General features: G+C 44.4%; 18 protein-coding genes and 3 pseudogenes across 55 annotated transcripts; 10 read left to right on the top strand and 11 right to left on the bottom strand.

Annotated features, from left to right (window-relative positions):
• Positions 1–27,155: 27,155 nt before the first annotated feature.
• Positions 27,156–115,171, bottom strand: IFT43 (intraflagellar transport 43; the record flags this gene model as incomplete). The annotated part of the gene is made up of 9 exons (XM_079915062.1): positions 27,156–27,412; positions 27,544–27,606; positions 28,124–28,199; positions 28,450–28,522; positions 50,397–50,443; positions 51,094–51,126; positions 82,490–82,554; positions 112,324–112,416; positions 115,118–115,171. 9 exons carry the CDS (start codon positions 115,169–115,171, stop codon positions 27,290–27,292), a joined length of 627 nt encoding a protein of 208 aa, XP_079771188.1. The 3' UTR covers positions 27,156–27,289.
• A 4,164-nt stretch (positions 115,172–119,335) lies between these two features.
• On the top strand, positions 119,336–140,259 carry TGFB3 (transforming growth factor beta 3). The gene is made up of 7 exons (XM_079913803.1): positions 119,336–120,728; positions 128,116–128,279; positions 128,572–128,701; positions 133,799–133,906; positions 135,657–135,825; positions 138,018–138,171; positions 139,102–140,259. The coding sequence occupies exons 1-7, from the start codon at positions 120,242–120,244 to the stop codon at positions 139,258–139,260; spliced, it is 1,371 nt and encodes a 456-aa protein (XP_079769929.1). The 5' UTR covers positions 119,336–120,241; the 3' UTR covers positions 139,261–140,259.
• A 2,669-nt stretch (positions 140,260–142,928) lies between these two features.
• TTLL5 (tubulin tyrosine ligase like 5) lies at positions 142,929–448,862 on the bottom strand. 12 transcript variants are annotated; one of them, XM_079908860.1, is made up of 34 exons: positions 448,792–448,862; positions 447,001–447,169; positions 440,772–440,878; positions 428,747–428,829; positions 426,918–427,024; positions 415,419–415,549; positions 408,045–408,127; positions 401,194–401,263; positions 400,668–400,752; positions 391,313–391,414; positions 389,410–389,501; positions 388,532–388,639; positions 376,901–376,982; positions 375,236–375,297; positions 373,972–374,066; positions 371,157–371,198; positions 363,203–363,316; positions 362,836–362,927; positions 350,794–350,856; positions 345,591–345,629; positions 338,000–338,157; positions 336,765–337,071; positions 332,120–332,240; positions 329,307–329,453; positions 328,095–328,198; positions 326,445–326,572; positions 323,867–323,950; positions 322,900–323,298; positions 315,864–316,051; positions 288,470–288,624; positions 239,054–239,249; positions 221,218–221,435; positions 198,235–198,317; positions 142,929–143,791 (listed from the first exon to the last, which is right to left on the bottom strand). In XM_079908860.1, exons 2-34 carry the CDS (start codon positions 447,072–447,074, stop codon positions 143,769–143,771), a joined length of 3,942 nt encoding a protein of 1,313 aa, XP_079764986.1. In that variant the 5' UTR covers positions 447,075–447,169; positions 448,792–448,862; the 3' UTR covers positions 142,929–143,768. The 12 variants fall into 12 exon arrangements, with proteins under 12 accessions (XP_079764986.1, XP_079764987.1, XP_079764981.1 ...); XM_079908861.1 differs by having other exon boundaries at positions 315,864–316,048; positions 448,476–448,848; XM_079908855.1 differs by having other exon boundaries at positions 448,476–448,848.
• Positions 448,863–448,992: 130 nt separating this feature from the next.
• ERG28 (ergosterol biosynthesis 28 homolog) lies at positions 448,993–457,631 on the top strand. 4 transcript variants are annotated; one of them, XM_079913806.1, is made up of 5 exons: positions 448,993–449,090; positions 451,422–451,584; positions 453,874–453,964; positions 456,452–456,570; positions 456,694–457,631. In XM_079913806.1, exons 2-5 carry the CDS (start codon positions 451,452–451,454, stop codon positions 456,771–456,773), a joined length of 423 nt encoding a protein of 140 aa, XP_079769932.1. In that variant the 5' UTR covers positions 448,993–449,090; positions 451,422–451,451; the 3' UTR covers positions 456,774–457,631. The 4 variants fall into 4 exon arrangements, with proteins under 4 accessions (XP_079769932.1, XP_079769930.1, XP_079769933.1 ...); XM_079913804.1 differs by lacking the exon at positions 456,694–457,631 and adding an exon at positions 454,461–454,617 and having other exon boundaries at positions 456,452–456,584; XM_079913807.1 differs by lacking the exons at positions 456,452–456,570; positions 456,694–457,631 and adding exons at positions 454,461–454,617; positions 455,315–456,102.
• A 2,003-nt stretch (positions 457,632–459,634) lies between these two features.
• Positions 459,635–521,949, bottom strand: FLVCR2 (FLVCR choline and putative heme transporter 2). Of its 3 annotated transcripts, XM_079908960.1 has the most exons (11): positions 520,933–521,949; positions 491,264–491,405; positions 490,108–490,182; positions 488,625–488,765; positions 478,183–478,250; positions 476,881–476,984; positions 466,896–467,006; positions 465,991–466,096; positions 465,729–465,840; positions 465,090–465,145; positions 459,635–461,078 (listed from the first exon to the last, which is right to left on the bottom strand). In XM_079908960.1, the coding sequence occupies exons 1-11, from the start codon at positions 521,599–521,601 to the stop codon at positions 461,010–461,012; spliced, it is 1,653 nt and encodes a 550-aa protein (XP_079765086.1). In that variant the 5' UTR covers positions 521,602–521,949; the 3' UTR covers positions 459,635–461,009. The 3 variants fall into 3 exon arrangements, with proteins under 3 accessions (XP_079765086.1, XP_079765087.1, XP_079765088.1); XM_079908961.1 differs by lacking the exon at positions 490,108–490,182; XM_079908962.1 differs by lacking the exon at positions 466,896–467,006.
• LOC307179611 (ras-related protein Rab-15-like) lies at positions 468,499–469,764 on the top strand (annotated as a pseudogene). Its single transcript has one exon. The product of its transcript is annotated as a ras-related protein Rab-15-like (transcript).
• A 26,325-nt stretch (positions 521,950–548,274) lies between the features above and the next one.
• Positions 548,275–569,315, bottom strand: BATF (basic leucine zipper ATF-like transcription factor). The gene is made up of 3 exons (XM_079914195.1): positions 569,207–569,315; positions 566,799–566,903; positions 548,275–548,595 (listed from the first exon to the last, which is right to left on the bottom strand). The coding sequence occupies exons 1-3, from the start codon at positions 569,267–569,269 to the stop codon at positions 548,386–548,388; spliced, it is 378 nt and encodes a 125-aa protein (XP_079770321.1). The 5' UTR covers positions 569,270–569,315; the 3' UTR covers positions 548,275–548,385.
• A 49,959-nt stretch (positions 569,316–619,274) lies between these two features.
• On the bottom strand, positions 619,275–661,018 carry JDP2 (Jun dimerization protein 2). Of its 3 annotated transcripts, none has more exons than XM_079914015.1 (4): positions 660,889–661,018; positions 650,285–650,508; positions 628,672–628,776; positions 619,275–620,302 (listed from the first exon to the last, which is right to left on the bottom strand). In XM_079914015.1, the coding sequence occupies exons 1-4, from the start codon at positions 660,893–660,895 to the stop codon at positions 620,117–620,119; spliced, it is 522 nt and encodes a 173-aa protein (XP_079770141.1). In that variant the 5' UTR covers positions 660,896–661,018; the 3' UTR covers positions 619,275–620,116. The 3 variants fall into 3 exon arrangements, with proteins under 3 accessions (XP_079770141.1, XP_079770140.1, XP_079770142.1); XM_079914014.1 differs by lacking the exon at positions 660,889–661,018 and adding an exon at positions 660,100–660,375; XM_079914016.1 differs by lacking the exon at positions 660,889–661,018 and adding an exon at positions 659,695–659,831.
• A 41,437-nt stretch (positions 661,019–702,455) lies between these two features.
• On the top strand, positions 702,456–715,757 carry LOC307182303 (glutamine synthetase-like; annotated as a pseudogene). The gene is made up of 2 exons: positions 702,456–702,556; positions 714,687–715,757. The product of its transcript is annotated as a glutamine synthetase-like (transcript).
• A 55,005-nt stretch (positions 715,758–770,762) lies between these two features.
• Positions 770,763–774,244, bottom strand: FOS (Fos proto-oncogene, AP-1 transcription factor subunit). Its single transcript, XM_079912801.1, has 4 exons — positions 773,941–774,244; positions 772,910–773,161; positions 772,370–772,477; positions 770,763–772,246 (listed from the first exon to the last, which is right to left on the bottom strand). The coding sequence occupies exons 1-4, from the start codon at positions 774,079–774,081 to the stop codon at positions 771,605–771,607; spliced, it is 1,143 nt and encodes a 380-aa protein (XP_079768927.1). The 5' UTR covers positions 774,082–774,244; the 3' UTR covers positions 770,763–771,604.
• A 53,864-nt stretch (positions 774,245–828,108) lies between these two features.
• LOC307182201 (protein AMN1 homolog) lies at positions 828,109–829,163 on the bottom strand (annotated as a pseudogene). Its single transcript has 2 exons — positions 828,775–829,163; positions 828,109–828,451 (listed from the first exon to the last, which is right to left on the bottom strand). The product of its transcript is annotated as a protein AMN1 homolog (transcript).
• A 19,617-nt stretch (positions 829,164–848,780) lies between these two features.
• TMED10 (transmembrane p24 trafficking protein 10) lies at positions 848,781–894,428 on the top strand. Its single transcript, XM_079914656.1, has 5 exons — positions 848,781–849,924; positions 868,291–868,402; positions 873,691–873,764; positions 890,690–890,816; positions 891,253–894,428. The coding sequence occupies exons 1-5, from the start codon at positions 849,700–849,702 to the stop codon at positions 891,372–891,374; spliced, it is 660 nt and encodes a 219-aa protein (XP_079770782.1). The 5' UTR covers positions 848,781–849,699; the 3' UTR covers positions 891,375–894,428.
• LOC307182147 (aurora kinase B-like) lies at positions 856,877–858,426 on the bottom strand. The gene is given in 3 exon segments (XM_079913346.1): positions 856,877–857,520; positions 857,755–857,792; positions 857,795–858,426. Coding segments are annotated over 3 exon segments (963 nt in total). The 5' UTR covers positions 858,180–858,426; the 3' UTR covers positions 856,877–856,980.
• Positions 894,429–900,390: 5,962 nt separating the features above from the next.
• NEK9 (NIMA related kinase 9) lies at positions 900,391–940,745 on the top strand. Of its 4 annotated transcripts, none has more exons than XM_079914701.1 (22): positions 900,391–900,529; positions 904,137–904,314; positions 906,024–906,079; positions 906,629–906,699; positions 908,355–908,460; positions 910,403–910,534; positions 912,329–912,439; positions 913,489–913,553; positions 915,865–915,915; positions 916,371–916,563; positions 918,214–918,358; positions 918,985–919,185; positions 920,067–920,113; positions 921,294–921,449; positions 923,284–923,392; positions 923,900–924,061; positions 927,818–927,988; positions 928,704–928,763; positions 931,154–931,362; positions 932,268–932,429; positions 933,952–934,161; positions 936,406–940,745. In XM_079914701.1, exons 2-22 carry the CDS (start codon positions 904,272–904,274, stop codon positions 936,526–936,528), a joined length of 2,583 nt encoding a protein of 860 aa, XP_079770827.1. In that variant the 5' UTR covers positions 900,391–900,529; positions 904,137–904,271; the 3' UTR covers positions 936,529–940,745. The 4 variants fall into 4 exon arrangements, with proteins under 4 accessions (XP_079770827.1, XP_079770825.1, XP_079770826.1 ...); XM_079914699.1 differs by lacking the exon at positions 900,391–900,529 and adding an exon at positions 901,360–901,706 and having other exon boundaries at positions 932,268–932,381; positions 936,406–940,744; XM_079914702.1 differs by lacking the exon at positions 900,391–900,529 and adding an exon at positions 901,371–901,706 and having other exon boundaries at positions 936,406–940,744.
• A 976-nt stretch (positions 940,746–941,721) lies between these two features.
• On the bottom strand, positions 941,722–951,630 carry ZC2HC1C (zinc finger C2HC-type containing 1C). Of its 3 annotated transcripts, none has more exons than XM_079914703.1 (3): positions 951,483–951,630; positions 949,418–950,760; positions 941,722–942,633 (listed from the first exon to the last, which is right to left on the bottom strand). In XM_079914703.1, the coding sequence occupies exons 2-3, from the start codon at positions 950,738–950,740 to the stop codon at positions 942,370–942,372; spliced, it is 1,587 nt and encodes a 528-aa protein (XP_079770829.1). In that variant the 5' UTR covers positions 950,741–950,760; positions 951,483–951,630; the 3' UTR covers positions 941,722–942,369. The 3 variants fall into 3 exon arrangements, with proteins under 3 accessions (XP_079770829.1, XP_079770830.1, XP_079770831.1); XM_079914705.1 differs by having other exon boundaries at positions 942,540–942,633; positions 949,591–950,760; XM_079914704.1 differs by lacking the exon at positions 951,483–951,630 and having other exon boundaries at positions 949,418–950,949.
• A 96-nt stretch (positions 951,631–951,726) lies between these two features.
• On the top strand, positions 951,727–994,884 carry LOC307182940 (acylphosphatase-1). Of its 9 annotated transcripts, XM_079914697.1 has the most exons (14): positions 951,727–952,029; positions 956,609–956,706; positions 967,671–971,019; positions 973,429–973,527; positions 974,231–974,316; positions 975,055–975,159; positions 976,196–976,268; positions 981,127–981,198; positions 982,481–982,592; positions 983,617–983,776; positions 990,677–990,700; positions 990,806–990,884; positions 992,787–992,938; positions 993,900–994,884. In XM_079914697.1, the coding sequence occupies exons 1-14, from the start codon at positions 951,867–951,869 to the stop codon at positions 994,020–994,022; spliced, it is 4,695 nt and encodes a 1,564-aa protein (XP_079770823.1). In that variant the 5' UTR covers positions 951,727–951,866; the 3' UTR covers positions 994,023–994,884. The 9 variants fall into 9 exon arrangements, with proteins under 9 accessions (XP_079770823.1, XP_079770820.1, XP_079770821.1 ...); XM_079914689.1 differs by lacking the exons at positions 951,727–952,029; positions 956,609–956,706 and adding an exon at positions 966,246–966,286 and having other exon boundaries at positions 993,900–994,883; XM_079914692.1 differs by lacking the exons at positions 951,727–952,029; positions 956,609–956,706; positions 982,481–982,592 and adding an exon at positions 966,246–966,286 and having other exon boundaries at positions 983,694–983,776.
• A 5,587-nt stretch (positions 994,885–1,000,471) lies between these two features.
• Positions 1,000,472–1,011,685, bottom strand: EIF2B2 (eukaryotic translation initiation factor 2B subunit beta). Its single transcript, XM_079914657.1, has 8 exons — positions 1,011,471–1,011,685; positions 1,011,231–1,011,351; positions 1,010,942–1,011,090; positions 1,009,816–1,009,979; positions 1,008,724–1,008,819; positions 1,007,965–1,008,102; positions 1,006,821–1,006,887; positions 1,000,472–1,005,522 (listed from the first exon to the last, which is right to left on the bottom strand). The coding sequence occupies exons 1-8, from the start codon at positions 1,011,631–1,011,633 to the stop codon at positions 1,005,365–1,005,367; spliced, it is 1,056 nt and encodes a 351-aa protein (XP_079770783.1). The 5' UTR covers positions 1,011,634–1,011,685; the 3' UTR covers positions 1,000,472–1,005,364.
• Positions 1,011,686–1,046,423: 34,738 nt separating this feature from the next.
• On the top strand, positions 1,046,424–1,060,654 carry PGF (placental growth factor). Of its 3 annotated transcripts, XM_079911675.1 has the most exons (9): positions 1,046,424–1,046,833; positions 1,048,072–1,048,114; positions 1,052,453–1,052,649; positions 1,053,460–1,053,536; positions 1,055,554–1,055,583; positions 1,055,689–1,055,751; positions 1,058,422–1,058,445; positions 1,059,820–1,059,899; positions 1,060,152–1,060,654. In XM_079911675.1, exons 1-8 carry the CDS (start codon positions 1,046,759–1,046,761, stop codon positions 1,059,896–1,059,898), a joined length of 588 nt encoding a protein of 195 aa, XP_079767801.1. In that variant the 5' UTR covers positions 1,046,424–1,046,758; the 3' UTR covers position 1,059,899; positions 1,060,152–1,060,654. The 3 variants fall into 3 exon arrangements, with proteins under 3 accessions (XP_079767801.1, XP_079767802.1, XP_079767803.1); XM_079911676.1 differs by lacking the exons at positions 1,059,820–1,059,899; positions 1,060,152–1,060,654 and having other exon boundaries at positions 1,058,422–1,059,550; XM_079911677.1 differs by lacking the exons at positions 1,055,689–1,055,751; positions 1,059,820–1,059,899; positions 1,060,152–1,060,654 and having other exon boundaries at positions 1,058,422–1,059,550.
• A 13,693-nt stretch (positions 1,060,655–1,074,347) lies between these two features.
• RPS6KL1 (ribosomal protein S6 kinase like 1) lies at positions 1,074,348–1,090,368 on the top strand. Of its 2 annotated transcripts, XM_079913965.1 has the most exons (12): positions 1,074,348–1,074,477; positions 1,074,925–1,075,617; positions 1,075,876–1,076,160; positions 1,077,450–1,077,574; positions 1,078,535–1,078,627; positions 1,084,313–1,084,360; positions 1,084,756–1,084,888; positions 1,085,682–1,086,269; positions 1,086,719–1,086,808; positions 1,086,975–1,087,057; positions 1,088,451–1,088,546; positions 1,088,814–1,090,368. In XM_079913965.1, exons 3-12 carry the CDS (start codon positions 1,076,025–1,076,027, stop codon positions 1,088,922–1,088,924), a joined length of 1,503 nt encoding a protein of 500 aa, XP_079770091.1. In that variant the 5' UTR covers positions 1,074,348–1,074,477; positions 1,074,925–1,075,617; positions 1,075,876–1,076,024; the 3' UTR covers positions 1,088,925–1,090,368. The 2 variants fall into 2 exon arrangements, with proteins under 2 accessions (XP_079770091.1, XP_079770092.1); XM_079913966.1 differs by lacking the exon at positions 1,074,925–1,075,617 and having other exon boundaries at positions 1,074,410–1,074,477.
• A 1,310-nt stretch (positions 1,090,369–1,091,678) lies between these two features.
• Positions 1,091,679–1,111,570, bottom strand: DLST (dihydrolipoamide S-succinyltransferase). Its single transcript, XM_079913967.1, has 15 exons — positions 1,111,441–1,111,570; positions 1,110,825–1,110,858; positions 1,108,168–1,108,216; positions 1,105,335–1,105,390; positions 1,105,123–1,105,197; positions 1,104,848–1,104,903; positions 1,104,238–1,104,349; positions 1,102,573–1,102,728; positions 1,102,118–1,102,194; positions 1,100,212–1,100,309; positions 1,096,718–1,096,848; positions 1,095,246–1,095,319; positions 1,094,854–1,094,937; positions 1,094,284–1,094,451; positions 1,091,679–1,093,249 (listed from the first exon to the last, which is right to left on the bottom strand). The coding sequence occupies exons 1-15, from the start codon at positions 1,111,501–1,111,503 to the stop codon at positions 1,093,115–1,093,117; spliced, it is 1,368 nt and encodes a 455-aa protein (XP_079770093.1). The 5' UTR covers positions 1,111,504–1,111,570; the 3' UTR covers positions 1,091,679–1,093,114.
• A 16,080-nt stretch (positions 1,111,571–1,127,650) lies between these two features.
• Positions 1,127,651–1,136,155, top strand: PROX2 (prospero homeobox 2; the record flags this gene model as incomplete). Its single annotated transcript, XM_079913560.1, has 3 exons — positions 1,127,651–1,128,400; positions 1,134,206–1,134,400; positions 1,135,915–1,136,155. 3 exons carry the CDS (start codon positions 1,127,651–1,127,653, stop codon positions 1,136,098–1,136,100), a joined length of 1,131 nt encoding a protein of 376 aa, XP_079769686.1. The 3' UTR covers positions 1,136,101–1,136,155.
• Positions 1,136,156–1,153,433: the final 17,278 nt, after the last annotated feature.

Raw genomic sequence — 1,153,433 nt, forward strand, 5'->3', positions numbered from 1 at the left:
CAGTAGGCACAGCAGAAGATGGATAATGCGAGGTGAGGGCCTGGGCCCACCATCCATTTCTACAGCACTTTATCATCTCCTGAGCTTAATCACATGCGTTACTGCATTAATGATTCTTGCTGCAGCAGGATTATTTATAAATGCATATCATTTGTTATGTTATGTTTTATTATATTATTTCCCTTAGCTTTCAGAGCAGCTAAGTGCACAGCCCAAGGCTACAGTTAGTTAAAGGGAAGGACTGAAGTTAGTGCCCAGGTGTTTGGGTTCCTAGTCCAGGGCCCTTCCAATCAGGCTCAGGCCAAGGCAGAGCCAGGACAGGTTGGTTCCATGAACTTCATGTTTATTGGTTTGGGTTGGGCTTCCCCCCAGTGGGCTGGGTCCTGTGCCCTTGGAAGTCTCACGTTAGGTCTACATGGTTCCAACTCCGCTCTCCCACCCCTATGATGCTACTGGCAGCCCCAGAGCTAACCAACTTTCTCTCTCTTCCATCACCAGGAAAAGGGACACTCCATCAGCCCCCAACCTCCAGCAGTCCCTCCATTAGCATTTCGGCCCACTTCTCCAAGCCTGGCAGGCAGAACACGTGCCAGGATTCAATTTCAAGGGTAGTGGGGAACACAGGTGAAGCAAATGAGTGGTGAATCTGATGAGACTAAGTAGGGTTGCTGTGGGATGTTAGGGCAGGAGGCTGGGGGTGGGGAAGACATGTCCAATCTTTGGGAAATTAAGGAGATGAAAAAATTAGTCTAAGTTGAACTTTTCCTTTTACTGCCTAGCTGTGAAACCGTGGCTAGAAGGGGCCAGTGAAAACAGGACAATGTGCTTACACAACTGCAGGGGCCCTCAAAGGCCCTGAAGCCCATCCTCAGGCTGTGCTGAGCTGGACAGCTGCTCCAGGTGTGGGGCAAGTGGGGCTGCTTTACGATGAACTAGCTGGGGCACGTTACCACAGCCAGTGCAGCGAAGCGACTCGCGTAAACACAAGCACTGAAATGTGGTCACTTCTGCACTTTTCATCTTAAAAGCGGTTTGTGCCCCTCGTACATGTTTTTTCTTCTCCTGAAAAAAAAAATACAACATGGGGGCTCAGGGGTCCCCAGATCTCCTGAGACAGGCGTGTACTGTCACTGAGCCACACCATGACCTTCAACCCAAGACCTCATTTTCCCTTTTCTGTCTCTACTTTTCACCCCGCTCCTAGCCCAGATAGCCAAGGGTGGGGTGGAGAGGCGTGAGCCTGGGTCTGCTGACCCTCCACCAGGGTACACTCATGAGGCATCTGGCCTCAGGTCTTGAAACTTCAGAGGTTGATGGGGGTTGGGGGCGGGGAGAGAGAGTTTTCAAGTTCAAAGACCCGGGATGGAGTTCCTGGCTCAATGATTTCCGATCTATGTGGTCGTGATAAATCTCTTATTCTCACTAACTTCCTTATCTATAAAATAGGACAATAATAACAGTCTGCTTTCTAAGACCTTTCAGTTCATTCCTCCGACAAATATTTACGGAGCAGGTGCAATGGTCGGGGGTATGTGGGGGAGATAGACAATAACCAGCTCACTAAGGAGGTAATTACAGTTGTAGTACGTGCCACGGAGCAGGTAATCAGGATGGTGAGATAAAGAGTAACTGGGTGAAGCTGGGAGGCGGCTAATTTAGACTAGGAGGTCAGAGAATCTCTCTCTGAGGAGGTGGCATTTGATCTCAGACTAAAGTGCATATGAAGATCTGGGGCAGTGCATTCAGAATGAGGGAAGTGCAAAGGCCCTGTGGCAGGAAAGGGCTTAGCAGGCACAGGGGCGGCCAATGTTTCTGGAGAAGAGAAAGTGCTCAGCGAGGCCGCCCCTGGGAGAAAAGTGAGCTCCAATACAGGTCACAATGAGTAAGGCTTAGGGACTAGTAGGTGGAAATCCGGGCTTCCTGCTGTGTGATTTCTCCCCTCAGACTCGTTCCCCCGCATGCAGCTGCCACAGGGGGAACCAGAAGTGGTAAGCAGAACCTCAGGCCGGCTAGGCTGCCCTGGGATCACACAGGCCCTCCCAGCGCACCTAAGCTCAGGCACTCGGCTGGCCTGGCTCGCAGGAGGGGAACAGCTCACGCCCTCTCAGGCCCAGACGCTGGGAAGGGCTGGTACTCTCACTCCTGGCCAGGTAGGCCTGGATGAACCCTCCCAGGAGATGCCTGGGGTCCCAGCACTCACTCAGCAGCCTCATTTCTGCCCTCCAGTCTATACACACAGATGAAGAGTGACCTCTAGTGATGGATGCCTGGAAGAGAGCTCGGCCGCCCAGCCGGCTGCCATCAGGCCCTGCTTCAGAACCCCAAGTGGGCAAAGCGGGGGCAAGGCCACGTGGGAACCGAGGAGCCACACGGCAACCTGTGGGCCCGGAGCATGGGCTGTTCTCTGAGGGGTGGGAAACAGCCTGGTGCTCTGGCCGGGGAGCTCGGCTGGGTTCAGGAGCCCTGAGTAGTGTCCAGGGCTGGGTGACCTGGAGGGCTGAAAGTCCCCCAGCCTCAGTTTCCGGTTCTAGGCTTTCCGAGACCTCCATGAGTCTCACATCAAGACTCTAAGGTAGGTATTTGTCTCTCCGTTTTAGAAATGAAGACACGGAGGCACATACGGGGCTAGAAAGTGTGCCTCATGCTTCCTCTGCCTGGACCTCACCAGGGGACCCACACTTCTCAGGAAACTGGTGAGCTCTGGGGCATGGTCGGGTCAGCCCTCAGGGGACCCATTTGGGGCTGCATGGTATGGGGAGGAGGGTCAGCTCAGTACACGTGTGCAGGGCCCATGTATGTGCAGGGTCCATACGTGTGCAGGGTCTACGTGTGTGCAGGGTCCACGCGTGTGCAGGAGTTGGCTTGTCCAGCACAAGCCATGGGCCTTCCGAGGCCCACCAAGCCTCCTCCTTTTATTCTTACATAGGAACTTGCAGAAACCCTCACCTCAGGATCGGGGGAGGGGTGTGGGATGGGCTCTGATGCTCCCCTCTGGTGGGGCCTCATGTTCATTTCCATCTGCTCAACTTAAGAACTTTAAAGACAGACCCTCGAACGTCCCGACGTCTGAGTCTTCTCTACAACATCCAGCTTCAGGAGGGATGACTCCAATGGTGGGGACTCGATGCCTCCATCACCATATCCCATTCCAATTTGGAGTATCCATCCATTAATCACAGAAAGTTCCTCTTTATGCTAAGCTGTCATCTGCCTCCATTGAACTTTGAACTATCAAGTCTAGCTTTCTTCCTAAAGTCCATGGGCATTATTATGATACCTTTGGAAACACCTATTAAAAGGTCTTCTGCAGGGAAGACCTAAATAGACATTTCTTCAAAGAAGACATACAGATGGCCAACAGACACATGAAAAGATGTTCCAACTCCAATAAAGATGTAAAAAAAAAAAGATGCTCCACATCGCTAATTATTAGAGAAATGCAAATCAAAACTATAATGAGGTATCACCTCACACAGGTCAGAATGGCCATCATCAAAAAGTCTACAAATAACAAATGCTGGAGAGGGTGTGGAGAAAAGGGAACCCTCCTACACTCTTGGTGGGAATATAAGTTGGTGCAGCCACTGTGGAAAACAGTACGGAGGTTCCTCAAAAAACTAAAACTAGAGTTGCCATAGGATCCAGCAATCCCACTCCTGGGCATATACCCAGACAAAACTATAATTCAAAAAGTTACATGCACCCCTATGTTCCTAGCAGCACTATTTATAATAGCCAAGACATGGAAACAACCTAAGTGTCCATTGACAGATGAATAAAGAAGATGTGGTACATATATACAGTGGAATACTCAGCCATAAAAAAGAATGAAATAATGCTATTTGCAGCAACATGGATGCAACTAGAGATTATTATACTAAGTAAGTCAGAAAGAGAAGGACAAATACCATATGAATCACTTATATGTGGAATCTAAAATATGGCACAAATGAACTTATCTATCTATAAAACAGAAACAGACTCACTGACATAGAGACCATACTTGTGGTTGCCAAGGAGGAGCGGGGGAGGGAGAAGGATGAACTGGGAGTTTGGGGTTAGTAGATATAAACTATTACTAGAGAATGGATAAACAACAAGGTCCTACTGTATAGCACAAAGAACTATATTCACTTTCCTGGGATAAACCGTAATGGAAAAGAATATAAGAAAAGAATGTATATATATGTATAGCTGAGTCACTTTGCTGTACAGCACAAATTAGCACAACGTTGTAAATCAACTATACTTCAATTAAAAAATACAGAATAAAAAAGTCTACAAATAATAAATGCTGGAGAGGGTGTGGAGAAAAGGGAACCCTCCTACACTGTTGGTGGGAATGTAAATTGGTGCAAGCCACTATGGAGAACAGTATGGAGGTTCCTTAAAAAACTAAAAATAGAGATACCATATGATCCAGCAATCCCACTCCTGAGTATATATCCAGAAAAGACTTGAATACCAATTCGAAAAGATACATGGACCCCAATGTTCATAGCAGCGGTATTTACAATAGCCAAGACATGGAGACAAACTAAATGCCCACCAAGAGATGAATGGATAAAGAAGATGTGGTGTGTGTATATATATATTATATATATATATATAATGAAATATTACTCAGCCAGAAAAGGAAAGAAATAATACCATTTGCAGCAACCTGGATGGACATAGAGATCATCATACTAAGTGAAGTAAGAGAGAGAAAGACAAATATCACATGACATCACTTATATGTAGAATCTAAAAAAAAAAATGATACAAATGAACTTATTTACAAAACAGAAATAGACTCATAGACATAGAAGACAAACTAATGGTTACCAAAGGGGAAAGAGGGGAGATAAATTAGGAGTTTGGGATTAACAGATACACACTACTATATATAAAATAAACAAGGACCTACTGTATAGCACAGGGAACTATATTAAATATCTTTTAATAACCTATAATGGAAAAGAATCTGAAGCTATACACCTGAAACTAACACATACAAAAAATTTTGTATAACACATACAAAAATTTTAAATGGTTTAGGTGACAGTCACTGACTAGGGGACTACTTCAGCCTGGATGGTTGGGGAATCTGAATTAAAAGGAGTCAGCCTTAGGAAAATCAAGGGAAGAACATTCTGATAGAGGGATGGGCTAGTGTAAAGGCCCTGGAGTAGGAAGATGCTTGGCATATTGGAGGAACAGATGGCAAGTAACAATATCTTGCCTTTACTGAGCACCTACTATGTGCCAGGCAATGTTCTAAGCCATTTACGTTTCATTTAATTCTCTCAACTGCCCTATGGGGTAAGGGCTTTATCATTCCCCTTTCACAGATGGCAAGACTGAGACATAGAAAGGTTGCCCAAGGTCTCATAGCTAATAAGTGGCGAAGTTGAGATCCAAATCCAGGTGGTCTGACTTCAGAGTCTGTGCTCTTGACCACCATGTAAGGCAGCCTGAGGCAAGGGCAACGCTGCAGAAATAGATGTGAAAATCTTAAACACAGATGATATATGAAGTACCAGGGCCAGACTAGGTGGCTCAGCTTCATGCATAGAGAGAGAAAAGAAAGAGAAGAGGGCCGAGGTCCAAGCTAGGAGCACGCCAACATTTGAAGGTGGAACAGAGCTTGCAAAAGAACAGAGAAAGAGCAGCCAAGGAGGTGGGAGGGAAATGGGAGCTTCTACTGTCATGGCAACCAAGGAGGAGGCTGTCCCAGAAAGAAGGGTGAAGTCAGTGGTACCTCTGTCGGGTGCTGCAGAAAGGTCAAGACAGCTGAACACAGAGAAGTGACCATGAGTTGGCATCAAGAGGGGTCAATGTTGACCTAGAGAAGAACAGTCTTAATGGAGTGGAGGGGTCAGAAACCCCTCTGGAGAGGGTTGAGAGAAGAATGTAAGGTGAGCAAGTGGAGATGGCAAATTCAGTTAGCTCTGAGACGTAGTGAAAAGAGCACTATACCAGGAGTCCAGAGACTCTCCCACTCACTAGCCCTGTGATCTTGAATCAGGGGTCTAATTTTTCTGAGCCTCAGTTTCCTCATCTGTAAAATGGGGATGATATTAATACCTACTTTGCAGGACTGCAATGAGGAATCAAATGAAAGAGATGAAAATGCTTCAAAACCCACAAAGCCCTGTGAAGATATAAGATATTTCAGGGCTCTTGAATGCCTTTCTTCATGTATGAGTCGGGATTTGCTCCCTCCCTCTTTTTCTACTTTAACCATCTGTCTCTCCGATCCAAAATCTGTTCCGCCTGACCCCTAGCTGACCAGAGCCTTCCCTCTCCCTCTGTCCTGCCATAGCCTCCTCCTCACAATCCTGGCTTGGCTCTGGGGGGCTCAGTTGAATATGCAAATGTCTCCCCAGCCAGCTGGTGTCTGCCACCCCGAAACACATGTTCCAAAGCCCCTCTGCCTCAGCGGGGAGGGGGCCAGAGCCTCTGCCGGCTCTCCAGCCCGGAGAGGACACATGGCTGGGCAAGGAACAACACAGCCAGCAGATGGGGAAGGGCTGCTAGGCACAGGCGAAGAGGCTGGGAGAGGGGCCGGCGATGTGTGTGGGCGAGGGGACCGGTGGGCATGGACGAGGGGAACAGAGTGTCAGGGCCATGCCCGCACACCACGAGGGCACACTGTCCACCCGATGCGTTCGTCCCTACTGACCCAACCATGGGGCTTCTTGGTAAATTTTATGGCCTCCAAAATTCTACTGGGTTTTGCAAAATTAGCCTTGCCTACATTAAAAATATATGTATCATAAAATACTTAAGACCTACCAAAATGTATCAAGAATAATATGAGGGACTCTCATACACTCACCCTCCAGCTTAAAATATCACTTTTTTTTTTTTTCAAATTTAAGTGAAGGCCCTCGAGCACCACTCTCCACGTGGCCTCTCCTCCCTGCAGGGGAACCACTATCCTGAATGCAGTGTTTATCATCCCTGTACCTTTCCTTAGACTTGTATCATATATGAATGTATCCCTAACCAAAAATGCACACTTGTTTTGCATGTTTAAAATCTCTATATAAATGGCTCCTGCATGGTTCATCTTCTTTTGCAACTTGCTCTTTGGGCTCCATGTTATATTTATGGGGTTCAAGCATGTTGACAATTCACCCGCCTTCCCTGCCATCTTGCCCATATATTTCATAGCAACTCAGTCCCCAGACAGAGAGCTCAGTCTATGGCCTTGAACCTCTGGGTTCCCCATCCCCCTGAGCCCAGACACAGACTCCATGGGAAATTCGGCAGAAAATCTCAAGCTAAGACCTGCGGCCTGTTTCTCTTTGCAGCTGATGGTCTTGTGAAGGCCATGGGGAAGGAGGTCCCTGTAGGAGGAGACCCAGTAAAAATCTCTGCTTAAACCTAGTAGGGCTGGAATAATGAGCTGGCTAGAACAGGGCTGATGATCACCACCATCACCATCATCATCACCATCACCATCACCATCACCATCATCACCATCACCATCATCACCACCATCACCATCACCATCACCATCATCACCATCACCATCATCACCACCATCACCATCACCATCACCATCACCACCATCACCATCATCACCACCATCACCATCATCACCACCATCACCATCATCACCATCACCATCATCACCATCACCATCACCATCATCACCATCATCACATCACCATCACCATCACCATCATCATCACCATCATCATCACTGAACACAACACAATGTGCCAGGTGCCATTCCAAGCACTTGATATGCACTGACTCAGTTAATTCTCACACAGCCCCATGGGGTAAATGCTATTATTTCCCCCATTTTCCAAGTGAGGAAACTGAGGCATAGAATGTTGAAGTAATTCGCCCAAGGTCACAGTTGTAGAGCCAGGACTTGAACCTGCATGAACCACAGCATTACTGCTCCCAAGTGTACCCCAAGTTTCACCACGTGTGCCTCTCTCCCTGTTGGCCAGGTGATGGTCACCTCTGGGCCCTGAAGTTGTTGCCTCCCCCAGGCTGCAAGCTCCCGAGCCTGGGGATGCAGCTAACTTGGTGCCAAAGGAGGCCCAGGAAAGCATCAGGCACAACCATGGAGCAAAGAGTCCTACTTTCCAGCCCCAGCGTAGACAGCCGTGAGCCCAGCTTCCTGGGAGCAGGGGGACCTGGACCCAAGGGCAGCCTTGGAAAGCAGCTGTTCAGATGAGATGGGCGTCATGCTGCTTATGTGGAAAATGGGTTAAGAGAGAGGCAAGGTTTTGTTTACTACAGTTTCTAGAACCTCTTCCATCTCCCAAGTTATATGACTCTAAAGCAGAAGCTGGCAAGCACTTCTGTAAGGGCCCAGGAAGTAAATATCTGAGGCTTTGAAGACCATGCAGTCTGTGTCACAACCAACAAACTTTGCCAGCACAGCATGAAAGCAGCGGATGGTATGTACATGGATGGGTGTGGCTGTCTTCCAATAAAACTATAAATATTAGAATATCTATAGATATCTGTGAATATTAGATACTGAAAGTTGAATTTCGTATCATTTTCACTTGTCATTAAGTATTGTTTTTTCATCTTTTTCCCCAACCATTTATAAATGTAAAAACCTTTCTTAACTCACAGGCCACGTGAAAATGGGTGGCGGGTGGCAGTTTGCCAACTCCTGCTCTAGAAGGAAAAGCCTGGATCGGGAGACCAGAAGTCCTGGATTTGAATTACAGGTCTGCCATTTTTAGCTGCACAATCACAAGCAAGTCCCTAACCTCTCTGAACCTGTTATCTCCCAGGTGCAATGGAGATACCACCATCTACCCACCGCCCCCACCAGCACGGACTAAAATGGGAAGATTCAGGGGCACATAGTCAGGTCTTGGCAGCAGGTACAGTTCTCCGGAATGTCAGCAGGGCCATGATTCTTCCCCACAAAGCCCTTGCAAGCTGAAAAGTCCTGGACACTGTTTGTCCCTTTCCATCCTTTGCTGCCACATCTCCTCCATCTCCCAGCCCTGGGTCACCTCTGCTCCCCAGCGCCTGCTCGTCTGAAGGTCCAAGCCATGCACTGTGGAGAACCCAGGATCAGAGTGTGCTCCTCCGGCCACCCTGGGCCCCTAGGGCCACAGGCCTTCCCTCAGAGGGGTGTGTCCAGCGTGTCGGAGCCCTTGGGAGGAATTCACCACTGCTCACACCAGACATTCAGACCTTGGAAAGCTCTTCATTTACGCCTCCTTTTTTACAGCTCTTTGTTCAGGAATCTGACTGACTGGGTAGTTCCAGATGTATGAGGACTCTGGCTTCTGCAAAGGCCCTTGTGTCACCAACATGGGATACTTTTTGTGGCCAATGGCAAAAAGGGAAGAGGCTTAAGAGCAGAAGGAAGGCATGGAAGGAAGTTGGGCCTCACAGAGCTATGAGCATCCCATCCCCAGGGCCTGGTGGTGGGCAGCACTGAGTCTCGGAGGAAGAACCCTGGGCAAAGGCTGGCATGCACATTCTCCTCCTTGAGCCACATGTCATCTAGATTCTGGCCCCATCGGGAAAGGGAAGCAGCTAGAGTTCCTGTCTTTGGTACTTTCAAGCACACATTATGCATGTCTGGGCCAGGGAGGGAGGGGACCCAGGGCAAGGAGCATCACAGGCAAGGTCCCCCTGCCACTCACCATCTGTGTTAGTTTGCTAGGGCTGCCATACCAAAGTACCACTGACTGGCTGGCTTAAGTAACAGAAATTTGCTTTCTCACAGTTTTGGAGGCTGGAAGTCCAAGATCAAGGTGTGGGCAGGGCTGGTTTCTCCTAAGGCCTCCCTCCCTGCCTTGCAGATGGCTACTCTCGTGTCCTCACATGGCCTTTCCTCTGTGTGCAAGCATCCCTGGTGTCTCTCCCATTTCTTATAAGGACACCAGTCATACTGGATTAGGGTCCCCCCATATGACCTCCTTTTACCTTAACACCTCTTCAAAGGCCCTATCTCCAATGACAGTCAGAGTCTGAGGTACTGGGGGTTAGGACTCCAACACGTGAATTTTCGGAGGACACAGTTCAGCTCAGAGCACCGTCTCTCCACCTCCAAGCCTGAGCTCCTCATAGCCTCCCCTACCCCATGATGATGTGGGCACTGGGGGAGCCCTTGAGATCCTGAGCCCACAGGTTCTTGCAGACAGGAAAGGGCAGCCTCACAGGGAAGGGGGGACATGTTTTTGGAGGTGGAGGGGTGACTCTATGTACGGATAGCACATGAGGTTGGTAGGAGAGGGGGGGTTGTTTCAGTGTAACAGAGGCACATTTCTTGAGGACCAAACATGACTGTCTGTGAGTCTAGGGAATAATGGGTTGGAGGGCTCCCGGCGGACACTCTAGACTGCCCAGAGCCCCACAGCCTGGAGGCTGCATCTGCCCTCCAATGGGCAGCACCTTCTGCCCCAGCTCCACGTGTGGCTAGCAAAACTGAGTAGTGGCAGAGTCCCAAGATTTTGAGCCGAACAGAGTCCCACTGCAGCCTGTTCAAAATCACTCCAGCAGTCTCCTGGGCCCCGGTGACCTCACTGATAGTCAGCCTCCCCTCAAAGGGGGATGGGGGGGTGAGTGGAGGGTGTGCAGGAGGTGAGAGCGCCCAGCATGTTGACTCGCCTTCATCTCAGCCTCTCAGGCCCGCCCCAAGCCGTGCCCTCTCTCCTGCCACCGCCGCACGGAGAGAACTTTCTCCAACTTGTGTGTGTGTGTGCTTCCTTCCCGAGCTCTCCCTTCCCTGCCCGCCCCTCCCCCCTGAGCAGGGCCAGGGAGAGGGAGGGCGGCTGGTGGGCTGGGAGCTGCCTCACGTGCTGCCTCTCCTCCCTGAGCAGCTCCTGGTACAATTATTAAACGCAAATTACAAAAGATGTGACCCAAACGATCTTTATTTCTTCTTTCAACAAGTGCTGCCTGCAGGGCCCTGATTCCAAATTCCGTTTCAATTATCTCGGCCATTTTAGACACAAAGCCGGTGTTTGTGATCGCCAGCAAGGAAGGATGCAGAGAGGAAGGCCCAGTGGCTCAAACTCGGGATGCCTGCCTCTCCTGTCCGAACTTGCAATTGCAGCGATTAAAGGCACCCAAAGCAAAAGACAAGACCGGCTGGAACACGTCGCATCACCGCGCTACCTTATGCCCAGCGGACGAGGTTAGAGACCCACAGGCACCAGAGGCTCCCCTGGCAGCAGAACGTGCTAGAGCAGCCCTCCTCAGCTTCCCCCAGTGCTAAGGCCCCCTCCTGCTTCTCCCTGCTGGCGGCGCCCTCACTGCTCCAGGACGGACAAGAGCAGAAGCACGGGCTTCCCCAGCTCTGGTCACTCGTTCTGGGGAGAAGCAGCAACACACCTCCCCTGCCCACAGGTTGTGGAGCCGGCAGGAGGATCCTCACGAAGCAGAGAAGGAAACCCGTTGTGAATCCATGATCTTCCTCCAGGACCCCCAGTCCCCTCAGCACGAAACCATAAAGTCCCTGGAGGATGGAGATTACATCTTGCTCCCCAACGTGCCCAGCCCGATGCCATGCACATGGGATGGACGTGGTGGTGAGAAGCCCTGATTCTAGAGTCCGGGAAGTCTGCCCTCATCCTGACTTGCCATTTACTAGCCACATGACCTTGGGGCGAGTTCCGTGACCTTGCTAGGCCTCCATCAGGGTTTTCATCTGTGAAACAGGGACTGTCTTGGTAACTACACCTTGTAGGGTTTTTGTGAGGATTTTAGACAATTTGATGGCAAGCCTTAGCATGGTGCCTGGCACACGTAAGCATGCAGCGAGTGCCAGCTGCTGGAGTTCTGGCTCAATACGGGCGGAAGGCCAAGCTGCTTCAGCCAAAGCCACAGGTGTAAACATTTCAGGGGCCCCTTCCCTCCCACTCGCCACCCCTGCTCCCTCCTGGACGCCCATGATCCCAGGAAGGCCTGGGGGTGCTGGCCGAATGCTGGTCCCCTGGCTGCCCCATCCCCACTGCCGGGCTGCCGGGACCAGGCCCGCCCGGCCACGGGAGGGGCGATTTACAGCTGCGCTTAGAGGGCTGGCGAGCCATTTGTCACAGGGGCCCGGGCACCTTGTTCCACCCGTGTTGAGTGTGTTTTATTGGTGTTGAGCAGAGTGAGGCCAGAGTTGAGTCGGGGATAGGAAACCCACTCAAGTGAAAAATGAGGAAAGCCAAATGGGATTGAGAGAGCGATAGGGGGAGAGCCGGCGGGAAGGAGGTGAAGGGGTGGATTGTAAAACACAAGACAAATGTGTGCCGGAGCCCTGGGGTTACTGGAGAGGGGCTGGGGCCTTCTGTACCTTCCCCGCTGTCTCGCGACCCCACCAGGACCTCAGGAGGCGCCAGCAGCTGCAATGGCAGGCAGGTCAAAACCATCAAGAGACAGAGAGAGACAGAGACACAGAGACAGGAGTAGGGGCTGCAGGCTCTGGACCAGAGGATCCTCTGAGCCTGCAGGCCACGGGACCAAAAGAAAAAGGGTTTTAAAAAGAAAAGCAAACCCATCCCAGCCTGGGCTTCTGCTCCGAAGTCCTCTCCTCGCAGCATCCCTCTCCCCAGCCCACTCTGGGGAAAGGAGGCGGGCTGATCTGCTTAGAATTTCATCCCCTTCCCTCAGTGTCCCTCAGCGCACAAGTTTCAAGTCCAAACTCATGAAACGAGGCTGTGGCGAGGCAGAGTTAGAGATCTCTCTGTCAGGAACAAGAAAGGAAAGAGAGACGGAGAGAGAGGCAGAGGAAGAGAGAGGTGGGGGGAGGAGAGAGAGGGAGATGGAGAGATAGACTCTCGGCTTTGTGCCTGCAACAAGCCACTAAAGGTGCATTTTTAATTAAATTTATACAAAATGTGTCAGTTTTATCTCTAGGTTTCAAACCTGACTCTTTCCTATCAAAGAGGAGTATTGATCTCCATTGCCCCGGAGCTACCTGACTGAATTAAACAGAATAAATAGAAGGAGGAGGACTGAAAGGGCTCAGAAACAACTGCAGAGAGGCAAAAATCTAATGGCTCCACAGTCATTTTCTGCAATTAAAAAACAAAACCATTTAGAGAGTCTGTTAACACCTTGAAGTCAGAAAACTCTCGCTTCAAAAAAATCCCAAAAAGGCTCCAAACAGCTCCCAGGCAAAACATTTTAATTGCTCTAAATTCTTCCATCTTTGGCGGGCACTTGGGTGTCTATGCGTTTCCCTGTGACACCCAGGCACGTGCACGGCTCTGTCCCCTGGCGCCCCGCCCCCCCCCCCCCCCCCCCCCGCCACATCAGTCCCCCGGTTCTCTGGTTGTCTGCACTGTGCAACCCCCAGCCCCAGACGCACACTCAGGCTTCAGGAGCTGGCTCTCTCCCTCACTAGCAAGTGACTGTGCCTCTCTCCACCCGTTTCCTCATCTGTAAAAGAGGGACAGTAATATACATTTTATGGGGTAGTTGCAAGGATACTAAAGCAATACATTAAAGGACTTTGTGCAATGCCTGGAAAGGGGAGATGCACCATCAGTGGTGCCTTAAAAAACTAAAGGTCCAGCCGCAGACATTGTCCGGTTGTCCTGAACGTTGTGACTTCGTATAAATACTGGCCATGGTACCCTCCCCTGTGTCTTACCGGCAACTTCTCTGAGGTATTAACCCATTGTGTTTTCCTAGTTGGGCCTTTTCCCTCATAAGACTCTAACTGTGACTCAGGCCCTATGACCTCTCATTTAGTCTCAGTGGCGTCAGAAGTGGACGTTCCAGTCCCCTAAGAGACCCGTAGAGTGACCGGCAGGCCGCCAAGGTGATGGTCGTTCTGTCTGGCTATGGAGCTACCATGGGAATCTGGCCAGGGCAGGCTTTGTGGCATGTGGTCGTGTAGTTGCACAGAGCCCTGCACTTTAGAAAGGCCCCACGCTTGGGCTAATGCGCGGTTCTCCCCATCTTGAGATTCTTAATCATTTTTGAACAGTGGGCCTTGCATTTTCATTTTTCACTACGCCCTGCAAGCTCGGTAGCTTGTCTTGACCTCAGCGTATCCGTACTCCGCCCCCATGCGTTTCCTGTGTACTTATTTCTGTCAAGCACCACTGTGCTGCCAGTTACTCAAAACCACGGAGGTGTCTTCACTTTCTCTCCTTCACTCTCCTACTGTCACTGAGACCCGCTTGCCTCTCTAGAGCACGTACTGAATCCATATCCATCCCTTCCCTTTCAGCCCGAGCTTCCCTTGGCTCAGGCCCTCACCAACATCGGGGAATTGAAATAATTCCCCCCTGCTCAAGTCTCTTCCTCTTCAATCCGTTCCCATCGAGGCACACTTGGGCCTGGCCAGTGTGCGTCACTAAGCTGAGGTCGGCCTGCGGATGTGGGGCTACTCCAGGCGTGGTCCTCACACCAGCAGCATCAGCACCAGCTGGGAGCTTACTAGGATTCCACGTTCATGGCTGCCTCCGAATCAGAATCCCTGATGGGGCCCAGGGATCTGCGTTTCAACAGGCCCTCCCCGTGATTCTGAGGCTAAGGTTTGAGAAGCATTGCTTTTCGATGGGTACTGGTCATCAACCAGCCCTGCCTCCCCAGCCCTCCAGACCCGATGTGGCCCTGCCTGGGACTCATGTCCCTGCCCTCAGGCCCCTCTGGGGAGGTGGAATGTCCAGGCCACAGAGCCCATCACTCCTCTGCCTATCAGGAGAACCGCTCACGCCCGTCTCCACGTGGGCAGTAGTGGGCTGACCAATGTGGCTTAATTAAATGGGGGAAAAGATCAGGTTAATGCCAGATAAGCAGGCAGGATTAAAACAGACAGAAAGAATGGACAAGGGGGGAGCTGTCAGCACCCCGGCCTGTCTAGAATGATTATTAATAATGATAAGCAGGAGAACAAGAATAATAAAGGAATAATGAACTGGTTCTGAAAGTGACAGGAGATGGAATCTGATAGAGGGCCGAGCCCTGGGGGCCTGCTGCCCTGGGGGTGGGGTGCAGGCTGTGTTTGTGCTGGAGGCTCAGGGCTGAGGACAGGACTGTCTTCCTTCAAGGAGGCCAAAGACCCAAGAGGCCGATCTGACCCAGGGCCCAGTTAAACCTACCATCACTCTCCTCCCTCTAGATGACTACAGGTCTTAAAGCCTTAAGGGGCACCCAAGTCACCTGGGGCACCACATTTAAAATGCAGATTCTCAGGTCCCGCCCCAGAGATTCTGATTCCCCAGGTCCAGGGTGGTGGCCAGGCCTCCGCATTTTGTAAGCCTTCCCTGGAGGGTCCACACAGGTGGTCTGTGAACTACGCTTTTAGAAACACTGATTTCTACACCAGGTACAGTACTCAACCTGGCGCAGGGGGCACATTTCATGCTTGGATCATTTCCGAAAACACATCTGGCAGCAGCTGCCTAAGGACAGAGAGCAGAGGGCTGAGGAGGGGTGAACCGACGCCGTCCACATAAGCTCTGCAAAGCAGGGCGAAGGTGGGCCTACATAGAGGGAGGACGCTGCGCCAGAACTGGCCTTGCTTGTTAAGCCCTGGTACCTGGTGTTGGCACTGACAGACACAAGTACTGCCATCTCCTTTGCCCAGGGGTCACAAACTCAAAATGTCCATGGAAGCCAGAGGAAAGAAGCAGGGCCTGGGGGCCCCAAGCCCTGTCCTTCCCCTCCAGGTAGTGTGGTGAAGGAAAGCGGGCTTGGCACTGCCGGATCTTTCCAAGAAGCAGAGGTCTGTTCGTTTTTCCTGTGATACTCCAGATTTTTAAATATTGACCGTTAATGTAAAAATGTCAAGAAAACTGTTTTAGCCGGTATACTGTGAGTGCAGACTTCAGCCTGTGAGCCGGCAGTTTGCAAGGTTCTCGAATAGGGTTGGGGGTTTGGGAAGGTGCTTGTTTAAAATGCATGTACTCAGGTGTCTCCTGCCCGGACTCTAATCCAGCGGGTCGGGGCTCAGGAACCTGTGTGTTTGGTAAGCTCTGTAGGGCCCTCAGATGCAGGTGGTCCGTGTCAGGTGGCCACCTCTGAGAAACCCTGGCTTGCAAGTGTTGTCGTTGTGCCTCTAGACTCTAGGATAATACCTTAAACAGCCCACTGAAGAGAGGGCACAGGGCAAACCTGATGTCCTTGTCACCCTATGCCCAGTGCTCCTGTCATGCTGGGTGGATGGCAGAGCTTCAAGGGTCTGGCATCGCTGTGGCACATCTACTGCCCCTCACTGAGGGGACCCCGGTGTGGGTTCAGAACCTTGCTGTGGCCCCAGTCCAGAGGAGGAACCAACAGAACACTGAATATACGCAAAACAGGAATGAACACTGCCCACCTCATCTAGTGCTTCATGAGGATGAAAAGAGAAAGGCCTGGGTTTAAGCCTTACTTTCTCTTTCCTCTAAAATGCGCACGACTGCAGTACTCACCTCGTGGAGTTGAGAAGACTGAGTAAGATAATGTACGGAAAGCATTGCATATGTTGCCTGAAACCTGGTAAGGGCTTCACAAATGACAGCGACTACTATTACTATTACTGGAGATAAACAAGAACTAGGACACATGCTAACAGGGACACAGCAGGGACTTAGCTCTTAGTCTTAACCAGGCTATCTCAGGGAATAGCGCCTGACACCGTGCCTGGCCACAGAGAACTCACCAGTGTGTCAGACACGTGATCAAGAGGCCGGCAGCGGATTCCCACTCTGATTTTCCCTCTGGGACCAAACAGAACACGCCCAGCCCCACCTTCCCCCTCCACACAGACTGGCCTAGCTTTTCAAGCCAGGCCTCCCCTGTCTCCACCACGGGTACCCGGGTCTTCTCCCTGTGGCCTCACACCCGCTCTCCTCAGTCCCCTTTGCCCTGGACTAGCCACCCCAGGGGACTGGTGTTCCCTCTGCCATTTTTTACCCAATGGGTGGTTGGAACGAGTAGAAGAGCTGTCTGTCTTTCCAGGGGCTTGATGGGAGGCTGGCAGAAGGAATTGAGAGGTGAGCCAGCGCTGGGGAGCAGCAGGGTCCTTCAGAGCAGTCAGGGTGGAAGGAAGTGGGCTCAGTCTGCATGACCATCGCATGGAAGGGCTGATGAGGGGATGGAACTGTGGGGTAGCGAAACCTACAGAATAATGTCCACCATTGAAAAGAATGCGGAAGAGTGGTACCAAGAGGAAGGTTCCACAGGATGTGTTGTGAAGTGGATGAAGCAAAACGTGGGCCATGCCTGCAGAATGGTCACTACTACATAAATAAAACCAAGCTCTGGGTCTCTATTTGTACGTCCATGTGTATGCAGGTGCACAGAAACCTCTGGAAGGACATCATGGTCACCTCTGGGGAGGGTGGTGAAATGAGATGGGGCAGGGCAGGGTAATAGGGATATTCACTATATTTAGATATACAGTGTTTAGTTCAGTGATTATGTATATATGTAGATGCATAATTTGGTGAATATGTTAGTAAAGATCATATTTTTTTAATGGGATTTGTAAGCTTTTAAAGAGAGAAACTTTTTTTTTTAAAGATCGGGCATCTACGTCTCTGCTCATCCCCCAGGTCGAAAGATGTCTCGCAATGCATTACATGGCACAGCCTGCTCTCTCTAGGGTCACATCTAGTTTAAAAGGTCTTGGGTCTTTAAGGTTCCTTGTGTCCTTCCTTGCTCTGTGTTCAACGGACCTGCGTTCCCATTAGAAAGTCAAAAATGATTCCCAAATGCCTGTATTTTACTTCAAATTGGACTACAAATTGCCTACCTAGTCAAACTTGCTGTATTTCCCTTTCATAGAAAATCATGGAAAATTAAACTGCAGATAAAATTTTAAAGCTAGCTCCGGAGTCTCAGCAGACCCCTAGTCTGAGGGGCAGGGGCGGAGGTGGCACTGCAGGGCCTCTCTGCTTCCCGACCCAGTTCTCAGGGACGGCCAAGCTGCCGGGCACCATGGCACAGGGGATGTTGCAAAAATTGGTACGATGCTGTGGGACAAACAGAAACTCGGCCAGCTCGGCTACCTGAGGTGATGAGGGAGTGATGGGGAGAATCTTTTTAAAGTCATGCTTATTGAGGTACAAGTTACATACAATAAAAAAACACCCTTTTTTAAGTGGATAGTTTGATGAGTTTTATAAACAGACATGTAAACATCTCCACAATCAAATTATGGAACACTTCCATTACCCTAAAATGTTCCCTCCTGCCCCTACGTAGCATCCCCGCCCCGCTCTGCCCTGCCCTGCCTTATCCAGGTTTCGGTTTTATTCTTGTTTTTTCTGTTCTCTAGTTAAAGAGCTAAACTGACTTCTGCTCTTTGCTTAGCTTCCCCTACCAAGTGCTATCTCCTCCAGCTACACCCTGGGAGGTGGCTTCCTTGTTCAGTCTTGGTTGCAGTGTCTTTGTCCTTAAAACTGCACGAGCACCTTGGAGGGCGCTGTGCCTTAGGTACAGTGTGGTGCTGCCCACTGGGCTTCAGTCAGAATGAGCCTGGCCCTTCACAAAGCCCGAGGCAGCCTCCCCTCTGCCGGCGGACAGCATGCCGCCCCGACCGCTGTGTGGCATGGGGGGCTCGGCTACCAGGTCCCTGCTCCTGGAGAGATCTCGGCACAGTCGCCTAAACACCACCTCTTCTCCCACCTTCAGCAGTGACGCCTCCAGACCATGATGGGTAACATGTGGCCCTCTGGAGGGCACACCCTGTCTCCTGGTAGGCCTGGTAACCGTGACCCCCCCCTGTTCTCTGCCCATAAAGCCACCAACAGAGGCTCTTCGTGCCCGACCCCAGCAAAGAAAGGGAGCTATCTTCTTCTCCTGCTGAGAGGACACCAGATTCTTTTGCCACATGTCCACTGTGGGATTGCAGCTTCTCCTTCTCAGGCCTCCTCAGCTGGACTGGGTTCTAAGGCGGCACTTCCACGAGTGAGAGAGGGATCGAGCTCTGGTCAACCCCCGTCTATCCCTCTCCAAACCCAGCCCACACCCCAGCCATGCCACTGGGGTTTGGGAGGCATATGGATTTGGGGGAGAAGCCGCTACCCACACCCCTAACCAGCTGTCTCCTCTCAGCCCTGCCTGGGAATCTTTCCTCACCAAGTCTAGCTGGACCACCCCAGGCCCACTGTTTGGGTCCTGTGAGAAGGACACCAGGACAGAAAGATAAAGGGGAGAGGAAGCAGGAGGTAACAGGGAGAGGCTTCAGGTGGTGATGAAGGTCTGACAGCTGTGAAGAGAGAGGGGAGGAAGGAGGATTGGATAGCAAGGGTCTCAGACCGCTGTGCAGCTCTGAGAAAGCCCTGGTCAGACCCAGGGGAGCTCTGGTGCAAAGACTGTCGCAGAGGAGTCCTGTGCTGGCCAGGATCGGTGAGCCCTGCACCGCCGCCACGTTCAGCAACTGGCTGGCTGCTGCCTGGGAAGCTCATGGCCTCGGCCTGCAGGCTGACCCTGAAGGCACATCACTCCTTGTGCAAGTTCTCCTGAAGGGCGAGCTGAGTGGCGCAGCCAGGGCTGTCCCTCCTCCTGAGCTCGGCATGGGGACCCTGCTGGCCGGCGGATGGGGTGTGCTCTCCTGTCCCTGAAGCCTGAAAGCCAGACACATTCCCTGCAGCCTCAGCTGCTCCCTTCTCCGTCACACCTCAGTCGCACGACTGACGCACTGGTGGCAGCCACGGAAAGAAGGCAAACCTGCTAACGTTGACTGCTGAGCTGGACCCTCATCCCGAGCAAATGCCGTCAGCTCCAGGGCAGAGTTTAAACAATTCAGTGGAGGGCAAATGGCGGAGGGTCCAGTTATTGGCCCTGGAAATATCCCAGGACTCTGCTCAAACTCTTGTCAGACCCATGATGGAAACAGGGTTAAGCTTCCTGATCAGAGGGGGATGACTCCAGGGTAGGGAAACTGGATCTTCTCCAGAGCTCGTGTGGTTTTAGCTTATCCATCAGGCAGGGGGTCCTGGTTACTGACAAAGGACACTGGCCAGCCTGCAAGTCAGGACTCGAGTTCCAGTATCCATGACCTTGGGTGAGTGCCCCTGGCGAACAGGACCCTTACAGGCAAAATGAGGAGGTGGGGCAGGTGTCTCAAAGTCAGTGCCTGCAGTGTCCAGGCAGAAATGTAAGTGAGGGTGAGGGTGAGGGTGAGAGTGGGGTGGGGCGTGCTGACCTGCCCTTACCCAGGGGAGCTCTGGCCTCTCCGCTCATGTCAGTCACTGCCCTAGTGACTGTGGCCCCAAGGTGGACAGATCTCCCAATTTCCTAAGAGAGGCTGGAAATCTGGGTTTAATGTGAAACCTTTCCATTTTAAATGTTGGTAATTAACCAAATAATTAAAAAGTCGTGTGTTGGGATGCAACTAGAGATTATCATACTAAGTGAAGTAAGTCAGAAAGAGAAAAGACAAATACCATATGATGTCACTTATATGTGGAATCTAAACTATGACACAAATGAACGTATCTACAAAACAGAAACAGACTCATAGACACAGAACAGACTTGTGGTTGCCAAGGATGGGGAGCAGGGTGGGAAGGAGAGGAATGGACTGGGACTTTGGGGTTGGTACATGTAGACTATTACATTTAGAATGGATCAACAGCAAGGTCCTACTTTATTGCACAGAGAACTATATTCAATACCCTGTGATAAACCATAATGGAAAAGAATATTAAAAAAGAATGTATATGGGGCTTCCCTGGTGGCGCAGTGGTTGGGGGTCCGTCTGCCGATGAGGGGGATGCGGGTTCGTGCCCCAGTCCGGGAAGATCCCACATGCCGCGGAGCGGCTGGGCCCATGAGCCATGGCCGCTGAGCCTGCGCGTCTGGAGCCTGTGCTCCGCAACGGGAGAGGCCACAACAGTGAGAGGCCTGCGTACCGCAAAAAAAAAAAAAGAATGTATATATGTATAAAACTGAGTCACTTTGCTGTACAGTAGAGATTGGCACAACACTGTAAATCAACTATACTTCAATTAAAAAAAACAAACTTATGTGTTGGCCAAATCAATCATGTCCTGTGGGTCGAAGTCAGTCCGTGGGCCTCCAGCCCACGACCTTGGGTTAGATGCCCACATAGGTGCTGTCAGCGCCTAATGCCCGTGACTTGCCATCAGGGGGAATGTTGCCTGTCCACCCAGTGTGGTCAGAACTAATCACCATCGAGTGCTTCCTTCGTGCCGGACACTTGACGTATAGTATGTGGTTTAATCATCATAATTCTACAACAAAGACAGGAATTGTTTTCTACCTCACTCTATAGATGAGAAAACGGACGCACGAGGAAGTATGCAGCTGTGACCTGGAAGCACAGGGACTTGAACTTGGCATCGTCTGCATTCTTAGCCTCCGTGCCCTCTTACCTTGCCCCCTCCGGGTTGACCTCTGATTCCTGAGGGACACTTTAGCACCGAGCAGCCCAAATAGTATCCGGGGGGTTTCTGAGACTGGCACTTAGGAGGGCGTTCCAACCCTGCGCGTTCCTTCCATCCAGGGCTGTGGCTCCCCTGCCCCTGCCCCTCTCAGTGCCGTCCTGTGCATCACCTCCAGTCTGCTGGCAGGACGCGCGTCTGGCGGGTCGAATCCACTGCAGCCCGAGACCTGGAAGAGACGGCCTTTTGCAGGACTCTTTCTGGTCTTCGTCCAGCCCCTTCACAGCAGGTGTTCTCTTGTGGGGAGCACTCCCTCCCCCCCCCGCAGCACTGTTTGCTGCAGCTGCGGCAGATGCTGCTAGGAGAGCTGGACAGCCATCATTCTGTGGAAGCCAAAAGCCTCTGTGGCCCGGGAATTCTGGGCTAATGCTCGGCGCTGGCACGGTCCCCTCTCTCGCTGACCCCTCCGGTCCAGGTCACCACGACAGATGCTGGGAACATATGCCGGGAATTAATTCACTCCGCCTTGGCCACAAGAGGGGCAGCCTCTTTCTCTCGCAGCTCCCGACACCCTTACTTTCTGATTTCTACTTCACCAAAGGAGAAATCGGGCTTTTCTCCCTCCCTTGCTCCTAACCCCCTTCCACTGGGCTTCCTCATCATTGTTCTGAGCCTGCCGCCAAAGGTATTTGATTCCGAGAGACCCCCCTCACCCCACATCTCAAACAGGATCAAAGGCCAAGGAACCCAGTCACCCTTTCCAGCTTTTTGTCTCCAGATGGATTCTGTCCCAACTTTGCTGCAACTGATAAGTGGTGTTTGTTTGTTTTTTCCTTTTCTTAAGGGAAATTTGTGTCTCTCTTTTAGGAGCCAGAATCTTCCCACCCTTCCAGTCTTTCCTTACATCTAACTCCAATCACTCCTGCTGCGATTGCATTTCTGAACAGCAACAAGCAGCTGAACTTTGGGAGCCTGCGGCTGTTATTTCTCACCTTCATTCTTCCGTCTAAGGAGGAATTGGCAAACTTTTTCTGTAAAGGGCCAGAGAGTAAATAATTCAGGCTTTGCCGGCCACATGGTCTCTGTCACAACTCAGTTCTGCTACTGCAGCCCCAAAGCAGCCATAGACAGTATGTAAATTAAGGAGCATGGCCGTGTTCCAGTGAAAGTTAACAAGAACAGGTGGCGGGCTGGATTTGGTCCACAGGCTGGAGTACGCTGACCCCTGCTTTAAGCAAACCAACCCACCTCTGTATTTCTTAGTGGAAAAACCAAGCTCCCTTTCTCTCTCTTCACCTGCACTTTGCAGTGGATCATTTGGGTTCCTCCACTCATCCGGAAAGCCTCTGTTTTTCAAAACCAATGCTTTGAGAACACAGAGGAATCTTGTCTATTTCTCTACTAGCTTGTAAGCTCCTTGGGGTCAGGACCATGTCTTATGTGACTTTGAACTCCTGGAATATGCAAAGGCCTTGACAGAAACTCAAAGAACACGCGGTCTTACCCTGAAGAAGCTTACAGGCTGGTGGGGAGAGCAGACCGATGAGCTCTGTGCTCTCAACAGAGATAAGCTCAATGACAGAAAGAAGTCAGGGAGGGAGGAATCAGGAGGTGGTGCCTCCTATAAACTTAGCAGTGACCTTTGAAACACGTACGGAAAGGAGACAAGAAAAAGAATCTTAATTTTTACTGAATTAATCCTGATACTCTAAAACACTGAAAAACAAACAAACAAACAAAACCAATGCCCTGGAAAACAGTTTTGGCAGTTTCTTAAAAGTTAAACATAAATACACCATCCGACCCAGCAATTTCACTCTTAGGAATCTACCTTAGAGAAATGAAGACATCTGTCCACACAAAGACATGGCCATGAAGGTCCACAGGGGCTTTATTCTTAAGCCCAAACTAGAAACAACCCAAATGTCCATTAACTGAGGGATAAACAAAATGTGGTACGTGTCCATACAACAGAGTAACATTCAGCATTCCAAAGGATGAACCACTGGCACATGCTACGACATGGGTGGACCTTGAAAATACACTAAGTGCACGCAGCCAGACTCAAAACACCACATGTTATATGAGTGCATTTATATGAAATTTCCAGAAACAACCAATCAAGAGTCGGTAGGCAGATCAGTGGTTGCCCGGGGCTGGCAGTGGGAGTGGGGATTAACTGTCAACAGACACAAGGGAGCCTTATAGGATGATGAAAATGTTCCGGAAACAGAATTATGGTTCTGGTTGCACAGCTCCATAAATTTACTAAAATCACTGAATTGTATACTTTCAGGGGGTAAATTTTAAGGTATGCAAATTAAACGTCAATAAAGTTGTTATAAAAACAAAACAAAAAACCCTGGTACCAAACCATTCTCTATCCATGGCTGAAAGATGATGCAGGAGGGGAAACGGAGGTGGGAGCTCCTTGAGAGATGCAAATGTTTGTTGTTGCAATAAAATACCCAATGGGACTTTCCCTAGGTTCACTTTTCCACCCCATCAGTTCCAAAATCGAACAGCCGTCAGATTTTACCAGGCATTACAATCCTAAGATTATCCCCATTTTATAGATGAGAAAAAACAGGATCAGAAGGGGAAAGCAGGGGCTTCCCTGGTGGCACAGTGGTTAAGAATCCGCCTGCCAATGCAGGGGACATGGGTTCGAGCCCTGGTCCGGGAAGATCCCACATGCCGCGGAGCAACTAAGCCCGTGCGCCACAACTACTGAGCCTGCGCTCTAGAGCCCGCGAGCCACAACTACTGAAGCCTGCACGCCTAGAGCCCGTGCTCCACAACAGGAGAAACCACCGCAATGAGAAGCCCGCGCACCGCAACGAAGAGTAGCCCCCACTCACCACAACTAGAGAAAGCCCCCGCGCAGCAACAAAGACCCAATTCAGCCATAAATAAACAAACAAACAAATAAATAAATAAATTTATATATTAAAAAAAAGAAAAGAAGGGGAAAGCAGCTTGCTCAAGGACCCACAGCGACTAAGCGAAGAGATGCGACTGGACCCCAGGCCCGCCTGATTCCAGAATCTGTGTTCTTTGACACTGCTCCTTACCCCCTCCACTCACGCCCTTCCCCACTGACTCTTTGGCCTCTGGGAGAAAAGCATAGCACTGCTTGGGCAAGCAGAGCAAGGATGCTAAACTTTCTTATCTTGCTGTGACAAATCCTACCTTTCATTCCAGCACCAATGCTCCCAGGAGCCGCCCTCACCACTAAGCAAGAAAGGCCTTGGTCTCTGTGAGCAGTACTCTGGGGTCCAGCAACACTGGGCCAGCACTGGAGTCCACTTCCGTCTGGAGCATGTAGCTCCAGAAGCCTGTCTGGGGGTGTCCTGGGGTTTAGCAAAGACGAGCCAACCATCATGGGTGGAGATGGCCTCAGGTTCAGCCACAGGCCGGCCTGCCCACAAGAATTTCTTCCTTGAGCTTCTCATCAGAACTACAAGTTTCCAGGGAGCGTGGCACTCAGGGGCCTCACGGTACTGCCATCTGCCCCACACACGGCACGCCCCTGCCTGCGGGAGCTGGCAGCAGCCGCCTGGCCTCAGTTCTGTGGCAGAAGAACTCACGGTTCCCCTCTCCCTCGATGAGGCATCAACCCTTCTTCCCAGGCCGAGGCATGGAGGGGCCGTGCAGGCCTCTGAGGAAAGTTTTCCCAAGGCGGCCTGACGAGCCCACGGAGCCTGAGGGTGCGCGTGTCACTGGGGAGAGCGGACCCTACATGCACAGAGGCCTCTTCTGTGGTGGGCCCAGGGCTGGGCCCAGCAAGACACAGCGTCTCCTCTCCCCTGGTCCCCTCCCGCCAGTCAACCGCCTCCTGCCGCTACTCAAAGAAGCCGGGCCTATGCCCCCCTCTTGGCTTTTGCAAATACTCTTCTCTCTCCTTGGAATGCTCTTCCCCAGGGACCAGTCCCGCTCCTTCCTTCACCTTCTTCAGGTCTTTGCTCAAATGTCACCTTCTCAGTGAGACCTTCCCTAACCGCCCACCTAACACTGCATCCCGAGCCCAGCACTCCCTTCCCCGTCCTGCTGGATTTTTCTCCATAGCACCGATTACCATCTGACGCCCTATCTTACTTACTGCTCCATGTCCCCCACCAGAACGGAAGCGCTTTGAGAGAAGGGAGTTTTGCTTGGAGTGTTTGGAACAGCGCCTGGTGCGTCCTACGTGGTAGTCAGAATCTCATGAAGGAACCGACTTTCCCACCAGGGCCCGGCCTATGAACAGCAGCTCTGCAGCTACCACCCCATGCCAAAGACACCACTGGAGATTTTGCCAGAGACCAGCTGGGGCTTCTCAGACACGAGCCAGTCTGGGAGAAACTGGTAAGGACCCAGTCAATCCGCCACATGCAGGAGGCCCACTCCATACCTCCTCCCCGCCGCCCCCCCCCCCCCGCCGGTGTCTGTGGAAAACCACGTTGAGGTACCTGTCGAAGCTCAACCATTCTACCATCCCTCTTGGGTCATCTTCTTGGGAGGCCCTCTGAAGTCTCGGGTGGGCGACAACACTGGTTGGAACATAAAGGTGTCTGAGAAGTAAAGGGAGGAAGGAAGTCAACCCCCAGGCCCCGCTCGAGCTGGCTGAAGACCCTCAAGGTTATCAGGGTTGAACTTGCCGGTGATTAAGGTACTCGAAATACAGCAATTCCTCCTTTGGGTTTCAGAGTCTTGCAGGCTCAAGAAAAACCAGCCTGGACGGAAACTTCTCAGTGACCATGGGAATTATTCCAAAGAGGGGCTGTCTGGGCTAAAAGTGTGACTCTGGAAAAGGAGGAAACGAGACCCCAAAGCCACTAAATCCCTGAGTTTATAATTAACAGACAAGTATTCTCTTTGCCTGCCCCGGAGCCGAGCCGGTGGCTCACCAGGGAAGGGCACTGTAGTCAGAAAAAAATAACCCCCAGTGTGTTTCTGAAGTGTTGAGCCTCTTTGTTTTTCTGAATTTTAATGAAGGGCTTTCCAGGCAGGGTGAGAGCAGCATTCAGCACTCAGCACTCCCCACGGCCAGGAGTGGGGCTTGGTTAGTTGCCGCCAGACTGCGCGGGCCTGACCCAGAGTGGCATCTAGGAGAGGTGGGCGGGGAGACGTCCTGTCCTCAGATGAGATGTCTTGGGGAGTTAAGAGAAAAACAAAAACAAAAGATGTCTCTGTTTAGAAAAAGGACTGGGCTCTGCTCCAGATCTTGGCACATTTTGGAAACTGGCAGTGATGATGCTTGGGGGGAGCAACGGAGACAAACAGCTACACCTCTGAAAGGTCAGCGGAGACCCAGGCTCTCTCAGGGAGAGAGAGTGTTTCTGTGGACGTCTCAGGGCTGCTGAGCTGGCCCCTGCTAATAAGAACCAGAAACAAGGCCCTGGGAACCTGTGGCAGAAAGGAAACATGTGCTTTGGAAGCCCCAGGCATGGGTTGCAGGAAGAGGGGGGAAAGGGGCGTGCTGTTAGAAGAGCCACTCACTGACGTGGGCAGTGGGTCATCTGATCGCGCCCACCGAAAGCTCGAAGGAGACAGCGCAACTTCACCAACATAACTGACCGTCCAAAGTGAGAAAGGCATGTGGCCAGGCCCTCCCCAGGACCCCAGCAGGCAGCCGCATGCCACCTCCCGTATCCCTGCGTCCAGGTGCTCACAGGTAAATGCTCCGGGGAGCTGCTGTGGCTTCTGTGAACCGAACGGCTTCCAGGAGCACCACCGCTTCTCCCCCTGAATCTAGCTTTCCCTCCCAAGCTTCAACGATGGGGAGAGATGCCCTCCTTCACTCTTGACGAATCTTTCCAAGGGAGTGCTGGAAAGAAACGGAAGAGAGGGCTACAGAAAAAAGCAATTTCTTACAGTCGAACGATCCAATGCGGTCTACTGAAAATAGATATTTTTATTACAAAATAGTCCACATAAAAATTCTGAGCTGCTTGCAAGCTTCTTTAGTTTTAGGTTTATGGCCTGTGTCTCGAGTCCAAAGCAGAGGCGACCGCGTGCAGGGAGAGCGACCCCCGGGCTCAGGTGTGCGAGGGCTGCTGTCCCACGGGGTCCTCCTTGTCCGTCTGCAGCACGTCCCACTCGCTGAGGAGCTCTGAGGACACCTCAGTGTACAGACGGTCCCAGTCCCAGCTGACATCATCCTGCCGAGACAGGCATCGCGGGGTGAGCTGGGGGACGCCGTCCCCTCGGCCACAGCCAGCCTCCTGCCGAGGCCAGCCTCGGAGCCAGCTGTTCCCGGGAATGAGGGGCGGGCACTGCCGCCGCTACGTACCTCTCGAACCTCATGCTCCGGTGCCAGGACTTTGGTGAGGAGCTTCAGGTCGATCTCTCCATCCTGTGAATGGGCAGGGGAAAAAAAAGAAAGAAAAGGCAGGCTGTGCACCTCGGAGGCCTTCGGACAACGACCTCTGGCAAAGAGAGGGGGACCAGGTTGAGTGTGGTGGAACTTCCCAAATCCAGAATGCCTTGCGAAATTGCAAATGCCTTGTGAAAGAGCAAAACTGTGGGGGGACCCCAATGCCACTGAGAACTGAGGGAACACCATGATGTCCTACAGGTTGGGCACTCCTTGGGGGAAGGTCAATACCAGGATGGCAGGCATGACAGCAGCATATCTACTGATGCCCCGGGGGCAGCCAGGGAAGCAGGAAGGAGACTGGCCCTGGGAAGGCTGGAATATGTTGGGTCCAGGGATGCTGTAATACCCGAGGATGATGTCTCTGGCAAAGGGACTGTTGCCCGGCAGCCTCAGAGACCCACGGAGGAGAGGCTGTAAGGCTTTGGAGAAACTGAGAACTCCCTACGGATGCTGCCTGGAGCCTGCTCCTCTGCACAGAAGCTGCCTCACTCACCAAGGTCTGAAAGGCTGCGTACTTCATGAGGTCATTATCCAGGTCACGGTAGGTCATCACCCGGTTGACCTGGATGCTGCAGGAAAGACGGAATGTGAGGAGGAACCACAGGCAGAACCAGTGCCAGGAGTGCTGCCGGGCCACCAACCCAGAGCCTCGTAGGCAGCTGGGAAGGACCAAAATGGGGAGAAAACGTCTAATAAAATGGGAACCCTGGGATGGAACCCATCCGGAGACATCTGGATCTCCCCTGGGGGGCAGCACCACTGGAGATGGTGTGTGGCATGGTCCCTGCCTCCTGCCAACTTCATATTAATTTAACATACCTGGGAGGGGCCGCCACCTGCAAAACAAAGTCTTCCTCCTGTACTTCTTCCAGGTCCGGAATAACAGGAATATCTGCAATGAGAGGAGAAGCCAAAAATGTCAGCAGCACGAATGGGGGAGCTTGCCTGCTTCTCCACTGGCTACTTACCACCTTCAACGTGCCGACCACAGTTAGGGCTACAGGCTTTGGGTAGAATGGACACAATGGTCTCTGGCCTCTAGGACCCCAGTCTAGGGCTGTGGAACTGAAGTAGAGGTGTGCATGGGAATCAAAGGTAGAACTTCAACAATTCCCAAATCTCAGGCTTTACCCCAGAACTTGCTGGACTAGAATCTCCTAGTGGGGTGGGGCTCAGGCGTCTGTATTTTTTCCTAAGATTTCTTGGGTGATCCTGACATTTGCTCCAGGTTAGAAGCCACTGGCGTAGCTCTCTAAGGAGAAATGTAAAGAAATGAGAAGAAAGTCCCAGACAGCACTTGGGGAAGTGTTTTATTAGAGGAGAGAAAAGAAAAGAGGAGCTGAATGAACCTGGCGTGGTCAGAGACAGAGGAAGTGGGAAAGCGTAGTGTCACGAGGTGGATGTCACCATGAGTGCACCTCCTCATGACCAAGGTTCACACCTGCATCAGCTCGTCCTAGTCTTTGCAAGGCCTGAGCCTGTATCTGAAGGTCACTTTACGCCTAATGATGTGACCTGGCTTCCCAGCAGTGTGTCCAGGATCAGAGTCTCCACTTACCGGGTCTAATATAATAAACAACACTGACTCTAAAGATGACACTTCCCTTGCTGTCTCTTGGAGATTCTCCTCCTCTGAACTCTCCACATGAGACAGACATACAAACATAGGAAGAGACATGAGGCCATTCCCTTTGTCAATCTAACAAAGTCATGCAAGTGGAGAAACAGAGAGACAGCACATCACTTAATTGTGGAAACTTGCTTATTATAGCAGAAAAATCGTCCATCTTCTCCTGGGGACAACCTAACACCTTAAAGAAGTACTGCCTTCTCTCAGTGAGTATCACTGACTGGTAGAGGGGCTTTCTTTGTTTTAACCAGTCTGCATAGAGAAAAAAAGAGATGGGGCAGAAAAAAAGGCCAAGCAGGGAGAGACAGTCCTGGAATTCCCAAACCAACTGCAAATATTAAAAGGAGGAAAAATTCCAGAGAGGAGAGAGCAGTGAAGACACCCTTCGTTTTTTTTTGTTTGTTTGTTTTGTTTTTTTTGCAGTACGCGGGCCTCTCACTGTTGTGGCCTCTCCGGTTGCGGAGCACAGGCTCCGGACGCGTAGGTTCAGCGGCCACGGCTCACGGGCCCAGCCGCTCCGCGGCATGTGGGATCTTCCCGGACCGAGGCATGAACCCGTGTCCCCTGCATCGGCAGGCAGACTCTCAGCCACTGCACCACCAGGGAAGCTCCCACCCTTCGTTTTTGCTTCCACGGACTAAATTTAAAAAAAAAAAAATTTTTTTTTTTTTAAGAGACGCAGAATCATTCCAAGAACAGCTGGGAAGACCCTTGCCACTTTCAGGCTATTCATTATTTAGACTTTGCGATGGTTCCAGTCAAGCTAAGCCCGAGTACATAAATGTCAGTTCCCAGCCTGGCGTCTTTATTATTGCTTCCAATGGGGGGGTTACAGATGCCGTACCTGGAAAGAGAGACAGAAAGCATGCAAGGGAGAGACGGAGACAGAGAAAATAAGACAGAGAGAAAGAGACAGGCAGAGAAAGAGAGTGATTAAAGGGATGAAAATAAAAAGAAAATGCTGATAGGGAAATAAAGAAGACACATACACCAGCCCCGAAATAATGAATCACATTCAGCAAGTCCTCTATCTAGAAAGACGCAGTGCAGAGCTTAGATGAGAATTAGAGATGGAGTTCTCTAATTTTCTATTTCTTATGCTAACAGAAATTCAGCTTGCTCGTCCCTGTCCACTACGAGTGAAGAATACAGTCCATGTGAGGGCTGCCGATGGCACCGTCCCTGAGTCCAGGCCGAGAGGGCTCCTAGGCTGGCAGGACTGCACGGGCCCTGCAGTGGGGCAGGGCGGAAGCTGGCCGTGCCATGCGCCATCAGCAGTGTGACAGGTCCGGCGTGAGGCAGTTAGCTGCTCCTGGCTCTCCTCGGTGTGAGGCCCAGCCTGAGATGAATATTCAGAAGTTGGTAAGAAAATGCTCCCTGCTGTGCTCAGGGCTCAGGACGGGGTCTTCCCCAAGTCCCCTCTTGCTCTGCAATGTCAGCATTTGGGTCCTGTCAACTCTGCCCAGCTTCTCCCAGCTCTGAGGAGCTGCACTTCTGCCCACTATCCACTCTGAGTCCCCGTGGCTTCCCTGTTTGTCCCCACCCCCCTCCTCCAAATGCGCACGAAGGAGCGTGGGGCTGGCCCATCTGTGACAGAGCGGAGGTCAGCTCGGGCCTTGGCAAAGGGGCCGCTCAGAGCGGCACTGGCGGGGCTGGCCACACAGTGGGACTTCTCTCTAATTGGAAGCCTGGTGTCCAACAGAAACCGGCGAACTGCCTGAGCGGGACCAAGCCAGCGATGACAGCCAGGCCAAGGCAGGCTGGAGCGTTGCGGTGCAGTGACAGCTTGAGCCATCGCCGCAGAGCCTGGCCATCCAACTGCCGGCCCCAGTGGAACAGGTGGCCGTGGAGCAGGTTTCGGGCAAACTTCAAAGAACTTCCTAATTTTACAGTTTCTGATTTACAATCACAGACAAGTGCTTGCTTATGGATATATATAACATGTTCCCAGGAGTTTCTGTCCTCTTTCTCTCTTCCCTTCCGCCCACCCCTCTCTCTCATACACACACATGCAGGATGACCCAACCTAGAAAAAGAAAACGGGCTTGAGAAATCAATCCGCTTCTTCACAAAATTACCTGCGTGGAATGATCCGGCTCTGCCTGTAATCAGTGACGGCTACTTGACCTGCAAGCCTGAACCAGTGACCTAGTGTCTGATTCAGGGTGTCAAGCTTAACATTCAAAAGCAACAATTTTAATAGAGACAGTAAGAGGAACAAAGAAGTATGCTCTAGGACTATTGAAAAGCAGCCACTATTTAAAAAAATTCAATAATTATGTTAACTTTAGTTTCATTTTCTTCGATGCTGCTGATAATAAGAACATTAACAGAAACAATGGGTTACTTAAACATATGGGTAAGACTCCTGTCCAGTGGCTGAGACTGCAGGCACTGGAAGCATTCGAAGCCTGGCTCCCCCGTGTACTAGCTGTGAGGCTTCATCCTCTCTGTGCCTCAGTTTCTTCAGCTGTAAAACGGGGAACATAACTACACCCACCTCACAGGGTTGCTGTATTACATGCGATCATCTAAAATATCAAGCACTATGCTTAATAAGTAATAAATATTCTATATTATTCTTATTCGTTTAACAGATAAAACATTGAGCATGGAGAGAAACTATATGGCTCTACCCTCATTTTCTCATTTAATCCTGCCCAGTTGTCACCATCTTCCAGATGAGAACACTGAGGCTCAGCAAGATGAAGTAGCTTGCGTGAAGTGAGTCATTAAGAATGGACAGAGCAGGCTTCCAGCTCCAGTTCAACTGCACCCCTCCCAGAAAGGCTGTCCCCACCCCTGCCCAGAGGCTTTCTTTGCAAAGGTCCAGTGACTTCAAAGACGCCTCTACTAGTGGAGATGTGAGACAACCGCCTATAGTTGGGACAGCTTTCGTTTTGCCTGCGACCGAGTGTCCTCTGTTCTCGGTGTTTCTCTGTCTCCCAATAACCGTAACTAAGGGAAGTCTCTCCCTCACCGTATGGCCGACTGGCTACTTCCCTACAACAAGGCCAAATGGTGCAGAGAGAAAAATGGACCGACACTGGAGACCCGGTGGCTGCGTGGAGAAGGAGGGGAACGGACGCCTCGAACGGGCCCAGGAAAAGGGCCGGCGAGGCAAAAGGGCTGAGACGTCAGTGCCGCAGCAGCGGGTGCCCTCATCCTTCGTTTCAGCTTCCCCAGACAGCGCCCCCTGCTGACCAGTTACCCGCTGCTCTCTCCCAGCTCAGACTCCTTAACAAAACGGGCCTTCCCTGCTCTTTGCATTTGCTCCCAGCCTCTCATGTCAGCCATCTCACTTGCCTTTCACCTGCCTGTATCACACGTGTTGCCCAATTAGCCACACTGTGGGGAAACTGCATTTGTTCACTTGCTCATTCGTTTATCCATTCATCCTTGAAGGGATGAATGGAGCAGCCCCTCTGTGAAAGGCACCGTGCTAGAGGTGCCGGTAACAACAGCAGATAAACCCGACATGGGCCCTGTCTTCCTGCAGCACCAGTGTAGTGGGAGATAGCAATAAACACAAATAAATGTGCTGCCTGCAAATGAAGACACACACTGTGAAGGGAGCTAACTGGACTCTGAGACCAAAATAACAGGGAGACCTAATGTTTTATTTTTAATGGCAAAAGTAATATCATATGTGGTAATAAATTCAAATGCTGTAGACAAGTTTAAGATGAAAAATGTCCTTTCCTTATATGAATCCCAGCCATCTCCCTAGAGGCGATCGCTATTAACCATTTCTCATATATGTTTACTGAAAAGAATTTCTGCATACACAGCACATATGTCCTTTTAAAATGTTTGCAAATGGCATCATGTTACGTATCCATTGTTTTACAACTTTTTTTTTTTTTTTTTTTGCGGTACGTGGGTCTCTCACTGTTGTGGCCTCTCCCGTTGCGGAGCACAGGCTCTGGACGCGCAGGCTCAGCGGCCATGGCTCACGGGCCCAGCCGCTCCGCGGCATGTGGGATCCTCCTGAACTGGGTCACGAACCCGTGTCCCCTGCATTGGCAGGCGGACTCTCAACCACTGCGCCACCAGGGAAGCCCCAACTTTTCTTTTTTTTTTAATTATTTTTTGGCTGTGCCATGCGGCATGCGGGATTTTAGTTCCCCGACCAGGGATTGAACCCATGCCCCCTGCAGCGGAAGCATGGAGTCTTAACCACTGGACCTCCAGGGAAGTCCTGCGACTTACTTTTATCTGTCCTTTTCAATGTACATGTGCATCTTATTCTTTTAAATGACCATCTAGTTTTCTATCAAATGGATGCTGCATAATGCCCTTAATTCAGTCCAGAGAGGATCTAATTCAGGATTTTGGGGGGGTGGAGTGTCGAGTTAGGGAAGGTCTCTGAACTAGGACAGGGCCACTGAAGGATAAGCAGGACTAAGCCAGGCAGGGGACAACGTGCATAAAGGCGCTAGGAGGTGAGGAGGAACTCGCTAAAAGGGTGGCGTGGCTGGCGTGCAGGGCCCAGGAGAGAGCAGCTCGGGGCGAAGCAGGAGAGAGGGCGTCAGGTGCCAGGTGAGGAAGGACCTGCATCAACCGGCCAGGAGACGCCTGGGTGCCTACTATAGGCAAGACCTCTTTGGAGGCATATTAGGGGCAAACCAAGATGGACCCAGCATGGAAAAGTTGCAAAGGGAGGGTCTATACATTAAAAAAAATGATGATAAATGAGCAGAATAAGGAAAATGCACATCCCTTCCTTTGTGAATCATCTTGGAACCCAACAGGCAGAATTCAGAGCTTCCTACTCTACCTTTCCACAGTGCTGTATATTCAAGGACACAGGATGGACCTGATTACTTTGCTGTAGGTAGAGCAAGTGAAATTTGCCCTCGGCCTGCCTCCTAGATGCTGAACTAGTGGAGGGTGAAGACCACGTCCCAGTCACTTCTGCATTCCCAAAGATGGGCAAACTAAAGGACAACTGAACGGAACTGGATCAATAAATGCCCCTCAAATCTGCAAGTCACACACATGGATGGGCCATGTCCATCTTCTCTATATCATTCTAATTACAGTATAAGTGTTACTGAGTCCCAAAGTTGCCTAGGCAGGATTCATTTCGCAAGAACAACCAAGAGCAATCCTTAGATACATCCTGGATTTGACGACATCACAACAGAGGCTTTGCCTCACTTGAGAGCTGCAAGGCCTCCTGGGAAGGGCCTGTGCATATACAAGAAACAATGGAGGAGTGGGGACAAAGTTACAGAGGAAGAGTCATCCAAATTGGGTCCATATGGACTGCTGGGCTTCCATCCTGAGGCTGGGTCACACTGCTCTTCACCCTGGGCTTCCTCTTGATCTCTAGCGTGCCCCACTCCACATGCCACCTTCAGGGAGTCCCCAGTAAAGGCTTGTTAATGAACAGCAACAGCAGTAAGAGCTAATTCCAAAGAGAGAGGTTGCCAAATGGAAAACTCATCAAGATACCAGCATACTAGCCTGCCAGATCTACCAACAAACCAACTACCAGATGAAACCACAGAAATAAATGAGGGGTGCTTAAATAAGTAATAGAAATAAATAATAGAAACATGTGGGAACACCAGTAGGATCAATTACAACTGGTTTCAAAGATGCGAGAAGCTGCCACTTGCCCTGAAATGCACACGTTGCCCGTAATACCATCACACCCGCACACTAAAATGCTAAGTACCCAGGGAAGTCCCAGAGGGATCCTTTTCTGCCCCTGTGGCTCGACAGCAAGAAGCCTGCCTGCCTCCTGCAGAGACCCTGGCCCCAGATCTCTGCAACGTATTTCATGATAGCCTGCCTTCACATCTAGCTGTTGTTGGCTTGTTTTGGTACAAGAACAGAAAGTGATTTCTTAGATCAGGCTCCGCTTGTAATGAGTACACCCTGAGCATTACTCAGGCTCTTTCCTTGGCGCAGAGGAAGGAGAGAACGAAGGAGGCACCCTGATCCGGCCCTCGGTCCCACCCAGGCAAAGATGGCTCAGGCAGGGAACCCCTCCTCTCTGTGTCCCTTTTAGGTTCTACTCTTTGCTGATTTTCTTGGTTGGGGGTTTCTGAATGGAATTTTCTGGTCGTGGCCAGAAGGGTTTCTAGAGAGCTACATAAAGTCTCTTCTAACTCCAGCACTTTCTGACCTTGACGCCTTAGTAAACGATACCAGGGGCTGGCCTACCTTGTCAGGTTCCTCCGGGTGCTGAATGATGACATCTGCCCGTCTCGCTTCACCCACTAACTGTGCCCCCCACGGCAGAGGCCCCATGCGGTCCCACACCATCTCTTCCCAGAGCTGCTCCCCCGCCCAGTGCCCTGGCCACAGCAGAGCACTCGTGGGCTGCTGAGGGCTCACGTCCACCCTGCATAATTCACAGCCACATTCAGTAACCCACCCGAAAGGGGCCTGGACACACTGTGGAGGGACACCCCAAGAAGAGCAGTCCAGACAACCCCCAATGTTGCACTCAAAGTCAACAGACTCTCAGCAGAGCTCGTGAGCGAAAGGAAAGAATGTCCACGTTTCCAGGAGATTGCAACTTTACACCTGAGATCATTATAATTTTTCTCTGCAGCTGCAAAACTTTGTTTTACTGAATGCTGTTACCTTCTGCATCACGTATGGGGAATTTTAAACAGGCAAATGGAAGAAGGTCTGATTGAAGATGAAGTTAAATGAAAGAAATTGGTCTCATTTAGCACATGACAGGATTCATCTGTGTTCCCAAGTCCACTGAGGTGGCATCATGGGCGTTTCATATTCATGAGCTGCTGCGACACTGTGTCCCCTCATTTACAAAGAGCCGTGTTCAGCAAATTCTGTCCCTGTGGACACTCCATGCATTTCATGGTCTTGTCAGAGAGACATCAAACACTCCAGTAACCAAATACCAGAAAATGGCTTTAATTAGTGGATCTCAATCGTATAAATAATTTTTTTTTCTAAGTGAAAAAATGGGAGAATTTTTTTAAAGGGAGAAGAAAAGGGGAAAGTGGTAGGCAACAGGCTTCTAACACCCGAAGGAACAAGGGAAAGGGACGGTCTCAGAGGAGCTCCTGGGCCCCTGCACTCCCCGGACGCACTGGGGTTCCGGGGCAAAAATGCATCTGCAGGTCCCTGGCGGGTCTGCTTTATGAGGACCGATCCCCAGTGATTTCACCTGATCCGGCCAGGTCACTGGGAGGGGAGGAGTGAGGCAGCCACGGGAGAAGAGTCTGAAAACTGTGATGCTGCTGGCCAGAAGGTCCACTGCAGGGACCGAGAAACAGGACTGATCACGAGCAAAAGGTGCCCATGCAGGTCCCTGAGGAAGCGAATGACAGGGGCAGGAAGATGTCCGTCCTGAGGCGCTGGCTTGGGTGGGGGGCGGTTTATCTATGTCTCGTACGTTGAGATGTCTCCATGCTCCTGCCAAACCCACCCCCTCCTCCTGCTGCTGGGGAAAGAGATCCCCGACCTCAGGAAGAAAATCGAAAGAGCCGGTTGTTCCTCCCAGCCACCCACGCCGTGGCCACTCTCCTGGCTGACGACGGGCTGGACGGGAGGGCTTGGACTGAGTCCATTTCTGAGATGAGCCGGGCCTCAGGGGGTGTGGTGCCGGCTGGGTGGTGGGCAGACAGGAGGCTGTGCTGAGTGGTGACTTAGCTCGCGGTCTACTGTGGGTGTGCAGGCCGGGCCTCAGCATATTACCCACAGAGGGGTGGTGGCACTCTCCGGAAGGAGCATGAATGCAATCCCCTAGAATGCGATTTGCCCCATCACCCCACGCAGTCCACCAGGGGTTGTGGAAGAGTCAGTATTGACCGCACAAAGGGTCGTCAGCCAGGACTGACCCTTTGGAGCAATTCAAAGGCAGTGCTCATGGGAGGCAAGCACGGCCCAACAGGGGTTCTCCATAGGGAAGGATCCTGTTCAGCCCAGGAGCCTGACACTGGGAGGACCCTGGTGTCACGCACTGGAGTGGTCTCTAGGGAACAACCGCACAGTGGTTACCAACAGCTGAAGGAAAAGAAGAACAATGAACAGGGATGCTCCCTGCCACCCCAAGAGCTCTCTGGGAGCTTCGTGGCAGTTCCAGCTTTGATCCGTAGAGATGTGTTAAGGGCGAGGGGTGGTAAGCGACTTCAAAGGTGACGAGGAATGAAGTGGCTGGAAGGAATGGAAAGTGAGGAACTCTCCACTCTCTTCAATAAGGCCCAAGATCAGTGATATGGTATTAATGTGACAGAGAGCACCTTCTCAGAGCCGCCAGATATGCCTGGCTTCTGTGTTAGAAACCAGGCATATCTGATTCTATTTCATCCTCTCCGTGTTACGCTGAAAAAAACAAGACAAACTACCCTGCTTTTATTCTAAATCCTTAGGTTTTGTATTTTTTCCTTATATATATTTATTACAAAAATGCTCCTTTGATCAGTGCCAGCCGTGACTCCGCCACATACAGAATGCTTCTGAGCGGTTCCCTCCTCGCAAGGCCACTGCCGGTGACAGCCAGCTGGTTTTGATCACAGCCATTCCCAATCGGATTTTCATAAGATAGATGAGGAGTCTTACTGCTGCTCTCTCTCTCATCAGATGAGAAACAGAGGGGGAGGGGGGGACGGGTCCTGAGGGAACGGGGCAACAATCAAGGGCTGCCGGGTTCTTTCTCCGTCCCTCCGCTGCAGCAATTTTCAAAGGCATTTGCCTCGGGCACTTTTAAATGATGGTGTCTCAATTCTGTAATCATCTTTCAAGAGCTTCCTCTTAAAGGGTCTTTTAGGTAAACCCAGTCCGTCAACCACACTTATGCACTCAGGAATCACATTCCCAGTATGTGTCCCCATGCGTGTGTGTGTATATATAGGTGAGTACACACATGCACACACCAAACATCTGGGCATTTTTAGACAGCTGGGAGGACCTGAAGCTGGAAAGGAAGACCTACCAGTTGGCCATATCAAGTTCGTCTCTCGCTAGGGTAAAAGGGTCCCTATCACCGCTCCCCTGGATTTCTGCTATACCTAGGCTTTGTTATCTCAGGTTCTTCTTTAGAAACTAATCCCCATGTGTTGGAAGGAAAGACTTCAACTGAGGTCTAAGTGATGCACTGAGTCCAACTTCAGATGAACAATCACGCCTGTCCCTTCCTGTCTCACCTAAGCACTATCTGACCGTCAGACTTCAAGATGAGCGAGGCATCACGGCCGTTTGCTTGGAGAGCACAGTCCCCAGGCCACAGCTTGCTGTGGTTTGGGTTACAAAGACTATTTGCAGCAACCTACAAATCCACCTGTCTTTTTCTTGTGTGTGGCAGAGAACGCTATGCCTCTTCTCTATACAGTCCCCGTCACTTGAAACAGATATCCTAAAGCACTGAGCCTCTCCTTCTAGTCACATAAAAATCTGAGTCTAAGATGTCCCTGGGCAATGGTTCTCATCAATATGGCCTCATCTCCTCTCTGCCCTCATCCACCACTCCTTTCACAGCTGTGCGGAGAAGTACCCGTGCCTCTCCCCAAAGCTGGACCACGGCTCACCATCACATCTAGGACCATCTCACGAAACTAAACGGGATTGGCTTTGCCCTACCCTGATCCCGTCTTCCATATTCAACAGGGACAGAATCCAAGGAGTTACGGAATAAATACCCAGATCTCTACAACTATTTCAGGGAGATTTAACTCTCTTTACTTTTGTCAGTGCTTAATGTTGGATGATTTACTATTAACCACATTCCTCCAAACCGACTACAGCACGATGGAATGCTGACAGAGCTTTCTCTGTGTTCCTGGAGGAAGGTTAATACAACCTGCTTCCTTTACGATGCGCGTGCATGCGTGGTGCAGGACGTCTGTGTCATGCTCCCCACTCTCCCTCTTCAGACGGGGACATCCCAGTAAGCTGCTCACGTGAACAAAGAAAATGGAGTCCCAGAGAGGTCGCTGTCAACCACGTTTCGGGCAGAGCTGTTTGTGACGGAACGCTTGGAAGGCTGGTGTGACCCAGAGATGGTAGGGGCCCACTAGGGGCCTAGAGCACTCTGTTCCAGCTCTGCCAGCAGAGCAGGAGGTCTGGTCAACGCTCTGGGCTGTGCTTTGCAGCTGGACCAGGGCGAGGTACGGAACAACTGAGGTGACAAAGCAGAACCACCAAAATGTGCTCCAAGCTTAACTCCATTTGCAGAAGCTCCCCCGACTCTCTGCCTCTGCAAGAGGCAAGAAGAGCGCAGCCAAACCAGTCTCTACTATGTGTGCTGAGCTAAGCCATTCCATCCCATCAGCTCTTAGCTACCTACTCCACGATGGTGTATGCTTGTCCCACGGCAGGGGAATGGGACCCTGAATTACCTCCTGCAGAAAACAGCAGCAAGTCAAAACAACTTTTCTTGCTTCATTAAAGAAACTTCTGGCAAGTCCCCTGTAACTCCTCTGGCATCTCACTCACTCTGGGGCCAAACCCACACTGGGGAGTAAAGAAGTTGCCCTTGGGGCCCCAAGAGTCTACAACTACTAGAGTTCATTTTTCTTTTGCTGCCAGGAATGTGGCCTTAACTGTCTATCAAGGAAGAACTGAACCCAGATTCCTGGTCCACAGAGCTGTACTAGAGGGTCCACCTGATTAGGAGCAGGAAACCTGGGTCCCAGATCTGCCCCTGATTTGCTGACCATGTGCAGTTACTTGTCAACTTTTGTCCCAAGTTTCCTCATCACCAAAAGGAGGTGCCTTCTATCTCTACGACATCCTTATTTCTAGGCTGTCCATTCCCATATACCTAGTGATAAAAAAAACCCAAAAACACCTGACTGTCATATTTGCCTATGGAAGTCTTTCCAAATGTCCCAGCCACAGACATGGCCTACAGGTAAAGCGCACCAAGTCTTTTGTTTAGAGAATCACTTTACAGAAAGTTTATTTTCTATACTAAAATGAACCTGCACTGAGTCCACCTGTGGCCCATGATGATCTCAGCTCAGTATTGGCACCATGATCCAACACCCCTGGCTGGGGCTCTTTGACGTTCCATGCAGTCTTTTGAGTGTCCCAAGTCTCTGTGATGTCAGTTTGTTCCCTCAGCTGTGTCTCAGAGCACTGCGCTGGTGGGAGAGCTCCAGCCATAGCCCGCCACAGCCCAGGGAGTGCCCTGCGGGGTCTCTGTTCTTCCAAACTTCCCATACTCCCCACTACTCACCCTGACACCTGCACAAGCCCAGTGACACTCCTTCCTCTCCCCTTAAAATAGGCTCTCCTCTCCAAAGGACCCAGAAGAGAATTCATTATCTAAAAGCAATCCCAATGGATTTGATAGAAAAGAAAACATAACATGAAGGAGAGGCGTGGTCCAACCTGAAGATTCTGCTTCGTGTTGCAGAGCCCTAAAGACCTAGTCTCTCTGGCTTTTCTCTGCTCAGCCTGGATGTTGCTGCCAAGACTTCACGGGGAAAGGATCAGCAGAGCTGAGGACAGGGGCCAGCGGGTTAATCTGAGAATCAGGAAAGGATGACAAATCTTCAGCAGGGCAGTGGGAATATGAGTGGAGGCAAGCTTCCGGGATAAGCAGGCTTGAGAAACGAACCTAACACTTTGAGAGCAAAGACGAAGGTGGTGAGAACAGGTGATCATGGGTCACAAAGGCCATGTCCCAACTCCAGCTCCGTCACTTACTAGCAGTGATGTCCTGGAGCAGCTCATGCTGGCTAAAAATTTTAGGAATTTCGCATGCAGGTTGTTAAACATAAACATTATTAAACATTAAATTATACATCCTTATAATTAAATAAATTATATTAAAAACAAAGGTAATACTCAAAACTCACCACTTCCTAAATTTTACTACATTTTACTTTGCCTATGCTCTTGAAATTATTTACATCCAATGTACCTGTATGATGGAAACATACTGGTGTGCTACTGTCCATCTCTTCCCAGTTCTGTGGTCACTGATGTCATGCTGGGAGCTTGAAAACAGCCCTCATGGGAGCATTTACACCACAGAAATCGGCAAACTCTACCAATGAGGACTTTTTCTCCCCCAGAGAGCTGGTTGTTAAATATTTCCCAGCACATCATTGCTTACTAGCCATGTGACCTCTGTGAGCTACTAAACATCACAAAACTTCAATTTCTTCTTCTGTAAAAGGGCGATGATCACAGTGTCTCTTCATAGAAATGTTGTGAGGATTAACTGAAATATTGCAGGTAAAGCAGCACAGGGCCTGGCTCTTGGTAAACACTTACAAACATTGATTATCAATACCATTTCCTATAAGAAGGACTTCTTTTTCAAATTTCATACCCAGTATCCTATAAATAGAATGAAGCTTAACAAGGCACAGAGAGGGAGGCAAAGGAACTAGGTTTGGGTACTACCTAATAAGTCCAGTGTGCTGCAGTAAGCTTAAGGAAGGGAATGCCAACATAACGGAACATTCATACTAAGCAAGAGAAAAGAATTGAGATATCAGGGTTCCAATTTATCTGCACTTAAAGAATTCTTTCCACTTTCTCTTTCTCCACATTAAAACTGCTTGGGCCAATAGTGACTGCTGCTTGCAGGAGAACGGATGAAGGATAGGGTGGAAGGATTAAGCAGGCAATGAGGAAGAGCCCAAAAGAGAGTTAGAAAGCCCGGAGACAGAGATGAACGGGGAGAGGGGCGACAAAGCGATATCCCACTACATATAGCATTTTTCTAATTCCACTGACAGTCTAGCATCTCACATCTCATCCAGCCTCATTGCTTGGCTGTGTTCAGCCACTTTTACCTATTTTCCCTGTTGACATGGATAGAAAATTGAGCAATTACCCTTAAATTTGGAGCTCTCAGATCATCCAGATTGCTATACTTGCAGAATTAAGTTCCCAATTGCCCCTGGCTAGAAGTGGCTCAACTCAGCCTGTCCTTTAGGAATTTCACACTTTTGGGTTGGCCATAGGATTTATCACTCCTAAGGTTTTAAGGTATTCGATTCTGTCACACCTGGACCCCAGGATGCAAAGAGCACAGCCCTCTCCAGTGGGGAAGTGGCATGCCCCAGAGGCACTGGGAGATGCCAGGAAGAGGGAGTTATAATTCCACCCGCAGTCCTGGGTTACACCAAGATGCGATGGTTATAGGCAAGAAAGAGCTAATCCTTTTTTTTTAAGCTCCTGTTTTCAGAGGCTTTCCACTTTTTTAAAGCCATTATTTGGGGGGCTCACAAGTTCTTTCTTAACTTGACTTTACCTCAGAGATAAACTTTTTGAAAGTTGAGTCCACATCTAATTGTGTTTTAAGAGATGATCTCAATCTGAATACTGTTTACCTTTTTTAAAGACAAAGAATTTCTTTTCTCCCATTTGTGTGCCTCTCAGTGCCCCTTTTGAAGTTTCACTTTCCATCCAGGGTTCACTTTCTGAGAGCTGGATTTTAGAGCCGGAAGAGACCAAACAGGCCTGGAAACACTTCTGGCGTCAGAGAGATGACAGGACTTTGTGCCTCCTGTCTCCTCTACCAGGGTCTTCCCAACCCCCAGCCTCCACACTCCTTTCGCTGGCAAGCAATTTTTTATTTATTTTTGGCCATGCCACGTGGCACGCGGGATCTTAGTTCCCCGACCAGGGATCAAACCTGTTGCCCCCTGGATTGGGAGCATGAAGTCTTAACCACTGGACCGCCAGGGAAGTCCCTGCTGGCAACTTCTACTCTTCCTTCAAGTCGAAGTTTGAAAGTCACTTCTTCAGAGTGGCCCTCCCTCAGTTCCCAACCCCAAACAGGTCTCCACGTCATTCTCCCTCATGGCACTCCAGACTCTTCCCTCAGTGGACTCAACTGCAATTTGTCCTTACTTATTTAGTGTGTGACTATTTGATTAGTCCCCATATCCCCGACTAGACTGTAAGCTGTATGAGGGCAAGGACTAAGAATGGTTTGTACACCATCATGTTCCCAGTGCCCAGCTCCAAGCATCACACATAGCAGGTATTCAACAAATGGTGGTTAAAGGAATGAGTGAATGAATGACTTGCCCACTGTCGCCTGTAGAGACTGGGTTCACTCCTATTCCAGATCCAATGTTCTTTCTCTAACATACAACCTTCCATGACAGAAGTCTGAAGGCCTAGGGCAAACTAGAAACTTGATTCCAAGAATAGGAATGGATAATTAAGCCACTAAAGGAAAGATCTGTTTTGCCATCCTACAATTTTGGGACCCTGAGGTCATTCGGGGGCTCTGGCTGTCCATTATTCTTAGCTGTTCTCCAGAACCACGAATCCCAACTTCCCCGAAGCACGGTGTCAGCTCTAGCTGTGAGCAAATCTACCTAGAATCAGCAAATTAGATGACTGGCAATCTTTAACCTTCATGAAAGGCAGTTTATGTGGGGATGTTGACTATCTGTAGTTGAGAATGGACCAGAATCAGGGCTTAACTCTGCAGAAGCAGCTTCCCTCCTGGTTATGGTGAATGAACCCCTTATTCATCCTCAACGTGGAGTCGCTCCTCATGCCAGGCAACTTATCTTGGAAGGCTGTGCACGTGTTTCTCTGCCTAACCTAATCCTATCCAGCCTTTAGGACCCAGGCAAGTTCTTCCTTCTTCCTGAAGGGCCCTCAGCCTACAGGGATCACTTCCTCTTCTGACCTCACGAGAGCCCTTAATAACATAAATCACCAATATAGCAACAACTACTTGCTACCTTTGTCACTCAGTACACTGCTGTCTAAGCTATACCTTGTAATGCTTTCCATCTTTCATGTTTTGTCTCCCCAACAAAGTCCTGTGTTCCCCTAGAGGAGAGCCCTCCAATGTCTTAGGAAGGATTTGCAAATCCCTTCCCAAAGCCCTAATCCAACTTGCAGATGCATTTTGTCCTGTTCATAAAGTGATATTTTAAAATTCTGTCATTTTTTGAAATCTGAATTTGAAAACTTTCAGGTCATGCCATCTCCCCTCCAAGCTCACCACAGGCCCCACCATTCTTTACAGTTGAACACTTCTGCTGTTTCAAGTGTTTATATTACCTGCCTGGCCCCTAAAAACATTTGAGCTCAGCATGCCTTGGTCTTGCAAACAGTCCCGCTGCCAATACATTCCGGTTAACCAACAGATCCCCCAAACCACCCCTACACGGCACTCACTCTTTGCTTCTCGTTCAAAAAACACACCTGATCTCAACAGCTCCTTCCTTCTTCTGTTTTTCTGTTCTCTTCCCTCGGAAGCCTGAGGGGTCAATGGATGGGAGGAAGTGCTTCTCTTCTCTCCCTCGGCTTCTTCCCCAGGGAAGAAGAAGCACCATGTATCAAGAGTGATCCAGGGAGGCTGAATGCTGAGAAATGTATCTCGAGAGACATGGCTTCTCAAAGTCTTCTATAAAAGAAGAGGAGGAAAGATAGGCTTCCCTGGTGGCGCAGTGGTTGAGAGTTTGCCTGCCAATGCAGGGGACGCGGGTTCGTGTCCCGGTCTGGGAAGATTCCACGTGCCGCGGAGCGGCTGGGCCCGTGAGCCATGGCCGCTGAGCCTGCGCGTCCGGAGCCTGTGCTCTGCAACGGGAGAGGCCACAACAGTGAGAGGCCCACGTACCGCAAACAAAACAAAACGAAAACAGAAGAGGAGGAAAGAAGAGCGGGCATTTCTCACTAGGTCAGAGAATCCTGGAGGGCACGGGCTGTCTCACTCATCACCGTCGGCATGGGAGCAGCACGAGCCACAGGAGGCGCTGCATGAAGACCCCTTGGCTCTCCTCAGTGGAACTCACCTCCAAGGCGCTGGGAGGAGGCCCTGGACCGTGGCTTCTCATCTCTGTTCCTGGAGATTCATCTTCTCCTTTGAGACGACTCGTCAACTGCCCACCCCCACCAAGTACCAGAAGACGAGCAGTCCCTTCCCAGGTGAGAATACTCCTCACTGATGACCTCAAGGAACCTGGATGTGATTTTATTAAGGGAACCAGCAGGTTCCCTCACAGGTGCCCAGAGATCTGTTTAATGTCACTGCTGAATGAGCGTCCATGGATGGTTCAGGGCAATCATTTCGTGGAGTCTCCCCACCCACTGGTTATTCTAAGTTCAAAGGAGCAGCCTTAACTAGCCAACCAAGTAATTCCCTGAGCAAAGATAATTCTAGAAACTAGTTATATGTAACATATGATTCCTATTGCATAATGGATTCTAAACATTCACATACAGTGAAATGGACTAAGTCGAGTGTGAAGTGGAACATATGAACTGATTTTCCACTACAGGACTCAGGCATAACTGCATGGAAAACAGATTTATGCCAGGGAAGAGGCATACCTCCTAGAAGGTAACATCAAGTGCACTCTGACAAGAAAGGGTTTTATGCGTCAAACCTCTGGAGCCAAAATTAAGGCCAATTCACAAATTTCACATTCCAAGTTTGTGAAGGGGAAAAGAATAGTAGGGGTATTCTCTGAAAACAGTATCTTTCTTCTCCCCTTCCTTAATGAAATTGTATTAAGCCTCCCGTCAGTAATGCCAGCACTCTATCTTACACACCTGGGAACTGACATGGACACAACCAACCTGTGCAAGGAGATGCCAGCACAGCGGAGGGTCGCACCATTGTTACAGCTCAGAGGCCAAGAGCAAGGACGCTGGAGCCAAGACCTGCATTCAAAGCCCGGTGCTGAGCTATGCTGCGTTAGTAATGGAGTGGTGAGCACAGCTGCCTTCCAAATCCTGATGTTGTCATTTACTAGCTGTGTGACTTTTGGCAAGGTTACCTTTCTTTGCCTTAGTCTGCTCATCTTTAAAATGGGGATAACGAACAACTGAAATGTCCTTTAACAGGTGACTAGATAACCAAAATGTGCTATGTCCATATATTAGCAACAAAAATGAACAGGGTAATGATACATGCAACCAGCTGGATGCACCTCAAAACCATTCCAGTGAGCGGGAAAAGCCAAACACAGAGGCGTACATACATATGATTCAATGTGTATAAAATTCTAGAAACTACAAACCACTCTATCTTGACAAAAAAACAGATCATAGCTGCCTGGAGGGGCAGAGGAAGGGTGGACTGGCAAGTGGCATGAGAAGCTTCTGGGGGTGATGGAAATGTTTTGTATATTGATGGTGGTGGAGATTTAACTGGGTATATACATGTATAAAAATTCACACTGTGTACTTTGAATGGATGCAGTCTACTGTATGCAAATTAGAACTCAATAAAACTGATTTAAAGGAACTTTCCCATAGATTTGTTTTGTGAATTAAATGAGAAAAAAGAAGTACTACACAACGCGGTAAATGTTTGGTAATACTGGTGATGGCAGTGATGCTGGTGGACACCACAGTATGACAGCAGAGTGTTTGTTCCCTTGAGAGTCAGAAGATCAGAGCTTCCCTTTGAGTCCTGAGATTCTGTATAATAATCTGTAAAGCTCAATCTCTTAACACGTCAAATGGCAGGTTTGGACAAGGTGGCCTATAGAGTTGCTTAAAACTGCATCAATTTGGGACTTCCCTGGTGGCGCAGTGGTTAAGAATCCTCCTGCCAATGCAAGGGACACGGGTTTGATCCCTGGTCTGGGAAGATCCCACATGCCGCAGAGCAACTAAGCCCGTGTGCCACAACTACGGAGCCTGCGCTCTAGAGCCCGCAGGCCACAGCTACTGAGCACACGTGCTGCAACTACTGAAGTCCGCGCACCTAGAGCCTGTGCTCCGCAACAAGAGAAGCCACAGCGATGAGAAGCCCAAGCACCGCAACGAAGAGCAGTCGCTGCTCGCCACAACTAGAGAAAGTCCGTGCGTAGCAATGAAGACCCAACACAGCCAAAAATAAACAAATAAATAAATAAATTTACAAAAAAAACCCCTGCAACAATTTGATTCTAACGTGATGATGTCACAATGGCGGCCAGCACAACCTTCTAATAATGCATTTGTGATGTGTGTAAACTTCAGTATTCAGAGGGTTTTGCTGTAATATTTAACAGGTACTCCTTGAAATGGAGCATGTTCACACACTGAAAAAAAATGGAGAAGGTGGGATTTCAGAGGTCCTTGGAGGGGAGCTGGAAAGAGGTCCAAGGTGGGGTGGGGAGAGGTGTGGAGAAAAGTCCCAGTTGAACAGACCTTCTGTAGACCATGAATTGAACGAGCACCTCAGATTCATCAGCATCACAATTTCCAAGCACACTGCGCCTTAAGCACCAAACAGCTCTGTTCATGTCTGGCAGGGACCTGCCTCCTTGAGTCCAGGGAACATCCTCCTGGGTGGTTGCCCTGCTGCCCTATGCAACCAATGGCTGAAGCAACAGAGCGTTTGTGAGGACAGGCCAACCCAAAGGGTGGCAGTAGCCACCAATCACTGATCATCACAGCTGCCAGTGTAGCACTGGCAGAGGACATCCTAGGAACACATCTGGGAAAGCAGACTCTGGTAAAAGAAGTGCAGGATACCTTGTTGAACAGGGCCGCTGGGAATTATTAGTGGGTGGAGAAGTTTGGCAGCTGAGAGGAATTTAGTGAGCAGAGCTAAGGAGGAATATCTGGCAAAAAGAAATGAGCTTGTCAATAAGAGATAATGGAAAAGCGAAGTGCTGAAGAACGATGGGAGCAGCGGGCCCAGGAGCTCTTACTAACTCCTAGAGTGCAGGCTGAATTCCTGACCTCCAGAGACTCCCTTTCTACCTTCAAACCCCTTTGGAAGGAGATGAGGCAGAAGTACTCTTGCACACAACTCCCCCTCCAGTCTTCAATCCTGGCTTTGGAGGCACTACAGCAGGGTTGTCAAACTTCAATGTGCGAAATATTTATCCAGGGAGCTTACTTAAATTAATGCAGATCCCTGGGCCCCAAACTCCAGCTTCTGTTTTGTGGGTGGCCTGGGAATCTGTATTTTAACCACCATCCCAGAGTATTTCACGATTGTCCTATATGACCCTCGCCCTAATCCTGTGAGGCAGCTAAGGCAAGAGAACCATCCACGTTCCACAGATTTAATTCTCTCCTCCACTCTGTAGTTGCAAGCAAAGGTTATTTAATAGAAGGCTTTGGGACTCCACTTCTCGCCATGAGAGAATAACTGTTACCAGACTTGCCTTCCGGCTATAAACAATTAGAAAACTGGAAAAAATACAAGATACAACTGTTTTCACACAGTGGACAAGAGGTAGCACAGAACTGTGATCCCCAAGGGAAGGGAAACAAATGAAGTGGGCCCTGCAGTCACCCTGGCTTCTGCCTGAGATGCTTCCTGGACACTGGCACAGAGGTGGGGAACCCCAAGTGGAGCATGGGGAGGGAGGTCTGGCTGAGCTGAGGAGACAGAGGTCAAAGTTTAGGGGGCTAAGGCAGCTGGAATTTGAGAAGCCACCTAGGTGTTCATCAGTAGATGAATGGATAAGAAAGATACGGTATATATATATATATACAGTGGAATATTACTCAGCCATGAAAAAAGGAAATCTTGCCGTTTGTGAAAACATGGATGGACCCGGAGGGTATTATGCTAAGTGAAATAAGTCAGACAGAGGAAGACAAATACCATATGATCTCACTTATGTGCAGAATCTAAACACCAAAACAAACACAAAACAAAAACTGACTCACGGATACAGAGAATAAACAGGTGATTGCCAGAGCAGGGGTGGGTGAGGTGAAACAGGGAAAGAGGATTAAGAGGTACAAACTTCCAGTTATAAAATAAATAAGCCACAGGGAAGTAATATACAGACAGCATAAGGAATATGGTCAATAAAACTGTAATAACTTGTATGGGGACAGATAGATTTATCATGAAGATCATTTCATTAATGTATGCAAATGTCAAATCAGTACATAGTACACCTGATCCAGCATAATGTTGTACATCAACTATATTTCAATTTAAAAAAAAGAAAAGAAACAATGGCTACAATTATCTGTATCTGATGAAAACCATAAATGCACAGACTCAAGAAGTTCAAGTAGGATAAACACAGAGTAAAGCACAACAAGGCCCATCACAACCAAACTGCTGAGAATACAAATAAGGAGAAATAAGCCTTAAAAGCAGGAGAAAAAGATATACTGCATACAAGGGAACAAACGTAAGGAGGACCACTGAGCTCTCCTCAGACACAGTGCAAGCTAGCGGACAATGAACTAAGTATCTAAAATGCTCAAAGGAAAAACAGAGTTGCCAGCCCAGACTTCTGTATCTGGTGAAAAGTAAAGACATTTTCCGACAAACAAGGCTGAGACAATTTGTTGCCAGAGGACCCACTCTACAAAAAAGATGTTAAATGAAGCGCTTCAGGCACAAGGGAAATGATACAAGATGGAAACTGAATTCTGCACAAAGGAATAGTGTGGAAATGGTAAATATGTGGGTTCAAAAAGAGGCTTTGATCATTTAGGTCTTGAAGATAACCTCCACTCTAGTAGGTTTCTTGTAAAAGTACACACAAACTTTACCTTTTCTCTTGAGTTTCTGAACACAGGTTTCAGCTGTGACATGGCTGCTGGACATGTAAGTGCTGTTTCTCCCTCATTTACAATGTCAGCCTTTAACTGGCTACTGTGTGTCGTGCATGAGAGATGCAAAGATAACTAAGACACAGTGTCCACTATCAAGGAGCTTAGAGCCTGGTTGGAAGAACAATCAAGCCAATAAAGAATTGAAGTGTGATAATCACTTAGCTCTGTGACCATGGGCAACTTAACTTCTCTGTACTTTAGTCTCCTTAACTATAAAATGGGGATAATAATAGTACTGCCTCATAGGGTTGTTGTGAAATGAAACGCTTTAACATCTATAAAGTGGTGGGACAGTGCCTGAGATATAATAAACACCTGATAAGTATTAGCTATTGTTGCCATGGTGGTGTGTTACAATGGAAGTTTGCCCAGGAGGTTGCCGGTACAGAGAAAGAACATCAGACTCAGAGAAAGGCTGGGATGGAAAGGAAGACATTTCAGAGGAGGTGATGCTTCCAGCTGAGTTTTGAAGGACAAAGAGGATTAGTGGATAAAGAAGAAGGTGGGGTATTCTAGGCAGGGGCAGTAGCACTTAGCAAGGCACAGAGATGCAAAACAAAAGGCTAGCATGAGGCCACAGGGGATGTTTCCAGTAAGCCTGCAGCAAATGGCGCCTTAACTGTAGCTCAGGAAATGCTCTGGGACGTCTCTGGAAGCCCTTCTGACTTCCCCAAGGACATCTTACCTCCTCCATCATCTGATCCATCCAGGCTCTGCTGTCTGAGGCGGTGACTGCCCCCAAAAAGAAGGAAAGGAAAGCAGAAAGTGAAAACCCTATATTGTCATTGCTTCCATTCTTTCTCCCAGATGAAAATGCTTCTGGACCCACTCCCTCCACCAACTTGGTCAGACTTGATTTGGCAGCTGGTCTGCCACGTACGGCCACACGAGCCATGGGGTGCTACGTCCCACAGGCAGCGTCACCCCGACCAGGACGGGATGCTCCATCCACCCCGCAGCTATGAGATCCATGGCCCCACCTTCCCATTCCGTCTTTACCCAGAAACCTTCCTTCTTTCTTTTTGATATAAGTCTTAGGAGAAGGGGCTAGGTTTAGAAGGCTGGAGTTGTTTCTGCCCATCTGCATCAGTAAAGCAGAACCCATGGGTCAGTACTCTTGATACCTGAACATACAATTCTAAAAACCACGCAGCGGGAGATACGACATGAGCATCAATGCCAGAGTCCAGCCCTTCAGCTGAGGAAGCCGCATTAACCGAACCCTTGACTAGTGTTCCTAACTCCAGCCCCAGCCCGTGGCCAACTTCCTGCTGTCTGTCTTTGAATGCTGTGTTCAATAAAGGCTGAACAGATGAGGACCACCCAGACTGCACTGTTGACTATGGTCACCACAGGATGTTGTAAGAATACTGGAAACATACTCTTCTATCTCTTCAGAAGCCCTCCTTCCTGACCTGAAAAAAAGAGAGACAAGGTTTATGAGAACCCTCTAGTCTCCTGCGCTGACATGGCCTGCTGGAGGGGGTTTCAAAAGTGGGAGCAAATTAGCATAACCCAAGTACTTTATTTGTCTAGATTCCTCTTTATAGACCAAGGCCCACAACCAGCGTAAGAAAATTACAGTAATGCCTTCCTATGGCCTTATTTCAGCATGACTCCAAATTAAGTTGTTGAGCTTAAGTGCAAGTTGAGTGAGAAGCTCAAAACGCAAAAGGGTATAGATGACATGGTGCCTTCCTTTCAACAGTTAACTGACCAATTTACAGAGCACTTCCTCAGGACTGAGGCCTTGGGTCTTATCTGAAGCTGCTGTGCTAACATGTGTATCTTCCCGTGAGCAAAAGGGGACGAACTAGCCGCTCAGTTCAGGCCTGACTTTCTGTCTCCTCCACCTGAAGGACTGGAAGGCCCTGTGAGTGATGGTGGGCAAGTAAGACATTCCACGAGCAGGAAGTCTGTTTGCACAGTCGCTATGTGAGGTCCTGGTTCCCCAAGCTGAACGTGTGTTAAGAACCATCTGGGAAGCTTGTCAGACGTGGAGATTGCTGGACCCAGCAACGAGAGATTTCTGGATCAGTTGGTCTTGGGCGGGGGGGAGCCCAGGAATATGCATCTTAAACAAATTCCCAGTAATTCTAATCCAAGAGGGTCACTACTGATACTCTGAGAAACACTGATCTTAAGTCTTCTAAATGAGATCTGCTAAACGCTGAAGATTTTTAAAGTTGGGTGTGGGTTACACGGACATAACTTTCCCGTATGTGTGAAAATTTCTGTGATAACAGAGTATTCGTTTTCTATGAATTCTTTTAAGTCAGAAATCAATCACCATGACGATCGAGGGCAAAGGGTGGTGGCAGCGTCATAATGGCCAGCAGGAGGCCGAGAAGGCCTCCCAGTAAGAGCTGCATGGGGGCCAACCAGCACCTTCCTCAAAAGGCAAATAATCCCCAAAGAGTAGAATCATAAACCTAAGTCTAAACAGACTACTTCCCATGAAATAGACTATAACTGCGCTGTTAAGAAAGAGAGAGACAGAGTAAAAGAAGGGAAGGAGGGAGGGAGGGAAGGAAGGAAGGAGGGAAGGAAGGAAGGAGGGAGGGAAGGAAGGAAGGAGGGAGGGAAGGAAGGAAGGAGGGAGGGAAGGAGGGTAGGAAGGTGGGAAGGAGGGAAGGAAGGTGGGAAGGAAGGCTAGAAGGAGGGAAGGAAGGTGGGAAGGAGGGAAGGCAGGAAGGAAGGAAGGAGGGTAGAAAGGATTAATTTTGGCTGAAGTCAGGGAGGGGGAAGTGAGCAGGTAGGTAAAGTTGGAAGAACAGTATGGAACAACTCTGAGGGGACCTCCTAGGCTGCAGTTTTCAACTCTTAAAGGGCCAACTGAAGAGACGGAGCAACTAGGGGTAGGGGGGCGAGTGGGACCTTCAGGGCAGCAGGTGGGGCACAAAGGTAAACTGCATCAGGTACCCAGGGCATCCCCACCGTATGATGGCAGATGACCCAGGTTTATGACCTGTTCTAAGTCAAAGTCAAAGGAATCCTGAACACAGCCCCCGCCCTGGCCCCCGCCGCCAGCACGGCTGCCTTCTGTCTGTGTGGAGGGGAGGCTCTGCTCCTGGCTTGAGTTCCCAGGGACCACTGCCTCTAACTGTCCTGGTGAGGCTGAACTCCGAACCCACTGTCCGAATGAGCCAGTCCTATGTCACTAGCGGCAGAAGAGCTTGGATGGAAACGGGGGTCACAGAAGAATAACGGGATTCAAGAGGCTGGGCAGCCTAGGCCGGCGCCTTCCTGTTGCGCAGAAGGGGCAGCTCCCTCTCTGACCACCCTCGGCAGGTAGGACAGAATCCTTCCTTCCTAAGCCACGTGCCGGGGCAAAAGGAGCGGTGATTCTGTCTGAAGGAAACAATAATGACAACACTACTCTTCCGGGGGAAGGCTGATGAATTGCCATTTATCTACTCATCATCCGAACAGGGGCTGAGGTCCATCTTCAGCATAATTGCCGCTGAGCCCACAGCCTGCTCCCTGTCACCCCGGGGGGGCCCAGGGTCCTCCCGCAGCAGGGAAGGAGCAAGAACAAGAGACAGCCCTCAAGGATGGAGGGCACGGATGCCCCACGGGGCGTTCTGTCTGTCTGTCTGCCTGTCCGTCTGTCTCTCAATCTCTCTGCTAGAAAGAGCAGGTTCTGGGAGAGCCTTCTGCTCGGGAGATGGAAAGCCTAGTGGGAACTTGGGCGGGGCCCTGGAGAAACAGCAGGAAACACTGCCTTTGAAGCAGTTGGCCACTTCTGGGCTGTCCCTAGCTTGCAGATAAGTTTGGGCGGCACCACACCGCTGCTTATTTTGGTTTGGTTTAATTTTTTTTCTGTTTTAACATTAATGTGTTGTCCAGATTGGGAGATTTTGTACAAAAAAGTCCGGATTTCTGAATTCTTCAGATACAAACCCTGGCCACACTGGGCCTGCATTCCCACGAGGAAAAACTCAGGGAAGCTGGGCTGTGCCCCACCCCCTCCAAGCCTGAGCTCCCACCCTCCCTGGCACCTGGGGGTCCCTACTAGTTCTTTACCGCTGAACCTGCACTGCTGCTTTTCTTACAGAAGTTAAGAGGCTAGTGAAGTATTTCCTGTAGCTCTGCCGCTACCAAAAGTGAGAAAGCAAAAGGAAGTGGGAAGCATACTTTAGAAGAGGCAGAGTGTACATTTCTTTATAGAAGTGTGAATATGCAAATAACTTGTCTATGTATCTCAGTGATATAATTTAACGTGCTATTTGAAATAATCCCCCACTCCACAGATTTATACTTTACCTGTCTAGTCCCCAAACGCACCTCAGACCATGCAGTGACATGGAACCTAGCATAAGGATTTTCAAACCACAGGTCATGAACAATTAGTGAGCCATGAAATCAATTTAGAGGATCACCACCAGCCTTTATTTTTTGTCTTTTTTTTTTCCAATAGCAAAGAACAGTGAAGAGAGTGTACTGCAAATAGTAAGGATAAATGTTACATAAAATTTTTTTCAGTTTTATATACAGAAATACCCAGTCACGATGCAGAGCGCATTTTTAAATTGCTGGTGACAGGTTAAAAAATAATGAAAACCTGGTGGTCTATCATTGCCCAGCAGGGTAGGTAACCCAAGAAGGATGTGGGCTAAAGACCCGCCTCCCACAGACTGTGTAGGTCGGTGGAGGCTGAGGGAGAGGACTGCAGGTTCTGGGTCATCACACACTTCCAGGGAAACGGTGTGAGCTGGCCCAGACCTATGGCAGGAGGACTGCCAGCTCCACCCTGGGCTTCTGGTCTCTTACTGCCCGCCGTGGCCCACGTGACTGTTTCCCCAGAAGTGGCCGTTAGAGGGTTTGGGAACCTGACAATTCTAATACTGGCGAGACCAATGTACAGAGATAGAGCACTTTTGGGGAGCCTGGAGAGACTTTCATGTCTATCAACATTAGCTCTGGAAGAGAGGCAAAGCAGGCTTCAGGAGCACCGTTTTATATGCACCGATAGATTGGGACAGTGGGCACCAACCCACCAAAGCTCTGTGTGCTTTGTCCACAGAGCTGGTTAGTGACGATGCTGAAACGAGAATCCTTATCTCCCAAACCCACTGCCCCAAGCCCTTTCAAAAGCAGATACCCGCTGATTTTTAGATGTCCTCCGGGCACCCCGCCATCTGGTTGGATTTACTGTGCTCACAGGTCTTCCATACTTACAGGAGGCAACAGATAGCTAATTGAAAGCTGGAGAGAATCCTTTACACCAGGAGTTCTTAACCAGTGGTGCACAAGAGAATCACACCTGGGAAGCTTCTGCAGCACCCGTGTGCTAGGCTGCATCACAGGCCCCCTGAGGTAGTAATTTCTAGAAATGAAGCCCAGTCACGTATGTGAGAACCACTGCCCGAAACCTCATCTCAGAGAGTAGACTGAACTCTCTGTCGCTAAGCAGCAGAATGTAAGCCTTGCTGCCTTGTCCTTCCGAGTTGCCTACTTTCCTCTTGCAGAAGCGTTCACGAACTCTGACTTGACCTACAGGCTGAGGGGAGGAAGGAAACGGCCTCACAGACTGAAGGCTCCATTCCGAGTGACTCTGAGTTGGCCCTCCTGAAACTCAGGATCCTGTGTTGCTCGTAAAAGCTCAGCAGGTGCCGTCCACCGGGGGAGGCCCAGAAGCAATTCAGATCTGATTAGAGATGCCTGTTCAATATTCAAAATGTAAAACATAGAGGTTGCTGAACCAGCGCTTTGAAAAGTTAATTAAATGCCAGGTTTCTTTTCAAGAGCTACTCCATCACTTGCTGATTACTTTGGCCATTTTGAAGAACAAAGCTTTAACTTCGGACACTGAGAGTAAGCGTCCTCCCTCACCTCCCACCTTGTGGACACGGGGTGTCAGGAGTAAGGGCATCCTGGCCTCCTGCTTTGCAGCAAGGGATGTGCCGGACCTGGTCAGTGACTTGACAAGAGGGGAACCACGGCACTCTCTGTGTGGTGCTTTCCAAGTTTCTAAGATCTCTCAGCCTCACGTGAAGCCGTCTGTTCTTTAAACAGGTGGAGACTTCAAGGGTAAGGGCGTTGTCTCACTATCCTCACCTTCCTTTAAAGCCCAGTCCTTCAGTTCTGCACTCAACCAGTCCCCTCCTGGTGTTCACCCCGCTTCTCTACAATCCACACTAGGTGACTCGGCCTGGGCTCCACACATCCACCCTCGATTCTCAGGGGAGAGTCCATTCCCAGGCCCCCGCCCCCATGGCTTGTCACAGGAGGACTGATGACTGATGATAACAGTTAACACTTACTGAGTTTGTTGGGTGCCAAGCATTGTTATTATATTATCTTGTTTATATGTTACTATTATATAACACTATTATATATAGTATTATATGTTACCTTATTTAATTATCACATTATCTTGTTTAAACGTGCTCCCTTCTACAGATGAGGTGACTGGGGCTCAGAGAAGTAAAGTAACTTGCCCAAGGTCACCCACCTAGAAAGGGGTCGGGCCAGTATACAAGGCCCACTTCTTAAACCCTACATGATACAGGCATGCAGGCAGTTCTACACCAGGGGAAAGGCTCATTCTACAGACTCTGCTTCAAATTCAATTAACATTTTCCATGATGAGATGACATACTTTCAACTTACAGCAGCACTGTAGCTTTGTCAGCCTGACCATGTGGTAGTTAACGTTGGTTAATTTACAACACGACAGCTCGCGTCATGGGAGAAAGGAGAACCCACCTAGCCAGGTCACCGTTTCCTCCAGGCACTCGCTTTTTCTAACTTCTTTTGCTCAGATGCACTTCCCTTCCTTTGACATTTACAGACCACGCTGACGTGCACTGGGCATGATTTGGTCAGTGAAGGACAAGCTTGACGGCGCTGGCACATCCCGCGCCTGCAGCCACGCAGAACCACTGCCCAATCCCGGATCCTCGGTTTTACTCTGGGGCTCAGTGGCAGAGAAGGACCGTAATGTAAGGACCCTCCCCGCCTGCAGAGCCAGTCTCCTCTGCCCGCCCTGCTGCATCAGACAGAAGGCCTCAGCTGCTGCCTACACGGGTCACGTGCTGAAGGGTGAAAGGCGGCCCTAATGTAGACATCATCTTGGTTAAAATGTTGCTCTCGAGTTTAATGGAATACTGCAGAGATCTAAATGGAGATAAAGTACCATGGCTCAAAGAACAGCCAGGATGCTATCTTTATGCAGCATGACAATGTTCAGTGGTTAATTAGATACCGTTAACCTATTTTAGCAGGGGACATAACTGGGATAAATGGGGGGAAGTGTCCTTGAAGTCTCTTAATATCCACAGCACATATTGGGCCCTAGACTCACCTCCCTGCTGCAAGACAGCACAGGCTTAAAATAGAGCAAAGTGCCGGGCATCCAGAGCCCTGATGTCCTAGTGGAAGGCCCCCTGCTGGACCATCCTGCCTGGGCCACGGCCTCTAACCAGAGAGTGATGTGAAGGGTTCGGACCAATGGTTACTAGCGCAACTTGTTGCCCATGAGGGAAGAGCTAAAGCCACAGTAAGGAGCTTACAGGGCTCCCATGACAGAAAGAAGAAACTCTGCAGCCAGGGGCCAAATTCATAAACACTTAGCAAGGGGAAGTGCAGAAATGAGAGACCAGCTAAAGTGAAGCCAAAGCTACCTTATATTTTCAAAACATATCACTCCTCTGGAAGAAAAGCAGTCAAAATACCATTTTCTTGAGACGTTTTCTACCCTCATAATTCTTAAATGTCCAATAAAAATCTCACAAGTGCATCCAAACCTCATTGAGGTCAGTTTTACAAAGGCCTGGGAGAGGGGAGGTCATCTGTCCTAGATCATATAACACATCACTAGCACTGCATCGAACACCAAGGCTCTACTTTATAAGTTGTGTGACCCACCAAATTGTGTGGGTCACAATTGTGACCTTCACCTTTATAAATTGTATGACCTTCACAGCGGAAACCCAAATCTGAGCAGAGGAGAAGTCTGCCATTGTCATCATGGCTACAAGGTTCATTCAGCATCAGGCAGTGGACTGCTTAACTGGGGACCCCCTGCTCTAAGATGTTCCCCAACTATAATACTGATTAAAAACCAGATATTTTTCATAAACTGACGTTTTCTTTGGCCAATAGATTTCTCCTCATTGAAATCTCTCCTGAGAGCTGAAGTCCCCACTCTTTTCCCCCTCAGTTCCTAATTCTTGCCATTCATGTTTAGTGTCCAGATGTATTTGCAAGTATTGTACCTTCTCCCTTCTTTTAAAGACAAACAAGAACTCCCCAGCACCCCAATTTTGGCACTTTTGGGTTTTAGGTCATATTAGAGCACAGTTAGCTCCTGCTGGCATTATCAACAACAAGGTGTCTAGTAGAAAGATGAAAACCAACTTCCAAATCCTATCTGTAGACTCCCAAGCCCTATCAAACTGAAGCGATAGTGATTTACATGGCAATTCCTGGGTGAAGTTTGCCCCCTGCTGGTCAGATTCAAAATAACATCTCTATTCCAATTCAAACTCTAAAGAAGCATTTATCAGGAGGAAAAAGGGTCGAAATGTATAGAAACAGTTTTAGTGGCTAAAAATAATTATGGGAATATATAATAATGTATGTATATTTCTGCTATGAATAAACTAAAAAGTGGTAAAGTTTAGATCTCTAGATGTTAGGTATCTCAAATGAACATTATTTTATTCAGAAACCTTATTGGGTAACTAATTACCTATTAGGCACAAACGGGAGGTGTTGGGATTTGGGACCTTTTGCTCAGGATTTTACAATCTGGCTGGAGAAAGGAACACTGTAGAGATAACAGTAATGCCTCAAGAAGACTCACATACTGCAGTGACTGAAAGACTACTGCCACCATCCCCCCTGTTCATCTTCCAGGTGAGGAAACAGAGACGAAGAGGTGCCAAAGCGACCTCGCTACAGCCCCAAAGCTAGCTGGACACAGAGCTGGAACTAGAAACCAACAATCCCTCATCTATTGCTGGTTCTATTATGCCCTACTCTTAACAAGACAAGAGAGGTTATAGCAAAATATCATGGTAGCACTAAAGAGAGAACTGACCCGGACTTCCCTGGTGGCGCAGTGGTTGAGGATCTGCCTGCCAATGCAGGGGACATGGGTTCGAGTTCTGGTCTGGGAAGATCCCACATGCCGCAGAGCAATTAGGCCCGTGAGCCACAACTACTGAGCCTGTGCATCTGGAGCCTGGGCTCCGCAACAAGAGTGGCCGCGACAGTGAGAGGCCCGTGCACCACGATGAAGAGTGGCCCCCGCTTGAGGCCCGCACACCACGATGAAGACTGGCCCCCGCTCGCCGCAACTAGAGAAAGCCCTCGCACAGAAACGAAGACCCAACACAGCCAAAAATAAATAAATAAATTAATTAATTAATTTTAAAAAATTACAAAAAAAAAAGAGAGAGAACGGACCCTTCCGGTTGGGGGAATCTGGGGAGACCTCCTAGAAGACGTGCCAACTGAAAGACTGAGCAGGCTTGCAACTGGCAGAAAAGCTACAGGAAGGATGTCCAGCTAGAGAAAACAACCTGAATAAAGATGGGAGGCAAGAAAGGCCCAGGTGTGCTGTGTGTGGCTGAAATACAGATGAGGTGGTGGCTGAAAATGAGAAGGGAATCGGAGCTGGCTGGGTGCGCAGCCAGACTGGAACAAGATGCTCTTACACATTGGTATCAACTCCAAAAACACAGACGCTGACATTGGTCTGGGACCAGGAGGGAACTATGGGGCTAGAAATTTTCACTGGGTTCCTTTTTTTCCCTTCAAGTTACTACGGCAATTTAGAGAGGACGCAATGAACGATAGGTAACTCACCGCATATCCTGTGATATAAAAGCCAGCAGGGAGGGTTAAGTGGAAGAAGTTCTGTTATCCCTCCTGCTGGGGAAGGATGGGGAGGAAAAGCCTCTGGGAAGAAGTGCTATCAGACAGCGTTTCCCAAACGTCTGCGATTTTCAAACTCTACCTGCATGAATTTTGCTGTAGCTGTGTACTTTCTGCATCTACTTTATATTTTCTTTAAGTTGATTATATTTCTTTAAGGTGATTCCTTACTTTTACTGTAATAAATTTATTTAAAAGGAAACTTTATATTCTCAGTGGAAATTTAGCATCACCAGCCATATAGAAGGTAATTATAAAAAACAATAGAATTTAAATAAAACACAAATTTTATTTTATTATAGCCACATATTGCTATTTGCCAGAAGTCTGAGCATATTCTCTCTTGGTTAAAAAGGTAGATTAGCAAGGTTACAAAGGTGTTAAGGGAAGACTAGGTGCAAACTGAGACTTTCCCATTGACATGATCCGAGGGGCTGAAAGCTGATGGGAGAGACAGTAACTTTGTGACTCACGGCCGGTCTCTGGGAAATGTGGCCATAAGGATGGAGAGTGAAATGACGTAGGATGTGGTGACCAAAACAAGCGAAATCATGGCTCCAAAAGTCAGGGGGCAAATTTTTATCAGTGTTTCTGAAAACCTTTATTTCAGTCCATTTTTAAAAAACTGAAGTATAGTGGATTTACACTGAATGGGTTGGGTCTTTTACTTCTCCTGGAGAGAATTTTCTTCACTGTAATAAAGGAACCTGTAAAGATTTCTCTCCAGTCACTAACCCATTGTTTTCTCTGCCCTTTTACAGCCTGTGGTCCCCCAAAAGCCCACGATTACACTGAGATTGACCCAAGTAATAAGCTGCTCGAAGGGCAGGTGGTGCCTGCCGTTAGCGGGGCCCCCCTCCAGCTGCCGGAGAGCGAGGCCCCCAGGGCCGGGCAGGGCATCATGTGGGGCTGCCTCCTGGGGACTCCCCGGTATGGATGAACCAAGGACACCCTGGCACTGCTAAACACGGCCTCTTATGCAGTGACCACTGTGAAACCAGGAGAAACCTGCACAGCCCCCAGTAACCAGCCGTGGGGATGGTAGATGGGACAAAAAGTAAAGTCACCGGCAGCCCCACGAGACCAGAAAAAACCTCGATTTTATGAGTGGGGCTCTATCTCCTGCGCATATTTATACCCATGTCCGCCTGGGCTGCGGCCTCTACAATTAAAACTGCTTTCAGTTACTTCTCAGTAAAGGGCTAAAAAGAAAAGGGAAGAGGCAGGTATGATGTTCACAGATGCATTTTATTTTTGAGAGACTGAATCCATCAAAGGAAGAACAAGGAGATCGTTTATGTCGGGAGAATTTTCACCAATGGCTGGCTGGCGTCCCTAGTCACTCCCTGCTGGCTTTTAGCCGCTCACTCTGCGAAGCCGCGTGTCCCCCTCAGCAGACTGGCTGGCTCAGGGGACACAACTTTCCCTGAAAGTTTTTTTGTTCACTGAGATTGCTTCATATGATCAACATCTCATTTCTGCGAGAGTCCCAGAGGATTGCAGTAAAGAGAGTTTTATTCTCACAGACTCGCTGTTGCACAAATAGTGCAGTGCACGGCCTTTTCATGAACTTCAGATAAATGCATGCAGCTCTCAAGGTTTCAGGATGGCATGGCTGCAGAAAGAGAGGCACATTCTATTACACTAATTAGCTGTGTGACCTTGGGTGGGGGGGGGCAAGGTGACATCTGAGGGCTTTTCTAACTCTTACGATTCTATACCTGAGCCGCTCAAAGGCCCACCCCTCATCTTCTCCACCTCTAAACCGAAGGGGCCACGCTCCATGACCTCTCAGGTCCCTCCCCGGCTCTGGGAATGACACTGACCCTGCCTCTCCCGATCCTGGCCCCCATCCTCATCTGTTCCTATTAATACCATTTCCTATTCTGATACTTCCCAGCCACCCCTTTTCCCACAGCTGGTTTATCCAGCCCTAACATTTCAATCCCTGTAATGTGCTGGTATGGAGATCCCAAAGTCAGCATGGCTGGGGAGACACACCAAAGAGGAAAGGGGAGGAAGGAAGGAGGAGGGAAAGGAAGGGGGCAAAAACCCTTTTCCCTATTCAGTCATTTCTAGAGACAACAAAGTTAACGCAAACTCTCTTCCTACTAAAGAATTTAAGACATTTTCCTCCTTGGTCCTCTCTTCTCTTTTCTTAGGTGCTGTCAAAACGGGCCACCACTCTCCCAGCTTCATGGAGAACCTCTACCTCCCCTTCACTCTCCTCTCCTAGACAGTTCACCCACTCATAACCTCCCCAGCTGCTTCCTTCCTCCTTACTATGACTCCTTTCTACTTCCTTTCCCTCTAAGCAGTTGCAAAGAGGGTATCTGTTCAGACCTGCTGAGCCTGCAAACCTCCCAAGAGGGCACCCGAGAACTCAGCCCTCTCTTCTCCAGGTCCAGGAGGACTTAAGGTCCGGGCTCAGCTGGCTCTGACTACGGGCTCTGGAGTCAGAGGGCTCAGATCAGAGGGTCACCGTTGACTGGCTCTGTGCCCTGGGGCAAGTCACTTAAACTCCGCAAAACTGGCGATGACACCACATTTTGCTTCACAGGGTTGTTAGAATCAAATAAGTTATTTCACACAAGCACAGCACTTGGCACACAGGACGTGTGAACAGTCACTGCTGCTGCCATCATCATTATTATTCTCTCTCCAGTCTCTACTCCCTGTGCCGCTAATCCTTGCTCAAGATGCTGTCTTTCTCCTCTTCAGTCCTGTAACTGAACCCCTGCCCAGAGGTGGGTGCTGGCCAGGTGTGCCCAGCCAGTGCTTCCTACTTTTTGCCTCTAGACCCCTGACGTTCCCCTGCTTCCCACATTCTTGCTGCCTCTGGCTGAACCTGTCTGGACCCCTCAGCCAACATGCCCGGCAGCCTACCCTGGAGACGTATCCTCCCAACCTGGCCGCCCATCTACACACCCCTTCCCCAAATAAGAACTATTTGGGCCGGCTCACAGAGCCTCTGCGGCAGCTGTCCACAGCCTTCCACGACAACATTAACTTAGCCTCCAGGCTTACCTCCCAGCTCTCTCATTGTGCACCCCTCTTGTGCTATCCATCTCCTGCTTTTCCTTTTTCTGCCTCCTGGTTCCCTTCGTTCACTTCAGCCACTTTTGTTTATCCCTGTCTAAAAAGCAACTTTTTCTGGCTTTCAAGTCCTTTCCAAAGGATTCCTCACATCTGAGAAGCTTCCAGAATTAGGTGAGACTGTTTTTTATGCTCCTTAGCACACCTGACCCTCTACATCACACGACGGTCTCAGCAGGACAGTCTTGTCCAGTGATTTCTGCAGCTCAGCCTGATGGGGTCGACCACAGAAAAAGCAACGTGGTACCTACCCAGAAGTCATGTCCCCTTCCTCTCGATTCAAACCCTGATTTTGCTTGGGACGGCAATGAGCCCAGCTAAAAATATTCCATTCCCTAGCCTCTTGCGCACTGAGGGGTGAGCATACACCATATTTCTGATCAGTGAGAAAGATGCAGCAGTCCCTGGAAAGCATATCCTGGCCCCTCGCCTCCAAAAGACAAATTCTTGCTAAGAAAGAGCCCTTCACCTCCACCTCCATGTCCTCCTCCATTCTTCCTGCCTGGAAAACAGAAGTGAGGCCTGGAGGTACAGCAGCCATCATACAACCACGAGACATGAGCGTCATGACAAAGGCCCACATACAGTCTCATAAGAGAAAGCAATGATTTGAAATGGATACAAGAGGAGAACAATTCCCAGGCAACAACGGGTGAGTGACATCACCAAAATCTGCTAGAAGAAAAGGTGTCAAACTCAGGGGAAAAGCTGAGCAGGCCCCTCTACAACTCCATCCAGCCTAGAAAGACAAGAGCTCACTCACTATACAGAGTGGAGCTGAGACAACACTTAAGAGGAGGCCTCTACACTGAGAGAAGTGGATGTCGTTTTGTATCTGCAAATACCCCAAGATTGTGCCACATCAAAAAGGCGTGCAGAAGAGGTGTGATCATGTGTCCCTTGCACCACTGGTCACACACCTGTCAACATGTCAGTGGGTCCTCGTTCCCAACACTGTAAAGCACACGCCTGGAATTCAAGGCCCTGCATGCGGGCCCTTCTCTACCTTGTCCATCTACTTCCTTTACGTCTCCAGGCGAACCCCAGGACTCAGCCCCCCGCTCTGCGCACTCCAAACACACCAGGGCACATCCATGCCTCCTCCACTGGCCCCTGTGCCTGCGAGGTCTGCCTCGCCTCAGGGTTTGTCAACTGTTTCATTTCAAGGCCACGATTCATGGACCAAAATGAATCATTTCAAGCGGCCATCTAGAAAGCCCAGTTCAGAAGGGCAAACACTCTTTCTGAGTTGTGCGGGGCCTCTGAGACCACTCAGTTCTAACGCTGAAGAGACAGAGCCCAAGGCTGCTGAGCTGGCGGCCCCAGGTGACACTGGACCTCCCCTCCTCTCTCTCCCAGTCAGCGCTCAGTGGAAAGAAATCCTGGGTACACAGGGCTTGAACATCTGGGATTTACCAGAATCGTGACATCCTACGGCTGAAAGGGGAATTTTGAGATCATCTAGTTCAAACCCCTCGGGAACCTCAACCCAAAGAGTTCACATGACCTGTGCCAAGGTCATAGGGCGGGTGGGTGGCAGGGGGACTAGCACACAGGCAGATATCCCAACTCCTAACACGTGCATGGGGAAGGGGGGGCCCTAAAGAAGGAGGGTGAGTGGAGATGGGTTCAGGAATGGCCTCCAGGGCAGATGCCCGCCCGCATTCCACGCGCACTTGGAGCTCCCGGCTCTGGGCCGAGAGCCTCCCGGACAACTCTGCCCTCGGCCTTGGAAGGAATCATGGCCTAAACCCGTAACGAGAACTGGCCCCCGAGCTGGCTGCCTGGGAATGGGTCCAGTTCTTGGAGGGCACGGCAGGCTTAGAAGCAACAGTCATTTCCAATGCCTAATTGAACTTAATGATGAGCCTAATTAGGCCTTTTAACGGCGGGACTGGCATGGCTTTGGCTCGCGTCCCGACAGGCAGGCTGCGTCCTTTACGCTCACCTTCCCCTCTGGCCAGGAGGCTGGCTGCCCGGAGCCAGCTCTGCAGGCAGCTGGCTGGGGAGGCTGAGAGGCCGAGGTCAGGCATTAACCCCCTGCTGCGCTGCCCACAAGGGAACAAGACGGCCCTCGGGAACACCCGCCGAGGCTCCACCCAGTGCAAAGGCCCTCTGCCAGGGCTCCAGGGCACAAAACAGAAGGTGGCGAGGCACAAAGTACAGGAACGTGACCCTGCGGTCAGACTCACCTGGGTTCAAATTCTGCTTGCTACTTACTAGCTGTGTAAGCATGAGCAGGTGAGTTAGCCTTTCTGAACTTGCCTCCTCATCTGCTAGCGAGAATAATACCACCACCTACCTCATGGGGGTGTTCTGAGGATAAAGTAAGACAACTGTGCTTAGCACAGCACCCAGCACAAAAGCCACATTAAATGGTGTGGGGTGTGTGTGTGTGTGTGTGTGTGTGTGTGTGTGTGTGTGTGTTTTCCCATCCATACAACAAGAGGGCTGGGCAAGACATGTGGGCTGTCCATACGTGGTTCTGCAGTGTGGCCCCAGAAGATGGAATCTGGATCAGAGGATGGAGCTGCAAATTTCCTAAAGATGAACTGTTTAGGAAACATCGCAGAGCGGGGAGGTTGTGTGTATGTATATATGTATATATGGGTACACACATATAAATACACACACATATAATCCTCCCTCCATATCCATGGGTTCTGTATCTGTAGATTCAACCAACCACAGATTGAAAATATTTGAAAAAAAAAATCTCAAAAAGCTAACCTTTAATTTGCTACACTCCGGCAACTCTTTATATAGCACTTACAATGTATTTACAACTATTCACATTTAAGTTGTATTAAGTATCATAAGTAATCCAGAGATGATTTAAAGTATACGGGAGGATGTGTGTAGGTTATATGCAAATACCACACCATTTTGAGCATTGACGATTTTTGTATCCAGGGGTGTCCTGGAACCAATCCCCCTTGGATACTGAGGGACAACTACATATATATATTTCTGTAAGTATATCTATCGTGTAAAAATATGTTATATATCTACTGTTGGTAAAAGATACCAATGAGGGACTTCCCTGGTGGCGCAGTGGTTAAGAATCCGCCTGCCAATGCAGGGGACACGGGTTCGATCCCTGGTCTGGGAAGATCCCACATGCCGTGGAGCAACTAAGTCCGTGCGCCACAACTACTGAGCCTGCACTCTACAACCAGCGAGCCACAACTACTGAGCCCACGTGCCACAACCACTGAAGCCTATGCACCTAGAGCCCATGCTCCGCAACAAGAGAAGCCACCACAATAAGAAGCCTGTGCACCACAACGAAGAGTAGCCCCCGCTCACCGCAACTAGAGAAAGCCCGTGTGCAGCAACAAAGACCCAAAGCAGCCAAAAATAATAAGTAAATAAATTTATTAAAAAAAAGTACTAATGAACTGTTATGAGTAGTTACTTCTAGAGAGATGACTAGGATTGGAGGAGATGGTAGTTTCAGACAAATCTAGCCTCATATCTTGTTTGAATTTTTATATCATTAAAGTGTCTTTGGTTTGCTTGTACAACTAAAACAGACTTTATAAAAAATATAAATGTTTCCATTGAATTCCCCAGCAATAGAGGGGGTTCAGGCAGACCCCAGACCAGCACTTGTAGAGACACCAGAATTTGACAGGAGATTAGACAGAAACTTCTAGTTTCAAGACCTCTGCACTAAGTGATAATCCAGAGAGACAAAGGAATATTCCATAGGATGCTGTGCTTTTTGGCTGGTGACATTTAAAGGATACTTCTGTGGGCCTGTCAGTTCCTTCCTGACCCTCCTCCTTTACAATCCTACCCCTGGTTCCCAGAAAGAACCAGCTCCAGGCATAGGAAAATTTGCACCTCTGCCAAACTAGAAACTGGAAAGGGCTAAAAGTCAAAGCCTTCGCAGGACACACTAAGAACCCATTCTAGAACCACTCCTGGCTTTCAATCACAAAAATAAAACTCAAGCTAGTCAAGGAAAGCTGAAGGCCTGCAGGGGAGCTGGGAGCAGGCTCTGGATGGGGTGGGGATCGGAGCCCGTACTTTGCAGTCTTTGGCAGCCCTTGTGACAGGTCTCCCCTCAGGCACCTTGGGAGCAGTACTGCTGACTTCGGTCCTAAAAACACAGCTCCTGTGTGCCGTGTAGCCTTGGGCCTCAGCTGTCCTCTCCCTGGTGCACAAGCATAGGCAACAAGTTCATCTCAAGTCACTGCATGTGCCCCTCCCCATCTCCCTGGGCATCTGGTGCTCACCTCTGCTCCAGGGAGGGACTGACCAGGGCCACTTGTCAGGAAGACTGCTCCACTTTTCAGAGTGGGAAGGGAAGTATCCAAATGCTACCCCACATGGGGCTTACGGGAAAAGACTGCTATCGCCTTCAATTGGGAGGCACTTGACAGAATTGTAAGATTCCAATTATTTCATATTTAGTCATTTGCATAAGTAAATTGGTTCTGTGACACTAGACTAGCCATCCAGGGCCCTAAACTGCAATGAATATAATGTAGAACATCACTTTTATCAATCCAGATGTAAATGCATGAAAATGCCCCTCCCCCAATCCTCAGTGGGAAAAAGGTTGATGCATGCTTCCTATCTCTTCCCTAGCCTATGGAATCCATATGTACCATATCTGGAGCCTTTATGATACTTTCCAAAGAGTCATGTTATGGTTATTACATGAATAAATACTGCAAGTCTCCTTTTACAGCCTGGGAAAATATCAATATCATACCTTTCATCTGCTCATAATTACTTTCATTGAGATAGGAAATTCTGGAGTACTATGCAGCCCTTAAAAATGAGGCAGTTCTTACCATATGACCCAGCAATCCCACTACTGGGCAGAGAGAACCATAATTCAAAAAGACACATGCACCCCAATGTTCACTGCAGCACTATTTACAATAGCCAGGTCATGGAAGCAACTTAAATGCCCATCGACAGATGAATGGATAAAGAAGATGTGGTACATATATACAATGGAATATTACTCAGCCATAAAAAGGAACGAAATTGGGTCATTTGTAGAGACGTGGATGGACCTAGAGACTGTCATACAGAATGAAGTAAGTCACAAAGAGAAAAACAAATATCATATATTAATGCATATATGTGGAATCTAGAAAAATGGTACAGATGAACCAGTTTGCAAGGCAGAAATAGAGACACAGATGTAGAGAACAAACGTATGGACACCAAGGGGGGAAAGTGGTGGTGGTGGGATGAATTGGGAGATTGGGATTGACATATATACATTAATATGTATAAAATAGATAACTAATAAGAATCTGCTGTATAAAAAATAAATAAAATAAAATTCAAAAATAAATAAAGAAATGAGGCAGTTCTACTCTGTACTGAGATTCTGAAAGATCACCAAGAAATACTGTAATATGATAAAAGAAAAATGCAGAATAGATATGCTACCATTTATGCTGGGGTGGGTAGTAAAAGAATACATTAACTTATATTTTTTGTAAAGGCATAGAGTATCTTTGGGAGGAACTCAAAAAAACTGGTGAACAGTGGTTGCCTCCAAGAATCTGGGTGCCTGGGAGGAAGAAGAAAGGGAGAGAGAAACTTCCATTTTATATCCCAGCCTTTTTTGTGTTTTGAATTCTATACTATGATTTTTAAAAATTTGTTTAAAATAAATAAAAGTAAAAATTCACTAAGAGTTTTAATGTCTCAAAAGATGACATGAAGTCATACAATGTCTAAAATGTAAGGATTTGTATTGTCTCCGTATCCTCCTCTTTCTCACAATCCTCTTCAGGAAATGATTCACCTTTCTCAAACTTAGTTACGTTTGAGCTTTAAGGTCAAATAGACCTTACTCCATAAAAAGGCAGAATACCGTCATTCCAAAAAGGGCTTCTGTCTGCCAAAGATAGACCTGGGGGCACGTGCTAGTCAAGGGGCAGTGCTCTGTCCACATGTCCGCAGAATCAACAAATGCTCACCTTCACCTCTGCCCATGCAGGGTGACTTGCAGTAAATACCTTACGGCTGAGGACACTTTGGGGCTGAGTAGGAAAGGACAGCTCAGCTGAGTCCTGCCATCATCTGACCCTTATTCTCATTCCTCCCTACCTAATAGCTACCAACACAAGTGTCTGAAGACAGGAAGGGTGTAAGGATCAAATGAGCTCGACAAATCACACGCTTTCCCTGTTCTGTGGGGTCAATTATTTTTCACTAGTTATTTCAATTGTACACAGTTTTGGTATTATTTATTTTGTCCTCAGATCCTACTGAATGTAAATGACATACAGTGATAAACAACACAATTAAATTCCAATTTTCTAAAAAAGAAAACCCAAACAAACAAACCAAAAACAACCCTGTGAATTCTCTAAGTTCACTAAAGTAAAAACTTCTCTAGCTCTTCCTCTACCATCTTTCCATCCAGGCTCTGAACATAACTTGAGAGCAAAGCAAGAAATTCCTCTCTGGGGAGCCAACACAGAACAAACAAATGTAAGATGTACATTAAAAAGATATGCTGTTAGATGACATGATACTATACATAGAAAATCCTAAAGATACCACCAGAAAACTACTAGAGCTAATCAATGAATTTGGTAAAGTAGCAGGATACAAAATTAATGCACAGAAATCTCTTGCATTCCTATACACTAACAACGAAAAATCAGAAAGAGAAATTAAGGAAACATTCCCATTTACCACTGCAACAAAAAGAATAAAATGCCTAGGAATAAACCCACCTAAGGAGACAAAAGACCTGTATGCAGAAAACTATAAGACACTGATGAAAGAAATTAAAGATGATACAAACAGACTGAGAGATACACCATGTTCTTGGATTGGAAGAATCAACACTGTGAAAATGACTATACTACCCAAAGCAATCTACAGATTCAATGCAATCCTTATCAAATTACCAATGGCATTTTTCACAGAATTAGAACAAGAAATTTCAAAATTTGTATGGAAACACGAAAGATCTCAAATAGCCAAAGCAATCTTGAGAAAGAAAAATGGAGCTGGAGGAATCAGGCTCCCTGACTTCAGACTATACTACAAAGCTAGAGTAATCAAGGCAGTACGGTACTGGCACAAAAAGAGAAATACAGATCAATGGGACAGGATAGAAAGCCCAGAGATAAACCCACACACATATGGTCACCTTATCTTTGACAGAGGAGGCAAGAATATACAGTGGAGAAAAGACAGCCTCTTCAATAAATGGTGCTGGGAAAACTGGACAGCTACATGTAAAAGAATGAAATCAGAACAATTCCTAACACCATACACAAAAGTAAACTCAAAATGGATTAACGACCTAAATGTAGGGCCAGACTCTATAAAACTCTTGGAGGAAAACATAGGCAGAACACTATGACATAAATCACAGCAAGATCCTTCTTGACCCACCTCCTAGAGTAATGGAAATAAAAACAAAAATAAACAAATGGGACCTAATGAAACTTAGCCTTTGCACAGCAAAGGAACCCATAAACAAGACCAAAAGACAACCCTCAGAATGGGAGAAGATATTTGCAAATGAAGCAACTGACAAAGGATTAATCTCCAAAATATACAAGCAGCTCATGCAGTTCAATATCAAAAAACAAACAACCCAATCCAAAAATGGGCAGAAGACCTAAACAGATATTTCTCCAAAGAAGACATACAGATTGCCAACAAACACATGAAAAGATGTTCAACGTCGCTAATCATTAGAGAAATGCAAATCAAAACTACAATGAGGTATCACCTCACAACGGTCAGAATGGCCATCACCAAAAAATCTAGAAATGATAAATGCTGGAGAGGGTGTGGAGAAAAGGGAACCCCCCTGCACTGTTGGTGGGGATGTAAATTGATACAACCACTATAGAGAACAGTATGGAGGTTCCCTAAAAAACTAAAAATAGAACTACCATATGACCCAGCAATCCCACTACTGGGCATATACCCTGAAAAAACCATAATTCAAAAAGATACATGTACCACAATGTTCATTGAAGCACTATTTACAATAGCCAGGACATGGAAGCAACCTAAATGTCCATCGACAGATGAATGGATAAAGCAGATGTGGTACATATATATACAATGGAATATTACTCAGCCAAAAAAACCCCGAAATTGAGTTATTTGTAGTGAGGTGGATGGACCTAGAGTCTGTCATACACAGTGAAGTAAGTCAGAAAGAGAAAAACAAATACCACATGATGATGCACATATATAGAATCTAAAAAAATGGTACTGATGAACCTGGTGGCAGGGCAAAAATAAAGACGCAGACGTAGAGAACAGACTTGAGGACACGGGCGGGGGAAGGGGAAGCTGGGACGAAGTGAGAGAGTAGCACTGACATATGTACACTACCAAATGTAAAACAGCTAGCTAGTGGGAAGCTGCTGCATAGCACAGGGAAATCAGCTTGGTCCTTTGTGACCACCTAGAGGGGTGGGATAGGGAGGGTGGGAGGGAGGCTCAAGAAGGAGGGGATATATGGGGATATATGTATACATATAGCTGTTTCATTTTGTTGTACAGCAGAGACTAACACAACATTGTAAAGCAATTATACTCCAATAAAAAAGATATGTTGTTGCTTGGCCCTGAAGCCACCTTTTCTGAATCTGTTTGGTCTTGGAAGCCATGTGGAGGAAAAGCACATATGCAAGCAGGAGCAATGATGATAAAGTTGAGACAGAGATTCAAGCAGGGGGCTCTCATGGGCATCTCCAAAAGCCACAGAAACAGGGACATGGTGCCCAAGCCCTGGGCACATTTGTTGGAAATGGATGCACAATAAACTACCTAAGACCTTCCCTGCTCAACCATCTCACATGCAACCGCCTCATCTGATTTCATCCAATACTGGACACTCATCTCTGATACCTGACCAACCTCGCTGAGAACTAAATAACTGCTCACCCATGATGCCCAGGACCCCTGCCATGTCATACCAATTCTGGGATCTTTGTGGCTCAGGGCAGCATGTGGAAAATAAATTCTCAATACTTCAACAAAATCATACATACTGATGAAAATCTGAAGGTCAAGGACTCAGGGACACCTGGTCCCTTTTTAATTACTGGAGCTCTGTAAGAAATGTCCAAAAGTCACTCAATCATCAGATATGTACTGAACACCTATATGTGTCAAGTACTACAGACCGAGAAGCAAATGGTATAGACAAAAATCTCTTGCAAAGTAACTATTTGCTGTTAAGTAATGGAAATGCAAAGGTAGCTACAGCTCTCAAACAGTTCAGTAAAAAGTAAAAACAAAAAAATAGAGAATAAGCCACATGCAGTGAAACATTGTCAGAAGGATGTTTTGTTGTATTATTCTCAAACTTTTCCATAGGTTTGAAATTTTTCAAAATAAAAAGACTGGAGCGGGCAAAAGGCAGGATTATAGGTATAATAAGTTGTATTTCAGGCAACCAAATAGTTGATGAGAGAAAGTTCCTTATGAAAGAATTTCTGTTAATAAGTGAGAATTAGAAAATCACCACTTGGGCTTCCCTGGTGGCGCAGTGGTTGAGAATCCGCCTGCGGATGCAGAGGACACGGGTTCGAGCCCTGGTCCGGGAAGATCCCACATGCCTCAGAGCAACTAAGCCCGTGCGCCACAACTACTGAGCCTGTGCTTTAGAACCCACGAGCCACAACTACTGAGCCCGCGTGCCACAACTACTGAAGCCAGCGTGCCGAGAGCCCCTGCTCCACACCAAGAGAATCCACCGCAATGAGAAGCACGCGCACCGCAACGAAGAGTAGCCCCCACTTGCGGCAACTAGAGAAAGCCTTTGCGCAGCAACGAAGATCCTGCACGGCCCCAAAATAAATAAATTAAATAAATTAGTTTTTAAAAAAAATCTTTTTTTTTTAAAAAAGGAAAATCACCACTTGACACCCTTTAATGAAATCATGGCTCTAGGCAACAATCATCAATGGATGCTTCAACCAGCAGGCAGGAGTCTGGTGGGGAACTAACATGGAGGCCACACCCCTGACCCCCAGGATCAATCACAGCCTCACTTAAAGTGGAACCCCGGACACCTGTGCCTATGGATGCGCTACAGTGGGATGTACACAGCACTGCCTCCAAAGTACTCCTGCCAAGATTGCGAGTCTGCGTCTAACCCCCAGCTGATCTAGATGTAACCCCCAGCTTCACAGGGAACATGAGCGCCAAAGGAACAAGTTAGAAACCTTAACTAGGAAGCAATAGGCCAAATCCAGAATGTGGGACACTCTACAGGACAAGTTTCTCAAAAAAACCAATGACATGGGAGAAAAAAGAGGTGGGTGTGGGGTAGGGAAGGCTGCAGAATGAAAGAGACCAAAGATGACTAAATACAGGTGCAGACCTTGATTTGCTCTTTTTATAATCAACTATAAAAAGACATCTTTGAGACAATGGAAGTACTTGAATATGATCTGGCCATCAGATGACATTAAGGAATCATTATTAATTTTGATAGGCATGATAATGGAATGATGGTTAATAAACAAAAACAGTCCCTATCAGTTAACAAAAATTATCTTCAGCAGGAAAGGAAGGAGGGAGGAGGTCAATGACATTTTAATACGTTGTCAAGCTCCTCTACTCATCCTTGGCCTCATAAAGGATAAAGGATTTTACACACCCATAGGTACACCTTCTTAAGATGAAATAACTATATACCCTTATATATATCTAACCCAGCACTTCCCCATCTTTTTCAAGACTTGGGGCACTTAAAAATAACAGCTGTATGGAAAACTGGGGTGCACGGATGAGACTGCTGGTGGCTACTGGTGACAGCCTGGAGGCCTTGGCAGCTCTAAGCCTGGCCCAAAAGGTCCAAGGACAGAGCACCCACATCCTGGTACACCTGCACTCACAGTGCAGCACACAGCACATCAGTGGGCAAGCTCTGGTTAACCTACCCTCTGTGACATCTTTCTAAGAAACTGACTTCTAAGGAGATGGACAGCCTATAACAGAGCTGCTTTAAAGAGGACAAAACGTGTCTGCAACTGTGCTTACAGATCTAGGAGCCTGGCAGCTCTGAATTTTTGCCTTTTACACTTTTGCAGCCTAATAAGAATTAACTACTCGTGGCTAACAAGAAGGTAAAGAGACTCTGGTATGACAATGACACAGAGGGAGAGGGCAGAAGCCCTTTAGTATTCTTGGAACATCTATGCCATTAAAAAAAAAAAAAAAAAAAAGCAAGAGGGAAAGAGAGAAGGAGGAGGGAAGGGGGCAACCTCAGGACCAGCACACGGCTGTTCTACCGCCATCTTGATGCCCTTGACACGTGCAGATGGTGTGCAAGTGGCTGGCACCAGAACAGCCCATGAGAAGGAATGAGCGGCCTACGGAGATTTATGTGAGGAGAGTGAGATGGACAAGGTAAAATTGTCAGGAGGAGTTGTTAGAAAGTAAAATATATTGTGACAATTCCACTCCTGCCGTTCATCAATAAGCTGACAGATCATTTAGTGTCAATTAGGAGTGATAGATGGACAAGTCCCCATGATCCTGGGCCAAAATTAATGGCTGGGAGGGAGAGGGTGATTGAAAATGACGGCTGACATTGAGAGCAAAGTCCTGAAAGTCCCCGAGGGGCCATTACTTACCTCATTCCCTTGCAGATCAAGGCAGGGACAAACCCCAAAACAGACACTTTGAGACAAAACTTAATCAGACTACCTTTCCTTCCTCCCTTTCCCAAGTCTGGTTGACTCTCGTTCAGCTCTATTCCCCACCGACTACAAGTGCCCCACCTCAGACAACTTTGGAGCCAAGGCCAGCCTGGCTCCAAGATGGAATCTTTGGCATAGCTATGACTGTGGTGCCAAGAGAGGGGACAGGATCCCAGGTCCCAGGCCATTCCTGAATACAGCCGTTTCCTGTGGCTCGGGGTGAGTATTTGGGTTCCAGCAGTCAACGGCTCTAGCCAGTGAGGTGGGTGACACATGTCCTGCTCTCTATCTTGGGCAGTGTTATGCAAACAAAACAAAGGCATCCCAGAAACTCACATCCCTGGTTGAGGGCTCCTCAGGCAGATCTGTAAACAGCCCGCCTACTTCCCACTGGTGACAATGTAGACCTCGGTGAGCCTCACTTTCCTCCTCCCTCCCTTGTAGAGGGGTACCTACCTTAGAAACTAAAACCTACCCAATAGGGTTGGTGTATTGCGCATATAAGGTGTAGCTATGGACTGAATGTGTGTGGCTCCCCAAATTCCTATGCTGAAACCTTAACCTCCAATGCGATGGTGTTTGAAGGTGGGGACTTTGGGAACAAATTATGGTTAGATGAGGTCATGCGGGTGGAACCCCCATGATGGGATTAGTGCCCTCATAAAATGAGGAAGAGACAGAAGATCTCCCTGTGTGTGCACAGAAGGAAGGCCACATGAACCCAGCCTCTAGATTTCTAGCCTCCAGAACTGCGAGAAATAAATGCTTGTTGTTTAAACCATCTTTTCTATGATATTGTTATAACAGCCTGAACTGGCTGAGACAGGTATCTAGTACAGTACCACTATTATCATTCCAAAAGAATTTAAGGTGAGAACAATATTTTTAGTGTGAATTCTCTGCTCTAACCAGACTGACAGTGTGGTTACTGCTCCCCACCCCCCAACACTTATGCCTACACCAATCCTTGAACCAAAATGCTCTCCTCACAGTGCTCTTTGCCCATCAGAATTCCTCCAGCTTGACCCCCATCTCCTCCGCAAGGGGCTCCCTGACCACTGCGAATACTCTCCTCTGACGTCACAATACCAGGGTTGGCCACTCCGTTAGTTTCTCACTTATGATGTGCTCCTTCTGCCGATCCTGACTTTTGTGAATGAGAATGCCTCATCTCCCTAATTGGAATCAAAGCTCTTGCAGGGCAGGAAGCACAGAGCTCCCCTGGGGCACCTGCAAATAGCAGGAGCTCACGTTCTCCAGCCTTCACGGGGCAGACCCTCAATCCAGCCCAACAATCACCTCTCTGACCGCTAGTTGGCCCCCTTTCCTCTTTGTTTCAAATGTGTTCTACTTGCCTCCAGATGCCAGCTCTCCTTTGCTCCAATAAGCTCAACACTGTTTGCCTTCCCACTTTGAAAAAAGAAGAAGAAAAAAAAAAACGCAGGCCAATTCAAAATGGCCTCTTCCCCCAATTCCCTACTCCCCTCAGCCTTTTTAGATAACTTACCAGCCTTTCCAAGCTCCCTCCTGTCCTGGAGGAAAAATGTCCCTGCCTCTTCCTGTCCAAGGTTAATTAGTCTCTCTCGGAAGGTCTTATCCTATGTCTCCAGGATCCTACTCCTTCACACCCCCCTATTTCATCTGTAATCACTCTTTCCCCAGGTTTATCACAAACATGAATCTCAACACAGACTCCCCCTTCCAAATACCGCCCCACCTCTTTCCTTTCCCTCTCAGAGTAGGAGCCTGTACCACTGTCTCCATTTCCTCACTTCCACCTTCCTCTTCAACCCACTGTAATCGGCTTTTGTCCCAACACAAATCACTGTGATCACTTCCTCAAAGGCCCCTAGTAACCTCCAAACAGCCAAATCCAAGGTTCTGTCCTTGTCTTCTATTTGTACGTATGGCTCAAACTGTAACTGCTTTTTGACCTTTCTTCTGGACTCCCACACCATGGAGATGATCTGCATGGACCGCCACCGCCCCCAAGTCAGGTCTCTCCTCCTGCCTTCTCCATGTGATGGCACCACTACCCAACCAGTCACCGAAGCCAGGCACCTTGCAGTGGACCGTCAACTCCACCCTCTGCCCTGCATCCAACTAATGGCACTTCTCTTAAGTCTACCCCCAAGATGTCTCCAAATCTCTCCTGTCCATGCTCACACACATTGCCCCAGTTCAGGCTCTTATCACCCTTCACACAGAGCATCATCTCCCCAACAGGTCTCCCAGCCGTCTAGAGCGCCATGTGCCACACCGACACAGTAAGTGACCAACCAAACTACTGACCTCATCACTCATGTGTTCAATAAATAGTCACTGAGTGCTCATCATGGACTGGCACTGTTTGAGGCACTGGGGGTATGTGAACAAGGGTGTGTCTCCTCTCACGGAGCTTACAGGAGAGTAGAGAGAAAAAGACAATACGTGTATGTGCACGTGTGTGTGTATGGATATATGTAAGGTGGTGAAACCTACAGCAGGAGATGGGGAACACGGACTGATGAGGGGTGCTATTCTGTATAAAGTGAGGTCAGGTGGAGCCTGGGAAGCCATGGTAAAGACTGGGGGGTTTACTTTGGGGTGGGGGTGGGGGATGCCCCTGGAGGGTTCTGAGCAGACAAACGTGAAATGACCTCACCTATGTTATAAAGAGGTCACTCTGGCTCTTGCAGATAAGACTAAGGGAGGCGAGGGTGAAGGGGGAGGCCAGTCAGGAGAGCCTGGCCTGAGTCAGCACCAGGAACGACGCTGGCTGGAGCACTGGCCGCGCAGACGACAGGTGTGTTTCAACTGTGACTGAACAGGTTTGCTGACAGACTGAACCTGAGTGGACATGGAGGAGTCCAGGACGACCCCAAAGTTCAGCATCTGAGTGACAGGGAAGGTGGAGCCCATTTATGGAGACCTGAGGGGCCTTGGGGAGGTGCAGATTGGGAGACGGGGTGGAAGGGGTGGAAATGAAGAGGACCGATTTGGACGTGTTAGGATTGAGTTGCACATTCAGGTGGAAAGGTCATGTGGACAGCTAGATGCTCAGGGGAAGGACTGGGCTGGAGATACAAACTCTGGGGTTATCAGTATACAGGTGATAGGAAAACGCCCGAGAAGGGATGGAGAGCATGCCGAGAGCGAGCGTCGACAGAGGAGAGGTGGCTGGAGGACGAGCCCTGGGCATGCCGACAGACACTGAGGGGTCAGGACCAGGCGGCAGACCGAGGAGCCAAGCAAGGGGATCCCTTGAAAAGTAACACCGGAAATGGAAGAGCACTCCCTCCCAGGGAAAATGGATCTGATCTGGAAAAATCTTTAATATATTCATCGAGGAATTAACACTTGAGATTCTCTTTCTTTTTCTCTAAGAAGCAGATATAGGATTTGACTCATTTCCATATTTCAAAATAAATTCCAGATAATATAAACACTAGAATCCCCTAATAACTTAGAAAAGTAGGGCTCCTCAATTAGCCTCTCACTAGCATACTTCAAAGTCACCTTCTTCTTAGTTAACACGAAAAAGTGGTGTTATGTTCACCAAAGGAACAGTGTGGCGCTTAAACAGCATATGGCATATATGGCATATAAATAGAAAGACCACCAGAACAGAATAACGAGTCCAAAAGCAGACCCAAGTACATACAAAGATACAGACTATGGAAAAGGTGGCTTCTAAATTCACTGGAGAAAGATGCATTTTCAAATGAATGGTGCTGGGACAACAGTCATTTAGAAAAAAGATAAAACTAGATCTGCACCTCATACTGTACACTGGAATTAATTCCACATGGATCAGAGATCTAAATTTTAAAATGTACATTTATGTATCAATGTTTCCTTAGGTCTTTCTCCCAAGGCAATAGAATTAAAAACGAAAATAAACAAATGGGACCTAATCAAACTTACAAGCTTTTGCACAGCAGAGGAAACCATAAACAAAACGAAAAGACAACCTATAGAATGGGAGAAAATATTTGCAAACGACGCAACCAACAGGGCTTAATTTCCAAAACATACAAACAGCTCATACAACTTGACAACAAAAAAAACAAACAACCCAATCGAAAAATGGGCAGAAGACCTAAAGAGACATTTCTCCAAAGAAGAAATACAGATGGCCAATAGGTACATGAAAGATGCTCAACATTGCTAATTATTAGAGAAGTGCAAATCAGAACTACCATGAGGTATCACCTCACACTGGTCAGAATGACCATCATTAAAAAGTCTACAAATCACAAATGCTGGAGAGGGTGTGGAGAAAAGGGAACCCTCCTACACTGCTGGTGCGAATGTAAGTTGGTGCAGCTACTGTGTAAAACAGTGTGGAGGTTCCTCAGAAAACTAAAAATAGAACTACCATATGATCCAGCAATCCCACTCCTGGGTATATATCCAGACAAAACTCTAAATCAAAAAGATACAGGCACCCCTATGTTCCTAGCAGCACTATGCACAATAGCCATGACATGGAAACAATCTAAATGTCCATCAACAGATGAATGGATAAAGATAATGGATAAATGCCATTTGCAGCAACATGGATGTAACTAGAGATTATCATACTAAGCAAAGCCAGAAGGAGAAGGACAAACACCATATGATATCACTTATATGTGGAATCTAAAATACGACACAAATGAAGCTATCTAGGAAACAGAAACAGAATCAGAGCCATAGAGAACAGACTGGTGGTTGCCAATGGGGAAGGGGTTGGGAAGGGGAGGACTGTGAGTGTGGGATTAGCAGATGCCAGCTGGTATATATAGGATGGATAAACAACAAGGTCCTACTGCATAGCACAGGGAACTGTATTCAATATCCTGTGATAAAACCATAATGGAAAAGAATTTGAAAAAGAATGCATGTATGTATAACTGAGTCACTTTGCTGTACAGAAGTAATTAACACAACATTGTAAATCAACTCTACTTCAAAAACAACAACAAAAATAAATAAATAAAATGTAGACTTAGCGTGTGGTCGTGTTCCAATAAAACATGATATATAAAAACAGGTGGTTGTGCACTTACAGTCACCTGATCAATGACAAAGGAGGCAAGAGTATACAATGGAGAAAAGACAATCTCTTCAACAAGTGGTGCTGGGAGAGCTGGACAGCTACATGTAAAAGAATGAAATTACAACATTCTCTAATACCATACACAAAAATAAACTCAAAATGGATTAAAGACCTAAATGTGAGACCAGATACTATAAAACAACTTGAGGAAAACATAGGCAGAACACTCTTTGACATAAATTGCAGCAATATTTTTTTTTGATCCTCTCCTAAAGTAAAGGAAATAAAAGCAAAAATAAATAAATGGGACCTAATTAAATTTAAAAGCTTTTTCACAGCAAAGGAAACCATTGACAAAATGAAAAGACAACCTTCTGAATGGGAGAAAATATTTGCAAATGATATGACCAATAAGGGGTTAATATCCAACATATATAAACAGCTCACACAACTCAACATCAAAAAAAACCAAACAACTTGATTAAAAAATGGGCGGAAGAACTGAATAGACATTTTTCCAAAGAGGAAATGCAGAGAGCCACCAGGCACATGAAAAGATGCTCAGCATCGCTAACCATCAGGGAAATGCAAATCAAAACCACAAGGAGATATCACCTTACACCTGTCAGAATGGCTATCATCAAAAAGAATACAAATAACAACTGTTAGCAAGGATGTGGAGAAAGGGACCCCTTATACAGTGTTGGTGGGAATATAAATTGATGCAGCCACTGTGGAAAACAGTATGGAGGTTTCTCAAAAAACTAAAAATAGAACTACCATATGACCCAGCAATGACACTCCTGGGTATATATCCAAAACAAACAAAACAAACAAAACAAAACAAAAACACTAATTTGAAAAGATACAAGTACCCCAATTTTTTTAGCAGCATTATTTACAATTGCTAAGATATGGAAGCAACCTAAATGTCCATCAACAGGTGAATGGATTAAGAAGTGGTGTATAGAGATACAAGGGAATAGTACTCAGCCATTAAAAAAATGAGCAAAACTTTGCTGTTTGTAGCAACATAGATAGACTTGGAGGGCATTAGGCTAAGTGAAATAAGTCAGACAGAGAAAGACAAATACTGTATGATATCACTTCTATGTGGAATCTAAAAAATACAAGAAACTAGTAAATATAACAAAAAAGAAGCAGACTCACAGAGAACAAACTAGTGGTTACCAGTGGGAATGAGGGTGGGGAGGGGCAATATAGGGTGGGGGAGTGCGAGGTAAAACTGCTGGGTGTAAGACAGGCTCAAGGATGTACTGTACAACAAGAAGGGGAATATAGCCAATATTCTGTAATAACTATAAATGGAAAGTAACCTTTAAAAATTGTATAAAAGCAGGTGGCTGGCCCGTGGGCCACAGTTTGCTGAATCTTAACATATAGAAACAAATAGGGATCCATTTTAAATTTATATATACATGCTTATTTTTTGCAAAAAGAAGTACAGGAAGGATAAAACAGAAACTAATAAAGAAGTTACCCATGGGAGATGGATGGGAATGAGGTAGAAAGAATAAGGATGGGAGTGAGATATCTCTGAGTATATCTTTCTATACCATTCTGATACAATAAAAAGTACACAATATCACCTGTTCTTGCCAAAAACATTTAACTTGAATCTGATCATGAGGAATCAATCAGAGAAATCTAGAATGTGAGACGCTCTACAAGACAACTGACCTGGATTCTTCAAAAAAGTCAATATACTGGGTGGAGGTGTAGTAGGGCGAAGGGGAGCTGGAATTATTTTAGAGACTAAAAGAGCCTAAAAAGAGACAGAACTACCAACATAATGTGTGAATTCTCATTGGATCCTGGAACTACAGAAGAGATTTTGGGGAAAACTGGGGAAATTTAAATATAGACTATATTTTAAATATTATTAAATCTTTATGAAATTTCTTAGATGTGATCATTATATGTGATTATTTAGAGAATGTCCTTAATCTTCAGAGATGCATGTTGGAATATTAAGAGGTGAAATATCATGATGACTGCAGCTTATTTTCAGATGATTCAGGGGAGAAAAAAAGGGTGTATGCACGTGTGTGTGTGTGTGTGTGTGTGTGTGTGTGTGTGTGTGTGTGTGTGTGTTTAGAGCTGGGGAGTGGAAGGGAGGAGGAAGGGGGGAAAACTGGAAAAAAATATTTTCGATAGTGCTATTTTGAAGGTAACAACTGCTGAAGGAAATTCTGAACAAAAGTAATGACTCTTCTTTGAGAAAAAGAAATTCCTTCCCTGAGTTTATCGTTGGCCATCACACTGGTGTAGTAAACGTATATACATACATACATGTATATTGGTTTACCTTTCGTCTGAGACTTACTACAAGGGATTAAAGACCAAAATGATTTGTAATCCAGCAGTAACTAACAGGCAAGTCCATTCTGTTTAGAAAGTAACTTTAAGAGCTTCCCTGGTGGCACAGTGGTTGAGAGTCCGCCTGCTGATGCAGGGGACACAGGTTCGTGCCCCGGTCCGGGAAGATCCCACATGCCGCGGAGCGGCTGGGCCCGTGAGCCATGGCCGCTGAGCCTGCACGTCCGGAGCCTGTGCTCCGCAACGGGAGAGCCCACAACAGTGAGAAGCCCGCGTATCGGAAAAAAAAAAAAAAAAAAAAAAAGAAAGTAACTTTAAGAGAAACACAGAATGTTAGAATACGGAGGAACTTTGAAAACATGCCAAGTGAAAGAAGCCAGTCATAAAGGACCACGTAACATATGATTCCATTTACATGAAATGTCCAGAATAGGCAAATCAGAGAGACAGAAAACAGGTTGGTGGTTGCCTGGGGCTGGGGAGGTTGCAGGGGGACACAGGCAGTGACTACTAATGGGTATGGCGTTTCTTTAGGGGGTAATAAAAATGTTCTAAAAGTGATTGTGGTGATGACACTACAGCTCTGAAAATATACTAAGAACAGCTGAATTGTACCTTTCAAAGGGGTGAATTGTAAGGTATATGAATTACATCTCAGTAAAGCGGTTATAAAAAATAAAAGAACAACACAGGAGCACAGTGTCCCCTGCCCGCTCCCCGCCCCCGCCCCCCACCCCGTGACCTGCCAGCACTCACTTGGAAGCCTTCATGGAGTCATCTGCCCAGCCTCCTTGCCTGCGTGGTGGCTTGGGAGGGGGAGCCTGCAAGGGAAGAGACATCAACAAAACAGTCACCCAAGACCAGCGTTCAAGCACACAGGGCTGAGGTTAAGGTAACCTAAACCAACCTTCTGAAACCTTCAAATGCAAATACAATACTATGAAACCTGGGTGCTTTCGTACCCTTCTGGAGGACAATCTGGCAACGTCTACTGAAAGCCTTAGAAATGCTCACACTTTTTGAGCCAGCAATTCTAACCCCAGGAATTTATCCCAAGGAAATAATCAGAGAGAAACACAATGTCATTTTTGAATATAATGAATAACTGGATGTCAATAAGGAATTTAAGTAAATCACGGAATACACATGTGAAAATACTATGCAATAATAAAAAACTGTATTAAAAAGGAATTAATGATATGAGAAAGTTCAACATGTGCTAACTTTTTAAAACATGTTCAAAATAGTAGCTATATGCTTCTAATTTTGTGAAAAGATCACTAACACAGAACATGTAGCGTTAATCAGCTATCAGTGCATGAATGAGAGGATCCAGTGAAAGAATTATGGCGATTCCTTTTTCCTTCTTTATGCTGTTGTGCATTTTCCAATTCCTTTTTACCGTCAATTTATATCACTTTTATAAAAAGAAAAGTAATAAAATAAAAATATAAGAGAGAGGCTTGCTTCAAAGACACAAACTCAAGTGGTGGGTTAAAAAGCTACTCAAGTTATTTGGGCAGGAAGCATTCACCTGCAATAGATACATCCACAAACCCAAGTGCAGGAATTCTTGTAACTATTTTTGATTTTGTGGGCCGCACAGTCTCTGTTGCAGCTACTCAACTCTGAAGCTGCAGGGCAATCAAACCACAGACAAGAAGTAAACACCTGGGTGTAATGTGTTCCAATAAAACTTTACAGAGACAAGCAGTGGGCCAAATTTGGCGGGAAGTATTCTGCAGACTCCTGCGCTAAAATCACTGTAATGCCCTTTCAATCTGTTGCTTAAAACCTAGCTTGCAGCTTTTTAAGAAAACATTCCCTCAATATGGTGAAATACCTTTTAACTTTTGATATTTCTATTTTACACCAAGATGTGTTTCCTTTCCTGCTTCTCTGGTAGCACCCCAGCCTGCCAAGGACATGTTCCATCTAGAGACGGAGTCTTTCTGCGGGATGAAGCAGAAACTATTGGAAAGGCCTGATGGAGGAGAAGGCAAGTCCTGGAAAGCCTGCATCCAACTTAGCTCCTGGGAAACCTAAGTAGTACTTTAGAGAAAACAAACTTGAGTAATGAGGTTCTGTACTCTCAGAAACAACAAAAATGTAGAAGTAGAAAACACACTATTGCCTGTCTCTCTCGGGAGGAACCCAAAGAAGATGAACGAAGAGATCCCCACCATTAATTCCCAGTCCATGCATCCTTTTTTAGCATCCCTGCCACACACAATCACCGGTCCCCTGGCTGGACGGAGAAGCCTTCCATCCCAGGACCCCTCTTCCCTTAGACACAGGTGACTGAACCAGGGCTGCACCAGTCAGAGCCAGTCACAACCAATCAAGTTCTCTGTCCCAGGAATCTGGAACTGAAGCTCAGAGGTTAGGCTGCTCAGACAGCACTGAGTGTTGGAACTATAAGGACCAGCTGGAATCAGAATAAGCCCAAACTACCACAAGCCAAAGTTGTGTATAAGCAGAGACCAAGAACGTTGTCTTGTTCAGCTCTTACCATGTGGAAGGCATTGCAAATGTTAAAGAGATTGGAACTGAACCATATCGGGCCCCTACAGGAGGTTTTAAACGAATCTGGCCCACAGCTTTCTTCCCTATGCTTTTGCAGATAACATCCCACTTTCCTTTACCCAAGGGTAGGACCATCTTGTGACAATGTGCATTCCTGAATTTGGAGGTCACAACTGGGAACTGCATATTTGGTTTGGCCATACAGTAGTTTTTGTCTGTTTTTAAATTTAAACTACCATTCTAAAAATTGTAAGATTTCCACACAAAACAGGACTCTCCGGCTTCTCTCGGAAAACTGGAAACTCTAGCAATGCTGGGGCTGAGAAGCAGCCGCCCTCTGGTGACTGGACACGTGCATTCTAGCTCGCCACGGCCCCCACCCGCTCTGTCTCTCTCCTTCCTGCTGAAGTCAGGTGCCAGTTGACATCTATTACGATGGCGGTTGTGCTGTTGTTTCTCTTCCAGTACAGAATTCTCTCTCGCTTCCTAGGCCTACTGGAAGTGGGAAAATGAAAGCTATGTCAGATGTTTTGACAAAAATGGGAACAAGCATATTTCTTGGGTGGAAGTGAGATCTTTTCTTACCACGTCAGTGTGCACACTGCAGGTATGCCTGTGTCTAACCCCCAGTCCCACTTCACTCACCCAGGTGCCCTGCCTAGCCCCTGTGGCATCTGAGTGTGTGGCCCTGGAACTAGCTTCTCAGAGCTGGGATCCCCTGTTGTCTGCTCTTTGCTCTGGGTGTTGGACAGAATAAACCCACGTGAAATCCGTGTTGCCATGGTGTCAGGAGGCCCAGGCCTATTTGGCACTTTTCCACTGATAGTCTACAGGAAGAAGGGAAGGGGTCTGGTGGCCTTGGCAAGGTTCCTCAACCTGTGTGTCCTGACCCCACCTCTGCTTTCTGCCATGGGGTGTAGGTGACAAGGGGGACAGGAGGGGACTTCCCTGGTGGCGCGGTGGTTAAGAATCCGCCTGCCAATGCAGGGGACTTGGGTTCAATTCTTGGTCCAGGAAGATCCCACGTGATGTAGAGCAACTAAGCCCGTGCACCACAACTACTGAGCCTGCGCTCTAGAGCCCACGAGCCACAACTACTGAAGCCCGTGCGCCTAGAGCCCGTGCTCCGCAACAAGAGAAACCACTGCAATGAGAAGCCCGCGAACCATATCGAAGAGTAGCTCCTGCTTGCCGCAACCAGAGAAAGCCCGCACACAGCAACAAAGACCCAACGCAGCAAAAAAAAAAAAAAAAAAGGTGGTGGTGGACAAGAGGAGCAGGGATTGAACTGGGGAGGGATTGTGAAAGATTAGGCATCGTGGAAAAGGAGCATAAGTGACATAAATTTAGGTCAAAACTCACTCCTTTGAGTAACCACTGAGCTGTTGAGGGATTAAATTAGTGACTATATGGTAAATGCTTAGAGCAGTGCCTGGCACATAACAAGTACTATATCTTTACTGTTAGCAGCAGCAGCAGCATCACTAATGTCAATATTTGAAAGGTTAGGCCACGTGTAATAACATATACTGTACCATTTGGAAAAGAGGGGGAATAAAGACTCCTCTGAGCCTGGCCTGAGCTGTCATTTTGACTACTGATGCATCATATGGTTAATAAAGTTCCCTAAGATTCCAAACCCCCAAATGATCTGCTTTCTCTTCTTTAACCACAAACCCCAGAAAGTCACAGCTATTGGAAGGATGAGTGAGAATCCCTTCGGCCTAGACGTAACACAAAGACACTTCTTTTCTCATCTTCTTTCCACTCCGAAACAGTGCCAGCTGCTAAATTAGGACAGCAGCTTCGAAACAGAAAGACCACCACACAAGAGTCACTCCTCCGCAGCCGAAGAATTTAACAAGTAGTCCCCAAATCAAAGGGGCTTTTGCACTAATAACTGAAGACTTCCGGAGTTGACATAATGTTGTAAAAACCGTATAGGCTGCTTTTCCTTGAGATCACCTGGGAGAGGAAGAGTTACAAAGTACTTCTCTGCACCAAATGGGGCAGGGTTATAGTGGCCTTCCCTGCTCCCCCCTGGGAGTCCTGGCCAACCTCTGAGAGAGCACTGAGGTGGCCGGGAGATGGGGGGCGGGCAGAACTCAGCTCTCTGCAAGGTAGGGCTTGGGTGTTTGGCGGGAGATGTCTCTCCTGATGGGGAATCCTTATGGTCATGATTTAATACTCTGAGTCCTAGGATAAGAAATTCTTCGTTTTTTTTTTTTAATAAATACTCCCCACTATGAGTCTTGTTACGGGCACACACAAATACCCTGTCTCCGGGCTTCCCTGGTGGCGCAGTGGTTGAGAGTCTGCCTGCCGATGCAGGGGCCACGGGTTCGTGCCCTGGTCTGGGAAGATCCCACATGCCGTGGAGCGGCTGGGACCGTGAGCCGTGGCTGCTGAGCCTGCACGTCTGGAGCCTGTGCTCCGCAACGGGAGAGGCCACAGCGGTGAGAGGCCCACGTACCGCAAAAAAAAACCAAAACAAAAAACACAAATACCCTGTCTCCATGAGACAGATGTAATTAACCATTATTACCAAGTGACAAAGGCTTCTCCCCAGAATTCAACTTTGTTCCTATGTGGGGAGCTGAGCACTGTCCTACATGCATCAGGTGAGTTAGAAAAAGCAGAAGACGTCATCCCTGTCCTCAAATGATATCCCGGGTCCAATGAGGCTGGAAAGAGGCAGAATTCAGGGTGTATCAGGTCTGTATGAAATCTATGTGATGGACATTGGGCTTAATCTGAAAACGCCAAAGCCACACTGGAGTGGGGAGGTAGGTATCAGGGATGGAGGAACTGACAGTCCTTCCAGCGAGAGGCTGCATCAGGGTCCAAAGGTGAAGCTGAGGAGGAATCCCTCAGCCCTGGGGCAGTTCCACTAAACTCTGCAGTTTTCTCGTCACCTTTGGTGGTTTTTATTGGGCCACACTCTCCTGGGGCATCATTCAGACAGCGCTCTGACAAGCGTGCATACGTTTGCAAGGCCTGACTGAAGGCTACACAGAATCGTACCAGCGTGGGAAGTGCTGAGGACGAGGAGGTTGACGGAAGCTTTATGGAATAAGTGGGGCTGGCCCTGGATTGGAAAGATAAGCAGAAATGTAAAGGAAAAGCATTCCAGAAGCAACCAGATGCAAGGTGCAGTGACACCAGGATAGCACATAACACTCAGGCTGTAGCAAATGCTGTTCACTGATCACTGTACTGGTCAGGGTCCAAGGTCCTCAGCACCTATCACTGTACAACGCAGGCTGGAAGCGAAAGCTGATGCAACTTGATCACAATGGAGTAGTTTAAAATTAGGTGCAAATGATCTTTGAAACGTAAGCGGGTGACTGGTTTTTCACAATACAATTTCAAAGGTCTGGTGGGTTCTTTTGCATGGACAGTCCAGCCCCTGAATATCTGGCTGCTCTCCCTAAGAGATATGACGACGTCATCGAGACACCTGTTAGCACAGTTTCAGAAAGAGCGCCGCGGCCCTCCCCCCACAACGACGTGAAACACAGGACACACTCTAGACCAAGACCCTGCTGTTGCTCCTTTTAGAATCAGCTGCCAGAATTGCTGTGCTCTCCCTGCCTGTGGTGACAGATCAGATGCTGGGCAGCTCTGGGAGCATGAATGCCCTCCCCAGCTCACTGTCAGAGCCCAGTCCTCACAGAAAGTGCTGAGAAGTTGTCACCCTTCATTACGGACCCCACCATTTGGGCCAGGGGTCCTTCCCTCTCCTGCCCACCAGGTGTGGGTAGGACAAGAGGAGACATGAATGTGTGAGTTATTATTTCTCAAATCTTGTGCGTCTGGGTTCTCTGTGTAATGACCTGGGCATTTAAAGAAAAAGGAATTTACTCTTGCTCCATCCTTGAAACTAGAAACTTAGTCTAAGACAGCTGTGGCTTTTTTTTTCACCGAGCCCACCAACTCCACAATCCTCCTTGACCAAGCACCTGGGAAGACATTACCCATCTGTATGAGGTATGACTCTGGAAGAAATCTGTTTCCTATCCCTGTGTTAGGAAGGAGGGAAAAACAAACAAACAAACAAACAAACCCAGATGGGTGAGAGAGAGTAGAGCTCGAATGATCTTAAAAGCCAGAAAGAAGAGAGGACCTAGACCTAGAATTCAAAAGTCCTGGCTTATCCTTTAAATAAGGCATGGCCCCAAGACATCTGCTGGGAAAACGATTTCCAATTTTGGTAGATTTACCGCCAGGTAACATTACCCAAACTTGTTTTTAAAAAAGAAAGAGTCTTAAAATGTGCAACCCCAGGAGGGACAGAAATAGGAGCGGGTGACGGTAGCCCTTAAGTAGTGCATCCCTCGTGTTCTCTCTTAAAAGCTGGAGTCACGTCTCCGAGTGTGGGAAAGCAGCACAGCCTGCCGGGGCTGCCGCCTGATGGACGGAGGGGGCAGGACCCCGCATAGCTCCTGGAGAGAAGCAAAAATGTGCTCTCTCCAAAAATAAACAGGGGCAGAAATGACTGCGAGTAAAGGGGTGGAAGCACGTGACTGGTGGTTGCGGTCCTGAAATACCAGCTTTCTACAAAAAGGAGCCGATGAGAGGCAGAGAGCAGGAAATTCAGGAAACGGCCACTTTATATGGTCTCATCCGAATGGGCCAGGATTCAACTAACTGGAATTACCAAGTCACAGGGAGCCTTTAGGGCTAGACTTGTTTCTGATCTTTATATGGTTCCCCCAGATTCTTAAGATGCCGAAATAGAAAAGATACTGCAGTGCCAAAAAAGGAGCCTTTTGAGTTTAGAAACTTCTCACACACTCTCAGAAGTCCTGGAGAAACCCCACAATGTGAATCAGTCCAAAATCCAAACGGCAGCCTGTTTCAAAAAGCCAGTCCAAACACACGCATGAATTCCCCAAAGAAAAGGCATTCAGTTAAGCAAGAGCCACTGCACACCTCCCACCTCCCACCTCCCATGTCCAACCCTTGATTTCTGGCTAAAAACAAACTTCCTTTCCTTCCTCCAGCAACCTGACGGAAGACCCAGGAAAGCTGCTCTTATGTGCTTGAGGAGAGAGAAGACTAACATTTATTAATAGGTGCGCACACTGCAGGGGCTGCATTTATTCCTCAAATCTGTCCACCAGGCACAGTTCCATCTCTGCCAATTTCTTCCTCCAGCCTCAACCTGGGTCTGACAACTAATTCGTCACAGACCTGAGTCTTCCCCTCACGGGTTTAAGGTCATGGCAGGTAATGGAGCATGCAAGCTTATAACTGAACCCTTATGAATAAATGTAGCTCTTTCAAGCTGAAATGGACATAGCAAGATGCGAACTCTATTTTAGTATAAGACAGAAACCTGATCATCAATAGATGCTAAAGCCATTAGGTGAAAGACTGATTGACAGGGAACTGGACATTCTCTTGATGCCAAAGAATCGCCCCACACATTATGTGCCAGGTGCGAGGGAGAAAATGTTCCTTGACAACAGAGATATCTGTCAGCACCCTAACTCAGTGATCACACTTAGCACGTCAACAATGGGGACGTGATGTGCTACCACCTGAGGCATACAGTGCCACCCAGGAAAAGATACTGCCCCAAGCATTCAGCTGGAATGTAAGCAAGCCTTCCAATCTGACTTCCGGCTTACTGCAGATCAGGTGAAAGAGGAGGAAGTTCAGTGACACTAGGAAAAAAGAATCAGAAAAGCCAGCACAAGGGAAACTCTGAGAATAACTGGCCCAAACTCTTCAAAAGGTTAATACCATTAAAAAGGGGGCTGGGGTGGAGACTATTCCAAATTTTTTAAAAGAGACTTAAGAGAGAGAAACTTAGTAGAGTGGTTCTTGATTGGATCCTGGTTTGAAAACAGTTAGCTATAAAAGATATTCTGGAGACAACTGAGGGAAATGAATATGGCCTGGGTAATAGATGGTATTAGGGAATTGCTAATACTGTTAGGTGTGGAGTTGTGGATTTCTAGGAAAATGTCCCTATTTCTCAGAGATATATGCTGAAGAATTTAAGTGACATTTCATGATGTTTGCTTTGAAATAACTCAGCAAAAAGTTATATATAAAACATGTAAATACATATTTTAAAATATTTAAAAAATTATCATTCAAGCAAATACAGCAAAATGTTGAAAACAATTGAACCTAGGTGGTGGGTGTATGTTGTTCATTGTACTATTGTTTCTACTTTTCTGGATGTTTCAAATTTTAATGAAAAGCTAAAGGTAAAAAAGAAAAACTAGATGCATGAAGTTCAGATTAACAAAAGAGAAAAAAGACAGGGGTGGGGAAGAGGAGAGCACCAGTACGAGGGTTGTTCGTAGGTGTATCTGCTCAATGAAGACCTGTGCTGAACAGGAACAGAGACCTTCTCCACTCTGTGGCTGGGAACTCCGAACACCAGTACCCTGAGGGCCAGAAAACAACTCTACACCCAAAAGGTAAGGTCAGATCCCTGCCAGGACTAGACATGACGGGAGAATGAGTTTCTAAATAAAAGTGCCTCCCCGCACCTCTCACCCCACCCCCAATTTGCTGTGGATTGTGTTTTAATTGTGCATATATGCATATGTGAAATTTGGGTAAGGAAAAAAATGTGGTAGAAAGAACACTAGACCAGACTGCTTCTAGTCTGGGCTCTAGTCCTGACTCTGCCACTAACTAGTTTCATGATCCTAGATTTTAACTCATAGTAGAAGTGATTCCTCCCAATTCTACAATTCTGTGATTCTCTGAGTCTACGAATTGTATTTTTCAATTCAGGGAGAGGGTATCTAGGCAAAAAGATGTAAACGATGACATGAAATGTTTATATTCAATCTGAACTTGTATGAGCGGGTGGGGACAAAAAACAGAGAAGAAAAGGTTACAGGGAGAAATGAGAATACGTAAGCACACAGATTTGATCAGTGGTGAATAAGCCAACCTAGCCAATGAGAAAGAATACATTAACTAATTGATAGCTCATAATTATAATACCAGCCAACATCTACTGAGGGTTTACTCTATGCCAAAGCTTTAGAAGGATTACTTTGCAGAATCCCCGAGACCCTGTGAACTGTCCACTACTGTGCAACAAGTTTACCCACGAGGAAACTGAAGCTGAGAGATTAATTTAAAATCATCCTAGCAGTAAGAAATGAAGCAAGGATTCAAATCCAATTTGGTTTCTGACACCAAAGCTTGGCACTGAACCAGATGATACATGATTTCCCAGATGCTAGGTTCATGCCAGCTAGAACAGGAGTGAAAGGACACAGCGGCTACAGAAAAGAATCTGTCTGGACTGGAACAAAGTGCCCAAGAACAAGAGAGACTAGATCAATGACAAGGTTAAGACCTGGGAAGACCAAACCAAAAGGACCACCTCCTTCATGTATCTTCTGAGCACAAAGTACAGTTGACCGTTGAACTACACAGGTTTGAACTATGCGGGTCCACTGATACGCAGATTTTTTTCAGGAAATACAGTACAACACGATCCGTGGTTGGTGGAATCCATGAGGAACCATGGATACGGAGGGTGGACTGTGGGACTTGACATCCACCGATTTTGATATCCATGGCGGGGAGTCAGAGGAGGTGTCCTGGAACCAAATCTATATGTACTGATAATATAAATATGTTCAGTAAGACAGGAGGAACAGCAAGAGGCTTGGTCTAACCCTTACCTCTTTCGTGAGGCAAGATGAGGGAAGGGTTAAGGGTAAAGTCAGGATTAAAAAGTGATGCCAAAAATAAACCTTAACAGCTTGAGCACTATGCCAAACTGTGTTAGGCTGAATTTAATATAAATCTCTGTACTTAGAAAGTAGCTGTCTCTTTACTGCATGTCACAGATACTCTCCACATACCAACAGCGCAGTAGCTTTGAAGAATGAGTGACTGGGGGGCAGGGGGGAGGGAGTTTGCCAGAAAGAAGTAAAGAGGGAAAGTTATAGTTTTCAAGTTATAGTTTAAGGGGGAGGGGAGGGAGGAGAGGGACAGGAGGGAAAGGAGGGATGGTCCTGGGCTCAGATTCTAGAATCCTCACTTTCTAAGCTAGGTAGCCTTGGGCTAGTCACACTTTCACTAAGCCTCTTTTCCTCCTGCACAAAATAAGAGTGATCACGAGTCTCTTACAGACCCACTGTAAACACGGGAGACAATCTTGGGCACAGAGCAAACACTTAATAAGTGCTGGTGACAGTGGCTACTATATTATTTATAAGAAATGATAAAAGTAATGAAATGCAGCCTTTGGAGGAAAAAAATCCTTAAGGCCCAGGGTTGAGACAACGGGAAGATTGGGGGAGGTAAACATATTATTTGGGACTGCCTTGCACAAGTTTCATTCCAGGGGTCCAGCTCTTACCTAGTCCAGCTTCCCTGAACAGAGAGAAATTCTTTCAAGTTGCCTGAACCAAGAGGAGGAAGTCACAGTCCCTCTGCTCACTGAGAAATAAATGTGATGTTCAGGCAACCACAGTATCTGGCGATTACTCTCGTGGTGTCACACTTCTCCCAATATTCCCACGTACCCTATCATAAAAAGACCCAAATCCCATATCTCAACACAGTCATCAAACTGCCCACTTCAAATGACTCATGGGATAGGGCTGCCAGCCATTTGTTAAAGAGGCTGATCCAAAGAGAACAGATTTCAGCCCCAAAAATTATTCTTAAAATTCATCCTGGATGTTCTTACCTTGGGTGGCATCCTCTTAATCTCAATTACATCCCTCTGGGTCATCCGAAATCAGCTTTCTTGGGTCTATACCTTCCACACACTTATAAAGAAATACCCTGTTCCCCCAGACTTTCTTCGGTTCAGCCAAAATAAACATTCCTTTCAACTTGCATCATAAATCAAAACCTATAGTTTTTGTCATTCTCGTAACTCCTTTCAGTTTGTTAAAACTCATGTGCATGTGTGTAACCGGAAGGACGCACAGCGTGGAGGATGTGAGTTCCCAGCACTCCAGGAAGCGAGCCCTCCCGGCACCTGTGACTTCGGATAAGCAGAGCCTAGACTTGCTACCTCAACCCAATCCAGATTGGGATAACCTGGAACAGAAGGAGAGCACAGGAGCAAGCTGTAACCTCGCTGCTTTAGGAAACCTGATCTCTCACAATCCCTCAAGGGCATTGATGGAAAAGAAGTGGAGGGAGCGTGGAAGAATATTAACCCTTGCGTCATTTGAAGTGGGCAGTTTGAGGACTGTGTATTGAAATATGGGATTTGGGTCTCTTTATGATAGGGTACGTGGGAACATTTGGGAATATTCCCCATCCTGTGGGATGCAGAGAGGAATGCCCGTCCAAATCCCTACTCTGTTCACCGCTGTGAGACCACGGACAACACAGGCCTCGCACTGCAGTTCTTTACCCTGCGGTGGCCCTGGAGGCGAGGGAAGGTGCTCTGGGCGAGACCAAGTCATGGCTGGCAAATTAGCACACACCTCACTACCTCCCCTCACAAGATTTCAAGGGAGCCCAGCAACCCTCAAAAACTGTTTTAACCTTCTAGAACTGCGTTTCCTAGACTTCCAGATTTCATGGACAGCCAATATTTCGAAAAACAAACTTTGTTTGTGGGGGTGGGGGTGGGATGTGGTTGGCAGTATCGAGTTCACAGCTTTTAATTTTGTTAAGAATCTTTAAAAAAAAACAACACTATTTCCTCTCACCACTATTTCATTAAAGAAGGGATCTGTTCAAGCTCCCCAAATTAGGAAGGACACAAACCAGAATAAAGAATGGTCCTTGATGGTGAATAAATTTAGTTTATGAAAAACGTGCTACAGTGTTCTTGGTTCTCTCATTTTGGAAAAAAACATTCTCCTAGACCAGTGTTAAGACGTGCTATGCTCTCTTTCTTCTTCAGCTTTTCAGTCCAAGCCCAAGGTTGATTTCTCAGGCTCTCTTCCCACCCTTTCTCAAACAAGAAAGGCGTAAGGCCATCCGCTCAACTGCTCCCAGGTGACAATGGCCTGGTGCAAAAGGCATGGCCTGGGTACACGTAACCCGTAAATCTTCCTACTCAGCTGATGTACAGCACTGTATAAGTTGAAGGGGTACAGCATAATGATCTGATGTACACACATCATGAAGTTATTATTACAGTACGTTTAATGAATATCTATCATCTCATATAGATGCAGAATTAAAGAGATAGAAAAAAAATTTTTTCTTGTGATGAGACCTCTTAGGATTTACTTTCTTAACAACTTTCATATATATCATACAGCAGGGTTCATAGTATTTATCATGTTGTACATTAAACCCCTAGAACTTATTTATCTTATAACTGCAAGTTTATATCTTCTGACTGCCTTTGTCCAACTCCCCCTTCCCCCCACTCCCACGCCCACTCCCACCTCTGGTAATCACAAACCTCATCTCTTTTTCCATGAGTCTGCTTGTTTTTGAAGTATAACTGACCTATGTTAGTTCCTGTTACACAACACAGTGATTTGATATTTCTATACTTTTCCAAATGATCACCACGATGAGTCTTGTCACCATACAAAGATATTACATAGTTACTGACTATATCCCTCCACACTGTACATTTCATCCCCGTGACTCATTTATTCTGCAGCTGGAAGTTGGTACCTTTTAATCTCCCTCACCTATTTATTTCCTCCCCCGCCCCCTCCCCTCAGGCAAACACCTGTTTGTTCTCTGTATCTATAACTTCAGAGTTCTTTCTCGACTACCTTTACAGAGTGTTCAGCACAGCACCTGCAAGGATTAGCTCTTACATCATGGGGACTGAATCCCATGTCTCTGGGCCTCTTTCATACCCATGTTTCTGATCATTACTCCCAAATCACCAGGGATGTTAGAACACTTCCTGTCTCAATAGCTAAGGCACCTGAATGCCCGTCAGTTATTCCAAGAGAAAGTGTTTGTTGTTTCTGCCCCAACCACTCTCATTCGTTTCTTGCCAACAGTACCACTTGAAAAAAAACCACAGTGTAGTCTGAAACAATCCAAAAGCAACTGACAGCTTCTGGATCCAGTAATGGGGGAGCAGTTTGTATTCAACTCACCTTCACACAGATACCAAGTATAAACTCTGGACAAAATATAGAAAACAACTATCTGAAGGCACTAGTGGGCAAACAAAAGCAGTAGGGACACTGGAGGGGATCTGATCCTTGAAAGACAAGAACTGCACTGGGTAAAAATCCATGTTTAAATGGATTTTCCCTTTGAGTGCACTCTCCAGTCTGGGCAGCAACTGAGCAGCTAGAATTCAAGCAGGAAGCTGCAGTTTTATTGGTTTGAGGACAAATTTGGGGCTGCCAGAGTCACTAAAGATAGACAGGGAGAAATCCTGGGAAGGAGTGAGCCCCAAATCTGCATATAAACTCCCCTAAAATCCTTTGGTCATGGAGGAGACTCCAAGAAACTCAGTGAAAAGCAATTGCTGAAGGGCTAAAAATAAAAAAGAGTGGAGGTAAAATTTCAGCTGCTGCCCATTGCAGGCAAGACACAGATTGGAATATGAGTTCCAAGTTAAAGGTACTTGATACACACCTTGGATTTTCCACTGAAATCCCAGAAAAACCACACCTTAGGAGTAAAGACCACGTCCTGGGTCTATGGGATTTGCTCTGGGACTAAAGGCAAAACCAAAACAGACCTGACCTAGCAAAACCTAAAACCAAGTCTTCACAAATTCAAGGTGATCTGAAAATAATTCAACTGCCTGCTAAAACAAAAATCAACACTTTTCAAAGAAAGGTAACATAATCCAGAGTTTCTACAATGTATTATCCAAAATGTCCGGCATATCAACAAAAATTACCAGACATGTGAAGAAACATGAAAACATGACCTATAGTCAAAAGTAAAAACAATAAAAACTGACACCAACATGACCCAGATATTGGAATTAACAGACAAGGGTTTTAAAGCAGGTATTATAAATATATGTTCAAGGATTTCAAAGATGGTCATAATGAATGAACAAATGGGGAATCTAATAGAGAAATAGAAGCTATGTAAAAAAAAGAAATGGAACTTTAGAATTTAAATGTTCAGTATCTGAAATGAAAAGTTCAGTTTGAAGACAGCAGAGGAAATGATCAGTGAACCTGAAGACAGATCAACAGAAAATATCCAATCTGAAGAACAAAAAGATAAAGGAAAGGGGAAAATTAACAATGCTTCAGGGACAAAAAAAAAAAAAACACACAGGACAAACCGAAGGGACAATATCAAGCAGTTTAACATACAGGTAATTGGAGTCCCAGGAACAAGGAGAGACAAAACAGAGCAGAAAACATATTAGAAGTAATAATGGCCTAAAATTCTCCAATTTCGTGAGACATATTGACTTACTGACCTAGAATCTCGGCAAATCCCAAGCAGAACAAATACAAAGCAAATCAGCTAGGCACATCACAGTCAAACTGCTGAAATCCAAAGATAAAAAGGAAGCTTTAAAGCAATCAGAGGAAGGAGAAAAGACTTACATAACGGAGAACAATCGTCAGAAACAATGAAGGCCAGAAGACAAAGGAATGACAATCTTTAAAGTGCTGAAAGAAAAAAATGTTCAGTTCAGAATTCTATATAAATAAAAAAGATCCTTCAAAAATGAGGGTGAGGGCTTCCCTGGTGGTGCAGTGGTTGGGAGTCCGCCTGCCGAAGCAGGGGACATGGGTTCGTGCCCTGGTCCGGGGGGATCCCACGTGCCGCGGAGTGGCTGGGCCCGTGGGCCATGGCTGCTGCGCCCGCGCATCCGGAGCCTGTGCTCCGCAACGGAGAGGCCACAGCAGTGAGAGGCCCGCGTACCGCAAAAAAAAAAAAAAAAAAAAAAAAATGAGGGTGAGATAAAAATATTTTTAGATAGAGCAAATAGAGAAGTTGTTCTTGGCAAATCTGTACTGCAAGAAATGCTAAGGGAAGTTCTTCGGGATAAGGAGAAATGACACTAGATGGAAATTTGGATCTACAGAAGGAGATGAAGAACAATTATAATGGTAAGCATATGGGTGATAAAAGACTATCTTTGCCAAAGCAATCGTGAGAGAAAAAAACGGAGCTGGAGGAATCAGACTCCCTGACTTCAGACTATACTACAAAGCTACAGTAATCAAGACAATATGCTACTGGCACAAAAACAGAAATATAGATCAATGGAACAGGATAGAAAGCCCAGAGATAAACCCAAGCACCTATGGTCAACTAAGCTATGGCAAAGGAGGCAACAATATACAATGGAGAAAAGACAGTCTCTTCAATAAGTGATGCTGGGAAAACTGGACAGCTACATGTAGACAAATGAAATTAGAACATTCCCTAACACCATACACAAAAATAAACTCAAAATGGATTAAAGACCTAAATGTAAGACGGGACACTATAAAACTCTTAGAGGAAAACACAGGAAGAACACTCTTTGACATAAATCACAGCAAGATCTTTTTGGACCCACCTCCTAAAGTAATGGAAATAAAAACAAAAATAAACAAATAGGACCTAATGAAAATTAAAAGCTTTTGCTCAGCAATGGAAACTATAAACAAGACAAAAAGGCAACCCTCAGAATGGGAGAAAATATTTGCAAATGAGTCAACGGACAAAGGATTAATCTCCAAAATATAAACAGCTGATGCAGCTCAATATTTAAAAAAAAACAACCCAATTAAAAAAGGGGTGGAAGACCTAAATAGGCATTTCTCCAAAGAAGACACAGAGATGGCCAAGAGGCACATGAAAAGCTACTCAACATCACTAATTATCAGAGAAATGCAAATCAAAACTACAATGAGGTGTCACCTCACACTGGTTAGAATGGGCATCATCAGAAAATCTACAAACAGCAAATGCTGGAGAGGGTGCGGAGAAAAGGAAACCCTCTTGCACTGTTGGTGGGAATGTAAATTGATACAGCCACTATGGAGAACAGTATGGAGGTTCCTTAAAAAACTAAAAATAGAATTACCAGATGACCCAGCAATCCCACTACTGGGCACACACCCAGAGAAAACCATAATTCAAAAAGACACATGCACCCCAATGTTCACTGAAGCACTATTTACAATATCCAGGTCATGGAAGCAACCTAAATGCCCATTGACAGACGAATGGATAAAGAAGATGTGGTACATATATACAATGGAATATTACTCAGCCATAAAAAGGGACGAAACTGGGTCATTTGTAGAGACGTGGATGGACATAAAGTCTGTCATACAGAGTGAAGTAAGTCAGAAAGAGAAAGGGCAAATATTGTATATTAACGCATATATGTGGATGGAATCTAGAAAAATGGTACAGATGAACCGGTCTGCAAGGCAGAAATAGACACAGATGTAGAGAACAGACATATGGACACCAAGGGGGGAAAGCGGTGGTGGTGGGATGAATTGGGAGACTGGGGTTGACATATATACACTAATATGTATAAAATAGATAACTAATAAGAACCTGATGTATAAAAAATAAATAAATAACATTCAAAAAAAAGGCTATCTTTTTTCTTAATTTCTCCAAGTGACAACTGTTTAAAGTGAAATGACAATTGTATTGTGGGTTTTATAAAGTATGTAGTTTTAAAGTACATGACATTACTAGCACGAACGATAAAGGGGACAAATGGATTTATACTGTCACAAGGGTCTCACATTTTATGTGAAGTGATATAATACTAACACTAGCTAGCCAGTGGTAAGTTAAGGATGCATATTCTAATCCCTAGAGCAACCACTAAAAAAATAGTATAAAAAGCTATACCTAAAAAGCCAACAGAGGGATTAAAATGGAATATAAAAGCAATCGGCCAAACACGGTGACATAATCCTCTATCATGCTGGGTAAAGGCATGTGACCAGAAATGTTTCAGTCTATCACCAATCACACTCAACATTAGTCTGAACCCTTTTCCTGTAAAGTATCATTATTAAGAGAATATTTTACTATCATTCTGCTCCTTCTCAGTAATTACTGACATGCCACATAATGAGAAGAAATCTAGCCTAGCTAATGAGGTCAATGAGGCTTTCTGCCCACCACCCTATGGTTCCCAAGCAGATTAGACATTCTCTATTCACAGCCCACTCTTTCCATCTCCTTGCCTCTCTTAAATCCTGGCTTTCCCCCATGGACTTCATTTCTCCTGCAGCTCTTTCAAGTAGAGCCTGTTCATTCTTTGAAACCCCACGAACAAGGGTCCCAAGGTAACCCTCCTGTCTCGCTCCCCAAAGTTCCTCTAGACCATTACTCTTTCAAATTATTATGGAACATTTTTCTGAAACTCATATTGTTCAGCTACATTGCATCTCTTACCTTCTTCATCCCTGTCACAAATAATTGCCTGAGCACACATTGAGCAAAAACGTGGGCATTCCTCCCCCAACACTAGTGCCATCATTCTAAGTCAAGTCAAGGTTCACATGAACAGTTCATCTAATGCTTAGCCTCATAGTTCCCTGATCCTTTAAATGCCAATGACCTTGCTACTTTTTCGAACTCATACGCTGGAGCTGCTCCAATCTGAAATACCTAGTCCCTTCCTCCCCTCCTGATCTAAGAACTTCCTTCTTGGTTTCTCTTCCTTCCCTATCAACCCAGCTCACTTCCATGGTCCTGATGGCATTCATGTCCTACATTTCCCCTAGAGCTCCCCCCAACCTGGATCAAGCCAATCCTATGCCTTCACTGCGTCAATACCTAGCCTGCTGAGGGGTGTTGGAGAAAACTGCACAACCATGCAAATTAAGGCTTCACAAGCTCATGTTTTGCCTTCTCTCAGCTGGATCCTACCTGGGCTCCCTGCTTCCAGTCTCACCTTCCTCCAGTCTATACTCCACCCCTGCCTGCACGGGACCCTAGGAGTTACAGAGAGTTCTAGACAGGAGTTACAGAGTTCTAGATAGGGAGGAGAAGCTAGCTCTCAATCAGGAGGCGTGTCTATGCAAGCATTTCTAACAAGAACTCCAAGAAAGAAACCTGAATGTCCAAGGCCTAGTAACTTGGCTGTGATTTCTTTTCTCATTACAACTATTTACTTTCATATCCATTTTGAATTCATAATTTTGAATTCTTTTTCTTAAAGAAGGTCTCTAAATTGTATAAATTTCAGGACCCACGAAACCTGGATCCATCCCTGACCAATTACTGTCAACGTGCTCTTTCTAAAATGCAAATCTGTCTCTCTTCTCTGCTTAAAATCCTCATACATTTGCACCTGGAAATAATGAAGGGTCTATGTGCCACACAAAGGAATCAGAAGTTCTTCCTGTATGTTCCTCTTAGAGACCCCAGATTATATGATATATGCTGGTAACTCCCACATCTGTTAACACTCGTTTCCAACTTTCTCTCTTAAGCTCCAGACCAAATTTTCAACTGTTTACTCAACGGATCTCTTTGAAAATCCTGAAGGCAACTCTTCAACATGCCCAAAACTGAAACAACCATCTCTTCTTGGTCCCCGCACTGCTGAGACTCTTTAAGTTCTCAGTCTCAGAAATATCATTATCCATTCAGCCTTTTCGGCTACAAATGGAGTCAACTCCAGACATTCCTTCTCTCCTACTTCCAACAGTCCATCTGTTACTACCTCTTAACCATCTTCCCTGAAAAATGTCTCTGGGCACTGCCCTCTCCTCTTCACCTCTCTGCCAGGCTTTAGTTATCGTTTCCCAAAGTAAGGTACGCACGCCACTGGTGTAAGCAAGGTGACTGGAGGTGGCACATGGATGTGCCTCTTAAAAATAGCCATATGTGTATTTTAATGTGTCCTGGGAAAAACATAACTATCAAAAACTGTAGTTTCTTTTCAAAAATAAACGCATTTAAGTATAAAAAGGGAGGTGATTTAAAGAAAATTGTTAACACTAATGCGAGTGGTATGTGGATACCCGAAACTGTAAAAACGGTCTGGGAATGCCTGAAGTTTGGGAACACTGCCTGGTTCATGGCTCATCATCTCAGGAGGAGATGCTCCAACCGCCTCCCACTGGTCTCCCTGCCAACAAGTTCTCGCCCTCTAGACTATCCTCCACATAGCTGCCAGCTTCACTTTCCTAGAAAACAAAGTCAATAACATTTTCCCTGCTTTAAAATCTTTGTGGAATCCCTACAACATATAAAATAAATCCAAACTCCTCCACTTGGAATGCAAGGCCTTCATTCCTAAGACACTAAGTTGTTCACTGTGCCCTGGAAACACCAAGCCCCTTAACGACGCATGCCTTAGAACAGGCTTTTCCCGCTGCCCTTCCCTCTTACTGGCAAATCCCTCCTCGTTCACTGCAACCCACCTCAAGGGTCACCTCCTTTGGGATGCCATCCCTAAGTCCCAGGCAGGGTTGGTTGCTCCTTCTGTGCTCCCACTCTCTGATGCCACTTAAATATCATAATTTTTTGCTCTAAGTGTGTGGGTCGATATAACTAGAATACGAAGTTATCTTATTCATTTTTGCATTGGAAAGTGTATATTATATTAAATGTAGGATAAATAAGTGAATAAATAAATGAAGGAATAAAGTTCTACTTTTAAATACATCAATAAAAATATATAGGAATGGATGGGCAAAAAGGAGTATGGGGGATGGAGTCCTCTGTTATCGCTGGTGAATAAAAAACAGGAAGAGATACGGGAAAAAGAGAAAGAGGAGGGAAAAAAGGAGAAACAGAGGAAGGCTCAATAACAGAGGAAAAGGAAGAAAGAGACCTGGGAAGGAGACAGGGAGGCCCTTTACATTTGGTGGTGAGTACACGAGCATCGTAACCTATCCACTGAATTCCTTCAGCAAATATTTACTGACAGCCTGCCTGCTGTGTGGTCCTGTGCCAGGTGCACATGGCCCCTTCTCTGACTGCTCCCCTGTGAATACAGGGACCCCTAGTTGCTCAATCAGACAGACCCTGCTCCAGAGGGAAGGTGTCGCCTTCCTGGACCCTCCTGACCCCTGAGTCCCTGACACTGTCCCTTACCTGCGCTCTGGACAGCACAGGGGCCTGGTGACGCCCTCTCCCCTCCGGCCACTCCTCCTCCTTCCTTGGCCGTGTGTCCCTTAAACATAGGGGTTCCTCGGATTCTGGCTGAGAGCCTCTCCTCTTCTCTCTCTACAAACTCTCCCTTCCAGGGCTGGGCTCTCATTTACCACCTCGATACGAATGGCTCCCAAACCCTTAGCTCCAGCTCAGAGCCCAGTCCAAAGCATGAGTCCCACACATCAAAGTCTCCCGGACATCTCCAGATGGTGGTCCCACAGGCCCCTCAAGCTATCTGCCCCTGCGCTGAACACAGCATGCTCCACGCCTGGTTCTCATTCACTGAGGACCTACAAAGTGCCAGGCTCAGGGGAGCGAACAGGAGCTTCTGGAGTGTGCAATTAGTGAGGGAGAGGGACCCAAATAATTACACAGACATACAGTTACAAGCCGCGGTTGGGGTGACAGGAAAAAAAGTAAAAAAGAAAAAGAAAACACCACCACCAACAAAAAAACACTACCAGAGTACAATGCGGGGAGCTAAGTTAAATGAGAAGGTAATATTCTCATTAAATAGAAGAAGGGATATTCAAGCTGAACCCAAAGAAGAAGTTGGAGTCAGCCCAGCAAAGAGCATGGGTAAGTATTCCAGGGAATATTCTATTCTGTTCTATTCTATTCTATTCTATTCTATTCTGTGGAATTACAGTACTCTAAGGAACCAGAATAGGGAACTGTACAAGCAAAGTAACGACTCCCTGTGACTGCCACAAGGTAGCCGCTGTGAATGAGGCTGAAGACATACATAGGAAGACCCAAATCACAAAGGGGCAAAGTAAGCATTTGGGATTTTTTGTTTTAAGGGCAATGGGTGTCCTTTAAAGGGTTTTGAGTGTGAAATGAATGATGCGTATTTTATAAAACCACTAGAGCTGACTGCAGGAGGGCAATAATACAAAAGGAGAGACCAGTTATGAGGCAACTGACTCAGTCCAGGAGAGTTTATAGTGGTTTAAGCCATTTTTCTAATTCTCAATTTATTTTTTTCCTAACAGAATACTATTTACAGCCAAAGATTCTGAGAAGTCTTTGCTCTGGGAACCTTGCCTGAATATAAGTCAATTTTCATTGCAACAAAAGTATCATTACCATGAAAATTTTCACATGCCAAAAAAAAAATTTCTAAATATAAGCCAGTAGTCTACTTACCCCCAAAGAAGTCAAACCGAATTCCAATACTATGATTCCATATCTGACCCATACCAAATGGGTCAGGTATGACCTATGGCTGTTAATCATGTGTATGCAAATTAGGAACACTGAGAAGACTACAACAGGTATTCTCATCTTACTTGAGGCAACGCACTAGTAATAACTACTAACTGGGCTTGTATCATTGATCCATTTACACATACTTATATTAAGCATCTAGCATACACTTGTAATTACTAGAATCTGGGTGACAATCTCTTATTTTGTGAAATCAAAAGACATTTTCTAAATCCTATCAGATCACGACTAATTCAAAATTACTTCCATGATTTCTCTCCTAGAGTTACCAGGATCTAATACACACACACACACACACACACACACACACACACAATCTATCCTTAGAGGAACCGAGGAATTTTTAGGACATAAATTAAGTGTGAACACTGCAAACTACTGATCTACTAAGCCCCTCCTTAAAAAGGATGAGCCAGAAGAGTTCCAAGCCATCAATACTACACTCAAGCACTTCTCAGAGGTTTCCTGACCAGAAAACATAAACGCATAGAGAGAGAAGTGTAATGGTTGCACTGAAGATGCATCAATGAAAGACAATGCTAGAAAAATATTGAAAGGTCACAGTCTAAACTTCATAATATTACCAATTATTTCAGTGTCATATAAGAAATGTTGGTCTCACATGGTTCATTTGTCAAAAAAGGCAAGGGGGCTGGTTTTTGAATATTTGAAAAACATCACACTGCTTGCAAAAGTCACTGAGGATCACTATTCCATCGCCTGTATGGTCAACTGCTCCACTAACAACTCCCACATGCCATGCTCTCTCCTTGGCCTCCAAAACTTGGCATATGCTCATCCCTCTACTTGGAATATTCTCCCCTCCTTGGCCCATCCTGGCCCCTTCCCTTGGCTAACTTCTAGTCATCCTTCAAGTCTCAACTCAAACATGATTTTTTCCTAGAAAACCTTTCCAGATTTCCCCAAAAGTAAAAGGGCTCGATGAAGGCATTCGCATATCTTTCTGTGTTCACCCCCACCTGGCACTTAATTCTCTGCAGCCCCCAGATCGAGGTTCAGAGAGGACAGGGAGCATGTCTGGTTTGTCACTGTACTGCCAGTGCCAAGCACAATGCCTGGCACACAGAAAGCTCTCAATCAAGTTTCATAAGCAAATGAATGAAGAAATGAATGGATGTTACCTTCTACTCCAAGGTCACTGAGGTCACCAAGGTCACTCCTTGCCCTCCTCATTTTTCTACCCATATGCCCCAGAACAACAAAATGATGTTAAGTCAGCAATTAAGGATCACTCTTTGGAAAGACAGCCAATCTCTAGACAGAGGGTTAGATTTTGAAAAGAAGATGAAAAGGTATTAGCAAACAACTAGTCAAGGAGACATACAAAATGGGTCCTAAGCAGCACAAAGAATTCTCACCAAAAGGATTTTTCATCCAAATGTTTCCTTGCCCTAAGAGCCAGTTAGTTCAATGAAATAAGAATATCTCTGTATCTTGAACAGAACAGCAATTGAAGATAAACTGAAAATACCTTCTAATTCTCATGTGACACAGTTAATGACAATAATAGTTAGCACGCGGCGGGCGCTGTCCTAAGAGCTTTGTACATTCTCTTATTTAATCCTCCAGCAACACTAGGAGATAGCTACTACTATTATTCCATTCAGCAGATGAGCAACAGGCTCAGAGTGGTTAAGTAACTTGCCTAGAACATACACCGAGGAATTGGCAGAGCTGGGATTAAAGACAAAATGATCATCGTTTCTACTTCTTAGGTTGTGTAGATAATAACAGTGGCTAACTTAAGGGAGCACTGAGCTAAATAAACTCTTCCGTGTAGTTCTGACTTAACTCTCCCCACAGGTGAGGGAGAGAATTTTAAGTGATCTTCAAGCACCATATTTCTGGTAGGAAGCCAGCTTTACACGTAATACACAGTAGAAGGAGGCACGAGGCATCGTACTGGATGGAGCGCTGAAAGAGACCGAGTAAGCGCTGGAGGAGAATCTTGAGACGCTATTTCCAATCGCATGATCTACCCCGGGGATGACGTTCCCGCCCACATAGTGGCCAGCCCCAGGGATGGGTCGGGAATGCACATCTGCCCACCCCGAGGGAGAGTTCAAAAGTGAGGCATACGGAGCATGACCTAAAGATGAAGTGTGGAAAACGCATTCCTCGTCAACGGGTTCCACGTCGGATTCCCCGCATCCCTCTCCTACGACGTTATCAGAAGCATCATTCAATCAAGCCCATTGGAGAGGGACTACGAAAAAGGCTGAAAAATGTGACTAATCTAGGAAAGTTATTTTTGTGAGAAAGAAGAAAAATGTCACCAAAAAGGGTCAGCAGATAACCCTAGCTGGGCTGAAAATAACTGCCCGTTGGCAGACCAGTCAGGAACAGGCAGAGGGCAAGAGACGTAATGCAACGTGCCAGGGAAGCTCCAGCTGAGTAGAGCTGCTGGGGGATGAGGAAACTGGCCTAATTTGGGAACATGAGCCCAGCAGCATTTCTCAGATTCCTGCAAGAGAATCTGGCTGTGTGTCAGTTCTGCGTCCTAGGAGGAGCACCAAAGAGATGGGGGGCGGAGGAGGAAGAGAAAGAGAACAGCTGTGTCTCAAACACTTTTCCAGACAAGTGGACGAATAAGGATAATCAAGTGAGAACTTACTCCCTCACCAAAAGGATTCCAAGAGGAAAACCCAAAAGTCTCTCAGCTCCCGCCAAAAGCCTTTCTCTACTGGGAGGTCTGTGCATCTAACTACCCAGCAGGTAGGAAAAGTTAGGTGGTGTTTAAGAGTCTGTCTGGAGTCTCAGGGAGTACAGCCAGACGTCAGCTGAATGACTGTGGACAAGTCACTCGACTCCCTGAAGTCTCAGTGTCGTCACAGCTAAAATGAGACAATAAGTACAGTAACTACTTTAAGAGTTACCACGGGGCTTAAATAGGCTAGTGTGTGTAATTGACAGAGAGGTAGGAACTGTCCCAATGTCAGCTATAATTATTATTATTACAAGGACAATCTGCAAAATGGAAGTTAAGCTACAAACTGCTTTAGACCCAAGTGAGAAATGCTCATCCAAAAGACAGGCCAGGGGATTCCCTGGTGGTCCAGTGGTTAGGACTCTGCTCTCTCACTGCCGAGGACCTGGGTTCAATCCCTGGTCAGGGAACTAAAATCCCACAAGCCACGTGCGGCAGCCCCAAAAATAAAAACAAAAAACAGGCCAGTCCTGAGAGGTTTTGCCCTGAGATTCCTTTTTCCCAACTTCAGCGTATGGTAGTGTAACTTGATGGTAGAAAGCGTCCAGGTCTTTTCTTGAGGTTGTGTAGGAGAAGCATCATTTGAATTACAGAAGGTGAAAGCTCAGGCATAGAAATCCAGTTTAATTCTCAGAGCTGCTCTGCCCAGAAAAAGTTATTCACTGCAGATGTGAAGATGCTCATCACGGCACCAAAGTCTCCATAATTGTAATGCCAACCTGAACTGCTAACTGAACTATGCATCTAGGGATCCAAGCCTGATTTGTAACAGGTGGTAAAAAAAAAAAAAAAACACAAAAAAGCAGAGGGATGCAGTCATAAACTTTCTTAGTAGTTACCGTTTCTTGAGAGGTGCCTGTGTGCTGGCACCTTTAGGTGCATTACCTAATTTGACCTTCACAACAACCTGAAAGAAGCAGGCATGACGCTAATCAACTCTGAGCTAGTGAAACTACAGGAAGAGTTCATCTTTCTGGTTAATCAGTATGATTAGGCAGGTAAATTCTTTGAAATTATTTGAAAATTTACAGATTGACCAAGCAATAAAGAGACCTTTCCTCTTCTTTCAGAGAGGGAGGAAGAGTCTAATTACCTGGGCTGAGCCACAGGTATCCTCCAGGCAGAAAGCCCCGAGGGGTTACTGAGAAAACAGGAAGAAGGAAAAGATCGAGGCAAGATTTGACACAGGCAACTGCATCAGATGTCTTGGAACTTGAGGGCATACAAATTTTCACTGAACTCTACACAACCCCAAATTAGAAAACGGGAGAGGAATGTGGATTTTTTATTTTTATTTTTTTTGCTACTAAAAATAATTCTTTCCTTTTATACCCAAGCCTATAAGAAAAAAAACAACAAAAAACAAACTCTGTATAAATTCTATTTTTTTTTAAATTGATATGTCAGTCGCAAACTGCCTACTCAACAGTCATTCCTCTTCTCCTTAACCCCAAAACCCCAATGTGATGGGTGTGGCAACGTGCCCAGCTGAGAAAGCCCTTGAAATTTAGGTGGCTTTAAGACCCAGTTCTGACCAATGACATGTAACTAGAAGTCTACTTGGTGAGGTCTCTGGCTATCATTTTCCTGATAAGAAGGGACACACTTCGTTGGCATGAACCCTGAAGTCTTCCACTCTTCCCCATCTCCTCACCTAAAATACAGATTGGATCCCTGGGGAACAGCCAGCCATCATGTCAGCAACCATGAGAACAAGTTACAAGTTCCAGATGGCAGAGCAAGTGTCTAGACGGGGTGAGGGTAACGCAGGACCTTCTCCAGTGACCGCACCCACCCTGCCCTCCACTGGACTTCTTGCTGTGAGAAAAATCACTCCTGCCTGCTCCAAACCCTGGGGCTGAGTTTCTGATGCATATAGCCAAATTCAATGCCGATAAGGATACCTGAAAATCAATCCATCCTAAAAGAGCAGGAGTTTTAACTTGAATGGAAACAGGGGCCAGGTAGATCAGATGTGAGTAAATCTGACCAGGTGTATTCAAGTAAGAAATGGTGAGCTGGACAGGGCAGGCCAAGCGTACGCAAGCACCGTTCTCAGCTGCAGCCAACTGCTGCCATGTGGGATGCCAGCCCAGCATTCCTGCTGTGCCAGAACTTCTGGTTTCAAAGAGGGGCCCCAAATCTGGACTTTCACGTAAATTTTCCTAATTTAGAAATAATAACAACCAAGTTTTAAAAAATGTTTAATTTTGTACAGGTCAAAGAAGACACAGTTGTAGCAAAATTCAGCATGAAGGCCACCAGTTTTTAACCGTAGCAGGGTTAAGGCACAATAACAGAACACCCGAGCTCTGGAGAGACAATAATGGTGAGCAGTTATATACTGAGCACTTATGGGTCAGACTGGGTTAAGGGCTTTCTTTATACCTGTTACCTTGTTTTTTCTTTCTGGCCACCCTATCAAGTACGTAATACTAACCCTGTTTTATCAATGAGGAAACTGAGGCTTGAAGAGGTTAAGTAACTTGCTGAGCCATAGAGCTAACATGTGGCAGGGCCAGGATTTCAGCCCAGGGCTGTCTAACCGCAAGGCCTGTGCCCTTATCCACCCTTCAGGAGGAATGCCCGCTGCATCTGGAAGCACAAAACCTGCTTCAGATCACTACTAGTCAGCCTGTGGAGAAATGAGTAGCAACCCTTGGAGAGACTTCCAAATCGCTTCTAAAAGAGACTCAGGCTCACATCCTCCTTCTGTGCGGCCCTTTAATAACAAGAGCAAAGCTCCATCCAAATATTCTCTTGTTCACTACTTACTGAATGAATGAACATTTGTACATTGTACATGTAGCGCCTTTCCGTTTACTAAAGTGCTTTTAAATAGTATCTCACTTAATCTTCACATCAGCTTGGTAGTATTGTTACCACTGTTTGACAGATAATGAAATGGAGGATTAGAGAGATTAGTGGAGTTGTTCAAGACCCAGGCAATTAGCAGAGCCCACGCTCAAGCCCAGGTTTTCAGATGCCAAGCCCGCCTTCCCGCTATTCCAGCACACCTGGAAGTTGCTCCGCTTCCTCCACGGAGCTCCCCATCCCGCCAGCTCGCTTTAAAATCATCATTTGCTTGAACTAATTCCTATATAACTCTAAAGTAACTCCAATATGTCTGACAGCCCCCAGGTACCATATTTACGTTTTCATGAATAGCTTCATCCTAGAATATAGTCAGTGAAAGGACAAAAATAAATATATCAAGTAATACATTCAGAACTGGAATGTAAATGGGCACACACACATAAGTCTTAGAATCTAATCTTAGAAAGAAACAGCCAAAAAGGCCCACACAGCACAATGTGCATCTGGCCCCAGGGGAGGCTGCCCACGCTGCTTTAAACCTCAATTCAGGGAGAGAAGGAATCCTGGAATTCTGACTGGCATTTTGCTGTCAGAGGCACCAGCTGGGTGAAGAACAGAATGACTTTTCTTTTTTCTTTCTTTTTTTGAAAAAATAAATTTATTTATTTTTGGCTGCATTGAGTCTTCGCTGCTGCATGCGGGTTTTCTCTAGTTGCGAGAGCGGGGGCTATTCTTTGCTGCGGTACGTGGGCTTCTCACTGCGGTGGCTTCTCTTGTTGCAGAGCACGGGCTCTAGGCACGTGGGCTCAGTAGTTGTGGCTCGCGGGCTCTAGAGCGCAGGCTCAGTAGTTATGGCGCACGGGCTTAGTTGCTCCGTGGCATGTGGGATCTTCCCGGAGGGCTCGAACCTGTGTCCCCTGCACTGGCAGGTGGATTCTTAACCACTGTGCCACCAGGGTAGTCCCCAGAATGACTTTTCATCATCTTCCAGAAAAAATACTAAGGACCAGATGGGGCCAAAAAAAAAAAGGTACATGCCTCTGCAGAAATAAGTAGGTATTCTAGAAAGGCTGAAACCCTGACAGGTTCATCACAGTCTGCGACTTTGGAGTTAGGTGCTCACAGTACTGACTCTCCCTTGAGCCGAGGGGAATGGGACAGGTAGGTGAACCAGGCCTACTGACCCCAGCTTGGTAGCTGATTTGGTGTGGGTGCCACAGAGGCTTCAAGGCCATCAGGACATCCCGGCCCATCTCAGACTCACTCACCTCACCACTAAGGTGGCTATAACCTCCTTCACAATTGGGTAGGCTTGTAATTAGCCTCTGTGACTGCCAGTGATCACGAGAAAATAAGTTCCATTACGGCAGGGGATTTGGCTCTTGTTCACTGAAATATGCCAACCCCCTAAAATGGTGCCTGACACACAGTAAGCTTCGGTAAATACTTGTTAAATCAATGAACTAATGATCTGGTGTTGGGACGGATCCTCCAAAGGCCAAGAGTAGACTTCCACTGATCCAGTCATTGGCTTGCCCATCCATGCAGTTCAAGCTCCTTGAGATCCAGGGTTGGGTCTAGTATATCGTCTTTCACTATCTCACTCCATTATACCCCCTTAACTGTGTCTCCAGTGTGCCACAGTCTGCCACCCCTGACCCTGTGACGCTCTTATTTAGCTTCTAAGAGCCCCTCATCACACACTATGTACTTCACCCCCTCACCCTTTGCAGTGTCAATGGCATGCCTGCTCTGTGCCAGGCACTGCGATAAACAAAGGCGGACAAAGGTGAAACACAACCGTCGCCTTCCAAAAGCTCACATCTTCTGAGGGAGCCAGGCACATAAATAATTAGAATACAATGTAATAAGCTCTACAATGGAGGTGCTATGGTCAAAGTCACAAACTGACAACCCTCAGCCCTAATCTAGCCCATATGGTGATTTAACTTTTATAATTAGTCGCTAACCTCTAAAACCGTGCTGCTTTCACATAAAATTTTAGACTGCCATCTCTTGGAAAAATCAGAAGAGCTGGCAGTACTGGACCTATATTCCCCACAGCATCAGCTGGCTGCGGCTAGATAGTGGTTACCCTTTGGAGGGTACATGTGGCCTCTGGTTTTTCCACAATCCCCCCCCCAGTCTCTCCCTACCATCTTCAGGCAATGAGGCCAAGGTTCAGTCACCAGCTTTTCTGTGTTGGCATGGCTGTTATCTGAGAGGAGGAATGATTCTCTGTACCCATATTTCTAAAATCAGTGAGAAAATGAAAGATAAACTAAAGGTCCATGTGGAACACTTAAAGACATGGTAGATATCTTATTTCTGATGAAAGTGAAGGATATTCCTACCTATGTGATATGTAAGTCAAATGTGTCTGTATCTTGTCCCCAGCATGCTGTACTCGGGCACCTGCATGGCCCATAAGGCCTCCCAGCAGAGATGCCCTCATCTGTTATAAATCTACTGTAGGCCAATGAGCTGGGCAACTGAGAAGCCAGGTTGCCTGTTGCCCAGAAACTCACTGTCTAGTGGGCCAGGCACATAGAAAGAAAATTAGTGCATAATGTGAGATGTTCTATAACAGGTACTATGGGAACTGAGAAGTAGCAGCCCTAAGTCGGCCTGGAGAAGTTAGGAAGAGCTGACAGCGAGGATTACCCTGAAGCCAGCTCTTGAAAAGGGCAGAGTTTTTTCAAATGGGCAGAGGAGGGTGAAAAGAAGTTCTGAGTAAACCGCTGAAAATAGTGCCCTGGCATTAAAAGCAATGCTCATCAAGATTACCCACCCTCTGCAAAGAGGCTGGATAAATTCCCACGATTCCAGGCCACTTGGAAAAGTTTCCAGGAAAGTAAGGCCAGTACGGATCCCCTTCCTGCCTGAAAACTGTAGAAAGCGCAGGTCACCACCAAGAGCAAATGTCCAGTTGTGTAATCCAACTTTACGTCACCAGCATGCCTCCCTGGCGTTTATCTGGCAGGAATAAAAACCCGGATTTTGGCTGGATTTTGAAACCTCCCAGTCCCTTGCTTCAGTTAACGTACAAAACTTCTTCACTGGGAATATAAAGCAATGCACAGAAACTACTCTGGCATCAAAAGAAAAAAGTTCCTCTTTCACTTCTTGCTAACAGGACAAATGCCGAGGAAGGGAATTCCCAAATCAAGATAGGAGGAAGGCTGACATTAAAGAGAAGAAGGAGAAAAAATATGAAATACCAAATCCTTGCTCACTGAGTAATCGCTAACTCTTAGAGTGCATTTCTTCAGAATTTTTTAACACTCACCTCTGCAGTCAGAGTCGAAGAGGAATTCTTGCCAGTGAGATGATTCTCGGCTTGAGCTGACTCCTGTTGAGCTCGGCGCCCCATCTTGGCTCCCTGTAAGGAGAGATGAGGGGCATTGCTGACCCAAACGTCTTTGAGCCACTATGAGGAAGACAATCCTGCCAAGGTAAGCAAGGACTGGATTTATGATGACACGGTGGAGGATGGGATTTGAGCAACTTGAGTATATACTTAGAAAAGGCTCCAAACCCTTAAAACAAAGTGCCCATGGTCAGTTCTATACAGTAGAGCAGGAAATTCATGTACTGATCACAGTGTTTTCTTTTAATGGCCATAGACCTTTTCTACCCAAAGAAATGCAGCTAGAAATTCCTCTAGAGGGGGCAGGGACCTCATGCCATAGCCCAGGAAGAGTGTGGTCAAGGCTCCCATGTTCCTATGCGGGATTTTATGAAGGCCTAATTTCAAAGCTGTAGCTTGGCACGAAAATAGTTATCCAAAAGGCATTTGGGGGGGAAAGAAATTCCATGGTAACTGAAACCAGAGAAATACAGATAGCATTTGCTTTGACGTGTACACTACTTGGATTTGCACTTACAGTCATTAAAGGAAAGATGTTACAAGAATCTTGAGACATTAGCTTTGGACATCAGACCACTTCAAATTCTGAGTCATCAAATGAACCATCTGCACGTGTTTCCCAAAGCCCTGCTGGGGTGGAGGCTCTGTGTCTCAAATACCTCCCAGCACGTACACAAAACATTCTTTAGGCAGACTAGTGGGTGGTGAAATGTTTACATTTTTCTCAAAAAACAAAAAAAAAGCCAGCATTAATGTAAGCACTTTTCGATCTCATTTGATGTAGCTTCATTTGATTTCACAGTAACAGTGACTGGGATTCAGGCCATTTTACAAATAAGGAAACTGAGACCCAGGAAAGCAATTAAGTGGCAGATAAATCTAAGAGCTAAATCTTCTTCTACCTTCAAATCCTGAGTTCCTTCCACTATGCCCTGCTGGAATTTCTTTTAAGATGTTCTAAGACCTGACTGCATCAATAAACTGAGAGCGGTTACATGATACCTACATAAAAACCCTTACGTAGTATTTACATGTCAAATTCTAATCAATCATTTAGGTTTCAGGGATGACAGAAACAATCTTTCTGACAATAAGCACCTCGTTTTCTTCCCAAGACAGACAACTGCACTCCTTCACCTATGGCTGCCCTTTTCCATTTATCATAACGTTGGGTTTCTGAATACGGCATACTACATGCAGTGAGTTGTGCTCAAACAAAAATTCAAGGATCTTGTCTTTAAATGCTGTTTGTAGACGGTTTCTCTAATAATTGTCAAGTATTTTAAGGTTTTAAACTTTTTGAAGACCCTGTATAAATCCACAGGAATGACTGGCAGAAAACCTACTTTACTACCTGGTTTTATATGTTTTAAATCTATAGTCTGTTTATTGTTCATCTTCTGCCACTGAAATGTAAGCCCCATGAGGGGCAGGGACTTAGTTTTTTTCACTGGTATATCCCGAGCAACTAGGACAACCAATGACTGACAGACAGAAGGGGCTCAATAAATATTTGCTGAAAGAATGAATTTATAACTACATTCACAGCCCCTGGTACTAAAAAAGCTCACATATCAGAAAGGCTTGGTGACATAATATTCTCCTTGGTCAGTCAAGCAACCTGCTTCTTCGTAGAACAATTTGCTCCCAATGCTCATATCTCCTCTCCAATTACTTAGAGGATCTCCGATGTTACTAGGGCACTTCAAAACATGTAGAGATTCCACAGCAGAAACTAAAGACCTGCCCTGTGGGCCAATCTTTTAGTGACTGTCATCTTTGATAATTTTAAAGGTAAAAAGGCTTGATGAGGCTGTGTTGGAGTTAAAACACACACACACACACTGAACTTGGGTCTTGAATCTAGCTCAGCTTATTTATATATAAGCTTGGGTAAATCACAGCCTCAGAAGCAACAGTCGCTAACCTCTTCTAATAACTTAGCACATGCCAGCCACTGTGTTAAATGCTCTCCACGCACGCCTCATTTCATCTTCACTGCAACCCCTTTAAGTAGACATTAACATCTCCATTCTAGACATAAGGAAATCGAGGTTCCTGGAGGTTGACTTTTTTTAACCCATGCAACAGCTTTATACGCCCTCTGACCTCTGGGTCCCCCGAGCACCTAGCCACTCCCCTGCGTTATAAATCTTTATTTCCTTAACTATAAAACTGAGGTAACGCCCACCTCCCCATGAGGATTAGTGGCAAGAAAAGACCTCCCTGTCTAACGCCTTCCTTCCTTCCATGCATAAAACAGTACGGTTTTTACATCAACTTCTGCTATGAGATGTCCCAAGGGAAAAGCACTAGGATGAGTGCAAGCGTGACTCTGGCCAGGGCCCCTCCAGTCACCCTCAGATCTGTCCATTCTAGGGGAGTTGGCACTTGGAGCTCCAGAAAGCGGAGAGAAGCTGGGAAATTTCCCACCGGTCCCAGAGGCCGGCGGGGGCAGGATCTGTTTTCCACTCTTAAAGGATTTTAAAGAAAGCAAACCCTAGGCCAGCAGCCGAGGAGCTCACCGCTGCCTCAGGGGCGGGGCAAGGGAGGCCGCCTCCTCCCCGACCTCACCCCCGCAAGGCTCAGAGCCGGCCCGCTCAGGCCGCCACGGACAGGCCGGGCCGAGGGGACTCAGGGAAGCCGGGGCCGGCGGGGTCGCTCCTCCCCACCCGCTAATTCCTGGCCCCAAGCCCCCCGAGTCGGTCCTCACGGAGGTGGCCGAGCCGCGACGCCGCTCCTCGCCTAGGTCCAGCACGTCCTCCATCTCTGCGGCCGCCTGACGTCACTTCCTGGAAACCCAGCGGCCCAGTCGCGTCCCTGACGACGGCTCCGCCCTTCCATCCCAATACTTAAAGGGTCCGCCGAATCGTTCCTGGAGTCTACGTGCCAACCTCCAATTTAAACCAAACCTATCCTAAACCTGCCTTTTTTGACATCTGGAAAAAATCTCCAGATATTAAATCCTGATAAGGGTGCTCCTGTGGGACAGTGAACAGTTTTAGTCTTTAGAAACTGCCTACATCTGTAGCTCTGTTCAAACACATAAGTTGTCAAGTGCAAAGCACTGCTAGTAATAGTAGTAATTTTTCTGATGCCTTCCATTTGTAAAGCTCTTTGCAATGTACAGAGGACCTTCACAGTTATTAGCTCATGGGAAGGGTATAACAACCTTGTGTGGGAAGCAAGATAAGTTGTATTGTCTCCAATGGACAGATGAAAGAACAGGCACACAGAGGGTCAGGTGCCAATAGATGATTTATAATGAAAAGTGCAATATACATAAACTCTGCCTTCAAGAATACAGAGCCGCTGAAGCAACACATCAAAAACCTGTGTACTAATAACTTTCAAAAGTACAAATAATCCCTCCAAGACCCCATGAAGTGAGCAGGAGCAGTATCTCTATTCAACAACTGAAGACACTCAGGTGCAGAGCAATGCCTTGAGGAAAATCACCTGAGTGTTAAGCAGCAGAGCCAGGTGCTTTCTAACACCAGATCTTACTGAAGAATTTTTCTCTGGTGCATGTTACTGGGTGCCAGCCAGTCTCCTGGGCCAGCAGAGGAAGACGGCCCCCAAATTCCCAGTCTAATGGGACAAGCGAGTTGAGTCTTCATTGACTCTCCATGTAAGATCCCCACGTCAATGCCACTGACCAGTCCCTAGTACTGAGGACCCGCAGCCGGGACCCCAGAAGATGGGCTCATGACCCTGAAAGTGAACAATGTCCCCAACACCATGCCTGGGGTAAGGCTTAGATGGCTACCTCTTAAAAGCGAGGACTTGGAAGTGGGATTAATGACTCTAAAACAGGAATGCAGGATTTCTTAAATGCCTAGTAAATTATTCAGTTCAACCATTTATCAATACATGTTTACTGGGTAGGGCTATGCGTTAGCATGCCCGTGACAACAACGGTACTGCCTGGATGTCAGAAGAGTTGAAGCCTCATCCTAGCTCTGCTGCTAACTACCTGTGTAGCCAGGCAGAGCCCTCTCTGGACCTCAGCTTCCTCCCTTGTAGTGGCTCTTAGAGATTACCCCTAAAATCTTTCACTCACGAACTCTGATTCTCAGTGAGAAAAATACCCTGTTAGATTTTAACCTGAAGAAACATTCACTGCCAAAAACCCAGGATGGATGAAATATAGGCTCCAGTGAAGCCCTTGTTCCCTTCTTCCTTGGCACCAGATGAGGAAGAAGGGATTAATCTTTGGATTATTCCATTTCTTGTGATCTCTGTTGAACAATAATCAATATCGAGGCAGCAAAGAATAAAGAGCTTTATTGGGGGGGGGGGGGTCTTAAGAATTGCAATTCAGGAGACACAGATTCTGGTAAAGTCAAAAGAGTGTTCCAGGGAAGAGAAAGGGTCAGGGGCTTACAAAGGCAAAAGCCACAAGGCTGTACTCTGACACGAGAAAGGAAATATTTGTCATTAAGGAATCATGAGTTATTTTAGAGTAAGCGTCTGATCAGTAGATAGGCTGTCACGAGGTATTATAAGGTAGGGGTCTGATAACTATCTTGAGTTTCTGGCACATCTTCTGAATGCCTTCATTAGGACAGTAAGTGGTCAAAAGGTCAGATTTTATCCAGGCTGAGACTCACATACTTCACACTTCCTCAAAGGCCTCTGGTTCCATTTTAGAGCGCTCTTAGCAATACCGACTCCATTTCTATTTTCCTTCCACTGCTCATAGCCACACCACCACCACTTTAGAGCTAATTTCCAAGACTCCGCTCCCACTTCTTCCCCAAATTCCTGAAAGCAAAGGGTGCACGTTCTGGGCAGAAAGAAGCCCTGGAGTAGGGCTTTCCAAACCTTGCTGGGCACCTGAATCGCCAGATCTTACTGAAGTATTTTTCTCTGGTGCATGTTACTGGCACCCAGTAACATGAAGTTTGTTAAAAATACATGTGTCAGTGCCCCGTCCCTGTAGACTCTGATTTGGTACAGGTGGGGTGCAGAAGGACATCACTTTAATAATTTTCCCTCTCATTTTACAAGTATTTACTTGAAGGTCTCAGTAGGGCCTTCTCTGATTTTAAATTGCAGCGTCCCCCCAGCCTAGGCACTCTGTCTCCTCTTTCCCTGCTTCATTCTCCACCGTGGCACTCACCTTTGATCATACTACATTATTTACATATTTAGCTCATTTATTGCATTTCCCACGGCCCTACTGCCACTTCTAGATGTGAAGTCCATAAGAGAATGGTTTTGTTTGCTTTGTTCACTGTTGCATCTACAGAGCCTAGAACAGTGCCTGGCATATAAGTAGACGTCAAAAATATTTCTCAAATGATAGCTGAATTCCAGAGTCAGTAGAGCACAGTAGTTAAATGCATAGACTCTGGCAATAGATTTCCTGGGTCCAAATCTCAGTGTTGACACCCACTGACTCTATGACCTAAAAGTAATTCAAAAGCAAGTTACCTTAAGCTTTCTACACTTAGGATTCCTCATGTTTTATGCAAATAAATATAATGTCTTCCAAACCAGACAGCCCTTGTTAAATATCACCTCCACCACTCACAAGCAGTGTAGCCTCTTAAATGGGTCTATGCCTCACTGTCCTCAACTTAAACTGATCAACCAGGGCCCTGCGGATGCAGAGAATCTGCCTATGAGCCAGGGGCAGGAACCAGACCTCGCAGGAAGGGTCTGGAAGGCTAGGGCGAGGTGGGCTGGGGTGGCAGGGAGCAGCGCTGAGTCCCTGGAAAGTGATCAATTCAGAGACAATCCTGGGGACGGGCTCGGGCATGGTGGCTTGCCCTCCCTAAGCTTTTGATGGGAAAAGACCTAGAAGCTTAGGCTGAGAAAAGGAACGAAAGCGGAGAGAAAACCTCCCCTCACCCATCTGGGAAATGGGCTCGGGCCAACTGCTGACTCTGCGCTGGCTGGCGCAGCTCCCCGCGGAACTCTCGGCGGGGAGGAAGGCCGCGAACATCTGGAGGACATTTCTGTGAGAGGGGCTGCAGAGCGGGACCGGGAAGGGAGAAGTGCACTTGTACGCACGTCGGGCCGAGAGGGAAGCTGTTCCCCAGGGCACTCGGTCTTGTTTTCCTCGTCCTCTTTCGCGGCCCCTTCTCCCCAGGCCCCCAGCCTCACCCCCACCCCCACCCCCGGCCCTCCCGGCCTTCCCGGCTCCGACCCGCGGAACCTCCTTCACTGGCGGCCTCGCCTCGCCAGAGGGCACCCTTGATCTGCCGGAAAACGCCACCATTTTTCAATGCCCCTGGAGCATCTCCAAGCTTCCGCGAGCCACCCGACTCCAATCTTGTCAATGAAGAATCGGGGCCAGGATCGCCGCGGGGCCGAACCCAGTTCCAACCCCGCGCCCAGGCCGGGCGTCAGCCCCACCGAGGGTGGGCACGGCCGCCCCTGCCCAGGCCCCGCGCGCTCGCCGGCCCCTGCCCAGTGTCCCGCCAGGCCCGGGGGGCGGCCTGGACTGGGGGCCTGGGAGGGAGCAGAGACGCGCCGAGGAGAGGACGGACTGACAGCTGGCGAGAGGGCGAAGGAGTTGGGGTAGAAGGAGGGAGGGGATTCATCGGAGTAACTTTCCAGAAAAACAGTCAACGTGTAGCAGGAGTGACTCCAAGAGGGTAAAAAAAGTTCAGTTACCACGTCGATCGAGAGGACTCGCGAAGTATTTTTCAAATGGGCTCGGCTTTTCCTGTGCCTGTTTAAAACATTAAAATCGTGCCGCAAAAGAGGCTGCGTGCGCTGGTCCCTCCCCCCACCCCTCCCCCCACCTCACCCCCACCTCCCCTCGCCCCCTTCCCCCCCACCCCGCCCCGGGCCAGAAACGTCATGGGAGGGAGGTATAAAATTTCAGCGGAGAGAAATAGAGAAAGCAGTGTGTGTGCATGTGAGTGTGTGAGAGAGAGGGAGAGGAGCTTGAGGGAGAGGGAGAGGGAGAGAGAGGGAAGCTGGAGGGAGAGAAAGGGAGGGAACCAGAAAGCCAAGTCCAAGGGAATGAGCAAGAGAGGCGAGAGATAGGGGAAGAAGCATGAGAAAGAAGGAATAACAGCTTTCCGGAGGAGGCGTGCAGTGAACTGGCTTCTATTTTCTTTTTCTTTTCTTTTGTATCTTTTAAAAAGAAGCAGGGAACAGAAGCAATGGCCGAGGCAGAAGACAAGCCGAGGTGCTGGTGACCTGGGCGACCAAGTGGATTACTGGGGCTGCTCTCCAGGGGCTGTCCCCCCTGCCTTCCAATTGCACATAAGCCCACATCCCAGCCAATGAAGATGAGAGGCAGCGTGAACAGAGTCATTTAGAAAGCCCCCGGGGAAGTGTAAACAAAAGAGAAAGCATGAATGGTGTGCCCGAGAGACAAGTGTGTCCTGTGCTGTCCCCATCTTTAGCTGGGCCAGCAGCGGCCTAGCCCTGCCTCTCCCCACCAACTCACTGGTGATCTTTTTTTTTTTTTTTTAATTTTTTTTTCTTTTCTTTTCCATCCTCTTTTCTTATTCTCCTTCAGGGCAAGGCAAGGATTTTGATTTTGGGACCCAGCCATGGTCCTTCTGCTCCTTCTTTAAAATACCCACTTTCTCCCCATCGCCAAGCGGCCGTTTGGCAATATCAGATATCTGCTCTATTTATTTTTACCTAAGGAAAAACTCCAGCTCCCTTCCCACTCCCAGCTGCCTTGCCACCCCTCCCAGCCCTCTGCTTGCCCTCCACCTGGCCTGCTGGGAGTCAGAGCCCAGCAGAACCTGTTTAGACAAATGGAGAAGAAACCCAGAGCTTCAAGGCACACAGTCGGCGTCTTCGTGCTCAGGGTTGCCAGCGCTTCCTGGAAGTCCTGAAGCTCTCGCAGTGCAGTGAGTTCATGCACCTTCTTGCCAAGCCTCAGTCTTCGGGATCTAGGGAGGCCGCCTGGTTTTCCTCCCTCCTTCTGCACGTCTGCTGGGGTCTCCTCCTCACCAGGCCTCGCAGCCCCCGGGCCTCTCTCCCCTGCTCACGCATGAAGATGCACTTGCAAAGGGCTCTGGTGGTCCTGGCCCTGCTGAACTTTGCCACGGTCAGTCTCTCCATGTCCACTTGCACCACCTTGGACTTCGACCACATCAAGAGGAAGCGGGTGGAAGCCATTAGGGGACAGATCTTGAGCAAACTCAGGCTCACCAGTCCCCCCGATCCATCGGTGTTGGCCAACATCCCCACCCAGGTCCTGGACCTTTACAACAGCACCCGAGAGCTGCTGGAAGAGGTGCACGGGGAGAGGGGAGACGACTGCACTCAGGAAAACACCGAGTCGGAGTACTATGCCAAAGAAATCTATAAATTCGACATGATCCACGGGCTGGAGGAGCACAGTAAGTCCAAATTCCCGCTGGGGTGTCTGCTCTGGAGGGTCTGACCTGGAGTGGGGAGCTCCACAGAGGGGGGCCTAGCGGTAGCCACACAGCAGGGTGCCCCGGGCTCACCCGCACCGGCTGGGGAGGTGCGATGCGCAGCTGGGGCTGGGGAGGTGGGTGGGGAGGGAGACAGAGGCACTCTGGTGAGAGTCGAGTGCTGCCGGGAGGCCGGGGGCCCCGGAGCTGAGCAGCTTGCTGAACTCACATCACATGAATTTGGAGTGACATTGCGCTGTCCCGTTAGCACGCGTGCTGTGGCACGTGTGGTCAGATGGGTGCGTGTAGGTGCCATAAAGGGGCAGGGCTGGCTCTCTCATGAGCGAGGCCGTGCGGTTCCATGAGCTGGAGACCTCGGTCTTCTCCCTGCTTTTCACACCTCATTGTGACACGTCTCACGTTCTGTTTTTCCAGTTCTGGGGAAGAAGAGTATACCTGCCCCAAGTTATTGTCTGTCCAGCTTTTTGAGGCCCAGGCAAGGGACAGCTTCTCGCTGCCTAGGCCCTTCAGTCCACACCATGCCTGTGACCCATGTGAGCTGTGTGCGTGAGGGAAGGGGATGCGCCTGTGTTCACGTGGCTGTGTGCTTTAAAGCGATGTGTAGTCTGGTTTCGTACGGTACAAAGATTCATGGGTGCAAAATGGGCGTCTTCCGGGCCCGTGGACACGGGGAAAGCGGGGATGTGGCTCTGGATGTGTAGATGACGGCCGGCAGCCCTTTTGTGTCTGCGTGTCAGGGGAAGAGTGGGTGGGAGGTGTGGCTGTGGATACAGAGGGGACGTGTGTCTGGGAGTGTGTCTTCCCAGGAAGCTCCCGTCTGTGCCGAGAAGCTGGGAGGCTTCTGGGTGAGACGTCTGTGTGTGTTTGTACACGTGTGGAAGTCATGTGTATTTACTGAACGGGGATTTAAAAAACCTCAATACAACAGAGAGAGACTTGGCAGATGCGGGGAAACTGACAGCCCAGGAAGGAGGAATGTGAGCCACTCACAGGCCAGGGACTCTGGGAATAGCTCTGTTTGCTTTTCCTACCAGCAGGTGTCCTCGACGCCCAGGCTACCTCAACCTTGGCTCACCTGAGAGGTGGGCAGTGCCCAGAGTGGGGGGTGGGAGAATGGGATGGAACAGGCAAGGTGAGGGTGGTCAGCGGGGGTGCTGCAGGGGCTGAAAGGAACTTGGCTAGAGAGAAGGAGGAGTGGGCAGCCGATGGATGGACCGGCTCTGGCAGAAGGTGCCAGAGGCCTCACCGGGAGCTGGCCCGTGCCAGGCCCAGGAGCCTGCGGTTGCTGGCGAGGGGCTCCCGCTCCGGCTTCCTGTGGCTGCGTTAGGAGGTGGCTCCCGTGTGGGGTGGTGGCCGGAGAGTGAAGCACAGCTAGTGTTCCCTGGCCAGGGTTCTCTAGGTGAGGCTGACTCAGGGTCCTCAGGGGCCTGTGGTTCCCAGAGGCACCAGCAGCTGAATGGCTGAACCCCCAACCCCCTGGGCACCCACAAAGGCAGGACATAGTGGCCAAACATCGGAGAAGGGTGGAAAGCTGACGCCTGCGGGAGAGGTGTGAGGAGAGTCCAGGGCAAGAGGAACAGACTCCGGGCCTTAAGGATCCGGGCCAGGAGGAGGAGTCCCGGGAAGAGGGATCTACGTCACCGGGGCCCACGCCGCCTGGAATCCCAAGCTGAGAACAAATGAGCCAGAGACATGTAAGGGCACCCAGGTGCCAGTGGACATGTGTGCAGAGACTCAGAGTACAATTAGTGGACAGCCCTGGGGACAGCCAGGACAGGGCTGCACAGATGCTGGGCAGCCCTGGGCTGCAGCACCAGGACCTTCCTTGAAACTGCAGTAGGTGAGGGTGGCCCTGGGGCCACAGAGCCATGATCAGGCCAGGAAGAAACCTGGCACGGTGGGCAGGATGCGACTTGAGATATCATGAAGGGTCCGGGGCCCTGTGGGACACGGGTGATGCCAGTGAGCCTTGCAGGTGCAAACAGGAAGCAGGCCCAGACTCTGCAGCTGTTCGAGGTGACACAGAGGCTGAGCAGACGCAGGCTGGCCTGCCCTCGGGCTGGTCAGGTGTTGAGCCAGTCCCAGAGAGACAGATGCACGAGGCACACTAATTATAGAGAGGCAGTGGGCAGATGCAAACGTCTAACAGATGCTGAGAGCGAGCAGAGAGCCACCCTCCAAGGTCGGGGCGAGGGAAGCCTAGTGTCTAGAACTCCTGAGGGTGGGCCGGGGTCTATGGGTGGGGCACTGGTAGGATCTGAGTGCCAGAGCTCCTGCTGCCGAGGTGATGAGATCACATTCCCTTCCACATTTCATCACTCCCAGCCCCTTCTGGTACCCAGTGGACAGGCTCTCAGAGGGAAGTGACAGCAGGAGCTGGGGCAAGGAGACAAGGGTGCCTGGAGTGTGAAGTGCAAGAAGGACTAACTTCCAGTGGCGTAGGGGAAAGGGCATCAAGGTGAGAGCAAAGAGGATAAGACCGTTCTCTGGCTCTGCCCTGTCAGATGGGTACCCTGATTTCCCTACTTTCCAGATAAGGAGACTGCAACATGCATCAATTAAGTGATTTGCCCCAAAAGAACCAGGGCTGTAACCTAGACATTCTCCCTAGAGAATGCATGCTGTTAAACAATAATGCAAAACATAAAATATGCATCGTAAGTCCCACCTTTAACCTTTGGGCTCCAAGAGAACTTTGGTTTATGATATGAAGGAATCACATGCTGGACCAAGCAGGTGGGCATAGGAGCTATTACTGTATGTTAGTAACCCTGGTGGCAGATTGCTTAGGGATCCCTGGGTGTGCTCTTTCTTAGCTCTGCCTATTTTTATGGCCTGGAGATTCATACTGCCACAAATGTTCTCCCAAATTCAACAAAAGTGTTTTCATTATCTGCTTAAGACTCTCAAGCAGGTTAAGCAACTACACCATGTGGAATTGAGCTAGTCACACCTCTGACCCTCAGTTTCTTCATCTGTAAAGTCAGAGATAATCTCTAAGCTCCCTTCCAGCTGAGACAATTCTTTGTATACATCTGGGATGATTCAACAGGTCTCTGTTGGGGAGTGAAGGCAAGACTCATGTATATCTTATTCCTATATAATTCTCCAGGATTTTGCTATGGGAAGTGGGTAGAGGCTTTCTCTGACCCACGTGGTGGGGAAGCACACAGCTTTTTCAGTTCTTTTGTCATCCTTGTTATCAAGATATCACCAGTGTAGGTGCTGTTTTAACTTCTGGCTTGTAATTATCTGTGTCTGGCAGGAGACTCTTGTTTTCATCCGAGGTCTGACGCTAAGACAACCAGCGAACCCAGAGTTCATGAGCAAAGAGAAAACGATATTTTAGCGTTTCTTTTCTGGATGCTACTTTTAGATCTTGTTCATTCTGAAAATTAAAAGAGGTTTCTTATTGAAAGAACTCATTTGATCTAAGTGCCAATGCTCTCTGCCCGCTAGGTCAGTGTTTCTCCAAGTGTGGACTAGAGACTAGGTCAATGTGAAAAACATGAATTCCCAGGCCCTAGCCTACCCTTACAGAATCAGAATCTCTGGGGGTGTCGTCTTGAAGTATCTGTATTTTTAACAAGCTCCGTATTGATTTTTAAGTTCACTGACGCTTAAGACTCAGTGAACGAGGGCAAAACCTTTCCTTAGAAGGCCTGCAAACACAAGAGCCCACAGAACCCAGGCCGCTGATGCAAATGATCTAGAGGAAAGGCTGCAGCACAGGGACCATGACAAACTGCACAGGACACTTGGCTTCGGGGTCATGGAGAGAATAGGGTGTATGGGGAGACTGGTGGCGGGGGGACTTGGAACTGCCCATATCCCATTAAAAGAGGGCACCCACCACTCAGCTCCTGCCAATTTTTGCATTGGGGAATGTGGGTCCACCGTGACTAGATCTTAACTGCTTCCCAGAAGAGCAGAAAATCTTTCTGTGAAATTTCCCAACTTTTAACCTGGGCTTAAAATGTTTATGGGCTTCTAATTCAAAATTTTACAAAACAATGCATTGCCCAAACAATATTTTAACGGGTTAACATTTAAAGGTTAACCTATTTAAAGGTTGAATCCTTAAAGCTGTGGTTTATCAGAACATCTGGATGCCATGGTACCCTTTGCAGAGCACTATAAACTGTGGTTCTCAATCCTGGCTACACATTAGAATCATCTGGAGATCTTACAAAAAAAAAAAAAAAAAAAAGCTCTGGACCCACCCATACTCCAGTGAGGTAATCAGAATCTCTGGGGATTAGGTCCAGGCATCATCTGTTTTTAAAGCTCTCCAGGTGATTCTAAGGAACAGCTAGGGTAGAGGAGCACTGCCACACTGATATATGTAGTCCCATCATTGGAACCAGAAGTGATTTTACTAGCAGAAATGATGAGCACAAGCAGAAGTACATCTAGGAGCCCAGGTGTCTGAAAGCATTAAAAAATGCCCGGTCTAAACATGGTCAGCTGTTACCAGATTTTTCCATGAATACCCTGCATGAATATTCTTTGCTTAGTTTTCTCTCCCTATAGTAAAAAGGAGAAAATAGCACCCATTAATATATATACTTTGTGTGCAATAGAAAAAGTTGGTCATAATTTAATTTGTAAAGGTGGACCTCCTAGGCCAGCTCTCAGTAATACTAGTGTTCTGCAGAAGCATGGCTTAATCACAAAACTGGGAAGTGGTTTTTGTCTGAGGCATAAGTTGGCACTCTAGCCCCATTTCATGGAATCCTGCTACAGTTTGTTGGTGAAATCACCCCTCCACTAAATGATCTCTGAGGTCCCCTCCAACTTCCAGAGTCTTTGCTTCAGTAAATGAGGTCAGAAGACCTGGGTTCAAATCCCACCTCTGCCACCTACTATGTGAGTGATCTCGGAAGAGTGATTTAACTTTCCTGATACTTACTTTTCTCATTTGTAAAATGATAAATTTTACTTATTCTCATTCTCCTCAAGGATTGTTAGAGGGTCAGATGAGTTAATAGAAGTTCTGTGAAATGTAAGATAGTGTTATTACATTTTGTTTATTTATTTATACTCTGGCTCATTCCACAAATTATTTAAAGCGTGGATTTAATTGTCAGGAAGATTATGTTTACATTTTATTTCCTCTCCTATACAGTTCTTTTAAAATCACTAATGATTGTGTCTGAGCTTTGCTTGCTAGTGTCAGTTTGCTTGTGTCAACTAATTCATGTGTGACCCTGGCCAAGACCCCTCTGGGCACGAATTTATCTGAAGTGGGTTGCACTAGATGACCCCTAATGTCCCTTCTGAGTCTGTTAGAAATCTGTAGATCCCAGGGATAAAATATGACCTTTCCCATCCCCTTGAAATCTCCTTGAAATTCCCACCAAGAGGAGTCTAGCTTGGGGAACAGATACCTGATTGATGGGCTGGAAGAAACAAGGAGGAAGGGTGACGAGGGTGTCCTGAAGACCCTCTTGGCTCATCATCCCCCGTCCCCTGGCTCCCCACTGTCTTGCCCCCCAGTCTGACTCTCCTCACTGGCACGGGCCATTTTCTGTTCCCCTTTTCCTTTTTATAGCAACGCACACACTGTGCTGACGTATCTTTTATTCCCTCTTTCAACAGTTACTGGAGGTACTAGTCTAACTGAAGCCATATTGATGACAGCTCCTCTGAGACCCAAGTGTGTCAGTACTTGAGAAGGTTTCCCTTCCAAGGAGCTTACCCATGTCCAGAGGGTTACAGACTTGCAAACTCAAAAATTAAACGGCCATCATGATCCCTCTTTCTGGTTTTATCCGAAATGGTTTAAGGAATAGTTGGCAGTATTCGTTCTTTCAAAGCCAGTTATTAATCAGGGCTTCATTAGCTAGCATTCACACATTTGTTTTCCCAACATCTGTTCCATTAATTTTCTAAGAACCAGTGTCAGACCCACCAGATGGCAACTTCCAGAAACACTCACTCATCCTTTCCTACAGCTCAGTAGCGCATGTGCCTGTGTCCAGGCCTCTGATCTCCCGCCCTGTCCATGACTTCCTAAACCCCCCCTGGGGTGATTATGGGCTTGTTCCAGCCATGTTCATTATGTGTGGAATCTGGGTCTCTGGGCTTGAGTTTCAAGTTCTGGCTATTGTTACCATTTGTGTAGAAAGTTTTTCTCTGGGTGTTAATGCTGCTCAGACCTTGAGGTTGTAAAGAAATGACAGGATCTTCCTGTCTCCTTTATCTGGCTCTGAGGGGGTGGGAAAGAGCATGTGCGGCCTTCTGTCTTGTGGATGGAGGTTCAGAGGCCAGCAGGGTGACAGAGGCTGGCATAGCGTGTGCTGTCAGGGAAAGTAACCCTTAGAGAGACAGGAGCCAATGGTGATAGACCGGCTTAGTCTAAAGAAACATCTGGGGGGTCTGCCAGGCTCCAGATGTGTGGGCTCCTTGTCACACCAGTGCTGTCTCATTAGATCCAGAGTGTCACTTGCTATGACTGCCTACTGTTAATAATATAAAATCCAGCCCCTCGGTCTGACGTTTCAGCCTCCCCACAGGTGGACCCCAATCTACTGTCTTGACCTTGTCTCACGGGCTCCAGCCTGGCTGCTTCAGGTCCCTCTTACTCACGTGCGTTTGCTCCCCTCCCTGCCTGTGCTTCCAGCAGTCCTTTCATGTAAAATTCTTTCCTCTGCATCCTTAGACCCTTTCCTCCTGCAGGACCCAGATCAAATAATCACCCAGATTAAATAATCACCACTTCCACGAAGTGCTCTCAACCCTCTCCCTCCTCTGACCTGTTTGCAGCAACTCCTAGGCTTCTCCAAAGGCCCTTAGCACTTTCCCTCTGGTCCTGTTGTTTGGTCCATGTACTAACAGCCTCCCCTGGATATTAATCTCCCTGAAGGCAGGGGCCCTGCCTCTTCCTTTTTGCTTCCCAGTGTTAGCCTGTGCTCGGCACATTGCATTTGTTCACTGCATGTCTGATGAATGCCTGAATGAACAAACGCATGAATGAATCAACTAGCTAACAATGATTAAACTGCTAGAGGAAATTGCTGATATCACTGGAGAATCTGTATTTTCTAAAAGAGTAGGAAAGCAGGTTGGAGAGCCTGCCAGAGTGGGGATGGCGAGGTGAGGGGTTGGAGGGGCCAGTTGTTAGTGCCATGTCCTGGGGCACCATGTCCTGCTTCACCATGAGGCCTATGTGTGGCTCCAGGGCCACCCCGGATCTTCCTTGGGTTTTGCCACCTTTAGATCTGAGGACTCAAGCTTCTAGAGGTCACAGGTGGAACCCTGGCCCCTTGGTGAGTGTCTGCTGGCAGCACACTGTCCCTGTGGGTCTCGCTCATGCTGTGCCTCTCCCCACTGCTCTGCCTCCTAGATGACCTGGCCGTCTGTCCCAAAGGAATCACATCCAAGATTTTCCGCTTCAACGTGTCCTCAGTGGAGAAAAATGAAACCAACCTGTTCCGAGCGGAATTCCGGGTCTTGCGGATGCCCAACCCCAGCTCCAAGCGCAGTGAGCAGAGGATTGAGCTCTTCCAGGTGAGCCCCCTCCCAGGACAGACACCACTCAGGCGGGAAAGCTGGTTCCTTGGCCAGATTGGGCCTCCACGCTGCTCAGAGTTCAGCAGACCTGGGTGTGAATCCTACCTTCTCTGAGCCTTAGTTTCTGTATCTGTGTCTGTCGTTAAGAGGATTAAGACTTAACCGAGGAACTCAAAGGAACATTTAAGAAGTCTTAGTTTGCTGTTGCTGCCCCTCTCCATCCTCCTACATCATGACACGTGGGTGCCCCGTCCTGGCCTCGGGACTTATTCCTTCCTCTGCCCTGTAGATCCTCCAGCCGGATGAGCACATAGCCAAGCAGCGCTATCTTGATGGCAAGAATCTGCCCACGCGGGGCACTGCTGAGTGGCTGTCTTTCGACGTCACAGACACTGTGCGTGAATGGCTCTTACGAAGAGGTAGGTGGACTCAGGATGAGCATTTTGGAAGGAACCTCAGGTCTCTTGGTCCTTCATGACACAGAGGGAAGAGGCCAGAACTAGGGGAGACACAGATCTGGGTTCAAAGCCTAGCTTTGCCATTGACCTGTTGTGTGTCCTTTATTCGTTCACTCAACTGATATTGACTAAATGCTCACTCTGAGCCAGGCCCTGGGGATTCAGCAGTGAACCAGGCAGGTGAGGTCCCAGATCTCATGGGGCTTTCAGTGGGAGAGACACGTAGTAAACAAGTAAACATATTGATGAATAAGACTTTTATATATATTATAGTGATAAGTACCAGGAAAAACAGAAAGAGGGCAAAGCGATAATGACTGGGTCCAACATCAGATGTTCAAGGAGTCTCTATGAAGAAGGAATTTGTGCACTGAGATATGAGGGACAAGAAAGACCCAGTCTGTGAAGGTCAGGATAAAGGATGTGCTAAGCAAAACCAGTGAGAAGCAGCAGGAGCCTGACTGGTGTGGCTGCAGCAGGGTGAGCTGGGGGTCAGAGAGGAGCTGGAGCCATACGATGTAGGACTGTAAGGCCACGGTCAGGTGTCAGGACTTATTCCAAGTGTGATGAGACGTCCTGGGCAGGTTACAGCAGGGCTGGGGATGTGGGGGTGAGGTGATTTGGTTTACATCTTTCAAAGACTCTCTGGTTGTCATGAGGTCAAGGGAAGAAGTTAGGGGCCGTTGTAGCAGCTCACGTGAGAGCAACATGGGCTTCGTCCGGGGTGGTAGCCGTGTGTATGGAGATGATATGGATTTGTTCTGTATTTTGGAGGTGGAGCCAATAGGACTGACTGGTGATTAGATATGGGGTGAGAGGACACAAGAGGCGTCTAGATGACTGAAGATTTGGGGCTGAACACCCATGTGGTAACACATTGAAATAGGGAGGCTGGGAGAAGAGCAGGTTTGGGGGCAGGTTCCATTTTGGCCGATTAAGTTTGAAAGACCTGGCAGTCATCCTGGTAGAGCTGTCCAATAGGCATATCCAACTTCACACGTCCCAAATCTCTCACCCACTCGCTCTGCTTCCTCACCTGGAAAACAGGTAATGGTGTCTTCCCTTCATGCCTCACAGAGCTATTTTAAGGATCCATTGTAGTTAAGAGAACTTCCAAGTTTTCGGCCTGTTATGGGAGAGTAAGCTTTTATTAGGTCAGACGAGGAAATGGAGGCCCAGAGAAGTTAAGTGGCTTGACCAGAGTCATCCAGCCTGGATTAGAACTTGAGTCTCCTGATGGACAGTCATCGTGCCTCATGGCATCACGCTCTGCTATTTCTTCCCTTCTTTGCTTGGTGGTACTGCCTGGTCTGGTGCTCGGTGGGTTGAGGGTCTCTAAGGTGGTCCTGTCTGTTCCTTGAATCCCTCTTGTGAAGAATTCTCCATTCTCATCAGCTGCTGGGGAGCCACAGTCCATCCATCCACGTACTGATACCCAGAGTCCCTTGGGCAGGTGGGTCCTTCCTTGTCCTCAGTGTTTTAGGAAATTAGGGGTTGAAGCTCTAAGGCAGAGATCACAAACTGGTTGGCCTACCAATATTGTTTTAATCTACCTAGTGGTCAACAGTTTTTGTTTTAAAGTCAGGAGATTTCACATAAAACCTAGACTTGTGGCTTTTCTTGACACATGGGAAGATTTCCTGGTAACAATCCATCAGAGGTGAGTAGGGCCACCTCTTGAGGCAGGGCATGCATTCTTCATGTCACCACAGGCCCTGCCATTCCCCAGTGTTTCCCAAGAGTGCGGCTGGCAGTCCAATTCAGCATGATACGCTGGCTCGCTTTGCTCACTTACATAACCTGCTGGGCTCTGTAGGCATCCGAGTGTGCAGGTCCCCATCTGAGGGGCATAACCTGGTGGCTGAGTTGGCAGATAGGGGGCTGGAGGTCCTGCCTCAGCCCCAAGGGTACTGGGATTTCCCTCCTATCTCCCTGACTGAGCATGAAGGCAAAAACCTGGGAGAACCCATGTGCACCAGCTGACAGCAGCACTGTGGGAATTCTGACTCAACTCTGCCTAGAGCCCGACATGGCTACAGAGAGGAGCTGCTGGGGAAATGAATCTCTCAGCTTCCCTGTCTGATTTTGATCAGCTCCACCTGGATTTCTTTGAAGCCCTGGGCACTTGAAGGAGTTCTTATTTTCACAGCTGCAGAACTCAATGAGAAGTTTGCACTGAGAATGATTTCCATCCTCCTTGAGACATCAAAAAGATAATTTCGTAATAAAACCTATGGGTTCCCCACCCACCGTCCCCACCGCTGCCAATTCTGAGGTTAGTTCTTCACTGGAACCTTCAGTTCCCGCTCTGGCCGCTGCTGCCCACCCCTCGCACGGGGGAGTCATACACAGACCTTTACTTCTGCAGAGCTCCTGAGTCTCTTGAGGGTTCTTGGCCCCAAACAAGGCAGTAAATGGACTCCAAATGGAGCAGTTGGCGGTGTGGACTGTGAGGAAACTGAGTCACATATACAGTCTTGTATTAGTTCAGCAAACATCTAAGAGCCTACTGTGTACCGGTTCCCAGGCTGCTTTCTGGGCCCAGAGCCGGCTGGAGCCCTCTCCAGGGCTGTGGGCCCAGGTCTTCACACCCCTGTGCTATTGTTCCACACAATCTGTTGGCTCCCCTGTGTGCAGAGCCTGGCCTCCCCAAGCAGGCCGGGCAGGGAACACGCCCAGCACCATGGCTCAGGACAGGGGGCACACTGGGAATACACAGGCGTTTTGTATCTCAGTGACTGTGTGGGCGTCTACCTTGATGGTCCCGGCTGGGCTCTCTTTGGTCCCTCTTTGTCTCTAACAGTTAGGAACGTGGCTCTGATATCAGGCTGCCTGTGTTTGAATCTTGGTTCTACCACTTACTGGTTGGATACCTCGGTCAAGCCATTTAACTTCCCTAAGTCTCAGTGTCCTCATCTGTATAATGCGGGGAGGGGGTAATAACAGCTCCTGCTTTGTAGGATTAGTATGGGGATTACGTAAATGACTTAATGCACACATAGTCTTAGAGCGGTGCGTGACATGTAGCAACACTCAACAAATGTTGGTGATTATCGTCATCATTCTCTGAGCCCTCTACCTGGACAGAGCCTGCTAGCCAAGCCAGGCACCATCACACACGCACTGCCTGCACCCTAACCCTAACTCTCCCCAACACATCTGTCTGCGTCTTGACTTTCTAACTCACAGACTCATAGGACTTGTCCACTCTAGGTCTCTCCCGGACTACTTAAACCTTTCTGGGTAATAGGAAGTGTACTATGTTTTATGTAGCCTGTTTCAGCTACTCTAGCTCCTTCTTTCAGCCACCTTAAACCAGAAGGAGGACACTCCTTATACATCCCTCTCTATCCACTTCTTGTTCTCCATCTGGGGCTCAGCTTCCTTGTTATATTGGCCCCTCCCCAGCCCACCAAAGCCAACCTGGGACAGAAATCTTCAAGCTGAGCAGGTGTCAGTGTGTCCCAGAGGCTGCCCTGACTGGGGGAGAACAAACGAAGCGGGATCTAGAGTTTATGGGAGAAGGGATTGGGCTGGTTTTTAACTAGTAGAACTGGGACATCCAGGCCTGCCTTTTGCTGACTGGAATCTCTGGGCTTGGGCCATTCTGCGCATGAGAAGGGTGCTGAGGTGGCCTGGACTCTGGGGTTTTCCCTGCTGACATCAGATTTCTGGAAGACCCCAGGTTGGCCCCAAGGCTGGATGCTCACACAGAACTAGGGTGACCTCCAAGAGCAGGGCATCAATCAGATCCCTGAGGTGCTGACCCTGACTTCAGAGGTCATCCCCCCACAACCTCTCCCATACCTGACCATAGCTGGCTGCTGCCCCGGATCAAGAGAGCTTCCCTGATTGAGTCTTACCCACCAGGACTGACATGATACCTGACTACCTGGTTTCCCTGCACAAAACTACTGGATTCAGTTCAAATTTTTCATTCCTTATTCCTCCTTTTTTTTCCTTCCACTTTATGCAACCCCTTTTACTAGTTTCCTTGCTTTCCCAATTTTAGTTACCAAAATACCCAATCCCACAGCCAATAGGAGAAAGGGCCAGAGCTGGCCTTTTTGCCCCACAACATCAGCCACCAAACCCTGGTGCCTCCAGGCTTCCTCACACTTGTTTTCTCCGAGCTCATGCCATCTGGGCCCTCGGCCATGGCCCTCTGCCTTCTCTTCCGGCCTGTTCTCTAATTTCACAACCATCTTCCTGAGCCAGTGGCTGTCCTCAATGAGCCATCCACAGCCCCGCTGGATACATTTACAACTCCCCCGTTAAGGTGGACAAGGATTGCCAAAGAAGAAACTCTAAGTAATCTGGACCTCATCATGTCCTTGTTCCTTAAGGAAAATATAGCCAAGCATAACTGAGATTTGCATCTTATCTCCTCTGGAATCTACCTCTCTCTGTCTGTCTACAGTTGTAGCCCTGGTAGAAATGGTGGCCTCTTCCACCTTACTGATTCTGCTGCTTGCTTGCTGGAGACCTTGCTCTAGCCTTGCTTTCTGAATTTTAATCCTAGAGCTCAGCCTGTGCCCCTTCCTCCCATCTTGTGGCCTTTTGAATCACAGCCTCTCTACCCCACAGTTCTTTAGTTTTCCCCTTTCCCTGGTCTCTTCCAGGCACTCTGCCTCTCTCCTCCATCGTTTCACAGCTAGAATATCTCCTCTCTCAACCGACATGTATGGGGTGTGACTGGTTTTCTCCTTTCCTGTACCCTCATCCTTTTGCTCCCTAGTAGGCTGGTGCCATTTTTTTTTCCCTAAACCATTCTTTGAAAATAGATGACTATTAAAGTTCTCCTTCACGGTGCCCACTAGTTTATGCCTCCATTTGCTTGTCTGTAACACGACAGAAATTTGTGGAATGTGGCAGCGTGAGCGCGAAGGTCTGCTATCGCCCTGGTAGCACTTTCTGTCACCTGTGAGCCTCAGTCTAACTCAGTTCCTATGACTGCCTATGGCGGCAGAGGCCCTGGCTCTTCTGTGTGTGACTGGTGGGTACCCTTCTTCATCACACAAACTGCTTTTCTCACCATTGCTGTGTCTTATTTTGCAGAATCCAACTTAGGTCTGGAAATCAGCATTCATTGTCCATGTCACACCTTTCAGCCCAATGGGGATATCCTGGAAAACATTCAAGAGGTGATGGAAATCAAGTTCAAAGGTAACAAAATGGATGTGTATATGGTAGAATGGGTGGGGGAGTTCATGAAGCAGGACGGAACAGGAAACCCCTACCAGGCCCCAAGGAAGGGAACCAAGTGAGCTCCCTCACGGAGATGGCCAACTGTTTTGCACTTGAGGGATTCTGCTTTGTCCCAAAAGCAAGAACTCTCTATTCTATAGAGAAATACATTAGCATCTGGAAGACAGTGTTATGCTAGTAAGAGCCGTGAAATCATGTAGGCAAGCTGGTCCACTTCTCTGAGCTCAGACAGCAAACTGGGGATGACAGTACCTCTTTCACCAGGTTGTCATGAAATCCAATGCGATAACGAATGTAAAACAGAGTGCATGGATGCTCAGCAAGTGATAGTTGTCTTTGCTTCCCTAAAAGAAATGAACTTTGGTGGCTGTGAATATGAGCACTCTGACTATTGGGCTTTGCAGATGTCGCAGAGCCCACGCGATCCGACATCCGGGTTTGAACGACTGCTTTGGGCCTCAGGGTATTTGCATTGAGGGCAAAATAGTTGAGAGTCATTTCTGGTTTTCCAGTATGTTTCCAAGGCACTCAGCCTAGACAGTCTCTGGATTCCAGGGAAGTACTATTTTCCTTTCTAAGCTCTGTTGTGGGTGACTGAGGCACACCTGAGGCCAGGAGGTTTGTCAAGGTCAAACCAACCAATTCAAAGCCTGAGGTCAGAGGCGTGTCTGGAAAAAGGTACAGGTCTCTCTTGACTCCCAGCCCTGAGCAGTCCTTTGACCCTTCATGGGCCTTATTTCAGAGCCTGATTTTTTTAAAAGCACATCATTTGACATCCTAATCACGGAAACTCAGAGCTCAAAAGACCTTGGAGTCCCTACCTGCAGCCCGGGTTGGCTTGAAATCCTCCCACTTCACTAATCGTTATCTTGTTCATAAAGATTTTCAGAAAAAGAAGTTTGAGGTCCATCTTCCCATTTATCTTCCAGTCCCAGTGCCCCTGCGTGAGGTCCAAGTCCCTCCCGTCACCATGCAAATTCATCTCCTCACGTTCCTGTCCCTGGTGGAGATGGACCACAGCCAGCAGCTGGCCGTCACAAAATAGATCTTCTTTTACTTGAGACTCTTTCTAATTCAGGTTTCAGTCTTTGCAGATGAAATGGCAGGTTTCCTTTCCAGTTTGTCTGCTAAGCTGTTTACCGTACACTTCATGATCTTATCTGAGTTTTATAGAGAAAACACTTTCGAAACTATAAGTGCAATGCGAATGTTAACAATTATTCATTCTTGTTCTTCTGGCTCCCATTCAAACTGTCTTAAATTGTGACACCTGAAATCATAGGTAGGACTTCCGTGCTATTTTTGACCAATTCAGATTATAAGAGGAAACTCATATCCCAAGCTCTAAGTCTCAGAATCTAAACTGACAGTTCAAAAAAATGTGTTAGAGCTGCCTAGTGACAAGGATGCTTCATGAATCCCTGTGGATTCCCTAGGAAGCATCTCGGGAAGGGCTCTCTGCCCTCTGTATGCACAGGAGTCACGAGGGGGTCTGACCGGGGGCATCTTGCGCGTCCCTAGATACCGGTTCCTCCACCCAGTCTTCCCCTTCCTGCAGCTGGACGTTAGCATGAAGCTGCATCTCACCCACCCCTTCCTTGTAGACCCCACTGTCCCTCCCCCTGAACAGTGCGGGGATGGGATGAGAAAGCAGCAGCCACCCTGCCTTCCCTAGACAGGAGACCATCATCTTCCTTCCCTTCCACAGGTGTGGACAGTGAGGATGATCCAGGCAGAGGAGATCTGGGGCGACTGAAGAAGAAAAAGGAACACAGCCCTCATTTAATCCTCATGATGATTCCCCCAGACCGGCTGGACAACCCAGGCCAGGGAGGTCAGAGGAAGAAGCGGGCCCTGGACACCAATTACTGCTTCCGGTAAGCCTGGGCTCACGCAAGACCCACAGACTCCTGAGACCACATTGATTGCACGCCTTCTATGTGTCAGGCCCCAGGCCTAAGCCACCCCCAACTGAGGGTCCCTGATGCTCTTCACAAACATCTCCCAGGAATGGAGATTTAGAACCTCTTATAAATCTTTTTCTGGGAGCCCCACTGTTTTCCCACAGCCCAGCCCTGTAAGGGCCTGGACAAAGTAAAGGAGGAGGAGAGAGTTGCTCAAACGGTTTGGATTAGAGGCTTGGCCTCTCCATGGTTTTCATGCTTTAAAATACTTGTAGGGTATGTTTGTGTGGCAGGGAGATTAATGCAGAGATTTCCATTAAAGAAGGGCTCAGTTCCCTGTGAAGGGTCCAAGGATGCTACCGGATGAGGGAAAACAGGACAGTCTCCATTTGCAGTGGGGAATGGGAGCTAGGGAAATTATGAACTCATTTGGAAATAGTTGGGTAGCCATTGTAAAGAGATTCAAAAATAGCATCTTATTTAGGAATACTTCAGTCTCTCATTTATAAGGGAGGGGGATTAAGAGAGCACACAGAGCAATTACTGAAAGGTAGAAGATGGCCGCATCCATGAGAAGGTCTGAAAGATAAAGTACTTGAAGGAATTTGGAACAAGGAGCTCATCTATGGACGCAGGAAAGGCTTCTGAAGGGTGTGGAATTTGAGCCGAGTCTTCAGGGCTTTGTGAGGCTTGAGCACGTAGGGATATGGGAGGAGGAAGCACTTTGGGTAGAGGAAGGCGCACGAATGGGTCAGCTTGGCCGGAGAGGAGGATGCCCGAAGGGAGCTGGGGAGGATGAAGTGGGAAATCTTTAGATCTAAAGCCATGTCTTCTGAGGAACGATGGAATGAACCGGGGATGTTGAGCTTGCGGAACAGAAGGTATAGGAAAGGCAGCGTGGTTGCCTCCAACTGAGGGCTGGCATGTAGATTTGTTCTGTGTGGCTCTCAGTCAGTTAGGAATGGATGTTCTTGGCTGCAAGTGACAGTGGCTTAAACCACAGGGGATTTCCTGTTCATAAGAAGCGTGTAGCAGCAGGCCCAAGGTTGGTCTGGATGCTTACTTACGCCATTGAGGACACAGGCTTTCTCTCTCTCCAGTCTGCCACGCTCAGTATGTTGGCTTTTCATCCCCTTGCTTCTGGTCACATAGCAAGACTGCTAGAGCTCCAGGTATCCTGTCCATGCTCAAGACAAGAGGAGGGAAGGAGGTAACCAGCAGCCTTCCTCTTCCATCTGTGACTTATGAAGAATCAAATACCTTTGCCAGAATTTGCCCTCGCCCACTGCATACTTCTGCTTATGTCTGATCGGTCATTGCTGGGTTACATGACCATTCCTACCTGCAAGGGAGGCCAGGAGAACAAGTATCTGGTGTTCCAGACTGTAATGGGCGGTGGCAAGAGAGAAGGCAGGGTAAGAATGGCTCTTGAGTAGAAAAATGAGAATGTCTGCCACAGTTTACCCTCGGAACCCACAAGAAGCCAGATTTTGGCCAATAGTTGCCTTTGGAAGTAGCAAGTTCTAGGTCTCAGCAGGTACTGAAGGACAGGCCAGACGCCCACTTGGCAAGGGGTATTGCCAAACGGATTTCTGCAGGCAACGGAATTGAAGTGGCCTGATAATCACATTTGGGGTAATCTAGGAATCATGAATCTAATAGAAGGATATGTCTTGTTTGGATTCAATAGCCTCTAGACTTAGACTAAGCAGTCATTTACTATAGTACATAAGTGCCTAAGCTTAGAGTTTATTTCTGGTTGGGTGCACATTAGGCAGGTAACAATAAAACCGACCTCAACAAAGTTGAGTTTGCTAGTAACATTCAGTGCTTGGTTTTATGTGGAACACTTCAAGTCTTTGTTTTGATTCATGCTGTAAAAGGGGCATGGCCACTTCTGCCTTTTTTCTCTTCTTCATACATTATCTGTGTATGTATATATCCACGCCTACTGTGTCCTTGGGATTCTGGTCTTCAACAGAGGAAAATGCTTTTATAGTTAGTACAGCTCAATGCACTCGAACCTGGGAGTCCACTGATTAGAGCCACCTCTTATGATGACCAGGAAGGATTCCAAGTGCAAATATGAGGGCTATTTGTGAAGTTTTTTATGTTGGTGATTTCCTTTTAGGTTGATTTTTAAATCATTTTCGTTGTCATTGTAGCAATCTGGAGGAGAACTGCTGTGTGCGCCCTCTCTACATTGACTTCCGACAGGATCTGGGCTGGAAATGGGTCCATGAACCTAAGGGCTACTACGCCAACTTCTGCTCAGGCCCGTGCCCATACCTCCGCAGCGCAGACACTACCCACAGCTCAGTATGGAACAGGGTCATGCCGCGTGGGGGGTGGGGCTAAGCCAAGTACGCCACTTGTTAAAAAGGATGCATGAAGGGCTGCATGTTGAACGCGCGGAGGAGGACCTGGGGTGCAAAATCCCTTTGGTGACGGTTCCGATCTTGGCACCTGGCCCAACTCTAGTGGGCCACATTCTACCCTTTAAAATTCCTTCCCTAGTTTCACCCAGACTTTTAAGTTGCTTTGTCTATTTGCTTTTGTAATATGAAAATTAATTACTGTCACATGCCACCCCCTATGTCAGAGATGCACATGGCTGGCAAGGAATATTGGGGCCGAAAGGCCTCTACTGTTGGATAAAGAACTCTAATAATTCTGGCCTCTTGAATGTAGAAAAGTTATTTTAAAAGACAATGTAAAGCACACAGAAGAAGACTATACGAAACAAAGGGAAAGAGAGGGAAGACCGAACCTAGCTTGTCTTTCCCTCAAGAGGAATCCAAGATAGGGCAGTAACTTGCGAAGCGTATTTCCTCATAGCTCCTTGTTTCTGCATCCTGTCTGGGGCCCTATACTCTGGCACTGAGTAAATGGCTCAAGGCAATGTTTAGTGAGAATGGTTCTCAACGAAGTGACCAGTTACGGCTAGGATGAACCAATACAGGGGGGCTTCTTCACAGCCAAGAGACTTTCATGATCAATTCCAAGTCCCCCAGTTATGGGGGTTATGCTTAAACCGATAACGCTCAGACGCCACGTGCTGCATCCCGCGTGGATGAACAGTAACCCGCCACTCACCCGAACTGGGTTCCGCCAGTTCCTCTGAAGGAGCACCAGTGGCCCATTTACCATGTGCTCAGTCTCTGGAGCAGCCCCTAGACCTTGTAGAGTCCCTGGGCCCCTGGCCTGAGGTTCAGCTTTCCAACCTCTCAATGATGCCTCCCTCCCCAGGTGCTGGGACTGTACAACACCCTGAACCCTGAAGCCTCGGCCTCCCCTTGCTGCGTACCCCAGGACTTGGAGCCCCTGACCATCCTGTACTATGTCGGGAGGACCGCCAAGGTGGAGCAGCTCTCTAACATGGTGGTGAAGTCCTGCAAGTGCAGCTGAGGCCCGCCTGCTACAGAGAGAGAGGAGGGATTGCCACTGCCTGCCTGCCTGCTCCTCGGGAAACACAAGAGCGATGGACCTCACCTTGAGGCCTGGCCCACAACCTTCAGCTCCAGGCAGATGGCTGAGATGGGGGTTCCCTTTTGGAACATTTCTCTTTCTTGCTGGTTCTGAGAATCACTGTAGTAAAGAAAGTGTGGATTTGATTAGGGGAAGGTTGAACTCTACGGAACACATGGATTTTCTGTGTCACAGACAGAGGTGGTGGGGACAGAGGAAGAGGGATGGCAAGTCGACACGTCGCAGGGCCATGGGATTTGGGATACCCTAGGGAGGAGGAAGGGCAGAGAATGGCCGGGGGGCCAGACTGGAAGACACTTGGAGCTGAGGTCAGATTGGTCATCCATCGCTGCCCCACGTCTGCTCGAGGGGACCTGGATTACGTCATACAAGGCAAGTGTTTTTCTTCAGGCAGGTTCCCAAGACAAAGTCCCAGAATTGTATCTCATACTTACCTGGGATTATGGACAAATCTGTTAGTTTTGCAAATTGTCCCCTGGAGGTCAATCAGCATCAAGGGTCACTACGGGGTTGGCGGGGAGGGTGGAATCCAGGTAATGCAGTTCCTGGGCCCTATGGATATGCTGAACTCAGAAGCAGAGGGTGGGAATTAACCCTCTCTGGTCTGCCCCCTGGGTTCCTCCTCTCGCCTTCTTCCTAGATCGTATTTCTCCTTGGACATTTGGCTAGACACCTTCCAGGTCAGGGTGCACGTATCTGGATTTTGGGTCTCTGCAGCCTTTGGGCATTATGGGTTTCCCCTCCTGACCCCCCGAGACCTTGTGCTCATCTGGTGTTCCTGGAAGCAGGTGCTACAACGTGTGAGGCGTGCGGGGAAGTTGCACAAGTGCCACACAATGACTTGGCCCCAGACGCATAGACTGAGGTATAAAGACAAATACAAATATTACTCTCAAAATCTTTGTATAAATAAATATTTTTGGGGAATCTTGGATCATTTCATTTTCTGGAAGATTGTTTCTAAACAATAAAAGCCTTATTCTAAGGTGTAAGTCTGACTCAATGTGTCCTTAATTACCCTCTTCTTAATTCCACGTTCACATCTAATGATCAGAGGTAACTGGAATCGGGGGCTGAAAATCTCAAACATCGAAACATTGCTGACCGTGAATTCCCCTGACAGTGACACACTGCACTGCCTTCTGCCATCTGAGAGGGCTGCACTACTGTTTGTGTTCCCTTCTGTCTTGGATACATTATCCTCAGACACACAGAGGCAGTGGCTCAGATGTGCAGATAGCATATGAATTTGACCTCCATTTAGTTGTGGGCAAAGTCACTTGGGGTGATTTCACGTATGGAAATGTGTTGGTTTGTACATTCAGTATAAATTCAGTTGAGAATTAGAGAAACTGTCTGTGGCAGATGGCCTAAGAATATGAGGCTAATTCTGTTACCAGGTTGAGCCTAAAAGAGCTCACCAGGGACTCCTTTTCAGAGGATGGGCCTCTTGTCAGGGATTTGGGAACGGGAGAGGGCAAGAAAAGCGCAATCCCATAGTTCTCTTATGAGGTCATGGATGCCAGAGCAATGCAGAATTCTATTGCGGCTTCATGTCCACCTGAAGCAACCATCTGCAGTAAGTGAGGAACCATCGAGCAGCTCCTGAAAAACATGTTCCTCTAGAAATTACTTTACCACTGGTAAAAAAGAAGTCTATCTGAAGCTAACATTTTGAAGGTGGAAGGATGTGTACAATATGTCCGTGTCTGGAGTCGTCCCAAATTAAACTCCTGGATTTGGTCCCTGAGACTCTTTTCCTGCTTCCCCTATGCTCAGGCAGTTCTCAGGGCTCCTCTCTCGGACTTCAGCCTATGTGGCACCCATTTACTTCCACTCTATTTCAGGAACTATGTCCCTGCTGTAAAATCATATCTGGTGGCACTGTGCTCTATCTTACCCAAGGGAGCCAGTGGGTCTGAAGAGGGGATGCAGTATGCCTAGCTCTTCAGCCATGGCCATAGCCAGCCCAAATTTCAGTCTCTCCATTGATGGCAGTCCTTCTCAAATTTCAGTGGGCAGAAGAATCACTCAGGTGCTTATTTAAAATGTACGATTTCAGGCTGCAGCTTTAGAGATGACTTTAGGACTGGGGTAGGTCCAGCCTACCTAAGAACTGTATTTTGAGAAGCAGTGCCTTATACCTGACGTCGTTGGTCCTTGAGGCTTAAATGAGGAAGAGGGAAATAATCTTACAGGACCTAGAATAAACATTTTTTTTTCTTTTTGGCCGCACTGCGGCACATGGGATCTTAGTTCTCCGACCAAGGATCAAACCTGAGCCCCCGGCAGTGGAAGTGCAGCGTCTGAACCACTGCACCGCCAGGTAAGTCCCAAACCCTCCTTTTTATCCAACCCCATCAGACATCATTAGAACGTTGGCCTGAGGGTTCATCCTAATGAACCAAGGCAATGAGCAGTGTTTCCTGAAGGATCCCAGAGGAAACAGACCCACTGTGATCCCAGATCTTCCTTTTATGTTAGACTCTATTCTTATCTTAGCTGATACAAATATGGGCAGGGGTCTTCAGCCTTTTCTAGAAACTCAGAGTCAGCATTATTAGCATTCCCAGCCTCCCCATTCGACATGTCACTTACAGGCACTACAGAAACTTAAACCATTTGTCTGTCCATCTGTAAAAATACGTGCCTGTTTTGGGGAAGGGTAAGGAGGGACACTACTGTTGGAGGGAGGATCATATGATTTGCTTGGTTTGTTACCAAGAGAAGTCCAATACCAATAATAATGACACTAAAGTACTTGGGTAAATGAAGGAAGAGATCTGGAGTCTGGTCTTACACCTGATCAGCACATGGTGAATGCAGTAAGAAATTCAGCCTGAGGATTCAATTCTGATGGTTACCTAGGGCAATTCCAAACACTCTAGTTGGTCTAAAATTCTTTTACTGGACTCATACCCTCTTATGCTTTTTTACAAGAACCGTATGGTGAGTCTCCCCAAACACCTTATTTCCCAATTCTACACATCAGCAGGGGACTATGAAGGAATTCTAATTTGTCTACTAACCAATTCATAACCAAATTAGCAAAACAGTTAAGATGGTCCTCAAACTACTAACCAGAAGTCACAGGAACACCTGGAATGCTCTCTTTTCTCCCGCAACTGACAGATTTCATCCCTTACAAGCAAACAGAATGCTTCAATGGGCTCAAACCTGTTTTCATTCACCAGGAAGGCAATAGAGCCCTTCTTCTCTTTGCCTTTTTGGGGGTACTTTTTCTTTTAGGATTTCAATGCTGAATCTATAGGACTTTGTTGTGGAAACCCCAGATGCTGGATTCTCCCCCAATAACTCCTGTGGCAGCTAAGTCAACCTTCAATGGGCTCTGCAGTCACCTTTCAACCTTTTCTCCAGTGGAGGCCAGAGAGAGGACCTAGGACAGATGAGGAAGCAAGAAAGCAGAGGTAAAGCAGAGGTAAAGCAGAAAGCAACCAGGGGGCTGAGCTGCATCGTTCTGATGAGCTGTTTAGGTAAACACCGTGCAACTGGATACAGATTCACGTGCCACTGGAGGACCCGTCTGCTGCGGTCTGAAAATGGAGACATTTGCATGCCCCAGCCTCCCAGGTGCTGGAGCTGCCCCTGGGGAAGAGCCTGGGCCCACCATCTGTTGAAACCAAATATAAGAATAAAATATCTCTTTATAGCTCACATTTCTTACCTGAAGTTTAAAAAATTGCCCAGCAATGAAATAAAATGAGAAGTTGGGCCTATTTCAGTCTCGTTTGTAAATACTGATTGTTTGGAACTTAGTAAATGGAAAAAAAAGAAAATAAAAATAGACTTACTTTATTAATTTTAGAAATCAGTAATTCCAAAGGGTGCCTTTACCATGGCTCATGTGGTCAGCAGCACACGGACTTTTTTTCACTCTCCGGGAAACTTGTGATATAAACTCCCCCTTTCCCCCAAACCCTCTTGCAAGGGAAGAACAACTTTGGTACATAATGTTGTTGGGATTTTAGGCTTTTAGGAGGTAAAGCTTAATACTGCAATCTGGAAAAGAAGAGGAAGCAAAATGCAAATAGCCAAAGAGCCTCTTTTATATCATCTCTGTGTGGTAGCAGGAGAGGGACAGAGAAGACCTAAGCAGGTGGGAGAGGGGGTGAAAGGGGTAAAAGATACACGTGTGCTCTGATGGGGTATACATCGCTTCCGCTGAATGTCCCCACTGCCAAGTTCCAGTGAAACCGAGCTGACATGTTTTCCTGTCGTCTCAGGAAAAGTCTGGATTGGCTGATAGGCAACAATCTACTGCCACTTCTGCTGGTAGGCACTGGGGACTGAAACAGCAAAAAAAACAATACGCTGGACCCCTTGCAGCACTGGTGGATGCTTCACTGGAGTCACGCACCCAGGAGTAGTGGAGTAGTGGACAGGTTCCTCCTCCGCGTGTCTGTGCTTCATCTTTTAGTGTGAGCGTGATCTGAAAAAGAGGAAGTCAACCAACCACTGAGTGTCTGAAATGAGCACGTAGGGTTTTACTAATTTACAGGAATGTTTGGATTAGTTAGCATTACTGAAGAATAAGGTAGCTGTGGCCCAAATAAATGAAGATCACTTTGAAGTAAAAAACTATTAATTTTAACTACTTTTGTTGGAAACGGTTCTAAAACACTCCCATCCTGCTGCTGCTTCTTTGTTGTGTCGTTTTCTTAGTTTCTCCCGGCCCCCCATAAGAACATTTTATCCCTTCTGCTTCTTAAATAAAAGATGCTAAGTAAGTTAGCCTCTTCTAGAAACTCAGAATCAGCATTATTAGCATTCAATATTGAACCACATGGAAAAATTGCTCTATGCACGCTCTAGAGTTTGTCTAAATCTTCCCTCCGTGCTGGGTTATCAGATAACAGTCTGCCTTGTACCCCCTGCCTCCACCCCCAAAATACACATCTACATTTCTCCATCTAGTTTAAGAAAAGGAACATTACTATTACCCTAAATCCCCTGTGAGACCCTCCCAATTCTTTCTCATTTCCACTATCTTGAATTTTGGGTTTATCTTCCCCTTGTTTGCTTTTAAAAAACAGGTCTATTTACTACATATACTTATATCCCTACACATTTTATTTTAGTTTTCTGTGGTTTTGAATTTTATAGTGCTATTTTATTATGTGGCTATTCTTGTATGTGATCTCAGTACACAACTGGAAGAATTTCTTTAGATAGATACTTAGGAGTGGAATTGTTGGGTCATAAATACTTGCATCTTCAACCCTCTAAAAATAATGCCAGCTTATTTTCCAAAGCAATTGTACCAATTCATACCCCCTCTGCCAGTGGATGAGCTTCCCCCCCAACCTCAACCTCCTCTACATGTGGAGAAGCGGTATTGCCTGAATTTAAAATTTTTGCAAATCAAGTGAGGATATGATGGTATCCTACTGTGGTTTTAATTAGCATCTGACTGATTAGGAATGAGGCTGAGCATCTTCTCAAGTACCTAGTATCACACACACGTTTTGTCTTCTGCAAAATGCCTAGATATGCCTTTTGCTTATTTTCCTATTGAGTTGTTGCTTCTTGATGTTTTTGAACAGCTCGGTTGAGATATAATTCCATACCATTCAATTTACCCATTCAATGTGTAAAATTCAGTGACTTTTAGTATATTCAGGGTGCATCCATCACCACTATCAAGTCTAGAACATATTCATCGAAAGGAAATGGAAACCCACCTCTCAGCCATCACCCCCATACATCTCATCCCCCCAGACCTAGGCAACCATTCATCTACTTTCTGTCTCTATAGATTTGCCTATTCTGGACATTGCATATTAAGTGGAATCATATAATATGTGGTCTTTGTGTCTGGCTTCTTTCACTTACCATAATGTTTTCAAGGGTCACCCACATTGTAGCATGCATCAGCATGCTATTCCTTTTAATGGCTGAATAATACTCTATTGTGTATATATACTATATTTATTTATTCACTCATAAGTTGATGGGTATTTGGGCTGTTTCTACACCTTGGATGTTATTAATAATGCTGCTGAAAACATTCAAGTGCAAGTTTTTGTTTGGACATATGTCTTCATTTCTGTTGGGTTATATACATATTGCTGGGTTATAATGGTAACTCTATGTTTAATGGTTTGGGGACCTGCCAAACTGTTTCCCAAAGCATTTGCACCATTTTGCATTTCCACAAGCGGAGTATGAAGCTTCCAATTTCTCCACACCCTCAACACTTGTTATTGTCTTTTTTTGAATACTGCCATCCTGGTGGGTATGAAGTGGTATTCTGCTATGCTTTTGATTTGCATTTCCCTAGTAGCTAATGCCAATGAGAATGTTTTCATATGCTAATTGACACTGTATATCTTCTGTGCAGAAATGCCTTGTTGAGATCCGTTGCCCTTTTAAAAAATTGAGTTGTCTTTTTAATCATTGAGTTTTAAGACTTCTCTACATATTCTAGATACAAGTCCCTTATTACATACATAATTTGCAAATATTTTCTCCCATTCTGTGGGTTGTCATTTCGACGGTGTCCTCTGAAGCACAAAATTTAAAAATTTTGATGATGTCCAGTTTGTCTATTTTTTCTTTTGTTGCTTATGCTTTTGATGTCATAGCTAAGAAACTATTTATTGATTTTTAAAGTTCTTTGCTTAATACCTGGATACTAATTTTTTGAGGGTGTGTGGCAAACACCCTCACCAAGTTTGTGACTTGTTTCTTCAATCTCTTTAGGGTATCTTTTTTTTTTAAAGAGGTTGTTTCATGATTTATTAATTTATAAGAGAAGTCCTGTTCAGAGATAAAAATTAGATTGCATTTAGATATACACTTAACAAGTGACCTTTTCTGAAAACGATTTTGTTTTAAATGTTAAAACTTCCAGAAAATCCAGGGCAGTCACCATAAAAATGGATGGTTTCTTTAAAAAACTTTTTAAAATAAAAAATTTCAAACATACACACAAACTAGAATAGTATGACACCTTCCTGTTCTCATCCTCTAGCTTTGATAGTTATCAACGTCCTACCATTTTTGTTCCATCTCTCTCCCCATGTTTTTTCTCCTGGAATACTTCAAAGAAAACCCAAGATAACGCAGCATTTCACTCATAAATACTTTAGCATGTATTTCTAATAGAGAAGAACTTAAGGATAAAAGGAAAACAAAACAAAAACCCCACAACATCTTTATGGTGTCTTAGAACAGAAGTTCCTAATTTGAACAAAGTCAAATTGATCAGTTTTCACCTTTCTAGTCTGCACTTTCTGGGTCTAATTTAAGAAATCTTTCCCTTACATTATGGTCATAATGTATTGTCCTATAACGTCTTACAAAAATACTGACACTTTTGCCTTTTGTATTTAAGCTTTTAATTCAAACTAAAATTGTGCAGGGTATGAAGAACAGATCTACTTTCATTTTTTTCCCACACAAGGAAGTCTCCCTTGATAATAATCTTGATAATAATTTTTGGTATCTAGTAAGACAAGTCACACATGGCTCCCTATCTCTCATTCCCATTATTTAAGAGTTTAAGGGTTAGGCTTGACCCTTTTCTCTTTCATGTAAATTTCAGAACCAACTTAAGTTAAAAAAAAAAAAAAAGAACAACTAATATCCTGGCCAATCTATAGATAAATTTTGGAGTGAACTGACATCTTACCAAACTGACTTTTAATCTATGAACATGTTTCTCTCTCCATTAATTTTTTTTTAAGTGACTCTCCATAGGGTTTTATAATTTTTTAAAATTGGAATATAATTGCTTTACAATGTTGTGTTAGTTTCTGCTGTACAATGAAGTGAATCAGCTATATGTATACACATATCCCCTCCCTCTTAGACCGCCCTCCCACCCCCACCCCCCCCCCCATCCCACCCATCTAGGTGGTCACAGAGCACCAAGCTGAGCTTCCTGTGCTTTATAGCATGTTCCCACTAGCTATTTAACGCATGGTAGTGTATATATGTCAATCCTAATCTCCCAATTCTTCCCCCACCCTCCCCGTCTGCCCCAGGTCCACATGTCCGTTCTCTACATGTACGTCTCTATTCCTGCCCTGCAAATAGATTTATCTGTACCATTTTTCTAGATTCCACATGTATGTGTTAATATACGATATTTGTTTTCCTCTTTCTGGCTTACTTCACTCTGTATGACAGACTCTAGGTCCATCCACGTCTCTACAAGTGACCAAATTTCGTTCCTTTTTATGGCTAATATTCCATTTTATATATGTACCACATCTTCCTTAGCCATTCATCTGTCGCTGGACATTTAGGTTGTTTCCATGTCCTGGCTATTGTAAACAGTGCTGCAATGAACATTGGGGTCCATGCGTCCTTTTGAATTATGGTTTTCTCAGGGTATATGCCCGGTAGTGGGATTGCTGGGTCATATGGTAGTTCTACTTTTAGTTTTTTAAGGAACCTCCATACTGTTCTCCATAGTGGCTGTATCAGTTTACGTTCCCACCAACAGTGCAAGAGGGTTCCCTTTTCTTCACACCCTCTCCAGCATTTATTGTTTGTAGATTTTTTGATGACTACTATTCTGACTGGTGTGAGGTGATAACCTCATTGCAGTTTTGATTTGCATTTCTCCAATAATTAGTCATGTTGAGCATCTTTTCATGTGCCTCTTGGCCATCTGTATGTCTTCTTTGGTGAAATGTCTATTTAGGTCTTCTTCCCATTTTTTAATTGGGTTGTTTGTTTTTCTGATATTGAGATGCATTAGCTGTTTGTATATTTTGGAGATTACTCCTTTGTCAGTTGCTTCGTTTGCAAATATTTTCTCCCATTCTGAGGGCTGTCTTGTTTATGGTTTCCTTTGCTGTGCAAAAGCTTTTAAGTTTCATTAAGTCCCATTCGTTTATTTTTGTTTTTATTTTCATTACTCTAGGAGGTGGGTCAAAAAAGATCTTGCTGTGGTTTATGTCAGAGTGTTTTTCCTATGTTTTCCTTTAAGAGTTTTATACTGTCCGGTCTTACATTTAGGTCTTTAATCCATTTTGAGTTTATGTTTGTGTATGGTGTTAGGGAGTGTTCTAATTTCATTCTTTTACATGTAGCTACCCAGTTTTCCCAGCAGCACTTATTGAAGAGGCTGTCTTTTCTCCATTGTATATTCTTGCCTCATTTGTCATAAATTAGGTGACCATAGGTACGTGGGTTTATCTCTGGGCTTTCTATCCTGTTCCATTGATGTATATGTCTGTTTTTGTGCCAGTACCACACTGTCTTGATTACTGTACCTTTGTAGTATAGTTTGAAGTTGGGGAGCCTGATTCCTCCTGGTCTGTTTTTCTTTCTCAAGATTGCTTTCGCTATTCAGGGTCTTTTGTGTTTCCACACAAATTGTAAAATTTTTTGTTCCAAATCTGTGAAGAATGCCATTGGTAGTTTGATAGGGATTGCACTGAATCTGTAGATTGCTTTGGGTAGTATAGTCATTTTCACAATATTGATTCTTCCAATCCAAGAACATGGTATATTTCTCCATCTGTTTATGTCATCTTTGATTTCCTTCATCAGTGTTTTATAGTTTTCTGAGTACCAGTCTTTTGCCTCCTTAGGGAGGTTTATTCCTAGGTATTTTATTCTTTTTGTTGCAGTGGTAAGTGGGGTTATTTCCTTAATTTCTCGTTCTGATATTTTGTTGTTAGTGTATAGGAATGCAAAAGATTTCTGTGCATCAATTTTTTAAAAATTTATTTATTTTATTTTTGGCTGTGTTGGGTCTTTGTTGCTGCATGCAGGCTTTCTCTAGTTGTAGCGAGTGGGGGCTATTCTTCATTGCGGTGCATGGGCTTCTCATTGTGGTGGCTTCTCCTGTTGTGGAGCACAGGCTCTAGGCACATGGGCTTCAGTAGTTGTGGCACACGGGCTCAGTAGTTGTGGCTCGTAGCTCTAGAGTGCAGGCTTAGTAGTTGTGGTACATGGGCTTAGTTGCTCCGCAGCATGTGGGATCTTCCCAGACCAGGGCTCGAACCTGTGTCCCCTGCATTGGCAGGTGGATTCTTAACCACTGTGCCACCAAGGAAGCCCTGTGCATCAATTTTGTATCCTGCAACCTTACCAAATTCATTGATTAGTTCTAGTAGTTTTCTGGTGGCATCTTTAGGATTTTCTATGTATAGTATCATGCCATCTACAAACAGTGATAGTTTGACTTCTTCTTTTCCAATTTGTATTCCTTTTATTTATTTTTCTTTTCTGACTGCCGTGGCTAGGGCTTCCAAAACTATTGAAGAAGAGTGATGAGAGTGGACATCCTTGTCCTCTTCCTGTTCTTAGTGTGAATGCTTTCAGTTTCTCACCATTGAGAATGATATTTGCTGTGGTTTTGTCATATATGGCCTTTATTATACTGAGGTAGGTTCCCTCTATGCCCATTTTCTGGAGAGTTTTTATCATAAATGGGTGTTGAATTTTGTCAAAAGCTTTTTCTGCATCTATTGAGATGATCATATGGTTTTATTCCTTAATTTGTTAATATGGTGTATCACATTGACTGATTTGCATATACTGAACCGACATCTTACCAGACTGACTTTTAATCTATGTACATGTTTCTCCCTCCATTAATTTTTTTTAAGTGACTCTCCATAGGGTTTTGTAATTTTTTAAATACTAGGTCTTACATATCTTTTGTTAGATTTTTCCCTAGGTACATTATATGCTTTGATGATTATAACTTTGATACAAAGGGTATCTTTTGTATAATCACACGCTCTACCTGTTTGTTGCTGATGTACATAAATGTAATTGATTTTGGAAAATTCCTATAGAGCTAATAATTTTTTTAACATCTTTATTGGAGTATAATTGCTTTACAATGGTGTGTTAGTTTCTGCTTTATAACAAAGTGAATCAGCTACAGAGCTGATAATTTACTTGAACATTCGTTTTGCGTTTCCAATCAGACAAATACGTTATGTAAGAATAATGGCAGATTTGCTTCTTCCTTTATGATTCTTAGGTCATTTATTTTCCTTGTTCTACTTTACTGACTAGGACTTTCAGTACAACACTCGATAGAAGTGATGGGTTCCCTCGTCTTGCTCTGCATCTTAAAGGGAATATTTTCAAGGTTTCCCAACCAATAGCATGATAGTTACTGCTGCTTTTTTGTAGAGATACTCTATCATTAGGCTCCCTTCTATTCTTACTTAGGTAGGAATTTTTTTAAAGTCATGAGGGTATTGAATTTATCAAATGCTCATTCTGTATCCATTGAGAGGAGCATATGATTTTTTCCCCCTTTAATCTGTTACTGCAGAAAATTACATTAGTCGATTTTTAAATATTACACAATCTTGAATCTCTGGGATGGACCTAACTTGATCATGATGTCTTTTTTAAAATTGCTGGACTCAGTTTGCTAATGTTCTATTCAGACTTTTTCACATTTATACCCACAATTAAGATCTTATAATTTTAGAACTTTTGGGGGGTGGGGGACTGTCTTTGTTAGGGTTTGATATTAAGATGATAATAAAAGTTAGGAAGTGTTCCCTCTTTTCCGCTACTCTGGAACAATTTGTGGAAGATTGGTATATCTGATCCTTGGATGGCCAGTAAAACCATAAAAGCCTAGTGTTGAATTTGCGGTAAGACCTGTTCTTGATTCAATTTCCTAATAATTAAAAGAATATTTGGGCTTTATATTTCTTCTTGAGTAAATTTTTATAAGCTAAATACTAAAATTGTATCCATCTCACCAAAGTTTAAAAAATGTATCAAAGTAAGGTTATCCATAGTATCTTCCTACCATCTGTTTAATCTCTGAAGGATGTATAATAATGTCGCTATTTGTTCCTCACAACCGTGAGTTCATTTTCTATTTTATTAATTTCCTCTTTTATCTTTATTATCTTTGAATTTATGTTGTTGTTCTTTTTTTTAACTTCTTAAGTCAGATACTTAGCACATTAACTTTCAGCCTCTCCTCTTTCCCTAGTACTGTATAAATTTTCCTTTAATATTACTTTTTAATATCCCTCAGGTTTTGATAAATAGTATTTTCTAATTATGATTTTTCTGATGAGTTAACTCTTTCTTAATTTCTAAACACATGAGGATTTTCCAGTTACCTTTTTGTTATGGCATTGTGATCAGGGAATATGGTCTTTGAAATGTGATTTAAGGCCTACTACATAGTTTCCACAAATACTCCACAGACACTTGCAAAGAATGTGTATTACGCACTTACTTAGTGTGATGTTCTATACATATCTATTATATCAAGCCTGTTAACTGTGTGGTTCAAATTTCCTAAAATGTTTTCAAGATTTTAAGACTGCTTGATCTACCAATTACTGAGTTACATTAAAACATTCCATTATGAAGATGGATCTGTCTATCTCTCTTTGCAGTTCTGTTCATTTTTGCCCAATATATTTTTCATAAGTATGCATTGTATTTAATTTGAAAAGTCAGTAAATATACTAGTTAAAATAAGTCAACAAGAAAAAGTTAAATACTTTCCTGGTGAATCTTTAGAACTTTTAGCCATAATGTAGTGATCCTCTTTCTTTCTTTCTTTTTTTTTTTTTGCAGCACTCGGGCCTCTCACTGTTGTGGCCTCTCCCATTGCGGAGCACAGGCTCCGGACGCACAGGCTCAGCGGTCATGGCTCACGGGACCAGCCGCTGCGCGGCATGTGGGATCTTCCCGGACCAGGGCACGAACCCATGTCCCCTGCATCGGCAGGCGGACTCTCAACCACTGCGCCACCAGGGAAGCGCCCTCTTTATTTCTTGACATGCTTTTTGCCTTAAAATCGATTTGTTTAGTTTTTGATGATGGCCATTCTGACTGGTGTGAGGTGATACCTCATCGTAGTTTTGATTTGCATTTCTCTGATGATTAGTGATTAGTTGAGCACCCTTTCATGTGTTTGTTGGCTATCTGTATATCTTCTTTGGAGAAATGTCTATTTAGGTCTTCTACCCACTTTTGGATTGGGTTGTTTGTTTTTTTTTTGATGGTTCTGAAGAACCTAGGGGCAGGACAGGAATAAAGATGCAGATGTAGAGAATGGACTTGAGGACACAGGGAGAGGGAAGGGTAAGCTGGGACGAAGTGTGAGAGTGGCATGGACATATATACACTACCAAATGTAAAACAGATAGCTCGTGGGAAGCAGCCGCATAGCACAGGGAGATCAGCTTGGTGCTCTGTGACCACCTAGAGGGGTGGGATAGGGAGGGTGGGATGGAGATGCAAGAGGGAGGAGATATGTGGATATATATATGTGTATAGCTGATTCACTTTGTTATAAAGCAGAAACTAACACACCATTGTAAAGCAATTATACTCCAATAAAGATGTTCAAAAAATATTATATTAAAAAAATCTATTTGTCTGATGACTATAGCTACATTCCCCTGGTATATCGTTTTCCAGCCTTTTCCTTTCATCCTTTTTATATACTTATATTTGAGATGTGTCTCTTTTAACCAGCTTTGGTTCATGGGGTCCTTCATAGTCTGGCCCCTCGTCATCTCTTGAGGCCCATCTGTGCCCACTCTCTTCTTTGCTCCCCACACTGCAGCCCCACTGGTGTGCTTGTCTTTCCCAAACACAGCAGCCATGATCTCCTTCAAGGCATGTGCTCATGCTGTTCCCTCTGCCTGGAATTCCCTTCCCTTCATGACCACCAGCTCATTCCCTCACCTCCTTCAGGGCTTCACTCAAGTGACACTCTTCTTGACTACTCTGTTTAGAATAGTGCCTCTCCTATTCTCTATCTCCTTTCATGGCTTTTCTTTTTCTCTAAGAACACTCACCACTACCTAATGTACTATTTGTGTTATATTTGGTTTGTTGTCTATCTCTCCCATTAGGGATTTTTGGTTGTTTTGTTCACTGCTCTGTGCTGTGTGCCTAGTGCTGACAGTAGTGTGTAGCACATAGTAGATGCTCAGTAAATATCTGTCCAATGAATCAGTCTTTGACTTTCACTGGAACATTTAGTCCACTCAAATTATTGTAATTACTATTATTTTTATTTATTTCTACAATCTTAAGTGTGTTTTCTATTTGTTCTGCCTTTTCTGTGTTTTCTTTTCATCCTCATGGATTTATTATGTTTCTCATTTCATTTCCTCTTGACTATTTTGGAAGTTTCACATTTCGAATCTTTTAGTAGTTACTCTATTCATTTTTGCATTTGTATAAACTATGTAAAGCTGAAGTTAATCAATATCTTCACCTTTTTATTGTACAATGTCAGGTTAGACTACTTTAACTCTGATCATACCCTCTCTCTTGATTTGTATGATATTGATGTTGGATATTTTCATTCCCTCTCTCTCTTTTAACCACACAAGAACATAATTATCACTTCATTGGTTATTATGTTTACATTTGCCCATATTTTTACACATTCTTTGCTTATAATTCCTCCTTGCATCTCAGACCTTTTTCTGGTATCATCTTTCTCTATTTGAAATACATTCTTTAGATTCTTTCCTTTTGTGGAGGTTTGCTAGGGACAAATTCTTTGGGGCTTTATGCGTTGAAAAGTGTCTTTATTTCATCTTTATCCTTGAAAGGTATTTCTGCTTTAAGTACATTTCTGGTGCGGTAATTGTTTCTTGTCATCAATGGCAAGATTAAACTGCGTTTTGGGTTCCACTCTTGCTGTTGAGCAGTATGCTCTCAACCAAATTGGCATTCCTTTGGTAAGGCTTCTTTTCTCTCTAGCTGCTTTTAACATCTTTTCTTTGTCTTTGGTATTCTAAAGTTTTAGTATGGTGTGTCTAGGTGTGGATTTCTTGTGATTCACTGCAATTTGTGTATCTTTCATTAGCTTTGGAAAATTTCTAGCTGTGAGCTCTTCAAATATTGTCCCTGCCCCATTTTTCTTCCAGAACTCCAGTTAGATGTCTATTAGGGCTTCTCACTTGGGTTTTCCACCACTTTTTCTTTCTGTGCTACATTCCAGATAATTGCTTTAAATACATCTTCAGCTCATTAAATCTCCCATCAGCTGGATCTAATCTGCAGCTAAGCCCTATGCGTTGAATTTTAAACTTTACTATATTTTTTCAATTCTGAAAGTGCTACTTAGTTCTTTTTCAAATCTGCTTGGTCATAAGTTTAACCTCTTGGTTTTACTCATACTTTTATTCCCTCCTTTAATTTCTCTAAACATATGAGAATTTTTTGTTTTACATTGTATGTCTGGTGATTTCAATATCTTAGTCTTTGCAGGTCTGATATTGTTATCTGTTATTTTTGCTGACTTTTGCTTATGGCGCTGTGTTTCCTTTTCTGTTTTGTAATTTTAAACTGTGATACCACAGTTCTCAGAATGTTACCTGTGGGAATTATTTGAGATTTGAGTTGAAGGAGGATCTCTCCAGAAAAACTATGCATTTAATGCTACTGGATGCCTGGGGCCACCACTAGCTTAGGACCACCTTAAACAAGATTCTCAGTTTGAAGTTTTTTGGAGCACCTAGGGAATACGATTCATGCCCAAGCTTACATGAGAGCCAGTTTGTGGTTATAAATGGAAAAGGGAGAGTCCTCTACTCCATCTCACTCACCACCAAGGTTCAAGACAGGCAATTTCTTTCAGTGCCTAAGCGGGTGGAGCACAGGTGGGAGGGGAGGTTTATTTCTGGTTAACCTTCACATGGAGAATACAGCCCTTTGGGGTCCCATCTTTATGTGAAAGGTCTCCAGTTAGACTCTCACCTTGAGATTTGCCAGTTGTCCCTTACATCTGCCATAATTCTAGTCTAGAGCTGCTTTAATCCCTGCTCCTGCCTGGTGATCCAGTGCTGGGGTAATTAGGGCAGGAAGGATATATGGAATAATAATGTTATTGCATTTCCCCCCTCACTGCCTCTGTGGCCATGATCAGAAGCCAGCTCTTTTTTGTAGGACTTTAAAAAAACAGCCATTGAAGTTATCCCATCTCCTTTTTTGCTTTGATGTCCTAGTGTGGAACTTTTCTTGTTTTTTCGTCAAATGTCTATACATCATACTGCCTATTTACACACTCACTTGGCATTTACCAAATAAACAGTTACATCTTATTAGGTTAGTTCTAAAGTCAATAAGCAACATAAACATAAAATCAGAATTACTTTTGACAACCTTAAAGCACCTATAAAATACATTATACTGGTTTGGCAACTACCAGAGTCCAACAAACCCAATTTTTCTCCCAGCCTAGCACCAGAGTAAAGTAACTGCCTTGTGTTACACAGTGAATAAAAATATTTTTAAACATGGATTGACATTCTGCCAAGGTGAAATACACCATGAGAGGCACCTAGGAGTGGAGAAGGCACAGCAGGTTCACACTTTAAGGTATACGTTCCCCGAGCAGAATGGTGGACAGACTTTCCTAAATTACCTAAAACATTGTTTCTTAAACTTTTGGGGGTGGGGTGGGGGGAAGGGGACTTTGTCTTGCACGTGTCCCTCATTTCCCCTGCTCCCCTCTTTTCAGGGCAGAGACCGTGTCTTACAAACCTTTACAAGGCCCAAGCTCATAGCATTTTGCCATGTAAATATTTACAGGGGGACTGCTTGGTAAATATTCCATTGACTGCTGTGGAAATGAGCAGAAGCACAGCAGCGTTCCTGATGGGAAGTAAAAGACTTCCAACTAACAATACAAACTATGCTTCTGCAAACAGCAGAAGGCCCCGTGTGATCCGCAATCCACACCCCAGACCAGTGCTCTACCACCCATCAGCTGTCTGGAGGAAAGGGAGGCAAGTTTCCCATGAGGTCATCTGATCATGGCTTTTCTAGTCTAGAAAAGACAGAAATTCATCATGACTTCCATTCTAATAAAAAAGGCCCAGACCTCAAACAACGTGAACATAAAACTGGAGTTATTTTTCTCCTTCCGAGGTCTGAAATGATTAGGAGAAATAAAATTAAATTCATTTTTAAAATTACTTAAATGCAAAGACTTTTTAAATTGTGCCTTAGATTTGTCCCTAAGGCCTTTCCAATGGATCTGAGTGGCTCTGGTAGTACACTCTGGCAGCATTCTGGTTTGGTAAGAAAGACAGTGAATGAATCACTTTATTTATATCCTGAGTGACATTAGGAGAAAGGGACAGCTGGGGAGTGAGGGCCAACCTGCTGGCCCTTCACCTTCCTGGGCACAGCTCTAGTATGCAGGAATGAACAACACAGGCACAAGAGCATCAGATCCATTTCATGAAACCCTGCCTGGGTGACACAAAGGCACTGCGCACAGCTGCAAGGGGTTTGTGTAGAGCAAAGGCAGCCCCTGAGTGACGCTGAAATGCAGTCACGTGGGAGAGGGAGCTGCTGACCACAGCAGCACCGTCAAGCGCTCATGCCCTCCCAGAAATGCTTCTGAATTCTCATGAAGAATACAAGCACCTGGTGTAACTCTTTGATGCCAAAACCAACATGGGCTCAAGTGTCCATCCATGGGGGAGATTTACTTCCTACTTGCAAATGAGTATTGAATAGTTTTAATAAAATGCCGTTTTAAGGAATTCTACTATAAAGAACTAAAGTCATGTAGACAATAAGCCTAATTCTTCTAAGAAAATTATACGCAACTGATTTCTGAAAGTATATTTAATTCTTACAAATCTGTAAAAACCATATTACCCTTATTCTGGTTCACTTTCTTATTACAGCAAACCCTAAGATGAGCATGATAAAGTTACAGCACGGAATAGAAAGATACACATCTATTTGGATGACTTCCAGACATCACTCAGTGAAAAGTGTTTCTTTTTTTTTACCTACATTCAGATAACGTATCTTAAGGGCAGACCATTTAACACATTTACATAGAGCTTTTTTTGGCATAAGAGTATTTAATAACTTCCCTTTTTTGAAAATTTAAGAATTGCAAGGCTGATCTAAATCAAAGTCCTTGGGATCTAATTCTATGATCTATCTACATCTATTTAGTTTTGAAGCGTAATCCACTTAAGCATATCTGAGATATATATTTATATATATGTTTACATATTTTTATATGTTTATATATAATGTCTATATATAAAATGTTTATATGTAATATACCTGTAAATAATCTGGATTTATAAGATAAATCACTAAGTCATTAAAAGGGAAATGATTTATTTCACCAAAAGTTTCTTTACTTTCTTAAAAAGAATTAATTTCTTATGCAAATCAAAACTACAACGAGGTACCATCTAATGTTGCTCAGAATGGCTATCATTTAAAAAAACCTACAAATAATAAATGCTGGAGAGGGTGTGGAGAAAAGGGAACTCTCTTGCACTGTTGGCAGGAATGTAAATTGGTGCAGCCACTATGGAGAACAGTATGGAGGTTCCTCAGAAAACTAAAAATAGAATTGCCATATGATCCAACAATCCCACTCCTGGGCACATACCGAGACAAAACTATAATTCGAAAAGATACATGCACCCCTATGTTCATAGCAGCACTATTTATAAAGAAGATGTGAGATATATATATATATATATATATATATATATATATATATAATGGAATACTACTCAGCCATAAAAAGAATGAAATAATGCCATCTGCAACAACATGGATGGACCTAGAGATTATCAGACTAAGCGAAGTAAATCAGAAAGAGAAAGACAAATACCATATGATATCACTTATATGTGGAATCTAAAATATGACACAAATGAACACATCTACAAAATAGAAATAGACTCACAGACATAAGAGAACAGATTTGTGGTTGCCAAGGAGGAGGGGGGAGTGTGGGGGAAAGGATTGGGATTTTGGGATTAGTAGATGCCAACTAGTATATATAAGATGGACAAACAACAAGGTTCTACTGTAGAGCACAGGGAACTATATTCAATATCCTGTGATAAACCATAACAGAAAAGAATATGAAAAGGAATATATATAACTGAATCACTTTGTTGTACAGCAGAAATTAACATTGTACATCACTATACTTCAGTAAAATTAATAAAAATACAGTAACAATATAAAATTTAAAAAAGATTTTATTTCTTTATACAGAGTTCTAGAAATGAAGAGGGATAGAGTAACACAATACTATGAACTTTAACCTGATTTCTTCTATTCACCAGCCTTCTAATCTTTGGAATTTAATAATGATTACTGTTTTCTGACTATAGGATAAATTCATGCTCACTGTAGAAAAGCTTTGGTGAGGTTTAAGAACAAATTTTTATATAGCTTTGAGTTCAAAAGAACTGATGTACAGAGGGACCTTTCCTATTCTAGAACAATTATTTTTAGCCTGATAAAAATTCAGTCTCATTCCTCCTACAGTAGATGCGTCATTAATTCAAAAAGGGCGCTGGATACCAGTTCTTTGCCTAAGGATCAGGAGAACAGTAGACGTTCAACTACCTGAGGAAAGTAAATGAAGGGACCCTAAACCGGTGACTTTCAAACTTGCTGGTTTTTTTTTTTATTGCAATGCATAGGTGTAAAAAATACATCTCATATGAACACTCAAATAAATAGCTTTATGACTTAAAGTCTCACAGAACAATTCTTACTTTTATGATAGATGGACCTGGTATTTTCCTTTCTATTCCATTCTGTTCCATTGTGGGGGGAGGGAGGAAGAATTGATGGTTATGACCAGTGGTATGCTAGTAATTGTTTAACAACTGGCCCTCTGTGGTAAAATAAGCAAACAAAAGCCCTGACTTTGTCTTGTTGGCTGATTTCCACTACAGCCGAGTTCAAGTAAGCAATGTGAAGTTATTGAAGGCAGGGTTGAGAAGAGGCATGCACCACGGTCTCTCGTGAGCCTGGTTGTGACCCACCAAATTGATTTGATGACCCACTCGTAGGTCATGACCCACAGTTTAAAAACCACTGCTCTAGAGTCTAGACAATCAAATTCCTTAGCAGTTCACAGGAAGCTGAGAGAGACCAGTAGATACTGTTCCCAGGAGGCACTGAATGAGAGCACATGCGCTGGGATGACAAGCTGCCTGGGCACCAGAGGGGAACAACCAGCCCCTCGTGCCTCCTCAGACTCAGGCATCTCTGAACTAGGGCCTTCAGCTTCCCAAAGACTGATCATCTGGGGAAAGTGAGAGATGCCAGGAGAAACCTTAGGAAAATCACAGTCTCTCTGAGCTTCCTTTTCTTTCTTGTATAGGAATAATAACTTGCGTACTCCACTGGATTGTTGGAAGATAATTCACATGAAAACATTCTGAAAATCGTAAAGGAATCTACAGGGCAGTATTCGCATGAAAATGACTACATTTAACAAAATCTTACTCACAGGCAACTAAATATCATCTATCTTAGCATCTGAGTTCATCAATCATTCCCACCCTTTTGATCTCTCCTATGTGGTCCTCTGAGATTCTGAAACACCCAGGTGTCTCCTCTCAACGCTGGTTCCTTGGACTCCTCCACTGCCTCCTTTTCTCTTTTGCACTTTGTTGCTCTTTCTTACATCCTTTCCTTCAGAGAATTTATCCACTGACAGTTTTAACAGGTAGCTATACAAGGACGATTGCTAAACTCTACATGCAGCTCTGACTTCTCCCTGGCTTTTGAGAAGACTTTTCTGAATTTAATGTTCAGCCATCATCTCAAATTCGACTTCTAAAATACTATCTAGGAAGCACAGAGACTCCCAAACAGGATCAACCCAAAGGAGATCACACCAAGACACACTGTAATTAAAATGGCAAAAATTAAAGATAGAGAATGTTAAAAGCTGCAAGGGAAAAGCAACGAGTTACATACAAAGGAACTCCCATAACACTATCAGCTGACTTTTCAGCAGAAACTTTGCAGGCCAGAAGGGAGTGGCATGATATACCTACAGCCAGGAATACTCTACCTGGCAAGGCTTTCGTTTAGATACGATAGAGAGATCAAAAGTTTTACAAGCAAGCACCACCAAAGAGTTCAGCACCACCAAGACAGCTTTATAAGAAATGTTAAAGGGACTTCTCTAAGGGAAAAAGAAAAGGCCACTACTAGGAACATGAAAATTATGAAAGGAAAAATCTCATTGGTAGAGACAAATATACAGTAAAGGTAGTAAATCAGCCATGTATAGAGTTAGTAGGAAGGATAAAAGACAAACGTATATAGTAAAATCATCTATAGCCACAATAAGTTGTTAAGGGATACACAAAACGAAAAGATGTATGATATGATGTAAAAAACAGTAAATGTGAGGGGAGGGGCAGTAAAAATGCAGAGCTGTTAAAATGTGTTTGAACTTAAGAGACCAGCAAATTAATCGTTCATATATATATATATGGCTACGTACAGTGTGGGGAATAAAGTAAATAACCATGTAATACCTTTGTACGGTGACATAACTAGACTTATCATGGTGGTCATTTTGGAATGTAAAGAAATACCAAATCACTATTTTGTGTAACAGGAACAAACAAACTCATAGAAAAAGAGATCAGATTTGTGGTTACCAGAGGCAGGGTGGGGGAATTAGATGAAGGTGGTCAAAAGGTACACACTTCCAGTTACAAGACACATAAGTACTAAGGATGTAATGTACAACTTGATAATACAATGAACACTGCTGTGTGTTACATATGAAAGACGTTAGGAGAGTAAATCCTAAGAGTTCTCATCACAGAGAATTTTTAAAAAATATTTCTTTAATTTTGTATCTATATGAGATGATAAATATTCCCTACACATATTATGATAACCATTTCCTGATGTACGTAATTCAGCAATTCTACATCTTGGTATATACCCAAAAGAGCTGAAAGCAGGGTCTTGAGCAGATATTTGTACATCCATGTTCACAGGAGCATTATTCACATAGCCGAAAGGTGAAAGTAACCCAAGTACCCATCGACGGATGACTGGATAAACAAAATGTGGTACACACATACAATGGAATATTATTCAGCCTTTAGAAAGGAAGGAATTCTGACACATGCTGCAACACAAAAGATCCTTGAGGACATTATGCTGAGTTAAACAAGCCAGTCACAAAATGACAAATACTGTATGATTCCACTTACATGCAGTCTCTAGAGCAGACAAATTCATAGAGACAGAAAGCAGAATGGTGGTTGCCAGGGAGTGGGGGAGGGGAAACAGGGAGTTAGCGTTCAATGGGTACAGAGTTTCAATTGTGCAAGGTAAAAAGAAGTTCTAAAGACGGATGGTGGCGATGGTTGTACAATGATGTGAATGTCCTTAATCCACTGAACTGTACACTTAAAAATGGTTAAAATGCTAAATTTTGTGTTATGTGTATTTTTTCACAATTAAAAAGGAGATATTGAATAATAATATATATTGATCTATCTCTTATTTTGTTTCAGGTACTATATGAAGTATTGATATTTACTGCATACATTGTCTTATGTAACCCTATATCTGTACAGATGCTAGGAAGGGTGGAAAGCAGGGGGCAATCTATTGCTTTTGTCTGCCTAGCGTCCCTTCCCATCTGCTTATGGTTTTAGCTCCTTTCACTTCCTCTGGGAAAACTATAACCCTACCTCCTCTATTCCAATCAGGTGATTACGGCCAGACTACAAATGTTCCTCCTATACCCTTTCCATCACAAAAGCTGGCAGATGACCCAGAACTGGCCAGAGTCCCATCCCCTTACCCGCAGCAATTGCTTTAAGAGGTGGTCATGTCATCCAAGCCAAGCCAGTCACAGCCCTTCCTTAGGATGTATATATACTAACATAGAAGAGTCCTTTTCACCCTGTGGTCATTAAACTGCAAAGAATAAGGCTGTAGCTGCTGCTCAAATTACCCTCCATCTAACCTTGCTACGTGGAAGAAACCATTTAAAGAAGAAAGAGGGAGTTTAATGAAGCTGTGAAGAGACATGAAGAGAGATGAAAAAAGATGGAGAAAAAGAAGAGGCAGAGAGGGACGGAGAGAAAGAAAGATCTGACCACACTTAAAAAACTGTTCCTATTTGTATTGTTAAAAAGTAATCTGGGGGACTTCCCTGGTGGCACAGTGGTTAAGACTCTAGGCTCCCAATGCAGTGGGCCCGGGTTCCATCCCTGGCCAGGGAACTATATCCCACAGGCATGCCACAACTAAGAGTTCGCATGCCGCAGCTAAGTAGCCGGCAAGCCGCAACTAAGGAGCCCGCCTGCCACAACTAAGACCTGGCGCAACCAAAAAAAAAAAGTAATCTCTGCACAAATTAAAAAAAAAAGAAAATCAAACAACACAGACGGGTGTAGAGTTAAAAGTGTCTCTTCTACCCTAGACTCTTTGCTATGTTACTGCTGTGTGTATCTGTATCCGTCTCAGAATAGTCTTTGCACATACAAGCAAACATACGATAAACATATATTCCTTCTCCCCTTTTTACACGGATGGGAGCATAATCTACAGTGGAATTAAAAACAAAATCTTTCACTTGACAATATATTTCAAAAATTGTTCCATACCAACATAAACATTTACTTCAGGAGAACTCTTTAGGTAATCCATAAAAATATTATTCAAATTCCAAGACACCTTTTTAGCGTGGGTCATCTTGTGAGATCCTCCCGTGTCTCACCCTCTAATTCCACACCTTTTTGTAAGGAAAACTGAAATGGACCCTAGAACCTGTCTGTCATCTTGTTATCGTGCAACCAGGAGATAACAGGAAACAGCTTCTTCCTCTCTTAAAACAAAGGGCCACCCAAGGGGGAGTTCCAGCAAAGCAGGAGCCAAATTATTGGAGCTTAATATGTGGAGATGTTATTACAAGTGATAGCTCTTAGAGTGCTCTGAAAGGGAGAGTTTAACCTCACGTTAGCATCATTTTAGAGACCAAAAAGAGGGCTGTAGGTGAAAAGAAGTTTGACCTTAGGCGGGAATAATGACAGCTTTGCCACATAGACTCTGATGGTTAGACAAACACGAGACAATCAAGCTGACAGCGCTACTAAATTTAGAGGCTAAAGCTATTGGCAGCTCAGTGTACTTTCTGAGGAATCAGATGTCAATCACTATCACCACAAAGCACATGGCCTCTGGATCCTTTGAAATAAAACTTGAGTTTAACTATCATCTAACCTTCTCTTGTAAAGATCTTCCTATTAGTTCTCGAAAGGCTCCTGAATATGTCTGTTACTTTACATTTATCTTCTAAACTAATCCATACGGCCCACTAATCATTTTTATTACTTTTCACTGGATTTTCTAAAGTGTATCATCTCTCTGGGTATTATGGTTCATTGCATGCCCATGTCTAAGCTACTGTCTTGTATCCCTCTTTTTGTCTATTAACAATAAAAGAATGATGAGAGTAGTTTCTCGACCTTTTATGACTACGCTCCATCAGCCAGATGGAGATTTTGTTCCATTTTACTTTCTGCAGTTTGTTTTATGAAAGCTGTAAATTTCTTATCACTCTCCATACATAATTATATTACAGTTTGACTATGCTTTATTTTAAACTTATGGTAACTCCCCTCCTCTTTTCCCTCTTGGTATGCACCGCTGGTTGAGAATCACTGTATTAGACATAGACTTAAGGCTCCATTGTACCATTTCTCTTCAATCTAGTCCATAAAATGCCGTTTTTCACTCCCAGAAAAACTTGTCCTAAATGTCAAAAATTTCTATCTGCCAGATGAGAACTTTAGCTTCACAGAATAGTAGTATGGCCTACAGATTATATCAGTCAGAGTGCTCATGTATTTGATGAAGATGAACCTACTTTACCATGTAAAAACTGCCAATGTGTCCATCTCTTAATTTTTTATTTTTACTTTATTGAAAAAAAAACTAGTGTGGTAGGCAGCCTTTAAGATGGTCTGTGATTCCTGCCTCCTGATACTCATGCCCTTATGTAATCTCCCCACCCTGAGTATAGACCAGACTTACTGACTCTCTTCTTACAGAGAATACAGCAAAAGTTATGGGATGTCACTTCCAAGGTTAAATTGTACAAAGACTGTGGCTTTTGCCTTGGGTGCTCTCCCATTCTCTCATGTATTGCTTGTTCAGGGGAGGCCAGCTGCCATGTTGTAAGTCAGCTGTATTAGTTTGCCCAGGCTGCATAAGAAAATACCACAGAATGGTTGGCTTAAACAACAGAAATTTATTTTCTCACAGTTCAGGAGGCTGGAAGTCCAAGATCAAAGTGTAGGCAGGTTTGGTTTCTTCTGAGGCCCCTCCCCTTGGCTTGCAGATGCCCATCTTCTTCTTGTGTCCTCACAGGGTCTTTCCTCTCAGTGAATCCCTGATGCCTCTCTGTGTGTCCAAATTTCCTCTTCTTCTAAGGACACCAGTCAGACTGGATTAGGGCTCACCATAACAGCCTCCTTTTAACTTAATCACCCCTTTAAAGGTTCTATCTCCAAATATAGTCACATTCTGAAGTACTGGGGGGTTAAAATTTCACATATGAACCTGTGGTAGGGGGCATATCTCAGTTCATACAGAGGCCCTTTGGAGAGGACTGAGTGGAAAGAGGCCTGACAATAACCATATGAGTGAGCTTGGAAGCAGATCCCCCAGTTGGGCCTTCAGATGAGATCACAGCTCCCAGCTGACAGCCTGATACACCCTCATGTGAGACCTTAAGCCAGAGATCTCCAGCTAAGCTAGAATGCCTGACTCATAGAAATTGTGAGATAATAAATGTTTGTTGTTTGAAGCCATAATTTTTGGGTAAAATTTGTTATGCAGTAATAGATAACGAATATTACCAATAACCTCATGTACCAACAAAGAAAAACCTGTCTTAGCTGGAATGCTTGGGCAAAGAATATTGAGGCTACTTGAACTTCTTTGTTAATTGGGGTTAAGGCCCAATTTTTCTTTGCTTCATACCTTGCTGCAAATGCATCAGTGTACTTTTCTGCCCCAAATTATGTCTTTGATGACTGAAGATTGAAACTGTTCTAGGTGTTGCTTGATAGAAAAACCACCACCACCACCACCACCACCACCATTTTCACATGCAATATCTCATCTAGTTTTCACAGCAACTCCATGAAGAAGACATAGCAGCTACAGTATTTTAATTCAGGTGCCAAGCAAAGCACCTGACACATAGTAGGCATTAAAAAAACCTTCTAAATGAATGTGTTTCCATTTTACAGATGACTATACTGAGCCTGCAGAAGTTAACTAACTTGTTCAAGGTTACACAGTTCCTAAGTGGCAAGTATGGTAATAGAATCCAAGTCCAGGATTTTTTCCTATTGTACCATGTCACCTGATATGTTTGCTATTTGCATCTTTCTTCCTTGAAGTTATGGGTAAAAACATTTTTTAAAAAATAATAAAAATTACAGTTAACTGATACTTTATTTTACATTTTTTCCCCCCTTAGGGGCTGTGATAGGTGAATGAAAAGTAATTATAAGCAAATAGCTACATTCTGAAAATGATCAATTCATAAGGTATGGGCACATACACCCTAGTAGTTTGCTACTGAGTCAATTCTGGAAGATTTGTATTTACATCTTCTTATCTTTTTAAAGTCAACAAGTAGTGGATTTAACATCTTAAGCTTATTAAAGATAGGTACTCTATTATATGCCTCTTCTTTTCCCCACATGGGTTTCTGGGTGAATCAAAGAACACAGCCCTTGAACACCAGGAAAAAGCTGATTACAAAAATGGCATGAAGTTTCATGAAGTTTCTTCTCTTCCTCTCAGAAGTCCAAGGAAGAGAAAGAAGCATAGACATAGTTATTAAAATACCCCAAATTTACAGGATGTGAACACTGCACAGTTAATCTAACATTGTCCAGAGACTTATTTAGTGAATATTAAATCTTATAACAGCAATAGAAACTGATCTTTTATCCCCCATTCACTTACTGAATACCTATTAAATGCCCAGCACTGTGAAAAGCACTGGTGATATAGAGGTGAATGACATAATTCCTAATCCTTCTGGGAGTTTATAACCTGGTGGTAGAGGTCAACAACTGAAATATAATAATGTATTTTAGAAAATTCTGTTACAGAGGAAGGCAAAGGGTATTACAGGAGTTAATGGTAAGAGAGGGAAGTGGGTACTGTGGTCGGTGAAGGACTTTGGAAGAGATGACAAGATCTGGAAATGGAAGCATGGCCGGAGTTAGCCAAGGGGAGGTGGGACTTCTACAAAGAGGAAACATCTTGTGCAACGGCACGGAAGTGTGAGGTAGCGTAGCAAGTAGTTTAGAATGACTGGAATTTAAAGGTACGTGTTGGGGGAGTAGTGGAAAATGTGGGTAGAGAAGGGAGTAGGCCATGAAGGGCTCTGGTTACCCACTGAAGAATTTGTACTTTAAGGAAAGCTTTTGAAAACTTTTTAGTGGGGAAGTATCATAATTATAACTGTTTCTAAAAGACCACTACTAGCAGTGTGGAGGATAAAATCAGAATGAGGCCGAGGGCAAAAAGATCTGTATGGAAAACACTATAGTAATTCAAACAAAAAGTGGTATGTGTCTGAATTAAGTCAGAGGAAATGAATGAGATTAGACATAAGATCTGAGAAGTGTTTAAAGGGAAAAATATAATAATTGATAACCAATGGGATATGTGGGGTGAGGGGAGTAGCTAGAATGATTCTTAGGTTTCTGGCTTTACTTTATTGAAGGTGAACAGGGAGGGACCATAAGGGGAGTGTGTCTGAGAGGATGACAAGCACAGTTTTGGACGTGCTGGGTTTGACATGACTGTGAGAGATTCAGGAGAGATGTCTAGAGGTGGCTCCAGGGAGAAGTTTGGGTAGAGAAGGGCTGCTACGTACCTGTTTTATGTATATGTTATTTCCAGAATTGTGCAGTGCACAACCAATCTGTGAAGCCATACATGACAGCCCTGGCTGGAGGTACAGGTTTGGAACTGTCAAATATGGAGGTCAGTTGAAACTACTGGAAAGAACTAGGGCCCCCACCCAGGTGGGGGATGGTAACTTCAGGCTGAGCACAAGATTCCTGGAGCACCGCCCTCCTACCTCACTACCAACCAATCAGAAGAAAGTCACACACCCTGCAGTTCTCACCCCAAATTTTGCCTATAAAAACTTTTCCCCAAAAACTGTTAGGAGTTTTGAGCATGAGCCACCCATTCTCCTTGCTTGGCCCTGCAATAAACCTTTCTCAAAGGCAGGATTCTAGAGAAGGAAAATTCACAAGTAAGCAAAGGATGAAGAGCTTTAAAAGAGTGACTAAGAAGGATTTTTCAGAGAGGTGAGAAAGAGGAAAGGTAACCTTACCAAAAACTCAATATTATTAAAGGTTAACACTTTAAAGATGTGGATTTTTCTCCAAATTGAGTGATTAAGTAAACCATCCTTATTCATTCCTTACAAGGTTTATTATTAGCCATACTTTTTAATGATGTTAGTATTGTTCAGCTATGGTTGATCTTAGTCAGAACTTAATTTCAGCCTCAGGTGAATAATTTTATACCAGGTGAAGTCACTACTTTTTCATGTTACTAAAAGTACTGCCTTTGCCGGATCTTATTTTCCCATTTTTTCCCCCCATATATCTCCCGTCTGACCCTTGGTCCAGTTGTTCCTTGAACTGTGTGTTTTATTTACATTGCTGCCGTAATACACCTAATCTACCAAACATCATAGCTTAGCCCAGCCGACCTTAAACATGCTCAGAACACTTACACTAGCCTGCAGTTGGGCAAAATCAACGAATACAAAGCCTGTTTTATAATAAAGTGTTGAATATCTCATGTAATTTGTTGACTACTTTACTGACAGTGAAAAACAGACTGGTTGTCTGGGTAGAGAATGGTTGGAAGTGTATTGCTTGTTGACCCCTGTGATCACGTGGCTGACTGGGGGCTGTGTTCCCTGCCCAGCATCATGAGAGAGGATTGTAATGCAAATCACTAGGCCAGGAAAGGAGCACAATTCAAAATTCAGAGTATGGTTTCTACTGAATGCATATTGCTTTCACACCATCATAAAGGCAAAAAACTATAAGCTGAACCATTGTAAGCTGGGGACCATCTGCATATACTAACATTTGTCAAAATATGAATTTGTCTTTTGCTTCACTGTGAAATTCTGTTTTTCCTTGTATATATGTTTATTCTCTGAATTAAGGTTGGGGATCTTGTGTTTCACTTAGTTTGTTATTCCTTATGTGCACCTAATAGTGTGTGGAACATAATTATTCACAGAAAATTCCTACCATACACTCAAAGGCCACATGAGAATGCTAAACATCTCAAAGATGGAAACAGAAAACAGAAGTTCCAGAAAACTTTTAAAAAACTCTAGTTACAAGCCTGTGTTTGTTCGAATAATTGCTTTGGTTGGCCCTTAAGTTCAGGTTTTAAAACTAGAAGTCACCTTGCCACATATGAAATTATTTTTCATTTTCCCATGAATAAGATTTGAAGGTTGAAAAGTTACTTTAAACTGAGGTTGATAAACATAACATGTAACAGATTACAGATTTGTATCATTTTCGAGTTGAACTTCATTTCTCAAAGTGCCAAGATGTTAATTTCACAGATGAGGGCTTTGAGCCTGAAGAGGTTTGGTGACTTGCCCGAGATCACACAAATAGTAGCCAAGGGGAGATGAGAGCCAGTTCCTTTGATTTTTAAATTGGGTCCTCTTTCCATTATACCACACTGCTGGGTTTAGGTTTTACCCTAAACCCTTCATGGAGAGCAGAGCACAAAATTGATATCACTGACACACAGAAATTCTGACTTCCAAGACTCCTCCTATAGCAATGACAGGATGATTTCTCAGGGAGTCTGTCAGCTGCTCTGTGGCCATGAAATAAACTGTGGGGGCAGGGAGCATGCCCCGGGAGGAGGAGCTCCCTGGGATGCTTCAGGATGCTTGAAAGAAAAGTAGATTTATGCCGAGGATAATTCCTGGAACAGATGTGAAACCAAATACTTCATATCACAATCCTGCCCCCACCCTTTCTGAAAGGGAAATGAAATAGCAGGATTAACCTGCTCTTCATCAGATCATGCTTTGTTTCTTTCAAAAAAATCCCATGACCAGGGCAGATTCCATTTCCTGCTACTCCCCTCCTATAGCAATGAGGGGAGAGCCCAGCAGGGGAGAAGAAGCTTTTCTTATGCTCTGCAGGCACCAGGAGCTTGAGGGTGGTGGTTAGAGAGGCAGGCAGGACAGTTATGGCAGGCTAAGGGCCAACACGAGCTTTTACCCCCCAAACCCAGCTGGATTTCTCCATCCACATGCCACCAGGAAGCATTCTTTTGTAAATGTAATGAGCGTTTTAGGATACTGATAAATTCATCAATTTGGGGGGAGAGAGAAATTAGAATTAGTTTAAGTCTAGGGCTCCGTGAAAAAAGTACACATAGACTGAAAAGTGGCTCACTTTTTTTTTTTCCTTTTGGCCATAAAACTCAAGGTTTGTGAAAGAGATAGACAAATTTTAAAATAAACTATAACGCCTTGACCAGGGAATGACACAGCAAAGCAGAAATACAGCGTATAACACACACACACACACACACACACACACACACACACACACACACACACACGTATAAAATCATCACTAAGCTAGTTGTCCCATGCTTTAAAGCGATTTGATAACTCAAGTGCCAGAGCATAAACCCTTCTGTAAGAACCAAAAGAGACTGGCGGCTTCTCACTGTTTGCCCTTAGCACTGAAATGCTGCCCCCTCTAATGACCCTGGCAGCGAGGCCGGGATCTCAGGGGAGTCAGCAGCAGCTACCTTGAAAGTGTTATTAGCCCACAGGAGATCTCTGGTGCCCCATGGTAATGAGCATCAAGAGCATCCCCACAAGCCAGGGACTGGGTCACTTGAGGTGTCTCTAAGAATCACCTTTCAAAGCCAAAACCACTTGTTCAGTCATATCACAAGTGGGCAACAGGACAGTGTGAAGGGAGGGGTGCCTGCGGACGGCAGAATTAAAGGGATTAACAATGGGAGAGAAGCAATTGGTGGCACAGCTAGCTCCATTCTCAGCTGCTCTGTCTTGGATTTGGAGCATGAGGTGAAGCTTAAGGCTCTGAAACTATAGTCAAGGTCCTCCTTGCTCTGTGCTGACTAAGGCATCAGAAATACCCGACACCTTTCCAAACGGGGGAAAATGCAAGTGAGGCCAGGCACAGAGACAGCTGCTGTCCCCCAGGCGTACCACCTTACTTGGAAGCCTGAAGAAGTAGAGGCAAAGCTGAGGTGAGGCATCTTTCTACCTAGCACCTGACAGCACACCTAGCACAAAAAAGGCAGTCAATTATTTGTTGAATTAATGAATAGGAATAAGTAACTATTTACTGTATTTATAAGTATTTATTAAAGAATTTGGCTACCTAAGAAGTAAATACAATTTGACTGCTTACACACTGAAGGCTTTTTGTTCTGTTTTTTTTTTCTAACTTTTCAGATATCAACTATCAACTTTTTAAGGTTTGAGATATATTTCACACACTAATAAAATTCACCCATTTAAAGTGTATATGTCAGTGGTCTTTAGTGTAACCATCACCACAACCTACTTCTAGAACATTTTCTTTACTCCAAAAAGAAACCCTATGACTACTGGCAGTCACTCCTCCTTCCTCCTCCCCCCAGCTCTAGTCCGGGGGACCCACTGATCTCCTTCTTGTCTCTATGGACTTGTCTATTCTGGACATTGCACATAAACAGAATCTACAATATATAGTCCTTTACTCACTTAGCATGACATTTTCAAGGTTCATCCATGTTGTAAGCAGGTACCAGTACTTCCTTCATTTTTATGGCTGAATAATATTCTATTGTATGCACACATCACATTCTGCTTACCATTCTTTTTTTTTTTTTTAATATATTTATTTATTTATTTTTGGCTGTGTTGCGTCTTCATTGCTGTGTGCTGGCTTTCTCTACTTGCGGCGAGCAGGGGCTACACTTCGTTGAGGTGTGCGGGCTTCTCATTGCGGTGGCTTCTCTTGTTGAGGAGCACAAGCACTAGGCACGTGGGCTCAGTAGTTGTGGCTCGCGGGCTCTAGAGCGCAGGCTCAGTAGTTGTGGCACATGGGCTTAGCTGCTCTGCAGCATGTGGGATCTTCCCGGACCAGGGCTTGAAACAGTGTCCCTGCACTGGCAGGCAGATTCTTAACCACTGTGCCACCAGGGAAGCCCCTGCTTATCCATTCGTGATCTGATAGACATTTAGGTTGTTTCTACATTTTGGCTACTGAGTAATGCTGCTATGAACATTCACGTACAGCTTTTCTATAGACATGTTCTTATTTCTCCTGGATTTATACTTAGGAGGACTGCTGGGTCATTTGGTAACTCTGTTTACCTGTTTGAGAAATTGCCAAATTTCTCAAAATTCTCTGCATCCTCACTAACACTTGTTATTACCAACACTTGTTATTACCTGTCTTTTGATTGGGTGTGAAGTGGTATCTTATCACGGTTTTGATTTGCATTTCTCTAATGACTAATGATGCATCTTTTCATGCGCTTATTGGCCATTTGTATGTCTTCTTTGGAGAAATATGTATTCAAATTCGTTGTTCATTTTAAAAACTGGGTTATCTGTCTTTCTATTGTTGAGCTGGAAGAGATCCATACATATTCTGAATATAGGTCCTCTGCCAGATACATGATTTGCAAATATCTACTGCCATTCTGTGGGCTCTTTTCACTTTCTTGATGGTGACTTTTGAAGCACATAATTTTTTTTTTCACTTTGTATAGGGCTTCATTCAATTCTTTCTTTAAAATTGAAGTATAGTTGATTTATAATATTATATTTGTTTCAGGTGTATAGCACAGTGATTCAGTATTTTTATATATTATACTCTATTAAAAGTTATTACAAAATAATGGCTATAATTCCCTGTGCTGAACAATATATATATTGAAATATATATATTTATAAATAACTATATATGTATACAAATATATTTATATATGTGAATAAATACACACACCACAACTTCTTTATCCTTTCATCTGTTGATGAAACCTTTGGTTGTTTCCATATCTTGACTATTGTAAATAGTGCTGCTATGAATGCTGGGTTGCCTGTATCTTTTCACATTAGTGTTTTTGTTTTTTATGGATATATACCCAGGAGTGGAATTGCTGGATCATACAGTATTTCTATTTTTAGATTTCTGAGGAGCCTCCATACTGTTTTACACAGTGGTTGCACCAATTTACATTCCCAAGAACAGTATATGAGGGTTCCCTTTTCTCCACATCCTTGCCAACATTCGTTACTTTTTTTTTTTTTTTTTTTGCTGTACGCGGGCCTCTCACTGTTGTGGCCTCTCCCGTCGCAGAGCACAGGCTCCGGACGCGCAGGCTCAGCGGCCATGGCTCACGGGCCCAGCCGCTCCGCAGCATGTGGGGTCTTCCTGGACGGGGTCACGAACCCGCGTCCCCTGCGTCGGCAGGTGGACTCTCAACCACTGCGCCACCAGGGAAGCCCCGTTACTTTTTGATGATAGCCATTTTGACAGGTGTGAGGTGATATCTCTTTGTTATTTTGATTTGTATTTCTCTAATAATTAGTGGTGTTTAGTATCTTTTCATGTGCCTGTTGACCATCTATATGTCTTCTTTGAAAAAATGTCTATTTAGGTCTTCTGCCCATTTTTCCACTGGGGTTTTTTTTTTTCACGTTGAGTTGTATGAACTGATTATATATTTTGGATATTAACCCCTTGTTGGTCATAAGATTTGCAAATATTTTCTCCTATTCAGTAGGTTGTCTTTCTGTTTGGTCAATGATTCTTTTGCTGTGCAAAAAGTTTTTAAGTTTAATTAGGTCCCACTTGTTTATTTTTGCATTTATTTCTTTAACCTTAGGGACTGATCCAAAAAATATTACTATGATTTACGTCAAAGAGTACTCTGCCTATGTTCTCTTATAGGAGTTTTACGGTTTCTAGTCTTACATTTAGGTCTTTAATTTTGAGTTTATTTTTGTATATGGTGTGAGGAAATGTAATCTCATTGTTTTACATGTAGCTGTCCAGTTTTCCCAGCGCCACTTATTGAACAGACTCTGTTTTCTCCACTGTATATTCTTGCCTCCATTGTTGTAGATTAATTGACCATGGTGTGTGGGTTTATTTCTGGGCTCTCTATTCTGTTCCATCGATCTGTGTGTCTGTTTTAGTGCCAGTACCATGTTGTTTTGATTATTGTAGCTTTATAGTACAGTCTGAAGTCCGGGAGCGTGATACCTCCAACTTTGTTCTTTTTTCTCAAGATTGCTTCAGCAATTCAGGGTCTTTTATGGTTCAATATAAATTTTAGGATTATTTAATTCATTAGTTCTGTGAAAAATGTCATGGGTATTTTGATAGTGATTGCATTAAATCTGTAGATTGCTCTGGGTAGTATGGCCATTTTAACAATATTAATTCTTCCAATCCAAGAGCACCGGATATCTTTCCATCTCTTTGTATCATCTTCAATTTCCTTCAACAGTGTTTTATAGTGTTCAGAGTATAGGTCTTTCACGTCCTTGGTTAAGTTTATTCCTATTCTGTTTGATGCAATTTTATTTTATTTTATTTATTTATTTTTAATTGCTCTGAACATGAACAATTTCCTCATTTACTTATTTATTTATTTAATTTATTTATGGCTACGTTGGGTCTTTGTTGCTCCCTGTGGGATTTCTCTAGTTGTGGTGAGTGGGGGCTACTCTTCACTGTGGTGTGCAGGCTTCTCATTGTGGTGGTTTCTCTTGTTGCAGAGCATGGGTTCTAGGTGTGTGGGCTTCAGTAGTTCTGGCACATGTGCTCAGTAGTTGTGGCTCACAGGTTCTAGAGCACAGGCTCAGTAGTTGTGGTGCACGGGCTTAGCTGCTCCGTGGCATGTGGGATCTTCCCGAACCAGGGATTGAACCTGTGTCCCCTGCAATGGCAGGAGGATTCTTAACCACTGTGCCACCAGTGAAGGCCCATTCCCTTCTAAATTTGGATGCCTTTTATTTATTTTTCTTGTCTGACTGCTGTGGTCAGGACTTTTTTTTTTCCCTATTAGTCATCCATTTTATACACATCAGTGTATACATGTCAATTGCAATCACCCGATTCATCACACCACCACCTCAACCCCCCGCCGCTTTCCCTGCTTGGTGTCCATATGTTTGTTCTCTACGTCTATGTCTCTATTTCTGCTCTGCAAACTGGTTCACCTGTACCATTTTCTAGGTTCCACATATATGTGTTAATATACGATATTTGTTTTTCTCTTTCTGACTTACTTCACTCTGTATGACAGTCTCTAGATGCATCCACGTCTCTACAAATGACCCAATTTTGTTCCTTTTTACGGTTGAGTAATATTCCATTGTATATATGTACCACATCTTCTTTATCCATTCGTCTGTCAATGGGCATTTAGGTTGCTTCCATGACCTGGATATTGTAAATAGTGCTTCAGTGAACATTGGGGTGCAAGTGTCTTTCTTAATTATGGTTTTCTCTGGGTATATGCCCAGTAGTGGGATTGCTGGGTCATATGGTAATTCTATTTTTAGTTTTTTAAGGAACCTCCATACTGTTCTCCATAGTGGCTGTATCAATTTACATTCCCACCAACAGTGCAAGAGGGTTCCCTTTTCTCCACACCCTCTCCAGCATTTGTTGGTTGTAGATTTTCTGATGATGCCCATTCTAACTGGTGTGAGGTGATACCTCATTGTAGTTTTGACTTGGATTTCTCTAATAATTAGTGATGTTGAGCAGCTTTTCACGTGCCTCTTGGCCATCTGTATGTCTTCTTTGGTTAAATGTCTATTTAGGTCTTCTGCCCATTTTTGGACTGGGTTGTTTGTTTTCTTAATATTGAGCTGCATGAGCTGTTTATATATTTTGGAGATTAATCCTTTGTCCGATGATTCATTTGCAAACATTTTCTCCCATTCTGAAGGTTGTCTTTTCGTCTTCCTTATGGTTTCCTTTGCTGTGCAAAAGCTTTTAAGTTTCATTAGGTCCCATTTGTTTATTTTTGTTTTTATTCCCATTACTCTAGGAGGTGTATCAAAAAAGATCTTGCTGTGATTTATGTCAAAGAGTGTTCTTCCTAGTTTTCCTCTAAGAGTTGTATAGTGCACGGTCTTACATTTAGGTCTCTAATCCATTTTGAGTTTATGTTTGTGTATGGTGTTAGGGAGTGTTCTAATTTCATTCTTTTACATGTAGCTCTCCAGTTTTCCCAGCACCACTTATTGAAGAGACTGTCTTTTCTCCATTGTATATCCTTGCCTCATTTGTCACAGATTAGTTGACCATAGGTGCGTGGGTTTATCTCTGGGCTTTCTATCCTGTTCCATTGATCTATATTTCTGTTTTTGTGCCAGTAGCATATTGTCTTGATTACTGTAGCTCTGTTGTATAGTCTGAAGTCAGGGAGTCTGATTCCTCCAGCTCCGTTTTTTCCCCTCAAGACTGCTTTGGCTATTCGGGGTCTTTTGTGTCTCCATACAAATTTTAAGATTTTTTTGTTCTAGTTCTGTAAAAAATGCCATTGGTAATTTGAAAGAGATTGCATTGAATCTGTAGATTGCTTTGGGTAGTAGAGTCATTTTCACAATATTGATTCTTCCAATCCAAGAACATGGTATATCTTGGCATCTGTTGGTATCATCTTTAATTTCTTTCATCAGGGTCTTATAGTTTTCTGCATACAGGTCTTTTGTCTCCCCAGGTAGATTTATTCCTAGGTATTTTATTCTCTGTTGCAATGGTAAATGCGAGTGTTTCCTTAACTTCTCCTTCAGTGTGTATAGGAATGCAAGAGATTTCTGGGCATTAATTTTGTATCATGCAACTTTACCAAATTCATTGGTTAGCTCTAGTAGTTTTCTGGTGGCATCTTTAGGATTCTCTATGTATAGTATCATGTCATCTGCAAACAGTGACGGTTCTACTTCTTCTTTTCCAATTTGTATTCCCTTTATTTCTTTTTCTTCCCTGATAGCTGTGGCTAGGACTTCCAAAACTATGTTGAATAAAAGTGGTGAGAGTGGACATCCTTGTCTTGTTCCTGATCTTAGAGGAAATGCCTTCAGTTTTTCACCATTGAGAATTATGTTTGCTGTGGGTTTGTCATATATGGCCCTTATTATGTTGAGGTAGTTTCCTTCTATGCCCACTTTCTGGAGAGTTTTTATGATAAATGGGTGTTGAATTTTGTCAAAAGCTTTTCTGCATCTACTGAGATGATCATATGGTTTTTATTCTTCAATTTGTTAATATGGTGTATCACATTGATTGATTTGCATATATTGAAGAATTCTTGCATCCCTGGGATAAATCCCACTTGATCATGGTGTATGAGCCTTTTAATGTGTTGTTGGATTCTGTTTGCTAGTATGTTGTCGAGGATTTTTGCATCTATACTCATCAGTGATATTGGTCTGCAATTTTTTTTGTAGTATATCTGGTTTTGGTATCAGGGTGATGGTGGCCTCATAGAATGAGTTTGGTAGTTTTCCTTCCTCTGCAATTTTCTGGAAGAATTTGATAAGGATGGGTGTTAGCCCTTCTCTAAACGTTTGATAGAATTCACCTGTGAAGCCATCCGGTCCTGGACTTTTGTTTGTTGGAAGATTTTTAATCACAGTTTCAATTTCATTACCTGTGATTGGTCTGTTCATATTTTCTAGTTCTTCCTGGTTCAGTCTTGGAAGGTTATACCTTTCTAAGAATTTGTCCATTTCTTCCAGGTTGTCCATTTTTTTGGCATAGAGTTGCTTGTAGTAGCCTCTTAGGACGCTTTGTATTTCTGCAGTGTCTGTTGTAATTTCTCCTTTTTCATTTTATTGATTTGAGTCCTCTCCCTGTTTTTCTTGATGAGTCTGGCTAATGGTTTATCAGTTTTGTTCATTTTCTCAAAGAACCAGCTTTTACTTTTATTGATCTTTGCTATTGTTTCTATTTCATTTATTTCTGCTCCGATTTTTATGATTTCTTTCCTTCTGCTAACTTTGGGTTTTGTTTGCTCTTCTTTCTCTAGTTCCTTTAGGTGTAACGTTAGATTGTTTATTTGAGATTTTTCTTGTTTCTTGAGGTAGGCTTGTATAGCTATAAACGTCCCTCTTAGAACTGCTTTTGCTGCATCCCATAGGTTTTGGATCACTGTGTTTTCATTGTCATTTGTCTCTAGGTATTTTTTGATTTCCTCTTTGATTTCTTCAGTGATCTCTTGGTTATTTAGTAATGTACTGGTTAGCCTCCATGTGTTTTTGTGTTTTTTACATTTTTTTCCCTGTAATTGATTTCTAATCTCACAGCGTTGTGGTCAGAAAAGCTGCTTGATATGATTTCAATTTCTTAAATTTACTGAGGCTTGATTTGTGACCCAAGATATGATCTATCCTGGAGAATGTTCCGTGTGAACTTGAGAAGAAAGTGTAATCTGCTGTTTTTGGATGGAATGTCCTATAAATATCAATTAAATCTATCTGGTCTATTGTGTCACTTAAAGCTTGTGTTTCCTTATTAATTTTCTGTTTGGATGATCTGGCCATTGGTGTCAGTGAGGTGTTAAAGTCCCCCACTATTACTGTGTTACTGTCGATTTCTTCTTTTAGAGCTGTTAGCAGTTGCCTTATGTATTGAGGTTCTCCTATGTTGGGTGTATATATATTTATAATTGTTATATCTTCTTCTTGGATTGATCCCTTGATCATTATGTAGTATCCTTCCTTGTCTCTTGGAACATTCTTTATTTTAAAGTCTATTTTATCTGATATGAGTATTGCTACTCCAGCTTTCTTTTGATTTCCATTTGCATGCAATATCTTTTTGCATTCCCTCACTTTCAGTCTGTATGTGTCCCTAGGTTGGAAGTGGGTCTCTTGTAGACAGTATATATATGGGTCTTGTTTTTGTATCCATTCAGCAAGCCTGTGTCTTTGGTTGGAGCATTTAATCCATCCACGTTTAAGGTAATTATTGATATGTATGTTCTTATTACCATTTTCTTAACTGTTTTGGGTTTGTTTTTGTAGGTCCTTTTCTTCTCTTGTGTTTCCCACTTAGAGAAGTTCCTTTAGCATTTGGTGTAGAGCTGGTTTGGTGGTGCTGAATTCTCTTAGGTTTTGCTTGTCTGTAAAGCTTTTGATTCCTCCGTCGAATCTGAATGAGATCCTTGCTGGGTAGAGTAATCTTGGTTGTTGGTTGTGAAAGGTTCTTCTCTTTCATCACTTTAAGTATATCATGCCACTCCCTTCTGGCTTGTAGAGTTTCTGCTGAGAAATCAGCTGTTAACCTTATGGGAGCTCCCTTGTATGTTATTTGTCGTTTTTCCCTTGCTGTTTTCAATAATTTTTCTGTGTCTTTAATTTTTACCCATTTGATTACTATGTGTCTCGGCGTGTTTCTCCTTGGGTTTATCCTGTATGGGACTCTCTGTGCTTCCTGGACTTGGGTGTCTATTTCCTTTCCCATGTTAGGGAAGTTTTCTACTATAATCTCTTTAAATATTTTCTCAGCTCCTTTCTCTCTCTCTTCTCCTTCTGGGACCCCTATAATGTGAATGTTATTGTGTTTAATGTTGTCCCAGAGGTCTCTTAGGCTGTCTTCATTTCTTTTCATTCTTTTCTCTTTATTCCGTTCCACAGCAGTGAATTCCACCATTCTGTCTTCCAGGTCACTTATCTGTTCTTCTGCCTCAGTTATTCTGCTATTGATTCCTTCTAGTGTAGTTTTCACTTCAGTTATGGTATTGTTCATCTCTGTTTGTTCTTTAATTCTTCTAGATCTTTGTTAAACATTTCTTGCAACTTCTCCATCTTTGCCTCCATTCTTTTTCCAAGGTCCTGGATCATCTTCACTATCATTATTCTGAATTCTTTTTCTGGAAGATTGCCTATCTCCCCTTCATGTAGTTGTTTTTCTGGGGTTTTATCTGCTTCCTTCATCTGGTACATAGCCCTCTGCCTTTTCATCTTTTCTATCTTTCTGTGAATGTGGTTTTTGTTCCACAGACTGCAGGACTGTAGTTCTTTTCGCTTCTGCTCTCTGCCCTCTCACCAGGACTTCTGATACCGTGTTGAACAGGATTGGAAAGAGTTGTATCACATTGACTGATTTGCAAATGTTGAACCATCCTTATGTCCCTGAAACAAACCAACTTGATCATGTTGTATGATCATTTTTATATATTGTTGGATTTGATTTGTTAATATTTTGCTGAGGATTTTTGCATCTATATTAATCAAAGATATCAACTTATAATTTTCTTCTTTTGGTAATGTCTTTGCCTAGTTTTGGTATCAAGGTAATGGTGGCCTAGTAGGATGAATCTGGGAGTGTTCCATTCTTTTCAATTTTTTGGAATAGTTTGAGAAGAATGGGTATTAGCTCTTTATGTGTTTTGTAGCATTCTCCTGTGAAGCTGTCCAGTTTTGGACTTTTGTTTGCTGGGAGTTTTGGTTTTTTTTTTGTGGTACGCAGGCCTCTCATGGTTGTGGCCTCTCCCATTGCAGAGCACAGGCTCCGGACACGCAGGCTCAGCAGCCATGGCTCACAGGCCCAGCCACTCCGCGGCATGTGGGATCTTCCCGGACCGGGGCACAAACTTGTGTCCCCTGCATCGGCAGGTGGACTCTCAACCACTGCGCCACCAGGGAACCCCTGGGAGTTTTTTTTTTGTTTTAATTACAAAGTCAATATCAGTACTAGTAACTGGTCTGTTCAAATTGTCTATTTCTTCTTGATTCAGTCTTGACAGGTTCTTTTTTTCTAGAAACGTGTCCACTTCTTCTAGGTTGTCCAAATTGTTGGCAGAAAATCACAAGGAACTGTAACAAACGCTACAAAGGAGAGCTACACGGGTCTCTGTAAAAGGGGGACATGCCCTAATCAGAGAGGCCAGAGAAAGGAAATGCACTTGAGAGTAGGGGAACAACATTCCAGGTAGAGCAGCCATCTGCAAAGGCTCTGTGGACTGAGGAACTGTAGGGAGTTCAGAGACGGCCAGGATGGTTCGTGTGGAGAGAGCATGGAGGAAGGGTGGTGTGGGGTAAGAATGGAAGGTAGGCAGGCCATGTAAGACCTTTTATCTAGTTTTATCTTGATCCTAAAAACAATGGTAAGCTTTTCTGAAGGGCTTCAGGTGGTGTGTGTATATATTTGTCAGAAACAGTTTGCATTTTGAAATGCTCATTCCACAGTGATGTGAGAATGGAACGGAGGTAGAAGAGAGATGGTAAGGGTTGATGCATTAAGAAACCAGTACAGTAGATCCAAGTGAGAGTGTTTGGTAACTTGAGCTTGAATCCTTGCAAGTAGGGAAATATAACCCACGTTTCAAACTAGGAAGGTAAGTCAATGATTATGAGTTTTTGGGTCACTCTGTGAATCCTCTCCAAAAAGACACAGATGCAGCACACCTGATGTTCTGTATACAATTTCAGGGGATTCATAGATCAATGAAGCTACAACCATGGGCCACAGCTCTTAGGTCATACTCCCCAAATTAGATAAGAAGGCTTTATAAACTCTTTGAATGTATCATGACCCCTTTGTTTTACCAGTACTTCTTTACTGAAGGATATACTCTGTCAGCTCTCCTTTCCCTGTTCTCATTTCTCCCTACCCCTACATCATATGTCCCAAGAGCATTACAAGAGATGAGTCACTTTTCCTAGTCCTGGTAATAGGACTGATGACTCTTATCTTGTCAAACAAGAAAATGGTCTTTGTTCCTTTCATCCATTAGATCCTTGAGTAAGTAATGGCCTTAGGACTACTTATACCTGGATGCTGATGGTATAAGTAGTCCTAGATTCAGGCCAGGCTTTAAGAGAACTATGGATTGCCCAAGAACAGCAAAGATCAGATCTCTAGATTGAAGAATAACATTCATTTAATCCAATATATCGCCAATGTCAATTTAGAACACCAACAATGTTTTGTAAGAATCCTGTAACTCAGGATTATTTAGAGTGGAGTCCCAGATTGGTACCAGTTTTGAGAACTCTTTGTTATTAGACTACATGATACAAGTTTAGAGATTGAAAGTAGGCAGTTAAAACCTTTATAGCAAATTGTCACAGTAATTTTATGTCTGTTGAATCTAATAATAATAAATTTGAGCTTGTCTGTAAGATGTCTTCTTATTTAATTGATCCAGTAACTTATTTTTTGTGTATTTTATAAAAGTATCAGTCCATGAAGGACTGGAAAGGAAAATAACTAGTTCTTAACCACCAATGGTTTGAAAAGCATTGCTGTAGTCAGTTGAAAGTTCCCCAATTATTTCTTTAATGATGTGAATGATAACATGGAAATTTTACTCATGAATACAGAGGACTGGAAATGAGCCTGAATGGACTAGGAGGCACTGAAACCTGAGTTTTAGTTCTAAATTTTTGTTGTAGTAATGCACATTCCCTTCTCTCCTCCCTTCAGTAATGAAAGACATTCCCCATCTCCACTGCTGCTCTCAGCTCTCTCTGGAAACTGCCCCATTACCCAAGGGCATGTCCTTCTTCCCAGGCAGCCCATATCCAAGGACAGATAAACACAGATTAAGTATAAAAGCTGTATCCCAGCCCCCTCACCACAACTCACAAATCTGAAAGGCCATTTCAGTTTTATAGTGTCCTGTGGGGCCAAATTCGGTGTTCTTTGTCACTGCATCACAGGGCAACTTCTCCCATTGTGCAATCCCGTTTCCTTCCATTCCCTTTCCTTCTAAAGGTGCTGATCCCAAGAGGACTCCTTAATAAACTTCCTGCAAGCTAATCTACATCTTAGAGTTTGTTTTCTAGGGCACCTAACTTTTTAAATAATATTTAACAACAATATGACCTCAAGGATCATAATGGGAGCTAATGAAGCCATGGGCATTGAATGGTGACACCACAGTAGAACTACCATTTATTGAGTACCTATCATGTGCCAAACACTGTACTAGGTGCATTACATACAGAATCTACAGTTCTTTAGTGTGTGGTAAAATACACGTAACATAAAATGAGATTGAATCAATAATCAAAAACCTCTCGATAAACAAAAGTCCAGGACCAGGTGGCTACACTGGTGAATTCTACCGAACACTTAAAGAAGAATTAATACCAATCCTTCTCAAACTCTTCCAAAAAATAGAAGAGGAAGGAACACTTCCAAACTCATTTTATGAGGCCAGCATTACCCTGATACCAAAACCAGACAAGGATGCCATAGAAAACAAAAACTGCAGGCCCGATGAACAGAGATGCAAAAATCTTCCTCAACAAAATATTAGCAAACTGAATCCAACAATATATAAAAAGGATCATACACCATGATCAAGTGGAATTTACTGCAGGAGTGCAAGGATGGTTTCACATCCACAGATCAACATGATACACCACCTTAAAAAAATGAAGAATAAAAATTATATCATTGCAATTGATGCAGAAAAAGCATTTGGCAAAACTGGCATTCATTTATGATACAAACTCTCAACAAAGTGGGTATAGTGGGAACATACCTCAACATAATAAAGGCTATATATGACAAGTCCACAGTTAACATCATGCTCAACCGTGAAAAGTTGATAGCTTTTCCTCTAAGATCAGGAACAAGACAAGGATGCCCACTTTTATTTGACACAGTACTGGTCTAGCCAGAGCAGTCAGACAAGAAAAAGAAACAAAAGACATCCAAATCAAAAAGCAAGAATAAAACCATCACAATTTGCAGATGGCATATTGTATACAGAGAGCCCTAAAGACTCCACCAAAAACTATTAGAACTAATAAATGAATCCAGTAAAGTTTAAAGATACAAAATCAACATACAAAAATCGTTGAATTTCTATACACTAACAATGAACTATCAGAAAGAGAAGTTAAGAAAACAATTCCATTTACAACTGCATCAAAAAGAATGAAATATCTAGGAATAAATTTAACCAAAAAGGTGAAAGACCTGTACAATGAAAACTATAACATGTTGATGAAAGAAATTGAAGAAGACATAAATAAATGGAGAGATATTCTGTGCTCAGAATATCTGATTAGAAGAATTCTGGATTAGAAGAATTAATATTGTTAAAATGTCCATACTACCCAAAGCAACCTACAGATTCAATGCAATCCCTATCACAATTCCAATGGCATTTTTCACAGAAATAGAACAAACAATCCTAAAATTTGTATGGAGCTGCAGAAGACCCTGAAGAGCCAGAGCAATCCTGAGAAAGAACTAAGCTGGAGGCATCATGCTATCTGATTTGAAACTATACTACACAGCTACAGTAATCAAAACAGTATGGTTCTGGCATAAAAACAGACACATAGATCAATGGAACAGAACAGAAAGCCCAGAAATGAACCTATGCATATATGACCAATTAATTTAGGACAAAGGAGCCAAGAATATACAATGAGGAAAGGATAATCTCTTCAATAAATGGTGTTAAGAAAACTGGACAGCCACATGCAAAAGAATGATGCTGGACCAACTATCTTAACCATACACAAGAATTAATTCAAAATGGACTACAGACTTGAACATTAGACTTGAAACTGTAAAACTCCTAGAAGAAAACATAGGAAGTAATAAGCTCCTTGACATCAGTCTTGGTGATGATTTTTTGGAGTAGACACCAAAAGTAAAGGCAACAAAAGGAAAAATAAACGAGACTACATCAAACTAAAAAGCTTCTGCACAGCAAAGGAAACTATCAACAAAATGAAGGCAACCTATGGAATGGGAGAAAATATTTACAAATAATATATCTGATAAGGGATTAATATCCAAAACATAAAAAACCTCATACTACTCAATAACAATAAAACCAAACAATCCAATTTAAAAACGGGCAGAGACTCTGAACAGACACTTTTCCAAAGGAGACATACAAACGGACAACAGGTATATGAAAAGGTGTTCAACATCACTAATCACCTGGGAAATGAAAATCAAAACCACAATGAGATATCACCTAATACCTGTGAGAATGGCTAATAACAAAATGACAAGAATAACACGTGTTGGCGAGGGTGCGGAGAAAAGGGAACTCTTGTACACTGCTGATGGGAATGTAAATTGGCACAGCTACTGTGGAAAACAGTATGGAGGTTCTTCAAAAAAATCAAAAATAGAACTACCATATAATCCAGCAATTCCACTTCTGGGTATTTATCTGAAGAAAACGAAAACAGTAACTGGACAAGATATAGTCAACCCATGTTCACTGCAACATTGTTTACAATAGCTAACATATGAAAACAACCAAAATGTCTATTGGTGGGTGAAATGGATAAAGAAAATGTGGTAGGTATACACAACAAAATATTACTCAGCCATAAAAAAGAACGAAATCTTGCCATTTGTGACAACATGGATGGACCTTGAAGGCATTAAGCTAAGTGAAATAAATCAGACAGAGAAAAACAAATACTTGTATGATCTCACTTATACGTGAAATCTGAAAAAAAAAAAAACAACAACAGAAAGAAAAAACCAAGTTCACAGATACAGAGAACAGATTGGTGGTTGTCAGAAGTGAGGGGAGGGGGAAAATTTATCATCTGAAACATTTTTAAGGGAACAGTTTGGTGGCATTAAGTACAGTCACATGTTTGTGCAATCATCATCACCATCTACCTCCAGAACTCTTTTCATCTTAAAAAACTGAAACTCTGGACTTCCCTGGTGGTGCAGTGGTTAAGAATCCACCTGCCAATGCAGGGGACATGGGTTCAAGCCCTGGTCCGGGAAGTTCCCATATCTCACAGAGCAACTAAGCTCGTGCCTCACAACTACTGAGCCTGCGCTCTAGAGCCCGTGCACCACAATTGCTGAAGCCTGCACGCCTAGAGCCCGTGCTCTGCAACAAGAGAAGCCACCACAATGAGAAGCATGCACACCGCAACGAAGAGTAGCCCTCGCTCACTGCAACTAGAGAAAGCCTGCGCGCAGCAACAAAGATCCAGTGCAGCCTAAATAAATAAATAAATAAATAATATAAAAAAACCCTGAAACTCGGTACCCATTAAAAAATAACTTCCATTCTATCCTCCCTCCAGCTGCTGGCAACCATCATTCTACTTTCTGTCTCTATGTATTTGACTACTCTAGGTCCCACACATAAGTGGAAATGATACAGTATTTGTCATTTTGCAACTGGCTTATTTAACTCAGCATAATGTCCTCAAGGTTCATCCATGTTGCAGCATGTGTTAGAAATTCTTTCTTTCTTAAGGTTGAATCATATTCCATTGTATGTGTATAACCACATTTTGTTTATCCATTCATCTATTGATGGATACTTGGGTTGTTTCTACCTTTCAGCTATTGTGAATGCTGCTGCTATGAGTATGAGCGTACAAATATCTGTTCAAGACCTTGCTTTCAGTTCTTTTGAGCACATACACAGAAGTAAAATTGCTGAATTGATGGTAATTCTGTTTTAAATTTTTTTTAGGAACCACCAGAAGAGGCTGTACCATTTTACCCTCTCACCAATGGTACACACAAGAGTTCCATTTCTCCATATCCTTGCCAAAACTAGTTATTTTCTGCTTTTTTCTTTAAATCTTTTTTTAAAAATAAATTTGTTTTATTTATTTATTTGGCTGTGTTGGGTCTTCATTTCTGTGTGAGGGCTTTCTCTGGTTGCGGCGAGCAGGGGCCATTCTTCATCGCGATGTGCGGACCTCTCACTGTTGCGGCCTCTCCTGTTGCGGAGCACAGGCTCCAGATGCGCAGGCTCAGTAGTTGTGGCTCAGGGGCCCAGTTGCTCCGCAGCATGTGGGATCTTCCCAGATCAAGGCTCGAACCTGTGTCCCCTGCATTGGCAGGCAGATTCTCAACCACTGCGCCACCCGGGAAGCCCTCTGTTTTTTTTAAAAAATAGCAGCCACCCTAATGAGTATAAGGTGTTATCTCATTATGATTTTGATTTGTACTTCTTTTATGGTTAGTGATGTTGAGCATCTTTCCACGTGCTTATTGACCATTTGTGTATCTTTGGAGAAATGTCTATTCCAGTCCTTTGCCCATTTTTATCTTCTTTTTTTTTTTTGATGTTGGGGGTAGGAATTAATTAATTTATTTATTTATTTTTGCTGTGTTGGGTCTTCGTTTCTGTGCAAGGGCTTTCTCTGGTTGTGGCAAGCGGGGGCCAGTCTTCATCGTGGTGTGCGGGCCTCAAGCGGGGGCCACTCTTCATCGCGGTGTGCAGGCCTCTCACTACCGCGGCCTCTCTTGTTGCGGAGCACAGGCTCCAGACGCGCAGGCTCAGTAGTTGTGGCTCACGGGCCCAGTTGCTCCACGGCATGTGGGATCTTCCCAGACCAGGGCTCGAACCCGTGTCCCCTGCATTAGCAGGCAGATTCTCAACCACTGCGCCACCAGGGAAGCCCCCTGCTCATTTTTAAATCAGGTTGATTGGTTTTTGTTGTTGAGGCAATCTATAATCTTTACATCAGTCCTGCAAGATTGATGTTTTTATGCTTATTGTACAGATGAGAAAACTGACACTCAAAGAGGTTATGTGATTAGCCCATGGTTGCCAACTGGGAAGTGGTGGAGCCCAGACAGGTCACGCTAACTTCAGAGTTATGCTCTTCCTAGTTTACACTGGAATTCTTACAGAAGTTAGGTATTGTAACTGATGATGACAGTGATACTACCATACGGCACTGAACTTGAAGGAAGAGGAAGGAAGGAAGGTGAAAGGTAATAAGGGTTGAGAGAACTTTAGTTTTGTTTTCGAGAACATAGTACAAACAAATAAAAAGTGTAACATATGACTCCAGAACCATAATGATAAATTTTAAACTATAATCAATACTAGGCAGAGCTCTAATATTAGGGTACAGTGTCCAGTTTCAGGTACTGTACAATTTAAGAGGAGCCTGAAGAATTCATGGAGAGCTCGGGAGAGAATAAAAAAGACAGTTCAGTTTTGAAAAGCAAAACCTAATCTGTGTGATAAAGTTAAAGTGCCCCAATTCATTGGTATAGAGAAAAAAAAAAAGCTGAAGGATAATGTTTTTCAAAAACTAAACCTCATTTTAACTTTGTTCCCTTATAATGAGATCCTTGGATGTGGTCTAAAATAGAACATCTTTATCCTGAATTCTTCACTGTAACAGAATACAGCAAGGTTATGAATGTGTATGAGGTTGTTATCTGAAGGGTAATGACCAGTCATTCTTTATTTTATAGGAAGTAGTTTTAAAATATTGCCAGAAATAGGTTAGAAATACTAGGTAATATATAAGGTAGGTGTGATTCTAATTTTGAAGTTTATTTAATAATAAAATGCATTATTTGTGAAATTTTCATTGAAAGATTTCATCTTCTGAGGTTAAGCATTTTACCTGAAGCCAGAAGAATAGAGGGAATAAACTATTTTCCAGAAAAATTTTATGTGTGTTATGTATTCTTTTCTTAAGGGCGGGTATTACAAAGTAATGAAGTATTTTAGATGTTGCTAGGAATTTAAGAAATTTACAGAACGTAATCCTGCCTTCAAGGAGTTTCTGGTCACACTGAAGAGACAGTTCACCCTAGAAGTAAGTAGTGATAAAAGATGACAAAATACAGTGAAGTGTTGAACGTTGTGATATAAAATGTAAGTGCTCTAGGGATTTAAAACATGGCAAGATACATGGAATTATGTGAGTAAGGATTATTGGAGGGGACAAAACTTAACTGGATCCTTAAAGGATAAGAAGCATTTGCATATGTGGATAGGTATTCCAGATATGGCCGAAGAATACACAAAGAAAGAAATATGAAAATCCACTCATTCATCTACTCGATCTGAATTTCTTAAGTCCCTACTATGGGCTGGGCACTATGCTAAGCCTTGGGGTTTCAGAGTCAAATCACAGCTGACCCTTGCCTTCCAGGGAATTACAGTCTAATGGAGGAAACAGTCAAGTAATCCCTAAGGATACTAGAGTGTTGTAAGGGTCACAGTAGAGGTAATCAGAATTTCATTGGAGCATAGTCAGAAAGTGTCTCTATCAGACTGGGCATGCGAATGGGCAAGAGGAGGCAATGGTGTGCAGGCACAGGAAACTCTACATACAAATAAAGGCACAGAGAAGAAATATGCCGTACGATTGGGGTGAGACTACCGCTTAGCTTCCACGGTTTTCACAAGATGTCACCTGTGTCACCTGCTTTCCAAAGCATATAGATGCATCTTCAACCAGTAAAGTAGAAGACTAGGTGTCCGGGCTTTTGCCTAAGAGCACAGCGAGCTCTTACTAAGCAATCAATTGAGAGAAGTTGTATTTTCGGGGTGTCTAAGGCACATGCAATCCATCCAGTCCTCTAAATAACCAATTATCTTACCCTTGGATTATGCTGGACCACAAAGAAACTAAGGTTACGTTAGTTTTGTCCTTCACAAAACCGTCTTCATTGATTTGCACTGAAATATTTTGCCTTCATGTTGGTCATGCCAAGAAAGACGACCTACTTCTGTTATGTTAGGTTGCTGAGGGCACTATTACTTCATTCAGTGTCCTCTACCTAAAGTAGGAAAATACTTCTTTTGGAGTAAGAGCTAGGAAAAAGCTTAATTTTCCCCCAGAGTATTTTTCCCTTCTTTATAATGAGAACTATATACTTTTATTTATCACACTTCCCTTTTTGTCCTGGTTGTTAGGAGATTCAGAACCAAATGTAACCTCAATTATAGTAATTTTCTTTGGTCTCATATTTGGAAATTTTGAAATATCTTTTTTCGGCCTTGATTTTCCCTTTATATTTTATTATTCTATTGCACATGGTTTTATATTTTAAGACTCTGCTAGAGATGAAAAGTCTATGCTGTACCTGCCTAGCTACAGTCTCACCTGAAGAAAACTGCCAGAAATGCATACGTTGGCAGCTTCTCATCACATGATCGTGCTAACAGCAGAAGCAGCCTGGCATCTGGAAGGCAGCAGCCGCCTACCTTCTGTTCTGCACACCAGTGACACTTTGCTGGATGAATGAATGGAAAATATTTTGATTCTGTCTTTTAAAGCTGAATGCAGAAAGTGGGGAGAGAAAGAATCTCACAGAGAGGTCGAGCCATGAGTATGGCAGAGCTGCTAACCTGGGAACAACGGAAGCCAGTTGCCGAGCAACTGGTCATAGGATGGACTAACAGACTCGCTGTTTAGCCACTATAGCTGCTAACTGTCCCAAGTAATGTTGCAGATTTTCACGAGGTCTGGTTCTTGAGACCGTTTCTTCCCTGTGCTTATGTAACTTTTGGTAACAGAGGTAAACTGAGGGTATCTCTCGTCTCAACAATCAAAAGGCTATATTGTAGACGACCCAAATCCTCTGCATAAAAAGAGGAGGGTAAGAATATGTACCATGCAAGATGGTGACTTACACTGGAGGACAGTAGAAGGGAGGAGTAAATATAAAATAGAACGCCTGAGAGAAGTCACATTTCTAAACATTGCACATTACAATGGCTGATAAGTAACTATAAACAAATCATTATCTAATAAAATTTGCAGCTCAGCCATGAAGAAATTAAAAAATAGCTTGTCAAATTCCAAAATATCTTCATTTTGGACTTGTCACATGTCTTAATTTCCCTGGGAAGCAAATTAGAAGTGAATGGCGGGGGGGGAAAACCTCAAAGTCATTTTTCAGTCCAGCTGATATAAAAAAAAGAGTGATTTGTCTACCCAATAACAAAAACCAACCAACAAACAAGTAACACTAAAACAGCAACTTCTAACCAGCTGACTTTTCTCTTCACACCCTCTTACAACCAGGTCGGCTTTCCCAGGTATATCCCCATTTTATACTGGGGATACGTGCTATGTTTTATTGATGTAGCTAAAGGGACATTCCACACATTCAAGCTGCTCCTCTCTGGTATCACATAACTAGTTATCCTGGGTTTAAGTTTCAAGAGAAGAGGGCTCCTTGATACTTACAGAAGCCCGAAATGGACATACTTGCATGTGCAAAAGGCAAGAACAAAGAACTACAGGAGACTGTTGTTTTACTAGTGATGCTCTTCATTCTGGGGACTTAAGAGAATCTGAGTCTTTTGCCTTACAATCATAACTTGAAAGGATACAGAATAAATACCAATGCCAACCATGCCAACAGGGCAATATACTGCAAGTCACCTTTCTCCACGCCCTGCATTACCTACCTACACTCTTTGCGACCCAGTTCAAATTCTACAGATCAGGCAAGCAGAGCTGTAAATATTTCCATGGGCAAAACTTGTTTTTTCCAAAGACAGGCATGGCTTAGCATGCTGTTTCCTTTCTTTAGAACTTTTAGGGGCAATGATGTCCTACGGATAAAAGGATGGTAAAGCAAAGGTATGTCCCTATAACAAGCATCTCATTGAAGCTAGAAGCACGATGTGTGGGTTCATGGGATGAATAACCACAGAGCATAGATTGATAACTTGTAGTGATAAGTATAAAGACTCCCAGAGTAAGGCAACGTTGTACTGGTTACTTGCCCAATTCAGAACTACAAGAACAAACAGGATCTTTTTCCACTCAAAGTGAATGGATATTACACAGGACAGCACCAATCTGCTACAGGATGCAGTGGTAGGTACAGCTCTAACAATGCAGGGTGCCAGGCATTTTTTCCAGGAGGCATGTGTGCTTCTGTAACGTAAATGTAAGTTGAGAAAGGAGCCAATGCACTTCCCTTGTCTCTTAGTAACAAAGTAGTAATTGTTAACAATTGAAGAATCATCACTCCTCTTTTGGGGCTTTGCCAGCTCAGCAAGAGACAATATCAGTTTTCAGATGTTATCTCAGTAGTCCATTTCTTAATCTGTGTCAGAAATAGAGTTCCCTGGTTTTCTTTAAGGCAAATGAACTCCCTTTGGGTGGGTTCTTAGAAGTACCCCTTTTCCCCCACAAACTGAAATCCAGGCTGTTTCCTCCCCCATTTCCAACCAGGTTGTTCAGCTATGTTTGAGTTTTGTTGCTGAATGTAGAAAGAGTTACTAAATGAAATGAAAGAGGCCTCAGGACAGGAAAGCATGAAATTTCAATGGCTAGCAGCCAGGTGATCTTGCCATGTAGAGGGATCCACATCCTTCTTGTGTGGCTGCAGCCAGACTGAGACTAGCAAAACACATACTGTTAAAACATCACTTGTGCAATACAGCCTATAATGAAGTAAGTACTGTGACCAGTTGCTTAGAACTGGGTGATACAAACCTAATTGATTCTGATTTTTTCCTGGTTCCTTGTACTACAAATCAAAGTTATTCTTCCTGCTGATGTCTGTTTTAAGAACGTACATGTCGGGTATGGTGTGCAACGGTCCGCACGGCCAAGGAGGATGTAAGAACAAGGCCTGGCAGGAAGAAGCTGATTTTACTTGCAGGTCCCAGAGAGGGGGTCACTGCACGCCACGCAGGGTCACAGGGGCAAACATCAGCGTGCTCAGGAGACAGAACACAGGAGTGAGGGGAAAGTCTAGGCCAGAGCCTTATTTGGGGTTTCCTTGGGAAAGGCTAGGCAGGGCAGGGTAAACAGCTTAAGACTGGCTAGTTTAAATAATTCGGGCGGGCTTTGGGCTATAGGGGTGGTCTCTAGTTGCTTGGCTCCTGGCGCTGGAATGATTTAGGGCAAGGGAAATTTTGACTTGCCATGTGAGAGTTAGATAAGGAGGTGGTCGGGGATATAAATGTAGGATTGGCTGGTTTGTGTGTGAAAGGCATGCTTGTGGGCAAGTTGTTATTATCTTTAGGAATTAGCTCGCCTGGCAGGGGCAGTCTGTAAGGTCCCCAAATGCCAAAGCAACAAGAATACAGAAAATATAGTTAAGATACTTGACTCTGTGACGAATGGATGTCAAATTGACAATAAAGAATCCAAGAAGACACAGAATAATGCATATATTTAAATACGACACTTGCCTGGGGCAGCATATTGGGGGTCTTAAATAGTCTTGAGTCCCCAATATCCTTCAGCACCTCTCATTCTTTGATAAGAACAACTGATGCTTTGTCAGTCTTATATATAACATGCTAGGCAAACACATGTCAAATCCTTGAATTTAACCCGACTGCCTCTCTAAACCCATATATGAAGAGGTTCTAGGACTGTCACAGCTGGTGGTGACATTCATTCATGACTGTGGATGGGATGAAGGGGTCTCTGCCCAAGCAGTGATTCTGTCTACACTGCATTTAAACAAAAATAAAGCATGCATCTGGGTGATGGGCTGTGGACTCTGGGGTTCTGCCTCTTCACTTTGTAAACTACCTAACTCCCCTGATCAAGGAGAGGCAGCCCACTGCCATCTGCCATCCGCCAGGCCTGCCCCTGGAGTCTCCCAGCAGTATGCTGCACCTACTGTCTCTGGGTTCACACACATCTGGCATGTGGTCTCACCACCTCAGTACAGCATCCCCCATCTTTATGTACAGCTCAGGCTCAGTGGGGCTGTGTCTGCAACACAGATTTAAGTGTTGAGAGATGGGCTCTTTCCCAAGGCTTTTTTGCTGATGATCCTATTTTGCCATGTAATGTTCTGGGTGGATTGTAAGGGATACTAGTGAAATAGGTTCAAGGAAAGTGATATTACAACTGAGGCAGGTCCAAGTCTCACAGTCTGGAAACGGACGGACATTAGTGCTTCTTGGCAGGCTGCTGGTTTGGTTTGGAGCTTGATGTCATATTCATTCTTCTGGCTGCCAGTCTCCTGAAGGAAATATTGACCTTCTTGCTTTAGCTTTCTATAATATATGTTATTAGTGATGAACACATCACCGGACAGGCTGCTTAGTATCAGGATTAAAGGACCATTGGTTAAGTATTACCAATGCAACTCTGGTTGTTTTCAGTTTCTCTGGTACATTTTGGTAGGTAGATGACCAAGCCATGGATTTGGTGTTCCCTTCTCTCTTCTCATTCCTTTTTGGAAAGAGTTTAGATGGGCTGGGGAAAGATATTTGAAGCTTTCTGGTCCAATGTAAATGAATCCTGTGGTGGGTAAATAATTTTCCTCCCTCCTTTGCTCTCCTGGGGTAGTTTGATGAATAATGCTTCTCAAATAAGTTTATAAATATTCCCCTAGAGGTAAGAAGAGTATTAAGCTCATAGCAGGTGTGCCATTAATGCTTTAGTGTGTAGGGTAGAGCAAAGAGGAAAGAAATCATCAAAACTTTGCAGTTTCATTGAATTTTCTGGAAAGTTTTGAAGGCGATAGCTGGCAACAAAATACTGGGGGTAGCACTGATGAAGTGTGGGTACAGCCTCACATGATCAAAGTCAGGCCATTTCTTTAATGTAGGAGCTTTTTTTGGATGAGTGGTAGGATGGGGTTTATAGTTCGTTTTGCTGCCCATTATAGTATATGCTTATATTAAGTAACTCAGAAAGAAGCTTAATCAATCTCACAAAACAATTTAAAAAAATGTGTTCCCTGCCTGTCTCCCATTAGCTGAAAATCCAGTTCACAAACTATCCAACGGTAGTCTAAAAGCCTTCTTTAATAATAAATATCTTTAATAAAAAATATTCTCTTTAGATGCAATTGTAATTTGATCTTCAAATGTCATGCTTTTCAGTATAGTCTGTTACATTTTACCTGTGAATAACTCAATTTTGGCTTTAGTTTCTTTCTCTGATTGGCCTGAATGTCCCCATACTTTTCATCAAATGCCTCCATAATAGGAAGGAAATTTCTTACTGCCACAGTGCCACCTACTGGTAGGTCAACATAGAAGCAAGCTAGCAGTAGTTGGACCCACAGATTTGGAGAGTCCTTCTGAGCTTTGGTTTTATAAAATGCCAATTTCCTTGTCATTTTGAGAAAATATCACTTCTCTTGACAGCTATTAAGTCTCTTGCTGTGGCGTAAAGTCAGCAAGTTATAATTTAAAAAATGCTCTTATTTCTTACTGTTACCTTAAATTGGCCCTGACTTCACCGACTTTGATTTTCTCTGTCCTATAACTGTAGCAAGGGCTCCAGATTGTGTGGGCAAGGGTTTGGATCTGGCAAAAATAACTTGGGGAGCGTCCAAAGATCCTGAAAAATGTAAAAAAAATCCCCACTTAACACTTTATTTAATCTTGGCTGAAAGGACAAGAGGTCAAATCTAAAATTAGACTTTAGGGGATCATCATTCTCCCCGATGCTGGCGCGCCATTGCCAGCCAAACATCATATCCATCCTCTCTCTCTCTTGCTTTCTAACAGCATTAAAAGTGGGTAGTAGACCCAAATTCTTGTCCCTTTGACTCTGGGGAGAGAAGAACGTTTTGGGAGCAATAAAGGGTATAAGACACTAGGGCAAGCATCTCAAGAGTTTATTTTTATTATTAATTTATTATACTCCAAATCCACCCGGGATCTCCAACAACTATACAACGCATGTGAAACGAACAAGAATCTGATAGTGAAAATAGGTCAGTCTGCTGAGAGCTGCCAGGCAAATAATTTCATTTGAAAGTCAAAGTGATTTCTAGATCCTTAGGGTTTGGGCTCCACTGGGTTTACTTTATATTAAAATAAGTTCCTTTCTCTTGTTGTCTCACTTAGAGACAACGAAGTGGGCAGGCAGAGGCACACTGACGTGCTGCTGCCTTGTCCCCACGCAAAGAGCATAAAGCTACCCTGAATTTTACCAGGGTCCGAAATGATAAACGCTTAACGCGGGACACTGTTTCTCACTCCTTGTAAATGTAATCCAGCATTGGTGTTCAAAAGGTGGTATGGTCCCTTCCTCCAACTATAGATCTACAAGAGCTTAAAAAAAAAAAAAAAAAGTTGGGCGGAGTGCATATAGAGGCTGGGCTCCAGGACAGGAAAAGCTTAGGCATAAGCTAAGCGGCTGGGATGAGGGCAGCTGGTATGGCTTCAGGCCCTACAACAATGGTAGTTTACACCATCAAATCAGCATGAGAGAAATGCCAGTTATCTAATCTCTTGCTCTCTGCTATTTTAGTTCACCATCACCACTTCAGACCTCAAGAAGAACACCATGGTTATAAAGAAGGAAGGCCAATGGCTTTGGCTTTGAGCCAAAGGCCCTCACTCCGGCTTCCTTCTCAGATTTCCAAATTTGCTGACTCTACACCTTCCCCTTCTATAGCAAACACAGAATATATAGCCTGAGGTAGGGAAGTCAAGGAAAGTTAACACTCATGGAGCATTCCAGACACTCTGCTAAGAGCTTTCCCATTCACTACCTCATTTAATGTTCATAGTAACAAGAATGCCACTAGGCCACCATCAGCGGGAAAGGACTGACTTGCTTTTCAACCGCGCCCTGGGATGAACCACTATCTATCTCATTCAGACTATCTGATGAACAAGGTCGCACAGCTTGAAGGCCTGGTTGGGCTAGAAGGGTCAAGGGGTCAGGAAGCAGACTTTTGCTATATTCACGGACTCAATAACTGAGTTAACCAGACCAGACAGGGGCTAAATACCTTTCATAGTCAGTCTAGTGATTCCTATACACGCAAAACTTCCCAGCTCTCAGAGAGATGTGTAAACGTTTTGACTTATTAGGGGTTGTTCTTCCTTCTTGTGGGTTTAAAGAAAAATGTTTTTAATAGCAACCTAACCTTCTCCCTGTTAAAGGACATGCTTCTAAACCCCTAGAATAACACCTTTAAATCTATGTGTAATAAAGAAAAACGTAATTTGTAGGTGAAACACTTAAGTGCCAGGTAGTTATTTACTAGCTCTGTAAATGACTCTAACAGGGTTAGTTATCATTATGTTGCCAAGGTAAAACATTTACTGGGAAGTATGGAAAGTGCCTGAACCTTGCTACATCATGTTCATCTGCATTTCTTTAAGTATCAGGAACACCAGGAAAGTCATAGAAGAGGAACAAATTCAAAGGACTTTAGAGGCCCAGAGTCATTTGGAGACAACAGCAGTAAACAGCAGGCTACCTAAACAAGGTGAGAAGAATACTGCACTTACCTTAAGGTAGAAGCAGGGAGAAAAGATAGATACTAGAAGCCAGGGAGAAGTACAGCTCCTCCTTGCTCTGTGGTTCTATACTGATAGCAAGTTCAGTACAACTGTTACAAAAACTTCTAAGTACCGTCAACAGTCGGTAAACACCAATTCATGATCAAGATGCTGAAAGTATGACCCACCTGTCCCTCAAATTTCAACTTGCTCACCCAGAGTGCATGCAAAGAGTTCAAGTCCATACTTAATGTATCAATTAGACACACAAATGAAATACGCAGGTTTCCTGGATCTCCTCAGCTTTGGAAGCGTCTCCAGCCCCAGCAAATCTGAAGAGCTACAGAGGCTCTAAAAGCCGTCTCTCATGGAAACCCTGCAACTAGTCCACGGTTCTCTTAGCCACTCAGTTCTCAGGCCATAAGAGTTCCAAGGCGGAGATTTCACTTCCTGAAAAATAACTACCATCTTCTAGTAATTCTTTTTTTGGGGAAAGGGGGGTTTATATTCCCATCAAATATTTCTGGAATTCAGGTTCAAAGAGTTTAAGTGGAAAACAAGATCTTTATACTCTTTTCACATTATTACCTGACTTGGGTGCAGTTATAGAGTCTTTCTCTGTATACTGCTTCCTTTAAACCTCACAGTAAGCCTATGAGGTATATGGAATTATCCCCATAATACAGTCAAACTAACCAGGCTCCTTAGCGATCTTGTAATCATTTGAAGGTGTATTACGTCACACACACACACACACACACACACACCTTTGCACCCTGCCCTTAAGCTCCTCGATGGCCCCCTACTGCTCTCAAGAACAAGTTCCCTCCGCGGCTCCTAGGCTGGCCCTGCTACCTCTACAGCCTATTCTCTTGCCGCTCCCGGCTCAGATCCCAGTCCTCAGGACGAGGGCTCCCTGAACACAGCACCTTTTCACCACCCGCCCCCTTCCCTCAACTGGCCTTTGCCCACATTGTTCCCTCTTCCTGGAACTCCTTCCACCCCGCACCTCCCCTCTCCCGGCTGACTGTCTACAGTCAAACCCCAGCTTAGATGCTTCTTCCTCTAGGAAGTCCTCCCCAACCCCTAAAGAGCCGGGGTCAGGTTGGCCCTTGGGTTCAAACACTGCTCCACCATTCACTAGCCGTGAGATTTGAGATAACGTTTCATAATCTGTCTGTGTCTTTATTTCTTCAGCCGTAAAACGAGGACTACAGCTGCTACGTTACATGCATGCTTTGTGAACAAACGTTAAGCGTTCAGAAGTGTGCCCGGCACACAGCGATGCGCCAAGGCTGTCTGTTGTCATTCTCTGCGTCCCCAGTGCCAGACATCCCTCCCCACTCCACACAGCAGGCTCCCGCCGACCTCCCTCTCTCCCGGCCTCTAGGCTCCCTGACAGCAGGGACTGTCTAGTTCACCCTTTACGCACCCCAGTGCCCAGCATGTTACTTTCTCCACAGGAGGTGCTCAAAAAAAAAAACACTTGTGGAGTTGAATCCAAGTGGGTTTGCTTTCAGTCTTCTGATTACCTATTAGTATATTTTTATGAATTATTCCTCACAGAAAACTATCCCTGGACCAATGATGCCTGACTTCTATGCTGAGAGGCTTGAGGTCCTCAGCAACTACCTGGCAACCTGACATTAGCATGACAGGACGCAGATTAGACCACAGCTCCAGCTCTGCATGCCTGGATCGTCTCCCACAGGCCCCTTGACTTCCTGAGCTTCTGTTTTCTCATGTGGAGGTGACAAAGCTATACCTCACAGGGTTGTGGTGAGGATTTAGTGTGAGATACTACATGTGGAAATACCATAGAAACAGTAGAACACCAGTCAAATACAGGCTTTTTACTAAATGCTGCAAATCTGATAACATTCTACCAGACGGGGAAATTTTGCCTACCCCAAACTAGTTCTGGAAAACCATTTCATCCTAAAATGTCACTGTCATTTGGAAGAAGAGAGTAACAAAATGCCCACTTGCCAGTGCTCCAGAGGCCTGGATGCTTCGTTCTCTGAGCTGGAGCTCTCTTCAGAGGCAGGAGAGAACTTGCTGGCCCAGACCCTGCCCGCTGTCCCACCTGGAACTGACCTGTGGAGCTGGTGATGGGCACAAAGGCTGCAGAGTTAAGGCTGCTCTGGAGTCCGTCCAGCTGCCCTTCTGTGGAGGACGCTCTGAAACACAAGCAGCTTGGTTAGACCTGAAGACAGAAAGGTGAGGTCAACTACAGCCCTGCAATGGCTCTGCCTCTTGCTTTTGGTGTTGCCACTCATTCCCTTTCTTCTTTCAAGTCAAATGTCGTCTTATCAGAAAGAACTTCTAAGACCAACCTATCCCCTACTTCTGAAATGTTACATATTTTAAAATTTATTGTCCATCTCTCCCCATCGGAACACAGCTTCAAGAAAGCACGGGCTTTGATCACTACTGTGTCCCCAGTGCCTAAGCATTCAACAAATACTTACTGAATGAATAAATTAAGTTCCTGGTATTGACTTGGATAAATCATAAGTAAAGACATTAAAAAAAAAAAGTTTCACGTAGAGCAGTGATTCTCAACTGGGGGAGGGAGGGGGGCAGATTTTGCTTCCTCCCCCCACATTCTCACAGGGGACACTTGGTGATGTTGAGATATCTGTGGTTGTCACAACTGCGGGGCCTACGGCATCCAGTGGGTAGAGGCCAGGAATGGTGCTAAGCCTTTCCTACGGTGCACTAGAAAGTGCCCCAAAACAAAGAATATTCTGGTCCAAGATGTCAGCTGTGCCGAGGTTGAGAAGCCATATCCAGAGGCACCTCCCCTCGTGCCACCGTTGACAAGAGATAGGACAGAGTCTATTAGATTCTTTGGGCACGGTTTCCCCAGCCACTTGTCTTAGAAGTTCTATGACTGGCCTGATGCCCTACAGACCACGCCAGGTCTCCCTGTTATAGGCTCTTACAGCTTTGTCATTCTTTCATTGCATTTACCAAAATTATAGAACCGTGTAACTGGTCGCTTAACAGCTGTCATCCTTGCTAGAATGTGCGTTCAGTCTCATTCAGTGTTGTATCCATAGCTCCTAATATTGCATTTTGCACACACTAGGTACTTAATAAATATTTTTTGAAGTAATCTCACCCACTGCCCCATTAATACACTTATTTGTTGGGCCCATCTCCCTTGACTTTAGCTGACATGTAACAATTTTACCTGGGAGATTAAAGTTCTCATACTCGGTTCTTTATTTGTTGAGCAGCATCCAACCCAACCTGTAGTACCTTCGCCCAACACTACTTTTCCATTTACTCACTCAAGCAAAAAATACTCATTAAGCATTCCTGCGCTTGGTGCTAGTGAGGAGGTAGGCATTTGGCAAATCCATAAGATACAAACTGTGTGATAAATGCTACGGAGAAAAAGCACAAGGTGTTATGAGAGAATGAAACAGGGAACCTGATTTAGATGGTGAGGAGAAAGGGATTTCCCTGGTGGCCTAGTGGTTAGGATTCAGGCTTTTACTGCCATGGCCCAGGATCAACCCCTCCCTGGTCAGGGAACAGAGATCCCCCAAGTCACGCTGCGCGGCCAAAAGAAAAAACCTCTTCAAAAAAAAAATAAATAGGGCTTCCCTGGTGGTGCAGTGGTTAAGAATCCATCTGCCAACGCAAGGGCGGGTTCGAGCCCTGGTCCAGGAAGATCCCACATGCCGCAGAGCAACTAAGCCTGTGTGCCACAACTACTGAGCCTGCACTCTAGAGCTCCCATGCCACAACTACTGAGCCCGTGTGCCACAACTACTGAAGCCCGCGTGCCTAGAGCCCGTGCTCCGCAACAAGAGAAGCCACCACAATGAGAAGCCCGCACACCGCAACGAAGAGTAGCCCCCGCTCGCCACAACTAGAGAAAGCCCGCGCACAGCCAAAAATAAATAAATGAATGAATGAAAAATTTAAAATAAATAAATAAATGAAATTTTAACTAACTAAATAAAAACCATTGGTTGTGTACATGGTGAGGAGAGTGGTCAAGGATGGCCTTTCTGAGGAAACCGTGCTTCAGGCACGTCCTGAAGTCAGGAGAAGCAGGCATTAGCCAAGAGCAGGGAACAGGAAAGAGCCTTTCACGGAGAAGAAATGTCCATCTAATGATTCTGAGGCAGAAAGGGGCTTAGAATGTCCTGGGAGACTTTAAAGACCATCAGAGTGTGCGCGTGGGTGGTGGTTAGTCAGGCAGTGTTTGCCAAACATCCCTGACGGGAATCACCTGGGCTCGCCTGTCAGTCACATAGCTTTCCAGGCCCTTCACTTGGAGATTCTGATTCAGTGGTCTCGGATAGGCCTTGAGAACCTAGGCTTTTTTTAGCGCCCCAGGTGCCCAGGTGATTCATATCACCAGAGAAGTCAGGGAAACACTGACTGGTGAGTAGAGGAAGGTGGGATGGGAAGCGCTGGGAGAGGCTTAGGTGCCCAGGTGGCCCCTACACCCCTGATGGAGATGTGCCACTTGAGAACACACCCCAGCAGCGATGCAAGGATCACACTGTCTCACAGCCCTTCCCCTCTAGCTAGCCTCGATCTGGGTGCTGCCCACTCCTTTCCACTTTCGCTTTGAGGACAGGGGAACCACAAAAAGAAGAGAAAGGAGCAGAGGGCTTTTTCCCTTTTCCCAAGCCTCAGCCTCGGAGAGCTACATCTGGAATGCGTATGCAATTTAAGCCCCTTATGGACCCAAAAAAACATCCAAAGCATCTGTAGGCCGATATTTGTGCTTCCAGGTCCAAGTGAAAAAGGCAAAGTTCTGGAGGGCCTAGCATGGGCTCTCTCCTTTATAAAAGTTAAAAAACCCAAAGGCCCATTCACTTGTGTTAGGAGAAGCTAAGTCAAGAAAACTTACAGGGCTGATCTCAGTGTCCTGGAGGAAGCCCTAGTGTTACCAGTAAAAAGGGAAGCAGGCAGGCGACATTTTGGAGGCAGGAGAATACGGGCAGGGAACAGAAAGCTTCCGGAGGCATGTGAAGAGTCCCTGGGGGTTTAGAGCTAGTGACTTCTTTCTCCTCTCCTCTCTGGAATTCCTCTCCCACCCTTCACCTTTATAGGCTTCCTCCTCTTCCTTACCCAAGATCTCCAGCCCCTGTGTCCCCTTTGTACCCAGTTCTACTCACTCTTCCATCCTCCTCCCTCCAGCAACTCCCACCACAGGCCTCAGGAGCCATTGCTGATTCCGACTTTGAACATTCTGAACGGTCCTACTGTTTCTCGCACGAGGTCCCCTTCTCCCCAGTGGAGGAGAAATGTGTCCACAGATGTCCAAGGGGAAACTCAGAGTAAATTTTTCCATAGAGACACTGGTACACAAAATGGTTTGGGTTTATGTTATTACAACTTTAGGCACATCATGGGTAAATATGCTTTTGCTGTGATAACATCATTTCCTTGGGAAAATATGTTCCAACTTCTGGACAAACCACTCCGAAATGAGAACTTTTAAAACATCGTTTGTCTAGAGGCTGTATGTTAATTTGCACTTGCTGATCTGCTTCTGCAATGATTCTTTGCTGCTTTCCTGAAAGTACTTGTGTTTTAGGAAGTATTTACATAGAAAGGTATGTATATGTTCCCTTGGTTGTTTCTTTTCTTTTTTTAAAAAAAAAATAAATTTATTTATTTATTTTTGGCTATGTTGGGTCTGTTGCTGTGTGCTGGCTTTCTCTAGTTGTGGCGAGTGGGGGCCACTCTTCCTTGTGGTGTTTGGGCTTCTCATTGCGGTGGCTTCTCTTGTTGCGGAGCACGGGCTCTAGGCACATGGGCTTCAGTAGTTGTGGCACGCGGGCTCAGTAGTTGTGGTGCATGGCCTTAGTTGCTCCGCTGCATGTGGGATCTTCCAGGACCAGGGATTGATCCCATGTCCCCTGCATTGGCAGGCGGATTCTTAACCACTGCACCACCAGGGAAGTACCCCCCTTGGTTGTTTCTAAGTCTGTTACTGGGCTTTGACATTAAGGTAACAGGACCTACGTCATAGTGTTGTTGAGGATTAAATAAGATGGTGGATGTAAAGCACATCCTAGTACAGTGTTGGGTTTTACATTAAGGGCTAAATAAACATTAACTATTACTAGTATTTTTATTTTTACTTAGGAATATTGACAATCTTTGCATTCACTATAAGCCTATCTACATAAAAAATATTAAGTTGGATGACTCATTGATTCTAATTCAGTATGGATTATTGGTGCTAAACTGTAGAAGAATGACCACAGATATTCAGAACTTGCAACTTAACAGTGATTTGCTATTGAAGCCAAAAGGTAATTATTGGCAACCTACCAGTCAGAAATCAAAATCAGTCAAAATTACTCTTAAACTCCCTTTGGAAGAGAGGTCTCATTTGAGGTTGACAACCTGTGTCTTAATAAAGCTAATACACATCTTTTTCCCCTGCCAGTATCAGAATTAACCACTGTTTCTTCAACTGTGCACCAAATGAAGTAGCTGGCTTGTCATATAGAATATGCGTCTTTAAGCATGAGAATTACACATAGTACAGTGGGATGCTCTTTCTATAAGAGAAGCACGCATCTCCCATCTTGTCTTGAGGGGAATATCAAGTAGAATCAGCCACTATCGAAATTGTACTTTCTCTTTCTCTCTGAATAGCTGAATGTGCAAAGTTAAATGTGTGTTGGATGCAGCTACATTGTGGTGTTCTGATCACAGTACAAATGGAATACAAAGAGGTGGCTAAAGATGAATTCAGAAAGATGAGTTATAAAAGTATGCAGGGACTTCCCTGGTGATCCAGTGGGTAAGACTCCCCGCTCCCAATGCATGGGGCCTGGGTTCGATCCCTGGTCAGGGAACTAGATCCCGCACGCATGCCACAACTAAGAGTCCCCATGTCACAACTAAGAGCCTGCAAGCCACAGCTAGGACCTGGAGCAGCCAAAATAAATTAAAAAAAAAAAAAAAGTTCAAGAGTTTTGCGGTGAGAAATACTGAAAAGATGGGATGAGAAAGGTGCCGTTAACGTTATATCACACAAAAGTTAGAGTTCAAACCAAGAAGAGTGCTAGGTATGCTATCTGATCCTGTAGTTTTCCTTAATTGTTATTCTCGGAAATGGTGCAAGTTCTAGGAGACGGAAAGGAGATGTAGTCAAAGGTTGAGTGTTAGAGGCTTACTACAATCTCAGCTGTGGTCATGGGCTTAGTTCAGACCCTTCTCTGCAGGTGAACTGTCTCTAATCATCAAAAGCTGCTGAAGGACAGGATTCCTGATTGACGGAGCCACTTAAAAACTGAAATAAGATATGTGGCCATATACAGTGGCAATGAAGAATTAGAAGACCTCCATTACCAGTGACATCTCCATGAAGGCAGGAACTTTCCTTGGGACGTGTTCATAGCTAGTACCTAAAGAGTTTCCTTAAAAATTAAATATGTACTTCCTAACCCAGAATTCAATTCACTTGCTCCATTTCTCTCTACTCCTCTTGCCTCTTCCATGTTCCTGCAGCCCAAGAAAGATCCTGATATGGGCATTGAGGGGAAACAACTCTTCTGGGCCTTTCAAAGATGTTGTTCAATGATACGTTACAAACAAATCATATCTCTGTAAGTGGAAATACTGTCTTTAATAAATACTGCATTTATTATTTTGAAAGACTTCTTGTAGTGCAAGTCTCTACTTAGGGAATACAAGCTGATCAAATGGCTGGCTAGCAGTTCCACTGGCATCAAGACCACACCATACAGCAGGCCTATATAACATGCCATCACCAAGGAGGGTTATAATGAGTAAAATCCCCATTATCCATTTTGCTGGTAAGGGTGATATGTCTTTTCATGGGTCTGTATTTCCTTTATTTGTGGTTTCCTCCCCACACCCCACCCCAGGCCATTATTTTAATCAGTGGAAGCTTTCCTGAAAGTGATATTCTTTCTTTAAGATCTGTTTTGTTCATTACTTCACAAGGTTGACTGGTTTGGTGCTATATTTCAAGGCTTTCCACATCTCTAACACAGAGGTACTAGTTTTCTATTTCACTGGTTTAGTGAAGTCTATCTTGGATTCATGTCACCACATCAGGGACGACCCGTCTGTAGAAGGAAGGACATACAAAAGGAAAATGCTCAAGATTCTACAGAAAGAGTAGAGCGAGAAATGCTGATCTTGTCAGGGTGTGGCAAGTGGCCACGGTGGCATCTGTGAAGGTCCTGAAAAGAAAAACCCTCAAACTTGATCATTTTTGTAAAATACCGGTGACAATCAACCACTTTTCAATTCTCAAAGGACAGAGGAAATCCTAAGATGCAAGTTAGGTTAAAGAACTGAATTCCAAAAAAAAGACTTTGACTTTTCTTAGTGAACATTTACTCACAGATTAAATGTCTTATAATTTTCCTTACAACATACCTACGTGCACACAAGTGTTTGTGTAATCCTGTCCAGGGATTACATATGCATTTCACAAACAGAAGCTAACATGTTACTCCTTAGCAAATAACAATTAGAACATTGTTAATGTGGGTCTGGTTCCAAAACCAATTCAAGAAATATTTAGTGGGCTTCCCTGGTAGCGCAGTGGTTGAGAGTCTGCCTGCTGATGCAGGGGACACGGGTTCGTGCCCCGGTCCGGGAAGATCCCACATGCCGTGGAGCGGCTAGGCCTGTGAGCCATGGCCGCTGAGGCTGCGCGAGAGGCCTGCGTACGGCAAAAAAAAAAAAAAAAAAAAGAAACACTTAATGAGGTCAACTTGTGTGTAGTAGCGGTGCACAGGACTCATTTTATAAACATACTACACATGATCTAATCCATCATATTTCTTGGTACATTCCTTTTCATCCCTAATATTAGTTATGTGGGACTTTCTCTTTTTCTTATTTATTAGTCATTGCAGAGGTAAGCCTCGCTATTGTTTGCTGTCAATTTCATTCATTCCTGCACCAAGTATTTAATGAACACCTAACGTGCCAGACACTGACTGAGGCACTGTTCTCTCATGTTCTCCCGTGTGCCAGGCTCTTCTAAGTGATTTCTATATTTTTATTATTTTATTTTTATTAATTACTCTGTTGTTTCTTTTATAGCGTTTCAAGTTAAATGATTAACTCACTGATCTTCAATCCTTCCTGTCTTTGTAATAAATGTATCTAAGATTACAAATTTACTTTCGAGTAGTTTTGGCTATCCCACAAATTTGATATGTCATACTTTCATAGCCATTCAGTTCGAAATGTTTTACGATTTTCCTTATGACTACCTCTTTAACAACTGAGTATTACCCTATTTAAAAAAAATTTCAAACACATAGGCCTTAAAAAAAACTATAACTATAATAAATATACTTAATTTAGAAATAATAAGATAGAGTGTGATATTGATGTTTTGAAATGGGTGGAGCCTTCATTTGTGACACAGTATGTGCTGAAGTTTTATAAATATTCCACGTATACTTTAAAAGAATGTATATTATCCCTTTTGGGCCCAGGAGTCTGTGCATGGCTATTAATGTTTTCCTGTGAGTTGTGACTCATAACGGGGTTGTAAAATCAATTTAGGAGACACAATCAGCATTTTAAAAAGGATAGGAGCCTGTATCCGTAGCCCTCCTTCCCTCCGGCCTGAGTGAGCCAGAGCCCCCTAATCAGCTGCTCTTTTAACCCCGTCCTGTCTGAGCGAAGAACAGATGCCCTCAGGCGACCTACACGCAGAGGTGGGGCCAGATCCAAAGCTGAACCCGGGGAGTTGTGAGAACAAAGGACAGAAAGGGAAATCTCTCCCAGCAGCCTCAGGAGCAGCGGATTAAAGCTCCACAATCAACTTGATGTACCCTACATCTGTGGAATACATGAATAGACAACGAATCATCCCAAAATTGAGGAGGTGGACTTTGAGAGCAAGATATATGATTTTTTCCCCTTTTCCTCTTTTTGTGAGTGTGTATGTGTATGCTTCTGTGTGAGATTTTGTCTGTATGGCTTTGCTTCCACCATTTGTCCTAGGGTTCTGTCCGTCCATTTTTTTTTCTTTTTTTACTTAAAAATTTTTTTCTTAATAATTATTTAAGATTTTAATAACTTTATTTTATTTTACGTTACTTTATTTTATCCTCTTTCTTTCTTTATTTCTATTTTTTCTCCCTTTTATTCTGAGGCATGTGGATGAAAGGTTCTCGGTGCTCCAGCCAGGAGTCAGTGCTGTGCCTCTGAGGTGGGAGAGCCAACTTCAGGACACTGGTCCACAGGAGACCACCCAGCTCCATGTAATATCAAATGGCGAAAGTCTCCCAGAGATCTCCATCTCAACGCCAAGACCCAGCTTCCCTCAATGACCAGCAAGCTACAGTGCTGGACACCCTATGCCAAACAACTATCAAGACAAGAACACAACCCCATCCATTACCAGAGAGGCTGCCTAAAGTCGTAATAAGGCCACAGACACCCCAAAACACACCACCAGACGAGGACCTGCCTACCAGAAAGACAAGATCCAGCCTCATCCACCAGAACACAGGAACTAGTCAACTCCACCAGAAAGCCTACACAGCCCACTGAACCGACCTTAGCCACTGGGGACAGACACCAAAAACAATGGGAACTACGAACCTGCAGCCTGTGAAAAGGAGACCCCAAACACAGTAAGATAAGCAAAATGAGAAGACAGAAAAACACACAGCAGATGAAGGAGCAAGGTAAAAACCCACCAGACCTAATAAATGAAGAGGAAATAGGCAGTCTACCTGAAAAAGAATTCAGAATAATGATAGTAAAGATGATCCAAAATCTTGGAAATAGAATGGAGAAAATACAAGAAACGTTTAACAAGGACCTAGAAGAAGTAAAGAGCAAACAATGATGACCAACACAATAAATGAAATTAAAAGTTCTCTAGAAGGGATCAATAGCAGAATAACGGAGGCAGAAGAACAGATAAGTGACCTGGAAGATAAAATAGTGGAAATAACTACTGCAGAGCAGAATAAAGAAAAAAGAATGAATGGATAAAGAAGATGTGGCACATATATACAATGGAATATTACTCAGCCATAAAAAGAAACAAAATTGAGTTATTTGTAGTGAGGTGGATGGACCTAGAGTCTGTCATACAGAGTGCAGTAGGTCAGAAAGAGTAAAACAAATACCATATGCTAACACATATATATGGAACCTAAGAAAAAAAAAAAAGGTCATGAAGAACCTAGGGGTGAGATGGGAATAAAGACACAGACCTACTAGAGAATGGACTTGAGGATATGGGGAGGGGGAAGGGTAAGCTGTGACGAAGTGAGAGAGTGGCATGGACATATATACACTACCAAATGTAAGAGAGCTAGTGGGAAGCAGCCGCATAGCACAGGGAGATCAGCTAGGTGGTTTGTGACCACCTAGAGGGGTGGGATAGGGAGGGTGGGAGGGAGGGAGATGCAAGAGGGAAGAAAGAGATATGGGAACATATGTATATGTATAGCTGATTCACTTTGCTATAAAGCAGAAACTAACACACCATTGTAAAGCAATTATACTCCAATAAAGATGTTAAAAAAAAAAAGTCATTTCTAAAACACAAGTCTTTAGATTAGAGCAGACATCACAGTCTTTCTTTAAACCCAGTACCGTTTCTTTCGCGAGGCTGTTCGCAAGATCTAGCTTCTCAAGTCTTAGAAATAACACCTTGAGACTGAAATATCAAACTCTACAATAAAGAAGGAGCCAGCACTTAATACTATCTCACTTGAGATCCAGTCGGGAAGATTTGGGTAAGCCTGAATGAACATGAACAATTACTACGGCTCTTCTCCCTTGGGTGTTATGATCATGGGTCAGTTGGTGTGAACTGTTCTGGCCTCCATGGCTTCACCTGTTCTATGAAGTTTATAGTTCCAAAGTGTCATATCCTAGGGAGAGTTTAAAATCCCAGTGAGAGAAATAGGATCATCACCAACTTTATGGACTAGGTACACTCTCTCAAGTGTTTTCATGTGTAATTATGCTTCAGTGCATAATGTCTGTGAAAACAAAATAATAATTAATGAATTAAAAGGATAGGAAGTAGTATTTCGTGAAACTTTTATTTCATATACATAGAGATATTTTTACTGGGTTGCATACAAAATGTATTTTTAAATTATGAGTGGTGGTCAAAAAAGATTAAAAGCCACTTACTAAAGCAAACTGTTAATTCTCCATTTCAAATATTCAAAATCTTCAGAAATTTTTGTTTGAGTTACCTGTCAGTTAATGATAGAAGTATATTTAAATAAATTAGTCACCATGATAATTTGTGAATTTCTCTTAAATAATTTGTTAGCTTTTGATTTATATATTTTGAAGTTATGTTAAGTGCATACAAGTGCTTTTCTTTATCCCTATCAATGATGTTTGCTTAATTTTATCTATGGATATACTAGTTTTCCTTTTAATTAGTATTGCATGGTTTACCTTTTTCCAATCTTTGACTTTTCTGCAAGATTTTACTTTAGGTATGTCTCTTTTAAGCAGCTTATAACTGAGCATTTTAAAAAATGGAATTTGGTAATCTATCTTTTAATAGAAGAGTATAATCTGTTAACATTTATTGTGATTACACATGTGTTTTACTTTATCTTAGTTTAAATTTTCCATTTACCATCTTTTTCCTTTGCTTTTTTTCCCCTTCATTTCCTGCCTCCCACTGGATTCATAGAGTTTCTACATTCCTTTCTCTTCCCCTCTGTTGGTTTGAAAGCAATAGACTGTATGTTAATTATTTAGCTATTATTTTCTAAGAAAGTATAAAGCCATTCAGTATTCTGTCCTGTGCTTAAACTTGACACAGCTCTGTTATACATTTACTATCCACTGACTACTCTTGTCCCTGAATCCTGTTGTTGTCTTAAATGTGTTTTATCTTCTTAAAGAAGACCAACAATTATTTTTATAGTCACTAACATTTATAGACATTTTATAAAATTTTTGCACTTCACTGTTTCATGTTATTCTGTGTTCACTTTTATCTTTGCTATTTCTTTCAGTGAAGGCCATGGGTGGTATACTCTTAGACCTTGAATATCTCAAATTATTTATTTATTTATTTATTTTGTGGTACACGGGCCTCTCACTGCTGTGGCCTCTCCCGTTGTGGAGCACAGGCTCCTGACACACAGGCTCAGTGGCCATGGCTCACGGGCCCAGCTGCTCCGTGGCATGTGGGATCCTCCCGGGCCGGGGCACGAACCCGTGTGCCCTGCATCGGCAGGCGGACTCTCAACCACTGCGCCACCAGGGAAGCCCTCAAATTATTATTATTTTTTGCCTTCTTTCTTGAATGACAATTTAGCTATATATAAAATTCTAGACTCAAAGTTACTTTATCTCAACATTGTAAAGCTATATTAGCTCTCGTCTTCTGCCACTTATTACTTCTGAAGAGAAGAATGCTGGTATTCTGTTTTCCTTTGTAGTTAAAGTGAATTTTCTTTCAGATAATACGTGAGACTCCCCATTTATGCTTGATGGTCTGCACTGTCACTATGATGTGTCTAGAGGTGCATTTATTTTGGTACAAGAAATGATTTTTTTTTTTAGCTGAGGACTCGTATCTTTCTCCAGTTCCAGAAAATTCTCAGCTAGTTAAAATTTTTTCTTTACATCTTTATTGGAGTATAATTGCTTTACAATGGTGTGTTAGTTTCTGCTTTATAACAAAGTGAATCAGCTATACATATACATATGTTCCCATATCTCTTCCCTCTTGCATCTCCCTCCCTCCCACCCTCCCTATCCCACCCCTCTAGGTGGTCACAGAGCACCAAGCTGATCTCCCTGTGCTATGTGGCTGCTTCCCACTAGCTATCCATTTTACGTTTGGTAGTGTATATATGTCCATGCCACTCTCTTGCTTTGTCACAGCTCACCCTTCCCGCCCCCCCATATCCTCAAGTCCATTCTCTAGTAGGTCTGTGTCCTTAGTCCTCTCTTACCCCTAGGTTCTTCATGAAATTTTTTTTTCTTAAATTCCATATATATGTGTTAGCATACGGTATTTGTCTTTCTCTTTCTGACTTACTTCACTCTGTATGACAGACTCTAGGTCCATCCACCTCACTACAAATAACTCAATTTTGTTTCTTTTTATGGCTGAGTAATATTCCATTGTATATCTGTGCCACATCTTCTTTATCCATTCATCTGTCGATGGACACTTTGGTCACTTCCATGTCCTGGTTATTGTAAATAGAGCCGCAATGAACATTGTGGTACGTGACTCTTTTTGAATTATGGTTTTCTCAGGGTATATGCCCAGTAGTGGGATTGCTGGGTCATATGGTAGTTCTATTTGTAGTTTTTTAAGGAACCTCCATACTGTTCTCCATAGTGGCTGTACCAATTCACATTCCCACCAGCAGTGCAAGAGTGTTCCCTTTTCTCCACACCCTATCCAGCATTATTCTTTCTAGATTTTTTGATGATGGCCATTCTGACCGGTGTGAGATGATACCTCATTGTAGTTTTGATTTGCATTTCTCTAATGATTAATGCTGTTATTTTTTAAAGTATTGCTTGTTCATCTATCCTTCAGCTCTCTCTTCTGATATTCCTATCAGAGTCACATGTCATGTTCCACAAGATACTGTTAGATACATGATCTAATATGTCTGACCATTCAAAAATATTAATTTCATCTGCAAGGAATTCATGGCCCAGTTGCTGATTCTGCTGGCAATCCTTCTTAATATTAGATTTATTCATGCGTTTTAGAATTTGGGTTTGCAGGCTCATTTTGAATAGAAATCACTTCCCCCCTTTGTCTCCCTACTTGCTCACCCCTCCCAGTCTGAAGATTTTACAGTTGCCTCTATCCAGTCCCCCTGACCCCAGTCCAGAACCAGACTTTACAGTGGTATTCTGGTGCCCCTGCCTCAGACATAAATAGAAATCCAGGTGAGTTCTGAGACATGAACAGTTGCAAGGGTATTTCATTACCTTTCTAACTCTGTAGGCCCATAGCCTTATATAAAGATGGAGCCTCAGCCAGTGGGTCCATGTCAGCTTTGTCAGTCTCCCTGTAGAAGAGCCCAGTGCATTCTTTAGCTCAGGATTTTTCAACCTTGGTACTACTGACATTTTGGACTGGGTAATTCTTCACTGTGGGGAACTGTCCTGTGCTTTGCAGGACGTTTAGTAGCATCCCTAGACTCTATTCATTAGATGCCAGTAGCAACACCCCTCCCCCTCCCCCCTCCCCCCGCTCAATTATGACAACCAATGACTCCAGACATTGTCAAATGTCCTCTGGGGGGCAACATCATCTCCAGTTGAAAAAAATCACTGTTTTATTTTCTACTAATGAGTCTCTCCTCTCGGGTAGGGTACTCTCAGGCCCCAATACGCCACGGGAGCTGAGCTCCAGGCTGCCACTGCCTGCTTCCACAGCAGGGCTCAGAAAACTTGTTGCTTCAGCCTCATTCACTGATTGCTATTCATTTCTGTACACTTTGGGGCCAAGGAGATGCTTCCCTTGTTTCTTTTTTCTTCTTTAAGCTTTTTATCTATCACTGCTATTTGAAGCAGAGGCGGAATACTAAGTGAGAACTTACGGAGCCAACTTGACTGGAAGTCAGTAAGTCCAAATCTAATCTTTTGTTTTGTTTGAAACTAAGCCTTTGCCTTCAGTAGTCATTAGAGTTATTAGTGTTCAGGAAATCAGAATGTGTGTGAATTTCCATAGCCTTGCTAGCTAGAGCCAAATCATACTTATGAATATCAGTTTACTAACAACAAAAGTGAGATTTCTTTTAACAGGGAACAATAACGGCAGCAGGGATTACAAACTACACCAACCGGCATGCAATGGACACTTAATATATGTCAGGGAAACACACGATCTCCTTTAATCCTAAGAACAGCTCCACGATGTAGGTAATATTTTGCAGATAACAAAACAGAAGCTTAGAGGTATCCCTAAATAACAGTCAATTAAGTAAAGGAGCCAGGATTCAAGTCTAATTCGAAATCTTGGGATATTAGCAGTTGTACTCTACTGCCTCCCATACACTCCTCTACATGGTCTAAATAACTAACGAAGAGATAATTGTTATTTAGTGATCCTTGATGCAAAATACTATGGTGCCACCATCTCTATCTTCACCACCACCTCCTTCACTACCATTTCCTGAGAACTTATCATGAATATAAGCCATATCAGGGGCTGAACTTCTCTCCTGTCTCTCAAAAACAACCTTCATGAAAAGAGGGCTCATGTCTGTCTCGTCCACTGGTGTCATCACCAGTATTTACAGCAATGCACAGCAGTGCACATTCAGTATATATATGATAAAAGGATGAAGACAAGATATCTGTCCCTAATAGACTTAACGAAAAGCAGAACACATATGAAAAGGAAAAATAAGACAAGGAGGCAGATGGAAGAGTCAGCTGAGGAGCTGAGAATGGGGCATCTGGTCAAGCTGTGTCAAGATGATAAATTAGAACCTGATCTTGAATAAAAGGCAGGACTTAGATTCAAGATAGTTAAGGGCATTCTGTGCAGGGGGCATGACATGAGCAGGTAGGAACAATGAATGGAGCCATGTGTGAAGCAGACTGGAGATAGGACGGAGGACAAACTGCAGAGGGCTTCAATGTCCAGAGTAAGGACTCTCAACTTTACTTTGCAGGCAGCTGGAAGCCTCCAAATATTTCAGGAAAAAGGTTCAAAGAACTACTTTAAAGACAATATTTTAAAATTGCTTCCTAGGCCTACGTGTGTACCCTATTTCTTTAAGAACCCATTTGGATAGTTTAAAAACTTCTACTGTGTTCTACTTGGGTTTTTTTTTTATTCAAGAACCAATTTTGATAGTTCATATTTTTCAAAATATTATCTTTCATCCAGTTTAAAAAATTTAGTAGCATACGATTGTGTGCAGTGTCCTCATAATTTTTCAATCTCCCCTATATCTACTTTTAAAAACTTCTATTTTTAATTCTCTTATTTTTCTGGCAGAACTGTGTTTATTTTCTCCTTCCCTGTCCCCCTACCCCGAACTAAACAAGGTTTTGGATTTAACTAATTTTGCTGCTTGCTTTTCAGTTTATATTGCTTTCTTCTTGATTTCCTTTGATCTGTTTTTCTTAGCTTTGTTTTATTGACCCTTTTTTAACTTCTAGAGATGGAAGCTTAGTTCAGGTATGACAAATATGTGGCGTGCATATTCACTACGCTCAACATCAGACATTACTAATCTATCACAGCACTCTGTCTTGCTGAGCTCACAGAAGTCCTCATAATTCTTTTTAACCTGACGCTCTGCTGTAATCAGCTGAAACCACTATATTGGTTGAAGCTAATTTGCCATTTGTATCTTGGTTAATTTCTCTACAATCTTTACATATTTAACACTGAAAATAATTATGAATTTACCTTTGAGTGCATCTTTGCCTAAATTTCAAATATAAGTTTTGATACATATAATTCTTTTTCTTGTTTTTAAAAATTATTTCAGCTTTATTGACTTGACATATAAAATCACAAGATATTCAAAGTACATCGTGGTGATTTGACATACATATGCATTGTGGAAGGATTCCCCTATCTAGTTATTTACCTCACATACTTACCTTTTTCTTTCTTCTCCTTCTCCTTGGTGAGAACATTTAAGTTCTACTCTCTTAGCAAATTTCTTTTTTTTTTTTTTTTTGCAGTATGCGGGCCTCTCACTGTTGTGGCCTCTCCCGTTGCGGAGCACAGGCTCCGGATGCACAGGCTCAGCGGCCATGGCTCACGGGCTCAGCCGCTCCACGGCATGTGGGATCTTCCCGGACCGGGGCACGAACCTGTGTCCCCTGCATTGGGAGGCAGACTCTCAACCACTGCGCCACCAGGGAAGCCCTCCACTTGTTTATTTTTGCTTTTGTTGTCAAATCCAAAAACTCATCGCCACGACCAAGTCAAGGAGATTACTGCCTACGTTTTCTTTTAGGAGTTTTATGGTTTCCATTCTTACATTCAAGTCTTTAATTCATTTTGAGTTAATTTTTGTGTATGTTTTAAGATAGTAGTCCAGTTTCATTCTTTTGCATGTGGCTATTCAATTTTTCCAACACCATTTATTAAAGAGACTGTCCTTTCCCCTTTGTATATTCTTGGCTCCTTTGTCGTAAATTAATTGACCATATATGTCTGGATTTATTTCTGGGATCTCTATTCTGTTCCATTGATCTATGTGTCTGTTTTTATGCCAATGCTGTTTTGATCACTGTAGCTTTGTAATATCGTTTCAAATCAGGGAGCATGATGCCTCCAGCTTTGTTTTCCTTTCTCAAGATTGCTTGGGCTATTTGGGTCTTCTGTGGTTCCATACAAATTTTAGGATTTTGGTTCTATTTCTGTGAGAAATGCCATTGGAATTGTGATAGGGATTGCACTGAATCTGTAGATTGCTTTGGGAAGTCTGGACATTTTAACAATATTAATTCTTCCAATCCATAAGCATGGAATATCTTTCCATTTATGTTTGTCTTCAATTTCTTTCATCAGTGCCTTATAGCGTTCAGCGAACAGATCTTCTCACCTCCTTGGTTATATTTATTCCTAGGTATTTTATTCTTTCTGATGTAATTGTAAAAGGCACTCTTTTCTTAATTTCTCTTTCTTATAGTTTATTGTTAGTGTAGAGAAATTCAACAGATTTCTGTATATTAATTTTGTATCCTGAAATTTCACTGAATTCATGTATGACTTCTAACAGTCTTTTGGTGGGGTCTTTAGGGTTGTATGCAACCTGTATGCAATATCATGTCATCTGCAAATAGTGGCATTCTGCAAATAGATAGTTTTACTTCTTACTTTCCACACTGATGCCTTTTATTTCTTTTTCTTGCCTAACTGCTGAATAAAGGTGGCTAGAGTGGGCTTTCTTGTCTTGTTCTGATATGTACAATTCTTATTTTCAAGGTAGTTTCCAAAATAATTTTGATCCACGTTACTTAAAAGAATGTTTTAACATTCTAAAATTATTTGGACATTTGTCTATATGTTTAATATCTCATTTTATTGTAAAGTGGTCAGAGAATGAAGACTGTATAATTTCCGATTTTTTAGGATTTACACTGAGATAGTTTCGTTTTGAAAAATACTCCCTGGGAGCTCTGCAGGGCATAAAATTGCATGTCTGTTAATTTAATCTTATTAGTTATATTGTTCAAAACCCTTTATGTCCTTATGTTAGGTCTATTTTGCCTATAATAATGACTATTCTATTCTCATTCTGGAATTCACTATTTTAGGTTGAACCTATCTTTTCTCTCATCATTTTTACCTTTGTATACCTTTTCCTCAGAATTTTGGCAGAATTTTAAAAATCTGTCCTGAATTTCATTAATTCAATTTTCTGCAGTGCCCAATCTCGATTCACTGTGTTCAACCCAATTTTTCACTCAGGTGTTCTCATTTCCATTTAATCGTTCCTGACCCCAGACTGCTTGCTCTCTCTTAGATAGATTTTTCTAGCTCTACACACCAATGCACATTAGGGATTTTCTAAAATGTTGTTTTCTTTCTTGATTAAACTTATTTTGGAGGTTGGCAGCTCCTCTGAATCTTCTCCACGGAGCTTTCTTTTAAGCTATACTATCTACTCCCAGGCCCCAAGATTTTAAAATATTTGCTCATCCTTGGAGAAGAAAGTCTAAGTTTGCTAATAAGGACACGGGATTACAGAGGAACTGATAGGAATTCTATCAAAGGCTATTTTAAGTTTCTGTCCAAACCTTTAAAAAAGGGATTTTCATAATCAGATAAGAAAGAAGGGAAGTGAGAGATGGGAAATACCCAACATTTATATTACCATTTTAACATCCCAGCAAGCAGGAATGAGAAGTAAGATTTTAATTTAAATTACCTAAGTATGAATCACCAAAGGAAGATCCATCATTCTATGACTCTCACGTATTTCTCTCCCCACTGGACCGTACATATCCCAATGGCAACTTTTGGTTAGAAGTGATTACTAGTACCTAGTTCTCTGACTGATGTCATCGTCGTCATGCCCAAACCAATTCCTAAGATCTCCTAATGCCACCACTGAGGTCCAAACGCTGAGGCCTGGTAGAGGAAAGGGAGTCTAAGTGGTGACTCCTCAACTGGCCCTTAGCTCTTTCTAGCCCCAGGCCTACCCCTTAGAGTGAGAGGGCATTGTCTGGTGTATTCCAGGGCTCCCAGTATTTTCCTACACTGCACTCCCATAGACAGGCAGTATATAAAGCCCTCGATGTTGTTGTTCTATGCAATCCTTCTTGTGCTACATCTAACAGACATTTCCCCAACACCGCAGTATGAGGGTGACACTAATTCTTCCTCCTCTTGAGTATTTCATTGGCCACTTAAGTGGTAAAACTGGCGTGGAAAGGAACGGAAGTGAGTTCCTAAGTGCTGACACTGCATTTTTCCCAAAGGCAGTATTTTAGGATGATTAATCTGCCACTTGCTGTACAGAATGGATGTGCATGGACTGGTGGGGGGGTGGGGGAGGGGTCTGAAATCAGTGGTCTACTGAGAAGAGTATGGGGTTAGCACAGTGGGGGATATGAATTCTGGCTTTGGTTCTGCCACTGACCATCTGTATACCTTGCTACACCCAAAGCCCGACATTGTGCCTTCATCCAGGCCTTTATCTTCCAGCACTGAAAGTCTATGATTATATATTTGGGAAATGCATAATTTAGAAATCTTATATTTAAGGATGGATATGCTACAGATTCAATTATATTTCTTGAAACTACACATAATAAAAGGCTGAAAGGCTGAGAGAAGATGGTTAACCTATAATATGACATCTTCAGTGCTCACATCAAGACCCTACTTTTGGACCATTGTAACTCCTGATCACTTTGCCTCCTGTTAATGACTCATATGTTAAAAAGATAGAGCATATTTTTTTCCTGATCCTTATTTTTATATTTTTCTGACACCTCCATCACATTGCTGACATCACCAAATGTTCCAGTCACATTAATTGGTATTTGGTTTAACATGCTCCCGGGCTCTCGATTGCTTTCCTCCTTCCTACTCCCTGGCAGCCTTTAGCAAACACCACTGTCCTGGGTGCTGACACTGAACGGCAGTTGACTTCAATTTCTACTGAGGTCACCCTGAGGCAGGATATCCTAAAACCTGGCAAGGAAAGGTAACCCCAGCTATTTAAAGAAAAGTCCTTTAGTTAACACATTATTGACTGGGGGATTTTTGCAGAAACGAATGCCTGTGGCCGTAATACGTCTCCGGTCAAAAATGTGTTAAGTCTGGTGTTTCTCATACAGTTTTCTTTCTTCAGAGAAGTCCCAAGGTAAACAGCTTTGACCCTGCCCTTCCAAATTCATCTCTAGTCTATGAGTTTTGCCCACCTCCCTGGCAAACTTTAATCATCTCAGGTTTCTTTCTCCATATTTCCTGGAGAGTGTGATTCTGGCTCTGAAAAAAAAAGAGGTCTTTTACAAGGAAGGAACAGTTCATATGCATGCAGTTGTTCACAGGCTGTCATCCTTCCTAGTTCAGCTGACTGCTTGGAAGAAATACCACAAATAGTTTTGAAAGGAGGATCTGAAGTTGGTACTAAATTATGAAGTGTTACAAACATTAAAGAGGAAAATCAAAAAAGGGTATTGGCACCATGGAAAAGGTAAAAAAAAATTCTAAACCACTCTCTTCACAGAATTGACAAGTGAGATTTAGCTAAAGGAAATATAAATATATGAATTTGAGAACTGTAACAAAGAACTGTTGGGCCAAGAAAGGATGAGGAAAATGGCTGTAAAGCATCAATATTAAAAAACAAACGTGTTCATTAAAAATCTTTCAACAGAATAGACTGAAAACAGGTTATTTTGGTTAATTATTCAGTGGGGACAGTGGGTTTTGTTTTACAGATGGGAAGCTGAAACCTTTAGAGGAAAAGTGACCTGACTACTATCATAAAGAAACAGGACCCCACTGTTCTGATTCTCAATTCCCTTTGCACCAAAATCCAAACGACATTCCATCTTTTATGTTCCATTGTTCTCTAGACTCAACCCTCTAGGATGTGGAAACTTTGATGCTCTTGGAAATTGCTTCTATATTTGTCCAGTGCCAACTGCTGTGCTAGGAGAAGCCTGAAGTTCAACCAAAAACACAGGGCTTGGCACGGTCAAAAGCTCATCACGACTTCTCATTAGCTGTGTCTCTTGGGACAACTATGGCATTCCTGAGTGTGACTCTGTATCTCCCTCCAGTCATAACTGAGGGTTCCGGATTCATCTGAACTGAGCCCGAATAAAGGCCGCAATAAGCTCCAAGCAAATGAAGCAACACATCTTGCAGGAAGAAAGTAAAAAATTACATGAAAATTTCTTGAAGTGCCAACTTAGTATTAACCATAATACCTAACATTTATTTAGCATTTATTATGTACCAGGCACTGTATTTGTGCTTGACATTCATTAATTCATTTATTTCTCTTAAAAACCCCATGAGGCAGGTACTATTATTATCCCTATTTTAAATAGGAAACTGAGTCCCACAGATGTTAAGTAACTTACTACGCTTGCTAGGAACAAGAATTACTTCAGAACAATAAGAGTAGTGTATCGACTGATACTCAGGATCCTGATTTCGGGAGCCATGAAAGGTTTCTCTAGATTAAAAATAACTTCATCAATCCAAATACAGTATGGAGTTTAGTTCATAGTAATGTACCGATGACAGTTTCTTAGTATGGCAGTCTTCAAATGTACCATGGCAGTATAGGATGTTAACCGTGGGGAAAACTGGGTTTATTTATCTTTATGTGTACTATCTTGACAGCTTTTCTGTAAATCTAAAATAATTCTTAAATAAAAAGATTATTTTTAAAAACTTTACCTAGATACTTCCTAGGGGGAACTTTTCATTGAGTCAGTTCAGAGAAAAACAATGCTATTCTTTTTCCTAAGAGTCGGAAGCATATTGAAAACAGCAGGGGCCTCACGGCACTACAGTTTACATATAAGGGAAAGGATGTTCAGGTCTCCATTAGTGCTAACTTGTTTAGCTTCAGAGACTTGTGCTAGAGTTTTAAAGGCAAATTGGAAACTATTTCCTGGAACAACGCCTCATAGCATGCCTTTTGATACTTGGATTATATTTCTTAAATTCTGAAGAAATCTTGCTTTCCCCCCCTCTTCTGTGCTTTTTTGGTGCTGAGCTGCTTCCGGTTTTCCCACACTCCTGCCCGTCAGAGAGAAGAAACCACAAAAATGCAGCAAAGCAAAGTTTGTCCATAGAGCTGCAATTCCATCTCAGAAGCCTGAAGTGCTCTCCTGCCAGCATGAGTTCAGGGCAGTGAGTGGGGTCCTCGAATGTCCAGCCCTGCTGCCTGCTGACGGAGCCCCCCTCTCCACCAGCAGACTAGCCACAGGGGCACCACGGGCCATCTCAGCAATGATTGGAACAGCCACAAACCAGGAGCACACTGGCAAATTCAACATTCATATCCAACTCACTGATATTCCCACCTAACTGTGGGCTTCTCAAACCTGGGAATGAAAGTGTGGTTTTGGAATGCTTATAATGGTTACTAAGGCTTACTGAGTTCTTAAGTGTGCTAGGTCTTGTGCTATGTACTTTACAGATATTAAGTCTGCTAATATTTATCAACTGTCCTATGAAGCAAATACACTTTGTTATCCCCACTTCACAAATAAGGAAACTGAAGTCAAGAGTTTAAGTAATTTGTAACTTGTGGAAGATCTCACGTTAATAAAGTGTGTGTGTGTGTGTGTGTGTGTGTGTGTGTGTGTGTGTGTGTAGGGGGGGGTGGGTGGGATGGGACACAGGCAGGCTGGCTCCAGAGGCTGCACTCTTAAGGATTCAAGGCTATTCTTTCTAGGGTGAGGGACCATACATCCTTCTGATCATGCTATTGGCTCTCAACCACGAACTGCAGCCTTCCCACTGCCCTCTCCTACTGCTCCAGATAGTTCTATAAAGTCATTACGATGCCTGTTATTCTTAGAACAGTGCTTGGCACTTGGTAGGCACTGAATAAACGTTTGTTGGATAAATGAATAATGGCAGCAATACTATTAAAACAACCACGAGGGATTGTTTTCGATCCAAATCCAGAATTTGATTCATTAACCAAGGGGGGAAAAACACTAACTGCTTCTTCTATGCCCTAGGATTCCTTCTTACAACTAAAATTGATTTTGTGAAGGACAAATGAATGGGGAGCCTCAATGAGAACAAGAGAAATACACAAACCTCCTCTAGGCCTTTATCCATCAGGGAATGCCTGCCTCTTCCAGACATCTTTGATAAGTTCCCCAATTTTAAATGGAGAGGGGCTGTTAGAACCAGCACTCCTTTTACCAGTCCACTTCTGGTTTACTAGGGAAGATGGCTGGAGGTACAGTGAAGGACGTGACCTAAAAAACGTGATTCAGGTACGGAAATGTCTTTTTTGAGGTAAAACAGGTAGATGACAAAAGGTATTAGAAATATTGTTGCTACACAGAGCCTGATGACTAAGGTCAATGAAGTTAATCCCTCTAATGAAATCCCAATCCTATGTCTTCCCTTTCAAATGCCTAAAAATGAAGAAACAAGGGTGGGGGTGAGGGAAGAGTATTGCATTTTATCTGAAATATATATGAAAAGATCTAACTCTGTAGAATGACCAAAAGAAAAACACATCCAGGAGGAAGTTTTCATTTCCTCCCTCCAAGCCCACAGTTCAGCACTGTTACCCAGTGCACTGTCTGACTGAGGTTCCTGCTAGAGGCCAGAAGAGTTAGTTAGCAATGACCCTGAACCCTGCCAGTGGCAGCACTCATCACAACCACTGGGGAACATAAAAGAGCAGTGCCTGCCCCTCCCACAGGACACAGCCTGGACATTGGCCATGTTGCAATAGCTCCCCAGGTGATTCTAATTTGTAGCCGGGTGCTGAGAACCAGTTAGCCTTTATTCCCCATCAGGTGTTCTTTTCAACATTTCAGCACAAACTGTCTCGAGCCTCCAGAAATAGAGAGTACTGTTTGCATAGAATTGACACAACTCAGAAGAAACTGAACAGAAGATTACTGAAAACTTACTTGGAAGCCCTCTGGGATGCTGCCTTTCTGAGGACTTGTTTGTGATTGGACGGGGGCTTGGGGACCAGGGAAGAGGAAGAGCTTGGAGCCGGCACCACTGTTTGTGGCAGAGTGGTTGGCTTCTGGCCACTAGCTGTGGCGCTTGAAATTCTGCAAGCTGCACCGTTATTTATTGTCCATAAATTGGAGTTAGGTAGTGTCTGGCTGCCAAAGATCACCTACGAGAAAAAGAAAAAAATGAAAGATGGAGATGCCCTTCGCGAATTAGTTTGCGGTAAGTCAGTAACTGGTTTGCAATCCTGAGGTGGGACAAAAGGAAATGGGAAACCGTTAAAATTAAGTAATTTTTAAGGAAAAACTTCTCCTCCAATAAAGCCAATGCAGGTTTAGGTTCAGGGAAGGAAAATCTCTTTTAGCAGAGAGTTGAGATTATCTTGCTGAAAGTACACTGGAGTAGGACTCAGGGCGGCTGGGTACTATGTATTGTCCATATGCGTGAATTAGAGGAGCATTTGGTCTCTCTCAGTCTTAGTATCCCTTCATTGTTAAAGTCAACAAGTATTTAATGAATGCCTCTTGCTGGGTATCGAGTACTAGAAATACAGCACAGAACAAAAGTGACTTGAAGCCTGACTCAATTCCAGCCCACTCCCAGAACTCTGAACTCCTCTAGAAGGTTCGTACCTTGGAGGAAAGGGAAGGAGCCAGTGTGGCGTAGTAACACCTTGATGACCTAAAGATTAACATAAAACTACACTTGAAAACACTTTCAAAGTAAAATTACTACATCAATAGTAGTTACTATATACAAATACCAGAGCAAAACAAGGGTATTTTCGCTCAGAGGGTAAGCCTACAACTACTAAATAATGACCTAAAAACCATCTAGATGTCACAAACACCAACATGTACCTGCAGTAAGGATGTATTTAATTGTACACTTCCTCAGGGAGAGGCTTAAAAAAACTCTTACAGCTTAATTCACCCCATTAGAAATAGTTTTTTTGTGTCCCAAATTTTGTTCCTGATTCTTCAATTGTGTTAACACTGCTTTCAATATGCATTGCTTCATAAAAGCTTTAAATGTAAAATAATATTAGGAGGAAAATAATATAATTGACAAAATACGTAGGACTTTTTATTAAAAGGATTTCTGGCAACTGATATCTATTTGTAGGCACGACATTTTAAGAGGCATGGAAGAAATGTCATTTCCTCATGGCAAGGCCTAAAGGAATAAGTTCAGATGCTCTTACATTCACCTGTTAGGTGAACTTCACCAGGTAAACTTATTTTTTAAGATATAAGAGACAAACTGGGTAGCTTTAGTAAATACATGTTAACCAACCCTCCTATACTCATGCCTTGGAAGGTCCCATTTCAGGAAACTGTGTCCAAGGGCTCCAGGCTGGGCAGGTATGAGTGGGGGATCAGGGAGGGGGTCTCGTGTGGAGGGAATGTGTTTGGCTGAGAGGCTTGACAAAGAGCACAGTGATTTCAGAGGTGGAGGATTGGGGCTTTTTCACACAGACCAACTGGACTGAGATGTTCCCCGTCTCTGGAAACCACCCGAAAGGGAACTGAAGAGCTGTTCGCTTGCCTCTATCTCTGACCACAGAAGGGGAGCTGAGGAAGACGTGAGCCCAGGGGCAAAGCCAGGAGCCTGGGGCTGCAGAGTGTGTACATGGGGGTGTACGTGGGAGTGGGGGAGGCAAGGGGTTGGGTGATCTGCAGAAACCAAGGGGTGCAGCAGAGGCCAGCTTGTGGGGACTGGCTCAAAAACAAACCCACTCCTTTCAAGCACTGTTTCCATATCTGAGGGCCTCAGAATCTGTGGGAGAGATTCAACTGGGAGGAAGGAGGGAGGCAGGAGAGGGCTAACCTAGGCTTCTATTTTCACCACTGCCTCCCAATAAGTGAGCTTCGACTGAAGAGTGCTTGAAAGATGCCTCATTCAGGGTGGGGAGAAGATCAGAACTCAGAATGGGGGCTGAAGAGTCCTATGTCGACCATCCATAAACACGTTCACTGGATGAGTAGTAGAGGAGGAAAACCACTGTTAGTGAAATGCTCTTGGAAATAAAAACATTCTTTACTGAGTTAGATTTTTCACACTGTGACGGAACTGCCATCAGTAAGAACATCTATTTAATACATGTTGCCCTGGTGACAACCGTATTTCAAATTCACTGAGTTTTCCTTTTATTAAAAAATCTTCCTGGGACATCTAAATACAAATAAAAAGATGAATAAAAAGAGCAAGATCAGAACAGTGAGTATAGTAAGCTTCTACTTGAGTAAAAAAGAAAAAAGGATACATACAAACATACAGTTATATGCCAATACACACACATAAACATATATACAATGTTGGTATCTGCACAGAACAATTTTGAAAGGCTCTTAAAAATAACTGGCATCCTCCATGGAAAAGAACTGTCAGCTAGGGGTCAGGGGGAGAGGGAAACTAATTTTTTACTAGATATCATTTGTACCTTTTTGAATTTTGTACCATCTATATGTAGTTATTTATTACAAAAATCAATTATTGAAAAGTCAAAAGGAAGTCAAGTTCTAACAAGATTTGAGCAGGTAACAGATTAACTTTCTGAGTACAAATCAAAGTATCCAAATGAAAACCAAGTTTCAGGCAGCTGGTTCTAGGACCTGCCACTAGACTGGGTTGAAGAAGGAAGTGACTGTTCAACACTTACTATGGCTACAAAACCAGATTAGGTCATCAGCGAAAAGGAGACACTCAGGTAAGTGGAAAGGAGCATGGCTCTGCAGTCCAATGTGCTTGGGCTCAAATGCAGGCTCTGTCACTTATACACTGGGTGGCCTTTTCAAGTTACTTAACCTCTCTGAGCTTTAGCTTCCTCATAAAACAATTATAATCACTTGGCTGGATTGTTGGGGATTAAATGAAGATCACATAAGTAAATGTAGCCCAGGCACTCAGTAAAGGTTTCTTGAAATAAATCAAAGTGCCAGGCACACAGTAGAAACTGAAATGCTCCCTTCCTTCCCAAACTACTGCCTTTTACTGAGGAACCAAAGGACGGGCTGATATGTAAGTCTGCTTATCTGTAATGACTTGTGAATGGTAGTTGGTTCTACGTTTTTCAACATAGTTTTCTAGTCTTATAATGATGCTCACTAGCTGCAAAAACAAACTCTTAAAGTGAAAACATATGTGTAGGTTCCCCAGATCATATTTACTCAATTCTCTTTGGCAGAAATGATCTTTCCCTCTTCCAAATGCTTATAAAAATGTATTTGTATGTGTCTTATCACATTTAGCACATTCTACCTTGTATTACAGGCACTTATATATGTACTTTTTTCTGCTTCTGGACAATTCATACTGGAAATGCCTGGATTTATATCTGATTAATTTTTGTTTCACTAACTGCCTAGTAGAATGCCTTGTGCATAAAAGGTGCTTAATAAGCATTTACAACATGAATGAAAAAAAAAAAACAACTCACATTATACCAACTATTGATTTTTTTTTTAAGCATCAGTTAAATTCCCATAAAAGAAAATAGGCAAGTTTGTGTTTACGTAGAGATGTAATCTTGTAATAGGACCATTCTCTGGAGTTTGAATAGTGCCTAGTGTGGTATGTGTTCAACTTATACTCAGCCACAAAATGTAAGTAAGCCCTTCTATAGACCCCAAACAAAAATAAATTCACCTTCCTAGATGCAAATTTTGTGGCAGGACCTTAGACACCAATGTTCCATAAGTAATAAGATCAGTCTTTATCTCAAAACACAAAATAAAATAAATCAGAAGAATTTATTGCTTAGGGGACTCACTTGCTTGGGTACTAATAATTCTTCCTTTCTTCCCAATAAAACTGCCCTGATTTTGTTTGGGTAATAATGTGTGCCCAGCTAAAAAATTACATTTCCCAATCTCTCCTGTACCTTGAGATAACCATGTGACCTAGTTCTGAGTTGTAAACAGAAGTTTCCAGGTACAGGTTCTGGGAAAGCTCTTTAAAGGGGGCAGACTGGGTTGGTTGGTGCACAACTTTTGCCCTTTACTGCTCTTCTTCTCCCCACCCAGAACATGGATATCTACCTAGAGGTGGACAGGCATAGGTAACTTCCATAGGGTGGAAGTTACTTGTTAACGGACCGCAGAGGAGAAAGACAGGAGGAGCACGGGTTCCTGATAGCACCACGGACTTTAGGAGCACCTAGCTCTAGATTTCTGACTATACTGGGGAAAGAAAATAAACCTCTAACTTGTTTAAGCCATGGGTGTGTGTGGGGGGGGTGCCCTATTACATGCAGCCAAGTGGAACCCTAACTGAGCTGAGATATAATTCTCAATCTACCAAAGAGTCAAGCTTGTTTCAGCCTCAATGTAACATGTGCTGCATCTCAAAAAAGCAGATACTTTTTCCGAATACAGTAAAAAGCTTCCAGGTTCTCATTTGTTGTTTGGTGATCACATGCTCATATACTGAATAGGTAATGAAATTATCACAACTCTATGCCATCCAAAACTCCCAAAAGTCAGTAATGTGGACAAGTCCCCAGGTGTTTCACCAAAGCCAAGACTAAGTGGAATGAGATTAAAGTAATCAAATCTGATTAAGAAGCAAACCAGGAAAGTACTCAGGTAATGTTAAAGGCAGACATATAAATAGATGTTTTTAGACTACTGGCAGAAATCAGCCTCCCCAGGTATACCCCATAGCCTGTATTGGCCCTAATCCTACAACTCTACCAATGACAGATTGTATGAACTGTTTTGTCCTGATATTCATTCAAAAACAAGCAGAAGAATTATATAAAGTTCTCTCCATATAATTTCTAAAAAATGTGAGGTTTGGATATACAGTATTAGCACTCTGCACTTGTGGGTTAACCCAGGGATGGGGGCTGCACCGTCATCAGTCAATGTCCTGGGAATGTAAGAACTGTATAAGCACCAGCTGTATAAGACCTGGTCAACAAGCACAAGCCCTTTGCTTCTTTATTGGGTGTGGGAAACAGCAATGCCTCAGCAAGGAGACTCAGAGAAAACCACAGTTTGAGCGTTGGCTTGGCCACAGACAAAAGACTGGAAAGGGCCCTCCTTCTCCCACAACAGAAGGGTACTCGTGGGTGGGAAGGAGGAATTTCTGATAGACAGAACACAGACTGAAACTTGGAAGGTCACAGGGAAGCAAGATCTGAGCTCTCTTACTAGAAAGATAACACTGTTCAGAGATTAAATTCTGGGAGTGTGTGTGTGTGTGTGTGTGTGTGTGTGTGTGTGTGTGTGTGTGTGTGTGTGTGTGTGTGTGTGTGTGTTTTAATTCCTTCCAGAGAAACACCCCTTTTAGCCTTTACTCAGGCTTCTTGGTGATGGAGTAGAGCTGGAGGCCTCCCTGCAGTGAAATATCAATAACTCTCTAATTCATTTTTTTGAAAATTAAGGGGGATGAAGCAGGTAAATGTTAACCTCTATTGAGCGGGGTTAATGTCTCTTTGTACCCCTTTTACTCTGATATCAGAAGAGCAAACATTTGGGGCATTATTCTCCCCATATGAGATTTTTATTGTAACTTGGATAAAGTTCCCATTACGTAGCATACAAAGCCACTTCTAGTTCTGGCAGCTCAAGTACTGGGATGGTATATCTTCCTGAGCAGGTAAGATGCTAAGCACTCATCCTGCTACAACCAGGCCGAGAGCTGTTCAATGCAAAGAACACATTTCGTCTTTTGTGCAACCATATGATGCTGTGAAAAGCTCAGGGCCAGGGTGAGGGTGAGGGTAGCTGTTTCTATTTTGGCAAAAGCAAGCTTCCAAAAGGCCTTTGTCCCACCCTGCATGCAGTTCTTGGCTGTCTTCCATTCACAATGTTTGTCAGCTGGAACAAGACTGAAAGCCGAGCAAGAGAAAGAATACAACTTCCGGTACTGCAACAAGGCACTGGGCAATGCTAGGACCTCGACAGGGATGGGGCAGAAACCCTGAAGATGCTCCCGTTCATACACAGAGACACTGAAGACACAAGCACCTGAGACAGGACTTTGAGACGCCAAAGAGATTGGAAGTCCTCTGGCATTCCCTCCCACTTCTAAAACAAATGAAGAAGCTACTTCTCCTATAGCAACTAGGAAAGAAGGCTCTTACTAGTGCAAATCACCTATTCTAAAGGATGTGAATACAGGTGCTTACGTGGACAGAACAATTTAGAAGAAACTATTATTCACCAACCAACTGAAAACACTGTGCTTCAGGCAGCCCCTAAATCAACTGTACCTTCTAACATCTGAGAAACAATGCAGGCCATTAAAAACAGATACTCAAATATACTTACATGCCTCAGACTCCTGCATGTACGCAAACCAAAGATACCAGCAGTGTCTCTGAGTTGGGTTTTCAATAGCATTGAGACACTGGAACAGATCTTGGGCTAGGTGTGTGTTACAACCAAAGAAGTCCAACTATGAGGCAGCTGGCTAAGGCCAGGTCTGCAGCCCATGATCAGAAAGCCCAGTGAAACTAGCCCTAAGACATCACACGGATGACATTTCCTCACTACAGGCCCACCCCCCATTCTGACAACAGAACTGACTGATAGTCATACATCGGTAGAGGCTCATAGTCTGATGGCAAATTTAGACTCCTATGACTGTAGACTCTGCTTTGCTTTCTATTTCTTTCTCCCACAATGCCCAGCAATATTTGGCAGACCAAAGGTTTTTTGTTTTTTTGAAACACGTTCATTAGAAAAAGGAAAAGTTTTAAAAGTCATTTCGGGGCTTCCCTAGTGGCGCAGTGGTTGAGAGTCCACCTGCCGATGCAGGGGACACGGGTTTGCACCCCGGTCCGGGAAGATCCCACATGCTGCGGAGCAGCTGGGCCCATGAGCCATGACCGCTGAGCCTGCGCATCCGGAGCCTGTGCTCTGCAATGGGAGAGGCCACGACAGTGAGGGACCCGCGTACCGCAAAAAAAAAAAAAAAAAAAAAGTCATTTCGAATTCTACTCTCAGAGATAACCTCTGGTAACATTTAGACTTTTTTCTGTGTATAGTCACTTATTTTCTTTGTATATACATGCATTTCCATGGGCTTACAAAAATGGTATATGATATCTGATGTTTTGGAGACTTTTTTTCATTCAAATATCTATCTTGAGCATTTTTTCATATATATAAGGGTAGATCTAGATGATTGTTTTTAATGGCTGTGTATTTTCTATCATGGTTTATCATAATTTACTGAACCAATCACCAATAGTAGAATGCTATAAACTGACACAGTAGATCTATATTTGCAGTTAAGGAAATAAGTTCCTAAAACATTTTTAAGTGGGAAAAAGTACGCCCCCTAAAATCTTATACTTCCATTGTGAAACCACACACATAGTAAGGCTATCACCAGTTTATTTTGCTATTTAAGAATACTGTTGTGATAAACATCATGTTATTTTTTATATCTTTTGACATATACCAGATCATTTCCTTAAAGTAATTTCCTTGAAGTAGAAGGGCTAGATCAGAAGGCTGCTTCTTCTTTGTCTTTTTTATACATATTCTCAAATTGCCCTCTGTAAAGGCTGTACCAAATACATTTCTGTCAGTATGTTTGGGAGAATAATTCCCTTACCTTTCCTTGATTATTATAAGGAAATACTACGTGTCCCATGGAAAGCTGGCTCATAATTTGATGCTAATGCTGTTTCTCCTTTTTTTTTTCAACGTTTATAAGACATTTATGCCTTTGGACAAACATATTCTTTTAATCGTTTTACCATGGTACTATTAATCATTCTTTCTCCTCACATCTCTCTCTAGCAATTGTGAAATTAATTTGCTATAATTTTCAGCTGTCCAAACAAGTAAATATTAGTTTAAAAAGGTGTAGCTAATTAATATTTTACGAGCCTTGAACTTCTCCTAAACCACCTTACTGAATATCATTTAAACCAATTTCTGCTTCTGGCACAGGGGGTTTAACTAAAACCCAAATTGAAATTATAATGCAATAGCTAAGATGTGGAAGCAATCTAAATGCCCATCAACTGATGAATGGATAAAGAAAATGTATATACATGTGATAGAGCATCATTCAGCCTTAAAAAAGAAAGAAATCCTGCATAAGTTACAATGGATGAAACTTCAGGACATTATGCTAAGTGAAATAAACCAGCCACTAAAAAACAAATACAACATGATTCCACTGATATGAGGTATCTAAAGCAATCAAACTCATAGAAACACAAAGCAGAATGGTGGATGCCAGGGGCTGAGGGGAGGGGGAAACGGAGCTGTTCAATGCATACAGAGACTCAGTCATGCAAGATGTAAAAGTTTTAGTAATCTGTTGTACAACAATGTGCATATAGTTAACAATACTGTAGAACTCACAAAAATTGTTAAGAGGGTAAATTTATGTTATGTGTTTTTTACCACAATGGAAAAAAAGTAATAATAATAAGAGAAATGAATTTTTATTGAGCTTTTATCATGGTTAGCATTGCTCTAAGTGCTTTACATGTTATAGCATGTTCCCAATCATTTGAGGTGGGTCCCATCATCACCTCCATACACAGAAGAAGCAACCAGAGCACAAAAAGGTTCCGTAATTTGTCCATGATGGCAAAGCTACCAAGTAGTAAGTGAGATCCAAGTCGTCGTCGGAGTCTGATTTCACAGCCCTACTGTACTACATTGCCTTCCTCATTTATGCTATGCTGACTCCCTTTTTAAAGCAAATCCACTGAAATCAAATCCCCCTTCCAAAGCAAATCTAAAGCAAACTTAGCAATGTGTCCAATTTTCACCAGACGCATTTAAAAGACAGAGATTTCCCTGACTTTACTCCAGGAAGAAAAGGTTGAAAAAAATTTGTGTGTAAGCAAATCTTTGTTACTTCTTTTGAAAGTTAAAATATGTAAGTGTATGCGTATGTGAGTCTGTGCGTGTATAATATATAAATAAAGGTAACTTCAAAAGATCAGCAATGACCCCAGATTGAGAGTTCAATTGGTTAAAAAAAAAATAACTCATAGCCTCATTTTCAATTGTCTCTTTTATCTTTTACTTACTAGTAGTTTTACTAAGGCCCTTGTTCTCCTAATAATGTTTGTGTCTTACATCGTCTGATAAGTAAAATGAAATAATTAGACAAGGCAATGTCTGAGTTCTTTACAACTTTAAATTCAGAGTTTATAAATATCTAACTTGTCTTTGTCTTCAAATGTTTAGTTTGTTTTACTTGGCTCAGAATATCACATATTGACCTGTTGTTCATCTTACACAGACTTTGCTGTCATATATACCTGATAAGTTTTTTCCTGTGGCTGCATCCATTGCAGATGGGTGGGGTTCTTTACATTTAAAGATGAGGTCTTTCATCATCTCACGCAAAGTTACTGCTGTGAGTCCCTCATATGCCCACAGACAAACAGAAAAAAGCCACAGGTCACAGAGTGAGGGGAGGGAATGAAACTGGCCACCAGGCAGCTGTAGCGAAACCACATTTTAAGGATATACAACAAACAAGGTCGATCCCAAGCAGCTGGTAGGTGAAGAGCTGCCTCTTAACAAACCTACAACCAAGTGGAGCTCTGAATTTTGATTCATTGTGTTGACCTTTTCTTTTACACTTGTGTGTATGGGTGTATAGCAGCAGCAACAATAAAATTGGAATGTCTTATCTGACTGATGATAAATGTATAAAACAAGAAGAAAATGAAGAGTCACTTACTCAAGGGGGAGGGAGGTAGAGTGGAATAGGGCTTTGGAAGCCTCTGACCTGGCTTAGCTATTACAACTGCAATAAGCCAGCTGGGCAACCTTGTGTAAGTTACTTAAACTTTCTGAGCAACAGTTTCCTCATCAGTGGAATGGATATAATACTATATCTAGCATACAAGAGGCACTCACTGTACACCCATTTCACTGCCTTCACCTTCCTGCCTCCAAGATTCCAGAGAGAAACTACTCTAGCAACAGCTTAGAAAACACCCTGGTGGTAACCAGGGGACTTCTATTACTAGTAGTAAGGAATCAGCATAATGAACTGATGTTTATATTGAAATAATGCATTAAGAATCAGATTTCTGGGGACTTCCCTGGTGGTCCAGTGGTTAAGAATCTGCCTTCCAATGCAGGGTTCGATCCCTGGTTGGGGAACTAAGATCCCACATGCTGTGGTGCAACTAGGCCCGCATACCGCAACTACTGAGACCACGCGCTCTAGGGCCTGCGCACCACAACTAGAGAGAAGCCCGCACTCTGCAACTAAGACCCGATGCAGCCAAAAATAAATTTAAAAAAAAAAATCAGATTTCTATGGTATTGAAAAAGCAAGCATAATATTAATCATGCAAAAGTGTCAATCTGTGTTATTCACATTGGTAGACACCTGCTGTGTTTCCTGACAGTATTCTCAAAAACACCATCATAGAAACAAAATTAAACAGTATGACCAATGACAACAACAGGGTTGAAAGGAAGAAGTGATTATTGAAGAGATAATTCCTATGTTATCAATAACAACCCACACACATGCCCTGAATCTCCAAACTTCTAGAACATATTTCAGGATTCTGCAAGACTCAGTGGTTCCTGACACTGCTCCTAAATAATAAAAGCACAAGGGAGCATAGAGTATGGGCATTTCTAAGAGTTTTAAGTCCTGGAAGACCTTATTAAGACATCTCTTTAAGAATTTGAGGTAACTGGGATAAAAGTTTAGTAAACCTTTTCTTTTGCAACAGTGTATCTGACTAGTAGGAGACTAGTTAAGATATCTGAGATTAACTTTTCAAATACAGTTTTATAGGTGTCAATATGTACTTGTCGAACGCATGAATTGCAATTTAAAATGTATGTAGGGCTTCCCTGGTGGCGCAGTGGTTAAGAATCCGCCTGCCAATGCAGAGGACAAGGGTTCAAGCCCTGGTCCGGGAAGTTCCCACATGCTGCGGAGCAACAAAGCCCATGCGCCACAATTACTGAGCCTGTGCTCTAGAGCCCGCAAGCCACAGCTACTGAAGCCCGCGTGCCTAGAGCCCATGCTCCGCAACAAGAAAAGCCACCGCAATGAGAAACCTGCGAACCGCAACGAAGAGTAGCCCCCGCTCACCACAACTAGAGAAAGCACGCACGCAGCAAGGAAGACCCAACGCAGCCAAAACTAAATAAATAAAATAAATACATAAATTAAAAAAAAATAATAATAAATAAAAATAAAATGTATGTAACAATACATATAACTATTAGTTATTGAACGCCTGAATATTGTCAGAGAGGTAGTATAGCGCATGATAGCCAAGAGCTAGGATGCCGGAGGCTGACACCCCTGGATTCCAAAACACCAGCTCTTCCATTTATTACTTTTGTGAGCCTGGGAAAGTCACATAAGTGATGCTCTGTTTTTATATCTGGAAAATGGGGCTAATAAGAGGGCAGCTGTGAAGATTCACTGTGATAACACAAATGACACTCCAGGTTCAGTGCTTGGCACATGGTAACACCCTGAGGAATATAATCCTCATGAAAACCCACAGATATACATTATCATCACCATACTAGAGATAAAGAAACCGAGGTTCAGGGAAGTTCAGATAACCTGCCGCAGGTTATGGGCTCAGGTTTAAACAGGATTATCTGACTGCAAAGCCTGTCCACAGTGCCTATTTCTAAACAGCTGAATGTAGTTTTACATGTATTATTTCACGTATTTTCAATGTCTTTTCATTAGGTAAGAAGAAAAGAGTTTGGCTTGGCAAAATCTGCTAAATCAAATGGTTCTAAGAAAATCATAATCATAAACAAGCTATAAACTAAGTGTTATATGAATTTCTGATACAGGTCAGAAGCAAATATAAAATTGAACAAAAGACCCCAAAACCAAATGAAAACAAAAAAACAGAGCAGCAGTATGTTAGAACGTTCAAGTCAACCTGCTCCAGGAGCTACGCCTGAGGTCTTGCCCACCCCGCCCCCACCCCCACCCCAGCCAACCTTCTTCCCAGGTACTCTCCTTGGAAAGACGTAAAAAGACTCCCCCTGCAGAGCCAGTCTGCTTGCCTGCTCTCCCTGTGCCGCGCTGAGGGGCTAGCGTGTTATTGCTGGCTGCCTGGAAAAGCCCGGCGCCTGCTGAATTTCTCTTTCTTTCCCCTCCCCTACAACACAAACACACAGCAGCTGAAGGCCTGGAGAAACAGTATTCACTGCTGCAGGTGGGGCAGAATTTTTCTAGACACATGCAATGAACTTTTAGGAGCAGAATAACAAGACTTGGCTGGGTTTATACGGGAATCCTTTCCACACCTGCGAGACTATGCTCTCTCTCACTCACACACACACACACACACACACACACACACACACACAGGCCGTTAGCAAAAAGCTCATTACACTTGGCCCTTAAGATGCTGCTATTGTACGGAAAGGACCCTTCAGGCGAACACTGAGCTGCCCCCGCTGCCCTGCTTGTCTGGGGACATTAGTCTCTGTTGCCCCTCACCGAATCTGGGTTAGTCTGGTGAAATTGGCCATCTTGGGATGGGGGAAGTAAAGCACAGAGTGGAAGGATTAGAGGAGCTGAGGATGCACGGTTTTTTCCTACCTTGAGTTACCTTATGATGTTGAAAATTAAGTCTACTAAAAATTGAAGGGCTTTGGAAACCAGTGAAAAATTAAGATGTACTTAAAATCCCCTCTCTCCCCCTTTGTTGTTAAAAGAAATTTCAGCAGTTCTTCCTTGGCCATCAAAATATCCTTAATTTTTCTGCTTTTGGGGCTTTTTTCAGTCTGGAGTAGGTAGAGAAGAGAGTGGGAGGGCAGGAGATGGGGGTTGAGAGCAGAGGTTTAACAAAGGATCACTTTAACAGAAACTACTGAGTAATCGCTCTGCCCTGGGCCAAGAATAACATCAGCTCAGCGTTGGCAATTAGAATCAGGTCAGTCAGGCCTCAGAGCCGGTGTAGCCCTCCTCACAGACCCCAGCAGGGAGAGCTACTCATGCTGATGTCACCAGCAGTCACTGCTGCCCAAGAAAGTCCCCCCATTCAGCTGACAGAAAAGTTTTTTATCCTTCTCCTTCAGGGGCAGGAAGCCAGTCTGAGAAGGAAGTGGAAAGCAATGAGGGAAACCGGAGAGAAGACACATTCAGATGTATCAACACACAGAGTCACTGTACCATCCCTAGAATACCAAGATCCTGCAATTTCCTCAACTATCCTGGAACTCATTTTAAATGAATTAATACATGTAAGGCACCTGGAATAGTGCTTGGACCACAGTAAGTGCTTATTAAGAGTTAGCTATTCTTACTAAAACAAAGAGGGAGGAATCTGTCCCATTATTTATCTCTCATCCATCATAAAACTTGCATCCTGGGAGTAGCGGTTGCTGAGCAGAATGTACCCCGATAAGAAGAATGAACAGGAAGTTTTCAAGTTTGGAAACTTATTGATAAGGAAACTGTAGTAGATGAAGTGAAAAAGATGGAAACAAAGTTCCTATAAAAAAAAAGATTGCCTGAAATTTTATAAGGGCAACACTAAATTTTAACAAATCCAGCCTCCCTTTCAAAAGACAGAAGACAAATAAAAGGGAGACATTTCTAATCTCTTTCTCTCTAGCTTAATGGTTCTCCAAGTGCGGGCCCCAGAAGAAAAGGCTTAGCATCATCTGGGAACTTGGAAATAATTGAGGCCCATCCTAAACCTACTGAATCAGAAATGGAGTCAGGGAAGCAATCGGTGTTTTAAGAGACCCTCCAGGGGTTCTGCTGCTCAAAGCCAAGGATCTGCAAACTATGGCTTGCAGGCCAAATCCAGCCTGCCATCTTTTTTGTAAATAAAGTTTTATTGGAAAACAGCCACACTCATTCATTTACATGTTGTCTATGGTTGTTTTCATTCTACCATGGTAAAACTGAGTAGTTACCACAGACCCTACGTACAGCCTGCAAGGCCTAAAATATTTACTATATGACCATTCACAGAAAAAGCTTGCTGACCCTTGCTCTGATTTAGAATGATTTTTTTTTTAAATTGCTAGTTTTACCCATCAGTGTGTAAAAGCTCATAGTTTCAATTTTGTCTTATTTTGTTTATCATGCTCTCTATCAAACGGACTGGATCACACCTATTTCCTTGTACCTCTGGCCCTGGAAGCCTCCGCCAATGGCTCCAGGTGACTTTCCTCTCCCAGGTCCATGCTACAGGACCAGTCTTTTGTAGGGGTGATTCGGTACATGAAAATTCCTAGATTTATGAGTGAAATGCTAGACAGAAATGAGGATCAAAGCTTACACTGCATGAATGGTTAGAGATGCCCATTTCAAAACTCATATCCTGAATCAGAGTTTTCCTCCTGAAATTAATACCTACAAAAAGTTATCTAAAAAATAAATAAATTAATTAGTTAAAAAAAAAGCTGGCTAAGTGCAGAAAGGATGGAGAACTTCCTCTGCATGTAATGCAAGAAAGGCTGCATGATGATTTTTCCAACAATATTTTTAGGAGATCACTATGAAAGGCACTGTCTGTCCATGTATGATATGATATGATATAATATAATATAATATAATACAATACAATACAATACAAGGCCCCTTTTAATGTCCTGGTCCATAAACACATCTCTCTTGTGAATGGATACTAGGTAAATCAGATTTCAATTCTACTCACTGCTCTCAAACAGGCAATTAACCAAATTGTTAGTTATATCAATGCCTACCTACACTTTAGAAAATTGAATCCAAAGCATAAGAAGTTCATCAGAGAAACCACCTCTATCTAAAGGGGTTAACCCAAGGACAGACATATAGGACATCCTGAGAAGGCAAACCATGTTTCAAGCGATCATTTGCTTGTAATTATAAGGGTCAGGTCTAGCACAGTCACAAGGTGAGCTAAAAACACAGGCTTAAAAATCTAATTAGGGCTTTGCTCCTTCTGTGGAGTGTTTCTTAATGTCCTCTGAAATAAAGCGCTCTAAGGTACTATTCTTCATGTTAGAACACTTACTATCTTATTTGCTATTTTATTAGTTATAAACTCTTCAAGCTAATAGAATTTAGTTTCCTTCTCTCTCCCCCACAGTCCCAAGCTTCACGCTTACTCATTTTGACCTAAGTCAACTGTGGATTAGAAGAATGGGGGAAAAAATAAAATGATGTTATAAACATATATAAAATTATGATAAAAGATTTTCTGTTCCCTCTCCAGAAGACACGAGATAACTCCCTTCTTGGGAGTGCTGACTCCTCCCTAAAACAGGCATTCTGACAGATTCTAAAAAACATATTTTCCATATACTTCATAGTTCAGTGAAACTCAATCAGTATGATCCTCAGTAAAAAAAAAAAAAATCCACACAAGAATAGCAGTACTCTGAATTTTCAAAGGAATGTGACTTGCTGGAAGCTAATCAAAAGAATGAGAAGGACTTATAAATGAAGCAGTTTCTAAAAGTGAAAATCAGCAAAACTGTCTCTCTTTCCTCAAAACCTCAGTGCTCTGCAAATCACCTCCTTTTTTTTTTTCTTTAATCATCCACCATTTCAAGGTATGGAAGCATTAAAAGGGACCAACTGCCTAGATGCATTAGAGCCACAGATTATACTCAAACAAGGGGATAAGGCTATATATATTTCCACTATCCAGCGTCTGATTAAGTTGGCATTCTTAAGTAATCTGAATGGCAGGGGGTTCAGAAGTTTAAAAAGTTTTAAGAAATTTACACAGATTGAAAAAAAACTAAGATATACTGCGGAAGAAAAATTTAAATGGAGTTGTTATTGCTAAGAGGGCTCTAAAATGGAGCCAGGAGGCCATTGAGGAAGTGTGACTTTTGCACATCTCAGCAGGGATGGAATTTGAACTTCGGCCACTTCTTGTCTTAACATGGGAATCCAGAACATCTGCCCAATGTTCCAGAAACTCAAGATACTTAGTGGACCCTTACACTCTAAACCAACTTGTGATAGCCTATTTATTTATTGGATCCTTACCCTAAAATAACTCATAACTGCCTGTCCTTTAAGGATAAATATTTCCTTTCGTGCATCAGGATCAATCATAATGCTTGAACAACCTTGTGGCTTTTGCCTTTGTAAGCCCCTGACTTTTTTCTCTTCCTTGGAATAATCTTTTGGTATTACCCAAATCTGTCTCTTGAATTGGAATCCTTAAGACCCCAAATAAAGCTCTTGGGGACTCCCTGGCGGTCCAGTGGTTGAGACTCCATGCTTTCACTGCCGATCCCTCGTCAGGGAACTAAGATCCCCACAAGCCGTGCAGCACGGCCAAAAAAAAAAAAAATTTTTTTTTTTGTTTGCAAACTGGCCTAAATGCCTCCGCTATCCCAAAGACTATTTAAATAAGGAAATTTCTACATGGCAGAGGGCAGTGTGATGATGCTATATTCCATGCTTTACAGATAAGAAGTCTGGATTTTTCTCCAGTAAAAATGACCTAAAAAGCTACTTCACAAATGCCTGGGGACTTCTCTGGTGGTGCAGTGATTAGGACTCCGCGCTCCCAATACAGGTGGCCCGGGTTCAGTCCCTGGAACAAGATCCCACATGCTGCAACGAAGAGCCAGCATGCCACAACTAAGACCTGGCGCAGCCAAATAAATAAATAAATAAATATTTAAAAAAACAAACAAACCCTTAAACAAATGCCTGCACTTAACGACTTCTCAATTCCAATGAATTAATATAATATACAGATTATACTATCACAGATAAGATGATCAAGTGGTGAATGACACTGAAAAAAATAAAAATTTCTCTGGACCTGGACGGCATTTGAAAAAACAAAGAGAGAGAGCATGATGATAACTGTTTTATATAGAAGAAAAAAAAAACTTGGGAACATTACCTTAGCCTTTGAGTGAATATTAATTTTGCACACACTAATGCACACTACATTTTTATAAGAGCAAATGACAAGAGATCAAGCTGATATAAGCTATTTCTTCACACAACCAAGTATCAGGGAAGCTCAAAGAATCAGTACGGATTCAGCCCAGCAGAACATGTAGAACACGGTAACTGATTCTAATGATGATCCTGAGGTATCAGGAAAAAGTTAAGTCTTCACGGCCTGACTGTTTTGTGAAGTCATCCTTTCTCTGTAATTGGGGCCATACTGATTCGCTAGTGCAATATACTTATATAATTCCCTTACACATATACTCAGGAGTTTGTCATTTTATAGACAGTGAGTAGGGAATTAATATTTCAGTAGAGTGTAAGTTCCACTACAACAAGAATCTTTGTGTCTATTGTTACATTTTTGTATACGTTGTTCTATGTACAAACTGTTAAACCAGAAGACCAATGACCTAGATTAAGACCATTTCCTATAAGAACCTGAAAGTTATTTATTCCTTGAAAATCTTGATAGGCCATAAAGGATTAATGTGTGCTTAAATAGATCAAGTTAATGAAGGCAAGGAAGTAGTACATTTAGAAAAAAATTTTTAAAATGCTAGCTTTTAGGTATCTGGGAATTAGACCCTTTGGGAAATTACTGAACTAAGATCAGGCAACAGAAAGGGTAAATACTACAAAAGAGATTTTTGTGGAGGAACATTCATTCAAATGAAAGAAAGAATGTCAAAATTGGTTCGAGATCACTTTCCCACAAAGCCAGTGTAGATTCAGAACATTTCTTCCCCGTGGGTAGATTCCCCATGAACCATTCAAGCCATGGTGGCATTGGTAAACTTTTGAGAAACTATCCCCACATTTCTCATGGAAAAAAAAAAAGTTTTTTTTTTTTTTTTTTTTTTTAATCCACAGAAGGAAGATACTAGCACATGGAAAAGCCTTATCTTGAATTACCTGGTGCCGGGCTCGACTCTGGTCCAGAAGCTGCCGGGACTGAAGTTTTTGCTGTTCAAGTTGTTGCAGGGCAAAATGGAGTTGGTAGCTGCCTACTGTGGAGTGGCACCTGTGCTGCGGGACCACCCCTGTAGCCTTGCTATACGCGTTGTTCTTTACCTCTCCCTCCCAGGCAAAGCCACCTGTTTGGAGGCTCCTGAAGAGAAAAGAAAGCAGATTTCTTAGAATGGTTGTGTGAACAATGAAGGTTGTTCACAATGAAGGAGCAGAACAATGAAGGAGAGAAATATTTCAGTTATTTTTCCTTTATAGAACTGAAAGCAGTTTGGAGTTACAAATCTGTTTGTGGGATAAATTATCTGACTTGCCTATGAAATCGCAGCTCCATGAAGACAAAGGCGGGCTGCTCTGCTCTCCATTCTATTCCTAGCGCTTTGCCATAAGGCTTGGCATGAATGTGCTCAGCACACAAAAATATCTGTTGAATGTTAAATAATTAAAATAGCAATTTCACTCCCCTGTGATTGTCAAAAGGACCTCGAAGAGGAGCCCAGAGAGCTTCAAATGAAGGATGGTAGGTTATTTCAAGGTAAGAACAGAGGAACAATCATCTTATCTAAACATCAACTTCAAAATTATACGGGTGAATTGTGCAAGAGTCTTGGTTTTTCTTAGCCACCCATTAGTGAAGTACCTAAATTTTTAAAATAAGTGTTTGTATTTGAGCTTATGTCCCCATATCATGGGATAACATAACTGGTGTGAGAAGATACATTTTTCCTTATTCTGAATTCATCTCATCAGGGTCCCCAGCCAGGTTGACATTTAGCCTACACACATTGAAGACATTACGCTAAGTGAAATAAGTCAGCCAGACAAGGGCAAATATTGTATGATTTGTCCTAGAATAGTCAAATTCATGGAGACAGAAAGTAGAATGGTGGTTGTCCGGGGCTGGGGAGACAGGGGAATGGGGAGTTATTGTTTAATGGGTGTCGAGTTTTACCTTGGGATGATGACAGAAGTTTTGGAGACGGATGGTGGCGACGGTTGCACAACACTGTAAACGTATGAAATGCCTCTGAATTGTACACTTAAAAATGGTAAATTTTATATTATGTATTATTTTACCACAGTTTTTTTGAAAAGGTCCCCATTTATTTTTAGAACAGTCTTATTTGGAAATCCTTCCATCTCCTTAACATTTTGGCTATTCATCTCTGAACCTTCTTTAACTACCTAGTATTTTTGGTTTTTTCCTTTTAGAGTTACAGTGACCAGAAAATTGTACACAGAAGAAACACAAAGAGTGTCATAGTGAACAACCTTATCCCAAAACCTTGGTGAATGGTGCTTAGAGAAATGAAACAGTGCCTAATTCAAGAGACATATTCATAGTGATTTAAATCACCGTGTTATTCTTCCCTTTGTAAATATCCTTTGGTGTTAATGGTCATTTCAGTGGCAGAGATGCAACAACACATGGGGTGAGTTTACACAGAACCTTCCTGAGTCCTGACCTACGGCTGCCTGGTTATTAACAGCCTGGGTCCTTGTGACCTCAACAGAGTCCTGTGGGAGGGAGCAAAGTGGGATGTCTTCTGAGGCCAGAAGCCTACGCTCCTCTCTTGCCTGGGGGGACCTCTCTCTCATAGCTTGGTCATTTTGGGTCTCTGCTTTGGTTTCTCTACCTCTCTCAAAGAGATTTCCAGACACAGAGTTAAGGGAAAGTCTGTGTAATATATTCTGAAGTCCACGGATGAAAGGTTTTCTACTCACATAATCTCACCTCTGATATGTCACATCCCTTGCTCACCTCCTCCCACAGTTTGGCTCCCACAGTTCAGTTCAATTACACACATTCAGCTAATCTTCCTGGAGGACAGTACCAAAAAGCTCAGAGCTTGCTTATTAACTGTTTTTTAGTATGACATTTGATCTTCCGTGATCCCTCTTGAATTGTCTCAGTGTGCGTGTTATTAGACATGATTTTTCCCAAGGGGCTTCTAGAGATGTGAGGAAATGTGGAGACCAAGGAACACATGTAAATAAATACCCGACTATGTGAATAAAATGTTAATATTATTCACAAAGTGAAGTGCTGAGTGGGAGTCAAATAGGACTTCTGGGGTTAAGACGGGAGGGGCCAGAGGAAACCATGATCTCTGTTCTCATTAGTGAGGGAAGAGAAAAGCTTACTGAAGATACAGCAAATAGCAAAGGGAACCAAGTGAGTTCTGAGTGGAAGGCGAGGCAATGGAGCAAGGTATTCAGGTGTAAATGAAAAGCAGGCTCAAGGCAGGAGTGAGCTGATCCAATGAACACGTGAACACACGGAAGAGACAGATAATACAGCAGGAACTGCCTGGATGAATAACTCTGAGATTTCCATACCAATTAAGGCAGGAATTTGAATCTAGAATGAAACTATTATTTATGATAACCGGGCCCAAGGTTAGAAAATTCATCAGTTGTGATTCTGCTTCCATTCCTGGCTCGCTGGTTACAGAAGTTTGTAGCCACAAGAGGCAATCCAGACTTAGGGATTTGATATTTAAGGATTTATATAACTATGTAGCTTATATCAGAATTCACCTCACGGGCTAGCTAGGTTGGTTTTACTTTCTAAAAACTGCTTTCATAACCAATATTCCTAGCAGGCATTTACTTTAATGCCTTCCTGCTGTAATCAGAAATCAGAGTCTGTAACTAGGCCCCCTTGTTTGGAGGTGACCAGGGACAGAGCCTCAGAAGGGGTCTGTGGATGTGTAAGGGGCAGGACAGTGGGCAAGAGAAGATCAAACAAGGGACTCTGGATAGAGGAGGTTTATTCGTCCAACTGCACACACACTGAACAGACTGCAACAACATAAGCTTTTGTAGTGAAAGCTGTTTTTAATCTCATCAGTAGCATAAGTGCAGTCTCCAAGTCACAGAAAGAAGTTGCTTAAGCAAGTGGAGGCTATTAGCAAAGAGGAAGGAATTTTTACAGTGCAACACTGGATGGGTGCAGGAGTGCTCAGCTGTCTAAGGCAGTGTGGTCAGTGCCATGAGAAACCTGCTTGCTTTGAATTCCAGTGGGTGTTACTCAGGGCACGGTATCTCACAGTTAAAGCACAGGCTTTGGGGGTTTACAATATGCAAGTGTTGTAATGACTGACACGGAGGACACCAGGTGCACTGTTACTTGGGTTTTGCCTGAGATTACATATTGACATAGTCCTTTCTATGGCAGCTATGAGTTTCCATTTCCATCCAAAATTCCGTTCCATCTTCTTGAACCTCAGTTCATTCTAGTTTACTAGTAATACATTTTCTACTCCCACCAAACTTTTGAGATTCAAGTATTCTCTATAAAATTTAGTTATGTTATTCTTTGCTCAACACTAACATATAATATTGTATACGTTCCCTATAAATAACTTCTTACACTTCTTTATTATTTCTAGAGTAGGACAGACAGACTCAAAAGAGTTAGCTGTGGGAATGCCCTGGATGTTTAACAACTGATTCAAATTCAAAGATTCAAAGTGAACTATGCTGTGTCTTGTCCTGACTACATATGCAGCTAATTGCCAACAATACGGCGAATTTTTCTAAACCACGCATCCTCTTATTAGAACGTTGTCTTACTTTCTGTATTACACCGTGGCACTGCAGGGCTAAATGTTTCTCACCATCACTGCCCTTCCTGCAGCATGCCCTACCCCCTCCAACTTCTAGCCAAAACACACTAAAGGGCTGTGTCTTTCTCTCTGGTTTAATATCTGTTCCATCAAATGGATGTTGGTTGTAAGGAACTCGAAGGAAATTTGTAAAATGCACGGGTCTTTAGCAAAGCAAAAACTCCTGAGCAGGCTGTTGCCCTCTTCATAAAGATATGCTTTCAGTGTCAAGATTTCCCAAGAATGGGGAATTCCCTGGTGGTCCAGTGGTTAGGACTCCGTGCTTCCACTGCAGGGGGCACGGCAGTGGTTGATTCCTGGTGGGGGAACTAAGATCCTGCAAGCTGCGCGGCACAGCCAAAAAAAAAAAAAAAAAAAAGATTTCCCAAGAATGATGTGATGTCTCAAGATGGTACGGTAGGGATGAGATGGAGGAATGTGACAGCTGTACAAAGAGTATGATTCCACGTCCATTTCCCCAGCTTCCTCCACCCAGTCTGAGCAAAACCTGAGCGACCACGTACGAGGACGTCCTTGCCCTCTTCAGGGTGTTGGCAAGTGTGTGGGTGTGCTTTCAATTGTCCTAATAATGGGGGTGGGGGATTACTTACATTTAATAGGTAGAGGTCAAGTGTGCCAAATGTCAAAAAATATAAGGCAAAGCCAGCCCTGTGCTAGGAAAATATGTGCTTCTCAAAATGCCAATGGTGCTTCTAATGAGAAACACTGTAAGGCCATGAAGGAGGTGCTTTCTGGGGACAATCTTACTATTTCTTGGTAAGAAAGAATATCTACCCACCTCCATGGCACTTATTCCACTACACGTTATGGAATGTATAGATATTCAAGGATGGCAGAGGCTACATTTTCTTTGCCTATAAATTTTCAATCTCAAACAAAGTAGTTGGGACACACAGTAAGTGCTGGAAAGGTGCTGTAAATGCCCCAAATCCTACAAATGACAGAAGAACTCCCACGAGCTGTACAAAGCAGTGCTGGCCAGAATAAGGAAGCTATGTGATCAGAGAGTCATTATAAAATGTGGTGGGGAACCCCCTTAGCTTTGGGGGGTATTTCCAAGGACAAAATCAGAGTGATTCTTCATGGAGTGTTGTGTGTCCCATTCCTAATCCTTCCCAGGGCAGCTGGGGTGGGATCACATCTACAAAGACCAAATGGATGAGGAGAGACTAGACAGACGCTACTGCAGCCTTTATTACATCCAACTTCTCTATCTTTATTATTCTTAAACTTTCCTCTTCTGTAAAATGGGGATATGATAATAGTATCTATTTCATAGGGTTACTGTGGGGATTAAAGAGCGAACACAAGTGAAAGTACAGGCACATAGGAAGGGCTCCAAAAATATACTACCACCACCGCCATTACTACTATTATTACTATTCATTCCCCTCCCAAACAATTCCATTTCACTGCTGCCCTACAGTTCTTTAAGTTAGTATATAGAAAACATAAATTTGGCCATTTTCCACCAGAGGATTCTGTGTTGCAAAGTTAACACAATCTAGTCATGAGTACAGTATTTGTTGTGAGGTCAAAAGTGCTCCAAGTTACTAAAAAGAAAAGCCCTGATGTATAGTGTATACAAATGGTTATTATAATTGTATTGCAATGCTCTATGCTGAGGACTAAAACAGGTTATCTGGAAAGGGATGGATTTTTCCTCCTCTTCAATCCACAAGTGAAGGGGGCACCTATATAATCTACCCTTGTAAGCAGTCAGTTTTCTGCTCAATCCTCCTTCCTGATCCTCCATTAGAGCCGATCATCTCAGAGATTGAAGGTGTGATCTACAAGCAGCCATCAGTCTACCTTCTTCTACTCTTCACTGGCCACCTCAGAGAAAGGACTTTCTGTTTACACTGCCTGTTTCTGTCCTAACATTCTCCCCAGTCTTTCAGCGTGGTTTCCATCCATATAAATATAGTGGCTTCCTTTGTTTTGTTCTAGACGGTGCTCAAGGGAGAGTGAGAGTGAACTGGACAGGCCTATGGAACTCCTAAAACTCATGATCCCAAAGGGGAGTCCTACCCTCCACTTTCAGAAATAAGGAAATAGAACCCTCTCTATTTTATTATAGCTCCGGCATTCACCGTCTTGTGGTTAAATCAAAGGCAAAAAACAGAAAACATTCAAAAGTTTCTGTTGGACTTATGCTTCTGAGCAAGTAGAAAGTTTCAAGAGACTGTCACTTTTACCTTAAAAAAATAATAAGCTGGGCTTCCCTGGTGGCGCGGTGGTTGAGAGTCCGCCTGCCGATGCAGGGGACGTGGGTTCGTGCCCCGGTCCGGGAGGATCCCACATGCCACGGAGCGGCTGGGCCCGTGAGCCATGGCCGCTGAGCCTGCGCGTCCGGAGCCTGTGCTCCGCAACGGGAGAGGCCACAACAGTGAGAGGCCCGCGTACCGCAAAAAAAAAAAAAAATAAAGAAAAATAATAATAAGCTGAATAAGCTGCTAAATCATACTTATTTCAAACCTAACAAAATGCCGAGGACATACAGTAAACCTAAATGAATATAATCCCAGGAAGTGACAAGCTCTTCACTTTTAGCCAGGATGGCCCCTGGGAGGAGGAGGAATGTGTCATAGACGGGGGTTAAGGCACTACCAGCTAAACTTCTGACGAGCTTTTAACACCTGCATGTGGGCTGGTATGATATTTTAGAAGCCCCCAGCCATAGGACACTGAAGGCTGGGGGATGGGGAGGAACTGATTAAAGTCCCTTTCAGAGAAACTGTGGATATTGTTCTTTGACCTTCACCAAAACTCAACATGTAGTATAGTTTAAAAGTTAGTATTGTAGAATCTGAAACCAAATCAATGAGCTTTTCATACTCTGTTGGTCTATCCTGCATGTTGAATGGATCTTGTACCCATACGAGATTTTTGTAACATCAAGCATTAGTCTTTAGGAATACTGGTTCACTGAGTGATGCAGACCTTCCAAATGTTGACATATTTCATTATACAATATTAAAAAACCATATTTGTTAGTATCACTCCAATCTCACCAGAAGGAAGGTGTCAAATTCATAGGGGTGAATATAAGTTTTTCAAAATTCTTTGCACAGAAGGATCTTTAGAATCTTACTGGTGGTCCCATCCTGGCCCCAAGACATCTGCAGCCAGAGGTGAATTTAATCTAATTAAAGCTACAACAAAGTCCAGACCCAGCTTAATTATCAGATTGGCTCAACCCCTTCTCCCTTTGCCCCTTTCCCACACATTAGCGGCCTGAGAAAAGGATGAGCATGGCTTTTTTTTTTGGGGGGGGGGGCGAGGGTATGTGTGTGTGAACATTATTTACTTAAGTCTGTGGTTTTACCTAAAATGTCCAGCATACGATTAGTAATTATAAAAGACATGCAGAAGCAAGAAAATATGACCCATGTCAGAAAATGGTCAATAGAAGGACACTGAGAGGTGTTACAGATGTTGGACTTAGCAGACATGAACTTCAAAATAACAATGATAAATATGTAAAAGAGTCTAATGTAAAAGCTGGGAAACACATATAAACAGATGGAGGATTTCAAGAGAGAGATGAAATCTTTCAAAAAACAACCAAACAAGGATCCTAGAAATGAAAAAAATATAAAATCAGAAATGAGGAGTGCATTCAAAATGATTAACAGCAGACTGGACACAGTAGAGGAGAGTATCTAACAGGTATAAAATTGGAATCCCAGCAGTTGAGAAGAGAGAATGGGGCAGAAGAAATATTTAAAGAGATTAGGGCTGGGAATTTCCAAAGTTGATTGTAGACATTAACCTAAAGACCTGAGCTGCTCTGCAAATCCCAAGCAGAATACGTACAAAGAAATCCACACGCAGGCAGATCACAGTCAAACTGCTGAAACTAAAAATAAAGAAAAAAAATCTTAAAAGCAGCCAGGGTGGCGGGGTGCTCGGTGGTAGTGGTAATATTACATACAAAGGAACAGCAATGCAAATGATTAGCTGACTTATCGTTAAAAAATGATGGCCAGAAAACACTGGTGAGCTATCTTTAAAGTGTTGAAAGGAAAACAAAAAGAACTGCCAACCTAGACTTAAACATTTATACAATACTGTCAACCAACTCAATCTATTTGATAATTATGGAAAACTATACCCAACAACTTCAGAATACATATTCTTTTCAAGTGCATGTGGAACATACACCAAGACAGTCTAAATGCTGGGTCATAAAACCAATCTCGATAAAAACTGAAAGATCAAAATCACACAGAGTACACTCTAACCAGAATGGTATTAAATTAAAAATCAATTAATTTTATATCTTTAAAACAATAAGATATCTAGAGAATTCCCAAATATTTGGAAATTAAACAACACACTTTAAATAACCTATGGATCAAAGAAGAAATCACAAGAGAAATTAGAAAATGTATCAAACTGAATGGTAATGAAATCACAACCAAACAAAATTTGAGATGCAGTGAAAAGAGCCCTTAGAAATGTATAGTATTAAATGTCTATATTAGAAAAGAAGAAATATGTAAAATCAATGTTCTAAGCTTCCACTTTAAGAAACTAGAAAAATAAAAGCAAGTTAAACAAAGTAGAAGAATAAAAAATAAAATAATAAGAGCAGAAACCAATAAAGTAATTAAACAAGGAAGCCATCAGACTGAGGTCGCTCTAATGTCTTGGCAGTCTGTGTAAGCAAACCAAAACCCACGCCGGAGTCATTGCACTTACATCTGAAAAGTGAAATTTAAGAACAACCAATTACAAACAGCCAACTAGGCTTTCCCAAGTAAGGCAACCACTTAAGCTATAGCCAAATAATTTGCTTACTTTGCTTAAGAGTCTGCTCTATTAAAAAAAAAAAAAAAAGCCTTTCCCTTAGTCTCTGCCAGTGGAGTGCTCTTACCCATTTTCAATTTGGCACTGCCCAATTAAAATCAATGTGTGCTCAAATGAACTCTTTGAAAATTTAATGTACTTCAGTTTACATCTTAACACAATGAAACAGAAACTGGGCAAACAGGAAACATCAATAAAATCAAAAGCTGGCTATAAGAAAAGAATTTAAAAGTTGATAAATTCCAAGCAAGCTGATCACAAGGAAAAAAAATACATGAATTATTAATATCAGAAATGAAGAAGGGGGAACATCATACAGAGAATATAGATATTAAAAGTATAAGGAGATATCATGAAAAACTCTATGTCAAATATTTAACAACTTAGATGAATTGAAAAAATCCTTGAAAATACAACTTTTTGAAAATGACACGATGAGAGAAAATCTAAATATATAAATTTAACTTGTAATCAAAAACCTTCTTAACAAAGAAAACTTTAAGCCCAGATGGCTTCAATGAATTCTATCAAACATTTAAAGAAGAAATAATTTCAATCTTTCACAAAATCTTTCAGAGAAGAGAAGGGAAAACTTCTCAACTCATTTTATGTTAACACATCTCTGATATAAAAAAAAACTTGACAAAACCATTACAAGAAAATTACAGACCAATACGCCTAGTGAAGATACACACTAAAAGTTTTAATAAAATATTAGCAAATATAATCAATCTATCTGTCTCACGTATGGGATATATATCATGACCAAGTGGTATTTACGGTGATTTAAGGTTAAAAAAAATCAATAATGTAATTCACCACATTAAGAGAATAAAGAAGAAAAATCATATAAGAATATTATTAGATATCAAAATGCACTGGACAAAATTTATTCATCTCCATTCATGACAGAAACTCTCAGTAAACTAGGAACAGAAAGAAAGTTACTGAACCTAATAAAGGATATCTATGAAAAATCTATACCTAACATGATACTTATTGGTGAAACACTGAATTCTTTTCCTCTAAGATCAGGAATAAAGGACGGATGTATGCTCTCACCACTTCTATACAAAATTAGTAATATAAGACCTAGTCAGTGTCATAAGAAAAAAAAAAAAGCAAAGTTGCAGGAATCAAAGTCCATAAACAGAATAAAATTATATTTTTATATGCCAGTAATACACAACTGAAATTTCAATGTAATAAATTAATTGAAAGTGAAATTTTAAAAAGCAATGCAATTTACAATATCATAAAAATACACCAAATATCTAAGAATAAATATACTGGAAAATGTGTAAGGTCTCTACATTGAATTTATAGAACATTAATGATAAATATCAAACAAAACCTAAATAAGTACAGAGGTATACCATATCTTGAGTGATTGGAAGATTCAATATTGTTAATATGTTTATTCTGGATTACAGATATTGGTTTCCTCAGTTCCAAAATTTCCATCTGGAAATTCGTCTTGAAATTTCCTACCTTTTATTCATTAAAGCCTATTTCCCTTTATACCCTTGTTCATAGTTATAATGGCCACTTTAAAATCCTTGTCTGTTAATTCTACCATCTGAGCCTCCTTAGGATTGGTCTCCATTGATTATCTTTTATTCTAAAAATGGGTCCTATTTTCCCACTTTTTTCATATGTTGAATAATTTCATATTGTATCCTGGATATTGTGAAATGTTGTAGATACTGGACTATATTATGTTGCTCCAAAGAGTGAGTATGTATGTGTGTGTGTATAGGCAGTTAACCTGGTTGAACTCAAACTGCAGTTCTTTCTTCCCCTCGGTGGGCTGTGGCTCAGATCTATGTTCAGTTCTTCTAGCTTCAGCTGTATAGTTTGGAGTATAACTTGCATATACATTGTCCAGAGGTCAGCCCAAGATTTGGGTGAAATTTATACATAGAAGTTAGGTTCCCCGTTTCTGGTTGCCTCATTTCCAAAGTTGTCCTCTTACTCCCTAGCAAGTGTGCTTGTCCTGAACTCCATCCTCCAGGTTGTCAAGACAGACTTTGGATTTTTATGTTGGATTTTTATGTAAGTTCTAACTGCTCAATGTGGTGTGAACTATGGGGATCGATGGTGGTGATGCCTGCATGACTATGAATGTATTTAATACCACTGAACTGTATACTTAAAAAATGATTAAGATGGTAAATTTCATATTGTGTGTATTTTACCACAATAAAGAAAAAAGAATAAGGAAAATTAATCTATGATGAGAGAAGTCAAAAGAATGATTATGGGGGAAGAGGTAGAATTGACTGGGAAGACACACAAGGAAATTTTGGCGTGTGATGGGAATGTTCTATATCATATGTTGAGTGGTGGTACGGTGGATATATAAACCTGTCAGAACATCAATTTGAACGTTTAAGGTATGTGCGTTTTATCTTACGTAAATTTTACCTCAATTTAAAAAGATCATTTCACAATATATGCAATTATTGAATCTTTATGTTGTACACCTGAAACTAATGTTATATGTCAATTATACTTCATGAAAAAAATAATGTGGAAGGTAAGCTTCATATAATTTTTTTAGTATATATTAATTATATGATCATGGGATCATGAATTTGGGTGGTGGTGGGGGGAGACCTGAAGGATAAGAGAGAATGGTGAGTTCATGAACCTCAGTTCTCTATTTCTTATAAGATAAGCATACAAAGAGAAAGAGTGCTTAGAGTTTGCACTTATGAGTACTGAATTGGAAGTCTACATTTTTAAAGTGACAATAAACATTAGAGAAACCACAGACAGTCCTGGGGTTCAAGAAATGGAGGTAGTACTTTTTTTAAAAAAAGACAAATATGCAAATAAAAAGTTATGCATTTTCCCTTATCTTTCATTAAAAACCTAATTATCAGTATTTCCTGTTCGTGTGTATGTTATATCTCTTTTCTCAACTTACTTGATTTTAGTTATAAAATTATTTGTTCTCTTCATAAATTTTGCAATACTGGAATCGTATGTAAAAATACATGCTTATGTAGTTATTTCATTTCAGCGAAATTCAACATGCATTTATTGGACACTGTTCCTAGATGCGCAGGGACTACCAAGAAGAAAAACACAAGCTCCCGCTCTCAAATTGCTCATAATCTGGAGGAAGTGTACTCGTTTAGGTGAATCCCCAGGGAAGATTAGGAGGTGGAGGAAAGTCAGGAATGGCTGGACTCTGGAATAGGTGACACTTTCAAGACAGATTCAAAGCCTCGGAGGAACAGCATTGGACAGAGACTCAAGGGGAGCTAGCAGACATGACACTAACAGTGAGGAAAAGTGCATTAGCCCCTGAAGGATCAAATAAGCTGGCCAGAAGGTCTGAAGAAGTGAGAGATATGTAAGCAGAGTGACAGTAATGATGGTAAATGAGCACTCTGGTTGAAAGGCAGAAAGAATTGTTGGCTCTGGGAACCTGAGCCTGAAGATTTATTATGAAATTAAAAGTTATATGTAGTTATGGGTTTCCCTGGTGGCACAGTGGTTAAGAATCCACATGCCAATGCAGGGGACACGCGTTCAATCCCTGGTCCAGGAAGATCCCACATGCTGCAGAGCAACTAAGCACATGCGCCACAACAACTGAGCCTGCACTCTAGAGCCCGCAAGCCACAAGTACTGAGCCCGCGTGCCATAATTACCAAAGCCTGCGCGCCTAGAGCCCGTGCTCCGCAACAAGAGAGGCCACCGCAGTGAGAATCCCACGTACCACAACAAAGTGAAGTCCCCACCCACCGCAACGACAGAAAGCCTGCATGCAGCAACGAAGACCCAACACAGCAAAAAATAAATAAATTTATTTAAAAAATAAAATAAAAGTTATATGTAGTTAGAAGAGAGTCAAAAGGTCAGTGATAATTAAGTTTAGCATTAAAATTGCATACTGTAGTCTCCAAGAAAAAAAAGTATGCTTATGAAAGGCTTCCATTGAATGAGAACTACTTTCATTAGTGAAAGAATAAAAGTCGAATTGCATGTGCCAATAGATATCAATTTAATAAATTTAATAAATAATACTGAAAATGTCTACTAGTAAGTCTTAAGGCTTGCTGTTAGTAACTGCTGACTGGGAACAGTGACAGCTGGCCAAATGAAATGTGTGCCTAAAATTATTTAAGTGGAATGAATTAGACAGACCAAGAGATTTTATGCTCATGGTGACAGGTGCCTTGCTTAGAGAAATTTTGTGCTGGAAAATTATTTTAAAACAATCTCTAAAAATGCAAGTGCTGCAAAAAAAAATGCAAGTGTTAAAGGCAAAAATTTATTTTTTTTACCTTTGAGTTTGTTCCTTGAGATAAGACTATACTTTTATCTTTTCTATTTTGAATCTATGGAGTTATACTGAGATGGTTCCTTTGCAGGAAGAGTTGAACTACAACAGAGGTAGTATCAGAGGTACAGAAAAGTTCAGAAATTATCTGGAAAAACTATGTGAACTTTTGACAACCTGTATGCTAGGTCAAAAGCACAGAACTATATGAAATTATAAATGAGGTCTGATCTTCCTGCTTGAGAACAGGATGAAAAGCTTAAAAACCTTTAAATATTTTGTTTATTTGAGCGGATGACAGGCTCTTGGGAAAGGATTAAAGAAATAATCCAAGAAAGAAGGCAAGAAGAAATAAAAGGTTTTAGATGCTGGAAAGGAATCAAAACCAGTGCAAGAGCTGGGTAAGTGAGAGAATTCTGGAGGGAGAGCAGAGACCCTGTGCCCCTGGATCTGCACTGCAGGTTCTGAACTGGACAACTCTCAGAACAGGAGCAGCACAGCTTAATGATGAAGAGCTGGGCTCTTGAACAAGACTTCTAGGTTCAAATCCTAGCTCTACCACTTAAAGCAGCATACTTAACCTCTCTGTGCCTTGGTTTCCTCAGCTGTGAAATGGGAATAAAACTCAATCCCACATCTCACAGGGCTGGTTCAAGAATTAAATGTAATAATCTATCTAAAGCATAGCACAATGTCTGGCGCACATAATAAATGCTCAATACATGTGAGCTGCTATTATTAACATCGTTCCTGTGGAAAGTGAATCCAAACCTTTGTGAAAACGAACAATAAGGATGCTAAGGAACAGGTGTGAGCAACTCTATCACTTCTCAGAAAGAAGAGAAGCAAAGAAGTATTTATATTCCCCTTACCAAGTACTATGTTCACGTGGGGTAACCTGGGTGATAAACGGGGGAGCCAATCTAGTGGATCTGAAAAAAGGACTCAGGAGTCACTCAGTGTGTGTGAGCCAGGGAGCCAGGTCTCCCCAGCTAGAGACAGCCGCTGCACGGCAGTCCTCACCTGAGGTCGCGTCCTCATGATGGAGACCTGCTGCTCCAAACCAAGCCAGCCAGAGAATGCTCTAACCATAGGCAGGGTGCTGCCCCTGTGGGGAAGTGGGTGTTTACTAATAATGCTGATTACCAGGGAGGGGCAGCTTCCAGGCACTGATGAATGATGGAGATTATCACCATCCTTCTTCCCCACCCCCACTCCTGCTAGTAAAAGCCTGAATTGTCAGCACTGGCTACACTGCCTTTCACCTCTTCAAAATGAAACAAAAGCAATTTTTTTTTTAGGAGCAAAATGTCATAACCTGGAAAACACAAAAAGATAGAAAGGTAAAAAACAAAAGTCATCCATCTGCACTCCAACAACCAAAGATGGCTACTATGAACATTTTGTCAACATTTTGAGGTACATACTTCCTCTGTGTGTATTTCCCTCACACAAACAGAGTGATTCTGCACTATCTGCTTTACAATCTGCTTTTACAATCTGGCAATATGTTGTAAAAAATTTCCCACATGATAGTACTGGTTTTGACAGTCTTATTCAACTGTTAACTTCTATTACGCTTAAAGTCAATTTAAACCCTTAAGCCTTCTTCACTTGAATTTCTGAAACCATGTGAAGAGCTTTTATATTTTTTTTATTAAATTCCATGAATTAGACTCATCATTCTACCCTGTTTAAATCATTGTGAATTCTGATTTTCATCCAAGGTATTCAGTATCCCACCCTACTTCATGTCATCTGAAAATAGGTTTAGTATGCCTTCTAGATATGTAGGTGCCTAGTATATAGTAGGCACCTAAATAAATATGAATGGATAAATTAATTCATTGATTAAAAAATGGTGACCTACTGAGCAAATCACAGAGCCTCAATGACTTAATTCTCAATCTTACACTGATTCACTGGGTACAGTTGTCTAGTTATCAAAGATTCTTAATGACAGTGTTATCTTGTTCACATTTCTCTTTCGTGCTCACAAGATATCATCATGACTTGTCGAAACGCAGTTATGGTAATTCTTTTTTTGTCCCCCTGATCTTCTCTTACTAAGGTGATTCTACCATGAAGGGAAATGAGGTTAGTCTAGCATGACTTATTTTTTTCGTGAATCAATGCTGGGCTTAAGTGATTCCCTTTTCCTTCTCTAAGGGCTGCCAAATCATTGGTTTGCTAACCTGTTAGATTTTGGCTTGAAGTTGACATCTCAGTTATCAGTTAATATATTCAGCATCTAATTTATCTCTATCTCTTCTTTTCTGTTCCCAGTGTATGAGCTCCTTTGTTGCACATGAAATCATACACTGAATCACAATCACAGGACTAGAACCGTAAATCACGAATTAGTAATCATAAGGACTGCTTCTCTTTGGACACAGTAATTCAATTATTAAGTAGAGAAAATAAGATTGATTCAATAGCCTGACCCTTGTGAGCTTCATTTTCCTTGAGGAATAAAGGGAGGGTTTGGATAGGACAAAGATGTGCCCTGAAAACTAAGAATCTAGATAAGGGTTCTTAGTATCAGTATAATATCAATTGGCACCCCCAAAATAAATCTATCATCTATTGTTTACTACACATGCCGAAAGGGGAAGCAGGACAATACATTAAAATAAGGTGGCTCAAAATCAATCAGAAGAAAAGAAGAAAAAAACAAGCAAGACTCAAAAGAGACTAAGAACATGAGCAGGGTCCAAGTAAGATACATACTTTGAAATACAGAATTATAAGCAATTGAGAGGGGAGGTTTCTGATCATTCATTCAATAAGCAGATACATAGAAAAGGAAAAGGAAGCGGTAGTGATGACTGAAAAATGTCTAGGGGGATTATTCTGGCTAACTTTAACTTTGGTTTTATTAATACTGTGTGACCAGGACATACATCTGGAAAGAACACACTGAAGTATCCAGTCAAAAAGCTAAGAGCTGATATGCCTGCCCTTTAAAAGTACAGTGAGATCCCAGCCAGCTGGACTTGACAATGGATTCAGAATGTGAACCAGACTTCTGCTGTCTCCATACTCGTACCACTCCATGATTGATGGAATGATCCCCAGGAGGAGGAAATTAGGACAAAGTTGGATTTCTCAGTACATCTGGCAGAGAATCTGGGGGCAAGCTTTACGGAACACAAGGCTGGATATAAAACCAAACCTTTCAAAAGGTTAAGTTCACAGCACTGTTCTAGAAGACAATTTAGGATTCTGGGAGTCAGCCAGGTTTGTAGATGGAGGTTCCTTGGTCCTGTATCTATTAACAGTCTGGATCTGCAAAGACAGATGGATCCTTAGCCTTATTAACAAGAAATGTCTTTGATCCAGCTCTTTACTTTGGCATAACCAGCATACCACATGAAGCCTGAAAAATGGAGCTGTGAACTTAAAAAGAAGTGAGCAAAGGGTGACCTTTAAGAAAGCCAAAAGAGAACTCCCTGACACCAGTTCATTCAACAATGAAGACTGAATCCAGCTCAGCAGGATTTTTATAAAATAAAGGGAAAAGTCTGCTGCCTTTGTGACAACAACACAGGTACACACAAGCACAGCTGGGCCTTGTAAAACTGGACCACCATCACCTAGCTTTCACAGCCTGCAGAGACAAGCCAGGAAAAGTTTTCAAAGTGAAAGTTAATGTGCAGATTGTCTAGGGCAGCTGACATGCCAGTTTCTAAGAATTTCTACAGTGAATTGTAGCTGGGTTCAAACCTAGTACACACAAACAGCTTGCAAAGTGTCACAAATTTAGAATTCCTGCCTCATCACATCAGTTAGGCTCCTTTCGTTTCTCCTATTTTCCCCGGGAAGCAAAACAGCTGGCGATATGGAAGTCAAGTCTATAGCTTTTCTGGTTTCACTAACCTGTCTCTGCCCCCATTCTCAATTGGCCAAGGGAAATGGGAGACAATGCCAGAATTCCACCTTTCTTCCTTTCTTCTTCTTCTTTTTTATTTTGTAACCTTCTCTACCTGTCCTTTTTCTTTGCTTTATAAATAATGATGTTTTTATAAAATAGGGAAGATACTGGGGAAATCACAAGAAAGGAGATTTTCTTTTTAAAGCTATAGGGCTAAAGAGGGGAAAATAAAATGTGTATAATAGTCAAGGCTTTTTCTTACCACTCCATGTGTGTATACGTGTGTGTGTGTGTGTGTGTGTGTGCACTGCATCTAAGAGCCCATTCTCAAGGTACCTTCAACTACAATCTATAGAAACAACCCTTCATTGTACTAGGAACTGGTCTCTTATTCATCAAGTCCACAACAAGGCTACACTGGCACCTGCTTCTGTTGTGTCAAGACAAGTCTACTGAAATTTGCTGCCCTCAAGATTTACTAGAGGGTGCTCTTTGGTGGGGTTAATGGCGGACTCCCGGAGGGCTCACGGAAAGGAGTACTTCCCAGAACTTCTGCTGTCAGTGTCCTTGTCCCTGTGGTGAGCCACAGCCACCTCCTGTCTCTGCAGGAGACTCTCCAACACTAGAAGGGTACTCCATGTTTCATTGGCTTGGGAAAACTTTCTAACTTCATGAATAGAACAGAAGCCTCATAAAAATCTTTCAAAGTTCTTCTGGCCGGCATGACACAGCCCATCACAAAGAGTTTCTCATAGAACTTCCATCCTAATTAAAGGGCCATCAGAATAATCTTTTGGAGAGGGCAGAGAGTAGAAACAAGAAGAACTACAATTCTGCAGCCTGTGGAACGAAAACCACATTCACAGATAGATAGACAAAATGCAAAGGCAGAGGACTGTGTACCAGATGAAGGAACAAGATAAAACCCCAGAAAAACAACTACATGAAGGGGAGATAGGCAATGTTCCAAAAAAAGAATTCAGAATAATTATAGTGAAGATGATCCAGGACCTCGGAAAAACAATGGAGGCAAAAATCGAGAAGATGAAAGAAATGTTTAACAAAGACCTAGAAGAATTAAAGAACAAACAAACAGAGATGAACAATACAAAAACTGAAATGAAAAATACATTAGAGGGAATCAATAGCAGGATAACTGAGGCAGAGGAATGGATAAGTGACCTGGAAGACAGAATGGTGGAATTCACTGCCGTGGAACAGAATAAAGAAAAAAGAATGAAAAGAAATGACGACAGCCTAAGAGACCACTGGGATAACATTAAACGCAACAACATTAGCATTATAGGGGTCCCAGAGGAGGAAGGGAGAGAGAAAGGACCTGAGAAAATATTTGAAGAGATTATAGTCAAAAACTTCCCTAACATGGGAAAGGAAATAGCCACCCAAGTCCAGGAAGCACAGAGAGTCCCAGGCAGGATAAACCCAAGAAGCAACACGTGGGACAAACGGTAAGCAAATTGTTTTCTCAAAGACACAGAAAAATGATTAAAAGCAACAAGGGAAAAACAACAAGTAACATACAAGGGAACTCCCATCAGGTTAACAGCTGATTTCTCAGCAGAAACTCTACAAGCCAGAAGGGAGTGGCACGATATATTTAAAGTGATGAAACAGAAGAACCTACAACCAAGATTACTCTACCCAGCAAGGATCATCTCATTCAGATTCGATGGAGAAATCAAAAGCTTTACAGACAAGCAAAAGCTAAGAGAATTCAGCACCACCAAACCAGCTCTACTACAAATGCTAAAGGAACTTCTCTAAGTGGGAAACTCAAGGGAAGAAAAGGACCTACAAAACCAATCCCAAAACAATTGAGAAAAAGGTAACAGGAACAAATATATCGATAATTACCTTAAATGTGAATGGATTAAATGCTCCAAACAAAAGACACAGATTCACTGAATGGATACAAAACAAGACCCATACACACGCTGTCTACAAGAGACCCACTTCAGACCTAGGGACACATACAGACTGAAAGTGAGGGGATGGATAAAGATATTCCAGGCAAATAGAAATCAAAAGAAAACTGGAGTAGCAATACTCGTATCAGATAAAATAGACTTTAAAATAAAGAATGTTACAAGAGACAAGGAAGGACACTACATAATGATCAAGGGATCAATCCAAGAAGAAGATATAACAATTATAAATATAAATGCACCCAACATAGGAGCACCTCAACATATAAGGCAACTGCTAACAGCTATAAAGGAGGAAATCAACAGTAACACAATAACATTGGGGGACTTTAACACCTCACCGACACCAATGGGCAGATTCATCCAGACAGAAAATTAATAAGGAAACACAAGCTTTTTTTTTTTTTTTTTTTTTTTTTTTTGCGGTACGCAGGCCTCTCACTGTTGTAGCCTCTCCCGTTGCGGAGCAAAGGCTCCGGACGCGCAGGCTCAGCGGCCATGGCTCATGGGCCCAGCCGCTCCATGGCATGTGGGGTATCCTGGACCAGGGCACGAACCCGTGTCCCCTGCATTGGCAGGCAGACTCTCAACCACTGTGCCACCAGGGAAGCCCGGAAACACAAGCTTTAAATGACACAATAGACAAGTTAGATTTAACTGATATTTATAGGACATTCCATACCAAAACAGCAGATTACACTTTCTTCTCCAGTGCACATGAACATTATCCAGGAGAGATCACATCTTGGGTCACAAATCAAGCCTTGGTAAATTTAAGAAAACTGAAATCATATCAAGCAACTTTTCTGACCACAACGGTATGAGAATAGAAATCAATTACAGGGAAAAACATGTAAAAAACACAAAGGGAGGCTAAACAATATATTGCTAAAAAACCAAAAGATCACTGAGGAAATCAAAGAGGAAATCAAAAAACACCTAGAGACAAATGACAACGAAAACATGACCATCCAAAACCTATGGGATGCAGCAAAAGCAGTTCTAAGAGGGAAGTTTATAGCAATACAATTCTACCTCAGGAAACAAGAAAAATATCAAATAAACAATCTAACTTTACACCTAAAGGAACTAGAGAAAGAAGAACAAACAAAACCCAAAGGCAGTAGAAGGAAAGAAATCATAAAGATCAGAGCAGAAATAAATGAAAGAGAAGCAAAGACCAATAAAACTAAAAGTTGGTTCTGAGACGATAAGTAAGATGGATAAACCTTTAGCTAGACTCATCAAGAAAAAGAGGGAAATTATACTCCAATAACGATGTTAAAAAGAAAAAAGAATAAAAGGGAGAGGACTCAAATCAATAAAATTAGAAACGAAAAGAAGTTACAACGGACACCGCAGAAATACAAAGCATCCTAAAGGACTATTACAAGCAACTCTATGCCAATAAAATGGACAACCTGGAAAAAATGGACAAATTCTTAGAAAGGTATAACCTTCCAAGACTGAATCAGGAAGAAATAAAAAATATTAACAGAACAATCACAAGTAATGAAATTGAAACTGTTATTAAAAATCTTCCAACAAACAAAAAGTCCAGGACCAGATGGTTTCACATGTGAATTCTATCAAACATTTAGAGAAGAGCTAACACCCATCCTTCTCAAACTCTTCCAAAAAACCGCAGAGGAAGGAACATTCCCAAACTCATTCTACGAGGCCACCATCACCCTGATACCAAAACCAGACAAAGATGCTACAAAAAAAGAAAACTGCAGACCAATATTACTGATGAATATAGATGCAAAAATCCTCAACATAATACCATCAAACAGAATCCAACAACACATTAAAAGGATCATACACCATGATCAAGAGGGATTTATCCCAGGGATGCAAGGATTCTTCAATATATGCAAATCAATTACTGGGATACACCATATTAACAAACTGAAGAATAAATACCATATGATCATCTCAATAGATGCAAAAAAAGCTTTTGACAAAATTCAACACCCATTTATGATCAAAACTCTGCAGAAAGTGGGCATAGAGGGAACCTACCTCAACATAATAAAGGCCATATACAACAAACCCACAGCAAACATCATTTTCAATGGTGAAAAACTGAAAGCATTTCCTCTAAGATCAGGAACACGACAAGGATGCCCACTCTTGCCACTCTTATTCGACATAGTTTTGGAAGTCCTAGCCATGGCAATCAGAGAAGAAAAAGAAATAAAAGGAATATAAATCGGAAAAGAAGAAGTAAAAGTGTCTGTCACTGTTTGCAGATGACATGAAACTATACGTAGAGAATCCTAAAGATGCAGCCAGAAAACTACTAGAGCTAATCAATGAATTTGGTAAAGTTGCATGATACAAAATTAATGCACAGAAATCTCTTGCATTCCTATACACTAACAACAAAAAGATCAGAAAGAGAAATTATGGAAATGATCCCATTCACCATTGCAACAAAAAGAATAAAATACCTAGGCATAACCCTACTTAATGAAGTAAAAGACCTGTACTCAGAAAACTATAAGACACTGATGAAATAAATCAAAGATGACACAAACAGATGGAGAGATCTACCATGTTCTTGGATTGGAAGAAGCAATATTGTGAAAATGACTCTACTACCCAAAGCAATCTACAGATTCAGTGCAATCCCTATCAAATTACCAATGGCATTTTTTTACAGAACTAGAACAAAAAATCTTAAATTTTGTACAGAGACAGAAAAGACCCCGAATAGCCAAAGCAATCTTGAGGGAAAAAAACGGAGATAGAGGAATCAGACTCCCTGACTTCAGACTATACTACAAAGCTACAGTAATCAAGACAATATGCTACTGGAACAAAAACAGAAATATAGATCAGTGGAACAGGATAGAAAGCCCAGATATAAACCCACGCACCTATGATCAACTAATCTATGACAAAGGAGGCAAGGATATACAATGGAGTTAAGACAGTCTCTTCAATAAGTGGTGCTGGGAAAACTGGACAGCTACATGTAAAAGTATGAAATTAGGACACTCCCTAACACCAGACACAAAAATAAACTCAAAATGGATTAAAGACGAAATGTAAGACTGGACACTATGGAACTCTTAGAGGAAAACTAGGAAGAACACTCTTTGACATAAATCACAGCAAGATCCTTTTTGACCCACCTCCTAGAGTAATGGAAATAAAAAGAAATATACACAAATGGGACCTAATGAAACTTCAAAGCTTTTGCACAGCAAAGGAAACCATAAATAAGAAGAAACGACAACCCTCAGAATGGGAGAAAATATTTGCAAACAGATCAATGGACAAAGGATTAATCTCCAAAAAGTATAAACAGCTCATGCAGCTCAATATTAAAAAAATAGGGGCTTCCCTGGTGGCGCAGTGGTTGAGAGTCTGCCTGCTGATGCAGGGGACATGGGTTCGTGCCCCAGTCCGGGAAGATCCCACATGCCGCGGAGTGGCTGGGCCCGTGAGCCATGGCTGCTGAGCCTGTGCGTCCGGAGCCTGTGCTCTGCAACGGGAGAGGCCACAACAGTGAGAGGCCCACGTATCGCAAAAAAATAAATAAATAAATAAACAACCCAGTCAAAAAATAGGCAGAAGACCTTAACAGACATTTCTCTAAAGAAGACATACAGATGGCCATGAGGCACATGAAAAGCTGCTCAACATCACTAATTATTAGACAAATGGAAATCAAAACTACAATAACGTATCACCTCACACTGGTTAGAATGGGCAGCATCAGAAAACCTACCAACGAGAAATGCTGGTGAAGGTGTGAAGAAAAGGGAACCCTCCTGCACTGTTGGTGGGAATGTAAACTGATACAGCCACTATGGAGAACAGTACGGAGGTTTCTTAAAAAACTAAAAATAGAATTACCATATGACCCAGCAATCCACTACTGGGCATATACCCAGAGAAAACCATAATTGAAAAAGACACATGCACCCCAATGTTCATTGCAGGACTATTTACAATAGCCAGGTCACGGAAGCAACCTAACTGCCCACCGACAGACAAATGGATAAAGAAGATGTGGTACATATATACAATGGAATATTACTCAGCCATAAAAAGGAATGAAACTGGGTCATTTGTAGAGACGTGGATGGATCTAGAGACTGTCACACAAAGTGAAGTAAGTCAGAAAGAGAAAGACAAATACCGTATATTAACGCATATATGTGGAATCTAGAAAAATGGTACAGATGAAACAGTTTGCAGGGCAGAAAGTGAGACACAGATGTAGCGAACAAATGTATGGACACCAAGGGGCAAAAGCGGTAGGGGGTGGTGGTGGTGGTGTGATTAATTGGGCGATTGGGATTGACATGTATACACTGATGTGTACAAAAGTGATGACTAATAAGAACTGCTGTATAAAAAAATAAATAAAATTAAATTAAAAAAAACAAAACAAAACGTATGGACACCAAGTGGGGAGAGTGGTGGGGGGGTGGGGGGTGGTGGCAGATGGCAAAAAAAAAAAACTTTTGAAGTCTTATAATTTCCATTTTGGATTTCACCCATTTCATTAAAAGTTATCTGCTTTACCTGTAATAATAATAAAAAAATTTACTAGAGGGGTTCAGTTCTAGGTCACAGCTGCCACCAAATGCAGGCACCCACCTCTGATAAGATCAGACCATTGAAACTCATTATCCTGGTCCTCAGCTGCTTGCACTGAATATTAATTCCTTTCCAGCCCTAGAAGAGGCAGCACAGCATAGGACTGTGGTTCTCAAAGTGTGGTACCTGGACCAACAGCACAGCATCACCTGGGAACTTGTTAAAAGTGAAAATAACTGAACCTCACCCCAGACCTACTGAAATCAGAAGCTCTGAGGTTGGGCCCAGCAATCTTTATTTTAACAAGCCATTCAAGGGATTCTGATGCATCTCACTGAATCACCGGCAGAGTGGTTAAGAGCATGGATTCTGCTACCACTTGTTTGAGTTTGAATCCTGACTGCCATTCACCAATGTGTCATTTTGGGAAAGTCACTTCATTGCTCTGTGCTTAGTCTCTTCATCTGTAAAATGGGGATGATAACAGTACTTATCTCACAGAGGATCTGGGAGCACTAAATCAGTTGCTGGCACAAGGTAAAAGTTAGCTATTAAATGAGTTAAGGTACAAAAAGCATTTAGGGCCTGGCATATCATAAGCACTGAATGTTACTATTAGCATGTTACTATTTTTTCTCTTTTTTTTTTAGCATTTTAAAAATACTTTATTTATTTAATTAATTTATTTTTGGCTGTGTTGGGTCTCCGTTGCTGTGTGCGGGCTTTCTGTAGTTGAGGCGAGCAGGGGCTACTCTTCATTGCGGTGCGCGGGCTTCTCATTGCGGTGGCTTCTCTTGTTGCGGAGCACGGGCTCTAGGCGCACAGGCTTGAGCAGTTGTGGCACACGGCTTAGTAGCTGTGGCACACAGGCTTAGCTGCTCCGCAGCATGTGGGATCTTCCCGGACCGGAGTTCGAACCCGTGTCCCCTGCATTGGCAGGCGGATTCTTAACAACTGCGTCACCAGGGAAGCCCCCTATTGTTTCTTATGTATCATCTTATTTTTGAGATTCAGTGGGATGTAACCTGGATTTCTCACAAATCAACAGGCAGGCCATATTCCTGCATGGTAAACTGTGTCCTCTTGGTATGGAGAAGCTAATCACTTGTAGTATGAATATAATAAAAATAGGAATACAGAATTTGTATTTTAGGGATGAATCAAACAAAACTCTTTACCTCTAGGGCTCAAATTCCAGACATTACACTTGCTGATGAAGTGTAATATATGATTACACTGATGAAGAAATGTATGATTCATTTCTGTGTCTGTCTATGGCCAGATTCCCCACACACTGAGTCCATAAATAGCCTGGAGGCTAAAAGGGACATCTTCCATTATTACTTCTTCTGCTTTACATCCTTTTCATGATACTCTGGTTCCTTCCCTTGTTCATTTGATCGTAGCCAAAAGTCCAAGAAACAATGGTTCTCTTCTAAAATACCAAAGCTGTTGAACATATGTTAAACCACAGCTAAAATGACAAATCACATTTATAAGACGTGTTGACCAGCACCTGTATGATCAGGCCATTGTAAGAAACCAAGAGGACCAAAAAAATCTACAACTTCTATCCCCGAGAGTCACGATATTGCCCTTGTATGGAATTACCCACCTTCAAAACAGCCATCCTAATCCGCCTGACCTGCTGGTTCTAATCTGTGACAGAAATTAAGTTATATCCAGAAGAGGCAGCATACAAAGCAAGAAGAAATTTAATCCGAATTGTAAATGTAAGCCATATATTTAGAGTTAGCTGCTTCAGTCTTATTGATGTTTTCTGCCCACACACGAAGCATGACATTAGTGTCTCATAAAAGTAAAATAATGTACATGCTCATAGATGATGGGACATTTTTCTTCACTTTTGTTCACAGAAATACTGGTTCTTACATTCCAACAGTGAGAGTTTATCTTCAGAAATATTTCCACCTCTCCTTTGCACGTTATCATCACTAATAAATGGGTCTAGACTAGCCTGGGATGCCACTGTGAAAAGACTGGTACTGATTTTCCTCTTCCCACAAGTAGGGAAGTTCAAGCCGTGAAAAGAGCATGAACTTTCACATCAGAAAAAGCTGAACTCAAATGTTAACATTTCTAAGGCTATTTCATTATCTGAACTTGAGGGTAACAATACCCACGTTACAGCCATGTTTTCAGGAGTAAACAGGGTAAATCATACAAAGCACAGGCTCTGGCATGAGCTGGGCACTCGGTGAATGTTAGGCCCTTTCTCCTTCCCTTCCTTTTGTTCCTCTCTTTAACAAATGGCAGAATAGAATCGTATCATTTCAAAATAAGGGAGAAATATTTCTGACTTAATAGCCAATTGTAGGGCACTTTAAGCAAATAAAAATCAATTTAAAAATTAATGCATGCTTACTATGAAAATATATAGTAAATTGTGATTATACTATCCTGCTTTTATCATTTAATGTTCATGTCAGCATATTTGGATATACTTTATGTATTTATGCACTTTTAAAACGTGTATTTTTTTTAATGAAGAAAAGAACTCCTGCCACTCCCCATACTCTGTATGCCACTGTGCTGGGAACAGGACACTGGCTTTAGAAGACAAGAGAGGGGAGCAACTTCCTATGGGGGAAATCAAGGAAGATGTCAAAGTAGAAGTGGTCGCAAAAGATGACCAGCACTTTGACAACTGGAAGGACACTGCAGGTAGAAGGAAGAGCATATGAAAGAGCAGGAAGCATCAGGAAACCCAATGGGGGTAGTCTGCAATTACAGCTGTAAGACAGATCTCTCGTATATTCAGAAACACCAATGTTAGTGATCAAAACCGCCATCTAAGTAAGGCCCAGCACAGCAGCTTTAACTGGAATCACTCATGTGCTCATGATGAACTATAACGAAAAGTGTAAAGTTAAGGTTTGGGGAAGGCAAGGGGCATGAGTAAGTGTGTCTTAGTATGGCCAAGCACAGAGATAGCTAAGTCTCACTACCATCACCAACATTAGCTTGAAGGCTTTCCAAATGCCTAATTTCAAGCTAAGCCCTTTATATGCCCTACCTTGGTTAGTCCTCAGAGAAACCCATTGAGAAAGGTATTATTACCATTCCATTTTAGAGATGAGAAAACTGAGGCTTAGGTTAAATGACTTAGGTTTAACTTCACTCACAGTAAGTGAACGAGCCACTTTTGAACCTAAATCTGTACGATTCCAAAGGTACAAGGAAGAAAACTAGAACCTAAAACACTCCTTGCTAAAGAGTCTCTAACAAATTATTATTGCTATAGACCTTTGTTTTCGGAATACCAAAATCATCCAAGACCCACGCGAAAATGCTCAACTGACTTGACAAAGCTGGAAAAGTCAATACGATGGAGGAAGGATAACCTGTTTAAAGCCATTTGTTTGTTAACAAATGGTGCTGGAGCAATTGTACATCCACAGGCAAAAGAAATGAACCTCAACCTAAGCCTCAGACTTCATATAAAAATTAATTCAAAATGGATCATTCAAAACGTTTACTTAAATGTAAAACGTAAACCTATAAAATCGTCCCAAGGATGATTCTGGAAAACATTTGAAAAAAAGATGTTTCAGTTTTAGCTGTAGGTAATATGAGGGTACCAACAGACAGAGAAGAGAAGAGGAGGTGGCAGGTGGGGTGCTAAATATTCTCCGTGCCTTAACTCCCTGAAACCTTTAACATGCCAAGGAGGCAGAGACTAACAGTTGTCTCCTGTTACAGCTGAGACAACTGCTGCCGAAGAGTTCCGGAGCCGCCCAGCTACCTGCAGAGCCAAGCACCTGCCTGCCCTGGTGCCGCCTGCCCTACTGCTACCAGTGCCTCCCCTCTGAAATGGTGAATATTGGACCTAAAAAATAAGGTTTATTTCTCAGGCACAATGGACTTTTAAAGGCACCTGAACAAAATTGGAATCAAGATGGCAGTAAAAGCCAGCTGGAGCAGGAACTTCATTCCTTCACCCCTTTTCATTCGCCCTCCATAGATAACTGGCTAGGCCAAGGGGCAAGTGCCTGTCCTTGACCACCTGGAGGTCATATGGTCAGGGAGTGCCCTACGGCTGCAAACAGTCTTTACATCTCAATTCCACAGCGGCAGGTGTGGACTTCCAAGAAAATAAAGGCCGGGGCCTCCACAGGAGCGCCTGTACTTGCACACGGGCACCCGGCGCGGGGGTGGGGGGGGACTTCGGTCTCCATGGAGGCCTTTTCATGTTGTGGGATCATTACTGATGGAGGGAGGCTGCCTGCCTATCCCATGGGGGTTTTCTCATCAGCTCTGGGCAGCAAGGGGAGAAGACATCATCATCCAAACCTGGCAAGCTACAGTCAAGCAGGCTGCTGCTTGTCCAGTAGAAAAGCCTAACACACAGAAAGAGAAATGCAGCGTACTGTGAGGAGTTCCAGCAAGCGAGTGCTCCCTTACTGTTCTACTACTTGCTTCCACCTTCCTTCTTTTTGCCCTGATGGCAAGCGGGACACAGACATCGTCCATGTGCCAGGACTTCAAAGCTGACACCGCCTCGGAAAAGCTGAGGTGGGGCTGTTCAGGTATGGAAGGGTTAAGGCATGTCCTGTACTGTTGGTGCTCCATTATTATCACTTTGAAAAGCCATGGCGTTACAGGAAGAGTGTGAGAATGCTGCAGCTTTCCCGGCCAACATTTGGTTCCCATTACCGTGAATAATCTCTCTCCGCCCTCTTTCCCCAACCCCCGCCCTTCTTCTACTTTTTCCACATTTTATATTAAAAGTACATCAAACACTTTTCTTCCTTTTTAATATTTTCCTTAAGCTTCCTTCACTCAATTTGCCTGGTTCTGTGACTTTTCTGGTTATTCATTACTGAGGGAGGGGAAAGGGTAAGCCTCTTGGATGAAATCAATCAAAAACAAAAGCAGGGGAGAAAAGCACTTCAGCAGCGCAGTCTAGGGGAAAGAAGCTAACACGTAGGGATTCTTCCTGGTCTTAATTGATAGTAAGAAAAGAAAGAGCCCACTGAGAATACTTTTACCTTCCTGCTTCTTGGCCTCATCTCAGTTATATTCTTGCCTGAAAACAAAGCATCTCTAAAATAATATATCTGAAGATAGGTCTATGCCTAATTTTATCATCAGTAAAAAAGGAGAGAATCTGCAGGAAAGGAATAAGTGATAGTCTAGTAGAATAGATGCTGGCAAGTGTGTGAAGAAAGAGCACGCTCCAGATTGGAGGGGGTAGTGGTACAGCCCTTTTACAGCCCTTTTGAGGCCAATTTGACAGTATCTATACAAATTCAAAGTGTATATATCATTTGATCCAACGAATTCCACTTCTTGGAATGTATCCCATAGAAATACTTGCACATGTGTACAAAGATATATGTACAAGGCATTCACTGCAGATGCCTAAATTGGATACAACTTAGTGCTCTTTAATAGGAGAATGGCAAAATAAATTATGGTACATTCATCCTTTGGAAAACTACATAGTGGTTAAGAATATTCAGATAAGCTTACATAGGGACTTCCCTGGCGGTCCAGTGGTTAAGACGCTGTGCTTCCACTGCAGGGGGCATAGGTTTGATCCCTGGACAGGGAACTAAGATCCCGCTGCGTGGCCCGGCCAAAGAGAAAAAAGAAAAGCTTATATAAACAAACCAGAGAAACATGGAGACATTAGGGAGGAAAAAAAGTCACAGAAAAATATACAGATCAACCTTTTAACTGTGGCTACCTCTGAGGAGGGGGCTTAATCTCCTCATAATCTGTATGTGTTTCTGTTAGATTATTTTATGACGTGGCTACATGTGTGTATTACTTGTACACTTAGCTTTTATAAAGTATGAACATAAATATTTCAGTCAATAGAAAATAGGAACATACATAATATACACATGTATGTGTGTATATATATATTAATATATATACATATACATATCCTCCCCTCCCATATAGCCCTGTGTAAACTGTCTTAACCTGCAAGAAATTTGAAACTTGGAAAATTTCTTAACTGTACAACATGTACCAAGTCAGACAAAATGACAGAGAAATGGATCAAAAGGAAAGAAGAAATGATGATTCTGAGAGGCCCAAAAGTTTCCAAGGGCCCAGTCATGATAACGAAAACAGTAAACACTGATCAAATTGTACTATGTGTTCACTGCAGGGATGGGAGGAAGGGGAGAGTGTGTGTGTGTGTGTGTGTGTGTGTGCGTGTGCGTGTGTGCGTGTGTGTGTGTGTCTGTGTGCGTGTGTGTGTGTGTGTGTGTGTGTGTGTGGTTGGGGGGGGCAGGAGGAGGCAGCACAAGAATTCTCAACTTCCACCTTCTGATAGGAATTTAATAAATAAATAATATATAAAATAAAAAGCCCCCAAATGGCAGATAAACATATGATTTAGAAATATGAAGGCAAGTAACAGAAGAAACAGCTGAATAAAAAAAGCTGAAAGCAGTTATCTCTGGAGTGTGGAAATTAAGGTTTGGTAGCAGTGGGAGAAGAAGGGGCAGGGGATTCCCATTTTCATTATAAACTTTATAGAATTACTTAACTTTTAAAACTATATACCTGGGGCTTCCCTGGTGGCGCAGTGGTTGAGGGTCCGCCTGCCAATGCAGGGGACATGGGGTCGTGCCCCGGTCCGGGAAGATCCCACATGCCGTGGAGCGGCTGGGCCCGTGAGCCATGGCCGCTGAGCCTGCGCGTCCGGAGCCTGTGCTCCGCAACGGGAGAGGCCCGCGTACCGCAAAATAAAAACAAAAACAAAAACTATATACCTGAATGACTGTAGGAACCAACTTCCAGGATGGCCCCCAATGATCCCCACCTCCTGGTATTCATATCCTGGGTAATCCCCTCCCACACTGAATGGAGCTGGCCTGTGTAAACAATAGGATATCGCAAAAATGATAGTGTGTTTGAAAGACCTAAACGTAAGAGTTAAAACTATAAAACTCTTCAATGAAAACAAATGGCAAAAAAGCTTCACAACATTGGATTTGGCAATGATTTCTTGGATATATGCCAAAGCCACAGGCAACAAAAGAAAAAATTAAAAAATTGTTCTTCATCAAAATTAAAAACTTTTGTGCATCAAAGAATACTATCAACAGAGTAAAAATGCAACCTACAGAATGGGAGAAGATATTTTCAAATCATACATCTGATAATCCAAATATATTCTAAATACATACAGAACTCCTAAAACTCCACAACAAAAAGCCAAACTTGATTTAAAAATAGGCAAAGGACCCGAACAGGCATTTTTCTAAAAAAGATACACAAATGGCCAAGAAGCATATGCAAAGATGCTCACCATCACTAATCATGAGGGAAACACAAATGAAAATCCACAATGAGATACCACCTCACACCCATCAGGATGGCTACTATAAAAAAAAAAAGTGTCGGCGAAGATGTGGAGAAACCGAAACCCCTGTGCACTGCTGGTGGAAACGTTAAATGGTACAGCTACTCTGGAAAACAGTATGGAGATTCCTCAAAAAATTAAAAATAGAATTGCCTTTCTGCTCCAAGAAAACACCAAATGGTGGATGACGCTGGTGTTCCAGGAGACCAGAAGGTGGCCGCAGCAGCTCCACAGAGGTATGGGGGGCAGCTTCCGGGGCCAGCGCTGCAGCTACGCTCAGGCTGGAGCCAAGGCCATAGAGCTCGTTGAGGGGAGGCTGAGGACAAGAAGTGGCTCCCGGTCCCCGAGCCAGGCTGCTTGGTCATGGACATGGATACCAAGTCCCTGGAGGAAATACATCTCTTCTCCTCGTCCGTCACGTAGTCTGATATCACGGACTTTTTCCTGAGGCTGACCCTAAAGGGCGAGCTTGAAGACTACACCTGTGCAAAAGCAGACCCACACTGGCCAGCAGACCAGGTTCAAGGCATCTGTTGCCTCTAGGGACTACAAGGGCCATGTCAATTTTGGTAAGCGATCCAAGGAGGCAGCCACGGCCGTCTATGGGGCCATTACCCTGGCCAAACTCTCCCCTGTTGCCAGGCAGTGAGGCTACTGAGGAAGCAAGATCAGCAAGCCCCACGCTGTCCTTTGCAAGGTGACCAGCCACTGTGGCTCTGTGCTGGTGTATCTCATCCCCACCCCAAGGGCACCGGCATGCTCTGGGCTCTTGTGCCCAAGAAGCTGGTGGCCAGTATCAAGGACTAGTACACCTTGTCTGCAGGCTGCACTGCCAGCCTGTGCAACTTTACCACGGCCACCTTTGATGCCATCTCCAAGACTTACAGCTACTCACCTTGACCTCTAGAAAGAGACCATGTTCACCAAGTCTCCCCATCAGGAATTCACTGACCATTTAGTAAAGAGCCATACCAGAGTCTCTGCAAAGAAGACCCAAGCTCCAGCTATGGTCACCACGTAGAGGACTTATACAGGAAAGGTAAAGTGAATTAATTAAGCTTGGAAAAAAACAGAATTATCGTATGATTCAGCAATTCCACTCTGGGTATATATCCAGAAGAACTGAAAGTAGGGCCATGAACAACTATTTGTACACCCGTTAATAGCAGCATTACTCACAAGAGCCAAAAGGCAGAAGCCAGCCAAGTGTCCATCGACAGATGAGTGGATAAACAAAATGTGGTATAGACATACAATGGAACAGTATTCAGCCTTAAGAGAAAGGAAATTCTGACATGTTACAACATGGATGAACCTTGAGGACATTGTGCTAAACGAAATAAGCCAGGCAGAAAAGGACACACATTGTATAATTCCACTCATAGGAGGTACCTAGAGTGGTCAAATTTATAGAGACAGGAAGTGGAAGGATGGTTGCCAGGGGCTGACAGAGAGAGAATGGGGAGTTATTTTTTAATTGTTACAGAGTTTCGGTTTTGCAAGATGAAAAGAGTTCTTGAAGTGGACAGTGGTGACGCACAGTAATGTAATGCACGTAATGCTACTGAACTGTACACTTAAAATGGTAAGTTTTATGTTATGTATACTTTTTCACAATTAAAAAATTAAAAAAAAAAAGACTGTGTATGACTTCTGAGCTAGGTCATAAAAGACACGTGCCTTTTGTCTTTCTCTTAAGTCACTCATTCTGGGGGAAGCCAGCTGCCATGTCATGAGGACACACAGGCAGCCCTGAGGAGAAGTCCATCTGTTGAAGAACTGAGGCCTCCTGCCAATAGCCAGCATGAACTCATCATCCACGTGAGGGTGAGCACCATGGAAGTGGATCCTTTGGCCTCCGGCAAGCCTTCAGATGACTGCAGCCCTTCTGGCTGACATCTTAACCATCACCTCATGAAAGAGCCTGAGGCAGAACCACACAGTTAAGCTGCTCCTCGATTCCTGACCCACAGAAACTGAAATAATAAATGTTTATTGTTTGGCTGCTAAAGTTTGAGATAATTTATTAGGCAGCAATAGATGACTTGTGCAACTATTTAGATAAATTTGAAAAGGAAAAGAGAAATTAGCTTTAACGCATTATCCTATCAGAGCGGCCTGCTAGTCTACCAAAGCACGCATCAGGGTACGTTACTATGATGGCGTGCTGCTAGGTTACAAAGCGTCTCTTCACTAAAGCCTGAAGAGAGAGATCCTCAACTATGCTGCACTGAGAAAACTTCACAAGAATGTAAAGTGTGATGAGGAGTATATAAAGTATATTTAACTACGTATCTTAATACAGTGTTCTGGCTCTGTTTGGCAGACGAACGCTGAGCTGGCAGCAGGGTGTACAGCACAGTATACCTGCAATATGTAAGAGGAGAAGTTAACCTCGAGCTGGTGCCAAGTACGGATACTATGTGTTTGTTAGACTACGGAGAAACTTTTCCTCATGAGTATATTAGAGTCTAATCAGGGCAGCAAATAAATAAAAGCACTCACACAGCCACACAGTCCTGAAGGATGACCAGGTGAGGAGTAAAATTTCAGCTTAATGGACACTGTGAGACATGACTCTACTTTAAAACTGATTCCACCACGTGGAATTCACCTGGTTGAGTACTGTTTTGAGTCTTTTAACTCCTTAAAGTGTGTTGAGGAAAATCCTAGTATGTGGAAGTGTGTTTCAAGTGTAAAACAGGTGACAACTGCTCCCACAGCAGGTTTTTAACCAGCTCAGTGTTAGGGTTCTTGTCTAGAGGCAGCCAAAGCTCAAATCCTAAAGATGGCAAGCTGGTTAAAGAGGAAAGTCTTAACCTAATCCACCTAAATGTTTGTGGTACCCAAGACAGGTATTAGTAAAAGAGCTGCCTAGGTGGAAGTCTGCTCTGTGATTATGAATCTAGATATTTAAATGCATTTGGCATACATTAAATTAGTGGATACTGTGTGTCAGATGCCACATTAAGAGATAGGAATATAAAGATGTATCAGTTCGGACTTCTAAGGAGGTGGTAGGGGAAGACATGAAAATCTGTAATACAATGGAAATGACAGAGCTACAGGCAAGTAGGCAGACTCCATGTGGGATGGCAGTAGAAGGTGCACAGAGTAAGGGTCGGAACTGGGCTTGATCCAGAATGACACAAAGAATTTGCCAGATATGAATGGGGAAGGGAAAGACAATGGAAGTAGTACATATGAAAACCCAGAAATGTTAAAAAAAAAAACAAACAAACCCAAAACTCAAAAAACTCTGCTGAATTCTTTGGTTGACATTAATTAAAAGGGCAGATAATGGGATAAAATCCCCTTAACATGGCATATCAGGCACTTGAACTTTTCCATCTCATCCTCAACCCTCCCCTACGCGCACGCCACGCTCCCACATGGTGCACTCAGGCATGCTCTTCCATGCCTCCCTGCCTTCACACAAGGCTCTGTGATGCTCACTTAGTTAAAAAACAATAATCCATCCTCTGCAAAGTCTACTCCGGTCTTCCTCCGATAGAGCTTATTTCTCGAGGTCTCAAGATGCCTTCACTGGCATGTTTTTGGTACTGTGACTATTCTTCACAACGACTATTTCTTACTCACTGGACCAACCATTTAAGGCTGGTCATCATTCTGGTCTTTGTCCACTCAAAGCCTGGCAATGTCACAGTCATGCAGTGTTTGCTGAATGAACAAATGCATGAAGAAATGACCACTCCTCTCTCTGGAGTAGTCCTATGTTCCACCTGAAGAAGGGAAACTAGAACAAATAACCCTTTGAGAAGTTAGAGGAATCAAACGGAAAATTCATCAGGCTGAGAATTAGAAGTAGGTTCTCAACCTTGCTTTACCACCAGGTAGGCATGAGAATTTGCACAATCCACTTACTTCTCTAGGTCTCAATTTTTCATACCTGTAAAACAGGGTATGGATAGATGGTGTGGACAGGTTTACAGTAATTCTCATTTACAGAGGCAGGCCCTGTAAAAATGCTTTCCTATGTCATTTAATTTTCATTTGCTCCTTAGGACATCCCTAGGGATTAGGCTTTTTTTTTTTTTTTTTTTTTTTTTTTTTTTTTGCGGTACGTGGGCCTCTCACTGTTGTGGCCTCTCCCGTTGCGGAGCACAGGCTCCGGACGCGCAGGCTCAGCAGCCATGGCTCACGGGCCCAGCCGTTCCGCGGCACGTGGGATCTTCCCGGACCCGGGCACGAACCTGTGTCCCCTGCATCGGCAGGCGGACTCTCAACCACTGCGCCACCAGGGAAGCCCCAAATTAGGCATTTTATCCTCATTTAGGCATAAGTACAGTAGGTTCAAAGAACTTGCCCTAAGCAACATAGCTAGTAAGTGGCTAAAAAGGGGAGGGATCCAAATTGGTCTGCCTGTATAGAATACCTGCTCTCAAACACTAGGTCACAACATTTAAATGTGAGAGTGTAGATATTTTAAAGTAAAAGAATTTGGACCTCCTGAAGCCATATGATAGAACAACAACAACAAAAAAATGGCAGTGCTTTTTTTATCTACTTTTCTCTGAGAAGGAGATGCCTTAAGGTGATAGGGACAGGGTGAGAGGTACATGGAAATGCACCAAACAGAGTCTTAAAAGGGGGAACATCCTTTCTGGATGAAAGGTCTGAGCCTAGAGAAAGAAAGAAAATGCAGGATGAGATAAATGGAAAGGGAGGATTAAAGGCATATAGCCTGGCAGAAAAGCAAGGGAAGGGAGAGGAAAACAGGAAGGGGTGCTGAGCCAAGCTGAGGATGAAGATGGGGGGCTGGACAGGGGGAGGATGATGACAGGGCCCAGTGCTGTTGATGGGCAGAGTGATGGGAAGCGGATGGCCACACTGAGGAGAGAAGGATCCACCAGCAAGGCAATTCCAGCCAAAACTGGGAAATGGGATGGGATGCGTTTGGTTCTTCAAGAACTGAGGGGGTTAAAAAAGAGAGCTCAGCCTGAACCTGAGAGGAGGAAAAGGGGGAGACTAGTAAGAAAAACAATGACCCCACAGGTCTGAAAAGAAGAACCTGCAGACTGAAAGAGAGGTGATGACAGAGAGTGCCTGGAATGGACCATTTAATGCTTTAAACCTGTGCCAAGCTGAGTAATGGGGGATTGAGCTTGTGATTTACCTGAACTCTGGGAGAGATTAGTCTCTGTATCATCAGCAGCATAAACAAACATTACTATTTTATAGTGATAATAAGTATTATTAATACTGAAAAGACCTAGTCGTGTGTAGTACTTTGTAGTTTACAAAGCATGTTCATGTAGATGATCTCATTGAACTCCCATGACAATCCGAGCACGCTTGCTTCCCACCTGGCAAAATTAGGCTTAAGTTCAGTCAAATGATTTACCTCCAGTCAGGAAGTTCCAGGTGGACCTGGGATTGGCACCTAGGTCTTCCTGTTCCCGCTCCAGGGTTCTTTGGGTAGGAATAAAACATAGCCTGTGCCTTTAACAGACTTACAGTTCAGGAGATCAAGAACAAAGGCATAGAAGATGATTACTCAGGGGAGTATATACTATACTCAAAAAAGAGTGGAGTTCAGAGGAAGGAGCAAATTTGGGGGCCGCTGGAAAAGGTCTGAGCTAACTGTAGACTGGATAGGAGAAAGGGACTATTTAAGCAAAGAAGCAAGGAAGCGGAGAACGCTCGGAGTGTGGGCTTTAGAGGGGTGCTTTACCTACCCAGTCCTTCCCCCCACCAGCTTAGCAGCTGCAAGTACAATCATTTAACAAATACTTATGGTTGACATTGCCCTAAATGCTGAGGATCCAGTGGTGCCCAAGATCTACATTCAAGAAATTTACTCCAAGTCTGAAAGTATCAGGGTTGCTTGTTGGGGGATGTCAACTGTTCTTTTGGAAAAGGGTGATGTTCTATTCTCAGAATGATGCTCTAATTCATCAGAGAAATGTAGGAGCTCCAGTTTTTCAAAACTTACTATTTTCTCAAATAGAAGAGGACTCTGTTTGCCTCTCCTTTGGCAGGTGATCAGAAAAGATCAGAGCTGAGAAGGGAAAAGGGAGCATTAAAAGTGGCTATTTCACAGCAGAGTCAAAGAAAAAAAGAAAAAGCGGGTTGTGTTTAGCACCTTACTCCACAATTTTATATTTACCCTCCCAACAACCAAGCTCCATTGTATATACTATGCACATATAGTAAAGAAAAAATGTGATATGGGAACACAGTGAGAGAGTCTGTGAAGTGCTGAAACAGCATACCTGGCAGCTGCTAAAACAAAACTTCAAAGATTTGGCTTCTTTGAAAAGCCATCAGGCAGGACCCCACCCACTCCCCCTGCTAGCCCACAGCTTCCCTGGGAGCTGGTACATGTAACCACTTCCGCATGTTTGGCTCTGTTCCCCAGGGCTATAGCAGCTCTATAAGCCAAGTCAGAACTGCCAGCCAAGCAGGTGGGGGGCTGGCGGCTAGGTAAGTGTAGGGAAGCAAGACCTCTCCCCAGTATCTAGTCATGAGCATATCTCAGAAAATAAAATGGTAACGCTAGGATCTGCTTTAAAAGTCCCTTCCTCTCAGCCAGCCCAGCTCTGATTGGTTAGACACTAGTAGTAATTCAGAAGCTCTGAGCTGTTGAGATTCCCAAGGCATTAAAATATGCCCCTCCCAGTACCACAAATTAGTTTAAGAACAGCATCTGTGGTAAATCTCTAGCTCTAAACAAAAGAGGCTTGACAGCTACAAAAGAGCCTAAGAGGATAATCAAGAATATGCCTTACTTTGTACTTTTTTTTTTTTTTTTTCCACTGACCAAGTTTGGGTCTCTACACATCTTTGAATCTTCTGGGACAACCTTTTTGTCCTGTACTGTCCAATATGGGAGCCACGAGCCACATGTGGCTTTTGAGTATTCGAAATGTGGCTAGTATGACTGAGGAATTGAACTTTTCATTTTATTTAATTTTAATTGATTTAAAAATTTAAAATCCACACGTGGCTTGTGGCTACCATGTTGGACGGCACTGATCTAGCCACTTATTCACCAAACATTTACTGAGCACTTTGTAGAAGAAAGTGTAAGGACATAATGATGTGTAAGACTCAGTCTCTGACCCTCAAAAGCTTACAATCTAATACAGGAGGTAAGACAAGTATACAAACAACAATAATACAAAGAGGAGTGGTATGTGTCATAGCAGAGGTAAACAGATATTAGAACTTGGAGCAGGGAGATGGTGGCCTGACATTACGCATTCCCCATACTAGCCACCCAGGTAGGGGATGCCAGTACAGTCGTCCCTTGGTATGTGCAAGGGATTGGTTCCAGGACCCCCGTGGATACCAAAATCCAAGGATGCTCAAGTCCCTTATATAAAATGGCACAGTATCTGCATATAACCTACACACATCCTCCCATATACTTTAAATCATCTCTAGATTACTTCTAATACCTAATATAATGTAAATGCTATGTAAACAGTTGCTGGACTATAGCAAATTCAAGTTTTGCTTTTTGGAACTTTCTGAAATTTTTTTTTCTAAATATTTTGATCCGTGGATGCAGACCTGTGGATACCGAGGGCCGACTATAAGTCTATCAAATAAAGGACAGTGAGGAGAGAGGAACTACTGTAGAGAACACCAAAAATCTGAAATATCACACATATTCAGTACACACCATGACTTAGTGGTCACCCAATGTTAAAAGGCTGGAGTAAAGAGATAGTCATCCTATACTGACTGGGCTGTTTAAGCACCTTCTAGGTGTGGCTCTCAAGACTCCTGAGGGTTAGGTGGGGTGGGGAGAAGGAGGGTAAAAAGAACGGTCTCTGCCTTTTCCTCTTCTTCCACACCCTGCCTCTTCCAACAGCACGCCCCCGCCCCCCAAAATGCAAAGGGTCTTTTGCTTGTAGGGCACTTTCAATCTTGGATAACTAGAAAGAACTGAATAGGGTTCAAAGGAGAAGCAGTAAGGACCTGATGACTTGGGAAGGCAGCTGTGTGAGCTCCACCTAGAGGGGTGGGATAGGGAGGGTGGGAGGGAGACGCAAGAGGGAGGAGATATGGGGATATATGTATATGTATAGCTGATTCACTGTGTGATACAGCAGAAACTAACACACCATTGTAAAGCAATTATACTCCAATCAAGATGTTAAAAAATAAAAATAATAAAAAGAAAAAAGAAAAAAAAAAACTTCAGTGGAGAAGAAACAGGGCTTTTTTCTCTAGTTTTCAGATCACTAGGATAGGAAGAGCCACAAAAATTCATTCTCTAGGAATTAAAACTGTGCATTTAGCCAGAGCTTCCTCTGAATTACATCTTTTAGGAACATGAGTCCAGGGGATGAAGAACAGAAGGAAGAGAAAGCCTAATGACATCTGCTTGGGATGTCATCAGGGAAGGTTGCAGAAAGGCTGAGCTGAGCTAAGCCCTGTAGGAGAAAAGGGTTTGAACATGTAAACATACAGGTGAGGAGCAGGGGGTCTGTTCATTCCCTCATTCTTTTACTTAATATTTGTTCTTTATGTTTAAGTGTCTGCTGTTTACCAAGGCACTGGGATACAACAGTGAATAAGACAACTTACACTTTCGTGAAGTAATTATAGTAAATTAATAGGATAAGTGCTACAGAATGGTATAAGGATGTAGTGATGGGAAAATATACTATTTTTGATCCATAGAGTTTGGCTGGAACTAAATGTGTGAAGAATAAAACTGGAAAGGTAGATTGGGGCCAAATACAGATATTCACCTTGAAAATCAGGCCAAGTTATTTTTTGTTTTTGTCTTTTTATTTTGTTTTTGTCTTTTTGTTTTTGTCTATTTATTTTTATATAAATAAATAAAATTTATTTTATAAATTTTATTTATATTGTCTTTCTATAAAAGACCTTTATAGAAGGTCTTTTTATTTCTTCCTTAAAAATTTTGTTTTAATTATCAAAATTAACAAAATATCAACAAAGAAAATCTTTAGAATAAATAAGACAAATGAGAAAGACTTAGCCATGAAAGGTAGAATTGTACCATATTCCCAAGATGTATCCTCCAATTTATCTTTATCAGCAATAAAGTTGGTATTTTGCTATCTTTGATATTTTTCTATAATTTCTCATTTAGTTGTGGAGGCAAGACCTGGAGACAAGTAGAAAGTATGATTAATGATGCTTCATAAGCCTCCAACATCAATTTCTAGACCTTTTAGTTGTATGAACTGAAAAATCGCCTTTACAGTTAGGATCCAGCATGATTTCAGCTTCTATCACTTAAAACTCAAAAGTTTTTGGGACTTCCCTGGTGGCACAGTGGCTAAGAATCCGCCTGCCAATGCAGGGGACACGGGTTCAAGCCCTGGTCGGGGAAGATCCCACATGCCACGGAGCAACTAAGCTCGTGCGCCACAACTACTGAAGCCCGCGCGCCTAGAGCCCGTGCTCTGCAACAAGAGAAGCCACTGCAACGAGAAGCCCGTGAATTGCAACGAAGAGGAGCCCCCGCTCGCCACAGCTAGAGAAAAGCCCGCACACAGCAACGGAGACCCAACGCAGCCAAAAATAAAATATAAATAAATAAATTTACAAAGAAACCCCCCAAAACTCAAAGTGTTTTGACTAATACATTTTATCAGCTGGACTGGTTCCCATTCACTCTCCCTTGAAAATGCCTTAAACACCTTGTACATTAGCTCTCTTTTTCTTCCTCTCCTTTTCTGCAGGAGTCTGCAGCCTATATACAATCTAGGATGTATTTAAACTCTACCTTAAACCCTTCCTCTGCAGAGCCTTAGATCTCCACCCTTCTTTAGTACCTTTTCTGATCTGCGAGCTCCACTGAGTCCAATGCCCCCCCTTTAATCACTCGCTCTATATTTCACACGCCAAAAATAAGCAAACTTCCAGGGCAGTATTCTCTAGACCGCCCTGCTGAGTGTCAGCTCTAACTGACAGGACTGTGGAGCACATTTCTTGATCCTCTCCTAGATCCTCGCAAAGCACGGAGCACAAAGTAAGTGTGCAGTTACCTCTTGATTGATTAATTTTAGCCTCTCTGCCTACCCAAGCCCCAGCTGCCCTTCCAGAGTCAGCTCACACACCTTTCTTTTCCGTGAAGGTTTTGCCACTTTCTCCAGTCAGAGTGATCAATTTCTCCTCTGAACTTGTACCACTTACCAGCATAATCCTCTTCGTCAACAATTAAGTACATATTGCCTTACAATACTTGCATTAGTAACTTAAGTGACTATCAACTTTCCTCCAGACAGAGTGAGACCCTGTCTATTACCTCCTTCAGAGTGAGCCCCAAGCCTTGCATTTAGGAGATATTCAGTAACATGCTAACTTTTTTAGGATAACATTGTTTTAACAACTACCAGATGAAGCCATTTTCCAGCTGGAACATTACTTATTACCAGTTTCACCTTTCTTCTTTTTCAAGTATTTCAATATACTAAATATTTGGTGAAGAAGGTAAAAAAACTCTTAGGGTCTTGTATTTCAAATGTCAGTGTTGGGTTCAAGCAGCTAGCAAGATATTTGAGAATACAAAGAATATAGACAGATTTTTTCATCTGCTCAGTTTTGCTTGGTGCAACCCAGTTTCACAAGAACATAATTTGATTTCCTGTAGCCTTTAGGTACAACATATTTATTACCCACCCCCCTTATGGTTTCCTTACCTGTGGTGCCAGAGAGCCTAATTTTCTCATCTAAAGCCTTCTAGATTATAGTCACATTACTGAGATGCACCCATATTTCATTTTCATTACAGAAAGATAGTAAAACTTCTTTTAAAAAACCAGGCAAAACGTGGCATTGATTATTGACTTTGAAGCCAAATTAATACAAGTCTTAGCCTGATAATTCATGAAAGCCAAAAAACACCCCTTTATTGCCTCTGAAGCATAAGAATGGTCCAATTAGGACAAGAGTTCTACTGTTGCTTGTTACTAACACGTGGGCCTGCCACATGATGTGACATTTTGAATTCCTAAGCTCTCATATATTGCCTCTCTCACTCTAGCCCTACTCGCATTTCCCAAAGAACGCTTGGCTCCATGTTAAAATGTTACCTTTTAAGTTTAGCTTCTCTTATTTTTCCTTAGGAGCATTTTAATAGTTTATAATCAAAATTTTAATATATAGATCCTTACTTCACTATAAAAACAAATAATGTACACCTGAGCATTGTGATTAGGTATAACTGCTTTTGTCACCGTGATACGATATGACAGTGCACGTAAGTGATGGCCAGTTGTATCTGAACTCAGTGGTGTAGCAATACCGTATCCTAAGCAAGTCTAATTTTTTATGTTTTTCTCTTTTCTGAAAAGGGAACTAAGAGTTATCAGGAAACTACACCAAAACCAGAACTTACACCAAAATTTTGCTCCTCAAAAGGGCTGCAGGGACGAGAGAACCTGTACTCCTTTTCAGACCGTATGAGTCTATTGTTTTCTTTTATTAAAATATAGATACAGGAAGATTTTTTTCCTTTTAGCCTCTTAAATCCTAGGACTTAAAAAAAAAAAAAGCATTGATATTTTAGCTGTACTCGGTCAGTAATATATGCTGAGAGTCTTTCAGCAGAAAGATGGGCAGGAGGGTAGGATGAGGTCTTTAGCTAAAGGTTCAGTGAAGCCAGCTGGTTGTCCTAAATTTGTTGAGTCAACATTAAGTAAGCTTTAAAAATGGATCATCAGTGTTCCTCTACAAGAGTCAGAAAGAAAGATATAGTGTTTCTTCACCACTGTGGTTCTTTCCAAACTCTTTTAGGGCTGGTAAACAGCTATGTTGGAAAGATAGAAGATGACAGAAAAACCATGTGAGAATTAAACTGAATTATGAATTAAGTAACTGTGATAAAATTTCCTAATTCTAGAAAAGGAGTCTCACTCAGCTTGTACATGGATTTTTGTCATTCAGTCCTCTTAGAACCAAAATAATCATCAATTGTGGATGGATATCAAATTACAAAGTGAACAGCTAAATAAGACAGAGTCTTGCCTCTAACAATGACTCTGTGTGTATGTGTCCGAGTGTGCATGTGTGTGTGTTAATCCTGAGGAAATGTATATAAGGTAGTTTATCTTTAATGCTTTGAGAGGGAGGGGAGAAGGCAAACGAAACTGGAAAAATGCTACACTGGCAAACCACAAAGCAAGCTGCATTTTATTCTGGCTTGCAGATAAGAAAAGATCCCCGTCTTCCACTCCTGATACTAGGCCCAAACATTCCCTAACTTACTTTGCCTAGGCCTTGGTATGATGTCCAGCCAGCGATCTCTGACACATTTCCAAAGTTTACCAACATTCCTTCAATAGGCAGAAGTCCAGTGATTCTGGCCTTGGGACAAACACCTACAGCACTCAGCTCTCTTGGTGAAGGAGGAACTGTAGAATCTGTCACAGAGCTTGAACTGACACAGAGCATAACCCTTGAGAGGTTATGTGTCTGGCTGAGTGAGAAAAGAAGCAGAGGAATTTCAGATAGAAGTTCAGGCCTTTATCACCCGTGTGCCAGAGAAGCGTTTTTCTCAAGGGGAAGGAGTGGTTAAGAGCTAAGACTCAGGAGGAAGGAGGTCAGGTAAACTTTGTTTTATGGGAAGGAAGGAGGATGAGAGAAATAGCCCTTCTACATAACTCTGAACAAGAAAGAGTTTCTTTTTGTTTTTAGGCCCCCCAAAAGTGGTTTCTTTTTGTGATTGTGCTCTTTGGCTAGAGAGTGTTGTTTATATAACAGGATAAAGTACAAAATTATAAGCTCCAAACTCCTCCAGAGGAAAGCTCTCCCAAAGCTCGACCCCCAGGATGGATGGAAAATATGAGTGTTTACTGGCTGGAACATTGAGCCGCAATGGAAATTTCAACATTCAGAAGAAGATAGCAGAGAGGAAGGGCCTGTTAAGTAGAAAGAAGTCACCCTTCAACAAAGGGGTCAAAGAAAAGGAAGAGTCTCCTGTGGGCCCCGCTCTGATGGCCCTTCCTCAGCTGGAAAAGCTACATCTCTGCGATCCAGCTCCAGGAGTGCACTGCATATGGCTGATGGCCAGTTTCCTCTAAACCAGATACTAAAACATGGAGTGTAGCAATCCCACATCCCAAGCAAGTCCAATTTTAAGTTTCTCCTTTTTTTTTTTTTTTTCCTGGAAAGGGAACTAAGTGGTATCAAGAACCTACACCAAAACCAGGCACTATACTGGTTACTTTCACATGCACAACTCTACTAAATCTTATAACAACTTAATGAGGTAGGTATTATTAGCTGCACTTTTAAGCAGATGGGGAAATTGTGGCTCAGAGAAGCTAGGCAACTTGCACAAGGTCATACACTCAGTAAGGCAAACCCTGAAGTCCCTTCTCTTTTCACTATACCCTGCCGTCTTCCTAACAGGGGTTGATGGCCTCCTTTCCTATAAAGTAAACATACTGGGCTTCCCTGGTGGTGCAGTGATTGAGAGTCCGCCTGTCGATGCAGGGGACGCAGGTTCGTGACCCGGTCCGGGAAGATCCCACATGCCGCGCAACGGCTGGGCCCGTGAGCCATGGCCGCTGAGCCTGCACGTCCAGAGCCTGTGCTCCACAACAGGAGAGGCCACAACAGTGAGAGGCCCGCGTACCGCAAAAAATAAATAAATAAATAAATAAAGTAAACATACTTTTAAAGAAATAGAAACATTTAAAGGACTAGTTTCAGAATAATTCCCCTAAACAGAGGAAGAAAATGGAAACAAAGCCTTAGCATTTTGGTTGCTGAATAATTTTTGCAGAACTATGGGGCTCTCTTTTAAAACCTCACACACTCCTCCTCCTATTCTCTTTATTGTGGTTAAAAAAAAAAGTATAACTTTAAATTTACCATCTTAACCATTTTTATGACTCCAGTTCCGTAGTGTTAAGTACAGTCACACTGTTGTGCAACAGTTCTCTAGAACTTTTTCATCTTGCAAGTTTGAAACTCTATAGCCGTTAAACGCTAATTCCCCCTCCTCTATTCCCCCAGCCCTTGGCAACCACCTTTCTGCTTTCTGTTTCTACAATTTAGACGACTTTAGACACTTCATAGGAGTGGAATCATACAGTATTGGTCCTTTTGTGACTGGCTCCTTTCACTTAGCATTATGTCCTCAAGGTTCAGCCATGTTGTAGCCGGTGACAGGGTTAAATCCTTACACCCTCTTCTTGATTCTCTTTCTTCTAATTGCCTGGGTCACACAATTTAAATCTTTTTGTTATATGCTGCCCAACACCGTTTCCTAACTGTTCCATGTGTATGTGGCTCCTCCTCGTTGTTAGACGGTAACCTCTTAGTGATCCAACACCAGGTCTTCAAAGTCTTTTAGACTCTACCCAGCGCTCAGCACTACGCCGAGAGCATAGAAGGTACATCCTGGACAGTAAACTCTGGGAGACTGGGGACGATTCTGTCTTATTTGTCGCTACTCCCAGCAGCTAACACAATGCCTGACACATAGAAAATGAACAGAACATGTTTTATTAAAGACAATAAACTCAATATTTCTGAGAACTGAAAATGAAAAGATGGGAAGTCAGGGTCCTGAATCTCCAGCAACATTCGTGAGAAATAATCTAGGACTTTCCCGGTGGCGCAGTGGTTAAGAATCCGCCTGCCAATGCAGGGGACACAGGTTCGAGCCCTGGTCCGGGAAGATCCCACATGCCGTGGAGCGACTAAGCCCGTGTGTCACAACTACTGAGCCTGCGCTCTAGAGCCCGCGAGCCACAACTACTGAAGCCTGCACGCCTAGAGCCCGTGCTCTGCAACAAGAGAAGCCACTGCAATGCGAAGCCCATGCACCGCAATGAAGAGTAGCCCCCGCTCGCCGCAACTAGAGAAAGCCTGCGCTCGGCAACGAAGACCCAATGCAGCCAAAAATAAATAAATAAAAAAATAAGTATTTTTTTAAAAAAAGAAATAATCTAAAACAAGGGAGAAAAGTATTAGTTAAACTGGTATCAGAATCTCTGAAAATCTGTTTCAAAAAATTATGTAAAGAAAGGTACCAGACTATAATTTATTACTAAAGAGTAAGAGGGCAGAGGAACAAGGTGACATGAAATATCACCCAATTTTCCAAGATTTGGGGCTTCATTGTATCCCATTCCCCAGTACAGAATTTAAAGTTCTGACATACAGCTGTTTTCCAGAGTAGAGGCTACCAGGCCACACAGCCTAGGCCCACGATGTCTTGCCCCGTCACAAAAAGAAGGAACAAACTCATGACTGTGCCTTCAACCTCCCTCACCTTTAACATCGAGGAACAGATAAATCCCCAGGTTGCATGTGTGAAAAAACCAGAGATGGATAAAAATAATTCAATGACAAATGCTGGAAAAACATACAAAGGGGCAGAAGCCAGACATTCGTGGGATTCCCTGACAGCTCGATCCACGAGGAAGGGCTGGACTGGAAAAAAACAGAGCCTCAGGTTCCTGCCAAGCCGTCTGAGGCCCTGTCCTTCCCAAATCATTCCAAGCAGCAGCCAGAACTTTACAGTAACCCTTCCAGGTCTCCCAAAGAAAGATGCTCTCCTCACCTAGAAAATGCTCCTCCCTGACATGGTCCAGTTCTGTGCAAGGCTGGTGGTAATGAGGAGATGCCTCTGCACATCAATCTCAGCTCCTAACAATTCCCCAGGTACCCAGAAAAATAGAGAATTAAAAGGCAGCTTGAAAAACCCGACCCATTTCATTGGCTAAAGAAAAGCTTAGTACCCAGGTATCAGCATCTAGAAATCAAATACAATCCCTTTAAGAAAAAAGAGGTCGCGGACATTCGGTACCTGCATCCTGGAGGCCAGATTGTATAATTCTCAATTGGCCTTGCTCGAAGGCACACCTCAGGCTTCTAAACATGTGACTGTATTTGGCCCTGACTACATTCTCTTCTGGAGAATGGCCTGCAATTAATCTCACTTATTACCTCTGAAAAGTAACAACAGAGGAATGGCTGGCCAAGTCCAACTCCGAGTGTCTAGGGAACTGCAAGCTCCACGGCCAGGCCTCAGACTGTCTGGGCAAGGCGTGGGCTCTCTGCCTTCCTCTCCCACAACAAAGCTCCAACAGGGACTCCAGACAGACCAAAGGAACCGAGGGATTTGAGGAGCTGGGCTGAGCTCACACTGACCCAATGGGAGACGACAGCCCTGGGCTACATTTGGGGTGGTTTCAAAGCAGCGGGGGAAGAACAAGGTTGTCTGGTGAAAACTTGTGTGATCCATAAAATTGAGAACAATAGCAACGCCACAGGGAAATGAAAAATAACACTATTTGCTGAGTTCTTGTGAGTCACCAGTTTTCATTCCTGTGGCTACCAAGTCACTGAATCCTCCAAGATGCAGATGAAAAGTACAGCCAGCATTGGATTCTCTTTACATCTTTTTACTGTTTACAGGGCAGCCCCTGGTTGAGTGAATTATGAGAGTTTATCAGCACTGGAATCCACTGATGCTTTTGTAGATGTACAAGTAAGAGGACATGTTATTTACTTAGCACCCACTTCCAGGGAGATAAAAGTGCTTTAAGAACAACCTAAAAGCTCCCAAAACAGGCCAGTTTATACATAAGTATGCTTATCCAATAAAAAGATTAAATGAATAGTTTAGGGTCACTTAGTGTAAAAATCAGTAATAAAACTCACATCTCTAAGCTACTAATCCCTTATTCATTAAACTTAGTCACCCTTACTACTAAGGAAGGAACAACAAGAGACTAAATAAATATCCTCAAAACAGTGACTTACCAGGTAAATAAAGAAACTGGGGCATGGGACAGAGCGAATGCCTGAGGGAGGTCTGGCTGGGGCCCATGTCATAGCCAGTTCTGAAAGGACCTCTGAGAATTCATTTAAGGCTCTTTAGGGTGGGTATCCCTGGGAATTCCACATGGAACTGGAACTCCCAAGCTGAGCTTGCAGGCTGTCATGGCAACCAGAGGTTGCGCGTTGTTGGGGGTTGGGGGGAAGGGAGATTTTCCAGGGCTACCCTGGACTAGAATGGGGCCTGAGAACTGACCCTCGAGCTTGAAGAGTAGGTGAAGAGACGGCTGTTATGGGTACAACTAACCCCCAAAGGGAAAGACCAGGGGGCTTTGCAGGGGCTACTTCCTGGTGCCAGTGGTTCTGAAGTCGATCGTATCATGTGGCATTCTACCACAGCCCATGAGCACAGTCTGGCTGGGAGAAGGTCACTCACAGCACTGCACCCTAGGTCCTGCCTCTGACCTTGATGGACCCCTTCATCTTTCTGTGGCTCGGCATTAACAGGTGTCACCAAGAGAAGGCTCAAAACCCAGCCATAATTTTTATTCCAAACACAAGTATGAAAAATGCTAAAACTCAGGACTTCCCTGGCAGTCCAGTGGTTAAGAATCCGAGCTTCCACTGCAGGGGGCACGGGTTTGATCCCTGGTTGGGGATCTCATCATCCCGCATGCCCTGTGGTGCAGCCAAAAAAAAAAAAGCTAAAACTATTTTTCCAAAATGTACAGTCTTGACATTTTGCTTACCGTATGGAAAACGGTTGCAGCCTTGTCATATACACAATATATCCAAGATTGCAGAGAAAGTGTTTTCCATAGAAACAAGCCTCTGATTGTAAAATGAAAATGGAATATTTGGAAATATTTTATATGGAAAATAAAGCTCTGTGGTATAAACAGAATTTCTTTTTTACGACTTATGTTTTAGGAATGCGGTTACTCTGGAATCATAAATCACCAAAGGACAGACTTCTCCTATGAAGAGAATAGTGTGGGAGGATGTCCTGTCTTCAAAAGTCCTGCCTCTTGGTCTTCAACTCTTCATAATTCTAAATTGAGATGATTCTTTTCACCCTTGACCACAATGATCACTGGTATGAAAGACACCGTACCAGAGCATGATGTAATGCGCTTATGTTTATCTTGCTTCCTGGGCAGAGTCTCTGCTTCCCAAATTAGTTCCTTAAGTAATCATTCTAACACCAACAGATACTTGAACAACAGTTAGGTATTTCCTCCATGCCCAAGCCTTCGGTCACCCCTCCAACCTCAGGGCAGGGCAGCATCCAAAGAGGTGGCTGGTTGGCAGAGGCTGATGTGCTGGCCTGGGGTAGGGAGCTGGTGGGACACCTGTGGCACAGTGTCTTTATTTGGAGGGAACAATATCTCAGCTGGTTGGAATACTTCATTGTAACAGTCACATTCCATTCTAGCTCATCTGACTCAGGGACAGATGCAATTAAACCCATATTTAATAGCCACTAAAGCAAGATGTACTGGGAATCTGTTTCTTCTTACGTTTTTTATACAGGGGAACTTGAAATACAGATCGAGACTAGAATCCAATACAGTGGTTTCTTTTTTAAATCAGAAGTTGCTGACGTTATGGCCACAATCTATTTGGATCTATCCTCTGCCACTTTGCTCAACTACATAAAGGGAATTTCCTTCCCACTTTCCAAATGAACATTGTCCAGGGAGGCTGTTTGAGTTTAATTAGATAACCTACATAAAAACATATAAAATATGTGCTTCAAAAGAAAAGAGTCCAAAGTTACTGAAACACAATGTAATACAAGGTATAAAAACAGAATTAGGAGACAAGGAGAAAATGTCAAAAGTCAATACACAAAAATGTTGACTGTGAGCGAGGATTAAGCATAGTATAAATTCTTGCTCTTTCACCCAGAAGTGAACTTGCTGAACTGTATCAGAAATTTCCTTTTCATTTGATTTGCCCACAAACTGTCTTACAAGTGAAATGAGGCCCTATATTCAAGCACCAGAGGATTAGGACATGAGGGGAAAGGCACTTGTCTTGCTGGTGCCTGTGCAGGGAACTCAAAGTGAGAATGACTTGCTTAGGATCCAGGCTGCCCCTGTGTGACCCAAATGCCGGCTCCATGGCCCTTGACATACCTGCTTCCAGGAGGGGCGGAGTGGCTCTCAGGAGCTTGGGGGTCTGACTGTATTGACCATGTTGGGCCACTAGGACTGATGACAGGCCGAAGTGTGTGGGGAGTTGAAGCACTGCTTCCGTTTATGACGCCACTTGCCAAATTCAGGTTTGTTACCTAGAAATGAAGTGAGGGAAATAACCTGATTTTACAGAGTTTTAGAAAAGTATCATTAAAATCATAATGGGGAAAATCATGTAGAGCCCAGGAGATGCTGACCCACCTGAGCTTAAACAGTGGTTGCCACAAAGGCACTCATTAAAGGCTGGCTTCTGTGAACATCCAAGAGCACAGGTGAGGGTGGCTAGTGTCAATATAAATTAACGAGTATTTATTCTGCCCCTACCATGTGCAAAGCACCATACTATGCGAGGTGCTGTGAAATACAAAGATTAATAACAAAAACAGCAAGTACTTACTGAGTATTTACTCTGTGTCACACAAGGTTCTAAGAATTAGGCAAACTACTTAGTCCTTTCTGACCCTTGTGTCATATGAAAGTTCTAAACACTCGATAAATTTTAGTGTAAATAATAACTATTATTAATAAATAATAATTTATAATATTTATTATTTATTTATTAATAATAAATAATTACTGTATAAAGAACTCACTGATTTAGAAAAAAGATGCACAGGCAATAGAAAAATGGGCACCGACTTCAATAAACAATTTACAAAAATGGAATATAATTAGCCAATTAAACAATTAAAACTAGTCATTTCCACTGTCAATCAAAGAAATGTAAATCATAAGATAACACTTTCATGTGTTACACTGACATAAATAATAACCAAAAATATAGTACCCTAACCATGGCAAAGGTGATATTAGATATGTACTTACACTATTTATGATACTATTAATTGGTACAATCTTTCTACAAATAAATTTGTCAATATATTATTAAAAGTATCAAAATATTTGTACACTTTGATGTTACACTCTAACTTATAGGAACTACGCTAAAAACACAACTGCAGATCATTAATGAGGTGAGTATTATAATAGCAGTTACTATGTAGCAGCACTTACAATGTGCCAAGCTCTGTATAAACGAGTATATTACATGCATCTCATTCAAACTGTCATAATGCTATTGGCAAGTACTATTATAATCCCCACTTTACAAAGAAGGAAACTGAGGCCTAGGAATAAATGGCAGAACCAGGATCTGAACCATAGTCTTTGAAACTCCAAATCGCATGTTCTTACTCACTACACTATGCTGTGAATAGAAATTGAAAACAAGCATTGATTTTAATACTGAAAAAGGAAAGATCTAAATGGCTGAGAGTATTTAAATAAATTATGTTAAATAAATATGTTAAAAAAATTTTGCTCTAAACATATAAGGGAATATTATGTAGCCATTAGAATTTTTTTGGAGAATACTTAGCGATATAGTAACATGCTGATATCTCAAGTTAAAAAACAAATCACAATATGAAACTATACAGAGGGCAGAAGCAATTTCCTTAAATGAACACATACACAGACACAAACTCTAAAGGGCATGTATTACTTTTATAATCTAAAAGAAAAAAATGTAAGTTATTATGAAAAATACAGGTGCGAGGTGATAACCTTAAAACCTGGCTGGAAAGAGTGGAATCAGAAAAGAAAGGATGGTTCAAGAAGCATTTCCAATGAGATGTACAGGGGATGCTGAAAAGAGGGGGTGTACTCAAAGCTGAATGCAGGGTGCTGAGTAGGAGACACTAAGGAATAGTGAAGTGAGGAGATATGAATTCCAAGAAAAGTGTCCTCCTATGAAGTGTCCCAGGAAGCTAACAATTTTGACATTTACAAATAGAAGAATTCTGGATTTTTAAAAAATTTGATAATTCTGAAAGAAAATAAGTCATTTTTAGTAACGGTATAGTGCTTCATTCCTAGTTACAGAATTCAGTGACAACAGCCCAGGACTGTGTCTTCACATCAAAGGACCCAAATATTTTTCTTGTGACGAAGTCCACTTTCTCTAAGTCAGGAGTGATCTCTGGTGTCTGTGGAGGCTGGGGGCCAGAACACTCAGACTGCACACTCCAGTGCGGCCCCAGATTCAGAGGAAGTCTCAGGAGCCAACCCTGGCTTGTCAGTTCTGACCCCCTTCTGCCACTACCAGGGGAGGAGAAAGACCATGCTGATGAAAGGGTGGGGAAGACAGAGTGGCAGATTAGGGCAGTGTTCTCTGGCCCCCAGGGCCTCTGAAGAGCCTTGTCCTTCTTCCGGCACCCTACCTAGTGGCAACAAAGGCCAGGTTCTCGGACGATCAAACAGATTCCCTGTAGGACTGAACTCACCCCTGTCCCATACTGAGCCCTTCTCCTTCTTGCCCTGACCCCTGGCACTAAATATTAGGCTTTTCAAATTAGACATGAGCTTGGAGCTTATAAAGATACTACAAAGTGGAAAGGTCTTTATGATAACTAACAGATTCTCCAATTACTGCCTCAGTCAGTTGCGACAAAAACCTCATAAAAGAGGTCTATTAATAATTTATAGTGGAACAGCAGGAAAATAAACAAAAGGTACATACTTTACCATGTCTAGTATAAACAGTATAGCTGGAGATTAGTGAATGGGAAGGAGAAGAGATATCAGATTTGGTACATCTTCTCTCTTTTGTCCAGGCTGCCCTTAATTGAAACATCATCATTTTCACCATAATCACGAACACTTACTGAATGCTCACTATGTGCCATGGGCTTAGATGTCTTTGCATTATCTTGACGTGTATTATCTCACTTAACCCTGAGCAAGCCTTTGAAGGAGGTTCTATTGTTACCCCCATTTAACAGAAGAGGCAACTAAAGTCTAGAGAGGGTAAACAATTAGACAAAAGTAACACACCTAGTAGGTGGCAGGGCCAAGATTAGAACAGAGAATGTTCTCCTCCAAATGCACGTGGAATACTTTTTCCAAATAATATGGCTTAACATCTGAGTCCTTACAGTGGAAGCGTCAGGCACTTATAAGTGAGGTTTTATCAATATATCTCCCTCCTTATCTATTACTCATGGAAGTAGATACTGTGATACTCCCTTGTGGGATTTTAGTTCCCCAACCAGGGATCAACACTGGGCTGTCAGCAATGAGAGGATGGAGTCCTAACCACTGGACTGCCAGGGAATTCCCCCAGTACTCCCTTTCCAGATATGGAGAAACAAAGGGTCAGAGAAGTTACGGTAAGCAATTTGTTCACGGTCACATAACAGCTGCAGAACTGGTACTCTTGTTTTAAAATCCATTTTCTAGTTTTGAAACTAGTAGGGAAACTGTCCTAGTTACCCTTGATTATTAGAGATTTTTGAAAATATAATCAGATGCAGACCTCAAATTTGGAAAACAGTGATTATACAGGGATTGATTATACCTAACTATTCCAGCATTTTCTACCTTTCCTTAAATTTTATTTCCCACTTGTTACCCTTCACCAGAGGATATTTAATAAGTAGAGCAACAAAAAAACCAAAACAAAACCATCCTTAGGGGCTTCCATGGTGGCGCAGTGGTTAAGAATCCATCTGCCAATGCAGGGGACATGGGTTCGAGCCCTGGTCTGGGAAGATACCACATGCCACGGAGCAACTGAGCCCGTGTGCCACAACTACTGAGCCTGCGTTCTAGAGCCCATGAGCCACAACTACTAAGCCCGCACGCCACAACTACTGAAGCCTGTGTGCCTAGAGCCTGTGCTCCGCAACAAGAGAAGCCACCGCAATGAGAAGAGCGCACACTGCAGCAAAGAGTAGCCCCCGCTCGCCGCAACTAGAGAAAGCCCACACACAGCAACGAAGACTCAACACAGCCAAATATAAATAAATAAAATAAATAGGGACTTCCCTGGTGGTTCAGTGGCTAAGACTCCGTGCTCCCAATGCAGGGGGCCTGGGTTCTATCCCTGTTCAGGGAACTAGATCCCACATGCCGCAACTAAGAGTTCACATGCTGCAACTAAAGATCTCATGTGCCACAACTAAGACCTGGGGCAACCAAATTAAAAAAAAAACAAAACACAAAATGTCTAGAAGAGGCAAATCTATAGAGAGAGAAAACAGATTGGTGGCTGCTAGAGGAGGAGTGGGTGTGGGGAGTGTGTAAAAAAAAAAAAAAAAAATAAATAAATAAATTAAATAAATAAATTTATTAAAAAAAACAACATCCTCAATCAGTTTCGTTTCTTAGCAGATATAGTAAAAGATGGCATGAACATAAAACTAATTTTGGACTCTTGGTGAGTTTGTTTTTTCATGTAACATCCATTATGCATTTCATGGATAAACCAAAAATTGGTAGTCATTATGATTTCCTTCTACATAAAAGCAAAGCATCCTTAATTTATTTTGAGAAAAATAGCAAAAATGACCACTGCTTAAATATGAGACTATGTAAGGAATAAGAAAACTTTTTTTTTTTTTTTGCGGTACGTGGGCCTCTCACTATTGTGGCCTCTCCAGTTGTGGAGCACAGGCTCTGGACGTGCAGGCTCAGCGGCCATGGCTCACGGGCCCAGCCGCTCCGCAGCATGTGGGATCTTCCCGGACCGGGGCACGAACCCATGTCCCCTGCATCAGCAGGCGGACTCTCAACCACTGCGCCACCAGGGAAGCCCAGCAATAAGAAAACTTTTAAAGCTTTTCATCTTTCCTTCCAAAGCATTCCTGCTTTTAAAAAAAAAAAGAAAAGTAACTGGTAGATAGCCTTATCCACCAGAGGGCAGACAACAGAAGCAAGAAGAATTACAATAATGCAGCCTGTGGAATAAAAACCACATTCATAGAAAGATAGACAAAATGCAAAAGCAGAGGACTATGTACCAGATGAAGGAACAAGATAAAACCTCAACAAAACAACTAAATGAAGTGGAGACAGGCAAGCTTCCAGAAAAAGAATTTAGAATAATGATAGTGAAGATGATCCAGGACCTCGGAAAAAGAATGGAGGCAAAAATCGAGAAGATGCAAGAAATGTTTCACAAGGACCTAGAAGAATTAAAGAACAAACAAACAGAGATGAACAATACAATAACTGAAATGAAAAATACACAAGAAGAAATCAATAGCAGAATAACTGAGGCAGAGGAATGGATAAGTGACCTGGAAGACAGAATGGTGGAATTCACTGCCATGGAACAGAATTAAAAAAGAAAGAATGAAAAGAGATGAAGACAGCCTAAGGACCTCTGGGACAACATTAAATGCACCAACATTCGCATTATAGGGGTCCCAGAAGGAGAAGAGAGAGAGAAAGGACCCGAGATAATATTTGAGAAGATTACAGTCAAAAACTTCCCTAAGGCTTCCCTGGTGGCGCAGTGGTTAAGAATCTGACTGCCAACGAAGAGGACTCGGGTTCGGCCCTGGTCCAGGAAGATCCCACATGCTGCGGAGCAACTGAGCCCATGCAACACAACTACTGAGCCTGTGCTCTAGAGCCCACGAGCCACAACTACTGAGCCCAAGTGCCACAACTACCGAAGCCCATGTGCCTAGAGCCTGTACTCCGCAACAAGAGAAGCCCTGCAATAAGAAGCCTGCGCACCACAACGAAGAGTAGCCCCCATTCGCCACAACTAGAGAAAGCCTGCACTCAGCAGTGAAGACCCAAAGCAGCCCCAAAATAAATAAGTAAATAAAAAAATTTTTTTTAAAAAAGAAAACTTTCCTAACATGGGAAAGGAAATAGCCACCCAAGTCCAGGAAGCAAGCACAGAGAGTCCCAGGCAGGATAAACCCAAGGAGAAATACGGGAGACACACAGTAATCAAACTGACAAAAGTTAAACACAGAAAAATTATTAAAAGCAACATGGGAAAAATGACTAATAACATACAAGGGAACTCCCACAAGGTTAACAGCTGATTTCTCAGCAGAAACTCTACAAATAGAAGGGAGTGGCACGATATATTTAAAGTGATGAAAGAGAAGAACCTACAACCAAGATTACTCTACCCAGCAAGGATCTCATTCAGATTCGATGGAGAAATCAAAAGCTTTACAGACAAGCAAAAGCTAAGAGAATTCAGCACCACCAAACCAGCTCTACAACAAATGCTAAAGGAACTTCTCTAAAGTGGGAAACAAAAGAGAAGAAAAGGACCTACAAAAACAAACCCAAAACAATTAAGAAAATGGTAATAGGAACACACATATTGATAATTACCTTAAATGTGAATGGATTAAATGCTCCAGCCAAAAGACACAGATTCACTGAATGGATACAAAAACAAGACCCATATATATGCTGTCTACAAGAGACCCATTGCAGACCTAGGGACACATACATACTGCAAATGAGAGGATGGAAAAAGATATTCCATGCAAATGGAAATCAAAAGAAAGCTGGAGAAGCAATACTCATATCAGATAAAATAGACGTGAAAATAAAGAATGTTACAAGAGACAAGGACAGACACTACGCCATGATCAAGGGATCAATCCAAGAAGAAGATGTAACAATTATAAATATATATGCACCCAACATAGGAGCACCTCAATACATAAGGCAACTGCTAACAGCTATAAAAGAGGAAATCGACAGCAACACAATAATAGTGGGGGACATTAACACCTCACTTACACCAATGGACAGATCATCCAGACAGAAAATTAATAAGGAAACACAAGCTTTAAATGACACAATAGACCAGATAGATTTAACTGATATTTACAGGACATTCCATCCAAAAACAGCAGATTACACTTTCCCCTCAAGTGCACACGGACATTCTCCAGGAGAGATCACATCTTGGGTCACAAATCAAGCCTCATTAAATTTAAGAAAATTGAAATCATATCAAGCATCTTGTCCAACCACAACACTATGAGATTAGAAACAAATTCCAGGGAAAAAAACATAAAAAACACAAACAAAGGGAGGCTAAACAATACATTGCTAAATAACCAAGAGATCACTGAAGAAATCAAAAAGGAAATCAAAAAATACCTAGAGACAAATGACAACAAAAACACGACCATCCAAAACCTATGGGATGCAGCAAAAGCAGTTCTAAGAGGGAAGTTTATAGCAATACAATTCTACCTTAAGGAACAAGAAAAATCTCAATCTAACGTTACACCTAAAGGAACTAAAAAAAGAACAAACAAAACCCAAAGGTAGTAGAAGGAAAGAAATCATAAAGATCAGAGCAGAAGTAAATGAAATAGAAACAAAGAAAACAATAGCAAAGACCAATAAAACTAAAAGCTGGTTCTTTGAGATGATAAACAAGATGGATAAACCTTTAGCCAGACTCAGCAAGGAAAAGAGGGAAATTATACTCCAATAAAGATGTTAAAAAAAAAAAAGAAAAGAAAAAGAGGGCGAGGACTCAAATCAATAAAATTAGAAATGAAAAAGGAGAAGTTACAACAGACACCGCAGAAACACAAAGCATCATAAGAGACTACTACAAGCAACTCTGTGCTAATAAAATGGACAACCTGGAAGAAATGGACAAATTCTTAGAAAGGTATAACCTTCCAAAACTGAACCAGGAAGAAACAGAAAATATGAACAGGCCAATCACAAGTAATGAAATTGAAACTGTGATTAAAAATCTTCCAACAAACAAAAGTCCAGAACCAGATGGCTTCACAGGTGAATTCAATCAAACATTTAGAGAAGCGATAACACCCATCCTTCGCAAACTCTTCCAAAGAATGGCAGAGGAAACTCACTCCCAAACTCATTCTACGAAGCTACCATTACCCAGATACCAAAACCAGACAAAGGCACTACAAAAAAAGAAAATTGCAGACTAATATCATTGACGAATATAGATGCAAAAATCCTCAACAAAATACCAGCAAACAGAATCCAACAACACATTAAAAGGATCATACACCAGATCAAGAGGGATTTATCCCAGGGATGCAAGGATTCTTCAATATATGCAAATCAATCAACGTGATACACCATATTAACAAACTGAAGAATAAAAACCATATGATCATCTCAATAGATGCAGAAAAAGCTTTTGACAAAATTCAACACCCATTTATGATAAAAACTCTCCAGAAAGTGGGCAAAGAGGGAACCTACCTCAACATAATAAAGGCCATATACGACAAACCCACAGCAGACATCATTCTCAATGGTGAAAAACTGAAAGCATTTCCTCTAAGATCAGCAACAAGACAAGGATGGCCACTCTCGCCACTCTTATTCGACATAGTTTTGGAAGCCCTAGCCATGGGAGTCAGAGAAGAAAAAGAAATAAAAGGAATACAAATTGGAAAAGAAGAAGTAAAACTGTCACTGTTTGCAGATGACATGATACTATACATAGAGAAACCTAAGATGTCACCAGAAAACTACTAGAGCTAATCAATGAATTTGGTAAAGTTGTACGATACAAAATTAATGCACAGAAATCTCTTGCATTCCTATATACTAACAACAAAAAGATCAGAAAGAGAAATTATGGAAATGATCCCATTCACCATTGCAACAAAAAGAATAAAATACCTAGGCATAACCCTACTTAATGAAGTAAAAGACCTGTACTCAGAAAACTATAAGACACTGATGAAATAAATCAAAGATGACACAAACAGATGGAGAGATCTACCATGTTCTTGGATTGGAAGAAGCAATATTGTGAAAATGACTCTACTACCCAAAGCAATCTACAGATTCAGTGCAATCCCTATCAAATTACCAATGGCATTTTTTTACAAAACTAGAACAAAAAATCTTAAATTTTGTACAGAGACAGAAAAGACCCTGAAGAGCCAAAGCAATCTTGAGGGAAAAAAACGGAGATGGAGGAATCAGACTCCCTGACTTCAGACTATACGACAAAGCTACAGTAATCAAGACAATATGCTACTGGCACAAAAACAGAAATATAGATCAATGAGACAAGATAGAAAGCCCAGAGATAAACCCACGCACCTATGGTCAACTAAGCTATGACAAAGGAGGCAAGGATATACAATGGAGAAAAGACAGTCTCTTCAATAAGTGGTGCTGGGAAAACTGGACAGCTACATGTAAAAGTATGAAATTAGGACACTCCCTAACACCAAACACAAAAATAAACTCAACATGGATTAAAGATCTAAATGTAAGACCTGACACTATGAAACTCTTAGGGGAAAACACAGGAAGAACACTCTTTGACATAAATCACAGCAAGATCTTTTTTGACCCACATCCTAGAGTAATGAAAATAAAAACAAAAATAAAGAAATGGGACCTAATGAAACTTAAAAGCTTTTGCACAGCAAAGGAAACTATAAACAAGATGAAAAGAAAACCCTCAGAAAGGGAGAAAATATTCCTGTCACCAGGCTGCCTCTGCTTCTCTGTCCACCTACATTTCTCCAGATAACATAATAAAACATAACAAAACCAGCTTTGAACAGATGAAGAGAAAATGGAAAATGGCATTTATTTATACCTGATCTGCAACAATGGTTAACATTTCACTGCTGGAGAATTTTTTTAAAAAGACAGGCTCACAGCACATAAAGACACAGCGCCAGTGCCAAAACAGAGGCTCATCGTTTTAGTTAGGAGTATTAGGCTATTAAGGTAGAGGGTGTCGCCACCGGGCCAGTTGGCTTCTCTGGGCTAATAATCAGAGACTATGCTACTAAATCTCAATATTAAAAAAACAAACACCCCAATCAAAAATGGGCAGAAGCCCTTAACAGACATTTCTCCAAGGAAGACATACAGATGGCCAAGAAGCACATGAAAAGCTGCTCAATGTAACTAATTATTAGAGAAATGCAAATCAAAACTACAATGAGGTATCACCTCACACCAGTTAGAATGGGCATCATCAGAAAATCTACAAAAAAGAAATGCTGGAGAGGGTGTAGAGAAAAGGGAACCCTCCTGCACTGTTGGTGGGAATGTAAATTGATACAGCCACTATGGAGAACAGTATGGAGGTTTCTTAAAAAACTAAAAATAGAATTACCGTATGACCCAGCAATCCCACGACTGGGCATATACCCAGAGAAAACCATACTTCAGAAAGACACATGCATCTCAATGTTCATTGCAGCATTATTTACAAAAGCCAGGTCATGGAAGCAACCTAAATGTCCATCAGCAGACGAATGGATAAAGAAGATGTGATACATATATACAATGGAATATTACCCAGCCATAAAAAGGAACAAAACTGGGTCATTTGTAGATAAGTGGATGGACCTAGAGACTGTCATACAGAGTGAAGTAAGTCAGAAAGAGAAAAACAAATATCGAATATTAACGCAGATATGTGGAATCTAGAAAAATGGTACAGATGAACCAGTTTGCAAGGCAGAAATAGAGACACAGATGTAGAGAAGAATCGTATGGACACGAAGCGGGAGAGCGGGTGTGGGGGGATAAATTAAGTCTCTCTGGAAATACAGGGATCATATGTATTATCGGCCACAGCACTAAGTGCCCCTCACATGACATATGCCTGGGAAATGGCAGCTTACTATCACCTTTAGCATCCTCTTGGATAATGCATCTCAGTGGATTATGAAAAGTAGTTCTTTTCAGTAATACATTATACATTTGAATAACAAAGTTTTGCTAGACTTTATGTTACCAAGTTCAGCTGCCAGATGCCAGGCATGTTTACACAGATCTTCTACCTTTCATAGTGCACTTTTTGAGCAGCAGATAACGAATCCAGAGATTCACATATGCACTCACTTGCTGAAATCAACAGTACTCTTATGTACAAAATTTTCTAGCTGGGATGTCACAATAGGAACATTTATTATATAAAAACCATAGTGCCTCCCATAGAGTAGGAGCAAAATAAAATGTTTTAACTTTAAAAAAAGAAAAAAGTAACCGGGACTTCCCTGGTGGCACAGTGGTTAAGAATTAGCCTGCCAATGCAGGGGACGTGGGTTCTATGCCTGGTCCAGGAAGCTCCCACATGCTGTGGAGCAACTAAACCTGTGAACCACAACTACTGAGCCTGCTCTCTAGGGCCCGCGTCCCGCAACTACTTAAGCCAGTGCACCTAGAGCCCATGCCTTGCAAGGAGAGAAAAGCCCGAACGCAGCAACAAAGACCCAGCGCGGCCAAAAATAAAAATTAAATTAAAAAGAAAAGTAACCTATCTCTATTAAATAATAACAACCAGACCCTCTAAAATATTCTACTCTTACTTCTGTGGTTTTGTCTAGAAGACACTCAGTGCCTAGCCCAGAACTACCTCCATTCCACCCAGCTCTGTCTTCCTAGGACATACATTGCTAATGAATAATCAAACAATTTGGGGCTCACTTAGATATGGCCTCAGAGTCTTTTTTACACAGTCCTCCGGGCAGCTGTCACTAAACAATCAGAACTGACAGGGGAGACAAGTACTTTCAATCCTTGTTCTAGAGCAGCACTATCCAATAGAAATGGATGGAATCCATCATCCATTAACAATTGTGATGGAAATGTTCTATAATCTGCACTGCCCAATACAGTAGCCACTAGCCACAGGTGCCTATTATGCACTTGCAATGTGACTGTGACTGAGGAACTGGGTTTTAGACTTTAACTTAAATTTAAAAAGCCACATGAAGGTAGTGGCCACCTTAAAAGACAGCACAGCTCTAGAGCCTCAACCAGATCTGACTGAATCTTATGGGTACAGATTTATGCCTGGCTAAAGTTCAGTCTAAGCAAATTATCTCTAGATTAAATGAATTAAGAATGCCTCTGGTCCTTCCTTTCAGCTTCTCAGTTTTTTCTAGAATAGGCAAAAGAAGCCACTGAACTAAAATGGACCAGAGCATCAATTTTGGCCCTAGCAGCACCTTGTCTTTACTAGGAAAGACCAAAGGGCAGGGCTAATCTCCCAGCATTGGACAGATCTTAAGACACTCTACAAGCCAGTTAGAGTTCACACCTGGAGGTTTCTTCCTTAACAGGACAGAAGGATGATGACTATTCCTGTCACCAGGCTGCCTCTGCTTCTCTGTCCACCTACATTTCTCCAGATAACATAATAAAACCAGCTTTGAACAGATGAAGAGAAAATGGAAAATGGCATTTATGTATACCTGATTTGCAACAATGGTTAACATTTCACCGCTGGAGAATTTTTTTAAAAAGACAGGCTCACAGCACATAAAGACACAGCGCCAGGTCCAAAACAGAGGCTCATCGTTTTAGTTAGGAGTATTAGGCTATTAAGGTAGAGGGTGTCGCCACTGGGCCAGTTGGCTTCTCTGGGCTAATAATCAGACTATGCTACTAAATCTAGGCTGGGCAACTCATGAATTTATGCCTTGGTCACAAAGGGGTCTGGAAGATGGGATACTTAACTAAAACTCATTTTAATTATTGAGTTGAAGAACATGCCTTACTGATAATGGATATCAACATCTTTACGTTGCCTGTAAGAATTTTATAAGTGTATGTTTGGACCTCTAAAATGTTCTGCCATAATTAATTTTTTAGCAAATATGAAATCTCTTAGGTTCCACTACAATAACAGTAATAATAACAACAAAGTCATATTAGCACTAATGATGGCTAAATTTAATGAACACTTTGTTTTTGCCAGGCATTGTTCTAAGCAATTAACTCAATCTTCAAGACAGATCTGTTAGGTACAATTACTGCCCTCATTTATAGATGGGGAAACTGAGTTTAAGAGGTAAAAACCTTGCTCAAGAACAAATAATTGTGTCAGCCCCTAGTTTCAATTCCTGGCCTGCCTGATACAAAACCTCCCAATCTTGTAGTTTTAACCACTGTGTTACTCCCACTGCCTCATACCTTTGAACCTGAACTTACTATTCTGTCTGGGGACCAGCAGCACCTGCACTTACCTGTGAGCTTGTTAAAAATGCAGACTCAATCCAGCCTCAGCCCCAGTGAACAGAAATCTGCATTTGACAAGAGCCACAGGTAATTCTTATGCATCTTAAAGTATGAGAAGCACTTGCTACAGGGGATGGTAGGAAAGAAAGGAAAGAACAGGAAAGAAAAACCTTTCAATGCTTCTCCTCCATAAAGCTCAGGGGATCTTCCAAAAACTAGCAGAACTGCCCAAACAGAGTGAGGAACAAGATATTAAAACAACCAACGGGAAGGAGTAGAGATAATAATTCTATCAAGAACTTTGAGGTTTTACTATTTCTCATTGCTATTTGGATGTTCAAACATTAATAATTGTTAAATATGCCAAGGATGCAAAAGTGGATAAAACAGTTTAGAACAAGCTTCTAAAATTTCAAGTCTACTCACTATGCTGCCATGAGAAATAGTGGTGATTAAAAATAAATCAAGACATTCTCTTTCTGACTTACTTCACTCTCTGTATGACAGACTCTAGGTCCATCCACCTCACTACAAATAACTCAATTTCGTTTCCTTTTATGGCTGAGTAATATTCCATTGTATATATGTGCCACATCTTTGTCCATTCATTTGTCAGTGGGCATTTAGGTTGCTTCCACGTCCTGGCTACTGTAAATAGTGCTGCAATGAACACTGTGGTACAGGTCTCTTTTTGAATTATGGTTTTCTCAGGCTATGTGCCCAGTAGTGGAATTGCTGGGTCATATGGTACTTCTATTTTTAGTTTTTTAAGGAACATCCATACTGTTTTCCATAGTGGTCGTATCAATTTACATTCCCACCAACAGTGCAGGAGGGTTCCCTTTTCACCACACCCTTTCCAGCATTTATTGTTTGTAGATTTTTTGATAATGGCCATTGCTAACACGTATATATGGAATAAAAAAAAATGGTACTGAAGAACCTAGTTGCAAGGCAGGAATAAAGAGACAGACATAAAAAATGGACTTGAGGACACGGGGTGGGAGGGCGAAGCTGGGGCGAAGGGAGAGTAGCATGGACATACATACACTACCTAATGTAAAATAGCTGGCTGGTGGGAAGCAGCAGCATAGCACAGAGAGATCGGCTCGGTGCTTTGTGACCACCTAGAGGGGTGGGATAGGGATGGTGGGAGGGAGGCTCAACAGAGAGGGGACATGGGGACATGTGTATGCATATGGCTGATTCGCTTTGTTGTGCAACAGAAACTAACAGTATTGTGAAGTATAGTCCAATAAAGATCTATTAAAAAAAAATAATAAACCAAGACATTTAAGCCTCCTAACAACCAGCTTGTTAAATATTCTTCCACCCCTGCCTTTCTCTAGGTGTTTAGCTAAATGAATGAGGGTCTGTGGGAAAATCTAGCCACCAGCTTGTATCATGGCCTAAGCCTTAGGGGCTGCTGGGAGATGTTTCACCCCTTGCTCTCCTCCTCCTCTTTCTCTTCTGCTCCCTCTCTCCTGGAGCGGCTTCTCCAGAGGTACCACTCCCATTCCCTTCCTCATGTCCACTGCCACGGTGACCTCAGTGCATTTTTTTCTTTTAGTACCAAAACTGTTTATTTTAGAGCCAACCTTCCGAATAAGGCAGGTGAGCAAATATCTGAATGTGTGGGGTAGGGACACATTGCGCGCATTCCATCTAGACAGGTGTTTAAATTACAGCAGGAATAAATACAGGTGATGGATTGAAAGAGGGGGTAGAAGAAACACAGAGGGGGAGGCCAATTTCCGGTTGCTGGCCCGCCCAAGTGTTACTGCTTGTTACTGCTGTTTGCTAAAAGTAGCGCTGCTGCCAGTGCTATAATTAAAATATGATAGTATTGCCCTGATGGCTTCCCAGAATATACCCACCACCCACCCAAATACATAACCTTTTGGTGTCCAAAGAGGATCCAGGGTCAGGCCTAACTAAATCACTATTGCTCTACTGGCGCAAGCTCTAGAAATGCTACGGTCCTGAATGCTCGGATGACGTCCAGAACTCAAAGATAATTCAATAAATATTTACTGTACTGCTGATCATGGGCAAAGCCTTGGGTAAAGTCCTAAGAGAATGGGTACTAAAATGTGGCCTTTGCCCCTAAGCCATGGAGGAATTGGTAATCTAGTGAGACAGACACCTAGACAAATAGCAATATTAAAGGCCTCCAGAATATGATAATTGCCATAATAAAAGTGTTAAGGAGGGCTTCCCTGGTGGTGCAGTGGTTGAGAGTCCGCCTGCCGATGCAGGGGACACAGGTTTGTGCCCTGGTTCGGGAAGATCCCACATGCCGCGGAGCGGCTGGGCCCGTGAGCCATGGCCGCTGAGCCTGCGCGTCCGGAGCCTGTGCTCCACAGCGGGAGAGGCCACAGCAGTGAGGGGCCCGCGTACCACAAAAAAAAAAAAGAAAAAAAGAGAAAAAAGTGTTAAGGAAATTCAAAGAAGGCAATTGAACCGGGCCTAAAAGGATAGGTAGTAGACCTGGTATGGGGCTGGTGGAATGGTAGTGGTTCCTAGGGGAAAAGAAAAGGTGGAGTAAAAATGCAGAGCCAGATAAGCAGGAAGAATGTCTGAGAAACAGAAAGCACTCTAATTTGGCTAACATTCAGAGTAATGGAAGACAGGAACAGACCTTGCCACTCATTCTGCTCTCCATCTAGTAGACGGCAGTAAGCTATGTAGTGCTATGTCAGCATTGTGGTGGAAGCAGAGACATCTAGCTGAGAGTCACCACAGTCAGGTGAGAGATAATAAGGCTGGGACGCAGGACACACTCTTGATGGTCTCTCCTCATTTCCCCCGAGGCTGAAGAAGAGTGTTGGGCCTTCGAACTGGAGAACTGCGTTCGGAGTATGATGATAAAAGCTCTCAAGTTCATGTATTCATTCTTCATGTTTTCTTTCTGGATCAGCCCTCTTTTGTATTACATCTTCCCAAGCGGCTGGCAAGGCAAGGTGGCACTGCCTGCCATTTAAGAACGGAAGGCCAAAGAGTGGGCATCTTAGGACAGCTTTATTCTAGGGCCTCATGGGAAAATACACCTTTCCTTAGGTTTATCTTTCCATGCCTCTCTTCAACAGTAAAATGGTTTGAGGATCAAGACTGGTGGGTGGGCCTGGGGTGGGGGGGAAGTGCCCATGAGGCTGACTTGATGGCTTCAGTCTAGGCTGGAGGCCTGGCAGCAGAAGAAGACATTGGATCATCTAGCCCACGTCAACAAAGCTAGGAATTCCACTCAGGAGTTTGAGGCCAAAAATCTTATAGTAATTAAGAGAAGCTTGGTCCTGGAGGATCCTCTTTGGGCATCTTCTCCTGACCCTCAAGTTAGCGGCTATAGAATCTGGATTCTGGCCACTGTTCTCTCTCAATCAGTGTTTAACGACCACACGTGCAGTAACTTCTAGATCCACCATGGAACAACAAAACCAAACAAACTGACATTTAAGGATGGTGAGGTTTTAGTATATATCTGAAAAGACAACACGGGTTAATGAAAAAAATAAGATGCCGGTATCCACTGTGATACCGAGTCCTCCGCCAGAGCAACATTAACCAGCATCTACCTCTGTGTATGCGTGTGCTATCAGTCCCTCAAGGACAAGATACTCTCCACTCACAGCAGAACCCAGGATTCTGCATTTCTACGGTATGTCTACAAATGTAGTGGCAAAAACCCTTCTCTGACTGGGGCTTATGGATCTTCACATGACTTTTACCTTTCTTAACACAGTACCAAGGTGTATCATTGCTGCTTGGGAAAACACAAGCAGCACATATAGTTACAGCTATGCCAGGAGGGGCAGGAATTATTCCCAACCTGGAAGTTGAAAAATGAGAGGCTTAATTGGTGTTTCATCATTAGCCCTAGGAAGGTCTTTCACACCACTTCAGCACAGCGGTATCCTGAAATCTTGTTGCTACCATCTTGTGCTTCACTTCCTAATGTTAGATTTATTTTTCACAAAAGAGCTCCCTCAGCTGTAAAGGATCCTTGCCATTACACTGCTTCAAGAACATAATGGTAGGGCTTCCCTGGCGGCACAGTGGTTGAGAGTCCGCCTGCTGATGCAGGGGACACGGGTTTGTGCCCCGGTCCGGGAGGATCCCACATGCCGCGGAGCGGCTGTGCCCGTGAGCCATGGCCGCTGAGCCTGCGCGTCTGGAGCCTGTGCTCCGCAACGGGAGAGGCCACAACAGTGAGAGGCCCGCGAACCACAAAAAAGAAAGAAAGAAAAAAAAAAGAACATAATGGTAGAGTTGAAAAGCTTCATGCCATGTTTTGCACTGTATTATAATACAGGTTTATTCGCCTACCTTGCCCCACAAATAACATGCTCCTTTAGGACATGGACTGTATCTTATTCCATTGTACCCCTAGAGTTTACCCAGTAGGCACAAAAGCATTTATATAAATGAAGTGGGTCTCATCTAGTCCCAAAGACACACACACACACACACACACACACACACACACACACACACCCCTCAATCTCCAGCTAGTAGCTAGTTTCACCAGTGAGTAGAGAAGTGATTCATGTCACTGGAAGGTTAGCAAGGAAATTAAAGGTTCCAAATTACCTCTTTTTACAAATACCACAAGGGAAGGACTGCTTTGGAATAAGGGGAAATGAAATAATCAGTGACTAGACTGAGGGATAAGTGTTGTTCTTGCTATATCACCCTGCATAATTTGAGAGATGATTTCTGCCTGGTCTTGAAGTTTGGGGCAAAGTTCTCAAATGAGTGAAATAATAGCTTAGACGTACAGATTTTGTTCCTTGTCTACACAATGAATATACTACATCTGTTTCTTCTTGGCACTGAAACTGCAAAGGGCTAACACCCTTTTTGAGATTCGCTTAGGGAACCTCAGGTTCACTAAGGCAGTTTGCAAATTTCATGTATCTTATTTATCAAAATGGAGATGGAAATTCAACATTAAAGACTTGGTAACTGCTTAACACGTGAGCAAATCAGTGGCATGGCATTCCCAGTGCAGCTAACAATCTTGGCGTAGCTCACTCTCCTCATTATAGCATGGTCCATAAAATCTTAAATAAATCTTGTCTGATGAGGTCTAGAGATGGGGTTTCACAAGATTATTTCATTAATCCAACAAATATTTATCAGACACTCTGTGGCATTCTTTTGAGAATTGAGAACATTTTTTTTAAATTACAAAAATCCTTGCCTTCATGGAGATTATGGCCTAGAAGGGGGTGTCACTGAAATATACAAAGAAGGTGTTAAGCAAACATAATCACAAATTTGGAGTGATCATTTTTGGTGAAATTACTGATATTAATGACCACATGCTACCTAAAAGTTTTCAGAAGTTTTTAACTTGGAGACCATGGGCCCATAGGGCATCAAGAGGGAGTCAAGTTGGAGGGGGAGGGAGTGTCTATGAACCCTCTGAAATTAATGCACATCTCTAAGTGTGGGTGCATATTTTTTTCAGGAGAAAAATTATAGCCTCCATTCAATTCTCGAAGGGAATCTCTGACTCCAAAAAAGGTTAAAAATAACTTCATATCACTGATGTGGAGATAAATTTTTCTAAATCTGTATTCATACTGTACTCAGAACTACACCAATATCATCTTGAGAACAACGTTCTCTGTGTCATTCATATATGAAGGCTCATCAGAATATGATGGGATCAGCTGAGCCTGTCGTGGAACTTTCATTCCTGTGACCACAGGGCCCTGACTGATTTGGAATAGGGAAATGCAGTGGCTAGTCCTGCCTGACTTGTTTTTACCATGTGTTGCTGGAACAAGAGGCAATCCTTGAATAAAAAACACCAGTGGACCAAGACCTGTTTCACTCAAGAAAAAAGAAAATGAAAACCCAAAGTGCCAGATCTGTACTTATTACACGATTTTCATCACTGGATAAATATTAGAGAATATATTCAATCAAGAACATGAAAAGAATCATCCTTAAACAGCTACTTTTTAACCATTCTTCCAAGGGCACTTCCTGAGCAGGTATTAAATCAACAGTCACAACAACCAACATGTTTTAAGGCAGCTTCAACTCCTTTATAAATTCTTGGATACTGATAAAGTGAACCTCAAGAAATTTACACTCCAATCACCGGGAGATAAGAGTTATAACATTAATCACATTTTTAAAGGGGTTAGGAAAAGCAAGGAATGTCTGTAGTTCTGCTACATTAGCAGTAAGTTCTCTTGTCGTACCTTCCCGCTCTCTTGAACGTTGTCATTTACATAATATACATACACATATAGACACTTGGTGTTCCAAAACCTACAAAGAGCGCCAGATCAAGAATTGCCAAAGATATTCTTGGAAAACCTTACAAGATGGCCACATCCCTTTCGAGCGCTTCCAATTTATACATTCAGTTTTTGAGTCGATAGGGGCTGCCACCACCACGATAAATAGATCCATTCCCACTGCAACCCTGGGGATTAAGAAGGCTGCACAGTGTTGAAGTTGACTTCACTACAAAATAATCTGCTGGCTTGGCTACGACTCTACAGCAGTGTTAAGCTCCATCACTGTAGTCTGATGAGAGGTGAGAGTCCTGTTTCAAACAGGAAGAGACAGAAAAACACTGATGGAAAGAGTGTGAAGTCAAAGAGCCTTGGGTTTGAGTCCTGGTGCAGTTACTTGCCATTTATGTGACCTTAGCAGAGTCACTTATCCTTTCAGCTATTTTCTTCACCTGTAAAAAAAATTAAGTATCTACTTCATAAGGTTAAAGAGATAATGCATATAAAGTATTTAGCACAGTGCCCAGTACAAAGCAGACATTCAACTAATGTCAACTGCTTTATTATGAAGGGCAGGTGCAGCATTGTCAGCAAAAAAAATGGAAGAGGAATAGTTTTTAAAAAGAACATAAAAACCAACATAACACAGAAGAGAAATTCTTTTCAATTCAGCAAGCATGTGATAAGTGCCTACCAAGGGCAAGGTTGCTGTGCTGGGTGATGGGTTAGAAAGAACAGCCATCACATAGTTTATAACTCAACAGGAAAGAAGAGACATAAAATAACAATAACAGATTTATTATAGAGAGTGACTAATGAAGGGCCAAAGGGACACAGACAATGGAAAGATGACTTCTGGCTAGGGCAGCAGGGGGTTCTTCTTTCACTTATTTATTTTAAAAAATGTGTGTTGAATACACACTATATACCACGCTGGAAAAAACTGGTGAAAAAATGGACATGGTCACCTCCCCATCTTTTTTTTAGCGGTACACGGGCCTCTCACGGTTGTGGTCTCTCCCATTGCGGAGCACAGGCTCCGGACGCGCAGGCTCAGCGGCCATGACTCACGGGCCCAGCTGCTCCGCGGCATGTGGGATCTTCCCAGACCGGGGCATGAACCCGTGTCCCCTGCATCGGCAGGCGGACTCTCAACCACTGCGCCACCAGGGAAGCCCCTCACCTCCCCATCTTTAATCAAGTACCTTACAGTCCCGTAGAATCAGCACATTTACTGAGTACTACCTGTGAGTCAGGTTCTGAGGCAGCAAAGGACATTGCCTCCAAAGAGCTCACTGTCCACTAAAGGAGATAGCTGTATGGCAAGTAAAACGTCATGTGTACAAGTGAAGTGGCACCTTTGTTGAACCTGGACAAATGCAAACAGTTAGATATGGTGACTGGGGAACGTTTCCCATGAGAAGATAGCTCAAACTAAGCATGGAGACTGAGAGAAATTCTGGGTGAGCGGCACAAAAACATATGTGATGGGAAGGAGAGAGGCTGGAGAAATAGGCTGGAGCCAGATTCCACACAAAGGCTTTGAATAATATTCAATAGCTGGGGCTTCACCTTGAAGATAACAGGAAGCCCCTTTGAGATTCCTGAGCAGAGGAGTATCATTATCAGACTTGTGATTTAGAAAGATTCCTTTAGGGCAAAGACTAGGGTGAACAGAGGAGAATGGCCAGGAGACCACTTAGGAGGTAATTGTAGATGTCCAGTCAAGAGATAATTAAGTCCTTAAGCAGGACAGTAGATGTGAAAGTGAAACAGAGAAGATATATATCAGAGACATTATACAGTCAGAATCAATAAGAACTGGCAACTGCCTGGACGTAGGGAGAATGAAGAAGCAAAGAGAGATGATGAGAAATCCAAGGCTCCACACCTAACTCCCTAGGAGAACTGCAGTGTCACTAATACAAAGGGGAAAAGGGAAGAAGAACAAATAGGTTTTAGATATGTTGAATATTTTTTGAATGTTTTCAAAGCATGTTTAAAATATGTTGAATATTTTGGATCCTTGTAATACAGTCAGGTGGAAATGTCTAGCAGGCAGTTGGAAATTTGGACATGACACTCAGCAAACAGGTTCAAACTAAAGATGCATATTTGGGAGAAATCTGCAGAACAGCACTAGATGAAGCTATGGGAAGAGAAAGTTTACCCAAGGGGAGACTACAGAGAGGAAAGAAGTTCGGTTGAGCTCTGGAATTCAGAGGCATGTTGGAAGATACCTATGAAGAGCAGCGAGAAGCAGATGCCCAGGCATCAACCCCCTTCTTTAATCAGAGAGACTCTGCTGGTGTCAGTTTCTATATTTCAGGTCTTTATACCAGTGGCTTTTTAAAAATGTTGAAACTGGTATCTAGTTTTTCAGGGGGTAAGTAGAGGATGAGCTCTCAGAGGACTTACTGAAGGCTGGAGAAGCTAAGGGAAGTTTTCACGTAGGAGGCAGTCAATAATAGTGTCATGTGCTAAAAAAGAGAGTAAGGATTAAAAATAGGTGACTGAAGTTGGCAATTCCAAGGTCATCAGTGACTTTGAGAGAGAGTTGGTCGATACAGTAAGAGAAAAGAAAGGTTATTTTAGAATAAGAGACCATCAGTAGGCCAAGGACCTAAGGAAAACCGGGGGTTTAAAGCCTCAAAAGACATAGAAGAGCTAGGGAATTAGATAGGATCAACTGGAGCTAGAACCTAGAGCAGGGAGGCACAGAGATGCAGGAGAATTCATCTTGATGCTAAAGTTACCCCACCTGACAGAGAAGAAAATCAAGGCACAGGGAAGTTAAATAACTTGTCCAAGGTCTCGATGACTCAAGAGCTTCTGCTTTTTCTATTTACCCTTTTCTGTTTCTAGACATGGGAAAAAGTAATGTATACAATACAAAGAAGTACAATTTTTCTACCCAGAAAAATACAGAACCAAAGAAGCTAGACTTGGGGAAAAAACTACAAAATCAGAACACAAATGTACAGTAGTTCAAATGTGTCCAGATACACTGAGGAGGCAGGAAGACAGTCTCCAGTGCCAAATGCCCAAGCCTGTGATAAACTGGGGGCCAATGGCTCCAATCCTAGAGAACTGTAACCATTTCAAAAAACTGAGCTTCCTCTCTGCCAGTTTCAACTTCAAATTGATGTTTCTGAAACTGAGATTGACTCAGGTCCACTGTGGACCCTGACGAAATGAGCATGATCACAATGGTAACCGCTGAAGCAGAAGAAATGATACAAGAATTCCTTTGTATAGGAATGAGTGCGAGTGAATGAGTAAGCAGTGTAAGCAAACATTCTCTACCTCAACATATGCCCTCCTCTAGGACTAGGCAGAAAAGTATCAGGGTAAGGAGCAAAAGGGGAAAGAAATTGAACGGTTTTCTTTCCCACTCGCCCTCTAAATGAAAAATGTGAGAAGCAAAAAGCATCTCCTCCCTCCTATGTATCTGTCAGCACATTTCCAGGAGGCCTGGCCACATCCCGGGCACCGGCTGGCCTGGGAACAGAGCCTGACACAGCACATGCGCAAGCATCGGAGCCCTCGCCTGGGTGGTCTGCTGTTATTCCTTTGATTAAACTCCCAGGCTGGAAGAGCTGGCGCTGCTCCTAATGATAGCTGGGTCCTGCAATCTCACACTGGCCCGCACAGACAGGCCAGGGCTCCCTCTCCTCTCCCTCTCCTCACCGCAGAGCTGGGTTACTTCGCCACATTCTCCTGTTCGCTGACAGCAGTGACCACAAAGGGCTACTTCTGTGTGTGCAGAGGGCTACAGTTTTAAAGCACACCTCTCCCGGCACTGGATGAGGCAGAGATAGCGAGACCTCACACTCAAGCTCTACGCCAGCCCACCTCAGCTACCATAGCACTCTCCCCCACAAGAGAAAGACGCTTCTAGAAAACCCTGCTTTCAGGGATGTATGATTTCCAAAGGATTCCAGTCCCCAGAGATAACCAGCTCCTCACGTGCCAAGGGAAAGAACTAAATTTGACCTGCTCTCTGCTCAGATTTGTTAGGTATTTGTTGAATAATCATATGTTAAGAACACGTGTCTCTCTATTTCCAGCATATGCAAACACTTCCAAAGTGGCCACGGTGGCCACTTCGTGTGGCAGGGAAATTTCAATATTCTCATATGTTCTAGCCTATAAATAAAGTTAAATCGTAGCAGAAAGAGTAAAAGTAATTGCAAGATAAATGAGGTTCTGTTTTTAGCTATACAAATTCATAAGAATCTAGCCTCTAATGGAAATTCAGGGAACTTCAAGCTTTATTATCAAATTTTGGGGTTGTCAGAGTACTTTGCTTCTTTTCTTCTGGCTAATTCACTGCTCCTCAGCATCTTCAACAGAGAGCAGGGAGGAAAAGGGGATGGCATTGCTTCACCCTGCAATCCATCCTCCTCCCAGCTACCTAAGTGATGCAGCTAAAAGGCAAGGCCCATTTGCCTCTGTGGCTCCTGGTCATCTATTAGATAAAGAGCGAGTTCCTTCACAGGGCATTCAAAGCTCTCCTTGAATCAGCCCTTGTCTTCTCCTCCAGCTTCCATCCCAGCTGCTCCCTATCCTCCATCACCACTAACCACCAGCTTTCTGTTTCCCCACATACACACATGCTAGCTTATTTTGGAGCCTGCCCTACCCTTCTTCTGCCACCCACCAGCCTACCCTTAAGATTCAGTGCAGGTGTAATCTCTTTCAAGAAGGCTGCTTTGGCCTTCCCACTCCCACCCACAGGCTGGGTTAGATGCCCTTTGGTGGTTTTGTTATTCCCTAGAAACACCTCTGCAGATGCCATGCTAGTACTATCATATGTTTATGTAGCTGTCACCCTTACCAGATTGTGAGTTATTTCACGCTGAGGTCTATGTCTTTTTTTTTTTTAAATTAATTTCTTTATTTATGGTTGTGTTGGGTCTTCGTTTCTGTGTGATGGCTTTTTCTAGCTGTGGCAAGCGGGGGCCACTCTTCACCGCGGTACGCGGGCCTCTCACTGTCGCAGCCTCTCTTGTTGCGGAGCACAGGCTCCAGACGCGCAGGCTCAGTAACTGTGGCTCACGGGCCCAGTTGCTCCGCGGCATGTGGGATCTTCCCAGACCAGGGCTCGAACCCGTGTCCCCTGCATTGGCAGGCAGACTCTCAACCACTGTGCCACCAGGGAAGCCCCAGAGGTCTATGTCTTATATCATCCCTGTGGCTTAGTACCAAGGCCTGGAACACTCTCAAGAGCGTAATAAAATGTTTTTGAATGAACAAATTGAAAGGATACATTTGAATAAAAAGTTCTATGGAGAATGCCACTAAAAGCTTTCATGAGCAAGTAGTTGAAATCATAGACAAAATAAAGTGATTTTTCAGAAATTCCCTCAAATTTCATTTTTTTTGGCCACACTGTGCGGCATGCGGGATCTTAGTTCCCTGCGACCAGGGATCAAACCCACACCCCCTGTGGTGGAAGCACAGAGTCCCAACTGCTGGGTCACCAGGGAAGTCTCAAATTTCAGGGTTTTTATACTCATCTTCCAAAATAGCACAAATAATTTAAAATCAGCATACCTTATTTAGTGGAAGGTCTCTTAACACCTTGCCCAGAAAAGCAATGTAAAGATATATCAGGGTTTATGGCATATAATGAAAGCAATACTCAGAAGAAAATCCATAGCTTTAAATACAATAAAAAACAAGACATGAGTGAAAATAAATGAAGTACCCAACTCAAGAAACTGGGAGGAAATAACAAAATAAAGCTAGAGAAAACAGAAGAAAGGAAGTTAGCAAAGATAAAACAAGAAGATAACCAATTAACAAACAATAAAACAACAGAATGAATAAATATATCCTATCAAAAAAAGGGAAGGGGGAAAGAAAATCTTCATTAACCTTATTGGATATGTGGAAAAAAAGAAAATGCAAAATAGGAATTGAAAATAAGGAAATAATCACAGGTAAGAGGAAATAAAAAACATTTAAAGTGACTACCGGACACAGAGTTATTTCTGGTGGAGCTGAGTTGAAGGTTTCACACTCCAAGCCCAGAGAGGAGAGCAGAGCTTTCAGCACGTTCTGTCTGGATGCCTGCCTCTCACCAGGACTACAGACACCTTACCACTTGCCTCAGTGAGTAAGGAACCAAGGCACTTTCTTTCAAACACAGCTAGGAGTAAAAGGAAATGGCCAGTAAACAGATGTCCCAGGGCCCTTATTAAGCCATTATAACATGTTATTATTTACCAGAAAAAGAACAATAGAAGAATTTCCCAAATTCCAAATTAAGGAACTACTTTCTCCAAGGGGAAATAACACAAATAACACATACTTGAGCTTTTCAATAACAACATTCATTTCAGTAACACAGTATTTTATCCAAAAACTGATTTCAAATCAAATTAGAAACCATTTATTATTAAAAGCCTTTTACGGTTGAAATAGCAATCTTTTCTAAGTATCAGTATATGGCATTCAGACTTTACAGAAAGGTTTCTGCATACTATCCTCATGACCCTGTTGTATTTTCCTCATCAACAAATAGAGACCCTGAGGTTAATGGAAGTTGAGTGAATTGCCCACGATCACACAGCTAGTAAGTGGTAGAAGAAAGCAGGTCTTTATATGGCTAATCCAGCCCTTTTCCCACTACTGCACCCTGCTTATTACATACTACAGTCCCTCCCTCAGTATTGCACCAAGGATTAACCACCCTATTTATTACCAAGGCTCTAAAAGTTAAGACTGACATCTAATGGCGAGTTCAGATCTCTATGAAGAGAAGTCTGATGGAATTTTAATTCACTGGCACTGAAATTCTTCTTAGATGAGACAGACTGAAGGGGAATGACTTTCCAGTAAGGATACAATCACCTTGGATTCCCAAAGGATCAGGATCCCCTCATTTTGGCAAGCTTTGCTGTTTACCAAATGATAGGAGGTGAAAATAGGTAAACACTAACACTGGCTATGTTTTTTACTATAATTGCAAAGAAAATTTCTTAATGTCTTGGTGCTTCTAGCTGCTCGTTAAAAATTGGAACATATACTCTAGTCAGTGACCCACTGAGAAGAGTGTAGCAGATCATTGGCCCTCTCCCTTCCTCATAGCCACTTCACATTTCACACTTCCTTCCCATTCTACCATGGCCATGATATTCTGTTTCCTTTTCCCATCATTCTGTCACTAAAATCTAACTACTAACTCCCTTCAAGTCTCAACACTACCGTATAAGATTCTTCACTTCCTAATTCACATTAGACTTCCTTATCTACTCCCTTCAAACTATCAGGGATTTGAAAAAGAAAATTAATTACAACCTCACACTCTGGGATGAGGCTGAAGTAAAGCTAAGGCTTACTTTGAATTGTGGTCCAGAATTTTACACAGAAAAGTAGGGCACCACCAGGGAGCAGTATGTTGCCTACTTTTAACATGCACTTGAAGTAATCTACAGCTTCACTTTTTCCTAGACTCAATTATCACTAGAGAGTTGCCACCAGTTAAGGGACATGACACCACAAAGATATAGCAAAATATAACTGTGGAGTTAAATCAGAATAATTCCTTTGGAGGACTTTGATGCCGTTTGCATTAAGGAAAGGGAAAAAAACATGGCTTCTACTTCCAGTTAAATACCATGGGGATAATCATCAAGAAGGGCAAAAAGAATCCCAAAGTTCTTAAAAGGTTCATCTAACTTCACTGTGTTGTAAGCTTGTCAGTATATATACAACAAAGTCAAAATCCTGGTATCCATCAAGCTTGCCGGGTGACCTTGACTACATCACTCATTTCAGCCCCAGTTTCCCCCATCTGTAAAATGTGAGGACGATATGTGTTGGATGAGGGTGTATTGAAATTCATTAATCAGTGCCCAGAAAAGATCCTGACATCATGAGATGAAAGGCAGTAAAAAAAAAAAAAAAAAAAAAAAGTAAAAAAAAGTAAAAGGTAATGTTATGGCATTCTGGTAAAAAGATTTATAAGACTAGAACTCACTGGAAAATTTTACCAGAGAAATAAGTTATTTTTAAAGATCCTTTAAAAGTACATTTACAGCTGAACATTCAAGTCTATTTATCCATGAAGTAAGTACATCACAGCTAGCAGCACACTTAAGTTTGCAATACCTGTGACAGAAACCCTTTCTTTAAAGCTGAAGGAATGCTTTTATTCTTTAGCTTGAAACCAACTAATATTCATTCAACAAGCAACAGCATATGGGCATTAGTAAAGACAGGGAAGGACAGAGTACCCTGTAGTTAACCCTATCCAGTGATCCAAAGAACTCTCTGGCACCCCGAACTATCCATACCTGCTGGGTGAGGACACTGACGTGAGTGGATGGAGAATACTGCCTTGCCGCCTGCTTCTCAGCTAGCCGCTGAAGTTCAGCCGTAACCGTACTTGGGTTGTACCGTCTGCTGTATGAGGAACCATCTTCTCCCTCCTTCTGTGTTTTGGCTACTCCTGAATGCTGCTTGTTTGGATGGCATGAACCTGCTAAAAAAGAAAAGTTTTCATCCACTTAGGAAAAAAGCCCTGAAAAACTTAGGATGATGACAGCAAAATCTCAGCCAACAGATACTTTACTGACTCCTAGGGATCTCTGACAACATAAGGAGCAGTAAACTATCCTCAGATGCTCACAAAAGCAAAACTAAATCCTTACCATACTCTAGAAACTCTTCCTACCACCAAATTGTTACCTGCATTTATTACTGTGTTTTTGCATACTATGAATCCTTCACAAAAGAAGAATTTTCATCATATGTAGTGGGGAATAACTGATCCCAGAATCAACGAATAAAAAATGTGTAGCCTTGAAACTCATTATATGTCTTGTTTTCCTTGTTGTGTGACTGTACTTGTCAGTAGTTTACGGCACACACTGTCAAGTCATGCACAGTCCTCCTTACAGAGCTCAAAAAGGAAAGAAGGACAAAAGCAAAACAGTATATTTGGAAAAACAGCAATAATCCTATATTATAAAATTTCAATTGATTTTCCTTTCAGACTTCAATTTTCTTCTTTCAACTATAATATCACAGAATTCCATTATTTCCGAGCACTGAAATTCTGGCACAATGAAATTACTTAATATAAAATCAAGGTTAATATTTTTTCTATGATAAAAGTCACACAACCCATTGAAAAAATATGAAAAACCCAGAAAACTGGAAACACTTTAATGTGTTTCCTTTCTGTCTTATTAATGCTTATATAACCAGATATATAATGCTTATATAACCAGATCTGTATATACAGATCATTCTGTATATACAATTTGGTGACACTACTTTTTAAAAAATCTATATTTTTTCATGTTTATTATGTTATTTGACACATACCAAATACTATTTACAATTGATGTAGAAGTTATAAAACATATTATAATGAACTGACTACCCAACTCAAGAGTCACATTATCAACCCATGTGTTCCTCCTCATCCTTAATCTTCCCTTATCATTCACCCCCTTCTTTTTTTTTAAATATAGTTTTATTCTTTGTTTCTGTGTGTGTTTGCATACTTAAACAAAATACAGTTAATTTCGTTTGTTTTTGAGCTCTATAAAAATGGTATCTATTGTAGTAATTTCCTGGGACTTGCTTTTGTTACTCAATACCATACTTCTGAGATTTATCCTTTCTAAGTATAGCTGAAATTGATTAACTTTATCTGCTGCTTGGTATTCCATTTTGGAAATACATTACAACTTATTTTTCTATTCCCTCATTAATGGCTATTTTGGCTATTTCAAGCTTATCGCTATTATAAACAGTGCAGTTGTGAACACTCTTGCATACATGTCCTGGTGCACATGTGGAAGAACTTCTCTTGTGTATACCGCTAGGAGTTGAGTCACAGAGTATGTGAATTTTCAAATGCATGTGATAACAACAATTTTCAAATTTATGTGAACTTTCAAATTTATGTGATAAAAACAATTTTCAAATTTATGTGAATTTTCAAATTTATGTGATAAAAACAATTTTCAAATTTATGTGAATTTTCAAATGTATGTGAATTTTCAAATTTATGTGAATTTTCAAATGTATGTGATAACAACAATTTTCAAATGTATGTGAATTTTCAAATGTATGTGATACATTGCCACAAAATGTAAGCACTCCTGCTGACCCACGTCCCCTCCAACACTTAGTACTGTCAAGTATCCTAATTCTTCCCTCTTTTAAGAGGGTGTAAAATCTCACTGCATTCTTCATTTATATTCATCTGATTAATAATGATGTTGAGCACATGTTACCTCTTTTCTGATACCACTATTGGGTTGTCTTTTTCTTACTGAAGGAATCTTGCTTATGTTTTTACTTTTGTTTCCTACAATAATGTGTTAAAGATGGTCTCCCTTATTCTATTCTAGAAGTTTAAAGTTTCGCACCTGAAATTGATTACATGGATAGTATGAGGCTGAGATCTAATTTCACTTTTCTTCCTGTATGGATAACCAATTATCCCAGCACCATTTATTGAGAAATGCATCCTTTCCCACTATCTGCAATGCCATCTGTCATATATCAAACTTTCATCTATCTGTATGATTGCTTCCAACTTTCTATTCTGCTCCACTGGTCACTTTGTACCTTTTCAGATACTATATTTTCTTAATGATCATATTTTTATATTCTTAATAAGATACTCCTCCACCCTTTTCTCTTCTTCAGTGAGTTCTCACTATCCTTGGTCTTTTGCCTATCCATTATCATTTTAGAATTGGCTTGTCAAGTACAACAACAAAACTTGAGATTTTGGTTGGAACCTGTATTGAATCCAGAGATCAATTTGATGAGAACTGAAACATTTATGATATTAAGTCTTCCTATCCATGCACATCCTATTTATTCATTTATTTAGGTTTTCTCTGTCTCTAAACGAAGTCTTATAAAATTTCCTTATAAAAGTCTTTCCTAAATTTATCCCTAGATAGCTTATCATTTTTATGCATGTTGTTCTCTTGGTGATGTGGTTGTACAACAATGTGAATGCACTTAATGCCACAAGTGTATCTGTAGCTTATTTTCAGTTTTCTATGTAGATAATGTATTATCTGCAAATAGATAAATTTTATTTCCTCCCTTTTGATCCTTATGCTTTTAATTTCTTTTTCTTGTTTTATTATACTGGCTCTTGACCTCCAGTAAAACACTGAGTAGAAGAAATGTCAGTGGGCATCCTCTTCTTGCTCTTAACCTTAGAAGGAATGCTTTCGACATTTCCCCATTTACACTGATATCTCTTGTGAGATTTTGGCAGACACCCATTTTCAATAAAGAGGGTTTCCTTCTCTTCCTAGTATGCTGAGAGTTATTATCATGAACGAGTACAGAATTTTACCAAATTCTTTTTCTGCATCTACTAAGAGGATAAATACAGTTTTTCTCCTTCAATCTGCTGATGTGACAAACGACATTTATAGATTTTCTGTTAACCCCCTTCTGTATTCCTTGGATAAACTTGTTCATGGGATCTAATCTCTCTCATATATTGCTAGATGTGGCTGGCTCATATTTTGATTAGAATTTTTGCATTGGTGTTCATAAATGAAGCTGATCTATAATTTCCCTCTCTAATACTGTCCTTAATTGGTTTTGTTATCAAGATTAAACTAGCCACACAGAGTTATTACTGTTGTCTCTTTTTCCATGCTCTAGAAGAGTTTAAGATTGGAATTATCCTTCCCTTGAAAGATTGTCAAAACTTATCTATAAAACCATCTGGGCCTCAAGTTTTCTTTGTGAGATTTTTTTAACTACTGTATAACTTATTTTAATAGTTATAGGACCATTCAGGCTTTCTTCATCTTTTTTTTTTTAATAAATTTTTTCTTTTCTTAAAAAAAATTTTATTTATTTATTATTTATTTGGCTGAGCCAGGTCTTAGTCGGGGCATGCGGGATCTTCGTTGCTGTGTGCAGGATCTTTTTAGTTGCAGCATGCAGGATCTTAGTTGCGGCATGCATGAGGGATCTAGTTCCCTGACCAGGGATCGAACCCGGATCCCCTGCATTGGGAACGCAGAGTCTTAACCACTGGACCACCAGGGAAGTCCCTCTTCATCTTCTTGAACCAATTTTACTTACTTTTGTAGGCATTATCCACTTTGCATAGGTTTTCAATTTTATTGGAATAAAGTGGTTAACAGTATTCTAATATTTTTGTCACCTATGCTAAATTTGTATTTTCTGTCTGCTTTTCATTCCTTACATTATTTATCCATATCTTCTCTCTTTTCCTGATCGGTCTCACCAGAGGTTTGTCCACCTTCTTAGGCTCTTCAAAGAAATTTTGGCTCCGATATTTTCTCTACGGTACCTTATTTTTGAATTCTGTAATTTTTACTCTTGTCTTTGATTTTTATCTTTACTCTTATCTCTCTTTCTCCTTTATTTAGATTTGTAATATTGCTGTCTTTATAACATCTGAAATAGATATTTAGCACATTAATTTTTAGCCTTTCTTCTTTTCAAATATAAGTATTTAAGGCAGTAAATTTCCCTCCAAATACTGTTTTTCATTGCTCTCCACACATCTGAACATGAAGTTTTTTCACTGTCTTTCAATTCTAATAGTTTTACATTTATTTCCATTATGATCTCTTCTCTGAACTCTTTTAAATTTTTAAATATATAAGGATTTGTTATGTATCGTTGCTGTTGACATTCAATTTAATTGCAGTATGGACAGAGAATGTGGCTGTATATGATACCAACTCTGAAATCTGTTGTCTTATGATGTAGGACATGACTGTTTATTATAAACCTATCATGTGTGCTTGAGAAGGTGTTTTCTCTAATTATTGGGTACAGAGTATTATGAATGAGCAATAGATAAAGTTATCATCTTGTTCAAATTGTCTTTATCTTTGCTGATTTACAAAATCTGTGTATCTACTAGTATTGGACAGAAATATGTGGAAATCTCCCACTAAGACAGTAGATTTGTAGATTCCTCATTAGTTGTATCAATTTTTGTTTTATTTATTTGGAGGTTATTTTGTTAGCTGCACTTAGAACTGTTTTATCTTTCTGCTGAACTAAACTTTCTGTTTTATGTAATTACTCTCTGTATCTGTTAGGAAAATTTTCTCTCTTAAAGCCTAATATAAGCTAATATACACTAAATTAAGTTAGCATATATTAGCACCACCTTTATTCTGGTTGGTATTTACATGGTATTTCTTTCTTCATCCTTTTACTTTCAACCATTCTACGTCCTTATCTTTATATATGTCTTTCGTTGGTAAACAACATACAGTTAGATTTTTAAAAAATTCAATCTGACACTCTTCTAACAAGTTCAGCCCATTTATATTTATTTGATTCTTGATATATTAGGACTTGGTTTACCATCTTTCAAGCTTCCATTTCTTGCATTTTCTAAGCTTTGCACTTGTGTGCTTCTATGTTTGTGGGTGTTTCCCCCGACCCGATCCATTTTTCTTCTTCCCACATGTTTAAATTTCCATATTTTAATTTTTTCAGTGGTGACCTTTGAAACTTGATACTGTATATTTATCTTGAAAAAGTCTAAATTCAAAATAACATCTTGGGCTTCCCTGGTGGCGCAGTGGTTGGGAGTCCGCCTGCCGATGCAGGGGACACGGGTTCGTGTCCCGGTCTGGGAGGATCCCACATGCCACAGAGCGGCTGCGCCCGTGAGCCATGGCCGCTGGGCCTGCGCGTCCGGAGCCTGTGCTCCGCAGGGGGAGAGGCCACAACAGTGAGAGGCCCGCGTACCGAAAAAATAAAAAAATAAATAAATAAATGACATCTTAATCTCATCCCCAAACTATTCAATGACCACAGAAAAATTTGACTCCACTTATAGGATATTATTGTTGTCAAGTATATTGTTGCCAACTATATATTGTTGTCTACTACTGTTTAAGCCATTCAGAATATGTTCTTTGACCACAGTGGAAATAAGTTAAAAAGCAATCACAAAAAATAGAGAATGCCAACTATGTGAAGATTAAACAATATACTTATAAACAATCCATGGGTCAAGAAAGAAATCACAACGGAAATTAGGAAATATTTTTGAACTGACTAGCTTCTTCCGTTCCTTATCCTCCTCTGCGATAGGTATGAAAAAAAGGAAGGTTTAAAAAAGAAGTTCTGATGACAGCCACAAGGTACTGGAGACACTGACCTTACTGAATTTCTCTCACATGGGAGAAAAAATTTAAACCAGAGCATAATTATTATTGATTTTAGAAGATTAAATCATAAGAATAATCACTCAGAATTAGCACTAATACATATATACGTACATATTCATATGATGACTTATTAAAGTAGACCCTTTCATATCTCTGATTCAAGCTCCATATTACTATATCCATTTCATTTGAAATCAGACAATGATTAAGACATATAGATTGGCTACTTATAAAACATAGCTTAACTGTAACTCACCTTAACATGGATATTACTCAGGTGTTTAAAAATCTGGCCAATGTTAAGATACTCGCTAATCTACAAATTCAACACAATCCCTATCAAAATCCCATCTGCCTATTTTTGCAAAAATTGACAAGCTGATCCTAAGGTTCATACGAAAATGCAAGGGATCCAGAATAGCCTAAACAATATGAAAAAGAAGAACAAAGATGGAAGAATCACCCTTGGTGATTTCAAAACTTACTACAATGCTATAGTAATGAAGACAATGTGGTACTCGCATAAGGGCAGATATACAGATCAGTGGAATAGAATTGAGACTCCAGAAGTAAACCCTTACACTTAAGATTAAATGATTTTTGACAAGAGTGCCAAGACAATTCAACAGGAAAATAACAGTCTTTCAACAAAAGGTGCTGGGACAACTGAATAACTACATGCAAAAAAAGAGATGTTAAGACCTTTATGCCACACCATATACAAAAATTATATCAAAATGGATAAAAGACCTAAACTATAAAATTCTTAGGAAAAACATACTCAACAGAATGAGAGAAAATACTTCTAAATCATGCATCTGGCAAGGGACTTGTACCCAGAATATATAAAGAACACTTACAACTCAACAGTAAAAAGACAAATATCACAATTATCTCTTGACTATGCTGTAAGCTCCCAGTAAATAGAAGCCTTGTCTTACTCATTTCTTTACCCCCAGCACCTAAAAGAAGTTGTTTCATTTTCTTACCAGTGAATGAGTGCTACTGGACCAAATGCAAGACTCTTCCTTAGTCACATCAGAACTATGCACCCTGTGTCCCTTTACCTTTCAAAAGAAAAGCCAACGGGAAGAGATGGCATTCTTTTTTAACTGGGGCTGGGGAGAAGCTGACATTGTGGAGTGCCTTTCATTCTCTCACTCACCTGCCTTTGCTGAAGAGGGACGAGACAGTTTCTGGCTATAGATGTGCGCAGCACTTTGGAAAGAGGAAAAGGGGCCAATGGTGTAACTGCCTGATCGACAGTGCGGCAGGCCGGCGGGGCTCAGTATGTTCTGTGTCCCAGGATGGGTGGAGGGAGAAGCACTGCCAGGGACTGTGCTCAGTAGAATTGCTGGCTGGTGAGCCATGCTGGGGATAGCTGGAGGAATCTGAGATAAAGAATGGTGGCCTGGCCCTGGTGAGAGGTCAGAGGTGGTAATAACAGATGACAAATGGGTGTTGGAAATTTTCTGCAGAGGAGTAGCAGCAGGACCAGAGAAAGAAGTAGAGGAAGAACTGGTATAGACTAATTTAGCCTCTTTTTCTGCTGAAGTGGTAAAACCTGTTAAAACAAAACCAAACAAAAACAGATCATTTTAGGAAAAATTAATGTAAATTCTGTACGTAAACATGAAGCAAACATTTTTAAACATCAAAATAATCTTAGCATGAAACAGACATAATGAAAAATACAAACTTTAGGGAGATTCATCATGAACCTAATGAATACTGCCCACTGAGATAATGTGGCAATGGAAACAGTTTATTTTTAGTCCCTTCTGAAAGCTGGTGTTGGGACTACCTCCATCAACCAGAGCAGGTGCTTTACAAACGTTAGGGCCTCAGGACAAAGTTTCTGGTAATGACAGCTAACTCCTCTCCCTCTGATTTTCACCGTTCTAGAAAAAAAAGTGCTCAGAATTTTAAACATTAAGAAAGTGAGAAATTCCTTGGAAGGATAATAGGCTATGAGTAGACAAAAGGAAATTCTAAGGGAAAAGGAAAAACAAAGAAAAGGAGCTTTTTGGAGTAATGTCACACGCCCGAAAATCATTTAATATCTGATGACATTTTTTCATTTAGAGATTTATCAGAGAGCAGCAAATCTATGTAGGTTTGAAGTCACTCACGAGATAATTTATCAGAGTGAATTTCTGTTGCTTGTTGCTGCTTGGGCTGCTTTATTTTCACTTCTTCCATCGTTTCAGGGTGATCTGAAATAAGAAATAAATACTGAGCTTAGGCTCTGTTACTAATCAAATGCTACAGCATTGTTCTACACATAATTTTGTTTCCAAAATATAACACAACTAGTAATCAATGCTAGGAACCATTGCATTTCTCACCACACTTTTCCAAGGATGGCCACGCTCACAGCCCTGTTGAGTGGGACACCAACCAAATGATTCCCAACTAGTCCTAACCCCAGCTCCAGCTGACTGAATCAGGAAAAGATACCAAAACCCAGGGCAGCCATCGATGGACTGCCAACAAGCTAGAACATGCCTGGGAAAGAAAATGAGTAAGGGCAGTAAGATGCCTCTGTCAAGAATTCAGACTTGGGGAGCTAAGAGACCAAACTGGTCGGTGGTACACAGTGGAGTGAAGAAGTCGTAATATATATGGACCAGGCAACCGCCAAGAGCTAGAAAGAACAGCCCCAGTATTTGTTGGCAAGATACCTGTTTACCACAACAGCTCTGTATCTTAATCTCCTTGGTTTTACTTGAATAAGCTGAGTGAGTTTGCTTATTAGACTGACTGATCAGTATATTCAATAACAAAATCACTCTAATAAAATAAATTTCCACCGTAATAAATTAGGTTTTTTTTCTACTACAGAATTTTGAAACAGAACAGCCAGAGCTAATCATATACTTAGAGAAATATTCCAAAAATCTTTCTCAAGGGCCAGGTTCATACAAAAACTTAAGACAGGCCATTTTACAGATCATCTTTCAGAATGAAAGAATAAGGACATATGAATTCTCTTCTGTCCATCACCACCAGCACAGGTAATACTGTCACACATTTGTTTGCTCATGTTTTTAACAAGTCCAGATACTACCAAATGTCATACTGTTGTTCCCTTGATTGAGGCCTTCCTACTGCCCCTCTAGTTATTCTTGATTGGTATTGCTAGGTACAGACATTATTATGTAAAGGTAGCCCTTAACACATGAAGCCCAGAATTTCCGAGGACGCATCTGTACAAACAGGTGCTGTTAGGGCTTCTCCATTACTACCAGGGGAGAAGATACTACCTGAATGCCAAGCTAGGACTTCACCTGCCTAGCACACTTCTCCCTACCCCAACCTCATTACAAAAACTCCTCAGCCTTCCTTTCCCAACACTGTTAGAGGGTCTTTTCAGAGATCCTACCAACCTTCTTCCTGTATTTACTCACCCAAGTTCATCCAGCAGACAATAAATATTATAAAGTCAAGAATTGTGACAGTCCTGGTCCCTGTATCTCTAGCAACTATCACCATGTCTGACACATGACAGGTGTTCATTAAAAATATGTAGAAGGAATGAATGAACGGATAAACAAACTAGCTTTAGAACTTAGATACGTTAGGAAAGCTCAAAGAAGAGGGCTGGACTCAGAAGTATTTCTACTAATACAATACTTTAAGTGTACAGTGAGCTAAATAGGCTTTTGTAGACTAACCTCTGAAGCTAATCAGTTATTAAAACAGTAACACCGTTTCCTTGGGAAAACTCACTCTACATTTTAAATGACCGATATCCCCAGCTCTTTCCACATTAGACTATGATAGCCTTAAGAGTAGCAAAGAAATCTACATCTTTGAATCTAGGGGTTAGCATACTACAAAATTAGTATATTATCTATGTCTTATGCTTCCATCTAGATTTTAAATGAATCTTACACTTGAAGCACAAACTTTGTTTATAACTGAGTATTGCTGCTATTTTTTGATCATATGACATGAACTAGATAGTTTGGTCCACATCAATTCCAAATCCCCAATCATGGAGTTCCCCAGCAGTGACAAATTTTTGAAATGCGTGGGAACATTGGGTTATCACAATGACTGAAGGAAGATGGTGACATTTAGGGCTTGGGACTATGGATATTAGACATTCCACCAGGTATGGAATAGTCCCACACAACAAAGAATTCTCCTACCCCAAATGCAAATGGTGATGAGCTGGAGGAACCAAAAAATTTAACAGGAGTGAGAAATAATCATTAGGAGAGGCAGAAGAACAGAGACTAAGAGCACAAGCTTTGAGTCAGGTAGACTAAAGTTCAGATTCCTGTTCCACTGTATGGTGCAGGGCACCCTTGGGCAAGTTACTCTGTCTCTTTCAGCTCTGTTCCCTCATCTGTAGAGAAGTTTTATAATAGCACCTACTCCATCTGGTTTTTGGAAGTAAAAAAATAAGATCATGTCCAGTAGACAGTAATATGAACGCTCACTAACTGTTAGGTATTATTAGCTTGTCTTGAAAACAGCTCTCTGATGTTAATTTTCATGAAAAAAAAAATTAGACCACGTCCCTCTTGCGCTTTTAGGACAAAAATATAAGGCCTCCTCATCCCCTACCCACACACTGCAAAACTTTACCACCCTGGAGTCTATTAGTGCTTAGGCAACATATTATTTTTGGTTCCCCTTTGCACATCTCATTTTTTCACTTGTTCTTCTTATTTTTCATTAATTAACCAATATACTTACCACCCTTTGCCCCGCTATCAGAAAAACTGTTGCTGTTTTTAGAACTTTTTGAGTGAGTCCCCAGGAAGACACTTGCAGACTTGTTTTTTTGCGTATAAAAAGTCAACACCTCCTCCAGTTCAGCCTCACTGAAATGGGGAGAGAAAGTATGGTTAGAAGGGGAAGGTGTTCTGGAAAATCTTTCTACCAGATTTTATTATGAAAATGGAGTAAGCTGAAGAAGGGGAAAATGAAAAGCACAAGCTGGAAACTCCCTATTAATAGATGGTAAAAAAGAAATATAAATGAAGCAGTCTGAAAAATTTAAAGCATGACAAGGTTTTATTCATTCCACAGTGAATATTCTACATCTGCACTGTCCAATATAGTAGCCACTAGTCATATGTGACTATTTAGATTTAAATGAATTAAAATTAAAGATTCATTTCCTTGGTTACACTAGCCACATTTCAAGTACTCAGTAGCTACAACACAGAAAGTTCTATTGGACAGCCATGTTCTAAATCAGGGGTCAACCAACTACAGACAGTGGGCCAACCCTGACCAGCAGGCTGTTTTTGTATGGCTCCCAGCTAAGAACGGTTTTCATATTTTTAAAGAAGAGTATGCTATAAAGACCACATGTAGCTCACAAAGTCTGAAACATTTATTATCTGGTCCTTGGCAGTTTGTCCACCCCACTTCCAGATAATTGGAGTATATTCACTAAAGAAGCCACTTTGTCATAAATACGGAAACTCACCAGCGTAACCAAGGAAGATTTCCCTAACCATCTATACAGTGGAAACTGAACCAGATGGTCTCTAGGTCACTTCAAATATTGAAATGATATGCACTTTTTACGAACACCCACAAAATGGAAAGTGTAAGGAAACAGATGAGGGCCCATAGAATTCTTCCAGTAAACATACTATGATGGATTTTGTAAAATCTGTAGCAGCTCCTCAACGGCCTTTTGCATTTTTTTCTGGAGCCTGGCTATGTTCCAGATAAGTGGCCTTCAAATAAGCAAAATATTCCTGCAATATTACAAAGAACCTGTAGCCTATCTTCAGAATACACTGTAACGACAACCTTGGAAACTGCTCCCATGGATCTCACAGTAAACCCCAAGGTCTCCAAAGTAGCAAAGAATGGCCTGGCTAATTGGATCAAGATAGAGAGCTGAATGCTGAGATTTTTCAACCCCTAAAAGCTAACCTTAAGCATGAAGGACTTGTTTTCTTTTATATACATTAGGCGTAACGCTTACAGTGCTGAGAAACTGCCCATTCCTCAAGCCACTCAACGTAGGCAAAATGTAGTCATCTCCACTGCATCAGTAGGTCAGGGCTAAATTCAGATCCAGTAAACACTAGACACCTCTAACTTCAGCTTTCCGAAGTGCTCCCTCAGCCCTTAGAGTGGTGTATACTTTGAAGCTGTCTAGAAATACAGCCCAGATGCCCAGCAGCAGTGTTTTGATAACTAAAACCATGACAACAGCCAATAATTGGCTGAGATATAGAGAGATCAAGCCTATGAAACCCTTCTTCTCCTTCTAAGAGTGATTTTACTCACATCCATATGTTAGAAACAAGGGGCTACTGGGAATCAATGGGGCAGTGTGGAAGGCAGAATAAGATACTTTTTATTAAGAATGTCTTCTACCTTGCTTGTCTGATGAACTCCTGAAAGTTTTCCGTATTCACCCCATCTTCCTCTTCTTCCTCAAGTTTCTTCTTCGATTTCTTTCCAGCCATTTGTTCTGTTTCCTATCCAGTCCCCAACCCCACAGAAAAACAAGATAAAACTGACTCCTGATAAATGCATACTTCATCGTCTGGTTTCATTACCCTTGGGTTAATTTGTCTTTATAGTAAAGACATTTAATTCCTCCATGTACTTTTGCCACCTATAAATCTGATATATTATTTTCTGTCATTATTTCATGAAACATTTTAGAGTTTCCAAGTAAGAGTTGCATAATAAATATAAATTTTTATCATGTTTTTACTTTTTACTCAGGTAGCCCAGTGAAAAAAGAGCTTGGTAATGTCTGTGGTCACACTTGAAGCTTTAATAGAATGACAACAGAGACACTGTATTTTGTTACAGTTAGGGAGAGGAAAGATAGGTCTTGGAAGATACTCCTATAGTAGCATCCAAATTGAGTAAATTCTTCACTTATGTAAGTTGTCCCAAAATTCTCAACAGAGCTGGAGTAGCTATGTAGCTATGGATTTGGTGTGTTGATACTGTACCGACCATTCCACACATTTCACAAAAGCTATTTAAATTTCCAGACCTCAGCTTTCCTTTCTGAAAAATGACCATGCTCCCCGCTCCCCCCACCCCAAAATGACATTTCTAAAGCATTCTAAGACCCTTGGATAAAAGGTGCTTTGCAGACTATTCTCACTAAATAGTCTATTTTCTGGGCTTGGTTGTAAGATGAAGTCACTATCTAAAATGTTCTAGAGAACAGAGTGTAACTCACTCAGGAAGGAAGACTGTGTCGCTGTATTAAATCCACAGTTCAAATTTGCTCTCAAATAGTCAATTCACCACTGTCTCCAGGCACAATAACGACAATGCAAATTCACACAGCCCAGGATTCATCTCAGGTGCAACAGCACTCAAAAGGAATGTGCCTTTGGATGAGACTGAACTACGGCCCCTGGGCCTTCACAAGTAGTCAAAAGTAGCTTTTCAGACCAGCTGGTTAGGGAGTGACGTCCTGCTCCCCATAACGTCCCACAAAGCACGTGATAATGCTAAAGGGGAAGAAGAACCTCTCCGCTCAGCTGGACAGAGGCTTCTAGCCTGTTTCTGACAGTGCATGGCGATCCAAAGCACAAGACTAACAGATGAACCACCTACCTTGTTGTACACAATGATAAATTCACCCAGGTGGTGGGCCAGGATTCTTCTGCGCTCCAGAAGTGCCAGTCTCCGACTGGGTAATACCATCCTCAGTGAGTGCTGGAGGTTACTTGATGCTCGCTTGAGGAAACGAACCACTAGCTCCTATAAATTAAAGAGTCATTGGGGGAAAAAAAGAAGGCATTGTGCTTAAGCAACAGAAGACAAGCTACAAGGGGATTACACAATAGAGAGATAAGAAGAGGTATACTATACACTTCAACAAATAAGACCCAGAGCAAACATACTAGGTATAGCAAGGACACAGTAAGACAAGAACAAAATGAAACAAACATATCCTCTTCCTTTAACAAGCTGGCAGTGGGAAAATCAAAATCAAGTATGTGTGCAAATAACTATGTAATAAAGCAGTAGCTGTAAAAGTACAATTCATATATACATAGTACTATAATAATTCAAAGTGCAGCTATCACTTCCAATAGGGTGGTCAGAGAGAGATACTTAGGGAAAGTAATAGGTAGAGGAAACTAAAACCATGGATCAAGTCATCAAAGGTGAGAAGGGAGAGAAAGAATACAGAAACACTGACACTCAGAGGTCGGAAAGAGGAGGAAGAATCAGAAAAAAACAAACAACCACCACAACAAACCATGACAGAAACATCAGAAATGTAGAAAGAAACACGGGAGAAAACAGTGTCATGCAAGCCAAGGGAGGAAGGCTCCCATGTCACAGTTTCCAAGAGGCTGGAGCAGGAAAGGACCACAACCACTTTCAGCAGAGTAAAGGCAACAGAAAGTAGAGGTTAAGAAACGAGTGGATACTGAAGAATACAGGTGAAGAGCAGAAACTACTGATTTAAAAAGTTTAGTGACTAAAGGAAAGAAAGAACTGTTACCAGGCTTGCAAGGCGGTAGCTTTTTATTTATTTTTTCTTCCCCAAGAATAAGGATGCTTTTAGAGTTGGGGGTTGGCAAAGAGGGCATAGTGAAAGGTCATTAAGGGGTAGCAGGGATACATCTCACTTGAGATGGGGCCAAGGGTTTTGAAATCTGAACAGATACCAATCAGATCATTCATAACATCACAAATGCTTCAAAGAGAGATTCTTGCAGGGCCAAGGGCCTTAAAGATAGTAGTTCCCCGCACCCAACCCCCAAACACAGTAAAATTGCCTGAAGATGATGGATTTGGGGAACTTCTGTCGATGTGCCTTCTGTGAATTACGTGATAAAGAAGCTCTAAACCTAACTTGGATCAGAGAAGGCAATTCTACACTCACCTTCCTCATAAACAAGATCACTGCCACAATCATCAGGTAATGCCTTAGGGTTTGTTGTTTAGATAGATTTTCAAACAGGAATGCACACAACTGATACTAAGTTCTGCAGTGATGATCCTAAATATTCTTATAAAAAGCCCCATAGAAATCCTGTGTGAATCCCAAGTCAGCAGTTGCAATAGTTATTCTCTTCTGAGCTATTTTTTTCTTCTTGAATTTGATTTTGGTTCACTGTCCTTTGGTGACAATTTACTCCAACATAAAGAAACAGTCTCATAACCAGAGGGTTGGATTTCATAGGTCTACCCTGCTGTCTTTACTATAGGCTGGTTTAAGCTGTTATATTAAAATATTATTTTTTCACAGTGAAGCAGACAAACTGACTCTCAAAAAGGCAGTTTCAATTTTCCACTTGGAAAGAGCAGAGCTAACATTTTCCATTGATGGTTGAAAAATTACTCACAACACACAAGGTTTTATCTCTGGGTTGTATTGGCTACTTCAAATTCACAAGTTGTTTTCTGGGATATCCATCATGCTTTTATAATAAGCCCAGCATATTGTACGCCTCTTATATGTGGAGAACTGAAAATTACAGTAGGATCACCACTGAGCTGGACAAAGAATGCAGCTTTCTCAGACTTAATGGTCCTTCTCTTTTCAGTGACAGATCCCTGTGGTTAAAAAGCCTAAGGAAGGGCTGTGGCTTCTTCTATATGCGTTGACCTTACCAAAGAGCTTGAAGCTCCCTGTCATTCTGATCCAAAAAGAAAAACATTGCTAGTATATTAAATTTTAGGCAGGTTCGAATGACCAATATACAGTAAAAATTATTACACAAGTTTGTTTCCAGTAATCTAAGACTTTTATAAAGTGACAACTAGTAAAGAAAAAAACGTTAAAATGGAGGATGGTACATTCTCAGAGGGCCCATGATAAAGTGTTGATTTTCAAAGAGCTAACTTGACCCCCCAGGACAGAAAATAAATGCCTTATGACCCATGGAAATAGTGCAAGAGCAAATAATGTGCAATTGCAACATTTGAGTTTAAGTTCCAGTTTCAGCACGTATGAGCTACAGGACAACAGGCAAGTTACCCCCTTCCTCTAGGTCTTTGTTTCCTCATCTGCAAATGGAGATGACAGTGCCTATATCAAAGAATTAATAAAATGTGAAGCTGCTTGAGAAAGGACTCTGCAAATCGTTATTCCTTTCTAGGGCTTTGCACAGGCCTGACATCTAATAAGCAATCAATTTCCATTTTCTGAATGAAGTAAATTAATGCCCTCAACACATACTGTGATGAACATGGCTCCAGATCCAAGATTCACTTCACAGAAAAGTAAGAGAAATCTGCGAGCTGTACTGTGGAATAATTCTTTCACCACAAGTATACTGTTCTTTATCTTAGTATAGGAAAAAAAAGAAAAGAAGGAAGTAAGGAAGTAAGGAAGGAAGGAAGGGAGGGAGGGAGGGAGGGAGGGAGAGTAAGAGAAAGGAAAAAGGTTCCAACAAGAAGAGCCTCACCATCTGTTCATCTTCTTTGGCAGCCCAACTGGCACTGAACGTTTGACCTCCACTGTCTTTCATCAGTCGGATTTGAACATGCTGGAGATAGGCAGAGAATGCTATTCGGGCCTGCACTTTGCTACAGAAATCCAAAACAACATACCGTTATGAGACAGAATGGTGCACCTACCAAATGTGTGCTTGCCTCTCTCAAAGTGGCCTTTGAGGATCCTTCTATTAGGATGGCTAAGAAAAATGAAGCCCATCATACAGTCACTGAGTAAAGATTCCTTCTACCCAGTACATGAGATTTCTTTTTTTCTATTTAAAGAATCAGAGATGGAGAATCCTACTTATTTACTCATTATTACCATGGCGTGGGGGGCAGGGGGGAAATCAAGCAAGAATAGAGAATCATGTTTCCTACTCTTATACCTTATCTTTTGGAACTTTTAAACAACTTTCTCGTGGAAATGGACAGGAAAAGTACCGAATTTTCACAAGAACCTTTGTATCGATACAGAAAGGTTTTTCTGCCTTGGAAGCCCTTAAAAACATACTTATCAGTTAGTACAAAAGTATGGCTTTTGCTATAGCAACTAATTTCTGGTGTGCAAAAGCCTCCAAAGCAGGAAACAGATAAATCCTACAAAGGAACTTTGGGACCAAATTTAAGGTCAGGCTTTTCTCAACTACAAGACGGGAGTGGCTGGAGCCCAGAACAAATGAGTGAGGTCCAACGGAGTTTGGCATAGATGCACTGACCGGCTAGGATGAGCCCAGATGTTCAGGGGGAAAAAGAAGTCCACACATATAGTAAAAAGCACCTCAGCAACATCACTGAAGAAGCCAGCTGATTTCTGCTTGGTGGTCTAGGTTGGAAACAAGGAAATCTGATCAAGCTATCATTTAGAAGACAGGAGTACCAGAGAAACACTGATGACTTTCACTTCGGCTGCTAACTGCAGCCGATCTGTTTTCTTTCAGGAGAGACTGTAGTTACTTCAGCTGCTTGGCCTTCTGACATGCTAGCCAAAATTACATCAGCGAAGATTAGGGCCCAACACAAACTTTGTTTACAATCCTCACACATGCAATCACTGAATGCTTTCTACTCACTGTTCCCCCAAGGTTAGGACGAAGGACTTGTCCAGAGTAAACTGGAAATCCTAGGAGGGTCTACATCTATCTTCTATGTGTGGGCTGGAAGGGAGAGGAGTCAGGTTGGGGAGTAGATTTGCTTTTCAAGCTCTTCAGAGTATGAAATATAAGGCTACATCTTTGTTATTACTAGGAATAGTTTATGGGAGCACAACATGATTTTGAAATTTATATTTTCAAATGTTTTTCATCAAGAAGAACACTTAAAATCCTTGTTCTGGAGACCATATACACTTTCCCCTCAACCATTCCCATAAGCTAATTATTTTCAGGTCAAAAAAAATGAAAAAAGACTCTCCATTTTGGTCAACAAATTCACTTGCAATAAAGTGAGCTAAAAATGGCACGTTTCAGACACCTCCAAATGTAGCAAAATACCCAATTTTATTGACTATTTCCCTAATATTAAAATATGAAGGTCTTTTGGATAAGGGAATTACTGCTTGGAAGTTGAGATTTCAATCAACCTTTTGTTGCAAATCACTGTTGTAAATCAAACGAACAAGAACTGAGTTTTCCATCTCTAAAAATCTTACTAGAGATCTGTGGGATGTTAATCCTGAGGTTGTCCCTAAGGTATTGAACACATTGGTCAGCTAGTAATCTGTAACTGACAAACCAAAATAATAGAATAATTTACACCAAAGAAATCTATTTAAAAAAAATAAAAGCCTATGGAGATCCTCAGTATACAAAAATATACAACTAGTGGGCTGGGGCCTGGAGCCTTGAATCCTTGCCATGGAACACCCCCAGATCCCTCAGTAGCCACTGAGATGCTCCACAGAATTATGGGCAGCTCCAGGGAACACAGTTTGAAAACCACTGATTTATTACATTAACACACCCTGCAATTACAAGAATTTACTCTTTAAAAGTAAGATCCGATTTATGAATAACTAATTTATTTCTACAACATCTAAGTAGAATTTTATTGCTGGAAAGGACATTAGAATATAGTCCAGTGGTTTTCAAATGTTCTATTTCAATTCAGTGGACTCCTCCTTCCTCTCTAGAGAGCACAGTTTGAAAAACCTGTCTATGTCTAACCCCATACCCTGGCCTAACGAAAAGAAAACTGAGGCCTAGAGAAGCTCTCTAACTTGCCTGTGGTCACACTGCCAGTTGGCAAGCACTGAAAAGCCAGAGTCAAGTCTTCTGACAGAGCCCTCTCCGCTCTCCACTAACGCAACTACTCTCATTCTCCACGCACCATTCCAAACTATAACTCTACCCTCCAACCCCCTAAATGCCAATATCACCCTCCATCCTTTCAGTATAAGAACTGACCTCTAGCTTAGAAACTAAAGGCCGTCATGCTTATATAACTACATTTCCTGCCTCTTTAACCTCTAACTACTGCATTCATTACAGGAAGAGACACCCCTCCATTGGCCTCTTCCTACCTTCCTTTAGGACAATATATCCATTTCTGTATCTCTAATTCTTTTACCATCAAAGCCTTCCCCTAATCTCTAAATAAGCTCCAGAATCCCAGAATCGTTTTTCTCTTAGCTTGCTCCCTCTCTCTGATGAGTTCTCACCTGTCTTTCATTCATTGTCAAACTCGCTGAAAGAGTTAGTTCACACTTGCTTTCCTATTTGCTCAGCTCACAAGTTCTCTTCTACCCACAAAGTCCACCCCCAGGTCATAAATGCAGGAGACTCTTTTCAGGTCTCATCCTAACTTGGGCTGCCAGAGGCACTCTATAGCTTGAAACTCTCATCTTGTAGCTTTTCTATACTGTCTCCTCCCAGTTTTATAGCTACCACTCTAACTGCTACTTCTTGGTCTCTTTACTATTAAACACTGGTTTTCCCCAGGCCTCAGTTCTCTTCCTTTTCTCCTGTCTATGCCTGCTGAACTAAACTGAAATGGACAAGCTCATCTACTCTGAAGTTGTACAGTCCTGTTCAACTCTGACTTTCAAAGCTGTACTTTCACCTATCTACTGATCATCTTCATCCCAGAGCACTTCCACCTCACCGTGTCCCAAATAAAACACATTCTTTCTATCATGAAACCAACTCCTGTGCTCCTTATATTGACTGATGGCAGCACCAAGTTACCAAACTTGGAAAATTCAGTCTCTTTGGAATTCTTGCATCTACAGGGACCAAGCCCTACCAATTTTAACTTGCAAATTTCATTAACTCCAACCCATTCTCTTCATTCCTATAGCCATTGCTCTGATCAGGACCTTCATCTTCCTGGCTCCGGACTACTTTAACAGTCCCTAACTCAGCTCTCTACCCTTAGTTCTCCTCTTATCAATCACTTTCCCACAATGCAACCAGAATTTACTCTCTTTTCTTTTTTTTTTTTTTACATCTTTATTGGAGTATAATGGCTCTACAATGGTGTGCTAGTTTCTGCTTTATAACAAAGTGAATCAGTTATACATATACATACGTCCCCATATCTGACCATATCACACATCTGCTTAAAAATTATCCATCTAGGAAATAAAGTCCAGGCTCCTCTATGGCACTTTATGATCAAATGACATCCAATTTTTTAGTCTCACTTCTTATCGCACCCTTTTCTCCATGTAACGTCACACCACTAATCTATTTCTCAAACTTGCCAAGCTCATTCCAATTTCAGGTTCCTTATACTTGCCGGTCTGCCTGGAATATTCTGTTCCCTGATATTCACATGACTTACTCCTTCTCATCATTTAGGACTCACCTTAAAGCTTACCTCTCCATGCCCAAAGCACCAGAAGCTACAGAAACTTTCTGTCCAATTACACTCTAATACTACACCCTATTTTATTGTCTACACAGCACTTCTTACTGCCTGAAATTACCTTGTTTCTTTGTTTACTGTCAGTCTTCCCCACTAGACTGTGGGCTCCACGACTGTTTGGTCTCCACCGTAACACTATACAGCCCAGCACAATTCCTGGTATAGATCAAGTGCTCAATAAATATTTGTCGAGGGACTGAATGAATGACTGTACTATCACCCCTCTGTGCCTTTATTCCCTCTACTAGCACTCCCATACTTAGCTGTCACCTCCCAAATCCGGAAAGCCTACCTATCGGGGAAGGCCTGGTTCAAATATTGCCTCTTCCCTAATGTCTCTCTAGCCCTCCCGAGCAAGACCAATCACTCCTTTTCCTGTGCCCTAAGAGCCCTTTGTCCATACTGGGGTCATAGCCCCCGCTCTTTAAGCGTCCCCACTCTAAGCCATGAACTGCTTGAGCTCCCTGCCTCAGTCACCTTGTCCTCTTAAGTCACTAATGCTGAAACCCAACAAATATTTGTTGAGCCAATGAGACCTGGGTTTGTATCACAGTTCTAGACCTTGGACAAGCAACTTCTCTAAGGCTCAGTTTCCTTGATAGTAATAATATCAAATCACAGTCATTAATTCACAGGATTCCTGTGCATAAGAAACGAAAAATGGCTATAAGGCCACAAGCACAATACCCTGGTACACAGTACAAATTAGCTGTTTTCAGTTTTGCTATTATAATTAGGAAAGGTACATACCTAAGGTTGCCATTATCTCGCAGAATCTGCATCAGGTTAAATTTAGGCTCTGGTTCCTGAGTCTCGGTTTTGCAGCACTGTTCACCTTTGTCATTCCATTCAGGAACTTTCATGGCATTTTCTTTGGGTGAATTTTCTACCATAACAGTCAGTGAGGGTGTGTGTTTGGCTTGATTTTCTCCGAGGGACCCTGCAGACTCCTCCTGGGAAGCTTCCTGTTCTTCATCTTCACTGTCTAAGGCAACTTCTTCCTCCTCTTCACTCTCTGTCTCAGTTTTAACATTCATTTCAGCTGGTTGGGTAATCACTAAATGCGAAGAATCACTAATGTTGCTGAAAAAAGGATTAAATTTTCCTCTCTCCCAATACCTTCCTTTTATCTTTTCAGTAAAAACCCACTTCTAAATCAGACCACAAATAATGCACAAAATTAACAACATACACACGTCCCTCTTATATATTCTAAAAGCCTATTAACGATCTTCATTAGAGTTGATGTTTCTCATGGTAATACCAATGGTTCTCTCATAACTTAAGGCAAAAACCCTTTTAGTAGAGTAATCTCTATAGCGTGTTAGAGGTTTTCAGAAGGGCATCTTTCACGGGGGTACAATAAGCAGGGGAATATCTTTCTATCATATGTTTATCCATTATCCTTCTCCTTCACTGCCTTGGAAGGTCTATGAGGACAAGGACCATAGCTTTTTTATTCACCAATGAAACCCCAGTGACTAATGTGCTTGATACAAAAACAAGAGAAGGAGGGAGAAAAAGGAAGTCAATTCGTCAGTGACAAACAGATCTGTAACAAGGGAGATTCTAGGAGAGAAAGAAATTCCCCTTTTTCTGTTCATGTTTAAAATACTTACACAATTCAGCAATGTCAAAGGATGAACTGGACTTCATACCTAATCATGAAAAACCCAAACAATGATGCTCATTGGGTTCCATTAAACTTAAGCTAAGTATCAGGTAGTTAAATGATGCTGTAAGAGTAAGAGCAAAGGCCAAAATGTGTGCACTTCGGATATTCTTCAATACAAATATCACAGAATGGAAGGTTTAAAAACTTATTATCCTTTTGAAACAAGTTTCCGAGGAAAAAGACTATATCAAAAAAAGTAAGCGCATGTGGTCAGAAAGTTCTGATTCATTAAGTGTTAATTAAGAAGCTGATTAAATCGGTCTGACAGGACACAGATCATAGAGCTTGGTGGAAGCTCACCAGCCGGTACCTGGGTATTTTGGCCGCATTGCCCTCAATCTGCCACTCCTTCGTCGACGTTTTCGCACCTCCAGAGACAGGAGCTTCCTCTCATAAAGAGCAGCGTGCAGCTTGGCCCTTGAATTCATACTCTCTACCTTCAATTCCGGTGCTCCATCAACCACAATTCTATGGGAAAAAACATGGTAGCTAGAGCCTTCAGAAAGTTCTCTCCTTTATTCCAAGGCTAAGTTTGACAGGACTCTGTAATGATGTCAGGCCAGGCATGGTTACTCTAGTGAATTCTAAAATGTTTGAAATGGGAATACTGGAATCTACATTAGAATTTCACTAATGGGCTATCTGCATTTGTTAAATGTTCTGAACGAAAATATATCTGAAGACAATGTTTAAGTATTTTTAAGTATTCAGTAATACTGGCTGACTATTCAGTACAGAGATCATAAAGTGCTACCCAACTATGCCTTAAGAATGACTAGAGATACTGGTTAACACTTTAATTCTCACTAAGCTGGTGATGGCTAGAGGTGTACTTATTATTTTATTTATTCATTATAACTTACTCAGAATTACACAAATATTCCTTTGACATATATAGTATTTAATAAATACAGATTTAGCACAGGTTGAGATGAGAGGAATGGCTGATAATCTATGAATACGGCAGCACAGAGCTGAATGAGACTCACAGGGAAAGCATCTTCGTGAAAAGTCACCAAGACCTTGGGACGCACCAAGCCTCAAGTGCTCCTACAGGAGGAACGTCCCTTAGAGCGTACTTGGTTACAGGAGGAGCTGGGGAGAGGCGGCAGGGACTCTCCAGGTATTGAGTACAGGTCAGGAGTTAGGGTCAGAGGCACAGACAAGGGAAGGCAGCAGATGCAGGACAACACCAAATTCCATCAGATCACGGATGGGAAATGGGATGAGGAGAGGGAATGGCTACAGGTACATTAGGCATTAGATAAAATAAATCATACATTAGGTTAAGTGACAGGAATCAGACCCAATCCACACAAGGACCGGGCAAAGTACAGCACAGGCAGAGATAACCAGGTCACAAAAGAGAGACAGGGTTCTCGGTCACTAAGTCAGAAAAGACGTATCCATGTTAGTGTCGGAAAGCAGGCAGCCAACTCTGTATACCCAGAACTCAAGATCTAACTGGTTGGCTCTGAACTCTCTCTCTTGTGAACTCTTCGCAACTCAAAGCGTATTCCCTTTGAGGTGGAAATTCATCCTCATTCCTCTGGGAGTTTTCAGTCCCTGAGTATGATGGAAAGGCTGTGTCTTTTGGTCCAGTTAGGACTTTTAGAGATTTCTGGGTGGATGGACTGGATAGTAAGTATTTTGAAGGCCTCCCCTCTAAAGCGGGAAATTGAACCAAGAACTGGGAAGGTCCTGATACGGGGTGCAGAAAAGGGAAGCAAATTAATAAACTTTAAAAATAGTTCAACCCCAGTTTATCATAGTCTCAACAACTGAACATTACCCCCTCACACACACACACAGTTATGAAAATAGATTTTTGGCCAATTAAATAATAAAGAAAATAAAACAAATCTGATATTTTAAAATAACTATAAGCTTCTAAGAAACCCTGAACAGACATATAAATCACAACTATTACAAGGAATGGAGGTAGGGAATGCTGGGGAAAGAAACAGAATTATAGTTCTATAGAGGCAAGGCCCACGCTTGTCTTGTTTCTCACTGGGTCAGTGATGCTTATGAGAGTGCTCAGCACGCACCTGACATACCATAAATACTTCTGAATTAATAAACAATTGAATTCCCCATAAGTTGTAATACCTTTTATCTATGTCTACTTTATTTCATTTTCTACACTTTTACTATGAAATATTTAAACAAATAGAAAGGTTTAAAGAATTATACAGTGAACATCCATACACCCACTGGCCAGCTTCTACAGTGAATATCTTACTATATTTGTTTCATCACATATATATCCAATCTTCTCTTCTTCTATCCATCCATCAGTCCACTTCATTTTTAAAGCATTTCAAAGTTGCACAAAGACATCAGTGCACTTCACTCCTGAACACTTTAACACTCAAATCATTAGGATCTAGAGTTCAATATTTTATAGGGCTTTGAAAGTTTTTTCTCTTTTCTTTTTTTTGGGGGGGGGGGCGGGGGGAGCTAAAAATGACACACAGTGAAACATCCAAATATTAAATGTCCATATGTCCATCTGATGAGACCTAGAGCTATATGACCCAAACTCTAACATTGCTATCCCCTCAGAAAGTTCTCATGCCCCTTCCCAGTAAATCTCTCCCTCATACTCCCAAAGGAAACCGTTCTGAATTTTTGCATCACATGTTAGGTTTGCCGGTCCTAGAACTTCATAAAGATGGAATAGTATAGTATGAACCCTTTTGTGTTGTCTTCCATTCAGCATGTTTTTGAGATTGATCCATGTTGTGAGTATCAGTGTGGATCCTTTTTTTTGATGAGGATTAGTCCAGTGTATGAATAATCCACAGTTCACCTATTCCCCTATTGTTGGACACCAAAGCTGCTTCTAGTTTTGGAATATTATGAATGAAGCTGCTATGACCATTTTTGTACAAGTCATTTTGTGGTTACGCTTTTCATTTCTTCTGAGTAAAGATCTCAGAGTGGAATTTTCTAGGCTAACAAACTGCCAGACTCTAAAGTGCCTGTACCGGGCTTCCCTGGTGGCGCAGTGGTTGAGAGTCCGCCTGCCGATGCAGGGGACGTGGGTTCGGGCCCCGGTCTGGGAAGATCCCACATGCCGCGGAGCGGCTGGGCCCGTGAGCCATGGCCGCTGAGCCTGCGCGTCCGGAGCCTGTGCTCCGCAACGGGAGAGGCCACAACAGTGAGAGGCCCGCGTACCGCAAAAAAAAAAAAAAAAAAAAAAAAAAGTATTAAAGTGCCTGTACTAGTTTATGCTGCCAGCGACAATTTATCAGAGCTCCATGAGCTCCACATCCTCACTATTTGACGTTGTCAGCCATTTTTTTCCAGTTTTATTGAGGTATAATTGACAAATAAAATTATACGGTATTTAAAGTGTACAATGTAATGATTTGATACAATTTTAGCCATTCTGCTGGATGTTTAGTGGTATCTCATGATTTTAATTTGCAATTCTCTTATAACAAAGGCTGTAAAGCACATTTTCATTAGTATATTGGTTATTCATATATCTTCCTTTTAAAATGTCCAAGCATTTTACCCATTTGTAACTGGGCTGATTGTCTTATAATTATTTAGTTGTAGGAGTTTGTTATATTTTCTATATACAAGTCCTTTGACAGATATGTTTGATGAATATCTTCACTCAGTCTATGGCTTGTCTAGTAATTTTCTTAATAGTGTCTTTATAACAAAAATGTTTAATTTTGAGGAAATCAAACTTATCATTTTTTCATTTTTGTTGATTACTTACTGTGTCATGTCTAAAAACTTTTGCCAAGCCCAAAGTCACAAAGATATTTTCCTTACAAAGTTTTAGACTAATAGCTTTTACGTTTATGTCTATGAATCACCTCTAATTTTTGTGGGAGACAGAGGTTGAAGTTCACTTTTTAAAATATAATATTCAGTTCCAGCCCCATTTATTAAAAAGTTTCCTTTCCCCATTGGATTACTTTAGGCCTTTTGTTTAAAGTCATGCAGGCCTATTTCTGGGCTCTTTATTCTGTTCCATTGATCAATTTGCAACAGTTTTGATTACTATAGTGTTATAATATTTCTTCTTCTAGGTACTCTAGGTCTTCTTCAAGATTACTTTGGATATTCTAAGCTCTTTGCATTTTCATATACATTGAAAAAAAAAGGTCAATTTCTACAAAAAAATCTACTTGAATATTCTTTAGATCAATTTGGGGAGAATGAATACTTACAATATTAAGTCTTCTAATCCATGAAAATGACATATCTCTGCACTTATTTAGATCTTCTTTAATCTCTTAATTTATTTATTAAATTGCATTGGGTCTTCATTGCTGTGTGCAGGCTTTCTCTAGTTGCAGCGAGTGGGGGCTACTCTTTGCTGCGGTGCACAGGCTTCTCATCGCGGTGGCTTCTCTTGTTGCAGAGCACGGGCTCTAGGTGCACGGGCTTCAGTAGTTGTGGCGTGTGGGCTCCAGAGTGCGGGCTCAGTAACTGTGGCTCACGGACTTAGCTGCTCCGCGGCATGTGGGATCTTCCCGGACCAGGGCTCGAACCTGTGTCCCCTGCATTGGCAGGCGGATTCTTAACCCCTCTGCCACCAGGGAAGTCCTCTTTAAGTAATATTTAGGAGCTTTTAATATATAGGTATTGAGCATATTTTGTTAAATTTACCCCGAAGAATTTCATATTTTCAAAAGTTATTATAAATGGAATTTTAAATTTCATTTTCCATTTACTGCTAGTATACTAAAAAAACAACAGATATTAGTATATTGACCTTGTATCCCAAGACCTTGCTAAGTGCACTTGAATGTTCTTGTAGTTATTCTGTGTATGCCTTATAACTTTCTACTAACCTGATCATGTCATCTAAGAGTAAAGATATTTAACCTCTTCCTTTCTAATCTGTATGCCTTTTACTTCTTTTTCTTCCCCTTGATTTATTGTACTGCTTAGGACCTCTAGTATAAAGGGAATACAAGTGGTGAAAGCAGACATCTTGCCTTATCACTAATCATAGGGTAACCCTCATTATGTCAGTATGACGTTAGAAGTAGGTTTTTCATAGAAGGCCTTTATGAGACTGAAGAATTTCTCTTCTATGCCTGATGTGTAAGAGTTTTTCTCATAAACATGTGGTGAATTTCATCAATTTAACACACATGGGTTTTTCTTTTTTTTTTTCAGCAATAAAATGATGATCTGGTTTTATCCCCTTTATTTAACATGGTGAATTATATTGACTAATTTTCAAATGTTAAATCAACCTTGCATTACTGGGGAAAATCTCACTTTAGTCATCTGTATTATCCTTTTCATATACTGATGGATTCTATTTGCTAATATTCTTTTAAGAAATTCTGTATCTATGTTCATGTAGATATTAGCCTATAATTTTTTAAAATGTCTTTGTCAGGTTTTCATGTCATACTTTTCTGGCATCATAAAACGAATTGGGAAGTATCCTTGCCTATGGTTTTGAAAGAGTTTGCGTAAGACTGGTGTATATTCTTCCTCAAATGCTGATACAATTCACCAGTGAAACTACCTGGAGTTTGCTTTGTAGGAAAGTTTTTGATTACAAATTCAATATTCTGATTAAGTATTGCAGCTCTATTTACAATAGCCAGGACATGGAAGCAACCTAAGTGTCCATCATCGGATGAATGGATAAAGAAGATGTGGCACATATATACAATGGAATATAACACAGCCATAAAAAGAAACGAAATTCAGATATTTGTAGTGAGGTGGATGGACCTAGAGTCTGCCATACAGAGTGAAGTAAGTCAGAAAGAGAAAAACAAATACCGTATGCTAACACATATATATGGAATCTAAGAAAAAAAAAGTCATGAAGAATGTAGGGGTAAGACGGGAATAAAGACACAGACCTACTAGAGAATGGACTTGAGGATATGGGGAGGGGGAAGGGTAAGCTGTGACAAAGTGAGAGAGTGGCATGGACATATATACACTACCAAACATAAAATAGATAGCTAGTGGGAAGCCGCCACATAGCACAGAGAGATCAGCTAGGTGGTTTGTGACCACCTAGAGAGGTGAGATAGGGAGGGTGGGAGGGAGGGAGACACAAGAGGGAAGAGATATGGGAACATATGTATATGTATAACTGATTCACTTTGTTATAAAGCAGAAACTAACACACCACTGTAAAGCAATTATACTCCAATAAAGATGTTTAAAAAATAAATAAATAAAAATAAAGCTATAAGTCACACCCATCGCACACCACCACCAAACAGTACTTTAGCTGCATCCCACACATTTTAATGTTATATTTTTATTATTGTTCAGTTCAAAATGTTTTGAATTTTCCTTATGATTTCTTCCTTGATCCATGTATTATTTAGAAGCGTGTTGTTTAATTCCCAAATATTTGTTATTGATTTCTAATATCACTGTAGTCAAAGGACACACTCTGTATGATTTTAATCCTTTCAAACGTATTAAGACTTGTCTCATGCTCCAGCATAAGGTTTGTTATATGCCACCTTTTATTTGCTTATACCTCTATACCACCAGAAAACCCATAATGATGGCAACATAAATTGTCCTAAAGAAAGGACAAAACCCACTGATCTTTAAATATTCTGGTTGTTTAAGTATTTTTTTCTAATTTCCAAATTGATAGTAGTATACTCTAGGAAGTATATTCCTTGACTAGTAACTGGAGAAAATCTATAAACTAAGCATGACTTTCATTTGGAAACAAGCTACAAAACTTGATTTCTCTCAGTTTTCCCTACACTAAATGGCAATCATATTTTCCTTCTTTAAATAAGGATTAGATTTATGCTTCAAAAGATTTGGAAGAGAAAACCAAGTTTATCTTTTTTTTTTTTTTGCGGTACGCGGGCCTCTCACTGTTGTGGCCTCTCCTGTTGCGGAGCACAGGCTCCGGATGTGCAGGCTCAGCGGCCGTAGCTCACGGGCCTAGCCGCTCCGCTTCATGTGGGATCTTCCCGGACTGGGGCACGAACCCGTGCCCCCTGCATTGGCAGGTGGACCCTCAACCACTGCACCACCAGGGAAGCCCTTATCTTAATTTTTATTTTATTTATTTATTTATTTTTTGCGGTACGCGGGCCTCTCACTCTCGTGGCCTCTCCCGTTGCGGAGCACAGGCTCTGGACGTGCAGGCTCAGCAGCCATGGCTCACGGACCTAGCCGCTCCGCAGCACGTGGGATCTTTCCGGACCGGGGCACGAACTCGTGTCCCCTGCATCGGCAGGTGGACTCTCAACCACTGCGCCACGAGGGAAGCCCCCCTTATCTTAATTTTTAAATGTAAAACAAAAAGCTAGCTATAGGAGGTTTCTTTCTTATTGTCATTTTGCTTTGTACAGAGAAATAGCACAAAGGGGATTTACATAATCTCTCAAACCAGAAGATGTGTAATTAGGGCTAAGAGTTTTTGTTCTAGTTGCAGTCTTCAGTTGCGCAAGGCCATCCCAGCGGTTCTTCTAAGACCTTTCTCTCCTCTGCCAAAATTAAGAGCCACAGGTATTTTTCACACTTTTAGTTCCAAGGCAAAGTGGAAGCAACTCTGGTCAGTCCCATAAGGTGCAAAGCTGTATGCCCCAGGTATGTCAAGGCCAAAACATAACCTTTTCTTTGAATTTAGCATGAGACAGGTCTTGAAATCTCATTAATACTTTGGGCTCTCTCACATAGCCAAACAAGAATACTATTATTATCACTGAAATGACATACTGTAGTTATAAAATTATAAATCCCAAACTTAGTTTGTAAAAAGTTGCCACGGAATAGTGCTTCAATAGAAAACATTTTTATGTTACTATTTAAGCTGAGTCAAACTGAAATGGTTATATAAAGTATCATGCTTAGCCTGTGTATGGTCACATATTATGCACATAGAAAGAACTTCTCAACTTTCAAAAATCAGTTACCGTGTTCTTCCTGTCAATAAGCTTCTTCTTGGGTTTCCCCTACAGAATTAGAAAGGACAAGTGGGTTAGAGCACTACACAGATATTCATTCTCTCCTGAGTTCACACACACACACACACTTCTGAGATTTGTACTACAGAGATTCAACATAGAATTATGCCAGGGAAGGCATCTTGGGGTAGAAGCAGACAGATGAACTGAGAACATGCTCAGAAAAGAACAGAGTACCATAACCTTTAGGGAGGATCAATAAAAAACAAAAGGGAGAGGACAAATGAATTCTAGAGGAAATTTCTAACAATTACTTGCATTTGTGTATCTCGCCACAAATCTAATCACACTTATTCTTCACAACAACTGTTGAGCCCCGTTTATAAAAAGGAGCAGGATAAGACCATTTTGTGACATGCCCAATGTCAGAGCTTTAAAGGGTTTAATGTTGAACCTATTAACTTTGATCTCAGACTCCAATGTTCTTTCTACTTGCACTGAACTGTATTAGGGAAAGAAGCCAATCTCAATTCTCATGGGGTTCAAAAAAGATGCTCATGAGAAATAGATTTTCCATAATTAAAAAAATCTCTTTAAAAAAGAGATGTTCTTCATTGTCTCTAACTAGAGTTGGGGTCTAACCACAGGAAGTAAGTACCATTCAGGTTTAAACTGGCTTTTGTTTTTCATTCAAATTCCTTTCACTTGACCCTCTCTTTTTTTAAAAACATTTCCCCAGTTTTATTTGTACTCATTTGTGAGTGTGTATATTTAGTTCTGTACAATTTTATCACTGTGTAGGTTCATGTATCCACAGACAAGATACTGAACAATCCTATCACCATAAGGACCCCCTATGTTGCCCTTTTATAATCTAACCTCTGGCTTCCTTTAATCTGTTCTCCATTCTAAAATTTTATCCTTTCAAAATTGTTATATAAATGGAATCATACAACATGTAACCTATGATATTGGTTTATTAAAAAGGAGATGGATGCAATCAATACCAAGATCTTCTATCTATAGAAAAATCAAGTGAAAAATTTGTCTCCACCGAAACGTTTTATCTTTTCCTTCCCGTGTCTTCTATCTGTGCCAGTGTCTTAATACTGTCAACTTATTATCAGAAATTATTTTAACTTTTACTATTTTAACTTTTTTATCAGATAATGGTTTGCACCAGTAATTTGCAATCATGGCTTCACATTATAATCACCTGAGCAGCTTTTAGTAAGTACAAGACTTCAGTCTGGGAAGGGCTAGGGCACAAATATGGTGTTACTAACATGCAGCCAGGGTTAAAATTACTGTCATGCTGTGAGACAGTAGGTATGACACTGTTTGCCAGGGCAGGGTGGGTAAGTGGGGGATGAGTCGGGGAGGGCAGAGAAGGCAGACAAAATGAACCAATTATGAAATGAAGTGATTAGAGAATTAGCTTGAAAGTAGTTCTGACGGTAACGCAACAGGATTTGCAAGAGAGAACACATCCGTTCAGGTTGAAGAGAACAGATTTAATGGAGGATGTTAGGGCTTGCAACAAACACAATTTCATTTTTTTAAGGCATGTTTTTGTGTGTGTGCCTACCACGTGGTAGGTTCTTGATACTGACAAAGATGAACATAACAAAGTACCTACTCTTAAAAGCCAACTTGAAACTAGACAGAGTAGTTAGTAAACAGACAATTATAATACAATATGTACAATATGGGAATCTAAATCAGAAGGAGGGATAAGAAGGGCGGGGAGAACTTCCTTCTAGTCTAGGTAAGAAGATGAAGGCCATGGCTAGAATAAGAATTCAGGATAAACTGAAGGCCACTCCAAGGGAATGTATGGGAATTCCAAGGGAATGTGAGGATAAAGAGGCATGAAAGAGCAGTAGATACGGTCTGATTGGCCATGGGTTGGTATTGAAAAGCGGAGATTAGGCTAAAAAGATAGGCAAGAGCAAATCAGGAGGGCCTTTCTTTGCTAAACAGGGAAATTCATGTTTTTTGAATCAAAGTTTTTAGAATGCTTATAAGCAGGAGTTGTTACTGAAGCCTTAAGAGAGAAGTCAGGGAGGGCACCAATTTGGATGGGGAAAATGATTAATCCTCTATCTGAAATTCAGCATCATATACATGTAGGGGACCATCCACAGTAGTATAAGTGTGATTTTTTTTTAACATCTTTATTGGCATATAATTGCTTTACAATGGTGTGTTAGTTTCTGCTTTATAACAAAGTGAATCAGTTATACATATACATATGTCCCCTTATCTCTTCCCTCTTGCGTCTCCCTCCCTCCCACCCTCCCTATCCCACCCCTCTAGGTGGTCACAAAGCACTGAGCTGATCTCCCTGTGCTATGCGGCTGCTTCCCACTAGCTATCTATTTTACGTTTGGTAGTGTATATATGTCCATGCCACTCTCTCACTTTGTCCCAGCTTACCCTTCCCCCTCCCCAGGTCCTCAAGTCCATTCTCTACGTCTGTGTCTTTATATAAGTGGGGTTTTGCTACCAAAAGAAATAACACGTTTTTTCATATTACTTTAGAGCTGTTCCAGGGTCACAAAATATTGCCAACACTTATCACACTTTTTAAATTACGGTAGTTATTAGACCCACTGCTATTAACACATCATTGAATGTGTTAATAGACAAGCACATATGTCATTACATCTCAAATCTTTTTAATTGCTATGCTCCCCCCTAAAAGAATGCTTCCTAATTTTGGTGGTGGTTCCCAGATTGCCTGTTCCACCTTCCTTCTACCTCATGGGAAGATCAACTGCAGAAAGATCTAGCCTCAAGCATAGAGTCCATGTCAGTTCAGAAACAGACTGACACAACCTTTGAGGAAACTCATGCAAACTACCAATCCTAAGCAAACAGTCCATTACTTATAAATATGACTGGACAATCAAAAATCACCAGATATTTCAGGAAATATAATAGCATAAACTAGAAAGAATGAGATGAACAAATAGAAGTAATCCAGAAGAATTAAACATAGTGCAAAAAATAGAAAGGAACTTTAAATAAAGTAATTATGATAGAGAGATGTAAAAAGATATTTGTAATACTGTGATTTATAGTGAGAAACATATATTTGGTCTTCATCCCTGTTTCTGGCACAGAGCTCCTAAAACCCTTGAAATGTTTAAGTGATGAGTGGTAGAGGAGTTTTTTGTCATGCTAATGAGGTGACTTTTAGAAAGCCCTTGGATCAGCTAAGGATGAGGGCTGGTCACCAGAGGAACCAACCCTGTGATGAGAGGGTTGAAACTTTCAGTCCCATCCCCCTGAGCTCCTGGGAGGGGAGAGGGGCTAGAGATAGAGTTCAATTACCAATGGTTGATGATTTACTCAATCGTGCTTATATAAGGGGGCCTCCATAAAAACCCAGGAGTATGGGGTTCAGAGAGCTTCCGGGTTGGTGATGTGGGGAGAATGGTATACCTGGAGAGGGCATGAAGCTCCGTACCCTTTCCCTATACCTTGCCCTGTGCGTCTTTTCCATCCGGTTGTTCATGAGTTATATCCTTTTATAATAAACTGGTGATCTAATGAGTTAAATGTTTTTCTGAGTTCTGTGAGCCGCTCTAGCAAATTAATAGCACCCAAGGAAGAGGTCGTGGGAAGCTCTGATAGACAGCCAGTAGGTAGAAGTAAAGGTAACAACCTGGGCCTGTGACGAGCATCTGAAGTTATGGGGGTGGAATCTTGTAGGACTGAACCCTTAAACTGTGGAATCTGATGCTAATCTCCAGGTAGACAGTATCAGAATTGAACTGAATTCTCGGACAACAGAAGGGTGCAACTGCTTGGTGCTGTAGGGGAAACACCCTACCTCCTCCACATTGGAATTGGTACCAGAACAAATTTAATATTATATCCATAAACTATGAAAACTAGTCAGAAAGCAAAAATAGTTCTTGGATGTTAAAATCATACTTGCCAAAATAAAAAAAGTAGATCAAACAACCCTCTTCTGTGCTGGTACTGAGTAACAAAATAGGTAAGGCTGAAGATCAATTGAGAATTTTAGAAGACAAAATTCAAGAAATCTCCAAGAATTTAAAGCTAAGAGACAATGAGATCAAAAGTATGAGAAAAAGGTAAAGAAATACAGAGGATAGAGCAAAAGATCCAAATTTCATCTAACAGAAGTTCCACAAGGAGAGGAAAGACAGGATAAGGGGAATATTTCCCACAGTTAATAGACTTAAATCTCCAGACTGAAAGGATTCATCCACCGCAAAAGCAAAATAATGAAAAGCAACACGCCAGAACACACCTCGGTATAATGTCTGAAAAGTAAAGATAAAGAAGCCTTGTAAAATCTTCCAGGGAGGAGGTAGGGGGTGGGGCACTGGGACCGGGTTACATATAAAGAATTGAGCTTCTATGTCTTCCAAGTAAATCTCAAGATCTCTTTCATTAGAAGCTACACAGTGTAATTACTCAATGGTAATAACCACAAATTTACAGAGAGAAACTGGAAATCCCATATAGATCCTGAGAGTGGATAATGAAGTTACAAGAAATGGCTGGAATCTGGGTATCTATTTTTAAGAATCGCACAAAAAAAGCACACATACCTTGAAAATAATGCAGATTTCTTTAAATAACTAAGGTTCCTTGTTAGTCAATTACTGAACTGTACTGTAATGCAGTTATGTCTCAGGGGCAACAAAAGTATGTGGGACTAAGCAGTCCCTGACTGCTGTGCTAGTTGAATTCCAATGTCTGCTTTCCATCATTTCTCCCCTATTTTCCCTTGTATTGAGGTTATCAGTTGTCATTTCTTACAACTCTCACTGTATTTATTTTGTGAATTACCACCCCTCCACCTTTTCTAATCTGATCCTTCTAATCTCGTCTAGTCTAGAAAAACAGATAATCATGTCTGTTAAAATTGCGTCTGAAAGTAAAAAGGCACTGAGTAAAGTCCGTCCTTTAAGAAGGACAAGTTTTAGGGTATGTGTTAAGATTGTTTAAAGATCTTTACGGTTTAATTTTGTAGCATCTGGAAATATTACAAAGTGCTGAGAGTTAACGAATTCTGAAAAAATGAGGTTTTATATTGTGTTTTCCGTAAGGCTCTTTCTATCAGATATTACTGAAGACTTTTATAAGGCCTCTTTTCTTCTTTTGCATGTACTTTCTCTTAATTTTGTGACCTAGTCCTACTAAATTTATAAGATTAGCAAATCTCCACCTGTCCTGGAAGAGACGTGTCGCCAGCATATAGTTCATGGAGGTCTTGTGTTCAAGGTAGGACCTGAAAGACAAAGAGAGGAACTGGTTATTTCTTAAAGCTTAGCTGAAGGGGAAAATACAGAAATAAAAACATGAATCAAGCACAAGAGTGACAGGTTATTTATATACTGTTTCTAAAAATATATAGTCTCTAAAGTGACAAAGGAGGAGATAGTTGCTCAAATCATATTATAAAATACTAGAATAGCAGAAAATACAATAAAATGAAAAGAATAAAGAGGACTTAAATTAGAAAATAAAAAGAAAGAAAAGTCAGGAATTCTTGGACTAATAAAAGCTGATATACTAAATTCAGAGAATACAACTGAAAGACAAAAATAAAACCACCACCAAAAATCACGTATAGCTAGAAAAGAGGTCAAATGAAGCTGGGAATGGGAGGTGCATAAAGGGCATGAAAATGTTGACAGATTGTTTCAATCATCTTATTTCTCAAAAGCTTTCAATGGCTCCTTGATGCCAACTGCAGGAGGCATATACTTTCTCTTACAAGGTTTCAAAAGTTGGGTCATCTATACCATCAATTCATTCACCCTTTCTCCACACAGAGACCCAACGTGGGTCCTAAAGTACAGTCAGACAAGTCTCCTTATAACCCTCTCACACCACACCTCCCACTGGTCCTTTTGCCTCTGTCTGGACACCTTCTCCTCACACCCTCTCTACTTATCCATAATCTACCCTTCAAGAAGCAGCTCAAGTCCACTGTGCTGCATGAAGCCTTCCCTGATATGACTGCTCCAAGTCTACAGAGGTGCCCTTGTCCCGGCCTCCTACCTCTGCCTTCACTGTATGCCTAAGGGACTTGTCAAACGCTGCCTCATAGAGTAAAATTTCTCTTCTCGGAAAGCAGCATGATGCAGCGGGGAAAAGCAGGATCTGGAGTTAAAATACCTGAATCAAGTCCCACTGTGTGATCATGGATAAGTCACATTACTTTACTGAGGCTTATTTTCCTTATCATTACAATAGGAATAACAATGATGTGTATAAAGTACATCATAACTACAAAGAGCTACACAAATATGAGCTATTTTTATTACATGTATAAGTAATTTCTCCATCATCAGTACTGTTAACTCTCAAAGGACCGGGACCCCATCTAATATTTGTTACTCCAAAGCACCAAGCATAGTGCTAGTTACTTGTTGATACTCAATAAATATATATTAATTAAAAAGACATATTTGTTAGCAGATAAATACATCTTTCCCACACTACATGAAAATAACTCAGTTAGTTTAAAAGTCTTGGTGTTCTCTTCCACTTTTCTCAAAGGTCCCGGGAGAGGTGGAGTGATTTACCAGGTTGGTAATTTAGGAAAAATTCAACAAGCTTCTCCCTTCTTTCTCTGGGGAGATAATCTCTCCTTAGGAAGCACATATCCTCTGGTGCTCCTACGGGGTCAGGTATTCCTGATGCACAGCTCAGACCAACCTTGCCTAAAAATGGGTATGTAAATCTGTCCAATTCTGAGGGTCAACAGAAAGTGCATTAACTTGCAGATAGATATAATCAAGTCTCCCAACCTAGACTTTATCAATGTGGAGTATGGAAAGTGATATTTTGGCCTGCATCTCTCTTAGTCTTTGTCATCTCAACTGGTTCAAAACCAAACCAGGAAAGGAAGGCATCATTACTGGACTCCCTAAGAAACCCCAACATTATCTGTGATTGGTTCCTTAGAAAAAGGTACTCAAATTAGGGTCCTGCCTCTTGAAAACTTAAGAGGATTCCACTTTCATTAATTAAAAGATATGTTGTCTAGTAATTGCAAATATTCAACCTCTTCAAAAACGTATCAAAAGATAAAAGTCTAATTTTGAAAAGCCAAGCAATATCTTTTTGTTGAATTCCTGGGTCTTTATAAGGTGTAACTAAACTACATGGATAGAATATTTTGCAAGATAAAAAGATTTCTCTATGAACAGCTGGGTTTTCAAAACAAAACAGACAAGAACTAGTTCTTTCTTTTATTCCTCTAAGTTTTGGCTCTACTTAGAACCACTAATGTCCCAACCAGAAGCCAGTCACCAGAGGAAGAAAAATGTGTTCCCCATAATGAAGTACAATCTTACTAGTAATCAGAGAAATGCAAATCAAGACCAAAATAAGATATCATATTACACTCAGTATTTTGACAAAAATTAAGAAGTTGACAGTACCACGTGTTAGAGAAGATATTGATCAACGGGATATCCTAGGCACTGCTAACAGGAGTATAAATTTATATAGTCACTTTGGAAAACAATTTAGCATTACTTTTTTTTTTAGCATTATATTTTAAAGTTGAACATTCACATATCTTAGGGCCCTAGATATATTCCAGCCCTAGATATATACCTAGGAGACACATATAAGCATATTCAGAGCACAGCAGTCTTTAACAGCAGAAGACCAGAAAGAAGTCGAATACCATCAACAAGAGAATGGGAAATTTAACAGCAGTATAAACACACAGAAGAATAAAATAAACTGAAAAAGAATGAATTCTAGCTACATGTAACAAAATGAACCTTAGTAATATAATACTGAATGAAAAAGGAAGAATACATACTGTTTTTTAGAAGAAGTTCAAAAGCAATACAAACTTATCAACAGAATTCTGTTTCTACATATGATATGATAACTGCTATAGGACCTGCCCTTTCACCATAAACAGCTAGAAAAGTGCACAAAATACATGAAACAACTGTTTCCAGACATGAAACAACTGGCAGTGCAGGACTGTGATAACTGAAAGGGGGAAATAAATAAAGGGAGCCCTCTGATTGCTCCACCTTCCCACCTAGATGCAATTCCAGACAGTGCAGAAAAAGAAGGAATTCAAGTAGAACCCAAGAGTCTCTGTGTTGAGAAGACAGAGATCAAAGTTCTAGGAAGTGCTAAAATTTTCAAAGCTATGTCCTGGAGAGGAAGAAGCTACGCATAAGAGGAAATCAAAAAAGTCATCACAAGGGACCCTTTGAGTCTTTGGGTGAATACAGATCTACTCAGGCATAGGGTGAAAGTCCACAAGGCTGTGCAAGGAGCAACTGTCAGGATAAAGAACATTAAGGAGAAAGTGTAAGCTGAATACTTTCCAGAGTTCACACAGGGCTGCCAATTGATTGAGTTCCCACCAGCCAGAATGGAGAGATCTCATTGAATATGGGGGTCATTTAATAGACACCCCAAAAGAGTCTTCAGTAGTGGAACTATCCTACACCTAAACAAAAAGCTATTCTAAACAAACCATACAAATGCTTTTAAATGAGGCTGAAAAAGATTGAGCTGATCTACAAGTAACTTAAGTGTATGGCCACAAAAAAAACTTTCGATGGGCTTTACAGAAGCAATAAAATCCGAACACAACAATACAACATTTACAATGTCCAATTAAAACATCTAATTAAAAAAAATCACTGTACATGTGAAGAAACAGGAAAAATATAACTCACTAACAAGAGGAAAATCAGTCAATAGAAACAGACTTAGAAACAATAGAGATAATAGAACCAGATTTTAAAACAGCTACTATAAACACAATATATGCACAAGAATCTAAAGGAAATCCTGAAAATAATTGTAAAAAAAGAGAAAAAGAGGATATAAAGAGAAATAGATGGGAGTTGTAAAGATGAAAAGTAAAATATCTGACATGAACATTTAACTGGATAGAATTAATAGATTTAACACTGCAGACAAAAAGATGACTAAACTGACAAACACAGAGAAACAGAAACCCATCCAAAACGAAGGAAGAAAAAGTATAAAAACATGAACAGAGCCAGACTTATAGTACAACATCAACCAATTTAACATGTAACCAGAGTACCAAAAGGAGAGGAGGGAAATGGAAAAAAAGTTTGAAGAAATAATGGCCAAAAGTTTTCCAAATTTGATGAAAACTATAAGCCCACAGACCAAGAAGCTCAACAAATCCCAAGTAGAAGAAACAAGAAGAAAGTGATACCAAGGCATACCTCATAATCACACTATTGAAAATCAGTCATAAAGAAATAATCTTAAAAGCAGGCTGATACATAAAAAGAAACAAAATTGAGTTATTTGTAGTGAGGTGGATGGACCTAGAGTCTGTCATACAGAGTGAAGTAAGTCAGAAAGAGAAAAACAAATACTGTATACTAACTGTATATACGGTATAATACTGTATATATGGAATCTAAAAAAAAAAAAAAAAGTCGTTCTGAAGAACCTAGGGGCAGGACAGGAATAAAGATGCAGATGTAGAGAATTCACTTGAGGACACAGGGAGAAGGAAGGATAAGCTGGAAAGAACTGAGAGAGTGGCACTGACATATATATACTACCAAATGTAAAACAGATAGCTAGTGGGAAGCAGCTGCATAGCACAGGGAGATCAGATCAGTGCTTTGTGACCACCTAGAGGGGTGGGATAGGGAGGGTGGGAGGGAGACACAAGAGGGAGGAGATGTGGGGATATAATGTATAGCTGATTCACTTTGTTATACAGCAGAAACTAACATAACAATGTAAAGCAACTGTACTCTAATAAAGATGTTAAAAAAATTTTAAAAAGCAGGCAGAGAAAAAGAGACACATTATGCACAGAAGAACACAGAATTACTGCACACTTCTCATGAGAAAAATGCAAGTCAAAATATAACAAAACACTTTTAAAGTGTCGGGAGAAAAGTGCCAACCCAGAACTCTACAACCACTGAAAAAAATCTTTCAAAAATTGAAAGTATTGATATAAGAAAGACTTTTTCAGACAAGCAACAGTTGAGAGAATTGATTGTACTACAATAAATCCTAAAAGAAGTTTTCCAGATGGAAGAAAATGAGGCCAGATAAAAAACTGATCAACATAAAAGAAGGAAGAAGAGAGGAAATTGTAGTAAATGTGTAATTATGAGACTTTTCCTCATACTTAAATTTCCCTAAGCTGTTCAACACAAAAATAACCAATGTACTATGGGATTTATAACATATAGAAATAAAATGCAGGACAATAATAGCCCAAAGGACAGGAGGGGGAAATCGAATTATACTGGTTGTAAAATTTCTAAATTATACCTGAAATAGTATAACATTATTTTAAGGTGCACTGTGGTAAGTAAAAGATGCATATTGTCACCCTAGAGCAACCACACTTTAAAAAAAGCAAACCAAAGAGGCAAGAGAAATGAGTTAATCCAAAGCCGGCAGGGGAAAATAAAAAGGGAACAAAGGACACATTAGACAAATGGAAAACAAATAGTAATTTGGCATATCTAAACTCAACCATATCACCATGCCGTACATTAAATCCCCATAATTTATTCATCTTAAAACTGAAAGTTTGTACCCTGTGACCCATAGCTCCCATTTCCCCTGCCCCAGCCCATGGCAACCACCATTCTACTCTTTGTTTCTATGAGTTCTACTTTCTTTCTTTCTTTATTTTTTTTGCGGTATGCGGGCCTCCCACTCTTGTGGCTTCTCCCGTTGTGGAGCACAGGCTCCGGACACGCAGGCTCAGCAGCCATGGCTCACGGGCCCAGCCGCTCCATGGCATGTGGGATCTTCCCGGACCGGGGCACGAACCCGCGTCCCCTGCACCGGCAGGCGGACTCTCAACCACTGCGCCACCAGGGAAGCCCTACTTTCTTTTTTAAAAAAAGATTCCACATATGAGTGAAATCATACAATATTTGCTTTTCTCTGTCTGGTTTATTGCACTTAGCATTATCCCTGCAGGTTCATCCATGTTGCCACAGATGGCAGGACCTCCTTCTTTGACAGAAATCTACTTTAACTATAAAGACACAAGATAGATTAAAAGTAAAACAATGAAAAAAGATACAGCATGCAAACACTAGCCATAAGAAAGCTGGAGTGGATAGGGGTGAGGGGAGAAGGAACTGGATGAAGTCAGTCAAAAGATACAAGCTTCCAGTTATAAATAAGTACCAGGGATGTAATGTACAACATGATAAACAGAAGCAACATTTCTATATGTTATATATGAAAGTTAAGAGTTCTTTAGTTTTTCTTTTAGCTTTTTTCTATTTATTTAACTTTGTATCTCTATGAACTGATGGATGTTCACTACACTTATTGTGATAATCATTTCATGATGTAAGTCAAATCATTATACTATAAACCTTAAACTTAAAAAAAAAAAAAAACCAAAGGAAGCTAGAGTGGGTATATTATAGCAGATAAATAGACTTCTGGACAAAGAACATTATCCAGGATAAACAGGGACATTTCATAGCAATAAAGAAGTCAATTTATGAAGAAGACATAACAAATCTAATGCAGATGTACCTAATAACAGAGTTCCAAAATCCACAAAAAGCAAAACTGACAGAACCAAAAGGAGAAACTGACAAGGTCACAACTACAATGGGCGATTTCAACACCAGACTCTTGATAATTATAAAATTACTAAAAATAGAGAATATCTGAACAAAACTGTCGAATCCCTTGACCTAATGGACATTTATAGAACACATCAGCCAACAATAGCAGGATATATATATTTCAATGTACATGTTACATTGTACCAGGACCAATCAAATTCTGAACCATAAAACAAGTCTCAGTAAATTTTAAAATATTCAACTTACACGAAGTACGTTCTCAGTACAACAGAAGTAAATTGGAAATCACTGAAAGAAAAACCTCTAGAAAAACTCCCAAATATTTTAAAACTAAATGACACACTTATAAATAACCCACAGGCCAAAGACAGAATAAAAACGAAAATACAACAATCAAAATGTATGGGAAGCTGCAAAAACAGTACTTAGTAGGAAATTTATAGCTCTTAAAACACATACAGAAAAGAAGAAAGGTCTCAAATCAATGACATCAGCTTCTACCTAAAGAAACTAGGGGAAAAATATAGAGCAAATGAAGCCCACAGTAAGTTAAAAAAAGGAAATAATAAATATTAGAGGGGAAGTCAATGTACCAGAAATAGAAAAGAAAACAATGAAACTAAAAACTGGGTGTCTTAGAAGATCAATAAAATTGATAAACCTCTAGCCAGACTGAATAGGATAAAAAGAAGAATCAAATTACCAATATCAGAAATGAGAAAAGTAACATCACTGCAGATTCTATAGATATTAAAAGGATAAGTGAATATTATGAACAATTTTATGCTTATAAATACAACATATATGAAATGGACAGATGCCTTAAAAGACACCAACTACCAAAGCTCATTCAAGTAGAAATAGATAACCTGAACAGTCCTATGTCTGTTAAAAAAATTGAAACTGAACTCCTGGTCCAGACAGCTCCACTAGTGAATTTTATCAAACATTCAAGAAATAAATAATACCAATTCTCCATAAATTCTTCCAGAAAATTGAAGATGTGAGAACACTTTCCAACTCATTCTGTGAGGCCAGAAACCAAAGACTGAAATATCTTATATATCTTATCCTCATACTAAAACCACAGACGTTATAAGAAAACTACAGATCAGTATCTCTTATGAACATAGATGTAAAAATCCAAATACAATTTCAGTAAATCAAATTCAACAATATATAAAAAAGATACCGTATCATGACCAAGTAGAGTTTATTTCAGGAATGAAATGTTGGGTTTAACGTTCAAAAATCAATGTAATTCACTATATTAACAAACCAAAAAAGAAAAACTATATGATTATGTCGAGTGATGCAGAAAAGCAACTGACAAAATCCAACAACAATTTCTGATCAAAACTCTTAGCAAAAGAGAAATAAAAGGGAACTCCCTCAATCTGATAAAGGGCATCAATGAAAAACCTAAAACTAACATCATACTTAATGACAAAAGACTAATTGCTTACCCTAGGCAGGAGCCAGACTGGGATGTCTGCTCTCACTGGTCCTATTCAACACTGTGCCGGAGGTTCTTGCCAGTGTAATCACACAAGAGTAAAGAAATAAAACACATCCAGATTGGAGATGAAGAAGGAAAACTGTCTTTATTCACAGACATTTTCAACTAGGTAGAAGATCCAATGGAATCTCCAAAAACTTTCAATAACTGATAAGTGAGTTTAGCAAGATTATAGGAACATGATCAATATGGAAAAATCATTTGTACTTCTATGTACTAGCAGCAAACAATCAGAAACTGAAATTAACAAAACAAAATCATTTACAGGGACTTCCCTGGTGGCACAGTGGTTAAGACTCCATACTCCCAATGCAGGGGGCCTGGGGTCGATCCCTAGCTGGGGAACTAGATCCCACATGCGTGCCACAACTAAGACCTGGTGCAACCAAATAAATAAATAAATATTTTAAAAAATCATTTACAATAGCATCAAAACATATTAAATACTTAGGAAGAAATCTGACAAAAAAATGTAAAAGACCTGTACATTGAACACTACAAAACACTGCTGAGAGAAATTAAAGATGACCTGAATAAATGGACAGATATACCTTGTTCATGAGTTGGAAGACTCAATATTGTTAAGATGTCAATTCTCTTCAAACTGATCTAGAGAGTCAATACAATCCCAATGAAAATCCCAAGCAGGCTTTTTTGTAGAAACTGACAAACTAATTCTAAAATCCAAATGGAAAGGCAAATGACCTAGAATAGCCAAAACAACCTGGAAAAAGAACAAAGTTAGAACAAGATTTTTTATAAAGCTACAGTAATCAAGACAGTGTGGCACTGTATTGGCACAAAAACAAAAAGATCAATGGGAAAGAATAAAAAATAAAGAAATAGACCCACACAGTTTTCCACAAAAGTGAAAGACAACTCAATGGAGAGAGGGTAGTCTTTTCAAAAAATGATGCTAAAACTACTGGATATCCATCTGGAAAAAAAAAGAACTGTGATCCATATCTTATACCATATACAAAAATTAATTCAAAATGGATCAGACTTAAATGTAAAACTTAAAACTACAACATTTCTATTAAAAAAATAGAAGAAAACTTGGGACAGGCAAAGATTTCTTAGATACTAAAGCACAGTAATTAAAAGAAAAAAAGGACAAATTGGACTTAATCAAAATTAAAAATTTCTCCTCTTCAAAAGACACTGTTTAAAGGATGAAAAGACAAGTAACATACTGGGGGACAAAATCTTTGCAAAGCCCACATCTGATAAAAGAATTATATCCAGAAAATATAAAGAACTCTCACAAACTAATTATAAGAAAACAAATAATCTCATTTAAAAAATGGGCAAAATATTTGCTCACCGAACAGCAAACAAGCACATGAAGACATGCTCAACATCATTAATCATTAGGAAAATGCAAATTAAACCATAATGAGATATCACTACACATCTCCTAGAGGAGCTAAAATTAAACTGACCATACCAACTGTTCGTGAGGATATGGAGGAACTGGAACTCTCATACATTTATGACAGGAATGTAAAATGGTAAACCATATGGCAGTTTCTTAAAAAGTTACACATATACAATGATATGATCCAGTCATTCCACAAGTAAGTATTTTCCCAAGAGAAATGAAAGCACATGTTCTGACAAAAATTTCTATATAGATGTTCATAGAGTCTTTGTTTACAATAACAAAAAACTGGGAACAACCTAAATATTGATCGACAGATGAAAGGATAGACAAATTCTGATATATGCCTATAACAGAATACTACTTGACAATAAAAAGAAATTAAACCATTGATACATACTGTAACATGTACGAATCAAAAAATAATCTTGCCAGGTAAAAAAGAAAAGCAAATAAGAGAACAACCAACAGAATTCTATTTATGAAATTCTAGGAAATGCAAATTCCTCTTTATTGACAGAAAGCAGATCAGTAGCTGCCTGGGGACAGGAATAGGCAGGGAAGGGAAAAGGAGGGGCAGGAGAGGGGAATTACAGAGGAGAACAAAGAAACTTTTGGTAGTGATGCATATGTTCATTGTGTTGATTGTGGTGGTAGTTTCATAGATATATACATATGTGAAAATTTATCAAATTGTACAATTTGAATGCATGCAACTTATTGTATGTCAATTATCACTCAATAAAGCTGTTAAAAATAACATTTACAATATCATCCAAAAGCATGAAATACTAAGTGATAAGTTTAACGTGTTCAAGATCTTTACACTGGAAACTACTATAAAATATTGCTAAGAGAAATCAAAGAAGACGTAAATAAATGGAGAGATATATCATGCTCATGGATTGGAAAATTCAACGTTACTGAAATATCCACTCACCCAAAATTAATCTATATGTTCAATGCAATGCCCATCCAAAGTCAGCAGACTTTTGTGTAGAAACTGACAAAGAAATTTTAAAATTTCTTTGGAAATACAAAGGACACAAAATAGTCAAAATACTTCTGAAAAAGAACAAAGTTGGAAGACTTACAACACTACCTAATTTCAAGACTTAGTATAAAGCTACAGATATTAAGACAAACATGTAGATCAGTGAAACTGAATAAAGTCTAGAAATATACATACATATATATTTCAGTTAACTTTCAATAAAGACGCCAAGTTAAATTCAATAACATAATTTCAAAAAGTGGTGCTGGAGCAAATGGACATCCATATGGAAGGAAATGGAAGTCAACCCTTACCTCACACCATACATAAAAATTAAATCAATACATATCATAGACCTAAATATAAAAGCCAAAATTACAAAACTTCTAGAAGAAAACAAAAGAGAAAAAGCTTTGTGAAGTTGGCATTGGTAAAGATTTCTTTTCTAAGTTTTCTTAGAAAACACGAAATGCATAAACCTTAAAAATATATTGGCCAATTGGACTTCATTGAAATTTAAAACTTCTGTTCTTTGAAAGCCACTGTTATAAAAAAGAAAAAGCTAGCCACAGACTTTGAGAAAATATTTATAATGTAAATATCTGGGAAAGGACTTGTATCAAGAGCCTTTTATAACACAATAATAAAAAGATAAAAATCTTAAAATTTAAAATGGAAAAAAGAAGATACATAAATGGCCCATAGCACATGAATGCTCAATATCATTATTAATCAGAGAACAGTAAATTAAAACTACAGAGAAACACTACACACACACTAGAATGCCTAAAATTAAAAAGCCTGACAACACCAAGTGTTGGCAAGGATGGAAAGGCAAATGGAACTCTCATTTATCATTGGCAAAATGTAAAATGGTTCTATCTCTTATCTCTTTTCATACGACCCACCTATTCCACCCCTAGGTATTTATCCAAGAAAAATAAAATCATATATCCACACAGAGACTTGTACATAAATGTTCATAATAGCAGCTTTCTTCAGAACAGCCCAAAACTGGACACAATCCAAATATTCCACACAGGTGAATGGATAAACAAATGGTGCTATATTCATACAATGAAATAGTACATAACAATAGTCAGGAATGAACTACTACTGTTTCACACAACAACACGGATAATTCTCAAAAACATTATGCCAAACAAAAGAATCCAGACATCAAAAAATATATAATGTATGATTCTATTATATAAAATTCTAGAAAAACTATAGTGATATAAAGCAAGTCAGTAGATGTTTGAGGCTCACAGTAATGGGGGGACTCACAGTGAAGGGGCATGAGAGGACATCTGGAGGTAATGGAATGTTCTATATCTTAATTGTGGTGATTAAACTGATGTCTGTATTTGTCAAAATTCATCATCAAACTTAAAATGGATGCTGCTGCATGTAAACTTGATCTCAAAGATGATTAAAAATAAGTAATTTATTGTTTAAGCACACATATAGATGATAAACCAATTTTTTTTTTTTCAAATCAAGGTAATGATAATCACAAAATTTAGGACAGTGTCTAACCCTGGGTTAGGGGGCAGTTAGGAAGAAGGAAGGGAACTAGAAAAAAGGGAGGAATAATGCAGGGTTGGGTAATATTCATACTGTCATAAATAAATAAACAAAAAAATGTAAGAAAGGCACCATGTGGAGAGCAGTGATGATACTGTGTCACAATTAATCCAATTCTCTTGACCTGAAGTACAGATTTAAAAAAAAGGTAGTCACCTCACCCATATATTTCCCATGTCTCTGATGTAGGGAATATGCGAATAAATCCACCTCTCCGATCATTCTCTTCCTTCACCCTCCGTAAAACTTTGATCTACACGGAGGAAGAGAAAATAAAATAAAATGAGTACCTATTTTAAAAACTGTAATCCATGTGGTAATAGGACAGAGGAAGAGAGTTATGAACCGAGAATACAAAAGAAGCATGAAGGAAGAAATTAATTCCATTTAAGATGCTGTTTTTTTGAGAAGCTATTTCTCCCATGTTCAGTATAAGATATGAGTTGGTCATGAATATTACGAATCACTCACTAATTTTCACTGAAGCCTATGTTAACCCGTAAAGGCCTGAAATAGAGTTATCTTTACCTCCTCCATTGACAGACCAAGCACAGAACCACCTAACTTCGCCGGCACCTTCTCCCGCGCTGAGCCCACAAGGTTTTTCATTTCCGCGTCACTGGCAGAGAGTGGACGGCAACGCTAAGGAGAAGAAAAAAGAAAAACAAAAATATCTTTTCATCACCTTTCTTCATTTCCCTCTAGTCAGTCCCTCAACACCATTATGTTTCATAACATGTATAAGCTCAAATCCAAAGCCCATTTTCTGTAATTGACCTCTTAGCCTGAAACCCTGGGAAATAGATGAAAGCCAGTAAACTCAAAGAAAAGAAGAGAAAATAGAATAGTAGGAAAACACTATGGGTTAAGAGAGATACAAATTAAAAAAAGAAAGAAAGATGTCCACGTGGCTTTGTAAGCTAGTAACTTATTCCTAATCTTGGTTTTAGAATACATTTAATAGTTTGAAAGATATGGGAAAAAAATCTGAAAATAACCTCAACATAAGATTAAATATGTATTTATTTCAGTAAGTAACTATATTCTTTTCAGCACTGGGGAAGTAAAGTTAGGAAAAGTAAGACATAAAACAGAAAAACACACAATGAAGACCCGACGCAGCCAAAAAATAAAAATAAATAAATAAATAAAATTAAAAAAAAAAAAGACCGAGAAACAGGAGCAATCTATTATGTCACAGATGAAAAAGTTGGACAGTGGGATGTTTTAGAACCTGAGGGGGAAATATTAGGATGAAAGTTATCAGTGACACAGAAGAGAGCTGTGAGCAAAAGGCTACAACTTGAGAAACACTGTAGTTGCTAGACTACAAGACACTGGATCTAGGATGACTGCCTTGGGTACTCCAAGGAGGCAGCCAAGTGGGTCATGTTCCTTATGGATCCCCAAAGATGATCTGGCTACTTCAGCTTCTGAATGATGATCAGGAAGGCTGTTGGAGAACAAAACTTTTAAGAGATTTTGATGTTATGAGAGCAGAGAAATACAAAGGTAACAAAGGAAATCAAATAGTATGAAGCATGAAGACACACTATTATTGAAAAAGATGACTGAAAAAATAAGGCAAATAAATCTGCCAACTACAAAGAATAAGGAATAATCCAAGAAATGGGGGTATAATTTGTCTCTCTAGAGTCCTGGAAGTAACTCTGACCAGACAGAAGAAGTCCTACCATCAGGAACCATTGTTTATTTTTCTTTTTGTATACACAGTCTATGGAAAGGCTTTTTGACAACTAACTTTTGACATTTTCAGCAATACTCATTGTTATGGACTAAATGTTTGTGTTGCCCCAAAATTCCTACGTTGAAGCCCTAACCCCCACAATGTGACAGTATGTGGAGATGGGGCTTTTGGGAAGTAATAAGAGTCAGATGAGGACATGAGGGTGAGGCCCTGGTCTGATGGGATTAATAGCCTTTAAAGAAGAGCCACCAGGTTTCCCTGGTGGTGCAGTGGTTAAGAATCCGCCTGCCAAGGCAGGGGATGCAGGTTCGAGCCCTGGTCTGGGAAGATCCCACATGCTGCGGAGCAACTAAGCCCATGCGCCACAATTACTGAGCCTGTGCCCTAGAACCCGCGAGCCACAACTACTGAGCCCACATGCCGCAACTACTGAAGCCCACTGGCCTAGAGCCCGTGCTCCACAACAAGAGAAGCCACTGCACTGAGAAGACTGTGCACTGCAACAGAGTAGCCCCCGCTCGCCACAACTAGAGAAAGACTGCATGCAGCAACGAAGACCAAACGCAGCCAAAAATAAATAAATTAATTTAAAAAAAAAAAAAAAGAAGAGCCACCAGAGAGCTTGTTCTCTCTCTCTTTCTCTCTGCCTGAGCAAGCACAAGGAGGTCATGTGAGCACACAGCAAGATGGTGACCACCTACAAGCCAAAAGAAGAGGCCTCAGAACAAAACCTACCTTGCCAGCACCTTGATCTTGGATTTCCCAGCCTCCAGAGCTGTGAGAAATAAGTTTCTGTGGTTTAAGTCACCCAGTCTATGGTATTTTGCTATGGCTGCCCACGCAGACTAATGCACACCTGTACATAAACAACCATGAATGGCTTTACCTTTGGACACAAGGGAGACCAATATATACTAATCTTCAAAGTTAGCATGGAGTTATAAAACACAGATTTTCTGATAGGAAACTCCATGGAAGAAAAACCACGAAATGAGCAGATACAAGCACCAAGTGAAGGTAGGAACTTTTATCTCTTTAACTTTTCCTGTGGTATCTTCAGCATCTAGAACAGTACTTGGGATGGAGTAGGAGATCAATAAATGTTTTTTGAACAAATAAGTAAATGAATAATGTGCTGACACATAGATCAACCATGGTTAGAATTAAACTTTGCGGAGGATTTTGGGAAAAAATTTAACTCCCTTCTGATCTCTGGAAATACATTATACAGCACATGTTGGAAATCAAGAAGAATGTTTAAGATTTAAGAAGGGAATCAATATAAGTAATAGAATCATTTAAAAAAATTTTTAAAGTGTGACTTCTTATTTAGCATATAACTTGGAAAAGCCAAAATATTAAATGGATGTTTTGAGGACTTCTGTCATCTTCACACACTACTTATTGTTTGCTAAAAAGACTTATCTACCTCACATGTGACAGCATGGCTTTGATCAGAAAGCCACTGGCAGTAAATCCTCCAAAGTCAAGCTGCCTTATCACTTCACACTATTTAAGAATATCTTGAAGTCCTCTGAAATTGTGAAAGAAGACAATATGAAGTAAGCACTCATTTTAATGATGTAATAAAAATAAAGATTAAGCATCTTAGAATAGAAAGAATGTTATTTTAAGATGCTGATTAACTGTATTACCAGGTTAATAAGAAAAAATATTTTAAGAAATAGTTATTACCTATAGGAATAGTTTTAAGGAATGGTCATATTTATAAGAACATGGATCAAGTCACTACTGAATAACATCTAATGAGCACATCCAATTTTTAAAAAATTATTTTCCTTTTTTTTTGTCCTTTTGTTTTGTATTTGTTGGTTCAGTCTCTTATCTGTTTTTTCATTGTTAGGGGTTTTTTCTGTTTGCTTATTTATTGTTTACTTTTCGTTCTTATCTTTTTAACTTTTTTTTTTTTTTTTTTGCTTTTCTAGGACCTAATTTTCATCTTTGTGGAACTGCTTCATGATATTCCTGGCTTCCAGAGATTGAGACTATTATAATGATGTTGCAATCTTCCTCTATTCATCTAAACCTGCTCCCCCAAACAATGAATTAGCTCTCCAAAACTCTCCCAGTCATTTTTAAAGAGTTGTCTCCTACATACATTCACAACCACTCTTTTGTTACTCACAGTCCACAGTCCTAACTCTAGCCACTGTGTGCCTACATGAGGGCTATTTGGGTGGGGTGGGTAGGAGTTTAAGCAGGTGCTGCTGGCTGGGGCTTTTGGGAGGTTAGAAAAGGAAGGGGTAATGGTGCTTGTTAGATGAATGCTTCAGCTGTTAACTCCCATAAACCGACTGTTTTATTCTTTTATTGCCACAAATACCGCCAGAGCGCAAAGAAAAGGTCAATGCTACTCCAAAAGAGAAAAAAAAATGTGGCTAGAAACTCCTTTAATCTCTTCACCTATTTACTTCAATGTCAACTATTAAGAAGGTTGAGAGGGAGAAAAATAGGAAAAGTTGTAGCTCTCGAAGTCTAGGTATCTCAAATGCCTCTCTAAAATCCACCCAGGTTTCCTGTGTCTTTGGGGAAGCCAGTGGAAAATAATCAGACTAGAAAGTCAAAAATATTTTGCCAATCTCAGCTTTTCAATAAATTTGAGACGAGAGAATTTTTTAAATCTACATAATATCTGCTGTACTGGTTTATACAGGAATGTATTTATACAGGAACAACAAAGCATTACTATCCTAGACCACTGGTTGAAACCTACCAATATTTATTAATGAAATGAACTCTTAACAAATGAATTATAGACACAGATGAGAGAAAAAGCAGAGGGAAAAGGGGAGAAGATGGTATAATAATTAAAAAAAAAAAAGAAAAAAACCAGAAATGCTTATGAGTGCCAAGGAGATACTTGGAAATTAAAAGCAAAGCAAAAGAAAAAAAGGAATCAGAATGATTTGAAAGGCCATCAGGACTGTCAAGAGCAAAGCAGTTCAAATACAAGCCATTCTGTGGTTTTGACTTTGGGCACATCAGCTCAGCTATGTTCTCTGGGTAGTGGATAGAATACATCCACATACTCCAATGGATTGACTAAATACACTAAGGAAATAAAGCTCCTCTAAACTTAAAGGGAACCATTGCCCCTGGCTAGTTACACAAGATTTAAACTACTGGGTTCTCAGATAGACTTTAAACTGTCTCAGTAAAAATTCTACCATGCAACATGCATCAAAGTTGTTAAATTATAATTAGTACAACGTAGGACTCAGAAATATACCCAGAGAAGAAAGCAATATGCATCTAACCTTCATTGCTAGGGAAGAACTGGCTGAGAATGTGAAATTATTGAGACAGGGAATCACCTGCCCCCACTCACAGCAGTAAGAAACAGGTGTTGAATCAGAAAAATGGTTCTCACCCTAAAGAAAGCTGGCAAGTACCAGTAAGGAGAACTGGACAAGAGGTAGAATATGAAAAAAAACGGTGAGGTATCCTCAAAGATATCAAAATTGAGGGGCAAAAAAAAATCTGCTTGACAGAGAACACATACAAAGAATAAAAAGCCTCCCAATGCAACTTTACAAAGTTTAGAATTCTGTGTTAAAAATACATGGACTAGCAATAGCTCAATTTATATGTGATGCATCTTGCCACTCAGAAAATAAAAAGTCAAGTTTAAAAAGCAAAATGAATCAGTTCTATCAAAGAAAAGAAAATGAACAAAAAAACCACATATGAATAAATCTGGGTGGAAACAGACCAAAAATGGCTAATAGAGAAGGCTTACATATAATGATAACCGGAAGTATACGACTTTGAAATTAGGGGAAAAAAAAAAAGCAAGTAAGTAGGTTTGTGTTACAGTAAAAAAAAGATATGCAGCATCTGAAAATCTGTACTAAATGTAAGTCAGCAGGTCTGAGAGACATGCATCTTGCTATTAACAGAACTGGCTTTAAAAACAAAAAAATTTACCAAAACCACTTACAATTATGTTTGAAAAATCATGAAGAACTAAGGAGGTACCAGAGGATTAGGAAAAAAAAAAAAAATGAGACACCAATCTTCAAAAATTTAAGAAGTATGCTTCTGGCGATTACCGCCTGGTGAGTCTAACTTGAATCCCTAGTAAAATAATGGAACAAATATTAAAAGAAAAAAATCCATAAACATTTAAAGTTTAATGGGCTCATAAAGAATAGTAGTACAGAGACTGCTTATTTATTTTAAAATATGCTTTATAATTTTGATATTTAGGACAAAATAACAAAAAGGGGGAATAGAGCAAATATATTTAATGTCTTTGGATTTTAGAGAAGCATTTGTGAAAACTTCATATAGTTTTTATTTTAAATTATATTTCCAATCAGGACTTAGCATCATGATATAATAAATAAAATATACCAACAAAAGCTGAACACAGTTAAAAGATGCAACTGTAGGATAAGATAAGAAGCAGTGAATCAAGTTGGGAAGTGATCAGGTACAGATTAAGCATTATTTAGAATCTGTATTGATGTCTGGGAGGATGAATAATTAATTAATTATTTATTTAATTGGGTTGATTTGCATTTGTTGATGACAGTAAATGTGAAAAGACATGACTATAGATAAATGAATATCAAAATAACACCAGATACTGACAATGCAAAAAGGGAAATCAAAACAGTACTCAAGGGCTTCTCTGGTGGCACAGTGGTTGAGAGTCCGCCTGCTGCTGCAGGGGACACGGGTTCGTGCCCCGGTCAGGGAGGATCCCACATGCCGCGGAGCTGCTGGGCCCATGAGCCATGGCCGCTAAGCCTGCGCATCCAGAGCCTGTGCTCCGCAACGGGAGAGGCCACAACAGTGAGGGGCCCGCGAACCGCAAACAAAACAAAACAAAACAAAACAAAAAACAGTACTCAAAAGTATGAAGGAGACTAAATCTTCTGAGGGTAAACTATGTGTCCAAAAGTATCCCCAATATTTTACCTACTTTTGATCATTCCTTTCTCAGCATAACTCCATGTACGTATTACTATCCTCATTTGACAGATGTGGGAAGTGAGCCTGAGACGTAAGGGAACATGCCCAAGGTCTAACAGTTACTGGCAGAGTTCAAATTTGAACCCAGGTCTATCTGACTTCAAAGTCCTCATTCTTCCCACAAAACCATATCACCTGCTTGAACACTGAAATGTAATTTCTGGGGCGTGAAAAATGTTGAACCATAGGTATTCAAGGGAAGGGAGAAATGTAGAAAGAGAATCATCAGACAACAAGCAAAAAACTGTGACTTCACAATCTGACACCACCAGAAAAAGAAAAGCTTACACGGTCTAAATGGCCTGAGCAGAAAGTTTCTTCTCTTTTCTCACTTAGCTCTGATGAAACTACTGTGGATTTGAGAGCGCTTCATTAATAGAAAGATAGGGACAAGGTAGAACATTGCAAAGGACAGTAAGAGTCGAAGAATTCAATATGTTTAAGGTTGGCTGAATAAAGCCAGAAAGCCTTTGTGTCATGTGAGCAGTGTTGAAATAAATAACCACTAAAGAGAGGCCTTGCTCGTCCACAGGTTATCCGCAACTTATGGCAATTCAAGCAATGGAGCTAGGTGGAATAGAATTAAAATGAGTAATGGGACATTAAGATTAGATTTCCACATCAAAGACACCTCTTTGGAGTCAAATTCAGAAGGCTACGAAACAGTACTTTAATGTTCTCCTTAAATAGGTTAGGTCAAGAGGTATTTAGAGTGCAAGCTCTTTGAAGGCAACAGCCTTGGTTTTTGTTTGCCACAGAGAGCAGCTTGCACACTTAGGTACCTGCTGAATACAAAACACTATTACAGAGTTTTGAATTCTACCAACTAAACAACAAAACTTGTGTTACAAAACCATACTAATCAGTTACCAAATACTAGACAACACAGCCAGTGAGTCTTTTTTTCATTTCTTTGATTCATATAAACCATGTAAATCACTTTATCAAAAACAGTAGCTAAGAAAGTTATAATTCCAGCTTCCAGCTTACCAGAAACACTATCTACAAATGCCAAAATAAATATACTGGGGCTTTTTACTAAAGAACTAATAATTGCAAGTGACACACTTATAAATGAGAACATCTACATCACTCATATCAAAGCATCAAATCCTATCACTTCAAAAGATGTTAAAAAAAATCTGCACAGAAGAAAGTGACAGTTTATTTCACATACTGCTAACAAGAATAGAAAGAGGACAAATGCTGATCATTAAGAGACTGAGATAACATATTTTGTCTTTATTTTAAACGTAGCATCTGAGACAGCAAATATGGCAGAGTTTCTAAGATTCATAAAACTGCAAATTACTACATGTAAGAAAAGTCATCTGTTAAAAAACTCAAACACAGCCCAATACCCAATGTGAAAACATTTCCAATATTAAGCTACCGACAAGGGTATGTTTCATAAGATGTCTGCACAAATGAAAGGTTACTTGTGCACTACAATATTTCTTTCCTGGAATATTTTGGTCAGAACAATAGATATGCCTCTAAACTCTGTTCATCATTTAAATTCAACTGCCTCTGTCACAGCATAATCACCATCAGAAAAAGAGGATTCATAAATTCCTGCAACCTCTACTCTTATATACTACATCCAAAAAGATCTCTGTGCATTCACTTTCACTTATTCTATTTTACATTATTAAACTGTTCAAAAAGCAGGTGCATGAAATATGTACTGTGAAACAGTGAAGCTAAATGGCTTCTCATTTGGGGAATGGAGATAAAACTTTGAATGAAATCTCCAAACGATCCAGAACTTACCTGTTTGGTGCTTGAGGACTGAAACTGTGCAGATACTGGACGCTATAAAAGACAGAAAAATGGAATAAAGCCTTATCTTTTCCTAACATGCCTGTATTTTCCAACTCCTACATCTATGGTGACAAAAATAATCTTCAAGCAGACAGCAAAAGCCAAAGCCCTATATTTTGCTCTTAAAAGATTAGAGCATTTATTATCGTTCACACTGCATTCTCCTGCGGTATAACCATTCCAGTTTCACCTTCTCACCACTGAGAACTCAATCCTACTGTCACGTACTGAAGATCCTGAAGTTAACTATTCTACCTGATAAAATGGTCTCACACAGTACATGTAATCTATAGCTTCTTTAGCCTTTAAGTAAGTGTCCTGTGGACTGCTCATGGATGAAGTCATGCCATCACCCACCAGTATGCAGAACAAACAGTGAATAGAGTCTCCACTACGTGCAAAGAGTCACCAGTAAAAGCTGACAGGCGAGCTAAGAAAAGGGATCAATTCATCCAAGATTGACATACAGCTACTCCTAGAGTGGAACTTGCAGAAACTGTCAATGATGCACAGAAACATTCGTAATCCTTTATACACAGTCCTGTGGCTCTTGCCACAGATACTGCAGAAAACAATTTGCAAAGGAACGCGATTGCCTAAATTCAGTTTTCCTAGTACGCCTAGGTTAACCCTCTACCAGCTTGGTGCTTTGTGACCACTTAGAGGGGTGGGATAGGGAGGGTGGGAGAGAGACGCAAGAGGGAGGAGATATGGGGATACATGTATATGTATAGCTGATTCACTGTTATAAAGCAGAAACTAAGACACCTTTGTAAAGCAATTTAAAAAAAAAATTAAAGAAAACCCTTTGATCTGTGATGTACTGATCAAGTACAACCCTGTTGCCTGGTTTCACTTCTAATCTAAGATAATATCCCTTAAAATATAGTTCACCCTGTTCCACACCACAGCACTAATGCTAATAGGGAATAATTCTAAGGCAAGAGGTCACAGGCAACCAATAAACTGAATCCAGCTCAAGGACATGCTATGTTTCATCTGCAAAGTATTAGTTTTTAAACTGAACTCTTGTTGCCAGTATTTTAAAATAAGATTTCTGATTTCTCTTGACAGTAGGAAGATCTAACAACACTTGGCCCACACTCACGCATGGCAATGATCAGCCAGAGCACGTAAGTAAAAGAGCTGCCCTTTTGCTAGGAAGCATGCACTGCCCAGTTTACTGCAGTCACAGCACTCTTAGATGTCTCATACCTGGCCCTAGTTACCCTTTCACATTGTCTCTCTGAAGCCCCTAGAGGCATCTGAGTTTGTAAACCCTGTTCTAATGAAAAGTTATGTGAATAAATAATGGTACATAAGCTTAGCGAACAGAAGTAGCAGTAATCTACACGGGACCAGCGAGCAAAAGGAAGAGAAGTGGGAGGAAAAAAGGGAGAGGTGGAGGGCTAAAGTGGCGGTAGGGGGAACATAGGAGGGGCGAAGTAAGGGAAAGGGGAGGGACAGGGAGAAGCAGCAGCTGTTTCTGCCCTCAAAGAGCTTACAATCTAGCAGAGGAGTACTGGACAATTTAAAGGCAACAAGTCAATGAATGCAAAACAATGCAATAAAGAACCAGTAAATAATGATGCAATGAAAAGAAAAGGTCATGACAGAGTGGAATGGATTTAATAAGAAACGATCTCCAAACTTCTGAGCAGGTGAGGTAATCAATCCAGATGGGAAGACAGGAGGAAAGTGGACCTTTTGGATAGGAAGAAACGCTAGAGGCAAAGAAACACAAGTGGAAACTAGCCAGGGTCTAGATGGGCGGGGACTGATCAGATGATGGAATAGGTAGGCAGAATGATGAGCTGATTGGTTTAACTGGAACAAAAATGCAGAGTACACAGACTGGCGCCACACTGGGTCAGATGATGTTTCAGACACCCATGCACAGTTTTCTGCAGGCACTTATCTCATTTAACTTCAATCTACACCTCATGATCATTGAGGGTCCCTGTGAAGAGACTCACATGTAGAGAAGATACTATTTCAACTGAGCATCTTCTCTGCGAAGCTAGTCTGAAGATCAAAAAGAATGCAGCAGGGCTTCCCTGGTGGAGCAGTGGTTAAGAATCCGCCTGCCAAGGCGGGGGACACGGGTTCGAGCCCTGGCCCGGGAAGATCCCACATGCCTCAGAGCAACTAAGCCCGTGAGCCACAGCTACTGAGCCTGCACTCTAGAGCCCACGAGCCGTAACTACTGAAGTCTGCGAGCCACAACTACTGAAGCCTACGTGCCTAGAGCCCGTACTATGCAACAAGAGAAGCCACCACAATGAGAAGCCTGCACACCACCACGAAGAGTAGCCCCCACTCACTGCAACTAGAGAAAGCCCACACACAGCAACAAAGACCCAAGCAGCGAAAAATAAATAAATTAATTTAAAAAAAAAAAAAGAATACAACAGAGTAATGATGAGGAATTTGTAGATTCCCTCTCTGTGCCTCGTTTATGAGCATATCAATTTGAGAAAACAGAAAGTGATTTTTAAAAAGAGAGAAAAAGAAAAAAGGAAAAGACAATGAAAAAAGAAGCCAAAAGAAAAGAAAGAAAAAAGCAGAGAGTAAGTTGGTTTGACAGCATTAAAAGCATAAGCTATTAGCTGTGGCTGAATATAACTGCCTCCTGTCTAGAATGGTCCCCCAGTTCTCCGGCTGTAAGTGACCTTATAATCATAGTGCTTCTGCTCACTCCTTGACAACAGCTGCCACTTTGCAATAAGCTTCCTTGGGGCTTCCTGTTGCTGAATTTGCTTACCTGAGGTTTCTGGAAAGGGTTTCGCCTGGAAGACTCAAAGGTGGGATAAATTGGCCGGGTTGAGGCCCGCTGGGCAGGATCTTGACATACAAACCCTGAATGGGGAATGGGAAATATTACAGCCTGCCATTTTCTAAGAAATTAGCAGATTTAGCTGCACCTTTCCTTTAGATGGACAAACTCAGTTTCACTGTCATAAACGTTACAGAGATCCATCCTCAGGAGGTTTAGGCATGACTCTCCCATACACATACTCCACTTGAACTTCGAACCACCACAACTGCAGCAAACAAGTAAGGAATATATGCAGATAAACCAGCCTTCCTCGGGGAGCTGGGGGGCTGAAATGTGATACTGATGGAAGAAGAGATGTAGACTTCTGATGAACTTCAGAGTAAAAGTGCAAACCACCACTTAAAAACACACAGTGGTTAATAAAGACAAGTTATTTCAAAGTGGCTTCCTGGGTGGTGACTGGAAAATAATGTTGTTTACCAGGAGAACCCAGAAGCAAGTGAGGGGTCTTGTCCTGTTATAGGATCCACTTCTGGAACTGCTAAAGGTGGTCTATTGGCAGCTTCCAAAATGGGCTTTGTAGATTACCCATTGCTTAAGAAATTAAGCTTCGGCCAATTTCACTTATTTCCTAAAAGGAAGCAAATTCTCATCTAAGGAGAACACGGTAGCAAAGTTTTACAGCATTTGCTGGTACACCAAGTGTCAGTTCATTTCAAGTGTATTTTATCATGTCTTTTTAGAGTACTTAAGACAACAACAACTCCAAACCCAAAACATACCCACCTGGCTGCCCATCTCCATCTCAAAGTTCTGGCTTATCTACTCAGAAAGGGATTGCTTCCTTGGCTGCTTCAGTTACAACCACTACAGAAGAGCGCCGACACCAGTAGAGACTGCCTAGCAGAAACACAGCCAGTCTCCTTCGTAACAAAGCCTCTTCAGTGGGTTTCACTATCTCAGCTCAGAGAAAAATATATTTTCTCCAGATCTTTGCTTAATTCTCTTCCTCAGTTCCTAATTCCTGTGCCCCAGGAATTAGGTCTCAGCCCTAGTTGTGGTTCAGCCTCAGGGCAGGATGGAGCCAGGGGGAATAGAAACATATAAACACTTCCCTGAAAATATCATTTTTTAGTACAAAACATTTAGCATGGCTGAGAAACTGCCAGTTGGCAACACCTACAGAACCTGACAAAATGGATGCACTGCTTAACTTTTATATGAGTTTTCAGAAAACACTACTACTCACCTACAACAGTGAACATATCTGAAATCATACTGGCTTTAATCTTTAGGTCCAGAGGTGCATCACTAACAGAACAAAGAAAGAAAAGAGCAATCAATAATTTTATAGGTTAACAGAATAGCTGCCCCTAATAGGCCTTAATACAGCAAAGCTACCAAATGTCAATGAGGAGATACACATAAAGCACATCAAATGCATGGGGGAAAAAAAAACATCTGGGCAAAAATTCTAGAAATAAAAGCCTGGCATCAAACTCATCCTCTGCAAGGCAGGCCCAGATCTAAGGCGCTTATCCCCTGACATGCAATCTTTTTATTCCAGAAGGTATTGTGCAATTCAAACTTTGCACAGGTCATAACACTGCTTCACTATCACTGTGGATTTGAGAGGTTCAGATTTTTAATATGCTCTTTGATGAGTGTGCCCATCGTTCAATTTTTTTTTTTTTACTGCTGTGATAGTCAAATCACATTGACATGCAAGAGAAGAAACTTGGGCTATCTCTGTACATTTTTTAAGGCTTCATTTTCCATTCTAAATCCATCTTCTTAAGCTTGCAGGCTTGCAAATGAAGGCCAAAAAAAAAAAAAAATACAAGTTATACCAAAATATCACCAGATGATGCAGCAGGAACCCACATGGAAACAGAAACAACATGGTCCGAAAGCAGGGGGCATCCCTATGGCAGTGATGCCATACTGGCTTTGGAGTTGAGGTGTTCCTGCAGAAACCAGAGTCCTCTGGCTGCTGACCCAATGCCTTATCCTGGGGCTCTCTAACATTGTATAATGTACATTGCTGGGAAATCTGCAAAACGCTGACTTAACCAAAGTGTAGCACAACATCTGAAGCATCTGTATTATCCAGCGCTACACCTTACTACTGGGGTTAAGCCAAACGCCCACCCTACAAAGTAGTCAGTCTGTCTTTATTTGATTACTTGGCATTTTCCCAAAATTTCTCATTGTTAAAAATGCAGCTGCTGGGTGGTCTCTGTCATAAATCTCTTGGGTTTTCTAGCTGTTTAGAGAAGCACAGAGCTAACAGAAACTCTGGCTGTAGCCACAGATAGAAGCAGAATCTTCTCTGGTATTGAAAAATAAGTTTCTTTCCTTCTTCTAAACAATAGATAGGTTAAAAAAAATTTTTTTAAAGATTGTTTGAAGTCTTTAGGCTTTAATCTTGGATGGATAACACCAGGACGTGGACAGGATAAAAGGACCAGATATTATCTACACTACCCTAGGCCCAGCTCTATACCTTTACGGTATATGTGGATTAGAGTACGTATAAACTTTTGGTGGCGAAGGAAATTCAATATCTCATGTATTTCTTTACCCTTAGCAGAACACCTACAAAGCTTAAAAAAAGAGAGCGCGAGAGGAAGCGCACTGGGGATAAAAATGAAAGAAGCATCCCTTAGAAGCCCAATAAGACAGTAAACAGAGATTGCAAATTGACTAGTAAGATAGGGGTCCATAGTTGCAATATGGACTCTGACAATATACCACAAATCCCCCAAATTTAGAAATTCTAGTCATCTCAATCTAATAACCATGGGGAAAAAAATCTCCCAGCGCCAAGAGAAATGACCAAAAAAAAAAAAAGTGTTTTAGAGCTGCTTATCGAAGGTTCGTCCTTTTCTAGTTGATGGAACAGACTACTTACCAGGCCAAAGAGGGAGAGAGATTCACTTCCAACAACCATGGCTTCAGCGTAGAATCTATGAGCACGTCAAAGCCATAGAGTTCTAGAAGTACAACATAACACAATACACAAGATCATTTTCCATGTCACAAGCGAACAAAGATCTGGAAGGTTCAATCCAACCAACTCCCATCAAGGCCTAGAAATTTGCTAAGTATCAAGAGGCAATAGAAGTAGAGAACTTTCAAGTCTAAGAGAAATCAAGTTCTAGAGATAATAAGAGAATAATGCTATAAAACTCCAGTTTCTATCATCCACTCTATTGACATTCCTGAGCTCTACACAGAAAGTGACCTGACTCTAGAAGTTAACCAGCATGATTCTGCTGCTGTCTGGAAGGGTAAAAAAAAAAAAAAATGTTAGGAAAAGGAATGCAACAAGTACATCCAATATCAATGCTGCTTTGGGCTTGTTCTAGATTGTTCTCCCCCACTACTTCCCCCACCACACTCTGAAAACAGGAAAATCTACAGAAGGCACCTCTCTAGGATCTTCCCATCACACTTTCTTAAACCAAGACCTTACTTCTGCAACCTAGGTCAAGAAAACATCCAAGCAGAAAACATATTCTTTCCCCTCTATGGTTTCAATTCCTCTTTGAAGGTAGAAAATAAAATACACTGGCCCAAAACAGAAAGACAGAAGAGAAAGGAGAGAGCCAGTGGCAGCCAAGCAAGACTGTGACGAGCCATAAAGGAGGGAGCCAGAGATCAAATTTCCATGGCTTCTGGATTCTTTACTGATTCTTGTCCCCTAAGTCCCCAACTGTTACAAAGACCAAAGCCAGAACCATTAGCAGGCTCTTCTCCCAGAATGCAGGGATGAGAGGCTAACTTTGGAACCTCAGCTGGCAAACTTTACTCTCATTATTATCATTATTATACTTTTTTTGGCTGCACTGGGTCTTCGTTGCTGTGCGTGGGCTTTCTCTAGTTGCAGTGAGCAGGGTCTACTCTTCCTTGTGGTGCATGGGCTTCTCACTGTGGTGGCTTCTCTTGCTGCGCAGCACGGGCACTAGGCACGTGGGTTTCAGTAATTGCAGTAGGTGGGCTCTGTAGTTGCAGCACGCGTGCCCTAGAGCACGTGGGCTTCAGTAGGTGCAGCGCATGGGCTCATTAGCTGCAGTGCACGGGCTCTAGAGAGCGTGGGCTTCAGTAGTTGTGGAGCGCAGGCTCAGTAGTTGTAGCTAGCAGGCTCTAAAGCGCAGGCTTGGTGGCGCACGGGCTTAGTTGCTCCATGGCATGTGGGATCTTCCCGGACCAGGGATCAAACCCGTGTCCCCTGCATTGGCAGGCAGATTCTTAACCACTGAGCCACCAGTGAAATCCCTCATTGTTATTATTAATGAGGCCCTCTTGGGGACTTCCCTGATGGTCCAGTGGTTAAGAATCCACCTTCCAAAGCAGAGGACACAGGTTCGATCCCTGGTTGGGGAACTAAGATCCCACATGCTGCAGGGCAACTAAGCCTGCATGTTGCAACTGCTGAGCCTGCGTGCTCTGGAGCCCGCGTGCCACAACTAGAGAGAAGCCCGTGTACCGCAACGAAAGATCCTGCAGGCCGCAATAAGATCCCACAACAGCCAAATAAATAAATATTAAAGAAGAAAACAAAAATGAGGCCCTCTCCACAGCCCTCCTTAGTATACATACATCAAATACATCAGACTTTCAGAAGCCCCACTCGTTCCCAAACATCCCACTCTGTGTCCCTCAGATAAACTGTTTACACACACCTTCTTCCCAAGAGAAAAGACTAGCTTCCTTACAGTTCGACCAGAGGTCATAAGCCACACAGCTCACAGCCATGGAACACAACCAGGTATTTTCCAGAAATTCACTTTGAAACACATCTCTTTACTTCAAGAAGGATTTCCCATTTCTCAATCCTCTCAAAAACATAGAACAAATGTAGGCTTCTAAAAAGCTGGTGCCAAAGATTCTCTTCTAGAACATGAAGTCTGGTGTAATGGGAATCTAGAGACCTGGATCCTCCTTACCACACCACCTTTTATTCACTGTGGAGCGTGGGGGAATCATCTCTCTCTCTGATACCTTATTAGCTCCCTCTGGCTTCCCCTATTCTCTTTATTAATCACCATTTGTCAATCTCCATATGCTCAGCTAACCTATATCCAGAATTCCTATTTAGGCAATATAGATTCAGGTAGATATTCATATTCAAATTCTCTCTCAGGTAAAGTTTGCATGAAGGAGTTGGTTTCCATAGTACTTATTTAGGATTCCATTTAATTTGCAAAAATAATCACAAACTATGAGAGTCTGAGATAGGATTCACCCTCATGTAAACCACACAAAAATCATATACTATCTATACTTTAAAGGTGTAAAGAAAAGAAAGCTCCTTTACCTATCTTATTTTCGGTAGCACATTCATAGCTTTTATAGCTGGTACATTCTCGTAACCTGATCTTCAGTCATCCCATGGTATACTCCCCCCTTTCTATGATACAGCACTAGTAAAGGCATTTAAAAGGAAAAACCTAATTACAAAAACTACAAATCCATGTTAGAATTACACAAGTAGAGGAAGTATAATGAGTCTGATTCAAGAAAAATAACATTCTCTTCAGTTTTTAAAAGCTAAAGCACAGGATTCAATTATCTCATAAAGTGGTAATATTAATAATAATAATAATAGCGTAAGGAATGGAGTGAGAATAATGACTGGTGCACATATTGATCAGATTTGCAGAATCAGCCACAAATGAACACAAACTGAAATCAGAAAAACGATCAATAAGACCCATTATTTAAACACCTCACAATAAGCAACCGACACATTTACTTTACTGTCTCCCCAGTTAAGAGGCAGATTCTAAGAATCTAAGCTGAAAGGCTGAGAACCAATAATGTGGAAAGTAAGGGGAAAGGAAAACACAAAAACAAAAAAACAACCCAAAGAAAGAAAACACCCTTTACAGTGCAACTTAATTTTCACTCAGGTGAATAAATCCCACCAGGGCTAAACGATCTCAAAATCAGCTTTGAATCTAACTAACATCTGGATCTACCATCACTTGAGGGTCGGGTATGTGATAGCACTGCAACACAGCGCAAAGCCCAGCTCACCTGAGAGGCGGAACTGGGGGAGAGGACTGGGGTGAAAAAGAGAGCATTTGTATCAGGTTTATCTCTTACAACAATCAACTCGGCTTAATCAAAAGCATTTGGGTCCTTGGCAGGCTACTAGAGTCCTTATAATGACCCTTTTAACTGACGATTGGTCTTTTCTGAGGACATTAAAGATTTTAAACGGTAAAAAGTATCAATAGGTTGTACTGAGGATATTAAATTTCCTCACCTTTTAATGTTGTGTGTTTTAGCAGCAGTGTCTACAATTTCAAAAATTCAGTATCCAGGATGAGCTACACCAGTGTTCCTGTCGTTTAAAGGTGTAGGCAAGCTAGGCTTTTCCAGTTCTGAGAGCTACTTTCTTTGTTCCTCTGCATTGTCTTCATCGTGACAGAAAAGCAAGTGTTTTTAAAGGACTGTTGCTACCACCTTATTCAACAATGTTTCCTCAAGAAAATTTTCCTTGGTGAGATATATTTCCTTCAGCCCCCAGCCAAATCAAAACAAACTTGAAAATGTGACTAGTGAATGGTAAGAAGCCTGACTCCACCTCGTATTTTACATTAGCGCCCTTACCCCCCTATTTCTTTCAAGCAGCGTTTTTGTTTTTTTTTTAATTTATTTTATTTTTGGCTGCGTTGGGTCTTCGTTGCTGCGTGCGGGCTTTCTCTAGTTGCGTTGAGCAGGGGCTACTCTTCGCTGTGGTGCGCAGGCTTCTCATTGTGGTGGCCTCTCCCGTTGTGGAACATGGGCTCTAGGTGCACAGACTTCAGTAGTTGTGGCTCGCGGGCTCTAGAGCGCAGGCTCAGTTGCTGTGGCGCACAGACTTAGTTGCTCCGCGGCACGTGGGATCCTCCCGGACCAGGGCTCGAACCTATGTCCCCTGCACTGGTAGGCGGATTCTCAACCACTGCGCCACCAGGGAAGCCCTCAAGCAGCCTCTTGAAAAAGCAATCTAACTTTCTTAACGCCTACTGACTCCCTGGCCCATAACAATTTGCTTCTGCTGCCACTCTTTAATAATTGACTATTCTCACTGTGATCCCCAAAGACCACCTTGCTGCTTTAAGCCCAAGTATTTGAAACTGTTGACAACCCTTACTTATTGGGACTTCCCTCTCCCTTGGTTCCAGGACACTGCTCTCTTCTGACTGTCCTCCTCCTTTCTCTCCTTCTTTCATTCCTTCTCTCCTGCCCAGCTAGTCACTGGTAGGCTTGCTCAGGGTAGCATCCTCGGGTCTCTTTCCTTCTCAGTTCTACTTCTCCTCTCGGGTGATCTCGTGTATTCTCATGGCTGCAATTAACATTATGATGATGACATTCAAATCTGTATCTTTAGTCAAGTGTCTCCTGGACACCAAATCCGTAATTCCAAATGCCTTGCAGACATCTTCACTAGGATATCCCACAGGTGCTTAACACTCAACAAAACACAGCTCGTTATCTTCTCCCAAAACCTGTCTGGCTTCCCATTATTCTTCATCTTCGAAAACCCCAAGCGCTCGTCTCCAAAGCTAGAAACACTCTCTTTACCACCTCCCCAATCCATCACGTTACCAGATCTCTTTCTCTCTTTGTTTCTCTTTAATCCAGCCTTTCTTCTATATTCCCTTTTGAGGTAAAATTTATATATTTAATGAAATGGACAGACCTTCAGTGTACTATTTGGTGAGTCTTGATACATCCCTGTAACCCACACTCATACCAACACACACAGAACATTTCCATCACCCCGGAAAGATCCCTCGTGCCCTCCCTGGCAAATACCCTGCTCCCTGCCGCCTCACCCCCAGACAACTATTATTCTTACTTCTTATCCCGTAGATCATTTTTGCCTATTCTAGAGTTTCATATAAATGGAAGCATACACTCTTTTGAGTCTGGCTTCTCTCATTTAGCATGTTTTTGAGGTTCATCCACCTATCTTTATTTTTTGTTTTAAGATAGGTTTACTGAGGTATAATTTACATAAAGTTTACCCTTCTAAATTATAAAGTTTGATGAGTTTTGACAAATGTATAGTTATTTAAGTGCCATCACAGTCGATATGCAGAACAATTCTATCACAAGTATTCCCTTTGCCACTCTGCAGTCAGTCCTCACTCCCCATCCACCAGCAATCACTGATCTGACTTTTGCCCTTTCCAGAAAGTCAAATCAATGGGGTCACACAGTATGTAGCCTTCTGAGAGGGGCTTCTTTCACTTAGCGTTGTGCGTTTGAGATTTATCTATGTCGTCACACATATCAGTAGTGTAATTCATTCCTTTTACTGCTCAGTAGTATTCCATTTTATGGACCACAATTTGCTTATCTGTTCAACAGCTGATAGACATTTGGGCTGCTTCCAATGTTAGGCGATTATGAATAAAACTGCTATAAACGTTCGTGTAAAGGTATTTGTGTGAACGTATGGTTTCATTTTTCTTGGGTCAATACCTATGAGTGGGAGTGCTGGGTCACATGACTGAGTGTATATTATCACTGGGTACCTCCTACCACCAAATCATTTCCCTAGCACTAGTCTCTCCCCACTGTAGTCCATTCTCCATGTGGCCATCAGAATTACCTTTCTTTTTTTTTTTTTTTTTTTTTTGGCGGTACGCAGGCCTCTCACTGCTGTGGCCTCTTCCGTTATGGAGCACAGGCTGTGGACGCGCAGGCTCAGCGGCCATGGCTCACGGGCCCAGCCGCTCCGCGGCATGTGGGATCTTCCCAGACCGGGGCACGATCCCGTGTCCCCTGCATCGGCAGGCGGACTCTCAACCACTGCGCCACCAGGGAAGCCCAGAATTACCTTTTTAAGACACACACCTAACAGTCAGAAAGACAGGCAGTGAATTGGCCCAGCAACAGACGCTGATGTCAAGTTGGTTCCTGGAGGATTTTAAATTAGGCACTTCTAATAATGTCGTACAGTATTCCCTGTGTTATAATTCTGTCACACCAAGCTTTGGGTCAAGTCATGATAAAAGTTAAAGGAAAAATAATAATCCTGTTGTTCCACTGCTCAAACAACTCTGATGGCTGTTTATTGTCTGCAGATAAATTTAAATGTGCCAGTCCTCTACAATCGGTCCCCAAACTACTTCCATAACCTTATCACTCGTCACCTCATCCAACTCAGGCTACGTCTAGTCACACTGAACTTTCCATTTCAGAACATGCCACATCGTGTCATGACACTGTATTTTGCATGTCATATTCCCTCTGCTAGGAATGGCTTTCCCTGGCTCCTCTAGGCATAGCTGGTAACTCCTGGTGTATTCCGAGAGCACCCGAGTCACTCTGCTGCTTGTGCTGTCCTGTGTCATTTCATGTCTGGTTCTCCCCACTACCCGAGGGCAGGGGCCATGTCTCGTGCACTGCTCTATAGCAAACAGTCTGCACTACACAAAGCACATAGGGAGCAATCAAGAAAATACTGATAGAAACAAAAAAAGAGAAGAAAAAAAATTTTTTAATTAAAAAAATTTTTAATGTAAAACACTACAATTTTTGAGAAAGACAAAATGATTTGCAGCTACTTCCCAAAAATGACCTTAACTGCAAGACTCATAATAAACTTAATACTCATAATAAAGCCACCAATCATCAAGAAAATAAGAGAAATTCTCATTAAGATTTTTACATATTAAGACATATTAAGGAAAAACTTAATAAAAGATGGTCTACAGAGGGAGGAAGAAAAGATTTGATAGGGAAATAACAATGCATCCAGGTCCTAAGAGATTACTAAACATGTCACACCACTAGTTTTGGAATCAACCCACTAACCCGCCCCAGAAATAAAGTCCCAGCTGAAGCTGTAATCCCTGAAATTGGAAAGTGCTGACATTAGCCAGTTCTTGCTGTCAGTCAAATGCTATTGTATGAAGGAAATTCTTTTCACCTTGGCTGTGGATTGGAGTTGAAAACCTAGGGAGGAAGTCTTTATCTGGGGTCCAGAAGGAAAATCTGGAAAAAAAACCAGACCAAAATCCCACAGGAAAATGAACTAAATAAAAGAAAAAGTCCAGAGCCAATTTGTTAACTAGTCCAATAAATCAATATGGTATCTGGCTACCATATGCAAAGGTAGATTTGAGAGGAATATCTAGAACTAGGTACTGCTGATTAGAGCAGAAAGAGTACCCTTTTTTAGGCCTGATCTGCTAAAAAGGATGACATCATTTTTCCTGAGATCTAGTTACCGGAGAGCAGAAGGAGAATCCAGGATATGGAGCATGCCAAAAATGGCTGGACACATCAGAACTTGTCTTTATGTGGGTGGAAAATGAGCCAGAGAGACCTGGCTCTCACACTTGGCTTTGCCATTTATTAACAGCATGACCTGGGACAAATGATTTAACCTCTCTGAATCTGTTTTCCTTGTCTATAAAACATGAGTACTAAACACCAACAAAACTCTTAAGAGGACTAAAGGAAATAACCAATGAAGTGTGCCTGACAAACAGTAGGTGCTTTCTTCTAAGTCCCTTCTACAGTGAACTTCCCATCTAAACAGGAGCATGAGATAAGCCAGAAAAGAAAACTATCTCAAAAAGTGAACTGTTTGATGACTTTCATTATTTTTCTTGTTGGTCAAGTAGTTTCCATTATAAAATGTATGCTGCCTACTTCCATTCCTCCAACAAATATTTACGGACACTCCCACTTTAAGGATGTCAGCTTACCCTGTGAAATGGTCTTAAACAATACCAATAAAAGGCCAAACCAGCAACCATCCAACATAACACGGTATACTGAGCACGGTTTGTCCTGAACAAAGATGTCACTGGTCTTACCTAAACAAGGCCAGTCTGATCAAGTCTACAAGTGGCAGGACAGCTGGTTCATATGCTCTCAGGCTAGAGAGGACCATGGTCATAGCCTGTCACTTCAGCCATCCTCACACACATAGATGAAACCACTGTCAGCAGCAGCATCTTTAAAGGATAGCTAACATCCTGTTTGGGGCTGTTTTTCTCCAACTGTTCAAAAAAAAAAAAACAAAAAGCTGCTCTCATAGCCAGTAATCTCACAGCGCCAATTTCCTAAGCAACCCTATTTATAGGGCTGCTGTTTAAGCATATACTTCACATGGTACCACATTTTCAGAATTCTGAAGGCAGTAAAAATTAGACTGTCAAAAGTCTGTTTTATTGGGAGAGGCATCAAAAGTTCTACTGATCAAGAGTCTTATGACCAAGATGACTTGATTGCCAAAACCCATCTTCTGACCCCCTTTCTCCAAGCTGAGTCTCTTTCATCTGAGTTCTCCCACTCAGTAGCTCTAGAACCTGAGGCAAGGGTCTTAATTTCTCAGGGCCTCAATTTCTTTATATGGATTAATTATTCTCTGAGGTCCTTTCCGGATGTACAAATCGATTAAAAAGCATCAAATGGCTAAGTTTCTGGTAGTTTGTGAGGGTTCCTAAGCCTACATTTAAATGCTATTAATACAATGCAGGTATCTGTATATATCATCCCATGTAAAATTTGGTTTGAGAGGAACAAACTCATAATCTACACCCTGAACACAGCAGGCACTGAGAAAAGTTAACTACATAAATAAACAAAGGAATGGGAATGTTGACCGTACCTGGATACAAAGCTGGACACTACAGGTGGGAGGGTGGGAAAGAAATCATAGGCCAGAAACACTTAGATACGAATGGAATGCTTCTGGCAAAGATCCATGTAATGTGGAAAGGCAGAAACAACAACCAAAAGAATATAGTGAACCCCATCACCAGACTATTAGCTTCCTCTAAAACACCAATGCTCTGTTCAAGCCAAATTCTTCTGGGAAGCTCTCAATTCCTGTTTACTCTAAAACAAGTGAAAAACAAAAGAAAAAACCCAGATTATTCCTTGTAACTTAAACCCCGGGGGAGGCTGGGAACCAGTGGGAGGCAAAGAGATTCACACAAATAGACACACATATACAAAATCATTTCTGATGGGGGGAAGTTAACGAAGCACACAAAATCCCAGGGCTGACAGGAAGTGGAATTAGAACCACAAAAGCCAAGAAGATAGTCAACAGTTTAAAAAACTCCAGATGCACTCAGTTTATTAAAACTGAACACAAGCAGGGAGGGGGCTGGAGACCCATGGCTGATGAAATAGTCTTAGGCGGCATTTCACTGAGTCAGAGAAAGTCACTGCTTCTCTCACATCAGAACTTCTAATGCCATTAAGGTCAAGAAATTCTTAAGCTTCCAAAAGGCAATCTGGTAATGAAATGAAATAGAAAAGGAAACATTCAGAAGAGCTTGTGATGATTTCCAGAACAGAGATTTTTACATTAAGAGCTACTAGAAGTTTACTCTCACAGAAGAGCCAAGTAGATGTAGAAAAGAAATGTTTAATTTTTTTTTAATCTAATAAGGTTTTTGCAGTTGGAGTCATATTTCCCACACTCCCTCCTCAAAAAGTCTGCAATAATTCTAAGAGCCCCTGGCCCTTACCACACCAGATCCATTGGGAAGCCTACTGTCAGGCCACCAAAAGGCAATTAAATCAAGACCAATCATTCATTCAACAAACATTTCCCGGACATCCTTCAATAGCAAAAAACGCTGCTATGCACAGAAGGCGCAAAAACAAGGGAGACACTGTTGCTGTCTTCAAGGAGCTTCCAGTCCAGTGGGGGAGACAGACACGTAAACAGGAACTAAAGGACATGCAGGCGTCGCTGGAGACTGAACAGAGTGCTGGGGTCGAGGTGGCTAACTCTGATGGGAAGACTTAGGGAAAACGTCACCGAAGAAGTGATACTTGACTTTATCTTGAAAAGATGTCAGTTATCTTTTAGGTAAAGTAACATGAGAAAGATATTTCAGGCACAGGATAAAGCAGGTGCAAAGGCAAAGGGTTAGGAAAAGAGATGATAAAAGGTTTGGTTCGGCAGAAACAGGGTGAGAGTGGAAGGGGAGACACAATGACTACTAAGAATTCAAGACGATAAGCTCAGTGACTACCGGTAGGAAGAGAACATAATGGAACAAGTACAGAACAGCAGGAGAGAGGAGACGCAACAGGGCACTTTGTTAGGCAAGCGTTCCTGGAGGAGACGTCAAGCTGAGTCTCAGAATATAAAGAGGAGTGTGTAGGGCAGACAGGGGCAGAGTCTAGCTGGACTGCAGGACCTACAGAGAGGCACAAAGGCATGGAGTCCTCAGTGGCACCACTGGATTCTAAGGTGTAGGAGGGGAAATGGAATTCTAGAAAAGTCAGCTGGGGTCAGATCCTTGGAAGCTCTGAAGTCCTATCAAGTATCTATTTACAAGTTAAGTCTAGGGAGCCATTTAAGGGTTTTAGAAGACATGAACATATTTGCATTTTAAGAAGATATACACATATCATAACCTCTTCTTTGCCTGTATAATTTTAGGTCCTGGTTTATCTACCATCTTCTATTCAGAGTCTCAACACTTCCCTTTGTTTAGTGCCCCTCAAGTACAAGCTGTTATGATAATCGATTAAAGAGATCAAGAATTATAATGTCTAATTATAAAAATAATAAAAAAAAACTTTTTATGGAGTACAAATAGTGCTTTGCGTACGTCATCTCATTTGCCCTTCAAGGTACACTTAGAAGGTAGGAACCATCATTACTGCCATTTTATAGTTGAGGAAACAGGATTAGAGTAACTTGCTGAAAATCAGAAAACTAATAAGGGGTACAAATGGGTCTCAAACTAAGTCTGTCAGGCTCTACAGCCCATGTTCTTTACTTCTCTGTTAACGCTGTCTCCTACTGTATTCCTTTAATTATCCCCCCATCAATGACCCTACTGTGTTTTACTAACACAGCCTGCCACCTGCTGAAAGCCTGTGTGACTGCACAGACATGCATACCAGCAATCACTAAGGACTCACATCCACACAGACAGCAAACGGGGGCAGGCACCCTCGGTGCTACAGTCACAACTAGCCGGTCAGTGAGCAACAGGCTTCCTGGTCCAGTAGTTGTGATCTGCTTCTTACTCCTTCTCTGTGCAAATAGGGAATTAGGGGTGGGAGAGAAGAGAAGGGGAGGAGGAAGAGGAAGGGAAGAAAGAAGGGGTGGGGGTGGGGAACCCACCAGAAAGAAGACTAAAACAAAAAGGAGGAGCCATTGGAAAATGGGAGAAAGCACATACTGGTACCAGCCAGAGCTTCTTGGAACAGTTCCCAGTCTGGCTGCCAGAGAGCTCTGGAATATATTTGTTAGAGCTGGATTCCTGTACAGTCCGTTGCAGACTTTTTCTGATTGCGCTCTGACAAAGAGACCCACACTTTAGTTACAATCCCTGCTTCCCACACCGAAAGCTAGTTAGTCCTCAGGGGACCTCCAACTAAGTTCACCACCGGCCTCTTCATACGCTACGTGAGTTTAGAAAGAAATAAAAGTCCACCACATACCTTTTACTCTTGTAGAATCACTAAGCCTCTCTACCCCAGTATCCCATCCCAATTTCCCAAGCCCCTTTTCACAAAATATGTTAAGCTTCTTGAGTCTCCTTACCAAAACAACTGCTGCGATGAGGAACAAAAGTTTTACAGGCTGTGGCAATAGCTAGTTCAGCAGAGATTATAGTCTTAATGATCAGGTCTTCTACATGGGCCATCAATGCTACAAAAGAAAAAAAACCACTGTAATGCATGGATTAGGACTGGATTCCAGAACACAATATAATTATAACAGCACATGTGCTCATTCAAAGAAGTCTCCATGTGGCAGTCTTACAAATGGGTGCTCCAGGAGAAGGCATGTCTGTGAACAGAGGGACACAGGCAAGAATGGAGGTGCTGGGGGATGTACTCAAGTGGTCTCCTATGACAAGAGATAGACACAGACTGGAAAAGGAGCCTTCCCCGTTTCTCACTCTCCTCCTCTCACCCTTCCCTTTGTGGACTGAGATAGGCCTTTCGGCACACTGCTTCCCATTCTGCTCAAGGCTCAGCGACAGTGTCCATTTTGATTCCAAGCCTTTGTACTCAAACTTGACACTGTCCATTCTCCAATTCATCAAGCAGGAATGAAAGAGATTGCCTTAGGAAAATGTGAACTCAGGGCCAATATGGAGATAGACAATTTGTTATGTAAAAAGCTGACCATATTTTAGTGAGCAGTTCGACATTCAAGAAGGATAAATTCCCTAAAAACTAAAGGAAAAAGTTGTCTTCCAAACTAGAAACAAGAGAAGGGATTTGGGGAGCCATGGTAAGTAAGCCTGTTGTTCTCCATCTTGTAAAGGGCAGGAAAAATTAACACCAAGAACAATGATCCCATCAGACATCTCAGCAACACTATTAGAATTCGAGAGAATGACTCCTGGTTAGAGATAATAGTACAGTTATACGAAGAAGAGAAGTCAAAAAGGAAAAAGCCCTGGTACTCACCAGTTGTATCTTTGCCTTCCTGTTTCAGATACCTAAGCATAGCACTCATGCTCCATTTGTTCCCATAATCCTCCACTTCCGGATCATCACAACTAAAACAAATTCATGGATCAATGTCACATATGCAACTAGGCCTGGCTCTAGAAACAAGATGTTTTACAAATAGCCTTCTTTCCTTATCGGTCTTTAGAAAAATATTCCCTTTGCTGACTTCCACTCACCCACTTTTTCTTGGTCCTTTTTGTCATATACGCTTTTGTACCAGTTTCTTCCATTGAAATGAAAATGCATATAACTTGCCTTAATGAGGTGGGTAGGGGAAAGGAAGGCAAATTCCTCCTTAACCAAACAATTATGCATCATGAACCAGTAGAAGAAATTTGTGAAAGAATGTAAACAAATTTAAGAATGGCTACAAAACATTAACACATTGAAATGCTTGGGGATACTAACCTTGTCTTTGAGGTAAATGTCACATGAGCCCACAAACCGGCCTCTAATGCCATTTTCAGACCAGAACTGAGTCTAGATGGGCTAGTAAGCTAATCTAGCGCAGCATTTTAATGAGTTAACCCTGGACAGAACTGCGCTGGCCTCTGAAGCGAGCTCCCTTCTATCTAGTGATAGACACGGCTTTTTTGGATACCTTTTGAGGTATCACCCAAGGGAGAATGCACTAGAGCAACAACAGAAGTAATGAAGTACACCACCACTACAGCAACAAAGTGGCAAACAGGGCACATTCCCAGATTGTTGGAAGGGTCTTGCAATCTGAAACCTGTATTTTACAGCTGCCCCCTTATTCTCTATCAGCACCCCGCAACCCACCAGCTGCATCTTTGCTCATCTTCCAAAGTGCAAGATATTGCATCTTCAACCAATTCCTAACACCGGTCACAGGACACGCAATGAAATCTATATAGCTTCGGCAACTATGCCATCACTTCCAGATTCCTTTCTTTTTTTCCTTGGACCTTCTAGGCACCTATTTTTAGTCTGAGTAGAAAGTAACTGTTTGGGTTTCTTTTTTATTTTTCCAGTTTCTGGCAAAATTATCAGGATGAAAGAAAACACAGCAGAAAGAATATTTCCACACAGCTGGGCTGGTACTCCGTTCCACTGAATCTTTTTCTGAGATGGCCTCATTTCTTTTTTTATTTAATTTATTCCTAACGTTTTTCCCCCCGATCATAAAAGTGTTTCTTTTAGAAAAACTTAAGAAATAACATAAAAGTACAGAGAAGAAGACAGACATCCCCCACCCAAAATCCCATCCATTATAGTTAAAGACTGTTAACATTTTAAGATATATCCTTCTAGTTTTCTTCTCTCCCACACCCCCTCGGGGGGGAAAAAACAGCTTTAGTTATCTTACATATTCAAAAAAGAAATTAAATTGCATGTACTGTGTGGTAACTTGCTTTTTCCACCTGACAATGTACAGTGATGCACATTCTTGTTTCTAATCTTGTGTATAAGTCCTTTATTTCTTAAGGTTAAGCTCCTAGAAATAGAATTACTGGGTCAAAGGGCACAAGCATTTTTGAAGCTTTTGATACATTTTGCCAAGTGCCGAAATGACCTAATTTCTTGACTTCGAAAAAGTTCCATATGCCTATAAAATTCCTACCTCTAAGTCAAGTGAGGGAACTTGACAATGAGGCAGACGAAACTCGGGAAGGAAGGCATATTTTGGTGGAGAAAGGGGACATTGTAGGTGGGCAAGCAATAGAGAAGCTGTAGCAGGTAAGCCTCAGAACTACATGAAATGACTCCAATAGCTCTAAGTTACATGGATATGAGCGTAAAGTTTTCCTCCAGTGCAACAAGTTAACTTTGCACTTCTCCAATGTCTGCCTCGGAGACCGACTTCCCTGGCTCCTGGCTCAGGCGCAGCCAGTACCTGACATAGTCTCCACTCTTCTTATTCACACTGTAATTGGTCAGGTGCATGAACTGGTTCCGAATATTCTTGGTTCCTTGGTCATATCGTACGGTGGCAAACCTGAAAGAAAAGGCACAGGTTAAATGTCAGGAACAGGGCTTCGATAAAATACAGGATCAATGAGATGTTAATGCAGGGAGGTGGCATCCTCCTCAAATGCTGAGTGCTTATTAAGTGCCAACCCCCACGCTAAGTGTTTCATGTACAATATCACATTTAATTCAATCATTAAAGCAATTCTCTGAAGGAGGTACCATTATGTCTAATTTTTAAAACAGATATGAACATTAAAATATGATCTGGAAGATTAAGTGACTTGCCCCAAATCACACTGACTCCAAAACCCACGTTCTTAACCACGAGATGCTGCTTTTTTGATACAGAACCTTAGACGGATAGGAAAGATGAAAAGTGAAAACAAAGTTATTCACAGTCAAGGAAACCGTGTATAGGATGCTATGGACGATGGGACATTAGCCTGTCAGGAAACACCTGAGTGCCTACACAGTGCCTGGTACTGAAGCATTCTATGGAAAATATTATGCGAAAAGAAAAAAAGGACAGCATAATAATATAAAGACTTAGAACTCACATCCATAGGAAAAAACAGAACTGATCTATAAAATTAAGAGAACGATAATGGCAGCATTAACAGCATACAAAGTCTAAGTCTGCAGAACAGCATAAATACGAGTGTAGAGTGGATTAATTCCTGAATTTGGAATGACGGCAGAAAGGGGGATTAAACACGGAGCCCACTGAAAACAGAGCAGCAATTTGATATCCTGGACTGTTGTCAAAAGAAGACCGAAGTATAAAATATATGTGCCTCTGAAGGAAGTAGCCGAGGAAAGAGAAAACTTTCCAGTGATGCTCAGCATCAACAAAAGTACACTCGAGGCGAACGGTTATGGTAAATATCACCCCCTGTTTACATACCACGCTAACCGTATCACCCTTCACTAAAGTGGTTTTCCCCACAGGCACAACCAAGTGTGTGAAAAAAAATCCTGGAAGGCCACAAGTTTATTTTCACATGATTTACAAATTATTTACATGTGCTTACTCAGACTATGAAGTCAACGTGAATTTTTACCACATTGAAGGGCAGCATTTAAAATTTTTCTTCTCCTCTATTTCTTCTCATTCACCCACTATCTCTGCTCCCTAATTCCCTGTACTAGAAATCTACAAGAGCCAAAGAAAGAAGAGTGGAAAAAGGAAAAATAAAAAAAACAAACCAAAAAAGAAACCCCAAAACTAAAATAAACAAACATGAGGCCAGGAAGAAGGATGTGGACAAAGAGAAAATGTTGACCAGGCATGTATGGCTAAGGGGCAAGAGTCTGATGAGCATGACGTCTATGCATGAGAAGGACCTCAGATTTTCCAGAAACTTCCGGCAGTTATCACTTAACTTCACCCATGTCACTCCGTGGTGGGTAAACCTTACCTATACATCCCAATCTTCCTTCGTCAGAGATTCTCCAATCAAGCGGGAAATAGTCATTCTCTGAATTCTTGTGAAATGCGAAGGGGGCCCAGGCAGGCCTCACAGAGGCTGCCTGCCTCAACCAGACATTACCTCACAGTGACATACCACCTGCCATCTCTCCCCCAAAATAATGATTTAGAGGGAGGGAAAAGGTTCTGCTTCAGAGAAAGAGGTTTTTCTTCTCTTTTAAATACAAGTACCTGATCTAATTTGGTCAACATGAAAAGACTGGCAAAGGCCTGGCAGTTAACTGTAAACTGGTACCCAACACATCTGTCATTCTTATCCTCCTTTTTTCAATAGGACTGCATCTCTAAAAAAAATAAATTTTCTTCTTCCTAGTCTTCCTTTTAGCTGGGACATTTATATTCTGAAACTCAGGAAGGACAAGATCATTAATGTTACATTTCTTCTAAGTATAAGAAGAAGTAAGAATTAGAGAAAACAGAAACAAAAAACTAAGCTCAGTGGAAAAGTTACCCAAAAGGGCAAAAGTGCTACACTCTTTATTTCAGTCAGCTGAACAAGGAATGCAGAAGACCATGTAGAGGAAAGGCAGGTGTATATGCTCATCTTTCCTCCTAACGCAGGAAGAGCTTATGGTTCTCACTAAAATCTGGATTAAACAAACCACATTCAGCTCTGATCACCATTTTCCAACATTTTCTTCTTATTTTCTAGATCAGAGGTCCCATTAGTCTTAGATCTGGCCTACTAATCAAGTTCTGATTAACCTACAAAGGTTGTTTTTTGTTTTTTAACTTGGCCAGCATTTAAAATTCAGACCTTCCTTCCTGAAGCCCAGTGGCAGCCAGGGCCCATGTGAGGAAGATGGTGGACAGGATGGGAAGGCAGCCCAGAGGCAGTACAAGGAGGTTATCTAAGCAGGGTGGTGCCCCACAAGGGTCAAAGTCCACACAAGGAGGGCATCTGAATGGGGTAGTGACAGGGAGGTTGGGAGACTGGCTACATACAAGGGAACTGAGTAAATAAATATGTTGAAGATAATAGAAGTCAGATTTCTCACTGTTGGAAAAAAGATAAAAAATATGGAAAGGGAAAAAGCTAGAATGAATGCTGTAGTTTTGAGCTAGAATTGGAGGTATTTGTATGAACTCCTGATTTTCAATATAGAGATACAGAAATAAATATAGATGTAAATGTGTATGTATGTGTACAGGTACGTATATCTATACACGTATTTCCTAGGTATGTCCATTGCAAGGACCTGATAGCAGAGACACCCCAGAACAATGAGCATATCCAGCACCTGGATCTGTATGTCTAAATACTATCCTCCATTAAAAGCAACCACTGCTCCTTGGAGAAAATAGTTGATTCCAGGCTGGGACAGAGAAAGAAGATGAGCCTGAAATATCTTGTGCTCAAAGAATGAGGGGACATGTGAGAAGGACACAAAAGTCAGCTTAAACGGGCTCCCATTGGCCAAATCTGGGACAATTTGAGCATCAAAATAAATCACGATAGTAAAGGATTACAACCCATTAAATAACACAGGAATCCTTAAGTCCACATTGGTGTATATAAACAAATGAATAAATGAACAGGATGGAGAGAAAACTCTTCCTGGGAGTAAAATGCCAAATAATAAAAGTAAAAGAAATGATGGAATTAGAAAATCATTATTCCACCACCATCACAGTAATAATTCATTCAGGCAAGAAACATCAATGAATATTAAAATTGTTGGGTGAAAGTGAGATGAAGAATGAGATTCTACATGGTCTCAAAGTATCTCTTCATAAGATATTTATTAATTACAGAGGGGGAAACAAAGTAAATTTACAGTGGAGAAATCTGCCAGACATTGTCTTAAGTGCTCAAACACCACTAAATAGTTATCATGTACCATCGGATCTAATGCAGTGAGAACATGGCATCACTTCTGTGACATTCTGGCCAAAAATACATAACCTCAGTCTAATTATGAAAAAATATCAGACAAACACAAATTGAGGACCATTCTACAAAATGACCGGCCTAAATCTTAAAAAATGCTAAAGTCATGAAAGTCAAGAAAAGACAGAGTAAATGTTCCAGATATAAGGAGACTGAAGAGACTTGACAACTAAATATAACATGTGATCCTGGATTTGGAGCTTTCTGTTATAAAGAACATTATCAGGACAGATGGCCAAATTTGACTGTGGTCTCTAGAGGAAAGTTAAAAGGCAGTTCTTCATACTATTTTTACAGCTTTCCCATAACTTTGAAATGGTTTCAAAATTGAAAGTTTACAAACAAAAGTTTCTCAATAAAAATCTAGATTTTTCAGCCTCCCTTAAAAAACCAGAAGATCTGGCAATACCACCTGTCTTGGTCCATTCAGGCTGCCGTAACAAAATACTATAAACTGCATAAACTGTGTAGCTTACAAATAACAGAAATTTATTTCTGTTGGCTGGAAGTCCAAGGTCAAGATGCAGGCAGACAGACAGCACCTTCCTGCTGTGTCCTCACAGGGTGGAAGGGGTAAAGAATCCCTCCAGGGCCTCTTATATTAAAGGGCACTAATCATATTCATGAGGGCTCCACCCTCATGACCTAATCACCTCCCAAAGTCCCCATTTCCTAATACCATCACCTTGGGGGTTAGGATTTCCACATATGAACTCGGGAGGTAGCATTCAGACCACAGCACTACCACATATCAATGACTTGCTGCCAATGAATAGTAAATACCCTTTAGGTGGGACATGTGATCTCTGGTTCTCCAGTCTCCACTGGGCCAAACTTTTCAGTGAATGTCCTTGTAAGCATTTAAGTTTGTGACTTGTGATTTAGATCTTCACATATCAAATTTCACCCTATTTAGGTCTGAAAGCTTCAACACAATTTCTTTATTAGAAACACCTAAAAGAGGTAATTCTCTACTAGGTAGCCCACAACCAAGTTTGCAAACACTGCTCCTAACACATACTGAAATGTACACGATGAATTAAGTCTTGAACCTGCCTCTTAATGAAATCAAGATTTAGGAAAAGCTCTCATGACAGAATTTCATAGCCTTGACCTTTAAACAAACGAAAAAACAAAAAGAACAAAGGAATGGGGGGGGGGTTCCTACTTTCTTTGTAAATCTGAAACCCTGAGCTCTATTTCACCACCTATGATGAACAGAGAACTATATGCCCTTTTTCTCTCTTTTTTTGCCACATTAAGATATATATAGATTACCTTTATTCTGACAAATTCTTAAATCAAAAACTACATTTCCTTTTTGCTTTCTAATGTTTCTTAGTGAGAATCAATACAATGATGATAATTGTCTCAAACTCTTGAATGTGTATGTGAAGGGAAGGTTTCAACGTTAGACATACGGTAGGTACCTGATAAGCACTAACCGAAACTACAGCTGAGTTGCTTGTTCAGGAACTTTACCAACATGGAACTCAAACAAGAAGGGAAGCAGAGTTAGTGGGGTCTTTGGAACTCTCTTCCCCCGTTCAAAAACGACTTTGTTCTTCTACGAATACGACACCATAGTCAGAGTTATGGAGAGTCTAGATGTAGGACAGTTAAACCGAACCCCCCAACCCCGCTTTGATAGCTACATGTTCTAACAAACATTCACTACAAATGTACAAAGTAAGGGAGGCCAACTCTCAGGAGACCCTGGCTGTGGCACATGTGTTATCTTTCAGCAGGTGTAACCATTCGGCGCCAGAAAGGCCTGGAGGATGAAGAGACAGCACCTTAGGCAGCCTTGCCAGGAGCCACTGGGTTTCATCCTGGCCTGACCCAGAAAAATCTCATGGAAGAGAACAAGAGGCCCAAGAGCCCTCTGATCTGCTGTCAGCCAGCTGCGGCCGGGAGACTGCCAAAGCGCTGCAGTGACTAGGCAGCGCCCTGCGGAGCCGTCTGGGAGGGGATTACCAGCCTGATCCCCTGGTCTTCAGAGCCAGAAATGACTCAAACTTCACAAACAGCAAGGGCCTGCCAGGGAGGGTGACAATGAGCACTGGAGAGGGGTTTCTTCCCCTTGTTGGTGTCTCTTCCCCCTCTTGCTGCTATGGCAGATTCTGGACAGTGTGCAGCCTGTGAGGTAATCTGAATTCCTTGGCAACCGGCAAGTACCTGAATTCTTTCAAAACCACAGGAATCCAGCAGAGAAAAGGTAAATATCCCTGCGGAGCCAGTGTTAATTAGCAAGGAAGGCTACTGAAGAAGTAACTGGGGGTGGGGAGGAAGGCAGAGGCATTACAAATGCTTTGGGATCTCTTCTGAATTTCCACTGAATAATATGGCTGAGTAGAAGAGAGGCGGTCCCTGACCCGGGCCTTCTCAGTGTCCCATCTTCCCAACCCACCGTGCGGATGGATCTCTCCCAGTTCTCTGGACGGGCACTTTCATTTCCCTGCAGCTGACAGTGCTACCTATCTTTGGGTCTCTAATAGCACATTTGATTTTCAACTCAATTTTGTTTTAATTTTTTTCAACTTTTAATTTTTCCTGTTTCAGTGAAAATTTGGCTATTAGCTTTGTCTCAAAAAAGGGCCTCGTCAAATCATTTAGACCACACACTGGATCCACCTAAAACTGTAAAATCCAGAACAAAGTCTTTTTGGATTCCACCTCTGTCAGGAAAAAAACCCTACACCATTTTGGTAGAGAAAAGCACCCCTCTCTGGAAACTTGAGCGCCCCCTGCTGGTGTAAAACAGTAACATACACGTGAAACTCAAAAAGTAGGAAGGGGCAAAACACTGGACTCAAACACCACTAAGACAATTTTTTAAAACGTCTCAATATTGTGCCCACGTATAAGAAAATAACGAGAGTCTTTCTACCTCCTATGTTAATAAAGCAAGGACAACTGAAATGATTAATCTAGAAAGAAACTATTTAGGGTCTTTTTCTTTAGTAAATTTAAGAAGGTAAAGAATTTACACAAAATTCTTACTTCACAGAACCGTCTTATGAAATCAACTTAATCTTTCTGTCATTAAACATGCATTCTGAGGCCCCAAACAGAAGTGATATGGGATAAGACCCTTCTTTTCTGAAGAAGGAAACCAATTGCACTGCCACCAGTTCTGTCTCTTTAGGAAAGATTATGGTTTTCCTTTTTGAGCCTCAAAGTAAAATGGTCTAGTGATCTCATCCCAAACTGATTACCTTCAGTAATGTCTATTTAAAACAAACGTGACCCAAGATTACTAGAGGCTGCAGATCTGGAGATGCTGTAGACTATTGTTGAAAGTAATGACACAGTCGAATGGCTTCTGAGGATTAAAAAGCAGGAGATGAGTGCCAAGACACACAGTGGTTAAGACACAGGGACTTAGGCACATGGAAGTTATTGTGCAGAGCAATGCACCCCTGCAGGACTGGCTAATAGCCTGTCATAATGTACTACTGTAAAGCTTTTATATTCGCCTATACTTTTAGGTAAAGTAGCCAAAACCCTGAAAATTCTTTTTCTTTTGTTTCACAGTTTAATCCAAATTTCTAAAAATTTGTTTTCCAAATTATTCTAAGAAAGAGCATCCATTTTAAAAATATATAAATATATATACTCAGTTCCTGCTGAAGGCAAGAGAAGAGTTACTCAATTCAGTGGGTTCTGACTTCCAACACACAGCCAATAGCCAAAGCACTAGCACATCTGCAGTAAGTTCTATAATAAATATTAGTATTGTTCTCATTTTGCATCTGAGCCATTGAGGCTTTAAAACAATGCCGAGTTTTACCAATAGCAAGGGCTATTAATACTGTGGGTGAAATACCTTTGGAATAATTTGCAGAACATATTGCTATGATATCCTTGAGACACAGTAAGCATAAACTTGAGGTCTTTTCCCTATTCAAGAAGTCCAGTTCAGGGCTTCCCTGGTGGCACAGTGGTTGAGAGTCCGCCTGTCGATGCGGGGGACACGGGTTTGTGCCCCGGTCCGGGAGGATCCCACATGCCGTGGAGCGGCTAGGCCCGTGAGCCATGGCCGCTGGGCCTGCGCGTCCGGAGCCTGTGCTCCGCGGCGGGAGAGGCCACAGCGGTGAGGGGCCCTCGTACCGCAAAAAAAAAAAAAAAGAAGTCCAGTTCATGGCAGGACATAATCGGTTTCCGAGAAGGGTACAGGAGACAAGCTGGTTGAGGATGAGCGGAGGGAGAAGGGTGAAGGAGCTCATGATACTCATATTCATACTCATGATACATCTCATATTACAAAATGGAAAATCCTCAGCATCTTATACATCTGAGCAGAAGTAAGAGGCCTTATTTCATCTTCTTTTTGCTCTAGATAATATGGAGACTCAGCTTTTATCTCTATACTTCAAAATATGAGAGCACATGTGTCTAAAAACACTACAGAAAACTTCTTTCCGATGAAAATCTGATTAGATTAGTAGTTTGTGCCCAGATACCTGGTTCAGCCCTTTAACTAAAAACTGAGAAATATTTTAGTTTTCTCCCTCCTCAGTTTTCAAGGAACCAGAGGCCTGAACTAGGGAGCTTCCGTGGCCTTCAGTGTTCCCAGGGTTCAAACTCAAATCTTAGTTAAGAATGTGACCACGCTTATAGATGCTGTCACTGCCACCTAGAGGTGAAGGCAAGACATAGCTCAACCAGGTAGAATCTGGTTAACTGTTCTCACCCTCTGACTCTAGTCACACGATGCATCAAAAAATTTGTCTAAAAAATAATTAAAATAATTGAAATCCGATTCTAAAAGAACAGCTGTCAGAGTACAATGATATGTCTCAAAGCACCTACACCTAAATACGTAGCCTTCTTTTATCCACGGTATTTCCCATCTTTGATGTACATTTCCTAAAATACAGAAACATATATAGGCCATGCTTTTTACAGATGCAAACCACCTCCTCAACTGCTATGCTCTATACAAAAACTATGCATAAAAAGAACTTCAGAGTTCTTTGGTAAAATAGATATATAAGTTTTGTGGGGGAAATACATATATATATATATATATATATATATATATATATATTAGCTTTGTGAGAGAAAAGAACACAAGCACACCAAAGTTATATACTTATTTTAAACAATTCAAAGGGTCTAAAAAAAACACTGTCACCTGTAAAATCCTATGGATATGGGAAATGAAAATTCAAATTATTATAAGTTGAACTTTATTTTGTAAGTCACACTACCTTAAAACTTAAGAAGTACCTCAAGAAAAACAGAAATATATATATATTATATATATATATTATATATATATATACATAAAATCACTGTAAAATATATTACAGACTTGTAGGTGAAAAAAAAAAAGCAGCTAATGTCCACCCTAGATACAAGAGGGCATGAAACAGCTCAAGCCTTCAGCTCTGGAGTCAGATCCAGGGGTTCAAATTCCCACTCCACTATCCACCTGCTGGAGACCTCAGGGGAGTGATTTCAAGTTCCCTTACGCAAAGCCTCAGTTTCCGCAACTGCAAAAATGCATGACTTTAAGGTTGTTGTGAGCGTTAAAATAAATGCTTGGTATATAACAGGTATACACATGAAAGATTTCTTTTTTTTTTCCTTTTTAGACCATTTGTGAACAACAGTGGCCCTAGGATCTTCATACCAATTGCCATTGCATGAAAATACAATGTGACCCTGGATCCCTGCTGGGAAAGGTGTGTGTTTACATACAAATGCTTGTTCATATGCGTGGATATGCAAGAGAGACTGTGAAGTGATAAGACTGATTTCTGTAATCTGAAGCCCATCTGGGGACACTCTTATTTTCCTGAGTTGAATACAACAGAAAAAACAACCTGATCTTAATACACTCTTTAATGGGTCAACTCGAATAAACACCCTCCGCTCAAGGTCTCTTACCTAGCCAGTCCTTCTTCATAGAGATAGATGACAAGAGGATCATAGGAAGTCACAAGCACATAGAGGCGCACGTCAAACTTGAAATCTGGAAAAAAAATTGGGGTACACAGGAAAAGCTAAGCTCATTTGTCTTCTGTTACAGAATGAATAGTACAATGTAACAAAGAAATATGAAAGACAGTCCTCCTCTCCCCATGAAACATACACTGCCCACACACCTTCCCTTTTGAGGATAAATAATAATTATACCATACATTGTAAATATATATATACATGCATTGTACAGTTTTCATATATATTTGTTTCTGTTATAACATATAAAGCACTTTCTTTTTTATTATGTCAAAATCAACTTCAAAATAATACCGTGAGGTAGGTAAGGAACCAGCTTCATCTCTGGAGCCACAGTTGCCAAGAATTCCACACTAGCTTAATAAAGACTTAATAGAGAAGACTATAAAAACGTTAAAAAGAAAAATTTAGTACGATCTAGCCCAATCCAGTCAAAGACCTAATCACAACTCACCATCTATGAGCAGGGGGTTGTTAATGTAACGGGAGACCAAGATGTTCTCTTCCAGGGAAATCTGGTTTGGCTGTTGAGTAAAGAGAAAAATGAAAGGTAGAAATGCAAAGGAATCCTGACTTACAATAAAGAAGCAAAGTTCTTAACCATTTAGAAATGATAATATGGAAAACTAAAACTCTAAGAAAAGGTTTCCTCTAAGCTACCCATATATTAATTGGACGTATAACACACCACTTCCATAAACACTGTGAGAATCCAATTATAATGGGAGAAAACAAAATTTACACAGCACCTCTCATGATAGAGCCTAAACAGCTTTAAAGATTTATATACATGATATTAAGTATTTACATGCCAAGAAAATAAAAGCTACTTAAAAAATAAATTAAAACTTGCTTTCTCCCAAATGTAAAGCATGTTGGATATTTTAGAATACTACCATTATTCTTACAGGAAGGCTTTCATCAAGTTGCTCAGAGAACTTACAGATCTTTCCACAATGGATCCTGGCATTTTCCCTGTGAAATGGGATGGATATTTCACTGACTCACTCCATAGTGCCTGCTATGCCACTGCAGGTAAAGAATGAACTAGATCTTTTAAATACTTTTTTCAATGAAGAAGAGCTGTCTATACAATAAATAATGATGAGTATGATGGGTATTGTATAAGGCACTGGGGATACAGTGATGAATAAAACAAACGCAATCCCTGCCCTCACAGAGCCCAATCCCTACTCGCAAAGAGTTTGATGTTTGAGTAGAGGGACAGCAAATATATAGAATTTAAAAGAACACAAGGCAGCACACCTACAAGTGCAAGATGTGAGGCTGCAGAGTGGAAAGAGATCTGGAAGAACAATTCCAAATGAGACTAAAACAGAAAAATCAGTTGTCAGTCACCACAATCCATACAGGACAAAAGAACTCCAAAAGGGAAGTGGCTATAATGATAACTGTGATGATAATAGCTATAGTGGCAACAACAGAAACACTATTAACATTTGCAGGAAAAAAATTTTAATAAATGTACTGAAGATTTGTTATGTGCCAACACTGTTCTAATCCCTCACAAGTATTATTTCATTTAATCTTCATCCAACCCATGGTAGGTATAACACCATCCAAATATTACAGATGAGGGAAGAGTCAGAGAGGGTTAGGAACCTGCTCCAAGTCCCACAGCTAGTAAGTGATAGAGCACCATTTGAACCCAGGCAGTCTGCCTCAGAAGCCTAATTCTTAAGCACTATTTGCACCTTTTCTCACAAGTTCTGACCTAAAATAACTGTCCAGACCCAAAAGTTTGCCTTTATAATAATGCATGTGCTATCCCAAGTACTACAGTTATAAAATAAGGATAATTGTGTGACCCATAACATCATACACAACCACAAGAAGCAACTCCGGGGTCAAGATAATGAGATTCCTCTCTCATTTCCCACTGCTGCCATCTCAGACTCAGAACACAACTTCACAAGCCATCTCTATGCATCATACGGACACTACAACATCACTACTGATTCATACTCTGGACTTGGTGACCCACACCATTTCCTGATCAGTTTCTCACACGTACTATCTCTATTTTGAGTCAGCTTAGTATGTAAGAACTGATGCAATCACAGTACAAAGAAGCAAGCTGCAGGTTTCCAAACCTAAAATTAAACAATTGCAGCTCTTTTTCTACTAAGTAACACCTACAGGCTACAACAGATATGTAACCACCCAACGCTACTTGGAACCAGAGACTACAATGGTAATGGTCTTCACTCTATGACACATCTAACATCCATGCCCATTTCCTCTCTTCTCTTCCTCATCATATACATTTGTCCTTTGAATTATGCAGAACATAATCTCTTACATTATTTCGGTAACTTTAGTATTTGTTCAATGGTCTATACCTCTCATTTCTATCTGCACTAGTAATTAAATTGTAAGCTCACGGAAGAAAAGAATTGTTTGAGTACAGTTTTTTTGTATAGTGTAATATACTGATAAGCAACTAACGAAATTTTTGACATCTTCAAGCCTGTCTCCTTTTCATCCATCCCCAATTAACTCATTTTAAATGATGTCAATTCTAAGCTCAAATTGCCCTCCCAAGTATGCTAAAGCAAGAATCTGAATTGTTGGGAAAGTTGGAAACCCATCCATTTTTCTAATTCAACTTTAAGATTAAAGCTCATGGTATCTGTTAAGTTATTATAAGGTAGACTGGTACAGTGGTTAAGAGGGCACGCTCTGGAATCAGCAAGACGAGTTAAAATCTTCACTTACTATGGAAGGAATAGTAACTACCTCTTAGGGTTCTCATAAAGTCTAAGTGAGATTATATTTGGAAGGTAGAGTGGTAGGCACATAGTAGATGCTCAAGAAGTATCAGTTAGTATTATTATTGCAAACTCAATAGTATCTATGTGGTTCCATTTACTGAGTTCCACAACTCAACAGCATTCCTCACGACGTGCCACACACCATTCTGCTCAGAGCAGTGCACTGATTTATAATGAAGATACATAAGAATAGGAGATGATCCCTATTCCTGAAAAGCCTTTAAGGAGTGGCAGCACCTGGCACACAACAGGGACTCCCTAAATATTTGTTGAACAATGAGAAAAATGGAGAGCACCTAAGAAAACATAAACAAATAGAAACAAGAGAGCTGTACGGAATTATATTCACAAATAGAGGAGTGAAAAGAGTGACCAAAATACTCTCCTGATACTTCAAAATCTCAGAGAAAACACTAATATTTTATTTACCATGAATAATGTGTGAGACAAGGATGACTAAATTTGACTTCCATAAATCAAATTCATACCTTAATCAGAAAACACCAGATCTTTTCCCTCCTCTATATGAATATACTAAATTGGGAAAATATGGCATTTAGTCACGGTTACTGCAGGAGCTGGAGCAAACACAACTCTGTTCCTTTATGCTGTATTTTCAGAGCTAAAAAGCACATCATTAAGAGACCACGTTCTCCAATCAGCCAAGATGCTTCCATCTGTAGGAGCTCACACTCCTCTCTCTTCAGTATTACGTAAAAGTAATCCTTCTTCTATCCTTTATCCTATTCTCATAGTGGTAAAAGTTGCTATTTGCAGATATTTTCCAAAGGTTATGACTATTAGGGGGAATTTTTAATACAAGGCCCTCTCATTCCTCACTCCAGTGGGAAGACAGGGAAAGATGTTTTTATTTGGCCCTCACACCTAACTCTGCCCTCCCTCCCCCATCCCTCACCCACTCACACTAGCTCTGCTTGCAGACCCTCCACTGGAGCACTCCCTCTCCCTCCCCCTTGAATCTAAAAGGAAAGCAGGCAGCAGCCTTGGAAAGAGTTACTTCATCCAGTTGGCTAATGGGTCACATATTCCATGGGAAAGGATCCAGGTATGGAAAAGAGGAGATGGTTAGGCCTTGTGTGTAAGGAGGGAGAGAAGAGTATTAACTGCATGGTTTGTAGGTCTGGGTAAAAGGTGATAAAATTCCAGATTTGGAGAAAAGTGGGAATATTTTGCCATTATGTCCACATGCTGCCAGCTCCCCTGGTGCTTGCTGGCATCTTCCCAGGCTTCTGTCTGGCACTTCCACCAAAGACCTCAAAGAATCAGACTCATTCCAAAGCTTCACTGAGCGGGAGGTGGCAGGCAAAGGGTCCTGCCAAGTACTTTGATCTCTGCAGGGGGTCTCTAGGGAGTCAGCCCAGGGAGATGTGGGAGGGAGAAGGAGAGCCTGCCAAGTGCATTCTCTAAAGACTTGTCACCCCCTGTATGAGACGCGCGCGGCATCCAGGGAAGAGTCAGGGCATGGGGTTCTCAGCCCCACCAAAGAAAGTTTAACTTTTCTATTCTTTATGATGTTGGTTTTAAAATAACAAATCACCAGGGCAAAAGAGCATTCCAAGAGAAAAAAGTCCCAGATGAGCTGGGAATAGATCCTATTCTTTTTGACTCATGTCTAAGAAAATAAAAAGCAAACTTGTACCACAGTTGACTTTCAATAGCAATTCCATTTGGCAGCTAAAACCCAAACCCAAACTAGTGCCGTCTATGAGATTCAAACAACACTGGAGCTCCTGGCACAAAGCTGAAGGAAAAGCTGTTGGACAGGAGCCTTCACACCAAGGTCAGAAGAGAGACAAGAAAAGAGAGATCCAAGGCTTATGAGCAGTGCCTTCTGTCACAAGAGACTCAGGGCAAAAGGCCCTCCAGAGTGACCCAGGGTCAGGTAGCAGAACTTGTAGCCTGGGCTTGGGGCTGTATAGTTACTGCCTCAGAACCAGATCCTATATTTCTTCAGCATGAAAGGTCTGGCCATCAGTATTTACTGTAGAGTTTTTAGTCCAGACTGAATTTAAGGATTTTCCCATATGAAAGACCCCTTAGAAAGTTAGTTTCTGCACATATAGGAAATAGCTCAGACCATGTGAAAAGAAAGAGAACTGGGGAATTTGGGATGGTGTACCGACCACGCACATGACATATCCGCCTCCCCCTCTTCCCTTCCAGGGTTCCACCGTAAGGACAGAGTAGACATTTTATTTATTTATTTTTTAATGTGATACGCAGGCCTCTCACTGCCGTGGCCTCTCCCGCTGCAGAGCATAGGCTCCGGACACACAGGCTCAGCGGCCATGGCCCACGGGCCCAGCCGCTCCGCGGCATGTGGGATCCTCCCAGACCGGGGCACGAACCTGCGTCCCCTGCATCGGCAGGCGGACTCCCAACCACTGCGCCACCAGGGAAGCCCCAGAGTAGACATTTTTAAACGTCTGAAATGATAACAAAGCTAGAAAACAGTTAAAGGAGCCAACAAAAGACCAAAGGTTTAAGGAAATCCTGAAAGACAGAAAGAAGATAGGAACAGGTTGAGGAAACAGAGCAGAAGAAGCCCAGCCCCAAATATCAGAGGCGAGAGTGATCTTCCCAAGGAGACTTCTGAGAAGTTCCATGCTGGCAGTGAACTAACACGAAGAGCAAGAGGGAGCCAATGGACAAGAATCAGATAATTAATTAAATAACAAACAGCATTTAAAACAGTGCGGCCAACAGGCCTTCTTCTCCAGCAACCAAAGCTTTGCCCTCAGGATGAAACCTAACAACTGTCTTGGGAGGACATCTTCTGCGGGTGGGCACAGGCATCCCACAGAGCAGTGGAACTTGAGGCCACTGCATCCCTACAGCAGACACAAAGGTGAAGAGAGAGGAAAGGTAGCACCGCCCCACAAGGAAATCACCCAACTCTTCCTTTATATCCACAATCAGGCAGGCCCTGTTTTGGCAAGGGGGAAGGAAGAAGCATGCTTCCTCACCCATATCCACCTAAGGTGCGGCCTGACATTCAACACACTTTGCCCTCACACAAAGCACAGTCAGCCTCCTGTCCAGTGAGATGTTATTAGGGAATCAGTCCTACACAACAGTAGGGGAAACCCAGGCCAGCTGTCAAAATTTGAATCAGTCTAGTCTTGTTCATCAGTGTGACTCAACATCTAAGGTCACTGAAATTGAGAAAACCCCACAGCAGGAAAAAAAACCACGATCCCATGAAAATTGGTGAAACAAAAGAGAACTTTAAAACACTTTCAATTCGTATCCTCAGAAAGACCCGCCAGCAAACTGCATCTACTAAGCAACAACAGGCTGTTATCACAAAAGAAAAAAAAAAGGCAAATGAGAAAATAAGAGTGTTTGTACCTTATGATCGCCAATATAGAAATACAGTAGATGGAATGAACGATAAAATGGACAGAGCTCACACTGGTGATCCAGAAGGTAAAGATGGGAAAAGACAGAGAATTTAAAATGAGAGAAAAGCTGACATGAAGGAAACACCCAGAATGCCTCAAAAAGAAGTTCCAGAAGCAGAAGCATAGACAAAAAATGAATGATTTTTCCTGAACTAAAGAAAAATACTAGCTTCCAGATTGAAAGGGCTGACCAAAGGTCCAGGAGGAAGAATGAACAAAGACCCAGACTGAAATATTGGTTAAATTTCAGAATTCCCATCTGTAAAGTTTCTATTGAGTTAAAATTTTTTACTCAACTTATAGATAAAGCAAAGAAACTGAATCATAGTTACTGAAGAGAATGTAAATATCATAAACCTTTAAAATATAAAAATAATAAAAAGTAATCAAAGCTAGAGATGTAATGTGGAAGGAAGGGTAGGGGGTGATATGAGTGCAGTGAATATCAAACTGAGAATTAGAAACAAAATGTAAAGTTGAGAAAAGAAGAAACATAAATCAACTGTATTAGGTTACTACTGTTGTTAGTCTAGCCAGTGAGAGTGGGGTTGGGATTTTATTTCATTTACTTTGTATATGTATTCAACTGAAAAACAACTTTTAATGAGGATTTTGCAAAGAATCAAGATATTAATGACTTTTGAAAAAAGAAGAGGATGAGGAGGAAGAAGAAGAGGGGGGACGGAGGGGGCCAGGAGCAGCAAGGATGCCATGCCAGACTAAGGTTAATTTGCTTGATGACCTTGAGGGTAGGAACCCACAGTTCTCCTCACAACAGGAACTAAATGTATGTGCTACCAATTAATGCTTAGTGCCAAGGAATTAGCAAGGCAGAATGCTGAAAGCAGAAAAAGTACCTCTTTTCTGCTGACACCAAAGGCTGCCCTCCCCCCAAATTCAATCAAGTGACTTATTAGCCATAGAGTAACTGTTGGCATGGGAGGAGGTTACTGCCAGTAAGGTGAACAGTAGACTCATACCCCTCCTCAAATCACACTTCTGAATGCAGACTTAGTAGCTAAGACAAAGGGTGAAGCAGGGAAGAACAAACACGGAGCGAAGTATGCCACCCGCTGCATACTTACATTGTTGATCAGGTAGACACCCCGCCCCCTGGAAGAGGCCACTGGTTTTACTATCCAAGGTCCCCGGTCCTTTGAATATGAATCTGCTCAAAATATTGGGAGACAAAACAGGGAAGAAAGAAACAAAGAGAAAGAAGGGACATGAGTTTATTATCTTAAATTTTAACACTAGTTATCTACTCAGGTACCCAAAGAATTTTCCAAATTTCTAAGTGGAGGACAGCAACTAAAATAACCTGTATTTTTGGACTAGCCTTAAAAATGAAAACAGAGAAAGAGAGAGAAAGGAAAGAGAGGAAGAGACAGCAATATTACATAATATATTTCTTCCACCATTTCCCCTCTTGAATGAGAGGATGAAGACAAAATAAGGCAAATATCGGGATGTTCGTCTATTACTGTCACAAACAACCTTCACGAATCTTTGATATCCTCGCCTCCTTTAACTAAAGGACCTCCAGAGGCTCACACTGCAGACGGTGACAACGCGAGTCAAAGGCCAGATCCCCTAATATGGTTACTTTCCTCAAGCAGTTTCTCTGAGCTTGTAAGAAAAAATCGCCTTAAATAAAACAAGGTGAGTGGAAAGGTAGGACAATAATTGACGAGTGGTTAAAAGGTGCCCTTTACTTTTGTTCCTTTCGCAGGTTCAGGTTTACGCTTTAAATACCTTTGGGTCATAGGAAAAGAAAACACACAACCAATATGAGGAGTCCCAGAGGCCTGCAGATGGCTCCGGCCTCCACTTAGGGAAGGTCAGTGGACACGAGAGAGAAGCAGAGACAAAGGACTCTCCCTCTGATAGGAGCCAAACTGTCTTTTCAAGGCCTCCCAACAGGAACTTGATTTGTGTCGGTGCCACAAACCATTTCACCAGGAGAGAAAGAAGACCTCCTTGTCTTCTCTCCGCCACCCTCCCCTGCTTTTTCCCTTGATGTGACCTCACAGAATTAGAAAAAAATGTCACGTGCCACACAGAATGTAAAACTCCGTGAGCAACTCCACTTCTGGGAATGTATTCTCTGGTCCTACTCACACATACTGGAACATTCTTTGTAGAAGATTATTCAGTGTTGCATTTTAATAGCAAAAGACATCCATCAACTAATTAAATACACTATATTGCATCTATATGAGGGGCTGGCAAAAGCTATTTTTTGGTAAAAAGCCAGATAATAAATAGCTTAGGCTTTGCAGGCCATGCAACTATTCAACTCTGTCATTGTAGCTCAAAAGTTACCATAAACAATACGTAAACAAAGGAGCATGGCTGGCCCCCAAAAACCTTTATTTATGGACACTGAATTTCCTATGATTTCCACATGCCACAAAATTTTATTCTTCTTTTGATTTTTTTCAAGCATTTAAAAATGTAAAAATCATTTTTAGCTCTTGGGATACATACAAAAAGGCATAGGACCAGATGTGACACAAGGGCTGTAGTTTGCAGACACCTGCTCTACATAATGAAATATTAAGCAGACACACAAAATGAGAATGTTATTAAGGAACAGAGAGGGAATGAGCTCAAAGAGACTGTTGAGTGTTACGAAGTAAAGTGCAGGGCACTGGGTATTGTATGCTCCCATCTGTTCACATACACACTCAAGCCATGTGCCAGTGAGTGCAGAGAATACCTCTAGAAGGATATGTAAAAATACTAATAACACTGATCACCTCTGGGGAGAACTGGATGACTGAGGAAAAGAGGAGAAAAAAGGCTTTTCACTGATTATTGTTTTGTATGTTTTGGGGGGTACCGTGACTATATTACCTACATCATTTACATAATTTTAAATTCCTGCAATAGATGGCATATTAATATAAGACAATTTAAATCTCTATAAACTGAAGTCACTGAATAGATGTATATATATATACACTTTATATGTTTTTTCCATTTTGCCATTTTCCCCAAATTCTGAGAATACAATAGTTTGAGAACAAAAGGAACAATTAATAGTAAAATAAAACAAAAAAATTACAAAAATTTTTAAACTTCATTCATTCATTCAATACTTCTAAGTACCCAACCCGTGTTACGCAGTTTGCTAGTATGGGGCATGCAGAAGTGAAAAGACAGCAGAAAGGCAGGCCCTAAGCAAGTAATTAGACACACCGAGCTCACAAAGAGGAAGTGAGGGAGCTACATACAGCAATGCCGAAGAAAATGACCAGACCTGTCTGAAGATGGTACCCCCTGTGGTGACAAACGGACGCAGAAAATGCTCGTTTTCAGAACAGGGAAAATCTAGCTAAATGCAACTTCTGCCATCTAACGCGTTTAATAAATCTTACTTTGTGGACTAGGCTTATCAGAAGTTTCTGGTGCTTCACTTTTATCATGTTCTTGAAATTCTAAATATCAAAAACAGTGTCTTCATGCTAAGCCTTTCTCCTTGATTTGCTGTATTTCAGAACAAGGATTGATTTCTTTCACAGGTTCCAAAAATGTGGGTCAGAAGCAAAGCAAGGCAAAGAGCTTGGCAGCCTGTCAGGAGGAAGATATACTAGACAGGGCCTGCAACTCTTTCTGGTGCCTTCCAGGTCCTATGGTGGCAGCATGCTCAATCTAATGGAAAGAGCACTGAACCAGGCGTAGGAAGATCTGAGTTCTAATTCTGACTTTTCTAATTCCGGGCAATTTGCTTAAATTATCCAGTCTCATCTTTAAAATGAGAGGTTTAGTCATTTGAATTATGAGATCTCTCATAATCCTACTATTATGATTCTATAAATTTTACTGATTACTTTGAAATCCAGTCATCTGAAATTAACTGGCTGACATTAAAGTTTTGCTCATTCCTTAGAATTATTTCTGTCTCTCTTGCAACTAAAGATGACCAGAGAATGCAATTCTGGGCAGTGAGAAGTAAACAGAAATCTGCCAGGGCGTTGGGGGAAAGTTCTGCTTTTCTGATATTGGCGCCACCCTGCCTTCCTTGTTGTTTCCTTCTCCCTGCTTAGAAAGCTGTCCACAGCTGGGGAGTGGCTGCAGTTGGCAAGATTCTTAGTTAGGTTCTTCGGGGTCACAGACCTCCGACTGTACTATATACTGTTACACTAGCAACAGTGGCACCAGGAATCTAGCAAGATCTGGTCTGTATATTGCAAGCCCCACATTTTAATTACTGGGAACAGTTTGGCAGTATCCAGGCTTTCACATCTCTTGAGGCAGTGTTTGGTCTCTGGGCTAGGTCTCTACAGAGATAGATTTCAGGTTTTCTCTTATTAGAACAAAAAGCTATACAAATTCATGAGATCCGCCTTGGCTGGTCTCTCTAGAGTCTTCAGGCAATCCTCATATCTGTTCCTTATCAGTTCCCTTTCAAAGGCTCTTTCACAGGCTAGTCACATGCCTTTCTGCTCCTCTCAAACACCCAAACCCATCCCTAGGCCCCTCATTCCTGGTATGTGCCCTCATCACCCTCTCACCAAGAAGGCTGGGAATCTGTAACATAAACCCGCTCACCTGCTTTCCTCTCCATCTCAAATGTTACCTGGATGACCACTTAGCCTTCTTCTTTCTCTCCTTTTAAGGGAGAGACACGCCCTGCTTCCTGAAGCTCACCCTTCTACTTGGGCTCTTGACTAAACCCTCTCCTGCCTCCTCTGGGACCTCATTCCCTTGCTCACATCTTCAAGGTCTCTCTCCCCTCTGATTTCTCGGTAGTTCTTCTTCTCTTCCTTTTTCCCTTCCTTGGTAGTAACATCCACCTCCATATCTGCAACTTCCAGAGCCTATAACTGGCCAGAACTCAAAACTGCCTTTACAACTGTCTGCAAAACATCACCACACGGAGGCCTGTAGGCACCTCAAATCCACACCAGGTCCAAAATGTGACACTCCTCTTGCCCTTCAACACTTTTCCTCTACGTCAGCGGTCCCCAACCTTTTTGGCACCAGGGACTGGTTTCGTGGTTCCACGGCCGAGGGGTTGGGGAGTGGGGGGCAGGGGTGGTGCTTCAGGCGGTAATGCGAGCGGTGGGGACGATGGGGAGCGGCAGGTAAAGCTTCACTTGCTCGACCGCTGCTCACCTCCTGCTGTGCGGCCCGGTTCCTAACAGGAACCCCGGGGGTTGGGGACCCCTGCTCTACATTCCTCGTTACACTCCCTGGTTAAAGACTTAATGCTCCTCCCAGCTTCTCAGACTCACACCTTTGACCTCTGCCTCACTACTCACAGCCACTTAGTAAACTGTGTTTATTCTACCATTCTTTCCACTGCCTCCATTCCGTTCCAGCTACCTAGCTCAGTCTATCTACACTTCTTACCTGGATTATGACTTCCAAAGCGACCACTGTGTTTCCTCCCCCTGCTCCCTCCAATTAATTTCATGCAGTTATTTTCCTAAAGGCCAACCTGTTCATGTCACTTGCCTTCTCAAAAATATCCTACTGTCTGCACTCAAGCAAGCACTGGAAGGTCAGGAACACAAGTGTCATGGAGAAAAGGGAATTTCTGAGTTATAATATGCTAGGTGGACAGCAGAGGAAATGAAGAGAACTTAAAACAGACTTTAGGAGGAAGAGGAATGTCTCTTTGAAAGAGGAAGTGGTAGGAGGAGGCAAGTTTCTCCCCTAATATGTAAACTTAGCAACACAACTGACCTACTAATGCTGGATTTCTCCCCAGTGGATTTAAGTGTAGAGGTCATGGACTCTGGACTACTGGCAAAGAATGACTGGCATCCTGGCAGGACTGAAACCAAGAAGCTTCCTCTTTACCATCACATCTTCCCTGGTCCCTCTTCTACCACACAATAAGTCCCTGCTGTGGTCTTTGGGAGGCAACAGCAATGAGGGATTTGTTTTGAGACTGAAGAACATCATTTGCCTGTAATAACTGCCCTGGGGCTCAATGTGGTGGCTTTGGGTTGCAGCTATATTCATTCTATGTGTGCTACTGACCTTTTGAATTCATTTTTGTTAGAATGTAGAAACTGTAAGAGTTTGAATAATATGCTGAAGAAACGAGGCTTCCCTGGTGGTGCAGTTGTTAAGAATACACCTGCCAATGAAGGGGACAGGGGTTCGATCCCTGGTCTGGGAAGATCCCACATGCTGTGGAGCAACTAAGCCCATGCGCCACAACTACTGAGCCCACGTGCCACAACTACTGAGCCCACGTGCCACAACTACTGAGCCCACGTGCCTAGAGCCCCTGCTCCGCAACAAGAGAAGCCCGTGCACCGCAACGAAGAGTAGCCCCTGCTTGCTGCAACTAGAGAAAGCCTGCACGCAGCAACAAAGACCCAAAGCAGCCAAAAATAAAATAAATAAATTTATTTAAAAAAAAATATGCTGGAGAAACAATTCTACTGAAACACAGGTCAGGCTTGAACGCATGGAGGAATTCTAACTCTATCCAATCTTCTGAATGAGCATCCAGCCCTCAAACTGCCTCCAAAGGGTGGGGAAGAACCACAGAATAAGAGATAGCAGAGAGGAGAAAGGGAATTTTCAACTTAATATTCCTTTAGTGTTCACTAGGAAATTATTCTGGACTCTGATTTCTCAATAGGAATTCAACAGCAGGGAGTTCATATCAGGAATGCTTTTACGTTGCTAACATGTTAGCTGAAGCATTTTTATGCTATCATGTTGGCTTATTACACAATTTTTTACTTTTATTTTATATAACAATACATCTCTACATAACTTGAAATAGGAAATGTTATTGCACATTTATGAAGTACCCATCAGGCACCACTCCAAGTGCTTTCCATGTGTTAACCTATTTAAACATCCCAACAACACTACAATGTCAGTACTAGTAACAGTCCCATTTTACAGAGGAGGAAGCTAAGGCACAGGAGGTTTCAATAACATGGCTAAAAATCCCATAACAAAAATTCCTAACTATAAATGTTCAGCTTCAAGTGCACTGTAGCTTTGAAGTTAACTTAATTCATCTAGTGAATACTCTACTCTGACCCATTTCAGAGCCTTCTGTGGGCAAACACTGAACTGCCAACCACTGGTCCCAGCAGGGTAAACAAGTGCTCTCAGAAGAATGGCTTCCCCAAGCTGGGAGCAAGAGACCCTGTGACCATTCCTGATGCAAGTCCCAGAGGATGAACACCGCACTGCGTGACCAGACCAGACCACTAGGTCCAACAGGTTAAAAGAATCAAATGTCAGGAAGTCTAGAGAAAAATTTCTCTTCCTCTCTCCATGCTTCCTCTACCTATAAGACAGGAAAAGTCTTTTTCTTGGACTTATTGAGAAGAAAACTGTCTTGCTGTCCTCTCTGTGTGTCATAACTGATCCTCCTCACAGAAGTGACTTCTCCCACGGGTGGTCCTGGGAAATGGTCATTGTGTGCATACACCCACTGTCTTGGCCACAAAGCACAGTGGTGAGGAGCCTGGCTTCTGAAGCCAAACTGCAGGGTCTGGATCCTAATCCCACCATTTGCAGCCACATAACTTACAGAAAGTTACTTAACCTCTCTGTACCTTAGTCTCCTCACCTATAAAGCTGGGAACAATAACAGTACCTACCTCAGAATAGAGGCTCCACTTGGAAGAGGGCCTAACAGAAGGGAAATGTTCATTAACTGTTAGCTATTATTATTTTTCCTATTTAGACGCTCACAAAAGACCTGCCTCACACCTTCTCTGTATTCGTGCCTCTTCTGTGCTCTAAGCCTACTGAGGCAGGCATTGCCCACCATGGGGGGAGAGTCCAAAATAGCCCATCTCCTCTGCTTGGACCTGGGGAGGTAAGTTCACTTCAAGACAAAAGAAGCAATGAGACTTGGATGCAGGCCATGCATTCCCAGCTAGCTTTACCACCAATACAGCAGACGTTCATGTGCCTATTTCGCTCCCATGAATATTTTTCAATTAGTCTGTACTCCAAGGAGAGAGAGTGTGACTAACTGGTACCTCTAAACCCTAACACCAAAAGATGCGTGATATGTGTACCCCAAAGAACATAAGTCACACAAGTCCAAAAATCGAGGGGATAGGGATATTCCTTAAATGACAAGAGGAAGAGAGATGCCGAAAAGGATGCATATGTAGTTCATATGCAGAAGTATATCCATCCTTACATGGGCACTAACTCTTGTCAATGAAAAAGAGACTTTTTGTAATAAACAGGAGCACATTTATACAATACCAATGTGTCCTTACATAAATGTCCTTACTAAGAATAAATACACACATACACGCTCAGAATAAAACAGTTTTAAAGTTATCTCTGCAATTGTTTTACTAAAGAAACAATTTTTTAAGGATCTGAAAAGCCCTGATTAGTTCCTGACTTGAGGCAGCCCTTGGAGTAAATCTGCCCCAAGTTCAGCTGCTGGGGATGGGGGACAGGGGACGGGGGTGAGAATGGAGCATCAGGAGTCAAGCACTTACTACAGAATTCCGCATACTCAGCTGGCAGCAGGAAGGTCTGAGGGAGGATGTGAAAAGCCTTGAATCCGTGCGTATGCTGCATTCGAATGATGTTTTTGTACAGTCGGTCCTTCCGGGTTAGTTCATACGACCTAAATTTCATAAAAGCATTTCCATTTCAGTACGCTATGACTCAGAGGTTATCCTGTGTCATCACATACTAAAGAGTTCACAGTTCATGAGCAGTTACTGAGGATAGTATTATATCCCAAATCTATCACTTTGTCAAGGAAATGATCACCTTAAAACTAGGGCGATAAATGCTGCCTATCAGGGAGTGTAATCTGGCAAACTACAAAAAGGCACTTCAGCTGGCCTCGACTGGATTCAAGAGTCTATGGTTTGTTGCACTATTTAAAAACCATCTAAGAATCTTTGCTGTAACCATTAAAACTGCATTCTAGCTGTTCCTCAGTTCAAAATTTTCACTTTGATTTCTTAAAATCAAAGGTTGCTTTGCCAAATGTAGGTATCACCAATACTTCTTTCTTACCCACTGTCCTCTTCAGATCTAGAGCAGAGGTCCTCAAATTTTAGTGTACGTAAGAATCACCTATAGAGTTTCTTCAAAAACGAATGTTCCAGGGTCACATCTCTCAAAATTCTGCGATGAAGTCTAGGGCTCTGCATTTTAAGCATGGACCCCAGGTGTTTTGGTACAGATGGTCCGGAGACCACAATGTAACAGTGATTTAGTCTAGATCAGTAATTTCCAAACTTGACTGCGATACATATTACCTCATTGCTTTTAAAATATATAACTTTATAGGTCTATATTTGCCTAGAAAGATTAAGCACCTAGAAGGTGCTTTTTAAATATACACCATCCCTGGAGATGGTGATTCCTTGAATCTGCAGTAAGACCTATGAATGTAAAGTACCCCTAGTGACGCTTATCATTAAGGAATTAGAAACAATGAACCAGGCTGAGGGGACCTTCAGGATGGTGGAGGAGTAAGACGTGGAGATCACCTTCCTCCCCACAAATACATCAAAAATACATCTACATGTGGAACAACTCCTACAGAACACCTAATGAACGCTGGCAGAAGACCTCAGACTTCCCAAAAGCCGTGTGGCTGACAGGGTCTTGGTGCTCCAGCTGGGTGTCAGGCCTGAGCCTCTGAGGTAGGAGAGCCGAGTTCAGAACATTGATCCACCAGAGACCTCCTGGCCCCACATAATATCAATCAACAAGAGCTCTCCCAGAGATCTCCATCTCAACGCTAAGACCCAGCTCCACTCAACGACCAGCAAGCTACAGTGCTGGACACGCCACACCAAACAACTAGCAAGACAGGAACACAACCCCACCCATTAGCGGAGAGGCTGCCTAAAATCATAATAAGTTCACAGACACCCCAAAACACACCACTGGACGCAGTCCTGCTCACCAGAAAGACAAGATCCAGCCTCATCCACCAGAACACAGGCACTAGTCCCCTCCACCAGGAAGCCTACACATCCCACGGATCCAACGTTACCCACTGGGGGCAGACACCAAAAACAATGGGAACTACAAACCTGCAGCCTGCGAAAAGGAGACCACAAACACAGTAAGTTTAGCAAAACGAGAAGACAGAGAAATACACAGCAGATGAAGGAGCAAGGTAAAAACCCACCAGACCAAATAAATGAAGAGGAAATAGGCAGTCTACCTGAAAAAGAATTCAGAGTAATGATAGTAAAGATGATCCAAAATCTTGGAAACAGAAAGGAGAAAATACAAGAAACATTTAACAAGGACCTAGAAGAACTAAAGAGCAAACAAACAGTGATGAACAACACAATAAATAAAATTAAAAATTCTCTGGAAGGGGCTTCCCTGGTGGCGCAGTGGTTAAAAATCCACCTGCCAATGCAGGGGACACAGCATCGAGCCCTGCTCCAGGAAGATCCCACAAGCCGTGGAGCAACTAAGCCCATACACCACAACTACTGAGCCTGCGAGCCACAACTACTGAGCCTGCGTGCCACAACTACTGAAGCCCCCACAACTAGAGCCTGTGCTTCACAACGAGAAGCCACCACAATGAGAAACCCACACCACAATAAAGAGTAGCCCCTGCTCACTGAAACTAAAGAAAGCCCACATGCAGCAACAAAGACCCAACGCAGCCAAAAAAAAAATGCTCTGGAAGGAATCAATAGAATAACTGAGGCAGAAGAACGAATAAGTGACCTGCAAGATAAAATAGTGGGAATAACTGCCGTGGAGCAGAAAAAGAAAAAAGAATGGAAAGAACTGAGGACAGTCTCATAGACCTCTGGGAAAATATTAAACGCACCAACATTCAAGTTACAGGGGTCCAGAAGAAGAAGAGAAAAAGAAAGGGACTGAGAAAATATTTGAAGAGATTATAGTTGAAAACATCCGTAGTATGGCAAAAGGAAATAGTCAATCAAGTCCAGGAAGCACAGAGAGTCCCATACAGGATAAATCCAAGGAGAAACACACGAAGACACATATTAATCAAACTATCAAAAATCAAACAGAAAAGAAATAATATTAAAAGCAGCAAGGGAAAAGCAACAAATAACATACAAGGGAATCCCCATTATGTTAACAGCTGATCTTTCAGCAGAAGCTCTGCAAGCCAGAAAGGTGTGGCAGGACATATATAAAGTGATGAAAGGGAAAAACCTACAACCAAGATTATTCTACCCTGCAAGTATCTCATTCAGATTTGACGGAGAAATTAAAACCTTTATAGACAAGCAAAAGCTAAGAAAATTCGGCACCACCAAACCAGCTTTACAACAAATGCTAAAGGAACTTCTCTAGGCATGAAACACAAGAGAAGGAAAAGACCTACAAAACAAACTCAAAGCAATTAAGAAAATGGTAATAGGAACATACATATCAACAATTTCCTTAAATGTAAATGGATTAAATGCTCCAATCAAAAGACACAGGCTCGCTGAACGGATACAAAAACACGACCTGTATATGTGCTGTCTACAAGAGACCCACTTCAGACCTAGGGACACATACAGACTGAAAGTGAGGGGATGGAAAAAGATATTCCATGCAAATAGAAATCAAAAGAAAGCTGAGCAGCAATTCTCATATCAGACAAAATAGACTTTAAAACAAAGACTATTACAAGAGACAAAGCACACTACATAATGATCAAGGAATCAATCCAAGAAGAAGATATAACAACTGTAAATATTTATGCACCCAACATACCTTAATACATAAGGTAAATGCTAACAGCCATAAAAGGGGAAATAGACAGTAACACAATAACAGTAGCACACTGAAACACCCCACTTACACCAATGGGCAGATCATCCAAAATGAAAAAAAATAAGGAAGCTTTAAATGATACATTAAACAAGATGGACTTAACTGATATTTACAGGACATCCCATCCCAAAACAATGGAATACACTATCTTCTCAAGTGCTCATGGAACATTCTCCAGGACAGATCATATCTTGGGTCACAAATCAAGCCTTGGTAAATTTAGGAAAATTCAAATCGTATCAAGTACCTTATCCAACCACAATGCTATGAGACTAGATATCAATTACAGGAAAAAATCTGTAAAAAATAGAAACACATGGAGGCTAAACAATACCTACTAAATAACCAAAAGATCACTGAACAAATCAAAGAGGAAATAAAAAATACCTAGAAACAAATGACAATGAAAACATGACGACCCAAAACCTATGGGATACAGCAAACAGCAGTTCTAAGAGGGAAGTTTATAGCAATACAATCCTACCTCAAGAACCAAGAAAAATCTCAAATAAACAACTAACCTTACACCTAAAGCAATTAGAGAAAGAAGAACAAAAAACACCCAAAGTTAGCAGAAGGAAAGAAATCATAAAGATCAGATCAGAAGTAAATGAAAAAGAAATGAAGGAGACAAAAGCAAAAATCAATAAAACTAAAAGCTGGTTCTTTGAGAAGATAAACAAAATTGATAGGCCATTACCCAGACTCATCAAGAAAAAAAGGGAGAAGACTCAGATCAACAGAATTAGAAATGAAAACAGAGAAGTAACAACTGACACTGTAGAAATACAAAGGATCATGAGAGATTACTACAAGCAACTATATACCAATAAAATGAACAACCTGGAAGAAATGCACAAATTCTTAGAAAAGCACAACCTTCCGAGACTGAACCAGGAAGAAATAGAAAATATAAACAAGTCAATCACAAGCACTGAAATTGAAACTGTTATTAAAAATCTTCCAACAAACAAAAGCTCAGGACCAGATGGCTTCAAAGGCAAATTCTATCAAACATTTAGAGAAGAGCTAACACCTATCCTTCTCAAACCTTCCAAAATATAGCAGAGGGAGGAACACTCCCAAACGCATTCTATGAAGCCACCATCACTCTGAAACCAAAACCAGACAAAGATGTCACTAAAAAAGAAAACTACAGGCCAATATCACTGATGAACATCGATGCAAAAATCCTCAACAAATACTAGCAAACAGAATCCAACAGCACATTAAAAGGATTATACACCACGATCAAGTGGGGTTTATCCCAGGAATGCAAGGATTCTTCAATATAGGCAAATCAATCAATGTGATAAACCATATTAACAAATTGAAGGAGGAAAACTATATGATCATTTCAACAGATGCAGAAAAAGCTTTCGACAAAATTCAACACACATTCATGATAAAAACCCTCCAGAAAGTAGGCACAGATGGAACTTACGTCAACATAATAAAGGCCATATATGACAAACCCACAGCCAATATTGTTATCAGTGGTGAAAAACTGAAACCATTTCCACTAAGATCAGGAACAAGACAAGGTTGCCCACTCTCACCACTATTAATCAACACAGTTCATGAAGTTTAAGCCAGAGCAATCAGAGAAGAAAAAGAAATTAAAGGAATCCAAATCGGAAAAGAAGAAGTAAAACTGTCACTGTTTGCAGATGACATGATACTATACATAGAGAATCCTAAAGATGCTACCAGAAAACTACTAGAGCTAATCAATGAATTTGGTAAAGTAGCAGCATACAAAATTAATGCACAGAAATCTCTTGCATTCCTATACACTAATGATGAAAAATCTAAAAGAGAAATTAAGGGAACACTCCCATTTACCGTTGCAACAAGAAGAATAAAATACCTAGGAATAAACCTAGTAAGGAGACAAAAGATCTGTATGCAGAAAACTATAACACACTGATGAAAGAAATTAAAGATGATACAAACAGATGGAGAGATATACTATGTTCTTGGATTGGAAGAATCAGTATTGTGAAAATGACTATACTACCCAAAGCAATCTACAGATTCAGTGCAATCCCTATCAAATTACCAATGGCATTTTTTACAGAACTAGAACAAAAAATCTTAAAATTTGTCTAGAGACACAAAAGTCCCTGAATAGTCAAAACACTCTTGACGGAAAAAGGTGGAGATGGAGGAATCAGACTCCCTGATTTCAGACTATACTACAAAGCTACAGTAATCAAGACAATATGGTACTGGCACAAAAACAGAAACATAGATCAATGGAACAAGATAGAAAGCCCAGAGATAAACCCATGCACCTATGGTCAACTAATCTATGACAAAGGAGGCAAGAATATACAATAGAGAAAAGACAGTCTCTTCAATAAGAGGTGCTGGGAAAACTGGACAGCTACATGTAAAACAATGAAATTAGAACACGTCCTAACACCGTACACAAAAATAAACTCAAAATGGATTAGAGAGGGCTTCCCTGGTGGCGCAGTGGTTGAGAGTCCGCCTGCCAATGCAGGGGACACGGGTTCGTGCCCCGGTCCGGGAAGATCCCACATGCCGCGGAACGGCTAGGCCCATGAGCCATGGCCACTGAGCCTGCGCGTCCGGAGCCTGTGCTCTGCAATAGGAGAGGCCACAACAGTGAGAGGCCCACGTACCGAAAAAAAAAAAAGGATTAGAGACGAAAATGTAAGACTGGACGCTATAAAACTCTTAGAGGAAAACATAGGCAGAACACTCTTTGATAAAAATCACAGCAAGATCCTTTTTGACCCACCTCCTAGAGAAATGGAAATAAAAACAAAAACAAACAAATGGGACCTAATGAAATTTAAAACCCTTTGCACAGCAAAGGAAACCATAAACAAGACCAAAAGACAAGCCTCAGAATGGGAGAAAATATTTGCAAATGAAGCAACTGACAAAGGATTAATCTCCAAAATTTACAAGCAGCTCATACAGCTCAATATCAAAAAAACAAACAACGCAATCCAAAAATGGACAGAAGACCTAAACAGACATTTCTCCAAAGAAGATATACAGATTGCCAACAAACACATGAAAGAATGCTCAACATTATTAATCATTAGAGAAATGCAAATCAAAACTACAATGAGATATCATCTCACACTGGTCAGAATGGCCATTATCAAAAAATCTACAAACAATAAATGCTGGAAAGGATGTGGAGAAAAGGGAACCCTCTTGCACTGTTGGTGGGAATGTAAACTGATACAGCCACTATGGAGAAGAGTATGGAGGTTCCTTAAAAAACTAAAAATAGAACTACCATACGACACAGCAATCCCACTACTGGGCATATACCCTGAGAAAACCATAATTCAAAGAGACTCATGTACCACTATGTTCATTGCAGCTCTATTTACAATAGTTAGGACATGGAAGCAACCTAAGTGTCCATCGACAGATGAATGGATAAAGAAGATATGGCACATATATACAATGGAATATTACTCAGCCATAAAAAGAAACAAAATTGAGTTATTTGTAGTGAGGTGGATGGACCTAGAGTCTGTCATACAGAGTGAAGTAAGTCAGAAGGAAAAAAACAAATACCGTATGCTAACACATATATATGGAATCTAAGGAAAAAAAAAAAGGTCATGAAGAACCTAGGGGCAAGACGGGAATAAAGACACAGACCTACTAGAGAATGGACTTGAGGATATGGGGAAGGGGAAGGTGTGACAAAGTGAGAGAGTGGCATGGACATATATACACTACCAAATGTAAAACAGATAGCTAGTGGGAAGCAGCTGCATAGCACAGGGAGATCAACTCACTGCTCTGTGCCAACCTAGACGGGTGGGAGGGAGGGAGACACAAGAGGGAAGAGATATGGGGATATATGTATATGTATAGCCGATTCACTTTGTTATAAAGCAGAAACTAACACACCATTGTAAAGCAATTATACTCCAATAAAGATGTTAAAAAAAAAAGATATCTAAGAAAAAAAACACAAGAAAACTCTTACAGGAAAACATAGGAAGAACACTCTTTGACATAAATCACAGCAAGATATTTTTTGATCCACCTCCTAGAGTAATGGAAATAAAAACAGAAACAAACAAATGGGACCTAATGAAACTTAAATGGTTTTACACAGCAAAGGAAACCATATACAAGATGAAAAGACAACCCTCAGAATCGGAGAAAATATTTGCAAACATATCAACGCACAAAGGATTCATCTCTAAAATATATAAACAGGTCATGCAGCTCAATATTAAAAAAACAGGGCTTCCCTGGTGGCGCAGTGGTTGAGAGTCCGCCTGCCGCTGCAGGGGACACGGGTTCGTGCCCTGGTCCAGGAGGATCCCACATGCCGCGGAGCGGCTGGGCCCATGAGCCATGGCCGCTGGGCCTGCACATCCAGAGCGTGTGCTCCACAACGGGAGGAGCCACAACAGTGAGAGGCCCGTGTACCGCAAAACAACAACAACAACAACAACAAAAAAAACAAACAACCCAATCAAAAAATGGGCAGAAGACCTAAACAGACATGTCTCCAAAGAAGACATACAGATGGCCAAGAGGCACATGAAAAGCTGCTCAACATCACTAATTATTAGAGAAATGCAAGTCAAAACTACAATGAGGTATCACCTCATAACAGTTAGAATGGGCATCATCAGAAAATCTACAAACAACAAATGCTGGAGAGGGTGTGGAGAAAAGGGAACCCTCTTGCACTGTTAGTGGGAATGTAAATTGATACAGCCACTATAGAGAACAGTATGGAGTTTCCTTAAAAAACTAAAAGTAGAATTACCATATGACCCAGCAATCCCACTACTGGGCATACACCCAGAGAAAACGATAATTCAAAAGGACACATGCACCCCACTGTTCACTGCAGCACTATTTACAATAGCCAGGAAATCGAAGCAACCTAAATGCCCATCGACAGACGAATGGATAAGGAAGATGTGGCACATATATACAATGGAATATTACTCAGTCATAAAAAGGAATGAAATTCGGTCATTTGTAGAGACATGGATGAATCTAATGAGACTGTCATAGAGTGAAGTAAGTCAGAAAGAGAAAAACAAATATCGTATATTAACGCATACACGTGGAACCTAGAAAATGGTACAGATGAACTGGTTGCAGGACAGAAACTGAGACACAGGGTAGAGAACAAACGTATGGACACCAAGGGGGGAAAGCGGCGGGGGCAGGGGTGGTGGTGTGATGAATTGGGAGATTGGTATTGACATGTATACACTGATGTGTATAAAATGGATGACTAATAAGAACCTGCTGTATAAAAAGATAAATAAAATAAAATTCAAAAGTTCAAAAAAAAGAAAAAAAGAAAAGAAAGATCGTAAAAAATTTTTTTAAATAAATAAATAAATAAAATAAACTCTTGAATGCAACAGTATGTCAAAATCAAAAAAAAAAAAAAGCAAACACTGAACCAGAGGATAAGAAAAACGACAAATTCTTCTACAGTTACCCAGTATTAGTGGTCTCCAAACATTTTTGCTTGGTGCTCCCGATACAAATTTTGGGAAACTGTATCCTTTTTGTCGGTGGCATCTAAGGTTTTTCATCATAAATTTAAAATGTTCCAAAGGATCCAATGAATGGCAAATATAATTTTAAAATAAAACTATAACAGTATCCTTTTAAGTATATTCAAGGGAAACTAAATAACATCAGGATTCACCAGCCACTGTACATTTTAAAAGTACTATAAAAGAAAAGGCTCTTTTTGTCAGTAAATTTTTCACTTTTTACAATACTATACTTTTAACTGAAAGTAACATATGAACAGGAAAGTACACAAATCACAACTGCAGAGCATGATGAATTCTGGTCACCTGTGTGAACACCACTGAGCATAGAACATTCCCAGCACCCCAGAAGCCTCCCCTACTCTGCCCAGACATCCCCCAGTTCACTTTTGTTTTTACTTCTTCCATTCCATTTCCCCCAAAGAACAGCTTAGCCTAACAGAACATATTTAATGCTTGTAAGTCTTGTACATTATATTATACCTTCTCTACAACGAAAACATGTATACCAATTACATTTAATATTTTTAAGTTTCCTGTGATCATAAGGCCGTACTTGTTATACATATATTGACCTATCATTGTAAGAACACAGTACGCAATTCATCAAAACACCGTAAATATTTTAAATTTTTATTAAAATGTACATTATACTAACATCAATTTCTCCGTTTTGATAACTATACTATGGTTATAACTGATTTAACATTAGGAAAACTGGGTAAAGGGCACATAGAAACTCTATATTATTTTTGCAACTTTTCTAAAAGTCTAAAATTATTTTTTTTTAAAAATTACATAAAAAGAGTACACAATAATATTGGAAACATTTCAAGTGTTTGCATTCCTCTTGCATGTGAGTTAGAAGTCTCTGGATTGAAAAAGACTTCTAACTCCTGGTGCTCTGTATTTTCTTAGAAAATACAGAGCACCAGAAGCCACAAAGTATACTGCATTTAGGTAATGGATTATTAATATTCCCAAACATACATGTACAACACATTCAAAGAGAAGTGAAGAAAATATAGGTTAGAATTTATTAATACTGAGTCCAAATTGAGGTGGAACTCCTATACACCTACAAGAATAGTTCAAAAACTATCGAAATAAATAATATACTACTAACAGGAATTAGGAATGCAGTCTCTACTGTGAGCTATTTTAGGACTGTTTAAATACCTATTTAAAATAGTTGCATCTAATTCACTTCAAGCACCCAGTCACACATTTAGAAAACCAAATCCACATCTTCCAGGCAGTAAGGAAGAAAATAAAGTTTAAATTATTTTCTGCCCATGAAGCTCAGACATAAAATAAAACTGGAACTTGTTATAAAGATTCAAAATATACATTTATCTAAGATTATGAAGAAACTATTTGACATTAGAGACAGCATAGGCTGGGTATTTATACCCATTGACTGAGTATAAGACAGTAGAATTGAATAATCAAGAAAGAGCCTTCGTTTCTAAAAAATGAGGAGACAAGTATATGAAGTGACCAAAAGCAAAACTTGTTAGCATGAGTGAGTACCTGGGGCATAAGTCCTGGAAATAAAATATAACTCAACCACTGAGCAAATAACAAAATTCCTATTAGATATGCATCTCTTCATTAGACAGATGAGATTAGCTGCCCTCTTCTCCAGTAGGTCATGTATCTCTCCATAGTTGAAAATTACTCACTGCTAGAATAAGGCAGCGTTTCAGCATCAATTCTATTCCTATTTTCTCTTTCATAGATGTAAACACTGATAAACCTTGTTCACAAATATAATAGCTAACACTTATATAATGTTTACTATGTGGCAGGCATGTGATGTTCTAAGCACTTATTAAATCCTCACGATAGTCCTACAAAGTGTGTGTCATTAGTACTTCTCTTTACCAATGAGGAAGCTGACGCTCAGAAAGCTCACTTGCCCAAGATCAGTCAGCAGAACTGCGATCTGGGCCCAGGTTAGCTGGCTGCAGAGCCCGTGCTTCTAGCCACTAGGCAATATTGCCTCTCTAGGCTGATGTTAACCAATGAGACTGGCTGAAGTTTAATATAGCAATACCATTCAATTCTTTGAACTCTTTTCTAATTATATGTCAAAAGTCACAAGATGACCTATCTTTAAATCTTATATTTAATGATCTATCAGCTGACTACTTGATTATGTCCTTCTTCAATTCTGTTAAAGCAAAGAAATGGAAATCATTACCATGCAAAAAGATTCGTTATGCTATTACCTGAATTAAACACCAATATTTTTGTTCCTTTCTTTGGAACCCTTGAAATTTTTACACCCCAGGACAATGCACCATATTAAGATTCTAGGTGGGCCGTTCTTTTATAAAGGGAAAAAACAGTAATTATGAAAAAGAAGGTGAGAAGGGAGAACCTATCCACATGAGGGGCTCACAAGCAGCTCAATTTTAGGAAAGAGAACCTATGGGATTTGCAATCCAGAAGTAGTGTATTTTAAAACCATCCATCCTACAGAGTCCTTGCAAAGTCTTCAGGTATGTCCAGGGATGTGAACACCTCAGTCTGATTTGCAGACTGCTGCCCTATATCACAGACTTCTTTTGTTTTTAAAGGATGTTAATTATCTCTGCTGGCTACATGCCTCAATGTCAGGTACCTTTAAATGGAGCAAAGTAGCTACAAGAGCATTACCTGGGAAAGTGATTAACCTTTTGTGCTTCAGAGAGGGTGCGAAGTAAAAAGGGCTTCAGGTGGGATCCTGTCCACATTAGGTTATAGTCAGTGCTGCTTGGGTGAACCTAAGGGCAGATAAAAAGAAAAGATAAGAAACACCAGAGGGACTTCCCTGGTGGCACAGTGGTTAAGAATCCACCTGCCAATGCAGGGGACACGGGTTCGAGCCCTGGTCCGGGAAGATCCCACATGCCGCGGTGCAACTAAGCCCATGCGCCACAACTACTGACACTGCGCTCTAGAGTTCATGAGCCACAACTACTGAGCCCGCGTGCCACAACTACTGAAGCCCGTGCACCTAGAGCCTGTGCTCCACAACAAGAGAAGCCACCGCAATGAGAAGACCGTGCACCGCAACAAAGAGTAGCCACCACTCGCCGCAACTAGACAAAGCCCGCACGCAGCAATGAAGACCCAACGCAGCCAAAAATAAATAAATAAATTTATTTTTTAAAAAAAAGAAAGAAACACCAGAGACAGCCCCTGGAAGAATGATGGAAGTAAAAAGTCATAGAGATTTTTCATCCACAGAGCACTCACAGGGGCGGGTCAGTTAGGATGTGAGCTTAGTAAGACAAAAGCTGAGTGTACAGAACAGAGGGATAAGCAAGTTTAAAGAATGAGAGAGTTGGACAAGTCTCACATGCAAAAAGTAGAATTAATCCTTTTATAGAAGTCCATGATATCTCTAAATATTCTTGCATATCAAAGTGAGAGATGAGGACCCAACCCCAAAACTCCCTTCTCAGACTGTCCTTATATCCTTGCAGATGCTGGGTATAAAGTGATGATCAGATCTAAAACCTTATAGTAGCAAACCAACTTAGAATTCATTCATTCATTCATTAGAATTCATTTGTCCATTCATTCAACAATTATGTACTGTCTGCCTCTGATGTGACAGGTACCATGTTAAGCCCTGGAAATAAAACAGCAACAAAGACAGTATATAAACTGGTATCAGAACTTCCTCAAAATGTCTACTTCATACCTCAACCTAGGATAAGAAGCGAGCAACCAGACTTTTATCAACTGTCTCAAAATATCCACAGTGGAAATCCATCCAGCATTTTTGCCTTTGCCTTTTGATGTCAAATCCCCATTTTCCCAATTTTCTTTGGGAATAACATACTCCTTGGTTTTAAAGGACCTGGCAATCACCTGGCCCTCCCTTCCCCCAAGGAGTGGACCCTTGACCCAAGCTAGGCTAATCATTCTATCTCCAGAATATGCTTCTTTAGCAGAGAAAGGCACAAGGACAATGAATGCAGTCGATTCATTCCACAGCAGTAAAGGTGGTCTTGAAGACTTCTGTTGCCAGATCCCTGGAGCTACTGCATTCTCTCTTCTTCCAAAGGTCTGCTTTTTCAGCTTTTCCTCTGGTTCTGCTAGCCATTCTATGTACATCTTAACTATAAATCCCTTTTGGTTTATGTTGGGCAGAGTCTGTTTCTGTTGCTTGCAATCAAAGAGGTTTAACTGGGTATTAGACAATTCCTTATGCGAAACTCTGCCTCTAGCCCATGCCTAAAAATACAGCAAGGAAAAAAAAATTTTCTCCCCTAAAAAAAAGCCCCACAAAATCTTGTGGAAATGTTTTCCATGTATTTCAAGGAAAAACTGGTAAAGTGACTCAGAAAGTCAGAAAGTCAATGCAAGTTCTGCATCATCACTAAGGAGTGGTCCCGTGTACTTTCTAGAGATGGCCCGGTTAGCTGACAGTCAGTTAGGTGGCTAGGATTTTCAGCTTTTGAGCAGATAAGGTAAGGTAGTAAAAATGAGCTTACTTCATGAAATCCATGGGCTGTCAGGATGCTGCGAACCAGGCGACTGTCTGTTCGTACGATCTTGTAAGACAAGTGATAACGTTCTAAAGAAAAACATAGAATCAAGTTCAGTAACCAGAAAGTTAACTATAGAGAAAGAAATAAACTGTAAGATGGTGGCTGGACTAATTACACTCAATAACACAATACTGTTATTCTTAGGCTACTATAAGTAGGTTGAGGATTATTTTGGACTAAGGGTCCTAAACCTGAGATTCACTGACTGTCACTAAACATGGATGGGGGTGGGGCGGGGGGAATGACATCCCTGTTTTCACCAAATTCTAGTTCCAGTTTAACATTACCTTCAATTAGGAATGTAGGCAACAAAGGAGAATAGTATGAGCAATGCCTGTGACCCTGCCACCAACAGATATCAGGTATTCTAACATTCTTTTACAGTTGTTACAGTTATCTCAAAAAATCACTTATTCTCAAAAAAAAAATCACTTATTCTCTGGTGGCCTAGTGGTTAGGACTCCGGGCTTTCACTGCGTGGTGCAGGTTCAATTCTTGGTCGGGAACTGAGATAATGAAAGCTGCACAGCACGGCCAAAAACAATCACTTACTCCCACAGTATTTAAAAATTATGTCAGTGAACAGACCTACCACTAGATCATATTATTTAATGCACTAATAAAAGGCATACATATCACAAATTTGGTTTTTAAAAATATTTTGAGAACTATATTTTAATACAATTTATTTTCTTTGTAGTCTTACGTATTTTTAAAATACACTTAGAAAACATTATTCTGAGAAGAGACCCATAAGTTTCCCCATACTGCCAACCCCACCCACTGCACCAAAAAGGCTAAGAACGCCGTTCTAAATAGCCCTCATGTGCAACAATGTTGGTTACCAGCATATCTTAGACCAGAGGTTATAAACTGATGACACGAGGGCCAAAACCAATCTGCAGACATGGTTTGTTCGTTCCTCCTTGTGCTTTAAAAATAAAATTGAATTAATTGCTAACCTTTTGAAATTGGAGGAATTCATATAAAAATCTAGATTTCTGGGGGCTTCCCTGGTGGCGCAGTGGTTGGGAGTCCGCCTGCCGATGCAGGGGACACGGACGGGTTCGTGCCCCAGTCCGGGAAGATCCCACGTGCCGCGGAGCGGCTGGGCCCGTGAGCCATGGCCGCTGAGCCTGCACGTCCGGAGCCTGTGCTCCGCAACGGGAGAGGCCGCAGCAGTGAGAGGCCCTCGTACCGCAAAAAAAAAAAAAAAAAAAAAAAAAAAATCTAGATTTCTGGACTCCTCTTGAAAACCCTGGCAACCCTGGGCTCTCTCTCTGGCAAGGCAAGAGTCAACCAGAGAAGTGCAAGTGCTCCCTGCAGGACAGGCCTGCGCTGTCCAGTTCAGCACCGTCCCCACCTGACCTGCTTCACTCATTCTTATCTCCTGCCAGGCCCCTGAGAGCGTTCTGTGCTTGTGACCCCTGTCTAAGAGGAATGTCTGTAATCATGTGAGGTTTCTATATATCCCCAAAGACTAAAGTTTCCTCTGGCGCATTACATTCAATCTCTTTCTATGCATCACTATAAACTGTTAGCTAAGAATTCTACAAAACAATTTTTTTAAAGGACTGCATACTGAACCATTTCTGAGTGAGTATAATACAGAAACTTATGGACAGGCTCTGGAACAAAATTCAGCCTCTACAAAGATAAGCATTTCTTTTTATAACTCTATGTGAAAATATTCATAAATCCCTGCTGCTACTTGCCCAGCCCTGGCAGGAGCACCATGCCAAGCAGACACAGGAGGATTGGAATGATAAGGCCAGACACTCCATACTTCTCATTCTTGCGGCAAACTTTAAAGCCCAGTTACAAGGTTTTCCCAATGGTCAATCACTATTATGTTGTCTTTGCAATATTTTTATAAGAAAAACAGTGCAGAGTTTAATGTAAGCAGCAGCACAGTGCACTGCTCAAGAGTTTGTGTTCTAAGGTTTCCTAAAGCTTACCTCTATAAAAACAATCAATAGAAAGAGAAATCAGCTGAACTCTGTTTCATTCTAGCAATAAGCAATATTCAACCATGGATAAATGAACCAATTAGTTTTGTAAACGCTCAATTCATATTATGAAGAAATGGATTTTTTTACTTTTATGTTTATTATTTATAAAAATTTTAATTTATTCTTATTCTTTTGCTCAACTGTATATTCATTAAGACTGTAAGATAGCTCAATCCAGGACACATTCCATCTTTGGAGATATATGAACATAATAAATCTAATAAGATATAAAAAAAGGAGTTTGTGTTCTGATTCCAAGTTGGGGAAGGAAAGTACAAGATAGGTGTGGAATAGCTTGCTATGCCAAAAAAGAGGACAGTCACAAGGATTGAGAACATGTCACAAGGATCTTTTCTTTTTTTTCACTGCTGCGGCCTCTCCCTTTGCGGAGCACAGGCTCCAGACACGCAGGCTCAGCGGCCATGGCTCACGGGCCCAGCCGCTCCGTGGCACGTGGGATCTTCCCGGACTGGGGCACGAACCCGCGTCCCCTGCATCGGCAGGCAGACTCTCAACCACTGCGCCACCAGGGAAGACCTTTTTTTTTTTTTTTTGGCACAAGGATCTTGAAGGGGCTCCCCAAGGCCAAATTTGAGGCAATCTGAATGTAAAAATGAATACTGACAGAAAAAGATTTTAACTCACTTATAAGAAAGAAAACAACCCATGAATCCACACTGCTAAGAAAGTGAGAAGGTATACTACTGGTTTTCTAGGTCAGAAGTACGATACAAGTGTCATCAAGGCATTGGCAGGACTGCGTTCCTTTCTATAGGCTCTGGGTAGGGTCCACTTCCTTTCCTTTTCCATCTTCTAGAGGCTGCCCCTATTCTTCTTCTATCTTCAAAGCCAGCAATGACAGGTCTAGTCCTTCTCACACTACAACAGTCTGACTCTTCCTCTGTCTCCTTCTATTTTAAAGGACTCCTGTAATTACACTGGGCCCACTTGAAGAATCTCCTTATCTTAAGGGTTAGCTGATTAGCAACCTTAATTCCATCTATGACCTCAATTCCGCTTTGCTAAGTCAGGTAACATTTTCACAGGTTCTGGGGATTAGGAGGTAGACATCTTTGGGAGACTATTACTTTTGCTTAGAAGGGAAAGCTCTTCTTTACAGAAAAGCCAGCTAATAAATGTAGAAGGAAAAACTGAAATAGAAAATCACCATTTTACAAAAACTGCAAGAGTAAGTGATTCAGACAAGAATCAATGAATTCCAACAGTCAGAGACTACTGGAGAACAAGATATTCACACATCTCAAAATATCACCCCAGAGAATGCTTTTAACAAAGGAGACGGGTACCTGTACAATGAATCAATCTGGTAAACACTATCTTAACCAAATGATCAAACTTGTCATCACCAGTAATGCAATATAATGACATCACATGCTTTCTAATGTGATACACTGAGGACATGACTTCATTAAATGATATTCCTACAAATGTTTTTCAACTTTTTTATTCTTTTTAACCTTTTTCAACCTTTTTAATCTAAACATGTGGAATCAATCTGACAAGCCCAAACTTAAGGACAGCTGCAAAGCAACTAGTCTGGAATCTTTAAAAATGCCAATGTTATGAAAGACCAAAAAAAAAAAATCCAGTAAATGGTTGTAGATATAAAGGAGACTAAAGAAATATGACAACTAAATGCAATCTCTGATTGGATTCTGGATTTGAAAGAAAAAAAAGATAAAGGACAAAATTGGAAAAATTGAGGAAATCTGGGCAGGGACTGTATATTAGATAAGAGTGTTTTAGCAATGACAGATTTCCTGAGTGTCATCAGTGTACTGTGGTTATAGAGAGGATGCCCTTGTTCTTAGGATAAACATGTTGAATAAAGTATTTAGGTCTGAAGTATGTGAACTAATTTTCAAATGGTTCAGAGAGAGAAAGAAGGTAAAGCAAACACGGCAAAATGTTAATAACGGGTGAAAGCAAGGAAATAGTATACATGAATTCATTGTACTATACTTATAACTTGCCAGACGGTTTTTTTATTTCTGTAAATAAAATGTTCAGAAAACTAAAAGAAAACCAGGTCTTTTTCATTGTGATAACTGATCACATAAAAAGCCAAAGCCTCATCAACTGCTGGGGACCAGGACTGTGCCCGATTCTCTGACTGTTCTGCAGTGCTTGCCCCAGGCCACGGAGATGATTGGTCAGGTGTGTGGAAAAACAGAGAATGATTATGTGGGGACTGGGGGAGAAGGGGAATAATAAAAGAAAGAGTATGTCTCTGGAGTTGAACTGCCGGGGTTCAAACCCTGGCTCTACTACTTCCTGCCTGCTGTCTTAAATAAGTTATTTAATTTCACTATGCTCAATTTCCTCACCTATAAAACGGGGTTGATAACAAAGGTACTTATCTCACAGGGTAGTTAAAAGCACTAAATCAGTTAATACATGTAGAGCTTTTAGAATAGGAAAGCTTGCTGATATGGGAATTCCCTGGCTGTCCGGTGGTTAGGACTCGGCGCTTTCACTGCTGTGGCCTGTGTTCAATCCCTGGTTGGGAAACTAAGATCCTGCAAGCTGCACGGTGCAGACCCCCGAAAAAAGAAAGCTTGCTGATACATAGAAAAATAATTTCATACAGTAAAACAGTAAACACATAGTAAAATAGCTACTAATACACATATAAATACATAGTATAATACACAGTAAATTATACATTTTATATAGCAAGTTAAAAAATAAAAATGCTATTAATACTCTTTCTCCTACTTCTCCTAATATAGAAGTAAAATGCATTCATCACTGTGCTCAATGGCAGACCTGATTCTCATGGTATGTAAGCAGTGACCACCTACTTCTTTTTTTTTAAAAATAAATTTATTGATTTATTTATTTTTGGCTGTGATGGGTCTTCCTTGCTGCGTGCAGGCTTTCTCTAGTTGAGGCGAGTAGGGGCTACTCTTCGTTGCGGTGCGTGGGCTTCTCATTGCGGTGGCTTCTCTTGTTGAGGAGCACGGGCTCTAGGCGCATGGGCTTCAGTAGCTGTGGCATGCAGGCTCAGTAGCTGTGGCTTGCAGGCTCAGTAATTGTGGGTTGGGGGCTCTAGAGTGCAGGCTCAGTAGCTGTGGCGCATGGGCTTAGTTGCTCCGCGGCACGTGGGATCTTCCCGGAATAGGGCTCGAACCCGTGTCCCCTGCATTGGCAGCGGATTCTTAACCACTGCGCCACTAGGGAAGTCCCTGGCCACTTACTTCTAATCCAAACCAACTAACTATAACCCAACTCAGATACATTGAACATGTTCTAAAAGGGGAGTGTAAGAGAGGCAGGGTGGAATGATGGAAAGCAACTGTGACTGCTTTAGGGATTTTAACCCACATTCATGCTCTGTGTCCAATGGCCCTACAACCAATAATGCTGATTACCAGCGCATATTAGACCAGAGATTATAAAATGGTAACCCAGGAGCCAAATCCAGCCTATAGACAGTTTGTCCACCCCTTGTGGTGTTTTCAGTATAAAGTTGAATTATTTGCTAACCTTTTAAAATTGGAAGAAGTCACATAAAAATCTAGATTTCTAGGCTTCTCCTGAAATAGCTGGTAAGCCTGGGCTCCCTCTCCCTAGCGAGAGTCAAATGGAGAACTGCAACTACAAACTGAACCTGTTCAACTGTTCATGACAGAACCACCTTCGCCATGTTTTCTTCCATAAAAAAACAAGAGGCAGGGCATGGTCCTGCTAGCAAACTGCAAAACACCCAACATCTAAGCCTCCGAACACACAAGCATCTCATCAATTCCACTATGAGACTGCAGAATTTCCTCTTCAACAACTCACATGCATCGCAGGGGACAATCTGAAGAACTAGGACCCCTGGCAAGTTCCAGGACTGACTGTAGCGGAGTAAAGACAATCAAGGAACCAATAATCTAACTGTCAGCACAGAAGCACCCTAAGGGGTTTGGTCCAAACTAGCATGGGAAACTAGAATGAAGATAAAACTAACATTCCTTTGACTTTAGAATACAAGAATAACCCCTTCGATGGCAACACAGTGTATCCTTGCCTTACTGTCAGAAAACCGGGTCCTTACGTGCACAGTCGAATACGGTTGTCACTAGCCACATGTAACTTGAGCACTTGAAATGTGACTAGTGTGACAAAGGAACTGAATTTCCCATTTTATTTAACTTTAATAAATTCTATTTTCAATTTTAAAACTGATACTCAATTCAGTTACTGGAAAACTTGTTTGGAACAACTTGAACATAGGAATTGACTACAATTTCAACTATAACATTTATGAAATCTAAATACAGACCAAATGCTTCCAATGAAAATTTTGCACCATATGGAGATGTACTAAAAGTGTACAATACACACTGGATGTAAAATATCTTCACGATTTTTTTATACTGAGTAAAAGTGGAAATGATAATTTGGATTAAATAAAATATATTATTAAAATTAATTTCACCTATTTCTGCTTATTTTTTTGATAAGGCTACTGAAAAATTACATATACAGCTTACATCGTATTTCTGTTGGACAGTGCTCGTCTATACAAATCCAAATTTATGACACTGACACATTCAGAGGCAAAATACAAAATACTTCATTCTAGGAAAAGATTAAATTGAAAATATCTGTTGCCCTTAAAATGCAATCCCAGGACTTCCCTGGTGGCGCACTGGTTAAGTCTCTGTGCTCCCAGTGCAGGGGGCCCGGGTTCAATCCCTGGTCAGGAAACCAGATCCCACATGCTGCAACTAAGAGTTCGCATGCCACAACTAAGGAGCCCACGTGCCACAACTAAGGAGCCTGCCTACTGCAACTAAGACCCAGCACAACCAAATAAATAAATAAATACTTTAAAATAAATAAATAAAATGCAATCCCATTTATATGTTCAAAGTATACACAATTTTGAAAAAAAAACATGGATATGGTGAGGAAAAAAACATACTCCTGGAATATTTCACAAATAAAGCATATGAAATCTCATTGTATCCAAAATATTAACAGTGAATTCAATGAAACATTTAACAGATAACAGAAAAAACAAGGTTGGAATCTAACACTCTAAGATCAACAGAAGATAACTAATGCCCCAGATACACTTCTCAAGGGGATTTAACTCAGTGTTATGATCTGAGCAGATCTATGTCAGCTATTTAAGAGAGAGAGAGAAAAAAAAAATAGACCAAGAGTGTTTAACAATTCAGAAATCTGAGGTAGCAACTAACAAAACTCATTCAAATTGTTCTTTTCATAAAGGAAGGTGAAGAAAATTATTAAACCTCAAGGAATTGGGAATATACAGAAAATTTAAAAAAAACAGAGTTTGAGAAAAAAGTTTAGTGGCTTCTTCCTTAAACACAGGAAGATGTACAGGAAAATAATCCAAAGACTTAGAGGTTCTAGAAAATAGTGATTGCTTGAATAATGGCATGATTACATTGATGGATGCTAATTTCCAATAAATGTTGGGTATTCTACAAAGGAAGGGTCTATTGCCACAGAATACATGGATTCTTTTATGAATCCAAAGAAACCAAAAGAAGTATGTCGGGGGGGGAGAGGATTATTTACTTCTGTTGTTTTTATGCACCTTTGATGTTCTGACTCTAATCATATTTAGTGGGAGACTCTCAGCAAATGTTAGTAAATCTTCAGAGACTCCAGCTTCAGAGAACATGAATGAACCATGTCCCTTTAAGTGGTAACCTAGCAACTTGCTGAGGGGATTAGAACACCGAGACCCTTGGGGAAGGAGGAGAATTCAAATCCCAGAAGCAGGTGCTCACCGTCCTTTGAACTCTGGCTTATTATGGGGCAAGGACAGACCTTAAAGTCATGTCAAGGTAGAGCAGATCCTGTTCAACAAATAGAGTAAGCAGCACAAGTTCTGAATGCGTGCTGTGTGCTGAACATTAGTGATCTCATTCTTACAATGCCTGCAAGGTAGCTATTATCTCCATTTTATAATAATGAAATAGATTAAGAGAGTTTAAGTGATTGCACAAGACTCACAGCTAGTAAATGCCAAAGCTGGGATCTGAAATATTGACTGAGAACCCATGTATAGACCCTTTCCACCATATCGCACAAAAGTTTGGATCCACAGTATGTAACCTTTGAAGACAGCTACAGGCTAACACCAGGATTCAGAGCACTGCTTAAAGTCAAAGAGGAGTGGACATAAATGAAATTAAGAATAGAAAAACAATAGAGAAAGTAAGCAAAATAAAAAGTTTGCGCTTTAAAATGATTCCCAAATTGACAAACTTTTAGTTAGACTAACTAAAAACAAAGAGAAAAAATTCAAATTACTAAAATCAGAAATGAAGGTGGGGACATTACTACTGTATTACAGAAATAAAAAGGATTATAAAAGAATACTATGAACAACTGTATGCCAACAAAATTAGATAAACTAAATAAAATGGAAAATAACCTAGAGAAACACACAAACTACCAAAACAGACTCAATAAGAAATAGAAAATAGAACAGATAAGTAGAGGTTGAACTAGTAATCAAAAACCTTCCAACAAAGAAAAGCTAAGGACTAGATGCTTCACTGGTGAATTCTATCGAACATTTAAAGAATTAACACGAATCCTTCTCAAACTCTTCCAAAGAGGAGGAAGGAATTCATTCTATGAGGGCAGCATTACCCTGATACCAAAGCCAGACAAAGACATCAAAAGAAAAGAAAATTACAGAACGATATCCCTTATGAATACAGATGCAAACATCCTAAACAAAATACTAGCAAACCAAATCCAGCAGCATATTAAAAGGACTATATACCATGCTCAAGTGAGATTTATCTCAGGAATGCAAGGGTGGTTCAATATACAAAAGTCAATCAATGTAATACACCACATTAATAAAATGAAGGAAAAAAAACATAAAATCATCTCGATTGATGTAGAAAAAGCATTTGACAAAATGCAACACCGCTGTATGATAAAAACACTCAACAAAGGAATAGAAGAGAACTTCCTCAACATGATAAAGGGCATTTATGAAAACCCATAGCTAACATCATACCGAATGGTGAAAGACAGAAAGCTTTCCCCCAAAGATCAGGAAGAAGACAAAGATGCCCATTTTCACTTCTATTCAACACTGTACTGGAAGTTCTAGCCAGAGCAATTAGGAAAAAGCAGAAGAAAAAGAAAGAGAGGGAGGTAGGGAGGTATTTAGGTTACAGAGGAAGAAGTAAAATCTCTATTTACTGATGACATGATCTTGTATAGAGATAATCCTAAAGAACACACACACACACACATACACACCACACACACACTCTCTCACTAGTAGAGCTAATAAATGAGTTCAGCAAGGTTTCAGGATACAGGATCAGTATACAAAAAATCAATAGTAAGGCTTCCCTGGTGGCACAGTGGTTGAGCATCTGCCTGCCAGTGCAGGGGACATGGGTTTGAGCCCTGGTCTGGGACGATCCCGCATGCCACAGAGCAGCTAAGCCCGTGAGCCACAACTACTGATCCTGTGCTCTAGAGCCCATGAGCCACAACTACTGAGCCCACGTGCCACAACTACTGAAGCCGGTGCGCCTAGAGCCCGTGCTCCACAACAAGAGAAGCCACCAAAATGAGAAGCCTGCGAACCAGAACGAAGGGTAGCCCCCGCAACCAGAGAAAAGCCCTCGCACAGCAACAAAGACCCAACGCAGCCAGAAACAATAGATAAAATAAAATAATAAAATAAATTTATTTTTAAAAAATCAATAGTATGTCTATACAATGACAATGAACAATCCAAAAATGAAATTGAGAAAGCAATTCCATTTATAATAGCATCAAAAAGAATAAAATATTGAAGAATAAAGTTAACCAAGGAGCTACAAGACTTGCACACAGCAAACCATAAAACATTGCTACAGAAATTAAAGAAGACGTAAATAAATGGAAAGACATCCCATGTTCACGGACTGGAAGACTTAACACTAAGACGGCAATACTTCCAAAAGCAATTTACAGATTCTATGTACTCCCTACCAAAATCACAACAGCCATTTTTGCAGAAATGAAAAAGCTAATCCCAAAATTCATATGGAATTGCAAAGGACCCTGAATAGCAAAAAAATTTTTTTTTTTTTTTTTTTTGCAAAAAAATTTTGAAAATGAAGAACAAAGTTAGAGGACTCACACTTCCCAATTTCAAAACTTAGTACAAAGATACTGTAAGAAAAATAATATGGCACTGGTATAAGGATAAACAAACAGACTGACAGAATTATTAAGAGTCCAAAAATAAACCCATACATCTAATGGTCTACTGATTTTCAACGATAGTGCCAAGATTATTCAGTAAGGAAAGAATAGTCTCTTCAACTAATCATGCTGGGGCAACTGGATATCCACATGTAAAAGAATGAAGGTGGACCCTTATCTCACACTATATAAAAAAATTAACTCAAAATGGAACAAAGACCATTTAGCTCTAAATTTAAGAGCTTAAACTATAAAGCTCTTAGAAGAAAGCATAGGGATCATGACTTTGGGTTAGGCAATGGTTTCTTAGATATGACACCAAAAGCATAAGCAACAAGAGAAAAAGTAGATAAATGGAACATCATCAAAATGAAAAACTTTTCCCCATGAAAGAACACTATCAAGAGCATGAAAAGACAAACCACAGAGGAAAAAATATTTGGAAATCATTTTTCTGATAAGGGTCTAGTATCCAGAATATATAAAGAACCCTTACAACTCAACAACAAAAAGATAAGCAACCCGATTAAAAAATAGGCAAAAACCTTGACAGACATTTCTCCAAAGGAGATAATATAAATGGCCAAAAGGAACATGAAAAGCTGCTCAATGTCATTAATCATTAGGGAAATGCAAATCATAACCACAGTAAGATACCAATTCACACCCATTAGTATAGCTATATTCTAAAAAACAGAAAACAACGAATGTTACTGAGGATATGGAGAAATTTCAACTCTCATATATTGTTGGTGGGAACATAACATTGTGCAGTCACTGTGGAAAATCCTTTGGCAGTTCCTTAATAAGTTAAACATAGAATTACCATACAACTTAGCAATTCCATTCCTAGGTATATACCCAAAAGAACTAAGAACAGGTGTTCAAACAAAAACTTGTCCATGAATGTTCATAGAAGCACTATTTACAAGAGCCAAAAACTGGAAACACTTACCCATCAACCGATGAATGGATAAACAAAATGTGGTATATCCATACAATGGGATGTTATTCAGCCGCAAAAAGGAACGAAGTACTGACATATGCTAGAACATGGATGGACCTTGAAAACATTATGCTAAGTGTAAGAAGCCAGACACAAAAGGCTATGTATTGTATGAGTCCATTTACATGAAATATCCAGATTAGGTAAAGCCATAGAGACAGAAAGCTTAGTGGTTGCCAGGAGCTGGGATAAGGGGGTTGGGGAGCGACTGCTTAATGGGTACAGGGTTTACTTTTACATGAAAATGTCCTGAAACTAGACAGTGGCGATGGTTGCACAATACTGTGAATGTACTAAATGCCACTGAGTTGTATACTTTAAAATGGTAAAAACAGTAAATTTTGTTATGTGTATTTTACCATAACTATAAAAAACAGTATCAGTAAACTTATTGTGATAATCATTTCATGATATATGTAAGTTAAATTACTATGCTGTACACCTTAACCTTGTACAGTGGTGTATGTCAATGATCTCTCTATAAAACTGGAAGAAAAAAACAAAATATAAACACATGTACACGTAATTCAAAAAAAAAAGAGGAAAAATAATTTAATAAGCAGAAAACAATTTAAGAAATCACAAATAATCCGTTCAAGTATAAAAAAATCAACAGAATATTCTCATGACCAAAGCCCTTTCCCTAACTAAATATGGTTATCACTTTCTGTAAGATGAGGTTATCAGGGCCATGCCCAGCCCTTCCCTCAGTGGGGAAGGTCACACCTACCTCCAATTACTCGAACATTGTTGTCCTTTGTCAGAATAGCCTCAGCATGGAATACCAAAACTGGAATTTTCCTGCAGCCTCCAGTCCACATGATACATGGATGATCTCTACAACCGTAATAAAAGACTATTAATTTACAGCTCAAAATCTGAATTAACAACTGAAGCAGATCAGTGTGGTTTGGTGCTTAGCACCTTTCCCCTTCTTCTGGAACAAGCATCCCAAATGTCCTATGGGAAACCATTCATCTCCCATTCTTAGTCAGATGGTCTGTTTAAGATTAACTCCGTTCCTGCTGTAGGGATGGGTCTTGACTGGCTTTAGCCAATCAGGGTTTTCCATCCCCCAGTTATAGTTACTGGCTCAGGGATGAGGACATAAACCAGCTGGAGCCAGTGTGTCAGCAGATATGTCATGTGACCCTCTAAGAAAGCGATGCTTTCTCTTCTGTAGCAGTTGCAGGAGAAATGGCCTCCTCCCCTTGATGGTGTAAGAGAATGAGGTCGGGCTTCCCTGGTGGCGCAGTGGTTGAGAGTCCGCCTGCTGACGCGGGGGACCCAGGTTCGTGCCCCAGTCCGGGAAGATCCCACATGCCGCGGAGCGGCTGGGCCCGTGCGCCATGGCCGCTGAGCCTGCGCGTCCGGAGCCTGTGCTCCGCAACGGGAGAGGCCACAACAGTGAGAGGCCCGTGTACCACACACACAAAAAAAGAGAATGAGGTCTGGAAGTGCAAGTGTCATTTTGTGACCTTGGAAGGAGAGCCTGGAGCTGTTGGTAAAGGAGAAAGTCTGCAGGAGCCTGACTGAAAGAACAAGAGAAATGAGATCCTGAGTGGTAAACGTGCAGTTGCAGAATCAAGTCTTTCCTAAATATGAGTTCATAAATTCCCTTTATTATTTAGGACAATTTATGTCTTAGTCCCTGGCACAAATAAGAATCCTAACTAAAATAGTCACAATAATTGACAGACCACTTTTACACCCTATAGTCCCTTTTTAAGCCAATTTGATGATCCATCCTAAGATTCTGAGCTAGGAATCCTAAATTAATACACGTACCCCCATTAAAACCACATATTTTAAAGGAAGCCTATACCAAACGGAACAATGTTTTCCTCCAGAAAAGGACCTCTGACTTTATTCTCTTCCTATCTTCCAGAAATCTCTGTTTAATCAATCTCAGACAGATGTGTATTTATTCACAGATGAGAAAAATCTCCAACTGCCTTAGTGCATGAAGGTAGGAAAGAAATGACCTGAGTCCCTACTATGTGTCAGGAATTACACTAAAAGCTTTCACATGTTATCTCACTTAATCCTCTTGCCTGCACTATGAACTGAAGAAAAAGTGTTCAGAGAGGTTGAGCAGTTTGCTTAAGGTCATACAACTGGTTAAGCAAAGGAACAGGTATTAGAACCCAAGTGTCTGTGCTCTTTCCACCCTTCCATCTCCCTAATCACCCATTTCAGTGATTTTTTTGTATAAACACCTTAAACTCAACCCTTTGGGAACTGAAATTAATCAATTCCTTTTATGGAATAAGATCCATTTAGCCAAGATTCAGGCTGCTCTCAAAAACTCACATGACCACACTCCTTAACAAAGGCCATACCACAAACCTCAGGGCCAAGTTAGACTCTCCCAATACAGGTTTAAACAGATCCATGCTTTGAATGCACAGGCTGCCAGGCTACCAATCTTAGAGGTGAGGCAGCCTTTAGACTCGGGGTGAGCTGCCAAGAGCTTTGTTGAGGAAAGCAGAGAAACCATACCTAGTTCACTTCCTGGTTTCTAGAAGTGGAATGTGGATGCTTATTTTTCTTGCAATTTGACTTGGGTGACAGCGCCCTTTTGTGAGAAATTGGTGTTTATAGGGTGCAAGAAGGGATTTTTTGTGTGTGGTTTGCTTGCTTTTTAATCTTAAACGCCTGTAAAATGTGGGTATAGGGCCAGATGACTCCTATGCTCTCTTCCAACTTGAATTTTTTTCACTATATTTCTAAGTCGGAGGACAGAGGAAAAATTAGGCAGCCTAAACTATCAAGTCTTAGACAGAAACCCTGGAAACTATCGAAAGCTCCTTGTCAATCCATCTCTAGCTGCAAACTGGCACCACTGTGCCTTAGCACTTACAAACAATGGATTACGGATAAAAGGTAAAAATGCCTGACAAGAGTCAGGAACACAATAAACATACACAGCTGAGAAGAGCCAAGCCCTTAACCGTAATGTCTACAGAAAGCCAAATCCCTGACACAGAATCTTTTCACTTACAACCTCTGAAAAGAGAAAAGAGGTAGCAGACAAATCATTAGTTCAGTAAGGTCGACCCAAACACACTTAAGGCAGACGTTGCATTGTCATTAAAAGCATGCTCCCACCAGGTGGTGCTAAAGGAAAAAGATTCAAAATGATTAGGAAGCTGAAAATTGGGACTTTAAATTTTCATTTACACCAGAAACTGGTACATTTTAAGAAATTATGCTTTTACAGACATAAAAGAACAAAAAACTTGGATGACTAATAACCAAAGTAGACCAGTTTTATGGTTTACTTTACTGAAAGCCTAAGAACGTTTTGGTTTTTAAGAAGCAATTTCATGTGGAATAGATATTATTCACTCCTGGGATCCAGCCTACATAACTCAAAGCCTCGGTGCCTCATTCATACCAATGTCCCTGCTGGAAATGCCTTCCCCACTTCTCTCTGTTCATTTAATCCCACTCTCTAAAGCCCAGCTCACCTCACCACCTCCTTGGAGCCTTCCTTAGCTCCTCCAGCCCACAGTGATGTATTTTTTCACTGAACTGTAGCACTCACGACATAATCATTTGTTGATGATCTTTGTAACTGATCTAAAGCCAGCTTTTACAATCAGAATTAAATTTTTTTTTAATTCCTAAAGAAACCTTACATCAAATTAACGTTTCCACATCTCTATATAAATTTATATTTGGGAACCCCAAACAAAATACAGAAAAAGAGGCCCTTTACATTTACTATTTGAAATAATGCCATGCAAAACAAGGATGCCTGGACAGTTTCTAGCTCTAATGTCCAGGACTGCACGGCATCAATACTTTAATACAGCCTAGGATTCTGAGCAGATCTAGCAGATATCCATGGATATATATCTTTGGATCAAGTCAACATCCATAGATGATTTAAGACCCTGTAACTTCCAAAACTTTAAAAATGTAAGCATGTTGTTCCAGGTGTGAACAAGATTGACTTAAGATTCCTAATGTATAAAACAAGTATCTGATAGACATGAGCTGATGGAACATTAACAATCAAAACTCAACAGTAGGAGTTTAAAAGGAAGAGGAGCCATAAGGTCTGTGAATTTGGATGGGGAGGGCGGGGGGAAGGTGGAATGACACCTATATTTTCACTAACTTCTACTAGAAATTTAATGTTTCTCAATTATGAATACAGGCACCAAACACAATAATAATAGTATTACCTGTGTTTTTGACTCTATCTGAAATTACAGATTTTATTATACCAAATTACAGTTGTTGCAGACATCTCAAAATATCACTGACATTTATCACTGCTTATAAGTTATGGTAGTTATTAAAACTGCCACTAGATCACCTGTGATTACAGTCGTCTCATCTGGTGTGATGAGGATGGACAACAATTTGGCAACTCTCCACTCTCAAGCAATCATTCAGCTACCAAATGGTGACATTCCACAGTGGTGATCCAGACATCTATGATGTTTCTTGGTATTTCCCACTTTTAATTGTTAATCAAAGACCACCCAAGTATGATGGTCTTATGCAAACTAAGCAAAAACAGTCTTCATGTTCCTGTCTTTAGAAAATAAAATCTAACTTTCTCGTGTTTTAAATGAATGATCTTGTTATTTAATGTATTAATAAAAACGTACATATTATTATACCACAAGTTTGGTTTTTTAAAAAATCCTGATAACTGCACCTCAATGCAATTGGTATTCTTTGTAATGAAATGTATTTTAAGCACTTAAAAGACCTAAGGTGATCTAAAGCAGGAAGCCTCCATTTATTTACTCAATAAGTTAGTCACTCAGTCAGCAAGCATTTATTGAGTGCTTACTAAAATATTAGGTTGAACCACCTACAATTCTCAATATTTGACTGGTTTTGACCTACCGAAATAGCAATTTCATACAGTTCAACCTCATACTTGTTGGGCCCAACCTATAAGACCACTAATAAAAGAGACAGTCACGAAGTAAAAGATCTTGAATCAGAAAGACTGATGTTTGAAGCAGAAGTTAAAATTTTTGTGAAGTGGGTAAGAGGCAGCACACAGAAAACAAAAAGTCACAAGAAGGCAAAGTGACAAGAGAGAATTATCCATTTAATTATCCTGAATGAGAATGACCCAAATATATCAAATCTCTATTATTTTCTATGATCTAATAGTGATGAGAAGCCTTTCCCCAAAGCTTTACTAATGCTTCAATAATTTTTTTTCAAATTACATTAAATAATGTAATCTTCTACTTTATAATAAGAAATACACTTTAAATTCAATATAAAATCCAATAAAAATAATGCCTTAACATTTGTATGGCACGTTATCATGTAAAAGTCATTTCATACACATTATTCTATTTGATCCTAACTATACCCCCAAAAACAGCCTGCGAGGGGCTTCCCTGGCGGCGCAGTGGTTAAGAATCCTCCTGCCAATGCGGGGGACATGGGCTCGATCCCTGTTCCAGGAAGATTCCACATGCCGTGGAGCAACTAAGCCCGTGCGCCACAACTACTGAGGTTGTGCTCTAGAGCCCGCGAGACACAACTACTGAGCCTGCGTGCTACAAATACTGAAGCCTGTGCGCCTAGAGCCCATGCTCCACAACAAGAGAAGCCACTACAGTAAGAAGCCGCGCATTGCAATGAAGGGTAGCCCCCAGCTCGCCGCAACTAGAGAAAGCCCACGTGCAGCAATGAAGACCCAACACAGCCAAAAATAAATAAATTAAATAAATAAATTGTAAAAAGAAAGAAAAAAAACAGCCTGGGAGATATCATCCCCACTTTTCAGGTTACATAGCACATGGATCCTAGTGGACTTATATAGAGAATCTTAAAAATTAATGTTACCTTTAAGCCAGATTCTCTCTTTATTCTCTGTGCAAGTAATAATTAATGTTAAAGGAGGCAAAACATCTAAGTGCTTCAAAATCCAGGAAAGCTAGGTCTGAATCTCAATTTATCACTCTCTGTGCATCCCTGAGGAAGTTCTTTGATATTTGTGGGGCTGAACTTAATAAAGTGGGAATAATAACATCTTTAGATTAAATGAGATACAGCAGTTAAAGCTCTTACCGTCACCTATAACAGCTACACTTATCACTATCATTCATTTATATTATTATGAGAATCCAGCAATGAAGAAACTTGACTCTTATCTAAAAGAACTCAGGAAAGCCATGTGTCTCAACAGACTCAGCACAGGCTACAGAATTCTAATGTCCTGCTCCACACTTACTCAAGTAACTTCTTTTTTTTTTAAATTTATTTTTGCCTGTGTTGGATCTTCATTGCTGCGTGCAGGCTTCCGCGGCGAGTGGGGGCTACTCTTTGTTGCGGTGCGTGGGCTTCTTATGCGGTGGCTTCTCTTGTTGTGGAGCACGGGCTCTAGGCGCGTGGGCTTCAGTAGTTGCAGCACGTGGGCTCAGTAGTTGTGGCTCGCGGGCTCCAGAGCGCAGGCTCAGTAGTTGTGGCGCATGGACTTAGCCACTCCGCAGCATGTGGGATCTTCCCGGACCAGGGCTCGAACCCATGTCCCCTGCCTTGGCAGGTAGATTCTTAATCACTACACCACTAGGGAAGCCCTCAAATAACTTCTTATTATCACCATTCTATCATCCTAAAGGCTTTTGAGAAAATACCCAATGTCACAGAATTGAGAGACCTACTTTTCTTCAATATCTAAAAATTTCAAAATCTCCTGTTAGGAGCTCTTATCAAGAGTTGACTAAGAGCTACTACCTGCAACGTCTAGAGCTGATGTTCACTCATGAACCCAGAAACAGAGCCTTATCTCATTTCAGATAGCTGATGGTCACTCAATAATAAGATCTTGAATTAGACCATGTATGAAAACTAAAACCAGAGTCAGACAACACCAAAGGAAGGATATTGGGTAAAAGAGGATTTGAGTAAAAGAGAACTATTTTCCATTCTGAACGCAAAGGGTCAAAAGCAGGCTTGCTATTACTTACTCTTGGCTTACTGCCTCCTCATCCTCTGAGGATGATGCTGTTTCCTCCAGGTCCCGGGCCATCACGACTGGCATTTCCTTTAGAGTTTGTCATGCAGTCAGCAGACGGGGGCCTCAGAGACCTTTCCTTGCAGATTCACTGGATCATACAATTTGGGTGGCACAGATTCCTGCAAGAAAGCCAAAAGACCTGAAACACAATGCAGTTGTCTTTTTGTTCATTACTGATGATGATCTTCCAAGTAATGAAAATGAATTATTTACCTAAATAGTGTCAAACCTCTAGAGGCTTACCTTCTCTCACAGTGCTTCACAAATGCCACAAAAATCAAGATTTTTTTTTCAAACATACTGTCTGCCCTCTGTATTTGAAGAGCTGCTGTGAAGTTTCAGTTTCTCGTTTTTCTTTTACATACTAAATCTAACGTGCAACAAAAGGATACACTTACTTAAGAAAGTCTGAGGTAGGTGGCTGATTGCCTAAAACATAGACTCCTTGCTAGAAAATCCTGACGTGAGTTAAAAATAAAAACGCAAGTATTAAGATCCTTGCAAACATTTCTTTAGATTCTATGCCAATCACAGGTAAAATACTCTCATGTTTCCGCTAAAACAAATTCAACCACTAAACCAAAAAATGAATATATTCTGCTGAATCAAGGTCATAAATAGCTGGGGAAAAAAAAAACTGTCCTTTCACACTCTCAAAAATTATTCGCCCTTACTAAAAATCACAAACTATGATCCAAATATCAAATAGACATTAAAATTAGCATATTTCTAACTTAAAATATTTTTAATAGAGAAAAGGTACATGTTCATTGCGTGTCTTTTTGGATGGAATAGAAATTACAGGTAAAGAAAATGAAAATGTTTTAATGACCATATTCCCATTACTCAAAGATAACCATTTAATGTCCATCTTTCCAAACCTCATTTTTCAATGCATTAATATATGTGATAAGAACGTAAATAGGGCAAAAAATGCCAATTCCGATAACGATCCTTACACATATTCAGCGAAATGGGCAATATCTAACAATCTCAAAGGCGTTCTTCCGAGTATCCCCAACGGGACCTCTCAGTATTTCCCCAAATGTTGCAAGTCCCTTAAATTAATACAAAACAAACAAAACCTCCAAGCGAGGAAGGGATGCCAACCAGTCCTAGGCTGCCAGCAGAGCAGGGAGAGACAGGGCGATCGGAAGAAGATTAAGGGCACTCGCCCAAGGAGCGTCCTCGCCCTAAAGGGATCGGGCCCTCAGTCCCACCCCCGGCTCACTCCAATCCAGGTAGGTCCTCAGATGCTCCCTACAGTAAGGACGCGGGAGACTCCGCCGCAGAGATTCAGCCCAGCGCGCCCGGAAGCCAGCAGCTGCTCCCGGACTCTGAGAGAGAAGTGCAGCGGATGGCGCCCGCCCAGACTTGGGAGCGCATCTCCCTCGGGTAGAGGAATGCGCTGGCGCAGGCGTTTACCTGTTTCATCTGCCCATGGCTCGGGGCGGGCAGGCGGGGACAGCGCTCGGCGCCTACCTCCCTCCTCCTTCCCCAGCCCGGCTCAAGGCGGCCGCCGACCGCTGCTTCCCCCGTTACTACAACAACCAACAAGCAACCGCCCGCTCGGAGCCACTGCGCAGGCGCCCGCCACCCGGCGCGGACAACGCTCGGCTTCGGGCGCGGACAATTGTCGTCACCGCCGCGCGGCGCAGGCGCAGGGCCCTGCTTTCCGCAGAAGTCTTGACTTCTTTTTTCCGCTCTTTTTACCTCCGCCGCAAAAAGATTGGCTTCGAACCTGGAGTTCTTCCGCCACGCTCAACACGAGGGGTCACTGCTAGAGTGGCGTACCGGAGGTGTGGCTTGGGCAGCGGCAACCGCTGATTGGCAGTGAAGGGGTTCACGCCCCATCTCCTGCTCGAGCAGAACGAGAACAGCCAATCAGAGCGAGGACTGATGGAAACGACCCAATCCTGGAGACGGGCTGAGAGTGGAGGCGGGGACAAGTGGTTCAGGTGGATTCAGGGCTGGAACTGTGCTGGGGAAGCTTCTTGCTCTTGCTGCTGCTGCTGCTGTTCTTGGGAGTCCAATCGCTAGGTAAGGTGAATGTGGAGGAGAAGAGGTAGGTGTCTGTGTGGCATCTGATTGAGAGGATCCGGACAGTCTGGAAAAATGGATGTGGGATAGAAGGAAGATACCAGGGAGGCCACCTTGTGGGGGAAAAGAGGTTCCAGAGACCAAGAGAAGAGGGAGCTGGGAAGATGAAGAAGGCTTGATAGGTTCGGAACTAGTGAATGGATGAACGAATGAGCGGCCACTCTGAGCCTAGCACGGTGCAAGGAACCTTTACTTTCTCATGTAATTCTTATAATAACCCTTGAGATAGGTATTTTTAATCTCCATTTTGCAGGTAAGGAAACCTAGGCTGTAAAGTGTAAATTACTTGCCCACGGTCACACAGTTACTAAATGGTAGGGCCAAGAAAGGAACCTCTCACTGCCAACTCTACTAAACACCACACCTTTGCTGGCCTGGGCCAGGGTGTTGGATGCTCTAGGGGCCCTCCAAAGCTTTAGGGAAATAGTGCTGAAGGATTGGCAGAGCAGTTCGGAAGAGTGCTCAGGCTCTGTTCATCAGCTATCTGCTGGGGTTTCTGAGAGCTTCTGTGAAACAGGCATAAGTTCTGTCAAAGAGGGAGGCCATCCATGCGGCTTTTCTGACCCTGAGAGAGCCTGAGTCTCCTGCCGAAGGAGGGTGAGAAAACAAGGAGGATGGCAGGGGAGGGGAGTGTGCACATCTTGGCCCATGCTGTAACTGCCTGTGATTCCAGTAGAACCCCATTCTCTCTGGACTTGGACAGAGTCCACTTTTGTGACCCATTTTCACTGAGCAATTCACCCATTGACCCTTCCTCCTCTAGGGCTCTTTGTTTTTTGGTGCTTCACACTGTCTTGAGCCATTGCTGACTTTAATATCTGTTTCAGCTGGGTAGTGTAGGAACATAACGAAACATCTACTGCCGAAGTGACAAAGGAAGCCTGATAATTTATCGCCACTTCAGGCCCAAGAAATTAACCTGACAACAGATAAACCATGGGCCAAGAAAACATAACGAAGGTGGCAAGAAGCAATTCCATGATAAGATTTTTTTTTATCTACATGGTTTTTACTTAAACCAAGCTGAGTGCTCAGCAAGGGTTGATCTAAGGTTTTGTTTTTTAAACAAAAAGTACATGACCTGATGGTATTTTCTATACAAGTTGAAGACAAGTTGAAGACAGAAGTGGCTGTGTCTTCCTCAAAAATGGAAACTTCATCAAAATATTCTCAAACAGTTAGACAGTCTTGCAACATATAGACCAACAGACCATGCTTCGTATCTCAGCTCTGCCATCTATTACTGTGTAACCTCAAGCCAGTCACTTACCTCTCTGTGCCAACCCTCATCTGTAAAATGGAAATATTAAGTGTATCCACATTGTTTAAGGATTAAATGAGATAATATATGATAGGTACTTGGCACAGTGCATGGCATATACAGGTGGTCAATAACTGTTAGCTATTGTAATAGCTAACCCAACACCAACATTGCTGTTTCCTTCTCCATATGATTTTCTTACTAGTTCTCAAGTCACTGCAATTTATTTATTTTTAGATTGTTCTCCTAGTTCACGGACGATGGTGTACCTGAGAACCACAGTAGAGAAAACTTAAGGATGTAAATATTGCCCTCACACCATAGATTCCACTCAAATGTACAAGGCTTTTCTGTGCTTGGAAGGATCTGTCACCAGTAGCCAGGCAGGTATCTGTTAGTAGATTTATAGTCACCTTTGAGCCACTTGCATTACAAAGGAATGACATGAAACGCCAGGCTAGAAGTAAAGGTCCCAGGGGACTGATTCCAGCCAAGAAAGAGAGTTCTGATTTAAGCTAATATTTTTGGAGAAATTCCTTAGACAAAAATAAGCACTGTGCTCCTTATTGCAAAGTATACTGTTGACTCACCACTATTAGTATGACTAAATATTGAGACCAATTTCTGTAAGTCTTACACCGAAGTCCATTTTACTTCTTTATAGTGCTATTTGTACACCTCCCTTTCTCCTGTTCCCTTTCTTCTCTCCATTTTTTCCACTGGTTTTGTCATTTTTACCCACTGCATTATTTAGCGTTTTTCACTCTGGGTAAAGGTCAGCACACTTTGATTTAAGGTAGATATTCAAAGGCAGTGTGCGAACGCTGTGAAGGGTAACTGGGATTGGATGAGCCTCAGGTACTTGGAGAGGAGTTTATGAAATGATTGATCAAGTAAGCTTAGTACAGCCCTCATGGGTGGGACACAGGTTAACTACAGAGGAGAGTGAGCTTATGGTTGAAGTACACTAACCATCTGTTGTCTCGTGCCCTTTGCCTTTGTTTCCAAAGCAAAAAGCCCTCTCAGATTTGAGGGGAGCCATGAGCCGGTTCCTGAATGTGTTACGAAGCTGGCTGGTTATGGTGTCCATCATCGCCATGGGGAACACGCTACAGAGCTTCCGAGACCACACCTTTCTCTATGAAAAGCTCTACACTGGCAAGCCAGACCTCGGTAAGAAAGCAAAGACCTCCATCCTTTGTGGGAGTGGCTTGAATTGTGGTTCCCACGTCTGGCTATACATTAGAATAACCTAGAAAAACTAAAATCAAACAAAGCACAGGTGGCCATTTCCCTCTCCAGACCTACTTACTGAACCTTTCACCCCCTGGGTGGGGCCCAGGAGTCTTTTTTAAAAACTTCCCAGGTGAATCTGATGCTGCCTGATCTAGCCTTAGGCAGCCAATAGAGTAAGAGATGTGGTGGATAGCACTTGGTCCTTTCTTCCCCCAAGCTTCTCTGAATACCTTTTCATTCATTTTACACTGCCCTAGGTAGCTAGTCTGTACAAAAAGCATTACAAGGGCAAGTGAGGAAACAGTTCCTTGGTGATTCTGTGGTGCCCGACTAGAAAACCATAAAGAAGCTTTTCATATTAGCTCAGCCCCCTTTCAGAAATCAGATCGTGGCGCACATGGTTTATACCCTACGTTGCAGATGGAGAATTACTAATCCAAGGTCTTCTCAAACCTTGACATAGACCTGAGAAGACATCCCAAATCCCTCCAAGCTGGTCTCCCAAATTGAACTTCCGCGGGCGCATGGCGGCCTCTCCCAGTGTCCTGAGCCTCTCTGCTGAGCGTGTCTGCACACTTCAGCTTGCACTTTGTTGCACTAATGTGTGGGGAGGCTTGAGCTGCAGCACCATTTCACAGTAGCTGATAATTCTGTGTCACATTTATAGCTAACCCAGATTCAGGCTCTGACCTAACTCATTTTTCTGTAATATCTGAGTATAAAATGAAACTAAGTAGGCTAAGGCTCACTTTGAACAAATCTCAAATACAATGGGTGTAAAGAACCTGGAAAAGTGGGCAGGACAGTTCCACTTTTCACCCTCCAGTGCAGTTCTCAGATGCTCCAGGAACCCTGTATAGGTTCACAGGGTTTAAAGGATGTCTGGTCTAGCCCTTTGAATTTAAAGTTGACACAGAGAAGCCCAGGGGTAGAAAATGCCTCCTCCCTCATGACCTGGGGACTGTCCTGGTACTTTTCTGATCATAGCAGGACCCCGGAGCATCCCGTTCACCTGATGCCTAATTTAGTTAGGGTTGGTGAGATATTCCACTTCTGTATCTCACTCACTAGAGGAATTTCCTGCCTTTTAATCAGAAGAGCTATCAAAATGCTTTATAAAGAATGTTGCCCTCCAGGGCTAACCGTTAGATATTTGTTTGGTATATGGAATTTTTTCTCACCTTACTACTATCTAAAGGTCTTCAAGGTTGTGAATTTGGTATTGCCGTCTGGTTTCCCAAAGGCTGAAAAATCCTTAAAGCAAAATCCTGAAAGACCTTTCAGTTGTCAATGTTGTCCCTGAAAATTTCTCTTGCTCAGTAGACCAGCAAAGAATGTATCTTTGCTTTCACCGTGTTGGTATTCCCCCTCCCCACTACTGGATGCCTTAGATCAATGCCGGTACAGTAATACCACCAAGGCCAGGGAGGTTTTAGAAAATACCAGGTGGGCCCTGGGCCCACCTCCAGAGTGTATGATTTAACTGTTCTGGTACCCAGGTCGTGGTAGTTTTATAAAATGTCTTCAATTGATGCTAATAAACGTCCAGGGTCAAGAAGCACTGTTATGATGGACTGTGATGCATACTCGGGACAATACAGCAGTGCCAGGATGAAGCTAGCAAAAGCAGCGTGGCCCCAGCAAACGCCAAAGAAACAGTGCTTTGTTCCCTTCCCACATGCACAGGAAACCAGCCTGGTTAGGGCTTCGTTCACATAAGATTCAGCAGACCCAGGGACTTGGGTCTCTTAAAGACCAAGTGTGGGCATCTAGATGGAGCCCAGTATTGCTGAGTTATCTCCTGTATCAGCCTTGAAAGTCTGCTGACCTCCTAGGCATCTTGTATTGACAGAACCACTCTCCACCACGTTTCCCCAAACCTGTCCGGATCCAGGTTCACTGGGCTTCGCCAACACCAGAGCGGCTTCCAGGGCAGAGCCGTAAACTACTGCAACCAGGAGTTACTGCCTAAGTGGGCTGTCTGTTGGGCTCCTACTCTTGGAACTCGCCCACCCAGCTGTAGGCGTTTGAAGAGGAGCTGAGCCAGTTCTCATTCTGGAACTCTTTCCATTCCTTCTAGTTCCCATGTGCAGCACCAGAGCCTCCTCTGTGCCCAGCCAGGGGGAGTTCAGGCCTAGCTCCCTGCCCCCTTCAGTGAAGTAGGAAGAGTTTGGAGGGAACCCTGACCCTCCCTTCTCAACACTCTTGCTTTTTTCTGCTGCACAGTGAATGGCCTCCAAGCTCGGACCTTTGGAATCTGGACACTACTCTCATCAGTGATTCGCTGCCTCTGCGCCATCGACATTCACAACAAGATGTACGTAAGAAAGGGAAGAGCGTTAGCTGCCTTCTGTTGGAAATCAGGTGCTAAGCATACACACTGTGGTCCTCTCTTGGAGACCCGTTAATTTTGATACATTAGCCTTGGATGTGCATAATAAAAGGTTAATAGGTTCCATTCCTTCCAGGCCTAAAAAACATAATAGGCCTGAAGGTCTTTAAAGTTTGAAAATTCTTTGAAACTGACATAGCAAACTGGTTATGTCATGATCCAGTAGCCTGCGTCATACCCCTCTACTTCTTTACTAAAGAGTCAGCCTTTCTTTTACTTTCTTTTACACAGGTAGTGTGCTCTTTTTAGAGAGGCCATGACATACCTTATTCTTACATTCCTCCTTGAGAGGCAGGAATGAACAGAAATCACAATCCATGAAAAAAATGAGCCCACAAGTTAAATGGTTGTATGCTTTATGCAGAGTCAGGAGGTGGGGGTGACAGAGAACCCAGGACTCCTCTGTATTCTGCCTCTTCAGGGGACTCACATGGACTAATGTGGAACAGTTGCAAGCAATCACAGCCTCTGGTCTAGATAATGTTGTAACCCGTGCCGGCCACTGGAGGGGGCTCGAGCTTTCTTCCCAACAGCAGTCATCACCACAGTCAAGGTGGAAAGTTTGCTCAGGTCCCCAGGTGAGGCCACCAAAACACCAGCTTCATACTATTGTCTTACCGAGACTCTCAGCATCTGGGCAAGAGAGGAGATAATGATATTTATTGAGCCCCTCTTATTATGCCAGATGCTTCCATCCACATGGCCTTGATGAAGTCTCCTCTTAGTAGCCCTGGGAAGCAGTGATTTTCATTGCTGATTCTGTAGATCTACATATAAGAGACCCAACTAATTTAAATTGAGGAAGACTGACTCAAGTAGGATTTGAAGCAGGGCTGTTAGCACTGCGATCTCTCCAGCTTTATTTTTTCATATTTTTGAACCTGAAACTGGTGTACTTGTTCTAGATTGACACGTATTTTTGGAAGCAGTGCAGTGTAATGGAAACAGCCTGGGGCCCGAGAATGAAAACAAGAAAATAGGCTCCGGTTTCAGTTCTATTGGTAACTAGCTTTGTAGCAGCAAGTGCATTATAGATCTTCTCTGCATCTTGGTCACTTCATGTATAAAATGAGACTGGTATATCTGTTCTGCCTCTCAGGGTGATTGGGGGGAAGTAAGGGCTGAATAATCATTTTAAAGGCCTTTACCATGATGAAGAACTGCTGTCAAGTATAAGGGGTATGTCTTTTGCTCGCTGTGCTTTGGGGATGAGGAGAGACAGCTGAGACTTACCTTTACCTCTTTACCCTTTCATTACCCCTTCACTCAACACAGGACAGCTGCAAATGCTGACTTCTGTTTCCAGCATTTTTTGAAAGCCCGGGACTTTGGTCCAAGACCTTCTGATATGCACTCTGATTCTATTCCCAACCTAACTGGAAACTCAAAAGCAACTCCCAGCTGCTCTCACTTTCTGAGACAGTCTGTTCTCAGAAATTCTGCCTATTTAATGTGTATATCTCTAAATAAACCTGCTTTCACTTAAAAAAAAAGACAACTCCCATACATACGTATTTACTAAGTGTCTAAAAACATGCACAGGAATGATAAAAATCAAACTTAACATATTCCTTCTGGGGAAAAGGAGGCAGAAGAATGGGATCAGGGTGGGAAAAGGATACACAGGAGGCTTTAACTGAAATATGAATATTTTATTTCTTAGAAAAAAAGTATCTGAAGCAAAAATGTCAAAATATTCAGATTTTTTTGTATATTTGAAGTATTTCATAATTTTTAAAATTTCTTAGTTAAAAAAAAGGTACCAGCAATCTAAGTGGTCGGTCATCCTCTCTTCTCCACCTCTTGTCAAAGCCGAGGAACAAGTCCTCTTCCCATGAGGGTGTCACTGTGTCCTCCATCTGACCATCTTGCTAGGTTAAGATGCAAAATATCCACCCCACGTTGCAAGAGCATCTAAAGGCCCCAGAAAGGTCCTTGCTACCCTTTCCCCACACATGCCCTTCGTTCTATGGCATCCATCATGTGAGCGCTGACCAGCCCCTGGCCAAACATCTGCCACGCGGGCTTGGACTAGAGTCAAGCCAATTTGAGTAAGTAGAATACGTAAGCATGATTGGTCCAGAATTGTCTACAGTGCCTAGGATTGCCATACTGCAGACTCTGCTCTGCTATTGCTGGCTTCACCACCTTGCTAAGTAAGACTTGCAGAGGCCCTCTGGTTGCCTGGACCATTCCCCTCTCAGTTTGGCAGTTGAAATCTTCAATTTTGCCCTAGATGTGAATAAATTGATGTGATCAAGCAGCCAGGTCTTTCCCAGGACCAAGTCTCCTTTTTCTTTAGCCATAGTCATTTCCTGGGTTTTGATTTGTGTGTTTCAAGTCTGATCACTGCTTTTCCTCTGCACTGAACAAGCTGTACCTTCAGTCCCGTTTCTGTCTGCTCCGCTGTAGGCTCTACCACATCACGCTCTGGACCTTCCTCCTCGCCCTGGGGCACTTCCTCTCCGAGTTGTTTGTATATGGGACCGCAGCTCCCACCATTGGCGTCCTGGCACCCCTCATGGTGGCAAGTAAGCATCCAGTGACCCTAGAACTCCTGCAGGAGCTGCCCCAGCCCTAGGGACGAGCCTCATACAAGCAGTGTAAGAAAATGCCGTGCTTATGTCAGCCACTAATCTTGTCTCTGTATTAAGGTTTCTCAATCCTGGGAATGCTAGTGGGGCTCCGGTACCTAGAAGCAGAACCAGGATCCAGACAGAAGAAGAGAAACTGAGGCCAACATCACCACGTCCGAGACTTCATCTTCCACCTTTGCCAGCCTCTTCCTTCACCCTCTTTGCTCTTAAATTTCTTTTCTGCTCCATCTTCCACTTCTAGGCCTTTCCTTTTTTTTTCTTTAATTTAAAACGTTTTAAGATATTTAAATATGCCTAGGGCAAGTCGGTGCCATTTAAATGTATGTACCATTTAAAGAATCATTTGAAAGTGAATACTCTGTCCCTCCATCCAAATCAAGGAATCGCCGGCACATCCGAAGCCCGCTGTGTGCCCTTCCCCCGCCCGCAGCCTCTTCCAGGGCCCCTCTTCCGGCCTTCTGCTGTCTTCCTTTTATTTTCACCCGACGATTTGACTTGTATGGTGGGAACACGTGAACTGCGAAACTTAAAGCTGCTGGCACACCCACAGCAGCTGCCACCAAGGGCTGCTTCGAGGGGGTGTCGACCCACGTGGGGCTCCTCTCTGCTGCTGGACCCAGGACTCTGAGCCATCCAAGGGACAGGCGGCTCTTCTAAGAAGAAGGGCTCCCCTGCAAGTGAGCATGGCTCCTTACCCTTGTGCCTACAGGCGGATCAGGGTTGGAAGAGTCTGGGCTGTTTTTAGACCTTCCGGTCAGCTGTATTTGTGTAATGAGATTTGTAATAAATAGAAAAACCGTCTGCTCTGATCAGTCCTCGTACTTTGGCCTCCCCTAAGCCCAGAGCACTCCTGCCCCTCGTCTGAGGCCTAGCAGAGGAGAATCACAGCTTTCTGCTGGTCAAATATACCATGGGTAGGACAACTCAAGACTCAGGCAAACCTGGCTGCCTTTTGTCCCTTGCTCATTTCTTGGGAAGTCAAATCTTCCTCCTCTCCACCCCCACCTTAAAGATTCTGAGTTCACAGCTGAACAGCCAGGACCCTCTCTTGTTTTCTTCCCAAGGAAGAAACAGATTCTTGAGAAAGCAGAACCAGGCAGCATAGAAGAAACAGCCGTATGATCATGAAAAGAAGAACACTGGGGCCCAAGGACAAGGCACTGGAGAAGACTGCTGCCATCCAAACACAACCAAGTGTTTATTGAACACTTCCTGCATGCCAGACACGTGGGAAAGACAGATGAACGACCCAGGCAATGTCCCTGTAGTCAAGGAGACAGAGACAGACTATCAACAAGCCCATACCTGAAAGAACAACTCCAGACAGTGATAAGAACTCTAGAAAACAAGGTACTGTGATCAGGAAGGGGAGGGAGGTGCACAACTTAGATCATCGGGAAAAGCCTCCCTGAGGAGTTGGGATCTGAGTTGAGACTTAAATCGCAGGGATCATATGTCTTAAGATGTGAGGTGGGCATTTAGGGCAGAGGGAGCAGCAGCTAGTCTTGTTGAAGGACTACAATCACTGTAACTACAGCATGGTGAGGTTAGGGAGTGGAAGATAGGAGATGGAAGGGAGGCAGGGGGCTTGTGAGCACCTGACAGGAAGCTTGAAGTTGATACTTCAGTTGGGAATTCTCAGTCAGTTAAGGCTCTTTAGCTGAAAATCTTCCCTAACCTAGCTGAACTAATAAAGGTAACATTGGCTCACAAAACTGAAAGGATTCCAGGCTTCAGGAATGGCTTGATCAGGACTGAGCTCTATTTCTCTGGGATTCTTTTGGCTCTACCCTCCTACATTGGCTTCATCCACAGGCTGGCTTCCTTTATGATGATTATGGTGCCAAAAGTGGTTGTTACGATTCCAGGCCTCACGTCCCCACCTGGAAAAACAGCTCAGTGTACGAACCATCTTTCCCTTACCAGCTATTGTAGGAGGCAGTAAGAAAAGGAATGATCTGACAGAACGTTAACATGAGTGGAGGTCCACAGGGAGCCCACCTAAGAAAGGAGTGAATGAAAGCATAAGAGTATGTGGATCCTCCAGGCATGCACCACAGAAACATGATTCCAGATAAATAAAGACAAGATCCCGAAGGATCTAAAGACATGATACAGAGTATTGGCAGACGCTGTGAGTATAAGATTTCTCTAACAGCCCAGGCTTGGCTCCCTTCCCAGGTGGTTTAAAGTGGAATCACAGTGTTGTCTCTCCACCTAAGAACTGCTAGCAGATACGCAGCCAGAATGCCACAGACACAGTGCAACTCTCTAAAGAAGAAATGTGCAGGGAACTGATCGCTGCAGCCCACTCACGTAACACACATAAGGTAAATGCAATCACAAAGGGAAGAGTGGCAGGAAGGGGGACGATTCAGAAGAACTGCAAATGACAAAACTGGATCCCGGCCAGCGCGACCTGGTGAGTGACTGCTCTGATTATAGAACAGACATTCCAGCCACCCTTTGAGGCAGAGCCAGAACCCACAGTGGGCTCTCCGGGCAGCAGGCACACTCAGGTGAACTGTCTTCCTTTGGATGCTGTAGGGAAAGCAGTCCCCGTCACATGTCAGACGTTGAGGTGCAGTCCCCCACAAAGGCCAGCTGTCACCCCTGCAGCCTCATCTTTTAAAAGTCACCCACTAGGATGGCAGTATCTGTGTCAGCAGAAGACCACCTTCCAGGGTACGGAGGCCACGGGAGCACCTCCTCTACCCCGAGCCCCCACCCCTCCAGACCGCTCCCACCACCAAAGCCATCTCTGCCCCAGTACATGACAAGGCAGACCACATGGAGAATCTTTTATTGCCTTAAAACATCTGACATTAACAAGTAGAAAATACTAATTATGTTTTTTAAATAAATCAATGGTTTCAGTAAACATTTTGTTGATACATTTTAAGGGGCTGAAGAGTAAACACTTTCTCCTTATCAAAAAGTAAGGCGCTATCACTCTCCACCTCCCCTCCGCCCCTACCTCAGTCCTCCCACCAGAAGTGTGAACTTCTTTTATTATGTACAGAATATCTGTACACACACACACACGCACACACGCACACACACACACACCTGGCTCCCCTCGGGCAGTGGCTCAAGCACCCCAGCCGCTGCCACACAGGCTGCTCCAGTGTGCTGAGGCCAGGGCAGCATAGGGGTCATGATCACGGAACTCAACGCACAGGAGAAATGACCAAGACGTCTTATTTTTGGAAATACTACCCAAGCCCGCGAGTAGAGCCAGACAGCAGGCAAAGCAGGAGAGGTCAGCTAGGGCTGGTTGAAGGGGAATCTTTAAATTCAGAACATCTGAGAAAAAATTATTGCTATTAAAGAAGGGGGTGAGGGGAGAGGTGGGGATGCAAATACTGTCCCCATCAGAGATGGAATGCACTTATCTAACCCAGCAGACCTGAGTCCTGTTCAGTGGCCACCTTCTGCCCCTTTCATCTCTCAGAAGCGTTTTGGAGTTCGCAGGGGGGAAGGTATCCAGGTTGGTTTTCACTAACAGGTACAGGCAGTTGGCTGGGCTTGCCCTCCCTCTGGAGAACACGTGGGCAGCGTCCAGATGACAGCAGCAGAGGTGACAGTGACACACACACAAGGCCCTAGGCCAGGACATCTTTTGTAGAAAAGAACCTTTCCATTCCCAAATCGTTTAGGGACCAGAGTCCCCAAATTCGTAAGCACCCTCACATCCCGAGAAGGTCAGCTCTCTGAAACCGGCTTCTCCTTCACAGCCACAGCAAAGTTTCTGTCAAGTTTACTGATGTTTGGTTTGATCAGCTCTTGGGAAAGAGGGTTTGGAGACAGACGCCAACGTGAGCCGGGAGAACCTGGTCCCAGAGTCCTGAGGGGTTTGTCCTGATGGTGTTTTCTCTCCCACAGAACGTTAGCGGTCAGTCTGGTGGCCCAAGAATGACCCTCGTCCAGAGCAGCTGCTGCTCCTTAGAACTGGGCTCCTGAGGGTCTGAAGACACTAGGAAAAGTTAACCTCCGGAATAAGCTTTCTTTCCGTGATAATTTGCAGGCTCTCTCCCGAGGGATGGGGTGGAGGGAAGGCAAGGCAGCCGGCCAGGACTGACTCCAGGATTCCCTCTGCCCCTGCCCACCAGCTCCCAGACCTACGTGGGGGAGGGGTGGGGGAGGGGCGGGGAGCCGATCGGCACGTGGTGAAAAGTGCAGTCTCCCCCACGCAGACGACACCAGCTCTGCGGTGGGTTCCAGGCGGAGGCACTGCCGTCCAAGCCACAGCGATGCCCCCTGGTTCCCTCCAAAAGCTGCTCCGGTGAAGCCCGCGGTGCTGGGAGGGAGAGCTGTGCTGGCTGAAGAGGTGGGCGTGGTCCGTGTTCCCTGAGTCTCACCACCTTTCTCTCTCAGAAGTGCTCCTCCAATACACCAGTGGGGGCTTTGCTGGTTTTGCTCTCGTCCTCCTCCGGGGGTTTCTACAAGGCAAACAAGTGGGCAGCCCTTGAGGTGAAGAGGCAGGGACTCCATCCAGACCGGAGCATCTGCCTGCCAGGGAGTCTGTAATCCGCAGGGAAAACCAGAGTCTCAGGCACTCAGCACCCCTGACAGCGAACAAAGGGAACAGGAACAGAAGCTCCGGCCCGGCCACAAGTGTGCTCCTCAGACACACACACCATCACGACAGAATCAAAGGAAGCACAAGAAGGCAGCTTTCTGTGACACCGCAGCCACCACGGGCCACCTCACTGCGAGTGCCACTGAGTTCTGCTCACCCTTCTCCCCCTTCTGACAGCCTCAGCCCACCTGGACGGACCCCCAGGCGGCTGTGCAAAGGGCCAGGTCTGCACCTCCCTCAGGACTGCTGACCACCCCCGGTCGGGGGCAGCCCCAGGATGAGGAATACTGTGACCATGTGGGTGGAACAGCTGCAGCAGAGAACTGTTATAAAGGCAGGACGCTTAATGGCGTATATCAGCTGAAAATAATGTATATATAATTTCCGCATAGAAAAAGAGACTTTGGGTCAGTTTGTCTTCAGTTTTCTTGGGGGCGGATGGCACAGGATTAGAAGACCTTCTGGGTCACACTTGTTAACTGGGTGGGATTTATATATGGAGATTATTCTGTGAGGCCCCTAGGTGCCAGCGGCCAACTTGGGCATTTGTCTGCCGTTTTAGGAACACTTTGCTTCTTCCATCAGGGGCTCATCCAGTTCCCAACAAGGCCTCGCGCACAGGCCCCACCCCACACAGCCCCCACCATCGAGGCTGGAGGAGCACATCCAGGACACGTCAGCTGGACAAATGGCGCTCCCTCTCCAAGGACACTCTCAGGGCAACCTGTGGCAGAGGTAACAGCAGTAGATCCAGCTTCCTGTTCTCCATCCTGCTAACGTTTTGGCACCAGCTCGGCCTCAGCCCTGAGAAGCCCTCACTCAGGCAGCCGGCAGCCAGCTGCAGCCACGCAGGCTGTCTCCTCTCTCTGAAACACTCATGCACACACTCCCGCCTCTTCCAGAGCCATCACCTCGAAATCACAATCAAACAGGGCTTAGTGCCTCTGTGGCCAAGAACTAATAACTGGAAGAAGAATGGAAACCCAAATGCAGACTGTTGCTATGAAGGTCAGTCATGACCCCCCAGCCAGAAGTTCTGGCTCTTTCTACCAAAATGACACACTTCACTGATTAGAAAGAGCAGCTCTGAAAGAGAAAAACAAATACCATATGCTAACACATATATGTGGAACCTAAACAAAAACCTAGGGGCAGGACAGGAATAAAGACACAGACGTAGAGAATGGACTTGAGAACACGGGGAGGGGAAGGGTAAGCTGGGACAAAGAGAGTGGCATGGACATACATACACTACCAAATGTAAAACAGATAGCTAGTGGGAAGCAGCTGCATAGCACAGGGAGATCAGCTCGGTGCTTTGTGACCACCTAGAGGGGTGGGATAGGGAGGGTGGGAGGGAGACGCAAGAGGGAGGAGATATGGGAACATATGTATATGTATAACTGATACACTTTGTTATAAAGCAGAAACGAGCACACCATTGTAAAGCAATTACACTCCAATAAAGATGCAAAAACAAAAAAAAGAAAGAGCGGCTCTGGCCAGACGCGCTGCCTGCCCTGCGTTCACCTGGAGCTGAGAGTGAATCCCTGTGACAGTTCGCAGGTCCCACTTACACCCACCACCTCGGGGTGTCAAATGACAGCCGTTGCAGGGATGCCCTCTGACAGCCCTGGCTTCCCTGGGCATTAGCCCAGCATGACTCTGGACACCCCCCCCATCCCACCAGGCTCCCCCAGATGCAAGGGAGGTGCGGAGACACACAGTGAGTATCCAGGACACCGAAAGCTGAGCACCAGCACCGGACTGGCCTCCTGGTCCTACTCGGTGCTATTTCCCACAGTCCATTCAGATGAGCCAACACCTCCATCCTGGATTAACAAACCTGGTCCTAGTGGACAAGGATCTGGCTGCAAAATAGTGAAATATGGGAACAACCTAAATAGCAAACGAGAGGAAATGGAAATGTATATACGTAGATGTGGGGTTTGGGGGGTGCAATGGTGTAGAAAGGTTGCCAGGCTCTAGTAAGGAAACAATCAGAGTAGAAAACCCAATGTGCACAAGCATATTCATAGAAAATACACTGGGAAATGACGCAATGTTACTAGGGTATCTCTTGGCGCTAGGACTATAGGTGACCTTTACTTTCTTCTGTTTGCCTTTATCTGCCCAGGGAAATACAGATTATAAAGTAAACATAGCAAAATCACATATCACTTGACACAAGGCGTCACATTCCAAATTGAAACCTTTTCACGAGAAACCTATCCTGTTATCACGGGCACCTTTTCCCAGGCTCAGGATATATTCGCCAAAGTGTCCCGAATCACATGTTTCCTCATCCACGGCACAGGGGCAAACCCATCTCCACAGTGGTGATGCCACAGTTCTCACAGGCTCCTGAGAATAACACTCCTGTCTCAGGCTTTCCCTGTGTCCCCACTGAATGTCCAGTCCCAGCCGCCTCCCTCCACCTGCTCCCTGCTGCTACCTGCCAACCCCAGAGTGTGAGATCAGAGGACAAACAGTAAGGAACTAAAGATTAGCATCCATCTGCCAACACGTATTCTTAAAGCGCTAAATGTACCTCTTTCAGATGACATTTTTGCCTTAGAAAATTGGCAAAGGTTTTTAAAAATGATAAATACTCAGTGTTGGCCTCATACACTGCGAGAGCAGTGAGCATTGGTAGCATTGACAGTACCTTTCTAGAGGACAGTCTGGCAATACACATCAAAGCTTAAAAATGGGCATGACCACTGATCCATTTCTTGGGGAAATACTGTGCTTAAGAACGTGTCCAAAGTTTCAGCTCCAGGACATTAATCACAGTATCATTTATAACAACAATCAGAAACAACCTTAGTGTTCCCGGACAGGAAAACTGTTAAACAAATCATGTTTATCCATGTGCGGTCATTAGAACACTGTGCAGTCATTAAAAGTATGTTGTAAGAGACTAATGACCTGATAAAGCACTCGCAACAAGTAAAAAGGCACATAGAACAAGATTCCACTTTTGTTTAAAAAATACGAACATATATCTATATGTATAGATCATACGTGGACACAGACATGCATAAGAAAATGTAGAAAAACAGCATCTCATCTCTAGCTGACGCTATTACAGGATGACTTTTAAATTTTGTACACCTTTCTGTATTTTTTTACAGAATATGTATTACCTCTGTAATAAGTTTTGGGTGTTTTGTTCTGTTTTTGAAGAAAACCCTACTACGCTCTTTGAGCTGAAATTCCTTTCATCCTGGCTCAGATTTGACACTTAACACTTTGGTTAAAATACTTCCCAGCCAATTAGAGCTATGGGAAACACTTTTCTGTTCTAGATCAAACTGCTGGTCCTCTCTCCTTCCATGACCATCAACTCCTGCTTCCTGACTTGTCCTCTTAGAGCCCTGATGGCAACCCATTGGCCCCGGTCCCACTATCCCCATGGCACTGCCTGGGGGGCTGTCACATGCCCAGAGGGCCACTGTCTCGAGGCCACCACCACCATGACCGAATGGGGGGGCCCCAGGTGGTTACCCTTCCTCTCCAGTCACCAACCCCAGGCTGAAAGGAGATGACCCAGGGCCTGAGGACGTGTATCAGGATCCGGTGGGCGGGGTGGGGGGGCTGCTGCTCAGAAGACTGTGACACAGTGAGGAGCTCCGGGGACCAGAGCAGGGAGGCCAGGAGAAGGGAAGGAAGCAGGAGAAGAGCCCAGACAGGGCAGCAGAAAAGCAGGGCTGAGGCAGCTCCCAAGGAAACTCTTTGTCTCCACGTGCGTGATGCTGAGTTGCTCTCACAGCCACCCGTCACTCTGGGAGCACCCCCCACCCCTGCTGCTGCAGCCTCAGCAAAGCCGGGACCCGGATCTCAGCCCAGCAGCTCCCCACATACTCACATTCTCAGGAGTTTCTTTGTTTGCTTTCTGCCTCCGGAGATCTGCCCGAATGAATGCTGAGGTCCAGGATTGCAGAAGGAAGGGCAAAAGAGGCAGTTACCAAGCAGAGCAATGGTCACGTTCATCCACGAGAGGGAGCCCTCACTCTCCTAAGGGCCACAGGTATCCCACCTCCTTCAGATATTCCAGGGATCTGAGGTTCAGTCAGCCTTGCTAAGCCTGGGGACCACTGCTGTCCCTGACAGGCAGAAGCCAGTGATGACAGTGCCCTTCACTTATAGATCCCTGATATTTGCAGGGAGTTTGCACACATTGCTCCAATCCTCACAACAATCCCCATTCTACGGATTAGGAAAGTGGGGCTCCCAGAAGCGGGTCCACTTGCCCAAGGTCAAACAGCTATGGAGGTCGGTGTCACAGTCTAGGATTCGAAAAAGGGTCTTTCGGGGCCAAAACCCAAGCTCACTCCAACAAAATATGCTAATGCCTCCCCAAAGACGTCCTAACAAGCCCTCTCGTCTGCCCCGCTGCACAGGAATGCCCAACTGTATGATCAATCGAGGCACCGGGTGCCAAACTGCCAACAGCCTAAACCCATGAGCAGTCAGAGCGTCATGTTGTCCTGAGGCCCTGACTCACCAGTGAGGACTGCTCCAAGGGTGAGGAACGCACACAGGAAGATGTTCCCAGGCCTGGTTCCATAGTTGTCGATAATCTGGCCCTGGGAGATGGTGAAGATGATCCCGAATACCTGCAAAGGCACAGAGAAGACTGGAAACAAGGGGCCAGCCAACCAGCCCACGGGGGAGCTGAGCCGCCATAACGTAGTGTCTGCACCGGACAAGCCCAGCAGGGAACAAAGAGCCAGGGCTCTGGGGCCACCACGAAATGAGAGGCCTACCTGGGCAGACACGTTGAGGAGGCCAGACGACATGCCTTCTGATTCTGGGTATGTCAGCTCCACAGCAAACTCAAATCCCAGCGGGAGGTAGCCAGTCATAAAGAAGCTGAAGCCCAGATCACAGAAACAAGGTGATGGAGAACTTCCGGAACGAGGAGAAAAGGGAGCCTACCTCCTGCCCTACAACTCCTTTTCCTAGTCTCTTTCTCCCCATCAAGACATGCCTTGAAAATCAGGCCATCCCCTACGCAGCCATTACACACATACACACACACACACACACACACACGTACTGCCCACAGGAAAATAAGTGGGAGGTGAAGCTGAGTAGAGACCCCTGTGGAAGAGGTACCCTTTCCTACACTTTCTCATACATCAAGTCTAGAAAATTCCAGCTCTGATCTCTTACACCTGCACCACACTTCCTGCTGCTTTCACATCCGCTATCTCTCTCATTCTTTCCAACAACTCCACAAGGCAGGCCACTCATCTTAAATTACAGATGAAGAAACTGAGTCTCAGAGTGATTAAGGGAGGTGCCTGTGGTCTAATAGATAGTCAACAGCAAAACTGAGATCAGGACCCACACTTTGTCTGATTCCCAGCCCTGTGTACTTTCTCTGAGCCCATGTTGTCCCAAGCAGGGCTAATAAAGACTCCACATATTTCCTAGCCTCCCGGAGATCTGTGAAGGACACAGTCCATCCCAACAGCATGGATGGGCCTGGAAGTCCCAGGTGGGCTTTCAAAGTGTTACAAGTGAACATGACCTCTGGCCACCATTTCCACATTTCAGGAGGTCAGTGAGAAGGCAGCAGAGGGATACCTATTGCTTCCTAGGATGTTGGCAGCTCAGGAACCATGGGTGGAGCGTTCCAGTTAAGCAGGTTAGAGGTGAAACTTACCCCATTGCACCAGCCGTGATGAACACTACCCACAGGTGTCCCAGGTTCAAGGTCAACGTGTAAACCACCATGCCCACCAGAGTCATGATATAGACCACCAAAGTCGTCTCCCTACAAGCAGAGGCAACGAAGTTGAGTCATATCCTGCGGACTTTAACAGGATCTTTCCCTCCCTCTCTCCCTCCCTTCCTTGCATTCCTTCCTTCCTTCCCTCCCTCCTTCCTTCCTCTCTCTCTCCTTCCGTCCCACCTTCTATCTATTGGGCACGTGCTGCGTGCCAAGCCCACTTCTGTGAGTTATTTGCTCTCATAGAATTTTCTGTCCATGAGGTTGATGGACATCGGACCAATGATCACACTGTGGTCAGAGCTACAAAGGGTAAGACCAGGACAGTATGAAGTCATCTTGCGGTACGTGTGTTCTCCTGCAAAACCCTCTCAACAAGATCGCGCTGCACCTGGACTTGTCACGTCCTACCCACAAGCAACAAGGCATAACCCTTGCCTCTCCTCCTCCCCCACTGAAAAAACAAACGGGACACACAACAACTGTGGTCAGGCGGCAGTGGCATGCAGACGACCCCAGAAGCCCGTTCTGCTTGTCTGCTTTGGCCCCAGACCCCAGGACAATGCTGGGCAGAGCCGTGGCTGTGAGAGTCTCTGTCATCGTTGAATTCTTCCTGTTGCCACCTGCACACGTCCAGCACCGTTTTTCCTGCTAAATCTGAACTACTCTGCTCCTGACCGTGGCAACTAAGAGAGAACATTCTCCAGCCCTGAACTAAGTCCTTGACTCCAAAGCCGAGGTGAGAAAGCTCCGCCCACGCCCAGTTGCATTTCCCCTTGTTGGTCCCTCAGAAGGACCCTCAGCAACATGCTGGTTTCTGTTTCTGGCTCACCCTACTTGTGCCCCTCCCCACACCTCTCCCCCCATGTTGCCCACTCAGGACTCTGCTGCGGCCCTGACTCCTGCACTGGGACCTGCATCCCTCTCTGTCCTACTGACTGAGGGCAGGGACTCTGCACATCCTTCTGCGCTCTGGCCACGAACGTGGGAACTCAGACTATGAAAGCTCAAAGCCCTCACTCATCTCTGCTGAAGCCAGAAACACAGAGGGGTTGCCAGCAGGTGTGTACTGTGGTTATGTGAAACTAACACTGCATTTACTGGATGCCAGGGAGTCTGCTAAGTGCTTTACACGCGTTTATTATTTCATTCAACCCTTACAAAAGCCATGCAAGAAAAGTATGACTAATTTAAGAAAACTGCAAGCATCTTTTCTAATCACAAAACTATGAGATCAGAAATCAACTACAAAAACTGTCAAAAACACAAACACGCGGAGGCTAAAGTTATCTACTAAACAACCATCAGGTCACCGAAGAAATCAAAGAAGAAATTTTTAAAACACCTGGAGACAAATTAACAAAAAACACAACAATATAAAATATATGGGACACGCTTCCGGGCACCGAGCGAGCGGCGGCGAGGCGGCGTGAGCCGACCGACGGCGGCGGGCGCGCGCGCTCCGCGATGGCCCCGGCCGAGCGGGGATGAGCCCGCCGCCCGCCTGCCCACAGCCCACAGCCCCTCCGGCCCAGCCATGGCGAAGCAGTACGACGTGCTGTTCCAGCTGCTAATGGTCGGGGACTCTGGGGTAGGCAAGACCTGCCTGCTGCGCGGCTTCACCGACAAAGAGTTCCACTCCTCGCACATCTGCACCATCGGTGCCGACTTTAAGATAAAGACCATAGAGGTAGATGGCATCAAAGTGCGGATACAGATTTGGGACACAGCAGGGCAGGAGAGATAGCAGACCATCACAAAGCAGTACTATCGACGGGCCCAGGGAATATTTTTAGTCTGCGACATTAGCAGTGAGCACTCTTGCCAGCACATCATGAAGTGGGTCAGTGATGTGGATGAGTATGAACCAGAAGGTGTCCAGAAGACCCTTAGAGGGAATAAGGCTGATGAGCAGAAACGGCAGGTGGGAAGCGAGCAAGGGCAGCGGCTGGCCGAAGAGTACGGCATGGACTTCTATGAAGCAAGCGCTGCACCAGCCTCCACATTAAAGAGTCCTTCACGCGCCTGACGGAGCTGGTGCTGCAGGCCCACAGGAAAGAGCTGGAAGGTCTGCGGACAGCCGCCAACGATGAGTTGGCCTTGGCAGAGCTGGAGGAGGATGAGGGCAAACCCGAGGGCCCGGAGAACTCTTCGAAAACCTGCTGGTGCTGAGCATCTTGCGTGGAGCGCCCCCACCCCGGACAGTCCCCTCTCCCCGCAGGAGGGCTGCGGGCACAGAAGGAAAGCCCAAACTGGTGGTCCCCATGCCTGGGGCTGTCCTACCACCCCCCCACACCCCGTCCCCAGCTTCCGCTGCACTTGGCTGCCTGCCCTCCTGCCTCTTGGGGGAACTGAGCTTCAGAGAAGAAAAAAAATGATGAGGGGTGGCCGGGATAAGAAGTAGCCTCCATTCTCTACCTGCCCTGCAGCACGTACTCTATTTCTCCCTGCCCCCGGCTCCCGAATGTAAAGATGTGGACCAAGGCCTGAGGGCACTGCAGGGGCAAGGAGAGCCCTGGGGCCAACCACACACTCCAGGAAGGGGAGTGTTTGGAAATGAAGGGCCAGCTCCTATATACCAGGTTAAGAGCCGGGACAGCAGTTTGCAAACCAGGGGGGAATTCAGCAGCAGCAGGGATTCCTGGGCCCCATCGTCCTTCTCTTTTTTTTTTTTTTAACATCTTTATTGGAGTATAATTGCTTTACCATGGTGTGTTAGTTTCTGCTTTATAACAAAGTGAATCAGCTATACATATACATATATCCCCATTATCTCTTCCCTCTTGCGTCTCCTCCCTCCCACCCCTCTAGGTTGTCACAAAGCACTGAGCTGATCTCCCTGTGCTATGCGGCTGCTTCCCACTAGCTATCTACCTTACGTTTGGTAGTGTATATGTGTCCATGCCACTCTCTCACTTTGTCCCAGCTTCCCCTTCCCCTTCCCCATGTCCTCAAGTCCATTCTCTAGTAGGTCTGCGTCTTTATTCCCATCCTGCCCCTAGGTTCTTCATGACCATCTTTTTTTTTTTTTTTTTAGATTCCATATATATGTGTTAGCATACAGTATTTGTTTTTTTCTTTCTGACTTACTTCACTCTGTATGACAGACTCTAGGTCCATCCACCTCACTACAAACAACTCAATTTTGTTTCTTTTTATGGCTGAGTAATATTCCATTGTATATATGTGCCACATCTTCTTTATCCATTCATCTGTCGGTGGACACTTAGGTTGCTTTCATGTCCTGGCTATTGTAAATAGAGCTACAATGGACATAGTGGTACATGAGTCTTTTTGAATTATGGTTTTCTCAGGGTATATGCCCAGTAGTGGGATTGCTGGGTTGGATGGTAGTTCTAGTACAGCTAATCAATGAATTTGGTAAAGTAGCAGGATACAAAATTAATGCACATAAGTCTCTTGCAGACCTATACACTAATGATGAAAAATCTGAAAGAGAAATTAAGGAAACACTCCCACTTACCACAGCACCAAAAAGAATAAAATACCTAGGAATAAACCTACCTAGGGAGACAAAAGACCTGTATGCAGAAAACTATACGACACTGATGAAAGAAATTAAAGATGATACAAACAGACGGAGAGATACACCATGTTCTTGGATTGGAAGAATCCACATTGTGAAAATGACTCTACTACCCAAAGCCATCTACAGATTCAACGCAATCCCTACCAAACTACCACTGGCATTTTTCACAGAACTAGAACAAAAAATTTCACAATTTGTATGGAAACACAAAAGACCCCGAATAGCCAAAGCAATCTTCCATTTCTTATGTAAGAAGGGCACTTCCCCACCGCCCCGGCAGGTGAGAGGTGACAGAACCATGCTGGTGGTCTTTCACCAAGCCCAGCCTTCCGCTCTCAAGGCTTTCCCGAGACCCAGAGTTTGTGGGAGAAGGGCAGGGGACTCACGGGCAGAAAGCAGGCGAGCCCTGGGTAGGAACGCTTGTGCTGTTCCCTTCAGCCTTCAAGACCAAGCGCTCAGCTTGTTCCTCAGCTCCTGAGTCAGAGGCCTGAGGGTTTGCCAACTGCACTGTGGCTACAGGTGGAGGGAAGCGGACTCCCTCCTCCAGGGCCCTTTGTTTCAGGAAGAAGTTTCTTTAACCCCATATGGTCCAAGAGTCGTTTGCAGGAGGCCCTTTAAGGAGGGAACAAGTCAGTTACCAGCCCTAGTAGGGTTCCTCCCCACCTTCCCAAGATGGGAGAAGCCTAGGGAGGAGGATCAGTCTTAAGCTGCGTTGCATGGCTGGCGCTGGAGCGAAAACAAAACTGGGCATCGAACATTCACTAATTAAAGACTAAAATCCAGGACACACACATGTGAAGGATTAAGAGCCCCACTTCCTTACTCCTCTGAAAAAAAGCGTGGGGGATGAAATCACCAAACCTTTTCTTCTGACTCTTATCAAATCAGGAGAGAGCAGGAGAGGGTAGCTCAGGATGAAGGACTGGGGGATGAGTTATCATAGTTGAAGGAAAAGGAAGGCAGGAATAGTTATAAATCGTCAGCTAATGAGAAATGTAAAGAGCTGACTCTTTAGGACGAAGTCACGACCAGAGCTGAGGATGTTTCCTTGAGGACTAACTCCTCAGGTGTTAAAACATGCAGCATCACTCTGGGGTAGGGAGGTCAGCAGTGCCAACCCTCAGTGTGCCCTCAGCCAGGGACTCGAGGGAGTGGAAGTTATACTGGCCATTGGCTCCAACCTGTGGTCAGTGTCAGTGCTTTCCCTGAAGATCTGGCCGAGCACCATTGCCTTTCTCTCCTAGCCCCCTCGGGGAAGAGGGACTATATTTTTACTGTACCCTACGGGTTCTGGAAGGGAACACTTGGGGTTAGGATTCTATGGCCTGAGAAGCCCCATCCATAACGGCCACAGCTGGGGAGAAGTATGGGGCAGAAGAGGGGGTGGGATTTTAGGGTGCAGCTATGCTCATGAGGTACCAGAGTCAGCCTCTCACCCCTAAACTTCTCCAGTCCCGGAGGTAGCCTGGGACCTGGCCTTAGACTGTTGAGCAGGTGCACCTGCCTGTTGACTCCTCACCACCTTTGCACCTGTTGTCTTGAGACTCGGCACAGCCCCAGGCACTCCACCTGCTCCTGAGCCCCACCATCTCCCTGCGAACTTTGTGTGCTGTGTCTTGGGTCCAGGATATGAATTGTGAGCAGGGTTCATCTATTTTAAACACAGATGTTTACAAAATAAAGAATATTTCAAGTCAAAATAATTAATTAATTAAATATATGGGACACAGGAAAAGCAGTTCTAAGAAGCAAGTTTATAGTGACACAAGCCTGTCTCAGGAAACAAACAAACAAAAATCTCAAATAAACAACGTAATCCAAGGCAATCAGCAGATTCAATGCAATTCCTATCAAAACACTAATGAAATTTTTCACAGAATTAGAACAAATAATTCTAAAATTTGTATGGAAATACAAAAGACCCCAAATAGCCAAAACAATCTTGAGGAAGTAGAACAAAACTAGAGGTATCAGTTTGCCCAGATTTCAAACTATACTATAAAGCTATAGTAATCAAAACAGTATGGTACTGGCACAAAACAGACACACAGATCAATGGAACTGAATAGCGATTCAAAAATGAACCCACATTTATGTGAGCAATTAACCTACGACAAAGGAGGCAAGAACATACAATGGGGAAAAGACAGACTCTTCAATAAATGGTGTTGGGAAAACTGGATGGCTATACACAAAAGAATCAAACTCAACTACTCTCTCACACCATGCAGAAAAATAAAGTCAAAATGGATTAGACTTAAATTTAATTTAAGACCTGAAACCACAAAAATTCTAGAAGAAAATATAGGCAGTATACTGTTTGACATCAGTCTTAGTAATTTTTTTTTGATATATCTCCTCAGGCAAGGGAAACAGAAGCAAAAAACAAACAAATGGGACTACATCAAACTAAAAAGCTTTTGCACAGCAAAGGAAACTATCAACAAAATTAAAAGGCCAGCTACTGAATGGGAGAAGACATATCTGATAAGGGGTTAATATCCAAGATATACAAAGAACTAATACAACTCAACATCAAAAAACAAACAACCCAATTAAAAAGGGGGCAGAGGATCTGGATAGACATTTTCCCAAAGAAGACATACAGATGGCCAACAAGTACATGAAAAAGGGAACCCTCGTGAACTGCTGGTGGGAATATAAATTGGTGCAGCCACTATGGTAAACAGTACGACGATTCCTCAGAAAAATTTTAAAATAGAACACCCAGATGATCCAGCAGTTTCACTCCTGAGCATTTATCCCAAGAAAATGAAAACACTAATTCAAAAAGATATATGTACTACCCCTATATTCACTGTAGCATTATGTACAATAGCCAAGATATGGGAGCAACCTAAGTGCCCATCAACAGACAAATGGATAAAGAAGATGTGGGTACATATACATATATTTCAGCCATAAAAAAGAATGAAATCTTGCCATTTGCAACGACATGTATGGACCTAGATGATATTGTGCTAAGTGAAATAACTTAGACAGAGAAAGACAAATACTATATAATATCATTTATATGTGGAATCTAAAAAGCAAAACAAATGAACAAACAAAACAGAAACAGAGTTACAGAGAACAAACAGATGGTTGCCAGAGGGGAGGGAATGGGGGAGAGGAAAGAAACAGGTGAGAGAGATCAAGAGGTACAAACTTTCAGTTAGAAAATAAATGAGTCAAAGGAATGAAATGTATGGTGTGGGGAATACAGTCAATAACTATGTAACCTCCTTGTATGGTGACAGATGCAAGTCAGATTTATCTTGGGGATCGTTTTGAAATGTATAGAAACATCAAATCTCTATGTTGTGTATAGGAACTAACATAGTGTAGTAGGTCAATAATACTTCAAACACAAACAAGCATGCAAACTCATAGAAAAAGAGACCAGATTTGTGGTTACCAGAGGTGGGGATAGGGTAGGGGGAGGGAGAATTGGACGAAAGCAGTCAAAATGTACAAACTTCCAGTTATAAGATAAGTAAGTACTAGGGATGTAATGTACAATACGATAAATATAATGAACACTGCTGTATGTTATACACGCAAGTTGCTGAGATTAAATCCTAAGGGTCCTCATTACGAAAATTTTTTCTATTTCTTTAATTTCGTATCTATATATGATGATGGATGTTCACTAAACTTATCGCGGCAATCATTTCATGCTGTATGTAAATCAAATCATTATGCTGTACACCTCAAACTCATACAATGCTGTATGTCAATTATACCTCAACAAAACTGGTAGGAAAAAAAGAGATGTATGACTCTCCCTAATATGACACATGAGGAAACTGAGCTCAGACCAGTCAAGTTACTTGTCCAAAGTCACCTGCCCAGGAAGTGCACAGCTAAGATTTGAATCCAGAGGTGGGATTTGAAACCTGTGCTCCCTCTACTCCCACACACAGGAATACTAACACAGGATGGGGCTGCATCTGTGGGAAAGACCAACAGCCTCTGAAGGACGCCCTTCCCTCCTGGGTCCTCAAAGCAGCTGCTGAGGGCAGAGGAGCTTCATCCCTCCTCCCCCTGCTCCCCACATCCAGTCCCTCCCCCTCTGCAGAACCCAATTCCATGGACACCCATCTCCCTCACTGACCCCACAAGCTCATCTTTCCCATATTCGTTTACATATAGCTTCTTCTTAAACCACTAGCCTGTCTACAAAACTGTAGTCTCAGCCAGAGATAAAGGGACCTGACCATCCAATTTCCAGCCTCCAAACCAAACAGGACAAATCTGGGAGGCTCAGGGAAAAGGGAACTGGCACCAAAGTGACCAGATGACAGAGCTCTCTTGCCCTTTCTCTGCCTACGTAGTAGAGCAGGGAGAAGACTGTCCCATGCTGACTGCAGGATGCAGACATCGTGTGACACTAGGAACTGGTGGCAGCAGGATTCTGCAGTGTCCTCCCCAGCCCTTTCACTGTATTTTCACCATATTTTCTAGTTCACCTGAATCATCTGGTTGCCCACATCCCCGCCCAGGCAACATTCCAATCTCTCCCTTCTCCTGCCACACAGCAAGCCCAGAAAAGGGGACGCTGCTGTATCCTGGTTCGGGAGTGGCGTCCTCACTACCCAAAGCAAACAACTGACATATGGCAAAGACAAGGCAGCAGCCCAGCTTCACCAGCAGTAATTAAGCCCAGCTGGGCTCCTCGTCGTGTCCAGCCAGGCAGCCACATCCCCAGGGTTGGCCTTTGACAAAGGCAGACAGAGAGAGCCCTGGTCTGACCAGAGCCTCACAGAAGCGGATCTGTGTGGCAGAGAACAGGTCTGCCACTGTCTGTTGCCTCCAGACACTGGGAACTTTGGAGGCTTTGACAAAGCAGCCCGGAATGTTGATCTGCCCCAGAGCAGGACAACCCTGGCCTGGCAGCTGCCCTACTGGCCAGCACTAATTGAGTGCCCAGTGCATGCGGAGCACAGGAAAGACACAAGTTGGGCCTCTGTTTCCAGAGCATTTTCCCCAAGGCTGGCTACTGAATTGAGGCATCCGGGTTGATTTTTTTTTTTTTTAACATCTTTATTGGCGTATAATCGCTTTACAATCGTGTGCTAGTTTCTGCTTTATAACAAAGTGAATCAGTTATACATATACATATGTTCCCATATCTCTTCCCTCTTGCATCTCCCTCCCTCCCAACCTCCCTATCCCACCCCTCTAGGTGGTCACAAACCACCGAGCTGATCTCCCTGTGCTATGCGGCTGCTTCCCACTAGCTATCTATTTTACGTTTGGTAGTGTATATATGTCCATGCCACTCTCTCACTTTGTCACAGCTTACCCTTCCCCCTCTCCATATCCTCAGGTCCATTCTCTAGTAGGTCTGTGTCTTTATTCCCGTCTTACCCCTAGGTTCTTCATGACCTTTTTTTTTTTTCCTTAGATTCCATATATATGTGTTAGCATACGGTATTTGTTTTTCTCTTTCTGACTTACTTCACTCTGTATGACTGACTCTAGGTCCATCCACCTTACTACAAATATCTAAATTTCGTTTCTTTTTATGGCTGAGTAATATTCCATTGTATATATGTGCCATATCTTCTTTATCCATTCATCTGTCGATGGACACTTAGGTTGCTTCCATGTCCTGGCTATTGTAAATAGAGCTGCAATGAACATTTTGTTACATGACTGTTTTTGAATTATGGTTTTCTCAGGGTGTATGCCCAGTTGTGGGATTGCTGGGTCGTATGGTAGTTCTATTTTTAGTTTTTTTAATAAACGCAGATTCCCCTACTGAATTGGCATCCATGAGGGTAGGGCCCAGGAATCTGTATTTTAGTAAGCGTCCTGGATTAGCCTGACATCCACTAAAATCTTCGTGGCTCTTAGGAATGCACTGGGCAATCAGGACTAAAGCATGTCGTAATACTTACCAATGAAGTGGAAGCAATTGCAAGATGACACACTGTAAATTGTTGGAAGCACAGAGCACCTTGGTTAACCCCATGCGGTCCACGAGGGAGCTATGGGAACAGGGCAGAGGAACCACCTCCTCGTCCCCACTCCGTGGAGTTTCCACAAACTGTCCGACTGTTGATGCTTTTCCACATTTATTTTCTCCTTCCTCTGCTTCTTCCGCAAGCTACTTGGGGGATGGAACTCTGACAGGCCTCATGTCCCCTATCTCTAACCTTCCTATGATCCCCACAGGGCAGGCATTGCTTCCCTCATTTTATAAATGGGGAAACTGAGGCTCAGAGAAGATATATTTGAACTCCCCGCTTGACCACTCAGACCCCCAGCTGCCACACCCACATCTTTGGAGCCATGTTGCTAATGAATATGTCATTTCAAGACAGGGGTCCCCGATTCAGTCCAAGAGGAAGAGTCACTTACTTGTAGGTTTTGGTCCTATCCAGCCAGAGGCCTGAGATCATAGCCCCAAGCATTCCTGCAATGACGATGGTCAGGCCAATTCTTCCAGCATTCAGTTCTTCGCCCTGGGGAAACCACAGCCCCAGTGACTGCTCAGTGATGGGACAAGATATCTGACAGGGCGCAGTCAGCAGAAGGCAAAGGGGCAAAGGCAAGTAACTCCGGCTTCATTAGAGCCAATTCTCAGAAAGTATCAGGACAAAATGGCCTGTAAGAAGCTGCCAGTGGAGAGAGAATCCTAGAATAATTGCTCCTCCCAACATAATATAACCCTGGATGTGTGTGCATGATACTGGATGCTGGGGTGAACCAAATTCTGTCCTTAGAAACCACTTTTAGATGGATTTTTAAAAATGTAATCCTTATAGCAAACCTTTACCATTATTCCCATTTCATAGATGGAAAAACTGAATTATGTATATCGAAACATTCCATACTTAGGTTTTTTCAGTTATCACTGTTGAAGAGATAGGAAGATAATAATTATATATTTTTGAGCGTTTATTCAAAGCCAGACACCATGCTGATGATTTTATATCATCATCTCATTTAATTCTCCTAATTCCCCACCAGAAGGTTAATCAATATTCTCCATTTTACAGATGAAGACACTGAGGCACAGTGAAAATAACCTACTAGCCCAAGGTCATGAGGCCTTTATTAAGAGCAGAGGCAGGATTTGAACTCAGACCTGTCAACCTCCAACACTGGAACGCTCAGCCACAGTGGCTCACCCCTCCCACAAGCGTGAGAGCCTTAACCTTTCAAAAGAGGGCTGGACCCGGGATCCCGACTCCTGGTTACTCAATGTTCCATTCCCAGTATCCAGCCCTCGCTGGTTCTGGAAACATTTAAAACATGCTTTCTGCTGGGTAAATAAAACGTTAAAATTAAACCTTGCCCACATTTCACAACTTAATTTATTTCATATGTGATTCTACTGTATATATGTTTACCTACTGTGTTGCCAGGCACCATGCTATGCGTTTTACATATATAAACCTTATTCTTTACTTTCTAACCCTAAAATCAATCTTTCAGTAAGTAATTAGGCTTCCTTTACAGAAAAGAGAATGAGAGCTCAAAGACACTAACCAGCTTATTACACAGCTGAGGGCCACCGGAGCTGGGGCTGAGACCCAGGGCCGCCTCCCTCCAAATCTCAGGAGCACACACCGTACCACGCTGCCACCCCAGCTCCTGCCCAGACAGACTAGAAACCTCCTTCTCTCAGGGCCCAGCAAGCTGAGGGAACACCCTTACCGGGTAGTGCAAGATCACCATGCGATTCAGCAGAGTGGACAAGGCATAAAAAGCACCAGCATTCAGACCTGAAGGAGGGAGGGAGAAACACAGCATTAGGGTCATTCTCCTGTTGGGGTCATTGCTGGCTTCTCCCCACAGTGGTGAGGGAGGTCAGAAATCCTCATCCTTGTTGCCACTGGAGGTAATGTTTCAAAGAAGAAATACTCCAAAACAACCAAAGCTAACCATTTGAACCTCTTCTTAGCCACACACCACTGCCCTCTCATCCCTTTATCCCTGTCCTGGAAACACAGGCTCCAGAAAGTATTACTCCCAGGTCAGAGCCATCTACATTCCTCTTAAGCGCTGACCTGACCTAAGGGGCCAGCAGAAGTACTGGACCCCTTCCACCTCGTCCTGATGACCTGTCCCCCCTCACCAGAATGCTCCAGACCTCTGACCCCTGACAACACTCCCTCTGCAGGTAGATTCTCACCTCTTTCCACATCCCTCCAACTTTTTTCTCAGATTCAACATCACACAAAATCTTATATTCAAAACCATAAAAGACCCTAAAGAGCATTTAGTTGACTCTCCTAATTTATCGAATTATCCAAGAAACAAATGGAGCACCTAGCATATACTGTAAGAATCTGTGTCCTTAGAAGATGAGGTTGTTTGTCAAAAGCCGTACAGTGACTTAGTGACTAAGATGAGACTGAAACTGATCCAGAGGAGAAGGGCCTTCTGCCTTCCCTTCATAATGATGGTGGTGATGGTGGTGATGTTGGTGGTGATGGTGCTGGTGGTAGTGGTGCTGGTGGTGGTGATGGTGCTGGTGGTAGTGGTGATGGTGGTGATGATGGTGATGGTGGTGATGATGGTGATGGTGGTGATGATGGTAGTGATGGTGGTAGTGGTGATGGTGGTAGTGATGGTGGTAGTGGTGATGGTGGTGGTGATGGTGCTGGTGGTAGTGGTGATGGTGGTGATGATGGTGATGGTGGTAGTGGTGATGGTGGTGATGATGGTAGTGATGGTGGTAGTGGTGATGATGGTGATGGTGGTAGTGGTGATGGTGGTGATGATGGTAGTGATGGTGGTAGTGGTGATGATGGTGATGGTGGTAGTGGTGATGGTGGTGATGATGGTAGTGATGCTGGTAGTGGTGATGGTGGTAGTGATGGTGGTAGTGGTGATGGTGGTGGTGATGGTGCTGGTGGTAGTGGTGATGGTGGTGATGATGGTGATGGTGGTAGTGGTGATGGTGGTGATGATGGTAGTGATGGTGGTAGTGGTGATGGTGGTGATGATGGTAGTGATGCTGGTAGTGGTGATGATGGTGATGGTGGTAGTGGTGATGGTGGTGATGATGGTAGTGATGGTGGTAGTGGTGATGATGGTGATGGTGGTAGTGGTGATGGTGGTGATGATGGTAGTGATGGTGGTAGTGATGGTGGTAGTGGTGATGGTGGTGGTGATGGTGCTGGTGGTAGTGGTGATGGTGGTGATGATGGTGATGGTGGTAGTGGTGATGGTGGTGATGATGGTAGTGATGGTGGTAGTGGTGATGGTGGTGATGATGGTAGTGATGCTGGTAGTGGTGATGATGGTGATGGTGGTAGTGGTGATGGTGGTGATGATGGTAGTGATGGTGGTAGTGGTGATGATGGTGATGATGGTAGTGGTGATGGTGGTGATGATGGTAGTGATGGTGGTAGTGGTGGTGGTGGTGGTGACGGCAGTAGCATACACTCATGTACTAGGCACCTTACAATCTAAACACCTTACGATCCTCATAACAATCCTAGAAAGTACCTAATATTCTCATTCCCATTTTGCAGGTAAGAAAAATGCACACAGATTTTAAAAACAAATACAGAGGTCACTCTGGAAGGCCCACCAGGAGTCTTTTTAATTTTAACTAATTTTGAGGCTCACACAACTACCACTGGCACACCTGGCATTAGGTCCACTTAGCAGCATGTAAGAGAGGACACAGTTCATAGACAGGGCAGCCGCAGGAGCTCCTCTTCACTGGAGCCAGTCCACAGAACCCCAGTCCATAGAGCCATTCAGAAGCTATTCTCTTTTGCCCCCGAGGTGACAGCTCAGTGCAGAGAAAGGTGGGCATGGCACCCAACCCTGGCTTAACCCCTCCCAGGAGCCACTATTGCTGACTCATCCACAGGCATAGCTACCAGGATCTCCATAAAGGACAGGCCAGTGGAAAGGGTCACTGTGCTCAGAGAAGCACAAAGAATGGTTTCCCAACAGGGGTAAGAAGATCACCCAGTCCACCTGCAGTCATTTATATCACAATAGGTCTTTCTTATCAGAAGCAATGTTGCCTAAATGCAGTTGACTTACTCCCTTTGTCAGGCTCCCAGGGGAATGAGATACAAAGTTAAGTGAAGGTCAAATTCTCCTGCAAAATGGGGAAGGGAGTTTGGTTTGCCCTTCCCACCATCACACGGGTAGTAAGAGGCAGGGTTCGATTCAAACCCAGACTATGGACTCCAGGTCCTCCATCTTAAACCGTTGATTTCATATCCTTACAGATTTGATCCTCAGTGATTTCCCCAGCTCAGGTTACTGGCAATTTCGTGCCCCAGCCTCTCCCAGCAGGTCACCTCAGGGATGCAACAAGGTTGAGCTCAATGCCACCTGCTGAGGGGCACAGGGCCAACAGTCAGTCGGCAAACCCAGAAGTGTGACCAGATGTGACTGCAACTGCCACACTCATGGTCAGGAGGACTCTGAGACTCTCGGCAACTTCTCACCCAACAAGCATACCGGCCGCACCTTCATACCACACATCCAGCCACTTGGAAATTCCATTCCTGGGTCAAGAGAGCCCACAAGGAGTCACATTCCTGAACTGCGGGCGGGTGTGGGGAAGAAGCGTGCAGGGAGGAGGATGAACTCAGCCCCCCTCCTGCCCCTCAGCCCAACAGGGCCAGGGGCCAGGGCATACACGAGGCCAAGCTCAGCTTGTGCCCACCTGGAATGAACAAGGAGGGCAGAATCCTCAGGAAACTGCGAAATTATCCAGGAGGACTGGGCGAAAAAACACCCCACGTCAAACACCAGCACTTTCCTGACCCTGAAAAATGTGGAGAGAAACAGTCCTGATCAGGCTAACCCAGGCTATTGAGGCTGAGCAGCTCTGAGGCTTAAAGGTTTAGAGAAATCACTTCCAGATCAGCCTCCCTGGCAGCTTGTTAGAAATGCAAATCCTGACCCCACCCAGACCTCCTGCTGTAGACACTGGGAGTGGGGCTCCTCAGGCAATGTGTTTGAACAAGCCCTCCAGGTAATTCTGATAAGGCTCAAAGTTTGAGACCTACTGGCTCTGCTAGACTAGTTTGGTTTACCAATCACCATCCCCTGCTCCCAGCCAGACAGGAGACGGAATCAGGGCTAAGGTAGGGAGGATGTGGAGGGGGCAGGGGTTCATCCTGGAAGGCTACCATTCTTTCCAATTCTTTCTACAGTCCAACCTTAAAGGAATTAGAAATTCTGACTCTCTCTCTTGAATCTAGATGTCCCTCCCATATTGCCAAAGGTTGCCAGACACAGTTAAATGGCACAAGTCCACTCCACTGCCCAAACCAAAGGGTCCAGTGTCCACACTGAAGGGCAGGAATGACATGTGTGCTCTGCCCTGTGCATAAGTACCTCTTACAGGAATGCAGGTGACTGTGTTATATTCGGGTGTGATTATCCCCAACAAGGGAAGCCTGCCAGGTGAGGAAATGTGATGGCCCCTGAAAGGCCTGGTCACCCCTGATATCAGCCACCTGGGAGAAGTGCAGGTCACTGAGGGGGTGAGCTTTAGGAAGGCACAAGGGACTGACTTGTCATCACTCTGAGTTTCTCTCCTGTGTCAAGACTAAGTTTTTCCAAAGGGTGGTGGCATTTAGAAACCACTGGCATTAGAAAGCCTCAGAGTCTAAAAATGCAGATTCCTGGGCCGCACCCTGGACCAACTCAATCTGATTCCCCTGGATTGGGGCTAGGAATCCGCATTCTAACAACAACACAACAAAAGCCCTTGGCATTTCTTAAACTTGGGGATAAATGGCCTTGGGCATAGGAAGATCACAGACCAGGCCCAGGCCCTCAGAGGCTGGGGTTAACATGGAGGCAGCTGGGATGGGAAGGGGCTTCAGGAGAATCACCCATAGCACACCTACTCTAGAGGTTCTCAACCCTGCTGCGAACCAGAATCTCCAGGAATGCTTGTGAAAAGCAGATTCCCAGGCCCGGACCAGACTATCTGAATTTGACTTTCCAGAAGAGAGGCAGGAATCGAGGCACACACCACCCAGCACCCCAGGGGACTCTATCATCAGGCCAGCGTGGGAAACGCTGATCCCAGATCCCATCTCTGGGTTCTGGTTACTCTGTGTTCATTTCCCTTTTGTCCTTCCTGAACTTGTAGAAAACCCTCTTTTTAAAGGGCCAGCCTGACCTCGGCAAAAGCTCCAGGGAATCCCAGAAGGACCTTACACCCACCCTGAAGCCAGCATCTTGAAGGGGCACAAAGCCCCTGCCCAGGCCCAGGTCGGGCGGTGTAAAGCCCTTGAGAGCCCCAAGGAAAGGTGTCCTCAGGACACATGTTGAGGCTCTGAATTCAGATGCCCAACACTGCACAGATTCTTCAGAAGCAGAGCTGGAGGCAAGGCTGGGGGATGACAGGGAAGAGCAATCCCTTGGAGGACACTGTCCAGAAGAGGAGCCTTTCACCAGTCTGTTTACCAGGGCAGTCGTGAGCCATCAATGCAAAGACGTTAGGGAAGCCATGTGAAAGCAAGGCCTGGAGATCCGAGGGGGAGCCAAAGAAAGGTTCTTACTTCACCCCACCCCACGCCCACGGCTGACGCTCACCACAAGACCTGCCCAGCCCCAGGCTCTGGTGGACCCATGGGGAATCAGCTTCCAGCCCTGTGTCTTCCTGCGGTGACAGGGAGGGTATTTTGCTAGAGGAGGTGGTAGTTTCTCATTCCTGTGATATTTCAGCAACATCAAGCACAAACCCAGCCTCTGCACCTCCTTCTCTCTAAACTGGGCTGCTAGATTTAGTAAAAAGCAAAAACAGCACACCCAATTAAATTTGAATTTCAGCGTAAGAATGCTTCAAATAGTTGTGGGACATGTTTATACTAAAAAAGAATTTGTTGTGGATCTGAAATTCCAACTTAGCCGGATGGCCCTTAATTTTTGTCTGAAACCTACCTCTAAGAGTGTGGCCAGAAGCCCGTGGGGAAAAGGCAGCCGCACTGGAATTCCTCCAAAGCCTTTACTGTACCACCGCACCTTAGCTCGGGGCAGCTGACTCAGCAGCTTGGAGAAGCACTTGGAAAGTCACTACCAGTACAATACTGGACAACCCACCGGCTGCACGAGAGCTACTCCCTACGTGTCGAAATCTACCTCATTCAAAAAACAAAAAGACTGTAGGAAATGGTCAAGTTTCCCAACACAACAGCATTATGGCTGCACGCAGTGTTTTGATTCACAATTACTTTAAAAGCTTTCATTTCCATCCAGGGAACTCCAGTGGGAAGCAAATGTTATTACTCTTTTCTGAGGGGTGGTTCTTAGAGAGACACACGATGAGCACAGGATGGGTGAAGGTGGTACACTCAGTAATTAGCAGAGCTGACACTAAAACTTAGACCTTATATTCCTTACGTACCAACTCTGAACTCACTGGTCCCCCAGCCAAGGCTCTTACTCCAAAACATGTCCACCCAAATCCAGAAAATACATCCATGAAACACTATCAACTGCTTGATTCCCAACTACATGCTCTTAAGTGTTTATAATTCAGAGGAAAATAGGAACATCATATGTACTATGTAATGTACATATGCACTATATGGTTATATGTGTGTATATATAAACTGTGAACCATTTCCCTCTTCAAAGCTCAACCTGAAACTGCATGGAAGGTGGGAGGCATTCTGGGAGGTCTCAAAGGACTTAGTTGAATTTATAGAGGGTTTTTTTGATTGTGTGTGCATTTTTAATCTGGAGCAAAGATAGTGGGAGAAGAAAGCAGGGATTCTCAGGTGGACTGAGTGCCTTTACATGACCTGTAACCCTCAGAGAGATGCACTACGGATGAAACCTCACCATCCCCAAGTCCCAAAGATGGCCGGTCAGTGTAGGTAGGTCCTGCTTCTAAACCCCAGAACTACAGACCCTCATCTCAGAAGAAAGGCCATTGGTCTGAGGACTGAATCTGAGGAAGGACATACACCACTTCCACCCCTGCTAGACAGACCCAGAGGCTACTCAGTTGAGTGAGGTTGAAAACAGACCCCTGGCTCTGTCTCCAAGAGGCTCCTTTCTGCACAGGAAGGCAAAATGGTGTGGTGGTTAGGAAGACAGGCTTTGATCTCAGACAGACAGAAGTTTATATCTAAGCTCTATTGCTTGCTAGCTGTCTAATTACGGACGAGGAGCTCAATCAGAGCCTCAGTTTTTTTAGGTATAAAATGGAGCAGTTGAACACCTAATTCATGGGTTTCTTTTGAAGATTAAATGAGATAATGCATGCACTTCACATGGTGCCTGACACACAGTAAAGGCTCAATAACACGTTTTCCCAAATCTGTGATTCAGCCTAAGAATCATTTCCTTGTAGGCAAAGATCCCTGTCACCAAGTCCAACTCTCTACCACAAAAATAAGGCTTGTGGTTCTCTGACTATAATGAAGTGTGTACAAACAACCAGATTAGTTTAACTCCTCACTGGGATCACCTCAGGCCTTTGAGAAGAATGTTAATAAATTCTATCTACACACAACATAGTCAAATGCTTCCAGAGGCGCAGAAGTGGACTGTTTTTCTGAGGGCAATTTACTTCCACCTGTTTCTCTCTCCTCTGCTTCTGGGACTCCTGTTAGGCATGTGTTGGTGTGCTTGCTGGTTGCCCACAGGTCTACGAGGATCTGCTCATTTTTCTTCTTTCTTTTTTCTTTCTGTTCCCCAGACAGGATAATTGCATTTGACCTATCTTCAAGTTAACTGATTCTTTTTTCTGCCAGCTCAAATCTAGTGTTGAGCCTTCTAGTGAGTTTTTCATTTCAGTTATTGTATTTTCAACTCTAGAATTTATATTTGGTTCTTTTTGATTTGTCTTTCTTGATATTCTCTATTTGGTGAGACATCATTCTCTACTTTTCTTTCATTCTTTACACACTGGTTTCCTTTAGTTCTTGAATATATTTATAACAGCTGAGCTACTTTCTTTTTCTGTTACATCCAACCTCTGGGCTTCCTCAGGAACAGTTTTCTAACTGTGTATGGGCCCTGCTTTCCTGTTTCTTTGCATGTCTCATTTTTTTTTGTTGTTGAAACTGGACATTTTAAATATAATGTCAACTCTAGAAATGAGATTCTCCTCCTTCCCCAGGATTTGTTACTGTGGCTGCTGCTTGTTCACTGACTTTCCTGGACTCATTTTGTAAAGTCTGTGCTCTTTGTCATGTGCAGCCACTGAGGTTTCTGCTCCACTAGCTTAGTTTTGAACTAAGGATTAGACAGATTTCCTTAAGTACTTTAAGCCCACAAGTGTCCCACCTTTGCTGAGGACCTCTATGTGTGCGTTGGGACTCGCCTGTGATGCTCCAGCAGGGTGGTGACAACTCTGCCTTAGCCTTCACCTTCTGCTTACACAGAGCCTCCAGTTCAGCCAGAGGTGAGACTTCAGGGCTTTCTCAGGTCTTTCCTGGGCATGTGCACAGCTCTGCATGTGCATGTGGATTTCTAGATTCCTAAGAATATGTCAGAGCTTTCCAAAGCCCCCTGGACATCTCATTCTCCAGATTTTCCTTTCAAGACCTTTGGTCAGCCTCTTGCTTACCCCAACCGGTATTGCCACCTCAGGCAGCTGTGATGTTAAACAGTGATCGCTTTCAACAAATGCCCTGGAAATAGCGCTTTCCCACTGAGAAAGCTCTGAGTCAGGTCAAATATAGGCAAATCCTCTGAATGCGGCCTTTGCAGGGAACTGCCACAGAAGTCAAATAGTGACCTAGGGATGGGACTTCTGGGGGAGCTCCAAACTTGTTTGGCCCCCTCCAGTGGCTGTGAGGCTGCTGGTTTTCAAGGCTACCACAGAGCCTGGAAGAGGGGATCGGAATAGGACAAGTTAAAACACAAAGCTTGCGACTTTACTGTTATTCAGATATTTGTCTTGAATAGATGCTCACTGGATTGTTTCAAGCCTTTGGTTAAGAACCCTGAAACAACTGATTTTGATAACGTCTGCCGGTGGTGTTCTTGTTTTCATGGAGGAACAGATGATGCAAGGTCCTCACTCCACCATTCCAGAAGTGCTAACCCATTTATTCCCTGTGTTATCACTTAACCAAATAGATTAAGGAAGAGTGTCCAGAACCAAAGGATTAACACCACCCTGCCAGACTGAAGACCATATAAGCAACCAGCCGTACAAGATGGAAGGAAAAGGAGTTGCTTTGCCCCTAAAGCATGGCCCGGAGCTGAGCCACAGCGACCAGGAGCAACACTGTTCCTGGTACATTTTGTTCTTATTTCTTGCTATCATGGGTCAGTGACCTGACCCTGCCATAAACAGCGTCCAGAACCAAAGACCGCGACCTCTGGAATAAGGCCATTGCCCCGTTATTGCCACCATCACCACTCTCGTTCACAGAAGATGTTTATTAAGCACTCATCTGCTCTAGAATTCCAAGGTAAGCCTCAAACGCCCTGTTGTCAGGTGCCATAAGGTTTATGGTGGTCAAAGGTTGATGTACTCGAGATGTTTAACTCTAGGGAAAAGTGAAAGTTCTTAGAGGCACGGAATGCTGAGTCTGGAAGGGAACCCAAAGATCATCAGGTTTCACTATCCAGCTATAGCCTGATATTCCCCACAATATCCCCACTAAGTGGTTGGCTCCACCTACACTTGAATACCTCTCAGTGATGAGCAACCCATAGTATCTTTAGCTGGCCATCCTAAGTATTGGAAACTTTCTTTGTTTTGTGAATGAGTGCAGAGACATACTCAGAACTGAGAAGCTGTTCTGAGAGAGGGAGGAATGGAGACCAGAGGCCTTGGAGACTAACGTGGGTACCTGGGGCTATTCCAGATGAGAGGTCACCTAATCTGTGCCTCTCTACTGTGGATGATACCACCTCTTATCTAATGCCTCCGCAGATAAACATTTTAATTCAGGTGAAGGGCATTGATAAGCCTAAAGTGAAGCCCTGGTACAAGTCAAGGAAGGAGCATAGGCAGTCACGGATCGGGAGTGTAGGCTTTGGAGTCTGACAAATCTGTACTTGAATCCTGGCTCTGCCCTTTGAAAACTGTGTGTTCTTGAGCTATTACCTAATCTCTCTGAGTTTGTTTCCTCATCTGTTAAATGGGGAAAATTATACTATTTACCTCTCACCGGTGTGGTGAGAGTTAAATAAAATAATATATAAAAAGCCTTGGCACGTAGTAAATGCTAGTATTGTTGTAAGATACAGTTTGTGAGCCTAGAGAAAACCTGAGGTTATAGCCAACTGGGGTTTCACTGAGAATAAGTCACGTCAACCAATCTCACTTCTTTTCTTCTTCTGGTTACTGAGCGTGATATACACGCTTGATTTTAATCAAACAAACTGGAGGGTTAAATGGTCAGGGGTAAGCTGGATAGCAGCAGAGCTGGGTGGATCTGTAAAGACACCTTTAATGGGATGCCCTGAGGTTCCGTCCTTGCCCCTGTCTAGGACAACATTCTCATTAAACGTTAGAATGAAGATGCAGCAAACACCTTGCTGGAAAGGAAAGCCAATACACCAGCATAAATGTTGAAATTTATCTTACCAAAGCCAAGAAAGCGAAATGAAAGAGGGATGTTGTCTTGCATTCAGGTAAAGAAGGAGCAATGTTCCAAGATGAAGGATTGGCTGGGGAGTGATCATGTCACAAGACTCATATAAATATCCACCCACCCGCTCACTCAATCACTCATTTAATAACTCTTGGAGTATACTCCAGGTTGGCCACTGCTGAGGAGTTATAAAGATAAAAAGACATAAATTCCTACTCCCAGGGAGTTCCCAGTTTAGTGGGAAAACAGACCTGGAAATGATCTTTTTTTTTTTTTTTAATGCTAAGTGTTAAGATGTACCAGGAACAGCACAATAAAAGAGGAAAGGTCGCCTAATACTGCTTTACAGCAGTCATACTGAGATGAGACTCGGAGGATCGGCAGGCGTTTTGCCAGACAACTTGATATGGGAAGGAATGGTTGTCTAGGTAACCCAACATCGAAGGCCCTGAGACAGAGCTGTCTCTTCTGGTTGACCCTAAACGACGACTTCACATATACATTTGGGATTTGGAAACAGTAAGATGCACAGACACATCAGGCCTCTTGTCTCACACTCCCAGTTCCATTACACTCCTGGACACATCTATATCTTACCATAGGTGATGATAAGCAGCACAAAGTTGAGGTTTTTGAAGAGTCGGACGATAGAACTTAAGTATGAAGCATCAGGGGACGCCAAGGCATAGCTTAGGGATTGGGCCCTGCTGGGGGGATGTTTAGGCTTCTCCTTGAATACTGAAAGGAAAGAAACAGAGAGATCACTGCAAATCCCTATGGTCCCACCCTGCAGAGCTGATACATGGACGACAGCTGACTCCCTCATCTGAGAAGGAACGAAGACTCCAAAAGGAAATATTAATTCTTCAATTAAATCCTTTATAGTCTCCTCTCTTGAAGCTGCATCTCACTGTCTGTGGCTCCGTGACTGTGCCTTCGATTATTTTTTCTTAATGGCCTTTGGACGGCTGCAATCACTGGGCTTCCCAGGCAGTATTCAAGGATCAAGGAGCCGAGTAACAACCGGGGAATAACATACGGCAGAGCACTGAAGAAATTCAGTAGTAACACGGAGATAGGAGGGAAGTGAGAGCTGAGGCTCTGGGATTAGTGAGTCCAGTTAAGGACTCAGCACCAGAGCTCCCCCCAGGGGGGAAGGGACTGTGATGCCCATGCTGAGCACAGAGCCTGGCACATGCTGCCAATAAACATTCCCCGAATAAGGGAAAGGATCTTCTTCTATTGGAAAGACCCGGAGTCCATCCCTAGCTTCTCGAAGTCTGAATCAGACATCTGCCCCACGAGAAACCAGAGGATTAACACATGCTCCTGTAGGTGTGACCACTCTGATAGGAAGGACTGGGGGGGGACAGTGGGAAAACCATTTGCTTTATGTTCTATTTTCAGTACAACTGGTACAATCCATATGACTGCATTGATGGCGGTTCAGTTCTCTGGGGGCCAAATCAGTTTAACCAGCTGTTTGGCTAAATTGGTCCCCCAATTGGGTCCAAGTAAAGAAGCACCTTGGTGTGTCCCCAGCCCCCATGAGAACACCTCTGAAAGGTCAGGAAACTGCCTCCAGCTGGAGGAAGCTCTGGAAATGAGGTTTAGTCTCTTGAAGATCAAAGGTCTCCCCCCTCCATCCAGATAACCCTCCAGCCCTGACTTCACAGCCCTGCTCCTTCCTTCTCCGGAAACAGTCCTGGGTAACTTCCCACCACTGGGTACTTCTCAACCATTGTCCTGCCTGTTCACCTCCCCTTCTATCAGGGGAAAGAAATCAAGGCAAGAGGTTTTTTTTAATCTCGGCAACAGCAGCTGTTTGCTCAAGGATTTGGCAACCACAAATCACAGTTTGGATAAGATTTTTCAGTTCTTTATTCAATGAGCAACCGTCTGTGCTTACTAGTAAAACGCAAAGTGTAGAAATGGCCTACCTCCAGGATCTCTGCAAAGAACCAGGCCCTCATCTGCTACAAACACAAGAATTTGGAGCTGAGCACATTACAATTTGAAACTTCAAGTCTGGTCGAGATGGTTCTTTCGTGTTCTCAACCACAGCTTCAAGGCTTCTCACCTTCCCAGGAACACCAAGTTCTCCGTCCAAGAGATCCTGTGAGCTTTGAAAAGCCATCAGGCAGCCCTTCCTCAGCTTGGACCCCGGGGAGGAAATGACACAGTGAGAACAGCTGGATGACATACATGATTATAAAACTGTTTGACTCTGGAGTTGAGGCCAGCAGGAAGGAATGACACCTTTAACGTGCGAGGTGGAACTTTCGGATATTAGGAAGACAGCTGGTTAACTTTTAAAGACAAATGACTCACTGAAAATGAAAACCTCTACTGAATTTATCACAGCCCATGTGATAGCACTCAGAAGAGAAAAAAGGATATAAATGAACCAAATACCTCAATGATTAAATATACATACATAGAATATTAATAATATTAATAATCATTAATTCTCTGGGGCTGGTGGCTGGGATTAACAGGTACAAGGCTAAGTTAATGGTCATTCTTTTCTTTATGCTTTTTTGTATTTTCTAGATTTTTTCCATAATGAGCGTACCTTATACACATTTTAAAAAAGCATTTTAAAATGTGGGCCCCAGGCATTCCCAGGTGAATGTATGAGAGCATTAGTGTTTGTGGGTCAGTCCTATTCTGTTTTCTTGTGTTCCAGAAATTTAGGGTACGGAGTTAGACAACCTTAGGCTGGAATCCAGCCTCTGCCACTCACTGTCTAATCTTGAATAATTCCCTTATCTCCTCGTAAGTCACTGTTTCCTCTTGGTTAAGTGAGACTGATGCTGGTACCTCCCCTATAGGGCTGGTACCTCCCCTATAGGGCCATTGAGGAGTCAGTGAGATCAGGCACACTCAGCACAGGGCCTGTGACATCGTAAGTGCTCACCAGGGCTTCATCAAGGGGATCAGCAGGCTGCCCATTCATTCTAATGAGGTCATACTGGGGAACTGGTTAATTACAACTAACCTTTACTGAACAGCTAACAAAGTACACAGGACCAGCTAGCACTGAATCGGCAGCAACTACTCAGGCTAAAACATTTGAAGACCATTGGAAGCCTGGCTTCCAGTTTCTATAGATATGTTTTATAGATTACATGGGACCTAGAATGCTGCTCTAGGGCCACAGTCACAAGGTCCTCACCCAAGTCAGCAGGACCTCCCTGCCTCCCCGACCCCCATGAGCCTATTAATGACCTTACCGATGATGACAAGGATGAAAAGCAGAGTGGCCACACCTGCTATTATGTAGAACATGATGCTGATGTGGTAGGCAAGCTTGTCCTGGTCTTTGATGTTGGGTACCAAGACAGGAGGGACCAAGAACCCAATGGCAATTCCAAGCTATAGAAGACAGAGACAATCAATCGTTGTATCAATGGCCCAGAGGTGACAGCACACATTTAAGATCCTCCTAATTAGAAACATAATCCCCAACTTCCAGCCCTTCTTAAACCTCAAACAGGGATTGCTTCCCCCCTCAAGACATCAGAGATCTTTCTTTTGATTGACAGCTCAACTCACACACCCTTGACCACCCTCACTACCACAGTCTGTGAAAACGATTATAGCTGGGGTTCTCAACGCTGACAGGCTTTTCTCTAGCTACAAACTAATGAAGAATGGTCCCTATACTCCCATCTCTATGGTAGAGTAAAACAATGCTGGTTTTGCTTTTTGTGCCATTTAAATTCTTGATTTCACTGTATCTGTTCACCTGGAGCTGAGAGACCAGCTGAGGGAAAAATTCTACACCCTACAACCCCAAGAACTTGCATTCAGTGAGAGACAGAAGCCTAACGTCGCTACCACATTTACGAACACAGAAGCTTAAGTTCATTGTGTAAGTTAACTTTGTAATTTATAAAGCATCTGTGGTGTGAAGTCACACAACTGCATAAGTTTATACACACAGGACATGGGCACATGCAAAGTGGCTATAAATACATATACAAACACAACCCAACAAACTGAAACATCTTATATCTGCGTTGCAGTTCAAACTCCAGTGACCTGAGATAACATGCCTTGGGTGTTTCTGAGGGCAGAAATGCCTTGATTCAGGAGTGACTAGCTGTGATAGAACTCCCCAAACCCTTCTGCCATACAAAATACCAAGGTGGAAATTTGAAAATAGTGTGAGAACACACGAAATACCCAGGTCCAAATTGTAAGAGTGAGAGAAACTGAGTAAGTCTTTTGTGTTAAGGTCTCATGTTTCCTTTATTGAACCTGAAAGCAACCGCAGGTAGAGAAGCAATTTGCTTTCAGGCCAACACCATTCACCAGCTGCCAATGTGCTGATCATCGTTATTGGTTTTCCAGCCTGTCAATTATAGCCACTCAGAGTGGTCACCAGCGATTCTCAGCTCTGAAATACTCTCAAAAGTCATCATCAATAGGCTCGGTGCAGGGTTGTTCCAATGTACACTGTATACAATCAACAAATCAAACTGATCTTTAAAGCATCTACTATTTGAGGAGATTGGTTCAAGATGGCCGAGTAGAAGGACGTGTGCTCACTCCCTCTTGCGAGAGCACAGAAATCACAACTAACTGCTGAACAATCATCAACAGGAAGACAATGGAACTCACGAGAAAAGATACCCCACATCCAAAGACAAAGGAGAAGTTACAGTGAAACGGTAGGAGGGGCACAATCACAATAAAATTAAATCCCATAACCGCTGGGTGGGCAACTCAAAAACTGGAGAACACTCATACCACAGAAGTCCACCCACTGGAGTGAAGGTTCTGAGCCCCACGTCAGGCTTCCCAACATGGTGGTCTGGCAATGGGAGGAGGATTTCCGGAATCAGACTTTAAAGGCTAGTGGGATTTGATTGCAGGACTTCGACAGGACTGGCGGAAACAGAGACTCCACTCCTGGAGGGTACACACTAAGTCGTGTGCGCATAAGGACCCAGGGGAAAGGAGCAGTGACCCCACAGGAGACTGAAACAGACCTATCTGCTAGTGTTGGAGGGTCTCCTGCAGAGGCGGGGGGCAGCTGTGGCTCACCACAGGGACAAGGACACTGGCAACAGAAATTCTGGGAAGTACCCCTTGGCATGAGCCATCCCGGAGTCCCTCATTCACCCCACCAAAGAGCCTGGAAGCTCCAGGGCTGGGTCGCCTCAGGCCAAACAACCAACAGGGAGGGAACTCAGCCCCACTCATCAGCAGACAAGCAGATTAAACTATTACTGAGCCCTGCCCACCAGAGCAACACCCAGCTCTAAGCACCACCAGTCCCTCCCATCAGGAAGCATGTACAAGCCTCTTAGATAGCCTAATCCACCAGAGGGCAGACAGCAGAAGCAAGAAAAACTACAATCCTGCAGCCTGTAGAACAAAAACCACATTCACAGAAAGATACACAAAATAAAAAGGCAGAGAGGACTATGTACCAGATGAAGGAACAAGATAAAACCCCAGAAAAACAACTAAATGAAGTGGAGACAGGCAACCTTCCAGAAAAAAGAATTCGAAATAATGATAGTGAAGATGATCCAGGACCTCAGAAAAACAATGGAGGCAAAGATCAAGAAGATGCAAGAAATGTTTCACAAACACCTAGAGGAATTAAAAAACAAACAAACAGAGATGATAATACTATAACTGAAATGAAGAATACACTAGAAGGAATCCATAGCAGAATAATTGAGGCAGAAGAACAGATAAGTGATCTGGAAGACAGAATGGTGGAATTCACTGCCACAGAACAGAATTTTAAAAAAAGAGTGAAAAGAAATGAAGACAGACGCAAGAGGGAAGAGATATGGGAACATATGTATATGTATAACTGATTCACTTTGTTATAAAGCAGAAACTAACACACCATTGTAAAGTAATTATACCCCAATAAAGATGTTAAAAAAAAAAAAAAAAAGAAAGAAATGAAGACAGCCTAAGAGACCTCTGGGACAACATTAAACACACCAACATTCGCATTAGAGAGGTACCAGAAAGAGAAGAGAGAGAGAAAGGAACCCAGAAAATATTTGAAGAGATTATAGTCAAAAACTTCCCTAACGTGGGAAAGGAAATAGTCACCCAAGTCCAGGAAGCGCAGAGAGTCCCAGGCCAGATAAACTCAAGGAGAAACATGCCGAAACACATAGTAATCAAATTGACAAAAATTAAAGACAAAGAAAAATTATTAAAAGCAACAAGGGAAAAATGACAACATACAAGGGAAATCCCATAGGGTTAACAGCGGATTTCTCACCAGAAACTCTACAAGCCAGAAGGGAGTGGCACCATATATTTAAAGCAATGAAATGGAAGACCTACAAACAAGATTACTCTACCAGCAAGGATCTCATTCAGATTCCAAGGAGAAATCAAAAGCTTTATAGACAAGCAAAAGCTAAGAGAATTCAGCACCACCAAATCAGCTCTACAACAAATGCTAAAGGAACTTCTCTAACTAGAAAACACACGAGAAGAAAGCGGACCTACAAAAACAAACCCAAAACAATTAAGAAAAAGGTAACAGGAACAAACACATCGATAATTACGTTAAATGTGAATGGATTAAATGCTCCAGCCAAAAGACACAGATTCACTGAATGGATACAAAACAAGACCCATACACACACTGTCTACAAGAGACCCACTTCCAACCTAGGGACACATACAGACTGAAAGTGAGGGGATGCAAAAAGATATTCCATGCAAATGGAAATCAAAAGAAAGCTGGAGTAGCAATACTCATATCAGTTAAAATAGACTTTAAGTTAAAGAATGTTACAAGAGACAAGGAAGGACACTACACAATGATCAAGGGATCAATCCAAGAAGAAGATATAACAATTATAAATATATATGCACCCAACATAGGAGCACCTCAATACATAAGGCAAATGCTAACAGCTATAAAAGAGGAAATCGACAGTAACACAATAATAGTGGGGGACTTTAACACCTCACTTACACCAATGGACAGATAATCCAGACAGAAAATTAATAAGGAAACACAAGCTTTAAACACAATAGACCAGATAGATTTAACTGATATTTATAGGGGATTCCATCCCAAAACAGCAGATTACACTTTCTTCTCAAGTGCACATGGAACATTCTCCAGGATAGATCACATCTTGGGTCACAAATCAAGCCTCGGTAAATTTAAGAAAATTGAAATCATATCAAGCATCTTTTCTGAACAAAACGCTATGAGATTAGAAAACAATTGCAGGGAAAAAAGCGTAAAAAACACAAACACCTGGAGGCTAAATAATATGTTACTAAATAACCAAGAGATCACTGAAGAAATCAAAGAGGAAATCAAAAATACCTAGAGACAAATTACAATGAAAACACGACAATTCAAAACCTATGGGATGCAGCAAACAGCAGTTCTAAGAGGGAAATTTATAACAATACAAGCCTACCTCAAGAAATAAGAAAATATCTCAAATAAACAATCTAACCTACACCTAAAGGAACTAGAGAAAGAAGAACAAACAAAACCCAAAGTTAGTAGAAGGAAAGAAATCATGAAGATCAGAGCAGAGATAAATGGAATAGAGACAAAGAAAACAATAGCAAAGATCAATAAAACTAAAAGCTGGTTCTTTGAGAAGATAAACAAAATTGATAAACCTTCAGCCAGACTCATCAAGAAAATGAGAGAGAGGACTCAAATCAATAAAATTAGAAATGAAAAAGGAGAAGTTACAACAGACACCGCAGAAATACAAAGCATCCTAAGAGACTACTACAAGCAACTCTATGGCAATAAAATGGACAACCTGGAAGAAATGAACAAATTCCTAGAAATGCACAACCTTCTGAGACTGAACCAGGAAGAAATATAAAATATGAACAGACCAGTCACAAGCACTGAAATTGAAACTGTGAATAAAAATCTTCCAACAAAAAAAGCCCAGGACCAGATGGCTTCAGAGGCGAATTCTATCAAACATTTAGGGAAGAGCTAACACCTATCCGTCTCAAAGTTTTCCAAAATATAGCAGAGGGAGGAACACTCCCAAACTCATTGGATGAGGCCACCATCACCCTGACACCAAAACCAGACAAAGATGTCACAAAGAAAACTACAGGCCAATATCACTAATGAACATAGATGCAAAAATCCTCAACAAAATACTAGCAAACAGAATCCAACAGCACATTAAAAGGATCATACACCATGATCAAGTGGGGTTTATTCCAGGAATGCAAGGATTCTTCAATATACGCAAATCAATCAATGTGATAAACCATATTAACAAATTGAAGGAGAAAAACCATGTAATTTTCTCAATAGATGCAAGAAAGCTTTTGACAAAATTCAACACCCATTTATGATAAAAACCCTCCAGAAAGCAGGGACAGAGGGAACTTACCTCAACATAATAAAGGCCATATATGACAAACCCACAGCCAAAATCATTCTCAATGGTGAAAAACTGAAACCATTTCCTCTAAGATCAGGAACAAGACAAGGTTGTCCACTCTCACCACTATTATTCAACATAGTTTTGGAAGTTTTAGCCATAGCAATCAGAGAAGAAAAAGAAATTAAAGGAATCCAAGTTGGAGAAGAAGTAAAGCTGTCACTGTTTGCAGATGACATGATATTATACATAGAGAATCCTAAAGATGCCACCAGAAAACTAGAGCTAATTAATGAATTTGGTAAAGTAGCAGGATACAAAATTAATGCTCAGAAATCTCTTGTATTCCTATACACTAATGATGAAAAATCTGGAAGAGAAATTAAGGAAACACTCCCATTTACCACTGCAACAAAAAGAATAAAATACTTAGGATTAAACCTTCCTAAGGAGACAAAATACCTGTATGCAGAAAACTATAAGACACTGATGAAAGAAATTAAATATGGTACAAACAGATGGAGAGATATACCATGTTCTTGGATTGGAAGAATCAATATTGTGAAAATGACTCTACTACCCAAAGCAATCTACAGATTCAATGCAATCCCTATCAAATTACCAATGGCATTTTTTACAGAACTAGAACAAAAAATCTTAAAATTTATATGAAGACACAAAAGACCCCACATAGACAAAGTAATCTTGAGGGGAAAAAAAAAGGATCTGGAGGAATCAGACTCCCTGACTTCAGACTATACTACAAAGCTACAGTAATCAAGACAATATGCTACTGGCACAAAAACAGAAATATAGATCCACAGAACAGGATAGAAAGCCCAGAGATAAACCCATACACCTATGGTCAACTAATTTATGACAAAGGAGGCAAGGATATACAATGGAGAAAAGACAGTCTCTTCAATAATTGGTGCTGCAAAAACTGGACAGCTACACGGAACACTCCCTAACACCATACACAAAAATAAACTCAGAATGGATTAAAGAACTAAATGTAACACCAGACACTATAAAACTCTTAGGAGGGGCTTCCCTGGTGGCGTAGTAGTTGAGAGTCCGCCTGCCGATGCAGGGGACACGGGTTCGTGCCCCAGTCCGGGAAGATTCCACATGCCACGGAGCGGCTAGGCCCGTGAGCCATGGCTGCTGAGCCTGCACATCCAGAGCCTGTGCTCTGCAACGGGAGAGGCCACAAGAGTGAGAGGCCCGCGTATCACAAAAAAAAAAAACCTTTTAGGGGAAAACACAGGAAGAACACTCTTTGACATGAATCACAGCAAGATCTTTTTTTCTTTTAAATTGTTTTCCTTGTTTCTATTTCATTTATTTCTGCTCTGATCTTTATGATTTCTTTCCTTCTACTAACTTTGGGTTTTGTTTTTCTCCTTTCTCTAGTTCCTTTAGATATAAGGTTAGATTGTTTGAGATTTTTCTTGTTTTTTTTTTTTAATTATTTATTTTTGGTTGCATTGGGTCTGCTGCTGTGCACAGGCTTTCTCTAGTTGCAGCAAGCGAGGGCTACTCTTCCTTGCAGTGCAAGGGCTTCTCATTGTGGTGGCTTCTCTTGTTGTGGAGCACGGGCTCTAGGTGAGCAGGCTTCAGTAGTTGTGGCACACAAGCTCAGTAGTTGTGGCTCACGGACTCTAGAGCACAAGCTCAGTAGTTGTGGCGCACGGGCTTATTTGCTCCATGGCATGTGGGATCTTTCTGGCCCAAGGCTTCAACCTGTGTCCCCTGCATTGGCAGGCAGGTTCTTAACCACTGCATGACCAGGGAAGCTTTTTTCTTGTTTCTTGAGGTAGGCTTGTATTGCTATAAACTTCACTCTTAGAACTGCTTTTGCTGCATCCCATAGGTTTTGAATTGTCGTGTTTTCATTGTAATTTGTCTCTAGGTATTTTTGATTTCCTCCTTGATTTCTTCAGTGATCTCTTGGTTATTTAGTAACATATTATTTAGCCTCCATGTGTTTGTGTTTTTTATGCTTTTTTCCCTGCAATTGTTTTCTAATCTCATAGCATATTGCTCAGAAAAGATATGATTTCAATTTTCTTAAATTTACCGAGGCTTGATTTGTGACCCAAGATGTGATCTATCCTGGAGAATGTTCCATGTGCACTTGAGAAGAAAGTGTAATCTGCTGTTTTGGGATGGAATCCCCTATAAATATCAATTAAATCTATCTGGTCTATTGTGTCATTTAAAGCTTGTGTTTCCTTATTAATTTTCTGTCTGGATTATCTGTCCATTGGTGTAAGTGAGGTGTTAAAGTCCCCCACTATTATTGTGTTACTGTCGATTTCCTCTTTTATAGCTGTTAGCATTTGCCTTATGTATTGAGGTGCTCCTATGTTGGGTGCATATATATTTATAATTGTTATATCTTCTTCTTGGATTGATCCTGTGTAGTGTCCCTCCTTGTCTCTTGTAACATTCTTTAACTTAAAGTCTATTTTAACTGATATGAGTATTGCTACTCCAGCTTTCTTTTGATTTCCATTTACATGGAATATCTTTTTGTATCCCCTCACTTTCAGTCTGTATGTGTCCCTAGGTCGGAAGTGGGTCTCTTGTAGACAGCATATTTATGGATCTTGTTTTTGTATCCATTCAATGAATCTGTGTCTTTTGGCTGGAGCATTTAATCCATTCACATTTAACGTAATTATCGATATGTTTGTTCCTGTTACCTTTTTCTTAATTGTTTTGGGTTTGTTTTTGTAGGTCCTTTTCTTCTCTTGTGTTTCCCAGTTAGAGAAGTTCCTTTACCATTTGTTGTAGAGCTGGTTTGGTGGTGAATTCTCTTAGCTTTTGCTTGTCTGTAAAGCTTTTGATTTCTCCATCAAATCTGAATGAGATCCTTGCTGGGTAGAGTACTCTTGGTTGTAGGTTCTTCCCTCTCATCACTTCAAATATATCGACGCCATCCCACGGTGACTTTTCTCCAGGAGGAAATCGGCTTTGGCAGTACTTTCATGCCCAGTGTGGAAACCAAAACATAGGGATTGGACTGTAAGCTGCTGCCTCTTCTGTTTTTTTCAGAGCATATTTTTTCCTACTTCTTGAGAGCTGTGTTCAGTGATCGTGCACAGCTCTATACCCAGCTCCTAGTTCCTGAGTCTGTCCCTTAGCAGGAACTCAGTGATGTTGGCTGGCTGGACAGACAGACAGATGGACGTTGGTGGAAGGTCTTGTCTACGCAAAGCTGGCAGAAATACACGGGTCTGCCCACTAAGGACCACATTCTTTCTACAAACCACATTGTCCTCTCATTGGTAAGGGCAGAAAATGGGTACATGGGGGACTGGGAAGAGGGCAGAATGGCTGACTGGTTTTTGTGCATCTACTAGGCACTGGGTATCTAATAGAGTTTATCTTTTTCATTCAGCCCATGAACTTTTGCAACAAAGACAAAAATGAGAAAAACTGGGGGTGGGCACCCAGCCAGCCTATGTGCCCACAGGCGGGTAGCAGAAGAGCTGGGCTCCTAAACAAGTTCTGTCTGACTCCAGGCTCCAGCTCACCTCCTGCCTACCAGGAAATGCTACTGGTGTGACACTAGTCAACACGGAAGCCTGTATTTTCACTCCTTTGAGTTCTGTCTCGCATTTGATAGAACACCACCAGGGTAAAAACCAGAGACCCACAGCCCAAGTCTGGACAAGAATCATTTAAAGAGTTGATGGAATGCTGCTCCCAAGGGTGGGATCCGTACCTTTCTCACACTCACAAAAAAACAAAGACCCAGACTATGAATGTAAGGGATTGAAAATCACCATTAACTGGTTTTGACTTGCCTTATGCCCCAGCATTTGTTCTGTAGTTTTATCCTCCTCAACAAAATACAGTCAGGAGCAAAATACACAATACACAGACAGTCTCCGCTCTTCAGAGCCTATGAGCCTAATCACAACGGTTCACTTCACCCCAAAAGAAGATGTTTTACCAAAATGGGGTGAATAAAGGATGGAGAGGCAGACTGGGATACTCAATTTTTGTTTTCGATTTGATTTTTGCCCTTTCTGCAAACTCAAGGGTGATATTTAAACACTGTTGCAATAGCAGCGGTCACGAGCACTTCCAGAGCAAATGTCACAGTTAAAAACATGCCTGTGCAGCCTGAGGGCTTCGGGTGACAGGAAGAAGCCGTACTCTGTGTCATGCATCACTTGTCACTCCAGCTCACGCACTCGGCAGAGCCAAAATAAACCCAGAAACCACTAGGCTGCATCTGGGGTAAGATGCCCACACTTGACCAACAACACAACACAACACGTGTTATGTTGGCTCTGAGATCCACAGAACTACTGTCCCCAACACCATCCATGTGGGGCACCCCTGCAAAGCCCCAAGTCACAACTGAATCCAGGCAAAAAGCTGCCCTCCCAGTGCTGCCTGGTCATGAACATGCCCAGACCATCAAAGGAAGACCCTGGGGCTTTCACAAAAGGCAGGGAGCTCTGCGTCAACACCATGGTGAGCGCTTAGTCCACTGGAACAAGGACAGACCACTGGTCCCCATCCGAACCCTCTTCCAGGGTCCCAGGCACCTCATCCTCCAGACCCAGGTATTGGCCAGCAGGATCCTGCTCATCTTGGTAGGAGGCAACCACATCAGCAAGCAGGTTCTCACCCGCCCAACCTCATTCCTCCTCGGTCCATTCCTGCCCCAGGCATGCCTGCTGATCAGAGAAAGATGCGCCCACTCTCAGCCCCATGGCTGGGTCCCCATTGCCTCATTCCTTCCCCCTGGGCACAGTCACCCGATCAGGGTGGCATGTCTCTTGCATTTCAGGACTCCCAACAGCTGGCTTTCTGGCGTCAAGGGTCAAAAATGTCCCCTTACTGGGCCAGCAGCTTTCCCTGCAGCAAAGCTCCTGGGCTTGAAGGCTTGCTTCAAAGTTGGTCTCCTTATGACCTAATCGGAGGGTCACCATGCTCCTCAAGGAGCTCACACCCATGTGGTTCATTTTAACAGTGAACATTGTTCATTTTGAAGTGAACCCCTCCCCCTTCCTCCTTTCCACCCCAACATCCCTCAGACATGTCGTCACTCTACACAGTGGTTAAGGCCTAGGGCTCCAAGTTCAGAAAGGTGTGCGTTCACACACCAGCTCTGCCAGTTAGGAGATGTCTGGCATGGGCACGTTAATTCCCCTCTTTGTGCCTATTTCCTAATTCACAAAGGAAGGTACTGCCTACTTCACACCCTCTAGCTCAGGGGGGTGCTCTGACGCCTAGTGAGCCCATTTGAGTGGACTACTCTGCAGAATGCTTTACACCAGGAGGGCTCACTCCTCTTCTGCAAGCCTGCCTCTCCCACCCCGCACGCTCTCCCCCAGCAATGGCGACAGGCAGGGGAGGAGAGGCCACTGGGACAAACAAGATGTGCTTGGTTGACCGATGGCAGCCCCACAGACACCTGCCCTGGCTCTCCTCATCCTTCTCTGCTCATTCTCTCTGCCCTTTCTCATCTCTCAGCCCCCTGGCCTCTGCCCTCTCACAACCACGCTGTCCGACCCTCCCCCGCCGTCCTTGGACGTCCACATTGCATCAGCTCCCCGCCCCCTTTCAGATGATGTGACCTCTCTCCCACCAGCCTGCATAGCGTGTTCAGAGGCACCTTCCTCGGCGCTGCTCTGACCACGTGGTCCTGCTCAAGAACCCTCAAGGAGCCAGCCCTCTCCCAGGGAGGACCACATCCACACCCCTCAGCCTGCTGTTCTTAGCTTTCTTCACATCCCGTCCCACCTCCATCTGCTTCCCTGGATGTCCCCGGACTGGATGATTCACAAGTCCAACCTTTCATCGACTGGTCTCAACCTTTATCCCAGCAGACTCATTGCTTGCAAAGGTCTCTCTCCTTGAGTCTTTTAGAGCCCATCTCACCCTCAGTTCCTTCACTGAGTTTTCCTTGGTCATGCTAGTGAGGCTTGATCTCCTTGCCCTAACTCCTCTAATCCTTTGGTTTTCAACCTTATTTGTGACACTAGTCTAGTGCCTGGTAAACACAAAAGGAGTTTACTCGATAAATGGGTACCGAATGAATGGGCTGCAGTTAACTGGCATGTCAGGAAAACGTCACTACCCTTCCAGATTAGCCATGAGCCCAGATCTGGGGAAAGATGTCGTTGGAAATTTAAATCTAGACAAGACTCTCAGAGAAAGTATGCTATTTAAAAAAACACCATTGGGGGTTGTTTTAAAATCAGCACCACATGAAAGATAAATTTGGGTTCAACCTAGATTTCCACACACCATGTTTGCTCAAAGCTGACCAACCCCTATGAGCAACGTTAAGCACACGGCAGGATGCCACCCTCACAAGGGTGTTTCTATGTGATGGGTGACCACATACAGGTGTGTATCTATACATGTCTATGTACACTAGCAAGGATCTTAATGATCTAAAGATTAATCAGACACTAAGTGTCACAGACTACAACAGTTGAGGAAAACTTAGCTACATAGGCAAATGTATGAAAATGTGACTACATAAAGGGTCACTTAAGTCCATGCAGAATTTATGGGCACTAAAATGTGCTACAATTATAGTATGTCTAATTTCCATCCCATACAAAACGCGCCCACCCTCTCCTGGGGCTGCGTGTCTGGACACTGGTACCTCAGGCGTGGCCATCGGGGCCACCAGCAGGGAGGCCACCACTACAACCTGTCTCCCAGGCCCACGTCCACGTGGGAATTATACACAGCGCTCGGAAGTGACTTCAACACTCACGGCCCATCCCTACACCCTGCTGTGAGCATTTAAACACCACGAAGTGGTGCTGCTAGGCAAGTGGTGCACACTCGCTACATAGTTCTGCTCCTATTGGCCAGTGCCAGGTAAACTTAGACGTGTGTTTACACCTCAGTGAAAACACTACACCTCAGTGACTGAAGAATAACTAATTTGGGTAAAATGATGCACAAACAAAGGTTCCAGGATCCCCAATGTGGGTCTCCGTTAGAGTGAAGGTACATGGCAGGAAAGCCAACTTTGGATGTGGAGGAGGCTCAGAGGGCGGTCCTGGGACTGAGGCTTGGATGCCCCAGAAAGAAGCAAGGAGAGCGAGGTGGCTGCTGGGCACGGAAACACTGAACTTGAACTACAGCTTAATCATGAGGACAAGCTCCCAGCCACCCAGGACCACCAGGCAGCGTCTAGGAACACACCGCAGTCGGCAATCACGTGCACGCAAAGCCTGCTCACATGATCGTATTTTTGAAATTCCCAAATCCAACCCCTTGGCTTCTTCTAAAAAGGCCAACTGAGGATTAAGGAGGCAGCAGACCTTCAGGAACAAAAACAATCCCACTGACCTGGGGGCAAATCGCCCATGAAAGAGCTTTATGGATTTCAAAGGCTAGGCTTAGGTCCCTAAGAACTTGGGAAGCAGGGTCACAGCTGGTTGAATATAGACTTTCTTAGAGTCCCTCCCCAATCACAGGGTTTGTCTTCAAACCTGTGATTGTGCTGGTGGCTTATATAACCTCAGCTTGGATTTCCTCAGTCCTTTGGGGTAAAGAGGTTAGGGAAAGGCAAGAAGAGCACTAGTGAAATCAGGACAGCCTGTAATCACTGCTTCCCAGGGAAGGTAAGAATAGTGACCACGGCTGACCCATTGTGCTCGCCACGCCACAGTTACTGGCCTAGGCACTATTAAGTGCTACACACATACACACACTCTTTTAATCCCTATTTTTAAATGGAGAAAACTAGCCTTTAGGTAGCTTGCCCAGGGTCATAGAACAGCAAGTGTTCTATGCTGGGCTTCAAGTTCAGGCCACGGGTACTAGAGTTTGACCCATTCACCATTTGGCTGAATGTTCAGGTCTTGGCTGTTATTCAAACTAGAAGGAAGGAAACTAACACATAATGAGCACCTACTGTGCTAGGCAGTTGCTAAATGATGTTTCACGTTATTTCATTTAATCCCTTCCAACAACTCCCTAAAGTTGTCAGGATTATCTCTGGTTTGGTTTTTACAGATGAGAAAACTGTAACTTGCCCAAGTTCACCCAGCTTCTAATAGCAGAACTGAGATTCAAGCCCATGGCAATCTGACTCCAAACCCCTTGACGAAACAGGTGAATTTCACGGAAGTAAATGCCTCAGGGACCTGACAACATCTCCAGTCTTACACACTCGATTCTATCATTCAAGTGTCCCCCGTTTGTCTAGCTATTGGAGGAAGTGACCATGAGAGGTGTGTCCGGCTATAGTCTGTTTTGTTGACCACTTAGTTACACCCTATGGGGTTCCTTGTTCTTATGCGATGCTGACTTTTGGTTGTTTTCCACGTCACCGTGAGGACAGAGACATTGACTAACATTTCCTTGTGTGACCCCCTCCCCCCGCGCCCAGTACAATGCTAAGAACAGAGATGGGGATCAGGAAGTATCTTCTGAATAAAGAGAAGCCTTTTAGAACTGTGCAGCTCAAAAGTAACTCAAGAATTTCCAGTTTCTTCTACAGCAAAGAAGTTGGGCACAGTAGCAATTTGCTGCTTTCAGTCATCAACTCAAGAGGCTCCTGGTGCACACATGCCTCCTTTTAAGGGTAGGTGTTCCTCCTGAAATTGTCCTTGTGACAACATCTGCAAAGGCTCAGTCCTGGTCTAGGTGAGACCATATGCCAAGGCTCCTCTGCTCCCCTTTCCCCGAGCGCCCACCTCACTGCCGGCTTCTCCACCCAAAGGTCCCTCTCACGACAGAGCTGACAGTCAACGACCATAGGCTCCTAGAACTTCCCCAGTGACTCAGCCGGGGAAGAGGAAAGATGAGGGGCATCTTTCCAATCACCAGGCCAGCAGAGAGGCAGATGCAGACCATACTTTCTCCAACTTTTGGAGAAAGTGAAGAGCTCCAGGCAGATGCTTTGGCACTTCCACCAACTCCCAACCAGATGCCAGCTCGCAGCAGCCAACAGATGAACCCAAATGTCTTGTGTGGTGTTGCTGCGCTCAACCTTACCACTCCCTGCCTGGTGACAGATGGTGAAACCAGAAGAACTGTTTCCTTTGTCTGATATGTCACGAGCTGTCATTCCTAAAAGTAATTCATGTGACAAAACATGTTTCTAATTCTCCCAAGTTTTCTTCTGAGTCTGGTTGGGCTTTCTTGGTGACAGCTCTCCCCTTCCAACTTTCAGAGGTGAAACTGAGACCAGGGGGTTTACTCACAGGCAGGCCCTGGAAGAGTGATTTCTTAAAGTGCTACCACAAGCCAGACCCACTTCAGGGTGCACATCCAGAAACAGGCTGGGCTCTAAGTAGATTTTTCCAAAGAGCCAACTTCATAAGGCAACTACCCCTGCCTCATTATCCCAGAGAGATCTGCAGAGAAAAAGAAATCTAAACCTTGCACCAGGAAAACTATTAATCACCCATACCTACCACCACCCCAAGAATGCAACGCCATCAGCTCTCGCCCTGGGATTTAGGGAGTTAATCAGGACCTACATACATGAGGTCATCGCCCCTCCTACTTGGCCTGACATTTCCACCACTAGTCACTCCATAAGTAATGCCTTACGGTCTAATCCCTCTCCTCTTAAGTGTGAACTCAGGAACTTTTCTATTCACTACTGTAACCTCAGAGCTCAGAACGTGGGTTGGCACAGAGTAGATATTCAATAAAAATTTTTCAAACAATAAATAAAGGCTGTGGTGCACTGTCTCAAAGAAACCACAGCTCCCAAGAATTGACATAAAGGTCAGAGTGCTTGGCCCTGTAAATGGAGAGTATAGCCCTTAATCTGAGGTTGTACCTCATGAGATAGACAGCCAAGGGGATGAGAGCCTTCATTCACTGACTCTCATTTGTCCCATTACCTGCTGTCAACTGGGGAGACACCTGGAGGCTGGCCAGAGTGGATGCAATCCAGGACAAGCAGAATTCAAAGAGAAACAGAGACTGGATGGCCAGGGGCCTGTGTGGTTTACTCGCAAGCGACAGAGATCTGGCCCACAGTGGGGGCACCCTCGTAAAGGACTTGGATTTTTGTGGAGTAGCATGAGAATACAGGGCCAGCGTTCTTGGGCAAATAATGGGATCCCCTCTTCCCTAAGGAGAGAGAGAAGAATTCCAGAGAGAGGAAAGTCAATTATCACAGTCACAAGGGCTGTCTGAGCCCCACCAGTCCCCACTTGTTACCATGGGTCGGTGCCACTTGCTAAATGTAAGGGGCCTGGGAGAAAATGTGGTAACATCAGGACACCAGGCCCTTAGGAGAAGACTTCTTACTCCCGGGACCCATCTCCTGACGGTAGGGGCTAAGTCAGTTCTGTGCTCTGCCACCACTGCCACTTCCTACACTGAAGAGAGGAGCCATCCAAGGCACACAGAGATTAAAAAGCTGCTTTGTGCCTATCTCTGGCAAAAGGCCCTTCTTGGCATCAAAAGGAATTAGAATGGTCCCCAGGACCTTAGGAGCTGCATCACGGCTCAAGTCAAAAGGACCACATCAGCAGGGATGCTCCAGAAACCAGGAGCTCTGGGAGAGGTTCCTACAGCCAGAACGACCAGAACATTTTCTGAAATGAAGAGCTGACTCTAAAGCCAAGAATGCTGAACCCTGTAAACCGAGGGCATGGCCCCCGAATCCAAGGTGGCTCTTTACCAGATGGACAGGACCTGATTTATGTACAGGAAGCCCTTGCACTCTCTGAGTGTCACGAGGCAAGTCCAGAGTCCTTTTTTCTTTTTTTTTAAGGGCACGTAAAAGCCCACATTTGCACAAAATTTCAGTTTTCAAGGCACCTGCACACCCAGCATATAAACTGAGTCTCAAAACCATCCAGTGAGGTGACGGGCCGGATGCCCACAGCACAGGAGAGGCACAGAGCCTGGGAGGGGACCGGCCTTTTCTCCATCTTGTAACTGAGTTGGCTCAACTTGCTGAAGTTACAGAGTAGATCAGCAGCGAGGTAACATCGGGACTTCTGATGGTCCCATTCGCAGCCCTGCTCTCTTCCCACAGAGCTTTGCTGAGCCACGACGAGCCACCAAGCAGCCACGCAGCCCAAGAAGACGTGGTCTGAGACCCAAGATGAACCAGGGTCTGATGGGGTCCTTTGCAATGGGGTTTGTTATGTAACTGAGAGATGCATCTGGGTCATCATAAAATGGCTAACAGTTACTCTGTACCTCTTACCAGAGTTCTTTCTGGACAGTGAGTCAGAGGCAGTGCAATGAGTGGAGAGAACATCAATGTCCCTGGGAGTCTCTCAACAAACTTACACTGGTGAGCTGGGCCCTGCAGACACAACTTCCTACCCCCCACAGTAGCCTTGAGAGAACCAAACATTCCCAAGGAGGACTCTCCTTGCTCCACAAATAAAGCAAACCATTGTCAAGATGCCTGTCCCAAGGCCAGAGGCCGAGAATGTCTCTTGGTGGCCCGGTCTTCCCAGGCCTTACCCCCTCAAGTCAGCCAGCCCGAAAGAGGGAGGAGCTCTACCACCTGCAGCTCCTCCTGAGGACCTGCTTCCAAGGCCATAGACTTGAGGAAGCAGGTGGAGGGGATTTTCTCAGGAGGCCCACTTACACATAAAAGGTGAAAAAGATTAGTAAGAGGGTTGGGTCAAGCTGCACTCTTCCCCCACCCACCACCACCATCCTCCCGAGGCCACAGTTGACATGTTACTTGATGACAATCACAGAACATGCTCTGGAATCTTCCGTCAGCAATGAGAAGACCATTCCCCAAAGCATAAAACCAGAACACCAGTCGTCCATCTTTCCATTCACATGTTCTCAGTCCCCACCACGTGCCAGGCATGTGGCCTCTTCCGGCCTGTGTTCTATGAGCAAGGTCTTTAGGGGGGTGACCTATTTCTAGAAGGGTGGTGATGTCAGCCCCAACCTAACTCATCAGCAGAGACTGGACAGGCAAGTCTGCTTAAGTTCCTGACCTATGGTGTCAGGGAAGAGGATCTGTCAGCAAATATTCCCAGGACAGCAGCTGGGATGAAAGAAAGGCCCAGAATCCAGAGATTCTGGAGTCTGGCGGGGAGGGAGAAGACGGATGTGCCTTCAGGGAATGTCTGCGGAGACTCATCTGGTTCAGAAACTTTCGCAACCCCTTTGACTTTAGTGTCCATCCTGTGAGGCCGGCTTCCTTATTACAGAATAGGTAAGCTGATGCCCAAAGAGAGCAGGTGTCTAGCCAGAGGCCCCAAATACGGGGGTCAACAGAGCCGGGTCAGGGTCTCATGGCTCCCACACCAGGAGTTCTCCAACTTCAGGGCGCATTACAATCCCTGGCAGATAATCAAAACCACAGATTCCTGAGCTCCACCCTGGAGAGGCTAATTCCTTGAATCTGCCCCGGTGCCCAGGCATCTGCATTTCTAACAAACACCCCAGGTGGTGCTGGTGGTTCATGGAGCACACTTAGAGACAACTGACCTCCACTGCCCCAAGGACAGAAATCAAGAGCTAATTCTCAGCTGCTGGCTTCCCTCGGCATCCCAGGCAGGGACAGATGGTGGGACCAGTGTGTGCTCCTGCCTAGCTCCTCGGTAGAGAAGCAACCGGCCCCTGAGTTCATCGAGTGGCTCCACAAACATGTCCAGCCCCAAACAGGAAGCTCGGGACAAAGGTCTGAGGAGGCGAGGATTGCTCAAAGGGCAGCCACCACCCCAAACAAACAGCCCATTGCGACGGACCCTGCTTTAACGCCATGACTCATGGAGGCTCACTTCCTATATTTCTGAGTTGATGGGCACAGCAAATGGCCCTGAGCGCAGACAGCAGCTTCCAGGGCCAGCATGGGAGTCCCGGCCATGCCAACACCGCAACATGGAGCAGAAATCAGGAACTTCCAGGGGAGAGGAAAAGGAAAAAAAAACAAAAAGGAAGAAAAATAACCTGCAACCTTGCTCCAGCTTCCGTGCCCCCTCCCTTCTGGAGCCGGCAGGGTTGTCTAGTCAAAAGGGATCTCCTGGAACTGTAAAGGGCTTGTGTTCATCTCCTCTCTAGAGAAAGAATCGGATGGGAGCCAAAGCAAACACCGCTCCACTTGTGGTTGCGAGGCACACTGTCTAATCCCGAGAAGTTGGTAAGCAAGTGAGGGCCAGCCCTACCTCCCATCCCCCTCCCACAAACACACATGGTGCTGGTGCTCTCTGCCCTTCCGCTGGGGCAAGACCTCATCTTGAACTGTGTGGGGCTCAGAGGCCAAGCTACAGTTTTTGCAAAGCCTACTAAAGGAGAGATGCCTGGAATAAGGTGGGGAGGCAGAAGAGCCAGGATGGGCTTCCAGAACCTGCAGGAGACCTCCGACCTCTGAATGACTCAGCAAAGACAAAGGCCTCCGTCCTGAAGAACAGAGAGAAAGGAGATGCTCCCTTGGGTTAAGTTTGGGATGGTGCTAGATGGAAGTCAGGAGACAGAGAAGAAAGAAGAGGAAACACCCGCTTTCACCTTAGCCCTATAGTTCTTCGTCATCCCCGATGGGGAGCTAACCAATTCGCATGGGGCTGTTTGATGTTGGGGGTTGGGGGAGGTGAAGGCAAGGGAAGGACATCCTGTTAACAGCGTTGTTGGATAAAGATCAAGAATCAGGCAGTGGAAAACAGCTGTGTCCACCTGATAAGCCTGGGCACCCCACTTCCTTCAGTAGAGTCTTAGGTTTGTAAGACTAAGGTCTGATGTGCAGGGACGGGAACTGGCCCAGTACCTATGTCATCCCTAAGACCCCAAAATCTTCACCACAGACAACCGGTCTCATCAACCACATTCTGGGAAGATAACACCGTCTTCCGGCACCAGCACAGCTCTTAGTTTGAGCAGCTCTCAAGAGGAACAAGTCTCCATCAAGATACTGCCTGGAAACTTCCAGAAAGGCCCAGCTTCCCCTATTCACCCAACTCCTGGTCACTTCGCTTGTTGAGAATCGGCTCATAACCATCACCTCCTCAGGGAAGCAGTCCCGCTGGCTCCCCGCTACACTCACTCTGGGGTGTGTCCTCCCTCCCACACGCTGTGACCCCTGAATGTCCTGTGCACATGTACCCTTAAGCCTGCCACACGGTGGTACTGGGAGCAGTTAAGTGTTGGCCTCTCCTTCTAGATCAGTGGCCAATTACCTTTATTGATGATATAGTAGGGACAGCATCTGTTCTTCATTTAGCAGACAAACTCTGCTGGCTAAGTGCCCTCCACTTACTGTCTCATTTACTCCTCTCCTCCACTACTGCAGGAGCCAATATTATCTCCATCTTACAAAAGAAGAAGCCGAAAGTTAGAAAAGTTAAGGGTCTTGTCCAAGGGTACACAGCAGAGCTAAAGATGTGTTCTCAACCACCCTGGGTCCAGCAGAGTTCAAGGCACCCCGTAAGGAATGAATAGCTTTTTCCACTGAAGGAGTAAGATCGAGTCACGTCAGAAAGACAATCCAGGCATGAGAGTCCCTTCCTGCAACCACCTGAGCTCTCAGCTAACTGAGTGGTCACCTTAATTCCTTTCAGGAAAGGAATACCTGTTTATTAATTTGTCCATCCATTTTTAAGCGCCTGTTATGCCCAGAGCCTTGACATACGGGAGAGATGTATTAGTCAAGGTTCCAGTCCTTTGACAAGTTTCCCATTTAGTAGGAAGAGGAGGTGGAGGAAGAGGGGGAGACACAAACCCTAGAAAAAAAAAAGGCCAGTATCCACAGAAACTCAGGAAGCACACAGAAGGGCAAGGACTGCTTTCCTCCAGCGCACAGACTGAGGAGATGACGGCAGGGGTGAGCAGTTACCCAGGTACCCAGCCAGAGGGAACACCTCCCAAGCAGTGTATCTTTCTGTTTTTGGTGCCAGTGGTAAAATATACACATAGCATGACATTTACTGCTTTAATCATTTCTAGCTGTACACTTCAGTGGCATTAAGTACATTCACATCATCGTGCAACCACCACCTCCATGCATCTTCCCAAACTGAAACTCTGTACCCAGTAAACACTAACTCCTCATTCCCTCCTCCCCCAGCCCCCCAACCACCATTATACAACTTGTCTCTATGAATTTGATTACTCGAGATTACCTGTGGTATAATAAAAATATATTTGGTCTTCATTTCTGGTTCCTGGCACAGAGCTCTAAACCCTGGGCATATCCTGAGTGATAGGACTGTCCTTTGTTACACATAAGGATCCTGTTTCCAAGGACTGTCCTTTGTTATTCATAAGGATCCTGTTTCCGGCACACCTGAGGTTAGGCTATGAGGTGACTTAGAGTGGGACCCCTCTAGAGCCTCAGGATGGAGGTGGTTTCCAGAAGACCAAGTGATAAAGTTTGGGAACTTTCAGCCCCACCCTCCCCCCACCCCTGAGAAGCAAAAGGGAACTGGAAATTGAGCTCTAGAAAAACTCTTGAACAAGGAAATTCGGTGAGCTTACAGGCTGGTGAACCCATCATATCAAAGTGCTGGGAGGGTGGCCCACAGAGGCTCTGGCATCTATCTCCTCCATTTGGCTGTTCCTGACTTGTAGACTTTATAATAAACCAAGAAAAACAGTGCTTACTTGAGTTCCCTGAGCCATTCTAGCAAATTACAGAATCTGAGTAGGGCTCGTGGGAACCCCCAACTTACAGCTAGTCAGTCAGAAGTCTGGGTGGCCCCCAGGACTTGCAGATGGAGACAGTCTTACGGGACTGAGCTCTTAACTTGTGGGGTCTGCACTAAGTCATCAGTGTCAGAGTTGAACTGAATTGAATTGTAGGACAGCCAGCTGGTGTTAGAAAAGTGAAGAATTGATTGGTGTCAGAAAAAAAGACAGCCCAAAGGCAGGTAGAATCACAGAGTATCTGTTTTTTGTGACAACCTTATGTGACTCAGCATGACGTCTTCAAGGTCCAGCCACGTGTAGCACGTGTCAGAATTCCCTTTCAAGAATGAATAATATTCTATCATATGTATATTTCATATTTTAGCAATCACCCATAGATGAACACTTGGGATCCTCCCACCTTTCAGCTATTGTGAAGAACGATGCTATAAACATGGGTGTACAAGTATCTGTTCAAGTTCCTGCTTTCGATTCTCTTGGGTAACTACCCAGAAGTAGAAATGCTAAATATATGGTAATTCTATTTTTAATTTTTTGAGGAAATGCCATACTGTCTTCCATGTGACTGCACCATTTTACGTTCCCATCGGCAATGCACCAGGGTTCCAATTTCTCCACATTCTTGCCGACACTTCTTACTTTTTTCTTTTTCTTTTTTCTTACTGATAACTGTCTTAAGAGGTATGAAGTAGCACCTCATCGTAGTTTTGATTTGCATTTCCCTAATGTTGAGCTTCTTTTCATGTGCCTATTGACCGTCTATGTATCATTTTTGGGGGGAGAAATATCTATTCAAGTCCTTGGCTCATGTTTCAATTGGGTTGTGTTTCTGTTGTTGTTCAGCTGCAGGAATTCATTATATAGTCTGGCTATTAACCCCATATCAGATATACAATTTGCAAATATTTTCTCCCATTCCATGGACAGCCTTTTCACTCTATCGATAGTGTCCTCTGATGCACAAAAGCTTTTAATTTAGATGTAGTCCAATTATTTGCTGTTGTTGCTGACGCTTTTAGTATCACATCCAAGAAATCACTGCCATCACTGCCAAATCTATTATCATGAAGCTTTTTCCTTATGTTTTCTTCCAAGAGTTTTGTAGTTTTTCCCAATACCATCTGTTGAAGAGACTGGTGATAATTATGTGTCCATGTAGGTTCATCAATTGTAACCAACGCACCACTCTGGTGGGGGTGTTGAAAATGGGGGAGACTACACCAGAAGGGGGTGTAGGGAGTATGTAAGAAATCTCTTTACCTTCCTCTTAATTTTGCTGTGAACCTAAAACTGCTCTAAAAAGTAAAGTGTATTTTTTTAAAAAGGCTGTCCTTTTCCTCTTGGAATGGTCTTGACACCCTCGTTAAAAACCATTTGACCATATATATGTGAGGGTTTATTTCTGGACTCTCTATTCCTTTGGTCTCTCTGTTTGTCTTTATGCTGATACCACACTATCGTGATTACTGTAGCTTTGTTATTAGTTTTGATATCAAGAAGTGTCAGACCTCCAACTTTGTGATTCTTTTCCAAAATTGTTTTGGCTATTCAGCATCCCTTAAACTTCCACATGAATTTTAGGATGCATTTTTCTTCATCTGTGAAAAACATCATCAGGATTTTGATAGTGATTGCACTGAATTTATAGACTGCTTTGCCTAGTATTGACATCTTAGCAATATTAGGTCTTCCAATCCGAACACAGATGTTTTACCATTTGTCTGTGACTTCTTTAATTTCTTTCAGTAACATTTTATAGTTTTCAGCATACAAGTCTTTCACCTCCTTGGTTAAACTGATTCCTAGGTATTTTTTTGGATGCTACTGTAAATGGAATTGTTTCCTTAATTTCCTTTGTGGATTTTTCATTGTTAGTGTATAAAAACACAGTTGGTTTAGCAATTATACTCCAATAAAGATGTAAAAAAAAAAAAAACACAGTTGGTTAAAACGTTGCAAATTTGGTCTGCTTTGCGTTCTCAGGTTTGCAGAAAGGAACTGGGTACTGGGAGGCACAGCAGTTGGGTGGGGTCAGGGCAAGGGTGAGCAAAATGGCCATGAAACTTTCTACCATTCTGAACGTGGTTTTTTCTTGGTTGGGCGTTTACTTGGTTGCTGTAGATCTTTGACTGATTTCCAAAACTCCCATAGGGAAGATATTTTAGCAAGTTTCTAGTTTATTTAATGTTTCTGTGGGGGAACAAGGGTCTGGAGCTTCCTGGTCCACCATCTACTGATGTCACTCTCCGAGGCTTTAGGCTTAACCTCCAAGCAGTGTATCTTCAAGGAGAGAATCAAGAAGCCAGACTGGTCAGAGCAGAGACAAGGCTGGGAGGGAACAAGAGACAGGCTGGATGTGAAGGACGAGGGAGGAAGGGTCCTGGATGCTAAACTGAACACTCAGACTCGATTCCACGGAACTGTCAGGCCCTGAAGAATGTCTGCCAATGCAACACGGCCAAAACAGAAGTCAGGCCAGGCCAGCCACAGCCTCTTCTCATGTAGCGCACTGAGCTGAAGGTCAAAGAAACAGAAGGATTAGGAGCTTCTGCTGTGGTTCCACCTCACAGGCCTTCAGGGCTGCCCTTAAGGTTCTATTTTCTTAAGGTTCTAATTTCAGAACCTTAAGTGAATCAGAATTACGAGCCCCACCCCAAGCCCATCCTCTCCCCTCAGTCTGGAGAGTGAGTGGCTGAGCTCCCAGCTGCATCTGCCTGGGAACTGGACCCATCACACAGCAGCACAAAACACACCAGCCCTGACAAGAGCCTGGCTCCAAGCAGGAGGGCGCCTTCCCACAGCACGCTGCTCCTCTCTCCTAGAGATCGCAAGTCTAATAGTGAGCCTCACCTGGGAAGCCAGGTAAAAACACAGGAGCCTGGGGCCCTCCCCTGGAGAGGCTGATTAGGAAGTCCAGGTGAAGACCCAGGCATCTGTATTTGGTCCTGGCCCCAGAGGTGAGGCAAATGGTCACCATCTGGGAGAGCACTGGTCTAGCTTCCTTCCCAGAGTCGCCAGACTGTAAGCTCATCCACCTGCAGGCCGGCATCTTTGCTGAGGGCTCTGTGATGAAGGAGAAACCAGAACTGGAATTCGGTTCCACTTTACCTTCCCCAGAAGTTTCAAACTAGAAGTTTTATCTGACCCACAATTTTGAAACATGGAAAATAATAATAATAAAATAAAATTTTGGGGCTTCCCTGGTGGCGCAGTGGTTGAGAGTCCGCCTGCCGATGCAGGGGACGCGGGTTCGTGCCCCGGTCAGGGAGGATCCCACATGCCGCGGAGCAGCTAGTCCCGTGAGCCATGGCCGCTGAGCCTGCACGTCCGGAGCCTGTGCTCCGCAGCGGGAGAGGCCACAGCAGTGAGAGGCCCGCGTACAGCAAAAAAAAAAAGAAAAAGAAAAAGAAAAAAAGAAAAATTTGAGTTTTATCAGCATTTTAAAAAACAGATTTCATCAGCCAGACACGAAGACAAATATTGCATGATTTTGGTTATATGCGGTACCTAGAATAGGCAAATTAATAGACATAGAAAGTAGAATAGAGGTTACAGAGCAGGACTTACTGTGTAATGGGGCACAGAGTTGTTGGGGGTGATAAAAGTATTTTGGGTATAGACACTGCTAATTCTTACACAACATTGTGAAACTATTTAATGCCATTGAATTGTACACTTATGAATGGTCAAAATTATAAATATGTCTATTTTACCGCAGTTAAAAAAACATTTCACATAAAAATCTGGATTTCTGGTTTCTCTGTAAAGAAAAAACAAATGAGACGATCTGACAGCACTGGTCACGCTGTGTATGGGAACAGCTGGCAGAGGCTCAAGCAGCTGCCACCTTCAGCTGGGACACGTGCTCTTACGGTGCTGTGACCCCTCCACACTCCAATGTCACTTTTCCTTTGTCACACTTTCTACGACCTGGATGCCCCTATGAGCATTTGAGGGTTGGTCCTGGTTCCACCCCTTCTCATTTCAGTCTCCACTAGCCTTGCTCTGCTCTCCCAGCCCCTGCCTGGTCCTCTCTTCCAGTCCGAAGGGGAGACCAGCAAGTGGTCAGCCACATGGGCAGGTGCTTCATGTGCCTTGACAATGACAACAAATGAAAGCACAGAAGAGCTTGCCTTCACCTCCCCAGATGTCACTCAGAGCTTGAAGGTTTCTCTGACATTGCAACAGCCAGATTGATAAGCCTGGACTTTAACACACCCAAGTGCCCAGGAGTCTGGAACAAGATGAGGCTGACCATTCACCTCATGACCTGGACTCCTGAGTCAGCCTCTGGACCACCCAGCCTCGCTGGGTGACAGGTGATCAGCCAGTCCAGTAAACACAACCTCCTCCAGACTGGACTCACTTTCCTAGAGTCCATCTTTGTCTGCTAGAACCTGATTTCCAAATGCTTGAAATACGATGGGGTTCAGGACACAATACCCCCAAATTTGGTACCTTGGCATAGTGAATATTTTAAGCTGAAGCAATTTGAGAGAATTGAAAAGCAGGAAGGTCACTCTGACCCCCTCCCCCGAAACAAGCTTTAAAACCCTCCTGTGGAGCTTCCCTGGTGGTGCAGTGGTTGAGAGTCCGCCTGCTGATGCAGGGGACACAGGTTCGTGCTCCGGTCTGGGAAGATCCCATATGCCGCGGAGCGGCTGGGCCCGTGAGCCATGGCCGCTGAGCCTGCGCGTCCGGAGCCTGTGCTCTGCAGCGGGAGAGGCCACAATGGTGAGAGGCCCGCGTACCACAAAAAAATAAATAAATAAATAAATAAAACCCTCCTGTGGGAGGTGCCCTCCTGGTCACAGACGAAGGGAGCATCCTTGTCTCTCAAGACCCTTGTCTCTGGAGATAAAGAGGCACTTCCTCCAAGAATCCTGACAAACAGGCCTTGCTCAGTGGCCCCCCGGTTCTACAGACCTCAGACTCCTTAACCTGCCACATTTCTCCACCACTGTCTGCTCTCCAGCAAATCTGGCACAGAAGTGCACAAGTCTAACTTTTCCTTCATTTCCTTACAAAGACTCCCGTGCCACCTAATACTTATATGAAATAATTATGGATGATTTTCTCTTATTAATCTGACTTCATCAATTTAATTTTTAGCTGGGGACTCTAAGACAGTCAAGGAAAACCTCTTCCTCCCCTACAATTAGCATCATTGTTCCAGACATGGTGGGAAATGTTGCTAGTCTGTAAGTGTAAAATACATGCCAACTTCCGAAGACTCGCCATAGGAAAAGAATGTGAACCAGCTTGTTAGTAATTTTATTATATTGATTACCTGTTGAAATACTATTCTGGATATCTTGAGTTAAACCGAATATAGTCCTAAAACTAATTTCACTTGTTTGTTTTACTTTGGTAAAAAATTTACATTTTACCTGGTTTTTTTTTTTCATTTTACCTGCTTTTCATGCGGCTACTAGAAAATTTAGTCATATATGTGGTTTGCATTTGTGGCTTTCATTATATGTCTATCAGACAGATAGACCGTGGCTACTACAGAACTGATTTTGTAAGGTCACCGTAATTTTTTTTTGGCCATGCTGTGCAGCTTGAGGGATCTTAGTTCCCCAGCCAGGGACTGAACCCAGGCCACGGCAGTGAAAGCTCAGAGTCCCAACCACTGGACCACCAGGGAATTCCCAGGTGACTGTATTTTCTTTTCCTCGAAAAGCAAACTGATTCTCTCTAGACTTTTTCTGGGTGGCGCTGTGCTATGACCTGCCCAAGGGTCCCGGAGGAACTCCCTTCTGGTCTCAGGGCTGGAAGCTCTTCATCGGGGCTGGGGCTGCCTTGAAGAGCTCTTCTCACTCCCACATCTCCCTCGCCCTGTGCCACCAAGCCGTCCCCAGACTCTCACATGAGGCTCTCTTCCCAGCCTTGCTCAATAACCATGTGTCCACATCACTCAAAACCCCAGATGGTTTTCCCTGGAAACAATGGAACCAGTGTTGTTAACACTGCCGGGCTGCTACCACCTGTGTGATGGTCACAGGGAAGTGCCCCAGCTGCAGTCCAAGACTCCCTGTCCTCCCTCACGCCAGCTCAGGATCCACTGGTTTCTTCTCCCCAGAGCCTGGAGCCCCACCTTCCTGAGGCTGAGAGAGGGAGAACCAGCCCCTCAGCGACCAGCACGTGGGGAGGCACTGCGAATGCCTGGAACTTCAAAACAGAAGGCAGGTGCTAGCTCTCAAATTCTAGAGAAACTGCTGGACACTTTATCACCACCGACAACCCACAACCCTAGAGACACAGGGCCAAAACTTGAAACTCAGAATCCTGCCTTTTTTGGTTGTTGTTTAATATACGCTTTGTCCACCTGAAGACTCAATAATGGCCCACTGACAGGGGCTCTGGGGGTGGAGCTAGCTTCAAACCTCCTTTCTATCACTCAGCACCAGTAGGACCCTGGATAAGGTTGCTCCGTTTATCTGGTCTCAAGTTCCTCGCCTATACCAACAGGGACAACCCCACCCACCTCAAAGGTTAAAAAAATTAAATAATGCATGAAGAAGTGCCTTGCACATAATAGGTGTCTGATAGATATTAGCTTCCTTCCCCTTCAATCTTCCCATAGCAATGCCACGAAGAAGATACTTAAAAACCTCATGGCGAACTGAAAACAAATCCTCTATACTCTCATCTGGTTGCTTCCTGTATGTGTGCTTTTTTAAATCTGAATGTTGGTGCCTGATACAATTTAAGAGGGTGGCAGGAGAACTGTGCGAAGCAGGGATTCTCTTTGCAGCCCTAGCACAGCGTCTGGCAAGGCAGGTGCTAGTTGAGAGAAGGAATGAGTGTTGGATTTAGGCCAGCAGGGACTGGCGCCTCGTGGAGCCTATTAGCGAAGCCCTAGAAGAGAGGGGTCAGAATTACCATGAAACAGGGGTTTGGCTGATCAGTGTGATGTCTGCGGCCACAAAGAGTTATTCTCTGGAAAGATGCTTCCAATCTGTTTAGGCAGCTTTGTGGAGCCTTTTTTTTTTTTTTAAACTTCAAAGCGCAAGGTGTTCTGTTAATATCTCTTCTCCATTCGGCCATGCTCTCCTCAGAGAGAAAGGTTAAAACATATGCCAAGAACCAAACGCAGTCACCTCTACGTGAGGAAGCATAAACAAGTCAGCTTTTCATATTTCTTTTTTTTTTTTTTAACTTAGCAAAGTGGGTTAAGCCTAAAAGAACACACTAAACTGATGGCTCTGTGATACAAATATATGCTGTCAGGGTGTTTTTAAATGTAAAATTCTTAGCATTTTCTGACCTAAGTGGGGAGTAGGCATGGGCAATGAGTAACTATTCTTACTCAATTTTAAAGATATATTTGGTTTTAAGTTCCTTTACAGCTGTGTGCAGAGGGGTCTGAAAACCAATTCGGTTTTGCTCCATGGTGAACAAAAAAAAGTGTTGGGTTCTCTTATCTCACCAGGCCACCTGAGGGCCCAGTTAGCTCTTCTGCCCTCCCCAAACAATGGGTTTGGGATTGCAGTGACCCTGTCTGAATCCCGTTGGGGCTGCGAATAGTGAGACTTAACCCCCTGGAAGCTTGAGAAGTCCTGCGCATCGCTCCCCAGCTTTACCCTCCTATGAAGAAAACATCCAATAATGTCAAACCTGCCAGCAAAGCTGCAATGAGATGTTCAAATTCACAGTCACATCACCTTCAGGAGGGGGTTGGTACATGTCACCCTTAATACCTATTTTTTTAATTGCCTTGAACAAAAAGATCCAACCTGTTTCATCCCCAGACTTCAAATCCATTCAATCTTCTGAACATTCAAACCCACAGCTTAAAGAAAACTGGGTAAAGGATTTTATGTTGCTTGTTTGTGCTGAAGAAGCCCTGTCTGTTGATTTCATTGATTGCTTAAACTATTACCCAAGTGGCAGGCCTTACTGGCCTGAAAAAATTTAGCTCAAGTTACCTTTTTGGTGGCAAAGATGAACAGAATGGAAATTTACCTTTAGGGAAGTTTGGAAATTTCTGACTCAAATAAGAACTTCCTAGATGAAAGCTTAAATATTCTAAATGCAATGAACAGGTGAGAGAAAACAAGCCTACAAGAACTAAGGGTTACTGGTCATTTGTTAAATGCATAGCCACAAATGCATGTGCTTGGGAAGAAGTGACACGCCAGGCAGTGGTCCAGATAAAGAAGGGCCCCGAAAGTAGTTGCTTCAACCTTTCAGAGACAGCAATCAGACTCACGACATGCGCACCTTTCTGGGTCATATCCACATTGAGATGCAAAGAATTTGAAATTCTCCTTCCCAAAAGAAGGAAAGACAAAGGAGTAAGATATGAGCTTTCCAGGTCTTTCCAAGGTTTCTAGGCCTTGAAAATTCAGAGCAAGAATTCGACTCCATCCTGCTGCCCTTGGCTCTAAACCCCAGGGAAGGAGGTTGGCACAAAGCATTGTTCCCACTGTCCTGGCTTCAGCTGTGTATAAAGAAGGTGAGAGCAGCGCCAATGCCACCAGGGCCCCGCTCTGCCTTTCCATGTGGTGCAGGAGATACTGTGCTCTAGGAAAAGCTGGCTGGACAGGAAAAAAGCACCTGCCAACCTCTGATGACACAGAATAGTCTGACGCCCAGGGGCTGCTCCCCGGGAAAGAACAGCTTTCCTGTCCAAGCTGGTGAAGTAAGTTCAGGAATGAGATCATAAAAACAGCATGTGTTCCAGAAGCACCCTTTCTGCTGGTGAAGGAGAAACTGTGAGTGACAGCAAAGGTCCCTCCTTTTGTTTCCCCACTTCTCTTACACAGTCACCCAGTCACAATCACTCACTCACCCTATCAGTCACACCCAGCCACAGTCACCCAGAGTCACAAACACACTGAAGTCAGAAAACTACAGTCTCCACACAGGGAGGCGTGCGGTACAATCAACACACTCAGTCCCACAGGGAACACTACCCACTCTCTACCCACCTGATTGCCAAAGACAGCTACGGAGCAGGCTGTTGACACCTCATTAGCCCCGAACCAGACAGAAGCAATGCGGGAGGGCATGCCCAGGATGAAGACCTGGGCCACGGAGCAGATGACCTGGCCCAGCACAGTGACTGGGAAGAGATGTGGCTTCAGGCTGCCCAGCTTCACCCAGGCCCCCAGGCAGTTGAGAGCAGAGCCAGTGAGGGCGATGGTGCGCAGGCCGAACTTCTCCAGGAGCCAGGCCACCGGCAGGAGCAGAGGAATGTAGGTCAGCATGTAGCACATGGACAGCCAGTCGATGGCAAAGGCACTGACCCCATAGAAGTTCATGAAGATGTTATTGATGGAGCCGTACTGGATCCACTGGAAGGCGTTGCACATGGAGTAGCAGCTAAACACCAGGACCACAGCCCATCGGCGCTTGCTCACCTTGATCACGCTAAGGTCCTCAGGGCCCGAGCTACTGGGGTGGGCCAAGCCACTGGGTAGATCCAAGCTACTGGGCTGGACCGAACTACTGGGGTGCGCAGAGACACTGGGGTGGATGGAGACGCTGGGATGGGCTGAGACGCTGGGATGGGCTAAGAGGCTGGGGTTCTCCCCGAGGGCGGAAGTCTGCGAAGGGGTACCATCGCGCTCTTGCTGGTTAGGCTCTTCATTCACCATGACCACAGCCTCTCCTGGAGCCCTAGACAGGTGCTGAGGACTCTACTGGCGTCGTCTGGTCACCTAAAGCTGACGTAGCACTTACCCGGCCCGCCTGGAAGGAATAAATGGAGTCCCCAGCCTGCGTAAAAGCCGCGAGTGGGGCTCTTTTGCTCACCCCCAAGCTTCTGCTCTCACTTTTCCTTGGCGTCCTCTGTCCCTGACTGCTGTCCCCCAGCTTCAGACGCCTCAGCCTGGTCCTGGCTCTCGGTACCTTGAGTCCTCCCGAAGCGCCTGTCGACGTTCACTCCTCCGTCCTGGAAACAGTTCTCTCCGGGCGCAGCCACTCCGCGGGACTCCGGTCGCTCCCGGTCGGACTAGCGGCCTCGCCCCCTCCGGCGCACGTGACCGCCCCGCCCCCGCCCCGCGCGGCTTCCCCACCCACGACCCACCCGCCCGCCCCCGCCCCCTGCCCCTCCCGCCTTCGCCGGCCGCTGGCCCGGCCGTACAGTGGTTTCGCCACCGCCTGCGGGTGCATTCCTCCCCCACGCCCCGGGCACCATGGAAACCGACGGGTTAACCCGCACCCGGGCACTGCCCCTCAAATTCATTTGTCCCCTCCCAGGGGACTCCGCAAGAAAAGACCCTCTGTCCTTCCGAGGTGATCCTCTAAATAGAGTCTCCTCCTTGCCGGTCCGCATGCCCTGAGCGCCCACACGGATGCCAGGCGCCCCCAAACTGCTCTGTGGTATCCAAGAGGGATTCCCGACTTTTTGCACTTGGCTGGGCTCCCCAACCCTTGCTGGACTTTCGGTATAAAAAGACATTTGTAGATTTCCCGGGCTGGCTGGGGCCGGGAGTAAAGGCGAGCTGCGGAAAACTCGCTTCGCTCCTCGATTTCCCTGCGAACCTGGTTGGGGAACTCAGATCTGAACCTGTTCGTTAGGACTCTTCTTTCCTGATGGATCCCCGGGCGACCTCCAGGCGAGGAACTGAGGGTGGAGGGAAGAGACGAGTTCGGAGACGCTGAAGACCCTGTTTTGTGGTGAAATGCCCAGCAGAGCGCTGGCTCTGGGCTTAGGCTGTAAATGGTCTCCGCACCCACGTAGCCCTAGGCTGCCACCTGCTGGTCCACAGCCCATTCCAGAAGGTAAGACCCCAAGTCAGGGCCTCTAGAAGGTCAGGCCTTCACTGATTGATCAGCCCCGGGGAGGGATAAGAGCCCATATCTTCCCTGGGTTCAAACACTGGCTAAGCTGCTCTTGGTGTGTTATGTAAATTGAGATACACCACCTGTCTGTGCCTCAGTTTCTTGGAAAATCTGATGATGAAATAATAGTACACACCTCACAATGCTGTTTTGAGGCTTGAATGAGTTCAGGCTTGAAAGCACTTGGAAAATTCCTGGCAGATAGTAAGCATTTCAGGAGTGTCAGATATCCTAACAATTAAAAATTGAACATTTATATTGTGTTTACTTTATTACCTCATTTAAGCATCACAAGAATTCTGTGGTGTAAGAGTTACTGTTGTCTGCATTTTATAGATCAGAAAACTGACCCTCATGGAAGCGCAGTTACTTCTTAAAGTCTCCGCTGACCTGAAGAGCCATAATTCTCACTCTCATAATCATTCAAGCTACAGCCTAGCTACTCAGGCGCAGTCTGGGGACAGCAGTGTGGGCATCCCCTGGGAGCTTGTCACGAAGGCAGAAGCCCAGGCTCACCCTGGACCTACTGAATTCGATGCTGCATTTTAAAAGACCTCTAGGTGATTTGTTTGAACATTAAAGAGCCACTGGGTGCGTGTGCTTTCTTGTTTTCTTTTTAAATCTTCACACCCAAAATGAAGAATTTAAAGCTCTGGGGCTGTGATTCTCAACTTGGGTTTCACATTAAAATCACACGGGGAACTCTTCACATTCCCAATGCCTCTGCCACATGCGAGATCAGGATATCTGAGGGTGGACCCCATCATCTGCATGTTTAAGGCTGCCCAGGTGATCTTAATTTGCAGCCAAGAGTGAGCACCCCTGTGGTGTTAGAATCGCTGGTTCCCAGGAGAGGGAACATTGCTTGGAGGCACCCAGTTTTTGGTAGAAATTATGGGGCCTTGGATTATAATGAGATGTTTGAAGAGGGAACTCATACCCATCTAAAAATTTCTACATTAATTTCACATCTCCTATTCTGTAATTCCAACAGTGTTTCCCTTTTTCTCCAGGGAACACAGAACCTCCATTCTCTCGGAAAGCCTTCTGAGACCTCTCACTGTTTCTTTCCCTCGGTTATCACGGTCCTAAAACTCTGCACATACATTCTTAACTCCATTTTACAGATCTGGAAACTGAGGTCCAGAGTCAGAGTGCGTTATCAGAGTCCCACAGCTAATTAGCGTCAGAACAAGCAACAGTGAGACAGGTTTCCTGTGTTCCCTTCCACACATCTCTCCCATGTGCTCCTCGGGGGCAATGCTTCAGTTTGGTGACAATTCCCAAGGGGTCTAACCTGAGATTCAAGTGATATTTGGGGTTGCCTTTGGGGTGGAGCGAGTTTGATCTCTTGTGAGCTCTGGATTCGGTCTACTCAGGATTTGAAGCTCTGTTCTTCCCTTATGAGCTTTGGGATCTTGGACAAGTTACTTTAGCTCTCTGGCTTTCAGTTTCTGAATCTGTAAATTGAGGATTAAAAACTACTTGCCTCATAGGGTTGTTGTGAGAATGAATTAATATAACGTGTGCCCATTGCTTCGGTAATGATACTCTGGCAGCTACCTACCTGGGTGGTGCTGTCTCTTGCCTGATTCCCAACAGGGGCAGGACAGGTATACAAATGTCAGGTTGATTTTACATTGAGAGAAATATTCTGTATTCATCCATTGAAGAAACATTTATTGAGCAGCTTACTATATGTTACATCTATTTTTCAGTATGTCTATCTATCGGTATTGATGGGCACACCTGCAGGGAGAAGGAGAAGCACATTTCAGGGATTGCTTCCTAAAAAGAGGCCCTCATTCCTGGTTCTATTTCAACCTACTCCCCAGGGAGCTGGCCTTGAACTCAAGCATTCCTGGCTGTCTACAGAAAGGTAGCAAAGTCTGCTCCCTAGAGGCCAACTACTCCTGGATTGAAGTCAAACTGTGGCACCGTTTTTGACAGCTTACCAGCACCTCCACAGGAGCTGTAGATGTGGGAACATGGAGCATGGGGAGGGCATGGGAAGGCTAAATGGCTAATGAATCAGGTTGAGACCCTGGATGAGGCCCCGTTAAAAAATACTGACACTTGGAATTTGTAAAAATGTTTCCCTGGGCTTCCCTGGTGGCACAGTGGTTGAGAGTCCGCCTGCTGATGCAGGGGACATGGGTTCGTACCCCGGTCCGGGAAGATCCCACATGCCGCGGAGCGGCTGGGCCCGTGAGCCATGGCCGCTGAGCCTGCGCGTCCAGAGCCTGTGCTCCGCAATGGGAGAGGCCACAGCAGTGAGAGGCCCACGTACCGAAAAAAAAAAAAAAAATGCTGCCCTTACACATCTTGTATGTGTAATTTACATGTGTAATACTGCACACTCACCCACACCCTGTCTGCCTCACCTCCCGCACTTCCCGTATATTCCAGCTCTAAGCTCTTGTGCACGTCTCTGTACAGCCTGGAACCCTGAGTGAGGGAAGCTCCACGACACATGCCTGTCTCAATACCTATCCACAGAGTTAAGCTGAATTCCACATCACCACGAATTTCAGAAAACTGGGACAAAGAAGAGATCCAATGAGTTTTCAGAGATATAAGAACAGGTTTCATAAAACATTTTCAAGAAAACAGGTACAGAATGTCATCATCAAGCCAGGAACCTGGAGGTCAGTCGAACAATGCCTTCTGAGGGAGAATCATTTCCTGCCTAGAATCCTACACCCAAACTACCAAAAAAAATTATTGGAAAAGAATCAAACATTTTCACACATGAATAGTTTTTTTAAAAGGTAGTGGTGGACTTCCCTGGTGGTGCAGTAGTTAAGAATCCGCCTGCCAATGCAGGGCACATGGGTTTGAGCCCTGGTCCGGGAAGATCCCACATGCCGCGGAGCAACCAAGCCCATGCTCCACGACTACTGAGCCTGCGTTCTAGAGCCTATGAGCCACAACTACTGAGCCCGTGTGCCACAACTACTGAAGCCCATGCGCCTAGAGCCCGTGCTCCGCAAGAAGAGGAGCCACCGCAATGAGAAGCCTGCGTGCAGCAACGAAGACCCAATGCAGCCAAAAATAAATAAATTTATTTAAAAAAAAAAAAGGTAGTGGCATATCCTCTCTCAGGAAGCTGCTAAAGGATGTGCTCTACCAAAACAAGGGAGGAAACCTAGAGAGAGTAAGATGTAAGATCCAGGAAACTGGGACATGAGGGCAGGTGATGGGAATCACCAAGCTGGCAGTAAAGGAGCATCCCAAGTGGACAGCCAGGCACAGAAGCAGCCTGTTCAGATTGAAGCTGATCAAAGACTACAGGAGAGATTTATCAAAAAGATGACACTGAGTGGATTGTGTTTGAAAATATTGAGAGGGGTTTACAGAGTTGGGAGAGAATTAGGGTTGGACTAGTGATAAGTACCACAAATATAACTAAATAAATAGGGAGGGGGAGGCAGTTTTGAACTCTAGTGAAATATAAAAAGCTATGGAGGAAAGGGGAACAAAGTCATGGTTACTTTAAGTGACTCAGTTGTGAACAGCATGAACACAACCATAATAATGTAAAGACTGAAAATTGATATAATCAAATACGACATAACTATATTTGGAGGATGGGGGAATGGGAAGTGGGCATATGTACGTGGTGGAGATGAGGGTGGGGTGAGCAGAGCTAATCCTCATCTGCCGTACTGGAAAGTCAGTGGATGATGCCTAACATGGACAAAATCAGACAGCATCAATATGCCCATGTTACTCAGAGCTATGGAGGTAAATACCAAAACATCATCTACTCATGGCTGAAAGTAGTTGCCTCAGAGAACCAGGAAAGCAGGGTAAGCAATGATCTTTTTGTTACATGACTATTTGATTTTTTAAACTATATATAACTTTCATTAAAAAAAATTCTAAAATTTAAAGATGGAATCAAATTGAATGTAGACTGAGCTGCTTCACTGAGGCCCACAGGTGACGTCCAGGGGTGAGGTCAATTCCATCCTGGACTTTATAATGTTGGTGCTGAAATGAACACCCAAGACTCCAACTCTGGAGCCTCAGGGATGCCTTTTCAGTCGAGCTGTGTCCTCCAACGTTGTGCTGGGGTGTCACCTTAGAAAAGTGGGTGTGTGGTCAGAGGCCCTGTTACCCACACCCAAGTCTTGACCCTTCTCTGACCTTCTGTCAGCTTCTAGTGACTTTCAGGCTTGCAAACTCTGTGGGGGTCTAATTCCTTCTATTTATGACTCAACTTCTGCCCCAGCACCCAAAGGCCATGCCCAGGTCTGCTTCTCCCCTGGAATCCTTTGTGTCAGCTCCCAGTCAAGCCAAACCCAAACCTTGAGAACCACCCATCACTCTGTCCACTGGGTGCTGACCTCCTCACCATTTTAGTTCAGATCCTCATGGCATCTCACCTTGATTCTGCGACGCCCTCCTCATTGTTCTTTTTTTTTTTTTTTTTTTTTTTTTTTTGCAGTACGCGGGCCTCTCACTGCTGTGGCCTCTCCCGTTGCAGAGCACAGGCTCCGGACGCGCAGGCTCAGCGGCCATGGCTCACGGGCCCAGCCGCTCCGCGGCATGCGGGATCTTCCCGGACCAGGGCATGAACCCGTGTCCCCTGCATCGGCAGACGGACTCTCAACCACTGCGCCACCAGGGAAGCCCCCTCCTCATTGTTCTTACTCCTCCTGTTCCCCATGATGCAGTTCCACAGGGCTCTCCGCTTCTCTCTGGGCCTCTCCCCTGCCTTGTGTCCTCCAGGGGCCGCCCCTAGCTTGCAGAAGGTTCTCACTCCTCGACTTAGCACACAGGTCTTTGTGATGTCGCTCTGGCCACCTCTCCCACCACTGCCCACTCCCACCTTCCTCTCCAGGAGGGTGGACACACCTGCAGCTCCCTGCCAGCATTATGAACACATCAGACCTAGCATGTGCCATGCTTCACTTCAGGACAAGCATCACCTCCTCCAGGAAGCCTTCCCCAGTGTCCTAAGTGTGACTCAGAGGCTTCCCTCACACCCTGCCTGTCCACCTTTATGGTACCCTCTGTCTCAGTGTAGCATGAATGTTGATTTTCTTGAGTAAGTCATCCATTTACTGTGATTCCCTCGAGTTATGAATCATTTCCATTCATATTCAATCCCCAACCTCTAGCTGGCTGTCTGGCCCCCAGAGGGGACATGAAGATGTGATTGAAGTGACTTTTGAGATGCAATTCCTAATGAATCCCCTCTCCAGAGGCCTCAGCATGAACGAAAGCAGGTCCAGCTGTCCTGAATGCTCACGTCTCCTCTATTTTTTTTGCCCTTTTGTTTCCTGAGGCGCCTCCCCCATGGGAGTTGCGCCCCCCCATCTCATGGAGCCCGTGGTCAGGATGATTGGGGGCACTCTGGATTTCTTCCTCTCTCGGGTCCTCTCAGTTCAGAGAGTCTCCATCTTGAAGGGGATGTAGGGCAAGGCCTGCTGAGGCCTAAGGCAGGAGGGAGACCCCTTCTCCTTAGAAGAGAGGACAGGATGAGAGTCTCCTTCCTGGACGTGGAGATGCCAGGCTCTGCCCTGGGCGCACGGTTTGAGTTCCTTGGAAATACATGGCTGCATCTAAAGAGGCCGCAAATGGTATCAGCCCTGAAGGCCATGTACCTGGGTCCCATTTTATTTCCTTGTGTATGTTCTTGGGTGTCCACTAAGTTGTTCTTCATACCTTTTTATACGTTTTGAGTACTTCTTAATAATTAGAAAACCAAAAAAGTTGCTCACAAACACGAGGAAGCCCTAACTAAAAAGCATGAGTCAAAGAAGAAGGAAATATTAAAATGACTTTTTTTGCATAATCTATAGAAAGCCCAGAGGTGCGAAGCTTTCTTTGCATAATGATATAGAGGACCCGCATTAGCAGCGAGATTCGTTGATTGCCTGGGCAACAGTTAAAGGCACACAGGGTGATAAAGCAGAGGGGTGCTGACCAGGCAGAGTTATGTGGTGTTGGAACCGCAGTGTATAGAAGAGACAGAAACTTCTGGTCCGGCCTCTCGCTGTATAGTGATATTCTCAGGCTTGGGGAGCTGTCTTCACAATCATTCCTTCATTCTCACAGTCATCTCCCACACGCCCAGTGCAGTGCTGGGTGTCAGGGAAACCAACACAACAAAGACCACGGTTCTTGCACTCAGGAAACCCGCAGATTAGAGGTGAGACAGATGTGTGAGCACATCATTGCAGGACGGTGCCATGAACACGTGGTAGAGATCCATGCTGGTTCACGGTTGACAGAGCAGGAGCCACAGGGGCTCCTCAGAGAGATGTTCCAACAGAATCTTGAGGGGCAGGTAAGACTCGGCCAGGGCCTGTGGCAGAGTTAGGGTCCGGTGGTGAGCAAAACAGATATGTTCCCTCCCTCCCTGCACAGAGCTTGCAGTCTAGCTGGGAGGACAGCCATCAATCCAACAGTCACGCCTATAAGTAAAATTGGGATAAGTGCCATGAGGGTTATTTGCAAGAATTTATAAAGAACAGGTGAGCTAGATCTTAAAGCAGATCTTAAGAAAGAGTGAGAACGTAGTAAGTGAAAGACGGGGAAAGGCATTCCAGACAGAGGGAACAGTACATGCAAAGACCCTGAGGCAGGAGGGAGCACAGCCCTTCAAGGAGTTAAACAAAGTTCACATGTGTGGAGCAGAGTGAGGGGAGGACAAGGTTGGAGAGAGAGGCAGCAGCTAGTGGGGCAGGAACCATCAAGGGCTTTTCACTTTATCCTGAGAGCAAAGGGGAGCCACTGAGAGATTTCGAGCAGATGAGGGACATCGTCAGACTGGGAGAGGTTGCTCTGGTGACTTCCTGGAGAACCCAGTTGGGGTCAGGGGTGGGGGTGAGTGAGGGGACAGAGGGACCTCTCAGGAGGCTGCTGTGGTCACCCAGGTAAGAATGGAGTTTGTGAACTGAACACGGGTAATGACGAGAGGATGAGGAGCAGTGGGCATTGAGAGCGAGGGCTGGATGGGATTGGATGGGGAAGGAGAGGCAGAGGGAGGACTCAGGATGATGCCCTTGGAGGGAGAGGAACAGCCTCCTCCTGGAAATCTCGCAGAGAGACAAGTTATAAAGGAAAAGTGCCCTGTATTATCACCCCCTGCCCACCGCCACCCTGCCCTGAGTTGTTTCTCTCTCCTGCTTCCTTATTGTGCCTTCCACCCCTTCCTGCAGCTGCTGCAGCCACTGCAAGGTCCAGAAGCCACAGAAGTTGCTCTAAATTCAGAGCGTGATTCCCATGAAAATCCAATAATCAAATCGTACGGAAAGTAAATCCTTTCATCTTTCACTTTTTGGCTTCACACCCCCTTGAGACTTCAGGGCGGGACACTTGGCTCAGGTTCACCTTAATTCTGTGAATAAATAGATTAATGAGAAAGAAACAAGCAAGTCCAAAATGAAACCCAAGGATTTATGGATTCCCTTAAGTTCTCCCAAGTCAATAGCTGGGTGAGGTCCCTGCGGTTGATGCCGTCAGCTGCCCTGAGCTCTGAGCAGCCTTGAAAGTACTTCCTGGTGTCTCAAATGGGGAGACCAAGAATGCTGACTGCACCCCACTTTTTTCAGTCACCCTTTCCTTTTATCGTTGCATTGACTGCAAAGGACAGATGCCCAACTTGAACCAGCTTAGGTGCAAAGAGAGTGTGTTTCGAGGGCGCTGGGGGAGCTCACAGACTTCAAGGAGGATGTGACCAGTCAAGTGGCAGAAGGGGCAGAGCACGGCTGACGCTCTGGGAACGCCCCAACCAAGGGCTGGACGGCGCTCAGGACTCTTTCCTTCTCTGAGTCTCCCTGTGTCTCAGTCCCCCTGAGCTGCTGTAAGCAAAATACCTTCTACATGACAGAAATTTATTTCTCACAGTTGTACAGGCTGGGACGTCCCAGGTTCTAGGTGCCGGCAGATTCCATGTCTGGTGAGGCCCCCTTCCTTTTCCTAGGAGGCTTCTCTTACCATGTTCCTGCCTGGAGAAGGGGTGAGGGAGCTCTCCGGGGACTTTTTTTTATAAGGGCACTGATCCCATTCGTGGGGGCACACCCTCATGATCCAGTCACCTCGGAAGGCCACACCACCTAACACCATCACATTTGGGGGGTTAGGTTTCAGTATATAAATTTTGGGGACACAAACAGTTCATAGCATCCTGCATGTCAGCTTTCTTTGTCTCTCTTCCTGAAGACTAGGTTTTTCCAGCTGGAGTTCCACCTCTTGACATCTTCAGCTGCCTGAGAAAGGCTGTCCTGATTTTCTGTCCTAAACACGAACTCCCAGATGCCCATCCCAAGACCCATCAACCATAACCATGGGGGCAAGGGAGCCAGCTCCACGGGGGCCACAATGGAGTCGAGGAGGACAGTTCCCATAAAGAGAGGGGATGAAACCAGGAGATAAAACCAGCAGTGCCTTCCATGGCCGTTAACTCATATGAATTGAGAATCAGGGGCCTTTAGAGGTGAGGTAGCTAGTTCCCCTCTTCTTGGTGCTTGGAAGCATCTCCTAATAAACACCATCACACTCTCCAGAGTAACGACTCAAGATCACAGCCACACCTGAGGCTGCCTGTGTCAATTTCTCATGCACAATAATGATGACTCTAGAATCCAAACACAGCTTCGTGTCTTTGCTGTTGGAATTTCACTTCCCTGTGACAACGTTATCTTTCTGGTCGTCCCCCACTTCCTTCTCATTCCTTAACATGCTTTAGTCCCCGGTGCTCCCAAGACCTCCTTTATCTGCCCAGCAGGAGAGCACAAATGGGTTTCTGGCCCACAAGCTCCCTGATGGACCTCCTTTAGAGTAGGGGTCCCCATACCAGGGGTTTGTGAGCCCATTTCAGACGTGAGCAACAAAACGGCTGCCGCCCAGCCGAGCCCAACACACTCACTGTCCAGTCCCAGGAGGACAGCCAGGCCCATCCGGGAAGGGGGACACCCAGCGCCGTCTCTCCCCATCACTGCCCTTCTTCCAAGCCCGTTTCTGGCTCACCCCAGTGTGATCCCTCAACCTCCGCTTTCTCCTCCGCGTCCCCCAGCCTTCCTCCCTTAACTCTTCAGGGCCACCTTCGTTGTGCCCCACTTCCAGCAGACCCTTCCTCAGCCTGCTTTTGTCTCACCCCCTCCCCTGCCAGCTCCCCCTGCAGCCCCCTCCTCTCCTCCACGCCCTCCTCAGGCCCCCCGTGGCCTCCGCCCTGTCTCACCCCCAGTGCAGCTCCCCGATCCCCCACAGCAGTACCCCAAAATCCGTCCCCACCTCAGGGTCCCTCAGCTTCCCCTCCACAGCCTCCCAAGCCCAGCTCTCAGTCCCACGCTGCACCCTCCTCCTGCCCTCCTCCCAGGGTCCTGTGGCCTCTCCCCTGCCCCTTCCTCCTCCCCTCTGCTCAGCCCCTGGGACCTGCCTCCCCCTCCCAGCCCCTCTCCGCCTGCACCGCAGGCAGCTCCTCCTTCTTCAGGCTGCTGTCACGTTTCTTGTTGTTCTCCCTTATCTGCTAGCTCCCTTTTCAAATCCATATTCAAGTAATGAAAGTAAGGTGATTTAAAAAATGAAGTCACACAGTCTCTTCAGGAAATAGTGTTGGGAAAGCTGGACAGCCACATGTAAATCAGTGAAATTAGAACACACCCTCTCACCATACACAAAAATAAACTCAAAATGGCTTAAAGACTTAAACATAAGACACGACACCATAAATCTCCTAAAAGAAATCATAGGCGAAACATTCTGACATAAATCGTACCAATGTTTTCTTAGGTCAGTCTCCCAATAAAAACAAAAATAAACAAATGGGATCTAAATAAACTTACAAGCTTTTGCACAGTAAAGGAAACCATAAACAAAATGAAAAGACAACCTACAGAATGGGAGAAAATATTTGCAAACGATCCGACCAGCAAGAGCTTAATTTCCCAAACATACCAACAGCTCATACAACTCAACAACAAAAAAACAAACAACCCAATCAAAAAATGGGCAGAAGACCTAAATAGACATTTCTCCAAAGAAGAAATGCAAATGGCCAATAGGCACATGAAAAGATGCTCAATATCACTAATTATTAGAGAAATGCAAATCAAAACTACGATGAGGTACCACTTCACACCAGAATGGCCATCGTTAAAAAGTCTGCAAATAACAAATGCTGGAGAGGATGTGGGAACCCTCTTACACTGTTGGTGGGAATGTAAATTGGTGCAGCCACTGTGGAAAACAGTGTGGAGGTTCCTCAGAAAACTAAAAATAGAGTTACTGTATGATCCTGCAATCCCATCCTGGGCATATATCCAGACAAAACTCTAATTCAAAAAGATACATGCACCCCTATGTTCATAGCAGCACTATTTACAATAACCAAGACATGGAAGCAACAGATGAATGGATAAAGAAGACATGGTACATATATATTATGTAATAGAATACTACTCAGCCACAAAAAAGAAAGAAATAATGCCAGTTGCAGCAACATGGATGCACTAGATATTATACTAAGTGAAGTAAGTCAGGAGGAGAAAGACAAATACCATATGATATCACTTATATGTGAAACCTAAAATATGATACAAATGAACCAATCTACAAAACAGAAAGAGACTCAGGGACAAAGAACAGACTTGTGGTTGCCAAGGGGAAGGGGGTTGGGGGAGGGATGGAGTGGGAGGTTGGGGTCAGCAGATGTAAGCTATTATATATAGAATGGATAAACAACAAGGTCCTACTGTATAGCACAGAGAACTGTATTTAATATCCTATGATAAACCATAATGGAAAAGAATATTAAAAAAAGAATGTATATATATGTATAACTGAATCACTTTGCTGTACAGCAGAAATTAACGCAACATGGTAAATCAACTATACTTCAATTTTAAAAAAAATGAAGTCACAGTGAAGAGAGTTCATGGATGCTGCAGAAATGGTGGTGCTGGTGTGTGGGTGACTACAGTGTGGGAAATACCGAGTTAGAGGAATGGGTATAAACTCAGATGGAAAACAGCCACCAGACTCATACAGTGACAATAGCTGTGTCACGTCATTTCACTGTTGGCACAGCCCCTCTTTCTGTGAATCAGGTAACCACAACATGAAACTACTCACAAACCCTGTTTCCATCCCCTGCAGCCTCCCTGGCACAGGAGCCCGGACTCAGTCTCCCCTCGGGTGTGGCTGGAGCAGAGAGACTGAAAGCGAGAGTGGAGGACAGATGGTCAGTTAGGTAAGTGGGGGCCACTTTGCATGGGGTTTTGTGGGCTCTGGGGAGGACTTGGGCTTTGGCTGAGGTAAGAAGCTAGGAGAGGGTTTTAAGTAGATGACTGAGGTGGTCAACTTGCACTGAAAAAGGATCACTCTGGCTGCCATATGGGGAGTAGACAGGGGAGCAAAGGTAGAAGCAGAGGGGCAGCGGGGGGACCCTGGCAAGGGAGGAAGGAGGGGGCAGAAGTGTCTGCTCTGGGGTAAGAGGCATCGACAGGTGGGCTGGGTGGGTCATGTCACCAACTGTCAAAAATGGGGGATCCCTCTGTGGAAATGTAACTCAGCACCGAAGAGATTGAGCCACGTCTCCAGTTATTTGGGTGTCTCAAGCCACACGCGCACACACACACACACACACACACACACACACACACACACATATACACACAGAGCAGTAACAGCAGTGTCTCTCGCTGTGAAGCATAAAGATATGTTGATTACATAAAATCTCGAATCAGGACACTTACTGAAGTTGGAGTAAGAACCGGGACTAATATTTAGATGGCCAGAATTTGTCCTTGAGGCAAGCGATTCAATCAACTCAATCAAATGAGTCTCAGTTGAAATCAGGATCAATCCTGATAGAAATCATGACATGTTCAATTCGGTTTCAATGCCTTTAGCGCCCTCCTATACCACTGCCTCCAATCTCTAGCATTCTCATGCCCTCTCTAACCTCCTGTAATTCAAAAAACAAAAGACCTTCAGTGAAGGAAGAGGCAAAAATCCTGTCTACAGTGTAAATGGCTGATAAGACAAAGTATTACTCTTTTTTTTTTTTTTAGAAGACGTTGGGGGAAGGAATTTATTCATTAATTAATTTATTTTTGCTGTGTTGGGTCTTTGTTTCTGTGCGAGGGCTTTCTCTAGTTGTGGCAAGCGGGGGCCGCTCTTCATCGCGGTGCGCAGGCCTCTCACCATCGTGGCCTCTCCTGTTGCGGAGCACAGGCTCCAGACGCGCAGGCTCAGCAGTTGTGGCTCACGGGCTCAGCCTCTCCGCGGCATGTGGGATCCTCCCAGACCAGGGCTCGAACCTTCGTCCCCTGCATTAGCAGGCAGACTCTCAACCACTGTGCCACCAGGGAAGCCCCAAAGTATTACTCTTACTGGGAGAATTTGTACTTTGGATGTAATAAATACCTTAAGCCACAGGAGCAAAGTCTGCGGTTCTTCTGCCCTTGTAATTGGACTCTATGAATGCCACCTGTCTCTCAAAGGCTGTCCTAATCTTTCATCCACTGTACTTGGAAGGCACTTGACATGGCTGTTTTCGCACGAGAGCATCGTGTCAAAGGGACACGTTTATATACTATTTTAAAAACTATTAAGTTTCCAATCATTATAAAATTATCAAGCAAAATACTTAACATACGTCTTCCTTCCATCCCTGAACCTCATTCCATCCTCACCCCAACTCCTTCCTTCTCACCATTTATGACACATTGTATTAGAGTTGCCAGATCCAAATGGCCCTTGAGTCAAACATTCTGCTTCATGTCAAGTAAGTTTACTTCTCGCAAGTATGAGGCTGTCCTGGCTCACTAAAGAGTGACAACAGATGAGAACTTTTGATTGCCAATTGAACACTCCCTGCCCTGGACCACACTGTCTACCAGCAGCTGAGTTTCTTGAATCTTAGGTGCTTGCTATGTCAACTGATGAATTGTTTTTATCTTGGCCGGTGGGTCTACAAATAGATTTCAAGAGTCTATCAACCCCTGAAATCGTATAATACAGATTTGGTGAGTACCTATATATTTGGTAAAGGGAAGGGGGAATGCCTAGTTTTCATCAGCTCTTCAAAGCAGTCCGGTGGCCCCCAAATGTAAGACATTGAGGTAGGAGATAGATGGGCCCCTGGGCTGGACAGCTGGTGTTTGTCAAGTGGAGTAAAATTGAAGCTCTGTTCTCCCCCAGACACTCCAAGGACAAAGCTAGTGGCAGAAGCTGAGCTCTGTTGGAGTAAAGAGATAAGATGACCACTCCTGAGGTCAAGGAAAACGCCCCTGTCTGCACAGGCACAGGAAGGCTCCTTGGGGGTCAGAAAGGGAGGGGCGCCACCCCATAGTAGGTGTGGACATGCACCCACGGGCCTGTGCAGTGGGATCCATCTAACAAAAAGTTGCACATGCACGTTGGGGAGGGTCCTAGGGCAGGTCAGGTGTGAGAAAAGCAGCAAGATGATTCGCCAAAGGTAAACAAAGGCCCAGAAGAACCGTCCTATGTAAGTGATTTAAATCACCACTTTTTTTTTTTTTTTTTTTTTTTGCGGTACGCGGGCCTCTCACCGTTGTGGCCTCTCCGGTTGCAGAGCACAGGCTCAGCGGCCATGGCTCACGGACCCAGCCGCTCCGCGGCATGTGGGATCTTCCCGGACCGGGACACGAACCCATGTCCCCTGCATCAGCAGGCGGACTCTCAACCACTGTGCCACCAGGGAAGCCCTAAAACACCTCTTTACTGTGCTACTCCTCATTAGAGAGGACGCCCATACCCTTTCTCTCCAGGTGTGTATTTCTGCTTTGCTTCTGTCTTAAATAAACTGCTTCTTTGTGTGCTCTCCCACATGTTATTCTGTGTCTTTAATAATAAACTTTGTACCTGTTTGTAGAGTTTCTGCTTCCTTGAAACATTCTTGCTTTCAGTGGGGGTAAGAGCCAGGGGAATTTTGCTTCTAGCCTCTAGTGCCTGGTGGTCTAGTGGCTAGGATTCCTGGTTTTCATCCAGGCTACCCACGTTCAATTCCTGGGCAGGGAACTGAGATCTCTCTTCAGGACCGCTCACTGCTGTCTCTCTGAGATCAAAATCACTGGTTTTGATGGGTAATCAGATATTTCAGGTAAAAAAAAAGTCTACTTTGGAGTATTCCACCTAATATCTGCCCTCACTAGATACACAGCGTTAGGTGCTGACTCTTCCGTTACATTTATTTCATCACTACGGGCAACCAGTTTATATAGCCCAAATGTTAAGTGGATTTGCTGACACAAATGATGCACTTTGGAGGCAACCTTTGAGGACTAAACAGAGAAGTGACTGGATTAATTTTGGGCAGAGTGAAGCACGTTTCGTGAAACCATTCCTGCCTTCTAGAAGGTGACCCTTTATTCTCTCTCCATTTCCAACAAGATTCCAAGAACCGGGTCTCAAAGGAAAACTTAGCATCTGGCTTTCATGTTTCAGGTGACTTTGGGTTTGGGTGAAGACCCAGAAAGAGCCGTGGGAAGCACAGGGAGTGGGAATTGCTTCTGCTTATCTGCCCAGCTATGATGTCCTATGACGGTCGAGACCGAAATCGCTTGTCAGCCCCACGTTTCAGGTTGAGGTAACTCCCTGCTACCTTAAAGGTCAGGAAAGCCGCTGTGCTGACACAGGCCTCCTCGCCCTGGCGGTGTGCCCCACAACTCTTGAGTCATCACGTCTGGATGACTAGGCTGACAAAAACAAGGTTTCGGGGGGTGAGTCGGATTGGTGGGAAGCTGGGTGGCAGGGCAGAGTGGTGGAGCAGGAAAAACACTGCACTTGGAGTCCCAGGATCTGGGTTCCAGTCCCTGCCCCGTGAACTTGGGCCTGCCACGTTGATCTCTTTGAGTGTCGGATGAAAGTAGATAACGCAAAACATGCTGCATGAACACGGGCCCGAGGAGTAGAAGGTGCTCGAAGAGACGGATCGTGCAGGACTCACAATGAGGCAGAAGTCTTGCCCCTAGACCAGGATGTGATCAACCCAGATCTTCACAGTAAAGTGTCTTCAGATGTTTTCTATGGAGACCAGGTTGATCCCCAGACCTGTAGAGATTTGCATCCCTGGCCATTCATTTATTCAAAAGACGTTTCTACGGCGCTATGCTGAAGCCTGATGAGGCACCCGCTTGCATCTAGAGGTCACTTCTCTGTATCCCAGAAACACAGAAATGGCTGGCTGCTAGAGGTAGAATGCAAACTCTCCAGGTCTCTCTCAAGCGGGAAAGTGAGGATGGATCCAGGAAAGAGAAGGAAGGAGGGGGTTTGTCTCCACAGTTCTCTGCCTTTTCACTAGGTGGCAGCACCAACTCAAGGCTGCTCTCCCCATAACCCTGCCTGTAACCTGGGACTTGAGAAATTCCCTCACGTGCGCTCAAGCTTGGTATATAGCTCCAGCTTTGGAGGCAACAGGGGCAAGTTTGAGTCCCATATGTACACATAGCTGTGTAACCTTGGGCAAACCACTTAACCTCTTTTGAGTCTGTTTCTTTATCTGTAAAATGGGGATAATAATAGTTCCTAAAATAATAGTGAACAGACAATAAGGTAAATGTTTGCTAAGCGGCAGCAACTATCATCCCTGCCCCCAGTAAGAAAATTAAACAGCATAGTCCCCTTACTCTTTCATCACTCTTATTTTGTGCCTCTTTTCCTTTTTCAAGAGCACCCCTGATGCTTATTTCAAATAAGCACACAGATAAACATTTTGGGTTGAGGGAGTGGGAGGCAGGGGGAAGGTCCAGTGTGATTTTCCTAGAACAGACTCAACTTTTCCCCTTCCTTCCCTCCTTCTACCCCTTTTCTTTCTCGTCATTTTCTTTCTTCTACCCTGGGATTTTTATTTTTTATTTACAAATGTATGCTAACCCCCTGCTCTGGCAAATGCAAAGCCCTGGACTAGGTAGGGACAGGTCAGAGGTGGGGTGTGCAAACGGAGTGAAGAGCAGAATTTTTTCTTTTTTTCTGGCCCTGACACGGGGCTTGTGGGATCTAAGTTCCCTGATGAGGGATCGAACCCGGGCTCCCTGCAGTGGAAGCACCCGGTCCTAACCATTGGACCACCAGGGGACTCCCAGGGGAGAGCAGAATTATACACACTGGAGAGAGTCCTCCCTCAGAGGTGTTCCCGGTCCTGTAGGCGCCGAGCTGATACCCAGGTGGTGTGCGCCCAGTGCAGCTGAACCGGTTGTTAAAGCGTTAACATATTTACATTCTCACTGGTCAATAACCCCTGCCCTCGTGCTGCTCCCTGCTGCAGTGCAGAGCACACGCCACTCTGCTCTAGCATCAACATCCAATCTGATTGGCCAGTGCTTGGCCTGAATTTTGAATATTGCCCCTGAGCATGTTGGCTGGACTCCACACAGAATCAACTAAGGGGGATGGAGAGTGCAGCCTGGAGGCTGAGTTGCAAAGTCCATCTCAGGGATGGTTTTCAAATTAGAGCCTTTGGTCCTTGCCAGAGGCATTGATGGGTCTTATTCAGGTCAGGCACTCCAGGGATGGAGGGATGGTGCAGGGATGGCTGAACGCCCACGTCTCTTGGGGCACAGGGCATCCCAGAATCCTCTCAGAATACAGTCTACTCCTGTTGGCCCCTGAGAATTAGGATCCAGTGCCCCCTGCCTTCCTGGGAAACCCAGGTATGAGTCATCATTCCTGAGTTTGGGGTTTCTTAATAGAAAGTGACTCTGGCTGATTTAAGGAGGAAGTGAATTTGTTGGAAGGAGATGGTGTGGCTCACAGAATCCAAAGGAATGCTGAAGAAAAGGCTCAAAATAAGGCAGGGCTCAGGATAGTTCTCTACCATAGAATTCTCTAGTCAGGGTTCACAATGGGAGTGGAAGGCTCCCTCCCTCTTTTGGGTCTTGCCTTTGCTCTGCTCAAGAGTCATTCCAAAGACAGAGTCTGATTGGACCAGCCTGGGTCACATGATTACACCTTGGACAGATGAGGCAAGGCACCTGACTGACAGCTCTACACATGGGAAAGAGGCAGCTCTTGAAAAGGAAATTAGGGTGCTTCACCAAAAGAAGGAGGCATGGATTCTGGGTGGTGAAAAATGACCCTTCTAAGCACCTGCATCTCAGTTCTAGGTCACAGCTCAAATGACACCTTGTCTTCAGCCCCCAGGTGTTAGACCCAGACAGAACTAGATCCCCATCCTAATAAACTTCCTGGAGGCCACCGGATCAGCCCAGTCAGCCTGGATCCTCAGGGTTTCCGGTTCCTACAGCTTTGTTCTTCTTACCCCTGGGGATAAACAATGGGACAGCATCTGAGGGGGCTATACGTAACTTTAACCTGAAGTAGACAAGCCTTAAGACTGTAAGATGTGGACTTCCCTGGTGGCGCAGTGGTTAAGAATCCTCCTGTCAATGCAGGGGACACGAGTTCAAGCCCTGGTCCGGGAAGATTCCGTCATGCACACAACTACTGAGCCTGCACTCTAGAGCCTGCGAGCCACAACTACTGAGCCCACGTGCCTAGAGCCCATGCTCTGCAAGAAGAGAAGCCACCACAGTGAGAAACCTGCGCATCACAACGAAGAGTAGCGCTTGCTCACTGCAACTAGAGAAAGCCCGTGCACAGCAAAGAAGACCCAACGCAGCCATAAATAAATAAATTAATTAACTAATTTTTTTAAAAAAAGACTATAAGAAGTCCTTCTTTCTTCCCTTCCTTCATTTATCGAACAAACAAATATTGTGTCTCCTTTGCTGGGCACTAGGGATATAGAAGTAACCAAGACAGAGACAGTCTCTGCCTTTGCTCATGGGTTATGAATGGCCTATTTAGACAGCCATTTGACTGTCCACCATTAGTCGCCACTGGTGGCTTTGTCCATGATATGGGTGGATGTCTTGTCTTTATCATTATCTCTCAGGAGAAACCAACGTATTTGCAGTCATATTTGAGGCTCCAATTGAAGAGGTTGCTTAAGAATGTGTCTTCTTTCTTTCTGGGTCAGAGGACTGGTTTATAGAGAGGAAGTGTGTGTGTGTGTGTGTGTGTGTGTGCGCGTGCGCACACACACACGCGTGTATAGGGGGTGAGGGCATGGAGAGCCAGCTGGACAGGGAGGCAGGTGAACTTCCATTGTACATTATCATGGAAACAGGACTTTGAGGAATAGAACAGAGACTGATGAGGGTAGACAGACACAAACGTCCTTTTAGGGTCCTGTTTAGGACTCTGACTTGCTTTTACTTTGATCTTGATCCTTACCTCTGATTGGTGACATCTAGAAACAAGACTAAAAGCTAGACGACAGTGTGACTCAAGAGACACAGCTCACCTATGTCTCCTGTGGCCCCATCTAGGGCTCCTGTCCCCAGTTTCTACCATCTCTGCAGGAATGAGTCCCTTCCCTTGATTCCTGCTCTTAAAAGATCTGAATGTTGCTTACTCTCCATATGTTGCTGGTCGAATGGTAATTTTGTTGCTTGTATTCCACTGTCAGAATAAGAATTGTCTTGGATTATACATTCCTAAAAGGCAGGCACTGTGCTTCATCCATCCACCCACCCATCCATCCATCCATCCATCCATCCATCCATTCTCTCACTCATTCAGCCAACAAATATTTATTGAGTTGCTACTGTGTGGCAGGCTCTTTGCTACTGTGCATGGGGCTGAGAATACAAAGGTGAGCAAAACTTTTGCAAGGTTCTGCCCTCATAGAACCTCATGGTCTAGGAATGGAGACAAATGTTAGCCAAATAACCACACAGATATGTGTGAAATTTCAATCTGTTAATGGCTATGAAGGAAGTGTGTGTGGTGCTATGAAACCATGTGATAGCTGGAATCAGATCTAGCTGAGGAATCAGGCAAAACTTCCCTAAACCGATATTTGAAGAAAAGGTAGGAGGTAACTAGATGAAGGGGGAGTACAGGATGAAGAGCGGTCAGTTGACACTGAACAGCATGAGTAAGACTCTGAAGTTGGAGGGAGGACAGAGAACTGGGGAAAGGGACAGAGGCCAGTACAGAGGAGATGAGGGTGGTGTGAGATGAGCTGGAGGGTAGAGGATGTAAGATGTCCAGGGTCCCATCAAGGATTTGGGTCTTCACCTTAATAGTCACCTGGAGTAACTATTACACCCCAAACATGCCCTGTGCCAATGGGCAGTTGATAAGCATTTGATATGAATAATGCTGACTTCACTCAGAGAAGATGCACTAATAGGGATGGGGTGGGACTTGATACGGATGAGACTCTTAACCTAATTTCACTGCTCCAGTGCACAGCTATGAAGAGCCAATCTCCACAGCTGATCTATGACTGCACCGTAGCAAGATCATCTGGAAATGCCTCCAGGTGGGGAAATGAGATATGTTGTTTTTCACTTTTCAGACTTGTATGTTTCTCTAGAGAAAACAGAAAGGGGAAATTTCAGAGATGCTGCTGGGCTTCCAAACTTTAGTATTTATACCTTATATTTCCCGGCTTTAAAAATCTAAATCTATCTATCTAATCTATATATATCCATATATAGATATGGATATCTAGAGAGAAAGAGAGCGAGAGTTGGTTTTGGTCAACATGGAAGTTTTATTCATCTCTCTTTTACCCCTTTCGTCCTTGTCTTCAATGCACATTAAGAAGCAACAACATAGAAAACAGAGCAAATATTTACATTCTGTGTACATTAACAAGTGATGTTTCCTAATCGACTGTAGTTTTTAGCATGTTTCTTTAAATCATTTCACTTTATTATGAAAGTAAATTTATTTGTAAAGGAAGATGTATATCATTATAAGAAATGGAAAACCTCTAACCTTATTGGAAAAAATATATATACTGACTCAAGTAAATAAGTTTTATCCGAGTATCATTTAAAATCATCTTGCATTCCCGGCAGGCCCTGTGGTGATCGAGTTGAACTTTGAAAAACAGGTAGAATTTCAAAAAACTAAGGTGGCACAGTAAAGTCATGCATCTCATGCCATTTCGATCAGATTCACCTCATGCTACTTATATGGGAAACAACAGGGAATCTTGTTAAAAATGAAGATTCACTTAAAGACTGACTGAAGAGATGATAGAGGGATTCTAGGCAAAGGAAACAGCACATGAGCAAAGGCTTAGCGAAAGGAAAATGCAAGATACGGTCAGGGACATGAATTTTTCAGCCTGGCCAGTATACAGGGTTTGCTTCCAAGAGAAGAGGGATGGACAAGGGTGCCAGGGCAGGTTAGTAGGCTAAGGTCTAGTGCTCTGGAAGCACAGTGCTAGCTGCAGGGTTTCTCTCTCTTTTTTTTTTTTTTTTTTTTGGCCACGCTGTGAGGCTTGTGGGATCTTAGTTCCCCGACCAGGGATTGAACCCGTGCTCTCGGCAGTGAAAGTGCCGAGTCCAAAGCACTAGACCGCCGGGGAATTCCCTAGCTGTGGGGTTTCTCAACCTTGGCTCTACTGACACTTGGGACTGGATAAGTCTTTGTTGTGGCATCTGTCCCGTGCATTGTAGAATGTTTAGCAGTATCCCCGTCCTCTACCTACTAGATGCCAGTAACACTCGTCTCCCAAGTTGTAACAACAAAAACTGTCTCCAGACATTGCCCAATATCCCTCGAGGGACAAAATCACCCTGAGTTGAGCACCACTGACTTGGGGTAATGGTTTAAATTCCTTGTTTGGTTGTTTGCTTCTCTTGGCTCCTGCATTAGACAGACTAAGGTAAGCGGCATTTAATACTGCTATGCATAGTGGCTTAACCAAATAAACTCTTATCCACTTTCAATTAAAAGAAACCCAGAGACAGGCCTTCCAGAGTTTGTATCATCACATTTCTTCAGTATTACCAGGGATCTGGAATCTCTTTTCCTCCTTTGTATACATGCTTGTCTCATGGTCCTAAAATGGTTGCTCCACCTCCTACATTGCACCCGCCTTCCAGAAAGGAGAAAGGCATGTGCCAATTGAGATGGCCCCACCTTCTTTTTTTACTTAATATTTATTTATTTATTTAGGCTGTGCCAGGTCTTAGTTGCGACATGCAGGATCTTTGTTGCAGCTTGGGAACTCTTAGCTGCGGCATGCATGTGGGATCTAGTTCCCTGATCAGGGATCAAACCTGGATCCCCTGCATTGGGAGCATGGAGTTTTAGCCACTGGACCACCAGGGAAGTCCCGAGATGGCCCCACCTTTTTCTTTTATTTAATATTTATTTATTTATTTAGGCTGTGCCAGGTCTTAGTTGCGACATGCAGGATCTTTGTTGCAGCTTGGGAACTCTTAGCTGCGGCATGCATGTGGGATCTAGTTCCCTGATCAGGGATCAAACCTGGGCCCCCTGCATGGAGTTTTAGCCACTGGACCACCAGGGAAGTCCCGAGATGGCCCCACTTTTTAAAGAGCTTTCCCATAAGCCCTACCCAACAATTTCTGCTTATCTCTCATTGGCCTGCATCACATGGCCATCCCTAGTTGCAAGAGAGTCTGGGAAATGTAATCTTGTTAGCTGGGCACACTGCCTTCCTAGACAAAATGAGGGTTCTGCAGTAAGGGAAAAGGGGAGAATGGCATTGAGAGGTCAACTGTCGGTCTCTGCCACTGCTCCTAACCTTGACCTCTCACCAGGAATCTTCCAGAAGGAGGCAGACAAACTTCCTAAGCAGCAATGAAATTTGCCTCTGTAAATTTCTCCTCTAAGAGGGGGCTCTTTATCTCTGCCTGCTGGTAGATTGTTTAAACCAGGATCAAGTTTTTATTCCATCTTCCTGGAAGTAGATTAAGTCAAATCACACACCAAGCAGTTGAGAAACAAGATTTTCAGGAGGGATACGTCTATATTCCTCTCCAGCCCCCAGCCCCCAGTCGCCTGGTACCCACACAAGGCCAGTGCGGTAGCCTGTCATCCACATGGCAAGAATTCCATTACATACACACTGGCTGCTAAGACTAAAATGCCCCATTAGGCATCGTTCCTTTGGGCCAGGCATGACTCTCCTTGGGTACCTCATAAAATGCCAATCCCCTCTGCCAGAGACAAAGATGATTCAGTCTTTCTCACCTTAGTGTTGGTCTTAGTTCACCTGACTATCCTTTGCCCCCCTTGGAATTCCTGAGCAGCTTGGGGGCACTGAATCCTGTGAGGGAGAAGGAGGCCAGGGCAGCACATTGAGCCGGCCTGTCTGTCCTGAAGAGAAGTGGGGTCCCCAGCTGGCTCTGCTCCTTCACTGTGAAGCCACAGCTGCAGCTGGGACATTGGCTGGCGGTATGAATAAACACTGCTGGGAAGTCTGGGTCCAGCAGATGGCAACCCCATGACCTTCGAGTTGAATTTGCCTCCCTTTCTCTCCCCACCCATACTTCTCAACCTGAAGACAAAAATTCTGGCTTTCCTGTCATTTGTTTTGACACTAACTTGGGGAAGAACACTGCGAGTAGGAGATAAACAGTGAGACGGCAGGTGGGGAAACAAACATTCCCCAGGAACCCCCACGTCAAACTGATAGATAGCGATGTGCCCATTTCTTGCTGCACAGAGCCTTCCCCTCACCTGGGCTTTCCACGGAGACATCGTTAACCTAGATCAGAGTGACAAACTGGCAGACCTCTGCAGGGCCACCCTCAGACCCGAGCAAAAGAGGCCCCTGCTCTGGACTCCCCACATTACAGGGACTCCCCTCCCCCTGCGACACCCTTCTCATGGGGCCAGTAGTCCTGAGGACCAAGGGGACATGCCTACCCAGAGCCCTCTGTTCTCTTTAGACCAAGCTCCATATACCCAGCAGATCGGAATCCCCTGTCCGTGCCCCTGAGCTGGCTTCCAGCAGCTGTAGTCCTCTTCCCTGGATAACTCTTTGCCAGAGTAGATCAGACACTGGTAGGGGCACCCCTGGGCCTGACGGGGTGGCCCAGGGACGGTGCTGTGGGGGAGGAGTGTGGATGGACCAGTTTTGTAAGCTGGTATGTCCACCAACATGCACGTGAGGCCGCTGAGGAGAAGCCGGGGGAGAGACGAGAAGAGAACAGGCTGCAGTCTGGGGGCTGTTTCTCCCTGTGCTTCCTGTGCTGCCCACGGCAGCAGGGGATAGAACCGAGGGGCGGCTGTCTGCTTTAGGCAGGTAAGCACTCCCTCCTCAGTTTGCCACACTCCCTGCCACTCCCAACTGTCCTGCTCCCGGTGAGTTTCATGTATTTATAGTCCCTGCCTGGGCCCTGGAGGCATTTGTGTGTCACTGGTCCACCAGCCTGAGGGAACTATCCCTGTCATGGGTAGGAGGCTGGGACAGAACCTGGATGGTGCGACATCCGTGGTCAAGGTTCTGGAAGTTCACACCTATCTGCAGCTGCCCCTCCAATTTCCCTGTGTGGCAACGAAGTCAGCTTTGGCGCTCACCCTAGACTTCTATAGCCTCTGTCAGACTGATCAGAAAGGAGAAGTGGAACTGCCCCAGGTCATTAGAAAGTAGAGAATGAAAGGGGAAGAGAAGTCCTTCCGAGAGATACGAGCTGCACATGTGAGCTCTGCATTTCTGGTTCTGGCTCTGAATGTCATCTGAAGATGCTCAGTACTGGTCATGTGCCTTCTGCGGGGGTTTCTGGGGGGAAATCACAGCACTAGAGCAGGGTGGGGGGAGAAACATCTCTGATTGGAAGGAGGCCCATGAGAGGCCTGGTGCAGGTAGAACTAGCTGGAAAGTTCCGCTTCCTAAAACTAAGAAAGGAAAATGAATTCTATTCAACGCAGGCCACATCTGAAGTGACCATAGGCTTCTTTGCTTTGCCTGTCACAACAGGGGTGGGAAGGAGCTACCCTGGGCATCAGCTACCAGGAACCAAGCCCTAAGGAAACTGATGAGAGAGAACCTCCTTGCTGTAGCCCCTCATCACACACCCAAGTCTGCACCGAGTCCGTGCACTGGAAGGGGAGCCTCATTTACCAAGTTTTGTTGGGAGACGAAAGGTTAAAATGCAGGATTCTGCACTGGAAGCGATGCTGATCCTTGGGGAAGGTCTTCTGGCCTGTCTCCCACAGGGCTCTGAGCCCACTTCCCGTACTCTGGGCATCCACAGGCAGTGGCTTCAGGGGTGGGCAGCCCAACGATGGCAGTGTGCCTTCAGAGGCTCGTGGGCTGGACTCCTCCCATAGTTAGGCTGCAAGGAAGTCAGATGCCCACGTGCTAGGACACAGCTTTTCCAGGCCTCTGCAGAGTTTAGTAATCACACTAGCACAACATCGGCATAATCCCAGGGGTTAGGAGACACTTGGGCAGGGGAGGTCTAGAGCTGAAACCTTGCCTCAAGCCAACCAGAGCTGTTGGTGGGCAGGCTGAGGAGGTGCCGGCACAGCGGAGCCGGCCTGTTCCTCTCTTTCTCCTGTGCTCACCAAGACGGCCACCAGCAGGGGGTCCGCAGGCAGTGGTAGTCCCACTGAAGGCTGCATCCGACACCTTCCGTGGCGATCCCTGTCGCTTTGGGCCCCAGCTGGCTGGGCAGGGGCCACGTATGTGGGAAGGCCCTGCCACGGCTCGTGGGGAGTGGTGTGGGTAAGGCCAGCGGGCACTTAGCCTGGGGATTTCTGAGGAGCAGTTGGACATCAGAGCAGGGGAAGCAGAGCACACTGGTTTCAGCTCTGCCAGCACTTGTGGATTTGAAGCCCTGAAGATAGCCCTGTGTTATCTGAGCCACTGCTGCCCTCAGACCGTGCTCAGAATGGCAGACTGTGGAGACGGCGAAGTCGTGTGTGCTTTATCCCAGCTTCCCAGGGGAGGTGGAGTCCTCAGCAGGACACGCAGCGCCTGTGTCTCTGAACCACATGTTGCCCCACGAGAGCATGAGGAAAGCCTCGCCTTCACGTGAGGTGCTCCTTGTGCTGCTGGAGTTCCTTGCGTGGGACCTGGCACGCAGCATCCTCCAGCGCTGGCCGTCTGGCCGGGGCTGAGTCAGTGTAGTCGTGGGAGATGAGAGTACCAACTCGAATGACCATCCCACTCCACAGCATCTGGCGCTGGTCCTTCTCTTGTCTAAAGAAGGACCCTAGAAACGTCTAGACAATCTAGAAAGCATGATGCAATGAGGAATGGAAAGTGAGAGGTCACAGTGAGATGATTTGGGGAGGAAAATCAAGAAGATGCCTAGAAGGAGAATTGAAGATTCTTTGAGAAAACCCAGCTTCCCAAGTAGATTAACAAGCCATGGAAAAGAAGCAATATTAGCTGAATCTCCGGAGCTTTAAGGGCTCCTGAGGCCAAGAACCAATAACGACCCCAACCTCACAGAACTTAAGGTTTCAAGCCCTGGCCAGACTGGTTTCTTTTAAGACATTTATTTAGAAAAATAACCCTTCCCTACCCCTCCCCCCTCTGTGCCATGGGACTTGGGCGTTATGCTTGACATAGCTCTGGATCCGGCCTCCCACCCACGTGAAGGTCCAGCCCACGCTGCCGGGCGGTTGGCCACGCTTCGGGAGGCCGTTCACACGTCCAGCAGCTGCGTCCTGTGTTCCATCCCGGTCCAGGCCTCCACCTCCGGGTCTCCGGGTCGAGAGAGGGCGCTGAGGGACGAGGGCCGCTGGCCACAGTCTGCGTGCCCCTCCCGAGGCCTGGGAGCAGCCGGGGCTGGGGGCTCCGCTCTCTCCCGCCCTCGGGGAGCTCAGGGCTGGAAGCGCGGGGAGCTGACGTGAGGCTGGTGGAAGGCGTGGGCGCTGTACACCACCTCGGGGGGCGAGGGCGCGCCGGGGGCCAGCACGGAGCACAGGGGCTCGTGGCTGCTCAGCACCGACGTGAAGTACTTCACCTCCTCCGTGAGCTGTTTGATCTCCTTCCGCAGCGCTGCATTCTGTTTCTCCAGGTCTTCACTCTCCTGCGAGCGGAAAGGATGGGCGTTGCAGGTTAATGTCAGCGCTCTGCAAGATTGCGGGGGCGGGGCGGGGGGGGGGCGTTGTGAAGCGGGAGTCTGCGTTAGATTTTCACTAGCACAGCCATGGAGAAGGGCATCGGTGATTTTTTCTGCACATGCGAGTGTGCACGTGTGCATATATATTTGTATGTGTCCTGTGTGTGGATGGTGCATCTAGAGCACACGTATATTTGTGCATGTATGTGCATAGCTTTTAGCTTGAACCATATGAAATTGCTACTTGTCTGTTTTGACCTATAAGAATGGCGGTTTCATGTGGTCCCAACTAAGAGAGACGTGTGTGTGAAGGCATGCGTGAATTTGCATGTGTGCTCCTTTGTGCGCAGGTGTACATGCATAGATCTCTGTGAGTGTGTACGAGGGTTGAGAGCGGCAAGTATATGTCGAGGGAAACCGGCTGGGAGGCTAGAGCCCAGCAAAAATCAAAAAGAGTTTGTGAGACCGTCTTAAACTAATTTCAGTCTTTTCCTCTCTATGTTATACGGTGTCTTCTCCTAACGTTACCATTTGCATTTAGTCTTAAAAATGGAGTCCACGGTTAATTGTCTACTTCACCCAGATTCTAGAATGTTTAGGGTATTTCTAAATAGTAAATAGTCAAACTCCAGCACAGCGTTCGATTCCACGCCATTCTGCTCTTCCAGCAGCTTGTTCTGTAGTACTCTGGGTGTGTCCCAAGCACCTGTGCTTCCTTTTTTCCAGAAACACCTTTCCCCTGTTGCTTAAGGGAACCATCAGATAACATGCTAATCAGAAAAACTCAGGGTAAAGAGTGCTAATTACTGATCACATCATTAATTAATCAACAATGACACCCTGGTAATTAGCATTTACTGGAAAACGATCCCACCTTCAGAAAACCCAGGGGAATTTCATTTCCAATGTGATTTTAAGGTTCACATTCCTTGACTCAAATAGACCTTCTGGGCTAATCATTGGTACCCACAGAGGAAGGAAAAATAGCACTGGAGATGCAAATAAATTACATTTCAGTTCAAAAAGCAACCTAATATTTGGAGTCCAGATCTTATTTTTCTAGTTCTGTTTCACTTAGGTTAGTATTTTCCAAACTTGCTGTATCATTAGAATTAATCTGAGGGCCTGATAAAAATATAGTTCCAGGCCCTTCCTCAAATCTAAAGATTTGAACTCAGTGGGTTTGGGATTTTCTGTGAATTCTGGGAATCTGAAGTTTTAACAAGTGCCCCAGATTATTCTGATGATCAGGCAAGTTTGAAAACAATAGATATTAATGTTAAATATGGTAATAAATTTATTTTAATTATTCAAGCACTTATTAAGTGCCTGGCCTAGAGTATGAACTCAAGTGTTTGTTGATTGGCTGCCTGATGACATCAACAGCTGGACCAGAAGTTGACTCAGAATTACAGTGGGGAGTGAGCAGATGTGAGATAACTTGACATTTAAAATTTGCCTTAGATAATCCATCAGGAGCATAAGCTACAGGTTAATGAGAGCTAGTTACACTGCCAATTGCCCTAACCCATGCACCTGGGGGTTCTTTTTAAGTGGTAGAGGAGAATGTGGCCTTATCCATCAAGCCAGATTCCATCCGTTTGTACAGAACAAGTGTGAGCGTGCTCAGCCTCACCCTGGCATTTCCTGTATGTGGCACTGAGCTAGAAAATGTGCCTAGGTCGGTACAGAGAAAACCCCCATCTCTAAAATGGGGTGGGGGAGTTGGGATACCAACAGCCATGATGATAGAGTCAGGGGCGTGGGCTGCCGCTTCTGCGGGGTGTGACCGGCTCATTCATCTTACCATTTGGTTGTTTCCGGGCACATCCCAGAGAGAGGGCATCCCCTCTTTACCAAAAGGTAAGATAAAGCAACACATGAGACCGGGGGGTGTTGGTAAGACGGGAACTGGGGGCCGGGAGTCCTGGCCCCTTCCTCTAGCCCTTTTCCTCACCCCCTCTGAGAGTTTCCACTGGTGACAACGTTTACTGTAAGTTCTGTGCTCCAAAGAGCCTGGGCAAACCCCGAGGCAGAAGGGAGGGGTGGGGTAGGCGGGCCGCAGGGACCAATCGCTCTGACCTTCTCTCCGCCTAGAGGCCGGCCCAGCTTTCGGGAAGTGACAGCGGGCTCTTCCTCCCTCAGCGAGCCCTGCTGAGCTCTGGCTTTCTCCTCTCCCTCTCCCCGCCCTCCTGGGAGATCCCAGAGCGCGAGGAGAGCATTCATAACCGCCACCGCCTCTAAGTAGAAAATAACCAACTGTGACAAGAAACTCGTCTTTACCTTGGGAAGCAAGACTGCTTCCCGCCAGGGCCCCAGAGAAAGCAGTACTGCCAGCCCAGGGGACCTGCCGCCAGCCAGACACTTAGCAGAGGAAGAGTTTGACTTCGCTCGCAGAAGGAAGTGGCTGATCTGGGGTTTTCATCCCTCCACATCCCCACCTGCCACTGCTTGGTCCACTCTGACCCTCCCTGGGGCCGTCATGCTGTGGAAGGGGCTCTCACACGGGGACAGATGGCAAAGGTGGCCATGGGAGCAGGTCTTGACCCAGAGGTACCATGATCACACCCCTCTAATTTCCCCCTGAATTCCCAGTGGGGGCTGGAAACCAAGAACTCAAGGGGAAAAGGAAAGTAATGTTTAGAAAGTAAATTTTGGCTTCTAACATGCATGTCTTCTCCTGTGATGGGGGAGGGGTGAGCCTGCCCTTGGGCTTCCAAGTAACCTGCTTTTTACTTTTTGGAATTCATTTAGGCACTTCAGGCTCCTCACAGTAACCCTCTGAGGTGGCTATGCAAGGCCAGCTGCTATTATCCCTACTTTACAGATGAGGCCAACTGAGACCCTGGGACAAACCTATTGCGCACACCCCCCAAAATTATTACAGGCTGGTGGCAGCAGCTGCTAGGGCAAAGGGCTAGAGATTCACCTCAAGACACCTACTTTCTCAGAGGGCCAGAAACTTTGAGTGATTCATCCAAAGCCCCATAACCATGTAGGTGCAGAGCAGGGCTGGGCTCAGGGCTTCCCCATCCTCAGCCCTATGCTCCTCTTAACACACCCATGGCTTCTCCTGAGAGACTTCGTGACTTGCGGTCTCTGAAGGTCACTAAGATCAGTAGCCTTCCAAGAGAAAACTGGGTCTTGCTTTGGGTGATCCTTAAACACAGTACAAGAACCCTGAGTTGGTTACACTCTTCCAATCACAGAGCTGATCATCGCCTCCTGACCTGAGTTGGGAGGGAATCTCCTGTCCAGCTACTCTGTGAGAGGGTTAACTCGGGGCCAGACCTTCCCCAGATGCACAGTGAGGTCCGAAATATGTGACAATGGTGGGCTCCATCAGTTAACTGTGGACAGGGGTCCTGGTTCTGGGTCCTGGCTCGGTGACTCCCTTTCCCACTCTGAGCCCCAGTTGCCTCACTTTAAAACAGGAAGACTGGACGAACACAATGATTCTCAGCCTTGGTCACACGCTGGGGTCAGTGGGATCCCTGGAAAGTTTTAACAGTATTGATGCCTGATTCTGATTTAATCCGTCTGGGTGCACCTGGGCATTGGGCTGTTAAGGGCTCCCCAGGGGATTCTAATGTGCAGTGAATGTTGAAAACCACAGGATCAGAAGATCTCCAAGCCCTCTGCAGCTCAAATATTTCAGATTTTAAATTGACTACCTGTGTATATTAGCCAACCAGAGCCTCTCTAACTGTTGGGAAGGAGTAGGTGTGTTGGGAGCAGAGGTACATAGACTCAATTTATATGAGAAAGATTAGTAGAAACCAAAATTTTAAAAGAATAATCCAGTTTGATTTAATAATAACTAACATTTATTGGGTGCTACCATGTGCCCGATTACATAATTACAATTATCATTGTATTTAATCTTTGCAACAATCCTACGTAGTAGATAATATTATTAGCCACATTTTACAGAAGAGGAAAACCTAAGGTACAGAGAAGTTGAGTAACTTGTTCAAGATCACACAGCTTGTCAGTTGCAGCACCAGTGCTTGAACTGAGACAGTCTGGCTTCAGAGTCTGTGCCCACCATGCTCTCTTGCCTTTGAAGTCTGTTTAAATCTTATGATACCTGGTAATTATCTCCTGTGAGGCCTCAGCCTGGTTGACTTTCCAATTTCATCTTCCCTCTTTTCCCGCCTCGTGCAAATTGAGTTGCTAATGTTCACAGTTCACACTCACCTGTGAGGTTACTTGATGCCACCCCTACCAGGAACCACAAGCAGCTTGGGGGTGGCTAAGGAGGAGGCTTCTGGGGGTGTGGGAACATTCTGGGAAATTCCCTAGTGGAGGGGCCAAGTAACGGGTCACTGTAGAGCGCTTGAATGATGGGGAATCCCCAGGTGGGTCCCTTACCCACAGGGAAGCCAGTTGGGACCAAGGCTGAGGACAGGCCCTGACCCAAGGCTCTGGCAGGGCCTCTCCAGGCCTTCTGAGCAGGGCTTGGTCCTCCTTCCTGCCAGTTCTGGTTTGTGCCTTGACCTTCTCCTTGAATTTTCTAATCACACTTTCCAGAAGGGTGAAAATAGTCCCTGTGTGTTTCCTCCTCAACAGAACATGCAGTCATTTATTGGCAAGGTGACCTTTCAGCTCCCACCCACACTTCAATGCGAGAGTAGTGTGTCAAGCTCATGTCCCTCACACCCAGTTACTTGTTCAGTCTCCAGCAGTTTCGGACCCCTGTCCCCCATGCAGACATAGGGTGGAGCCCAGGTTTCCTGGAGGAGTCTGTGAACTGAGAGGTAGGACACATCCCAAGCCATAGTGGGATCTATGCCTACCTTTCCCCTGAATCCTGGGGAAATTAACTCCAACTCCTGTTCCTCACCGGATGAGAAGAGAAGAGGAATCACTAAACCACAGGTCTTTGCACTGAACAATTCTGGAGAAATCTTCACTTTCATACCTAAAGCTGAAGCTCCAGGGCCGCCAGCACCTCATCATCCACTGATGTTTAGCCACGTCAGCCATGCCCCTCAGGCCCCTGCCTGGGTTCCTCTCTCCTGTTCTTTGGCTTTCAGGGCTATGATTTCATTGACCTCGTGTGTGAGAAACACTATAGGTTGGCTCACTCAATATCTGTTCCAAACTCCTTCCCCCTGCTTTCCTCTAGAGAGGCTGGGAAAAGAATTCCTCAATTACCCAGCTTCCCCTGCAGGTAAGTATGACCATGCGACAGAGTCTGACCAATAAGACATAAGCAGAAATGGGGGGGGGGGTAGAGGGTAGGAAGGGAGGGGACGAGCTTCTCTCCTCAGGGAAAAAGGCAGAGCTTCACCAGACAAAGGCTACCCTCCCTGGACACGGATTGATGCCTGGAGGTTCAGCAGCCATTTTGCAGCCCTGAGGATGAAAACTCATCCACATACTGAGGATGGCTGTGCAGAGAGAAAGAAGGAGCTTGGTTCTTTGACAACATCCTTGCACTATCCCTGGACTGTCTACTTCTGAACTTCTTAGTATATGAGAAAAATATAAAATACAAATGGTGACTTGTTGATGCCTCTGTTTGATAGTTTTTCTATAACTCATAGCAGAATGCAATCCTGACTGATACCTCAAGTTAGAAAGGTTATCACTAGCAAGTCCAATTTTGAAAAACAAACAACTAATCATTGCCATCAACATCAAGGTTTGAATTGTTTGTTTTGTTTTAAGCTGCTGGGCCTCTGAGACAGACTGTCTGGGTATATACCCACAAAATTGCCCCAAATTCACTGCACACATTCCACCACACGCACCTGACAGGCTTCAAATGTCACTGCTCCCTGATTCTCAACCCTGGCTGTACACTGCAGTTGCCTGAAGAGCTATAAAAAAATCTTAATTCCTGGAGCTTCCCTGGTGGCGCAGTGGTTGAGAGTCCGTCTGCCGATGCAGGGGATACGGGTTCGTGCCCCGGTCCGGGAAGATCCCACGTGCCGCGGAGCAGCTGGGCCTGTGAGCCGTGGCCGCTGAGCCTGCGCGTCCGGAGCCTGTGCTCCGCAACGGGAGAGGTCACAACAGTGAGAGGCCCGCGTAACGCAAAAAAAAAAAAAAAAAAAAAAAAAATCTTAATTCCTCGATTTCACCCCTGACAGGTTCCAATTTAATTGTTCCAGACTGGGTCTCAAGCATCAAGATTAAAAAAACACTTCCCAGGTGAGCTTAATGAGGAACTAGCTTGACAATTATGTCCATAGTGGATTCCTCTTTAAAATAATATAACAATATAAATATATACAATGTTTGATTTAGTTAAATTTATTATATCATATGTTATATATTTATATATTTTTATTTTATTAAATAATTTTATTGTATAACATAGTATGAATAATATAACTATAATATAAAGAACTTTAAAGAAGGAGGAGGACATTTCTAAGTCAAAAATTTTTTCTAAAAGTAAATGACTGGGTTTCCCTGGTGGCACAGTGGTTGAGAGTCCACCTGCCGATGCAGGGGACACGGGTTCGTGCCCCGGTGCGGGAAGATCCCACGTGCCACGGAGCGGCTGGGCCCGTGAGCCGTGGCCGCTGAGCCTGCGCGTCCAGAGCCTGTGCTCCGCAACGGGAGAGGCCACAGCAGTGAGAGGCCCGCGTACCGCAAAAAAAAAAAAAAAAAAAAAAAATTAATGACTGTTCAAGGCAAAGAATCATATTTGGTGAAAATTTCAAGTAGCCCAGGATAGTTCATTCTTACAGAAAGGTGAGAGGTAAGGCACTTATTGGAATCTCATTAATGATAACTTTATCAAATTAGTTGTCCTTTAGATTGTTGAACTCCATGAGGACGGGAGCTATCCTTGTCTTCACTGTTTTGTCCTCAGTGACTGGGACTGTGCCTGGCACATAGTAGGTGTTCAGTAAAATCATGTTGCTTGATTGCCTACTTGGAGTCCATAATAATTTACTAAAATCTGAGACCTGCATTTGAAGGGTCTGCTGTTTGTGATGTCCATGAAATTCCCCAGGGAGTGCTTAACCAAGCATTTAAGTACTTTTATAGCTTCTACTTTTAACTCTAGGATAGTTACAAGTGAGTGTAAGATATTCATTTTCTTAAAAAAGGCCCAGTCAAACCCCTGCTTTTGTTCCCCAAACTGAAGCTATGGAGTGGGGACAGCAGAATCACACCACTGTGAGAACCCTGCATACAGTTTCCCTGGCTTGAACTTGACCTGTCTGAACCATACCAAGCAAAGGAGACTTGACCAGTGGTGGTGAAAAGCCCAGCCAGTGAAACCGTTAGCGTTCTTTTTTTTTTTTGGCATGTAGGATCTTAGTTCCCCGACCGGGGATCGAACCTGTGTCCCCTGCGGTGGAAGCACGGAGCGCTAACCACTGAACAGCCAGGGAAGTCCCTTTGTGTTCTTAAAGTTCATATAAACAACTGGAAAGTAGGGCATATGTTTTCATATATGATAATACATCTGATATCTTTACCTGATTGATTTATAGGAAAATGCCAGCCTCTCTGCATTAAGCAAATAAAGTCTTCTCTCCAATGCAAAACAGACAAAAAATGCACTATTGCTTTGTTTTTACATTTCTTCAGAGAACAAACTCTCAAACAGCCCAGTGAGGTGTAATTGCTTCCCATTTTGTAGATCAGAATTTAGCTTCAGATATATCTGCCCCCACTCTGTCCCCACTGAATCTGAATTCATTCTGTTGACCCTCCCCCCACCCCCACCCCCAATCTGGTTCCTGCTCCCTGCAGCACAGTGGCCTTTGTTCCTGAGTTCCTCCTCATGTTCCACAGTCCCAGGCCCCACAAGGCATCTTTCTGACCCTGACAGGCCCCTCACGGTTTGACCTGAAGTCTCTGCAAGAGAACATCCTTTCCCCAGATCTTCCCAGGCTCCTTCTCTTGACTCGTATTTGATCTCAAATGTCAGGGCCTCAGAAAGACCTTCCTTGATCACTGTCCCCATCCCTGTCCCTAAGTCACTGTCAATATTGCACTATTTGGTTTTCTTCAAAGCCCTCTTCCCTTTGTGTGATTAGTGAAACAATAAATAACGATTGGTCAGTTGATTTTCCAGTCTGACTTCTGGTTGAACGTAAGGTCCCTGAAATCAGGGACTTAGTCTGTCTTGTCCCAGCTGAATTCTCAGCACCTAGAAAAAATGCCCGTAGGAGGCATTTCACATATACTTGTACAGCAGAATGAATTATTTCTGCTGACGTGAGCTCTAGTACTAGGAGTATGGCCTTTGCTTTTGTCATTTTCTGGACCTCCCCAAACCCTTAGCAATAAGGCATAGTCTTGTGCCAGCTGAATACCTGGAAAATATGTTAGTTACAGAGTTATCTAGTGCAGGAAATTGCATTTTGGTACCAGGAATCTAGCCCCCTCTGCTTGGCTCTGAAATTTATTACTACTCTTGAATTTTCCTAAGAGCTTTAGGTCACCTTCCTTGGTTCCCCTAAGTCCAGCGTGACCAGATGTTTACAGGGACAGTCCCAGTTCATAGCTACCCTCCTAGTGTAATTTTTACTAGTGCCTCTTTTCACTCAAAAGTGTTCCTATTTGGATGATAAATGATAAGATCTCCTACCAAAGCCTGCCCCCCAAATTCTAACTCAATGATACCCTCTCTGTTCTCATCCTCGATTTCTACCAGAATTCACTCAGCGCTCTATTTGATCTTTTTTTATGTCTTTAAATAAAAAGTATACAGTATAACTAAAGACATTTTTTAAAAAGTATACCCACCCATGATCACAGTCCTCTAAACGTGACTCTTTTCATTTGTATATGTTGCCATCTTGTCCTTTTTAACGAACATGGATACTTATTTTTATAAAATCTCAGAGTACATATACAATTTGTATTTTCCTTTTTGTCATAATTTTGTCATACTTAAAAAATCACCATAATTATTCTTTTAATGGTGACATCAACAAATAGATGATCCACAGTTTACTTAACATGGCTTTCTAATGTTGGACATTTTGGTTGCTATTATAAATAATGCTGCAGTGAACATCTTCCAGTTCATGTAAGTATTGCTGTAAAAGGGTTATGTAATATATACAATGTCATCGGCAGTGAATGTATATATTAATTTTACTACAACTTCATTGGGATTTAGGTGTTATAATTTTAAATAATTTATTTTGCCAACTAACTTTTTGAAGGTTTCTTAATTTCATTTTAATGTTACAAGTTATCAATTACCAAGAATAAGATTTCTGCAGGTCTATTCGCTAGTACAGCATTCTCAACCAAGGACAATTTTGCCCCCCAAGGGAACATTTGGGAAGATTTAGAAATATTTTTGATTTTCACAACTAGAGGGGTGAGGTCGTGCTACTGGCATCTAGTGGGTAGATTTTACATTTTACAGTGCAGGGGGCCAACCCCCTCCCACATACACAACAAAGAGTTGTCCAACTCAGAGTGTCAATATTGCTGAGGTTGAGAAATCCATAGTGTATATTGTTTGCACAATCAGAATAGAAAATTGGGTTATTTTCATTTTGGTAGGAAAAAATGTTACGTAAGCTTTCGGTTCATAGCCTTTGCCCACTTATCTATTGGAGTCTTGATGTTTTTCTTAAAAAGAATGTTCTTTCTATAGTATAAATATTAAATCAAGGGGACTTCCCTGGAGGTCCAGTGGTTAAGACTTCGACTTCCAGTGCAAGGGGGAGCAGGTTCAATCCCTGGTCGGGGAGCTAAGATCCCACATGCCTCACGGCCAAAAAACCAAAACATAAAACAGAAGCAATACTGTAACAAATTCAATAAAGACTTTATAAATGGTCCACATCGAAAAAAATTCTTTAAAAAAGAAAATATTAAATCTGAAATTATTTAATTTGACACAAATATTTCCCCCAATATGTCATTGTCCTTTTGATTTTGGATTACAACTTTAAGACCTTTTTTAAATAAAGGAACATTTAAACTTAGCCCCTCTCAGCCTGGGACTCTCTGCCTTTTTCGTCTCTTGCTGTGTGCTTGGGTTTTGTTGCTGAAGAGTGCCTAGGCCGTTTACGTGTCCTAGTTAATGGCCTACTTCTTGGCTCACCCTTTGCAAAAGGACATATGAGGGCAACACCATCTGCCGAGCAAAGTCCTGTTCAGCAAAGTGGCACAAAAACAAAAGCAAGAGGTGGGAAGGCAAGAGGTTTGGGTTCTTGGGTGTCCTTAAGGAAGACATCAGTGTCCTCACTGGTAACACAGCAGGGTGACCTAGAGTATCTCTGAGTTTCCTTTTAATTCTGTGATTCCATCAAGAATGCTGTATGACTATAGTTTTTGTTATTCCCTCCACAAGCTACCATGTGAACCCATGGCAGGATCCTCTACAGATACCCCACAATCTGAAGGGGACTTTGTCCTGTGGAATCAATCTATGGAACCCCTTAGGACTCAGAGGGCCAACCTAGTCCTACAGAGGAGACTAAGGAAAACCCCAGAGCAGCTTGGGGTTTAGAGAGACTCCCTCATCCTTTCCAAGAGAAAGTAGTCTGGTAGCTGCTGAGAACAGCTTCATGAAGACTTCACCTGAATGGGTGTCGTCAATTTCTGACCTGGGACATGTAATCCCATTAGACAGAAATTCCTTATAATGCCAAGACTGGTGAGAAGCTGGCCTCCTTTCAAACATGCCTCCCGTCCATAACCATACTGACCCATTGTCAGTAGGACAAGCAGTTAGGGCTGGTGAATTCCTTAGTGTGTTTTTCCTTCCCAAATGAGAATAGTCTAATTTTTTATTCTGATTTTTTAAATGGTATACATTCATCATAATAAAAAGAATTACAGAACAGTACCAGGAATAAGGTGAGCTATTCAAAATTCAACCACTCAGAAATAACCATTATTATCATTTTGGAGAATATTCTTCCAGACATCTCTTTATGCATGCAAACATGCCCTCCAAACCACAAATTTTACATCAACGGAATTATACTCTGCATACTCTTTGTCACTTGCTTTTTCTCTCAGTGCTATGTAATTGACATCTTTCTGTGTTGATAAATACAGATCCACTTAGTCATTTTTATTGCCAGCATAAAATTCTAGCATATGAATGTGTTGTAATATACTTAATCTCCAGTAGTTGGGTATATGTCCAGTTTTATAGTATTGATAAAGTGTTTACTGTTCACAAATAATGATGAATTGAGCATCTTTGTGCATCAAATTCCTGTAAGTGGAATTGCTGCACCAAAGAGCAAGATGTTAATAGTTATCGCTACACAGCTTTATTTAAAAATGGTCTCAATGGCTATATCAATCTATTGCTTAGAGACGTCGTTAATTTCTCGACTAGGCCTAATGATGGAGGAGGAAAAGTGTCAACTTTGGAGGATGTTTCTAAAAGAACAAGAGAAAAAAATTCAGGAAGAGATTCAAGGAGGATCAGTTAGGGAAGATGAATACATCTTCATGCGAGTCCAAAGGAAGAGGCTGTGTTGCCTAGTGGTTAGGAAGATGGGCTCTTCGGTCAGACAGACCTAGTTACAAGATGTATGACCTCAGACAAGTTACTTAACCTAATACAATTAATATGTTTTTAATAAAAAGAAGTTCAGGGCTTCCCTGGTGGCGCAGTGGTTGAGAGTCCGCCTGCCGATGCAGGGGACACGGGTTCGTGCCCCGGTCCGGGAAGATCCCACATGCCGCGGAGCGGCTGGGCCTGTGAGCCATGGCCGCTGAACCTGCACGTCCGGAGCCTGTGCTCCGCAACGGGAGAGGCCACAACAGTGAGAGGCCTGCGTACCGCAAAAAAAAAAAAAAAAAAAAAAAAAAAAAAAAAAAAAGAAGTTCATAGCAATAGAGGCCCAAGAGAAATGGCTCTTTTCCACAGAAAGTTCACTGATTTTACACTGAACTTCTTTAGGGTGGAACTAGCTAAAACATACTTTCTAGCTTTTTGTTTTGTTTTATTTTATTTTATTTTACCTGTGATTTCTCTATGCCAATAAATCTTATGGCATGGTCTCCCAGAGAGAGAAAAAAACTGACGGAATGAAAAAGGACCATGAACAGGCTTCTCTCCCAGGCCTTCCCAGAAAACCAAGAACAACAGTGTCTCTTTCTAAGAAGGCCCAGGAAGTTAATATCTTTGCTGAGCTTCGTTTCCTCCATTACTTAGTTTTCCTCCAATTGTAAATACCTTATTTCTCATAGCAACAACTTAATTTCAGGCATAATTTACACTCATGATGTTTGTTACATATGGCATTAAAGATCTACCCTGGAACCTGTAAATCTTTTTCTTATTTTAAACGAATGTGAGACTCCTTCAGGAGCCAGCCCCAGGCAAGCACCTGTCCTACCCCCATCTAAGTACCGGAAGTTCCAGCTCCAGATTTGGTCCTGTTACTGTACTTTTATTCCAGTTCCACCCTCAAGGCCAGGTCTGACTTGTCAACATCACAGCTCTCGGCTAATATTGCTGTCTGCCCACCACCCCCTCTACTTTTAGCCTTTTCATGAACAAAGCTTCTCAACTGATCTCAACTCTCCTGCTAACCTGGGATACAGACTCAAAATCCTTCCTGCTCCAAGGCACCAGAGATATCCTACAATTACCAGGATAACCACACAAATGAAACTGGTCTGTCATCTCTTACTAGCGCTGGAGACCTTAGGATTACTCATTACAAATCCCAGCTGACAGTTGGTTGTCCCAAAGGACTGAGATATTTATGTAGGATGTTCAAGGGATAAAATGTCACAGTGGAAGACTATTCAATGTTTGAAATCAAATTAGAAAAGAAATCATCCTAATGCATATGTAATAATGATCGATATTGGGAATTTAAATATTTACATTATAAAAATAAAAGCACATGATAAAGACATCCAAACTATATAAAAAGGTAAAAAAAATGCAAAGTATCTCTCTCCTGCTTTAGACCTTTTGTCCTACTTTTCAGAAATATATATCGTTAGCAATTTTGGGGGGAAACCTATTTGAAAATTTTAAAGTTTATACACATATGCACATATGTTTTTATTAAAAATATGCATGGGAGACAACTATATACCATACTCATACTTTTTCACTTAAGAGTATAGATAATCTTTTCAGATTAGCACATCTGTATATAACTCGTTATTTTAACACCTTCGTGGTATCCACTGAATGAACAAACGATAGTTTATTTGAGTCCCTTACTGATGAATATTTAGCTAGTTTCCAGTCTTTGCTATGAAAAACAATGCAGCAATGGTTATCTTTACATGTACATAATTGTGCAATCTGTGGGTATGTTTCTAAACAGACACCTAGATGTAAAATTGCCGAGTTACAGTGTATGTGCACTTGTAATTTGGATGGACATGGTCAAATTGCCCTCTAACGGAACTGTACCCACTTAGACTTCTAGTAGTGTGTGGTGGTACCTGCTTATCCATCACCTTGGCAACATGGTGTATTAGCAACATTTTTTGTCTTTGCCAATCTGGCAGGGGATCTAACTGTTGCTTTGTCATTTCCCTAACTAAGTAAGGTCTAGCACCTTTTCCATATTTATTTGCCATTTATTTCTCTCTTTCTGTAAATTGCCTATTCCTAATTATCGCTCATTTTTTCTTTTGGGTTGTTGAGCGCTTTCTTATTCATAAGAGCTCTCATACATTAAGCAAATATGCCCTTTTTTGGTCATTTGTGTTGCAGGTATTTTTCCCAGTCTTCACTTGCCTTTGATTTTGCATATTAGGTACTTTGAGCTGTATAGACACTTTCACTTTTCATGTATAAAGGTAATGTATATCAATCTTTCCCTTTATGGCTTCAGGGTTTTGCATTTTATCCGGAAAAGACTTCATTCCAAGATAAATATTTTAATGCTAATTTTTTCAAATTTCTTTAATCTTTTCCCACATTTAATCTATGTGTGTGTTGTATAAGAAATGAAAACTCTACCTTTTTTTTTTTTTCTTCAAATGACTAGCCAGTTGTCCCTATTTATTTAGTCCCTACACTATTTATTGAATAATTCATCTTTCTCTCTCTGGTTTGAAATGCCATCCTAGACATTTTGCATCTGTACTTGTGTCTTAGGAACTGACATATGTATTGGGGTCTTAAATTTGAGCTTGCTTGGGGGTCTATTTCTGTGTTCTATTCTGTCCAATGTTTTGTCTTTTCCACACTGCTTTGAAATCTATATTTGTAATTCACTTTAATATCTTATTCAGCTAATCGTCTCTAATTACCCTCCTTCTTTAGAATTTTCCTGGAAACTCTCACATGGTTATTTTTCTCCAGGTACTTAGAATAGCTAATTTCATTTTCCTCCAATACCCAGAAAATCCTAGCTTATTAAGATCATATTAAATTAATTCAATTTCTAAATTAACTTAAGGAAAATTGCTATCTTTACATAAGGTATATCTTTCCATTTATTTGAGTGTTTTTTTAATCACTTAGAATAATTTTGAAGTTTAAAAAATTAAACCCTGCATATTTTTTGTTAAATTTACTCCTTCCTTCCATTTGCTGTTCTTGGTATTATAAACAGAATCTTTTTTCCTATTAAATTTTGTAATCTAATTTGCCTAGGAAAAGTTATTACTTTTTGTGTTAACTTTGAAAGCTGACTGGATTCCTATTATTTTTCTTAGTTTTTCAGCTGATTATCTTGGATACACTTATTAGCTACTAATATCTTTTGAAAGTGAACGGGTCAAGATATGACCTCCTTTTAATCAATGCCTTTACTATGCCTAATGGACTCTATAGTTGACTGCGGGAGAAAAGGAACTGAGTGTGATGAGTGCTGTTTGAGACACCAACCAAAAGAGAATTAAAACAGAATGTGGGAGAATTCCTGGTAGTCCAATGGTTAGGACCCCCTCATTTCCACTGCAGGGGTCATGGGTTCGATCCCTGGTCCAGGAACTAAGATCCCGCACACCATGAGGTGCAGACAAAAAAGACAAAAACAAAGCAAAAAAACCCCACGGAATGTGGACTTTGTTGATAATCACAAGTATGAAAAGAAGCACCTGATTCAGTTTATGTGAGGGATAGTCAAGGCCAGAGATGTTATATCATTGGCATGAGGTTAAACACATTGCTGAAAGCAGCAACTTCCCCACTCTGCTATTTCAAAAGCAATCAATATACAGTGTTTTGGTGTAAACCACTTATAGGATAGATACTGAAAACGTTAAATAATAGGTATCCCACACTCTCACTAGAGAAACAGGATAATTCTTTTGGTATTTTAAGAGAGAGAACAGTGACAAAGTTGAAACCGAGAAATCAATGTTTATCCCAGCATATATGAGGCTAGCACACTGATACAAACTTGGTACTGTACGCTCAGTAATTTCTAAACCCTGGTCTTTAACGTCTTGTAGATGAGTCCTATGGCTATGTCTGAGGGCCAGAGAATGGTTCCAGAGCCTCAGCATGTGGAGACAAGCACAGAAAGGAGTGAAGAGCAAACCAAGCACCCAACCTTAAGAATGCTGGTGGTAAAGTAGAAGGTTTTCTACCTGAATCACAAACGTAATTAAGAGGATAATGGATGTAGAAGATGGGTGATGATTGTCTGAGAGGAAATGAACATTTCAGATCACAGCCAAACCCTCTGTTTGATGGTGGCAGATTTACCTGTTGCTGCCAAAAGCTTCCACCCAAAGTCAAGAAACATAAGCCGCATTGGTTGCAACCCTCAGGCTTGCTGTGTAAACTCTGAGGTGTCCTACTCACTGGGCAAAAAGTGAAGATGAGTGCCGGGGTGCTCAAAAGAAAGGAGTGGGGAGGAGTTTGTGTCCAGGTGTGGGAAAGATGCGAACATTCTAGAGACTGAGGCTGGGGGTTTGAGTGTGGATGCGGTGACTACATGACTGGGGGCTCCAGGGACCCCCAACCCCCAGAGATTATCCCAATAGAGCCATGACTAGTATAATCAGATGGGCTAAATCTTCTGGTTCTAACTCTTGTCTTGCAAAGAGAGACAGATTAGTTAGTGTTGAAAACCTTGCCACATCAAAGAAACATACATGTCACCCTCACTGATACGTCCCCAAGGGGTTGAAGGAAGACCAGGGGGTTGAATTTCCAGGGAGACAGTGGTGCAGCTCGAGATAAGGAAGACTCCTCTGCTCCTGTTAGGAGGCAGGGAGCTCTCTATCATTAGAAGTGACCAATACACTGGGAACCATTTCCGGAGGGTGTTGTAGAGAGTGTCAAGCATCAAACGTGTGTCTGAACTTTCCAGCCTTTAAGAAATCTTTCAGCCCTGAGATCCTGTGATTTATATATAAGTATAAATTCATATACATAAAATCTTAGTTGTGATTATCGTTTCTTCTAATAATAACTATTATTAATATTACTCTTATTATCCTCAAAACTTTTGAATATTTATGATATGTCAGTGACTGACGCTTGACCTCTTTATATGCACTATCTCTATGAGGTAGGTAGTTACTGTCCCATTTTCCTAATAAGAAAACTGAGTCTAAGGGAGGTTAAGAACATCTCTAAGGTCTAAGGTGGGTCATACGGATAACAAATGGCAGAGCTGGGGTTCAAACCATGTCCTTATGACTGTGGCACTGCTGAGCTATACTTAGTTTCCAGGGTTTTTTATTTTTTAATATTACAAACTTATAAAGCTTATAGCATATTTCCAGTCTTGGGACATTGTCTACTTCTACAAAAAGGTAGGTTTTATCCTTACTAATTTCTATTTATTTGTTCATTTGCTTGCTCCAAAGAATATTGCATTAGAATCAGACTGCGATGGAGACAAGTGAGTGATCCTAGATTTTCAAGCTTAAAATAATAAACTGGAGTGTTGTGAGCCCCTAAGCCATAATGAAATCATGGAGAACATATAAGAAGCAGGGCCACCACCAACTTAACATTTAGACCACTGATCACAGTCATCAAAGAGAAGAACAGACTTGGTGTTCATTCATTCTTTCTTTCAATTCAACAAATATTCATGAACATAAAACTACATTCGTATGCAATGGAAGACATGTTGAATACATTTCAAATGAAACACGAGCATCCAATCAGAGATCTTGGTGCAGCCTGCTCTCTGCTTCCTTACAAGGCTAAAAGCAGCATCTTTTTACCTAAAACTACATCTTACTTTTTCTTGACAGGAATAAAACAACTGTTCTTTAACTGGCCAATTACCAGGCTAATCTTTCAAATAACCATAAGCATATTCATTTTTGGTGTCAATTGCCCTTTTTACCATTGGAACGAATTACTGGGATGCCAGAGGTTTGGGAAGGGCTCAGGAGGAGGGACGAGAAGGCAGAGGTGTCAGAGGAAGGGCTGAAGGGACGGAAGAGGAAGGAGCCAGTGAAATAAAAGCTGGTCGAACAGGGAGCAAATTGAGGGGCAAAGCGAAGAGAAAAGAGGTGGTAAGGTGTGGGAGATGAGGAGGAAGCTTTGCTTTATGAAGCACACAGCCAGAATTTAGAAACACTGACCAGGATCTTGGACTGCTGGGAGAAATGCAGTTCAGATCACCCAAGGCGCCTGCTCAAGCCAGGGATCAGGGCTTCCCTAGAAAGTGTGAGACCGGAGGCAACTCAACCAGAATGGTGACCATCCCAGATACGTGCACCTGAAACTGTATCTTTCACAGACCCCTTGGGATATCATCAAAATAGAAATTTCGAAATCAAACCTTAATAATGTTCAGAAAAGAGGTATGGGGTGCAGCACCCTGTGGACCTCCTTGTCCCAAATGCAAACCTCAGGGTGGCTGCCCAACTGGCCTCCCGGGGGATGGGACTATATGTGTTCCCAGCACTGTGGGACAATGGGCTCCTCTACACCTTCTACCTTCCTCCCAAAGGCAGTCCTGCCTTCTGCTCTCTGGGTTCATGAGGGATGGAGCTGTCTCAGGCTACCCCATCTCTTAGCATGTAGATCTGCCTTCCACCAGTCTCTGGGCTGCCAACACTCAGCTCCTTTACTCCTCGTGCCCTCTTGGCACTCATTTCCCTTTCAGCCTCCTGGCCCATCCCCTGTTTCGGAATCTTCTCAATGCACTCACAGGAGAGCCTCCCCTCCCCGCCTCACCTGCATCCCTCCACCAACTCCCCCACATACACATCCCCACGCAGGCAGACTCAAAGCTATGGTCCAGGAGTCCACAGGCGGTGGGGAGCAACGCCTACGGCTCAAGAGGGTGAAGAAAGGTCTGAACACTCACCAGATGGAGGGTGTCAGCTTTCTGTGTCTGCCTCTGCCTGCTCTTCTGGGCAGCAATGCGATTTTTCTCCCTTCTCTGAACTTTTCTCACATCATCAGATGAGTCCTGGGAAGCAGAGATGATGAGAATTAGGGGAGTCTAACACTCTCTTCTGAGTGGAGGCAGGCTCTCATGGTGTTTGATATCCTGCTGTCCACCCTTCCATTTCTTCATCTTTACTTGCCCGTCTACTCCCCTATTTACCAAAAGGCTGAACCCAAAAGGGAACTTTTCTCCACACTCTGTTACACTCTCTTAGGTCTCTATAACTTTGGCCAAAAGATACAGGAAGAGGGCAAAAGAGCTTGAGAACTCAATAGGGCCGTATTTGGAAAAAGATGGTTAAGGCGATGAAGTGTGTTTTATCACCTCTCCTCTTCAGGTCTGCTCCACCCTCACCCTCTAACTTTTGGCCCAGAACCTTCTTGCTATTTTTTTCCCCAAAACTCTGTTAAGTACCTACTATGTGCTAGCTTCTGTGCAAGTGCCTTTTCTCAGAGGTGCTCCTGTTGAATTCCCCAATTCTGTGAAGTTGATACGATTATTTCCATCTTATACGTGGGGGAAACTGAGGCTCAAAGAGCTTGCCCAAGAGCTCACAGTAATCTGAGAGTTACATCTTCCAATGCTAAGTCTGATGCCTGTCCAAGCCACCCCCACCCCTGCCACCACTACCCTCCTTGTTTGTACCCCTTGTGTCTTCTGCTGTGCCCGTGGACTGAGGTCCCTCTCCCAGATCTGCCTCTTCTTCCCCTGCATTCCCTTCATTATGCTCAGTGACCTTGATATCCCCCATGGCCCTGAGCACAATGCCTAGTACAGACTGGAGACCAAGAACAGTTTTAATGGTGGAGATTTCCTGGCCGCGGCAGATAGTGGATGGGTGCTTAGGAGGACACAGGGAACCTTGGGTGTTCTCTAAGTGCACCCCACAGATGGGCATGTGCTCTACGTGCGCAGAGAGGTTAGCTCCGGCTTTCCCCCAGATGCTGCAGGGTAGGTGGGGGAATCTGAGTGAAACCCTTCTGTACCTTCGGCCCTGTCCCCTCTCACGACCCCACAGGCTAGAGGGACACAGTTCCTCGGGCAAGACTCTGCCCACCAAGCATATGTCTCACCAATGTGCCCAATACTTCCAGGCCATTGCAGTCGGAGGGCAATTGGTTAGATAGGAAGGAAGTGCTCTTTCTCTAAGGGGGATGGGGAACGAGGTTACCAGGAAAGCCATGAGTAATTTCCTTCCTAAGAAGAGTACAAACTTCCAGGTAGTCTGAACCCCTCTGATACCATCTTGAGCAGAGGACTGGATTGTTCGTCCTCTAGAGGTCTCCACTAGGACTCCTTCCTACCTGCTGCTCTCCCGTTAGATGTTGATGACAGAAGCTTTAGTATATGTTTACATACTGTTATTTGGTCTGCAGCATTTTGAAAGCCCTCTTGGATATCCAGGCTAATGAAAGAATGCAGTTTTTAAACCACAAAGTTGGATAAGGAATTGTCCTCCACTGATGTATTAGATGAGAAGGAAGAGGGCTTCCTATCGAGAGGGCTGTCGAGGGATGTAGTGAGGAGAAAGCCCCAGGAGCTGCAAAGGCAGCCAGGGTGCCCCGTTTTTGTTTTCTTGTTTTTGGCAACCCTCAAGCTGAAAGCTTTTGAGGTGGAAGTCACAACCTAGACTCCCAATGCTCCCAGAATCTCCACCTTCATCTCTCTGGTTTCCCCAGAGCTGAGCTGAGCTACTAAGGAATGTCTCCGAGTCCCCAGAACCATCTCCTGATTCATTTCCTTCCTCCCCCAGCCCTCTCTCCGCCACCCGTGCTAGGAACAGTAGCCATGCCCAGGAGGTAAGATAGATCCTCTGAGCTGGCACGGGGTCCTGCTCCTTTCAACTTGCTCTTCTGCCGCCTTTTACTTTACCCCCATCCCTTTCCTCTCTTGTCCTGCGGGCTGTCTCCTGGGCAACCATCTAGCATTCAGGGTGTGCGTGCCCGTAGCCCGCGTTAAGACTCCTCCTCTCATTTTGCTGCCTTGGAGAGAGGTAGACTCTTTCCTCTGAGAGACCAGAGTTCTTTGGTGCTAATTCTCCTCTTGGCTTCCTCGAAAGCTTCATGGGGTGGGACCCCAGGTGAGGTGGAGGCGATGCGCACCATCGGGGGATGAGGAGGACATAATTTGGCAGGATGGGTGGAAGGACGAGGGTCTCCGCCAAGATGTACAGCCTCACTGCAGATCCTGTGTCTTTAGTCTAACTCCTGCCACCAGCCATCTCCTGGCCTCTCAGCTCCCGGGGCAGGCCCAGGCAGCCCGGCCCTCTCCCCGCCCTTCCCCGGAGAATCAGAAGGCAGGAGGAGGAGAAGGCAGGACCCTACCTGTTTGCTGGGGGGCGGAGAGCGGCTGAAGCTGGAGTCACTGCTGTCGGAGCTGTGAGGCATGGCTGCAGTCTTCCGGGCTCTCCACGCAGCCCCTCGCGCCTCTGGGTTCTCCTGTCCCCAGCCGGCCTCCCTTCCTGACTGCTCCCGGGCCACCAGCCCACCCCCCCTCCGCAGGGCCCTCCTCTAGCCCGCCTTGCAGCCACCTCTGACCCCAGCGGCCTCCTCACTCTGGGGTGCAGAGGCTCTGCTCCCCACAGGGACATGTCGCTTGCTTTGGGGCTTGCGCCCTCTCTCTCTCTCTCTTGTGGTTTCTGGTAACTCGCGCTGGAAGTCACATGGGCGGAAACTTAAACAAGTTAGAAGTTAACTTGAGAGAAAATACATATCTGGGAAAAGACCCACAGAATTATGTGAAAGAAAGAAAAAAAAAATACACAAAACCCCAGATACCTTTTGGCAGTCTGAAAGAACAGCTCTCTTCAATTGATGGAGATAAAAGAGAAAAACAGCAGAGGGAGGGAAAAACCCCAGCCAGAATTAGCAGGTCTGTCTTCTGTCAACATGGGCAGAAAGGAGAGGACAGCAAGGAAAGTTTCCATTGTCACCCGACTTGATTTTTAAACCAAAATAAAGCAGCGGGGCTGGGATTTCTTTCTGGTTTTCACCTGAAAACAGCTGCCGGTCCTGTCTTGCGGGAGGCCTTCCCCTTTCCCCTTGTAGCCCGGCCTGCCTTGGGGTGGGCTAGGGGCGAAGGGGCCCAAGGGCACGGTCCTTTCCTGACTATCAGACAGAAGAGACTGTGGTAGGTCTGAAAGCCACAGGGGCCGGTCTGGAATTGATGCTCTAAACGCTTACTCATCACCTATGCCTCTTGGCAGGTTCTGTCTTTAGAGAAAAGATGCCTCCTCTGTTGAAGGTCTTTCAGGGGGTCAGGACTGACCTGGAATCTTAATGATTCAAGAAGGTCACAAGGTCAGATCCCAGAATGGAGAAACAGTTAAACACACACACACACACACACACACACACACACACACACACAGAGTGAAATGATCACTGTACTTGGAGTCAAAACAACCAGGAATTCTGCCTCTACCACTTAGTTTGTCTGTGGCCTTGGGTAGCTCACTTGAACTCTATACCCCTCATTATCTTTATCTGTAAATGGAGAATGATAGAACCTGCCCTGCCTACCCCTCAGGGCTGTTTCAAGAAGCAAATAAGAGGATTAGTGGATTAGAAGGCTCCCAGCAGACTATAAAATATGTCATGAAGTCAGCTGTTACTTGTCTGGCCGTGAGCACGTTGGACTAGGTCTCAGTAAGCAATCCCACACACACCTGGGCATTCTGGCTTTTAAAAACTGTCTTGCCTTATTCCCAGCATGGCTCAAAGCTAAATACTTGCCTTGCTTAGTCCTAATTGGCAGGAAGTCTGGCCCCTGAAGGATGTTGTGTCCACTGGCTGAATTCCTGCCCTAAGACAATACTGTCCTAGAGGTAAGTTGAACAAAGCAAAATTCCTTACCCCGTGGAAATTATATCCGAGTGACGGAAGCGGACAGTAAACAAAGAAGTTAATATCTAATACAGCAGATGGCGACAAGTGCTGTGGAGGAAAATAAAGCAGGTAAGGGGTAGGGAATTCTGTGGGTCAGTGGGTTGCTACTTCTACAGGGTGGTCAGGAAGGCCTTCGTGAAAGGGGGATATATGAGCAGAGCCCCGAAGGAAAGGAGGGAGTGAATGGTATGGGTATCTAGGGGAAGGACATTCCAGCAAGGACCTGAGGTGGGAGTGTGTTTGGTTGGTAGAAGAGCAGCAGGGAGGCCAGTGTAGCTGGAGTGAGAAGCAGTGCGTGGCGGGAGGTGAAGTCAGAGAGGTACCAGGAGTTCACTTCGGATCTTGGAGGCCACTGTAAGGAGTTCGGCTTTCGTTCTGAAAGAAGTGGGGAGCTCCCTAGAGGACCTGCCCTCCCATTTCCACGCTGTGATTCTCTACCTCAGTCACTGTCTGTTCCCTTCCCGGCACTTATAAAACTTGGTAACTACTTACTTTGTTTCCCCTGGCTTCCCTCATTAGAATGTTAGCTCCATTTGTGAATTTCACTCAACAAATGTTTATTGAGCACCTACCTTGTAGGAGGTTCTAACTAAGGAGGATACAGTTAGTATTTTGACTGTTTCTCTGAATGAGATGATGATGAATCAGTTAGTTTTGCTGCCTGACAAACCACAAAAGAAGAAAAAAAAAATCTCAGTGGCTTAAAACAACAGCCATTTAGTTAGCTTGTGAGTTGGCAGGTCATCTGGAAGATTCCTCTGGTAGCAGCTGTGCTAGGCTGATCTCCAGCAGGGCTGCATCCTGTGTCCGCAGACAGCTGGTAAACTGGCTGATCATTGGCTGGTCTAGGATGGCCTTCCCCAGGAGAGTTCTGTTCCACGTGGTTTCTCCGTCCCCAACGTGCTTACCGGGGCTCATTAACATAGCCCTTCAGGATTCCAAGAGGAATAGTGGAAGCATTCAAAGCCCCCCGAGGCTCAGCTTTCCCACCACGGTCCTTCTGCCACATTCTACTGGACAAAGACAGTCACGAGGCCAGCCCAGGCACCCTGGGTTGAGAAAGAGCCTTCACCTCTAGATGGGACGAATTTAAAGAATTGTGGCCATGTCTGTGGTCTCCCACAGACGAGAAGCCATTGGAGGTTTTAGAGCAGAAGAGTGATGAGCTCTAACTCAGGTTTTAACAGGATCTCTCTGGACACAGTTGAGATTTACTGTAGAGGAGCAAATGGAAGTAGGGAGACCAGTTAGGATTACAGCGCTGGATTATCTTAAGAATCCAAGTTAAAAATACTGGTGGCAGTGACCAGTGAGGTAATGATGAAGGTGGTGAGAAGTGGGCCATATAATAACTGATGACCGTGACTCTCTTGTTTACAGCTATACACCCAGTGCCTGGTAGATACCTAATAAATAGTTGTCAATGGAATCAATATCTGAATGAATTCCCAGAGAACTTTGCTCATAACTTAGGACTCTTATCTACCTTGTCCTATAACTTGTCTCACCCTTAGTGTACTGAAAGTTTTGTAAAGATAAAAACCTTCATGTTTGTGTTTCATTCGATTTAATTTAACATTTATTAATCCTTATTATGTAGCAGAAATTGTAAGTCTGATAAGACAGAGACCCTGCCCTCATAGAAAGAAGTCAAATAACCAAAAAGGCTATCAGAAGTGTTATATAATGTTCAGGTGAAGGTCTTAACTCTGAACTTTCTACCATTCAACAGGAAATACTCGTTGAATGAATGATTGCTTGATTCAGTGGTTCCAAATCAACACACTGCTTTACTATTTAACAGAGACTAATGAGAAGAGAAATGAAAAATTAGCTCTTACGTAGAAAGATGGTCTCTTCAATAGTACTGATTATAAATTATTTTTAAATATTTAAGATTAAAGAATAATAAACTCTTGCATAGCCACCATTAAGCTTAATTAAGTTATGAATAGAACAGAAGGCCCCTGTATATCCCTCCCTAATCCCATTCCCTCTCCACCCAGGTAACCGTTAACCAGAATGTGGTTCTTATCATTCTTATGCATTTCTCTATACTTGAACCATATCTGTATGTATACCTAAGCAATACATAGTGCTGCTGTGCATGATTTTTAACTTTTTACATTGCCAATATTTTTACATTGAATTTCTATTTTTTATTACACAGTATCTGAATGGTCACCGCAAGGCTTGGAATACAGGCATTCTCACTGAGGTGTTCTGAGAACACCACAAAGCCTCCAAGTACCTGTTGTAAAACAGCCAGCATCAGCTCAGTTAGCATCAGCCCAGAGCCTAAGGGTAATGCTAAGGCAGCATTTGCTAGAAACTTAAATCCCTTATGCTAACAACACCTATCACGACAATTGTTGGCTCATGCATGGCCCTGGTACAAATTAGAAAACAGTGCCACCTCTTGGTAGGCAATCGCAGGCCACTGGTGAGCCCCTATTTGACTTCTAAGGTCAGGGCTCTTGAGCAGTGAACAATTTGTACAACTGTACCCAGCACCCTTGCTGTGTATCACTTACTGTATGTCAGGCACATAAAATGACTCATTTAATTCTCACAACCGTCACAGGAGGTAAGTACAGTTGACCTTTGAACAACTCAGGGGTTAGGGGTGCTGACCCCCGCATTGTCAAAAATCTACATATAACTTTTGACTCCTCCAAACCTTTAACTACTAATAGCTTACTGTTGACTGGAAACCTTACCAATAACATAAACAGTCGAGTAACGCCTATTTTGTATGTAATGTGTATTATATACTGTATTCTTATAATAATGTAAGCTAGAAGAAAGAAGATGTTATTAAGAAAATCAAAAGGAAGAGAAAATATGTTTATAGTACTATATTTCATTTATTGATACTGTAAGTTTACATCATCTGTTTATAAGATGAATTGTCTGTCAATACCTACATCAATATTGTCTTATATGATACAAAAGACTGTAGAAGTTATACATATTACTAACACTAGATATCAAAAATGAAAAGGCAATGTGAGGGGACTTCCCTGGGTGGTTCAGTGGGTAAGAATCCTCCTTCTGGACTTCCCTTCCCTGGTGGCGCAGTGGTTAAGAATCCTCCTGCCAGTGCAGGGGACAAGGGTTCGAGCCCTGGTCTGGGAAGATCCCACATGCCGTGGAGCAGCTAAGCCCATGCGCCACAACTACTGAGCCTGCGTTCTAGAGCCCACGAGCCACAACTACTGAGCCCACTTGCCACAACTACTGAAGCCTGTGCACCTAGAGCCCGTGCTCTGCAACAAGAGAAGCCACCGCAATGAGAAGCCCGCGCACCACAACGAAGAGTAGCCCCTGCTCGCCGCCTGAGCGCAGCAACAAAGACCCCCAAAACAGCCAAAAATAAAAATTAATTAATTAAAAACAAAAATCCTCCTTCCAATGCAGGGGATGTGGGCTCGATCCCTGGTCGGGGAACTAAGATCCCATGTGCCATGGGGCAGCTAAGCCCATATGCCACAACTACTGAGCCCGCACGCTCTGGAGCCCACATGCCACAACTAGAGAGAAGCCCACAAGCCACAATGAAGAGCCCCCTCTCCACAACAAAAGATCCTGCGTGCCACAACTAACACCGACACAGCCAAGTAAATAAATAAAAATATTTTTAAAAAAAGACAATGTGAAAAAGAAGAAATTCCTATTTATTCACAGGTATAATGATTCATTCATGGGTAACAAAGAAGCAGCAGTATGATTGCTTTATGGTAGCCTAGCCTATATGCTAATGAACAAATTGGTATAAAATTTTTAAGGCATACAGTATTACAGTCATATTTATAATAAGTATGGGAAACATTTTTACATTGTTTTACCTGCGATAGGCTGACAGACAGTTTCTCCAATTACATGAGAGAGAGGCACACTGTAAGGCAGTGTAATTCTTTGAAAGCAAATAACTTTTGAGTGGTGGGATCACAGAGGTGGGAGACGGGGTGGTCCTGAGGGAGGGGAGGGGGTAAGTGGGGGGAAGGGAACTCTGGGAACTTAAGACAGCAGCCATTTGCCAGTATGTATTTCAGTGTCTAAATAACTAGTATCATAATACAAGTGTCTATTAGATCAGCCTTGTTTAAAATTATCAGGATACGTTGTAGACAAATGGGCTTCTTAAGGTAATTGAAAATAGATATTTTTTAAGTGCCACAAACTTGCTATGTTCACACCAGTCTAGTTCTCCTGGTCCTTTGCTCTTGCCAGTGACAGCACGAATATAGACTTCAGTCCAACCCCTACTGAATCAGCTCATTTCCAAGACCTGGGTTTTACGAAAGCAGAGATGCTCTGACCAAATTGTTAAGAAAATGGATTGAAACTAAGAAACCTAGCAAAGGAGAAACTTCCTGAATGTCTGTGGCATGTCCCCCGGCGTGGGGGGGTTGGGGGGTGGCTGACTACAGAACTAGGTACTTTTCCTTCAGGACAGTGATTTCAGGAGTCAGGCTTCCTTCCCTGGAAGGAGGTGGGAAATCTCCCAATGTCAAAAAGAAGGGAGGAAGTACTTGCTTGGGACACCCCTCAGATATTTTGATTTAATTGGTTTGAGCTCAGATATTTTTTAAAAGCTCCCCTGATGGTTCTAACATGAAGCCATTGCATGGAGGGGAAATCGTGGAGCACATGTCTCCAGGAGGGGGCACTTTGTGGCCTCAGAGTCCAGTTAAGCTTCCAGGCCCAGCTCTTTCATCTCTGTTCATTCTCTCTCACCCACTCTGGGACACACAGACCCTCACACCCTGGGGTTAACGGGCTCCAAATCTACTTTCCTCACCCGCTTTGAGCTGATACAGGACCTGGGTGCGTGAACCCTAGGGTTCAGTCCACCGAAGCAAGCCAGGAAAGGGGGGCTGGCCGCGGAGGGGGCTGAGGCTCAGGAAGGGTTAGGTGTGCTCCCCTCCCCTCGAAGATGCTCAGGTGCCCTCAGCGGGCACCTGGCTCCACGGGCTGCATTTTCAGGCCCCTGTGCCTTTTCCTCTGAGAGGCAGTTTCACATTCCTAGAGCATTTTGCCTCACATTCCCTGATAGCTCACTGTCTAGTTAGTAAAGATGAAACCCAGGAAGAGGAAAGAAGAGTCTCCTGAGAGTGCAGGCAAATGTCCCCGGGGTCCCCAAGGGCCCCTCACTGTTGGCTGGAGGCTGGGGGGAGGTGGGAGGCCTTCCCATCAGCGGCCACTCATCTTTCCAGGCTGCACCCGCCCAGGTCAGAATTTCTAGGTTATCACCCCTCCCATCTAGACCATTAATGCATTGACACCAAACCCACTCCTTTTTCTGAGCTCTATCTGAGCACCGTGCTGGATGTGCCACCTTTGAAATCTTAAGAACTGACTGCAACTCTTTAGTTATTTGAGCAAAAATAATAAAAATCCCCTAGCTGCCTTATTAAAAAAAAAATTTTTTTTTTTTTTTGGTGGTAAAGCACAAAGCAGAGTATGGTACATCTTCAAGGCTTACAAGATGGCAAAAGGGGATTTTTCTCAAAGTTTCCCAAACAAGTAGGGAAAATATTTACCTGAGGGCAGAGCCCACCAGCAAAGGGGCCAGAGTGGGTGGCCAGGTGATGATAGGGAAATTCCCCCTGAGGGCATGGGCAGGGCCTGTAGTCCAACCATTTAATCTAGGCTTTAAACCCAGATAAAGGTCTGTCGGAAGCTTCTTAGGAGGGAGTGGCCGCCATGAATGTGCTGTTCCCAAAGGGTTAAATAGCGTTTCTCAACTTCAGCATTTTGACATTTGGAGTGGATAAATCTTTGTTGTGGGGGGCTATGCTGTGCATTGTAGGCTGTTTATCGGCGTCTCTGATCTCTACCCACTAGATGCCAGTAAAACTCCCCAGTTATGAAAATCAAAAATATTTCCAGACCTTGATTAGCAGATGCAAACTATTATATATAGAATGGATAAGCAACAAGATCCTACTGTACAGCACAGGGAACTATATTCAATATCCTGTGATAAACCATAATGAAAAAAATATGAAAAGGAATATATATATGTATATATGTATAACTGAGTCACTTAGCTGTACAGCAGAAATTAACAAAACATCATAAATTGTAAATCAACTATACTTCAATAAAATAAATTTTAAAAGAAGTCTCCAGACCTTGCTAGATGTCCTTTTGGTGGGGGGAGGGTGGGATCAAAATTGCCAGGTGAGAACCAATGGATTAAAGACCATGCGTCCTAAAGCAGCGATGCCCCCTATCAACCTGGACCTGGTAAACTCCTCACAAACCCCCTCAAAGCTCAGGAAACCTCTGGACAGATATGCTTTGTTCCATGCAGCTTCTGAGTCCCCAGGTTTTGGACCTACTTCAGCCTGTGGGTGTAGCCATGCTGACCACGGAGCCATGGGCAGCTCCTAGGGTGAGCATCAGAGCTGCTTCTGGCAGGCTCCCCTCTTACCTGCCCCTTGCAGACCAGAAGGAAGGGAACAGGGGCTCTCAAAGGATGAGAGAGGCCATTCCGTTTTTTAGTTGCCGACTGGATTAAAAAATGAAGGTATATCAAGACAAGGTAATAAAAAGGTGTATTTTGAAAGCAACATATTTGCACTAGAACCAGATAATTATGGTATTTCTACAATTATTAGTTCATGGCTCGCTGGAGGTGGTACTGACTGGCAGTGGGAAGTAGCTTCAATGCTGGATGGATCCCCGAACGTTCTCTCAGGCCTGGCTGAGTCTTTCTGGCTGGATATATGACCTCGTTTGGACATAAGGTGCTTTGGGAATATGAGGCCTACCAAATCACTTTTCAGCACCCCTCCCTCACCCACCCAACCCTGAAAGGGTGTGGAGAAAGCTCTATGGAAGAAGGTGAGAAAAGGGAAACAGCTTCTTAGCTTTGGGTTTGAATATGCAATCAAATGTTCTGTCTCTGCCGCTTAGTAACCATGTGATCTCAGGCAGAGCACATAAAACTCCGTGCCTCAGTTTCCTCATCTATGTAATGGGAATTACAGTACCCACCTCATAACATTGAACGTATTTAAATTGCTTAGCACAATGATTGGTGCCTAGTAAGCATTTGGTGCCTATAGCTATTACTGCTGTTGTATTTATTTTATATAGCCCAAATAGATGTGGGCTTATCCCAGTACAGTGTCTCATCCAAAAGAAGCATTAAGAAGAGGGAATCACGGGCTTCCCTGGTGGCGCAGTGGTTGAGAGTCCGCCTGCCGATGCAGGGGACATGGGTTCGTGCCCCGGTCCACGAAGATCCCACATGCCGCGGAGTGGCTGGGCCCGTGAGCCATGGCCGCTGAGCCTGCGCATCTGGAGCCTGTGCTCCGCAACGGGAGAGGCCACAACAGTGAGAGACCCACATATCGCAAAAAAAAAAAAAAAAAAAGAAGAGGGAATCACATCACATACCAACTTTCCGAAGTCCTCTTTACACAGTTTCTCCCCAGAGTCACCCTCCTCAAAGCTATTGTGTACCAGGCTACCCTTTCTGTTCTGGGATCTTTGTTACTACTTCCCAAATCTCACAGTCCTGTCTGAGACCTTCACTCCTCTCTTGCTAAGCAACTCTCCTCTCTACCTCCCAACCAAGTGTTCTTTATTCCTAGGTTGGCCAGGCCAGATTAGTATCACTTACCTTACTGTCCCATTGCCTTCCTCTCCACCCACTCCTGGCTCCATAGGGCAAACTTTCAGTAGCAACTGGCCCCTGAACAAAGATGTCTCCTCCAAGGGCAGTTTGTTATTTATTCGCCTGTTGTTGGACATTTGAGTTGTCTTCAAGTTTTGACTATTATGAGTAAAGTGGCTACGCATATTAAATGTAAAAGTCTTTTGGGGGATATATGCTTTCATTTTTCTTGGGTGACTACCTAGTTAGGAATACCTGCAACCTTGCTATAGTCATGTATTAGTTCTAGTATCTTTTATGTAGATTCCTTAGGATTTTCTTAGATGATTATGTTTTCTGTGAATAAAGACAGTTTTACTTTTTCCTTTCCAACCCATTTGCCTTTTTTTCTTGCTTTGTTGCATAGGCTTTGTGTATAGTTCAGTGTTGAATAAAAGTATTGAGAGTTGACATCCTTGTCTTATTTCTGATCTGAAGAGATAAGCATTCAGTCTTTACCATTAAGTAGAAAGTAACCTATACAGTTTTATACTTTATAGATTTTCCTTCATCAGGTTGAGGAAATTCCCTTCTATTTCTAGTCTGTTGAGAGCCTTCATCTTGAATGTATGTTTGTTGAATTTTGTCAAATGCTTTTTCTTAATCTATTGATATAATTCCATGATCTCTCCCCTTTATTCCATTTTATGATAATTACATTAATTGATTTTTGAATGTTAAACCAACCTTGCATTCCTGGGATTACTTTATTTGCTCATACTTCTTAGCAGATTTTAAAATTGAGATATAATTCACACACCATGAAATTTCCTCTTTTAAAGTAAAAAATTCAGTGTGTTCATAGAGTTGTACAACTGTCACCACTATCTAATTTCAGAACATTTTCATCACCTCAGAAAGAAATTCTGTACCTGTTAGCAGTCACCCTCCATTCCCTCCTCCCCTCCCTTTCTGACAATCACTAACATACTTTCTATCTTTGTGGGTTTACCTATTTTGGACATTTCATGTAAATAGAGTCACACAGGCTTTGTGACTGGTTTCTCTCATTTAGCATAATCTTTTCATGGTTTATCCATGTTGTAGCATGTATAGTATTTCATTCCTTTCTATGACCCAATAATATCCCATTGTGTAGATAAGCTACATTTTGTTTGTCCATTCATCATTTGATGGACATGTGGGTTGTTTCTACATTTTGGCTTTTATAAATAATGAAGCTAGAAACATCTGTGTACAAGTTTTGTGCGGAGATATATTTTCAAGTCGCTTGGAATGGGATTGCTGAAATTAAAGCTGAACCTGGATTGATGACTTGCTTTTTCTATTGAAATAATGTCTTTTACTTTCTTGATAGGGCCCTTTTAAGCAGAAAAGTTTTAATTTTAATGAAGTCCAAATTACATATTTTTTTTTTCTTTTGGTTGCTTGTGTTTTTGGTGTCATATCTAAGAAACTATTGCCTAACCCAAGGTCACAAAGATTTACAGCTACATTTTCTTCTAAGAGTTTTAATAGTTGTAGAGCTTACATTTAAGTCTTTGATCCATTCTGAGTTAATTTTTGTAGGGTGTGAAGTATGGGTTCAAATTAATGTTTTTGCATGTAGATATCCAATTGTCCCAGCACTATTTGTTGAAAAGACCATTCTTTCCCCATTGAATGATCTTGGAAACTTTATCAGAAATCAATTATCTATAAATGTGTGGGTCTATTGCTGGACTCTAAAATCTCCTTCATTGATTTATATGTCTATCCTTATGCCAGTAGTACCCTGTGTTGTAGTATGTTTTGTTTTGTTTTCTTGTAGTAGTTTTGAAATTGGGAAATGTGAGTCCTTCAATTTTATTCTTTTTAAGATTGTTTAAGCTATTCTGAAACCCTTATAATACCATATGAATTTTAGGATCAGCTTATCAGTTTCTGCAAAAAACGGTAGTTGGAAAATTATGTGGATTGCATCAAATCTGTAGGAACAATTTAGGAAGTATTGCCCTCTTAACAATATTAAGTCTTCCAACCCATAAACATGGGATGTCTTCCCATTTATCCAGGTCTTCTTTAATTTCTTTCAATGATGTTTTGTAGTTTTGGTGTGTAAAGTTTGCAGGGGTTTTTTGGTTAAATTTAGTCCTTTTTGATGCTAATATAAATAGAATTGTTTTCTTAATTTCATTTTTGGATCATTTGTTGCTGGTGTATAGAGATATAATTGATTTTTATAAATTGATTTTGTATCCTGCAACCTTGCTGAACTTGTTTATCAGCTCTAACAAATTTGTATCTGTGTGTGAATTCCTTAGGATTTTCTATATACAAGATCATGTCATCTGTAGATATAGTTTTACTTTTTTTCTTTCCAATATGTAGGTCTTTTATTTCTTTTTCTAGCCTAATTTCACTGCTAGAAATTCCAGTATAATGCCGAATAGTAATGGTTAGAGTCGATATCCTTTTCAGTCTTTCACTATTGAGCATCATGTTAGTTATGGGTTTTTCATAGATGTCCTTTATCATGTTGGGAAAGTTCTCTTCCACTTCTAGTTTGTTGAGTTTATCATGAAAAGCTGTTGGATTTTGTCAAATGCTTTTTCTGCATCTATTGAGATGATCATGTGGGTTTTGTTCTTTATTCTAATAATATGATTATATTGATTAATTTTTGTATGTTGCACCAATCTTGCATTCTTGGACTAAATTCCACTTGGTTGTGGTGTATAATCCTTTTCATGTGTTGTTCTAATTTTTGGAAGATTTTGAGAAGGATTGATGTTAATTCTTTTTAAACATTTTGTTGTATAGTATTCACCAGTGAAACCTAGGTCTTAGACTTTTCTTGGTGGCAAGTTCTTGACTACTAATTCAGTCTCTTTATTTGTTTTCATTCTATTCAGATTTTAAAATTTCTTCTTGATTAAGTTGCAGTAGTTTTTATCTTTCTAGGAAGTTACATTTTATCTAGGTTATCCAATTTGTGTGCATAAAATTGTTTTATTATTCTCTTATAATCATTTTTATTTCTGTAAGATCAATAGTAATGCCCCATTTCATTTCTGATTTTATTAATTTGAGTCTTTTCTCTCTTTTTTCTTGGTGAGACTAGTTAAAGGTTTTTCATCTATGTTGATCTTTTCAAAGGATCAACTTCTGGCTTTCTTGAATTTTTCTACTGTTTTTCTCTTCTCTATATAATTTACTTCTGCTCTATTTTTTTTATTATTTCCTTCCTCCTGCTTCCTTCCAGTTAGTTTGTCCTTCTTTTTCTAGTTTCCTAAGGTAGAGGTTTAGGTTATTTATTTAAGATATCTCTTCTATTCTGATATAGACATATACAGCTAGAAAATTCCCTCTAAGTAATGATTTAGCTGCATCCCGTAAGTTTTGATGTGTTATGTTTTTGTTTTCGTTCATCTCAAATTATTTTTTCATTTCCCTTGTGATTTCTTTTTTGATCCATTGGTTATTTAGGAGTGTGTTATCTAGTATCAACATGTATGTGAATTTTCCATTATTTTTTTCCTGTTGCTTATTTCTAATTTCATTCCATTGCAGTTGGAAAATATACTTTGTATGATTTCAATCCTTATAACTTTATTGAGACTTGTTTTATGGACTAATAAATGGCCTATTCTGGAGAACGTTCCATGGTGCAATTGAGAGAACATGTGTCTGCTTTTGAATGGAATTTTCTATCAATGTCTGGTTTAGTTGGTTTAGAATGTTGTTCAAGTTTTCTATTTCCTTGTTAATCTTATGTCCAGTTGTTCTATCTATTAATGAAAGTGGGGTGTTAGAATTTTCAACTATTATTGTTGAATTTTCTATTTCTCCCTTCAATTCTGTCAGTTTTTGCTTCATGTATTTTAAGGAGTATGTTGTTACATGCATCTATGTTTATAATCGGTATGTCTTCTTGAGAGAATGATCCTGTTATTATTGTAAAATATCCTTCTTTGCCACCCTGCTAATACTTTTCTTAAGGTTTATTTTTTTTTCTGATATTATCATAACTACTCCAGCTTTCTTCTGACTATTGTTTACATGGCATATGTTTGCCCATCCTTTTACATTCAATCTATTTATGTCTTTGAATCTAAAGTGCATTTCTTCACAGATGTAGAGAACAAATGTATGGCCACCATGGGGGGAAAGTGGGGGTGGGGGGTGGGATGATTTGGGAGATTGGGATTGACATATATACACTAATATGTATAAAATAGATAACTAATAAGAACCTGCTATATAGCACAGGGAACTCTACTTCACGTCACTGTACAGTAGAAACTAACACAACATTGTAAAACAACTACACCCCAATTTAAAAAAATGAAAAAATATATTGTGGCAAATAGCAAGAAAAAAAATAAAGTGCACTTCTTATTGACTGCATGTAGTTGGATCACATTTTTTAAAATCTATTCTGCCAATTGCTGCCTTTTGATTGGAGTGTTTAATCCATTTGCATTTAATGTAATTGTCAATAAAGTAGAGTTTATGTCTGCCATTTTGCTACTTGTTTTCTACATGTCTTATGTTCTTATGTCTTTTTTGTGCCTCTATTCCTCTATTACTTCCTGCTTTGGGGTTAAATATTTTCTAATGTACCATTTTTTGTTGTTGTTGTTTTGTTTTTGTTTTTGTTTTTTAAAAAGTCTTTATTGAATTTGTTACAATATTTTTAAAAATTTTATTTATTTTTATTTTTGGCTGCTTTGTATCTTTTTTGTTGCACACGGGTTTTCTCTAGTTGTGGTGAGTGGGGGCTACTCTTCATTGCAGTGCATGGGCTTCTCATTGTGGTGGCTTCTCTTGTTGTGGAGCATGGGCTCTAGGCACACGGGCTTCAGTAGTTGTGGCATGGGGACTCAGTAGTTGTGGCTCGCGGGCTCTAGAGCACCGGCTCAATAGTTGTGGCACACAGGTTTAGTTACTCCGCGGTGGCTCAATAGTTGTGGCACACTGACTTAGCTGCTCTGCAGCATGTGGGATCTTCCTGGACCAGGGCTCAAACCTGTGTCTGCTGCATTGGCAGGCGGATTCTTAACCACAGAGCCACCAGGGAAGTCCTTAATTTCCTTTTAATTTAATTTTTTTAAAGATTTTTTTGATGTGGACCTTTATTTTTTAAGTCTTTATTGAATTTGTTACAATATTGCTTCTGTTTTATGTTTTGGTTTTTTGGCTGTGAGGCATGTGGGATCTTATCTCCCCAACCAGGGATCAAACCCATACCCCCTGCACTGGAAGGTGAAGTCTTAACCACTAGACCGCCAAGGAAGTCCCCCCTTTTAATTTTAATTTTCTTTTTCTTTTAACCTATGTGGTTACCATTACCAGTCCTCTTTATTTTCATCATGTGGATTCAAGGCACTGTCTTGCATCCTTTCATTTCAGCCTAAAGGTCTCCCTTTAGTATTTCTTGTAGGATAGGTCTACCAGTGATAAATTGTCAGCTTTTGTTTATCTGTGAATATCTTAATTTTGCCATTATATTTTAACAGCTTTATTGAGATGTAATTTACATACTATACAATCCACCCATTTAAAGTGTACAATAAATTGCATTTACCATACTCAGAGAGTTGTGCATTCATCGCCATAATAAATTTTAGAATATTTTCATTACTCCAAAAAAGAAACCCTGTACCCCTTAGCCATCACTTCCCAAATCTCTCATCTGTCTCTATCACCTCAAGCCCTAGGCAACCACTAATCTACTTTCTCTATAGGTTTCCCTATTTGTTGGTTTACTCGATCTTTTAAAAGAATAAACTTTTAACTTTATTGATTTTCTCTTTTCTTTGTACATTTTCTCTGTTTATTTGTCTATTGAGGGTAGTTGTAGTTTGTTCCTTCTGATGTTGATATTCCAATGAATGAATATAATTAATTTATTTATCCATTTGATTGTTGATGGAATTTTGGATTGTTAGGCACATCTTTGATGTTATATTTCTAGCATTTCAACCCTATTATTTAATTACTTATATTTCCCCCTTTATAACTGAATATCCATTGGACTGATTTATATCAACTGGGTAAAGTTTTGCTGCACTCAACATGCTCAGTGATTTCCACTTTTTATCTCAGTTGCTATAAAGTTAGAAGATTTACATTTCTTGTGATTAGTACAGCACTTTCACTTTTCCAGTCTTTTTTTTTTTTAAGGAAAGAGGCAATGTTTTAGTTAAAGAAACAGAACAGAACCTATATATATATATATATATATATATATATATATATATATATATATATATATATATAGACACACACACACACACACACAGACACACACACACACACACATATATGAGAGAGAGAGAATTATTATAAGAAACCAACTCACACAATTATAGAGGGCAAATTCCAAAATCTACAGCTGGCAAGCTGGAGACCAGAAGAGCCAATGGTGTGGTTCCAGTCCAAAGGCCAGCAGGCTCTAGACCCAGGAAAAACTGATATTTCAGTTTGAGTCTGAAGGCAGGAAAAAAAAAAAAAAGACTTAGGGGCTTCCCTGGTGGCGCAGTGGTTGAGAGTCTGACTGCCGATGCAGGGGACATGGGTTTGTGCCCCGGTCTGGGAAGATCCCACATGTCGCAGAGCGGCTGGGCCTGTGAGCCATGGCCGCTGAGCCTGCGCGTCCAGAGCTTGTGCTCCGCAACGGGAGAGGCCACAACTGTGAGAGCCCCGCATACTGCAAAAAAAAAAAAAAAAAAAGACAGCTTGAAAGCAGTCAAGCAGGAGAAACGCCTCATACCCATGTGTGGATGAAGCTTTTAGTTCTGTTCAGGCTTTCAGCTGATCTGGTGAGGCCCACCAGATTAGGGAGGTGTTACAACTTTCTTAAATTAACATTTGTTAAATGATGCACTGGGTACAGGATGGTGAGCCCTGGTTCCACAAAAGACCACAAGAGAAATCGAAATGGAGAAGTTTATTACTCACAGGTCCTGGAGGAAGCACAGGGCACACCTGGAGGGGAGGTCAAGGCAGGGCGAAAGCAGGAAGAGTGGCAGGACCTGGGGCACATGCCTCTATTTGTGCTTTGGGGTCCCCAGGCTAAAGCTGGGTTGGTCAATTTAAACCAAAAGGAGCAGGGTTTTGGGAAGCTCCATGGGGGTCTTATCTAAGGTGGAACACAAGGGGAAGGTGCTGGGCAGGCAGGGCAAGGGTAGTGGGGTGGGCTGTTAATCACAGGGCTGCTGAGTCATATCAGGAACTCACATTTACTTGTGACCTGGTGGGCTGTTACCTAGGGTGTGCCTTTCCATGCAGGGCTAGTGTTAGTTCAAGGCCCCCTCAGGCCACTTGGCCAAAAATGGGTGTTGAGGCAGCAATGCTATGGAGAAACTTAGCTAAACTCTCAGCTGAGGGCAATCTGCTTTATTCAGTCTATGGGTTTAAATGTTAAACCCATGTAAATACACTCTCACAAAAACAGCCAGAATAATGTTTGACCAAATATCAGACTCTCCCCCACTCCACACACAGAATTAACCATCATGGGCAACGTGCAATAAAATACTAAAGAGGTGCACAAAAAGACTAATCAAAGAGGCAAGGCTGCTGAGACTGAACTGTGGGATGAACGGTATGTGTATAATTGGGAGACTCTACACCAGAATGGTAACAACTATTTTCTCTAGTAAACATGTACACTGTAATAATAAGAAAAATGAATTTAAACTATTACGTACATACAAGAGACTGGTATTTTAGAATATCTCCATACATTTCTTTTTTTTTAAATAAAAAAAGCAAAGGACATGAGCCCTCTTTTATTTTTTCTTATTTATTTATTTGGTTGCACTGGGTCTTAAGTGGCAGCATGCAAACTCTTAGTTGCGGCATGCATGTGGGATCTAGTTCCCTGACCAGGGATCGAACCCGGGCCCCCTGCATTGGGAGCATGGAGTCCTATCCACTGAGCCATCAGGGAAGTCCCGGAGTACCTCCATACATTTCTAAGTCTGTGGCAGTTTGAGGGAGATGGTGGTATGGATGGATTGGTGGTTTGTATAGCTCGACAAAACCGATGAATTTATGCAAGACTGGTCACCCTCCTGTCCATCAGCCTCAGGTGTCCCTCTGTCAAGTTTCCCAACCCTCCTGTCCATCAGCCTCAGGTGTCCCTCTGTCAAGTTTCCCAATTCATGTCCCTAGGAACTCTTTCATCACTCTGGTGTCTCAGCAAACAGAATGTCTCTGTGTTTGGACAGACATACATACATGTTCCCATACTCCCTGTGTTCCCTGTGCAATTCCTCAATCTTATCTGCCCCGTGGTAGAGGTAATCATCCTGTCCTCGGGAATCTAGATGACCAGACTCGTGGTCGGGCCCATGTAGCCTCACTAAATGCTACACGGGAGTGGAAGGACTATTTTTCCTTGTGAGCTATTCTTTGAAACACAGAAGCATTCGCGTAAATGAGAAATCTCTCATGAATGTATTTGTAAATAGAATCCTGTGGTACTGAATTAGCTGTGGAATTCATTTAGGGAGCATTTTATCTGTATTACCACCTGGACATAGATGGGATAGAGTATATAACAGTCCCTCTGTGCTCACTATCACCCTCAAGGATATATCTAAGAGGATACAAAAGTATTATTTCTCTCTCATTCTACTGGCCAGTGTAGCTTCCTTGAATTCATGTAGTCACGTGGTAGGATTACGGTTAGGGGCTGAGAAAATAGATGTACCAGTGGACTTTCCAAGTCTGTTATTATCTAAAGATTACTTTCAAAACGCCCTTATACCTTTGGTCTAAGATGGACTGAGCCCAGGTGCTTGACAGGAAAATCCCATTGAAATGACTTTCAAGTGACTTACATAATGAGAGCGGGAGATACCGTAAAAAAGACACTGTAAAACGTGATGGACCAAGAAATATAGATTTAAGCAAATTGTTTCAAGTGATAAAGATTTACCAATAGACTAAAAGCAAAAATATAAGGAAACATTGGGAGGCGAAAAATGAGGTGACATATCATGGAATTAAATTCCTCAATATTCAATGGCCACATTATTTAAAGTGAGGGGGTCTTTAAATAATATTTAAAGTGGATAAGCTGAGAAACAGAAGTATAAACATATTTTTGAATTCTGAATGTAACCACTAGAAGCACAAAACCCAGATGTGATTTCAAATGTTTGCCTGTGGAGAGTGGGCCTAGGGGTAGGCCTGGAGATGCGGAGAACTTTCACATTTTCTTTACCCTTTTTGTAATTGTTTGAAATGTTATGACCCGGGATATAAGCCATTTTTATGGTAGTTAAAAACAGTAGCGACAATGCAAATACTCCATCTTAGGAACCGCAAGGAAAAAATTTTTCCTTTTCCCTCCTTCTTACAGGTGAACTGATCCTATGGCCTCTCCCACCTCATTCCTGCCAGGGAAGCATACAATGACCAGGCTTTACAAGATGCCCTAGAGTTTAAAATTTTTTTCTTATTTTATTTTTAACTTTGTGTTTATGTCCTTAAGCTGAAAATAGAATGGTGGTGGTTGCCAGGGGCAGGAGGGTGGTGGGATGGGGAATTGTTGTTCAATGGATATAAAGTCGCAGTTAGATGAGATGAGTAAGTCCTGGAGACCTGCTATACCACCCAGAACCTATAGTGAAAAATACGCTGGGTCCTGGGCACTTCAAAGCTTGTTAAGAGGGCCTCTCATGTTAATTGTTCTTAACATGCACACAGATACATAAAGCCGGGGGACACAAATAGTCTTTTGAAGGTGACGGATATGTTTATTACCTTGATTGTGGTGATGGTATTACGGGTGTTTGCATATATCTAAAGTCATCCAAGTGTTTACATTAACTATGTGAGTTTTTTTGTGTGTATCAGTTATACCACAATAAAGCTATACATTTTTAAAAAGTTTTTACCTTTTTATTTGCTGGGTTTTTTTACTTAACTATTCGTTGCCCTACAGTTCTGAGTAAATATCATCAGGCCATCCTTTTATGAGTTCTCTTTTCATCTGACCTGGTTTAGTCCCAGCTTGATTAGCAGAACCTCAAATGATAGCAACTTGCAAAGGCATGAGGATAGAAGATGAGGTTCCAAAGCCCAGCCCTCCTACCGTGGGAAGGAGCCTGGGAGTCGGGGATCCTGACTATCCCAGATCCCCATGGACCGGGACTCAAGGAGTCAACCCCTCCCAGGCCCATTTCCTTGTGTGTAGAGTGGGGCTTGTCAGCATAGCCGCTCACGGGTTAGTTGAGAGAGTTAGACTAGACGATAACTATATAAAGAGGCATTAGTATGGTGCATGTGGTCACCACGCTCAGTGTCGGTGGTGTTGGTGTCATTGTGCTATTGTTTAGTTGTCACAGCTGTTCCTGAAGTCCTCAGAAAGAGCTCAGGGAGATGCCATTCTGCAAGCCCTCATTAGGCATCTCATCTGGAGGAGCTCAGCCCCTAGGACAAGATGAGGCCCCAGTGCCTCAAAAGTCTTTACTCTCAGAGACAAAGAAAGTGAATGGTAGACAGGAAGACAGCAGTCCAGGTGAGCTCTACACTTCTCTGCTGTCAGCCTGCAAGCCATAAAGTCCAGCTTTCAGTTAACTTTAAAAAAAAAGAAAAAGAAAAAAGGGCTGTCACGGTGGTATGCACATCCAGAAATTCAGACTGGGAAAACCAGACACAAGGATTTCTAGAAGTCTAGGCTGAGGCAACCCACAGCCCGGACCTAGCTGAGGTTTCCTGATCTGAATCACCCAGCACAGAGGCTGTCAGCTGCGGCTGGGACAGCTCAGGCTGCAGTTACACATCTGGCTGGTGTACAGCCAGAGGAGGAGGGAGATGGTGCCCCACATTCTGCAGGGGCTCCTGATCACATCTGCAGAGCAATTCTCCATATGCGTTACCAGGTGTGGAGAATAGTTTAGAATTTCTATGTGTATTTATTTTTAACCCCCCAGAAAAGGTCAGAAGGAAATTAAGCTACAATCTTTGACATATTAGTACAAGAGCAAGTATCTATTTTGTAGATAAATATACAATGTTGCTTTGCAAACAATTAAACGTGCTAATTAAAACTTTTTGCACGCTCAAAAAAATTTAACAGACGCAGCACACAGTTGAAAAGGTTCAGAGATCACGACTCTGCAGAAGCCCCAGCTCCCTTGAAAAGTCACACCCTCCAGCTGTGATTTAGCCACTTGTACTTCTCGGCAGCCACCATTGTCTTTCTCGACTCTGCTCTTCTATTTTTGCTGTTTCCTCTGGGTTGTCCCTTACCCCGCTGGCCTGGCCAACTCCTACACACCCCTAGGCTCCTGCTTGGTTGTCATCCCTGCCAGGAAACCCTCTTTGACCCCCCACGTTGGATGTTCTTAGAGGACCATCCCTGCCTGTGCATTTCTTTATCATGACGTTTACGTCTCATCTCATTGCTGTGAAATTCTAACCACATATCTGCCTCACTCACTAACCATGAGGCAGGAAGGTCCTATCTTGTCTCTGGTCGCCAGTACCTAGCACAATGGTTGAAGCGACCACTGGGGTCTTTTTTCTCCCATTCACACCACTGACTAAAAAACTTTGCAAAAAAGAAAAAAAAAAAATTAATGTCTTTTCCAGAGTCCCATTCCTTCTGGAGCTTGGGTCAAATTGAGACCACCAGGCCAAGGGTCTCCCTTTGAGAAAGAGAAGAAAGTTCCCCTTCACCCACACTCCCCCCTTCCAGAGTATGGTTCCTCTAACACAAAACACAGCCAAGGACTTCCCCTGTCAGAGACTGGCTGAGTGAGTCCCTTCTGCAGAAACTTGATAACATCAGAGCACGGTGAGGGTTCCAGGCAACAGACTGTCCTTCTCGTGTGACTGGAGGAGGGCGTTCACAAAAAGGTGAAGGCCTCCTCGGGGCGGGGGCCTCCACCGGCTCAGGGCGGTTGGGTCTTGGGGTTTCTTGGCAGTGCTGCCCCTCAGCATCTGCTTCATCTCCCGCCTTCCCGCACGGGACTTCTCCATGTCTGAAGATGGCTGTCTCCCAGTTCCTAAGCTACCATCACCTCAGTGCAAACCATTAGAGAAGCCTGAGGAGCCCCTCAAAGTTGCAATTCCAAATTGGGATAGAGGGTCTCATGGGTGCAGTTTGCGTCAGGGGTCCACCCCTGTGTCACTCAGCCACTCACAACTCACAGGGTCAGGGATTGGTCTTACAAACATGGCTGCCAGGGCCCATTCCTAAGGGGGCCGGGGGGCTGGATGGCTCTCAGAGACTGTAAGTAAGCACACACTCTCAAAAGTGTCATCCGTAAGAAGGAAGGAAGGAAGTGGAAGGAACTATAAGCTGCGTATCTATTCAGTGCCAAGTGCTTTAGCAATTCTCTTAAAACGTGGAGTCAGATCTTGAGTGGATATGGAGAAGTTGGCCTCATTCATCTCCCCAACAGTCCCTTTGTGCCAGCCCCACGCCAGGAACTCAGAAATGGGGAGAAAGTGGAGGAGACAAATGCCTACCTTCTGGGAGCTAACGGTTCAGTTAGCAAAGCCACAGAGGAGCCTAAACTGGCATTAGGAAGCCTGGCCCCTCTTCCAAGCCCACCCATGCCCCATGCATCCTTCAAAGCCCAGGTCATGTTCCTCCTTCTCTGTGAAGCCTTCCCTCACCACACCTACTTCGGTGTAGAGAGGGATGTAGTGTGGTGGCACAGAGAGAACCAAGAACTGAGTATCAGTCACCAGGGACCTGGTCCTGCCTCTGCCACCAACTAGCTGTATAACCTTGAGGGCATCGTTGGTCCAGCAACAGTTGCCTTATCCATGGGCTGAGGACGCTGATCTACTGAGGGGAAGCCTTTGAGGAGCCTCAAAACTCTTAGAGTCTATGAAATTTTTCATCTTCAACTCCTTGGAATTTCTTTAGATTGTGAAGTGTATGCGACACAATTCCTTTTCCTTTTTCTTTTTTTTTTTTGATTTTTTAAATATCTTTATTGGATTATAATCGCTTTACAATGTTGTGTTAGTTTCTGCTGTACAACAAAGTGAATCAGCTATACGTATAAACATATCCCCATATCCCCTCCCTCTTGCACCTCCCTCCCACCCTCCCTATCCCACCCCTCTAGGTGGTCACAAAGCTCTGAGCTGATCTCCCTGTGCTATGCAGCAGCTTCCCACTAGCTATTTATTTTACATTTGGTAGTGTATATATGTCAATGCTACTCTCTCACTTCGACCCAGCTTCCCCTTCCTCCATTGTGTCCTCAAGTCCATTCTCTACACCTGCATCTTTATTCCTGCCTTGTCACTAGGTTCATCAGTACCGTTTACAATTCCTTTTCTAATTGTTGTATTGTGAACTATTTCAAGGTGAAAAAAATGTGTGGGTCATGAGGATGAGACTTGTCTGTGCTCTATGGTCTCTTCTTATTGCAGAATGATCGAGAATGGACTATCTGGCTGCTTCCTGAGGTGTCACTGGCTTTAGCCCACTTCCAGGGATTTCACACACCTGGTAGCATATCATCTCTGGATGATCCAAGTAACACCTGTGTTTCCCCAGCTGCATCTGGGATCTTGACTGGCATTACGGCAGAAGGTCTACTCTGGAAAATTGAAGCCTGCAGCCTCTAATGCTGGACCAGGATGGTTGCCAAACTTGGAATTATAATGTTAAAGAAATCCCGTTCAATGAGATCATGTGAATGTTTGGGCGGTCGTGGAACTGGAAATCTGCCAACTTCCATTACTTTAATGCATGAAGAGAAATGAGAACAGAAGTCCTAAGTATTTTCAAATATCTTGATACTTTACAGAAGAAGAGGAGGAAGAGGAAGGGGCAGGAGAAGAAGGAGGGGGAAAGGGAGAGGGGAGGAGGTATAGAAGAAGAAAATGGCGCTGAAATCTGAGACAAAATAACAAAGCAGTAATTAAGTCCTCAGGACTGGGCAGTGACTACTGCAACCTCATGCAGTTGGGTCTTTTTTCTTTCTTTTTCTTTTTTTTTTTGGCCACACTATGCGGCTCATGGGATCCTAGTTCCCCAACCGGGGATCAAACCCAGACCTCGGCAGTGACAACGCGGAGTCCTAACCACTGGACAGCCAGGGAAGTCCCCAGCTGGGTCTTTATGTACTGATGATGTTGCTACTTTCTGTGCCTGTAGATAAAATCTCAAGGTGTCAAATATCAAATGTCAGCAAAAGAGAGGGGCCTTGAAACTCTACCGAGAGGAATAATATGAAAGGAAACCCTTTTACATTGAGATTTGAGCTATCTCTTATGTCCATCTGTGCACACGCTTAATGTGAAATTATGTCAAAAGAAATTGCATCTTCCCACACATAGAAAAGCTCTAAAATCATTAGCTTGAGATGTCTGTTCTTTGTGATTAGCAGTAATCTTTTGATGTTTGACTACATGTTTTTCCCAGCAAAAAATTCATATATACCCTAGCTTCTCCCTTACCTCTTCAGAGCAGGTCCTCAGAGCTATCTGAGAAGCTGTCTCCTGAGCTTTAGTCCTCAGAAAGTCCTCGAATAAAACTTAACCCACAACTTTTACAGTGAGCATTTTTATTTCAGTTAACAACTATAACCGGGAGGGGTGGTGGTGATCTAGAGTCAGATAGACTGAATTGAATCACGGCTCCACCACTAGCTAGCCATGTGACTTCCGGCAAATTATTTCATAGTTCAGCACCTTAGTTTCCTCACCAGAAAAATGAGGATGTTACCAATATATACATCATGGAGCCTTTTGGAGGATTCCATGAGATTTTTACATTTGGTGCCCTAGGTGAATGGCAGCCGCTGCTATTGCTGATACAGCCATAGGCAATATCCTGTTTCTTCTCCCAAACTGACCGTGTGCCCACTAACAGCCGGGCCGATCACGGTTGTCCCTGGTATTCACAGCAGTGTCCAGCGTGGTCTAGGCACACAGCATTCATTCAACGAATTGAATTGATGAAGCCCTGGACCAAACTGCCCTGGCCCCTCTGAAGTCCCCCAACTTAAAGAGTTTGAAGAGATGTTGCATCATGGGACAAGTCTTGAGAGCAAATGTCCAGTGACTTCCCAGTTCCCTCCCAGAGCTAAGAATAATTTAACTCCACGGCTGGTCATTTTTGCAGATTGAATTTCACTATTGAAAGAACTGAGTCCCCAAAAGGAGAGGGACTTTGGGTTGACTATCTTGAGCCTTAAATTCCATATCTATCTATCTATCTATCCATCATCTATCTATCTATATCATTTTTTCCCATTATCCTCCCAGGTATACCTGTAATCCAATGCACCCTTAGGTGGGCTGGAAACGGCAGCACAAACACCTGCAATGGACATCAATCCTGGGAGCCTTGGGCTCACCAAAGCCACGCTTAAAATCAAAGTGCCCCCAGCAGCCCATGTCCCAGCTCAGGCTCTCATCTCTGCAGAGATGCACCAATGAACAATTTCCCAACACCACCCCTTCTCTGCAGCCTGATAGAGAAAGAGCCCAGCACTTTGCGTTCCCTGCACCAAGGACTAAAGGTCACTTCTCCAGGAACACATAGTGAATGGACACCAGAGTGGAGATTCCCAGGGGCCTTGTGCTTCTTATTCCCAGATCATCACAGGAATGGAGAGAGTGGGTGGTGGAATCCGTATTTGAAAAAAGAGCTACATCAGCGTGGCCTGCTACCATCCACTCAGGCCAGAAAAGACCTCAGAGGTACCGGAAAAGGCACCTACTGATGCGAATCTTTAAAGACTAATTATAATACATTTCACTGTGACCAGACTTCTTTTAAAATAAGTACGTAGTTCCAATTTCTTTTATCACATGAATATGTATAAAGAGTTCAGAATTTCTAGCAGTACAGAAGAATTTATAATGAAAACCAGAGAGATGCTTCTAGAAATAATGATCGTGACTACCATTTACTGAGCAACTACTACGTGCCATGCACTTTACAGCCATGATCTCATTCAAGGCTCACACCACTCTGTGAGGTGGATGCTGAGAGGGTCACATTTTGCAGATGAAGAAACTGAAACTTGCCCAGTATCACACCATGTTAAGAAAGAAAGAAAGAAAGAAAGAAGCTAATATTATAAGTGCAGTAGATCTATGATTAAACTCTGAAGATTGGGATGGAAGGAAGCCCAAAAAATGAAAACGGTTGATATGGTGGAGTGATAAGATTATAGGGCCTTTTTTCTCCTTGGTAAATATTTGTGTTGTTTTCATGCAGCGGTACACTATACTACAGGATGGATAAGTTGATTTCAAACACCCCAGGGGTGATGGAACCAGGAAGCCTATGGGGGAAGGGTCATGGGCTGTCAGCCTGGTGATAAGTGCCCCCCATTCCAGCTGCCCCTCCCCTTCCCCACCTTCTCTCCCGGCCCACTTTCCGGCACTTTCTCAGCGTCTTTGTCAATTGCTGTCGTGTGTGGAGGGAGAGTTTGGGGGAAACCCCTTCTCCAGCTCAGATGGGCTTTGGTTCTTTTTAAAACTGACTGGAAATTTGCTCCTTTGGAACCCAGGGTTTTTTTCTCTTTCCCTTTTATGAATCAACACAGAACTGGCCTATGTGGGCCAGAGAAGGTTCTGGAATACAAATCTTGCTGAGGTCTTAGTGCTCCTCAGCCTACAGACTCTCTCAGATTCACTGGTCCAGGCTTGCTTCAGCCCAGGCTTCAGGCTGCCTCCTGCCCTCCCTGTGCCCAGGAGGCTGGGCTCAGAGACAAAGCTCAGTCCCCAAACCCCAGAGGCAACCTAGAGGGTCCCTGTAATCCACACGCCTTAATGAAGGGAGACGTCAGCAGGGAACGGTGGTCTTCCTCCTCATAACTCAACTTCCCCTGGGGTGTCATGAGACGACCCTGGACTCCTCCCCAGGAAGAGCCCAGAGCTAAGTGACCCCACGATCCCATCTCCCCCTCATTTGCCCCCCTCCCATAGCTGGTACTGAGAGCAGTAACCTGAGACATTTGCCCTTGTTAAGGGGTTCCTTGCAAAGTGTGTTGCCCCTCTGAGGCCATTTTGGTTAGCCCAACTCTCATACTGACCCAGGGTATCTGGATTCAGTTATCCCACTTCATAGATGAGATGATGGCAGCTCAGAAGCACGAAGTGACTTGCCAGCAGGCTCCGGGCTGGGATTCTTGCCCATCCCCCTGCCAACCACCCCCTTCTGTCTTGTTAAATTGGCTTTTTCATCTCATCTGAGGATAGTTGACAGCATAGCAGGACTGTCTTTTTGCTCATTGCTACTACCTTCATCTTAGCGCCAGTCTGTGGAAGGGGGTTTGTAGCAAGAGAAGAGGAGTGGGGATGAGCTCAAGGGGTTGGAGCTGAAGAGCGGCTTGGAATCCTGAAAAGAGAGGCTATGAGCTGTTCACAGTCCCCGCCCCAATCCCAGCCTCAGCTACAGGCCAAGGCTTATCATTAGCAGACACCCAGGGACAGTGAGGGGGAGAGAAGAACAAAAAGAGCCCAAGAGTAAAACATTCTAAATATTGTCCCGAAATAGAGATTTGGATTGTAAGGAAAAAACACTTATCTTGTTATGTCTGGAGCTACCAGATTTTCAATGATCTAATATCACCAGGACAGGACTGGTTTTTCCCTGCCATTCAAGTTGCTCTCTCTTATCGTGCTCATTTTATAAGCTACTGCAAAGTTTTTGGGCAAGTGGAGAGTATATAAATCGTCAACAGATAGATAAATGAGCTGCATCGTTTTACCTTTGTGGCAGTGGTTTGTTTCCTAAACTTGAAGCCAGGCCCTGTTGGGTACATGTGCAGGAGGAGAGGTCTGCATGGAGTCCTCCTTGAGGGCAGGTGCAGAGGCACAGACAACCTGTGACCACACTTGCTGTCTCAGATCCACTCTTAAAGCACAGACGCACCGACCTCAACCTCAGAGGGCTTTCCAGCCCTGTTCCCGGATGAGCCGTCCATGATTCTGAAACTCAGTGCCTCCAGGGTAGGAGGGGAGCCCAAGAGACCACTCCCAACCACTTCTTCTGCCCCTGCAACCATTTGCAACAGATGTCATCCATTCAGCAATTATTGAGCACCTACTATGTGCCAGCTCTGTGTAAGAGCTGGGAATTCAGCAGTGATGGAAATCAGCATAGCCCCTGCTCGAATGCAGCCCACAGAATAATGGGGAGACAGATGATTAAAGAATTACAATTACACGCACCGAATGACACAAGAAAGGCAGTACACAGGAGAGACACCCAATCCAGACTCGAGGGGCCAGGCTTTTTTAGTGGAGGAATTGAAATTTAAACCGAGACCTCAAGGCTATTTAAGACATAAGCCAGGGGGAATTCCCTGGCGGTGCTTTCACTGCTGGGGCCTGGGTTCAATCCCTGGTCAGGGCACGAAGATCCTGCAAGCTGTGTGGCGTGGCCAAAAAAAAAAGAATTAAACAAAAGACATAAGCTAGGTATGGCAGAGACTGGCTGACAGGTTGTGTTTCCTCTGCCTCCTGACACAGAGCTAGACTACATTTCCCAGCTTCCCTTGCAGTTAAGTGTGACTATGGGACTGAGCTTTAAGTTATGGAATATGGACAGAGTTGAGAAATGTCACTTCCAGGCCTGGTCCATGTTCTTTGCTCACTCACCAGTTAAATGCAGAGGACTCCAAAGCCCTTGGGGAGAGCAGAACCACGAGATAGAAAGGAGCCAGGATCCCTGAATCACCATGTGGAAGGCCTGCCACCAAATGGGACTGCTCTTATGAGTTATTGCATTCATGAGAAACACAGTTCTATTCGCAAACCACAGAGATTTGGGCTTTATCTGTTACAGCAACTGGCATCACCTTAACTTATAACCAAGTATTTCAGAAAAACATATTAGTAAAAACAAGCTACCTTAGGAGGCAGCAGTCAATCAGCCAGACGGGAAAGAACAGATTCTTTGAATCTTAGTTTCCTCATTTGTAAAATGAAGATAACACCTTCCTTGAAGGGTTGCAGTGAGTATTAAATAAACAGTACCTAGGATGGTTTCTAAGACATAAAAGACTTATCAAATAATAAATCCCTTACTACTAACTATATGCATTCTTAGAATGACATTTAACTAAAAATATGCTTTGGTAACTGGTAACTGTAATAATAATAATAAAAATTTATTGAGAACTAATTATGTTCCAGGCATTGATCTAATCACTCACATGTATTAATTAATTCCATCCTCCCAGCCCCGTGAATTAGACACTGTTTTCCCCCAGTTTTATAGGTAAGGAATCAGAGGCACATTATGTTAAGTAAGGCATTCAAGTGATAAGTGGTAGAGCAGGGGTTTAAATCCAGACAGGCGTGGTCACAATTCCCTTGTTACAGATGAAGGAACAGAGAAGTGACACAATTTGCTTAAAGCCACACAATCTCAACGAGTCCCAGGTTGGGGCCCTGGAACCAGCCATTGCTTACTGTGATTCCGTGGGAGTACAGGGCGTTCTCAGACCGTGAGAAGCACCATCCTTTTGCGTTTCAGCAGGTGTGCCGGTGGCTTTACAGTAATGATACTGACCAAAACCAAATACTGCTTTGATCGACTGTTAGAAAGCAGCAGGTGAGTACGCACCAGGGCCCTTCACATGATGTAACTCAAGCCCTCTGGCTGTGCAGTCAAGGCTGAGGGGGCTTTGGTCTTGACAAGAATGACATTTTCACAAGAGCTTTAAAGAAGCTTGCACTGGAGCAAATCTCATTCAGTTTAATAAGGATGCTCAACCTCAGGGGGTAAAAAACAAGTTATAAGAAATGGGACTTGGGCTTCCCTGGTGGCACAGTGGTTAAGAATCCGCCTGCCAACGCAGGGGACGCGGGTTCAAGCCCTGGTCCGGGAAGATCCCACATGCCGTGGAGCACCTAAGCCCATGTGCCACAACTACTGAGCCTGTGTGCCGCAGCTACTGAAGCCCGTGCACCTAGAGCCCATGCTCCGCAACAATGAGAAGCCTGCGCATCGCAACGAAAAGTAGCCCCCGCTCGCCGCAACCAGAGAAGAGCCTGCGCGCAGCAACGAAGACCCAACGCAACCAAAAATAAAAAGAAATTAAAAAAAAAAAAGAAATGGGACTTAGGAAGGCAAACTTGGTTATTGGACTTGCTGAGGTCTCAAATGACCACCAGAGGGCAGCAAAGACATTGGTCAGAGGCAGGGAACTTCTGTTTGAGGTTCTGTCTAGAACCGTCCTCAAAGGATGGGAGGTGGACAAGAAGAGAAAAGGCCTCTTCTTTCACGCAGAAAGCATCCCCTAGACTTGGAATCCCAGCCTTTTAAAAGAGAATGGGCTTTGAACTTGTTCTTCAGATCATGTAACTAATGCATGATAATAGCAGAAAAATTGGAAAATACAGAGACATGTCAATCAAACCATTATAATCCCACCATCTAGAGAAAACTGCCATCAGTTAGTATTTCAATGAATTCTGGATAGATGTAGCGTTACATATATATACATATAAAGGTATACATTTACACATATTTTGGCTTCATGAAACTATCAGTCAGCATACTGGCATACCTTGGAGATATTGAGGGTTCAGTTCCAGACCACTGCAATAAAGTGAGTACTATACATACTTTGGTGATTGACTTTTAAACCCAACAAGAAAAAAAAGGTGTGTATGTATATGTATATATGTGTCGTTCTTTTGTCCAAGTGTCTCTCATTTGCTCACCTGTGAGCTCCTTTGAAACCCAGTCCCCACTGCACCCAGCACGGGGATGAGAGATGGCTGGAACAGGAGCAGTGTCCTCTGAGCTTCACTGGTCACTCTGCTTTGCCTCTTCACAGTCTGGGTCTAAGCTTCCTGAGTCTTGGGGGAGGGGAATCGTGGAGATTTCTAGCTAAAAAAGACTCCACTCGGTAAGCAGGTGCTCAGAGTTCGCTGAATTTCATCAAAATGAGTCACACTGAAGATGCGAAGCAGTGACAAGGTTTAAGGAGTTACCACTTCCTGGATCCACAGCAGCACATCATCCTTTTACCCCGACACAGGCGCCATGATGGTGGGAATCTAGGCAGCAGCCACAGGCGTGCCTGCTCTCCCCCAGTGCAGAGCCTCCACACCATTGCTTTGTCTTTGGGTATGACCATCTCTTCCTAGAGAAATACATCAGCATCCTTACTCTGCGACCCCCTTGATCACTATGAGGTGAATGTCAAATCTAAAAAAACCCACTGAAAGTACAGCGGTGCTTGAATTGAGTCTTAAATGAGACACAAGTGTTCACCAGGTGAAGGGAGGGAGTATCACACCGCCTGGATTTCTAACACTTGCTTCATTCACAGGAATAGATGGTACACCACTGAGCCCCCAAGAGAATTCTCTTTGGCAAGTGCTTCGGAGTGAGACCAATCTGGTTTTGAATCAACTCCATCACTTCCTGATTGTGTGTTCTTGGGCATGTCATCATATAACCCTGGGCATTCTAGGGAAGGACCAAGGTAAGAATGTCGGAATAGTTTTGGGGGAAGCATCTGCTCTTCAGTCTGGCTGGAGTCCAGGATGAGAGGAGACAGAGCAGGAGGGAGCCAGGAGGATGGCCTTGGTTGCCACACCAGGCAAGGCCACCAGGAGCTATGGCTGGATTTTAAGTAAAGGCTAAATCATGCAATAATATATATATGACCAATTGTAAAGCACTGGAGAATTTAAAGAATCTTTCATTCCATTTAAAAATATATATATTTAGGGAATTCCCTGACGGCCTAGTGGTTAGAACTCCATGCTTCCACTGCAGAGGGCCGGGGTTCAATCCCTGGTTGGGGAACTAAGATCCCACAAGCCACACAGCATGGCCAAAAAATAAAAATAAGAAAATATATTTTTATATATTTAATAAATCGATATTCATTTATTAATATTTCTATATAAATATACATTTAATATTACCTGTTTTACCAATCTCACAAGGGTCTTGGTAAAAACCAACAAAATGCATTGGAGGAAGAGCTTTGTAAACTAGAAATATACTTGTCACTGGCATTGTTCTCTTATTTGAGTGACCATTATTGGCTCCCAGGTGCAGCCCGGAGGGTCCCCACCCTGACTCTCCATCCTAGTCACGCCCATGAAACACTTCCAGTGTATGTGTTTCCTGCCCTCTCAGATCCACTGCGGTCACGGTTCACAGCTCAGAGGGTGTTTCTTAACCTTTTTCAGTCCTGCTTAAGCCTAGTCAAGTTGGTGTGGCAGAGTGGGGAGGTAAGCCAGAGGGAGGAAAGGAAAGAGGCTTCCTGCCTGGCATTTGGGGACATCTGGGCACTGAACAGAGAGATGATGGTCAGGGGCAGTTTCCCCCAGATCTAAGTGCACCCGGGCCTCTCCCCATGCTCTGTCAGCACCCATCATTAAGTTGCAGCATTTTGCTGCCGCCTCTACTGCAGTGGGTCCTTCATCTTGCCTTCCCTGCTGTAGATGGGAAGCAGGGCTCCAGACAGGGAAGTATCCAGGCATGTGGTCGCAGACCTGGGTCTGAATCCTGCCCCTGTCCCTGACGTGTTCATCACTGTGGGCAAGTGATGGCAACCCTCTGGGACTCCATTTCCTTGCCTGCCAAGGGAAAAATAATGTTATTTATTTACTAATAAATTTTGTATTTTTTATTTACTAATAAATTTTATTATTAATAATTTGCTAATATTATATTATTTACTAATTCTTAGGTTATTGGGAGACTTAAATGAGATAAGCAAGCACTCAATACATCTGAGCTAGAATTATTGTTAATATTAGTCATTTTGTTCTTATAGCTTCCATTGAACTGGAAGCTCCTTGGCGGTCCAGAATCATATCGTATCATACTCAGCTTGTGTGATAAGCTGTGTGGACAGGGCCTGTGGCCCACAATACTTTTAGGAGCCCCTGAAAATGTTTTAATTTCTTTTACGATCAAAAGGATAAAAATGAATATAACCCAATCTTGGTTATATTTGTTTTTATATCAGTGAGGTTGTAAACATATGATTTTTAATATATATTTTTTAATGAAGGAAGGGGCCCACAGAGGCAAAGTGTATTCCACTCAGGAATGTCACAATGTGGTCCTGAATGCAAGGGCTTGGAGTGAGACAGAGCAGGTTTGAACCCCAGCTCCACCACGTAGCTAAGAGAGAGATCTAGAGAAAGATACTTAATTTTCCTGAGCCCCAGTTTTCTCATCTGAAGAAAGGCTCATCTGATAAATCCAACCTCCTAGGTCACTGAATCCTACTTCCCCTCCTTTTCTGTCACGTCACATTTCTAATTATGTATTCCATATCTGTCTTTCCCCACTAAGCTGTAAGCTCCGCAGAGGCGGGAATCCCGTCTAATTTCATGCTTCCCACCCACAACCTTTACAGCGCTCTATGTGCTGTGCATTGTTCTGAAGCTTTTAAATGTGTGACATCAGTTATGAAGGGCTTTAGCCCCATTTTACAGGTGAAGAAACTAAATGGTTAAGTGACTTGTTCAAAATCACACAGTAAGAAGTGGCAGTGTGTGTGTGTGTGTGTGTGTGTGTGTGTGAGTGTGTGTGTGTGTTTGAACCCCAGAACCTGTGCTCTTAACCACAGCCTCTAGCTGTGATATGGAGCTCAGAGCCTGGCAGACAAGACAGGGAAAGAAGCAGGTACCTGAGGATGCACGGAGCAGAGGAAACCACCCCTCAATGCGATTCTGATAAACTGAAATGAAGATTTGTTCATTTTAGTGAGTAGGTGGCTGTGAAATAGAGGAGACAGGAAATCATTAGGGAGAAGTCTTCCCCATAGACAAATGCTTTCCATTCATGAAGGGGGGAAAGTTTAGGTAGAGAGAATAATCTGACCACATCAAGCATGATAGTGATTGTGGCTGCAGTGAATCAAAGGTTCAGTCACCCTGGGGAGCCGGTCAGCTCAGGTCTCCCCGAGGTAGGGGAACTGACAAGCCGGGACGGGGCTCCCCAGAGTTCAAGTGTGGTCCAGGCTCAACCTGAACAGAATAGGTGCTTCTCAGCTGGAACCCCACCCCTGCCTGCTCACTTTGTGCGGCTCTCACACAGAAGAATTGGTTTTTTGTTTTTTATAATCATTATTTATATTGTTTTTATTTTATCATCTTTACTTTTATAATTTTCTTTGCTTTTATAATTATCTTTTCTGATTATAAACTAACACACATATCTTCATCTTAGAAAAATTGGAAAATACAAATACACATGCACACAAAATAAGTGAAAGTCAGTGATCATCTCACCACGCAGGAATAACATGTTTAATATTTTGTATGTTTCTTTCCAATCCCTTTTCATGGCATATGAATACATATTTATTCTTGCAACATTGAGATCATAAATAATACAATTGTTTGTGTAGACAATTTTTCAGAAGCTTTAAGAAAAACAATCAATAATACAATTAGAATTATTGGTCTAAAATTTAAATATATAAAATAAAATGTAAATTTGGGTTTAGCATTCCTTACTTCCTTCTAGATATCCAAGGCTGTTGTAATGCACCTAAAACAAGCAATGAGTAGTCAAAAGTGAGACCTTTGGCTCTTATCATCACCCAGGAGTTGATGGACTTGACTTTTTTTTCTGCCAAGTGGGAGAGGAATCCTGGAAGTTCTATGAAGTAATAGACACAAGTTAGCTGTTCACCACATCTATTTCCTTTTCTTCCTGGGGACACACCTAGACTGTATTTCCCAGCCTCTCTTGCAGTTAAATGACCATGTGACTGAGTTCTAGCCAATGAAATGCAGGTGGATATGTATATTAGTTATCTATTGCTGTGTAACAAAGTATCCCCAAACTCAGCAATCTAAAGCAAGTTATTTATTTGCTCTATAAAAAATTATCCCCAAAGTTAACAGTTTAACACAACAAATAATTACTACCTCACACAGTTTCTGAGAGTCAGGAACCCAGGAGTGCCTTACCTGGATGGTTCTGGCTGAGGGTCTCTCATCCATCTATTGGCTGGGGCTGCAGCCTCTGAAGATTTGATCGAGACTGGGGGTTCTTCCATTCCTCGCTGCATGGGCTCCCACAGAACTGCTCAAGACGGGGCTTCCTCCAGGGTGAGTGATGGTAGAGAAAGAGTGACAGCACCTGGGACGGAAGCTGCAGTCTCTTTATAACCTAATCTTGAAATTGACCTTCACTTCTGAACTCTATTTGTTAGAAGTAGGTCACTCATTAAGTCCAGCCTGCGCTCAAGGGGAAGAGAATTAAACTCCACCTCCTGAAGGAAGGTATATCAAAGAATTTGTGGATTTTTTTTTTTTTTTTTTTGGCCACACCGTGAGGCATGTGGGATCTTAGTTCCCCAGCCAGGGATTGAACCTGTGCCCTCTGTATTGGGAGTGCAGAGTCTTAACCACTGGCCCACCAGGGAAGTCCCTGTGGATGTATTTTTAAACCACCACAATCTGCTGCACATTCAGGCTTGTGTGGCCCTCCTCTCTCTTTCTCCATCTGCTGGCTGAGTGGAGAGGACTCTAAAGTTCTAGAGGAGGAGAAGGGCACAAAATGGAAGGAACTTGGATCCCTGAGCAGGGTGTAAAGAGCTCCCCACTCTGCAGCCATGTGGGCTGAGAAGAGAGGAATTGAACTCTCCTGATGTTAAGCCATTGAGATTTGGAGTTTCTCTGTTACAGCAGCTAATTAGCACATAAAGTAGATTTGTTTTGTTTTGTTTTCCTTAGACTCAGGCTTGTGGGTGTAGGTTCTATCAGGAAAAGTCTACTTTCAAAATAATAGAAGTGCCTTAGAGAAACGATCCCTTTTACTGTGCAGAGAGATTGAGAGCCCTGATCTATGAGAGAAGTAATCACATTCTTTGGAGGAAAAGTGTAGGAGAATTGAGAGGCAGAAAGCCAGAGGACAGTGGGGGTCCCAGTGCAGGTGCAGAGAGCTGAAGTTGAAGCTGACACTTTAGGGAATCTGTAGTGAGCACAGCAAAACCCTAACAGGAATGTGAGCATCTGAGCCCAGCAATGCCACACAGTGAGTCCCCATCCTCCTAAAACACAGGGAAAGAAGACGGGAAAGACAGATCAAGAAGGGCAAAGGAAAGTGACTCATTTGAGAGCTGTATGCTACAGAAATGAACATACGATACGTGTAGGCATATATGTATGAGAATGTTCACTGCGGCCAGGTTTATGATAGCGGTTGGGGTGGGACGTGGAATGGGGGGGAGGAGTAGACTAAACACTCATCAACGTGGGAATGGTTGAATGGAGTTTGTTCATACATACCACGGTGTATTGTGAGGGTTAATTCAAGCAGGACTGAAATTAGCGCAAGTTGATTTACTGAAATAAGAGACGTTTGTGCATAGCACAGACCGCTGGCCAAGTCATTAAATGTACTGATTAATAGTGTTGCTTTGTAACCACGGGTCTGAGGAATTGGTACCAACTGGTCAGCAGGGTTTATTTTTTGTTTTTACTTTTACTTTGTTCATCATTGTTTGTTGACAATAGTGAAATTGATGATTTGTACCTGGTTTTGGCAAGACCCCTGAAGGTCTCTGCTGCTGGGGATGGTAAACCAGCAAGAAATATGCCTGTGTGACCAGCAGGGTGTAAGAAGCCCTGGTGGAAACTCCATCTGGGGCTTCCTAGGTCTGAGGTGTTTTGTGGCACACCTGTGACCCAAAAGAGAAAGTGTCTGGTACGGCTCTTACAGAGGGAGGACAGTAGGAATTTATACCTGGCCTCTCTGGATCCCTTACTGTCTTACTTCAACGTTTTTAATACTTTTCCTGCAATAAACTGTAGATATGCAAGCACTGTCAATTGGATTCTGTGAATCTTCTTTAACAGGCAAACTCTGCCTAATGACCACGGTGAGTGTCCATGAGATGGTAACAGCTGTGGTTGCCAAGAAAGAGTGAGATCTACATGCACGTCCTGGAAAGAGGTCCTTAATGTAAGTGCAATAAGCAAGCTGCAGACTAATATGTAAAACATGATTTCATCTTTTTTTTTTTTTTGATGTGTGATGCTAGATAGGTATAAATATCAATATATTTGTAGAAACTTAGGGAAAGAATCAGGAAGCATATACATGAAGTTATAAACAATGGTTACCTTACTGGGACTGCGTAGAGCGGGGAATGAAATAGGCTGGAATATCTACTTCTAACTTTATGTGATTAAAAAAAGTGGAATTATAGATCTTTTTTTAAATGAATAGACTATTTTTTAGAGCAGTTTTACGTTTATAGAAAAATTGAGCAGAGTATAGAGAGTTCCATATATTCCCTTTCCTTTCCCCCAGAGTCCCTTCCAGACACTTTCCTCCATTATTTTTTTGTTTGTTTGTTTGTTTTGTTTTTTGTTTTTTTTGTGGTACGCGGGCCTCTCACTGCTGTGGCCTCTCCCGTTGCGGAGCACAGGCTCCGGACGCGCAGGCTCAGCGGCCATGGCTCACGGGCCCAGCCACTCCGCGGCATGTGGGATCTTCCCGGACCGGGGCACGAACTCGTGTCCCCTGCGTCGGCAGGTGGACTCTCAACCACTGCGCCACCAGGGAAGCCCCTCCATTATTAATATCTTGTACTGGTGTGGTATATTTATTACAATTGATGAACCAATACTGATATATTATTATTAAAGCCCTTAGTTTCACATTAGGGTTCACTCTTTGTGTTGTACGGTACTTAGAGTTTTGGGGGGTTTTCTGTTTTTTTATTCTTTGTTCGTTTTTTGGCCTTGCGGTGCGGCATTCGGGATCTTAGCTCTGCAGCCAGGGATCGAACCTGTGCCCTCTGTATTGGGAACACAGAGTCTTAACCACTGGACCACCAGGGAAATGCCAGTACTTTGAGTTTTGACAAATGTATAATGTCACGTGTGCACCATTACAATATCATACAGAATAGTTTTACCACCCTAATCATAGCCTGGGCTCACCTATTCATCTCTCCCCACCTCCCCTCTGAACCCCTGGCAACCACTGATCTTTTTACTGTCTCTTTTGCCTTCTTCAGAATGCCCTATAACTGAAACTATATATATGTAGCCTTTTCACACTGGCTTCTCTCAGTTAGTAATATGCACCTCAGGCTCCTCAATGTCTTTTCATGGGTTGGGAGCTCATTTCTTTTTATTGCTAAATAATATTCCACTGTCAGGCTGTACCGCAGTTTGTTTATCCATTCGCCCACTGAAGGACATCTGGATTGCTGTCAGTTTTTGGCAATGGTGAATAAAGCTGCCATAAACTTTTGGGTGGACCTATGTTTTCGACTCATTTAGGTAAATACCAAGGAGAGCAATTGCTGGATTGTATGGTGAGAGTGTGTTTAGCTTTGTAAGAAACCACCAAACTGTCTTCCGAGAAGCTATACAATTTTGCATTCCCCCAGCACTAAATGAGAGTTCCTGTTGCTCCACATTTTCCCCAGGATTTGGTGTGGCCATTGTTTTGGAGTTTGGCCATTCTAATAGGTGCGTACTTATATCTCATTGTTTTAATTTGTGATTCTCTAATAACATGTGACGTGGAGCATCTTTTCATATGCTTATTTGCCGTCTGTATACCTTCTTTGATGAGGTGCCGGTTCAGACCTTTTGCCCATTTTTAATTGTTTGTTTACTTATTGTTGAGTTTTAAGAATCCTTTGTAGATTCTGGATTCACGTCCTTTCTCAGATACGTGTCTTGCAAATATTTTCTCCCAGTCTGTGGCTTTCATTCTCTTAATTATAAGCCATTTTTCACTTTTGTATTTTTCAAGTAAATGTTTAAATAAAGAAGATGACGGTGAACAGGAATGACTTAGTTTAGCCTCTCTTGCCTGGTTACATGACTAGAACTAATTCCTAGTGAGGAGGAATCCATGCCTATGTGTTATACTTTTAAACAGTTTTCATATTTCTATAACTAATTTACTAAATCCCATTCATTGTTTATCTATAGTTTATGATGAAAGAACCCTCCCCCCACTTTTTTTAGCAAGGCCTAATTAAAGAACTGCTGTCCAGTAGGGGGAGGGGTAGAAACTGTGGACCTCAGGTCACCTCTGTGGGTCAACTTCTCCTTGGTGGGGAGCCCAGTCAGGGATGGAGGGTGAGTGAGGGGCTACCTGTCCCTCCACCTACTTAATGCAGAGTGTGTGTGGGGGTACCTGACCAGGCCCCCCAAATCAGTTCCCTAAGAAGCTGAATGTTTCACTTGACCTTATTTCATGAGACCCACAGTGGTGACCTTGGACTCCCCCTCTCCTCAGGTAAGGGACTCTGTAGAGATTGGGCTGGAAGCTGCTTAGAAATGCAAAGGTTCAGCTACTTGAAGGGAAAGCATTTGAGGGAAGTCTCTCCTGATTCCCCCTGTGCCTTCCAAGAGGAACAGAACTTTTTCAGAAGCCCTGTATAAAGACGGAGAGTTCAGAGGCTCTGGTCCCTGGGCCCTGAGGAGGTTTCTTCTCAGGCAGTGTTATGCAAATCTGGCTTAATAGAAAGGTGGACTGATTCTTATTTTAAGCAAGGAAAGGAAGGGAAGGAGAATGAATACCCTTCACCTTTGGACTATAAATACCACAGTAAATAGGACTGAAAGGGAAGGATTTGGGGCCTTTGGGGAGCTTGAGTCAGCTGTGAGGCCTACAGCTGGTGTGTCAGCGGTACTTCTCACAGGAAGGACAGGAGAAGCTGGGATTGAGTGACTGGAATGGGAACCAATTAGAACATCCTCCCTGAGGACATGGACACCACTACCAGGGGATGAAGAAAGGGTTTCTGCCCTGTTGGCTGACCATCAGGGATCAGAGGGGCCAGGACTGCTGTCAAAGATTAAAACACTGGGGCTTCCCTGGTGGTGCAGTGGTTGAGAGTCCGCCTGCCGATGCAGGGGACACGGGTTCGTGCCCCGGTCCGGGAAGATCCCACATGCCGCGGAGCGGCTGGGCCCGTGAGCCATGGCCGCTGAGCCTGTGCGTCTGGAGCCTGTGCTCCGCAACGGGAGAGGCCACAACAGTGAGAGGCCCACGTACCGCAAAAAAAAAAAAAAAAAAAAAAAAAAAAATGCTTAAAACACTGACATGAAAACTACATTTGGGGAAGCAAACTAAGATGGTCCCACACCAAGTGTATGCTCAGCCAGAATGGGATATTATTTTCCCTCAGAAGGAAAGAGCACAGGCCCGAGGGTCACCTGACCCAAGGTAGAATCTCCCTACCTTTTGCCCTAGACCTGCCCCTGCCACCTTCCCAAAGGACTGTGACCTCCTTAAAGGCAGGGATTCTGTCAGGTCCCTATTTGTCTTCCAACCTGGTTCAATAAAATGTTCTTGGACTGAATCCAGTAGTGCTACCTGCCTCAGTTTCCTCATCATTAAAATGGGACATAAAATTATAAGAACTTAGCACATGGTACATATTCAGTAAAAATTAGTATCTGTCCTTTAGTTCATTGTGAAGTCATACTATCTGCTGCAGTCGTGCAGTAATTTCTTTTTTACAGCTATGGAATCATAAGTCTGTGAAACTTTATAATCAATATCTACCCTTTAACTCAGAAAACAATGTATCAAGATATTAAAGTTTTGACTGAGACACCAAAGCACAACATATGTGAGGTCACATCACCAAGTGCAGACTTCACACAAAAAAATCTTTTTGAATAAATTTATTTTATTTATTTATTTTTGGCTGCATTGGGTCTTCATTGCTGCGCGCGAGCTTTCTCTAGTTGTGGCGAGCGGGGGCTACTCTTCGTTGCAGTGCGCAGGCTTCTCTTGTTGCAGAGCACAGGCTCTAGGCGCGCCGGCTTCAGTAGTTGTGGCTCGCGGGCTCTAGAGCGCAGGCTCAGTAGTTGTGGCGCACGGGCTTGGCTGCTCCGCAGCATGTGGGATCTTCCCGGACCAGAGATCGAACTCGTGTCCCCTGCACTGGCAGGCAGATTCTTAACTACTGTACCACCAGGGAAGCCCAGACTTCACAAATTTTAAAGAACTGGTTTCAAGATGACTGGACCTTTATCCAATTTGTGAATATAAAAGGGGCTCCAGGCATGGAGAGATGGGGAAAGCATTTGTAGAATGCCATTTCTTTGAAAACAGAAAACTGTTGTGGTGCGGAGTCCTTGTTTCCACCAGGCCGGAGGGAGAGGCTGCTGCCTCCTTTTCCTAAAGCCAAGTGAGAAGGGGGCTGCCATGGGGCCTTTTGAAGAACGGTTGTACCAGGCTGGGTCTACATGCCCTAGTATTTCTGGGCAGATGACTGAGAGCTTCCTAAGGCCGGTGTGGGCTGGTGTGGGCCAGCTGGAGACTGTCTAATAAGGCCCTAGAAGATCCTGGATGTGCCAGCAGGAAGCTGGAGGTGAGAGACAGTCTTCTGGGCCTCAGGAAAGTACTCGCTGCAGATGTATCTGCCCAGGTGGAGGGACATGCAGGAGAGGTCCCTGGAGACAGAACCTATGAAGAAAGAATCAGCTTTAAACATTGGCCAGGCCCAGCGCACCCAAAGCCAGCTTAGGACCCTGACAGCTCAAGGACAGTAGGCCATTCCTACCCCTTCGCCAGTGCTCCAAGCTCCTGCTCCATCCCTGGGAGGGGCCAGAAACTGGCCAGTCAGCCTGGGGTGAAGGAAGGGAAAAGAGAGACAGCTGATGGGAGAAATGGAGAAGAGACACCCAGTTGTCTCTGCCGGCTACAGGCTGTCAGCCTGACACAGGCCTGTGCTGGTGAGGGGAGAGTACTTGAGCAGATCAAGTTTGGCATTTCCATTTTTTTCTTTGACTGGACCTTCGTTTTTTGGGTTATTTATTTATTTATTTTTGGCTGCGGCGGGTCTTTGTTGCGGTGCGCGAGCTTCTCATTGCGGTGGCTTCTCTTGTGGCAGAGCACGGGTTCTAGGCGCGCAGGCTTCAGTAGTTGTGGTGTGTGGGCTCAGTAGTTGTGGCTCGCGGGCTCTAGAGCACGGGCTTCAGTAGCTGTGGCACACGGGCTCAGTTGCTCCGTGACATGTGGGATCTTCCCAGACCAGGGCTCAAACCCGTGTCCCCCTGCATTGGCAGGCGGATTCTTAACCAGTGCGCCACCAGGGAAGTCCTAGACTGGACCTTCTAATGAACGAGTTGAAGACTTAGAATGGCACAGGACTGTCTCTCACCTGAGAGTCAGCAGAAAAGTTCCTGACCTGCTGGAATTTTCACCTGGGGCAAGGAAAGATGATCCTCGTTGGATACATTTCAAGGAGACCGTGGGAGATAACATATTACGTTGTGAATTTAGCTCGAGTTGTGCATTCAAAACAGCCAGCACCTTATGGTCCATGGTACCTCTTAGCCTCACTGGGTCTGCCAGGTGATATGGTGGCAGCGTATATGGTGATACGGTACCAGCGGCAGAGCAGTCGGTGCTGCAGCCTGGCCCTGATGCGCAGCCTTTCTTGTTCTAGGTCCCACTCAAAACTAGCAGCTTTCTAAGCCACTGAGAAGTGGGTCAGAGCAGTGTTCCTAAGTGAGGTATATATGCTGCTTCCAAAATTCCGAAGCGGCCCACTAGGTCCTATGCCTCTTTCTCAGTAGCAGAGTGCCAGGTGCAGTTACTTATCCTTTGTCTTGAAAGGGATGCTTCCAAATGCCCTAGACCGCAGGACCACTAAAAATATCATCCATGCGGCAGGCCCCTGAATCCTCATGGGGTTTCTTTCCAATCCTCTCTCATGCTCATGTGCCTTCCTAGGGTGTTAGCCACTTCTGTCCGCAGGTCTTATCAGCACCATGTTATCAATATAATGGGAGCAGCTGGATTCTTTGGAATGTCAAGGGGATCAAAGCTCCTGTGGATTATATTCTGATGGGGGGCAAGAGAGTTAATATAGCCCTTGGGCTAGACAGTAAATGGGAACTTCTGCCTTTCTCATGTAAAAGTGAGCTGGTTTTGATTTTCTTTATGGATGGGAATTGAGTAGAACGCATTTATCAATTAATAGCTGCTTACCAAAGGCCAAGTACTGTATAACCTGTTCTAATCATGATAACACCCCAAGCATGGCAGTAGTGAGAGGGAATACCACTTGGTTAGGTTTACAGTAGTCCACCATCACTCACCACTACCCATCTGATTTCACAGACATCAAATGAGTGAATTCTACAGGGAGATGATATGGACAGCCAGCACCCTCTTGCATCCTTTAAGTCTTTGCTGGTGGTGCTGTTCTCTGCAGTTGCACCTAGGATGTAGAGTCATTTCTGATTTGCCATCTTGGCTGGGGATGGTATAGTTTCAAGCACTTCCATTCAGCTTTTCCTACCAAAACCCTCTTATCAGTAGGAGCTGGGGAAAGAGCCACAGGGAGGGTCTGTGGGCCTATTAAACCCACTAGAGGCAGACTTGGGCCAGAGCATCTTTTATCTCCTGGCCTCCACAAACCCATCTCCAGCTACTCTGGAAGAGCATAATAGCAGGTGCCCTGGTATCAGTGTCATCTCATACCCTTAATTTTAATGGGGATGTTGGGATTCAATGCTCCTCAAAAGATGTGAGAATTCCCTTCCCCACTATATATAGTTACCTTTAGGGAAGGATCAGGGAAGTGTTTACTCAATAAATGTATTGTTTATTAAATAATGTACTGAATACATGTGATGGTAACACAGGGGGTTTCCTCAAGGGGAGCCAGCTATCCTTCAATCAATGGGCTCTGGGTCTGTGAACTTAGATCTAGAAAGTACATGAGGCCCTGCTGTCCATGATACCAGTTAATTGCCTTCACCTGGCCTCTACTATTCTAGAATTGCATAATCCCATTGACACTAGGGAACCCCAGTTCTACGGCAGCAACTCCTGCTGTCCAGCCTGGCCTGCAGAGGTGACCGGTTCAGGGCCTCTCCAAGGATCTAGTGGCCCCTCTCCAGTACCTCATCACTGCCTTAGTGACACTCTGGTTCTCCTGAGGAGCGTGGTCAGGTGATGGGGCCCCCAGTCTCACATAACAAATCCATCTAACTAGGGCCTCCTCCCCGGACCATCTGACTCTTCCTTAATTCTCAGCCAAGGCAGTGCAGCATCTCCACCTCATTCAATGCCACGGCATTGAACCTTGAGTCACAAGTGAGTTTTTCCATGTAAAAAACGTATCTCCTTCCCGGTTGTATTCTGGGCCCCTCAAGACCCAGTCATTCTTGTATGTCTCTGCTGCTGCTTGCTAAGATGGATCTGCCACATCCTGTAGTTCCTTCAACAGATAAGTGATTTCCCTCCGGAGCAGGGACTGTATTTCCCTTACTTGGGCTGAACTGAGATGTGACCCTATTTACCTGCCTGGCAGTAATGAGTGTGGCAGCAGTGGATCTTGAGGGTAAACATCACGCTGCAGGGTACCTGCTTCGAGTGCAATCTTTCCACGGTCTCCAAGCAAGGGAAGGCTGCTTTTAAGGGGCAGGGGGCCGCTTTTGCCAGTCCAGAGGGCTCAAGGGATCCTAGAGGTTCAAGTCTCATTTACACAGATGCCCCATTTTGGGTCTCAAGGTCCTACATTTTTCCCTTTTAGCATCCTGACTTTGATATTGAAAATTTGTCAAGGATGGACATTGGTTCTCCTTAAGGGGTCTGCCACCCTTACGATTAGATTCTGGGCCTGATTCTCAGCACAGTGTGCCCTGGGACTGGGAGAGACAAGTGTCTCCTTAAATACTGCCAGAGATGCAGTCTGGTTTTCACAGCGCATCTTGAGATTATAGTTGTCTGAACTGTTTTGCATTTTCTTTTTCTGAGACTTCCAAAATGGCTAACAAAAGGCAACTAACTCAAGCTTTATAACTTATCCCCATACCATTCAGATGCCACAGCAGTCACTTCCCTTTCCACCTGTATCACATCTCAATCCACGCAGGAGAGTCTGAGTAAAGACAGCAGGTCAGGGATTCTCCCCACCCCACTCACTATCACTGCCACCTGACTGGCAAATAGACTCAGCTCTAAATACCCCATCCTAAATATCCCTGAGGGTCTGATTTCTAGGGTTACTTCTGATACCACCTCTTTTCACTTGGGTGCCCCCCCGAAGCAGAACCTGAGACAAATGCTTGTGCTCAGGTAGTTTATGTGGGAGTGAGAGGAGTGAAACAGAGAAAGAGAGGAAACCAATACAAGGTGTGTTATTGAATTGGGTACCTCTATCGGTCACTTCTGCAGGTCTTGCTTAATCCTGCAAGACCTTTTGAGGAACCTAGGAAACATGCCTCAGAATTCTCCACCTGGAGGATGAAAGGGGAAAGCATCTATCCGTTGATTCTTCCCCCCAATTAGTCAAAGGGGACCCTATGGGCATTGATTCCCCCGAATTTCCAAGTTGCATATGTGTAGGTGCCAAGGGGGTAGTCATGGATGTCCCCGGGACAGAGGTGGGAGGTTGCTCACACCTGCTCAGAACTGGTCACGTGATAGAGCTGGGGTCAGAGGACTTAACATGGGGCACCACGGGTACCCGGTACAGTCCACCCAGGTGAGTACTGTCCTTCCGAACAGCAGAAGCTGATGCTTAAGTATAACTTCACTGAAGTTGTTCCAAAGCGCTCGGAGTCATTTCTTTAGGAATAACCCACAGAGCCAGTTTAGGACCTAAATGAGAAACTCAGTCTCTTACTGTATTTAGTTTTTAAGCCAAAATAGTATGCCTGGATTAATTAACCTGATCATTAACCATAATTTAGCTCTTACCAAAGAAAGACAATTTGCCAGTATGGAGAACAAGCTCATTTCAAGGTTACAGAAATGTAATATAAAGGAATAAGATTGGCATCAATCTCATGGCTTTATACTTAGTCACACCTTATATGAATAAATGTGTGTCTATATACCTGTGTGTTGTGTATGTAACTGTGTTTGCCTCTGCCTATACTGTGTCACATGTCTGAGTATATCTGTGGATTTGTGTGTGGCGTCTGTGTTCATCGTGTGTTGTGCGTGTTGACCATCCACTAAGTGCCAAGCACTGGGCATGTCTGTATAGAGACTCCATCCTTAAGGCACTTACTTGGAAAACAGTCTATCTTGCCAGGGAGTGAGGAGGGCTGCCGTTAAGAATCTCCAACTCTTGGGACTTCCCTGGTGGTCCAATAGGTAAGACTCCATGCTCCCAATGCAGGGAGCCCGGGTTTAATCCCTGGTGTGGGAACTAGATCCCACACGCATGCCACAACTGGGAGTCCACACGCTGCAACTAAAAAGATCCCGCATGCCGCAACGAGGATTCCGCATGTCGCGACTAAGACCTGGCGCAGCCTAAATAAATTAAAAAAAAAAAAAAGAAAAGAAAAGATTCTCCAACTCGTAAATTCCTACTGTGGTAGGCAGAATAATGGCCTTCCAAAGATGGAAACTGTGACTATGTTATGTCACGTGGCAAGGGGGAATTAAGGTTGCAGGTGGAATTAAAGTTGCTAATCAGTTGACCTTAAAATAAGATTATCCAGCATTATTCAGGTGGGGCCAATATAACACAAGGGTCCTTAAAGGATGTAGGGCAGAAGAGTTAGTGTCAGAGTGATCAACAGGAGAAAGACACAAGCAGCCAGTGCTGGCTTTGAAGTTGGAAGGGGCCATGAGCCCAAGGAATGTGGGCAGCCTCCATAAACCGGAAAAGGCCAGAAAACAGATTCTCCCCCAGAGCCTGCAAAAAGGAACGCAACCTGCTGGCACCTTGATTTTAACCCAGTGAGACCCATTTTGGACTTCTGACCTCCAGAACGCTAAGATATTAAAATTTGTGTTGTTTTAAGCCATTCAATCTGTGGTACTTTGTTATAGTGGCAACAGGAATCCGATACACCTGTGACACCTGGGTCTTTAAAAGGTTCCCCCTTTGCTTTAAAGCTGCACTTAAAGGTGTGGTGGAGTTGCATTTTACACAGGGATTGGGTTGAATATTCAGGACGTAACAAGAAAAGGTAGAGTCGGAATTAACCTTGAACATAACTTGCATGGCTCATTATGTAGAGGGCAGGGACCAGGACCCGCTGAAGTGGTACAGATAAACACTCCCCAAGGTGCCCTCACCCCGGGGTCCCCTCACCACCGGGCACTCGGCTTATTAACTGGAAGGGCCAGCTAAACAAACCACATGTTTTGAATCATCTTTCTCTCCCTCAAGGCATGCAATTAAATTTGCATAAATTCAAAGAACGTATGCTGCAACTCTATTGTAATTTCAGATTTTGTTTTATTTTCTGAGTTTGCCAAGGAAAGAATGGAAAAACAAAACCTTCTATTTGTGGTGTTTGTGGCTTGTTCTTTTTATTAGGAAATATACCAAGCATACAGAGAAGCATGAAGAAGATAACCCGCGTCTGTGTGCGTATCCCTCACCCCTGACAAATTCTAAGATTATTCGACATTTGATTCAAATTTTTAAAAATAAATGAAATGTTACACGTACAGTTGAAACCCAGTGTCCTCTTTAGCCTTGCAGATACCATCCCCAAACCCCTTCCTCCCCACCCCCCAGGAGTAATTCCCTATTACTTCTTTTTTCTTTTCTTTTCTTTTCTTTTTTTTTTGCGGTCCGCGGGCCTGTCACTGTTGTGGCCTCTCCCGTGGCGGAGCACAGGCTCCGGACGCGCAGGCTCAGCGGCCATGGCTCACGGGCCCAGCCGCTCTGCGGCACGTGGGATCTTCCCAGACCGGGGCACGAACCCGTGTCCCCTGCATCGGCAGGTGGACTCTCAACCACTGCGCCACCAGGGAAGCCTCCCTATTCCTTATTTTGATGTTGACAGCATTCCTGTGCATGCTTTTGTACCTCTATTACCCAGATCTGTGTGTACCCATAAACAATAAAGTCCATGTTTGGAAACACTGTATAAACGGTGTACCGCATACATGCTTCTGCAGCTGGCTCCCCATCCTCAACAGTTTCTGAGGTTCACCCACATTGATACCTGTACCTCTAATTCATTCCTTATAACTGTTGAGTAATACTCGATTTTATGAAAACACAATTTGTTTACCTGCTCTTCTGTTCATAGGTATTTAGGCTGTTTGCCACTTATCTTTATTACAGACGAACATTCAGTAAACGTGCTTGTACTTTTCCTTGTGCCCCTATGCCAGGGTCCCTCCTAAAGGTGTATCTTTAGGAGGGAAATTGCTAGGTCAAAGGTGTGTGTAGCTTGAGTGTCACCGGTTATCGCCAAACCGCTTTACACAGTAGTCACACCAATTTCCCACCGGCCGTGTAGGTAAGTTCCCTTTAACCTGAATCCTGACCAATACATACTAGTTGCTGCCTCTCTGACAGCTAATGGGTCTCGTCCTTCTCGGGTTGCCCAGTTGATTCTCACAGCAACCCTGGGGAGATGTGGCACAAGTCTCATCTAGGACCACCTGGCAGGAGGGCACAAGGAAGCCCAGGGAGAGGATGATGAGCCCAACGCAGCTGGCTGTGGCCGTTCAGGAGCCGAAAGAACCCAGGAGTCTTGGATCCCCGGCACCCATCGCCACAGGAACCAGATACGTGGCCAGAACAGTAACTCTGCAGCGACTTTTAGAGAATAAAAGATATTCAAGTAATCAGTACTATGTGGTAAATAACAACCATCCCCGCTAACAGATAATCACCACTGTGTGGAGCTTCGTATTTCACCAGACACTTTCACATGCATTCCATGTTTGACCTTGACAACAACCCCATAAGGGGGTTGTTGGATTACTGTTCCTACTGTACAGATAAGGGATTGGATTACTGTTCCTACTGTACAGATAAGTGAGGCTCATAGCTGGTCAGTAGAAGACTGGATCTTGAACCTACTTGCCTTTAAAGTTATGTCTTCTGTACGTACACTTGGAGATGGGTGTCTGAGAGTTGGGAATGCTCAACCTGTGCCATCTCTCCTGGCCCTCTGCACACAAGTTCTCCCAGTAACTGAGGTCACACCACAAACACAGCATTTCCCCCAGGGTGAGGCCCAGGCCAGCTTTTTACACCTGGAGTCAGACTGTAAGAACATCCTGACTCCGTCACTCAAAGGACTGTGATTTGGGCAAGTTACTTCGCCTCTGTGCCTCGGTTTTCTCATCTGTAACATGGGAATGATGGCATCTACCTCCCAGCAAGGTCGTAGTACGGACTGGCTGCAGTAGCGCATCTAACCTGTCAGGCACACAGAAAACATGTGAACATTAGCCCTTAGGAGGCAGACTGTGACTGACGGACTTCTGGCTTCCCACAGCAGGGAGCTGTGGTCCTGATGAGGAAAGGTGGGCCACAGCATAGCACATGCCACTGATTCTGGGAGACAGCCCGTCCTCGGAGGCGAAGGAGGGCTCTGTCCTGGAGGTACAGGTTCGCGGCACCCAGCACAGGACCAGAGGAACCACAGCCAAGGGCAGGCGGTGGTCCTGCAGGAACGTCCACCAGATCACATGAGGGGCCTGTAAGTCCCCATCTTCACTTTTCTCAAGGCTTGGTAAATGTCAAAGGATTACAGCCTGAGGGTTCGCCGTGTGCCACCACAGCTGCCAGTGAGCTGACCAGGCATTGCTTCCAAGGCAGGGCTCGGAGGGTGAGGGCTGGGCGTGGCGCACCGAGCATGTTGGGTAGAGGGGACCTGAGATAAGGCAGTAAGGAACCAAAGGTGTATTAATGACCTGTTCTTGGTTCCTGTCCATCCCAGAAGGAATCGTTCAAGATCTGAGAAGTAACCCAAGCTCACTGCTGTCCTTGACGTGAAGCCTCACCATCAGCAACTAGTTATCCAGCCCCAGTAATGGAGAAGAGAGAACACACAAGTCTAAGGTAGGACAGTAGGGCTCAGCTCCTGGGTCTGCCTGTTTACAGCTGGGTGAGCGTTAATCTTCGTAAGCCTCAGTTTGCACAGCAGTACAATGGGACTAAAACACCTATCCCACCTGCCTCATAGAGCTGGAACATCAGATGAGTAATTGCATGGAAGTGCCCTGTGAACCATCACGTGCCACGTAACTGGCAGCTCTTGCCTATGGCACTGAGCTGTTCTTGTTCTTGGTGGTGGGGGGGCAGGTAGTATCCATTCACACCATTTGCTCACATCACTGGTTCACTCCATGACCGTGGCACAGCCTGGAACTCTACCCAGCCCTCCCAGAAACTAGATCTGTGACCATGGCCTCATAGGCCTCCTGTTCTAATCAGGTGAGACATTCCACCACGGGGACAATCACACAGTCAGCTGGCCACAGGTGGAGAAAGTCATGGGCCTTTGGAAGCAGAGTTCAAACGTCAGCTCTGCTCCTCACGAGCTGGGTGATCTTGGATGAGCCACTTACCCTCTCTGAGCCTCAGTTATTTTTAAAATGGAGGTAATGATGCCTATTTTGTGCTGTTGAGAGAAGTGAATGAGACTATATATGCTGGTCACCCAGTAAGTCCTCAACAAGGCAAATTTAAACTCCCTGGGCCTAGAATTCCTCATCTACAAATGGGGACAACGGCTGCTCCCTGATAAGGCCATTGTGAAGATGAACAGAGACAGTGTGTGGAGCACACACAGGATTTAGCTCATGACCGTCAGCTCCATAAGCGCAGGGCCTAGGTTTGTTTTATTCCCCAGGGACTACCCAGCCCCTTGTAGCGTACCTGGCACATACCCAGCTGGCACTCAGGAAACATTTGTTGAGTGAACGAGCAAAGGAAGTACTGCAGATTTAACTTCTCTGAGCCTCGACTTCCTCGTCTATAAAATGGGCATGTAAATACTTACCTGGGAGGGCTGTTGTGAAAACCAAGGGCCCACAGCAGATGCTCCAAACATTCTCCGACACCGCACACCGGGAGGTCACCAGGTGTGCCTTGCACCCCATTCCCCAGGCAGACACCACAAGAGGCGGCTGGGTAAGTAAGAGTAACATTTACTGAGCAATACAGGACTGAGTACTATGAAGGGTTTACCAGGATGGAAACGCACCCCACCCCCTCCCCGGACACCCCGAAACACCCAGAGACTACAGTACTTAGGAGTTACACACAACGGCCATAACTGCTGGATATCTGTTCGTAACAGACAAACCATAACATATTTATACTGTATCACATCGAGTGATTATAGAAATCCATATATATATTGCTTGTATAAAATCTTTTTTTTTGTAAAAAATATTAAAAAAAAAAAAAAAGAAAGATAAAAAACATGTGCAGTTGAAAGCCCTGCCAGGACAGCCAGTCTGTAAACATTCAGTGAGTATGTGCTTTGGAAGGGCGCCCGCGCCTCGTGCCCGCAGCAAACTCCAGCAGGGCCGGCGAGGGTGCACCCGGCTGCTACTCCCCAGCAAGGCCGCACCGGGCCCCGCATCACGGCCCTCTCCAGCCTCGCATCAGGGTCAGGGGTCAGGGCTGGGGCAGGCAGATGGCAGTGTTACTCAGCTCCATCCTCAGCCGTGTTTGGTTGTAACTCATGGCTTTTCCTGGCTGCTCGGAGGTCCCTGGGGTAGGTGGCCTGGCGGAGAGGCCGGAGAAGTGCCCAAGGCTGCCTGGCTGGGCGTCTCTCCGGCCTGGGTGCCTCTGTCCTGCCTCGTTTGAGCTGGGCCCCAGCAGGACAGCCCCACCCTCAAGTCTACTTTGGTCTCAGCGCTTGGTCCTTCTGGGTTTCGTCAGCCTGCTCTTCCCCTTATGCGGCTGATCTGAGTTTCACAAAAAAGCCCCACTAATTACTGGCTGTGCTGAGCCTTGCTGTAAAGTTTTTCATGCACCAAGGAAGGGCCCTCTGGTGGCCTCCTCCTCCTCTTCCTCCTCTTCCTCCTCTTCCTCCTCCTCCCAAGCCCACGGTCACTTCTTCTCTAGCTGCTCAAGCAGCGGGTTGCCTTCCGACTCGGGCGTCTTGACGCTGTCCGTCCGAACGATACAGGTGGGGCGATGCCGGTTCAGCATCAGAATGAGCTGCTGTCGCTCCTGCTTTAGCTCCTCAATCTGGGTCTTTAGCTCTGCGTTCATGAGTTCCAGCCGCTCGGATTCCTGCATGCAAAACAGACACGTGGCTTTAGGCTCTCACTGGGAACCAGCTCCGGGAAGAGACTCTCCCTCTGGGTAGGCACAGGGCACAGCAGGCTGGCGTTTGCCTGTTTTCTGTCTGCCAGGTTCCCACTAGAGGAAGCACAGAATCTGCTATTGAGTCCCCCGGGGTAACTGACTTTCTTTAGGCCGTGCCTGTCACACCTGTGACACTGGCCTGTGTTGCTAGTGGGATGAACCCAGGTTATATCCTGGGGCCAGCCTGGCTCATGTCCCACCTCTCTTCCCCACTCAATCCACTCCAGCCACAGTGGCTTCCTTGCTGTTGCTCAAATACGCCAAATACTCTCCTGCCTCAGGGCCTTTGCACAAGAAACAAAGGGTGGGACAGGAATGGAGGCCAAGCGTATCCAGAACAGATGCATGGAGGGTCCACGGAGGGGTTAAAGGTGGCCCACGATGGCAGTGCAATGGCAAGGTGCTTTATGTATGATAAATGTATGTTGGGGATATACTGGCCTGTAGGGTCCACAGGCCCAGTGTGGTCACGTAATTCCTCCTAAAACATGTGCTTCCTGGTTATTAGTCTATAATGATTTAAACAGCCTCTTCCTTATCCCCTGATATCTAGAACCTCTGCCCACTGGGAGGCAATCAATAGTCATCCTTCTGGATCCAAAATGTGGCTTTAAATAGACCTCAGGTGAGATTTCCAGAGAACTTCCAGCTCAGCTGGAGAGGCTCCAGGGCAAGGAAGCAACATTGATTTGATTTAGGGGGGTTTACCTGTTCATGATAACAGGTGATGGGCGTACCAATTCAAGGCTCTGGGGGTCAACACAGGAAAATACAGAGGCACCGGAATGGTATTTCTTGGACTCTGTCTAAAAACTTATGACCAGTTTGGAGGTTGGAATTTACTCAAGGGCCAGCAAAGGTTGACCAGTGATTCTCAACTAGAAGCAATTTTTGCCTCCCAGGAGACATTTGACAATATCTGGAGACATTTTTGTTGTCACAACTGGGGAGGGTGGGCGCCCTTGGAATCCAGTGGGTAGGGATCAGGGATGATCCTAGATATCCTTCAATGCACAGGACCCCACAACAAGAACTATCAATCCAAAATGTCCACAGTGCCAAGGCCGGGCAACCTGCATCAGACCGAGTGTGGGCTGTGGTTGCGATGGGCTGAGTGGCCCCGCCTGGGGGCCCGGCCGGGCAGCCTCCCTCGGGGCTCTCCAGGGCCCCAGGACTGCTGTCTTCCCCACACCAGCCAGGCTGACTGAGTTGTTCCTTTTGCTCATGTCTGCAGAGGCAGCCCAGTGCTGGGGACTCAGAACTGCTGAGATATACAGTCCTCATGACCAGACGCTGAGGGAGAACAGCCTCAAAGAAGGAAAAAGTGCTCAGGGGAAAATATTAAAAGCCAGCTAGGGTGGTTTTGGATTCAGCCAGATAAAGCGCGACAGGGAGGCCGGCCTGGTCCATGGTTCTCCAAATTCCGAGAGAAGAGCATCGCTGAGGGCCAGGAGAGACCCCACGTGAAACCATGAGTCTGGGGCAGGTAGGTGCCCATCTTAGCTGCCTGCCCACTGGGTCTACAACCTGGTGACCTTGGGAATGTCTCTGACCGTGCGGTTCCCCCCAGTCAGGGTTTTAGCTCCAACTTCTAAGCCTCTGAGCCTCTTGCCTCCAGGAGTTTCGGTTCAATCCACCCACCCACAAGCGTGTGCCGAGAACCTGCTGTGTACAGTGAATGCTCTAGGGGGTCCAGAGGCCCATGAGCCCCTACACAGATCTTGTGCAGCTTCCCCTCTAAGGGGAAGAAGGATTTCTAGAGCAGGGCAGAGCTTATCATGTGTCCCTCAGCCATCCAGGGTCTAGAAGACCATGAGAGAGTGGGCTAAATGGCCGAGTCTGACCTTGGGTTTGAAAAATAGGTTGACGCTGGTTGAACAGAGAAAGTCGGTAGGAGTGGGGGGCATTTCAAGAAGCAAGCCCTGAGTGAACAAGGACGCAGACAGGGGAAAGCTTAAGATGTGTTTAGGAGATAAAAATCCTCCATTGTGACCATAGGTCACTTTAGGATATAGTAGGGTACAAAGCTGGGAAGGTGGATTTATAGCCAGAACCAGAAAAGCTGGTGGGTTTGGAATCAGAGTCAAGAGTAAGTTTCCTAACTTCCCTGAGCCTCAGTTATCTTGTCGGTAAAAAGATGATGATCCTGGGGATTAAATGACTGCACATGGGAAAAGCATTTTGTAAACTGAAGGGTTAGGGAGGCTTAAGGAATTTTTACGTTAAGCCATGAGCAAGGGAATATGAAGACAAGAAGGAGGAGAAGCAGAGGAGGAGGCCGTTTCCAAGAAAACTTGGCAGGTCTTGGAGACTGCCTGCATTTGCAGAATGGGCAGCTGGGAGGAGAGCTGCCCTTGAGCCTGGGCTGGGGGGTATCCAAGGAAGCAGGGAGGTGGGAGTTGCTCTGGAGAGCAGTGGGGAGGGCAAGGAACGAGTTGGGTTGCACAGTGGACGGAAGTTACAATGGACATGCAAGGGGCAGGGTCCAGCAGCCCTGCATATACATCCTTGTCCTTGAAAAGACTGCACGTCAAACCCATCTTACACGTGAACACCTGTATCGCACAAAAAGACCCAGTGGGTATGTGGCGACTTGCTTCCCTGTGCGTGTATCATAGGAATGGCATGATGTTTTGCTGGTTTGAAAATGTATGGGTACCTCATAGACTATCCTGACCCCTGACAGTCTGGCTATCAGACTGTAACTAACTGCTTTTTCATTTTATTTTCTTCTGTTTTATTAGTTGGTGCTATGTATTTATTTAATGTGTAAGTATACGTTGAGCTCAGAGGAATTTTTTTTTAACCATGATTGTAGAAGTGGTTTGTGGTCTTAGAACAGCAATTGCCTGATCTGTTTTCCTAATAAACTCAGGAACGTGGGCTAGGATCTTCGCACCTTAAGTATGAAATGAATAACCCTTCTTGCATTTTTGTTTATCGTTTTGCCTCTGGTAGATATTTACTGCCCTAGAGAAAATGAAACCATTTGTCGTTTCAGAATGGAATTAATGCAAGTGAAGGAGGTTAATGTCTCCTCCACGGTGGTCAGTGAAAGGAGCAGAAAAAACACAGGGTGACGGGGCTTCCCTGGTGGCGCAGTGGTTAAGAATCCACCTGCCAATGCAGGGGACACGGGTTTGATCCCTGGTCTGGGAAGATCCCACATGCCACGGAGCAACTAAGCCCGTGCGCCACAACTGCTGAGTCTGTGCTCTAGAGCCTGTGAGCCACGACTACTGAGCCCACGTGCCAAAACTACTGAAGCCCGCGCGCCTAGAGCCCGTGCTCCACAACAAGAGAAGCCACCGCAATGAGAAGCCCGTGCACAGCAACGAAGAGTAGCCACCACTCACCGCAACTAGAGAAAGTCTGCGTGCAGCAACGAGGACCCAAAGCAGCCGAAAATGAAAATTAATTAATTAAAAAAAAAACCCCACAGGGTGAGGGGCTGGGCATCCTTCTGTGTGCCCTTGGACTAGTCACTTCCCTTCTCCGGACCTCATTTTCCCCCTTAAAATATAATAATTGGCCCAGGGAACTTTAAGCATTAAGATTCTCTGACTCTATTATTTTAAAAAGTTACCCTAATGCACTTAAAATAGGGCTCCACTTCCCAACTCTTTCTGTTAAAAAAAAAAAAAAAAAAAAAAAAAAGCCTGGTGCAGACTCCTGAGCCCAAAAGCCCTGTCTGAGTTAAAATCTTGACTCTGCCACTGGCCAGCTACACTGCTGTGAACAAGATTCCTAAGTCCTGGAGCCTGGGCACCTGAATAGAGTGCTGGGCCACAGAGGAAGCTCTGGGCTCCGGTCCTGACTCGGCCACTGTGTGACGCTGAGCAACTCTCATCCCTCCGAACCTCAGATGCCACTCAGTGGAATGGGGCTGCCTTGCCTCCTCCAGAGTCACCGTGACCATCAGGGAGAGAGTGGCTATGAAGAGCAAGGAAAGCTGTGAGGGTGTGAGACTGTGTCACTGATGCCCACACCCAGGGAGCTGTGTCGGGCACAGCGGGGTTACAGAGGCCGGCTGTACAGCTGTGGGGAGCCAAGGGGCTGCTGCTCCCGAATGCAGGCAGCGGAGGTGGCCTGGGGCCTGCAGGGCGTGGATCTGACCCCCACAAAGGCCTGCCTCCTTCAGGGATGTGGCTGGTCCTGGCAGGTGAACTCTGAGAGGCTACAGGAATCTCCCAGGGTGGCTCTGAGTGTCCAGGGGCCAAGGATGGGAGGGTAACTTTTTACATTATACGTCTATGTGTGTATGTGTATGTGTGTGTGTGTGTGTGTGTGTGTGTGTGTGTGCGCGCGCGTGCACACATACACATACATATACCTTTGTACCTCCGAGCCTTGTAAATATGTGACGTGTTAAAAATAAATCACAGAAACGCAAATCAAATCTACAGCGAGGTATCACCTCACACCAGTCAGAACGGCCATCATCAAAAAAGCTACAAACAGGGCTTCCCTGGTGGCACAGTGGTTGAGAGTCCGCCTGCCGATGCAGGGGACACGGATTCGTGCCCCGGTCCGGGAAGATCCCACATGCCGCGGAGCGGCTGGGCCCGTGAGCCATGGCCGCTGAGTCTGCGCGTCCAGAACCTGTGCTCCGCAGCGGGAGAGGCCGCAACAGTGAGAGGCCCGCGTACCACACACACAGAAAAAAGCTACAAACAATAAATGCTGGAGAGGGTGTGGAGAAAAGGGAACCCTCTTGCACTGTTGGTGGGAATGTAAATTGATACAGCCACTATGCAGAACGGTACGGAGGTTCCTTAAAAAACTAAAAATAGAACTACCATACGACCCAGCAATCCCACTATTGGGCATATACCCTGAGAAAACCGTAATCCAAAAAGAGTCATGTACCACTATGTTCATTGCAGCTCTATTTACAATAGCCAGGACATGGAAGCAACCTAAGTGTCCATCAACAGATGAATGGATAAAGAAGATGTGGCACATATATACAATGGAATATTACTCAGCCATAAAAAGAAACGAAACTGAGTTATTTGTAGTGAGGTAGATGGACCTAGAGTCGGTCATACAGAGTGAAGTAAGTCAGAAAGAGAAAAACAAATACCGTATGCTAACACATTTATATGGAATCTAAGAAAAAAAAAAAAAGGTCATGAAGAACCTAGGGGTAAGATGGGAATAAAGACACAGACCTACTAGAGAATGGACTTGAGGATATGGGGAGGGGGAAGGGTAAGCTGTGACGAAGTGAGAGAGTGGCATGGACATATATACACTACCAAACGTAAAATAGATAGCTAGTGGGAAGCAGCCGCATAGCACAGGGAGATCAGCTCCATGCTTTGTGTCCACCTAGAGGGGTGGGATAGGGAGGGTGGGAGGGAGAGGCAAGGGGGAGGGGATATGGGGATATATGTATACGTATAGCTGATTCACTTTGTTGTACAGCAGAAACTAATACAACATTGGAAGGCAGTTATACTCCAATAAAGATGTTAAATAAATAAACGAACTAATTACTTAATTACAAGAGAATCCCCCATGTCTTTGGGTACTGACTGTGCACACAGCCATCTGCCTTCACGCCCTAAACCTCACACCCGGCCTCTGCTTCCAAGGCCAGAGGGGAGGAGGAGGTGGGCGTGGGGATGAGGGGGGCTGGACTTGAGCCCCGACAGACTTCCCGAAACCTCCATCCTCGAGGCCTGCACTTCTCTTGGTCCGCCGCTGCCTGCTCCTCTCGCCAGGATAGCACCATCGCCACATAACCGGTCTTCCCACTCTACTCTCAGCTCCCCATTCCGTGCCCCACGCTGCAGCCACAGCGACAGGGTGTATCTCTCTCCTCCTGAAACCCTCCCATGGCTCTCCATGACCAACACACTTCATCGTCCTAACAGGGACACGTGAGAGAGTGAAAGAATGTACCATTAATAATCAGGCCCGGCCGGCAGGCACCAACCGGGACCGCCCCAGACAGCCCAGCACAGGGATTGCCCGACAGGTGAAGGCTCTGGGGCCCTATTCTCTCCATGGGCTGTACACTCCAGCTACACTGGTATTTTTTTCACTCCCTTCACCACATCCTTAAACAACACCTCTTGCCTCTGGCCTTTGCTTTGGCTTTGGTGGTGACTGACCCCTCCAGCCCTGTCCTTCCACGCGTTGCCTCCCGCTCCTGTCTTATGTCTCAATCAGCAGTCTTTCCGCAGCCTAGACTCAGACAGGGCCCCTCCGTCTGTGCTCACAGCCCGCCGCGCTTGCCCAACCTAACGCTCAGCACATATCCCATCCCTGTCGCCTGCCTGCCACCCCACTGCAGCCATGGCCTGAGGGCCCACTGTGTGGCGGGCACTCACTCAAGTGCTAAGGATGGACAGATGGGTCAGCGAACAGCTGGGTGAGTCCCGGCTCCACCGCACACTAGCAGTGTGACCGCAGGCAAGTAACCTGACCCTCTGCGCTACGGGTCCGTGTCTAAAACGGGGATCATCAATGTCTAGCTCAGTGGAATGTTGTAAGATTAAACGAGATACGGGAAATGCCTGGCACACAGTAGGTGCTCAGCCGGTGTTACTGGAATGTGCGGAGCAGCTCGTCCCGCTCACTTGGCGCTGACCATTCGCTGCACTAGTGTGTTACTGGTGTGCGTTCACTTGGCCCTTCTTGCCTGCTGGCTGGCTGACAGGCCCTTGAAGGCGGGGATGGGATGTGAGATTCTCTGTTCCCTGCTGTGCCTCGCCCAACTCCACAGGCACTCAGGGCTAGAAATGAGGGGTGTGACACTCCATCTATGTTAAAGGCCTATGTGAGACCCATGTCTTAGAATTTTCTTGAAAACTTCCCGCCTGGTGTTGGTCCACCATCTCTTCCAAGGGGCTCCCAGCTCCAGGAGTCTAACTCCGCCTCCACTGACCTTTCCCCTGCCCTAGATGCTCACAGCCGGAGGTGTACACACTGCCCCACGGTGTTGACACCCATGATCTCAGATTTGCTCTCTGCTTGTTGCAAGCATGAGAAGAGACCCACAGATCCCCAGTATCAGAGAAAACCCAGTCCAGCCCGGCCTTGTCTCTCCAGATCCCACAGGAGGGACCACGACTGGTCCTTCCTGTGTGTCCCCAGCCCACCTAGCACAGGGCTGGGCACTCAGTACATGCTTAAAACTACTTGTCCACAAATCAACGAACGAGCAAAAGAATGAATGAACAAAGGAATGAACAAACCCACGAATGAATGAATGAGAGCCAGCAGGGCAGAGTGCTGAGGATGGACGCTCTGAAGTTAGCCTCAGGTCGAATCTCAGTTCTACTGCTTAGTTGCTGAGGGACCCGGGCAAGTTACTTAACTCCCCGTGCCTTCCTTAGTGTCCCCGTGTGCAGACAGAGAATAATGCAGCCCCCTACCTCATACAGTTATTATGCCAGTAAAATGAGCTCATATGTACACTGCGCTTTGCACAGGGCCCCACTTTACACGTTAGCAACTAGTGTTAGCGGTTGCACGCTGTAGAAGGGAGCCTGACCTGTGATGTTATTATTCTATGGTGTTACTATTGTTATTTAGAAATCAACAAGGGATTGGGGGTGGGGAGGCTGGAGACCACCGGCTTGGACTAATTAGCTTTCTGGTCATGTCCCTTCACAGCCATCTACCGTTTTTCAGGAGCAGGGAAGGCCCATTTGGCACATTCCAAATGAAAGGGCAGGGATGTGCTCCGAGGGCCATGAGGCAAGGCGGCCCTCCACTGGCCTTGGCACGCAGAGCTGACCTCTGGTCCCAGAGGCAACAGCCGAGAGCTCGGGGGTCAGCTTCGGTGGGGCTGAGGCCAGGCAGATGGGAGGCAGAGCCAGAAGAGCCTCCTGCACGTGAGGGAGGAACTTTTCTCTGCCCCATCGCTACGCCCACTGCCCACGTGCAGGGAGTTCTCACTGACTTCATCTGCACCCGCGCCAGACAACTCTGGCAGCCCTCAGCGCACCGGCATGGGTAGTGCCGGTCCTGGGCCCTCTGGGTCCATTAGCATCCCGGGTCTGACCTCAGTTAGAGGCGGGGAACTTGGCTCCTCCCACCTTCTATGGCGGTCCAGGGATCTGGGTGGGCAGAACGGCTGCTGGCTGCCCCTGGGCGTCTTGGCTCAGGGAGGGGGCATCGGAGAGAAGGCAGGGAAGGCAGAGGGGTCGAGGCCGGTTGGGCAGATGCCAGCGAGTACACATTGATTCTGCAGGCATTCGATGGCATCTCCTGGTCTATAAGCACACTAGCCACTAAAGGACAAGGCCGGGGTCCCCCCTGGCCACTGCCCTGCTCACCCGCTGCAGAAATTCCGTCCGTTCCTTCTTCTTGTTCCGGCATCGGGCGGCCGCGACTTTGTTCTTCTCCCGACGCCTTTTCCTTCGCTCTTCTTCCTCGTCTAGCTGTGAGGGCAAAGAGCCACGGATGAGACATTGAGGCAAGCCTGGCGTACAGCTTCCCTCCTTACGCTCAGACCGGCAGATGGACAACCGAACCCATACCTCGCCGTGAGTGAGCCGCACTGCCGGCCCGCTGGCCTCTTGGCGGGTGGGATGGCAGCGTTTCCCAGCCGGCCCGAGGGTGCTCTCGGAGTAGGTGGGCATCCCTGGGAGCAGTCAGTGCCCCAGGAGGGCAGGGCCACCGGGGTTCTGCCAGCGTTCAGGAGGCCCAGAGCCTGGCGCTCTCCTCACACAGAGTGACACCCCATGGGCGGTGGCAGTCTGTTCTCTTGCCTGGCCCAAGCCCTCTGGGCATTATTTGCCAGGTCAGTGGCTCCCTGGCACTTGCAAAACACCTTGGGCACGAGTGTTGATTTCACCTTCTGCCCCCACTGTCACCTCCCTGAGGGAGGTATTCTGTCCTCTCTCTCGGTCCTTCCAAACCCTCAGATCTATCTCCTGGTGATGGAAAACTCTCCCCAGCCCCCTCACCTGGGTTCATCCTTCTCTCTGCCTCTGCATGTTCTTCCCCCAGGACATCCACTTGCATCCCAGGATCCCATGGGCTCCTTAAAGTGCCCTGCTTGGGACACAGACAGAGGGGCCTTTGGAGTCTCCAGGCTTGCTTCTCCCAGAGACACACTAGGAAATTTACCACGCATGAAACAGGGCCCGTAGAATGGGAAGGAGAAGGCTCGCTGCCCACCAACACAGACTTTCAAAGCTGCAGTTATTGTTGTTTCATTAATAATAATAACAAGAGCTGCCATTTGTTGCCTACTTTGCTAAGGGCTTTAAACACAGGTCATGTAAACCTTACAGTCTGATGAGGAAGGGACTGTGACTGCCCCATGTCACAGATGGTGAGACTGAGGCTCACCAGCGCTACAGTGAGGAAACGGTAGAGTCAGGCTTCCAACTCAAGATTTCTCTGACTTCAGCCTTCCTGCTCTTGACCACAGCCCCAGCCCATTAGGATCACTTTGACGTGATGTCTCTCACTGTCCATTAGCCACCAGGAGAATCTGGAGGATACACAGGACCAGCCGGTCTGGGAACGGCCTAGAGTCCGAGGCCGCTGGAGAAGGGTTGGGTTGCCAACTCTCTCACTTCTGGAGCCAGTTGCGGGTGCTTCTGGCAGCCTGAGGCCTGGAATAAGGTCTCAGCCGAAAGGGCTTCAGGCCAGGAAAATAAACAGCCTCTCTGCCTACACTCCCGGCATGCTCTAGGAGCTCAAGACCGAGGGCCTGGGCTGGAGACAGCACCCACGGCCCTCAGCACAGGCCCTGGCAGGGCAGCCCCTTCTCCTTCTCCACCACCTTGGAGCTTCTCCCTGACCCTCTCCCGCCCTGCCTGGGAGGCCGGCTGGAGAGGCGCCTTGTCAACACGGCCGCACCCAAGCACCTCCCAGCCCCTTGGCCTCCTTTGAAACAGAACCAGAAGTGACAGCTCCTCTGGCTGACCCGCATCTGGGGAAATAGAAACCCGGACAAAGTTGATTCCACCCAACCTCTACCTCACCCCCAACAAGGCCGAGGTAACCGTGACGACAGGCAGAGGGAAGGAACTGGAGGAAGTGGCTGGCAGTGCAATCTCCCCTCGGCCGAGAGGGTTTGCCCACAAACTGCCAAGGTGATGTGTGCAACCTGGGCCCTGCCAGGCTCACAGGGTTCTGGGGTTCTGGCAGAGCCGCCGTTTCCTAGGAGACACAACCTCTGTCCTCCACCTCCCCACCCCACCCCTGCGCAGGGCCTCATCCTACATAAAGCTGGAAGCCAACGGAAGCTGCGCTAGCAGCAGACGCGAAGAGGCTCAACGCTGGAAGTTTAAGAGAACAACTGGGCCAGGATGACACCTAGATGGGGGGCTGCTCCACCCTGCCTCCGCAGCCACATCAATTCCTCCTGCCATTCCTCTCGACTCCAAACGTCTCACCCTTCTCCAAGCCAGCCAGGCCCTCCTGAGATGACCTTCCTTTCCTATTTGTAAACTCTTACAACCCTCAAGAGCAAATGCCACCTCCTCCAGGAAGGCTCCTTTGACTCCCCAGATAGAATTAACTGCTTTTTCTATGCTGCTACAGCACTTTGAGTTCCCCGCTGTAAGAGTCTCTGTCATACCCCTTGGTAATTCTCTGCTTATGTAGTAGCGGCCTTCCCTGCTAATCTGGAGAATGGGGGACCTGGGTATCCCCAGCACCTGGCATAGAACATGGCACTGAGTAGGGGCACAGCAAATGTTAGTCAAATGAATGAATGGAATAAAAAATTCAAGAGAAACACGCCACAGGCTTGGATTCTATAATTATAAAAGTGATTTATTGCCTACATTTGCATCTGCATAACCTTTTCTCCAGTGCTTATAAGGAGCTGTCTCTGCCAGGGATGGCCTCTTCTCTCCGTCTGCAGGAGGCCAGCAAATCTTGGGGATTGGGTGCTGCCATCCCCAGAAGCACATTGGTCAAAGATGGGTGTCAAGATTCAGGGTGCAGGGACTTCCCTGGTGGCACAGTGTTTAAGAACCCACCTGCCAATGCAGGGGACACGGGTTCCAGCCCTGGTCCGGGAAGATCCCACATGCCGCGGAGCAACTAAGCCCGTGCGCCACAACTACTGAGCCTGCGCTCTAGGGCCCACGAGCCACAACTACGGAGCCCGTGTGCCACAACTACTGAAGCCCGCGCACCTAGAGCCTGTGCTCCGCAACAAAGAGAAGCCACTGTGATGAGAAGCCCGCGCACCGCAAGGAAGAGTAGCCCCCGCTCACCACAACTAGAGAAAGCCTGAGCGCAGCAACGAAGACCCAACGCAGCCAAATAAGAAAAAAAAAAAAAAAATTCAGGGTGCAGGCCACCGATGGCTGTGGTGCGTGGGGTGCACAAATCCCAAGCAGGCCCTGGAAGGATCCAGGCTGTGCACTTAAGCCTAAAGCCCCCAGCACCACAGCACCACTGGCTTCCACGTCCATCCCTGGGCCTTTCCTGTACCCATGCCTTGGCTAATATCTCCCAATAAAGCAAGAAATGGCCCCAAAACCCCATCGTCACACTTTCCCCTTTGAAACTGTGCTGCCTCTCCCCCAAATCCTCCTTCTGCTATTTAAGAGCCTCCCGCAGGGCACACAGAAAACGGATGCCGAGGTCCTGCTGGAAATAAGACAGAGGTTGGGCAGTGCCCTTGGCCTTCTCCATCCCCACGGGCTCACTCTGGCTCCTTTCGCTGGGCCTGCATGGTCTGCGTCCTCTGACTGGAGCTGCCTGGACCGGCGCAGCCCTCCCCCAGGCCTTTGCTCATCCCTGGAGTTGAGGCTGCTGCCTTCTCCTTGCTGCTCCCCGGATTCTCTGAAGCATTTGGTCCCGCGTGGGTGAGAGACAGCAGAGTGTTTTCACCACCCACAGCTCAGACATCTAAAACCGGAACCCCAAATGGGAGATATGACTTTTTCTGCAGATACAGCGGGAAGATCCAGCATGTCTGAGGAAGAGGCAGCTTGGGGCTCAAGACATTTAAAAACCATGAGATGGGGGCAGGGGTGGAGTAAGCATATCATTCCCTCTTCTCAAACTGGATCCTGGCTCTGTTTATCCCCAATTCCCAGGAAGGCCCAAGGACAAAGCTGTCTGTGTTCTGGCAGTGAGGGGGGCCCCTGCACCACCCTTCACATGGGAGGGACAGACGTGGGGATCCGCGGCCAAGGGTGCCCTCCTGTTGAGCAGTCCCTCCTCAGACAGCCTGTTCCCAAGCCCCTGGCCCAGGTGACTGGATGAGGTGTGAGCGGGTGACCCGAGCTGGGCTGTATTCACCAACTAGAAATTTGAAACTGAACTGCTGGACTGGGAGGCATACAGGCTAGACAACCAATTTCAACCCGGAGAAGCAGAAAGATCAGGCTGCTGATGTGTGGAGGTGAGCAGAGACCACGCGGTAAGAGAGAAACCAACGCTCAGCTATAGGAGGGAGTCGGACAAAGAGGGAACAGGTGACAGAGAGAGGGGTAGGGCGTGGTGAGCGAGGTAGCCAGGGCACCCATTTCAGGAGGCACTCACTCTGGGGCTTGTGCCAGGGCAGGGTCAGCACCTGAGGGTGGGTGCCTCCTTAAATGCCATGCCCTGGGCATCTGGCTTGCCTCACCCTGTCTAGACCCCGAGAGATGGAGGGAGCTCCAGAGAGAGAAAGGTAAAGACAGAGACAGAGAGGAGAGACAGAGGAACACAGAGAGACAAAGGTGGGTGGAGAGAGACAGAGGGAACAAGGCAGACACAGAGAGAGAAACACAGGGATATGGCCACAGGCCGATGGTACAGACAGAGAGATAGACAGAAGCTCTCTTGGTCCTTCTGATTCCACCCCGGAGAGGCCTGACTATGCTTCATCTCTGTGGGGTCTGTGATGGGTACACCTGAACCTACCCTGGAAATGCCTCCTTTGGCCTGAAGGGAGCTGGAGAAGGCTTCTGCCTCTTGCCACTGAAAGATGCCTGGGACACCAGGGTCCCACCCCTGTGAAGTCAGGTGATGCAGAAGGTGGTCCCCAGTAATCCAGGGGAGAAGGCCTACCCAGGAGCAATGTTTCTAGAACAGCTGGGAAGGTGGCAGAACCTGGATGCAGAAGAGCCCTTGAACAAACAGAGGCGGGTCACCTCAGCAGGTAGAAAATCTCGGGTATCAGGGCTCCCAGGGGGTTAAATGGCCTCAGTAAACCAATCAGGACAGGCCTATTATCTTCCTCACTTTCACAGATGAGGAAACTAAAGATATCAAGGCTGTCCAGAAGGTCAGTGACAGCTTTGAATCCAGGCCTTTTGGCCCCAGGGCCTGAGCGTCTTCTGCTCTTGGAAGGGCAGGTGGCCTAGGTAACAAGCCCCCACCCTTTCAGCTCCACCCTGATGATGGGACCCTAAAGCAGCAGCAGAAGCGTCTGACTCTGAGCACGATGACCATTTTGTTTTTTCCTACCTGGGTATGTTTAAACAAAAAATAGTTTTTGCACAGTTAACATTAAATGTGTAACGCTGAAAGCAGGAGGGGGGCCTCCCCTCACCCTGGTCATGTTTCTCAGGCCCCGTCTGCCAGCCACGTGGCTCTCACACGGTGGCAACAGTCACCCAGATGTGATTCTGAATTCTGACATTTCATAAGCATTTCCAAATATGTATCTTGCGAGACCCACAAAAAGACAGGATGAGAAAGAGCAATGACACTTTTTAACCCCAGGCGCTGCAAATACAGAAACTCTCACATGGACAAAGCAATAGAGAACAGAGCAATAGAGCAGGTGACAAGCAGAAATAGAGAGCGGGGAGAAAACCAAACCAAACCCCCGGCACTAAGCAGAGCAGTGAAGGTCTGAGAGGCTCATTCAGACCAAGAACTGTCTCACGGGCAGAGAGAAGTAGGCTTATCTGAGACTCAGGGCAGCAGGGTCCTCAGCATGAACTTTGGGGTCTAAGAGGCCTGGGTCGCCCTCAGCAGCTCTGCTGTGTGCTCCTGGGCAAGTCACTCCGCCTCTCTGAGCCTCCGTCCCTCACTTGTACAAGGAAGGCACTTGCACAGGGTCGTCATGGGGACTAAGTTCCAGCCCAGAGCCGGGGACCCAGGAAGGGCTCTGAAAACGCCAGCTTCCCTGCCTGGCTTCCCAGGTGAGGCCAGGGCTGCCCGGGGCCCACCCAGCCTCCCGCACAGGCAGAATCTGGCATAAAAGGAGACCTGGGGGTGGGGGGGCGGGTGCAGAGTGGAGGTGCTTCAGGGCACGCGAGCTGTCAGTGGGCAGGCCTGGAGTGACTGCCCTGCTGCCTCCAAATCTAGCCCTGGCCACGCCCACTGAGGGCCCTCCCCCCTGCATGGAGGAGCCACATTTCAACACCAGGGACCCAGGAGCACCCTGGGAAGTAAACACCCAGATACCAAACATACCAGACATTCTCCCACATAAGCACGGCTGCCCGGAGCCAGGGGCTGCAGAACCTCCCCACCCCCTGCCTCCACCACCCTACCCTTCAGACATCAACAAAGCGGGCCAGTCCAGGGGCAAGACCTCGGCCAGGCCGGCCAGGCTGGGCCCACAGTCCCCTCTGCCTCCTGCCACCCCTGCAGGGAGGAATGAGGAAATGCCAGGGGCCCTTGTCCAGCACCCTTGCTGACCCCCTGCAGCCCGCATGGCACAGGCCCTCTCCCCAGTATCTCTCCTGGGGCTGAGCCGTCGGAGACTCCACCCTCCTCTCTGTCCCATCTTCTCCAGCCAGGCCCTCTCACTCCGAACGGCCAAGGTATGGACCTCAGCTATGAAATACCGGACAGTTTTAGTAAACAGTGGGCCAGGCTGTAAGAAAATTCAGGACAAACGGTCAGTCAAAGGGCTGGCGTTGCAAACTCAAGCCACCCCCAGGAGCCAAGCAGGTCAAGGTTACTGAGGGAGGACGGCTGGATGAGGGTCTGGCCCCCAGAGGGGACACCCCCCACTCGCCCCAGGGCAGAGAGGGCTCAGTGTGGCCAAATCCTCCAAGTTTTCAAGTCTAGCTGAAAATGTGAGCTTGTGGGTAAAATCTCCCCATTTTTAAGGTTGGCAACGAATTCCATTTTGAAAAGAACGCTGCAGGAGCCAAGCAAAACACATCTGTGGGCTGCCCCGGCCGTGGGCTACTAATGTATGATCCCTGGCCAGAGACAGACCCCGGCGGGGTTGGTCACCAGACACCCGGTTCCAGTCACCGCGCTGCCCCCTCTCTCTGACCTTGGGTCAATCAGCCCACCTCCCGTCCCGTGGCGCATCTTTAATAAACACAAAGGCTCCCACTTCCCCTAACCTTCAAACACTTCTACGGGGTGGGTGCTAGGGGCCTCATTTTACAGGTGAGGAACCAAGGCAAAGTGTCTGCCCAAGGCCACCAAGCTGGGGAAAAACAGGGATTCGGTTCCCATACAACACACTGCCTTCCAACACTGGGCCGGACCAAGAGCTCCCCAAACCCCAGCCAGCTCTGACTCCCTGGGGTTTCATTCGTGTGACCCTCAGGGGTCACGAGTGCAGCACTGGCTTTACTGAGGGGAGAGGGAGGACCGTGTGGGAAGAGGACTCTTGGCAACACTGAGGCCAAGATGATGAAACCAAGGCCCAGGGGAGGGAGAGCTCGCTCCAAGGCTCACGCTGGAGGGCAGGGCCTGGGTCCTCACAAAGTCCAAGGGACACTGAGGGTCAGTCCCTGGGCCTCCTGGCTCCACCGACTGTGCATCACACCCTCTTTCTGGAATTCTCTCCGCCCTGGACGCTCAACACTGACCTTGTGTGGTCTCCTACTTCTCTGACTCTCCTTTCCTGTCTCTTGCCCGGGACCCTCTATACATACTGCCTCCGGACCACCATTTCCATCTACTCGTGTGGTTTCAGCCACCACCTCTTCTCAAATGCCAAACAAATCTTTATTTTCAGACCAAAAGCTCCACTGCCAGCTGGACATTCAATCCGGATGTCCCTCAGCCCCTCAAAGTCTTTATCCTCAATTGGTGGCTTCACCTCTATTCTCCACCCCACCTGGCACCACTGCCGAGTCATTCAAGGAGGCAGAAACTCAGGCCTCGCCCCTCACCTGTCCCTCTCCTTATCTCCAGTTTTGACCAGACAGGCCATCCAATTCTACATCCTAAACCTTCCTCAGATTTGCTCCCCACTCTCTATCTCCCCTGCCACTTTCCAGGCTCTCTCTCTTCTTGCTGTCTCTGTCTCTGTCTCTCCACTTCTGTCTCTCTCTCCTGCAACACCTCCTAGGAGGCCTCCTGACCCTGCACAACGATCCTCTATCCCAGCCATTGGAGGGAACTTTCTAAAATGCAAATATGATCCAGTTATTGACCTTCAGGGGCCTCCTCAATACCCTCAGGATAAAGCCCAAGCTCCTAATGTACCCAGCAAGGCTCCCCGTGACTGGGCCCCACCTGCCGTGGTCTCACCTCCTATCTATTCCTACCCTACATGCCATGTTCCTGCAACCTGGAGCCTCTGTTATACCTCACACTGCCCTGGCCTCATGCCTTTGCCTCTGTTGTCCCCTTGGCTTACTCTCACGCTGTACCTTCAGCTCAAGCATCACCTCCTACAGGAAGTCCTCCCTGATTCTCATCACCTCCAAGTTGGGGAGGTGTCCCTCTGCTCTGGGCTCTCATAGAACCTTGAGTTTATCCTGGCCTCTACTGTGCTATATACTATCCTCAGTTTCTGCCCCCACTGAACTGGGAGTTCCATGAGGGCAAAGTCCATGTCTTGTTGACTTTCTGTGTGCCCAGCATCTTGTAGAGTTTATGGCCATCAGTAGCACTCAATAAATGTTTGCTTAAGGGAGGCCCGATCCACAGAGCTGGTGACCTGGACAAGAAGCCAGGACTCCTGACTCCCAGTCCAGTGCCCTTTTCAACTGCTCCCAATGCCAGGCTGTAATCCAACACTTTCACCTATGAACAAACCCACACATCTGGACGCCCTGTTCACTCAAAGCTCCAGCCCAGCCAACCACCAGGTGAAGGCTCTGAACAAGAGCTGGCAGAGGCAATGGCTCCACCTGCCAAGACGATGCACTCGGCTCTCCCAGCTGGGGGCACGAGCAGGTGGAGAAGCGATGGCTCGGTGCGCTGGGCCTCTGCAGGAAAGCGTGGGGAGCAGCAGGGCTGAAAAGTAACTCCATCCTGAGGTTCTGGAACTAAGAAGACCTAGAGATCCTTGATTCCTGCTGCATCCACAGGCCTGGGAACTCTAGTTCAGGGAAGGAGAGTGAGTCTGCCCAGGTCTCTGGATCAGACAGCAGTGAGACCAACCAGAACACCACTGCTTTCTGGAAAGAAGCAGGGAACACCTCCTTTACAAACTGAAAGCCTGCCCCCACTCTGGTTGCATTAGAGCCATGGGGGATCCATCCAAACTGACCTGAGTGCTCACATCTCAGCAAGAGGAAGCAACTCTGGACCTTGGCCTTCCCAACCCCCACCCTTACGCCCGTGGTCCTCAGAAAATCCTCCTCCTGGATTAAGAGAACCCATAAAACAATAGGCTGCCCAAGGTTTGGGCCTGGTTTATATGCACAGAGTAGGAAAGGGCCATTCTCTCAGAAAGCAGTGGAGAACAGCCCATTTCCACTGCTAAGAAAAGGCAGCATTGTGTTTGGAACAAAGCCTGAAAAAGCCGGCTGGGCAGGGTGGCAGCCATCTGTGGACCGCCCTGCTAAGCGGAGAGCAAACACTGTTACTGCAAAAGTGAGGGGGAGGCGAGGAGACAGGAAAAATCACCTTGGCTCCGGCAGAAACGTAACATTGAAGAGAAAAGGGACAATGGCTGCCAGGATATCCTTCTGTGGACAAGAGCTATCTGAAGAATGATGGCTCTTTTTTGTTGAAATACGTCTATTACAGGCCCGTTTCATATTTATGGTTTAGGGAGGTTTGGTTTCCCACTAGGCAATCAATCAATTTTCTTGCCCAATTGACACTCACTTCAAAAAGATGAGAAAAGGAGAGAAATAGTGGCCCCCACAAGATTCTCCCCACCCCCAAAAGACTGGTAAGAAGCAGAATATATCTGGCAGGGAAAAATCCATTTTCTTCTCAAAAAGAGTTAACCATACAGTTGAAACTGGGTCTTTAACAACAGCAACAACAAGAAGCAGTGTAGCATGCCTTGATTACACCAGGGCAAAAACAAAAAAAAAACAAAACACCAATAACAACCACAAAAAGCAGAGACAAGAGCTCCTGCAAAATGACTGTCTACAATTAAATGAAAATGCAGTTGTTGCAAAGAATGTTTATGAAGAGGGCTGTTCTGAAAGTCCCAAGCCGGCCAAAGCAGAAGAACATTTCAAGTGTCATCATCCTATTAAAGCCTTGGAAGTCATTTGTCTTTCATCATGAAGGTGAAAAACAAGGTCCTTGGCTTAATTATTCTCCACCAACGCGGTTCTGTTTAATCTGTACGCAGAGTGTGCAGCTGAAATACAGATTTCGGCCAATTTCCTTCAGGCACGAGGCACAGACAACAAATCGCTAAGCAGAATGGCGAACTCTACTTCAAGGGAACAGAACGCCAGCTGATAAGAATCCCACTCAGATGACAATGGTCAAAGGAACGCACGACCAGAGGTGCCTGGCCTGGAGGATGGAGGGGTGATTTTCACCATGCGTGACTTATGCAATGAAATGGATGCAGCTAAAGTTCATAGAGGGGGGAAGGAGGGGTTTCACAGCACCCAGACAGATGAGGGGGGCAGAGAGCAGCCCCCTGCCCCAGTTTTCAGACCAGAGCTGCTGAGACTCTGGGCCAGATTCAGCAAACGAAGGTTCCTTTGGCATCCGAACAGTTTATCCGATTCTCCCTCTTCTAAAACAATAAAGGAGCTGGCCTATCGACAAGCTCGGCTGCTTAATTAATTGGAAAGTCCCTTTGGGTGTGAATGCTGGCAGCAGGAGCATCTCAAGACCTGGAAATAACTGGTTTGGAAATGCTAAGGTGTTTGCAGACTCAGAGAGCAACCCTGCCTAACACAGATTCAGGTACCACATGATGGCATGCGGGTTGCTCCAGGAAGCTTGAGACAGGTTTGGAGAAAAATGTGGCTTTAGACCCTAGTAGCCATTCTCAGAGAGAATCATTGCCAGTCAGAGCTGGAAGGGACGCTGAGTTCTGAGAGCATCAGAACCCACTGGAGGGCTTATGACATCACACATTTGGGGGGCTCTACCCTCTAGAGAGTCTGCTTTAGTAGGTTTAGGGTGAGACTCAAGAGTCTGTGCTCCTCACATGTTCCCAGATGCCAGCTGGTCTGTGCACCCGACTTTGAATAGGGCTGATGTAAACCAGTGGACTTCAGATCGGTTTCAGCAGAAGTCTCTTCTCCAAAGGATACTGTAATATACTAAATAGATAAAGGTGGCATTTTATTAAGGGGCTCAAATTGTATCATATGCTTATTAGAGTCATTCAGTGAGAACATTAGGATGTGGTTGATGCCGAATCTTTAACTCAGAGGTTATGAGGGACAGTTGCAGGTTTCTGACAGCTTCAAGATCCAGATTATTCCTGTCATGTTTTCCCTGCACACACAGATCAGTAGTTACAAACGGTGTTTATGTGTATATATGTGTATACATATATACACACACACACACATATGTAAATAATTTTTTTTCAGTTTGCCTTGCACTTTCAGGATGCTCATCAGTAAAGAGAAGTAGCAGAAAGAGCTCTGTTCTGAAATCTATGCAAAACAGATTAACCTGGCACCAGACGTCACCTTGGCAGTGCTCTCCAAAGTGTTAGATTTGATAACTAATAGGTATGAGCATGGGTGTGGATCTTGCTTTTTCTAAAAAACAGATTAGATAAAATTATGCCTTAAAAATGAGACCCTGGAGGCTTCCCTGGTGGTGCAGTGGTTAAGAATCCACCTGCCAGTGCAGGGGACATGGGTTTGAGCCCTAGTCCGGGAAGGATCCCACATGCCGCGGAACAACTAAGCCTGTGCGTCACAACTACTGAGCCTGCTCTCTAGAGCCTGTGAGCCCCAACTACTGAGCCCATGTGCCACAACTACTGAAGCCCACGCGCCTACAGCCCGTGCTCCACAACAAGAGACGCCATCGCAATGAGAAGTCTGCGCACCGCAACGAAGAGTAGCTCCCACTCGCCGCAACTAGAGAAAGTCCGCACGCAGCAACAAAGACCAAACGCAGCCAAAAATAAAATAAATAAAATAAAATAAATTTAAAAAATGAGACCATGGCAAGTTACTTAATCTCTCTGAGCCCTGGTTCCCTAACAACTAATGGTACTGAAAGCACCTACCTCACAAGGCTTTTGAACAGATCAAAGGAGATAATCTCTACAAAAGCAGTTGTCAAACCATAAAGTGCACTGCTCATGTGATCCTTCTGTCCTGAAGGCAAACGTCCTCACTCCTTCAAAGACCTGAGCTGGTTTATAAGGTACCACGGGTCTCAACCAATGGCTACAGATTAGAACCACCAGCCCGCCCCACCCAGACCAACTGAACCAGAATCTCTGGGCTGAATGTCAGTATTTTTTAAACACTCCCCAGGGGATGCTAATGAGTAACCAAGATTATTCCATATTTCCTCCCGAGCTCCACACAAAACCCTGCCAGGCTGCTCCCATTGCTTCTGGACGGCCACTAGCAACAAAAGAGAAAGAGAGAAAAAATGTCCCTAACCAGACCCTGACTTTTTCACTGCTGTTGGCCTAAAAGGGGGGCTTTAATCACCACAGCTACTAATTCTGGAGCACCGATACATGCTGGGTGATTTACATACGTTATCACTTTTAATCCTCCCTGTACCTGGGTGAGCTAGATATGATTCTTGCCCATTTTTACAATAGCTTTATTGAGATAAAATTCACACATACTGTACAATTCACCCACTAAAACTATACAAATTCAACAGCTTTAAGTATATTCACAAAGTTGTGCGACCATCACCACGATCAATTCTAGAGCATTTTCATCACCCCCCCCCCAAAGAAACGCCATACCCTTTAGCCATCACCCCTGACTCCTCCCATCTCCCCCAGCCCTGGGCACCAGGAGACTGGTTCTCCTTCTTGTCTCTATAGATTTGCCTATTCTGGACATTTCATATCAATGGAATCATACAATATGTGGTCTTTTGTGACTGGCTTCTTTCTTTTTTTTTGGCTGCGTTGGGTCTTCGTTGCTGCATGCAGGCTTTCTCGAGTTGTGGCGAGCAGGGGCTACTCTTCGTTGCGGTGCGCAGGCTTCTCATCGCGGTGGCTTCTCTTGTTGCGGAGCACGGGCTCTAGGCGTGCGGGCTTCAGCAGTTGTGGCGTGTGAGCTCAGCAGCTGTGGGTCGTGGGCTCTAGAGCACAGGCTCAGCAGTTGTGGCACAGGGGCTTGGCTGCTCCGTGGCATGTGGGGTCTTCCCGGACCAGGGCTTGAACCCACGTCCCCTGAATTGGCAGGTGGATTCTTAACCACTGCGCCACCAGGGAAGTCCCATGACTGGCTTCTCTGACTTCATGTTTTCAAGGTTCACCATGTTGTAGCACGTACTTTATTCCCTTTTATGGCCAAATGATATTCCATTGTATGGATATAGCATGTTTTATTTATCCATTCATCAACTGAGGGACATTTGGGTTGTTTCCACTTTTGAGATATTATGAACATTCCTGAACAACTTTCTGTGTGGACATATGTTTTAATTTCTCTTGGTCATATATACCTAGGAGTGGAATTGCTGGGTCATATGGTAACGCTATGTTTAGCCTTCTGAGGAACTGCCCGATTGTTTTCCATAGTGTCTGCACCATTTTACATTCCCAACAGCAGTCTATGAGGATTACAACTTCTTTACATCCTTTACTGATACTTGTTATTATCTGTCCTTTTTGTTATAGCCATCCTAGTGGATGTGAAGTGGTATCTCACCGTGGTTTTGATTTGCATTTCTTTTATAGCTAATGACGTTGAGCATCTTTTTATGTGCTTATACTTCTTTGGAGAAACGTGCATTGAGATACTCTGCCCACTTTTTAATTGGGCTATTTGTCTTTTTATTAGAGTTGTAATAGTTCTTTATATATTCTAGATACAAGTCCTTTATCAGATCTATAATTTGAGAAAATTCTCATTCTGGGGATTGTCTTTTCACTTTTTGTCCTTTGAAGCACAACAGTTTTTAATTTTGAGGATGCCCAATTTATTTTTTGTTGCTTGTGCTTTTGGTGTCATATCTGATCCAAGGTCACAAATATTTGTGGCTTTTTCTTCCAAGAATTTTGTGGTTTTAGCTCTTACAGTAGGTCTTTGATCCAACTTGAGCTAATTTTTATATATGTTTGGAGTTAGGGAGGAAGCTGAAGCTCAAATGTCTAGTAACCTCCAGAGCCAGACTGTTCCGATCAGCAGTCCTGCCTGGCTACATGGCTTCCAAAGAGCCCCGGTTCTGTACTGGTGGTGGCTCGTGGTAGAGGCAGGGAGGAGGGCCACGGAAGCAAGCCGTGGAGGAGCTTGTCACCCAAGACAGGCACAGGCAGTGTACTCAGTAAAGGGGGACCCTGCGGCCAAAAAGCAGAGCACAGTCAACGAGCCCCACAGAGGGCAGGACATGTGTGGGCTCACGGGGTCGCTAAACCCAGAGGTGACCCATCGACCTCACTCCAGGGATCTCTGCAGCCTACCCGAATCTGCCCCAGTGTCCTTCTAGGTCTCCGAGCTCCAAGCTCAAGTGAAGTTGTCTTATGTCTTTTGGGCACAGTTGAAGGGAAAGAGATTTGGCTGGCTCCAGAGTCGTTCAGCCAGAGAAGGACCCGGGAGCGGACTCAGTTTCCCAACTCTGAGTCCATATTACCAGTGGGTCTGGGGACACCAACGTAAGATGACCAGCATTGATAGAAGAGGCCACTTCATAGGGCTGCTAAAAAAACTAAGGATTCATGAGAATTCTGAACACCACAGGAAACAAGATAAGGGGTCACACAGGGCAGCTTAGTGGAAATCACAGGGCTGAAGGGCCTTTTCGTTCACAGTTGGTGATGGTAACTACAACTGTGGCTGCATGTAAACTATCAGTACATAAACAGAAACAGGAAGGTCCGCCTGCCTCCCTGAAACCCAGTCACGGGCACAAGGCATTGGAAAGACAAGTGCTGTCAGAATTTGTAGCGTGATTCACTGCAAGTGGACTCAGTCCCTAGTAGAGGTGATCTACAGGTGTAATGCACTGTAGTCGAGGTTATCTTCACACACAGTAAACTTCACAATGAAATTCTATGAGCATCAGTTTCCCCCTTTTGCAAATGAGGAAACTGTGCTCAAAAAAGACCAGCTGACTTGTCCAAGGCCATACAGAGAGTGGGAGATGGAGCTGGATTTTGAAGCCAGAAGCTTGAATCCAAGCCTAGAGCTCTTCCCAGGCCCAAGAAGCAGCCCGTCTGGTTAGAAAGCCAGGACGGTGCCCCACTCCCACGACACCTGGACACCTCCAAACACTCAGGCCACCCACCACATCCAAGGGCAAAATACCTCAAGCAAATGAAAGCCCAAGGAACAGTTTTTGAATCAATTAAAAAACTAACTTGCCTGGGCTTCCATGGTGGCGCAGTGGTTGGGAGTCCGCCTGCCGATGCAGGGGACATGGGTTCCTGCCCCGGTCCGGGAAGATCCTACGTGCCACGGAGCAGCTAGGCCCGTGAGCCATGGCCGCTGAGCCTGCGCGTCCGGAGCCTGTGCTCCGCAACGGGAGAGGCCACAACAGTGAGAGGCCCGCGTACCGCAAAAAAAAAAAACCACTAACTTGCCTGATCCACACATATGAAAAGTAATCACAATCATGTCTTACATTTGTTGTGTATCTTATTAAGTGCCAGGCGTATGTAAAGCCCTTCTTTACCTGCATTAGTTCACTTAATTATCACAGCAGCACTAGAAGGTAGGTGCTATCATTATCCCCATCTTAAAACAGAGATGTAAGAAGGCAGCATGGGACTCCTTGAACTTTTCAGAAGTGTCTGGTTTCTGCTAAGAACATATAGATCCAGCCATGTCCCTACGACCACCTCTCCAAGGAACCCAGTGCTAGGACAACAGCGGGTGTGACCAACCTGTGATGTTAAATAAGAGATTTGGAACCCTCGTGAATGCTCAGGGTATGGTATCAAATAAGACTCAATACCACAGGGACCAGAGTTAAACACACGCATGGTTGCCTTTAGCTATCACTCGTTTGCCCTCAAATTACATGATTAAAGATAAAAAAAAAAAAAGCTAACAGCTTTGGAAAATGTGCTAACAAAGTGACAGAACTAAAGTGGAAATTTAGGATTTCAAAGATGAGTTGGGAGACTCTATTCCAAGAAGGGACAGATTGGATCTCTCTGCCAAGCAAGTATGAGACAGAAAAAGCGTCTGAGTCAGAGGGAAGAAGGCCAATGCTATTCCAAAGAGCCACAAATTAAAAACCAATTATGCAAGGCTTGCTAAAAAAATGTCAGTGGGCTGCCTTTATGTTTTAAATCACTAAAAACATAAGCATGCTTATGCCAACATTTACCCAGCACATCAGCTGGTTTGGGGAAACTTTATGCTCAGGCTAAACATGGATGAACATTTTGGTCTTTTTGGTGAGCAAACTCCTAGGGTGAGCACACCTTCCAAGACCACACTGTAGTTCATGGATTCGAAGTCCCACTTCTTCCAAAGGCGAAAGCCTTCTAAATGTTCTCTAGGGCCCCTGGAGAAGTTGTGAAATCCACGAACAGCTAAGTCTCCTCTCCTGTTCTCAAGAGGAGAGGAGAAGGATCTTGTCGCTACATGCAGGATGTGCTGGAGAGACAGAATCCACGATGGAATGCACACACTGATTCCTCAAGGGGACACCCTCAGAAGCCTCCCTGATAGGGATCAGAAGAGAACAAGAAGTACAAACAGATAAAGTCAGGTTCCCAAATGTAGCCAAGTACTCTCTGGGCCTACTAAAAACACAGATTCCCTGGACTCTGCCCTCTGAGATTCTGAGTTCATGGGCCCAAGGCTGGGTCTGGAAATGCGGATTCATAAGAAGTTTGCCAAGTGGTTTTGATGATCAACCAAGTTTGGGAATGGTTGGTTTGATTTTCATTGTGTCCTCTTGTCTTTGGTCTGAAGTCGCTTATGTTCAGAAACAGAAAAAGAAAGGGACAAATGCTTGGAGGTGAGAATTGGGAGATATAGAAACCAAGGGATGGAAAGTGTAAGTGACTTGCCAAGTTGACACAGCTAATTAATGTTCAAACCAACAAGCATGTGTTAAACAGTCTACAGGCCAGGCACTGTCCACCGACTGGTGGAAGTAAAAAGGAATGGAAGATGTAGTCCCCATCCTTGGGACCTAAGCACAGGACACAAACTCAAAAGCCGGCTGGTGACAATAGGCATTGTGAAACAGGCTGGGAAAGGCAACAGGAGGTGGTGGGGACTGCGGAGAAATGAGGACCACATGCCAATACAGTGAGCTCAGCTCCAGCTTCTCGTTGCATGTAAGGGTGTGGGTCTAGAGTGCCCAGATATTCTGGGTTTTTTAAAGAAGCCAAAAAGTCCACATTTCCTGGCTTTTAAATATAGCAACTCATTCAATAAAAAAAAAGAAGAAGAAAAAAAAAAACCCACACTGTGAGGGCCAAACAAGATTCATCTGTAGGCTGACTCCTGCCCGTGGAATGACAGTTTGCAATCTCTTTCTTAAAAGGTCATCCAGACTCTCTTGAACTTGAGTCCCCTCTAGAGCACTGCAGAGTGACACAGAGGGTGAGGGGTCCCATCCAGCAGGTTGTTAGGTCATTGCTTGCTCTGCGTGTGTGTATGCGTGCTTGCGCGCGCACGTGCACACACGCAAGGGCGGGGCTTCTGGCCTCCCTCCGCCACTACTGGAAATGCATTCCAGGCCCAGAGGCAGGGCATGGCCACTGCAGCCCACTCAGAGATGACCCGCCCAGGAAGGGCCGAGATCTCCAGGACAACAGAGAGTGCTTGGTGGAGGACTCCAGCTTAAGGGGCTGCAGAACAAAAAGTGGAGGAAGGAAGGAAAGCTCTGGAGAAAGCCAGAGAGCAAAGCTGTCTTGAAAAGGAGTATTGAAAAGGAAAGAAGTACAAAGAGAGAGAGAGAAGCATCGGCTCTAAAAATCCCAATATAACATGCCCAGATTCCCTAGCCAACCCTCACAACGAGCAGTCTGGCCACTTCCCATCCACTTGGTTTTCTTAGCTTTTCTTCACGACACTGACCACTACCTGGCCTTTTATATTGTATATGAATTTGCTTATTTTTGGATATCCCCACTCCACTACATAGTCCAAGAGAAGGTGGACTTTGTCGACTTTGCTTATGGTTCAGTTCCCAGTGTCTGGCCCGGTGCTTGGCACATGGTAGGTGCTTAGCATGTATCTGTTGGACAAATGGACTGCGGGGAAGCACCTCCACAAAAATAGTTTCACGTGATGTGACAACCCTATAATATTGGGTTGGCCAAAAAGTTCGTTCAGGTTTTCGTAACATCCTACGGAAAAACCCGAACGAACTTTTTGGCCAAGCCAATAAAAACATCAGCACAAAGCATTTCATCATTTACAAAACGCGTCCTTTAACTTAATTCCTCTGATTTTCTTTTACCCAACTGCTTCATGTATTTGGACATGGCCCAAGAGGCTGCTGGCCTCCATAAGGCGGACAGCCCAAGAGCCAGCTGGGACAGAGCTGCCTGCACAGCGGCTCGGCCCGTCCTCTCTCCGGGGGCCTGGGAGATGACACGGCTGCAGAACTGACGGGCTCAGCGTTAATCTGGGCGTGTCATCAAAATGATGGAGGATTCTGGGGCCAGGTTCATCCGGCTTCCCCAGCCCAATAGAGTACTGATTAGAGGCCTGGAAGTCTGGCAGGGAGCACAGGAGGCAGCATAGCATAAGGTTTAAGCTTTGGCTGAAAAGTCAGACTGCCTGGCCTCGTTTCGCAGCTGTGTGACCTTGGATGTCCCCAAGACTTGTTGACTGCATCCACAATGTGGACATAACAATAACAACAGCAATAATAATGACCTCAAAAGGGTTCTCATGCGAGTTCAACAAGATGCTGCAGAGAGCACCCAGCACTGTGCCTGGTGCACACCGCTATCCCAGCAGCACTGTCTTGCCCACGCGGGGCCCAGCTCTGCCACCTTCCAGCCGTGCGACCCCGAGTGACTTGACCTCCTCCTCCCTGGACCTCAAATTCCTCTTCTTTATTTTTTTATTTATTTTTCAATTTTTTAATTTTATTATTATTATTTTTGGCCGTGCCGCGTGGCTTGCGGGATCTCAGTTCCCTGACCAGGGATTGAACCCGGGCCACAGCAGTGAAAGAGCTGAGTCCTAACCACTGGACCACCAGGGAATTCCCAAATTCCTCTTCCTTAAAATGGGGAGAACCAGATCACCAGGATCAGGTAAGGAATACACAAGACTCTACATGTTGAGCCCTTAGCACAGGGCCTGCTACATATTAAACGTTTAATAAATGTGAGCTCGTATCTTATTATTATTCAAGAAAGTTTTACTAGTCCAAAATGCCAGTGTGAAAATCCACCAAAGGCAGTGTGCCGTATGCAAATAAATCTTCGGGACATAAGGTTCTCCAGCTGCAAGTTTCTCTCCCAACACCCTTTATCTCTCAGTTGCTCTCAGAATGAATCCCCACCCATCTTGGGTCTGACCCAGAACACCGGAGGTCGGTTCCCAGTGCAGGGCTGACCTTACTCCACGCCAGCACCCACTACGCTGCAGTCTGACAGCGACCCACTACGCTGCAGTCTGACAGCGAGGGAGGGGACATGCAAATATGCCCTAAAAATGGCTTGTTATTTTCACAGCCTGGATGGTGTGTGTTTGGGAGGACGGCACGTCACTGTCAGGTACAGGGCATATGTCACCAATTTGGGGGAGGCTGTGAAATGTAAAAATACCCAATCCAAATAAAGGCCTTTTCAAAAAAAAAGAAAGAAAGAAAGGAAGGAAGGAAGAAAGAAAGAAAGAAAGCTCCTCCGGTGCCTTTTGCAGAGCGGGGAGGTGGTAACTCAGCCCCTGCCTCCAGGCAGATCTCAGAGACCAAAGCACCGGCCCCTCATCAACCCCACAGCCTCAGTGCCCCTGCTCAGCTACTGGTTTTAAATACTATGGAATGACCCAGAAATGAATGCTTTCAAGTTCTGGGGCTGGGAAGGCAAAATAGCACAAGACCAAAGATAAGGGCTCTCCGCAAAGAACACAGAGCACTAACTAAGCCAGGAAGTGCTATCCACAGCACGCTCATTGACAAAATCAATTCAGAAGAATATAATTACCCGTCAACTCTCATCTTGTTATCAACCGTCTTTAGTGGGCATCTACAGGGCACCTAATCCAGGTGTCTCCAGAATAAATGTCTGCAGTAGGGGCCACGCGGCCCAAGGTAAACGAAGGCAGCCGGCAGCAACAAAAGCAAAACTGACAGCGTAAGCAAAATCGAGAGGAACAGGGAGGCGCCGGGCCTGTGGGAGGCTGGAGAGAGCAAAGGAGTGAAGCGGGTCCCCCGCTCCTGGCCGTGCCAGAACAGGGCACGGTGTGGCCACATCTTCCCGCTTTGTAATTAAAGATTAAAATCCAAATTTTCAAGTGAAATGTTGGTTCCAGCTTCTTTTAAAACACTGCGCAGGCCAAACAAAACACACCTGAGAGCCACATCCGGCCCGCCAACAGCCAGTGTGCCACCCCTGGCCGAGCTCCCCAGCAGCCTTCTGTGCAATTTTTATGGTACTTATGGGGAAAGGGAGGGCAGAGCAGGAATGGCATTAAAATACCCAACTCCCCCCTGCCGGTACCCAGACACCTTTCTCCACTAAGAGTCCCCCTTTCTGGGACGTCCAGCCCTGTGAGCTCCATCCTACAGGATGAGCCCCCAGCCGGGCGCACCTCTGTCTGTGAATGCTCCCTCCCCGCAGGGCGGCCCAGCACCTGCGTTCAGCTGCCTCCCCCCAGGCCTCTGGCCCAGCCGCCTCTCCAGCTCTCCAGCTCCCACCACCGGCTCCTTCTCCCTTCTGGGCGGGCAGCTACTCTGTCTGGCCTCTGAAGAAACGGCCCTGCTGGGGACCTCACTGGGGCAGGCCTTTGGACAAATCACCAGCCCTGGGGAAGTGACCGGGGGCGTTCCCAGCACTGATGCTCACCCACGCTGGGGACTTCTGCTTCTCCCCGGTCCCCAGGGAAAAGCTACTCTTCTACAAGTACGGCTCACGAGCACTGCAGCTCCAAGGGACCCGAGGAGGGCGTGCTCCACGTGTGGGTCCTCTGCAAACACCAGCTAAGGCAGATGGTGCCGGGCAACTGAGGCCAAGTCCAGCTCTGGCAGCCACTTGGGAAGGGAGCCCACACCACCCCTCCTCCAAGTTCCTGCTTTCAGCTCCAGCCTGAGGCCAAGAGCAATAGAGACAATGATGTGACTAATGATAATAACTGTTGAAGCTAACCCAATATTGGCGTTGCCTTATATACTTTTCAAAGCATGTGCACATTCCCATTATCTCCCCTGACCCCACCCCCAGCACCCCAGAGAGATGGCCAAATGTTATTACTCAATACTTTTATTAGTAATCACTCTTCCTTGCCCCTCAAAGAACCAGAGACAGGTTGGGCATCCTGCCCTAGCCCAGTGCCTCTCAAACGCTAACGTGGCCCTGAGTACCCCAGGGGAGCTTGTTAAACCGCAGATTCGGATTCCGACAGTCTGGGGTGGGGCCTGAGATCCTGCACGTCTAACAACCTCAAGATGTTACTGACATGGGTGCTACTGGTCCTCAGACCCCATGTTAAACAGCAAGGCTTAGGTCATAGGGTGAGTTTAGGGCTAGACCTAGGACACTAATCCAGGCGTCCTACCCTCCCCCCAGGATCCTGCCCTGGGGGAACAAGGCTCGCTCACCTCACTCTTCACGGGTTGGGGCCTCTTGCCCAGTTTCACCTCCAGGAAGTGCAAAGGGGCAATCATGGCCCCAATGTTGCGGATGTCGGCGTATTTCAGCTCCTCTGCAGTCAGAGCCGAGCTGGGGAGTCCGGTTAGGGGGCCGAGCCCTGGCAGAGAGCCCGCAGTCATGGAAGGGTCTGGGATCTGCCCAGGCATCATAGCAGGAGGAGCGGCAGTCCAGCCTGGAGTGGACAGGAGAAGAGCAGGACAGGCACTGTCAGCCGGGTGAGAGGTTCCATGAGGGGTTTAAGTCCCTGTGTCTCACCAGGACCCCACCCTTCTTTCACCAATGTCCCCCTAAACCCCTTCCCCACCTTAAGGTGCTCTTCCTGCCCTTAAGCCCATTCTGTTATTGAGGGAAACTTGATCAGTTAATTCACACCAAGGTTATTGTTGGCACTTAGGCAATGCTTAACCCAATCACAGGCCACACTGATTCAGCATTTGCCATGGGCTGGGCACTGCGGTAATCCTTCCATCAGTCCCATAAGACTGGGTCAGAGACCATGACACGGAGGAAGAAGCCAAGGCTTAGACAAAAGAACTCGCTCCAGACTGTACACAGTTAAAACTGGAGGAGCTGGATTTAGACTGCAACACGCTGCCTCCGAAGAGAATGGATCAGAATGGAGGCATCTCGAGCACCTTTGCACCTGTTTAAGAGGGAGCTATTTTGGGGCTGTCATGGTGCTTCCCCTCAAATCACACATCCCATTCCGCATACTTGTTAAGACACCCTGAATACGAGATGAAGCAGATCTCAGTTAACAGTGAATGTGTGTGTGAGTGTGCATCTGGCATCTATGAGGAAGAGACTGCGGCACGGGAGATGGAATTAATTAGCGTGTGCTTCCCCAGTGGAGCCCAGTACGAGAAAAGTCCTCCACGGGCTCTTCACTTTCAAAGCAAACACATATTCTAGCTCCACCAGACCCAGAAGGTTTGCAAAGGAAGGCAGATTCAGGCATGAAAGAAAGACATAAAGTAGACAGGTCAACACTAAGGGAATTCTTCTTCCTTCTTTTCACTGGGGGAAGCTCATGGGTAAGAAACTATCCCTTCAAGGCACAGATGGCAGGGAAGAAAGCTTGTCTGCTAATAAAGCCAGACTTTCTGGCCACTTACAGGGCTCCTACCTATCCATCCATCCATCCGTCCATCCAATTGTCAACCACCTACTAGGAGCCAAGCGGCACTGAGAACACTAGAGGTCAGTTGTGCACAGTGCTGGCTTCTAAACAGCCTTGTAAGTAGCATTTCAGTACAAAACTGCCTCTGGATTCTAACCCTAAGGAAAAAAAAAATCATTTCTCGGGCTTCCCTGGTGGCGCAGTGGTTAAGAATCCACCTGCCAATGCAGGAGACACGAGTTCGAGCCCTGGTCCGGGAAGATCCCACATGCCGCGGAGCAGCTAAGCCCGTGCGCCACAGCTACTGAGCTTGTGCTCTAGAGCCCGTGACCCACAACTACTAAGCCCGTGTGCCACAACTATTGAGTTCACGTGCTGCAACTACTGAAGCCCGTGAGCCTAGAGCCTGTGCTCCACAACAAGAGAAGCCACCACAGTGAGAAGCACGCGCACGGCAATGAAGAGTAGCCCCCGCTCGCCGCAACTAGAGAAAGCCCGCGTGTGGCAACGAAGACCAACGCAGTCAAAAATTTAAAAAAAAAAAAAAATCATTTCTCCCCCTTCCTGCCTCGCTGCACAGGGCTATAAAACTAAAACTTCATCTGTCTTGGAAATCCTGGGGGAGAAGCTTTGACCTATCTTTCTACCTTCACTCTCTCTTCCCATAGAAAGGGGTGCATTTGGCAAGACAGAGATGTGATGTCCGTCAGACCACTTTCAGTGAGAAAGTCACTCCCTCCACCCTCTGGAGCCACGCCTGCAATGCAGAGAGGGCTGCAGGCTGCCACGCCAGGAGGCTGCTCTGGGGCATGGTGGATGAGCTACTTGTCTCCCCGGAACTCCTCCAGGGAGAATAAGAAAGGGGCCAGTGTAAGGACTCACTCCTCTGTGGCGAAATGATGCCTGGACCCGGCCACGTGGATATTTGGCAGGCGGTGGGGGGTGGGGGTGGGGAGCGGAGGGGGGCGATTTCAGGCTACCTGAGCCAAACTGACAAAGGAAACTCATACCTTTTCCTCAGAAGAGGGGAAAAAAACCTACAAAACTCCCCCTTCTAGACCTGAACTGATGCTACAAGGAGTCAGCAACCCCAGGAAGGATGTTTAACTGAGCTAGTCAAAATGGACAGGAGATGGGAAGCTTGAAATGTCCTATGCCTGGTGTTTCATCTGGACACAAAGCCCTACCAAGGGAGAGAGGCATCACACCTCAGGTATGGAGCAAAGCAAAAATACAGTGCAAAATCCCCTCCTTGGTCAGAAGCCCCAGAACCTCCCGATACTGTAAGGACCCATTCATGTGTGGCAAAATGTGCCATGTGGCCACTTAGCGAGTGGAGGGGTGATTTCAAGGGGTGAGGCATGCACATTTCTGGCGCAGAAAGGATAATCAACAAACACTTGACGAATGAATGAACGAAGAAACGAATGATAAATTCATGGCGGAGCAAAATTCAGTGAGTAGGGTAAGGATGTGTCTCTGGAAGTTTATATGCTTGTTATCCAGCTCCAGATTATTCGTTCCCACGTAGACCCCAAGAAAAATCCTCCAGAGGCTTCTGTATGTTTCCCCGCCAGAGCCATCTCAGGAGATGGAAGCCAGACCCCACTCTGTTCCGGGAATGATAGGCTCGGCTTGCAGCTTCTGTTTATTTTCAAACAGAAGGTATAAATGAGACACTAACAAATGATCCCAAAATATAATGAATTCTCTGCTACTGTGAGAACCCCTCTGCCAGAGCGAGAACCCACTGGGAGCTGCAGCCCCATGAATTCTTACCATTCCTGCTCCCCTGTGAACCTGTCCCACTGACGAGCCTCACCCAGGGAATTAGGCACCAGGTTTTCCTCTGCAGAGGCAAAAGATCCCCCTCTCCTGCCTTTCCTCTCAAGGGTGCCCCTAACTGCTCAGATACAAACCACAAAGTCCTTAACACATGCCATTCCTAGGAGACAACCACAACAGCTGACATTCACCAGCGAGAAGTCATCCTAAAGGGCTCCGGGGGTGGGGGGCCGAAGATGGAGGAGCTAAAGCAGCTGCCTTTCATAACTGGATCCCCATTAACTGGAAGGAGCTGACTGATGAGCCAAGGCTGAAAGGCAACTTGGGTGCTTCGAAAAATAAAACAATTTGATGTGATTTAGGAATCTATAAAAGGCGGGGGGGGGGGGCGGGTGGCAGGGAACCAATAACAGCCAGGAGGAATTTACCCACTTCAAGGAAGACAGAGGAAAGATGACAAGATGTGAAATCATCTCCCACACTGGTTGTTCCATACAGAAGTAATTTAGTGGGAGAAAGAGAAGTACACACAACATAAGGAAGATAAACACCCTCCACGTCTCCATTAGTAACTGGGATGCACAAATAAAGAGCAAACACTATACACTGGCAGAAGACCCATATCGGCAAATAGTGCCTGTGCTTCAAAAGACAGGCCTAGAATCCAAAAAGACTTTGGCACCCCAATGTTCACTGCAGCACTATTACCATAGCCAGGTCATGCAAGCAACCTAAATGCCCACAACAGACGAATGGATAAAGCAGATGTGGTACATATATACAATGGAATATTACTCAGCCATAAAAAGGAATGAAACTGGATCATTTGTAGAGACGTGGATGGACCTAGAGACTGTCACACAGAGTGAAGAAAGTCAGAAAGAGAAAAATTTCGTATATTAACGCATATATGTGGAATCTAGAAAAATGGTACAGGTGAACCGGTTTGCAAGGCAGAAATAGAGACACAGATGTAGAGAACAAACGAATGGACACCAAGGGGGGAAAGCGGGGAGGGGGGTGGTGGTGGGATGATTTGGGAGATTGGGATTGACATATATACACTAATATGTATAAAATAGGTAACTAATAAGAACCTGCCGTATAAAAATTAATTTAGGGCTTCCCTGGTGGCGCAGTGGTTGAGAGTCCACCTGCCGATGCAGGGGACGCGGGTTCGTGTCCCGGTCCAGGAAGATCCCATATGCCGCGGAGCGGCTGGGCCCGTGAGCCATGGCCACTGAGCCTGCACGTCCGGAGCCTGTGCTCCGCAACGGGAGAGGCCACAACAGTGAGAAGCCCGTGTACCTCAAAAAATAAATAAATAAATAAATAAATATAAATAATAAATTCAAAAAAAGACTGGCAATTCAGGACACTGACCAGGAACAACTTGGAAAACAGCCGATGAAGAAAAACTGGGTAATGCACAGATCAAAGATGAGACTGACAAGCAAGGCATGAATAAGACAGAAAGCATTCTGGAGGTCACAAGTGGACCCTAAGCTGCTGCTGAGACTAAGATTCGGGGTGGTTTGATGCAGCTTCCTGAGAGGCAGCTTGAAAGAAACAGGGACCAGGTGGATCCGAGGGAAAAGAACCTAAAGAAAAAATCTGATATCTGTATCTCCCTATCCGGACTTCCTCAGGGACTTGTAGGCACACGATTTGGGATGCTGCCTTGTACAAGTAGAAAAAAAAGTCACAAAACACTTCAAGTCCAGAAAATGGGCCCTGTTGGGAGATATTAAGATGAAGTCATTTCAGCCAAAAGAATGAAGAGATAACTTAAAAACTTAAGTTTTTCCATCTTATTTTCTTCTCTTGTTTACTGTATGTAAATCTAAGATATTATCATATTCTTCAATGGGAGTATCTATAAATAAACAATAGTCTTGCTTTGACGTGTCAAAATCGTAAAAGGCTACTCATATTAGAAAGTGCCCAGTAATTGGCATCTTCATCTAGAATGGCAAAGATAGGTTTTCTTTTTTAAAGACAGATCAAGAGAAAGTTAGGATCTGCATCATGAACTTTCTGTCCGTCCATAGGAAAAAAAGTTTAAGGAAGGCTCTAAAATCCCTGGGTCTCTTTGAGAAGGTTTGCTCCCCTCCAGGCAAACAGCTGGCCTGGGCTGGCATCAGGAGGCAGGAATGGGTGTGCAAATGAGTGCAGATAGCCTAAGGCTGCAAGGCTTGGTGCTACAAGAAAGTGGAGGTGAGTGAGGGCAGGTCAAGGAGCAAGGGAGTTCATAGGGTCAGGCCCCAGGAGCACTAGTGGGGTTGGAAGTCAAGAGCAAGTAACTGGCAACTGAAATCAACGGGTGGGAGGTCTTGGGAGCTGGAACCTGGGAAGATTCCCAGGAGAAAGATGTGAAGGGCAGCAGTCCATGGCAGGGGCCGGGGGGCAGAGAGGGCAGAAAGGTGCCAGACCAGTCATCACAGAGCATAGTACTAACTATCATGAATCTTGGAGAATTAAACACCAAATCTGTTCTTGGAGCGAAGGAATCACCTGGGATGACCTCTCTCCTGGAATCTGAAATGATGCAGGTCACCCAGCTTCCAAAAGACAAGGAGATCCAGGAGGCAGGGAGCAAAAGGATGGTGAAAGCTCCGAGATGGAGAAAAGGGCAAGCAGCAAAAGACCATCTCCGATGGCTGGCTCAGCTCTGCAGGCAGGAGAGTGAGGCAGGTTAAAGTGGAAACTCCAGAGCCAGATCATCTGGGTGTGAATCCTAGCTCTGCCCCTACTAGCTGTGTGACCTTGGGCAAGTTCCCGAGACTCTCTGTGCCTCACTTTCCTCAGCTGCAAAATGGGACTAATAACATTATTTGCCCTGTAAGGCTAAAAAGAAGATTAAATTCGTTAATACTTGGAAAGCACCTGGAGCAGCACCTGCACTTGGTGAGTGTGAAGTCAGCGTAGCTTCAAGGGCCTTCCTTCCTGGAGCAACACTAGTGCTTGATGACCCCTCCAGGTCCCTTCTGCACAGTTCCCAGTTCCCATCTAACACCGGTCTCCCGTTCCTATGGCCATGAGGAGGATCCCCGGAGGATTCTCTGGAGATCCAGCCCAGAGAATTCTCTGCTCTCCCACTTTCCAACTCTAAATCTCAAGGAGGCAGGACCATCCTGCATCCACGCAGTTATTGCAGAAGAGAAACAACAGGTGGCAGATCAGGGCTGGGTACAAAGGTGCAGAAATGAGACCCAGCACCTGCCCTCTGCCTCAGTTTCTCCTAAGTCCTCCTCCATCTCACAGGCCAGAAGACAACTGCACAGATCACTGGCAACAGGGCACTCCCAGCTGGCTGGGTTTCCACGCCCGCCTCCAGGAGCAGAGCGCCAGCATCTCCTGTGTCCTTCAATCCACTGTAACCCTGCACTGCTTAGAAGGAGTCACTCCTCAGATCTTCATAAGAGAATGCGATGTGGTGGGTGTCAGGAGAAGCCATGACACAACCTGATCCCTGCATAGCCATTCCAGCCATAGAAGAAACTGGAACCTCTCCCCAAGAAATGTTCTTTCCTGGAGACCAGGGAAATGCTTTTGACAAGCCCTGCCTGTAAACACAGCGTTCTCCCCTGCCTAATGTAGGTGCTCAATAAAAACACAGTAAGTCATTTCTGCCAGGATCCTTATCCTGAGCAGCGAGAATACGCTGGGAAAGAACTGCCAGCAGGCCAGACTTCTAGACTCTCTTCCCACCTCACCCCATCTCTGTTCCTTGGTGCCAGGAGTTCATAGCATCATACATAATACAGACACACACACAGAATGTGACCGATCCTTTGGCCCTTTTTAAAAAATACGCCATTGGCCAGTTAAAGCTTTGGAAATGGAGCTCCACAAATGGAATCCCAAAGGCTGCAGCAAGAAAACAGACTGAAAAAAACCCAGAATGGTGGGCTCTGGCCGGGCCCCCTGCAGCGATTAGTGTAAAGAAACACAGGCTGAAAATTCGAACCGGGGGTCGCTAACGCGTTTGTCTCCGCTAAGCTTTGGGAGGCCAAACCATACACCCACGCACAAGAGCAAGCGTGCACACACACGTATGTGCACACACACACAGGCACACGGAGCTTGGCAGCCTGTAAGTTCCAGAGCTGGTAACACAAGCCACAGAACCGACTGCCAAGACAAGCAACAGATTGAGCCAGGCCCAGTTTCATTGGCCACCATACACTGCATATGGCCCAGGACGCAGCCAAAACAGTGTTCTCACCCTCCTCAAAGGCATAGGAGACCCTCTGTTTTCAAACACACCTCCACAGAGCCTTAATTAAAGGAAAATGGAAAAATAATGTGCCCGCTGCTCTCCCCCTGCCTATATAGGGTATGCACACACACATACCCATATACACTCACTCTATTTTTCCCTTCCTCCCATTTCGGTTTCCAACATAATTCATTCACATGGAAAAAAAGCAAACTGCATCCTGCAGCAGAAAAGCAGAAAAGAATGTAGCTTGCCCTCAGCCCTGGCTCTGATCGCTCAAGTTGAGCTGGGGTTGAATGAATACAGAGCAGGCCAACCTAGAGTCTGCACTGGCCCCTTTCTTCCAGAACAGAGCTGGAAACAGAGACACTTGTGCGAGGGACAGTCGCAACACCAGCAGCCCCATGACAAACAAGGCCTGGAGAGCCTAGCCCTTCTCAGCCTTCTGCCGAGTTTTCTGCAGGTTGGAAAAGATGCCCACACATCCTGCAAACAGGTGGTAGCTGCAAAAGCCAGGTGGCGAGTGAGTGGAGAGATCCTTGTCCAGATTCCTCCTTAGGGGACACTGTTACCAGTTATCAACACATCTCCTTGGAGGTGGCTGCAGCCCACCCAGGAGAAAAGTCAGAAGCCTCCACATCCATGCCTTCCAGCTGCCCTTCAGATCTCACAGCGCCCAGCTCTTCAGGAAAATTCTGGAGCTGCCTGCAACTCTGAACCAAAGCCAAAGTAGAAGGGAAACAGTAGAGTCTTTGAGAAATCCGTCCTCCCTGTTTTAAACAAGGCAAAACCTTAACCAGCCAGAGGCACGAGAATAGATCTTGCTTCTCTTCCCTGGTCGTCAGGTTTATATAAAATCAGAGCCCTGCTCACACCTGATACCTAGTTAAACTCTCTCCTAGAAACCTGCAACGGAAGATAAGGCGTCCATCCAAACTGCAGCCAGATTGGCTGGAAAGATGAAAACAGTGGGAGGTGTTTTAAAAAACCCTCAGGGAAGGGAGGTTGGGGGGAAGGGAGATAACATGTGAACACAGTTCACTGCAAGGCCTTAAAGGACAAGCAGGCACCCAAGCATGGTTCAAAGCTTCAGTTTCTCACAGTTCCTCAAACTAAGACCCTGAGGAGTCCACGAAGATTTGAACCTGGGAACACACACCCACACAGTCTGCAAGCCCTTTTTAGAGAGGCAGACCTGAGCCCAGCTGCCCTGAGCACATGTGGTCAGGCCACAGCCCAATGCCCTGGATCGGGGGGAGGTGGGGTGGGAGAGGCCCAGTGCAAGGGTCAGGCAATTTTGCTACGGGAGCTGACCCGAGGGGTCAGTTGAGCTCCTCTTTTACCAGCCTCTCCATCTCCAACCGCAGGGATGGCCCATCTATCCCTGCAGAGGTGCGGAGGCCTCCCTGTCCCCCCTACCCCACCACTGACCCAGGCAAAACCGGGTCTGCAACCGCAGGGTCAGGGGTCCACAGCCGCTCAGGCTCCTTTTGGTTGGGGGGGGGGGCAGAAGACAGCCGTCTGGGCTCGTTACCTAGAGGAGCCGGCTGGCCTCCTTATGTAACCTGGCTTGAGAGCTGGGGGAGACCAAAGGGGACCCAGCCACCCCGAGACCCCCTCCCAGAAGGGGAATCCCGGAGCAATGGCCCTGAGAGAAGCCCTCTTCATTGTATGGAGAGCCCCAGCCCTTCTCAGTGCCTTCCTCCAGGTCCTCAGGGGGCCGGTCTTCCTCCCTGCGACGGGGTTGGGGCGGGCAAGACTTGCCAGCAGGTCCCTGTCATCCCTCCACCACCAGCACCCTGCACTTCCCTGGCCTTTCACCCTCCATCTCCACCCCGCGGCTCATCTCCCCGGGCAGTTTTCTCCGCCACTCACCCGCCTTCCCCGCGGCGCAAGGAGAGCACCTCCCTGCAAACGGACGGGGGAGGAGAGCACGGGAGGGAGATGGAGAGAGAGCCTCGGCTGCCCCGGGAGCGGACGGAGCCTCCCGTCCCAGGGTGGGAACCAAAGGGAAGCCACCGGCTCGCGGACCCTTGGCGGGAGGGGCCCGGACTGCAGCATCCCCCTCCGGGGCAGCGCGGAGTCCCGGAGCTGCGGGAGCCTCCCCGCGGGGCTCGGGTTTCGGGGCCCGGCGCTCTCCGCCCGCGCGGGGGCGGCAGTCCCAGGTGCCCGCGGCCAGCGCGCCCCACCCAGCCCGGCCCGGCGCCCCCAGCGCGTGCCCTCGCACCCACCGAGCAGAAGCCGAGGGCGGAGGCTGCGCCCCCGGGACCGGGACCCGGCTGCAGGCGCCGTGCCCGCTCAGCGCCGCTGCCGCCCGGCCGCGAAGCTCCGCCCGGTGCCCAGGCCCGTCCCGGCCCGGGAGCCGCCGCGGCGCCAGCCCCGCCGCCGCTGCAGCGTCCGCCGCCGCCAGCGCCCCCCCGTCGCGGCCGCCGAGCGTCCCTCCCGCAGGCTGTGGCGGGCGGCGGGACGGGTTGCATCAGCCCCGGCTATATAGCGGCCCCTGGGCGGCGGGGAGGGGTCGGGAATGCGGAACCGGCCGAGCTGCCAGCTCCAGACGTCAGAGGGGGACGGAGAGGAAGGGAAGGAGGGGACAGGGGAGGAGGGGGGTGTGGATCCGGCGTTTCACACCCACTGACCTTCACCTCCCCCGCCGCATTTCGCGCCCTCCTCCCGCGGCTCCTCGCGGTCCGCTCCCCGCGGGGACGGCCCCGGCCCCGCAGCAGCGGCCCTGACTCCATCGCGGCCCCCGGCTCTCCCAGCCGGCGGTGCAGGAGCGCGCGAGGAAGCAGGACGCGGCGGGCGGTTATGTAAGAGCATCCCCAGCGCACAGCCGCCCGGCTTCCACCCCGAGACACAGCTCGGGCCGAAAGCAATGAGAAGGTGGCGGCCGGACAAGTCAAAAGGCCCTGGAAGCAGACGTAGCCTGTGTTGAACCATCTTCCTCAGTCCTTAGCTCTTTTTTCCCAAACCGAGAGAGAGAGAGAGAGAGAGAGAGAGAGAGAGAGAGAGAGAGAGAGAGGATTTGAACACATTTTCATCCTTGGACACTTAAGCACTGAGTGAGGAAGTGATCTCGCAAGCCTGTTTCGTTTTTCTGGGCAGAAGGATGGGCAGAGGATCAAGGCGTTTGGGTGCCTCTACCCCCGCCTACTAGCCCACCTGGCCACCACAGCCGCCCTTCAGCCCTGGGGTGGTTCACTGCAAGAGACCTGCCCTCCTTGGACTGCAGCCTGAGCCCCCCACCCCTTTCCCTTTCCCCATGGCTTGCACAGTTTGACCCCTGGGCTTTTTATCACACTCCAGCAGGCTTCTCCTTTCCGCTCACGGACGCGCGGGCGGACACCCGTGTGAGCACCCGCCGCCCTCAGCCCACCCCGAATGGCCTTCTTTCCCTTTACAACTTCCATTGCCAACTGAACTCCTACCTTTCATCCTCCTAAGAGTGGCAGATGGTTAAGGGTGACTCCAGAGGAAATGTGTCCTCCACGGTGCCTTCAGTATGTAAAGGCACAGAGACACCGAGCCCTCAAGCACACGTGTGGCACCTGAGACCTTGGCATTCTGGTTTGCATCTCCTTCCTCCAGACCCCCTGGTTGCTCAGCCAACCCCCTGCCTTTCTGCCTCAGCCAGCGAGGAGTGACAGTGTTTATATTCAGTGACCTTCAGCCTCCTTCTCAGAGTGATGTCAGATCATCACCCATAGAAGAAAGGAAGTGAAAGAAAAAGTTCATGCCTTCTTGGAGTGCAGATGCTCAGAGAGAAAGAAACAACCAGCCTTGAGACCGATGGAAGCAAGTGAGCAGAGCCCAGTGAGCAGGTCTCTTCAATTTGAGGACAGTGAGCTCCTTTTCTTATTCCCAGTGCAGGGAAATCTTTCTGCATCAGAGGACTGGTCTTATGGAGGGAAAGACAGAGCAGGTCCCAATGACATCGACTGACCATTTTCACCTTCACTGTCAGCTCTCTCCCGTGAAGCATTGAAGTTAGCAAATAAAAAGAGAGTGAGGTCCTAAGAGAAGGTACAGTAGGAAATGAGTAGTAATTTGACAGTCTTGTGGAAGAACATGACTCTCAGCCCCAGAAAGGCCAACTACACCTCTACTACGGCAGAAACATCAAACCTGGGTACTGTGAAACCGCCTTACAGTGTTTCCCCCATGAGCCTGAGGTTTGGACGTTTATATGGAAGAAAACACTGAATGGGGGCAATGTTACTTTGCGTCTTCGTCTGGAACTTTGGAAAAACTACACTGGTCTATGTGTAGGGACGGATAATTAGTGTGCGTGGTTAGAGCAATCCTTTCCAGGGCTGCCTTTGGACGTGGTTAGGCCACCGGCAGGCTGACTGGGCCTTTGCTTCACTCACAAATTAAATATACTACAGGGGGTGCACCGAGGGGTAACCTGGAGGTCTTTAGCCCCTTCAATCTCCCTATAATATCCGTTAGGTCTCCTCCATTATTTGATATGGATGCTTTTTAACTTTATATAAAATGCTATGTAAACACAGCTTCAAGACCTACAGCCACATTGCCCCCTACTAGGCCTCTCTACGTAGTTATTGCCCCTGGAAGTGGCTGGAGAGAGAGACCATAAATTGGCCCATTTATGTTGACATTGGTCTGCTTCTCCCTGCCTTGCTGGTTGGAGCTGATCTACCACTGGCTCTTAGAGATGGATGAGTGACCCAGCCTAAGGCAGTTTAAATTTAGGTTTCCTATTGCTTGCAACTAAAGAAGTCCCAATTAATACATCCAGCCCTGGCCAATGGGCTGCCTCAGAGATTGCCATATGTCCAAGTGAGTCTGATGACACCAGGAGTTTTGTGGATCTGCTAGGAAGAGAAGCGGACAGAAGCTGGACCTGAAAATGCCTGAAGCTACCACGTGGAAAGGGTCTACTGAGAGTGAAGCTAATGCAAAGAAGAGTAGAGAAGAGTATAGCCCAGCAACAGAGGGGAAGACAGATCAAGTTCAGATGTCGTTGTCTGCGTTCCTGAATCCAGACATGCCTGACATCATCCCTACCTCTGGAGTTTTTAGTTATAGGAAACTATATTATAATTTATATAATATAATATAATTTCTATATTACAGAAATTATATCTTACCTAAGGCAGTTTGAATTTAGGTTTCCTATTACTTGCAACTAGAAAAGTCCTGATTAATACACTGGGTTTTGTGTCTCTGACTTATTTAGATATTGCCTTTTAAAGCTTAATGGACATTGATGAATCCCAACCTCTTTGCAAACAGGAAAAAGTGAACCAGCAAGGTAAAATAATTATTTCCCCACACCTGTTTCTCCAGTATCAATGGAGGAAGTGGTATTTCTGAGTAAACAACCAATTGACTAGTCTTTATGCTAGGATTTATGGAAACTATATTTTGTGCCTGTGAGATACACAAACTTTAAGACATGATTCCTCACCTGTCCCCATTTCCCATCTAGTTAGGAAGAATAACTTGAACACTAATAAACAGCTAGACCAAGAGTAACTAAAAGCTACTAAGTGACACCAACTATAAGCACTGTAGGAGTTCAGACAGAATTGTTGCACAATAGAAAAATCATTTGTTAATTGTTCCATTCTCTACTCAAACTGTGTAGACCCAAAATTGCAAGCTAGCAGCTGCCAGGCTGAACTTGGCTTTGATGGCCAAATTCTTTTTTTTTTTTTTAACTTGAAGATTACACACAAAAATCTAGATTTCTATTCTCTTGAAAAAAATCAGTCAGGTAACATATAATAGTCAGTTTAAGAAACAGACCCACAGACTTACAGAATGAATTTATGGCTATGGGTGTGGGGGGGAAGGGACAGTTAGGGAGTTAGGGATTGACATGCACACACTGCTATATTTACAATGGATAACCAACAAGAGCCTACTGTATAGCACAGGGAATTCTGCTCAATATTATATAACAACCGAAATGGGAAAAGAATTTGAAAAAGAATAGATACATGTATATGTATAACTGAATCACTTTGCTGTACACCTGAAATGAACACAACATTGTTAATCAACTATACTCCAATATAAAATTAAAAAGTTATTTCCTGAAAAAACAAAATCGAAAGGACTAGATTCTTCCTCCAGAAGAAAAAAAGAAAAAAAAAGTCAGTTTAGGACAGGTTATGCTGCAGTAGCAGACATCCTCCAAAACTCAGTGGCTTAACACGATAAGGGTTTATTTCTCACCCTCACAAGACAACTGTGGGTTGAGGTGACTGTTCAAGGCAGCTGTCCTGCAGGTGTTGGCTCAGTATGGTACCTCCATAGCAGCAAGTGTATCCCTGGTCAGGATGGCATGGAAAGAGAGAGAGGTAGAGAGGGCCAGGCACCAGCAGTTAAATATTTCCTCCTGGAGTAACATTTAACACTTTAGCTTACATCTCATTGGCCAAAACAAGTCACATGGCCATTTCCCTTAATTTCAAAGAGGCAGGGACGTTCAGTCCTCCTATGTACCAGGAGGAGAAGGGAACTACATATTAGTGAACAGTTAATATTTGCCACATCATGCACTCCCTAATGGCAACAATGGGCCGTAGCCCACTTGAAGCTGCCGCCTTGCATGGGACTTAAACACCCCAGTCTGACACAGTTTCCACCCAGCCTGCCAGGGCATTTACATGGCCTGCCTAGCCTCTGGGGGCATTTGATTTTGCAGCTTCTGTTATAAACAAAGCCAATCTCAATATCAGTCTTTCAGTGTCCCCGGTGATCCATGGGGTTATCACAAATTTTTCAAAAACAGGGTTTTTAAAATTTGCTAATTAAAAAAAAAAAATGCCACAGAGAATTCTTAGGTGAAGGGCAGGATGGTACCACAAAATCAAACAAGAAGTTGAGACTAGCTGTTATATAGTCTGCAAATTATGGAGACCTGTGTATGATCGTTTCTTCCTCCTACTCTTCCCTCACTCAATCAAATACCTACCAGAAGAGACCAGGAGAGATGAGACTTCCACTCTCTCCCTTAGGGTAGGAGGAGAAGACACATGGTAGTAATTTTGTGGGAGGTCTGTTTTAAAGTTTTTAAAATTTCCCATATATATGTATATATATATATTCATGACTGAAGTATTTGAGAAGAAAATTTGAGTGGGGAACAGAACTGTTTCTCTTCCAATAACCACCAATGAGACTTTTATAAAACAACGGGCAACATGTCTAAAGTTTTAATAATAAATCAGCACCCATGGAAATACAGCCATCTCTGGGGAAAGCCCAGCATCTTCTCCTTAATCTCCTAACACAATTCACTAGTTAAAATTCTGGGCCAGGTGGGGTTAGGAGAGGAGGGGTGTAGTGGAGGTATGTTGCTCTCCTCAGCATTCCTTTCTTTGGAAAACCACTTCTCTCCCTGAGGCCCTGGAAGGATGTCAATCCTGGCACCTCATCATCCCCACCCAAGTGCGGGTGTGTGGCCTCAGCTGACCAATTAAAACAGACCATTTCCAAAGCTACAGTGATTGGTTCAGGGATGGGCACATGACCCAAACAGAGCCAATCATAGTCTTCCCTGAGACTTGATATGTGAATGTTAAGGAAGAGGGGAGCTTCTTTCCTTTAAACATCAGTGTAAGGATGTAGTTTGTGGCCATTGGTGGCCATTTTTCTTATCATGTGACAAAAGCCTGACTGAGAATGGGATCAACACACAGAGGAAAAGAGAGCCAAGACACATAAAGACAGAAAAACCATGAGATCATCATTTGAGTTCCTGAACCTAACATGCCATGAGAACATGCTGAATTGGTCTTTGGACTTCATGGTGATGGAGTCAATACATCCACTTTCTCTTTCTTACTAAGGTAGTTTGAGGGTTTTCTGCCTCTTAACCACCAAAGAAGGTTGAAAAAATCATGAATAAAATGGCCCAAAGTCAAGCTTATAAAAGGTTGCTGAAATGACACTGTAGAATTTTATCTGCTTAGTATTCTTGCCCCACCCATCAAATGCCACTCAACCACCTGAGACTGAATACAGAACTACACTGAGCTGCTTTCTTACAGTTCAGGGTTTGGTTAGTCATTTAAATAATTTAGTCAGACAACCTTGTTTGAATGTTTGCTATATGCCACCTTATTTGAGGGGGCAAAGCAAAAAGAAGATATCATCTGTGCCCATAAAGATGATAGAGTAGAGGGCCAGGAAGACAGATGATATTCATTAACATGGGGAAATGAGGACTTGAGTGATCTAGGGAGATGCTGATTCATTCTGCTCCCAGAATATTATGTTTCAAAACATGTCTTGAAAACACCTGGGAGAAGATGAAAGGTCCATGTGGGGATGTCATTGCGTAAGTCATCCATATATATAGGTGCTCCCTGAAGTTGACACCAGGATTGTAGGTAGAATCACCAAATTCCTTTAGATTAAAGATGATCTTTAGATATATTAAATTTCAAATAATAGGTGATCAACAAATTTTGAGTTAATGAATGAGTAAACAGAAGCTGGCCTAGGACTCAGTCTTAGGAGACGCTGATAATTAACAAACTGGGGATATAAGAGGAGGCAAAGAATTTAGCAGACAAAGAGTATCCCAGAAGATAGCAGAAAGGAAGGCACAGACAGAAGCACAGAACCTCAGCGTCCCTCAGCTTCCCTCCCCCTTAACACATGAGTGGGCTTCCCCACTGCCATGGAAGCCAAAATGGGTTGTTGTATGGTCAAATGTAACACAGAGAAAATCTGAGATGAGTCCACTGTATTCGTTCAGATCTAGAAAGTACATTATAAACATAGGGATGTATATTCAAGAGGTCTCAAGTCATTCTTTTTTTTTTTTTTTTTGCTGTACGCGGGCCTCTCACTGCTGTGGTCTCTCCTGTTGTGGAGCACAGGCTCCGGACGCGCAGGCTCAGCGACCATGGCTCACGGGCCCAGCCGCTCTGCGGCACGTGGGATCTTCCCGGACCGGGGCACGAACCCGTGTCCCCTTCATCGGCAGGCGGACTCTCAACCACTGTGCCACCAGGGAAGCCCCTCAAGTGATTCTTAAAAGAGGGAGTTTAATCCGAAAATGTAGACATTATGCTATGAAGATGTTTCCACTTAGCACCCACAGAATGCTGCTTCTAGAGGGATTGAGGACCCTTCTCCACTCTTTCCTTTCTTCTTAATCCCTGTCCCCCCAAACCTAGAAGGTGTTACGATGGTATTGGTCGGATTCCCAGATAAAATGTTTGGACCTCGGTTTCCCCAACTGCTAAATGGGGACAATAATGGTGCCTACATTAGCGTGTTGATATGAGGATTAAATGTGATACTTATAAAGCACCCTATCAATACCTGCCACATGCTAAGAGTTCAGTAAATTTGGCTGTATTCCTCATCACCATCATCACCACAATCATCACCATCAACATTAAGTTTTAGCCAACCCAAGCCCTACTGCTAGGTAGCCTTCTCAGATCTGTCAAACCCAGAGTGATTTCTCCCTCTTCCAACCTTAAGTAGCACATCCCTGCCCATCTAACAGTAATCATATGCTATTTTAAAATCTTCTCTTTATTTCATACATGTAGTGTCATTCCAATGTGCTTGAGTTTACCTTAGATGTAGAGACAACATCTTACATTTTTAAAACTCCTATAGCACCTACCGTATATTGACTTTATAGTTGACATTTAATGGATACTTAAATAAATGATGGGCAAGGGCCAGAAAATCATTTCTTTGGTATCCCCAATAATGTCAAAAGCAGTCTGCGCTCCTGACACTTAAAGAATATTCATCAAACAGATGCTGAGCAGAATGCAATGATCAGTCACTCCTTGTACAGCACACACTTGCAGGATATTGAAGTGAGGAAGGGACGCCATATTTTATAGATGAGGAAATTGAGGCCCACATTGATGACACAGATCTAGCTGAACAAAAGTTATGATGGGAATAATTCTCAGGACTCTTTTTATGCTCTGTGTTTTAAAACAACCACCAATAAAAAGTTATTTCAGCAAATGTTTATTGAAGGGAAAAAAAAAGTCCCCTAGGTTTTCTGCGGGAGGTGGCATTTCCTCTTACACTCAATAATTTTGGTGGTGTGGTAGAGAGAGGTGTGGGAAGGAGCTAAGGGGGTCCTATGACTGGGCTGTTGTGTGAGCCCCAGTGTCGGGGGCAGGGGTGGTATTTTCACTTCTAGAAAAGCTCTTCCAGCTCCAGGCAATCCAGGCCAGGTTTGGACACCTGCTTTCCTAAGCACAGCGCCCTAAGTTGGCCCAAGGGTGCCTTCCAAAGAGCTCCCAGCTTTGTACCTGTCCCCAGGCCAGGCTAACAGAAACTCAGCCCAAGAAGCATAAAAGTTCCCCACACTTGGAACCTGGGGGGATCTGCTGTCCTGGGGCAATGAAGATAAAACGTTTACAATTAGAACTCACTGCTGTTACAGGGAGACATCTGGAGGCTGGCCTCAGGACAAGGCTGTGAGGGAGGCTGCGCGTCCTGCAGAGGGAGGCCTATGGACGAGGCGTCTTTGGTAGCCCTGGCCAAGCTCACAGACTCCCTTTCAGGTCTTACGCCCACATTTCCCTACCCTTGTCTCCTGCCAGTGTTTCCCTATCTCTTAAATACACCTCCCTAATCCTCTCCTTCCTCCCGTTTAAAGCCTGCCTTTCCTTTCAAATACTTCCTCAAATGCCAACTTGTTATTTTTGTGCCCTCCCCTTCAAGAACCTTCCCAAGAGCTCTGACTAAAAGTATATTTTAGATCACAGGGCCGGATTTTCATTCATTTCTTCATTCATTCATTTACTCAACAAATATTTGATTATATGTGCAGAGCTGCGGCAATACAATCCTGAAAGAGGCTGGCCCAATTCTTTGGTGAGAGAATAATTAGCTAATTAACTAAATAATTACAACTGTGCAAAGGAGAATTAGGGAGTGTTACGAGATAGGTAGAAAAACCATCAGAATCAACTTTCTCTACTTGTCAGGGACTCTTATCCAAATCAGCTTGGTGCTCCAGGCCTGTTCCTCTCAAGCACAGGAGCAGGTGTCCTATAGAAACTTGTTCCCTCCTCCCGTACGTCAAAATTTCAGTGCTCCAGGGGATCTCCTGAGGCTCCATTGCCTAGCCCTAACTCTCCCAGACTTCTTCATGATCTTGGGGTCTCAGGTTGTCATCCATGGCCATCCATATACAAGGTTTTCATCTAGTTACCTGGTCTGAGGTTAATGCATCGTGCAGGGCAGTAGACCATAGTGGCAAAGAGCATGGACTCTGGAACCAGACTGTCCCCATCTCTGATACATACTAACTGTGTGGCCTTGGGCAAGTTAATGAATGGATCTGTGCTCAATTTCATCATCATTAAAACGGGGTGTGTGTGTGGGGGGGTGTGTGTGTAATACCCAACCCATAGGGATATAATAAAGATTTAAATATATAAATATACAAAGAGGTACTGCCTATAAAGCACTTGGAACAGTGCTTAGCACAAGTAAGGGCTCAGCAAGGGAGCTCTTGGATGCTATAGTTTGAATCTTCCCCGACAAAGGTGTCCACGTTTGGTCTGACCCCAGCCCAGGTCAGAGGCTCAGGCCGCTGCTTGCCTGGGAGGAGAGGCTGGACCTTTTTTAAAGAGATGAGATACTGACAGCAATGAAGACTGCCTGGAAGCTAGACAGACAAGGGCAGTGAAGCCAGATGGATGTGGGGTAGGTTGATCTCAGCTCCCTAAGATGGGGAGCCACTCCCACTGTCTGTTCCTCGAGCAACGAGAAGGGAGCCCAGAGACCTTGTTTTGCGCAGGCTCACCTACCTCCAGCTTCTTATGTGGCCCCGAAAAAGATAATTTCTATGCTTTGTTTCCATTTTTCAAAGGCAGAGGATAATATTCATAGAATCATAGAGTTTGAACTAAACCTGACCTTAGAGAGTCCGTATTACAACACTTTTATCTCCTATCTAAGGAAATGGGCACCCAGAAATATCATGTGACATGGGTGGCAGGGGCTAGATTCAAATCCCAGCCCCAGGATTTATGCTCTTCTCTGAGGTTCGTTATACTCTGAGGTAAAGTGAAGGTAGGACTTCCTGCTGAATAGGGTCCCCGTGAGAACTAAGCAAGACCACGCATGAGGCACCTAACCCAGAGCTTGGGTATAGTTGGGTAGGTACACATAAAGGCATTTCCCAGTGTCATGTGACTGCTTGGTAATTCCTTCCTTACCTTGTCCACTGGGTTGACAGAAGAATAAAGGAAGCAACAGAAGACGCACTCTGAAAATAGAAATGCCATGTACTCATTCTGTGCTGTTAATGTTCCCCATCCAATTAAGATTTACTAAACCCATTCGGGCAGCTGGCCAAGGCACTAGAAACTAAGGAGTTAATGTCCATGTGTAAAAACTTCGTTTCTGGTTCTTGGTTTCTCACTTGGGACTTGGTCTCTCAAAGAAGAAAGGGCTTGTCCAAGCCACAGTGCTTAGGAATCATGGTCTCACAGAGAAAACTCGTTTAAGGAGTCATCATTGCCCGTCACCCCTCCCCCGCGCTGTTCCCGAAGCACTGGAGTAAAGCGCATGTGTGGTCGGGGGCTTGGCTGCCAGCCTCCTCTGAGAGCAACTGGGGGGCCTGAGTCCACAAATGCTCCCACTGGGCCAGCCACTCAGGCTCATCCGACAGGGGACAGCTGCACCCTCTCCCTGGGGTAGGCTCCCTGCCTTGGGCCAGTGCGGAACTGCAGCACAGCACCATCAAACCGCAGACCCAGTCTCGCTGTCATCAGAGATGAGCCAAGGCCCACAGGCCAAGTCCAAGGAAGTTAGCCAGGTGCTCTTTAAAAGAGATCATGATCAGCAAAATAGGAATCAAAATAAAACCGTGGAAAGACAGAGCTCTGCCCATCAGCGGAAGAAGATAGTTTCTTCCGCGCTCAATTCTTAAGGTCAGAAAAACCCCTTCCTTAGACATCCCCTCGCAACTCATTGGCCAGATTTAGTCACATGCTCAACACTAGACCAATCCCTGGCCAGGGTGCTGGGTTGATGGTGACTGGCCTCATCACTTGGAGGCGGTGTGGATAAGGGAACTAAATAAATTGAAGCTTTGCCAGCCGGGAAGGCAGAGGTGGGCTGTTAGATGCACAAGTCCAGCCACCAGTTACAGCCAGCGAAGGGGGGAAGTGTTAAAACTTAAGGGATCGAGCGTGGCTTTGAAGCCAAAGAGCTGGGTCCAAATTGTGCCTCTTACCAACTGAAAAACCTTGGGTTCCCACCTTGGTTTCTGAGAGCCTCAGATTCCTCTACCAAGACTGTTGTGAGGGTTAAACAAGGTAATTTAACGTTCATGCAAGCCCTTGGCAGACTTTAACATCCCCTGAGGTAGAGTGTCCTCTATCGCAGTTATCATTATCAGTGAAGTGGTGATGCAAACGTATTTTCTATGGAAGGGAAAGTGTCTGGAGTTGCCTGTTAGGGGCAGTCACTTCTTGGTCTGTACAGGCCGTGGCCAAGTGACCCTTTTTGGCCAAGGTCAACTACAGTACCTGTTCTTAAGTACATTAATACCTGGCTCATTCTTTATCTGAAAGCAATATATATCATTTAAGGTTCTTAGACCCTTTTTTTTAAAAAAAAAAAAATCCTGGGCTTCATTGGTGACTCAGTGGTTGAGAGTCCGCCTGCTGATGCAGGGGACACGGGTTCGTGCCCCGGTCCGGGAAGATCCCACATGCCGCGGAGCGGCTGGGCCCGTGAGCCATGGCCGCTGAGCCTGCGCGTCCGGAGCCTGTGCTCCGCAACGGGAGAGGCCACAACAGTGAGAGGCCCGCGTACCGCAAAAAAAAAAAAAAAAAAAAATCCTAAATGGCAGTGCAAACTAATTGTGTTGAAATGCATATGTGTAAATTCCAAATACAATTATGCCATTAGAACTATTGGGGAGAATGTCCAATAAACATTAAATGCATTATAAGTATGCGACAAAATGTCCGAGTTTGTCAATGGTTCTCAACTAATCTCTCAGATATCATGATGCTCAAGGGTGTTTGCTGTGCTCAAAGATAAGATCACCTCAAACTTAAACACAAATCTTTGTTAATCGTTGAGGTTTCTTCCCCAGAGTGACATCAGAAACAGAAGAGTGTTTGGTTGGTGAAGGAAAGAATGGGGATGGGGGGAATCTGCCAGGTCACTCAGGCAAATGAAATGTTGGTACATGGCTGTTTTCCCTGCCTGATCCATTGACATGGTCCCATTAAGAGGCATCTTCTCTGGGCCTCAGAGCATGCGTGGGCTTGAAAGCTCTAGCTCTGAAAAAGATCTTCTACCCCAACGTACAGTGGAGAGAAGTTCCATTCTGCCAGGCATTTGATTGTGTCTCCTGAGTGCAAGGGATTGCTATGGCCAAATGGTGGCAACAGCTGATGGAATGGAATCAGCTCTTACAGAGGTTCACATTTTTAATAGCAGCTAGTACTGACTGAGTACTTACTATATGCCAACCACTGTGCTAAATGCTTTAGATTATTAATTCCTTTAATCCTCACAGAAGACCATGAAGCAGGCATATTATTATACCCATTTTACAGATGAGGAAATGAAGGCGCAGAATGTTTAGCTCATTTGCTGTAGATCACAGCTAGTTAGGGGCCAGAGCTAGGACTCACACGCCGACAGTCTGGCTCAAAAGTACATGCTCTTAACCATATACAAAGTCTCTTCCAAAGTAACTGTCCCATTTTGGTTCCCACCGGCAATGAATGAGCATTTCTGCTGCTCCACATCCTCACCAGCATTTGGTGTCGTCAGCGTTTTGGATTTCGCCCATTCTAAGAGGTGTGTAGTGGTATCTCGTTATTTTAATTGTTGTATATCTTCTTCAGTGAAGTGTCTGTTCAGAGCTTTTGCCCATCTTTCAATTAGGTTGTTTGTTTTCTTATTGTTGAGTTTTACAGTACAGCATTTTTAAGGATAAAATTATGGATTCATAGAATGTCAGGGATGGAAAGACCTCAGCAATCACCCTGTCCATCCCCCTCACTTTACAGATGTGAAAAATAAGGCCCAGAGACACTCAGATGGGGCAAAGCCGGAACCAGAGCCCAAGAGTTCAGTGCCTCTTCATCACAGTGCGTGTCATCAGGCAATTTCCTCTGTGAGCAGGTGGCTCCCTAAGGACAGGAGTCACACCTGGCCATCTGTCTGTCTTTCCCTCACACCTCAACTGGCACACATTCAGTGAATGTCTGTGGGAGAGAGGAAGAAATGATTTTCCTCTGGCGTCTATGCACCCTTTCCAAAGGGCAGGCCCCTCTGCCCTCTGCTCTAATCTGTGAAACAGGGAGTGAAGATAATTAACGTTTTAGATATTCCATGGTGCAGCAGGATGGGGGCAGAAGCCAGGTCAGAGTATAATTCTTAACCTTGGCTGTACATCAGCATCACCTACGGGGCGTGTTAAAAACTGGATGCCTGAGCTTCATCCCCAGACATTCCGTACGTGGTGTAGTGTTTACTGTATACCAGGTCCTGGGCTAAGCCCTTCACATGCAGCATCCTAGTTAATCCTTCCTTATGCGATCCTATGATGTGGGCAGTATTATCCTCTTCCATCTGCAACTGAAGAAACTATGGTTCAGAAAGGTTAGGAAACTCACCCAGGGTCACACAGCTAGTATGTGCTGGAGCCACCATGCAAATAAAAACCACCTAATTGCTGTCAGAGCTGTTGGCCAACCTGTGTCCTGCACGTGTGGGTGCATGCACACAGGCACTGGGCTCTTTATAGTCGACCCTGTGCAAACCCTATGTTTTGAACCCCTGGAAGCTGAAAGGCAGGGACACGGGATCTCCAGGAGGCTGCTAAGAGAAAGCTCTTCACAAGGGTGTGACGGTGAGGCAGCCCATGTAGAGGCCCTGAGAGCTATATGCGAGGCCCCAAATCAGAGCCCGTCAGCTCCACCAAAAACCAGAGATCACGGGCGCCCACACACTTGTTCTCATTTGCACACCATTCAGACAGAGCCCTCACTCTTTTATTATTCTGATACTTAAGGGAATTTTTTTTTATTGAACTATAGCATACAAACAAAAAAGCACACAGATCTCAAGTGTACAGCTCGATGAATGTTCACGAAGTGGACATGTCGGGTAACCTGCTCCACTTACTTTAGGTAACATCTTTAGGCCTCTCCAGTTGTCTTAAGGGGGTTCAATGAAGACTTCAAAGCAAATATTTTAAAGTTGAATCTCATATCACAGATAAATGCCCTTTTACATAAGTGATATTTACAATAATAAAACGGGCGGCAGCAGTGGCTGTGGGGACAGTGGTGTCGTCCTGGGGCTCTGGTGGCGGGGGCGGGGGAACGGGGGGCGCCGGCCTCACTCTGGGGTAGGCACTCTGCACTGAGGCAGTAGATGTAACCCCCGGTAAGATGCAAGGCTCATTTGGGTTTTCCTCTTCCTCTAGCTGCATGCACGTTGCATGAACTTCTCATGTCTTTTCCCTTCCCTCTACCAGAAGGAAAATGTGGGTAGTTTTTCCATTCTTTTTGCATCTTGTGAGTGATGCCAATGAAGAAAAAACCCGCAGAGCTCCCAGATTTGATATTCTAGGAGGGCTTTTTGCAGGAAGATAAAAATAAAATTTAAAAAATTTTTAAATAATAAAACAAACAACCAAAAGCAACAGAGCGCTGCAAGTCTAAAAAGCTTGGACATCACTGTGTTGCTATTTTAAACAAAATGCGAACTTTTTATTTAGGAGACACGTTGATACTTCTTCCAGATCATTAAATCCCGGGAAGGGTCCTTTTACACTTAGACACGTTGGCTTCCAGTGGCAGTGACAGGGAGAAACCTCTATCCTGGGCCGCATTTATATGCCTTGCAGCTAATTTTATGCAACTCACCAAAGACAGTGCTCTCAGGACTGAGACTGAGAGGCAGTGTGCTAGCGGTTCTAGCACCGGCTTCACAATCAGACAAACTGGGCTCCCATCCAGGCTCTATTACAGCCTGGCTCCATGACCCCAGGCAAGCTGCTAACTCTCCTTGAACATCAGTGCCCTCACGCGTAAAACGAGTCCTCGTCTGCACCTTCTGTGACCGGAGTGAGGGTAAATGAGGCGTGTCAAGTATGACCGCCATGTCTGGCATGTTGATGAACTCTTCCTCAGTCCTCACTAGGATAACCTGCCTCTTATTTTCTGAAAATATGCAGGAAAAGAAAGCAGTGGATCCAGTACCAAAGCAGCGAGGGGAGGGAGACAGTGAAGGGGAGTTCAGGGGACGTTCTGAGTTCAGGGGACATTTGTCATCTGTCTTCAGGCCCTGACACAGAATGCCGAGGGGTAGGTTTATTCCTGTAGGTCAGCAAAGAGATTTTCCGCGCTGAGCCAGAAATAAAAATATTGATTCTCGAGGTTCAGTCCTGGAAGCCTGAGGTGTCAAAGCAGAAATGCAATGGTCCCTTCATCTGGAGGGGTGCTCAGCCCAGCCTGAATCAGCACTGTCAGCCAGGAAGGCTTGCCTTCAGAAACACCGAGACCAACGTGAGATTGGTTCAAGGAAAGGTTGCCACGACAACCCAGGGGCCAGGGGGGCTAGTAGCATTTGAAGCCCTCCCCACATGCATGTGCACACACCACATGCTCATACCCACCTTGCAGGGACCCCGGCTCTCTGAGCCACAGACGTTGGGTCCCGTAGTTAGGAGAGAGTGTGGGGCCCTTCAGCTCCACCTCTCAACGCAGCACTCTGAGCTCAGGGCTTCTAGAAGCCACAGTAGAATATGAGAAGGAGGTGAAGGCATTCAGCATAATTGGCCTCCCTAAGTAGCTCACTGGAAATGATCAGCCTTGGGGCCCCTGGGACTCGGGTAGGAAACTAACCTTAGGTTCATCAAGGCCCCAGGGGAAAGGGGCTCTGAGCCAATTAGACACGTTCATTCTCCTTCCCGTCCCCAGGCCCTCCCTTAGTTGTCCTCCCACAGGACCTGTACGTGAAATTCTCCCTACTCCAGTGCTGTAAAATAAAGGTTTAGGGTACTTTACTTCCCAGGGGCTTCTGCATTTTAATGGAGACTCTTGAAAATCAAGATGCTTTCAGCATCAAGGAATAAATCTATTAATGAGGAATCTTCAGGCTCCCTGGGAATGGTAGCGGGGAGTAGGAAGCAGGAAGGAGATGGCTGAGGGACCAGGTGAGAAACACCCTTACCAAGAAGACTACAGTCAGTTGTTTTTTGTTTTTGTTTTAATTCATTTATTTATTTTTGGCTGCGCTGGGTCTTCGTTGCTGTGCACGGGCTTTCTCTAGTTGCGGCGAGCAGGGGCTACTCTTCGTTGCGGTGCGCGGGCTTCTCATAGCGGTGGCTCCCCTTGTTGTGGAGCACGGGCTCTAGGTGCCCGAGCTTCAGTAGTTGTCTCACCGCGGGCTCAGTAGTTGTGGCTCACGGGCTCCAGCGCGCTGGCTCAGTAGCTATGGTGCACTGGCTTAGTTGCTACGTGGCATATGGGATCTTCCCAGACCAGGGCTAGAACCCGTGTCCCCTGCATTGGCAGGTGGATTCTAAACCACTGCGCCACGAGGGAAGTCTTACAGTTAGGTTTTATTGTCCAACAGGTTTGGATTTGAGTCCTCCCTGTATGACCTTGGGTAGGAGCCTCAGTTCCCATGTCTGTAAAGTGGGGTCATAATGCTTAAGTCATATGGCTGTTAGCACAGAGCCTGGCACAATGTCTCAAGTTCCGAAGTAGGACCAGACAAGGAGACTGTTGTGCAACCCAGCCAAAGACCAGGATCAGTTCTGACAGTGTGGGCCTGGGCTGGGGTGTTTATTAGTAGCACTATGTCCAGCTACCAGGGCTAGACAATGGAGGGGAAGAGGGGCCTGAAAGAAGGAGCAAGTTAAATAGCCAACACTTCGATACAATATGTTTGTAAGTTCGTTTGTTTTTCTCAGGAGTAGAGACTGACATAGCATGAAATTACGAGGCCCTTCGAGTAGGGAAGAGAGAGAGGAGGTGCTTCGGGGGACAGAGAAAGGGAAGCAGTAAGGACCACCTGCCCAGGCACTGGGGACCTCCAAGACACAAGCCCTGCTGAGTAACATGCTTGAGCTGAAGTCAAAGGACTTGTTTCTCTGCAGGAAGTTTCTGGCAATGGCAGTGGCCGTTTTAAAATTAGTGATGTGTGACTATCTCTATGATAAATGGATTGGCATTTATAAAGCTAGTGTAGCTACTAGACACAAAGGATGTTGAGCTAGAAGAATCCTAGTCGACTGGGGGGAGGTCTGGATTTGAGACAAGCCCCCAGGTGCTCTCACTCCCATAACACTTGGCTGACTTTGCTAAGGCTACCACTCTCCCCTTCAGGGCAGCAGTGGGATGGAGCAGAGAGACCCTGGCCCTACCCCAGCTCTACCACTGCCAACCGAGGGGATTCATGTAGGTCTTGGGCCTTTGTTGCCTCATCTGTGTAATGACAGGATACTTCTACTTGGATGAACTGTGAGGTTAAATGTCATATATATGAAGCAACTAGTGTAATAACCAGGGACAGATCGGCACTCAACAAATGTTAACTTCCTTCTTTTTTTTTTTTTTTTCACGGTACGCGGGCCTCTCACTGTTGTGTCCTCTCCCGTTGCGGAGCACAGGCTCCGGACGCGCAGGCTCAGCGGCCATGGCTCACGGGCCCAGCCGCTCCGTGGCATGTGGGATCTTCCTGGACCGGGGCACGAACCCGTGTCCCCTGCATCAGCAGGCAGACTTTCAACCACTGAGCCACCAGGGAAGCCCTAACTTCCTTCTTTGACAAGCTAAAGAGTACACTCTCCCTACTGTTTTCTCCTTCTCCCTACATCCCTGGTGGCAGTCATCAAGACACATTTTATCAGGCATGCTATAAGCTGCAAATAACAGAAAATCCATCTAACAATGGTCTAAACGGGCATTCATTTTCCTCATATAAGGAGACATCCAGAGACAAGTAGCCACTGTTCTGGTTCTGTGGCTCAGCAACTTCCAGACTATTGTGTCTTTGGTTCTATTGGCCTTTCCTTCATGGTTAAAACATGGCTACTGCAGCTCCAAGCATCACAGCTCAGCTCCAGGCAGGAAGAAGGAGACAGCACCAGCTGTGTGTTCCTTTTATAAACAAGGAAAAAATTTCCCAGAAATCCCCAGCAGATATCTTATTGGCATGACTGTGTCCCATGGTCACTTCTATGCACTAGGGAGGCTGGGAAAGCAAACCAGCCTCTATAGAGAGTAGAGGCAGGCAAGGAAGAAAGAAAGAAATGGAGAAATGGCAGTTGAGGAAGCCAACCCACAGTGTGGGCCACAGCTGTACATCAGGTTAAATACGATGTTTCCATTTATTCATTCAACAAGTGAATACTGAGCACCTACTATGCCCTGAGCTGGGTGCTGGAGAGCACTGGTGAGTCATATCAGACTTGGTGCTGTGGGCAATCAGCCCTTGACACGTCTAGGTGCAGGGGGTTGTGGGAGCAGCATCAGGTTTGTGGGGGGAGGGGGTAAAAAAGACCTCCGGGATGGGTACTGACAGTGAGTGGGAGTGAAGCCGGTATTTGGAGTGGAGGGAGGCAGGCCGGCTGCCCATGCAGTGTTCCAGGCAGAGGGAACAGCATGTGCAAAGTCCTAGCAGCAAGACAGAGCATCACTGGCCTTCAGGGAACTAAAAGAAGTTCCCCGAGGCCACCAAAGTTTATTCAAACAAGAAGGATCAAAAGCAGGCCACACAAATGTGAGTGAGTAAATTTGACTAGCAAGACCATTAAAGCGTGGTCTACCAGTCCCACCCCCACCCCCCACCCCCGGGGAGAGAAAGCCCTGGAAGCTTCTTTAAACACAGAGGCTGCAGGAGAAGCAGAAAGCCTGGGGAGCTGCTGTGGACAAATGTGTCTACCTTGCTGGCAAGATCATTTATTTACAGAGACCCCAGACCTGGCCGGCTGGGTCCTGCCATCAGGGTGGGCTCTCTGCCTTCCACTGAATCGTTTACAGAAGGCCTTCGCACCTGCTGTGACTTCTGCCCGGAATTCTCTTCCCTGAGTCTGCGCGCTCCTCACTCACCTGCTTCAGATTTCACTTCTGACCACATTTCCTCAGGGAGGCCTCTTCTGACTGACCCCCTCCCTGAAATACATCAACTCATGACAGTGCGTGTGTGAGGGGCCTCCACCGTGTAACTATTACAAGGTGATTGTGATTTTGCATCTATTCGTGTGGATTTTTTTTTTTCATTAAAGACCACCTCTCCCAGTGGACTGTAAGCCCTGTGAGGGCAGTGACCAAAGCTAGTTTTGCCAGAAGCTATTTCCCCAATACCTAACATTGTGCCTGGCACATAATAGTAGCTCAGTAAATATTAAGAGCTAGACCGTATCAAACTGACAATAGTCAACCATTTTTGAATGACAATTTCATACAATTCATCCTAATATTAATGGAATGAATGAATGAATTTGAATTTTTCTGAACACTATTTACTGCAGCATGGAATTCAGTACAAGAAGTGTCCATGTTGAGACTGTTCAAAGAGCAGTTTTTCCTAAAATTATAAAGAGCTGAGTATCTGGTCCCTGGTCATGGTCTTGACCTGAGCAGTGCTTCTCATACTTCAGTGTGCATTTGGAGCCCCTGAGGATCTTGTTCACATGCAGATTCTGATTCTGTAGGTCTGGGGTGGGGCCTGAGATTCTGCATTTGTAACAGGCTCCCAGATGATGCCATGGGGAAGCAGCCAGAGGGAAGGAGGCCAAAATGCAGCCTTAGAGCAGGTTGGTGACGGGCTTCTGTGCCACTAAAGAGCTCCCACTAAGGCTGCGCTCTCTTTTCTTTCTTAGCCAATACAAAATCAGAAAGTCATTTGAAAAGAGATGGGACTCCAGGTCATTACTGAAGTATCTCATTGTATGGAAAAGAAGCTGATGAGCTGTCACGCATAAATGAACTTTCCAGATCACTGAAACGTAGCCTTCCAAGGGCCCCAAACTGTTTTTCTTTTAATAGTTCTTGGTGGAAATGTTTCTAATGTTATTAAATGCTATCTTGCCTTCTTCAACAGAGTAAATCGGACAGAACCTGACTCTTGGGGTTTTTTTTAACTTCTTTTTTTAAAAAGTTGGTGAAATATATCACACATGTATAAAGCACACATGTACAGTTTAAAGAATATAAATCAAGTGAATACCGATAGACCCACCACGATAAGAAAAAGAATACAGTAAGTCCCCTACATGCGAAACGCTGACTTTTAAAAATGTACAACATGAGAGTTGGGAGTTAAGTTTTATTTGGGGCAAAATGAGGACTGCAGCCTGGGAGACAGCGTTTCAGATAACTCTCAGAAACTGCTCCAAGGAGGGGAGGCGGGGGTGGGGGTGGGGGATGGAGGGGGTGGAAGAGTCAGGATATAGAAGAGTTTTGCAACCAAGGGAAGGTAGTAGGGGGGGGACATCAAAAGATTATTGTTAATTAAAGAAAACCAGATATCTCAAGTTAAGGAATTTAGCACTTTTCTATGCATGGGAAGATGCAAGAGTCTGGGCTCTCTGAAATCATTCCTTTGATATGCACCTCAGCTATCTGGGGCCAGTATCCTGTGTTTTCACATCCTGTTTCCTCAGGGCTCTTTGCAGGGAGTGGCTGCAGTCTGATGGCTGCTAGACAGCAGGTATTCTTTTCAGCCCTGAGTTTCCTCAGGGCTCACCGGCTCACGTTGGCGGGTTGCAATCATGGATGACTGTGAAGTCCTTTGTTTATTGATATGGCAGGAAATAGTCCATTTATAAATATTCCATTTATTAGAATCTTCAAGTTGCGAACTTTCAAAGATGCGAACATGGAGCTTACTAATGAAGACCTGTTGGAGTTGGAGGCCCAGAGAAAGGACGAAGAAGAACAAGAGGAAGAAGAAGTAACTGAAGAACTGAAGAGATTCACGACACAGGAAATGGCAAGGGGATTTTCTTTATTTGAGGAGGCAGTTTTTGAGGCACAGGACCCAAACTTAGAATGGTGCACGAAGGTTGCAGCAGCCATGCAGAATGCAATCCAGTTCTACCAAGTCATCTATGATGAGAAAAAAAGAGCTACTACCCAGCCATCACTAGGTCATTTTTTCAAGAGGGTAGATAGAATTGAATCCAGCAAGGAACCAGAACCTCTGCCGTCAGAGTCAGGCCTGAGTGAAATTGCAGCTTGTCCTCTGTCTCCTATTGCTGACGATCCTTCAGCTCTACCATCTCCCACCTCGTCTCCCTCCTCCAGTCAGTAACTTTTTTTGCCTGTTGACTCGATACCAACCCCCTGTATGCCAGCCGTTGTACTGTACTACTGTACTTTTCAAGGTACTGTACTATAAGACTAAAAATGTTTTCTTTATTTTTTGAGTTTGTTTTTTCATATATTATCTGTGTGAAAAGTATTATAAAAAGTATTATAAACCTATTATAGTATGGTACTATACAGCAGATTGTGTTAGTTGGGTACCTAGGCTAATATTATTGGACTTACGAACAAACGGGACTTATGAACACGCGCGGAACGGAACTTGTTTGTATGTAGGGGACTTAATGTACACTACAGTACCTTAGGAGCTCCCTCTTTTCCCATCAGAGGTAACCACTACACCAAGGTATGTGGTAATCATGTCCTTGCTTTTCTTTATTGTTTTACCACATATGGATGTAACCCCAAACAATATAATTAGTTTTGTCTGTTCTTGAATTTCATATTAATTGAATTCTACTTATGTATTATGTTGTGACTAGTTCTCTTGTTGAACATTGTGTTTTTTAGATTCATCCATATTGCCATCTGCAGTTTGTTCATTTTCTCCGCTGTATAAGATTCCATCTCAGATGATGTCACAATGCATTTACTCACTCTACTGTTTGATGGGCATCTGAGGTATTTTGAATACTATTACAAACGGTGCTGCCATGAACTCTTTGGCATGAGTCTGCCACGACCATGTGCCAGGGTTCTCTCTAGACCTACTCAGGAGGGGAACTGCTGAGTCAAGGATTCTGTATGTGCTTGGCTTTGCAAGGTGCTACCAAACCAGTCTCCTAAGCGGTCATTCTCTGACCAGCAGTGGGGGAATCCCTGTTGTTCCACATGTTCACCAAAACTGGATACTGGCCCACTTTGTAATTTTCCCTGACTCTCCACGATGCCCAGAGTTTTCATGAATTGCGCTGTGTTAGTCCATTCAGGCTGCCGTAACAAAATGCCGCAGACTGAATGGTTTATAAACAACAGAAAGTTACCTCTCAGTTCTGGAGGCCGGATGTCTAAGATCAGGGTTACCAACATGGTCAGGTGAGGGGCCTCTTCCGGGCTGCAGATTCCTCATCATAGCCTCACATGGTGAAAGGGTCAGGGATCTCTCTGGAGCCTCTCTCGTAAGGGTACTAATCTCATTCTTGAGGGCTCTGCTCTCATGACCTAATCACCTCCCAAAGCCCCCGCCTCCTAATGCCATCACCTTGGGGGTTAATGTTTAGCATATGAATTTTGAGGGGACACCAACATTCAGACCATAGCACCCACTATGCTCCCACACTCCATTCTTGGGCTGGACTGTAACATGGTGCTGTTCCTATTACTCTAAATGGTCTCAGAGGCCATACTGTGCTCTCCTGCCTACTTTTGATTTTAGGTTTGTCTCTGCCTTTAACACAAACTAACGACCACCTTGTCATTCCTATCAGAGTGCCAAGTCTCCACTAGCCTTCACCCCTCCATTTTTAAGGTGCTTTTTCAGATCTGCTGTGGAATGGGAAATTCTTTACCCAAATTTTCCCTTGAATTGTATCTGCACAAAGAGTAAATGGACCCCGGAGAAGGGTCTGAATGCCTCGCCTATGAGCAAATACATAAACTGCAGAGCGTGAATCCTATGACATTCATTCTGGCTGTGAATGGTCTTTTTTGTTTTATTTTGTTTTGAGGGTGGTTGGTTGTTTCCTTACCCATTTTGGGGTTTTGTTTAGTTTTGCTTCTTCTCTGGTTTCTGACAGTGTTCCAAATAACTGAGGTTGCTTTGTAAATCACCTCTGAATAAGTGAAGTACTGCTGCTCTTTGAGTATAATTTAATTTTGTATTAAATGTAATTAAATTCCTATTTAATTTTGGTTGCTGGAATCCTCCCAAAATACCATAGCTTCGACTAGCAGATGGTATGTATCCCTGTAACAAGAGACACCAAATATTCCAAAGAGCCTCATTCAACCCGCCCCCCCAGAAGCATCTTTAGAAACAAGGGTATTGGAAAGTTCTGACTTTTATTAGATGGGATTCGTGCCTCATAATGAGTCTGAGTTAAACTCATTTGAAGGCAAAAACCAACCATCTTGGTGAACTCTTATTGTTAAAAAGTATTTTTACTGTGGGTTATTGACCAACACTGGCAGATGTGAGCAGAGAGAGGATTTATTGACAGGTTATTGAATAACTTACAGAATCGTCAGGTGGGCTGGCAGACTAAGTTTGAGACCATGCAGCCAAAAATTGTACCCAAAATCATGAGACAAAACTGGCCTAGTGAGGTGAGGACCTGCTACCACCACCAAGCACTGGGCATTTCATCCTGCTTTGCCCCCATCCCCAGCACTGTACACTAGGTGCAACCACTACTGCACGAATTCAAGCTCACTGCTGAGGCTGCCTTGACCAAAGAGCCTGCCTTGGTAGAGTCTGGTCACGTGCTGCACCCTAGCTGCAAGAGAGGTTAGGAAGACAAATGAATTATTCAGGCTTGGGTTCCACACCACATTAACAGAAAACTCAAAATACTTGTAGTTTTAAATAAACCACAAACAAAATAGAAATTTATTTCTCCCTGGGTAAAAAAAGTTTAAGGCAAAGAGTGCATGCAAGGTGCTCTGAAGCTCCTTCAACTCTGCCTTTGTGTGCTGCCTTATGGACCAATATGGCTGCTTGAGTGGCTGCCATCAAGTCCACATCCCAGCCATCAGGAAAGAGAAAGGGGCAAAAAAGGATGACCTCTTCCTTTACTACCACTTCCCAAAACTCATAAACATTACTCATAGCTCAATGGTTGAAACTTGATCATTTGGCCAAATCAGACATAAAAGGGTCTAGGAAATGTAGTCTTCGATGCAGGTAGCCATGTGCCCAGCTAAAAATCGGGGGTTCTCTTACTAAAGATGGAGAGAATAGATATCAGGAGAGATGACTGGTGTGTCTGCCATAGCAAGTTCCTAGCATTTTTGTCTTCCATACAGGAATGTGAGCTCTCTTCGCTACCAAGGCTCATAAAAGTGTGTGTGTACAGGATGGGGTACTTCCCAAATTCAGAAAGGGGGTTCTGAATCTAGGTAACCAAAAAGGAAAAACAGAGAGGGCTTCCCTGGTGGTGCAGTGGTTGAGAATCCGCCTGCCAATGCAGGGGACACGGGTTCGATCCCTGGTCTGGGAAGATCCCACATGCCACAGAGCAACTAAGCCCACACGCCACAACTACTGAGCCTGTGCTCTAGAGCCCACTAGCCACAACTACTGAGCTTGCGTGCCACGACTACTGAAGCCCATGCACCTAAAGCCTGTGCTCCACAACAAGAGAAGCCACTGCAATGAGAAGCTCGCGCACCGCAATGAACAGTAGCCCCCGCTCGCCGCAACTAGAGAAAGCCCAGCAACGAAGACCCAACACAGGCAAAAATTAAAAAAAGAAAATTAATTAAAAAAAAAAAAGAGTACATTATGTTTAAAAAAAAAAGAATAAACAAAAAAGAGTCAACAGAGAAAACAAGATAGCCACTATTCCATTACTGCTGCCCTCACTATAACTAAGGCAAGCTTTATTAACTGATCCTCATAGTACGGAGCTTTTGAACAAAGGCATTTACCAGAGGAGACCCGGGACATGGAGAAGAAGAGATTCAGAGGTACAGCTGAAAATAGAGGCATCCACAACAGGCAAATCTTTGTTGTTTTGTAGGTTTGGGGGACCAGGGCAAAATTCAAATAAAGACCCACATACCATGTATCTAAATATTTAAAAACTATTAGTCAAGCTAACAACTTGTTAAATAAAATATGTCTTCTCCTCCTACCTTCACAAACATACCTTCCTAACATTCGTGGAAGGCCAAGCTTGAATTTAGAATTCTCAGGCTCCTCGGACCACAGTGTGGAAGCACAGGGCCAGGCAGTCCCAGATCAGGGCCTGTCCCCCTTTTGTTCTGACCCTGAGCGGGGGATCTTGCCCACCTGCATGTCCCTAATGCCAGCATGTACCTCCACATTCTGTCCACTGCCTGTGCTGCAAGCAGCTACCCTTTGGCCACTGGCTGCACTGGGCACCCTGGACCAGGAAAACAGGCCTTCATGGGCCCTGGAAGCAGGCTTGGACCATTTGGGCAGAGAATCTGGGGTCCTGGATACTAGGAACAAGGTCTAGACAAGGGTAAGCGTGGGCATGGGTGTAGGCTCTGATTGGGCTTCTCCCTTGGTCCTGAGGACTTCTCACCCCAGGCATGCAGGGATGCCAGGGCAGGGATCTCCAAAGGTCAGGGCCTGATTACCTAAGTCTCGGGGTGGCACTGGGTCACATTGTCACACTGACCCAGCAGGCCTGTCTCAGTGCATTGAGAATAACTGGAAGCTCTTTTGAGAGTTTTTCCTACTAGATCTGGGGTCTGGAACTTGTCTCTGGATTATTGACTACGGGAGAGGATTTCTTTTGCTGTGACTGTATTGGGGGCAGGATTCAGCAGTAAATATATGTCTCCTCACCTCCAGAAACAAACCCAAACTAAAAAACCAAACCCAAAATAGAACAAAACAAAACAGAAATCCCTTTTCCGTCCTTGATGCACTCAGCCTATTTCTCTGTTTCCTCCTCAGACACCCTCCCATCCGGCTCTCTCCCATCGTCGTCCTGCTTTTCCCTGCTCACTTTCTTCCCTCCGCCCTCCTTCCCTGGCACATATTAATCCCTGCCATCATGACAGGGAAAACAACATAACACTGGGGCAGATGAGAGCTGAATCTCAGAGCCCTTGAGAAGCACAGCCTAGCAGGGGGCTGGGAATTTCCATGGCGAAACAGACCAGGGGGAAAGCTTGAAATCTTGGAGAGGTGATGAGGAAAACATTGGGGTTGGAAGAACAAGGGGTGTCTCAAAAACCCATCGGAGGTTGACATAAAAGGAATAAGGAAGGGTGCCCTGCAAAGTTGGCAAAAGGTTAATGTAATTCTCCTCAATGCCCCACAGCCTGTGACTGTCCCAAAATACAGTCAATATCCTATGGGATGAACTATTAGCTGAGGGGGAAATAGCGGGGAGCAGACATTCAGGAAAACCAAGATCCCTCTTCTGAAAGGAGCTAAAGGGTTAATATTTTTATGAAGTGGAACCCCAGCATATTATGCTTGGAGGGATGGGAAGGTTAACTCTCTCAGAGAGCAAGCCTGGGGTAGCTTGGAAGGGTGTGGTTCCGAAACTGATTTATTTTAGAAGCATGGAAAGCCAATGAATGTATTTCTGGCCACAGGACATGACAGGTGAGAAAAAAGAAAGGAAGGAGGGCTGGTTTCTACTTCCTGGAGAGGAGGTGTTGTTACAGATCTCCTGGGGAGCACACACGCCTGGCATGAATGTGTGTAAGTCCTGATTACTCTCTCCCTCTCACCACCCTAGCTCTTCCCAGCGGCTGGCTTCCCAGCATTCTGGCACTCAGGCTGCCGACACCCGCCAGCAACAAGGAAGCTGGGTATCGTGGTTGCAGCTTTTGGAGGCTACTTACGAAAGAGATGACTAAGCCCTGGGGGCGGGAGGAGGGTGCAGCTAACGCCTAGCGCAGCAAGAACCGGTACGCTATCAACTCAGTCCAATTCAGGGTTGATCAAGTGCCAACCATGTGTCAGGCTGGTCCCTGGGGATGTGAAGATGAGGAAGCACGGTCCCTGCTCTAGAGGACCAGGCATGCCCATGAGGAACTGTAATCAGACGGATGAATACACAAAAAAGGAGAATAAAGAGTCTGGCAGTGGAAATGATTTCATGGGGGTACAGTGATGGAGGTAGAAGGAGGAAGAAAGAGAGCTTCTCCATTCGTGTATTCAGGCTAAGAGTTTTAGAATCTTCCCCAAACACACCCTTGTCCTCACACCCTCTTATCCAGTCAGTCTGCTTCAGTCACCTGAGTGCCCCTCACACTGTCCCCTTCTCCTGTCTTGGCTCAGGTTCTCATTGCACTCAGCTCCCTGAGGCAGCTTCCTGCAGCTCAGGTCCAATCAGCTCACTCCCCTGCTTGAAAACCTTCCACTGTTTCCCTCTGCCCCCAGAATAAAGGCTCAACACCAAGGTCCCTCACACTGTGGCCCAAACCTGCCTAAGACCTAAGGGTAGAGTGGGCTTCAGGGTAGGTTTGACTTAACTTCTCAATATGCCGTCAACACCCCTGCTTCTTTCTGGATGTCCTCCCTGCCATCCATGGTGCTGTATTTAACCTCGGACAGCCTTCTTCTTCTTGTGACAAAATGGCTGCAGTAATTCCTGGCCTCACACCCACACTCCATGCCATGTAGAAAGAGAAAGACAGAGAGTGTCTTTTCCTGAAGCTGCCAGCAAAGTCTTCTCCAATCTTTTTGGTCAGAACTGGGTCACTTGTCCATTCTCAGGCAAGAAGGGATTTTGCTGATGAGTCTATACTGGGGCTATTTGCCCCCACCCCTAGGGCTGGGGTGGAGTCAACTTCCTCCAGAGTACATGGGAAGTGGAGGGAGGGTGGATACCCAAAGGAAAATGGGGTAGTTACCAAAAGGGAATGGATGTTAAGGAGGCCACCACAGTGTCCACTGCAGCACCCTACCAGCACCTCCTCCCCTCAAGCCCCACCCAGCTACTTCCTATTCCCAAACCTGCCATGTGCTTTGATGTCTCTAAACCTTTGCACCTGCTGTCCATCCCTTCCACCCGGGATGCTGCATTTTCTGCAACCAATTCCAATGTGTGTGTCTGGGAGGGCGGCATGCTGGGACAGGGGTGGGCTCCCACACAAACAATAACCAGCTGGGTTCCTACAATTCAGCTCAATTCTGACACTATCTACCTGGAGATAGCATGAGATTCCACAGGCTAAGAACTCAATCCCACAAGACTGCCCTCTGCTCCAGAGGCCAATCCCAAGACCAGATAGTTACATGTGCTTCGGATTGACCGCCTATAGATTGGAGGTTCCCATGACCCGCTCCTCAAGTTCCATTAATTTGCCAGAGTGGCTCACAGAACTCAGGAAACCACTTACTTGCTAGATTACTGATTTTTTATAAAAAGATGTAACTAAGGAACAGCCAGATGGAAGAAATGCATAGGGCAAGGTATGTGGGAAGGAGCACAGAATTTCCATGCCCTCCCCAGGGACATCATTCTCCACATATCTCTGTGTTCACCCACCTGGAAGCTCTCCCAACCCCGTCCTTTTGGGTGTTTACGGAAGCTGCATTTTATAGGCATAGTTGATTAAATCATTGGCCATTGGTGATTGATTCAACCTCTAGCCCCTCTCCTTTCCCTGGAGCTCAGGGAGTGGGATGGAAAGTTCTAACCCTCCAGTCACAAGGTTGATTCTCCTGGCAACCAGCCCCCATCCTTAGGTTTGTCCAAAAGTCACCCCATTAACATAACAAAAACAACTTTGTTGTTCTCATCACTTAGGAAATTACAAGGGTTTTAGGAGCTCTGTGCCAGAAATGGACAAAGATCAAATATAGATTTCGCATATTATAAATCACAGTACCACAGATGCCTTTTCACTCCTGGTACTCAGTGTACACCTATTCTTTTTTTTTTTTTTGCGGTACGTGGGCCTCTCACTGTTGTGGCCTCTCCTGTTGCGGAGCACAGGCTCCGGACACGCAGGCTCAGCGGCCATGGCTCACGGGCCCAGCCGCTCCGCGGCATGTGGGATCTTCCCGGACCGGGGCATGAACGCATGTCCCCTGCGTCAGCAGGCGGACTCTCAACCAGTGTGCCACCAGGGAAGCCAGCCCCACCTTCCCTATTCTTTAGATATTGTGATCACCACAAGGACAGAAAGTAGGTTCTTATTCACTCTCAGCATAATGCAATACCTGGCACACAGTAAGTGCTCAATACATGCTTGTCCAGTGAATGAATGTTGCTGATGAGACAACAGTATTTCCAGAGCCTATAGCAAGGAGCCAGTGTTTATTCAAAATCTCCTCCCAAAGTCTAAAATGTAACTAATGTAAGCAGAGTTTGTAATGTGCAAAACTAGGATGAGGGAAGGATGAAGCCCCCAGGAAGTTCAGATAAAGGAACAATGAAGGGCAGGAGTTTGTCCACGTGTCTCTAGCATCATCCCAGAGAGGGAGCTTCCTCACAGGTTGGCAGGAATGATTTAGTTCACTTGGCAGGTCAGTATACCCTTAAATGGAAAGGGGTCTCTCAGGCCATCATAGTCTGATCCATTAATCTTCCAACCATTTAGATTATCCTACTGGGAAGAGACTGCAAGAGCAGACCCACGCACACCCACCCTGTTGGCAATTACAATCTCATAATATTCTCATAAACTGGCTTTCTGGTTTATCATTCTGATCTACATTGCTTTAGTGTGGATTGGTTTGAGACCAACACTACCAGTTGATTCCCGATATCTCTTCTCTTTCTCTTCCTCAGTCACAGAACTCCCCAAATTTTAGATAGTCACATGGTCACCTAAAACATAGACTACATTTCTCAGCTTCCCTTGCAGCTAGGTAGGGCCATGTGACTAAATTCTGGACAATGGCATGTAAGTCAAAGTAATGTGTAACTTCTTGGAAGTACCAGTACAAGAGGGTAATGTTTTCTTCTCCTTCCTTTTCCCCTTTCTGCTGGCTGGAATGTGGATGCACTGGCTGGAGCTGAAGCAGTCATATTGGACTGTTGAGGAATTTGGAAAGGAAGTCAATGCAGGGTGGAGCAACAATGTAGAGGACAGAAGCAACAAGATAGAAGGAGCCTGGGTTGAATATTACCACAGTGCCATCTAAGATAGCCCTCAATGCCTACCTGAACATTTACATAAGAGAAAATGTACTTCTTTCTCGTTTAAGCCACTTTTGACACTAGCAGGCAAACCTAATTCTAGCCTAACAACTGTACTGTTCCATACATGTGACTACTGGGCACTTGAAATGTGACTGGTACAAACTGAGAAATCCATACCGAATTTTGATTTTGTACTCCAAAAGATGAATGTAAAGTATCTCATGAATGATTTTTATATTGAGTACATATTGAAATGATAACATTTTAGATATATTGGGTTAACCTATTATTCTTTTTGCTTTTTAAAATATTACCACTAGTGGTTGCCAAGGGGTGGTGGGATGGGGCAGGGAAGGATTGGGAGTTTGGGATTAGCAGATGCAAACTATTATACATAGGATGGATAAACAATAAGGTCCTACTGTATAGCACAGGGAACTATATTCAATATCCTGTGATAAATCATAATGGAAAAGAATATGAAAAAGAACATATATATATATATATATATATAGGTATAACTGAATCACTTTGCTGTACAGCAGAAATTAACACAACATTGTAAATCAACTATACTACAATAAAATTAAAATAAATAAAAGATTACCACTAGAAATTTTTAATTACATTATGGCTCATATCGTATTTCTACTGGACAGTGCTTCACTGGGCCTTGTCATCTTTGTCTGAACTGATAATATCAAACTACTGAACCATGTAAAGCTGAGAGAGGATCAGAAAGTGGGCCCAGGCTTACTCACCAAGGCCCAAACTCTAACTTTGCCTCTGGCTCTTTCTGTCTGTCTTTTGCTCACTGAAACCCCTCACCCTATTTACTAAACTACTTTATCTGTAGCAAGAATAGCTGCAAAGCTTGGCACAGAGCAGAGCTAAACTTAGAAAAAATGAGAAGAGAAAACGGGAGGTGATCAGGAAGTTTAAAAGGTACAGCTCTGGAATCCAGGCTGTGGTATCAGGCCAGTCACACATATATGGACCACTTTTATCAGCGGCAGAGAACGAAATTTCAGCCGTGCTAAGCCTTCTTGGAAAGCTTCAGAAAGGGATTTTGTATTTGGACCTGAGGGGAAATACAATGTATATATCTAAGTGTCTATTGATTTGAGGGAGACAGAGGAGGTTGAGGTACAAGTCTACGTGAAGATTTTCATGTAGGGCCCTATTACCCTATTAACAGGAGTCTTAGTCAATAGAAAACACCTTGAACTTGCATAGGTGATAAGAAATCTTCCTAGAAGAATCCTGGAGTATCCATGGAAGCCATAGGAAGTCTTCTCAGTGGATAGAAACCAAAGGACTAGAAAGTCACCAGGAACCACAGGCAGTGTCTTTCCTTGCATATTTCACCTGCACTTCTCTCTGAGCTTTTGTTTCATCTCCTCTCTCTGCAAACCAACCTACTTTGTTTCTCTGCCCTCCCAGCCCCAATAGACAGACAGAAAGACACACACACACACACACACACACACACACACACACACACATCCCTTCCTATCTCCTCCATTCAAGGGACCAAGTCAAACCAATTGGCCGTCTCTCTGTCTCCAAAATCCTGAGAATCTGGTTGTTGGTTGTTTTCTTATCATCAAATTCAATGTCACCTAGATTTTCTCCTGTTTTCTTCTAGAGGTTTTATGGTTTTACATTTCGTATTTAGGTCTATGATCCATTTTGAACTAATTTTTGTGAAAGGTGTACAGTCTGTGTCTAGATTCTCTTTTTGCATGTAGACATCCAATTGCTCCAGCACCATTTGTTGAAAGACTGCCTTTTCTCCACTGAACTGCCTTTGCTCCTTTGCCAAAGATAATGTAACTATATTTATCTGATTCTATTTCTGGGATCTCTATTTTGTTCCATTGAGCTATGTGTCTGTTCTTTGACCAATATGACACAGTCTTGATTACTGGAAGTCTTGAAATAGGTGGTGTGAGCTCTCCAATTTTGTTCTTCTTCAGTTTTGTGTTGACCATTCTAGGTCTTTTGTCTTTACATATAAACTTTAGAACTTATTGATATCTACAAAATCATTCTGGGATTTTGATTGGGATTATATCAAATCTATAGATCAAGTTAGGAATAATTGACATCTTAACAATACTGAGTCTTCCAATTCATGAACATAGAATATTTCTCCATTTATTTAGATCTTTGATTTCTTTCATCAAAGTTTTGTAGTTTCCACATATAGATCCTGAACATATTTTGTTAGATTTATACCTAAGTATTTCATTTTTTCCATGCTATTGTAAATGATACATTTTTAAAATTTCCATTGTTCTTTGCTGGTATGTAGGAAAGCAATTGACTTTTGTATATCAACCTTGTAGCCCACAATCTTGCTGTACTTGCTAAGTAGTTCCAGGAGTTCTTGTGGGATTTTTTTGTCAATTTTTTTAGTTTTTCTACATAGGCAATCTTGTCATCTGTGAATAAACTTTTATTTTTTCCTTCCTAGTCTGTATAAATTTTCTTTTCTTTTCTTATCTTACTGTGCTAGCTAGGACTCCCAGTACAATATTAATAAGAGTGGTGATAGGGGGTATCCTTGCCTTGTTCCTGCTTTTAAGAGAAAAGCATCCAATTTCTCACCATTAAGTATGTTAGTTGTAGGCTTTTTGTAGACGTTCTTTATTAAGTTGAGGAAGTTTCCCTCTATTCCTAGTTTGCTGAGAGTTTTTATCATGTATGGATGTTGGATTTTGTCAAATGCTTTTTCTGTATCAGTAGATATAATGGTATCATTTTTCTTCTTTAGCCTATTGATGTGATGGATTAAATGGATTGATTTTGGAATGTTGAATCAGCCTTACAAACCTGGAATAAGTCTTACTTGCTCATGCTGTATAATTATTTTTATACATTGTTGGATTTGATTTACTAATATTTTGTTGAGGATTTTTATATTTACATTTATGTACATGAAAGATAATTGTCTTGCATTGTCCTTTCTTGTAATGTCTTTTCTCATTTTGGCATTAGGGTAATGCTGGCCTCATAGAATGAGTTGGGAAATGTTCTCTCTGCCTGCATTTTCTGGAAGAGGTTGTAGAGAGCAGTATCATTTCTTCCTTGAATGTTTGGTAGAGTTCACCAGTGAAATCATCTGAACCTAGTGCTTCCTTCTTTAATAGATATACCTATTCAAACTATTTTTCCTTGTGTGGGTTTTGATAGTTTGTGTCTTTCAAGGAATTGATCCATTTTATCAAAGTTATCAGATTTGTGAGCATAGAGTTGTTCATAGTGTTCATTATCATCCCTTTAATGTCCATGGGCTCAGTAGAGATGACACCTCTTTTGTTTCTAAATCATTTGTGTTTTCTCTATTTTTTTCTTGTTTAACCTGGCTAGAGTTTTATCAATTTTATAATATCAAGGAACTAGTTTTTGGTTTCATTGATTTTTCTCTATTGTTTTCCTGTTTTTCAATTTCCTTGATTTCTTCTATTATTTTTTCTGCTACTTGCTTTACGCTTAATTTGCTCTTCTTACTCTAGTTTCCTAAAATGAAAACTTAGATCAATGATTTTAGATATGTCTTCTTGTCTAATATATGCATTTAATGCTATAAATTACCCTCTAAGCACTACTTTCACTGACCACACACATTTTAATAAGTAGTATTTCCATTTCCAAATACTTTCGAGTTTCTCTTGAGACTTCTTTGGCCTATGTGCTATTTAGAAGTGTGTTGTGTAATCTCCAAATGTGGATTTTCCAGCTATCATTCTGTTGATTTCTACTTTAATTCCACTGTGATCTGAGAACATATTTTGTATGATTTTTATTCTGTTAAATGTATTAGGTGTGTTTTATAGGTCAGAATGTGGTCTGTCTTGGAGAATGTTCCATGTCATCTTGAGAAGAACGTGTATTCTGTTGTTGAGGATTGAGTATTTCATAAATGTTGACTAAATCAAGTTGGTTGGTAGTGCTATTCAGGTAAGCTATATCCTTACTGGTATTCTCCCTGCTTGATCTATCAGTTACTGAAAGAAAAGTGCTAAAGTCTCCAACTATAATAGTGGATTCATCTGTTTCTCCTTGAAGGTCTATCAGTTTTGCAATATGTATTTTGATGCTCTGTTTTTAGGTGCACACAAAGGATTGTTATGTCTTCTCAGACAATTGACTCCTTAATCAGTTCATCTCTTTATTCCTGATTTTTTTTTGTTCTGATCAGCTTTGACTGAAATTAATGTAGCTATTCCAGCTTTCTTTGATTCATGTTAACATGGTATATCTCTCTCCATCCCTTTACTTTTTTTAAAATTTTATTTATTTATTTATTTTTATTTATGGCTGTGTTGGGTCTTTGTTTCTGCGCGAGAGCTTTCTCTAGTTGCAGCAAGCGGGGGCCACTCTTCATCGCAGTGCACGGGCCTCTCACTATCGAGGTCTCTCTTGTTGCGGAGCACAGGCTCCAGACGCGCAGGCTCAGTAATTGTGGCTCACGGACTTAGCCGCTCTGCGGCATGCGGGATCATCCCAGACCAGGGCTCGAACCCGTGTCCCCTGCATTGGCAGGTGGACTCTCAACCACTGTGCCACCAGGGAAGCCCCATCCCTTTACTTTTAACTTATCTGAGTCATGATACTTAAGATCAGTTGTTTATAAACAACAGATAGTGGGTCTTGTTTTATTTTTGTGTTTTTTTATCCACTCTGACAACCTCTATCTTTTAATTTATATATTTATAGCGTTTACATTTAAAGTGATTATTGATATAGTTGGATTAAATCTACCACGCTTGTAACTGTTTTCTACTTGTTACACTTGATCTTTCTTTTTCTTTCCCCTTTTTTTCTGCCTTCACTGAATGTTTAGCTGAACATTTTATATGATTCCATTTTATGTCTTCTCTCAGTATATCAATCACACTTCTTTTAAAATTTTTTAGTGGTTGCCCTAGAGTTTACAACATACAATTACAACTAATTTAACTCCACCTTTAAATAACACTATAGTACTTCACATATAGTACAGGATCCTTACAACAAATATTTCCAATATCTCCTTCCATCCCTTATAACATTGTTGTCATTCATTTCACTTATCCATGTGCCAGAGCCATCCAGTTATATTTTATATCAATGAATAATAAGAAAAATAAAATTTTATTTTACATCCATTGATTCCTTCTCTGGTGCTCTTCCTTTCTTTATGTACATCTGATCATACATCATTTCCCTTCTCCCCTGAAAAACTTTTAAGATTTCTTGCAGGATTGATCCACTGGAAGTATTTTCCCTCAGTTTTTGTTTGTCAAAAAAAAGGCTTTCTTTTTCACTTTTGAAGGATAATTTCACTGGATATAGAATTCTAAATTGGTGGTGGTGGGGGGTGGTTTCTGATACTCTAAATATTTCTTTCCACTCTTTTCTTGCTTGCATTGTTTCTGACAAGAAATATTCTATAATTATTATCCTTGTTCCTCTGTAGGTAAAGTGTGTATCACCTCCAGCTTCTTTCAAGATTTTCTCTGTGTCTTTGATTTTCCCCAGTTTGAATACCGATTTGCCTAAGTGTAGATATGTTTAGTGTTTATCCTGCTTGGTGTTCTCTGAGCTCCTTTGAGCTGCAGTTTGAAGACTGTCATTAATTTTGGAAAAGTCTTGGCCACTATTACTTAAAATATTTCTTCTGCCCTGTTCTCTTTTTCTTTTCCTTCTGGCATGCCAATTATATGTATGTTATACCTTTTGAAATTGTTCCACTAATTCATGGATGTTCTGTTTGTTTTTTTCCTTTTTTCTCTCTCTTTGCCTTTCAGTTTGGGAAATTTCTTTATTTTGTTTTGCTTTAAGTGTACAAAATATTACTGTTGACTAAAAGTACAATGTTGTGCAGCAGATCTCCAGAGCTAGTTCATCTTGCTTGACTGAAACTTTTTGCTCTCTGATCAGTAACTCCTCATTTCTCCCTCCTCCCAGGCAGTAGCAACCACCATTCCACTCTTGACTCTAAGTATTTGACTATTTCAGTCTGGGAAATTTCTACTGACGTATCTTCAAGCTCACTGATACTTTCCTCGATCAGTCATCATCAGTCTGCTGATGAGTCCATCAGAAGCATTCTTCTGCAATGTTGTTTTTTTTTTTTTTAATTTCTAGAATTTCCTTTTGATTCTTTCTAAGAGTTCCCAAATCTCTGCTTATATTATCCATCAGTTATTGCATGTTGTCTAATTTTTCCATTAGAGCCCCTAACATGTTAGTTATCTTAAATTCCCTGTCTGATAATTTCAGAATCTGTGTCATATCTAAGTCTAGCTCTGATGCTTTCTTTGTTTTTTTGTTTTTTGTTTTTTGTTTTTTTGTGGTACGCAGGCCTCTCACTGCTGTGGTCTCTCCCGTTGCGGAGCACAGGCTCCGGACGCACAGGCTCAGCGGCCATGGCTCACGGGCCCAGACGCTCCGCGGCATGTGGGATCCTCCCAGACCAGGGCATGAACCCACGTCCCCTGCATCGGCAGGCGGACTCTCAACCACTGCGCCACCAGGGAAGCCTTCTTTGTTTTTTTACATCTGTTTTTTACCGTCTTTTAGCATGCCTTGTAATTTTTTGTTGAAAGCTACGCATGATATACACAGTAATAGGAACTGAGTGAAAAATCTTTATGTTAATCTGGCTAAGAGTTGGGCTGTGTTTAATGTTGGGCTGTAACTGTAGGTGCCAGAGGCTTCAGATTTCTCTAGTGTCCTTGTTTTTGTCTCTTCCATTGTCTTTGGGCTTCCCTAAGAACGCCTCCTTAAACGGAGTCTTCACCTTACAGTTCATTCGGCTGTAATTCACTAACATCACACAGGAGCCCTGTTGATGTGTTGGCAAAGTGTGAGGAGAGGAAGTGTTATATAATCCTATGATTTAAACTCAGTCTTTTAGTGGATCTGTACCTCTGGGCTGTGACCTTCACAAATGTTTCTTAGCTTTCTCCTTCCCTTTAGGTGAGACAGGAAGGCTAAAGGGGGCTGGAGCTGGGTAAACACACTTCCTCCAGGTAGGCTAAGGCTCTGGCAAAGTATTTTCCCCAGGAGAGTAGTCCTTTGTTATAGAGAATGCTCTGAATGATTACTTTTCCTCTCTCCCTGTCAGAGTCACAAGGGGCTCTTCACTGTGAGAATCTGGCAGTTCCTGGAGGTAAAACCCACAAGAGTGTGGGGGTCCCTAAGTCTGTGGCCCCCAAGAATTTCTCACTCTCATGATAGTCCACATTCAATCTCTAGCAATTTGTCAAATTATCACTTAAGTGTTCTCACCAGTTTATGGCTCTAGCAACATCTGCTCCAGGTAAGCTGATCACAGCTGTGTTCCTCCGTATTCACATGTCTCTACAGATTTCAGGGTGATGATTTGCCCTGCAACCCTAATTCTGTGAAGAATTCAAGAAAAGTCATTGATTTTCAGTTTGAATCACTTTTTCTTGTTGTAAAGACAGGAATGACAACTTGTAAGCTTTTTACATGCTAATTCCAGAAGTCTATTGGAGCTTTTTTTTTCAATAAAATTATATAAAGTTCAAAATACATAGTAATCTGGGCCTACTTCGTGTGGGTCAAGTTATCCAATACACAAGATCATAAGGGTGACAGAGTACTCTGGTAGAAAAGGCTAAATCATGTTCCAAATACTCTACTAAACAAAACAAAGAAGGATGCATACATTTTTAAAGCCCATCAAAATGACTTAAGTTTGGACACCCAAGTTTTAACCCTTTAGAACAACTTATCCCTCTGGGGTTCAAAATAGCTGAGGTTACAAAGGCTAAAAAGTAACTGAATAAAGAGATTCTAAATCAGGTTGAAGTCCTCCCTTCCTTTCCTTAGTTATTACTTAAGAAAACAACCATAGTATAGAAATTTATACATAAATCAGGCTCCATGTGAATGGCCCCTGGACCGTATTCCTTCTGGTATCAGGAGGTTGGGTGCCCAGTCCACTCCCTTAGGGATAGGTGTCCAAATCTGCTCTGACCTGGAAATCTCTGCTTGGTTCCTTCTTTCTCTGAGAGGCAAAACTAGCCTCTCAGAATTCCCCCAGGTATCCTGGGAGCTGGAGTAGCTGAAACAAAAGTGCCATAGCCAATGTGCTAATGAATTCTTGAAGTGGCCTAGTGGAATGAGGTTACAGGGGGGTGTTGGAAATGTTCCTTTCTCTCTTTTCTTTAAAAAAAAAAATGGCCTTTCTTTTTGTAAAGGGGTATACACACACACACAGACACACATACCCCAGGCCTCTAACTGGAAAAAACTTTCACTTTCCAACCGCCCCCAAATTACTCAAGGTAATTTTCCCATCTCTGAGATCTCAGAATGGTCAGGTTCTGGCCTGATTTCTGTTCTTTCCCTTCTGAAATCCAATCCCCTTTCTCAAAAATCAGTTGTTACTATTGGTCTCACTTGCATGACATTCCTTCTGTTTGACATGTTAGTATCTTCACTTTCTTGTTGACTGAAAGCACCTCAAGAGCTGGGCCCACCTCTTATTCTTCTTATTAACCCTCCTATCTCCCAAAGCTCCTGGCATCCACGATACCTCACCCAAACACTCAACAAATGTTTATTATTTTCACTCACTCCTCCAATAATAATAACAACTAACATATATTGGGCACTTACTATGTAACAGACATTGTTCTAAGTACTTCACATGGATGAATTCACATAATCCTTCTAAACAACCCTAGTATTATCCCCATTTGACGTATGGGGAAACTGGTGCAAAAGTTGGTTAAGTAACTGTCCACAGGTCACAAAGTCAGTAAATCATGGCAGAGCTGAGATTTGAACCCAGGTCTATATCTGGCTCCACAGACTATCTTCTAAATGACTTGACTCTATTGCCTCCCCCAATATGCATAAGTCCCTGAAATTATTTATCAATTTAGCCCCCGTTTGCTGTCATAGTAACAGAACAACTAGCTGGGGTTTAACTTTCCAGTGGGTAATTGTCTGTAATTGTATCATAAATGAGCTCCAAGGTTTGGCTCCCACCCAAGTAGTCTTTGCATCACTGGGAAGCCCTAGGTATGTATGGAAGGTACAAAGGAAATAAGGAGCTGTAGTTGACTCCTTTTCAAATTTGAGAGCCAGGTTTTATAAACAAAAAACAAAAGCAAACTTATGACACTGGCGAAAAGCAAGAACATTGTGATAGTTGATTTTATGTGTCAACTTGACTAGCCAGAGAGCTGGTTAACCATTATTTCTGGGTGTGTCTGTGAAGGCATTTCCACATGAGATTAACATTTGAATCAGTGAACTCCCTAAAGTAGATTGCTGTCCCTGGTGTGGGTAGACCTCACCCAATCCACTGAAGGCTTGCATAGAACAGAAGGTAGAAGAAAGATCAATTTGTCCCTTTCCCTTCCCACCTGCCTGTTTGAGCTGGTACACACCTCTTGATATGGTCTCCTCCTGCCCTTGGACTGGGATTTACAACATCGGCTGCCCTGGTTCTCAGGCCTTTGGACTCCTACTGGAATTACAGCTCCCTTGGGTCTTACAGCAGATTGTGGTCTATAGCGTGATGTAGGGGAGAACCAGGGCAGCCCTGGCCTATAGGCCAATCACTTTGCTTTAACCCCGATCATCATCAGTTGGTTCTTTAGACCTCATTGGCCTGTTCCCTTTGTCTTTTTGTTGAAGCATACACATTTCCAGAAGAAAAGTCATGCATGGTGTACGCAAAAGGATCTCTTGATGTGGAGTAGGGAGACCCGCAGTCTAGCCCCAGCCTAGTCACTGTCTCTGTAGATAACAGAGGTCCAATATCCACACACCCCATTCCCTGTGAAAAAGAAGCAGGGTTAGACTTGCTTTCTCTGAGGACCCTTCCAGCAACAAGAAACTGTGTTCTTTGATTCAGGTGTGGGTGGCCTCCCTGGACAGCCTTCCTCCTGGATAGGGCACATAACACAAAAACCTAATTAGATGCCTGGGATCCCAAGACTCTGTTGCCTGAGCCCTAGATTGCCACAGAGCTGGATCTGGCCAAGGGCAAGGAGAACTGGTTCTGTGGACACTGCCAGGCCTCAGCCAGTTCCCGCAGCCCCACAGCTCCATATTAGCAAGGCTTTGTACTGGAAAGGTCCAAGGAGAAATTTATTGGTATAAACTGGAAGTTGGTTGGCCACGTTAAGAACTCAGCTTCCCCCTTCCCTTGGTCCCACTGGTTACAAAAGGAGCTTTGTCTGCCATGGGGCAGCCAATCCAGGATGTGACCACCAGATGGAATTCAAAACTTAATAGGCTGCAAAGTCTGCTCAGAAACACACAACTCCAAGCTTCTGCACCTCCAGTGCTGGATGCCCTCTACATTGATCGAAGTCATAGGGAGTGGGTCGGGCCTGGCTCTGAAGAGAAGGGCCTGAGATGAGGACCAGCTTGGGCCACGCTTCTTTTCCCATGTCTATCCTGAAAATGAACAAAAATGGCTGGGGATCGCACCCAGAAGAAATGGCTGGGTGAGTTAAGGGATTTCCCTTTCTCTGTGGTTCCCTCGAAGGTAATATTACAAGGAGCTGTCCAGGGTCTCACCTAGGTCAGGAGAGAGTATGGCGCATGAATGGGATGGGGAAAACCCTGTATTCGTAGGTTGCATCACCTTCCCTTCTACCCTCTCCCCAACCTCCTGCCTCACCTGGTGACCAGTTGGGCTCCATCATACCTAAGACCTAACCTGTGAAATTGAGAAAAATCCATCTCTGGTACCCCACTACTCTGTGGATCCTCTTTGACCCAAGCCCTTTACTTTTAGGGAAACCACTTATTTGGTGGAGTTAAATCCCAATGGAAGAGATATTTGGTGGCAGAGTACTTTCCCAGGGGCCATAAGACCTCACCAAATAGGTGGTTTCCCAAAACTAAAGTTGGCCCTTCCATGGAGTATAGGTGGGGAGGGGCTGTTCATGGGGGAGGAAAGCTGCACTGGCAGGAGAGAGGAAAGAAGCAGTAGTTTCTTGGCTCTCTGAAAATGTTGCCTAAGGCAGCCTGGATCCTGCCCAGCCTGCAAAAAGAGGGTCATTCACTGCTGTGGTTGCCCCAGCTGCATAGAAGTATTAAAAGGGTTTGGTCTGTCCACAGGCAGCCAGCCAAGTGTGTGGCCAAAACAACTCTAATATCCAGTAGAAAGGGATAAAAGCCAGAGACTGCTGGATTGCTTATAGCTGGAGATCAGGGGAGGATGTATGGTGGAGAGGGCACTTGACAAGGGAAATGGGTTTGGACAAACAGACATTATAGGAAAGGCTTTTCAGGCAGAGGGAACACAGAGGGTCAAGGTTTGATGGCTGGAAGACACAGGTGCTGGGAGAAGAGTTCGGCAGGGCACAAGGTACATGAAGGGAGTAATAAGAAATAAGTTTGAAAAGGTCAATTAGGATCCAATTATGGAAGGAGGGCCTTGGGCCATGCTAAAAAATTTGGACTATATTCCATAGGCAGTGGGAGCATTTTAAGATCTTAGCCAAAAAGTGGCTTAATTAAGGAAATAAACCAAAAGTTGCTCAGCACCAAGGATCAGGCATTCTACAAATGTTATCACATATAAGCCCACAGTGATCTCATGAGGTACATGACATAATCCTCATGTTGTAGTTGAGGAAATTGAAGTACAAAGAGGTTAGAAACTTGTCCAAGTCACACAGCTAAATCCTCACATAGGTACAGTTGACCCTTGAGCAACACAGATTCTAACTGTGCAGGTCCACTTATGTGCAGATTTCTTTCACTGAATACATACTACAGTACTACCCAATTGTTGGTTGAATCTGGATGTGGGGGGGCTGACTATAACGGAAGCTTTATAACCACAGGGAAAGTTGGTGCCCCTATTCCCCACGTTGTTCAAGGGTCAACTATCCTTGATATTTCCTTCTTGTATATGCTTTATGAATAAACTAAATGAGAATGTACTCCAGGAAAAGTGGAGTGAACATCAGGGCAATAAAAGGGTAATGTGAGAATACAAGAAATGATGGGATTAACCCAGAAGTCAGCTGTTTAGCAAGCCTCAAAAGAAAATGGTGTCCAATAAAATGTCAGTGAGTCCCAAGGAGAAAGACTTCTAGAAGAACATAATGCATCCAAGACACACATAAAATAAGGAAAAACCTAGATGATAAAATTGAGACATGATGGCAAAGACCTAGCTTTCTTTGCCCAAAGAGAAAAAAGGAAGCAATCAAAAACTCAGGGAAAAACAAACCACTGAACAAGAAAGTTATGGTCCAAAAATGAGACAACATAAGAGGTAAGATGCATTTGAGCAAATGTTGGCACATAAAGTAAGAAAATCTATTGGATCCTGGGGCTAAGAATATTGTTCTTGGAGTGGCACTGGTGTCTGCCTTCGGATATACAGGAAAAGAAATGTGATCATTGACCGTCACCAGGCCCTGCGCCCATTTACCCACACAAAATACACTATTCCAGTTGCTGTTTATTGGTCTTCCACTTTTAGAACGGACCGTGAACAAAAAAGGGAAAAGGTCACTATGATTTTAGGACAGGATATAATGTTACCACACTTAACAATGTAGAAATTTTAAAATAGCTGATAGAAGAGGTGAGAGGGGAAGACTAGGATGGTGATGCTAATATCCTACCTTACAGGGTAAGGTGTCAAATACAATTGAGAGCTAATGAAACAAAGTTACCAATAGAGGAACTAGATATAGTGACTGTATCAGTTAGAATTCAAGAAAAAAGGAACTGTTATGGGGAGTACACAGTCATGGGACCTGATTAAATCATCTATGTAAGCCTACTGCCTCTGTGTCTGGTGTTGGACCTGTGGTCAGCGGGACCAGCAGTGGAGAAGAAAAGATGTGAGCAAGGAAGAGGAAGGACAACCTGGAACCCACACGGACAACCTGAAACCTGTATCTGTCTCCACCTCCAATCACCATGATGTGAGTGACTTTCACCATGGAGCTGCACATGTGTCCAGCCCAGGACACAGAAGAGCTGAAGGAAAGTTGGAAGGAGTGGAGGAACCTCAGGCAGCAGGCCAACAAGGTGAGCCACTTGTCAGTGACAGATGTGAGCTGCAATGGCACCTGGCCCTGTGCCGACCTTTAGAGAGTAAAAAAGGCTGTGGCCTCACTTTCACCTTCCAAATTTTGCACAAACGTCCTTCATGGCTAACCCTAACTTGGAATCATGATGGGGAGGGAATTTTGGGAAATATAGTTCCTGCTAAGTTGCCAATGTATATACAAATTGATATCCTCTGAAAAACTGGGAGAGGGACAAGGACAATTGTTACAGGATTGGGTCCCTGGAAGCAGACATTGAGCTAGTTAGGGGCACACAATGTTTATTAGGAGTGGCACCTGTGAAGAGTGGGACCTTGCAGGACTTTGGTCTTCTCCAAAACGTCCATTGGATATTTGGTCTACAGACATTTGGTCCATGACAAAAGGTCCTTGAAATTTGGTCCTAGCCAAAATAATCCATGAATAATCCATGAATGGTCCATGTCACAGGGCTTTTGACAGGACCAAATTTCAAGGACTTTATGGCATGGACCAAATGTCTCCGTGGATGTTTTAGACAGGATCAAATATGAAAGACATTTTGGTGTGGACAGAATGTCTGCTAACCAAATGGGAAGGAAGCAGTTTGGACAGAGGGACAAGTCAAACTACGATGCAGACTCTACAAAGCCTCCTGCCACCGGCCAGGAACACCGAAGCGAGCGTTCATCATTTGAGTCCTGCATTGAGCGGAATGGCCTGACCTTATTCCCTCATGTGATGCACTGGATGCAGGCTGCCCCAGAAAGGGCATGGCCTGGGCGAGGGCGCTGTGTTACCTCTGAGGCTGACCCTAAAGGGGCTGGCAGCTGGTGGCTGTCTGCTGACCACTATTCACACGGCTGGTCTGCACGTTGGTTTTTGAAGGGAGCGCCTGGATGGCTCTTTTCCGCGTCTACCCAAGCGTACAGATGAACTAAATCCTGCTTTCTTCAAGCAGGGAAACAATAGATAAAGTTCCCTAAGGAACCACCAGGACACAGCAGGATTAGTATATTATATTACTCAGAAAGAAACTGGCAGAACCAAGAACGGCAACAGTTAGAAGCTGTTGCCTCTGGGAGACAAGACTGATTCCAAGGAGCAGTGCAACGGAGGTCTGCTTTAAATATAAGCCTTCTGTACTATTTTATTTTCCTAACCATGTGCATGTAGTTCTTCGATTAAATACTTGCAAATTTAAAATAAAATTTTGGGTTGTCTGATTCCACACTACATCCCAGAGTCATGCCCCAGGCAGGCCTATTCCGAGTGAGCACACAGAACCTTCGCTTTCTCCGGAGGCACAGGCACAGCTGTGAGTGTCTGGCTGTGGCTTGGCAGGCGGTACCTGGCCCATCCATTCCCAAGGTGGGAAGCTGGCCAAGTCCTTCATCTCATGGCCTAAGTGGACTGGTGCCCGGGCCATGAGAGTGGGGGAGATACCAGCCCCCGCATTGTGCTGGCTTGGGGCCCTCTCCATTTCTACTGGAGAACTGCTGAATTTGCCATCACTGAGAAGAGGAGTGCACTTTTGCATATCCGGGCCCCTCCCAAACCTTCACATCTATGATTCAGAATCCGAGGAGCAGAGCCTGACACCTGGAGAAGGTCAGCAGTCGGTTGGCACGGGAAGACCGGCTGGTCCAGTGTGAAGTACTCCTTGAAGGATGGCTGGACCAGTGGTTAATGTGGGAGGATCGCTTGGTCAGATGATGTCCCTTATTTTTTAAAAAACTTTTTTTTTAAATTTACTAATGGACTACAACTACTGTACAGGAAGTTAGGAAAATAAAGGCAGGTTGGCCATAACTCCACGTGCCCCCCAACTCAGTCATTACTTCCTTGCCATATTTTCTCTCACTTCATTCTCCTCTACATCCATCTTTATTTTTTTTTAATCTAGTGGTCATCACACTGTGCATAAATTTGGACACTTGCATCTTTTGCTAAATTTATATCATAAGCATTTTCCATGGTGTTACCTAAGCTTCATAACTATCAGTTTAAATAGCTGCGTAAAATGAGGCCAGGGATTTTTGTCCCAGAATCTAATAGCACAGGTCCCTGGTGCAGAGTAGACAATTCATACATTTTTTTAATGAACAGAATGCATGATTAGGCCATAATCTGTCTTACTATCCTCTTACTGTGAGGTATTTAAGGAATTTGTTTCCAGTTCTTCAAACACATTGTCTTATGTCTCTCTCCTAGACAGCCTTCTTTTTTCAATCAATTTCCCCAACAAACCCTTACACTCTGCTCTATGCTGGCCTCTCCCAAATCACACAGACTCTGTCCTTCATTTATCATAAGTCAACCTGGGTGTGGGGAACAAGCACCAGTGCCTGGCAGTGGGTTACACGAGGAAAAGCAAATCATGTTAATGGGTAGGTTAGCAGAGTGGGGAGCCCTGGGCCCATCTGAGCTGGGGCCCTCCATGTACTTCAGAGGCAGTGTGTTCTGTCAACACCGCTGTCGCCATCAAGTACCCTTCGTCCTGAAATAGTGGCCCAGGCCCTGCCAGTTATTTCATCTCAGTGCTTACGGTTTTCATGTGAATTTAAACATTCAAACATCATGAGCATGAAACATAAACACTCAACCCGCCCTGGCATTTTAATGAGGTTCAACTGGGTTCAACACGTCCCATTACTTACAATTGTGTGAAAGCTTTTCGCCCCAGATCACTTCCTTAGGTCTGGCCCACTATGGCCAAGACAAACTTTGTGTTTTCTGAGCACTTTAAATTTGGGGGAGAATTATTCTGGGCAGATGGTGAGCTCCCACAGGGTCCTCCTCGGCTCTGCTTAGCTAGACCAATGGTTTAACTGAGTCTCTCCAAAACTCCTTAAGAGGAAATGACTGAGTGATAAACCATGATCAGAGACCATCACTCACTCACCCCGACATTGCTCCCCACGCACCCTTGCCTTGCTCCTGCGGTTTTCAAATCATAGCCACATCTGCAGCTCTTAGATGCTTGCCATGGAGCAAGGAAAGAGTTCTTAATATTCCCATCTGACAGATGTGGCAACTGAGCCCTAGAAAGATAAGGTGACCTGTGTAAGACCACGAAATGAAGAACTGGTTGTCCAAGGTTCCCTCTACTAAGCATATCTAGGTATAGACTAAGCTGCCATAACAAAGACACTTAAAAATGCCCAGTACACAGACAGGTGGTCCAGGCCATTAGGTGACGCTGCCCTCCTCAACACACAGCTCCCATTGCTGAGTCCAAGATGGCTTCTCCAGGTATCCTCACCGCCTGATGTAGGAAGGGGGAAAGGGCAGGGGAGTGGTCATGCATTCATTTTATTTTTTTAAATTTCATTGATAAATATTTTATTATGAAAATCTAAAATGTAACAACTTTTTAGAAATATAACAGCAATGCCATTACCACACCTAAAATTAGGTAAATAATAGCTTAATATAGTCACTGTTCATTTTTTCTGATTGTCTCACAAAAATGTTTTAACAGTTGTTTTGTTTGAATATGAATCCAATAAAGCCTAGCATTTAGTTGATGTTTCTTCAGTTTTTTAAAATGTATAGTTTCTCTATTCTCTATTTTTCCTTGCAAATTATTTGCTGAAGAAATGGGATTTTTCAGTTCTGTAACTTTTAAATAGTATTATATTAGATATTAATAAAGTCGTACTTTATGCATACAATCTGAAAGAATTCAAATAACTCAAATTTTTTTTTTTTTTTTTGCGGTATGCAGGCCTCTCACTTTTGTGGCCTCTCCCATTGTGGAGCATAGGCTCCGGATGTGCAGGCTCAGCGGCCATGGCTCACGGGCCCAGCTGCTCCGTGGCATGTGGGATCTTCCCGGACCGGGGCACAAACCCATGTCCCCTGCATCGGCAGGTGGACTCTCAAACACTGCGCCACCAGGAAGCCCTAATAATTTTTTAAAGAATCATGTAATTAAAGAATAATGATGTCTGATAGCCAACTTTGTTTCCAGTAACGTAATGTGGTGATCCTACTTTTTACTTTTAGTCGATGAAATGATTGCTCTTATTTTTAGAGATAAATGTTTAAAGTTTGTATTAATTAATTTATTCCTTATTTCTGATTTTTTAATATAAGGAACATGTTCTTAAATAGTGTAAGCTTGGGGCTTCCCTGGTGGCGCAGTGGTTAAGAATCCGCCTGCCAATGCAAGGGACACAGGTTCGAGCCCTGGTCCGGGAAGATCCCACATGCCGTGGAGTAACTAAGCCCGTGTGTCACAACTACTGAGCCTGTGCTCTAGAGCCCACAAGCCACAACTACTGAGCCCGCATGCTACAACTACTGAAGCCCACGCGCCTAGAGCCTGTGCTCTGCAACAAGAGAAGCCATCGCAGTGAGAAGCCCGCGCACCATAAAGAAGAGTAGCCCGTGATCGCCTCAACTAGAGAAAGCCCACGGACCGCAACAAAGACCTAACACAGCCAAAAAACTATAAATAAATAATAAAATAAATAAATTTATTAAAAATAAATAAATAGTGTAAGCTTATTAGTTTACAGTTAATTTTATTATATGTTCATTAGTCATTCACAGCAAAATAAATTCCAATTAGTAAATTCTAGTTTTCTATTGTGTATATATATATATATATATATCTTTTGGCTTTATCCAATAAGTTTATTTTAGATAAATTTATTCTATGTACAATACAGGCTTGAAAACTGCAGTGATCTGATATACATATACAACTGGGAAACCAAAGTAGAAATTCTGTGTTTCAAATATAAACTATAGATTTTATGTAAAATAAAGGATTTTTTAAAGTTTTACCCAAAGCAAATCAAACGAATAAAAAGGAGATTAATACCAAAGATTAACAAGGTTAATGTTACAAAGAACTACAAAATTAAATCCCAAATGTGCAATGCTTGCTATTACAGTTCCAGGTTCTCTTGTGACATTTGAAAATGTTAAACATTTTTTTAAGCATCTTTATTGGAGTATAATTGCTTTACAATGTTGTGTTAGTTTCTGCTTTATAACAAAGTGAATCAGCTGTATGTATACATATATCCCCATATCTCTTCCCTCTTGCATCTCCCTCCCACCCTCCCTATCCCACCCCTCTGGGTGGTCACAAAGCACAGAGCCGATCTCACTGTGCTAATGAATTCCTTTTAGGATCATGCATTCCTTTTATGGCCAACTCACTCCTACTCACACCCCAGTGGCTGCAACACAGGTGTATGGACATACCAAGTAGCCAGGGAGGCTGGGTGGCGTGTGTCTGGTTCAAACTCAGTTCTATTATCAAACAAAAGGGATCGGATATCAGTGGACAATCAGTGCACTCCAGCATGTACATTATGGGTGACCCCAAAGGTGGTAGATGAGGGAAGCTCGGGGGGAGCTCAGTCTCAGCAGCTCTGAGTTTGCTCCCTAGTCACTCAGTAGAGCTCATGGCCAGCCTCTCTTGGCCAGAGGATCTGGTTATGATCCATACTATACTGGGCTCAGCACACACGCAAAAATATGCATGGGGCTTCCCTGGTGGCGCAGTGGTTAAGAATCCGCCTGCCAATGCAGGGGACACGGGTTTGAGCCCTGGTCCGGGAAGATCCCACATGCCACAGAGCAACTAGGCCCGTGCACCACAACTACTGAGCCTGCGCTCTAGAGCCCGCGAGCCACAACTACTGAGCCCACACACCACAACTACTGAAGCCTGCGCGCCTAGAGCCCGTGCTCCGCAGCAAGAGAGCCACCGCAATGAGAAGCCTGCTCACCGCAACGAAGAGTAGCCCCTGCTTGCCACAACTAGAGAAAGCTCGCGCACAGCAAAGAAGATCCAATGCAACCAAAATAAATAAATTAAATAAATAAATTTTTTTAAAAAATGCATGGAAACTGGCTTTGCCCACTAGTAGCTCACATTTTAAGAGGCAACAAACATAAATAGGACATGCTGACCAGAGAACAAAGTATGAAACCAATAGATGACTGAATGGCAAAACATAGACAGATACCAGGCAAGGGTTTCCCTGCCAAGGGGCCAGGGCATCTAAGGATAAAGTGGAAATCCCTGAACCAGTCCTCAAGCTTCGCCTCCTTCCCACCTTCCATTTCCCGCCACCTCCCCTGAGCACTGAGTCTCCCCACTCTAAGCAGCTCACCATTCCTCCTCTAAGTACACCCTGCACTTACCTTTTTCCTTTGCTCTGCTAGTCTAGCTCAGAAAGCATCTCCTCAGCAAGAGTTCCTGAATCTCTCAAACAAAAATGAGTCACTTTTATCTCTATAATCCCAAAGCACTTTTTTATATGCAGATCACATCACTTATCACATTGCTTGTACTGTAATCAGTTGGGCATAAATGTGTCACTCCACCCTGTCTAGAATAAGACTTTCACCAAATCTTGTACACCCAGTGCTTAACACAGTATCTGGGAAATAGTGAGGGTTAAACAAATGAGTGGCCCTTCAAATGACCCTTAAAATTGTGTCATATTTATCACCATACACCTGGTGCCCAATATAGGCACAATGCCTGGCTTATAGTTGGTGCTCAATAAATGGAGTTTGATTGACTTAACTTGAACTTAAAGAGAAGTGCAATCAGGCACAGCAAAGACAGGTCCCAGAAGACACAACTCACATGGTTGCCAACCCAGTCCTGTTGTACCAATGGGATTTTCAGAGTCTGTAGCTCCCATATGTCCAGTTTGGTCTGCCCAGCAGATGCGAGGCTTATGGTGCATTTGGTGAAGGTTGTCTGGGGCTGGGACCAACCATGCTGCACTTTAGGCTCCCATTACTTTTCTTTCCCCATGCTCACTCCCCAAGGCTCAGTCCTTAGCCTGGGTCGCTGGTCCCATCCTCCATTCCCAGGGAGACTCAGGTCATCAACAGAGCTCTACTGGATCACTTTATATTCAGTGCCTCTTGGGTGCCAAGCACAGAGCTCGGCACTAAGGTGGAGCAGTGAACTAGACAGATATGATCCCTGCCCACAGGGCATGTAACACCTAGCAAGGGCTCACACTAAGTAAATGACCCCAAAGTGACATGGTCAGGTGTGCTTGTCACCTTGAGAGCAGCAGAGGCCTTCAGGACACCAGGCACTCCACACTCAGCCTGTCTCCCCTCCTGAACTGGGATTCAGAGAACCTGAGTGAGAGTCCACCATCAGAGTTCCAGACCTGCCGCCTGCCAGCCAAGGGCACATCCCTTATCCTCTCCAAACCTGTCCCCTCATCTGTAAAATGAGGTCAGTAACAACACCTGTTCTGCCTTCCTTTCTGGGTTAGATGAGGACTAAATAAGGTATGTGAAAGGGCTTTGTAAGCTGTAATAAATGTTACTTATTACTGTTGTTGTAATTAGTATTATTATTCCCAAGTAACCCTTCCTCCTGATTTTTCCCTCTGATTGTCATGGGTGCCAACATTCTCCCAGTCCCGTGGCCTAAGCTTATCTGTTGTTTCTGTCTCCCCAAACATATTCTCCCCTTCATCAGACACCGAAGCTCAGCTGGTTTCCCTGAGGAGCACATGCTTCCTCCATCCCCCTGGCTACAGTGATTGGCTCAGAGAATGGGCATATGACCCAAGCCAGCCAGTAGGAGTCCTTCTGGGATTTTCCCACCAAAGCTGTGAAAGAAACGGTCCCTTTCTGCTGAGAGGATCTGATGCTGGGGTTCCAGCAACGCCTGATACCATCGTGTGGAGAAAGCTTGTCTGAAGAATAAGCCAAGCAGAGAAAGACTTTCATGGATCAAGCTGTTCATAAAGCCAGATGTAATCCCGGATTTCCCAGGCACTCAAATGTAGGTAAGCCGTCTTGTATATAAGCTGATTGAGTTGGGTTTCTATCAACTAAAAATGGAAGACTCCTGACCAATTCAAGACTCAAAACTTAGGTGATATGTTCTATTTGTCCATTGCTTTCAACTCCAGCCTTTGATCTATTGGAGCTTGTAAACAGAGTCCTTTCCGCTACATAGTTCTGCCACCATCCTGGCCAGACCCTCTTTGTCTCATACCTGGAGGCTGCCTGGTGGGGAGAGCTGAGGGATTAGAGCCAGACAGCCCTGGAGTGAATCTCGGCTCCGTTACTTACTCATCAGTCGTGTGATCTTGGGCGTCTGTGGCCCTCAGCATTTTCCTCTGTAAAGTGGGACGAATAACCCATACCATGCATGGCTCTTGTGAGTATGAAATGAAAAGATATCTAATAGGGCCTGGCGGAGGCTCAGTAAGAGGCAGCTATTATCACCATAACAATATAGTGGCCTCCTAGCTCCGTCAGTAGGGGGAAGGCAATGCATTGATCCTGTTTTCACTGGGGGGCCCTGACATTAAAAAATGGCCATAGCTCAGTCTGAGAAAATGGGGCCCAGGCAGCTTGGATGCTCGGGAGCCACTGGGGCAGAACAAGAGTTGATGGAGCTGCTGGAGGAATGACGCTTGGGCAGGGATAGTCTCCCAACAACAAGGGGAGGGGCCTTGGGTAAAGAAGTCCCAGCCACCAAGCAGCCAATCAGAGGCAAGTGCCTGAAGAGGCCAGGCCAGATGAGGTCAGAACTGGGATAAAGGACTGGTCCTCAGATATAAGGAGAATCCTCTCCCAGGAGACACTGAGGGTGGGGTCAGTGCTTAGGAACTTAGTACATTCATGACTTGCGATGTGTGTATAGTTTTGTAGGCTCTCTGCAAAACACCAAACTTGGGATCTACCCTTTCCTTTTATTGACCTCGGGTCTGGCTTATTGCTCCTAAAGGAGGAGAAGAGCACTGGGACTCCAACCTCATTTGCAGTGGATGAGCTCTGTGACCTTGGGAAAGCAGTTTCCCTTCTCTGGGCCTTGGTTCCTTCACCACTTGAGGGGGATGGCAGGTCCCTTCCAAAGCTAACAGGCCATCTCCAAGCCCTAAGGGGTTAATCAGGCTGGCCAGGCCCCACTACCTGAGACCACACCAGAGCTTTTGTTCTCAAAGAATCCAAGATAGGGCAGGGGGAGGGAGCAGCCTCCTCAATTTCCGTAGCTGTTTAATCTAAGAGAAATGATGAGGTGTGCAATGAAGGTGGGTAGCCCTGGGGACATTCTCCGCACTGGACAGTGCTGCCTCTGTGACAGCTCCACATGGAGAAAGGTGAACCTCAAGCTACAGGGTGACCGTCCCTGTGTAACAGCTTTCCATTTGTTTACCAAAAAAATATTGCTCCATCATAAAAATTCCCAAAATAGTTCCTTCCCTGGCCAGACTGACTGGCGGGCGCCCAGCTCGGGAGCCCAGCCTTGCTGGAGACACACTCTGAGCGAGGCACAATTAGCCGGGAAAGTTGGGGGCTGCAGTTCGAAGACCACCAGCCCCACACATCCTGCGGGGTGCGGCTGGGGGGGTTAGAGCCACAGAATCGTCTCTCTGGGGGGATCTGGGCAGTGACAGGATTTTCTGAGGCTCAGCAAGTTTATTTTTAGCTAAGAAGGGCTTCCTCTGCTCTAAGGGGATTGGCGGGTGGATCTCACTGGCTGAAGGTGGAACAAATGCTTTGCTCTCTGCTGGAATTCTCTCTCTCACACTCGTACTCTGGCACCTTCTCATCCCACAGTTCTCGACTTAAAGCAGCTCTTCAGAGAGCCTTTCTCTTAAAGCCCTCCCCTGAAACGACCCAAATGAGGGCTTCAGCTATCCAGTCTCAAAAGGTTCTTCCTTTTCCCTTGGGAGAACTTACCACAGTTCGTACTTACAAATATGAACGTCAGTCTTTCCCACAGGTTGTAAGGCTCTTGGGCAGAGAATGTTGCTTAGTACTTATCCCCAGTACCTTGCACATAGTAGGTGCTCAGTAAGTATCTTTTCCATTTACAGAATGACTTAATAACTTGTTTGAGATTTAGAAAAGCCAAATAACTTGTCCAAGGTCATGTAGCTCACAAGTGCCAGAAGTGGGATTTGAACCCAGGCCTGTCTGATTCTAAAACCCAGGTCTTAACCCCACTGTCCTGCTCCACTGGATCCACAGGGCTGGACAAATCACCGAATGAGAGGGCATGGAGCAGCCATAGTTGTGTCTTCTCTTTCACTTTCTTCCTGCCCCCATGGCAGGGAGGAAGGAGGGTATACAGACTGCCCCCAAGAAGACTCAATACTTATCCCAGTGCTTCACATATAATAGGCGCTCAATAAGTAAGTGTTGGGCGAATGTTCCCTTGCCAGGGACCCCAGACATCTCCCAGGGGCATACCAGTCTTGTGGGGACCTGTTTCTATCTGTGAATGAGAAAGTGAGGGAGAAGGACATATAAAAATGATTCTAGGGCTTCCCTGGTGGCGCAGTGGTTGAGAGTCCGCCTGCTGATGCAGGGGACACGGGTTCATGCCCTGGTCCGGGAAGATCCCACATGCCGCGGAACGGCTGGGCCCGTGAGCCATGGCCGCTGAGCCTGCGCGTCCGGAGCCTGTGCTCCGCAACGGGAGAGGCCACAACAGTGAGAGGCCCGGGTACCGCAAAAAAAAAAAAAAAAAAAAAGATTCTATTCCATCCCTCCAACCTATCTCTCCTCCTGCCCACCACCCCAAATAGGAAAGTGACCCAGAGTTAAGAGCCACCTTCACCAACAACTTGCTGCGGCAGCTAAGAGCTTCCAGGCTGGATTTCCAAGCAAAAGTGGGCAGGCCCTTCCTGGTCTCCTCAAAGTTCCTGCTTTTATACCTAGACCTCCTCCATTCCAACCACCCCATACCGTACACAAAGCTTTCTTAACTTTACGTGAAGTGGGAATAAATTCACCTTAGAATTCAATAAATTCAATTCAATTAATTAATGAATCCACCTTAGAATAAAATGCTAATTTTATTGATCTAGAATATGCAATCTAAGTGAATATAATGGCTTGCCTTGCAAACCCAGCTCTAAGACAAGCCCCCTCACCACATCCGGGGAGGAGAGAGAAAGAAACAGTGAGAGAAACAGAGAGAAGGCAATCTGCAGAGTAAAGATCTTCCTCAGGCCATTCCACTCAGTGAGTAGAGGCTCCAGGGAATGCAGAGCAAGATGACAGATACTCCCTCAGCAGCTGGTTTCAGTTCCCACAAAGCTTAGCACCTTTTCAGCACCTTGAGTGGATTCTGATGTATGAACATGTGTATCTTTTCATATATCTTGGCCCCTAAATTCAAGGCAACTACTTTGTGATACACAAAGCCACATATATCCCATTCTAGTAGGGAAGTAGTCTTCAAGGGGTAATTTTAGGGGACATGATTTTCTTCTTTACATATGACTTTAGAACCTGACCTTCACTTAGCATCCAACAATATTGCCATTCACATTCACTGTGGGGAAATCAGACCATAGATCCAAACAAGATAAAAACAATCTCCTGGAATCTTACCATTCAGGATAACCACTATGTGTTTCTGAGGCGCTTTCCTCAAGGCAAGTGTGTACAAATGTGTATTTATTATATCCATATTTTCTAAACGGAAAACTGGAAAGAAGATAGTCTTTTGAAATCTACAAGTTATGATTTTTTTTCAAAGTCTTTTCTTTAAGAATACAGTGGGCTTGATTCTTTCCTTTTCAAACTCCTGTTTGTACTCAGGGCCAGTTTTCCACACTGTTAATATTTGTACCAGAAAGCTCCTTGGCATCCTCAGTTCTAAGCAGGTGAGAGTCAGAATCACTCCCAATGGAAAAGGGGCCAAAGGAACCGGGATGAATCTTTTCCTTCTTCCCAATTTGGCCTCTGGTTAGTCCTGTAGGGAAGCAGGCCCAAGAAGACTGAATCACATCCATAAATCATGCCTCTGCTCTGTCTCCCCCTCCCCCTGACGCTGAGCCATCATCACTGTGGTACAAAGGATACCATGTACAATTGGGTCCAGATGGTACCCAATGCTTGTGCCATCTGGAAACAGGTAAGCTCATCACCATTTCCTCTTGAGACTAGGTGACCCAGAGAGAAACAGAAGGAACACTTAGACTGAGAGGGGATTTAGGAAATAGACACCCTCCCATTGCCCCATTCAAACCATTTCTAGATGAGAAGGAAGCGATCATTTTGGCAGAGCTGAGGATGGGAGAAGAGCAGAGCGTCTGCACAGCATCCCCGGCCTCCTTGCCTCTCCTCCTGCACCTCATTCTCACCGCCTGCCTACCCTGCCACCCAGGATACCTCCTACCACGGCCACTTCCGCGAGTTCCCACTTGAAAGAAGGCATCCAGCAGGTGGGCATGTCCCTGTCTCAGGGTGAGGAAGCCCAAGCTATGCGTACCTGGATTGACGGTGTTAGATGAGTTGCCTGAGTGGCATTTTGATGGTTCTAGTACTTTTCAGTCTGAAGCTCCAACAGTGACAAGTATCTCACCCTTGCTGCCATGTTTCAGGACCTTTTCTGCAAGGACCCCAAGCTGGTGTTCTGTGAAGTCTTCAAATACAACCGAAAGCCCACAGAGACCAATTGAAGGCACACCTGTAAATGGGTCACAGACATGGTGAGCAACCAGCACCCCCGGTTTGGAATGGAGCAGGAATATATTCTCATGGGCACAGACGAACACCCCTTTGGTTGGCCTTCCAGCCACTTCCCTGGGCCCCAATGTCCATATGACTGTGGTGTGGGAGAAGACAAAGCCTGTGGCAGGGATATTGTGCAGGCTTACCACCAGGCCTGCTCGTACACTTGTGTTAAGATTTCAGGGACGGAATGCCGAGGTCATTCCTGCCTGGTGGGAATTCCAGATAGGACCCTGTGAAGGAATGGATATGAGACATCATTTCTGGGTGGCCCGTTTCATCTTGTGGCATGTATTTGAAGACTTTGGAATGACAGCAACCTTTGATCCTAAGCCCATTCCTGGCACATGGAATGGTGCAGGCTGCCACACTAACTTCATCACCAAGGCCATGAGAGAGGACAATGGTCTGAAACACCTTGAGGAGGCCATTGAGAAACTGAGCAAGCAGTACCTGCATCTGAGCCTACGATCCCAAGGGGGACCTGGACAATGCCCGGCACCTAACTCGACTCCACGAAACCTCCAACTTCAATGACTTTTCTGCCGGCGTGGCCAACCCTGGAGCTAGCATCCACATTCCCAGGACTGTCGGCCAGAAGAAGGGTTACTGGGAATACCATCACTCCTCTGCCAACTGCGACCCCTTTTCAGTGACAGAAGCCCTCATCTGCACATGTCTTCTCAATGGAACTGGCAATGGGCCCATCCAGTACAAAACCTAAGTGGACTAGACTTGCCGCCATCAAACGCCTCCTAATACTACATCCCGCTCCTACTCTCGTCCGTCTCTCCATTGTCCTAATAGCTGTAACTCAAAGGATGGGGTATCAAGGTCTTTTTTTATTCCTAAAAAAAAGGAAAAGAGAGAGTTTGAAGAGCAGCAGGGTTCAGTGTTTAGTGATACCTAGCAAAAAAAAAAAAAAAAAGTTCAACACACTATGTATTTTGTAAGGGCCTGCTTCCATTTTGCTTTGCTTTCTTCAGTATTTGGTGGTTGCAAATCTAGTCCAAGATGGGCTGTGCATTTGCAAAATCAGTGGTTTTGATTAAGTATTTGGACTTTGATCTTTGAATGGAATTAACCTTAAAAAGAAAATAGTGCTGCTTAGATGAAAGAAATTACCAGAAATCTCCCCTGGGCGGAGAGTCGAGTTACTTCTACCCCATGGCCAAGTGACTACTAAGAAATTTGATAATTACCTTTTCAGTTAGAATAGCACATATTCACTGCTCAGATTCAAGAATTTGTTTAAAAATGCAACTATAAATAGTGCAGGTACTTCCAGTTTCTAACATCAGTCTTGCAAATTTCCTGTACTTATGAATAGCCTGTTGTTCAAGCCACCCAACCACAGTCAGCAAATGGACTCGCGTGAGCTAGCACCCCTTCACCACCTTTGTATTTATTTAAGCAACTTGCTCTCAGAATAATTTAAGATGACTTTTTAAAATTACATGCAATATAATAAAGCAAAACAATAGATATACAAGAAAGATTTTAAAGGGGAAAACAAGAAAAAAAACAGAAGATGAACATGCTAAGGGTGAAATTCAGTTCTGCAGGTTATGAGGATCTGTACGCTGGCTCAAGATTGCTTCAAATTTGAATATAAGCAGGGACTTCTCCAGTGGCGCAGTGGTTAAGAATCCGCCTGCCAATGCAGGGGACATGGGTTCAATCCCTGTTCCAGGAAGATCCCACATGCCGCGAAGCAACTAAGCCCGTGAGCTGCAACTACTGAGCCCTCATGCTGCAACTACTGAGCCCTCATGCTGCAACTACTGAAGCCCGTATGCTGCAACTACTGAAGCCCACATGCCCAGAGCCCCTGCTCCGCGACAAGAGAAGCCACCGCTTGCCACAACTAAAGAAAGCCCATGTGCAGCAAGGATGATTCAAGGCAGCCAAAAAAAAAAAAAAATTGAATATAAGCAGAAAAAGGGGGAGACATGGTCAGTTATATGATCTATAGTGTCCATAAAATAAAAGCCAGGTGTTTAGGGGAAAAACAACTATTCCTGGAATGAAAAACTAAGAGAAATTTCTTCCATGGCTCCTCATAAAGAAAACATTCTTACCACAGATATGACAAGGAGTTCCATAAGTCCTTCTCTTACAACCTCTCGATGTAGGCTGATGACTTCTTCAGAAATCTGAGTTTGTTAAAAAGCATTTCCACTGGAGACCGAAAGCACATGGTTCAGATCCACAGCTGGTGTGATTCAAAGAGAGATTTTTTTTTTTTTTTTTTTTTTTTTTTTTTGCGATACACGGGCCTCTCACTGTTGTGGCCTCTCCCGTTGCGGAGCACAGGCTCCGGACGCACAGGCTCAGCGGCCATGGCTCACGGGCCCAGCCACTCCGCGGCATGTGGGATCTTCCCGGACCGGGGCACGAACCCGTGTCCTCTGCATTGGCAGGCGGACTCTCAACCACTGCGCCACCAGGGAAGCCCTCAAAGAGAGATTTTAAGAACTGAAAGAATACATAAACTGTATAACCTTCAGACCATCCTCATCAAATTTTATTTCTCTAAACCAAGCATTTGTAAGCATTGTATGCACGAGTTTATGGATGTTTTGCCCCTAGCACTTGTGATGCTAGTTAAACATCACTCTATTTGCTTTAACTTGAGCCAAGTCAGGGGTAGGGTCAATGTCCCTGCTGGATAGTGCAGGGAAGTGACCACACCTCATCCCCACCAACCCTTTCTCCTCTTACAGGGAAAAGTTACAATGTCACGTTCTCTCTTTTGCCCCCTTTACTAACCATTCAAGGTCTAATTGGGCCCATCTCAGGATAGCTTTCTCATGCATTACTGCTTTTAGACAAGTAGAGCTCATGCCCCCCTCTTTTGCCCCAGACCCCATACCTTCTCTTTGGGGTGCTCTCCAGTCCCTCTGCCCACCCTATCTTCTTCCCACTCCCCAAACATATGGGGTTGACCAGATATCCTGAGGGATTCCAGAATTCATGTCTATGGAGTTGTCCTGGTTGGGTCCAGGTTTCAGGAGGACATCAGTGAAAGCAGATAACTCCTGCTGGCTAACAAGATATTCCTTTCATGGGATTGCATGGGTCTGGGCTTCTGGAATGGTGCTGACATTCTGATTTGAAGTGACTCACTCACATCAGACACAGGGAGAGTACAGGGCTCTGGGCTATCAGGAATCACCACTGACCATGAGGGTTGAGCCGTGTAGGTGCGCTGTGCACCAGTTCTCTTCTGCTCCTTCCCCTTCCCCCCACCAAAAAGCAATTCAGTGCCAGGGGACCCACACACAGCGGGCGTTGCTGCTGACGTACACAGGCAGTTTATTTGTCCACTTTCTTCCAACTCCTACCTAGTGATCTCAGGAGGCACAATGTTTCCCTCTTTCTCCACTTTATTCCATTTGTCAACAAAAGCCCAAGCCCTAATCACATCTGATCAACTTAAACAGTGTGGCTAATAATAATGCCTTACAGGGGCTTCCCTGGTGGCGCAGTGGTTGAGAGTCCGCCTGCCGATGCAGGGGACGCGGGTTCGTGCCCTGGTCCGGGAAGATCCCTCATGCCGCGGAGCGGCTGGACCTGTGAGGCGTGGCCGCTGAGCCTGCGCGTCCGGAGCCTGTGCTCCGCAGCAGGAGAGGCCACAACAGTGAGAGGCCCGCGTACCGCAAAAAAAAAAAAAAAAAGAAGAAGAATGCCTTACAGAAGAAAGAGAAAGCCACAAGTGTAAAAGTCAAATTAACCATACTCAAATACCAGAACCATCAACACCCCAACCCCTTAGAATATCTAAAGGTCCCATCCACAGTTCTCACAAAGCCTTCATCTACCTGCACTTCTAATAAAACTGCTCACCCTCACCACCAACATTCATGATAATTAAAAATGAATTCTTATTTGGTTTTATAGCTCTTCTATTTAAGCACAGTTGGTGAAAAAGCAGTGTTTCATACTTGTACTAATTCAAAACAGGCAATATTTCAAATATATATGTAGTTAAATAAGTTTCAAGGATTAACTAAACCACATAGCCATACATGACATGGGTTTTTTGGGGAAATGTATTCCCTGTTCCCATCACCACTTTATAATTGAACTTCTGGTATAGCAAGTTGGGTACTTCCTATCCAATGTCACCTACACACACGAAAAGCACAAATTAGGAACTCTGGCCAGCACTAGCGATGAATCATGCCTGAATATCTAAAGAAGGACAGACTCTTCCAGAAGCGGTCACTTCTGGAAGCAATGAATTCTTCCAGAAATTCATTTGAGATATCAGTGCGACAAAAGCAATTACAACAAAAATCCTTTGATAGTGTGTACACATGTCCACACAACGCACCCACGCAGGTATCCACACATACCGCACAAAGATTTCTGAGGTGTGAGGGTTGGATCAGGCATTAAAGCACTGACAATTACCACAGGTTCAGGTTTATTATATTAAGACTTGTACTTGGGAGCATGGGCTTGCATTGTCTCTCCGAGAAAGTGATACAGACATTGGGAAGAGCTGTATTCTTTTCCTTGCAGGCTATTAAGAATATTTAAACCTCTTACCAAAAAAATATATTGCTCATACTTTTGCTCATGAAAACATAGACATGTGTCTGTATGAAATTAAATTACTATTGATGGGTTTAGTATAAAATGGGGGTGAAAGAGCGGTGGATTAAAAGACAGGCATCCTCAACTCCAAACCAACTCTTCTACTGACTGTGTGACCCTGGGTAAGTCATCTCATGTGTCTGAATCTCGGTCTGCTATGCTGTGAAAGAGCAGGGTTAGGCCAGAGTCACATCAAAGAGAACTTCCAAGCTGAATGTCCAGGACTTTTCCCTTTGACCAGCCCCAAGCCACTTCAGGCTGCTGTCGTGTCCACACAGGCCCTTTGGCACCAGTGCCAAAGCTGGGAACCTCTGACCAACCCCCTAGGTAAGAACTGAATCTCACTGTCACTTTGGCAAATGTCTGTACACTCTCGCCTCCCTCCTCCTTCTCCAGACATTTGGTGGCCTCCTGTGTACAAAAACTCACAGACCTTTGTGCTGCCCAGTATAAACAGAGCGATGTTCATACCCTGAAACCGTGAGGGAACAGCTGATAGTATTGTAACAAAAGGCAGAAAACTTGGCGAGCGGGTCCAAACCACACAGCAAATCACAGCGTGCTGCTCGCCCACTGCAGGAGGAGTGGGGCTGTTTCCCGAGGCTGATGATTTTCCCTTTTCTCACCTGCCAGCTCAGACCCCTGGAGGCCCAGGCAGCAAGCCTGGATCGAGGATAAGATTGGATTCTTCCTCTGGCTTCCAATCCCCTGGAGCCTCCAGCGCTGGGCGGCCCCTGAGAATGTTCACCGGCTGCAGTCTTGGCCACACAACACTCAGAAAAAGCCCCTCCTAAGTGCTGATATTCCTAGCACAGAAATGCAACCTCCAAGACTAAAGGGGAAGAGAGGAGAGCGGGTGAAATGCTGTGTGTGGCAGGCTCCTCACACTTTAATAGTTCTAACCAGTTACGGATGTGTTTCTGCCGCCCGCATCTAGAGGCTAAACCAGGGTACGCTAAGAACCCAGAACTAGGCCTGCATTGTGGACTGAATTCATTATTCTGCCACTGGATTGGAAGGCCCAAGCAGGCCAGGGTTTTGTCTGTCTTGCTCACTGTTGTGGGTGTGGCTTGGCATCCAGGAAGCCTTCCATAAATATTTGTTGTATACTTGTCAATTAACCGAAAAGCAGGTAGCCTTTGAGTGAGAGGAAGTTTATTATTTTTTTTAATAGTGAATGGGGCTTCCCTGGTGGCGCAGTGGTTGAGAGTCCGCCTGCCGATGCAGGGGACGCGGGTTCGTGCCCCGGTCCGGGAAGATCCCACATGACGCGGAGCGGCTGGGCCTGTGAGCCATGGCTGCTGAGCCTGCGCGTCTGGAGCCTGTGCTCCGCAACGGGAGAGGCCACAACAGTGAGAGGCCCGCGTTGCCGCAAAAAATAAATAAATAAATAAATAAATAAATAGTGAATGGAGGGTCTGGCCAGAGAAAAGACGACTACAGTCAAAATGGAGGATGTGGAAAGGGGCCACTTTGCAGGTCAGGTCAATGTTGTAGCCTTTCCAGAACCACAAGCATGCACCCCGGGAAGCTTGTGAGCCACCCTAGGCTGCTGTTTGCCTCCCCAGCTTTAAATACATTACATACACGGGGAGGCTATTAGCTCTTGGGGTGTGACATGGTGAAAGTTGTTGTTTGTCTCAAAAGGCCCAGCCTTGGAAAGGAGCCCCTGGTTAGCTGAGGGCTGGGCCCTCTGTGGGGCAACTCTGACCAGGCCAAAGCCCTCGTTCCCGCTGCTCCTGAGGTGGTGGTGGGGTAGCAGCAAGAGTGGAGGAGAGAGGAGGCCAAGGAAGCCTCTTCTATTCCCACTCCAAGCCCACTCCCCACCCCCACTGCCTTGAGATCTTTCCTCCCCAGGGTCCACAGGCAGCAAATCCCTCCAGCTCTTCCATGGACAGCTCTCTCTTTGGTTTGTTGCTAACTTCTGGAAAGAAGGTTCTGGGACCTGAGATTGTCCTATACCCCCAAAGACTTTCACACCAAGGGAGGTGTGAAGGTGCTGGGATCAGATGGTACTATTAATAGCAGCCAGGGTGGAAACCCCCCAGACGCTGGTTAAGTCTGGTTGGTCTATCCTGAGGGCTCCTGACACCAGGTCCTGGCAGGAGAATGCAGGCAGGGACGTGGGGGGACATATCTACTTCTCTATCTGCTGCAATTGGTTCTCGAGCCCAGCACGGGCAACTTCATGGGCCTTTGAGGATTCAGTGAGATAATGCATGGGCGGCACTTAGCACGGTGCCGGGGAAACAGGCATGCATTCAACAAATATTTATTAACAGTTACTCTGTGCCAAGTACTGTTCTAGGCACTAGGGAGACAACTCTGAACAAAATAAAATCCTCTTCCTCCGGAGCTTCCATTCCACTGAGGGAGGCAGACAATACTTGAACAATGTATCATGAAAAAAATAAAGTAGGGTGAGGGGGTGGGAGGCCTCCATCCAGACTGGAGTGTCAGGTACGGCCTCCCTGAAGGAGACCACAGAACAAGAGCCACCAGCACTCCCAGAGGTGAGGGAGCTGAGTCTAGAGGAGGACGTTCACTACGACGTGTGGCTGTGCCTTAACGCAAAGTGGGGTGTGATGGGGAGGGGAAGAGGAGGTGGGCTGTCATTATCCATCCTTCCTCCTTAAAGAGAGCTTGGTATAGTTTGAATGATGTTTCCAGAAGCCCTTCCCTCAGCTGTTGCAAAGGAGCCATTGTCCAGAAGAGCTGCCTATTAAACATTGTCTCCAGCACTTCAAACCAGCATCACCGAGACTTCCCTGGTGGCTCAGTGATTAAGAATCCACCTGCCGATGCAGGGGACACGGGTTCGAGTCCTGGTCCGGGGAGATCCCGCACGCTGCGGAACAACTAAGCCCGTGCGCCACAACTACCGAGCCTGCTCTCTAGAGCCCGTGAGCCACAACTACTGAGTCCGTGCTCCTAGAGCCGGTGCTCGGCAACAAGAGAAGCCACCGCAGTGAGAAGCCCACGCACCGCAACAAAGAGTAGCCCCGCTCGCCGCAACTAGAGAAGGCCCACAGCCAGCAACGAAAACCCAACGCAGCCATAAATTAATTAATTAATTTAAAAAACAGCATCACCATCCCCGATGGGTTGGGGGGGAGGGGTGGCTCCTGCCGCCAACAGCCAGGGTCGCCCAGGTGCTGCTTCAGTTTCCCCGGGATGATCAGCTTCGGGAAGTCTAAACACCAAACCATTCAGATCGAGCTCTTGGTCTGGCACTTTCTGCCATGTGTCCTTGTGTGGGAAAGTTACGTCACCTCCGTGAGCCTCTGTTTCCTCTTCTGCCATGGGGAGATTAGTAATGGCACCTACCTTGGGGTGGCCGTGAGGATGATAAAATGTGATAAGCCGGGAAAGCACTTAGCACAGAGCCTGGCACACGTAATTGTCTCAAAAATGTTTCTCACAGACCCCAGGCCGCGTCCTTTATCTCACTGTGTACCAGACTCTTGACGTCTTCACCTCTCTGGTGCCGAGGTGGCTGTACCCCTACCCAAGGAGCTGAGAACCGAAGGCCACTGATAGTACGTTCTTGTACTAGAGGAACAGGAAAACATATTGGAGAACCTGACGGAGATACTCGTACTTCTGGAAGAGCACTGAGTCTCAGGAATCTACTGTTTTTGCCACCTAGCTTCTATTCGTGCTAGTTTCAGGAATGGTTCCCTGATTTCCCCTGGAGAACCTGCTCCCCCACTCTCAGCGCCAGAGCCTCAGATGGAGGATGGGACCTGGCTTCCCACCCAGTCGGCACACTCCATTCTCCGCACCACAGCAATTGGTCTAAAGACAGATGGGGCCCCATAGAAACCAATGCACATCAGGCCTGGACTTGTGTGGGGTGGAGAGATGTGCTTTCCCACTGAATTGGGTCTCAGAAAATGTGAATTAGAGGCCCTACAGGTTTCTTCCTCCTTAAAATTAGCATGCCTCTATTAGTGTGAATTATTATTTTATTTTATTTATTGTTTTTAAATTTATTTATTTTTGGCCGCGTTGGGTCTTCATTGTTGCACGTGGGCTTTCTCTAGTCATGGCGAGCAGGGGCTACTCTTCGTTGCGGTGTGCGGACTTCTCATTGCCGTGGCTTCTTTTGTTGCGGAGCATGGGCTCTAGGCACGCAGGCTTCAGTAGTTGTAGTGCACTGGCTCAGTAGTTGTGGCTCACGGATTCTAGAGCGCAGGCTCAGTAGTTGTGGCGCACAGGCTTAGTTGTTCCGCGCCATGTGGGATCTTCCTGGACCAGGGCTCGAAACGTGTCTCCCACATTGGCAGGCAGGTTCTTAACCACTGCACCACCAAGGAAGTCCCTGAATTATTATTTTACTATTAAATATAATTTAAATACTAACGTGGCATTTATACACCAATCCCATCAGCCATTCGTTGAGGACTGCTCCTAGGAGATGTTAATTCCCTGGCTCTCTGGCCTGTCTTGAATGTGTGCAAGTGGTCTCTGGTGGTCCGAGAAAGGCTTCAGGTAAAGAGAGGCAGATGTTAACAATTGGAAATTGAGCCAGCATTCACTGAAATGGGAAAGGACCAAGGGAAAAAGGATGAGGAACCTATAGCATCTGCTAAAGTGACCATCCCTCCATGTGGTTGGGGTGAAGGTGAACTTGCCCTCTTGGGCCATGTCCCAGATCTGGTCAGTGAGAGACCCCTCATTCCCTTGGTCAAGGTTATAGTTCTGGTAGGGATAGGGAGTGATTGCTCATGACCCAGGCTGAGCCAATCAATAAACCTCAGACCTGAGAATTCTGCTAGAAATATTGAGCAAGAGATTTCTAAACTGAGATGATGTAAGCCTGGGGTTGCCAGGGACCACCACAAGGAGAAAGCCTGCTGGAAAATGAAACTGACACAGACTAACCCAGAGCTGAGAGATGCTGAGTCCTGATGAGATCATCTGAATACCTGGATCTAGCCGGGTCTCAAACTCATGCCCTTGGACTTTTTAATTAGATGGAACAATAAATTCCCTTTTTTCTTAAGTTGTAACTTGAGTTGTATTTCTATCGATTAAAACTAAAATAGTTCTGACTAATACACAGGGCAATCAAGATTCTCCAAAACACGGTCCCAATTCAAGTATCTATTGTTATCTTTTACAGTTCTACTCCTACCCTGCACTGCTTCCAGACTTGTAACTGACTGGATCTCCTTTGTATACACACGCCCCACCCACTCCAAGCATCACTCACCTCATTCCCATCCTCCAGGACTGCCTATCTAAATCCTACCCATTGTTCAAGGAGCAGCTCCAATCCTGTCTCCTCCAAAAAGCCATACTGACCAGCCCACAGCTCTGCACCCTTCACGCGATGCTTCTCATAACGTGGTTATTTCTGTACTGTTGGTGCGAGTATGTTTTCCTGACTCCCCATCAAGACTAGAAGTCGTGTGTAACTGTGTCTTGCACAATGCCCATAATGGACTACATTGCTTATGCAAAACAACACCCAGGTTGACTCAAATCTCTTTTTGAAAGTGTCTTAAAGCTAAATAAATGGATGACAGTTTGGGTTGGTCATGTGAAGAGCTTAGAAGGCAAGCACAGCTTCTCTGTTTTGCCTAAGACCAACTGAGCGGAATGCTGCTGAGGGAGACCGACCAAGGAATCTATCACTTCACCCACACACGGAGCACGACCTTTTCCTGAGCATCCCAGGCTGCAGCTCACAGACCCCTGGTAGCAGATATCTGCCCTTCCCGACTTCTCGAGTCTTTGCGTAATCTCTCCACATTTTAAAGATATTTACGTTGAGTGTGTGTGTGTGTATAGACATTTCTCACCTTCCTGGGTACAGACATGTGGCTTAGATTTTGTCACTTAGATGCACCCACAAGAGACTTTGATTTGGAAGTCAGCTGAGGAAACAGGAGGGGTGTGGGCATCCTTCTGGGAGGTTTCTGGGAGTGGAGCTGCAGTGGCTGGGCCCTGCCTGCAGCAGAGGCAAGCATGGGTCCGTGGTTGGCAGTGGCAGCCGCTCTCTACCAACCCAATCCTGCAGGGTGGTTCCAGGCACTGTTCCTAGAGGTTCAGCTTAAAACCTGCTCCTCCAGCCCTTCTGACAATTCTACGAGCTTCCCAATGTCCCCAGATAAACTCCTTCCTGCTTAAACCAGCTAGAGTGAACTCTGTTGTCTGCAACTGTGTGCTCTGACCAGTGCAATACTGATGTCTGTTGTGTGACCCAGTGGCTTTCCCCATGTCCCAGGCAATAGTCAAAGTTATGTGACCTCTCCTGGCTGATGGCCAGCCTCAGTTCTTCTAGAGGTCCAAAGCGCTGGAGCTTTTGGATTTATCTACTATTTCACTCTTGGAGGGAAGAGGTGGGGTTTAGCAGCAAGACCAGGTGGCCCTGGAAAATCTGCTCAGGTTCCTGGCATTCTGGAACTTCTTCCTGGTCTGACTGGGGACTTTCCCATTCACCCCAAAGGTGACTTTTAGTTGATTAGAAGGTTTCACTAAATAAATATGAAATCACTTTGTGTCTCATAAAGATTTTTATGGCACCAGAAATTCAAGATTTAAAAAAAATAAAAGCAAAATCCCAAGTCTCTCTCCCAGCGTGAGGCTGCCTCTGACCCTACAGACCAAGTTCCTCTAGTTCAGGTTCCTCTTGTTGGCTTCTGACTCAGCTAATTTTCCCCTTTTTGGGCCGCTTGAAGACCTTTCTCAGCTCCCCCACCCCTGCTCCTGCACAGCTGCCTAAATCATATTTTCCCCTGGAGTGGCTGGTGACTTCCCAATAAAACTTGACCATGTGTCTGCAAGGTCTGGGGTCTGGATCTGGGTTTAGGGTTGGGGGTCAACCTTCATAAATGCTTTTTCTCTTCTGCCTGATCCTGAATTCTAATGTAACCCTTTCCTCCCTCTGCTTCCCACTCTCTACTCCAGCCGGCTCCAGACTAAGACAAGAATTCCCCAATCAGCAAGTTCGGCTGCCTGTCCAAACTTTATGGTCTCCTTGAAGGGTGCCATGGGGGACGAGGATACCAGGCAATTGGGATTCCCCAATTCTTCTAGTGAAGAAACGCATGCATTCTGGCTTTATTTCCACGTGGCCACCAAAGACACTCCACAGGAATTCTTCCCTATCACCTTCTAGTGTTCGTTCATCAAACACTTATTCCCTAGAGAAATGCTCTGGACTGAAACCCTATAAGAGGATAGGTTCAGGATGGCTTGCCAGGGTCTGTCGCAGAGAGGCTTTTATGGACAAGTCCTGACCAGCAGCTTAAGGGGAAACAAGGTCCCAGGAGGCCCCCGACTGTCTGATCATGTGACCCTCTTGGCTCCGTTACAAGGACATCCTGTTCCTCTTGGAGTGATGGCTCTACTGAGGAAGTGACTGTGTCATATCTGGGACAGGAAAAAAGCTATTTCAAGTCTTGAAGTAATCACTCACTCAGTTAATGCAGCCTTTTCAGGAACCGCTCAGACAGTAGAGAAAGATGAAACTTGAGGGAGGGTAACTAGAAGCCGATGTTGCCACAGCAAACCCGGACCACCCTGGAGGGAGAAGATAGGCAAGGGATTGCCATGTCGCTCCTCCATGTGACGCATGTTTGCACAGCCATGAAATGATGACAGGTGGAGATCAATACACATGACCCCCAAGCCAAGATGCAGAGGCCTCTCCACACTTCCATGTAGGCAGGGAAGAGCGGGAACATCCTCAAGTTCACAGCATCCTTGCATTTCAAAAGCACATTGAGCAACAGAATGGTACCTGAGGGCTGTGAAGGTCCCTCCTTGGCTGGCTAGGGTCCCCCGTGTGCAATGGGAGAGTTAAGGGGCCTTATTTGTATATTTCCTTCAGGAATTCTGGGAGTCAGACCCAAAACTTATTTCCTCATCACTAGGGTAGACTGGGGGAAATAAGAGTTACATTCAGAAAACTCATGGACCCACACATAGTGACCAGTCAATGGTTTGGCCACCACTCTTAAGGAAATAAGAGAAGGGGGAAATGCCTTATCCCTGGAGAAATCATCTGTGTTTTCAGCACAATGCATTACCTGGGCCTGTCTGGCACATTGTAGGTGTTCAACGCATACATACTGGGTGAATGGGTTTATGTTTATGTGTAGAATTTTTATGTCATTCTACGTTCTCATTTTCCTTAAGAACAGAGACCATACAGCTGTCTGAGTCTCAGGGTGGTAGAGACTCTTGAGTCTGTATTTCACTTCTCAACAATGAATTAGTCAACCATGACAATTTTCTTTATTTGCCTAATAAATAAAAAGGAAAAGCAATGAAAGGCAGAAGGGTGATTTACTATAAGTCTGTAGAGCTCTGGGTTTACCTCTAGGAAACCCTGGCTTCACCCAAGTGGTCTCTCCGTTATCATGCAAAATCAAAGAAAAATAACATTTCTCCCAGAAACTCCAGGGCAGTTGTTTTGAACATCAGATTGGAGATGGCAGATATTTGACATGCTTGCTACTGCTTTATATTCTGTGCCCATGACAGACATCACTAATCAATCATTATAATGCTATATCACGGACCTTCAGAGCCTTTCTCAACATTGCATTCCAGGCAGCCACTACCAATCGAATGGGATTCACACAAGAAAAGAAATCAACTTGTCATCCTTGCTGTAGCCCGTGACAGTATGTGATACTTTGGTATCCCAAAGCAATCTGGAGATCTCACGATACTCTTCATAATAACAGTGAACACAGAAATTACAGAATTACAGATCTGAAAGGGACCTTAGAGATCATCTAGTTTAATTCAAAATACAAGATGAGCCTGGAGCATCTTGTATTGCAAATGGGGACCCTGATGTCCAGAGAGGTTGAGCAACTTCCCCAAGGTCAGAGCGTTAGTTAATGCCATTAACATTCCCTCACGTATGTATAGTGCTTTAGAGATAACAAGGTATTTTACCTGAAGCATTGCGTATGATCATTCACTCATTTAATAAATATTTATTGAATTCCTACTGTGTTCCATGTACTGTGCTGGAGACTAGGAAATCAGCAGTCAGTAAAGAAAAGAAAAAGGGTTGATTCCTTCCTTCCAGTTAGGTAGGGAACCTTAAAATAACTCATGACCTGGGCAGGACAGACACTACTCTCCTCAGCATTTTAGATACTAGGCAGATGACAATTAAGAGAGGATATGACTCTAATAAAAAATGGTAGCTCTGGAATTTACAAGATCCCTCAAATTGCCACTTTTAGATGTAGTCACTACTGTGTGACATGTAAGGATCAAATTTCCAGACCCTCCAGTCATTTTTTAAGCAACCCTCCCCCTATTTCTGGAGGTACAAGGTATGAAGGAATCTTCCTGGATCTACCTCTCTATTCAGGAAACAGTGGTGAATTCTCCCAATGCTGTTTAAACAATTTCAAAGGGCTTTTTTCTGAAAACCTCTTCTCACAGAGTGATGAGAAAAGCACAGATATGGCAATGCAGAGTCTTGGCTCCTGTTCCCGCTTATGTCTCTCACCAGCAGGTTCATCTCGGACAAGTCACATCACCCCTCTAGGTCTCAGTTTCCCCATCTGTCAGGGAAGTAGTTGGAGTCATGAGATCTCTAAGCTTCCTTTCCCCTGACACCTGACAACTCTGCCTGATCAACAAAAGGACAAGTGGCTCAGCCATACTTGACCTTCTCATTTGACCAGACATCCCATGTAACAGCTGTCTTTGTGGCCCAGGCCCACCCTGCAAACAGCAGCTCCAGGGAAAGTAGTGTGGTCCAGCATAGCCCAAAGTACCAAGTTCTAATCATGGACCCAACTGATCACGTGACCATAGGCAACCAATCCAACCTCCACGTGTCATGGTTTTGTCCTCTCTCACACAACAGTAATGATACGATCAAAGGTGAAGCCAGATGTGGAAATGCTTTGAGAATATTAAGATGGGATCAAGAAAGGAAAAAAAGAACTGACCTCAGTAACTTTGGAAAATGATGTTTTGACTGGGCTAAAGACAAAAAGAACTCTACAAAAACACAGTATTCTAGTCAAAATTTTGTTTTTCATAGAGATATGGGTTAGCAATTCTGAAACTACATGTACTATAGGGTTGAACAAATAACTGTATAATATACAGACAATGGGAGCCAGGTTTCTTACTGTCAGAGAAAGAAGTGACAATGAAGAGAGAGGGAATGCTAGAAGGAATCCTGCAGTGCTGGATCAGAGTTGGAGATATCAGTATGAAGTCATTTTTATTTACATATATATGCAGATAGATACTGAAATAAATACAGATATGTGCATATACATGGGTAAGTATACATATATATATTTCCTAACTCTGTCCACAGAGAGGGTGTAGAAGCAGTGACACCCCAGTAGCAAAAAGCACACCAGGAGCTCAGAACTTGGTTTCTAAATCCATTCTCCAGTAAAGGGCTCCTCAGAGAAAGAACTGATTGTAGGGCTGGAGCAGGGAAAATACATGGTGAGGCTGGAGCATCTTATAGTACCAGAAAGTAAAGAAAGGGAAAAAAATGCGGGATACATCAAAAGGACACAGGAGCCAACCTGAAAATTCCCAATGACCAAAGCTGCAACAATTTGAGAAAGTATTGGTTATAACTCCAAGAATAAAGTAAATTCCATGAGTCCGTGCTGATGTAAATAAATAATTGAATAACCAAGTCATGGAGAAGAGACAAATCTTCTTTATATGTGGATTCTTCCTCCTCAAAGGAGTGGAGCTTCATATCCCTCCCTTTGCAAGTGGGCTGGACATGATGATTCACTTCCAATAAGTAGAGTCTAGAAAGGGATAAACAGTAACTTTACAGTGGAGAAAACTGACAAAGCCACCTTCCCCATGTGATCAAGGTTAACCTCACCACTGATTAGTCATGTTGGTGTCATGTACCATCTGATATGGTGTGAAAAGCAAGGGCAGTTCACCTCTGTGGTATTCTTCCAGAAAATCCATAACCCTGGTCTAATCCTGAGAAAAACTCAGATAAATCCAAATTGAGGGACATTCAGTAAAACACCTGAAAGCGTCAAGGTCATGAAAAATAAGGAACAACTGAGAAACTTTCACAGATCAGAAGAGACTTGACAACTAAATGCAATCTGGTATCCTGGAACAGAAAAAAGACATTAGTGGGAAAACTGGGGAAATCCAAAGAAAATCTGTAGTTTAGTTAATGGTATTATACTAATGTTAATTTCTTAGTAAAGTAACCCGGGGAAATGCTACCTGTAAGAAAGGATCGTTACACCTGCGTTCAGAGGTAAGGCTGGAATCCTAGACCACTAACTACAGGATGCCCATCACAGTGGCCAGGGACCAGATATGCCATTGTCTGAAACAAATTCTAGGAGAGGACCAGAGTTAAGGGAGAACACCTTGAGCGAGAGTTGATAGCCGTCAGGGTGGGAGGTGGAAAGCTGCATGGGGCCTTCCCAGCCCTCACTCATGTCTCAGTGACGTGAACAGGCTCCCGCAGGAATCATTTCTGTTCTACCACTCAGTTCTTTACCTCTAGGCAAAGTCATTCTGTGGAAGCTGTTTCTCTGAAACGGGCCTGGTTTGTGATCAGAATCTATTGTCAGGGAGAAAAATTCCTTCTCCCACACAAATGCCAGGCAGTGGATGGTGCCAAATGGTCACAGGACCCTCATTTTCTGCAACAGTGATTGCTTTGTGTAAAGGGGGCAAGATGCCAGAGCAACTGCTGGGGAAACAGCCGGCTGCATCAGAGGGCTCCGAGCTCTGGGGGAATTTCAGACTGAGATGGGTGGAAGAAAAAGAACTTCACCACGTGGTCCCACCATCTTCCGGAAGTCCTTGTCAGGGAAATAGTGGAGAGACACTGTTTGTTCCTGTTACGCAGATGCAACAGCAACACTGGTGACATCAGAGCAGAGCTCCTCCAGAGGGGACAATGTTTAAAACTAAGCATCCTCTAGAATGAGTTACCAGAGTAGCCAAGATTTTCAAAGAGGGGGGTTAATTCCTATAGGTGTTTAACTTTGTTAATTTGGTTTTGATGGAGACCTTTTCAAAGCTTGTTACTTGCTCCCCCACCTTATTAAACAGATCTGGAGACCACAAATTAACCTTTCTTGGGTGGTTGCAGGTCATCATGGTGAACAGCAGTTATGCCAAGTGCTTTGACACAGAAGACCATTCAGCGTTTGGGACATTTGCTGAATGGGTGGTGATCTCAGCAACGGCCCTGAAATTTGCTTTCTTGAAAGAATTCCTGACATCAGCTTGTTTTTCCTTCAGAAAAGTGCAATGCATGTTCCCACTTCTTCACAAAGGCGAAACAGAGCACTGACCCCAGAAGCTGTGTGACCTTGGCCAAGTGATGTCATCTCTTAGTGGCTCAGATTCTTTATCTGTAAAATCAGGAATAATGTTATGCAATTAGATAATGCGTGTTTAAAACAGGCACGAGATGCATTAGAACAATGCTTAGCAGAACAGTGCCCAGCACATAATAAGAATTCAATGTGCTAATTATTACTATTTACAGATGAAGACAAGTCCCCAGATCGGATTGATTTAGTCTACTTCCTTTTGCTATGTGTTCACCAACATTGCTATCTGGGAAGTTTAGTTACACCACTGGTGATTTCATCCCCTGGGCCTCATGTGGCCACCAGCCCATTGTGCCGTTTCTAATCAAAGCAATTCACCTCCAGCCTGTAACTTGCCTAGAATGAAAGGACAGAAAGAGATTTCCCTGGGTCAGGCTCCTCACCGGACCAGGGGCCTCTGGCAATCCATCCCAGACGTCCCAGAAGGAAGCGCTCTGCAAAAGTACGCTCAGGGTGGCGCCAACCGGCCGACTGGCCATTAAGGAACCGCTGTCTCTGCGCTCCTGGGGGCACTTCCGCCGGGTTTGGAACATGAGCACCTGACTGAGATGGAACTAGAAAGCTCCGGGAGGCGCGGGCCCAGGACTTCATCAGGAACTGGGGGCAGTGGGGTGCTTGGAGTCCTGGGGCAGCCAGGGTACCGGCTGGCACAGCCCCCATCGCCCTTTCCCCCAAAGTTCTCAAGGAGGGCACACTCTGGCCTCGAAGTTCGTCTCTCTCCCAGTGGCATCACCCTCAGCGATTCCATCTGGGAGACAGCAGACCAGACCGCACAAGCCACAGCGGCAGCCGGGGCCACCCCCTGACCCACGCCCGGACCACGGGTGGGCGTTGAGGGAGAAGGTCCAGAGACTCTCCCAGCGGATTTACCCAAACCCAAGACCCTCCTATTTACCCAGGTCACCCTCCCCACACCCTGCACTGCTTTTGCCTAGAAGGAGCGCTCAAGGTCAAAACCAAGTGTGCTGCTCTCCACACTCAGCGGAGCCCAGGGGAAGGATTTCAACAGCACCCTCGAGGTCTCTCTCTGATGGGAGGCTCAACCCCTTCGTTTTTGCTGCCTTCCTTCTCCCTGCTTTGGCGGATGCCATCCTGCGGACAGCACCTCCTCGGCTCTGCCAAGGCCCTGATGCAGGTTGCCCCGCTGGTGCTGGTGGAGCCCTTCCCCTCTTCTGCCAAAGACACAGAACACTCTTTGCTAATAGATACGTACATACCTGCTCCGAACCTCCCACCACAGATACAGTAACTCACTAAAGGGATGAGCAAGAGACCAGGCAGGTTTGGGGGAGCCTCTCTCCTGGAAGCCAGGAGGGGGGCAGAGGTAGGACCCCGACCCCTGGCATGCTGTGGGCGTTCCGTCATTATTTAGTTTTGCTCTCCCCTTCCTCTTTTTCTTTCTCTGTATCAGCCCCTCTCTCTCCTCCCACCCCCTTCTCTCTGTTTCCTGCTCCATCCCTTCTTCTCCGAATTTCTCTCCCTTGGATGGAAGCCTCCTGCCTGCCAAGGCCACCCAGTAGGGTTGAGGGGGCTCCCTGGGTGTGCTCAGAGCTTCTCCTGCCCCATAGGCTGCTGACCTCTGAACTAGCCTCCTACCCACAACCCTACCTTTCCCTAAATTCACTCCAACTCCTTCTCCCCCACACCCACCCCCAATCTGATCCTGGCTTGGCCGGTGTGACCTGGTTGAAGGAATCAGATTTGTACCAACCTGAGCACCCACATTTACGCACAGTCACAGGATTTTCTGGCTTTACCAAACACCTCCCCAAAGTTTTTTAAATGCTACCTTATGAAGTAGTTTTCAGTTTGTTAGGAGTGATAATGATACTGCAGTTATATTTTTAAGTCCTTATTAGAGATATATTCTTTTAAGTATTTACAGGTGAAATGACATGATGCTAGGGGAGTAATCAGATGGGGGCATGGCCTTGGGTTGATGTTTCCTGGGGTTAGGTAATGGGTACATGAGGGTTCATTATACTCTCCTCCACTATCTTTCTTCATAGTAGAAAGCTGAAAGTAATACTCTAGTAATCAAGAGAGAGGGAAATAAGTAAATGAACAAAGACTGGCAGAATGTTAAGAATTACTGAAACTGGGTGATGAATACATGTGGGTTCACTGTATTATTTTCTCTACTTTTTTATGTTTGAAGACTTTCATGATAAAATTAAATGTTTAAAAATTTTTTAAAGATGCCACCTTTTCCTGAATTCTTCAATCATGTAAAACTGCTCTCCTACTTAGGCTGCGCTGCTGAGATGTTGATGGACAGGTGTTTCCTCAAGGCCTCCAGTGCAGCTGCGGCCTCTCCTCTTAGACGAGCACACTTGAAATGCTCCAGAACCAAGACTTGCCTTGGCTGGGCGAGGCTGCGTTTACATCTCCAGGCCTTTGCACATGCTGTTCCTTCCACAGGGACTGCCCTTCCCTGACCCACCTACCTAACTCTCGCTCAGTCTTGCCCTCTGCTGTCAAGCTTTCTCTGATCCTGCAGGCTTTGTGCCATCACTAAGCCTTGTACATTCCTCAGTGTTCTACCATTCACCTTGAATTCTAATATTTGTTTTTATGCCTGGCTCCCACCCCACACTAGACTTTTAGCTACTCAAGAGCAGGGATTTTGTTTTAATTCAACTTTCCATAGTCTTGATTTCAAATACCCTCTATACCTTCATGACTCCCCAGTTAACACCACCAGCCAGATTCTCCCTTGAGAATGCACCAACCTCTCTCATCCTCACATCTCATCCTTCCTGTTCAAGCACCATCATCTCTCACCCGATCAACGGCAAAAACTTCTTAACTGTTCCCCAATCTTGCCGCCTCCCTCTCAGTCTCTATAAGAAAGCCTGATCTTTCTAAGATGAACTTTCTGGAATGCCAGTATTATCCTAATAAAATTCTACCGTGTCTCCATAAAGTCCAAATTCCTCAACACTAAAATGGATTGTAAGGCCCTTTGTGACTGGCCTCAGCTTATCTCACTATTTACAATTTCTCTCCCCAGCCCTGCCCACCAACCCCCAATACACACAAACACGATAAGCTCCAGCCATTCGGAATGACTAGCTGTTTCCCAGTGTGCGACTTACACTCTCTGTACGGCACAGAGAGTGTCATTCACCAAATGTTAAATATGCTCACCTACATTTCTTATCCTGCAGCAATTAGATGGAGCCATGTGACCAGTTCTGGCCAATGGGTTGTGAGCAGAAGTCATGTGGTTACTCCCAGACTAAAGCATTGAATATCCAGCTCATCTCTCTCTCTCTCTCTCTCTCTCTCTCTCTCTCTCTCTTCTTCCTCAGCCATATGTTGAAATGGTGGAGTCTTGAGACGGAAGCATCCTGGATCACTGAGTCACCCCATGGAAGACAGTTGCCCCGATCTCACATCAGGCTTCTCTTGAGTGAGAAAGAAACTTTCCTTGTGTTAAGCTACTTAGAGGCTGAGGCTTTTGTTTTTTTTTAACTGCAGCATAACCTAGCCTATCTCCTCCAGTTCCTTTGCACTTGGCCTCTCCTCTGCCTGTAACGATTTTCCCTCCTGCCTCTCTACGCCCACCTCCACACCTGGCCGACTCCTGTTTTCTATCAGGCTTAGCTTAGCTGTCACTTTCTCCTGAACCCCCAAGTCTAGGTCTGGGATTCTTACTGAGAACTTCCTCAGCACCCTGTGAAATCCCTCATAGCGCTTTGCACTGTATATTATACTGGCCACTCATTTGCCACTTATTCCCCACTGGGTCTGCAAAGCTAGGGCCCATGCCTGTCTCCTTCACGGCTCCATCCCCAGACGGGTGCAGGGGATTTAGCAAATATTTGCCCAATGAATAATCTCTGTATTCACAGAACCTAGCCCCTAGCTCAATAAATACTTGTTAAATGAATGAACGAATGACCTTACAATCCCTAAAATCAGACAAGTTATTTGTTCTACAAAGTAGCCTAATACTCATAAACAGACTTGAATGATGAAACTACACTCACAAAGAGTTGTAGATATGCAAATTAGCATACTCACCCCTCAGCTCTGCCCTGACACCAAATGTCAATTATTTTACTTTAGTGAGTCTTTGGTCCCTCTTCTAGTGGTAAAACTATTAGAAATAATTGAGGAATTGTGAGGGTGGGATGTTCCCCTCTTTAATGACTTATACTCAGTTGGGGAAACGAAATACAAATGTTGAAAATCTACAGCCGGGTCCTCATTCTACTCCTCCCTCACTTTTTTCATGTCTGTTTAACTTTTCCTTCCCATTACCTGCTGGGACCACAGAAGGACCTACTCTAGTCATTAAAACAGCAGCTATGTAAATAAGGGAAGCATCTTAAGCCCTAGTGCCATTTAAGGCCACAGTTGTGCCACTAAGCCACAGGCACTGCTGCTGAGTCAGGTGGCCGGGAGGGTCAGGGAGGGAGGCTAAGCGGCCCCTCTCCTTCGCTGTCAGATGCCTGCAGTGGCACTCAGGCCCTGCAGCTTCTCCATTTGTCATTTTCAGCAGAGCCAAGAGCTCAGGGCACTGGGGACTCCGGCAGGCTGCTGCAATTTTCCCCAAGGGTTTTAGCTCAGTCTGGGAGAAACCTTGAGAAATCAACAGGGAAAGAGCCATCCATCAGATGCAACTCAAGGCAGCAAAGATTTATTGAGCCCGCACATATGTGAGTCCCTGGAAGGAATACTAAAGAAGTCTAGGTTCCAAATGGCACCTTCAAGGGTCTGAGCCTCGTGAAAAGGGCCAGAGTTAAAGCGCATGAAAAAAAAACAAGAGGACAATACAAGGCAGTGTATAATCAAGGGCTATGTCATGCAGTTCAGGCTTTACAAGAATCAAAAAGGCAAAGAGTGACCAGGAGACAGCAAGGAGGACCTCATCATAGTAGCTGGTGTTGGATGCCTACTCCGGGTCAGGTATTACATACATAAGTGCTCAGGCCATACAAACCCCGTGAGGTAGGCTCAGAGAGGCAAAATAACTTGTCCAAGGTGACAGAGCTTGTGAAAGGCAGAACTAGGGTTCTAACCCAGATCTAACTTCAAAGCCTGTGTTCTAGACCACCTCATATATACAGCCTCATAAAGGGTATTATTTATTAGGACAAAGACCCTGAGCTAAAACCTTCATACACATTGCTTTTTGCCCCACACTATCTTTTTTTTTTTTTTTTTTTTTTTTTTTTTTTTTTTTTTTTGCGGTACGCGGGCCTCTCACTGTTGTGGCCTCTCCCGTTGTGGAGCATAGGCTCCGGACGCGCAGGCTCAGCGGCCATGGCTCATGGGCCCAGCCGCTCCACGGCATGTGGGATCCTCCCGGACCAGGGCACAAACCCGTGTCCCCTGCACTGGCAGGCAGACCCTCAACCACTGCGCCACCAGGGAAGCCCTGCCCCACACTATCTTGAAGAGGGAGGTAGTACTGACACTTGGAAAAACTGAGGCTCAGAGAAGTTAAACAGCCACAAAGAAGGAGGGAAATTGGGAGACCCTTAATTGCAATACAATTCAAATTTATTCAAATTCAGGTATCCTGTGCTTTTTCATTTTCCCCAGCCATTGACTTTTATTTAAACCACAAAAAGTTTAGAGATGCAAATGTGCTATTTTAGGAATTGGGCATATTGAGATATTACCTGTTTCTGAAAGACAAATTGATAAGTAGTTTTACTGCTGCAGCTCAGAAGTCCTTCCTAGAAGGTGAACATGGCCTCGGGGCAGGGAGTGGGGACACACTCACCACCAGCCAAGATCACAGTCCTCATCAGCCCCACACTGGCTGACATCGCCCCGAAATGTCATGGGTGAGCCTTTTACAGCAAGCTTCATGTTATGTACCTTTGATTTCTTGATGTTTTTCCAACTGTCATCAACATTTGTCAATCATATCAAACATTCTGTTATGCCAGACACAGTACGAACCCTTCTCCCCACACAAATCCCATTTTGTAGACCAGGAAACTGAGGGACGGGGAGGTTAAGTTACTTACTCCAGATCATACAACTAGTCAGTTGCAGAGCCAGACTTCCTGCCTCCAAGACCAGAACACGTTTTCACATCTTTCTCAGTAAAAATTCTCACCTGAGTAGGTGGTAAGGCACTGCTTAAATCATTTTTTAAAAAGTTTTAAACCAGCAAGTGTGCATTTTGTTCATACCAAAATACCAGAAACGGTATTTGTCCATCTCTTTGACTACATTTGTAGCAAGTGACGTAACCTCTCTGGGCCTCTCTGAGCCTCTCTGAGTTTCCCATCTGTAAGACATGAGTAAGTTCCTGTATCATAGCATCGTTATTAGGACTAAGTGAGATAATGCATAGAAAACACCTAACATCATGCCTGGCATATTGTAAGCACTCCATAAGTGATATTTATTAGCCTTGGTGATATTTATTGCCTAATCTTTGCCAGGACTTATGCTGTGCATTATAAAATAGTATGTAAAATGAGACCCAACATGTACATGTGGAAAATACATATACGGATATACATATATATGATTGGGAGTACAAAGAAAAAAATGTGGAATGACATAAACCAAAATATTAACAAGTGATGATGAGAGGTTTTAATTTCCTTCTGTGTCTTTATACATTTCCCAATTTTTTCTGTAAATGAACATGAGCGGATTACTTTTGTAATCAAAACAAAGAAAATTTGGGGAAGTGCATTTGAAGCCCAATTCATTTTGGAATGGGAGGATACTTTATTTCAAGAAGTAATAAAAGTTTAAAACCTTTTAAAAGGTCCTCTAGATGAGGCTTCCCTGGTGGTGCAGTGGTTGAGAGTCCGCCTGCCGATGCAGGGGACACGGGTTCGTGCCCCGGTCCAGGAGGATCCCACATGCCGCGGAGCGGCTGGGCCCATGAGCCATGGCCGCTGATCCTGCGCGTCCGGAGCCTGTGCTCCGCAGCGGGAGAGGCCCGCGTACCACAAAAAACAAAAAACACAGAAGGTCCGCTAGCTTAATAGCGTCAGGAGGGAAGAAGTAGCTATTTCCCAGCAGCGCTGAGCAAACCCTGCTGACTTCTCCTGCAGTGGCTGTCACACCTCGTTCTCGAACAAGGACCTCAGGATTATAAAGGAAAGACTTTTCAGTGGTAATCACCCATCTGGTGGTCACCTGAGGGAGGTGGTTGGCTACTTTTCAAACCTTATTTTTAGTTGTTCTGAGGCCAAGCCCAGCTATCAGAGCCCCCCTCCACCCCAGTCACCCCTTCCCCGTGACATACGCATCCTTCCTGGCTAGAGACCTCATACTGATGCAGGTACAGCAGCAGCGAGTAGTTTCCTCCAGCCCTCCCATCCTAGGAAGGCAGATCCAGCTGCCAAGCAAGGAGCCACCTGAGCCCTTTTGAGAGCAGAGAGGAGCTTCCATAGAGGGAAGCAGTGGGGTCTGGGAAGCTGACGCAGTGGGGTCTGGGAACCCGGGGGAAGGGGAGAGGAAGTAGAAGAGCAGCACATGGGGGAGGGAGCAGAGTACCTTCTGCTTCCCAAGGACTTTCTCATCCAATCCTCACCCCAGACTCAGGGGAGCAATGGGGAACTCCATCTTGCAGATACAGGGGTCTCAGGGAAGTTGAGAGCTTTGCTCAAATCCCACAGCTACAGTAAGGAGAAAAGCTACCATGTGTGTGCTCTATTTCGGATGACACCAAAGCAAATATTGCAGGAATGGTGAGGACCATGGCAAATCGGAGAGCTGAGCTAACACAGGGCAGCTTCTCAGCTCGGGGACTGTGCTGTGCTGGAACACAGTCCCACTGTGGCCAGATCTGCTGAGCTGTTTTGTGAAATGTGTCAGTTTCTGAATGTTGGCTGTATTTTTTAAATAAAAGAAAGGCATCTGCAGGCCAGACAGAAGCCCTGCAGGCTGAGTGTGACTGACGAACCTGTGCCCTTGGCCTTGGAGGCAGCCCGGATCAGAGCTTCCCCATTGCCACTTGCCCAGTGGTACACTTGTGTATGTGGCCTGGCAATGGTTACGGAGTTTCCTACTCCTCTGGAGAAGAGGTGACACCTCCCATTTGGCTGGGGAGCTAATCCCATGAATAAGAAAAGATATACATACCATATGATCCTGCCATCTCACTCCTGGGCATATATCTGGAGAAAACTCTAATTTTAAAAGATACATGCACCCCAATGTTCATAGCAACACTATTTACAAAAGCCAAGACATATAAATGGATAAAGATGATGTGATATACATATATGTGATGGAATATTACTCAGCCATAAAAAAGAATGAAATCATGCCATTTGCAGCAACATGGATGGACCTAAAGATTATCATATTAAGTGAAGTAAGTCAGACAAGGACAAATATCATATGATATCACTTATACGTGGAGTCTAAAAAAAGGATACAAATGAACTTATTTACAAAACAGAAATAGATTCACAGACATAGAAAACAAACTTTTGGTTACCAAGGGGGATAGCAGAGGTGGGGAATAAATTAGGAATTTGAGGGGTTTTTAATTAATTAATTAATTTACTTTTAAATTAATTAATTAATTTTATTTATTTTTGTCTGCATTGGGTCTTCATTGCTGTTCATGGGCTTTCTCTAGTTGCAGCAAGTGGAGGTTACTCTTCATTGCCGAGCTCGGGCTTCTCATTGCCGTGGCTTCTATTTGTTGCGGAGCACGGGCTCTACGTGCGCGGGCTCAGTAGTTGTGGCTCGCTGGCTCTAGAGCCCAGGCTCAGTAGTTGTGGCACACGGGCTTAGTTGCTCCGCGGCATGTGGGATCTTCCCGGACCAGGGCTCAAACCTGTGTCCCCTGCATTGGCAGGTGGATTCCTAACCACTGCGTCACCAGGGAAGTCCAAGGAATTTGAGATGAACATGTGCACACTACTATAAATAAAAACAGATAAACAACAAGGTCCTACTGTATAGCACAGGGAATCATACTCAATACTTTGTAATAACCTATAATGGCAAAGAATCTTGAAAAGAATATATATAGGGACTTCCCTGGTGGGAAGGAAGGGGTTAGCTGGACACTGTGCAACGGGACCCGCCCTAGAAGAGTCCCCTCCCTCAAACTTCAGGGAAAGCCACACCACAAAGAGACAAAACACTTGAAAGTTTAACTTCTTATGGAAAAATAAGTGAAGAGGCTGAGATTTGTGTCGGGGTTAAAGCACACATAGGCCCAGAAGTGAGAGAGCGTGAGGTACCCTGAGAACTGAAAAATGGTTCATCCCCCAGAGCCCAAAGTGTGAGGTGGGAAGTGGGAGGAAGAGGGTCTCTGAGGTCAGGATGGCAGCGATGGACCCTGCCTTGTATAGCTCAAGGCCACGTGCTTTACTCCCATGCACAGTCCCGGCCTTTGCCTCTCTTCTGTGTTTACTCCAGGTGTGAGCGCCCAAGAGGTGACCCGGACCTTGCAGAGTCCCGCATCAGAGTCATGTCAATGCCCCTGCTAGACGGGCATTGATTCCTGTTCTTGACCCCAAATAGCCTTCCCCAGGCCCCAGAGGCTGTGACGTGACAGGACTCAGGCAGCTCTCTCCAAGGAAACCACTAACACCTGGCCCTTTGCTAACAATGGCCTTTAATGGGCATCAGGGACCCCAGAGCTAGGACAGCAAGGATTTTCCCCCAGCTGCAGCATGCCCCCCGCTTAGACTTGAAGTTCACCCTGTGGTGACACAGCCAGCTCCAGGCAGTGACTAACCTGGGTTTGAGACGAGTCTTTCCATGATGGGCAGTGAAGCCTTGGAAAAAGCCCACTCCCTCTGCAGGGGGTCTTCTTCCTCATCTGCAGCTGTTTCATCCTGAAGTCATAGATTTCTTGCCTTCCTCTTCCCCATTTTCTAAGGCTCCTTGAAATCCTGTTCCTGTGGGGAAAGGAGGATAGCTCCCACAAGGCCAGAACCCAGCTCTTCATCACTCTGACCTCCTGCCTTCCAGGGGCTAGAGCGGCAAGGCCTGTCACTGCTACACACCCGCATCTCCCTGGAGCCCTCAACCCAGTGGGATGGGGGACAGATGAGTAACAGCTGCAATGCAACATGACATATGCCCTAATGGGGATCAGCCCAGGGCCCTCTGAGGGCCTGGACACCGGAGAACATAAACCAGCCTGGGTAGGTTGGGAAAGGCTGCCCAGAGCTGGTGGCAGGTGAGTCTAGAATTAGATACCCGGGTCCAGTTAGGCTGGCCGACATTCAGGGCCAGGCCGGTTCAGACAGAAGCAACAGCATAGACATGAGAAAGGAGGCATATCAGGATCTGATGAGCAGTTGGCCTGGTGAACTACCCTCTTGTTTACATTTTTACACCCTGATGAACTCAGGCATGGCTCAGGGACTTACTTGGCCATCGAAATTTGAGTAGATGTGACACCCACGTCATTTCCAGACAGAAATGCATGGCTCAAGAACCAGTGTCCCCTCTCCTTACCTCTGTATTAGCGGAAGCACATGTCAAGCCAGAGCTTCCACCAGCCTGGATCCCTGAGTTACCGTAATGAACAGACCCCCCTGCTGGTCTGAATGGCCATGTAATGTGAGCAAGAAATGAACTTGGTGGCTCACTTGTTATTGCGGCATAACCCAGCTTGTTCCTGGCTGATACCATTGGCCTGACTATAGTGGGCTTATATTGGAGAGTGTCAGGACACAAGCCTACCTATGTGTGCAGTCAGCTAGATCTACTGGTCTTTTTCTTGATCTCACATAGCAGCACAGTTCAGTGGGTCAGAATCCTAGATTTGTCATTTACTATTTGAGTCCTTGAGCAGTTTAGTGAAACCCTTTGAACCTAAGTTTATCCATCTGTAAATTGAGAATAATGAAAATAATATTACCTACTTCACAGGGCTGTTGGCTTTCCTAAGTAAATAAATGCTGGGTCTTCTTCCCTATCCCCAATTATGTTGCTTGGACCATCTGTTCCCGGTCACCAGGGTAATTATTTAAAATGCAAATCCCTCACCCCCATCCCAGACATACAGAGTCCAAATCTCTGCAAGTGGGGCCCGGACATCTGAGCTTTTAGAAAGCACTCCAGGGAGTGTTTCTCATGCTGGAGTTTAAGAACCACTGTTCTTAAGGCTTTGATAGACAGTCAAAACCTCTGCACAGTGGAAGGATCATTTCATGGAGGGTGGCTTGGTCTCAGGCCAAGAATCTTCAGTCTGCCACTGACCAGGTGGCCACAGTGCTTCGGATAAAAGCCAAAGGCTTAACAACTCTATATTACTTAGAGATCAGGTAACCCCACTTGGAGCGAGCTGGCAACTCGCATAACAACTCCGGCATTAGTCAGCGCTCTGCAGCCAGCCTGGATGTGCTGCTGAGTTTTTTCTGAGGTGTCCTTCTCTGAGGGACAGCCTTCAGCAATGTAGCTCTCCCCATCCTTGCCCCCCCCACACCTGGCTTAGGGAGGCTTACCTCTTGGACATATTGCACCAGTCCCTTTTCCTTCCAGACAAGGCTGATTCTTAAGAGAACAGAGACTCTGTAAGATGGAGGCCAGGGAGATGACTGCGTACTAGACCCTGGGAAGTAGCCTTCTGAGTGTATAGAGCTACCCAAAGGCCACAGAGGAGGAAGATGCTCTAAGCTACCTGTACTACTGCCCAGCCAGGCCCAGCTGCTCTCTTTGCCTAACACATGCCACCGCCACATGGCTCCTCCGAAGCTCTTCTCCAAAACACACACGTGCCCAAGAGCACACACGTGGCTCCCTATAGCTCCCTACCTGTGGAATCAGGTCTTAACTTCTCTCTCTGGCTTCCAGACCCCACCAAGTCATACTGTACCTTGTCTTTCTAATCCCTGTTCCCACTACTTTCCCAACCTACTAAGTTCTGTCTTCCCTCCCTTGACCCTACGACTTACCTGGGCTGATCACTTGTAGAAGATGCTGCTGGTACCCCCCCCAGACTCCCTTTTCTAAGCTGGTACATCATCCCCAAGTACAAGGTACGAAAGACTGGCCCTCTTGCCTTCAGGGAGGCCAAGTCTGCGGCACCATCTACACTCCAGAGCTCTGCACGGGGCCGGGCTGAGGTTACACTTCAGCAGAACCTCATATTTGTGTGGCCTCTTCCCAGCTCCTATCCTGTTTTCCTCACTTTGTCACACACTTTTTCTCTGGAGAGAACTCCCTCGAAAATCAGTCCCACAAGAATCCCTTGCTCGGGCTTGGCTTCCAGGAAGCCTCACCTAACGTTCCCCTGTCATCTGGGAAGCTACGTTGAAGCAACGGTATCATCCAATTATACCTCCAGGCAGGCTATCCCAGAGGTCACAGAGCAGAAAGGCTGGCAGGCCAAATTACAATACTTGAATCACACAATTTATTTAATCAATTTAAAACACGGTGAGAAGCAAGAAACAGGCAAACGCACTTAAGGGAAGTGCAAGCAGGTAGAAGGGTCACCTACCTGAATCCTGGTTTACACACATTCACATATCTCATTCTCCCTCTGCCACAGCAGCCTTCCCTCCTAACGGTGTGGCAACAGGGCTCAGAGGTGAAGCCAAGCTAAGGGGGTCAGCTGGAAGGTGGCGCCTGGGGCCAAGGCACAAACTGTCCCTGTCAGGAAGATTCAGGGGCAGGTACCCAGGTCATACTGCAGCACCCCAGTTAATCTGCCGAGCAGTTATGGATTTCATCTATGTTTCTTGGACATAATGAGTGTCGCCATTGGGCGGCCATCTCGGGAGTGACATTGCTTCCACCTGGAGAAGACACGATCCAAGCCTCGTAAATACTTGAGGTTTACTTGGTCTTTGTAGTCCTCTGCCGGTAAGTTACATTCTCATTTCTTTCATCATTTTATCTATTTTCAGCACACACACATTCTGTTTAATCTATCTGTGTCTAAAATAGCTGATAAGCGACTTCCTTCTGTACATAACTTCTCTTGTTTTCTATAGCAGAGTTGAATATTCTTAAATTACACAGTGAACACAAGACAGTGCCCTTTTCCAGAATTACTGTCTCCTATGCATTGGTCCCCATCACTCTTTGTGCCACCCCTGATATAAAACTACATTCTTCAGTAACAGAACTAGGATTCAACTCAGGATTTGAGCACTGGTCCATCTGGTTCTAAATTTGATGCACACACCATCGTGCTATGCAATATGTTATTTGGGAACATGGCTTATCTCCCCTGCAAATGGTAGGGAGTCTATCTTTCTTATCTCTGTATTTCACGCTCTCTCTCTCTCTCTCTCTCCCTCTCCCCAGCCCCGTCCTCACATGCACATGCACAAGCACAAACACAGTGCTTGCCCATGGCAGGCCCTCCAATGATGCTTGTGGGGTTCAACTGAATCTATTGACATTTAAAAAAGAGCACAGGGAGGGTGGGAGGGAGGGAGACGCAAGAGGGAAGAGATATGGGAACATATGTATATGTATAACTGATTCACTTTGTTATAAAGCAGAAACTAACACACCATTGTAAAGCAATTATACCCCAATAAAGATGTTAAAAAAAAAATGTTGGAATACACTTAGACCATCTTTAGAAAATATCTGTATTTTCCATAACAATGTGTTATGTAATTTTTTTAAATAAAAATTAATTTCAAAAAGAAAAAAAAAGAGCACAGGGAGGGTGGGAGGGAAGGAGACGCAAGAGGGAAGAGATATGGGAACATATGTATATGTATAACTGATTCACTTTGTTATAAAGCAGAAACTAACACACCATTGTAAAGTAATTATACCCCAATACAGATGTTAAAAAAAAAAAAAAGAGCACAGCCAGCCTGCTTTCCTGCAACACCATCACTTAACTTAAAAAGCCAGAGGACAGAAGCAGGCTTCCTCCTCTAGCAAAGCTCGGACAAGGATTTAGAGCTAAATCCCGGGTTTTATTTCCCAGATTCAGACTGTGAACACCAGGGTCCTGATACCTCTCCAGATTCGAGAAAACAAAATCCTGCCCCCAAGAAACTTTAAAACCATATACGTGACCTCTCCCAGTTAGTAGGGAAACCTCTCCCCTTTGCACCCTTTCTCTTATTTTCTCTCTCACCCAGGATGCTTTTGGATGATGACGATGGCAGCTAACGTTTATTGAGTCATAGGTGGGGTACCAGGAAGCAGACTCTGAGACCAGCATGCAGGATGTGCTGTTTGGATCCACACCTGCAGAAAGGGAGGGAAAAGAAGCAGGACTGGGCAGAGGGAGAAAGAGAGCTGAGATGGAAGCCCAACAAGAGCCTCCGTCAACCCTTGAGAGCTCTAGAACTGGGGTGGCCTTTCAGAGTGGTCCTGAGAGGAGGCAGGGGGTCCAGGCCTTTATAGCTCCCCATAGACCAATCACTGGATGTAAACTGTTCTCCTGAAGAGGCCATGGCCTTGAGTAACGTGATCACCTTCAACTGCGGCAATCGTTGTAAAGGCCTGCAGCTGAGCATCCCCAGTAGCTGGAGAAATAAGTCCTCTATTCCCAAGGTGTGATTGGGGCGGCATGTCACAGACTAGGTACTGTCCTACACCCTTTACCTTATCTCATTTAATCCTCACAACAATCTTATGAGGCAGACACTAGAATTATCTCCTTTTGCATGTGTTAACTGACGCACAGAGAGGTTAAATAACTTGTCTGACGTCACACAGCCAGGGAGTGGTGGAGCCAGGATTTAAACCCAAGCAGTCTGACTCTGATGATCATCTGCCCATCACTCCTCTCATGCTAGTAAAAGGAAAGCCAAAGAAAACTGGACAGGAATTTTTCTCAAGCATGTGGAAAAGTGTCTAGCAAGTAACAAGCATATAGGATGTTTTGAATGAATGAATTGGTTCACAAAGGGAAAAATCCAGTGCTAGGGATTTCAAAAGCAACTGGGAGTCTGGCTCCACTTCTCTGCTCTCTGCCCTCTTCCATGTGGTGGCTTTGTCCTCAGGATGGCTTCCATCAAGGTCACAAGATGGACCTACACCTGTATCCGTGTCTACCCCAAGAGAGGAGAGAATTTCACTTCCATATGCATCAGAAGACTCAAGCATCACACTTCCATCTGAGCCAATCACGGAGGAAAACGGATTGATATTCTCCTGATTGGCTTCAAACAGTCAGGACTCCCCCTTGACATCTCATCCAAACCCAGGAGGAGAGTCTGGGTGCTGTTTGGAAGTGGGGAGAAGAGGAATGGATATTGAGTAGGTAATCAATGAACACTCACTACACTTTTCATCCCTTGGGTCTCCAAGCCCTTGAACCTTTTCCTTCCCTCCCCACGGTCTGGCTTCACCTTCTCCTTATCCCCTTCCTAAAATGTCCATGATCCACCTCCATTCTGCTGCTGAGGGTTTAGGAAAATGGGTCCCCCTCAGATTCTGTGGGAGAAGGTGAATAAGAAGAAAGTGGTCCTACTGAGAGTGGGGTCTGGGCTTGGGATGGAGTATGTATAAGAGAATCAGATTCTTTGTGCAATTAGATTAACCTCTTTGCAGAGCCTCAGATGACCCTCTCTATGGCCACACTGTCTAAAAGATGCCTCCACTTCCACTCCAGTCACTCTCTTTCCTCTTTTCCTGCTTTATTTTCTTCATAGCCTTATCTCTATCTGGACTTGTATTGTTTTTATGTTTATTTGTTTGATGTCTGTTTTCTCCACTGGAATAGATGCTCCACAAGAGGAACTATTTTATCTCACTCATCATTGAGTTTTTGATGCCTAAAACAGTGCCTGCCACATAACAGGTGCTCAATAAACATTTGTTAGAGGGGTGGATGGATAACTCTCTCCTTTGTGTTGCTATAGTAACAGGCTCAGGGTCCTCCTCCACCTTGAGTGGCATTACCAAAGACCTCCTTCTGCTCTCCTCAACTTCAAAGCAACAGACCCCAGGAAGGCAGTTGGAGAAAGAAAAGAGGGGAAATGCTATACTACCTCAAAGAAATCAGACCCTCCTCATGCCCTGGAGAACATCTGATCCATAGATACTGGTCATCTGTAGGCAGTCCACAGTTTTAGAGGAAAAAATATCAATGAAACCATTTTGCCCATACACATTTCACAAACGTGAAACATAAGATTTTTTCAGCAATCTTTTCAATTCTTAATAATTATTAAATTGATAGAAATCGCACATACACCACAAGGCCAGCAATGGCGGCTTACCTCAGCTAACGTTTAATTAAGGAGCACTGATTGTCTCAGCCACATGTGTTCACATTGTCCACAGACTCTCCACAGAATGAGGAGACTAATTCTATCAATTCTCACATGGTGATCTGGGGGCACCAATTAAGAAAAGAATAAAAGATCATAGAATTTGAAGCCAATCTCCCTGGGTTCAAATCCCAGCTCCACCTCTTGAAACTTGAAAGAACAAGTTTCAAACACAAGCTTCAGTTTGTTATCTATAAAAAAGATTCGCCTTGCGTGGTTCTTCTAAGGAGTGAAAAGATAAGAAATGCACCACATTTAGGTTAGTGCTTTGGCACGTGCTAACTTATGCTAATGGAACATATGTTGCATAAGTGGTGGTGGTGGTGAATGGAGTATATCTTTTTCTATAAAATATTTATTTATTTGGTTGCACTGGGCCTTAGTTGCAGCAGGCAGGTTCCTTAGTTGCGCATCGCCGGCTCCTTAGTTGAGGCATGCAAACTCTTAGTTGCGGCATGCATGTGGGATCTAGTTCCCTGACCAGGGATCGAACCTGGGTCCCCTGCACTGGGAGCATGGAGTCTTAACCACTACGCCATCAGGAAGTCCCTGAATGGTGTATATCTTTAAAATGGGGAGAAAAAAAATTGATTTGAATAGACTGTTGACAGTTAATGGGACTCTCTGATGGTAACCTGAGTTCCACTATGCATTTGTGTTCAAGATCCCATAAACTTTGACCCAGCATTGTGTTGTAACTGTACCATTTCCCTTCATGAAATTTGAGAGGTGATGTTTTGACATTGTTTCATTTCATTTCATTTCCTCCTGATGGGTGGGCTTAAATGGTTTCTCAATTTAGGCAGAGCAAAAGAGAGAAGTATTTTAAATCGCTGTGACAGCCCAAGTTGGTCATACCTTCTGGCCTCCGAGAATGAGCCCAAAATTCTCTTCTACTCTCATAAAATATTTGGGCTTTTTCCAATTCCTATAACTGCCAAATATAATCTTTTCCTTGGTTTCCTCAAAGCTCCCCCCTTCCCCTTTCAACTTGCCCCCTGGCATTTAGATACATTAAAAATGAATTTTGAAATAATATCTTAATCACATTTCACGTTCTTGTGGTGTATTTCTGTTCACTAAATGCCCTCATGTCCATTCTTCCTTACCGGCATCCTTCCTTAATGGATGACACAGCAGAGGCTCAGACAGCTGAGCCAACACGCCTTGGGGGTCAGCCTCCAAGCAAACGCCACTGTCTCCTGGTACAACTAGAAGACAGTCTTTAAGTGACAGACACTTTAATATATATATATGTATATGTATATAGGCAAATGTGCATAACAGAATTTACCATTTTAACCATTTTTAAGTGTACAGTTCAATGGCATTAAGTATATGCACATCATTGGGCAAACGCCAGCCACCACCCATCTCCAGAGCTCTTTTCATCTTCGCAAACTGCAACTCCATCCTCATTAAACAGTAACTCCCCGTCCTCCCCTCCCCCAGCCCCTGGCTACCACCATTCTACTCTCTGTCTCTATGAAATGACTGGCCTAGAAACCTCATGTGGAAGGAAGCATACAGTATTGACAAGTACTTTTGCAGCAAGATTTCTGGAGGAAGGTACCAAGATTCTTTCCTCCATTGCATTTATTTTGACTAATGTCTCACTTTAGCCAGAAAGGGAGTCTCTTATTTACCCTAAAGTAACCTGCTGTCACGGACATGAACACCTTTTAGGCCCTACCCTGCAAAACAGAGGTTTTCTAACGTTTTGTTTTCATTGAATGCTGTTCATTCCTCCAGATAATGCCTTGAATTGTGGTCATCAGAAAAAAAAAAAAAGAAAGAAAGAAAAGAAAAAGAAAATGGAAAGAAAAAAAGCTCCTGGAGAAGGACATAAAACATTTTCATGTGCCACCTCTGAGGTTCCCAAAGGCCTCTCCTCCACTGGCTGCTGTGTGTATGTATTGTTTCTGGGTTTTGTTTTATAGAACTCTGTGATCCACTTCAATTCATGGTTTGCCCAGAAAGCTAAGACAGCTGTAAATCCACCTTCCAGCCTTTCCAGAGGCGTCTTTGCTAGTTCAGTGACCACTTCCCTCCCTCTCAGGCTGGCCAGCCTCTCTGAGCCCACTGACCCCCAGGCAGCCTGCCTGGCTCCTGAGAGAAGAAACCACTCTCTGGAAATGCCCAGTGCCTTCTCTGTGAGTTTCTATTACTTCGAGAAGCTCCCCACCCCCCAACCGCACCCCGCCCAGGCACCGCAGCCCCCTCTTCGGGCTTCCCTCTCAGAGAACTGGCTCCGCTGCCCACTGGTAAACCGGCTGGCCGTCGCCAAGACAACGGCCTGGCCCAGAGCCTGGATGACGCCAGGCCTGACCCCCCTCCCAACCTCACCCAAGTCTGTTTGTTTGGGTTCCAGCTGCTTTTGTTGGGCTTCGTTTTGCTTGTCAGTGTGAGGCAGCTCCGTTGTTGATTGGCTGCAGGCGGCTGGGCTTGGAATCCCTGGGGTGCCGGGAAGTCAGCTCCCTGCCCAGGCAGGAATTTCCTGGTACCCTGGGTATTCCCCTATCACAGTAACACGATCTAGAAGAGCCCTTCATGCAAGGCCGAGCCCACAAGAAGCCTGGGTATCAGATAATCTGCTAATACTCTGACCCCGCAGGCAACTTCCATCAAGGGCACTATTACTAACCCACGTTGGCTTTGGGATGCTACTCTCATGACGACAGGCCAGCCTGTTGTTTGATGAAACGAAGGAAGCATTACAACACGTTGGCAGAACAGTCCAGCTGTGCAGAAGCGTCAAAAATAAATAAACCCAGGATGAAGAAGAAACAATTATGTGGATTTTGAGGAACAGGGTAAGTGAATGTGGTGACAGAGTGAATCTGTGAATCTCCACCTCATCGTTGGGGATGGTTTATTTGGATAATGGAGAAGCGGGACTCTGGAACATTGTTTGTGACTAATTTGAAAACATACCTTCCAGCCTTTTGTCATTTCATCAGGTTTTTATCTCTCAAATGACTCATTTAAATAACTTGCTTGGCCTCCAGGCCTCCTGAGTTTACCCCAGATCCTCTGATTTGGGACATAAAAGGGGCTCCTCTTGCATTGCCCTTTGAAGCCATATCAGGGCTGCCTCAGCTCCTCATCTGTAAAATGGGGGTAAATAAATAATGCCATCCCGCCAGGTTGCACAGTATTTAGCTCAGTCCTGGCACTTACTGACCTACTATCATCATCATCATTAACTCCTACCTATGCCTTTTTTCTGAGGATCCTGACACTTGTTATAAGAATTACATCATTGGGAATTCCCTGACAGTCCAGTGGTTAGGATTTGGCGCTCTCACTGCCAGAGCCCCAGGTTGGATCCCTGGTCGGGGACCGCAAGCCGTGCAGCACGCCAAAAAAAAAAAAAAGAATTGCATCATTGATTCATTTAACAAATACTATTTACTAAGCCTCAGTGGGCCAGGTCCTGTGCTAGCCACCAGGGATAAAATGATAGACAAAAACAAACACAGTTCCGGTCCTTTGGTAGCTTCTGGACTAGTGAGGGAGACAGTTATTAATCAAATAATCACACAAAATGTTAAATGGCATCTGGTCATGTGAGTGAAGCCATCTCAGACCCTCCAGACCAGCCCCTCCCCCAGCTGAATACCACGGAGGACATCAGTCTTTGCCATATTGAGCAGAAGAATTTCCCAGCCAATTCCTGTCTTAATTCCTGACCCAGGAAATAATGAGATATAATAGATTGGTTGCTGTTTTAAGCTCCCCCCCACAAAAAAAAAATTACATCTGTACTAAGTGCCTAAAGTGTTAGGAGAACATGAAATAGAGAAGACAAACTACATTTTAGCCTTTTTTCCTAGTTAGGATACTAGAGTTAAGGTAGGTTTAGATATAAGAATTTAGAATGGGGCTTCCCCAGTGGCGCAGTGGTTGGGAGTCCGCCTGACGATGCAGGGGACACGGGTTCGTGCCCCGGTCCGGGAAGATCCCACATGCCGCGGAGCGGCTGGGCCTGTGAGCCATGGCCGCTGAGCCTGCGCGTCCGGAGCCTGTACTCCGCCATGGGAGAGGCCACAACAGTGAGAGGCCCGCGTACCGCAAAAAAAAAAAAAAAAAAAAAAAAAGAATTTAGAATGGAATGACTTGACCTCCTACATCCTAAAGCTAAAAGCAAAGGCTAGGGTTGCAAATTCTCAATCCACAATCCTGCAGAAAGATTCTGGTGGTTTCTTATATCAAACTTTGTTTCACAGAAGCACGCCCTGTTCTGGCTCCGGGCGCTTTCTCCAGCCACGCTGTCTCCTGTCGCTGCTTTTCAAGGGATTTGTGGGATATCATGCCCATTCCTTCACCAGATGTGTGCTGAGCACCCAGGCTCCGGGGGATACAGCCTGAATCAGACACAGGCTCCCCATCCTTGTGGGGCTGACAGTCATTTGAACTTCCTGACATCTCAGAGGGTAGGGCAAGCTTCATAACTCCCATTTGACAGATGAGGAACTGAGACAGGGAGGATGGATAAAACTTTGCTAGGTTATTGATAATTCAGGACTAAATTTTAGGACTCAAGGGAACAAAGAGCCTCCCACTGAACGTTAGACTGGGCCCAAATTCCTCACCCCCTATAGCCACACCCTGCCTCATCGCCCTCTGCTTCCTAACCTCGAGTTCCCTCCCACTCGGGAAGTCTCCTCATGGCCCCCCCTGAACCAGGGGCCCACCTCCACACCTCTGTGACCTCACGTGCCTTTCCCTGACATTTCATCTCTGCAATGACTGTTGCTCCAAAGCCGACCTTCAGTCTCCCTCCTCCCTAAGACTCTCCAGCCCTCCCTGACATCTTGTCCCCTGGTGGCCCTGATAGTATAACATACATTTGGGAATATACATCCAAGCAGGCACCTCACTGGATATCCTGTCACAGCCTGTGGAGAGGGTCAGACAGACCTGGGGTTCAAATCCCAGATCTGCCAACTACTCACCTGGAATGTGAGAAAATGATGTCACCTTCTCAACTCTGGTGCTCTCCTGGGTACAACGTGGATAGTAGCTGTTCTGAAACTTGAGAGATATGTTTAAGGCGCTTAGCACATTGTAAACACTCCACATATTATATGTCTAAGTCATTTAACATGTTCAATCTGGTCACCTACTTGAACAGCACAGTGGCCCTCAAAGCATCTAGTACAGTCTTGGGCGTATGTAGAGAGACAGCATACAAGAATTTTAAAACACACAGAATTCTTGGGGAACGAGATCTTCCACTAAAAGCAGGTGGGTACACAGATTCAGATAGCATTAAGAATGCGCTCTCTGCCACCTCGTGGAGAACAGGGCGGATACAAGAGGACTGGGCTAGGGACCCATGCTATTTTTAGAAACCCACGAAAATGTTTTAATTTCGTCTAAAAATCAGAAGAAAAAAATTAACTTTTATTTCCAAAAGGACAATATATTATATATTCATCTTCCTCCGACTATTCATCTTTATAACAATGCAGTCATAAAATGAAAATTTTAATTAATTTTTATAGAGAAAGGGGACTTCAAAGTGCCCAGGGCCCACGAAAGTCATAATGCAGCCCTGATGAAGAAAAAAAAACAAGAGTGGGAAAAGCCAACAGTGGCAAAAGAAGAAAATCGCTGCAGAGGTGGGCTCCCCCAGTCTTAACATCCTTCAGTTCCGGGAGTTTCTTTGCCTCAGCATGGCTGGGATCCTTTACAGAGTGTATTCTTTTTTTTGGCCCTGCGACATGCATCGAACCCAGGCCCCCTGAAGTGGAAGCACAGAGTCTTAACCACTAGATCGCCAGGGAAGTCCCTACAGAGTGTATTCTTTTTTTTTTTTTGCGGTACACGGGCCTCTCACTGTTGTGGCCTCTCCCGTCGCGGAGCACAGGCTCCGGACGCGCAGGCCCAGCGGCCATGGCTCACGGGCCCAGCCGCTCCGCGGCATGTGGGATCTTCCCGGACCCGAGCACGAACCCGTGTCCCCTGCATGAGCAGGCGGACTCTCAACCACTGCGCCACCAGGGAAGCCCCAGAGTGTATTCTTATGAGTACATTTTCCTTAAAGACACAGACGTAGAGAATGGACTTGAGGACACGGGGAGGGGGAAGGGTAAACTGGGACAAAGTGAGAGTGGCATGGACATATATACACTACCAAATGTAAAATAGATAGCTAGTGGGAAGCAGCCACATAGCACAGGGAGATCAGCTCGGTGCTTTGTGACCACCTAGAGGGGTGGGATAGGGAGGGTGGGAGGGAGACGCAAGAGGGAGGGGATATGGGGATATATGTATACGTGTAGCTGATTCATTTTGTTATATGGCAGAAACTAACACAACACTGTAAAGCAATTATACTCCAATAAAGATGTTTAAAAAAAAGAGTACATTTTCCTAATGCTATTGGAATCTGTGTGTCCATCTGCTTTTAGGAGAAGATCTTGTTCCCCAAGAATTTTGCATGAGTTTTAAAATTCATGCGTGCAGTCTTTGTCTAATACTTGGTCAATGATTGCCATGCCCCTCAGTGGCCGGCAGAGGGCGCAGCGACTCAAACTTAGGCGTGGGAATCGGTGGTGTGTTAAACAGAAAGAGGCTGTAGACTGAAAGCCTTGCTGCTCAGAGGTCCTGGGACCAACATGGGTTTGACCCGGGAGCTTGTTAGAGATGCAGAGTCTTGGACCTGACCCTGAGGTGGACCCTAGACACCCAGAATCAGAATTTGCATGTTGAGAAGATCCCCAGGTAATTTATATACACCTTTAAGTTTGAGAAGCACTGGTTTAAGGTTTCTAGTCTTAGAAAGGGAAGCCTGCTTCCTCAAGGGAGAGGAGGATGGGAGAGCAGCTGGCTAAGGCATTCCTCGCAGCCCTCAAGTCTCCTGTTCCTTCAGCCAACCAGCCAGCATCAATTAGGATGGGATTGAAGCCACAGGAGGGGATGTAAAAGCATGTTACGGGTCACAGATGAACTGTCTTATTCTTCTTCCCTTTCAATAACTGTTTGTTGAGTGTCTACTATGTGCTGGGCATCAGGGGTACAAGAGTGAGCAAAAAACAGACCCTCTTCGTGCCCTCATGGAGCTTTCAGCCCAGTGAAGACACCAAACTTTGGCATTGCTATGAGAGCACAGAGGGCCATGAGAGAATAACGAGAGCAAGGGGGCTGGTTCATACCAAATGGCCGGGGAAAGCCTCTGTGAGGAAGTGAGCTTTAAGCTTGAGATCTGAAGGGTGCTAAGAATTAGCCAGCAAGAGTGGGCCTTCCTGGCAGGGGAAACAGAACGCACAAAGTTCACCCAACAAGGAGGAACATGGCACACTCAAGGCACTGAAAGAAGACTGCCCTGGAGTAATGCAACATGGGACTGAGAGGAAGGCAGAAAGCGGCCTCGTGGGGCCAGGACCAAAGGACACAGGCTCCATCTCAGATCTTATAGAGGTGGCCACACAGGGACTGGCACCTGGCTCTGTTTCCGAGGGTCCCTGCTCCAAATGGCTCATGTGGACATCTCACCCGTGTCCGTTGGGTTCCCATTGTCCCCCACGCCCACACTCCTCTCTGCTAAACTTTCCTCAGCCTACCCCCAACAGCTTCTTCTCTATCACTTGTCCTCTTCTGCCTTCCACTCCCCAGCATCTTCCCCCTTCACCATGTACACCTGCTCGAGTTCTCCCCGCCACTTTCCCAGGCAACCAGACCTCAACCTCAAGACAACTTCTTCCCCTGAAGAAAAAACAATCCATAAATCAGAAAAAATCACCATTTATTGAGGGCTCATCCTGTGCTGTGCCAGGCACCACGTGACACTCTTTTTTTCATTCAATCCTCACAACAATCTCATTCCATAGCTACCACCATTCCAGTTTTACATTTGAGGAAATTGAAGTGCAGAGAGGGTAAGTCATTTCCTCAAGATTGCACAGCTAGAAACTGGTTGAGCCAATACTCCCTTCCCACTTGTCCTATGTAACAGTGTACTGACTGCACAGCTATGTTTCAAAAGCCTTAAAAAGGAGTACCCCCTGGGCCCAACTCGAACGAACAAATCTCAGATGTGCACAAAAATTTAACCACAAAGATATTTACATCCTTGTCTATAATAGCAAAAAATTTAGAAACAAAGGTCCAAGAATACAGGATTGGTTAAATTGTTGGATGTTTAGAATTCTATGTGACTAGCTATTAAAGTGATCACGTAGAAAAAAAAATTGTCTGTGTTCATGATCTATGGTATAGAAAAACAAGATTATAAAACAGTATTCTGGCCTGGTGTTATGTTCATGAAAACTACAATGTATAAATTAAAAAGTATAAAACTAAAGTGTATATTGGAAAGGGAGAATCAAAACTTTTGGCAGGGCTTCCCTGGTGGCGCAGTGGTTGAGAGTTCGCCTGCCGATGCAGGGGACACGGGTTCATGCCCCGGTCCGGGAAGATCCCACATGCCGCGGAGCGGCTGGGCCCATGAGCCATGGCCGCTGAGCCTGCGCGTCGGGAGCCTGTGCTCCGCAACGGGAGAGGCCACAACAGTGAGAGGCCCGCCTTTGGCAGTGATTACCTCTGTAATGGGATTACAGGTGATTTTTATTTTCTTTATTTTGATTATCTGAATTTTCAAAGGTTTCACCAGGAGCATCTATTTCTTTTGGAAAGGAGGGGTGGAAGAAAAAAATCAGGAGGTGTCTGAGTTCTGAGCCTTTCCATTTATTATCGTTACCTATTAAAAAAACAAACATACTGTTCTGCTGGGAACATTTAAAAAACATTTTTATTACAAAAGCAATCTGTGTGCTCGCCAAAAACGAAAAATCAGAGAGTACAAACAAGCAAAGAGAAGAAAACAAAAAACACATTCCTTTCTCCCCAGAGACAACCAACATTAGCACCTTCGTGACTCTTCACACGCCACGTTTCAGCTCTGCTCCAGGTACTAGTCGTTGGGTGCTCCTCGCCCCCCGTTGCCACGACTGGAAACATGAGTTTGGAATGAGGCTCACAGATTCCTCTGTGATCCCCAAAGAGCTCCTAAGACCATCTGGGATCCCAGAACGACAACTTACTTAGTGTAGACCCCAGCCTGTCAGGGCGCACAACTCCTTGTGGGTCACAGGGGACGAGAGCCTTCAAGGGTGAGAGCCATAAGAGTGATTCCCAACATATTTGGGGTTGCGACACTCTATCATCGTTGGATTTTGCAACCCTCCTTTGCCCTTCTAAAAGAACCCAAAGGACTGCACGATTTGTATGTGCCGTTTAGTACTTTTCCATCCATGCAGCTGAAGGGAATTAAGGTTACATTGGCTGTAAGACTATGACAACCCTCCTTCCCCACATCCCTTGGATAATTAGGGGCAATCACTCTGGGATGTCCTGGGTCAGGGCTAGAAATGGGAATGGCAGCTTTGAGGAGCTGTGCAGGCAAGTTCTGCCATGAGGGCGGCTGTGCCAGGCCTGGGAGGCCAGTTCCAGGGAAGGATGTCTCTGGGCCATTCCCTCTCTCTCTCTCTCTCTCTCTCTCTCTCTCTCTCACACACACACTCACTCAACAACAGGTTTCCAAGGCCCACCCTGCCCACGCCCTCTTTTACTAAAGTCCTACCTCGTGGGAAGGATGGGTCCCCCGCTGCTGGCACCTGACCCGACTAGGTCCACACCCTCAGCGCAGTCCTCAGGCAGGAAATGTCCCTAGAGCTGATACACAAGCCAAACCATTCCTGGTTTCTTCAGATGTTGTGATATCCAGTCATGGCCCAGACCCAGGGCCTACCCTCCCAACCCCAAGCTGCAGGAGTTGAGCTGGTCTCATTGCTACTCAGAACGTTCAATCTTTCTTGAAACCTCAAAGATTTCGGAGACTCTCTTCTCCTTTAGATGTGGCTCCTCTCATAGATAATAATAACTATATTATATAATACATATTATTATTATTATATTATAACAATATTATTATAGTTTCTGTTTATTAAACTCCTGATATGCCAGGCTTTTTATAATCATGTAATGTACCTGCAGTCTTTGGAAGGAGACACAATTATCTTCACTTCACAGATGAGAAAACTGAGGCTCCAAGAAGTAGAGTGATCTGCCCAAGGTCACACAACTAGTAACAGAGACAGGAATCCACCCAGACCTGCATGACCACATAGCTCATGCACTGCCCAGGAAGGTCGGTGCAGAAGGGAGCAAAGAGATTTTATAACCTTCCCCCATTCCATTTATAAAACAGCTACGTTGGAAAACAGATCAACAAACGGCTATATTTCACTTACTATGTGCCAGGCACTGTTCTTGCACTTTGCATATATCAGCTCAATTTATCCTCCTCATATCACTAGGAGGTGAGTAGTTCTTTTTACAGATGAGAAAACTGAGGCACAGAGAACAGAGTAAACTTGCCTAAGGCCACACAGCAAGTGGTGGGGTCTGGACAGAAACCCAGCTCTAGACGGTGTGCTGCCTCTCCGATCCCAGGAGCAGAGGCCTCCCCTCTCCTAGTTCTTTGTCCTCCGACTTTCCTATGTCACCACCCTCCTCATCTTCAGGGAGAGTCCACACTTCCTCATCCCTCTCTGGGTGGTGGTGATGTTCTCTTGTGAAACTGCTTTGTGAAACTATTTCTTGTGCAAGGCTGTCTTTGATTAGATCATTATCTAGATTTCCAAAGAACTGAGAGGAAGGTTTATCAAAGCAAAGGCTTGGAGTTGCTTTTGGAGAAATTAATCAATTAATTAATCAATTAATCAGCAAGGGCTTGAGAGCAGGTTTTGTCCCCAGCCCTGTGCTGGGCATCTATGAACACAAAAGACACCCAGGACCTGGCCTCAACTCTCAAGAAAACAACAGTAAAGACAGCATGTAGGACTTCCCTGGTGGTGCAGTGGTTAAGAATCTGCCTGCCAATGCAGGGGACACGGGTTCGAGCCCTGGTCCGGGAAGATACCACATGCCACGGAGCAACTAAGCCCGTGCACCACAACTACTGAGCCTGCGCACTAGAGCCCGTGAGCCACAACTACTGAGCCCACGTGCCACAACTACTGAAGCCCATGTGCCTAGAGCCCGTGCTGCAACAAGAGAAGCCACCGCAATGAGAAGCCCGTGCTCCACAATGAAGAGCAGCCCACGCTCGCCGCAATTAGAGAAAGCCCGCGCACAGCAACAAAGACCCGACACAGCCAAAAATAAATAAATTTTTTAAAAAAAAGACAGCATGTAAGCTGTGCTCTGTGTGCTGGGTCTGTGCACAGCTGTATTTCATAAGATATACAGGAGAGGAGTCAGAAAAGTTGTTATGAAGGAGATGGAATTTGAAATAGGGTTTGAGAGAAGGGGCAAGGAAACCTTGTTCACTCTGATGGAGATAACAAAACTTGGCAGAAGGAAAAAAAGCAGTCCGGGCGAGAGAAACAACAGAAGTGTTTTCTGCATCCAAATCACTCAGATCCTCAGAAATAAACTAAAGAGAGAAAAAACTGGGATTATTTTTTCTGCCAAGTTTTGCTATTTCCATCAGTGAACAAAGAAAATCTCTTCCCCTAGCCGTGATGCTGCTTCTGGAATTGAAGAAGGGTGCTCTGCCTCATATGTCCACCAGGCGGCAGAGCTGCTACTTCTGTCGCTAGAGCTCCAAGTACAATCGATCCAGCGAGAAAGGTGAAGGATCCTAGACTCCTCCTCAAATCAGCAGGTTGGAACGGCCCTCGGCCAGCGGTGGGCACCAGTCTTCTCAGTCTTAGCTGCCTACAGTCAGGGAGGAAATAGAATATAGAATGTAAGAGGAAGTTGGGTAAACAGAAAGGGAAGAGAGAGAGAGACATTAAAGAAGCATTCCCTCACAGGATCTAACCTCTTTGTACCATGAAAAGACCTTCCAATGAGCAGAAAAGGGGTCTCCATGGGTTCAGGCTACCCATGCCTTCTGCTGTTGTCTTGACTGAGAAAAGTTAATGGGAGGCTTGGGTAACTATGAAAAATAATCAACTGCTAGTTTAAGACTGGTTTCAAGACAGCCAATTCGGGCTCTCTGGACAAGGGTAGCCATTCCAGCCACTGGAATGAGGAACTCTTGTGGTTTGGGGAGTACGACCCTCCTGGCCATCACCCCAGGCCCTGGTGTCATGCTGTGGGCTGTATGGGGCAGTAGGCATGCCACTGGCACCCTTTAGAAGAGCCCTGAAGTCAATATTTAGCTTTACTGTACATTCCACCATCTGAGCCAGGCAACCTGAAGCCACAAGAGCTGAGGAGGCTAGAGGGGAGGTGGAAGGGACACCAGTTTGAAGCCAGACATGTTGGCTTTTATCTGTCTCTGACTAGCTGTGCAACTTGCCGGAGTGAACCTGAGCCTTCCTTCCCCCATTTGTAAAATTGAAAGGCTGAATTAGAGCAATCGTACCTGATGTGCGTTCTAGCTCTGAAATTCTGAAAAACACACACTCCTTTGGCCAGAGGAACTGGGGAATGGGTGCGGGTTGAGGGTGGAGGGCGGTAGCCGCGACCAAGCAGCCTCAAGAGTCGACCCCACCCCTGCAGTCGGCTCCCCGGCAGTAGCCACTGCGGCACTGCCCGCCCCACCCCCGCCCTCATGGCCGGGCGGCGCACACCCACGGCTCCCTCCGAGACTTCTGGAATCTCGCTGGATTCCTCCCAGGAATGTTTATTGCCCTTTACATCTGCAAATCGCTTTACATCAGCAACCCTACTGCGCGATTATTAACCATCGCCGCAATATTCCTGGTTCCGCCTGTAAGAGGAATTGCGGGGGTCTGGATTTATGAAGGTGAAATCCGAAAGTAATTTGCCTGGGATTCACTCAATAATCAGTTAGCAACAGTTAATTAAGCGCCTAATACGAGCAAGGCGCAAAGAGACGCACAAATCCAGTTACTATGGAGGTCAGAATTGTAGGGGTCCTCAAAGAACTTCACTGATATTCCAATTATGTAATGCGCCGCTCCCCCCCGCCAACGCCTGTAACTAAAAGGTGATGGACGATCTCCCCTCACAAGCCTGACGACACAGAGCCCCACCCCCGAAGTTCATTTTACGAGGCTAGGTAAAGGGAAGTGACCTTCCCAAGGTCACTTATCCCCCAAGGGGCAACGCTGATCCCAGAACCTCGGCCTTCAAAGCTTTTCACTGCGCCATGGACGAGAATTTTAAGTTCAAGCCTATAAAATGTAAAATAGTGAGGCGAAGGATGGCTGTTTCCATGATTTCGGGCACAGAGTGAGAAAATCGTGATCCCAGCTCTCCCACCCCAAACAAACGAAACAGCCCAAATCTTGGCTACAGCCTCAACGAGACAAATGTTTGGGACCCCAGAGTTCATCCATCAGTCATCCACGCCTTCCCTCGGGGTCCCTATCGCCCCTGCCCCTCGCCTCCGCTCGGGTGTCGGGGATGGGTCTGGGGTCGCGTGGAACCAAGCGGCCCGCAGCAGCCCCACGGGGGCGTGGCCGGGGACAGAGGGCGGGGGAAGGCGGGAGTCCGGCTCCCAGCCTAGTCCAGACGGGCGGCGCCGTGGCTGAGCCAAATATGGGCAGAGCGGAAGCAGCGGGCAGACGTCACGGCGCCGGGTGGGGGCCGAGCTGCGGGGCCGATGACGGGAGGCGCTGACGGCACCTGCGTCTCACCATAGAAACCAAACAGTAAATAGAGGAATTGCGAGCTCCTGGCGCGGCCCGACCCAGCGACCTGGCCTGAAGCAAAGGGCCGGAAGCTGGGAAGGGCCGGGAGAGACCTGGGCTTGGCAGAGGAAGGCAGGGGCGCGGCGAGGGTGCTCCGAGGGCAGAGAAGGGACGCCGAGAGAGCACCCCCTCTGACAGGTCCTTGGGAAGCCGGCTCTCCCTCAGCCCAGGATCCAGCAGGGGCAGGTCAGGAACAGAAAGAAGCCCTCCTGGATGGAAAGAAGCCTTCCTGTCCTTTTTGAAGGGCTTCCACGGCCTGCAAGATTGTTGGGGATATTGGTGTTTCTTTGTTTTTCCTTACTAGTGTCTAAGAATTCACACATTGGGACCGCACTACCCGGACTCAAATTCCAGCTCCGCCACTCTAGTTGGCTGATCTTGAGCAGATCACAATCTTCTGTGCCCCCGGACTATATTATCTATAAAATAAGGGTAATAGCAGGACTTACCTGGATTCATGAGTTAATATAAATGTGTGTGTGTGTGTGTGTGTTTGGAACAGTGTCTAGCGCATTGTGAACCTCAATTAGTGCTAGCTGTTAAATTTTTTTTTTTTTTTTTTTTTGCGGTACGCGGGCCTCTCACTGTTGTGGCCTCTCCCGTTGCGGAGCACAGGCTCCGGACGCACAGGCCCAGCAGCCATGGCTCACGGGCCCAACCGCTCCGCGGCACGTGGGATCCTCCCAGATCGGGGCACGAACCCGCGTCCCCTGCATTGGCAGGCGGACTCTCAACCACTGCACCACCAGGGAAGCCCAGCTGTTAATTTTTATTCCTAAGCAGCACAACAGTGGGTTAGTAGTTTAGTCAACTACTAAATTATACTACTGATGATGTAATGGGTTTTTTCTTTATTCGTTTTTTAGTTTTAAAATAAATAATTTTAAAATAATTTTCCAGACTTCCCTGGTGGCGCAGTGGTTAAGAATCTGCCTGCCAATGCAGGGGACACGGGTTTGAGTCCTGCTCCAGGAAGATTCCCACATGCCATGGAGCAACTAAGCCTGTGCACCACAAGTACTGAGCCTGCACTCTAGAGCCTGTGAGCCACAGCTACTGAGCCCATGTGTGACAACTACTGAAGCCCACGTGCCTAGAGCCCGTGCTCCACAAGAGAACCCACCGCACTGAGAAGCCCGTGCACTGCAACGAAGAGTAGTTCCCACCCTCCGCAACTAGAGAAAGCCTACCCAACGCAGCCAAAAATAAATAAATGTATTTAAAAAAGAAAACAGTAATCCCAGCAACTGTTTAGAACTTAAAACAACAAAAGATTTTTTCAGGAAAGAGTATTTTGTCACTGATGATGTCTAGAATTGCCAGTTCATGGTGTTAATTAAAAAGCAGACCAAGTTGAACTGGTTTTATTATTACTTTTAAATTCTCAGCAGGTAATGTGGATGACACACATTGTGTGTGTTTTGTGGTTGACAGACCCTAGTGTGATCCCCAGTAATTCCTGCCTGCTGGTGTCCATGTTGGGAATTTGTGTGATTCCCTCCCCTTGAGGTAGAACCTGAGGCTTGCTTCTAAGCAACAGAATATGTGGAAAGGGTAATGGGATGTCACCCCTAGATTATGTCGTGGTATGTACATATATATATATATATCTCCATCTTGCTAGCACACACTAGTAGGTTTTCCTGCTGGGCTTGAGGAAGTGAGCAGCCATGTTGAGGAAGCTCTCAGGACAAGGAGCTATGAGCAGCCTCTAGGACCTGAGGGTGGCCTCCGGCCAACAACCCGGATGAGCTCAGAAGCAGATTGTTTCCCATTCAAGCATCCAGCTGAGAGTGAGCTTGTCTGACACCTTGATTGCAACCTTGTGAGACCTTGAACAGAGGACTGAACTAGGCTGTGCCTGGACTCCTGACCCACAGAGACTGTGAGATAATGAATACGTGTTGTTTTAAGCTGCTTGATTTGTTGTGATTTGTTATACAGAAGCAGAACACTAATCCACCCTCTTTGCCTGTACCTAGCACTTGCTTGGTGTCCCACTGTAGCACTGCATATGCTGCTCAGACCTTCTACCCTAAATGATGTGGTGTGGGCCTCTTCAATGCATTGCCACAGTCGTCATCTGATGTCATCAATGTTTGGAAGCTGTAGGGGTGGTTTGAGATTTTTGAAACCCACTCCTGATTTGGAAGCGGAAACAGTCTCAGAGGGGTTAGAGTGTCACCCTAGGTCATAAGAAGTACATATTTAGGGGCAGATTTAACATTCTAGCAAAGCAGTTAAGCACTTTGGACTTTAGAGTCACAAAGAGCTGATTTCAAATCTCAGATCTGCTACTTAGCAGTTGTGTGACCTCGGTTAACTCAACTTTTCCTAGATCATCTTCCTATTGGTAAAATGAGGATCCTAATTGTATCTGCCTCATAGGTTTGTGGTGAGGACTAAATGAGAGTATCCGTTCAACAAAACAATTACTGTGTGCCCATTATGTGCTAGTTGCTAGAGGCAAAATGATTAGCAAAGCAAATCTGGTCTCCGACTTAGTGTTGCCTGTAAAGTACATGGCACAGCCTGGAACGTAGCAAGCACATGTGAAATGCTGACCATTATCAATACTATATCCTAGGTTCTATCCCAACCACATGCCTCCAGACAAGCTCTATAATTGACATTATAGAACATCTACCATGTAATTCCAACCACCTACATCCCCTCCCCACCCCATTTTTCCACAGGTATCTTGAGCTCAATGTGTCCAACACAGGACTTACCTTCTTATCCCCCAAACCTGCTCTTCTTCCTAGAGTCACAAAGTCACTGGGGGACCCACAAGCCTCCTTGTGGGTCAAGCCTGGTACAGCTGGAAGTGAGCTTGGATTCCTCCCTCTCCCTCACCTCCCACATCCACTCAGTCACCAAGTCCCAACAGTCCTACCTGCTAATTACCTCTTGTTCCCTCCCTGTTCCCACCACCACTGTCTGGGTTCAACCTACACACAACTGAACTAAGTAAATACCAGGCTCTTCGTGGCCTGGCCACAGTTACCTCTTGTTGGCCTGTCTCCAGCCCGCTCCACTTTGATGTGGCAATATTGATGTAAATGAAATCAACTGTACTTATACGATGCTCTATAGTTTACATCTCCCACCCACTCTTCCCCCAGCCCTGCATTTTATAGTCCGGCAAAACTAACTGTGTTGTCTTCTGGGTCTGTGCCTTTACAGCGTATATCCCTCTGCCTCCTGGAATCCTCCCTCTGCCGCTTGCTCATCTAGCAAATTCCATCCATCTTTGAAGCCCAGCTCAGCGGTCACCTTCCCAGAGACTCCCTCAGGTAGAGTTCATCACTCCCTCCTTCTCATAACCCCTGCACATCTCTTGTCAATTTTCATTGCTACAGTGTGTGTAATACGTTTATGTGTCTTTCTCCCTTTCCAGGCCAGGAACTCCAGCCTGTGCCTTCTTTGCATCTGAATCCAGCACCTGATACAGAAACTTTTTTTGGTTAACATTTATTTGTTTATTGTTTATTGTGGCTGTGACGAGTCTTAGTTGCAGCACGCGGGACCTTTGTTGAGGCATTCAGACTTCTTGGTTGCGGCACGCATGTGAGATCTAGTTCCCAGATCAGGGATCGAGCCCAGGCCCCCTGAACTGGGAGCATGGTGTCTTACCACTGGACCACCAGGGAATTCCCTGGAAAGTTGTTTTTGTTTTTTTTTTTTTTTGGCTGTGCTGGGTCCTCATTGCTGCGCGTGGGCTTTCTCTAGTTGCGGCGAACGGGAGGGCTACTCTACATTGTGGTGTGCAGGCTTCTCATTGTGGTGGCTTCTCTTGTTGCGGAGCACAGGCTCTAGGCGCATGGGCTTCAGTAGTTGCAGTATGCAGGCTGAGTAGTTGTGGCACGCGGGATCTAGAGCGTAGGCTCAGTAGTTGTGGTGCACGGGCTTAGTTGCTCCACGGCATGTGGAATCTTCCCGGACCAGGGCTCGAACCCGTGTCCCCTGCTTTGGCAGGCAGATTCTTAACCACTGGTCCATCAGGGAAGCCCCCTGGAAACTTTTTATTGAATGAGATGAAGTCCATGCTTGCTCCAGAGGATATATGTTTTCTCCCTTGACCCCCATCTCCCTAAATTATAAAGCAATAAATAATAGCTCACCCTTCTATAATACTCCTGTGTGCCCAGGCACTGTAATGAGCTCCATAGAGACTAACTTATTTAATGCTCACAACAACCCCAGAGGTGGATACAATTATTATCTCCCTTTCACAGATGAGGAAACTAAGGTGCAGAGAGGAGAGGTAAACTGCCCAAGGTCAAGGAGCCAGAATTCAAAGCTGAGTCCATGCTCTGAACCACTCTGCTCTATTGGATCCAATTCCTCGAATCCAGATTAATTTATCATTTTTCTTTGATAAATTTAGCTGCAATGACAGTCTCATGATTGACTAAAAAGCCTGAAAATGAATCACTGTTTCTGTAGCTCTGACCACAAATTGCTCCCCGAAGTGAACATGGGAGCAACTGGGGCCTGCGCCATTTACCCTCATGTTGGAGGTGCTGCATTTTGCTCCACTTGCTTCAGCAGCGTCCCCTTCCTACATGTAGCTGCTTCTAACGTAGCTGATGCTCAAACCCCTCAGGGTTCTTATTCTCATCAACTGAATGAACCAAACCTCAGCACCATGTCAGTTTGAGCCGAAAGTTAAAACAGTTTATTAGTTAAGAAGATCCGATGCATCAGGACAGGCAGCCTCCTTGGGACAACAGCCAGAGCCCTTTCTGATCTTCGTTCTCTTGGGCAGTTGAACAGTGCTCGAGAAGAGCAAAGGAAAGGCAGCTTAGATCAGCCCGTGGATCGGTGTGTGGAGCCATTGAAATGAATTGCGTTACAGCTAAGCCAGTTTGTGCTTCTGTTGCATTCACCTGAGTGCAAAGTGGACCTCTATTACGCCAGCACCCTTCAGGGACTTTGAACTCGTTCATCTGGAGGCAGTACACTTTATTCCCATCTGCTTTTGCCCAGGTCTGGGCATATTCTTGTAAATGATGATTGTGATAATGATATTGATATTGGTAATGATCGTGATAGCCGCTAACCCTATTCTTCTCTTCTCATGCAGAATAAATTGTAAGTTTTATAATTTAGCACACCAAGTGCAAGGATCCAAAACTCAAATGCATTTGTGGGATAGTCTGAAAATTTTATTTTATATCAATGAGATTGAAAAACATTGTTTTGTTTGTTTCCTGGAAGATGATGATACTTAAATTTACATATGCACCTACTCTTCATTTGGTATTGAAATAAATTTCTCAATTTGTAATTAGTCTAGAAGTGTCACTGACCTGCAGCATACTTGTATTTTGGGGTACCCCTCAAAATTCCTTCCCAAGCCAGCTAGTTCGTCGCCTTAATATTGTAGAAATCTTGACAAGAATTTTTTTAAAAAACAAGAAGGCTTGCTCCTTCACTCAGGAAGAAATCTATGAAGAACACAGCTCATCTTCACTGTTAAGTTCTAGTTATCTCCCATTAGATGTTTTTGTCAGTTTAATCCACCTTCATTCATTCACCCATCTCCATTCATTTAACAAGCATTTGGGTCCCTAGTAGTCCTTGGGGCTAGAGAGGTGATCAAGACAGAAAAGGTCCCTGCTCACATGGAACTTACAGGCAGTGGTGAAGGGTAGAAATTTGTTAAAAAGGGAAAGGAAACATAAATAAGGTGTTGCAGAGAGTGATAGAATGACCTGGGAAGGCTTCTTGGAGGGGATGTTCTTTGAGCTGAGTCCTGACCAACAGGAAGGAGCCAGCCTGGGAAAAGAAGCCCAGGCAGAGGGACAGCAAGTGCAAAGGTCCTGCAGCAGGGACAGGCATGCTATGTGTCAGGCACGGAAGGAAGGTCAGTGAGCAGAGTGGTGTCCACGGAAGGACAGGAGATGGTGGTGGAGAGGAGTCAAGAGTGAGCTCTTTAATATTTATAGCAAAACAGCACAGCTTACAATGCTCTGAGATTCAGCATTCAAGTGATGCTCATATCTCATTTATTTTGTGAGGAATATGATTATTCTGTGTTTGGAGGAAGTCTTACACACAGCTGAAAGACTGAATTTTTGTTTTTGATTTTTTTTTTACTTGAAAAACATAAAAACTTCAGCTGATTTCCTTAGAGTAATCTGAAAACTTTTACTTTGCCTCTGTCTCTACTTTGTCCATTAATTAAAGAGAGCATAATTGATTTACTTTCTTTCATGCATGGGAAGTTGCTGTTGATACAAAATTACTGTTATTAGAACAAATTGTTAAATGCTACCCTTTAATGTTGAGAATTACACAAGATGCAGGGATGTGCAAAGATGATGCAGAGTCTACAATCCACTATTATATAAAGATAATTCTCTTTTCTTCTACCCTTTTTCCATCTAAAATTAATTTGGAGCTGGAAGCACAAAGGCAGTGCATTCACTTTGAAGTTGAATTGGCAGAAGTAATCCAGGGAGGCAGCGGAGGAATTCGAGGAGCCAAAGATGGAACTGGGGTTTATGTTTGAAGCCAGACATAAAAGATATGAAATCCCCATTGCTTAATATCATAACAGGGGCAGGAATAGGAGAATTGAGAGAGTATGTGTGGAATATATTTCTGCTTGTGGAAATAGTGCAGAATTTATTCATTTATCCACCCAGCAAATATTTGTTAACCCTGTACTATGTGCCAGGCACTAAGCCAGGTCTGGGGATCCATTAATGAACAAATTAGACATTCTCCCCATAAAGAAATGACCCCCTTGCATCCTTATTTCCATCTCTTGCTATTATATGAGTATCTTTTGTATCAGTGAACGATGGTGCCCTGAGATAGTCATTTTGTTGAGACCAGTGTAAGGCCATATCATGTGGGTAGTGATAGTCTTTCCCAAAAAAAAGTTGACATTCCCAATGTTCATCATGCATGGGAATTGTTGAATCCTGAGCCAGGAAAAGAGGATTTGGAAGGAGCCCCTTTAGCTAGAAAGAGAGGGAATTCCTTTCTTCTCTTGATCCCATGAGAATGGTGGGCAGAGAGCTTGGTGGGATGTCAACCCAATGGCGGACCCTATAGGTCCTCTGAGAAGCCTGTTAAAGAGATTCTCTGTGTGCGAGGCCCTCTCCTGGGCCTTTAATGCAGGCTTGCTGATGGAGCAGCCTGGTCTCAGCTGGGCTATGGTGAGCTAGAAGAAGGGTCTGCGTGCAGGCAGAGGTCAGGGCTGTCAAGTGAAAAGCAAGCCTCTCTCTCTAAGCACGGGGCTGACGGAAGCCATTAGTCAGGTCTCCAGGAGTTCAGTGTCCAGGGCTAGAGGTTTAGCTTCCCTTCCCCATCTGAGAAATCTGCTTCCACGTGTTGTTATTACTGTACATGTAGGGGATCCAGCTGGTTTCCTTCAGATATCTTCTTGTTACTTCAGATCTAGGTGTTAGTTACAGTAATTCTGTATCCAGTTTAGGTCCTATCTAAAGACTACAGAAAATTTACCCTCTGGACAGCAAACAGGGAGTCTAAGGCCATTTTCATGATTGCCCGACAGGCAAAAATAATATGCAAGTGATGTGTGAGAGGTCAGTGCTCTTAAGAGCCTAAAGCAAGTTGCTTTCAAATGTCATTTATTATGTGAGGAGCTGGGAGATCATAGGTGTGAACACCACCCTCAGTGGAACTGTCATTTTAAATTAAAACTTTCAACTTGGCTGAGTATGACATCCCATAACCACCCAGTGATTTTTACTATCACCAAAGCATTAGAAGGCTGGCCCTGAAGCTCCTCTTCCACCTGGCACGGGTGCAAACCTGGGCTCTAGCTTCCGAGCTTGGTGCCCACATGATAGCAGAGAGCAGTGGAGGAAGGACGCCACCTCCTCTCTCTGTGGTTGGTACCTGTGCATGGAAGCACCCCATCACCAGAGGTGTCCCAGACAAAGGTCATGTTCTTCATTAAGGTGATAAAGTTTCTAAGTTAAAGCGTATTCAGTCATGTTGACTTCTCCTTCTCGAGCTATCATGTAATTTTTATTTACCGAATGATCGACCATTGTTTGTACTGTTTGAGATCCCTCGAATTCTCAGAGCCAGCTTTTTCTTCCCCAGTGAATGTCAGGCATATGTTAAAGAAACTTCAGAAATTACAATGCATGTATTACAAATGGATAGGGATGAGAACCCCCCTCCTTTCTTTCTGAGAATAAAAAGAATACAACTAAATGTATGTCTGTTTGAGTTAAGGACTGAAGAGTTAAGGACTGAAAAGTTGTGTGTTTATTTTTTTTCCTAACCAGGTGAAAACTTTTTCATTTTCTTTTTTTGGCCACACCACGAGGCATGTGGGATCTTAGTTTCCGGACCAGGGATCAAACCCCCGTCCCCTGCATTGGAAGGGCAGAGTCTTAACCACTGGACTGCCAGGGAAGTCTGAAAACTTTTTTTTCTTTTAAACCAAGTGTTAAGAGGCAGTTCAGCCTGATGGATAGGGTAATGAATGAAGTTAAGATTCCAGTCCCAATAGTGGAATATTGAGAAAGTCATCATTCTAACCGTTCAATTTGCTCTCCTTTAAGGAGGGAGTAACCTTCACATGATTTTGTGGCAAAAAGTTAAAGTGGTTCGTGCAAAACTTAATTGTTTGCTAAAAGGATTCCTAGAAGACCAAGACATTTAGTATTAGCACAACTAGACTTAAACATGCCCCTCTTTGACTTTTAAAACAGAAAAAGGAAGACGTGTTCTCACAAAAGCTGTTACAAAGCAGTTTCCCATTCCGAGAATCTCTAAGGGGAGACTCAGCACTGCAAGGTGAAGACACGCGTTTGTACAATTTTCCAACATCAGCTCCAGAGTTTCTCTCTTTTTGATAAGGGATCAAACAGAGGGGTGTGTCCCCTCCAGGAGCTACCCTTCTTGACAAACTGGTCTCCAATGATACCTTCCGGAATCTTACAAAACTTCCAGAATGAAAAGAGCACGAGGTTGGTCGCATTCAACTTAAATGCTTTTATTGACAATGTCTTTGAACAATAAGCAAACAATGCTTAAATTTTTCATTCAGATTCACTTTCCACATGTCAAAAGACTTCAAGGTAGAAAAAAATAAAATAAAAATATAAATATCTGAGAATCCATCTTAATAAATAAATTAAAAACACAATAAAACGTTTTCATGGAAAACTGTTAATGTCAGAACATTCAGACCACCTCAACAATGCATGATCAGTAACGTTACAATGAACATTGATGTTGAAGAAAAACTACAGTACATGGATATAGCTATTTATTTCTATCTACCAGAAAATAAAGTCATATCTTTTCTTAGTTTAATATTGGTCATTGCTAATCAGAACACACAATTGCCAGGAACACAGTAGTTATTGTTAAAATCAGCTGCACTAGATACAATTTGAAAATATCCAGCACCAGGTTAATTCCAAAACAAACCCCAATAGATTAGTTAATGCTATGAGAAGACTAAAGAGAAAGAGAAAAGAGACACAGACCCAGGCCTGGCTCAACATGCTACTAACTACCAGCTCTCAGATGTGTCACTGGGAACAATACACACTCCATGCGTTTTGCTACATCTCCGGAAGAGGTAAGGACTTGAGTCCACACATGGATGCTGTCAAGTCCTTGAGGCCCACAGCCTGGTGTGTTTCACGCACAGATAAGGTCCTCCCTAGGTCTATGGGAACCCTCGAGGGAAGACGTGTTCCTCCTCTCTGTAATGCACCGACTCGGGCAGTGGCACGTGCGTGCCTGCTGCCTCCCCTCTCTGCCTGCTCACAGGGCCAGCAGCGTGGGTGAGCTGAGCGAGTCAGAGGAGGGCTCGTTGCTGCTGCTGCCCTTGCGGTGGGCAGCCGCACAGCTGGGGAAGGAGTCAGCCTCAGGGTAGGTGAAGACAAAGGAAGACGTGTAAGTAGTGCAGCTGGGTGTACAGGTGACCACCGGGGTGCACAGGGGTTCCAGCTCTGTGGCCATGGGCCCCATCCCCAGGGAGCCACCGTGCAGGGGCTCCCAGTCTGCTGCATAGAAGGAACCAGACAGGTCCATGTCTGGCACAGAGCGGGCGGTCTCAGAGCCGCTGGGCCTGGACGATGCTGGGAACAGGAAGTCATCAAAGGGCTCAGCCTTCAGCTCCATGCTGCTGATGCTCTTGACGGGCTCCACTGAGGGCTTGGGCTCAGGGTCATTAAGGAGGGGTAGGGTGAAGGCCTCCTCAGATTCAGGGTTGGCGGCTTCAGGCAGGCCCCCGCTCAGATCAAGGGAAGCCACAGACATTTCTTCTGGGAAGCCCATGTCATCAGGGATCTTGCAGGCAGGTCGGTGAGCTGCCAGGATGAACTCTAGTTTTTCCTTCTCCTTTAGCAGGTTGGCAATCTCAGTCTGCAAAGCAGACTTCTCATCTTCTAGTTGGTCTGTTTCCTGGATAGAGAGGACAAAGCAAAGCATAAGACACGATCTTACTCAAGGACGCTGCTCCCTTATGTCCAATCTCCAACTTTCCCCTTAAGTTTTAAAAAGAAATGAGCCATGGGATCTACCTACCGCTTGGAGTGTGTCAGTCAGCTCCCTCCTCCGGTTCCGGCATTTGGCTGCAGCCATCTTATTCCTTTCCCTTCGGATTCTCCTTTTCTCCTCTTCTTCTGGGGACAACTGGGTGGGGGGGGGGGGGAAGAACAGCATTCAGTATCAGTGTCTGCCATCAGCTCCATTCACCCACCCCAGTGACACTGGCTCCTGCAGCTTCCCAGCTCCTAACACCTCTTCTATAAAGCCATTTCTAACCTGCAGTTGCAAGCTGGGTGTGACTTGCATTAAAATAAGAACCTCAGCAAGAGCCAAAGAAGAGCCCAGACTGAAAACATGAGACAGGACCCTATTAGGGAAGAAACTACACATTAGGGTATTTCTTAGAGTGGGACTATCAGAGCCTAACTTGGGATGGAAAGGGCTTGGAGCCAGGGCTCCCTGTTCGGGATATCTAGTCATTTCCATCAGTGGCTTCACCCTGTCCGCTGGGCTCCCCACCTCCACCAGTGCTGAAGCCATGCTACGCCCACCCCAGGGAAGGTGCTGAGAACTCACCTGTTCCACCTTGCCCCTCCTGCCAATGCTCTGAGCTCTGCCTCCGGTCATGGTCTTCATGACTCCAGCCCTGGAGTAAGCCCCAGCCGAGGGGGTGGGGACTCCATAGGGGTGGGGGGCTCTGGTCTGGGATGGGGCCACGGAGGAGACCAGGGTGGGCTGCACTAGCCACTGCAGGTCCGGGCTGGTCGAGATGGCGGTCACTGTTGGGATGAAGTTGGCACTGGAGACGGCCAGATCGGTGCAGAAGTCCTAGAATGAAACAGAAGGAGAAAGCTGACGTGAGTGAGCAGATTCTGGACGCAGGTGGGGTGAGCAGAGTTCCCAGTGCCGCATGCAGCAGGGAGAGAGGGAGGAGAAACCGTTCTGCCATGGACTGCTCAGGTCTTTTTACATGCCCCTCATCCTGGATGAAAGGTTTCCCCCTTTCTTCCCAAGAATTCCGCAGCGCAGTGCCTTTTTCCTCCATCCTGCTGCTGCGTTCCCGTTATCCCTTCAGCATCACTCTCTTGAAAGGGGGTTTGTTATAAATATCTCTGACGTCTGCGCTGACGCAGGCGCCGCTCCGGAGTCTCCTGAATGAACTCGCTTTTTATCAATGAAACTGCCTTACACACCCGCCTGCTTCACCCCACCCCTCCTCCTTGCTCCAGGCTGCGAGGGGAGGGGAGATTGCCGCTTTTTGCCGCCTCCCCAGAGGCGCCGGACTCTAGTTGGCGAGTCTTTGCTTGGGACACTTTTGTCCCAGCTAATGTCAGAGATCAGTCAGGGAGGGCGGGCCGGGGGCAGCTCAGAATGAGCCTGCCGCGGGAAAGGAGAACCAATTCTTATGACAAGCTTCCGTGCGCTCCGAACAAGTTCGGGAATCCGGAGGCAGGGCTGCTCTGGCCGGGGCAAGCCTCCCTCCCCGCCGGCGAAAGGGCTCCTCGATTCGTCTTCCTGAGCCGTCCCTCCCCGGTTTCTCCTCCCCGGTGACCCCGAGCCCCGAGCCCTGAGTCCCGGGCCCCGCGGCAGCGCGAAGCCAGCCTCACCTGCGCATTGACGGGAGAGCCCATACTGGAGAAGGAGTCGGCCGGTGAGTGGTAGTAGGAGAGGCTGTCCCCGGCCGGGGAGGCGCTGCTGCAGCGGGAGGATGACGCCTCGTAGTCGGCGTTGAAGCCAGAGAACATCATGATCGCGGGTAGTCAAAGCCGGGCGAGGGGCTGAGGGAAGGAGGCAGGTAGGTAGGAGCTGTGCGGCAGAGCTAGGTAGGAGCGCTGTTGCTGCTCGCTCGCTGCGCCGCCGCCAGCTCAGTCTCAGCTTCTTAGCTGCTCGCTGCCGATGCGGTTGGGAGTAGTAGGCGCCGCAGCCACCGCTTTTATAACCCTTTAGTGAATGAGCCCTACACGTCACGGGGCGCAACCATTGTGGCTCTCGAGGGGTGTCGCGCGGGCCTGGCCACATCTTCGGTCTCCTTGCCGTCTCCGCCGCCCTCGCAGATCCCTGCCTCCCGTCTTGTCGTGTTTCTTTATCTTGTGAGCGTTTCGCAATCTGGGTCTTGGGGTGGCTTGGAGTCCCAGAGATGAGGGACTTCGGGGATGGCTCCCCCCACGACTGCAGGGAACGGCCGTGGAAACCTGCTGACGCAGATGTCCTAATATGGACATCCTGTGTGAAGGGGAGGGAGGGATTGACGGGAACTGCTCGCGGGCTGCAGCCAACACCGAGGGTGCAGCGCGGGGGGAGGCGGGGGCCGCGGCCAGGGGGAGGGGAGGAGGGAAAGGAGGAGAAGGCGAGGGAACATTCGCACCTGGTTCAATGCGGACCCTTGTTCCCGGGGTGGGAGCGCCCTTCTACCCCTCTACGGAAAGCGGGGCACATTCTGAGGCTCTGGTATAGGCGAAACAGGTACACAGCCCCGAGGGCTTAAGCCTCGGCCCCCGAAGGAATGCGCCTCCACCCCCATTCCCCATTCTAGCCCTAATTTAGGGCAAACTGTGGGAGCAGACCCTCAGCCCCTCGCTTCAAGCCCCCGGACTCCAGCACTACTAGGATTGTTAACTGCGTTTGGAAGCAGAAAGTCGGGGGATCCAAAATAAGAGAATACGATAACCTACTTTACCTACGATGCTGGGAATTTTCAGTCTAATTTTTTTGTTTTTAAGGAAAAAGGCGCATTTTTTTTTCTTGGCCATATATGACATGTTAGTGTTACTGTCAAACCCCTGAGAAACTAGCCAATAAACATTCTGCAGAACCTCCATGCAAGGGTGTCTGGAGGGTTCGTTTGCCTGGTTCTGAGCTTGGGCCCGGGGCCTGGGGGTGTTATGTGGACAAGGTCATCAGTTCTGGGTACCGGATGGAGTGAGCTCTTGGGGGAGCGCAAGTCCGTGCTGGGGAGGTGGGGGTGGTTCGGTGCCCCAGGAAGCTGGTGATTGGGAGCCCGCAGCCAGTGATTTTCCAGCACGGACTTGGAGGGGGGAGGACCGGGGGCGCTTGGAAGGACCGTGCCCAGCAGCGCCCAGGCCGGAATCCTCGGCGTCTGGGGCCTCAGGCACCGCTCGGTGGCCTGGAAAACAGGGCTTTGGGGCAGCAAGGTGCTCTATAGTGCGCTGCGCCCCCCAGAAGCCCCCAGCCTCCTGCTCGGATGCAAAGGACAGCCGAGGTCAAACTGCCCCGGGTCGGTCCCAGCGCGCCGGCCACCTCCGGGACGCGAAGCCACAAGTCCCCGTAGAGACACAGGTCCCTGTGTCCCTTCCCCCACTCTTCGGGCCCGGGGGTCACGGTGGTCACCTGGAGAGGGGCGAGGCGGGATTAGGGCTGCGGGCGGATCCTTCGGGACGCGCGGGGAGCGGGACCGCCGACCTGCCTCCCGCCGCCGCACCCGAGAGCCAGGCGATCCTGCTATAGATAGAAACAGGGAAGCAGCTGTTTACAGCAACACTGCGCCGCCAGGGCAGTCTCCAGGCGACGCCGAGCGGCCGGGCGCGCCGTCGGCCTGGCGAGGCCGCCCTCCCTCCTCGCTCCACGGGGGCCTCGGCCTCCGCGGCCCGGCAGCAGCCACTCCCGCCGCCTGACCTCATCTGCCCAGTCCGGGGGCTGAGTGCGGCTTGCGCGCGGCTGGGCGCTAACCTCCATTCTTAGAGATGCGAACCCGGCGAGAGCTGGGAGGGCAGGGAGGCGGGGATTCGTGGAACTGGGCCACTTGCTATTTTTGCATTCCCTGTCACAAGCAGAGGTGAAAACAGAGTTTCATCATTGTATGTCACTGGTTTATGTTGGTGGGAATTTAGGCGGTTTTTTTTTTTTCTTTTTCTCACTTGAAAAAGGGGAGAAAAAAGGAAAAACACATAATACGTAAACACAGACTTCTGGGAGCTGCTCTGAATCCTAAAGCAATTCTGCTGCCTTCCATTCACCTAGTTCTGTTGTCTGTCAGGCTACTTCACTGTACTTGATTCTTTAAAAAAAAAAAAAAAAAGTTAAGAAGGCAAATCCATCTCTCTTCTTCTTATTAGCTTTGGGCAAAGTAGGTCAAGCTTTGAATTCCTGGGTCTGGCCTTGCCTTCCATTCATAACTGGATCTCAGGCCACTTAAGAGAAAACCTAGAATGATTTCATTTACTTCCCCTTCAGAGTCTTGAAGCAGCTCAGGCCAACAGACAAAGGATGTGTCAAGATTTTATATCCAGGATTTATCTCATATATCATTTATCCTGCCCTTGCCAATGAAAAAGGAAAAAGGTCTTTGGATAAACCTGTCTCCTCCACATAGCTTAACTCTTTCCTTCCTGGCAACATTATGACTAGAGAGTTGGAGACTTAATAAATCCATCCTCTGAAAAGGACAGAATCACACATTCTTTTATTTATTTAACGAAGAATTTACTTATTGAGAGCCTCCTATGGCCTCGTACTTGCTGGGGGCTGGCACTCACTGTAATGAACAGGGTGGACCTGTCCCTACTGTCAGACAGATTCCAGCCTCCTGGACTGACAAGTCATCAGAGAATTGCAGGACAGCAGTAAGTGGTTTGACGGGGCTAATAACAGGGTGCTATTGAACACAGAAGAGGATTTGGGGACAGGTATCAGAGGAAATGACTGCAATACAGAGACAGGATCTGGATCCACAGTCCTCTGGGAAATGACATGATAAAGATCAAAAGGGGCCAGAGCATCATCTAGGAAGCAAGTGCTCAACCCGAAGCAGTAGTATCAGATGATATAATCTCAGAATTCCTCTCCTGCCCCGCTAATATCTGAACCTGCAATCATTCCAACATACTCTCATATCTCAATATACTCATGGTATCCATTTCAGGACTGCCAAATCACATTTTTAATATGGAGCTCAAGTGATGTAGCCTTAAAATAAAGGGAAATCTGGACTTCCCTGGTGGCACAGTGGTTAAGAATCTGCCTGCCAATGCAGGGGACACGGGTTCAAGCTCTGCTCCCGGAAGATCCCACATGCCACGGAGCAACAAAGCCCATGCGCCACAACTGCTGAGCCCTCGTGCCACAACTACTAAAGCCCGCACGCCTAGAGCCTGTGCTCCGCAACAAGAGGAGCCACTGCAATGAGAAGCCCGCGCACCGCAATGAAGAGTAACCCCCGTTCGCGGCAACTAGAGAAAGCTCGCGTGTGGCAACAAAGACCCAACACAGCCCAAAATAAATAAATAAATATATAAATAAAATTTTAAAATATAATAATAAAAAAATAAAGGGAAATCTGACCCAACCTGTGAAATTATCTTTGCCATCTGCCAAGGTCAGGGTAACTTTAAGACAAATGTGTGTGTGCCTCTGTGAGCACAGTGCTGCCTTCCAACAGGGCAGGGATTCCATGTTCTGGACAAGCCTGAGCGTGGAAAACCAAAACTTACATAGTTTGTGATTATCTATGTGCTGAGTTCCCCCTATCTGAGGATCCAAAAGTGAACAGGAGGGTAGACTCCCACATCCGATTTTAACCCAGATTAAACACAGATTCATTCTTTCCCAGCAGTTGTTTCTTATCAGATAAAGACTTTTCATATTTTGCACTTCTCTGGCATTTGAGTTAAGAGACCTGACCCACAGCAAGCTTTTGTTCAGTAACTCTGGAGGTCAGTGCACATTGTTTAGCCTGGTGTTATTGCAACATTAAGTGAAAGGCTACTGTCTACGCTGCCTACGTAAATGCTGCCGTACACAACCCGTCCCCAGCATGCAGAAGTAGTTGTTTATTTGGAGAAGTGTGGTCTAGTGGCGAAGGGTTGTGGTCAGAGCACGGGACCAAAAGTCAGAAAGATGCGCATAGCAGATTCAACTCCTTCAGGGACTTGGGGAAGTCGCTTCTAAGACTTGTTTTAACATCTACATAATTTTGGCCTTTATCTTTTTCCTATGCAAATATTCACTTAGCACGTAGCCCAATGCCTGGCCCAGTAGGTGTTTAATAAACATGTATTGAACAGATGAATGAATGAATGAATGCCCTCAGCCAAGCAAGGCAAGTATATATTATTGTCCTTTCTGGGTACTAAGAAGTCAAATAGAGAATGTTCTTTAACTCTTTGAAAAGGCTGAACAGGCTGAGTCTTTTATTCTTGGGCGTGAATATGCAAAGATTGGGAAAGAGAAAATAACAAGATGTTTGGGCTATTTTCAGCTGGTGCAGCCTCTGTCAGTAAAGAACACTCCAGTGGTTCATGATGAAAGATCGAACTTACTCTTGTAATTGAGCCCCATGAGAAAGACAGCTGGTGCCCATACATAAATGCCACGTTGTCTGTAATGACAATGACCGTGTTGCCACCACCCTCTAATTTATTCATTCTAAATGTCTAGACCCAAGGGAGAGAAGTATTCCACACTTCCCTCAGGACTCACACACTCGCGTGAATCCAGTGAAGGGGCTTAGGGGTCAAGGTTACTCACCCCACGGCTCAGACAGTGAGCAAAGACTGTCCCTATTTTAAAACAGTGGGAGGCACAGAACTACCACCACCATCACCAGACACACACACACACACACACACACACACACACACACACACACACCGCCATCACCACCACTAATTAGTAAGAGAGATTTCGCCTCTTTGGGAAAAATTGTTTTCATTCTGAATAACTCTTGGCTTTTTGACAGGAGGTAATGATTCAATGGGATCCCCATCCTTCTGCTAATATAAGCATTTAAACAAATTGGTGGTCTGTGTGGTCCCTGGGACACATTCCCTCTGGAGCTGAGGAAACTGGGGAACAGCTATGGTGCCTAAGAAGGATGTATTTCAGCCCAAGCTCATGGCATCTTTCACCACACCAGCAGCTTCGGACCCCCCCCCCCCAATTCGGTCAGTAATGCCAAACCTCGCTGCAGAAACAAGTGTTCCCTATCCTCAGACAAGCAAGTCTTGTCCAGGCTGTCAGCTCCCCAGATGTCCTGAGCTGACCTTCTTTGGCTCTGGTGGATTTAGCTGCTAGAATTCCAAAGGAATCCCATCTACGTCACTAAACCTATAGGACAACAACACACCCTGACTAATAAACCTCAACTACAGAGCTCCCATCCAATGGGGAAATCTCACAGCAAGGCTGGGGATGGCTCAAATGGGCTGGCACGTGATGAGCTTCAGGATGTTAAGACATCTCAAGCATTGTTTACACCATTTTATCCACCACCTTACTCAACAAGAACAGCAAGAAAGCTCTTTAAAAGAGAGTTAATAATTGTAATGCAAAAAAATAAATCCCCTTTCCCAAACCAGGAGAATCCTGATCAGCTGACCAGTATGTAGGAATTCAGATTATGCTGCCTTCTGATCTACAGATCATAGTTTCATCCTCAGATGTGGACACTCTGTGTCTCAGTTTAGTATCTGATTTGTATTCTGTGAGAAAATTCTGGTTGCAGCTCCCAGCTGAGTTCTGATTTTCTCCACTGAGTTCTGATGTTTCTCCACTGGAGTGTCAATGAGTTACAGATCCCTTGTGAAAATCCCCAAATTGACTCAACTGAAGAATTCCACCTTTAGACTGACCCACCCGAGTTTGTGAGGTAATCAATTCAGATAAGGACAGATCATACACTGAAAATCTCCTCTCCCACTTAGTGGGGCTCTGAATTAAATCTTAACACTAAACACTAAATCATAAATCTCTCCAAACCTGTTTAGTGGTCAATATACAGAATTACACTTAGGAAAAAATCTATACTCCTTACAGAGGTCTACCACATCTGTGTGACCCAGCCCTGGCCTCACCCTCCAACCTCATCTTGAACAACTTTCCCTTCTTCACTCCTCTCCAGCCACATTGACCTTCTTTCTATTCCTCAAATATGCCAGTCTGGTTCAGGAGCTGAGCCTCTGTATTCACTGTTCCCTCTTTCCCCCTGATCTGGACACGTTGACTTATCCTCATGATCAATATCTGCTCCAGTTTCACATTCTCCAGGAAGCCTGTCCCCCATCCAATGTTGCATCCCTCCTCCTTGTACCTCAGTCACTTTCTGTCACATTACTTGGTTTTATTTTCTATCAAGGACTTATCACTAGGTTACCTTGTTTTTTTATTTATGTACTTTTTCATTGTCTGTCTTCCTCTCCTAAGCCACAAGCTCCACCAAAGCAGGGACCTTATCTGTCTTATTCAATAGGTATCTATCCTCAGGACCTAGCTTGTTGACACTGGTAGGTACTCGATAAATGTTTGTGGAATGCAGGAACATTAAACAGAAACTCATCATCTATTGTTCATGTGGCTGAGAAGGCAGCATGGATTCTCTTTTTGGATAAAGGGGCTTGATGGGTGACTTCTTACCTGTATCTTTCTCAGGTGAGGGGAACCAAAATCCTGATCAGCACCTTCTTTACCAGGCATAATAATTTAGATGCTTATAAACCCAAGGGGTATACCCATCCTTAGAACTGTATGGACCCATCATATCTGCGTATTAATGCTTCCACTAGCTGCCATTCAAGAGGGTATGGGTGCTATATTTTTAAATCCACAACCATCCCGCCCAGAAACAGTGATCAGCACAAAAAGAAATTTCATCTGGGATGGGTTATCCCCCTAAATCCTTTCTTTTCCACAAACTCAGCCTAATACCACAAGCAACTTTTTAGAAAATATTTGGGCATAGAGGTAAAAAACGTAACCAATTTTTTAGTTTAAAAGCACCGGGAGGGGCTTCCCTGGTGGCACAGTGGTTGGGGGTCCGCCTGCCAATGCAGGGGACACGGTTTCGAGCCCTGATCCAGGAAGATCCCACATGCCGCGGAGCAACTGAACCCGAGTGCCACAACTACTGAAGGCCGCGCACCTAGAGCCTGTGCTCTGCAACAAGAGAGGCCACCCAATGAGAATCCTGCACGCTGCAGCGAAGAGTGGCCCCCGCTTGCTGCAACTAGAGAAAAGCCCGCGCACAGCGGCAAAGACCCAACGCAGCCAAAAAAAAAAAAAAGCACTGGGAATAGGGCCATAATAAAACTTTCATGGCACCAATACTAAAATGATTATGATACCCTGCCAAGTAATTCAAAATAAAAACAATATTGGGACTTCCCTGGTGGTCCAGTGTCTAAGACTCCGCGCTCCCAATGCAAGGGGCCAGGGTTCGATCCCTGGTCAGGGAACTAGATCCCACATGGCGCAACTAAGAGTTCTCATGGCTCAACTAAGAGTTTGCATGCCGCAACTAAGAGATCCCGCATGCTGCAGCTAAAGATTTCACATGCCGCAACATGAGGGATGGAAAAATTGCCGGCTCCCCAGTGCCTGGAACAGTGCCTGGCACAATAGCAAGCACGCAATACATAGAACGATGAATACAGTTTTCCTAATTCTTCTTTGAATCTTTCTCCACCCCCCACCCCTGCCCCCACCCCAGCACAGGCTTCCTTGGCTTCTTGGGCAATCCGGCCGTGGCTGAGAATGTGGCTGCCACCAGGTCAGTATTCGCTGATTGTTTGGCATACACTGGACAGGACTAGAGTATCACATAACACAGGATCACCTGAGGCCTGGATGCAGCACCTGCATCAGCCCTGTCTGGGCTGGAGCTGATCTCTGCAGTTATAAACAGAGCACCATGTGCTCCTGATCTGTGCAGAATGCTTTGCACCAAGGGATGGGATTCTTAATTTGAATCTTTGACAGAACCAGTCTCTTTCTTTCTCCAGATTAATCAAGTGGTTTGGAATAAATCAAGGGTCTCCTGCCCAGAGGTGTGTCTGTGGGTGAGGAATCTTTGCTTTCCACTAGTCTGTTTGCCAGGAATGGGAAACTTCATAGTAGGTGAGGATTTGGGACTTCGTTTGCTATTAATACTTTGTCATCCAAGTCAAGTTTATTTGAACCCAGGGCTTCATCCAGCTGGTGTCTGCCTGAGCTTTGGAACCTGGAAAAGAGAGAAGCAAGGGGTTGTGAATAGGCTGGGGAAATGAAGAAAGCCTGATGCAAATAGCACTCCATTCATTGGCCCCCCCAATCCACAAGCCCACAGAACTATAGCTCCAAGCCACAAACAGTTAATATTTCCGCATCTCTTATCCATTTCTGGCCCATATGCTAAAAGCACCAGAGACACACATAAAAAGATATATGATAATAGTAATAATAACAATAATGATAATAATAGAGAAAAAGGAAGAGTTTCAAATTAAGTGATTTTATATTTTTTTAAATATTTATTATTTATTCATTTTTGGCTGTGTTGGGTCTTCATTTCTGTGTGAGGGCTTTCTCTAGTTGCGGCAAGTGGGGGCCACTCTTCATGGCCACGCGCGGGCCTCTCACTATCGCGGCCTCTCTTGTTGCAGAGCACAGGCTCCAGACGCTCAGGCTCAGTAGTTGTGGCTCACAGGCCTAGTTGCTCCGCGGCATGTGGGATCTTCCCTAGATTGTATTTTTACGTAACAGCAGCCCTGAGGTGTTAATTTCACACATCTGGTTTGAGATTAACTTACTAATATTCTTATCAGATATCTCTATCCTGCTTTTCATTTTTCCATTGGTTTCAGAATTCAGTCCAGGAAAGAAAGGGGTTTCACAGACCTCAAATTATTATTATCTTGCATAAGAAAAAACAGTTACCTGCAGATACTAGGGTATGGCCTCTACAAAGTTAATCCTTTCATCACTCAGATTGTACAGAGGCAATTATCCTATTCCTTATTCTTCATTTCAGTACCTTTATTGAACACCTACTATGTGCCAGTCAGTGGAATCCATAGTAAACAGACAAGCTTCCTACTGACATGAAGCTCACAGTCTAGTAATGTAAAAAACAAATAACAAATAAACAAATGTCAGATAAAAGTAAAGTGCTGGGCAGGTAATTAAAATGGAGGGATATGTTGTGAGTGACTGTGTTGCTCCTTTGGATTAGGTGGAAGAAGGTGACATTTGTCATGAGAAGTGAATGGCAAGAAGGAACCAGCCACAGAAGGACAGGGAGCAGAGCATTCTGAGTAGAGGAAATGCTTCCCAAGGTAAAGTATTGAGAAATATCACTGAGCCCAGCAACCCTCTGTCTTTGTAAGGTGCATTTCAAGCCCTAGTTACCAAAAACCATCTCTCCCTCCCCCAGACCATAAACACCAACTTTGGGATCAGTGCTACCAAATTTGGAAATGTCCCAGCTATTCCCAGTTTAGTTTCCTCCCTAGCTGTCGCTATCCTTCAAACAGGACATGGATGGTTCTATTCCATTCTCACACAATAACAACCCATATGGATCCTTCCTATAGATGGCTACACACTAAAATCAATGGTTGGTAAGCTGTCTTTCAATAACTTAGAGAGTCTTCAATGAAAGCACTGAAAAATAGTGATGTAAATTACCCTCAGTCAGGCTTTGAGGTCTTCCAGGGCCCTTTTTTACAGGAATTTAAAAACGGGCGCATTCCATTTTGCTCTTTGTTAGAGAGCTATTGACAATAAACAGAGTCCAGCTTAGAATTTGTGCTGTAAAACAGAACACTGAACAAACCAAACTTTCTCACCCAGGGTGACATTTCCTTGTATTCTGCTAATACTTACACAGGGTTTAAGCAAATACATTTGGGAAGTTTATAGGGGACTAAACTCTCATAGTATTAGTTTCTTGAATTCTTTGTTATTTTCACTGCACTGGAGACTGTCCCACAAGCCATTATCAGAATCCACCCATCTTCAGTTCCCATAAATATTATGTCTGCACAGAACTATGTGAACTATTTCAGAGCTGGAATACGAACCAGACTGTGAAAACCTGCTAATGGGAATGACAGAAGAAGAGCGTTAAAACTTAAATGGGAGAAAATTCAGTAGCAAAGAGAAAAGTGGGCTAAAGGATTACGCATGTGTCAGGGGAAGAGAGTAGCTCAACCCTCAGAGATTGATTATTCAGCCCAAGCTTGATTATTTAAATCCAGCAGCAAACACATGCTGACACCTTCCTGGGGGCACTAGGGTGACTATCATTACAGCAAGTCAAAGAAGCGGAGTTCAGTTCTCAGAGGTCATTCCTGTTGTAGTTGGTACTAATTGTTCCAGGCAATGAGACCAAGGGAAGCTGAGGCAGTGACTGTCAACTATCAGTGATTCCCGGGAAGGAGCAAACTATAGGCAGCTGCTGCTGTGCCTGCTGAAACTGAGAGCTAAATTCAATCTGGAAGCAAGCTTCTGATGCAGCGACTGTCTCCCGATTTTGGCAGTCTCAGCCTCTAGAACATTTGGGAAAAGGCATCATAACATGGAAAGCATGAATTAAATATGAGTTACTAGTATTATACATATGTTCTCTGCCCCCATCTCCCACTCTGCTCCTCAAGTGGATCTACTCTTATCCAGATCTCCAATTTAAAACGTCATAACCTCATAGAGAATTTCTTTGAGCATCCAGGCTGAACTAGGAACCCTTCAGAAGCCCTCATTCCACCCTAGGCTTTGCATGTACAGCACTAAACACCATTTGTAATAATATATACTTATTTAGAAAGCAATTGGGGGACTTGCCTGGTGGCGCAGTAGTTAAAAATCCGCCTGCCGATGCAGGGGACGTGGGTTCAAGCCCTGCTCTGGGAAGATCCCACATGCCGCGGAGCAACTAAGCCCGTGTGCCACAACTACTGAAGCCCGCGCTCCTAGAGCCCGTGCTCCACAACAGGAGAAGCCATCGCAATGAGAAGACCATGTACCGCAAAGAAGAGTAGCCCCCGCTCACCACAACTAGAGAAAGCCTGCCCGCACCAACGAAGACCCAACGCAGCCAAAAATAATAAATAAATAAAATAAAATAAAATAAAATGAAAGCAATCGGGCTAATATCTAAAAAATAAGTTCCAGAACTTCCCTGGTGGTCCAGTGGTTAAGACTCCATGCTTCCACTGCAGGGGGCACAGGTTCGATCTCTGGTCAGGGAACTAAGATCCCGCATACTGTGTGGTGCAGCCAAAAAATTAATTTAAAAAAAAAACAGTTAAGTTCCACAAGGATAAGGATTTTTGTTTGCTTCACTGATGGACCCTCAAGCATCTAGCAAAGCCCTGGTAGCTGTTAACTGTTGATTGACTGTTTGGTGTCTAGCTCCCCATTCGAGGAAGACAGAAATCTTGCCTGTTTACTCATCATTGACTCTCTAACCCCTAACACAGCATCTGACAGAATAAAGACTGCTCAAAAAGTACTTCTTGAATGCATGGAGATAACAATAGCTAATACTTACCGAGTGCTTGCTCAAGAATTATGTTCAGTGCTTTAGAGATATTATGTTATTTAATAGTCACCAAAATTCAATAATATAGGTATATTATGCCATTTTGGTTGACTAGGTTCAATAATTGTTTAAAAAAATGATCTTATAATTTTCTAATCTGCAATAGATAATAATTGGACTAAATTTTCTCCCCAGTGTAGTAAGTAGTGTCTTGGGACCTGAATAAGTGCATTTATTTCCCTAGGTGTCTACTCTCTGGTGGCTGATGAGAGAGAAACTCAGTCTCAGGTGCCTTAATTATGCTTAAATTGCTTAGAATTAAATTATAGTCTCAGCTTCTATTCACATTGGGCTTTTGAGGGAAATATATATATTATACATCATTCATAGATAGATAGATACATAGATAGTTAGATAGATACATAGATACATAGATACATAGATAGTGTTGGGGGACTTCCCTGGTGGTGCAGTGGTTAAGAATCCGCCTGCCAATTCAGGGGACGCAGGTTCGGGCCCGGGTCCAGGAAGATCCCGCATGCCATGGAGCAACTAAGCCCGTGAGCCACAACTACTGAACCTGTGCTCTAGAGCCCGTGAACCACAACTACTGAAGCCGGCACGCCTAGAGCCCGTGCTCCACAACAAGAGAAGCCACCGCAATGAGAAGCGTACGCACTGCAACAAAGAGTAGCCTCTGCTCGCCGCAACTAGAGAAAAGCCCGTGAGCAGCAACGAAGACCCAACGCAGCCAAAAAAAAAAAAGATAGTGTGTTGGTTGTATTAGATTAACATGCAACCACAGAACACGGAGAGTTCCCACTTCTGCCAGAGGAAATTAGAAACAGGAAAAAAGTACTGGCCAAATCTTGCCCAAGATGCTGGTTAAACTGGCTCTGCCAGTGTTTCCTGCACCTGCTTGTGACACCAGTTGGAAGGCAGGCTTGTTCACTCCTCTGGGAACTTTGCCAGTCTCCACCATTCGGCTCCATCTGATCTGGCTGAATCAGGTATAAGACAGTCACTAATCTCACCTCCCCGAGTAAAACCAGAAGTATTTGGGTGGGTGGGGCATGGTCCAAGCAAGGAACAGACCAACTAGAAACAAACTGACCTGTCCCAGAGTGGAAGTAATTCCAAGGGAATTACTCAATATGTTATATTCCCACTACCAGGAACCCATCTGGTGAGATTATTTTACTCTCCTTTACCAAAGAAACTGGTGACCCAAAGGTGCATAATGCAAGAAGTAGTCAGTTAGGGACTTCCCTGGAGGCACAGTGGATAAGACTCCACACTCCCAATGCTGGGGGCATGGGTTCGACCCCTGGTCAGGGAACTAGATCCCACATGCATACTGCAACTAAGAGTTCCCTTGCCACAACTAAGGAGCCCACCTGCCACAACTAAGACCCGGTGCAACCAAATAAATAGATAACTAAATGATAAAAAAGAAAAAGAAGAAGTAGTCAGTTTGATCGGGAAACTCAAATGGTTCTTGAATCAGATTTTTACCTCTCCTTGGTTTCTCTGTCTGCTCTTCACCACTATCAATACCACCCTATGGAGAATGAAGAATGAATAGAACTGTGAAAGGAAGATAGGAGAAATAAAGACAAAGCAAGGAGTTTTCATAAAGCTACATATATTCAGTCCTTCAGTCTATGTCCTTTCGACTTTTTGAGTATTAAAATGCCCTCTCATTTATGAAACGATGGTGATAATACGTGGTAATTGTTATCATTTGGTAAAATTAAAAGTTGGCAACCGGGCTTCCCTGGTGGCGCAGTGGTTGAGAGTCCGCCTGCCGATGCAGGGGACATGGGTTCACGTCCCGGTCCGGGAAGATCCCACATGCCGCGGAGCGGCTGGGCCCGTGAGCCATGGCCGCTGGGCCTGTGCGTCCGGAGCCTGTGCTCCGCAACGGGAGAGGCCGCAACAGTGAGAGGCCCGCTTACTGCAAAAAAAAAAAAAAAAAAAAGTTGGCAACATATGTCAGTTCACCAACTTTTTAAAAACTTTGCTGGCCCTTGACATCCAACAGTGTGGGAAGCCCTGGGTTACTGTACAGTAGTGTCCTCCGAGGTTTCGGGTGAGGATGGGGAGAAAAATCTCCCACGCCTGTGTGAGTAGAGCTATAGGTCCGCTGGGTGGGCTCTGAGGATCCTCTATCAGCAACCGGCACAACTGTGACAGCTGGCTTTGAACAGGATGAATAGTCTTCTCTAGGCTCCCAGCATCCTGTTTCTCAGACTCACCCAAGAGCGCAGTGCTCCTGTGTGGTATCATCTGATAACTTCACTTATGTTCAACTTTAGGAGCTTACTACTCATAAAAGAATCTGTATTCCAAAACTAAGACCTGAAGAGAGAGGCAAATGCTTACTCCAAAAGCATAAATCGCTGGAAATGGATAGTTTTAGGGACAGTAAGGGAGTATGCCTTGATATAGGATGTATCTAATCACACAGGTGGGGATTCATCTGGCCTGTCTGTGAATTACACCCCTCAAGCCCACCTTGACACTGATCCATTTACAGGTCACTCGTCTTACAAGACATTTTTAAACTTGAAAATGCCTTCTGCTTTACAGTTTTCAAAGCCCTTTTACAAGAATTACCTAGAGGGCTTCCCTGGTGGCGCAGTGGTTGAGAGTCCGCCTGCCGATGCAGGGGACACGGGTTCGTGCCGCTGAGCGGCTGGGCCCGTGAGCCATGGCCGTTGAGCCTGCGCATCCGGAGCCTGTGCTCCGCAACGGGAGAGGCCACAACAGTGAGAGGCCCGCGTACCGAAAAAAAAAAAAAAAAATAGAATTACTTAGAGTGAGCCTCATAACAGTCCTAAGAGGTAAGCAGGGCAGATAGAAATGTCTTAATTTTTACAACTGAGGAAAGCCAGACTTGAGCAATATGAACTGCAGAGCTGAATTCTGTCGTGGCTGGAGTTCAGTCATGGCTGGGGTGTGCAAGAGGCCCAGTGTGCACTTGGGCCTTGGAAGACAATGCAGGTCATTGCTCCTATACCTCCTGGCCTGGGCCAAGGCCTCTTTGCTGTGGAAACCTGGTGGGCGGAGGCTCCACTCAGCACTAAAGCAGGAGGTATTGGGGGAAATCGTACCCATTAATAGTAATCAAGTATTTATATACCATTTGGTATTTCCACAGTACCAACTAATAATCACTATATCATTGCAATGCTCTTAGGTCAAAGCAAGCATGTGGGGTCAATGAGTTCTCCAGACCACATTTTATAGACGAGGAAGTAGGCTGGGGAGATTAATTGTCTTGTGGTTTGAAGAAATCAGTAGCATAGTAGGACATCACAGTCCTTAAGTTGAACTTGGTCAGCTAAATGGAGCAGCTCAGCCAAACCACTGGGCAGAAAGGGTCTGTGCATGTGTGTGTGCACGTAAGCACATATGAAACAAACTGCTGCTTTCAGCACCATCAAAACTATAATCTATTTGGTATTTCCTGGGTTAAATACTCCGTGGGCCGCACACCATGGCCCACGACCATGTTTGGGTCATGGTCCAAAGAACAAAAAAAAAAGAACTAAGAAAAAAAGAGCCAAGTCTGGGAGATGGAAAAAGACATGGAAGCTCTAAGGTTATAACCGATACCCTTGGACAGAATCATAAAATCCAGTTTCTGTGTTAGAGTCAAAGTTAGGCACTTGGAGACTGTCATCTTCCGTCTTCCTCCCCTCTTCCTCATCCACACTGAGAAAATGTCCTCAGCCAACTCTTCCAGCTTTTCAGGTCATTTTCAATGTACAATGCAAAGAATGCCTCATTATTCCTCTTTTCGTAGGAATATACCCAGATATATTGGCTCTCAGAGACCAAGACACTCTGTATTCCTGGAAACGTGAAGAGAGATGATAGAATTAGAAAGGGTTGTTTGATCGTTTAAAAATGATCTTATATCAGATTTTCAAATATTCCCTGGGAGTGTCAGGACATGAAGGAGACTTGCCTGGCAATTTAATATATTTACTGGGTAAATAGTAAGCACTTGCAGTCCCTGTGACTTAATCAGAATGAAGTTCATTATGATAAAGGGCTGTGCCCTTTGGTCCTATTTGCATTAAGCATGCTCCCGATTTCACTTAATTTCACTCTCATCTCTGAAGGAAATTATAGGCTATGAGGCTGGCCTAGGGGTAGGGGGAGGACAGTTAGCAAGGCTATTCACCAGAGTAGATAAAGGGGAAAAGGAGGTAGTAGGTTAAGATTAGAAAAGAGAATAGATACCCTCCTTACTCCTTATCGATTCCAATCTACAAAAATAATTTTACTTTCTTGTTTTTAACTTGAGGTTTGCACCAGCATCTCTCTCTCTCTTTCTGGGTTTTGAAAACATATTATCGGGTCATCTAAACCTTTTATGAAACATCTCAGACTTGTATGCACATGAGCTGGTAAAGATTTATTATATTTGACACCATAACTTAAGATTTTAAGGAATTCTTTTAGGCACAGCTTGACTGAAAACCCTGAGGCTAGATCACTATCTCTTGTCAGATGTTAACGTGGTTTCGCTGATGGGAGCCCAGGGTAGGTTAAAACTGTTTCTGGAGACATTTGCGCCTCAGAATGTTTAACTTCATCAGTATACTGGTAATATACATCAAGAAATCGGGGGTTTTAAGACCAGAATTCTCCCCCACCCACTCCCCCATCTCTGTCCTCGATTTACTTCTATCTCTTTTGGAGAAGTCAAATGGCCCCCTGTTTTGAATTAAAATGGGCAGAGAGAAAAGCATAATATTCAACTAGCCCACAAACTGCTCAGGCTGCAGGAAATCTGGGCGTATATGGGTGGGAATACGGATAAATGATGTCATTCAACAGAATTAAGACCAGACGGGAAAATGTAGCCAAATCCTGCAGGGAGTAGCACTGAATCCTGGTATTATTTATGAAAGCCGCCCCCCGTCTGGATTTGCGAGCATAAACAAATGTAAGTGTGAAGGCAACACAGACTCTGGCATGAGGCTGAAAGGGTAAATAGCCTCAGATGTGATGCTGGTTGGAGGGGGGGGGGCGGGGGGGTCAGAGGGTGAAACGCCAAGTATTGTGCTGTGACTGATGCTGGGCCTGAGGGCCGGGACTCCCAGAAGGGACTTGGTCATAAGGGAACTATGTCATCTGTTGGGTTGTAATCGGTAGGCGCAAGCTGCACGTTGAGCACGTTTTCTCCTGGATCCCATACTCGGCGACAGATCCAGACCTCAGACTCCAGGATCTGTTAGAGAAATAAACAAGTGGGAGACAACAACCAAAACAGCAACACAGCAGAACTGAAGCGGGAGATGAAGCTCCGCCTTTAGAAGTTCCTGGCCAATCGGAAGCCTGTTGCTGGGGCCGGTGTTTGGCCGCCTGACGTTCCCATGGAGACGGAGGAACATTACACACTAAACACTGGGCGACGTTGACGTCTATGCATTATATCCATGGAGACGACTGAGTAAACGTCATCCACCCCCCGCCCAAGTCTCCCCGCCCTCCCGCAGCGCCAGGGGCAGAGGGAGCGACGCCGGCGTCGCCGTCACGTGCTCCATGCCGGGAGCCAGGCCTGGTGGGCGGGGCCTGTTGCTGTGGCTGCAGCCGCGGCTGTTGTTGTTTGGAGCTGGAATTAGAAAGCGCTGAGGCGGCAGTGGAGCCAGAACCGATTCTGGAACAGCGTCTCCCGCCCCCGGGCCAGAGAGGGTTCCCCAGACCCTGGAAAGCCAGGACACCCCCTAGGCTGTCCCAACACGCCTCAGCCCCAGGTCCTGAGCCAAGATCTCTCTGTGCCGCCTGGGACTCCAGACTGAGGGCCAAACCCAGACCACTCCCTCCACCCTTAGTTGGCCATAATTGTCAGGGTGACCTCCGAAACCGCCGTCTCCTCCAGACGGCAGCCCACAGAACAACCACTGACCAAACTGCCTTGCCCAGGAGACAGGAACAAAACCCAGTGTAGAAAACTTCCCCACTCTTGGAGTAAGCCCCCGAATCAAGCGGAATCATAAAGAAGTTTGGATTTATCTCTTATAGTTTAAAAGCAGCAGTACTTTAGACCTTCATTCCTTAGAGCTTCGTTGAAGAACTTGAGGGAGGGGTACCTGTTCAAGAAGAGTTCTTCTCAAAGGGACAGAAAATTTAGAAGCCCCTGAGGACTGTGATACTGAAAAATGGGAAGGCCTGAAAAACCTAGGTCAATAGGAAGTGAAGCTTTGATTTCTACATTGCTTAATTTTGTCTTGACTATAGCTGACAAGATAGCTGAGTGTGAGAAATAGCCTGCCAGCCTCCTTATTCTTCACACAATTCTGGAAACAGTTACAGGAATGTTGCAGCAACAAATGGTAAGCAAAACCAGATCAACTAACAGAGGAGTGAAGGGTTGAGATGACCATGTGAAGGCAACCACCCGGAACAGAAAGTAAACTTTGAATGATATGGCACAGCTGAAGGGTCCAAGACTTTGAATTTTCTCCAAATATCATAATCTTCAAGCTTAGCTGAATTTAAACTATGTCTTTTATTTTTGAAGGAAAGCAAAAAGGATATGAGTTGCTGGAATTAAAAATAAGCCATGGTGGTGAGCACATAGCATCTATTTCTGATGGCAGAAGCAGAAAGAAGAAGGATTTCATTAAAATGAATGGTGTCTGGAGTTGTTCTGGGATTCCTCCATTCCTCCACCAACACACATCCAACCCCGTTTTCCATCTCTGACAAATCAGCACCTCAGGATTCCCTCCCTGTTACTCCATGCTAGCCCTCCCTGTGCTCGCATTCAGATACTTACTACCTTCCCACAGAGCATATCTGTTCCCTTTCAACATTCCTTTGCTCCATCCTCTGACCTACCTATTACTCACTTCCCTGACACCCTTCTCTAAACAGTTCTCCCTCAACTCCCTTAGCGGTCTGTTGCCTCTCCCCAGCTGTGTACCCAGTTGACCAGCACTCCCCAAACCCTTGTCCCACCCACCCATCTCCACCATAATGTTTTTCCTGTCTGGTCCTTACTTAATGAAAGACTGCATGTTATAAAGCAGACACTAACACACCATTGTAAAGCAATTATACCCCAATAAAGATGTTAAAAATAAATAAATAAAATGAGAGAAAATTTAAAAAAAAAGACTGCAGCCTTTTGCAGATGTAGGCTAAACACAGGAGAAAGGGCATAGTGAACTGAACAAAGCCATCACCTGCACTTTAAAAAAAAATCCCCAGATAATAGTTGAGATCCATGACACATATTCAAGCATTATGCAGATTCCACTTGTCACAGGACTGTGGGCAAGGCGGCAATTTACTAATTCTGACATTTTCAGGGAAGTAATGATAGTTTCTACTTTTTTCTGTCAACCGATGGCCAAACTAGACCCCTTTGCGAGTATCAGTTATACTCCCCTCTACCTCCCTGCAATACTCCACCTAGAGCATAAAGCATATGGTAAAGGGAGAAACCTCAAGTTAGGTTAATGGGAAGGCCCGACTTGAGAGTAGATTAGATTGAATCAGTTTGGGAGTGGGAGTGAAGTGGTTTGTGTTTTGTTTCAGATGGGAAAGTAAAGCATTGATATGATTTACACCCAGACGTATAAATAACCTACCTTACCCTCTAGAAAGAAAGTGGAGTAGCAGTCCTTCTTATCTTCCTTACTTTAAACTCAGAGTTAAGTTAGAATAAGACAGTTTTGTTTACTGTAAGATTCTATCTCTAGATCTCTTTTCCAGTTCTGCAGGCCAATCGAGAACCCAGCAAGTGGGACTTCCCTGGTAGTCCAGTGGTTAAGAATCCGCCTTCCAATGCAGGGGATGCAGATTTGGTCCCCAGTCAGGGAACTAAGATCCCACATGCCCTGGGACGTGCGCCACAACTACTGAGCCTGCACGCTATGGAGCCTGCGCACCACAACTAGAGAGAAGCCTGCTCGCCGCAGCGAAGAATCCCACATGCCTCAAGGAAGATCCTGTGTGCTGCAACTAAGATCCAATGCAGCCAAATAAATAAATATTTTTTAAATAAATAAATAAATAAGAGCCTAGCAAGCCACTGACAGAGAATGTGAAGTGAAGGAAGAAAATAACTGAAGGCAAGATTGATCTAGTCCTTTGATGTGCCAAACTATATAGAATGTTCTCTGCTTTCATATATGTGATCTCATTTTATCCTCCCAACATCTCTGAACTAGGTCTTCTTGTGCCCATTTTGACAACCCAAGGAACTGAGGCTCAAGCAGTTAAGCAACTTGCCAAAGGACGTGGTACAGAACCAGGTTTCCAACTCAGGTGTCCTTTTTCAGAGTATCTGCTCTTCCTACATCCCAATGAGATGAGGTGAAATGCACAGAAAACCTCCACCTGGGTCACTTCACAAGTTTACCTTTCCACGGGGAGGCTCTAGCCCCTTTTCACAAAATGTATTTATTTATTTATTTATTTTAAATAAATATTTTATTTTATTTATTTTTGGCTGTGTTGGGTCTTCATTGCTGCACGCGGGCCTTCTCTAGTTGCAGTGAGCGGGGGCTACTCTTCGTTGCGGTGCGCGGGCTTCTCATTGTGGTGGCTTCTCTTGTTGCAGAGCATGGACTCTAGGTGTGCGGGCCTCAGTAGTTGTGGCTCACAGGCTCTAGAGCATAGGCTCAGTAGTTGTGGCACACAGGCTTAGTTGCTCCACGGCATGTGGAAACTTCCCGGATCAGGGCTTGAACTCGTGTCCCTTGCATTGACAGGCAGATTCTTAACCACTGCGCCACCAGGGAATTCCCACAAAATTTATTTCTGTAAAATATTTTGCAATATTTTTTACCTATGTTTCCTCATTGGCTCAAAATCCAAGAGGCAAAGAGAGACATGCCCCAGAGCACACACAGCAGAAAGATTTGGGCAAGTTCTGGGAGACTCTGACCAGCCCCAGGTTAGGGAGGGCACCACCTGAGTTCACCAGCACCTGGAGAGCTCTGCCCAGATTTATCTGAAGCTGTCACTTAGGCCTGGCCCCTCCTTCTTCCCCTCTCTCCTCCCCCATTCCTGACCCTTCAAAGAAGCATGTCCAGCACGAATTCCTCCAAACCTCAGATGCCTTTAGGATTTCAAAGTGTCTATAGAGCTCCCTCCTTGGCATTTGTCAGGTCGAGTGGGTGGGAAGGTCATTTCCTGGTCTAGGGCTTGGGGGAGACCCTCCTCCCTCCCATCTTGGCAAGCAGCTCCCGGAGGGATCACATAAGCCAGAGGGTTTCTTGCTGGACAGGAATGCCCATGGGCCACACCTTCTTCAGCTCTTGGAGCACCTCGTGTCTGGGCCCCCGAAGGGGGTGGCAGTGCCAGGAGTGGGTTCTTCTGTGTCTCCCTCCAACAACTGGTTTATTGTGACGATGCTATTTGTGTTCTCTGTGTTCTGTTTGACTTGGCAGCTGGGAAGGGAAAAGGCAGCAGGTTCACTCTAGTTTGTACTGGGTGGTTCCTGCAGCCACACCCAGACATTAAAGCCAGAGGCTTGTAGTGGGGATGCCTTTACCTGGAGGCCTTCGGTGTGCAAAAGCAAGGTGTGGGAAGTATTTCCTTTTTATGGGCCAGCCAAGTGTGTCTGGCATTTCACCTATTCCTGTATTACTAACATCACCCAGATTCAGGTCAAAGGGCAGACTTACCAGACTTCCATCGCCCCGGGATCCGGGACCAGGGGATGGTTGATCATGTTCCTTTGGGCTGGATTACCCGAAGTCCCTACAACCCATAGGCACTTTAACTTCTGGATATAAAACAAAAATCCAAGGTCTGACAATTGTGTTCTACTTTGGGGTACTCATGTTCCTGAAGTTGAAATCTGGACTTTCTTAGAGCATCCAAAGTAGGGATTCTTCTCTTACACGGGGGTAGCATTCAAAGAGAGTGGACTTCAAGACAAATAGACTTAGTCTAGAGCTCTGGATTAGCCCTGTTACTTATCTGAGCCTCTATCTAGAACTAAAATCTTCAGCATGTGGGAAATAACAGCTCACACTTATGCTACTACATGCCAGGCACCGTTCTAAGCATTTTTATGAAAACTCATGTAAGCTTCAAAACAACCTAAAGAGGTGAGGAGGTGAGTATTAGTATCCTTTTCTACATATGAGAAACAGAAGCACAGAGAGGTTAAGGAAATTGCCAGAGGTCACCCAGCTAATAAGACAGTGCCAGGATTCCACCACAGGTAGTCTGGCTCCAGAACCGATGTGCTTAACCACTGTGTGGTAGTGCCATTCCTAGAGAACCAACACCATGGCAGTGGCTAGAGATGCCATGGGGAACAGGCACAGACATAGTTCCCAGTTCCCACCCTGTCATCTCCACACTTTACTTTCGAGGTTCCCAAGTCAACTTGAAAAGGGCCTTTCTACCAAGTCTAGAAACTGCCCTTGCCCTGGACCCTTGGATAGCCTTTTGTTGAATGCAGGCATTTCCTAAGTGAAGGTGACAGTCATGGTCATCCAGCCAGGTCCATAGAAGGACCTCCAGAAGCGCGCTAGCTTCCATAGGAGGCTCACCTGCCCCAGAGAGCCTGGTATGAAGGAGCATTCTACTGGGCAGGTGGTGCGTGCCTCTCCGCAGGCTGGGGGGCGTGGCAGAGCCAGGCTAGGGTGCTGGGCGTAACCAAGCACCAACCTTGTCCAGCAGACAAGGCCACAGAGCCCTTCCCTGAAGAAAGTGGCCCTGGCCTAGACAGCGGGTGATGAAACCATTTCCTCTTCAAGAGAGCCCCAAGCACATGGCTGCAGGGCCTGGCAAGGCCACAGGCTTTGTTCACCAGGCCGCTCCCTGCAGGGTGTGATAATGTACACTGTGAGCTTGAGACAGTTAGAATTACTTCTTAAATGGAGACAAGGTGTAGCTTATTACCACTGCCCACATTTATGGAGTGCTTAGCATGCCTTATGTGGCTGGTACGGATTCATTTATTTAATCCTTGTAACAACCCTATGAAGTAGGTTCTATTATTATCCCCACTTGACAGATGAAAGAATGTAGGCACAGAGAAGTTAACTTCCCCAAGTCTGCAGAGGTGGTGAGTGAAATTCAAACCCGGGCTGGCTGACTTCTGAGACTGTACTCTTAATTACCCAAAGCAAAATGGAGGTCCTTCCTTCAGAGCCAGTGGAGACATGGGACCAGGGTGAAGTTCTGAGACATTTCCATATTGGACTGGGGGGTTCAAAGCCCCAAAGTCTGGTTTACCTGGGGATCCTTGGGACTACTAGGTCCACACCTCAAGAAGGGTCATCTGATTCCAGCCCCTAGGCTCTCACTAACCTCTCTGGAGCTCCATGAGCCAGGGATGGCTCCAGTAATTCCCTTAGGCTAACTAGGTCCCATGCTAAAAGTCTAAAACTGGGCTGGAAACTGGCTGACCCTACAAGAGCAGAAAAGGATAGGGGAAGAGACTAGGTACAAAACTATGTCATATTTCTGGGTATTTGTCTGAATATGCCCTTGTCCATCTGTTCAGTGATTGGGACAGCATCATACCAGGCCAAAGCCAAAGCCCAAACCCCTAAGGCACCCTTCTATTCCCGACATTTTTATAGCGCTTCCTCTTCCTCCACCTCTTCCCAATAAAACACACACACCTTGGAAACGTTTAAAAACACCAGCCCTGGAGCCAGATTCCCTGGGTTCTAATCCTAGTTCTGCCACTCATTTGCAAAGTATTTATCTTCCAAAATACTTAATTTTTCTGTGCCTCAGTTTCCTTATCTGTAAAATGGGCATAACAATAGTACCTTCCTTATAGTGTGGTTGGGAGGACACTGAGATAATAAAAGTGTGTGGCAAATGCTCACTAAATGTTAGGCATTATTACTGTTGTGATAGTTTATTATTTCTTTGCATCCTTCTTTCTCTGGATACGTATTTGTTGAAAACTGACTAAACTAACACTCACTAAGCTATTGTTTATACCCCTCCTACCCTTCCTGAAGAGATCCAGGAATGAGTACTCTTAGAATGAGGAAAAAGGCCCTTTAGACTAGGTCAGGGGTCTTTGGGAAATTCCTTAAAGCCAATTTTCTTGAGAATTTTAATGGGTCAACTTGGGAAGTCAGCCAAAGCTATTAATTTGTAACAGCTGCTGAGAAATTGTTGCCAACACCTCGGTAGAGATTCTCCCTGTTGGGCACAGGGGTGAGGCTGAAAGTCATGAAGCCTAAAATAATTGTTGAGCAACAGCAATGTGGGCGATTACTGATGGAAGAATAACTTTTTTTTAAATCTAACCCTCCCCCCTTGGCTGTGTCCCCAGGAGACTCTCACCTTCCTTTTCTTAGATTATTATCTCAGTCTGACTACAAACCATGTCTTAATAGATTTAACTTCTAACATAAGGGCAATACAAACCCACGTGCCTATTAAATATAAGCTGATGATGATATGGGCCCAGGATAGAAAGTGAGCCACTTAATGGGTGAGTTAATACCCCAAAGGAGAGTTACGGTGGAGGGGTACCTTATCTCAAATCTGAATAAAGGAGTGTATTTCCTGTGAAATCTGATGAGAAAAAGAAAAAAAAAAATGTGGTTTGACTCCATCACAGAGTAAGTTACAGTGGGTCTCGCCCTGCTGTAGAAGTTCAAAGCCCGGAGCAGCACATTTGCGGTTTAGTTGTGTTATCCGATTCTAGGGCTGAGGCATGCTGCTTTCAGTTCATGGCTGTAGACTTTCCAGTCCTCTTTTCGGCTCTTACGTTATGGTTTCGGGTTGGCCACACATCTCTCTCCACTCTTCAGATGGAACGGCCGCAAGGTACCCCCACCAAGAGACCATATTCATAGTAGTAGCTGCCCCTGAGGGCTCGCCAGGTGCTAGGCACTGCTTAACCTGCCTCCTTCATTCACGATGCCCACTTCACAGGTTAGGAAACTGAAGCTCAATACAAGTAAAGGAATTGATCCAGGATCACACAAGTAGAAAGGTGTCAATTCCGGATTTCACACCCAAGACCACATCACGTGACTGCCCAAACTGAGCACTTACACACCAAAGGGTGCAGCCTCACCATATCTTTCCTCCTTTGCTTATGCTGTGCCTTGCCCTTTTCTACCGCACGCCTGTGTGTACTGCGTCCGTCTCCACTCTATCCATCCCTCAAAGACCGTCTCCTCTGTTCCACTGCCCCAACCATCCCAGCCCGAAGGAGTCTTTCATCCCTCTGAGTTTTTTCATCTGGACCATCTCCTTTGGCACTTCATTATGCATTATATTATTATTCAAAGGTTTTCTTGCCTAGGCTCTGTCTCCCCAACTAAACTACAAGCTTCCAAAAGTCAAGGTCAGTGTATTCCCCCAGCACTCAGCCTAGAACTCTGGACACAGTAGATACTCACAAAGTGTCTGAACAAATGAAAGAAAGATCAAGATCAATATTCCAAATGTGGCCTCTACACAGAGGTCCTTTTCTGCAGGTGAGAATCATTTTGAGCTTAGATGCTTTCAGCCATAAATATTTTTGCAGTGCCTGGCTCACTAAATAGGTGACCAATAAATATTCAAGGAATGAAAGAAAGAATGAAACTCCAGCTGCATCACTTATGAGTGACTTGGGCAAATTATCTTAACTCCTCCAAGCCTCCTCCAACTTTTCTTGTCTGTAAAATGGGGATAATTCTTGGAGAGTTTATATGACATTAGAGACATGCAAGGAAACTCTCACAGTCGTTGGCACACCATAGCTACTATCATTATCATTATCACCATTAATTATTTTCTAAACCTTTTGAAATGTTTCCATAACTCGAACATAGAGGACTTTGGTCACTGGTCTTATGAGCGTGAGACGCAAAGTTGCTGCAGGTGATCAAAACAATCCTACGCAACCGTACGACCCACAGCTCTCCTGCATATTGTTATTTACCGGGTTTCGGGGGTTACGTTTTGTTTTTGCTTGTGGCCAAGTCGGAACCCCCATGGTGTCTTCCTATGGAACTCAGCCTACCGTTGCTGCGGGGGCCGCTTTTCCTTTATTAAGAAAAGGAAACAGGAAATCGAATGTAAAACCCTCCGACCGTTAGTATCACGTTGAAGTTGTGAATGTAACCACACCCCCGCCAGGAAATGAAAGTACAGTTCTCACAGTGATGTTCCCTCTCCTTTCGTGGCTGACACGGTGTTTTTCAGATTTTAGTTAGATAGTGCAGATGAAAGGGCTGAACTGTGGGCAGTGGGCTGTCACTGGGCATTTGTTGACTTGGACATAGGTTGACACACAGATTCAATATTGCACAAACAGAGAAGGGATTTTCATTCGCTCATGACACTATGGCTCTATCAGATGTCACAAATTGGGGGTCCACAGGCAGATTCTGACCTACGGACATGTTTTTCTGTTCCAGCCCACATAATGTATTTTTAAATGTGATTCCTTGCCAGTGTTTAGAAATAGTTCTCACGTGTGTGCACATGCATGTCCAGTCTGGGTTTACAGCTTCCCTTGGGGGAAAAATGGTGATAGTGGTGACAGCTGCCCCCTTCGGGGTGCACGTGTCGTTGGTTCCGTGCAGTAGCCCACCACACTGGTTTGTTTTACCTGCCTGCCCCGGGGGCATTTGAGATTCCAGGCTTGCATCCTGTGTATCTGAAAGGCAGTCGAAAAGCTGGCGCTCTGAGGAGAAGGTCTCATAGGCTCCTGACACCTTGAGTTTGGCCTTCCATATATTCAAGCCTTCACTTCTACCTATTCCTCCCTGCCCGAGGCTCCTAATTTCCAGGTCACTAGTGCTGGCTACCCCAGATCTAGACAGTTGTTCATCATCTGCCTGAGCAGAAGACAAGTGTGTCATTTCTTTGCTCCACTCCAAGGTAGGTCTGGATGTGAGAGGTACTGACAAGGAAACTCTCAAGGCAACAAATCAGTTGAGGTGATATGGCCCCATCAGATCTTCCTCTGAACTATACATCTTCCTAGGTTCATGTGGTGGACCTCTTGTTTTGCCTCCCAACACTCATTCCTGCTTCTCCTGGCAGCTGAACTCTCATTTTCCTCCAGGGAATCACACCTCCCTGCTCGCAATCCCTGTGCTTTAAATGGAGTTGTCTCTACCTCTCACTCCACAGATGAGTCCTAGAGCTCCTAGATGAAGCCTTGCCTGACACAGACTCCTCTGGACTTCTCAGTTCCATGAGCTGCTCCCTAGAAACTAGTCCTAAACCTTTCTATATATTTATTCTATATATTTTATTTAAACAATGCATTCACAATGTCACACATTCTGCTTTGCAGTCATCTGTCTTGACTACCATCTTTTTTTTTTTAACATTTTTTAACACTATATTGGGGTATAATTGCTTTACAAGGGTGTGTTATTTTCTGCTTTATAACAAAGTGAATCAGTTATACATATGTTCCCATATCTCTTCCCTCTTGCATCTCCCTCCCTCCCACCCTCCCTATCCCACCCCTCCAGGCGGTCATAAAGCACCGAGCCGATATCCCTGTGCCATGCGGCTGCTTCCCACTAGCTATCTACCTTACGTTTGTTAGTGTGTATATGTCCATGACTCTCTCTCGTCCTGTCACAGCTCACCCTTCCCCCTCCCCATATCCTCAAGTCCGTTCTCCAGTAAGTCTGTGTCTTTATTCCTGTCTTACCCCTAGGTTCTTCGTGACATTTTTTTTTCTTCTTAAATTCCATATATATGTGTTAGCATACGGTATTTGTCTTTTTCTTTCTGACTTACTTCACTCTGTATGACCGACTCTAGGTCTATCCACCTCATTACAAATAGTTGACTACCATCTTTGACATCATTCCATGTCAGTTCCCTAATGGGAACTTCAAGTTCTTGGCAGAAGGCTAGGGAAACATTTCTGGACACAAGTGACTTCCAGGGATGACAGCCCACTTGGCTGGTGGTTGAGCTGACCCTAAGGCCTCCAGCAAACAAGGATTATCCACACATCTGAGGCAAGTAACAAATGGACAACAGGATCAGCCCTTAGGATATTGTTGCACTTCTAACCTATTGGCCACTGGTTGAGAGATGTCCACGTGTTACATGCTCCTTGAGGGCAAGGACTGTGTCTTAGTCCCAGTTTTATTTCCAGAGCCTAGTACAGTGTGCTAAATAAAATTTTATTAAGTGAATAGATAAAGGGATCACTTGTTGAATGTTTTGGGGCAGGGCATCTAGAAATAAGACTCACTTTGAGTCCTCTGTGGAGTTGCTGCTAAGCCCTGAAGGTGACGTGACTGACCTAGTTCCATAAGCATTTATTAATAATGATGTCATGCTGTCGTCTATACAAGATTTCCACACCGTTTCCCACATTCTTTTGCACGGAGGTAAAACACACACCTTGCATACCATCAACAGCTTTAAAAGGGCACATGAGCTATTACAAATATGGTATAGAAGAGCAGTTATATTGCAGGGCAGAAATTGAGACACAGGTGTAGAGAACAAACGTATGGACACCAAGGGGGGAAAGCAGTGGGGGGCGGGGGTGGTGGTGTGATGAATTGGGAGATTGGTATTGACATGTATACACTGATGTGTATAAAATGGATGACTAATAAGAACCTGCTGTATAAAAAAATAAATTAAATTCAAAAAAAAAAAGCAGTTATAAGTTTGGGATCTGGAGTCAGACTGCCTAAGTCCACATCTTAGCTCTTCTATTGACTAGCTTTGTGGTCTTGGGCATGTTACTTAAGCTCTGTGGCTTTATTTCCCCATCTGTAGAATGGGAATATTAAGAATACCCAGCTCTGGATGAATCAGACTCCCTGACTTCAGACTATACTACAAAGGTACAGTACTCAAGACAATATGGTACTGGCACAAAAACAGAGCTATAGATCAATGGAACAGGATAGAAAGCCCAGAGATAAACCCACGCACCTATGGTCGACTAATCTATGACAAATGATGCAAGGATATACAATGGAGAAAGGACAGTGTCTCCAATAAGTGGTGCCGGGAAAACTGGACAGCTACATGTAAAAGAATGAAATTAGAACACTCCCTAACACCATACACAAAAATAAACTCAAAATGGATTAAAGACCTAAATGTAAGACCGGACACTATAAAACTCTTCGAGGAAAACATAGGAAGAACACTCTTTGACATAAATCACTGCAAGATCTTTTTTGACCCACCTCCTAGAGTAATGAAAATAAAAACCAAAAATAAACAAATGGGACCTAATGAAACTTAAAAGCTTTTGCACAGCAAAGGAAACTATGAACAAGACGAAAAGACAACCCTCAGAATGGGAGAAAGTATTTGCGAACGAATCAATGGACAAAGGATTAATCTCCAAAATATATAAACAGCTCATGTAGCTCAATATTAAAAAAACAAACAACCCAATTAAAAAATGGGCAGAAGACCTAAATAGACATTTCTCCAAAGAAGACATACAGATGGCCAAGAGGCACATGAAAAGCCGCTCAACATCACTAATTATTAGAGAAATGCAAATCAAAACTACAATGAGGTATCACCTCACACCAGTTAGAATGGGCATCATCAGAAAATCTACAGACAACAAATGCTGGAGAGGGTGCAGAGAAAAGGGAACCCTCTTGCACTGTTGGTGGGAATGTAAATTGATACAGCCACTATGGAGAACAGTATGGAGTTTAAACTTACATTTTAGTTTAAAAAACTAAAAATAGAATTACCATATGATCCAGCTATCCCACTACTGGGCATATACCCAGAGAAAACCATAATTCAAAAAGACACATGCACCCCATGTTCATTGCAGCACTGTTTACAATAGCCAGGTCATGGAAGCAACCTAAATGCCCATCGACAGACAAATGGATAAAGAAGATGTGGTACATATATACAATGGAATATTACTCAGCCATAAAAGGAACAAAATTGGGTCATTTGTAGAGACGTGGATGGACCTAGAGACTGTCATACAGAGTGAAGTAAGTCAGAAAGAGAAAAACAAATCTCGTATATTAACGCATATATGTGGAATCTAGAAAAATGGTACAGATGAACCTGTTTGCAGGGCAGAAATAGAGACACACAGATGTAGAGAACAAACGTATGGACACCAAGGGAGGAAAGCGGGGTGGTGGTGGTGGTGGGATGAACCAGAGATTGGGATTTACATACGTACACTAATATGTGTAAAATAGATAACTAATAATAACCTGCTGTATAAAAAATAAATAAATTTTTTAAAAAAGAGTACCCAGCTCATAAAGTTGTGAAGATTACCTGAGTTGATGGACGCAGAACATTTAGAAGAGCAACAAGCATGCAGCTGGCACTCAATAAACATTAACTAATATCTTCACTAAGGAGAGTCTTGTTATGTGACTTTTAAATAGAAACTAAAATAAATGAGAGGGAATTCCCTGGAGGTCCAGTGGTTAGGACTCAGCACTCTCACTGCTGAGGGCTCAGGTTCAATCCCTGGTCAGGGAACTAAGATCCTGCAAGCTGTGTGGTAAAGAAAGAAAGAAAGAAAGAGAGAGAGAAATGACAAACATGAGATTCTCTACAATTTCTCCCTGAAAATGCCCCATGAGGCCAAATGTGCTACCGATTTCTAAATATCTTACATATTGAGCACAGAATACATTGTTTTAATTTGTTCTCATCCCTGGAAGGTGTTCCATCCATTACTGGTTTCTTGGCAGTTAAAGTACAGGCCTTTCTGGGTGATGGGAATAGTGCTTAATATACATAATCCTTTAATACCCACCCACTGTGTAAACCAAGTACCTCTTCTCCTTGTCACCGTCATCAGCAGCAGAATCTTCTTTCTTTTCCTTTCTCCTTAGTGGCCCAGCGTCATCTCATTCAGGGGGAGCTACTCTAACCTCCACAGCTGTTCTAAACTTGTGAGCATGCTCACAGCCACCCTCCTTTCCTCTCTACTCCCCCGGCTCCCATTCACCCAGGCTCTCTCCACTCCTTCTCTGTCACAGCAGGGTGACTGTCTGGCAGGATTCATCAGCCTAAAAAAAGGCACTGTTTAAAATTCTGAAAGTTTCCGAGAAAATGCAGGTTATGTTCCTACCTTCCCCATCGCCAGTTTCTTCCTGGGTCCACATCATTATTATTCTATTATCATGAGGCAATTCTGAGAACAGGGACAAAGGACTCAGGAGAACGCGTGTGCACACACATACAGAATTGTCTTTGGAAGATCAGTAGGCAGCTTCCAATTCAGTGTTAAACGGAAATATTTGGGGTAGTGATGCCTTGAGAATGTAGAAAATGTAGACTCTAATAAAGCCCAATAAATGAAAATGGGAATATTGAAACAGATGAACTAAGTGGTGATTACCGTTGCAGAGCACGGGCTCCGGACACGCAGGCTCAGCGGCCATGGCTCACGGGCCCAGCCGCTCTGCGGCATGTGAGATCTTCCCGGACCGGGGCACAAACCCGTGTCCCCTGCATCGGCAGGCGGACTCTCAACCACTGCGCCACCAGGGAAGCCCTAACCATCTTCTAAAAAAGTACTTCCTACGTGAAGGCTGAATCAGGGATTTAATCAAAGAGCCTGTCTCAGTGCATTTGAGATCTGATCTATAGTATGCGGCCACCTCCAAACTTGTCTCCACTTTCTCATAATCTAATTTGGTCAAGTGCGAGGTGCTCAGCATGCTGGCTTCTCTCCTATGCCCCAGACCAGCCTCTCCAGGGTGTGACATAGCAAAAGGAGCACCCAGTCCAGTGGGATGGAGCCGTGAGGTTCCGGTGGTTGTGGTGGAATCACAGCTGCCTCGATGGTTCTTGGTGTGTCCACGGGGAGGGTGTGGCTGGAGGCCTGGGTTCCTCCATGAGAGTCACCGAGGTCCATATGCAAGTCCCCTCCCCCCACCCCACAGATGCATGGCAGAAAAAGCAGAGCCTGTGTAGACCGTGGGAGAGATGCTGATCAGTGATGGCCGATCATCATGGGGGTACCGGCATCACACTAACTGTTCTACCCCTAGCAACAGTCCCACCTGCCTGACACAGCAGTGGGGCAGGGCAGTCCTCTGTCTTAGGCTTCAGAGACAATCGCGGGCTCACTGGTATTGTTCATGGTCAGATTTCCCAGGACCTGGCCTTTCCTCTTCAACTTCATCGGCATTTCCCACCAACTTTGTCTCTCATGATGTTTGAGGAACTTTTAATTCTGAAGTGTGGCTTCTGCTCAAATTCAGTAGTTCATTCAACAAACACTGTTGAAGACCAAGCAGCAGGCCAGGTCAGGAGCTGCAGAGTCTTTGTGCTCTAGAAACCCACAGTCTAGGCAAGACAGACTGCAGAGCATGTAAGTGCCAGGGTAGAGGTGAGCAAAATGCCAGAGGAGAGGAAACTGATCCAGGGATGGAGGGGTTAACACAACTTCCTGGAGAAGTTGATGCTTGAGTTGAGGCCTGAGGGAAGCTCAGGGGGAAAAAAATGACTGGAAGGGCATTCCAGGTAGATGGAACAGTCCACGCTAACACATAGAAGGCAAGAGGGTTTAGCACATTCAGGGGATTAGAAGTGTTTCGGTAAGGTTTAGGGGTCAGGGAGTGGAATGAGGCGGGTGGGAGGAGGACCACTTTGGGGAGGGTTGAGAGCCTTGCTATGTGACCTAAGCCAGAGAGATAACCAGGCCCCAGGTTGGTGTGCTCATGCATTTGGGTTTTCTCTGGAGAGAGAAATAAAGAGTCTTTGAAGAAGTTTATGCAGTTGGGTGACCAGATTTGTGTTTTAGAAAGGTCACTTTGACACCAGTTGCGGGGGGCGTGGGGGGCGGGTAGGGGGAGTTGGAGGTCATCGAGGAGACCACCAAGGAGCCAGAGCAGTGAGCTCGTACTCACAGCCAGGGGTGGGAGGAGGGGCATGAGTGTCGAGATTCTGCTTAAGTCAATTATGAATAAACTAAACACACAGTGATTCATTTATACCTTCCCCATTCCTAGCTTCATTTCCCTATCCGGCCCCTACAAGCCCAGTCTTTGATTCTGGTTGGGTTCCCTTTCCTGCTTCCCTTCTCTGGAAGGCTCTGAGGTGCCGGTTCTCTTCAGCCCATGTTAGCAGGCTTCTAGATTCTTCTGGTTTTCTTCAAGGAGAGCTCCCGAGTTCTTCTCTCTAAAATCCCTTAGAAGGGCCTTGACCGGTGGAAGAGAAGGGTCTTCAATGCCTTTCAAAGAGCAGCTAAGAAACAGTGTCGCAATCAAATTACTAGTAATGGGAGCCCCATCTGCTGTGGTAGCTGCCGGTGATGGAAGAACCCAAATCAGAAACACGAGCGCCAGCCTGAGACCTCACATTCTGTTGGGCTCCAAGAGCCAAGCTGTATCCATGTCAAATCTTCACTCCCCCGGGAATTGGATGCCTTTTGGGCTCCATCATGTCAACCAGAATATACCCTGAGATTATATATGGGAGACACGCAGTTCACCAAGTAAAATACATCTCCTTTCCCCTGCTTTATTGAGGGACAGGACAAATACCTGTGTGACAAGCTCATCAGGCTCTGTTAGGCTTGTTCTGGGTGGATAATTTTATTTTGGGAAAACTGGTTCTTTCATATCCATAGACTAATGAGCTGTAGTATGTTCATCCATCAAAATTTACATATTTAAAAATATTTATTAAGATTCAATACCGAGGGAGACAAAGATAAATTAGATATCATACATGACTCAATTAGCCAGCACCTAATTTACACAGTAGTCCCGGGACTGGCACTATAAGGGTTTTTTGATCTACAAGGAAAATTTTCCCAGTAAGATTTGTACCCAGTGATGCAGGAAATGCCATCCTCTGCCATCAACCCATCCCTAAACTCGGGCTCTCACGTTTGTTCATCGAGCTGCTTGCTCCTAATTCCAGAGGGGAAAAAATCCCTGCCATTCAGAGGCAAAACCGTTTGTGTATAATTTATGAAACTCTCGGGTTCCTTCAAAATGAAAAGAGTTACTGAAATAGAAGTTATTCTTATCCCCATGCCAACAGCAGACCCACAACATCATCTCACAAACACGTTCCGTCCTAAAGCCCAAAGCACAGCACACTCACGTTCCTCCATCAGAGAGATCTTTCCGTTTCCTTCGAAAACAAACCTCCTTCATGTACAATCCCCCCTCCCGGGCGTATAAGCAGGCCTCCTCCCCCAGTGAGCTGGCAGGAGCGTGCACACACACACACACACACACACACTCCCCCAGCACACACCTCCCTTCTCATTCCCCAAGAGCTCTGGGGGGTGTGTGTGAATGTCTGAACTGATGACATATTGTGACAGAACGCACAGAGTGAGGCACAGCCACAAAGCAATGCAGGTCACAGCAATGGGCTTTATATAACCCAGAGCCACGGAGAGACCCAAAATAGCAGCCTCCCTGCTGCTCAGTTAGTCTCCTCCATCAACCAGGGATAAAATTAGAGCAGGCACTGACGCGCACCTGCGTCTGCGCTGGGACTCCAGGGAGACAGTGGGAACAGGCTCAACACTCTGCCATCGGCCATGCAGACTGCCAGATTCTTTGGGCCCAGTCTATCACCAGACAAAGGTGTGTGTGTGTGTGTGTGTGTGTGTGTGTTCCTGTGCATGGGTTGTAGGTGTGCACCGCGTGGAGCCCTGCTCTAAGGAGAACATTTCAAGGGAGTGGCCGAGAGCTAGTGCAAGGAGCTTGGCTGTACTGGGCTTTGAGAAGGATGTTCCAGGCTTTTCCGGAGGAAGTCAGTTCCCACACTAGACCCCATTTTACCTCCCAGTTCCTCTTCACTTCCTTCCATACCACTTCTCTCTGGCCTATATGGGGTCAAGGTTGACTGGAATGCTCCCCCCACCCCCCACCCCCGCTTAGAACCCCACTCTTCAAAACAAACAAAAACCAAAACCAAATCCCACTGTGTTTATTTAAGCCCAATCAAACACACACACCTGGATATTAAAAGGTTGTACCAAGAAATCAAAGGAGGGACAAGGCTGGGTAGATCCAGTTGACCATTCTGTAGACCTCGGGGCCTTGACCTCGTATGGAAGCCATGATCCCTGCTCACAGTTGTAGTGGGCAGAAATGCTGCCCAGCTAAGACTGGGTCATTTCGTTTTCTTTTTTGCTTGAGGGAAGGCAGGGCAAAAGATTCATTTCAACAACAACAACACCAGCACATAGTTATAAGTTTGTTGTCTTGATCACTGAGTACCAGACATAAACTCCAAGGGAGGAAACACAGCTGACCCCAAGAACCAGAGACCAGAGAAATTACATGGATAGTACAGATGAGACAACATGAAACTGGGTGTATTTTTTTGAAGAAAGAGTCATCATCCTATACCATTACCTCTGAAATTCTACTAGTACACATTCATTTCCTAGGGGTGGTGGTGGGATAGTTTTCTGTCCTTGGAGTTCTCTTTCAAGTAAATACTTCACAGAGTGGTAACATATTAAACTATTTCACAAGGAGGTATCAATGATTTATCAAATCCCTTTCCTTTCCTGTTTTTTGGCTGCACAGTACGGCTTGTGGGATCTTAGCTCCCCTGCCAGGGATTAAACCAGTGCCCCCTGCAGTGGAAGCATGGAATTCCCAGATCCCTTTCCTTTTAAGGTAACCCAAATAAATCCTGAGCTCCCATGTGGCCCAGGCTCTGCACAGTATCATCTTCCAAAACAAAACAAAACCACACCTACATACACAGGAGAAATAATCTAAACTAATTAAAAACTATTTTTAAAATTAATTCCCATTTTATTTAAATACTGAGAAGACAAAAAAAAAAAAGAAGAAGAAGGATCTGATCAGTAAACATAGCCACCCTTCTGAAACTTTCTTCTCCTTCTTAAATGTTATGGCTGCTCTGAACCCCCTAAAACTTCCAGACACCAAGCCCTCATGGATATTTCTCACCCTCTCCCAGCTTCTTCTCTCTTAACTCTTTATTTTGGTGTAGATTGACTAGCATCTCTGACTTCTTCTAGACCTCCCCAGTCTGCCCACTGTTTGGCCTCTCCACCCACAGAAAAGGAGCATACAGAAGCTGACTCAGTAAGCAAGAAGCTGTTCCCGCTTGGAAGCCTGGACATAAGGGTCTGGAAGAGTGTGCATATCCATCTTTTTAGACAAACAGAACTGTGGTGCACTGATGGAAGAGATCAGGAATCCCTGGAGAGAGACCTCTGGGGAAAGGACTTTGCTAAAGGAGATGGGTTGGTGGAGATGGAGAAATGCAAGTGGAGGGAGCTTCAAAGTGAAATTTTCGTTGTTTGACGGTTTTGTCTCTTGCCTACCCTGTACAGTCACCAGGAATTGAGGCCAAGAACTCATTGAAAGAACAGGGTCTTCATGACTTAATATTCTGTCTACCTTTTCTCAATCCCCAACACACACCCCCCAATCTATGGCCCCACTGAACAATTCCATTGCCACTGAACAGGTTTCTTCAAGGCTGTGGTCTTCTGTCTTTCCATAATGCCCTTTCCACCCTTCCTGCTTCCCTCCCTACCTTGGCAGCCTAGAGCACTCAGATTCATTCTTCAACACTCAGCTCTAAGGTTACCTATCCTGGCACTTCCCTCTTCCTTCCCCCTCCCCCACCTTTGGTAGGCAGAATTCTGAGATAACCCCCAAGATTCCCACCCTGTGGCGTACATGCCTTGTATACCTTTGTATACCCTTCAGTGTGGGTAGGATCTATAAAGATGATGTAATATCACCTCCTTGATTACAACCAAAGGGATTTTGCAGATGTCATTAAGGTCCCTAATCAGTTGATTCTGAGTTAATCAAAATAGAGAATATCCTGGGTAGGTGACCTAATCAGGTGAGTCCTTCAAAAGAGGGATTGGGACCCTCCCTGAAATCAGAGAGATTCTCCTGCTGACCTTGAAGAAGTAAGCTGCCACGTTGTGAGAAAACCTGTGGAAGGAGCCATTTGACAAGGACTTAAGGGCAGCCTCTTGTTGCTGAGAATGGTCCTCAATGACAGCTACAAAGAAAACAGGGACTTCAATCACACAGGCACAGGAACTAAATTCTACCAACAAGCAAGTGTGCTTAGAAGAGGATGCAAGCTCCAGGAAGGAATGCAGCCCAAAAGACACCTTGATTACAGCCTGATGAGAGCCTGAGCAGAGAACCCAGCTAAGCCATGCCAGGACTACAGGTGCACAGAAACTGTGAGGTAATAAATATTTGTTGTTTTAAGCCACTAAGTTGGTGATAATTTGTTATGTGACGATAGAAAACTAATATCAGCCCCCACCCATGAACTAATTAATCGCCCTCCAGACTCCACAGCATATTATACTCGCCAGTATCATAACCCTCCTCATACCATATCATAACAATCCCCTGCACATCTGCCATCCCATTGTCATTGCAATCCTAGTCCCAGTACCTGTGCATGCACACACACCTGTATATGAGGGTGGGGTAGCATTTAGGCAAACCAACCTCATAGAACTGTCCCATGTTTCTTTGGTATAAAATACCTGCCTGACACCCAGTATCTGGAAGCCAATAGGTAGTGATAGTAGGAAGTAATACGTTTGTTGAATTCATGTCATGCAAAAACGAAGATCACTTTTATCTCCACTCACTGGCTATTTTAAGTAGAGGTAATCTTTTTTACCTCATTGTGGGCAGGGCTGGCTCAATTCTCCATGACATTTTGTATGTATATAAATAGATGCAATTATTAATGGAATGCATCCCATAATACCCCTAAAACAAGATATTGTTTTAGATCTCCCCTCCAGCTTTAGACTATAATGTTTCTCTTGAATGTTCTGGGAATATCAGATGCTCCATAACAGCGTCTTTAAAATCACATATAATAATGCTGACCCTTAGGGCACTGTGAGCTGCTAGAGAGCCTCTACTTACATATATCCAGGTCTCAACCCTTATTCAAACCTTGTCTCTCCCAGAGGCCTCTAGGACATCCCCCAGACACACCAGAGCATCTCTGCTGAACTGTTAGCCAACAGCCTATATATATCATGCGGATGGTACCAGTTTCATTGTTGCTGTGTTTTCCCCTCAGAGACGATTATACCAGCCGGTCCATACGTTCTGACTTTTGGTTTAGAAAATGCAGTCACTGAAGCCACATATGACCAAAGAAACATGGGACAGTTCTATGAGGTTGGTTTGCCTAAATGCTACCCCACCCTCATATACATGTGTGTGTGCATGCACAGACCTAGACCTGCATGCACACGTACCCCCTCTTTATTGGCTCCACCGGTACATAAAATACCTGTAGCAGGGCACAGAGCTTTTTATTTCTCTCTGTGTAAAAAGATTTATGGAGTAAGAGCTCCTGAATGGGACTCTGGGTACACCCAAGGCACACATTTCCTTTGCCGCCATTGTGCACCGCTGGTCAGCATTCCTTGGCCTTAGAAAAAAAGGAAGAGAGATTTCTCACGGATGAGGGAATCTAAGCCAGAGGCCTTGGGGGCAGGGACAGAAGAGGAAGTGAGGGTGACGGGTCAGGCACCTCTCTGTGCCTTTTATTCAGACATTCCTGATGCTTACTGGGTGTACACACCTTTCTCTGAGCCTGCTCCCTTGTGTGCAAAAGGATGTAATAATCATATTTACCTCATGGGGTTGTTTTAAGGATTATATGAAACAATGCATGTAAGGCACACAGCTCACATCTCGGCACATAGAAAGCCACCCAGTGCCCTTTAGCTATTATCATGATTTGATTGGTAATCAAGCTCAAAGGGCGTCTTTCAGGGTCTAAAAAGTTGGGTGGAAGGCCTGCCCCCAGAGCCACTGGTTGCTCAGCAGGTCTCTGGAAGGTAAGTAGGTCTGACAGGCTCCTCACGACAGCCTGTTCCCCAGTCACCTCACCCTCAAACTGGGAGCGGCAAGGAAGGCATTTGGCAAGAAACCCAGGAGTGAGACAATAGGTGTGAATGATGAAACAGGAAGTCTGGTTTGGAAGCAAGCACCAGCAGTGAACCACTCATGTAGAACACCGACCTCAGGCCACTGATCGGGCGCTGAGCCATCATTCAGCTCAAGCTGCAACGGGAAGGTTTGTATCAGTGGCCCCAATAGGAAAGAACGTGGCCCTTCGGGTCACCAGAGGAATAGATTTAGTTGGAGATCAAGGGCTCATTTGAAACAGCACAGGCTTTGGCCTTCTGGGTTCAAATCTTAGATCACCCAGTTATTATGTGACCCTGGGCACATTATTCAACCTCTCTGAGCCTCAGCTTCCTTATCTTTGAAAGGGGTAGGGCTCTGGAAGGGTTAATTGAGATAACATACAAAGAGCCTAGCACAGAGCCTGCCCCATCCATAAATGTGCGCTCCCTCCCACTTCCCCTCCCAGGCATCTGCGACACCCCTCCACCCCTTCCTTGTTTCCTGGCTGAAGACAGCTGACCCCTACCTGCTAGCTGGGATGACGCTGGTTCTTGATTATTTGATATTGCCACACATTCGGCCTTATCACCGGTTATTGACTATAAGACTGTCAGCTCCACCTGGCTCCTTCCTGCCAGGTGGCTTCTCCTGACGCAACTGAATAGGAAAAATTCTAGAAAGTGATTTGAAACACTGTGAAAATAGGAATAGGGAAAACTATTTGAATTAACTTGGATTTGTATCTCACACCAGACCCTACAAAAAAATTCTGGGTGGGTTAGAATTAAATATGAAAATAAAAATATCAACAAAATCTAGAAGAAAATAGAACAGCATATTTATAACATCTAAAAGGGGGTAAGGTAGACTTAAAAAAGTGACAAGGACAAAAATGCTATATTTTGACACAAGAATAAAGGAAACTTTTGCGTAATAAAAGGGTGGCTCTATTTTGGGGAATCTCTCTTCAATCCTATTGATTTATGCCTCTATCCCTTCATCAATACCACACTGTCTTGATTACTACATCTATATATTAAGCCTTAGTATCAGGTAGGGGTGATTCCTCCCACTTAACACATTTCCTTAAAAAAGGTTGTTTTAGCCATTCTAGAACTTTTGCCTTTACATAAATTTTAGAATAAGTTTGTTTCTGTCTACAAAAAAGCATTGCTGGGATTTTGATAGGAATTACAGTAAACCCATAGATGAGTTTGGGGAGAATTGACGTCTTTATTGAGTCTTACAATCCACGAACACAACAGTCTCTACATTTATTTAGGTCTTCTTTGATTTCTTTCATCAGCATTTTGTATTTTTCAGCATACAGATTCTGTATATGTTTTGTTAAGCTTATACCTAATCATTTCATTTCTTTAGAGTGATTGTAAATGGTCTTATGTCTTTAATTTCAGTTTCCATATGTTTGTTGTTAGTATATAGAAATGCAATTGATGTTTATGGACGATAGCAAGTTTTGATTAACTATTGGCAGATGTTTGTCTCTGTGGGTGGGTGAAGATATATTTATTCTCTCAAAGTCCATTTAATAAGTGGAAATAAGAATCAGAGTAAATAATCATATTTATATGTATATTTTGTAGGCTGATTAGCAATAAGTGAAATTGAAATAAAAAATGACAAACATAAAAGCAGCAAAAAACAAATAACAGTTAAAACGACAAAGGCAGGTACATTGAGAAACAGGTACAATGTTGAAAGCTCTGTGCACATGGACAATGGTGAAGGGTTGGGCCAGGTTACGCAGGTTACCGGTGGCCTCAGGGTTGATGTGAAAAACTTTCTGCTTAATATTCCAAATGTATGGGAAGCAATTACTTTAAAAATGCATATGTATCTGTGTGCCTATAACACACCCCCCTTGCCAAGCCTACTTCCTTAGGGTGCCGAGGCTCCGTCCTTCTTATGAATGCCCCGCCTGGTCCTCCCTCCACTATCTTTGTGGTTCCCAGCCTTCTCTTCAGGATTTTCTGTGGGTTCCTCTTCCTCAGTTCATCTCTTAAGTGCTGGGATTCCAGGGGTTCCCCCCTCAGCGTTCTTCTCTCATCCTCCTCCACATGCTCCTTGCGTGATCTCATCCAGTCCGTCTGCATTCAGCAGCCTACCTCCCCTGCAGTACTGCAGCAGTTGCCTGATAGGGCCCCCTGCCTTCAGTCTTCATTCTCCGTAATTGCCCCTAGAGAGATCTTTCTAAAATGTAAATCTCTTCTTAAAAATCCCTCAAGCCCTCTCTATCAGTCAGGGTCCAGCCAGGGAACTGATCTAACAGAGCCCATTTAAGATTTAAGATTAATTTCAGATCAATTGTTCACTAAGTCTAAAGTTGTCAACTGAAAAGACAGAGAGAAGGTCAAGGTATCACTGAGGCAGCAACTCTAGGGAGGAGTTACCGCCCACCCCCAGGGCTGTGGGAACAAAGGGAAGAATATGGGATAATCAATTTCCATTATCGTAATGATAAGAAACAAACTAGTTTGATATGCAAAGCCCTCACCCTGTCTCCCTCTCGTCTCCCTGGTCTTCTCTCTAGACCCAGCACCAGCCTCCCCGTCCTCAGCCCAAGTCTGCAGGCATTCTGCTCTTAAAGCTCACGCTGTGCTGCCCCTCCTGCCTGAAACGCTGCTTTCCACACTTTTCCAGTAACTCATCCCTCTAGAAAGACTCAGAGAGGCTTCATGTGGTTCTGCCCCCACTTCAGGCAGAGTTCAGTGCCCCCCTTTCTTAAGGGTTCCTTTACAGACTGGTCAGGTCACTGTGTCACTATGTATTATCATTGTCCCTTTACCCATCTATGAACTCGGTGGGGCAGGACAGAGGCAATCCTTTTGTCCTTTTTGCATCTCCAGCTTTCAGTTTGATGACTGGCACGTAGTACGTGCTCAATAAATTGTTGAGTGTTAAAGCTGGACCCACATTGCCTATCACATCCATAATCTCTCGCCTGCTTTCCCTGTCAAATCCATCCTTCCCAAGGGCAGCTCTGATCATATCCATCTGATAATCAAAAAACTCTTCCGCAGCTCCCCATTGTCTAAGGAATAAAGTCCAAACTCCTTTGCCTACCATGTCTGGCACTTGTCTCTGACCTTCCTGCCTAGGCTTATTGCCCTCTACACCCCTGCATGCACCGTGCCCCTCCCATGCCAGGCTACCCACTATTTCCTCAGGACCTTGAACTCTTTCCCTCTGGATCAGAGTTCACTCTGTTACCTTCACCAGGAATGCCTTTTGGGTCTACCTTTGCCTGTCGCAATTGTTCGCAGGCTTCAAAGCCTAGTTCATAAGTCGCCTACTTCAAGAAACCTTCCCGCATGCTCCTTCAGTGGTAGAGGAGAAAGTCCCAAATGTTCAATAGGACCCTCATATCCCTGTGGGTCTGTCCCTGCTCACTGGTCCAGCCTTCTTTCTTTCCACTTGCCTCTGTGTTCTGTCTGCTCTAGAATGCTGGCCTTCCCTGGTTCCTGGGATGAGCCACGCTCTCTCACACTGCTGAGCCATCGTGTAAACTGTTCCCTCTGCCTGAGAGGCTGTCCCTGCCCTCAGTTTCCTGAACCCCAAGTGAGTGTTCCCCGTTACACACTCTCCCCGCATACTGTGTTTGTCCTTTTATGCAGCTCCTGTCCCCATGTCTGTAGGCTAGACTGTGTGCTGCATGAAAGCAGGCCCCACGTGCCTCATTTATCATTACATCCCTGGCACTTAGCACGGGGCCTGGCACACACCAGATGCTTGGTCAATGTAATAAGTGTTCATCCACTGACAAACTCCCTCATGTATCCAATTCTCAGCAGTCTGGAGCAAAGTAGTTATTTGTGTACACTTCTCCCATCTTGATCATAGTTTCTTGAAAAAACCAAGCCAAACCAAACCCTTCTTATTTTGGACATCTTCAAAGATAAACAAAAGTCAAGAGGATAATATAATAACCACCCTTTTCCCATCATGCTGCCTCAGCAGTCATCAACATTAGGCCAGCTTTGTTTCATTTGTTCTCCCTCTTTTCCCCACCCTAGATTATTTGAAGGTACATCTCAGACAAGCATCATAAATCAAACACTTCTTGAGGGTTGATGTGTCTTGTTCATCTTTACTTTTATTGTAATTTTTTTTTTTTTTTTTTGGCTGTGTTGGGTCTTTGTTGCTATGTGCGGGGCACTACTCTTTGTGGCAGTGCGCGGACTTCTCATTGCGGAGGCTTGCCTTGTTGCAGAGCACGGGCTCCAGGTGCGCAGGCTTCAGTAGTTGCGGCGCATGGGCTCAGTAGTTGTGGCTCGCGGGCTCTAGAGTGCAGGATCAGTAGTTGTGGCGCACGGGCTTCGTTGCTCCGCGGCATGTGGGATCTTCCCAGACCAGGGCTCGAACCCATGTCCCCTGCATTGGCAGGTGGATTCTTAAGCACTGCGCCACGCCACCGGGGAAGTCCTTTGTTCATCTTTACTTTTCACATCGCCCTTAGCTAAACATCTGACCCCTAACAGATGATAAATGTTCATTTCATTAATTAATTAGAGGAAAATGTCATTCATTCGTTCACAAATTTATTGAACAAAGACTAATTGAGCAACCACTATATGTCAGGCACTGTTGGCACTGGGGATAGATTCTAATTGGGAGGACACAGGGAATGAATGAATGAATGAAATTTTTAAAGGACCCCAGAGCGGTAAGTACTATGCACATCATTAACACAGAATGATGTGACAGCAAATGATTAAATGGCTACTTAGAACAGGTGGTTGGGGAGAACCTCTCCAGAGGAAGTGACCTTTAAGCTGAGTCTTGCGTGACAGGGAGGAACCAGTCACATGGGCAGCTGAGGGGAGAAAGAGTCCAGAGGTCCAGATGTGAACAAAAACAACCGTAGTGTCCCTGAAAAGGGAGCCGGCTAGGCTGCTGGAGGAACGGGGAGATGGGCAGCGTGGCAGGAGCAAGCAGGCTACATCCTGTCGGGCTTTATAAGCCAAGGCAAGGAGTTTGGACTTTGTTGAAGGCTTGTTGGGAGTCTATTAGAGGCTTTTAAGCAGGGTGATACGATCTGGTTAAAAGATAGTTTGGGCCGTGGTGTGGAGAATAAACCTGCAGGCAGCAGGGTTACTGCAATCGTTTAGGAGAGCATGGGGGTGTTTGGGGAGCAGTGAAGACGGAAGGATGTGGAAGACACGGGAGATGCTTTGGAGCCAGAGTCCACAGGCCTTGCTGAAAGCCTGGAGGTGGAGTTGAGGGCGTCAGGGACACTCCTGGGAGAAGAAAGGTCGCTCTTACTGAATGAGGGAGGCCGTGGCAGGGGAGAGGTGGTCAGGGAGTTCCAGGGGGTGAATAGCAGTGCGCTCATACGTGACACCAGGTGGAGTCAGCTTTGCTCACACAGTTTTACTTTAGAGCCTGCAGCATCAGCCTCAGTTTCCTCTTCTGTCCTACGGGCATGATGGTACAATCCTGAGGGTTTGTTTTGAAGGGTAAATGAGAAAGTGTGTGAAGGGCCAGCAGTGTCTGGCACAGAGTCAAGGCACAGTGAATGAGAGTTCTATCTACTGCCTCACCAATGACACATCCAACCCACCAGCCAGTCTGTCTGAGGCTCCCTCCTGGGGAGTGGGTGTACATCCCTCCCTCCCCTGGGAGTGTCCCAATTCCCAGGGAGAACCCATTCACCCACTCATTTCTTGGGTAATTCCTGTACTTTTTGTGCTTCCGGTAGGAAGGGCTGGGGCAGACAGCAGGGAAATTGTCACCCCAGGGCTAAGGTTTTCTCCGGATGAGTGAGACCCAGAAGTCCTGGGGGACCTGGACTTCCCCCTAGAGGGGTAAGAATGAGAGAGAGGAGTAAGAGGGGGCGACTGTGGGCTCTGTTCCTCTGTCCTACGTTGGACCCAGCGTCGCAGGACCCCAGGCACTCACAGTCCTTTGCTCAGGGTCCCTCCCCACCCATCAATGACTCAGTGAGCACAAAGGGCCCCAGGAACTTGCCTCAACTTGTCTTTACTGGAAATACTTCTGGACCTCCCATAACCAGAACCTTTGAGTAGTGCCCAGGGCGTCCAAGAGTCGCTCCTCCCATCTCCTCCTCCCCCACAGAACACAAATGCTAATTTTTTTTTTAAGTTATATATGTATGTGTGTGTGGGAGTATATATACATAAATGCATATATGTCATATTTTATAAGTATGTATATGCATAGAAAGACTAAAAAGATATACATTAAAATATTAAAGATGAATTTTCTCTGGGTGGCTAAACTATGAGTGATTTTTATCTTTGTGCATTTTTGTATTTTCCACCATGCAGCGTTTTCCAACAAGGGCAAAATATTATAAAGAATCTCTAAAATATCTTTCACGATTCTAGTCTGTTCCTGAAACCATGGCCAAGGGGACTGTTTGTGCAGGAGTGACAGAGAACATTCATTCACTCACTCATTCGATGCATTCATTCTTTTGTTTGACAAATATTTGAGTGCATAATGGGTATGATTGCTGGACCCTATGATAATAGCAGACATATAAGATACAATTCCTGTCCTCAGGAGCTTTTAAAGTCAGATTTTAAAAACTTAAAGCACTTTGTGACCACCTAGAGGGGTGGGATAGGGAAGGTGAGAGGGAAACGCAAGAAAGAGGGCATATGGGGATATATGCATATGTATAGCTGATTCACTTTGTTATAAAGCAGAAACTAACACACCATTGTAAAGCAATTATACTCCAATAAAGATGTTAAAAAAAAAAACCCTTAAAGCAGAATACTCCAAGGAAATGAGTGAGTAATGAGGAAAATAAAGGGTCCTGAGGAGGATGAGATGACTTGCCTCCCATCAGAGGCAATGCAAGAAATGGGGTTTGAACTGGGCCTTAAGGGGTGGGTCAGACTGGGATAAGGGGAGCAGGTGGTAGGATATTCCAGGCAAGGTGAATGGCATAAGCAAAGGCACAGAGGCAGCAAAGGATAAGGGATGTTTCAAAATTAGCAAATGAAGCACACAGTGTGTCTTGACCACCAACGGCTAACAAGTAAAGGCTTATTTTATACACTCAAAAGTTTTGCTCAGAGTAATCCTGTGAAGTAAATGGGGCAGTAGCAGCTCCCATCTCATAGGCAGGGAAACTGTAAGTCTGAGGAGATAATGGCTTCTATCCAAGGCCTCCAAGTAGCAGTGGAAGACACGGAAAGAGACATTTTTCAGATCTCCTGAAACCCTGGGTGCTCGCATCTGGGAAACAACCTGTGGGTAGAGATAGAGGGTTTCTCATCAAGAGAGAAACCAAGTCACTGGGCTTCCCTGGTGGCGCAGTGGTTGGGAGTCCGCCTGCCGATGCAGGGGACACGGGTTCGTGCTCCAGTCCGGGAAGATCCCACGTGCCGCAGAGCGGCTGGGCCCGTGGGCCATGGCCGCTGGGCCTGCGCGTCCAGAGCCTGTGCCCCGCAACGGGAGAGGCCACAGCAGTGAGAGGCCCGCGTACCGCAAAAAAAAAAAAGAGAGAGAGAAACCAAGTCACTAAGAATACAGAGCAGCATTCGATTACTCATAAACAAGTGGCCAAATGAATCATCCTTCTCTGTGTATGTAGACTGTACATCATTGCTTGGGGATAGAGAAAGGTGTAGAATATATACACCATGCTGTCAACATTCATGTGGGTGGAGGAGGGTGCAGGAAAGAGAGAAGGAAGGTGGAAAAAAGAAGAAAGAAAATGAATTAAAAGTTTTACAAAAGGCAGGGACTTCCCTGGCGGTCCAGCGGGTAAGGCTCGGTGCTTATTCGATCCCTAGTCGGGGAATTAAGATCCCACATGCCACGTGGCACGGCCAAAAAATTAAAAAAAAAAAAAAAGTTTTACACAAGGCAGTTGGGAAAAGCATAAGAATGGACAAATACTTTTGTTTCAGGCATACTTTATAATGGCAAAAACGTGAACAACTAAAATGTTTAGGTATAGATTTTACTTAAAATAGTTATGGCATATTTGTACCATAGAAATGAATTTTTTAGTCTTTAAAAAATGAAAAAGAACATACATAATTATTAACATGAAATAGTGTTTAGAAGACATATTTTTCAGTGGGAAAAAATTAGGTAATAGTATGTATAATATGAGCCCAGCCCTTTATGTTAATTTGCTCATGGAAGGGGCTTCCCTGGTGACGTTAAGAATCCGCCTGCCAATGCAGGGGACACAGGTTCGAGCCCTGGTCCAGGAAGATCCCACATGCCACGGAGCAACTAAGGCCGTGCACCACAACTACTGAGCCTGCGCTCTAGAGCCCGCGAGCCACAACTACTGAAGCCCACGCACCACAACCCAGAGTAGCCCCCGCTCGCTGCAACTAGAGAAAGCCCACGCAGCAACAAAGACTCAAAGCAGCCAAAAATAGATAAATAAATTTATTTAAAAAAAAATTTGCTCATGGAAGTTACTTCAATAATGGCTGTCAATGGCTGTGGGATTTTTTTTTTTTTTTAATAAAAATAGATTGGTTTTAGGATGGGGAAAATTAGCAAGAATTCTAATCGGTTTTTAAATTACTTTTTCTTATTTACTGGATTTAATTTCAGGCATTGTCCTTCCTTTATTTTCCTAGTTGATCAATGGTCCCCCTGGAGCGCTGTGACAAGGCTATTTCCTGAGATGCCCCACGTGAGGGGAGACTTGTCCTGCTGCCCATCCTGGGACTTATTCACAACAGATCCTTAGTCCCAAAATAAACAGCCAGTGTGTTTCCTCTTCCTAAAGGGGAAGCAGAAGCTCCTGGTGAGCAGAGGGACGCGTGAGCCCTGTCTAGACCATCATCCAAGGGGAATTCTGTCCACACAGTTCCCCCTGGAAATCCCCGAGGCCCAGAGCAGCTCCACTGACTCAGGCCACCCATTCTGATGGCATCTCAGAGCCCAGCCCTTCTCCAGCACCCCACTCCATCCCATCCCCCTAAGGAAAGGCAAATTATTCTAGAGGCACTTGGAGTGTGGTGATCTTACAAAGGAGAATTTGCTCAGATAATGAGTCCAATTAGAGCCTCCTAGATTGATAGGCCTGTCAAGTCTAGCCTTGAACCTTGCCTGCAGAAAATCCACTCCTCCCAGCTCTGGGAACACAGCTGGCTGGGACCTGGCCGGAAGGGAAAGAGAGTTGCAGGGCTGCAGGCTAACAGGCCCTGCTTTCATTTCTGAGTAAAAGAATCAAGGAAAGGGATCCTCAACCATGAGCAGCTTGCCCCCAGGAGATATGGGCAATGTCTGGTGACAATTTTGGTTGTCACAACTGGAAGGTGCGTGTGTGTGTGTGTGTGTGTGTGTGTGTGTGTTGCTGACATGTGGAGGGTAGAGGCCTGAGATGTTGCTGAGAATCTCAGAATGTATAGAATAGCACTCTCCCCCATCAGAGAATTATCCAGCCCCAAATGTCAATAGTGCCAACCTTGGGAAATTTGAGTCTGAGGGTTGTTATCTGAGTTATAGATGCAAAGAAAAAGGACTCTGGGGAATCCCCGGACTTGGGGCAAACACAGACCCACTGGGAGAAGGATTTTCCTAAAGATAAGAGCAATGTTTCCAAGCTGTTGGCCCCCTTCAAAATATGGTATAGCTCTATTTCAAAAGTATGTTTTAAATAAATGATTGTCTTGAATGGATAAAGAAGATGTTGTACATATATAGAACAGCATACTACTCAGCCATAAAAAAGAATGAAATAATGCCATTTGCAGCAACATGGATGAACCTAGAGATTATCATACTCAGTGAAGTAAGTCAGGAGGAGAAAGACAAATACCATATGATATCACTTATATGTGAAACCTAAAAATATAACACAAATGAGCTTATCTACAAAACAGAAACAGACTCACAGACATAAAGAACAGACTTGCGGTTGCCAAGGGGAGAAGAGGTGGGGGAGGGATAAATTGGGAGCTTGGGGTTAGTAGATGCAAACTATTGTATACAGAATGGATAAACAACAAGGTCCTACTATATAACACAGGGAACTATATTCAATACCCTGTGATAAACCAGAATGGAAAAGAATATTAAAAAAAGAATATATATATATGCATATGTATGTATAACAGAATCACTTTACTGTACAGCAGAAATTAACACATTATTGTAAATCAACTATATTTCAATAAAAAAGATTATCAGGGCTTCCCTGGTGGCGCAGTGGTTGAGAGTCCGCCTGCCGATGCAGGGGACACGGGTTCGTGCCCCGGTCCGGGAAGATCCCACATGCTACGGAGCGGCTGGGCCCGTGAGCCATGGCTGCTGAGCCTGCGCGTCTGGAGCCTGTGCTCCACAACGGGAGAGGCCACAGCAGTGAGAGGCCCACGTACCACCAAAAAAAAAAAGATTATCAGAAAACATGAAATTATAACAAAAAATAAATTATTACCTTATAAATACTTTTTTTTTTTTAAGAAGAAAAAAGAATGTGGGAAAGAGCAGAGGACGAAGGAGAAAGACCTAGATTCTGGCCACTAGCTTCCTCTGGTTCTGAGCATTTGGTAATTAAAGGCAGACTTCTTTGTCAGGAACCCAGCAAGTAAAGCAAAGGAATAGAATCTATATGTGTCATGTTAACATTTATCATTGTCTGGAACCTTGGAAATATCTTTGAATGCCCCTGAAAAATATATCAACATAATACAAAGTGAACTAGAAATTTAATAACACTTGAGTTAGCTCAATTAATAGGTGGTCAAATGTCTGTCGTTGAAGTTGCCTCAGCGAAGATTTGACTTTACTATGTCTGCAGGGACCACATCTGCCAGATCTTTGCTTGGCTTCTCCCTGGAAATCTTGGGTACTTCCTTAGATATCTTGAGCCTCTGGTAGGATGCTATGACATGTCCTCCTCCTTGGACTCCTTTCCCAAGATCTGATTTGGTTTACCAAGCATTTACTGAGTCCCTCCAACGTGCCTGGCCGTATAGTATCTGCTGTGGATACATAATACAGTGCATGCATGCTAATTTGGGATTATCATCTTTAGGATTTGAGACTGAAGGCTTGAAAAGAAGTTTTGACACCTTTTGACTGTCCCTTAAAAAAACAATAAAAAACAAAAAACCAACTACATCAGTGCTGCACTCTCCTGTTGCTGCTGTTTCTTCTTTTTTTTTTTTAATTGTTAAAAACAATTTATTGTGGACAGTTTCAGACATATACAGCACATGAAAATAACAATGTACCCATCACCCAGCAAAGGACAAGGACGCTGTTGCTTCTAATAGAAGAGGATACTAGGTGAGTGAGTGCAAGCTGGATGGGGCTGGAAGATGATCAAGGACGTCCCAATGGAAACTGTTCGTGAAATTGTTGGAGCTGGAGGGTTGGATCTCAAGTAGGACTATGAGCTCAAGATCTATATGTGGAAATCTTCCACGTAAAGATGAGTCCACTGAGACTCATGGGCAGAAAATAGAACAGAAGCCTAAGGGCTAGACCTTGAGGTGCAATTCATAGTTGAGGGGGAAGGGGAGGAAGTGAAGGCAGCAAAGAAGTTGAGTAAGAGCAATTAGAGAAATAGGAAGAAAACCAGGAGAGTGCAGCACTGTTGTAGTTGGTTTTTTGTTTTTTATTATTTTTTTAAGGGACAGTCAAAAGTTGTCAAGACTTCACAGCATGAACCCTGAGAAAAGGACCTTGGGGTGTAGGGTGACCAGCTGTCCTAGTTCGCCCAAATCTGTCCCAGTTTTAGTACTGAAAGTTCTACATCCCAGGAAACATCTCAGTCCTGGGCAAATATGACAGTTGGGATGTGCAAAGCTTTAAGCTAGATACTAAGTTGGGGCATCAAAAATGAAGAGTTCAGCAGTCAGTCATGTAGACACATACCCCCTAAGAGACCATATCTTAAAAAAATCAGATTCTGTATTTGCCACATCCTCTGAGCATCCTCTAAAAACCCTGGCTTGGACACAGGCCAAGGTTAATAAACTGAACTAGTTGGATCCAGTCTTTGAAAACCTTTGATCACTTTTTGAGGTTTTTGGCCTGGAAGCATTTCCTATCATAAAATTTCGTTAGCCAAACACTTATTTGGCTCCCGTACTGTTTCTCTAAATTGCCTTCACTCAGGTAATTGCTCTTACTGGAAACACAGCTGTCCAGATAGAGTAGATGGCCTTTCAGAAAAGAAAGCAAACTTAAAAACTGATATACCAAAACAAACAAACAAACAACAAAAGAAAACCTGGTGTGCCTGAGAGAAAGATGAAAGAAAATTAGCTCACTCCATCAAATCTATAGGTCGAATTTTGAGAAAACTGCAACAGATTTGGGGAACTACAAGGTACTTCTCTGGCAGAAGCCCATAGCTTTCCAGAAGCCCATAGCTTTTCTGAAGACCAAACATATTGTGGTTTTGTGAGTGGCTGTCTCAAAGCTCTTCTTCTAGTAGTATCTTGTGGTGTTTGGAAATCAGGGGAAACTATGAATGATTTTCATGTTTTCTGGTTTTGTTTTTTACATGTTTTTGTTTCTGCCCATTTCCTTTAAGCCGGAGGCCCAAAGCTGGCAGCCTGTGAGCCAGTTCAGACTGTGAATGTGTTTTCTTTGGCCTACGGGCTGTTTTTCAAATTTTTGAATTAGTTGCTGGCATTTAAAAATCAGGAGATTTCCCCCCTGCCCCACCAAAAAGAAAAAAAAAATCCGGATTTCCTGCTTTTCTTGAAAAATTGGAGGATCTGAAGACACTGGGTTGTACGTCCACATTGCAATGATGTGCAGGAGCTGAGCAACAGCTGCCCCCTTTGGACAGGGTGTGTGCTCATCCTTTGGCCCCATCCCCACCTGGCCTGCTACCTCCCCTTCCTTTACCTACCAGGCCCATCCCAAGACTCCACAGAGAATGAGGTTTCCAAAATAGCTCTGTCATTAGTTCTAAACCATTTACCTTGAGCTGCTTCCTGTTCTACATCCCGACATGTTCCCAGGACTTGAAGGTTCTGATGTGATGACTGACTTCCTGTTTGTGGATTCTACTCATCCCTCTGGTTTGACACCTGGCACCATTCCCTCAGGCTACCTGTGCTTCCTGTCCACCCTGCCCCTGGCCCTCTACACCAGGAAGACCCACCCATGTTCCACGCTGCTGGCAGCCACAAAAACCAAGCCAGAGGCATCCCGCTTGGTTGGCTCTCACCTCGTATCTGTCCCTGCTCCAATTCCCCACTCACTACTTCTTTCAGGGCCAACCTGGTGGCTGACCATCCGACTTTGTCTTCTGTTTCCATCCTTGAAATCATCCCTTGGACTTGACCATAGAATTCAGCTCTTGTTTCAGCTCTGGGCCTCTCACTCTTACGCTTTGCTTGTGACTCTTTGTACTTACAAAATCTTCAACTAAACCCAGTGCCAGCTCTTGGAAATGTATTAGAGTGGTGCTAGCTGCTGCATCAAACAAATCCCCAACGTTTCAGTGGTTTACACCATAAAAGTTTATTTCTCACTCACATAACAGTCAAAGGGGAATTTTCCTGGCCTTAAGGCAGGACCAAGCCTCATTCCAACTGTGGCTCTGCTATCCTTGAAGGTCTCAGAACCCTCTTTATCCAGCTAATGAGCAACAAAAAGGAGAGAATGGTGAGGAACCCCTGCTTCTTCACTGCCTTCCAGCCTGGAATTGACACATGTCACTTCCACTCACATTCCCTTGGTGAGAGCTTACCATGCGTTCCCACCTAAACGTAGGAGGAGATGGGAAGTATAGTCTGGGTGTGAGGTGCCAATCCCCCAGTGACAGTGTCTGCAAGGGAAGGGAGAGCCTGAGTTTGAGGAGGGCAACTGGCCTTCTCTGCCACGGCACTCTGTCCAAGCAGAGGCCCACAGAGCTGTCTCCCTGGCTGAGCTGGTACTAGTCCCCATTAAGTGTGGGAAGGAAATTGCACATTTTTCTCCAGGATTATAGAACTCTCCATGGCAACTGACAAAAACCCAAATCAGCCTAAGGAGAAAGGGCATTTGTTGGCTCTCATAACTGGGAAGTTAAGGGAATGAGGTGGCCTAAAGCGCAGTTGGAACCAGACCCTTAACCGTGGATATTAGGTTTCTTTTTCTCTTTGCATTTCTGTATCTTGACTGAGGCCCCTCTATCCTTCTGTAGATTTTCTCCATGTGACAGGGAAGGAAGCTGACACCTGCCCTTGCATCACCTCCTCCCAATTCCATGCTCTAAAAGGCAAAGGCCACTTCTCCAGCTTCAAGCTGTAAAAACCACAGTGAAGTCTCTGATTGGACTGGCAGGGGCCACAGGCCTACCAGGGAGACAGACAAGTTGTGAGTTCCTTTCCTAGCACATTGGAGTGGGAGCAGAGCAGCTTAGTTAGGGAAGCAGGTACTGCAGGACAGACAAAGCAATGCATACATAAACCTTTGACAGCACAGCATCTGACCATACCTCTGTGGCCAGCTCAGGCCCTGGGCCTCAGTGCAGATCCCAGGGAGCAGCCCCTTGAGACCAGAGCACACTCGTTCTACACTGTTCTAGTTAAAGCCATAGTTTCCATAAGAGTTAATAGGATCTTCTTGACTTTCCATGAATTCGCCAGAGTTGGAAAAAGGCCTGATGATGTTTCTTTACAAGACCTGAAGGCCTTGCAAGTTTCATCAAGTTCCATCAAAGGGATATATTTACATAATGAAATATCATTGGAAAACTTGTGTTTTTCAGGCAAGAATTCACTTCAAGTGCTGAAGCATCTCCTTTATTCATCCATCCAATAAATCATTATTTGCCCAGTTAAGAGTCATGTGCTGGACATGCAATGATGGATCAGTTCAAGTCTATGGCCTCACCAGGCTTAGAATCTCTGGTATATAAGCAAACACAGTTGAGGCAAAATGTGATACCATGATCAAGTCTTTAAGGTAATAGTGTTACACAAACAAACAAAGATACCCTGAATCCTGAGAATCAAGAGCTTCTCAGGAATGGAAGAAACTCCTGATATGCTGAATAAATGAAGGTAGGAATCAGGAGCAAATAGCAGTCAGAATATCTTGGAGTCATGACATACGGCAAAGCAATTTGGAGTGCAGGTATCACTGGTATGCTACCTTGCAGGTGTGCCGTTGGGACCAGCCATCCTCTAACTCTTTCTTTGATTGCCACTGAGTTTTAGTTGGAGATTTTTTCCCATGAACACACATTTCCAATTTTTTATTGTTAAGTCAATGACAATTGTTTTACATTTTCAGAAACTTATAATACCATTATGCAAAGTAAAGAAAACCAATACAGTCTAGCTCTTGATTCTTTTAATAAACTTTTTATTTTTGACTAATTTTTTTTTCTTTTTTTTTCTTTTAGAAATACATTTACTTAGAATTCTCCTAATGTTTATCCATATTGGTAAATTTCTCTTACAGCAGTTCAAATATCTAGGTAGGAGAAGGACATTTCCAGGGAAAACAGGGAATTTAAAACTTTGTTATTTAAGAAACAAACACATTATCTTCCCCAGATACATCAGAGGGCATGCTAGGATTGCCATTTCAAGAACAACCACTCCTCAAACAAACTTAGAAATAATAGCACTATGAAAATGTTTAAGAGTCTGGTTAACTTCAAAGCATAAATCATATTATTGGAAAGCCAATCTCTACATCATTGTTTCCTGGGAAAGTAGTATGAAGATCATAGCTTTGATAAGCTTCAATAAGCATCAATATACAGTCCACATCACTTGCTTTAGTTTGTTTGGACCTACTAATTGCTCCAAGACTTCTCCTGAATGGTCTGTTACCAGGGGGCATCCATGGAAGAGTAATATACATATCTGAGGACAGCAAGTAAGGACAGCTTCTACAGCCTTATCAGTCACATTCACACAATACCCCATATGAGTTTCCTCTAGTTTCTTGGCACAAGGTCCACTAACAAGCACAACCACACCACTGTGAGATACCTGAGTAGCTGAAAAATCAACTCTGCAAAAATGGGCAGCTTTCTCCTAATGTCTGCAAGTACACATCAGTAATATCTAAGCAGCCACCTAAGTCAATGATCTTTTTTTTTTTTTAATTTCGTTTACTTATTTTTGGCTGCGTTGGGTCTTCGTTGCTCTGTGCAGGCTTTCTCTAGTTGCGGTGAGCGGGGGCTACTCTTCATTGCGGTGCGCGGGCTTCTCATTGCAGTGGCGTCTCTTGTTGCGGAGCATGGGTTCAGACATGCAGGCTTCAGTAGTTGCAGCACGCGGGCTCAGTAGTTGCTGCGCACGGGCTTGGTTGCTCTGCACCATGTGGGATCTCCCCGGACCAGGGCTCGAACCCGTGTCCCCTGTATTGGCAGGCAGATTCTTAACCGCTGCGCCACGAGGGGAAGTCCCTAACTTTAGCAGCCGGCAATTGAGTGCAAGAGCAAGGACTCCTTCATCAGTGAGACTGAAGCATCTTTTCAAAGAAGCTTCGTGCAGGTAAGAACAAGGTGAAGCCACAGCTTTTATTCCTTTTGAAGTTATGGAAATTCTGTTTTCTTTTGAGGAATTTAAATTTAATTTCTTCAGTTTTCTGCAGTTACATAGGTGCAGGAGAGCAGTATCTGAAATATCACAGCTTTGTAGATCTAGAGTTTGGACTCAGGATGTAAAATCTCACTGATATTTGAATCTGTCATCTGCCCCTGCACGCTCATTATTTTGAACAGTCTATCTTTTATGTTGGGTGGCAAAGGCTTAATGTCTGTGATATATCTAGAAACATTCTTCATGAAGCACCAAAGGCATCCACTGTGGGCTGGGCATCACGGCTGCCCTCAGGAGCCTCTTCCGCAGTCCCGGCCGCCAAAATCCAGCCAGAGACCGTCTGTCAACACCTGCCCCGCGCGAGACGTTATTTTTGACTAATTTTTGATTTACAGGAAAGTTGCATAGATAATACAGAGAGTTTCTATATATCCCTTGCCCAGTTTCTCCTAACAGTACATTTGTCAGAACTAAGAAACTAACATTGGTACATTACTATTAACTAAACTCCCTACTTTATTCTGATTTCACCAGTTTTTCTGCTAATATCTCGCTTCTGTTCCAGGATCCAATCCAGAATACCACATTGCATTTTGTAGCTCTTGTTTTTTAAGGATCATTATTTGTTAGGCATGGGTCAACTCTTCCTCTTTTCTTCCTTGCTGCCAATGCTTCAGACATTTCATGGTTCATTAGCACCTGCTGCAGAGTGTGAATAAGGGAAGGAAACAATTTTGAAATGCAAATCAGCCAAATGTTGTTATTTATTGGTCTGTGGCAGTTAGCTCAGTTGTTAATAAGGCCAAGGTTATTGGCTCCATCTCTGTCAATGAGTCAGCCGGCTTAGCAGTGACAGGGAAAATTTTGTCCTGTGGCCATTATTTGCACCCTAAACCTTGTTCAGCTTCTCTCAAATGCAAACTTTTTGCCGCAATGGGGTAATGGTGGGAGTCTCTACCCTATCTATTACCTTGCTACTCAAAGTGTGGTTCACGGACCAGCAGCATCAGCGTCACTTGGAGTTTGTTAGAAATACAGCATCTCAGGCCCCACCCAGATATAAGAATCAGAATCTGCACTGTAACAGGATTCCCAGGTGATGAAGAAGCATGGCTATTCTGCAAATGTTTATTGAGAACCTATCCTATAAATGTGCTGGAGTCACAAAGGAAAAGGGAAGCATATCTCACCGTCATAGAACATACAACCAGCTAGCAGGGATTTAAGACAAGCCAAATGACAATTACAATGTCATATTTAAGCTGAGAGCTGAAAAATAAGAAGATTTAGCCAGTTGAAAGAGGGAGGAAGGTACAGGGGGTTAGGGCAGAGGAAAATCAGGTTAGGGGTGGAGGAACTCAGGGGCAAGGGAGACCATGGTGTCTCCTGGGAACTGCACATAGCGCAACATGGCTGGAGCACCAAATGCCAACACTGGGAATGTATGATGGGGAAGATCCAGAGATTTCCTTCTCTCTGTATCCACCAGCATCATCAACAATATTATTGAGCACCAGCTATGTGCTAGGCACTGTGCTAGGTGTTGGGCATATAGGTAATAAATATCATGGTCTCATTAGATATGGGACTCTAGTCCAAGTCAGTTAAATGTTGCACTTACCTAAACAACTGGAGGGAAAAGGTGCACAGTACACCAGAGGTCTTGCAGGTACAGCTCAAGGATCCCCCAGATGGAACAGTCCAAGGGAGGCTAGACCTGCGTTCACATAGGGTCAGTAGAGTGTGACAAATATGGAGTGGGTAAGAAAAGGGGTCCCAACTAAATCATCCTGTAATAAAAGGATGCCTGAGTCCCATAGGGCCAGAAGGTGATGCCGAGGTCAACATTAGGCAAGGGACAGGAAGTGTGTTCATTTTTTACCGCTGCATAACAAATCACCACAAACTTAGTGGCTCCAAACGAAACCCGTGTATTAGCTGACAGTTCTGTAGGTCAGAAGCCCAGCAGGCTTGGTTGGGCTCTCTGCTTAGGTCCTCGCAAGGCTGAGGTTAAGGTATCAACCAAGCTGGGCTCTTATCTGGAGGCCCTGGGGAGGAACCCACTTCCAAATTCATCCAGGTATTGGCAAAATCCAGTTCCTTGTGGCTGTGGAACTGAGGTTCCAGTTTCCCTGCTGGCTGCCAGCCAGGGTCGACCACTCTCTGCTCCTAGACACCACCCAAGTGGCCTCTTATATCTTCAACGCCATCAACAGTGTATCAAATCTCCCTCATGCCCTGAATTTCCAACATCCTCTTCTGCTGCCAGCCAAGAAAACTCTCTGCTCCTAAGAGACCATGTGATTAGATCAGGCCCACCTGGAGAATCTCCCTGTCTTAAGGTCAACTGTGCCATATAACATGCCATAATCACAGGAGTCATGTCTCATCATAGGCAGAGATTAGGCTGTCTGTGCGGGGTGGAGGTGGGGTCAGGGGCCATTTTAGAAATTCTGACTACTGCAGGAGCTAGGAATCAGATGGAATGCATCCAGTTAGGAGCTAGGAATCAGATGGAGTTTTGGAATCCTAACTGGCAGGTCTAGGTTCCACATGAGGCCTATGGTGAGGGTGGAAGTGGAGTCTGCCTTCTGATGAGCTCCCGGGAAGTGTGCCCTTGCACCATTCTGATTGCACACAGTCAGCGGTTGCACACACATAAACCCCATGGTTTATCTGATCTCTTGAAGGATTCTGGTTGTCATGGTTACTTCTGGGGCCAAGCTCCCCCTTCCCCTGAACTAAGTCAGTCTGTGAATCTTCTTGCCATCCCTGTGAAGGGTCTCTGTTCTGTTCCATGACAGTCCAGATCTGGAGCTCAGTCCCACTTCAGTCTTGGCCCAAAAAGACACTCACTGTGGCCTTGGTGGGAGCAGCAGACCTTACCAAGGTTTGAGACATGCACCCTATCATCCCCCCAAGAGCACTAAGCATTTCTTTCCTTAGAGGCCCTTCATGATGACTGGCTCTCTCTCCTCTCTCCAGCTTCCCATCCTGCACTACTTTACCTCTTCCTGCCTCTCAGAAGCCAACCCCATGTCTCCCTTTATCATATGCAGAACAATTCCATTTTCAACAGCTCCAGGTTTTCTTTTGCACAGCTGATGATTTGGCTAAAGCTTTGATGTCACCACTTGTAAGGATCTACCAGATTCAGTCCTTAAGTCAAGACCATCCTCCTCCCAAGTCTTTCTCTTTCCAGGGCAGTGAAGGGGGAGGTGATTTCACATGCTGTGGGTGGATTTGCCAAGTATAGGGAGAGCACAGGTTTGCAGCACTTCCCCTAGTGGGTTACAGGGAGCGGAAGACTGGAAAGGGAGCCTAGGAGGGTGGAAATCAGGTCCCAACTGAGGGGAATCGTTTTTACTAAAGAAGGAGCAGAGAGTGAGAGAGCAAAGCCTGTTTTAGAAAGCGAGGAAGCACAGAACTGGACCTTGAAGGAAGATTAAGATTCAGGTAAGTAGAGAAGAAGAAGAAACTGCTTTCCAAGCAGAGCCCTATCGACAGGAAAGGCAGGGAGGAGGACGGTTTGGGGCTTGTTGTCAATTACCAGACCTTTTCGACTAGAGTAGTGTCCTGTCACAGAACATGCTGGGTGTCAAGGCCAACTGATAAAAGGCATAGAACAGGAGGCAATTACGGGACTTCCCTTCCACAGGCGGTGAGTAGCCATTGAGGTTTTCGGCATGGCATGTCAGTTTGTGCTACCAAGGTCACTTTTTATTGACTTAGCCAGTACGTTTGCAAATGTATACTTTCAGATTACACAAACCCCGCCTTTACACACACACACACACACACACACACACACACACACACACACACACACCCCTCCAATTCACAAAAGAGCAACTGTTTGTTAACAACCTGCATTGATCTTGGTTTTTTTCCTTGGGCTTAGTGATTCCTTAGTTCACTGGGAATCAGCAGCAGAGCTGCCACTGACAGGTAATGTATTAGGTGAGATTAATTGGCTTTCAGCATCCAGTTTCACTTTTTACTGAGTCTTCTTAAAAGTGAGAGAGCTATAAACTTTGTTTCTCCGAATCCCTCGTGGCTAGGGTTCTGGTTGATGCACATTAGGCTCCATCCATTAGATGCACTCATGAGAGATGTAAATGGCAGAAGAGAGGAAGGGGGCACCTTTCTGATGCTTTGGCTATGTCTGCTGAAGAGCATTGTCAAAGCCATGTAGACATCTACAGCAGCATCAGTCCAGTGTTCAATTTCCAGATCCATGAGTGTCAAGTGGAACTTGGGGCAGAGGTGGCAGAGATGGTACCTGATCCCTGGATTACAGCCATGATGGTATCTTAAATCGAGCGGTCTCATTAGTAGCCTTCTGGTTACGGAGGAGTCATGGTTCCCCCAGCAGGTCAGTTCTGCAGTGCTCTGGTTTTCATTCCAAGAGGGAGCTCAGTCCTCCAACCCTTCAGAAAATTATAAAATTATTAATTTTCTTCTGGTTTAAAATTCCTTGAGTGGCTTCTGTTTCTTGCTCTGAACCTTAACTTCTGCAGCAAGAGGATATAAAAGCATAGTTTTTCACTAAATAGACTCAAAAAGTATTCTTAGGGTTGACGTCCAAACTGTGTTGAATTGAGGGGTCTGGAACGACATGTCTCTTAGCATATGGGCTTTTCTAGGATAACGTTCCCAAGGTGTGATGCATATACCTCTAATGATACGTAGACCTCCCTCTATGGGAGGATTTTAGATAGTACATGAGTGAACTTTACACAGTTTTAATGGATGCATATTTATTTTTAAATGTTCTAGAAGAAAATGGACAGGTAGCATATCAAATCTGATTTCATGAATCACTGACTTCATGAATATCTTGCTTATCGGAAGGTGAGAGTGGATTGTGAGCACTCCAGCAAAATATATTAATTAATTTAATGAAAAACAGGAAGGAAAAATAGATAGATGGCACACAGATTTGGCAAAAACCACGGAGATGGTATTCAAGCGACTGAGGTTTGGAAAACCCTTTCCTAGTAGCTCATTCTTGAGTCCCCTCACCGTATGAATGAGGGTAAGTAACTTGAGACCATAAATCCTGTGCTCCAACCTATACCAGGCCCCATCCCAAAGATCACCATTCTCTTTCACTCCAGATATGATGGAAAGTCTATATTCCTCTGGAACGTCACAGAGAGAACACCCAGAACCTTAGGGTTATCACACGTCAAGGCTGGATCAGCCCATCAGTGGAACCAAAGGGTGGGGTGGGGAGGAGAGATTGCAGAATGAGCCTGGCTCCAGGAACAGCGTGTATTCAGCACAGAGCCATAAGTTCAGAAATACCAGACTTGGGTGTGTTTGTTATGGAGCCTTACTACAGTGAGAGAGAGGGTAAGAACCCAGGATTATTCTCAAAGGGAAAGCTGGCAAAGTCATCTCCCGAGAGCCCCTGTCAAAAGCCACAAACCCCAGACACACTAACAAAATAAGGGGACATCCAGGAGCCACCCTACTTCTCTGTCCTTGTTTTCATCCCTCAAATCTCAGATACTGCAGATATGTATGACGCTAAATGTAATGAGTACAAATTGCAACTACTCAAAAGCTATACCTTGATAAAGCTTAACTGCACCAGCAGAGAGATAAGACAAGAAACTGGATTAGAGGACATTTAGAAAAAAGGGTCTAATAGGTCAGTGATTTCTAAATGCTGGTCTATAGACCAGTGTGCAGCTGGCTACAGAATGATCACCTAAATGGGGGATGGATGAGTGTTTCAAATATTTTTTCCAGCTTTATTGAGATATAATTGACATATAACATTGTGTACGTTGAAGGTGTGCAACATGTTCATTTATATACTTATATATGGCAAAATGATAACCACCATAGGATAGGTGGGTGCTTTAAGATTGTAGATTCCCAGTCACCACCCAGAGAGCATTCTGGTTCAGGTCAGAGATGGACTCTCGGGATTGGTGTTTTTAACAAGCTGCCCTGACAGTTCTGATGTTCAGTCAACTTTTCAAACTACTTTTTGAGACCTTGTGACTCGTGTCTCGTTGCTTCCTTCCATTCCCCATGGGCCCAACCTGGTTCATTTCTTCCATGTTGGTTGACACTGAAAGCTCGCTAACACATTCCCTGCCCCTCTCTTATCTTAAAACACTTTAGAGCCAAACCAATGACTCCAAAGGACAGCAAAATCATACAGTAAAGAGAAATAGGATTTAGTGTCCAAAAAGAGCTTTCCTTCTTGGGAAAAGTCATCATGTAACCTCTCAAAACTGCACTTTTCCTCATCTTTAAAAACAGGGGTTAATAAATGTGCCCACGTTACTGGTTTGTTATAAGGATCAAACAAAACTATTGATTCAAACACCTAGTGACATGCAATCTAAGCTAATCACATTATTTCTGTGCTCAGAAGCACTCAATGGCTACTGGAGCCTACATGTCTTGTCTGGTCTGTCAAGCTGGCATCTCTTCCTTTGGCATCTCTTCCATCTCTCCCTTTCCCTGTTCTGCAGGATTCTGTAGGACAGTCAGTCCCAAAGCCTCTGCGGTAAGCACATGATCCAAGCTAAGCCAATCAGACTCTGTCCTGGGAATTTAAACTTTGAGTGGGGATTCAGGGATGAGAGGTTTGAAGCTGAGTCATAGATTCATCCTCTGGAGATCCCCTCTCGCTTGGTCAGCTCTTCCTTCAATTCTGTAAACTCGCCCATGTCCTTCCAACAGATTGTCCTCTTTTTCATTTCAGCTAACACAGAGTCTTCTGAAGCTAAAGAGCCCTAAATGATACAGCTCCCCATCATCTACAGAATGAAGCAGGTTAACTTCTCATCCTGTGTTACAGATTCTCCACATTGTGTTTATATCTCACGTAATGGCCCTTCCCTAACTAAGCTTAAGCCCCTGTGTAACAATCCCCTGGGAGCTAGCTATGTGACTGTTGGCATTTTATGGGCAAGAACGAGGTCTAACTCATTTGTGTCCTATGCCAGATGGCTTGACGTATTTCGATCAGATTTAATTGAGAACTAGCTCTGACATTTAAAAGTAAGAAAAGGCATCCTGTGGCTCAGAGCAGAAATACTTCCCAGACACTAAGATTACAGAGAATCTGGGTATCAACCAAGTTCTGGGGATATTTTTTAAAGTATATACTAAAGGACATATCCTATTCCTTTGGCTAGGAATTAGCTTTGGAAGTTTAAGATAGAGGGCCCAACTGATGCTCAATGAGGCCAAATGCTCCTGGATTTATATATTATAATCCTCTGAGTTATGCCTTTGGGTATTCAGAAAGGTTATTTGTACCATCAAGACATCCTGATGACCCACGAAATCTTACTCATAAGTGCTCAGTTCTGGGAACTTAAATCAAGATGTCTATAATTTTTTTTTAAACAAAAAATTCTTAACTGATCTTAACAAAAAATAACTTAACTGGTGGCAAGACTGTCAGCAAATTCTCTTTCCCTTCCTTACCTGTCCTGGTCCCTCTGCTAACATTATTAGCTCCAGTCACCAACTAGCCATTGCTATCTGGGGCCACATTCACCAGAGATTTTATATTCCCTGATAGTGGAGAGAGGTAATGATTAAGGTAATTTCTCCTTCAAGAATGATGCAATGAACAAGACAACCTTGGAGTCCAGTAAACTGGGGTTTATATCCTACTCTGGCACTTGTTAGTAGTTTAACTTCAACCAAGTTATTTTCCCTCCCTAAGTCTCAGTTTCTTTATCTGTGGAATGGGGACAATAACACTGTCCCCCATCTCCAAGATTCTGATTCCTTTGGTCCGTGGTGCCTGTGGATTATTGGAATTTTGCTATGAGGATCAAACGTATGAAAAGCCAAGCCTAGTGCCTGGTTCTGAGTCTGTGCTCCATAAGTGTTCCTTTCCCTTCTCCTCCAACGCCCTCTTCCCTAGTAACATCTGTTAATTTCCACTCTGGACCTCTAATCACATTATATACTGGTATATGTACATAAAAACAAGTGATTTTAATATATAAACATATTCTATCTACATATTCATTCATTTGTTCAACAAATAGTTATTGAGAATCCATTTGCGCCAGGCACTGTGATTAAACCAGTTAGACAAGTTCCCTTTTCTCATGGGTCCTACTTTCTAGGAGGGGAGTGATGTGACAGGGAGGCGTAGGTGTGGCGGAGGAGTGCCACGTGGACTGGGCAGGTGAGGGAAGACTTCTCTGAAGAGGGGGCCTGTGAGATCCAGAGGGCAAGGAGGAGCCAACCTGCAACCAGACCAGGGAAGAGCACCCCAGGCAGAGGGCAGAGATGTTGAAGTGGGAAAGGAATAGGATCCGATTTTATGTTTAAAAAGTATCACTCTGGCTGCTGTGTCTCAGTGGATTACAAGAGGCCAGGATGGAAGCAAGTCCACGTGACTACAGCACATCACCCCGGACACGTGGACTCCCAGAGTTAGAAAGGAGGGCAGAGGAGCTCTGGCCCAGAGATGCATATGCAGGAATGACTGGGGGGCTCACCAGCCTGGGGAACACAGGTCCTCATCCCCACCTGCACAATCAGCTGGGGGCATTACTAACAAAATTTCAAGGATCCACAGCCACCACTACAGGCCAAGAGAATCAGAATCTCAAAGATGGGGCCAGGTTAATGGAATATATATATATATTTTTTTTTTAACAAAACTCCCCGGGATATATTCAGAGTTGAGAATCATTGTGGCTGGGTGAACTCTCCAGGGCCCAAGCTCTCTCTGCTCCCTGAGACACCTTTCCAGTGTTGGACATCCCATTACTATGATGTTCTTTTTCAGAGCGGGCTAAAAACCAGCCCCTGGGTAGCTTCCCTGTACACCCACTCTTGGGGGGCCAGTCAGCAACTCTCTTTCTTCTACCCAACCCCCACCTTCACCCCCATTGTTGCACGCCACACCCACCATCACCCAAGGCAAATTTTGGCATAGGGGAGTGAAGGAAGTACGGAAACCTTGGATAGGAAAGAAGGAGTTGTCAGGCTTCTGGGCACCCTCCCTTCCCACCCCTGCAGGGGCCCCATCTAACAGGCTCTTGCACCCAGGGATACTGTGTAGGCTGCTCAGAGCCCAGCTTTGTGGCAGCAGTGGCGAACACGTGACCGGGAGGTGAACTGATGACTGTCCTCTCCCACCCAGTCCACACGTGCTACCAGAGAATCTGAGAACTGGAAGGGGCTTTAGCATAAGTAGCTTAATTCTAACTTAACTACGGGTGGGTGGGGGAGGGAGCAGACACTAAATATAGTTAGTTTTGTATTTCTGGGGCATTCCTAGAAGCTGGAGAAGGGGGAAGGGAACTTGATCAACTGCATTCTGGCAGGCTTTGTGTTCTATAATTTACAGTCCTCACAAAAGCTCCATGGAACAGATGCTGTTCTTCTCATTGAGAAATTAGGCAACTGAGGTTCAAAGAGGTAAAGTAACTTGGCCAAGGTCACACGGCAGATCAGTGCCCAGGGCTCAGCCTTCATCTGCCACTGTACCATGCTCCCTCTTGGTGTCCTTCTCTAGAATCTTCCTTCGGTAGACGGATAATCAGCATCACCTTTTCCCCAGGTCACCCCATTTGAGGCCAGGAGCCAGCTCTCCAATTCCTGCTACCTATTGCCCATCACTCTGGGGCCTCTGCCCCCTGGGTGCCCTCTACCAGTGCCCAGCCTCTTCAGGCCCCTCTTTCCTCTTCCTCGACCATATTTCCAGAGCACAAAGAAGCCCTAAAGTATTTAGAAAAAACCCAAACATGGAGGTTGACAATTTGTCCATTTTGCTTGCGTGTTTTGATGCAAGGGCTTAGGGAGGGAACTGCTTTCACTCCTGTTTTGACATGTAGCCCATCGCTTTACCAGCATTGCTATGATTTTGCATGCTGACTCCTCAGCCGTGGGAAATTTCCCAGCTGCTCCAGGCCTCCAATGATCTCTCCTTTAAAGGTTCTGCCCACAGTATTAGCCCTTACCTAGGAAATCAGCTTATCCTGTAATGTTCTCTTTCTTTTTTTTTCCTAATTTATTTATTGAATTTATTTATTTTTGGCTGCGTTGGGTCTTCGTTGCTGCGTGCTGGCTTTCTCTAGTTGCGGCGAGCAGAGGCTACTCTTTGTTGTCGCGCGCGGTCTTCTCATTGTGGTGGCTTCTCTTGTTGTGGAGCACGGGCTCTAGGCGCGTGGGCCTCAGTAGTTGTGGCATGCGGTCTCAGTAGTTGTGCTCTCGGGCTCTAGAGCACAAGCTCAGTAGTTGTGGCTTGCAGGCTCTATAGCGCAGGCTCAGTAGTTGCGGCACACAGGCTTAGTCGCTCCACAGCCTGTGGGATCTTCCAGGACAAGGGCTCGAACCCGTGTTCCCTGCATTGGCAGGCAGATTTTAACCACTGCGCCACCAGGGAAGCCCCTGTAATGTTCTCTTGTCGTTGCATATGGACATGTTATGACCAACCACTGCCACCAACTCATGTTAAACTGAGGGAGGATGTTCTATACTCCAGCTGTGTTCCCCAACATCTGAGTTACTATTGAGTTCTTGTTGACTAACTGATTGGCTGATCTGTATACCAGGACCACTCAAATGAAACCTGAAAGGTAGCACCACACCTATTCCTAGACCTCAAAAGAGCAGGGACTAGAGAAAGAAGCCATTCTTTATGCTGTTTTGCTTTCACCGCAGAACTCAGTCCCTGGAGGAAGCCATTCCTATAACCACGATCCTCTCCCACCTGAAGGAAGCCTTCTCCAGCTCCTGGCAGAGCCTTGTCACCTCCCGCAAGAACTCAGGAGCTAACGTCATTATCTCAGGGGCTCTGCCAGGCCTTTTTATCTTAGTTAATTCCCACAGCCAGCCTAGGCAGCATTATTCCCATTTCACAGCTAAGAAAACTCAGGATCACAAAGGGTAAGTAGCTCACTCCAAGGTACGTAAGGACAGCTAGTAAAGAGCAGAAAAGGGATCAGAATCCAGGTGTGCCAGGCCACAAAGCATCAGGGCACCTGATGCTCCTGTGTGTGCTTCATCTTGACCAGATTCACAGCTCTTCAAGGTGGAGACCAGGTTGGGGTTCCCCACAAGCCTTAGCATAGAGCAGGGGCGTAGTGAGTGTTTGCTCAGTAAATTGTCAGAGGAAGTTTACCCTGATTACCTATTGTGTGAGAAACAGCATTGGGGGAAAGAGGAAGTGTTTGCGTAGTGATAAGGCCTGTGTGCCTGATGGTAGCCCCAGGCCCTGGGCCAGGGACAAGAAGTGGGCGGGTGGGCAGCAGAGTGGAGCCTGGCGAGAGGCGCCTCCCTGACAGCGGCTGAAGGGAGTACTGGGGGGGAGGCCAGAGACCTAGGATTTAGTGGAGGACGGGAGCAACATCCCAAAGGTTGACTGGCTTTGCTTCCCTGGCATCCAGGCCTACAGGTTTCCACCACCTAAAGGGGCTACAGAGACAGGGAGGGAAGAGGGAGGCATGGTCTCAGTGGACACCAGGGCCACCTGGGGGTTGAGGGAGTGGCTGCGTGTGAGGCAAGGGATTTGGGTTTGGGAGCTGCTGGGGGCAGATATAATGCTTTGAAGGTACTCCCCAGGAAGATGCAGGAGAAATATGGTTTGATCCAACACCTCTGAGGAGAAGATATTTTCTTGGAGGACCCCAGACCAAGGAGGCAAAGCATGGAAAACCATGGTTTGGAGGGATCAGAGAAGGTGGAGCTTGATATGGGGAGCTGGTTCCGAGAGATAGCTGGGCCTGATGAGGGCACAGGGTGTGCCTTCGGGGGGACCACAAAAGTAGAGGTGCAGGGGAGCAGAGGGAGTGGGGACCCGGGCGGATGCTGCACATCCTGGCCTCACCGTTCACTGACTGTGGGAGTTTGGGCAAGTTACGTAACCCGCCTGACCCTCAGTTTCCTTATCCATAAAATGGGAGATAATAGTACCATCTGCCTTATACCATTGTTGAGGGGGTAAAATGAGATATGTACTGAGTTTAGCACTGTGCCCAGAAAAGAAAAAGATTCAATAAATGTTAGCAGTAGTCGGTGATGGTGAGGTATGTTCCTGGGAGGGAGGGATCTAGGAGTACAGTGAAAAAGTAAGCCACTGCCAGCCTATTCTGTTTCAGGACAACTTAAATTTACTGAGTGCATACTATGTGCCAGAAACTATTCTCAATGCTGTAAATATTTTATTTCATTTAATCCTCATCACAGGCTTAGGAGATAGACACTATAATTTTCCTCATTTACATGAGGAAGCAGAAGCACAGAGAGTTTGGGTAATTAGACTGAAGTCACACAGTTAATGGGTAACAACTCGGGAATTCTGATTCCAGGACCACACACTTACATCCTGCCTCTCATCTGCTTAAATAAATGTAAGACTTCTAGAGATACAGCAGACAACTGGTCATGGAGTACACAGCAAGGCATGGGGCTTCTCAAACCTCTACTGCGTCAGAATCTCCCAGGGAGGTGATCTAAATTGTGCACACCGGGGCGCCATGCCCAGAAAACCTGACTCTGGCAGCAGTGAGAGTGGTAGGGCTGGGGCAAGGGAGACTCCGTAGGTGATTCTGATGCAGGTGGTCTAGAGGCGGGAGGGGAGCACATAGACAGTGCGGCGAGTGACGTGGTGGCTTCACCTTTGCGAGCCTGCGAGTTCTCCACTACGTTTTGGACGCATGCTTGTAAGAAGTCAAAGAAAGGCTCTGTTCTCAGTCTCTGGCTTCACATTTTACAAAGGATGAAGTCAACACCTAGACGGTGTAATTTCTAGCCCCAGGTCGCCCAGTGAGTGGGTGGCAGGGCAGAGCCAGGACCCCTATCTAGAGCACACACCTCCCGTGGGAAGCCCAGTTCATGGCTCTCAGTGTGGGCTTGCCAGGAAGCCCTGGTTATCGTAATGCTGGAATGTTGTTTCTTTAATTTCACTCCAAAAGAGTCGATTCTCTCTAATGATTTTGCTTGGTTGTCAGTCTCTTTGCCCCTGACCAACATGTAGGTAGTGGCTTTTGACCTCTGGCTTAGAGACTCTGATGGTTCCCTTCCACACTGCCGGGTCTTCTGCTTTAGGGATGCAAGCTGAGCTATCTTCAGAAGCCGCTATCTGAAATTGCAGAAGTTGGCCATCTGTAGAACTGACAGCACTGGCTGTGGTCTGTGAAACACCAAATCTTGGAGAAGTACCTCTTTAGAAAGGTTATTAATACTTCCTTTGCCCACATGCCGCAATGATTTTGTGCAAGAAAGAAAAAATAAGAGCCTCCCTCATGTGCCTGCGGAGAGAGCTTCCTCCTCATCTGAAGCCCTGGCTTCCCATTCCTCCCTCTTTGCTAACACTTGAGCTGGCAGAACGTGGCTGGCCCAGGAATGAACCTTGTCCCCAAGCTGGTGTTCCAGATACTCTCCTTACCAGAGGTCTAATTTCGTGTCGTGTTCCAGGAGAAAGGGCAGCAGTGCTTGAGCAGGAGAAACAGGGATGTAAGTCAGACTGAGAAACATTTATTGAGCGCACACTGCTTGGAAGGCGTGGAAAGGTTAGGTATTGAAATAGGAATGGCCACGGGTTAGGTGGAGCATTAGTTTTCAACTCCGGATGCATGTTGGATCACAGAGAAGTTTAAAAAAATCCAAATGCCCAGGTTGCACCCATACCATTTACATCAGAATGTCTGGGGGGGTGTAGTGGAAGTAGCCAGACATCAGTGTTTATTAAAGATCCCCAGATGGTTCCAGTGTGCAGCAAAGTTAGGGAACCACTGAAATACGCTATTGCCCTGGACAAGACCCAGATATTCTGTTTTCAGTGGTCTGCATTGGGTCCTAGGTGGGTCCTAGGCACTGGCAGTCTTTAAAAAGCTGCCAGGTGATTTCAGTGTGCAAAGGTGATTCAAGTAAATAATAGAGGGAAAGGCATGTGGGCATTATCAAGATGCCCACAGCTGGTGGTCTTTCCCCATCTATATGGTCTGTAATCGCTCACAAGATGGAGATTTTGTGGAGGGAGAAAGAGTTTTGGTGGATTTCAGAGACAGCTGGTGATGGTAGACACCAGATGCTGACCGCTTAGTAGCCTATCAAGGAAAATGCACTGGAGAGAAAACAAAATTTCCTTAGAACCAGGAGTGAAGGCCAAAAATGGTGTAATCCTCTGCTCTAGGTTACCAGGCTTTAAGGTCTCAAAACAGTTTTGAAGTAATCCCAAGTGCTCTTAGGATCTGCATATGTACAGGCTTCAGGCATGGCTGTTTCCAGGGGTTTGGGGGTAGATGCCATTTGGCTCTCTATTAATCCTCCTTTGGAGAGCCTCAACTCTGAGGCTACTTCCACAAAGCACTGAGCAATTTCCCCATTTCTTTCTTTCCTTCTCAATACTTTTATTTCTTCTCAGAAGCATAAGTGGCTACAGACATAAGGTAAACATGGGGTCCCTGCAGTTCCCATCTTACCTCCCTGAACCTACCTCCTTCCCCCACTAGAGTCTCATCTTCACAGCTCTTCTTTTTTTGTCCCTAGGTTCTTCCACTCCAACTGGTCCAGTGGATTTCTTTTCATCTCATTCCTGTCTTGGGATTCTGCCTTCCTGGCCTCCAGGACTTCATCTCTCTGCCCTGGGCTCTGGGGCTGGTGTTCTCCATAAGCAAACAGTGCTGATGGCGCAGAGGTGACACCTACCTTCTATTCCTGTTCTTTTCAGCTTTGGTTTGCTCTCAAGACATGTGGGTAGTGGTGACAGTTCATGTCATGGTTCTTATGTTTTCTGGAACTTCTTTGGGGACATATTTTTTATCTTTTCCTTACATCATTTCTAAAATTCTTCCTCGTAATTTTTTATTAAATCCAGACTTAATGTTCTCAGCTCATATATATCACTAGAAGAACTTTGATCCTGGCAATAAGGATTTACAGGCTGTAACTTAAAGGCTGGGTCCTGATAGTTTAACTCGACAATGTTCTAGAGACAACACTGATGAAGGGCATTAATTGTGATGGAGGGCTGGTGAGGAGGTCATGCTTCCTACTAGGAAGATAAAAATTCAGCATCATGAGAATCTGGAGAGGAAGATAAATCTTGTTTTTTCAAGCAAAGTGAATTGAGGGGAGACGCTAATTGATGCTACAAGTTTTGCCTTAACTATTAACATCTTTATGGATTTTCTGAAAGACTTAAGTTTACTTAAACCCCACAAAAGTTGTATTTTGAATATAAGTGAGGGTAGAAAAAGAGAACCCAGAAGAATCTAAAACTTCTTAGTAGAGTGGGAACTAAATAACAAAGATCATGTTTTATCAAATGTAATTATGTCTGAAAACCGGTCTGCAGTTAGGAGCTCTCATTTCTATTCTCAGCTCTAACACTGACTCATCATATGGCTTGAAGCAAGTCACTAAACAGCTTTGGACCTCAGCTTCTCCAGATGAAAAAATGACAATTAAAGTACTAGATAGAGGAACTAGCATTTATGGAGCAACTGCTCTATGTCAATGTGCTAAGTGCTTTATATTATGTTGCAGTATTTCCTTCAGCAAATATTTGTTGATCACCCAGTGTGTACAGGACATTGTGCCTGGCCTCAGGGAACAAAGCAAAGACCTTGCTCTCTTAGAGCTTAAGTTCCATTCGGGTTGGGTGATAATAAACGAAAAAGAAAGAAAGAAAGAAAGGAAGAAAGGAGGAAAGAAAGAAAGAAAGAAAAGAAAGAGAGAGAGAGAAAGAAAGAAAGAAAGAAAGAAAGAGAGAGAAAGAGAGAAAAAGAAAGGAAGGACAAGATACTCTCAAATAGTCACAAGTGCTATATAGATAATAACACCAGATCATGTGATAGAAAGTAACCTGGGGACAGGGTTACTTATGTAAGGTGGGAGGTGACATTGGAATTGGGACCTGAACAGCAGAAGCAGTTTGCAGAGCCCAGAATCCATGGGACAAGATGTGGAGAAGAGAGTTCCAGGTAGGCATTAAGTGCAAAGGCCCGATGCAGGTAGGAGCTTACATTGTTTGGAAGGCCAGGTGACTGTAGGAGAGTGAATGGGTGGGTGGTAGGAAGAAGTGATCACTGGGTAAGATGAGATTAGAGAGGTAGGCAGGAGCACGACTGCAGTGGCTTTGGGGCTGTGGAAAGGTATTTGAGCTTTATTCTGATTGGCCTGATTTATATTTTTTAAAGAAAATCACTTGAGGTGTATTAAGGAACATGATTATAGTGGTGCAAGAATGGAAACAGAGACAACAGTAAGTAGGGAGGCTGTTGTCTTATCTAGGTGAGAGAAGAAACGTTTCTGTAAAGGGTCAGATGGTACATATGTTAAGCTCTCTTGCACACATTCTGTTTCTCTTCCTCACTCTCCTGATCCTCCTCCTTTATTTTTTTTTTTGCGGTACGCGGGCCTCTCACTGTTGTGGCCTCTCCCGTTGCGGAGCACAAGCTCCAGACGCGCAGGCTCAGTGGCCATGACTCACGGGCCCAGCCGCTCCGCGGCATGCGGGATCTTCCCGGACCGGGACACGAACCTGTGTCCCCTGCATCAGCAGGTGGACCCTCAACCACTGCGCCACCAGGGAAGCCCCTCCTCCTTCTTTTTTAACAACCCTCTGCAAATGTAGAAACCATTCTTGGCTCTTGGGTGATACAAAAACAGGAGGTTGCCTGCTGGATTAGGCCTGACCAGCTGGGCAGTAGTATGCCGACCCCTAGCTTAGAGAGAAGTAGAAACTGATCAGCATATATTTAGGACACAGAACTGGTAGGACTTGCTGATGAACTGCTCTGTGTGGGGTAGGGTTAAGAGAAAGAGGAAACAAGGATGGCCTCAGTGAAGAAGTAGAAAGTGGTGTCATTTACTAAGATGGGGAAGCAGCAGATTTGGGAATAGGGGGAGAGGGGATATCAAGAGTTAAGTATGAGTTGCCTATTAGTCATTCAAGTGGAGATGTCAAGTAGGGAGCCTGATATAGACTCTGGAGTTTAGGGGAGAGGTCAGGGCTGGATATTCACATTTGGGAGTTATCGGTCTATGGATGCATTTAAAGTCATGGACTGGATGAGATCACACAGAGTGCAGTGCAGAGGTTCCAGAACCAGCTCCTGGGGGACTCTAGAACTTAGAGGACCCATAGAAAAGGTCCTTGGAATCACTCTCTGGGTCAAAGAGTATGACACATGACAAATTGTTTTCCAAAAGGGTCTTTTGCCTCTTCACAGAATGCATCTTGTTTTAGCTATTTAAATACACCCTGTGAGTGGGACTGTACCAACGAATGGACGGGGGCACTGGAGTTAGGAATCCTTGACAGCTTTTGCGTTGGAGCTGGGGATCCTCAAGCCACACCAGAGGATTAGGCTGGTTAAAGGAGGCATCAAAGGGCCACAGCTCTTCCAGGGACTTCCAACCACAGAATTGCCCAGCAAGGTTATTACAAATGCAGATTTTTAATAAGCGCTTCTGATTCACTGTCTGGAGTGAGGTGTGTTTTAAACAAACTCCCTCTCATACAAACAAAAGTTTGCGAAACTTGTGGCTTAAGGATAGACTGGGTGGAGGGTGTGTCCTAGTGACATCTCTTCACCTCCACAGTCTGGGGGGTGGGGGGGTGGCGGTTCAGGAATCTTAGGTGAGACTGGCTGGGGAAGTTTCAGGATGATGGGATGGCAGAGGACTGTTAGGCCAGGAAAAAACAGTTTCTCTAGTTGAGGGACACTTTCCATTTGCTCTCCAATTCAGAATGAGGCCTTTTCCCCAAACAGATGTAAAATGGTACCTTGTTTAACGCTGTTGCAGAGTTCAAAAATTCTAGTTTCCTAGGAATATCTACTCTGCCCTCTAGTTACACAGCACAGAGGGTAGATTTTTTTTCCTCTGTCCTTATATGGAAACAAGATCACATTTTTTTCAATTAAAAAAAAAGATATGAGGACTTTCCTGGTGGCGCAGTGGTTAAGAATCTGCCTGCCAATGCAGGGGACACGGGTTCTAGCCCTAGTCCGGGAAGATCCCACAACTAAGCCCGTGTGCCACAACTACTGAGCCTGCACTCTAGAGCCCACAAGCCACAACTACTGAGCCCACATGCTGCAACTACTGAAGCGTGTGTGCCTACAGCCCTTGCTCCATAACAAAGAGAAGCCACCGCAACAAGAAGCCCGTGCATGGCAACGAAGAGTAGCCTCCACTCGCCGCAACTCGAGAAAGCCCGCACGCAGCAATGAAGACTCTACGCAGCCAAAAGTAAGAAAATAAAAGTAAAAAAATTTATTTAAAAAAATATGCTCATTGTTTGTGAAACTGAATTAGTACCTACATTTTGGATACATTATGGATTAAATAAATTTGTTTGAAAACAGCTAAGGAATAATGGAAGAAATTTGCTGTTAGACCTTCTGCTAGGAGCTAAGGAATTAATCTTACATTCATTGAACCATTATTTATTGTGCCTTCTAAGTGCCAGGCACTATTTTAGATTCAGGAAATAAAGCAATGAATAGAATAGACAAAAATTCCTGCCCCTGACAAAACAGATATCCTAGTTAGGGAGACAGATCAATAAGTGTGATAAATAAGTAAAATGTATGCAGAAACTAGATAGTGATGAGTATGAAGGAGAAAAATATAAAGGAGGGAATGGGGGACAGGAAAGAGCTGGGGGCCAGGATAAGCGAGAATATAGAACAGGAAAGGACTTAAGAGCTGTGACTGCGGAAAGTAACTCAATTTCCCTAAGTCTCAGTTTCTTCACCTGTAAAATAATATGTAATAGCACCTTTCTGAAGATGGTTCAGGCCCTCAGACTGACTCTGTCACTTTTAAACTATGGGACTTTGGGTACAAAAGTTCTCTGGCCTCTCAGAACCTCAGTTTCCTCATCTGTAAAATCAACAGATTTCCCCAGCCTATGTCCCATGGGTTTTGAAAATGCCAAATGAGATCATTAGTATTTGTGAAAATATTTTAAAACATATAAGCTATTATTTAAATGTAAGAAATTTAAAGAAAACACACACACAGGTATTTTATGGGTTGCAGATCTCTTGCTGATGGTCAGCAGAGCCTCAGGACTGAGAGTAAACAATGAATTAGATAACGGCTTGGTTCTGATTCCCTGCACTGGCAGGGAAAAGGCCAGTGCAGCTTATCAGGATGTAGTGAGTAGATGAACAATCATATCTTAGATCAGGGATAAAATAATCAAACTAAATGTTCCTAAGTAGACACCTCATAAGGTAATTATTATATGACATTTGTCAAATTTTAAAATGCTTTACAGCTCCTTTATGTTTGTTCTTGTTTTGTTTGTGGGACTTCAGTTCCAGGAAAAGACTGAAAGAAGTTATAAATACAGAACAATTATTTCATTTACTAAGAACAGACAGTCCATCTTCTGGGTATTTCTGTAGATGCTCAATAAACATGAATCGAAGTAGATAATTCTAAACATAGGCTGTGGAGTACTCCTTTTTTATCTTCCTATTTTCTTCAGCCCTGAATATTTGATAGCATCCCCATAATGGTTTGTTAAATCAATAAACATGTCAGTATGCATGCATGCTATAGTGTCTGGCACACAGTAGGTAGTCAGTAAATATGTGTTAAATGAAAGCATGAATGATTACCATGTAAATTTTCTTACTATAGACTAGCCAATTTGATCCCTAAAGTAATTTAAACATTTAAAACACACCAATACTTGCTTTCCCTGCATAACGTTTATCTGGTAAACTGCATTAGGTTCATCTCCCACAGTGGGCTAAAACAAGGTTTTATTCAATTTAAATACAGAATCCAAATTTAGCTTGAATAGTACCTAGCAGAGTAGGTGCTCAATGTTTGCTAACTAAGATGCATATTCAGAAATCTGTTATTCCAGGGGGGCTTCCCTGGTGGCGCAGTGGTTGAGAACCTGCCTGCCAATGCAGGGAACCCTGGTCTGGTTCGAGCCCTGGTCTGGGAAGATCCCACATGCCGCGGAGCAACTGGGCCCGTGAGCCACAACTACTGAGCCTGCGCGTCTGGAGCCTGTGCTCCGCAACAAGAGAGGCCGCGACAGTGAAAGGCCCGCGCACCGCGATGAAGAGTGGCCCCCGCTCGCCGCAACTAGAGAAAGCCCTCGCACAGAAACGACGACCCAACACAGCCAAAAATAAATAAATAAATTTATTTTAAAAAAAAGAAAAGAAATCAGTTATTCCAGCCCAAACACCCGGCTCAGGAGCATGAACTGGACACCTCCAGCTCACATTCACCAGGTGACCTCTACCCCTTCTCTGAGGTTCTGGCCCCCGCTCGCCTAATAGCCAAATTAGAATCTTTTCTCAGCCTCTCGAAGTCTTCCTCTCAAGTGCTCAATGTCCCAGATGTCACCAAAGCGCTGGGACAACGCACCCTCTGCCCCACGTCCGGTGCGCCTGGGAGGTTGGTGGGCGGGCCCAGCGATGGGCTTTGTGGCTGTTTCCTATTGGGGCTTGGTTGCTATGGTATCACCGACCTTAAAACTCGCGGGCGCTACTTCCGGATGTTCGAGGAGAATTGCTTCCTGGGCTGCCCGTACTTGCTATGGTCGACTGGGCGGTCACAGAGCTTAAAAAAATGAAACTTTTTCCGGAAGCTTCTAGAAAACCTCATTTAACCAGTTTAATTTGAAGGCATTACGTGGTATCATACGCCTTCTTCCCTTTAAAAAGATTCACTATACATTTTTCATCTATTTGCCAGCCTCCAAAATGGCGCCGACGGCGTTACAAGGTCAGAGGTGAGCTACGTGATCCCTCCCGGTTCCGGCGCGATAGAGGCCCAGGGTGGTGAACAGTCTCCGGCACGATGTCTGGTTTCTCTGGCCCACAGGCCCAGCGTGGCCCTTGCCCGTTAGCGTTGCTGCTTTTACTCCTGCTTGGCCCCACCTCGGTCCTCGCCATCTCCTTCCATCTGCCTGTTAACTCCCGCAAGTGCCTCCGCGAAGAGATCCACAAGGACCTGCTGGTGACGGGCGCGTACGAGATCACCGACCAGTCTGGGGGCGCCGGCGGCCTACGCACCCATCTTAAGGTGAGGTACTGGGTGGGGCGGGGAGAGAAGACTGAAAGCGTCAGCGAGGTAGCTGAGGACCCGAGAGTCCGGCGGGCGGAGGCCTGGAGGGCGGTCTGGCCTCCCGGAGCGCGGTCTGGCCTCCCGGAGCGCTAAAGGGCGAGCTGTCGAGACCGCCCCCTCACCCCGCTTGTTGGCTGTCGCGGGGCGGGGCTGGGCGCCAAAGCTGGGAGCCCATTGAAGGGCCGCCCGGCCTTGGCGGATGTGGTGACAGCTGAGCGGCGACGGCCTTGACTTTGGGTCCTTGTCACGGTCCTATACCTGTTTTGGTCTTAGGTACCTTGAACTGTAACTAGGGTCTCCAAAGAAGTCTTTGGATGCTGATTATGTGTAGGGACCGGCATCTTAAGACACATGGATGCCTGCAGGAAAACGACGGAAGCACTGAAGCTTACTGTGAATAACAAAAAGCTGTTATTTCTTGAGCATCAGCTGTGTGTCAGGTCCTGTGCGACTGTACACATATTACCATTTAGTTCATACACTACCCTACGAAGTAGATACTGTTAGCCTCATTTTACACACGAGGAGACTGAGGCTCATAGAGGTAATAGAACATATTGGTGTCAGAGCTGGAATTGATTCTTAGTTTGGGAGTTAAGTAAGGTGACAGAAAAGTGCTGCAATCTTATTCTCTTTTTGTTTTTTATTTGTAATTCCTGTGATTGATTAAAGTCGATTACTGGTCACAAAACGGTTTCAGTCTCTAGTCCTTTCCTTTTTGGTACCCCAGAGTCTGGACTTGGCCAAGTTTTCAGTAAATTTCAGTGATACTCTTGGATGGTGACAACTACTACTATAGTGCCGTTTGGTCCCATATTACATTTAGGATGACCGGGCCTGATCTTTGAAACGTTAATATAATTTGATATGTGTCAAGATTCGATTGTATTTTAGGTAATTTTATTCATTCACTATAAGCACGTGGTTTTTGTTTTTAACAGAATGGGTCTTGAACTAAACAGGAAGAAACATTTTTACATTTTAATAGAGCTTCAGGTATAATAAGACCATAGTTTATTTTTAAGGTATTGGAACCCAGTAGTGGTAACAGATGCAGTTTATATAAACTTTATTTGAGAGATATAAACTATTTTCAGTGCTGTTGCACCATGAGCCAGCCTTTTGCTATTCTCTTCAGATACCAAACACCTTTGGCCAAGAAAGAGATGATGGCATAATTTTATATGCTTAGATACAACATTTTGGGGGTCGTGCTTCTGGCTCTTCAAAGGATGTGTAGTGCATAGAATCAGAGAATTTGAGCAATGAGAGTTTACTCTCATCTTTAGTGTTGCCCCCTCTGATTTGTACTTATGTTTTAAAACCCTCCCGTGGCTGACTATTCTTCATCTGGTAAAATGTAAATTTCCCAGCGTACTCTGTAGCGTTCTTCATGACCTGTTCCTGAAGCTTTGTATGCTTTGTCACTCCTCACTTTGCATTTTACATATGAACCTCCCTGAACGGTACCCTAAACTCACTTATTTTCATCTTATATTGTAATTACTTATATTTATATCTTGTCTTCCTCATATTTATATCTTGTCTTCCTCATTAGACTGTTAGTATCCTGAGGGCAGGAATTATTTTCATGTTTGTATTTTTCAGAATGTCAGGCATACTTGCTTCTAGTAAGCACTGAATACAGAAAGCATATAGTGTAGCATAGTCTTATGGGAATTACATCTGTATCCAAGGCTGCTGAAGGGACCTTGACAGCAGGACTCTGCATCTACGCACTAGCATTTTACCATCACACAGTTGCTCTCCCCATGTCTGCTCTGTTCTCTTGCCACTAGCCAGCTTAATCGGACTACTCCTGGGGTCCTTAACCTAAACGCCAAGTAGGTGATGTAAATGAATGAATTGGGCCAGCTATAAGAAAAACAGTGGTGATGTTAAATGGGAGATAATTGGGAGTAGTGGAAAGTGTCAGTTTGAAGTAGCCAGTACTCATCTCTTGATGAGGGCCTGTTGCCACATCTGATTTTTCAAATGAAGTCAGAAATCCAGATTTTTATGTGAAAGCTCCTGATTTTAAAATGTCACCAACTAATTCAAATCAATTTTGGCATTTGTTTATTTTCAGTTTTATAGAGAAGAGTGCAGTCAGTCCAGTGTGTACACATTACCCAGATTCAACAGTTATCAGGTTTTTGTCACACTTGTTTCATCTTAACTATTTCTCCCTTCTCATTTTATGCTGAACTGTTTTAAAGTAAATCCTAGATATCTGGTATTTCAGTCCTTCATACTTCAGGATGAATCTCTTAAAAATTATGAACTTAATCACAATGTTATGTGACTATAATATACCTCGCAAAGGTAACAATAATTCCATAATACCATCTAATAATACCCAATTCATATTCAAATTTCTCCACTTGTCTCAAAAGTATCTATTTAAAATTAATTTGTTGTATCACTCAAGTCTCTTTAATCTATAGCAGTCCACTCTCCCTCCCCGCCCCCGCCTTTTTTATATGCTTGAAATTGTTGGAGTCAGAGGTCCTTAAATCACGTCCTACATTTTGGATTTGTCTCTGCTTCCTTGAGGTGTCATTTAACGAGTTCTTTCCCCCATATTTCTTGTAAAAGGGATCAGCTGTAAAGATGTAACTAGATTCAGGTTTATCTTTTGGTGAGGTTACTTTAAGGGTGGTATTGTGTACCTCATGTGGCATCACGGCAGAGCACACGGTACTTTTTGTGCCCCTTAGTGCTGCGAAGATAGATCAGTGGGTTCAGTTGGGTGTATTAGTGTCCAACTGCTGCTATAACAAATTACCATGAACTTAGTGGCTCACAACACACATTTATCTTACAGTTCTAGAGGTCAGAAGTCCTAAAATCAAGGTGTCAGCAGGACTGTGTTCCTTCTGAAGGTTCTAGGGGAGAATCCATTTACTTGCCTTTTCCAACTTCTAGAGACCACCTGCATTCTTTGGCTGGTGACCCCTTCCTCCGTCTTGAAAGCCAGCAGCATAGTATCTCCAAAACTTTCTCTTCCTTTCTCCCACCCAAACCTGTCTCCCTCCTCAGCTTCCATCATCTCATCTACTCTGACTCTGCTGCTTCCCTCTTTCCCTTATAATGACCCTTAATTTAATCCACATCTGCAAAACCCCTTTTGCCACGTAGGGTAACATATTCACAGGTCTGGAAATTAGGCTATGGACATCGCTTGGGGGGTGGGGACATTATCCTGCCTACCAAGATGGTAACAGCCCGAAGCCTCCAATGTAAAACTTCCAATTAATCTTTCGCTTAGGAAGCCATTGATGACTTATGTAAATTACTTGTTTCATTAAGGTTGTGAAATGATGATTTTCTAATTGTTGTTCCTTTCATATTTATTAGCTGGAATTATTAAAGAATTCATCACTTGAGGCCATTTGGTTACCCTAAAATTTATAATTCAGGAAGGAAAGTCGGGGTAAGTGCAGAGTTTATTCCTTCTTATTGACAGTTTTCAGAGTAAGGAAGTTGCCCGTGTCATTTCCAGTGTAGTCTGAAGAAGGTTGTTTTAAGTATTATACTGAGATCATTTTTTATTGTTGTTTATTTCAATTTTTGGAGTCATTGTTTTAGTCATTTGCATTCGTTCTCTATGCTCACTTGTCTCTTCGGCTCCTGTATCCTTTTAACACAATCCTATTAGACTTTGATAGCTGCCCTGTTGTGTGGAACAACTAGGTGCCGAAGGCTCATCTTTTGTATGTCAAACCCCTGACCTGGATGCAGCTATTCCTCCAAGAAATTGTGGTCCCTTTTTGTGAGAAATGGTATTTTAGAGACCGTTAAGTTGGGTGTCATTTTTAACAGTTTAATATATTGTGCAGGCCACAGACCTATCTGTGGTTTGATCCCACTCCTTAGCATAGTTTGCAACTTTTTCATAGCCTCTGTCCACTTAGTTCTGCTTTGTCTTAAATTTTGACCACTCGTGGCCCAGACTCTGCCTCAAGGATTCTCTCTATGCATCATTTCAGCTTCTGAGTTGTGACTCCAGAGTGCAAGGATCTCATTGGTTCAGCTCCTTTTTTATATCTAAGTCTCTGAACAGCCTGTTGCTTATCTCCTCTTTGGTCATATATCCACCCCTGGTTTAAGCAGCTGTGGTTTGGGTTGAGGTTTGGAGAACTGGACACTTTCTGAAGTGCAAAACTTGGCCAACTGGGCTTGGCATTTAGTTATTGCTCTAATTGAGGCAGTCTCTCTTAGAAGGATCTTTGTGAGTGTAGTGCCTTGATAGACCTGTCTCGTTCATCATCTTCCTATCAAGGAGCACCTTAATGTCCAGTGAATACATCAGTGTTATCATGTATCACACTGTGTTGTAGTTTTGTATTTACCCATCTCCTCAGGTAGACTTTAAGCTCCTTGAGCAGAGGCTGTGTCTCAATCATCACTGAAATGCCTGTGTCTAATACAGTGCCTGGTACATAGTAGGACTTCAACTTAAGGAATGAATGAACAAATGAATTGACACTGTCCTAGCCTCATCTCTGATCTTTACCTCTTCCTTCCTCTTCACCTCTCTCCTCCTGCCTCTAGCTGTTCTGAATACCTTGCAGTTCTTTGAACACAGTGTTCTCTTAACCTGGACCAGTCTTTGCCTGTACACCCCTCTTGTGTGCTTCCATTACATCCTGTTTGTCACAGCTTACTTTGTGAACTCCTTGCTGTCTTATTCATCTTTGTGTCTTCGGTTTAATATACTACGTAGGCATTGTTGTACAACTGAGTTAAATATCTTAGTCTTATTGAGCCTGCATCTGGAGTCAGACAGATTTGGGTTCAGATCCCATCAGCTCCACCATTTAAAGGGTGTATGGTCTTAGGGGAATTACTTAACCTTTCTCTTTGGGTCTCTTATATGTAAGATGGGGATGATAGACTTCATAGAATTGTTAGAAGGGCTAATGGAGGTGGTTTCTTTAATTGTTCAGGGCCCATTGTGGTGGGCCATAGATGTTGGTACTCTTCTTTCCTGTCTAGTGAATGAAAATTGAATTGCTTATCTGACTCCCCCACCCTATGTCATTGCAGTGACCAGATAAAGAATATTTTAATGAGAGGAATTCTGAGTTTTTGTGATTCTCGCATTCATTCAATAAATATTTATTTAATACTTAGTATATGCCATACATAGCTGGGGTTATAGCAATGAATTGCAGACAAGGTCCTTGAGCTCTAGTGGAGAACAAAGACAAAATACAAGTTAAAAAAAATACACACAATGTCAGGTAGTGATAAGTACTATAATGAAAAATCAAGCAGTAGGTGGTAAGGCGTGATTAATGGGGTAAAGTATTTGAGTGGCCAGCGAAGGCCTTTCTGAATAGAGAGAGAAATGGATTGAAATGATGGGTGGGACTCTTTCCGCAAAGATTTCTCCTTCAGGCCCATGTTGGGATGTGTTTTGTGTTAAGATTTCCAATTGAGGTTATCCCTTCCCTACTCATTTCATAAAATGAGGCTAAACCAGGCTAAATAGTTTCAGATTTAAAGACTGCTGCACAGAATTGAAGCAGGAAGTACCAACTCATCATTCATAGTGAATGTAGTTTCCTCGTTACTTCAGGTCCATAATAAAAGCCCGTTGTAGGGACTCAGAATCTGTGAATTGAAAACCACATTTTCATAAAGACTAGATGATACCATAATAATTTAATAGATTCCAGTACCATTTATTATTTAGAATGCTTGTTAATGGTGAAAATTGGAGGATGAATTAATTTTAGGGGATGAGATGAGTTAGTTATTGCCTAAGGGTGATTTATGTTTTGGAAATACAGAAAGAGAGAAAGCAATTGTGAGGAGATGTCATAATCATCACTGGAAAGGAAAGAAAAGCCTACTGGTAATTTAGATCACTTATACTTTTTTTAACCTCTTCCAAATAATCTTATTGGTCTAAGGTTTATTTTCATTGTCATTCTTCAAGAGTGCTGTTGCTATTAGTAATTCATTTTGCTAAATGAGATTATCTTTTATTTGGATATTACACTCAGTTATGGTCCCTGTGTTTCCCAACTAGCTTACAGATGAGAAAGCCAAACAAGATCATTTGGAGAGTTCAGCCTTGAGTCGTACACTTATCACAATTTAAGCATAAAAATTATCAAGAAGGATCTTGGCAGTTGGGAAACCATTGGCTTATAACATTTTTTCACACTAAAAGCTGTATGAAAAGAGTGTTTGTGTGTGTGTATGCTATAGCTTTTTATTAAATATAAATTTATTTACTTATTTTTGGCTGCACTGGGTCTTTGTTGCTGCACGCGGGCTTTCTTTAGTTGCGGCGAGCGGGCTTCTCATTGTGGTAGCTTCTCTTGTTGTGGAGCACGGCCTCTAGGCACGTGGGCTTCAGTAGTTGTGGCACACGGGCTCAGTAGTTATGGCTTGTGGGCTCTAGAGCGCAGGTTCAGTAGTTGTGGTGCACAGGCTTTGTTGTTCTGTGGCATGTGGGATATTCCCGGACCAGGGATTGAACCCATGTCCCCTGTATTGGCAGGTGGATTCTTAACCACTGCACCACCAGGGAAGTCCCTATGCTATAGCTTTAATTGATTTTATTTGGAACAGTTACACTTCAGCTCATGATTACTGTTGTCTGTACTGAGGGCTGATCTTTTTCTGTTAGGAAAAATATGTCTTTTTCAAATTTACATTTGATGTGACTGTTGTCCAGTGGGTTAGAAACAGGTCAATAAATAGATGGTTTAGTACAGAAGGCTAATTGGTACATTAAAATTTAATAATATTAAAATCTAGTTTATTTTTGTATTATATACAGATTTCTAGCTTTAAATTAAAACCTGACTGTGTTTCCTTCTCCATAAAAGTTAAACAATATGTTACTTTATTTATTTATTTAGTACAAAAAGCTTCAGCGTTTATTAAATAAAGAGGAGGTAGAAGATAGATGTGGGAACAGGCCAGGATCCCCTCCTCCTAACTACACATATGCAGACATACAGACACAACTGAGAAAATGACAGGGACAATTCACGGGACAGACTGAAGGGCAGAGGGAAACAGCACCCTCCGAGAGTGGGCCCGGACCCAAAGGTGGGCTGAGGCCTGGGCCAGCGATCGGCGTTCTGAGGGTTTATGCTTGAGCAGCTTGTAGATGAGCTCCTGGGCTCCTGCAGGCATGGAAGGGGGGAACCTCAGGTCCACCTTGACGATGCACCGATGCATCTCGTTGTGGGAAGCACTCTCGAAGGGGGGGTTTCCCACCAGCAGCTCATAGCAGAACACTCTGATGCACCACAGATCCACCTTTTCATTGTGCATGCGCCCCTCAGTCATCTCTGGGGGCATGTAGTCCAGAGTGCCACACATTGTCTTCCTCCTTAAGGAGGGGGCGTGCACAGACCAGCCGAAGTCGGCAACCTTCGGCTCTCCATGGAGCCCCAAGAGCAGATTCTGTGGCTTTATGTCTCTGTGAATCACCTTCTCCCTGTGGCAGTATATCAGAGCATCTGCCAGCTCCTCCATGGTCGTGGCTGTACACTGCTCAAAAGTGCAGCTCTGGGGGCTTCCCTGGTGGTGCAGTGGTTGGGAGTCCTGCCAATGCAGGAGACGCGGGTTCGTGCCCCGGTCTGGGAGGATCCCACATGCCGCGGAGCGGCTGGGCTCGTGAGCCATGGCCGCTGAGCCTGCGCGTCCGGAGCCTATGCTCCGCAACGGGAGAGGCCACAACAGTGAGAGGCCCGCATACCGCAAAAGAAAAAAAAAAAAGTGCAGCTCTTCTGCATGTTCTTGTAGAGCTCCCACCGGGAGGGCATACTCCAGAATCAAGGAGATCCTTGCCAGTCATAGAAGTAGCTGTAGAGACGCAAGATGTTGGGGTGCTGCAGTTGGGCCTCCCTGCGTAGCTGGTGCTCCACACCCTCCTTCTGTACCTGAGACTTGAAGAGGACTTGGAGCGCCACGATGAAATGGCTTTTCTTCTCCCAAGCCCAGTACACATTTCCAAACTTGCCTTTGCCCAGAGGACTCCCAGTCTCAAAGTCGTCAATTGGGAAGGAACGCATTGAGAAGCGTGGGGTCCCACTGCTGTTCTCCACCACCTTCTGGACAGGGGCACCTGTGGGCTGGGCGTTGGAGCGGCTCATGAGGACAAGTGCAGATGGGGTTACAGGCTCCTTCCGGAGGACTCTCTGAGGCCAGACTGAGCTATCTGCTGGCCGTAGGGCCATGCATAGACAGTCTCCTTATGGATCCTTAGAGGGAAAAGGGGAGGGAACTGGAGCCCATGGCACAGCCCACGCCCCTGGCCACTGGCAAACTGGCAAATGACTGAACCTGCCTCTGTTACTTCATTTAAATTTCTCTTGTTCAACAGTTGTCCCCAGCCTTCTCTCTTTTCAACTGGTCTAGAGAAGGGGGCTGCTTAGAATTTGAAATTGCTATACATATCTTTATGATGACTTCTGAAGACTGAGCCTAGTTTCTAGGAAAAGGGAACAGATTTATAAAGGTAATCTAGTGAGGTGCAGTGACTTCTGTGTTGTTTCTTGTGTGAATTGCTAACTGGTGGTTGATCCTGAGCCATGGCCCCCAAATGCATATGCAGCCTGGCATCCTGGACAGTAGAGCCCTCTGTGAAATCAGCCAGCTGGCCACAGACCAGAATTCGGGCTCTGAAACAAGCCTCCGACTTGAGGGAGATTGATGTCATCTGCTTTATTCTGTGCCCCCAACCTCATTGTTCAACACAACGTGTGGGAAATCAAGGGACTAGTTGTTAAGAAAGAACAAGGCTTTGTTTGTGCCTGGAAGGGTCACGCTGGAGGTTTTACCGTAAATAACTTTGGAACAGTATGAAAAAAAACATTTGATCTGGCTTCACCCCCGCAACAGTATTGTTAGGGCAGCAACTGGTCTTTCCTTCTCATTCCCCTCCCTTCCTCCCTCTCTTTCTCCAGCTCTCTCCCCCCGCCCACCCCCGCAACCCCCCAGTTCCCACCCCCCAGTCAAGTATGACGTATTGCCTATGTTGAGTTAATGTCGTAAATGCTAATAGAAGCAGGAGGAGAGCATCTATCCTTTATCATACCAGTACCTGGAAATCTTCCATGTCTAGTTTTCAGTACTTCTGTAAGCCTTCTTAAACTACTTCTGTGCTGTGCTCTGCCATTGCTGAATTGTGTTGGAAATTTGAAAGAATTTAGTGTTGCTAAATGCTGCTTATGGCCTTTCTAAGTTTGACTTTGTTCTGGGTAAAATCTAGATGTGATCCTTTGATTTCAGGGGTGCTGTTGGTAGACTTGGTACTTGCTCTTGTTTGAAAGATCAGAGTAAATTTGTTTTCTGCCCATTAAATATAGCTTCTGGGCTGACAGAGTCGTCCATGTTCTTAGTGTGTAGTACTTGTGGTAGTCTCTTGCAAGTATTTCTGATGCTATTTTTCTAGTGTAAAACTACAGCATCTTCAGTGATTTGGTGTTCTTTCTGATTGGACCCCACAGTTTAAGATTCACCGTGAACTATTACCAAATGAAGCATATAGACCCACAACCCCTGATCATTATATATGCACCCACAGTCCTCTCTTCTCCTCTCCCCACACTTAATGTTATTGGGTCCTTCATGTAGTTTATTACTTATTGGGTAAAACACTTGCAGGAATTGCTGAAGTCATCTGGTATTTCTTTCTATCCCCTGTTAGCAGCTAAAATGATTCATTGAATACCTGCTTTGTTAGGCATTTTGCATTTCTTCAGTTTCTAAATCTTACTGCTGCTTCCTTAAGGTTTACCTGTCTGTCTTTTCCTGTCTCCAACCATTTAGGCCCTAGTCACCCCTGGGTTTAGTCGATGCAGACTACTTTATCTAGTTTGCCATCTATTAGCACTTTTAGATTGAAAGTATGGTTAGTGACCTAATTGTTTGTGGAGTTCTGAGTTATCACTGACAAGCAGTTACCATAATAGCAAAAATGCTCACAGTAACAACAACAATGCTAATAATTACACTTATTGAGTGCTTGCCAGCTGCCAAACACTGTTCTAGGCACTTTACCTTTATTAAATTTAATTTTCACAATAACCTTGTAAAGTACATACTCTTGTTCTTATTTTACATATGAGGCACAGAGAGGTTAAGGAACATATCCAAGGCCTTACAGCTAGTAAGTGGCCCAACTGTGATTTGAACACCAACCTGAGGCCTGACTCTAGAACCTTCAGCCTAACTACTATGCTGTACTATCTCTCAAAAGGAGAAAAGGGTAGGTGTTTCTGTTTTGGTTCATTTTTGTTCAATGTATAGGGCTTCTCCAAGGGACTTGGCTGTTTCTGAATTCCTGAGTTAGTCATTCAGGAGTTACAAGGTTTATGGTTAGCCTTAAAATAATATGTGCACATTGTATACTCAGTATTATACCCCAGATTGGTCATAAACCTGAGGAAGACAGAGTGTAGGAGCCTGTGTGAAGGAAATTACATCTTCAGAGTTTCACTAAAGCTGCAAGCTGATTGACCTCTGCTGCTATGGTAGCACACCCAGAAAGACGTGGATTTCGCTTTTGGTTTTTAACATATTCTTGGACTGGTGGGATATGGAGCTGATTCAGCAAATGAAAGCAATGTGTGACCTGTGACATTAGAAATACACAGACTTGCCACCTCCCCCGTAGATCATATGTCATTTTATAAGGGTAGGTATAGACTTGTCCAAATTAACTATTTGTATTTACAACATAAAAAGTATATGAAAATGTTTATTTACTTGCTTGGCTTTGATTATAAATTTCTTGAGAATCTGGAGGTGTATGTGTATATGTGTGTGTGTGCGTGTGCGTGTGTGTGTGTGTGTGTATGTATATGTATGTGTTTGACTTTATCTTTCTGAATAGTATTTTTTTACATAAGCTTTTTATCTTAGAACAGTTTTAGATTTACAGAAGAACAGTGAAGATAATACAGTTCCCATATACCCCACAGCCAGTTTCCCCTATTGTTAATATCTTATGTTAGTGTGATACATTTTGTCTGTCACAATGAACAAGTATTTATACATTATTATTAACTAAAGTCTATACTTTATTCAGATTCCCTTAGTTTTTACCTAATGTCCTTTTTTCCTGTCCCAGGATCCCATCCTGGATATATTACATTTAGTCATATTTCTTTGGGCTCCTCTAGATTATGACAGTTTCTCAGATATTCCTTGTTTTTGACAGCCGTTTGAGTTTTGAGGAGTACTGGTCAAGTATTTTGTAGGATACCCCTGTATTGGGATTCGTCTGATGTTTTCCTCATGATGAAACTGGAATTAAGGGTTTTGGGGAGGAAGACCACAAAGGTAAAGGGTCATTTTCATCATATCATGCCAAGGGAGCATATTGTCAGCATGAATTATCACTGTTATATTGACCTTGATCATCTGGCAGAGGTAGTGTTTGTCAGGTTTGTCCACTGTAAAGTTACCCTCCCCCCCCTTTCTATGCTGTGCTCTTTGGAAGGAAGTCACTATGTGCAGCCCACACTTGAGTGGGGAGTATGCTTGACCTCCTTGAGGGTGCTTTTTCTAAAATTTCATAAGTTATCTGTGAGTATTCTGCATGGGAGATTTTCTTCTTCTCTCCCAGCTTGTTTGTTTGTTTGCTTGTTTAATCATTTATATCATTATGGATTCCTGGGTATTTATATATTGAATTACAATCCAATACTGCTTTATTTTGTTGCTCAAATTGTTACAGCTTTGGCTGTTGGGAGCTCTTTCATTTGGCTCCTGTGTCCCTTTGACAAACCCCTGTTGTTTTTTGTCTTGTTTTGTTTTCCAGCGCTTCTTTACTTTCTGGCACTACAAGATGCCCCAGGCTCATCTTGTGTATTTCTTGTCCCAGTCCTGGGGTCAGCCATTTCTCCAAGGAGCCCTGGTTCCCTTTTATTGGAGAATGGTATTAGAAACCAATATCTGGATGGGTAGTATTATTTTTAAGGTATCTTTTCCTGACACTTTTTTTTTTTTTCAAACACACTTGTGGTAGCAGCAAGTGGCCAAAAGTAGTCCCAGCCTTCTTGCAACTTTAGAGTAAGGCTGAGAATTCCCTGAGCAGCAAGAGGAGCTAGGATGGGGAGAGAAGTGGTGCTAAAGAGCAGAGGCCCGCGGTTCGCGAGTGTTCATCCAGTTCCTTCAGGTCCCACCTCTGCGTTATTAGGTCAGGCAGATTGTTATGGAGGGTCACTAAAAGCATCCATGTGAATTGTATTTCTATCTTTAGCAAGGCTGTGGTTGAAAGTGGAGAGTCTAATATTGGTCACAGTCCTTTCACAAGAACCTTCCTGATAAACTGTTCTTGTTTAGTTCCAGGAAAATTATCTCTGAAGATAAATTTGTGAGCTTTCATCAGGAAACAAATGATGTGTAACCCAACTTGTTTCTCTCTTAGTCTCGGCTTCCAGAAAACTGAGAGCCAAATTTATTATGCACATACCATTTGCTTAGTTCAGGTTCTTGATAGTGCCTATTAGTTTCTTCCTCCAGGTGAACTGTATTCCTTAATTCCTAATTGCTTTATTTGCCTAGTGTTTGGGCCTAAGCTACTTAAAGATCCTTTTGAAGTAGGCAGGGTATTACCTTGAATGTGTGGTCAAGGAAGGGGGGCAGGCTTCAGGAGCAGAAGAACTGCTCAAGAACCTGTTTTCTCTGGCCACTGCCTAGAATCGTCCAAGAAAATCCAATTCTAAATAAGTCTTGTTTTCCCAGTGGACCTGTATTCTCACTTATTTGATGGTTTTGATGTGAGTATTCACATATTCTTGACATCAGCTACTGTGCATATACATACAATTAACCCTTTCTTCCCTACTTTGTAAGTTGTGAACTTTCGTTTGCTTTTCTTCAGAAGGTGTTATCTAGAAAGAAATCTTTATTACTTCCCATTCCTTGATGTCATATGGGCAAATTTTATGCCTTGATATTACCTTTGGTTAAGAACTTTACAGTAAGTTTTATGTTTTTATTGTTAAGGGGGAATCCTTTAAGGGTTTGCTGTTATAGTAGGTGAAAGTGGCAGTTATCATATTACCAAGGTGGTTCTCTAGTAGAATTTAAGAAGAAAAAATAAAATCTCTTTAATTTTTGAGAAACCAGATGATCTTTTAAAGTGATCTGTAATCAGAACATTTTAATTAAAGAAATTTAAAACCATTATTTTGGCCTATTAGACTTTGCCGGCTCTGGCTAGTCACTGAGATTTGCCCAGTTTTTTTTTTTTTTTTTTTTGCGGTACGCGGGCCTCTCACTGTTGTGGCCTCTCCTGTTGCGAAGCAAGAATCCGTGTCCCCTGCATCGGCAGGCGGACTCTCAACCACTGCGCCACCAGGGAAGCCCTTTTCTTTCTTTTTTAAAGTCAGTGGCTTGGCTGCTTAATAACTGCAAAGTTATGAACTACGTGGGAAACCTACTGATTTTCAGAAAAATTCTGGGATCTGTTAGAATCCCCAACTGTCTATAAGAGCCTAACATGAAGGTTAAATTGTCAAGTTGCCTGTCTGGATTTCCAGATATCTGGATAGATACCCTTATATAGTTGTGTCATCTGAAGGTCATAGGGAGTATAGAAATGTGGAGACACTGATGGAAATGTGATCATTATCACACACTATTTCCAGGAGGTAAATTTCATGCTGATAAATGGTATAGGCGGTGATGGGTGTTTTGCCTTCAGCCTCTTGTAAAATATTTGCGTCTTTAATACATTTTCAGATGTCATAGAAAGAACCAGCAATGCAAGTGGTTCTACCATGACTATAGTTCCTCAGTACAGTGTAGAAGAAGACAATTTAAACAATTTTTACTCCTTCCGAGAACCAGTTGGAAGTGTGGATTGTATTCGAGTCTTTCAGAAAAACATGGCAGACTTCTTAATTCATTTTGCAAAGTACTCAATGAAGGATTTTTGCCACTGCTTAATAAGAGTTTTCTGACCTGTACCTAGGATCCTTTGTCATCTAAAGAGGCTCCTGTCCTTAAATAATTTTTTTGAAGAACCCTTTTAAAATCTTAGGAGAGGGGCTTCCCTGGTGGCTCAGTGGTTGAGAATCTGCCTGCCAATGCAGGGGACACAGGTTCGAGCCCTGGTCTGGGAAGATCCCACATGCCGCGGAGCAACTAGGCCCATGAGCCACAACCACTGAGCCTGCGCGTCTGGAGCCTGTGCTCCGCAACAAGAGAGGCCACCATAGTGAGAGGCCCGCGCACCGTGATGAAGAGTGGCCCCCGCTTGCCACAACTAGAGAAAGCCCTCACACAGAAACGAAGACCCAACACAGCCAAAAAATAAAAAAATATAAAAATAAATAAATAAATTTAAAATAAAAAAATAAATAAAAGTATTCTAGGGCACAGGTATTAAAAAAAAATCTTAGGAGAATGCAAAGAGATCATAAGCTATTCTTCTAGGAAATAACCTGGTTGGGCAAATTTATGCCAAGTCTTGTAAGTCTGATTAAGTTGAATTGTCCTTTGTTTGGCTTTTTCTTTTAGTTGATAATTCAGGAAAAGTATCACATGAACAAGAGGCCTTTAGGAATTTTCAGGGCTAAATATTCCCATGCAGGTTGTTTATTTATTGCTGACTTCAAGGCCTCTACCTTGTGGCTGCCTGCTAATCCCTCTAAGGTGGAGAATGCAGACTGAACAGTGCCAAGTCCCACTCAAGGGGACTCTCAGACTCTCTGACTTGCACCAACCCAAAGAATCCATCAGATTCTGTTAGTCTTTCTTGGCTTCTGTGCATTCCACTTCCTTCAGCCATTCCTGCTGTGGGGCTATAACATGGAATGTGGAAAGAGCATAGGTTTTAGACCCTGTCTTCAAATCTACCTACACAATTTATTAGCTCTGTGATAATGAACAAGTTACTAAGTTTCTGCCTCAGTAAAATGGGGATAATAAGACTGGCCTCTCTGGGATTGTTGTGAGGATTAAAGACTATGTAGGTAAAGTTTATAACATAATTCCGTAATCCCCGTATCCTTCCAAACCACTCAGTTGTAGACCCCAGACCTAAATCATATAATACTTTTCTTTGCTCCTGCATCCTGGCTGCTAGGTGCGGCCACTAGAAATCCATGGTCCCTGATCTCAGCTCTCACCTCAGTGGTGCCCAACAGTTCTTTTGTGTGATTTTAGCCAGCTTTCTTCCCGTCCTATGCAGAGGTCAGATATCGGTGGCCCAGAAGTTGTTTCTATAGACATTTTTTTTTTGCAGTACGCAGGCCTCTCACTGCTGTGGCCTCTCCCGTTGCAGAGCACAGGCTCCGGACGCGCAGGCTCAGCGGCCATGGCTCACGGGCCCAGCGGCTCTGCGGCATGTGGGATCCTCCCAGACTGGGGCACGAACCCGTGTCCCCTGCATTAGCAGGCGGACTCTCAACCACTGCGCCACCAGGGAAGCCCCTATAGACATTTTTTGTTTGGCCTTGAGATAGTTTTTCAAATGTTGGGATTGGTTGTGAGGATTTAAAAACTAGGAGATTTCAAATAACAGTTAAAATGTTTAGGTTCTTTTGGAGAATTAGATTGTCTGAAAAGCTGGCATGCCATGGTAGTAATTGGTTTCTCCCTTGAGACCGGCCTGTCTCCTGTCTGCCACATTGTTCACCACACCCCGTGGGCTTGTGCTGGCCCGTTAGACTCAGTGTATGCTGCTTGCTTGGTCTTTGTGGGCATTCACTTTTTGGTCTTGTCCTGTGGGCTCTCCGGTTTTTTTGTTTGTTTGTTTTTAAGTATTTATTTAGTTATTTAGCTTGCGCCAGGTCTTAGTTGAGGCATGCGGGATCTTCGTTGCGGTATGCATACGGGATCTAGTTCCCCGACCAGGGATCAAACCCGGGCCCCCTGCATTAGGGGCGCAGAGTCTTACCCACTGGACCACCAGGGAAGTCCCTGGGCTCTCCGTTTTTATTTTATTTATTTATTTATTTATTTTAATTTATTTTTTTTCTCCATTTTTAAAATTCCTCAGATGTGGCCCCTTCTCTCCATGCACAAAGCCTTCATCATCTCTAACCTGGAGTACTGGGTTAGTGTCCTAACACATCTTCTTATCTCTAGTATTGTCCCTCTTGAGTCTGTCTTCACAGTGTTACCAGATTTATCTTTCTAAACTGCAAGTTGAATCGCATCACTCTGGTTTCAAATTCTTCATTGCCTTTTCCACTTTGTGCACAATAAACTCCTTAGCATGATGTTGTAGTTCTACATGATCTGGCTAGTATCTCTCCAGCCACTTAACCTCTCTGTGCCTCAGTTTCCTCCTGTGGAACATGGGAGAAAAAATACTTCTTACCTGTAGGGTTATAGTGAAGATCAAGTAAAAAATGCATATAAAGGCCTTGGCACAGTGCTCAGCATTTAGTAAGTGTTTAATAAATATTAGCTATTAGTGTTACGATGATACCATGTTTTTGTTCTGTTTTGTTTTTCTGGACCTAAGCCTTCATACTTGCTGTCTCTTTTACCCTGAATGTCTTTACTCCTATTCTTCCCTTGATTGCAACTCATCCTTCATGACTCAGCTCCTGTGTCACCTCCTCCACGATACACTCTGTGACCCTCCATAATCCCATGGCACAGACGCACTCTCCACACTGCAGCGAAGTTGTCTCATTTCTTATTCTTCTCCTATTTATACTCTTAAGCCCTTCGAAGATGGGAACCATCTTCCACATCCTATTTCTCCAGTGACCAGTGCAGATCCAGGCATCTTAAATGTTTGACAAATTAATGAATGATCAGCATCATTCATGGCAGAAGATACTTGTTTAATATTACTGCTGTTACTCTTAGGGAATTTAGATGTGCCATAAAACCTTTTTTATTAACCCATCATTTCAAGTTTGTCTATCAGTGGTAACTATTCTTTCGTTATGTTTTTCTTCACAAAACTGAAATAACTTTATTTCTGACCATAAGTGATACATGCCTTTGTAGAAAAAAAAATTATAAAGAAATCTCACTGCTCAGAAATAACTAGTGTTATTAAAGTGCTTTAAATATATAGGTTTATATGTATACTATTCAATTTTTATATTTAAAATCTCATCTATAATTGAATCTTGTTTTACAAACAGCATTAGAACGTCCAGTTTAATATAATTAATCCACTATTTTTGTGTTCTACATTTCAAGTAGCTTCCTGTCTTAGGTCATGAAATGTGCCTTCTGCCAAGACAACCATGTGCTCTAGAAAAGAAGCCTGAGACCCGGTCTGTCATATTACTGTGTCAAGCCCTTGCTTTATATGCGACCGTTCACTTACCAATATATGCCGCTTCGTCTGTGCTTACAGGCCATTCATTCTGTAGGAATGGAGCGGTTTAAGTTTGGAAAACTAGAGGCAACAACCTGGAAGACAGGAATTATCATTTGTGGAAGCCAAAGATGTCTTTTTTAGGAGTAACTTCTTGTTTATCCCCCTGCCTTCCCCCACCCCTTGTAGCCATTAACATAATCCACATAAAATCTGCAGGAATAGCTCTGCCAGATTTTTCCTCCGGGCATGCCTTCTTTTCCTTCACTCCTTGTGTCAGGTGCTCCATTTCCACTCTCCACCCCTCCCCCCAACCGTGTGTCAAGATTTGTTTTAAACAGGAAATGTGTTCTTATGTATCTTTCTCCTTTTTGTATATTCTTTCAGTAATTATCCACTTCCATTTTCCCTTTCTAGGAAATGATACTGATCTACATTCTATAAAGTGAACTTTTGCTAATAAACCCACTTTATATCAACTATTATCAACTGTGTGAAATTTGCTGTATTTGGGTTTCACCTTCTAAATCCAATTCCTGTCTTTGGGAATGGTTGGACCATAGTGATCATAACAGACTGTCTTTTTTTTTTGATAAATTTATTTATGTTATTTATTTGGCTGCATTGGGTCTTCTTTGCTGTGCACGGGCTTTCTCTAGTTGCGGCAAGCGGGGGCTACTCTTCTTTGTGATGCGTGGGCTTCTCATTGTCGTGGTTTCTCTTGTTGCAGAGCATGAGCTCTAGGCGCGCGGACTTCAGTAGTTGTGGCACGTGGGCTTCAGTAGTATGGCTCGCGGGCTCTAGAGCGCAGGCTCAGTAGTTGTGGCGCACGAGCTTAGTTGCTCTGCGGCATGTGGGATCTTCCCAGACCAGGGCTCGAACCTGTGTCCCCTGCATTGCCAGGCGGATTCTTAACCATTGCGCCACCAGGGAAGCCCTAGACTGTCTTTTATAGACAGTGTTTCTTTCCATTTCTCCAATTTCTATAAGTTCTCTTCCCAAGTATTATTTGCTGCCTGTTCTTACGTACTTTTTACTTTTAGATTACAGATTCTGCTGGCCATATTCTGTACTCCAAGGAGGATGCATCCAAGGGGAAATTTGCCTTTACCACTGAAGATTATGACATGTTCGAAGTGTGTTTTGAGAGCAAGGGTAAGTAAATCAGAGTATTTTCCCTGAATTAAGCATCATCTTCTAAGCAAGTTAGAGCATGAACTTTCTCTCTTGGTCTGGGCAAGAAGAGGAAATGAAAACTACATTTGCTGGAGTGCACACACATATAAGTGAAAGTTGGCGAATTGGTAGAGTTCTTCATGTGCAGGAGAAGGCATTTCTTGAATCCTGTGATATACTTGTCTTGAATGATAGAGTTGAATTTGGTATAGATGCTAGAAAATAGTGCATTTATATGCTAGTGACATGTTTTCTTTGGGATTAGAAGTAGGGTCTGTCTGACAAATAATGTATCGTCAGAAGCAGTTTCGATCTCCAGGGCACTTGCTATTTCCTAGTCCTGATAACTTGCTGTGGCTTCTTCTGTGCATCTCAAGGCCAAGAGTCCTTAGTAACTTTTAGGCTGATTGATTACCTGATGGCTTCTGTGCTCAGTGGTTGGGGACTTTTTCACTCCCTATTCTTCAGCTTCAAGGACACCAGACTCTAAAAGCTGTATGCATTTATACCTGTTATATTACTTGGGACCCTTTGGGGCTGCAGGACACAAAAATATAACTCAAACTGGCTTAAAGAGGAAGAAGAGAAAGACTATGTGACTCTCTGAACAGGGAGGTCTACAGTGTGGTACTGACTTCAGGCAGGGCTGTATCTTGGGGTTTTAACGGTATCATTGGAACCTTACATTGTTTTTAGTGCTTCCTCTTTTTGCTTCCATTTGACTTTATTCTCAGGCTTTCTCCGTATGGTAGCAAAAGGACTCCTGGCAATTTTACATTTATAGAATGTTCAGAACATACGATCCTAGAAGAAAAGCAAGCACCTTTGCCAACACCTCCAACATATTCCCAGGAATAGCAAAAGAACCAGCTGCTTTTAACAGTTAACCAGAAATTGACCCCTGATCTAAAGTGGGTCAGTTTAGCCTAAAAGCTAAGGGAGTTTGCCTGAAGTAAATGGAATAATAGATTAAGAATAGAAAATTAAAAGACTGTAATAGTGATTTCATGACTGATACCCTTCTCCCTGCTCCCACCCCTGCCAGTTCCAGGATGTCTCAACAGTATTCTAGACATTTCCACATGGTTGTGCTATTCTTACCTCAAAACTCAGACATCTAAGACTGTATTCATGACCTACTCTTTCAAATTAGTTCCCCTCACTCATCAGTATTAACACCATCCTTCCAGTTACTTGGGCGCACATATTTGAAATTACATACTTTTGTCTTTTCCAGTCTGTCATCAAGTTATGCTGATACTTCTTTCAAAATACCTCCTGTATCTGCCACCACACAGATCTGAACTCTAATCTTTCAAATCATGGATCTTGTCATTAGCCTTCTAACTGATATCCCTGCTTTTAATATATCCAAATACTGCCACCAGATTTATCTCCTAAAACACATCTTTCATTATGTCAGTCCTTTTTCAAAAGCTTTCCCTTCTTTGTAGTGGCAGTAATATTCCTGTTCTATAGAATGAAACACAGAATCATGAAATTTTCAAGCTAGAAGGGATTTTAGGCATCATGGCTTTTAATAGTCTTTATACTCTTGCTCCATCCAACCTTATCTTCCTCTGCCCATCAGGCCCCAGTCATTCTGGTTTGCTCTGCCTTCTAAACATGTCACATTTATTCATTTGTTGGAATGCTCTCTTCCCATATGAACATAGGTTTACCTTTAGTTTTGGGGGTTTTTTGTTTCTCTTTTTTAATATTTATTTATTTGTTTGTTTCGGCTGTGCCAAGTCTTAGTTGCCCCACGTGGGATCTTTGTTGGGGCGTGTTTAGTTGTGGCATGCAGACTTCTTAGTTGCAGCATGTGGACTCTTAGGTGCGGCATGCATGTGGGACCTAGTTCCCCTACCAGGGATCGAACCCGGGCCCCCTGCATTGGGAGTGTGGAGTCTTACCCACTGGACCAAAGGGAAGTCCCTACCTTTAGTTCTTTTAGAATGCATCCCTCAGCCGTTCTAGTCTGCTTGATATCCCAGTCAATTGATTGATTTATCCATCACTGTTCTAGGTGTTGGGGATATAGCAGTGAATAAAACGGAAGTCTCTGTTCTCAGTGGAGCTTACATTTTCATTGGAGCAAGCAGACAATAGACAAATATAAGTCAAATGGGGGCTTCCCTGGTGGCGCAGTGGTTGAGAATCCATCTGCCAATGCGGGAGACACAGGTTCGAGCCCTGGTCCAAGAAGCTCCCACATGCCGCGGAGCAACTAAGCCTGCGCGCCACAACTACTGAACCTGTGCTCTAGAGCCCGCGAGCCACAACTTCTGAAGCCTGTGCGCCTAGAGCCCATGCTCCGCAATAAGAGAAGCCTTGCGCACCACAACAAAGAGTAGCCCCCACTTGCCGCAACTAGAGAAAAGCCCGCGTGCAGCAACGAAGACCCAATGCAGCCATACATTTATTTATTTATAAAAAAAAAAAGACGTCAGATGGTAGAGGGCTTTGGAGAGAAAGCAAACACCTTAAGATGTTGAGCATGTTTCAGAAACAGCAAGGAGGTCAGTGTGGCTTCCTCTGAATAGTGCATCACTTACTGATTGGATTGTTTATTTAAGTATTTGAATATATATATATCTCACACACACAGCCTTGTGTTGTTTAAGTGTCTCGTGTATATATCTTACATTCCCAATTTTGAACTCTTTGAAGGCAGAGATTATCCTTTGTTCTGAATTTCTGATATGCTGATGCCATGCATGTAAATGCCTAGGAACTAGTACAAAAATGTGTGTGTATATATGTGTAAATGTATGTGTACACACACACGTTATAGCCAGCGCTCAATTTCTAGTTTCATTTGTGTTTATTCAGCTGTTTATTCTGATGTGGAGACCTGATACCTTATAGTCTTTGGAGCACCTTTAAAAGACTGTCTATTTGTCAGGCAGAGAGAAATTTCAAAGGGTGTTTTTACGAAGGAGACCCTTTATGGCCATGATGTCAATTAAGGGGATGGGCTGGCTGTTCTGTGCAAGAAATTGTATGGTCTGGACTCAGATGGTCTGTGGTTTTGTGGTTTCATTCGTGTTTGAATAATGCTAAAGCTGTGCTGTGGCAAACAGAGATAGCGAGAAGAGTCTGTTAGGAAGAGAATATCTTGATCATTCCGACCAGGCGGAGCTGTGAGCTGCTTGGATTTCACAACTTTTTAAGTGAGGAAGGAGAAGCAAATATTTGCATTGAATCTCTTACGGGCAGTGCTGTGATCAGGATTGCACATTAGATTTGGGAGAAGATACCTTACTGGGTGTCACTTTTTGTTTTGCTTTCTTTTTTGGAAACCTAATTGGTTTAATGCTCAGAAGGTATCTGTGACTTGGCTTGGTTTCTTTCTTTTTCTTTTTTTTCTTTTTTAAATAAATGTATTTATTTATTTTTGGCTGCGTTGGGTTTCCATTGCTGCATGCGGGCTTTCTCTAGTTGCAGCAGGCGGGGGCTACCCTTTATTGCATGTGCAGACTTCTCATTGCGGGGGCTTCTCTTTGCTGCAGAGCACGGGCTCTAGGTACGCGGGCTTCAGTAGTCGGGGCGCACGGGCTTAGTTGCTCTGCGGCATGTGGGAACTTCCCGGACCAGGGCTCGAACCGGTGTCCCCTGCATTGGCAGGCGGATTCTTAACCACTGCGCCACCAGGGAAGTCCTTGGCTTAGTTTCTTGATCCTACCTATTCAGTCTTATAAGCTTTCAAATTGATCTTTCTAGTCTATCCAAAAGAACTTCTTTACTGTCTTTTAAACATGCCACAATCCTTTCAATAGCTGTCTTTGTTCATGTGTTCCCTTCTGTCCAGATACTTTGTCTGCCGTCAGGTGCTACCTCTCAAGTGAAGTCTGTCCACAACTAATCTCTTCCCTCTTCTAACCTTTGCTCCATAGTTGGGATTGTCTGAACCATTTTTGTTTTTTCTTTAAAGTTTTATATGCTTTGCATTTTTACTGTAGCTGGTATGCATATTTATGTCTTAGATGCCCATAGAATTATTTGAAGGCAGAGATTGCAATCTCTGTTCTAGCGCCTTGTGAGTTCTTAATGAGTAGTTTTTGAATTGACGTTTCAGAAAATCTCCAGTGTTTCTCAGGGTACAGTACCATTCTCTATGGCTTATGGTCTCAGGAACCACGATGCTTAACTGGCAATATTTCCCAAAACTCCTAATTTCATGCAGGCAGTTTTTAATTATACAAGTAATCAGGTGAATTCCAGGAGATTGAGACTGAGCAGTTTTCTGGGCCTCTTTTGAATCTTTCCCTTTCTCCTACTTGATGATGTAAGAATAGAATTAATTCCTTTTTTTTTTTTTTTTTTTTTTGCGGTACGCAGGCCTCTCACTGTTGTGGCCTCTCCCATTGCGGAGCACGGTCTCCGGATGCGCAGGCTTAGCGGCCATGGCTCACAGGCCCAGCCGCTCCTCGGCATGTGGGATCTTCCCATACCGGGGCAGTGGACTCTCAACCACTGCGCCACCAGGGAAGCCTGAGTAGAATTCCTTTTGATCAAGCTGAATCAGATTATATTTTCTAATATGAACATTGCTCTGTTGGTCCTACTATCCCAAATAGACTTTTCTGTTTGTAAGAAGTATCCCTGAGAATTTTACTCTTACTGTTAAGTTTCTTCTTGGGCTCTTCTAAAGGCTTTGTGGGAATAGTCCCATAACACTTTATTTACCTATTGAAATGGCCTTACATTGACCAAAATGTTTGAAATAAGTGGAATAGTAGACAAATCCTGTGTACTTTTCAGTACTCATATTTGTATTAAGTAAATTCAAGCTTAGCGTATACCGAGTAATCCTTCTCTCAGAATTTCACAGGTCAGCCTTTTCAGATGTGGAAATGTTCCTTTTCAGCCTAAGTTGGTGCCCTCTACCTATTGGTCTATATGCCACTCAATTGTCTGCTGTTGTGACTTTCATTTCCTAATCCAGTGAGCCTGTGTGTTTTCTCTTCCCCTGTTCTGTTCCTCTGTAGTACCAGCTGCAGTATCTTGTGTCCTGCTCCCTCAGAGATGTTTGCCAGCAGCATGTTCTTGTCACTTTCTGGCACCCCACACAGATAGAGGCTTTGTCTGGAATGCTTGTGATTTTTAGCCAGAGCCAGGAATTTTCTGCAGCTGAGTAGGGGGAGGAGTTGCCGCTGTTTCCCTCTATTGAGAGGGTAGGGCTTAGGGAGAGGGAGGGTGGGTGGGTGATTTCCCGGAATTTTAAACATTCGGCACAATGAATCCTTTGATTTCTTTCTCAGGAACAGGGCGGATACCTGACCAACTCGTGATCCTAGACATGAAGCATGGAGTGGAGGCGAAAAATTACGAAGAGGTATGTCCTGCTGTAACAGCCAGTAGAGGCAGTAGCTTGCTGTTCTGGGAGGTTTCTGTGACCTAGTCAGGCCAACAGGCTGTGCTTTGCCCGGGAGGCTGTGGTTTTCTCAGCAGTCATGTGATAACCAGCTTGATATAAAAAGTTATGTTAACAGCCTTGAATAATAATTCTGGCTGTGCTGTCAGCCAAATGACTGGACCAACTGTCCCATAGAAATGTTGGTGTGGTAAACCCCAAGCATATGCCATTAGTGCTCTTGAGACGTCTGAAACCAGATAATATTTATAATTTTTAAAAGCTGGAATTCATTTATGTTAATGTTCAAGGTTAAGAAAAGTGATTTTTAAAAAAATTCCTATGGCTTTTATTCCCCGACTGACAGCTATGTATATAGCTAGGGCATAGATTCAGTGCTGTTTGAGACTTGAACAGTTGTGCTGTCTTTGAGAAACACAATAATCAAAAGTAGCTTTTAGTTAAAATAATTTCAGAGAGAGCAAGATGGAAGAAAAAACTGCAAGAGACTAGCAGTTTTGCTGACAGGAAGTATTGTAGAGAATAAAAATAGGCATTTATTTGGGTGGTAGGGAGGTGGAAGTGTGCATAGAATTAGGGGAAGGGAGACCAAGCCCTTTTAATCTCAATTATTGTGAGAGACTCTGGGGGCAGCACAAAATGGTTCTTCAAATGAAGAGCACCTTTGAAAAACCACAAGAACTATTTAAGACTGGAGGATTGATCTTTACAGAAAGATAAGAGTGTTTGTACCGAGATCAGTCTTTTTACAGCAGTACCTGAAGGCATGAAGAAGAGGCGGGGTACAGGAAATGTAAATGGCTTTTGAAGAATGTAAACTGAATAAACAAAGGAAAGTTGTTTTAAGTGATTTAAGAGAATTTTCTAGGAATGTTGGATCAGGAGAAGTTATTCTATCTTTGGTCAGAACTTGGAAGGGAAATATCCTAAAATGGAAGATTGGAAGCGACTGGCTGGTTCTACGACAGGAAGTAGTACTACAATGATTGCAGCTCTCCAGGTCTTTCCCCTTTTTTTCCTAGTTCATGTGTGTGTTCAACTGAACAAAACTAGACTGAGTTATTGGTAGGGAATAAACAGGAGCAAGTGATGCAGTTGTGAATGGAAGACAATTCCTAGTGGAGACTTTGATTTGCTTGTTTCTGTCTCCAGGCTAGTTTAGGTAAAAGAAATAAAGCAAGAGCTTCTTTGTTTGATGAACTTAAGAGTAAACTGAAAAATCCGAGAATCCTAATTATATCTAAATAAGATCATGTAAGTTAAAGCACTGTTGTACGGTATAAAACACTAAGAAAAATGTTGTATTATCTTGAAGTAGAAGAATAGGTAAAATGATTTTCAGTTTTTGAGTACTGCTGCTATATTCTCAACCTCAGATTGCATATTAGACATAGATTGTTTTTCTCTAAAACAGATGGTATTGTGAGTTCACATATAGAATGATGTGGACGTCACTATCGTATGGCATTTTACTTTTTTATTATTTTTTTAATATATCTTTATTGGAGTATAGCTGCTCCACAATACTGCGCTAGCCTCTGTCACACAACAAAGTGAATCAACCACGTGCATGCATACATCCCCACGTCCCCACCCTCTTGAGCCTCCCTCCCACCCTCCCTATCCCACCCCTCTAGGTCATCACAAAGCACCGAGCTGATCTCCTGTGCTATGCAACTGCTTCCCACTAGCTATTTTACATTCGGTGGTGTATATATGTTGATGCTACTCTCACTTCGCCCCAGCTTCCCCCTCCACCCCGTGTCCTCAAGTCCATTCTCTATGTCTACGTCTTTATTCCTGCCCTGCCACTAGGTTCATTAGTACCACTTTTTTTTTGGATTCCATCTATATGCGTTAGCATACGGTATTTGTTTTTCTCTTTCTGACTTACTTCACTCTGTATGACAGACTCTAGGTCCATCCACCTCACTACAAATAACTCAATTTCGTTCCTTTTTATGGCTGAGTAATATTCCATTGTATATGTGTCACATCTTCTTTACCCATTCATCTGTTGATGGACATTTAGATTGCTTCCATGTCCTGGCTATTGTAAATAGAGCTGCAACGAACATTGTGGTACATGTCTTTTTTTGAATTATGTTTTTCTTAGTATATGCCCAGTAGTGGGATTGCTGGGTCATATGGTAGTTCTATTTTTAGTTTTTTAAAAAACCTCCATACTGTTCGCCATAGTGGTTGTATCAATTTACATTCCCACCAACAGTGCAGGAGGGTTCCCTTTTTACCACACCCTTTCCAGCATTTATTGTTTGTAGATTTTTTGGTGCTGGCCATTCTGACTGTTGTGAGGTGATACCCCATTGTAGTTTTGATTTGCATTTCTCTAATAGTGATGTTGAGCATCTTTTCATATGCCTCTTGGCCATCTGTATGTCTTCTTTGGTGAAATGTCTATTTAGGTCTTCCACCCATTTATTTTTCTTTCTTTTTTTTTTTTTTTTTTAAGCAGAGGTCTTCTTAGAAGCCCATATGATTTAAATTTATTTATTTATTTATTTATGGCTGTGTTGGGTCTTCGTTTCTGTGTGAGGGCTTTCTCTAGTTATGGCAAGCGGGGGCCACTCTTCATCGCGGTGTGCGGGCCTCTCACTATCACGGCCTTTCTTGTTGCGGAGCACAGGCTCCAGACACGCAGGCTCAGTAATTGTGGCTCATGGGCCCAGTTGCTCTGCGGCATGCGGAATCTTCCCAGACCAGGGCTTGAACCTGTGTCCCCTGCATTGGCAGGCAGATTCTCAACCACTGCACCACCAGGGAAGCCCCTTCCACCCATATTTTTAAAATTTATTTAGTTATTTTATTTAGTTATTTTTGGCCGTGTTGGGTCTTTGTTTTGATGTGTGGGCTTTCTCTAGTTGCGGCGAGTGGGGACCACTCCTCATCACGGTGTGCGGGCCTCTCACTGTCGCGGCCTCTCTTGTTGCGGAGCACAGGCTCCAGACGCGCAGGCTCAGTAATTGTGGCTCACGGGCCTAGTTGCTCCGCGGCATGTGGGATCTTCCCAGACCAGGGCTCGAACCCGTGTCCCCTGCATTGGCAGGCAGATTCTCAACCACTGCGCCACCAGGGAAGCCCCCTTCCACCCATTTTTTAATTGGATTGTTTGTTTTTTTGATATTGAGCTCCATGAGCTGTTTGTATATTTTGGAGATTAATCCTTTGTCCGTTGTTTCATTTGCACATATTTTCTGCCATTCTGAGGGTTGTCTTTTCGTTTTGTTTATGTTTCCTTTGCTGTGCAAAAGCTTTTGAGTTTCATTAGGTCCCATTTGTTTATTTTTGTTTTTATTTGCATTACTCTAGGAGGTGGGTCAAAAAAAGACCTTGCTATGGTTTATGTCAAAGAGTGTTCTTCCTATGTTTTCCTCTTAAGAGTTTTATAGTGTCTGGTCTTACTTTTAGGTCTTTAATCCATTTTGAGATTATTTTTGTGTATGGTGTTAGGTAGTGTTCTAAATTCATTCTTTTACATGTAGCTGTCCAGTTTTCCCAGCACCAGTTATCGAAGAGGCTGTCTTTTCTCTTTTGTATGTTCTTGCCTCCTTTGTTGTAAATTAGGTGGCCATATGTTCGTGGGTTTATCTCTGGGCTTTGTATCTTGTACCATTGATCTATATTTCTGTTTTCGTGCCAGTACCATACTGTCTTTTTTTTTTAATTTATTTTTTTATACAGCAGGTTCTTATTCGTTATCCATTTTATACATATTAGTGTATATATGTCAATCCCAATCTCCCAATTCATCACACCACCACCCCCGCCACTTTCCCCACTTGTTGTCCATACGTTTGTTCTCTATATCTGTGTCTCTATTTCTGCCCTGAAAACCGGTTCATACTGTCCTGAATACTGTAGCTTTGTAGTATAGTTTGAAGTTGGGGAGCCTGATTCCTCCAGCTCTGTTTTTCTTTCTCAAGATTGCTTTAGCTGTTTGGGGTCTTGTGTGTTTCCATATGAATTGTAAAATTTTTTTTCTAATTCTGTGAAGAATGCCATTGGTAATTTGATAAGGATTGTATTGAATCTGTAGGTTGCTTTGAGTAGTATAGTCATTTCCACAATACTGAGTCTTCCAATCCAGGAACATTGTATATCTCTCCATCTGTTTATGTCATCTTTGATTGCTTTCATCAGTGTTTTATAGTTTTCTGAGTACACGTCTTTCACCTCCTTAGATAGGTTTATTCCTAGGTATTTTACTCTTTTTGTTGTGATGGTAAATGGGATTGTTTCCTTAATTTCCCTTTCTGATTTTTTGTTGTTAGTGTATAGGAATGCAAGAGATTTCTGTGCATTAGTTTTGTATCCTGCAACCTTACCAAATTCATTGATTAGTTCTAGTAGTTTTCTGGTGGTATCTTTAGGATGTTCTACGTATAGTACCATGTCATCTGCAAATAGTGACAGTTTTACTTCTTCTTTTCCAATCTGTATTCCTTTTATTTCTTTTTCTTCTATGATTGCTGTGGCTAGGATTTCCAAAACTATGTTGAATAAGAGTGGCTAGAATGGACACCCTTGTCTTGTTCCTGATCTTAGTGGAAATGCTTTCAGTTTTTCACCATTGAGTATGATGTTTGCTGTGGGTTTGTCATATAAGGCCTTTATTATGTTGGGGTAGGTTCCCTCTATGCCCATTTTCTGGAGAGTTTTTATCATAAATGGGTGTTTAATTTTGTCAAAAGCTTTTTCTGCATCTATTGAGATGATCATATAGTTTTTATTCCTCAGTTTGTTAATGTGGTGTATCACACTGATTTGTGTATATTGAAGAATCTTTGCATCCCTGGGATAAATCCCACTTGATCATGGTGTATGATCCTTTTGATATGTTGTTGGATTCTGTTTGCTCGTATTTTGTTCAGGAACTTTGCGTCTCTGTTCATCAGTGATATTGGTCTCCAATTTTCTTTTTTTGTGGTATCTTTTTCTGGTTTTGGTATCAGGGTGATGGTGGCTTCATAGAATGGATTTGGGAGTGTTCCTCCCTCTGCAATTTTTTGGAAGAGTTTGAGAAGGATCGGTGTTAGCTTTTCTCTAAATGTTTGGTAGGATTTGCCTGTGAAGCTATCTGGTCCTGGAATTTTGTTTGTTGGAAGATTTTAAATTACAGTTTCAATTGGGAGATTGGGATTGACATGTATACACTGATGTGTATAAAATGGATGACTAATAAGAAAAAATAAATAAATAACAACAACAAAAAATTACAGTTTCAATTTCATTGCTTGTGATAGGTCTATTTATATTTTCTAATTCTTTCTGGTTCAGTCTTGGAAAATTGCACCTTTCCAAGAATTTGTCCATTTCTTCGTGGTTGTCCATTTTATTGGCATATTGTTGTTTGTAGTAGTCTCTTATAATCCTTTGTATTTCTGCGGTGTTGGTTGTGATTTCTCCTTTTTCATTTCTAATTTTATTGATTTGCGTCCTCTCCCTTTTTTTCTTGATGAGTCTGGCTAACGGTTTATCAACTTTGCTTATCTTCTCAAAGAACCAGCTTTTAGTTTTATTGAACTTTGCTATTGTTTTCTTTATTTCTATTTCATTTATTTCTGCTCTGATTTTTATGATTTCTTTCCTTCTACTGACTTCGGGTTTTCTTTGTTCTTCTTTCTCTAGTTGCTTTAGGTGTAGGGTTAGATTGTTTATTTGCAATTTCTCTTGTTTCTTGAGGTGAGATTGAATTGCTATAAACTTCCCTCTTAGAACTGCTTTTGCTGCATCCCATAGGTTTTGGGTTGTCGTGTTTTCATTGTCATTTGTTTCTATGTATTTTTTGATTTCTTCTGTGATCTCTTGGTTATTTAGTAGTGCACTGTTTAGCCTCCATGTATTTGTGGGTTTTTTGGGGTTTTTTTTGGCTGCATTGGGTCTTTGTTGCTGCGTGCAGGCTTTCTGTCGTTGCAGCGAGCAGGGGCTACTCTTCGTTGCGGTGTGCGGGCTTCTCATTGTGGTGGCTTCTCTTGTTGCAGAGCACAGGCAGGCTTCAGTAGTTGCGGCATGAGGGCTCAGTAGTTGTGGCTCGCGGACTCTAGAGCACAGGCTCAGTAGTTGTGGCACACGGGCTTAATTGCTCCACGGCATGTGGGATCTTCCTGGACCAGGGCTTGAACCCATGTCCCCTGCATTGGCGGGTGGATTCTTAACCACTGCGCCACCAGGAAGTCCCTGTATTTGTGTTTTTTACAGTTTTTTTCCTGTAATTGATTTCCAATCTCATGGCATTGTGGTCAGAAAAGATGCTTGATACGATTTCAGTTTTCTTAAATTTTCCGAGGCTTGATTTGTGACCCAAGATGTGATCTGTCCTGGAGAATATTCTGTGTGCACTTGAGAAGAAAGTGTATTCTGCCACTTTTGGGTGGAATGTTCTATGAATATCAATTAAATGTATCTGGTCTGTTGTGTCATTTAAAGCTTGTGTTTCCTTATTTATTTTCTGTTTGGATGATCTGTCCATTGGTATAAGAGGGGTGTTAAAGTCCCCTGCTATCATTGTGTTACTGTCAGTTTCCCCTTTCATGGTTGTTAGCATTTGCCTTATATATTGAGGTGCTCCTATGTTGGGTGCATAAACATTTATAATTGTTATATCTTCTTCTTGGATTGATCCCTTGGTCATTATGTAGTGTCCTTCGTTATCTCTTGTAACAGTCTTTATTTTAAAGTCTATTTTATCTGATAGAGTATTGCTACTCCAGCTTTCTTTAGATTTCCATGGAATATCTTTTTCCACCCCTTCATTTTCAGTCTGTATGTGTCCGTAGGTCTGAAGTGAGTCTCTTGTAGACAGCATATATATGGGTCTTGTTTTTGTATCTATTTGGTCAGTCTGTGTCTTTTGGTTGAGGCATTTAATCCATTTTACATTCAAGGTTATTATTGATATGTATATTTCTATTACCATTTTCCTAATTGTTTTGGGTTTGTTTGGTTTGTTTTTGTGGGTCTTTTTCTTCTCTGTGTTTCCCACCTAGAGAAGTTTCTTTAGCATTTGTTGTAAAGCTGGTTTGGTGATGCTGAATTCTCTTAGCTTTTGCTTGTCTGAAAAGCTTTTGATTTCTCTGTAGAATCTGAATGAGATCCTTGCTGGATAGAGTAACCTTGGTTGTAGGTTTTTCTCTTTCATCACTTTAAGTATATCCTGCCACTCCCTTCTGGCCTGCAGAGTTTCTGCTGAAAAGTCAGCTGATAACCTTATGGGGTGTCCTTTGTATGTTATTTTTTGTTTTTCCCTCACTGCTTTTAATATTTTTTCTTTGAATTTAATTTTTGTTAGCTTGATTAATATGTGTCTTTGTCTGTTTCTCCTGGGGTTTATCCTGGATGGGACTCTCTGTGCTTCTTGGACTTGGTGGCTGTTTCCTTTCCCATGTTAGGGAAGTTTTCCACTATAATCTCTTCAGATATTTTCTCAGACCCATTCTTTTTCTCTTCTTCTGGGACCCCTATAATTCAAATGTTGGTGCGTTTAGTGTTGTCCCAGAGGTCTGTGAGATTGTCTTCAGTTCTTTTCATTCTTTTTTCTTTATTCTGCCCCTCGGCAGTTATTTCCACGATTATGTTTTCCAGCTCACTTATTCGTTCTTCTGTCTCAGTTATTGATTCCTTCTACTGTATTTTTCATTTCAGTTATTGTGTTGTTCTTCTCTGTTTGTTCTTTAGTTCTTCTAGGTCTTTGTTAAACATTTCTTGTATTTTCTCAATCCGTGCTTCCATCCTATTTCCAAGATTCTGGATCATCTTTACTATAATTAACTCTGAAGTTTTTTTCAGGTAGATTGCCTGTTTCCTCTTCATTTATTTGATCTTTTAGGCTTCTACCTTGATCATTCATCTGTGACATTTTTTTGCTGTTTCCTTCTTTTTTTTTTTTTTTTTTTTTTGAATGAGTGGGATTGTGTTCCTGTCTTACTGGTTGAGGCTTTCAGCACTGGACTTTGTACACTGTTGGGTAAAGTTGGGTCTTGGTGCTGAGATGAGGACCTCTGGGAGACCTCACTCCGATGAATATTCCCTGGGGTCTGAGGTTCTCTGTTAGTCTGGTGGTTTGGACTCAGAGTTCCCACCACACGAGCTTTGGCCTGACCCCTGGCTCGTGAACCAAGATCCTGCAAGCCACGCGGAGTGGCAAAAAAAAGGGGAGGGGGGGAGAACGATGACAAAGAAAAAAATAAAATTAGACTAGGAAACTAGCAGATATGTTAGAAAGAATATAAAAATTAAAATATATTTGAAACAACCAGAAGGTAAAACAGAACCACAGTAGTAAGAAAGGAGGAGAGGAAAAAAAAAAGAAAGGTGGAAAAGGCCTTGGCTGTGGAGGGTGGGACCTAGGCAGGGATGGGGTTTGGGTGGTGGGTGGGACCTATGCTTATGCTTAGGGCTGGAAAAGGCCCTGGGGTGGGGGGTGGGGCGCTTAGGCTCAAGGAACAGAAGGGGCTCAGAGGGTGGGGGACCCCACCTGGGAGCTCAGCAGGTCTCCGGGCTCAAGTGGGCAGGGCCATCCCAGAGGGCCCCCTCCCACCTGCCTCTCCTGATCTCCCTGGCTTCCCTCCTATACCCCCAGGACCCTCGCAGCCCCGAGGGGGCCTCTGAGGGGGTAGGACCCAGCCCGAGAGCCAGGCAGACTTTTGCCTATTGGTCAGGGGATAGCATGCTCCCCACTGATCCGAGCCCCCAAAGGTCCCTCCAGGCGTGGGAAACCCTCCCCCCTCAGCCACCCCTCAGGAGCACTGGTCCTATCTGGCCTCCACTTCTCCTCCCCTCTCAGTCCCCCCACATCCTACCAGTTCGCTTGGGGTTTCCTCCCATCACCTTGGGCGTGGAGGTCCCCCACCAGCATCTTGCAGGCACCCTAATTTTGGGGAGACGCAGACTCCACGTCTTCCCACACTGCCGTCTTGACTCCACCCCCCCCCACACGTGGCATTTTAGAATCCCCATACCTCCTGGAATTTCCATCATCCTTGGACTTTGTTGACACTGGGAAAGGGCCTTTATCTTTCCTGACCTTTTACTTAACCCAAGAGGGGAATCCCTAGCAGAAAGGAAACCACAGTGCTTCCTTTGCCTGCTTCCTGCTTCGGAAGTCTGGCACGTCCTCAGCCTTTCTTTACGCACATGGTTACAACACAACTCTAAATTCTCTTTCTTAACCAAGAAACTCCTCCCACTGCTTTCTTCGGTGGTCTACCTCCCCACTCACCCACCCCACAAAAAGCAGATCAGACTGAGACAGAGGAGGACAAGTGGTTATTACACAGGCCAAAGACTAGCCCTTTTCTCAGTCTGTGGCTAGACTGCCTTAAACCTTGCTCAGAAATAGCTATTAGTTGTCTCTGGGCTAATGCCTGTGACAAGAACATGGATAATAGAAGCACTTGTTGAGTGGTTAATTACCAGAGAGCACTGAGCCTATGTAGAGGTTTTGAGGCATTTAATTTCAGGCCCTTGAGACAAGGGAGAGACTTTATCTCCAGAGGATTGCGGCCCTTCAGCATCAGTATTTAGATTCAGGAAGGTGGCACATTTCTTTTAATGTTTTTTTCACATCACAGCTCTCCCTCACATTTGGGGACTTCATAATTCTGAAATCCCATGTGGTCCTGTAAGATTCAGTAGTAATCGCTGTCTAAATAGCTGGACAGAGTACCACACTACCTACTAAATTGTTATGGAGGATTAGTTAATGCATGTGAATTGCTATGTAAACACGATACAAATGTAAGGTGACATTATTTGAAGGCAGAATGGTTGCCATTTTGTAAAGAAGCATAGGCTTGTAGTTTGAATTCTTTAAAGAGAAAGAATGTGTATTTCCTCAGAAATAAAGCACTTTTGATTCCCTCCATTGTATTTTAAGGACCTCTCACCCCTATCAGAGGGTGGCATTTGCCCCTCAGAGGGTGGCATTTTTGTAGAATCAGTATGTGAATTGAGCCATTTCTTTTTAGTTTGTGGTCTGTGAACTAGAACAGCGGTTTGGAGGGACTTACTGTCTAATCTTACAGTTGTGGGAATGAAGGCAATTATCCCACCAAGAACGAGCTGTCTGACATATCCTCTTAACTCTTGGGCTGTGTATGTCCCCTCTTGCTTGGATGTCCACATTTTCAACTCAACTAAAGTCATGTTTTGCCTAGGGGTCTATTAGTATGCCATTTGCTACCAACAAATACACCAAAAACACAGTTGCACTTGTTGGAGCAACAGCTGAAGGCTTTCCAAAGGTTCTGTTTCTCTGAATGCCCTCATGAAGGAGGAACTCTGGTTTTATATACTTGATCCAAAATCCGTTTCTTGACATAAGTTAAATGAAATAACATGGGTAAGGCACCTGACACATAGGTGATCAGTTCAGTAGATTTTAGTTCCCTTCTCCTACCCCTTCTAGAAACTGCCAAATGGCTATGACCGAGTAAATAGGATCTTTCTAAATTTCATTCATTTAACCCTAAGGTTGGCAGTATTAGCGGGACTTATTTTGCACATTGTTGACCTTTTGACCTTTGTTGAAGAAGCCTGTGATTCACATGCCCCCATGTATAAGTAGACTTGCCTTTGGGTGTACAACTGTCTTCATTATCTTGATTGTGTTAGACTGGATGGTCTCCACTTTTATTGCTATGCTTCTAAAATTTGCAGGGGCTGTGGAGTGGGATGTGGAGATAACAGTCATTTGTCTGAATCTGGCTCTCCTCAAGAAGCTTCTCTCTTGAGTTTCTCAGTGTTCCACCAAGGGAAAGAATCTAGTGATTCTCTAGAGGCTGGTTTCACATGTGTGTTTTAAGAAGCAGTCTTTCAGATTTAATACCTTTCCTTGGTACAATTACATAGAACTCTGAACTCTTTAGATTCAGATCATCATTAGAGGAATGGAAGATTTAGATATGGTTTAAGAAGAGTAATTTTACGGTTATTTTGGAGGTGTCATAGATACACAGGGAAAGCTTTTCCAAGCAATACCTACCATTACAGATGAAGAGTGATAGATATTGTGGTAGAGAGAACTTTTTCCTAGGCAGTGTGCCTGGTGAAGATGAATGCTGAGTGAAAGTAAATGCAGAGTGCTCTTAACATACAGGGAGTGTGTGCTTCAGGGGACCAGCAGCACATAGCTGCTATGAGAATGTTGGCTCCTTAAAGAAGGCTTAGAATGGACCTAATGGGTTAGCTATAAGTGTGTACCATGTATCAGGCATGTGGGACTACACAAGGTATATATCATTCTGATTCTGTTGAGTTCAAGATCCAAACTAGTGTGGGGGAAAAGGATAAAAAGCAAAAACAATGTGAATATGACAGTATATGATTGAGTGTTAATTGTGTGACACAAAGTCTGAGTGTTGTAGGGCATTAGGAAAGAGGGAATCAGTGTTAACAGTAGTGTTTAAAGGAGGCTTCATGGTTAAGGCTGGAAAGATAGGTACGATTTGGACACACTGAGTGTGTACGCTTTTGGAAGTCAGGGATTCATTTCTGCTTACATTTTACAGCAGAGCTTTCAGTTTTGATGCTAAATGCTTTGGTGACCGTGGGTAGGGAGTCAAGAGACCATGGTACTGCTAGTCTTGGTCTTCCCCTCAAAGGACTGAATAACTTTATGGAATCATGAGTTTCCTCATTTGTAAAATGATGTCTCTGGTAGCTCTGATATTTTTGATTATTTAATGGTTAAATGCAGCCTACAAGGGGAATGCTACCTCCTAGTGGAGAACCTATGGTACACATTGTCAAATAGGGTTTGCTTTTATCAGACTGTTGGCAAAACACACCTCATCCTTCCAGCCTTGGAAGAGAAAAGTAGACCAGAATAATGGCCTGCCTTCGTGAGATGTGTAATTTCACATTCTTACAGACACTTTGAACATTGAATCAGATGTTTTGAATAGCAGAACAACAGTCAGTGGGGATATTGATAGAGGTTTTCTTATTAGCTTTTTGTACTGACTGATATAAAGTCTTGATGATACTCTTATTATTATTATTTATTTGGCTGCATTGGGTCTTAGTCGCAGCATGTGGGATCTTCGTTGTGACGCTCAGGCTTCTCTCTAGTTGTGTGCAGGCTCCAGAGTGCGTGGGCTCGGTAGTTGCAGCGCGTGGGCTCTCTAGTTGTGGCACACAGGCTCAGTAGTTGTGGTGCACGGGCTTGGTTGCCCCGCAGTGTATGGGATCTTAGCTCCCTGACCAGGGATCGAACCCGCGTCCCCTGCATTGGAAGGCGCATTCTTAACCACTGGACCACCAGAGAAGTCCCTTGATGATACTCTTTGAATGCTTAGTCCTGGGCAAGCGAAGAGGGTCTACTTTAAAATACTTAGGATAATTTGTTTTAAAATTTTATTCTATTAGTTATAAAAATTAGAGTAATGCAGTATGAAACCTATGAAGCTTGACTGATAAACTGGACAACTTACCCAGATCCTTGTGGCCTACTATAGCACATTCACTTCACTTTTGATCCAGATAAAACTTAGTCTAGTCATCTGGTTTTCTTCACCAAATTTTTTGTTCCTACAGAATAAAATATAAACTCAGACTTGGATTGCAATTCTAGCTCAACCAAGCTCTGAGACCTTGGGCAAGTTATTTAACACTCTGAGCCTTAATTTCCTCATCTGAGAAATTTAGGAATAATAATATTCACCATATATAGGATTATGTTATTAGGATTAAGTGAGAGTATAAGATATAAAATACGGATCACATTCTGGGTATATAGTAATAGGTCTAATTCATTATATTACCTTCTTCATCCTCATCCTCAATTTAGCTCCAGCCTAACTTTTTTTTTTTTGTGGTACGCGGGCCTCTAACTGCTGTGGCCTCTCCCGCTGCGGAGCACAGGCTCCGGACACGCAGGCTCAGCAGCCATGGCTCATGGACCCAGCCGCTCTGCGGCATGTGGGATCCTCCCAGACCGGGGCACGATCCCGCGTCCCCTGCATCGGCAGGCAGACCCCCCAACCACTGCGCCACCAGGGAAGCCCCAGCCTAACTTTCGAGGCTTATATTTGCTGTTACCCATCACCCACCCACAAGCTCGCATGCGCGCACACACACGCACATCTACCTACTTTATGGCTGCTCATGGCCTCCTAAGCAGGGCCTGCACTTTCTTCCCTACATGTTTTGGTTTGCAGGTTCCCCTCAGCCTTAAATATCTGTCTCTCCCATCTCTTAAAATCCTGTACACCTTGTATGACCCAACTCCCCCACTTCCTGTTAAGCTTTCCTTTATTCTTCCAATTGTAATTAAGTTCGTGCTACTTTCTTTGCATTCCACTTTCAATGTGTACCTTTGTTGTAGAAGTTAATACATAGTGCTTTATATTATGGTTGTAGCTTTTTAGGTGAGCCTCTCCACGAGACTGTGAGCTTCTTAGGAGCAGAGATCATAATTTATCTTGGTGCCTTGCACATAATAAGCCCTCAAAAAAACACTGTTAGGGTATTAACATGTTAAAAAACAAAACAGAAAAACCTTTTTACATTTGTTTTGATTTCTAGGTTTAGATTAAATGTAGAAATATATTCATTATTTTTGTTATTTCCACTGAGTATCCATGATATGTTAGATGGTTGAAATAGCAAGTTGGTTTTCAATATTGTTTTAGTCTTTTGGCAATTCTTTACGTTCGCTGGATTTTAAACTAATATCAAGAATAAAGGTAGTTATCAGGCAGAGATGTTTTTTAGAGAAAGAGACCTTCATCCCACTCAGGAAGTCTGCAAATAATTTACTGAATTAAGGGCAGGATTGAGTAGGGATTTCATTGAGAAAATGAAATTGACTTGGATGATATGTTATGAATAGAAGTATAGAGTCTACAGTAGGTCCTATACTAGAAAAGGGGTTAGGAAATTGAATGATTAAGTAAACAGTGGCCCATATGCCATATGGAGTACTATGTAGCAGTTACGAAGTAAGTATGAGGTGAATCTACAAGCACTGAAGTTTTTGCGGTAAGCGGGCCTCTCACTGTTGTGGCCTCTCGTGTTGCGGAGCACAGGCTCCGGACGCTCAGGCTCAGCGGCCATGGCTCACAGGCCCAGCCGCTCTGCAGCATGTGGGATCTTCCCGGACCGGGGCACAAACCTGGGTCCCCTGCATTGGCAGGCAGACTCTCAACCACTGCACCACCAGGGAAGCCCAGCACTGAAGTTTTTGGAAAGATTTTATTAAATGAAAAGAAGGAAGCCTTAGAACAACATATACATTATGATCGCATTTATAAGTATGTTTTTAATTATATTTTCTTACGTACATTTATATATATACAAAGGCGTAAATAGTGTGTTATCTTCTGACAAGGTCTAGAAAGATATACACCAAGTTCATAACCACCTCTGGGAAGGAATGTGTGGATGTGGGGATCGAGGAGCTGTGAAGATGGGCCTTTTGTTTTTGTTTCCTTTGCTTCTGAATAATTTAAATTCTTTAGTAAGGGGACATATTTATATGTTTCTTGTATAGCTAAAAAATAAATGAAACACCAGAAAGGAAAAGGATTGGGACAGGTTTGGGGGACTATATTCTACAAAGGCTATTCTCAGTACCAAATTTATTTTCATTCCATCCTCCTTTTTGGGGTTTTAGGCCTTTGGGCTATTGTCATTTAACCAAAAAAAGGGTGGGGAGTTAGAAGTAGTCTTCAAAGTAATTTTTAAGAATATTATTTTCAGCTGGCAGAGAGAGGTACAGCCATAGTTTCACTTGCAGTTCCTTTTATAAGTTTCTATTTAAGGAGCCTTAAAGCACTTATCTCTAAAGAGGTATCATGCTGTTGCCTTCATACTATCTCATTCAAGAAGCTTTGGAGGGGAAAGCATATACCAGGAGGGAAAATGTTAAACAGCCAAAGGTTCAGCTTATTATATATGTCTTGTATCTTTTTCCTGGGGGGATTTCTTTGCTCTGCACCTCTATATGAAATCAATTAACAGATATATATGGTAGGTTAATGGCAAAACCTGGTGTTTGGGTATTCAGCTAAGAGTGTTAGCTCAGTGTATTAACTAACCATTGTAAATCTTATACCCAGTTAGCTTTATTCTGTTCTGTAGCTAGCTGTCAGTCAAGCTATTAACTGTATCCAACATTTTACAATTGTAAGAAAATGTGCATCCAGTGAAAGAAAACTTAGGTGGATCATTACAAATCCATCACTATATTTTAGGTACCTTAGGACTTCCTTGGTGGCGCAGTGATTAAGAATCCTCCTGCCAATGCAGGGGACACAGGTTCGTGCCCTGGCCTGGGAAGATCCCACATGCCACGGAGCAACTAAGCCTGTGCGCCACAGCTACTGAGCCTGAGCTCTAGAGCCCACGAGCCACAGCTACTGAGCCTTCGTGCCACAACTACTGAAGCCCACGTGCCTAGAGCCCGTGCTCTGCAACAAGAGAATCGACCGTAATGAGAAGCACGCACACCGCAATGAAGGGTAGCCCCTGCTCGCCGCAACTAGAGAAAGCCTGTGCACAGCAATGAAGACCCAGTGCAGCCAAAAATAGATAAATTTTTTAAAATTAATAAATTAGGTACCTTAAATATAAACTCAATTTTTATATCCCTATCTTAACAGCAGTTTTTAGTTTTCTTTTATTTTAAATAACTGTGTCTTGTTCTTCACAGGTTCAATGAAGAATATAGTTTAGTGAAGAGAACACAAGAACACCCTCAAACTATTCCCATTCATCCCACATTAACTGCTATTAACATTTAACAGAGGAAAATAACAAGGAAGGTGAATTGAACAGAAGAGAAGAAAAAGTGGGGAGTTGTATAGAGAATGTATAGGGAGTAAAGAAGCAGATGTAGAAATATTTTTTGAAGAGTTCTCTGTGGAAAAAATGTAAGAGCAACTGGTATATGAATTTTAAGATCTGAAATGCTCTGGTGTTATATCCCCATTTTAATACAAATCATAATCTAAGATTGATAAAGAAAAAACAAATAGAATATGAAATCCTTTCTCTGATCATATATGCCTTTAGTTACTAGATACTCTTGGAGGTTTCACAGTGGTCTGGGGTGAAAAAGGAAGACAGTTTATTTCTCATACCCTTCATTCCTTAGCACACAGCGATGTCCTTGGAGATTTATTTTGATAACTGGCTGTGTAATTAAAAACAAAACACATGGGGACATATGTATACATATAGCTGATTCACTTTGTTATACAGCAGAAACTAACACAACACTGTAAAGCAATTATACTCCAATAAAGATGTTAAAAAACAAAAACAAAAAAACACTCAGTGGATTTTTTTTTTTTTTTTTTAAGCAGAGCTAGGATTCATCTGGGTTCTAGAGCCCTGTTACAAACCTTAAAGTATTGTGGAATTTAAATGAGCAAACCAGAATTCTCTAATTTTGCAGTTTGAGTTATTATCTTAATGTTATAGTTATATGTACTCTCTCATTCCTGTGCATTCCCTATTGGGAATTTGGTGTGTTTTCTTCTCAAAACCACATTTGACTAATACTATGACGCTCACACTTATGCTAATAATATTGCTTATTTCTTAGACAAAAGTGGAAAGGCAAAGTAAAATGCATTATTAAAGTCAGAAATCTTGGAAAAATAATATATCTTATTTTATAGGCTACCATATTATAGTACTACTAAGGAGGTTTTAATCAAAATTAAAGTATGAAAACAGTTTGAGATGGAAACATATAGACAGTAGGGAAGGGAAGAAGCCCAAATTTTAAAATGTGTTAGAATAATGACAGAAGAAATTTTAAGTTTGGCGAAACTTTTAAAAAGACTCCTCTGTTATGTTGTGTTCTTGACTGTAGCAGTTTTTTCAGGGAGTGTGTTCATAATTCCTTTCTTTTCCAGATTGCAAAAGTTGAGAAGCTCAAACCTTTGGAGGTAGAGCTACGACGCCTAGAAGACCTTTCAGAATCTATTGTTAATGATTTTGCCTATATGAAGAAGCGAGAGGAAGAGATGCGTGATACCAATGGTGAGGGGAGGGAAGCTCTTGTTTCTCAGTACGTGCACCGTAAAGGAGATAGATCCCCAAACTTTAAATTCTGGTGTACCTTTTTCTCAGATTTGCCAAAGGGGGTTGTGTGGAAGGATAATTGCTTACTTCCGTGTTGTTGCTCTACAGGTAAATGAGCCTTGTTAGATTTTCAAGGGAATAGCAGTTTTTTCTGTGATAAGCAGTTGACCATATTCTCAGTCAGCTCATAGTGTATCAAACTAATAGTACTAATCTTTGTAATTTTTAACATTTATGTATAGGATAATGAAAATTTAAGAAAAAAACTTATCTGAGATCCTCCTGTAAGGCCTAGGGGCAGAGTGAAGCTAATTAATTGCCTTTTCCCCCTGGCCATTTAGCCTACTGAGCCTCACTTCATTACATTTACACTGCTTTTGCTTTTTTTTTTTAGAGTCCACAAACACTCGGGTCCTGTACTTCAGCATCTTTTCAATGTTCTGCCTCATTGGTCTAGCCACCTGGCAGGTCTTCTACCTGCGTCGCTTCTTCAAGGCCAAGAAGTTGATTGAGTAATAAAGCCCAGTCTCCTCCCACCTTGTATCTTAGCCAGCAGAACATCGCTGGGATGTGCGTGGCCTAAGACATCCTACCAGCAACACCATCAAGGCACGTTGGAGCTTTCTTGCTAGAACTGATGTCTTTTGGTGTGGGAGGACGTGGGTTACCACCTACACCCAATAAGTCAAAGAGGGACTTCTTTTTAACTTGGTAGGACTTGGACTGGTTTTGCAACAATAAGACTATTATTAGAGTCACCTATGACAAAAAATAGGGGTTACCTAGATAATGCCAAAGCCAGCATTTGTACTGGGTTTCCTCGTATGATCTGTTTGAACCATGTTTTCTTTCCTTCTCCCACTTGCTCACCAGCTTGGGCTTCCACTCTAGTTCTTTTACCAACATTTGTATGACCATGTTGAACTTGTTTCATTCTGATTGTCCTCTTTGGATTTCTGTGTGACAATACCATTAACTTTCTCTTGACCCTTAGCTGAAATGTTTAGATAGCTTCTGGTGATACCCTTTCACAATTTTATGTCTCTTAAAAGTGTAATGGATGTGACACCTCATAGAAATGAGCTTTGAACTGTAGATTACTCTTAAAGAAAATTTCATTTTAGAGAATTAAAATATTTGTGCTCAGCCGCTTGAACTTCTTTGTTTTTGTGTATTTATGTGTGTTCAGTTCTATGCAGTTTTATCACATGTATGGATGTGTGACCACCACCACAAGATGCACAACCGTTTCATCACATGGATCCCTTGGGGTACCCTATTATAGCCACAGTCACCTCCTTCCTTAACCCCAAGCCCCAACCTCTGGCACCACTAATCTGTTCTCCATCTCTCTAATTTTGTAATTTTAAGAATGTTATATAAATGGAATCACATAGTATATAACCTTTTGAGATTGACTTTTTTCACTCAACATAGTGCCCTTGAAATCCATCCAGGTTGTTGCATATATCACTAGTTTGTTCCTCTTTATTGCTCATTAGCATTTCATGGTGTGGATGTACCACAGTTTAACCAGCATCTGAAGGACATCACTGTTGTTTTCAGTTTTGGGCCATTACTAATAAAGCTGCTGTGAACATTCATGTACATGTTTTTATGTGAACATAAATTTTCATTTCTCTGGGATAAGTGCCCAAAAGAGCAATTGCTGGGTTATCTGGTAAACACATGTTTATTTTTGTAAGAAACTGTCCTGCTTTTTTCAGAATGACTGTGTCATTTTACGTTCCCATTAGCAATGTATGACCAATCCAGTTTCTCCACATCCTCACCAGTATTTGCTATTTTTTTAAAATTTTTTTAGTCATTCTGAGAGGTGTGTGTAATGATATTCATTGTGGTTTTAATTTGCATTTTCCTATTAGTAAATGGTGTTGAACATCCTTTCATGTGTTTATTTGCCATCTGTATTTCTTCCTGGTGAAATATCTGTTCCTTTGCCCATTTTATGATTAGATTGTGTGTTCTTTTTACTACTGAGGTTTTTTTTTAATTGAAGTATAGTTGACTTATACTATTGAGTTTGAGGAGTCCTTATATATCCTAGATCAAGTCCTTTGTCAGTTATGTGGTTGCTTAAATTTTTAACATAACTTATACAAAGGAAAATATAAGTAAAATTTACGAAGTCTTCTTACATGGCAAGTCACTGATTTAATTTCTGTTCTTATGTATTCCATCTAGACAATTAAGATATATGAAGTATTAAAAGGTAACACATCTGGAAGGATCATGAATCGAGTAAATACCTGAAAATATATGTTATAAAAGCAAATCCAATAATCACTTTGGGAATATGAGGTGCCCAAAGGCCAATACTAAGGTAAATAAGAGAAAGAGTGGACACGAATGATCATGTTCATAAACAACAGTGAAAAAATAACATCACTTGATATTTTCCCCACTTCTCCCAATAAAGTGGGTGGGAGTTTGTCCTTTCTGTAATCTCTTTTTTTTAACCCTGCTGACTGTTACAGGGCTTGTCCCATCGCAATGACAAGCATTACAGGACTTAGGGCTCTGCAGCTTGCAGTTAAGAAGCAGCATGTTGGAATTAACAGAGAACAGTGCTGTCATGACCTGGATAAAGTACAAAGGGGAAAGAGGGAGTGAGTTATGTTGTTAAACTCCCAGGCTGTTCTGTAAATGTTCCAGCTATTGTGAACCCAAAAGCCTTTTTTCCCCCCTCTTTTGACTCCCTCTGTGCATTCCTCTGGTGTGGCATAAAAGTAGTTCTGTCATTAATTTGTGCAACATTGCCATCTGCTGTTAAGAATTGATAGATACTGTTTCTGAGAACCTGGCAGCCAAATCTCACCATAAGGGCAGCAGATGTTGAGAAAGTCTATCTGTGGTATTACATATACTAAACAACAGAGGATACATCCAAGCAGGGAAGAGAATAACCAAATTTGTGAGTTAAGATCCATCCTTAGACATTTAAAGGTGAAATACTGTTCTGTACCATTAGCCTAACAAGAAACTTTCATATTTCTGACTGGTGCCTTTTCCCTTTTTAGAAACAATGAAAGCTACTCAGTTGGTTGTAGTCTTCTGTTCTGACAAAATGTCAAAGAAGAAGATAGGAGAGGAAAATACTTTATTTGGCTGATGTTTTGTTCCCACATGTGACTTTGTGAAACTGAAATTCTTTCCTGTCCTTTCCTTTTACTCATGCCAAGACTACAAACTTAGAATTTGTGCTTTTGGTTTAAAGTTCATTGATATCACAGTTTGATTTTATCTAAAAAGTAAAATTATTTGCCTTTGATAAAAGACTAGTGCAAGAGCAAATCAGCTTTAAAAACGAAGATGTTATCTGCTTTCCTCCATTTTTGAACCTGTTATTCAACAAAGCCTGTAAATTATTGATGAAAGTGATAGTTTTAAGTAAGCTTTGTTATACCATTGTCATAAACCCCTGTCATAAGCTGTTTTTATGTTTGTTTAATGGAAAGAGGCATGTGGGATTTATGGATTTATACAGATTCACTTGTAAGTGTTGGATTGGGGATTTTTGTGTAAATTTTCTCAAATAAAGGCTAGCAGAAACTATTTTAGGTGTATTTTTCTGTTACTCGAGTATCTCTTTGTCTGGATTGGCAATAATTCCTCCATATTCCTCAGTATTAAAGTATGGCAAATTATATGTGACGAATTAGAGAAAAAATGTTTATAATTTACTCCAGATGGTTAAAGTTTATGTGAGCTAGTAAAAGTTTATTATACTTTATATATAAATGTATAAACTGTATATAATATGTATATTAAAGTAATAATAATTATACATGTTCAGAAAGACCAAATAGGGTTCTGTAAGCCAGGAATTCTCTGTAGCTTCTCTGTTTTAGAAACTGCTACTGGAATTATTCCTACAGAGGGTCTTCTCCCTTTCCCTCCATTCTTTAGAATACCCCTCCCAATTTAGAACCCCCCCAGGACTTGCTTTTTTGACCCATCACATCTATGCAAAACCCCACTCCAGCAGGTAAAGGCCATTTTCTCCGTTCCTTTTACTTGCAGTTGAATCTTTTCCATAAAGCTTCTTTTTTAAAAAAATTTTTTTTGTTGTTGTAGTTTTGGTTTTTTGGGGTTTTTTTGTTTTGTTTTGTTTTTTTGTCTTTTTTGCGATACGCGGGCCTCTCACTGTTGTGGCCTCTCCTGTTGCGGAGCACAGGCTCCGGACACGCAGGCTCAACAGCCATGGCTCACGGGCCCAGCTGCTCCACGGCATGTGGGATCCTCCCGGACCGGGACACGAACCCATGTCCCTGCATCGGCAAGCAGACTCTCAACCACTGCGCCACCAGGGAAGCCCTTTTTTTAAATTTTTAATTTAATTTTTATTTTTGGCTGCGTTGGGTCTTCGTTGCTGCGCGCGGGCTTTCTCTAGTTGTGGCAAGAGGGAGCTACTCTTGGTTGCTTTGCGCGGGCTTCTCATTGTGGTGGCTTCTCTTGTTGCGGAGCACAGGCTCTAGGCACGTGGGCTTCAGTAGTTGTGGCACACAGGCTCAGTAGTTGTGGCTTGCGGGCTCTAGAGCGCAGGCTCAGTAGTTGTGGCACACAGGCTTAGTTGCTCCGTGGCATGTGGGATCTTCCCGGACCAGGGCTCGAACCCGTGTGCCCTGCATTGGCAGGCAGGTTCTTAACCACTGCGCCACCAGGGAAGCCCCATAAAGATTCTTTTTAAGAGTCAACCTGAAGTGCTTTACACATTGACTAGCTGGCCTCTTATTTACCCTCTACCTCCATTCTCCCAAAAAACAGTTAATAAATTATGTCAGTGAATGTGTAGTTTATAAAGTAGTGGTTCCCAATGTTTAAGTGTAAATACTTTAAAATCAAAAATGTCTTCTTACTGATATTTTATAGAACATAAATAATGAATTCAGCAAAATGTGTAAGTGAATTTAAATTTAATTGTCTCAACAGTATATATGTTGAATAGCTGTACATGTTCTGCAAATTATTAGCTATTCAGTCTGCTACAATGATATCTCATATAGCATGAGCCCCACGAATAATATGAATTTTTCTAGTACCACATTTAAAAAGTAAAAAAAAAAGTTGAAATTGATTTTATTTTTTAAATAATTTTTATTGGCGTATAGTTGATTTACAATGTTGTGTTTTTCTGCTGTACAACAAAGTGAATCAGTTATACCCATACATATATCCATTCTTTTTTAGCTTCTATTCCCATATAGGTCATTACAGAGTATTGAGTAGAGTTCCCTGTGCTACACAGTAGGTTCTCATTAGTTATATATTGATATTTTATATATAGTAGTGCATGCATGTCAATCCCAATCTCCCAATTTATCCCTTTCCCCCTTGGTAACCATAAGTTTGTTTTCTACATCTGTGACTCTGTTTCCGTTGTGTAAATAAGTTCATTTGTACCTTTTTTTTTTTTTTTAGATTCCACATATAAGCAATATCATATGATATTTATCTTTCTCTGACTTACTTCACTCAGTATGACAATTTCAGGACTTCCCTGGTGGTCCAGTGGGTAAGACTCTGTGCTCCCAATGCAGGGGGCCTGGGTTCAATCCCTGGCAGGGAACTAGATCCCACATACATGCTGCAACTAAGAGTCCACATGCTGCAACTAAGAAGCCTGCATGCCGCAACTAAGACCTGGCACGCATGCATGCATGCATAAATAAATAAATATTTTTTAAAAGTACGACAATCTCTAGGTACATCCATGTCACTGCAAATGGCATTATTTCGTTCTTTTTGATGGCTGAGTAATATTCCATTGTATATATGTACCACATCTTCATCCATTTATCTGTTAATGGACATTTAGGTTGCTTCCATGTCCTGGTTATTGTAAATATTGTGAAATTAATTTTAACAATACATTAAGTCTAATATATCCAAAATAGAATGTCAACATAAAATTCAATATAAAAATGTAAAAATGACTGAGATATCTAACATTCTTTGTTCCATATAAAGTCTGGTGTGCATTTTACGGCTACAACACGTCTTACTTCAGACTAGCCACAATTCAAGCGCTCAGTAGTTTCGTGTAGCTAGTGGCTACCACATTGGACAGTGAAACTATAGACTTTGCTAAGTACTTTGGTAGTTTCTTTAATATTACCAGTAACTCTATGGCCCCTGGGAATCATCCATTCACAAGTGAGAACTTCTGCTGTATAGCATCCTAACTATTCACTTGTTAAAATATAAAATGGAAATACTGTTTTTTACCAGAAGCACTTTGAAATCAGTTATACCTTTAAAATGGTGGGTATTTCTGGACTTAAGAATATTCCAAAGTCAGATATTTAGTTTCATTTTTATCTAGTACAATGAAGTGCTGAACTTGAGTTTCTGTTTTGTATTCTCTAAGATGGAACAGGATAATTGCTAAGCTTTTTATCTATGCGTTATTAACTAGAACATAATATCAGGCTAACCAAGTTATAGAAAACTGTCTAGTTCCATATTGCAAAGATGCCAGAAAAGTGAATTTTTAAGCTTTGGCTGAAAGCTACTCAGCTCCTCTGAATGAAAGTCAGCACATCTAGCTATAAGTAATTGTTTTTTCCATTCAACTCAAAAATCACTTATTGATCATCTATTCTATTTAATGTACTGAACTAAACTCTGGAGTAGACCCAGATAAATAAGAAGCAATACCTATCCTCACTCAAAGTGCCTTCTAATTAATAGGAGGAGGTAGATGGAATGTCCTCTCTCCAGCATGATCTCCGTACTTTCTTTAGCCACCACTGACTTAACATTTTGGATATTCCTCCAGGAAGCCTTCACTAACCCAGCTAGTTTGGCTTGGAAGGGTGCCCCTCCTAAATACCTTTCTAGAAGATTGTACTTTCCTTTTAATAGCACTTATATACGGTTGTAATTGCCTGTTTATTTGTCTGTTATATGGATTGTAAGCTCCAGGAAGAGTAGGAACCATGTTTATTTTGTTCTCTTGTAACCCAGCACCTGACACAAGTTGGTACTCAGTGTTTGTTGGATGAATGAATTGAAAGTTTAAAACTATCTGTACAATCTAAGAACCCCGGAATGAAACCAACAAAAAATTTAACAGGGGTTATCAGTCAGTCAGTCTTGCATTTTGGTTTAAAAACTGTTACATATGTATGAAATAATAACGACCTGATATTCTTTCAACAAATAATTTTTAGGCCTATAATATCAAGCACTTTTCTAGGCACTGATGATACATAGTTGTGAACAAGAGGGCAAAATCCAGGCTCTCATGGAGCTTATATTCCAATGAATGGTGATAATCAATAAAGTAAACAAGCAAGACATCAATTTTATAGATAAACATTGTGAAGAAAATAAGGGGTGATGTGATCTGGTGGGAGAGCTGTGTTACTTTGCATCACATTGGCTGTGAAAAAGAGAGGTTTGGTTAAATACAAGCACAGCGTAAGTAGATCATCATGAAGTCTGGTACAATAATAGAAAAAATGGATCCAGATCAAGGAAGACAGAAGTCCCTTGTACCCTCCTATTCAGACCCAGTGTGGAAGGTTATGCAGAGTGTAGCATATCATACTTTAAAAGGAACATTGATGGGGCTTCCCTGGTGGCGCAGTGGTTGAGAGTCTGCCTGCAGATGCAGGGGACACGGGTTCGTGCCCTGGTCCGGGAAGATCCCACATGCCGTGGAGTGGCTGGGCCCGTGAGCCATGGCCACTGAGCCTGCGCATCCGGAGCCTGTGCTCCGCAACAGGAGAGGCCACAACAGTGAGAGGCCCGCGTACCAAAAAAAAAAAAAAAAAAAAAGGAACATTGATGAATTCTAGAAAGGTCAGAGGAATGTGAGCTCATTAGCTCTCATACCCTTCACCCCATTCTACCAATTCTCTTCCTCCTGTATTTGCTGTCACTACCTAAAAACAAACCTAGATGTGAGTCTCCTGGACTCAGATTTGCCTCACCAACCATATCCTAACTGAGCACAAAGTTCTAAATGTTCCTCAGATGGATTTCTTAAATCTGGGTCCCTTTTCCACTCACAGTGATAGTACCTCAGCGCTTGTCTCCCAGCCTCCAGTCTTTGTCTTCCATATTGTCATCAGAGTTCTTTGTAAAGTATAGCTTTGGTCTATGTAAGGTGATCATATTGGTTTTTGTCTGTGCTGGGCACATGAGCAAAAGAAGACTTACTAATTATGCGGGGGGGGGGGGTATAAATAGGGACATCACATCCCCCAGCAAATCAGGACATATAGTCACACAAATCATATACTCCCCTGCTTAAAAATCTCCAATATTTTCCATTGCCCACAGGAAAAGCCAAATTCTCTAAATAAACATTTGAGGCCTTGTCTTCTGCTTCTACCCCACATATGCCATGGCCTCCAGCCACATTGCCTTCTCTTAGCCCTCAAACATCCTGCTCTCTGAAAGACATCTGGAGCCATGTTGCTGGCTTTGACTCCCAGCTCCCCTCACTACCTATGTAACACAGAGCAGGTTACTTAAACCTTCTCTCTCAGTTCCTTTTGTAGAATGGGAATACTATGAGGATTAAACGGGATTATACATAGAAAGAAAACCTTTAATTTTTTAAAAATATTTATTTATTTAGGCTGGGTCCGGGTCTTAGTTGCAGCACGTGGGATCTTTGTTGCAGCGTGTTTTAGTTGTGGCATGCCGGATCTTTTTTAGTGGCAGCACGTGGGCTTCTCAGTTGCAGCCTGCATGTGGCATCTAGTTCCCCCACCAGGGGTTGAACCCAAGCCCCCTACATTGCGAGTGGGGTGTCTTACCCACTGGACCACCAGGGAAGTCCCAAGAAAACCTTTAGCATAGTGCCAGGAATATAACAATAAATGTTAGTTGTTATCTCTGTAAGACATATTCCCACAATTTTACGATTAAAAAGTAACCTTGGGGCTTCCCTGGTGGCGCAGTGGTTGAGAGTCCACCTGGCGATGCAGGGGACACGGGTTCGTGCCCCGGGCCGGGAAGATCCCACATGCCGCGGAGCGGCTAGGCCCATGAGCCATGGATGCTGAGCCTGCGCGTCTGGAGCCTGTGCTCCGCAACGGGTGAGGCCACAACAGTGAGAGGCCCGCGTACCGCAAAAAAAAAAAAAAAGTAACCTTGGAGGGCCTCCCTGGTGGCGCAGTGGTTGAGAGTCCGCCTGACGATGCAGGGGACTAGGGTTCGTGCCCCGGTCCGCGAGGATCCCACATGCAGCGGAGCGGCTGGGCCCGTGAACCATGGCCGCTGAGCCTGCGCTTCCGGAGAGGCCGCAACAGTGAGAGGCCCGCGTACTGTAAAAAAAAAAAAAAAAAAAAAAAAAAAGGAACCTTGGAGATGTAAAGTTGCCCAAGGTCACATAACTGATGGAACATGTTTTTTCACTGCACTGCAATTTTTTTAGTGACTTTAGGGCGGGGAGCACCCTTTGCAGATTCCCCACCTCCAGATACAGTATCTGGCAGTGCGCAAAGAATGTTGCACGAGGTCAGTTGGTCAAAGATTTGGAAAGACACGTAGAAGGAGAATGTGAAATCTGGAGAGTGTCAGGAGATTTGACTTAAAATATTCTTGAAGTTATGTGGAAGATGGAGGGACCCAGCGTAGTCCTGGGTAGGTCTGGAAGAAACAACTGGGCACACTGACTGAGATGACAGGAGGTAAGTATTTCCGCTGGGGGGGAAAAAGGTATAAATTGAGGGGGAAAGGTATAAATTGCTTACTAAACAAAGAGCGCTGTGCGATGTTGGAAGGGACTGTTTCCCCAGTCACTGCCCTTGAGATAGGCCTGGCGCCCATGTGAGACTGGATGACCTCTGGACATCGAGACTGTCTGAGCCTAGAGTCTGTCATACAGAGTGAAGTCAGAAAGAGAAAAACAAATACCGTATGCTAATGCATATATATGGAATCTAAAAAAAAAAAAAAATGGTACTGATGAAACTAGTGGCAGGGCAGGAATAAAGACGTAGACATAGAGAATGGACTTGAGGACGTAGGAGGAGGGTAAGTAGCATGGACATATATACGCAACCAAATGTAAAATAGCTAGCTAGTGGTAAGCAGCTGCATAGCACAGGGAGATCAGCTGGGTGCTTTGCGACGATCTAGAGGGGTGGGATAGAGAGAGTGGGAGGGAGGATCAAGAGGGGACATGGGGATGTATGTGGCTGATTCACTTTGTTGTGCGACAGAGGCTAGCGCAGTATTGTGAAGCAGTTACACTCCAATAAAGATCTATTTTTAAAAAAAACTGTCTGGGGACCTGGCCAGCAATCAGGGGAGGGGTCTGCAGACCCGTCGATGACGCCCTTGCCCCCGCCAGAGCCACTGGACTCCACGCGGTCTCCACCAGGCGCCGCCCGAGGCCTCGACTTCCCGGACCGCCTGGAGGAAATGCAGCCTCGCCGCTAGGCTAAACGAGCGACCAGAGAAAGCGGAGGAAACCCCGCCGGGCCGGAAGCACCCAGAACTGCTTCCGGGTCAAGGGGGAAGGACCCACCATGGAGCTTCGTTGGGTGGCGGGGTGGCTGGGCTGACGGGGCCGCGGGCTGGCGTCTGAAGCGGGAGAGGCGCAGCGCCGCCCGGGACACGCAGGCGGCTCCCGCGGCCGCCGCCATGTCGGTGCTGGGCGAATACGAGCGACACTGCGATTCCCTCAACTCGGACTTTGGGAGCGAGTCCGGGGGTGGCGGGGACTCGGGCCCAGGGCCCAGCGCTGGTCCGGGGCCCCGAGCCGGCGGCGGCGCGGCGGAGCAGGAGGAGCTGCACTACATCCCCATCCGCATCCTGGGCCGCGGCGCCTTCGGGGAGGCCACGCTGTACCGCCGCACCGAGGTAGCGGCCCCCGGCTCCGGCCGCCCCCGCCCCGCCTGCGCGGCCCTGCTCTCCCTGCTCGTCGTCCTCGCTTAGTGTTAGGGCCCCGCAGGGTATCTGTCTCGGGGTCTTCATCACTCCTTCAACTCTCCTGCACTAGGAGTTCGTTAGAGCACTGGTTTTACTGACTGGTCGTTTTTGTTTAAATCAGGCAACTGAACAAGTCATTGAACCTTCTCTGAGCCTTAGTTTCCCCATCTGTAAATTGGAGTTAGTGATAGCTACGTACCTTAAACGTAGTATTTACTTTTTAAGGTTATTTTGTGAATCGAACAAAGGTACTTTGCAAACTGTAAATTAAAGTAGTTTATGAATGTGAGGTATTGTCAAAACTTCCTTCCTATTGTGCTGTACAGCTCTCCAAGGTCGAGGTGGAGAGGAGGGGATAGCTTCAAAATTCCTACATCCGTGGCAGCTCCTCTGCCTTTGCCGTATCTTTATGTTCAGATATGAACACGCAGTTGGAGATTTTTCTTGAAGATCATGGGGAAGATTGTAGCGTGTTAGTTTCTTCAGTGATTATCCAGCAGCGTTTATGCGTGGGAAATACTTTTTTATTTTTGGTATATTCTAAGCCATTAGTTCTTAACCTTGGGAGGGACAGGACTCCTTTGAGAATCTAATGTAAACATACCCTCCCCCCAGTCCACTACTGCACACATACAAATCCTTTGAAGAGATTTGTGGATTACTGACCCTCAAGTTCAGAATGTATACTGATTAAAACCCTATACTGAGGAGTCTACTTGCAAAAACTAATCATAAACAGGGTTTGATCACTAAAGTCTTAAAACTCTAGTTTTAGAATAGGTAAGCATCCATGAGAACTTGCTGGGGTTGCTGAAGGCGATTGATCTATCAGTGATCTATCTGTCTGCAGTTCTGGTGTGTGTTCCAAGGTACTTTTAAGGCTAAAAGATGGAGGAGGAGAGAGGTGGTTGCAAGATTAATGTATAAGGTTAGAGTTACTGTTGGTATTCTGTTTTCTTATTTGTACTCAAAATATGAGAATGAGGAGATGAGCTTTGGCATTCCTATTTTATAGTTAAAGAAACTAAGATAGTATATTTTAAGGACTTGCCCACTTAAATTAGAAGCAAATCCTGGGCTAGAATGGAGTTTCACATCTCCTTGTCCATGCCTTTCCATTATTATCATGTTGAACTTGATTACCAAGGTTGTTTTAAGTTTGATTGCACTTTCCCTAAAATTGCACAGTATTATCCATAACACCAAATGTTTATTACATCTGTGAATTTACAAGGGTTTATTTAGAAGCAGCCCTTTCTCTCAAGAAGCGTATATTTCATTGGGAAGACATGTTAGTCTTGTTAGTAACAAATAGCGTTTAAGTTGTATGTGTACATAAGGGGAAAAGAATGGACAAATATTTTAGTGTATGAGCTCTGAAAGTTAAGGAAATGCACAGTGGGAGGTTCATTGATCTTCCCTCAAAGTTTCAAAGGCCTAACGAAGCCATTCTAAAGGATAGGGAGGGTTATTTAGGTGGGGATGCTCCTGGGCTGGGGAGCAGTATCTGTAAGGAATTAGAGATGTTATAAAACGGAGTGAATATTGGGAGCCACAGGTAAGTCTTCATGAAAAGAGGAAAACATGATAACATAAAAGTGACAGTAGAAAGAGAGCTGCAGAATGGGACAGGGTGAGGAAAGTGAACTCAGAGCCCTTAGACCTGGCTTATTCTTATCCAGAAAGGATAAATGAAAATCACTAGAGAGAAATCTAAATTTATAAAATTAGAGGCAATTTTAACATTTCTATTTTACAAGAAACTGTGGTCAGCCATAGGTAACCATTTTCCAGTTCTCTACTTCTCCAATACAATCCTCATCATGACTAGCAGTCTTTCATAATGTCCCTCAATAGAATCTTTGAGACCTACCCATCCCATATTTTTTACCTGGAATTGACATCATGTAAATTAAGTGTAGAAACAATGTAACAGAATCTTTTTTTTTTTTTTTTTTTTTTTTTTTGCGGTACGCGGGCCTCTCACTGTTGTGGCCTCCCTTGCTGCGGAGCACAGGCTCTGGACGCACAGGCTCAGCGGCCATGGCCCACGGGCACAGCCGCTCCGCGGCATGTGGGATCTTCCCGGACCAGGGCACGAACCCGTGTCCCCTGCGTCAGCAGGCGGACTCTCAACCACTGCGCCACCAGGGAAGCCCTGTAACAGCATCTTAATGCTTTCCCAGGCCTGCAGTAAATTATGATGCTTGGTTGTATGCAGAACCTTTAAAGTCTGTTCATGTTTAAAGGAAAAAAAGGAGTCAGTCTAGGAAGTTTTCTTTCTAGGCTTACAGATCCGGGTGTGGATTCATTCTCTGCCAGGCGCGAGGAAAGCATGATAGCTGTATTACTGTGTTACAGGATGACTCATTGGTCGTGTGGAAGGAAGTTGATTTGACCCGACTGTCTGAGAAGGAACGTCGTGATGCCTTGAATGAGATTGTTATTCTGGCGCTGCTGCAGCATGACAACATTATTGCCTACTACAATCACTTCATGGACAACACCACCCTGCTGATTGAGCTGGAATATTGTAATGGTAAGGTAGAATTCAGTGGGACTTCCTCCAGTGAGACATTCCTGTGCTTATACTTACCTTAAGGGGGAGAGAAAAAGAAGATACACATACAAAGAGTAAGAACTTTAAATGGATTTCTAGAGTTTAAGAGAAATAGTTCAGGCCCTGGAGAGTTTTGAAATGATCTACAAAATGAGGGGAGGGATTTTTACCCTGCATACTCAGATTCTCCTTTGTGATGATAATTCCATCTTCAAATTACTTGTTCAGTTGAATTTTACATTCATTTTTCAAGGTTTTTTCCTTATGAAATGACATTAGTCAAGCATTAGAGACATAGCATGGTTTGACACTTGATATAATATATAATGAAATGGCTTGATATATAATGAAATCTTATAGGTAATATTTATTTATATTGACTTCAACTAAAGCCATCCTATTGAAAAGTGGTCCAAAGATCATAGCTGACTGAAAATGAAAATGATTTCTTTGAACACTTTTGCTTGTAAAATAGCAGTATAGCCTGTTTGTTAAGAAAATAGACCCTGAGCCCATATCCTAAGCTTCACTACTTTTTAGCTCTGTATCTTGCATTAGCAACTTAACCTCTCTGTGCCCCAGCCTCCTTATCTTAAGTGAGCTTGATGATAAGCAATAGTTACCTCCTAGGGTTGTTGTATGAAATGAATATGTAAAGCTCCTAGCATAGTACTTGATATGTAGCAAATTTTTGATAAATACTGTACAAGCTATTATCCTTATTACGTAAGAGAACCCCCAAAGCCCTTTCTTGAGCTGCATGCTAAAGAGGTCCCAGCATGTTCTTCACTTAAATCTCTTAAGAGAAAGCTCCTAGACTTCTAACTTTCTTACTAGATTCTTGTGTACCATGATTGTTCCTGTGTTCAACCCTAAATGTATGAGATTATATTAGAAATTTTTGAAGTAGCAGAAGCCTCAAGTAGCTAACTTCCTTTGTGGTTAGGAGGAACTAGAATGAATGGTGTATTTATTGAAACTCTGAGTTTAAATTGCAAGGGGAAAAAAGTTGTGAAACTTAACCAGGACTACAGTGTAAGTTACAGCTGCAGGTAGGAAATAAAATGAACCATCATCATTTGCAGTCTGTATTACTTGATAATGAAAGGGAGAAGCAAATTCAGACTTACTCTGCAGGAAGGAGTTAGTAAAGGGAGTAATGATTGGAAACAATCTAGAGTCTCCCCTAAATTTTGGGAAACTTTTTCAGCGTGAAGTGGAAAGAAAAAGAAGTTGATGATATACACCTGTATATACAAAACATCACATCACAGCTGTAACCCAAATGTTCTAATAGTCACACTGAGAGAGTTGTTACCAAAATATTGCAGATTCCTTTAAAAGCAGTTTCGGAAAAGAAAATCATCTGATTTTGAAGACTTTCAAAGTAATTTTATAAATTAGGGCACTATAGAAAGTGTCTTTACTCTCATCTTTTCTAAAAATGCTGTACTTCCCATTTTCATATTGAGTCTCTTCTGTTAGGGAGGGGAATCTCTGAAGAATATTTCAGATATAGTCCTTGACAGATAGGAAGAGTTTTGTAGCCATGTACCCAAGAGCTGAGAAGGAAGAAGGGGTATCTTTTAAGAGGAAGCGGAATCCTTCACTTACTGTGCCACCTGTTAAAACCCTAGGAGCGTTGATCTCTATTAAGCAATTCAAACCTGTTTCTTGTTTTATTGCAGGAGGGAACCTGTATGACAAAATCCTTCGTCAGAAGGACAAGTTGTTTGAGGAAGAGGTAATTCATATTTCTGTGGAAGGAAGCTAGAATTGTAATGTTGTGATTCTTGCATTCTAGTTCTGTATTTACTCTTACAACAATGAAGAGTGTTTTTTTTCCTTTTATTCAGACTCCTTCCAGGCTCTGATTGATATTCATGAGAAAGGAAACCTCTAACAAGGAAGCTGACTATAGCTGCTTCCTAAATGGTTTACCTCCACATCATGATTCTCTATGAGCTTTCTTTCCTGGTTCTGTTACTGCATACTGGTATGCCCAGTTTTCTATACCTTTGCATTCTTCCTGGATTTCTTTCCACAAGTCTGCTTCATCATACTATATAACAATATTGGAACTATTTTATAATGATCTGCTTTTTTTTTTTTTTTTAAACCCCTACCACTTTTCTTTGCCTACTCAACCTACAAGCAAGAAATGTCAAGTCATGTTGAATCATAACCTCTGGTTGCAGCTTCCTTTGTTTTGTGTGTTCGAGTGTGTGTGTTTATTTATATGGTTTTTTTTGGTTTGTTTCCAGTCCAAGTATAATTTATTTTTTCTCTGCAGATGGTGGTATGGTACCTATTTCAGATTGTTTCAGCAGTGAGCTGTATCCATAAAGCTGGAATCCTTCATAGGTAATGAGTGAAAGAATGTGGGATGTATTCCTTTCCACCAGTACAACCCTCACCTTGGGTACCTCCCATCAGCACTATTATTTTCTTGATTAAGCAGTCAAGGCTTTTCCGTTGATATAATTTAGGAAGGAAACAGTGAGTAATGAGGGGCGTTATCTTCACTTCCTAAAGTTAAACTGTGATCTAGGAAGAATCTCCTCAGTAGCTAAGTACTGCTCAGTCATCTCTTTAAGAAGTATTTTAGAGGTGAGTTCATTAATTCATCAGTAAAGCCTAGAAAGCCACAATAAAAGTGGTATTAGATTGGTTGGAACTCATAGTAAATGTTTTCTCTGAGCAATAAAATGGGCAATTGTTTTTAATTTTATAATTAAGTCTTTTAATTTAAGTAAAAAGGGCTTCCCTGGTGGCTCAGCAGTTAAGAATCCGCCTGCCAATGCTGGGGACACGGGTTCAAACCATGGTCTGGGAAGATCCCACATGCCACGGAGCAACTAAGCCCGTGTGCCACAACTACTGAGCCTGCGCTCTAGAGCCCGTGAGCCACAACTGCTGAGCCCACGTGCCACAGCTACTGAAACCCACGCGCCTAGAGCCCGTGCTTCGCAACAAGAGAAGCCACCGCAGTGAGAAGCCCGCATACCACAACGAAGAGTAGCCCCCGCTCACCACAACTAGAGAAAGCTCGCGTGCAGCAACAAAGACACAACACAGCCAAAAATAAATAAATAAATAAATAAATAAATGATTTAAGTAAAAAGCTTATTCACTTTGTACAATTAATTATGCAGTTTTACCATAGCTTTGGCCAGGGGAAACAGCTTTCTATTCACTTTTAGCTATAGGAGAAAACCATTATAAGAGCATTTCCACGTCATTATACCCTCCTTAAGTGAGTCATGGACCATTGTTAGAGATTAATGTTAATACACTAGCATTTCCCTTTTTATTGATTTGTCCATTCAGTTACCATATATTTCTTGATAGCTGTCGAGTGGCTACAGTTGTGTATTGTTACTTTCTTTTCGACAATTACAAAGAATATTGTTCTGTTTTTTTCACATCTTTCAGTAAAGGAAGCCAGAGTATGAACTAGACACAGTTTATTTGTGTTACTTATGGTCAATTCATCTTTAGAAAGATAGTGATTTTATTTAGGTGATCTGCGTAGCCTAATCATTTTGCTGCTGGAATGTGCTGTCTCTTCTGTTCTGTCTCTTCTGTTCTCTTGCCTTAACAAATTTGAAACTTTGGCACCAACCAAGTGTTAAAATTGCCTTGATAATCACTTATTTCAAGGCACAAGGGTTAATTGAAGAGGCAGTACACCTTATAGGAATTATGATTACCTAGGGCACCATTTTTTTTTTTTTTGGTCTGACCCTCTCAACTTTTCCTAACGACTTCAGTGTTCTGGGGGACATGCCTGTGCTGCAAAACCACGGAGGATGAAGTTAATTCTCTGCCTCCACTCCCCCAAGTCCCCTTCTCAGTGTTAAAATGTATGAGAAAGTGATGACCACTCTTTGGGATCCCGTAACAACCTGAGCAGTGGTAACACACTCTTTTTATTTTGTAATAATTTGGGGCGGGAAGGGGGATGAGATAAAATAGTTGAGTATATGGGTTTAATATATAGCATCTTTTTTTTTCAGAGATATAAAGACATTAAATATTTTTCTGACCAAAGCAAACCTGATAAAACTTGGAGATTATGGCCTAGCAAAGAAACTTAATTCTGAGTATTCCATGGCTGAGACGGTAAGTATGTGTTATCCTTGACTTGGTTGGTTTTGTTTTGTTTTTTGGTGGCGCTATGCAGCATGTGGGATCTTAAGCAAAGTCCTAACCACTGGACCACCAGGGAATTCCTCCCAACGTAGTTTTTTTCTTTTCCTTTCCTGCACTGTGAGATATAACTGTACCCCTAAATTTTGCACACTTTTCTCAATATTTTTACAAGTTCTCCATACTTCTAAAGCAAGTCTTCAGGAGTCTTTTTCCTGGACCCACTAACAGTCATTTACATGCTCAGGTGTTTTTTCAAGAGCCATTGTCCACATAACAGCTCTGACATCATTGGCCTTTCCAACACTGACTAGAGACTTTTCTAAAAGCAATAAAATACTTTACCATTTTTTCCAGCCTAGGATCTTTAGTAGATTTCACTTTATCTCTCATTTAATGTTTGTTCTTAGGGTGTTAGACATCTCTGTGTTTCCTTTGAGTTTTTTCTGGTTCAGAAACCCTATATTACAAATAAAGGCTGATGCCCAAAGAACAATCGCATCTTTTTTTTTTTTTTTTTTTTAATATTTGCAAACCTAGAATTTTATTATTGTTGCCTTGAGCGATGCTGCCATTGCTGGTGCTGCTACTAGTACTTGTCACTCTTCTTTTTGCGGTATGCGGGCCTCTCACTGTTGTGGCCTCTCCTGTTGCGGAGCACAGGCTCCGGACGCGCAGGCTGAGTGGCCATGGCCCACGGGCACAGCCGCTCCGCGGCACGTGGGATCCTCCCGGACCGGGGCACGAACCCATGTACCCTGCATCGGCAGGCGGACTCTCAACCACTGCGCCACCAGGGAAGCCCCAATCTCATCTTTAATATGATACACAGTCTGAACCGCAGAGCTCCCTTCTCACCTGATCCTATGAAAGACCATTTGTAAAGAGTAGACATAAGCTGATCTTTAAAGACGGTAATCTGATCCTTTTAGGACTTATAAAACCCAATTTTTACTCTTCTAGTTTCACAATGCTTTGTCTTTAAAAGAACTTGAAAATGTAAACTAATAAAATTAATTTTGTCCTGATGATTATTTTTGATAATGTTGAGATGTGCCTACAAGCAATCTAGAAATATCCAAGGATACTGATAGCCAAGGTTGGGAGTCGGCTTCAGGGACTCAGTTTGCTTGTATGACGGTGCCGTATTGAGTTTCTGAGGAAGTAGTCATGTTGTTGCATGGGTTTTTCTCATCAAGAGTAATCCGATAAAACCAAGATTTAACTTTTTTAACCCAGTTAAATGCAAAGAAGGAACGATATGTAAGCCATCTGAAAAACTGCTTTGCCTTGCTGATGAAAGATGGCTGTCAGTTTTATTAGAATTTCCAGGGTACTCATTGTCTCTCATCTTGGGAGAGGCATGACCTCCATTCAGGGCATTTTTTTTCCTTCCAACACATTCTTGAACTCAGAAGGTCTTTTTAAATTTGGAAGAAATTCACTAGCTGTGTTAGTATTACAAATGTTAAATTGAGTCATTTACAAAGTTTCACTACTATGCGTTTCAGTTAGAACTTTTAACCTGTTTATTCAATTACCATCTCTTCACTACCAGTTTTTTTTTTCCATTAGTGAACTTTTACCAAGTATGCTTTTTATAAAGTCTGTGAAGTCTTAAGTGGGTCTTGAATGCCTAAATCCTCTGTGATCCAGGAATCACAGAGCTTTTCTGTCTCCCAAATTACCATAGGTCTTTACCACGGAGATTGTCCCTTTATAATTGGCCCAAGAGATCAGATATGAATAAGATTTCTCTTCATAGTGGCATCATCTCATAAAAACCATTTTGGGATATGCTGATGAATGTTTTGTAATTGTTATCACTAGTTCTAGGAAATTTAATTTAGTTGTTGAAATATTAATATAGTTACCTCAGAAAAGAAGTTATTCTTTGATTGCTTTCTTTGTTCAGCTTGTGGGAACTCCATATTACATGTCTCCAGAGCTCTGCCAAGGAGTTAAATACAATTTCAAGTCTGATATCTGGGCAGTGGGCTGTGTCATTTTTGAACTGCTTACGCTAAAGAGAACGTTTGATGCTACAGTAAGTTGATGTATTATCCCTGCATTGTCCTTGCAAATGGTACAGCTTGGTTGAGAGAATCAGCTTTATCCCTGAGCTTCTGATTTCTTGAACAGAAATCAGCTGTAGGAAAAATAACCAGTATTCAGGCACTGGCTTAGTAGTGTATTACTAAAATTCTATAGACAAGATTTATTTCCAACTTGAATTCCCCACTGAAATAATCATAATCAAGTAGTTTGAGCACGGTCCTTGAATCCATTGACTATAATTTTAAAACTGGCTCTAGGATCGACTGTGTAATGCAGCAATTTAGATAAGCTATTTCATCTCTTATGCTTCAGCTACATCATTTTATAAAAGCTGAGGCAAGTTATATAATACTCATTAAAGTGTTTTGATCTTTTTTATGAAAAATTACACCCTGACTCTTACTAAAGATTGCTACTGTTTTATAAACAACAAATCCCTTTAAGTCTCTTTTCTTTTCCTCTTAAGTAAAGCCCAGTATAAAGCAGTGCTTGCCAAACTTTAATATACATAGGAAATCACCTGGGCATCTTGTTAAAATGCAGACTCTATTTTAGTGTGTCTGGAGCTAGGCCTGATACTCTGCATTTCTGACAAACTCCCAGATGATGCCGATGCTACTAGTCCATGGGTCACAATTTGAGTAGCAGAAGTGGATTCACATCCAATATCCTCTACAAACCAGATGTGAGAACTTAGGCAAATCACTTCATGTCTTTAATCTTCTATTTCATTAGCTATAACAAGGGAAAAAATACATATTCCTCTCATAGAGATGCTCTGCTAATGTATATGAAAATGCAAATATAAGATAATGCAGAATTCTTTGGCCTTTTATGAGACTAAGTGCTGAAGTTTATTCTGATCTATCGTCTAGTTTTCTTAAATAACATAGTGGAAAGAAAATGAGTTTTGGAGTCAGATAGACTTTGGTTGAAATTATGGCTCCATTTTTACTATCCGTGTAGTCTTGGGCAAGTTACTTTACGTCTCTGAATTGGTAATGATAACCTTGCATGGTGTTTGCAAGGGTTAAAAAACATTATATGTGCAACTTATGTTTCTATTGGTCTCAGTAAAGGTGGTGGTGGCACTGTTATAATAATTTCTTATCATTATGAACTTATTATTCATTGCCTTGTCTGTTACAGCAGAGTATCACCTGTATAACCATTATTCGGATATATAAATTAGGAGGCAAATTAGTTGGCAAAGGACATACTTAAAGCCAAGGAGCATAGCTAACCTTGCTTTCCTTTTTCTTAGGATTCAGTTGAAGGGTCAGATTATAATATACTCTGAGTATTATTCTGTTGGTCGCATATTATTCTATTGGCTCCATGTTGGCCAGTTGGCTTCATTCTCTGACAGCAGTAATGCATCCCTAACCATTTCTTTTTTTTTTTTTTTTTTTTTTTTTGTGGTACACGGGCCTCTCACTGTTGTGGCCTCTCCCATTGTGGAGCACAGGCTCCGGACACATAGGCTCAGCGGCCGTGGCTCACAGGCCTAGCCGCTCCACGGCATGTGGGATCTTCCCGGACCGGGGCACGAATCCGTGTCCCCTGCATCAGCAGGCAGACTCTCAACCACTGCGCCACCAGGGAAGCCCCCCTAACCATTTCTTGCTGATATATACCAACGGTTGTAAAAAGAAGTCAGACCTAATTCAGAACTATTGCCATTTCTTTATATGATAGTCACAGGCATCTCAAAGCCCCTGCTAGTAGATTATAATGTCATCTTTATATAACCAAGGACAATACAATAATCATTTTCTCATAGAACCCACTCAACTTGTGTGTGAAGATTGTACAAGGAATCCGGGCCATGGAAGTTGATTCTAACCAGTACTCTTTGGAACTGATCCAAATGGTCCATGCATGCCTTGACCAGGTAAGTGTGACTTAACATATTGATTTCAGTTCAGTGCTTTCCCTTCCAGCCTCAGTGTTTGGAGTATGGCATAGATGAACCTGCACAAAACCACATCCACTTCCCCAGGGTAGGATGTATTTGGGGCTGTATCCGGGAGAATAGGCATTGGCAATTCATGATAGTTGTGTGCTTCAGCCAACAAATTCTTCCTTTACTAATTTGCGAAATGAATTTACCATCTAAATTGTGCTCCATTTTTTATGATCAAGATTAATTTTTTTAAATTGATTTCATAAAATAATAGAGGTAATTTAGAATTCCTAATGTGCAGAATGTTTACAGTTCTAAATGTCACAGTTGCCTTGCAGTGCAGCTCTAGGTCAGTATTATTCAAAGGTGGTCCAGGAACCACAGGCGTTAAAATCGCCAGGGGATGGGGGAGTTTTACAAGAAGAAAATGAAGATTCCTGGGCCCCACCCCAGACTGACTGGATCAGAATCTCTGTGGATAAAGCCCAGAAATCTTTATTTGTAACAGGCACTCCAGGAGATTCTTATGTACTATATATACTGAAATTTGAGAACCACTGCCCTGACAGTTAAAACAAGTGAGGAAGGTACATTCTCATTCACATATAAGTGTTGATGATAGTGAGCATGAAGCATAGAATGTGACATAAGAAATAGGTTTTTTGAAACAGAAGGATGGTATATAGTGATCTTTGAATAACAAACCTCCAGGCTTCTGAGAGGAAGTAAAATGCGTCTTTAAATCCCATTTTGCCCATTCCATTTACTTATTTAAATATTTATTTTGGCTGCACCAGGTCTTCGTTGTGACGTACAGGATCTTCATTGCGGCATATGGGCTTCTTAGTTGGGGCACATGTATTCTTAGTTGTGGCATGCACACTTCTTAGTTGCAGTATGCATGCAGGATCTAGTTCCCCAACCAGGGATCAAACCCAGTCCCCTGTATTGGGAGCATGGAGTCTTACATACTGGACCACCAGGAAGTCCCTTGCGCATTCCCTTTAAGTTAAAACTAACCCATTGATACTTTTTAGGATCCTGAGCAGAGACCCACTGCAGATGAACTTCTGGATCGCCCCCTTCTCAGGAAACGCAGAAGGTAAAGAGCAAAGAAGTTGCTTCATTTTCTTTCTGTAGATGGCTGACTATTAGAAGCCTGACTAGAGTACTACAAAGAGAGGGTGGTGTTTCCTGACTTTGCCACTCTGCTGCTATTTTCTTCCAACAGCTCTGCTTTCATTGCTTGATGTAGTTCCTGACTTTCAGCTCCTTAACCTGTGCTACTTTGTTCTAAGTTAATACTGATGAGACCCTGGAGCCCTTCACTCCTCCCCATCTTCTGTGAGTTCTAATCTAGAGTTTGGGCACTAGAGTGTAGTAATTAAGAGAGGAGGGCTCCGGACTCAGACATCCTTATGTTTGTATCTGAGTTGTGTCATTATCTTTGTCAAGTTATTTAACATCTCTGTCCCTTCGTTTTCTCTATAAAGTGAGGTAGGGTGAGGATTAAAGGAGGTAATGCATATAAAGTGCTCAACATATAAAGCTCAGGGCCTGGCACAAGGTGCTCAACAATTGTTGGATAGTAGTATGGGTTTGGACCAGGTCTTTGCTTTTTAGTGCATTTGTTTAGATGGTAGATTGCAATTGGAGGGGTCCTCTTCAGATACCTTTTGCCCATTTCCTGTAGTCGAGGTTGATTGATTCCTGACAGGTTATTTCCTGAGGTTTATTTAGTGTTAAAGATCTCTAGAGGTAGGAAGAAGGTCCTTTATCCCTCATTTTTTGTAGGAGGCTTCAAACCCTAACTCAGAGGAAGAGGTGTTCTTCATCCTTGTTAAATGCTCTAGTCTCTATTTCATCCTGTTATACTATTTTTTTTTCTGTTATACTATTTTTGCCTAACAACCCTTCTTCCTCCTCTACCAGTTCTTTGTTTTTGAATCTTCCCAATATTCAAACATGTACTGTGCTCTTTTTCAAGTGTTGCCCTTAGATGCATTAAGTGATACCTAATTCCATAATCTCTGCTGTTTGGTCAGTAACCTTTATTCTGTTGTATTAAATTAATCTTTTTCTGGTTCTCCAGTTGATCTCCAGCCAGTGTTTTAGTGCATAGAATTATGTATAATACTCCAGATGCAGCACTGTAACCTTCCATTTATGTTCTTTTCGTATTCAGGCAATATCACCCTTTAGGGCTGGTTAAGCATATTCTAATTCTTTATCTGGCTTATTTTCCAACAATATATTCACTGTTTAAATCTCTTATTTAAATATTTCCATTGATAATGCAATTTTTATTGAGAGAGTTGGAGATTTACATGTAGTACTTTGTTAGAACTTTGTTCTTTGATGGAAAAACAGAAGACAAAGAGCTTTCGAGATAAAGTACAGACACAGGGAATTGTGGAATTATTCAGGAAGCACTAAGTCCTGTTTGGCTAGAGGTTCTAGACCTGGCGTTCTCAATAGCAACACCTCAGGAACTTTAAAGAAAATGCTTGTTCTTAAGCACCACCCCAGGTCTTCAGCTATAATTGATTTAGGCAGAATGAGAACCCTGAGTTAGCACATGGGAGTGGATACAGGGAAGGAAGGCTGGAAAGGTAGGCAGAGAATGTTAAATGCCAGATGAAGGAATCTGTGCTTTATTCAAGGAATAGTACGGAAGTGTTGGTTATTTATGAGAGGGCAGTTCATGTGGTGAGAGATGCGCCTTAGGAAGAGTTATTTAGCAGTAATAATATCAGTGTTAAATCAGTATAGGACTGATTAAAGTGGATTGAAACTGTGGTGAGACCAATTAGGTGCTACCACAGCCCAGTTGGGAAGTAAAGCTGCCCAGAACCAAGGTGGTGAGACTGGGAAGGAGACGTGAGTGAAAGGGCATTGTATAAGTAGAATCTATAAAACTTGAATATTGAAGAAAGGACGACATCTGAGTCCAAAATCACTGAAGTTTTAAACCTAGTTCACTGGGAGAATAGAGGGTGCCAGTTATAGAATTAGGAGAGTCAGAAAGAAAAGCTGTATTGGAGAAAGACAATGAGCTGAGCTTTAGAGATGTTGAGTTTAGGGAGTCAGTGGGCAGACTAAAGGAAGATGTCAGCAGGTTCCAAAAACGAGCATCAGAGGTTCTCAAGGTTCTCTGGTCCAGCCTGGAGCATTCCTCAGAGACAGAAGGCAAATGGCCCCAGACTGCTGTCCCCCTTGTATTTAATGAATTGTCTAATGCTAGGCCTATAGAACTGTTTCAGTTGTATCGAAGTACTTTCTTAAAAGTATTGTAACATTGTGGGAGGCATATGGTTTATAGAAGATTAAGTCTGTGAAAGGTTTTAAAGAGACACTAGTGCAATATAGGAACCTATTATTTCTCTCATGTATCTTTGCTTTTCTTTTGGTAGAGAGATGGAGGAAAAAGTCACACTGCTTAATGCACCTACAAAGAGACCAAGGTAATGCTCAAGAGACTCTTGAAAAGTAATATATCTTAAATTACCACCAGGGGGTCTTTCTTTCTTGGGTCTGGACATTGTTTGATCCCAGTAAGAAGCCTTTGGCATCCTTTCAGAAGCCAACATCTGCTTAAATGTCAAATAGTCATTTCAGAGAAAAGGAAAGCTATACTTTTACCGTCATGCTAAAGTGGACATCATTATCATGATGAATGTTGAAAAGTTGAAAAGTGTAGGTGTTATGGATCAGACTGCTATCTGATCTGGCTGAGCTGTGATGAAGCCTTAAGGCAGGAATTGCAAAGCCTGCTATGTTACAGGGTTGAAATAAGTCGTCGAGAAAGAACATACTTTCTCATACCATACTTGGCAGTTCTCAGGGAAAAGACTGGAAGCATTTTTCTTTGATATAATTTTTATGTTAAATGTTCCTTTGTTCTGGGGGTTGTCATCAGGTCAAGCACTGTGACTGAAGCACCCATTGCTGTGGTAACATCTCGAACCAGTGAAGTCTATGTTTGGGGTGGTGGGAAATCCACTCCCCAGAAACTGGATGTCATCAAGAGTGGCTGTAGTGCCCGGCAGGTGTGTGCAGGGAATACCCACTTTGCTGTGGTCACAGTGGAGAAGGAACTATACACCTGGGTGGTAAGTGAAAGCTACGTACTTTAGAACAGTGACGTGCGCCTCATTGTTTACTGGGCCCAGGCTGTCTAAGAATTTTGTTGGTTGAACATGTGCTGCAGAAGTGGCAGCATGGGATGATGGAATGTAAGCTCTTTTGAGAGTAGGGATTTTGTCTGCTTAGTTCACTGATGTATCCCCAATGCCTGGTACATGTTAGGTCGCTTATAAATGTTTTTTGAATGAATGAATAAAAGAGAGAGAAAGAAAGAGAGAAAGAATTAAAAGACTTGGACTCAGGAGATTGCATTCTCATTTACCACTGGGTGATTTCAGAAGGTCACTTAATTACTCTGTTCTATTACCATGCATTTCAGAGCAACTCATACCTGTGAAATAGCTTTGTAAACAAATGAAGCAGTGTACCATGTCAGGAAAATTCTAAGACTTCCATCAGTGATTGAAGATGGAATATCTTGAGTAGAATTTTCCTTTGTTCCCCTCTAGATTCTATCCTCTCTCTCACCTCGAACAAACTGCCAATATTTGCTGTCTCTTTTCTTATCTCCCACTCATTCCTCATTCACCTGCAGTGCAGCTTCCATCCCTCCACTCAATTGAAACTACTCTTGACAAAATGACCTATAAATTGTGAAAATAAAACAGATAGGTACACTTGAGTCCTTGCTTGATCTCCTGTAGTATTTGACATAGTTGGTCACTCCCTCCTTGAAGCCTGGTCTTCCCTTGGCTTCCGCAAGAGCCTGTTCTCTTGACTTTGCTCCTGTCTCTTCTGCTGTGCCTTCTCAGGCTCACTTCAGGCCGCTTTTTCTTTACCTGACCTTGTCTTATCTTAGGTTCTCGGTTCTTCCCACTCTTCCTCCTTCCTGAGGAAGCTCATTTTTTCCAGTAGTTTCAGATAACTTCTCCATGAGGACAGGCTTTATCCCCAGTGTGTAACAGAGTAGACACTCAACTATTGATTGATAGAGAGAAAGAATGAGTGATTTGGCCTCTGTTATAGAGTTTTAACTTGCTGTTATTTCCTAAAATCCTCTCACTTAAAGAACTAGCTTCTGGGGGGCTGCCAGAGGTGGATTGAAATTAGTGCCTTAAAAAACATTTGTGTAAGGACTTACAGTTGAGTTATTGGATGGGAAGAATTACTTATATCTTTAGAACTGTTGAAAAGTCATGTAGGACTATTCTCAGTGCTTTATAGCAGCGTCTTTGACGTTACCAGATTCCTTATGACTGTTACGTATTTCAGGGAAACTGTGACCAAAATTTGTAAAACTTTTATAAGGATTTCCAAGAGGCTGTACTCCTGTAAAAAAACAATCAAATTAGACTACGTAAAGAATTTTTTCATCATCACCCATAATTAAATAGACAGTTCACCTTCGACTTGAAGAAGAAAGACAAAATTGAGAATGGGTCCTTTTAAGGCCCGATGGATATCAGTCTGGATACTTTAAAAATCTTTATCTGTTGGCAGGAGTTTTTTACTATCTACCATTAAAAGGTTTAATCCTCTTACCTTTTTTTTTTTCCCGTTTCTATATTTCCAACTGATTTTTTTCCTACTGTTTTTCTTAATAAGTGATACTACAGATTAGATTAAAGATTTGGCGTGAAAAGTTTAAAACTTCACAAGACCTATTTATTTCACAGAACATGCAAGGGGGTACTAAACTCCATGGTCAGCTGGGCCATGGAGACAAAGCCTCCTACCGACAGCCAAAGCACGTGGAAAAGTTGCAAGGCAAAGCTATCCGTCAGGTGTCATGTGGCGATGATTTCACTGTCTGTGTAACAGGTAAGCCAGCAGCAGAAAGCACCCAGGTGCATTTAATGTGGGGTATTTTAGTTAATTCTATGCAGTTTTAGTTGGGATTTTACAACGAAAGACAGTATCCAAAGAACCAAAGACAGTGAGCAAATATTATACACATTAATAACAACATGCCCAACTTGCTATAGCATTAGAGTAGTGATGAGCAAGGAGAAGGCAGGTGGATAACAGAGAAGAGGTAGGATTAGGAGAAATATATCGTATGTCCCAGTTGTGGGGGGAGCAGAAATAACCTCACTACCTAGTCAGGTGTAGATAACGCTGAGTCAGGAATTAGGAGCTCAAATTTAGTTTGGGTCTTGCCATTACTCACTTTATGATGTGTAAAATAGAGATGGCCCCGGTAAAATTTTAAGCCTCTTTAATATATCATCCCACCATTCTTTTTTTAACTGTTACTGTAACAGTACACATGACCCCCTAAATACCAACAACTCTAGGCTTGATAGACAGTCTGTCAGATTTCTCTGATATAATCATCCCATGTGAGCTCATTGGCTGAGGTCATCCTCATTCCAGCCCTGGCCAGCTTTCTGATGAGACAAAATAAGTCATTCCTTTGATGGGTTCTGCTTTCCTTCCTTTCACAGATGAAGGTCAGCTCTATGCGTTTGGATCTGACTATTATGGCTGCATGGGCATGGACAAGATTGCAGGCCCTGAACTATTAGAACCCATGCAGCTGGACTTCTTCCTGAACAATCCAGTGGAGCAGGTCTCCTGTGGAGATAATCATGTGGTGGTTTTGACACGAAGCAAAGAAGTCTACTCTTGGGGCTGTGGTGAATACGGTAGGTGTAGCCTTGACTCTGTCCACTTATTCCCAGGCAGACAGCCTGACCTCTTGCTTGTGTGCCTCTAAACTCATCATGCAGCCTCTATTTGAGAAGTGTTAACTCAGTAAAAGAGAATCTTTTTTTTTTTGGCTGCGTTGGGTCTTTGTTGCTGCGCGCGGGCTTTTTCTAGTTGTGGCGAGCGGGGGCTACTCTTTGTTGCGGTGCGTGAGCTTCTGATTACAGTGGCTTCTCTTATTGCGGAACATGGGCTCTAGGTGTGTGGGCTTCAGTAGTTGTGGCACGCGGGCTCAGTAGTTGTGGCTCGCGGGCTCTAGAGTGCAGGCTCAGTAGTTGTGGCGCACGGGCTTAGTTGCTCCATGGCATGTGGGATCTTCCCAGACCAGGGCTCGAACCCATGTCCCTTGCATTGGCAGGCAGATTCTTAACCACTGTGCCACCAGGGAAGTCCAGTAAAAGAGAATCTTATAGACTATTTTCGTTGGGAAGGAAGCACTCATTTTATTTTATTTTATTTTTTTAAGTTGAGGGGTACAGTAGATTTGATTTGATTTGATTTCTTTCTTTTTTATTTATTTATTTATTTGGTTGCACCGGGTCTTAGTTGCAGCGGGTGGGCTCCTTAGTTGCCACTTGCCGGCTCCTTAGCTGCAGCACGTGGGCTCCTTAGTTGCGGCTCGCGGGCTCCTTAGTTGCAGCTCGCCAGCTCCATAGTTGTAGCATGTGAACTCTAAGTTGCAGCATGCACATAGGATCTAGTTCCCTGACCAGGGATCCAACCCGGGCCCCCTGGGAGCACGGAGTCTTATCCACTGCACCACCAGGGAAGTCCCTGGAAGCCCTCATTTTAATGATTTTCTTTCTTATGTGTGTCTCAGGAAGGCTGGGTTTGGATTCAGAAGAGGATTATTATACACCACAAAAGGTAAAATCAGAGGCAACTTCTTCCTAGAGCCTATCTAGGTCACACAGACTCCAGTAATATGTCCTCTTTACCTGACTCCTCATATCAAGGTGTTTATCCCTGAAATATTTCCTATCTGGGAGACTGACAATCCGGGATTCCTAATTTAGCACTATGTGGTCTTGTCATCTGACTAAATCATAAAAAGTTGTGAAAGAAGATGCAGCCACTGTGGACACTCTGGAGTCACATCTTGCTTGGGGATGAGCACTAAAATCAGAATGTATAGCGGAAAAGTCACATCAAGCTAAACACACCCTGGATGGGAAATATTGGAAAGCAATAGAGTATCCCTTAACCCAGCACAGCCATTTCCCTTCCCCTTTCCACAGTTGGATACCAAATGAAGTAGTTGTTTGTATTTAGGGGTCATATTGTATGAAATGTAATATCTAATTCCTCTCAGTACTGCAAGAGCTGGCACTGTGAGAGCTGGCATGGGAGCTGAAACAAGCAGAGAGAGCACGGTCACATGCACCCTAGGACACAGGCTCACCCACTGTTCACTATTAACAATGTTTATTTACATTTTAAAAATTAACATATATCTGTGGGACCATTCTCAATCAATAGGATTCACAGTTATTCCTCTTCTTCTGAAAAGACTATAGGAGAAGGTTTGAGGTTTGAGTTTTCAGGTTTCACAGACATCCATCATGTCCCCCCACCATTCTTCAGCCCTGTCTAGTTAGCTGCAGAGGGATGTGAGCCTTCAGAAGTCTTGGCTGCTGCCTCAATCCTTGGTCACCTCACTTATTATATGACCAGACTGGCACCCCACAGGGCTACTGAGTTTCTTCTATAACTATCATGGGATCTCTGCATCTCAGAGGACTAAATCAGTAATAGATCGAAGCTTCTCTTTTCCCAGTGTTTTCTGAGAAGTCTTCCTAAGTAGGACCTATTGCTAAAACTTTTAGCTGACCTGGAATTGCCTTCTTTTACTTTATTATAAAACTTGAGCTCCTTGTTGAAAACAGTAGCCTCTAAGCTTCTGGGCAAATCTGAAGAAAACAGAGCAACCTTTATTTCCCTGTAGTCATTCTGCTAAATGCAGAGCATCATTTTTGAAAGAATTTGAGGGTTTTTCCCTAATACAAGTTATGTTTGGGAGATTTTCTGATTTTTTTTTTTCTTGCAGGTGGATGTTCCCAAGGCCTTGATTATTGTTGCAGTTCAATGTGGCTGTGATGGGACATTTCTGCTGACCCAGTCAGGCAAAGTGCTGGCCTGTGGACTCAATGAGTTCAACAAACTGGGTCTGAATCAGTGCATGTCCGGAATCATCAATCATGAAGTGAGTACCCCGTTTGGTATCCTAAGTACATCATCAGAACTTCTCTAGGTTGGAATTTCTTTGGAAATGCTATTATTGGTTTGTGACTGTGGAATTTGACTTAAGAATAAAGTGACGATCTCACAGACATTATGTCCAGTAAAGTAGCCAGCCACAAAAGTGTACATACTATATGATGCCCATTATGTGAAGTTTAAGAACAGGCAAAATTAACTTATGATGGCAAAAGTCAAAACAGTGGTTGCTTCTGGGAAGAGGGGCATAGGTGTTAACAGAAAGAGTAGGAGGGATCCTAGGGTGATGGAAATGGTCCATATCTTGATCTGGATGGTAGTTTTACATTTATATACCTTTAGAAAAATGTATCAAGCTGTACAATATTGTATAGTATGTTATACCTCAATAAATAAATTGATTACAAACAATCAGTGACGGAATTCAAATTCTACCTTATCACTGAAGTAGATACAAGAAAATTAACATTATGAAAAGAAACATTTTTCCATGTATCACCTCTCTAGGGAGTTTTTATGATTACTCTCAAATCACTGATCCTATACAGGCTTATTAAATGTAATTACCATTCCCCTCCTTCAAGAATGTCATAAATTCGCCACTGATATTAAGTACTAGTCCCCTCTTTGTGTTAGTATGATGAGTTTTTGTCATTTTCTAAAGAGTCATATTGAGACAAGTTTGCTGTCTCAATGGAAAAGGTAAGAATTAATTTTTAAGGGCTTCCCTGGTGGCGCAGTGGTTGAGAATCCGCCTGCCGATGCAGGGGACACGGGTTCATGCCCCAGTCCGGGAAGATCCCACATGCCGCGGAGCAGCTGGGCCTGTGAGCCATGGCCGCTGAGCCTGCGCGTCCGGAGGCTGTGCTCTGCAACGGGAGAGGCCACAACAGTGAGAGGCCCGCGAACCAACCCCCCCCCCCCCGCCAAAAAAAAAAAAGAATTCATTTTTAAGCAATCTCTAAAGTAGTGATTGTGAAATGGGAGAGTGCAAATTTGGAGCAGGTCTGGGGAGGATGTCCATGTGCTTTGAAAAGGCATATTCAGAATTACCATTACTTGATTTGGGTTTTGTTACAACATTGTGTTTGTTGTGAAATTTTAAACTTACATGGGAAGATTTATTTTTATGCTAATCTAAAGGGGAAAAAACAAAACAAAACAAAACAAGGGCTTCCCTGGTGGCGCAGTGGTTGAGAGTCCGCCTGCCAATGCAGGGGACACGGGTTCGTGCCCTGGTCCGGGAAAATCCCACATGCCGCGGAGCGGCTGGGTCCGTGAGCCATGGCCATTGAGCCTGTGCGTCCGGAGCCTTTGCTCCGCAATGGGAGAGGCCACAACAGTGAGAGGCCCGCGTACCGCAAAAAAAAACAAAAAAAAAAGGAACGTGGTTTTTAACAAGTTGAGAATATTGTAGGTAAAATTAGATCACAGTAAACTGACGGGCTGGACAGAGTCTTCAGGATTTTAATTCCTTCCCCTGCTTTTGTTAGGTATGTAGAGTGTATAACCAAGACAAAAGTCAATGATTCTATCCTTATATAGATGCCTTCTGGGATGGAGAGTTCATGTTGTGCATACCCTAATTTAGGAATCTTAAAACTTTTGTGGTCAGAAAGTCCTGTCTCATACTAAATTCTCTGATTACATATTGAGCTTATTTCTTCTTTTATTCTATTGGAGATGAAAAGCTACCTGGCACCTTCTTAATAACATGATTCGCTTGAAAGGCCTTTTGATCACCACGACAACATTTTCAGCCTGTTTCCCCTCCATTTTTTACTTCATGAGTCTTTGCTTTGTGTTCTACCTTGTTTCAGGCATACCACGAAGTCCCCTACACAACCTCCTTTACCTTGGCCAAACAGTTGTCCTTTTATAAGATCCGTACAATTGCCCCAGGCAAGACTCACACTGCTGCTATTGATGGTGAGTTGATGTACGACTGTGTACACAGGCCTTAGTATTTCAGGCTCTTTTATTCTATCAAGTAGTAGTGCTTCTTAACTATATGTACACATTCTCCTGATTTCCCCCATCATCCAGTATTATCTCATTAACCAATTGGGCAGTCAAATAAATGTTTTGTTGGTAATCATTATAAGTATATAATCAATACGTTCCTTAATGAGAATACCACACCTATAATTTCTGGCAACTGCTATTTGTATTTAGCACCATCTATAAGTTTTCTAAGTTAAATAGTACCCATTTTCCACATTTAAAATAAAATATATAATATTGAATCACTTCCTGGGTCTAATTGGTCATAGTTCTCGATGCCCTAGCTGCCCTAGGTCCAGGATTGTGTAGCTAGCTTTATATTTGTATACTCTAACAACCAGAAGCTAGTCTATGGGACTCTGCATTGTCTGCATTTTCCCTCTGTTTCATGACCCATTTGTACCTGGTTATTTATTTTTGCTTCTGTCTCAGAGCGAGGCCGGCTGCTGACCTTTGGCTGCAACAAGTGTGGACAGCTGGGTGTTGGAAATTATAAGAAGCGTCTAGGAATCAACCTGTTGGGGGGCCCCCTAGGTGGAAAGCAAGTGATCAGAGTCTCCTGCGGTGATGAGTTTACCATTGCTGCCACTGATGGTGAGTCTGTACATGTTATTTCAGGCTTTCTGGATAGATGGCTATATTTTAATTTTTGCTTGCAAAAGAGGTGGACTGGTTATTTGTGTAGCTGGATCATATGTTTACTTTTTTATCTGTGTTAAATTGGTGGCCAGTTTTTATGCCTATGGAGCTTCATTAACTTTTCATGTGTCCAACATAGTGATTGCTGTAAAAAGGTCAGATTTCTAGAAAATGGCAAGTTAGTACTCTTAAATCCCTACTTTTTTTACTTTAACTTTTTTGGTACAATGTTTTAAGAATTATTAAATACTTATATATATACCTTGCCCAGTACCATGTTGGTTCCAATAAATGTTGGGTGGCTAGAGAGGAGAACAACATAATTTAACCTTGTTCCTTGGTTGGGGTCAGCTGCACTGCAGTGATGTCTTTAGGGACTGCTAAGGCTTGAAGGGCTATATACCAGTGTTTCTCAACTTTCTGAATTGGTCTAATGGAATTTTCTTCTCTCTTTCCTCTCAGCTATTTCTTCTCCTCAGCATCCTGCTCCTATCACTTCTCTTCTTTATCGCAGCTTCTGCTAGCCTTCACTCCCTTTCCTCTTTCTTATGCTTTCTTTTTTTCTTTTTTCTGTCTTCCTGTATCACCTTCTAAACTCTCTTGATTTTTGTAGCCACTTCTTTCTTGTGACTTTGTGAACAACAAAAAAACATATTTCATCTTCTTATCTTTTGACTCATTTTGGCTTTTTTTGTTATTGCTCATGCTCTGGGACGCCTTTGTTTTCTTTCAGTCTGTGTCTGTTACTTACACAAGAGAGGTCCAGCAATAGTGTCAGATAAGTGATCTCTTACCATATTTAATTAAGTGAACCAGCCTTCAGAGTAGCACATTAACCTTCCCTGCTTGTCCCAAAACAAGTGGTTTTAGGGAACAGACTGGTTAGTTCAGGCTAGATAAATGGAAATGGTACCTAGAAAGACAGAATCAGGATGTCACTGAGGATTAAAAATAGTATAGCAAGTTCAGTAGCACTTTCTGACAGGTCCTCAGAGAGGTAATGTTTCTTCAGTATCTGTGTACTTCTCAAGTTAAACTTCAGAATGACGAGTATAGAATTAGACTCTGTGTCTGGGCATATTACCTGTTGATAAATGTTCCTCTACTCCTTTGAACTGTACTTGATCACCTCATTCACATAGCAGACATAAACTGAGTGTCTACTATGCTCTAGGTCCTCCTTTAGGCTCTGGGACTATAGAAGTGAGTCTCAGTAAAAATAGAACCATTGTATGATCCAGCAATTCTACTCCTGGGCATATATTCGAAGAAAAGGAAAACAGTAATTCGAAAAGATACATGCACCCCAGTATTCATAGCAGCACTATTTACAATAGCCAAGACATGGAAGCAACCTAAGTGTCCATCAACAGATGACTGGATAAAGAAGATGTGGTACATATATACAGTAAATGGGATATTACCCAGCCATTAAAAAGAATGAAATTCTGCCATTTGCAACAATGTGTATGGACCTAGAGGGTATTATGTTTAGTGAAATAAGTCAGAGGATGGCAAATACTCTATGTTATCACTTATATGTGGAATCTAAAAAATAAAACAAATGGATGAGAATGACAAAACAAAAACAGACTTACAGAGAGAGTGAGAACAAACTAGTAGTTACCAGTGGGGAAGGAGAAGTGGGGAGGGGCAAGATAGGGATATGGGGTTAAAAGATACAAACTACTATGTATACCATAAATAAGCACCAAGAATATATTGAACAGCACAGGAAAATATAGCCATTATTTTATAATAACTTGAAATGGAATATAATCTATAAAAATATTGAATCACTATGTTGTATACCTAAACTAATATAATATTATAAATCAACTATACTTCAATTAAAAAAAAAAGTGACGGGGCTTCCCTGGTGGCGCAGTGGTTGAGAGTCCGCCTGCCGATGCAGGGGACACGGGTTCGTGCCCCAGTCTGGGAGGATCCCACATGCCACGGAGCGGCTAGGCCCGTGAGCCATGGCTGCTGAGCCTGCGCGTCCGGAGCCTGTGCTCCGCAACAGGAGAGGCCACAGCAGTGAGAGGCCCGCGTACGGCAAAAAAAAAAAAAGTTTCAGAAAGCCCCTGTCCTCAGGGAACTCACAGTCTAGTAGGGTAGGGGAGACATACATATAGACAGATTAGTGCAGTCAGGTAGGTTCAGTGCCATGATTGTAGTATCCAGGTCTAAAGCCTGGAGTGTCCAGGGCACAATCCTCTCCCTTTTTTTTTTTTTTTTAATATTTATTCATTTATTTGGTTGCACCAGGTCTTAGTTGTGGCAGGTGGGCTCCTTAGTTGCAGTTCCCGGGCTCCTTGGTTGCAGCATGTGAACTCTTAGTTGTGGCATGCATGTGGGATCTAGTTCCCTGACCAGCGATAAAACCCGGGCCCCCTGCATTCGGAGCGCAGAGTCTTATCCACTGTGCCACCAGGGAAGTCCCTCTCCCTTTATTATCTAATTGAGCTTATTACCTTAAATCTTCCCTGTGCACTGATAGCTTTAATTACTGTACCTGACTTCTAGACTCACTGATTCAACAGTCCCTTGATTTGGATGTCTAAAGATAAAGTGGCTTTATAGCCCGGTCTTCCCAGGTTGGTCCTGATTCATGCCTACTGTCCGGGCTTAATCATTAATAGCACCCCCTTTTCATTAAAAAATGCCCTGATTTGGATAAGAGGTAATGGGCATCTCAAACAAACTTACTGTATTCAAAATCAAATTTCCGATCTTCTTTTCAAACCTGTTCCTCCTGCAGCCTTCCTGTTTCAGAAAATGGCAGCTCTATCCTACACCCCACGTCCCATCCATTCACAAATTCTATAGATTATCCTCAGAATATATCCAACCACTTTTTACCATCTTCACTATTACAACTGATCTCCCTGCTTCCATCCTTGGGCCCCTGCAGTCAGTTCTCCTCATGGTAGCCTAGGGGATCCTTTTAAATACCTACTGTTCAGAATCTCTACTAGTTTCCTATCTCAAACAGTAAAAACCAAAGTCATTGGAATGGCCTGCATGACCCAGACTCCAGTCACCTCCTGACCTCTTCTGTGGCCACCGTCCCCTCCTTTACTTTGCTCCAGCTGCAGAGGACTTCTGTGTTGTGTTTGTGATACATACTTTGCACTTTGCTATTCCCTCTGCCTGGAAAGCTCTTCCCCTAGATATCCACCTGGTTCTCTCCCACTTCAATCAGGTCTCTGCTCAAGTATCAACAAGTACTTCTCTGACTGCCCTGTCTAAAGTAATGATACCCTACTATTACTGTTTATTTCCAGTTTTCTTTATTGTTTATCTTCCTTCTTAGCACTTAATGCTACCTGAAGTAATTTATTTATCAGTCTCTTCCCACTAGAATGTCAGTTCCACAAGGGCAGCAACTTTGTTTTGTTCTCTGCTCTCTTCCTAGCACCTCAAGCAGTGCCTGTCATGAAGTAGATGCCCAATAATTATTCGAATGAATGACCAAAAATGTTGAATGAGTGAATGAATGGATGGCAGTATGTAGGAGCGGTGGTCATTTTTACCTGGGTGGCATCAGGAGTTGTTTAGGCTTTATATAGGGGAATAAATAGCTTTCCCTTGTTTTGTACATGGTGGAAAATCTTTTTAGCTCTAGGGCATAAAGATGGGAAACCCAAAAGAGTTGGGAAGCCAGTGTTCTGTTCAATTGTCTGCTGTTTAATTTTTTTTGTCTAGATAATCACATTTTTGCCTGGGGCAATGGTGGTAATGGTCGCCTGGCAATGACCCCCACAGAGAGACCGCATGGCTCTGATATCTGCACTTCATGGCCTCGGCCTATCTTTGGATCTCTGCATCACGTCCCAGACTTATCTTGCCGAGGCTGGCACACCATTCTCATTGTTGGTAAGGGTTCCATATGTGTTGGTTAGGATGGCTTTGACAGAGGATAGACCCACACCTAAGTTACTAATGGTCACATTCTGGCAAACAGAAGTGTCCTGAAGAAAAGAAGCTACTCGTGTAAGTCTTAATAATTGTCAGTGATACCATATCTAGTGGTAGGAATAGAACATTGTGTGCTGTCTTATGATAACATAAGGGCTCTGACCCCCTCGCGGTAGAATTTACTTCTAGTAGTCCACTAATTAGTTTATCTGTGCTCATGCTTTTGTGAGAAACATACAGTACACCTTTAAAAAGAAACTAAATCATAACTGCCTCCTGCATAAAGATTCCTTTGTTATGAACAAATTATAAAGGTCTGTGTGAAGGTTTACAAGTTCATTCTTTAGGTCAGTGGTTCACAACCTTGGCTGTGCGTTAGAATCCCTTGAGGAGTTTTTAGAAATCCCATTGTCCTGACCAATTAAATCAGAACCTCTGGGGTGGGACCTAGGCATTGCTACTTTCTAAAGCTTCCCAGGTGATTCCAAAGAATAGTTAAGGTGGAGAATTGCTACATAGTTGAATATAGAGTAGCTATTGGTGCTTGGCTTATAATATTTTTATCTGGTATGAGAGATAGCAGTTATCTCCTAGATTAACTCCCTATCCTAGGCTGTCACTTTTCCTGTCTCTGGCTGTAAACAATGCTTACCTACTGAATATTTTTCCTCAGAGAAAGTATTGAATTCTAAGACCATCCGTTCGAATAGCAGTGGTTTATCCATCGGAACTGGTAAGTAGCAGTATCTCAGATACCAGTGGTTTTCTGAGGTGTGAGTCTTTGGGTTGAATTCCGTGCAGTCTCCCAAAAAAGGAAATAGGAAATATCTCTGGGAAATGAGGAATACAGTGATCAAGAGGGAAGGTCATAGTTTGGTAGATTTCACAATAAGTTATGACTTCTACATTGCGGTCAGAGGGAGAGTACATCTTTGCCACCACACATGTGGGAGTAATTACGTGGCTTGCCCAACATTGTATTGTGACTTACGTACTGTTCCTTTCCTTTCAATGCTAGGGGCTATGGGTTCAATCTACCCTTTACTTCCATAGTGTTCCCAGGGGTATTCCAGTCTACAGAAGTAGTCCTTCAGAATAAGCCCTTAGAATTAAAAGTTGGCTGAACTTTCAATGTAGTTGGGAAAATCAGCCCAAACCTCTCTAATACTTTTCCTTTGGCTGCTTTCTTCATGGTTCTCTTATTTGGGGCCATGCTAGGAAATTGAATCTGTGTTCCTTCTGGTTTTCCATTTGCTAGGGTACCTGTAGTCTTTGATGTCTCAGAACTGGATTCTGATGTTTTGTGCAATCAAAACAGATGAAGACCCAGAATGAAAGCAGACTAATCCTCCAAAAAGACAGTTGAAAATCTGATCTAGACTTGTTGAGCTCTAGTTTACACAAACACACATCATACCTTTTATTAGTTTCCTTTAGTAATCCATTGCTCAGCATCTGTTTGTGCATATTAATATCTGTCACAAATGATAAAATACCTTTTTGCTAAGCACAGCTGTTATATTAGAGCTCTGTTTTACTAGAACAGTATTTAAAGGAAAACCTTAAGATTAAAAGCACATGTCCATTGTCTGGAAAATAGAAACTCTGTAAGGGCAACGATTTTTGTCTTTTTTATTCAATAATTTTATCCACATTGCCTAGAAGAATGCCTGGCAAATGGTAAATGCTCAGTAAATATTTGTTGGTTGACTATGTTATAACCATCCAATGGAATATTATATGTGTTAAAATGAACAACATCTACAAATATTTCCATAATGTGAAATGTAAAAAGCAAGTTGCAGCAGACTACATGCCTTTTTATAAAGTTCAAAAACAAGCAAAATAAATAATATATTGCTTAAGGATACCTAAGTATGTGATAAAGTTTTTTTTTTTGCAAGAAGAAATGAAAAATACAAAATTAATCAGAGTAGTTATATATAGGTAGGAGGCCAGAGAAGGAAGGAATTCACAAGGCAGATGGAGCAAAACAGGTATTATTCTTGTTCAGCCCTGTCCCATAGCTCTTTCTGCGATAATGGAAATGTTCTATGTCTGTGCTGTCCAGTGTAATAGCCACCAGCCACATGTGGCTGTTGAGCAGTTGAAAGTGGCTCTTGCGACTGAGGAACTGAATTTTTCATTCTGTTTAAATTTAAATAACCATATTTGGCTAATGGCTACCGGATTGGAAACTAATTGTACTTTCATGTAGTAGATGCATGTATGGTTATTTTGTTAGGCATCAAAACTTACACATATGTTAAAAATAGTCTTAATGTGTATGTCAAATGTAACATAATTTTTAAAAGCCATTTAAAACAAAAAAGCAAGCTTAAGAGGTTATTTTGGCATCTACAGTTCTGCGGCTTTGGTAGGATCACAGTGTGGCATAGTCAGTCCTCAAGCCAGGTTAGCTGGTGATCGTAAATAAGCTTTTACACTTAACTTTAGAATATACCATGCAATTTTTTTTTCTTTTAGCTTTGGCAAATTACTTTCTTAGTTATATTTTTCTTTGGCTCATATTAAAGCTCAGTGTCATTTCCTGACTGTACATCAGCTCATCTTCATTAAATGTAACTTGGAATATGCTGCATGATATTTAAAGAACCAGCCATCATATTTTTAAAATTCTTACGAATAGTCATTAAAGAATTTAATGAACTTAATGGTTGAGGACTTCTCCATTCAGGGGTTTCCCCAGAAAGGGAGTTAATGGTGAGTTTATCTGGCAACTTTAAGAGGTGTTTGGCTCAAATGTGAAAAAGCTTTGTATATAAGGTGAACCTCTATGAAGGATGCTGGAGTCTGGGTATATCTGTTAAGGCCTGGATGCTGTGGTTGGGGTGAGTATTCAGTAATGCGGTAGAACATTGATAATCTGCTGTGGACATAAGGATAAGCAAGTTTGGAAAGTAGAAGTGAATATTGCTATAAAGATACTGATACACAATACCTTGTATAAAAACTAAAAATTTAGTCCCAAGTATCTGATTTACACTGTTGCTGTTCTGCTTCACGCAACTCTAGGAACCTCTCCGGGGGTCGGTGGGGCTATCAGATGGTAAATCTTGCTGCATAGCAAAGCTTTCTATTTCTGTGCTGTGTATCTGTCAGTGGTTCAGAGCTCTAGCCCAGGAGGTGGCAGCGGTGGCGGTAGGGGAGAAGAGGAGGACAGTCAGCAGGAATCTGAAACTCCTGATCCAAGTGGAGGCTTCCGAGGAACAATGGAAGCAGACCGAGGAATGGAAGGTTTAGTCAGTCCCACGGAGGCCGTGAGGATCAGTAGTGGGGCCAGCAGCTCCTGTCCTGGCTGGCTTCGAAAGGTAATTCCTTTGGTAGAGGTACCTCTGTAGGGACTAGAAAGGATCTGTTTCCCATGTCCTATCCAAGCGTTTTGCAGCAGGCATCTAGGTTTCTGATTTCTACCTGAACTGAAATCACCAAATCTCTAATCCTTTTTCTTCCTGACAAGAAAAGGTATAAGATGCGCTCATACCTGTATTACTTAAATGAATGGAAATTAATGCAGCCTTCCTTGAAGGCAGTTTTTGTAATGCATGCATGCAAAGGTTAAGCTTCTAGATTTTGTACTGTGGTTCATAGAAGTAGAATATTGGGGCAATTGGAATGCCTTATGGTAGAGAAATGCTTAACAGTGGTTATCTATGAGTGATGGAATTACTGGTGATTTTTATCATCTCCTTTTGCCCATCTGTATTTTCACATTTTCTACAGTCAACATTTATAGTTAGAGAAATTTTAAATTTTGTACCCGCCCCCAACCAAAGAGAGAACGTGTAGATTTAAAGCTCCCTCTATAATAAGATTAAACTTGATAGCTACATAGGAATACGAATGGAGGAAGCAGCACACAGTTCTATCAAAGCTTTAGGTCAGCCTTTAGCAACCTGGCAGTTGGCCTCACTGCCATTACCTTAGAGCTTCCCAACTTACTGAATAGGCTGTGTAGACTGAGTGTGTTAGAGAAACATGTCAGACACTCCAAAATGTTCTTGGATTTGAGTTTGAATTTGCTTCACTGTTCACTCCTCAGAGGAAGGAATGGCAGGATGTTGACAGGTAGGGCGAGCTATGTTGTAACCACAACTGTCCTGCTCCACTAGAGGGTGCTGATGTCACGACAGAGTGAAAGCTATAGCAAGAAGGGAATTTGGTCGAAAGTAAATGGCTCAAACAGAACTGATGAGATTCTTTCTTTTATACATAGGAGCTGGAAAATGCAGAATTCATCCCTATGCCTGACAGCCCATCACCCCTAAGTGCAGCTTTTTCAGAATCTGAGAAAGATACTCTGCCCTACGAAGAGCTACAAGGACTCAAGGTGGGCTCTGAAGCTCCTTTGGAACACAAGCCCCCAGAAGGAGCCTGGGTAACTGAGCTTTTGCCTTTAAATCACAACTAGGTAAACAGTGGCTGTAAGCTCTGCCCACTTCTCCTGGCCTCACTGTCTTCCCCTGTAGCTTCATTGGTTTCCCAGCTGCCCAGCATCAACTCATACTGTCTGTTCAGTAGTGCTTAAAGCCTGTATGCAAGGCGAAACTGATTTCTGTGGAAAAGTGTCTACCCTTTCACATTTCTGATAGGCCCCCATCTTTCTATACCAGATGATTGTCTTTCTTTTCTCTCTGCCTCAGAAGTACCAAAACTGAAATTCCAAAATTCAAATCCAACTTTTCATGACACTGCTAGGGTAGGTTGGAGGTTCTAAATGTAAGTAAGAAATAATACTTGTAGTCTACTGGGGGAGCAATGCATGTATACCTAATTTTGGTAGAAATCAAATTGTGGTAAATATCTCAATAAAACTGTAAACCAGGGATCATCAAACTTTTTCTGAAGGGCTACATAGTAATTATTTTAGGCTATGCGGACCATACAGTCTCTTGCAACCATTCAATACTGATATCATAACACAGAAGCAGCCAAAAATAATGCATAATGAATGGGCATGCTTATGTTCCAATAAAACTTTATTTATAAAAACAAGCAGTAGGCTGGATTTGGCCCATGGGCTATCATTTGTTGACCCTTCCTATAAACAAAGTACAGTAGAAGAAGGGAGGAAAATCCAGGCTAGGATAATTGAAAAGCTTCCCAGAAGAGGAAATAAAGCCTTTGAAACTTCAAGGTAAACATTTTAATTCCTCTGTCAGTTAGCTGTCTTGAATTGTTTTGGCGATCCTATTTACTGAACACCTCTTAAATCTCTTCTAAAGTGTAATCCACTACATTTCATGAATATTGACCCTTTGAATCATGGTACCCTCACTGTGATCAGAAAGACTTGTTCCATCTGGGAAGATCCCACATGCCGTGGAGCACATAGAGTAGAGTGCGCCACAACTACTGAGCCTGCGCTCTAGAGCCCACAAGCCACAACTGCTGAGCCTGTGTGCCACAACTACTGAAGCCCGCACGTCTAGAGCCCATGCTCCGCAACAAGAGAAGCCACCGCAATGAGAAGCCCGCGCACCACAACGAAGGGTAGCCCCTGCTTGCCACAACTAGAGAAAGCTGGCGTGCAAAAAAAAAAAAAAAAAAGAAAAAAACTTGTTCCAAACCAAATTGTGCATTCTCTCACTTCAGCATTTTAAATAGGAAGATATCAATGACTTTAAATTTTTTCACAAAGTTCTCCAAAATAGATGATTATTCTTTTACCTTACCATAATGCAGACTGAGGCACTGAGAGTTCTCTTGCTCTGTTATGTTAGAGCCAGGTTCTATTGTAATCCCAGCAGTTTTCAGTTTCTCTTCCATTTACTTTGTGTATATGTGTTTTATATTGTTACTTTAAAAGTAAAATCTGGTAGCACTTAGAGGACATTTGGATTGGGGAGCTGTAGCATCCGGGCAGAACCTCCTATGACCCTTTTCTCCTGTCTCTCTAGCCACCTCGGCTGAATCCCGCAGGAACATGCGCTGGGAAGGGAACACCCTTGACTCCTACCTGTGCCTGCAGCACTCTGCAGGTGGAGGTTGAGAGATTGCAGGGTCTGGTGTTGAAGTGTCTGGCTGAACAACAGAAGTTACAGCAAGAAAACCTTCAGATTTTTACGCAGCTACAGAAGCTGAACAAGAAATTAGAAGGAGGGCAGCAGGTGAGAGCATTAAAAGGATAATTGAATTTTTAATTCTGTTTTGAAGAATCACAGAAACAAAACACCAGTGCCTGAAATAGGCTTACTTCTTTGCAAGTACTTACCTTTTGATGATGTAATGTTTGTAATTAATCCCAGATGCTTGGTCCTTCTTCAGGCACCTGGATTAAATCATTTCATCACCTAACTTCCATTGTATATTTGTTACCTTTGCTTTTTCTTCTACTTATTATGAAAAACTTTAAACATTACAGTTCAGTGGACACCCATACATCCACCATCTAGGTTCAACCGTTGTTAACATGTTGCTGTAATTATTTCAAATGTGTTTGTGTCTGTGTATGTTTAAAATATGTGTAGGTATTTATCTGTGTATTTGAAGTATGAGTGTGTGTATGTGCATGTATATTTTTTCCTTTTTCTTTTTTTGCTAAACCATTTTCAAGTAAATTATGAAAGTCATGACATAGCCTTCCTAAATACTTTATTACACATATCTAAAAATAAAGACGTCATTCTTCTGGAGAACCACAGTACTATTATCACACTTAACAAAAATAACACTAGTATTCTCAATTCTCATCTAGTACCCAGTTGATACTCAAATTTTCCCAGTTTTCCCATAAAAATGTCCTTTATAACTGTTTTTATTAGACCAGAAACCAGTCAAGAACCCCCTTTTACACTATTATGTTTCTCATTTCTTTTAATCTAGAACAATTCCATCACCACTTCTACCCCCCTTTTTTTTTAACATTTTTAAATTGTTTTGTTCAGTGATCCATACTTCCCTCACTGATTTGAAAGATCACATTTAATATATTGTAAATATCCACATACACACGGGTTCATTTTTAGGATCTCTTTTCTGTTGCCTTGAGCTATTTAATTAGTCCTATTTAAAATACTAGAGTTTTGAATGCCTTGATTCCCAGTAAGGAAAGTCCTGTGCTCCTTTTTGTTCTTTTCTGGGGTTACATTGGCTATTTTTGCACATTGCTTCTTCTGTATGAATCTTAGAATTCCTCAAAAGTGAAGTTTCTCAAAACTCCCTTTGGTATTTATATTGGAATTTATTAGATTTGCTTTGAATTATATCTTTATTTGAGTAGAGTTGACTTGTCTGTAATGCTGAGTCTTCCCAGCCTTGAATAGTTATTTATTCAAGTCTTCCTTTATGTTCTTACATAAAATTTTATCATTTCTTAGAAGTCTTGTGCGATTATTTTTGTTGTCATCTACTCCCGTTTTTAAAAAAAATTTCCATGGCATTGGTTTGTTGAAGAAACAGGGTCAGTTGTTTAACAGAATGTCCTACATTCTGGATTTGCCTTATTTTCCTGAGACATTGCTTATCTTATTCTTTTGTCACCCTGTCATTTCTGTAAACTGGAATTTAGACTTAAGGCTTGATTAGGTTCAAGTTAAAACATTTTTGGTAAAAATACTTCACCGGTGATGCTGCTTGCGTCGTTTTTTTGTTGTTTTTTTTTGGGGGTTCGCAGGCCTCTCACTGTTGTGGCCTCTCCTTTTGTGGAGCACAGGCTCCGGACGCGCAGGCTCAGCGGCCATGGCTCACGGGCCTAGCCACTCCGCGGCATGTGGGATCTTCCCAGACTGGGGCACGAACCCGTGTCCCCTGCATCGGCAGGCAGACTCTCAACCACTGCGCCACCAGGGAAGCCCCTGAGTCGTTCTTAAAGGGCCATAGTATTGCTCTATATAGAGTGAACTAGGTTAGGGAAATACTGTCAACCTTGGCTTTGCCATTTACCAGGTTTATGTGTTTGGACAAATTACTTTGTTTCTCTGAGCCCTGGTTCTCACCTGAAAGAAGAAAATAGTTGTTGTATGGTTGTTTTGAGAATTAGATGAAATAATGTCTATGTACTTTGGAACGTAATTTGGAAAGTAATATACACACTTGAAGTAAGCATGGAGTGATAGGCAGCTGTAGGAGGGAGGAGGATTGTTTTGCCTAGGGCTGTTTGAGTTTTAAAACTGAAGAGTTCTGCATCCCAGAAAATCCTGCTGTCCTGGGCAAACCACGACACTTGGTCACCCTACCTGCAACAAATGTACAGGTGTGGACTTTATCTAAGGTCCTATTATTAAGGTAGTAGTATGAGCTTCTCACAAAACCATGGCTACACATTCTTAGAGGTGGGCATTGAAAATCTAGTCCTGAAATGCTGTAACTAGGTGGCAATGTTGTTAACCTGGAACTGTGTTTTATCTGGACAGGTGGGGATGCATTCCAAAGGAACTCAGACAGCAAAGGAAGAGATGGAAATGGATCCAAAGCCTGATTTAGATTCAGATTCCTGGTGCCTCCTGGGAACAGACTCCTGTAGACCCAGCCTCTAGTCTCCTGAGCCTGTATAGCCTCCAGGAAACTGGAATCCAAAGACCTTCACAGCACACTTACTGAACGCAGAGAGCGCTTTCCTGGCTTCGTTCACTTGCAGACAAGGAGCGCGAGGCGGAGGCTCTGAAGCACTTTCCATGTACACTTGGAGAGTAGCATTGCCTATTAGATAGGATCTAGGAGTGGTTTTGTGTTGGAGAATGGAAGGGCCCCATGGCCCTGGCTTTGTCCTCAGTGACTGCCATAGCAACAGCAGCTCTGTACCTCATCTGGTGATCCCACCTTTGAAGAGGAGACACAATGCTCACCTTAATTTTGCTGGTAGCAGCTTACATCCCACTTACCATTTTCACCATTAATTGGAAGCTGCCTTGGGAATTCAACACCAGGCATTGCACCTCTGGGTGGAGGAGGTTAAAGTGTAAAGCTGGAGTGGGCTGGAACCAGGTGTGGCCCATCCAGGGTCATCTGGAGAGTGGTGAAGTGTTCTAAGCCCTCTCAGGAGCCTTAGTCCAGGAAAGTATGTCTGGTGGAGTCAATCTCCAGCTTGTTTTCAGAAAGTTCAATTATTTTGTGCAGCTAAATGCTTGAGGAGGAGCAGTGGGCTTAGGTTGCTTTTCCTCTGAGGGTTGAGTGAGACTTCTTCAGTGAGGAGTAGAGAAAGAAGGGTAGGTCCCTCCTCGTCACACAGCAGGAGTGTGAGGCTGTGGCCAACGCAGGGTGGGATTTCCTAGCTTTGGAAGATTCCTCTGAGAGATGAGGCGTCTCGTAGAGAATTGAGTCTGTGGGGCAGTAAGAATGGACTTCAGAGGAAACTGTGAGGGGAGGCCCTCCTTCAGCTGCCTCTACTCGGTGTCTTCGAGAGGGCCTAGAGTGACTGAGTCTTCTGCCCCTGAGAAGACTTCTTGTGCCTCTGCCTTCATGGCTCTTAGGGTTCTGATCTTGACATCAGCAGCTCCAACCGCTCCCTTTCTGTATGTCTAGTCAGTGTGTTTCCCCTTTTGGTGTTTTATGAAGCCATGTCAGTGAATCTGTATCATCTTTCCTACTTGAGTGGCCCAAAGCCAGCCCCCAGACCAGGTAGTCCCTGCAGCCTAGCAGAACAGGAGGAGCCTGCCAAGTGAGAGGAATTTGGCTGACAGCTCCCTTCTGATCCCCGTGTCTTCATGTCCTTGTAGACAGGAGCAAGCTAGCTTTCCCGGAGAGAGAAAGTGTCCTAGAAACGTTTGATGGTTTTACTTAAGGATGTGAGCGTTGTGTTTCCACCTAGCCTTTAGTATTTTGAGTCACAGGAGCTGCCTTGATGAGTCTCATATCCTACCTCCCTAGAAAGAGCTAAATTAATTTTTGTTTCATTTTTCCCCAACCAAAAAATGAATGTTTGATATCTGTTTAATATTTTGGAAGGACCTGTGCAATGGAAATTATGCCATTTCCCTAAAACTGGTGGTGTAAAGGCTGCTGCTCTGGGAAAACCCCTCAGCTGGGGATGGGCAACTCTATTCAATGGGATCTTCTTTGGTTTAATATTCCCATTGTTTTCTCAATTCTGGGAAGCCTAGTACAATGGTACTAATGTAATCACTGAAGCCTTTTCTTAAAATAAGGGAAGGGGCCAACCCTGGGTTAAAGTTACAAGTTCTGGGGACTTGGGGTTTGCAACAAACCCTAACAATGGGTTTTGATTCATCATGTAAATGCAACTTTGATTTTTTTTTTTTTAAGGACTGACTGGCCTTTCACGTTCCTGTATCCCTCATGCTCACCACCTCAGCAGGCCTGAGAGGCAGGGTCATTTTGGGTGTTAATCATGAGTATTGCTTCTGCCATGGAACCGAGGAACATGGGCATGTTGCTGAGACTATGGGAAGAAAGTGAGCACTGAAGGGAGGGTGAGAGCTGGGCTCTTGGTCCGGAGGGGAAGTCACTCTAGCAGTGGAACGCTGGGGTCGTTTTCTCTAGCACGTTCCCTTGGGAAGTCTGGGTTTGCTGTTAATCTGGCTGAGAATCTAAGTTCTGTGCCTTCGAGACAATTCGCACTTTGCCAAATTGTGCCTGGGATAGCCATATGATTTTTCCCACCAAAAAGCTACGCAAACAGAAACCAGTTCAAAGGTGGTAGCCATGCATCAGATAAAAAGTAAAAGGTGAGGCAGCAGAAATGCCTTTGAATGGTTTTCTGTAGCTGATTCTCTTAAATTGCAACCTACTTTTCTTCTTTATGTAGTGCTAGGTGTTTTAAGTTTTCCAGTAGTATTGCTTTTGAGTTATAGTATAACCTGAGTTACTCCTCTGCTCTGACATTGTTGCTGAAGAATTAGCTTATTGTTAGCCAGATGTTTGAAAGGTTGAGGGTGGAGTGGTTTGACATTTCTGTTTTAAATAAACATTTAAACTCTTAATCAGTGCTATGCCTCAGTGAGCCTACGCATCGACCTTAGTCACTGGGGATAAAACACACAGACTCTAGGCCTTCGTGAATTTTTGATTCAGTGAGTCTTTATATAAATAAAGAAATAAATGGTCTTGTAACAGAAACAATGCAAGGGACTTTTGCACAGAAATAATCTTTGCTTCTTGCCAGTTTCTTTTTCTTAGTAATAGAATCATTTTTGCTGCTACAACTTTTTTTCCCCCAAAACTTCTAAAATACAGTGCTTAAAATGCAGAAGGAGAAAAAGATGAGCCATTAAAAGAGGAAGGGTCATGTCTTGTACTTATCTCCACAGTGGGCTTTTTCAAGGTACTGCCAGTTTATGTTTGTAAAACTGTTTTCCCGCACAAAGGCTGAAGTGTATTTGGTCTCCCTGGCACAGCCACGTTGTGACTTCTCTTGGCTGAACAGTTCGCTAAAGTTTAGAGAAGAGCAGCCTTAACTCACATTTCATTTGATTTTGCCGTAGATTTGGAAACATTCATGATAGAACAACTCTGGTGCAAGGATGTATTGTAAATGAATTATTTCAAATGAGCATCCTTGGGCCCCCAAAGAAATATTATTCATGATAGTGTCAGGGCAGAGTGGGCTGTAGTCAGGACTACGAAACAAGTTCCTTCCTGCCACAAAGCAAAAAAATCATTTATTGCTTCAGTGATTAACTATGGAAATAAACATGCTGAGCACTAAACCTCACAGAATTACGAACATTAGGGAGAAAAACACTATATCACATCTCTGCTGCCTCCTGTGTAGTTGTGAAAAGTGACAAACTGATGACCTAAAGCAAATGTTGGCCAAAGGTGCTGTGCTGCATTCAATACACTGCATATACTTTTTAACGAAGTGAGTTTCACGGTAAGATTTTTTCTCATTGCTTAACCTTTTGAGCTTTAAAATTTATAACATCTACTTGCACTAAAGTTTCTTGGATAAAGTAGTATAAAACACGGACATTAACAAGCAGCATTTATTTATCCTCTGTCATCCTCTGCTATCTAGGAAGAGATGTAGATAGAAAAAGGTTCTTCTTCCCAAAGATCCGATCAAGCTAAATTTAAAAGGCTAATAGATATTCCTGATATAATCAAAGGCCTAAACATGTTGAGATCGAAGGGAACACTATGGCATTGACTATTCTTTGTTCCTCTAGCAGCATAAGAAAGCACTCCCCACACACACAACATTTGTTCTCCCTGGAGGCCCCTGGTCTGTGACCTTTATAATGTCATCCAGGGGTTCCAGGCCAGGCAGACAAGGCAAATAAGTGAAGCACGCTAGGCGGGGCTGTGGTGATCGTGCTCTACCCCGTCTGGAAGGAGCAACTGATTCTAAATCCCACTCAGTTGGTGCTATACAGGGTGCAGGCCCAGGGTTTCCAGAACTTCCAGTTTCTCAAAAGATGCTCCATATCCCAATTTTTTAATGTCAGATTATATTTTTAATACTATGTCAGTCAAATAAAACATACCTGTGGGGCAAAGCAGTCCACAGGCTACCACTGTGTGACCTTGGCCACCACTTATTCTAGTCACCTACTGCTTTTACCATCAAGTGTGAAACTTAAAGTGGGTACCTCATTAAACTTGACTGGAGAATGTATATATTGGGTTAAATATCCAGTGTCTCTCTGTGAGTTTTCTTTGAATGACCAACCAAAAAGCCCTATTATGTGATACCTCTCTTTCTTTGTAACAGTTATGAAGAGCATAAAGCAATACATGCAGTTTTTTAAAACATCATTTTTTTAGCCTAGCGTCTAGCAGCTTCACAGCTAAAGCCTTAAACTTGCATATCAAATTGGTCTGATCTGTTAGCCCAGCCACTCAGCAGAAGCTGCAGAGGAAATGGAACAAGAGTGAGTGGCCATCTGTAGTTTAGTAAATGTAGTTTTGTGGTCTACACAGTCCCCTTTGCCCAGGTCAGGTTAGTTGATTTTTCTCCAGTGTTTTTTTTGTTTGTTTGTTTTTTCTGTTTTAACATCTTAATTGGAGTATAATTGCTTAACAATGGTGTGTTAGTTTCTGCTTTATAACAAAGTGAATCAGTTATACATATGTCCCTAGATCTCCTTCTTGCGTCTCCCTCCCTCCCACCCTCCCTATCCCACCCCTCTAGGTGGTCACAAACCACCGAGCTGATCTCCCTGTGCCATGCGGCTGCTTCCCACTAGCTATCTATTTTACGTTTGGTAGTGTATATATGTCCATGCCACTCTCTCACTTTGTCACAGCTTATCCAGTGTTTTAAACTAACAATTTGAGTGATACTCTCAGGACAGTAATCTTACTAGTATTTCAGATCTGTTGTGTTAGCTTCATCCTACCTGAACTGATAGCTTCTCCCCCATCAGACATTACCTTATCACTTCTCCCATTTGACAAGTCTAAGACTCACTCATTTTATTATTTGTTTAATTTTAAATTCCTCAAACCCATTTATTGAAGGCCTAATTATGAAGGTTACTTGCAGTAGGCATGATTCTGCCCAGAGAAGATTTTAGATCTGCTATCTTTTCCTTCAAAGTTTACTTTCTAGAATAGAAGTTTACTGTGATGTGATCAGCAGGGACATGTGACACCAGAATGTCCCAGGTTGCTTTGATGGTATATTTTGCTGCTTCATTTTAAAAGTCATTAAACCAACCTGATTTGAAAGCAGAGTGCTAGCAATAGCTGAAACTAAAGTTCCTTCCTTCCTTTTTTTTTTTTCTGACATATGAAATCCATTAGGAAGGAACAGCTGCAGAGACATAGTGTGCTTTTCCCCATCCCTACCCTGTAAAGTATTGTACATAAAGATGAGGTTCCCTTTATTACACAGTACAACGTGGGGAGGCTTTAGGACATACTGGCGCCTGAACCTTCCATGCTTGTATTGACTTTTGGCCAGGACCACGTATCAGGGAGGTCATTTGTCTTACGGCAAAACTGTATTTTTTATAAGATACCATGATCCTCTGATACCAACGAGCCAACTTCTTGCAAGAACAAGAGGAGTTAACAGAAGCCATAGACATACATGCAGAGGCAGTGGCAAGAAGGCACAGCAAATGCAGGCACTTAACTAGCACAAACCACAATCAGGCTTGCAAGAAGAGAGCTTTAATGTAGCCTCCTCGCTACTCTTACGTGCCCTCACCCATCAGTTCTTAGGGCAATAACATGAGGCGCACCAGCCGCAGGCGGTGATTTAGTGGGAAGCTGAGGCTTCCTGTTGCCTCCTGCTGCTGCTGCTCAGCAATGGGTCTCTCTCTCTTCACCGATTTCAGCTCTGCAGGCAGACCTGGGAGATGTAAAAGTTTTAGTTCTTTCTGCTCTGCATCAAATTATTCTACTCCCATTTACTGCTGAAGAGAAGCGGAGCCTTCTGGACTATCAAGGAAGTTTCCACTGTTGTCTGCTCAACTGCAGTGCTTCCTTGGAGGTGGAGGGCGGTTCTTGATGGTCTTACACTTAGGAATGTGCCACTCTGCCACCTTGGGAGCAAAGTGGCGGCTACAGTGAGGACACTGAATATAGTCTGGATTTTCTGCAGGCAGGATGGGAGGCAGGTCAGAGGGGTTTCCACCTTTGGCAATTATCTGCTGGACCTCTCGAGCCTGACGGAGGGTACGGATGAAAGATTCGTGCTTCTGTTTCCAGTTGCTCTTCCAAGGAGGTTCAGCCTGTAAGTTGAAGGAAGACTGATCATTTAACTTGGTGTCTATCTCATCCCCTTCCTGAGTCTCCGTTAGAATGACAGTAAGGAAATTAAGGTCAAAGAGAACAGGAAAGAAGCGACAATGATAACTGACTTGCCAGAGTGGAGGCACTTAAACCAGGGGCCCCCAGCGCCCCCGGGGCTGCGGACTGGTTCTGGTCCACCGACTGTTAGGAACCAGGCCGCACAGCAGGAGGTGAGCGGCGGGCAAGCAGCGAGCGAAGCTGCATCTGCTGCTCCCCCATTGCTCGCATCACCGCCTGAACTATCCCCCTCCCCACCCCACCCATGGAAAAACTGCCTTCCACAAAACCGGCCCCTGGTGCCAAAAAGTCTGGGACCGCTGACTTAAACTAAGGGCCTGCAAAGGCCGATAGTACTGAGAGGCAAGCCTATTTCCCAGCAGAACCCCTGGGAGGCTCAGTGCTTGGAAATACAGGTAGTGGGAAGGGGGAGGTGAACAGGTTGGCTCCCAGGGCTCCTCTCCACCTTGCACATCCAAGTGTCCAACACTTCCAGCACCCTCTCTGGAGAAATTGAACCAGACAGGTTTCAGACTCAGGACATCCAGGCACAGTGGAGAGCAGGGTTAATCTAGGGGCTGAAAATGGAGATTAAGGGCAAGTGTACGCAACGTATTGTGGAATTAACTGTCAGCTTCCTTCCCCCACTCAGCTCCCAGAGTACCAGACACAGGCACCCTCATAGGAGGCAGAAGTTCTCTGGATGCACCAAGCAGTTGAGAGAAAAGTTGAGATGCTGATCCTGAGGGACCCCAATTAAAAGGCTCACTGTTTGACAACCCTAATATGAAAGCCCTCAGTCAACAAGCCCCACTTAAGCTTAAATATGAACGGACAGTCAGTAAAGCTCTAACAAGGAAGAGACCAAACAAGTACAGGAACACACATGCATACACGCTCAGGAAGTAGCAACAAAGCAGGTAGCAGAAGAAATTTTTTTACAAAAAATCATAATATCAAAGTAGTGTTAGAAGAGATTTTATCTATGAAACAAGAATATATATACTATGAAAAAGGAATGAGAGAACCAGAAAGAACTATTATAAATTAATACTGCAATAGCTAAAAATAGAACTGTTGTAAAATAATGTCAGAAAAGTTACGCAGAATGGGAAAAAGGATCAAGATGGAAAGTAGAAAAGATCAGAAAATTAGGAAGTCAATCTAGAAAGTCCAACACTGACTAATAGGAGTTCCAAAAACAGAAAGCACAAGGAGGAAATTATTAAAGAAGACAATAAACATTCTTAGAAATAAATATCACTACCCTTGAGATTGAAATGGCCTACCCACTATCCAACACAATCATTGTAGAATAAAGAGAGAACCCTATAAGTTTTAAGAAAAAAAAAAATCTATAGGTTTCATATAATGGAGCAGAAATCAAAATGGTATCAGATTTCTCAACAGTAACATTGGATGCTAAAAGCTAGTGGGAAAATGCCATAAAAGTTCTAACAGAAAATAATTTTCCAGCTAGAATTCTCTACCTGGCCGATTCATCAATCAAAAATAAAGCTATTATATCGATATTTTAATTCATCCCAAGACAAAAAATATGCCTCCCGTGCACCTTTCTTAATAAAGCTTCAGCAAAGCAAGGAGTAAAGCAAGAAAAAGGAAGACACAGGGTGCTGGAAACAGGAGAGAAGCAGAGAGAAGTTCCAAACAACAGGTCTGCACCAGGCCTGGAGAAGAACCAGTCTGGACTGGAGCAGGAAGAAAAAGAATGGTGGGATGGAGGTTCCAGAAGAAAAAAAAGTCAAACTGATAGAAAAACATTAACAGGTGTCTGATACTGGGCAGATCATTCAGGGGAAAAAAAATACAATTAGGTATGTAGGAAACCAAGCAAATTAAAACATGGGTCAGTTATTAACTCTGGGTGAATGTGGGCAGGGGCAGAATCTGTCCACTCAGCAGTGAACAAAATTTATATGGTTATTATCACATAAACAGCTGACTACTGGTTTAACCCCAAACTGTGATATCACTACAATGGAAGGATAAGGGAAGGAGAAAAGTGGGAGGAGAGGGGATAAGAACCCAGAGTGTCCATAAGAGGTCAACAGATAATGTGCAAAATTGATAAATCAAGCAAATAAGTATATTATTTAGAAATATGGAAATGCATACCAGAAGAGCCATCTATCAGAACTGCCTGTGGGAGCCAGATGAGGGGCCAGAGAGGGATGAGGCAAAATACTGTTGATCTGCATTATAGGTCACTCAGTACTGCATGATTTTTCAAATGTATTCAAATACTACTCAAATGAAAAGAATATTAATTTTAAAAAGAAGAAAAAAGAAAAGCAAGTAGCTGCTTGGTGATGAATATAGGAAGAGATGTTATCAAAGGAAAAGGAAGGATCCATCAGGAAAATCTTACTGAAACAGACAAGGCAAGAGAATCAGAGTGTTAGAGATGGTATTTAGGAACCTTTAGAATTGAATTAGGGGAAAGTTCCTCAACTATATGATACTTATACTTTGATTCTTCATTGTACTGAAGTTTATTCAATTAACACTTATTAATCACAAAGCACAAAGATATAGTCTCTATGCTCAAATACATAAGGTCTAGTAGAGAGACAAGAGTATGAGTCTGCTGGAAGTTATGTGAATATTAAAGGATAAAAGAAAAATCACCTGTTCTTGCAAGTACACTGAAGGAATAACAGAGAGACACAAACCACTCAGCTTACAAAGGCACAAAGCTTTGGAATAAAACTTGGGACGGTCCAAGGAGAGGAGTCCATCTCAATCCAGATCCTTTCTGCCTTGATGTCCTCAATGCAACATATTTCCTCAAACTAGTTTCCACAAAGCTAGGGCATCTGATCTCAGAAACCCTTTTTTTTTTTTTTTTTTTTTTTTTGCTTTATTGCTACTGTATTTGGGAATTTAAGAAACACAAGATTCTTTTAGGTTCTGGCCAGAAATAAACCACTATAGTGGGACAGAGAATACCCAAGTGGATTATTGGGTTGACCAGAAAAAAAACAGGATAGAACAGGAACTGATGATCATATCATTATCTGCAAGGGCAAAATGTTGACTTCTCGTTGGAAACCCGATTTCAGGGAGATCGTCGCTAAACATGGAAAGGACTTTCTTGTAGTGATCTCCCATATCGTATTGAAAGAAATAATTAAGACTGCAAAAGACTTCTCTTAACAGCCACCACATAAACGTGAGTTTTTAAAAGCCCCGCAAATACACACATAAACTGTAAAGTGCTAACGGACAAGAGGTGTTAGCGTGGCAGTGGGAGGGTTGGAAGGAAATGAAAATAGAGTAACACTCTCACAGTTTACGAGACTCAGAGCTGGACGGGCTTTGAGATCATGTGGTCTAGGCTTTCGCACATTTTGATCATTTGCATACCACTTTCACTTAATCCCTCTTACTATTTTTCTTTAAATTCATGATTCCTAGAAATCAAGGGCTTACTATGTTTTACTTTTCTAATACGCATTACAATTACTGAAATAAAAAATGCATGTCAGCATGCCACACTTTGAGAAACACTCATTTACAACCCCAGTGTTATAACCTTGACAAGGTGGTAGAAGCTTCACCAGACAATCTTCTCCAGATCTGACTATCCAAATGTGCCTATGAAGTTCCCCCAAATGTATGGAAGTGTCTCAAAGTCACTTTTTACAACATTTTTCTGCAGCTAGGAATGTTCACCAAAGACGAAGTCCTCTAATCCAGCAATCCCACTTCTGAGCATATATCTGGAGAAAACCATAATTCAAAAAGATACATGCACCCCAATGTCCATAGCAGCACTATTTACAGTAGCCAAGACATGGAAGCAACCTAAATGTACATCAGCAGAGGAGTGGATAAAGAAGATGTGGTACATATACACAATGGAATATTACTCAGCTGTAAAAAAAAAGAATGAAATAATGCTATTTGCAGCAACATGGATGGACCTGGAGATTGTCATACTGAGTGAAGTAAGTCAGACGGAGAAAGACAAATATCATATGATATCACTTATATGTGGAAGCTGAATTGGGCGATTGGGATTGACATGTATACACTGATGTGTATAAAACTGATGACTAATAAGAACCTGCAGTATAAAAAACCAAACAAACCAAAAAAACAACTAATACTAAACTTTCTTTGGGTTATTTGTATGGAAATATGTTAATATAAATGTTTCAGACATTACATGAAATTTCTAAAAATCTTATATGTTCTGGTATAATGTTATAAGTCATAATTCTAGTTATTACTTTAAAATGTATATCTCAGAAATAACTAAATTTCCTTGTCAACTGCATTATTATGAACTTTCATCAAATCTTTAACCGTGGTCATTTTTAAGTCTTTGGTCATTTACAGAGAGTTCTGGGTGTACTCTGATGCTTTTGCAAAAATGTTCCTATAAAAGGGTTTCATCTTCAAGGAATTCATGGAAAAGACTCTGACAAGTACAGGCTTCTGGTAACTGACTATACTGCTGAACTGAATGGATAAGCATTTTCAGAACTCTAATGGAAAACTGATGAACTCATAAAAGTGCTAACAAAAGATCAGGATAAAAAAATTAATTACATGGGACAGAGTGAACTGATGAGGATGATTATAATTTTAGTGACTTTCTGTTTGAATTTAAAAAAAAAATTCCACAAGGACTCAGAGGCAAAAAATATACAAATCAATTTTCATTGCAAAGTAAAGGAGCTGTTGCAGTGGAAGATTACTGGACTGAATGTCAATATTATGACATAGAAAAAAATATATATATATATGTGTGTGTGTGTCATCTTGGGCATGTTACTTAACTTCTTGCCTCATATCTAAAATGGGATAGTAGTAGTATTGTTGGGAAATTATGTGAGATAGTATATGTAATCTAGAGCACTTAGAATGGTATATGGTTAAACCAAAAAAAAAAAAAGGTACAAATGAGCTTGTTTCCAGAACAGAAATAGAGTCACAGACATAGGGAACCGACTTGTGGTTGCCAGGAGGGAGTGCTGGGGGGGAATAAATCGGGAGATTGGGATTGAGATATATACACTACTGTATATAAAATAGATAACTGGACTTCCCTGGTGGTGCAGTGGTTAAGAATCCTCCTGCCAATGCAGGGGACACGGGTTTGGGTCCTGCTCCAGGAAGATCCCACATGCCACGGAGCAGCTAAGCCCATGCACCACAACTACTGAGCCTGTGCTCTAGAGCCCACGAGCCACAACTACTGAGCCCACGTGCCACAACTACTGAAGCCCGCGTGCCTAGAGCTTGTGCTCCACAACAAGAGAAGCCACTGCAATGAGAAGCCTGCACACCGCAAGAAGAGTAGCCCCTGCTCGCCGCAACTAGAGAAAGCCCGTGCGCAGCAATGAGGACCCAACACAGCCAAAAATAAGTTTTAAAAAATAAAAATAGGTCTTCCCTGGTGGCGCAGTGGTTGGAGGTCCGCCTGCCGATGCTGGGGGTGCGGGTTCGTGCCCCGATCCAAGAGGGTCCCGCGTGCCGCGGAACGGCTGGGCCCGTGGGTCGTGGCCGCTGGGCTTGTGCGTCCGGAGCCTGTGCTCCGTGGCGGGAGGGGCCGCGGCAGTGGGAGGCCCGTGTACCGCAAAAAATAAATAAATAAATAAATAAATAAAAATTAAAATAGATAACTAACAAGGACCTACTGTATAGCACAGGGAACTCTACTCAATATTCTGTGATGACCTATATGGGAAAAGAATCTAAAAAAGAGTGGATATATATATATATACATATAACTGATTCACTTTGCTGTACACCTGAAACTAACACAACATTGTCAATCAACTACACCCCAATAAAAATTATTAAAAAAATAAAATAAAGTCTTCTAACCTTAAGGTGTTTACTCTCTAAATGGGGAGAAAAAGAATTCCAAACAATTGTGTTTCATGTATTTACTAAGAAGGTATATCAAAATTAGCCAATCTTGAAAAAATAGATACAGCTTATAGGAGTGGTAGCAAGTCCTAATCTTGGGAGGGGGCAGAATATATTGCAGAGAGCGAAGAATTCTCTCAGGGTAGTGAAATGCTTCATAATATTTTTCTTTATATTTTTCATTCTCTTAAATTTTCTAAAGTAAGTGTTTATTACTTTTATAATCAAAAGGACACACACACACACACACACACACACACACATATTTTTTTTTCTTTTTCTTTTTTTTGCGGTGCGCGGGCCTCTCACTGCTGTGGCCTCTCCCGCCGCGAAGCACAGGCCCCGAACGCGCAGGCTCAGCGGCCATGGCCCACGGGCTCAGCCGCTCCGCGGCATGTGGGATCTTCCCGGACCGGGGCACGAACCCGTGTCCCCTGCATCGGCAGGAGGACTGTCAACCACTGCACCACCAGGGAAGCCCAAGGACATATATTTTTTAAGTCTAGATTTTTGGAGTCATTCTGACCCAGATTTATATGCTGACTGTCATTTAAGACTGTTTGTGATCTCAAGCAAGTTAACCTCTCTGACACTTGATTTTTGAACTGATAAAAGATAATGAAATCTTCACAGGGTTGTGGTGAGGATCATATGAAAAGCTCCCATCACTGTGACTGGCACACAGTAGTAATCAATAAATCAAACGTTAATTCTCACTTTCTCCCCATATGACACATGAAATTTTTTTAAAGAAAATGGATGAGTATATAACAGGCCTTAAAATGATCCCCACTCAAGGCAAATCCATAAGGCCCTTGTTACCTTGACTGGGGCTGGTTCCTTCCAGTTCAAGTACTGCTCTAGTTCTGTGCCCTTGGCACGGGCCCTGGAGGAATCAAACACTTTCCTCTTGGAACTCTGCATCCTGCGGCAGACGTTGGAGTGTCTCTCCAGCCTGAGCAAGAGGAACTTTCGGCCACAGTGGCTGCACTCACCCCGTTCTGGCTCTTCAGTGGAACAGCCGGAGCCCGAGGAGTGTGGTGCCCTAGACGAGCTAGAATTGCTGGTGGACCTCCGCAAAGCACTGAGCGGCGCTTCTGAAGCTTGAGAAAACGTCTCCTTCGATCGCCCTGAGACTCGGTCTCGGATGTTGTTATTGCTTGCCACCAGTCTTTCCCTTTTGAGCTTCTGAACTCCATAATCAGAGAACTGGAATGGACTAGATCTTTCTTGAGACCGTCCCCAAGTTTCATCCTCTCCTGTGTCTCTACTGAAGACTTCCTCAGACATGAATTCTGGGGAGAAGATAGGTTTGTATGTGGTATTGCCTTTAACTCTCCTCCCGGGGAGTACCATTCTCTGCAGCTCTCTTTTTTCATTTTCCTCAGCCTGTTCTTTTTCCTTCTGGATCCTTCTGAGTTCCTCCTCTGTCTTCTTCAGCTTTTCCCTCAGAAGAGCCTCTTTTCTGCGGATTTCCTCCTCTAAACTCTCCCCTGCAGCCTCTAGTCTTTGGATCTGCATCCACTCCGTCCTGTTGGGGTTTGCCATGACCCTGTCCTCCTGACTGGCAGCAACTGTACCAACCACAGATGAATTCACCCAGTTCCTTGAACCAAAGCTATTGTATGAAAACTTTCTTGGCTCAGGGGGTCTTGGAGAGACATTCTGGTCCCCATCAGTGCCAGCCTCACCTGTACTATGGGGCTTCCGGTGAAACACAGGTTTCAGTGGGTATGCCCGGTCCACCCCAACTCGCTTCTTTGAAAAGGGGATGAATTCCTGGTTATTTGCTTTGGGATACTGGGATTGAGGGCCTGGTGAGTAAAACAAACACTTTGCTTGGCCCTGGGGATTGCTTCTTGAGTCTTGCTGGCTGATTCCAGCACAGCAGGGATAAGAGTAGCTCTGGGCTTTCGTGCAGGTGTTCCATTTGGGGTGAGTGTAGAGATTATCCAGCGTCTGCTCTTGGTTGCTCAAAAGCTTCTGCTGGACATTGTTCCTCGGGTGCCCCATAGAGGACCGCTGGGAAGAGTCACCTTTTTCAGAGGGGTCTTGCTTAGCTGAGTGGAACTCTGGAGCTTCCGTTTTATTCTGTGGGAGCATAATGCCCACAGGCAGAGGCAGTGACAACTGGAGACCAGCCATTCAGGGCGTGGACTGAAAGCCTAGGGGAGATTTAAACCAGATGTATGTGAGGAGTTTGTCTGAGGTTCATGTTGGCTGCTAAAGTAAACTGTTTCTACATTTGTCCTACCCACATTTTCCCTTAGACTTCTTAGGGACAGTGGTGCTGGGTCTGCCAGAGCTTTCATTCAATAAGCATTTGGTGAACACTTATTATGTCTTGCGGGTGCTTATTAGGCCCTGAGGATAGAAAAAGGAATGTGATACAGGTGTTCCTGTCACCTGGCTTTCCTTTGTATCAGTACCAGCCTCTGCCATACACAGCACACTCTGTAGCAGGTGGAAAGAGCTATTGGATTGAAAGTCAGTTTTTAGGCCTGTGACACAGGACAAGCAGCTTCCCCTCGCTGGCTCCAGTTTCTTCATCTGTAAACTGAGGGGTTCTCTCAGAGTTTCAGGACTCGAATTTAGGGACCTTAGGACTCCAAGTCTAGCCCCATCATTTTATAGGTGAGAAAACTGCGGCCAATTGCTAAGTGACTGGCACAAAGAGCTCTCGGGGCTTCCCTCCTGCTGAAACAATGCTTGACCCCAAAGAGCACAGCTGCTGCAGCTCAGGGCCTGCAGCAGGTGCCTGACTGGCAAACCCTCACCCAAGGAGTTCCCGCGGCACAGACGGCAGGTCTGTAATCTGAGAGGCGGATCTGTCGGGCGCTTGGGAGGTCAAGGTGCTGACCCCATGTCTCCCCACCCTTCCGCGTACCTGAGGCTCTCGGGGACAGCTGTTGCTCAGGGGAAACCCCAGGACTTAGTTTTCCCGACCACGAACCCTCCCTCCACCGACGGCCGCGCAGGCGCTCTCAGCTGGCCTCTGTTTTTCCCGTTGCCTGGAGACGGGAGAGCGTGGGCGCCCAGCCCCACCTCGCCGCGAATTCCGCGGTGGGTGGGTGGGTGAGGCGTGCGCAAGCGCAGTCCGCACACCACCGGGCGCCGCCCCGGGCGCGGGCGCGGTCGACCAGAGTGTCGCCTGACCCGGTGTCCCGCCAACTCTGCAGCTCCTTCCAGCTCTGCCCTTAGGGGACGGGGGAATGGGGTGGGTGAGGCTTTTCTGGGGCTCCATCAAAGAGCTTGGATTTTTCTCAGAGCGATGGTCTCAGATCCTGGGGTGTGCCCTTCTCTGGCAAAAGACGGAGCGCCTAGATGTGCCCTCAAGTCATTCTGCCGCCGGATTCCGGTGTCTGCCCCCTTAGCGGGAGTGGGCCTGCTGATAGCCTTTCTTAGCACGTTCGGCTGCCTTGTACGGGCCCCAGGTACGGCTGTATACTATCTCTCCATGCTTTTCCTCGCAAATAGTTTGGAGCTTGCGTCAAATTTTAGCAACTCGGCTAGGTTTTGCTACGCAGAAGGGGGGAAATTTTTGTAGCCAATCTAATTATTTTGATATAATGTTTTACTCTCACGTGGTAACTCTGGCCCTCTCTTCTTAGGGCCCAGGAGTGACTCAGACAAGTGTAATGATAATAAAGTTAACTACCAGATCGAAAATGCTCAGTATAACCTGGTTTCAACACTAAAGATACTCCATAACTTGCTAACATCAGAAGAGAGTTTATTTGTCTTCATACTTCAGTTCATTTGTGTAAGCTGTTTGGAACAGGCAGCTTACTTTTTTCCCTGTAACTACTTAAAAGATTCATGCACATGGAAAATAATATAGACAGCAGTGGTCGGTGTTAATACTTCAACATGTCATAATACAGCTTTTACATGTTATAAAGAAATGCCTTGGTGGTGCTCCAAGGCAGTCCTTTTATGCCTTGTTTTCTTTCCTAGTTGACTCTCCACTGCCTTCTCTGTATGCATTTTCAGACATTTCCCACTCTTCTCAAGGTCCCAGTTATCTCAGCATGGGGCTTGCCTGTCATCAACTCCAGAAGCTCCCCTCCAGCCTGGCAGAATTTCCCAAGGTGCCTCCCTCCATCTTGACTTCTTTCCCTCTTGTTTATGAGGAAGAAGAATCTTTGTCTTTCCTTGAGTTCTCTTGACTTAGTCCCTTTCAGTACCGTCCAGGAATTGACTCACTTTACCCCTGCATCTTGTTAACTTCAAGTTGTATCTATCCACACACGCTTCTGTGGTTTTAGAATATGCTTAACTTTGCCCTGCACAAAAAGCCTCATTTCCCTTGGCCACATCTTCCCCCTTAGGGTCCCATTCCTTTCTCCTCTTCTCCACTTCTTAATAGAAAACACTACATTTCCTGCCCCCACTTCCTCAACTCCCCCTCATTGTCCAGTCCATTGTGGTCTGGTTCCCCTCTGTCCGCTTTATTTAACTGCTAGGCTACCAGTGACCTTCCAATGACCCTAAAGACAAAAGCTGCTATTTCTTCAGCCTACTCATTTGACATTGATTTTTCTCTCGGTTGGAACTCTTCTCACTTGCTCCTGTGTGCCTTCTTGGTTTCTTCTTTCATGTCCTTGCATTTATGTCTTTTCCTCACCTTCCCCTCAAATGTAGGTGTTCTCCAAGGCCCTCGTATTTCTCATATAAATGTAGTTTCAGACATTCTCTTCCTTAATGATTTCAGCCAAATGCTGAAATTTCAGGTCTCACCTATGTTTAAATGGTATCTAGCTTAGTTCTCTCTCCTTAATTACGGACTCAAATTTCCAAATTCCCATGTAGCACTTGCACGTGAATGTTCCTCAGGAACCACAAACTCAATATGACAGAAAACGAAGTTGTGATCACCTCCGCATTCCCCAATCTACTTCTCCAGTGTTTCCTCTCATGCTGAAAGCATCAGTCATCTTCTACTCCTCCCACTTTGTCACCCCCTCTCTCTAACTGGTCAGCAGGTTCTGTTGAAGTTACCCTGCGATGTCTCTTATATATGTCCCCTCCTTTACGTTTCTACAACCCTAGGTGAGTTCCTCCCTCACTTCTCACTGGGATGACACCACTCTCCTAACTGCTATTCATCTGCTCCCCAAACCTATCCTTCTGGCTGCTGCCAGAATAATTATCCTGAATACTTCTGACCCCATAATTCTCCTACCCAGTGGCTGCTTCTTTACCTATAGGATAAAGTTGAAATATGTAACTTAGCATGGAACTTCAGCTTGCCAGATTAGGTCCAGCCTACCTTTCCAGTCTTGCCTCCCCAGAGGCTAGTCCAGGGCATCTGAACCTTGGCTGTGCTTTAGGACTACCTAGAAAGCAATTTCTGGGAGTGAGGCCTGGGTATCAGGATTTTACAAAGCTTTCCCCAAGGTCCTAATGTGCAGCCAGGGTTGAGAAACCCTGGTCCAGCCACACCTGACTACTTGCACTTTCTTACCTCAGTGGCCTTACTCCAAGCTCCACGTACTGGGAGGTGGTGGAGCATAGCATTCATGGGAGTAGGTTCTGTACTCAGACTGCTTGGAACTAGATCCCAGCTCCATCACTTACTGTTTGTGGTTGTGTAACCTTGGGTAATATGCTGGTTCCTCCAAGAATGCTTTCCCACTCTTCCCAGCCAGAATGACTCTCTTTGCTCCTTTGTGTTCTCATAATATTTTCTGTCCTTGTTCTAGCACAGGGCTGGCTCATGACGAGCTCTCAGTGGATGCTTGTGGAATTGAATTAGCATGTTGTGCATTGTATTGTCATCATTTGCACGCGTATTTGTCCCTTACACTAAATAAAAAACTCTTTGAGGGCAAAGATTATATACCATCCATCTTTGTATATCCTGCAGTGTATATACACAGTAGATACTCAATAGGTTAATTCTACAGAGAAACTAGTTTTTAAAAAATAAATTTTAAATAATATAAGCCAGTTACTCTGTTCAGCATTATTTTCAAATATTACCAAGCGTAACAATTCAGTTCAGCTTCCCACCCCACTCCCACCCCAACGCCAGCACTGAGGTTGTATGATTCTCCAGGATCTGGATCCTCACTTTGTCGTGGGCAGCTAATGGAATAATGAATCTCCATGGCTCCCATTGCAAATCCATCTCACCTTGCCAAGCCTGCCAACCTGGCATATTCACCAATGGAATCTTATGTTATGAAGGGATGTAAGGTACACAAGCACTCCAAAGAGCAACAATAAACACCACAGTTTTCCTTCATACACATTCTTAATCTTAAGGGTATCTGTATTCAAATGCCTTCAAGGTGACCCTACTTTTTTTTTTAATTAGTTTTTATTGGAGTATAGTTGCTTTACAGTGTTGTGTTAGTTTCTACTGTACAGAAAAATGAATCAGCTATACATATACATATGTCCCCTCTTTTCTGGATTTCCTTCCCATTTAGGTCACCACAGTGCATTAAGTAGAGTTCCCTGTGCTATACAGTATGTTCTCATTAGTTATCTATAAGGTGACCCTATTTTTTTTGTTGTTGTTGTTGTTGCGGTACGCGGGCCTCTCACTGTTGTGGCCTCTCCCGTTGCGGAGCACAGGCTCCGGACGCGCAGGATCAGCGGCCATGACTCACGGGCCCAGCCGCTCCGTGGCATGTGGGATCTTCCCGGACCAGGGCACGAACCCGTGTCCCCTGCATCGGCAGGCGGACCCTCAACCACTGCGCCACCAGGGAAGCCCAAGGTGACCCTGTTTTTAACAATCATTACCCACAACTCCCCTTGACAATTCCCTTCTCCCAAAAGAAATTCATGCAACTTGGTCACTTGGCTTAGATTGACTGATTCAGTTGTGATTATGGGTTATTTTGCTTGTGCTTGTGATTGATGGATTGATTGCTTTAGATAAGCATTGTTTGTAGTTTTCTTAGTAAGGTAGACTCTGGTGAGCCGCTTCCAGAATCACAGAGGGAGAAATAACCTCCACTGGGACCTCCTATACACTTATCTCTGCTGCTACCAATTCCAGACTTAGGCATGACTCAGAATTAGAGGAGAACTGAGAAAAAGGGCAAAAAAGTTGTATGTCTTCTATTTAATTTGTTTGTCTGTTTGTTTATGATGTTTAGTGTTTATCATCTGCCTCCAGAATTTAATCTCCTCCGGTCCAGGGATCCTTTTTGTTCATTAACGTATGTCAACCACCTAGAAATGTGCCTGGCACACAGAGGCTCTCAGTAAATATTTACAGAATGATTGGATTTATCTCAAGTGTTTCTTCGTCTTTGTCCCCGCTAGAAAATGAAAAAAGGCGTGCGCTTAGTGACAGTTGGGGTGAGGGCTCGGTGTGCAGAATCCTAGCCGAGACCCTGGACAGATCCCGCCCCCCCGCCAATCGGAGGCTCTGGGGCTACTAGACACTGGCGTCCCGAAATCCCACCCTCTAGGCGGGCTCTGGGCCGAGCGCGCCGTGCGTGATTGGCCGGCGCAGGTGATGGGCCTGGGAGACAGCGAAGGAGGAGCCGCGTTCTAAGCTAACGGGCGCGGCGGTTACGCAACCGGGGAAACAGTTGGCCTGCTGGTCTCCCGGGTAGTCCGCCGGAGAGGAGGACGAGGAGAGTGAGCCTGGGGCAGGGCTCCGGGGCGTGCTCATCAGTTCGATTAGCCCTAAAATATTAATAGGACATTCTGGTGGGGGCGCGGAAGCCAGGTTCGCGTGGGAAGAGGGAAGGATGGAGAGGGAGCGGGACCGGGGATGGGTGTAGGGAGGTAACTGGATAAGCAGGTAATTGCCCCAAAAGAGGCCTCTGTGGGCTCCCTTGCCCGGGTGTCTTCCTGTTAACTTCACACACCCGCGCTTACACGTGACAGCTTACTTACTCCGAAGTACTGGCACCTTAAGGTCAGGGAGAGGTCACAGTGGTTAACGATGGAGAGGTGTGTGTGTGACCCTTTCTGCCTCAGGATTGGGGGCCTGGGTGTAGGATAATGAGTCCTTTATTTTTCTGCTTTCATGGTCTCTGACAGGTCTGAGCGTGAGTATGGCAGAAGGGGACACCCTGATATCAGTGGATTATGAAGTTTTTGGGAAAGTGCAAGGTGTGTTTTTCCGCAAGTACACTCAGGTATGTGGCTTACAGGCTTTGGGGACATACCTAGGGTATGAGCATGGGAACAAGAGACATGTTCCTGAAAAATATGCATTGGAGAACCTTTCTGTTTGGTAGCTGGATGGCAAAGAGGTGGTTTGTAAAAGAATGGGTATGAAAATGCTTTGCGGTGGGTAAAACACAATGCAAATGGAAAATTTGTCTACTGTTATTATTGGTCTTTTCTAACAGTGGTACTTGAGTACCTAGACACATATGGGTGAGCTTCTCTTTTCCAAAGGGGAATAGAGGGCTTCCCCAGTTCTCCCTGTTGTGGCATCATCAAACCAAGTCACAATTCTTGTAGGAAAGTTAACATTGATCAAAGAGATGGCATTTAAGTGACCTTGTGACATTTAATTGCTTCCTCTGCAGCTGCTGCATTTTCTTCAGACCTCTTTCCTTTTTCAACCTCTCCCATTCCCCTATGTAATTCCTTTCCGGTCATTTTAGCTTTTAAAGAACAATTACCTTTTCCAGGTGAAGCTTTTCTAATGAAAATACTTTATCCATTCCAGGGTAAGTAACGGTAACCTTGAACATGGAGCCTGGTATTCCAATTTGATATTAGGGAGTAGTTGAGGGGATGAACAAACTATTGACAGCCTCTGTCTTAATATCACTAATCCTCCCTCAATGGGCACACACAGATGCAATCTCAGTTTGCCTTCTGTCTTCTATAGAGGGGTATCAGGCTATTGCCTTCCCAATGTATCTCCAACCCCAAAGATACTGAGTTAAGACTGCAGAACTTGCCAAGTGTCACATTCCGGGGACTGTGGTACTTAAAATTCAAAGGTGAATCTTTGAAATATGAATGTTAAATATCACTACCTCTTTTTCCAATTACTTGCAAATCATTTCCTCCTGTTTCATGCTCATATATGAAGTGCCTATTGGAAAAAAAGAATTACTGAAAGTCATAGCAAAAGCTATGTTCCAATTAGCTTTGCTACTAATTACATATGGTAAGTTCCTGTGATTTAGTAAATGGAGGTGGCAGCCTCAAAGATTAATTAAAGTTGTTGAGCGAAAAGGACCAGATGGCAGTATACTCCATCTTTGTCTACTGCGCCTCCCACCCCTCAATTTAAAGAGAGAATAAAAGAATGCAGAAAAACAAATATTGATTTGGAAAACTGCAAGGAAAGTGTCATCCTTTTTTCCCCTTAATTAAACTTGTAGTTTATTCTTGACTACTTATAATCATTTTATTATATATGTTCATTTTAACAATTATTTTGTTTTGCTACAGTCTTTTTATGTGTTGATATCATCTAGCCTCTTAATTTAACTCCATCACTCCTAGAATGAGTGCTAATACTTGAAGGGATTTTTTTTTTAAAGTTAGAATAAAATTCACCCTTTTGGGACTTCCCTGGTGGTCCAGTGGTTAAGAATCCACCTTCCAATGCAGGAGAAATGGGTTCAATCCCTGGTCGGGGAACTAAGATCCCACATGCCACGGGGCAACTAAGCCCACTCACCGCAACTACTGAGCCCATGCACCACAACTACAGAGCCCACGTGCTCTAGAGCCCTCACGCCACAACTAGAGAGAAGCCCGCGCACCGCAACGAAGAGCCCCTGCACTGCAACGAAGATCCCGCTTAAGGCAACTAAGACCCAACGTAGCCAAAACTAAATAAATAAATTAAATAAATAAATAAATATTTTTTTAAAATCACCCTTTTAAAGTGTATAATACAGGTCTTCCCTGGTGGTGCAGTGGTTAAGAATCGCCTGCCAATGCAGGGGACACAGGTTCGAGCCCTGGTCCGGGAAGATCCCACATGCCGCAGAGCAACTAAGCCCGTGCGCTGCAACTACTGAGGCTGTGCTCTAAAGCCTGCGAGCCACAACTACCAAAGCCCTCGTGCCTAGAGCCCATGCTCCACAACAGGAGAAGCCACTGAAATGAGAAGCCTGCCCACCGCAACGAAGAGTAGCCCCTGCTCGCTGCAACTAGAGAAAGCCCACACGCAGCACCGAAGACCCAACGTGGCCAAAAAAGAATAACAATTAAATAAATAATAAATTTATTTTTTTAAAAGTGTATAATACAGTGGTTTTTTAGTATTCATAAAGATGTACACTAATTCCAGAACATTTTATCACCCCAAAAAGAAACCCCACACCCATTAGCACTCACTCTTCATCCCCCAGCCCCTGGCAACCACTAACCTCATTTCTATCTCTATGCATTTGCCTGTTCTGGACATTTAATGTAAATGGAATCATATGATATGTGGCCTTTTGTGTTTGGCTTCTTTCACTTGACATGTTTTCAAGATTTATCCATGTTGTAGCTTATATCAGTACTTCATTTCTTTTTATGGCTGGGTAATATTCCATTGTATGGGGAATTCCCTGGCAGTCCAGTGGTTAGGACTCGGCACATTCACTGCCAAGGCCTGGGTTCAATCCCTGGTTGGGGAACTAAGATCCCACAAGCCTTGCAGTGTGGCCAAATAAATAAATAATAAAATAATTGTTTAAAAAAATATTCCACTGTATGGATATAACACATTGTATATATCCAATCATCAATTCATGGGCATTTAGGTTGTTTCTACTTTTTATCTGTTATAAATAATGATACTGTGAACATTTATGTACCTGTTTTTATGTAAACATTATTTTCAGTTCCCTTGGGTATATATACCTAGGAGTAGATTGCTGGGTCACATGATAACTCCATGTATAACTTTTTGAGGAACTGCCAAAGCAGTTTTCCAAAGCAGCCGCACCATTTTACAGTCCCACTATCAATGCATGAGAATTCCAATTTCTCCCAATTGTCAACAGTTGTTATTGTCCGTCTTCTTTATTATAGCCATACAGGCGAGTGTGAAGTGGTATCTCATTGTGGTTTTTTGTTGTTTTGTTTTGAGGTATCAATGAATTTAAAAGGATTTACGTCATATAAAGCATGTTCCCCTATGACCATAATGAAACTAAACTGCCATCAATAACAGAAAACTGGAAAATTCCCAAATATTTGGAAACTATAGAACACATTTTTTTTAATTGTGGTAAAATACACATAATGTAAAATTTGCCATTTTAACCCTTTTGAGTATACAGGTCAGTGACCTTAAGTACATTCATATTGGTATGGTACCATCACCATCATCCATCCACAGAACTCTTTTCATCTTGCAAAGCTGAAACTCTGTACTCATTAAACAATAACTCCTGATTCCCCTTCCCTAGCCCCTGGCAGTTACAGTTCTACTTTCTGTCTGTATGAATTTGACTACTCTAGGTAACTCATATAAGTAGAATCATATAGTATTTGGTTTTTTTCCTGACTTGCTTATTTCACTAGCATAACATCCTTAAGTGTCATCCATGTTGTAGCATCTGTTCAAATTTCCTTCCTTTTTAATTAAGGCTGTGTAATATTCTGGTGTATGTGTATACCCTCATTGTGGTTTTGTTTGCCTTCTAATGATTAATGATGTTGAACATCTTTTCATGTGCTTATTGGCACATGGAAGAAGATATTTCTTCTTTGGAGAAATGTCTCCAAATCCTTTGCCCACTTTTTTAAAATATAAATTTATTTATTTATTTTTGGCTGCTTTGGGTCTTAGTTGCTGCACGTGGGCTTTCTCTAGTTGTGGTGAGCAGGGGCTATTCTTTGTTGTGGTGCGCGGGCTTCTCATTGCGGTGGCTTTTCTTGTTGCGGAGCATGGGCTCTAGGTGCACGGGCTTCAATAGTTGTGGCTCGCGGGCTCTAGAGCACAGGCTCAGTAGTTGTGGCACGTGGACTTCAGTAGTTGTGGCGCACAGGCTCTGCAGCATGTGGGATCTTCCCAGACCAGGGCTCGAACCTGTGTCCCCTGCATTGGCAGGCGGATTCTTAACCACTGCGCTACTAGGGAAGCCCTTTAATACATCTTTATTGGAGTATAATTGCTTCACAATACCATGTTAGTTTCATTTGCACAACAAAGTGAATCAGCCACACCCATACACACGTCCCCACATCCCCTCCCTCTTGAGCCTCCCTCCCATCCTCACTATCCCAACCCTCTAAGTCATCGCAAAGCACTGAGCTGATCTCCCTGTGCTATGCTGCTGCTTCCCACCAGCCAACTATTTAACATTCTGTAGTGTATGTACGTCGATGCTACTCTCACTTAACCCCAGCTTTGCCCTCCCACCCCATGTCATCAAGTTCATTCTCTATGTCTACCTCTTTATTCCTGCCCTGCAACTAAGTTCATCAGTACCATTTTTTTTTTTTAGCATACAGTATTTGTTTTTCTCATTCTGATTTACTTCACTCTGTATGACAGACTCTAGGTCCATCCACCTCACTACAAATAACTCAATTTCATTTCTTTTTATGGCTGAGTAATATTCTATTGTATATATGTGCCACATCTATGGAAAACAGTATGGAGGTTCTTTAAAAAACTAATAATAGAACTACCATATGACCCAGCAATCCCACTACTGGACATATACCCTGAGAAAACCATAATTCAATAAGAGACGTGCACCACAGTGTTCATTGCAGCACTATTTACCATAGCCAGGACATGGAACCAACCTAAATGTCCATTGACATATCATGGGCAGTTTTTAATTACTAATTCAATCTCTTGTTATAGGTCTATTCAGATTTTCTATTTCTTCTTAATTCAGTTTCTGTAGTTTTTGAGTCTTTCTAGGTATCTGCTCTTTTAATCTAACGTATCTAATTTGTTAGAATACAACTGTTCATATTATTCCCTTATTATCCTTTTTTTTTTTTTGTAAGGTTGGTGGTAATGTCCCCTCTTTCATTTCTGATTTTAGTACTTTGAGCCTTCTTTCTTTTTTTTTTATTGATCGGGCTAGCTTAAGGTTTGACAACTTTGTTGGTCTTTTTAAAGGATCAACTTTTGGTTTCATTTATTTTTTCTTTCTTCCTGCTTTCCTTCCTTCCTTCCTTTCTTTTTTTCTTTTTTCTGTATCTATTAACTCCTGCTCTAATCCTTATTATTTCCTTTTTTGTGCTTGTTTTGGATTCAGTTTGCTCTTCTCTTTCTAGTTTCCTAAGGTGGAAGTCTAGGTTATTGGTTTGAGGGTACTTTCTTTTTAGATTGAGACTAGAGTTGGTGATTATATTCGTTAAAATGTTTCCAGGGGCTTCTCTGGTGGTGCAGTGGTTGAGAGTCCGCCTGCCGATGCAGGGGACACGGGTTTGTGCCCCGGTCCGGGAAGATCCCACATGCCGCGAAGCGGCTGGGCTCGTGAGCCATGGCCGCTGGGCCTGCGCATCCAGAGCCTGTGCTCCGCAGCGGGAGAGGCCCCAACAGTGAGAGGCCCGCGTACTGCAAAAAAAAACAAAAAAATATTTCCAGATGACCATCCAAGCAGAAATATTATTATGAGGGAGAATTAGCTTTTTGGAATTTTCGTAGGAGAAAACACTGCTTACTTGTTTAGATATATATTCAAAACTGAACATGACTCAGCAACATTATGTTATCATTTAAAAATAAAAACAGGGACTTCCCTGATGGCACAGTGGATAAGACTCCGTGCTCCCAATACAAGGGGCCTGGGTTCGATCCCTGGTCGGGAAACTAGATCCCACATTAATGCTACAACTAAGAGTTCGCATGCCACAACTAAGGAGCTGGTGAGCTGCAACTAAGGAGCCCACCTGCCACAACCAAGACCTGGTGCAACCAAATAAATAAATATACATATAAATGTGTGTGTATATATATATATAAAATAAGAACAGAAGCGAGTGCACAAATAAAACCCATACGAAATCCCCATTCTCAACACCAGTCAAAGTTGGGAGTGTTTTGTTCACTCTCAGAGTTCAGATAAATCATATTGCAATTTAAAACTTAAATAAATTAGTTTTGAGCAGTACTGTTATAACCTCCTGCTCAAAACTCAACACAATCATTCCTATAGCTAATTACCATATAAGGTAACTAAGAACTAGGGATAGCCCATTCCCCTAGGTTAAAAGAAGTAGAAGAGTGCAGTTGTTACACAAAGTCAGCTGGATGTGGAGTCTTATTCAGATCCATTCTCTGCATTCTTTTTTAATGCCACAATCTACAACACTCAATCATGCTGTAGGTATCTCTTATTTTTCTTCATTCCTTAATTTCCTCTGTATCCTTTAAACTGTTATTTATTTGACCAAAGTCTCTTGTTCATTATGCAAACATGTCTTTGCTTTGAACGTAACTGATTTGATGAATACTTCAGTTCCTCATCAAACATAGTTTTGCTATGCATAACATTTCCTTTGGCCAACTCCAGCAATTTCCCATATTTACTAGGTCACTCGTCTGGCATTTGGACATGCAATCAAGTTAACTCCCGTTTTCTTTTGTAATCTAACCCCTTCTATTTAGATAGAATGTAACAGTCAATAACTTTTATAATATCCTTAATTGGAAACTTTACAAAAATAAAATTGCCTCTAAAACATTGCTACCTTTCCCCAATTTTCAGTCATTCCACAGTTAGTGATTTAAAGGAAAGAGCATTGGAAAGTCTAAGAAAAGAGCAACTACAGTGATTAGATGATTTTCATAAGCTTATGCTTATGAACATTAAAGACATTGTGATTATTTAGACAGAAGAAAGTCAAGTGAAAACAATAGTTAATGTAGCCTCATGAAACTTTGGTGTTTAGAGGCTGATCACCAGCTGCTTTTTCCTTCTCTAGGAGGATGAGAGAAAGTGGGCTTTGGGTGCAACATAAAGACCTTGGGTTAGACAGTTTCTTTACAGTGAGAACAGTGGATTGCCTTGCCCAGGAAATTGTAAAATACTCTCTAATGATCTTTAAAGAGATATTGGACACTTAATCATCTGGATTTGTTTAGGTGTGGTCTTGGTTAAAGAAAAAAAGAAGGATCAAATAGCTTCATGCTTTTTCTATTTAATATACCCAGTAGATTCTTGATTAGGAGACGGAAAATGAACAAGATATACTCCAGTATCCTAACAACAGTCATCCTTAGGGAATCATTTTGAAAACATCTGATTTGGTCTTAAATCTTTAGTACTTAACCAAATTGACGACATAGTGAAAAATCCTGGTGCCTGGTTTTATAGGGTGGAAGAAGGAAATGGAGTCAAGTGGTCAACACTGCATGTTAAGATCAGCAATGAGATTCTCCTTGCTGTAGTTCTGTTTTGACTGTTCTGGACAATATCAAATTAGTTTCAGTGGCTTGATTCTAGGCCAAGATTCTGGCAAGAGATTGTAGTCTAATTTTGTTTTGTTCAATCTCACTGGATTTCTCTCTCTTGTCTTTTTCTTTCCCTTAGGCTGAGGGTAAAAAGCTCGGATTAGTAGGCTGGGTCCAGAACACTGACCAGGGCACAGTGCAAGGACAATTGCAAGGTCCCACCTCCAAAGTACGTCATATGCAGAAATGGCTTGAGACAAGAGGAAGTCCCAAATCGCACATTGATAGAGCAAGCTTCAACAATGAGAAAGTCATCTTAAAGTTGGATTACTCAGATTTCCAAATTGTGAAATAACCGTCTGAATTTAAATTTTCCAAGATACTCAGTGGTTTTGTTTTTTTATTTTTAATAGGGATAGAATTATTCTGTGTTCAATATTAGAATTTGTAAGTAAGTTATTTTAGTATCAGATATTTGATAGTTACTGTATATTATGTGTATGATGGAAGGATTACAACTGTACACAATTCTAATCAATAAAAACACAGAACCTTCTGTGTAGGATACTTATTTTCTTTTTGGTAAACTTCATTTTGGGCAAAATGAGAGGTATTTACTTAATAAACATCTTTGGGAAGAGAATTTTGAGGTAATTTAAAGAAGTCTGAAAGAAAGAGCAGTTACTTTTAATCATTTCTTTTTAATAGTTTCCATGAACTTTTCTTCAGGAAATTGTACCTAATAAGAACAAATACCACAAGTTCAGTTTGTTAGCTGTTCAAATGATATTTTGGACCAATTGTTTTTCATTTTCTGGAGTTTTTGCTGTCATCCCTGTCCTCTGCGTAAGGAATTCACATAAATTGATATTATGGGCTAAATTATCCCCCCCCCCCAATTCATATGTTGAGTCCTAACTCTGGATACCTCAGTATGGGACTGACTACACTTGGAGACCGGGCTTTTATAGAGGTAATTAAGGTTAAATGAGGTCATTAGGGTGGGCCCTAATCCAATATGCCCCAGTGTTCATATAAGAAGAGGAAATTTGGACACAGCCCTGTGTGCACAGAGGAAAGAACATGTGAAGACAGAGGGAGAAGACAGCAATTTTACCAGCCAAGGAAAGAGGCCCTAGAAGAAATCATCATTTCAACACTTTGATCTCAGATTTCTAGCCTCCAGAACTGTGACAAAATAAATTTCTGTTGTTTAAGCCACCCAGTTTGGTACTTTGATATGGCAGCCTTAGCAAACTAATACAAGCAATAAGCATTTTGCTTCATCAGACTTAGGTATCTCCTGATTTGGTTTAGTCAGCCATTAAAAAAAGTATGTATCAGGGCTACCCTGGTGGCGCAGTGATTGAAAGTCCGCCTGCCGATGCAGGGGACACGGGTTCGTGCCCCGGTCTAGGAGGATCCCATGTGCCGCGGGGCGGCTGGGCCCGTGAGCCATGGCTGCTGAGCCTGTGCGTCCGGAACCTGTGCTCCGCAACGGGAGAGGCCACAGCAGTGAGAGGCCCGCGTACAGCAAAAAAAAAAAAAAAAAAAAAAAAGTATATATCAAATGCTAATTGAGTTTGACAAGTTTATCATAAATTCCAGTTTTTTAAAATACAAGGTTTCAATGAAAACAGGACAAAACAAAAACTGTAGGTTGGTTAACGAGTCCCATAACACCTATTCTCACAATGCCCTTAGAGTTCCACTCTCATTCCATTAGAAAAGAAAGCTGCGGTGGTATTGGGAAGATACCAAAAAAGTCAATGAAGGGAGTCTTGTTGTCTTCATCTGTAAATTAAGAATAGAGCTATATAGTTTCTTGGTCTTTTCCAGCTCTGAAATAATACTATAGATCTCTAGATGGAAGGCTTTGGATTTATTAATTAACTGAGTACCTAACATAAGCCAGGCACTGTTCTTGCCATGGGGATACAGCAGCAAACAAAAATAGACAAAATCCATACCTTCATATAGCTTACATTCTAGTGAGAGAAGATAGACGATAAGCAAATAAAATATATATTGAATTAAATGGTCGTACGTGCAAAGGAGAGATGAGAGAAGGGGAAAGAAGAAAAAACAAGTAAAAATTGCTAGAAACAGCTTTTCACGCCATGCTAAAACGGGAAAAGGATTGAGAATTCGGGGTACTAGGGAGAAGAGACTATGGGACACATGAGTACCGAAGCCGGGAACACCTGGTGCGCATGCGCATTGGGGTGTCAGGGACTAGAGGGTGTTATCGGCGGGGCAGCTGAGAAGCGCATGCTCGCGGGATCGCGCGTGCGTGAGCCTCGCGTGCACGAGCCTTGCGAGCCAACGTGCGCGCGTCCGGCGTCCGAGGCGGTTGGTGTCAGGGAGTTGTTGAGGCGCGATACGAGGTGACTTGGGGAAAAGCACGTGACGAAAGGATGATTCCGGGAGCTCTTCTACCACTAGAAGGGCCCTGGCGACCGCTGCGGGCCAACTTTACGGGCCAGCTGCGCAGGGGCTCCGGGAGGCCCCCTGGCCTGCCTTCAGCGGGGCGCCCGAGCCTGGGCAGGCTGGGGTTTCTGGTTGCCGGCTGGGGTTTCTGGTTGCCAGCTGGGGGAGGGGATGGGGGCGGAGCTTGGGTCTGGCGGGGTAGGCGGCCTCCGCCCTGCTCCCCGAAGCTTTCTTATGAGCTCGGAACCCGGATGGAGTCGTCCCGTTTGTCCCAGGAGCCCTGAAAGGACTGGGATATAATCAGGAAATCGTTGAGTTGGGTAGCAGTCGGAATACTTATTAAACGTTTACCTCTCATTTTTTGCCAGCTGCAAAGTTCATGATGTTAGAAATCGTCAGATCTGCAATTATCGCTCTGATTTTACCGGGTTTGAAAAACTCGCCCTACCACTTGCGAGAGGTCCCCCCCATGCTGCTCTCAGCTGTGAAGGGAGGGGACCTTTAATTGCACTATAATCTTATTTTTTTTACCTGTCAGAAAACTTAAAATCAAGTTTAAACAGCCCCTTGCCATCATGATTATTGCCAAGGTAGTTTGAAGCCATCTGTAAAGACCAAAATACAAAATAATAGTAAGGGCCTTCTGAAAACTTATCAAAGTAATACATGAACAAGATTTAAAAATCAAATACAGAACGGCTTACAATGACAAGGAATTTTCCTGTCCTATCCTTTCCCATTCTTAGTCTGTTTCCCCTGAGATAACTACATTTAGCCAATAATAATAATTATTATTATTAATCTTAATCTCTTCTTGACATAATTTGATTTTATTTCCTTTTGTTCCTTCACCCTAGTTATTACAGTGTCTTAACACTTCATTATAAGTTTTTTCTAAAAGTCATGGTTATTGTGTAATGTATAAATGTTGTGAAACTAGCTTGGACTTTTTTTCATGAATAATTTCTAGCTAATGTTTCTTAGCGTAATTTAGGCATCTGTTTTTGGTGAAGTGATTAGCATTTTGAACATGTCTTTGCAGGTCAACTTCAAGTGTGATTATGATTTCACTTTAGGGCATATGGGATTTAGAGAGGAGCAATAAAAATTATGAAATTATGAATGCTGTTTTGGATGTTAAAATCACTGCACCAAACAAGAGCTGTGTGATCTGCCTAGAGATCAGAGCTATAATTTGTTTTGTTTTACAATGTGGTTTAGTAAGAGATTTCATTTACCTCAAATATTTCTTTATAAAGCTTGAGAGAAATGGTTGATGCCGTGTAACTCCGAAGCTTTAAATGTGTGTGTGTGTGTTTTGTTTTGTTTTTCCTCCCATAGGCAATTATTTCCAGTCAGAAAAGGGAACCAGTGCCTGGCTTTCTCACCAGCTTTCTACCTGCCATGATCAAGTGCTTGTCAGTTGAAGTACAAGCCAGGTTGCGTTCTGGTTTGGCTATATGCTCCTTAGGCCAGTGTGTTGAGGAGCTTGCCCTCAATAGTATTGATGCTGAGGCAAAATGTGTGGCTGTCAGGGTAAACATGGAAACCTTCCAAGTTCAGGTGATAGACAATGGATTTGGGATGGGGAGTGATGATGTAGACAAGGTGGGAAATCGTTATTTCACTAGTAAATGCGACTCTGTACAGGACTTGGAGAACCCGAGGTTTTATGGTTTCCGAGGGGAGGCCTTGGCCAGTATAGCTGACATGGCCAGTGCTGTGGAAATTTCATCCAAGAAAAACAAGTCAATGAAAACTTTTGTGAAGCTGTTTCAGAATGGAAAAGTCCTGAAAGCTTGTGAAGCTGACTTGACTCGACCAAGTGCTGGGACAACAGTCACCGTATATAACCTATTTTATCAGTTACCTGTAAGGAGGAAATGCATGGATCCTAGACTGGAGTTTGAGAAGGTTAGGCAGAGGATAGAAGCTCTCTCACTCATGCACCCTTCCATTTCTTTCTCTTTGAGAAATGATGTTTCTGGTTCCATGGTTCTTCAGCTCCCTAAAACCAAAGACATATGTTCCCGATTTTGTCAAATCTATGGACTGGGTAAGTCCCAAAAGTTAAGAGAAATAGATTTTAAATATAAGGAGTTTGAGCTTAGTGGCTATATCAGCTCTGAAGCACATTATAATAAGAATATGCAGTTTTTGTTTGTGAACAAGAGGCTAGTTTTAAGGACAAAGTTGCATAAACTCATTGACTTTTTATTAAGGAAAGAAAGCATTATATGCAAGCCAAAGAACGGCTCTGCCAGTAGGCAAACGAATTCAAGTCCTCGGCCTCGGTCTAGCCCAGAACTCCATGGTATATATGTAATCAACATGCAGTGCCACTTCTGTGAGTATGACGTGTGCCTGGAGCCAGCAAAAACTCTGATTGAGTTTCAGAACTGGGATACTGTTTTGGTTTGTATTCAGGAAGGAGTAAAAATGTTTTTAAAGAAAGAAAAATTATTTGTGGAATTATCAAGTGAAGACCTTAAGGAATTTAGTGAAGAAAATGAGTTTAGTTTATTTAGTGCCACTCTTCAGAAGCAAGTGTCCTCTGATGAGAAGTGTGACCAGGTCAATTTCCAAGAAGCATGTAATAATATTTTGGATTCCTGTGAAATGTTTAATTTGCAATCAAAAGCTGTGAAAAGAAAAGCTCCTGTAGAAAACATAAGCACACAGAATTCTAGGGATTCGGAAGCTATCAGAAAAAAGACAAATGATTCATTTTTGTATACTTACAAATCCGATGGGCCAGCCCATAGTAAAATGGAGTCATCGTTACAAAACGAAGATAGCGCTTGCTCAGAGTCAAGGATCTTAGAACAAGAGACAGCTGAAGCATCAGAATCAGGAGCAAATGAGAAACATAAAAAGTCTTGCTTGGAACTTAACTCTTCAGAAAATCCATGTGGAGCCAGTTCAGAAATGTCTGCAAGCCCTTTTCAGACACTTTATCACTTGGAGGGGAGTGGAGAAGGTCTAGAAATACAGAAAGTAAGTACTACTGCTAATGGCATGGCTGCCAACATCCTGAAAAATAATAGAATTCAGAATCAACCAGAGAGATTTAAAGATGCTACTGAAATGGGATGCCAACCTCTGCCTGTTGAGACAACATTATCGGGAGCACATGGTGCTCAGAGAGAAGAGAAAAGAAAAGAAGAACCTAGTAATTGTGGAAGAATAAATGTTTTTAGTTATGGGCAAGTTAAATTATGTTCCACTGGCTTCATAACTCATGTGGTACAAAATGAGCAAACTAAATCAACTGAAACAGAACATTTATTTAACAATTATGTTCAACCTGGTTTTGTGAGTGCCAAAGAAACATTTGGAAATAGAACATGCCATTCATTTGAGACTCCAAACACCAAAGATTTAACCACCACTTTAAGTAAAGAATTTGCTCAACTGCCCAACAAAAGATTGTGCAGAACAAATATAAGTTATGGGCTAGAGAACAAACCTATAGAAACTTATAAAAATTTTGCTATTTTTCAGGAAAGTAGTAAAAAATCGTACACAGGTTGCTTACCACCTGACACATCCTCTTTCACTTGGGGTAGACATGGTTCAAATGGTAGTAAGAACACAGGTAAGTTGATTTGTTCTGCCAAACCCATAGCTCATAAGAAGCTAAGCTTAAGTTCACAACTAGGATCTTTAGAGAAGTTTAAGAGGCAATATGGGAAGGTTAAAAATCCTCCGAATACAGAAGTGGAGGAAAGTATCACTTCAGAAATCACTACCGATCTCAGTCCTCAGGTTGAACCTGACATTCTGTGGAAAGACCAAAACCACTTAGACAACTCCGGTATTTGTAAAATCACTACTATGAAACATGATGATTCAAATAGTAGTTGTCAACCAGTAAGTCACATGTTTTATTCAGAAAAGTTACCATTCTCCAAGGAAGACAGTTGTTTGGAAGAACAGATGCCTTGCTTAAGAGAAAGCCCTATACCTCTACAGGAGTTATCTCATTTTAACAGAAAGCCTTTGGATGTTGAGAAGTCACCTGAATCACTAGCCTTTAAATTATCCAGATTGAAAGGCTCCGAAAGAGAGACCCAAACAATGGAGATGACGAGTCATTTTAATGAACTTTCACAATCAGATTCCAGTAGGAAAGACAGTGACTTGTCCAGTGGGTTAACCCTAGATTCTTGTAAGTTATTTAAAAATGAGCATAAAAAAACAGAAAGTGGCAACATCCCAGTGTCGGACTCTGTCACACAGGGTAATCCCTTCAATAAAGACAGTGAAACACATGCTAACAGCAATACAACAGAGAACGCTGTGATGTCAGAAACTCCTTTAGTACTGCCCTATGATCATTCTACAGTTATCGGTAAGGATTCAGATGTTCTTATAGCTTCAGAACAACAGATTGGAAGTCCTGACTCTCCGAGTAGAATGTTAGTGCGTCACGGAGAAGATTCCAGAGCTGGCCAAAATGGAACTTGTTGTCAGAGTGAGGAATCTATAGCAAGAACTTGTTCTGAAAATGAAGAGTCCAACACATGTTCTTTGGATTGGCAGCAGCATTTTGATGTAGCCCTGGGAAGAATGGTTTACGTCAACAAGCTAACAGGACTTAGCACATTCACTGCTCCTACTGAGGACGTTCGGGCTGCTTGTACTAAAGACCTGACAACTATGGCTGTGGATGTTCTACTTGAGAATGGTAAGTATATGGTGTTCACTGGCATGAATGCTTTGGAAGGTGGGAATAATGGCTGAGGAGTAAGATAATCATGTTCAAAGAGATTATCTCAGCAGATAGAATATTTTGAAGCTTAATTATAAAATGTATGTGAAAATTCTCCAGGTCTATTATTATGTAAACATAAAAATACAGTGAAAGAATGATACAGAATGGAAGTGTATGTATATGTGTCTATGGGTGTAGGTATGTGCAAGAGGGTGAGACAGTTTTTAATGAAAATGGTGCTATTGATAGTTGAGAAGATCTACAGTGTTTCCCTATCCCACTTTCCCTTCTCTCCCAAACACACAACTCTCTAAGACATTTGTCTTTAAAGGCACCTGCAATGCCAGCGTGGTATTTTTCTGGAAGTTGCTCTCTGCAGCTCCCAGGTAAAGGGCCAGAATGATCCTGTAATCATCCTAGGTTTCCCAGGAAAATCTATGGCTCAGTACAGTAGTATATTTATAAACTTTTTTTTTTTAAAGAAAAAAACTTGACCATAAATTTTGGGGAATATAGTTTAAGTATGTATTTTTATAATCATACTTTTCAAATGTACTTTATTATAATACATATGCTAATAATCTTGATCTGTATAAGTGGCTGTTATTCAGAAAGACAATAATGTGGCTTTTAGATCAGACCACAAGGCCACATTGGAGCCTAGGCTAGGACTCTGAGTTCCCAGGTCTCAGGCAGCATTAAAAGTGACATTGTTTTGGCAGCGTGTTGAGAGCCAGATGTTGGGAGATGGTAAAACTGATTTCCATCTGGCAATAATCTTGGTTTTGCATCAGGATGATAAACACTAAATGTTCATCTGTATTAAAAGTCTTGAATGTTGCAAAAGAATGTAAATAGTATGAAGGTAATTGCAAATTAACTTATAATTTCTCCCTAGGATAAGTATCTCTGACAGGAGGCTCTGATTTATTTAAGGTTAAATAAGGCTTTTATTTTTCAATGGTTTCCAGTTTTTTTCCTTGTGAAAAAAATAATCACTGTAGTAACTTTCAAAATATTAAATAGAAGAAAACCCTTTTCTTCAGTACTGCTCCTGAGACTAGCAGGCGGCTCGTAAAGACACACGTGTTTTTCAACGTATGTAGTTTTGTGTCCTGATTTATAGTGAATGCTTATCGGAGGTAAATCTAAGGCACTGGCACCTCATCTTCCTGAAATGCAACTGCTTCTGATGTGGTGACAAAAAATAACTGGATCACATTAAACTGACATGGTTGTTGCTAAAACAAAGGGGGGCAATGTTGGCTGCCATGCTCAACCTAAACATCTGCTCCTGTTAAACAAATCTAGATGTGTAAAACACTTCAACCTGCTCAACGCCTGCGTTAGCAAGTCTTGTGGTGAACTTTTGAGAGTCATGTTAAGTCAGAGATTCATAATGAGAAATTAAGTAGTTATAGGGTCTAGAAACTAGTTCGAAGAAAAGATGGCTTCCGAGCACGCTCCATTCACAGGGAGGAAATGGCTGGAAATGGCTGGTGCGTAGCAGAACAGTAGGACTTGTTGAACCACCCATAAAACATCACATGAGATGAACTGTTAAGAGGTAAATTTAACTGGACAGAAGAGAGGATCTATAAAGGTAATTTTAAGGAATAGTGTCAAGTCTCCAAGCCCTGGTAGTTTTTTTCTTTAAAATGTCTTTAACGCTGTCCTTTCTGTTAATAGTGACACAACCTTATTTCACCTCACACTTTACTTTTATCATTCTGAATTTATCTCTCTCCAGTTTTTGTCCAACACGTTTATCTTTTTGAAATAATAGTTTCATCATGTTTTGCCCCTGTTTAAAACTGTCAAATTCAGCATTGTTCCTAAAACTCAAATCTTATCATCCTTCAGAGAGGAGGGTAGAATTTGGGCCAGATCTTACTGGACTTTGGAATTTAAGTTGTGAACCTTTCATTCATTCATCTATTCACTTATTCACTCATTTGCTGGTCATTCACACTGTGTTTGGAGCTGCCACATTGCAGATTAACTGGCTTTGCTTTCAAGAGTCCACAGTCTATTAGGGAGGACAGCCATCTAAACAATTATAATATGATGAGATAAATGTTAGACACATACTGGGCACACACACATATAGAGAGACACATATATTGGGAATGAGAGGCATGAAAATTGGGGATCTATTCTTCCTCATTCTGTCTGATATAGATGGCTAATAGGACTAAGCATTAATGCAGATTCCTAAGTTAGCAGAATAATTTCATTAAAGAACTTCTGACTCAATCTGTTGTTTAGTAGTCTGCCTTATGTCTTAATTCAGTTTGTGCAGAAAGAGATTTTATGTAACTTAATTTTTTAATAGTTTATTTTTTGAGTTCAAATGTCTAGGTTTTTCTTTTTTATATTTAGGATCTCAGTACAGGTGTCATCCTTTTAGAAGCGACCTTGTTCTTCCTTTCCTTCCTAGAGCCCGGGAAGAGAGGACTGTGATGAGACAGAATAACAGAGGTAGGGGCATTAACAGAGATTGCCAGAACACCTAGTACATACTGTGCCACCTAGCTTAAAGAAAACAAAGCAGGGTTGTGTTATTGAGCTTGATCAGTGCCAGCTGTGCCTTCCTGGAACCAGGAATTCCCCACGGTCCTGTTTAACAGCAGAACTAAGTAATTCAGTGCATGCATTTAGATCAGAAATTACTTTTCCAGACGAGGTCAATACTGTGTGATCATGCAGTCTGTGGTGCCTTGTGATTGAGAAAATGTTTCTTATTTGTAAAGATTGGAGCTGAGTCCATATTGCATTAGTTTTATATAAGCAAAATTCTTATCTGCGAAAAAAGCTACAGACATTTATCATTTTTCTTTTCTTCATTTCTAAAAATAGATAAGGTATATTTTTACCTAAAAGAAGTGAGGCTACTAATTTGAACTGGTTTTTCTTCTGGACTTGTATTCTGAAATATCTGGTGCAAATAGTTTGGAGAAAAAGCTATAGTGCCAGAAGATACAGTCATCAAGTTTAGTTTAAAAAGTAACAGATCAAAACAATTTAGAGATACAGCAAACGCTGCACATTTGCAGTATGTGGGAACATTGTGTCTGATCTTTGGTCTTGAGGCTGCACCACACCAAGCATGAGACACCATTCACCATTCACCCACTTCCCTGAGGCTCTTGATGCCAACTTTACTTGTCCCCTTTTGCTGTAGCTACTGGGGACGGTGCTGTTGGTCCCGAATCGCTTCAGTCTTTGTTCTCAGAATGGGACAACCCAGTATTTGCCCGTTATCCAGAGGTAGGTCTGCAGCAATTTTTCTTTGCTTGTTATTTGAAAATTTGAATTTCATTTAAATTGGGTATGGACACGAATGACTATATTCATTTGTAATTATGAATGGCAAGTGAGCATGTTTCCAAATAATTTTTTTGGAAATTAATATTTACTGTAGAGAGGAGGAATCAGAATTCATAGCAGTTTGGAAGCTCGGACATTTTGGATTATACATGTGTAACCACTTTGTGAATAGTGAGTGTGTTACCACTCTCAGAAACCCTGACTTGCAGCTTTAGCAAAGTATTTAGGGTGGTGGTAATAAAAACTGTTATCATTAGATAAAGCAGTGGATCTTCTGCTAGAGGAACAGTTCACCACTGGACCTGAGTATGCATCCTCTCCTCAGTGGGTTATCACACAATGCGCTTTGTGTGTTGTGATACAGGTGTAGAGTATATGAGCATTTGTTACTGATTCATCAGTTAAGATGTCTTTAAGGACTTGCTCATGAAGCGCAGGCAAATTGTTATTCTGAAAGTATTGGTGTTTGTCAGTAATTTTCTGTATAAACAAAAATTATTATTTAAGAGTAATAGTTCATAAAGCCTTTTGAATTTTTATAAGTTCCCTGAATTCAACCCACCTCTAATAGGTTCTGTGAAAATGAATGTTTGTAAGGCACTTTGAGATCTTGGGTAAAACAGTTCTGCAGACATAAAAGATTACAGTGTAAATGACGTTTGATCTGGGTCTTTCTAGGTTGCTGTTGACGTTAGCAGCGGCCAGGCTGAGAGCCTAGCAGTTAAAATTCACAACATCTTGTATCCTTATCGTTTCACCAAAGAAATGATTCACTCCATGCAGGTAAAAGATTGACTGTAAAATCTCATTAAAATATGTATATATATATATATATATAAGACCTAAGCTAGACTAACTCTTGTGAAATTGGATTTATTGGATGATATAGACCATCCTGGTCAAGGCACATGTGTTCTTTTTAATCTTACTGAAACTTTTATCATCAGAAGAAAAAGCGAAGGATTAATTATAATTACAAAGAAAAAAGTGTCCTTTGTAGTGTGAGCAGGTTTGGAGGGATGAATTATGGATTCAGGCTCACAGTTTCAAGGATTATATATTGACTTTCTATACTGACAATAATTTGTATTTGTAAATCAACCAAGTAATGTAGAGAAGTTGTCCTTAACTGTGCAACAATACCCCTTTTTAAATGACCCTCTATTGTATGAGGCTACAAATGATATAGCTTAGGAGACCCCAGATTGAGGAGTTCCATTAACAGAAGGGACCCCTTCTCTCATCTGCTTTTCTAGTTTGCCCTATCTCTACGCCACTCAGGCTGTCTTCATCTCCTTATTTTCAGTATGGAAACAAATCAGGAGGTTAGACCGATCTAGGCAGAGCAGAGCCACCAAGGTCTGAAGCCACCGGTGGCTTTTAACTTACTGCTTTAATGGACTAGCTCCTACAAGATGGGTTTCCTTGCTTTTGCATACATTTTCCAAATTTTTTTCAGACCTATTTGTTAGCAATCTCTGGTCGTATTAATAAATCTCTAGTCATATCACCTGTTAATAAGAGTCATTCTGTTGGGAACATTTCAAATCTACTTGAAAGTTTTATTAGCATTAATCCTCTTAGATGCCTCAGTCTGTTTCCTTGTAGTCTCTCCTTTTGTCTTCTGATCACTCTACTTGCCTATTCTTTTTTCCTTCCTAATGACTCCCTCAGGTTCATCAGCACCTGTCCTCAGTCTTAGATATGAATGTTATAATGCAAACAACTTTAAATTAAGTACAGTTTTGTCTCTCTCTATGCAGATAAGCCTTTGTTAATCTTTATTTAGTATTGTACCACTTCTTTGAATGTATGGCAGGTTCTCCAGCAAGTGGATAACAAGTTTATTGCCTGTGTAATGAGCACTAGGACTGAAGAGAATGGCGAGGCAGGTAAGAATGAGGTTTAGCCTCAGGAACCAGCTGGTCTTCTTTTTTTTTTTTTAATTAATTAATTTATTTGTTTGTTTGTTTTTATTTTTGGCTGCGTTGGGTCTTCATTGCTATGCGCAGGCTTTCTCTAGTTGTGGTGAGCAGGGGCTACTCTTCGTTGTGGTGCGTGGGCTTCTCATTGCGGTGGCTTCTCCTGTTGTGGAGCAGGGGCTCTAGGCGCGCAGGCTTCAGTAGTTGTGGCTTGCGGTCTCTTGAGCGCAGGCTCAGTAGTTGTGGTGCACGGGCTTAGTTGCTCCACAGCATGTGGGATCTTCCCAGGCCAAGGCTCGAACCTGTGTTCCTTGCATTGGCAGGCAGATTCTTAACCACTGCACCACCAGGGAAGCCCCAGCTGGTCTTCTGACAGCCTCCTTTTAAGGTTACTTTTTTTATATACGACACAGTTTCAATGATTTGGACAGATTAGGAAAAACCAACCTAAATTAATATTATGAAACAACAGTTTTAAAGTCCATTTAGTTTTATATACATAGACATGTATATACATGTTAAACTATGAAGAGTGGTTACCTTGGGAGTGCGAATGGAAATGGGCAGAGGGGAAATTTCATCTTTTACTCTTTAAAATATTTTATAGTCTTTGACTTTTTAATAATGTTTTAATGTGTTCCCTTTATAATAATAGAAAGTTTATATGATGAACTCTGATAGATTTATCAAGAGTTACATATAATCTCTTGGTGACCTGCTTTAATAAAACAACAAGAATTTGTAAATAATAACATTAACTCATTCAACAAATATTGATTGAGTGCCTATTGCATGCCAGGAACTGTGCTAGGGATACAATGGTGGGAGAAAATATTCATGCAAGAGAAACAGATAGTTACACAAACAATTAAAATTTTAACTCTAGTGTTATGGAGGAGAGAAACAAGATGCTGTAAGAATCTGTATTGGGAGATTTGATTTAGTAGGGAGGTCAGGGAAGGTTTTGTGGGTAAAGTGAGATCTGAAGTATAAGTTTAGGTAAGGAAAGGAGGGAGGAGTATTCTGGGCAGAGGGAATAATATGCAATTTGTGCTTTCCTCTCCTTCAGTGATAGGAAGCAGGGCAAGCGCTTCCTTGTGTGAGAGCAGGAGACAGGCTAGACAAGTAGGTTGCAGCCAGATCTTAAAGACCAGTTACAAGCTTCGTCTTCCTCCCAACACCAATTGGAAACAATTGAAGGCTTTTTGTTTTCTTTTTTATTGTTTGTTTTCGCAGCGGCACATGTCACATCACATTTGCATTTTGAAAATACTGCTCTGGCTGCAGTGTGGAGCCTGGAGCGCGTGTCGAGATGGAGTCCCAGTAACTGCAGAGAGACTGTTAGGAGATTGTTGCAATATCTAAGAAATGATGGTTAGCTGGGATCAGGGTGACCTAGAGAGAAAGATATTTAGGAGATAAAGTCAGCAGGACTTGGTGATGGATTGGATATGGGGAAGGTATATCAAAGATGACTCCTGGTTTTCTGACCTATGTAACTGAGTGGATGATGTTGCAGGACGACGAGGTTGGAGAAGAAGCAGGCAAGAAGGGTGAAAATCATGAGTTCAGTCTGAAATCCCTTTGAAATGTTCAAGAATGTGTCAGGAATATTACAGGTCTAGGATGCGAGAAGCATTCTGACATGGAGATCTAAATCTGAGCTGTCAGCATAAAGTCAGTCACTGAAGTCATGTGTATAAATTTTATCACCTAGAAGAAGAATGAAGAGTGAGGAGGGGAAGAGAGATTCTGAATCTAGAGTAATTCCGCCATTTAATAGCTGGGTAGAAAAGGGTGAACCAGCAAGAGAGGTTATGAAACAACAGAAATAGGAAGAAAACAAGCAAAGGTTGTGTTGCAAAGCCAAGACTTTGTACTAAGTGCTGCCGAGAGGTTAAGATGAGGACCAAAATTATCTGTTAGGTTTCCAGACAGTGGAGGTCAGGGACTTCAGATGAGAGCTGTTTCAGAGAAGACATAGGACAGGAGAGACTCCAAAATCTGTGACATGGAAGAGGGACTAAGGAGAGTGAGGGTGCAAGGCTTTTTTCTTAACTGGGAGACTCTCGAGCCATTTACAAGGAATGCTTGATCCTGTCAGGCTCTGGAAAAGGCCTGAGTGGCTGAGTCCTGAGCACCACTGGAGGAGGTGGCTCCCGATGGGTAGACCTGCAGGCGAGAGCTTCTAAAGTTTGAAAGCAGTTCATTCTCTTTGTACTTCAAAATATTCTTTTTTATCTTGTTTACAGTATAAATTTATTTAGTAAATGTCACCACAGATCAAAGGTAAAGTAACCAAAAGTTTTGTCGTAATTATCATAAATATAGAATTAGTGAAGGTCAAATTCTAGTAGTCTTACTACTTCTAGAAAGTGAGTAGATTGTTTTCTAAAGTTTTTTTTTTTTTAATTAATTATTTATTTTTGGCTGTGTTGGGTCTTCGTTTACTGTGCGAGAGCTTTCTGTAGTTGCGGCGAGCGGGGGCCACTCTTCATCGCGGTGCGCGGGCCTCTCACTGTCATGGCCTCTTTTGTGGCAGAGCACAGGATCCAGACGCGCAGGCTCAGTAGTTGTGGCTCACGGGCCCAGTTGCTCCGCGGCATGTGGAATTCTTCCCAGACCCGGGCTCGAACCCGTGTCCCCTACATTGGCAGGCAGATTCTCAACCACTAGCGCCACCAGGGAAGCCCCTAAAGTTTTGATTCCCTGGAATTCTTTGTTGTTTAACACCAAAATCTCTACTAATGGCACCTGAGACGGGTGTAGCCACAAAATCTCCAGACAGTTAAATTTCTCTTGAGATTCTGGATTGTTCGGTATTGGTTGGCTGCCATCAAGGAGTACTTTTATATAAAGAATTTTTTGAAATCAAAATGTAAGTATTTTTATTGTTGCTCACAAATACCAAAAGCAACCTATTCCTATAATTGAGTTACTTTTATTTTAATATTTGCACATATTTTAATGGATAAATATACTGTTGTTTTACATTATTGTGAAATTAATGCCATATGGCATTTTTTATTGCATGTTTCCACCTATAATAAAATACAGTTGTTCAGTTATGATCCTCTAAAGAATAAGGATTCATTCATTTATTCTGTAAATACTTACTGAGTGCCTGTTATGTGCCTAGTGCTATTATACAGGCCAGGAATATAACAGACAAAAATTCTTGCCCTGATGAAGATTCTATTCTGTTATTTTGGAATATCAAAAATACAGCTCTGACATGAGTAAATTACCTTCATATATTCTGCTTCATTCAATGAATGGAAAATACCGTGAACATTTTGTAGACTATAAATCATTCCTCCAGAGTCAGGTGCAGGATTGATTTCATAGGGTCCCTGACTCTTGGTGACTCACATTGGCTCAGGTTTTGAGTTTGAGGTTACTCCCTCATAATTTATTATTTATTCCATTGTTCTGCCCAATACAGGATGTTCAGTATTCATCACAACCAGCTGCAACTCCTCCTATCCTCAAAGGAGTTTAAAATTCAACATTTTGGGGCCTGTTCTGTGGTTGAACATGCTGTCAGAAAAATCATAATCTTTTTATTTTTCAAGTCAGTAGCTCTTACGCCATGAATTTGATGGTGTCATACAAACAATTTTTTTAATCTTTAGTAGAAATAGGAAAAACAGGCATTATCTAGTTTGATCAAATTCAAGAGAACTTTTATTTCAATATAATCAGTAACAATAAACCTCAACCCTTTGGCCAAAAGTAATAAAACTACAAGCTAAAAAGATGTACTAATGTAATAGAGAATCAGTCCTCCTGTCAGTGAGAAAGGGATTTATTTCCCTGTAGGTTTGGCTTTGGGGTCAGGACATTCTGCTTCTCTCTTGCACCTGAGAGTGTAAAGCCTTGCTACTCAAAATCAAGGTCTGTAAATAACATCACCTGGGAGTTTGTTAGACTTGCACAATCTTGTGTCCCACCCCTAACCTACTGAATCAGAATCTGCATCTTAATAAGATCCCCAGGTGATTTGTCTGCTGTTCAAAGTTTGCAAAGCCTGAGTCTAGAGCTAGGCAAACTGTGGCCTGGGGGCCGGATCCAGCCATAACCTGTTTTTGTACAGCCAGGGAGATAAGAATGGTTTTTACTTTTTTTTTTTTAATTGACGTGTAGTTAATTTACCGTGTTACATTAGTTTCAGGTATACTACACTTTTAAATAGTAAAAAAAGAGCAAAGGAAGAGTTATATTTTTCGACACATTAAAATTATATCAAATTAATATTTCAGTGTCTGTAAAAAGTTTATTGGAACACAGCTACAATATTCACATGTCTATGGCAGCTTTGGTTCAGAATGAATATTTGAGTAGTTGTGACAGAAACCATGTGTCCCAAAAGCCTAAAATATTTACTGTGTGGCATTTCACAGAAAAATCTTGCTGACCTGTGATCTGAAGTGTAGTAGAACGCTTCATGGGTTCTGGGGCAGCTTGCGAATCAAGGTCAGCTGACTATAAAATGTGTGGTTTAATGATCCTTCATTGTATCAAATTTGAATTAATAAAGCAAAATCAGTATTTAAACATTAAGAATGTAGGGCTTTCACCATGTTTTAGAAATGGAATACTAATGAACTAAAGAGTTTTTCATCAGGGATACATTTGTTTTCGTTTTTCCCATAACTTTAACTTTGTAGGAAATAAAAGATACAGTTGTTATTGCTCAGTTTGTATGCTTCTCTTATGCTCATGTTGTTAAATAGTTTGAATTAAGCTTTTTCTCCCTCAACGCAACATGATTATTTTAATCTTGGCCTGAGAATTTGAAAGCCGGTGGTGCTTGCTGGTCTTCTAGGTGGAAACCTGCTAGTCTTGGTGGACCAGCATGCTGCCCATGAGCGCATCCGACTGGAGCAGCTGACCATTGGTAAGGATCTGCTGAGGACTAGGAAAGATTCGGGACTCCCCAGCAGAGTTAATGTACCTGAAAGAGTTTTTCTAACTGTGACTGTTGTGAAAAAAGATGAATTGTACGTTTTAAAAAATGAAGCTGAAAAAAAAAACTGTAAAGAAAAAAATGAAGCTGAAGCCTGCAGGTATGGCTTCTTTTATAATTGAAAGAAGGTAGTAGTTCACGTTACTAATTCAAACATGTGGGTCTTAACACATGGTCAAAGGCATATTTGCTGTATCCTTATCATCAACCCTAAAGATTAGGCTACTTTATTACAACTTTCAGCACAAAGATATGCCCCTCCACATGCCCGTGTGATCTTGGTTTACCTTCACAGTTCATCAGGCAGAGACTACCAAGCAGCTCAGAAGGCCCAATATATTGTTTTTATTTTAAAATTTAATTTGTTTTTGAATAGGTAGTATAATCCAATAGGCTCAAGTCTGAAAGGTACAAAAGGGAATAAAATAAGGTCTCTTTTCTACCCTTGCCCTTCATCCAACCTAGTTTCTCTCCCCAGAGGCAACCTGTATCACTAATTTGTTATGGATTCTTCCAAAGTCAATATGTGCTTTTTAATCTTTGCTACCCATTTTTCTCATATGAGGCAGTCTGTTCCCCAAGGTGTAAAATACCAGAGAAATCTTTACTCCTGTGGTCAAGTAATAAAAAACCCAAATGTTGTAGAGTTAGTTGAGGACCTAGGGAGGTATTTCATGGACTAGAATGGCAGTGATGTTACTTCCATGTTCACTTTTCCTTATAAAATGAAGACCTAAGAGTTGGGAAAGATACAATAAAAAGTGTTAGAAAAACTTTCTTGCTCTAGGCCCTGGACCATTTGAGAATAGTACTGACTGATTCTCTTCAGAGCCTGGGAAATCCTTCTGGAAGAATGAGGGGGCCTTCTTGAGCCACTGGGTTGTGAAGTAAACCCCTTTTATCTCCCCAGTAATCCATATTAGTCAGCCTCTGTTACTGAAACCACATTTGTTGACTATCTACAGGAACATCGCATTGTTCATTTGAATGTAAGATTAAGTCTTATATTTCTTATTTAAGAAAATACTGCTAAAATGAATAAACAAACTAGATATTTACTAGTTTGACTTTAATAATGGAAATTCAAAGCCTAAAACTGAACACTGAACATGCTGCTAAGCATTATAATAATTCCATGACTGTGTCTTCATTTTTATCTGAATCTGGAAGACTTCACTTCCTGCTCTTAACCCATTCATCTTTCTCTCAATAGGTTCCTATGAGAAGCAACAGCCACAAGGCTCTGGTCGAAAAAAATTACTGTCTTCCACTATAAGTCCTCCACTAGAGATAACAGTGACAGAGGAACAAAGGAGACTCTTATCGTTAGTACCACCATGAGGTTGTGATGTTGCTAATGTACATTCTCTGGCCAGGGTATAAGCATAACTATTGTTGCTTATCTCAGTTGAGGCACTGAGACCAAGAGAGGTTACATGACTTGTTCAAGGTCATAACAAGTTTTAAGTGGTGGAGCAGGCGCTCAGATGCAGGTCGTCTGACTCCAAATGCTGTTCTTTCCACTATATCACAGCTATTGAGTATAGGATAGAGTTTCCCTGATAATTTTTTCCAGCAGTTGGCTTAGAGTACTCTTACCATTTCTTGGAACGGTCAATATTTATGCTGTGCTGTTTCTGAAAGTGAAGTTACTGCAGTAATTGCTTCCATTCTGCTTTGCCTTGGTACATTCTAGATTCTTAGTTTTTGTTACCATAATCATACTGGGAAGAAAGTAAAACACCAGGCCACAAGGAGGGGGCAAATCATACAATGAGTCACAAGATAGGACATTTTCCTACTTCGGGGTGGCACAAATTATTGGAAATAAAAAAGAGAGAATTGTCTCTAAATTTATTTAAAGTTTGGGAATATGCCACTGCCAATAAATCTTTTTCCCTGGGGTATAATTTATATTAGAGGCAGATCCATTTATTTACATTCCGTTAATTAGGACTTCTCAGTTCCTCCCACTGTTAATTTCTCCCTGCTTTTAATGCTGATTCAAAACATTCTTAACCGTTTTATTTGTGCCAAACTTCTTTAAGTGCCAGCAAGGAGAAGTTAGCAATTCCTCAGTGAAGAATAAAACATTTAGGAACAAGACATAGAAACAAAATGACATAGAAACAAATTGATTCTCTCAACAGAAAAGAGGGAAAAAAAATGAAGGTTACTGTAATTCAAAAAGGAAATTTGATAATAAAATCTAAATAAACAACCATGAGTGTGAGAAAAATATTGTACGTTTTAAAGCTTTTGGCAGCTTTTGAGAAACTATCAGGCATTTGGAACTGATACTGAAATGTGAATGAAGTAATTCTTTTACATTTGAGGTTCTCTCTTTAGGTGTTACCACAAAAATCTGGAAGATCTGGGCCTTGAAATTATATTTCCAGACACTAGTGATTCTCTGGTCCTTGTAGGAAAAGTACCACTCTGTTTTGTGGAAAGAGAAGCCAGTGAACTTCTAAGAGGGAGATCTACTGTGACCAAGAGCATTGTGGAGGTAAGACACAGCTGCAAAAGCCGAGAAAACTGCTGAGTGCTAATAACCTCCTACTTTGTTCAGAAATTCTCTATATTCATCTTTTATTCAAGAAGCATTTATGAAATAACCTGCTGGGTGCCAGGTGCCAGAGATTCAAAGATGAATTAGCTCAAGGTGAGGGAGAAGGACATTTAAACAATTATACTATAATGAAATTTGGCCAGCAGACGTATGTTCAAAAGTGCTATGGAAATACAGAATATTTACTGTGCCCAGGAGGGTGGAGGTCAAGGAAACTATCACAGAAAAGCATTTGTTTTTTTGTTTGTTTGTTTCAGGAAAAGTCTTGTAGAACAGTAGGAGCCTGCCAAGTACAGAAGAGGGGATAAGGTCATTCTAGACAGAATAACAGATATCAGAGACTTGAAGCAGATCCCGTGCTTAGGGAACTACCAGTACACATGGCTCGAATTAAGATACACACAAGGTAGTGGTGGGCCTAGATGAGGCTAGATAGGTTGTCAAGGCCAACTCATAAAGGGATTTACCATATTCAGCTGAATAGTTTGCATTTCATCCTGTAGGCAGCCAATGAAGAAGAGCAAATTACACTTTAGCACTGCATTTTAAATACTTTACTGACGTGTTTCGTTTTTTTAAAACAATTTATTTTGTATTTGTTGTCTTTTCTTTCCTCCTTTCCTGTTTTCTATTAGAGTTTTCTTTATTTCTCTTTTTTTCCCCTCTACTGGTTTAGAAGGGGAATTTTAGCTTGCATATATGACACAGTTTAAAGGTAATTTGTTCTTCTGTTCTCTTCATAAACCGTACACAAACCTTACCACCCTTTCTCTTGTACCACTTTTCTCCCATCTTCCATTTTGTTGCCTGTTTTAATTCCACCTTGTCTTTAATTCCCCTGGTAGACCTTAATTTTATAGTAAATGTTTATTTAGCTTAACCAAAATGTTTTCCATTCTTTGTTCACTATTGCTTCTTGCATCCTATTTATTCTTTGTGTTCATTTTTCTTTTCACTGAAGTAAATCTCTTAAAAGTTCTTTTGTTAGGAGTCCAAGAATAAAATATCTTTGAAAACATCTTTATTCCACCTTCACATTTGCATGCTTGTCTAGCTAAAAGTAGAATTCCATTTTCTTATTTATTCCTCAAACATTTCAAAAATATTCTATTACTTCTGACATTCTATTTTTGCTACTGAAGTCCACTGTCAATTTTATTATCATTGCTTTGTAGGTAGCCTGATTTTGTCTCTGGCTGCTTTTAAGATTTCTCTCTTTGGTGTTCTGCCATTTCCCTATGATATATCTTTGTGTGGATTTATTTTGATTTCCTTCTTGAGATTCATCTTACATATTCAATTTGGAAAATATAGTTATTATCACTTCAAACATTGCTTCTTCCCCCCTTCTCTCTCTTGCCTCCTAGAAATGCTATCAGATGTCTACTGGACCTTATCATTCTATTCTCCATGTCTTTTGCCTTCTCTTTCATATTTCCCATGGTTTTATCTCTCTGTGATGTATTCTGGGAAATTTCCTCATTTATCTTCCAGTAAACTAAGTTCACTCTTCATCTACTGTTTAATTAGGTGTTTAACTTGTCCACTGGGTTGTTTATTTCAATGACTGTTATTTTTTTCCAGAAGTTTTATTTGGCTCTTTCTCAGATCTATCTGTTCGTTTTTCATGGTGTCCTTTTTTATTCATTGTGGTTTCTTAACTCCTTCTTTAGCTCTTTCTGTTTGGAGCACAGGGAAATCCACATCAACTCAGTCTATCATTTTTTCCAGAAATCTGAATTACTTTAGTAATATTTAAAAATAAAAAGTAGAAGATAGATTTAGTGGATAAAGTGTGGGATACATGGATATAGGAAAGATTTGAGGTAGAGAGCAGTTGAGAGGCTAGTGCACTGGTGCAAGTAAGACAGTATGAAGATTTGACTAAGTCAGTGGCAATGGGAATGGAGAGGAGGGACATATTTGAAAGGTAAAATCAAGAGGACCTGGTGAGCAAGAGAATATAAAGGAGATAAAGGAGAGAAGATAAGTAATGATTCTGAGGGTTCTCACTCAGATGACTAGAGGGATGGTGCCGTTGACAGAAAAAGGAAACAGAGGAGGAGAAGTACACCTGGCTAGGGAGTTAGATTATGAGCCTTAGTTTAGACACACTGAATGTGCCTTCAAATGGAGATGTCCAGTGGATGGACAGACTTTGAGATCTAGCACTTGGGAAAGAAGTCAGGGCTGTAGTATCTATTTGGGGGTTAACAGTATACAGTTGGCCCTTGAACAACATGGGTTTCAACTGTGCGGGTCCACTTATACTCGAATTTTTTTCAAAAAACACACACTACACTACTACAGGATCTGCGGTTGGTTGAATTCCCAGATGTGGAACCGCGTCTACGGAGGGCTAACTGTAAGGTTATACAAGGATTTTCTGCCGCACAGAGGGTTGGTGCCCCTAACTCCTGTGTTGTTCAAGGGTCAATTGTATATATTTTGATAATATCAGAATCTGGAGAAGGGTCTAACAGACGTGCAATTGTTCAGGGAGAATATGAAGAAAAAAAGAGCGCCAAGCATGGAGGCTGTGGAACACCAGCATTCAGGGTGTATATGTTTTGGCAAAGGTCCAGAAAGCTGCTGCTGAAAAGAAGAGACTGTAAAGGATGATTGAAAATATTTGGTCAGAGAAGGAGGAGGAAAACCAGGGAAAAGTAATATTGCCACAGCCAAGGGAAGTTTTAAGCAAGAAGGGAATGGTCAACAGTGGCCGGAGAGTAAAGCCTGAGGAGTTGGATTTGGCTGTCAGGGGACACTGCCTGCCTTGTGGAATCTGTTCCTAGGGGTGGGCAGGGGGTCAGGAGTGAGGGAAGGGAGAAAGGGGAGCTAAGGAGCCCTCTCTTTCCAGGACTTCGGCTACATACCAAAGAGATGGGGGCGACAGCTAAAGGTTAAGGGTGTCAGGAAGTGTGGGGCAGGACACAGGTGGAGGAAAGGTTTTTGTTTCTTTTCAGATGGGAGAGACTTGAGCATGTTTGTAGTCTAAGTGTGAGAAGACATTTGAGAGGAAGAGGCAGCTAACATGCCAGCTTTGGGATCATCTTGACTTTACCCTTCCCAGAATTGCCCTTTGATCAGACCACCTCTGCTTGGCTTTCAGCAGCGCTCTTTTCTCCCAACAGAGCTTAGTTTCTCCAAGGCTCCTCCTCCAAATTGTCTTAAATCCAAGAGATAGGATCTGTTAGAATCTTTTATAGTAATTCAATCCTTAAGTATTTAACGAGAAAATTATAATGAAAACTTTTCCTAAAGTGACTTCAAAGAGTACTGGCAAGAAGTTTACCTCAAACTGAAACAAGGCTTATGGTTTCAGCAAGTCTTGATTATGTTAATTCAGGCTGATCAGGAGAGATTTTGTTGATTCTGAAAGAAGCTGGAACAGTTCTGGTATCTTGAAAAAACGGTAGTTACTTGGATCTAGCAGTTGAAAGATCACTAAGACATCTTTCTGTAAAGTTCTACCCTCTAGCCTAATGCATGAGCCTTTTAAATATTAAATTATCTAGCATTAGTGTTCAATTTGAAATCGAACATTTGAAATGTGAAATGAATAGAGAATAAGATCCGTTTCCCCTTCTCCACGCTTACAGACTGATGTTTTACAAGTCCCAGATACATAAGCACAAGAGAGAAGAGCAAAGAAGTTAGGTTTGATCTGTGTCCACACTAAACTTTGTTAGTGGGCCAGGTACTATGAGACATCTTTCTATTTAGGTTTGTTTGGGAAAATATGTGGCTTTTAAAAAATACATAGTATCTACCAACTAGCTCTTGGTAACTGTGCTCATTTATAAGTATGGTGGACTAGTCTGTAAATGAGGCAGGGAAGAGAATTTTCTTTTTTGTTTTGAAGTTTTAAACTTTTAAATTCTTTTTATTTTTATTTTTTTAATTGGAGCATAACTGCTTTACAATGTTGTATTCTGCTGTACAATGAAATGAATCAGCTATATGTATACCTATATGCCCTCCCTCTTGGACCTCCCTCCCACCTCCCTCTGCCATCTAGGCCATCACAGAGCACCAAGCTGAGCTTCCTGTGCTCTATAGCATGTTCCCACTAGCTATCTGTTTTACGCATGGCAGTGTATATATGTCAATCCTAATCCCCCAATTTGTCCCACCCTCCCCTTCCCACCCCCCCATGTCCATATGTCCGTTCTCTACATCTGTGTCTCGATTCCTGCCCTGCAGATAGATTCATCTGTACCATTTTTTTTTCTAGATTCCACATATATGTGTTAATATACAATATTTGTTTTTCTCTTTCTGGATTACTTCACTCTGTATGACAGACTTTAGGTCCATCCACATCTCTACAAATGACCCAATTTCGTTCCTTTCTATGGCTGAGTAATATTCCATTGTATATATATACCACATCTTCCTTATCCATTCATCTGTTGTTGGACATTTCGGTTGTTTCCATGTCCTGGCTACGGTAAATAGTGCTGCAGTGAACTTCGGGGTACATGTGTCTTTTTTTTTTTTAAACATCTTCATTGGAGTATAATAGCTTTACAATGTTGTGTTAGTTTCAGCTGAATAACAAAGTGAATCAGCTATATGTATACATATATCCCCATATCTCCTCCCTCTTGAGCCTCCCTCCCACCCTCCCTATCCCACCCTGCCCATTTTGAATTATGCTTCTCAGGGTATATGCCCAGCAATGGGATTGCTGGGTCATATGGTGATTCTATTTTTAGTTTTTTAAGGAACCTCCATACTGTTCTCTATAGTGGCTGTATCAATTTACATTCTCACCAACAGTGCAAGAGGGTTCCCTTTTCTCCACACCCTCTCCAGAATTTATTGTTTGTAGATTTTTTGATGATGGCCATTCTGACTGGTGTGAAGTGATACCTCATTGTAGTTTTTGTTTGTTTGTTTGTTTGTTTGTTTGTTTGTGGTACGCGGGCCTCTCACTGTTGTGGCCTCTCCCGTTGCGGAGCACAGGCTCCGGACGCGCAGGCTCAGCGGCCATGGCTCACGGGCCCAGCCGCTCCGCAGCATATGGGATCTTCCTGGACCGGGGCACAAACCTGTGTCCCCTTCATTGGCAGGCGGACTCTTAACCACTGCGCCACCAGGGAAGCCCTCATTGTAGTTTTTTAAATTTACTTTTATTTATTAATTTTTGGCTGCGTTGGGTCTTTGTTGCTGCGTGCAGGCCTTCTCTAATTGCAGCGAGCAGGGGATACTCTTCATTGCAGTGCGCAGGCTTCTCATTGCAGCGGCTTCTCTAGTTGTGGAGCACGGGCTCTAGGCATGCAGGCCTCAGTAGTTGTGGCTTGTGGGCTCTAGAGTGCAGGCTCAGTAGTTGTGGCACATTGCTCCATTGTGGGCTTAGTTGCTCCACGGCATGTGGGATCTTCCCGGACCAGGGCTCCAACCCGTGTCCCTTGCATTGGCAGGTGGATTCTTAACTACTGCGTCACTGGGCAAGTCCCTCATTGTAGTTTTGATTTGCATTTCTCTAATGATTAGTGATGTTGAGCAGCTTTTCATGTGCCTCTTGGCCATCTGTATGTCTTCTGTGGTGACATGTCTATTTAGGTCTTCTGCCCATTTTTGGATTGGGTTGTTTGTTTTTTTGATATTGAGCTCCATGAGCTGTCTGTATATTTTGGAGATTAATCCTTTGTGTGTTGCTTCATTTGCAAATATTTTCTCCCATTCTGAGGGTTGTCTTTTCGTCTTGTTTATGGTTTCCTTTGCTGTACAAAAGCTTTTAAGTTTAATTAGGTCTCATTTGTTTGTTTTTGTTTTTATTTTCATTACTCTAGGAGGTGGGTCAAAAGAGATCTTGCTGTGGTTTATATCAAAGAGTGTTTTTCCTAAGTTTTCGGGAAGAGAACTTTCTGAGTCTGGTTTAAAAAGAAGTCTATCATGTTGTAATCTTAGGAAGCTAATTTTTTTTTTTTTTTTTGCCGCACCGCTTGGCTTGTGGGATCTTAGTTCCCCAACCAGGGATTGAACCCAGGTCCCAGCAGTGAAAGCTCTGAGTCCTAACCACTGGACCACGAGGGTATTCCCAGGAAGCTAATTTATACATAGCCATTTCTAGGAGTAAAGAAATCCTGTGTTTTCTTATAAAGAAATTATTAAATATGCCATATCTCAAAACAGTTTTTAACCTCCAGAGGGTAAACAAATTAGTAGCACGAAATAGTGTCTGCTTTAAATTTCTTTAGTCCTTTTGTAAATATTAACATCTGCAGGGATGTTGCTATTGAAAAGGCTACCCCAGGGACAGAGATATGCAAAGGAGGAGAAATTTCTCAACAAAATGCCTCAGAGAGCAAGCTTTTTGACCTGAAGGGAATTGTCACACACAAAAAAATGCCTGTGGGAACTAAGTGACTACTTATTTTTATGATATTTAAACAAGTGTTATACTGAGTGCATAGTTGTATTGACGATTGTCGTGTATTTATTCTGTTTATGTGCAGTATTAAACATGTTCTAGCTAAGATTATAAATGCAAACAGAGAGCCTCTTAGTGAGAAACCTCCCTGCTATTCAGTTGAGTCATTAGGCTACCAGTTATATAACCTCATGAGTTGATGAGCTATCTCTGGAGAAAGCTTCAGTAGCTAAATACATTCTCCATTCAGTAAGAGTTCTTTCAGTTGTCTTGGTATTTCGTATTCAAAGTGCCTTACAACAAGTAAATTATTTGCATCTAGGTGCTATATTGCTGGAATTCTTTTCTTCAAGAGGCATATTTTAAAGAAGAAAATTGGAATATTTTGTAAATCATCAAAGGGCTATTATAACATAGCAATCGATTAATGCCTGTTTTCCTTTTTCTCCTCGTAGGAATTTATTCAAGAACAATTGGAGGTAAGCTTTTCTCTTATTTTGGGGTTTCACACAGAGACACCGCACACAGAAAGCTCCATTGTCCCATTTGCTTTTCCATTAATAAAGGATGTGTTTATGCATTAGCTACTCCAGACCACAGGAGGCATCCAAGGGACTTTGCCACTGACTGTCCAGAAGGTGTTGGCATCCCAAGCCTGCCATGGTAAGACTCTCGACACACTAGCTATTGAGTGCCTTTGCGTGCTGCGTGCTGGCAGGGTTCAGCAGTTATGAAAGAAGTAGAAGACACGATTATCACCTGCCTCTTGGAGGGTTCAGTTTGGATCAGGAAACAGTACACTAAAAATTACTTTTACAAAGCAAAATACCACCATATATATTGGACCATAATGCAGACTGACTGATATGAGTGGAGCAGTAACTGCATTTTTGAGTCAAGTTTTGAATGAGCTGTGGGACATGGATTCAGAGGAAGGGAGAGATTACTACAGGGGAGGAAATAGCCTGTGCAGAGATCCAGAGGCAGAAACAAATTAGTTATATGAGGAGCAGCAAAGAATATCAGGAAATTAAGCTGGTGAGGAAGCACAGAAACCTAGAAGGTCACAGCAAAACCTTCAGACTTTATACAGAGGGCAAGAATCATTGAGGGTTCTTGAGTAGCGCAATATGATAAAATATAGAAAACGGTATTGGAGGAACTTACTTTAGGGATCATGACAGCCACAGAATCCCCTGCAACTATCATTTGACCATGGTGGGGTGTCCACTCCAGACACCCTCCCTCCATTTGATCTCTCCCCATCAACCTTCTCCTCTCTTCACCTCCTGTCTTTTCTGGCTTTGTAACCTCAGTCGCTCATTAGTTTGTCTCCTGTGAATATCACAAACTCCTTCCCCCACTTTATCCTATCTTTACTCCTCATATTACCCCATCCCCAATTTCATCATCTGTGCCTTCAAAATGTATCTTAAATGTCTCCGATGTGATCGGTTTCTACTGCCGCCTCCCTAGTTCTTGCCACTGTGGAGTCCTCTGACTTAGTCTCCTCACATCTATTCTGGCTCCCCTTCAAGCCATTCTTCCCTCAACACCCAGAGGAATCTTTTTGAAACATTCCTCTGAGCATGTCATTCTTCTACCAAAAGCCTGACAATGACTACCCATTGCTCATAGGATGAACATTTTATTCTTTACCATGGCCTGCAGGGGTCTTCATGGTCCAGCCTCTGCCTGCCTCTCCAGTTTCTTCTCACATCCCTCTCCACCTTGCCCTTCACATTCCAGCCTGCTTCCTTGGTCTTGGTCTTGTGTGCTAAATTCTGCGCTTGCCTTTCTCCTCTGTCTGAAATGCCCTTCTGCTCATTCTTCAATTAGCCATGTTTTTCTTAACCTAAGATCTCAGATTAAATATCATTTTGTCAGGAAAGCCTTCCCTGAGCCTCCTAAACTGGGTTTGGTCTTCCGGTTATATATTCTTCGATATTCTATATTTTATAGTACTTATAATTTAAACTATTGCGTAACTGTTTAATGCTTGTCTCACCTATTAGATTGTAAGCATCATGGGGGTGCAGGGCATCCATCTCATTCACTGCCTGGCACACCTCCAACACAGAGTGTATACTTAATAAATATTTGTTGACTGAGTGAACTAATGTATGCATAAAGGCAGATTCTGACAATATGAGAGTTTAGAGTAAGAAGATTGTGCTAGAAATAGAAAAAAGCAGCAAATAAAATGGACACTGTAGGGAAACAATTAGAGATCTTGGTGATAGATTGGCTCTGGATGAAAGATGACCTTGATTTCACAAACCTAAGACGTAGGCAAAAATATTGCTCTTGCCTCTTTGAAAAAACTCTGCAGGCAAAATCCTAACAAGTTAAGGGATGCCTGCTACAGGGATTAGACAGACAGTGACTCCATAAGGAAAAGCTGAGCGCAGGTCTGTCCTGAAGCCAATTTCAAGCAGTATTAAAGTCACATGAAAGGAGCCTCAGAACCACGTTGCTCTTCCCAGATATTTGGCTCTGACCCCAGGGCCAGCACCGGTTTCCCACCGTACACACCATACCCTCTTGTTTCTGTCTTTTGTTTAGGGGCCATTAAGTTTAATGACGACCTGAGCCTAGAGGAGAGCTGTCGCCTTATTGAAGCTCTGTCCTGGTGCCAGCTGCCTTTCCAGTGTGCTCATGGCAGGCCCTCCATGCTGCCATTAGCTGACATTGACCACTTGGAGCAGGACAAACAGGTGGAGCAATGACTAACAGGAGACTAGCTCCTATTAACCAAATGTAATCTGTCTTAATCCTTTCCCAATTATGAGAGTTTTGAAAAATATGCATTGGAAGTTTTCTTGGAAGTCTCACCATTTCATCTTCTAGCTCAAATTCAAAATGGAGTTTAGGCTGAACTATCTCATTATACATATGATGCCTTTGTATTTTATAAGTTTACCACATGTACAGACTGATGTATCCTGAACATTTGTTGCCTACGGGCTCTAGGTTTGATAAGATGCAGAAGTTCTCTCTGGGGCCACAGAAGGTTGGTAGAAACACAGCAAATTCACTGCTGGCAAATGTAGCCGAAACAGCCAGTTGCTTGATAGTACTTACTGGAAATGGTAGCCATCTCCAGGGATCTCTAGAATAACGATTTGAGGACCTTCAGGCAGGAAACCAAGCTTAGGACATTTCACATTATGCTTTGGCCCTGATTGCTCAGCAGTCCAGGAACAATGATGTGGATAATGCAATAAAGGCACCGAGTGGTTTAAACTAAAGAGCATTTTCTGTCCTTGTTATAATCTTAAATGAAACAGAACGTGAGAGCATCATAGGAATGTCTACGTTGCCACTTTCCAAAATCTTTTATTTTGCTTACCTTTCCTGTCAAGGGCTATGAAGTCTTTTATTGCATGGAGTTTTCAGGTGATAATGTTTTCTGACTCATCTAGTACATTTTACTCCATTAAGAACTTTTTGTTTCATATGACAGTGAAAAAAATGAAAAAAGTTTTGTCTCCATTCCCGAACAGATGTGCCTCTAGACTGAGTTTTAAGTCCCATTTATCCTAAGGAAATCTATAATCCTTTCCCAATCCAGAAATTAGAAATCAAAACTGATTTGAGTAGCCATAATTAGGAAATACTTATATGTTCCTTGGCTTTTCATACTGCTAACTGGAGTTATTCTCTTTCTTCCAATAGATTAAACCCAATCTTGCTAAACTTCGCAGAATGGCTCAGGCCTGGCATCTCTTTGGAAAAGCAGAAGGATGTGATACAGGGCAAAGCCTGCAGGCACCTGCGCCTCCTTGTGAGCTGCCATGAGAACAGAATTATTGTCTCTAAGGAACCAAAGGGATGCTGACTGTAGGCCTCTGGGCAGAGACTGTGAGCAGCAGGCACTGGCAAGGTCTTGACTGAATGGGCCCAGGGAACCAATCAGCATCTCCACCTTCCCTGAGCAGATGATCCCTCCAGTTAAGTAGCCAGATGGAATTCAAGCCTAAAGACAGTTCATTCATTGGCATCCATGGACACTGGAGGTTGCCCTATAATATCTACTTTTTGTAATTTATTTGGGGATAAAATCTAGTGATTAATTGTTTGATTGTCTGGTTGTTTGTGGGATTTTGGCGGGATGGGATGGGGTTTTTTGGTTTTGTTTTGCAATTTTTTTCCAGCCTCATAGTTTGCACTGATGTGATCTACCTGATGCTGAACTCCCAGGGGTCAAGCCTGCCTTCCCTAGACCTCCCACAGCCTGCTCCCACAGCCCCTCCTTCCCCCCCAGCCTCCTCCACTTCCCTCTGCTGCTGCTTTACATTCTGTATCTCAGCCTTAAAGAGTTTCTCCATGCTCATTAAAAACGTGCTGGGTAGTCTTCCACCAGGCCTATAGTTGGATTATTTTAAGGAGAATAACGGCTGACAAAGAGAAGCAAGGACCAGGATGGAATAGAGCAACTATAAAGCACTGCTCCTCGTTCTTTGTTTTATTGCCTCCTTAAAACCCTTCAGCTTTGGAAAGCAATCTGCAGATTCAGTGCAATCCCTGTCAAACTACCACTGGCATTTTTCACAGAACTAGAACAAAAAATTTCACAATTTGTATGGAAACACAAAAGACCCCGAATAGCCAAAGCAATCTTGAGAACGAAAAATGGAGCTGGAGGAATCAGGCTCCCTGACTTCAGACTATACTACAAAGCTACAGTAATCAAGACAGTATGATACTGGCACAAAAACAGAAATATAGATCAATGGAACAGGATAGAAAGCCCAGAGATAAACCCACACACATATGGTCACCTTATCTTTGATAAAGGAGGCAAGAATATACAGTGGAGAAAAGACAGCCTCTTCAATAAGTGGTGCTGGGAAAACTGGGCAGGTACATGTAAAAGTATGAGATTAGAACACTCCGTAACACCATACACAAAAATAAGCTCAAAATGGATTAAAGACCTAAATGTAAGGCCAGAAACTATCAAACTCTTAGAGGAAAACATAGGCAGAACACTCTATGACATAAATCACAGCAAGATCCTATTTGACCCACCTCCTAGAGAAATAGAAATAAAAACAAAAATAAACAAATGGGACCTAATGAAACTTAAAAGCTTTTGCACAGCAAAGGAAGCCATAAATAAGACCAAAAGACAACCCTCAGAATGGAAGAAAATATTTTCAAATGAAGCAACTGACAAAGGATTAATCTCCAAAATTTACAAGCAGCTCATGCAGCTCAATAACAAAAAAACAACCCAATCCAAAAATGGGCAGAAGACCTAAATAGACATTTCTCCAAAGAAGATATACAGATTGCCAACAAACACATGAAAGAATGCTCAACATCATTAATCATTAGAGAAATGCAAATCAAAACTACAATGAGATATCATCTCACACCAGTCAGAATGGCCATCATCAAAAAATCTAGAAACAATAAATGCTGGAGAGGGTGTGGAGAAAAGGGAACACTCTTGCACTGTTGGTGGGAATGTGAATTGGTTCAGCCACTATGGAGAACAGTATGGAGGTTCCTTAAAATACTACAAATAGAACTACCATACGACCCAGCAATCCCACTACTAGGCATATACCCTGAGCAAACCATAATTCAAAAAGAGTCATGTACCAAAATGTTCACTGCAGCTCTATTTACAATAGCCAGGACATGGAAGCAACCTAAGTGTCCATCAACAGATGAATGGATAAAGAAGATGTGGCACATATATACAATGGAATATTACTCAGCCATAAAAAGAAACGAAATTGAGTTATTTGTAGTGAGGTGGATGGACCTAGAGTCTGTCATACAGAGTGAAGTAAGTCAGAGAAAAACAAATACCGTATGCTAACACATATATATGGAATCTAAGAAAAAAAAAAAAAAGGTCATGAAGAACCTAGGGGTAAGACAGGAATAAAGACACAGACCTACTAGAGAATGGACTTGAGGACACAGGGAGGGGGAAGGGTAAGCTGTGACAAAGTGAGAGAGTGGCATGGACATACATCCACTACCAAACGTAAAATAGATAGATAGTGGGAAGCAGCCGCATAGCACAGGGAGATCAGCTAGGTGGTTTGTGACCACCTAGAGGGGTGGGATAGGGAGGGTGGGAGGGAGGGAGACACAAGAGGGAAGAGATCTGAGAACATATGTATATGTATAACTGATTCACTTTGTTGTAAAGCAGAAACTAACACACCATTGTAAAGCAATTATACTCCAATAAAGATGTTCAAAACAAAACAAAAAAACCCTTCAGGCAGGTGCAAGCCCACAAGGGGCGGTGGCTGGAGCTGGCGCCCCAGGTGGCACGCAGCTCCGGAGCCTCCGCCTGCCCACGTGAGGAGCTGTCAGCTCCAGCCCCGCTCTGTCACGAGCTTGTTGATCATATGAAAATTCTAGAAACGGGTCCCTTGACAAGACATCTAAACATGTTGGGACTGGATTTGTGGGGGCTGTACACATGGCGACGTAATGAAATTCCAGATTCAATTGGATGAAAAGGGGACGAGCGCCAGGTTTAAGATTTGGCTGTGGCTCCGATTGCCTCCAGCCGGTGAGCCACCCCGTGGGTAAAAGGGAACCGGCAGAGGAAGACTTGACCATCAAAACACGGACATAGGGCTTCCCTGGTGGCGCAGTGGTTGGGAGTCTGCTTGCCAATGCAGGGGACACGGGTTCGAGCCCTGGTCTGGGAAGATCCCACATACCGCGGAGCAACTAGCCCCGTGAGCCATAATTACTGAGCCTGCGCGTCTGGAGCCTGTGCTCCGCAGCAAGAGAGGCCGCGATAGTGAGAGGCCCGTGCACCTCGATGAGGAGTGGCCCCCACTTGCCGCAACTGGAGAAAGCCCTCGCACAGAAACGAAGAGCCAACACAGCCATAAATAAATAAAAAAATATAAATAAATAAATAAATAAATAAAAGGCAAAAGTCCTTTAAAAAGGGAAAAAAACACGGACATAGGTACTTGCCTGGTGGCGCAGTGGTTGAGAATCCACCTGCCAATGCAGGGGACACGGGTTCGAGCCCGGGTCCAGGAAGATCCCACATGCCGCGGAGCAACTAAGCCCATGCGCCCCAACTACTGAGTCTGCGCTCTAGAGCCAGCGAGCCACAACTACTGAAGCCTGTACGCCTAGAGCCTGTGCTCTGCAACAAGAGAAGCCACCGCAATGAGAAGCCCAGGCACCGCAACGAAGAGTAGCCCCCGCTCGCCGCAACTAGAGAAAGCCCGCGCGCAGCAGCGAAGACCCAACGCAGCCAAAAATAAATAAGATAAATTAATTTTTTAAAAAAACAAAACACGGGCATAGCCAAGGAACTCTCCTTCCTCCTGTGGCTGCACTGTTCCCTGCTGGCTGAAGGTGCAGCCCAGGCCGCCCTGGCGGATGACACAGGGAAACAAGAACCCAAGGGGGCAGAGGCGGAGAAGAAAGGAGCCCTTGGCGAAGAAGCCTCTGCCAGGTCGTATCAGCTGTTTGCTTCCCCTCTCCCACAGTAAAAGAGCTATGGGATACACACATGTGCTGTTCACAGTGTGGCTCAAATGCCAGCAAAATACACAGTTTAATTGTTCTGAATCCTGTGGTTTCTTTCAGCCCACATTTATCACCTTAACCTAGTTCATGTATATTTTGAATTATGTATATGATCTCAAAACTGAAATCAATAATGAAGCCTCAAGTTCTGGTAGTCCACGAAATGCACGAATATCTGATTTCACCTGAATCTATTTTGGGGAAGATTACCAATAGAATGTCTTGGTCTAATGATTTGGTAGAACCAATTATTGTACATAAAACATATTTGCATATATGTAAAAAATAAAAGAATGTAAGACAAAAAAATAAATAAACCTCCTTTCAGAGACTGATATTGTTCATATCCCAAACCAGTAAAATGGTGAAAGTACTATGAACTTGTTTTAGAAAACATTATTTTGTACTTAAGTATCTATGTGAAAGCAATCTTCATATCAAAAATGCAGCATTTATTCTTTCAACCTAGCCAGATGTATTCTCTACACTTTTTCAGGAGATAAATGTTACTTTGGTCCCTTTCCAATTGTATCTTGGTTGCATTACAGTATGCCTAACTAATGGCCTCATAACTTCATTTGGGACCGGGACTGATCTTTCTGCAGATGCTTGTTATGCCACTCTTAATCCGTACTCCCCCTACCTTTTTAGATGACTTGATTTCTGGTTAATAAGACGCAAAAGACTAAAGTCCTATAAAAGAAAAAAAAAGCAAAAAAACAGCTGGTAATGTTTTTTGCATCTGGGATGCCATACAATGAGAAAGATGTTGCAATGAGAATATCTACTTTTGTATTTCCTGACCAGCCTGCTCGTACTGGTCTTTGTAGCAAATGGAATGATTTTCTTCGTTTTTTAATACAGGAAACAAATTTGTGCTTACGGGAGAAAATTCGTTTGCCGGCAGCCCTGCAGTGAATCTTACGGGAGTGATGAAGTAGTGCATTCACAGAAGGTTTAGGGAAAGCCTTCACTGGTTTTCAAGGGGATCCTCGTAGATCCTTGTAGAATTACGTAATTGGAACCCTGAAGAATAGGCACCACTGGCCTTTATTCTTCTAAATACGTATAAGTGGTTTCATAGACTGGGAGGGCTAGCCTTAGAAAGGAGGGTATTTTCAGGGGCTCAGCCTCCAGGCCCGGTGGGGTGCCGTGGCCTCTGGACCTCTGTCTCCCCTCTCCAGAGCTACATGGAGGTCAGCTGTCCCAGGAGTTTTAAAAATCTTTTTAGGTCAGACCAATCTGTACGATTTAAAAAAAGCGTTACGATACCTCTTATATTTAGGGTGATGGGGTGTGATTTCACAGGGTCTTGCTAATAATCTCAAACCCCTGTGTTCTTGGGAAGAGCAGAGGACTAGAAAAAGTTCTCCAAAAATCATGTAACCAATCATCCTGCCCAGCCTGACTCTAGCAATGCAAGAGATAATTATCCTATCTTAATAATTTATGAACTCAGTAGCATGTATCAGCATAAAACCAACCAATTAGCCAAAAATATCTAACATTGCTTTTATTGCCTGTCAGGGTTCTGTTTCATTCTGTTTTGTTTTTTAACTCAGGTGCCATAAGAGCAGAGATACATTTAATCTTCAAACACATGATGGTAATCATTAACACCTATATGGTGTTTTAAGGTTTACAAATAATATTTGCATAACTTATTTGAATTTCTTGGCAACCCATGAGGTAAGGTGGTACTATTCTCCCCATTTTACAAAGTGGGAAAGTAAGTTTGAAGAATATTCTCTAAGATCACATAGCTAATAAGTAAAGCTGAGAGTGGTATCCAAGTTTTCTGGCTCCAAGAACAAGAATACTAGCTACCATTTTTTTTTTAAAGATGTTATTTTATTTTATTTTTAATGTTTATTTATTTATTTGGCTGTGTCGGGTCCCGGTTGTGGCACACGGGCTCTTTGTCACGGGCTCCTCTAGTTGTGGTATGTGGGCTCCAGAACGTGCAGGCTCAGTGGTCACAGCACACGGGCTCCGTTGCCCCGCGGCATATGGGATCTTAGTTTCCTGACCAGGGATCGAACCTGCGTCCCCTGCATTGGAAGGTGGATTCTTAACCACTGGACCGCCAGGGAAGTCCTGATACTAGCTTCCATTTACTGAGGGCTCACTATGTACCAAATGCTTTGTATACATGATCTCTAATCCTTACAACGGTCCTCTTAGGAAACTAGTATCTCTCTCTTGCCGTGAGACTACTAAACCTCAGAGATGTTAACCGGTTTGCTGAGAGGGAGAATTCCAGCCCAGGTCTGTAGGACTTCACACTGCACACATTCCCATCATTACCCACACTGCCCTATATCTTTTTAATTTATTAGGGATTTATCAGTTTGTAAACCTAGTGGTTTAACTGTACTTGATTCTGGTTAGCGGAGGCTTTGTTAACTTGAGAGATGAGATGTGTAACGAAGCCATTCTTAACGAGTTCCTTTGTCAGTAACGCTCATCAGAATTGTATTGAGAAATAAAGGTGCATACCTTCAAGAAGCTTAGCTTCAGTCAGAGACAGAGACAAGGAAACTAATGATAGACTAGGTAACTTCCTCTAAGTGTAGGGATCACCCTGAGTTACAGCTATGTCTTTATTATTGAAATAAATGGAAATTAACAATTCTACCGTCAGAATTAAGGCTATATAGATGGCAATAGGAGCTAGTATCAGAAAAGCTTAAGGCAAAGCTTAGAATGTAGGCTAGAAGGAAAAGGAGAGTCTGGGGAGGGGGCTAGGGCAAAGTCCAGAACCCAGCTGGGGATCTGGAACTCCATGAGTAGTTGAGAACGGAGAGGGTCTAGCAATCAGACGTCAGAGCAAGGCAAAAGGTCAGACACAAATGAACAGCTGGGATCTGAGCCTAACAGATCATAAAAAGAACAAGGCAACCATAACAGGTCAGAGCAGGAAGGGGCCCAAGGCCAAGTTCTAGAGATGTGCAGGGGGCTGAGGAAGCCATGCCAAGTAAGAACAGATGCAGCCCATCAGTTCCTAGACAGCACTGACAACCAGGCTCAGCCCGAGCTTCAGGTGGGGGCCGGTACCGGCGTATCTGAAGGAAGGGAAGAGCAGTTTCTGGCACAAGGAACTAGACTCTCCCTACCTGTTTTCCACTGAAGTGCACCTCCTTCCATCGAAACCCTTCACAAAAGCAGGCTAACAATGAGAACTGACTGGTATGTTTGCCACTGTATATCGTGCCAATTTTCACCCCTTCTCAGCTGAAGTTGCTCATCAACAGTGAGATGGCAAAAAGGTGGGTTCAGAAGAGAGGAAAAGAAAGTCTGGGAAACCAAAAATCTGGATAATCTGCACGAAATAAACACTTCCTTCCTTCTCTCTCTCCATTTATTCATTTATTTATCATTCAGTAACATTTAGTGAGTCCCTTCTAAATGTATTGAGGCAGAAATTGTGGAAGAGATAAAGAAAAAAAGAAGTTATCTTATGGTTTAGGATTTTTCAAGACCTTGAATCACTTTCATCCCATGCCCATTTGTCACAGAGTACTCAATCTGATCCAGAAACATCTGATAAAGTTCAGGCAACCTGATCAAAGCCTGTGGGAATCTGAGTGTCTTACATCTGAGTGTCTCCATCTATCGAACCAGCAAGCTAGCATGACTCAAGTAGCGGTGTGAAGAAGCTGGATTTGGCCAGACTTTCCCTGTACAACTTGCCTGACTAAACAACTTGCTCTAAGGAGCATCCAATCGATCAAAAAAGAAAAAAAATGGTAGTCTGGAGTTAGCTACTGCTATTAGTTTATCATTACTTAAGTATTTCATGACCTCTCTTTTATAGTAGTTAACTGCAGAATTTTACATATAAATTATGAATCTTTGGAATCTTGTCAAGTTTTTAAGTAGCTTCCTTCTTCTCTAGGCAGGTCTTAATTCTAAATGTAAGTAGGGACTTCCCTGGTGGTGCAGTGGTTAAGAATCTGCCTGCCAATGCAGGGGACATGGGTTTGAGCCCTGGTCCAGGAAGATCCCACATGACGCGGAGCAACTAAGCCCGTGTGCCACAACTACTGAGCCTGCGCGCCTAGATCCTGTGCTCCACAACAAGAGAAGTCACGACAATGAGAAGCCCGTGCACCACAACGAAGAGTAGCCCCCGCTCACCACAACTAGAGAAAGCCTGCACACAGCAACGAAGACCTACAGCCAAAAATAAATAATAAATAAATAAATTTATAAAATAAATAAATGTAACTAACATGCCTGCAAAAACACTACTGAAAGGCCCCTTCTCGTCAGCACAACATTTAATTTAAACATTAGGCGATCGTCCTTTCAAGTGTGGTTAGGCTTGAAGGCAGCCCTCTGCTGTGTGTTGTGAAGACCGAAAGCTTAGACTATAGCTCTTTATTGGTTGTAATCGCTTAGCCATTGCACAACATCCTGGAACAACTGTTTGGTGAATGAAAGGATAATCCAAAGCAGAGATTAAAAAACATTTCCAAACCACATTTCAAAATAGCTCCTTTGTGTCAACTAGATGCATATCTGCAGAGGGAGTTTTTGCAAGGACAGGTGGATAGTGTAGGCCTTTACAATAATTACATCACCATCTGGTACTATCTTTATGGCAAAGCATTCTGATGTACTGAGTTCTACATATGTGGTATTACAGAGTCATGGAGCTCAATGGTGGAACTGTGAGCCTGGCAGCCTTCATAAACCCAAAGACTGCTGCAACAGATTACTTTGAGAAATGGCTTTGAAGCATATCTGTGAAACTTATGATCTTACGAGTACCGGCATTTTTTTCTTTGAGGTATCACTTTACACTTCAGTTTTTCTTGGTAGAGTATTTTTCAGAGACTTCTCTTAAGAGGCTATGTTGGGAATTTCTATTCCTTATTTGAGTTCCAGGAATTGTGCCTTTCCTGCCCTCCGTCCAAATTGGAAGACATAAACCATGGGAAAAAGCGTCTTTACAACTGTATTGAGTAAGTGATCTAACTTGGTTTATTAAGCCTATTCAGGAAGACTTCCACGTCCATGTAATCCTCTATTAATTTTCCAAGCTACAACAGTTTTTAAATGAGCTTCTGGATTCTGCTCCAAAAGCAGGGGTGAGAGGCAAGCCCAAACAAAGGCTGATAAGGTAGGAAGCTGACACAAACACCTTAGCTTCTCCCTGTTCAGATCAGGTTCTCCCTTTCCAATATTTACTCTTCCTCAACTGGGAAAAGGGAGAGAGAGAAATAGAAAAACCAGGCATATAAACAGCTTTGTGGGATTTACTTGACTGAGGTTCTAAAGAGTACACATTTGTGCAGTTCTGTTCTAGGCACTGTAAGTGTTGACCAAAGAGACAGCCTCTACCCTGGTAAACTTCGTCCATCTCAGTTCTGCCTGGGCAGGATGTTGGTGCTAATTTTAGACCCAGGGACCAAGATGCACAAAGGACAAGTATCGTAAAGCACTTTTGGAGCCAGAAACAGATTTAAGTTCCTTGACTCACTGCTGCTCTTACCCCAGAGCACATGGTCGTACCCAAGTGAGCTGCCGTCAAGAACTGGTGCCTTCAGAGGAGACAATTGCTCGAAATTGGTAGCTATAAGCCACTTCACTGAGAAAGCGTGGGGTCTTAGATGCTTTAAGAAATAACTGACAGAGACCTAAGTGAGCCAGGCTCTTCTGTGTCAGAGATCTTTTAGGTCAGTCCTTTAGACTGACCCTCTTCAGTCTTGCTTTTTCCCTGTCTCAGGGAAGATAAGAATCCTAAGGAAAAGATCTGCTCATGTCAAGTAGCTAACAGAGAGTAGAGCCCTTTCCCTCATCGTCTACCTCTGGCCAGTGTTTATCAAAACAAGGTTATCAAATGCCCTGTTAAAATCCCTTGGGTTGCTTGTTAAACATGCAGATTCCTAGAACTTCCTCCCGTACCTCATAGACACTGCTGCGAGAGGCAGGAGGCTGGCTTTGTGACAAGCATCCCAGGGGGTTCCCCCTGCACACTCAGTGGACCTTGGACCCCTGTTTTGGACCAAACTTCCCAAACATGGCATCCAGATCATCTGGATAACCTGGGGAGACTTTTTGAAATCATAATTACTAAAGCAGTACACATAAAAAATAGAAACAATATACAAACACACTAAATAAAATTTGAAGCTGTCCTCCTTCTTGCCACCGTTTGGTGTTACTCTTCCAGACTTTTATCCTATGCATGCATATATTTTGTTTTAAGGAAGTTAGTTAGGGTCATATCATGTAGATTGCTCTGCAGCTTGTTTTCCCAGCTTGATTTTGGTTTTATACAGAATATAAAACAGACTTGCTTACAAATCTATCCCATTCATTAACACAAGGGTCACCACTCAGATGCCTACGAGGGTTCGGCAGACAACATAAATGAGTTTAGTGGACATGGCTTGGAACAGCAGAAAACTGGGGGTTCTCCATTTAATGGAATTAGAAGCTACCCAACTATAGCCAAATGCTGCCATTTGGTAATGTGGGCCCAGAGTTGCCAAATCTTCAGGAGTAGCAAGAAATCTGAATTTGTTTAATGTGTAACCTCCAGATTTTAAAATACTGGTAAATAATTCAAATTAAATACTAGATGAACCATCTAAAATGTCTAATCCAGACACTGATCTCAAGCCACCCTTAGAAACCTCTGTTGCAGTGTATACATAATGTTCCACGGTACATCATACTTATTTTAAAACCTGTCTTGTTTTTAACTAACAGAATACAAAATGCTATATTGCTGGACACTTAGGCTGTGACATTACAGCTGCTACAATGGACATTCTTGTCTGTGTCTTTGTGTGCTTGTAAAAATAATTCTAGAAGACTCAAAATTGCCCTGGAAAAGGTTGTACCAATTTACAGTCCTATTAACAGTACATGAGGGCGTCCTTTTCTGGGGCACTCTAAGCAGATTCCCATGTGCCATCCCAGAGATCAGATGCAGTAGGTCTGGGATTGTATATTTTCTCAAACTCCCAGATGATTCTGATGATCAGTGATTTTGGAACCACTGTCTTGGATTATTAACAAGTTGTTTGGGATGAATTCCAGTCAATTATAAAGGAATCATAAACACTTTCATCTGCATTTCTGTTTTAGGCTGTTACCTCTGATCATTGCCCTCTATGAAAACACCAAAGGGCTCTGCTGCTGCTGTTGCAGGCGCTTCAGCCAGAGCAGGACAGTAAATAAATCACCTCAGGAACCTTCGAGCAGCCTTTATTGGCACAGCCTCAGAAAAGGCGTGGTAGTCATTTCTGAGCAAAAACCTGTAGCCCAGCAAGGTCTGCAGTGTTGTGTTTAACACACCACTGAACCAGAAAGTTTAAGTTCCTGAAACAGACGCCCCAAGTCACTAAGAGGCTCCAAAATCAATAGGTCAAGCCCTGCTGCTCTGTTGAGACCTGAAAGGCAAAAAATCATCCTGGATTGCATCCTGGTTATAGGATGACTGAAACGGTGGGGAACAGTATCAGCATCAAGTTTTCTCAGCTTGACTCCAGATCACTCCCCCATTACAAGGAAGATGTGTTTCAGCCGTGGCACTGAAGTCTCCACTCCATTCTGTGTTTGCCTAAGCAGCTTCTGCTTAGGACGAGTGGTGGTCATAGGACATGATCATCAGGATGGTAGAGCTCACTCATCAGGCGGTAGATGTAGGAAGGTGCATTCCCACCAATGTTGGAGATAAAGAGGGTAATGAGCTCTGGGGGAACGTAGTCAAACACAGGGCAATGAACACTGACTTTCTCCAAGATGTCCCCTGAAAGGTAATCACATGAGCAAAAGATAAAACCAAGGCTCCTGTTCTAATAATTAAGTATCTTATAGATTCTAGGCTCAGTAATGCAAGTACACTCGCCACCCCAAGGAAGGGAAACTGCAGCAACATACAAACCAGAAGAGATGACTTCAGATCATGATACACCCTATGCTTATAACTGTCTAATGCCTTTCCATAGATAACCCTTAGAATAATATTCAGATTTGGGATTGCAACCTTCAAGATCTGGCCCCTCGCCACCACACTACACTAATTATAGTTCATATTACTCTCTCTCTTGCTCATTACTCTCTAGCCACATGGCCATGTTCTTCCAACTGGCTAAGCATGTACCTAAACCAGGCCCTTTGCACCAACACCTGGAAAACTCTTTCCTTCATCTTCACATAGCAGGCTGTATTCCTTCAGGACTCAGCTGAAATGCCATCTCATTAAGTCCCTTCCCCGGACTAAGGTAGTCCCCTCGTCACTTTCCATCTCATCCTTCGTATTTGTTTTCTTCCTAAAACATCTCATGACCTGACATATTCTTGTCTGTCTTTTGCAACATAACGTAAACTCTGGGGGAGCAGGGCCTATCTATGTTATTCACTGTTATATCCCTAGTGCCTGAAATAGTGTTGGATACACAGTGGGTACTCAATAGTCATAAATATTTCTTGAAAGAATGAATGTTTGGATAAATGGTGAAGTTATTCAATTTCCAAGAAGAATCAGCACCCCGAGTACTATGCTTTGCTCCAGGAGGGTGTTAAAGCCCACGCGAACTGTTGACGAGGCAGCAGGCTCACTGAGCAAAGCTGCCTTCAGAATATGTGAGAGAAATGGACCCCAACACACAAAGGTGTCCAGGCTACAGGCGAGTTTCAGAAGTAACATTTCAGAGCCTGCTTTCTTTGGCAGTCACGTTACCAGAATGACTCCCTGCAGCAGCCGAAAACAAGAACATTTTCTCATTGGCTTGTCGCCTGTGTCTCAAAGAACTTTCAAGGCCAAACCCAGTCAGTGCTGGGTGATCCAACCCGCCATGGCCCCAATAACGCAGCTAAAATATATTAGTTTTAGAAGAAAATGAACATCGACTAGATCAGGACCCCAAGCACTCTAAGCTGCTAAAGAGAACAGTCCCCACAAGAAGTATGATAAAAAAAACCACAACCTGACGGCATTCAATCCCATTGGCCACCAAAACCAAAACCAAAAGACCGAAACACACATACACAAAAACCCAAAACACACAAGCGCGTGTGCCGCATACATTCAAGCAACTTCTGTACCTTCTGTGAAAGGCAGGACTTCTTCAGGAGCCACAAACTTGTGAAATGAATCTTCTTCATTGGGGAACTGGAAAAGAATTAGGGAAAAAGAAAAAAAAGAATTAGGGAAAAAGAAAAAAAAGAGAGTGTCAGCTCATCTGACACTTCCACTTTTAGGTATGCGCCCAAGAGAAATAAAAAACATACATCCACAGACATTTGATTACAAAGGCTTACAGCAGCATTATTCACAAAAGCCAAAAGGTAGAAATAACTCAGATGCTTATCAACAGATGAATGGATAATTAAATTGTGGTATATCCATGCAATGGAATACTATTCGGCCACAAAAAGGAACAAAGTACTGTGCTACAACTCGGATGAAGCCCCAAAACATTATGCTAAGTGAAAGAAATCAGAAACAAAAGGGTCCATGTTGTATGACTCCTTTTATGTGAAATATCAAAAATAAGCAAATCCATAGAGACAGAAAGCAGATTAGCAATTACTAGGAGATGGGGAGAAGGAGGAATAGGGAGTGATTACTCAATAGGTACAGAGTGTTTTTCTGGGATGATGAAAAAGTTTTGAAACTAGAGAGTGGTAGTTGCACAATGCTGTGAATGTGGTAAGTGCCACTGAACTATACAACTTTAAATGGTTAATTGTATGTTATGTGAATTTCACCTCAATTTTTAAAAAAGTAGACACCTATAGATAGGCTGATATGTTCAAAGCAAGTAGTTTCTATCACTGGTGAAACTGCTCTTCACTTAGTAACTTCTTGTATTCAGGCTACAGAGGACAGTCCCTGGAACAAATAAAACCAATTCTATGTTTCTAGTTTCAACTTACTTGGCATTTTCAGAAATGGTGTCAGCGAGTGGTGGCAATGTAAACAAAGGGCCTTCCCCAACTGCGTATTGTCCTGACCTTACAATTTTGACTTCCTGAAGCTGACAGGTTGTAACTATCAGTGGCTTTTCCTGGATCAAGACTTCTGTGGCTTTTTCCAGCCTCCACTGGGTCTAATCCATTGAGTAAATGCAGACAAAGAGAAGCCCCAGAGTGAGAAGGTTGAAGGCCCACAGTTCAGACCTACACCTTGACTTCCTTCTGTTGGCTAGAGACAGACGAGAGAGCAGATGGAGACAGACAGACATACCTGTGGGGAAAGCTTGAACATAGGTGCACAGACGATGAGTGGGGTGGAATGGTGTTTTGCTGCCAGTGCTAGAGTATGAGTTCCTGTCACAGCTCTCAGGGCACCGTTGGCCAGGATGGTCTTTGTGCCAATGATCACCTTTGGGACAGGAAAGAAAATGTTAGCCATCCTAGGAATAGAGCCCTAAACAGGCCATTGGGCACAAGAGCCGGAATGCTCAGCCTCAGTCTTGGTGTACTGGGGGGTCACACGCTGGTACACCCAAGGGAAAGGGAGTCTAGGCTCAGACCACAAGTTCTAGCATAAAAGCGGGTTCGCAAGGGAAGAATGAACATAGTACAGGACAGGAAACTGCAATATCCACTGTTCTTAGCCCTGTCTTTCCTGGAAATCTATCTTTCATACCTCCTGAGAAGCAGGGAGCCTTTCTTCCACCATCCACCACCGCCAAGCTCTCTGAGCAGAAATGAGCAGCCCTTTACCAGATCCCTAGCAGCTGACACACTTACCTTAGTCCCACTTAATTCTTTTCAATGCTTTAACCAAAATGAGGCTCCTCCAAGTGAGGAATAATGATTCAGATAAAGGGGGAAACAAAATCAGTTAATAGATTAAAAAGGCCCATGTATATATTTTTAAAAGGTGCTAGAAACTTTCCTCCCTTCTCATGGATATTGGGGGTGGGGTGGGGGTGGAGAACCAACATTTTAGAAGTATAATCTTCATGAATTCGACACACTATAACCCAAATACACCCACCTTGTTGACTCTTGACATAACAGCAAAAATGGCAGCATCCGTCATGACAGTCGTCTCAATACCTGTTTTGGACAAATTGACTGCCATCTCATGACCCTGCAATAGGAGAGAAAGGCTGATGCTGGGAGGAAGAGTGAGAGAGAATGAAAGAGCTCTGGGGATTCTGTGATACTGGGTATATCCAACGCACAATTTCCAACAGATAACTAACTCATCTGGTAGGTATTCTCTGGGAAGCAGGAGGAAGCCCAGGGGACTCTAATACATGTTTATTACTCCCCAGCAGCACTAGGACAGCCACAAAACTGGAAATATGACTTGCTTGCATAATGCAGCAGAGCTGACAAGACAGATCCTAGCTCATTATTTTACAACCTCCTTGCATCCTTACATACTTCCTTTTTTGGAGACCTATTATTTACCTAAAGATTGAGTGAGGTTAGACCAAGCATCAGTCATCCTCAAGGTAATTTACCCTATTTTGATTCCTAAAACAACCAATATTTATTTTTTTCTTGGGCCTAGCAGCTCACCCAACTTTCTTATTTTTTTTTTTCTTTTTTTACCAGTTCTATGAAAACATTTATTGAGCCTTTATTTTACAGAAGTGAATACCACTGACTCTCTCAAGGAGTTTTTAGGAGAGGCATATATATATATAAAACTTTTAATATATATATATATATTAAAAAAACCTCTAACATGCAGTAATAGATATAATAATAGAGGTACTGAAGTAGGAAGTAGTATAGAGCTAGAATTGATTCATTTACTATTGGAAGGGTTGGGGAGAAGGGGGAGAAGAACAGCCGTGAAAAACAGTTTCCCAGAGGAGATGATATCTAAACTGGGTCTTGAAGGTTAAAAACAAAGGTTTCTTTCTTTATATGGTATGAAAAATATGTCACCCAACTTTCCTAAACCAATGTTTAAGAATGTTAACAGGATGAACTTGAAAATTCCCTTAGTGTTTTACTTTGTCTTCTCACTGTGCCTTGCTTATCAATTCAAAGATGGCATGGAGCCCACCCACCCCTCCTTTATTCTCTCCTTATTTTAAATTTTTCTTAGCAACTCCAGCAGTCCCCGTACCTGACAGAAAGGTGCACACTCTGCCACGATGACATGGAATTTCCTCTTTCGGGCAGCCTCTTTGAGGAAGGCCTCCACTGTTCGGGAGAAGCCAATGGTCATGATCACCTCATTGGAGTGGATGTGCTCCAGAGCCTGGGCTGCGATGTTCTCCGTTGTCCCTTCTGCAAGAAGCCAGTTTTTCAAGAAAAATATGACACTGCTATGCTACAACACAGACAGACACTACAGAAAACAGAAAGGGATGTGCACCCTTCTCTAGACTGCCCACCTAGCAGACCCTGGTAACACGTGGTCAATGGACTTAATGTGGAATGTCACCTTTCCTTAAAAGCCCTGCTCCTCCACGATCTTCCATCTCCCAAGTTCTCAGCCTACCCTCTTGCCCAGCAGCACCCCTATTCATCAACTTACTCCCTGTGCCCCTGCCGGGTCCCAACACCAGCTCTTTACAATTGACTTTGAAGACAATGAATTTAGGCAAGAAATGGTCCAATTTGGGAAATTCTAAAGTGCTGAGCGTGGGGTAAACAGAGCTTCCCCCCAAAGAACTCCTCCTCCAAAAGGTGGCCACAACACCTCCAACTGACAGGGAGGCCACGGCAGAAAAACTGGGGGTGGGGTGGGGGGGGTGGATTTGGAAGCAGCAGCTCAGTGCACAGACAGACTCGGCTTCTTCCTCCCCTGGGAACGCTGATTGCAATAAGTATCTACAGTTCTCCTGAGTCACACAGACAAGTGGGTGAAGGTGGCCTATGTGTATGTGTATGTGTATGTATATGTGTATGTGTGTCTGTATAAAAATTCAAGAGGAAGTTTAGTGAAGGAGGGTCTATCAACTGTGGTTTTCGGGGGTTCATCTTCTTTAAAATAAAAATAAAGCTCTTCCCAAATAGAGTCTCCGCCACAGCAGATCTGCAGTCGATAAGGGGTTAGTCTGTAAGGAAATGTAAAGAGGGTTATCTTAGTCTGCCACCTATTCCAACCCTTCCTAATCAGGATGAGGGCAAACTTCCGAGCACCAGAGGACTGGTAATCTCCCATCTCTGCTGATGACAACTTCCAGGGTCTTCTGTTCCCTCATCTGCCTGCCACCTGTCCTGTCCACCTAGGGATCAGGACTCACCCAGTTCCACAAGCAGCTCATTAATTGCTTCAATGATGTTGGACTGGAGTTGAGCATAATGGGAGCGGAAATCCTCGCTCGAGCCCCCGGATGTCAAGAGTTTGTGCAGGGACTCCTGCTGATCGCTCTCGTCGCTGCGTCCGTGGAGTCTATGGAGGCAACAAGACCCAAAGAGGGAGGTGGGGAAGAGATGTGGTCATTAAGGTAACAACAGCTGCTCAGCTCCAATAAAGGCTCCATGTAAAAAGCGTCACTGGGTCCAACCCCCGGCCCAGGACGTGGGCCTGACCTGCCATACTCCTCCCGGATGATCCTGAGCACTCTCCGCACCATGTTGCCCACAGTGGTCTCTGACGGTTGAGCGGCCGTCATTCTCCGGCCTTCTCTGCGGATCAATTCCATCAGCTCCCCTGTCGTCCAAAGACAGAGGGTAAGCGCGGCAAGGGCGCGGTGGGGCCTGGGCGACTTTCCGCCCGGGGATAGGAAACGGAAAGTGGCGAGGGAGGCGATGGAGCTAGGCCTGCCTCACCTGCATTGCTCCAGCGGTGGTCCGTGATGATCCGGCGCAGCAGCCCCAGGGTCTCCCGGGCCATGTCCTCGGAGCTGTGCCGCCCGCCGCCCCGCTTCAGTGCCTCTACGAAACTCTCGATCCTCTCGGACAACTCCGAGCCCTTGGCCTCAGCCCCCGGCATCTCGAAAAAACCCGCCTCGCTGGCGGAATCCACACCTGCACGACCTCCAGACTTGCACTTCCGGGGCAGGAGAGGTCGGCTTCCGCTCTGCGAGGAAGACTCCAGTTTGGGAGACGGCAGGGCCACGCCCCTCGCTGCCACATCCCGCCCCCCCACCTGCCAGAGCCAATCAGAGACTTGGAGCTCGAGTTGTTCAGTTACGGCCGAGCGTCCGCGCGCCTCCGAGGTTGGAGGACCGGAAGTGACCTTTCTTGCCTCCTCAAACGCTGAAGACCTTGCAAGTGAGGCCTCAAGAGGGTGGCTAGACCAGTTGTGGAAACAGCCAGTCTGAACGCCCCCCACCACTACCGGAGGCTACGCTGGAGAAGTTGCCGCCCTCTTTCCCGGTTCCTCAGCTCCGGTGACGGCCCAGCCTCCAGATACAGACGCTCAGAGTGTGCGTCCAGGGTCAGCTACCCCATGGGCCGACGCCCCATTATAATGCTGTTACACTGCGTGTTACTGGTTCGTTTGCGCCTCTGTCTTTCTAATAGATTGAGCTCCCTGACGGCAGGGACAATATATATATTGTTTGTTTGTTTGCCTTTGCCCTTTCCTTTTAAACGTCTAGCACGCATAATATAAGACAGAGGAATCGGGGATGAGGAGATCGAATACCCACCAATAAGGAGATTCAAAGTGGGAGTTAATATGGGAGCAAAGATGATATCCTTCCATCTGGACTACAGAGACTAGAGAGTATAACATAACACCAAGAGCTACCATTTACCTAAAGCTTACTAGGTGTTGGATACTGTGTGTGAATTGTCTCATCTAATGCATCTCTGTGAGGTAGGTCCTCTTATCCTCATTTTACAGATCAGGAAACAGAGCACAGAACTTAAGCAGTTAGTAAGGGGATGCGTTTATATTTAAATCCAGGTGTGTCTGAACCCAAAGTCTGTGTGTAATGAGAATCTCTAATTATTTCCTTAAGATAAATTCTTAGAAGTGAAGTCCTTGGGCACACACATTTCTAAGACTGCTGTTACAGTTGACAAATTGCCCTCCAAAAAAATATATCAATACGAAAATCAGACAAAGATAGTACAAGAAAAGAAAATTGCAGACAAGTGTCCCTCATGAATGCAGATACAAAGATCTGCAACAAATTATTAGCAAACCAAATCCATCAATACATAAAAGATTAATGCATAATTATCAAGTAGAATTTAAACCTGGAATGCAAAGCTGTTTTAATATTCAAAAATCAATTTGAGAAACCATATTAATATTCTGAAAAGTAAAACCACAGGATCATATCAATTGATGCAAGAAGCATTTGACAAAAATCAACAGCCATTGAATATAAAAAAAAACCCCACAAAACCTCTCAGACAACTAGCAATAGAAAGGAAATTCTTCAGCATGACAAGGGACATCTACAAAATCCTATACCTAACGTCATACTTTATGGTGAAAGACTGCTTTCTCTCTAAGATCAGGAACAAGGCAAGGATGTCCACTCTCACTACTCCTATTTAATATTATACTCAAAGATCTAGCCAGTGCAATACGGCAAGAAAAAGAAATTTTAAAAACATACAGACTGGAAAGAAAGAAAACTGTCGCTATTAACAGAAAACATCATTGTCTACATAGAAATTCCCAAAGAATCAACAATAATAAGAAAAAGCCTCCTAGAACTAATACATGAATTTAGCAAGGATACAAGGTCAACACACAAAAATTTATCATATTTCTGTATACTACTGATGAATAATCAGAAACCAAGATTGAAAACATAGTAGCTCCCAAAAGCCATAAAATATTTGTCAATTTTACTGTGTGTTAAGTTTAAAATGTCCAAAAAATTCTATGAGTTTACATGCTTGCTGGCACTTATGTTCTGGCCAGTTTTGGATATTGTCATCATTTTTCCAGGTATAAAGCCGTTAAAAAATAAGGTACATACTATTTTATACATACAAAAAAATATGTGCGTATGTATATGCAAGTTATGAAACTTGACAACAAAATGAACACCCATGGGCCCATCTGTCAACTTGAAAACTAAAAATCTCAAATTCATAGACACAGAAAGTAGAATGGTGGTGATCAGAGGCTCGAGGGAGGGTTTATTGTTTAATGTTCAGAGTTTCAGTTGTACAAGATGAAAGGAATTCTAGAAATGGATGGTTGATGATGGATGTGCATTTATATTGTACAACAATGTAAGTGCATTTAATACCACTGAACTGCACACTTAAGGGTTAAAATGGTAAATTTTATGTTATGTGTATTTTACCACAATTTTAAAACATAAATAATTTGTGATATTTTTAAAAAAACACCTAGAATACTGCCAGTACCATCACATCAATGTGTGTACTCTTTTCCTAACCCATTTCCCTGCCTTCTACCACACCCAAGGATAACCACTAAACTAAATTTTGATTGATATTCCTTTGCTTTATGAAAAAATGATTTATATTTACAATTCCTAAACAACATAGTGATTAATCTTGCTTGTTTTGGAGTTTTTTTACAAATGGTATTATAATGTAATCTTCTACAAGTTGCTGTTTTTACTTAGCATGACGTTGCTAAAATTCATCCATCTTGTTATATGTATCTGTAGTTCTCTTGTTTGCACTGCTGTGTAATGTTCCATCATGTGACTATACCACAATTTATGTATTCATTTTCCTTCAACAGATATTTGGGTTGTTTCCAATCTTTTTGGGGGGTGAGAGAATATAAACTATAAATATTCTTTTGTATATCTTGGCATACCTACAAGTGGAACAGCTGGGTCATAGGCTATGTGAACATTCAACTTTACAAATAGTGCTAGTATTCCAAAGTGGTTAAATCAATTTATGCTCCCTCCAGTAGGGCTTAAAGAGTTCTAGCTTACCAACACTTGGTATTATCAACTATTTTGGGGGGTGGGGATGGAATCAGGTGGATATAAAAGGATATATCATTGGAATCTTAATTTGTTTTCCTGATTACTAATGAGGTTGTTCTTTTTTTTCTTTTTCCATATGTTTATTGGCCGTGTGTTTTTTCTGATTTGTGAAATATCTACTTGTGTCTTTTACCTACTTGCTTTTGGTTAAAAAAAAATCTTTTTCTAATAGATTTGTAGGCGTTCCTTGTATATTCTGAATACTAATTTTTTTCTTAGTTTATGGCTTGTCTTTTTACTCACTTTGAGATGTCTTTGAACAGAGTTCTTGATTTTAATGTGATTAAATGTATCAATCTTGTCTTTTATAGTTAATGCTTTTTGTGTTTTATTTAGAAAATCCTTCCCTAATCTGAAGGCATAAAGATAATCTCCTGTATTTTAAAAATTGCCTTTACACATAATTTTGAATTACTTTCTATGTAGGGTAAGAGCTGGGATCCAATTTTATTTTCTTTTTCCATTCTTTCTTCAGTGATTTTCAGTGCTACCATTGTACTATGTGAAGTTTGTATATTGTGTGAGTCTGTTTTGGGGCCCTGTATTTTGTTCCATTGCTAAATTTGCTTATCCCTGAGGCAGTATTACATTATCTTAATTATTACTGTCTTATTTTTTTTAAAGTCTTGCTCTCTGGTAAGAAAAACTCCCTTACCATATTCCTTTCTTTAAGAGTGTCCTGACTAGTTTTGGGCCTTTGCTCTTTCATATATATTTTAGAAATAAATTGTCTATTTCTCAAAAAAAAACCCAAAACACTGTATTGAGATTTTGACTGACATTGCTTTAAACCTCTATATCAATTTGAGGACAATTGACATCTTTAAGATACTGAGTCTTACTATCCATGAACGTGGTGTATATCTCTTCTTATTTAGGTCTTCTTTAATGTTGTCCAGTAAAATTTTAAAATTTTCTCCATTTAGGTCTTGCACATCTTGTGTATAAAATTTATTCCTAGGCATCTTATATATTTGTCACTACTGTAGATGATTATCATTCTTTTTCATCATTGCCAAATTGGTAGAGAAAATACAGAAACTCCTTTTAATTTTCATTCCTTTGCTCATTAATCAAGATGAGCCTTTTTCATGTTTATTTACCATTTGCATTGCTTCTCTTATGAATTACTGGTGCATGTGGTTTGCCCATTTTACTAATATGATGTATAGCAGACATTCTGATTGTTCATTCAATATCCATTTTTCTCTTCCTTGTTAAAAATAACTGATTTTGTTTTGTTTCTACCCACAGGGAAGGTGGTTTTAGCTTATGAATAAATCCTGATTGGTCTAAGCCAATCATAGTAATTCCATTCTACTTTTTTTTTTTTACAGATTGGTGTAGAATAACACACTTTCTAGTTAGTGAGATGTAAGGAAAATCTGTTTGGAACTTCCTGGAAAGATTTCCCTGTTCTTAAGAGAGAAACAGACTACGTAATCTCTTCTATTTCTGGACTTCTTGGATGAGATTCCTAGAGTTAATGCAGCTATCTTGTGACCATGAGGTCTTAAGACTGAGGATAATGTTAACATTCTGAGGATTTCAGAACAGAAAAACAGAAAGAACCTAGACTCTTGATAATGTCAATACTTAATGGATAGTTTACATATATTAACTCTTCATCCTTAAAACAATCCTTTGAGACAGATACTATTAAAATAACCATTTTCAAAAGAGGAACCTAAGGCATAAATAAGATAAGTAACTTGCTCAGTGTCACACACTCAGTAAATGGAAGGGTTGGGATGTAAACCCAACAATCTAGCTTCAGAGCCTGCACCATTCATTAGTCTATATATCGTGGTGCCTTTTTCTTAAAGTTGTGTGAAATCGACAAATTCAGAAGTTGCCCTACCTTTAGACTTCTTATTATATGAAGTGATAAATTTCTCTATTGCTTATATAATTTTAATTGGAATTTTCTGTCATTTGCAGCCCAAAGCATCTTGATTTTGGGTATTTATTTTTTCTAGTTGACTTATAAGATATATTTATATATTAAGGATACCAACTGTTTGACTGCAGTTTATGTTGAAATATTAGTATTTTTAGAAACTTTGCCCAATTCTCATATGTTGCTGTGGGATTGTAAATTGAAACCTTTAATAGGACAATTAAAAAAAAAAAAAGCAAAAGACTTTAAAATTTTTTTTCATACCCTTTAAACCAGCATATTTATGTCTAAAAATATATCCTAAGAAAATAATCAGAAATAGGCACAAAGATTTATCCACAATATTTTTCACTGTATTATTTATAACACAAAAATAAGAATATTCCTAAAATTCAAAATTAGGAAATTGTTTGGAAATTATAGTATGGCCATGCAATGGAATATCATGTTTTAGAAGAATATTTAATGACATAGGAAGTGCTTAATGATAAGGAGAATTGTTGACAACATACTGTTAAGTTTCAATCACTCTGGAAAATAGTTTGGCAGTTCCTTTCAAAACTGAAAATGGACTTATAATGCAACCCAGCAATTACACTGTTGGTCATTTATCCCAGAGAAATGAGCACTTATGTCCAAATAGGAAGTTGTACATGAATGTTCATAGCAGCTTTATTCATGATAGCCCCGAACTGAAAACTACCCAAATAAATGTTCTCCGATTGGTTAATGTTTAAACAAACTGCAGTACATGCATACCGTGGAATACAGCTCAGCAGTAAAAAGGAACTATTGGTGTATGCAACAACTTAGATGAACCTCTAGACAATTACACTGAGTGAAAACCAATCTCAAAAGTATACATACTACCTAATTCCATTTGTGTAACATTAATGATAAAACATAATTATGGAGATAAAGAATGGATTCATGGTTGCCAAGAGTTAGGGATGAGTGGGGGGATGGGATGGGTGTGGCTCTGAAGGCATGACACAAAGGATAGTAGAACTGAGTTTCTTGATTGTGGTGATGGTTATGTAAGGCTACACATGAGTCCATGTATAACTAGTGAAATCTAAGTTCTATGGACTGTACCAGTGTCAATATCTTGGCTTTGATACTGTACCACTGCTGTATAAGATGTTACCATTGGAGGAGGCAGGGGAAGAATGCATGGGCCTTGGTGTACCTTGCTTTCAACCTCCTGTGCATCTATAGTGATTTCAAAATAAATAAAACTTCATGAACCAGGATTTATAAAGGAAAAACATGTATTTAAAAGAAAATCATAAAGTATTACATTACTCTAACTGTAATTATTAAATGACTCAGTGCTAAAATAGATAATAAAAGAGAATTTATTTAAGGTCTGCAATTTTTCAAAAAAGGATGAGAAAATAGTATAATTGGTAGTATCTCAATTTCATTTAAAATATTTATATGTTATTCATATAAATTATAAAAATACACACACATATATACTTACACACACACACACCTATACACACACACACACATATACATCAAATATCATTATCTATATGTCTACATATACCTATATCTGTATTTCTATGTGCAGGTGTGTGTGTGGTTTTGTATGTGTGTATAAATGACGTATACCAAGATGTTAACAGTGGTTATCTCTGGGTGTTAATGGTTACAGGTTTATCAGAGACCCCTAGTTGCCTCAAAAGCCATTGTTCTATGATAATAGGGTTTTACCTGGGCAAATAGCCACCCAGAAAAAAGACTACATTTCCCAGTCTTCCCAGCAGGTAGATGTGGCCATGTGACTACATTCTTACCAATGGGATGGTATGGACGTGTTGTGTTGCTACTTATGAGAACCTTCCCTAGGAGATAGCCGTCATGGGTCCTTGGCCTCTTTATCCTTTTCTCTTCTTGCTTCCTTTCTGCTCTGCTAGCTTAGATTATGAGGATGCAGGCCTCACTGCAGGGAAGGCAGAGTAGTGAGCTGGAAGGAGCCTGGGCATCCTGAGGCCTCCGTGAGAACTCCCATGCCAGCCTGGACTTTTGGACTTCGTGTAGCTTTGAGCAAAATAAACTTCACTCCTGTTTAAGCCATTGTTATCTTGGGGTTCCTCTCACTTGCCGTCACACCCAGTCCTAACAAATGCAAGAGTGGTTTTTATTTTCATTTGTGTACTGTTCTGTATTTTCCAAAATTTCTGCAATAAACACACCCATTTATAATCAGAAAGAAAAGTTATTTGTAAGTCAAAGAAAAAAATCCTTCATCAGGCCCGTTCTCTCAATGAGTAAGATTATGTTGACCAAATCTTCCAGGTTTTCCCAAAGGATCCCAATCTCAAACATTCTGGCTAATTGTCTGCATAATTATCAAATCGCAGTTTCCAAACTTAATTTGGAGAATAAGGTGATTATGATGATAATTCTCAAGTAGGGGGAGGGAAGCTGATCAAAATATTTGTGTCTTTCTCCTGTTCTAAAGAATCTCCTTTAGGCCATCAGATCACTTCCTTTTCCTGAAGGGCTTTGACTCAAGGCTTGGGCATGTGAATGCACTACTGTTTTTATCCTTCTCTGATTGTTTTGGTGGATAAGTCATGTCTCTACGCAACCTGAGAACAAGTGCTATTGTAGTGGACACCTGTTGTTTTTGTCTGCCCTGCACCCCCTTTCCTTTGGGAACTGCCCCTCCTCATCCCATGTCATTCAGGTGAAACTGTCAATCCCAGGGTCTCCTGGTGCCCAGCATGGCCCCTCACCGCAGGGATGGCACACCACCCAGGTCTAGTCAGTCACCCACTTCCATGATGGCTGGTTTTGCAAAGCCATTCAGTTCTTCCCTGTGATTTGCTATACAGACCTGGAAGACAGCAGGTTTCTCTCCTCTAAATCTGCTCTAGGGAAGTTGGCTTGGACTATCAATGGCCAGCTTTCCTGCGTCATGGAGAAAAGCTTGTCTGAAGGAGAAAGTCAGGCAACTGCTCCAGGAGAAGCAGAAGTAAGCAGAGCCAAGTCCTAGAGCGAGAGGGGAAAGAGCAAATGGAGCCTGAAGGTGGAGCCACCCTTGGACTTCTCAACATATTCCCCTTTGGCTTAAATTGTTGAGTTGCTAGAGCCTCGACTATGTTTCTCTTTTGTCCTCCAAGGGACCCAACCCTATTCTCAGCTAAGGTAGAAGTTTATTATTATTTGATTGATTCTGCTAGACTAGAAGCTAGTCTTGGTCTAAATGTGGATTTATATTTTTTGGAAACTGGCTTTGTTCTTGAGATTCCCTGGCACTTAAATGTGGTTCGTTGCTAGGAATTTGGAGGGAAATTCTACTGACAGACACAGTGGTTGTCCCAGAGAGTGTGATTAGAAGAAACTACGACCACTATTGTTATTAAGACTGTATTAACAGTTGCTCTTCATAGAACAACATATTCAATAGGCAACAAATATTTATCAAGCATATAAATAAATATAAGCACCACATTGCATATTGGAAAATAGCCCCTGTAGCAGGGGAGACTCAATAAGCAGCAGCATCCCTTACAGTTAGAGGATCTTGCCTTTTAGTTAAAGATATTCATATTCCTTATCTCTTTTGGTCTCTAAAGACCCCTATGAAGTGGGCTGGCTCTGGTCAAGAGATCAGTTATTCCACAATTGACAGGTCCATCCTAAGTGAGAATTGTACCAAGCACATAGGTAGACAGAATCAAATAGTCTGTGATTCTGGGGGAAAAAATGTGGAGACCAAGGCCCACAGTTATCCTCTTAGCTATGGTAGCAGTGTAATGGAATGTTAAATGTTTAAATGCTTGGGCTTGGAAGTCATGTAAATCGCAGTTGAAATCTTAGGTCTGCCCCTCTGAAACTGAGTGATGTTATCTGTCAGTGGAGATGATAATAACAGTGACGTTTGATAAAGGGTAGTGATCTTAAAGATTCAGAGACATTGTACTACTATTGATCTTTAAAGCAGTAGGTCTGGATACCCATACCCATAATCAAGAGAATTTTTTAAATCTCTAATAAAAGGTGATTCTGGTGTACTTAGAATTTTGAAGACCAGATAGTCCAGACAAAAATAATGCTAGCTTTTATTTCTATAACTCCTCTCTTCAAGAATGAATCAGTTAGTGTAACTACCTGAGAGTATTTCAGAACAGCTACAGACCTTGCATGTTGGGGCAGCCCAGTCAGGAAGCCTGGGTCCTGGGTGCTAGCACTTCCTACCACTTTTGGGGCATAAGTGACACTTAGCAACTAACCTACGGGCAGAGGCTGCTGGTGGCTTGCAGGGACCCAAGGCCCACCGTCTCCCATCTGGCTCCCCTCCTTCTTTCCCTGGAATAGTTTCTATCCCTGGTTTGAGGCCTGTGGCCAGGAACATCCTTAACAACAGACAGTGATTGTCTAACTGCAGAGGGTAGGTTGATTAACTGGTTCCTGACCAGAGTGGAAAAAGGAGAGGCAAGGAGGCTTCTCAAGCGTGCTGTCTACATTGTGCAGAATGCGGCAGATGGGAAGAACTGAACTGAGTACTGAGATCAGAAGGTTCTTTCTTCTTTTTTTAATTATTGTTTTAAAAATATTTATTTATTTATTTTTGGCTGCATTGGGTTGTAGTTGCAGCACGCGGGATCTTCATGTGGCATGCTGACTTCTCTCTAGTTGTGGCACACGGGCTCTGTTGTTTGTGGCACGTGGGCTTTCTAGTTGAGGCACGTGGGCTCAGTAGTTGTGGCACGCAGGCTTAGTTGCCCCGCAGCATGTGGGATCTTAGCTCCTTGACCAGGGATCGAACCCGCATCCCCTGCATTGGAAGGCGGATTCTTAACCACTGGACCGCCAAGGAAGTCCCAGAAAGTTCTTTCTAATATCAGCTAATTTCACTTCTTAGGGCTTGAGTAATAAGAATCACAGTGTCCTCCACTTACTAAGCACCTGCGTTGTGCCAGAGGCTATGTATTAATTACATCGAAACCGTCCAAGTCTCTCCAAGGTAAATGTTAACTTCTTCATTTTACACTGGAGGGCACCAAGGCTCAGAGAGGTTAAATGCCATGCCCAGGCATATAGCCAGTGAGACAGAGCTTAGGTTCTAACCCAGGTTGGTCTTCTCCAGTGACTTCCACAGTGCCTCCTAACTCCACAACGTCTATATCCTTCATGTTGTAGTGGGAGGAATGGTCTTGAGGGGTCAAATGGGCCAGACTCCCACCAGTCCCTGAGGTCTTCAGGATCTTGGGGATATAAAGCTCTGTGTCCCTACCCTGTCACATGAATAAGGAGCCAAAGGATGAGACTAAAGCTGATGCTGAGAAAGCTGAGTGGCAGTCCTCTGAGAGCTGTGCCCTAGCCTTGCTAGGATGCCCTGCACACAACTGAGGGCGCTGGGGGGTGGGTAAGGGAATCTCCCTGCCAAACCCTACCCCCTGAAGGGAAACCTGAGTGGAAACCTCCCAGGGCTCACAAGCCTAGCCTGGGGTGGATGCATCCTTGGAGCCCAGTGGCCAGGCGCACCCCGTGGGAAAGCCTTGGCCCTGGCCTGCCTGGGAGCCACGGTGGTGCCGCCTCCTGCCCACGGCTTGGCTCAGCGGGTTCCCAAGTGGCTTGACTTCCTGCCCCCCTCCACCACCACCCCCCACAGCCCCCAGGGAGCCAGGGAAGCCACTGGCAGAGTTGGCTCTCAGCCCCCAGGCCTCCCAAAGCCCTTTCCCCCTACACCTTGGGACCAAGTTTCCTGCAGCGGAGCAGGAGGAGAACCTCCCATCTCCCTAGGTCTCTTTAGGGCTGACTGGCCCCATCCCTACTCCTGCTGCTGCACACTGAAGCAACACTCTGGGCTGCAATAACAGGGCTTTGGGTATGGGCTGTTGTTTTTGCAGCTGGGCTGGGGCGGAGCAGCAGCTGGGAAGGCTTCTCCGGTACCGACCATCTGAGAAAGCCCCGAGCCCGCATTCCCACTATGGCTGGGACAGCCCCTTCAGGCTAGCAACTGTACTGTTCCTACAGAGAGGCCCCTGGGCAAGGCGCAGAGTGTGAAGGGAAGGCAGAGAAAGAGGCCAGCCAGGGGGGAGCGAGAGCTTAGGGGAGACCCTGGGCCTTCTCTGAGCCAGCCCTCGCCCAGCAGGCTGTGCTTCTCCCCTCATTTTTTCCAACTGCAGCTGGACCGAGCCTCCCCCCCACCCCACCCCCGCACACATCTGGCAGATGCTGAAGCAAGCTTCCTTAAAACAAACAACAAACAAACAAAAAATCTCATTTACTAGGGGCAAAATGTCGGAAACTAAAAAGAATAAAGATCAACCCGTAATCCCTTCACTCAAAAATATTCATTAAGAACATTTTGATGTATTTTCTATGACCTCTTTTTTCTTTTAAATTGTGGTAAAATATACATAACATAAAATTCACCATTTTAACCATTTTTTAAAATAAAGTTTGTTTTTAAATGTATATTCATATTCTTTTTAAAAATTATTTATAAAATTATTTATTTATTTATTTTTGGCTGCATTGGGTCTTTGCTGTTGCGTGTGGGCTTTCTCCAGTTGCGGCGAGCGGGGGCTACTCTTCATTGCAGTGCGCGGGTTTCTCATTGCGGTGGCTTCTCTTGTTGTGGAGCACAGGCTCTAGGTGCGCGGGCTTCAGTAGTTGTGGCACACAGGCTCAGTAGTTGTGGCACATGGGCTCAGTAGTTGTGGCGCATGGGCTTAGTTGCTCTGCAGCATGTGGGATCTTCCTGGACCAGGGCCTGAATCCATGTCCCCTGCATTGGCAGCAGATTCTCAACCACTGCGCCACCAAGGAAATCCCTATATTCATATTCTTGTGCAACCATCACCATCTCCAGAACGTTTTATCTTCTCACATTGAAGCTCTGCACCATTAGACAGTAACTGTCCACTCCCCCCAGCCCCTGGCAACCATTCTATTTTGTGTCCCATGAGCAGTGTAGGAAATCCAGAGCCTTTTCCTTCCTTCACCACACGTTTAGCGCATTTCTGAGCACTCATGCGCCTGGCCCTGAGGAGCCAAGGCTGCTTGTCCATGACTTCTCTTTCCCTAGAGAAAGACGGAGGCCTCCACCAGCAGGGATTCATGTACCCAACAATCTGTGAGTGCCCCCGGGCTCGTCTGTCCAGTTGAGGTGCCAAGTCGTTGATGGCCATGCAGTAGAGTGACTCAGGAGAGAGCCAGCCTAGGTCTGGAGCCTACTCAGAGAGACTGCAGGGCAGAGCTGGCCTGGGAACAAGGAAGCATCTATGGGGTAGGGGTTCAGGGTCTCCATCCTAGATGTGGCCTAAGTTTGGCCCAGGACCACTTGGCAGACCCCTTAGTGACTGCTCAGCCAATCCCACGCAAAAGGATAGCCGTTTTTTGAGGGATTACTATAGGCTAGGCCCAATGACTCCTCTCACAAACCCCAGGCAATAGGTACCTCTATTGTCTCCATTTTACTGACAAGGCAAGTGAGTTCCACAGTCATTTGGTACCTTGTTCAGGGCACACAGCTAGTGTGTAGTACAGCTGGGATTTGTACTCAGGTGTCTAACTCTAGACCCTGTGCTCTAGACCAGGGGTCCCCAACCCCCGGGCCATGGACTGGTACCGGTCCACGGCCTGTTAGGAACCAGGCCGCACAGCAGGAGGTGAGCAGTGAGCGAGGGAAACTGCATCTGCTGTTCCCCACCGCTCACATTACCGCCTGAACCAACCCCACCAACCTGCCACCAGTCCATAGAAAAATTGCCTTCCATGAAACTGGTCCCTGGTGCCAAAAAGGTTGGGGACCGCTGCTCTAGACTATTCCCATTTCCTGCTTCTTCTCACAGGGGCTCTGCTGGCACCCAAAGGAAGAGAGGGGGAAGGGCTGTGGACCAGTGATGGTCTATGGGGGTGGGATTTGGGTCTGCCCTCTCTGCCCAGCCTGGTCCAATCCTAGACCAAAGACCCCTGGCCACTGGGAATGGGGAGTGCTCTATGCCCCAAGGGAACCTGGGTGGGGCAGGGATGGGGGCAACTGGAGAGGGAGCAGCTGGGGACCGCACTGCACACAAAGAACCTGATTGTGTTGCAGCCTCTTTTGTTTGGGAAAATGAGTATCACGAAGTCATCTTGTTTTGGACAATCTGGTGTCCCAGAGACCCAAAGCCAAAGAAAACATGGGCTGAGGAACCGGAGCCAGCAATGCTGAAGCCTGCAGGTGAAGCTGGCCCTTCCGGGGTTGGACAAGGGAGCTCCTGTGGGTTCTCAAGCTGGAACCTGGGTGCTGACACCCAGAGCAGGCTCCTTGCCTAAGGCTCCTTGTAGTCCAGTCAAAGGACAAGCCTTGAGCTAAGAAAATTAATTATTCCACAGCCAGATGGGAGCAAGGGATCTGAGGTGCTCAGAGCCCCCCACTGAACCCCAACCTTGGCCTGCAGGCAGAGGGGCCTCACCACATCCAGGAGTCACTGGAAGGCTCAGAGATCCACCAATTCCCTGGGCTCCATCCCTCAGCCTGAGGAACATGAGTGAGATGAGGCCGGTTGGGGGCCGGCCAGGCCTCGGGCGGTCACAGCACCCTACAAGGCAAGGGAAGGCAGCTCAGTGGGAACCCAGGCAGGGAGGGGTGATCTTTTTTTCCGGAACAGGATTCCCTGTGGGGCGCAGAGCAGAAGTCAGTAGGCTCTAGAGTTCTGGACATGCCTATTTGACTCGGCTCAGGTCAAGAGGGCGGCCCACTGGCCTGGCCTCACCAGCCAAAGCCAACACAGGAAATGCCAAGCAGACCTCAATGTCCAGGCACCTAATTTGCGCTGGTTGGCCGGGAGCGCCTGCCTCCCCAGCACCACTGGGACTGGGAGGGAGCGATGGCGTTAGTGCTCAGGGGACGCACAGTCTCCAGGCCTGTCCTGGTGGGCCCTCCACCCCGGGGCCAGGAGGAGCCAGGCAAACACACAGGAGACCAGCAAGCAGCGAGAGGAGTCAGGCGTTACCCTGGACGGCGGCCACCGGCTTGTTGTTGGGATCCAGTTTCACACTCCTGCTCCTTCGAGGAGAGCTGTGAGGGGTCACCCCCCCCCCCCAACACCCTGGGAAGGAGACTGACGGGCAGACAGTTGTTAGCGCGCCGCCACCATGGTGATTAAGGCTGCTGTAATTGGCCTCGCAGCCAGGCAGGGGCCGGGCCTGTCAGCCAGCAGCCGCCAGGGTCTGCGGAGCAGGGGAGGGGGCCACGGCGCAGGGAACAGCATGTGCTATAGCTGTTTGCACTGATCGGATTAGTTTGTGAATTGACATTCAATCCTCCTCGGTGATTTTCTTTCTGGGGCCCCAGCCAGGGCCAGAACTGTGGGGGTGGGTGGGTTGTGGGCAGGGAGGAGACTCGGGTCTTCCGGAGCTCTTTTTATTCAGGCACCAGCTGGGGCAGGGTCCAGGGCGAGGGTCCGCATCCTAGGTGTGGCCTCAGCTTGGCCAAAGAGTCTTCTGCAGCCCCTCAGTGACTGCCCAGCCAACCCCATGTGGAGAGACCTGCTCATCTCTTGCTGGAAGGGCCCCTCATCCCCATATGCCCACTGGTGCCTGGTACCGGTCGAGCCTTGCAGGTGCATTCTGTACTCCCAGGCCCAGCATAGTGCCTGGCACAGAGTAAGTTAGCCAAGGATATTGGCAAAGTGAGTGAATCGGTGTCCTCTTCCCCAGTTGGTCTGAGTGCCTTGTGGGAGAATCTCTGTGATCCCCTTCAAGGTCTGGGTGGTCCTTGTGGGAGCATTTTTCCAGACAGTCTGAGGAATAGAGAGCTCTTGGGCCGGCGGCCCTGCCCCTGCTTCTACAGGCAGCATTCCTTAAGCCATCTCTGATGGGCAGTTGTGCGACACTTCGGCCAAGTTCTCCTTTTTGCATTAGTGTGTGTGTGCGTCCATGCATACGGCTGGGGGAGAGTATGTGTGCTGCCCTGGAGGAACACTTGATATTTTCTTTCCTCTACATCCTCTGTGTTCCCTCCCTTGGAGGTCCCAGGCAAGGAGGAGGAAAGCTAGGTGTCTGGTGTGGAGGCCTCTGGGTCATGACCTTTTCAGAGCCTGTCTTATTTACAACTTCAGCCTGAGGCACAGGCCAGGCTGGCCTCCCACCTGCCTGTCCCGTCAGTCCCCTCCCTGAGGGGTGCCCCAAGCCATCTGTGAGTAGGAGCTGGTCCTGGCTGCTCAGGGCCTTGGCTGGGATAAGGGGCAGCGCCCTCTCCACAGGAGGATATGTTGGAGGCCAGGTAGCTGGAGCCCTAGAGGGAGGCCCATCAGGTCAGCACTGGTGGGCAGGGGCAGTGGCCAGCACCCACCAATGGTGTCAGGTGAGAAGTATCCCTTCAAGCCTAGGAATGTATGTGCCCCAGGCACATTGGGGGCTGAAATACAATCCTTCCTTCCCTCTTGCTAGGTTTGGTTTGAAAACCCCTTCTCTGCCAGGTGACCAGCCCTGCCCAGCCCAGGCCTCCAGCACCCCAAGACCCTGAGCATGGGTACAGCATGGGCTCCTGGGGGACACTAGAGGAGAGGCACCACAGCACTGACCCCGTACCCCTCCCTAGCCTGCTGCTTCCTTCTCATTCTCCAGCCCCTTTCTCCCACCCCAGCCCCTTTCTCCCACCTCAGCCCTTCCTCAGGGGTTTTCCAGTCTCTGCTCCATCATATCCATTCTCTGCAGTGAAGGGGCTGGAAGCTGTGGCAAGATGAGAGTAAGGCCTGGCTGTGCAGCCTGGGACAGCCATTAAACTGTTCTGAACCTCAGTTTTCTCATCTTTAAAATGGGAGTGAGGAATATCCACACTCTATTTACTGCCTTAGAGGGATATTGACGATGCATTGTTGAATGAAAACAGCAGGATGTAGCACAGAATGCATTGAAAAGGTCTGGAAGGACATCCAATAAATTGTAGACAGAGGTTATCCAGGAGTGTGGGAGTTAAGGGAGGGACAGAGCAGTGAGTGCAATTTTTACTTAATATACCTTGATATTACTTGAATTTTATTTTAACAAGTATGTACCTCTTTTTTTTTTGGCCGTGCCACATGGCATGTGGGATCTTAGTTCTCCAACCAGGGATCGAACCTGTGGCCCCTGCAGTGGAAGCGCGGAGTCTTAACCACTGGACTGCCAGGGAAGTCCCCACGTATGTACCTCTTTTGTAATTAAAAAATGTAAGGGTTCTAACTTAAAGGGCTATTGCCAGCTTTAAATGTTAATGTACGTTTGTTGAATGAATGAATGATGGATGAAGGCCCGGTGCATGTCTGGCTCAGGACATGCTTCTCCTACCCCCACCCCCGCCAAGCCAACTCAGACTCCCCACTTCTCCACCTTCTTTTCCTGAAGGGGTTAAAACAGCAGCACTTCCAAAGCAGAGTAAACGGAGTCCAGAAGCCCCTAATGAGGCCTCAGTGGGAGGTGTGGGGTGACATGGAGGCGGCACCCGCCCGGCAGGCCACTAGGCCAGCCCACTCTGCTCAACTCAAGACCTGCTTCCAATTACCCATGAAATCTGAGCTGGAAGAGACCTATTAAAGCCCCATTTAGTTTGATCCCCCTGGGGGCCAGGGATCTTTTCCGGTGACATCCCCCTCCTTATCCGACTGGGACTCCAAGCCCTTTGGATGTTATCTCCTCCTGGGTCAATATTGTGACAACTCCAGCTGTGACCCAGGCCACCCTGGAGCCAGAGCTGATCCGAGCCTGCTGTGGTGCAGGGGGCCCCAAACCCAGCTCCCTTCCTACCTCGAGGCTCCCAGAGGTAGCAGGCAATCACGGCAGGCTGACCACCTCCTGCCGAGCCCAGCCCAGCCTCTGCCCCTCGTTCCAGGCTGGTCTGTAGGAACCGGCTTGATGGCTCCTGGCCCACCTGTTCATTCCCGTGGGGAGCTCTTATTGGTAGGGACCATCTTTCACACATTCCCAGTCGTGCCTGGTACAAGGTCCCATGTTTCATAACACCCGTTACATAAGAAATAATAAATAACGATGATGAATGACCTCCTCCCCACATCCCTGAGCTCGCCTGGGTCAGACCTCCCAGGGAAGGCATGGGGGCTCCAGAAGGAGGAGGGGGGAGCCCAGGGTGTAGCGGGCACTCACCCTCCTTCCACACCCTCCCCAGCACCTCTGCGTGTCCTCTCCCACAGCCACTCCCTCAGGAGCAAGAGGAAGCCACCAGGAAAGGCAAGGCAGGGGCCCCAAAGCCCCTCAGAGGAGGGGGACCCAGCACAGAGGTGGTGGCCCAGGGCACGCCCTCACGTTCAGTTGGCTTTGGCTCCCTCAGGACCACCCTGGTGGGAGCCTGTGCCCACCGAGGCCTGCCCTCTCCCTGCCCTCCCAGAGCGCCCTGACTTCCCGAGGCACCCCTCCCAGTTTGGGCCTCTAAACACTGTTCCTGTGGGTGGAGGCCCAGGGCTACACTCCAGGGACCAGGCAGGCGGGACTGGGCTGGGCCTTTGGGGGTGGTCTGCTGGGAGAATCTGTGGCTTCTTTCCCGAATTCTGGAGCAGCAGGGAGGGAGTGAGGAAGCCACTTTGGGGGCAAGGCTGGGGCAGCCACTGGGAGGTGAGAGGAGGGCAACAGGAAGTGGAGGATAAGAAGGTTTTGGCGGGAGAAGAGGAGGGGAGAGATCTTAGGGGCAGTGTCCAGAAGTGCGCCTGGCTTATCCTCTCCCCAAACTCCCCTCTGGGCCCCCTCAGAGCTGCAGAGGACACCCAGCCAGTCTCCTGCCTCCGATCCCCCCCACCACCCCGTGGATGGATCTGGATCCTGTTTGGGGGATCTTTGCGGACGTAGATTTTTTTGGCCTTGGTCAATGAAGGATGCTCTTTCTTTGGGTCTAGGCTAAGCTTCCTTGCTGCATTTTAAACCTGTAGCTTCTCGTTCCACCTAAAGTGGCTTCACACAGATGGACGCTCCCTCAGCATTATTAACCTGTTGCGTTGTTCCTCTAAAGTTCACTCCCCAGAGGAAAGAGGAACATAGCCCTGGCATTCTCCAGGTACTCTGGCCCTGTCACTGTCCCCACCTCCAGCATCCAATATATGCCACTTCTCACAGGCCCAGGGAGGGTTCCCATTGCCTGGGACAAGAACAGAGCCATTACCTCTTGCTGGACCCTTCCTGAGCCCTCCTAGTCCTGGTTACTGGCTATGTGGGGGACAAGGGGTCCTGAGGGCTGGAGGCCAGGGGCCAGATCACCATGGGGCCAGACCCCTGCCTCTCACAGCTGCTCATTGCTATGGCTGGGCAACCGCACAGGAATGCTTCATTTATCTCTGTCAAAAGTCAGGATGCAGTGTGCAGCCCCCTCCTCATGCCCCTGGAAGTTGGGGGTGGGTGGCGCATGGAAGGCACACTGCCTGGCCTTGGCCTTCCCCAGTACCCGTGGGCAGGGCAGAAGGAAGCACACCAGGACACGGACACCTGCATGCACAGACAGATTCTCCTGCAGATGTGAGCACATGCCTTGTACACACACACACCCACAAAGCACATGCTTTGGCACACGAGCACAGGGTCTCCTGCACAGACTCATGTGCACACACATTCACACACCTGTACACACCCACTTTCACACAAGCAGAGGCACATTCATTCCCACACACTTCCAAACCCACACAGCTCCCCACGCACATATGCTGCCTTATATCTTCCCCTGAACGTACATATATTCATCTGCATACAATGACACATTTCATGTGTACTCACATGGGACATTAATGGAAGGTTCAACTGCTGCTTGATTTACATTATGGAGTATATGATGGAAGTTGTTCAAAAGCCATTGGCTCTGGAGAGCACGGGAGGGGGTGGAAGAGGAAACCTGGGGCCCCAAGGGAAGTTTCTCTCATGTCCGTTTGGGAGCCATCAGCCTCCCAGGGCACCAGGAGACCCCAGGCCTTGCAGAGTGGGTAGAATTTCAGTAGATAGGCATGGAGCTGTGTTCCAGGAAGAGGGTCTGGCCTGAGCAGGGGAGTAGAGAAGGGGGAGTTTCAGGCCAAGTTTGGGGCAAGGCTTGGGGATGGCTTGGTTGGAGGGAAGGATTCTCTGGAGGGTTCATCCTAGGGGATGATGCAGCCAAAAAGTGCAAAAGGCTTTTTGCAGCAGGGAGCCATGGCAAATGTTTGAGCTGGAGAGTGTCAAGATGAAAGGGCTCCTTAGGTAGCTTCATGCAGTCAGTGCTTTGTGCTATGGGAGCCCAGAGTGGGGAAATGAGCGATTCTGCCGGGTACCAAGGGGAAGGAGCAGGACAGCCTCATGTCTGACATGGGCCTCCAAGCTGGCAGCTGGGGGCGGGGGGAGGGCTGTGCTCTTATTCACATGCACCCCATAAAGCCAAGCACAGATTGTCTTGAGGAACTGAGCTATCCCATCTATGCTGGAATCAGGAGTCCAGGCAGCTATGACCAAGTCTACCGGGACATGCAAAATGAGGCCAGTGAACAGTGCCTGATGCTACCCTGGGGCAGGTTGACCCGACCTCAGAGAGGAAAGGAAGTATTCTCCTGAATGAGGGAGAGCCATGGGTTGAGGACACGGGAGGAGCCTTCAGGGCCAGCTGGCTGGCCTTCCCAAGGGACCACTCATGTCTCAGGGTCACCCGGATAAAGAACGGATGGAGTTATGGGGAGCACCTGGCTCTGATCCTTTGACACATCCCCTCCCTTGGAAACCTCACTAAAGACATTCTAACCAACCTCCACCCACTGGTGACCCCACCATCCTGCTGAGATCTGTGGCTGAGAGGCTCAGCATTCCAGGCTCCAAAGCCACCATGGCCCCATTTCCAGCCTCCATCTCTTCAGAGCGGGAAACACCACATCCCAGCTGTCTGACCCAAATCCACCTGGAGGCCAGCCAGCTTGGCTGAAGTCCAACTTAGGCCAGATCCAGGAGACACTGCTGGGAAGAGGCAAGGGCTGGAAGGAAGCTGCAGGGCCAAACCCTTTCTGGGCCCTACCCCGTAGGGTTCTCCCTGGCACACCCATGGGCTTGCCCATTGCCATGTAATTCTGAGCCGCTGGCCCCCGGGGGCTGCAGGCTTTAGGCCTTTCTGTGAAGTCCTAAGTGATACAGGTTACCATAACAGTGGGTGGTTGGACCCCACCCTGATTGCCAAAGGCCTGGAGGTCTGGCTTTAAGCCCCACTTGGGACAGAAGTGAATCTGGTTGAGAACCCAAAGTCCCATCTTGCAGATTTGAAAGCTTGTCAACAGGCTTATGCAGAGACCCTCACTCTGAGAACAACTCCCTCCTTCCTCCGGGCCCCCCGTATCTCCCACCCCCACCCTCAGCCAACAGACAGCATCAGCAGCAACAGCTGCTGCAGCCCTCGGGACAGCCTAGGGCCACCACCACCCCTGCTGAAGGTGAAAGGAGCTTGGGCATGTGCGGTGCAGGGCTGCTGCACCCTCCTTAGTTCTGGGGAGCCGGCACCTCTCATCCTCCAGACACCTGCCCCGTGGGTCCCCAGCCCCTGAGCAGGCTCTTCGCTCCCTTCCCTCTGCTTTATCCTCCATCCATTCAGCTCCCAGCCAGGAGACGCTTTTCTGATGCCCATGGCATCTGGTGCCACAACTGGTCTGCCACATTCCATGCATATTCCCTCTCGGCCCCTTTTGCAGAGAGAGGAGCCAGATGGATGCAGAGTCAGGGTCAAGAAGCAGGATAGAGACAGCCAGAGGACACAGCCACTGAGACGGTCCCCGAGGACATCTGGTGACAGAAGCAGACACAGAAGAGGATGGCGAGACAGAGGCCCAGGGTCAGGTGACTCCCACTGAGCAGCCCACATGAGGGTCGTGGTGGGTGCTCCTGTGTGTGGGCGGGGCCAGTGCTGAAACAATCTAATTAAGGGCTGGCCCCTCCCAGCTTCCCCACTGCTACTGACCGCCAGGTCTGGAGCTTGGCGGGTCACCTTGTGGGCAGGTGGTTAGGGTGGGGAAGGGTGTGCGCTTTGGAGTGAGATGCTTGGATCCGGCACTCACAGGCTATGTGACCTAGAGCAAGTGCCTTCACCTCCCCACGCCTCGGTTTCCTCAGTGAAAATGGGTCTGCTGTTGTAGCCATGATTCTCGAGAGAATTGAATGAGTTAACATTTGCAAAGTGTTCAGAGTTTCTGGCACCGAACAAGCGATCTCTAGGTTAGGCTATTATTACTCTCATTTTCTGAGCCTGATTTCCTTGTTTGTTAGAGGGAAATAATAATACATGCATCCCAGTGGCTGTGGGGAGTGAGTGAGTAGATGTCAAGGCGGGGTCCTTGAAGGCACTCTAAGCTTGCCTGCCCCCGGGGCCAGGGCCCACCCCACGTCCCAGCCCCGAGCCTGACTGGCCACAGAGGCCCCCAGGCAGGCCTCATGCCCAGCCAGGCAACAGGTGGCAGGGCCGGCAGAGCGCAGGTGCTCCGCCTGGGGGTGGTGGGGGACGGGGGGGGGGGGGGGTCCCTCCAGTTTCCTCCCCACGCCCTGCTTCCCCCAGCTGCTGGCTGGGCAGGCTGTGCCTGGGAGGAAGGCTGGGCGGAGGGAGGCAGCAAACGTGCAGCCGGGGCTGAGTAAGCGCCATTTCCTGCTGCCCCCGTCAGCAGCTTCAGCAAGGGTGGCCAGAGGGCGGCTCACAATGCTTGCTGGGGCAGGCGCTCAGCAACGCGGCAGGGTCACTTCCCTGAATTGTCTTGTTCGCTGGCTCCCCCCAGCACACCTGGCAGGCCTGCCTGCCTGGGGAACTGTGGGGTGCCCAGCCAGGCCTGAGAACATCATCCTGGGTGGCAGCCAGTCCCCAGCCCGCAGCGGGCCAGGAGGCAGGGGCTTGGCTGGGCATTTGCTCTGGGGTCTGGACACAGCATGAGGCTGGGGCCCACAAGAGAGCCAGGCGGGGTCTGAGTTTGGCCCTAGCCCACTGTGCCCTCTAGCAGCAGCAACAGGAGTGTCCGCACAGGACTTTACACCAGGACTGGATTGGGGCCACCGTCCCTGAAGCCCTTACTGGCAACATCTCTCACTATCTCGGTGGGCTTGACGTATAAAAAACCCCAGCAGACACTCAGCCAGAACAAATGCAAACAGCTAATACTCACTTGGAGAACTCACTCGACTGCCCAGTAACCAAGGAAATGTATCCAGAACAAACCTGAGACATGACCTTCCCAGATCTGATGGCAAAGGTGTAAAAGAATGATGATACTGAGGACTGCCAAGGTGTAGGGATCTCATCATCTTGGACATTGCAGGGAGGAACGGGACAGCTTTACTGGAACTCGACAATAAGCATCAGAAGGCTTTGACCCAGAAATCCTAGGAATTTAAGGGATGCGAGCATGCTCCTTGTAGCGCTGTTAATAATGGAGAAAACATTAGACATTGCCTAAATGCCCAATTATAGGTAGATTTGAAAAGAAAAATTTAATCACGCAGTGATAAGTCTTCCCTGGGAGTACAACCATTAAAAATGACGCCACATTACAGCACTCTCAAACTTTAATGTGCACAAGAATATCCCTGGGATCTTGTTAAAATGAATATTTTGATTCTACAGGTCTGGGGTGATAGCTGAAATTCTGCATTTCCATCAGGCTCCCAGGGGAAGCTGATGTTGCTGGTGCCTGGACCACACTTCAAGCAGCAAGGCTGTAGAATTTTTACTACTAATATGAAAAGACATTACCAAAATATGATAAAATGAAGAATAGCGTGCTACAAACAATACGATGCCATTTTTATAAGAGATAAGATATGCGTGCATAGAAAACAAATCTAGAAGAATATAAAACAAAATATTAATAGAGGTTTTCTCTGGGTGACACGGTTGGGTGATTTTTATTTTATTCTTTATGTTAGTTCGTATTTTCTACAATGGATATGTGGTCATCTCTCGGTATATGCCAGGCACTGGTTCCAGGACCCCCCGAAGATGCTCAAGTCCCGTATATAAAATGCCGTAGGGGCTTCCCTGGTGGTCCAGTGGTTAAGACTTCCCCCTCCCAGTGCAGGGCCCCAGGTTCTATCCCTGGTCAGGGAACTCTCCCACATGCCTCCGCTGAGAGCCCCCATGCCGCAACTAAAAGATCCCGCATGGGGCAATGAAGATCCCACGTGCCGCAACTAAGACCTGGCTCATGCCGCCAAATAAATAAAATAAATAAATGAATATTTTTAAAAATAAAATAAAATAAAATGGCATAGTATTTGCATATAACCTATGCACATCCTCCCATATACTTCAAATTATCTCTAGATTACTTACAATACCTAATACAATGTAAACGCTATGTAAATAGTTGTCAGTATGCAGCAAATCCAAGTTTGCTTTTTGGAACTTTCTGGAATTTTTTTTTACTGAATATTTTCAATCCGTGGTTATTTGAATCCTTGGATTCAGAACCCTCAGATGCGGAGGGCTGACTGTATACTGTTTAATTAAAACAGAGTGACTGTTTATACCCCTAGGCCACACCCTGAATGTAAGAGGTGAGTCTCAATGGAAGGGAAAGCATTGCTGAGACCAGTTATGAAAATTGCATCCCTTGGTGCAAGAGCCAACCCTGAGCTGAAAGGCCTGGCCAGGCAGAGGCCTGGGAATGGGGTTCTTTGGACCTGGACCAGGAAGAGACTGCAAAGTGTAGGAGGAACCCTAGGTGGTAGGCTTGCAGATGAGCTGTCCTCATGGAGGCAGGTACAGGCCAGGAACTGAGGCCCCCATCCCAGGCCCTTGACACTGGAGGGCAGATGTCTATCTCAGGCTCTGGACAGTGAGCCATTCCCCTTCCCTCAGTGTTTGTACCTCCTTTGTCCTTCCTTCCCCTGAGTGCCCACTGGGACCAAAAATGTGGGAGCAGAGGGCATCAGGAACAGAGAGACCCCCATGAGAAGGTGAATCCTGTTTCAGGGCAGAGATCAGACTCACAGGATGGCTCTTCCAGAAGTTCTTCTTCCAGGACCAGCCTCTGAGGGTCTGGGTTTGCTACAATGCAGGACAGGCTTCCCACACAAAGTGATGCTGTGTTCACCTACCTGAGGACAGGGTGACTAGAGAGGACCACCAAGCATTTGCAAAGTATTTTGTGGGGTAACCTGCTGGATGACCTTGCATGGGCCCTGTGACCTTCTCTACATGAGTTTTTGCAGCCATAATAGAGAGGAAAATTACCCAGAGATCTTTTGGGCTGCATAAGGCTGTGAGCTTCATATGCTTGGGGAAAGAAAAAAAACAACACACAACTCTTTGCAAGTTGGAAAAACATGTACCAAAACTGAGAAGCCTGCCTTTTTGTTATTTTTCAGAGAGAACATGACTTGAGGCTTCCTTGCCAGTGAGAGTCTGCTCCCCAGACATTACACCTACCCTGACTATGGGATTGGGATGTTCATTTTTCTATGCCATGGGTTCTCAAAGTATGGACAGCATATGAGATGATCTGGGGTGTGTTTGAGATGATTTTAGCTAGCCTTTAATAGTACGGAGTCATGGAGTAAGAAAATTTTCCCCTTTCCAATTCTCTTTCCATCCTTCTAATGAGTTAAAAAGAAAGCCTCAGTTAGGGGCTAATGTGTCTCTAACAACTCATTAACACTTGCTAAATGTCCTTTTTAACAAAAAAGAGCAGACCTTAGGCTCAGAGTCTTCACTGGCATTATTCAGCTATAATTTAATTTATTTTTACAGTTACTTTGCTATTTAAGGTAGTGATATAAAGTTTCCTTTAAATTTTTTTTAAGTTAAAATAATCAATCTAAACAAACAAATACTAGTGTAGGTGGTATTAGGATACAGCAAGCTTCATGAATGTGGCACATGGTTATGAAGATTTTTGGTCCTTGGAGGGATACGGCACACTTGCGGAGAGTGATCCCTCCAACTGACTCTTCTGAGACCCCCTCACCCATCACTGCTTATACTGGCTCTGGTCTTAGGGGTGACTCCTCAGCTTTTCCTCCTAGTGCTGCCAGGTTTTGAACATCACAGGGGCTGAAAGTGGCTTAGTTCTTGGACTCTCCCCCAGTACTACCTAGAACAGGGCCTGGAATAGGACAGATGTCATTCAAAAAGGGCTAAGAGGTCTGAGGTCAGAGGTCAGACTCCATGCGGCATATGGTATTTGCCATTATCCAAGTACCAAGTGGGAGCTGGGAAACTGAGTTCTGGTCCTTACCCCTACGCTCATAGCTGTGTGGCCCTGGACAAGTCCCTTCCATCCCCTCATCTGGCTGCTTCACGGGGTGTTTTCAGCACACTAAGTATGTGAAAGGGTTTTGAAATCAGGAAATCTCCGTAAGGTTCATTAGTATTATTATTGGCCGAATCACAAATCCACTGTCATTCAAAACCTTTTGCATACAGAAAATAAGACGTGAAGATGAGCCTGGAGGAAAAGAGGGTGGTAAGATGCGGTGAGAGGCAGCAGGGCTGGAAAGGGAGGATGCCAAGGACCCTCCTTCACACCCTGATCTAGGTCTGGGGATACCTGGAAACTGCCCTCTGTGACTTTGAGAATAGGCCTCCCTGCCACTGGGGCTCCCCAGCACTGTCCAGCACAAAAAAACCTGGTCTTTGGGGTCACGTGTCTAGTATCACTTGACAAGTTCCAGCTCCGTCACTTACTGGCTAGGTGACCTAAGGCAAGTTACTTAACCTGTTGGTGCCTCATCATTCTCATCACTAAAATGGGGCAATGCCGACTCTCAGGACTATTGTGAGGATGGAGTGAGATCGCACATGTGTACAAAAGACCTGACACATAGCAAGTGCTAAGTAAATATGGGTTCCAGAGAACTCCTGCAGGTTCCTGGAAAAGAAGGGAAGTGATTCACAGTATATGACATCATCTGGATCATTTGATTCATAATTGGGGAGAATTGGACTCACCAGAGCTGTTCTGGTCTAAAGCTAGAGCTGGAAAGTTAGAGAGTTAAAGTGCAGCTGTCAGCTCCATCTCCACTCCCATCTCCCACCTTCACCACATAATACCCAAGGCAGGCGCCAATTCTGCCCCCTTAGGGTCTCTTGAGCTATAGATTCGAGGCCCCTGGTATTCTCCAAGATGAGGGGAGCTGGAGGAAGAGGAAGATCTTTGGAGGAGCAGCCAAGTGTTCTTTGACTCATAAGAGAGCCGGGGGCCCAAGGGGCCAGCTGGAGGTCCGCTGTCTGTCTGCTGAAAGCTCTGCTAGACTTTCTGTCTCCTCCACCCCTGGGAATCCAACCATAAGAGTAACTAATCTGGCTCCCCTCTGCATCCCTTGTCCCCAGCACAGTTTCCTTCTTGTGCTCTCTGGGAGAAGATGAGAGCTGGGAAAAGAGGGATGCGGCTGGGGAGGCAGGTCCAGCTCAGCTGGCCCACAACATCTGTACCCTTAACTGTGGCCTCCCCATGCCTGCTTCGAACTGAGAGGGGATTGGAGAGCGCCAGTTCTCCCTAGGAAGCAGTAATCTGACTCACTCTCCAGGATAAGCCATGGACGATAGCAGTCTTTTTTCCATAAAACTCATATAGAACTGTGGAACTCATGTTCTCACCTTTATAAGGCAAAATGTGGAATAGCACATGTGTTAACAGAAAACTGCAAAATAATGACGACTTAAACAAGATGGAAATTAATTTTCTCCTCACATGAAATAATTTTGGAGTTAAATAGGCCAGGGCTGTTATGAAGACCCTGCAAAGTTTTCAGGGACCCAGTTTCCTTCCAACTCATCTTCAAGGTGCAAGATGACTGCAAGGGCTCCTACCATCATATTCAAGTTCCAGGCAAAAGCTTGGCAGATAGAGAAGTAAGACATGCTTCTTCCTTTAAGGAGACTTTCCAAAGGTCAAACCCCAAACTTCCATGTACACCCAAAACTCTAAGAAGCCCTAAGGGGCAAGGATTGCCAGAACTTAGGCATAAAGTCACTGCCAGCTCCAGAGATGGCTGGGAAGTGAACTCTTTTATCTGGGTGGCATTGGGTCCCATCCCGTCTCCTCACACAGCCACTGTCCTGATTCAGGCCTCTCTCAACTCTATGATAAGCACAGATCTGGTCTTCCTGCCTCCAGGCCAACCCTCCACATCTGGCCATGTCACCCCCTTGCTCAAGAACCTGCAGTGGCTCCTTGAAGCCCTTCGAAGAATAAACTACAAGCTCCCAGTATGACCTGCAAAGCTCTTCACAATCTGACTCCAGACTTCCCTTCCAGACTCATCTCCAGGTACAGATGCACACCCTCCGCACCCTGCACACAGTCCAGCCGCACCAGATTCCTCTATGTCCCTCAAAGGATCTATACCTCACCAAGGTACTCCCCTTGACTACAATGCTCTTTCCACCCTTTGATTCCTGATAAACTTCCATTCATCTTGTGAGATGCTACACAAGCATTACCTTCTCCATGTGAAGCCTTACTTCTGTCCTCTGTGGACCTCCCGGAAAGTCTCTGGAACACTCTCTCACATGTCTGAATGCCCTCGAGAAGATGGCCATCTAAGGTTCAGAGCCGCCCACCCGCATGCTACCACGGGCCTGCAGCAGCGGCCTTGGAGGCTTTGTTTTGCTCAGACTTAGTATTGTTTAAGACAGCATTATTAAGCCCTTTGCGCTGCACCGGAAGCTCCTCCAGCACCATCGCTGTCTTGGTGTCCCCAGCAGTGAGCCCAGGGGCTGGCACTGAGCAGGGCTGAATGAGCGAAGGACCCACAGAAGACGCAGCTCCTTCTCTCTCCCATTGTAGCTCAGAGCCCTGCCGATTCACCGGCCTGGCCCCCTCCCTCCGAAGTGCAGAATGACAGCTTGACCAAGGACTAACACTCTTAGGGATGACATTAAAATGGAACAGATACGGGCCCTCACAGCAATCCTCACCCAGATCCACGCCGTTCCAATTATGAGATGTTTAGTCTATACTGTCTCCACTGACCTTTCGCCCCATAACAGACAACGTCATTCCTGACGAGAACAGAAGCCCCTTGCCACCCCCTGGGCTCCCAACACTGGGGAAGCACCGAGCCAAGAGTCTGGGTCCTTCGTCCCCTGCCAGCTCTGGGAGGCCGAACGGAAGACAGACTGGCTGCCCAGACTCCGCAGCCTCTGGACATGGTGCTCTGAGGGTGAGGCGTGGGGGTGGGGCTTCTGGTTGCTATTTTCTTCTACCTCTCCCCAAGTGCCCCACCCCCATCAAGTGCTAGGAAGTCCTTCAGTTACTACCCAGAAAGTAGGCAGGACGTTTTTCCTTTGGGGGAGTCCCTGCAGAAGACTTTTGTCACACTGCCACCTTGATGAAGTGGCTGGGGCATTAAGACCTCCTTCCCCAGGAAGCATTAGGCCCTGGTTCTAGGGCCCATCTCCCTTCCCCTTCCAGCTTCTGGGTGGGTGCCTCGTCTGGGGGAAGGGACGGTCAGGATTCTCAGGCCAGGGAGGTCCAATATTGATTTTGATCCCCCATCCCTACACATGCACGCACACGCACCAGCAGCCTTCTCCCCACTCTTTCTGCTCCCGTAGCACTTTGCAGCTTGACTCTGGTTCTATAGAGGCTAAGTCATAATTACCTGTGATTGTCTATGACCTGGGAGCATCTGTCTCCTTAGGTGAATGGTACAGAGAAGGGGCCCGATGGATGTGGGCGCCCTCTCCTCTCCCATCCTCTCCCACTCTGTGGAGAAGGAGGTCTCTGAGGTTGGCTCCACCCCTTGAAGGGCAGAAGAATAACCCAGAAGCCTTGCCTCCTCTGGGATGGTTTTCCTGCCATCCGTGGTAACCATGGTGACCATGGCGAGGTCTGCTTGAAGCTCAGTGGGGGTAATCTGGCCCACCTCGTTCCCCTCTCCCCAGGAAATGATTATAGCAGCTGAAGTTATTAAACACTCACAGTGTACCAGACACTCTGCTATGTGATCGACTTCCACTTTCTCACTCAAGCCACACAACCAGTCTCTGAGATGGGGTTAGAAAGCTGAAAAGACTTGCCCAAGGTCACGCAGCTAGAAAGAGCCAGGCTCTTAATCCCTGCCTGACGCTCCTTCCTTGCACAGCCTCAGCTAGTCCTTGCCCATCCCTCTCCCTTCTGCTGCTTGCCTGGAACACAAGAGGTACTACCCCGGCGGGAGCTACTACCCGCCATCATCCCTCAGGCCTCCTTGGTGGAGTGGGGGAGGAGAAGGTTGACCTGCCACCCAAGCCACCCAGCTGTTGCAGAGGCAGGACAGCCCGGAGCTGTCACAGACTCTCCAGTTCTCAGAAAGCTCTGTTCCACATCACAGCCGATTAGTTACAAATTGCTTCCTCTCCTCGTGTATCACTTACACAACAGAGAGAAAGGGGAGATTGTTCCTGAGGACAGTCTCCCCGGGGCCTCGCACCAGGGCAGCTGGGAGACACAATGGGAAAGAGAGGAGGGGCTAGGAGGAGAAAGGGGGAATAGTCACAGGAAATAGGATGTGGGGGGTCCCAGCAGTTGGGAAGGGACCCACTGTGTCCACCCCGGTAGGCAGCAAGCAGGCAGGGGACCAAGGCTTAGCAAGGGCCCTGAGCTGTGAGGGCAGAAAGGGGAAGCAGCTATGGTACCAGCTCAGAGGCTCAGTTCCTGGAAAGCAGCTTGCCAAGGACCCCCAGCTTCGGAGGACAGCCCCTGATTGGGTAGCCGGAGCACAGCAGGTGCCCGGCCTCTGGATTTCTCGAGAGCTTTGGACACCCTGGGATCTGAACAAATGCCCTCCCTCAAAGCAGCTGGCCGGCCCTCCAGCCCGTCTGGTTTCAATAAAGCTCTTCCAGTCTGGAAGAGCCTGGAAGGAAGTTCAGTGTCAGTGAGGCTGCTGGACACGAGGTGCTGGCTGTGGCCCCAGAGCCTCCCTGTGCCCTTGGTGTTCCTTGACTTTGCTGCCGCCACTAAGCTACATCCCTCCGTTAAAGCAAAGGGCCAAGCATGCACAGAGCACCCCTTTGTCATTCCACTTAGCACAGCTGAGACCAGCTGGCATTTTCACAAAGGGCTTTACTAAAATACTAAGGGAGAACAAAAGGGAAATAATTACAGAAAACACAAAAAACCCAGGCCCGGCTGCCAAGTTCCCAAAGTACGGGTTTCTGATCCTTTGGTGATGACACGTTGCCCCAAAGGCCTGGGACAAGGCCGCAGGCACCTTGCCTGGCCGCCCTTGTTCGCAGCCTCGTGGTGGGCGCCATCTTAGTTTCCAGCCCTGGGAACCACTGGGTCTCCCGTGGGCTCTGCTTTTGTCTCCCTTCCAACTCGGACCCGCCCTAGGCCTCCCACGGGGTTCTGGTGTCTGGGCCGAGGCGAGGCGTGAGCCTTGTCCCCTGGGGGCTGGCAGGGCTGTGGTGACCATCCCAGGGCATGATTACATGGCAACGGGAAGTTGTTTTCCCACACTTACCCCACCAGAGAGGCCCACACAAGCTGTCTTGAGCACAGGGTCTAGAAGGGCTACCTCTGAGGGCTGAAGGACATCTGCGTAAAGAATGAGCAGGCTTGGGACGTTTTCCCTGTGGAGAGAGGAGAGAGTGCTCTGAGGATGGGCCCACCTCAACAAACATCAAGTAAGCCCCTACTGTGTGCCGGGCACTGCACAGGGTGCTGGGAATCCAAGGGTGAACAAGTGTCTGCCCTCTCAGATCTTACAGACTGAGGAAAGACAGACCAGCGTCTGGGCAGTGATGGTGCTGAGGGCCAGGCACCGCGATGGGAGGGAAATTCCAAGTGCTGGGGGAGCCTAGGTGAGGAGTGTCTCACCCAGTGGTGGCAGCCAGGGAGGCCATTGGAGCCTGAATGAAGTGCATGGAGAGGAGGAGAGAGGCTCAGGGTTGAGGCTGAGGAAATCCCAGCCCAGAAGGCAGGAGGAGAAGGCAGAGAGGCCAACCAGCCATCTTCTTGCTGGTGACTTTGGCTAGCTGGTGGCTGCGGCACGTCCAGCCTATAGCGGACAGGCCTTCAACCTGCGCTGCCCGCTGCCGCTCTCCCTGCCAGCCAGGAAACAGGAGATTCTAGTCCTTGGACGCTCTGCTGCTCACCCACCTCTGGCCACATCCAGATCTGGGGCTCAGGGACAAGGTCAGAGGGAGTGTGCTTCTCTAGGGCCACCTGAGATGCCACTGCAGAGGCTGATGCTCGATGTCATCAAGGGAGACGGAAGAGGTCATAGTCGGGAAATAGATCAGAGGGTCAAGACTCCGAAGAGGCCAGGCCAAAATGAGAAAATGAGTCAGGAAGCTAAAAGCCAAGAAATAGGGATGGGTTGACGCAAGCGTTTCAGGCTAAGACCATGACTAATGCAAGGTGTGGGAAGCCCTGTGTTTTAGGGCAGCCCCGGAAGGCAGCCCAGCATGCAGGACTAGAACCCATGGCTGCTCAGGGTGACTACTGTCATGGTCCAATCAGTGTTTCTACGGCCTAGACCCTTGTGTTTACCTGTATTTACCTGTGACAGGGTCAATTCCAGGCCCGGGATGACAGTGTCTGTCTCCCACACACCAACCTTCAGAGCTTGTCAAGCAACCACTCTGCTCCAGCAAAGGGAAGATCGAGAAAAGCTTTGGGACACCAGCTCCGCCTTCAAGGTATTTGCTACCTGCTTGCAGAGAGAGCTTGTGCTCACTGGAAAGAGCGCTGGAGAAAGACCTAAGCTTGATCCCCATCTCTGTTCCTTCCCTGGTAGCTAAAGGTCTATGGCCCAATTACTTAAACTCCCTGCACCTCCGTTTTCCCATCTTCAAAATGGGAATATTTAAAACCTACCTCATAGGGTTGTTATGAGAATTCAATGAGTCGAAGTGCTAAAAGTTCCAGGCACACTGCTTGACACATAATAAGTGCTCAAAAAACACTTGTTCTCTCCCTGAAACAACAACAAATGATCACCATCCTACAGCTAAATGTTGAGTTGTGAACGCTGATGCTACCAGTGCTCAGCACCTGGATCTACTCAGAAGGTGTCAGGGACAGCTGGGGACTGATTGCCTGGATGGTGATGGTGAGAAGTTGCGTGTGTGTGTCTGTGTGTGTGCACGCATGTACATGCATGCACACATGCACATCCACGCGCACGCAAATCCCTGCATCCTTTTTCTCCTCTGCATTTGGCAGAAGCATAAGATTCTTCTTTTTCTGTTTCATGTCCAAGATGGTGAGGACTCTACTCTGCAGTGTCTTTTTTTTGTTTTTTTTTGCGGTACGCGGGCCTCTCACTGTTGTGGCCTCTCCCGTCGCGGAGCACAGGCTCCGGACGCGCAGGCTCAGCGGCCATGGCTCACGGGCCCAGACGCTCCGCGGCATGTGGGATCTTCCCGGACCGGGGCACGAACCCGTGTCCCCTGCATCGGCAGGCGGACTCTCAACTGCTGCGCCACCAGGGAAGCCCTGCAGTGTCTTTATATCTCTAATAAGAATCAAAAGTTGAATTAGAAATCATGCCTAACAGCTACCATTTCCTGTACCCCAGGTGCTTTAGCAGTCCTCACCTATGAGGTAAGCACTGTTATTATTCCCACTTTAGATGGAGGAAGTCTGGGCTCTGAGAAGTAAAGGAAGTTACTTGAAGTTATACAGCTGGTAAGGACTGGAGTCACAATCCAGGACAGCAGAGCCTCAGCACACCTGCCCTGGACTGGATGTGAGTAACAGTAAACCTCTATCTGACTCATGGATATTCTGAAAGTCTAATTGGTTTCCCCTAGCCTACCCTAGCTAATTCATCTCGCAACCCAAGAAGCCAAGTTTAGAAGGATATGGTCTCCAGTTTAGTGACAAAAAGACTGAGGTGCACTTGTAGGAATCGCAGACACTGCCCAGGCATCAAGCTTATTCCAGAGAGTAGAAAGGGAGCTGCAGCATTCCCACCCATCTGTACCTACCCACCACCCCCCTCCTTGGCCCTGGCTGTGAACGTAAACTTCAAGGGAACCACCACACCACATGCCCAGTGCCTAGAACATAGTAGGGCTGAAGCAATACATGTTGCATGAAAGGACGGATAAATGAAAACAAACACACACAACACGTACAATCTATGCACCCTTATACATACACAGTTATAGGCAAAGGTGCCCAATGCATAAGTGCTCAAAACACTCAGTTATAGACAAGCATATACAAAACAGATACTTCAACACACACACTCATACACAAAACACACCCATGTCCACATTCACAAATCCAAAACATGCATATGTATACACAGATATCATGAGCAAGCATATATGATCCAGATATGCACAAACACACATCTCCTCACCCCAGCGATGCCCAGACATCCTCCACCAAGACCCTGGGCCCAGGAAGGAATCTGTCTGCTCCATGAGCCTTAGCATGTCGGAGCTTGTCAGAAAGTTCTTTGCCCCCGCTTAGCTGGCTGGTGACTGGCCCCTGGCTCCTGGACCTCCGGGTTTGGGGCCGGCCAGGCAGGAGGCAGCATCTCCGGCAGCCCCGCGTGGGTGGGCGGGCAGGCAACGGACGCAGAGGTCACTGGGGTGAGAGCTGGGGCTGCCCTGGCCTCTCTTTTCCTGGCTGGAATGTGAGATGTAGGGGCCACCTCTCAGGCCTCCCTCCTCTCTCCCAGCCGCCCACCAGCCCCAGGCCCAGGCCAACCCATGACCCCAAATCCTGCCAGGTTCTCGTAGCCAGGAAGTGTGCGCGGAGGGTGGTGGTGGTGATGAACACTCGAGGACCGTGGGAGGCATACACAAATAACACAGAGATGCACAGTCACACACAGAAGCTGGCCCGGATACTCACCCACGAAGACACACACACAAAGACACAGGCAGGCATACAAGTTCACAATCCCACTGAATGCACATTAGACACACTTCCAAACACAGAAGAAAAATCAGGCACATCCATCACACACACACACACACACACACACACACACACGCAATCACACAGGCATACAGAGATACCAAGAGACCAGACGCCCACAAAGCGACATTTGCACATACAGCAGATGCACACAGACACTCAGACCACACAGAGACTGATAGCACACGTGGATCTTCACAACTGCACGCAAATGCCCACACACAGGCACAGAGACACGCACACACAGACCCCTCCCGGCAGACCCCTGCCATGTCGGAGCACTTCCTCCTCCTCCCGGGACCAGGAGGAAATGCTGCACTAGTAGGCCACTCTCCAAGCCACATGTGGCCGGCTTGCAGGCAGGGCCCGGAAAACTCCTTGCCACAAGAGGAAATAGTGCTGAAGCCCCCGCCAGGTGCCTGCCGTCTGAGTGCCTGGCCAGGAGGATGGTGCATGGGCTGAAGAGACAGCCACATGGCATGAGTTTTGTCTCTGTATGTTAAACACACACGCACACGCACACGCACACACACACACACTTTTCAGGAGTACATATGTATGTACAACGTATACAGGGAGGGGCACTCTTGGAACCTCAGTTTCTTCATCTATAGCATAGGGTTGATAATTCTTTCACCCTTGAGGATTATGGGGATGGCATAAGGTGGCACTGTGACGTACCAGAGCAAATCACTGCCTTCCTGGGGGTCTGGAGCTGCATCTCTGCAGAGGCCTAATGTCAGGAGCCTTGTTCGCAGGCGTTGGGCTCCACACCTTGCTGCCCCCGCCCAAGGTGGCCGGCCTGGAAGAGCCGGAGCCAAGCTGGGGGCCCCTCTCCTGGGCCAGCACTGGGCGCTGCCTGGCTCAGCCGGCGCCCCGGGCAGCAGGCTCCGAGCGTCCCGGGAGAAGCTGCGGGCTGGGCTCCGCCGGGCGGTGAAGCCCGCGTCTGGAGGGCCCCTTCCACGCACTGCCGCCCGAGCTCGCTCAGGTCCGCGCCGCCCGCCCGGCCTCTGGCCCCGCTCGGCGCCCGGCCGCTCCCTAGGACTCGGGTCTGGAGCCTCGTCGGCGGTGGGCGGGGCGGGCCTGCAGCCCCGCCCCCACTCGCGGGCCCTGAAACCCAGCGGCCGACAAGCTTCAGTCCCAGAAGGGAGCTGCTGTCTGAGGAAGAAGCTGCATCTTCACTCGCCAGCCACGAGAGGACCTGGGGTCGCGCCGGGCGCCCGACGGACCCTCCTCAGGGACCCGCCTGCCCCACACCGACCGGCCCTGCCGGGCCCTCCGCACCAGGTGCCCCAGCCGCAGCCTTACCTGCGGGCTCCAGAATCCCCAGGGCTTCTAGAGGATGCTCGGGCCACCGACAGGGACCTCGGGGCAGCAGTGAGGGGGGGCACCCAGCCCCCCATTCAGCTCCTGTCCTCCTGTGCCAGGGGCTCCCCCGGGGTACGAGCATGGTGGTTTTCCCTTGGAGCCCCCTGGCTTGGTACGTCTGAGAAGATGCCTGCCATGAGGCTGTTCACTTGCTTCCTGCAGCTCCTGGCTGGGCTGGCCCTGCCTGCTGTGCCCCCCCAGGTAAGACCCCCACGCCCCAGCCTGGCTTCCCTAATCTTCCCACCCCCAGCACTGGGGACATGGGGCTCTGAACTCACAGACCCACTCCCGGGAGCAGCACCTCCAAGGATGTCCACACACTTCCCACGAGCCAGGCTGGACCACGTCGTCTGGGAGGAGTCCGCAGGCTGGGCTGTCCCAGACCTCAGCTCCGGGGTCTGTCTTGGCGGGGGCAGGGAAGCCACAGGGAAGGGAGGGAGGTTTCCTGTCTGGCCCCTGGAGCCCTGGTGGCTTTGCTAAAAGCATCTCTCCACTAATCCCAGGCGGGTCCCTGGCCTTGTGGTCAGGGTCGAGGCCCTGTGACCAGGCAGGCGCCCCCAGGACCTCTGACCTGGCCTGGTGGAGGGAAAGCCGGCTGAAAAGACTACTGGTGGGGAGGCTGGGCCCTGCCCCCACCAAGGCTCCAGGCTGAGCCCAGGGCTCCTGGGTGGGCTGGGGGCAAGACAAGGGTCCCACTGTGCCCTCTCTCCCGGATGGGCAGCTGGAGGTCCTGAGTGCAGGGCCTGGGGAAGTGAGCAGGGCCCTTTTCCCAGGAGCTGGGTGAGTCTGGCTGTGAGCCAGCTTGGGCAGCGAAATCCTGACAAAGCCAATGAGCTCCCTTCCCACTGCGCTGTCCCACTGCCCTGGGAGTCCCGAGCCCCAGCCCAGAAGTGGGTGGGCTGGGCAGTTCCACGGGGCGGAAGGGCCATACCACCCGCCACCCGCCGCCCGCTTGCCTGCTGCAGGGCTGGTCAGAGGTGTCACTTTACCGGCAGCACCGGCTCCTGGCGCCACCCGCTCCAGCTCCTCGGCTCTCACCAGCTGATCGCCTCCCCCTGGGCTCTGGCACCCAGCCAAGGCGAGCTGCACAGGGCCCAGCAGGGCTGCCTGGGGGCTGGGTAGAAGGGAGACCCCAAAGGATCGCCAGATCTTTGGGACAGAGCAGGCAAAGGGTCTCCAAAAGCTTCCAGCCTCCCACCCTTTCTAAATGAGGAAACTGAGGCCAGAGACGGGGTGGGATCCACGGGACCCACCCAGGGTCCCTTGAGTTTTTCTCGTTGAACCTGGAAGGAGCCAGCCGTGAGACAGGGCAGAGTGTGTGCAGCGGGTGGGAAGGAGCTCAGAGTCAGAGGGGCCTCTATGATCTTACCGACACACTGGGCCCCAGAGCGCAGAGGCCCAAGGTGGTCCCCCTCATCTCTGCACCTTTCTGTCCACAGCAGTGGGCCTTGTCTGCTGCGAACGGCTCATCAGAGGTGGAAGGTAAGCTGCCTGGGCCCAGGGGGCGGGGGCGGGGCTGGAGGGGCTGGTGCACAGCTCGCCAAGTCCTCACCTCCTGGGCCTCTGCAGAGGATGGGAAGGGTTGGGAAGGGTGGGTGCAGGCTGATACTGAGCTGGGGAGAGTCTGCAAACTGGCTGACGCCCTGGCCGACAGAGTTGTCAGGGCCTGAGAGATCCCCCCATTGTGACCCAGAGGCCTAGAGAGGTGTCTTCCTGGGCCAGGGTCACCCGGCGCACAGAGAGCAGGGCTGGGGCCCGTTTACCCAGGATTCGTCAGGTTGGGGTTCATCAGAGCCCCTTCCCAGCATGATGTAAGGGGGGCAGATGGGGTCTTGGAGGGCAGTGCAGGCAATGAGTGCCAAGGGCCAGGCTGGGGGTCTGTGAGCTGGATGCAGTGGTCCAGCAGTCAAGAGGACCAGGGAGGGGCAAGAGGACCTTCCCAGTAGCCAGCCCTGGAGGAGCTTCAGGGACCTGACGAGGCCTTTCCATTGATTACAAACAGACAGAATGAGTTGTGCCTTCCCTGGCCCCGGCACTCCCCACCCAGGGTTGTATCAAGAGGGAATCTTCAAAGGGTGAGACAATTTGCCAAAGAGACATACGTGCAGAAGGCAGGAGGCCCATGCCAGGCCCCCTGCCTTGCCCCTCCCTCCCTGCCTCTCCAAGACGTGCAGCCAGGCCACACACCACTTTCCACGGAAGAAAGGGAGCATGTAAGGACATGCACATGCACACGCGTGGTGACCTCTGTGAGCTGGGAACACCCTCCCTCTACTGCCTGTAGCCAGCCTCTCCTGGGCCTGACCATGCTCTGACGGCTGAGTCCCAGGCCCCTTGGGCACTGAGAAGGTGGGGGTGGTAGCAGACGTTGATTTCATTGATATCCTCTCCCTCCCCCTGCTTGCCCTCTGGGATTGGCACAATATTATGCTCTCTGGGATTTGGAGAGAGACCCATCACCTACCTCCACCCCATGGCCTTTTTGATGCTTTTAGTATATTTCAGATAACAGCTATCAAGGAAGTCTGAGCCTCAGTTTCATCATCTATAAAATGGGAGCATTAAACTACATGATATCTAAGGTTCTTTTTCTCAGATTGTAGGATTCTCTGACTCCATGGAGGAGACACAGGAGTATATTTCTCCCAGGGACCCGAGTGAGGAGGGACCCGGGAAGTGTCGATCCATTAGGACAGCTCACCTGTCATCCTGATCAATTAGGGAGCCTGTATCATGACCAGGGAAAGAGCTTTGGACCCCAGTCATCAAAATCCTGAAAATGCCATCCCCTCCTAACACCAGACAAGAGACAGAATGGTCTGTGCTTTGCAGCCGCAGACGTTGATTTTTTACTATTACTACTCATGGTAATATTATCAGGCATTTACTATAACTCTGTGCCACAAGCTGTGAACTAGGAAGGCACTCGTATTCTCCACGTTTTATGGATGAAGGCTCTGAGGCTCACAGAGGCCCTTGGGGTCACCTAAAGCCTTGGACACTCTTCAGTGCATGTGACAGAGCTGGAGCGCGTGGCACCGAGCCTCCCCACGGCTCACAGCTGAGCAGGCATTGAGCAGGGTGTCCCCTGCCGCGGCTGGGTGTGTGCCCCACCGGTGACCACCAAGAGGATACCTGCTGGGCTCGGGCTGGTGGCCAGTGGCTCTGCCCAGCCCGGTCCCCCCACCCTCCCAGTGCCCCCCCCCCCAGGAGCTTGCTCTCAGGATGAAACACTTCCCATCTGGGGTCTCCTCTGTCCTGGGTGGTAGGCAGCTGGAGCCAGACGGGAGGCTCACCCAGGGGCTGGCAAGAGAGCCGAGAGCCCACTTTTTGGCCCCGGGAGCAGCCAGGCGCCTGCCTCGGCCACAGCCTCCTGTTCCTCTCCCCGCACCCCGGCCTCTGAGCAGGTCTGGGGCTGCCCTCAGGAGCAGCTGAGCAGAGCTCTTTGCCGAGGGGCTCAGCCCACAGCTGGGAGCGGTCACAGCACTCCCTCAGCCAGCCCCTCGCCCAGCCCCCTCTGTTTCTCCCACACACCCAGACAGCAGCCCCAGGAATGAGCTGCCCCCTTTCCTGGTGTCTGCCAGGTAAACCAGGCGCAGCCCACCTCCTTCTCAGCCCTCTCCCAACACCATCCGGCCATGAGGCCCAGAAAGCGGTGGGCTTCAGGGCCCCGGAGCCTGGGTCCTGTTGCCGCAGTCTGCATGGTGGGTGAGGGGAAAGGAAATCCCTTCTGCCTCCTAGGCCCTGCGGCTCTGCTTAACCTGGCGGTGGCCCCATGGCCCAGCTGGGTGGAGTTTGCTTGCGGGATGGTAGGGGGACGGGGTGCCCCTTCTCTGCTGCTCTCCCCCTCCCTGATGGCTGGTCCCGGGGCAGGACCCTGAACCTTCTGTGGCACTTTGGCAGCTGGCTATCCCTCTGCTGTTATTTATGTTTTCCGAGGCAGAGATTAAATGTTCAGAGTTGTGTAGTGCTTATGAAGGTTTTAGACTAAACACGCACTCATAGAGTTACAATAGGGAGGTGCTCCTCTGACCTCTCCCTGCAAAGGCTGGCTTCCCTGGGGCTTTGGAATGACCTGGAGGAGAGGGCCTTGTTTCCCACTTGGGTCCAGGGAGAGTGACCCAGTGGCCTGGAGAGGCAGGATCAGGGAGGTCTCTGGTCTCCCTCCCATCCCTGGGCCCAGCCCTAGTGCCCCCTAAGCAGACAGGGCAGAACGGAGCAGCAGACGCTCAGATAAGCACAGTTTATTGCTCTGTGGCCGCTTCAGCCAGCTCCACGTGGACACACTGCCTCTTGGGTATTTTCCACCGGCTTGCAGCCTTTCCCGAGGGCCTCTGCTAGGGCTGAAGTTTATTTTTCCTCTGAGATTACCCTGAGACTCACGTCCTCGTAGGCTCAGTAGAATGGACTTCAGCCCCTTCTGCCTCCTAGGAAGGGACATGGAAGGTAGTGAGGGGCTGCTAGGAGAGGCCATTGCCCTAGGGCAGAGGCTGCAGCGTCCCCAGGTGGCCCAGCTTCCCTGTCCTCCCCCACCAGCTGAGGATGACCACCAGGTACAGAGCAGGATGACCCAGGACTGGAGATGTGTCTCTGCTCACGGTCTCACAGCTGGGCTGGGTTGTGTGCACAGAATCACAGACTGCCTGTCAGATCTGGGAGAGCCCTTAGCAACCATCTATTCCCAACCTTCTTCTTTTTCCTCAGCTGAGGAAACTGATATACCCAGAAAGGTGAAGTGACCGCCCCAAGGTCACACAGCCAGTGTAGGGCCAGGACTAGAAGCCAGGTCTCCTGGCTCTGGCTACTCACTTCCTGTGAGCCTCTGTTTGGGACCAGGCCCCAGGCCCTCCCCTGAAGGAGCAACGTCTTTTGAGAGACTCCAGATCAGCCCGCAGAAGTTCCTGGTCAAGACCACCAGGACATCGTGGGGGTCAGGGATGTCCCTGATAACCTTCAGTGAATTCTCATCTAATCAATCAGTAATTACTTAGCCTGTGTTTACTGGGTGCTTGGGTCCGTGTCTTCAAGGAGCCTCAACTTGCTTGTAAAAAAGATAAGAGCCACCAGTGACGGAGATAAGGCAAGCCCTTGGGGCTGAGTTATGCTCAAAAAAGGAACATCTGTTCACGCTGGACAAGTAGGAGAAGGCTTCGGAGAGGAGGAAGGGAGGCGGGCCTGGGGAAGTGGGAAGTGGGCTTTATTTGGTCAGAAACGAGAAGGGGGCAAGGAGCATGGACCTCAAGTGGGAATTAGGATGATGTGGCCCCGAGCTCTCACGAGGGTGGCCTGACCGAAATGGAGCACGGGAATGGGGCATGTTGCTGACTGCAGTCTTGGCCACCAGGCAGAGGAGCTGGCCCAGTGTGGGCAGGAAACAAGGACTAAGGGGAAGGCTAACCCTCCCTGTGGGACTCTGCAAGCCAGTCTTGCAGAACTGACTGTTTTCTGCCAATTCCCCAAGACTGAGGAAGCACCAGGTCAGGGCTAAGAAAGATCCAGAGGGCCTGGGGAGCTGCCAGAGCACGCTCCTCGAAGCTTCAAGGCACCGAGGCAGATGCGGCCCCTGACTTGAGAATAGAGCTGAGAGCTCAAGACACTGAGAAATTCCGTTCCACTGGGATTTCCATCCGGCAGACGGGTTGGAGGTCCAGCTGTCATCCCAGAGGGATCACATCAGGAGTTCAGAGCCGGGGGAGCTCACATAGGCAGGGGGCTTCCTGGAGGAGGGGGTGTGGGCCGAACCTGGGAGGACCCGCAGGGCCTAGGCTTCAAGGAGCAGGCCCCTCCTGGCCTGACGCAGCTGTCTGTGCCTCCTCGCAGTGGTGCCCTTCCAGGAAGTGTGGGGCCGTAGCTACTGCCGGGCCCTGGAGAGGCTGGTGGACATCGTGTCTGAGTACCCCGGCGAGGTTGAGCACATGTTCAGCCCGTCCTGCGTCTCCCTGCTGCGCTGCACGGGCTGCTGTGGCGATGAGAACCTGCACTGTGTTCCAGTGGAGACGGTCAATGTCACCATGCAGGTAAGCGGGCTCTCCTCCTCGTGTCCGGGCCTGCCCCTCTGTCCACATGCTGCTCAGAGGGCCACAGAACCTGCCCCCGAGGGGGCCCGGGAGGGAAGGAGGGCAGGCCAGGGTCACAGGACTGGGACTTACGCCCAGGCCTATCCTCTTACCACAGTGCCCCTCCTTCCTGAACCCCTGCCCCAGCTTTGAGCCCCCTCACCTCCTCCCTTACCAGCTTTCTCAGCCTCTGGCTTAGCCCTGCCCCAGGACCTAGGATATCTGGTTGAGGTTGGAAAAGAAATCTGTTCGGATTCAAGATGTCCCTGTTTATACCAGGGACATTTGGCATTTCACGCCCTGAGCTTTCTTACACACTCACACCTACAGTGGTTTTTTGAGCATTAGTTGAATAATGCCAAGCGCTATGCTAGGTGCTTCAGAAATGTTACCTCAACATTCGATCCTTGGAGCTAAGTGATATTCCCATTTCACAGATGAGGAACCTGAGGTTCAGAGATGTTATTTCACTTGCTCAGCAGGTGGAAGAGCCAAGCTTTGAACATAGGTCTCGCTGCCTCCAGAGCAGGGGCCCCCTTCCTACACTATTGCTATGCTGGTGGCCCTGGGACGGGAGGGACAGGGGCCTCCCTCAGCTCCACATGCAGGCGGGAGGGCTATTTGCCCCACACTCAAAGCGAAATGAGGGTGTGTAGTCCAAAGGCTGGTGGGAAATAGGGAGCCTGGTCCTCATGCAAGGGGAGGCTGGAGGGAGTATTGGAAACCCCAGGCCGCCCCCAATCCAGTCACCCAACCTTCCTCTCCCCTCAGCTCCTGAAGATCCGCTCTGGGGACCGGCCCTCCTACGTGGAGCTGACGTTCTCTCAGCATGTGCGCTGCGAGTGCAGGTGGGTCCTCGGGTGTGGCAGGGACAGCCCCCACGAGCCTGGCAGCTTCAGCCAGGGGCTGCCCGTCCCTGCTTCCTAGTTGAGGGAGACCAGGGAAATCGGCGACCAGTGGCAGCTGCTTGTGTCTCCCCATCAGCCGGTTTTGCCCAGGGAGCTGCCCCAGCAGCTGGACCACAGCTACTGAGAAACCACAGGGATGGAGGGAGCCAGGGTCCCTCCCAAACTTGCCAGGCTCAGGGCACGCCATCTCCCTCCTCAAGCTGGGAGGCAGCTGCCACGGCCCTGGAAGAAGTGACTGGACTTAGTTCTAGGCCAGGCTGGTGCCCACGGGAGGGGTCAACTGGCTGAGGCGCGCAGAGACGGACAAGCCCTGGTGGGAGGGAAGGGGCAGAGGGAAGGAGCTTTCTTTAAAGTCGCTCCCCCACCCGGGAGAGCCTGTCACCAGCACATCTTGCTGCTGGTGCCCAGGGTACTCTGAGCATTAGTTACCAGGAGCAGCAGGCCTGGCACTGCCAACCAGGCACAGGGAAGAGAGAAATGGGCTCAGGTGCTCTCCTGGTACCCCTGGGCCATGGATGGAGACACCAGACAAGAGGTCCTGAGCCCTATCCTGGGGCAGGAGGAGGGGGAGGACCACCATTTATGGTGCATCTCCTCTGTGCCTCGCCACGCATTAGGCACCTGACTGTGTTTTCTCATTTATTCAATAAACATCCATTGAGCACCGACTGTATGCTAGGCACTGTCCCAGCTCCTTGGGATACAGTGGTGAGCAAGAGAGACCAAGTCCCAGCTCGCCTAACAACCCTAGGAGATAGGTACCATTGTCGTCCCATTTTACGGATGAAGAAACTGAGGCTTGCTATGGTTACATGATTTGCCACAGCTAGTGAGTGGACCCCAGCCTGTCTAACCCCTAAGCTTGCCCTTTTTCTTGCTACCTCTCGTGGCCGTTACCACACTCTCCAGGAGCCCCGGTACTGCCCTGGGCTTGGTCCTGCCTACTGTCCTGGGCTCTGGCCACCCCTTTTGGATCTGTACCACTGTTAGAGGCCCTGCCCCAATCTGTTTCCTCCTGTCCCCCCTTGCCAGGGCTTGGCCATATAACAACAGTTCAGTAACAAACCCTCCCGGGCACAGTGCTTGACAGTGACCTTTCACCTTCCACATCACCTTTGCCCTCACAGCCTCTCTGTTGGGGCAGACAGATGAGAAGACTGAGGGTCCAAGAGTGTCTCTGACTGGTCCCAGATGGCAGAGACACGACCAGGCAGTCCCAGGAGGCGCTGGTACCCTGCCCTGGCTCCCAAGGGAGATGGCCAGCCTAGGGAGTCTTCCCTGACCTCAAAGCTTGCTGTCGCTGCGCTGCCCCATGCCCCCACTCTGGCTCCCAGGGGAGACTGAGGCCCTGTCCCCTTCCAGAGGGCTGGGCAACAGGGCCACCTTTCTTCTCTCTTCTGGGTCAACAGCCACAGCGCCCGGAGGCAGAGCCAGGACAAGCCTGGTGACTGTGGGGCGTTCAATCAGCTCCCCTCACCCCACCCTTCACCCTGGCCCCCTGATGTTGCCTGCACCGTCACACATCCTCAGGGTGGGGGGTGGCGCGATGTCCACCTGACAGGTGGCCTTGCGCCTCATTCACTGTCAGCGAGGAAACTCCCAGAGGGCACCCAGGAAGGAAGGGCAGATGCGAGGGAAGGAAGTGAACAGAGAAAGGCAGCAGAGAGCAGACTCATTCCCCAGATTTGATGCCAAGAGGCAGAGGAGAGCAGAGGGTGTGGAGAGGACCCCCAAGAGGGCATTCACACCTCTCTTGGTGGGGTCACCAGAGGCTAGAGTGGGAGCGGAAGCCCCAAGGCCTCTGGGCATCTCTCCCTAACTAGCTCCATGCTACCCCCTAGTGGCTTCAGTGCCAACTACAGGACCAGCGCCGGTGATGTCCGAGGGGGCTTAGCGGGGCAGGGAGCCCCCGCTTACTGCTTTCCTGATTCTCCCCTGCTCCTCTCTGTTTTCCCAGGCCTCTGCGGGAGAAGATGAAGCCAGAAAGGTAAGCAGCCTGGCTGGGGCACCGGGCTGTTCTCAGGCCTGCCAGCCCCTGTCCTAGCATGGGGGTCCCCAGCCACTCTGTCCTGACGCTTTTGGCTTATTACAGGAGGAGACCCAAGGGCAGGGGGAAGAGGAAGAGAGAGAAGCAGAGACACACAGACTGCCACCTGTGAGTGCGCGGGGGGCCCAGGGATGGCAAGGAGGCTGGGCCAGAGGGGAGCCCAACCCTGCCAGCAGGGTCAGTGGTCGGGGAGGGACAAAGCCAGTGGTCGGGGGCCACAACCTAGAGATTCTAGGGCCTAGGAAGCCTCAGGTGAACCAGGACAGGAACCAGGAAGCCTTGCTTCTTGTCCTGGCTTAGCTCTAAGTTTCTGTGTGGCCTTGAGCAGGTCACGTCACCTCTCTGAGCCAAGTTTTTCTCTGTGTGTAGAATGAGGGGTCAGGGGGTCCACCAAGCATTCAGTCGGTCTACGTTTACTAAGCACTTACTGTGTGCCAGGTACGTCAGTGGGCAAACCAACAAGCTTCCTGCTCTTACAGGGCTTACATTCTAGTGCTAAAACGTCCAAACACTCAGCCAGGGCTACCTCCTGGTGGCCCTGGGGAAGGTGTAGCCCCTCACCGGCTCCCAGACCAATATTTCTTCCACCCTCCCAGGGAGCCTTGGGGTCCACTCGCTTCCCTTTCCCTCTCCATGTTACCTGCCCATTTGGCTTCACATCCGGAGGACTAGGCTGGAGTCCAAGCCTGAGTGTTGGGAGAGCAGGATTAGAGAAGGGAAAACCCAAATCTGTGAGAGTAAAGAGTAAAAATAAAGGATTTCATCATGCACAGTAACTCAGTCACACCACGGTTCTCCTTCAGGGCCTGTCTCCTTCCACCAACAGGACTCAGGAAATCATTTCATGCCATGGGACTGGGGCTGGCCAAGTCCTACCCCATGAGCCCAACCCTGCACGAGCGGAGACCTCCACCCCACTCTGTGAAGATAGGGATGCTGGGGAGGATTCTGGGTGGGTCCTCTGCAGGCACATGGCACTAATTTCTCCCCTGGGCCCAAGCAGCGACTGGGGGAGGAGCTGGCAGTGTAGTCAGTGCGGGGCTCCCCAGCTGGGCAGCCCCAGATGGAAAGCGGCCTGTCCTCTATCTGCTAGGGCAGCAGTCTTCAAACGTTTCATTCGGGAATCTCTTGAAAGAAATTCAAAAACTCACGTGCTCCCTTGTTCACTTTTAAGTTGACATTGAACTTTTTCATCAAAATTGTAAATAGTTGCAAAGGATGTAACTTCTGGCCGATCATGAATATTAATATTTTAATATAAAGCCATTATATCACTCTCCAAATGTATCCTGTGGAATAAGCCATCCTAATTTAATACCATCATCCACTCTTAAAAAAACCGAACAACAGCAACAAAAAAAAAATACGTGAACGCTCTCCTTTGATAGTTGAATATTTCCATTGCTTCTTTTTTCCTTGAACTTGTCTTTCCACTTTACTTTCCCCACAGAATTTCAGCCTAATGTAGTATTTTTTTTAATATTCAAATGTCTTTTATTTATCACCTTGTCATATTTATCTGCCACAACAATGGTTTGAATTATTTTAAATTTTCTGTGAGCAGAAAACTCGAAATTCAATTTTCTCTTGGAATGAATTATCACAATAATTATTATCAGTAGCAACTGATCAAAACAGCACAAATACATCATATTTTACTAGATGCTAAACGCAGAAGTACAACCCATCTATTGGGAATGCACCTCAATGAGATGGCTGCAGCTACTTCTTTTCAATTAGTTAATGAACTCAGTAACGAATGTTACCTCCTGCCAGACTGAGGCAGGATTCAGTAGTAATCCCATTCCTGTGCATCGTTTTTTATAGATGAAAAGACTGAAAAACCATGTTCACATAAACAGGTAAATGGGACTGGAAGTCACTCAATCACTTGAACTCCTTCCAAGTTGTTTGCCAAAAACCTCAAGGCGATCTGCTACAAAAATTACTTCTCATGACAGATTAACTGACAATTCGGTTAAGCTGTTCTTCAATTTTGTTGAAAGCAGACTTGGAAACCACCCCACTTGCAAAATGCTTGCTTACCCAGTCAGTCACCATATTTCCTTTCTCAACGCCTACAACAATGTCTCAGATGGTTATTTTATTCAGTGTCCCCTCGAATCCTTCTTACCTTGGGGAAAAGTACTGTAACAGGATTTAGAATGGACAAGATGCTTCCTTCCTTCCTAAGGGAGAAGGGCAACTGGGAACAAGATGGTGGGAAGCAGACCTCAGGTGGAGAAGATGGGGGAAGCGGACCTCTCACACAGACAGTTTTCAGGCAGAGTACATGGGAAGGCTGAAAACGAATTTCTTTAAAACCATCAGTACATACACCTTGGAAAACCTTCACGTACACCTAGGGGTTCCCATATCCTCGTTTGAAGACTGCTGTCCCAGAGTAAGCAAAGGCATTGGTGCATGGAGCCAAGTTGCGTTCAAAGTAGACTTCGTCTCTGACTAGCTGTGTGACCTTGGGCAAGTTTCTTAACCTCTCTGAGCCTCAGTTTCCTCATCTGCAAAAGGATGATAGTGCCTTCCTCATGGGATATTTTTAAGGGTAAACGAGAGAGTGCTTAGCGCGGGGCTGGGCACCTGGGTGCGTGCTTGGTGAGGGGTAGCTCCTAGATGCTTCTTGGCCTCGTGCAAGCAGAGATCCAGGCTTCCCATGCTCCCTGTCCAAGCTTCCCCTCTGGGTTTGTCCCCCCTCCCATAGGAGGGACCCCACCCTCCACACTGGGCTGATACCCCCTTTCTGTGTTTGATCTCTGGCAGGTGCGGCGATACTGTTCCCCGGAGGTAACCAGCCCCTCGGAGGAGAGAGACCCCACACCCAGCTCGTGTATTTATTACCTCCCTGCTGGCACCTGCCCTCTATTTATTAGCCAATTGTATCCCTGCTGAATGACTCACTCCCTCCAAGAGGAGGGGCAGGGAGGGACAGGACCCTCAGGAATTCAGTGCCTTAAACAGAACGTGAGAGAAAGACAGAAGACAGACCCATGTGGCTTCAGCTTGGGAAGAAGCAAGACGTGTGGCTTTGTGAGGGGCAGGCCAGGCCCCAGAGGCTCCGGGGGTCACCAGGGGGCTGGAGAGGGAAGGACTGGAGACCCACCGCCTGCCCCCCGGCCTTGGGCTCCGCATGGACCAGCAGCCCTTGCTGGGGGAGCTCCTGGCCGGGGTGGGAGTGGAGAAGCCTGCTCCCACTGGCCCTGCTGGGAGAGTGAGCAGGCAGCAGCTCTGCACCCTCTTCCTGGCAGCAGCTCTACCCCTGGAGATCAGAACATTCAGCTGTGGAGAACAGTGGTTGCCTGGGGGCCTTGGCCACTCCTTGTCCCCTAGGTCTGGCCTCACATCTTGCCACTGCTTGTGCTGGGACATTGTTCTTTACGGCTAAGGCGTCACCATCCTGCCCCTCCCAGGGACACAGGCAAAGAGTGGCCCCAGGCTGGACATGGAGCGAGCTGCCCCCGCGTGGCTGTTTGACCACCAAGCCAGATTCTCTTGAATAAAGTATTTTAGTCTGGAAACAGCTTTCCAGGGGAGTGTGTCGGCCAGAGCAGCGGGCAATAGCAGGACATGGAAGCAGGACAGAAGTAAAAGGGACCGTGGGCTCCAGGGCTCCCCGGGGGTAGCTCGAGCCTGTTGCTGCAGCTCCCTGGGGCATCTTCTCCCAGGGGCTTTAGGCACGACCCTGAGGCCCACTCCTCCCGTAATGAGGGGTTCCCAGGATGGAGGCTTGGCCCCAAACTTGGGAGGCCCTGACCCCAGCCACCCCGATCACCCTCAAATTCAAGAGCACAGTCCCCTTCCTCTCCCCGCCAGGGCCACCCTATACCCAGCCCAGTGCCCTACCCTCTGGACCCTGAGTGAATGGGGGCTCCCAGGTGCCACAGATTGTGGCCCTGGGGGACTGAACTGCACCACCTCCAACCCACACTGGCTGCTGAACGCAGGGATTGGCAGATGCTGCCTGATCTCTTCCTCCTTTGACCTCCTGTCTTCCTCTGTCTTCCTCCTGAACACCTTGGCATGAAATGAGAAAAAAATGTTTTTTCTTTTTTCAATCCCATACACTTACTCTCTGATTCCCTTCTGCCTTTGACCCACAAGATGTGTTTGTTTTCCTGTTGTGTTTTGGGAAGGGGAGCTCCCTGTTCTCTCTAATTGCAGGCTGCTCAGACAAAGCCACAAGGCCCGGGGGCAGGGGCCCGCCCCAGGCTTTGGAAGGAAGCCACGGACGCTCCAGTGAGGTAGGTGGAGTGGGGAGGCCCTGCTGAGGCCCTTGGTGGTCTGTTCACCGAGGCCTGGGCCCCCCTGGAGGACAGTCTGGTCAGAATGTGCTTCTGGCTGGTGATCACAGAGTAGGGGTGGGCCAGCCCCGGGGGACACGCTTTGCAGAAGAAACGCACTTTCTCTCCAGCTTCTCCACTCTTGGGCTGTACGCATTCTGAGCCGTTGCCTCTTACAGACTGAGAACTGAGAAGAGCACCCCTCCCCCTTAGGCTCTGATGTGGCCCCAGGGACCCTACCGCAGCCCTTGCAGCATCTCCAAGGCTCTCAGATTCACAAGTCACCCACATGGAGGTCTGCCTCCCCACCCAGACCAGCCACCTCTGTAGAGAACTAGACAGAGACCAGGGGAGCATCCAGAGGCCAGAAGCAAAAGTCTGCATCCGGGCCAGAGCCTCACAGCAGGAGTCAGTAGGAAAGGAGCTGACTGTCCACCTGACTACACTGGCCGTCCTTTCAAATCATTTAGGACCTAGAGGGCCCTTTTCCTTTGCTCTTTATATATTTGTGGAGCCCCACCTGTGTACCTGACACTGTCCTAGGCACCAAGGACTCAGTGGGAAATAAAACTCCCAGGACCTGCTCTCATGGATCTTGTATTTAGTGGAGAGACAGACCATAATCGTGGTCCAATAAGGATGTTGGGTGGACTTTATTCTTTTTCAAATTGGAGACTGGACCATAACTTAGGAAAAAGGGGTCTTGAGTATCCCACACTCTAAAACAAAGAAGAAGCAATTTGGGGCTGGACACATCTGCCTACAGGATTTATTAAGAGATGGCTGAAGTAATCCTGCTAGGCTCAAACATCACCCAGCATCCCCTTCCTCAGTCTCCATAAGCGGAGGACCAGGGAGGGGGAAAGGAGAGAGAAGGAGGAGAGGTCACCAGAGACCTGGGTTGCTGGCCCCTTCTCGTCTCCCTGGAGCTGGATTTGTCATTCAGATTAGCCCATGTGCTAGCTGGCTGGGAGTTGGAGGAATGGAGAACTGAATAGTGAGTAACAGAGGATGGGGAGAGGGGACACCTCAGCACCTCCAGCGGGAGTTTCCAGGGGGACATAGGGGAAGGTGAATGGCCACGAGCCTCCTTTCCCGTGTTCTCCCAAGAGGGATACGTGCAGATGAGGAAACCCCAGAGGCTCGAGGCTGTGGACCTAGGGTTGGGACAGTAGCTGAGTGGAGGTGTCAGGTATAGATCTGGAAAGGGCACACAGTAGGGAGCAGTGCGTGGGGTAGCCCTGTAGTGTGCAGTGCACCCACGTGAGAGTGGGCATCTAGACGCCCGTCATACGAGGCACATTCATAGCTGGAGAAGAAATGGCCACAGCGAAGAGAAACTTTCCCCTAATTTCTCCTTCCCGGCCCTGTGAAAAAAGAGAAAGGGACTTTGGCGAGGAAAATAGAGAGGAGTACAGGGGCAGACTACGCCTCTCCCCACTCCCTTGAGCCAAGTCCAGGCCCTGCCCAGGGGAGAGAAAGGGCTTAGTCTTAAATTGGATGGACCAGCCTAGATAGGGCTGGACCTTTAATAAATTAAAGTGACAGGAACATTAGAAGGTCTGCCCAAGATGCTATTAAGAAACAGGAAAAGGAGGATCAACATAGTTAATCTACAAGCAATGATGAGAGAAAGAAACTGGTTTGTTTGTGCTCCCACGGTTTGCTCAATAAGCAATCTATACATGTAAACAGAGAAATTAATGAGAAAATGACTTATTGCCAGAATACGGTTCTGGCATATTAGAGATGGCCCTTCCTTTGAGTTGACCTGGGTCTGCTTTGATCAATAGAGTATAGCAGAAGGGACTTTATAATTGTTCCAAGTCCTTTAAAGAGCACTGGCAGCTTCTGCCTTGGTCTCTTGGAACCCTGGGCTGCCATGTAAGCAGTCCAACTATTGTGAGGTCACCATGTTGGAAGGAAGCCCAAGCTAGCAATTTAGATACGTATGGATATGTAGGCAGGGGTAGCAGCCAGCTTCCAGTTGCTCCAGCTCCCAGGCATTACAGTCATCTCAGCTGAAGCCCCAGACCCCATAGAGAAGAGAGACGTTAGCTGTACCCACTGTCCCCTGTTTGATTTCCTAATCCATAGAATTATGAGATGTAATAAAAACAAAGTGTCTGGGGGCAGTTTGCTATGCAGCAATAGGGGCTGAATGGAAAATAAGGAAAGGTGATGAGATAGTGTTTGGGGAAGGTTCTCTAGACCAGGAGGTCACGGAAGGCCTCTCTGTGGAGGTGACATTTATGGTGAAGTTATGGTCATGTGAAGATCACTCCAAAACAGGACAAGAGCCCTTTGAACAGAAAACACAGCTGATGCAAAGGCCTAGAAGGAATCCCAGTGTGGCTAGAGCGTGATGAGTAAGGAAGGAAGGGCCAGGAGATGTGATGTTAGAGGTAGGCAGATCATGAAGGGCTTTGCAGGGTAAGGAGTTTGAATTTTGTTGTAATGTAGAGGGAAACCATTGGAGGGTTTCAAGCAGGGGAATGAAGTGGCATTACGTACATTTTTGAAAGATCACTCTGCCTTCCATGCGGAGGATGGACTCTAAGGGCACAAGACCAGAGGTACAAATACCACCTAGAAGGCTATAGCAAATCCAGACAACCAATTATGGTGGCCTTGTCTAGGAAGAAGCACGTGGAATGGAGAGAAGTAGAGTTTGGTCTTAATTATGCATGTGGGCTCGTTACCGATCATTCATTCATTCATGAACATTTTTTGAGTCTACTAGGACCAGGCATTTTGTAGCAGATACATGTGTGAAGGGGCAAAATATGTTAGCACATGAAAGTCTTTCCAGTGTCCCCACTTACTAAAGAAAATCCCATTCTGGAAGAAATAAGGATAAAGAGAGAGGTCTTAGCTGGAAAGACTAAGTTGTCTACCTGAGAACTAAGAGAGAGAAGACACGATTCTGAGAGAGAAATAAAAGATGCCAGGGCCAGAGCTAGAGAAAGAGCTTGGTGCTCTGCTTGGAGCTTCTGATGATTTAAGACAGCATGGGGAGCGAAGGAAGGGTTTGGGGAATGTTGCTACACTTCCCTAATGCTGAAGGCCCTAATGTTCTTAGGCAGAAACCCAACCCAGTGAAACACCTGGATTAGCTAGGATTACACAGAGATAGCTAAGACATTGTCCCTGCTCCTAGAAAAACTCGTCAAAGGAATCAGATACGCACAGGTGATCACAACAGAAGGAAAGAAGGCCACATAGCTTCAGCAAAGGCAGATGGAGTGCTACTAAAGAAATCCGAGCTGAGCTGATTTACCCATGGAGAAAGTCAGGGCCAGCTTTGCAACGTCAGTGACATTGAGGAATAGGCAAGCCTGAGTGCAGGGAGATGGCTGGGGAAGGTGTTCTAGGTGGAGGCAACCCACTAACAAAGACCCAGAGGTGCCCCCTCCCCCAAATCCAGGGTAAAAGCCAGGGCTTTTCCAGTGGTTCAGTGTGACTGATGCGTAAGGTAGGTGCAGCAGAGGAGTGATGGTTAAGGCCAGAAGGTGGGTTGGGCCCCAGGCGCCATCCTCGGGGAGTCAGGACTTTGCGAAGCAGCGGGAGGCACGGAAGTGTTCTAGGCAGGAGGGTGACGTGATCTTGGAATTCCAGGCTGAAAGAAAATTTACAAATAATCCATTTCCATACCCTCATTTTGCCAATGAAGAAGCTGAGGGCCAGGTGCGTCCAAAGCCATGGAAGTTAAGTGAGTCAGAATTTCACAATTGACCAGTAAGTGACAGGAATGGAATTGAATCCAGATCTGGATCCAAACTCCGTGCTCTCTACCCCTCACCGCATCATCTCTCCTCAGGATGGAGCGCAGAGGAGAGGAGGGGAGGAGAACTGTGTCTGCTCCAAACCTAAGAGGCAGGCCAGACATCTGCGTGGTGGGTCCACAGAACGGGCCCCTCTGCACACACTGGTGGGAAACCGAGGCTCCAGACAGGGCGGTGACAGGACAGAGCCTTGGTGTGGAAGACGGCTCTGTCAGCACCGGAGCCCGGCAGCTGTTTTCCTAGAGAAGGCCGACCCTTCCCTTTCCTGAGGGAAGCCTGGAGTGTGCTCTCCCTACCCCGACGCTGGCTGTGACAGGCAGATGAGGGCCTGGTCCCTGCTAGCCATCTGTGGATCCCACCTCACAGGCCACAGGGCTCCAGGCCAAAAAGATAGTGTTTCTAGCCCCTGAGGTAGCTTTTTACCATGGCAACCACCAGGCAGGACAGTCCTGCGGGGAGGAGGGTGAGGGCTTCCCCACGGGCTGGGCACCCTCCCACCTGCATTCCTCCCACGGAGAGGGCGTTACCTGGGTGACGGGCAGAGGGCCCTGCGGCCATACTGACCTTCCGTCGAGGCACTTTGGAGAATCAGCCCCTGTCCTCACTGGACTCGGAAGAGGAGAGTCCCCCACCGCCAGCCCCCATCTCTAGGCCTATCCCTTCTTCTCTCCCATCTAAGGCCCCGGCTCCCCCACCCCCACCCCCACCCAGCAGTCAGCCCGGGCCCCCCATGAGTCACCGTGTGAGCCACTCAGCAACGGGAGCCTCTGTGCTCACACAGCCAGGCCGGCAGCCCTGGTTGTTTACAGACATGTAACCGCCTGACGCCCCCAGCGGGGGTCTGAGGTTTAGACTGTAATGATGGTGATATCCGCCCCTCCTTGAGCTCTTTATCCCTCCCAAAGCTGTCCCTGCCACAGTCCTCTTCGGAAGCCTGTGAAGTCTTTTCATTTGCCAGACAAGTTGGAAGGAAGTACTGAGAGGGTGAGAAATCTGCCCGAGGAATTCCAGCCCCAGAGTCTCTGGAGGGTCCAGGGGGCTGACAGCTGGCCGCGGCTGCCACACAGCGAGGCAGAAGCTGAGGCCTCGCGGGCTCTGATCGGCTCGTGGACCCCGGGCCAGCCCTTTGGGGTCATGGAGGTCATCACTCAGGAGGGAGGGCCCAATCGGAACCTGAGGGTAGGGGGGAACCTGAGGGTAGGGGGGCACCCGGTAGCTATGCCTCCCCCACCCCAGCTCACTGGAAATACAACTTCTCACCAGACCCGCGGAGGTAAGGAGGGGATAGCACTCTTCTCTCACAACCAAGTCCTGAGTCCCAATCCAGGAAGCTCTGGGTGCCTTTGGGATCCTTCTTTAGAAACCAGTCCTGGCCAATCAGGATTAGCTGTAGCACAAAGACTCCCCCTGGGCTGTTTCACTGAGACCCTTCGTCTTCATGTATGTGTGGACTGCCCTGCCATCTCTTCCCTTCTCTTTCCTTCTCTTCCCATCCTCTCAGGAAAAGATGGATTGTTATGTGGCTATAGTAACAAGTAACTCTTAGCACCAGTTATCTACCCGGCTTCTTCTATGACCACTTGTTTCAGTAACCATGCTCCTGGAGCCGCACGCTCCAGCAGTCATAGCCCACCCTTCTGAGAATAACCAGTCAGCAGCGACCTCACTCCATTGACGGTGCTTCTAGAGCCAAAGGTCGACCATTCCTAAACACTCTGAAAGTTGACCCATCGCTGAACTCCACGCTTCCCCAAAGCCTATATGAGATGACCTCTCCCCCTTGCTCAGAGATGCCTTCGCAGGTACAGCTCTCTTAAGCAAGCAGTACACTCAAGACTCCTGTTTCTGATAGTGAGCGGTCACATCTTCCTTTAAAACTCTGCCCCCCACCCAGAGATTTCCTATAACCTATCACAAATTCCTCCAAAATCCAGAGAACGAGCAATACATTTTTTTCAGCTTTGGTATAAATTTGGCCTAAGCTGGGACCTCAAGTGCCTTCCTTCTTATCCCTCTGCCCTCCCCCAGCATTCCAGCTCCATCCTGGACCCACATGGAGCATCCACAAGACAAATAAACCTCTCTTTTGATAAAGTGGATCACTTCCCTTGGCATAAATTTGGGCATGTTGCGTTATGTCAAATGACCCCCTCCTCCTCCCACCACCAGGCATGAAGACAGGGAGAAGGGAGGAGGTGGAGGAGACATCCTGACACCGAAATGAGATCGTAATATATTCATGATGTTATAACTTGCTTCTTAAACTTAATATGTTGTAGACATTCCCCACAACGATAGATATTCTTCTACGATATAGTTTTGTAAGCACTGAATTGCTTTGCGTCACTTGGATATCCCGTAATTTGATTACTTGATCTGTTGCTGGATATTTAGTTTCTCTTTGTTGTTTTTGTAATAAACAATACTATGATGAACGTCCTTGTGGATATGTCTTTGTGTGTAAAAGTCTTTCCCATCATAAAAATAACAACAGCAGCCGGAATTAAACCCAGACTTCAATGGCACGTTCACCCTCCAGGGGCCTCCCTATCCCAGTCTTGTGCTTTAGATCCACGTGTTTTGAGATTTGTCTATATTTTCAGTCTCTTTCTTGGCATTTCTACTCACTATCATAACACAGCCCTGCGAAAGTGATTCCAGCGATTTCCATGGTGCCAATCAGAGTGTCCAGTTTTCATCTTACCCAACAGCACACAATATTCTGAGAATTAAACTCCCAGTCCTTTCCTCAGCCTACAGGCCTCCATGAGGTCAGAGCCCTGTCCACCTCCCCAACCTCATCTCAAGCCATGTCCCCTCTTTCTCTAAAGCCTAACACACTTACCTTTTCTTAGTTCTGGGAATTTGTAGTACCCCCCTCAGGGCCTTTGCTCATGCAGTTTCTTATGCCAGGAAATCTTTCCACCCTCCCACGCCCAACTCCTTACCCTTGCTGACTAATACACATGCATCATCCACAACTCAGCTCAAAGACACTTCCTCAGGCAAGTTTCCCAAACATCCCTCCGCATCAGACTAGGTCTAGCCCACCATTAAAGGCTATGGAGCACTGTCTACTTCCTTGTAGCATTAATCACTATATCCTGAAAAATAATTATATATTTTCATGTATATATATATATTTTTTTTTTCATATGTAATTTTTTTTTTTTTTTTTTTTTTGTGGTATGTGAGCCTCTCACTGTTGTGGCCTCTCCCGTTGCGGAGCACAGGCTCCGGACGCACAGGCTCAGTGGCCATGGCTCACGGGCCCAGCCGCTCCGCGGCATGTGGGATCTTCCCGGACCGGGGCACGAACCTGTGTCCCCTGCATCGGCAGGTGGACTCTCAACCACTGCGCCACCAGGGAAGCCCCCATATGTAATTTTTTTAAATTAATTTATTATCACAAATAATATACGAGTTTACTTTGCCCTTTAAAAACATAGAACATTACAGGTATTGCAGAGCTTTATTTGACCACTACCCAGCTCCTCCCCCAAGTCTCGCTCCCTGCCTTCCCCCACTTCCTAGATAACATCACTGTTATGAGCTTAAGATGATCAGCATCGTGGCTCAGAGGTTCGGTTCTGGAGCCAAACTGCTAAGATCTGAGTCCCAGTGCTTGCTCCTACTTCCTATGTAACCTTAAGCAAGTTACTTAATCTTTCTCTGCCTCAGTTCTATCATCTGTAAACTATGGATTAATAATATTAACTAAGGGTGTAGGATTAAGATTTATATGAGATGTTCCATGTTAAGTGATTGGGGTAGTGCCAGGCTCATAATAAGTGCTGAGTAGAAGTTAGCTATTACTATATGTGATAGTTAATTTTACGTGTCAGCTTGACTGGGTCATGGCGTGTCCAGATATATGGTTAAACGTTATTTCTGGATGTGTCTGTGAGAATGTTTCCAGATGAGATTAGCATTTGTATTGGTAGATTCAGTAAAGCAGATTGCCCTCCTCAATGTGGATGAGCGTCATTCAATCCACTGAGGGCCTGAATAGAACAAAACAGTGAAGGAGGGGAAAACCCACTCTCTCTGCCTGACTGAGCTGGGACGCTGATCGGAGACTTATGCCCAGTGTTCCTGGTTCTCAGGCCTTCAGACTCAGACTGGAGCTAGGCCAGGCTTTTCTAGGTCTACAGCTTGCAGACATCAGATCAGCAGATCATGGGACGTCTCAGCCTCCATAATTGCACGAGTTAGTTTCTTACGGTAAGGAATCTATCACCTATTTATATCTATCTATCTATCTGTTTATCCAACCTATTGGTTCTGTTTTTCTGGAGAATCCTAATACTCTATAATATATAGATCGTATACAGTATTTTTGTGTGTGTGTAGTTTAAAAATATAAATATAGGGACTTCCCTGGTGGTTAAGAGTCCACCTTCCAATGCAGGGGACCCAGGTTCGATCCCTGGTTGGGGAACTAAAATCCCACATGCTGTGGGGCGACTAAGCCCGCGTGCCACAGCTACTGAGCCCACACACTCTGGAGCCCACACGCTGCAATGAAGAGCCCTCAAGCTCTGGAGCCTGCACGCCACAACTAGAGAGAAGCCCGTGCGCCACAAAGAAGAGCCTGCATGCCGCGACTAAGACCCCACGTAACCAAAAAATAAAATAAATAAATAAAAAATAAATATTAAAAATATAGGACTTCCCTGGTGGCGCAGTGGTTAAGAACCCGCCCGCCAATGCTGGGGACATGGGTTCAATCCCTGTTCCGGGAGGATCCCACATGCCGCGGAGCAACTAAACCCGTGTGCCACAACTACCGAGCCTGCGCTCTAGAGCCCGTGAGCCACAACTACTGAGCCCGTGCACCACAGCTACTGAAGCCTGTGCACCTAGAGCCCATGCTCCGCAACAACAGAAGCCACCGCAATGAGAAGCCCGCGCGCTACCACAAAGAGTAGCTCCCGCTCGCCGCAACTAGAGAAAGCCCATGCACAGCAACGAAGACCCAACGCAGCCAAAAATTTTTTTAAAAATTATAAAAAATAAATACATAAATCAAAAATATATATAAATATAAATGGCATCATATGGCAGGTAGCTCTTAGGAACTGACTGTTTTTACTCAACAATATGTTTTTCAGATCTTGCATGTTCGTACACAGAGATTTAGTTCTGTTTCATTCCTTTAAAATGCTGAATAATAATAATAACTCAATATATGAATATACCACATTTTATTAATTCATTTCTACATTGATATTTCACAAGATACTAAATTTGGAATTTTTTCCAATTTTTTAATATTGCAGGCAATGCTGCAGTGAATATCCATGTATATCCTTATGTATCTTAGCAAGTGTTTTTTTTTTTAGATTAAATGTCTAGAAGTGGAATTGATAGGTCATAGATTATGTGTATTTCCATTTTAAATAGTTCTGATAAATCACCCTCCAAAATATGCTAATTCACATATCCCTCCCCACCAGGAATATTTAAAAGGCGATTTCTACCTGAAGATCGTGCTGATATTCTTCGATACTTTCTTCTAAAATTTTGAGGTTGCTCTCTTTTTTTTAATTTAGAATTTTAAACTTGAATTTATTTTTGTATAAGGTATGAGGAAGAGATCAATTTTTTTTCCTTAAGTCAGTTGTCCCGACACCTCTCATGAAGAATTCATCCTTAGCCCACTGGTTCGAAATGCCTTCTTTATCCTAAGTCAAATCCCCTAGATACATGAATTTTTTTTTTTTGGACTCCAGTCTATTCTTGTCTATTCATGTGTACCAACGTCACCTCTTTTAAAAATTGCAGCTTTATAATAACTCTTTAGATCTGGTAAGGCAAGATCCTAACCCCCACCATTTGTTTTTTTCCAAAAAAACTACTGGGCTATTGTTGCACATTTTCATATACTGTATAAAATCATCATGAGATATTATGTATCTGTGTCTTTACTACTGTTTTTCTCCATTAGAAAAAGAGCTCCAGGAAGGCGTTTTTGTTTTGTTTTATTTACCACCATCTCCTTACTATCTAGAACAGGGTTAGGCCCATAGTAGGCCCTCCATAAGTTTTTGTTGAGGGAATGAATTAACACATGGATTTTAGAAGCATCCTGTCAAGTACTACAGAGTGTTTTTAGTATTTTGATTGAGATTGCATTGAAGTTTTAAATTATTTTGGAGAGAATCAACATCTTTACGACGATAGTCATTCCATTATTGAACACAGCACGTCTCTCCATTTTTTGTGACTTTCAATTTTATTATTTCCTCCATGAAGGTCTTATATACTTCTGATTAGTTTATTCATAAGCATTTCATAGTTTTTGTTACTGTGATGAATGGGATCTTAAAGTTACTATTACATTTTCAAATTGTTATTGTTGATATATAGAAAAGTTCTCTTGATTTGTAAATATTGAACCGTTCTAACTCACTAATTGTTGCTCTGGGTTTTCTAGGTGAGTAATCACATTATCACAAATAATGGCAATTTGGTCTCTTCCTTTCCAATCTTTAAACCTCTTCTTTTTTTTGTTTTGGCTTGTTTGTTTGTTTACATCTTTATTGGAGTATAATTGCTTTACAATGTTGTGTTAGTTTCTGCTGTATAACAAAGTGAATCAGCTATATGTATACATATATCCCCGTATCCCCTCCCTCTTGAGCCTCCCTATCCCACCCCTCTAGGTGGTCGCAAAGCACCGAGCTGATCTCCCTGTGCTATGCAGCAGCTTCCCACTAGCTAGCTATTTTACATTTGGTAGTGTATATATGTCATTGCTACTCTCTCACTACCTCCCAGCTTCCCCTTCCCCCCCTCACCCCGCATCCCCAAGTCAGTTCTCTTCATCTGCGTCTTTATTCTCTTCTTTGTTTTTAATTTCTTATCGTGTTAGTTGTAACTTCCAGTATATTGTTGATGAGTAGAGGTCTTGGCTCTTTTCTGACTGCACTGGGGTATCATTCAAGATAGGTCAAGGTTTGCTGCAGTAACAAACAGTCCCAAAATCTAGTGGCTCAACACAATCAAAATTTATTTCTCACTTACACCTATATTCAACACAAGTCATGGGTCAGGGAGGGGTTCCTTATTGTTATTTCTCAGAGACTCAGGCTGATGGAGGCTAAGCACATGGACGTGTGCTTCCACAATCACTATGGCAAGAGGAATTATGTACTGGCTTTTGAAGCTTCCACCCTGAAGTAACTGCTGTTCTGTCCACTGACATTTCAAAGCAAGTCGCATGGCCAAGCCTAACTTCCAAAGGGGTAGGGAAGTGTGATCCTTCCATATGCCAGAAGAACAGCTGGACCGTGGGAATGCTTCTCACGCTCCACCGTTACACATGGTGTTTGCTCTAAGTTTCTGGTAGATAACCCTTTATCAAGTTTAGAAGTAAGTGCACGAGTTTGTTTAGAACTTGTTAAGTAAAGAGTTTGTCCTTATCATGAATGAGTGTTAAATTTTATCAACTGTTTTTATGTCATCTGTTTGATGTGTAAATGTTATTTTTCTCCCTTAATTTGTTAAGGCATTTATATATGCTGTTTCTTTACCCAGAACATTCTCCTCCACTGTCCTCTTCAAACAGTTTTCCTGGTTAATTCTCATTCTTTAGAGCTCATTCACTCAGCCAGCCAATATTGATTGAGCAATGCTATGTGCCAGATGTTGTTCTAGGCACCTGGGATACATCTGGGATACAGAGCAGATAAAGGTCTTGCCCATGTGGATCTTACACTGGGGGGAGGAAAGAAAAGAAACGTATAAAATAAATAAGTAAATTAGATAGCATGCCAATAGTCTTGAGTACAACAGAGAAGAAGCAGAGCAGGGCAAGGGAGAAATGGAGATGTTGGGAGGGTATAGTCAGAGTAGGTCTCTCATGACATCAGGGCAACGACTCAAAGCAGGGGCAGAGTTTACTAGGTAGGTATCCAAAAGCAGACCGTTCCAGGCAGAGGGTAGCAGTGGGGCAAAGGCCCTGGGGTGGGAATTGCCATGTGGGTTCTAGGAGCAGTGAGGAAGTTCCGGGATTGAAGCTGAGTGAGTGAGCCTGGCAAGGGATGAAGCTGGAGAAATAGTAGAGGAGGGTGACTGTGAGGGCCTTAGAGGTCATAGCAGGGCCTTTGAGTTTTTCTTGGACTAAGATGGGAGCCCTTGCAGACTTTTTTTTTTTTTTTATTAACATCTTTATTGGGGTATAATTGCTTTACAATGGTGTGTTAGTTTCTGCTTTATAACAAAGTGAATCAGTCATACATAAACATATGTTCCCATATGTCTTCCCTCTTGCGTCTCCCTCCCCTTGCAGACTTTTGAACAGAAGGACAGAATCTGACTGAGCTTTGAAAGGATCCCCCTGCTGCAGTGGTGAGAACCACCTTTAGGGTGGCAAGGGTAGAAACAGGAAGACAGGAGGAATCGCCTACGATAACTCAGGTGTGAGATGAAGATGCTCCTACGAGAGTCATAGCAGTGGAGGTGGTGAGAAGTGCTGAGATTCTGGATACATTCTGAAGGAAAAACCATGATGATATTCTAATGGATTAGATGTGGAGTGTGAGAAAATAAGAGAAGCCAGGATGGCTCCAAAACTTTGGCCTGAGCAATGGGAAGGATGGAGCTGGAAGAGTGGAAGAGGCTTTAGGTGGAGAAGGTTTCAGGTGGGGGAGGATCAAGGGTTCAGGTTTTTTTTTCTTTTTCATTATGATAATTATTTTATTGAGATAAAATTCACATATCATAAAATTCACCTCTTTAAAATGTGACTTCTATGGTTCTTAGAATATTCATGAGTTGTGCAACCATCACACTAATTCCAGAACATTTGTTGACCCCCCCAAAAGGAACCCATACCCATTATCCACTCTCCTTCCCCCCCTCCTAGGCATCTACTTTCTGTCTCTATGTATCTGCCTATTTTGGAAATGATATATAGATGGAATCATACAGTATGTAGCCTTTTGTGTCTGACTTCTTTCATTCAGCATAATTTTTCCAAGGTTCTGGACTCTTTGAATTTGAGGTGTTTTATTAGACTATTAAATATTTAAGTCTGGTAGAGAGGTGAGGGCTAAAGGATACAGAAACTATAAGATATCTGTAAATAGATATACAGAATCATCAATATATGGAAGAATACTACTTAAAATCATGAGACTAGGTGCAATCCCTCATCAAGTGAGTAAGGACAGAGAGAAGGAAGATGCCCAAAACTGGCACACTCGAACATCTGGAAGAGAAGAAGCCATCACAGGGGACAGAGAAGGGGCTGCTGGTGAGAGGGAGGCAATAGAGAGTATGGGTCCTGGAAGCCTGGGGAGAAAGTGCATGGACAGAAGGCTGTGATCACCTGGGTCAGATGCTCCTAAGAGGTCAAGTAAGATGAGGACTGAGAAATGACCATTGGGTTTAGCACCCAGGAGGTCATGGAGCTCCTGGTTGACCAAGAGCTATTTCAGAGGGATGTTAGGGAAGAAAACCTCATCAGAGCGGGTTCAAGAATGAGTGGGAGAAGAGAAACTGGAGACAGGAGAGACATCTCTTTTGAGGAGTTTTGCTGGGGTGGTAGATAGGAGAGAAGTGAGGCCAAGAGTGTTTTTTGTTTTGTTTTCAAGATGGGAGAATCAGCATGATGTTTGTTTCAGACAGGAATGAACGATGCAGTGGGAGCCAAAAATTAATGATGTAGGAGAGAAAGGGGAGAATTGCCGGACGGGGTTCCTTGAGGAGGTGACGGGACAAGATTGATCCCAAGGGGAAGGTTGGCCTTTGATGGGGCTCGGACAGGTCATCTGTCGAAAGAGATGGGGAGACAGTATGTGGGTGCAGACCTGGCCAGAAGGCAGATAGTAGGCAGGGTAGGAGTCTGTGTTCCTAAATTTTCAAGCGATGGAAGAAGCATGGTCTTTGGCTGAGTGAGGGGGAGGAGGTGTTGGGAATTAGAAGGGAATGGAGTGAAAAGTTATCTAGAAGAGAGCAAGTGCACTAGGGAAGAATAGTGTGAGTCCAGGCAGCATTAGGGTGCAGGTGAGGTCTGTGTGCCCAGTTCAGATATCACCCCCTCCTGAAAGTCTTCTCACCCCCAGACTAGGTCACTCCCCTTGCTGCCTCATGGCCCCTGTGGTGCTTCTCTCTCGCAACTCTGATCACAACTGGAATGAAATATCAACTGCATTCTTTAATTCTTTAATCCCTGTAACCCTCCCTAGACTGTAAACCCCATGAAGACATGAGCAGAGACTGTCCCCTCCGTCGCGGTATCTTGGCATCTAGCTCCTCCCACACAGTAGTCTCTCAATACATAATATTTAAATAGTTGAATAAATGAATGAAGTAATGGATGAGAAAAGTCCTGGAAGCTGCATGTGTGCTTTTAGTCGGCCTAGATTTCTGAAGCAACTCCTTCCGCATCCCTGTGAGATTCTGGACCTCCTCTTTACGCAGTTTTTACCCCCACCCCAATCCCTTCCCCGCCCCCCTTCCCTTCCCCCCCCCCTTCCCCCCCCTCCCCCAGCGCTCCGTTTTGCGGGCGCTTCTGCTTTAAGGGCCCCGCAGAAGTCGAGCCGGGCGCTGATTGGTGGTTTATTCTAACGGATAGAGGATGAGCTCATCTGCAACCAATGACCGAGCTGCATCCGGCCAGACCCCTGCACCTGGGCGGAGGGCTGAAAGCAGCCGCCCACGGTGCAAGGTCCCCCGCGGGGGCGAAGGGGCAGTGGCGGCCGGGCTGGGTCTGGCCACGCGGACCGAGCTCCTGGCTCGGGCAGGTACGGTGTTTGCCCGGCTCCTCCTCCATCCCCCTCCCCTAGGAGAGGATGCCCCCTCTTCTCACTCCCCCAGCCCGCCTTCCTCGGAGACCCCCGAGAGGCGGTGCACCTTGCGTACCGGGGACTCGCGGGTTGGACGCGACGCTTTCTGGGTCCAGGCGCGGCTATGCGGTTCTGCCCGGAGGGACCCGGCCCGGCGGGTGGTCCCGGAAACCGGGCCCTGACACAGAGCAGCCCGCCCTGTCGGCCTTGGTGCCTCTGAGCACGGGACTCAGCGCGGCATGTCCCTGGTGACTAGGCCGAGTGGGGAGGGTGCGGCTTCCCTTCCCCCCTCCCTCCACCTCCTGGCCGCATCCTGGCCAGAGTTCAGCTCCCCGCTGGCTTCACAATGTGGGTTTTCCTCCCCGCCCCACTCCCCATCCTGTTCTCTCCTCCCTCTCTCCACAGAGGCAGAAATGACCTGGAGTTGGCAATTTGGGCCCTGCTCCTTCCCAGTGGGGCCTGAGGGAGCGAAGGTGCAGAGGCTGCAGTGAGGGGCAAAGGCAGCTCTGCTGGCCTCTCTCTGAGCCCTTTCCTTTCCTGAAGACACTGCGCTTATCCCTTTGGCCACTTGTATCGCACACTGCTCAGGGAGGAGCTGCTGTACGGTCCTTGGAGGCCACGTGGCCTCCTGACCTTCTCAGAGACAGAGCCAGGAGGCCAGAGGCATCCCCTCCCTAGGGCTGCTTGGGCTCTGACCTCATTCCTCTAACTCCACCCAGAGTGGCACTGAATCTGCCACTCAGTCATCTCATTTGCCCGCAGACTTTAAGGCCAAGCCCTGTGCCCGGCTCTCTGCCTGGCTTCTTGGGGGTCCTCACTCCCTGGCCACACTGACCTCAGGACCTAGGGAAATGAAATAAAGCAGGGGCAATCCATTCTGTTCGAGGAGGTACCATGGAGCCGAACCTTGAAGGATAAATGAGATTCCCATGGGAGGACCAGGGAGGGGAGAACAGGCAGGATGGAGGGAACAGTATAAGGAATGGCCTTTGGGCCCCGGGCCCTGGCTTCAGCCTCAGAGTGTGTGACCTCCATGTTTAATGTGTATAGAGGCCCTTTGCAGGCATATCCTCAGCTCTCTCCAGTGCTCAACACATAGTAAGTGCTCAAGAAATACTTGATGAACTGAATTTGAATTGAAAACAAAAAACCCAGAGCCCAAAGCATGTTATTATTCTGTTATTACCACCACTTAGGAAAGGTCTGGCTCAGTGAGGGATATTACCCACATTAGCTCTGATCCCTCCAGCCCTTGCACGTGAGCATTAGTCTTCCCAATACTCAGTGGAGGAAACCAGGGTGCAGATGGGGTGTTACTCCCAGCAGGATTCTCCCTAATGCCTCTGCTCATTCCAGGTCCCTGCTCCAGGGCAGCCATGAGCCTGGTGGCCCGTGAGTGTCCCCCTGGCCCTGGCCTGGACCCCGAGCCCTGCTCATGAGTGCGGTCCCAGGCCCTAGTGTACCGGGAGCAGATTCGCAACCGGGTCACTCCAGGGGCATCTGACATGACCAAGCGCGACTACCTTGTGGATGCAGCCACACAGATCCGGCTGGCCCTGGAGCGTGATGTCAGTGAGGAGTATGAGGCAGCCTTCAGCCACTACCAGAATGGCGTGGACGTTCTGCTCCGAGGCGTAAATGGTGAGGCTGGGGCTGGGCAGGGACGGAGGCCGGTGGTGAAGGGCTCATCCCGCCATCTGTCCATCTGAGCTGGGCGAGCAGGGCTCTCTGTGTGGGCCCTGCAGGGCCTCTGCAAAGGACAGTAATAACAGTTCTCATTTATCGAACGGTTCCTATACACCAGGCGCTGGTCTAAGGGCTTTACTTGTATCAACTCATTTCCCATTCACAGTAATACAAACCACTGTATATGTTCTTGCATGTACTTCCAAATATATAAGAATGATTTTTATTCCTGTTTTCCAGATGAGGAAACTGAGGCACAGGGCAGTTAACTAGCTTGCTTGAGACCCCACAGCTGTCAAGTGGCAAAGCTGGGGTTTGAACAGTGTGGGCTCCAGAGGCTGTGCGCTTAGCTCACTCAGCTTGCCCGCCCCTGGAGCTGGGCTGGGGTCCTGCCCTCGGGAGGCTTGCATTCTAATGGGGGGAGATTGATGAGTTGATGATGGACTATTATAGTCCCAGGTGGCAAGAACAATGAGGAGGAACTGAAGGGAGGGAAGAGGGAAACTGAGGCCAGATTAGGCTGGCATAGGGCGTTTTCTAGAAGTCAGAACCCTAATCTGAGTACTGAAGAATGGTGGGCATGTTGTCCAGCTGAAGGGCTGGGTGGGGCTCCAGAGGGAGAACCGCACAGGCCTGGAGGTGAGAGGGGAGGCCTGTTCAGGGAAAAGGAAGGCATTTCCAAGTAGGGGGAGAGGCTGGCCCTGAGGCCACTTGGAGACCCCTGAGGGTCTTGGTGGCCAGGCTGGGGGTAGGAGTCAGGCCCCAATTCACGCTTCCTACCCTCCCTCCGATGAGACCTCTCGACACCTGGGCTTCGTGCCTGTCCAGTGACTTCCTTTACCCTCCCGTCCTGATCCCCATTCTGGCCTCTTTCACACTGGGCATCAGAGATAGATAGAACGTGTGCTCTCTGGGGGCTTCTGTCTCCTACTCTGAAAAACGGACATGGAAATCCACACTGTGTCCCTTCCCAGGGTGTGATGGTGGCCAGCGAGGTAGTAGGTGCCAACTGTAAAGTGCTGTAGGCTGAGTGGCGACTGTGGTTCCCAACCTCTCCTGCCACCATCCCTCCTCCTCCTCCCCTGCTGGTCTCCCATCCAGAGGAGGACCCAAGGACAGAGGTGGGGTCAGAATCCACTGAGCAGCATCAGAAATAGGCACTACCTCCTCTGGAGGGCAGAGGGCGGGCAGTGGGAGCCCAAACCCCAGCGTCCTCCCAAGGACAGGACCCCTCCTCCCCACAGTCGACCCCAACAAGGAGAGATGTGAGGCTGTAAAGCTGAAAATTACCAAGTACCTGCGGCGGGCGGAGGAGATCTTTAATTGCCACCTGCAGAGGACGCTGGGCAGTGGAGCCAGCCCTGGCACGGTAAGGAGACCCCAAAGGCCTGAGGGCTCTGAGGGGAGAGAGCTGAGGCCCTCACCCCACAGGCCAAGGAGCTGTCGCCTGCCATCCCGGGCGGCAGGCAGACGGTGGAGAGCACAGTTCGGCTGGTGTGTGTGCCAGGGCTGCCCTCCTCCCCGCTCCTGGCTTCCTCTCTATCCCACACTCTCCGTAATTCATTCATTTGCAAACGCTTAGTGAATCATCTCCAGTCCAGTCTTACGCCCCCACAGAGTACACACACACACACACACCTCCCTACCCTCACGCATGGCCCGTACACGTGCTCACCTATGCGCACACTCAGGCTCCCAGATCTCTCTGTGTTTGGCTGGGCTGCAGTGAGTATTCGGAGCAGACACAAATACCCACGTGCGTATACACACACATGAATATGTGCATATATAAATGTGCAAAAGTCCTCTCCCCATACGGCTTTTCTTGACCCAGTGGGCACTCAGACAGGGTTGAAGATGCACGCACACTTCTCAAGCCCACAGGTGTGCACGTACACACCCCTTCTAGGCTTGCTGCACCTTGTAAGCTGCTTCCCCCAAAGCAGGTGCCTGGGCCACATGCCTTGGTCTTCGAGGCGTGTTCCCCGAGATGCACATGTTCCCAGGTTACTTCCCCCCTCCCTGGGCGTATCTGCCTCCTGTGGATGAGGCTTCTGAGAGGGGGTTTCTGAAGCCCTGAGAACTCCCTGTGTCTGGGAGGAGGGCTAGGTGGGGACCGAGCTGAGAGGGTGGCCTGGCCACCCTGGACCAAGGCCAGCTTCTCTGCTCAGTCTGTCCCTGTGAGGTGGGCCCTGCCTGTACCCTGGTCCTGCCCTCTGTGGCCACTGCTCTCCTGGCAGCCGGGGCCCTGCCCACTGCCTGCTGAGAAGGCTGTGGCTGAGTAGGACTCACCCTGAGGCCACTATGTGGCTCTCTCCTGCCTCTGCAGGGTTTCAGCAGCCTGAGGCTGCGGCCCATCCGCACACTGAGCTCTGCCCTAGAGCAGCTGAGGGGCTGCAAGGTGGTTGCGGTCATCGAGAAGGTGAGTGAGCACCGCCCGAGGTGTGGGAGGAGGTGTTGCGTATAATTGGGAGGGGCAGGTGTTGGAAAGGGGTCAGAGGGTCCAAGGGGAGGAGAGTGGCTGTGGCGGTCCCCCACCCTTCCTCCACCCCAGCCCACACCAGTCAGCTCTGGAAAGGAAAATGTGAGGAAAAAGCAGAGGCGCGCAGCTCCTCTCCACAGCCCGCCAGCTCAGACGCAGAAAGCCACTCCCTCCGGGGCCCCCAGCCAGCCCGCGCTGCCCTGCCTGCCTGCCCCAATTCCACTTCGCCAGGGCTGCAGCCAGGAGTCTCCCCACCTAGCACAGCCCAGAGGTTCCTGTGGTGGGAGTGCGCTAATCTCCAGAAACCCGTTCTGCGGATGGTCGAAGTGGGCTGGTGCCTTGTCCAGGGCCTTGGCAGCTCTGCCCTTTCTCTCCTGGCTCCTCCGGCCACCCCCCCCCCATCCTGACCCCATCTGGGATCTTTTCCCTTAATTCAGGGCAGACAGGAAGATAGGAGCTGACAGCCAAACCTGAACCTGGGACACTCTTCAGAAGGACAGACAAGTTGGGTCAAATGAGATTTGAGCCAATATTGGATCGCTCTCCGCCCCAGCCCAGGGATACCTAAATATTTGCTAAAGCGTTTTTTTCCTCAAACTGGCTGTTTATCAGAATCCCCTCGGGGAGCTTCCTAAAAATACAGATGCCCGGGCCCCATCCCAAACCCACTGAGTCAGAATTTCTAGGGTTGAGCCCAGGCACCTGTAATTTAAAACACTCATGGGGGATTTGGACGGGTCTGGGAGCCCGCAGAGAAAAGGGGACCGGTGTGTGCTCCCCGACATGCCAAGGGTGAAGTGCTGGCCGGGCTGGCACCGCATGGCCACAGACGAGCTCCTTTCCCTGTCTGGGCGCTGGTTTCCTCATCTGGAAGTGGAGGTAAGGATCCTCCCACCCACCCCCGCCCCACCCAGCGTGATGTGGGAACTAAAGTGAAATGATTCGGGGGAAAGGCCTAGCACACGCTAAAGCATTTGATACAAGTTTGGTGGCCGTGAAGGCGAATGGCGAGAGTGTGTGGCGAGCAGGCTTCCCATCCCAGCCTTGCTCCAGCTGCTGCTCCCAGGTCCCTGGAACAGGCCCCAGTCTGTCAGCCAAGGCCCAGCAGCTTCCATCTGCCCAGCCCTTCCCTCCCATTGCGCGAGTCCACGTGGCTTGGCCGCTTCCCCGGGCAGGCGGAGGAGGTGACAGCCACCACTGTTTCCCCGTGTGGGATCCCACCGAACCAGTGGTGTTTTGGAGAGAGGGGTTCTGGGTCAAATAAGTTTTGGAAACAGTGAGTTAAAGTTACATTACTTCCGTTTTTTAAGTATAGGAAGTTTCAAGCTTTTAGGATGCAGATGTACACAGTGAATCTCCAAGAGGGAGGTCTGTGACAGTATTCCCCGAATTTGAATTTAACCCCGGACACACATGTGCAAAGCATTTTTGGAATCCCATATACTGAGGCCTGTGCATATGGGAATTAGAAATTCAGGCCAAGCCCAGCCATTCTGTCTTGAGAGTGCCCTCTTTTCTTTCTTTTTATATACTTTCTTGGGCACTCAATTTACTTACTCCACCTCCCTCCTAAAATCCTGCTTCCTTTTTCTGAGTCATTCCCAAGCCAGAAACACCAATCTCCTCAAATTAGGAGAGGTGTTGGGGCCACTGGGCCCAGGTCCCTGCAGCCAGGCCTGGATGAGTATCACCACATTCCATACCACAGCTCTGCCCAGGCAGATCTGGGCAGGCAGGTGGGAGGGCAGTACCAGCCTGCAGCAGCTCGCAGACTCAGGGGGAGCAGAGGGCCTGGCTCAGGAAGCCTTGAGTGCCCCCAGAAACACCCCATTGTGAGGGTTAAAGGGGCTGGGGAGCGGGGGTCCCTCGGGACCGAAGAGATACTGGCAGGGGTAGGGGGTGGCAGGGAAGAGCAAGGAGGGTGGATCAAGGACTAGGCAGGCAGCAGGCCAGGAGAGCCAGGGTCTGCTCTTGGGGAGCCTGGGGGGCTTGGGACACAATGCTGCCTATTTGCTGAGCTTTGTCCCGGAGCCAGGCCCTGGGTCAGGGAGGGGAAGAAAGAGCAGACCAGCCAAGTCACTTCCGTGTTTTTGGCTCAAACACAGGGGTGTTTTTTGAATTATTGTTAGTTATCAGCATTTAAAAATTGGCAGGTTTCGTAGAGAAGTCCAGATTTCCTACTTATCCTGAGAAATCAGAAGCTCTGGAAATGCTGCCTCACATTCATGTCAGCCGGAGCAGAGGACGGGCTGCCCGATTTAATGGGGCACCTGCCCTCCGTCGGCCCCTTTCTCATCCTGCCCATTGGCTCACATGCCCAGCCCCTGTGGACCTTAGTGCTTGAGAACCTGCTTGAAACTTCTGGATTTGTTTGCTCCAGGAGGAGTCCTCCTGGCCTTGATACTGTGGACATTTTAAAAGAAAGTGTTAATGTGTTTCACCAAAGCTTTCACTGTCCCTGAATCCCGAGAACTCAGTGGGTTTCATTTTTAAAAAAGAGATTTCCCTTTTTATTTTTTATTATTTATTTATGGCTGCATTTGGTCTTTGTTGCTGTGCACGGGCTTCTCATTGCGGTGGCTTCTCGTGTTGCTGAGCACAGGCTCTAGGTGCGCGGGCTTCAGTAGCTGTGGCTCGAAGGCTCTAGAGCTCAGGCTCAGTAGTTGTGGCTCACAGGCTTAGTTGCTCCGCGGCATGTGGGAGCTTCCCGGACCAGGGCTCAAACCCGTGTCCGTTGCGTTGGCAGGCGGATTCTTAACCACTGCGCCACCAGGGAAGCCCGAGATTTCCCTTTTTAAAAAGATGAACGCAGGCACCCTTCACCAGAACTGCCTTCCGCCTTCCCGATAGCAATACTCACCTGACATTCGTAAGGCCCATTCTAGTTTGCCAAGCTGTCGCATTAAACCCGCTCGGTCACCCTGGGGAGGAGAAGGGTTATAAACCTGTGCAGTCCGATACAGTAGTCACCAGCCACGTAAGACTATTTTAATTCATTAAAATTAATTAAAATTAACTATTCTATTTCTCAGTGGCACCAGCCACCTTTCAAGGGCTTGATAGCCACATGTGGCTAATGGCTTCTAATGGACAGTGCAGATATATAATATTTCCATCATGGCAGAAAGTCCTACTGGACAGTGCTGCATTTTTTTAAAGGTATTTATGTATTTATTTATTTTGGCTGTGCCAGGTCTTAGTTGCGGCACGTGGACTTCTTAGTTGTGGCATGTGCGACCTTTTAGTTGTGGCATGCGGACTCTTAGTTGTGGCATGCATGTGGGATCTAGTTCCCCAACCAGGGATCGAACCCAGGCCCCCTGCATTGGGAGTGCCGAGTCTTTCTTACTCACTGGACCACCAGGGAAGTCCCTGGACAGTGCTGCATTTTAATCATTGTCTTACAGAGAATGTAACTGAGGTTCATAGAGGTCAAGGGACAAACTAGTGCTCTATAGCACAGAGCAAAAGAGGAAGGGGATTTTTTTTATTTGCTTGGTTTAATGGGAAAATGCCCCCTTTTGAAATACCATGAAAGAGAAAGGAGTTTAGAACAGAAAAGAAAAAAAAAATTCCCCACCATCCTGTCTAATTCCAAGATAATCACTGTTAATGGCTTGGTCTAATTCTTTCTTGATAGATGTGTGTGTATATATACATTTTTTCTTCTCTTTTTTAACACACTTGTTTCAATGTACTGATCAAGTTTTATTTCTGGCCTCCACGACCTTCACTGCTGTTTTTTTGTAAACGAGAAGACTTGCCCAAGACAAGACAAGGTGGAGGGGAATCCCACTTGGCAAGTGGCAGTAGGGAATTATCCGGGGTGTCAGCACTTGTGGGAAACTGTATTATCCTAAATGACCCCAGAGTTCGTTCTTTCTTTTTCAAGCTTTGCGTAAATTTGGCCAAAGCGCGGGGACTAGGCTGAACTCCATCTCTGGCTGTTGGAGGAGAGACCTCTAGTGGCCAGAAGGGATGCCTCACGCCTGCTGCCCCTGTGCTCAGAGTCCACCACCTTCATCTCACTGACGATGGGGAAACTGAGGCCCAGAGGGGAAGGCATGCACCAGGTCACCTGGTTGTGCCCCTATTTGCAGTTATGTCTCCAGGGCTCCGGGATCAGCCTGTCTGGATTCACATCTTGGCTCTACTACTTTTTAGCAGGGGGACCGTAGGCAACGTAACCTCTCTGAACCTCAATTTCTTCATCAGTAAAATGAGTCACTAGTAATGCTCACCTGGTAGGGCCGGAGAATGAAACTAAATGACCTAGATAAAGCCCTTAGCGCAGAGTAAATGCTATATAGCCAGTGTGGGGTTCCCCTGTGATGATATTAATAATCGTCCCTGTAGACTATTGAGAGCATGCGATGTGGCAGGCACAGGCTGCTGCTGTACTTGAGTTGCTCGCTTTAATAGAATCCTCCTAATGGCCTTCTGAAGGAGGTACTGCTATGACCCATTTTGCAGTGAAGAAGGCCAAGGTTCACAGAGGCCATGTGACTTGGCAAATGTAACTGACATTCCCACCGCCTTTACATTCTCCAAGGGCCTTCCCATTGGTGGCCTCAACAAACCAGTGATAAGGGAGGGTGGGCATTTGTAATTCCTGTTTGGTAGATGAGAAAATCAATTCACTCACCCAAGATCTGAACCCCAATCCTAGGCTGCAGCCTTCGTCACTGTCCAGTGGCCTGGCCTCAGGGCCTGGTTCCCATGTGCCACTACGGGGAACGTGTGCAGGGCAGGCTGACGGCTAAGAAGTCACAACACCAGGGTGCTGGCCTTGCCCCCCACACGCCCCTCATCTGGGCCGAATCTTCCGCTTTCCTCCCCTGACGTGTCCTCTCCTATGGCTGGGGTCCACCCCTGCCCACCATGGAGATGAGTCTAGGGCCCAACTCCAAACAAGGCTCTGCCCAGCAATTGGCAGACCACTGCCTCCAAGCAAAACCAACAGGAGAAGGGGTGGACTGCCCTCCAAAGATAGCCTCCAGAAAGAAAGACCATTTAAGAGAAGGGGCTAGGGGCAGGGGACGAGACCTGAAGGAGCACGGCAAGACCACAAGGTCTCGGGCACCACTGGGGCCACATTCTCAGAGCCTTGGCTTCTTCACCTGTAAAATAAGAGATCAGAGAAGGTGACTGGCTCTGAGGTCCCTTCCAGCCATGACACCCTCGGACCGTACAGGATGGACCACTCAGCATGCATGCGGGAAGCACCGACTACCTCCCTGTCCTATGCAGGCCTCTGGGAGTACAGAGCTGGCCATGTGGTCCCTGCCCTCTCGGAGCTCACAGCCCAGCGGGGAGACAGGAAATTAGGCACAGTGTGATAGGGTGAGCCCAGAGAGCACTGGAGACAGAGTAGGAGCCCCAGCCTAACGTGAGGGTTGGGAAGGCTTCCTGGAGGTGTTACCTGAGCTAAGACCTGCAGATCTAACAAGGGTGGATGAGCAGGACAGGTTCGATGTCAGTTTGGCGGTGGGGGGTACACTCTGCACTACCAAAGCCTGGCCTCCCAGCCCAGCCTTGGTGGAGGACCCTGGGAGGCTGGGGCTGGGGCCATGGAGTCCCGGGAACTAGCATGTGACTTGACTAGTGCCACCTGGACCTCGGCAGGTGCAGCTGGTCCAGGACCCAGCGACTGGAGGGACCTTCGTGGTGAAGGCAGGTGCCGCCCAACCCCCTGCCGTTCTGCATTCCCCTTTGGACTTTCTCAGAGCTCTTGGAAACCTCTACCCCCTGGGGAACCTCTACCCAGAAGCCGTATGGGAAACCCACACTCCCTCCAAATCCAACAGCTGTTTGTTCTGCCCCCAGCATGCACCCCGCCTCCCAGAAATGTGCATGTGCGCACACGCACACACACATTGCCTCATCCTTGGACCAGAGATGGGAGGGCCTGCCTTCCAGGGTGTAAAGAGGGTCGAGGGTCAGGTTAGGAACTGGGGTCAGGCAGCTGCTCTCCAGGGTGGCTCCCACCCTTCGTCTGGTTGCCCCTGAAGAGCAGAGCAGCCTGTGGCCAGTCCCCAGCTGATCTGCCTGCTCTGCTCCCTCCCCAGAGCCTGTCCAGGTGCCATGCGGTGAGCCGGGAGCGGCTGACCATCATCCCACACGCCGTCCCCTACATGACCAAGCTGCTGCGGTATTTTGTGAGCGAGGACTCCATCTTCCTGCACCTGGAGCATGTGCAAGGTGAGGGGGCCCTGTCAGCTCCTCAGGCCTTTGGGATGTCGTCCTGTCTCATCCTCTTAAACTGCCGAGCCCAGATGCCCAGCACAGACCAGGGGACCCAGCCTTCCTGGAGGATGATGGCTGCTGGGGGCTTCTGTGTGGTGCCAGGGGGGCAGGGGACGTCCTGGGAGGATGTTCACATCTTGGGCGGGTGAGAGGGCATTTATGCAGATGTCCCCTTTGTCACCCTCTCCTCCAGTCTTGGCTCTTTTCACTTTCCTAGTCTGTGCCCACCCCTCAGAGTGGCCCCGTGGGGTGATGGTGCTGAAGCTGTAAGGACAGGAACTGGGTCACGTAGCAGATATTTACTGATCAGCTATGACTTTTTTTTAAAATGAGGTACACCTCTCTGGGTCATGATATACAGTCGTCGCAGGTCCGTGCCTGGCCTTGTTTTTATTTTACTTACTTAAGCTTCATTACACTTTTCTCCCTTAAAAAAAATTATAATACATTGAACACTGGCGAACCCACCACCTAGACCAAGGACATTAAGAATAATTTACATCTCCTTAGGGGTTAAGCACCTATTTTGTGCCAGGTTGTGAGGCTGGGGCCACTTTAGGTGGGTGGAGAGGAGGGGAGAGGGCATCCTAGGCTGAGGGAGGGGAGGGAGCAGAGGTGAGGACCTGGAAGGCAAAAAGGGTCCGTGCCCAAGACGGGGGGCGGGGGGTGGCGGGAGTGGGAGAGGGACCTGGGCCCCACGCTCTTTTACTCCTGTCCCCATGCTTGCTGCACCCTCTGCACGGCCCAGGAGGCACTCTGTGGTCCCACCTGCTCTCCCAGCCATGCCTCCAACAGTCTGGGACTAGGTCTGGCTCCAGCCTGGAGAGGATGAAGGCTCAGCTCGACTCCCGACTCAGCCTCCAGACCCCAGCTCGCTTCCCACCTGGCCACACCTGCCTGCAGGACGGAATCCCCCTGGAGCCTCCCCGGACTTCTCAGAGCCTTACCCCGGCCAGGGGGGCCGCAGCCATCAGACCCCAGAGAGAGGCTGAAGGTGAACCCTCAGCCGGGACCGGCCCTTCCTGCTCCTGGGACCTTCCAAAGGCCCCAGGTGGCCACCTGCACCACCAAGCCAGGCGGGGGCCCGGCCAGAGCTCTGATCCGGGGCCCCCTTGCGGGCTCCCTTGGGTTCGTGCAGGGGCCGGCCGGGTGCTGGGGGGCTGTGGCCGAGGCAGAGGTCGGAGCCGCCCCTCAACCGGTGGAGCCGCCTGGAGTGTGAGGGAGGAGCAGGTGAGGCAGTGGGCAGCCGAGATGCTGGTGGCCCTGGAGGCGCTGCACGAGCAGGGGGTGCTGTGCCGGGACCTCAATCCCCGGAACCTGCTCCTGGACCAGGCAGGTAGGAGCCCTGGGCCCAGGGGGAGAAGAGTGGGCCCTCACCCTACCCCACCCCTCCGGCGGGAGGCCCCCGAAGCCTCAAGACAGAGAAGGAAATTTCCCCAAAGTCAAGCGGATGCAGAGGTTATCTGCTTCTTCCCTTGCCTCCCCTCCCCGGCCTTTTCAGGAAGGACTCTGCTGAGCCTGGTTGGTCAGGGTTGAGCTTGGGAAACAAACCCTTTCCCTCGATGAGCTCAGGGCAAGGCTCCTGTGAAGACCAGGTTGTTTCGGGGCCTTGGCGTTGCGGGGGGGCGGGCCCTTAGGGAGCTTCTGCCCAGCGCAGCCGCTGGCCCCTGCCTTGTGGCTGTTGGGAGAAGCGCTGGAGTCCCCTGCGTCACGCCTGCAGCTCCAAGATGACTAATAGCAATTTTTGTCCCCTTTTATTCCTCCCTGCATGCACTGCATGACAAGGCCACATCCGGCTCACGTATTTCGGCCAGTGGTCAGAGGTGGAGCCCCAGTGCTGCAGGGAGGCTTTGGACAAACTCTACAGCGCCCCAGGCAAGAAGGGAAGGGGTAGGGGGTAGCCCTTGGGTGTCTTTATGTGGGTTGAGCCAGGGGACTGAGGATGATGGAGGGACCTGGGGCACCTGGGTAGGGTGAGTGGAGGGGAGACACGCCTCCTTGGGCAGGCGAGACTGAGACACGTATGTTCTTGTTCCCACAGAGGTGGGTGGGATTTCTGAGCTGACCGAAGCCTGCGACTGGTGGAGCTTTGGGTCTCTGCTGTATGAACTGCTGACGGGAACGGTGAGCGGTGTGTGGGCAGGGTGTAGGGCCTCGTGGGTGTCACTGAATGTAGGAGGGGCTGGGGTTAGTCCAGCCAGTCGGTGTTGGGGCAGAGCCTGTCTCGTTCCCGGAGACCTGGCCGTCGGGCCCAGTGTTCTGCCAGCACAGCTCCCGCCTCCATCGCCAAGACCATGAGAGACCATGGAAGCCACTCCCACCCGGGCCATGGCCACACTTCGCACCGCTGCCAAATGAGTGGCTATAGCTAGGGAGACTGTCAACTCAGTGAGAGTGGAGTCGGGATGATCAGGGAAGGTTTCTGGAAGAGAGCGTCCGGGCCTGGATCTGGAGGGAGGGTGGAGTTTGACACAGCCCTTTTACTTAGAAGGCCACCGGATCATCCCCCAAGCCTCCTCTCCCCGCTGCTCACTCCCCGCATCCACACCCTTCAGAGCTATAACCCCCAGACTTTGGCTGGACGACCAGAGAGAGGGCCTCCTTCATCCCAGGCTGGCAGCTGCCCTGTCCGGCCTGGGTCAACCCAGAGCTTAAAGTTCCCCTGGCAAGTACCCTTGCTCAGGATGATGGCCTCCGCCCTCCATCCTCCCTCGTGAGCTCAACGCCACACCTGGGGCTGGTTAGGTCGGGCAGCAGGGAGAGGCCAAACTGCATTTGAGCAGGAAATGCCCCGAGTGGATGCAGTGTGACCGGAAGTCCAGATCTGACTGGTCCCTCCTGGCTCCCTCCTGGTTTGGTCCTGTAGCCAGGGCCTTTGAGAGTCCTGGCTGCACACAGCCCCACAGAGTGGCTCTCTCCTCTTGGCCTCCCACCACGTCTCCAGATCAGGGCTTCTGGCCTTCCTCCTGGTCGCTTCTTGCCTCTCTTCCTGACCTCCAGACAGACCTCTCTGCTCCCCGCAGCTGCACCCTTCTGGAGCACAGAGAGGTCCTACCTTCTTCCCTCGCCACAGCCCTGCCTTGGCCCTGGCAGTAGGACGCCATGTCAAATGAGTCGCCCATGGAAATTTTTTTTCTGTAAGGAGACAAGTTTCAGTGCTATTCCTGATAGAGTGCCTGCCCTGACTGCAACCCAAGACCGATGTTTCTAGCAAGCTTGGAGCCAGAGGGACCTGGGTTCAAACCCTGAACTCAGCACAAATCCCTTGACCTCTCTGAGCCTGCTTCTTGTCTTTAAAATGGGGGTAATAATACTTACTCTGAAGGTTGTTGTGGAAATTACGGATAATGGGTCTCAGGCATCTTCCGCAGCCTGACATGCAGTAGATCCAAAGCAAGATGCAACAAGCAGCAGCATCATCATCCCCATGAGATGTGACACAGGGGGAAAAAGATAAAACCTGGCCGCCATTGGAGTGTACAGACCCTCCTGGGGTCGCCCCCGTGTGTCTTCCCAGGCGCTGTCCCAGAGCCACCCCTCAGGAATCCAACCCCACACCCAGCTCCAGCTGCCCGAGTGGCTCAGTCGCCCCGCAGCCTCCCTGCTGACTGAGGTGAGGTGTGGCTGGGCCGGAGCAGGCAGCTTCTTTGGCCTGAGGGTGGACAGAAGGGAGGACAGAGCCCTGTGTGTGAACAAGCTGCCCAGCGTATTAAGTGTCTGATGTGGGTGCAGGAGGTTAATGGGGACAACAAATTTCTATATGTTGGTGGCCAAACACCAATGTCTCCCAGGGTAACACTGGGGGTTCTGTGGGCCGGGCTGGCTGGGAGCAATGGGGTTGGGAAGGCCTGCTCAGTGCTGACTGGGCCTTTCTCCACAGCTGCTGAAGTTTGAGCCCGCCGGGCGCCTGGGCGCTGGAGGAGGCGGTGTCAACAAACTCAAGTCCCACCCCTTTTTCAGCACCATCCAGTGGAGCAAACTGGTGGGGTAACCGGAGGGGGTGGAGTAGGCAGTGGAAGCAGCTGGACTGGTCTGGATCTCCTCTCTTCTCTTTGCCTGCCACCCAGAGCTGGCCATTCTAATCAGCGGCCCTCGGGCAGAGAATGAAAGGCAGCTTGCCTTTCCTGGTCGGGCCCCTCCCTTGGGCCTCAGAAGTCTCTTCACTGACCAGGAAGGGCCTACGGAGTCCCCCAGCCACGTCCTGGAGAAACCCTTCCTAGATGGTGCTGAGCGGGAGGGAGAGAGAGATCTCAGCCTGTTAGGCAGCTTGAACCCCTCCACCCATCAGTCAACAGTCACCTGCTGAGTGCACACCCTGGACTTGAACTTGGACCTACCATGTTAAAAGGTGCCTTCCTTTGCATTAGCTCTGAGCTACTGACCACCTGCTGAGCCGTGAAATTTTGTGACTCATTATCTGCCATGTGACCCACTCGGGATGTCTCTGGAGACTCACCTCAGGATACTAGTCCACCGGCTTAGTGGTCCCAAACCAGGGCTGCCCTGGCTGGTCATCTTAACCATGCAACTAGTGGGCCTCTTCCACCAGAGGCTACTTTTGCAGGGGGTCGGGAGGCTGGGGAAGCAGGCAAGAAGTCTGTAGTGGGCATGGGGTGGGGTGAGGGAATGGGACAGGACAACCCATTCCCCCCTCCTGACCATGCCCCTTATCTTGTGATTACAGACTTTGGAGAGCAAAAGGAAAGGAGGGGAGGAAAATAAAGATAAAGAGGAATGGGGGGAGAGAGGAAGGCACAGCTCTGCCACTTAGAGAAATTTTGGAAACAAAGAGCTCCCTTCCCCAGCTAGCCCACCCATGTGGAGAGAAAGGAAAACCTGCCCCATGGGTCTGAGGGGAGACCGCCATTCAGTCTCCAGGCTGAAGCCACTTGAAGAAAAGTTGTACCCACTAGGACTCCCTTCTCGGACGTTCGTCCTGTTTACCATTTTGCATTTTAGTCTTGAGGGTCCACTCAATCCACTGCCCACTGTGACTTCATATCCTTTTGAAATGAAACCACAGAACACATGGAATGATTGCCCAAGCTTTTAGCCGGAAGCAAAATGTTTCTGGTCTCGGAAGAACTGGGGTAAGTAGTTATCCCCAAAGACAATTCCCTCCCCAGATTTGGGGGCCTTCTTCCTCTCAGGACTCACCCTGTCACTGGGGTGTGGCATCTAAGACAAACTTCCACAGATCTCCACCAACTCCTTCCCGCCTGCGTCTCCGGCACCACCAGGTGGCGCCTCTGACACCACCCTCCAGTCTGGCTGTGGAGGCCCAGCTCTAAATCTGGGGCTGGGGACCTGTTGTGGGCATGGCGCGAAGCTCCTCAGGCCCTCTGGACGCGTCTGGGGGACGTGGCAGGTGCAGCCTTTGGAAGGTCCTGGCTCTCCCTGGGGCTTGCCCACGTCCCTCCACCCCGACTCCAATAAAGCCTGCTGTTGCCTCTGGTGTCCTTGCCTCATTAACGCAATGAGAGGGGATGGGGAGATGGGAGGGTTCCTCCAGAGCAAGCTCCATGATAACCAAGAGTGTGCTTGGATCCTGCTAGGAAGGAGGAAGCAGGGCTGGTAGTGAACAGCACGCCAGCCTGTACCCAGCAGAGCAGTTGTGAGCCCCCCAGAAAGTGGCAGCACTGGGCTCCGTGAGAAGTAAAACAGGAAAAGACATCTTTGAAGAGGGTCATGGTGCCTGGGGGTGGTGCAGGGGAGTGGACCTAACCCTCACGGTGACCTCTTCAACAGATGGTGGCTCCTGAGAACTGGAATTCAAAGAGGGAAATGACAGGACCCGGCCAGAGCCTGGTGGAACCCGCTCCAAGTCTGTTCCTTCCGCTACACTCCCTCAGTCAGGTCAGAGCACCTCCAACTACTGTACAAAGTACAAGTTGCTTCTGGAACTTCTGGGCCTCATTCATGCAATGAACACTGCACATCGGGCACTTTGCTAGGCCCTGACTTTAGAATACTGTGGTCCCAGCCCTTAAGAGGCGTACAGTCTATTTCCATTTGATAAAAATGGGGCTAAATGTACCTCCTTTGTAGGTTTACTAAAGAAATTAAAGCTTCTAGCTCCATGCCCCAAACCTGACCTAAAATTCTTCCTTTCACTGAACCCAAGCTTTTTCTACTAGCTCTAGTTCTACCCTCTAGGAGCCACTCTGTTCCCGTGACAGACCTTCACATGAACATGGTATCACCGCAAGCGAGATGAGCAGGCAGGGACTGTGTGCGGAAAAGCCAGGCTGAGTTTAAGCCTGGACACCATCAAGCCTATCACACGTAGTCAGCGCAGATTATCTCTCAACCCCGTCCACTCGCCGTCACACACCACTTGCTCCTAGGAGGTGATCTACCCTCATTTGTTCAAATCACCCTTGAGCATCTGGGTACCCACGTGGCAATCAAGTGCAAAATGCGAAACTATGTTGCTCCACCACTCCCCCATCCATCCCAGAAATAACGCAAGGCAACGCCACCAAAATCTAAATGTCTGTTGGTGTTTGAAGGGGCTTCACGCAGGTGAGAACCAGTTTCTCTTCAACAGTGTGGCTTGCCGGGCTCACCAGGTTCAAGGAAGGAAGTGCCCTGGAAGGAAGCCAGGGCACTTTTCTGGATGAGAGGGACATTACGTGTCTTTCAGTGCTAATGACAGTTACAGTGCTGGAGACTTGCACCACCTCAGTAACCAAAAGAAGTACAGAAGCAGGAACCCTGTCTGCGAACATTTGCCCTTTAATTTGCATTTAAAATCAGTTTCTTTAAATATTTTAGTTACAAGTTCTGAATAGTGAAGACATAGGAGATGCTGCAGGCACTCAGTACTGGCTCCCACCCCTTCCCCCTACCCCAACCCCCAGGCCTTGCTTCTTCGCTCAAAATACAAATGGGCACCCTGCACTAAATAAATGGCTCCCTGTGTCAAGTGTCAGCAGCCTCAGGCCTGGATGCAGTTGGATACGAAGCGATGAAGCCCAGTAGCTTTCATGACAAGACGTGTGCATTTAACCATCCTCCGAAGAATTCCAATGACCGTGTCCAGACCCAAAGCAGTACCTCGTAGGTGACATCGGCCATTTCCCCACTGTGCACTAGCATCTTGGGCTGGTTTCCACCACAATCCATCCTCTCCCAGACCTGTGTTCTGTGGAGGAAGCGCTAAGGCTCCGCTCCCTAAGGGCCATGATACAGGAAGGAACAGAACTGCCTCTTCAGCCCACAGGCTTAAACCAATGGAATTTAAAAGCTCAAGACAATGTGAGCCAGTCCACAGTATGCCTCCTTCACTCCAATCTCTACCAGGCGCCATCCAGCCCTTGGTTGTGACACGCTGTCTCCCTGCCATGTGCTAGGATCTGCTCTAGATGAGAATAATGTGGTAGAATGGTCCCAGTGGTCTGGAAAGGGCAGCACAACCACAGCTGGGCATGCTTGTGCCAAAATGGGTCTTCCTGGTACAAAGCTATGACGGAGAGTGTGAGGGCAGGCCTGGGCTCTGCTCCAGCCTCATTTATAACCTCTGACCTCAGAAGCTGTCCTCCCCCTCAACACTGCCTACCCATCCCCTGCCCCTCCGAATCCCCCAGCCTGTGCTTCCTGGAAGAGGTAGAAGAGGCAGCTTGAAGTCAGTGACAGCTGAGAATGAAGATGCCATTTAAGAAGCAAAGCAGCACCTCCTGGCCTGTGGTCAATACCTCCACACGGGTGGAACCGAGTAAGGACGTGCACAGCCAGGACAGAGGTTGCTCCGAGCTTGGGAGGCACAGCACCCTCCTAGGCATCTCTGGAGAACAGACTTTCAAGAGATAGAAACTTAATCACATGGTCCCCGGCAGTTTCCCTATGGTATACTGGACGGGGGAGAAGCAAAATCATCTCAGCGGAGGGCTAATGGAGAAAGGCAGGAATATTAATGAGCATCCATTAAGGCTCTCTCTCTCCCTCAAGCCTAAGGAAATCAGATATTCGAGGGTAAGAGAACGGCGCAGAGAGGGAGAGAGCCTGGCAGGAACACCAAGAGACCTGTGACTGCTGGTTACATAGTGCCCTGGTTTCCTTGCTTGAGAACAACAGCATAGGCCTGTCTGTCACCAGGCTAACCCGGGGCCCGTGAGGGGACAGGGAGAAGACTGGTTTTCAGTTCCTGCATGGTTGATGTGTAGGGCGCATGGCTTCCTCCTACAGGTCCAATAGGAGGACTCTGGGATCCTCTACCGCTGCCTTGATTTTCCGGAGGAAAGTCACGGCCTCTCTGCCATCGATCAGCCGGTGATCATATGTCAGGGCCACGTACATCATGGGCCGCACCTCCACCTACAGAGAAGAGAGGTCGACAGGTTTGTCTGCCCCGTTGTCTGCAGCGGGGCAGAGAAAGCCCAGATGAAAGGGGAGATGACACAGCACAGCCCATAGTTAAGTTCCCAGTTGCAGAGCCTTTCCTGCTTTGCTGCTTCTGGATACGTACAGTATATTCAAAGACCAAGCCCTACCCTGAGTGCAAAGCTCCCACACTCAAAAGCTTAAACCAAGAAAACAGGAGTCTCCTTACAACTGCCTTTAAAAACACAAAACAAAAGAAAACAAAACACCATGCTCTGCCCTCTCACTTGTCTGCTGTCTACAGGGAAGTTCCTCTTCAGTTCTGGCTGCCTGCAGTTGCTTCTTTCGGGTTATAGTAACAACAAAAATTTTTTTTTTTATCCTGGGGTCCACAAATTCTCTGAAACTCTATGCAAAGTTGGGTGTATGAGCATTTTCAGGGAAGATCTATGATTTTTAGATTGAAAAAGGAGTTAGTGACCCAAAAAGGTTCTAAACATAGGAGTCCCAGAAAACATTTTCCTACCAACATATCTTCTAGGGCCAGCTCCAGACCCTTTGCCCTCATTCCGTAAACTCCCAGAAAACCTCTAAGCCTCATCATTACAACTTGGCAGCTTGTAGATGGCTCTGCCCTGCTGTCCTCTGTTCCCCAGGAGCAAGGACCATGTCTTCAACTGTATCCCCCCTCTCTACAGCACCTAGAGAATGAAGCCTGTTGACTAGTCCCAGATGAAGGAGCAAGCTTTCTCAGCTCAAAGGTTCTCAAACTTTAACATGCATCAGAATCATCTGTACTTTCTGCTTCACTAGGTCTCGGAAGGGGTCCAAGAATTTGCATTTCCAACAAGTTCCCAGGTGCTGCTACTCCACACACAATTTAAGAACCAGTGCCTCAGCTAGTAATTAGAAACTAGGAGATGCAACTTATGCCTGAAAGTATAGCGAATCTTTTATAATGAGCATCTAGTTAGACTTACCTCTCCTTATCGCCTAGCTGCTAGGACATTAATGGTGATGTTCCCTACCTTGCCTCCCACGACCACTGGCCTATCAAAGATGGCATGCATGCCCAGGATGGCAGACTGAGGGGGGTTGATGATGGGCGTTCCAAAGAGTGAGCCAAAAACGCCTCCGTTGCTGATGGTGAAAGTACCACCATCCATATCTTCAATGGCAAGTTCATTCTTCCGGGCCTAAAAACAGATTTTATAATTGAAAGGTAAGGTCAACCCAGCTTTCTTCACCTAAAGGAAGTCCAGAAGGCTCATATCTAAGATCAACGATCCAAGGTCTAGCTTTAACGCGAAAGCATTCAGCTGAGATGCCTATGACTAGTGCTCCACCAGGGGAAAGGACTTCAGAATCTTTACTTTTCTGTGGTTTCCTCTGATGAGCTCTTCAGTCGTAAGAGCACGATAAGCTCCACCAGGAAGCTGTACTTCAGCTCTCGCTTGTGACTGCTGTTCACAGGGGCCACGCACTCCTTTCAGAAGAAAGTGAGGCTCCAGCTCCCTGAGCACCGCTCACTGGCCCAGCCTTCCCCAGGCTCTCTTCCCTGACCTGCCCAGCAGCTCATACCATCCTTTCTCTTTTACCTTCTCTCCCAGTTCACTGATGGTTCGCTCAATATCGGCATAATTCATAGTTTCCACATTCCTGATGACGGGAACCACCAGACCCTGATGAGAGTGAAACGTTCTTTTCAGTTGCAAATTAATAGTACCCTTTATAGTTATAACTCTCTTGATTCAAGCCTATGGTCTCCCCTCCCCCAGAATATCCCCCAGACTCGTGATTAACGGAGTCTAAAATATTTAGGCTTGCCAGAGATAGAAGAACGTGGTATGGTCAAAAACAGGTTACTCTTCTAGTAACTCCCTTCTAAAAAGACAGAACTACAGGAAAGATCTCTCCCAGGGGTCTGCTTCTTCACACAGGTAAGGAGAGAGTCAAAGATCAGAGCTCCCCACTTCTTGCCCCAACATACCCGAGGCGTGGCCACTGCAACGCTGATGTCAATATAATCCCTATACACCACCTCTTTGGTTGTATCATCAATCACTATGAGAGAGAAAACACACATTACATACAACTCCCTAGGCCTAGGCTAGTGAGGAAAAATTTGCATTCATAGAGGAAAAAACCACGGTGCTTGGTACAGTGTGGGGTGACCAACTAGCACAAAACCCACCGCATTACAAGTGGCAGCTGACACTCCTCTTACTCCCATGCCAGCCAACTGTAACTTCCCCCAAGTGCCCTGACTAAGCATGAGCACAGGGGCATCCGTTTCCTTGGCAGCCCTCAGAGGGATCAATACACAGGCTAACACAGGATAAGTATGTGCCAAAGTTCTTGTCAGCTAGCTCTACTCCAGCCCTCCCTTAGCGAACGGCAGGTTTAAAAAGTGTTCCCAAAAAGGGCAAATTAGTAAAGGAAGTGGGGGGATGGGGATGTTGCCCATTCTGCTGCCCACTCTCAACAAGAAGGCAAGCCTCTTTCTAGGAGACTCGGTAGGAAGCAGGGTGGTCTGAGAGAGCAAACCAGCAGCTAAAAATTTAGGTCTGGTGCTCATGAGAAAATACAGGCTTGGGAATCTTTTTCATAGAAAGTCTGCATTGTATTACAGATAAGACACCCCGGGAAAAGCATGTAAAGTGAGAAAGAGGTCAGGGGAACTCTGAGAAATGCCTACATGTATGTGTAGGCAGAAGCGATGGAGAGAGTCATCAGGAAGCATAAGAAGAACGGAAGAAATAAAGAGATACGCATCAGGGTGAAACAAAGCCCTTCCACCCACCTTAGGGCACACCACTTGGCGGAAGGGACTAGGACTTCTATTTCTAGACTTTTAGGGACCCTGCACTGCTGAGGGTTGCAGAAGTGCCACTGTCCTCTCTAATCTTCCAGGGAACAGAGAATTGTCTCAATGGGAAAGAGAACTGCTTGTTAGGTCAACATTCCAATGATGTAGGTGAGCAAAAAGTAAGGAAAATGGGCACCAAGTCCAGGAAAGAGGGGCCAGGCCCAAGGCCTCCCAATGAGGTCCACTGACCAGAAATCAAAGGTCACCCTGGAGCTATGCCAGGTGTAAGAGTCAGGTCCCAAGATAATAGGGCTTGTGGGAGGGTGGGCATCAGCCAGAACACAAGTCTCCACACTGACACGAGAAGCCTGGATGGCTGGCCTGGCTCAGAACTGCCTGTCACCACAGCAGCTGCCAGGCTATGCACTGTGAAGAGAACCTGTTCTGTCCAGCTGCGGGGGAGGAGGTAATCATGACGTCCATTTGGGAAGGTGAGTCAAGAAATCCCCAGGGAAGGTACTCAAGTTTTCACACGTATGAAATAAGAAGTCTTAGTCTGTCGACCGCCGTCTTTGTGTCTGTGTGTGGGAGCAGGTGTGTGTTTACACGCACACCTCCCAGGACCTCTGTGATTCTAGCCACCACAAACTCACCTGCATTTACAACAGGCTGCTCCTGCAAGGCAAAGGCTGAGGCCTTCACGAATGCCGACATGAAGCCTAGTTTGAGGTTATGTTTCTTCAGAAAAGCATCTCTGTGCCGAGACCTCATCTCCTGGATGTTACTGCAAAGACACATTAACATTACAAAACAAACTGACCACAAAAGCAGCCTCAATTCTGACTTTCATACTGGTTTCTAACTCTGTGTACACAGCTGCATAAGCTTTATTCCCTTACTGTGGACCAACTACCTAAGTTCAAGTTTTGAAATAGTCCACTAGAGGTCAACACAATAACTTTATTCCTTTACAAAACCTGGACGCAAAGGAACCGGATCCAATCTGTCTTTAAGGTAGATTGAGCCCTTTACAGGGCTCCTTTGTGTTCCAGAAGTCAAAGATTTCAGTTAGACAATATGAACGAGAGCTCAGAGAGCACAGCAACATCCTCACCCTGGACAAGAAAGTGACTTCCAGCTACACTACAATCATGAGCCATCCACACCGAAAAAAGCTTTTTTTTAAGCATAAACAAAGTCCGCAAAGTAAGCACCATTCTTTTTGTCTCATTTATTTTCAAAATACCACCAAACCTGATTATGACTTCCCTGTGACATTCCTCCTGTCTCCTAACTAGTGAAGATGAAATAAACCCCAAAGCCCCACAGGTGCATGGGCTTCATGGGAGCAAAAGCAGTCATGACTATCTGTGGACGGGTATAATCCAGTGTTGTTTTAGGCTCACGAGAAAGTCAGTAGATTCATTCATCTCCCCAGAGTTAGCAGCTCCATCCGCTTGTTCCTTCTACCGTTTTTTTTTTTTTTTGTGGTACGCGGGCCTCTCACTGCTGTGGCTTCTCCCGTTGCGGAGCACAGGCTCCAGACGCGCAGGCTCAGCGGCCATAGCTCACGGGCCCAGCCGCTCCGCGGCATGTGGGATCTTCCCAGACCGGGGCACGAACCCGTGTCGCCTGCATCGGCAGGTGGACTCTCAACCACTGCGCCACCAGGGAAGCCCCCGTTTGTTCCTTCAAACAGGTACTAACACCCACCACACGTGGGGGTCAATGCAGGGCACCAAGATATAAAGATAATAAAGACACAGTTCCTGCTGTTAAGATTAGTTTGATGGACGTGGTTTCCCTGGTATTTAGAAAAGTGACCATGTGTGGATCTAAGCTTTTTAAAGTACAAGCAGCAAGGCCCCTAAGAAGCCTTTGCAAGGTGACCAGTCTTCGTTCCTTCGGGGCTGGTTTTTCACATACATACAACACATGTGCAACAGAGTTAGTGGGAAATGGCTTTCCCATCATTTTGCTGCAGAAACCTCTGTATTTATGGGAATACAGTTCCGAGATGGAAATCGAATTTAACTTTATCTTAGGCCCAAATGCTCAATTCTCCCTTTCTCTCTATAATGGCCTAATTTGACATTAGCACGAAAGATAAGATGATATAACTTTAACTCCCCCCTTTAGACCTTTTGTTTTTTAAAAGGGAAGTTTTCCTAGGGAGACTGATTGGTTTTAAAATGTTTTGTTTTCCTGAGTCTAACCTCATTTAGTGCTAGGATTACCACCCTAAAGACATTACTGGTTCCCAAGACACAAGAGCTGCAGAAGAGGGAAAGAGGAGTGATAAACATCTCTGCTCTCAAAACTGCCCAAATGCTATTGTCTGGTCATTAAGTAGTTTCTATTTCAGAGCTCTGCCCTTGCAGGCAGAGGCTGGGACAACAGGGGAGAGGAGAAGGTCTCAGAAAGGCCCCTTATGGGTTAGCTGATCAGTGCAAGACCCAAAGGGCACTCAATCTAAACCAGATTACTGACTGCAGTAAGACCCCAGGCCATCATTAAGTGACACTTCGATTAGCTGCTGAAAGGAGATCCAGCTATTGTACTTACCTTCAATCAAAGCTGTTGGGCCAACTGCATCTTTCAAGGCCACAAATATTTACATGTTTTGTCTTAAGGAATTGGGTAGAATTTCAAAGCCCAATTCGATTTGTGTACAATTTGGCCCTAATGCACTGAAACATAAGCTGCAGCCCTTGTGATTCATTAGTCAAGGTCCTTCCCTACATCCTATGGATAGGAGAGAAATCTTTGGCTTGAATGACATCCAGTCTTTTGGGAAGCTTCACAATAGAATGTATGACATCTAGTGAAATGGGCCACAGAGTCCTACTCTGTGAGTGCCACAGCACACTCCCCTCTCTACACTTCTCAGACTCCTTCCAAAGGAGACCAATTTCCTTAATGAAATGTAGATTCACAGACTAAACACTTGGGACAAAAATAAAAAACAAAGAGATGACCTGAAGACTTGATGATTTCACCTCCTGTATTAACTACGAACTCTTACCCTGGCACTTAAAACATTCTGAAGTATGGATCCAACTTTCTCTACCATTCTTTCTTACACATATTTCTCACAGCGATTGTTTCTCAAATGTGTCATGTACTTTCCTGTCTGTGCCAGGTCCATATTGTTAACATCTTCTGGAATGACCTTCCTCCACTATGTCAAAGTGCTAGTCGTTCTTTAAGGTCTATTAAAAATCTCTTTCCTCCAGGAAGCCTTTCCTGATCCCTACCTCCACCCTGTCACCTCATAAACAAATGATCTCATTCTCTTCTCCACTTCATACGTTTTGTATCCTCCTGATACTGACACTAGAGATTTTACTTTCTATTTATCTAAGCAAGATGGTAGCTCTATGAAGGTAAGGGCTCTTTTTCACTCATCTTTGCATCTCCCTCAAATATAGTGTAATATACTGTGCACAGTAAGCACTCAAAAACTGTTTGTTGACTTTAACTACATTCTCTTCCCTACAGTCCTGACACCTATAAACATCAAAGTCTTGAAGAAGATAAGTGAGTCAACGATTAGCTCACTACAGAAATGGGTATACTGAATTAGCCCCTTTGGTTAATTCTGAAGTTTTTCTTTAAAAGCACAACTTGCTTCCCATTTCATTATCAAAGCTGGGAAAGGTGAAAGATACAACAAGCCTATGCCTTTCCACCCACTCAATTCTGAGTCGCTTAGGAAGACACATAAGGAGCAGTCCCAGTGAGAAGGAAGCAGGGTATGGCGCCTGACTCTGGACACGCTGTCAAGTGATTCTGTATCCCTAGGGGAGCCTTGTCAGCCTGGATGCCCTATCTCTCTACTTGTCAGCTCGACAGTAGTCATTAGATTTTAAGACTATTACCAGCCTCGTTTATCAGAAATCACAAGATTCAGGTATAAAAGTAAAAGGCTAAGTTTTTTAGGTCACAGAGGAGGCAGGCACAGTATTAGGAAAGTCGATTAGAGAGTGAAACCAGTGGGTCACTCTGTATAAGTCAACAAGCACTGCAAAGAAGTACTTCTTTCCTGTTAAGTTAGTTTTAGAATCAGCACTAGGTAGGGACTTGGGCAAGTTCAAGTGTTCTCCAAGAAAATGGGCACAGGGAGGAAGAGGACTAGAGCTCTCACCTCATGTCAATCTCATTGAAAGTGGTAAGCATTGCGCAGGTATTCTGAGCCTCCTTCAGACGCTGAGCAATGCGCTGCCGCATCCTATTCATTTTCTCCTGAAAGGGAAAGTGGGACAAGTATTGACCACCTGGTCTCTCTGGAACTAACCCTTCACACTTAGTCTGAGGGAGCACTGGGCTTCCTAGGAGTGGATAAGGACAGACTGTAGTATCTAAATACAGGGAGAGATCCAGGCTTCCTCTTTCCTGTGGTGGCCTTGCTCCTCTGTGCAAGAACAAGGAAACACAAACTACCCACTCAGATGTGCCTGAAGTTTGACCAAGAATAGAGGCCTACAACAAACACATGAAAAGATGCTCAACATCACTAATCATTAGAGAAATGCAAATCAAAACTACAATGAGGTTATCACCTCACACTAGTCAGAATGGCCATTATCAAAAAATCTACAAACAATAAATGCTGGAGAGGGTGTGGAGAAAAGGGAACCCTCTTACACTGTTAGTGGGAATGTAAATTGATAAGCCACTATGGAGAACAGTATGGAAGTTCCTTAAAAAATTAAAAATAGAACTACGATATGACCCAGCAATCCCACTACTGGGCATATACCCTGAGAAAACCATAATTCAAAAAGAGTCATGTACCACAATGTTCACTGCAGCACTATTTACAATAGCCAAGACATGGAAGCAACCTAAGAGTCCATCGACAGATGAATGGATAAGGAAGATGTGGCATGTATATACAATGGAATATTACTCAGCTATAAAAAGAAATGAAATTGAGTTATTTGTAGTGAGGTGGATGGACCTAGAGTCTGTCATACAGAGTGGAGTCAGAAAGAGAAAAACAAATACCGTGTGCTAACACATATATATGGAATCTAAAAAAAAAAATGGTTCTGATGACCCTAGGGGCAGGACAGGAATAAAGACACAGACGTAGAGAATGGACTTGAGGACACGGGGAGGGGGAAGGGTAAGCTGGGAAGAAGTGAGAGAGCGGCATGGACATATATACACTTCCAAATGTAAAACAGATAGCTAGTGGGAAGCAGCCGCACAGCACAGGGAGATCAGCTCGGTGCTTTGTGACCACCTAGAGGGGTGGGATGAGGGTGGGAGACGCAAGAGGGAGGGGATATGGGGATATACGTATGCATATAGCTGATTCACTTTGTTATACAGCAGAAACTAACACAACATTGTAAAGCAGTTATACTCCAATAAAGATGTTTCTATTAAAAAAAAAAAGAATAGAGGCCTCGGATATGGTTTGATTTAAAAACCAAGACCAATTTATGGAAGAGTGTGGGGTAGGGCTAGCCAGCCCAGGAGTCATTGCACAAAGGGAAATTTCTGGTAATAAAGACTTGCCCGAGAATAGCTACTGGTGGAATGGAAACTCAGAGGCAACAAACTTTTGAGGCTATAGTATTTTTAGGAGGTATTCTCAGGCAGAGGAACCCACCCTCTTGACCATACTTCCTTGAGGTCTTATGTCTGCTCCTGACTGCCACTGGGTAGCCCTCAGCTAAGTATCCCGGAAGTATAGGAATAGAGCTCACTAAACCACCTCTCCGAAGTATGCGTTATCGTGGGAGGGAAGGGATGCGTCACTAGGCTACCATCCCCTGCGTATATCTTACTCACCCACAGCATTTCACTGCTGGCATAACAAAGTGGGAAAAACCAATGGACAAGTGTTCAGAAGACCTCTGGTTCTAGTCCTGTCATCTGACAGTCATGTCACTGAACAAGTCGCATCCTAAACTCAATTTCCTTGTCAAGGCCAAGGGAATCAGCTGCCAGCCATTCAAACGTAGGCAGAGCATACCCACTCCATTAATCTCAGCACTGCCCCTCGGCTTCTTTCTTGGAAGTGGTCCTCAGAGACTTACCCGATGTTCTGAACGCAGACCTGTGCCAGCTCCTGGCTCAGCTACTGGAGGGGCAGCAGTGGGTTTTACGGCAGACACTGAAAATGAAGAAAGGGTACACTGCATCAGAAAATGAGAAACATTTACTTGAGTACATGCCAGTGCTTTCATACCGTACTGTCACTTAATCTTCAAGATATGCTGAGGTGAATTACTATCATTCCTACTTCACGAACGAACAATCTGCTCAGAGAAGTTAAATAACTAGCCTAAAGTCACACAGCTATACACTCAGCTAAAAAGCTGAGATGCAAACCCTTTGTATCAGGTCTTCTGATACAAAGTCTAGAATTCTTTCTACAAAGCAGACAGTGGAGCCTGTTCAGAGCCGTAATTAGTCTTAGACTGTGAGGGAACATGACATAAGATGAGATGTTGTTCTCCCACATAAAGACACGTGGGAGCCAGAGGCTTACCTGGTTTGCTAGTGAGAGGTTGTGAGGGCGAGGGCACTGGTGGCATCTGAGTGGGTATAGATGCTGCAGGGGGAGGAGGAACTGCCGATGCTGCAGGTTCTGCTTTTGGGGCTGCGGCAGCAGGAGCTTCGGCTGGCCTGGCCTTAGCAGGAACAGCTGAAAAACAGGAAAAATAGATGCCATTGGCACTATCTAGAATGGAAAGCAACCAAATTGCAGATACTAAGTAGAATTTAGCAGCAAAAGCTCTATCTCCAATCAATTAACAAATACTTCCTGAGTATTTGCTATACATGTAAAGCTTTGAGATACACAGAATGATTTAAGGCACTATGCTGCTATTCCCCAGGGCTCCTAGATGTCCTACGTTAGATAACTGACTTAATTCAGCTGCCTTCCTGATTTCACAAATATCTACTGATCATCAAATTCAGCCAGTACTTTCAAAGCACCTACTGAAGTCCATGGTAATGTAAACTTCAAAGCAAAAGAAACCCAGGTAATTTAAGATGTTAAAATACACACATAAGAGCAACACCTTTCTAGTTATGGTAATACTGATCGTCTCCTCTTCTATTTTAACATCCCATGTGGGAGAATACTCTTAACTATTAAAACTTAAAAGTTTAAATAATCAAGGGCACATTTAGACTGAAGACTTCAAAGCATTTTATCTAGGGTAACTTTATAAACCAATGAGGTGGTCAAGCAATATAAATTCACAACTTTAAATATTTTTGATTTTACCAATTTGGACATCACATCTGGGTTTACATTTAAATTAGAAGAACATTCTCTTAAGGAATGATCAGAAGATGAAATTCTCCAACTAGAAGAATCAATCTTATCCCCTAGCCTTCTACTGTATGTTGTTTCTATTCTGGGCTTCTGGTCTTGCCCTGATCAATCATAACGATGCAATCTACCATCTTTCTGCTTAACTATCTTAACAATGAAAAAAATACTTTAGTAGTTACAGCATTTAATTAAGAATCAGAAAGTTCTTTTCTAATCTCTAATACTGGCTGTGAGATCCAGTACAAATTCATTTCCTTATTTCTCATTTCTTCCCAAGAGAAATCCAACTCTCCCTAAAAAATGTTATGAGAGAATAGATATGAAAAAACTACACCAAATTCTCTATAACAGACAGGATGAAATACTACTTCTCGTTTTAGAAGAGTGGCTCCCAGCCCTAGCTGTGTATCAGAATCACTTGGAGAGCATTAAAAACAACAACAACAACAACAACAATGAAAACTATGATAAGATAACCAGGATCTGAAAACCCCAGATTTAATATATCAGAATCCCTGGGACTCAGAATCTAGGCATTTGTATTATTTTTAAAGCCTCCATGTGACTCTGACGCCGGGATTGGGGTGGGGGGAAATCACTGTCTTTAGAATCTTCTTCATTCCTATTTAAGAAAAGGTCCAGCACAATAAAGAACAGAGTATTATGAGCTTTATTTTTTTAATACCCTTTTCTTCTAAAACTTGACATTTAAAGTTCACAATATAAATAGCTCCCCTCTTACTGCCTCAAAAAGGGCAGAGGGAATGCCAAATGGTCTTTGAGGTATCAAGGAATTAGTATATTATGCTCAGCCCCAGTTCCAAGGGGGAACACTGGAGACCTTGACAACCAGGAGAACTTCTTTACCGCCAGTTTTCCTGAGTGTGAAAAGAGGAGTGCCTCCTTCTACTTTTCCCCCATCAGGTACCAAAAGAGCTTCAATCATGCCATTTGCTGGTGATGGAACCTGCACAGATGTCTTGAAAAGAAGACAGATGGAGAAAGAGTCCAAATTTTTACTCAGCATTAGAAAATTAATTGTATAGAATCTCAAATGAGTCACAAGAGTTGCAACACAGATACACAAGACCCTGTATATAGAAACACCAAGGCCACACTTTCAGAGTAAGAGTAATCAATGCTACTGTGAAGATTCACCCTTTCTGTCCTTTCTCAGAACACTAAAGCAAGATTCAGTTAATGTGTTTCCAAGTGATACATAAAAACAACTGGAAACAGCTCATGCACACACACACAAAAGCTATAAAACTAAAGCTATTAAAGTACATAGTACATACACCTAGAACAATCTAAAATTAAACTTTTAATGTTTTCTTTTTAATGAGCTATTCCAACAATTTTACAACTGAGGCAGTTAAAAATTATCTATAACCAACAGTTAAGTCCCTGTTCCTTTCATTAGGTTAAGAAACCAAGGGGAGACCATGAAAAGTTGGTACTAATAGGACAAGCCTACCTTGTCAGTTTCAATCTCACAAACCACTTCATCTTCTGCAACTGTGTCTCCAACAGCTGAAAAGATAGTCAAAGGCTACCTCTTAGGGTGCAGGGGGGAACCCTCCAGTAGCCACAAAATCCCCATTGGCAGGTGTGTTACAAGACCCCTTTCCTAAAGCCAGGGGAAAGTACACTGCAGGTAAAGAAAAGGGTGGAGCCACTGATTATCGTGGGGGTAAAGGGGACTTTTCAAAAGTATTTAAACTTAAGAAGTGAGAAGGCACTAAATCTTACCTTTCTCCCACCTGACATCCCCTTCTGTGACAGATTCTGCAAATGCTGGGGTATTGACTGTAATCACATCATCCTCTAGTAAAAGAGGGGGAAAAAAAATCACATAGTCCACATTTCTCCTTTTTAATTTTTTTCTTTAATTAAATTCAGTCAATTGTTGTTCTTCCATTAAAACTCCATTCCCAATAAGGTAGGGAGCTGAAGGTACTTACTGCACACAGCTGTAGTTCTGAAAAAGCGAACACTGAAGACACTACCGCTGTTAATGCTAGAAAACAAACATAAAAGTAAACTCCTTTAACAGGTGATTCACTCACATTTTAGTCTAGATAAGGCATCACGGGTCACCTTCCCTTTTTTATTTTCATTTTTTAAATTTTTATTGGAGTATAGTTGATTTACAATGTTGTGTTAGTTTCTGCTGTCAGCAAAGTGAATCAGTTATACATATATCCACTCTTTTTTAGATTCCTTCACCTTCCCTTTATTTTTTATTATTATTATTTTTTTTTTTTTTGCGGTACGCGGGCCTCTCACTGTTGTGGCCTCTCCCGTTGCGGAGCACAGTCTCCGGGCACGCAGGCTCAGCAGCCATGGCTCACGGGCCCAGCCGCTCTGCGGCATGTGGGATCCTCCCGGACCGGGGCGCGAAACCGCGTCCCCTGCATCGGCAGGCGGACTCTCAACCACTGCACCACCACGGAAGCCCCACCTTCCCTTTAAATCAGTGATTCTTGACTAGGAGTGCCCATCAGTGTTACCTGGGAGAACTTTTTCAAAGCATACATGTCTAGGCCCCATTCCCAGAGATTCTGACTCAGCATGTCTAGAGCAAAGCCTGGATGACTTGGGTGTCTTAAACAGTGAGTCCCTTGGGTGAGTGAAATGTGCTGCAGTGAAATGCCAGCTCTCCCAGAACAGATCTAGTTTGGGTCTTTGAAGAAAAAGATAGCATCTTGGCCCTTTGCATACCCACCAAAAGGACTCAGCTTCCTGATGACGTTTTTTTCTTAACTAAATGCAAGTAAGATAAATTGTGTGTCCTCAGGGTACATGCCACTGTGCCACATACAACAGAATTTCTGTCCACACGATTATAGATTTATATAGGACAGCAAGATGAGACAGTTAACAAGTAAAACAAGGTGTTATATGCAAAACAAACAAACAAACAAAACACCAAAAAACTGATACAGTATCTCCTAATCTGTTCTCTTGCCAGGAGGCAGCATATCAGTCCATTCTGGACTCATTCAAGAGGAACTTCAAAAGAGCAAGGTAGGGCTTCCCTGGTGGCGCAGTGGTTGAGAGTCCGCCTGCCGATGCAGGGGACACGAGTTCATGCCCCGGTCTGGGAAGATCCCACATGCCGCGGAGCGGCTGGGCCCAGTGAGCCATGGCCCCTGAGCCTGCGCATCCAGAGCCTGTGCTCCGCAATGGGAGAGGCCACAACAGTGAGAGGCCCGCGTACCACACACACAAAAAAATATATTACCTTGTATGCACAAAATCATTAATAGTGGTTACCACTGGAGAGTGGGAAACGTAGATATATACGGTATCTATGGTTATCTGTTACATACACACACATTTTGGAAGAGTGATTTGGACTGATGGGGACTTTCACTTTCTACACTTCAGGACTGTTTGAATATTCTACCATAACCATCTTTATAACAGAAAAGTATAACAGATTTAAGTTGCCTTTTGATATTTTTATTTTTATAATTTCAAAATAACTATAAGGTCTATGTAAAATCAAGGGGAAAATGTATGTTATTAAAAAAATACAGAACACAAAGTGTTCTGCCAACAGTTTACAACCATGTATAGGTACATGTTCATAGGCAAGAACTAACAGGTAATGTATAAATGCAGAGACTGCTCTCTGAGGACACCCGAGAACATGGAGCACTGGCTGCCTCTGGGAAGAGAAACTTGGTGGCACCGGAGAACAGGAAAAAATCTCCTCATGGACACTCATTTTACTTCTGAACCATGTAAATTTATAAGCTATTAAATAAAAACATAAAACCAAAAATAGTTTTACAATAAAAGATTTTTAAGTAAAATGGGTACCTTATTCATGAAAAAAGACAATATACGACACAAAAACAGTTATTAGATTAGAGTAATACCCTAATGTGTGATCCTTATCCCTCAAAGTTTAGGGTATTTTAAAATAATTTACTTTTGAATAGTTATTTATTGCATTTATTGCATAGGATTTGTGGCTGCTCCACTTTTCATTTAAACTGCAGATGAGTAACACATTTTGAATCTCCCTAAATAACTTTTAAATTACAAAAGTATTAGATGTTAACAGTAGAATACTTAGAAACAGCAAAAAGAACATTTACAATGGGATTATGCTTGTAATGCACAGTGAAGAAGGAGCCAATCTGCTCACCCTTCATTTTGAAGATCCTACCTGTAGAGAAAATAGCTTGACAGCTGCTCAACAGGTAACTAAAGAGCATCCTCTTACCACCACCCTGAAAATACTTGGAATGCAAAGTAGCATTAAGCAACATTCATAAGCAGAAGTTAATCTGAAACACACATGGGTGGCCTTTCCCCAAACTTTGCATTATGCAATAATAGCATTCCCTCTGAACTAGGCAAAGTCCCATGACTCAACTGACTAGTCTTCTGCTTTTACTGTTTCTAAAATGAGTAACCATGCAACCAAACAGATGCTCTTAATCTCCACAATAGATGTAACCTCCAGTCCCTCAGCTTCACTTGTATCCAACCAGAATATTTAGGAGCACCTTTCTGTATCTATTCCCATAAAAAGAGGATTCCAGCTTCACTTCCATTATAATCTAAACACCTCAGGACAGACACACTCCTGGTCCAGCACTTAATTAACATGGGGCTGAAGCTCAAGCACATGTCATAAATTAACATCAAGATTAGGTAGAGGGACTCAACATGACCAGCTTGATTACTGGGCTTGAAAGACAGTTAAGACAGCAGATGGTTCAACTGGTGTCTTAAATACCCCATGTCCACATATCTGTGCTTCCCAGTGATACTTACACAGTCTTCCTGCTGTCAGGGTAACCTGGTCCCTGACATAAGGAGATCCCTGCAAGAAACAAAACAACTCTTAACCAACAACTCTTTATCTTATACAGGATACCTGCTGGGAATGGAAAAGAAGTCTGTTCACCCCCTAACTCTGAGGTAGAACAGGATCAACAGCAGGCAACAACATAATCTTTATCACACAGAGTCCTGCTTCTTAAACTTTTCCACCACAGCAATAGTAATGGCAGAGAACAACAGGCATGTGGGACTTCGGGTGGGAATGGCTTTGAGGAAGAAAGGGGAGAATTCTATAATCTTATTTATCTTAAAACTCATAAACTTTCATTATCCCTTTATGTTTTCATACTAAAATGCTCTACTCCCCAAGACTTCAAATACAATTGAAGCTTGAAAAAGACACATGATGGCTTATCCTGTGACTACATATAGCCTAATCAGAGAAGCAGTGGGAATGTTTGATCTGAGTTTGTTTCCCTGGTTACTTAAAATGCACTGAGCAGGAAGTCTTGTTGCCTGAACCCCAGTAGCAAAGACTAGGCTACTTCAGGCCTAAGGTCTCCAGCTTGCTCTAGGACCAAGCAAATCATTGTCCCTCCTTTCAGTTTATTGTTTTCCTACACTCTTCCCGAGGCCTTCCACTCTGGTCATACTCAACAAGGTGCGAGCTCCTTTCTGCCCCACCAATTGTCCTTATCACGGATAACTGCACTTCTTCAACTGACAACTGATTACTATATCTGCTTCACCTGATTATATTCTTTCATGTGTCTTATTTTTTCAGATCTATTAACAACTCTTTCTGAACCACGGGCAGGGTAAACACCAAATGGGAGACAATTCTCTCTTGTGCCCTCCTCCTTACAAACACCCCCAGGGTTTCAGAGGCAAGTTAAGTCACCTCTATATCCAGTAACCAATGATGCTGCAGTACAAATCCCAAACACAGCATATATTTGAGCTAGAACAGTCAGCAGCCCTTACTGATTTTTGGAACCCTAACTCCAATTTAGAGTTCATCCTATAGCAAGTTTCATTTGTACAGTGTTTAAGAGTTTATAAAAAGCTTTCATGTAATGACCTCATTTTGATTTTTGTGTCTCACAACTCCCTGAAGTGGAACGACCATCTGCCATTACTCCCGTTTCATATATAAGCAGGGCTTCTGGAGGTTAAGTGACTAGCCCAAGGAGAAGCCCTGAACCACAACGCAACCCCCAAATACAAGGCTCTTCCCATTGTCCTGCCAATCTATGAAGTGGAGAAAATGTTTACTGACATTTTTCAAAATTCCAAGTTAAAAAGTTTATTACTGAGAGTCCACTATGAGCGAACACTGTGCTAGGTGCCTATGATCTCATGACTCTAAGGATAAAGTCCAAAAACTTTCCATATTCCTGTCTAGCCCTCCCAGACAGGCTTCCTTTCCATTTCTATGACCGGTCAAGTCTCTTCCTGCCTGAAAACCTTTGCACAAGCAATCCCTTTTGTTTAGAATATCGTTCTCCTGGCCAACTCCTATGTATTCTTCAAGACTTAGCTTAAATGTCACTTCTTTGGGGAAGCCTTTACTGACGTTGCCACCACACTCTCCACCCTCCCAAGCCTGGCTACATCATCCCATCCTCTCATTACACTCCACTTCTCCTTTATAGTAATCACAATGTAATTATGTCCTTAAGTATGCATAAATATATATTTGTTTTCTCTCCAAGTAGCCCCTAAGATCCTGGAGGGTAGAGACCACCTCTATCCCTGTCACGTAGCACACTGCCTGGCATGTAGTAAGAATTCAATAATCTGTTGATTATATGAGTAAATGATAACATGGTGGGTTAGGAGTTCGGGCTGAGGAATAGGCAGACCTGGCTTGACCAATAGTTGGCTGCATCACCTTGGTCAAGGCACTTAACCTCTCTTAAGTCTTGAGTTATACATTTGTAAAATAGAGAAAACACCTCTTTTACTCTTTCTTGATGATTAACTGAAAAAATGCACAGAAAGCACTCAGAACAATGCCTGGCACACAGAATGCCCACAATAAGATCAACTCATTCAACAAATACTTATGCCACGCATATAAAGAACTGTTGAGATAAAACCTAAATTCTCGCTAGTCTCTATGCCATCTTCTATCTCATGCCACTCTCTCCCTCAACTAAAATGCTCTGGCCAAACCACCCTTTTTCCAGTTCCAAAATACTGCCAAGCTTTTCCCTCCTCAGGGACTTTGTACATGCTATTCTCTTTCTTTCTCCTGCTTTTCATCCGGCTGGCCTGTCACATCCTCTGGGTCACAGCTTTAGTGTCCAGCTTCGTATGTTTCCTTCTCAGCATTTAACCAAGAGTCACAATAGTTCACTTGTTTAGCAATTTACATTTTGTCTTTCCCACTAGACTGTAAGCTCCAGGAGGGCGAGAACCCATCACTGCTGGATCCCTTGTGAGGGCCTAGCATGGTGCCTGACACTCAGCAGATACTGAGTAGCTAAGTGCTAAATGAATAAATGATAGCTGTTATTAAACAACACCTGTTTCACTTCTATCTATCTGAACACGATGCGAAGAAACACAGGCACCCCGATTTCCTCGCATACTGCTCTGCCCAGGAGGACAGCATTTTAGGTGACGGCAAGGGCAGAACTTACCAGGCAGGGAACGTCTCCCTAGAGGGCAGTTCCCCTGTTGAGAAAGAAGACATTATCGACGTCACCCAAGACGAAAGGGGAGAATAAACAGCTTTCTCTTTCAAGCACAGACTCAAAGCTGCCCAGGTGCCGGTGACAGGCGAATCTCATGACTCCAAAAGGTGAAGGCAACAGCCTGGGCGGGCTCTCAGTCCGTCAGCACACGGGGCCTGCCAAACTATCTCAACTTCCCAACCGGATTGATATCCACCAACTTAAACAGAAAGGAAGCGGGCCCCCGAATCCCGTCGGGGCTTCCGCGGCGCCTCCTCCCGAACTCTGAGTCTCGTGCGGGGGCGGGCGCGGCTCTAAGGCGGCTCCTCCGCCGGGGCGGAGGGTGGGGTCCAGCAGGGGACGGGGCGCCGGCTGTCTCGGGAAGGCGACGGGCCGGTGAGCTCCGCAAGACGGCCCCGAGGGCAACAGCGGCTCTGGGCCGCCCAGCCCGCGGCCTCCGAGTCCCAGTGCCCTTGGTGCCCGGCCTGGCCGGGGCGCCACGCCCCTGTCCCTGTCCCCAAGCCGCCCGTCCGCCGCCGGCGAGTTTCTCACCCGCCGGGGCCCCGGCCCGGCCGTACCATACCTTCTGGAAGGCGGAGAGCGAGCGGCTGAACGCCCGGGACAGGAAGCGGGACCGGGACAGCATCGCGCCGGCGGTGGCGGAGGCGGCGGAGCGGAGGGCAGGCGGCCACCGGATATAGGGCCCGGCAACAACCGGAAGCGGGGCGGGCCGCGGCACCCGCCGCTCGGGGAGGGGTGTTCGGAGCGAACCACTGGCGGGCGGGGGGAACCGACGGGCAGCGCGGAGCTGCCACCGCCTCAAGCCAGCTGTCCGCGCTGGTGAGGCTGCCGCGCTGCCAGCCGGCCGGGGCCGGTCCTCCCGAAGGTGCCCCTCTGTCCTGGCACCCAGGGGCACCGCGCCGTTCCTCCTCTGCACTACCGGAAAAGAGCCGAAGGCGGCATGGGCTTCGAACTCGGACCTTGGCAGACTTGCCTGCCTTATCTTACACTTGTGTGGCCTTGGGCAGGTGACATTGCCTTCCTAAGCCTCAGGTTCCTCAAATATTGAAAAAAGCAATAATCACTTGCCTCGCTCCCTAACACCGGAACAAAGAAACAGAACCCCAAGGAACCTCTAAAGGGCTCCCATTGCCCTTTAACCGAGTTGAAGATCTTCACCAAGTAGGCTTACTTCTGCATCCACATCTCCTGATCTGCCATAGTGCCAACTCAAACTGTCTCCAGCTGAGCTAATTGTTCCCCATACATCCTGTACATTTTGAAGGCCATTCATTTGTCACTCTACCCCCAGAATATAAAATCCATAAGATTAGGGACCTTGTCTGGTTCACTGATGTATCCCCAGCAATTTTTTAAAATTACAGTTTTGTTGCGATATAATTGACATGTAGCACTGTGTAAGTTTAAGATATACAGCGTAATGATTTATGTGTATCATGAAGTGATTATAACAGAAAGTTTAATGAATATCCGTTGTCTCATATAGGTACAAAATTAGAGAAATTAAAAAGAATTTTTCTTGTGATGAGAACTCATGACTTATGCTCTTAAAAACTTTCATATATAACATACAGCAGTGTTAATCTATCATGTTGTGCGTTACCTCCCTAGTACTTATTTATCTTATAACTGGAAGTTTATACCTTCATCCAATTCCCCCACCTCCCTCACCTCTGGTAACCACAAATAAGATTTCTTTCTCTATGAGTCTGTTTGCTTGTTTTTGAAGTATAATGTATCCCCAGCACTTAGAACAGAGACGGTCACGGTTTAGGTGTGCAATAAATATTTGTGGGCTGAATTTGGGCCTCCCAGCTTTGGGCAGATCATGCTTCAAAGTGAAAGCAGGTAGCACTCCCTCTACTCTTTAGTTTATCCTCCCCTCAAAGCCCCAGGCCCCGGAGTATCCACTTTTACAGTTTGCCTTCCTAATAGAAAAGGTGTTCTATAAGCTTCAGTTTGAGTTAAGAATGAATGAGCCGCTTGGTACCTACTCATGTTGGTTTCTTTAGCTGAGTCTTCTTACCTGATCCTTAGGAGCTTTATGATGCCTTCACTCACCCAAACCCTGAAAGCACTTCCACTGCAATTCTGGAGGGATGAGCAGAAGCCCTAACTTTAAATAGAGAAAACACCCTTGTCCTGCAGCTGCCTCTGATCAAGTCCTCAGCATCCTTCACCTGGATTGTTTAAAAAACTTCCTGGGGACTTCCCTGGTGGTGCAGTGGTTAAGAATCCCCCTGCCAATACAGGGGACATAGGTTCTGAGCCCTGGTCCGGGAAGATCCCACATGCCACGGAGCAACTAAGCCCATGCACCACATCTACTGGGCCTGAGCTCTAGAGTCCGCGAGCCACAACTACTAAGCCCACACACCGCAACTACTGAAGCCCGGGCGCCTAGAGCCCATGCTCCGCAACAAGAGAAGCCACCGCAGTGAGAAGCCCGAGCACCGCAACGAAGAGTAGCCCTCACTCACTGCAACTAGAGAAAGCCCACACGCAGCCAAAAATAAATAAATAAATAAATTTATAAAAAATTTAAAAAGCTTCCTGAAAGGACCTGGGCCTCCACTCTCACTTTCTCTAACACATCCTCCACACCTGTGTCAAAGATGTCTTTGAAATGCAAATCTAATCCTGTCACTCCCCTGCTTAAAGTCCTTCGGTTGCTTCTCTGTCAGTAGGGTAAAGTCCAAACTCTTCAACTTGACCAGGCACCTGGAAACCTGGCCTCTGGCTATATTGCAATCCTCTCCCTAACCTTCCCCACCCCCATTCTCCCAGGTGCTGAACTTTAGTGCTATTTCACTCCTTCACATCTTTGCCCGGGCTGCTCCCAACTCCTATTTACCTAGGGACTCCTAATCATCCTCTAAACGTTTTTTGAATCCCTTCCTAATCCCCTCTAGCAGAGTTAACAGATATCTTTTCTGTTTTTCCAAAGCATTGTGTCTGTATCTCTACCTTGATTGTAATGTCATTTTTACCTGTCTGTCTCCTCTATTGGGCACAACAGCAGAAGGAAAGAGATGACTGTATTTTCCTAAATCCCCTGCACAGGACACAATGGCTGGTACTCTGTAGGTACTCAATAAATACAACTGGAATGATTAAATACTGTCATGCTGACAGCACTGCTGGATGCAGCTAAAGAGTCCAGAAACAGTAATCAGGACTTGTGGCAATCCTTTGCAGGGGTTGCTGTTAATATTTCTTAGATAACTACTTAATTTTTTCAGTTTTAAATAATTAATATTTGAGATTCTGATTGAGAGTTTAGAAGCTCAGGCCTGGATAATGTGGCAAAGCATTTCTCCTGGAGTTTCAGTGATTGCCCAAGTTAATTAGATGTTATAGTCAGACACCACACACGTAGGAGTGCACACACACACACAGTTGCGTGCAAAATTTCTCTCACAGGATAAAGGTTAAAACTGATTTCCTTGAGAGTCACATATGAGCTTCCGTGGAGCCCAGGGTCCAACTCAATAAGCTCACACCTTCTTCTGTATCTAAAGCCTTTCAGGACACAGCATCACCTATTGGGACAGGAGTTGATAAATACAAGTTCATAAACTTGTGTTTATGGCAGGGTTCAAAAGAAGATTTTTATGGCAAAATATATATTCAAAAGAGTGTATAAATATATGTGTATGATTTAAAGAAAAGTAACAAAAAGAATACCCACACTCGCCATGCAGCTTAAGAAATGACAAAGCCCTATGTGACCCTCCTTGCTGGTCGTCCCAGTTAACCACTGCTATACTGAATTATATATTAACCATCCCCGGGCTTTCATTGCAGCTTCAATATGCATGTGTCCTAAACTGTACACATGTTTTTGTTTATTCTTTAAATTGAGGAAAAGATGTATTTAGTTTCAAATTATATAAGAAAAAGAAATGTGTTTCTAGGAAGAATAAATGGCTCAGTTAATTTATAAAAACACCACAGAGAGGGCAGCTCAGCTTAAATAATACACACAGCATTCTTTCTCTTTAACTGAAATTCCCCAGTATTCATAAGTGTGGTCTGAACTATACACTCACATCCTTACTTATATTTTTTCTAATATTATTGACCAGATGATAGATGGAGCTAGAGCCTGGGGTCCATAAAATAGAGACTATACCCTATATTCACTTTGAATTACTCATGATACCTAGATTACATCTATCTCTTCATTCAGTTGTAATTAAAAATAACGGATAGATGAGTACTCAGCGAAAATCTAGACATTTTGGCCTTTTTTTTTTTTTTTTTTTTTGCGGTACGCAGGCCTCTCACTGTGGTGGCCCCTCCCGCTGCGGAGCACAGGCTCCGCCCGCGCAGGCCCAGCGGCCATGGCTCATGCGCCCAGCCGCTCCGCGGCACGTGGGATCCTCCCGGACCGGGGCACGAACCCGCGTCCCCTGCATCGGCAGGCGGACTCTCAACCACTGCGCCACCAGGGAAGCCCCTTGGCCTATTTTTAAACGTAATATAAATGGAATCACAGTACCTGTGTCATTCTGTGATTTACATCTTTCACTCAACATTACATTTTGAGGCTTTATCCATGTTGAATTGAGCCTTAGTGCATCGATTTTCATTGCTGTATTTCACAGCATTCACTCCACTTCCCAAAATGAAGGAGGAGAAGTTGCTAAAATTCTAGTGATGTTGGGGGGAAATGATTTTGCCAGTGAGTTCTCCCCAGCTCTGCCAAAGAAGGGGGCTTTTGGCCCAGCAAACAGCCTCCCCAAAAGTGTTCAGACCTCTGCTGGAGGGAGAAGCTGCATAGCCTTCCTGCAGAGCCGAGATGCCATATTTTTGGCGCTGGCCTGGTTTCCATATCCTCAGGATGCGTGAGGGGTAAGGAGAAAGATGTTCACTTTGGAGCTGACTCTCTGGAGAATCTGGAAGCCGAGGTCAGGAGCTCCCTGCTGGAGGCCAGTGTAATGGGCGAAGCTGGGTAACTCAGTCTCAAAATATCAAGGGGCTCCGTGGATCCTTAGGCAAGGACAGAAGAGATGGCATTTCAAGAAGGTCCTCTCTGAGCTGGCTTTTCTGGACATCTGAGATGGGGTGGGAGTGGGAGATGGCAGGGGGGCAGCCAACCAGCTCTGGCCTCTATCTGCATATTCATAACCCCCCCACACTGGTTGGCTGCGCTAGGCAGCCCTCACTGTCCCCAGTGCCAGCGGCTGCAGCAGGGCTGGGTCTGTCAGATGGTGCCTTGCACTGAGAAGAGGTGGGAGGCTTCCCTTACCCAGCCACAGGCACCAGGCCTGCCTGGGGAGGAAACAGGGAAACCAAAATCACTTCATGATTGTGGCTGTGTTGCTGCTCCAGTTCCTGGGGTGGCGAGCCCCACCTGGCTGAAGAGCCCAGGACCGGACCTCCCTGAGGGCGTCTTCTCTGTGAGTAACACCATCCCTTCCATTTACCTTTCCAGAGCACTTTTTATGATGATGGAATGTTCATTTTAAAAAATTTCAAGTATGCAGAAAAGTGGAGAGACTAGAGTAACAACACCCATCTATAAACCCATCACCTAGATTTAACCATTGTTCATATGTTGCCGTATTTGCTTCATCTATTTTTGTTGGCAGAAATACTTTCAAGTAGATCACAGACAGTGAGACTTTTCACTCCTAATACCTCACTCTCTAATACCCTGGTATGCTTCTCCGAGCAGTTTCGAAGCTCATCTTTCATTAGGTTCTCAGACAGTCTTAGTGAGGGGGTGATTATCATCCCCATTTTAGAAAAACAGATAAGGCATAAAGTGTGGCTTGAGGGCAAATGGCTGGGAGTAGAGCCCAGACCTACTAACTCTCAGCTTGGAGCACCTGTCTCAGCCACATGAAAGGAACTCTTTATGTCCAGGGGTGTTGTCCTAGATAACAGTGAGACATGGCAGCCGCTGTGTGACCTTGGGCATGTCACTTCTACCTCTCTGGGCTTCAGCTGCCTCATCCATAAAGCACAGGCATGGTTTGACAATCAGAGGTTCCTGAACACTGGTCTGTGATGTTTTCCTGATTTTCAGAAAAGACAATATAAAGAGGTTTTTTTACAAAGCTAAGTTTATTTGGATATTATGCCCTTCCTGTTTTTTTTTTTTAAACAGGGTGGTTAAGATTCTTTTTTTATGAAATAAAAATGATAGTAGGTTGCAGTCTTTTATACTTATTTTTGTGCCCTTAACCGCAAATAAAGTGTCAGCAACTCTCAAGCTGATTCTTTTTTTTTTTTCATTTTATTAATGATTGAAATCTAAAAGCCTGGAAACCACCCACTGTACCAGGTGATCCCTAAGCCCATTCCAGTGCTAAAGTTCCATGGCTATGGGGCCTTCCAAATCTGCCCTACGGGGAAAGGAAGCTGCAATTTAAGGAGCACCTATTATCAGTGCTGGAGAGTGCAAGCACTGGACATGTGTTAACACCTGTGATCCTCACCGAACCCCTAGTATATGGCATTGTTATCAACCCCATTTTACAGACAAAGAAACTGAGGGAGGGAAGAGGCAAAGTTAACTTGTATGAGATCACCTAAGAGCTGGTGAGTCTGACCCAGATCCAACACCAATAGATGATTCTATAATTCATGGCACTAGTCACGCAGACCACCAGGGCTTCCGACTTGGTTGTATCTATGTCTGTCGATGGTCAGGGCTGTGCACATTGGGCCGTCAGTCTGACCTCCTCTCACCATTTCCATCATCAGCCAGTGCAGCGGGGAGAGCTACTCAGGGCTGGACCAGAGATGAACGAGTGCCCCCGCTCCCACCCACAGCCATGTGGGGATGGATGATGCAGGGGACCCTCAGAAAATGAAGCAGAGGTGAGGTCGTATATGAAAACGCCTTAGTAAAGCATGGAAATGCTGTATGTCCTTGAGATGTGCCACCTTGAACAAGTCTTAGGTGGCAGCTAAAGTTTGCTGAGCCTGCTAAGTACGAGGATGGGAGGCTGTTCAGAAATACTATGGATCAGGCAAAAATGTATTCGTATATAAATGTGTGGTTAAGTGATCGTTATTACGAATCACCCGTGGTGGGCCCTTAGATCCCAGGACATCTGTACAGAAGAGGCTGTTTCAGGATAAGGCATTTTCCTCCGTATTTCTCCAACCATATTGGAGTGGTGATCTACTAGGCTGGTCCAATCGGAATCCAGCTGAGTCTAGGAAGTGAATGAACAAAATTCTGCAAAGATAAACACTAAAATTTCCCAACAAAAACCTTGCAGGAACATTATCAAGGAAGTAACAATAAACCTCATATAAATCTGGTCTGAGCGTCAGTCATAGGGATGAGAATGACCTAGCATCTCTTTGGCTTCACATGGTGCCTCTTATCTAAGGACTCCTCATAAGCCCACCTTGTTTTATTGATTGGTTCTTAGTGGCCCTGCTGGAGTTTGTCAGAAGTGTTTGCTGTTCCCTAAATGTGGACACACCACAGAAGGGGAAACACAGCCTGTGAGCTGCTAGTCTCACCCCAGCTGGCCCTGTGGGCAGCTCTTCCCCTTTGCCCTCTTGGGCAGAGCTTTTGGGAGATCTCAAGGGAGATCCCATGGAAGGGCACAGACACGCAGGGAGAAAGGCTCTCATGTCAGGAGGTGATCTGTGCAGTTGAGCTGTCCTTTCAGCTCGTACCCATGGTTTCAAATACTTCAGCTGAAAAGAGATGACACACAGCTTCTTTCTTATGTCTATTATTTACTTGAAATTCAACCTCGCCCTCATTTTACACTTTCTAGCTATAAAATCCCACATACCTTTGGAGTTAACTTATAAGCCCTGTGTTCTGTGCTTGTGTTTGTAGCTGAATTTTCTTCTCCAGTGAGGTTCTTCCTGTCTGGTGCCCAGAAATGTATGTCTGGGAAAGAGTCAATAAGAGAAAAATGCCAGTTTTGTTTGTTTGTTTTAATAGACTTTATTTTTTAGAACAGTTTTAGGTTCATGGCAAAATTAAGCAGAAAGTACAGAGATTTCCCATATATATTCTGACCCCAAACATGCGTAGGCTACCCTATAAATGCAAGATTTATTAAATTATCCAAGGCAAGGGATGCCTTTTTTTTTTTTTTTTTTAATTACGAGAGTGAGAACATACCCACTATGGAAAATACAGAAAAGTAAAAAGAAGAAATAGAGAAAAAAATTACCTATGGTTCTATCACCCATGAAGAACTATTGCTAACATTTTAATGTATTTCTTTCTCATCCTTTTCTTCTTTGTATTTTTAATATGTGATTTTTCTCTCCCCTCTACTTACTATAAAATAATGTTTGACAAACTCTTCTCAAACATGATGTTTTTAAATGGCTGCATAGTACAGCATCACATAGATGATATCATACTTTATAATTTGTTTAACCACTCTCTAGTCTTATAAATAATATTAAGATAATCATTCTTGATATAAATCTGTGGGTATCAGATCATTTAAAAAAATTTTTTTAATTTTTATTTTTAAAAATTTATTTTTGGCTACATTGGGTCTTCGTTGCTGTGCGTGGGCTTTTTCTAGTTGCAGCTAGCGGGGTCTACTCTTCGCTGCGGTGCACAGGCTTCTCATTGCGGTGACTTCTCCTGTTGCGAAACATGGGTTCCAGGCGCACGGGCTTCAGTAGCTGTGTCTTCCGGGCTCTAGATCACAGGCTCAGCAATTGTGGCGCATGGGCTTAGTTGCTCCGTGGCATATGGGATCTTCCCGGACCAGGGCTCGAAACCGTGTCCCCTGCATTGGCAGGCGGATTCTTAACCACTGCACCACTAGAGAAGCCCTCATTTTCTTTTTTTAATTTTTAAAAATGTATTTTATTTTTTAATAGCATCTTGATTTTACTTCGTAGATGTAGAGTCATTGACTCAAATGATATAAACATGTTTAAGTTTTGTAATAGACACAACATAACTATTTCTCCCAAAATATATGAAAAATAAGCAAGAAATAAAAATGATGAGATAACATTTTCACCCATCATATTGGCAAAGATTTAGAAGACTGACTCTGACAAAAGACTGACATGCTCACTGTTGCTGAGGATGAGACGATATGTGTTCTTTTAAAGATATGTTGGTAAGAGAGCAAACTGGCTATTTAAAAGTGTATATACAAGTAATGCATAAGTACTTTCTTATGAAAATTCAATTAATGCAGAAATATACAGTCAAAATTGAAAATTCTCCTTCAGACCCTCATCTTTACTCCCGATCAGTTGGATGTAAACTGGAGGGCAGCTGTGTGACAAGTATGAAAGTTTAACATATGCCTAGTTTTGGACCCAGAATTTCCACTGCTAGAAATGTAACATAAGAAAATAATAGGATAAGTTGCCAAGGATATAGATAGGAGTGTTCAACCCAATACTACTCATAATAACAATAGCTAACACATCAGCAGTTTACTATGTGCCAGGAGCTGCTCTAAAAATGTGACATATGTTAACTCATTGGATCCTCACAACACCCCTATGATAACAGTAGGTACTATGGTTATTCCCATTTTTTTGACGGGAAGGCTCAGTACAGAGAGGTCACAAAGCTAGTAAGTGGCTCTAGGGATTCAAATCTAGGCAGTCAGGGGCTTTCCTCGTGGTACAGTGGTTAAGAATACACCTGCCAATGCAGGGGACCTGGGTTCAAACCCTATTTCAGGAAGATCCCACATGCCGCGGAGCAACTAAGCCCGTGCGCCACAACTACTGAGCCTGTGCTCTAGAGCCCGCAAGCCACAACTACTGAGCCCACGTGCCTAGAGCCCGTGCTCCACGACAAGAGAAGCCACTGCGATGAGAAGCCCGCACACCACAACGAAGAGTAGCCCCTGCTCGACAAACTAGAGAAAAGCTCACGGGCAGCAACGAAGACCCAATGCAGCCAAAAATTAATTAATTAATTAAAAAAAAAATCTAGGCAGTCAGACTCCAAGGTCCATGCTACGGCTATAATGGTGAAAACGTAAGAATGAACTAACTGTCCCTAGAAAGGGAATTTATTAAATAAGTTATGGTACACCCATACAGTGGACTAACTGGCTTTCACAGTGCTGCTGTAGATTAATATTCATTGACACGAAAGAGGCAAAAAAATTGGAAGCTATAGAACTATGCATTTATGATTCCATTGTTGGTTTTTTAATGAAAGTAATGATGGAAATTTATCTGTACACAGAGAAAAACATTGGAAAAAATGATGAACACCGAAATGTTAGCTGTGATTTTTTTTCTAGGAGGAAGTGTCTTTCTTCTCCTATTAATACATTTCTATATTTGGCGTAAAATGATTCTGTATTACTTTCATAATCTAAGAAAGGCAGTAAACCTATTTTTAAAGGGTTGTGACAATGGCTACTTCGATCAGTGAATGTGAGAGTGCTGCTAGTTAATTTTCAGACAGAAAGCATTGTTGCTTCAGGCCACACCCAGATCAAGGGTTCTGGGCAGCAGGCTGGCCCCAGCACAGAGGTTTCCTGTTTCTCAGCTGCCCAGATGCAGAGTTTCCATGATTGTCCTACAGAGACGGGCGTAAACGTCTCTGGGCACCCAAGCACAGCAGAGTCTGGCTGGACTTCCAGTTTCTGACCTCAAGGCATTCTTGCTGATTTTTGCTTCATTGAACACACTGAGTCCTGTCTTTTACTCTAGCAGTTGTGCCTTCCGGGGCACAAAGACTACACGGAACACTGGCAACAATACCTTCAATAACCCACAAGGGAGATTTGGCAGCTGGTGGTTCTATGCTCTTCTATCTATCTGTCTGTCTGTCTGTCTCTCGGTCTGTCTGTGTTGGTTTTGTTTCATGCACAAAGCTCTGTGCTAGGTGCTAGAGAGATCTGAAATAATGTACCTCTAATGAGGAGACAAAAGTCAGTCTAAAGTGCTGAGAGAATAATTTATTTAACTGAGTCACCACAAATCTGGTGACAATTCATGGTCAGGCACTACTTGGGGACACAAGGCGGGAGCTCAGAGTCTGAAGGGGAGATGCACTGATAGCTTCAGAAAGGAGCTGATATTTCAGTTGCATTTTGAAAGAGGAGTAGAGGTTTCTCAGGTGGAAAAGCAGGAGAAGGGCCTTCCAGGTGGAGGGAACAGTAGGTGCAAAGACCCAGAGGCATGAAGGGGTTTGGTGAGCTCAGGAAACACAGCCCAGGACAGTGCAATGCAGGTAACTGTTTTTTGTTTTCTTTTTTTACAAATTATTATTGTTTGTTTATTTATTTATTTATTTATTTATGGCTGCATTGGGTCTTCGTTGCTGCGTGCGGGCTTTCTCTAGTTCTGGCGAGCAGGGGCTACTCTTCGTTGCGGCACGTGGGCTTCTCATTGTGGTGGCTTCTCTTGTTGAGAAGCACGGGCTGTAGGCGCCTGGGCTTCAGTAGTTGTGGCATGCGGGCTCCATAGTTGTGGCTCGTGGGCTCTAGAGCGCAGGCTCAGTAGTTGTGGCACACGGGCTTAGTTGCTCCGCGGCATGTGGGTTCTTCCTGGACCAGAGATCAAACCCGCGTCCCCTGCATTGGCAGGCAGATTCTTAACCACTCAGTGCAGGTAACTGTTGAGGGTAGTGGCTCCAGAGGAGTTAGAATAAGACCATGTTATGAGGAGCTGAAACATCTGAACCTTATGGTTGATAGGAAGTTAGCAAAGGCTTTGATTCCATGGATGGGCATAAGCAGACCTACAGTTCAGAAAATTCATGCCAATGACAATGTTGCTGAGAAAACTGAAACAATCAAAAGGGACTTCCCCCAGCTCCCATCACTGCATCTACCCACATGCCAGCGCCTGCCCACATACCTGCCTTTCTACTGCCACCACCGATAAACTGAGGGTTCGCCTCTCTAAAATCAGCCCTCCTCGTGTGCACCACATCACACCCCCTCCTTCCTACCCAAGGACAAGGCTCCAGAAATTCTCCCCCTCTTGCCTATATTAACAAACACTATCTTTCTACAACATCATTGCTATTAGCCTGCAAATATCCTGTTATTCCTCCTGTCTTGAGAAATCCTCTCTCTCTCTCTTTTTTTTTTTTTTTTTTTTTTTTTTTGCGGTACACAGGCCTCTCACTGTTGTGGCCTCTCCCGTTGTGGAGCACAGGTTCCGGATGCACAGGCTCAGCGGTCATGGCTCACGGGCCCAGCCGCTCTGCGGCATGTGGGATCTTCCCGGACCGGGGCACGAACCCGTGTCCCCTGCATCGGCAGGCAGACTCTCAACCACTGCGCCACCAGGGAAGCCCTCTCTTTTTTTTAAATTTATTTTTTATTGATGTATAGTTGATTTACAATGTTGTATTAGTTTCGGGTGTACAGTTATACATATATACTCTTTTTCAGGTTCTTTTCCATTATAAGATATTGAATATAGTTCCCTGTGCTATACAGGAGGTCCTTTGTTTATCTGTTATCTGTTTCATATATAGTAGTGTGTATATGTTAATTCCAAACTCCTAATTTATCCCTCCCCCCCATCTCCCCTTTGGTAATCATAAATTTGTTTTCTATGTCTGTGGGTCTACTTCTGTTTTGTAAATAAGTTCATTTGTATCACTTTTTTTAGATTCCGCATATAAGTGATATCATATGATATTCGTCTCTGTCTGACTTACTTCACTTAGTATGATCATCTCTAGGTCCATCCATGTTGCTGAAAATGGCATTATTTCATTTTTTTTTATGGCTGAGTAGTAGTCCACTGTCTCTATATACCACATCTTCTTTATCCATTCATCTGTTGATGGACATTCGGGTTGCTTCCACGTCTTGGCTATTGTAAATAGTACTGCTATGAACACTGGGGTGCATGTATCTATTTTTTTATTCTTTTCCACCCGGCATGCGGGATCTTAGTTCCCTGACCAGGGATCGAACCCATGCCCCCTGCAGTGGAAACACGGAGGCCTAACCACTAGACTGCCAGGGAATTCCCAACATGTATCTTTTTGAATTAGAGTTTTCTCCTGACATAGGTGCAGGAGTGGGATTCCTGGATCATACGGTAGCTCTATTTTTAGCTTTTTAGGAACCTCCATTCTGTTCTCCACATTGGCCGCACTGGTTTGCATTCCCACCGAAAGTGTGGGAGGGTTCCTTTGAGAAACCCTCTCTTGACCCACTTCTCCTTCCAGCTACTGTCCCATTTCTCTCTTCTTTACAAAACACCTTGAAAAAGTTGTCATGGTTAATGTCACCAATTCCCCTTCTTGTCCTCTCCCTAAAATTCAATCCAACCAGGCTTCCCCCCCCTCCACTCCACCAAAACTGCTCTGATCAAGATCCCAAATGACTCTGATTAACATCTGGAATTACTAACTTGAACGGTCAATTCACAATCCTTATGTGACTTGACCTCTCCCCACTCCTAGAAACACTTTCTTCACTTGGCTCCCAGGACCTCACACACTCCTAGACTAGACTAGATTTCTTCCTAGGACTGATTGGTCCTTGTGTTTCCTGTTTGGGTCCCCTCTTGCCCCAGCCTCTTCATGCTGTTAAGTCCTAGGACTCAGACCTCAGCCCCCTCTCTATCTACATTGACTCCTTGATGAGTTCACCCATCTACACACCAGCAACTCTCAATTTTATATTTCTAGCCCAGATCTCCCCACTGAACCTGAGGCTTAGTTATCCGACTGCTTTCTCAGCACCCTCATTTCGATGTCTAATAATTACCTCAAATTTATCATGTCCAAAACTGGGTTCCTGGTATTCCTCCCCAAGCCCGCTCCTTCTGCAGCCCTCCCCAGCTCAGTTCATGCAACTCCATCCTTCCAGGCCAGACACTTCAGAGTCATCATCAGTAATACTTCTTTTTCTCTTGAGCCTCACATCTCATCTGCTAGTAAATCCCATTGGCTCCAACTTCAACATATATCCAAGATCTGACACAAGTTCCCACTTCCATTACTGCCACCCTGGTCCAAGCCATCTCATCTGGGTTATTATCATCTAGATTATCGCAAGAGCCTCCTAAGTAGTCTCCCTGTTTCAACCCTTGCTCCCCACCCCCTAGTTTATTCCCCACCCAGTAGAGAATGAGCCTTTTAAAACTAAGTCAGGTCACATTGCTCATAACCTTCCAATGGGTCTCCGTTTGTCTCAGAGTAAAGCCCAACGTTTTTACAAATGACCAACAAGGCCCTATATAATGGCCTTCCATTACTTAGTATGTTATTACATCTGCCTCCCTTTGCATGGATGTTAGCTTCACATGGGCAGAGGATTTTGTCTGTTGTCAGCACTCAATCCATGTTTGTTGAATGAATAAATGAATGAATGTAGAAGAAGGACCAGAGTAAGGAGAGGCTAGAGGATGGGGACCAGTCATGAGGTACTGGAATTGTCCAGGTGAAAAGTTATGAGACGTGGACTCGGGAAAACATAATGGGAAAAGCATGGCAGAATGTAGTTCAGAGACATTTTTGCCCAAAAATTTACCAGCCATGGTGACCAAATCAATGTTGAGGATAAGGAGGTGGGCAGGGGTCAAAGAGACTCTCCAGCTTCTGGCTTGAACAATAAGATAGGTAGCAGAGAGGTAAGGCAGAGGGGCAGCTCTAGAGTTTGGGTTTGAAAATGTTGAGTTTAGGAAATATTCACTAAGTAGTTAGAATAACTATAACCAAACCCCTCTTCTTTTTGGAAGCTACTTAACTGAAAATATACATGGTTTATACTATTGTTGTATAGTTCCTCTTGGTTAAAATATCAATTCTTCCCGTGTAGTGATCATTATTAGTTAGAAAGCAGCTAAGGCATGCTCAATGACCCAGTTACGCTTATTAGATGATATGATTTTAAAATAATTTTTTCATATGATACAAATAATATATATTCATTGCCAAATGGTCACAGGAAGTTAAATGTTTCTCTCTCCAAGAGGTGGTAAACCATCCAAACTGTTGGTAAAACTTGGTGATAACAAATTCTTTAATTTATATTAATTTGGTGAGTCACATTTTTTTTTAGTAATTTACAAATGTATTCCTTACCCAAAGCCAGAATCTTCTAATTACTCTGAGCTGAGAACCTAGCCTTCTTTCAGTGGCGCTTCCCCCATGACGGCACGGCAGATGCCACCACCTCCCACCCTCTGCCCTGGCACTTGGTATGACGTTGCTCATAGAAAGCTTGTGTTGTGCGGCTGCCAGTCACCTGCGGCTCCAGGTGGAGGCTGTGGTCAAGTCTACTGACTAGAACCCACTGGATGCAGAAGAGCTGAGATTTCCTGGAGCAGAGAATTCCAAGTAAGCTTCAGGATGAAAGTGGGAAGAAGAAAGCAAGCTCTCTCCCGCCATCATTTGGACTACAGCAGCAATCGACAGTGAAAATTTGTAGAGAAAAAAGAAATTCACTTACCTTTTCTAGGAAAGGATGAAACTTTTTAACAGGCAGAGAAGTCGGTCTCTTATGCAGGTTTTTTCATCTTCAGGGAGGGAGCTGAAGTGTGGCTGCAGCAGAAGACTTGGAATCTTGTAACTGAGAGCCACTCAGCCTCACTGAGCCTCAGTTTCCTCATCTATAAAATGGGAGAATTACACTGACTCTCAAGGTTGGTGTGAGATGCAATGACGTTACATGAACGAATGTTTCGTAAACTCAAAGTGCCTTATACCTGCTACCGGAAGCCTCCTGGTTCAAGTGCAGTGTACTTTGATACTCATGGGAATAAAACAGCTTTACTCAGTCTTTTCTAACATAGCTCTCTCCTTCTCCCCATACCTTCATCCCAATTTCCAGTCCCTTATTGTGCTTTTTCTTCATAGCAGTTAGCACGACCTGAAAATGTACTTATTTATTCTCTCTTCCCGTCACACGTCCAGCTCTGTGAAAGCAAGACTCTGCTGTCTTGTTCACCACCGACTCTCCAAGTGCCCAGAAGGCCTGATGTATAGTAGATGCTTAAAAAGTAGCTGTGAAACGTTGAAAGGTAGATGCATAACCTGACACGTCCAGGAGCAAGATAGCATAGCGGTCAAACAGCGGCTTCTCCAAATTTAGTTTGCTTGTTTTAAAGGCAGGTGCCCTGCCCCAGCACCAAGAGATTCTGATTAATTAGGACTAGCAGGCCTACTGAATTTGCTTGTTTTAACAAGCGCCCAGGGTGATTCTGTTGCAGATAGTCACTCTGAATCAAGACAAATATTGTTCTGACTCCAGCCTGACACTTACTAGCTGTATGACCTTAGGGAGGTAACTTCTTAACTCCTCTGAGCCTGTTTCCTTATCTGTAAAATAGGACTGACAACATTCCCACAGAGCTGTTATGAGAAATAAATTAGGTAATGGATGTAAAGTTCTTGGCCCAATGCCAGTTATGCAGTTAGCTGCCATTATCATTATCATTACAGATTATTTTATTGTTATGCCCTGGCAGGAGAAGAACCTTCTTGGAGAATCGCTCTTCAGAATCTCCTCGAAGTGTGGTCTGGACCAACGGCATCACCTGGGAGCCGGTTAGGGATGCAGAATCTCTGCCCCACTCCAGACCTGCAGACTCAGAATCTGCATTTTAACAAGATTCCAAGGTGATTTGTTTGCACGTACAAGTTTGAAAAGCACCGCTCAAAGTCACACGTACTGTTTTCTCCTGTCTCTAATTTCAGAGTCTGACCAGGAGGTGGGTAAGCCCCGGCATCGTAGAGTCTGAATCCTTCCTCTTAGTGAAGAGAAGCCCCCAGCTCACTGTAGGTGCACCTCCAGCTGAGGACCTGAGGGGAAGCAATTCTCTCACGGAACCCTGACTAACAGCCTCTGTGGAGCCAAGGGATGAACCCAAACTTCAGCTTGCTTTCTCAACCATCCCGGGACTGCTCATACCTGGCAGAACCTCGTACCAAAGATGGAAGAAGCCCGTCCCCCAGAGAACAGGGCAGAGACTCCCCATTTCCCTGGAGCCAGGTCCCCAGCTCCAGCCTCGCTGACCCTGACTGGTTTTGGGATGAGCACATCCAGGCAAAGAGAGCCAGAGTAGAGACCATCGTCCGAGGCATGTGCCTCTCCCCTAACACTCCGGTGCCAGGCAATGCCCCAGCCAGGGACAGCCCGTGCTGCCCAGAGAAGGCCCGGGAGCGGAAGAGGAAGCAGAATCTTCCCGTGCAGCAAGGCCCCCGGAAGCCAGGCCCTGCCGGGGACCGGGGAAGCAGGAAGGGGGGCCCTCGGGTGAGAGAACAGCTTCACCTGCTGAAGCAACAGCTAAAACACCTGCAGGAGCACATCCTGCAGGCTGCCGAGCCCAAGGCCCCAGCTCAGGGCCCGGGAGGCTCAGAGACAGGGAAGGACCCTCTGAGTGTAAAGCAGAGGGATGGCTCTGGGTCTAGGCCCTGGGCTGTGCACAGTGACCACCGCCAGGGTTCCAGCGGGGACCTCTCCAGGGTGGAGAAGCACAGAGTGTCTGAGGTCAAACACCAGTCTGAGGAACCCAGGCTCCTTCCTTCTGGAGCGCGAGCTTTGCTGGAGATTCTGAAGAAAGAATTGACGGGGGCCATATCCCAGGCTGTGGACTCAGTATTACAGAAGGTGCTATTGGATCCGTCAGGCCACCTGACTCACCTGGGCAGAAGCTTCCCGGGACTGGTGCCAGATGGTAGAAGCGAGCCCTCGCCTCCTGAGGGAGGTGCCTGTAAAGATCCCCTTCCTCTGGCTGCCTTGCCCAGGAGGGCCCAGCCACAGACAGGGGCTCCACTGGGAAACTTATCTCTGGCCAAGTCTCTAGATTCTCCCAGGTACCCTGTCTCTCCGAGAATGATCCCCAAACCCTGTCAGGGTCCCCCAGCAAACTGTCCCTTGACTGTGCCTGCCCACATCCAGGAAGATCAGATTCTCAGCCAGCTACTGGGCCATAGGCCCAGTGGCCACTGGAGGGGCAATCTTCCGCAGGACTCATCTCCCCAGAGCCACCCCTCCTCAGAGGCGGCCCTGCAACCTTGGCGAGCTGCCAAACTGCAACCACTGGCTTTGAGCCAGCGACAGTGCCCCTGGCTCTTCAAGTCCACCTGTTTGGAAAGACTGCCCCTCGTTCCCTCAGTGAAAATGGAGCAAGGTGGCCTGCAGGCCGTCACGGACGCACTTCCTTTCTCTTCAGCCCTTTACATATCCTTTACTAGTAATCGAAGTTCTCGTTGTCACAGCCCAGAGAGACAGGAAGCCTGGACGATGAGGGGAGGGGGGGACAAATAAGTACCCAGCGCAGGGAACGGCTCTTCTTTCCCGGTGGTCTTCTTAACGTTGCTTCTGGGCCTCCCTCCCCTGTGGCTCGTATTTGCTAGGCTCCTGAGAAAGTGGGGACCACAGCCTGGGATTTAAGGATGCTTGGGGGGGTCCATCACCTTCCTCTGTGACACATCAGATTCTACCACTACTGACTGAGTCCTTTGGGTCTGAAAGGGTTTTGTCTGTTTTTAAACCCAAATTGGCTCCCAAAATACCCTGTGGAAGGAAAAACCCCATCATTTGGTTGTCAGCTGCCCATAGACCTTGGCACAGCGGGTCAAAGGAATGGCCTCACCTGAGGCATGGCTCCTGGAGCCTCTTGGCTCTATAGGCAAAAGGCTTGCTCTGACCAGATAATTCACGGGGAAGAGACGAGGGACCAGAAACTTCTGGAGCACATGGGAAAGGGGAAGTTTTCTGCAGGGACTAGACCTGAGGGGTGAGCTGAAAGGGGTAAGAAGATTTCAGTTTAAGGACTAGCTTCTAAGCTGCAGCTGAGGAGAGAGCATAGGGCTGCACACATGTGGAGGAAGAGGAGGCCCCCATGGGGAAGCCTGCGGGGCCCAGGCTGGTCTGAGAGGGTCCGAATCTTTTTTTTTTTTAATTTTTATTTATTTATGTATTTTTGGCTGCGTTGGGTCTTTGTTGCTGCGCGCGGGCTTTCTCTAGTTGCGGTGAGTGAGGGCTACTCTTCGTTGTGGTGTGTGAGCTTCTCATTGCGGTGGCTTCTCTTGTTGCGGAGCACGGGCTCTAGGTGCGTGGGCTTCAGTAGTTGTGGCACTCAGGCTCAGTAGTTGTGGCTCACAGGCTTAGTTGCTCCGCAGCATGTGGGATCGTCCCGGACCAGGCCTCGAACCCGTGCCCCCTGCATTGGCAGGCGGATTCTCAACCACTGCACCACCAGAGAAATCCCAAGGGTCTGAATCTTATTGCATCATCTTTGCAACCCTTAGGCAGACCCCACTCTTAAACAGTTTTTTCTTCAGAGTAACTCTCCCTCAGGATGTTAACAGTTGTTGAAGTAGGAGAAAAAGTAGCTTGGGTAAATAAACACTGGGTTAGTTCCATTACTGCGGGACTTCTCAGAGCCATGCTTAAGTCCAATGAAAAGCTCTAAGAGGAGAATGTATGCAGCCCCAAACTCATATGACCAAAGGACCCTTTTCCAACAGGCATCTGTAGGACTCAAGTTCCTGAGAACGTATTTTGGATGTTGCTTTTTTAGGGAGCCAAGCTCACGCTGCTGCTTCTCAGGGACAGCCTTAAGTCGAATCTCCTTGTGCCTGTGGAGTCACACAAGCAGGTGTGAACAGTCGTGCCCTCTACCTGGCAAGCAGTGGTGAGGACGCAGGATGGGATGGGGCCAGCTCACTACCACGCCAGGCCCGCCCTTGTGTCCTAAATGCTATGAGCACCCCCTGCTGGTCACAGGTGTTAGAAACACTCCCGAAGCTCTGGCACCACTGGCTGCTTTCCTGGCAGGCAGTGAGCAGCTACAAAACCAACGCTGAGAGCACCTCACCAGCCACCAGTAGGCATAGAGATATCAACATAGGCAGAATTTCTCGTCAGGTGATAGCCCTCTGTGAGGAAAGGTATCTGTCGGGCCTTTGATAAGAGGCTACTGGTTAAGACTCTCTGTCAAAGTCAGGTGGTGGAAGAACCTCAAGGGCTCAGTCCCCAAAGATTCTCTGCTGTCCTCCCCCTGTGAGGGGCACCCGGCCTTGAGAATTACACACACAGGGGTGTGCCTGGCCCTGCCTCATGACATGAGGATTGGGCTCCAAGAGCTTCAGGAGGTTTCGGGGGGCACCCGGGTCAGGTACTTGGCTACCTTTGGAATGATTGGGGGCCCCCCGGCAGCATCCTGGCCTCAATTATTCCCTCATTCCAGCATTAGAGATTTATTCCTCTGGGCCATGAAAGCCACCTAAGAGCAAGTTCTTCACGTGGCACGTGGAATACAAAGTTGAATGGATAAGGTTCTTGCTCTCAAGGACCTGCACATTCACATGATACCCCTGTGAAACAGGTAGAGCGGGTATGATGATGAGACAATGAGGATTTACTGCACACCTTCTCTGCGGCGGGCACTGCGACTCGCAGTTTCCCTGCTCACCCCCTTAGCCACAATTCTGAGACACAAAACGCTCGGAAAATCTCTATTTCTTTCCCCTAAGGTTGATGGGGACTCACTTGGTTGCAAAACCTGACCTGCACTGATAGGAGGCTATTTATAGACTATCTCACTTAGCATCATTAGTCATTGATTTTGCTGTGGGAATATTAAACGGATCAGACTCCTGCCACAGACCCTGCTGTGGGTGTTAACCAACACATCATACATGCACCGTATTACCTTTATAAAATAACAGGGATTCTGAAGTCTGGCCTCCATTTGGCCCAGAGTTTCAGATAACGGATTGTGGGCCTGTGTTATCTTACCCTCCTCAATCATCCACTCTAGATCAGTATCAGGGAGGCAGAGACAGAGAAGCAAAATAACTTGCCCAAAGTCAAAGACAGACACATGCAGAGACAGGATTCAAACCCAGCATCTGACTGCTAAGCACAAGCTTCAACACTACACTCCACAGTTTAGAAATGAGGCCCAGAGAACATAAGTGGCTTGCCCAAGGTCACACAGGGTCTTGGTGGCAAAATCTGTATCTGAAACTGGGTCTTTGGACTCAATCCAGGATTCTGTCCACAGCATTTATGAAGGATAAGAAGTAGGGCCAATGAGGCAGGGAGCAGGGGCCTCCTGGACAGCAGCCTGGGTGACTGGCCAGCTATAATTATAATCAGTTGCTTGGTTTCCTTCGGGTAAACTGACATATCCTACTGAGAAGTCTTTATTGTCCTAAGCCTACAGCTCAGGCCTGAGCTCCAGGGTAACTCTGTATGCTTGCACTCAGCCCTAGGATTGTTCCTGGGAATGCTAAGTGTTCTTGTGTAAGAATCTTTTATTTCCCTCTCACCCTGGTGCTAGTTTTCACACCACAGCCCCCTACTCTTATTAAAGGGGAAGGAATCTGTTCCCAGAGTGAGGACTGAGTTGGAATAGAATTGCCATATTTGTGTATGGATTAAAGTTGACCATTTAATCACTCCCTCATTCCTTCATCCAACAAACATTTATTGAGCACCTACTATGTTCCTAGCACCGGGCTAGGCACGTGGAATACAAAGATGAAAGGATAAGGTCTCTGCTCTCAAGGAGCTAACAGTCTAAATGGGGAGACAAACATGCAATAAAATTCCAATAGCGTCATTGTTACAAAAAAAGGTTTATACAAAGAGTGTTGGTAGCCCAGGGTAAGGAAGGCCTAATTTGGCAAGAAAAGGTTTCACAGCAGAGGGAACATCTGATTTGAGATGGGAAGGATGAGGGAAAATTCTGCCAGGCAAATGGAGAGCAGTTGCAGCCCAGCAATTCAAGCTTCTTGAGCCAAAGTTAACTGTATCTGGTACTCAGTCTGGTTAGATGCTCGTTGGCGTCAACACTGCAAAGGCAATGATGAGAGCCAGAATGGGGACCATCGAGTCGACTCCTCTCATTTTACAGATGAGGAAACTGAGGCAGAGAGAAGTAAATCTCTACCTGAGGTTTTGAAATGGTTTATCTGGGAGAGAGTTGCCATCTCTTCCCATCGTATTGTGAAAGCACAGAGTACAACAAACTGTATTTGATATCACATGTGCCATAGAACTTTTACACATCAAAATGCTTTATAAATTCTGCAACTTTACTGTACATATATGGTATTCAGCATCTGGAAAGAAAAAGCTGATCTGATCCTACTTGCTAGAGGCAGAAAAACAGAGCAAATACATCATTCAACCAGAAAAAAATAAAATAGAAACCATAAGGAATAGGGCAATTTACTATTTGGATAATTTGACAAAATTATTTGATAAACTGGTATTAGTTTTCCTTGACCCTGGGATAAATCCAGGAGGGCCTCAACCCTGGTCACTTGAAGAAGGCCAAACTAATGTTTTTCTTCACACGCTATCCCAGTTCCAACCTCCTGAAGGCTTATTTTCCTGATGTTCAGGTAAACTCCTTCAACTCAGTTTCAGCCTCTGCAAAACTCCCAAGTGGCAGCGGGTTTTTCCCATGTGAGGCAAGTCCTAGGTCATCATATGTGCACTTTAGCTCCCCTTCATGTTGTGGATGGAATTGGTGGCATTTTTGGTCTGGGTTGAGAAACTGCCTGAATCATCAGGGGTAACTTTGAGGGTAGGAAAGTTGGGTGTCTGAATTTAAGCTTTTGAACTGTAGGTATACCCAGAAACATACGGGGAGAGAGGCAGGGTTAGAAAGAACCACTAGGAAATGGCGTCTTTGGCCTAGTGTTCTGTCTTTGCTGGGGATGCTATGAAAAAAAGAAAGAGTGTATCAAGAGTTGGACACTGTCCTTGTCAACTTTACATTCAAACTGCTGTGTTTCAAAATCGACTGAAGGTGCATACAGATCAATGTGACAATAAGAAAAATCAAGGTCTGGTGGTTGGAACCAGGCCTTGCCTGTTTCCATAAAGTTTCTGAGGGCCTCCTTTACCCTGGGTATTGGGTTAGGGGCTGTTAATACTTTGTATCTGTATCATCCCTTTGCTGTTTTTGAGCTCTTGCCCTCATATCCAATTGCTCGGTTGATCCCTGCACCAAGCTCTCATTCTGATTCATTCCGCAACTCTGAGTTGCCAGTAAATGGCTCTCTGATCTATACCTTTACCCCTTTCCTTGGCTCTCTACCTGGCAGAGGGCTCTGGGGCTGCCATGCAGTCTACCTGGGTGCAGCAGAAGCTGGGACCACACTAGTCTTGACCCTGGACCCTCCCAAAGTCACACTTCAAGAGTGAAAAACCTTTATAAATCTAGGGTATAAAATACATTTTCTAATGGGCATTATGGCCTAATTCAGATTTTTCTGTGTATAACTGTATAGGCTTAGAAAACAGCTGCGGCTTCTTTTTTAAAGAAAGCCCTTTTAAGTGTTGCTTGAAGCCATTCTTGTTAACCCTTGTGTTGAACTGGAAGCTGACAGTTCTGACCGAGCACCTCATGGCAAACGTCTGAGTTCATGGACCCTGTTGTTTGTACAGTTCAACCGCTGCATTACCTCCCAGATGATCAAGTGGTTCAGCAACTTCCGTGAGTTTTATTATATCCAGATGGAGAAATTTGCCCGGCAAGCAATTTCAGATGGTGTCACAAATCCCAAAATGCTGGTGGTTCTCCGCAACTCGGAGCTTTTTCGAGCTCTCAATATGCACTATAACAAGGGAAACGACTTTGAGGTAAGATCATGTGCTTGGGTCTCAGGAGGACTGATGAGTGCCTTCCCTTTGTGATTGGAGTTTTAGAAAAGATCCCCTTCCGTGTTTGTCCTTACATCACTGAGAGCAGGGCAGCCTGGGGCCAATCTCTGTACCATCCACAAAGATTACAGCCTGCACATCTTCTCTTAGGCAACTGATGGATGCTGCAAACTGAATGTAAAGCCAGTCTTTATTCATAAACTTGGCCAGAGGTCAGCTGTTACGCCATTTTAGACAATACTCTGTAATGACCGAGTTACACAGCCTGTCGACCTTCTCACCTCAGCGCCAGGAGGCCCAGGACTGAATGCAGGGCTCAGCTGCAGCGCCTAGTCTTGGCCTAGGTTTTCTTTACAACAGTCTCTGTTCTTTCAATCATTTGGTTCTTATCTTCATTCTCCCTTGAACAGTTTTATCTGTGGGTCTCCCATGGCAAGTCACCTCAAATCCTTTCTGGAAATAATAAACAATCCTCAAGCTTCTCAGTCCTTTGGGGATCTCTGTGAAGGCACGCTGGTGGCACCGTAGAGGTAAAGCATCAGTAAAGGGTGAGCAGGTGGCCTAAGTGTCGCTGGTGAGAACTCGTAATCTTCCTTGTGTGTGGCTGACAGCTCGGTTAGGCTGGCATCTTGTTCTGCAGGTGCTGGGTGTGTCTGGTCACTGACTACACTTCCCTCTTCTCGCATTTCTCACTTGACTGTGATCACAAAGCAGTGTAATGACACCTCCAAAAAAGAGAAGCACTGCTGGCATCCACTGGTTAGATGCTCCATCAGAATATGTTCGGAAACCTAAGCCTACCTGTGGGGAAAATGGACCACGCCTCCTTTGTGAGGCTCGTGGGGGTCAAGGCATGTGGTTGGGAGGCAGCGCTGCCACGTCTTTCCACGTGCGGGTGTCATCTGGCACGCAGTGGTGGCAAGCCCCAGGCCAGGCTGGATCTGGAGGCCCTGTAGGATGTCCCATCATTAATGGTGCCAGTCTGGGTGAGGTCCTGGAACATCTTCTTGAGGCCCCCCACACCCCTGCAAGCCTCCTGGTTGGCTTTGGGAGCAGGAATGATTCCAAGTCCTTCGAACCCAGTCCCAAAAGATGGCAGAATGAGGTACGACAGTCGTAAGCTTGGGGGCAGTTCTTTCCACATGAGGCACTAAGGAAAAGAATACGAAAAACCTCTTCTGAACCACAGATTTAACTTCAATCAGAGTCAGTTTCCCACTTACTAAAAACGCCACTCATTAGTGGAATCAGCTACTCCTGCAAAGTGTCCCTAATACGCTTTCTCCCAGGGCTGTCTCATCAGTACCATCATTTTAAGGTATGTATTTGATGAGGGAGGAAGAGATTCCACAAGTCAGGGGCCAGTAGAGCAGGGATGCTCTGATCAGCCCACAACCCTAGGAACAGGCAGCATCAGGCAGTGAGGTCTGTATGGTGCCAGTGCTTCACAGCCTCACGTCTTTTCTTCCTTGTGGGTCTCTTTGGGAGTGCAGGTCCCAGATTGCTTCTTGGAAATCGCCAGCTTGACATTACAGGAGTTCTTCAGGGCTGTCTCCGCAGGCAAAGACTCAGATCCTTCCTGGAAGAAACCCATTTACAAAATTATTTCGAAACTGGACAGTGACATCCCAGAGATATTCAAATCTTCCAGCTATCCCCAGGAGCTGTTTCGGAATTAAGGTCCCACAAAGTGAGGGGCGACTGGCCTGGGTTTCCTGGGTTTATCTTAAATGGCAGTCAGTACAGCTGTAGTCATATAAAAAGAGCATAAGGAGAAACCCCTCAACTAGGTACCATTACCATTTTTGATCATTTATTTCCTTTTCCAGAATTACCAGAGGTTTAACATTAACTATAAAATATTGTAAAAGGAACACAACAGTTTGGAACCAGAAGTATCTCCACGCCACTGTTTCCAGGTATCATGACCCTGGGAACTTGCAGGTGTCTCTGCATCTGTAACATGAGGTTGTATGGATAAAAAGACATGTCCTAAAGTGCTCTGTGAAATGTTTCTCACTACACAAATGTTATTTTTTTTCTCCTTCATCTTTCAGATAAGGCTATCTTATTTGGGGTTTTTATAAATTGCTGTTTCGAGTTACCTATTTATCAAGCTCCACTTATTTGAAAGACACTTTCAAATACATTACCTTTAAGCTTTTTACCCTGAAACATTTTTAAAACAACCAAACAGAAGTTTTAGAACTGTAAGATAACTCGCCAAAGGCTATGAGGCTAGGGCATTTGGGTTGGTAGGGGCAGTCAGGAGTGTGGAGGAACCCATGGCCTTCTGATGCCAGGCTGCATGTGGACCACCTCATGCTGCCGCCCATGCTCTCACACAGGCCACCACCCCCGGTGAGCATCCAGCACTGATGCGGCACTAGCTTCTGACAACCCCTGCCTGGCACTTAGGAGTGCTTCATCACCCGGATGTCCACCGATCGTTCCAGCAAAGCCGACACAAACTTTCTGCAGGACCTGAGTGTTGCTGTACATTCACATTTATCTGCTGGAAGAGTTTATCAGCTGAATAACCCACACAGTCTCTAGGGGACCAAGGCAATTAATGCCCCAACTTCCCATGTGCAGAAGAAACTGAACTTCAGACCACGAAAGCTAGAAGGGCCTTAGGGGCTCATCTGGCCTAACCTGCTTAAAAGAGGAAGGAGGAATGAAGCCCAGATGCGAGGCTTTGCACAGACCGTGGATGGCTTAAGTGGGACAAATACAGCATCACACAGCAATGGAAATTCTCCTGCTCCATAAGGACATTACAGCCCATGGTCAATCTTTCACAGACAAAGGAATTCATGAAATCAACATTCCTTTCACCTACTGCTCCAACACAAATTGTGACTTGCTCTGAGCATATAGGCAAGACATCTGCAAAGCGGAGTAACTGTATCTAGCTTCCCAGCTAGTCAGGGTCAAGTCTTTGAAAGGATGCCAAAGGTGCGCAGGCCAGGATAGGCGTCACAGAGCTTGAGCTCTGTGCTCTGATTAAGGGGTGTCTGTGACTTCGTTAGTTTACTTCTTTTCCCTCTGTGCAAAACAAGTTTCCACATTTAACTACTCCACTTCCTTGACTTTTCAGGTCAGCTGGATCAGATAAGATGAAATCCCTAAATTATTGCTAGATGTATCAACATAAAAAGGTAGGAAAGACGACTTTCTTTTGAATTTTCTCTTACTCCAAATAGCTAAGAGGAAAAACAAAACAAACATATTCAGCCCAAGCCAGTCTTTTTGGGCTGCTTTAAGGCTATTTGTAAGTGTCCTTCATCACATCCAACTGCACTCAGATGATCTTTGCCCTATTTTCTCCCACAATGTTCTCTTCACAAAAATGAAGGACTCCGCCAAACCTCAGTTTTAAAAGCAAGCAGGCACTGAGTATCCTGAGCAAGGGCAATCAGGCATCTGTGTTTGGGGACAGAAGAACCTGCTGTCCAGAGTGACATTACATAGTTATTTAAGACATTCATGGGAAACAATTCCAAGTTCACATGATTGTCCAATATGAACAGCCACTTTCTGTCCCAAACCTGAAATTCATTAGTTTTAAACACTGAGCCAAGCCACCTCCAGGGCAGTGAACCTTGTCCCAGGGACCAATTAGATGAAATGTACAACTCAAATTGAAAACATTTGGGTACTGCAGTCTTTCCAGGAAGTGTTCTCTAACCACTGAGCTAAACACACAAGAATGCATAAATATATATGCTCTGCCAACAGAAGAATTCTAGTTTACTATATTTTTCTGTCTCTACCAAGTATGGTGGGAACACATTCGAGCATAAGCTGAGATGGTTATTGTGTTCTTTTAGCAGTCATAATATTGCCAAAGGTCTGCTTATTCTTTCCATCAAGGTGTTATGTGGATATACCCAAATTAGACATGCTCAGTGTCTGGTCAAATACTGCATAATTGTCCAATCCTTCTTTGTTGGACAGCAGGGGCTGGACTGTGGTTTAAGATGATGGCACTATTGAGGACTTAATATCCAATGATCAATTGAAAGCAGGCAGTTAACTGGCATTCCATGCAGAAAAATGTTCATTAGGACCCTTTATTTCAAACATGGTTGTATACAGTATACACAGCTCCAGACCGGATTCGTACGGTGAAGAGGCGAAAGGCATCTCCTGGGTATATAAGGGGCTACCCGAGCCATTTTCTTTCCATCAGAGGAAGGGCATACCTGGCAGCGATAGCACAGCACTCTTTAATGAAGTTCTGCACCCCAGACCCAAGGAGGTACACAGGTCCACTTTTCAAAATTGTCTTTGTTTTCAATGACGTAATATAGAATCCTCAGAAAGAATAATTTAAAATAAGGCTTCCATAACATAATTTTACATGTGCCTGCCTTTAAGAAAATATTTCTTTTAAAATCTTTATAAAATTGGCTGAAATTTTGGTAACCAGTTTCCTGGGTGAAGTATATATTCTAAATGTTCATATTTTTTTATTTATTTATTTTTTGGCGGTACACGGACCTCTCACTGTTGTGGCCTCTCCGGTTGCGGAGCACAGGCTCCGGACGCGCAGGCTCAGCGGCCATGGCTCACGGGCCCAGCCGCTCCGCGACATGTGGGATCCTCCCGGACCGGGGCACGAACCCGCGTCCCCTGCATCGGCAGGCAGACCCTCAACCAACTGCGCCACCAGGGAAGCCCTTTTTTTTTTTTTTTTAAGTGAAGTACAGTTGATGTTGTGGTAGTTTTTGGTGTACAGCAAAGTGTAAATGTTCGTAATACTGGATTCTATCGTTTTTCTTTTATAGTTTTGAACCTTTGCTCTGTAAAGCAGATCAAACATAGTTTGATGATGCATGCATTCAAAACAAAACAGAACGTTTAAAAATCCATTGATTTTTTACACAAACTCTATTAGGTAATTTGTTATTTCACATAATACATGTGTATTTGTATTTCACACAATGTAAGATCATTTTCTCAGGACTGAGAAAATCAGAAAAGATAATGAGATAAAGTGATGAGGGGGAGAGCTGAAGTTATAGTTCTGTCAGGCTGATGCTTGTGACAATATGGCAAATACAATACTTCTCCTGAAAGTATATTCTTGGTCAGATTTAAGTATATACAACACACACTGTAAAGACTGAGCTCTGGTTACATATTTGAGAGCATTACTAATGCATGCTGTATCTCTGAGGTAGATCATGGTACCTACACTTAAAACTGTGTACTAAGTGCTCACCCATGGAAAAAGATAATTCTTGAAAAGGGTATTTTCCAGGGGTAGACAATTTCTATAGACCAGAAGAAGCTCTTTCAGACTACATAAACCTAAAGAGTATAACCAAGTGTCCAGGAGCTGAATGCTCAATCATATTCTTTTAGAAAACCAGATGCTAGGCCCCAGAGGAAGAAGGGAATGTCTGATGAAACGTTGAGGGCGGGTACAGACAACGAAAACAGTATAGGAACACCCACTCCAAACCCCACCAGTTTCACACGTCCATCTACTCACACTGAGGAGTCTGCCTGCTCTTTCACCAAGGGTCTCTCGGGGTTATTTGTTTCTAACAATCTTACCCTTCACACTGACAAACTCTTGTTTTGCCATTTCCCAATTCTCCAGCATCACCCCTCAAACAAATGTCAGGTCCTAGAGTCTTCCCTTAGAAAACCCTTTTTCTCCCCATATTTACTGATTTCTGTGGCTCAGACTCCTTATCTCCTTGACAACTGCTTCTCCTTAACTAAGTCTGAAAAGTAAGCAAGCACTGAGTACCTCAAGCAAGAATGTCGTCTCTCCCCTTCCCTTTCCCCCACTTTATCCTCAGCTATCTGATCTGCTGCCCACCCCCCACCTTCACTTTCCCCCTCAACCAATACCTTTCCTAAGTAGAGTTCTGTGGTTAGGTGCATGAGTTCTGGAGTGCCTTGTCATTCTGGCTCAAGTACCTACCAGCTCTGATCTCTGCAAGTTACTTATTCCCTTGGCCTCAGCTTTTCCATTTGTAAAACAGAGATAATAAAATAGTACCTACCTCATAGTACTGATGTAAGTTTTAGGTAAAATCATACATGAAATTCTCAGCACACTCCTAGCGTACAGTAGGTGCTCAGTAAATATTATTAGCTACATTATTACTCAGCAGTCATAAACGGTTAGCAAAATCATGAACTTGTACTCCTAACAGTGAAGGAGAATTATTTCTTAAGAACAGCACTGATGTGTGTGACATTACTGATATAAAACATATTCTGAATTTCATTTTTACTATAACCATGTAGTAACATGTACTAGTATCTGTAAAGATAGCAAAAAACTTAGCTTTAAAGTGGTATGTTAACGTTTTCTGAGAGGTAAACAAAACCCAGCCTAAAAAAAAAGCCATGTGCCATAAACTCTATATGCTTCCCTCACTCTTTATAACACTCCTATGTTGATGTGCTGTTTACCTGACACATGACATAGCTATTATTGCTATTTGCTAGTTGGTTGCTAAGACATCAACCTGCTTTTCTGTAGGCCAATACATTGCCTTTTTGACACCCTTTTAATTATAAGCTTTGTGACTGATGTAGTATTTCTAAAATTATTCAACTTGCTGTCTTCAGCAACTGCTTTTTGAGGCTGTAGCAGTATCCATTGGATAGACTGTTTCTGGCTTGAGTATTTTCTGAATTAACTTCTGCCATTTATTCAAAACATCTTTGTAGTTGTTCCACTTGTTAAAGAGGCTGTTTCATTGTTTTCTTGATTGGGTGGGTGGGTGGGTAGGGGGAGCATGTACTGACACAACCCTGATTTTCCTCTCTTAACCTTTAAAATCTATTTACATTTCCACAAAGAAAAGCTTGCTTTCTTATTGAAAATAACCTGACCTCTTCTCTGGTTCTTTTTCATTTAATAGTCATTAAAGTTGATTATTTTCTTCCTCTGTTCTTTCATGAATATGGGTCCGTGATTACCATTTTCAGAATATTTAAGACTCTAAATGTTTTTTTGGCTACTGTTTCTAAATAAACTGACTTTTTCAAATCAAGATTTATGAGACAATAGGATTATCAATTTGATGCTTTGCTGAATTCTCACTCTATGAATCCCTAACAAAAAAATACACAATTACATTTGGTAGAATATATTCTTTATAAATACCCCAAAGCTGCTTTTATTCAAGATTACTATCTTGGTGTTTAGATACTTTATTCCTCATCATATATCCCCTTACTTCATCAGGGCTGAGCTTACTGACTCTGGACCAACCAGAACAAACTCCAGAACTCCTCTCCTATGGAACTCTTGCCAAAAATAGTGTCAGAAATAAGAGTTTCTAGAGAAGAGAATGGGGTGCAGGTATTAGAACAGAACACACATATGAACAGTTTTTGCTAGACTGTAGATTTGTCAGCAAATCCTGGGAACAGAAAGCTTAAAATCACTGGACTTACATTCCTAAACACCTTAGTTTTGCTATACTAGATGCAAAGATAATTAAAATCCTCATACCATGTGAATGGTAGTTATGATAATGTATCCTTTCTCTCTTGAGTGAGGCAGAGTTTAATATGTTGACAATGCTGAGAATATGCTATTAAGTGACAGTTTTCACTTCTTTACTATAGAATCATGGCTATTCACTTCAAATGTATCAGGGCATTTCTCTGGCAGATGGACAGTCTTCTCACTGTTTCAGGAACTAGAAAGATGCACTATTTATTGAGCAAATCTCAAATGTTCCAAAACTTGGCAGAAAAAGAACTCCCAAGCATTGAGTCCATTGCTGTTGTACCAGAACTGGTGAATTTGCCCCCAAAATGAAGATCAATAACAGATTTTTCGGCTTTGGGGTATATACTTAACAGTTCACTTCCTTTAAATAAAGTGACCACAATTTACCTTTCCAAAGCATAGTTACTGAGAAACACACTTGTATTGATGATCCCATGAAAAAAAGACCAAAAGCCACTTGAGGTTGCAAAAGCTATGTGGCACCTCCCAGCAATACAAAGTCCTGAACTCAAGTTGGGGATGGGACTACGAGCAAAGTGACTCATTCCATATCTTTTAACAGTTCTTCAAAATCCCATGTGAAGTACTGTATCATGATTATGGTAGTGGTTACGCAAAGCCACACATGATAAAACGGCATAGAATTACACACACATACACACTTGAGTGCTTGTAAAACTGGTGAAATCTGAACAAGCTCTGTGGAGTGTACCAATGCTAATTTCTTGGTTCTTATGTAAGATGCTAACATAGGGGAGGCTGGGAGAAGGATGCATGAGGACTTCCCTGTACTTTTTTAAAAACTTCCCATGAATCTATAATTATTTCAAAATAAAAAGTTAAAGAAAAAAACATAACCCACATAGAATCAGAATCTTTAAGAAAGGGTTCTATTGAAGGAGAGATGTACTCTAAGGAAGAAGCATATAAAGGCCCCCACCAGCACAGACTGGAGTGCTTCTATAAGGACACAATTTTCATTCTGTTAGGGTCTGTTTGGTCTTGTTCTGTTCTGAGTACACAGATAATCGAACTATCAGCTAGTTCTGCTCTTTGGGATCAGAAAGAAGTCATGGAAAAACAACCTGTCCTGCGTGCTCACCACACTCCTCATCTATCTACAACCTCCCCACAAATCACATTTCCCCTCCAAAGTTCCAAGTTGAAGTAACATTGTACAGCAATTCATTTCTTTGTACTGTTAGGAATCTTCACAACTGTGAATGTCTTGGCTTGTTTTCAGGCCCAGGGGCACATATGTGTTTTAGATTAAAAGACGTTTTAAATCTTGGCTTTATTTGCTCCCAATAAGCCAGATTCTTCCTGTGTCTAAGCTGTTCCTTGGCTATCAAGGACCTTTGGAAACTAACACTAACTCTTTCAGGCTAGGTGGATTTTATTTTTCACTTTAGGAGTTTCCTATTAACAAACAGCCTTCCTACACCTCCAATTTCTTCCACACTTGCGAAGTTACTGACAGACCAGGGCCTTTGGAAAGTGTGATCAATGAACCTACCTTCAGACGGAGATAAAATAAAATTTAAAACCTCCTTTAGCCTCTACCAGTTCTCAAACTTGGCTACACATTGGAACTACCCAGTGGACTTTAAAAATTACCAGTGTCTGAGTCCCACCTCTAGATTCTGATTTAATTGCTATGAGGTGTAGCCTGAACTTTGGGAGTTTTAACAGATCCCTAGATAATTCTTATATGCAAAGTTTGATAACTACTGCTTTCGCACACAACTCTTCACATGGAACACTTTTCATATTTCATCACTCTTCCAAACATGCATAAAGAAAAGAGTAATCATATGCTTTAGTGCTCATGAAATACTAAGCAATTATTCAACTTGAAACATATCAATTCTTGGATTAGGGCCTCCACTGTCAGTACCCTTCCCTGACCATAAGACTTTGGGAATGCCTTGTAGAGGCCCTACTGACACGCTCAGGTTCATATCTAATGAAAGCGGAAGGCTCATATGAAAAACAGGAGATCCTCTCTTTTCCTCTCTCTCCCCCTCCCTCTCTGTCTCTGTCCTTCTATATATATATTTTTAAAAACACACTTTATTTTTTAGAGCCATTTTGGGTTCACAGCAAAATGGAGCAGAAGGTACAGAGATTTCCCATATATACTCCCTGCCTCCATTTAAGCACAGCCTTCTCCATTATCAACATCCCCACCAGAGTGGTACATTACAAATGATGGATCTACATTGATATATCGGCATCACGCAAAGTCCATAGTCTTCATTAGAGTTCTCTTGGTGTTGTACATCCTATGGGTTTGAACAAGTGTATAATGATATGTATCCACCATTACCGTATCATACAAAATAGTTTCACTGCCCTAAAAGTCCCTCCTTTTCCATTAACCCCTAGCAATCACCCTAATCTTTACTGTCTCCATAGTTTTGCCTTTTCCAGAATGTCATATAGTTGGACTCATGTAGCATTTTAGACTGGCTTCTTTCATTTAGTAATATGCATTTAAGTTTCCTCCATGTCTTTGATGGCTTGATAGTTCAATTCTTTTTAGCGCTGAATAATATTCTATTGTCTGGATGTACCACAGTTTATTTATCCCCTCACCTACTGAAGGATATCTTGGTTGCTTCCAAATTTTGACAATTATAGAATAGAGCTGCTGTAAACATCCATGTGCAGCTTATTGTGTGCCCATAGTTTTCAGCTCCTTTGGGTAAACACCAAGGAGTGTGACTGCTAGACTGTATGATAAGAACACGTCTACTTTTGTAAGAAACTGCCAAACTGTCTTCCAAAGTAGCTGCACCATCTTGTGTTACTACCAGCAATGAATGAGAGTTCCTGTTGCTCCACATCCTCACCAACATTTGACACCGTCCACGTTCTCGATTTTGGCCATTATAACAGGTGTGTTGTTGTACCTCATTGTTTTAATTTGCATTTCCCTAAAGACGTATGATGTGAAGCAACTTTTCATATGCTTATCATCTGTATACCTTCTTTGGTGAGGTGTCAAGGTCTATGGCCCATTTTTAAATTGGGTTGTTTTCTTATTGTTGAGCTTTAAGACTTCTTTTTTTTTTTTTTTTTTTTTTTTTGCGGTACCCGGGCCTCTCACTGTTGTGGCCTCTCCTGTTGCGGAGCACAGGCTCCGGACGCGCAGGCTCAGCGGCCATGGCTCACGGGCCCAGCCGCTCCGCGGCACGTGGGATCTTCCCAGACCGGGGCACGAGCCCGTGTCCCCTGCATCGGCAGGTGGACTCTCAACCACTGCGCCACCAGGGAAGCCCAAGACTTCTTTTTGATTTTGGATAATAGTCCTTTATCAGATATGTGGTTTGCAAATATTTTCTCCCAGCCTGTGGCCTGTACTTTTATTCTCTTGAATGTGTCTTTAGCAGAGCAGAAATTTGAATTTGAATGAAGTCCAACTTATCAATTCTTGCTTTCCTGGGTTATGCCAAGATCATCTAGATTTTCTCCTATGTTCCCTTCTAGGAGTTTTATGGTTTTGTGTTTTACATTTAGGTCTGTGATCCACTTGGAGTTAATTTTTGTGAAGGGTGTAAGTCTGCATCTAGATTCACTTATTTGCATGTCAACGTCCAGTTGTTCCAGCACCATCTGTTGAAAATACTATCTTTGCTCCATTATATTGCCTTTGATCCTTTGTCAAAGATCAGTTGATTATATTCATGTGCATCTATTTTGGGCTCTCAATTCTATTCCATTTAATTATTTTTGTCTGTTCTTTCACAAATACCACACTGTCTTGATTACTATAGTTGTGTAGTAAGTCTTGAAGTCCAAATTCAAGTAAGTAGTACCGGTCCTTCAATCCTGTTCTTCAATATTGTGTTAGCTATTCCAGGTCTTTTGCCTCTCCATATAAACTTTAGAATCAGTTTGTTAACACCCACAAAAAATTTTGCTGAATTTTGATTGGGATTACATTGAATCTATAGATCAATTTGGGAAGAACTGACATCTTGACGATATTGAGTCTTCCTATCCATGAACATGGAATATCTGTATTTAATTTCTTGCATCAGAGTTTTGTACTTTTTCCTCATATAGATCTTATCTTGTACATGCCTTTTAGATTTATATGTAAGTACTTGATTTTGGGGGGTGATAATGTAAATGGTATTGTTTTAAATTTCAAATTCCACTTGTTTATTGCTGGTACATAGGAAAGCAACTGACTTTTATCAATTAATCTTGTGTATCATGCAACCTTGCTATAATTGCTCCTTAGTTCCAGGAGTTTGTTGATTCTTTCAGATTTTCTACATAGACAACCACATCTTCTGCGAACAGCTTTATTTCTTCCTTCCCAATCCATATAATTTTGTTTCCTTTGTCTTACTGCATTAACTAGGACATCTGATACAATGTTGAAAAGCACTGGTCTGAGGGGACATCCTTGCCTTGTTCCTGATCTTAGGGGGAAAGCTTCAAGTCTCTCACCATTAAGTATGATGAAGTATGTTAGCTGTAGGGTTTTCATAGATATTCTATATCAAGTTAAGGAAGTTCCCCTATATCCCTAGTTAACTGAGAGTTTTACCATGAATAGGTTGGATTCTGTTAAACACTTCTTCTACATCTATTGATATGATGTGGTTTTTCTTCTTTGGTCTGCTGATATGATGGATCATATTAACAGATTTTTGAATGTTGAACCAGCCTTGCATACCTGGTATATTTCCCACTTGGTCGTGATATATAATTCTTTTTCTACATAACTGGATTTTTTTTTTTTTTTTTTTTTGCAGTACACGGGCCTCTCACTGTTGTGGCCTCTCCTGTTGCAGAGCACAGGCTCCGTACGCGCAGGCTCAGCGGCCATGGCTTACGGGCCCAGCCGCTCCACGGTATGTGGGATCCTCCCAGACCGGGGCACGAACCCACATCCCCTGCATCGGCAGGCAGACTCTCAACCACTGCGCCACCAGGGAAGCCCTGATTTGCTAATATTTTGTTGATTTCTGCATTTCATGAGAGAAATCTGTAGTCTGTAGTTTTCTTGTAATGTCGCTGGTTTTGATATTAAGATAATGCTGGCGTCATAGTATGTTAGGAAGTATTTCCTCTGTTTCTATCTTCTGGAAGAGATCATAAGGAGTCGGTATAATTTCTTTCTTAAGTGTTTGACAGACTTCCCAGTGAACCCATCTGGGCCTGGTGTTTCCTGCTTTGAAAGGTTAATAATTATTGATTTATTTAATAGAAATAGGCCTATTTAAATTGTCTATTTCTTCTTGTGTGAGTTTTGGCTGATTGTACCTTTCAAGTAATTGGTCTGTTTCATCTAGGTTATCCAATTCGTGGTCAAAGAGTTGTTCATAGTATTCCTTTGTTATCCTTTTAATTTCCATGGAATCTGTAGTGACATCTTCTTTCATTTTCAACATTAGTCATTTGTGTAAGGAATATTCTTTTTTTTTTTTTTTTTTTTTTTGCGGTACCCGGTCCTCTAACTGTTGTGGCCTCTCCCGTTGCGGAGCACAGGCTCCGGACGCGCAGGCTCAGCGGCCATGGCTCACGGGCCCAGCCGCTCTGCGGCATGTGGGATCTTCCCGGACCTGGGCACGAACCCGTGTCCCCTGCATCGGCAGGCGGACTCTCAACCACTGCGCCACCAGGGAAGCCCAGGAATATTCTTTTAATAAAAGTTTTAATACCTAAATAAATGAACTAGATTCTCTTAAGAAAACTGACCTTCACTAAAACAACATATATATATACTTTTTCCTGAAAAGGACACAGTATCAAAACCTACACTTTCCAGGATTATTCAAACTAGTATTTTAAAAAATGTGTGATGTGAGAAAATATTTTCATGGTTCCTGTGGATTCAGCTGTTATAATTCCAAAGGGAGCAGAGAAAGACTTGGAAAAAAGAACTTCATGATTAAGGGAGACTATCTTCTCAATTGAAAATTTAATTTCCCCACCACTGTAACACATCATCCAAAAACATTAATTTTGAACCATGGCTAGAACTCAGAACCTATTTTGCTTACCCATATCAATTCCAAATTAACTGAAAAGGCAGAATTCAAATGACAGCAGCATAGAAAACTAGAATTCTAAAATACCAGAAAAAAGCATTTCTTTTGAAACCCTGGACATTAAGTTCGGACTCTCTCTAAAACACATGGATAGGTAATTATTAGGAGGACATAAAAAATTGTTTCCCTGTGGCCCAGTAATTTAGTTCTGTATTTTCCCTGGAAGATTTGAAGATATACCCCAAAAGGGGCATTTACAAGGATGTTCAATGCAACATTGTTATGACAGTGAAAAATTATCACAAATAAGGGAATATAATCTATGTTATATACCTATAATAGAATATACACATACACCTATGTATATGTGTACATGTATATGACACAGTGGGTCTGCAAAACAACGTGTAAAGAATATCACTCATGGAAAAAAACAATAAAACTATATCCTTATAGATACATGTATATGTATACAAACGCGCAGAAAATGGTTTGGAAAGCCACACTCCAAAATGATAACAGTAACTACCTCTAAGACTTTAAGGTGTTTGTTGCTCAATGGGGGGTTTTAGTATTATATGTCATATGTTTTTTTAAATAATGAGTTCATATTTTATGGCTGAAATGAATTTGAAAAAGATAATGCCCCAAAACATACTTTAAGAAATCAAACATATCAAAAGTATACCCACCTTGACACTGATAGGTGCCAACAAAGAAGCCGAATGACACGCATCCTCTTCCCCCAGAGGAAATAGTAGAAAGCAATGGAGAGTTAAGAGAACACTCTGGTCAAATTTGCATCCAGGTATGGCTGCTTAGCTGTTCCACTTAACCAAAGGGACTTCTTGCTGTCTTCTTTCTGTGGGGCAGGTGTGTGCCCACTATTTAATTGTGCACACATAAGGTGCTTACCTGCATCTTGATAAATGGAAGCACTGGAAGGATGTTAGCCAAGGAGGGGGGCAATACACATGCTTCCATGTCAAAGCAAGCAATGGACAAAAATCAACCCACTGCAAATTCAGCATCAGTACATTATGTATGTATTACCATCTGGCTCAATGAAAACAGAATTGCTCACTCCAAGACATCAGTTAAAAGGTGCTGGTCAAAATATTTTTATACCATCTATGTGATATAACCTGATGTTTCCTTTCCTATAGAATCTCTTCTTTGCAGTAACTGTCTTTCAAGATTCACCATCCCTTATGGTATATGTCAGAAGTCCCCAAATGATGGCTGAAATATGTGACTTTCAGATGTGATTTGTTTTCTCTCTACTGTATTGTCCCCATGGTATTTCTGAGAAGACTATTTCAAACAAAAATCCAGATTTCTACTTTATCTTCATCTGGTAACACTGGGTCTACCTTGCTTCATGGCAACCACTGGCTGGAGAAGAACTGTCTCACTGAGATAGGGCAAGCACTCTGCAACATCCCAGTCCCCACCATGCCTTACTGCCTCCCCAGTACTGAGGCTGAGAGTCAGTTGCCAATATCATTCTGTTTCCACTGCTGTTTTTCTCACAGGAGAGTTAGGAATAAAATTAATACCTGTACTTACATTTCTACCAAAAGTGGAAAAGCTAAAGATACAGAGTGTCAGATGTTTTAAGAAAAATGGAAAAGAGGATATTTTTCTATGAGAATGAAGAATATTTCTACATGTCCAATTGCAAAAAAGTATGTTTCTGCTGAAATAATATAACTTAACATGCCATTGTGAAACTACTGGCCAATTCTCTCACTTATGATATCTTCCTGTCCATATTAGGCATTTGAATTTCTAATGCCTGATTTATATAACATTTATGGGTATGCCACCAACCAAAAGATACAGAGGCAGTGAAGAAGCAAACAAAAATTGGAGTTCTGTAAATTACATACATTTTTACCTACGTGAATTAACTTCACATTTAAATATACCATGCCATCAATTCTAAATATGCTTGTTGAAAAAAACCACAAAAAAGGAAAGCATAAATAAATAAATAAATATGCTTGCTGAGCGCCAACTATACGTAACAGGTACTGCATATTCAGTATTACAAGGATGAAGATGAACAAAACAGTTCTTACTCTCTAGGAGCTTGCATTTGGGAGTGGGAAGGGATGGGGAAGAAGGAATAGAGAGGTATATAAGTTACTCTCTTAGAAAGGCAAATTAAGATAGTTACAATTTCTAAAGGATAAGATAAAAAGGAGGCAGTAAACCAAGAAATTTTAGGGAGTGTTGCGGGAACAGTAAGTCACACAGCGTACCTGCAGTATCGTGTACATATGGTAAGAAAGGTAGAAGAGAAAGCTGTAGTAGTTGGGATCATGTTATTGACAGACTTCACTGCTAAGTTGATGCGTTTGTCTTTAATAAAGTGGGTATTAGGGAAGTTCCAAGTGAAGTAGGAATAACACTTGTCATTGGAGCCAAAGCAAATAGGCTGGTTACACTGCATAAGAAATAATAAATTACAGAAAACAAAATTACTCCTATAAGCTATCTGAGCTTATAGCTCAGATATAAGCTTCTACATAAGGTAGATAAGCTAGCTACTTCTATAAGCATAGATACATGAGTGGTTTTCTAGAGAAAACCCCACTGCTCTTGTACAATAATCGATTCAATACTCTTGTCAATTTTTTTTTTTTTTTTTTTTTTTTTGTGATACGCGGACCTCTCACTGTTTTGGCCTCTCCCATTGCGGAGCACAGGCTCAGTGGCCATGGCTCACGGGCCTAGGCGCTCCGCGGCATGTGGGATCTTCCCGGACCGGGGCACAAACCCCTGTCCCCTGCATCGGCAGGCGGACTCTCAACCACTGTGCCACCAGGGAAGCCCTCTTGTCAAATTTTTAAGCTTCTGTGATTAAACAGAAATGTCAACCAATCTAATTAGTAATAAATGAGAGCCCATGTGTATAGCTACTCTTTGCTTCTTGAGAGGTCAAGATAGTTTCAGAGGTGATCAAATGAGTCACATTGTTCCAGGACCACAGAATTTAGTAAACACACACCTGTGTACATGCACACACAACATACTCAATACCGGAGGATATGCCATCCTAGAACTTATGAGGCCTCATAAAGGGGGTGTTGTAGTTAAGGCAAAAGAAAGTGCCAGGTTACAGACTTGGAAAACCAAGGTTTAGCCTTGTTCTGCCATCAGGTAAGTGAGCAAGTCATTTCTCTTCTTTCAGCCTCAGAAACTTCACCTGTGAAATGAAGGGACTCAACAGGAATGAGCTCTATGGTCTCTTCAACCTCTTGCCTAATATCAAGAATTTCAATTCGCAGCCTTCAAGTGTGAAACGACAGGCAGCCTGTGTGCGCTGACGCATTCACAAAAAGACCAAACAAACCGAACAAGAAAGTTCCTGGTGCTGAAATATTGAAGATCTCACATAAAAATCCAGTTTTCTCACTTCTCTTGAAACCCCAGAAAATCTGGCAACACAAGATCCAAATCCCCAGATGGCCACAGTCTGCTGTGGTTGAGCAGGTGCCACCTCCCCTTTAACAGGACCTACCTTGTTTTCCAGTTTGCCACAGTCTCCACCCTCTGCCTCACACATGTGTCACCTGTCCGACTCTGAGTGACCACTGCCATACACATAGGAGGCATCCCCTCTATTTATTCACTCTACAGATATATGAGCCATGCACTGAGCTAGATGCTGTAAAAGAAAAAAAAAATTAGACATGCCTAGTCAAGAAATAGGAACTCACTATCAGAAACAATAGATCTGAGAGTGGGATTTCAAGTCATGGTGGAAGAAATTATTTTAATTCTTCAAATATCAAAGAAAAGGGATCTATAATCTAGATCAATATTGTCAAAAACAAGAATATGAATATTTGGTAAAAAATTCAAGCTTCTTAAGTAGAAGATTCAAAGTCAAGTTTTTCTCTACATAATAAACCATTAAGTCTACAGGTTCTTCGTAGGATCACAAATGCAGATTCCTGCTAGCAGGCCGAGGGCTGTCCATAACTGCAGAAGCTCAGCCTCAGTCACGAGGATGCTCCTTGACTACAGTCTGATGTGAAAGCAATAGAGCCTGAGATCAGATCAGTCACTGAGGTGCAAAAGCATAAATACCTAGGTACAGAAGGACAGTGGACTAAGGTCTTAACTCTTAGTCACGTGTGGACCATGAACCATCAGTCTGGCCACTCTAGCTCTCTAAGACACACCACGGTTCTTTACTCTGTCAGAATTCTATCATGCAGGATTTTCCAGGAAACAAGATTTGCCTTTTTCATTTCATTTGTCATCTCCCTTGACAGTTCACCGCTGTGATGTGTTGTGTTGGCTCTTAAGCACCTGTCACCCTCTGAGGATGTCTATGTAAAGGATGCCATTAGTAGTGTTCCTTCATTGCTAGAAATTAGGCAAGGATAGAAGTGGCAGAATGATGACAATACATGCAAGTCACAATTTATAACAGCAAAAGACAGCCTAAATACCCATCAACAGAGACCTGGTAAGTTAAATTATGGTAAAGACATAAAATAAAACATTCTACAGCTATAAAAGAGGATGGGATGGAATGCTATTGAGGAATAAAAAGGGAACAAACTATTGATACACATACCAAATTGGATAAATGTCAAGGGAATGACATCAAGTGAAAAAAGCCAAAACACCAGTCCCCAAAGGTTACATATTATATGACTTCATTTATATAACATTCTTTAAATGATAAAATTACAGAGATGGAGAACAGATTAGTGGTTGCCTAGGGTTAGAGATGGGGCGGTGGGAGGGGGAGGAAGATGGGGGTGGATACGCAAACCTACACACGTGATAAAACTGTACAGAAACAGACTCACACAGTATATATTCCATGCCATCAAAAGAACAGAAATACAGATCAATTTCTAAAAATTATCAGTAAAGCTTCTTACGATAAGAAGGTACCTTTGGAAAACTAAAGAGGAGGAAAGAGAAGCGGGGGAGAAGAGGGAGAGGGTAGTAGGGGTGGGGGGATGAGAATGGGAATGTTCTATATGACCAGAATGACCTCTAAGACATACTACAAAGCAAAAAACAAAAAACACCATAGTAGTGTGTGTAGCACTCTACCATTTGGGTAAACTGAAACAAAAATGTTAATGCTTATCCACAGAATTTTTCTGAAAGGACACAAAAGAAACAGTCAACACTGGTTGCCTCTACAGATGGGATAGTAGGAGGCTGAGGACTTGGATGGAAGGGAGATGTTACTATACATACTCTTGAACCTTCTGAATTTCATACCATATGAATGTATTACTTATTCATAAAAATTACTATTTTCTTTTTGAATATATGACAAGGCCAATCAATGCTTCAGTGCCTTTGTTCATACATGTGGTCTGGCAATAGATTTCCATTACTACTCATCCCCTCCTGGGTACTTATTAATGAGCCTTTGTACCTCAGTGATTCTCTTAAGCCTCCATACTAGTTCTGAAGATCAGTTTCACTGGTTACCTGAAAATGCTTCTAAATTATTACTCTT

This window comes from Stenella coeruleoalba (genome assembly GCF_951394435.1).
Source record: "Stenella coeruleoalba genome assembly, chromosome: 2".
Classification (NCBI taxonomy): Eukaryota; Metazoa; Chordata; class Mammalia; order Artiodactyla; family Delphinidae; genus Stenella; species Stenella coeruleoalba.

Coding starts and splice junctions, on each gene's coding strand:
- TGFB3 (XM_079913803.1), top strand. CDS start 120,242: ATGCACCTTCTTGCCAAGCCTCAGTCTTCGGGATCTAGGGAGGCCGCC. Junction 128,702..133,798: donor TGAATGGCTCTTACGAAGAG/GTAGGTGGACTC, acceptor CTTATTTTGCAG/AATCCAACTTAGGTCTGGAA. Junction 138,172..139,101: donor CAGACACTACCCACAGCTCA/GTATGGAACAGG, acceptor CTCCCTCCCCAG/GTGCTGGGACTGTACAACAC.
- FOS (XM_079912801.1), bottom strand. CDS start 774,081: ATGATGTTCTCTGGCTTCAACGCCGACTACGAGGCGTCATCCTCCCGC. Junction 773,162..773,940: donor GCTCTCCCGTCAATGCGCAG/GTGAGGCTGGCT, acceptor GTTTCATTCTAG/GACTTCTGCACCGATCTGGC. Junction 772,247..772,369: donor TGACTGACACACTCCAAGCG/GTAGGTAGATCC, acceptor CTCTCTATCCAG/GAAACAGACCAACTAGAAGA.
- ZC2HC1C (XM_079914703.1), bottom strand. CDS start 950,740: ATGGCTGGTCTCCAGTTGTCACTGCCTCTGCCTGTGGGCATTATGCTC. Junction 942,634..949,417: donor AGGAACCAGCCCCAGTCAAG/GTAACAAGGGCC, acceptor TTCAACTTACAG/GCTGAACCTCCTTGGAAGAG.
- NEK9 (XM_079914702.1), top strand. CDS start 901,488: ATGTCGGTGCTGGGCGAATACGAGCGACACTGCGATTCCCTCAACTCG. Junction 923,393..923,899: donor TCACACTGCTGCTATTGATG/GTGAGTTGATGT, acceptor CTTCTGTCTCAG/AGCGAGGCCGGCTGCTGACC. Junction 927,989..928,703: donor GCACACCATTCTCATTGTTG/GTAAGGGTTCCA, acceptor ATTTTTCCTCAG/AGAAAGTATTGAATTCTAAG.
- TTLL5 (XM_079908860.1), bottom strand. CDS start 447,074: ATGCCAGTCGTGATGGCCCGGGACCTGGAGGAAACAGCATCATCCTCA. Junction 362,928..363,202: donor TTGGTCTGTCAATGGAGGAG/GTAAAGATAACT, acceptor TCCTCCGTGTAG/ATCAAAGTTTTACGGAGGGT. Junction 288,625..315,863: donor TCAGTGTCCTCACCCAGCAG/GTATGGATAGTT, acceptor CTTCATTTCTAG/GTAACAAACCTGAATTTGGC.
- BATF (XM_079914195.1), bottom strand. CDS start 569,269: ATGCCTCACAGCTCCGACAGCAGTGACTCCAGCTTCAGCCGCTCTCCG. Junction 566,904..569,206: donor CTCCGCCCCCCAGCAAACAG/GTAGGGTCCTGC, acceptor TCTGCTTCCCAG/GACTCATCTGATGATGTGAG. Junction 548,596..566,798: donor AAGCTGACACCCTCCATCTG/GTGAGTGTTCAG, acceptor TTCCGCTCGCAG/GAGAGTGAAGACCTGGAGAA.
- JDP2 (XM_079914014.1), bottom strand. CDS start 660,280: ATGCTCTTACATAACCGCCCGCCGCGTCCTGCTTCCTCGCGCGCTCCT. Junction 628,777..650,284: donor CCCAACCCGTGAAGAGTGAG/GTGAGCGAGCCT, acceptor TTGCCCTCACAG/CTAGACGAGGAAGAAGAGCG. Junction 620,303..628,671: donor GGACGGAATTTCTGCAGCGG/GTGAGCAGGGCA, acceptor TTTTGCATGCAG/GAATCCGAGCGGCTGGAACT.
- EIF2B2 (XM_079914657.1), bottom strand. CDS start 1,011,633: ATGCCGGGGGCTGAGGCCAAGGGCTCGGAGTTGTCCGAGAGGATCGAG. Junction 1,009,980..1,010,941: donor TGAGCTGCTTGTGGAACTGG/GTGAGTCCTGAT, acceptor GGCTTCTTGCAG/AAGGGACAACGGAGAACATC. Junction 1,006,888..1,007,964: donor TGTTCAAGCTTTCCCCACAG/GTATGTCTGTCT, acceptor ATTCTTTTCCAG/TTCCCCAATGAAGAAGATTC.
- LOC307182940 (XM_079914697.1), top strand. CDS start 951,867: ATGGTCTCAGATCCTGGGGTGTGCCCTTCTCTGGCAAAAGACGGAGCG. Junction 952,030..956,608: donor CTGCCTTGTACGGGCCCCAG/GTACGGCTGTAT, acceptor GGTCTCTGACAG/GTCTGAGCGTGAGTATGGCA. Junction 981,199..982,480: donor ACTGGAGCAGCTGACCATTG/GTAAGGATCTGC, acceptor TTCTCTCAATAG/GTTCCTATGAGAAGCAACAG.
- DLST (XM_079913967.1), bottom strand. CDS start 1,111,503: ATGCTGTCCCGGTCCCGCTTCCTGTCCCGGGCGTTCAGCCGCTCGCTC. Junction 1,108,217..1,110,824: donor AGGGAGACGTTCCCTGCCTG/GTAAGTTCTGCC, acceptor TGTTTCTTGCAG/GGATCTCCTTATGTCAGGGA. Junction 1,096,849..1,100,211: donor TTCAATGAGATTGACATGAG/GTGAGAGCTCTA, acceptor GTGTCTTTGCAG/TAACATCCAGGAGATGAGGT.
- ERG28 (XM_079913804.1), top strand. CDS start 451,452: ATGAGCCGGTTCCTGAATGTGTTACGAAGCTGGCTGGTTATGGTGTCC. Junction 451,585..453,873: donor CACTGGCAAGCCAGACCTCG/GTAAGAAAGCAA, acceptor TCTGCTGCACAG/TGAATGGCCTCCAAGCTCGG. Junction 453,965..454,460: donor ATCGACATTCACAACAAGAT/GTACGTAAGAAA, acceptor CTGCCTCTTCAG/GGGACTCACATGGACTAATG.
- FLVCR2 (XM_079908960.1), bottom strand. CDS start 521,601: ATGGTGAATGAAGAGCCTAACCAGCAAGAGCGCGATGGTACCCCTTCG. Junction 490,183..491,263: donor TTTCATCCTTGTCATCATCG/GTAAGGTCATTA, acceptor CCGGGGTCCAAG/CTGAGGAAGGGCTGCCTGAT. Junction 467,007..476,880: donor GATAGGACCAAAACCTACAA/GTAAGTGACTCT, acceptor CTCTGCTTGTAG/GGAGACGACTTTGGTGGTCT.
- TMED10 (XM_079914656.1), top strand. CDS start 849,700: ATGTCTGGTTTCTCTGGCCCACAGGCCCAGCGTGGCCCTTGCCCGTTA. Junction 868,403..873,690: donor AGTGTGTTTTGAGAGCAAGG/GTAAGTAAATCA, acceptor TTTCTTTCTCAG/GAACAGGGCGGATACCTGAC. Junction 890,817..891,252: donor AGAGATGCGTGATACCAATG/GTGAGGGGAGGG, acceptor TTTTTTTTTTAG/AGTCCACAAACACTCGGGTC.
- RPS6KL1 (XM_079913965.1), top strand. CDS start 1,076,025: ATGACCAAGCGCGACTACCTTGTGGATGCAGCCACACAGATCCGGCTG. Junction 1,084,361..1,084,755: donor GAGGGACCTTCGTGGTGAAG/GCAGGTGCCGCC, acceptor CTCCCTCCCCAG/AGCCTGTCCAGGTGCCATGC. Junction 1,086,809..1,086,974: donor CAAACTCTACAGCGCCCCAG/GCAAGAAGGGAA, acceptor TTGTTCCCACAG/AGGTGGGTGGGATTTCTGAG.
- PGF (XM_079911675.1), top strand. CDS start 1,046,759: ATGCCTGCCATGAGGCTGTTCACTTGCTTCCTGCAGCTCCTGGCTGGG. Junction 1,048,115..1,052,452: donor CGGCTCATCAGAGGTGGAAG/GTAAGCTGCCTG, acceptor GCCTCCTCGCAG/TGGTGCCCTTCCAGGAAGTG. Junction 1,052,650..1,053,459: donor CGGTCAATGTCACCATGCAG/GTAAGCGGGCTC, acceptor CTCTCCCCTCAG/CTCCTGAAGATCCGCTCTGG.